We start from the raw sequence: 1033723 nt of genomic DNA on the forward strand, positions 1-1033723 counted from the left end.
TTAATAATTCTTTATTTAAAAAAATAGCAGAAGAGTGGAAGATATAGAAACAGAAGTCTGAAATTATTTTGCGTGGAATCTAACACCTGGTATGCCTCTTTCCATTTTTTGGAATGCCGTGAAGGCAGTTCTGCGAGGCAAAATCATCTCTATCGCTGCGATCTATTAAAAAACGAACACCCACTGACATGTTGTGAATATAAAAGCACAGTCTCATAGAGCTGGAAGGGACCTCCAGAGTCATCTAGTCCAACCCCCTGCACAATGCAGGAAATTTGCCAATACCTCCCCCTAAAATCACAGAGCCCCGTGGCGCAGAGTGGTAAAGCTGAAGTACTGCAATCAAACTCTCTGCTCATAACCTGAGTTCAATCCCGGCGGAAGCTGGGTTCAGGTAGCCAGCTCAAGGTTGACTCAGCCTTCCATCCTTTCGAGGTCAGTCAAATGAGTACTCAGCTTACTGGGGGGAAAGTGTAGATAACTGGGGAAGGCCATGGCAAACCACCCCGTCAAAAGTCTGCCGTGAAAACGTTGATATGTGATGTCATCCCAGAGTCAGAAATGACTGGTGCTTGCACAGGGGGACTACCTTTAACTTGGCTTTTTAAAATCACAGAATCAGCGTTGCTGTCTGATGGCCGTCTAGCCTCGGTTTAAAAATCTCCAAAGAACTCCCTACGGATGTCTATTTCGATGAATTAATGACATGAGCTCGGATTCACGAGTAAAAATTTTGATCGTCTTTAAGGCGGCCGCTGCACTCCCGCTTTTATTAAAATGGATGTCAGTGGTTCAATTTTACTTACCGTCACGAAATGGAAAAAAGGTTAAAATGTATATTAGCTAACATGGTGAAAAAGCAACCGGAGTAGGATTTTGGCAAGCATCTCAATCAAGCTATGAATTTTAAGGTATCTATGGATTCCATGCCAACAGGGCATGTTTGGGGAGAAATAATGTTGAGTTCTGACGCAAGACATGCAGAGGGGGAAATGAAATCATTTGGAGTGCATGATTCCCTTCACAGCGCTGCCACCTAGTGGCTCTTGAGGCTAAGTCGTGGATGATTCCATTTCCCGAGCAGAAGGCGGTGTGTTTTGCTTCACTGAGTTAGAACATTGCCAAGGGAGTCGAAAGTTTTTAATGGTTTTGCATTCAACAGATCCTCTGTGGCTGAGGGAAGGAAGGGTGTTCAGATGACAACATGTTTACTTGGCAGATCGGCTAATTATGTTTTCAAATGAAACAGATTAACAGAGAGGTGGCACACTTTTGCCGCATAATGCTCGCATTCGCTAGACTGCGCGGCCTCAGATGTAAGTCAGGAAGGAAAGCTAGTCCGGCGTTGAATTCCTTCCTCTTGTCCCAAGTCTCTGAAGCATCGGGGTTCTTGGCGCTGCGGTTGCCCGACAACATGGACTAGAGTTGCCAACTCCATGTCGTTGTTGCTGTTGTTGTTCATAGAATCATAGAGTTGGAAGGGACCTCCAGGGTCATCTAGTCCAACCCCCTGCACAATGCAGGAAACTCACAAATACATCCCTCTAAATTCACAGGATCCTCACTGCTGTCACATGGTCATCTGGCCTCTGTTTCAAAACCTCCAAGGAAGGAAAGCCCACCACCTCCTGAGGAAGCCTGTTCCACTGAGGAACCGCTCTAACGGTCAGAAAGTTCTTCCTAATGTTGAGCCGGAAACTCTTTTGATTTAATTTCAACCCGTTGGTTCTGGTCCTGCCTTCTGGGGCCACAGAAAAACAATTCCACCCCATCCTCTATATGACAGCCCTTCAGGTACTTGAAGATGGTGATCCTATCACCTCTCAGCTGCCTCCTCTACAGGCTAAACATCCCCAGCTCCTTCAACCTTTCCTCATAGGACTTGGTCTCCAGACCCCTCACCATCCTCGTCGCCCTCCTCTGGACCCGTTCCAGCTTGTCTATATCCTTCTTAAAATGTGGTGCCCAAAACTGAACACAAGACTCCAGGCTCTTAGTAATCAAAGCCATCCTGTTGTCGTTATTATTTATTGCATTTGATGAATCACCCTATCCCGGCTAGTACCAAGCTCTGGGCAACGTACAATATTTTAAAAAATACATACATATATATATATATATATATATATATATATATATATATATACACACACACACACACACACACACACATATATATATATATATATATGTATATATATATATATATATATATATAATCAGTTACATTAAAAAGATTACAAACCCTGATGGCGTCTTTAAAGTGCTCTTATTCGGTCCTTACATCACACCAGGGGTGGGGGGATCCCCCCAAGAGGGGGTGGGGAGAAAAAGGTGCTGGCACAGCAACCGTCCTCATGCAAAGGGCTTGGTGGAACATCTCTGCCTTACAGGCCCCAGGAAACTGTAAAAGACCCTGCAGGGCTCCATTGTCTTCTGGCAGAGCATTCCACCAAGTTGGAGCCAGGACTGAGAAAGTCCCGGCCCTTGTTGAGGGCAGCCAGACCTCTTTCAGGCCAGGGATCACCAGCAGATTTTGACCAGTGGAGCGCAACGCCCTTCCAGGGACATAGCGGAGGAAGCGGTCCCATAGATACGTCGGTCCCAGACCGCTCAAGGCCTTAAAGGTCATAACCAAAACCTTGAATCTTGAATGCTGGGAAATACTTGGAGATTTGGCAGTGCTGGATTAAACCCTGTGGAGACCCCTAGGCAGTCAAAATCTTGGGGGTGGGGGGCTTGCAAATTATCTCAGAGTCAGAGTGCCCACCCCACCCCCTGTGGCCCCCACTGCAGCCTGCAGGCACCTTCTCAAAAGCCCCTTTGACAAAACTGCGGGGGAGAGGCAAAGAGAGGCAAACTTGGTGACAACGCCAGCAGCAGCCGCACCAGGCAAGTCGGGCAAAGAGCAGCTCAGTTGCTGGCTGCGTGTGCAGGGTGGGAGGGCTGCAAGCAGGGGAAAATGGGGCGGGAGCTAGTCCGGGTCCCTTATAGATGTAGGGGCCCATAGCCCAGTGCCTACTTGGCCTAATTGTTAATCCGGCCCTGAGATTTGGGTGTGGAAGGCGGGGAAGAGACCTCAGTGGGTAGGGAAGGGAGGGGAAAGTCCTGTCCCTTTAAGAGAGGTTTGGAGTATGGAAACAGCTGAAACCTTTCATGGCAGCTCTAGATGGAGAAGTACCTGGAGATTTGGGGGTGGAGCCTGGGGAGGACGGGTTTGAGGAGGGACTTCAGAAGGGTACAGTGCTATAGACTCCACCCTCCAAAGCAGCCATTTTCTCCAGGGAAACTGGTCACTCTTGCCTGGATGGACATCTATTGCAATAGTGGAAACAGGGGTGGAATTCTAGCAGGAGCTCCTCTGCATATTAGGCTACATCCCCCTGATGTAGCCAATCCTCCAAGAACTTACAGGGCTCTTTTTTGTAAATTCTTGGAGGATTGACTACATCAGGGGTGTGTGGCCTAATATGCAAAGGAGCTCCTGCTAGAATTCCACCCCGAGCAGGAGATTTCCAGGCTTGACCTGGAGACAGGCAACCCTATGATGAAGGTAAATAATATCTCATTGAGTCTCTGTTAAGAGGACAGAATGGGTTTTTTTTTTCTCCAGGTTGTTGGCAACTCTGTCTGTGGGTAGAATGCCATACACTCCACCTGCCAAAACAGCCCGTTTTCAGGGGCACCAATTTGTATCGTCTGTGGCCTAGTTGTAATTCTTATAACACGAATGCAGCAATGGATGGGTGTTTGTCAAGTTAAAAGGACAGGTGAAGGGGTATGTTTTATCGTTTAAAAAATCTGGGTGGATTTAATTCCACGTGGGATATTCTCGGTGTGTTTTTTTGTTTGTTTGTTTTTTTAAAAAAATCTATGTGGTTTTAATTCCATGAGGGATATTTTGGGTGGGTTTTTTTTAAACTGTGGTTTTAATTCCATATGGAATTTTTAAAAAAAAATTCTGTGGGGATTTTGATCTGTGGATTTTTTTAAAATCGTATTAGACTCATATTTTGTGTCCTTGGAACTGGGTGCCTAAGAGGGGAAAAAGGAAAGAGAAAAGTTTTTATTTGATCCTTAATTGACCCCCACCTGGTATTTCCCCACTGTCTCCCCACAGACAGACCCCTCCCACAAGACTTCTTCTCAGTCAAGGGAATAAATGGAAAGACAAGGAAATGACTTTTGATGGATGCAATTAGGTTGCCAACCCCAGAGATCCCCCCCAGTATCACAAAGATTTCCAGAAGACAGAGATCAGTTCCCCTGGAGAAAATGGCTGCTTGTGAGGGTGAGCTTTATGGCATTATACCTTTCTGAGGTCCCTCCCCAAACCACACTCTCCTCAAGCTCCGCCCCCCCCAATCTCCTGGGATTTCCCAACCCAGAGTTGTCAACCCTAAATAAATTTATATAGTAGTTTTCTGCCAATATGGCATAAAGAGGATGATGGGTAAATTTTACTGAGGATAAATGGGTGAGAAGACAGCAAGGGTAGGGGGGCACTCACCCAAAGTCTCTTTCTAGAGCACGCTGTATTTTTTCTTCATAATGGGCCTTATCCCTAGTCTTAAATATTGCTCCATGTACAGCACAGAGAGTAGTATGTTGTTGAAGTTAATGAAGTATCATTGTATGTGTGTCTAAATTTTTAGTAAAATCCAGAGGTCCTTCCTTGCATACAAAGGAAAAATGAAAGAAGGGAGTGGAAACTACACCTAATCTGTGTTTTCTCATTTTGCTCTAAGCAGTACAGGAAGGGGGTCTAGACAAACTTACCAAGATATGACACTGCAGAAATGTAATGTGCTGGGGTCGGCGCAGTAAGAGACCAGAGTCGGAGAGTGATTTCAGCAAGCTTTACTTCAGGAACACACACACAACTAGGCTTCCCAACCCTCCCGCTCTGGCGGGAGTCCCCTGGGTTTGCAGCCTCATCTCCCGGTCTTCAAGAAGTGGGAAGCGGGGGGGTGGGGGTGGAGGGGGGGGAGAACATACCTATAGGCTTCATTATAGAGCTCCTGAGCCGTTTGTAAAATGTCTGCCCCTTTAAGGCTGGGCAGGGAGCAGGAAGGGCTTGGGAGAACAGCCCCGCCCTTTCCTTTGCTTTCGCTTTCACAGCAAGAGTTCTCCGGAAAAAGTCTGGTAAGTGTGTGTGTGTGAGAGAGAGAGAGGGGGGGAGGGGCAGGGGATTCCCTGGTTTGGAGGCCCTCCCCCCTTTTAGAAAGCGTGGGGGGGGAGGGAAATGTCTACTGGGCATTCTATTATTCCCTATGGAGAACGATTCCCATAGGGAATAATAGGGAATTCATCTGTTGGTATTGGGGGCTCTGGGGTGGCTATTTTTTGAGGTAGAGGCACCAAATTTTTAGTATAACATCTAGTGCCTCTCCCCAAAATACGCCCCAAGTTTCAAAACGATTGGACCAGAGGGTCCAATTCTATGAGCCCCAAAAGATGGTGCCCCTATACTTCATTATTTCCTATGGAAGAAAGGAATTTTAAAAGGTGTGCTGTCCCTTTAAATGTGATGGCCAGAACTCCCTTGGAGTTCAATTATGCTTGTCACATCCTTGTTCTTGGCTCCACCCCCAATGTCTCCTGGCTCCACCCCCAAAGTCTCCTGGCTCTGCCCCCAAAGTCCCCAGATTTTTCTTTAATTGGACTTGGCAACCCTACACACAACACACACTGAGCACTGTTCAAACTTCCCACTCCTTTATACAATTCTTGCCCCCTTCTGATTGGTCCTTAACTATCTACATGGATTGGCTATTTACAGGGCCCTAAGGGCCTATCAGGGTACACTATGAGCCTGGATGTTGATTGGCTACTTATGTTTCAATCCTTCCCCTGATTGGGCACGCTTAGGCCTTCTCTGGAACCCTGATGTGGAGTTCAAGCTCTGGCTTGTTTGGCTTCCCTCCAAAAGTAACAGTTCTCCCATTTGAGCCTAGGACACAACAAGAAATAAAGTAGACATTTTTATTTCGTGATTCATGAGACTGCATTGTGAGATAGGATCGGGGTGGATGGGATTCTGGAGGGGCAAATGTCCAGGGTACTAGCTGATGTGCTTTTGTAGTGGGGAAAGTCATGTGACTTGTTCTCATATGACTTTGAGAGTCGACCCCCGTGGGATGCAACAGCAGAGGGAATCTTTGGCGACCCCTGGTGGCTTCCAGTCACCCTGCAGGTTGTGCCTGGGTTAAATACTCGTATCAAGCCTAGAGACATTTCATTTGTGCCTTGCCTGCTGCAGTGATCAAGGCCATGGATAAAATAATTTCTTGGGATCTAACAGACCAGGCACAAAAGAAAAATGGAGTGGAAAGGGGGCGGGGGGGGGAGGGAAAATAGATTTAGGTCTGCAATCATACACACTAAACCAGGGGTCTCAAACATGCGCATCTCAGGCCGCATCTGGCCCGCGGACCTTAGTTTGAGGACCCCTGGTTTAGTGCGTATGATTGCAGCCTTAGATAACAACCTTTAGATAATAATCTGTTAGAACAGCCACTAAGGGAGCTCTGATCAGGGAAAGAAGCATCCCTCCTGCCACACCACTGGTCCCTTGCAAATTCCCCAAGCTGCTTCATTTCCACTTCCTTCTCTTGCAGGACCTGCGTGAGTAACCGCTGAGCATTCTACGAAAGTGTTGTAGAGATGCAAACAAAGGCTAATGCAGGAGGCATGCTGGAACTTGCCTGGCTGTCACAAGGAGGGGGTAGATAAAAGTCCAGCGAAGAAACTGGAAACTCCTCTGCATTTTATTTAACCTCTTCTCGCCGGGCTAATTAAGGTGAAAGCAACTGGCTCTGCCTACTGCGCTTTACTGTGCCAGAGCAGGATGTTACTGTAATGGCTTTGAGAGGGCTGCCAGACCCCCTGCAGTGGAGGCGGGGTTCCTCACTGACACCAATCAGCCGTCGGGCAGGGAGAACTTACCCTGAAAAAGAGGGACATACAGTGACACATCTACAGCCCTGCACACGCGACCCAGAAGTGACATCATCACATCCGGGACATTGGGGCAATGCTCTGGTCTTTGGCAAAAACTCTATGATAGAAGCCAAATTTACCATAAAGTCATTGCCCAAATATCAGAGTGTCACCCCAATATTCTGGACATGATGATGTCACTTCCGGGTCACATAGGAAGTGATGTAGACGTGTTGCTGTACAGTGAACGGGCCTTCCTGCTGCTTCTGGTAAATTCTCCCTCCCCCCGCCCATAGCCAAGAGGGACCTGGCAACCTTAGGCTCCAGTTCAGAAATACCTAGAGATTTTGGGGATGCAGCCTGAAAATGGTGGAAGTTTGGAGAGGGGAGGGACTTCACTGAGGTATAATGCCATAGAATCCGCCCTCCAAAGTGGCCATTTTTTTGCAGGTAAACTGATTTCTTTTGTCTGGAGGTCAGTTGTAATCTCAAGAGATCTCCAGCCTGGAGGTTGGCAGGCCTCTCTGAAGCTGATAAATTTTCAGTTTCCATCTTCTAGGGCAGTGGTCCCCAACCTTTTTGGCACCAGGGATCGGTTTTGTGAAAGACAATTTTTCCATGGACCGGGGCGGAGGGCGCGGTGGTTTTGGGATGATACAATTGTGCACTTTATTTCTATTCGTTTGATGTAGTGGTTAAGCATGTGGACTCTTATCTGGGAGAACCGGGTTTGATTCCCCACTCCGCCACTTGCAGCTGCTGGAATGGCCTTGGGTCAGCCATAGCTCTTGCAGAGCTGTCCTTGAAAGGGCAGCTGCTGTGAGAGCCCGCTCAGCCCCATCTACATCACAGGGTGTCTGTTGTGGGGGAGGAAGATAAAGGAAATTGTGAGCTGCTCTGAGATTCAGAGTGGAGGGAGGGATATAAATCCAATGTCTTCTTCTTCCTACATTGCATATATGTAAGAATGCATATTCACAGCCGGGTTGCTAACAGGCCACAGACCCATATCGGTCCACGGCCCAGAGGTTGGGGACCTCTGTTCTAGGGGTAGCAAGTGTAGGGGGCAGGGAGGCATTTAAGGAAAAGGGTGACTGCAGAAAAAGAAGCATTGCGCTCTCTCTCTCTCTCTCTCTCTCTCTCTCTTAATTAGCTATGATTAAGTCTCCAACACCACATGAATGAGGAAGAAGGAAACTAGAAATGTTACCAGTTCTATCCTCAGTAATCGGCTATGCTTGCATGAACAGTGTCAACAATTTTAGATAATCCTTCAGGGATTATCTGCGGAGGGACGTGCGTGTATGTTTCACTTTTATAGTGTATACCTGGCTAATGTATTGAACTGTAAACCAGAAAGCTTGGCTCATGTTTCAAGGCTGCCCAAACTCACTTGACGTCTTCAGGCAATCTATCCCACAACTACCACCACCACCACCACCACCCCGGAAAAGAAACCTCCCATAGTAAAGCCAGCCTAATTGACAGTGCTGTTGCAAAGATTACTGACACCCATAGACGCCAACCACGAGATCCTTCTTGACAGCTTGCAGGTGTATCTTGTTACGTCAATAATACCTACGCAGGGGTCTGCTTCAGTTTTGGACCCTGATTCAAGGAGAGAGGGGGGGGGCAATCCTTCCACCTCCACCCCCATACTTTTCTCCAGGGCTTTTTTTGTAGCAAGAACTCCTTTGCATATTAGGCTACGCCCCTCTGATGTAGCCAATCCTCCAAGAGCTTACAAAGCTCCTCTTACAGGGCCTACTGTAAGCTCCAGGAGGATTGGCTACATCAGAGGGGTGTAGCCTAATATGCAAAGGAGTTTCAGCTACAAAAAAAGCCCAGCTGCTCTCCCAAACTCAACTGATCTTGCAGGGCTGTCGTTTGCCCCCTGGGGCAAAGTTTCCAACTCCAGGCTGAGAAATTCATGGGGCGTTTTCGCACTCACCTTCAAGTGGCGCGACCACCCTCTTCACGCCGGAGGATCTGCAGGGATTTCGCATAAGAAGCGCCGGAGCAGCCAAAAGAGCCGGAAAGTTCCATCGCGAAACCCGCTCAAACGGAAACCGCCAAGAAGCTGGAAAACGTTTGAGCGGCTTTTGAGACGGAAGTCGCCGGCTCTTTTGGCTGCTCCGGCGCTTCTTATGCGAAATCCCTGCAGATCCTCCGGCGTGAAGAGGGTGGTCGCGCCACTTGAAGGTGAGTGCGAAAACGCCCATGGAGATTGACAGGGTGGAGCCTGGGGAGGGCAGGGTTTGGGGAGGGGAGGGACCCCAGTAGGGTATCATGCCTTAGAGCCCACCCTCCAAGTAGGGTTGCCAAGTGCAATTCAAGAAATATCTGGGGACTTTGGGGGTGGAGCCAGGAGACTTTGGGGGTGGAGCCAGGAGACACTGGGGGTGGGGCCAAGATCAAGGCTGTGACGAGCATAATTGAACTCCAAACGGAGTTCTGGCCCTCACATTTAAAGGGAAGGCACACCTTTTCAATGCCTTCCTTCCATAGGAAGTAATGAAGGATAGGGGCACCTTTTGGGGGGCTCACAGAATTAGACTCCCTGGTCCAATCTTTTTGAAACTCGGGGGGAATTTGGGGGAGAGAAACTAGATGCTATACTGAAAATTTGGTGCCTCTACCCCAAAAAACAGCCCTCCCAGAGTCCCAGATATCTGCAGATCAATTCTTCATTATTTTCTATGGAAATAAATCTCCATAGAGAATAATAGAGTCCCCAGCAGACATTTCCCTCCCCCCCCCACTTTCTGACGACCCTGAAGCGGGGGGAGGGCCTCCAAAACGGGGGATCCCCTGCCCCTACCTGGGGATTGGCAACCCTACCTCCAAAGCAGCCATTTTCTCCAACAAACCCACAAATGCCTTTTTGTGTGTGTAGAAAAAGCCCAGCAGGAACTCCTTTGCATATTAGGCCACACCCCCTAATGTCACCATTGTTTTGCAGAGGGCTTTTGGTAGAAAAAGCCCAGCAGGAACTCCTTTGCATATTAGGCCACACACCCCGACACTAACCTGCCCCAGACTGTGTTCTTGTGCATTTCTGCTCAAACCCCACCCCCACCCCTGCAAACCAACATGGCTACCCTCTGAAACTATCACACGGAAATGTAGTTATTCTGAAATACGAAGATTGTGGTTGATTAAACAAGCTTTATTAACAGAAAGAAAAGGAAGAGGTCTGAAATCATTTCACGTCTAGGAAGCTCTTGAACGTTTCCGATTGAGATCCAGGATCCTGAGAGAGCAGACGCAACCTACAGTCCCACACCTATCTATGATCCGTGGCTATACTTTAATGTTTGAACTGTGTCCATCAACTGTGCAAGGTAGATGGTGTCCATCCGCTGTGGCACAGGGCTGACTGTTCATCGCCTGTATAGGGTTGAGCGTATCCTTTGACAGTATAGTTTTGACTGTATTCACAGACTGTATAAGGTTGACTGTCTCCATCAACTGTATAAAGCTGAATGCATCCATTGACTGTATGGAATGGAAAGGTCCCCTGTGCAAGCACCAGTCGTTTCCGACTCTGGGGTGACGTCGCTTTCACAACGTTTTCACGGCAGACTTTGTTACGGGGTGGTTTGCCATTGCCTTCCCCAGTCATCTACACTTTCCCCCCAGCAAGCTGGGTATATTGACTGTATAGGACTAGTTATATTCATAAACTTTAATTTTTGGACATATTGCTGACTGTACCCAATCCATTGGTCTGTGTCCAGCCACACAGTTAAGGAAACTTCAGTGCCTTTAAGAAGGTTTGGTGATTTCTTCTGATTCCATTCTCTTTTGGTAGTCCACTAATTCCCCTGAATCCTCACAGATAGCATAGTTTTTCCAACAGTTGGAAGGGCAAATGGGTGGAAATCATGTTCCTCCTATTAAGAAAACCTAAGAGTGCTTTAGTTTTTTGTAACGTGATTGGATCCAGGCCAATGACTGTATCCAAACACGATGTTCAAGGCTTTTCAAACCTCCAGAGTTTTCATTAGCATTAAGCAACATAACTCAACCATGACATGACGTTATATTTTAAAAGAGCAATTAAACCAGACTTTCAAAGGACACACACGCCTCTCTTTAAAGTTGTCACTTTGCCATTTAACCTTCTGCAGTCAAGCAAAAACCAAATATTGCAGAGCATTAGTATCAGAATATGGGTTACCTTTGATCTAGGGGTCCCAATCCTCCCGCCCTGGCGGGGGAACCCCGGGATTGCACCCTCCTCCCCCGGTGTCCCAAAAAACGGAAGCGGGAGGGGGGGAGGGGGGAAACGGCGCAAAGGCCGCAAGTCCGGGGCCTTCATAGCAGCAAGTTGAAGAGAAGAGGCAGCAGCAGCGCACAGCGGCGTCGGCGGCGTCGGCCTGCTCTGTTCCCCCCTCCCCTCTGAGGTCAATCAGAGAAGGGGAGGGGGCAGGCCAGGCCAGGACTCAGGCTGCAAGAGCGAGCGGGCAGCAGCGCACAGGCCCCGAGCTGAGCTACAGGCTGCCTGTCTCTCCCTCCGTCCCACCAGGCCGCCGCCGCCATTGCCGCCGCCGCTGAGGCCCGAGCTACAGGCTGCCTGTCTCTCCCTCCGTCCCTCCAGTATGATTACTCCCTTCCCAGCACGCTGCATGATTTTTTGCTTCCCGTCCCTTTTCAGTCATCTGGCCGCTGCACCCGAGCTGAGCTACAGGCTGCCTGTCTCTCCCTCCGTCCCTCCAGTATGAACTACTCCCTCCCCAGCACGCTGCACGATTTTTTGCTTCCCGTCCCTTTTCAGTCATCTGTTTTGACCACCAGAAAGTTGGTTTCTTTGATTTCTTGACAAAGAAGCTCCCATCGTAACAAGCCGTCGTCTTGTTTTTCATTAGAATGAGCTTTGTACAAAACAACGCAGGTAAGAGAAACGCATGATGCTGGCTGAAGGAGCTGGAATGCTGTATCGGGGATTTACACCGGTGGCAAACTTGCTGTTATGGACTTTAACCCAAGAGGGGAAGGAACTCTGTTAATTTCAGGCAGCTCTTAACGGTTCCCGAATTGGACTGTGCTTTTAATTTGGCGTGGACTTAGTTGACAGGGTTTTTAGACAGCTCTTTATAACAGAGATGATACTCCCCGCCCATTACTGTCAGTGCCTTTGATTTTAATCTGAGACGTTAGCTATAATTTATGAGGTGAGTTGAGCCTCTTGGCCAGGTTTTTAAGAAAAGTTACCGATTAAGCTGGAAAGTTGGAGAGGGAACAGTTTCAGAATCCATAAAACTAGACTTATTTAACTGGTGTCACAATATAAGAGCTGGAAGGGACCTTAAGGCTCATATAGTCCAACCCCCTGCACAAAACTAGACATTCACAACAACCTCCCCGCAACTCACCCAGTGACCCCTGCTGTATTCCCAGAAGGCAGAAAAACTCCAGGATTCCTGGGCCAATCTCACCTGGAGGGAAATTCCTTCCTCACTTGAAAGTGGTGACCAACATTACCCTGGGCACGTAAGAAAGGGCGACAAGGGCCAAGCACTGGCTTGTCCCTAGGGTTGCCAATCCCCAGGTGGGGGCAGGGGATCCCCCAGTTTGGAGACCCTCCCCCCACTTCAGGGTCGTCAGAAAGCGGGGGGTGGGGAGGGAAATGTCTGCTGGGAACTCTGTTATTCCCTAGGGAGATTTAGTCCCACAGAAAATCATGGAGAATTGATCTGTGGGTATTTGGGGCTCTGGGGGGCTGTTTTTTGGGGGGTAGAGGCACCAAATTTTCAGTATAGCATCTAGTGCCTCTCCCCAAAATACCCCCCAAGTTTCAAAAAGATTGGACCAGGGGGTCCAATTCTATGAGCTCCAAAAGAAGGTGCCCCTATCCTTCATTATTTCCTATGGAAGGAAGGAATTGAAAAGGTGTGCTGTCCCTTTAAATGTGATGGCCAGAACTCCCTTTGGAGTTCAATTATACTTGTCACAGCCTTGATCTTGGCTCCACCCCAAAGTCTCCTGGCTCCACCCCCAAAGTCTCCTGGCTCCACCCCCAAAGTCCCCAGATATTTCTTGAATTGGACTTGGCAACCCTACTTTGATCAGAGAGGGTGACATATTTTATTTGTCCCCATGGAGTCAATTTATTTCAAAATATTGGCCCAAGTGAGCAGAAGGAGAATTTGAGTGATGTTTAAGCAGCCCTCGGAGAGGTGTCACTAATCGAAATCTCTTTGGCTCCCTGAAGTTCCTGAGATGATCTTCCCAAAGTTCCTGAGATGGCTCCCTCGAAGTTCCTGAGATGATCTTCCCAAATAGAAACCTCAATATCCTTTCCCAGTTTCATCGCTGAGTCAAATCCTGCAACAATTGAAAGGTGCGTGGAACCACTAGGAAAAAGGTAGATAAGTCAATAGCAGCTTGCAGAGCTTCTCTTGACATTCCTCAAATGTTTTCTATGAGCAAGAACTCCCAGATTTGCTTCCTATTTTGCTCCGGGCAAAATCCAGTGACTATTGTGGTAAGTAAGCCGTCAGGATCAATTGGTTTCCAGAAGTAAAGGTCCTTCTTGGTTAAAGAAGGTGCAGGGGTCAAAAGTAACAATCCAGATGGAATGTAAAAGAGCAACTTCCAGAGAGGTTCCTCGATCTGTTTTTTAAGGAAAACACGATTCAAGACCAATTTTTTCCTCCTTCTTCCATCTCTGACAAGAAAATGGAGGTGACCGTCTTTTGCCAAGGCGCAGGCTGAGATAACCAAGTAAATAAGTGTTTCCTCAGTCACAAGGCCCATTTTGCAGAGAAGAGATATCCCGTTTCAGCTGTCATCAGCCCCATCCTTAGCAGAGGCATTCGGGTTGGAATCGGCCCCCATTCCATCATCTGCCCCTTGGCCATTCTCTTTTTCCAGAGGTGGATCTCCAGGCTTTTGATCCGTCTCCACCACAGTCACGTTCTTGCTGGTGGTGCACCCCATCCTAGGCCTGTGTTCGCAGTGGCCGGGCCTTCTTTTGAAGACCTGTGTCACTCAGAGACGCCAGGGCCAGAAGCCTATGTGTGGTTCCCTTTCTTCTTCAGAGCTAAATAGCTCTTCCCAAGGCGCTATGGAGTTAACCAATGCTTGCGTTTCTGTGACAACCTGGAAGCTGCTAGTTAAATGGTCCTTCATAAAGGCCCCAGAGCTTCCTCTCCCACAAAGCTAAGAAAGGATTCCTTTCGAACAGCACGCGTTCCAACCCACTGGTTCGCAATGGTCATGCCCAAAAGGCTTCTGTTTAGTTTTAACTCTCTCTCTTTTTTTTTTTTAAAGAAAAGCCCTGAAGCTTAACTAACAACAAACAGGGGTGGCACTGTAAAGAAACCCTGGTTGCCACGACAACATGGCTGCCCGGCCTTGTAAATATTTGCTGCCTTTTCTCTTGATACAATCTCTGAAGTGGCACGAATATTTTCAGCCGCGGAAGAGCGACTGTAATAGCCAGGTGCTGCGTGCACCTTGCCGTCCCCTAAGAATGAAGTCGCCCTGGAGTGGATACAGCTACAGTTACTCACCAGAAAGCATTCGGCCCAAAGGATACATAATCTGCAATTGTAAACCAGCAGGTCGGAGCATGTGCTTTTTAAAAAAAGACATAACTTGTAGGGTTGCCAGCCTCCAGGTGGGATAGGCTTCCCAAACTCCTGCTGGTGATGAGGTTTCCCCCAGTTTTGGGGCCCCCAAGCTGCCGGCACAGAGTGAGCCACCAGGGGGATCCCTGGCCCAAAGAACTCCCATCATACGCAGCGCGATGATATCACTCTGAAGTGGCGTTGTTGCGCCGGGCACGTTGCACTGGACCAGTGTTGGCCAAACTGTGGCTGTTTCACACATATTGTATGGCTCTCAAAGCCCCCACCACCCCACTGTCCTGCTTGGGGAAGACATTTTTCTCTTTACATCACTTCTCCAAGCCAAACCAGCTGTCAGCTTGGAGAATGCATTTAAAGTTAAAAGTTGCTTTCTTTCCACCCCTCCCTCCTTCCCTCCCTCGCCTCTGCCTTCCTTCCTTCCTTCCTTCCTGCAGCTCTCAAACATCTAATGTCCATGGTCTTGTGGCTCTCAAAAATCTGACATTTATTCTATGTGGCTCTTATATTAAGCAAGTTTGGCCACCCCTGAGCTGGACCCCCTAGCAATTCGGGAGAAACTCTATGAATTCACGTGGGGATGCTCACACAGTAAAACCCAGTTGGAAAGTGGATTGAAAGAGCATTATCTAGTGTGTGCGATTGCAGCCAAATTTGTGTTATTCCAGCCTGCCTTTCTCACTTGGACTCTAAGCGGAATACTTTGAGTCAGGGCTCTCTTTTTTTTAGAAAAAGCCCAGCAGGAGCTCATTTGCATGTTAGGCCACACCCCCTGGCCTGGGAGCACGTGGCTGCCATATGGTGGGCCAAGGCCAGTTGGAGTACTGGCCAGTCCAGGAGGAGCTCTCCCTCTGTGGGCTCCTGCAGGGGAGAAAAAGCTCTGCTCTCAGTGAATCAATACAATCAACAAAGATGGGATATTCAATAAACAGTACAATAGGATTTGGGTTGTAGAACCAAACAGAAGTTTAAAAACACAAGCAAAGCGTAAGTGCTAACAGGACACACTGAATGATGCAAACTTATACAATAGGATTCGGGTTGTCAAGCCACGGGCACAGAGCACACCACCAGGGGGATTCCTGCCCCTAAAGAGCGCCATTGTCACACGACATGCCCTGTGCGATGACATCTCTTGGAAGTGATGTCATCATGCCGAGGGTGCTCTAGGATTTCTAGTAAAAACTCTATGGTACCACAGCATGTTGCACCCCCGGTATGCTGCTCTAGGATTTGCAGTAAAAACTCTATGGTACCACAGCATATCGCACTGGGGATGCTCTAGGATTCACGATAATATTCTATGGTACCATAGAGTTTTACCACGAATCCTAGAGCATCCTTGATGCGATGTGCCTGGCACAATGATGTCATTTCCAGGTGACATCATCGCACCGTGCACACTTTGCATGTGCGAGAGGAGTCCCCCCACTGCAGCGGCGGAGGGATTTAGCAACCCTAAATAGGATCCAACCCACAGCATATTTTATCTGCAGTAGTACAGACCACAGACCCCAATACTTTATCCAGCTAACTTCTTGATGGCTTTTGTACAGCACTACCCTATTGCCTGCCTAGAAAAGCCCTCTTGAATCAGTTAGTTTTGCATAGTTTGGGGGAAGCCAGGAGAGTGGGAGCCAATCCTGACCTCCATAGGAAGGCCCTTCCACAAGCTGGGGGCCACAACAAAGAAGGCAACTGTACAGTCGTTGATTTTGCCCATTTGCAGGTTGGCACCTGCAAAGCCAACCAAAGGCCGTTCAGAGTCTTTGCTATTTCAACATTTCCCATCAAACCCTTCTCCCCCCTCCCCGCCTCCGTCCGCCACTCTTAACTGTATATTATTGATGTTGATACCTGGAAAGCAGACTTTTGAGTACTGATGTGTTGCAAACAGATCACATAGCAACAGCCGGCTCTAGCAGGCTGTAACCAACCCCGGTTGCCATAGCAACGCAACTCCTTCTCTTCCCCCCACCCCTTCCCATCCTGCGTTTCCAGTTCTCAAAGGAAACACATAAAATCAGCAGACAAACGGGAATGGATATTTGCTGTACAGTGCCCAGTTTAAAAAAGAAGAATTTGCTTCTCCACTCTGGCTTGGAAGCAGCTAATCAGAAAATAAATACCTTGGATCCTCGTGCCAGGCCTTGTGGAGGGCGGGGAGTTACTTGGCAACCGTGCTTTGCAAACCACAGAAGAAAATAAATGGAAAGAAAAAGGAGATTTGAAGGGGTGGCTTCATTTGTAACCAAAGCAAGGGTATTCAGAAGGGACAAAATGGCGCTCCCAAGCAATCCTGAATGTACTTGAGGAACTGGAGTATGCGATCACAATGCACTGAAATTAAAAACAAACATAAAACCATAAGCCAGGGGGTGGCCAAACTTGTTCAGCATAAGAGCCACATAGAATAAACCTCAGCTGCGAGACACGAACATCAGATATTTGAGAGCCGCAAGACAGGGAGGGAGGGAGGGAGGAAGGCAAGCAAATAGATGGGGAGGTGGAGGTGGAAAGGAAGCAACTTCAAATGCGTTCGGCAAGCTACCTGCAGTTCCCATCTACGCAAACATAAGAGGAACGGACTTGAGGCATCAGCCTGTTAGAACGTTGTGTGGACTTTAAGTGGACCGCTTGGAAATTAAGTGAGAGCCCTGGGTATATCGTGTAAGGCTGTGTCCTTAAGGAAAGGAAATGTATGATGGGACAACGGATGTTATTTGTACTGTGTAAAATAGAATATATCCACACATTAGAATGTGAAAGTAAAGGTTTTTTTTTCAGTGAATTGTTTGGTTGTTATTTTCTCCAGGGGAGCTGATCTCTGCCGACTGGAGATCAGTTGTAAAAGCAGAAGATCTCGAGGCCCCACCTGGAGACTGGCAACACTAAGGCCAGGGAGCACAAGGACCTAATTCTGATACAAAGCCCTAGAATCCACCGTCCAAAGCGTCCATTTTCTCAAGGGGAGCTGATCTCTGTAGTCTGCTGATGAGCTGTTACCCAGGCTACCGGTGGGATTCCCACCCCCAAAAGAGCCTGTCGCTGCGTGCCGCGATGACATCACCTGGAAGTGACATATTGCATTGGGCTTGTTGCGTGGGAATTTGGTTGAAAAACAATGGTTACGCAAAGGGACGCTCTAGCAATTTGGGGAAAACTCTATGGTACCATAGAGGGGGGCCCCCCAAAAATTGCTAGAGTGTCCCCATGTGAAACCACAGAGTTTCAACCAAATTCCTAGAGCGCCCTGCATGATGAGCCCAGTGCGATACGTCACTTCCAGGTGATGTCATTGCACCATGTGCCCTACATGCGCAAGAAAAGAAGTCCCCTGCCAGCAGCTGTGGGGGACTTGACAACCCTACACATGCCTGATGTAGCCAATCCTCTTGGAGCTTACAGGGCTCTTCATACAGGGCCTACTGTAAGCTTTAGGAGAATTGGCTACATCAGGGGTGTGTGGCCTAATATGCAAAGGAGTTCCTGCTACAAAAAAAAAGCCCTGAACCTCTCAGCATTGAAAGGTATGTTCTTCATAGGATGTGGAGGATAGACTAGAGATGCTATCTACCTGGTGGGGGCACTCCCAGCCCTTTTCCTTGCTGCTTCTCCAAGTGGCAGTGAGGTTTGTTTTTTTAATGGCCATTGGGCCTATGTCAAGACAACATTTCCAGGAAAATTTAAAAGTAAAGTCAAGCCTCTTTAGGAATTGCCAGAAACTCTATGGTAAAACCATCACGTTTTCAGCCATTCCTAGAAAGGCGTGATATCACTTCTGGGTTTTCCCTGGAAGTGATGTCACTCTCTTGCTGATGGTTACCTTCTCCTGCCCCCACCCCCTTTGGTCTCCTGCTAGTTGACCGAACCTGGCAAGCCCATAACCTCAGCTTTCTCTGAAGCGGTCCAAGTCTGATGAAACTTTGACCTCAGCTGTCTGTAGCTCGTCTTTATTTTCAAACATCACAGCTTCTCACCTATCTGAGCGTCGCTCCATGTAAAAATATCTTGTCACCTCCCCAGGTTCCTCTCCTGCTGTTGTGTATTTCTCTAGTTCCATACACCAAGGGGGAGGGAAAAGAGAGACGGCAACAGTCTGTTCCGATCTTTCTAACAACACAAGCTGTGTTGGCGTAGCTGAGCAGAGGGGAGGAGGGGAAAACAAATCTGTCAAACGAGTCAATATTTTATGTCTCCGCTTTATCAGATCATCTGAGCCTAATTAAATGTGACACGTTTCGCTTTGCAAAATGCAGGGATAGAGACTGAATGTCACGTTCCTTGCTGAATATATATACTTTTTCCATGGGCTAAACTAATAGTCAGAACAGCTATGAAGCCCGTTAAGATACTACATTGTGTTACCAGCTGGGAGAGAAAAGATGGAGGCCCACTTTTAGAGGGACAGTGCGGTGTAGTGTTTAGCGTGCTGAAAGAACAGTGAAGCCCAGGTTTGGGTTCAACTCCCTCCTGAGCCATGGACCCAGCTGAATGCATGGAGGGCTCTGTTTTGTCGAGTTGCCAACCTCCAAGAGAGAGTTTTTCTCCACTTCCGATGACAGAGTGCTGGACACTCTGTAAAAAAATTGTACTGAAACTTTCTGTGGATGGTCCAACATCCCTCCTCGATAGGGTTGCCAATCCCCAGGTGGGGGCAGGGGATCCCCCAGTTTGGAGGCCCTCCCTCCGCTTTAGGGTCATCAGAAAGCGGGGGGAGGGGAGCGAAATGTCTGCTGGGAACTCTATTATTCCCTATGGAGATTTATTCCCATAGAAAATCAAGGAGAATTGATCTGCGGGTATCTAGGGCTATGGGGGGGGCTGTCTTTTGGGGTAGAGGCACCAAACTTTCAGTATAGCATCTAGTTCCTCTCCCCAAAATACCTCCCAAGTTTCAAAAAGATTGGACCAGGGGGTCCAATTCTATGAGCCCCAAAAGAAGGTGCCCCTATCCTTCATTATTTCCTATGGAAGGAAGGAATTGAAAAGGTGTGCCGTCCCTTTAAATGTGATGGCCAGAACTCCCTTTGGAGTTCAGTTATGCTTGTTACAGCCTTGATCTTGGCTCCACCCCAAAGTCTCCTGGCTCCACCCCAAAAGTCCCCAGATATTTCTTAAATTGGACTTGGCAACCCTACTCCTCGATGAAGACGTGGCTCCATTGAAATGTGAAGATTGCTGTCTACTATCCACGTAGAGGGTCTCTGCAGGACATCTACACAGGACTTGGAATTATTAGTGCGCTAGCACTTCGTCTTTGTTAAATTACTTGTTAACGCTTGAGCGCACAGTGAAGACATACAAGGAATTGTTGTGGTCTTTTAGAGACCTGTTGTTGTGCATTGATGAATTTTTCATATGAGTTTTCGTTTAAATTTGATCATTACGTGTATTCGTTATTTCTCATGGGTTTTCATCGTCTATTTTCTGTGATTCTTTATTTGGCTTAACCTCCAGATGCGGTTAAGCCAATTTCCAGATGATAAAGACCAATTCCCCTGGAGGAAATGACTGCTTTGGAGCTTGGGCTTCATGGCAGGGGTGGGGAACCTCTGTCCCAAGGGCCGTATATGGCCCTCGAGGTCACTTGGTGTGGCCCTCGGGGATTGCTGGACCGAACCGAGCCATGTGGCAGCCTCCCTGGGGCCTGGCTGCCCAGCGAAGATTGTGGGGCCCAGCTGCGCTGCGCAGCAGCCTCCCCAGGGCCAGGCAGGGATCACAGGGCCCAGATGTACTGTGCGACAGCCTCCCTGGGACCTGGCTGGCTGGCCAGAATTGCTGCAGGGCCTGGAAAAGTTACTGTCACAGTTCAGTTCGCACCTGATTACCCCAGATGGTGTGGCCTAATATGCTAATATTAGAGGATGTGGTCTAATATACTACTGAGTTCCTGCTGGCCTTTTTTGTATGCATTTGCCTAGGGTGGCGGGCCTGGTGTGTGTGTGTGTGTGTGTGTGTGTGTGTGTGTGCCAGATTAGGCTCTCCCCACATGACTTCAAATAGAAAAAACAATTATTTGCATTAATATTGCTGGCCTGAATCATTCTCCCTCGGCGGAACACTGTTTTTTAAGTTGATAATTGTTTTATGGCCCGCGAATGATGTTATAAATATCCATATAGCCCTTGGCAGAAAAAAGGTTCCCCACTCCTGCTTTACGATATAATGCCCCAGTGAAGTCCCTCACTAAACCCTGCTCTCCCCAAGCTCCACCCCCAAATATCCAGGAATATCCCAAACTGAAGTCGTCCACCCTAACTCCTCCTGCACACTACTCAGAGCCCCTTGGATGATGAGCAGGATGTAAAATGGCACCTGGGGTTTTTGGTCACCGTGTGACACAGAGAGTGTTAGACTGGATGGGCCATTGGCCGGATCCAACATGGCTTCTCTTATGTTCTTATGTGACGCAGAGTGTTGGACTGGAGGGGCCATTGGCCTGATCCAACATGGCTTCTCTTATGTGACACAGAGTGTTGGACTGGTGGGCCATTGGCCTGATCCAACATGGCTTCTCTTATGTTCTTATGTGACACAGAGTGTTGGACTGGATGGGCCATTGGCCTGGTCCAACATGGCTTCTCTTATGTTCTTCTGTGACACAGAGTGTTGGACTGGATGGGCCACTGGCCTGATCCAACATGGCTTCTCTTACGTTCTTATGTGACACAGAGTGTTGGACTGGATGGGCCACTCGTCTGATCCAGCATGGGTTCTTTTATGTTCTTAATGTAATATTTTCTTCTCTCTGTTTAAAAACACTATCCACCATGCAAGTGTGTTTATCCGGGGATGTATCAGTCAAGATGTTCATGAATAAAGGTTCCAGTTATTTGTATGATACTCTTTTTTCATGGAGTATTTTTTTTCTTCTATTTTATATAACTCTCATAAACTGAGACACAAACAGGAAAAAAAAACTGTGAGATACAAACAGGGGGAAAAAACCTAAGACCAACTATAGAAAACAATAACAAAAGCAACAATTCACAATTTGTTACAAAACCAAGGTTCACAATGACCAACCTCCTAAAGTTTGTTGCATCGGGAGAATTACATTCTTAGCACATTCTTGCATATTTCATCACATTCAAATAAAGGAACCACTGTTGGTAACCCCCCCCTCCCCAAAAAATTGATTATGCATAATTTCATGCATCAAAAATTGTTCCCAGAGTTTCGGAACCATTTTTTTTTTTTTTTTTAGCAAAGATCCCACGAAGAATTTCCAATTTCTGGCAATGACCAACCAAAGTACTAAGAGCCCTGGAGGATTGGCTGCATCAGGGAGGTCTGGCCTAATATGCAAAAAAAAAAGCCCTGGCTTCACCAACCTCACAGGTTGTCTGTTGAGGGGAAAGAAAGGCAGAGGGGTTTTTCGTAGCGGGAACTCCTCTGTATATTAGGCCACACACCCCTGATGTAGCCAATCCTCCAAGAGCTTACAGGGCTCTTCTTACAGGTCCTATTGTGAGCTCTTGGAGGACTGGCTACGTCAGGGGTGTGTGGCCTAATATGCAAAGGAGTTCCTGCTACAAAAAAAAAAGCCCTGGAGGAAAGGAAGGAGATTGCAAGCCACTCTGAGACTCCGAATGAAGGGCAGGGGTATAAATCCTATCTCCTCCACCACCTCGTCTCCTCCTCCTCCCTTTAGCACAGACTGGCCATACTAATCAGGAGAATTGCTCTTAACATCAATTACTCTTAACAATTAACAATTACAACGAACAATTAAGAAAGATACCGTTACACATTAGTCCGCTACACTGAAATATCTATCGCTCCACTGGTTCTTGCTCCCACAATTAAATCCAAACATATTGTGACCTATCACCTTAGCTTGTTATTGCTGTTTAGTCTTTGCACACGTCCAACCATCTTCATTAAGCTCTATGCTAATGTGTTGTTCCAGGGGTGGAATTCTAGCAGGAGCTCCTTTGCATATTAGGCCACACCTCCTGATGTAACCAATCCTCCAAGAGCGTCCAAAAAGAGCCTTCTAAGCTCTTGGAGGCCTGGCTACATCAGGGGTGTGTGGCCTAATATGCAAAGGAGTGCCTGCTAGAATTCCACCACTGTGTTGTTCACCTACATAGAGGCATTCTGCCTATAATTTTTGGAACATTAGCTTCCGTTTCAGTGTATGCGAAGAAGTATGTGTGTGCACGAAAGCTCACACCTTAAATATACTTTCGTTGGTCTTGAGAGCCAGTCTGGTGTAGTGGTTAAGTGTGCAGACTCTTATCTGGGAGAACCAGGTTTGATTCCCCACTCCTCCACTTGCACCTGCTGGAACGCCCTTGGGTCAGCCAAAGTTCTCGTAGGAGTTGTCCTTGAAAGGGCAGCCGCTGTGAGAGCCTTTCAGAGTTCAATTATGCTTGCCACACCCTTCTTCCTGGCTCCACCCCCAAAGTCCCCAGATATTTCTTGGTTGGACTTAGCAACCCTTGGAGAAGTTGAGTTTAAAAATAAAAAAGAGGCAGAAAAATAGCAACTCTAACCTCCTGCTTTCCTTGACCCTTTTGCATTCAGCCAGGGTTGTCTTTCTGACTTCCGCCCTCCCTCTTGCACGTATGCCGTCCTCGTCTGATGCCGTATCATCCCTGCTGCACTTTTTCAAAGGCAGAATATTAAAACCCTCAGACAACTCCTGTGACTTGTGTTATTAAATTCTCTCCGCTATCTCTCGGAGGTCAGATGGCTTTTTTCTCCCCTTTCCAGCCCGTTTTATTTCAAGTAAGTCTCATTCCTTTTTTATTCATGTTCCCGATAATCCCTTTTCTCATTATATATTTTTGGGCTTTCTTAATTAGTTTTTTTGCACTTTGCAAGCTCAGAATCTTCTTAATCCTCCTCCCGCCTCCCTGCACTTTACATAGGGTTGCCAACCTCCAGGTGGAGCCTGAAGATCTCCCAGAATTAAGAACGTAAGAGAAGCCATGTTGGATTAGGCTAATGGCCCTTCCAGTCCAACACTCTGTGTCACATAAAAACATAAGAGAAGCCATGTTGGATCAGGCCAATGGCCCATCCAGTCCAACACTCTGTGTCACATAAGAACATAAGAGAAGCCATGTTGGATTAGGCTAATGGCCCATCCAGTCCAACACTCTGTGTCACAGAAGAACATAAGAGAAGCCATGTTGGATCAGGCCAATGGCCCCTCCAGTCCAACACTCTGTGTCACATAAGAACATAAGAGAAGCCATGTTGGATCAGGCCAATGGCCCATCCAGTCCAACACTCTGTGTCACAGAAGAACATAAGAGAAGCCATGTTGGATCAGGCCAATGGCCCACCAGTCCAACACTCTGTGTCAAATAAGAACATAAGAGAAGCCATGTTGGATCAGGCCAATGGCCCATCCAGTCCAACAATCTGTGTCACATGGGGCAAAAAAACCCAGGTGTCATCAGGAGGTCCACCAGTGGGACCAGGACACTAGAAGTCCTCACCTGTTGCTCCTCCCAAGCACCAAGAATACAGAGCATCACTTTCCCCAGACAGAGAGTTCCAAAAATACACTGTGGCTAATAGCCACTGATGGACCTCTGCTCCATATGTTCATCCAATCCCCTCTTGAAGCTGGCTATGCCTGTAGCTGCCACCACCTCCTGTGGCAGTGAATTCTGTGTGTTAATCACCCTTTGGGTGAAGAAGTACTTCCTTTTATTCGTTCTAACCTGACTGCTCAGCAATTTCATTGAGTGCCCATGAGTTCTTGTATTGTGAGAAAGGGAGAAAATACAAAATAGATGAGTTCCCCTGGAGAAAATGCCTGTTTTGGAGGGGGGATTGTATGGCATTGGATCCTGTTGAGGCCCCTCCCACTTCCTGCCCCAGATTCCACCCCCAAATGTCCAGGAATTCCCCAATTTGGAACCAGCAATGCTAACTTGACATTTTATAATGTTCCTGTTATAATTAGAGCCAGTTTGGTGTAGTGGTTAAGTGTGCGGACTCTTATCTGGGAGAACCAGGTTTCATTCCCCATTTCTCCACTTACAGCTGCTGGAATGGCCTTGGGTCAGCCATAGCTCTCATAGGAGTTGTCCTTGAAAGGGCAGCTGCTGTGAGAGCCCTCTCAGCACCACCCACCTCACAGGGTGTCTGTTGTGGGTGTTAGGCTCTGTAACTCTATCATATTAAAATTATAGAATACTAACCAAATGGACTCTTCACACTAACCCAAAGCCTTTTGTTGTACTGTAGCTAGCATGCATATCAAAGGGGGGGACGTTTGAAGTGTTAACTTTGTTTAGGTTGTAAAAGGAGCAAAGGAATGCGACCGTTAGTAGATACCGCGGTCGACCAGAGGCAAAGAGATAAGCGGAAGCTCTCATGTGAAAGTTTGCATCTTCACTCCCTGTTGTTTTGAGAATAGTGGCTTTGTTTAGATATTGCTTTGAAGTAGATTCCTTAAGACTAAGAGACACCCAGTCCCAGGTATCAGTCTCAACTTTTGTATCCAACTATGAGTTTCCAATAAAGTATACATTGTTTCAATGAATACTGCCTTGAGTCTCCATCGCCTGACAGTGGGGGGAGAAGATATAGGAGATTGTAAGCCGCTCTGAGTCACTGATTCAGAGAGAAGAGCGGGGTATAAATCTGCCTATAGGCCACACCCCCTGATGTAGCCGATCCTCCTGGAGCTTACAGTAGGCCCTGTATTAAGAGCTCTGTCAGCTCTTGGAGGATTGGCTACATCAGAGGTGAAGATTCCAGCGCTTTCTCGCGATTTGATTGAAAGTTTTCTTACAGCTGCTAAAACGACTATAGCATCTCGATGGAAATCCAACACCTTACTATCACTTGAACTCTGGTTCACAAAAATCTGGGACATTTTAATAATGAAGAAAATCACGGCACAATTTTCCTTTTCCGATATTTACCCCAAAGTCATATCTTTTGAAGAAAAATGGCTTCCTTTCCTGGAATATGCTGAATTTAAAACATCTTACCTATTAACACAACTTATCTTCAATTTTTCTCCCTATAATTCTTTCTAACTTATGCTACCCACTCTTTCTTTTTTTATTTAAGTATTCCCTTTCATTTGGCTTGGGATGGAGCAAGGTATTATTCTTAGTTTAAGAGTCAAAATGTCTAGCCCAATTATCAGTTAATTTATCCTTAATGAGATATTTATTTATATGTGTATTTATTTATTTATCTATTGATTGATTGACTTAAATGCTAAAGAAGATGTTCTACGAAGTTATATATACCATAGTACTCTATGCACAGTAGAATTTTGTTATGTGTGGAATTAATCTATTTGATACTCCTTCCTCCAACGAAGTTCTGTATAGCTTAGAATTTTTAAAATAAACATCATATGTTCAAAAAAGGGGTGTGTGGCCTAATATGCAAAGGAGTTCCTTCTCCAAAAAAAGTCCTGTCCCTCTGTGCAGTTAATATACCTTTTCTCTTAATAGCTGCCGCAGTTTTTTTTTACTCATCCGCTTTGGAATGTCCCTTTGCTTTCTGTTTCTTTTGCATGAGTTTCATAGACACTTTCATAACCAGTTAACACTTTAAAATATATATATATATTAGTCCAAGCCATGGACTAATAGAAAATGTTGCAGGAGGTGATGCAAGGGCTCCCTCTGGTGGCCAATGGTGAAATGATTCATTACATAGAAGAAAAAATCACAATATCTTCCGGTTCATGCTAAATATTTTAAAAATCTACAGGTTGAAACACACTTGCTTGAAAGCAGGACTCATCTCAAAAGGCTGAGCCTTGCTCCACATAAATATATAGAGGATTTTGTTGTGGTTTATATATCACACAACGCAAATGCTTCTTAAAATTTTCAGCCTTGACAGAAATTGTTACAAATCGGGGTGAGACAGCATCATCCATAGCTCCTTAACTATTCCTGACCTACCATCTCCCCTCCCTAATTTCTAAGCCACCCCACTAACCCAGGCTATTTGAATAAATTAATATGCATTTTGCTAATCAGTCATTCCTTGAGCTATGATTTTTAGTAGAATTTTACTTTAAATGTGTTGGGTTAATTACTTTTTTAAAATCAATATGCCTTGGAAGCACAGATGCTTTATATAGTATTCCCAGTCCTCCATGTTTCCTGGCTAAGGGGGAAATGCATTTGTCTCTTTAAATCACTTTTTCAAGCCAAGCCATTCTGCAGCTTGGAGAATGCATTTAAAGTTAAAGTTCCTTCTTTCCAGCTCCCTCTCCTTCCTTCTTTCCTTCCTTCCATCTTATGGCTGTCAAACATCTGACATTTATTCTCTGTGGCTCCTACATTTAAAAAGTTTGGCCATCCCTGATCTGATCCATGAGAGGGTGGGGCCAATGGCCAAATATACCCAAGATAATTCTCTTAACCCTTTCCCTCCCAGAACCTTTTGCATGCACAGCCACAATACTCAACAAAACCAGGCTCAAATCAGCATCACAAGAAAAGTCTGATTAGTCTCTCATAAGTCAAGCCTCAAGGCATGCGAGCGCGGCTGAGTGTAAAGACAAAACATGCTTCTCCAGCTGTTTATGACATTCATTGGACATGAGTAAATTGGTGTGCCGGAGGCTAAAATTAATCACTGCTGAATCAACCCCTCTCCTTTGATGAGCTGTCTGCGGAGGTGCCTAATGAGAGAGTGATATTGATGCTTAACAGAGCAAGAGGGAAGGAAGGAAGGAAGGAAGGAAGGAAGGAAGGAAGGAAGGAAGGAAGGAAGGAAGGAAGGAAGGAAGGAAGGGAGGGAGGGAGGGAGGGAGGGAGGGAGGGAGGGAGGAAGGAAGGGAGGGAGGGAGGGAGGGAGAGAGGAAGGAAGGAAGGAAGGAGGGAGGGAGGGAGGGAGGGAAGGAAGGAAAGAAAGAAGGAAGGAAGAGAGGGAGGGAAAGAAGGAAGGAGGGAGGGAAGGAAAGTAGGAAGGGAGTTCGATCCTGGCAGAAGCTGGGTTCAGGTAGCTGGCTCAAGGTTGACTCAGCCTTCCATACTTCCAAGGTCGGTAAAATGAGTACCCGGCTTACTGGGGGGGAAGTGTCGAGGACTGGGGAAGGCAATGACAAATCACCCTGTAAAAAGTCTGCCATGAAAATGTCGTGACGTGACGTCACCCCAGAGTTGGAAACGACTGGTGCTTGCACACCTGTACCTTTACCACGTCTGTTCCGCCCATGCCCAAAGTCTTTCAACAACCAGTCAATGCAACTTCTCCAAGTAAGAGGGCTGGGAGGCAACTTCAAAAGGTGAGTGTTCTCACAAGAGTCCAGCACTCAAATATAAAATATGTCCTTTGCAACTTGGCAATATTAAGTATGCGACGAGGTCATACTTGAACCCTCATTTCACTTTGGCTTCGACGAGCTTCAAACAAGCGTTTTCCAGAACAGTTCAAACAAAACGCAAATGCTTCAGTATGCTTACATCCATTGGCATAGAAGATGAGGATACTGGATTTATATCCTGCCCTCCACTCCGAAGAGTCTCAGAGCGGCTCACATTCTCTTTGACCTTCCCCACCCGCCCACAAACAGACACCCTGTGAGGTAGATGAAGATATTGGATTTATATCCTGCCCTCCACTCCGAAGAGTCTCAGAGCAGCTCACAATCTCCTTTACCTTCATCCCCCACAACAGACACCCTGTGAGGTAGATGAAGATATTGGATTTATATCCCGCCCTCCATTCCGAAGAGTCTCAGAGGGGCTCACAATCTCCTTTACCTTCCTCCCCCACAACAGACACCCTGTGAGGTAGATGAAGATATTGGATTTATATCCCGCCCTCCACTCCAAAGAGTCTCAAAGCGGCTCACAATCTCCTTTACCTTCCTCCCCCACAACAGACCACCCTATGAGGTAGATGAAGATATTGGATTTATATCCCGCCCTCCACTCCGAAGAGTCTCAGAGCGGCTCACAATCTCCTTTACCTTCCTCCCCCACAACAGACACCCTGTGAGGTGGGTGGGGCTGGAGAGGGCTCTCACAGCAGCTGCCCTTTCAAGTACAACCTCTGCCAGAGCTAGGGCTGACCCAAGGCCATGCTAGCAGGTGCAAGTAGAGGAGTGGGGAATCAAACCCGGTTCTCCCAGATAAGAGTCTGCACACTTAACCACTACCCCGAACTGGCTCTCCATAGTAAAATTTACTAAGTGGCGGTGGACATATTTCATATTTGAGTGCTGGACTCTTGTGAGAACACTCAGCTTTTGAAGTTGCCTCTTGATCAGGCCTCATATTCAGCAGGAGCTCACAGGAGCAAAGCTCCTGAAACTTTCTGAGGGTTCCCCCTCCTCCTCCTCACCTACCTACCTTGTCCACTGAATAGTAGGTGCAGCTGCATAACAATCCCTGGATTAGGAGAACGGGCAGCTAGCCAGCCACCAGGGGCTTTGCCAGGCCCCCAGCAGTCCTCATTAATTCCTAGAGAAGCCCGCCCCACCCTTTCTCCAATTCTTATGTGATTCTGGGCAGCGGGTGGCTTGCTGGCCTTTTGACTGGTGGGGGAGGCCCAGGAGAGCCCCAGTCGAGTGAGGCCTGCTTGGGCTGGCTGGATCTTTAGCCAGCCCAAGCAGGCCTCACTCGCCTGAGGCTCTCCTACCTTACATCAGGTTGCTTTTGTCTGGGAAGAGATGCTAATGAGTTATGTTAGTGAACTCTGCCACCTATTTTTCTACAAAACCACCCCTGCTCCCGACTCCCTTCCTTGGAGAAGTCACATTGACCACTTGTTGAAAGACTTTGGGCACAGGTGGAACAGACTTTGTTTATAATTATATGCGTGTCTTTTCTTAAAAGCAACTTTCTACTTTTCATAGATATTTCCATCGAGTGAAATTCTTGCGAGGCTGGTTTTCGCAGAGGCTGCTCAGCTTTGGTGTGCACCTGGAGGCTGCCAAGCCATCCTGATTGTCCTCACCAACACTTCATTCGGCAGGTTGCCATGGACAAGCAGTTACACAGAGGGCAGCTCCACCCGTACTCCTTGATGGACCAATGGCTTGTCTGACTTGGTATAAGGCAGTTACGTAGATGTTCATCTAGAGCACTGTTTCCCAAAGTGGGTGATATTGCCCCCCTGGGGGGGGGGTGCTGGAATGATCCAGGGGGGCGGTAGTAGCTTTGGGTGCAATTGGGGAGCGTTGAATAAAAATAAGGGGGTGGTGGGAGCATAAAGGGAGGAGAGGAGAGGAGGAGAGGAGAGGAGAGGAGAGGAGAGGAGAGGAGAGGAGAGGAGAGGAGAGGAGAGGAGAGGAGAGGAGAGGGAGAGGAGAGGAGAGGAGAGGAGAGAGAGAGAAGAGAAGAGAAGAGAAGAGAAGAGAAGAGAAGAGAAGAGAAGAGAAGAGAAGAGAAGAGAGAAGAGAAGAGAAGAGAAGAGAAGAGAAGAGAAGAGAAGAGAAGAGAAGAGAAGAGAAGAGAAGAGAAGAGAAGAGGTGTCAAAACTTCAAGTTTCTGGAAGGGGTCCAGAATGTCTAATCAGTGTCTTCTGTAGGACCAGCACGTGGGAGTAGGCAGGGTAGGTGACTTCCTAGGGTGCCACCCTGCCAAGGGGTAATGTTGGGCACCCCCTTACTTCTCCTTCTCATGTGACATGATAGCACCAGCCAGCAGGCAAGCCAAGAGCCCCTGATGGCGCTGCTGCGCCACTGCTTTTCTTTGCAGGGCAAACATTGCTGGCGCTTGTCGGAGGCTTCCAAAGAGCGCCCCATTTTACAGCTACCTGCTGCTTTGGGGTTGAAAGAGGCTCGGTGGTGGCACCTTCCCATTGCGCTAGTTGGCGCTGAAGATTTCCAGGGGGGTGCTGAGTATTTTTTTTTTTTTAATGAAAAGGGGGCCAAATAAGTTTGGGAACCTCTGATCTAGAGGCTCGATCTGCATCTGACCCTCTAGTCTGGAGAAAATGGCTGCTTGGAAGGATGGACTCTGCAGCATCGTACCAAGCTGAGGCCCCTCCCCTCCCCAAACCCCGCCCTCTCCGAAATCCACCCCCAAAGTCTCCAGGTATTTCCCAACCCAGAGCTGGCAACTAGGGCTGCCAAGTTCAATTCAAGAAATATCTGGGGACTTTGGAGGTGGAGCCAGGAGACTTTGGAGGTGGAGCCAGGAGACTTTGGGGGTGGAACCAGGAGACTTTGGGGGTGGAGCCAGGAACAAGGGTGTGACAAGCATAATTGAACTCCAAGAGAGTTCTGGACATCGTATTTAAAGGGACGGCACACCTTTTAAATGCCTTCACTCCACTGGAAATAATGAATAGGGGCACCTTCTTTTGGGGCTCATAGAATTGGACCTGGTTCAATCCTTTTGAAACTTGGAGGGTGTTTTGTGGAGAGGTATCAGATGCTATGCTGAAAATTTGGTGCCTCTCCCTCAAAAAACAGCCCCCCCTCCCGATTCCAAGATGCCCGTGGATCAATTCTGTATGGAGGTCTCCATAGGGAATAATGGAGCGCCCAGCAGACATTTCCCCCCCCCCCCCCCCGCACTTTCTGATGACCCTGAAGTGGGGGGAGGGCCTCCAAACCAGGGGATCTCCTGCCCCCACCTGGGAATTGGTGACGCTACTGGCAACCCTAGTTGTGTTGGTGATAAAATGGAGGAAAGGAGTGAGATGTCAGTTTGTATTCTCCTAGAGAAAGAAGGAGTATAAATGAAGTTTATTTTCCTGGCTGATTTGTTTTGTTTTGCTGATGCTATGAGTCACATTGTGGGGGGGGGGGTCCGTGGGAGGCACAGCAAACAGGCAGAACAAAATAAATGAATTAATGGCTTAATTTAAATATCGGGATCCTGGATTTTCACTTGTAGAGTTGATGAGAAATTCCTGGTGATTTAGAGCAGGTGTGGCCAAACTGTGGCTTAGGAGCCACATGTGGCTCTTTCTCACATATTCATAGAATCACAGAATCATAGAGTTGGAAGGGACCTCCAGGGTCATCTAGTCCAACCCCCTGCACAATGCAGGAAACCCGCAAATACCTCCCCCTCAATTCACAGGATCTTCATTGCTGTCAGATGGCCATCTAGCCTCTGTTGAAAAACCTCCAACGAAGGAGAGCCCACCACCTCCTGGTGTATTTTAATTAAATTTTTGAAAATAAAAGGTAATTCTATCAATTAAAGAATCTTCATTAAAAAAATCTTAAAACAAGAAGAAAGAAAAAACCATGCTATAATTATAATCCATCTTCATTATAATCCATCTTCATTATAATCCTTTAGTCCTTATCAAAAAAATATATTCACATAGTCTTGCTTTTTAACTGTAGTCCATTTGCTATTCCTCTGAAGTTCAACTATTGTCAAAAATCACCAAGTATCCTTTAACCTTCCATTGTTTTTCAACATATTCTTGAATTTTTCCCCATTCATTTTTAAACGTCTCTAGATCATATTCTTTTAAGATTCTTGTAAGCTTGTCCATTTCACTCCAATGCATAACTTTTAAAGTCCAATCCCACTTTTCTGGTATTTTATCTTGCTTCCACATCTGCCCATATAATGTCCGTGCAGCTGAAAGCATGTACCAAAGTATCGTTCTATCTTGTTTCGGAAATTTTTCCATTTGTAATCCCAACAAAAAGATGTCTGGTGCCTTCTTGATGTTATAACCCAATTTTTTTGAAATCTCTTGCTAAATCATTTGCCAAAATTGTTTTGCCTTTTCACAAGTCCACCACATATGGTAGAAAGATCCTTCATGTTTTTTACATTTCCAACATCTATCCGACACCTGATTGTTCATTTTTGCCAATTTCTTAGGTGTCATATACCACCTATATAACATTTTGAAACAGTTTTCTTTAATATTATAACATGTCGATATCTTCATAGTGTTCTTTCATAAGTGCTCCCATGACTCCATCTGTATTTCCTTATTTATATTTATCGCCTATTTTATCATTTGAGATTTAACTACTTCATCTTCCGTAGAACATTTCAATAATAATTTATAAGTTCTTGAAATCAGTTTTTCGTTATCACCAAACAGCATTCTCTCCAGTTCTGTTTGTTCTTATCTTATTCCATCATTTTTAATGTCCTGTTCAAGCAAAGTCTTAATTTGTTGCAATTGAAACCAATTATATTTGTATTGTAGTTCTTAATTCCACCTTTCCTCCATGTATTTTTAAAAGTTGTTTATATGATAACCCCTTCTCTTCTTTAATATCTGAATATAACTTTATTACTTCTGTTGGCACAATCCAGAGCGGTTTCCTCTCATCCCCGTATCTTTTATATTTTGACCAAGTATTTAAGAAATTGCTTCTTATATAGTGATGCGAGAAAAAACCATGCATCTTACTTTTCCCTTAATGCATGCAAGCATGCCAACCAAAAACATTTCCATGACGTTCTAGTACTAGTAGTTTTCTATTTAGTAACGTCATCCATTCCTTGATCCACACCAGACATACTGCATCGTGGTACAACTTTAAATCAGGTAGTTGGAAACCTCCCCTTTCTTTTGCATCAGTCAAAATTTTCATTTTAATTCTTGGTTTTTTCCCGGCCCATACAAATTCTGAAATTTTCCTTTGCCATTTGTTAAATTGCTTATTATCCTTCACTATTGGGATTGTTTGAAACAGGAACATAATTCTTGGTAAAACATTCATTTTAATTGCGGAAATTCTGCCCAGTATAGACAAATTCAACTTGTTCCATTTTATTAGATCTCCATCGATCTTATGCCAAAGCTTCTCATAATTATTTTTGTACAAGTCAATATTTTTTGTTGTGATTTGCACACCTAAATATTTTACTTTGGAGGTAGCTTCACATTCTGTTAAGCTTTGTAATTCTTTGTTTGCTCTTTGACATATTTTTGCACAAAATTTTCGATTTCTCTTTGTTTATATAAAAGCCTGCCAGTTCTCCATATTCTTGTATCTTCCGAAGCAACAATGGTGTTACATGAGTGGGATTTTCATTTATAAACATTACATCATCTGCAAATGCTCTGTATTTATAAGAAAAACCTCTCAGTTTCAGTCCCTCTCTCTCTTTATCTTCTTGAAGTGTAAGTCCTTGAAGATGTTGAACATATCACCTCTCAGCCGCTGCCTCTCCAGGCTAAACATCCTCAGCTCCTTCAACCTTTCTTCATAGGACTTGGTCTTCAGACCCCTCACCATCTTCATTGCCCTCCTCTGGACCTGTTTCAGCTTGTCTATATCCTTCTTAAAATGTGGTGCCCAAAACTGAACACTACTCCAGGTGAGGTCTTACCAGAGCAATGTAAAGCAATACCATCACATCACATGATATGGACACTAGACTTCTGTATACATATTGTGTGGCTCCCAAAGCCTCCACCGCCCCATCAGCTAGCTTGGAGAAGGCATTTCTCTCTTCAAATCACTTCTCCAAGCCAAACCAGCTGGTGGCTTGGAGAATGCATTTAAAGTTGCTTTCTTTCCACTTCTCCCTCCCCCCTTTATTTTCCTTCCTTCCTTCCCTCCCTTCCTTCCCTCCCTTCCTTCCTTCCCTCCTTCCTTCCCTCCCTCCTTCCCTTCCTCCCGCCTTCCTTCCTCCCTCCCTCCTTCCTCCCTCCCTTCCTTTTCCTTACCTCCTTCCCTCTCTTCCTCCCTCCCTCCTTCCTCCCTCCCCTCCTTCCTTCCCTCTTTACTCCCTCTCTTCCTTCCTTCCTTCCCTCCTTCCTTCCCTCCCTTCCCTCCTCCCTTCCTCCCTCCTTCCTTCCCTCCCTTCCTTCCTCCTTCCATCACTCCCTTCCCTCCCTCCTTCCTTCCTCCCTCCCTCTCTTCCTTCCTTCCCTCCCTCCTTCCCCCCTTCCCTTCCCTTCCCTCCCTCCCTCCCCTCCTTCCCTTCCTTCCTTCTTTCCTTTCTTCCCTCCCTCCCTCCTTCCTTCCCTCCCTCCCTCCCTCCCTCCCTCCTTCCTTCCTTCCTTCCTTCCTTCCTTCCTTCCTTCCTTCCTTCCTCCCTGTCTTGCAGTTTTCAGACTTCTAACGTTCACTCGATGTGGCTCTTACGTTAAGCAAGTGTGTTCACCCCTGATCAGGGCTGCCAAGCCCCCAGACTGGACGGGGATTTTCCTGCCCTGGAGGTTCCTAACCTCCCCTGATGTTGCCAGCATGATGATGTCACCCACAAGTTATGTCATCGCACCACTGACGTCGTGCACTGGCCACTCTAGGCATTTCCGGGAAAACTATGGTTTTCCCAGACGCTCAAGCAATTTGGGCATGAAAACTCTATGGTACAATAGGCCACAGGGGACTTGTCAACTCTACCCCTGATTTAAGGGGTAAAACTGAGATAGCAGGGCTTGGGGAAGGGGAGGGTCCTCGGTTGGGTATAAAGACACAAGAGTCCATCCTCCAAAGCAGCCATTTTCTCTAGAGGAAACTAGTCCTTTAGTCTGAAAATCAGTTGTAATTCCAGGAGATCTCCAGGCCCCACCTGGAGGCTGGCAACCCTCCTTTCCAGGTGCTTTCATCAGTCCATTCTCAATTGTATGGCTGCTGCAAATTTGTGTTTGCAACTCCCAGGCCTCTGGAATTACTGCACGGATGACGCAAAGCCCATCCTGCCGCTTCCTCAGGGTAAGAGACGCACAGACAGCGGAGCCCTTGCGAAGGGTCAAACGCAAACGGGCGTCGTGATGAGAAAAATCGCCACCGTCACACAGGCGACACGTTGCGTAGATACCAGATATGCAGCAGGCACGAGGGATGACAAATGAGGCTCTGAGACAAAATCTACTGTGTGGACACAAGAGGGCGTCAAGAATTCACACTACTGAAAACATTTGTTCTGCGGACTTCGTTTCACTTTGAAAATACAGATAGGCCATAGGCCACTCAAGTGGAGGAGGAGGAGGAGGAGGAGGAGGAGGAGGAGGAGGAGAAGAAGAAGGAAGAAGAAGAAGAAGAAGAAGAAGAAGAAGAAGAAGAAGAAGAAGAAGAAGAAGAAGAAGAAGAAGAAGAAGAAGAAGAAGAAGAAGAAGAAGAAGAAGAAGAAGAAGAAACCCAGACATGCTATTATGTAAAAAGGTAAAGGTAAAGGTAGTCCCCTGTGCAAGCACCAGTCGTTTCCGACTCTGGGGTGACATTGTTTTCACGTTTTCATGGAAGACTTTTTACGGGGTGGTTTGCCATGGCCTTCCCCAGTCATCTACACTTTCCCCCCAGCAAGCTGGGTACTCATTTGACCGACCTCGGAAGGACAGAAGGCTGAGTCAACCTGGAGCCGGCTACCTGAACCAGCTTCCGCTGGGATCGAACTCAAGTCGTGAGCAGAGGGCTCCGACTGCAGTACTGCAGCTTTACCACTCTGCGCCACGTAACTGCATAATTGGAAGCAGTGCAGTGAAAGCAAGATAATCCAGGTGGGTAGCCACGTTGGTCAGAAGCAACAGAACAAAGTTTTAAACAGGCGGCACCTTGTGAGACCGACAAAATTTAATTCTGGATATCAAGAAATGCATTTTCTCCTGGGATTAGAGTTGCCGGATCTGTGTTGGAAAATACCCAGAGGGGGTGGATCTGGGAGAAGGTGGGGCTTGGGAAGGGGAGGGGCTTCAGCAGGGTATGATGCCTTAGAGTCCGCCCTTTAGAGCCGCCATTTTCTCCAGGGGAGCCGATCTCTGCCAGGGTTTCAGTGAGCCAATCGACTAGTGACGGTATCCACTCCCTAGAAGCACACAGGTTTCCACTCACCTATAGTGAGCCTCCCAGTTCTCTCCAATCAATCAATCAATTTTATTTGTATCCCGCCCTCCCCGCCGAAGCAGGCTCAGGGCGGCTAACAACATAATCAATACAATAGTTTTACAGGTATTTGAACATAACTAATTAACACATTAATTAAAATTCTACTAAAACTCTAAAATCAATAAAATCATTAAAATTAACATATTGGTGCTATTATATAGATTCCACTAGCAGTTCCCCTTTAGTCGGTGAAGGCCAATCGAAAAAGGGTGGTCTTGCAGGCCTTGCGGAACTGTTCGAATTCCCGCAGGGTCCGCAGATCCTCCGGAAGCTGGTTCCATAGGCGTGGAGCCATAACCGAGAAAGCCCGATCACGGGTACTCTGAAGTTTTACCTTTCTCGGCCCAGGGATAGTCAGCAAGTTCTTCCCAGCAGACCTCAGCGCTCTCTGGGGTTCGTATGGGGAAAGACGGGTCTACGCAACAAGGAAAAATGGATCGTTAATTCTGCCCCTGTATGGGACTGGTGTATCAAGAGTCGTGTATGTTTTTGGTGTTGATTTAGTGAGAAAAAGGATGAAAATCCACATTTGGATAAACTATGCTAGTAAGCATCCAGTGAAACATCCAGCCTTCCGTGCTGAAGTTGGAGCTGTTATCTTGCAAGGCCCAGATTAGCCTACCCTAGAGGCCTTGCGGCACCACGGCTTTTTAAGAAAAAGCCCAGCAGGAACTAGGGTTGCCAAGTCCAATTCAAGAAATATCTGGGGACTTTGGGGGTGGAGCCAGGAGCAAGGGTGTGACAAACTTGATTGAACTCCAAAAGGGAGTTCTGGCCACCACATTTAAAGCAACCGCATAACTTTTAAATGCCTTCCTTTATAGGAAATCATAAGAACATAAGAGAAGCCATGTTGATCAGGTCAATGGCCCATCCAGTCCAACACTGTGCCACACAGTGGCCAATATATATATATATATACACACACACACACACATACACACTGTGGCTAATAGCCACTGATGGACCTCTGCTCCAAATTTTTATCTAACCCCCTCTAGAAGCTGGCTATGTTTGTAGCCGCCACCACCTCCTGTGGCAGTGAATTCCATATCTTAATCACCCTTTGGGTGAAGAAGTACCTCCTTTTATCCATTCTAACCTGATTGCTCAGCAATTTCATCGAATGCCCATGAGTTCTTGTATTGTGAGAAAGGGAGAAAAGGACTTCTTTCTCTACTTTCTCCATCCCATGCATAATCTTGTAAACCTCTATCATGTCACCCCGCAGTCGACGTTTCTCCAAGCTAAAGAGCTCCAAGCGTTTTAACCTTTCTTCATAGGGAAAGTGTTCCAACCCTTTAATCATTCTAGTTGCCCTTTTCTGCACTTTTTCCAATGCTATAATATCCTTTTTGAGGTGCAGTGACCAGAATTGCACACAGTATTCCAAATGAGACCGCACCATCAATTTATACAGGGGCATTATGATACTGGCTGATTTGTTTTCAATTCCCTTCCTAATAATTCCCAGCATGGCGTTGGCCTTTTTTATCGCAATCGCACATTGTCTTGACATTTTCAGTGAGTTATCTACCACGACCCCAAGATCTCTCCCTTGGTCAGTCTCTACCAGTTCACACCCCATCACCTTGTATTTGTAGCTGGGATTCTTGGCCCCAATGTGCATTACTTTGCACTTGGCCACAATGAATCTCATCTGCCACGTTGACGCCCACTCACCCAGCCTCAACAGATCCCTTTGGAGTGCCTCACAAACCTCTCTGGTTCTCACCACCCCGAACAATTTAGTGTCATCTGCAAACTTGGCCACTTCACTGCTTACTCTCAACTCCAAATCATTTATGAACAAGTTAAAGAGCATGGCACCCAGTACTGAGCCCTGCGGCACCCCACTGCTTACCGTCCTCCACTGCGAAGACTGCCCATTTATACTCACTCTCTGCTTCCTATTAATTAGCCAGTTTTTGATCCACAAGAGGACCTGTCTTTTTACTCCATGACTCTCGAGCTTACTAAGAAGCCTTTGATGAGGAACTTTATCAAAAACTTTCTGGAAGTCAAGGTAAACAATATCCATTGGGTCTCCTTTGTCCACATGTTTGTTCACCCCCTCAAAGAAATGTAACAGATTAGTGAGGCAAGATCTTCCCTTACAGAACCCATGCTAAGTCTTCTTCAATAACTCGTGTTCATCAATGTGCCTACTCATTCTGTCCTTGATAATGGTTTCTACCAACTTTCCCGGTATTGGTCAGACTGGCTGGCCTGTAATTTCCTGGATCTCCTCTGGAACCCTTTTTAAAGATGGGGGTGACATTTGCTACTTTCCAGTCCTCAGGAACGGAGGCAGATTTCAATGAAAGATTACATATTTTTGTCAGAAGATCCACAAGTTCACCTTTGAGTTCTTTCAGAACTCTTGGATGTATGCCATCCGGACCTGGTGACTTATTAGTTTTTAATTCGTCTATCAGTTGTAGGACCTCCTCTCTTGTCACCTCAATCTGACTCAGGTCTTTCAAAACCCCCTCCAATATAAGTGGTTCTGGAGCAGGCAAACACTTCTCATCTTCCACAGTGAAGACGGAGGCAAAAAATGCATTCAGCTTCTCAGCCATTTCCCTATCCTCCTTCAGTAATCCTTTGACCCTTTGGTCATCCAAGGGCCCCACTGCCTCCCTGGCTGGTTTCCTGCTTCTAATATATTTGTAGAAATTTTTATTGTTGGTCCTTATGTTTTTTGCAATATGCTCCTCATAGCCCCTTTTTGCCTGCCTGATCACAGTCTTGCATTTGATTTGCCACTGCCTGTGTTCCCTTTTATTAATCTCACTTGGACTAGCTTTCCACCTCTTAAAGGAATCCTTCTTACCTTGTACAGCTTCCATTACTTTGTTTGTTAACCATGCAGGCCTTCTCTTATACCTGTTTGTGCCTTTCCTAACTTGTGGTATATATTTTACCTGAGCTTCTAGGATTGTAGTTTTAAATAGCCTCCAAGCTTCCCCAAGGGTTTTGACTGTATTTACCTTTCCTTTCAGTTTCCTCTGCACATGCCTCCTCATCTCAGAGAATTTACCCCTTTTAAAGTTAAACGTGGTTGTGCTGGTCTTTTGGAGAAGGATAGGGGCACCTTCTTTGGGGGCTCATAGAATTGGACCCCCTGGTTCAATCCTTTTGAAACTTGGAGAGACATTAGATGCTATACTGAAAATCTGGTGCCTCTACCTCAAAAAACAGCTCTCCCAGAGCCCCAGATACCCGCGGATCAATTCTCCATTATTCTCTATAGGAATAAATCTCCATAGGGAATAATGGGGTTCCCAGCAGACATTTCCCTTCCCTTCTCCCGCTTTCTGATGACCCTGAAGCGGGAGGAGGGCCTCCAAACCAGGGGATCTCCTGCCCCCGCCTGGAGGTTGGCAAGCCTAGCAAGAACTCATTTGCATATTAGGCCCCACCCCAACACCAAACCAACTGGAACTGCGTCCCTGTGCATTCCTGCTCAAAAAACTACCCAGAGTGGCACCAACTTAAAACCATGTGTGGATGCCCATTTGATCTGCTTCATGTTATGTTATTTTTACTGTTTAAATTGTTCTGTTTATCTGATGTTTTAAACCGGGGGTGGCCAAACTTGCTTAACGGAAGAGCCATATAGAATAGTTGACAGATGGTTGAGAGCCACAAGGCATGAACATCAGATGTTTCTGAGAACCACAAGACAGGAAGGAAGGCGGGCAAATAGATGGGGAGGGAGAGGTGGAAAAAAGCAACTTTAAATGCATTCTCTAAGCCACCAGCTGGCTTGGCTTGGAGAAGCGACTTAAAGGGACAAATGCCTTCTCCAAGCCAGCCAACAGGGCAGTGAGGGCTTCGAGAGTCACACAATATGCGTGAAAGAGCCACATGTGGCTTCTGAGCCACAGTCTGGCCACTCCTGTTTTAAACTCTACTAAAATCTGACCTGAGCCCATTTGCAGGGAGGGCAGAATATGAATAGAAATAATAATTAAATAAAGTTATTTTTTATTGGAGTTCCATATAAAAAGTTGGGACACTCCGAGATTCGTAGAGTTTCTCTACGATCCATAGAGAAGTCATAGAGTTTCTCCAAATTTGGCTTATAAAAACGATCTTTTTGACTCTCCTGTTGCTTCGACAGCAGCAGAAGGAAATGATTGATTTCTCACTTTATACTACTCTTTCCCTAAGGAATTTGGGGTAGTACACCTGGTTATCCCACCCCCTTAATTTCACAAGAACCCTGTGAGGTCGGACAGGCTACGAGAGTGTGGTTAATCCAAAGTCATCCGTTGAGTTTCATGACTAAGGAGGGATTTGAACTCAGGTCTCCTGAGCCTTAAACTTGCGCTCTAACCCAATGGTGTCAAACTCATGAGGGCCGAATCTGTCAGAAATGAGACCTTGTTGGGCCAGGCCATATGGGCCGGGCTGGGTTATATCAGACTGGGTCATGTGTTTACCTATTAAAGTTTAGGTAACAGAGACATAAACGTTATAAAGGAAACAGACAAACATAATCAAATATTTATATTTTTAAAAACCTAAAACATGCTTACAACGTTGGCACTCATTTGTCTTAAAGGTGATTTCTTCGTATCTCTCCCATGGGATCCAGGGAACTGGGCAAAGGAAGCTCTGGCTCTTTCCTTCCTTCCCCAGAGGACTGGAGGGGAGCCTCAGCCAATAGAAGGAAAAGAGGCTTGGCTCAGTAGCTCTGCTGTGCGATTGAGAGAACCTGGCAAAGCAAGCTATCCCTCCTCCCCTTCCTCCCCAAGGGAGGAGGCTCAGCCAATTGAGAAAATAGAAGTTTTGCTCTGTCCTTACTGTGCTATTGAGCAAGTCTTGCAAGGAAAGCTGTGATGCAGAAGGAAGCAAGAGAGAGGGAGAAGGAAGCTGATGACAGCCAGTTGCCATAGGAGCCCTCTGGGGCCTAATTCGGCCCCTGGGTCGCATATCTGACACTCCTGCTCTAACCACTATACTGCACTGGTTCTCAAAGGCAGCAGAGAGGGGAATTCAGTCCCCCATTTTTAACTAGTTTGGTTGTTCACCCTAGAGGGCCTACTTGGGACTCTGTGCCTGCAACACACAAAAGAAATGTTACCTCGTGCCCCTACGATCCAACAAGAGGGTAATACGGTTTGCTGTGAGCCAGGTTGCTAACCCATAATATCCAAGTCTTTTCGAGTTACACCAGAAATGATCTAATTTCAGTTTAGACAATTGCATTAAAGCCATATACTCTGTTCCTTGGTACATATGCTTCAGGAAGCCCCCCCCCAAAAAAAAGGGGGGGGGGAATTCTAAATCAGCCTCTGTGCTAAATTACTTCCTGTCTGGTATGAGCCGTTGTTTTGTTCTTCATAGAACTGTCGTTGCATTAACCTCATCTTTCCAAACACAAAACAAGCAAACGACCAAAAAAGAAAAACCCCGAAGGCAAACAGACCAGCCAGTGTGACAATTTTCTTGGGCTTTTAATGTTTTTGGCAAAAGCAAACATTAAAACGCGACTGTGTGAAAAGGAGGGTATGATCTGAATTTCTCACAGTCACTATGTTCATTGAGGAAAGCAATGAAAGGAAGGAACCAAAAAGATTCGCTGGAGAGGGGAAATTCCATTTTCCCATAAGACTGCCACCTACAGGTTCAGAAATTCATTGAGATTTGGGGGTGGAATCCGGGCTGTGAAAAAGAAAAAGACCCTCCTCGTCATGGCTTTTTTGTAGCAGGAACTCCTTTGCATATTAGGCCACACACCCCAATGTAGCCAGTCCTCCTGGAGCTTACAGTAAAAGAAGAAGTACATTTATACCCCGCCCTTCTTTCTGAATCAGAAATTCAGAGCAGCTTACAATCTCCTTTATCTTCTCCTCCCACAACACACACCCTGTGAAGTGAGTGGGGCTGAGAGGGCTCTCACAACAGCTGCTCTTTCAAGGACAACCTCTGCCAGAGCTATGGCTAACCCTAGACCATTCCAGCAGGTGCAAGTGGAGGAGTGGAGAATCAAACCCAGTTCTCCCAGGTAAGAGACCACGAACTTAACCACTTCACCAAACTGGCTCTCAGTAGGCCCTATATCAAGAACCTTGTAAGCTCTTGGAGGACTAGTTACATCAGGAGGGTGTGGCCTAATATGCAAAGGAGTTCCTGCTACAAAAAAAAACAAACTCTGATGGAGAGGGACTTTTTCTGCAACAGAGAAACTATTCACATTGTGCTCCACTAGTATAGCGTGACTGCCATCGAAAGCGTACAGTTAACTGTGAATGCTCAGAGAAACAGGAAACGTATAGGCACACCTGGCATCTCCCATCTCCTGCCCTCTCCTTCTATGACTGGCTGGGCTTCGAAGGAACTGAGATGCCCTGTTCTAATATTTGCATTGGATTCGAGCCCTGGTCCACAGATGCTTGCGCACACACATGGAGCACGCGCCCATGCCACGATTCTCCATGCTCACATGCCAAAGAGACGGCTGCCAGTGAGTGGGTTGAGGGGCTCAGAAGGTTTGAGTAAGCTAAGGGGGTGCCCACTAAAAGCGGGAGAGGAATGAAATGTTGGCTTGGGAAACACTAATATTTTTGGAATTTCTTCTGCTACTGTGGTGCCTAGTGATTTACAAAAAAGAGGGAAAGTGAAGAAGACTGCAGATTTATACCCCACCCTTCTCTCTGAATCAAAGACTCAGAGTGGCTTACAATCTCCTATATCTTCTCCCCCCACAACAGACACCCTGTGAGGTAGGTGGGGCTGAGAGAGCTCTCACAGCAGCTGCTCTTTCAAGGACAACTCCTGCGATAGCTATGGCTAACTCAAGGCCATTCCAGCAGCTGCAAGTGGAGGAGTGGGGGATCAAACCCAGTTCTCTCAGATAAGAGTCTGCATACCTAACCACTACACCAAACTGGTGAGAATATTTTATCACATGTGGTGGACTTGTGATAAAGCCAAAAAAATTATATATACAAATAGAAGAAGACTGCAGATTTATACCCCGCCCTTCTCTCTGAATTAGAGTCTCAGAGCAGCTTACAATCTCCTTTATCTCCTTCCCCCACAACAGACACCCTGTGAGGTGGGTGGGACGGAGAGAGTTCTTCCAGAAGCTGCCCTTTCAAGGACAACTCTTACGAGAGCTATGGCTGACCCAAGGCCATTCCAGCAAGTTCAAGTGGAGGAGTGAGGAATCAAACCCGGGTCTCCCAGATAAGAGTCCGTGCACTTCACCACTACACCAAACTGGTAAACTCAAACTGGTAAATACCGAACTGTTAAATACATTTACAGATACTGAATTTTTTTAAAAAATTAATATACAAGTGAAATAGGTAATTTTTTTGTTGGGACCGATGGACAGACATCTTGAAAATAGTCACAGAACTTTGTTTTTATATATTATAGTTACAGAAGCAAGGTTATTCTATGCACAGAATTGGAAACTACTAAAATACTTAAAATAGAAGAATGATGGTTGGCTGAAGATATTGGATTACCAGAAATGGCTAAACTTAGTTCTTTAATTTAAAAAAAAAAAGACATCATTTACTTTTATTGGTAGTTGGGAGCCTCTAATTGACTTTTTGTATTCTAAAGGGGGAAAATGACTTGGTGACATGTAGATTTGAAGATTATGGGTATGAAATTAAATTTACACAGTATAGAGGGAAAAGACTGGGGGAAAGATTATGGTTAAGAGGAGTAAATTCGGTTGGGGTAATAAGTAATTGTATTCTCCTTTGCTCCTGAGATGTTTCTTGGATTTGATGTTTCTTTGTTCTATTTCCTTTTCTTCTACTTTTGTTTTTATGGTTTATATTTTTCTTCTCAATTTTTATTGTATCTAAATAAAAATTAAACAGAATATCTAAATAAAATAAAAAATAAAACCTAATAAATAAAATCGTTAAGAAAAGTGAGGGCTTTTTTTGTATTTTTCATGTGTGTCTGCGCACACATGAAAGTCAGGTTGACCTCTTGTGACTGACCCCTACTGGGGGCCTGGAAGATATTTAGGGAGGTAGTTGAATAAGCCTGCTCCCACCTCCCAACTGGATATTTCAAGGAAAGTCTCCCATCCAAATACTAACCACAGTTGACTCTGCTCAGCTTCCAAGATCTGACAAAATCGGGATTGCCTGAATGAAAAGTGAGGTTTGGATAAATGCTGTGATCATCTAAAGTGGGGGAAGCTTTGTCATAACTTTCTTGGTCCCCGTCCCCCCATGTTCCCTCTAAGCTGTGGTTAAGAGAAGTAAGTTAGGTTGGGTAATAAGTGACTGTATTCTGCTTTGTTGCCGAGATGTTTCTTGGATTTCGTTAAATGGCTAAGATATGTTTCACGCTCTATTTTCTTTTCTCTATTTTATTGTTTATATATTTTTCTTCTCTATTTTTCTTGTTTTAATATCTATCTATCTATCTATCTATCTATCTATCTATCCATCCATCCATCCATCCAGGGGTCGTTTTGTAGAAAAATAGGTGGGGGAGCTCATTAGCATAACTCATTAGCATATGCCACCCCCTCATGAGCTAAAAGCCCGGGGGCAAGTGAGGCCTGCTTGAGCTGGCTAGAGATCCAGCCAGCCCAAGAAGGCCTCACTCACTTGGGGCTCTCCTTGGCCCCAGTCAAAAGGCCAGCAAGCCACCCGCCGCCCAAAATCACACAAGAAGTGTGCTGAATTCAAGGCCTCCATCCATCCATCCATCCATCCATCCATCCATCCATCCATCCATCCATCCATCCATCCATCCATCCATCCATCCATCTATCTATCTATCTATCTATCTATCTATCTATCTATCTATCTATCTATCTATCTATCTATCTATCTATCTATCTATCTATCTATCTATCTATCGCAGTGCGTGGCAGAGATCCACTCCCCTGGAGAAAATGGCTGCTTTGAAGGGTGGACTCTATGGCTTTCTGTCATGCTGAGACCCCTCCTCTCTCCAAACCCCGACCACGCCCGGAACCACCCCCAAAATCTCCAGGTATTTTCCAACACAGACCTGGCAACGCTAAGGGGAACCCATCTCTGTTGTCTACAGAAGAGTCGTCATTCCGCAACTGGCTTTTTATTTCAAGAACAAAGAACAAACTTTGGGGGATTCCGCCCCCCCCCCCTTAGTAAGGCTTCGCTTGTCCTTTGGGGAAAATTCCCGATTAAACTTGACGTTTCGGCCCCAGTTATCATATGGTCTCCATTTGAACATACGGCCCGCAGACTTCTCACTATCCCATGATAATCAGCGCTGTGGTGGGGGCTGTGGGGAGGGGGGAGAAAGGAAAGTTACATTTTCATCCTTAAAGCGTTTTTTTTTTTTGTTTTCAGCCTCCCTTCCCCCTTCCAATCTCCTTGTTCCTGTGTGGCCTGGCTTCCCAGCCAGATGCAACTTCCTCTCAGCCTCCAAAAAACCCCAGCCTTCCATAAACCTGAAAACAATTATCAATCTGAAAGGGAGAAAATAATAATAATAAAAAATAACGTGCAGGTTCGCGCGTGTGCAGCCTGCCTGATGGCAAGTGACATTAGACATTATGTTAAACATTAGACAATATGTTAAAAAATGGTAATGTCCTTTTAGTAGCTTGAAAATGGAATAGAAGTTCCAATATTATTACTGTAATGCAACTAAAATTTACATTGTCTTTGGGGTTGCCAGCCTCCAGGTGGGGCCCGGGGACCTCCCACTTTTACAACTGATCTCCAGCTGGCCAAGATCAGCTCCCCTGGAGAAAATGCAATCTGTATTTACATTTAATATCTACTGCATACTGCCAGTAAAATGCATGATATATGTACACTGTAATCCCTCTCTCTCTCTCTCTCTCTCTCTATATATATATATACACACACACACACATTTATTTCGCAAAAGTTTTAATTGTACCTTTTTCCCACTTATGTATTTTTTGAACATTTCATTTATTTCTTATAAAAATTAAAGGATAGCCTTATCGTTGTGGGTGGGCCCCCTTCGTCTCCTGGCAACCAATATTTTTAGACCCGGTCCGCCACGGAGCGTGCGATTTCTAGCTGGGGGGTGCCTTCGCTGCAAGCAGCCCTACTGCCAAACACTGCTTTCCTCCACCCTTACCCGCTGCAGTTCCCTATGACGTTACTGTGAGGCCGCTTCCTGAGCTGGCAGCAACATATGGACTCATCTGTGCAAACAATCGCACGGAAAAACAGCTGCGGAATAAACCGGGACTCGCAGAGGGAAAATATGCATCGCTAATAAATTCTACTGCTCCTTAAAGGCTTCTCAGTGGCATAAATTGCAGTCCTGTTTTTCACCTGTGCATAAACAATGCTGGGAATCAATGTATCTCTGCCAGGAAATGGAGGAACGGAGGCTGCGGGCAACAAGGGGCGGGTTGGTAGAGTTGCCAACCTCCAGGTGGTGCTCGGCGGTCTCCCTCTATTACAATTGATCTCCAGATGATCAAGATCGATTCCTCTGGGGGGAATGGCTGCTTTGAAAGGGGGACTCAGTGGCACTCTTATCATGCCAGGCCCTCCTCTTTCCAAACTCTGCCCCCCGCTTAGGCTCCACCCCCCCCAATATCCAGGTATTTGCCAATCCAGAGCTGGCAGCCCTATCTTCAGATGACAGACATCTGTTTACCTCAGAGGTGGGGAACCTTTTTTTCTGCCAAGGGACGTATGGATATTTATAACATCATTTGCGGGCCATAAAAATTATCATCTTTAAAAACAGTGCTCCGCCGAGGGAGAACGATTCAGGCCAGCAAAATTAATGCAAATAATTGTTTTTCTATTTGAAGTCATGCGGGGAGAGCTTAATCCGGCACACACACAAACACACACGGCCCGCCGTCCTAGGCAAATGCATAGGTCCAGGGCTTTTTTGTAGAAAAAGCCCAGCACGGACTCAGTAGCATATTAGACCACATCCCCTAATATTAGCATATTAGGTCACGCACTCATTAGCATATTAGGCCACACCATCTGAGATATTCCAGTGCAAACTGAACTGTGACAGTAAGTTTTCCAGACCCTGCAGCAATTCTGGCCAGCCAGCCAGGCCCCAGGGAGGCTGCCGCACAGTACTTCTGGGCCCTATGATCCCTGCCTGGCCCTGGGGAGGCTGCTGCACAGCGCGGCTGGGCCCCACAATCCTCGCTGGTCAGCCAGGCCCCAGAGAGGCTGCCACATGGCTCGGTTCAGTTCAGCAATCCCCAAGGGCCAAACCAAGTGACCAGTTTGGTGTAGTGGTTAAGTGTGCGGACTCTTATCTGGGAGAACCGGGTTTGATTCCCCGCTTCTCCACCTGCACCTGCTGGAATGGCCTTGGGTCAGCCATAGCTCTGGCAGAGGTTGTCCTTGAAAGCTGCTGTGAGAGCCCTCTCCAGCCCCACCCACCTCACAGGGTGTCTGTTGTGGGGGAGGAAGGTAAAGGAGATTGTGAGCCGCTCTGAGACTCTTCGGAGTGGGGGGCGGGATATAAATCCAATATCTTCTTCTTCTTCTTCTCGAGGGCCGTAAACGTTCCCCACCCCTGGTTTACCTGGAGAAAATGGCTGCTTTGGAAGGTGGACTCTATGACATTGGACCATGCTAGGCCCCTCCTCTTTCCAAACCCCGCCATCCTTTGGCTCCACCCCCAGCTCTCCAGGTATTTTCCAACCCAGAGCTAGCAAACCTGTGAGTGGGATAAGGTGACATTGGACCATCCCAAATAGAGGGTGGTGCATGTCGGCAACAAGGTGTGGAGATATCTGGAATAATTTTGGTTTTTAAACTAGGTCTCATGTTTACAGACCATACGCTCCAAACAGGGTTGCCAGTCTCCAGGTGAGGCCTAGAGATCTCCCAGGATTACAACTGATCTTTAACTGTTCCCTATACTGGTATAGTATGAAATCACCATCATTCATTCAGTTTGCTATAGCAGAAAATCTAGATCGGGGGTGTCGAACTCATGAGGGATGAACATAAATGAGACCTCGGGCCGGGTCGGACCATGTTAGGCCGGGCCATGCGTGTACCTGTTTAAGATTAGGTAGCAGAGATATAAACTTTATAAAGGACACAGACAAACACAAAAGTTTTAAAAAATACTTAAAACATTAGCACTCCTTGGTCTTAAAGGTGCTTTCTTTGTATTTCTTCCATGGGATCCAGGCAACTGAGCAAAGGAAGCTCTCGCTCTTTCCTTCCTTCCCCAGGGGACCGAGAGGGGGAGGAGCCTCAGCCAATAGAAGGAAGAGAGGCTTGGCTCAGTAGCTCTGCTGTGCGACTGAGAGAGCTTGGCAAAACAAGCTCTCCCTCCCCCCCCTTCCTCAACAAGGGACGATCCTCAGCCAATGGAGAAAATAGAGGTTTTGCTCTGTAGCTCCTGTGCAAAGCAAGCTGTTATGCAGAAAGAAGCCAGAAAGAGGGAGAAGGAAGCAATGGCAGCCAGTTGTTTGGGGGCCTGATAGGAGCCCTCCGGGGGGGCCTGGGCCACATGTTTGGCACCCCTGACGTGATGATGCTGTCTGTCATGGGTGCTGGGGACCCTGCAGAGGAAGACGAGTCTGCCAAGGAAACTGTACCCCTGCCACCTGCACCAGTACCCCTGCCTCCTGCTGAAGAAGATCCCAGCCCCCCTGCCTCGCCCTCTCGGGTGGCTCGTGTGCGTGACCGCCTCCGTCAGGACCTCAGGGATCGGAGGAGGGCGGCACGCTCACAAGCAAGACGCTCCCTGAGTCCTGAGTTTTGAGAGGATTCTGGCCCTCCTAAGAGCAAGGATGCTTGAGTTGTAACAGGATCCTGGCTGCCTCCCAGAGCCAGCAATTAGCCCAAATGGGCAACAGCCAGCAGAGGGCTATATAGCTGTGGGCTTTGGGAGGAGGCTTTGTGGAAGCAACTAGTCATCTCCCTGACGTTCTAGCATCCACTCCGGCTTGACTTTGGTTCCTGAATCCCTGACTTTGGCTTTTGACTTCTGGACTCCCTGACCTCGGCTTCTGGACCTCGGACCTGCGATACTTGCACAGCGATTTGGATTTGGCACCTCGGACACTCCTGCTTGCTGGCTACAGACCTCGGACTGCCTCTGGACTTTGCCTGACCCGGCCCCAGCCGTGACAGATTGCTTCCACCAGACAAACACCCACTCCACAGGATGGAGGCTGAAGCAAGTGAAACCACCGAACTACTGGCTGCGCTCCAAGCCCAGGTACAGCAGCTAACACAGGCAGTAGTGCACTTGCAGCAACAACCTGTGGCCAGTGCTCCAGCCAAGTGCCCAGTTCCCCCACCTGACAGATTTGGGGGTGCCGTGGAAGAATTTCCTGCTTTCCTGGCACAGTGTCAGCTGTACTTTGAACTAAGAGCACGGGACTTCCCCAATGACAAGACGAAGGTGTGTTTTATCATTAGTCTGTTAAAGGGGCAGGCGGCCAAGTGGGCCACACCCCTACTGGTTGGGTCCTCTCCCCTACTGACTGATTACCAGGGGTTTGAGGCCCACCTGTCTGCTGCCTTCTCCAACCCAGTCCAAGCAGCCACAGCCAACCGGAAAATCAGGGCCCTGAAACAAGGCCAGTCCTCGGTGGCTCGGTATGCCACCGAATTCAAGCTCCTGGCCCAAGACTTGGCGTGGAATGAGGCTGCTCAGATGGACCAGTTTACCGAGGGGTTGGCAGAGGAAGTCCTGGACGAACTGGCCAGGGTGGAGCGGCCCCCCACGCTCCAGGAACTTATCACCCTCTGCCTCCGCATCGATGGCCGCCTGGAAAGTCGCCGCCAAGCCAAGACCCGAGGGCGCCAGCTCCCTGCGCCATGCCACTTGGCTCCTCTCCCATCCCCAGCTAGTACCAGAGACGAGGGTGAGCCTATGCAGCTTGGAGCTGCTCGACCCCGCCTGACTCCAGAAGAAAAGGCCAGACGCCGCACGCAGAACCTGTGCCTCTACTGCGGCACGGCAGGCCACTATGCCTCTGGCTGCCCTGCTAAACATCGGATACCCGGACCTACATTGCCACCGCCGCCAAAAGGCCAGCCCCAGGCGTAAGTGGACCCTCCAGCCTGGGGCGACTAGCTGGGTCCTCCGAACAACAGGCTGATACCCCGGGCCCGTTCCTGCTACCAGTCAAACTCCGTCTGCCCGATGGACGCTGGCTGTTTGTGTATGCCATGCTGGACTCGGGAGCAGCCCACTGTTTCGTAGATGCCGCCTTTGTAAAGCAGCACCAGATTCCAGTGCAGCCAAAAGAGACTCCAACGCTGGTGGAGGCTATTGACGGGCGCCTCCTCCGTTCTGGCCCCGTCACCCAGGAGACCTGTCCCATCACCTTCCACGTCCAGCAGCACCAAGAACAGCTACAGTTTGATGTCGCCCGCATGCCTCGCTTCCCGCTGATTCTAGGCCTTTCCTGGCTGAAGCTGCACAACCCCATCGTGGACTGGGCCCAGCAGGAACTACGCTTCCGAGACCCATGCCCCCATCTGACTCCTCCCACCACTCTAGCAGCCGGCATCCCGAGTGGTGGTCCTCAGCTCCCTCAGAAGTATGCGGATTTCGCCGATGTCTTTGAGGAGACAGGAGCGGATCAGCTTCCCCCTCACCGACCCTATGACTGTGCCATTGATTTGGTACCTGGGGCACCACTCCCGGTGGGGCGTCTGTACCCAATGTCGGAGCCTGAGTTGGCAGCTTTGCGAGACTACCTGGACAAGAACCTGAAACGCGGATTCATCCGACCCTCAACTTCTCCCCTGTCTGCTCCAGTCCTCTTCGTGAAGAAGAAAAGTGGGGAGCTCCGGCTGTGCAATGACTACCGGGCCCTGAACAAGATCACCATCCGCGACCGGTACCCTCTGCCACTGATCCCTGAACTCTTGGATCGTTTAAAGGGGGCCCAAATCTACACCAAGCTGGACCTCCGCGGAGCGTACAATTTGGTGCGCATACGGCCCGGAGACGAATGGAAGACCGCGTTTGGGACCCGATACGGGCAGTACGAGCACCTGGTGATGCCCTTCGGATTGACCAACGCCCCCGCTGTCTTCCAGAGGTTCATGAATGATGTATTCCGGGACCTGCTTGACCGCTTTGCGATCATATACCTGGATGACATCCTAATCTACTCCAGCAATCCTGCCCAGCACGCCGAGCACGTCCGCCAGGTCCTGCAGCGCCTACGAGCCCATGGCCTCTACGCCAAGCTGGAGAAGTGCGACTTTGACCTGCGCTCCGTCGAGTTCCTTGGTCACATTGTGTCACCACAGGGAATCCTCATGGACCCGAAAAAAGTGGAAGCGGTCCTGACCTGGCAGACCCCTCAGAATCGCAAAGACCTGCAGCGGTTCCTTGGTTTCGCCAACTATTATCGGCAATTCATCCCGGCCTATGCATCTCTGACCACGCCCCTGACTCAACTACTCCGCCCCAAAGAACCTTTCCACTGGTCCCCAGAGGCCGATAACGCCTTCTCCACCCTGAAGACCCGTTTTGCCACCGGGCCACTCCTGAGATACCCTGACCCCCAGCTTCCCTTTACGGTGGAAGCTGATGCCTCCAACGTGGCCCTGGGAGCAGTGCTGTCCCAGCGCGAGAAGCCGTCTCAGCCACTCCAGCCCTGCGCCTATTACTCGCGCCAGCTCACCTCTGCGGAGAAGAACTACACCATCTGGGAGAGAGAGTTGCTCGCAATCAAGGCGGCTTTTGAGGTTTGGAGGCATTACCTCGAAGGGGCTCGCCACCCTGTTCAAGTGCTCACCGACCACCGGAACTTAGAGCACCTCCAGACCACCCGCCGTCTCAACCAGCGCCAGATCCGGTGGTCCCTATTCTTCTCTCGCTTTGACTTCCAGATCTCCTACATCCCCCATACCCAGAACCGGAAAGCAGATGCACTCTCCCGGAAACCGGAATACGCCCCTGCTTCAACTGAGGCCGCGCCCGCTGCTCCCATCCTGCCGCCCTCAGTGTTTGCAGCCACCTCCACTACACCCACACTCGTGGAGGACATTCGTGCTAGCCAGGCCAACGATCCCTGGGTCCAGCAACACCTCCAGGCCCTCCAAGATGACTCGGCAGGCGAGTTCACGACTCGAGGCGGTCTCTTGCTACACCGCGAACGCCTCTATGTGCCGCCCGGGCCCTTACGGGCAGAAGTGCTACGCCTGACCCACGACTCGTTGCCCGCTGGGCACTTCGGACAGCATAAGACCACCCACTTGCTGACGCGAGAATTCTGGTGGCCACGAGTTCGCTCCGATGTTGCCCGTTATGTCAGCTCCTGTGACGTCTGTCGGCGGGCCAAAGACGTCCCGGCCAAACCCTCGGGGTTGTTACAGCCCTTGCCCGCACCCTCAGGACCCTGGGATACCATCTCGATGGACTTCATCACAGAACTCCCACGATCCGAAGGTCAGACTTGCATCTTGGTGGTCGTCGACCTATTTACCAAGATGGCCCACTTCATTCCGTGCCCGAAACTTCCCACAGCTCAGGAGACAGCTCAGCTCTACCTGCAACACATCTTTCGTCTGCACGGACTCCCAGCCCACCTGATCTCAGACCGGGGGCCCCAGTTCTCCTCTCGGTTCTGGCAAGCCCTCCATTCCAGCCTGGGTACTCGAGTGCACCTGTCCTCAGCCTACCACCCGCAGACAGATGGTCAGACAGAGTGCACCAATGCCACGCTAGAGCAATATCTCCGCTGCTACACCTGCTACCAGCAGGACGACTGGACCACTCTGTTGCCTCTAGCGGAGTTTGCATACAACAACGCGGTCCACTCGTCTACCCAAATGACCCCATTTGCTGCAACCTACGGCTACCACCCTCGGTTCTTCCCGGCGATCCTGCCACCCACGAATGTCCCCGCCGTCGAGGCCTACCTGCGAGAACTCCGCGCCAGCCAAGACTTGCTCCGAGAGCAGCTACAGCGGGCCAAGGAAGCCTATAAACTGGCTGCGGACCGGAAGAGGCAGGAAGGCCCCCCAGTCCAGCCGGGGGATCAGGTGTGGCTCTCGACTCGCTACCTGCGCCGGCCTGGTCGGTCTCACAAGCTGGATGCGCGGTTCATCGGACCCTACCCAGTCATGGACCAAATAAACCCCGTCGCTTTCAGGCTCCAGTTGCCACCTCACCTCCGCATTCACCCTGTGTTCCATCGCTCCCTCCTTGTTCCAGCTGCACCCCCTGACCCAGCTCCGCCTCCTTGCCCACCGCCGCCACCACCGGTGTTGGTGGATGACGAGGAAGAATACGAGGTGCGCCAGATCCTGGACTCCCGGTACCATCGCGGAGGCCTCCAGTACCTTGTGGACTGGGAGGGATATGGCCCAGAAGACCGGTCTTGGGAGCCCGTGGACAATCTTCATGCCCCGGACTTGGTGCAACAGTTCCACAACGACCACCCCGACCTCCCAGGTCCCTCGACGGAGGGGGGCCCTGGGGGGGGGGATAGTGTCATGGGTGCTGGGGACCCTGCAGAGGAAGACGAGTCTGCCAAGGAAACTGTACCCCTGCCACCTGCACCAGTACCCCTGCCTCCTGCTGAAGAAGATCCCAGCCCCCCTGCCTCGCCCTCTCGGGTGGCTCGTGTGCGTGACCGCCTCCGTCAGGACCTCAGGGATCGGAGGAGGGCGGCACGCTCACAAGCAAGACGCTCCCTGAGTCCTGAGTTTTGAGAGGATTCTGGCCCTCCTAAGAGCAAGGATGCTTGAGTTGTAACAGGATCCTGGCTGCCTCCCAGAGCCAGCAATTAGCCCAAATGGGCAACAGCCAGCAGAGGGCTATATAGCTGTGGGCTTTGGGAGGAGGCTTTGTGGAAGCAACTAGTCATCTCCCTGACGTTCTAGCATCCACTCCGGCTTGACTTTGGTTCCTGAATCCCTGACTTTGGCTTTTGACTTCTGGACTCCCTGACCTCGGCTTCTGGACCTCGGACCTGCGATACTTGCACAGCGATTTGGATTTGGCACCTCGGACACTCCTGCTTGCTGGCTACAGACCTCGGACTGCCTCTGGACTTTGCCTGACCCGGCCCCAGCCGTGACACTGTCTAGGCTTCCCAACCCTCCCACCCTGGCGGGGGACCCCAGGATTTCCAGCCACTTCCCCCGCTCCCAAAAAAAAACAGAAGCGGGGGGAGGGGGGAAACGGCGCCAAGGAGCGGGCGACGCCGCTGCGTGGCTGCCGCCTCTTCTCCGTAGCTGCTCCTCCGAGATGGGCTCAGCCTGCGCCCATCTTGGAGGAGCAGCTACGGAGAAGCGTGGCGAGCCCCGAATCTGGGTCCTTCTAGGACCCTGAGCACCAACGCTGGAGGAGCGAGAGCAGGCCGGACTTGCGCCCTGCCCCTCCACTTCCTGCAGGGGCGAAGGCGGCCTGCGTGGGCAAGGGGGGCGCGCTTCGCTTCTCCACCCGGCCCCTCTGCTGGGCCTATGGCTGCGCGGGCAGCAAGGGGCATGCTGGGCCAGCCTCGGAGGAGAAGGAGGCGGTGGCGGCGCTGAGCTGAGCCGTGGCGAGAGGAAGAGGAGGCGGCATGGCTGCGGCGGAGGCGCGCTGGCCTTCCGAGCCAAGGACTGGGTAAGGCCGGGGGCGATGCGGAAGGCGGGAGGGGAGCTGCGCTGGTAGCCGGAGGGAGAGGCCCTCCTCGCCTTCCCTGCTGGCTGGTAGGGTTGCCAATCCCCAGGTGGGGGCAGGGGATCCCCCGGTTTGGAGGCCCTCCCCCCCTTCAGGGTTGTCACAGCCTTGATCTTGGCTCCACCCCTAATGTCTCCTGGCCCCACCCCCAAAGTCTCCTGGCTCCACCCCCAAAGTCCCCAGATATTTCTTGAATTGGACTTGGCAACCCTAATGCTGTCCCAGCCTAGTGCATTCCACTGTTTCATATATTGTCCTACCATTTTCCACACCTGGTTTGTGGTGATTTAAAAAAAAAAGACATAAAATACAATTGCAATGCAAGACTGTCTGATGTGGCCAGCCAAAGCAGCAAAGTTTTTAGAAGGGTGCAACTCTATTTAGGACTTCACTTTACTGTTTGCATTTGCCTCCTACTTCCAGTTTTCCTAATTGCTTCCTGTAGGTTCTGGTTGGTTTGATTATTTCCGGTTCTCTCCCAAATAACTAATTATCTGTTCTTATTTGGGGGAAAGTAAGTAAATACTGCATTTCGCTTCCTAGCCTAAATCACTAATCACTATTTCTTTCCTGGATTATAATTTCATAATCTTATCGGCTGCAATAAAAGCAGCAACGAATCCCCACCTCGGCATCCGATAATTAACAAATTATTCATGAATGCCCTAGCCACGAGCGAACAGGAAGTAATTAATTAGGAACAAAAGGAAAATTGCAAGGAGAAGCAGATTTTTTTTTGCTGAACTGGACTTATTTCTGTATAGTGTAGGTCAACGGTCAGATCTTACCCCAGGGATGGACATTGCTGAATTTTATGGGGTATAAAGTGCTAAATTAAGAGCCGTGCACAATTCCAATTTCAATTCCATGTGAAGTTGACTACAGAAAATGGGTGATTGAGCACAGAGAATAGGTCTGAGGATGAAAGCGTTTTCAATTTTGAAAAGTATTGAATCATTTAAATAAAATATTCGATGGCATATAGGTTACACACTCATCCCCATATAATGAGTTTGCCAGCCTTCAGGAAGCACCCAGAGATCTCCCACTATTACAATTGACCTCCGGACACCAAGCCGTCCCCCTGGAGAAAATGGCTGCTATGCAGGGCGGACATAAAGGGTCGCCGAGTTCCCACTGGCCGCCAGCAGGGAACTTTTTTCATGCACAGTGCGATGATGTCACCCAAAAGTGCCGGGAGCATTGCGCAGCGACGCTCTAGCGATTTGGAGGGAACTCTATGGTTTCTTGTGGGAAGGCTCCAGTGAATGGGGGGGGGCTCTATGGCACCAGAGTTTCCCCCAAATTGCTAGTGTCCCCGCATGATGATGTCACTTCCAGGTGATGACATCATGCTGTGCACACCATGCATGATGGAACTCTGGGGGCAGGGGAATCCCAGTAGCCCACTCTGTGCCGGTGGGTTGGAGGCCAGGGGAAATTCCACCCCCAGCGGGAGTTTGGGAAGCATAACTTTATGGCTGTACCCTGCTGAGGCTAGGGTTGCCAATCCCCACGTGGGGGCAGGGGATTCCCCGGTTTGGAGACCTTCTTCCTGCTTCAGGGTTGTCAGAAAGCGGGGGGAGGGGAGGGAAATGTCTGCTGGGAACGCTATTATTCCCTATGGCGATTTATTCCCATAGAAAATCATGGAGAATTGATCTGCAGGTATCTGGGGCTCTGGGGGAGCTGTTTTTGGGGTAGAGGCACCAAATTTCCAGTATAGCATCTAGTGCCTCTCCCCAAAATACCCACCAGGTTTCAAAAAGGTTGGACCAGGAGATCCAATTCTATGAGCTCCAAAAGAAGGTGCCCCTATCCTTCATTATTTCCTATTGAAGGAAGGAATTGAAAAGGTGTGCGGTCCCTTTAAATGTGGTGGCCAGAACTCCCTTTGTAGTTCAATTACACTTGTCACAGTCTTGATCTTGGCTCCACCCCTAATGTCTCCTGGCTCCACCCCCAAAGTCCCCAGATATTTCTTGAATTGGACTTGGCAACCCTAGCTGAGGCCCCTTCCCTCCGCAAACTCTGCCCTCCCCAGGCTCCACCCCCCCAAATCTCCAGGCATCTGCCAACCCAGAGCTAGTAACCTTACCATAAATATTAATGGCCGGCTCTAAATCAGGATTGCCACTAACATTTTATTTTTCATTTCCCTGACCACCATTCAAATATAACCACAAGTTTAAAAATGAACAGGTTGTGTTGCATTAATGCAAGGCTTCATGAAATGTTCCATGCTACAACTGTGCAAGACTCAAGTGCAGAAATATTTGTCAAAGTAAGAGATTTGCAACCTTTATGCATGGGAGAAGTCAGGAAAGAGGGTGAGAGAGCTGGTCCTCCGTAAACTCCAGCGGGAACAAAATTTACTTTCCATGATGCAGCGTAGAAAGTGCTAGTTGTCTGTGAACATATGAAGCTGCCTTATACTGAATCAGACCCTTGGTCCATCAAAGTCAGTATTGTCTTCTCAGACTGGCAGCGGCTCTCCAGGGTCTCAAGCTGAGGTTTTTCACACCAATTTGCCTGGACCCTTTTTTTTGGAGATGCCAGGGATTGAACCTGGGACCTTCTGCTTCCCAAGCAGATGCTCTACCACTGAGCCACCATCCCTCCCCTGTGATGTCCAACAGCGGCAAAACTCATTTGCAACTCTGTGCTGGGTTTAGCGGGAGACCAAACGTCCATTCCATACACCAGCATGACCCCAAAACATGCTTATTATCTTTATATGTAAGTTAAATGCAGTGCTAGCAGGTAGGGATGAAAAGAGATGTTTAAAGTTTGCATATTTTGCTGAACGTTTAAACTAGCCTTGTTTTGCAAATGCCACAGGCAGAGGTTGGAAATCATGCAGGGACAGAGCTCAACAAACGCATTAAGCTGGTTGCTGAGGGTGGAGCTGAGAAAAAGGCGGAGCTGGGAAAGGGCATCATTAAGGTTTACTTGTATTCTGCTACTTCTCTGTTTCAATTGCCACAAGAACAGATCATACTCTTGCACCAGCATATCACAAATCCACTGCTTGAATATATTTTAAGAGCCAGTTTGGTGTAGTGGTTAAGTGTGTGGACTCTTATCTGGGAGAACCGGGTTTGATTCCCCGCTCCTCCACTTGCAGCTGCTGGAATGGCCTTGGGTCAGCCATAGCTCTGGCAGAGGTTGTCCTTGAAAGGGCAGCTGCTGTGAGAGCTCTCTCATCCCCACCTACCTCACAGGGTGTCTGTTGTGGGGGAAGGAGATAAAGGAGATTGTGAGCCGCTCTGAGGCTCTGATTCAGAGAGAAGGGCGGGGTATACATCTGCAATTCTTCTTCTTCTTCTAAATCACAATTTCCCTGACTTCAGACCAATTTCTCTGACTTTCCCTGACCAATTTCCATTTCCCTGACTTTCCCAAAAGTGGCAAACCTGTAAATATTTTACTTCAAATTAAGTGAAATTAGTTTTTTTTCCCCCCAGGTGTATAAAATTTATAGGGATGCCAACTCTGGGTTGGGAAATACCTGAGGAGATCAGGGTTTGGGGACGAGAGGGACCACAGCAGGGTATGATGTCATAGAACCCACCCTCCAAAGAACCCATTTTCTCCAGGGGGACTGATCTCTGTTGTCTGGAGACCAGTTATAAGCCTGGGAGATCTCCAGGTCCTACATGGAGGCTATATTAGACAAAAAATGGGAATCGCAGTTAATGAGACAAGCAACGAAAGAAACAACTACTGTGATATGTTGGCTAACAATGTTTAATAAAACCATTTCAAAACCTTCATATTATCTTGCCAGTTTGGTGTAGTGGTTCAGTGTGCAGACTCTTATCTGGGAGAACCGGGTTTGATTCCCCACTCCTCCACTTGCAGCTGCTGGAATGGCCTTGGGTCAGCCATAGCTTTCACAGGAGTTGTCCTTGAACAGGCAGCTGCTGGGAGAGCCCTCTCCAGCCCCACCCACCTCACAGGGTGTCTGTTGTGGGGGAGGAAGGTAAAGGAGATTGTGAGTCGCTCTGAGACTCTGTCCTTGGAAGGGCAGCTGCTGGGAGAGCCCTCTCCAGCCCCACCCACCTCATAGGGTGTCTGTTGTGGGGGAGGAAGGTAAAGGAGATTGTGAGCTGCTCTGGGACTCTTTGGAGTGGAGGGCGGGATATAAATCCAATATCTTCTTCTTTTTATACATCATATTGTAACAAAGGTCCAATTCTCACATTCCCATGATACAAAAAAAGTCCTATGAGCAACCGGATGTAGGCTCATTTTGTCAATGGACTTTCTCAGGATTAATCCTTCCTATGTTTCTTCCAGGGTTACCAGCTTCTAGTAGCTGGAGGCTGGCAACCTTAAACATTTTACAGCTACATTACCGCTGTCATCTTAAACCTGCTAAGGAAAAAAATCCCATTTAATTCAAAGGAACTTCAGATTATGAGATTTGGGAGCCTCTCTCCAAGAGAGATTTAAACTTAAATTTTGCAAATCATGCCTGCTCTTCAAGAGTTCTGCAGGGGTGGCCAAACTTGCTTAACATAAGAGCCCCACAGAATAAACATCAGATGTCTGAGAGCCGCAAGACATGATCGTCAGATATCTGACACTGAGGAAGGAAGGGAGGAAGGCAGGCAGGAAGGCAGGCAAATAGATGAGGGAGGGAGGAAGGCAGGCAAATAGATGGGGAGGGAGGGGTAGAAAGGAAGCAACTTTAATGTTAAATGCATTCTCCAAGCCTCTGACTGGTTTGGCTTGGAGAAGTACTTTTAAGAAACAAACGCCTTCTCCAAGCTGGCTGACAGAGCAGTGGGGGCTTCGAGAGCCACACAATATGCGTGAAAGAGCCACATGTGGCTCCCAAGCCACAGTTTGGCCACCCCTGTTCTTCTGTGAGAGGCAAGAGCAAGAATCTCAGCATGCGAGGAATCTCCCCAAACTACAATTCCCATGCTTCCTCAGGGGAAGATGACAGTACAATCCTGCAGAGTTACACTCCCTTTCAAACCCATTGACGTCAATGCATATAGAAGGGTGTAACTTCTAATTTGGATGGCCCTGGGCTTTGAAAGGTGTAACACCGTTTAACATTGCGCTGTCTATCTCTGATATTCTGGTTAGCTGCCCTTCTCTTAAAAGCTTCCTTCATGCGATTAGGCGTGTGCACGAGTCTTCTCCCTTTAAAAACGACCTTTAAATGGAGGGCACTTGAATAGGTCAGAGGCTCTCTGCAGTTGCTCTTTTTTACAGAGCAGGAAAAGACTTTGGATTTTCAGATTACGCCAAACTGTGTGAGGGAATATAGATTAACGAAAAGGCGTACCTTTGGGTTTGGTTTTTAAAAAGAGAATTTAATTTGCAGGTTGCCATGTTTGCAGACGTTCCCCCTCCCAAACGAGGTACAGACAGAAGCAAAATATTTCCCTCCAGGCGAGGAAGGGAGAGAAAAAACCTAGACGGGGATCTCCTTCCTTGCCTCCCACTTAAGTGTCACAGCAGGAAGTGCATGCTTGCGCCAGGGAGAGCATCCAGCTTGGCTAATAAGGCAGCGGGAAGTGTGGTCGATGTCAGCGTGAGAAAAAAGGAGGGACGCTGCTTGGGGGTGTGTGCGCGTATCTGGAAGGCGGAGGGGGGTCCAGACTGCAAAGTGCCTTCAAGGGGACACCCACCGTCAAGCAGAGCCTGTCTTTAAGCTGTACCCAAACGAAGCACGGGAGCTTTCCAAGCAGAGCTGGATGTGCCTTCAGCCACATGGACAGAATCTCTCCTAAATAAGCATGTCCATGACACAAAAAAGGAAATGTGTGTGTGTAGGGGGGGGGGGGGTGCGTGGATTATTTTCTGCCCGTGTCTCCTTGCCAACAACTCTCCCCTTTTGAAGTTCCCAGCCAACGCTCGAATAGCACGTCCCGTGGCTTTATAAAACTGCCGAATAAAGACAAATCATTAAAGAAAGATCTTATTGTAGAACCCAGGCACGGTGTTCTTTTTAAAAAGAGATATTATTCGGCCGTTGTGGCTTAACACAGCGTTGGACGAAGAGCTAGGAAAGATGCAGGTTCAAATTCCCACTCTGCCGTGAAGCCTGTCGGGTGACCGGGGGGGGGGGGCAGTCACATGCTTTCAGTCCAGCCTACCTCACAGGGTCGGTGTGAGGAAAAGACGGAGGAGTGGAAAAGAACGTAAACCGTTTTGGGTCCGTTGGGGAGAAAGGCAGGGTATAAATGAAGTAATAAATAAATGAATTCCACTTAACCTTCTGCTTTCTTGCAGCTTCCTTACCAGTTCTTTTCTTCCCACCTTTAGGGCTCTTTCACAGATATTGTGTGGCTCCCAGAGGTTGAGGCTTACTCTTGAGTAAGTGTGCATAGCATCAGGACCTCAGTCAGCCTTTGAGCGCTGACCCATAGGTAGGCAACTATTCCCACCACGGGGAAAGAGGGGGAAAACAGGCAGGCTTGCAAGCTGTTCTCCACCACAGAGGGCACCCAGACACCTAGAGCGGGGAAAGAGATTGCAAGATCCAAGGGGAAAAAGCAAGCACGTAAGGTGTCTGTGCCACTGAGTCCAATAAAGAGTTTTAATAAAAATGTGTATGTAGTATTTGTTCATATATTGCGGCTCTCAAAGATCTGATGTTTATTCTTTGTGGCTCTTACACTAAAGCAAGTTTGGCCACCGCTGAAGGAGATCAATTAGACATGTTCAAGGTCAAGTTTATTTATATCCCGCCCTTCCCACCGAAGTGGCTCAGGGCGGCTCACAACACATAAAAATCTAACATAATTTGAATTTAAAACATCTTACACAGTTAAAACAGTAGAATAATAAAACATATAAAACCTATAATGGTGGTCTATCAGAACTACGCTCAGCTTCCAATGCCAGTTAATTATAAGCCAGCCGGAAGAGGCCTGTCTTACAGGCCCTGCAGAACTGACCAAGGTCCCGCAGGGCCCTCACCTCTTCTGGCAGTTGGTTCCACCAGAAAGGAGCCGTTATGGAAGAAGGCCCTGTCCCTGGTGGATTGCAGGCGGGCCTCCTTTGGCCCATGGATAACAAGCAGATTTTGAGATCCCGATCTCAGTACTCTCTGGGGAACATGTGGGGAGAGACAGTCCCTAAGGTAGGCAGGTCCTAGGCCATATGGATGGAGGAGGGGTACAGCTATTAGCCTGGACAGCTCAATGGAATTTCCACTTTCAGAAGCAGTGTATCTGAATGTTCTGCTGGTGTAGGGAGGGATAGCGGGTGCAGTTCTGAGACTCAGGTTTGAATCTCTGCTGTGCCACAGAAGCTTGCTGGGTGGTCTTCTTAAGCCAGTCATAGGGTCTAAGCTACCTCAAAGCATCGTCCGTGATGGATGAAAAGGCAAGCGATATCAAGAGCTGCTCTGGTTCCTCACTGGAGTGCAAAGCGAGCTGCACACATCAACATATAAGTAAATTAAATACAAATAAATAACATTTCATTTTTTAAAACATCAATCATTAAGGAACAAAAACAGCAGGGGGTGTTCTTGATTCAATTGGGATTTGTGTCTTGATGGCCACCGAGGGAACAAAGATGTAAGCAAGAGAGGCAGTTTGGTGTAGTGGTTAAATGTGTGGACTCTTATCTGGGAGAATCGGGTTTGATTCCCCACTCCTCCACTTGCAGCTGCTGGAATGGCCTTGGGTCAGCCATAGCTATCGCAGAGGTTGTCCTTGAAAGGGCAGCTGCTATGAGAGTCCTCTCAGCCCCACCCACCTCACAGGGTGTCCGTTGTGGAGGAGGGAGATAAAGGAGATTGTGAGCCGCTCTGAGACTCTTGAGCGGAGGGCGGAATATAAATCCATATAAGTCTTCTTCTTCTACTACTACTGCTGTTATGAACCATGATACATTAAGAACAGAACTTCAGTGTTCGAATGCATTCTACCCCAAGACATCTGGGCTGGCTGAACCATTAGTCTGAGCCGGAACTGCGATTCCAATACTATTAGATATGTTGAATCAGAAACAGGGCTGCCATGTGTGAAGTCAGTCTAGCTTCAGGCATCCGAATCGGCCTTTGTGGGAACGGTGGACCTTCAGTCTAATGTCTTCTTTTATAAATTATGGATGGAGCCTCCCTATTCAAAGGTAGTCTACCCCGCCAGCATCTACCCACCTATCTTTTTATACTACCTGGGTTTTTTTTAACTCCACCCTTCCTTCAAGGAGCTCGTGGTTTATCGCCTCAATTTTCTCCATACAACAGGACTGTAGGGTAGGCTGAAAGTGCAGCAGGCAGGAGATAACAAGAGAATCCCATGGCTAGGGAGGGATTTGAACCCATGGCAATCTTTTTTTTTAAATCCCCACCTTCCTTAAAGGGGCTTACAGGGTGGTGAATTGGGGATGCTGGCCTCCAGAGAGGGGATTCCCCAGAACTACAGCTGATCTTTAGGCTACAGCAGGAGTGGCCAAACTCTGGCTTGGGAGCCATATGTGGCTCTTTCACATATATTGTGCGGCTCTTGAAGCCCCCACCACCCCATTGGCTGGCTTGGAGAAGGCATTTCTCTCTTTAAATCACTTCTCCAAGCCATGCCAGCCAACAGCTTGGAGAATGCATTCAACGTTAAAGTTGCTTTCTTTCCACCTCTCTCTTCTTTCCTGCCTGCCCTCAAACATCTGACGTTCACATCTTGTGGCTCTCAAACATCTGATGTTTATTATATGCGGCTCTTACGTTAAGTAAGCTTGGCCACCTCTGGGCTACAAGGATCAGTTCCCCTGGGGAAAATGGATGCTTTGGAAGGGTGGACTCTTGTGTACAGCGTTGCACCCCACTGAGGTAGCTGTCTTCCACAGGCTCCACCCCTTCCCCCCAAATCTCCAGGAGTTTCCAAACTAGGATTTGGCAACCCTCATCCCCCCCCACAAAAAAATCAGGCAACCCTAGGTGCATGACCTTCGACCTTCACAACAATCCTGTGAAGCAGGCTAGGTCGAGAGAAAGCAAGTGGCAGCAGCCCATCCACCCGTTCTGAGTTTCATGGCCGGTCTCCTGTTTTTTTTTTTTTTCACGTACACAATTTATAAGGTACGTCACACCGCCCTCCCCCTCCTTCATGGCGCAGCCGGGATTCGAACCCGCCGCTCAGCCTCCCTACCCGCCGCGCCGCTCCCCTCGCGCAAGCCTCCTTTTTCCTTCCCCGTCCCCGCCGGCCGCCCTGGCCACCTGCGCAGCCAACCCACGAGCGCCTGACAAATATGCAAATCGACCGTTACCGATACCCACCCCCACCCTCCTTTTCAGCCACGCACGCGCTAAGTTCCCAACCGCCAACCTCAAATGTGTCCCTCCCTCGGGTTGGTTGGGGAAACTCGGGATGGGGGGGGGGATGGGAGGACACGAGGTTGCCAGCCGGGGAGGCCGTTGCCCGCGCGTGCTCGGTCGCTCGCGCCCGTTTATGTGTGCGCGCGCTTCTGTGAAGGTAAAAGGAAAACTTGCCCCTTAGGCTTGCCAAGTCCAATTGAAGAAACGTCTGGGGACTCCTGGGGGTGGAGCCAGGAGACTTTGGGGGTGGAGCCAGGAGCAAGGGCGTGACAAGCGTAATTGAACTCCCAAGGGAGTTCCGGCCAGCACTCTTAAAGGGACCGCACACCTTTTAAATGCCTTCCCGACATTGGAACTAATGAAGGATAGGGGCACCTTCTTGGGTGGCTCATAGAATTGGACCGCCTGGTCCAATCGTTTTGAAACGTGGGGGTTATTTTGGGGAGAGGCACCGGATCCTAAGCTAAGAATTTGGTGCCTCTACCTCATAAAACAGCCCCCCCCCCCGTCCAGCCCCAGATACCCGCGCATCAATTCATTATTTTCTATGAGAATAAGCCTCCTTAGGGAACAACAGAGTGCCCAGGAGACATTTCCCTCCCCTCCCTCCTGCTTTCTGATGACCCTGAAGGGGGAGAGGGCCTCCAACCGGGGGGGGGGGGAGGGAGATCCCCTGCCCCCACCTGGAGATTGGCAACCAAATGAAACAAATGAAAATGCTATTACAAAATATAATTCATACAACAACGAAAAGAGTACACATTCCTCTGTGTAGCCTAGTGTGTACCCCCACCTGGGCACTGGCAATCCTATTCCCCCCGTGATAAGAACCAAGAGAGGAAAGGTCCGGAAAAAAAGGGGTGGGGAGGAAATAGAGGCGGGTGGGCGGGGATCTCCTCGCGCCCCGCCCCTTCTCACGCCACGCCCCTTCTCCTCGCGCCCCGCCCCCTGCTCCCCTCCCCCGCTTCCCCTCAGCCGCCGCCTCCACCTCCTCCTCAGCCGCCGCCGCCTCAGGCAGGGCCTTGGCCAGCCGCCGTCCCCTCCCCTCCCCGGTGGGGTGAAGCGCTTCCTCCTCACTTCCTCCCCCTCAGGCTAGGAAAGGCGCGGAGGGAAGCGAAAGGAAGGACAAGTGGGCGGGAAAAGAAACCTGGGCGGTGTCTGCGAGGAGAAGAGGCCGGGGAGGGAAGCGAAGAAGGCGGGAGAAGGAGAAGAAGGAAATCCCCTCCGGGGAGCCGAGAGAGAGAGCGGGGGGGAGTGGCCGCCGCCCTCCTCCTCCGCCTGCCGCGGGTCGAGCTGTCAAGCCCGGCGTCGCCTCAGACGCCGCCGCCTCCTCCTCCTCAGCCACACACGCCCTCCCTCCCTCGCCGCCGGCCCCTACGCGTGCTCCGGCGAGGCTGCGTCGCTCCTGGTCTGGTGAGTACGTGAGTGAGGAGCTGCTGCTGCCGGCCCGGCCTGGCCCACCCGCCCATCTTGGGGAAGGAGAAGGGGGGGGGGGGGTCGGCTCCCTTCGCACGAGGAGGAGGGAAAGGAGGGCGTCGCTGGGCCTGCTCGGCCACACCTCTCTCGCCTTCCTCGACAGCGTCCTCCCTGCCCTTTATGGGGCTCCTCTTCGTGTTAAGGACCGGGGGAGGGGAGGGGGTTATTTATTTTAAAGGGGACGGCTTCCAGGCGCTTCTGACAGGCCGGGATGGGGCTTGTGTGTGTGCCCATGCGTGCGTGCGTGCGATAGGCGGCTGTACAGGGAAATGTAGGCTGGTCTTGCGCCCAAATGCTTCTCTCCCCCCCCCCAACCTCTTTTAAACGTAGGGTGTTTCCACGCACTCCCCACACCCCCATCACTCTTTGCTTGAAGTGTCAAAAGTGGAAGGTGAAGGAAATCCCATGATGAATTGATGGGGGGAGGGGGTGGGACAGGGGTGATAGTGCAAAGGGTTAGGGGGGGGGCTGTGGGATAGATAGTGGAATGGGTTTGGGGGGGCTTGGTGGTAGAGCGACTGCTTTCCCCCACCTTGTTTGAACAGGTTAAGAGGGGTATTTCCAGCCCCCCACCCATCCACCCCCCCTCCCCCCGCGCACACACCACTTTTTTGCTTGAGGTGTCAAAAGTGGAAGGTGAAGGAAATCCTGTGATGAATTGATGTGGGGGGGGGCGGATAGGGGTGATAGTGCAAAGGGTTGGGGGTGGCTTGGTGGTAGAGTGACTGCTTTGGGGGGCTTGGTGGTAGAGGGACTGCTTTCCCCACCCTCTTTTTTGAACAAGTTAAGAGGGGTATTTCCACATGCCCCCTCCCCCCCCCTGCACATGGCATCACTCTTTGCTTGAGGTGTCAAAGTGGAAGGTGAAGGAAATCCCATGATGAATTGATGGGGGGGGGTGGAGACAGGGGTGATAGTGCAATGGGTTTGGGGGGCTATGGGATAGATAGTGGAATGGGTTGGGAGGGGGCTTGGTGGTAGAGTGACTGCTTTCCCCACCTTCTTGTTTGAACAGGTTAAGAGGGGTATTTCCAGCCCCCCCCCCCACGCACACACCATAACTTTTTTGCTTGAGTAGAAGGTGAAGGAAATCCCGTGATGAATTTATGTGGGGGGGACAGGGGCTATGGGATAGATAGTGGAATGGGTTTGGGGGCAGGCTTGGTGGTAGAGTAACTTCTTAGCCCACCTTTTTTGAACAGGTTAAGAGGGGTATTCCCTTGCCCCACCCCCTGCACACGCCATCACTTTTTGCTTGAGGTGTCAAAAGTGGGAGGTGAAGGAAATCCCTTAATGAATTGATGGGCGGGGGGACAGGGGTGATAGTGCAATGGGTTGGAGGGACTTGGTGGTAGAGTGACTGCTTTGTATGCAGAAGGTCCCAGGTTCAATCTCTGGTGTGTATAGCTCTTTTTTTAAATAAATAAATAAATCAGGTAATGGATAATATGCAGGCCTTAAATTCAGCAGGAACTCACAGGAGCACAGCTCCTGAACCTTTCTGACAGTTCCCCTCCTCTTCCCCACCTTGTCCATTGAACAGTAGGTGCAGCTGCATAAGAATCCCTGGAGGAGCTCCACCACCTATTTTTCTATAAAACGACCCCTGATAATATGAAAGATCTCCACCAGTCAAAGTAGACAGGGCTGACCTTGATGGAGCAGTGGTCTGGCTTAGTATAACACAGTTTTGTGGTGTTGAGAGGGAAGAGGCTGAAGCTCGTGTTAGAGGCTCCTCATGCCACCTATAACTGAGACCCTGGAGTGCCATGGCTGTGACCTTGATAGACTGTGACCTTGATAGACTAATGGGTAGGCTAAGTAGAAGGGAGTTTCATGTGGTTCAAAGGGGAGGAGGGACCAGGGCTCACTGTTAGAGCGTTTGTTGCTAGAAGGCCCCAAGTTCTGTCCCCAGCATATCCATATGAATCCTTTCTGGGTCTCCTCTTTGGGCTTGTGAAGGGGGAGGGGTTATTTATTTAGGGGGTGGGCTTCCAGGCGCTTCTGACTGGCCAGCATGAGTGGGGTGTGTGTGTGTGTGTCCATGCATACATGCATGCAATGGGCAGCTGTGTAGGGAAATGTGGACTGATCTTGCCCAAATGCTTCCCCCCCCCCCTCTTTTAAATGTAGGGTGTTTTCCACACACCCCCCCCCCACGCAATCACTCTTTGCTTGAGGTGTCAAAAGTGGGAGGTGAAGGAAATTTTGGGGTGAACTGATGTGTGGGGAAGGGGTGGGGAAGGGGTGATAGTGCAGTGGGTTTGAGGGGGGGCTTGGTGGTAGAGTAACTGTTTTGCTTGCAGAAGGTCCCAGGTTCAATCTCTGGAATATATAACTCTTATTTAAAAAACCAGGTAATAGATAATATGAAAGATTTCCATCTAAAGCCATGGAGGGTTGCTGCCAGTCAAAGTAGATAGGGCTGACCTTGATATAAACACAGTTTCATATTGTTGAGAGGGAAGAGGCTGAAGCTCATGGTAGAGGCTCCTCCTGCCCCCTATAAGTGAGAACCTGGAGTGCCATGGCCGTGACTTTGATAGACCAATGGGTAGACTTAGTAGAAGGCAGATTCATGTGGTTCAAAGAGGAGGAGGAGCTAGGGCTCACTGTTAGAGCACTTGATGTTAGAAGGCTCCAGGTTCTGTCCCCAGCATGCCCAGCAGAAAGGAACAAGTAGTAAGTAATGTAAAAGATTTCTGAAATCCTGGAAGGTTGACGAAAGTCAGAGTGGATGGTACTGACCCTAATAAGCCAGTGGCCTGACTCAATATATGTAGAAGTGATATCTGCTAGCATCTTACAGGGGGTCATGACACCTTAAGGCTTAACTAATTTATTGCAGAATTATATGTGCAGGAAGTGGCACCAGGCCTGCTGAGAGGCGGCGGTCTAGTGGGACAGAATTCCAGGGGTTCTTACCAGGAAGGACCACAGAGCCTGGCAAGTCATTTATTTCCATATGACTTTTGGATTTGGTCCAGGGAGACAATAATAATTTTTGTCTAGGGGCTCATGTTGGCATCTCTGACCAGCAGGCACTTTTGGCTAGTGCAGGTGGTTAGATTATGTTATATTTTTCTCCTTCCTTTCCTCCATCAGGGAATCCAAGGTAGCGTATGTAGGCTTCCAGGAGGCATCCCACCCAGACATTGACTAGATAGATAGATAGATAGATAATTTTATTTGTATCCCGCCGTTTCATCATGTGCCTGCCAGACATACCCTGGTGACATTTGGTGTGCTTTTTTGTGGTATGGATGTGTCTGTAGGAAGTGTCTTGGGGTGAGCCTGGCACAGGAGCTGTTCTATATAGCTGGTGGTATGAGGCAGCTCCCTCACCAACCTCTTTTTTGTTTTGCCAGGTTTTGGAGACAAAGTGAGCTGCTTTTCTAGTATTGGGAGAGATGCATTAATTGGCAGACCTCGTGTTCAGGGTAACCACTTCTTGGTCACATCTTCAGTCCTCAAAGTAATACGCGTGCATGTTTTCTCTCACACAGACTGTCGTACATGAACGCTCAAGTTCCCCTTAGCACTTTGTACTGTATTGGTTCTGTCTAGTTAGTGGCAATCTGGTAACCCCTTATTCACACAAAAAAAAATCATCTGAGTATCCATATGAAGCCTTTTGGGAATTGCTGTTATAGTGGACTGGTGTGTGAAATGAAAAATCCTATATGCAGAAAATAGAAATTAAATGTTGAACCTTTGTCCTGAGTTGCCAGGTGGCAAGTTGGTTGGTATAACTCAGTGAGGTGGGGAAGGGTAGCAGGCAGCTTTGTACTTGCCTCTGGAAACTTAGAAGTAATTGCATACTAGGTAGCAGGTATGTGAGGTCAGTAGACTCATTGCTTGTTTAAATTCTTGGAAATGGTGGTGCTGGAGTTCTTTAGTACTAGCAGGCAGTGGCAGAAAATGCATCGAAGATGAAAAGTTTGCAATAGCTTTAGTGTTCTGAATTTTTTTTTACTGTTACTTTACATTCTCATGATCTTTATAATCTCCGCAACTTTGTTATTTTTACATATGGAAAATGAAGAGTTACCAAAAAGAATAAAGTGTTGCTTGAGCTCAGAAGTGGACCAGAGATTATTGGTGCAGAATGAAGTACAATGAACAGATGTAAAAGCAAGGATTTATGTGGCAGAGAGTAGTTACAGATGGATGTAAAATATCTGCAGAACGAGAATGTGTCCTGCTCTGGACGATTGCAATGCTGCTGTTGTAATGGATAGTTTATGCGATAGTAAGAAAAGGATTAAAACCGAGGAGGGATTCATATTTACTGTTGATACAGGAACATTGGAGAGGGCTTCTTGTTTGGCAAGAAGACTAATGAAATAGGATATTTTTCTGTAGACGGAAGATAAAAGTTGGTGGTACAGTCTCTTGCAAACAGAAAGTTATATACCAAGAACGGTTAATTGGAAGGATTAGGTACTGCAGATTTGGTTCAGGCTTGGTGTTGGCAAATAGAAGTAGCTGGCTAGCTTTGGGACAGTCTGAAAGTTGGTCATTCTTAGAGCAGGGCGGATTGCCGAGTCCTACGCAGGTGAAATGTATACCATCTTACAAAATTAATTGGTAACAAAATGTCAGAATCGAACTATCAAGTCTGTATGTGTATACAGCATCCCCATAATATTTGGCTTTGTTGTCGGGAATCAGTGGACCTGGGAAATCAGTGTTTTAATCCATGACTATGGGAGCCATTTTAAGCAAGTCTATTCAGAAGTAAATTTTTTTGTATTCAATGGCTCTTACTCCCAGGAAAGCGTCCTTTGGATAGCAGCCTTTGACACTTTATAGATGGCCATAACCATTGGGTGTTCTACTGCAAAGGGTTAGCCTGAGGCCAAAATAGTGCTTTAAGCCATCTTGGCAAAAGAGTGGAATACGAAAGTAATTAATAATATGATCTATGTAAAAGATTATTTACTAGCATTTTACTGTTGATTCACTTTTATATTCTGCAGATCAAAGTCTTGGCATTTAATTTATGCATATACCACAATTCTCAACTGTAATTCTTGATCTACTCATGTGGCAGAGGGAGGTAGTAGAGTAGAATGTATCACTGCAGGCGAGGGATTCCATTTTTTCAAAATTCCTCTAGATTAATAATTTCCTGTTAGAGGACAACCAGTTCTGCATGCAATAATCTGTGGTTCAACTTTCTCCCTTATGCACTAAGTGTTAATTTGCAGGAGTTTTTACGTAAGGGGTCATTAAACATGTGACTCCTTCCCCGCAGTTGGAAATGGTATAGCCCACTCCATCATTTTACTGTGCAACATGTATAGACTGGGCCTGAGTCTTCCTTTCAAACTAGGGGTTGTTTTGCAAAGTCATAGTGCGTGCTGCAGTAAATGAACTTCAAAGCATTTTTCTTTCCATGTTTGAAACATGAATGTTTCATAGGCAACACTTCATATTTCTGAAAGCCTAAAAAAAAAAATACACATCTGTTGTGTTTAGACCTTGGATCTGACTAAGATACCATCTCACTCTGTTGGGAATAGGATCACTTTGCTTCCTCTTCTAAAAAGATTCCTCTTCCCTGAAGTGACAGGATTCGTATGTATTTGTGGAAGTAAGTCTGTGTCCCAACAGGGCTTACTCTTGTAAAATGCATTGGATTGCAGCCTTAAATCATGAGGATTCTAAGTAACTTTAAGCTTGTTAACCTGCAGAATGATTAACAAGGACTGGATTTAAGATGTTAGTGTATAGGACTTTATGTTTAGAGCAGGGGTGCCTGCCAAACTCATTTGTTATGAGGGCCAAATCTGACATAAATGAGACCTTGACAGGCCAAGCCATGTGTGTATTAGTTAGCAGATATAAACTTTATAAAGGACACAAAGATTTTTTTAAAAAACCTTAAAGCATCCTTAAAATGTTAGCACTCATTCTTAAAGGTGCTTTCTTTGTATTTCTCCCATGGGGCCCAGGGAACTGGGCAAAGGAAGCTGTGGCTCTTTCCTTCCTTCCCCAGGAAACCAGGAGGGGGAGGAGCCTCCACCAATATAAGGAAGAGAGGCTTGCCTCAGTAGCTGTGCTGAGCCTGGCAAAGCGAGCTCTCCCTTCCCCCCTTCCTCCCCAAGGGAGGAGCCTCAGCCAATGGAGAAAATGGAGGCTTTGCTCTGTAGCTCCTGTGCTATTGAGCCAGCCCGGCTGGCAAAGCAAGCTATGATGCAGAAGGAAGCAAGAGAGAGGGAGAAGGAAGCAGATGACAGCCAGTTGCTTGGGGGCCTGATAGGAGCCCTCTAGGGGCTTGATTCAGCCCCTGGGCCACATGTTTGACACCCCTGGTTTAGAGTGTTCAGTTTGTTTGTTTTCTAAGAGACTTCCCTGACCATTTCTCAGGTTTTCCTTAACTGTCTTTTTTGAAGCAGTGCAAGTATATATTACTGGGGATCAGTTTAAATGTACTTGGAGAGCATTGGTTAACTCTATAGATAAAAAATACTTCACACTATTGACAACTTTTAAAATATTCTTTCTTAGAGTATTGGTTGTGGAGAGTGCTGTCAAGTTACAGCTGACTTATGGCAACCCAGTAAGGTTTCCAAACCAAAAGATATTCAGTGATGTTTTGTCATTGCCTGCCTCTGTGTTGCGACCCTGGATTTCCTTGGTAGCTTCCCATCTGTATATTGATCCTGGCCAATGCTGTTTTAGCATTTGAGATCTGACAAGATTGAGCTAGCCTAGGTCATCCAGAATATGGTAGTGAATGTGGCACAGAGTTGTTTTGTCTTTTTGCCAAAGAAGGTTTCACTGTGATACAAGCACCTGTTCACTAGCCTTTGCGCTGAAATGGCTTTTAGAATATTAGCATGCCATTTAGTTTCATGCGGCAAATATTGTATACTGGTGTTCTGAAACAGCAGAACTGGATTATAAAATGCATTATAATTTTTTTAATGCAGTGTGAAAAAATGACTGCACTCCATATTTAGCCAAGAATAATTTGAATATATCAATACATTTTCAGTATATTACAAGAATTTTAATGTTTATTAAAGGTGTCTGTCCTAAAATCTGTGTAGAATGGGTATAAAATTGTAATGGGATGGTCAGACTGCCTACTCAGCAAAATCTTAATATTCACACCCGTAACTTTCCTTCGTCAAATGCCATGGTTTGGTGAAATGAAGCAATAGGAAGATTAATGGGTTACTTCTGAAAATAATCTTCACCATCCAATCCCTATGTGCCTTTCTTTCACATTTAGCTAAAATCCTTTCATCTGTGTCTTCTGGCCCCCATTTTCCACCTGCCTTTTTTCTCATCTGAGCACTCCTGACTTCTACATTTGAACCTTCTTCCTATATGCTACTGCTTGACTTCCAAAATCTTTGGCATTCCAAGAGAAGACCTGCCTACCCAGTCATACTAGCCTAAACATTCCTTCTATCAGAGTCCCACTTTTCACTTCTCCATTCACCAAGGCTTACCCCTTCTCTATCACATGCCTGGCAACTTTTGTCAGTTGATTCTGGCAAATTGCATATTCCATATTTGGTATTCTCAGATCGAACATAGAGGCTGATGTGGAAGCAATCATTAGCAGTAACTTGGGTGGAGAAATGGAAGTGCTGGGGGAGCCACATTGGAGATCCCAGTGGTTATGGCACATAGACTTGCTTGGTCTCAGTTCTATCTCATTTGGCCAACAAAGTTGTCAGTAATAACAAGCACCTGTTCACTAGCTTTTGCACTGTAATGACTCTGAATTCACTGTTGCCATTAGGGGCTAGAAGACTGCAGCAATTTATGTTTTCAGCTGCTCTCCAGCATCTCTGGCAGAGAGGGGTGTCTTTCAGCACCTGCTACCTATGAGCCTTTTATGCAAAGCATGTGCTCTTTCAATGAGCCACAGTCTGTCTCTGTTTGTTTCAGCATTCATTAGTATTTCAGAGCTTTTAGCTCTGTAAAAAGTAGCAGAGTGATGGTCAGAAGTACATCATTGGGTTGGATCTAGTAAGCTTATCCATTGTTGAAGGGTTCTCTTTTGACCATCATAAAGGGCATGATGATAATTGTGCAATTTGCAAGGACAAAAGCTGTAGATGATCTGAGAGGAGAGGAATTAGATGAAACAGTGAAAAAGTTGTTTGATTAAAACTAAAGAACAGGCACTGTCAGTGTGACAACAGGTAATGTAGGCTGTTGAAATTTTGGCTCTTACAAAATGTTCAGATTTTTGTGTCTTGTTTGCATTATGACATGTTGAGAATTTCTAAGGAATGTGTATACTTGATACTAGTCAATAAGGGCTGTAGCCATCAGATCTGTAGCACCCCCACCCAGTCTTCCCTTTCAGTGAATGCCTAAAGTAGACAGATTCAATAGGGGGCACCACCCCCATTCCCCCTCCCCTCCAGCTGACTACAGCCCTGGTACATAGTATTATAGTAAAAGCTTTAAGGCCTGCTGGTCATATTAAAAATGTTGAAGCTTGGGCATTAGTTCTCTGGAAAGCTGGAGATACATATAAGTAATAGTCACATCCTATGAATTGCTCTGCTGGCTCATACATATATGAAATGATTCAAAAATTTGCTACCCCAGTGAAGTGTTGTAAAACCTCTGTTGGTATGCTGGTACTGAAAGTAGATTCTAGATTTTTGTGCCAGAGCATCAGCATCTTTAATGCTGATGTGTGTTAATGCAGCTATTCCAGAGACTGCTATCCCCAAGTGGCAAGTGGATAGAAGAATGATGGGGAAGAGAAGGCAGGTCCAGCATGCTCTGTTATCTCTTCTCCTTTATTCCCGTGGAAGCAGAAACTTCATAACCACCTTCTGAAATACAGTGTAAGATTAGTGCTAACATGATTCAAGAACAAGAGGGACACAATAGGAAATTCTTCTGATTGGTTTAGAATGCATTTTGTGGAATCTTTGCATAACTTTTAAATACAGTTATCATGGCAGGGGTATAGCATGGTGAAGTTTCACTAAACATCTGCATAATACTAGAAGAAAAGTTTCTTTGCTGGAAACAGGAAGGGCGTGGAATAGGTTAAACTGAATGTAAGAAAGTTGCTTCCTATTTAAAATGAATGTTTCCATGTTGTTGTTTCCTTTGTCATGTGGGAAAAGTCAAACTGGAAAACAAGTAGCAGTCTTAGATAAGAACAAAATTTGTAGCAGAGTATGAGCTTTTGTGAGTCTCTGCTCACTTCTTCAGTGACTGTGCTCTTCCACACATTTTGTAAGTGTTTAAGATGTTACTGGTCTCTTGCTCTTTTCTACTGCTAAAGATAGACTGATGTACCGTAACTACCCATCTTGATCTGTCTTCTAGAAAACAAGTGAAGGTCTTTGCTCTTTCTGACATGTCTAGAATACTTTTAAAGGAAACAAACATGTTTTATTTGTGAATTTGCAAGCTAGTCATCATAACTTGACAGTAGACCCCATACTTTGCAAGCAGAAATCCCAGGTTTAATTCCTGGCAGTTGGTAGGTAGGGCTAGAATACATGGCCACCTAGAAGGGATGTGTCGGAATGTGGTCAGATAAACAAAGCTGGAGTCAAGTGGCACCTTTAAGACCAACCAATTTTTATTTAGAACGTAAGCTTTCGTGTGCTCTTAAGCACACTTCATCAATCCAGCACAGTGAGCAAAGCCATACATGGCTGAGCAGAGCCATACATAGCTGGTAGGGAGTGGCCCAGAATGCAACATGGTACAGATTTAAGAACCAATGACAGTGAAGTAGAATGATCTGGTTGGCAGTGGTTTAGAATGTAAAATGGTACAATGACAGAATAGTAAAATTAACAAATTGAGCAAACCTTTGATCTGAGTAAACCTTTGATTGAGCAAACCTTTGATGCTCATGCTACTCAGATCAAAGGTTTGCTCAATTTGTTAATTTTACTATTCTGTCATTGAACCATTTTACATTCTAAACCACTGCCTACCAGATCATTCTACTTCACTGTCATTGGTTCTTAAATCTGTACCATGTTGCATTCTGGGCCACTGCCTACCAGCTATGTATGGCTCTGCTCAGCTATGCTCACCGTGCTGGATTCCTCATGCTCACCGTGCTGGATTCCTCATCTGATGAAGTGTGCTTAAGAGTACACAAAAGCTTACGTTCTAAATAAAAATTGGTTGGTCTTAAAGGTGCAACTTGACTCCTGCTTTGTTCAGCTGCTTCAGACCAACACGACTGCCCACTTGGTCAGGTAAAGTACTGGCTAGTTGAACCAGTGGCTTAGTACTGGGCAGTTTCAAATAGCATCAAATCACTGCTAAATATTTGCTAAGAACCCTGTTGCTTTTCTTAAAATGTGACCTAAAGTAGGCATCGATTGAGTCCTTGCATTTGGAAGTTTTGACTATTACTAAAAGTGAAAGCTCTCCTGAACATTTTCAGGTGCAGCTTGAGAGAAGGAATGGAAAAAGTTGGTTCTTCAAGTTATAATGCAACTTTTGCTGCTTAATTCTGGGGATGATAGGAAAAACACTTTTTTAAATATTTAAGGTATTTTTATCCTGCCTTTCTACCCAGTTAGGGTTGTCAAGGCAGTAAACAGTTAAAGACATCAACTTTAAAAACAATATTTATATAGACTTTACATACAGCTGTTAAAATGTAGACTAGAACCAGGGCCCAAGGGGAATGCCAAATGAAACAAAAAAAAATATCTTTACCAGCTTGCAGAAATCTGATGGGGGACAGATGAATCTCCTAACAGCAAACAAGGTAGCAGTTGTGCAAGTCGAGTGCTGTGGATGACCTTATGTTTTCCTAGTTTCTAAAAAGTTAATGTGTGTACTTTTAAGAAAAGCCTTGCTGGGTCAAATTAGTAGTCAGTTTGTTTCCAGTTGTAGCTCCCCTCCTTTGACCTCATAATGGCCTTGTGGAGTAAGTTAGATTGAGGGAAAGATTGCCGTGGTCACCCTGTGAGCATGAAGACATAGATTTGAACCTGCTCTGCCCCATGCTAATGAATTACTCTGGCAAGCTTTCACAGTGTTGGTGAATCCATAGATCAGTTGTTTGTACTTCAGGCAAAATGAAATCATTTAATCTATAGTAAACCTTTACTACTTACTTGTATATTGATTGCGTGATATATAAATCTATCTTGTACTGAATCACATCTAGTCAGTAATGTCTATTTTAATTGTTTATAAATAAATAAAATTAGGAGAGACTGCAGCTCATACCAGCATTGATCCTAGTGTTGAAGGATACTTCAAAATGCCTTTCCCCTCCCAAGTTAGTTTAAGGAGCAATCCTAAACCCGTCTCTTCAGAAGAAAAAATATCCTTCCATGTATTGAAGGTTATGTTGGGATCCAGTGAGGTAGCTTTGTATAGCTCATATGTCACATGGATCTGTTGAAAAATTAGAAAGCTTTCACCACCAAATAGCTGCATTTGTGCATGCTCAGATATTTGATTTTCTCTCTTGCCTTTAATAACTTGCCTGTTTTCTTTTTTTTTCCTCCCAGTTTTTGTGCTGTGGTGATGATATAGCTACAAAGAAGTGTTTTTGATTGACAGCAATGTGATAGACTTCAAGCCACTTAAGGGAACCACTTTTTTCTCCAAATGGTGAGTTTTAGGTAAGCGATCTGAATTTAGGATATCTCTAGCAAGTGTCTACTGTTTCTCAATAAATTATTGAGGAAAAATTATGACATTGCTGGTAGGGCTAACAAGTTGTTGATCAACATGACTAAGGAGGATCATATTTATCAGTATACCTGGGGAGTCTCATAAGTAAACTGAAACCACTTTGTCTGTGGGTGGTTTCATTGTGCAGCTTTCATCATCTGTGCAGGAACCAACCAGTTTACTCTTAGTATGATTTTGCTTTTTGTAATAACAGTGTCCATCGTACTCTATAGCATCTTTTTTTGCAGAAAAAGGAAAGAGGTTGCATCTCTTATTACCTGAATAACATATATACAGCAAATGTATGCTGAATCACAGCATCAAGGACATTATCCCCTAGTCATGCTGGCATTGAAGGTCTCTAGTGTTAAAATGGTCATTCCTGACTCCAGATACTTTTAACTGGAGGTGCTGGGGTTCAAACCTGGAATCTCTGTATACAAAGCGGATGCTCTACCACTGAGCTATGGTTCATCCCCGATATAATAATAATAATAATAATAAATTTTTATTTATACCCCGCCCTCCCCGCGGAGGCAGGCTCAGGGCGGCTTACAAGACATGGTACAAGCCATGATATAACAATAAAATCAGAATAATAACAATTAAAATATAATTCATAAATTAATTAATTTAAATTAAATAAGTACCGTAATCTAAAAACCAGTATAACTTAATGGTGCTACAATTTCAGTACATATATAAAGATGGAAGAGGGCGGGGGTTTTTATATAGCATCAGAACGTTGATCACTTTCAATGGAACATTAAGTTGTCTTACACTTGCATAATCGGGGCTTAAGCCCACGAATTCTGCTTGTGGACCTCACAAGTGAAATGTCAGGTCTCACATAATTAACAGAACGAGTCACTGTCATGGCCTAGGAGCACATAGAGCGCCTTCCCTCAACCTTCTATGTGTAACTCATACATTTCATGAGGCAGAATATGTTGCATATCCACAAGAAACATAGTTTGCTGCCACTACCCCAGCTGTTCATTAAGTCACTAGGGAACGCCTTAAAATCCTCTTATAGAAAGAACTGCAGTATTATCTTTGGATCAAGTTGTGATAAGCACAGACCTGAGTAGGCATGGCTTGAAAAACACATAGCATAGAGTGATGCAGTAAAATGAACTTACTATAAAAGAGGTGTGGAAATTTACTTGGCATTTAAAAGTAGAGTTAAAAAGACAATGCTCCAAGTTGGCTGAAAGTGTATAAGGAGCAAGCTAGCCCTCCTGGGATATTTATACACCATCTATTAGTTGTGATTGGTTGCTGTCATTTTATAGAATTGTTACAATTTTAACTGTATGGAATATTTTACGGGGCAGGCTTTAAATCGAATTAAATCAAAAAATTGAAAAAGATTTCTTAAGTCAAATTTTTTTTTTTCTATTCTGCTCAAGGCCGAAGAAACTTATAAGCTTACAAATGACCTTGTCTCCATTTCAAAATGGAGTCTCCCTTACGATGCCTGGACTGGACAGACTCATGCAACCATGGACAGCACCTAGTTAGGTTTGGGGGAAAACACTGACTGTGCTGTACAGTGCTTGGACATAGATAGTGAGTTGCTTTTGAATTGGGCAGCCCCTTGTGCGGCTTCAAAATATTATCCTGTCATGAGTGATCGAAAGAACTCGTTATCCTATGATGGAAATCTGCAGTCATTAGAATAAGCAAATAACATTTTCAAAGAGCATGCAAGTGAAGAGGATTTTGAACATAGTGTTCTTAATTTTTCAGCATTAAAGTGGACTAAAGAAAGGTAAAAGTACGCTTTATGTTCCACGTCGTTGGCTGACAGGAAGAAGGAAATGACTCTGAAGTGTTTAGAAGACACTCAAAACTGAGTTATCATTGCTTATCTGCCAAGAGAGCAGAAGGGGGATTTAGAGCTTCTACGACTGAGTGATAGACATTAATCCATAAATGAAATTACTTGCACACCCAGCAAAAGGTTGCTGGTGAATAGGATTTTGGCCATAGACATATGGAGCTGGTCAGGTTAAGTTGATCACATTTTAAAAATTCAGCCACAGATGTATCCTGAGATTTCCATATAGTTTCTGAAAGTGATCCAAGCAGAAATGCAGAGTAGAAATTTAACTGTTTCTGCTTGTGTGTGGCCTTCCTACACAAGGCTAGACTGATTCATTAGAAAGCAAATGTCATAAACAACTTGGAACTTAAAGGAAGAATGTTTGGAATCATGACATGAGAAACTGAGCAGCAGCTGCTGCTTTTGCAACATACTGAATTTGAAAAAAGCTTCAAAATAAAGGTGTGATGCAGGTGTAACAGTTTTTCAGTCTCTTAACCCTGATTTAGAGACCAGGAGGCTCCAAGAATGATCTCATCTGTGGGATTCATTTTTATCACATCAGTCACGATGTAGAATTTCATTGTACTGTATGTAAGACTAATAATCTTTAGTTTATAAACACCAATCTGCAAATCAGTTAACAAGTCCTTTATAAGCTTTCAAGGGGGAGGAGTGGATCCCAAGGTGTATTCCCAGTGTCTTAACTACGATTCAAAAATCAGAAAATATTATATTTTTACTGTACCATGGTGTTAAAATGTGGATTTTGCTGGAGGCAATGCATGTCTTGATCATTTTAATTTTAAAGGATTTTTCAGGTGACTGTTGAGACATGTGATAGTACCATATAGGTACTCAGAATGTAACTCAGCTGTAATCGTTCTGCTAGTACCAAGTATAAATATTTCAGATCTGAATGACTGTCTGCTGCTAGCACATTTCTCCTAATACAAATTGTAACTACGTATGGTTTGTATATCCAACTTTTCAGTTGTGATATATAGAAATCCTGGGCAAACTTAATGTATTTGAACATAGACTTAAAGGCAAAATTGTATAGTGAGCAATTTTCTTGGGAATTACTTGTTGCCTTTGTTCAATACTGTGACTTCTCTTTTAGGTCCCCAGTGCTAATAAACTAACTACCAGGGATCAAGTGCTTCTCAGGGTTATGTAAAACCTTTGCGAAGGCTATGTTCTGCATATTAATAGGTAAGGATGGTTCTTGCTAATCTTTGTTCAAGATTAAGTTCCAGCTTTCTGACTAAGTATTTTATGCAGCTATTGTCCACTTTTACTATAGATCCACTAAGCAATTTAATGTTGCTTGGCTTTGGATAGACTGATTTGACCAAGTTTTCTACGATGTGATTGATTTATGAGTAACCCATGTAGGATTTCCCAAGAGCTAAGTAATCTGACAGGGTGCAATATACAGTTATCACAGAAGAGACCATGCTTTTAGCTTTGCTAGATAGCATTGTTTCTCTGACCCCTTCATCACTGATTGCCTCATCAGAGAACTTTCTCAAATGGCCTATGCATTTTTATAGTTTGATATTATGGCATTTGTTCTACTAGCAATCCTTATCCTTTCACAAATAAAATGAGAACAGCAGGATAAAACAAACTTAAAGGTAGATCCAAGTGGCTCTTTTTGACCCAGGTTTATAACAATAGAGAGATTAACAGACATTCTCATATTTTGACACATTACTGTTTTATTGCTTTCTCATGCTCATGCTACCCAGATCAAAGGTTTCCTCAATTTGTTAATTTTACTATTCTGTCATTGGATCTTAAATTTGGGGAGGGATCTTAAATTTGGGGAGGAACGGTGGCTCCGTGGTAGAGCATCTGCTTGGTAAGCAGAAGGTCCCAGGTTCAATCCCTGGCATCTCCAAAAAAGGGTCCAGGCAAATAGGTGTGAAAAACCTCAGCTTGAGACTCTGGAGAGCCGCTGCCAGTCTGAGTAGACAATTTTGACTTTGATGGACCAAGGGTCTGATTCAGTATAAGGCAGCTTCATATGTCCAAATTTGTACCATTTTGCATTCTAAACCACTGCCTACCAGCTCTGCTCACTATACCTGATTCCTCGTCTGATGAAGTGTGCTTAGAGCGCACGAAAGCTTACATTCTGAATAAAACTTTGTGGGTCTTAAAGGTGCAACTTGACTCCTACTTTGTTAACTTCAAGGTAGTAAATGTAAATTTAATTTTGGAGGGTGGAACAGTATCCATGCTCAGTCAGTTCCTTTGTTGAATCTTAGGATGCTTTCACACATGCTAAAAAATGCAGTTTCAATCTCCTTCAGTGACCATTTTCAAGTGGATTTTGCCATTTCACACAGCAAAATCCAGTTGCAAAGTGGATTGAAAGTGCATTATTTAGAGTGTGTGAAAGCAAACTTATAGTACATAAATAAGTGAACTGCCAAAGCTTCCTAGGAATAGCCTTTCTCAGTTCTGAGTTAACATACCATTCAGGATTCAAAGAGCCCAGTGCACATGCTCAAATATTCAGTTGCACCCATTACTTTCCAAGATACCAGAAGCCACCAAGCATGGTTCAGATAGACAGGACATATGAGGGCTGCAGTGGGCATGGATGGCTTCTGAATTCCACTGGGCTTGTGGAAGCTCTATACTGGACCTTGCTGAATTTGCCCATTCATTTGATATGTTCCGTTGTCTTCAGTGGAAGCTAATTTCATGTAATGCTGTTCTGCCTTACTTGAAATCAAGTTGCAGATCTGAATGTGTATTCCATAGGTTGGAATCTTAAGGAACCTAAAAAGATGTGGGTGAGAATTCTTCTAGGTGTTGATGACATTGACTTTTGTTCCAGTAATTTGGATTCTGTGTATCAGTCTCTAGCAGTGATTGCCATCCTATTATTTAATGAGAGCTACTGCTGGCTAATGAAAAATATTCCAAATGACTCTCCTCCTCAATCCCCCCCCATCATGTTATACATTTTGAAACAGAACACCAACTATGAAGAGCACAAGAACTGAAGGTTCTGTGCTAACCAGCACAGAAATAAATCCTGTGAAATAAAGGGGTTTTTTTAAAGAAAGTCTTATAGCAGATCTTTCTGTGGTCTTGCATTGGTCTTCTACACTGCAGGATGCATGAGCTATTCTGCATTAGCTGGCAAACTACTAGTAGTTCACAAACCATCTCTTAGAGATCCTTGATCTTTAAGATCCTCTGTGGCATCGTAACCTAAATCTTTAGTATTTATTGTATGGCAGCTTTACTGTAAATAGTGGATTGATCCTGATAATGAATCAATGGTAATAGTGCTTTATATTAGTAAAAACTCCTTTGTTGATTGACACTTTTGCTATTGGGAGATGTAGTGGTTTGGGGGTTTTCACAAAGCTATAATGATGTGCATTGTATCCTAGGCAGTGGGCTCTCTAGATATTACAGGAATTATGGTCTCATAAACTTGATGTTTCCAAATTGACCTGAATTTGCTGATCTGACATGAATTGATGTATTTATTTTTAGGATAGTATATGCTAATCAAACACTATAGGGTTCTGAAGTTTCCATTCATAGTAGAGCCAGTTTTTGTCATCACTTTAGTCCTAGCAGAAGTGTTATTGCAGAAATATCAGATAATACATACAATGCATTTTGAAGAGGAGTATTTTGTAGGAACTAGTTTAATTTTGGCATTATATGGAACATTAGCAGATTTGCATGATTTGATAAACTTTCAAGATTGCATTCTAAACTGTTGTTTGAATTCAGTAACATAGAAAGGTTGAAACGACATTAAAATCTAAACAAAATCCTACTGACAGCAAAACCATAACTAACCTTATTTTGAAATTTTGCTTCCTGGTGCACTGTTAATACATTTGTATTTCCAAAACATTGGGGTATTTTCTCTGATAAATGACATGGAGAAGTTTAATAAAATAATGGTGGCTAAAACTCTTACATCAGGAATCTTTTGAGCTGGGACAGTTAAGAGATGTAAAATTTCCAAAAATCTTAAAAGTTATAGAAAGCCCTTTTACTGTTTTTCTCCCAAAAAGAATTGAAATATATGCTATACTATTAGAGGAAAATTGAAATGTATGCTATACTTTTTTTCTTGACAGATTTAAACTTACTTTGTTGTTTTAAATAAGAAAATGCATATAAGTGATATATAAATGAAATTAGAAAACAAAAGAACATATTATTTGGACAGTGTCATATAGTCATGTAAGACTACCAGGATATTTGGATTGAAAGTTGAACTTTATAACATGGAAAATGCTAAACTCAGCTTGAGCATTATTGGATGTATTATAACATATTAATTGCTGTCAGTATTATTTATATTGAATAATCCCAGTTTTTAGATTGGAATTTTTTTCAGGTTCTTGAGAAAAAAAATTTGCAGTCCTATGGTAGTGTGGACTGCAAACACAACACAATAACATGCAATAGTAGAAGGATGCCAAAACTTACAAATTAATAATTTATTTATTGGTGTCAGAATGGTAACTTGCATTATTTACTTTTTATCTAAACCCTAATTTAGACTCTTATTATGAGTCACTTACTGCTGTAATTTCATAAATAATTTTTAGAGTTGTCCTGTCAAAAATATTATTGTGGAAGTCCTTCAGGCTGATTTGGTAGCAAATTAAGACTTTACTTAGTATGGCACCTATGAGCTGGTTTATGGAGAAGTGGCATATAAATTTTCTAAATTAATCTGATGATGTGGCACTATAGATTTCACAGAACACACTGTCAACTCCTCAGTTTCCCCAAGAAAGCAGGTTGAAGAAAAAATAATTGAAAGCAAATTCAGTAATATCAAGTACCTTCAAAACAATCTGGTTTAAGAATAATACTTGAATGTAAGACAAATATGCACCAGTCTATTCAGATAAACTAAATCCATGACCTTTTGTCAGACACACAGAGTTTGGACCATGCTTTTCTGAATAAAATAACAGACCGGGAACAGCAATACATGACTTTTAAAAGCAAACATTATAATGACAGAATAGGTCATATTCTAGTATTGTACAAATTACCAGAATTTATGGTAGTTAAACAGCATAAACTCTTGCTAGAAGTCATGAAGACTCTAGTGATAGTCATGAAGACCTTGTGCCTGAAATAATATCATTCAATTATTTAAAAAAAATATCATTCAATTATTTTAAAAAAAAATCATTTCCAAATACAGATATATGCAAATTTTGTGAATTAAATTCGCAAAAGAAGTAAATACATATCTAAAAAACCAGATTAAAACAATTAAACTACTATCCTCAGTTTCCCATATAGTGTCTAATACAATTACTATAGTAACAACCAGCAGAATCTGTATACAGCGGCTTGAAAATATGCGTCTTTTTGAAAGATTATAGAGAAGAGGCTTTAAAAAGGACGTTGCCAAAAGGCAGTTGTGACAAGAGAAGATTCAGTTTCTGGTGGAGGCCAGAGGACTGGGGGAAACTAAAGGGATAACTAACAAAACTTTAGTCAGATCTTAGAAGGCTCTGGATGTAAAGAACTTAAAAGGTAATAACCATCACAATGAACCGAACTCAGAAGCAAATTAGAAAACAGCATAGCTAGTTCCAGCAGCACTGTAATTTGCTCATACATGATTGTACCTGCTGAAGATTCCAAGTTGTCTTCAATGTTAGCCCCTTGTAGAGTATGTTAGAGTAACCCAGCCTAAAGGCTATATGTAGTATTTTATGTATGGTATTGCTTGGAGTCCTTACGGATGTCTGGATATAGCTAATAGAAATCCTTAATGTCAGAACTGTTCTTTGAAGTAGAAATAAAATGTATGTGAGGGGCTTGACCCAGCATCTTCCATGGTAGCAACCAATCAATATGTCTACTTAAACTGGAAATGTATAAATCAGTAAGATGGAAAGTTGACTGAAATAACAGTGAAATCATTTCACCCTGCAACTAATCTGTAATCCGCCTTGACTCTCACTGAGTCGCAAAAAGAAAGGCGGAGTTTCAATGAAGTAAGTATATCTTAGTGTCACAGGGTAGGTGGTGACCCTGCCCTAAAAACAAGAGAGAGATCTGGGTGGTAAAAACAAACCCTGTACATTAAACTTTCTAAAGTGTTTGTGTTTTCCCCTTTTGTCTAGGTTACTTTAAGTGCTCCAAGACATTGCTTCAGAAGTGCTAATGGATGTCGTCATGGCTTAGATAAGGTGTTGACCGCTGCAGATTGTCTCTTGTTGTGTGCTGCCAAGAGACTGACTCCGTTTGGAGTAATCAAAGTAGTACAGATATACCAAGATGACAGATCCTATGATGGACTTCTTTGATGATGCCAACCTCTTTAGTGATACCTTAGAAGGTTTGTCAGATGATGCCTTTGTACAAACTGGGCCGGTTTCACTTGTAGATGAGTTGAACTTGGGTGCAGAATTTGAGCCTCTACACATTGACTCGTTAAACCATGTGCAGGAAACACAGACTGAACAAAAGATGAATGAATTTGAACGGCTTAATCAGTACGATTCACTGAAGCTTCAAGTCAGTCAGTCCTTCAGCAGTCCAGCTGAAAATGTTTTATCACCACACTCGCAATTTAATTGCTCACCCATTCATCCCCAAAGCCAAACAAATGGGATGTTTCCAGATGTGGAGGACGGAAGCCCTATGTGGGGGCATCAGACTTCTAGCGGTGTTTCTAATCAGAATGGATCCCCCTTCCACCAGGGACATTCGCAGTCTATGCAGCAAAGTAAAAGTTTTGTAGCACACCACGATTTTGCCTTATTTCAGGCCAGCGAGCAGCACCATCCGTGTGCCTCACTGCAGTCACAGCAAAACAGAAACAGCGTCGATACAGGAGAGGACACTCGGAGTCAGTCAGACAACTTCATGGAAGTTAATACATGTATTCCACACAGGACCAGTGTTCCCCACCCACCTCAAGCTGCTAATCTATCAACTTCTCAACAGTCTATTTCCATTCAGTCGTTTTCTCAGTCTGCAAATGACTCGCCACACTATTGTGGTAGTCGAGAAGGAAGCTTTGGTGGACATTCTCCAAGTATAACTCCCTGCTCTGTTAATACTGCACAGTTTTCTCCTCCTTATTCCTACTCTAGTAACCATATCTCTCCTACCGGTCTTCTGCAGTCTTCTACGGCTCTCTCTGCTAGTCAACAGACTCATCCTTTATCTGACTTTGCCGGAAATGATGCCTTTGCACCTCAGACAGGGACCAAGCACGAAAGTACAGATAACGTCCTTAACTCCAGTCCATCTTTGAATTCAAATAATTTCCATGTGTTGCATTCAGCACATCCTCAGGGCAACTTCAGTAGTTCAAAACTTTCTGCCGTGAACATTAATTTTTCTGTCCCTGCTGGCTCTGGTCCTCAGATGAGCCATTTCAGCGATACTATAGAAGGCAATGGTTTTTCATCTTTGGATGAGAATTTGCTTCATCAAGTTGAGTCTCAAGCAGAATCCTTTACAGAGCTTGATCCAGAAGCTCTCCTTCAGGAAGATCTTCTTCCCCAGTTTGACGAGTCAGCATTTGTTCAGGATAGCTCAAGTAATGATCTAGAGCATGACCTAGAGCACAGTGTTACTCCGCAAGTGACACCGTTGCACATTGCTCGGACACAGTTGCAAAACTGCAACCATCCCTGGAATTCTTCTGTTTCTAATCAACATCCACAGGAGCGAAAGCGTTCAAACGTTCAAGGGCAGGTATGTAATGCCTTCCTGAGAGGTTTTTTGCTCTGTTTGTCTTTTTTGTTGTTTGCTTTTATCCAAAGTAATTGGTAGCCTTATTTACATTTGACAGGGCAGTCATATTCTATTTGGTAGAAGAATCCCCATCACGAGAACAGTATCTGTTGTCTTCATTTAACTATAGGATTTTGTTTTTAAAGTTAAATATCTTAGCTATCTGAGATGGGAATGAAAGTGTAAATAGTATTATAAAGCCTCCGTTGTACTTTGGTTCCATCATGAGAAGACAAGACTCACTGGGAGAGAGTAATTCTAGGGAAAGTGGAATGAGATGGATTGACTCTATCAAGTAAGCCGCAGCCCTCAGTTTGCAAGACCTGAGCAAGGCTGTCAGTGATTAGAACACTTCGGTTGTTGATGCATTGGGTTGTCATATGTCAGAAGTGACTTGACAGCGCTTAACACACATTAGCTCGTTGTCGGCTTCACATTTAAGGTATCTTCCATTCAGAAAAAAATGCAACCAACTGTATTTAGCAAAATTTAGACACATGCATTCAGTTTGTTTTTGTGTGATGATAGACTTAGGTTTTCATTTTGTGCTTTCAGATGTTTAATTCAGTTGTGTGGTTGGGGGTGGGACTCAAAAGTTGAGAGGTAAGCTTTAAGACATTGGGTAGGGGATATATCTCCAGAAGATCATTATGCTCCGGGAAGAAGAACTTCCTGGTGATCCCGGGCCCAAAACCGATCTGGTTGTTCTCTACCCTGGCACTGGCCTGGCCTTGTGCGACTCTCTGCCTAATGATATCTATGCCCAGTGGGATCTAGTGCAGTTCCGTAGGGCCTGTAAGACAGAGATGTTCCACCAGACCTATGGTTGAGGAGAGCAGCAGTTTTTCACTGAGCCTGGCCTCCCCATTCTCTCCTCTCCTCTCCTAGGATAATGACATAAATTGGTCCCTTAAACACCATCTGAAATAATCATAGAGAAGAAGATATTGGATTTATATCCCGCCCTCCACTCCAAAGAGTCTCAGCAGCTCACATTCTCCTTTACCTTCCTCCCCCACAGCAGACACCCTGTGAGGTGGATGGGGCTGGAGAGGGCTCTCACAGCAGCTGCCCTTTCAAGGACAACCTCTGCCAGAGCTATGGCTGACCCAAGGCCATTCCAGCAGGTGCAAGTGGAGGAGTGGGGAATCAAACCCGGTTCTCCCAGATAAGAGTCTGCACACTTAACCACTACACCAAACTGGCTCTAGAGCTTATCTATTGTTTTAGAGCTTGTCTATTGTTTTTAATTACTTTAATCTGATTGTACTGTATTTATTGAATATGTTGTTCAATGCCATGAGCCCTATACATAGGGGAGGGTGGTCTATAAATACAAAATAATAAAAGTTATTACCAACTGTAAGTTGTTAAACAGTTCCTTGTTATATTCTCTTAATCTCACAGTCTTTATTTACTGTGTTAGAATAATTTGCCTCCCCCCTGTTATAGTTACTGGAAGTCAGTAATATAACTTTTTTTTTTTGCAATTTCTTTGTGGAGTGAGGGTTTTTTGCTGAATAGCTTCTGATTAATTATAAACCTTTTTTGGTGTAGATTAAGTGTTTAATATATCAATGAGCAAGAAGCATTTTTGATTTTTAAATGATTGCTTAATTATGCTTATCGTAAACATTCTAAAATTGTCTTTTGATTTGGTGTGACCAGATAATAGGGGGTTTTTTTGTTCAATATATTTGTTGGGTAAAAACTGACAGCTTTTTAGTGGGGCTGTTTTACTGGGCTTAATTTAAGGCATTATCTATCACATACAAAGGCCTTCATGGTCTTGGAAACTCATATCTGTGAGGTTCATTCTCCCTGTCCTCCATGACAGCTTTGCTCATCAGAGCAGGGTCTTCTACAGGTAGCAACCTGCAAATGTGCAAAATCAACAACAGGCTGAACATGTGCCTTCTCTGTTGTGGGCCTGCCCCCCCCTCCCCAGTGTAATAGCCTCCCTGAGGATGTCAGGAAGGCTTCCAGTTTTCTGACTTTCTGTGAAATATGCAAATTAATTATTTAAGAGGACTTTTCTATGCAGGACATATACTGAATGTTTCACAAAGTTACTTTGAAAAAAGTATTAGGGACTGTGGTCTGTACTGCTTGTTGAAACTAGGATACTACCATGGAATTTGCATCTAATGTGTCATTGTTAACACTTACGCTTTGCTTCTGTTCTGTTTTTAGACTTCTGGTTGGTGCTACAACCCTAATCCTATTGTATTGCTTATTGAATGTCCCATCCATCAACTGTTGTATTGACTCACTCTGTGTAATCAGTCTTGAGTCCAAGTGAGAAAGGCTGTCTTGAAATAACGTAAATAAAATATAAGAACGTATATGGGAGAAAACATAACATTAAGTTTCGGCTTCATTGGGATCTTCATTCACAGTATTTATTTAGTACACCTTCATCCTGCCCTGCATCTTCCTATACAGAAATATTTTTTCCCATACACCAGTACATTGTTCTCCTCTTTTCCATTTTATTCTCATACCAACCCTGTGAATTACGCTAGGCTGAAAGAGAATGATTGGCTTGGGATTGGCTTGACAGCCAGTTTGGTGTATTGGTTAAGTGCGTGGACTCTTATCTGGGAGAACCGGGTTTGATTCCCCACTCCTCCGCTTGCAGCTGCTGGAATGGCCTTGGGTCAGCCATAGCTCTTGCAGAGGTTATCCTTGAAAGGGCAGCTGCTGTGAGAGCCCTCTCCAGCCCCACCCACCTCACAGGGTGTCTGTTGTGGGGAGGAAGATAAAGGAGATTGTAAGCCTCTCTGATTCAGAGAGAAGGGCAGGGTAAAAATCTGCAATTCTTCTTCTTCCTCATCCAGAAAGCTACATAGTCAAGTGAGGGTTTGAACCTGGGTCTCCCAGATCCTAATTAGATACAAAGCTTGATAGAACCTGGGCACCAACTCACCATGTTGCCAAGAAATGTCATTTTGGTGCCTAGTATTAGAAGATATGGTCACAAAAGTACAGAATTCTGAAAACTAAAACCTGAGCCTGGCTCCTAAATTTTGGGGCTGACTGCTACAGACAAAGAATATTTTTTAGGGCCTGAACTGACACCCTAACACAGAATTTTTTGCTATTATATTCAGATGTTTTTATCATACTTTGTAATCTGCTTGCTGATGGACTGAATAATATATATATAGATATATAATCCGCTTTAAGTCCCAGTGAGAAAAGTGGCCTGTAAACACAGTTACTGCTAATAATAAGAATAGTCATCACATGCTAGACATTTCAGTGTATATAAGCAGAGTACAAAAATGGTCCTTTGATTCCCATGAGCCTTAAATGTTAGATGACTGAACATCTGGAAAGCAAGGAAATCATGAAACGTAATACTAAATACTCATGCTGGCCATCCCCACCTTCAATTTAAACTCTATGAAATTTGTCATGGTGGCCTTGGCTTCAGAGTTTTTATTCTCCCACTTTTTTGCACATATCTGGTAATTGATAGCAAGAAGAAGGCCAGGGGGAAACAGAGTTGTGGTTTGGTGGGGGGGGACTTCTGTTCGATCACCTGGAGGCAATTCTTATTTGACACGGAGGACTTGGTCAGTGGCTACAATACAAGAGCATGGGTACAACTGTGTGCTGTCCATAGTTCCATTGGCTTGGATCCTTGTTTCCATTTGTACCCCTCTTCATCAGTTGCAGAGGTGGTCCTCCATTGCACAGTGCTTTCCTCTGGCACATGGTACTTTAGTGGTCTGTGAGCAGAAGCTCTGAGAGCTGAAAGGTGAAGAGGATGATACCCACAGCAGGAAAAGGTGCATAGAGAACGATGCCCACAGCAGGAAAGGGTGCAGCTTGAGTGCTAGCAAGCCTTAGGATCAAAGCATTTTTAGAGCCTTGTTCCTTTTACAGAATGCAGCTGCTGGGGGTGTCATTTGGAGGGGGAGGCTGATGCATTACTCCCCCCTCCTCTTTCCTTTTACCTGGGAGCTTGTGCTCCCCCATCCCCCATTGCTTTTATCTCTATAGCAAAAAAACCCGTAAGTGTTCCATGGTGAAGCATAATGTCTTTGGTGGGAAAATGGGGCATGGGAAGGGCTAAATTGCATTTTTCCCTCCTTCCCCACTAGTTTCTCGTTTGTTCAGTTACAGTCCTAATAGTTTCATTGTTTTTATTTTTTAGGTCTGTTAAAAGGAGCACAGGGTTATATACAGCATAACGTTCTATGCTGAGCTTGCTCTTCATAGAGGAGTCTGTTAGGAATTAAACTAGGTAGTTCAGGAAAGAGAGAATGCCTTTTTTATCAATAATTCAATCACTGGTGAAGGTTGAGCAGGCTTTACTACATACGTAGACTGTCACTGTAGGACATGCAGAGAAAAAGGTGACATCGCCATTGCTTGAAATATTATTGTCTTAAAGGTTCTGGAGATTGGCTTCCAGTATCTCATAGAAACCTGATGAAACTTTAAACTCAATCTGTTTCCAGATATGCAACATCCACAAATGCTATAAAATGATACCCACACAATGTAAATGAGGGCTTGCTATGGACAATTGAGAAGCTCTGCTCTAGTTAATGGTTATCTGTTGGAATTCCGGCATCACTAACAGTGTTGTAAAAGTTACAGGTGCAACTCTTCTAAAGCCTGCAGTTTTTTTTATCTATACCTAAAATGTCAAAGCCTCATTTTCTTGTCTATTTATTTACTGGGGGATGTATATTTAGAAGGAGATCTACTTTGTTCTTTTTTCAGTAATTTTTTTTTTTTTATGGTACAGTGTCCTGTCTGTTTTATTATATGCTGTTTTCAGTTTTGGTCTCTGCAGAATAAAGTTTGCGTCCCCAGTAATTGAATGGAATAGATATCAATTTTCTTTTTCCGTGTTTTCCCTCAGACTCTTCTGCTACAAGGGACACCAGGCATTTTATTTATATACACACACACACACATATGGGAGGGGCTGTGGCTCAATGGCAGAATATCTGCTTGGCATGGTGCTGCCAGTCTAAGTAGACAAAACTGACCTTAATGGACCAGCGATCTAATTTAGTATAAGGCAGTTTCATGTGTCCAGGCATATCAGCTCGCTATTTGCATCACAGAAATGACTGAGGAACAAACTGCTAGAAGGTGGGGGCATAAAACGTTAATAGAGATTAATATTTTAATTTAATTTTAATTTCATATGCTGGTTCTCTGGCCATAGGTAGGGTAGTTCATGGTGGTTGTTTGCCTCTTTCCACAGTCCTCTGCGAGCAAAAAGCCTCTGTGTCCTGGATTTGCATGGAATGGCAGCCAGCAGTGAAATACGATCTGAGCTGTTACTTGGCGGACTCTTGCTGCAAAGGCTGCCTAGCACTCTGCCAGGAAACTAACTAACAGAAAGCAGAGTTGTTAACAGTAGCTTTCATGCTATTGGCCTCCTGTGTGCATACTTAAGGCAGAGGACAAACAGGAAGTGGATTCCAGGAAGTGGGGAGGGGAGGCGAAATAGGTTAGCAAGAATTCATGGATCACTGCAGTGCGTAAGGAGCATATGGTGGGATCAAAGCCAGACTAAACAGTCTAAATTCCCTCGAGCTGCAAGTTACTAAACACTGTATTTATATCTTAAATTTAAGATTTAGAATATTTTAGCTGCAGAATTTCTTTTTCTAAAACAAATATATATATATATATATATAAAGAAATTCTTAAGACCAAGAAATATTTATCTGTGTTTTATTTAACAAAGTGATGTCAGTTCTTTAGACATCCTTGCCTATTTTTGTTCATAATAAATGTGACTGGAATGCCCCCAGAATATGTAGCTTTTTATTATGTGAAGTTCATCATGTGTATGTGGTTTTATGTTTTCCTTAGTTTATTACTACAAATTTCATGCAGCAGAGTCAATTAAAAATAAACTTGTTGAAAGTTCTCTTAATTATATATTTAATAATACTGCTTTCTTAACAAGCTGTGAGTTCTTATTTTTGGTGTCGAGTAGATTAGAAGCTTTTGTCATTTATTCCTATGTATATAAAAAGTCAGGAGTCCTGTGGTGCATAGTGGTAAGCTGCAGTACTGCAGTCCAAGCTCTGTTCATGACCTGAGTTCGATCCGGGCGGAAACTGGGTTCAGGTAGCTGGCTCAAGGTTGACTCAGCCTTCCATCCTTCCGAGGTTGGTAAAATGAGTACTCAGCTTGCTGGGGGGAATGTATAGATGATTGAGGAAGCAAACCACCCCGTAAAAAGTCTGCCAAGAAAACGTCCTGATATGATGTCACTCCATGGGGTCGGTAACAACTTGGTGCTTGCACAGGGGACTACCTTTACCTTTTATATAAAAAGTTGATTCAGAATGGTTGTAAAATGATAGGTGGTTGTGTGTGTTCTTTAAATGGACTGCATTGTCCTGTTAAGGGCATAAAATAATTAATCCAATGAAATGATCAAAGTCATATTTTGGTCTCTCTAGGCCTCCAGTAGAAAAGCAATGTGACTGCAATCATTCTGCTGGGTTAAAATTCACTGTACAAATTAGTGTCACTTGCAGATGTTCATTCTTTTGCATTAGGTTTTGTGGTGTCACCCCATTTCTATAGTGTTAAATGAATTTAGCATAATAGCCTGTTTTTTCCATGTACTACTTTCATGATTTCATAGTGAATGTATTTGGTTTTGGTATTGTGAAGTGTACTGATGGAAGTACGCTGCTTTTTATTTTTTGTAAGAAAAGTTATTACAGACGGATGTAATCTTTAAATGGATGAATGATAAAGATAATGTACAGTGAAGAAATCTACTACTTTTGGGGGGAGTGGTGGCCCTAACATTAGCCACTCATGTCTGTGGGAGGGCTTTGATGCCCATTGGAATTCTAAATGATCAGAGATTTCCCTGGTCACTTTATTGTAGAGAGTGCTTATAATCTTAAGAACATAAGAGAAGCCATGTTAGATGAGGCCAATGGCCCATCCAGTCCAAAATTCTGTGTCACACAGCGGCCAAATATACACACACACACACACGCACACACTGTGGCTAATAGCCACTGATGGACCTCTGCTCCATATTTTTATCTAACCCGCTCTTGAAGGTGGCCATGCTTGTGGCCGCCACCACCTCCTGTGGCAGTGAATTCCACATGTTAATCACCCTTTGGGTGAAGAAGTACTTCCTTTTATCCGTTTTAACCTGTCTGCTCAGCAATTTCATCGAATGCCCACGAGTTCTTGTATTGTGAGAAAGGGAGAAAAGTACTTCTTTCTCTACTTTCTCCATCCCATGCATTATCTTGTAAACCTCTATCATGTCACCCCTCAGTCGACATTTCTCCAAGCTAAAGAGCCCTAAGCGTTTCAACCTTTCTTCATAGGGAAGGTGTTCCAGCCCTTTAATCATTCTAGTTGCCCTTTTCTGAACTTTCTCCAATGCTATAATATCCTTTTTGAGGTGCGGCGACCAGAACTGCACACAGTACTCCAAATGAGACCGCACACTTCCCAACACTAAAATGCATAGCAAGAATCCTTGCTTATGTGGAGATTCATGTTGAGTGCCATGTGGATAATGAAGCACAGTGGAGCTTTGTATCAGAACTAATTTTCGTCAAGTATTGTGCTATTCTAGGCTAAAGTATCACTTACCAGCCGAAATTTGCCTATTGTTTTGTTGCTTCAGTCGCATATGAATATACAAGAAAAATACAAGTCTCTGTTAAAATAATCGACACAATTCAGTATACTGGCTTACGTCAGAAATAACAACAGCTCAACATGTATGTATATATTACAATATTGCTTTCATTTTACAGGTTTATGATTGTGAGTAGTCTTAGAAGTTCACTGCTTTGTTCACTGCTTCACTGCATCAATAAAGTGCGTTCATCATGAGACAGAATGGAATAATCAATCATGACTTTTTCAAACTGTTTTCCAACAGTTAACCATATCCATAAACAAAAATTTAAACGATAAATTTGCACAGTTATTAAGCCAAGCCATCTTAATGTTTGGTTATAACATATGTAAACAAAAATAAATTAGTTTATTTGCAAGCAATGACTCCTCCATTTAGAAATGGGATTTCAAGGAAGAAGAGGCCAAACTAGTAAAGACTTCACTTATTGCAATTTTTAATGGACTAGTGGATGAGGGATTGGAATCAAGAGCAGAGGCTGTCCTTAATAGGCAGGTGGGGTCTGGTGGGAGAAGATGTGGTAAATGTTTACCAGATAGAGGTCATTTAAAGCTTTACGGTTTATGTGGGTAGCCCTTTTACAAAGTGCATTACAATATTTCATCCTTGTGATTACAGATATGCAATGGTTGCCAAATCTGTTGTCTTCAGATGTCAGCATAGTCTTTTAATTTGCTAAAAGTGATTAAATATACCCATGGCCTCAGTTCCCACATGGAAATAAAGAAGAACCGTTGGATCCAAGAATGCCTTAAACTCAGTGCCTAATTCCTCATTGAAAGCTAAACACAACAGTGTGTGATAAGGTGAATGGATATCTTCCTCTTTCTAGAGAGGAGGCAACTTCCCAGCCAACCTCTGTTGCTTTTTATTTACTCTCAAACGGCAACTTCTGCTTATGTTGTTTGTGTAAAACAAAGATAGTGCAGGATGTCATCAGTATGTTGATCACTTATATCAGATAATCTTTATAGTTTTATAAGAAAAGCCCTGATTGGATCATTACAAGGGTCCATGATATCCAGCGTGCCTTTCTCAGCCAGCCTGATGTCTTTGGGAAATCCACAAGCAAGGGTATGAATACAACAGTTCTTCTGCATACTTCCAATCATAATAAATAAAAAACTGCTTTACATTACAAATAGTGTTAGCTATCATTATCTACCCCTTAAAATAATCTGTAGCTAGGCATCTAATTGCCATGGGTGCATATGGATGTGAAATAATAGAAGGGTAACACCTATGAGCCCTAATTCCTGCTTATTACCATTTGTGGATCAGCATATACCATGGTCTACATGAAAGACCACTGATGGATGTAGAAGGAACTGCAGGGGGATTCACTGACTTCCGAATGAAGATCATTCACCAGGGCTACTACCGTAAAATAGTCTTGTAGTTTTTTAAACACTGGAAAGTTTTAATTCTATCATAAGCTATGATCACCATCTTCAAGTACTTGAAAGGCTATCATATAGACGATGGTGTGGAATTGTTTTCTGTGGCCCCAGAGGGCAGGACCAGAACCAGTGGGTTGAAATTAAATCAAAAGAGTTTCCGGCTCAACATTAGGAAGAACTTCCTGACCATTAGAGCAATTCCTCAGTGGAACAGGCTTCCTTGGGAGGTGGTGGGCTCTCCTTCCTTGGAGGTTTTTAAACAGAAGCTAAATGGCCATCTGACAGCAATGAAGATCCTATGAATTTAGGGGGAGGGATTTGTGAGTTTCCTGCATTGTGCAGGGGTTGGACTAGATGACCCTGGAGGTCCCGTCCAACTCTATGATTCTAAGCTTTTATTCACTATAGCAAGCCCTTGCTTTTGCTCAAATAAAAGCTTGTTAGTCTTTAAGGTTTTGCAAGACTCCTTTAAATTTATTTTTCTGGAACAGATTAAGTTGGTCACCCTTCAGGGCTACTAATAAGCTTTTATTTGAGCAAAAGCAAGGACTTGCTATAGTAAATAAAAGCTTATGATAGAATTAGAAACTTTCTTATGAAAACTCCCAAAACTTAGAATCAATGTATATCCATTCTGAAAGACAGAAATCAATTAAATACAATACAAATGATTCTACTAAGCATGTGGTTGAAATACTGCTGATGGAGTTTGTCCCATTCTAGGGTCCAAGTGAATTTTAGTAGCTTGACATCAGCATAGTGCCCATCAGGGCTTTTTTTTGTAGCAGGAACTCCTTTGCATATTAGGCCACACACCCCTGATGTAGGGATCAACTGTTCTTGAGCCTGCATGTATTGTGGTACAGTTCTGTTGGGTGATCTTCTGCCAGTACAATGGTGGAGAGAAACAGGACTTTCTTTACCACCATGGTACAGTTTTTCAGATGGCTCTAAACTAGATGAGCTCAGATTTGTAACAAATTCTGTAGCGGATGCAGTGCTCTCCCGTATTATCTTGGCACTGTCAGTTCCCCATGAATCAAGGCAAGCACACGTATTATGACCTATTATGACATGAGGATGGTAAGAACTGTTTTCTTTATGCCCCAAATCATCCTTTCTTTCCAGAGGCCAGATAGGCTACCAAAAGAGTAGTCATTGAAATTAATGATTATATCTCACATACTCTGCACAACAGTTACATTATTGGTTTCTAGGGAAGGGCTCAGCAAATCCCAGATCTTCTTGACATCTAGAAATTTCATTGTGTCAGGTTTTTTTTAAAGAAGTGATTTTACTGTGGTGTTTCTCATCAGTTTTCAGTGGAAGTACAAAGGGTTGGATTCAATTCATTTTTCCATTGGTGAAAAGGGGAGAAAGGGGCCATGGAAAGGGCTATGATACCTACACAGGATCATGAGACTTCTAGATACAGTACCCATATGGAATAGGAGCTGTAACAAAGAGAGGAATTGGCCAAGATTGAGCAAAGAAGCTAGCTGGATCCAACCCAAAGTTTTTAATTTTGCATCGGTGTTTTATTTATAGGACATAAAAATAAATGTGCATCAAGTTCTTGTTTTTGTATGCTTATATGTCGTTCATTTTGTAACCAGCTGCCTTCTGTACTGGCTCCAGTATTTAATTAAATGGAAGTTTTGAAAGCAATAATGGAATTCTGAAAAGTTGAAGTTTTGGTTTTGACAATCGGGGTACTCCTATATTTACAATGCTTCTGTCTTAACAATAATGTTTTGAGAAAGGTTTTAGGGTAGCAATTATTAGAAAGTATGGTTATTAACATGAAACCCAGAAGGGTGAAAAATGAGTTCTGGGTTGGCTCCTGGGGCCAAACAAATCAAGTCCTCTGCAAGGGGTGCACCAATTAAGCTAGCAGCCAACCCTTACAAGTGATATGGGCCTTCACTAGTTAAAGTGTGTTCACGATACATTGCTTATTGACCATTATGGTTGGAAGGCACATAATAAAACAGTCTTGAATAAACCAAATAGGTAAGGGTCTGTATGAGAGAACTCCTAAGAACCTGTACACTGTATTCTATTTTTTTTAATCTTATCACGCTCTTCTTCCAGGGTGCACCATTATGTACACAGAGAGAAATTGCCTTACCCTGGATAGCCCAGGATAACCTGATCTCAGAAGTTAAGCAGGGAAGGCCCTGGTTCATATTTAGATAGACCACCAAGGAGTACCTGGGTTGCTGCACAGAGGCAGGCAATGGCAAACCACCTCTGAACTCTCTTGGCTTGAAAACCCTCCTGGGTCATGATAAGTCAGCTGTGACTTTGTGTCAAAGAGAGAGAGAGAGAGAGAGAAATTAGAGGGGATGCAGATATAATAATTAGGTGTAAATGTAATATTCTCCTGAGCAAGAGAAGTAGCTGAGGGTTTGCTAGCTTGGAGATGTCCTCTTTTAAAGAGCTTTCTATAAGATGAATTGTGTTCTTTCACTTTTTAAAGATCAAGAAATAAATGGCTGCTTGGTTAGTAGAGCTCTCAACAAATGCTTTTAAATGTTCAAAATAAGGCATTTCAGTACTTGTGGTTATTAATATTTCTACAGTGATCTGTCTTGGCAAGATTATCATTAGCTTGCAGAAACGTCTCTTTAGCTTGGAGAATCGTCGACTGAGGGGTGACATGATAGAGGTTTACAAGATTATGCATGGGATAGAGAAGGTAGAGAAAGAAGTACTTTTCTCTCTTTCATACAATATGAGAACGCATGGACATAAAATGAAATTGCTGAGCAGTCGGGTTAGAACTGATAAAAGTACTTTTTCACCCAAAGGGTGATAAGCACATAGAATTCACTGCCACAGGAGGTGGTGGCAACTGCAAGCATAGATGGCTTCAAGAGGGGATTGGATACACATATGGAGTAGAGGTCCATCAGTGGCTATTAGCCACAGCATATTGTTGGAACTCTCTGTCTGGGGCAGTGATGCTCTGTATTCTTGGTGCTTGGGGGGGGCACAGTGGGAGGGCTTCTAGTAGTCCTGGCCTCACTGGTGGACCTCCTGATGGCACTTGGTTTTTTTGGCCACCGTGTGACACAGTATTGGACTGGATGGGCCATTGGCCTGATCCAACATGGCTTCTCTTATGTTCTTATCATTAAGATCTGTAGTATCAATTGTTTCATACATTGGGTTTTTAGCTGTGACTGAAACTTTAAAGCATTCCTTGGTTTTCCTTAGTTCATTATTTTTTTAACTAGTCTATGAATAATTAAACTCCCTTTTTTGGTAGGGGTGGAGGGTGAGAAACGAATCTTATACTGCCTTAATTTCAAGTACTAAAATGTGACCACATTTTAAATCAAGAATCCTTACTATTCACCATTCATTTTGTTTGCAAAATAGTTTTACATCTACCGGCTCTTGCTGTCTTACCTTTTGAAGTGTGGGCGCTCCTATGTAATGAAAGTAACATCAAAGGCCACAGGTGATGTGGGAAGAGTATGCAACACAGCTTCTTCCCACGTAAGCATTGATTCTTCCCCAGTGGCTCCCTTGTCATTAGAATAATGACAGATGGGGGGTTTTCTGGTGTGAACTTGTTGAGCTGAGGAGTGAAAGATAGGGAAGGGGAACAAAAACAATGGTTTGGAATAAGTACGTGTGTGGGGGGGGGGGGAGATTGTATGTTAAATTCAAGTGCAGAGTAGCAGCTGTGTTAAAACTTTGTTCTGTTCATCTGAGGTATGCCAAGTGCGTGATTGATGAAGTGAGAGAAAGTATCCTGGAGTTTGGAACTGCACAGTATTTGAGCTTTCAGATTTAAAGGATTTTGTTTTGTGTAGGTGGCATTAACACGAAGCTGCAATAGAACGGATTGAAGTTAGCAATAACTAGGTTTGCTTATTTCTACGTGTGTACAGAGTGGACGCATAGAAGCATAACTACCGCAGGAGATGGAAGAGTAAGAGTTAACCGCTGTACCACATGTAGGGAAGAGCAGCCCATTGGGGGTTAAATTGCAGAGTCTAATGGAATAATAACTGGTAGCACCATCTGCTGGCCTACTTCCGCAGAAGGAGTCAGTATTTTTAACGACATCTCTAATATTCATGCTGATGCATTTTGATGCTTTGTGCATTCATTTCTGTCTGTGTTTTGTTGGAATCTGGCTATCTGCTTACAGCTATTGTTGAAATTCTGCTCTTCCGAGGAGGTTGCCGGTTCCCTCCTGCTGTAGAAGAACAGGGGGACGCATGCTTGTCAAAGAAGGAATATGTTGATAAATCACAATGTTTATTTGTGGAAGGTTGTGTATATCTTGGCTTTCGGCTTGCTAAATAGGCCACTTAGCAATCTTCTTTCAATGCTTTTCTCTTGAGCACTACCTGGGGTGGTGAAAAAATCAGAGGGCAAGCCTTTGTCTGATGCCAAAAATGTCTTCAGTGAAGAGACCAAGAGGAAGGGTAAGTGAAAGCTTGAATGAGTGGGAGGAGGAGGGGTTCTTTGGGCTAAAAGGCTAATGGGATTGAATAACCTTCCTTATTACTGGCTGCTGCTGCGGGAGTCGTACTGCATCGCCATCTTGAGCTTGTTGCTGTTTTCTCGAGTCTTGGTGATTTGTTGTAGCCTGCAGGCCTTGAGGTGGCATTTTACTTAGCTACCATAAAACCTTGCTTTTACCCGGTGCTGCAGAACTAGCTGTTAAGCTTTGATGAAGCATATATAGAAAATGTATCCAGTGAAGCAAACTGGATTTGGCCTGAAAATGTGTTTGGAAATTCCTCGTGATTTTCCACCATGCCGTAGTCAGAGGCACACTTATGGGTGAGAACATAACAGAATTATCTGCTTTTGTGTCTGTGTGTGTGTCTACTTGGATAGGAAATTCTTTCCATTCCTTATGGGGGGGTTTTGTAATGTCCTCCATGAAATTTCAGACTGGCTGCTGTAACTGGTTGTGCTTGAATGAGGAATACAAACTGCATATGTTTAAGATAACAGCCGAACAAAGACTTCATTTTAACTGTTCCGTGTGATCAGTTACACTTATGAAATTTTTAACAAATAGTGTTTTGTAATGAATTAAGACTATAAAAAGTATTAATACGTATAGTTTTCCTGTAGAAGCCAATTTTATTTAAATAGTCTGACGTAAAACAGTGCTTATATACAGATTATTGTTATGACGCTACCTTTTATGTTATATAAGTCTGTATAATTTAGTATTTGGTGTTGCTTTGTGTGCATTGTGCATATTCAGTGCATAGGTTCTGTACCTCTCAGTTTTCTTAGTTGTTCAAGATTGTAACCCTGCAAAAAAATTTAAAGCTCAAGAGGCCTTTTATGTGGGATTTGTTGGTTTGCTTTGAACTAAAAATAAATATTCTGTGAAAGAAAACATTTTATTACGTTAAAGTTACAAGTAAAGAAAAAGTCAAACTGATAAGTAGCTACATTCCTTCCATTTATGCTTTTATGTGTGCTATACTACTGAAGGAAGAATAGTAAATATACAGTTGAAATGAAATAGAATGGAGAATGCAGGGGTGTAAATAAGGGAGGGAAGTAAAACTGGAGTAAGTTGATAAATACAGTAGGGCAGGCCTGATATTATGATCGGCTGGTGCCTACAGCTTGCAAATTCTGCAACCTTCCTTGCACAACTGCTAATCTAGTGAGTTATATATATGCATTTCTCTTCCCAACCTCTTTTTAACCAGACTGAACAATTTTAGTATATGGGAAACAAACAACAAACTTGTATTATTTCTGTATCCATCTCTACTAATAGAAAATTAGCAACATTTTGGGCTAATATTTAGAGTTTTCTGTTTCTCTTTTCCCCTTTTTGTTGTATAAGAGAATCCGTCTTAACGTAAAACATTTTTTTCTGTAGCTGAAAAGTACAGTATTTTAGTAGTAATGTCAACATAGTAGAGAAGAGAAGTTATGCTTGTTGGTTTTGGTTTAATATACTTTCAGAAATAATTGGTGTCTTATACTGGCTTCTCCATGAGTTAGTGATAATTCTGGAATTTACAATTTTTTGAAATTACCTGTAGATATTATTGCTGTATATCACTGTATCTCCATGAAATAAGAAAACATTTTAGGCAGTGCATTTTTTTTTCTTGCAGCCTCCTTCCAGCAAGAAAACAGATGGTTCTGGGACACATGCTAAGTTGCCGAATACCCAGGTGAAGGCAATGTCTGAGAAGAAACAGAAAAAAAAAGTGGAATCTGAAAGTAAGCAGGAGAAAGCTAACCGCATAATATCAGAGGCAATAGCAAAAGCGAAAGAGAGAGGGGAGAGAAACATTCCACGAGTAATGAGCCCAGAAAACTTCCCAAGTGTTTCAGCAGAAGGAAGAGAAGAAAAGAAAGGGAGAAAAATCAGATCAAAACCAAAAGATAAAGAAAGCAAAAAACCCAAAACTGGCTCTTCATCTAAAACTAAAGAGAGAGCAAAAATTAGGTAAGTAGGCAAACATTTTTCTTTCTTTCTTTTTGGAAGTCTAGCACCCTAACTGTACTTGTAACAATGTTTATGTGAGACCAAGTTGTACTGATTTTAAAGGGACTTAAATCCAAGCAAACATGAATAAGACTGAAGCCCTGGAAGACTGGGAATGACATCCCAGTGAGGAATTACTCACAAGGACTCAAAGGGTAATAATTTAGTAGCCAATTAAATAATCAAAATATTGCAAATAGCATATTTTCTATGTAAATACTCAGTTTTGCTGGTTCATTGTATGTCATTGCATCATTGCAAAAAGTCCCAAGGATGCTTACATTTTCAAAAAGTGTTGGAGCTGCTAAAATAGTGAGGATTCTTACCTCTGATATTTTTTTTTTAAACTGATCCAGTTGAGGGAAAGTGAATAATTTATTTTGTGTACTATAGAAAGAAAATTGAACAGAACTGTTTTTAACGAAGATTTTTCATGCAGAGTTCCAAGTTAAGTCACATCAAAATCTGGAAGCTCTTAAAATAGCAGCTTCCGTAATGACGGGGCAGCCTGGATTCTTTAAGAGCCCCTGTAGTTAATGACAGGGATTGGAAAAATATCACAAGACCAAGAATTATATTTTTATGAATGCTTCACCTTCAGTATAAATATACATTCTTTTCTCTTGCAATTTTGAAATACTTTCAGGCTTGTATCATCTTGGTTTCTACTCCTGTGGAGTATTTGTTGATCACCTGAGTTCTTTCTTACTAGAGGTACTTTTTTCTTGCTTTATTTGAACTATCCCTGTAGTTGGAGCCAGTTTAGAGTAGTGATTAAGTGTGCGGACTCTTATCTGTGAGAACTGGGTTTGATTCCTCCACTCCTTCGCTTGCACCTGCTGGAATGGCCTTGGGTCAGCCATGGCTCTGGCAGAGGTTGTCTTTGAAAGGGCAGCTGCTGTGAAAGCCCTCTCAGCCCCACCTGCCTCACAGGGTGTCTGTTGTGGGGGAAGAAGATAAAGGAGATTGGTAGCTGCTCTGAGACTCTGATTCAGAGATAAGGGTGGGATATAAATCTACGGTCATCTTCTTTTTCTTCTGAGTTGTACACCCCTAAATTTAGATATAATATCCCAGATTCTGTCAAAACAAATGGATGCAGTGCACTGGGGCTTTTTTTGGTGTGTCTAATTTGGAGGATGTCTATCCTGCATACAATCATAAACATTTTCTTTTAATATTTCTACAACTGCATCATTTTTCAAGTGTCTTTTGATTTTATAGCTCCTGCTTATAATCTCTCGAAACACTTTCTGTTTCTCATTAAAGTGTTTTTTTCTCTTGGCTTAGCTTTCCAGCTAACTAATGGTATTTTGCATTGTTGTTTATAGCAAAATAATTTATTTTTGACCTGATACAGTACTTCACATCGATAATGACATGATGTGCTTTGCTTGTCTTTTCCTGGGTTTTTGTTTGGTTGTTTGTTTTTGCTTTTGGTAGTGGCCTATAAGGTTCCATTCCATCAGTTCATGGTCCATTTGATCAATACGTGAAAGAGCAAGTTTGGTGGCGTTTTAACAGCATAGACTGTAATCTTGGAGAACAGGGTTTGATTCTTCACTTCTCAGCAGGTAGTTGCCGGTGTGACCTTTGATCATTCGCAAGTTCTCTCAGAGCTGTTTGCTCAAGAACAGTTCAAAGAGCTCTCTTAGCCCTGCCTACCTCACAGGGTATCTGTTGTCGGGAAGGGAAGGGAAGGGAAGGGAAAGGAGATTGTAAGCCACTCTGAGTGAAGGGCAGGGTATAAATCCAGTCTCTTCATCATCGTCTTCTACTTAGAATGTAAATAGGCACTGCATAAGACTTCGTAGTCTCTTAAAACGAGGTGCAGCAATATGTCCCTGATGGGTTTCATCCTGTAACCAGACTTCTAGTTTTGCCTTCTTATATATTCATTATGATGCCTGGGATATTGGACTGCAGAAGCAGATAGAAGATTTCTTCACCACCTCTGTCCTTGATGAAAGCTGCAGCCCTTTTCTTTGAGTACAGACTATAACATAAACTACATCTTTTAAAACAACATCTTTAATCTACTTGATTTTAATGTGTGAGATTTATCATTTGTCAGTGTAAAACACTGAGCATGGTTTTACACTGTTCATTTTAAAAGAACTATGCACGTCACACAGTTCTTCACATTTTAAGTAAATTTTGAGTAAGATTTTGTAACATATTGATCATATGTTGTAATTGTGTATGCAACAATCTACTGACCATATGCAATTGTGTATGTAACCATGTTGTGTCTTCATCAGTTATATAGCATTGGCTCAAGTGAAAGAATATTAGCATGCGGTGCTGGGTACATAGCATTATGCTGCCTCTGTCTCAGTCTGCTTTGTCTTTATTACGTTAAAACATGTGTCTGAGATGTTAATACAGAATTTATCAGTAAAACCAGTGGAGGAAACACTAAATAGCAATAAAAAGGTACACAAAATTCTGAACAACCAAATCAAAAGCATCAGCAGCAAGCTAAACAGCACACCAAACCACGGCACAGTGCTACCAGATAATAAAATTGAAGGGATGACAAAACCATACAAAAATCAGTTAAAAGCCTGTTGAATTTTTTTTTTAAGTCTTAAAGGGAGAATGTATTGAGTTACGCAATCCCTACAGCCAAACTGCATGCACATATTGGCCCCACTAAGAGGCTGAAACTGGGAGGTGTCCCAGCAGTGCTGAAACTTTGAAGGTTTAGTTTCTAAATCCATTGAAGATCTCCTATATTTAAACTGGATAAACTTGTCCTGTATAAACTATGTGAAAGGGGGGGGGGGGATCACAAACTTGTTAACGCATTATAACCATGACAATACTCCCAAATGCTGATTTGTTTGGTTTTTTAAATTAGTGATTCCAGAATAGATAAGCACCCAATTCCTGTAATACTCCATGTGCCTTTTCTTAGTTTTGCATTGTCTTGACTTGCTGTGTCCTGTTTCCCTTTTATGACTCAACTGCTCCCTGAAACTTTTTATGCACAGCTGTCTTGCATGTCCTGCATTGCCAAAATATATCTCTTGGAGTCGACATTTACTCAAGTCCAATAAATCCTTCCTTTCTGCTTAGTAGTGGATTCTGCAGTCTCTCCTTAAACTAAAATCATGGGGTGAGAGTGGACAGAAGACTGTCTCCTCACTTTTCTGCTGCATATGATCTGTATACCTTTATTTGGATAGCCCAGGCTAGCCTGATCTCGTGAGATCTCAGAAGCTAAGCAGGATCAGCCTTAGCTATTTTTTGAAAGGGCGACCTCCAAGGAATACCAGGATTGTGATGCAGAGGCAGGCAAAGGCAAAAAATAACCCCTCTGAAATGTCTCATGCCTTAAAAACAAGTCTAGCTTTCCACCTAGTGGTGCATAGCACTGAAAGAGCTAGAACTGCTGGCCGCTGGACAATCTTAGGATCCCTTGGTTATACTACACACAATGCCATATGATAATAATAATCTGTTGCAATGTACAACAGTTTCTACTTCACCATCATCTAGGATGCAACCACATGCAGTTATGAAGAAAAACAGGGTCTGGGAAACAAAGCTTTGTTGCACCAAACTACAGGTAGAAGTAAAAAAATACATGAGGCCATGTGTAGCCACCAAGATGGTTTTTGAGAATTGGCTGTTGGATACAGGAGTTGCTTCCTTGTGGCTGCCCATTAGGATTATGACTGATGGGAATTTGATCTAGGGACAACTTAGTTCATAATCTTAGCCCCCCTGAGTGTTGAAAAATGACTTTCTTACTGTCTGCGATCCTATACATGTTCTGGGTTGTTCAGGAAAAGGTTTGCAAAGGTGAGCTGAAAAATCACTGTAAACCTATGGAGGTAGTCACACAAAGTTCAGTAGATCTTTCATGTCACTTTGTTTCAAGCATCCACGTATGTGCTTGTGTGAATCTAGATGACCTTCAGATACATTTCAGAATTATGACTCATAAAGTTGGCAGGATAAATCATGTGCAATGTGGCAGTGTGGCTGCAGCAGCAACAGTGTGTTGATTAAGGAACAATTTTCTTTTATAATGAAAAGGAGCGAAAGTGTAGAGCAGTGGTTCCCAACCTTTTTGGCACCAGGAACTGGTTTTGTGAAAGACAATTTTTCCGTGGACTGGTGGGGGAAGGGGGCGGCACTGGTGTTTTTGCCACCACAGGCTGCACCCCCACTTGTACCTCATCCCTGCTTCCCCATGGGAGTCTTTAAATGGGGTTGTGTGGGGTTGCTTCTGCTGCCTCCCCGCTAAGTAGGCAAAGGGGTAAGCGAAGGTCACTGCTGTGCTGCCTCTTCTGCCTGCCTAGGACCCCAGTGGATGAAAGAGGTGGTGTGGCCTCCCCTTGCATGGGAGGCAGCTTCTGAGCAAGGCCACACTGCCTCCTTTATCTGCCCCAGGTCCCAGGTGGGGGACAGGGGTGGCGGGGCTACATTGCCTCACTAAGAGGCAGCCTCAGACCGAGGCTGCACTGTCTCTTTCATCTGCCCGGGTCCTGGGTGGATGAAAGGGGCCGTGCAGCACCTCTGCCTTGCTCCACGGCCCGCTTGCTAACAGGCCATGGACCGGGACCGGTCCATGGACCGGGGGTTGGAGACTCCTGGTGTAGAGGATATGGGGATATCTGACATTGGTTGAAGCCAGATGGTCTGCTGATTTTTTCTTGTTGTTGACTGATATATTTTATGCTGCATTAATTTATAATTCTGTCTTAATTTCAATTCCATTGAATTCTGGTTTATACATTTCTATATTTTGGAAAGGGTTTATTTCTGAAAAACTGGACTAACTTCAGTAGTCCTTGTCCTATTTGCTGTAATTCTAAAGTGCTGTTGCTAACCATGTTCATATGATGTGGATCTTTGAATTCACCCTGAAGTGAATACAGGAAGGGTGAAGATCTTTGCATGCCCTTTTCAGTGAAGTTTCTTTCAGTTCCTTGCTGCATATGGAACATGAGTCCCTTTATCAGAGCGGGACATTATATCCAATTGCATGGGATTTCACTACCCATTTGGGACATCAATTTATACTGAAATTAATGTGGTTGACTTGGGTACCCTTCAAACACTTAGAAATTAGATTTGGTTACAAATCCACCTTAATTTGCTTGTTCTGAGTGGAAGCTTTTATGTTATGATACATGTGTCTTTAAAGATTTCAGCATGCTTTTTATTGTGGATCTAATTAGGCTTCCTATTGCTTCTGCCCAGAGCTGGCATCTTATTTGCTGTGGGTTTCCATTATTAATATGTAGAATAAAGCTGTTGCAACAACAAGCCTCAAGGTTAGGCTTCTGTTAAAATAATGTTGTAATGAGTTTCCTGGCTTATCATTTAGCTTTAAAAATGACTTGACATTCAAATTCAGTTGTTCTTATTATAGCCACCTGCATGTGCACTAAGTTAGATTCATTTAATGTAGGTCATTAATGGAAAGCAGAATCTCCATGGGTGGCTCTAGAGATATGAATAAGATCAGTTTTCATTAAAATCTTGAAGTTTTCAAAAGATTCTGAGATTCTTTCCATTGCGTTTTTATAAAGGCCTAAACTGTAGGTAGAAAGTTCTTTCTTTGTCCTTTGAAAATATAAGTAGATTGCCCTTCTCAGATGGAGGTAGTAAAAGGACTTGTGTAAAAAAATTGTAGGCACAGTTGAGGGAGGAAAACGGTTGGTTAATTCTAAGCTGGCACTTAATTGCTCTGCAGTAATCAAGTGTCATGTACTTCCATTTAACTAAAGGAATACAGGAGGCCCAGGTTAACCATGTTGATGGATTTTTGTCTTACTGTGAAGGGTTACATGGAACAACAGCAGAAAAATGGCATATCTGATTTGCAATTGCCACTTTTGCTGACAGTATCACACTTCTGAAGATTCAGCCTCCCCCCCCCCCCCCCGATATGTTTGAAATTGTCACCCAGGTTCATCCATTTTGAAATGCTTGACTTACGCATAGTGGATTAGTGCACGGTGCATTAGTCATATTTTTCAACTTGGCAGTACTTTATGGAGATGGCCTCAGATGAACTTGAATATTTTTGGCTGCAAAAAAGCCAATTCATTGGCAAGATTCAGTGATCAGTCTAAAGAGGAATTCTCTATAGATCTGTTAAGTTGAAAGTCTAAAGTAAGGGATCAAACTCATTTCTTTTGAGGGCTGGATCTGACGTAAATGAGACCTTGTTGGGCCGGGCCATGTCAGGTTGGACCAAACCTTGTTGAGCTGGGCCATGTGTGGACCTAGTTAAAATTAGGTAGCATAGATATAAATTTTTATAAAGAACACAAACACATTTTTTAATATTATATATATATATATATATATATATATAATGCTTAAAACGTTAGCCCTCATTGGCCTTAAAGATACCTTCTTTGTATTTCTCCCATGGGATCCTGGAAAATGGGCAAAGGAAGCTCTGGCTCTTTCCTTCCTTCCCCTGGGGACTGGGGGAGGAGCCTCAGCCAATAGAAGGAAGAGAGGCTTGGCTCAGTAGCTCTGCTGTGCAATTGAGGAAGCCTGGCAAAGCAAGCTGTTATGCAAAAGGAAGCAAGATATAAGGAGAAGGAAGCAGATGACAGCCAGTTGCTTGGGGGCCTGACTCAGCCCCCGAAGTGCATGTTTGACACCCCTGGTCTATAGTATGTGAAACTGTAGATGAGAATAGGCAAACTTAATCAGCAGCAAAGGCTATGTTCAAAACAGCATCAATCGAAAGGATAGTAGCTGTTTCGCTTGTTACTCATACTGTAATAGGCGGGGGGGGGGGGGAATGCCTTCATTGTGGCAGCTGCCCTTCATGTGGATATGCCCTTCAGGCCTGCACAGAGGAATTTTTTAGGTGAAGCGCAGTGTGCGCGGTACTGGCTCCACCCTTTCACCTGGGGGTCATCTGCCATGGCCCAGTCGCATCAACCATCACCAGTGGTCTGACCTAGCCTCAGATCGCAAAGCATGGAGACACACCATCCACCAGGCTGTCTCTTCCTTTGAGAACGCACGCATAGCTGGTCTTGAGGACAAAAGGAGATTGAGGAAGAATCGCACTGCTACAGCACCAACCCTAAATCAGACTTTTCCCTGCAGCCGCTGTGGCCGGACCTGCCTGTCCCGCATTGGTCTTGTCAGCCACCAGCGAGCCTGCAGCAGACGTGGACTATTGCACGCTTCTTAAATCTTCGTTCGCGAAGCCAAGCCGAGAGAGAGAGAGAGAGAGGCAGCTGCAATAGCATCTTCAGTTTGAGATTGTAGGGCAGGCGGGGTTTGTTAACAGGGGGGAAATAGAGGGAGAATGCTGATGGAGTCCTCATACATGGTGATGATGTGTGCTATGGGTGTTTGTTATAGCTGTTTCCCATAGAAGTGATTATGTTAGCAAGCCCTAGTTTTGTCAATTTCATTAGAAATATTGCCTTTCAGTGATTTTATTAAGATCTTGCTACCAAAAACACACAGGCTTTGACAGCAAATCCTGATACATTGAACATGTGAAATTGAATACTTGGAAGCTGCCTTATACTGAATCAGACCCTTGGTCCATCAAAGTCAGTATTTTTTACTCAGACCAGCAGCAGCTATCCAAGGTCCCAGATTGAGTTCTTTCACATCACCTCCTAGCTGATCCTTTTAACTGGAGATGCCAGGGATTGAACCTGTGACATTCTGCATGCCTAACAAATTCCCTGCTTGTGAGCTATAGCTCCTCTATATTCTTCACATGGGCAGGAGGAACTGAAGCCCTACCCACACAGCAAATGCAGTTGAAGTATTTGTTGTGACCGGTGGGATAACACCAACTGTGATTATTGACCACCATACCTGAGGGAATGAGGGATGTTTTTGATGTTACCCTACATGGAGGCCATTAGAAATTGTTTCCATTTTGTGGTGCTCTATCCAGGAACTTGTATGGCTTGTAAGTGTCTGTGTGTGTGTGATGGCCTAACTGTACGTTCCTCAAAACATCAGAAGTTTATTTTCCTAGCATCATTTTATGTGCATAGCTCTTTACAGATTACAAGACTTGATACCTGCCTCAAGGAACGTAGTCTAATCATTGAGATAAGGAGTTGGTTTGGTTCCAACAAAGTATTTCTGCAGATGCATGAATTTCTGCTCACTGTGACTTTCTTGATCCTGCTCCCCACTGCAGCTCAAAATGGAGTGGCCTTAGGGGCTCCATTGGGAAGGAAGATGGAGGAGAGTCACGCAGAAGTCTTTCCATCAGAGAAAATGCTTTGTTGGATCCAAGCAAAGGTGCACCAATTTTAAATTGAGACTGATTTATATTAGCAATTTAAATTGATTTTAAAATATTTTCCATTATTTAGATACTGTTAAAATAAAAGTACATGCTAATTTATTGTTATAACAAAAAATAGTTTAACCTGAACAGGATCTTTATATAATCTCACAGAGTAATACATTTCTTAATTCCCCCCCCTGAAAATCATACCACTGTTAAATCATCTGAAGCTTATTTTTAAACATCTTAATGCTTATAAACCTAGCTAAGATCTCATTTACAGCCTGAAGACATGATAGATTTTTAGTGCACAGGTATAGGCTGAAACTATTTTTTTTCTGCTTTTGGCTGGCCTTTCTCTCTTATCTCGTAGAGCCAGTTTGGTGTAGTGGTTAAGTGTGCGGACTCTTATCTGGGAGAACCAGGTTTGATTCCCCACTCCTCCACTTGCACCTGCTGGAATGGCCTTGGGTCAGCCATAGCTCTGGCAGAGGTTGTCCTTGAAAGGGCAGCTGCTGTGAGAGCCCTCTCCAGCCCCACCCACCTCACAGGGTGTCTGTTGTGAGGGGAGAAGACATAGGAGATTGTAAGCCGCTCTGAGTCTCTGATTCAGGGAGAAGGGCGGGATATAAATCTGCAATTCTTCTTCTTCTTCTTCTTCTATCATATACCTTCTCTGTCTTATCCACATGTTACAAAAGTAAATACTTTCTATCAGAAGCAAAGGCTGGCACTAATGGGCAGATCAGTGTGCTTGATAAGACAGGGAAGTGCCAATTGAGATTTATAATTAGAGTACTGAGCCTGTTGCAGTTACCTACTAAGTATAAAGAGGACTAAAAGTTTAGCCACTTGGATAAGTGGTAATTTCACAGTCTCTGGTCCCTGGTATCAGCCCATAATATTGAAAGTTGAGCAGTATAAAAACTGATGAAGGTGCTGTCTTTGCACTGAAAAGCAAATTTTCAAACAGTCATAAGGGGAGGTCATAAATTCATTTTTTTTCTGAATTGTATCCCATGAATCTGCCCTGTTGATGACAAAGCCTTCACTAGATTTTTAGGCTTCTCTTTATACCTGGTGGCTTTTAAAAAGGGAAACCTTGTTTTAGTGGCAATGTTGTTGGGGTTTTTTTAAGAGTTTTTAAAATTTGTTTTAAATCATTTTTATCCATCCAGCAGCAAAGGGACAGATTAGTGGCAGAAAAAATTGCATGTACTTGCTTGGTTTGAGAGGGTGAGGGTAACTGAAGAATTCTGTGAAAGTCTTCATAGGGGGGAAAAAGTGGATTTTGAATGATGCCAACTTGATTGCACACTGATAAGCTTACAGACATGCTGCCTTATATGTAGTGCTGTTAACTACTACATCATCCTTGCTCTCTGATTTGAGGAGTCCTAATGTCTCTTTCAGCCCATTATGAGGTTCATGTCAAAATCTTTCATGGGAAGACTTACATACGATTCTATTTTTTGTACATATTTTTTTCTGCAGTGAAGTTTGAAGGTTATATAATCGTTAAATGTCATAAACTGCAATGAAATCCTTTAATTGTGGTGACAGTACTTGCACTGCAGTTACTTACCTGCACTGCATCACTCATGTAAACAGCTTTGTCTAATTTCTATGTGAGCTGCTATAAATTAGCAACCTCTGGGCAGTAATGTTTACTGTTTCGTGCTGTGTCATAATTGAAGTGAATGAATAAAGGGCAGTGGTTGGAGGGGTATCTGTGAAGCTGCAGAAAATTCTGTTCTAAAGCAATTCTCTCACTGCTGCATAGCATATAATTATCAAATCTATATTATGTAAAGTGTGCATCTAAGGACATCTCTTTATCTGAATTTGGGTTTGATTGTAATCACAATTGTGATTATTCTGAGAATGCGTTTGAAAAGCAGCACTTGTCAGATTTTAAATAAGGAAAATTATATATATTTGCAGCCCTCTGATTAAAACCAGATGGAATGATATTAATATTGCCCCTTTTTTTCTATAACCCTTTGACTATAAACTCAGAAATAATTAGCACTGTCATATTAGGAATATAATTTTCCCTACAATTCTGTAGTCATTATCAGTCATTACTGATGAAATGCTTTCTATAATTCTCGATGTTTTGAAATCCAGACTGTCAGGCTGAAATGTTATGGGTGTATTTATTCTATTGGATCATGTACAAAAATGCTTTAAAATTATGCAGTTTATATTTAACTTAATCTTTATACCAGTTACAGTGTAGCATTTGATTTCATGAGTATACATATAAACATGGATATTCTTCTAGTCTCACTTGTTATCTTGCTAAATTAAGCCATGTTTGGGGGAAGAAAACCTTGGTTCTTTCCTCTCTGTTCAGTACCTTAGGGATGATGAAAAAAATATTAAAAATGTTTTATCTTGAGGGTATGATTCTGATTAAGTTTCAAGACTTACATTTTTATGCACATGATTCATGTTTTCTTTTGTTTCTGAACAGCAAGCTTATTATTACTCTGGGTAAAAAGCAGAAGAGAAAAAATGACTCTTCAGATGAAATGTCTGATGCTAAGCAGGCTTCTCAGCAACCATTCAAAGATGAAGCCTCTCAGGTATTCAAAAACAAACATGTGCCTTCACAAATTTTTCCAGGTGTGTTAACTTAGTTCCCTAACCTATGTCCCCCCCCCCATTATAGAAGAGAAGGTCAAACCGTCAGATTAAAAGAAAGAAGTATGCAGAAGAAGGTGAGGGAAAACAGTCTGAGGAAGAAGCAAAAGTTTCTGTGAAAATAAAAAAGAATTCTGCCCCTCTGCCTGCTGAACAACCTTTACAGTTATTCATTGTAAGTGAAACTAATTTGTGGTGCTTACTTCTTTCAAGCTCTGTTTTCAAGGCATTCGTTTACATGGTTGACCTTGTCTAGACAACCGAAATGCACAATTTGATTCCTTCCCCCCCCCCTTAAGTTCATTGCATTTTTACTGGCACGTGCCACACCACTACACACAGCCAGTCTTGAATTTGGAAGATCCAGTCTACTCACCTCACCATTTTATAAATGTGTGTGTGAGGGAGGGGGGGGACAACAAAACAAATGTGATATGGTAATGGCTTTAATCCACAAGAGATGGTCTTAAACATGGGAGCCATGTATTGTCACGTATCCTGTACAGTCTAGGATAGCTTGTTTATTGGAGAAAAGATTGCTTGCGTGGGTGGGAATTCCAATGCGTGCGTGCATACAGATCTTCCACTGGTCTGTTTAAGGATCTCAAGCAGCATATTACCAACTGATGGTTAGAATTCTGCATGCAAACAAGAAATCTCTATTGTTGATACGTGGCATATTTATTTTTGTCTGACTTGCTAAGGATGACAGATCAGTGCAACAGAATGGAAGTATGTTTGTAAGGCTTCCTTCTTTAAACAAAGTTAGAATCCTTAATAGTCAAGTGAGGTTGTATTGAACTGTTCTATGAACAGCGGTCTTTCTGCTCATTGGCAGGAACTGATGGGGACAGCAGAGAGTGTATGTTTTGTGCTGATTTTGATACTATACATTACATATATCAGGTAATTTCTCAACTGATGTAAGGCAGTCAGAGCTTTTACAGAATTTTACTTTCCTCCCCTTCCCCACCTTGGATCTATTTAGGAAAACCCAAGTGAAGAAGATGCAGCAATTGTAGATAAAATTTTATCTTCCAGAATCATAAAGAAAGAAGTGAGTAAATACGGAGATGTGAGTCTTTTGGTTCATAATTTTCTAAAAATATATAAGTGAATCTTATAAAACAGAATGTTGTTCTCCTCGTTCAGATTCCTGGAGGAGTGACCATGGAAGCAGAGGAATTTTTTGTTAAATACAAAAACTAGTAAGTATTGCCACTTAAATTTTGGAGTTATCGCCAAAAATGGTCTTCTAGGTTTTGATACACTGTCAGCTTAGGATGAAGTCTCAAGGGCAGTTTGGAAGAGTTATGGAGTTGTTCTTGGAGGTCTTTGTTTGCCGTCTCACCAGCTGCTGTTCCAGCATAGCTCCCTTGCGGAGATTGCCAGATAAACAGGTTGCCCCTGACCCTGCATTGTTGTGGTCCTGGAGCTCCTTGTTTTTGCAGGGATGCCTCAGGCCAGCAGTTACTGGATGGAAACGTGTAATTGTATTCCTGATTGTGGATCAGGGCATTAATCTCTGTGTGCTTTTGCTTGCGTGTATTTCACTTCAGGTGAGGGCACACAGTTCATTGTGAGCTTCTTAGCCTTGTGGCTTCATTCCTCAGTTCAAGAGAAGGAAAATAAATACACTAAATGAAATCTCTGGGACATAGAATATCAGGAACTGACTACCAGTTCTCTTTGAGTGAAGAATGTACTTGGTATTAAATAAGTAAAATCTTGTGATGATAAACCTGTGCTTGCAAGAATGTAACCAGTGATCTTTTGTAAATTTAGCTCCTACCTCCATTGCGAATGGGCCACAGAACAACAGCTTTTAAAGGATAAAAGAATCCAGCAGAAAATCAAACGTTTCAAACTGCGGCAAGCTCAGAGGGCCCATTTTTTTGCAGATGTGAGTGTTTTAAAAAAGAAAAACCTTGCAAAGCTAATTAAAAGCTCAGTTTCCAGAAGTCTAAGTGTGTGCTTGACATTCAGTCGTTCATTGCATTCTCTTTATGTTTTCTTTGTCTTCTGTTGTTTGGCAATTATATGTGAATTTTCATATTTAAAAATAGAGAAATGATGTTACTCTTGGGTAATTTTATCAAGCCATGCTGATGAGTCTTCTGTTCTCTTCAGTTTTATTTATGACTCAGTAGTATCACAGTTGGTGTACATCCAGAACTAATGAGTCCTGTTTTAGAAGAAAAGCTGTCTATAAATGCTATAAATAAATGTAATACAGTATTATAGAAGTGATTTGCCACAGGGCATTTAGTAATTTTATAATTATATTGTGCTTAATTTCAGATGGAGGAAGAACTTTTCAATCCAGATTATATTGAAGTAGACCGGGTGTTAGAAGTCTCCTTTTGTGAAGATAAGGACACTGGAGAGGTACGGACCTGAATAGAATCAACTGAATAAAAGCTAAGGCACACTTTCCAAAAATTCTTCCCGATCATTTATATTTAGAGTAGCACATACTCATGTGAAGGGCACATATATATGAGCATACAGATTCCATCTTCTGTTCTTATTATATATCAGTTTGAATTTTGGGGAAAGAGTGGTGAAGGGAAAAGCTAGAGGGAGGAAAGCAGCTGGCCTTTCTGGGAGGAAGGAGTTGGAGCATCCCAGAGAGTCTCAGATCACATGGCTAGCGGCAGAGAGTAGGCCATCTTTCCTTTCATTTTTGCAATCCCTAGGCATAAGGCAAAAGGAGCAGCTGCAGGTAAACCTAAGGCAAAGAGGGGAAGAAAGGAAATACATGAAATTTCTGTGCAGAGAAAGTAAGAACTAGGAGGCTGAAGCTAAGGATGGTGCTAGAAAAGGCAATAGCTGTCAAGTGTTAGATGGTACGTGAATAGTTTCAAATTGAAACACAAGGAGAGTTGCTCTGATTAATCTTGACAGCCATAAATACAGTGTAAACTTGTTTCATCCACGCTACAGGTTGTCAGAACTGCTGTTTCTCTTCCATGTATTATCATGGCTGCTTAACTTTTTGCAAATAGTACCCACTGACTCAGCTTTAAATGTTTCTGGACTCTCTCTGCCTTGCAGTTTTACTCCAGTTGTCATTTTCATATGTTCTTATGTCTTTTAAGAAAGATTTCCAAATCAAAGGAGCAAATCATTCTTGATCTGTCTCCTGTTTGGAGGATTGGTGTTTTAGTTCTTTTAGCCTATCCATGAAGATGTTGGGTATCCTTGCCCTAAAATGTTATGGTTTGTGTGTGTTTTTTTTAACTGCATAATTCAGGGATAAATGAAGGTATGCTGGAATTCTGCATACTAAATGGAAAGTTGGTAGCCTGACTAGTTTTTCCCACTACAGCCTGTTACTTACTACTTAGTAAAATGGTGCTCATTGCCATATGAAGATAGCACATGGGAGCTGAAAGAAGATGTAGATCAAGGAAAAATAGAAGAGTTTGAACAACTGCAAGCTTTAAGACCGGATTCAAGGCGATTGGTAAGAATGCATGTACGTAATCTCTCTCAAATGAATCTACATGTGCGTGACTCCCCTTGTGCTTTTGCATGGAAAAATGAGCCAAATGAGCTTCCCCTTCAGCTTTTCCATTTAATCATGTTGCTTTAGGCAAATAATGACTTCTTGACCTCTGTTTCCCATTTGTAAAATGGGAATATTAAGGGTTTTATAAAAGTGTTAAAGATTACACCACATAAATAATTAAACAGATGGTCCAATAGCCAAATTAAGGACTGTTATGAAAATTGTATGTGGAAAGGCTCAAATGCCTTGTAACTGCAGCTCTATTTAATGTTTCTTCTAATTACTGAACAGTGGCAGCTATAGAAAAGTCTGCCAAGAAAACGTTGTGATGTGACTTCACCCCATGGGTCGGTAATGACTTGGTGCTTGCACAGGGGACTACCTTTACCTTTTTATAGACAAGAAGGAGCAAATCAAGTAGAGTGAAAAAAAATCACTCTGTAATGTTAAAATAACAATGTGTTCCTAACCAGTTAATATAATATAAACTTTATTCAAGAGTTATCATATAAGAGTGATTGAAATGTGGAATCCGCTGCCACAAGGTGTATGGTAGGACACAGGAGTAAACAGCTTTAAAAGAGGATTAGAAATCTTCACAGAGGATAAATCTATCAGTGTCTACTAGCCATGATGGCTGATGGGAATGTCCGCATTCAGAGGCACCGAGCCTCTGAATCCCAGAACTGCGAACTTGCAAGCATACACAAATGTCCCCACAAAAGAGCCAAAAGAAAAGCTTCTGTTTCTTCCCCCAAGTGGGAACGCAGCGATGCTTCATTTATGTTTTGCTTTGTTTTTAAGGATCGACCTCCTCCTAATTCATGGAAGAAAATAGAACAGTCCAGGGAATATAAAAATGGCAACCAACTCAGGGAATACCAATTGGAAGGACTCAACTGGCTCCTTTTCAACTGGTATAATAGGTATGTGCTCTTAACATATTAAAATGCTTCAAGTGTCATTTAAATGCTTCCGTTTAAATATCAAACAGTCATTCTAGGCAAGATGCTTAAAACTGTAAATTTTTTAATGTATGTGAAGGTCTGGTTATTATCCCTTTTGGAGAGACTTTCCCCCATTTAATATGTAATGTATGCCAGCACTAGTAAAGAGAGAAGAATTGCCAATAAATAATGTTCCAGTGAAGACAAGCTTTTGCTGATTACTGGGCTGTGTAACAGTAAGGAAGTAATGGGTGTGAAAAGGGCAGATGGTTGGCCAGATTTTGATCCGTGACTGACTGCGTGGTGCGTAGAATCCAAGGACCCAGTCTGTTACTGTCCCCTTCAAAACAGTGCAAAAGGAAATCTTGTTTTGTTCTTTCTTACTGGCATCATTTGGCTGTAAATGACAAAACGTGGGTTGTTGCTATAGAAACAAGTATTAGTGGATCTGTGGGCTTGTGTGTTTGGTTCTCATTGCATATGGACAATTAATAGAAAAATTTAGGGTATGGGGCAATGCAACGTTTGTTGCATTGAAGACCCAGATTGTGATTTTAAGCTTGAGGATTTCCCCAGCTTGTTTCTATTAGGTCTGATGTCACTCCTTTTGGAGTTTGTTTGACAGAAAGGTCTTCCTGCAAAGAAAACAGATTTCCCAAATCCTATGTGTGCTTAACAACCGAAAATCATTCTGAATGGGATTGTGTTGTGTATCTCCTCTGCAGCTTTGTTAAGTATTTTTTTATTCTTTCCCCCTCCAGACAAAACTGCATCTTAGCTGATGAAATGGGCCTTGGCAAAACCATCCAATCAATCACTTTCCTCTATGAAATCCTCCTGACCGGCATAAGAGGGCCTTTCCTGATCATAGCTCCACTTTCCACCATCGCCAACTGGGAAAGAGAGTTCCGCACGTGGACTGATCTTAACGTTGTGGTGTATCATGGAAGTATGATCAGTAGGCAGATGATACAACAGTATGAGATGTACTTCAGGGACTCTCAGGTAACTTTTAAAAACTGGCTTCTAAGTAGTAGACCATTATAAATGCAGCATGCTATTACTTATATCAGGGGTGTGAAACGTGGTCTGGGGGCCAAATCAGGCCCCCAGAGGGCTCTATCAGGCCCCCACACAGCTGACTGTCATCTGCTTCCTTCTCCCTCTCTCTTGCTTCCTTCTGCATAATAGCTTGCTTTGCAAGGCTTGCTCAATCGCACAGGGGTATAGAGCAAAGCCTCTATTTTCTCCATTGGCTGAGGGAGGAAGGGGGGCAGGCAGAGCTTGTTTTTCCAGGCTCTCTCAACTGCACAGAAGAGCTACTGAGCCAAGCCTCTCTATTGGCTGAGGCTCCTTCCTCCCCCCCCCCCCTCCAGTCCCTTGGGCAAGGAAGGAAAGAGCCAGAACTTCCTTTGCCTAGTTCCCTGGATCCCATGGGAGAAATACAAAGAAAGCACCCCTAAGACCAATTAGTGCTAACATTTTAATCTTAAATAGGTACATGCATGGCCCGGCCCGACCTGGTCCAGTCCAACAAGGTCTTATTTATGTCAGATCCGACCCTCATAACAATGAGTTCGACACCCCTGATTATATGTTATTTATGTTATTTGAGAATCAGGCTACATAATTCAATACACTGAAAACCATCCAGACTGTGAAGGCATCAAATGGGGCCTGCTACTGCATATTGAACCGCAACAGAATGCTTAGAATAGAAATTTAGCAGCCTAGCACTTTGCCATCGTGGTTGTTTGCACATGGGTATAGGTAATTGTGCCAGTGCATTCTTTCCTTGCATTTTTAGGGGGTGGGGTGGCTGTCTTTCAGGTTCACTCTGTGATGTTGTGTTCAAAGGCCACATATAGTTGTTGTGAAGCATTCTGAGGAACATCCTGATTATCCCTACAGATGGACTTTAAAGGCAGGATGGGGGGGGGGGCGGGGAGGTGTTTAGTCACTGAATGTCTTTTCCATGATGGCTAAAAAGATAGAGCATGTTCAGAGGCTGTATTTTTTCTGAATACCAGTTGCTGGACAAAGAGAGGAGGCGCTGGCCTCTGTGCCCTCTTTGTAGACCTTCCATGATGTCTGATTGGTCAGAATGGGAGCAAGATGCAAGACTTAAGCTACCAGTCTCCTCCAGCACTGCTGTACTTACCTTCTTCTGTTTTAAGATATTCCGTTGCCGCAAATGCAGTGGAAAATGAGAAGGTTCAAGATAACGTTTGTTCATGTTTCAGGGTCGCGTCATTAGAGGTACATACAAGTTCCAAGCCATTATCACTACCTTTGAGATGATTCTTGGTGGCTGTCCAGAACTCAACGCTATCGAATGGCGCTGTGTTATTATTGACGAAGCACACAGACTGAAGAATAAAAACTGCAAACTGCTGGAAGGACTGAAACTTATGAATCTTGTGAGTGTTTGCTTTTCGGTTTCCTGAAGTAACAGTCACGAGTCGTGGTTAAGATGGAGGTGCAATGGAAGTTAACATTTAAACTCAGTGCTGTAAAGAATTATTATCTCTGAATACCACAGACTGGATTCTTAGTTTGAGTGCCTTTCGTTGCTTACTTTAGGTGTGCAATTCCTTCTCTTCCTTCCCTCTCAAATCTGCATGGCCTCTAGTGGCCAAAGTAGTTTAATTCACTCACTACAAAGAACTGTATGAAAATCTATCCTTAGATTGTGTGGACCAAAAATCAAGGATAAGATAAGAGGGTGACCTGTTTGCTGGAGTTTCTTAGTATAGTTTTACTACCCAGCCTCTGAATTGTTGTCAGTCTTTGTGTGTTTTTCACAATATATCCCAGCTTCTCCTGTACCATAAAACCCCTTAACCTGTCATTTATTCTTCTGCTTGAATTCTTATCACTTGCACTGTTGTACTTTGCTCTTGAAATCCTTAGGTTAAGGTTCAAGCAGTACCCAACTAAACTACATTTCAAAACTGATGATATGATTCTTAAAGACAACCAAAATAACACACATATTTATTTGTACAAAACACCAGTTGCTTAGGGATGATTGTCAGGTATACTATTACTGTAGTAGTACTACTGTATTTTAGAATGTCATGCTAAATGTGCATCTTCCATAGGAGCACAAGGTGCTGTTGACAGGCACGCCACTGCAGAATACAGTAGAAGAACTTTTCAGCCTCCTTCACTTCCTTGAACCTTTACGTTTTCCGGCAGAATCTACATTCATGCAGGAATTTGGGGATCTTAAAACAGAGGAGCAGGTACATCTCAAAGTACTGCATTGGAAATGAAAATCAGTATCTAAAACTTAATATTAATAGTGACTTGTGGAAATAAATGCTAGGTTTCAATAATTAGTATATGTTGTATGTAAAAATTCTCGAATATTATTATGTATCTTAAATGTTTATGCTAAATGTTTTATATTTACTTTGATGTTGATCATCCTCGTTATGAATAAGCTACAGATTAGTATAATATCTGTATCTTCCTCTTTCCCTCCCTTCCTTGTATTCCTGTTTTAATTCAAAATTTAAAAAAAATTACAGGGAGGAAATAAAAATTAAAGAATTTTATCGGCTGACTGTTACGTAATGGTAATCAACCCAACAGACAGCGGTAAATAGGTTGCTTCTCTCCTCCTCCATTTTCATTTCAGAAAATGCTAAAATAGCCTGTCTTGTTGATTCTTTATTTAACTGACTGTAGTAGTAATGCTGCAATTTACATTGTTTCCACATTAACAATGACAATGTAAAATTGTGGTATTTGTCGTTGTGTTATCTGCAGGGTCAAATTTGTCAGGTACGTAATGGAAGGCCCGTTTGTTGGCCATGATCCAGAAACCTTTTTTTTAAAAAAAGGTGCTAAAGGATTTTGCCTTAGTTTCAAGAGTGGTTTGGCATGCAGCTTGTGGAGCTACTGCTCAAATGTGGTGCCTTCTAGGATGCACGGCAGTAGCATATGGAACTTAGGCACTTCCTTGTCACCTGTGATAAGGTGTGTTTACCTCAAAGACTGAACCATGGAAATTCTTGCAGATCATGCTCTCTGGTTCAGATATTTCCTGGATTGTGCCAGAAATAAGATGCCCCTTCTCAAGAGTGAGAGAGAGGCCTGGATGTATCCATCAAAATACTGTTTTCACTCTTGTATTTTCTGACAAAGGCAGTTAAACAGCTTATATGACTTATGCTACCTTGTAAATGACTCAGAACTTCTGACAGGTGCATATATAAATGTGTACGTGTCTGCAGATAATTTGTATTTTCTTTAGGTGCAAAAGCTGCAAGCTATCTTGAAGCCGATGATGCTGAGAAGGCTAAAAGAAGATGTAGAAAAGAAGTTGGCTCCCAAGGAAGAAACCATTATTGAAGTAGAGCTAACAAATATCCAGAAAAAGTATTATCGAGCTATTTTAGAGAAGAACTTCGCATTTTTGTCAAAAGGTGCAGGCCAAGCCAATGTACCCAACTTAGTTAACACTATGATGGAACTCAGGAAGTGCTGCAATCACCCATATCTTATCAAAGGTAAAATGTCAAAAGTTCCATCATTTCATTGCTGGAGGGTTTGTTTGTGTATCATAAAACACTACCGACCTCAGTAAAGCTGTAATTGATATGAATTTCAGAAGAGTATTCATAAATCAGAGAATTGGATTGCTATTGTACCTTCTTTTTAGGGTGAGTGAAGTCCTTGCACATTCTTTATGAGGCTACATGAATGCTAAATTCAGTCTGAACAATCACCTCGCTTACTGCTCTTCTTATTGTGAAGCTGAAGTCCTAGTGATTAATGGGTTGGATTCCAAGAGCCATGAGGAGAAGGGAAATGGCGATTAGCCCTGCTCCAGCAAGGCTTGCATAAGGACATGTGAAGTTCACACAGTGTAGTTCTGGAACTTCTGCTTTACAAGAACTTGGACAAGTGGAAGAACATTTTTAGGTTTACTTTCATGGTTTCTCACACGGCGTTGTAGTGCAAAATGTGAAACTATCCCTTCAGCAAGCAGAAAAAAAGAACCCTTGGTCCAGACCCTTTAGGAGTAAATATTAACATGAAAAATGTTGGTGTCAAGGGTGGTGATTTTAAATGGAGATAATCTGGCCTTAGTTATGCTCCTATACAATTTACAGAGTAGCCATTAAAATGATGTTCAACTTGAGTCAAAGTGACAGAAAGAAAGGCTTACTAATATTAATAATGTGTACACCTTATCTGGCAGGTGCCGAAGAAAAAATCCTTGGAGAATTTAGAGAGACGTACAACCCAACTGCTCCTGATTTCCACCTACAAGCAATGATCCAGTCTGCTGGGAAATTGGTTCTCATAGACAAACTTCTTCCAAAAATGAAAGCAGGAGGCCATAAAGTGCTTATCTTCTCTCAGATGGTCCGCTGTCTTGATATTCTTGAAGACTACCTTATACATAAAAGGTAGGATACTGTTTGTTTTGTAAGTAAGCAGTTTAATTGTATATTGTATTTTAATTACTGATTATAAAGCCCTTTGGGGTAGTTTAGGCTGATTGTGTGTGGCTTAAAGTTACTTGTTGAGTTTTAGATTAGATTGGGTGTCTCTGGTTGCAGTCTGATGTACTGACTTGTACAGTGGCTCTGTATGACTCTTGATTTTTCCATCCCTTGGTTATTGAATGTTAGTGACTTATTCGAATGTCTATGCTCCTTGCTTGATGAGTGGTGACTTGCACACATGAGTACAATGCCACAAATAAAGCATTCATGTTACAATCAGATAATGTAATGAAGCAGAATGGTAAATGCTTTTCAGTAGGGTCTTGTAGCTGTGAGTAACCAGGTAGTTAGAAGTGAAGTGACTTGTGACGTAGGCCTGAATGGCCAGTTGTTCCCTTGCACCACAACTGAAAGCCCAGCCCTGCAGACTGAAGTAGCAGCGTGGAGGAGCATAAACTGAAATTTTAAGCGATACTGTCAAATCAATTTTAATTGGAACTTTAGTCATTCTGCTGTAGAGAGCTAATAGTAGTTTATGAAATTGATTGCAAGACATACATGGTTGCCTTGTAGTGTGGTGTAGTGGTTAGAGTGTCATATTAGGATCTGGGTGAGCCAGGTTTGAATCCCCACTCTTCTCTGGAAGCTTCCAGGGTGATGTCAGGCCAGTCATGCACTCTCAACCGAAGCCACTTCTCAGGACTGTTGTGAGGATAAAATGGAGATGAGGAGAATGATGTAAGCCAGTTTGGATTTCCCATTGGGGAGAAAGGTGGGGTGTAAATCAATTTCTCTTGCTTACATTAATTGAGTTCATGCAGGGGGAAAGCACGCAGATGAAAAAGATGAATGCCTTCAGAGTCTGAAATGTGTGGTTCCTATATTTTGACAAAAGATATTAAACTGTATGTTACATATTTTGTTAAGGAATTGGATTAGTAACTGAGGGTTGCTGTTAAATGTTTACTATTACAGCTGATTTTTTTACATAATCTTGACTACTTTTAATGCAGTCACCTTAATATTCCAATATGGTCCCCCCATCTATGCATATGTAAAGTCACTGACCAGGGCCACACTGACAGTAAACAAAGAGTTCTGCATTTGGTGGATCTCCCAAGTTTACAAAAGACAAAACAAAACATTAAAAGTTAAAAATACATTGGGAGGTTTAACCCTCCTCCCCCCCCCCCCCCACAAATAGAATACCATAAGCATTGTCTGTGCACATGGCAGGCAACTCCTCTACCACCTCTGGTGGTGGCAGCAGAGATGGGGAGCCACAGTGTCAATGTTGAGAAGGGTGGGAGCCGTGATGGGTCTCGAGGCAGACACCAGGAACTGTGGAGGGGGGAGTAGGAGTGGCAGTAGGCTCAGTGGCAGAAGCTGGGCACTGCAGCGTCGACAGGAAGGGTAGCTGTGTCAGGCTCAGCAGCAGCGGCAACGGGAAACTGTGCAGTATCCATCATGGGTGGGGAGCCAGGCCTCCACTGGCAGGAGGGGGAACCGCAGCAAAGCTGGGATAGGGTGGGGTAGGGTTAAATGCTGCTGAGACAGCAAAGCTTGGGTTGGACGAGGGAATCCCCCCCCCCTTTGGTTTCTGAGGGTGCCCACTTGTGTTTCTGTAATAGGCGGAAAGGCATATTACTTGTGATGCACTTAATGCACTTAATGCAGCATGCATGCAGATGGAATTTCCTCCTTAAGAGTCATGGAAGTGTGAAGTTGCTTGACATTGCCCTTTGGTTAGAATTGTCAGAGCTAATATATTACAATACGTTACAAAATGCATAACTCTGGGAGCATGGCTGCCTGCCAAATGCCTGTGGCCTTTCAGATTATCTTCTGCGCAGCTTTATGACTGATTAGTGGTGAAGAAAACCTAGGGCACTTTAAGCTGGTGACTAAACACCGAATCAATGTAGTGGCCTGCTTTACCCCACGCAGGGAGATTCTGCTACTGGTTTTTTTGAATAGGGGGGAAACAAGCTAGGCATTCTAATAAGCCTTAACTTGAAGAAAATCTCTTTTGTGTTCACTGGTTTTATTGGCATATACATAGTTTGCACGATGAACTATGCAGTTATTTAATGTTGTATACAGCTAACGCTAAAACCTTGAAGGGAAATGTATTTCATCCTAGAAAGCACTCAGATTGATAGGCCAAATGGTTGCTTCATCTGCCAAGAAAGAGTCACTTGTCTGCTAGGTCTGCCATTCTCTGAGTGGCTTGGGGATATCCAGCAGCGTTATGTTTTTGTATGTAGGCTGCCAGTGGAGGAGTGAATTGAGTCTCAGGTACTCTTCCGACTTCTTCCTCGAGTGGAACCATGCAAGTGTGCTGAGCTTTTGTACTTGCTGGTGTGAGGAGTGATCTCCCAGTTCCAGCCCTGTCGGCTGCACAGCGTTACGCTCTCAGATGCTCTCTTCTCTCTTGTAAATCCTTCTGTTTACCTCATAATCTCTTGGCTGCATCACTGCACCTTTCTCCAAGCTGCTACCAGTCCTCGCAGCTGTGATGAGAACAGAGAGCCATCTTTAGTTCCTTTTGCAGCTGCCACAGGTGTTGCTATGGCTGATTCCAACCAATGAGAAGAGGTCGAAACCTCTGTCTGTTCATCTGACAGAATGGGAGAGGAATAGTCAAGGGGCAGCATTCCCTCCTGTGCTAAACTTTCTCACAGGCTTCTCTAATAAGAAAGATGTTAGGAATCTTACATCTAAGGGCAGGCTGTCCTGCTGAAAGCTTCGGTTCTAACAAAGGAGTAGGGAGTGCCTTTCCAAAGGTCACGTTTTCATATTTTTTTTTAAAATTCAGGTAAAAAGGCTTTATCCATTTAATTAACCAGTACTCAAATCCTGCAGCTTTCTGTGGCATGATGATGCTTTATGGATTCTTCCCTCTCCTTCCGAGTTATTCAGGAGCTCCCAATATTGTGGGTGGGGTGGGTGTCAGTGGGGAGAAAAGTGGTGTAGAAATACTTGAATAAATAATGCTGATACCCTAATGAAATAATAAATACCATCTTCTCACATGGATCTCCCACATTGTATGTATGGACCATCCTGAAAGGTGCTTGTTCATTGACGTAGGCACACATAGATCACTTGCCAGTCAGCAGGAGTTAAAGTAATATTGCCATTCTTGCAGCTGGGCCCTTATCTAAGATCTTAATCCAGATGTCTTTAGATACTAGTTTTCATCTCTGTCTGCTATCTTTTGTTCAGAAGATACAATCTCTCTCTTTACATCCATATTCAAAGCTCTTCCTTCTTACACCTGCCACATATTTTTTAAGTATTCATCTCGGCATTTGGTCTTAAAGGTGTTTTCTTTGTAACTCTCCCATGGGATCCAGGAAACTGGGCAAAGGAAGCTCTGGCTCTTTGCTTCCTTCCCCAGAGGACCAGGAGGGGAGGAGTATCAGCCAACAGAAGGAAGAGAGGCTTGGCTCTATAGCTCCTGTGCAACTGAGCAAGCCTTGCAAAGCAAGCTGTTATGCAGAAGGAAGCGAGAGAAGGAGAAGGAAGCAGATGACAGGCAGTTGCTCGAGGGACTGATAGGAGCCCTCCAAGGGCCTGATTCGGCCCCCGGGTCACATGTTTGACACCCCTTGTCTAGAGTCTCTGTGGCAGCAATTCAGCCCACCCTGGATGCCACTCTTGAACATCCTTGCCTGGATTCACTCCTCTGGTTTCACAGAATGAGATAATGATGATTGACTGTAACTGCTAAGGTTCTTGTTGGTGGATGGAGTAGCTCTGGCCCCACCCATGACACTGCTGCTGAGAGTGTTGATGTAGGATTAATGGCAGCAGCTCTATTTTTAGTACTCCCATAGTTCTATTTTGGTCTGCGAGCTCGGCATGTTTCAGACGGTTGTGTTACTTAACAAGTGATAGTTTTCCTGCATGTTGCAGCAGGCCTTTTCACCAAGCGATCTTTTTTTCCATCACTGCTATCACAGCATATCCTATAATGGGGAGATCCCTCCTGCCTCTGGCAGGGATAAACACTTGGCTCATTTGCACAGCGACGCCTGCGGAATAAGCGGGAAGAATATCTCAGCCAGGATTTCCTGGTAATTTCCTCTGATGAGAATAGAGCTTCATGTATTGCATTCTGTTTCTGTGAATGCAATCTGAATGCAGCCAGTTGTCACCATTCCCTTTATGAGAAGCCAAATGCCGTGTTCAGATACTTAAAAATGTGACAGTTCCCAAGCCCGCTAATCCCTTTGGAACAAGAATTAGTATTTCTTTGGCTCCTTGAACGCTACTTCTGATGGATGGGTAGGTGTGTGAGTGTGTGGGCTTGTCAGAGGTCCAAGGCAGTTGGCCTGAGATGTTTTATTAGAGTACAGGGAAGGAGATCCACATGCTTATTAAGAGAGTGTGGTTATTGGAGCATTAAATGGCTGTTGGAGAACACAGAACTGAATGCTTATTTGTTGTAATTTCAGGCTTATGTTTATTTTTTTTAATTATTATTTTAATTTTTTTTTTTTTTTTTTGCATTTCAAAGGTACCTGTATGAGCGAATTGATGGAAGAGTAAGGGGGAACTTGCGTCAGGCTGCAATTGATCGTTTTAGCAAACCAGACTCTGATCGGTTTGTGTTCCTTCTTTGTACGAGAGCTGGTGGACTGGGCATTAATCTGACAGCAGCTGATACTTGCATAATTTTTGATTCTGATTGGAATCCTCAGAACGATTTGCAGGTAATGCTTGTGTGACTAGCCCTACAGATTTAGGGTAAGAATGTCAAAACATACACCTAAAATATACACAGAGTTGGATCCGGACTAAACGGGCAGTTTCTACTGATTCCCTCTTCCTGTTGCAGAAACCCCTCCTGTTGTTTCTCAGAGTTCCCTAACGTTTCGTGGAGATCACTGGGAAAGGGAGGCAGGATATTTCTGTTCCGCTTGTATGAAATTTAGTTTGGATTTGTCCCTTAGGGCACAAAGGATTTGTTTGTTTTGTTTTAATCTTGATTTTAATTTTCCTTGTAAATCATCTCACCAAGAAAACTTGCTACGTTTCTGTTTTCTGTCTTCGGTTTAGTTATAGCTCTTTATGTTATTCTGTGGGAAGTTTCAGAATGAGCCACCAGTAATGATAGAATTCTTTCTGATGATGACATCTGATGGATTATATATATACCTTTCCTTTTCAGGCCCAAGCCCGTTGCCACAGGATTGGTCAAAACAAAGCTGTGAAAGTCTACAGGTTGATAACTCGGAACTCTTATGAGAGAGAGATGTTTGACAGAGCAAGTCTGAAGCTGGGCCTGGACAAGGCTGTCTTGCAAAGCATGAGTGGAAGAGAAAATAGTGTTGGTGGTGTATGTACTCTTACCCCTAAACCCACTTTGTTCCTTTCAGAGGGTGGGAATTGGTACAATTTCTTCAGCACTTTTTTCTGCCCGTGTGGTTATTATGTAGAAAAGGGATGTAAAGAACTGACTCCACGAGGATCTTAAAGCTTTGTAAAACCTCCTTCATTTCACATAACACTTGTAATTTTTTTTAAAACAATAATTGGTTTGAACTGGAAAGTTGGCACTGCTCAAGAGAGAATGTTGGCTCTTTAGCATATTGAGTTCTTGGAAGTGGATATATGATGTTTTAAAAATATTCAACAAAATGTATCTTGGACTTCCTTGAGACTTTCTGTGTGAGTCGTCTAAGTTTCTTTGTATGCAAGTCTGAAGGAAACAGCAAACATAAAAATGAATATGCACAGTGAGGAATTCCATAATGAAATAATGATGTAGAAATTTTATATAAGATTTAAATTCTTCGAATTGCTAAAACAGAGTACAGTGATTCATTGCCGTGAATTTGTTTTTACCTAAATGCATAATTAATAACTAAAATATGGATTACTGGACATGTATTTCTCCGTTGAATCAAAATCTCTTACAACATCAAAATCTTATCTGCACAGATACAGCAGCTCTCAAAGAAGGAAATCGAGGACTTGCTTCGAAGAGGTGCTTATGGTGCCATTATGGACGAGGAAGACGAGGGCTCTAAATTCTGTGAGGAGGATATTGATCAAATCCTGCAGCGTCGCACAAAAACAATCACAATTGAATCTGAAGGGAGGGGCTCAACTTTTGCTAAAGTAGGTATAAATTTTGGTATGTGATGGTTGCATGGTGGTGTTTTTATTCATAGAGCACTGAGAGAAATCTGAACATTCAGAATCCCCTGTAAGTGAATGCCCCACCTCTTGTGACAGATGTCCCCATCAGGATTGCAATGTGAACATGGGAGGAAATTTATTTACATGGTATTCCAGGTTCAACCCCCCCCCCCCCCCCCCAAGATATGTAATTAATAAGATTGCCTTGAAAGGGGTTGGTTGGAAAGGTGGTGGCCTTTCTCTCTCCTAATAAGGGGTGGGATAGCTCTTTAAATTAGGCTTGTGTTTCGATGATATACTCTGTTGTATTTGCTACAGGCTAGTTTTGTTGCATCTGGAAATAGGACAGATATTTCATTAGATGATCCCAATTTTTGGCAGAAGTGGGCCAAAAAAGCAGAAATAGACCTGGATGCCATCAGTGGCAGAGTAAGTATTAATGTTTTCTGTAGTAACAGGCCTGAACATGTGCATATTTCTAATTGTCCTAGTCAGGTTTTTAATAGCCCATGAGAATTGTAATTGTAGCAGATTTGACCATAAGATTAGCACTCTTGAAGTACTAATTTTTTTGGATGTTGCAACCCTAAGTCTTCCATCCAAAGTGGCACATACGTCTCCTTTGAGGAGAGTTCTTTCTTTTGTGCTTTGAGGAAGATCTAACAAATATCAGTCCCCTGTAGGAACTGGAAGTATTTAGAATACTTGCCTTTGTTTTCTACAGCAAAGGTTATCAAACTTTGTTGCAAGGTGAGGTGTTTCTCCTAAATTGATGCCTCCCGGGGTTGTCTCCTTGCTACTTTGTTTCACCAGTTCCTCCCAGTGGAAGCAAAAAGCGGCAGGAATCTTCTAGCCTAGCAACTGGACTGCATTATCAGTGATGAGGAATGCCATGTCAGTCTACCCCTGCCTCCCTCCCCACCTGCTTGCAGTTGAAGACGGGCTGCACACAAGGGAGTTTCCACTTCATCTATCTAGTGTGTGTTCCTCCATAACAAAGTTATAATTTCACTTAAAGAACCATGACGTTAGAAGTAATGCCGTATTTAATTGTCTAACACCTGAACCAAGATGTCCTTAGGAGGATTTTTTGATAACTAATTTTGCAAGCTAAAGGTCATGTACTTGTCTCAAATATATATATATATACTCTCTTTACACCTTCACAGAACAGCCTGGTCATTGACACTCCCAGAATTAGGAAACAAACAAGGCCATTTAGTGCCACAAAAGATGAGCTTGCTGAGTTATCTGACATTGAGAGCGAAGGGGATGATAAACCAAAACTACGAAGACCCTGTGACCGCTCCAATGGATATGGAAGAACAGAATGCTTCAGGGTGGAGAAAAACCTGCTAGTCTACGGGTAATCATGCTTTTGTTACTTTGGAAAATGTGCCTTTCCCTGTGTGACTAGTGATCTTACAGTTGATTGCGTCTCTGACTCCAAAGCAGGGGTGACCAAACATGCTTAATGGAAGAGCCACATAGAATAAGTGCCAGATGTTTTGAGAGCCATAAGACATGAGTGTCAGATGTTGGAGCCCCGCAAGACATGAACGTCAGATGTTTGAAAACTGCAAGGAAGGAAGGAAAGGTGGAAAGGGAGCTGGAAAGAAAGCAAATATAGATGGGAGGAAGAGGTGGAAAGAAAGTAACTTTAACTATAAATGCATTCTCCAAGCTGCCAGCTGGCTTGGCTTTAAGAAGTGATTTAGAGAGATAAATGCCTTCTCCAAGCCAGCCGACAGGGTGGTGGGAGCTTTGAGAGCCACACACTATGCGTGAAAGAGCCACATGTGGCTCCTGAGCCGCAGTTTGGCCACCCCTGCTCCAGAGCAATGATGTGATAATGATGCTGCAGCACTGTTACACGACCATATTTTGTTGCTGGATTAAAGGAACCAAAACAGCCAAGCTTCAGAAGGTCTTAGCAGGAGGCTACACATCTATTTAGGAGGTTTTTAATGGAGAACATGAAATATTAGGGAAAAAAATACAAAATCCGAATGTCACTGAAAAAAAATTACTGTTGTAAGCTAGCGCAAAACATGCTGTGTGGTTAAATAGAAGTTGCATTATATATTAGAATTGCAAAGCCAGAAGAAGCTTTTTGGAGATGCTTAGATTGCTTGCCACAGTTGAAGAGGTATTTGAGAAAGATAATAGTAAGTTAAGCTTGGCACTAGACATGCAGATTTGCTCAGAAAGAGTGGGTTTCCCAATTATGTCATGGGGCAGCTGAAGAGAAGGAAGAAAGAATCTGAAACACTTGCAGGCTATGCTTTTCATCACCCAGATATTGGCAATGCATTACTGAAACACTTCAGTGTGTTGTAAGTTTTGAGAACCAGCCCCCCCACACACACAGAAGACTCTGCAGAACCCTCCCACTTCTCCCTAGCCACCAAGCCATCCCATGCAGAAGGCAGACAAGTGGGCCAGCTATCCAGGAGCCATCTGGCAGAACTGGTTCTCAGCAGCTCAGTGCAGACAGTGGGAGAAGAGGCACGCCCAAGGATGATGTCATCTGACAGCACCAGCTGTCAGAAGCCCAGCAATGGCCAGAGGCATCAAGCTGGCTGGAGCAACAGGAGTGAGACACGTGCACGTCTGAAGTCACCGCAGTATGGTGACCGGGGCAGAGGAGTTTGCGTTCTGGAAATGCCAGTTAACTGAGCTTTTTGGATAATTGCGTGCTGGATTATGAAGGTTCTGTTGTATAATGCTTTAACTACAGTTTGACCCTTCCTGTAAAGGAGTCAGCAACCAAAAGTGCTTTTAGAATTCGGCACAACATTTATGTTTTAAATGCTGACTGGTGTTAAATTTTAACTAGGTGGGGTCGCTGGAGAGAGATTTTGTCACATGGACGTTTCAAAAGGCAGCTAAATGAACAAGACGTGGAGATAATTTGCCGAGCACTCTTAGCTTATTGCCTTGTTCACTACAGAGGAGATGAAAAGATAAAAGGTTTTATATGGGACCTCATCACGCCAACTGAGGATGGACAAACTCGAGAACTGCAGAATCACCTTGGTAAGGATCCAGCAGCGTTGCCCCTAAGCAGGAGAGCCAGTTTGGCGTAGTGGTTAAGTGCGTGGACTCTTATTTGGGAGAACCGGGTTTGATTCCCCGCTTCTCCACTTGCAACTGCTGGAATGGCCTTGGGTCAGCCATAGCTCTCGTAGGAATTGTCCTTGAAAGGGCAGCTGCTATAAGAGCTCTCTCAGCCCCACCTACCTCACAGGGTGTCTGTTGTGGGGGGAGAAGATATAGGAAAAAGATGACATTGGATTTATATCCTGCCCTCCACTCCAAATCTCAGAGTCTCAGAGCGGCTCACAATCTCCTTTATCTTTATATTTAGATGGTAAACCACTCTGAGTCTCTGATTCAGAGAGAAGGGCGGGATAAATATACAATTCTTCTTCTTACACCCTTCTATGCCCACCTTGACTTCAGTGGACTTCTAAGGTGTAACTTTGCTTACAAAGGCCCTGCAAGTCTTTTAGCCATTAGCCAGAACTGATATAACATAATAAAATTAAATGTTTCTGCCATTATATTGCTGGCTTGGTATTTCTTTTGTATTACCTACACTTATTTGAAGTGTGGTGCTGAATTTTAAAGGCAAATAGATTATTCTCTGTGAAGTTTTTGTTTTTTTATGTATTACATATGTGAAACAAGACTTTATCATAAGCACATAAGAAGAGCCCTGCTGGATCAGACCAGTGGTCCATCTAGTCCAGCATCCTGTCTTACACAGTAACCAATCAGTTCCTCTGGAGGGCAAAGAAACGGGGCATCGAGGCTGAGGCCTTCCCCTGATGTTGCCTCCTGGCACTGGGGTTCAGAGGTTTAGTGCCTTTTAAAGCTGTTTATTTCTGTGGTCAGCACTACGTCTTCTGGCAGCAAATTGCGCATTTTAATCTCTCAAGATCTGTGAGTTTAGAAGGTATTAATATTCTGCTTTTCTCCCCCAAGGAGAACAGTTTAAGGTAAAAATACTATATAAAGTATATTTTTGGCTAGTTTGGATTCTATAGGTGGTTTATCCATGAACATCCATTGTGAGCCATGGGCTTGTGCTTTTGGCTTTGACTTATACCGGCAAACCAGAAGGAGACAAAAGCACAGTCAAGGTGGAGTGCAGCTGGCAAGATGGTTTTCCCTTCCTATATTTTATGCTGTCGCTGTACTGTGTTCTTTCCATTGAATAGGTTTGTCAGCCCCTGTCCCCAGGGGTCGAAAAGGAAAGAAAGTTAAGACTCAGGCAAGCACTTTCGATATACATAAAGCAGAATGGCTTCGAAAGTATAATCCAGAGCATCTGTTGCAAGATGAAGGGTATAAAAAGCACATAAAGCATCACTGCAACAAGTGAGTAACACTATAAATACGTTAGTTTGTCTTTAAGCTTATGAAACTAGCTTGCATGTCGTGTTTCAGGACTGAATATGCTTCCTTTTGAAGTGCAAATAAGTGTCCTTATTAAAAGCTAATAAGCTTTATTGTGGACTCATGTAGAGTTACTGAAATGGGATCTTAGTATGCTGATTGCAGCCGTATTGTATGTCACTCTTTACGCTACTAAAGCAGGTATGCTGTCTGCAGGTGCGCTGGGAGCCAAATTTGGATTTAAGAGATGTGGGGGGGGGGGTGTGCACGGTCAGAATAAGACACCCAGGTGGTAGAAACATTCTAGCTTTTCATGAGACAAATTTAAAGGTATGGATTGATATGACCCTAGATTCCCTCCACACCAGAGAATTTTTCCACCACAGAACAGCACCATCAGCTGGCTGGGAGTTAGATTGAAGAGGAGCAAATAGCCTGATTTATTTCTTTTCATAGTGAAACCTAAAGTGGGCTGTGGGTTAGGTATGAAGTTCACAGACTCTGTCGTGTTCTTTTCAAAGAGCTTCTACATGGCCCAACTTGTTTGTTTAAAATTAAGTATTGTTTGTTTAAAATTAAGGATGCTAGTTACAGAATTTAACCTACCACCGGAAACTGCCTGGATTTGCTGGAAATTACCCTTGCAAACGGTGCGGTTCTGTGCATTGCTGCCGGGAGTTCTACACAGAGGCAATTTTTAACAGCACTGAGTTAACATTTAAGTCAAGCATGCTTAGGTTCCATTAAAGTCAGCGGAGCCACAGTGTACATAAAACTTGGTATAGGATAACATGAACAGCGAATACTACATCCGAACTGGTCTTGGAGGCAGATAACTCTTGGGGCAGAAAAATGCTGGATTTGAGGTGTGGGTGGCTGTTCTGTCTTTTAAAAATAGCCTGAATTAGAAACAGCAGAATTCAATTTGTGTGTTTGTGTGTTCCTATTTAGGGTCTTGCTTCGAGTAAGGATGCTGTATTATTTGAAACAGGAGGTCATTGGTAATGAGTGCCAAAAGGTTTTTGAAGGAGTTGAAGCCAGGTAAGCTGTGCTTGAAGTCAATTGATTTTTAAGCAGTGCTGATTATTAAATGGAGCTACTCTACAGAATATTTGAGTGAGCTGAGTTTCAGTAGCATTTGCTATTTAAATGTTTCAGAGCATTTACACTGGAGAACAGTACTCTATAACTTTAAAACCCTTAGCACTTACCAGTGTTCCCTCTAAGCTGTGGAGTCTTTAGAGCAGAAATTCTACTTTGTGAGCTACTGGCATTAAAAGTAGTGAGGAAGCAATTTGGCTGCTGCATAAATTAGTTTCCTCAGGGGCCATCCTTCCTGAGCTAAGACAAAAATGTGTGAGCCGATGGCTAAAACACTATGAGCTAGCTCACACTAACTCAGCTTAGAGGGAACACTGGCGCTTACCTAGTTTATTGAATGTTATTTGGTCATCCTTACCACAGCCTTCTATTGTAGGCTAGCGTTAACCCCATGTTAGAAACAGATGGCTCAGACAGATTGACAGTGAGTTGCCCGGCACAAGCTGATGCTTTGTGACAGAAGACTTGAATAGGGGTGCTCCTGAATCCTGAAGCCAGTTTGGTGTAGTGGTTAAGTCTGCAGACTCTTATCTGGGAGAACCAGGTTTGATTCCTCACTCCTCCACTTGCAGCTGCTGGAATGGCCTTGGGTCAGCCATAGCTTACGCAAGAGTTGTCCTTGAAAGGGCAGCTTTTGGGGGAGCTCTCTCAATGCCACCCACTTCACAGGGTGTCTGTTGTGGGGGAAGAAGATAAAGGAGATTATAAGCTGCTCTGAGACTCTTGATTCAGAGAGAAGCGCAGGGTATAAATCTACAATCGTCTTCTTCTCTTAGCCTTTATTATACTCCATGAATATGTATTGATGTTTGCTTATTGATGTATTGATGTTTATTTAAGCAGACCAAATCAGTGCATGCAGTAATAAACAAAAGTAACGTTTGGTGTATTTTTTCCCCCCCGGGTGTAAACATTTCAGTGAAATTGATGTCTGGATCCCCGAGCCAGACCATTCTGAAGTGCCAGCAGAGTGGTGGGATACCGAGGCAGATAAATCTCTCCTAATAGGAGTTTTTAAGCACGGCAAGTGATGTGTTTTTTCTTGCTTTCGCTGTTCGGTTTGTTCTGATTTTGAAGTTATGTTCATAGTATGTCGTGTTTCTTTTGCAGGTTATGAAAAGTACAATACAATTAGAGCAGATGCTGCCCTTTGCTTCCTGGAACGAGTGGGGAAACCCGATGACAAGGCAGTTGCTGCTGAGCAAAGGGCGAATGATTATATTGACGGGTATGACTTTCTACAAAAGCATTTTAAATATAACTAACATCTCTCCTAGTTCAGACAGCTTACGACTCAAGCGCTATACAAAAATAAAACATTCAAGCACAGGCATCCGACTAATATCCCTAATTACCCCCAAATCAGCAGCAAAGAAAATAAAACAGCCTTCATCAACTGCCTGTTAAAACAGAGAGGCGCTTTATGATGCCTCTGAAAGTAGGCCAATGTAGGAGCCGTTCTGGCCTCCTCGGAGAGGCCGATTCAGACGGCTAGTGCTGCAGCCAGAGAAAAACCACGTTTGAACCATCACAAATCTAATAGAATAAAGGGAGAGAACAGTCAGAAGAGAGCTCAGAGAAGATCTGCCACTGTGCACATGTTCAGACTGGAAGAGACTGTTTTATGGGAAATCTCTTACTTAACGTGCTTAAAAAAATGTTTGCGCATGTAAGCGAAAGAGTATGATCCAGCTAAAATAAAATCCTTTTAAGGTGCCACTGGCTGTGACAGACTCCCCTCCAAGGAGAGAGTTAAGAATGTTCTTCCATTTAAAATGCACAAGACTTTAAAGTACTTAATTCTGCCTGGTTTTGCACCTAAAGGGTTGCATGAAGTTCTTCTAATAATTGTAGAAAATGCCGCAGTCTACCTTTCTTCAAGTATCAGTAACTTGCATGATGCACAGAAGGAGGGCTAGGTAGTTATATGGAAATGACTGGTGTTTGCACAGGGGACTACCTTTACCTTTAGTTATAATTGAGGGGCACACAGCTTTCTAATTTTCTGATATTTTCCCTTGTGCTGTCTGCATGCATATGTCCATATGCCCATGTGACATGTCCCCTTGTGGAGCAGGGCAGGGGGCAAGACTGAGTTGCATTATGCCCTAAGTGAGTCCCTGCATATTGTACACATTCTTCAAAGTCCAGACCATTTGTAATGTAGTGCTTCCCTTGAAAGATGTGGAGGGGCTAGGTTGCGTTCTAGTTGAGCAACATCATCAAATATAGGGAAACTATAAAGAAGTTGCAGCTACTCTGTGAATTAGAAGGAAGCTTAACATCTAAGTGCTCTGTGAAGCTCTTTGCAAACAAAAGAATCACTGTAAGAGCTAAAGGTCTGTTGCTGTAGTAGAACAGCAAGTAGGGGGAAATGAATGCTTTGGAACCAGAATTTACTGCTCTTGAGTGGTCTTGCTTGGAGCTGAAATTCTGCCACCCTCCTCCAGTTTGCAACTCTCTATCTTGTTGGAACTCTCTGTCTGGGGCAGTGATGCTCTGTATTCTTGGTGCTTGGGGGGCACAGTGGGAGGGCTTCTAGTGTCCTGCCGCACCTGATGGTGTCTGGTTTTTTGGGCTTCTGTGTGACACAGAGTATTGGACCTGATGGGCCATTGGCCTGATCCAGCATGGGTTCTCTTATGTTCAGTTATCAAGATCCAGAAAGAGTCTGGCTACAGTTAGAACAGACTTTTACAAAGAGAGAATCCAGGTGGTTAGTACCAAAATATCCAGGCTTTGCAGTTATCCTTTCCACTCTCAAATGAAGAAGAATTGCAGATTTATACCCCACCCTTCTCCCTGAATCAGAGACTCAGAGCAGCTTACAATCTCCTATGTCTTCTCCCCCCACAACAGACACCCTGTGAGGTGGGTGGGGCTGAGAGGGCTCTCACAGCAGCTGCCCATTCAAGGACAAGACCTGTGATAGCTATGGGTAACCCAAAGCCATTCCAGCAGGTGCAAGTGGAGGAGTGGGGAATCAAACCCGGTTCTCCCAGATAAAAGTTCGCACACTTAACCACTACACCAAACTGAAGTGATTTATGTCAAGTAACAAATTGCATGGTAAGATACATACTTGACAGGTTTGTAATGCTTCTGTATTCCTGCAGAGATGTAGAAGATCCAGAATATAAACCAGCACCAGCCATGTTTAAAGACGACATAGAGGTAATACTTCTGTATTTTATTTTTATTACAAATTTGGTGAGCCTACCATACTTCATGCTTGATTGTAAACTTGTAGAAAATCAATTGTGGGATTAGTTTACTAGGATCCCTTTTAAAATTTAAATGTACAGTGTTTACTTTTCTGTGGGAAAAGTTGTGAGCTTCTTAAATTTAAAAGTTGTCCACAATCTGTATTTATCTGCAGGACAGGTGATTGTAGTCTGAATCATGCTTCTGTTCATTCTTGATCTCTTTTAAATTTGTGATTTAGGATGATGTGTCATCACCGGGGGACCTAATAATAGCAGATGGAGGTAAAAAAAATTATAAACTGGTACTGTGTACACTTACTATTCTGGAATAGAACAAGCCTACGTTTTGTATGGTACAGAACCCAACAAATCAGTATGAAATATTTTTTTATTCTTTCATGTTTTCCCAATTACAGATGGTCAGATGATTGAAGGGGATAAGCTTTACTGGCCAACACAGTCTGCCTTAACAACACGTTTGCGTCGCTTAATAACAGCCTATCAGCGTACCAGTAAGAACAGGCAAATCCAACAAATCCAACCTGTGTTTCCAGTTCAGGCCTGTGTGATTCAGACTCCGTATGAAGAAGCTTCTCTGAATCCAAAAATGGCTGCCAAAATTGAAAGACAGCAAAGGTTTGCTCAAAATATAAGTATTAGGTTTGCATGTTCAAATAGATCACAAAAAGCATTTGCATTTGTTTCCTCTACTATTATGATTTCTAGCAGTATAGGTTTTGGAGTGTGGTGTTTTTCGGGGGGTGGGGGGGGAGGGCTGTTGGTTGGTTGGCTTGTTTGTGTTAATTCACTTAGAGCTTTTATCCCCACTTTTCTCCAAAACCAGATTTAAGGCAGGTTACAATAATAATGACTAGAGCCCCATGACGCAAAGTGGTAAAGCTGCAGTACTGCAGTCCTAAGCTCTGCTCACAACCTGAGTTTGATCCTGGCGGAAGCTGGGTCCAGTTAGCTGACTTGAGGTTGACTCAACCTTCCATCCTTCCAAGGTCAATAAAACAAGTCCCCAGCTTGTTGGGGGGAAAGTGTAGATGACTGAGGAAGGCAATGGCAAACCACCCCATTAAAAAAAGTCTGCCGTGAAAACATGAAAGCAACATCACCCCGGGGTCGGAAACGACTGGTGCTTGCACAGGGGACTACCTTTCCCTTTTTTTTACAATAATAATGAGCAATACTCAGTTTAAAACTATACCAACTAGCAAGCAGATCTAGCTTTCGGCTTAACTACTTAATGGTGCTTTGTTTCCATTTAAAATTTAGATGGACAAGAAGGGAAGAAGCTGACTTCTACAGAGTGGTTTCCACCTTTGGTGTTGTATTTGATCCTGATAGGGGTCAGTTCGATTGGACCAAATTTAGAGCCATGGCTCGGCTGCATAAGAAAACGGATGAGAGCTTAGAGAAGTACTTGTACGCTTTCATGGCCATGTGCAGAAGAGTCTGTCGCCTGCCTTCAAAAGATGGTGGGTTACTTTTGTGACACTTGGGGTTTTTTTCTTTGTGAAAATGAAAACAGATTTAGAAGAAACACAGCTGAAAATGTATATGATCATGCTGTCACACGGGTCTTTACATCAGCAGAAGTTCCATTACCATCACAGGAAACCCCCTCCCCCCCCCAGCATTACTGTAAATTGGAGGGGCTGCTGTATTAGGCCAATAATAGTCATAGAGACAGAGGGAAGTCCTTCAGGCAACATTTTTTTTAAAAAAAACCCTGCTTATTATATTGTTAAATATTTTTTTTCCCCTTCCAAATAGCAAAACAGTTCTTAGGGAACCTTATTTTAAAATGAGAACATAGGGGGAATGTTAAAAAGGGGGGAGGAGGTACTGAGGTTTGTGTGTTTCTTGTGCAGAATCCATGGATCCAAATATTTTCATCCAGCCAATTACTGAGGAACGTGCATCTCGAACCTTGTATCGAATTGAACTTCTCAGGAAGGTACGGGAGCAAGCTGTCCGTCATCCACAAGTATTTGAGCGGTTAAAACTTTGCCAGCCAAATCCAGACCTTCCAGTCTGGTGGGAGTGTGGGACTCATGACTGGGATTTACTGGTTGGAGCTGCAAAGCATGGGGTTAGCAGAACAGACTACCACATCCTTCGTGATCCTGAGCTTTCCTTTATGTCAGCCCAAAGGAACTACAGTCAAAACAAGGCAGCACTTTCAAGAACTCCTACCCCAATTTTGCATCCGTATCAGATGGCATTGTCCGCATCACCCCTCAACCCTCAGGCAAGGCTGCTAGATGTTAAAGGAAGCACACTTGAGGATTTAAAAGTTAAGAACGAAAACCACAAAGAAGAACCTCATTCTTCAGGAGAAGAATCCATGTCTACCGACGATGTGCAGGGAGGAATAAAGACTGAGCCTTTGAGTCCAAAGAATGGCACACCATCACATTCCGCAGACCACAGATCTGTTGTAAAATCAGACAGCGACAGGCGCATGGTTGCAGCAAGGACAGAGCCCCTAACTCCAAACACTGCTTCCAAAAAACAGAGAGCTAACAAGAGAGGGTCAGACTCCAGCTCCGATTCAGATTCTGATTCGGACAGATCATCCTGTTCTTCCAGATCATCTTCCTCTTCATCATCTTCCTCTTCTTGTTCACGCTCCAGATCTAGCTCTTCATCCTCTTCATCTTGTTCTTCAGCGTCATCGTCGTCTTCGTCCTCTTCGTCGTCGTCCTCTTCGTCTTCCTCCTCTTCATCTGAAGAGAGTGACAGTGATGAAGAGGAGGCACAAAAGAGAGGTAAACACATGAAAACTTGCAGCTGTTGTTAAATTAAGTGTTGAATGGGTTAATTAGGAATATAAAACAAATAGCATTGTCTTTAAACGTGAGGGTAGTTGAAAGTCAAAATAAGACACTTTTAGGCTTGACGAATCCTAGGCGTCACATCACAATGGTAGCTAGAAATTTCATTGAGGCACATAGGTTTGTTGGAGTGGGTGGGGTAGCAATAGTAAGAAAACATCACCCTGAGGATTGAAATGTGAGCCTGGCTCCTAAATTTTGGGGCTTCCTTTTAGAGCCAAAGAAAATTTGTCAGGTTTGCCTTACCCTCAGCACTGGGCGAAAAGGAAATCGAGTGTGAAAATGGCTCACAAACTGAGGCTTGATAAATATTGAGCCTGCCCTGAAACCTATGGAAATTAGTTATGGCGTGCTGAACTGTAAAAGCTGCTGCAGACCTTTTCACTCATCATAAGTAAGGAAAAAGCGTGGCTTGACATTATGAAAACAAGCTTCGGAAGACTTTACACTCATCTTGGGTCCCCCTCCCTCCACCCGCACACTCATTGGATAACTGAAAACTTCTTGGCTGCCAGCAAAGCATTTTATACCCAAATCTGAGGAAATGACAAACTGGTTTGCTTTCGTACTTAGAAAACAGGGTTTCAGACAGCACAAGCCATAGTTAGTATGTCAATATTGGGCACAGAAAAAAACCTAGTTGTTGGCATCAGGAAACCTTCAAATAGTTGAGCCAAAGGGAAGGGAGTGGCACTTCCAGGATCTGATTCTATCTCAACACAGTCAGTGTTAGATCACATTTACAGATTTATCCCTTGTTTGTACTGTAACAAAAGTATTAGGATCAAGATGATTATATTGATTTGTCTAACTCACTGGCATTCATCTTTTGATATGTTGTATTACCTGTTTTTATAGTGTAATTTCTTGGAAATAGTTCAAGTTCGGGGTGGGATAAGAAGATTGGGTTGGTATAAGAATGTTATTAGAATGGGGTTTTTTTCTGTGTGAAGAAACTGTACGCACGGTGCCGTAAATTATTTTGACGTGTGAATATCACCCATGTAACTTCTAGATCAGGGGTGTCAAATGTCCAGCCTGCAGGCCAGAAATGTCCTGCCCAGGGCTTTAATCAGGCCCCGGGGCTCTTTTCTCCCCCTTTCTCTCCTGTTCTCACCCTTCGAAGCTCTGAGGCTGCTGAAGTTCCCAGCTTTTCCTTCCTTGTCTTTGCAGGCCAAAGCAGGAAGCAATTCTGGGCTTGCAGAGCTGCAAAGAAAATGTGGAATGGACTTTCCATGAAGGTCTCTTATCTGGGCACAGAGACCTTCATGGAAAGTCCATTCTGTGTTGTCCTTGCAGCTTTGTCTGTGCTGCAATGTATTTTAATGGAGTGGAGTTCAGTTTCACTTTTCACCATTTCACCACTTTACACCATTTATGGCCAGTTAGAAGTTGTTCCTTGCTGGAGTTGTTGATGCTATGAGTCAGCGTGTGTCTGCTGAATGGACCTTAGAAGTGGTGCCTAGTGAGTACTCTAACCTGGGAACCCACAGCCAAAGGGGAATATTACACTGGAGAACCATTGTCAATCTGAGTAGACCTTGGGAACAGAGGGAGAAGCTTACAATGCCCAGTCTTTCATGTTTTCCTAAGCTCAGAGCATTTTATATTTATGGTTTATATGTTTAGCTTCTGCTGTGATCCTTGTGCTTTTTCTTGATGTTTTATTTTTAAAATTGCATTGCCAAATCCCACTATTCTTCCACGTTTCCATTTTAAACAAAACATCACAAGAGTTTAAGCATGTTTGTATTTTAAGTAAAAAACAAATATTTAATTGTGTTTCTCTGTATCTTTTATAAAGTTTATATCTCCACTAGCTGGCATTACGTTTTATGATATGCGTGGCCTGGTCCCACAAAGTCCTATTTATGTCAGATCTGGCCCTCATAACAAATGAGTTTGACATCCCTGTTCTAGATTCTAGACAGCTGCAGTTCCATTTGTTGTATATCAGTGGTGTGAACAAAAACATCAGTCACTAACACAGTTTTGGCACTGACAAATATGAGACATGGAAATCCTCCAAACACTGGGCCCGTAATACCATTGCAGAAACATAATCTGTAATGCTGCAGGTTATAAATTCTAGTTATTCAGGCCCTATCTTCTAGCATTAGCCCAGGGAAAAGTTAGAAGCCTGACTTGGCAATCCAGACAAAGCAGTTGTAATGATAATATGCTTTGTAATGTAGAGGGATAACCGTCATTAATGGAATTATCTTTCCTCTGTTCACTTGAGTTTCAGGTTGTGAAGTTTTCTTGTGCCCTTTACTATACGTTCACTAATTTTATCTTCCCCTGGCTAAGACACAGCAGTTATTCATGCCACGGCAGTCTCAGGCTTGACTATTTTAGTGGAGCGACAGCTGTTTTGGAGATAAATCAAGATGGGTAGCTATGTAAGTCTGTCTGTAGCCGTAGAAAAGAGCAAAAGGCTAATAGCACCTTAAAGACCAACAAAATTAGTGGCAGGGTATGAATTTTTCATGAGTCACTGCTCACTTCTTCAGTCACTGCTCATACCTGCCACAAATTTTGTTAGTCTTCAGGGTGCTACTGGACTTCCATCTCTTTTGTTGTGTAAGCATTTGAGTTTTTTTGGAAGGGAAACAGAATGGGTCCATGAGAGCAGATAGTGCTTGAGAGCTCCTGTGCATCATACTGATTTTTCCCTTACCTCCATTGTCAGCTATGAATTATTTGTTGATACTGTGTTTGTGTACAGTGCAGTTCCTGTTAGAAAATGTGCTCCAAATAAAGATCTAGAACAGGGGTGTCAGACATGTGGCCCAGGGGCCGAATCAGGCCCCCGGAGGGCTCCTATCAGACCCCCCTGGGCAACTGGCTGTCATCTGCTTCCTTCTCCCTCTCTCTTGCTTCCTTTGTAAGGCTTGTTCAATTGCACAGGAGCTACAGAGCAAAACCTCTATTTTCTCTGTTGTCAGAGGCCCCTCCCTTGGGGAGGAGGGGGGCGGCAGAGCTTGCTTTGCCGGACTCTCTCAATGGCACAGCAGAGCTACTGAGCCAAGCCTCTCTTCCTTCTACTGGCTGAGGTTCCTCCCCCTCCTGGTCCCCTGGAGAAGGAAGGAAAGTGCCAGAGCTTCCCTTTCCTAGTTCTCTGGATTGGACAGGAGAGATACAAAGAAAGCACCTTTAAGTCCGACAAATGCTAATGTTTAAAGCATATTTTAAGGTGTTTTTTTTTAAAAAAAAAAATACTTAATTGTGTTTGTGTTGCTGCTATCTAATCTTAAAATAGGTACACACGGCCCAACCCAACATGGCCCGGCCTAACATGGTCTCATTTATGTCGAATCCGGCCGTCATAACAAATGAGTTTGACACCCCTGGTCTAGAATGTCTGGCACTCTTATTTTACTGTGCTTTTAGCTGCAGTTTTGTTCATGGGTCAGGTCTTTCCTGTTGAATAGATTAAACAGGACAATAGCCTCTCTCTGTCTAGGATGAAAAACACACAGAAAGCTTCGGTGTTTTCATTCTGCTTCATATTATGCATTTGTTTAAAATGAATTTGTTTACATTTTGAAGCTAATTTGCGTACATTACATAATTTCACTGGAGAAACATAATGCATAACATTGTAGGTTTTGAAGTTCTAACTGCCTGCACCTTTCTTCCTTCAGCAGAAGGAACTCCTCACCTGAAAGCATATGATGAAGAGAGTGTAGCTTCCTTGAGCACCGTGCAGGATGAAACCCAGGACAGTTTTCAAATGAATAACGGAACACCAAATTCAAATTGTCTTTTACAAGGTGGCTATATGTTGGCTGCTTCCTACTGGCCAAAGGTAAGATGTCGTACATAGTATGCACACACACAAATCAATGAATCTCTCTCCTGGTCAGGGCTCTTTTTTAGCATAATAGGCCACCACCACCACCACCACCCCCGATGCAGCCAGTCCTCCTGGAGCTCACAGTAAGCCCTGTACTAAGAGCCCTTTAAGCTTTTGGAGGATTGGTTACATTGGGGGGGTGGCCTAATATGCAGAGGAGCGCCTGCTAGAAAAAGAGCCCTTCTCCTGGTGATTTTAAATTTTGAATGATGAGTAAGGATGGTTGTTCCATAACGTACTACCATAGCTGAAAGACGGGGTAGTTGTTTTAAGTTGAAGATGCTGAAGAGCCAGTTTGGTGTAGTGGTTAAGTGTTAAGTGTTCGGACTCTTATCTGAGAGAACCGGGTTTGATTCCCCACTCCTCCACTTGCACCTGCTGGAATGGCCTTGGGTCAGCCATAGCTCTGGCAGAGGTTGTCCTTGAAAGGGCAGCTGCTGTGAGAGCCCTCTCCAGCCCCACCCACCTCACAGGGTGTCTGTTGTGGGGGAGGAAGGTAAAGGAGATTGTGAGCCGCTCAGACTCTTCGGAGTAGAGGGCGGGATATAAATCCAATATCATCTTCTTCTTCTTCTTGAAGCCCCTGATCCTGAGAAGAGCTTCAGAAAGCTTCTTGGCATCATTCAGTCTCAAAGAAGCCTACTGTGCTGCTCTTTCTGAATTTTCTCCCATGTCTTCTGCCACTGACAATGGCAAAGTATGTTGCTTCTCATGGGGCAAAGTATGTCGCTTCTCTCCTCTTTTCTATTCATATTAATAACTCTCAGCATATACAAGAAAAGGTTTTTTTAAAAAAAATCCCTTCACCTTGACTTTCAGCTGATGAAATCCTGACCTTTGTCTAGAATCAGAGGTGATGTCATAATCAGCCATGTAGTTTTGCTGTCAACTGAAAGACGCCATTTGACTCTGCTCTGACAGCCATTTGACTCTGCTCTGACAGCTATGACAGCTATGACTTATTGCCGGGCCCCCCAGGTGTTTGAGCTGGTGGGCATCTTTGGAATTCTGACACAGGTGGTGGGCGCCACTACAAAATGGCTAATGCAGACAGTAGAGCCAACCACAAAATGTCAAGGATTGAGGTTACACGTAACTCTAATAGTAACTCTTCAGCATTTCAGGCAGCAGCACTGTTAAACAGGATGCCTTTTTAAATTAATATATTGTTTAATGTATTGATTTTTTTTACAAACTTACAACTTGCAGTGACTTGCGGTCATACAGTGAAAATCCTCATGCTGTGGTAGCAGCTGCTGCTAAAGCAGCGTTTTTAAATATCTACCCAGCCAATCAGATTGCTGGTCACCAGTCAGAAGATCTCATGGGCAAAGGTCCCACCCCCTTCCTAAAATACTGGAGAGGCATCATGAGAGGTTTTGGTGAACACCACGGTGTCCAGAGTCACTATGTTAGGAACCCTGGGCTTATTGGGATTATTTTTCTTGTTTATCAATTATTACAACTTTTTCAAGTGTTGAATCAGGAAAGTGCGGGATTTTTGAAGAGTGCTCTGTTCCTTCTAGGATCGTGTTATGATTAATCGCCTGGACAGTATTTGTCAAACAGTCTTGAAAGGTAAATGGCCGTCAGCAAGACGAAGTTATGACACCAACACCGTGGCTTCTTTTTACACCACCAAACTTCTAGACAGCCCAGGTGCCGCTGCAGACTACATTGAGCCCAGTGTACCAACTCCCCCAAGTGCAGATGTTAAAGAAGAAAATGGTCAATCACCACAGATGTCAAAGGTGAAGAAGCATGTACGGGAAAAGGAGTTTACAGTGAAAATCAATGACGTATGTTTATTTTTATTGCCCTAGGACCTGATTGCGATTGCGGTGTGCGGCATGCTTTACCTACAAGTAGCTGCCTGCTCTCAATCTTACTTCCTTCGCACACACATTGGGGTGGGGGGGAGATTTCATTTTCTTTTAAATACACAACTTCAGGATCCACCAACAAAGTAGTTTGTGTTCTTTTGAAGCCTTGCTGATCAAAGTGCTTTCTCAAGTGGTCTGTCTTATGCTCTTTTTTAGTATTATAGTTACTTCCAAGAGTGTTTAGCTTTTCTAATCCTAGACTTAGCTCCAGCTGTCTGAAAGCTAGTTTTTTTAAATGTTCTGAGTGAACAATCAGAGTAATAATCATTCCCTCCTTATTTCTTAGGTTTTTTACACCTAAAATAGATTACAACATATATTAATGCAAACATTCTTTCTGGCATTTGGTGTGTGCATATTTAGCTTTTCCAAAATAAATATATGAACGGGTATAAATACTTGTGTGTACATATGCTCACAAGTTTTCAAATGTCGTCGTTACTTAAACCAGCTCCGTGCGAATGACTTAACATCCCTGCGCGTGGAAATTGTTTTCAGTACTTTCAGGGAGGAAGAGCATATGAAAATCCTAAATTAATGAAACTTTGTTTCTCCTTCCCAAAGAAATCTGCTAACCCTCACGTTTGTTTAACAGGAAGGTGGCTTGAAATTAATTTTTCAGAAGCAGGGACTTTCTCAGAAAAGGCCATTTGAAAGTGAAGAAGGCACACTAGGACAGCAGCAATACCTTGCCCGGCTACATGAACTACAGAATGCTTCAGAGATGAGCCTGGTTAATTTTCCAAAGTCTTTGCCAGAATCGGGTAAGCATCGTGGGTTTTAATAGTGGCCGATCAGTGCTACGCACACACATGAAGTACCATGACGGATTTCTCACTAGGCTTGTTCTGGGTGGAAAGCCCTTTTGCTCCTGGTGCTTCTCTCGGTTTTCGCACAAGCTGCCACGGAGCTGCGAGTTGGAGTGTTGCTTTCCTGCTGCAATCAAGATCCTCTTCCAAGCAGTTTCTGCATGCTGCAGGAGAGTGGCGCACCAACTCCTAGCTCCGCAGTGGCTTGTGCGAAAACGAAGAGACGCACCGGGGGCAAAAGGGCTCTCCACCCGGGACAAGCTCTAGTGCGAAATCAGTCCGTGTGTTTGGAACTGATATTCAGCTTATGCTTTTTTTGTTACCTATGGCCTGACTCTCATTGAGGTAATAAAAGATGTGTTTGGTTTGCTAGACTACACATACTGCTGAATGTTCCTTCATATCCCCCCCCCCCCCCCAAAAAAAACCCCACTTAAACTGGCATTGTGCAAGGACGATCTCAAATTGTGGTCTTCAGCCCATGGATTGGGAACATCGGGTGGGGTCACAGAGGCATCCTTTCTTTGTGGTGGAGAGTTTTTAAAGGGCCACCATATTCCCTCTTTCTTAAAGGACCTGCAATGCCTATGCCTAGAGAGCAAGGACACTACACTTTTCTTCCCTTTCTTGGCAACACGTGCTGAGAGGAGCAGCAAAGATGGCAGAGAGAGGTCATTCAGCCATGAAGGGGATTCCTCCATGGATCTGAACTTGGGCTTGTTCCTTATTATGGCTTACACCTCCTGATGCTTAGCTTGTATTTTTTTTGTCTTTGGCTCTCTTGGTTTGCTTGCCCATGCTCCTGACCTTTACATCGATGAGTCCATAGCTCTGGCACCTCCTCAAGACTTGCAGTTCGTTGGGTCCTGTGCTGTTGTTTAGGAGCTAAAGGGGCAGGGTCCAGAAAGATTGGCACTTACTGGTCTGGGACCGTTGCCTCTGACATCTAACTTTATATAGACATAATTCTTCCTTGTGGAAAAGCCTTCAGCAATGGGACACTCCCCCCCCCCCCCACATCCAACAGGCATAGATTTACCATTTCACTTGGGCTGATGAGTTCTCCTGATGTGATCCAGCTGGGTGTAAAAGATGTGTCCCTATTGTGTACTTGTCATTTAGTTGTTAAATCTCTTCATGGATTGAACAGGAAGACATCCGAACTATACGGACATGACACGATGCCTAGTTGGTATGGCTAGGTTGAAGGGGCTTCTTGTCAGTTCATATATGAACATAGAGGCTCAAAGAGTTTGGCTGACGGTGTACCAGAAAATAACTGAAATGGGTAATTTAATACTAACTAGCAAGTCTCTCTAGAGGGAATTTTAAGGTGTGAATTTGTGGTAGTGGTGATTTGAGAAGGACTGAAGTTTTTGTTTTGGCTTTCCTGGCCACACCATGAGATGGCGGGCCTGCGGTCTGGAGCAGTGTTAGTCTCCTGGGTCCCATGTGTTGATCCTGGGAAGGAGAAGATGTAGAATATGTCTGAACTCACGGTGTGCGTTAGAAGAAGAAGAAGAAGAAGATATTGGATTTATATCCCGCCCTCCACTCCGAAGAGTCTCAGAGCGGCTCACAATCTCCTTTCCCTTCCTCCCCCACAACAGACACCCTGTGAGGTGGGTGGGGCTGGAGAGGGCTCTCCCAGCAGCTGCCCTTTCAAGGACAACCTCTGCCAGAGCTCTGGCTGACCCAAGGCCATGCTAGCAGGTGCAAGTGGAGGAGTGGGGAATCAAACCCGGTTCTCCCAGATAAGAGTCTGCACACTTAACCACTACACCAAACTGGCTCTCCAGTATTAAGTATGCCGTAAAATATTGTGTGTTGTGCTAGAAGCTCTTGCTGGACATTTGATTTTCCTTTGTGTTCTGGTTGCTTTTTTGCTACTCATATTTATGATGAGCAATACACTCAGCCTTCAGTACAGTTCAGTACAATTGCACTGTCCATTTCATTAGGAACGTCTAGCCAATCGACAACAAGTGCAAATGGGGCAATAGCTGATGACCAGCCTGCAGTGAAAAAGAGGCGAGGGAGGAGAAAGAACGTGGAAGGAGTTGATATCCTGTTAATCAACAGAAATAAAACACCTAACCATGTAAGTCGATTCCATTAAATATTTCAGGCAAACACTTTAAATTTTAAGGCAGTAAGTTGCATCAGACTGGAGTTTGTTTGCTCTGGTAGTTTCATAGCTCAGTACTTCTGCTATTGTCGTCGTATGTGATCCTGCTGTCACAATCACTGCTGTCACAATCACTGGGGCGCTCCGCATTTTTGTAGGACTAAAAGCTGCCCTTGCAACAGTGTTGACAGGCACAAGTGTGATTACAATGATTGCGGTTTCTTAAACATTGCCTCCTTCTTGAGAGATCTCCCAGAACATTTTATGTTTTTTGCAGGTTTGCCATGGCATCAGTGCCCCTCAGGTTGCTCCAGGCATAAACCCAGCTCTTCCATATGTACAGTCCCAAGGCTTGTGTGATGTAGAAAGCCCGGTTCCAGTTATTAACCTGAAAGATGGAACAAGGCTTGCGGGTGATGATGCCCCCAAAAGAAAAGATTTAGAGAAATGGCTAAAAGAACATCCCGGTTATGTTGAAGATTTAGGAGCTTTTATTCCTGTGAGTATTTTTAAGTTTAATAATGCATTCATACTTCCTCTGCTGTGGCATTTCAGTACAGTTTGACTAGTAACTTTCAAGTTATATATATATATATATATATATATATATATATATATATATATATATAACTAAAAGGAGGCATTATTTTAAGAACATTTGCACAGTGGCAGGGCTGTGGGACCAGGATAAATTTAGGGCCAGAGAATTTCTTGCTTTGGCTTAAAGGAAGGAAAATAAGCAGGCTTTTAACAGTGCATTAAAAGTCTCTCTTTTGGGACTAAACCTTGACATTATTCAGAGCATGGGACCCACAGTCGTCCTATATCAGGAAGAATATCCCAAGAAAGGGATTACTTCAGCGTATGGTTTGTGCCTGCAATGTTTGCTCGTCTTTATTTTTCAGTATTCTTCCACCCAAATCAATGCCTTCCTGTGGTTTTTATCGAACTATTCCAAATTGTTTACAGCTTTCATATTATCTTGATTGAATGCACAGCCCACCCATGTCATGAAGGAAAGATTAAGAAAGATTCATTACTCAGACCAGACCGCCTTTGTTATTGTTCTCAGGGGAAAACTGTTACTTTTCTCTTATTGGTGTGTCCTCTTTATATTAGCCTTAGAAATAGGTTTTCAACACAATACCTAGATAATTTTTCATCTTTGTCTCATCAGAAGCAAGTTTTACTCCTCCTATCAGACATATTTCCTAACCTTACCCTTGCTGTTGAAAGGTTTTTCCGTTTGTTTAGTTTCAAGTTCAGATGATACTTAACAGAAAGGTTTTTGAATGCTGAAGACTTTTAGCCAAGGAACTTTAATCAGATTAAAGGAAAGGAAAAAGTCAGTAATTTAATTTCTAAATTCTTCTACAACAGAAAATTCAGCTTCATGAGGGGAGACCCAAGCAAAAAAGGCACCGTTGCCGAAATCCAAATAAACTGGATATTAATAGCCTTACTGGAGAAGAACGTGTTCAGCTTATCAATAGGAGGAATGCTAGGAAGGTAATTGTTTCCCCTTGTCTTCCCGGGTGACCATATGGGTTAATGGTGCGCCTACCTATATTGCTTTGTCACCATAGTTGACTATGATTTTAAAAGATTTCTGTCTCACACCTTAAAACCAGCTTTGCATGCTGAAATGACTGTAAGCTGAGCATTGGGTCATGAATCCTAAATGTTTGTTTCCCTCCACTGCCTTTTAGGTAGGAGGTGCTTTTGCTCCTCCACTGAAAGACTTGTGCAGATTCCTGAAAGAGAACCCTGAATATGGAGTAGCTCCTGAATGGGCAGATGTTGTGAAACAATCTGTGAGTACTTTTGTGGGTCTCAGACCAGACATGGAGGGGGGTGGGTGGTGGGGGGGTGTTTCATAACAGAGAAGCTCCATTTTCTAAAGAAGGAAGTCTGATGTTAAAATAAGATGGCTGCTTGCTAATTCAGGCATTTCTGTGATCTAAAAACCTGTGGGCCTACACACCAAGTTTGCTTGTGTGACAAAGATAATGCCTAAAGTAAGTCCATGCTTGTCTTTCGAGAATCAAATAACCTGTTTCTTGATGATCCAGAAACTGTAGAAGAGAACGTTTGCTAACAGCCTTTTTTTAAGTACAGCAGAAAACATTCATGGGCAGTATCAGCGTAATCCTTACAATAGGCTGTGCCCAGACTGTATCTTCATGTGGTTTGAGGGTAGGTGTGGAGGCCTGAAAGAATCAGTGCTCTCCTTTGGATGTCTTAATCTGTTTGTCTTGGGGTAAAGATTTCTTACAGGGGCTTCATGGTTCTTATTCTTAAAATTGGGTTTCCCACAGTAGGTTGGATGATACGAAGGTGATATGTCACGGCTTTTGCGTCAGCAGAAGGCTCCTTGCACCAGTGTCAAGGGAGCTTTGGATATGGTTTGAGGCCATAAAAGAGTCAAAATTGAACCTTATTTCAGTGTCCATTCATGTCACTACATTGTGCGACTCTTTAGCTTGGAGAAATGTCAACTGCGGGGTGACATGATAGAGGTTTACAAGATTATGCACAGAAGGTAGAGAAAGAAGTCCTTTTCTCCCTTTCTCACAATATGAGAACTCGTGGGCATTCAATGAAATTGCTGAGCAGTCGGGTTAGAACTGATAAAAGGAAGTACTTCTTCACCCAAAGGGTGATTAACACATGGAATTCACTGCCACAGGAGGTGGTAGCGGCTACAAGCATAGACAGCTTCAAGAGGTGATTGGATAAACATATGGAGCAGAGGTCCCTCAGTGGCTATTAGCCACAGCATATTGCTAGAACTCTCTATCTGGGGCAGTGATGCTCTGTATTCTTGGTGCTTGGGGGGGGGCACAGTGGGAGGACTGCTAGCTCTGCTGGTGGACCTCCTGATGGCACTTGTTTTTGGTGGGTTTTTTGCCACTGTGTGACACAGAGTGTTAGACTGGATGGGCCATTGGCCTGATCCAATATGGCCTCTCATGTTTTTATGTCGCTTAATGCTTGCTTATAAACATTTAGCTACATTTGAAAAGGTAAGGCTGCTAACACAAGTTTTAATTTGCCTTTTCAGGGATTTCTTCCTGAAAGCATGTTTGACCGCATTTTAACGGGCCCTGTTGTACGCGAAGAAGTAAGTAGGAGAGGAAGGAGGCCTAAAAGTGAGATTGCCAAGGCAACTGCAGCCGCCGCAGCCACCTCTGCAACAGCAGCCAACGTCCCGGTCAGCCCTTTGCTAGCCAATGGGCTAATTCCAAGAGTGGATCTGTCTACCCTTCAGGCCTTACAGCAAAACCTGCAAAACTTTCAGTCCCTGCAAGTTACAGCAGGTTTAATGGGAATGCCTGCTGGCCTGAACACTGCCGGGGAAGCTAAAAACATGGCTGCCATGTTTCCCATGGTGCTTTCAGGAATGGCCGGCTTACCAAATTTGCTAGGAATGGGCGGGCTCCTGGCAAAATCTCCAGAATCTGCTCCTGAGGAGAAAAAGGGAAACGACTCCAGAGAGTCTGAAGGAAGGAAAGAGAGGACAGAGAGTCGAAACGCACATAACGGTGGAGAAAACTCTTTGTCAGGTTCTCCTTCCACATCTTCGACTGCTGCGGCAGCTGCCAGCCCCTTAGCTCTTAACCCTTTATTGTTGTCCAATATACTTTATCCAGGGATGCTTCTCACTCCAGGCCTTAATCTCCATATCCCAGCTTTGTCCCAGTCTAATATTTTTGATGTACAGAACAATGAAAACAATGGCACAGGTGTAGCTAAGTCTACAGAAAAGGAGGAAAACTCTAGCGTTCAAGGTCACGAAGGAAAAAGGGGAACAGAGCCTAGCTCTCGCAATGAAAACAGCACAGATGAGGGTTCAGAGAAAGCCGAAGCTTCCTCTGGATCAGACAGTACATCCTCCTCGTCTGAGGATTCAGACTCTAGTGATGAAGACTGACCCCCAGACTCTGCACTTAAATTATAAACTGATTTTGAATTTATTCTTTAATTATTTCATTGTAAATAACCCGGTGTTGAGTGAGTGCATCAATAATTTACTGACCGAACATTTCAGTATTTGTTTAGAAGTGCAAACTGCTTTCAAAGACATTTTGCATGTAATTTCTTGAAGTTCCTAAGTTTCTGAACTTGTATGTACTATCAAATACACATTTGTGTAAAAAAAAAAAATACAGCAAAAGGCATTATAATTTTGTTTTTTTTTGGGGGGGGGGTTAATTTTAAAAAAATGCTCACTATGAGCTGTATATTTAATATATTTGCAGTGAACACAATATGCGCATTATTGATTTAATTTGAATATAATTTTACAGCCTCCTTGACGCTTATAATTTACAGATCAAAACTCAGCAATAATTTGGGCAGCTAATGAATGTCATAAAAGCTGTAGAACCTACATCACCATCCATTGCTTTAATCAAATGAGAATGCTCTAGTGTTGTGATGCACTGCTGATGTTTCCAATTCAGGTACAACTGTGTTCTTTTAAAAAAAAAAAAGTTTCCCAGTCAGCCAATTAAATTGGCTACTTGTTACCTCAGCTGAGTTAGTTTAGGAAGTTTACATGGGTTTCTCTTCTTGTTGTTGCATATATTGTTTTGCCTTTTTTAAAAGCACCCTGTGTATGTTAATTTGGTGTACGTCTCTCCCCACCCCCATTACCAGTGCACGTTTATGTAATTATAGTACAGAGGAACGTTAACACACACACAATACCCCGTTCCTTTTTCACTTCAACACCATGAATACCTGTTTAATTTAAAATGTTGCTCCTTCTACAGCAGTCATGTTGCAGAAGAGCTATAGCCCCAAGTTTGGAAAAAAAAAATCATAAAGTGCCACTTCCAACACTGCATACTTCATTTATAAGGATTATTATATCCTAGCAGGAATGACTTGTCGGTTTCGTTTGTTGGGCTTTGTGTTTGTCATGTAATCTCCTGTAGTTACCAGTTAATAATGGTAAGGGGGAATGTAGGCACATTAAACTCTTCTATATTTCTCTACAGGTTTTAGATCTGACTGCATTGTGGGGGGGAAATGTTACCCAAAATCAAGATTTCGGGTATCATCAGTTCATTATAATTATGCTGAGTTGCCCGATAACTAAAAAAAGCACTTTCAACAATGATTATAGATGTGTTTCATGAAACCATGGTAACAGGGCTTTAAAAGCATCTGTTGGAAAACAACCCCTTACTGTATAAAAAAAAATCAATCTGATATTTGATTTGATATGATTCCTTGATCTGCTGAAGCTGCTATTACTGTGACATGGTAGAATCACAGATCCACACCCACATGGTAGAACAGAATAGGTGTGAGCTTGTGCTATCTTGCTTGTGGTCCATGAATAGACAAGTGTCGAGGGAATGGATAAAACTACTGGTTGATAGTGGATGACAGACCTTTTCAAAAGGGAATAATTAAAGGAAAAAAATGTATTTTGATATGTTTTTGTTGCTTGCTTGTACAGTAAACAAGACTGTGTTGTTTTTTTACCAAGATCTTTACCAATTAAAATAAGTTTGTACATGCAAAATAATAAACCCCTTAACTAGAAGCAGTATTACATGTAATTACACAATTATACAAGTACTATTTCAATTGTGCTGGTTACTGTATTCCTCCCCCCCCCCCACAAAAAATAGTATTAATTTTGTTGGTCCTTCATGCAGTGTCTTAGCAATAGTCAAAAACATGCCACAAGAAAGGGGTAGCAATTCTTCATCATGAAAGGATGTACTGCATATTTAATATTTGCCCTTTGTAATATAGCACTTTTGTTTAACTTGTATGTATCCATGATATAGCCAAAGTTTTCCAAACACAGTTGTTGACTTAGTCAATGGAGTATTTCAACAATACCATCACTTTGCACCACTCTCTTACATGCCTCCCCCAAAAGAAAATCCTAAACATAATTTTTAATAAATTTATGAAATAAAGTATTTTCCTAATTATGGTCAAGTGAATTTGCTTACCATTCTAGTGGTCTTCTTTCTCTGTAATAAGGCAATTTACAGTTTCAAATAATGTACAGCTGATACAGATTTGACTCTGAAGTAAAAGCCTGTTTCTTTTAATCAGTATCAGTTGGAAGATAAGAAATACGTAGCTATGTCAGCTGAACATTATGAAAATATGACTGCATTAAGTCCAGAGTTTTAAGGACAGCCCATTGGAATTACATTAAAGCTGAAAGTTTCAGTGCAAAGGATATCCAAGACGGTGAAGAAGTGTTCGTTGGTAGTGACTAAAAGAACGTTAGCTGTTTATTGCCTTGTATTTCTATCCCTTCGTTTCAGGCCTCATGATCCAAGTCTAAGTCCTGGGGTTTTTTTGGGTTCTTTTTGTTTTTGGAAATTTGCAATATTTGTCGGTTGTGTTCTGTGTAGTCTGAATTTGCTTTCTGTAGTTGAACAAGCGTCTTAAAGTCATTTGTAATTTATTGAATTACTTTCTATGATGTTCTATAGAGCAAATGGAAGTTTAATTATTTTTTATTAAACATATTCTTTGACAACCCATGATGTTGGCCTCAGTACATTTTAAAAACCCCGTTAGGTGGCACACAAAACATAGTTAAATGTAAGAACAAAGTAAGTGCGATTACAGAGTCATTTTAAAAGTTTTAACTACCTGATGTTAGTTCACTGTTAGGTAGAATACACGATAATAACCTTCTGCAAATAGAAATGAGAGAAGGTAAACACTGAAATTCTGCGGGCTGTAATGACTTGCTATAAAAGTTTAGCAATATATTTATTTAAAACATTCATTAGCTGCCTTTCTTCCTTATGGAGCTCAATACGTAGATAACCAGAATTTGAAATCGTGAGTTAGGACTGCTAGTAAATTAACCAAAATAAAATTATCTTCAGCTGCCTCCTAAAGATTGAACCAAGTGTAGGGCTGTAAAGGTCAAAACCAGCACCTTGAATTGGGTTTGGGAGCAGATTGGAAGCCAGTGTAATTGCTGTAGTGTTGGGGTCATAGGCTCTAGATAGCTGGCCTTTACCAGCAGTCTAGCTGTAGTATTCTTTACTCTGTATCGTCTATGCTGTGCAAGTGAGTGGCCGTTCATTAACACAGGATGCCACGCTCAGCAGCAGTCTGGAGCTGTCTTCCATTGGCCATTGCCCATTTTTAAGATTGCGGCTGTTATATTTTGCTCAGAATTAGAGGGAACATTGGCCTCTGTACTAGCTTCAGCTTCTGAACGCTCTTCGAGGGGTAGGCCAAAGTAAAGTGCATTGCAGCAGTCCAGTCTAGATGTAACTAAGGCATGGATCACTGCTGCGACTGACCAAGGAATTGACACACAAGCTGAAGCTGGGCAAAACCACTCTGAGCCACCACAACTGCCTGGTTTTCTAAGATGACAGTTGTGTTGACAAGTACCACTCCCAAGCTGTGAACATGGCTTTCCAAGGGTGTATAACCTTTGGGAATGACCTCTCCAAGACAGGAGAGATCTGAAGTCCCTGTTCTGCCTGTCTGCCAACCCAGAGAATCTCTGTCTCGTTAGGATTGCTCTTCAGAGATGTTCTACGCAGAGCTAAACTTTTTTACTATACAAGCTGACACGAAGAGTTGGTTTGTACAGTCATCCAGGAAGGTCTTAAAACAGCCTATCAACTACGGTTTATTTTGAATGCTACAAATGAATGCACTAAATCATACCCTCATATGGGCAGCCGTAGAGGAACACCTATGTGAGGAGCAGAGGTGTTCCCTCAAACCCCTCTTGTCGTTTTCTTTACCCTAATAGTTTTCAAGTTGGGTTGCGAGGTGTCCAGTTTGGAACAGGACAGTCCAGTGTTGTTCCTTTCTGCTCAGTAAGTAAACTGAGAAAATACTAGACCTATAAACGAATGAGTTGTCTCTTTTATTATGCCACTTTTATCCTGAATAAAATATAATTTGCTAAGCAAAGTTTTTAAGTCCAGCGGCACATTTTAAGTCAAAATAAGTTTTATTGGCGTCAAAGAGAGCCAGTTTGGTGTAGTGGTGAAGTGTGCGGACTCTTATCTGGGAAAACCGGGTTTGACTCCCCACTCCTCGCAGCTGCTGGAATGGCTTTGGGTCAGTCATAGCTCTGGCAGAAGTTGTCCTTGAAAGGGCAGCTGCTGTAAGAGCTCTCTCAGCCCCACCCACCTCACAGGGTGTCTGTTGTGGGGGGAGAAGATATAGGAGATCGTAAGCCGCTCTGAGTCTCTGATTCAGAGAGAAGGGCGGGATATAAATCTGCAATCATCATCATCAAAGGTGCCAGTGGACTTCAGACCTAGTATGGCTGCCCCCCTGTGTATATATAATTTGCTAGCCTTTGTATCCCTGCACAGCTATACTCTGCAGATTTTGAATTCGTGGTTTCGGTGGGCTTAGACTGAAAGTAACTGCATAAAGACCTCAAAAGGTTTTGCTTTTCAATAGCTGTAAAAGAGCACTGTAAACACAAACTAGTATTGGCTTTTGTCTGTTGAATTTCTATCTGCTGCTCAACACTTAAATTACGATTGTGATATTAGAGACGTTAGGGGGTTTTTTTAGAACAAATATAGAAATGTATAACTACCAAGTTAAAATAGATTTGTTAAGCTTTAAGGCGCGGCAGGATTCTCTGGCCTGGTTCTCACAAATACAATAAACCCGGATCTGGACCGCACTGTCAGTTTCAAAATGGACCAGCTGTCATATTCAAAAAGAAACAACAAATAGAGCCAGTGTGGTGTAGTATTTGGAGTATAGGGCTAGGATCTGGGAGGACCCAGCTTCCAATCCCCATTCTACCATGAAAGCTTTGCTGGATGAATTTGGGCTAGTCACACACTTCCAGCCTAACCTACCTCATAGGGTTGTTCTGAGGATAAAATGGAGTAGAGAGTGATGTAGCTTGCTTTGGATCCCTGTTGAGGAGAAAAGTGGCGAGTATTTTTGTTGAAACCATGCAACAACCCCGTTTTCAAAGCGTACTGTACGGCTGATACAATGTACAGTTGAATTTTGTATATTCCCATTTCCTGAATATTCGATGCAAATGAATGGCATGGAATTGAAACAGCATGGTGTACCTGATTCTGTGGAACTATAGCATGGTAGCTAAGCCTGATTTGCAAATCAGGAAAAGCACTGGTCAAAGTTTGCCTCTGCGAGGAACTCCTGGTTTTATGCAAATATGCTTTTCATTTTTGTCCCCCCCATTGCTTTCTAAATTGCATATTGGAAAGGTCCTAAGATTAACCTTGTGTTATTAATTCTGTGGAGATGTTAAGACTTCTGTATTTTAATTGTACTTCATTTATTAACTGCCTTTCCTGATGAGATCTGAAGGCGGAATAAACCAATGTCCTAAAGACTAGTATAGCACATTCAATAAAGTGCCGTAAGAGGAGGGTAAGAGAGATTCTGCAGATTAACACCAAGGATGCAGGACTGTCAGCATTTCATTGTCTTTGATAGGTAAACTTGTGGTTTTGCGGATTTTTTAATAGTACATTGCAGGGTGGCCAAACTGCGGCTCAGGGTTAGGAGCCACATGTGGCAACTTTCACACACATTGTGTGCTCTTGAAGCCCCCACCACCCCATCAATTGGCTTAGAGAAAGAATTTATCTCTTTAAAGTATTCTGTCAAGCCAGCTGGCAGATTGAAGAATGCATTTAAATTTACAGTTGCTTTCTTTCCATCCCTCCCTCATCTACCTTCCTTCCCTCTGTCTTGCGGCTCTCAAACATCTGGTGTTTGTTTTGTGTGGCTCTGTTGCTTTAAGCAAGTTTGGCCACCCCTGGTATATTGTTTTATTTTTGTGATCCCCTCCCCGCCCCCCAGGTTGGAGCTGGGAAAGGCTTAGTTAAAATATTCTAAAAAGCAGAAGTGGTCCAATGGTTTAAAAAACCCCTCTACAACAGGGGTGGCCAACGGTAGCTCTCCAGATGTTTTTGCCAACAACTCCCATCAGACCCAGCCATTGGCTATGCTGGCTGGGGCTGATGGGAGTTGTCGGCAAAAAAACATCTGGAGAGCTACCGTTGGCCACCCCCGCTCTACAATGGGTTTTTCTTTTAAAAAGTACAAGCTGCCAAATCCTCCTGCTGTGCTCCCCCCCCCCCCGGCCAGTTTGGGTATATATGTGTCAAGTTTCCGTGTATTATCTGTGTCTCTGATGTAGTGTCGAGAATGTGTCAGTAGAATCGAAACTTAACCCTTAAACTTGAATTTTCAATACAAGTGTTTCTTCCAAGCACCTCAACGTATTGCAATGTGAATTAGACCTGGCATTTCTAACATGCCAAAAAGCATCTTCCATGAATTATTGTTGTTATTAAATCTTTAAGGATCTGTGCAACTTTACTCCATCCCGTGGAAACAGAAGTTACGACCCGCATCCTCTGAACCAGCCGTGTTGCCCATAAACAGTCAAAACTGCCCCCTTCCCGGCTTACACTCCGCTTCGAAGGCCTTATGGGTACTGTAGTTTTCAAGCTTCCCTTTGCCTCCTATCACCTCAACGCCTGCGCAGGAGCCAGACACGCCGATTGGTTCGGAAGCGACGCGTCCCGGCCAATCAGCACTGCCGGGCGAAGGGCGAGAGGTTTAGATTCGAACGCCGCGGCTGAGGGGAAAGGGGGCGAGCGACGCATAGCTACAACAACAAGAGGGAGGGGAGAGCCAGAGGCGGACCTGCGGCGCAGGCGCAGTCCGCGCGAGCCCCGTCTCGAGCCGCCGGCTGGCGCGCGACCCCCCCCTCCCCCCACCTCTCTGAGGCGATGCTGACAGGAGACGAAGACGAGGCGGCGGGCGGGACTGCCGGAGGGGGCGCTCCTTCCCTCAGCCCGGCCGCGACGGCCGAGGCCGCCCTCCTCATCCCCCCCGCCGGGCGAGAAGAAGCCGAGGATGACGCCGAGGAAGATGAGGAGAAGAAGGAAGAGGAGGAGGAGGAAGAAGAAGAAGCCGAGGCGGAGCGGGACACCCGGCAGCGCTACGAGGAGCTGTGCGGGAGCCTCAACATGGACGAGCGCGCCCGAGCCGAGGCCTGGCTCAACTACCAGAGCATGAAGCGCAACTACACCCTGGAGGTGAGGGATAGGGCGGGGCGAGTGTCAATCATGAGGAGGGGGAAGGGGCGGGGCGAATCGGAAGCTAGTCGCGCGAGCCCTTGAGGGGCGGGACTAGGCAGAAGAGGGGCGGGGCGAATCGGAAGGAGGTGGGAGTTCGGGGGAGGGGCGAGGCAGGAGGGCGTGGGGGCGGGGCTTGGAAAGAAGGGGCGGAGCCTGGTGAGGCGCTCAACTCTGGTCTGGGACAGGTAGATGGCCAGACTTGCTTAACGTGAGAGCCGCATAGTGAACGTCAGAGGTTTGAGAGCTGCGAGACAGGGAGGAAGGAAGGAAGAAAAACAGATAGGGAAAGGAGAGGGGGAGTGAGAAAAATAGGGAAAGGAGAGGCAGAAAGAAAGCAACTTTAACTTTAAATGCATTTTCCAAGCCGCTGGATGGCTTGGCTTAGAGAAGTGATTTAGAGTGAGAAATGGCCTCCTCCAGGTTGACTGGCAGCGTGGTGGGGGTTTCAAGGGCCACACAATATTTGTGAAAGAGCCACAGTTTGGCCACCCCAAACTGGGCTAGGCCAAAGAGGGGGGTGAGTGCTTGGGGGCAGAAGAGGGGGATGAGTGCTTGGGGGCAGGGCTTGGAAAGAAGGGGTGGGGCCTGATGAGGGGCACTCACCTTTGGGAAATGACAGGAGATTTGGGAGTGGAGCTTGGAGAGGGCAGGATTTGGGAAGGGGGGGAACCTCGCGGAGGTGCAATGGCAAAGAGGCAACCCTTCTTCCAGATAGCCATTTTCTCCCGGGGAGCTGACATGCCTCGTCTGGAGATCAGCTGTAATTCTGAGAGATATCCAGGCGCCAACTGGAGTTTTGGCAACAAATGGGAAAAATACACGGATGGGTGGTTGTTGTGAAGAGAACCGTGCATAAAAATTACACTACACAATTTTAATATATTTTCATTAAGCTGATTGTTCCAGTTTATGAACTCCAAAGTGCAAAAAGCACACGTTTTTACACACAAGTAAAGCACACCAATAACCACAACAAACTCAGTGTTGCCGTTGTGGTGTACTCAGTACTGTTGCCGTTGTGGTGTAGTGTTGAAAATCTTTTGCTGACAATTCCAATGAAAAAAATTATGAATAATTTGAGGATGACACGTGTGTTTTTTTGCACTCTGGAGTTCATAAATTGGAATAATCAGCTTAATGAAAATATGTTAAGATTGTGTAATTTTTATGCAGGGTTCTCTCCAGGACACCTACCTGGAGGTTGGCAGCTTTAGGCACAAGACAGGATTATACCTGGAAGTGTAAAGGTGGAAAGGGGATAGCAGTGTTGACACCCAAGAAGTGGTAATGAGGTGGATTTGTCTGACCTCCAACAAATTAGCTCAGCTTTTTCAGCTTGCTTGCCTTGCCTTTGTGGGATAAATAACTATGGTGTTGGACTAAGATCTGGGATCAACTGTTCCCTCTGCCACAGTTTTCTAGATGATTTTGGCCTGGTCGGTTTTGTTTACTCTGATTTCCACCGCGGGGTTTTGTGGGGAAGAGAGAACTCTGTGTGTGTGCCACTTTGAGGAAGAGTGGGACAAGAAATGAGCTAGAAAGATTGATGTGTGTGTGTGTGTGCAGGTTCCCATTGCTGGGTGGGAACATGCAGGCAATGATTATCTGTTTAGTTAGCCTGTCGTCTGAATTGTCATTTGAAGAGTGAAGAGAACCTTGCTCTGAACTCACATCCTTGGGGAACTGCACAGACGCATAAGTGTGAAAAGCAAGTCTAGTAGCACCTTAAGGACCAAGAAGTTTTGGTAATGAAGGGAACTTCAACTGTCGAAAACATATACTCTGGAAATCTTGTTATACTTTAAGGTGCTGCTGGACTAGAATCTTGCTTTTCTACACCAGACCGACATAGCTACCCACCTGAAGCTGTAAATGTGATCCTCTAGTCATGCACCCAATTGCATGAATGTTTGGCGGGACAATAAAGGTGATCTGTGATGAAGAACAGCTGGACATAAGGGATTAATTAATTAGATTTCCCAGAAGAGTCATGGCCTTTGTGTATAGGCAAACACCTAAACCATTTTCCTTTTTCGTGTTTAAAAGGTGGCTTTGTATTTTTTTTTTTTTTACCTATTTTCCTGTGAACCATTTTCTGGTCTCAGTTGGCATTTTAGTAGTTCTGTACCATTAAACACAATTTGTCATCTTGCTCCTGCATAGCTTTTGCTGGCCAGGTCCTTTCCAACACATTACAGGCTGTGATCTAGTGAAGTGTTCAGACGGTTCCATGCATCTAAGGGGGTTTCTGGCTTGTATTTCTCAAATGACAAATAGCATTTGAAAGCAAAGCAGCTTTTAAAAACAATTTTCAACAGGGCATGAGTGCCTGATGTTCTCAGGGGACGGATCAAGTATGTTGCTACACATGCCAGATATGGCTCTTTGGATTGCAGAGCTCTTAACCACTCATCTCGGCTGTGCTGCAAGAAACTTGTGTGGGCGTGTGTTTTAATGAATTATTGAATACTGTTTTTTAATATGACAGGGAGACAGTCTGCATTGGCTAGCGTGCTCCTTATATGTGGCTTGCAGAAAATCTGTCCCGACTGTTAGCAGAGGAACTGTTGAAGGAAACTACGTATCCTTAATCAGAATATTGCGCTGCTCAGGGCAAAGGTAATTTGTCATTTTCTAAATAAATAAAAGTTTTAGATTACTGCATATGCTGCAGAAACCTTTCTGATACAGATGAAAGTTGGTTATTATTATATCTGTATCTTGCCTTTTCATTGTGGAAGTGAAGGGGATGTATGTTATGTTCTCTGGAGGTCTTTTCATTCGGGTGCTAAAGGTCATGCTTGACTTCAAGGTTGTTGTTGCATCATACCCTGGGACCGTTTAGATCTCAGTTTTGATGTTTATTACACAAATTCAGTCATCTTCTAACTATTAGATCCATTATTATTACTTTTGCTTACTCTCTGTTGTAACCGTGGGAATTACTGGAATTGAACTGTAAGGTAAAAACTAATGAGATTCAAGTTAAAGATTTCATTCTTGGAACTTGTTGGTATTAACCCATTAGAATTACCACTTGTTTTTATTTGCTGTCAATATATGTTTAAAACCTATTTATGCACAGTATGTCAACCAACAGTACACATGTTTGGGGTTTTTATGATTATGTTAATGGGAGAATAATTTCTAATTAAATTATCATGATTAAAATGAATAAGCTATCAAGTCCAGTTTCTGTACAAACTGAAACATGCTTAAGGTTAAAAAAAAAAAACCAGAAAAACTTGGATGGCTAATAAGTGAAATAAATTAACTTACCGAAACATTGTTAGAATTTATTTTAATTTGCTGTCAGATTTATCTAAAATGGTGGTCACGTTACAAACTGCTTTATCTTCATGGCACGGCGTTGATAGGATTGGCCAACATAGAAGCGCTTAGATCCTGTACCAGCAAGACCAGAATATATATACACAATACCATGAGAGAAACACAGCACATATGTTGGGGGAGGGATAACAAGAAATAAATGCATTGGCAGAGCTCCTTAAACTGCCTTCCCCGCCCGCCCCCCCATAGTTGACTAATACAATTTTGAAAATATGTATCTCTCTTATTATAACCACACTACCTTACCCCCCCAAAAAAATCACAATCCATTTTCAGGAAGGTTGTGTTTCTAAAATGTGTTCAATTTGTCATTTCCATAAGCCTGATCTTCTAAATATCTTCAGTTTGATAGAGTTTTTTAACAAGATGAAGAAATGGGAAGATATGGCAAATCTACCCTCTCAGTTCAGAGAACGTACTGCAAGATTAGAAAGGAACTTTACAGTTTCTGCTGTAATTTTTAAGAAGTATGAACCCATTTTTCAGGATATCTTCAAGCACCCTCAAGAAGACCCACCACGCCAGCAGAGAGGAAGAAAGCAAAGGTGTGGGTTGGTTATTTAACTTAACCATCAAGTGGTAACTGTAATCTAAACACGGTTATTTGGAATTAAACACCCTGCTGATTTCTTTGTAACTCATGGGTGAAATGTTTTCAGCATTTTGAATGCTCGTATATTTGAGCCTTAGGAGGGCTTCCACCACTGTCCCCGGTTACATTCGGTTGTTCCAAGTGTTCTGCCCAAGCTTGACCCTGAAAGCAAGGTATAACCTCCACACCAAAGCCCTGCCCCTTTGCTACAGACCTGTCAAAACAACATGTGCATCTCAGACTGCAGTCACACTGGAGGATTGGTGTAGTCTGGTTGCACCTCAAATTTCCCTGGAACAATTTGTTCTGGAGAGGTTGGGCTTGACATGCCACCCTTACCCCTGACTTGCCCCACGGTTGATGGATTCAGACACCCACTGCATGGTAATAATGGGGGGGAGGGGTTGGGCAGCTTCAGCCTTTGTCCGTATGTGCACAACTGTTCAATCGCTGGAGCAACAATGCGGTGAAGTGCACATTGCTTCATGGAAGGAAAAAATGGCCACCAGAAACTGGAATCCTGTCTTCCTGAATGGGTGGAGTGCATGTTGGAAGATCCAGACACCTGGAAATACAGGGTGAAACCACAAACACCTGTAAAGACTAGAGTTTCCTTGATCCTTGGAAACTCTAGCTCCAAGATGGGTGAGTCCGAGTGCCCCCGACTAGGGGTGGGAGGTAGATGTTGCTGTCTGAACCTGCAATTTAACTCCGCAGGGCAGCAGCAGCTACATCAGATTTAACCTCCCGTGTGACCACAACCTCAGTTCCCATCTCATCTGAAGGCCTCTGTGTATCAAGCTAGAAGGAAAGAATATCCATTGTGTAGCTTCCATAGAACAAACCTGGGTGTGTTGCATTTTGCTTCCCATGAATCAGTGGTGGGGATATATTTGGGGAGCATCTTATTGTGTAGTTGGAAAACATAATAACTTTGTTTCTTTTTTATGGTTTTATTTCTAAAAAGGAGACAACCTTGCACAGTCCCTGAGGTTTTTCAGTTTTGCTGGGTGCTGTTTGTTTATGCAAAAGGTGAGAATCAATATTAGATTTGTCTAAAGTTTTGTTTCTTAACTATGAAATCTTCTGAGGTAGAGTAGGAGTTCACCTTAGTAATATTTTCTGTCATCTTTTGGGTAGCATAGTATTCATTAGCAATATAGAGTTTGTCATTTCAGATCCATGATATCAATCCCCAAAGCTTGAATTTTAGGATATGTACAAAAGATACGTTTAAAGATCTGCTCTATTAGCATATTACCTGAAATATTTCTCACTATCTGTTTTATGTGTTAAATGTGTTCTGTACGGTGTGTTAAATATTATTGATTTTGAATATTAACAAAATAGTATTCTTTTAAATCTGCTGAGATTATTCTAGAAGGAACATTGTTCTGTATCTGTTTTCAGTCAGAATATGTATATGTTTTCAGTCAGAATATGTATCGCACTGCTACAGGACCAACCCTAAATCAGACTTTTCCCTGCAGCCGCTGTGGCCGGACCTGCCTGTCCCACATTGGTCTTGTCAGCCACCAGCGAGCCTGCAGCAAACGTGGACTATTGCACCCTTCTTAAATCTTCGTTCGCGAAGCCAAGCCGAGAGAGAGAGAGAGAGATGTTCTGACCAAACTCCTTTCCCTATTTTCCCCTAAATGTTGGAACTAAATAATCCAGTACTAATGTGCCCTTTCATGACTATCTTACACATAAGTAATTCCCACTGTACTTTCGCCTAAATGTGCCATATTTCCTTAGAAGGCATTAAACACTGTGCTTTACTTGAAAATATTGCACGTGAAATGTTTGTCCATTATTCAGTCTGTTATTTCATAACAAGTTTTAAAATTTCCATCTCTAACTAGATCTTCCAAAGTTCTCACTGTGCCCGTCTTCCAGAGTTCTTGGACCACTGCCCAATCTATTGTTAAAGTTTTTGAAGATAAATTTGGAGTTGCCATAGTTTATTGCCTCATCCACATGCTGTTTTTAATGACCTTTTTTATTGTAGCTTGAGGAAACTAGATGATGGAGTTGTATACTTGTGCAATGGTAGTGAATTATACAATATAAGAACTTCTGGGTTAGATGAGAGTTACTAGGCAATAGGTTTAGATTAATGAAGGGTTGGGTTTAGAGGCTGAAGAATATGGGTTAGAATTTTAGAGTTTGGTATACGGACATGGGGTTGAACAAACAATTCTATGTTATTGCTTCAAGGGAATTTTATCCATATCTTGCCAAAATCATTAATAGGATTTTTGTTTATTTAATACTTATTTGTTAGCCTTCCATTTCCTCAGCATTTAAGAAATTGCTTAAATGTAGCTAATGTGTTCAACGGTAAGAAAATTTTGCTGTTCTAGAATGATACACCGCAGGAAGTATGTAGGGATTTCGAAAGGGAAGAGTTGTCTTAGTCGGCTTGTAAAATCTGAAACTCAGAATTTGACAAATGCAGGTCTCATTTACTTTTGACAGTTAATGGAAGTAGCTAAGTTGTTAACTGTGTTTTTGAAGGTTTCTGCTGGCTTTATCATGGCAACCACATTTCAGGGACAAGCTGGGACTTGTCTGTATGATTGTCTGTTTCCCAGCTTCAAGATCTGTGTTGACCACTTCCTTTCTCTATGCAGAAAGACCTTGCAGCTTTTTTGTGTTTGTTCCTCTTGGTGCCAATGAATTAGCTTGCTGTCTAATGTGCGTGGTAAGACTAGTGCTAACATACTTGAAAGCAGGATGGCTTAGTTATTTTTTTAAATTCTATTTCTCAGAATGTAAATAATCACTGTGAACTGTAGCTTGTCACTGGTTGGAGTGATCCTTCCGGTCAGTAAATGCTTACGATAATATTTCCCCTACTGTTTAATTTTTTTTCTGAAGGCAAGTAGCAAGTTAGTTAGGAAAAAGACTGTTCAGACTATTCTTGGAAATAACTGCAGTTGATAATTACCTTTTGCCTCGACAATATTGTTTTTATCTAAATAAAAATGACTCTCTTATTATTATATATGTTTTAAGTTTATACTGCTGCACTACTACTCCGTGTCAGAAGTTGCAGTTCTGAAGTCAGCATATATTAGGTGCTAGAAGACATTAGCAGTGTGATTCTGAGAATGCTTTCCTGAGAGTAAGACCTGTTGCATAGACCTGAGCAGGACTTGAGTAGACCTGCTTAGGTTTACTCTCCAAATGACCGATGACATTATTATATACCTAAAATTGGTATAATTTGACTGATTGATTTTCATAAATGTATGCATATTCCATAATTCACATAGGTATTTGTATGGTGGGGCTTAGTTATTCTTATGATCTGATTTGTTTTGTATTGATTGCCAGATATATGAAATGCATTGTGATTAGAGTGTTGGTGTAGGGCTGGGAAGGCCTGACTGTAATTCCTCTCTCCCATGGGTGGCCTTGGGCTGGTCACTGTCTTTCAGTCTAGCGTATCTTGTAGGGTCCTTGCGATGAAGAAAGTGTCACATTGAGCTCTTCTGAAGAACGCCTGGTTAAAAATATAGTTACGTAATCGTATGGTTTATGTGCGTTGCATTTGTTTATAACAAACCTAGAATGTTAAGCGCATTGCTTCTCAAGATTCTATAGTCGAATTCAAATGTAATGGGAGCTTCAATTGCAATTTCCGCAGGCAATTTTCCCATGATCAGTGACGACTTAGTCAATTCCTACCATCTTTTATTGTGTGTCCTGGATCTAGTCTACGGAAATGCTCTGCAGTGTCCAAACCGTAAGGAGCTTCTGAATCTTAGCTTTAAAGGTAAATGAAGTGGAATATATATGTGAGGGTGCTCTGATTGGCTCTTTTTAGTTAATTAACTTGCCTGCAAGCATAAGAAATATATATCCTGTATTATTATGAACTGGGCAAATAAGAAGCCCAAGTACGTGTGTGTTTTAATAAACATTTACTAAAAGCTTTCATATTAATGTCAGGAGGGCAACAAAAATATGGAAAATATATTTACTTTTTGTGTCCCCCCCCCCCTTCCAGGATTACCTGAAGACATTCATAGCAAAGATTATAAGCTGTTGTCTGAGCCACCCTGCATCATTGAAAAGCTCTGCTCCCTTCATGACGGTTTAGTATTGGACGCCAAGGGCATTAAAGAGCATTTCTGGAAGCCTTATGTGAGGAAACTCTTTGAGAAAAAGGTACATAACTAGTTCAGAAATAGTAAGGCCTTAATGTCTTAATATTCCTTATTTTGCATATAGTATAACGTTTGTTTGTTTGTTTGTAGATTCTGAAGGGAAAAGAAGAAACTCTGACTGGGTTTTTAGATCCTGGGAATTTTGGAGAGAGTTTGTGAGTACACTAGACCTTTGTTATTTGTAACTGCAGAATTTGGTGTACATCAGAGCTCCTTCAGTTTAGCTCCTCATTCTACTGCAAAGCCTTTCATTTGTCTAGGCTGGGTTTTGACTTCTAATTATGGCTCCAACAAGACCCCATCCCTTATAGCGCCTAGCCTTAGCATTCTTGCCTGGGCCCACATCCTAGTCCCCCTGTAAACTGCATACCAGTTTGAAACTAGTTCCAAAGCAGATTCTTTAAACAGAGACATGGGTGTATTTCACCAGGGACTTAAATGCTAGGGCAACTGTGACGGAACCGGCCTAATTCTGACTTCAGACCCGGTCTTGTCAACTCCCCTTTTGAGTTGCCAACTCCTGAAGGGAGTTTATCTTCTTCCCGCCACTAGGGCACACTGCCACCACCTGCTGAATTTAGAGGTTCCTGACTGAGAGGAACAGGACTCCCAATCCCCCTTCCTGCCAGATCTGAGGTCTGGCCTCAAGGTCCTCTGCCAACCCAGCACCTGGTTATGACAAAAACCAAAGTCCTTCTTTGGGAGACCCCTGGAGGATTGGCACCCTTGCCAACTGTATGCCTTCCCCCTTCCTTGGACTCCCCTCTTGCAGTAGCATGGTCTAAGGTGGTTGGGGAAACTATGTGGTACAGAGGAACTACCTTTTAAAAAGAAAACATTTATTTACAACATACACCTATATACAGGCATTTTTTTTAAAAAGGTGAAGACATAAATTAAGGTAGGGGAAAACGCTCCTTCTTTCCCTGTTATACCATACTTGCCCTGACCATACTATCCTGCACAGGCAGACTCACCAACCCAACTGACTGAACTCAAAGTCCAACTCAAACTGCCGGCTTCCCGCCAAAAATCTCTAATATAAAACCCAGTTCCCGCCCAGAAACTGGTTTTCCCTCCTTCAACCTTCTGGGAGACCAGCCTGAAAGACTTCCTGTTTCTCTAGGGGGCCTCCTCAGAATTGCTACTTCCAGACCGGAGGGGAGGGGGAAGGAGGAATAGAATAGACCCCAAAGCCTGCCTAGAGTTTGAGAGACTCCTCTAACCACTAGGAAAGGAGGAAGCACGTGGAGCGATCTTCCTCCGATCCGGCGCTTCCCCCGCGCCTGCCTGCCTGGCTCCATCTTCTTCAGGCAAGCGCTGGGATCGCTCCACGTGGCCCCACCGCAAACCCAGCGCTTCGCAAGCGCCGGCTGCGGAGGGGGCAGCGTGCTTCCTCCTTGCCTGTGTGCCTGGCTTCAGCTGTGATGTTTAAGCAAGCGCTGGGATCGGAGGGGGGAGGGAGCGATCCCAGCGCTTGCTTTAAACATCACAGCTGAAGCCAGGCACACAGGCAAGGAGGAAGCACGCTGCCCCCTCCGCAGCCGGCGCTTGCGAAGCGCTGGGTTTGCGGTGGGGCCACGTGGAGCGATCCCAGCGCTTGCCTGAAGAAAATGGAGCCAGGCAGGTGCGGGGGAAGCGCCGGATCAGAGGCAGCGGATCGCCCCCCAGGAGGAAGGTGCGTCCTATCCTCCGGAGCGACTTATGGTGCGAAAAATACGGTAAATAACGTGTAGCCATTTTCAAAGTCTCTTCTATGTACAGCATGGAACAAAATTGCTGCCGTGAATTAGGGTTTCTTTTTCCACTTTTTTCACAAACAGCTTGGCAGTGGAGTGATACTGGCCACATCACACTTCTCTTGTCTAACTTCTAAGCAATATGCAATTTAGGGTCTGCCCTTGTTCTACCAGACAGTTACTTAAATTACTTTTTAATTTCCTGGATTACATGTTTTCAGCTTCCTACCACAGAATATGTCAACATAAGGCATTTTAAGAGGGACATCGTGGTCATCACCTTCAAGGAGCTATCTAGATTGTTCTGTTATATTCACCGTTCAGTCAGTGCATTTTTAATGCATTCCTGAAGCCCAGAGATTAAATGGCATATAGCTAAGACAGCAGGAGAGGAGATTTCACCAGCCTTGTTAATAATAGCCAGGCAGAAGGCTTAAAACACACGGTCAGCTGTGCAATCTTCTGATGGAGGCTTTTTCTGTCACTGCCTTATATGTGCATTTCAATGCCCCACTTTATGTTGGGTCTGACATTGAGGTTTGGTTAAAAAAAAACCCCAAAACCACGTGTTTATAAATTTTGCTGAAGACTGCGTTGACTTCCCCATCCCTCATGGCAAAAGAACCAGTTCAGTATTATCGTTTTGAAATGATTCCAAGCCTGTGTGACTTCCTCAACGCATGGAAAGCCAGGGAACTACGGGAGACCTTTTTATTCCCTTTGGGGCTATAACTTCATGACTGGCTGTAACCTAGAGGTATTTGCTGCTGTTGCATTGGCTTATATCTGATTGTTCAGCCAGGGGTGGCCAAACTGTGGCTTGTGAGCTGCCTGCGACTCTTTCACACATTTTGTGTGGCTCCTGGAGGCTGCGGAGGAATTTAGCGCAGGCTTACTCTCGAGTACATTTGCTTAGCATTGGGACCTCTGTCAGCCTCTTAGCACTGATTCATAGGTAGCCCACTGCTTGTACTGTGTATGAAACTGGGAAAGGGGGGAAATAGGCAAGCTCTTCTCTTCCACCAGAAGTCGCCTGGAGACCTAGAGTGGGGAAAGAGAGCGCAAGACCCAAGGGAGCCACTGGAAGGAGGGATGAAAGTAACAGGGCAGTGCAGGATTTCCTCTCAGTTTCATACCTCTTCTAGGAGCTGTATTTACTAACCTTGATGTCAAGGCAATAAGAGAGTTATGTAATGATTCAAATGGTGGCCAGTGATTTATATGGCATGTGTATGTTTCCTTCTCCCACTGGTGCAAAAAAATAATTCCTTAACCTTTCCCTATACTGGTTCTATGGAGACTGTTATTCCCAGCTTTTGTTTTTTTAAAAAGTCTCTTCCTGGCATGGTTGTGTTGTAAAGTATATACATATGCATTTTATCTTTCCGTGCAAACAGAGTATTAAGAGTTTTAATAAATACGTTTGCAATATTTGTTTGTGTCTTGCGGCTCTCAAACATCTGATGCTTATTCTGTGTGGCTCTTATGTTAAGCAAGTTTGGCTACCCCTGGTTCAGCCGCTTTCTCTTTCCACTTTCCTGTAGCAAAGCTATCAACAAGGCCTATGAGGAGTATGTATTGTCGGTGGGAAATCTAGATGAGCGGATATTTCTTGGGGATGATGCAGATGAGGAAATAGGAACTCTGCGAAGGTATTTGAACACATCTTCAGGAATGGAAACAGCAGAAAGAGCGCAGATGAAATGCAGTCTGCAGGAGCATTTTGAACGTGTGAGTACAGCATGGTCTGTTGCATGCTGGAGGCTTATTGATGCATATATTTGGAGTGGACATGATGTAATAGTCACCTGCAAATGGTTAGAAGGTACATGACAGTGTTCCCTCTCTAGCTGCACCTTCAAAGTAGCCTGGTGGATTACAATTGGCAGCAGCATAGCATCTACTCATGTTGTTATGTGATAATGCTTAGGTTTCTAAATTTTATATAGATGGGGGTGGGAGATGCACAACATACAGTATGTCAAAATGAAACATGAAACATTTACAGTTTTGAATCACAATAAACATTGAATGTTTGCATCATCGAATAGAACATATCCAAAAGCAGGGGTTGTTTTGTAGAAAAATAGGTGGTAGAGCTCATCCAGGAATTGTTATGCAGCTGCACATACTATTCAATGGACAAGGAGGTGGAATTCTCAGAAAGGTTCAGGAGCTGTGCTCCTGTGAGCTCCCACTGAATCTGAGGCCTGGCCAAAAGTGTATGTAAAAAGTAAAGTTATCCAAATTTCATTTTTATGTGAGTCCCCTCACCTTGTTGCCCAGAGGATATCAGGTATGTTCTATTATTATTCAGGAAGCTATGGTCACTTGGAATACTAAAGACAATGGTTGTAATAGCCTTTCTGAGTTGCCTTACCATATGCAGAAAACTGCATTACATTGTGTGGCCCCATCTGGAAGCTGTACTTATTCAAAGTTGTAAGGATTTCATGTGGACACTCTGTTTAGATGAGAAAATTTAAACAAATATTTGAAGTTTGAGTAATGATGCGTCCTGTCTTCAGTAACAGTTCCTGTTCCACTTAAAAACTGTACACGCAGAATTCATGACAGAGTAAAATCCCCCATTACTGAGGCAGCATGATTTTTCCACTGAACAGGAATAGTTTTTCTTATCACCAATGCTGCATCGGATGAGCAGGTATCTTAATTCTCTGTGTTTATGCTAAGATTGCAGTGGCCTTTGGCTATCATCCATAAATAAACTCAATGCATAGTATATATGTCTGCAGTAACTTTAGTTCCTGAACCGCTTTTCACATCCATTGTTGTTTTTTGGTGATTTAGACCAAATCAGTTGGAATAGCTACCCCTCTTACTGGCCGAAAGTATGTAAAGGAGAGCGACCCTTGTGTGAGTTCCATTTCCATTGCTACGTACAGCTTAACCCGGCTTCATACGATGCTGACGGGGCTGAAAAATGCACCCAGTGAAAATCTGGAGCAAATTCTCAGGTCAGCAAAATTATTTTATGTTCCGTTTTAAAAAATTTGGGACTATTGGTGATAATATGGATTAGGAAAAAATAATATTATAGTGCCTTGTGCTTTCATTGTGCAGCTTGCATATTATTATTACTTATTTTTAAAAAAAACTTATAACTGTTCAGCCTGCATATTGTTATTATTTATTTTAAAAACTTCTATCCTAACCTTATGACTTCACAAGGGCCACCAAGGCAGCTAACAATTTAAAGTTATTGTTTATTTTTCACATATTTAAAGTATATGTCAAAAAACACCACCTTTTTAAACCGTTAAAATCAACCCCTCCCAAACACTCGTTGTCAAAACAAAACCAGTTAAAATATGTATGAAGACATAAAAGCAACAATCAAGACATTAGGAAGGGGTGATCACTGAGAGGATGCCAAACGGGACCAAAAAAAGTCTGTACTCACTGGTGGAAGACAGAAGAGACAGACAAATTTCCCTGGGAAGAGAGTTCCAGAGCTTTGGTACCATGACGAAGAAGGCTCTCTCTTGGGTGGCCACCCACCTAACCTCAGAAAGTGGGGATACCCAAAGCAAGGCCTCTGAAGATTAGTGGTAGGGCGAGGTTCATAAGGGGGTTCATATTATCATTGATTTCAGTTGTAAATGGATATGCTTCTCTGGAGAACTTTCTGGTCCACAAAAGGGGATCCCTGGTTCCAGTTCACCACCACTCACTGCCACCCCCTTTCAGATGCTCTCTGCTTCTCCTCTTGGGATTTCAGCTGCTCCTGAGTACAACAACAACAAGAAGAGAAAAACACAAGCCAGCAAGAGAAAGGTAACAAAAAAGGTTGGAACCAAGAAATAGAAAGTAAAATATAACTATGCACATGATACAAATGTACAAATACTGTTAATAGTTTAATAATGCATCCACAAGGGCTAAAATTACATTTAACAGCAACTGTCCCGTAGTTCAGCATAAGCACCTAATCCCACTATAAAGACAAATGAGCATTTATAGAAATTCAGGTTTAAGTATTTTCTCCGTATGCAAGAACCAATGCCAAATGCATTTGGGCACCTGGCCTTCAGTGGTATGTGTCAATCTGAGCACTCTATTAATTCACCAAAAATATACATAAAACTAATCATACACAGAGTGGACCTCACACTAAGATGTTTACCCTTGAAGTAAGTGGTATCAGATTTTCCTGTGATGCAAGATCTATCTATCATCTATCTATCATCTAATCTATCTCCCACCCTCTCCATCAACGGCAGGCTCAGGGCGGCTCACAGATTAAGGGCCACACAATCTGATTACTGTGACCAAACAAGATAAAATGTGGGCAACTCATCAAGATGTAAAATGTTTCCTTTGCCCCTGGATCTTAGGTCCAATCAGAGATGCTCAAAACTCCCAACAGAGTGCTCAGGTACATTTTTGTTTTTGTACATTTGCATGTTATACTTTACTCTATTTTTCTCTGTTCCAACATTTTTGGTTACCATTCCAGCTGCTCCTGCTTGGCCACTGATACGTTTTGCACATTTTGGGTTGCTAAGGCTGCCCAAGCTCCAGCAGTTTGCCTGCAGCATCTGTAAAAATGTTGCAGGGGGCAGGGGGAGGTGTTGCCAAATTAGCTGTTTAACAAGTTGAGATTTTTCTGCAACTTTGTGGTTTCCCCTGCATTTGCACCCTCTTATTATCACAGCTGTGTCTGGCCCAGTTGTGCAGATTTGGATACCTCCTTGATTGACAGCCCATTGCTGTTACATATAGCATTTACTTTTTTGAAGGCCATTCTCTCACTTGGCCATGAAAAGTAGCAGAGAGCCAGTTGGTGTAGTGATTAAGTGCATGGACTCTAATCTGGAGAAATGGCTTTGATTCCCCCCCCCCCACTCCTCCACATGCAGCCAGCTGGGAGACCTTGGGTCAGTCATAGTTCTCTCGGATCTGTTATCTCAAGAGCAGTTCCCTCTGCGCTCTCTCAGCCCCACCTACCTCACAGGGTGTCTGTTGTGGGGAGACGAAGAGAAGGATATTGTAGGCCTCTCTTAGACTCTGAGTGAAGAGTGGGATATAAATCCAGTCTCCTCCTCCTCCTTTTCCATTGATAGCTGGCATTAACGCACTACTGCAAGCATGGCAGATCCTGTGACAGTAAAACATAACAATAATGAAAACTTGCAAATATAAGTTCAGAGTTCTGTTGCCAGTAAATATTTCATCTCTTTCTGTTTCATTTGCAAACCGAGACTTTATGCATTTGTTCCTTGACAGGGCATGTTCTAGAGATCCTTCCTTGTCGATCACCAACAGAGTGAAAGACATGTATGAAACTTATTGCCAGAGGACCCAAGCGCAGGGAGAATCTGGCATCTTTTCCAAAGGTAAAATAACACTCTGTTCATAAATAAAAGTACTCCCTTTTGTATTTACTGAACATCACTGTTCAGAATCCTGCAGGGATTTAAAATGTACTATCAAAGGATATGAAAAGGGCTAGGGGAAGAACCTCATGTACTGTCCTGAGGTTCTTGGAGAAAGGGCAGCTTTAAACGTGCTTTCAAGCTGTGATGCTGGAGAAGACTCTTGAGAGTCCCTTGGCCTGCAAGAAGATCAAATCAGTCAGTCCTAAGGGAAATCAACCCAGACTGTTCCCTGGAAGGTCAGATGCTGAAGCTCAAATACTTTGACCCCCAAATGAGAAGGGAGCACTCACTGGAGAAGATTCTGATGCTGGGAAAGGCAGAAGGCAAAAGACGAAGGGGACGGCAAAAGATGTGATGGCTGGACAGCGTTATTGATGTAACTAACACAAATTTGAGCAGACTTCGGAGGATGGTGGAAGACAGGAGGGCCTGGTGTGACTTTGTCCATGGGGTCGCAAAGGGTCGGACTCGATTGTGCGACTGAACAACAACAAACGTGCTTGATGGATAACCACGTCTTTGGCCTTCAGAACGAAAACTGTCCTTATCTGGTTCCTTTAAAGTAATTTTAACCCATCATATATAGACACGGTTTCTCTCTGGCGGTATTGGATGAAGGCCGAATCTCACCTGTGTGTTTGAAAGCCATATTTGTTTACAACAATTTTTTGGATTAAAGATCAATATTTAGAATTAGAAAATAAGTGGATTTCCTCCTCCTCGCCCCCCCCCCCACTTGGATTTCTTCTTTTGGTACATACCACTAATGTTTGTGGGGGGTTTTTAATGGTTGCAGATATTGTTGGAAAACACTTTCGTCTTGCTGAGGTCCTCTACTATAAGGTGTTGGAATCTGTCATTGAACAAGAGAAGAGAAGGCTAGGAGAGGTTGACTTATCAGTAAGTAACCTTCATGGAGTGGTATGTGTGAATCGTGATCAGCGTCTTTATTTCAGAGTAAATTGACTACCTGAGTAAAACGGAACACAGGACAATGCAGAACACATACAACACAAATTTTAGTCATTAAGGTGGTTCCCAAGATGCTGCAAGCAAGGGGACAGACTGCATAGGAAGCATACTGGAGTCTATAGCAACCCTGGCAGCACCAAGCAGCCAGGCAGCAGCTCCTGATATCAGGGAGAGGGCCTTCTCGGTCACTGCCCCCTATTGGGGGAACAAACTACCGGAGGAGGTTAGAGCCTTGCGGGACCTTGTCCAGTTCCGCAAGGCTTGCAAGACAGTATTATTCCGGCTAGCCTTTGACTGAATTCCTGCCATTGTAATACAAAGGATACAAGAGCACTGAACACCATCGGAAATTAATAATCCTAGCACCAAACTGTTTTTAACTGCTATATTATTGAATATTGTATTATTTTAAATGCATAATTAATGTTTATTGTGATTTTATTTTTGTGAGTCGCCCCGATTCTGCTTCGGTGGGGAGGGCGGGATATAAATCTAATAAATCAAATCAAATTTGATAATGTTCCTCCGAGTGCAACCAATCCCTGCCTGCTAGTGGAGGAAAGAGGGAAAAAAGAGGGTGGACTCAAACCCTCAGCCCCCACAACCCGGACCATTTACCTAAGCACTCAAGAAGCAGGTGCAAGTTATTGGATGAAATGTTTTTCTGATTTATTGGATAAAATGTTTTTTTCTGATTTTCCACATTGCCTGGCTCAAACAAATTACAGTGATGGTCTGATTCAGATAGTAAGAAGAGAAAGAAATTTTACTTACAAAAACAGAAGCACATCTTACGTGACATATACATGTAGGTACATTTAACATTGCTAACAAAGTAACTTCCAAAAAGTTAACTTGCGACATCTCCAAACCCAGGTGAGAGAGAAACATACCATAAGTGAGAGAAGCATTGATATATTAAGCATTCCATTGCAGCTTTGACATCAACACTATAGCTATATGGGAGTTGCGCAAACAAGATTGCATAGGCAGGCATGGTTCAGTGGCAAGGCAACGGGACAGCGTGTCCAGGTCTCTAGGCTCGAGCCCCACATGGGGAGAGACCCAGAGGCAAGCAGATGTTACAGAGCTGACATTTTACTCCCCACAAAAGGGGGAACAGGATAGTCCAGCTGATGGGCCTGCTCCAAACAGCCATCATTTAGGATGGGACACCCCTTCATAATCTCTCCATGCCGCCTCCTTGTGCCCCCATCAAAACAGAGCCCACGCACACCTGCACTGCCTAGCTGCATGGTTTATCGGATTCCAGCAGTGCATTCCAAAGACTACTTCCCCCTTTTTGCTAGAGAAGAAGATACTGATGTTATATCCCGCCCTATACTCTGAGTCTCAGAGCGGTCACAATCTCCTTTACCTCTCCCCTGCCCCCCACAACAGACACCCTGTGAGGTAGGTGGGGCTGAGAGAGCTCTCCCAGAAGCTGCCCTTTCAAGGACAACTCCTACAAGAGCTATAACTGACCCAAGGCTATTCCAGCATGTGCAAGTGGAGGAGTGGGGAATCAAACTCGGTTCTTCCAGATAAGAGTCTGCACACTTAACCACTACACCAAACTGGCTCTCCATGTCTCCCCTCTAACCGCCTCTGACCTGTTTGCAACTGGGAAGGGGGTAAAAACTTTAGAGGGGTTGCACCGTGTCAGTTGGATAGAGGATCTGTAGCGTGGGAGTTCCTAGCAAACTTCATGTCATCAGTCTTTGAAGTACCACTGGACTGTATTGTATTTTGCAGCTAACCAAAACAAGAGTTTGGGAGGAACCATATTCCTGCTGAACTAACCTGATCGCTTTCTGTGCTGATGCGGTTTTTTATTGTAGGCAATACTAGAACATGACGTGTTTCACAGATCTCTGCTGGCCTGCTGCCTTGAAATTATTGTTTACTCTTACAAATCAGCGGACAGTTTCCCATTAATCACCGATATATTTGATGTCCCCGCCTTTCACTTTTATAAGGTAAATTCTTTTGACCATCTTTGGGGTTGACGTCCAGAGCAAAAAAGAATATTTACAGTTCCGCTACTAATGAATTTTTGGCCTGACCTGGATAGCGCAGGTTAGCCTGATCTTGGAAGTGAAGCAGGATTGGCTTCGGCCAGTATTTGGATGGGAGACCTCCGAGTAATTCCAGGGTCATGACCCAGAGCAGGGGTAGCCAAACTTGCTTAATGTAAGAGCCACATCAAATAACGTCAGATGTTTGAGAGCCGTGAGGGAGGGAGGTGGAAAGAAAGCAACTTTAACCTAAAGTGTGTTCTCCAAGCGGGCTGACAGCATGGTGGGGGCTTCACGAGTCACAAGATCAATGTTCCCTCTAAACTGCAAAGTCTTGTGAGCAAAAATTCTACTTTGTGAGTTACTGGCATTAATGTTGTGAGCTGCTGCATAAATTAGTGTGCGCTGGGGCCATTTTTCCTGAGCTAACTCAGCTTAGAGGGAGCACTGCACACAATACGTGTGAAAGAGCCACACGTGACTGCCAAGCCAGAGTTTAGCCACCCTTGATCCAGAAGTTGGCAATGGCAAACCACCTCTTGACGTCTCTTGCCTTGGAAACCCTGCGGGGCTGCCGTATGTCAGCTGTGACTTGACAGCACTTTACACAACCACTACTAAATTTAACATCTTTCACGTAAAAAGGTATTGAATTTGTAATAAAAAAAGAAATAAATTGAATTGAGCGTGTTCAGTGTTTAAGTCTGTAAAATTTATTGCAGGTAATAGAAATTCTAATCAGAGCCGAAGATGGCCTTTGCAGAGAAGTGGTGAAGCACCTGAATCATATCGAAGAGCAAATTTTAGAGAGCCTGGCATGGAAAGTGGAATCCCCACTCTGGGACAAGATCAAGGAGAACGAAAATAAAGTGCCTACCTGCGAAGAGGTAACACATTTGAGCAGGGGTGGAATTCTAGCAGGAGCTCCTTTGCATATTAGGCCACACACCCCTGATGTACCCAGTCCTGCAAGAGCTTACAAAAAGGAGCCTTGTAAGCTCTTGGAGGATTGGCTGCTGTAGGGCTGATGTGTGGCCGAATATACAAAGGAGCTCCTGCTAGAATTCCACCCCTGTATATGAGAAGTTATGATGATGATATTGGATTTATATCCCTGCCCTCCACTCCGAATCGCAGAGTCTCAAAATGGCTCACAATCTCCTTTATCTTCCTCCCCACTACAGAAACCCTGTGGGGTGGGTGGGGCTGAGAGAGCTCTCCCAGCAGCTGCCCTTTCAAAGACATCTCTGAGAGAGCTATGGCTGACCCAAAGCCATTCCAGCAGGTGCAAGTGGAGGAGTGGGGATTCAAACCTGGTTCTCCCAGATAAGAGTCCACACACTTAACCACTACACCAAACTGGCACTACACCAAAAGTTACCTTTTCAAGTACGTGTTTATGACAGACTTAGTCTGTGCAGCTGTCCCTTGGAGCTCCACAGACGCAGTTTGGAAATAAGGACATTTCCAAAAATAATCTAAGAAGAAAGTGGGAGACCCTGAGTTGGGTGAGAAGGCAACATAGAAATGTTTGCAATAAATAAATAAAAATAATCATTCTAAACCAGTTGCTTTAGTAGCAGTCAGCACCTGGTGCCCTTGAGGCGAAATGTGGCTTATGGTTACCCTCTTGCCCAGCACTTGCTTATCCTTGTTTCCTATGGTCATTTAGTCAGTGGCTTCATGAGAAAAAGTACTCTTTACCACCTGCCCTTTTGTGCCATACTATTGCTGCTACTTAAGCTGTCTGATACTCAAGGTTCTAGCTAGTGTGTGTGCTTTGCTTGCTGGGAAAGAGTTGATGACAAATTGCCTGGTAGAAATCACAGCAGTCACCTTGTGGAGTTAAATTCATGTGAATACATACCATCAGGGCTACATAGACAGCTTCAAGAGGAGACTGGATAAGCATATGGAGCAGAGGTCCATCAGTAGCTGTTAGCCACAAGCGTATTGTTGGAACTCTGTCTGGGGCAATGATGCTCTGTATTCTTGGTGCTTGGGGAGGGGGCAACAATGGGAGGGCTTCTAGTGTCCTGGACCTCCTGATGGCACCTGGGGGGGTTTTGGCCACTGTGTGACACAGTGTTAGACTGGATGGGCCATTACCCTGATCCAACATGGCTTCTCTTATGTTCTCTTATGTTCTGGTCAGAGGGGATAGGAAAACAGCCATTGTGTTTTCATATTATCCAGAAGCCAATAGCTTTAATGCTGTACACCTCATCTCCTCCTCCTCCTATTGGATTTATTTATATGTTTATTATTTTCATTGCTAGTACACCCTTTTCATTGGGGCTCTAGTCAGATTACAAGAATGATTTAAAAAAAATTCCCTCAGTGAATCAGCAAATGGGTAACAAAATATGGTAACATCTTAGTCTAACAGCAAAGATGCCTAGTGAAACAAAAAAAAAATCCAGTTGGACTGGAATTGTACTGCTGGGGGACCCCAAGCAAAGCATGCAAACATAAATGTGTAAGGCAGCAGGACAATCAGTGTATGAAGGACTTTATTCCTGATAAAAGTTATCTCCTGATCTGAACGATCAAACCACAGTTTTGTTCCTTCTGCAAGAAATCCCTCTTTTTTAAAAAAATCCTTGTTTTTCCACCTTTCGCAGAATGATTGGTGAGGGACAGTGGCTCAGTGGTAGAGCATCTGCTTGGTAAGCAGAAGGTCCCAGGTTCAATCCCCGGCATCTCCATCTAAAAAGGGTCCAGGCAAATAGATGTGAAAAACCTCAGCTTGAGACCCTGGAGAGCCGCTGCCAGTCTGAGTAGACAATACTGACTTTGATGGACTGAGGGTCTGATTCAGTATAAGGCAGCTTCATATGTTCATAGTAGTGTGCCTGATCATTTCAGGCAGACCGTTCCAAAGTGTAGGAGCACATGAATGAGTAAGGCAGTTGCAGATTTTACCTGTTTGCAAGGTGGCACTTTCTGAAGGCTTTGCTTGCAGCAGGCACTTACTTTTGGGAAGCTGCTGATGGAGCAGAGAGACAGTGGCATGGCAAAGAGACTGAGCGGTGGGGAGAAAAGGACGCCCAAGGGAGGTTGGGAAAAGACCTTGCCGGACATTCAATTTTCATGGTTGGCAGCAGACGTTCTCGGGGGGCTACCGCAAGCTGAAAAAGGGGGGAGATATCTCTGAACAGGAAGAAGGGGGAGCGGGCAGGCCTGCAGTACGTTTCCCTGACAGCTGCACTGAATCGCAGGCAGCAAATCTTAAATAACTGGGCCTGGCAAATATTAAAGCCACTGGAATCTTTTCATGTTTTTTAGGTAATGCCGCCTCACTACTTTGAGAGGCCAGATGGGACCAGCGTGTCAGGTTCTCCTTTAACTCCTAGGAGAATAAGTGAAGTTCGGGCTGAAAGCGGAGCCTTAGGAAAGGGTAAGTATTATCAACATTTGCGGTTGAACTTGCATGTCGCTTTATGCTGTAACAATTTATCCCAAGGTGACTGCTCCTCATATTAAACAGAGAACATTTCTTACTCGTGCGCTCATGTGTAGCTGGCACTAAGCGTGTTGGGGGAAAGAGCTGGGGGCAGATTGTCTGATAGAAATCACAGCAGTCGCCTTGTGGAGTTACAGCCATGTGAATACATACCGTTACATGAAACCAACCCTGCCACTAGGCAACCTTTCCGTAGGGCCTGTAAAACGGAGCTCTTCTGCCAGGCCTTTGGTTGAGGCAGCCGGCGTCCTACTCCACCAGCTGGCCCTTTGTGGCAATCCATCTCTGCTGTAACATAAATGTGTTTTATTTACTATCTTCAGTTCATATAACATGTGCCCAACTGAGCCGCCGTTTATAATTTGTATAATCTGTCAAACTATATTGTCCACATCGCTCTGGTTTTAACTGTTGCTTTTATACTGTCTTTAGAATGCTGTTATCTGCCCTGAGCCCATCCTTGGGAAAGGGCAGACTATAAAATGCCATAAATAAATAAACTAGGCAATTGCCTAGGGCAGGGGTGGCCAACGGTAGCTCTCCAGATGTTTTCTGCCTACAACTCCCATCAGCCCCAGCCATTGGCCATGCTGGCTGGGGCTGATGGGAGTTGTAGGCAAAAAAAAAAATCTGGAGAGCTATCGTTGGCCACCCCTGGCCTAGAGCACTGGCCTTCTAGGGTACCAAATTGGGTGCCTCCCATGTGACCTGGTGACGTTTGGGTGGCAGAAGTTAGCCATGCCTAGGGTGCCAGACAGCCGCCCCTGTTTCTGGGCAGCTTCACCAGAGCGTTTTGTTTGGAATTCCTGAGCGGAATTGACTGAAGATTCTATTCCTGGGTTATAAGCCATTTTTTTTCCTCCCTGTTTTTTTCCCCTCTCCCTTCTTGCCATTCCTCCAGGACTTGTATCTTCTCCAACCACACTCTATGAAAGATACAGCTCTCCTGCAGGTAACCCTACCAGGAGAAGATTGTTCGTCGATAACGATACCCCCACAGACAGCACTCGAACCCCGGTGAGGGTCTCCCAGCAGCCTGTGATCAGTACCGTGCCTGTGCAGAATGTCTCCCCAGATACGATTCCTGTCACCCCAGTGCCCGGGCAGACTCTGGTAACTGTGGCAACAGCAACTGTAACAGCAAATAACGGGCAGACGGTTACGATACCAGTGCAAGGTAAGGAGACTGTTAATTCTGTCTGTATATCTAGTACTGTTCTTACAGCTATTGCCTTCAGCAGAAAATAGTGTTAATGCTGTCTTTGCAGCAGAAGGGGAACATCCTTTGCCATCATTCTTGGAGCCATCATTCAGCTGAGAATTGTGGAGATACAGTCCCAGACGAACACAAATAAAGTCAAGGCATGTAGGGTAGCCGGTTGTAGGCGCAACTGGTTCCTGAGAGCCAGTTTGGTGTGGTGGTTAAGTGTGTGGACTCTTATCTGGGAGAACCGGATTTGATTCCCCACTCCTCCACATGCAACTTCTGAAGTGACCTCAGGTCAGTCATAACTCTCTGAGCTGTGCTGCTCAAGAGCAATTCTAGGAGAGCTCTCGCAGCCCCACCTGCCTCACAGGCTGTCTGTTGTGGTGAGGAGAAGGGAAAGGAGATTGTAAGCCACTCTGAGATTCCAAGTGAAAGGCGGAGTATAAATCCAACCTCCTCTTTCTCCTCCCTGTGAGCTCCAGCTTAAGAAGCCCCCTTTGGCTATGTTCTCTTTTGTGTTCCTTGAAGAATGGGTTGCAATGCCAAGGATAAGTGGGTCAAAGCAAGACTGTCACTAAACTTTGGCTTTCCAGTCTGCAAGCTACTTCTTGGCTCCAGAGGCAAATATTGTGACTATACATAGGGATATCAGAATGTTGGACTAAGATCTGGGTTCAAGTCCTCACTCCACAACGAGTGGTCTCTAGGTGATCTTGACATCAGTCCCTCTGTCTCGCTCTCTTATCCTAACTTGTTCCACAAGTAGAGAAAATGTTGTGAGCGAATTTGGCTTTACATTGAAGAGAAAAGCAAGCAGTCAGTAGCTGAATACATTTTTTAAAATAACTTTGTTTTGAAAGTTTGCTTTTATTTCACCAGTAGGGAAAACACCAGTAGGTGTTATTTCACCAGTATTCGGCCTGTGAAGAGGCCAAATGGTCAAGGAAGTGCTGGGGGTTCCAATAACTGGTGCAAACTGAGGATGCTTTCATCGCGGAGTGTACCCCAAGATCCCTTGCATTTCTACCCCAGCCTCTTGATGGGAGGAGGCCTTCTAGTGTCCTGCTTCCACTAGAGCAGGGATGGCCAAACTTGCTTAACGTAAGAGCCACATAGATGTCAGATGTCTGAGGGCCACAAAACATGAACATCAAATGTTTGAGGGAGTGAAGGGAAGGAAGGAAAATAGATGAGAGAGGGAGAGGTGGAAAGAAAGCAACTTTAAATGCATTCTCCAAGCCACCAGCTGGCTTGGCTTAGAAAAGTGATTTAAAGAAAGGCCTTCTTCAAGTTGGCCAATGAAGCATTGAGGGCTTCAAGAGCCACACAATATGTGTGAAAGAGCCGCATGTGGCTCCCGAGCCACGGTTTGGCCACTCCTGCATTAGAGGAAGCTAATATATTACTGACAAATAGGCACATATCCATAAGCTAGCATTGAAAATAAGCAGCTGAGTTGTCAGTTTACATGACTCTTTACAAAGTCATAACAAGAATGCAGGTGGGGAAGGTGGCAAGATTGTATGCCAGTTTGATTCCATGCTTCATTGTAGAAAACTGTATTAAGAATACCCTAAGGATTAAGGATGCAAATTGGCCACATGTTGTTTATTTTTTAAATCAGCTACGTCAGGAGAACTCTTCTCCTGTTGGGTGAAGCACCTTGTCCAGAGGAGCTTATGAAAGCAAGGGAGAGAGAGAGAGAGAGAGATGGAAAGGAGCTCGTGAATGCATTGATCCAAATGCATTTGCGCTTCAGGAGTTTGCTTCCCCCTATTAATTTCTCCTTTCTGCTTGCTTCTGTAGGCATCGCCAATGAAAACGGAGGAATCACTTTCATCCCAGTCCAGGTCAACGTTAGTGGGCAGGCTCAGCCGTTGTCCAGCTCCATCCAGCCTCTCAGTGCCCAGAGCCTCGCCGGAACTCTGAGCACTCAGCAGATGGCTGGGGCAGCTCTACAGTTACAAGGCCAGGTGGCCGTCCAACAGATCACTCTTCCTGGAGACCAGCGGACAAAGCAGGTGCCGGGCAGCAGCTGTCCAAAATCCCGGAAGGCTGGCTCGCTCTCGCTCTTCTTTAGAAAGGTACGTATGACGCACGGAAAGTCCCTGTGTCGCGACACAGTTGATGTGGCTTGAATATGGTCACAGAGAAAAAGGCTAATGTGCATTCCCGCCCCGCCCCGGAATATCTTGTCTTGCACAGTGGCAGTTCAAAATCCATACCGTTTTCTATCTGAGTGAACTTTAGCCTGAGGTGAATCTTCTGAGCTTTAATGCCCAGAGTTCAAGGTTACTAAGCACGTTTCTGGATCTGACAAGATGACTTTCATGGAGTGATCTCTTTATTTAATCCTCTCCTCTCCAAACTGAGAGCCAGTTTGGTGTAGTGGTTAAGTGTGCAGACTCTTATCTGGAAGAACCAGGTTTGATTCCCAACTCCTCCACTTGCAGCTGCTAGAATGGCCTTGGGTCAGCCATAGCTCTCATAGGAGTTGTCCTTGAAAGGGCAGCTACTGTGAGAGCCCTGTCAGGCCCACCCACCTCACAGGGTGTCTGTTGTGGGGAAAGAAGATAAAGGTGATTGTAAGCTGCTCTGTGACTCTGATCCAGAGAGAAGGGTGGGGTATAAATCTGCAGTCTTCTTCTTCTTCCTTCCATTTTTGATGCTGGATTAGGAGGATACTGTTATAATGTATGTTCAAGTGTGTACTTCAACAACCAAGTGTCTCCCAGAATTCACAAAGTGCGCACTAGCCTACCACCCTGCTTTTCTCCTAGCTAGCCAGGTTTCATTTTCTACCATTCTCCCAGACATTGCTACAGCTTACTGATACAGGTCACTGTTCTTTCCTTCTTCCCCGTGTTCCCCTTCATCCCCTCAGAGGTACTTTTTTTGAGATATTCTGGAGAATTTAGCTTGGTCTTTCACGTCAGAACAGAAGATCTTTGCTCTTGAAAAATGTGTGGATATGTTAATGCAGGGGTGTCAAACATGCAGTTTGGGGGCCAAATCAGGCTCCCGGAGGGCTCCTATCAGGCCCCCGAGCAACTGGCTGTCATCTGCTTCCTTCTCCCTGTATCTTGCTTCCTTTTGCATAACAGCTTGCTTTGCAAGGCTTGCTTAATTGCACAGCAGAGCTACTGAACCAAGACTCTCCTCCTTCTATTGGCTGAGGCTTCTCCCCCCCCCCCCCCCCACAGTCCCCTGGGGAAGGAAGGAAAGAGCCAGAGCTTCCTTTGTCCAGTTCCCTGGATCCCATGGGAGAAATACAAAGAAAGCATCTTTAAGACCAAGGAGTGCTAATGTTTTAAGTTTGTAAAAAATATTTGTGTTTGTCTGTGTCTTTATAAAATTTATGTATCTGCTACCTAATCTTAAATAGGTACACACATGGCCCAACCCAACATGGCCCAGCCCAACAAGGTCTCATTTATGTCAGATCCAGCCCTCATAACAAATGGATTCGACACCCCTGTGTTAATGCAAGTTAAATCTTGGCTGTCTGAGAGCTAGAATGCTGAATCCAGGGCTAAAAGGAACAGAAATCATAGAAAAGGAGAGAACTGTTGTTAAGTAATACAGTCCATACACAGTAGATTACCAGCCATGTCATACTAATTTACTGTATGGTCTATAATGAATGAGATATTTTCATTGTTTCTTTGGAGAAGGAGATGATTAAAAATGCATAGGGATAGACTAGCTCTTGTGGTTTCCCTTCCCTCCATTAGGTATTCCACTTGGCGAGCGTCCGTCTGCGGGATCTGTGTCTCAAGCTGGATATTTCAGATGATCTGAGGAAGAAGATCTGGACGTGTTTCGAGTTCTCCCTGGTACAGTGCTCCGAACTGATGATGGACCGGCACTTAGACCAGCTGTTAATGTGTGCCATTTATGTAATAGCAAAGGTAAAGCATAACAAAAAAATGCACAGATTTTACCTAAATCGGGGATGGCCAAACTTGCTTAACGTAAGAGCCACATAGAATAAACATCAGATGTTTGAGAGCTGCAAGATTTGAACATCAGATGTTGGAAGGAAGGAAGGAAGGAAGGAAGGAAAAAATAGATGGGGAGGGGCAAGGGAGAGGTGGAAAGAAAGCAATTTTAACTTTAAATGCATTCTTCAAACTGTCATTTGGCTTGGCTTGGAGAATAGATTTAAAGAGAGAAATGCCTTCTCCAAGCCAGCCAATGGGGCATTAGGGGCTTCAGGAGCCACACAATATGCACAAAAGAGCCACATGTGGCTCCTGAGCCACAGTTTGGCCGCCCCTGACCTAAATAATATAAAAGATGGAAGATCCTGTGATTTAAGAATGAAAGCGATACTTATTATAAACTTAAGCAGATTCTCTTCTGGTATTTCTAGGTCACGAAAGAAGACACATCATTTCAGAACATCATGCGCTGTTATCGGACCCAGCCGCAAGCGAAGAGCCACGTAAGCCAATTTTGTGCCTGAATTACTAGCCTTTCAGACCATATGCAGTTGTCAATTGCACATTTATCTAAATTTTTTTAAAATCCTTTTCTTCTTAGCAGCTCACAGCAATTAAACACAGATAAAAAGAACCTGTAAACTTATAATGTACAGTAGTAATGATTAAGAAGCCTAAAACAAAATTGCTGCCGCCCCACCCCCCTTCAAAAAAAAAAAAAAGCACCGAATCTAGCAAACGCTTGGTGAAAAAGTAAAGGTTTTTGCACTGAATAAAAACTTCATGGAGGGAGCCTGGCATAGCTTGCAAGGCACTGCAGAAAAGTTTCCGCTTTTAACTGCTGCCGTATTTGTCCTGGCACAAGGACATGGTGGAGAACAGGGTGTGCTAAAATCAGTGTTGTCTTTTTGAAGGTGTATCGAAGTGTTTTGATTAAGGGCCGGCGGCGAAGGCGTTCAGGCAGCAGTGAAAGGCAACAGAACTCTCCGACTGGAAGGAGTAAGGACAGAAGTAAGTGACTGTAACTGAACTATAAATTGGAATGGATTGCTGCCGACGGTAAAAGAAGTACAAGAGAACACGTTGATCTGTTATTACTTCGATGGAATGTACAATGTGTTTTAATAAATAGGATGCTTCCTTCCACCCATTTTCCTTTTCCCTGACCAGCCTACAAGGAAGTAGCCAACATTTTTGGCTACTGATGCTCATGTAGCATGGTGGTAGTTTAATCAGCTTCACCAAATGGCGAGATCATGGATTCATGGAAGATGCTTTCCTTGATCTCACTGTAGCCCAAGAAGGGTACCAGTAAGAGTACCAGGAAACTTGGGCAGAAGGCTTCAAGTGTCTGCCTTTAACCACCAAAAAGGCAAGCAAGAAGACCTATTCTGTATGAAGCGATATGTCATTTTAGTCCGCAGTGATTGTAGAGGCATTATTTTTTTGGCGCTAGTAAGCTGCCTTTGAGATCCATTAATGAAGAAGAAAACTGCAGATTTATACCCTGCCCTTCTCTCTGAATCAGAGTCTCAGAGCAGTCACAGTCTCCTTTACCTTTCCCCCACCCCCCGCCACAACTGACACCGTGTGAGGTGGGTGGGGCTGCAAAAGCTCTCATGGAAGCTGCCCTTTCAAGGACAGCTCTGCGAGCTACGGCTAACCCAGGGCCATTCCAGCAGCTGCAAGTGGAGGAGTGGAGAATCAAACCCAGTTCTCCCAGTTAAGAGTTGTGCACTTAATCACTACACCAAACTGGCTCTCCAGCTAAGATAAATAAGATAGGTATGTTCACGGGTATTAAGTTGATCAAGCAGACAAGCTCTAAAGTGGAGAGCATCACTACTTGTATATGCAATCAGTAGGGACCAATTGAGTTTTGAGGCTAATGGGAGCCAATCTGAGCTCCAGTGGGCAGGAGGGCCTTGCCACCTGCTGCCCCTGACCTGTGGAACTCCCATTCCCCAAGGGGTGAGGTTGGCTCCTTCCTTGCAGGCTGCCTGGGAAAAGGTGAAGAAATGTTTGTTCCCAAAGGCCTTTGGATAAAATGTAGATGTCTTTATTTTACCCGAATTGAATTGATTTGTTTTACGTTCATTTCAAAGGTTATTCGATTGCATTTCATAGCTTTCAAATTGTTGCCTAGCTTGAGTTCCTCTGAGAGGCAGAAAGGCAGCATGGAAGTGGACTACCTAAATAAGCTGCAATGGTGTAGTGGTTTTAGTGGCAGACTAGCATCTGGAAGCTGCAGTACTGCAGTCGGAGCCCTCTGTTCACAACCTGAGTTCAATCCCAGCGGAAGCTGGTTCAGGTAGCCGGCTCCAGGTTGACTCAGCCTCCCATCCTTCTGAGGTCGGTAAAATGAGTACCCAGCTTGCGGGGGAGGGGGAAGTGTAGATGACTGGGGAAGGCAATGGCAAACCACCCCGTAATAATAATAATAATAATAGATTTTATTTGTATCCCGCCCTCCCTGCCTAGGCGGCTCAGGGCGGCTAACAACATTTTATACATTTACATTAATAGATAAAAACTTTAAATTTAACAATTAAAAGATTAAACATATAAAAACCAGTTAATAGATTTAAAATACATGATTTAAGTTAAATTAAAAAGTAAAAAGTCTGCCGTGAAAATGTTGTGAAAGCAACATCACCCCAGAGTCGAAAATGACTGGTGCTTGCACAGGGGACTACCTTTACTTTTTTTTTCACATCTGGAAGACCCAGGTTCCAATCCCCACTCTGCCATGGGAACTTACTGGGTGACCCTGGGCCAGTCACATGCTCTCAGCCTGAACTATCTCACAGGGGGGTTGTTGTTCTCCTCCATGTTATCATCATAATGTGAGCCCCTTTAGTGTTCCCACTGGGAAGAAGGGTTTGGTGTATAAAGGTATCCCCTGTGCAAGCACCAGTCATTTCCGACTCTGGGGTGACGTTGCTTTCACAATGTTGTCACTGCAGACATTTTACAGGGTGGTTTGCCATTGCCTTCCCCAGTCATCTACGCTTTCCCCCCCAGCAAGCTGGGTACTCATTTTACCGACCTCGGAAGGATGGAAGGCTGAGTCAACTTTGAGCCGGCTACCTGAACCCAGCTTTGACCGGGATCGAACTCTGCACCATGGGGCTACTGTGATGTATAAGTAAAGTAAATAAATAAGTAAGCATTCCTGATTGCTTCACACTTCCTACAAGTGTCCTCTAAAGTAGGCATTTAAAAAAAACAAAAAACTTTAGCCATTTAACATTATAGTCCAACCAATACAAGAGTATACTAACCATATTGAATTCCAACAAATGCCATCTGAAAGAGCTGCCGCATTCAAGGCTACACAGCCTGTCGGTAAAGAAGACATTGAACTGCGGTAGTATGAATAAAGGGCGGGTGAGGATATGCTTAGAAGAATTTTCAAGAAATACAGTTGGTAACCTGGGTGGCTTTAAAAATTTCCATTTGTGCCTTTTTTGTAGCAAGCAGAGATTCCAGCCCGGTGATGCGATCTAGCAGCACGCTACCTGTTCCTCAGCCCAGTAGTGCTCCCCCGACTCCAACCCGTCTGACCGGGGCCAACAGTGATGTTGAAGAAGAAGAGCGAGGGGACCTGATTCAGTTTTATAATAATGTCTACACAGACCGAATTAAAGACTTTGCTCTGAAGTATTCTTCAGCCAACGGAGTAAGTTGACCATACCTTATTCTCAGCAGTGAATAAACACAGGTAGTGTTCTTATCCTGTCTACTTGACAATACTGCAAGAGGGGTTGTTTTTAGAACTATAATCTTGACAGTAAAGATTGCATTTTGTTCCTGAATGCTGAAAGGGATTTCCCTGCTTACTTATCAGCACCACATTTAGCTCCTTGTGTTAAAAATGGCCTGTATCTATCCTAAGAAACTGTGTTCTTGTGTATGCGTAAATGCCATCGAGTCACAGACGACTTATGGCAACCTGCCCTGGGTTTCTCTGATGACAGTGGCAGGTTTCATTTTAAGGCCTTCCCTTTACAGGGTGAAGCTCCCCCCTTGTCTCCGTACCCGTTTGTGAAAAGCAGCTCTCCACGCAAAATCCAGCTGTCTCAGAACCACTCGATCTACATCTCCCCTCACAAAAACGAGTCTGTGCTTTCTCCACGCGAGAAAATCTTCTACTACTTCAGCAGCAGCCCGTCCAAGGTGAGAGCCGAGGGTTGTCGTCTGCTTGTTGCTCAAGGGTCCCCAACTTTTTTGAGCTGCCAGGCATTTTTGGAACCGGGGCACAGAGTGGTGGGCACAGTCATAAAATGGCTGCCACAGTGGGTGGGGCCACACGCACAGAGGAAGCCCGAGCGCAGGGGAGAAGAGAGGCGATGTAAAAATGCGCTGGAGAGAGAGAGAATAAAACATCATGGTGGCAGCAGCCTCAAACTTATTGCCAATAAGTTATTTTGATCTGCTCAGCCAATCAGAAAAGATGGCAGCAAGCGATTGAAAGAAGGCTTAAGGCTGGGGTATCAAACATGTGGCCCGGGGGCCAAATCAGGCCTCCAGAGGGCTCCTATCAGGCCCCTGAGGAACTGGCTGACAACTGCTTCCTTCTTCCTTTCTATTGCTTCTTTCTGCATCACAGCTAGCTTTGCTAGACTCGCTCAGTTGCACAGGAGCTACAGAGCAAAATCTCTATTTTCTCCATTGGCTGAGGCTCTTCTCTTGGGGAAGAGAGGGGGAGGGCTTGCTTGCTTTGCCAGGCTCTTTTAGTTGCACGAGCTTCTCTTCTGTGTACTGGCTGAGGCTCCTTCCCCTCCTGGTCCCCTAGGGAGGGAGGGAAAGAGCCAGAGCTTCCTTTGCCCGGTTGCCTTAATTGCACAGGAAAGGTACAAATAAAGCACCTTTAAGACCACTGAGTGCTCATGTTTTAAGTTTTTTTTAAACCTTTAATTGTGTTTGTGTGCTTTATAAAGTCTCTGCTACCTGGCATTACATATATGACCAGAGCTTTTTTTTTTTTGTAGCAGGAACTCCTTTGCATATTAGGCCACACACCCTGATGTAGCCAGTCCTCCTGGAGCTTGCAGTAGGCCCTGTACTAAGAGCCCTGTAAGCTCTCGGAGGATTGACTACATCAGGGAGGTGTGGCCTAATAGGCAAAGGAGTTCCTGCTACAAAAAAAAGCCCTGTTTATGACACTTAGGGCTTGGCCTGACAAGGTCTCCTGTACGTCAGGTCCGGGCCCTCATAGCAAATGAATTTGACACCCCTGGCTTAAGGTAACAGTGCAGCTATTCTGTGGAAGCTTTTTGCAGTGTTTCCGGAGGGGGCAAACACAGCTAGGCGTGGAATGGCCAAAGGCAGCCAAACTGAAGTCCCCTCCCTGCTTCCTGCTCTGTTTCAGAGGCTTCAAGAAATCAACAGCATGATTAGAACCGGGGAGACGGCAACAAAGAAGAGAGGCATCGTCCTGGAGGAGGGGTCCGAATCGCCAGCCAAGCGCATGTGCCCCGAGAATCACACCGCCCTTCTGCGGCGACTGCAAGATGTGGCCAATGACAGAGGGGCTCATTGACTTTCATTACCCCGAGATGGCTTTGCCTTCTGACACTCAGCCAGTAGGGTCAGAGCTTGTCAACCTTCCCTGCTTTTGAGGCACTTTCCAAGGAATAATGAAGCATTTTTAACACTTTTTTTGAGAGGTGGGGGGGAGGAATTGCTTTGGTCACTCGAGGAACTGCAGTGTGTAAAGAGACTTCTACTTCCCTTTGAATCAGATGGGACTGCAGCGCTGATCCCGGTTAGGTGGGGAGCAGAAATTTTGCCTCCATGCTGACGCTGGAACAACAGAACGCCATGCCTCTCACCTTGACGTACGTATGGAGAACGTTTTTAACTGTGACTTGGGTTTTAAGCAACAGAATTTTTTTTTTTTAACTTATTGGCAAAAGCGGTAAATGTATAGGAGCCGGTGTTTTAATGGCCAGCTTTTTTTTTTACACATCAGAAAAGCATTAATTGCGTGTTTTTAAAGCTGTGTGGTAAACCTAGTGCTTGTATCGCTTGGAACATGTAGCCTTGCAAAAAAGATTATCACTTTCCTGCCCCCAGATCTCTTGTTTTCAGTCTAACGATGGAATCGCCTTTGTGGCCTTAACTCTTTGGCCCCAGGTGATGGCTGCTGTAGCCATTCCACCCCCTCCCCCCAAAAAACCTTGGGACTCCTGAGCAGTGTTCTCTCTAAGTAGAAAAAGACTGCAGATTTATACCCCACCCTTCTCTCTGAATCAGACTCAGAGCGGTTTACAATCTCCTATATCAGGGGTGGCCAACGGTAGCTCTCCAGATGTTTTTGCCTACAACTCCTATCAGCCCCAGCCATTGGCCGTGCTGGCTGGGGCTGTTGGGAATGTAGGCAAAAAACATCTGGAGAGCTACTGTTGGCCACCCCTGTCCTATATCTTCTCCCCCAACAACAGACACCCTGTGAGGTGGGTGGGGCTGAGAGGGCTCTCACAGCAGCTGCCCTTTCAAGGACAACTCCTGCGATAGCTATGGCTAACCCAAAGCCATTCCAGCAGCTGCAAGTGGAGGAGTGAGGAATCAAACTCGGTTCTCCCAGATAAGAGTCCGCACACTTAACCACCACACCAAACTGGCTCTCGTAAGCTAGCTCATAGATTTTTAGCCTTCAGCTCACACATTTTTGTCCTAGCTCAGGAAGGATAGCCCCAGAGCGCAATAATTCATGCAGTAGCTCACAGCTTTAATGCCAGTAGCTTACAAAGTAGAATTTTTGCTCACAAGATTCTGCAGCTTAGAGGGAACATTCCTCATGAGAGCTTTGGCCCTCTCAAAGGGCAGTAGTAAGGACCATACCAGATCCAGTTAACAACACCGGAAGTCCTCTGGGAGGGAGGGTGGAATAAAGCTTATTCTCATTCCCTGGTGCCCGTTAGTGACTAACATGGGGTGTTTTACACAGATACAGTGCAGTATGCTGTTTTTAGCTGTGCAATCTCAAGTGTACTCTTGGGCAGAAAGCTCTGAAGGAGGTTAGAGTCTGCTGTCTACTTACAACAGCACTTTTTAAAAATATATATTTTTAAATAGCCAAATCCGAAGACAGTGCATGTTTTCCTGTGTTGAATGGCCAAACTGTATTTATTTTGAGTATGCAGTAGCTACACTTAGAATTTTCATAGACTGATGTTGGGGTTGTCAGATTGCTTTTTTACCCCCTTGCTCGAGTTACCCTTTTGTATAATATGGTCACCTTGTGGTTAAATGAATCTAAATGCTTAGCTGGTTATTCATAGATCAGTGCTTTTAAGTGTGGTTGGGGGAGGAGAGGGGTGATATAAATTTACCCAGATTCACAGAAGTTTTGATAGCTAGTGTTTAGTTCCTTCTATTCTTCCAGAAGAAATAAGTCAAATTAAAGGCATTTGAGGAAAGTTGCACATTGGATAGGGTTAACAGCTTTTAGTAGTGTTGCTGAAGAGAGAGAAACCATATTTGTTGACACTATTGGTAGTCAGCAGAGTGGACGGAATTCTAGCAGGAGCTCCTTTGCATAGTAGGCCACACACCCCTGATGTAGCCAATCCTGCAAGAGCTTTCAAGGCTCTTTTGTAAGCTCTTGGAGGATTGGCTACATCAGGGGTGTGTGGCTTAATATGCAAAGGAGCTCCTGCTAGAATTCCATCCCTGAGTGCTAGGGACACAAACAGTGGATTGGATCCCATTATGTGGAAGCAGAAACATAAGCTTACTTAAGTACAGAAGCACCTTTAAGGCCAAGAGAGTTTAACCTTGGGTATAAGCTTTCATGTGCATGCAAACTTTGTTGGTCTTAAAGGTGCCACTGGAGTCATAGTTTGTTCTGTTGCTTCAGGCCAACACGACTTCCCCCCTGAATCTGACAAGCACAGTTATACTTCTGCAGTGCCTAGCACTTTCCTTCCTAGGTATGCTATAGTGCCCAGAACTTGGTTTTGCAAGGTCTTGTGCAATCAGAAACACGTGGACGGATAGAAGGGATTTGACAAGGTGAAAGTGGCCACCCTGGTCTTTTTGTTGTTTTCCTCTTGCACAAGTGGAAATTTTGTGCTGGATCCAACCTACTGGGCTTGAAAAGGAGTGCTAGTTAGAGTATTTGGTTAAAAAAAATCATCTAAGTCAGCACTACTGAAACTGCAAAGGCTGGGGAAAGCCATTAGAACTCCACAAATCTTTTTTAATATCACACGACGAACCCTTCTTATGTCCATCTGGCTAAATATAAGCAGAAGCCTCTCTGCTCCTGAGGAATGGGGGGTGGGTGACGACTGGAATCTGCTACCCTTCCCTCTTACAGTCATCTCAGACCAATAGCCAGCAGCAGGTTGAAGTTGAATAAAGCACTGGGAGAAAAAAGGTGTGTGCGTGGAAAAGAGCCTGAAAATGTGAACTTGTAGTAGGCAACTGAAAGCTAAAGGCATATGTGGGAAAGGATTGTAAGTCCAATAAATTCCAAACTACATATCCTGTCTTTAATACGGAAAAGTGCTGTCAAGTTCCAACTTACAGTGACCCCACAGGGTTTTCAAGGCAAGAGACGTTCAGAAGTGCTTTGCTTTTCCTTTCTACTCTTAGAAGCTCACTGATTCACAGATATTGAGAAGCAGAAAAACACTTTTTTTTAAAAAAATGCAAGGGCTGAAAGGACTGAGGCAAATCTTGCAATTGTTATAGAGCAGGGGTGGCCAATGGTAGCTCTCCAGATGTTTTTTTTTTTGCCTACAACTCCCATCAGCCCCAGCCATTGGCCCTGCTGGCTGGGGCTGATGGGAGTTGTAGGCAAAAAAACATCTAGAGAGCTACTGTTGGCCACCCCTGCTATAGAGTAATCTTAAGATCCTCATCACTGAGCAAAATAGCCAGAGTTTCCGGAGTACCAGGAGAGGGGGGGGGGAGAGAACAGTTGGTTGAATAAAGGTTTAACAAGTTGTTTGCCATTGCCTGTCTTTGTGTCATGACCCTGGACTTCTTTGGTGGTCTATTCCAGAGATCTGAGGAGATTGGGCTAGCCTGGGCGATCTAGGATAATAACATAAAATTCTCATATCATCAATTGTAAGATGAAAGACCAGTACCATACAAAGATTTTTTTCTCTCAAAACAAAAAGTCAATCCCTATGTTAAAAATACGTGCAAATCATACAGAGGGGTTTTCTGCACAGTCTTTTGCCCTATGGTACACAATTATCCGGAGTTTAAATTTCAGAAATGTGAATAATTGTGACTCTTGCCAGACCTTTCCCATTTCTCGTTCTTTTAAAAGTTCATTTCCAATAAATCAATTGAATAAAAATATTTTTAGAGCACATACATTTTTAAAACACATATTGACCCAGCTAAAAAGTTTTTACCGCTCATGGCTTCATGAAGGTGACCTATTCACCAACAAAAGTAAAATTTCCCAACAAACCTGTTCTCCCATTACCTTGAATAATTGTAGTGCGTCAGAATATTAATAAAATTTTAAAAGTTGGACATCATCGTAGTGGTTTGGAAAGACACTTAGGTAAAAGATCTTTGGCGTCTTTAAGGCCAACAAGATTTAATTCTGGATATAAGCTTTCGTGTGCATGCACACTTCTTCTGATACACATCCGAAGAGTTATAAAAATGCCACTGGACTCTAGCTTTGTTCCAGAGTTTTGCTATCCAAGCCTGCATGCATTTTTCAGGGCATGTCCCATCCTATTGACCACATTTGACTTACACTGTGTAATCCACCTTAAGTTTCAGTGAAAAAGACAGGACTGTAAAAACTTAAGTTAAACAAAAAAACCCCCCACAAACTCACCATTAAAAGCTTATCCGTTTGGTCGATGGTTAAAAAAAATCTCCCTGATTATTAAAATCTTCGAATCATAGAATAGAATCAGAGTTGGAAGGGACCTCCAGGGTCATCTAGTCCAACCCCCCTGCACAATGCAATACCTCCCCCTAAATTCACAGCATCTTATAAGAAATGATGTCCCAAAAGGCCATTGAAAAGTCCATACCTTTATTAAATAAGCAGGGTGAAGTCAAATAAATGGTAATTATAACATGTACGGAGACCCGTGGCACAGAGTGGTGAAGCTGCAGTACTGCAGTTGGAGCCCTCTGCTCACAACCTGAGTTAGATCCCAGCAGAAGCTGGTTCAGGTAGCCGGCTCCAGGTTGACTCAGCCTTCCATCCTTTTGAGGTCGGTAAAATGAGTACCCAACTTGCTGGGGGGGGGGAGTGTAGATGACTGGGGAAGGCAATGGCAAACCACCCTGTAACAAGCCTGCCATGAAAACATGAAAGCAACGTCACCCCAGAGTCGAAAACGACTGGTGCTTGCACAGAGGATTACCTTTACCTTTAATGATAACATCCCAGTATGAAATAGAATAAAAACACGATCTTAGTTCTTACAGAGAACTGGTCCACCTGTTAGTTGGGAGCCATTTTGTATGTTTGACCACTGATGGAAACATTTTGTCAGAACATTCGGTCTTCTCTTACAATTGACAACAGAGTTTTGTGTGATGTGTTGTGACTATTATATCTGCCTGATATCCCTTCATGAATATTTTATCTTAGAATGTATTGGATTTACAGTATCTTTTCCGTACACAGGTGAACTTTTGTTTCTCTAGCTTTTTGCTCCTTCCCCGCTGTCCTCTGCTGGGGTTATTAACCACTGAGGAAGCTTCTTGCCTTCTCTGGTGCAAAACATCCCTTCCAGACAAAGAGTGAGATTGATTTAGACTGTGAGCCAGCATCTTCTGAACTGAAGCTTGATAGAATTCAGTTTCCAAGACTTCACCTTGTAGGCCACGTACCAACAATAAAAGCTGTTTTGTTAGAACTTGCTTTCAGTGTCTAGCTCATCGAGGTCTTGAATTTTTTCAAAGGATGGAAGCCTTTGCAGGCCATAATAATGTGGCTTTGTGCAGGAATAGCAGTCCCTTTTCGAAGTGGGTGTGGCATGCGCAGGGGAGAGAGGATTTGAGGATTGTCAGGTTGCTAAACCTTTGAGAACTGTTGATCCAGCTCTCATCATGTGTAGAGAGATACATGGTTCTGCTAGTGAACTGTTCTCTCTCCTCAGAATATATGGCAACTCAAGGAAACACAAGTTAAAACTTACGTTGGCATACGTCCGGCCCTCTCAAGGTTCCTTGGTTCTCTAGCAAGGAAACCAGTGGTAGCACTGTACTCCCAACCATCCTTCCCCTGCTTAGGAAAAAAAAAAGGTACTAACTAGTAACAGAGACAGTAGAAACAAGAAGCCCTGAACGACCTAGCAGCTTAACTCATTAGTTCTGTGGCCCTAACAGAATGGGTGTCCCAAAGTAGTACCATTTGTCAGGAACGAGCCAGCTATTAAACAATGACCATGTGATTGGTTAACAGCAATCTGCGCTAGTGGTATCGACCACTCACATGCACACTGAAGGTCTGCATACATTTCTTGCACAGAATGAAAGTTATGCAGAGGGACTTAATATACTCTCCATTCACCATAGCAGTAGCACTGTGAAAGCGGTTGAGTTATCGGGTCAAGTGGAAGGTGCTTGCGCTTGTAAGGGGGGGGGAAAAAACCTGTTCAGAAGCAATAAAATGATGGCTTATTAGCATGTTAGCCTGGTTATGTACTGAAGCAACTAGACTTGCTCAATAACACCTTGCTATTAAAAAAGAAAAAAAAATCACTCCAGAGAACTTCCTTTAAAAGAATGCAGGAGGCAACTTTTCTTAAATCACAGGTCTGTCTTGTCTTGACTGCAGTTACCAACTTTCCTTTTAACTGATGTTATGGCTCCAACACTGGGACTTCTGAGAATTAAGCTTTAAGAACTATTTTTGCCCAGCTGCTGAGAAATATCTCTGGAAAAACTTCAATCATATCACAGCTGTAAGAATATATTCTGGGACAGGCAAGCTGCACAATTCCAGGTGGATCCCACCCAAGATTAACTCGACTAATTTTGTGACAGCAGGGACATGGTCTTAATGAATGAGTAACATAGGAAAGGCTGCAGCCCAAACAAGCAATGTTCAAAGCACCCTTGTACATGAAACAAGCAACTGCACGTCTAGCTTATAAGAACTGCAATCGTAATGTTATAATGAATGCCTTGTGTCTGCCAACTGTGTCATTTGGGGATTTCAGAAAAACAGGTAAAGCGGATCTGACGAGGCTGAAGGGTCTCCCCCTACTGCTGATGTTGTACCAGTGCCAAAATGAGAAATGCCATTTCATTTACAAGTATATCAAGGAGACAGGTGGTCGTCCAGAACAAAAGCTTTGGCCTGCAGCAGTACAGGATCAGGTAGAAGTAGACTAGACATCTTTATGTTTATGATTTGGGTTTGATCCATCTAACTTTCCCACTTCATGTGACCCAATTCTCCAATGTCCATACAGCTCCCATGCATCCCAGAACAGCCTCAGTGGTCAAAGGACCTGCCTTTTTTCAGCAGCAGGAGAGCTGTCCGGATACAGCCCTGTATTTCTGCTCCTGAAGCATCTAAAACAGGGGCTCCGCTCTCCAACACTGTGCGTGTGGACACCTTTCCTGGAGTCCCAAGTGTTCTTAGAAAGCTGGTGGGGCTTTGCCCAGCAGGGCTTCTGATTGGCTGTGCACAGGACTTTTTTTTTTCAAGCAGGAATGCAGTTCCGGCTGGCTTGGCACCAGGGGTGTGGATTAATGCAAATTATTCCTGCTGGGCATTTTCTACAAAAAAAAAGCCCGGCCTGTGCACATTTTTGAAGAGCTGCTTTAGCAACAGTGGCCACTGTGTTGCTGTGTGTATACAAGAAAACATTTAAGCGATAAGTTCATTGAGACCCAGTTTGGTGTAGTGGTTAAGCATGCGGACTCTTATCTGGGAGAACCGGGTTTGCTTCCCCACTTGCACCTGCTGGAATGGCCTTGGGTTAGCCATAGCTATCGCAGGAGTTGTCCTTGAAAGGGCAGCTGCTATGAGAGCCCTCTCAGACCCACCCACCTCACAGGGTGTCCATTGTGGGGGGAGAAGACATAGGAGATTGTAAGCCGCTCTGAGTCTGATTCAGAGAGAAGGGTGGGGTATAAATCTGCAGTCTTCATTTTGAAAGGCATCCTGATGAAGAGCTTTTACCTGACGGGTAGAAGAGCTACTACTGGAGTCATGCATAACCTCACTCCCTAACATTCCCTTGTTACTAGCAGCGTTGCAGCAGCCATTTTGTGGTGGCGCACATCGCCCTGTGTCAAAATCCCAAAAGTGTAAGCTTAAAAAGGTGAGACCCCTTGATTGAGACGGATGATGCAGCAGTGAGAGCCCAGCTTGCCAGACCTGGATGATAGTTTCTTCAAGCAGTATTATGGGATCTTTTTCTAACTACCCAGAACAGCCTACCTATGGCTAACATGGACTTTTAAGATCTGATGTTAGGAGTCTTGACACCTAGATTTATATGAATATATGAAGCTGCCTTATACTGAATCAGATCCTCGGTCCATCAAAGTCAGTATTGTCTACTCAGACTGGCAGCGGCTCTCCAGGGTCTCAAGCTGAGGTTTTCCACGCCTATTTGGCTGGACCCTTTTTAGTTGGAGATAGTGGGGATTGAGCCTGGGACCTTCTGCCTCCCCAGAGCTATGGCTTGACCCAAGGCTATTTCAGCAGCTGCAAGCGGAGGAGTGGGAGAATCAAACCCGGTTCTCCCAGATAAGAGTCCACACACACTTAACCACTACACCAAACTGGCTCTCATATTTCACTTCATGCAACATACGTTTCCGAACAACAATAACGACAGCAGACGCTTTACCTTGACTGGTCTTTTATTATTTTTTAAGAGATGCCACTATTCAACACACATTAGTCATGTCAGCCTGTACTGTTATCACTAAGGGAAACTACCCAGATCCTCTAAGATTTTATTTAAGCCAAGAATCGCAACACTACTAGAATACAGTTGTATGAACCCTGGTAACCATCCCCCCACCCTGCTGCAATTTGCTGTCCAGCTTGACTAATGAGTGATTGAAGGGCTGCCTCCTAAGCATAGGTCTAAATACATCTCAAGACCAGCATTTTAAGATGTGTGCAACCATCACAAGGAACCGTAGGAAGGAGGGGGAAAAAACGCGACGTTGCATCCTCTTGACAGTCTCTGAAAGTTTGGCCAAGTGTGCGTCTTTGCAGCAAGAAATATCAGATTCGGCTCGCTCCTTCCCTCCCGACGTGATGTTTGCAGGCAACTCTACTGTAGACCTGAAGATGGGAAGGGTAAAGCTACAGCAGAAGGCAGCCTCTAGTGACAATACTGAAAATCAGTTTCCAAAAGTCATGGTACATGCCAATCTCAGCCTTCTTGCCCTTTTATGGGCAGCAAGGAATCCAAACCGCCCCCCCCCAACTATTTACAAATTCCATATCCTAACATTATTTACAATAGAAACCAAATGCATTTAAAAGTTTTTAAATATAGTATTTTACTCTGCTATATTAGTTTACATAAACACAAGATTACCTCTGGAAACAAAGTTATCTCCTCTGCCTGATCTTTTAAGTTAAAAACCCACCTATGTCCTGGAAGGAAAATAATAATTAAAAGAAAGCTTAAGAGTAACCCACTTAAGAACCTCAGCATACAAGAACCTGAGGCATTAGCCACCCCAAGGTGGACTTTGCTACCAAAAGCCCAGCCAAGTTATGAGCTACTTCCCCACCCCCCAACTTGCAGGCTGTAGTTAAAACACGTTTTTTAAAAAAAACATGAAGAGTCCAAGCCAATCCACTTGAGCGGGTTTACTCGAGTCACCTCTAGCGTTTTTACTCTTTACTAATCCAAAGTCAAGAAGGAGAAAGAAAAAAAGTCCACCGCTTTGCCGTCTGGCTGTCTCTGTTACATTCCCTTTCCCTGCAGAAAGTGTTGAGTGCTTTTTCTTCCCCCGTCTGCCGGAGTTTTAAGTAGGCAGGGTCTTCTCCTCTTTGCTGAAAGGCTGGACCGAGCCAGGCTTGACCCACGAAAGGCCAGACACTTGTGTACTTTTGCCCAGTGGATCCTCTGATTTCTAGGAAGGGGAAAGAAGAGAGTTAATCAGCCATTTAGGGATGTCCCACTTTGATGGAAGATGGCCTCCTAAAGCCGCTTGCAATTACGATTTTCAATCGAAACTGGTTCAGATAAATTGGGTGTGTATGGTGTGTGTGTGATGCCGTCGAGGCACAGCCAACTTACAGAAACCCCATAGGATTTTCAAGGCAAAGGACCTTGCCGTTGCCTGCCTCTGCATAATAACCCTGGATTTCTTCAGTGGTCTCCCAACCAATCGCTAACCAGGGCTGATCCCTTGCTTAGTTTTTGAGATCTGATGAGAGCAGGCTAGCCTGGCCATCCAGATGGGAGGCAAGACGTTGTGCGGGATTAACACAGGATCTGGTATATACTACATTAATCCTGCAAAAGCTCTCCCAGCTAATAAGCGATCCTGCGCACCACAGATCCAAACACCTGGTGGACGGACAGCTGTTCAGTTCCTTACCACTCAGTTGCGACTCCTTCAGGGGCCGTGTCCCAACTGTCAGCAGTAGAGAAACAGACGAGACAGCAAAACAGACACCCCTCCACAGACACACACGCACAACTTTGATAGAAATGTCTCCCCTGTATCAGCCATCCCACCTGGTTAGCACTACGTGTCTAAATCTGGCGTCTTGAGTTCTCTGCCCACCTCCTGACTTCCATCAGGACGGTGGAGGAGGGACGGTGGCTCACGGGAGGGACGGTGACTCAGTGGTAGAGCATCTGCTTCGGAAGCAGAAGGTCCCAGGTTCAATCCCTGGCATCTCCAAAAAAGGGTCCAGGCAAATAGGTGTGAAAAACCTCCGCTTGAGACCCTCGAGAGCTGCTACCAGTTTGAGAAGACAATACTGACTTTGATGGACCAAGAGAGGTCTGATTCAGTATAAGGCAGCTTCATCTGTTCATATATATGTTCATCTTGTGTGCCCAAAAAATGCAGACAATTGTTTCGAGCTGGCAATTAAACACAGCAACAGAAAAGCGACTTGTAAAGTGTTATTTCATTCTAACAGTTACAAATTTGTTTTTGTAGTTTGAATAGGCACAAAGACTACTGACAATTAAAGTAGGGTTACCGGATGTCTCCTTTTTTAGACACCATCTTTTTTGTTTGTTTCTGCCCTCTTTTGGTCTCTTAAAAAAAAAAAGAAGAAGAACTGATGAAGTATCCTCTTTTTGGGCTGCGAAGCTGAGCATGTTTTGCCCTTTGGTCCCCCAGGGAAAAGCAAGCTTAAACAGTCGAGGTATTTAAAATGAAATTTGTCATAGTGTTCAGTTGTTCGAAGTAGTCAGTTGAGAAATATGCCCGCTTTTTATGCTTTTTAAAATATGGTAAGCTTAATCAAAGGATTCTGTGCTTTTTCTGTGTGATCCAGTGAAGCTACTTTTAAAGTACATGAACAAATCTTGTTTTTCGGTTCGTCCGAGGCCCAACCCCCTGAAACAGAACGTCTTCACAGTGTGAGGCCAGGCAAACTCCACAAACGAGCAAGTCCATTCCTTTCAGGGCCTTTGTCAAAACATGCACCTTTCTGTTCTCTGGGACACTTAGATCAAGTGATATTGAGGCAGAGTCCTCCCGAGACCTTAGAACTGTAGGAGAGTTACAACCGTATTAGGCAACAGATCGCCTGAAGATGTAACGCCACACAACAAAATAAATCTGGAAGGAGCTCAGACAGGCTGCCTGTGAACAGGAGAATTGGTTTTATACCCCGCCCATCACTACCCTGCAGCCTCCTTTGGTAGGGAGGGCGAGATAATAAATAAATAAAGTCTAATAAATAATAAAGAAGATGATGATTTTGGATTGATATCCTGCCCTATACTCTGAATCTCAGAGCAGCTCACAATCTCCTCCACCTTCCCCCACCCCACAACAAACACCCTGTGAGGTAGGTGGGCCTGAGAGTGCTTTTATAGCAGCTGCCCTTTCAAGGACAGCTTCTATGAAAGCTATCGCTGACCCAAGGCCATTCCAGAAGGTGCAAGCGGAGGAGTGGGGAATCCAACCCGGTTCTCCCAGATAAGAGAGCTCTGGCTGACCCAAGGCCATTCCAGCAGCTACAAGTGGAGGAGTGGGGAATCCAACCTGGTTCTCCCAGATAAGAGAGCTCTGGCTGACCCAAGGCCATTCCAGCAGCTGCAAGTGGAGGAGTGGGGGATCCAACCCAGTTCTCCCAGATAAGAGAGCTCTGGTTGACCCAAGGCCATTCCAGCAGCTGCAAGTGGAGGAGTGGGGGATCCAACCCGGTTCTCCCAGATAAGAGAGCTCTGGCTGACCCAAGGCCATTCCAGCAGGTGCAAGTGGAGGAATGGGGAATCCAACCCGGTTCTCCCAGATACGAGTCCGCGCACTTAACCACTACACCAAACTGGCTCTCTGAAGTCTAATAAATAAAGTCTAATAAATGAATACCCGAGGATCGTCTGAATTCTTACCTGACAGCGGTCTGCTCATAATATGTTCATCCACCAGTCTGAATGAGTGAATGGGAAGGCCCCAGCCTTTGAGGATGGAGGCAGCACAGATGAGGATTTGGGGGAGAGAGAACACCCTCCCAGTCCTGGTGGGAATCCCAGAACTCTAAAGATATGCATGTAACCCTATGCAATGATAAACAAGAATGCATTAATCCTCTCCATACTGGTGGATGAGCCTATTAAAGAAGAGGCACAGAGTTTAAAGCTGCAGTACTGCAGTCCTAAACTCTGCTCATGACCTGAGTTCAATCCCTGGAGGAAGCTGGGTTTTCAGGTAACTGGCTCGAGGTCGACTCAGCCTTCCAAGGTCGGTCAAATGAGTACCCAGCTTGCTGGGGGGAAAGTATAGGGGACTGGGGGGGAAGGCAATGGCAAACCACCTCATTGAAAAAGTCTGCTGTGAAAACGTTGTGAAAGCAACGTCACCCCAGAGTCGGAAACGACTGGTGCTTGCGCAGGGGACTATTGAACGGAAGAGAGAAGAGCTAGAAGCGAGGGGGGGGGGAATCTTGCTTAATATAAGAGCCACATAAAATAAACGTTGGGTGTTCAAGAGCCGCAAGACATGGACGTCGGATGTTTGAGAAAAGGGAGGAAGGAAAAAAGATGGGGGGGAGAGAGGTGGACAGAAAGCAACTTTAATTGTATTCTCCAAGCTGCCAGCTGGCTTGGCGAAGTGATTTGAAGTGAGAAACGCCTTCTCCAAGCCAACCACAGAGGTGATGGGGGCTTTGAGAGCCACGCAGTATGTGTGAAAGAGCCGCACGTGGCTTCTGAGCTAGAGTTTTAACCCTTTCCTTCAGCACTGATCCAGAAATGAATTGATTAGAAGCCAAGTTAACATGGGCAAAGGAAGGCGGACCAAATCCCTTCTTTTACAAACCATGGCCTGTGAGAGTTTACAAGATTGCAGATAAACTCTGTAAGTGCAGCTACTCTTTACGGTCTACAAAAATTTTAGCAGTAAATAAAGAGGGACTCGTAACATTCAGGATCCTGGTTGGTCCTCATTTTTGAAAATCTTTGGCAGCTTCCACCCCTGGCCAGTATTTTACATCTCATGTTAAGAAGTTCTCCTGTATACGCTACATAAACCTTGTTGCAGGTTGCTGGGAGTCTTGCTGTGCATTAACATTGCAGTTTCTCAAACAAAGACGCTATTTCACTCTTGTTTTTTATGGCTCATGTTCCAACAGTGATCAAGCCAGGGACCTATTCCATACCTTCTGGCTCAGCATCTTCTCTCTAGCTTCGTCGTGTATAGCTGGATTCCACGGTGAAAAACTGCGAAGGTGCAAGCAGAACAGAAGCCTGTTATATTTCACCACTGCAGCAAGGTAGCGACGCACGAGGCATCGGTTACTGATCATGAAAAGTAACTGTCGCACAAGAGGATTCCGATGCCCTTTTTTGAACAGAACTAGGAATGAATACGAAACATATATGCTTGAGTTAAGTAGCTCCTTTACAGACCCAAAAAAGATTTTTCATGCTATGAGCGTTCAAGAGTCAAAGTTCCCTTTATCGAATATCCCTTTCGCTCTCGAAAACCTGCGCCCTCAAAATCTTGTTCGTCTCTAAGGTGCTACTGGATTCGAATCTAGCTCTTCTATACAGCTACTGTCTGAAACCTGATACATCTTTGGGAATTATCTGAACCTTCTGAATGGCTTTTTGGCACCCCCTCCCCCCCAAAAAATGGAATGGCTAGCAGTTAAGATAACACAGGACAAGAGCAAGCTTGGGTTTAAAACGCTTTAAATTGCATTTGGAAACTCAGCTACCTTCAACACTTCAATCCTGTGAGCAAAATTAAGTAGAAACTAAGGCAACCCAAGGAGCCCCGTGGTGCAGAGTGGTAAAGCTGCAGCACTGCAGTCCATAAGAACATAAGAGAAGCCATGTTAGATCAGGCCAATGGCCCATCCAGTCCAACATTCTGTGTCACACAGCGGCCAAATATATATACACACACACACACTGTGGCTAATAGCCACTGATGGACCTCTGCTCCATATTTTTATCTAACCCCCTCTTGAAGGTGGCCATGCTTGTGGCCGCCACCACCTCCTGTGGCAGTGAATTCCACATGTTAATCACCCTTTGGGTGAAGAAGTACTTCCTTTTATCCGTTTTAACCTGTCTGCTCAGCAATTTCATCGAATGCCCACGAGTCCAAGCTCTCTGCTCACAACCCAAGTTCAATCCCGGCGGAAGCTGGTTCAGGTAACCGGCTCAAGGTTGAATCAGCCTTCCGTCTTTCCGAGGTTGGTAAAAGGAGTACCCAGCTTAATGTGGGGAAAGTGAAGATGACTGGGGAAGGCAATGGCAAACCACCCTGTAAAAAGTCTGCCATGAAAACGTCGTGATGTGATGTCACCCCAGAGTCGGAAACGACTGGTGCTTGCACAGGAAACTGCCTTTACCTTTTTAAGACAACCCATGCCCAGCATCCATGGCAGAATTTTGACTACTCTTGAGGTTGTCGTGATATGGCAGCAAGGCTGGAAGTCTGGAACACCCTCCGCGCCCGTGTAGCAGCACGTGGCTTGTTAAAATGGCGCGAAAGCTCCTTACCTAATTGCATAGGGATCCTCTATTTTCGGCGGATCAAATAAGTGAGTGCTGCACAACTTGACAGTGTCCACCACCTTGCTTTTGAAAAGCTGGATGTCCTTTTCGTATCTAGGACGGCAACAGAGCAAAACAAAAGCACACCTTTTAGGACTCTTTCCCATTGGAGGAGAATATTCTGTAGCTGCAAAAAGACCCATTGAGATGTTGCAGTTTTCTGGACACCCCACCCCCCCCGCCCCAACTGTGAATATATAAAAATGATGGTATGCTACAAGAGTTTAGGCAGAACAACCCCCCCTCCAACACACGTCTAAAGGGCTCACTGGCAGAACCTCTGCTTGACGCACAGAAGGTCCCAGGTTCAACACCCCCTCCCTCCAGCATCTCCATAAGGACCAGGAAATGGAAAGACTTCCAGGGCTTTTTTTTTTTAGCAGGAATTCCTTTGCATATTAGGCCACACCCCTGATGTAGCCAATCTTCCAGGAGCTTACAGGGCTCTTCTAACAGGGCCTACTGTCAGCTCCAGGAGGATTGGCTACATCAGGGGTGTGGCCTAATATGCAAAGGAGTTCCTGCTACAAAAGAAGCCCTGAAGACTTCTACCTGGGGAGCTGCTGCCAGTCCGAGTAGACAATACTGACATGTGATGAACCAAGGGTCTGATTCAGTATAAGGCAGATTCATGCGTCTTTTATGCCATAATGGAGGTGGGGAAGGGAGAGACCACGCTGCCATCTGTAGCTTCTCTGGTGTGCACAGCGAGAGAGATGTTGTGCTCTGGTTTATCAGATGTCTCCCCTGCCCACGCCCAGCACGGGCTCAGCAAAGGGCTATTAGATCTCCCTGCTCTCAACTGGACAACATCTGGAAGCACCAGGTACTGTTTTCAATAATGGTGTTACTTATAACCCTTGGGATTCTTGAAAAGCAACTGCAGGGACCTGTAGCCACAGGAGCCGACAAACTGCAATGGACTTACACCGATTCTGTAGGGTTCTTCAAGACAAAAGAAGAACAGGAGTGGTCTGCCTCCATGTAGTGACCCTGGACTTCCTTGGTGGTCTCCCAATCTTAGGTTTGCCAATCCCCAGTTAGGGGCAGGGGATCCCCTGGTTTGGAGGCCCTCCCTCCGCTTCAGGGTTATCAGAAAGCGAGGAGTCGGGGAGGGAGGGAAATGTCGGCTGGGCACTCCATGATACCCTACGGAGATTGATTTCCATAGGGTATAATGGAGAATTGATCAGTGGGTATCTGGGGCTCCAAAGGGGCTTTTTTTTTTAGCCAGAAGCACCAAAATTTCAGCATAGCGTCCGGTGCCTCTCCTCAAAACGCTTCCCAAGTTTCAAAAAGATTAGACCAGGGGATCCAATTCTATGTGCCCCTAAATGTGTCCCTATTCTCCGTTGTTCCTATGGAAAGGAAAGCATTTGAAAAGAGCACGGTCCCTTGCAATGTGATGGCCAGAACTCCTTTTGGAGTTTGATCGTGCTTCTCGCGCCCTTGCTCCTGGCTCCACCCCCAACCTAAGTCTTCAGATATTTCTTGAGTCGGACTTGGCCGCCCTAACTCCCGTCCAAATACTAAAGCAGGGCTCACCCCCTCCCCCCGGTTAGCTTCAATGATCATGTATGAAGCTGCCTTATACTGAATCAGACCCTCGGTCCATCAAAGTCAGTATTGTCTACTCAGACTGGCAGCAGCTCTTTCTCCAGAGTCTCAAGCTGAGGATGTCACGCCTATTTGCCTGGACCCTTCTGAGTTGGAGATGCCGGGGATTGAACCTGGGACCTTCTGCTTACCAAGCAGATGCTCTACCATTGAGCCACCGTCCCTCCCCTTGAACAGCTGAGGATGCCACGCCTATTTGCCTGGACCCTTCTGAGTTGGAGATGCCGGGGATTGAACCTGGGACCTTCTGCTTACCAAGCAGATGCTCAACCATTGAGCCACCGTCCCTCCCCTTGAACAGCTGAGGATGTCACGCCTATTTGCCTGGACCCTTCTGAGTTGGAGATGCCGGGGATTGAACCTGGGACCTTCTGCTTACCAAGCAGATGCTCTACCATTGAGCCACCATCCCTCCCCTTGAACAGCTGAGGATGTCACGCCTATTTGCCTGGACCCTTCTGAGTTGGAGATGCCAGGGATTGAACCTGGGACCTTCTGCTTACCAAGCAGATGCTCTACCATTGAGCCACCGTCCCTCCCCTTGAACAGCTGAGGATGTCACACCTATTTGCCTGGACCCTTCTGAGTTGGAGATGCCGGGGATTGAACCTGGGACCTTCTGCTTACCAAGCAGATGCTCTACCACTGAGCCACCATCCGGGGCTAGCCTGGGCCATGCAAGTGAACCTCACCAAACCCCAAGCCAGAAACTTACAGCACAGCAGCCTCAGGGTTTAGAGGGCTGGTCGTGTCAATCTTATAAAAAACTCTGCGGGCATACATCAGGATTTGCCACACGTGGTTATGGTTCCGCCTTGAGGGGGGGGGGGGGAAGCACAAGAAAACCATCGTTAGCAGGGCCATCCTGACAAAGCATCTGGCTTCCAGGTCGGAGCTTCCGGTACGTCCCACTGACCTCCACTTGGCAAAGGCTCTTTTCACATCCAGTTCACCTGAGACGGGATCAACTAGCGGGTGGAAGATGGGCAGGTCAAAGACCAAGCGCTGAAGAAGGTGGAAAGAGAGAAATTTTAGAATCAAGCTCGCACGGGGGCCACACAGCCAATAAATAATAGTGTCGCTTCTTGGTCCCCTGAGAGATGTCGGCATAGGCAACAAAAAACATTCATCTTTATGGTATATTTCATAGAATCATAGAGTTGGAAGGGACCTCCAGGGTCATCTAGTCCTACCCCCTGCACAATGCAGGAAACTCACAAGCACCTCCCCCTCAATTCACAGGATCTGCATTGCTGTCAGAGGGCCATCTAGCCTCTGTTGAAAAACCTCCAAGGAAGGAGAGCCCACCACCTCCCGAGGAAGCCTGTTCCACTGATATAACCGTTTGATTATATAACCATTTGATTTTCAACCCACCTCCCTTCTAAGGGGCTCAGGCAGCTGTATGTGGTTTGCTGTCTCTGTTCCGATTTTTAATCAGAACAACCCTCTGAGGTAGGCTAGGCTGAGAGAACACTGAAAAAATCCCCAAGTGAGCTTCAGTGGTTACCAGCCATGGGGATGGAACGGAACCTCCACATTCAGAAGCAGTAAACCAGGGCCAGTGGGCAACATCAGAGGAAGGCCTTGGCCTCTGCCCTGTTGCTGCCCCTCAAGAGAAGACGACTGCAGATTTATACCCCACCTTACTCTCTGAATCAGAGACTCAGAGCGGCTTACAATCTCCTATATCTTCTCCCCCAACAGAGAAGAGGTGGGTGGGGCTGAGGGGGCTCTCACAGCAGCTGCCCTTTCAAGAACAACTCCTGTGATAGCTATGGCTGACCCAAGGCCATTCCAGCTGCTGCAAGTGGAGGGGTGAGGAATCAAACCTGGTTCTCCCAGATAAGAGTCCGCACACTTAACCACTACACCAAACTGGCTCTCAGACCAACTGGTTGGCCACAGGATGCTGGACTAGTTCGACCCCTGGTCTGATCCGGCAGGGCTCTTCTGATGTTCTTATGAAGGCCTTCATCCAAATAATTTACAAGTATATTAAACTAAACAGGTCCTCCCAGGACAGAACCTTGAGGCGCTCCCTGTGGCCCAGCATCCCATGTCACACAGGGGCCAACAACAGGGCAAAGAGGCCAAGGCCTTCTCCTCATCATAAGAACATAAGAAGAGCCTTAATATCAGACCATCTATTCCAGCACCCTGTCTCACAGCCGCCAACCAGTTCCTCTAGATGGACAAAAACAGGGCATAGAGACCAAGGATGCAGAAGCTTAGCGCCTCCGAACGTGGAGGTTTCCCACAGTCGCCAAGGGCTACGCCCCCGATAGCCTTCTCCTCCAATAATATCTAATCTCCTTTTAATGTTGTTCAACCCCGTGGCCATCACTGTATCTAGGGGTGGAATTCTAGCAGGGGCTCCTTTGCATATTAGGCCACGCCTCCTCAATGTAGCCAATCCTCCAAGAGCTTACAAAAAAGAGCCTTGTAAGCTCTCGTAGGATTGGCTACATCAGGGGTGCGTGGCCTAATATGCAAAGGCGCTCCCGCTAGAATTCCACCCCTGACTGCGTCCATCGCTGCACGCCATTGCCTGCCTCCGTGTAGCGATGCTGGACTTGCTCGGCGGTCTCCCATCCAAGTACTGCCCAGGGCTGACCGAGATCTGATGATCTTGGGCTATTCAGGGTTGCCCCCTTGGCCCACCCTCCACTTACCGGGCAGTCACCATCTGGATAGTTGTCAGGGATGTAGACTGTAAACTTAAAGACACCGTCCTGATACAGGCCGTGCCGTATGAATATGACTCCAAACCACACTGGGGGCGGAGGAGAGAGAAAGGAAATTAGGAGCTGGGGCAACTGAAAAGAAAGCGATTGACAGCAGGGAAGGATTGCCTCCCTCCCCCCCCCCCCCCCACAGAAGTTACACTACAACTTACTTAACGCTGACTGGTAAGAAGGCTGTATGTAGACCCCTGGTAGCTTCTGCTTCACAACCAGAGTGCTACGCAAAAACAAAAACAGGTTCGTTAGGACGCCTTCGTCGGAACTGCACAGAGAGCTTTCCAGCCTTCTCAAAGGCCGCATTTATAGCAGCTTTCCATCTAATTAGCAACTAAGGATGTCTCTCTCTTCACACCAGGAGACTCGTATCCTCGCTCTGACCCGTGCCAGCTGAAAAACTTTCAAAGTAAGCCCCCCCCCCACCAGTGCTTTTATTTCAAGGGACTGCATTAAGGTTGCCAAACCCTAAGTGGGGGCAGGGGGTCCCCCGGTTTGGAGGCCCTCCCCCCACTTCAGGGTCGTCAGAAAGCGGGGGGAGGGGAGGGAAATGTCTTCTGGGAACTCTATTATTCGCTATGGAGATTTATTCCCATAGAAAATCATGGAAAATTGATCTGCGGGTATCTGGGACTCTGGGGGGGCTTTTGGGGGGTAGAGGCACCAAATTTTCAGTATAGCATCTAGTGCCTCTCCCCAAAATACCCCCCAAGTTTCAAAAAGATTGGACCAGGGGGTCCAATTCTATGAGCCCCAAAAGAAGGTGCCCCTATCCTTCATTATTTCCTATGGAAGGAAGGCATCGAAAAGGTGTGCCGTCCCTTTAAATGTGATGGCCAGAACTCCCTTTGGAGTTCAATTGTGCTTGTCACAGCCTTGATCTTGGCCCCACCCCCAAAGTCCCCAGATATTTCTTGAATTGGACTTGGCAACCCTAGACTGCATATGGCTTGTGTGCATTAACACACATGTATTAACCAGGAATAGACAGAGAGCGTCTTCGCTCTGTAACATTCCTGCGTATTTTTATCTAGACACTGCCGGCAGAATTGCAAACTTCTCTTTGCAAGTGGAGCTGGCCTTAGGCTGTCTGGCACCCCAGGCAAGGCTAACTTCTGGTGCCAATTCGGTGCCCCCAGAGAACCAGCGCCCTAGGCAATTGCCTAGTTTGCCCGGCGGCAGGGCAGGCTCTGTCTGCAGGCCATGAAGCACCGGCCTAGGCGTTGCAACGTCTAAGAAAGCCAAGACAAGGTCAGTCGAATGTCAGCAGCTGCCTTGCTTGCAACGGTAATGAAAAGGCACTCTGATAACAAACAGCTCCCTTTTGGATTCGAGGGAACAGAAAATATCAAGCAGGCAGGTGGAAGAAGCCAGCTGCGAGGTGAAGAGGACACAGCGATGGAAAGAACATCAACAATGAGAGAAAACGATCTGGGTATTGGGGAGAAAACTACAGCAGTGCATTCCCAACACTCTTATGAGCAGGGGCGGCCAAGCTACGGCTCAGGAGCCACATGTGGCTCTTTCACACACATCATGTGGCTTTCGAAGCCCCCATCACCTCATTGGTCGGCTTGGAGAAGGCATTTTTCTCTTTAAATCACTTCTCTGTACCCAGCCAGCTGGCAGCTTGGAGAATGCAATTAACGTTGCTTTCTTTCCATCTCCCCCTCCCCTCTCAAACATCTAGCATTCATGTCTTATGGCTCTCAAACATCTAACATTTATTCTGCATGGCTCTTACGTTAAGCAACTTTGGCCACCCCTGCTTGTGAGAAAAAGAGAAGGACTATGGCTCAGCAGCAGAGAGCATCCTGCAAGACTCTGTTCATGGTGAAGAGGACCATGGATATTTAGGAAAGACCTTTTCTGCACCAAGATAGGTAGCCGCAGGGGTGGAATTCTAGCAAGAGTTCCTTTGCATATTAGGCCACACACCCTTGATGTAGCCAATCCTCCGAGAGCTTACAAAAAAGAGCCTTGTAAGCTCTTGGAGGATTGGCTACAACAGGGGGTGTGGCCTAATATGCAAAGGAGCTCCTGCTAGAATTCCACCCCTGGGGAGCAGTATTAGTCCGTCTGTTGGAGCAGAAAAGGGCAAGAATCTAGGAGTGCCTGAAAGGCCATTAGCCACAGTGTGTGTGTACATATATATAATTTTTTTTTGCCACTGTGTGACACAGAGTGTTGGACTGGATGGGCCATTGGCCTGATCCAACATGGCTTCTCTTATGTTCTTATGTTAAGACTATTAACAAAATTAGTGGTAGGGTAGCAGCTTTCAAATCACCGCTCACTTCCTCAGATACCTGAAGCACGCAACGACTCATGAAAACTCATCCCCTGCCACAAATTATGTTAGTCTTTCACAGGTGCTCCTGGACCTTTGCTCTTTTCTGGACCCTTGGCTCTACTTAGTACAAAGCAGCCTCTGTATGTGACCTCATTTCCTGTCTGGGTCAAAAGGGGGGGGGTCTGCACAGAGCAGCTATTTTGGCAAGCCAAGCTTTCGATCTGAAGAGGAGCCGGCCTTCAGCCATTTGGAAGAAGCTGTGAAGCAAGAACTGAGGCAGGGAAACAAAGTGAGTGCTTTGTTCATTCACACTCTCGCTTGCCTCGCTGATAACGTATCGTCTTCCAGCTTTTATTTTTTTGGCCTTGGAGCACACATTATGCAACACAGCTCCAATTGCGGCCCTGAGAAGGGACGTCAAGGCTTTGTTTCGGCTAAAGCGCACCCGAGAACAAGCAACAGAGTTTTGCTTCCCTCTTGATTCTGATTCTTAACACCGTGGCTTTCGTGAACGGAATTCTATCCAACCGTTCTGTTCCGGCAGCAGAGCGCCAGCGGCCAGAGAGGTTCTGTCATGATCCTGGCCCAGCGAGGCCCGCAGGCCTAGAGAAGCCTGCCTAGGAGTTACAAAAGAGCCTACATTTCCCAGGATCCTTTCTGTCCCTCTGACTGGGTGGCCAGGTTTTGGAGGGAAACTGGCCCAGAGAGGGGTGGGGCCTGGGAGGAGAACATAAAAAGGCCAAGGCCAGGCAGGGGGTGTTCTTTTCCTAGGAGGCAGAGCTGAGGAAGAGCTGCTGCAAGGAAGAGATCCTTGCCCTTAAAGAAAGGGTGAGTAAGCCCAGGTCTGACTGAGACAGTTTAGGGACAGTAAGTCCAGACGCGTTAGAGCACTGGTTTCTTTTCCCTTCACCCCCTTCTACTGTTTAATGCACCTTGTTTGTTATATTGCACCGACCTTTTAAATAAACCTTTTTTTTTTCTGTTGTTCACTCTGCCTGGTCCTCACGCCTATTATTTGGCCTAAGCTAAAGAAGGACTTGAGAGGGAACTCTGGGCCTTCTCAAGGGGAACCCTTAACCCAGAGTGGTAGGAGCAATTGGTAATACCCCCTTGAGTCGTGACAGGCTCAAGGACACTTTCATAAAGAAGCTTTCGATTGGCTGACGTGGAAAAGCCTGTTTTTGACAGAACAGAGCCCAGTCAATGGGACGGCCATGAGTACCCTCACCAACTGTGCCACTAGCGGACTGAGCATTGGTGAAAAATTTGCTCTCTGCGTGGGTTGAGCCCCGCCTCTTCATTTGCATAGCCCCGCCCCTTATCCTAAGTTTGACCTTTACAGAGAGACAGGACTCAAGAACTGTGGCTGGGGAGCTGCATGTGGCTCTTTCACACATATTGTGTGACTCTCGAAGTCCCCACCACCTCGTTGGTTGGCTTGGAGAAGGCATTTCTCTCTTTACATCGCTTCTGCAAGAGAAGGCAGCTGGTGGCTTGGAGAATGCATTTAAAGTTAAAGTTGTTTTCTGTCCACCTTTCCTTCTGTCTGCTTGCCTGCCTTCCTGTCTTGCAGCTCTCAACTATCGATGCGGCTCTTACACTGAAGCAAGTTCAACCACCCCGTTCTAGACCCACAGAGATCAACCCCGAGAAAACTGCCCCAGCTCGAGTAGTACAAAGGCCGCTAGCAGACCCCAATGATAGTCAGAACACAGCACATTTTCCTTCAAGAAATGCTATAGATCAGGGGTGTCAAACATGCAGTCCAGGGGCTGAATCAGGCTCCCGGAGGGCTCCTATCAGGCCCCAGAACAACTGGCTGTCATCTGCTTCCTTCTACCTCTCTCTTGCTTCCTTCTGCATCTCAGCTTGCTTTGCCAGGCTTGCTCAGTTGCACAGGAGCTACGGAGCAAAACCTTTATTTTCTCCATTGGTTGAGACTCCTCCCCCTCCTGGTCCCCTGGGGAGGGAAAGAAAGAGCCAGAGCTTCTTTTGCTCAGTTCCCTGGATCCCATGGGAGAAATACAAAAGCACCTTTAAGACCAATGAGCGCTAATGTTTTAAACGTGTTTTAAGGGTTTTTTTAAAAAAAAATCTTTAGTCGTGTTTCTCTGTGTCCTTTAAAACTTTGGTCTCTGCTACCTAATCTTAAATAGATATACACACGGCCCAGCCTGACACAACTCAGCCAGGTCTCCTTTGTGTCAGATCCGGCCCTCATAACAAATGAGCTCGACACCCCTGCTATAGATTGTATACGAAACAACGCAGACGAGGCAGCACACTGTGGTGGTTTTTTGTACCCCCCCCACCCCACACCTACAATTCTGCCAGGAGCGAGTACTCCAAGTAGAAAGGCCCGTAAGAGGCGTGCGTTCCGTTTGTCGACTGAGCAGAAAGGGCCGGAGAGGCGGGTTTGGTCATGGGGACAGCGTTCTTGGGGATAGCCGGCAGCTGTTTCTTGGGAGCGTTGCGAGGAGGGCTGTTCTTCGGCTCCCCGGCCAGGGCCTTCTCTTCGGTGTCGGGCCTCTGTAGGGAAACACAGAATGGGAAAGAGACAGTTTTTGCTTTAATTTAATTTGCGATTTATACTCCGCCCTGTCCTGCAAAGCGGGCTCAGGGTGGCTTACAACATTAAAACATTGCAGTAACAATAAATAAAACATATCCAATTAAACACAACGAATGTAAGATATCTCATAAACATCAACATTATCTCATAAACAGGCTAGATTACTGTCAACTCTCTCTACTTGGGGGTGCCCTTGAGCCTCCAGCTGGTGCAGAATGCTGCTGCATGTTGTTGATATCGTTGCCTATATGGGCACTGGCTAACTATTGAATACCGGATCCAGTTCAAGGTGTTGGTACTTACCTTTAAAGCCCTAAACAGCCGGGGGCCAGCACACCTTCAGGACCACCTCTCCCTGTATGAGCCCCGTAGATCTTTAGGATCAGCAACCCAACAACTTGTGGTAATACCCAGCCCCAGAGACATCCATCTGGCCTCAACAAAGGCCAGGGCCTTTTCAGCCCTGGCCCCTGCCTGGTGGAATGAGCTCCCCCTGGAGATCTGGGCCCTGCGGGATGTGCTCCAATTCTGCAGGGCCTGTAAAAAAGAGCTCTTTCGCCAGGCTTTCAGCTGAGGTAGTGGACGTCACATGTTACCGGCCTCCCCCCTTTATTCCATCCCAGTGCTATAAGATCTGCTGGACCTGGACAATAGGCCATGTCTGTGAGGCAGAGCCTGCCGTTTTAGTCTCCATTGTCACTCTGTAGTTTTAGTTTAGATGGTGCCTTCGCACCATCCTCAACATCCACTGGAGTGACTTTGTGACCAACACTGAAGTCCTCAAGTGGGCGGAGGTTACAAGCATCGAAGCACTGCTGTTGAAGATGGAAAACCACCGCCTTCCCAAGATTGCTCTGTATGGCGAACTTTCCACCGGCCATCGAAATAGAGGGGCACCAAAGAAGAGGTACAAGGACTCCTTGAAGAAATCCCTTGGCGCCTGTCGCATCAACCATCACCAGTGGTCTGACCTAGCCTCAGATCGCAAAGCATGGAGGCACACCATCCACCAGGCTGTCTCTTCCTTTGAGAACGCACGCATAGCTGGTCTTGAGGACAAAAGGAGATTGAGGAAGAATCGCACTGCTACAGCACCAACCCCAAATCAGACTTTTCCCTGCAGCCACTGTGGCCGGATCTGCCTGTCCCGCATTGGTCTTGTCAGCCACCAGCGAGCCTGCAGCAGACGTGGACTACTGCACCCTTCTTAAATCTTCGTTCGCGAAGTCAAGCCGAGAGAGAGATTTTAAATTGGTCTTTTATTGTTTTTACTGTTGATAGTTTTTATGATGTAACCCGCCCTGAGCCTGTCCTATGGGAAGGGTGGGCTAAAAATCGAATAAATACATACATAAATACATGCGGATTAAAATAAGACGACCATAACTCCAACAACAGTACAGCCTGAGGCCATAGTTCAGCAGCTGGTGCAACTTCAGCTAATTAACACCACTTAGCACAGCTTCAGGTCATTGACACCACTTAAGGTTGTGACTCAGACCCTTTACCCAACTCAAGCACATGGACAGTAAAGTGCTGGGGGAAGGTTTCAGAGGACGCCCAGTAGATTAAAAAGCCTGGCGACCCGCGAGGAAGACGCCAGTAGCGGCCCGCGAGGAAGACGCCAGTTAAAGATACTAGAAAAATTCTGTGCAGCAGCGCACCTAGAAATAGCTTCCAAATGGAAATCTTTGAAACTTTTATCTGACACATCAAGGTGCGGGAACTGTGTATGCTTGACAAAATTACAGACTCGATCAAACAGCAGGATTCTGAGCTATATGAATCCACCTTTTCTGAGTGTTTGGCTCCCGTACCTAGAATACCTTGCTTCTAATAAGCAATACTCTTCGCAGTTAGAAGCGATAAAGGCCATCTATTAAGGTATTCTAGCAACATTAAGAAAGTCACACCTAACGCTACCAGTCAATTGATTATTTAATGTGAATGATTTTCTTTACTTTTAGACATTATTTAAACTTTATTTGCAATCCAGCGTATTGAGACTTTTTGTAAGTCCGATACTCATATGATAGTTTCTTCAATGTAACTTTATTATTCTTAATAAAGACCGTTACATTTGAAAGGGAAAAAAAGGAAAAGACTCCTTTTTCTATGAAGCTGTGTATCTATGCTTGAAGCTACCGCCACTTCTTGCAGCAGGGAATTCCAAGTGTTAATTACTCTTTAGGGGAAGAAGTCCTTCCTGTTATCTGTTCTAAGCTTACCGCTCATTAAGTCTTGAAACACTTTATGAGCACCAACAGAGCTTTCTCTCATGTGTTCGGATTGCCCTTTCGACTGGATAGCAGAATACCAGTTTTGGATCCAAGTCGTCCACACTAACAAGCGTTATTCAACTCTCTCGGTTTGCATGGCTTAAAGTCGGGGGCACAGGAATCGACTCACCCGATACATTTTGCTTCGTCAAAAGCGTCCTGCCTTGGCTAACTGTTCATACTCTTACCTTGCGTGCAGAACTCGTGGACATGTTCCAGAAGGTATTCATAACGTGTCTTCTAAGGAGACGACGGTAAAAAAATATCTACGCCTCCCAATCAAACGGCTTTCCGGAGCGGCTTCTTGTTCTAGAGACACAAGGTGGGGTCGATCGATATGGTGCCCTTTCGTCATGTGGTGGTTTCACCCTGGACAAAAGGAGAAGATACTGGATTTATATCCTGCCCTTCACTCTGTGACCCGATTCCCCACTAGCCTCATGTCGCTCTCACTCTCCTCTTCTCCGTGGGGCTTCCGTTGGATTTCACACTATCTGCCCCGGGGCTGCAACTCGCTTCACCTCTTTTGCACAGCAAACAAGATCTCTAAAAACCAGTTTCTGTTTGCTGTGCGAAAAAGGGGAAGCGGGTTGCAGCCCCGGGGCAGATAGTGTGAAATCCGATGGAAGCCCCGCAGAGAAGAGGAGCGTGAGAGAGGCGTAAGGCTAGTGGGAAATCAGTCTGAATCTCAGAGCGGCTTACAATCTCCTTTGCATGTCCTCTCTACAAACATGTGTTCCTAATCTCAAGTTTGGCAGGACGCTGAGAATACAGGGATGGGAGGAAACTGGCCGTTCCCCACATAGCTCCCGTGGTTGGCGGACTTAAACTCATCCATTTCCCGTCTCTATGGCCCCACCCTTGGCAGTAGAGGTTACATTTTATACAGGCAGCGGAAATAAAATACTTTCATCTTTTCAAAACCATTTCTGTCCTGGCACGTGAATTCTTTCCCCTCTATTTCTGACCACTTCAAGGTTACCCAGAACCACACAACAGGAAAAAAATCTGCGATTTAAAGGGACTGGTATATGACATACAAGGATTATTTTAGAAGATTGCAGATTTATACCCCACCCTTCTCTCTAAATGAGAGACTCAGAGCGGCTTACAATCTCCTATATGTTCTTCCCCTACAACAGACACCCTGTGAGGTGGGTGGGGCTGAGAGGTCTCTCATAGCAGCTGCCCTTTCAAGGACAACTCCTACGAGAGCTATGGCTGACCCAAGGCCATTCCAGCAGCTGCAAGTGTTCTCCCAGATACGAGTCCACGCACTTAACCACTACACCAAACTGGCTCTTTAAAATGTATGTTCTGGCCAAACCTTGCGTTTGAGTATTCCAAATATAAAAACCACTGCACAGCCTTAAGTTATTAAACGTTAACATGCAGATTCTTAGTGGGACTTTTATAAGGGACTTGTAAGGTTGTCTTAAATGACTAAAATGTTCTGGTCAATGACCGTAATAGTAATAAACTGAACTGAAAGTGAAGAAGAAGAAGATATTGGATTTCTATCCCGCCCTCCACTCCGAAGAGTCTCAGAGCGGCTCACAATCTCCTTTCCCTTCCTCCCCCACAACAGACACCCTGTGAGGTAGATGAAGATATTGGATTTATATCCCGCCCTCCACTCCGAAGAGTCTCAGAGCGGCTCACAATCTCCTTTCCCTTCCTCCCCCACAACAGACACCCTGTGAGGTGGGTGGGGCTGGAGAGGGCTCTCACAGCAGCTGCCCTTTCAAGGACAACCTCTGCCAGAGCTATGGCTGACCCAAGGCCATGCTAGCAGGTGCAAGTGGAGGAGTGGGGAATCAAACCCGGTTCTCCCAGATAAGAGTCTGCACACTTAACCACTACACCAAACTGGCTCTCCCACTGAACCACTGCACAGCAGGCAAGTGAGCCATAGATGTCACCTCTTCTTGCATCAATTGCATTAGGAAAGCAGGATTTCAAGTAACGGGGCACAGTGCACACACACCCCACAATTTCCACAGACAACCTCCACACAAACCTCCAGCACCTTTCATTCACAAGCATCCTTAGCTGATAAACCTATCAGCTTGATAGTCTTGATAGTCTGCTACTTACTAGTCTGTTTAGCAACACATGTGAGAGATGCTGGTAGTTGCTAAAATCACAGCTGGATGTCCTCAACACCCAGTTCAAGGCACATTTCTTTCTGTTTCACTGAGCAAACCAAAAGTTCAAGGCAGAGACGGATTCTCTCCTGGATGGCATTTAGCAACCTACGGTATAGGCAACTTTGGAACACCCTTCCCGAAGCCATCAGGGCCCTGCGGGATTTCTTGCAGCTCCGCAGGGCCTGCAAGACTGAACTGTTTCGGATGGCACATAACATCTAATGGGAGAGGGCTGCCAACACATCTGGATCCATGGCGCTTTTATTACTAACTGCCTAGGATCTGTGCGCGTGAGAAAGAAAATATTACATGATCTGCCTGAAGTAGCACCATCGTCGTTTATCTGATTGTTTTATTGTTTTAATATTGTTTCTGTTTACTGTTTGTTTTATGCTGTTAGCCGCCTTGATTCTGTACAGAATGGGTGGGATATAAATATAATGTAAAAAAAAAAAAAACCTCCCTATCCGAAGGCCAAACCCCATTTTGTAAGTCCATACAGGAGGCAACGTGACTTTTAACTCCCATTCACACCTTCTGTGCTAGAATTCCACCCCTGGAAGCAGCAGGAGCTCCTTTGCATATTAGGCCACACACCCCCTGATGTAGCCAATCCTCCAAGAGCTTACAAAAAAGAGCCTTGTAAGTTCTTGGAGGATTGGCTACATCGGGGTGTGTGGCCTAATACGCAAAGGAGATTCTGCTAGAATTCCACCCCTGGCTGCATCTGATATGTCCGCCATAAATTGGTGCTACTTTCAGATGATAGCTATGTTGTCTGCAGTACAACACCTAGATTCAAGTCCAGAAGCACCTTAGAGCAAGGGTGTCAAACATGCGGCCCGGGGACTGAATCAGGCCCCCAGAAGACTCCTATCAGGCCCCTGAGCTGTCATCTGTTTCCTTCTCCCTCTCTCTTGCTTCCTTCTGCATCTCAACTTGCTTTGCAAGGCTTGCTCAATTGCACAGGAGCTACAGAGTAAAACCTCTTATTTTCTGCATTGGTTGAGGCTCCACTGTCTCCTGGTCCCCTGGGGAGGAAGGGAAAGAGCCAGAGCCGCCCTGAGACACTTCGGTGAGAAGGGCGGGATATAAGTCCACTAAATAAATAAATAAGAGCTTCCTTTGCCCAGTTCCCTGGATCCCACGGGAGAAATACAAAGAAAGCACCTTTAAGACCAACAAGTGCTAATGTTTTAAGCATGTTTTAAGTTTTTTTTTAAAAAAAATGTTAGTCCTGTTTGTCTGTGTCCTTTAAAAAGTTTTGTTTCCGACTCACAGCATGACGTTTCCACAGCAGACTTTTTACGGGGTGGTTTGCCATTGCCTTCCCCAGTCATCTACACTTCCCCCCCAGCAAGCTGGGTACTCATTTTACTGACCTCGGAAGGATGGAAGGCTGAGTCAACCTCGAGCCGGCTACGTGAACCCAGCGTCCACCAGGATCGAACTCAGGTCGTGAGCAGAGAGCTCAGACTGCAGTACTGCAGCTTTACCACTCTGCGCCACAGGGCTCTGCTACCTAATCATAAATGACCTGGCCTGACAAGGTCTCATTTATGTCAGATCCGGCCCTCATAACAAATGAGTTTGACACCCCTGCCTTAGAGATTATCAAGATTTTTGCAGTAGTAGGGTATTGGGGAAGTGGTTGTATTTGTGTGTGTGTGCGTGTGCGTATGCATGTCTGTGAGTGCACCTGGAAGTCATGGAGACCTCTGGTGACTGAGCCCTACTAAGAGCATGGAGGATATTCAGAGATGTGGCTTGAATAAATCCTGCCCCGCCTCCCAACTGCTGGTATTCCAAGGAGGTCTCCCATCCAAGTCCTCGCCCAAGTCGACCCTGCTTAGCTTCTGACAGCTGATGAGATCAGAGTGCTGGTTTTGACTTGCAAATGTCATTGGTCTCTTAAGATACTACCTGCCTTAAGCCAGCTGTAACTGGATAGAGTTGGCTTTTATACCCTGCTTTCCTCTACCGTACAGAGTCTCAGAGTGGCTTACAATCTCCTTCCCCTTCCTCTTTCCACAACCGGAGAAGGGGGGGGAAGAGAGAAGGGGGACTGGAACGTCAAAAGCCCAGATGCGTCACAGGTCCTCCTGATCTTCCAGTGGCTGGTGCTGCTATTGCAGCCATGAAAACTCTTTTGCTTGAATGAGGGCACGTAACAGCAAGCGTTACCTTATCGTGGTCCTCTCTGCTATCTGAAAAGCTTAACGGGCACTACAGGAAGTCTTGGTGCATACCAGGTGTCCACAGGCACCACAATAGGGAACCGTATCCTAAACCTATTCCTGGTCCGCACACGTTATCAAAAGCAACATAAACACCTTCACCGGGACTTTTTTTGTAGCGGGAACTTCTTTGCCTATTAGGCCGCACCCCCCCCCGATGTAACGAATCCTCCTGGGGCTTACAGTAGGCCCTGTAAGAAGAGCCCTGGAAGCTCTCGGAGGATTGGCTACATCAGGGGCATGTCGCCTAATAGGCAAAGAAGTTCCTGCTACAAAAAAAGCCCTGAGTCCTTCACATATCTTGCCAAGAAAGAAACACAGCCTCTGTAAATGACTTTGCAGCACATGTGACCCTGCTGCCCCAACCTTTTTGGCACCAGGAACCGGTTTTGTGAAAGACAATTTTTCTAGGGACCGAGGGGGGGGGGGGCGTGGAGAGGCATGATTTTGGGATGATACAATTGTGCACTTTATTTCTATTAGTTTGGTGTGGCGGTTAAGTGCATGGACTCTTATCTGGGAGAATTGGGTTTGATTCCCCACTCCTCCACTTGCACCTGCTGGCATGGCCTTGGGTCAGCCATAGCTCTGGCAGAGGTTGTCCTTGAAAGGGCAGCTGCTGTGAGAGCCCTCTCCAGCCCCACCCACCTCACAAGGTGTCTGTTGTGGGGGAGGAAGGTAAAGGAGATTGTGAGCCGCTCTAAGACTCTTCAGAGTGGAGGGCGGGATATAAATCCAATATCTTCATCTACCTCACAGGGTGTCTGTTGTGGGGGGAAGAAGATAAAGGAGATTGTGAGCCGCTCTGAGACTCAGATTTGGAGCGGAGGGCAGGATATAAATCCAATGTCATATTATTACTACTACTACATTGTAATATATAAATGAAATAATGAAAACTCATGGCCTAGTTGCTGACAGACACTGGATGCAATACGTATGCCCTTGATTAGGACATAAAGCTGTAGAATAAGAGGCCTCAAGAATATCGGATCAAAGGAGGTACTTCTTCACCCAAAGGGTGATTAACATGTGGAATTCACTGCCACAGGAGGTGGTGGCAGCTATAAGCATAGCCAGCTTCAAGAGGGGATTGGATAAAAATATGGAGCAGAGGTCCCTCAGTGGCTATTAGCCACAGTGTGGCCACTGTGTGATAGAGAGTGTTGGACTGGATGGGCCATTGGCCTGATCCAACATGGCTTCTCTTATGTATGGGGCAGTGATGCTCTGTATTCTTGGTGCTTGGGGGGCACAGTGGGAGGGCTTCTAGTGTTCTGGCCCCATTGATGCCACTATGTGACACAGAGTGTTGGACTGGATGAGCCTTTGGCCTGATCCGACATGGCTTCTCTTATGTTCTTCTGTGACACAGAGTGTTGGACTGGATGGGCCATTGGCCTGATCCAACATGGCTTCTCTTATGTTCTTATCTTTAAGCCTTTGCCACTTCATTAAATTTCCTTGTGGTCCAGCATTGTTCTGTTGTTTTATTCTATTCTGTATTATGAACCTCTGAAGACGACCAGTCTAGGTCAAAACGCGTCAGGTCAAGATGAATGGGTTCCCATTGTGGATTTTTGATTGTACATAGGATAGAGGCTTACGATGGGCCCTTAAATGGTTTTAGCTTTCTACAATAAATACATGTATGTTTGGTTTAGGATTTATTTTAGTTTGTTTTTAATGTTTGGCCCTTTAATTGCATATTAACCTTTCAGGTTTCTTACTCCAGTTGCTAACAGGCCACAGACCGGTACCGGTCCATAGCCTGGGGGTTGGGGACCCCTGATCTAGAATCATATCACAGGAGTTTATAACCTACGTATACATTCAACTGCTTTCTCACCAAACTAGAATGAATGCAGGGGGGACCCTCTGGGGGAAGCTAAATAGTCCCCATTCCTGACCTGCTCCTGGGTGTGAATCTGCATGCGTCAGGCTTCATTATTCAGCTGTCTCTTCCACAATGGAGAGTTCCATTGTGTTCGGGGATGCTGACACGCTCTAGCACATCCCAGAAACAGCCCCTCTGTGGTTCACAGAGCCGTCTCATTTTACAGCATGAGCGTTAACCCATTCTCTCACAGGCCTGACCGTTTTGAGGGAACTTAATGACCCAGTAGGGATTTGAACTCGGGTCTCCTGCCCATCAGAACCCTGTGACTTGTTAAGCTTGAGAAGATGGACATGGCTGTTCAAGGGCTTCTTAAATAAAAAGCTTTATTTAAAAACTTCAAAAATTTACAAAATATTTGACAGTAAGGTATATAAATAGGACCAACATAAGAAACCTAAAAAACAGATACTGCGTATAAATTCAAGGCATAAATATATAGTTAAGGATAACATAGATAAAGCATCATAAAATTACAATCATAGTTCAGACTTTTTATCTCTCTTGTTTCTAAAAATATACCATCTTGCTATACAAAGGGTTAATTGGGAGTATGTCATTTTCCGCCATAAATGTTAAGGAGGGAGACCAAACTTCGACAAATTTGGATTCATAAGACTTCGGCTCCATCTCCAGCAAATTATAAGTTATCTTATTTAAAATGAAATGATCCTAGCAGCCATTGTGAGATATTGGGAGGGTGAACATACAACCACTTAGCTGCAATAGCAGTTCGGGCTGAGGAAAATAGAGTTGAAATTAGTGCTTTTGTAGGATTATTTGCCTTTAAACAAGATCATTAAACAGTACAATTGATGGCTGTGGCGCAAATATATAGATGAATGACCAAAACAAAAAAGCAGCATTTTATTTTACTTCATTTCTACCTTGCCTTCCAGAGCCAGTTTGGTGTAGTGGGTAAAAGTGGTGGACTTTGATCTGGAGAACTGGGTTTGATTCCCCACTCCTTCTCCACATGCAGCCAGCTGGGTGACCTTGGGTCAGTCACAGCTCTCAGAGCTGTTCTCTCAAGAGCAGTTCTCTCAGAGCTCTCTCAGCCCCACCTACCTCACAGGGTTTCTGTTGTGGGGAGAAGGGCAAAGAGATTGTAAGCCATTCTGAGACTCCTTTGGGTAGTGAAGGGCAGGGTATAAAGCCAACTTCTTCCTCTTCATTCAGAACCTGAAGTGGCTAATGTCGTTTTCCTCTCCGCCATTTTCTCCTCGCACAAACCCTGAGAGGCTGAGAACATTCAAATGGCCCAGATTCACCCACAAAGCTTCCGAGGCAGAGTGGGGATTCGAACTTGGGTCTCCTAGTCCAACACTGTAACCATTGCACTACGCTGAGTCTCATAAAGGCACAGTGTGGTTTAGAAAGAACACAAGGATCCCATAAGCACAGTCATGCAAAAGCTGAATCCGCACACAGACGCAGGAAGTGGTTCTGCTGTACAGTAGCCATTCGTGTCTGTGTACGCAGAGCAATAATAACCACCCACTGACAGAAGACACCCCCAGCATCAAAGCTTAGTTATTCAAACCCTTTGGCCGACCCCCCTCTCCCGCTAGTTATATATACTCTTTGCAAGCGTCACATACACTGTACCATCTTCAGGAGACATGAGCTCACCTCCCGAGCACGCAACGTAAAAATAGGCCAGTCGAAGAACGTCAACTGGTTAGACTCGTCTGCCAGTTCTGCAACAAAACAACGCTGACACACCTTCTTAACTGCTTCCTACGGCGACACTTCTCAAATGCCAACCGCTGGATGTTTCCATGCCTCCGTCTTCAGATCTTTTCATAAAAAAAACTACCTGGGCAGATTAAACTTCTTATTCTTTGCAGAGACTAAAACAGGCCAGAGGAAACAGGAATTTCAGATAGCGAAGACAAATTCCAAAGGGAATTGAAGACAAGGTGAACAGTTCAAAAACAGATAAAAAGATTCATTTAAAAAAAACACACACACACACAAGTGCAGAAACTAAAGCAACAGCATTAAAGCCAGTTCAAAGTACGGCTCGGCCACAAACATACCTGGCCATTTGGGGAGACAAGCTATCCTGCTATTTTCTGCTGAGAGAAAAACATCTTATTCTAATTGGTCTCTCACTGTTTGAGCAATTCCAGCTTAGCAGCAGCCCCAAAGAACACATCTGTGCCATCTTTAAAGGCACTTTCTATGCTAGGAATGAAAACATGTTTGTGCCACCTTTGAAGGCTCTCTATGATGTATGTAGCAAGAAGAATCTAGCTGTCAAAATCTGCACCAGTTCTCATGATGGAAGTCTAAAGTCTAAGATTCCGGCAGGCTGAGTCACCAAAGCAGTGGGTGACTGGAAGAAATGCTATGCATCCCTGCTCGTTGAGAAACCACACGCCTGAAAAAGATGTCCACCGAGACCTGCATGATACACCAAAGCACAGCACGTATTACTTCTGTTAGAAATAATAATAACACCATTGTTGAGCAGACTGTGAACATGAAATACGTCTGCACACTTCAACACAGATCCTTTCAACTGAGATCGTCTGTGCCAAATGAAAGCTTTTTTCAGTGAAACTTATGCAACAATCACCCTTAAAAAAAATTAAAAACCCTATTCTCCAAGGAGCTCTGGACACACAGTTCTCCTTCTCCTGTCCCACAATGACCCTGTAAGAAGATTGCAGATTTAAACCCCGCCCTTCTCTCTGAGAGACTCAGAGCAGCTTACAATCTCATAGAAACATAGATTTGGAAGGGACCTCCAGGGTCATCTAGTCCAACCCCCTGCACAATGCAGGAAACTCACAAATACCTCCCCCTATATTCACAGGATCTTCATTACTGTCAGATGGCCATCTAGCCTCTGTTTAAAAACCTCCCGAGGAAGCCTGTTCCACTGAGGAACCGCTCTAACAGAAGATATCTCCTATATCTTCTCCCCCCACAACAGACACTATGTGAGGTGGGTGGGGCTGAGAAGACTCTCACAGCAGCTGCCCTTTCAAGGGCAACTCCTACAATAGCTATGGCTAACCCAAGGCCATTCCAGCAGCTGCAAGTGGAGGAGTGGGGAATCAAACCTGGTTCTCCCAGATAAGAACATATGAAGCTGCCTTATACTGAATCAGACCCTTGGTCCATCAAAGTCAGTATTGTCTTCTCAGACTGGCAGTGGCTCTCCAGGGTCTCAAGCTGAGGTTTTTCACACCTATTTGCCTGGACCCTTTTTTTGGGAGATGCCAGGGATTGAACCTGGGACCTTCTGCTTCCCAAGCAGATGCTCTACCACTGAGCCACCATCCCCATCACCTGCACATTTAACCACTACACCAAACTGGTTCTCTGTAAGGTGGGTTCAGCTGAGAATAACAGGGCCAAGGTCATTCAGTGAACTTCCGGGTGAGGCAAGGGGGTTTGAACCCAACCTTTCCAGTCCTAATGCCAGTAGTAGGACAACTACACAGCAGTGACTCTCAGTTCCATGGTCAGTCGATGGATGATATTGTTTACACCCAGCAGCCAAAGGAAGCAGATTTGGGGAGGGGCAGTGGCTCAGTGGTAGAGGATCTGCTTGGTAAGCAGAAGGTCCCAGGTTCAATCCCTGGCATCTCCAACTAAAAAGGGTCCAGGCAAACAGGCATGAAAAACCTCAGCTTGAGACCCTGGAGAGCCGCTGCCAGTCTGAGAAGACAATACTGACTTTGATGGACCAAGGGTCTGATTCAGCATAAGGCAGCTTCATACGTTCATATTTCTCGAGTAGCTTCACCCCACCCAATGGTATTTAAAGGAAATAGTTTACCATCTACCTTTTCTTCTGGAAATTCTATACCTCCCACTATCAATAAATGGGCCCTTCCCCAAGCTTTCTTGCTCCTCCCCAGATCCTTAGATCAATTCCCGCCCCCCTTTCTCTCTTCCCCTAGCAAAAAGCTTCCAACTCACCACATGAAAACCCCAGCCTCTATTCCACAAAATGGCTTTCCAGTTAGGATGTTGGCTCTTCACCAGCTTTTCCATACTTACCTGCAAGATGCCCAACACCTGTGCTCTATCTACAGCTAAAAGAAGCACCTCTTCCAACAGATTCCAATCCCTATTTTTAGGTTGGCTTTCTTCCAAAGGGAATCAGAACAGTACACATGGGTCTCTGTTTTGTCCTCAAATGAACCCTGGGAGGTACCTTTGGCAGAACACAAGCCCAGTGTCATCCCAGAGAGATTCATGGCAAAGCAATTATTTGAACTCAGATCACCCTGTTCCTAGTTCAACACTTCCACCATTAGACCATGCTGAATCCCCTAGGGGAAAAGCACAGGTGCAATACATCTGTCCTTCAAATCAGGTGTGTGTGTTAATCTCTCTCACATATACCCACTTCTCTCATTAGCCTTCCTGTGTACAAAGCTCTTTTTGCTTGGTTTTAAGCAGCTTTCTGCCAAGTTGCTTTCTCAGGTAAGAATATACTGCAACAGGAAAAGACAAAATTTTCTCTTCCTTCTCTCAATCACACCTCTCCTTTAAAAAGCACATGACCTAATTCAAGCCAATCTGTTTCTTTAAAGACAAAAGACAACGTGGCTTTTGGCCCCTGTACCTTTGAACTAGAAACTTGGCAGGCAGGCATTTAGCAGGTAAAGCATTTTTCCCAGTGGAGAGGAAGCCACACCTGCTGGACTCCAGCTTGTCAGGCAGCACGGCCAACGTTTGCATATGTGTGTTGCTGGAAATCAACAGGTGCAGCTATTTGTTACCATTTTATCTCTCCCTAGGGATAAAATAAACTCTCCCTGTCGAACCTCTGCCTTCCAGGCTGCTAGTGGAAAGACACACATAGGAGCACTGGAAGCACCTCAAACCTCAGGCCTGTTCCTTGGGACCGACAGCAATTCGGCAGGGACAGTTGCCTGCCACGCCCCACCTCCCCCAAGGAAACCAAGCTCCACCTGCCGAACTTCTGCCTGTGCAGCTTGCTGCCTTAAAAGAAGCAAATCCGCAATGCAGCACCCTCGGGCCACCCAACCTCTCTCCCTCCCTTCCTCTCCCCGACGCAAACCTTCAGCCTCCACCGCGGAAGAGCCTCCAGCGCAGGCCGGGCTGTCAGCTCCAACAATCGCGTTCCGGGGATATATAGGGAGGGGAGAACAATTGGCCCCGGCCGGCCACCGTAGATGAAGTTTGCAGCCCCTACTGCGCATATGCACTTTTGACGCCACACTATTTGCCACCGCCTATTGGCGCAGGGCGTCGGTAGCCAGGTGATGGACCCCTTTTCCCCGCCTCCTCCTCTTCGGTCGCCCCATCTGGACTCGTCTCCCTCGCTCGACTGGGGCGCCCTTCGGAGGAGGCTGAGTGCTTTCCCATTGGCCAACGCGCCGGCCAATCGCGCCCCGGGCCCCGCCCATCGCCGGCCTTTTGTTACTCCGCGCCAGCCTATCGACGCCGCTCGTCCTTTGTGAATGTTGCTAAGCGACGCCTCGGGGCCCAGCGCCGCCTCAGGATTGGGCGCCCTCAGCCGCCTGCTTGGATTGGGCGGGGATGGTAGAATCGGGCAGAGAAAGAGGCTGGAGGCTGATTGACGGGAACGAAGACCAATGGATGGAGGGGGGCTGTAGTAGAAGACCGGGAACCTCGCCTATAGAAAAGCTAGGGGGGAGGGAATAGTGAAGAGGGCGGGGCGTTTGGAGGGGGGTGTCCATGTGACCATTTAGGAGAGCCTGGCCGTGTCTTTGCTTTGATTTTATCGTGTTTATTTAAAGTATTATTTTACTGTACAAGACAGACCTGTGTGTAGTTCACAACTTTGGCGGGACAAATTGATGGGGCCGGGGGGGGGGGGTGAAGAAGGGCTGTGGGGTCTCTCTAGGCCAGGGGGACAAACTTGCTTCATGGAAGAGCCACATAAAACAATGGCCAGATGTCTGAGAGCCACAAGACGGGAAGGAAGGAAGGAAGGCAAATAGATGGGGGAGGGAGAGGTGCGGGGAAAGCAACTTAGAATCTTCCAGTTGGAAGGGACCTCCAAGGTCATCTAGTCCAACCCCCTATTCCAGGGGTGGCCAATGGTAGCTCGCCAGATGTTTTTTGCCTACAACTCCCATCAGCCCCAGCCAGCATGGCCAATGGCTGGGGCTGATGGGAGTTGTAGCCAAAAAACATCTGGAGAGCCACCATTGGCCACCCCTGCCCTATACAGAAGAGTTTCAGGAAGTGCTACCCCAAGAAGAGATAGAATCACCGTTATATATTGTAAGCCCCTAATTTCTTTTAAAGTGTCGTTCATTCTTTGACTCATCTACCATACTCCCCCCTCATGGATTAATGGATGTCTGCTAAGCAAGACAAAAGGTGTAGTGCGGGGGTGTCAAACATAAGGCCCTATAAGCCACCACCACCCCCCCACTGGCAACTTGCTGTCATCTGCTTCCTTCTCCCTATCTCTTGCTTCCTTCTGCATAAGAGCTTGCTTTTCAAGGCTTGCTCAATCGCGCAGGAACTACAGAGCAAAATCTCTGTTTTCTCCATTGACTGAGGCTCCTCCCTTGAGGAAGGGGGGGAGGCAGAGCTTGCTTTGCCAGGCTCTCTCAATTGCACAGCAGAGCTACTGAGCCAAGTCTCTCTTCCTTCTATTTGCTGAGGCTCCCCCCCATCCCCTAGGGAAGGAAGGAAGGAGCCACAGCTTCCTTTGTGCGGTTCCCTGGATCCAATGAGAGAAATTCAAAGAAGGCATGTTTAAGACCAATGAGTGCTAATGTTTTAAGCATGTTTTAATTTATATATATATAAAATTGTGTTTGTCTATGTCCTTTATAAAGTTTGTATCTCTGCTACCTAATCTTAAATAGGCACACACATGGCCTGGCAAACCTGACATGGCCCGGCCCAACAAGGTCTCATTTACGTCTGATCTGACATAGCTTGACACACTGTGTGACATAGACAGGTGGTTCTTTTTGAGCCTGTCTGTTATCAGCCAATGAGAATCAAATAGTGCTGGGTATGGAACACTGGCACCAGCCAGAAGATTGGCGTATGGGGCAAGGGACATCTTGAAGGAGGTGGATGCTCACACACACACACAAACAGAATCATTTATTTGTTTGTTAGAATATAAGCCATGCTGGATCAGGCTCATGGCCCCATCCAGTCCAACACTTTGTGTCACACAGTGGCCCAAACCCAGGTGCCATCAGGAAGACTGCCAGTGAGGCCAGAATTCCAGAAGCCCTCTCATTGTTGCCCAACTCAAGCACCAAGAAGACAGAGCATCACTGCCCCAGGCTCTTTTCTGTAAGCTCTTGGAGGATTGGCCATTCCAGCAGCTGCAAGGGGAGGAGTGGGAAATCAAACCCGGTTCTCCCGGATAACATATATGAACATATATGAACATATGAAGCTGCCTTATACTGAATCAGACCCTTGGTCCATCAAAGTCAGTATTGTCTTCTCAGACTGGCAGTGGCTCTCCAGGGTCTCAAGCTGAGGTTTTTCACACCTATTTGCCTGGACCCTTTTTTGGAGATGCCAGGGATTGAACCTGGGACCTTCTGCTTACCAAGCAGATGCTCTAAGATAAGAGTCTGCACACTTAACCACCACACCAAAATAAATTGTATCATCCCAAAACCATTGCCACCTCGGTCCATGGAAAAATTGTCTTCTACAAAACCAATCCCTGATGCCACACTGGCTCTCACAATCTAGCAACTCCAGGCCTAGCAACAATACGATCAAGGGCAAGGAGAAGGGAAACATGGCAGCGTAGGGTAGCCATACTCCAGGGGCTAGTAGTCCTGGAGAGAACCGTGTAACAAAGCTACACTAACACACAAATGCAAATATTCCAAATTGCTAGCTATTTCTGTAGTTATTATAACCTCAGGGTTGTAAGCATACAAATCACCAAACTTGCAAATAAGTGCATGTAAAAGCTTCCCCACGTTACAAAAATCCTCAGACTGAATACAATAGCAAGGTCCAAATACGCGTTCAGAAATTCTAATTGCGAACCACAATTACAGACTCAGTCCAAAGTAATTAAAGAGCACACAGCCACGACTGTAATTGCCAGGTACTCTGAGGTACTCCCACGGTGATTTATGCGCTTGCAACACTGAGGTTATAATAATTGCAGAAATAGCTAGCAATCTGGAATATTTGTATTTGTGTATTAGTGTAGCTTTGCTACACCGTTCTCTCCAGGACTACTACCCAGCCGCGTACATTCCCGTTTGGTTGCCATACTCCAGGGACGGTCAACAACAAAAAAACGCTGCACATGAGCATTACAAACAAAATTATGGTGTATCTATAAGTGAATGTATAACTTCCACATATTTATAATTCAAAATCTTTCCCGTCACTTCCACTTCTTCTAAAGTCCACAGTTCGTTAAAAAAAAAATTGATATCCAATCCGGATGCTTGAAATTCCACAAAAGAAAAGGAAGGTACCCAAACCTGCTGTGCACTCGTATTTCCCAGACGCAGGTAGTACCGCGAAGCCGCTTCTGTTCCTTCAGGCAGTGATCCTCTTGTTCAGCTGGTGCGGCAAGAGGATCACTGCCTGAAGGGATAGAAGTGGCTTCACGGTACTACCTGTGTCTGGAAAATATGAGTGCACAGCAGGTTTGGGTACCTTCCTTTTCTTTTGTGGAATTTCAAGCATCCGGATTGGATATCAATTTTTGTTTATGAACTGTGGACTTTAAAAGAATTGGAAGTGACGGAAAAGATTTTGAATTATAAATATGTGGAGGTTATATATTTACTTATAGATACACCATAATTGTTTGCAATGCTTATGTGCAGCGTTTTTGTTGTGGACAGTTATCTATACGCTGTGGTTTCCTTTTTGTATCAATTGAGAGGCAGTTTGGTGTAGTGGTTAAGTATGTGGACTCTTATCTGGCAGCACCGGGTTTGATTCCCCACTCCTCCACTTGCACCTGCTGCAATGGCCTTGGGTCAGCCATAGCTCTGGCAGAGGTTGTCCTTGAAAGGGCAGCTGCTGTGAGAGCCCTCTCCAGCCCCACTCACCTCACAGGGTGTCTGTTGTGTCTGTTGGAGAGCCGGTTTGGTGTAGTGGTTAAGTGTGCGGACTCTTATCTGGGAGAACCGGGTTTGATTCCCCACTCCTCCACTTGCACCTGCTAGCATGGCCTTGGGTCAGTCGTAGCTCTGGCGGAGGTTGTCCTTGAAAGGGCAGCTGCTGGGAGAGCCCTCTCCAGCCCCACCCACCTCACAGGGTGACTGTTGTGGGGGAGGAAGGTAAAGGAGATTGTGAGCCGCTCTGAGACTCTTCGGAGTGAAGGGCGGGATATAAATCCAATATCTTCATCATCTTCATCTTGTGGGGGAGGAAGGTAAAGGAGATTGTGAGCCGCTCTGAGACTCTGAGATTTGGAGTGGAGGGCGGGATATAAATCCAATATCTTCTTCTACTCCAGGGGCTGACAGACAAGCATCTTCTTGGCTTCAGGCCTTGCTGGACCTCTTCACTGCAGTGGGAAAAAGGAGGTAGGGAGCAGTGTTCCCCCAGCCTCCACATCTCACATATTTTTGTCCAGCGGTGGAATTCTATCAGGAGCTCCTTTGCATATTAGGCCACACCTCCTGATGTAACCAATACTCCAAGAGCTTACAAAAAAGAGCCTTGTAAGCTCTTGGAGGATTGGCTACATCAGGGGTGTGTGGACTAATATGCAAAGGAGCTCCTGCTAGAATTCCACCCCTGTTTTTGTCTTATTTCAGGAAGCATGACCCCAGAGCACACTAATTTCTTTAGTAGCTCACAACTTTAATTCCAGTAGCTCACAAAGTAGCATTTTTGTTTACAAGACTCTGCAGCTTAGAGGGAACACTGGTAGGGAGTGACATCACATGTTAAAGCATGACACGACTTCCAATTTGTTCCTAGAAACGATGTCACAATGCTCTAGGAATTCCCATGTTTTTATGGTCCATATTAGAGGAGCGGATCCTGAGATAGTTGTGACATCACTTCCTGGTGTTCACCAGAAGTGACATCATTACATTGATGCAGCATCACTCTCTGCCCCCCACAGGCTCCCTCTGGATTAGAGCGAAACAAAAATCTTCCTATGCGTGTCCAGCATTGTAAAGAAATGCCAAAAGTATTTTGGATTTTTAGATTCTGCCTAGCACCACTAGGTGGCGCTCTGCAACTGCTCTATCGACACGTTAAAAAATTAAAACATTTCAGCGGCAGCCATTGTGAGAAGCGACGCTGTGGTCATGGCAAACAACGAGTTTCAAAAATGATTTCGCGTAATGCCCATTTTCTTTCACTTCGGTCATCGGAGATGCCCGTATTGCTCATTTCTTCTACATTTAAGCCAAACCGTATTTCCAATGTATTTTGTTATCTGTGCCGTTAATGGCGTGCATCGTTCCTTGGGCAGCTGGCAGGTTTGAAACTTAACAGAATTGCTAGAAGCTGTAGATTGGCCTTCCAGTTCAGTTGAAGAAGCAGCCATTTGTTGCAGGGGAACTGGTCTCTATGGTCTGGAGATCAGTTTTAATTCCGGGCAGGACTTTTTATGAACAGGAACGCAGTTCTGGCTGGCTTAGAATCATAAAATCATAGAGTTGGAAGGGACCTCCGGGGTCATCTAGTCCAACCCCCTGCACAATCAAGGAAACTCACAAATACCTCCTCCTAAATTCACAGGATCCGCATAGCTGTCAGATGGCCATCTAGCCTCTGTTCAAAAACCTCCAAAGAAGGAGAGCCCACCACCTCCAGAGGAAGCCTGTTCCACTGAGGAACCGCTCTGTCTGGAAGTTCTTCCTAGTTGAGCCGGAAACTCTTCTGATTTAATTTCAACCCATTGGTTCTGGTCCTACCTTCTGAGGCCACAGAAAACAATCCCACACCATCCTCTGTATGGCAGCCCTTCAAGTCCTTGAAGATGGTGATCATACCACCTCTCAGTCACCTCCTCTCCAGGCTAAACATGCCCAGCTCCTTCAACCTTTCTTCATAGGTCTTGGTCTCCAGACCCCTCAGCATCTTCGTCACTTTCCTCTGGACCCATTCCAGCTTGCCTATATCCTTCTTAAAATGTGGTGCCCAAAATTGAACACAATACTCCAGGTGAGGTCTAACCAGAGCAGAGTAAAGCGATACCATCACTTCATGTGATCTGGACACTATACTTCTATTGATACAGCCCAATACTGCATTTGTCTTTTTAGCCACTGCATCCCACTGTTAACTCATGTTTGTCTTGGTGTCGGGGGTGTGGCCTAACATGCAAATGAGTTCCTGCTGGGCTTTTTCTTTATTTTTATTTTTTTAAGTCCTGATTCTGGGAGAACTGCAAACCAGACCTGGAGTTTGTTACCTCCCCCCTGTCAATCCCCAGCATAGCAGTTTTTTTGTGGGGGTGGGAGACGGTCAGAGGGAACCCTTGCAGAAAATGAAGCTGGATACAACCTCCAATTTTACAATCAGAACTCTGGAAAAGAAGCAGAGAGCTACAATCCCATCTGTGCTCCCCAGCACTGTTTTGGTAGCCTCCCTTTACACGCTTACTTTATATACCTGCAATATCCACCTCTCATTGCATTATTCAATACTTGAAGGAACTATCCATCTGCTATCCATACTTGGAATTTAAATTACGAGACCTAGAACTTGAAGACAGAATGCATTGGAAGGGGGGGGGGGAGTGTTATTCCCTGTTGAATTATTTACTTAACGTAATTTAAACGCACACACACAATGGTTTGCTTAGACTAGACCTGAATATCATAGGCTCATCGTCTCAATCCGTCGAACTCCCCGCTCTGCATTAGCACGCGATCAGCTACAACCTTGGCAAACACAAACTTGGTAAACAGCCTTTGATCAAGCACGTTCCATAATATAATTACCAAGTTTATTTATAGGTGTAATTGGATGATGGGTTGTAGCCAGACTGGAAACCAATTTGAAGCTGTGTTCCCAGTGAAAATTAATTTGTCGACTGAAAATAATAATAAATAGAAAACACCCACGCTTGCATAATTTGAGAGACAATCCGACACAACACAGCTTTCCCGGTCTTCTTTTCTTTTCTTCTCGTTTTTGTTAACTTACATATGGAACCCGAGTTTTACACAAAAGTCACCTGCCTCCTTTCATCTCTTGATTATCTTCCCAGTGAAGTGACATCTTAAGCAAGGTTGTAAGTAGCTGATAATTTGAAAAAGTTGCATTTTTTTAAAAAAATTCACATTCTGATGATCAAAGCACTAAAAGAACACTGTGGAGGCAGAATAAAATGTAAGAGAATGGGTGGGGGAAGGGAGGAGAATCCTAAAATCCTGTTTATTGGCAACACCCAAGAAATAGATGTTGAAGAAGAAGAAGATGATGATATTGGATTTATATCCCACCCTATACTCTGAATCTCTGTTTTAGAGCAGTCACAATCTCCTTTACCTCCCCGCCTCCACCAGACACCCTGTGAGGTAGGTGGGGCTGAGAGAGCTTTTTACAGCAGCTGCCCTTTCAAGGACAGCTCTGCAAGAGCAATGTCTGACCCAAGGCCATTCCAGCAGGTGCAAGTGGAGGAGTGGGGAATCAAACCCGGTTCTCCCAGATAAAAGAGCTATGGCTAACCCAAGGCCATTCCAGCAAACCCAAGGCCATTCCAGCAGCTGCAAGTGGAGGAGTGGGGAATCAAACCCAGTTCTCCCAGATAAGAGTCCACACACTTAACCACTACACCAAACTGGGTCTCAAGATCTGTTGGGAGAAAAGATCTAGTTCAGAATTGCACATCTTGTCAAACTTTGTTCAATGAGACTTACTCTCAAGTAAGGGCAGAAGAAATTGGTGCTTTGGAGCCTTATCCTATGTTACATATACATGTAGCCAATCCTCCAAGAGCTTACAGGGCTCTTCTTACATGACCTACTGTAAGTTCTTGGAGGATTGGCTACATCAGGGGGATGTAGCCTAATATGCAAAGGAGTTCCTGCTACAAAAAAAAAAGCCCTGCATATACGCATGAACAAAGCAGGAGTCCAGTAGCACCTTTAAGACCAACACCGTTTTATTCAGAATATAAGCTTTGTTGGGCTTAAAGGTGTTACTGGACTCCAACTTTGTTCTATTGCTTCAGACCAACACGGTCGCCCATATGGATCTATATCAGGGGTGGCCAAACTGATTTAATGTAAGAGCCGTACAGAATAAACATCAGATGTTTGAGAGCTGCAAGACATGAATGTCAAAGGAAGGAAAGAAGGAAGGAACTTTAGATGTATTTTCAAAGCCACCGGCTGGCTTGTCTTGGATAAGTGATTTAAAGAGATAAATGCCTCCTCCAAGCTGACCAGCAGGGTGGTGGGGGCTTTCAAGATTATGCGTGGGACAGAGAAGGTAGAGAAAGATGTACTTTTCTCCCTTTCTCACAATACGAGAACTCGTGGACACAATGAGATTGCTCAGTAGTCGGGTTAGAACGGAGAAAAGGAAGTACTTCTTCACCCAAAGGTTGGTTAACACACGGAATTCACTGCCACAGGAGGTGGTGGCAGCTACAAGCATAGATGGCTTCAAGAGGGGATTGGATAAGCATATGGAGCAGAGGCCCATCAGTGGTGATTAGCCACAGCTTATAGTTGGAACTCTCTGTCTGGGGCAAATGATGCTCTGTATTCTTGGTGCTTTTTTGGGGGGGGGGGCACAGTGGGAAGGCTTCAAACAGGCGTTCACTAATGATGGTATCAATGTTTACTGCTAAATTAATAATGCTTACCGCCACTGTTAGTCTAGGAATGTTTTAATCACTGATTGATTCTAATGTGTTCTTAATGTTTTATTATTGTATTGTTCATTTTAAATGTTGTAAGCCGCCCTGAGCCTGCTCTGGCGGGGGAGGGCGGGATATAAATAAAATTTTACATTACATTCTAGCTCCACTGGTGGACCTCCTGATGGCACTTGGTTTTTTTGGCCACTGTGTGACACAGTGTTGGACAGGATGGGCCATTGGCCTGATCCGACGTGGCCTCTCTTATGTTCTTAAAAAGGTAAAGGTAGTCCCCTGTGCAAGCACCAGTCATTTCCGACTCTGGGGTGACGTTGCTTTCACAACGTTTTCACGGCAGACGGGGTGGTTTGCCATTGCCTTCTTCAGTCATCTACACTTTCCCTCCAGCAAGCTGGGTACTCCTTTTACCGACCTCGGAAGGATGGAAGGCTGAGTCAACCTGGAGCCAGCTACCTGAAGCAGCTTCCACTGGGATCAGGTCGTGAGCAGAGGTCTCCAACTGCAGTACTGCAGCATGACCACTCTGTGCCACGGGGCTCTTATGTTCTTAACCACACAATATGTGCGAAAGAGCCACATGTGGCTCCTGAGCTGAAGTTTGGCCACCCCTGATCTATATACGCATGAAGCTGCCTAATACTGAGTCAAGTTATCGGTCCGTCAAGGTATTGCCTACACAGACTGGCAGCTGCTCTCCAGAATCTCAGACAGATGTCTTTCACATCACCTACCGCCTGGGATTGATGCTAGGGATTGAAGCTTGGACCTTCTGCATGCAAAGACGTTCTGCCTCGAGCCACAGCCCTGAAAGCAGGTTTGCCACCTTCGCTGGGGTTCACTTCGAGATAAGTGAGAACATTAGATATGATCGTGCCCTGATGTCTTTGGGATTGGATGTCTGGATACAGCCTGTTGCTTTCTGACACATCAGTCCAAAATGACTGCTCAGTCGGTTAAGACTCGTAGGCATAATTGGAGGAAGAACTGGCTATGATATCTTTAATTGGCCCCGGTAAGAACAAAAAGAGAGCTCGGTGGTTATAACCGAAAGGCCAAATGGCTGTTTTGCAAAAACGGAAGGGTCTGAGTTGAACTTTTTTTTTTCCCAGGCCCTTTTAATATTCATTTCTCCCCTTGGCAGACATGCTGTGGCTAATCAGAATGGGCAAAAAGGTTATATTGCCTAAGGCACACAGCGTTATGCAGAAGCGCTGCATAACGATTTGATGAACAAGCACCAGGATTTCCTTCGAGGATACAACACAATGGGCACAAGTGCCATGCGCTAGCAAAGCGCCCGTTCGTTTCCACCGTGCCTGGGTAAGGAGCGAGGGGGGGGGGAGTAACTACCCCATAAATTATGTCCAACAGTTTCATCACATCTCATCACCAAAAGGTGATTAACATGTGGAATTCACTGCCACAGGATGTGGTGGCGGCTACAAGCATAGCCAGCTTCAAGAGGGGGTTAAATAAAAATATGGAGCAGAGGTCCATCAGTGGCGATTAGCCACAGTGTGTGTACATCTATCTATCTGGAATCAGCTCCCGGAGGAGGTGAGGGCCCTGCGGAACCTGGAGCAGTTCCGCAGGGCCTGTAAAACAACCCTCTTCCGGTTGGCATATAATTAATTGTGATCAGAATGCCGAATACTAAATCTCAAACATCAGATTACTGAATATTGGAAATTGAAGGACTGATTTAAGGAAAATGTAGCATAGTGTATACCGATGTGAGTTTTATGTATTTTTAGGTTTTTATGTTTTTATTGTATAATTTTAATCATATTTAAACCGATTTCTGTTAGCTTTTACTGTTGTAAGCCGCCCTGAGCCCACCTCGGTGGGGTAGGGCGGGATATAAATCGAATAAAATAAAAAATAAAAATAAAAAAATCTATCTATCTATCTATCTATCTATCTATCTATCTATCTATCTATCTATCTATCTATCTATCTATCTATCTATCTATCTATCTATCTATCATCTATCTGTCTGTCTGTCTGTCTGTCTATCTATTGGCCACTGTGTGACACAGAGTGTTGGACTGGATGGGCCACTGGCCTGATCCAACATGGCTTCTCTTATGTTCTTATGTTCATCTGGATGCTCATCTAGTAGTCCAGCATCCGTGGTGAGGGAGCTTTCCTGAAAAATGCAGAATGACATTCTGTCCCCCGTTTTCAGCCGATTCATTTTTGAATGAGTTCTAATTTGAGATCCAGTTTGGTGTAGTGGTTAAGTGTGTGGATTCTTACCCAGGAGAATCGGGTTTGATTCCCCACTCCTCCACTTGCACCTGCTAGCATGGCCTTGGGTCAGCCATAGCTCTCGTAGGAGTTGTCCTTGAAAGAGCAGCTGCTGTGAGAGCTCTCTCAGCCCCACCCACCTCACAGGGTGTCTGCTGTGGGGGGTGGGGGAGGTCAAGGAGATTGTGACCGCTCTGAGACTCTGATTCAGAGAGAAGGGTGGGGTATAATTCTGCAGTAGTCATCATCATCATCTTCTTCTTCTCCTCCTCCTCCTCTTCCTCCTCATCCGCCTAATTCTGGATTCCTGAAACAATTTTTAACGGTAGTCAAAACTTGTGTGTGGTGAATTGCACCTAGCATGACTTGAGATTCTCCAGTTTCTTCCATTTAAAATAGCTGCATTCCTTCTTTTCCTCAAGGGGCTTTTGATTAAGATCCCTTAGGCCTCCGAAAGGATCAGAAAAACAGATCTGTTGAAATTACTTACGGACAGCCAAACAACTTGGAGATTTAGATTGCACCTAGACTAAACCAAAGTCTAGGTGGTTTCACTAGAATGCTTTCTCCTCCTGCTGGTGCGACATGCCCGGCACGATGACGTCGCTTCCAGATGATATCATCACACAGGGCGTGTCATGTGATGGGACTCTTTAGGGGCGGAGATCCCCCTGGTTGACTGCCCATTAGAACTGTGGCAGAAAAAGCATATTTCTATTTACAACTGTGTTGTTATGGAGGATGTGCTGTCTTCACCAACCACTGTGGGTTCTGTTCGACTATCATTTTAATAGCAAGGTCACCGCAAACTGGGCCATGGAAAAATCACCTCAGACTCTGTGTGTGTCCAACAAGGCCTCCTACAATGTGGAAGCCTCCAGAACCACTAGAATTTATTGGGCTCTGAAACGTTTGGGGGTCTCTGGAGTTCAGCAACATTAATAATTTCAAAGTCCACCAAGAAGCGAGGTGGGGAGAACCAACCTTCAGATCTCGGTAGAAGTGTTTGAAGGACCTTGAAATCGAATCCGTGTTTTGCACTTTAAAAAGGAAAGGATTTGTTTGAAGGGAAGTGTTGCAAGCATTTAGGGACCTTTAACTCCACATGCTATTAACCCAGAAAGATGGTGTCTCTTCCCACTCCTCCATTTAACATTCTGTAAGGCCTGTTCCCATACATAAACTGTCCTCCTTTTCTCCATTTCCTTTGACAGATCACAGTGATATAAGATTACAGGAAGTCTTGAAGGTCGCATGTACAGAATAATATACACTTTGATTCCCTCCCCCCCCCCCTCACATACACAAAATGGGGGTTCTGGTTTGACTCCTCTCCATCCTCCGTTAACTTTTGAATGGATTCTTTTTCATAATTCTGGATTCTCGAATCTCAGTTTTAAGTGGCAGTTAAAAATTGCATGTGGCTCGCGCCGACGCAATTGAGTTTGACAGCGCAGCCGTCAAAACTAAAAATAAATGACTTCACATCCAAATAATAAGTTATAACAATGTTAGCCTGCATAGGAATAGCAGGAGCAGATTCAAATACAATATTAATTTTAGGGATATGAGTGACTCGGGAGAGAGAGAGAGGCAAAGCAACAAACCCACTTCATATAGCCAGAGTCTCATCTTATCCCCCAGGCAACGGGCTGCCTTTCACCTCAGTGGCGCGCAATTATCCAGCATAATGACTGCAGTGCAAATAAGCGGGGAGATTTTATTAAACCAAATGAGCAAATCATCTGTGTCTTATTGCGGTTTGATTGACAGTGACAACTGTCGAGCAGACGCGGACGCGAAGATGATAAAGAAGCTCGCAGGAAAAGCTCTTGATAATGTTGCTCTTGATAAAGTTGCCTCAGCAAACCTTGCTGAGTAAATAAAAGGGAAGGAAATCGGATGCATATTAATTCACGTCATTTGCCACTCGCTGGATGGGAGGGTAGGAGGATCGCGTTGGCCGGGAAGGGGTGGGTGGGAAGAAGCTCGCGGAAGGCGCGGCACCGTTGGCATTTCATCTGAATTCCAAAATTGCATTCGCCAGCCACATAGACTTTACAATAATATATTAATATTAAAAGTAAAGGTCATTCCACATAACAGTTAAGCCGCCTGAGCCTCAACCTTTCCATCAGTAACAGGCTGGTGGGGGAAGGTGGAGGAGAAAACCAGACAGAAAGATCTGAATAAAGAATAGTGGAAGGAGCGTTATTGGGAAGAAACATGCAACAAAGTTTGGAGTGCCTAATACAAACAGCCGCTGGGGTGGGTAGGTGCTTCCATTTCCCAAATATGAGATGCCAGGTTGACAGAGGTAGGGTTGCCAGCCACTAGCTGGGGCCTGGAGATCTCCTGCTTTTACAACTGATCTCCAGCTGGCAGAGATCAACTCCCAGGAGAAAATGGCTGCTTTGAAGGGTGGACTATAGGGCATTGGACCCTGCTGAGGCCCCTCCCCTCCCCAAACCCTGTGCTCTCCCTGACCCACCCCCAAAGTCTCCAGGTATTTTCCAACACAGCCTTGCCAACCCTATTCCCATATGAGGATGAAAAGTGAGACCCGTAGCTGGGGTGGTGAAGAACCAGATTGTCTGTTCCTTGGCTCTATCATCAACCAAAGAAAGAGTGCAACCAAGAAATCAGATAGAGATGGAGACTGGGAGGGGAAGCCTTGAAGGAGCTAGAAAAGATTCTTAAATGTAAGAATGATGACCATGATCAAGATAATTAATACTCTAATAATTCTCCCACACTATGCATAGATGTTTAAGTTGCACAATGAAGAAAGCTGACAGCAGGGGTGGAATTCTACCAGGAGCTCCTTTGCATATTAGGCCACACTCCCCTGATGTAACCAATCCTCCAAGAGCTTACAAAAAAGAGCACTCCGCCCCTAGCTGACAGGAAGAAAGTTGATTCATTCAAAAATGTGAAGTTGAAGGAGAGCTTTACAGTTATCTTGGAGGGAACGAGCATCAGCAATACATGAGTCCCAATGAAATCAACGAGATGAGTTGAGTCTTGAGATGGCTTACAGATAAATATATCAGATGATAAAAAGTTCATCAAAACTAGCAGCCAACGATGAACACAGCAATAAAACCTTGGTCAGATCATCAGTGCCTGTAACAGTAAATAAAATCATCAATAAATCAAACCCATAGCATAAAAGCAATAAAAAGCAAAGAAAAACCCCACAAAAAACAATAAGTCAAAGAGGAGGGAATGGGGAATAGCCACACGAGAGTCCCAATGAAATCAATGGAACAAGTTAAGTCACCCTTGCTTACCAATTTAACTATCTCGTTTGAGCATAACCAGCATCCTCAAGGCAATGGAAAGGTATTTCTCCAAATCCCAGCAAACAATGGGCCATTGATTTCTCCACCACCCCCTTACTTATCAAGGCCTTTAAAGTTACACGTTGTTTCTCATTCTTTTCTCTTACAATTTCACAATCATTTACCTCTTTGGGAATAATGCTAAGCTGACTTTATACATATATTATATATATATACATATATGCTTTAAGCTTCAAAGTCAGGAGCTGTCCTCCCTCCCGCGTGGCTGATTCTAGCCCTTTAGAAAAATCAGCTTACTTATGAGACATTAGCAGTATTATTGCCTCCTTTAATATTCGTGACGGTCTCCAGGAAATGTATCACAACTTGGCATTTATTAGTGCTAGGCACAAGTTAGGGGCATGTTATTTGATTTAAATAACAGCTTGGAGCTACCGTTTGAGTCTAGAAATATATTAGTCAGAAACAATCTCATTTAATAACACCGAAACTAATAAAAGGGAGGGGGGGGTAAAGTATTCCAACTTCTTCAAAATTGAATTTATGAATATTGCTTAGCAGGATTAATGATCAAAAAAGCCCAACCTGTTTGTCATGTTATTACTGTGTTTTCCATTTAAATGCAAAAATGGGGAGTTGAGGAGTCCATCGGATTCCGGATCGTGGCAGAGGAACCATTTACGCGCATCAGCTTGGAGACCAGCGATAAACTTTAATTACGAGGTCAGGTAATCAAATTATAATCAAGTGGACCCTCGTACAATCTATGTCTGGAATTAATCAGATACAAGTCTACAGCCCTGTACCTCTAAAACGGACAGGAAGGCATTTCATTTTCATTTAAAAGTCATCTTAATGACTTTGCCCCTCTGTTTCTTCCAAGTAGCTTAATTTGATTTGGACATCATCATCATTATTATTATTATTATTATTATTATTATTATTATTATTATTATTATTATTATTATTATTATTATTATTATTATTATTATTATTATTATTATTATTTCCTCTGTAATAATGTCTGACTCCTGTGATGATTTTTTAAAAATTGATTGTAATATTTTTAAAGGCACATTCAGACTTCAAAAGCCACAATGCACTTTTATTTTTTGAGGGGAAGAGGTCATTGCTGAATGAGTTTGTGAGTCCTCTAAAACAGGGGTGTTAAACATGGAATCTAGGGGCCGAATCTGGCCCCCGGAGGACTCCTATCAGGCCCCTGAGCAACTGGCTATCATCTGCTTCCTTCTCCCTCTCTCTTGCTTCCTTCTGCATCACGGCTTGCTTTGCAAGGCTTGCTCAATTGCGCAGGAGCCACAGAGCAAAACCTCTTATTTTCTGCATTGGCTGAGGCGCCTCCCTTGGGGAGGAATAGCTTGCTTTGCCAGGCTCTCTCAATTGCACAGCAGAGCTACTGAGCCAAGCCTCTCTTCCTTCTATTGGGTGAGGCTCCCCCCCCCCTCTGCCCCAGTCCTCTGAGGAAGGAAGGAGAGAACCAGAGCTTCCTTTGCCCATTTCCCTGGATCCCGTGGGAGAAATACAAAGAAAGTGCCTTTAGGACCAATGAGTGCTAATGTTTTAAGCATGTTTTTAATATATATATATATATAAACATGCTTAAAACATTAGCACTCATTGGTCCTAAAGGCGCTTTCTTTGTATTTCTTTGTATGTATATATAAATTTTTATGTTATCAAATTTATATGTTTTTTAAAATATATATATTTATTTTTATTTTATCAAATGTATATCCTGCCCTCCCCTAACGGGCTCAGGTTTGTCTCTGTGTCCTTTATAAAGTTTATATCTCTGCTACCCACACATGGCTTGGCCCAACCCGACATGGCCCAGCCCAACAAAGTTTCATTTAGGTCAGATTCGGCCCTCATAACAAATGAGTTTGATCCCCCTGCTTTAAAATGATTTTGAAGGACACTGGCCTGCCATTTGGAAAACTTGTTCTTATCTTCTGTGGTGGACTCCCGCAGTGGATCCCTGATTTGAAACTTTGTTGTGAGCTGCTGCTTCAAGATATGGCAAAAGAGGGAGCGAAATGTTTAAAATCCATGCACTTTTAATACATTATTTTTTTTATTGAATTAAGGTGGGGCCTGTATATCCCGTAAAGCTGCTTGCAGCTGATTCTAGTAAAAAGTCCGGGGATTCTGTAATCCTAAGGATTTTTATGACAGTTAAATCTCAGGAAACAAAATAAGACTAAAGGGAGGGAGCTCCAGAGACGAGGTGCTCCAAGTCTTTTGGGTAGCCATCAAACTTGCTTCTGGAAGTAGCTCACACGGGGCAAAAGGCCTAACCAGACATGGCATTTTCCACATATACCCGTAACAATTGTCCAGGGCTCTTTTGGTAGTAAAAGCACAACAGGAACTCATTTGCATATTAGGCCACACCCTGTGATGTCACCATTGTTTGTCATAAGGCTTTTTTGGTAGAAAAAGCCCAGCAGGATCTCATATTAGGCCACACACCCTGATGCCAAGCCAGCCAGAACTGCATCCCTGCTTAGAAAAAGCCCTGGCTGTGTTTTGTTCGATGCTCCCAAAGGACAGAATTCTCATTCCGAGATCAGCAGAAGCTGTTTTAACAATTGTGAGAGTCACATTCTAGCTCTTTGGAGCATGATGGAAAAGAGGACTTCTCCACATGAAATCTGCTGGATGACCTTGGGCCAGTCACAATTCTCTCAGGACTCTCTCAGCTCCTCCAGCCTCACAAGGTGCACGTTATGGAAAGAGGAAAGGAATTGTATTTATTTACTTTAGACTTTTATCCCGCCCTTTCCGCAAGCAGACTCGGGGCGGCTAACGATCAATTCAGACATCTACAATTACAATTTAAAAACAATATAATACAATTTAGAAAACTTTATATGGTGCTGTTCCGTTTCAGTATAGGCGGGGTCTTTCTTTCCTCTGACAGGGATCCTATAACGATCGTAGCTCCTCAGCAGCGCAGGGTGGCAGCCCTCTCCTGGTTTTAGGGTTGCCAATCCCCAGGTGGGGGCAGGGGATCCCCCGGTTTGGAGGCTCTCCCCCCCGCTTCAGGGTCGTCAGAAAGCGGGGGGAGGGGAGGGAAATGTCTGCTGGGAACTCTCTTATTCCCTATAGAGATTTATTCCCATAGAAAATCATGGAGAATTGATCCGCGGTTATCTGGGGCTCTGGGGGAGCTGTGTTTTGAGGTAGAGGCACCAAATTTTCAGTACAGCATCTAGTGCCTCTCCCCAAAATATCCTCCAAGTTTCAAAACGATTGGACCAGGGGGTCCAATTCTATGAGCCCCAAAAGAAGGTGCCCCTATACTTCGTTATTTCCTATGGAAGGAAGGCATTGGAAAGGTGTGCCCGTCCCTTTAAATGTGATGGCCAGAACTCCCTTGGAGTTCAATTATGCTTGTCATAGCCTTGATCTTGGCTCCACCCCAATGTCTCCTGGCTCCACTCCCAAAGTCTCCTGGCTCCACCCCCAAAGTCCCCAGATATTTCTTAAATTGGACTTGGCAACCGTACCTGGTTTAGGTGTTGAAGGCCTGTCAAAATAATTCAGTTTTGCAGGCCCTGCGGAAATTGGGAAAGATCCTGCAGGACCCTTATGGCCTCCGGGAGGGCATTTCACATTTCTGGCGCTGCCACTGAGAAGACCCTAGCCCATGTGTGGAACAAAGTCTGGCCTCCCTTGGGATAGATAGAAGGTTTTGTGTCCCTGAACACAGTGCTCTCTGGGGAACATGCAGAGAAAGGAAGGAGATTGTAAACAGCTTCAAGATGCCTCAAGGTAGAGAAAAGCAGGGTATAAAAACCAGCTCATCTTCCTTTCAAGGCGAACATAATTCCACATGTTGTAACACTGATCTTTGATTACTTTTCTCCCAACAAGCATATATTGATGAAAGGGTGGTGGTTTAGCTACAGCAAATGGAACATCTGGGAGAATTCTTTGGCCTTTCCAAAAATTTGGAGTATGTCCCCTTGCATTTTGAACTCTGAAATTTTTCACCATCTATATCCCTTTGTTCAACATCAGTAAAAGGTGGGGGGGGGAATAGTTGTTCAAATGGGGATATTTCAACCTGACCCCAGTTTTATATAGGACAGTCCCTCTCCAAAAGGAAGGAAGATCATGATCAGTGTGCCCTCTAAGCTGAGTTAGCCTGAGCTAGTTCACACATTTTTAGCTTCCAGCTCACACATTTTTGTTTTAGCTCCAGAAGGATGACCCCAGAGCACACTAATTTATGCAGTAGCTCACAACTTTTATGCCAGTGGCTCACAAAGTAGAATTTTTGTTCATAAGCCAGTTTGGTGTAGTGGTTTAGTGTGCGGACTCTTATCTAGGAGAACCGGGTTTGATTCCCCACTCCTCCACTTGCACCTGCTGGCATGGCCTTGGGTCAGCCATAGCTCTGGCAGAGGTTGTCCTTGAAAGGGCAGCTGCTGTGAGAGCCCTCTCCAGCCCCACCCACCTCACAGGGTGTCTGTTGTGGGGGAGGAAGGGAAAGGAGATTGTGAGCCGCTCTGAGACTCTTCGGAGTGAAGGGCGGGATATAAATCCAATGTCTTCTTCTTCTCTGCAGCTTAAAGGGAACATCATGAATCATGATGAAGGGTGTTTTTAATAATAATAATAATAATAATAATACATTTAATTTATATCCCGCCCTCCCTGCTGAAGCAGGCTCAGGGCGGCTCACAACATGATATAAAATACATAATATAAAATACATAAAACAGCATAATATAAGATACAAATTACATAATAAAACAATTCAGTCTTACTCATACAGATTTTTCACAACGATGATACGACAGAATCTACATTAAGAAAAGGCCAGTTTAAAGAGGGTCGTCTTGCAGGCCCTGTGGAACTGAGGAAGACTCCGCAGGGCCCGCACCTCTTCTGGTAATTGATTCCACCAGTGGGGAGCCATGACTGAGAAGGCCCTTTCCCTTGTAGTTTTCAGTTTGGCCTCCTTCGGCCCGAGGATTATCAGTAGGTTTTGTGAACCTGATCTCAGCACCCTTTTGACTCTCAAAAGGTTATCCCTGAAAATCACATTGGTCTTTTAAGGTGCTATGTAGGGTTGCCAAGTCCAATTCAAGAAATATCTGGGGACTTTGGGGGTGGAGCCAGGAGACTTTGGGGGTGGAGCCAGGAGACATTAGGGGTGGAGCCAAGATCAAGGCTGTGACAAGCATAATTGAGCTCCAAAGGGAGTTCTGGCCATCACATTTAAAGGGACAACACACCTTTTCAATTCCTTCCTTCCAGAGGAAATAATGAAGGGTAAGGGCACCTTCTTTTGGGACTCATAGAATTGGACCCCCTGGTCCAATCTTTTAAACTTGGGGGGGGGGGGTATTTTGGGGAGAGGCACTAGATGCTGTACTGAAAATTTGGTGCCTCTACCCCAAAAAACAGCCCCCCAGAGCCCCAGATACCCGCAGATCAATTCTCCATGATTTTCTATGGGAATAAATCTCCATAGGGAATAACAGAGTTCCCAGCAGACATTTCCCTCCCCTCCCCCCGCTTTCTGACGACCCTGAAGTGGGGGAGGGTCTCCAAACCGGGGGATCCCCTGCCCCCACCTGGGGATTGGCAACCCTAGCGCTATGGGATTCCAGTCTAATTATACGGAAGTGCAATAGTATACATGGTTATCCAAGACTGGAGAGTCTATTTAATTATTTTATTTATATCCCGCCTTTCTGCAATGCCCAGGGCAGCTTACAAAACATAAACACACACAACATAGCCGAAAAAACCTAAAACAGCATAAGTCAAGTGCTCGTTCGTTTATCTCGGCTGTAGATGGAGCCATTACACAATCTTTGTAGAAGTCGAGTCCTGCCTTGCGACAGTGATATTTAAGCGAGACATTCTGCATTAAGGGGGGGGGGGGAATCTAAATTTATACGTGAACAACTTATTTTAGTTTAAAAAAATCTTTCTTTTTAAAAAAAACATGTTTATTTAGTTAGGTTGACTCCTCCGCCAAAAGTCCAGAAGCGGAAGGGGAAAAAAATAGGGGAGGGGGAGTTTCCAGCAATCAACTTTTATTCTGTCCAGCAATTATCTCCTTATCTGACTTCCCCTTCTCTGCTCCGGGGCATCTCCAGGGGTGACAGTCTCTGCCGGATAGTAGCAGGTTCGTTTAGAACATTAAACTCACACCTGTCTGCATCTTTTACCCTTTTGTAATTCTGCCTTTTGTAAATATATTCCTGCATCACTGGAAATGAAAATACCAGCTTCTTATTAAATCAATTGTGGCACAGTGGTTAAAGTGCCCGGCCAGGCTCCACTCTGCCATAAAGTTGTCACCAGCCCAACCTACCTCACAGGTTTGTTGTAAAGACAGGGGAGAGGGGGAGAGAGAGAGAGAGAGAGAGATCTGGTTCACATAGACACATACGGTACTAGTTAAGACATACTAGTAGTGTTGCCAAGTCCAATTCAAGAAGTATCTGGGCACTTTGGGGGGGGTGGAGCCAGGAGCAAGGGTATGACAAGCATAATTGAACTCCAAGGGAGTTCTGGCCATCGCATTTAAAGGGACCGCACTGTCCGCACACCTTTTTAAATGTCTTCCTTTCATAGGAAATAATGAAGGATAGGGGCACTTCCTTTGGGGGCTCATAGAACTGGATCCCTTGGTCCAATCTTTTTGAAACTTGGGGGGGGGGGGTATTTTGGAGAGAGACACTGGATGCCACACTGAAAATGTGGTGCCTCTACCTCAAAATACAACTCCCCCCAGAGCCGCAGATACCCTCAGATCAATTCTCCATTATTTCCCATGGGAATAAGTCTCCATAGGGAATAACCGAGTTCCCAGCAGACATTTCCCTCCCCTACCCCTGCTTTCTGATGACCCTGAAGGGGGGGGGCTCCAAACCAGGGGATCCCCTGCCACCACATGGGGATTGGCAACCCTACATACTAGTGAAGGGCTTGGGAAATCTTTTGTCATTCTATCATCTGTGCAGGGCCGAACCTAGATTGTTTGGCACCCCAGGCGAGGACTAACTACTTGTGCCCCACTCCCCACTCTGACACACACACACATGGGCCCATAAAACAGAACGGAGAGATCAGGCCTCAGAAGCTAAGCAGGGTTGCTAATTGGATGCTAATTGGATGAGAAACCACCGAATTCGTTCTCTGCAGGTTATAAACTTTAAACCCCTTCTCTGGGGTCATGCTGCAGTGGTGCCCCGATTTCTCCATTCTATCCTATAAATCCAATATCTTCGATTTCTCCATTCTACCCTATGGGCCCCACAGGATAGAATGGAGTCCTATGGGCCCGGGGTGCAAAAGCAAGAAGCACGCCACCCCGCCTGGGAGCCTTTTCATACCTCTTTTTTGTTGCAACAATAAATACAAAAAAACCCTTCCAAAATCAAAATGGCTTTTAAAACACACACAAATACACGTACGGGTGGATTCCTTCTTGACAGTTATCATTCCAGAACAAGATCACGATACGCATTAGTTTGAAGAAAAGAAGCCGGAATGTTCTCCTATTCTGAAAATATAACTGCCAGATCTCTTTCCTCCTGGTAGCTGAGTTGGACTTCTCTGTGTTCTTTCTTGTAAATGGTATGGGCTTTACTACATAACGCCTGTAGTAAAGGTCTAATAACACAGAATATCTATATACGTATCTTTGATGTGAAATAGTGTATTGTAGCTCAATCTCATCAGGTCTCAGAAGCTAAGCAGGGTTGCTAATTGGATGCTAATTGGATGAGAAACCACCGAATTCGTTCTCTGCAGAGGAAGGCAATGGCAAGCCACCTCTGCTTCTCACTTGCCTTGAAAACCCAGTGTGGTTGCCAGAACTTGGGTAGAACTTGATTGCACTTTACACATAGAGACTTCTATAAATCTATAGCTGACTCTTTACATCTAGGTAAAATATTCACCAAGACTAGGACAAAAGTACAGGTGTGTCAGTTTTGGTTTTTGTTTTAAAAAAAGGAGATTGTCTCACATTTACATGCAAGTTACGGTTATGTCCAGTAATTCTTTTTTATTGATGTATTACTTCTTTTAGGGAGATTGTCCCCTTCTTTTCTAATAAGTACAGTAGGTAAACCACACAAACTCTTTGGCCAGAGCACTGTTATGCTTTTGGAGGAGTGAACGCATTTTGTGATCTGGTTGTGTGCGTGCATGTGCCGTCGAGTCGCAGCTGACTTACGGTGACCCCATAGAGTTTGAAGGCCAGAGACTAATAATAATTAATTATCGTATGGCCTTGTGCGTAGTATAGCCGGGAGAGCCTAAGATTGTCCGGCAACCAGAGGTTCTAGCTCATTTAGCATTATGCACCACTAGGGGGAGAGCTAGACTTGTTTTGTTAGGCAAGAGACTAATAGAAGGAAGTTGCCGTTGCCTTCCTTGGCATAGGGACTCTGGACTTCCGTGTTGGCTTCCCATCCAAGTACTACCCAGGGCTGACCCTGCTTAGCTTCTGAGATCTGATGAGATCAGGCTGGCCTGGGCTGTCTAAGTCAGGGGTTAGTAAGGTTAAAAAAGGTAAAGGTGGTCCCCTGTGCAAGCACCAGTCGCTTTCAACTTTGGGGCGACGTTGCTTTCACAACGTTTTCACAGCAGACTTTTTACGGGGGGGGGGGGGGTTGCCATTGCCTTCCCCAGTCGTCTACACTTTCTCCCCAGCAAGCTGGGTCCTCATTTTACTGACCTCGGAAGGATGGAAGGCTGAGTCAACCTGGAGCTGGCTACCTGAAAACCCAGCCTCCGTCGGGGATTGAACTCAGGTCGTGAGCAGAACTTAGGACTGCAGTACTGCAGCTTTAACACTCTGCACCACGGGGCTCTTAAAGGTAAAGAAAGGAAAGGAAAGGAAAAGAAAAGAAAAGAAAAGAAAAGAAAAGAAAAGAAAAGAAAAGAAAAGAAAAGGTCCCCTGTGCAAGCACCAGTCGTGTCCGACTCTGGGGTGACGTTGCTTTCACAACGTTTTCATGACAGACTTTTTACGGGATGGTTTGCCATGGCCTTCCCCAGTCATCTACACTTTCCCCCCAGCAAGCTGGGTATTCATTTGACCGACCTTGGAAGGATGGAAGGCTGAGTCAACCTGGAGCTGGCTACCTGAACCAGCTTCCGCTGGCATCGAACTCAGGTCGTGAGCAGAGGGCTCCGACTGCAGTACTGCAGCTTTAGCACTCTGCGCCACGGGTTACTAAGGTTTAGTAAGGTTGGCCCCTTTCTATTACCTGCGGCTCTTGCGGCTAATACTGTATCGTCAGAACCGCGGTCCTGCTTTGCGAAAATTCATGGGCAGCTACGTGAAGCAAAACTTACATTGAATGGACTGAACACCCACGCCCTGGAATGCAACTCCGTGCCTTTCTCTAAATGCCGGCCAGAGCTCTGCAAGCCACCAGGCTCTGGCTCGGCCTTCATGTGGGTGTGAATACTGATACACACGCCTCAGTCACAGCAGACACGGAGCCACGTTGACTGAATCTCGACCCCGAGGCCCATATGTTTCGAACATGGTCTGCTGAGCTGGAAGGAGGGGCAGGAGATGAGCAGCTGTTTTCTTTGCAGGGGTTTAAAAAGAACCACTGCATAAGAAACCACTGCTGTAAAAGCGCTTGCAATCAAATAGATAGCAATAGTATTCTATGTTGAGCGTGTTATATTGTTTCCCACACTGCACATCATTTAAGTAAGGAAGTGGAAAACAAACAGCTGGACATAAGGAATTAACGTAGCCCTCAGGGGTTGAATTCTAGCAGGAGCTCCTTTGCATATTAGGCCACACACCCCTGCTGTAGCCAATCTTCCTGGAGCTTGTAAAAAAAGAGCCTCTTGGAGGATTGGCTACATCAGGGGTATGTGGCTTAATATGCAAAGGAGCTCCTGCTAGGATTCCACCCCTGGCCAAAATCGTATACTATCTGAAGAATCTACAATAGCATAGCTGAAAAATTACAATGCAACAATTACGTTGCTGCAGCAGCACTGGAACTCATCTCACCGAAACAAAGGTAGATGCTTCGGGCCGCAACGATGCAAAACAGTTGTGAGAATGTTAGGTAATATAAAAGGTGAGTTTCCAGTGCAGTGACAGTCACAAACTGTCAGTGTAAAAACACCCGTAGTCTTCTTCACTGAAAGCCAGCGGGATGGGCTAGTTAGAGTGCTAGACTAGGATCTGGGAGTCTCAGGTTCGAATCTCCACTTGGCCATGGAAGCTGGCTGGGTGACGTCAGGCCAGTCACACACTCTCAGCCTAACCTCCCTCATAGGGTAGTTGTGAGACTCAAATAGAGGACAGCAGAGTCATGTAAGCTGCTTTGGGACCCCACTGGGGAGAAAGTTGGCATACAATTGAATTAAATTAAAATTTAAAAATAATAATAATAATAATGTCTAAGGACGTTTGTAAAATATTCTTCTTTTTAGGGTCTTCAGCTTTGCCTCCCCTTTCTGTTCGTCCCTCTTAGAGGCCTTCAGATGATCTATTCATGAGTGACAAGCCGCTGAGAGATACTTTTTGGCTGAGACCTGTTAGGATAAGAATGTATAAACAGAAAAGCCTCTTATTGGCAGAAAGTCGGCCAGACTCTTCTCGGAAAGCTGCTGATTAATTATGAAAATGCTTATTAAGCCAGATTCCTGGTTTCCTTCCTTCTTTTTTTTTTTTAAAAAAAATACCTTGTTTTGCTAATACCTAGATTTTAAAGAATAGAGCTGCAACGCATCCAATGTAAATGGTTCGTTCCGGGGCTTGTAGCATTAGACTTTGTCAGGCATTACAGGAGCTAAGCCAGAAATGAATTTGACCCGATGAATTCAAAACACTAATCTGGGGTGGCAAGAGAGAAAATGGTCACCAAATTAAAAGCATAGATGACTTTTTGTGTTTTCTACTTTGATTCGAGTCCGGTAAGACCTTGGAGACCAACAAGATGTTCGGGGTCTAAGGCCCTGACCTGAGTAGCCCAGGCAAGCCCAGTCTCAGATCTCAGAAGCTAAGAAGGGCAAACTCTGGCAAGTACTTGGGTGGGAGACTACCTTGGAATACCAGGACGGGGAGGCAGAAGCAGGCTGTATGAAGCCACTTCTCTGAATGGCCTCCATGCCTCAGTAAGGGTTGCCAGTAGTCGCCATGACTTCCAGGCACGCACGCACACACACACACACACAAAATACAAAACAAAAATCCCCAAAGATTTTCAGGATATAAGGTTTTGAGAGTCAAAGCTTCCTTCGTCAGATACTGATGAAGGGAACGTTGACCCTCAAATGCTGATACCTGGAAAATCTTGTTCATCTCTAAAGTCCTACTGCACTGGAATCTGGGATGTCTACTGCAGACCAACATGGCTTCCCTCTCAGGGCTCTTCTTCTAGCAGGAGCTTCTCTGCATATTAGGCCATGCCCCCCTGATGTAGCCAATCCTCCAAGAGCTTAGAGGGCTCTTAGCACAGAGCCTACAGTAAGCTCCAGGAGGATTGGCTACATCAGGGGGGCGTGGCCTAATATGCAGAAGAGCTGCTGCTAGAAAAAGAGCCCTGTGAAACTGTTTTCTATTTTGTAACTGGGACAGTGATATGCTGTATTTTTGGTGCTTACGGGGCCATAGTGGAAGAGGGCTCACTTTGTAGCAGGAGCTCCTTTGCATATTAGGCCACCACCCCTGATGTAGCCAATCCTCCAAGAGCTTACAGGGCTCTTCTTACAGAGCCTACTGTAAGCTCCAGGAGGATTGGCTACATCAGAGGTGTGTGGTCTAATATGCAAAGGACCTCCCACCGGTGGACCTCCTGATGGCACCTGAGTTTTAACCACTGTGTAACAAAGCATGTTGAACCAGATGAGCCATTGGCCCGATCCAACATGGCTTCTGTTTTGCTCTCTTAACTCGGTGGTTTAGACCGGATCAAACTATCAGTCCATTAGCTTCAGTTGGTGTTATCTGCTCTGGCTACTCTGCTGAAATCCTTCTCCTTGCAAAACTCTGTCCTCCCTGGGCCCCTCCCCTCAAATGTAGCGGTTTGTGCGCAGACTGTTACCTGGGAAACCGAGTTTGATTCCCCACTCCTCCACTTGCAGCTGCTGGAATGGCCTTGGGTCAGCCATAGTTCTCACAGAGTTGTCCTTGAAAGGGCAGGTGTTGTGAGAGTTCTCTCAGTCCCACCTACCTCACAGGGTGTCTGTTGTAGGGGAGGAAGGTAAAGGAGATTGTGAGCCACTCTGAGACTGTGAGATTCAGGGTGGGATACAAATCTAATATCTTCTTCTTCAATCCCCCAACCCATGTTGCTAACCCTAAAACTGCCACATTTGCACCTGAATTCTCTTGAAGCATTTCCAGACTCCCGCCAAGGTGTACAATTTAGTGTGTCATGGGAACTGGATAGTTTATTGGCACCGGCATTCAGGAGTCTGGAGAAGCATGCGGTTGGGGACGAGGGTGGGAAAAGAACGTCAGGCAACGCTCTGGCCCCAAGGAATGTCGACAGCTTTCTGTATTCCCGTTTCCAATCCATTCCAACATTCTTTCTCTGAGTAGACAATAGAAATTGGGATCGGAAATGATATGGAATAAATCTTGCTATTCGGGCTGTAGGGTGTATGCTGCATTCTCCTCCTCCCCACATCCTTTCTTTGAATGTTTCCATGTCGAATCAGAAGCAAGCACAGCCACGTGCAAACTCTTTATGTCCCTCAGTTTAATGATCGCGGAGTGAGGGGCAGGCAAAAAAAAAAAATGGCTCCACTCACACAAAAACTTGATTGTGTTCCAGAAGGAACCAAAGAAAATAACCCTTTACATTGTTGTGCTATGCTTTTTTTCAGTCAGCCCCCTAGCTGTCTGTAATGTACTAGGCCCGGACACGTGTAACCAGGACCGGATCTACATGTTTTTTGAGGAGGGGCAAAATTAAAAAATGACGCCCCCTTAAGGGCCATTCTAACTTATGGTCCCATAGAATACAATGGACTCCATACCCAATTTGGCAGCCCCCCCCCTCCGTTGGCACCCAGGACAAGCACCCCCATCTGCCCCCCCCCCCCCAGATCTGGCCCTGCGTGTAACAGTCAACATACTTTATTTGCTAGTACATCACAAGACAACATGGTGGAGCTGGGTTCTGTTGGGGTTTTACAGATAGTTTAGCAGAGTTGCGTGGAGAGAACCACAATAAATAAGCCAGCGACCACGAGCGATGGGGAAGGAATTCCTTCAGATGCAAATCCACGAACAATAGACCTGAGCACCTCTCTTTAACTTTCTTAGCTAACTGCCTTGGCTTATTGCGCACGGCTATGAAGCTTACTGTGGCCCATAACCTTTGTTGGGGTTTAGAGATAGTTTAGCAGAGTTGCGTGGAGAGAACCACAATAATCAAGCCAGGCACACGTTTTAGCTTAAGAACAAAGTAGTTTACTTTTACTATGAGGAAAGGGTTACTGGGATTACTAGGAAACAAAGAAGGACTCAATATCCTTTCTAGCTTCTAAGCTACATCTCGACTCTATGGAGTCCAAACTCTAACTGCATGGAGATCTGAGGGCTTTACACAAAGGGCAATAAAAACTGACCAAATGGTTTCCCCCAGACCACCTCCCAAATATATGGATTAGCCTATTAGGGCTCTTCTTCAATGGTCACTTTACATTTTGACACCTAGCCTAAGCGGGAAGTATGTGCACACATTCTCATTGGCCCTATCTCTCACTGGCTAAGCATCAGCATGCATATACATTCATTTAATTAACTCATGACAACAGGAAGTGAAATTGCAATAGAAAACCCAACAGGTTCCCAATTATATATATTACCCCAGGGCTTTTTTTTTTTTAAGCAGGAATGCACAGGAACGCAGTTCCGGCTGGCTTGGCATCAGGGGGTGTGGCCTAATATGCAAATGAATTTCAGCTGGGCTTTTTCTGATAAGCCCTATGCTAAACAATGGTGGTTTCAGGGGTGTGTGGCCTAATATGAAAATGAGTTCCTGCTTGGCTTTTGCTACAAAAAAGGCCCTGCATTACCTGGAACAACCCGCTTCTCAGTCAGGTCCAATCCTGACCCTTTAAACTTCCCGCCACAGATCTTCAAAGGCAGTTAGCATCTGTCCCTTACAGTCAGGTGACCCGTGGTTTCCTGTGGCTTACTTCAGCACTCGAAGCCACGCTGTGTTGCAAATTCAGGGACTGAATTGCAAGACACAACACTATCGAAGGAAAGAACCGGGCAGAAACCCTACCTGGCCTTGAAAGGTAGTCCCCTGTTTAAGCACAAGGTCATTACCAACCCCTGGAGTGACGCCACATCATGGCGTTTTCTTGGCAGACTTTTTACGGGGTGGTTTGCCATTGCCTTCCCCAGTCCTTTACACTTTACATCCAGCAAGCTGGGGACTCGTTTTACTGACCTCGGAAGGATGGATGGCGGAGTCGACCTTGAGCCGGCAACCTGCACCCAGCTTCCGCCAGGATCGAACTCAGGTCGTGAGCAGAGCTTGGACTGCAGCTTACCACTCTGCGCCACCCCATAAAAAGTCTGCCAAGAAAACATCATGCTGTGATGTCACCTCATGGGTCGGTAACGACTCGGTGCTTGCACAGGGGACTACCTTTACCTGGCCTTACTTGCTTAAAAAGAAGAAGAAGATATTGGATTTATATCCTGCCTTCTGCTTCGAATCTCAGAGTCTCAGAGCGGCTCACAATCTCCTTCACCTTCCTCCCCCACAACAGACACCCTGTGAGGTAGATGAAGATACTGGATTTATATCCCGCCCCCCACTCCGAAGAGTCTCAGAGCGGCTCACAATCTCCTTCACCTTCCTCCCCCACAACAGACACCCTGTGAGGTGGGTGGGGCTGGAGAGGGCTCTCACAGCAGCTGCCCTTTCAAGGACAACCTCTGCCAGAGCTATGGCTGACCCAAGGCCATTCCAGCAGGTGCAAGTGGAGAATCAAACCCAGTTTTCCCAGATAAGAGTCTGCACACTTAACCACTACACCAAACTGGCTCTCTCAGTTGTAGGTGCCAGAAAAAGGTGTTGGTGGATGCCATGGCACCGACAGGCACCACATCTGGGACCCCTAGTATAACAGTTGAAGCAGAGATGTCAAGAAAGCTCCAGTGAGTATAGGAAAAGTGCATTCACAGGATGTGTTGGATCTGGTTGGATCCTGGCCTGTCATGCTCCTGAAGGGTCTACATTAACTCTGCTTCCTTCTTCCTATCATCACTTAGGATCTCATCCTATACACTACAGGGGTGGCCAAACTGTGGCTCAGGAGCCACATGTGGCTCTTTCAGATATATTGTGTGGCTCTCAAAACTCCCACCACACTGTTGGCTGGCTTGGAAAAGGCATTTGTCTCTTTAAGACAACCCAGCCGGTGATTTGCCTGCCTTCCTTCCTTCCTTCCTTCCTTCCTTCCTTCCTTCCTTCCTTCCTTCCTTCCTTCCTTCCTTCCTTCCTTCCTTCCTTCCTTCCTTCCTTCCTTCCTTCCTTCCTTCCTTCCTCTTGCGACTCTCAAACACCTGACATTCATGTCTTCCGGCTTGCAAACACCCAACATTTATTCTATGTAGCTCTTACATTACATTAAGCAGGTTGGGCATCACCTGCACTAAAGTAAACTCTTTTGCTTGAACGAGGGCAGGTAAAGGCAAGCCCTGCCTTACAATGGTCCTGTCTGCTCTCTGAAAAGCTAAATGAAAAGTGCATGTCCAGGAGCCCACAGGCACCACGATGGGGAACCCTGTTCTAAACCTATTCCTGGTCCCCACACATTATCAAAAGCAACATAAGCACCTTCACCAGGGCTTTTTTTTGTAGCGGGAACTCCTTTACATATTAGGCTGCACCCCCCTGATGTAGCCAATCCCCCTGGAGCTTACAGTAGGCCCTGTAAGAAGAGCCCTGTAAGTTCTCGGAGGATTGGCTGCCTCAGGGGTATGTGGCCTAATATGCAAAGGAGCTCCTGTTTAAAAAAAAAGCCCTGACGGCAGTTACAACTGAACAGCACTTACAGTACGTACTCTTACAGCATTTGAACTTCAGGATCTGCAAAATCCCAGAGCGCTCTAAACTCCCAGGGCAATTACCTGAAATCTCATTGCTTCCTCACATATTTTCCAGATTGACCAGTGGCTATGGGATAAACATCTTGTAAAGACAGTAGGGGGCAGCTCTCCCCCATAGTTCAACTTGTATCTCTTCTGAGCTGGAAGACAAAGATAAATCAGGAACCAGGTCACCTGGCAAGGTGTGCCGTCCTCTGGATCTGGTTCCTGACGCTGTGTGAGCAGATGGGCTAACCAGGGTCAAAGTTAAGCAATTAGGCACGCTGTTCATTTCGACAGGAGAGGTCTAAATGCAGGTTACACTCTCACATGGAAACCAAGGGAACTTCAGTTGGATCATGTTCCCGGTGCCCTTTCTTTAAAAGTGCTGGTGATTTCTTTGTTGCCTAAGCAGTGCTCTGCCAATAAATGCCCAGCAGTAGTTTCGTACGTCAGGAGCTCAGGGTGGGCCAAGGGACTTAATTGTTGTAAGTCAAGGGTTGGTTTTTTTAAAATCAGGAACACACAGGATTGCAGTTCCAGTTGGTTTGGCATCAGGGGGTGTGGCCTACTATGCAAATGAGTTCCTACTGGACTTTTTCTACAAAAAAGCCCTGTGTGAAACAATGGTCACATCAGGGGGAGTGGTCTAATATGCATATGAATTTGTGCTGGACTTTTTCTACAAAAACCCTTGTGTGAAACAATGGTTACATCGGGGGAGTGGCCTAATATGCGTATGAGTTTGTGTTGGATTTTTTCTACAAAAGCCCTTGTGTGAAACAATGGTTACATTGGGGGAGTGGCCTAATATGCATATGAGTTTGTGTTGGACTTTTTCTACAAAAGCCCTTGTGTGAAACAATGGTTACATCAGGGGGAGTGGCCTAATATGCATATGAGTTCATGCTGGACTTTTTCTACAAAAGCCCTTGTGTGAAACAATGGTTACATCAGGGGGAGTGGCCTAATATGCATATGAGTTCGTGCTGGACTTTTTATACAAAAACCCTTGTGTGAAACAATGGTCACACCAGGGGTGTGGCCTAATATGCAAACGAGTTCCTGGTGGGTTTTTTTTTTGGGGGGGGGGTTCTGACATTCTTGGTGTCTTTTGCATTTTCTGAGAACGGATACTTGTACAGAAAACACACCGTAAGTTGAATCCAGGTCACAGAGCTACACAGCCACTCTGTGTGTCAAACATCTTTCCCAAGATCGAGTGGGCAGGTAGTCGAGAGCTTTCCCTCCTGTCCCAAAACAGACATCAAGATAATAGCGACAGTGTGTTGTAGTGGTTACAGTGCAGGGCTAGGATCTGCAAGATCCAGCTTCAAATCCCCACTCTTCCATGGAAGTTTTCTGGGCAGCCTAACCTACCTCACGACATTATGGTGAGAGAAAAATGAAGGATAGAACAATGCAAGCTATTTGGGGTCCCTGTTAGGGAGAAAGTTGGGGTACAAATGAAGTAAGCAAATAATAATAGAATCATGGAGTTGGGAGGGACCTCCAAGATCATCTCGTCCACAATGCAGGAAATTCACAAATACCTCCCCCTTGCCCTGCTTCATGCCCAGAAGGATCCCTGGCCAAACTGAAATTCACTGCCACAGGAGGTGGTGGCAGCTACAAGCATAGACAGAGGGGATTGAATAAACCTATGGAGCAGAGGTTCATCAGTGGCTATTAGCCACAGCTTATCGTTGGAACTCTCTGTCTGGGGCAGTGATGCTCTATATTCTTGGTGCTTGGGGGGGGGGCACAGTGGGAGGGCTTCTACTGTCCTGTTCCCACTGGTGGACCTCCTGATGGCACCTGTTTTTTTTGGCCACTGTGTGACAGAGTGTTGAACTGGACGGGCCATTGGCCTGATCCAGCGTGGCTTCTCTTATGTTCTTCTGTGACACAGAGTGTTGGACTGGATGGACCATTGGCTTGATCCAACATGGCTTCTCTTATGTTCTTCTGTGACACAGAATGTTGGACTGGATGGGCCATTGGCCTGATCCAACATGGCTTCTCTTATGTTCTTCTGTGACACAGAGTGTTGAACTGGACGGGCCATTGGCCTGATTCAACATGGCTTCTCTTATGTTGTTATGTGATACAGAGTGTTGAACTGGACGGGCCATTGGCCTGATCCAACATGGCTTCTCTTATGTTCTTCTGTGACACAAAGTGTTGGACTGGATGGACCATTGGCTTGATTCAACATGGCTTCTCTTATGTTCTTATGTGATACAGAGTGTTGAACTGGACAGGCCATTGGCCTGATCCAACATGGTTTCTCTTATGTTCTTATGTTCATATGGCCTGGGGGAAAACCGTTTCCTGACCCCCAAGTGGCAATCAGCATTTCCCTGGGTGTGTTAGAAAGGGCTCGAGAACTAAGCAACCCTTCCTGCCTTCCTTCCCATGATTTGCCGAAGTTTACAGATGGCGGTCAGATGGCGGTCTGGCCTCTGTTTAAAAACCTCCGAGGATGGACAGCCCACCACCTCCCAAGGAAACCTGTCCCGCGGAGGAACCACTTTTGCAGAAATTGACTGGGTCTTCCAATTTTGAAGTCCTGCATCACAGTTTTTCCGCAGAAGATGAGTTTGCCTGTGGATCTTTGCTGCTAAGAAACGAGGGGTCCTTCCCACCATCCCAGTCTGAGCAAATTGTGGCTCTGAACTGGCCCCTGTGCAAGACAAGAAGCTGTGTGTGACCAGCAGGGACCCAGATTGGGAAAAAAATCAGGATTGCACTGCTGTTTGTTTGTCTATTTTTGGCAAACGAGATTAATTGGAGACACATTTTTGGAGAAGGAGAATGACTTCCCGAAAGCACAGCATCTTCTGGAGGTTGTTAAACGTTGATTATATAGACAGCGACAGTAATAAATGCAAAATCTATTTAGGCCCGTCTCCATATCCCATTTAGGGGAAATGTCTCCAGGATCTCTTCTCCCAGGCGTGATGTTGGGTTCCCAGGGCGTTTTCGGAAGACGAGAATAACATTTGGGTCTGGTGGAGAATGAAATGGTCTCACACCTGCCTTCCGAGGCAGAGATACAGCTACGGCAGTGACAACGTTCAAGGCACGTTCAGTGAAAATGGGAAGTCTGCCGTTGAGTCCGAAATCACATTTGCAGGAAGGTTAAAATCAGGGATGCTGCTGAATTTCTCAGCTCTATCGTTTTGACTCTAAAATCCTCGTTTTGTTTTTGCCTCTCCCTCACACAAATGAAATCTACAGGGCTTTTTAAAAAACAACAACATGAACTCCTTTGCATATTAGGCCACGCCCCCTGATGTAGCCAATCCTCCTGGAACTTCCAGCAGGCCCTGTACAAAGAGCCCTGTAAGTTCTTGGAGAATCGGCTACATCAGGGGGCGTGGCCTAATATGCAAAGGAGCTCTTGCTACAACCCCCCCCCCCCCCAGGGAAATACACAATAACTGGCATTAGATTTTATGACACTCATGGCCTGGACCGACAAAGTCTCCTTTATGTCAGATACGGTCCTCATAACAAATGAGTTTGACACCCCTGCTCTACACTGTGCATGTGAGTGGTCACTCATTAACACAGGAAGCCTCGCTCAGCAGCAATCTGGAGCCACGCAAGGTCTTGCACTGTCAATTGCCCATTTGAAGATGACAGCAGTTATATTCTGCTCAGCGTCTGAACTGCTCTGGAACAGAGGTCCATCAGTGGCTACTAGCCACAGCGTATTGTTGGAATTCTCTGTCTGGGGCAGTGATGCTCTGTATTCTTGGTGCTTGGGGGGGGGGCACAGTGGGAGGGCATCTAGTAGTTCTGGCCCCACTGGTGGACCTCCTGATGGCACTTGGGTTTTTTGGCCACTGTGTGACACAGAGTGTTGGACTGGATGGGCCATTGTCCTGATCCAACATGGCTTCTCTTATGTTCCCAGTTGGGGGCAGGATTAGAGGAAACAGTGGCATTAGTTCGTCTGAAAGAAAATGACCAGCGTAAGATCACCCAAAGAACTTTATTTTGAGTGGAAATCTGAACCCGGGTCTCTCCAGCGTTGTTCTAGAACTTCGACCCAGCACTCTTCGTTCTTCAGTCAGCATCGGTCTAATCAGAAACTTGGTGCGAGCACATTGGGAATCGTTGTTCTGCTTTCACACATGTACACCAACTGGAGAGGAAGTGCCGAAAAACCCTTCTTGCGGCACATAGAAATTTGGCCCGAGCTCCGTCTGCCATCTGGAGCTCAGATAAAGTACGCAGAGTTGAAAAACAAAGAAACTGCATTTCTCATCAGCTGAAGGCCTGTGCTGTAAAAAACTTCCAAAAGAGGAAAGGAGAGGACGTTATCTAGAAAAAGTGGACAAGCTACTTTTTGTATGATTAAAAAAATAATAATAGAGCAAGGGTGTCAAACTCATTTGTTATGAGGGCTGGATGTGACATAAATGAGACCTTGTTGGGCCGGGCCATGTCAAGTCGGACCATCTGTGTTCCTATTTAAGATTAGGTAGCAGAGAGATACAATTTTATTTAAGAACGCGGACAAACAAATATATATGTATATTTTAAAAAACTTAACAAATGCTTAAAACATTAGCACTCATTGGTCTTAAAGAAGCTGTCAGGCCCCTGGCGCTCCCCGGGGGTCCCTGACGTGGCCGTCGCCCCGACTGAGGCCTATCCCTTGGCCCCCCCCCCCTCCGGCCTGGTGCCCCCAGAGGTCTCAGAATTGGGGGAGAGCTGGGTTACTGCACCCCTTTGCTCTCTCTCCCTGGCTGTGCTTGGGCTCCAGTCTCTCTCTCAGTGGGCAGCCCCTCCTCAGCAGCAGCCTGCTTCCTCCTTGACCTCTCTGCTGGCCTGTCTTTTATCCTCCCTGGGCTCCCCGCCCCTTCCTAAGTCCCACCCCCCAGAGGGCCCCACCCCCGCTTATAAGCCCGGATGCCGGGGAGAGTGCACTTGACTACTGCTCTGTTCTATTGCTTCAGACCAACACGGCTGCCTACTGGGATTTAACGAAAGTTATTTACTCTGGTTGGGAAATTTCTGCAGATTTGGGGGCGGAGTCTGTGGCAGGTAGGCTTAGGGGAAGAAAGGGGCCTTTGCAGAGTATGACGCCCAACAGCCTGCTCTCCAAAACAGCTGTTTTCTCCAAGGAATGTTTGCAATTTTGCAAGAATCACGGGCCCCACCCGGAGGTTGGCATGGCAACCCTACTTCTCGCCACCCACCTTTGCTGCTATGGTCACAGTTAATTCCGCACGTGGTCATTTACTCCACGATATCCGTTCATTAACCTCAGTGGCTCTTACCTTTATGATTATATGTCTGTAATCATGCGTAGATGTACAACAGCTGAAACAATACGAGATCGATAGCAAAATCCCACTAAACAAACCAGCAGCCCTATAAAATCAACCAAACAGCCAAGCTACAGTGGAACTTGAAAAATACAAAGCAGGAAGTACTGACAATCAAAACAGGAACGGAAGTGACCCAATTAACTAAAAGCACATGGGAACAGCACATGGACAGTCTTTGACTGTCACTAAAAAAAAACCCCTAGTGAGGTGCCAATGTAGGAGGAGAAGATGATGATATTGGATTTATATCCCACCCTATACTCTGAATCTCAGAGTCTCCGAGCAGTCCCAGTCTCCTCTACCTCCTCCCCCACACACAACAGACACCCTGTGAGGTCAGTGGGGCTGAGAGAACTTTTTACAGCAGCTGCCCTTTCAAGGAAACTCCCGTGAGAGCTATGGCTGACCCAAGACCATTCCAGTAGCTGCAAGTGGAGGAGTGGGGAATCAAACCTGGTTCTCCCAGATAAGAATCTGCACACTTAACCACTACACCAAACTGGCTCTCAGTTAAAGTGATTGTCTGGCTCTGAGGGAGGGAGGGAGGGATATTCTAAAGAAGGGAGCAGTTGCCAAGAAGACCTTGTCTTTTGTACTGACCCACCTACATTTGAAAGGGAGGGATTAAGGAGGGTGGAAGCTGATGAGTGCTCTGCCCAGGTAGGTTTATCAAGTCTACCCCTTTGCCATTTCTGGGACACCCATAGAAACTCGCTGGGGGACCTTGGAGCAATCAGCCTAACCTACCTCACAGGGTTGCTGTGAGAATCAAATGGAGGAAAGAAGAAGGGTGTCATCTGCTTTGGCTTCCCGCTGGAGAAAAAGGCAGGGTATAAATGAAGTACCTCTATAAACCAGACAACAAACTCTGAGCTGCTGCTTGTGATTCAAATGGCGTGCAAGCATGGATTCCTACCTGTTAACCTTCTCCGGTATTATGATCACACACAACAGGAGCCAGTTGGCTGTAGATTTTTCCAATACAGGCAGGTCCACCATGTTGCGTGAATAGGAGCAGTATGTAGGGTTGCCAAGTCCAATTCAGGAAATATCTGGAGACTTTGGGGGTGGAGCCAGGAGACTTCGAGGTTGGAGCCAGGAGCAAGGGTGTGACAAGCATAATTGAACTCCAAGGGGAGTTCTGGCCATCACATTGAAAGGGGTCGCATACCTTTTCAATGCCTTCCCTCCACTGGAAATAGTGAAGGATAGGGACACCTTCTTTTGGGGCTCATAGAATTGAACCTCCTGGTCTAATCCTTTTGAAACTTGGAGGGTGTTTTGAGGAGAAGTACTAGATGCTTTGTGCCAAATCAGGTGCCTCTACCTCAGAAAACAGGCCCCCCCCCAAGCCCCAGATTCCCGCAGATCGATTCTTCATTATTCCCTATGGGAATTGGTCTCCATAGGGAATAATGGAATACCCAGCAGACATTTCCCTCCGCCCTCCCCCCTTTCTGATGACCCTGAAGTGGGGGGAGGGCCTCTAAACCAGTGGATCCTCTTCCCCCACCTGGGGATTGGCAGCGCTAGCAATATGCCATTTTAACTTGCACATAAAAGCTCTAACCGACCACTGCATTCTCCATGCGTACCAAGGCTGAGCAGTATAGTGAACACACACATTTGCCCCTGTTTACCCAATGTGGGGATTGTGCCTTATCAGAAAGACCTCTGTGCAGCTGGTAAGTTTCCAGCATGCACAATTGCAATACCCAAACAAGACTGCTGTTTGAAAGGGACCCCAAGCTGGATGACCCAGGCTGGCCTGATCTCATCAGATCTTAGATAAGACCTGTATCGACAGAAGTATAGTGTCCTGATCAAGTGAAGTAAGGGTATTGCTTTACTCTGCTCTGGTAAGACCTCACTTGGAGTCTTGTGTTCAGTTTTGAGCACCACATTTTAAGAAGGATATAGACAAGCTGGAACAGGTCCAGAGAAGGGTGATGAAGGCGGTGAGGGATCCGGAGACAAAGTCCTATGAAGAAAGGGTGAAGGAGCTGGGCATGTTTAGCCTGGAGAGGAGGTGGCTGAGAGGTGATATGATCACCATCTTCAAGGACTTGAAGGGCTGTCATATAGATGGCGCAGAATTGTTTTCTGTGGCCCCGGAAGGCAGGGCCAGAGCCAAGGGGTTGAAATTAAATCAAAAGAGTTTCCGGCTCAACATTAGGAAGAACTCCTGACCGTTAGAGTGATTCCTCAGTGGAACAGGTGTCCTCCTTGGGAGGTGGTGGGTTCTCCTTTCTCGGAGGTTTTAGAACAGAGGCTAGATGGCCATCTGACAGCAATGCTGGTTATTAACCACAGTGTGTGTGTATATATAATTTTTTTTGCCACTGTGTGACACAGAGTGTTGGACTGGATGGGCCGTTGGCCTGATCCAACATGGCTTCTCTTATGTGACACAGAATGTTGGACTGGATGGGCCATTGGCCTGATCCAACATGGCTGCTCTTATGTTCTTATGTGACACAGAGTGTTGGACTGGATGGGCCGTTGGCCTGATCCAACATGGCTTCTTGACACAGAGTGTTGGACTGGATGGGCCGTTGGCCTGATCCAACATGGCTGCTCTTATGTGACACAGAATGTTGGACTGGATGGGCCGTTGGCCTGATCCAACATGGCTTCTCTTATGTTCTTATGTTCTGGTCCTGTGATTTTAGGGAGAAGTATTTGTGAATTTCCTGCATTGTGCAGCGGGTTGGACTAGATGACCCTGGGGGGCCTTTCCAACTCTATGATTTTCTGTGATTCTAAGCAGGGCTGGCCTTGGCTCGTACTTGGATGGGAGACCACCAAGGCCGTCCAGGGTCACGTCTGTTCGACTCTTGCCTTGCAAACCCTACAGGGTCACCAGAAGTCAGCTGTGACTTGGCGGTAGTTTCTGCCATCTTTGGAAAGATCTGTGCCCTGGAACGAAACAGCCACTTTGCTCCGTCAGAGAAAGATCCGCATATATTTACAGTGCCTTGTCAGGATTAAATACATGCAGTCTTGATTACAAAATATCAAGAGTTGCAGGGCTTTGCTTTAATCTGTGCTTAGTGTAAGCTAATAAATGCATCTCGTAAAACTTTGGTTTAATTAGAGCGCGACACTGTGGGTATTGGATAGAACAAATACCAGCTGATTTTGGAACGCGATCGTGGCCAAACCCAACCGAAAAAAGCTTCCAACGGCAGCTGCTTTCGGTACACTCAGATGCTCCAAAAAAGATCCTTACCACAGTGCGACATTTGCAAAAGTTTTAACTGGTGTCTAGCGACCGCATACAATAGTTTTACTTATTTGCCCGTCCCCGAATCTTTTATTGGGATAGAGTCGCAGGCTGTGATCCTGTTGTGCACATACTCAGGAGTAAGTCCATACGGATTGGTGAAAATTACCTCAAAGCTGGCATACGTAAGGTAAGGCCTCAGATGCAGCAGGAGATCACAGGAGCACAGCTCCTGAACCTTTCCGATGCCGCCCCCCCTCCTCTCCACCTTAGGGTTGCCAAGTCCAATTAAAGAAAAATCTGGGGACTTTGGAGGCGGAGCCAGGAGACTTTGGGGGTGGAGCCAGGAGACATTGGGGGGTGGAGCCAGGAACAAGGATGTGACAAGCATAATTGAACTCCAAGGGAGTTCTGGCCATCACATTTAAAGGGACAGCACACCTTTTTAAATGCCTTTCTTCCATAGGAAATAATTAAGGATAGGGGCACCATCTTTTGGGGCTCATAGAATTGGACCCTCTGGTCCAATATTTTTGATACTTGGTGGGTATTTTGGGGAGAGGCACTAGCTGCTATACTAAAAATCTGGTGCCTCTACCTCAAAAAATAGCCCCCCCAGGGCCCCAATACCCATGGATCAATTCCCTATGGAAATTGTTCTCCATAGGGAATAATAGAGTGCCTAGTAGACATTTCCCTCCCCCCCTGCTTTCTAAAGGGGGGGCCTCCATACCAGGGAATCCCCCCTCCCTGCCCCCTCCCCCTCTCTCACACACACACAAATACTTACCGTACTTGGTCTTCTTCCAGCAGAATTTGCTCGCTGTGAAAATGAAAGCAAGCTGCACAGGAAAAGAAAGGGATGGGCCGTTCCTGTTTCCTGTGCAGCCTTAAAGGGACACATTTTAAAAACGGATCCCAAGCTGTAAAACAACATGATGCCTACAGGTATGTTCTCTCCCCCCCCCCCCCGATTTTTTAAGAGCGGGGGAGGAGGCTGAAAATTCGGGGGTCCCCCACCAGGGCAGGAGGGTTGGGAAGCCTACTCCACCTACCTTGTCCATTGAATAGTAGGTGCAGCTGCATAACAATCCCTGGATTTGGAGAGCAGCCAGCCAGACAGCCACCAGGAGCTTTGCCAATCCCCCAGCAGCCCTCACTAACCCCTGGAGAAGCCCACACCACCCTTTCTCCAGTTCTTATGTGATTTTGGGTGGAGGGTGGCTTGCTGACCTTTTGACTGGGGAGGAGGAGGTTGAATCTCTAGCCAGCCTAAGCAGGCCTCGCTTGCTCTGGGCTCTCCTTTCTTGGGTTGCTTTTGGCTGGTGGAGGGGGGGGGGACGGCATCTGCTAATATGTTGAGCTCCACCACCTATTTTTCTACAAAATGACCCGTGTAAGAAGATCTTGTTGCAAACTAGCCATTTATCACTGCATCGTTGTGAGATATCTGGTGGTATTCCCAACCCCCTTTGAATCTCCGTAGGAAAACCAACCTGCTTGCAATCCATCACAAACTGTGTGTCCTCCACATCATGGTACCCGATGACCTATAGTTATTATCAGGCCTCAGATTCACCGGGAGCTCACAGGAGCACAGCTCCTGAACCTTTCTGAGAGTTCCATCTCCTCCTTCTGAGTTCCCCCTCCTTGTCCATTGAGTAGTAGGTGCAGCTGCATAACAATCCCTGGATGAGCTCCACCACCTATTTTTCTACAAAATGACCCCTGGTTATTATATAGAAACGTGCTTTCTTGGCCATCTATTGATTCGATGAGAGCGTTTCAAATCCTGTGTTGGTTCTGGCACGACACTTTCTTCAATAAGACTGCCTTTGAACCAGGTTTTTTTTCTTCCATAAAAAAATCCCCCTCTTTCTCTCGATACATAAGGAAATGATTCTACATTCTATCTTGGTGCCAGTTTGACTGAGTATATTAAGGGCGGGGAGGAAACCCAGTCTTTTAACAAACCCATCAAAATTCTGGGCAGATTGTTATTCAAACATGTGTAAGGGATGTTTTGGGTTTGGATCCTCTGATGTTGTGCGGCTAAGGATATTGTCGTTCTGCGAGGAGATGTGTGCATATCCGTGCCTTTCAGCCCTTCCTTCGGATGCAAGAGTCTTCCAGGGTGTCTCGGTGCTCTCGTACCCTTCAAGGTTACCGCAAAACAGGGCAAAGCTGAAATTCATTTTGCCCACATCTAACCAGCAACATCTGCACGGAAATTATCTAGAAAGCAGCAGTGACATTGTGAGTCGTTGGGGAAAGGGAATGCGGGGGGGGAGTTGCCCGCTAAAAGTGAGCACGAATATGCGGAAACAGAAATGCCAAATAAGCCTTGTACTTGTGGCGAGTTGGCATCTGTGTTTTAACCAACCATTTCCAACCGCAGGAGTTAGAGATCTCTGCTACGAATGGAGTTCACCATAGATGCCATTTTGCCTCAACGCCCGCTGGAAACATACTAATTTTTATCAGCTGAAATCCATGTTGACACTCCGGGATGGCCCAGGAGAGCCGGATCTTGTCAGATCTCAGAAGCGAAGTAGACTCAGTCGTGGTTAATTTGGATGGGAGACCACCAAAGAAATCCAGGGATGCTATGCAGAGTTGGGCAATGGCAGGCCAGCTTTGAAGGTCTCTTGCCTTGAAAACCCTACAGCAGGGGTGGTCAAACTCACATGTTATGGGGGCCGAATCTGACATAAATGAAAGCTTGTCGGGCCGGGCCATGTGTCATAAAATGTAATGCCAAGTAGTGGGTATGTAAACTTTATAAAGGATACAAAGGTAAAAGGTAAAGGTAGTCCCCTGTGCAAGCACCAGTTGTTTCCCACTCTGTGGTGACGTCACATTTTCACAGCAGACTTTTTATGAGGTAGTTTGCCATTGCCTTCCCCAGTCATCTACACTTCCCCCTCAGCAAGCTGGGTTCTCATTTTACCGACCTTGGAAGGATGGAAAGCTAAGTCAACCTTGAACTGACCACCTGAACCCAGCTTCCGTCGGGATCGAACTCAGGTCGTGAGCAGAGAGCTTGGACTGCAGTACTGCAGCTTTACCGCTCTGCAAACACGATTAAAGATTTTTCCTTAAAAAAACTCAAAACATGGTTAAAAGATTACCAATCTCACAATATTTTGTTTATTTAATAGTTTCTGATAACGGACACCATTTCTGATAGCTTCTCTGGATTATTACATTAAAATTTGGAGACAATGTCTGTGCTGTAGCAGTCTTGAATATGCTGTTCAGGTGTTGTTCAGGTGTGTATCTGTTAAGCTGCAAACCTATTTTTGATGTATTGACATTCATTTCAGAAATCTCGTGGTCAATGCTTTGAGCCTAAGACCCAAGGGAAAACATGAAATGGCTGGGCACTGCGAGCTTTTGTACTTCAGTTGCTTCACATGCTGGTCAGCCAGCAGAGAAAATAGAGGCTTTGCTCTGTAGCTCCTGAGCAAGCCTGGCAAAGGAAGCCGTGATGCAGAAGGAAGCAGGAGAGAAAGAAGGAAAATGACAGTGAGTTGCTCGTGGGCCTAATAGGTGCCCTCTGGGGTCCTGTCTGGCTGCAGTACAGCAGCATTACCACTCTGAGCCACGGGGATAATCTGCTGCTGCATACACCCAGACAACACAATCACTAAACCAGGGGTGTCAAACACATTTCTGATGAGGGCCGGATCTGACATAAATGAGACCATGTTGGGCTTAGGCTGGGCCATGTCAGGCCGGGCCATTTGTATACCTATTTAAGATTAGGTAGCAGAGATATAAACTTTTTAAAGAACGTGGACACATAGCTAAATATTTTTTTTAAAAAAAGCTTAAAATAAAAAATGCTTAAAACATTAGCACTTATTGGCCTTAAAGGTGCTTTTTTTGTATTCCTCCCATGGGATTCCAGGAACTGGGCAAAGGAATTTCTGGCTCTTTCCCTCCCTCCCCAGGGGACTAGGAGGGGGAGAAGCCTCAACCAATGAAGAAAATCGAGGTTTTGCTCTGTAGTTCCTGTGCGATTGAGTGAGCCTTGCAAAGCAAGCTGAGATGCAGAAGTAAGCAAGAGAGAGGGAGAAGGAAGCAGATGACAGCCAGTTGCTTGGGGGCCTGATAGAAGCTGTCCGGGGGCCTGATTTGGCCCCCGGGCTGCATGTTTGACACCCCTGCATTAGGCCCAAGATCAACTACCCCATCTCAGACTTATTCAGTTGCTCATTTTCTAACATTGCATATGCCGCTAAATGCCAACAATGCCCTTCAGTTCTCCGCATAGGACAAACAGGTCAAACCCTACACCGAAGGATTAAATGGACACAAATCTGATATCAAGAATCATCTGGCTGAGAAACTTGTAGGAGAACATTCCAACCTCCCAAGACACTTAATGGGGGAAACTCAAAAAAGCTGTTTTATGTGAAGGAATTTCAGAAACAGACTGGAACGAGAGGTTGCTGAATCACAAGTTATTGTAACACTCAGGACAGCAGAAGTCTCACTATGGGCCTGTTCAGACGCACAGTTTTAATCAGTTGTCGCTGCTGTTTCCTACCGGATTAAAAGTGGCTGATCAGACAGCAACATCTCCCCCCTTGTCACCCCCTCAATCCTTCTCCAAACCGGATTATTTTGTTACCTGCTCCTTTGGGGTGTTTTTTGAGTTGTCCGGTTTCACCTCATAGTTTTCTCCATCTGGGTAGTTCTCGACGAACTTCCAGATGTCTGGAGGCTGTCCCAGAGCAAAAGGAGCCTCAGTCATCCAGTTTACTAAGTAGTTTTACTACTTAGCAATATGTGCACAACCACGTTTTCTGACCTATGTGCATGAGCATATGCGCATGTGCGTTATGCGCTTACGTGCATAATAGTGGCGGGAAAAAAGAACTGCATGGTGCCATCGTGTGGACAGCAGAAGACAGTTTTACCGTGGAGTGATTCGAATCGCAGTAGGGCAGTCTGATCGATAATATCTGGAACAAAGGTATTCAGAACAGAACTGGGTCAGTTTAACACGGACTCAACACGCGGTGTGAACAGGGCCTATATATGCTAAGTCACTCAATTCTCATTTATACCCAGAATCAAACTTTTGTTAGTCTTAAAGGTGCTACTGGACTCAAACTTAACTCTCACATCTGTTACCGCCTTTATTATTATCTGCATGCCAATTTGCTGCTATTTACACGTCTCGCCTAATGCGCTGTTCCATTTTTGCCTGTATTTGTTGCTCAGTTACTTCTTTAATCAGCTCTTTCTGGCAACTAAACCTAATCGTAATGTTTAAGGAAATCTGTTTCAATACATTTGAAGGTGTGTACCTGTACACACGCTAAGTCTCTCAGTTCTCACCTATACCTAGAATTGAACTTTATCTGTCCTGAAGGTCTCACTGAACTCAAACTTCTCACATCCGTTTGCTAACTTTTGTACTTGTATGCTAATAATACTGCCATTCACAGATCTTACCAACCACCTTAATCCAGTCTCAGCTATAATCACCCGGGATTTATGCGTCTTGACTCTAACAGGCCCTTCCTGACAACCAAAGCCCACCCCCTCCTTTTTCCTATAATTGTCATATGGTAGTGTGTGTAGTTAGGCTCTCTGCCCACCACCCTGTGCCCCTGGGGGCCCTAGACAGACACGGGTGCACCCCCCCAGCTGGGCTGCCCCCTCCCTCCGCAGTGCTGCAACGTGGCACCGCGCTCCATTGCTCCCCCACACGTGCTCAGAGAAGCGGCACTTGGCTGAGCCCTACCCGCTTCAATGCAGCCTGGGCATCTGAGCATTCTCTTAAGAGAGCGCTGGAGGAGACTTCTCCCCTTCCGTTCTGGAACCGGGAGGGAGGGAGAATGAAGCCTCCTCCAGCGCTCTCTTAAGAGAATGCTCAGATGCCCGGACTGCGTTGAAGCGGGTAGGGTTGAGCCAAATGGCACTCCTGTGAGAGCGCCTGGTAGGGGAGGGCGGGGGGGGGGGCAGAACATGGCACTGCAGTGCGGGAGGGAGGGGGCGGTGGAGAAAATTAGGCATTTGTCTTGGGCACCGGGAGGGGGGGGAGCCCAATTCGGCGCCCCCCTCTTGGCGCCCTAGGCAAATGCCAAATTTGCCTAGTGGGCGAGCCAGCCCTGTGTATAGTATAGCCAGGAGATCCTAAGATTGTCTGGCAGCCAGAAGTGCTAGCTGTTTTAGAGTTATGAACCACTAGATGGTGAGCTAGACTTTTTAAGGCAAGAGACATTTCAGAGGTGGTTTGCCATTGCTTGCCTCTGCGTCACACCCCTGGTATTCCTTGGAGGTCACCCTTCCAAATACTAACCAAGGCCAACCCTCCTTAGCTTCCAAGACCTGGTGAGCTCAGGCTAGCCCAGGCTATCCAGGTCAGGGCTCTGTTCCTATATGTAATGGTTGAGGAGATTCTGTTTCACTGTATCTGAGGAAGTGTGCTTGTACGTGAAAGCTTATACCTTCAATAGAACTCTGTTAGTCTTAAAGTTGCCTGGGAGAACCGGGTTTGATCCCCCACTCCTCCATTTGCAGCTGCTGCAATGGTCTTGGGTTAGTTACAGCTCTCGCAAGAGTTGTCTCTGAAAGGGCAGCTTCTGGGAGAGCTCTCTCAGCCCCACCCACCTCACTGAAGCGAGAAGCTTTCCATCCTGCAAGGAGCAGGATTTGCATCCTTCCTGACTTCCTCTTCCAGAGACAGAAAGAGTGAGGGGGCTCTCCCTGGACAACCTCCCCGTCTCCCTCTTTGCGATCCAATCCACTCCTGGGCAACAACAGGCTCGATTTGGCCACAGGTGCCAACTTTGGCCCCACCTCAGTCCAAACTTTGTTCTGCTACTTCCATAGCTCTTTTTCTAGTAGGAGCTCCTCTGCATATTAGGCCACACACCCCTGATGTAGCCAATCCTCTTGGAGCTTACAGTAGACCCTGCACTAAGAGCTCTCTAAGATCTTGGAGGATTGGCTACATCAAGGGGCGTGGCCTAATATGCAAAGGAGCTCCTGCTAGAAAAAAGAACGCGTCTGCCCACTTGAATCACCCAGAAAATGCGTAGTCCTTCCTTTACAATTATTTCTCTTGCCTGCTTTACAATTTTTTTAAAAAAAGAAATAAATAAAAAGATTTCATAGCCAGGTGAATGGATTTTCCACACCTGGCGTATTGGTCTTGTATGAGGTTTTTTGCAACCGCTCACTTCTCCGTGAGATTGAAAAGGGATAAGAGGAGTCATTTCATTTACGGCTGATATTTTATTTACCTCCCTCATATTTATTTAAACATTTGCCCTGAATTCACAGCAGCTTGCAAAGAAAGCAACCTGTTCAAACACACAACTCAAAACCAGATGTATTCCCAACAAACATTTCTGGACCCCAGAGGAAAAAAAACACACATGGAAAACAATCAATTACAAGCTCAAGAGAGAGCCAGTTTGGTACAGTGGTTAAATGCACAGACTCTTATCTGGGAGAACCAGGTTTGATTCCCCACTCCTCCACTTGCAGCTGCTGGAATGGCCTTGGGTCAGTCAGAAATCTTTTTTCTTCTTCCTCCACAACAGACACCCTGTGAGGTAGGTGGGGCTGAGAGAGCTCTCCCAGAAGCTGTCCTAGAATCCTAGAGTTGGAAGGGACCTCCAGGGTCATTTAGTCCAACCCCCTGCACAATGCAAGAAACCCACAAATACCTACCCCAAGTACTTTTCAAGTACTTCTCTCCCTTTCTAACAATACAAGAACTCGTGGGCACTTCATGAAATTGCTGAGCAGTCAGGTTAGAACAGATAAAAAGAAGTACCGTACTTCTTCACCCAAAGGGTGAAGGTGGTGGCGGCGGCTGCCAGCATAGCCAGCTTCAAGGGGGGATTGTATAAACATCCGGAGCAGAGGTCCATCAGTGGCTATTAACCACAGCATATTGTTGGAACTCTCTGTCTGGGGCAGTGATGCTCTGTATTCTTGGCGCTTGGTGCCTGTTGTTGTTATACTGCCAGGGCCCTCGCATCTCTTCAGTGACAGATAAAAGGTTTTGCTGAGAAGGGAAACAGACAGACCCTTACCGGAGTGGTGGCAGCCAGTTGAAGGCCCTTCTTGGTCCCTTGCTCTGTGACACCCTGGAAGAAACCACCACCACTATCAGAACATAAGAGAAGCCATGTTGGATCAGGCCAATGGTCCATCCAGTCCAACACTCTGTGTCACATAAAAGCATAAGAGAAGCCATGTTGGATCAGGCCAATGGCCCATCCAGTCCAACACTCTGTGTCACACAGTGGCCAAAAATTTTTTATACACACACTGTGGCTAATAGCCACTGATGGACCTCTGCTCCATATTTTTATCTAACCCCCTCTTGAAGGTGGCCGTGCTTGTGGCCACCACCACCTCCCGTGGCAGTGAATTCCACATGTTAATCACCCTTTGGGTGAAGAAGTACTTCCTTTTATCCGTTTTAACCTGTCTGCTCAGCAATTTCACCAAATGCCCACGAGTTCTTGTATTGTGAGAAAGGGAGAAAAGTACCTCTTTCTCTACTTTCTCCATCCCATGCATTATCTTGTAAACCTCTATCATGTCACCCCGCAATCGATGTTTCTCCAAGCTAAAGAGTCCCAAGCGTTTCAGCCTTTCTTCATAGGGAAAGTGCTCCAGCCCTTTAATCATTCTAGTTGCCCTTCTCTGGACTTTCTCCAATGCTATAATATCCTTTTTGAGGTGCGGCGACCAGAACTGCACACAGTACTCCAAATGAGACCGCACCATCGATTTATACAGGGGCATTATGATACTGGCTGATCTGTTTTCAATTCCCTTCCTAATAATTCCCAGCATGGCGTTGGCCTTTTTCATGGCAAACGCACACTGTCTTGATATTTTCAGTGAGTTATCTACCACGACCCCAAGATCTTTCTCTTGGTCAGTCTCTGCCAGTTCACACCCCATCAACTTGTATTTGTAGCTGGGATTCTTGGCCAACAGATTCATGGAATCCAATGGGAGATTTATCTCATTCAGCCCTGATGAATAAGAATAAAGAGTTTGCCAAAACGCCATCAGTTACTCCTCTTCACATCGGAACATGCAAAAACCAAGCGTTGCCAAGCTTCACAATCACGGTAGAATTTTATGCTCTCGAAGGGCTTTATTAAGCTGATACAAGAGAAGTGGCAAGAAACCATGGTAAATTGGAAAATACAGTACTGCCAAAAACTCAAAAGAAAAATAATTTGAAGAAACCACATTGGGGAACCGTAATAGCCGTGGGGCTTTCTTTTTGTTTTGTTCTCTTAATTTACATGACAGTGGCTCAGAACTGTTACCACAAACAGCAAGCACTATGGATTAAGACAACAAAATAATGTTCTTTTCACCCCGATGAAGTAAAGCAGGCTTCTGTGAATGGGATGCCCCACGCTAGGCAGATGTCTATAAGCACTCAATAGGTTACGGCGCGGTGTGTATCCTCTGGCTGCACACAGGATTCACAAATAGCGCCTACAATCCTCTACTATGTCAGCAGTGCCCGTCTGAACATACGTTTCCGTCTACAGTTCCAAGACAAGCGGAAAGAAGTCTTTGCAACTGTGATGCAATGATGATATGATGGGAGAATTAGCAGAGAAGAACCATGGAGATGACCAGAGGTCTAAGAGGATGACTGGAGATCTAGCTACAAGATTCCAGCTTTGCCAGATTCCAGTTACAACTTCGGTGTTAGCTGTTACCAGGGGTGGAATTCTAGCAAGAACTCCTTTGCATATTAGGCCACGCACCCCTGATGCAGCCAATCCTCAAAGATATATATATTTGTAAGCTCCTGGAAGACTGGCTACATCAGGGGTGTGTGGCCTATTATGCAAAGGAGCTCCTGCTAGAATTCCACCGCAGGTTGCTACCTTTAAATACCTGGATGGGGTGGAGCCAGGGTATAGAAAGGACCATCTGTTTCCATATGAGCGAGTTCACTGAGGTTAGCTTCCAAGCAGAGTAGTCTTAACAATTCTGGGGCCCTACGTGAAAACTTCACGATGGGTCCTCAGAATCACTGCTGCCTCATCGCTGCCCCCTCGCCCCCGCTTGGGGTAAGCAAAGGGTGGCTCTAGCCCCATTCAGGGCAGGATATGGAAAGGACCATCTGGTCCCATATGAGCTAGTTCACTGAGATTATCTTCCAACCAGAGTGGTCTTAGTGATTCCGGAGCCCTGGGTGAAAGTTCAAGACGGGTCTTGAGATACAATGCGCCTTCATCATTGGGCCCAGCAAGGGATGGCTCTTGCTTCATTCGAGGTGGCTGAGAGCCATTAAAGGTAAAGGTAGTCCCCTGTGCAAGCACCAGTCGTTTTTGACTCTGAGGTGATGTTGCTTTCACAACGTTTTCACGGCAGACTTTTTTTTTTTTTACGGGGTGGTTTGCCATTGCCTTCCCCAGTCATCTACGCTTTCCCCCTAGCAAGCTGGGGATTCATTTTACCGACCTCAGAAGGATGGAAGGTGGAGTCAACCTGGAGCCCGCTACCAGGTTCCGCTGGGATCGAACGGTTCCAACTTCCGCTGGGATCGAACTCAGGTCGTGAGCAGAGGGCTCCGACTGCAGTACTGCAGCTTTACCACTCTGTGCCACGGGGCTCTTATGAGAGCCATTACTGACATTAGAAGTCAGCTACCTGAGCCCTGCAAAGGCCATGTACAAGTGGTGTCAGGAGCGTGCTTTCCATCTTTTCCCCTTTCCTTTGGAAGGGGGGGGGGTGTAGGGCTGTGGCTATGTCCTGGGGCAGTTGCCCCTGTTGACCGCAGGCTAAGACCAACCCCTGCACAAAGCACTTGGTTTTATGTGGCTAAGGCAAAGTATACGGTGGGAAAATCTTCAGTTAGACATCCCATCTGTTTTAGTAAGAACCACAGAGTGTATTAATATGGCGGAGGGAGGAGGCCTTGAAAAACATCTGAGCTTTTACAATGGCTGGTTTAAGTACCCAAGATGGCTGAGAACAGTTAATATGAGGCAACGCAAAGTCAACTGGCGTGCGCTACAATAATCTTGCTCTTGACAAATTTATGACAGCGACTTCTGCATTTTCGCCTTCAGATGCTAAAGATTAAAATGCCGGTTGCAGATGTTTACGTGAGGTGAAGGACACAGACTAATTTTACCACGCAATATGGCCGAAAAGGATTGTTTAAGAACGTACAGAAAACAATCCTCCTGTTCTTCACAGTTATTCTACAGAGCCCAATAAATAGTTACAAAACAACGTTCAGCGTTCGTTTCTTGACACAGGACGATATTTTGTTTCGGGTTGCAAAGTATTAGATGAATAATACAAACCTCCTGGTGAAATACCGCAAACTTCATTTCTGAAAAGCCACTTTGTTAATCTTGGTGTCGAATCTAGCTGTTTTAAATTACCGTGATGTATAATAACAAGACCTTAATGACAATACAGTTGCGAGGAGCCAAAGAACATCGGGAAGCCGGGCCAAAAACGATGAGCTCTTGAGAAGCAGCGCAAGTGAGAACACAAACATGTGCCTGTTTACTAGGAATGGAAGGGCTTTGGAATGTCGCTGTCTGCGGTTTCTAGAATGTTCCACAGGAAGAAAACTGTTGCGGGAAGTTGCCGAGCTTGCTCTTTGGAGATGGTGGTCTGTAGGACTCGGGGAAGTGGCGGGCCCAGGAATGCAATGGCAGGAGTCAGAGATTACTGTGGTCAAAAATATATTCTACTGGCCTCACAATGTACATCAACAAATTAATATTGTATGGCTCCCATTTCAAAAGCTCTGCTGAAGGCGGAGAGACGTATCTGAAGCCATTAAGAGCACAGATGGTTCAAACTATATGCAGATATTCATACTTGAGGGTAGTTTTTTTCCCCTTTTTTGCATTTTGTCTGGGTGTATTTTTTTCCCTTGCTGTTGAACTGTAATGAATTGTCTCATAATCTATTCCATCTTCTTGCCATTAGCAGGCTCTGAATGTTCACAAATAGGAGCAAAGAACTCATTTTCCAGAGCTTTAATCACACAAAGAGGGAATGCCTAATTCTCTAAATGAAATGGGCTGTGATCACTGAAGCAGAGATTTAATATATCACGGCAAATTAGGTAGATTTTAATAAATTACTTATCTTTCTGAATACTTTACATATGCTTACAAAAGAAATATAGCCTGTTTTGCAAACAGGGGAGGGGGGGGAATCCCCACTTACCTATCAGATCCGTTTTAAAGAAAGAGAGAGAAAATAAGTCTGCATTAAAATAAATAAAATGTAACTAAATATATGATTAGCATCTAACACCATGTCTTTCTCTCTCTCTCTCTCTTTTGGTGGTGCTGTTTCACAGCTCCATTAAAACAAATATATCAATTAAATCCTTCATTGCCATTAGCTGGAAGCTGGAAAATTGAGTTTGTGGTCTGTTTTCATCTGCTGATCATCAGGGGGCAGATATTCATTGTACGAGCTTAAATTGTTGACTTTTATGAGCTTTTTACAATTCTTGCTTATATTGTGTTGTGTTTTTAAATAACGTTGTATTTATATATCGTAAGCCACCTTGAGTTCTGCATGGGAGAAGGGCAGCTAATGGGTGTTTTACATCTATCGATCGATAAGTCCGATGGAAGTTTAAAATGTGATTCAAATATGGGAGAAGGCGGAAGCGCGTCACCAGCCTAAAGGTAAGGTAGTCTGACCGATGGATTCTTTTATAGTTTCACCTTCCATGACACCACTTAGTTACAACACGTATTTCCCCCCACCCTTCTCACCAGAAGAACACAACACAAAACAAAACCTCTAAAATTTTAGGCGACACCCTGCCCCCAAAACTTGATCATCACAAACAACTGATTATAACGTCAGCAGAAAGGCAAAAAGTTGTGTTTCTATTCCCCCCCCCCCCCTTCATAAAAGCTTGCAGTAATTTAATAAGGCTTGGGACCAGCCTGGTTCTTTATATTTAATTGATAGAAACGGCATGCATCAAAGAAAACGCATACTGAGATTTAATGTGCATAAAATGGATATTAGCATTTTAAAGAGGCAGATTAACACATTAATCCAAGTAATTTTCATATATTGCTTCTAATAAAAGCTTCACAGTATAAAAATTCTTAATGAGGCTAATCGCGGGCATTCCATTTAGCGGGGTGATTAGGGATAACATAAAAGTATTTTTAATCAGTTTTCTAAGGCTTAAGGTTTTTTTTTTATTAAAAATTAAAAATTTGACTTGCATTTTTATTACTGTTTTATGTAAGGCGGAAAAAAAAAAGTCGAAAATGCAAATAAAAGCACACCATTCAATCATGTAGGTATTAATTATTTACAAGCTGGTGTCCACTGTGGGGGGGCTCGTGCCCTTGGGGGAGAATATATATATATTTACATACACACACACACACACACATATCACACTCACTCCTAAGCCAAAACAGACTGAAAAAGTATACAAACTTTACAACTGAAAATTATGCAAATTATGCACTTTACATATAAATTATACATTAAATATCCTGTAGCATCTTCCCACGAGCTCTCCAGTGTGGATTACCCTGGGTGAAGCAGCAACGTATAAGATCAGGCACTTGTGTTTCAGACTTCCACCAATTTCAAAGTTCCTCGTGGATTGAGCGCAGAGCTTGGAGGGCTTCCACTGTTATTTTGAGCTTCCCGATTACTGTCCCGTCATCTCGCAGATCAAAAACTGGAGGAGCGGGGGAAAAAGGGTTGCAAAGTAACAACAATGGCAAATTTACAGATCCTCGGTCCTCTGCCCCTTTCTTTCCCTGCTGAATATTCTCATCTTCCATAGGTGAAATGAATAGGGCTTTGCACAAAATGGTGGGGGGAAGTGTTGCCCAGCTGCGGCTGGCCTACGCCAGTCTCATAGGGTTTTCAAGGCAAGAGACAAACAGAGATGGTTTATCATTGCCTGTGTAGCAACCCTGGACATCCGTGGTGGCTTCCCTTCAAAATATTAACCACGACTGGCTCTGCTTCTGAGAGCTGATGAGATTGGGCTAGGCTGGGCTATCCAGGTCAAGGTATAAAATACTCCCCCTTATATATTACACACACACACATTTCCCTCCACTTTTCAACCAAAAACCAGCTCCTGAACTGGCTCACATGAACAGGAATCTAACAGAAATGACAAAGGTTTAATATAAAATGATCCTCAGGGAGGGCTGGGTTATCGAGGTTAAGGTATAAAATACTCCCCCCCCCCCACACACACACAGGGCTTTTTTTGAGCAGAAACACACAGGAACGCAGTTCTGGCTGGCTTGGTTCCAGGGGGTGTGGCCTAATACCCAAATTAACTCATGCTGGGCTTTTTCTACAAAAAAGTCCTATGTGAAACAGTGGTGACATCAGAGGGTGTGGCCTAATATGCAAATGAGTTCCTGTTGGGCTTTTTCCTACCAAAAAAGCCCTGCGTGTGTGTGTATCCCTCCACTTTTCAACCAAAAACCAGCTCCTAAACTGGCTCACATGAACAGGAATCTTAACAGAAATGAGAAAAGTTTAACATAAAATGATCCTCAGGGAGGGGATTCCAGATTGAAGAAGATAGAAGATATTGGATTTATATCCCGCCCTCCACTCCGAAGAGTCTCAGAGCGGCTCACAATCTCCTTTACCTTCCTCCCCCACAACAGACACCCTGTGAGGTAGATGAAGATATTGGATTTATATCCCGCCCTCCACTCCGAAGAGTCTCAGAGCGGCTCACAATCTCCTTTACCTTCCTCCCCCACAACAGACACCCTGTGAGGTAGATGAAGATATTGGATTTATATCCCGCCCTCCACTCCGAAGAGTCTCAGAGCGGCTCACAATCTCCTTTACCTTCCTCCCCCACAACAGACACCCTGTGAGGTAGATGAAGATATTGGATTTATATCCCGCCCTCCACTCCGAAGAGTCTCAGAGCGGCTCACAATCTCCTTTCCCTTCCTCCCCCACAACAGACACCCTGTGAGGTAGATGAAGATATTGGATTTATATCCCGCCCTCCACTCCGAAGAGTCTCAGAGCGGCTCACAATCTCCTTTATCTTCCTCCCCCACAACAGACACCCTGTGAGGTGGGTGGGGCTGGAGAGGGCTCTCCCAGCAGCTGCCCTTTCAAGGACAACCTCTGCCAGAGCTATGACTGACCAAGGCCATTCAGGCAGCTGCAAGTGGAGGAGTGGGGAATCAAACCCGGTTCTCCCAGATAAGAGTCCGCACACTTAACCACTACACCAAACTGGCTCTATGCTGGTATATCCAATTGTTTCTGGCGAGGCGGGAGATAAATGTTAATTGATAAAAAGAGGCTCCGTATCCAAATGGAGAAGGACTGCTAATGCATATGGGTTTGTGTTGTTCAGATGTATGCACTTTACTTAAAGGGCCATGGAAATTAGGATGCCCGCCCCCACTTTTAGCTTTCCAGAGCCTTCACCAGGGATAGAGGAGGGGATGCTTGATTGAGCTGATCCTCGGCTGCTTCCTGCTACTCCTCTGATGGACCCAATATAAGAACCTAAGAGAAGCCATGTTGGATCGGGCCAGTGGCCCGTCCAGTCCAACATTCTGTACTACGCAATAGCCAAAACCCAGGTACCAGCCGGAGGTCCACCACTGGGGCCAGTATGGCCACTGAAAGCTGGGGGAGGGCTCTCCGTGGGATCCAAGCACATTGGAAGAGCGCCCATCTACTTCTCCTGTTCTCTAACAACGCAGTGATGATATCTGGGAGCTGAAGGGTCAGGGCTCTCAGCTGAGGTGGATTTAGACACGGTGAAGCCTGCCTGGCTCCTTCCTGCCCTCCTCCTCATAGTATCGTCACTGGGACCAGAGGGACCATTCCTGTCTTTCATTTTAAGTGTACGTGAGTTTGGTAGTTCGCTGTCCTGGTCTCCACAGCTATGGACAGATCATGTGTGTGTATTTATACAAGCCAAAACGAGGCATCGTTGTGCAGAGCCCATGTACAATTTTGTGATCGTTCCTTGCGAATGCCGCTCTCCATGTTTCTGATAAGCTGTGCGCTATTGATGAAAAATGGATAAACCCCTTCCAGGCCAATTGGGATATGGGGCAGAATGAGTCTCCAAACCGTTAGCTCTATGCCACAGATTCTGTGACACAGAATGGAAAATCCAGGGCTTCTTTTTGTAGCAGGAACTTGTCTGCATATTAGGCCACACGCCCTTGATGGAGCCCATCCTCCTGCAGCTTACAGTAGGTCCTGTAATAAGAGCCCTGTAAGCTCTCGGAGGACTGGCTACATCAGGGTGTGCGTGGCCTAATATGCAGACAAGTTCCTGCTACAAAAAAAGAAGCCCTGGGAAAATCCATGTCCAGCAAGCCTCTCGTTGGTTAGAAAAGTCATTTTCAGTGCAGTTCTACCGTGGGAGAAGTGAGCCAATGCTTTGAAACCATGTGTTCCTGTCTCAAACAGAAAAAGCTAGAATTTCCCCACATTTTTTTTTAAAAAAACCAATGTATAGTCCAGGGACTCCCAATCCCTTCTGAATGCATACTTGGGGAGAACATGGCAGGGGGAGGAGGAAGCTAAGAATTTTTGTTCAAGACAGAAAACATTTGATCTTTTCTCCCCTGGTAATGGGAGAATCAGTTCTTCTCATGACCCTCCGAGGCTGACTACCGTACTGTCGTCCTAGGTATTGGCAGGAATGTGAAATAAATCACAGGCAACTGGACTGCCTCCAATACATCTGAATGTTATTTTCTTATATAGCGGAGATATACGTCGGACGGGAGGTTAAGCCAAGCCTGGGAATTGAGAAGCAGTAATCCAGGGAGTATGGACAATATTGTGCTTACTATAACCCAAAATAACTTTGTGCTGAGACTGGGACCGATTCCCCACTAGCCCTGTCCCGGTCTCACGCTCCTCTTCTCCGTGGGGCTTCCTTCCGATTTCGCAGAAGCTGCCCCGGGGCTGCGACTCGCTCCGCCTCTTTCATGCGGCAGGCAGAAATTGGTTTTTAGAGGATCTCGCTTGCTGCGCGAAAGAGGCAGAGCGAGTTGCAGCCCCGGGGCAGCTTCTGCGAAATCGGAAGGAAGCCCCGCGAAGAAGAGGAGCGTGAGACCGGGAAAACGCTAGCGGGCAATTGACCTGAGCATTATGCTGCGCAACTTTACGTTCTCTCATAGCAATATGACTCACTGCTCACTTAATTTTATGCCATTTTTTTCCCGCCTTTGAATCATTCCCAGGTTGAACGATTTCCAGCTCTTCACTCGGACCTGCATGCCTGTAGGACCGCATCTCCTGCTCCACAGCGACAGTTCCACTCATGGGAACAAAGCCTACCACAAGGCCTATCCTGCACAAGGATAAAATAAAGAGTTGCCCGCACGTGTGCATTCTCCATTAGGACCCCCACTTTGTGGGAAAGGTGCAGGAAATCTCCAACACTCCTGCCATTCTGTGAACTGTGTAAAACAGAATTGTTCAGGAGATAATTTTTTAAAAGGGAGTAAGGCTAGAAAGGATGGCACTTTTATAAAAGGAACATTTGTAGCCTATTCCACTGTTTATTGTGTACAGTCATTTGCTCTTATTGCTTTACTTTCTACTTCTGTAATTCCTTTTTCTTTTCTTTTTTTTTGCATTATTTATAAACCATCGGGGGGGGGGAAGTTTCACATGAAGAATGTCAATACGTTGGGCATCTGCTTTCTTTCATATTTCTGTGTTTCTGGTCCTATTTTCTGCTTATTGACGTTCTCATCCTAGCATTGACGAACGCCGTGTAACCCGCCTTCGGTTGAGAAGGGGTGACTATAAATAACAGCAATAAATACCATGTCTGATCATTTTTGTGCTGCTTCCAATCTTTGTGATCCTGTCCCTATCGCATAGCTCAGGGGTGTCAAGCTCATTTGTTATGAAGGCCGGATCTGACATAAATGAGACCTTGTCGGGCAGGGGCACGTGTGTTGTAAAATGTAATGCCAGGTAGTGGAGATATAAATTCAATAAAGGGCATAGATGAACAAAATTAAAGATTTTTTTAACATGTTTAAAAGATTAGGTGTCAAAAAGGTCAGTTCAGGTGTTTTTCAGGTGTGTATCTGTAAGTTGCAAACTTACTTTTGATTGACATTCATTAGAGAAATCTCATGGTCAATGCTTTGAGCCTAAGACCCAGGAGGAAGCATGAAATGGCTGGGCGTTGCAAGCTTTTGTATATAAGTTGCTTTGTGTGCTGGTCACCCAGTGGAGAAAATAGAGGCTTTGCTCTGTAGCTCCTGTGCGATTGAGCAAGCCTGGAAAGCAAGCTGTGATGCAGAAAGGAGCGAGAGAGAGAGAGAGAGAGAGAGGGAAGCAGATGACAGTGAGTTGCTTGCGGGCCTGATAGAAGCCCTCTGGGGGCTTGATTCGGCCCTCGGGCTGCTTGTTTGACACCCCTGGCATAGTTGATTGGAGGTCTCATGTTATTAGATGGCATTGTTTTACATTGTGTAATTTACCTTGATTTTCAGAGAGAAAAGTGGGCTATAAATAAAGCAAATGAATGGATCAGGAAATAAATTTAAACCTATAATGCAATGGGGCCATGTTGTGCATTGTGTAGTGTTAGATATTACTGATGGGAGGAGAAGCGTGGAAGAGACGTGAGGCTACTGCTTCTGAGGCAGCGAAGTGTTTTCTGCAGCATCTGTTCCTGGCCAAAGACGTTATCATATGGCCAACGAATATTCAACATGTGCTCGAAAGAATGGTTGCAAGAAATTAGTATGCACTATGAATGCACTTAAGGGAAGGAAATGTAAGAGAGCAGTCATTATTTGCTCAAAGATGGTCTCAGTTTCATAGAGTACTGGAATAAAATCAGGGTGTTTTTTTTTTTTTTGAGCAGGAACGCAGTTCTTGATTGCTTGGCACCAAGGGGTGTGGCCGAATATGCAAATGAGTTTCTGCTGGGCTTTTTCTACAGGGAAAAGCCCTAAATAAAATTAAACCCAAAGAGCAGACTAAGCTTGTGATTCCCAACAGTTTATGAAGAAGTGGGTAGGAGAAAACAGCGGTCGTGTGAAAGTTAGAATGGGATATAATATTGTGTATTAATTGTATAAACTGACTGTGCTTAGTTTTGGTTCTTATATTTTGGATACACAGAGTAAAGTTGTTATTCAGGGACTATTTGTTTTTTGAAACTTAAGTGTTATTTAATACATTTCTTTTTGTGTTGTAAAAAGACCCACAGGTGGCACAAGGGACAGTTTAGTGCGCTGTACTCGATTTCTACCTCTCTGGGTTAGCCTTGGTTCATGATATATCACCAACACACTGTATCTCAAGTAAAAGGTATTCTGAAGAAGATGCCTTCTTCAGAGTTTGTTTCATATCAATACCACCCCACAGACTGACCTGCCTATATGCATCCCCACAGTTCGCGAGAGTTCGGGCAATCATACATGGTGACAATTTTCGAGCTAAAAATAGCCTGAAGCTCACCATCGACGTCGTGTTCGATTAAGTCCTTTCCTTTCCGAAACAGCTCACTTAGGCTGACATAGGTGAAACCAATATCTTCGCACTCAAGATCCTGTTCATCTTCTGGAGGGTCACTTACCACTGTGAATCGTATGCTAAGGACAGGGGGAAAAAAAGAAAACCACGTATTAATTTTTATGCTTCAGTCCATGTCCGATGAGAAGCCGATAAACGATTTCCCGCTCCAATAAAAAGACTTACAGAAAATTAAGGTGATTCCTCAAGCGTACCAATAAGCAGGGCTTTTTTTGAGCAGGAATGTACAGGAACACAGTTCCGGCTGACTTGGTGCCAGGCGGTGTAACCTAATAGGTAAACGAGTCGCTGCTGGGCTCTTTCCACACACACACAAAACTGCCAATAAGTCACAGACGCAGATATGAAATTTAGATAACTTGAAACTCAGCTTCAAAACCTTGTCCCAATTTCCTGGCTTGGATCTTTAACAGCATGTATTGAATACGAGAAAAGCTCAAAACTTGTTCCTTTCGCGCTTCAGCTTTGTGAGAGCGGTCCTGGTAGCACGAAATTGAGGGGCAATGTCCCCAAAACTTTAAGTAGCGGATGTTTGTGGTGGTTATTGTCTCGAAGCTTCTGTTTCTGCAACTGGAAACAGCTTGCCTGGAAAGCCAGGGACATTGTTCGAGTACTGGCTCCTGAGAACGTAAACAAGGGCTTCTGCTTGTACAGGGGAAGGGGGGGGCAGACCTGTGGACAGAACACCACCTCAAGATCCAAACCTTTCTTTGTAGGACTGCACAGATGTTCACGAGCTTGTGCGAGTGTGCGAACCCTCTGTGCTCACACACTCACGCAAGGTGCGGAGCAGTCATATATACTGGCCCTGTACCGTCAATGTTTTCAAATTCTGGTTAAATGTCTGCGGGTGGGATCCAGGGCCATGCTTTCTGCTGTACACTCGATTACAGAGAAGGATCCATGGAATTAAATGGAAGAACCTACGGAGGTCAGGATGGCTGCTTACGCGGATGCTGCATTTCTGTTGCATTACGACTAATGCCCCCTTTAAGATGTGGAGTCTTGTGAGCCAAAATTCTACTTTGTGAGCTATTGGCATTAAAATTGTGAGCTACTGCGTAAATTATTGTGCTCTGGGGCTGTTTTTCTTGAGCTAAGACAAAAATGTGTGAGCTGGAAGCTAAAAAAAACCTGTGAGCTGTCTCACACTTAACTCAGTTTAGAGGGAAGACTAATTATGATTCAGAAATTTATTATTATTATTATTAGAAAGAAAAGAAACAGGGCATGTGGTTTGTTAGGAGAGAGCACCAGGGTCCATACCCTGACTAGGATGGCCTTCGCCGGCCCTGGAAGCTAAAGCAGGGTAGCTCTTCAGAGGCAGGAAATGGTAAACCTCCCTTGTTCGTCTCTTGGCTTGAAAACTCTACAGGGTTGCTGTAACTTGGCTGCGATTTGACACACATAGACACACCAGGGTCTGCACTTACTGACTCAGCTACTGAGAAATGAAACTGAGGTTCAAGGCAAGATGTGGATTCAGAGCGTGAGAAAAAGCACAGTGATAGGAATAGGGGAGTCACTCGTGTCCCCTGGCTTTTCCCATTTGACTTGGGGATTCTGTCCATTTCTCTTGCTTTTTTTTTTTGCTCCCGTAAGCAAAACAAAACAAAGACTGGCCCAGGATGGTGGGCGGGGTACTGCACCGTAGCTATTATGCCTATGGAAGAACTCTCACACATACTTGTGTACATCTGGCTGGATATACAAACATCAAGGAGGGTCAAGACCCTGCAATGCTCTACATGTCTATGCTGTACTCACTTCTGTACATCTGCACATCTTCTTCTGTGGCCCCATATGCCATGGGTTCTCCCCCCCACTTAAAAAAAAGGGGCCATTGAGTTGCAACCAACTCATGCTGACCTCATCCGAGGTGAGGTCCAGGCAAGACACAAACAGAGGTGGTTTGCCATCACCTTCCATGTAACTGAACAAAGCAGGAGTCAAGTTGCACCTTTAAGACCAACCAAGTTTTATTTAGAACGTAAGCTTTCGTGTGCTTTCTTCCATGTAGCAATCCCAGTCTTGTCTGGCAGTCTCTCATCCGAATACCGATTGTGGTCAATGTTCCCTGTAAGCTGCAAAGTCCCGTGAGCGGAAATTCTACTTTGTGAGCTACTACATAAATCATTGTGCTCTTGGGTCATCCTTCCTGAGCTAAGACAAAAATGTGTGAGCTGGAGGCTAAAAATCTGTGAGCTAGCTCCCACCAACTCAGCTTAGCGGGAACACTGATTGTGGTCAACCCTGAGTTCTGAAAAACTCAGACTAGCTGGGTTATTTGGATTGCTACAGAAAATACAGGAGTCTTTTAGTTGCACACATTCCTTGTGCCGGATTAGGCATGAAATGGCTTAGTCCCAATGTGGCGAGGCACTGCGAGTTCTGCCAATAAAGCTATTTGCTTAAGAACAGGGAACTGGAAGGCGCCACACCTTGGAATGCCTGCCTATGTCAGAACACAGAATACAAGGAAACTATTTTTGAGGGGGGTGGTACATTTAAAAAGTACATCATCCTCTAAGAAGCAAATAACCCACTTCCCACTATTCTGTTACATTCGTTTCCTTGAAAAGACAGAATGGCAGAAAACACGTGGGGCTGGTTACTCCCCCTGCCATTGTAACTGATGCCACAATTGGAGGGTCTAGCCAGACCGCAAAATGTTAGCTTTGCAGCTTGTCAGATACATTGTGCATGTCCAAAAAAAAAAAAAAAAAGGCAATGAAAACATCGCCATCAATGAGAATTCATTCAGCTATTTATATAGTAGATGGTGCTGTAGAAAATAATTTCGCTTCCAAGCTGGTCCAAAAGATCAAAACGCTAATGGCTTGAAGCATTTTCCTATATGAGACACAGCTAAAGCTGAAATCCTGTTTTTGTTTAAGAAAATGGAAAATGTTGCTAGGGGTGAGGGTGGGGGGCGTGGTTAAGTGAGAAAATATATCTCACTAATTTTAACACGGGCACGTTTGCTTGCTGGGAGCGTGTTTTATTCGCTACTCTAGGAAAAGCTGCGCTCCGTTCCCTTTTCTTTCCTCCTTCGAAGCCTGAAGTTCAAAGCATTTCTCCCTAGTCTCACACAGATGATTCAAGGGCACCACTTTTTAAGTCGGTGAGTGCACAAAAACTAACAACTGACTAATTTGCAGGCAGGTCCGGTCCTGTCACTAGGAAAACTAGGCAATTGCCTAAGGCCCCGGTCTTCCTGGGCTGCCAAACCGGGAGCCTCTATGTGACTCAGTGACGTCATGAATGCAGGGGGAGGGGCACCAGAAGTTAGCCTTGCCTAGGGTGCCGGTCTAGGGCCAGCCCTGTTTGCAGAGCATATTTGTTTAGCTTTGGGGGTCATGTGTGCCACAGTTTTTGACAAAAGACCTCGGAACTCTGGATTCAAACATCCCTTCATTCATGGAGTTTACTAAGTAATTCTCTCTCAGCCTAATCTACCTCACGGGGTTGCTGTGAGGGAAAATGGAAGAGAGGAGAACCATGTACACTTAGAAGAAGAGTGAATTTTTTTTTTTAAAAAAAAATACAGGTAGATTGATCGTTTCTGTTGCCTTCTGTTAATGATCTAAGACACTGCTTCATTATATTATGCACGTTATTTATTTATCAGATATATATATCCCGCCCTCCCCTGACGGGCTTCGGGTGGCTAACAACAGTCAAAAACATTAACAATTAACAAACATAGACTATTTAAAAATAAAATATATAATAAAACATTTCCATACATATCAATCATCAATCCATTCATTAAAATTCCAAGACGGCAAGTTTCTAATTGCCATTATATTAGTTCAGTGAGATTGTGGGTGCTGTAAGGTAATAGCCGCCTCCCCGTAACCGCTGAAGGCGAGTTTGAATAATTTGGTCTTACAGGCCCTGCGGAACTGTGGCAGGTCCCGCAGGGCCCTGATGTTTTCAGGGAGGGCATTCCGCAAAGTGGGGGCTTTGAGTGTCTGAAGCTCTTCTCATATAATATCTACTAACTCTTCCAAGCAACAGCCCTGTAAGGCAAATCAGTGTTATAACGTCTTCATTGGTGCGAAAGCGGGAGCTGAGGCTTTGGGAGTACATGAGAGACTTTGAACTGTAAGCAATGTCTGTCTGTCTTTTCCAAACTCGAGTTACTTGTCTTTACATTTATCATCGTATTTACAATATCGCCATGGTTAGGCCACATGTAGGCAATTTGCTTTGATATTTATATCATTGGCCCTTTGGTTTCCTAAACTTTAAAGTTCAGTTCCTGTTTCATCCAAAAAAGAAAAAAAAAAGTCCTAATATTATTACTCAAGGCTTTGTGATAAGAAACATGTGCTGACGGAGTGACGTGACCCAATTCGACGCATTCCGTGTCTGTGCGGTCAAGGACCAGACCGAGCCTTTCCTGTCCTTCTAAGTTTGACCAGGGCAGATGGGCCGAAAGTGAGGAGGTTTTCTTGATGAAACCAAAAAAACAGAATTGTGTGTCACAGGAGATGGTGCTCCAACCACCCCCAAACCCCAGGCTTCCACGGGGTAGGCACCGTGTGTGGAGGCCGTTAACATGTGTTTGCCGGCTCCCCCGGTGCATCGGTCTGACCATGTGGTGACTCTCCACGTCGGCACCCCACGGGAGACACTGCTGGCGTACAGACTGCGTGCACAATCCGAACCACATGGGGAGCAGACTGCAGATACTATGGCGCTCTAGCAATGATGCTGCCAATTTTCTATTTTCAGCCAGGGCTCAGAGGTACCTCTTGCGTGTGGTTATGAAGCATTGGTAGTATCAGGAAGTAAAGAGACTTTGTGGATTACAGCTAGATTCTAGTTCAGTAGAACCTGAGAGACCACAAGTCTTTTGGGGGGTCTAAATTGGAGGAGGAGAGATTCACCCCCCCTAGTGGTGGTGGGGAGAAAAAGGTGCCAGCACGGCAACCGTCGCTGTCCTTATGCAAAGGCTTGGTGGAACATCTCTGCCTTACAGGCCCTGCGAAACAAAAAGAATCCGCAGGGCCATCTTCTGATGGTAAAAGAAGTGAGGCTTGGAACATACCTAGCAACGCTACGCTGTGAGAAATTCAGCAATGCAATAAACTGGCCTCAGAGGTTCTCCTTCCTTGGCGGTTTTTCAAGGACACGATATGGAAAAAGCCGGGATGCTTTGGGCAACCGTAATTAAAGATGCTTTCATGCAAGGGGCTTAACTCTCTTGGCTCCTTTATGGCTGCTAATCCAGTCCAAATGAAGTATGCTGATTCGACTGCAATTTAAGTATAGGGAGGGACCGTGGCTCAGTGGTACAGCTTCTGCTCGGTACGCGGAAGGTTTCAGGTTCAATCTCAGGCATCTCCAGCTGAATGAGTCAAGTAGGAAGTGGTGCGAAAGACATCCAACTGCGATCTTGGAATGTTTGAGAATATTATACTGACTCTGATGGACCAATGTTCCGATTCAATAGAAGGCAGCTTCCGACTTTGATTAGACACTATTCTTTCCCCATGTACTACTAGTGTACTGATTTACAAGGAACTTCAGATCATATCAAACACAACGGACCATGTTTAGTCAGTGGATTGTCCTAGAAAACAATTATCTGTGTCCCAGCATGTAGGACTATTGGGGCGGGGGGGGGGGATCTGTAACTTTATTCGGGATTTCTGCAAGCTTGGCAATGTTATCCATCTGTCTAATGCATGCAGTAAATCTGGAAGTCCTTTGCTTGTTTGCTGAAATGAGAAAAGAGGGGGAGAAATATCCTTCTGAACTTCAAAGTGGCTTAGATGCGATAGTTCCCAGGTCTTAAGGGATCGCTTTGTGGTACTTCCTGTCAGATTCCATTTAAAACAAAACCCCTTTTGCATTCCGGGCCAAGTCGTGAAGCTCGATTTTAAAGTAAAACGGAGGAAGCAAAGAATACTGTCCTCAATTCCACGCTACTCATCTGTAAATATAGGAATTAAAACCGAGTGGGTGAGAGGCTGATTGGAATCGGCTCTTTACACTATGCACTGAAACTGCAGCTGTTCTTCTAAATGCAAACACGGGGCAGTAGGGGAGCTCTAAAACAAGACATTTGGTTTATGGAAAGTGGTTATTCATCAAAAAGTGGGATTAAGAATGTGGTTGTTGTTGCTATTTCCCCCCTCTCTTCCCAAATCACAAGATTCAGATGCCATCAGATGATGAAGAAGATGACTGCAGATATATACTCCGCCCTTCTTAGAGCGGCTTACAATCTCCTTTATCTTCTTTCCCCACAACAGACACCCAATGAGGTAGATGGGGCTGAGAGAGCTCTTACAGCAGCTGCCCTGTACCTTTGTGACAAGCATGGGGCGTGGCAGTTAAATCTTGGAGGGATTTGCATACATTCTTTGGACTTTGCATCACAAGACTACAGTGACTACCATCCTGATAACCAGGACCAGGCCGACGCGGTTGATAATTGACATTCCACACACTTATGTTTCCTGTCTCTCAATCTGTGAATGATGTTTATACCACCAACGCCACCTTATTTCATTTTTATTTAATGGTTTTAACTGTTTAAGTTTTAACTGTTTTATTGTTCGATTTTAACAGTTTTATTGTGTTGTAATCCGCCCTGAGCCCATCCTGGGAAAGAGTGGACTATAAATTCGCAAAAATAAATAAATAAATAAATGAATAAATAAATAAATAAATAAATAAATAAATAAATAAATAAATAAAAGTAGACACTGCTGGATCAGACCAGTGAGACAATCTGTTCAGCATTTTGTTTCACAGAGGGGCAAACAGCTGCCCTGGAGGGTCAACAGACTGGAGACAAAGGCCAAGGCCCTCCCCCGATGCTATCAACTAGAAGTGGTTTTCAGAGGTTTATTGCCTCTGAACATAGGTGCCCTTTGCTCACCATGGCTAGTAGCCATTGATAGACTCCTCCTCCATGAATCTGTCTAACCCCGTGGTGGCCAAACCTGCTTGACGTAAGAGCCACATAGAATAAATGTCAGATGTTTGAGAGCCTCAGGACACAAACATCATATGTTCGAGGGAAGGAAGGAAGGAAGGAAGGAAGGAAGGAAGGAAGGAAGGAAGGAAGGAAGGAAGGAAGGAAGGAAGGAAGGAAGGAAGGAAGGAAGGAAGGAAGGAAGGAAGGAAGGAAGGAAGGAAGGAAGGAAGATGGGAGAGGTGGAAAGAAAACAACTTTAACTTTAAATGCATTCTCCAAGACACTGGCTAGCTCCGTGAAGTGATTTAAAGAAACAAACGCCTTCTCCAAGCTGGCCAATGGGCTGAGGCTTCGAGAGCCACACAATATATGTGAAAGAACCATATGTGGCTCCTGAGCCACAGTTTAGCTACCTCCAGTCTAACCCCCTCCCAAGTCATTTATGCTTATGGCCATGACTGCATCCAGACCAAAAAGTGGTTGGCTGATACCTATTATTAATCCAGCTTTTGTGAAATAATATCCAAAATTTTCAATGTATACTTTCAATTTATTCTTATAAAGTCCTATCCATCCATCCATCCATCCATCCATCCATCCATCCATCCATCCATCCATCCATCCATCCAGTGAGGCAGTGAGGAAGGTGATCATATCACAGGGCAAAGAAGCATCTGATTAAGCCCATGACAATTGGCCTGGAACGTACAAGGAATCATTCCCCATCCCACCCAGAGGTCTTCACCGTGAATCCCAAAGCTTCTCAAGTCCACCCCTTCCAGTTCAGGTGCAATGCCAAATTAACCCCCGTGGCCAAGAAGAGACTGCCGAAGCATTCTGACCTTCCAGGACTTGGCTCGGATCCTTGAAGCACGGCCTTGAGGAAATCTCGCCTGGCTTTGTTATGGGCCTCATCCACGCGGATCACTGCAAAGCCAAGCAGAAAGAGCGGTGCGTGCCGTTAGCCAATAAAACGAACCCGTTCATCACTCCCTTGTCGCAGTTTCGCAAAGTAACATTTCTTTTGCATGAAAGCAGTTGAAAGTAAACACAAGCCCCTTGAAGGATTTCTCCAATCAAGAAATGTCTCTGTGATATGGAGGGAAAAAATGCAATTTGTGAACGGCCCAAGATCGTCAGCAGATTAATTTGTATATCTTTTATGCTATAAAACACGCTCAGATAGGCTGCATGGGCCAATTATACATATAAGCAGGGTTGACCGTGGCCAGTACTCGGATGGGAGACCACCAAGGGAGACAGTGGTTGCGATGCAGAGGAAGGCCATGGCAACCCCCCTCTGCTCATCCCTTGCTTTGAAAACCACGAGCTAGAACTTTGTAGGATCACCACAAGTTGATCATGAGTTGAGAGCACACACACATATGCAGAAGTGTGTACGCGTGGTTGTATATTCCTCAGGGTGGGATAGAGGAGGTGCTTCCCACGGACAGCCAACAATGAAAGCCGACGTTGAAGTCGGAACCGTCGTGCGATCCAATTGTTGTACAGCTGGCAGGTTTACACATGGCCTGTCAGAAGAGATACAGGCCGCATCTGAGAATGCCACACAGCTGTCATTTTCTGTTAATGGCCCTGGCAGTCATGACTGTAAAAGCCGGCGGCTTTTATTGCTTTGCAATAGAGGGGATTTACGGTGGTTTCTTTCACCCGGTGAGAGCCAGTGATAGCGATAATGTATGGCAGAGCACTTGTCCTCTTTGACAGGCTCGGTAATTTAATCCTCCTCTCTTGCCACAACAGGCGGTAAGAGAGACTTCTGGGCTTGGCGGGTGTGGGGGAAGCGGCAGCCAGACGGTTGTTTATCTGCATTCCCACCCTATCCCCCCAAATCAGATTTCACCGTGGATGCCCTTCTGAAATACGGGGAGGATGTCATGGACACACTGGGCTGCCAACCTCCAGGTGGGGCCTGGAGATCTCTTACAATTTCAATTGGTCTACAGACTAGAAACGCAGTCCCCCTGGAGAAAATGGCAGCTTTGGAGGAAGGATTCTAGGGCGTTATACTTTGCTGAGTTCCTTCCCCTCCCTAAGCGCCCCCCGCCCCCCTAATCTCCAGGTATTTCCTAACTTGGCACTGGCAATTCTTTCCACCAGGGGTGGAATTCTGGCAGGAGCTCCTTTGCATATTAGGCCACACACCCTTGGTTTAGCCAATCCTCCAAGATCTTACAAAAAAGACCCTTGTAAGCTCTTGGAGGACTGGCTACATCAGGGGTGTGTGGCCTAATATGCAAAGTGGTTCCTGCTAGAATTCCACCCCTGCTTAGCACCCCACAAATAAGGTTTTGAATTTAATCAGATCACAGTTTCAGTGAAACTGGACAGAACTAAGTTGAGTAATTATAATAGGGCTATTTTTTTTTAATTCCACAGGAAGTTTTATGTCAATGTAATCTAAAACCATTTGAAGAAGAGAATCTTCTAAGGACTTGGACTGATGTCAGAAATTACCAATGACTAATGGAAGAATCATTCTTCTGGTGGGCCAATGGATTTAAGTTAAATCAGAAGAGTTTTCGACTAAATATTATGAAGAACTTCCTGACAGCGCAGTTCCTCAGTGGAGCAGGCTTCCTGGGAACGTGGTGGTTTCTCATCCTTTGGAGTTTTTTTAAACAGAGGCTAGACGGCCATTATGATTCTATGAACGTAGGCAAATCATGAGAATGAGGACAGGAAGGGTTGAAACAGTGCTTAGTTCTCGTGGCCCTTTCTTACGTGCCCTGGGAAATGCTGTTCACCACTTTAGGGTCAGGCAGCAATTTTTCTCCAGGCCAATTTGGCCTGGGATCCTGAAGGTGTCCCCCCCCCTTTCCCATTTTCTAGGCACGGAGCAGGTGTCACGGGGGGTATGTGGGGGGGAGGCATTTGTGAGTTCTCTGCATTGTGCAAGAGGTTGGATTAGATGACCTTAGAGGTCCTTCCCAACTCTACGATTCTACGTGGGACTGATCTCAGCCCTTCCTCTCACTCCCATCTCTAAGTGGCGGACAAATCTCCTGAAAGGTTAAAAATGCATTTGGCTCAAATAGCAAATACATAAATAATATAATTGCTTTTGGTTTGCAAAAAAAGAAAAGAAGAGGAAGAGGAAGAAGAAGAAGAGAACTTTACAACTGATGATATGCCTGGCCTCACATTCACCATATGCATTGTATCACTAACAAGCCTATTTGAGTGCTTAGGACTAGAACTGGTTACTTGATGAGACCGGCGCTAGTACTTGGCAAAGCTAAACAATTGCTGGGTCCCTGATCATCCTGAAACACAATGAAACATGACCCAGATGCAGCATGGTCCCAATCCATTCACTCTACTCATCTGCTGTGCTCAGGAGACCAACCCAGAAGCTGGACCCATGCGGAGATAAGCAACGCAGAGAGAAGTGATGGGTCCAGTCCATTGAATTGCCTGGATTCAGGGCCACCCCCCCTTCCGTGCGTCCATCCCGAGGCCACAAATGGAGGATAAATCCAGATCGCCCAGATCCAGGTTCAACCTGTTATAACATGTTATGACACTGGAGGATCATATTCTTCAGTTGGGAAGCCTGAAAACTCTTCCAAAGCTAGTCTTCATTTCACCAGGCTCCTGGTATCTAGGCCCTTGAATAGTTTTGCTATTGGATTTTCCATGTGTGTGTGTGTGTTTTTTACAGCCGCGTGGAATAGAATGCAGTGCCCCCATCCTCCGCCAAAAGTGTGGCTTTCTCAGACGGAACAGAACTGCTAAAAATCTGACCAAAGGACTTGTTCTGAATCATGTGACCCTGCAGGTCCCTTCCAACGGTTTTCTGCGGCGTGTGCGTGAAGAGACTCCTTCCCTTTATCATCCTGCTCTGAAACTAAAAGTGTACCCAGCCGTTTCTCCTCTTCTTTTCTCACTTCACTTACCTGAGGTAACTACGATTTGTCCAAATGATCAACCACTCGCTCCTCAGAGGCAAAGGTTTCTGATCTATATAAAAGTCTCATCAAAAATACTTCAGGAGATTTCATTAATCTTTTTTCCCCCTTTTCTATTGTCAATTCCCAGGCAGGTTTATATACAGCCAAGATAACATTCTTTCAGCCTGCTATCATTAATCTTATTTCTAGGCCCCTTTTCCTGCCTTCTCAGCATTTTCCTGGCAATATTCTCACTGCCCCTATGAAATATAAATGCTTTTTCCTTGTTATCAGTGCCTATCAACTGAACTTAATCATTGTTATTTCAATTATGGTGGCCTTGTCCAGGGGGGAAAAAAAATCATTTTGTCAAGGTGAAATTAAGAGTCGACCCTCACAGTGTAACTATCTGTTCTAAGTTACAGAAAGTATAGGGTTGCTTTGCTGGCATCTCTCCTGTTTGCTCCCTAAAATCAAAATTATGGCTTCATTCAAACAGATGTTGGCATGCCTGCCTACCTCCCCCGGCCCTATGTCTGACAAACTTATTAATTTCTTTTTAACTCGGTAGCAGAGGTCTTCAATGCTTCCTGATCTGGGACCCACGTTTAGCCCCAGTGACGGCGTGGAAACAACTGGGGCTGTTTGCATGTGCCAGGGACGCACATGACATCACAGTCATGTGATGAGAAGAGGAGGAGCCAGTGGGGTTGGATCGAGGCTAAATTTTCCGATAATGGAAGGGGAAGTGCCATTTCCACTAACTCCGCCTTTCTGCTGCGCACCTCTGATTTGTCATTCACGCTGAACTTGGGGCAAAAATTCCAGGGACCTGTCACAAGGGTTCAGCGGGGGTGGGCAAAAGTAGGCTGTAGTTTTGCAACTGAAGTAAGCACTGCCATCTAAAGGGGAGGCTCATAAAGCTATTGGGGAGGGATGGTGGCTCAGTGCTAGAGCATCTGCTTGGTAAGCAGAAGGTCCCAGGTTCAATCCCCGGCATCTCCAACTAAAAAGGGTCCAAACAAGTAGGTGTGGAAAACCTCCGCTTGAGACCCTGGAGAGCCGCTGCCAGTCTGAGTAGACAATACTGACTTTGATGGACCGAGGGTCTGATTCAGTAGGAGGCAGCTTCATATGTTCATATGAACCCATATTGTAAAGTGACCTAGTGGCACCATTACCTAAAGGGGTTTATGATTACATGAGGCTTAGCTGGGGTTTTATGGATGGTGCAGCTAAGTTTAAAAAAATAATCAAAAGGAGATCTGGCTCCATTATGATATAATAAGTTTTAATTCATTAAGTGTAACGCTATCTTGTCTTTTTCCATTGATTGAAACACACACACATATGCTTTCGAGGGGATTGAAAATGCTAAATTACTACAAGAAATGTTGCTTATTAACCTAGAACGCCAAAAGATCACTTTGTCTCAGCTCAGATGTAAAGCAATTTTTTTTAAAAGCCCACTGTGGTGCTAAGATATAAATATAATAAGAAAACTCAATAAAAAGGGTATTATTTACTGAGAAATAATGATTTCTCAAATTACATCTGGATTTATCATGAGTTTTTTCCCCATACAAAATCCAGGGGACCACTAGTTTCCCTCTAAGCTCAAAGTACACTTCCTTCCCCCATCACGTAAATCTCAGTTTTATTAAAGAAAATATTCAATTAACCCCAAATATTTCTACATAGCCAAATCTAATTAGGCATGAATAAGAAATGGAATAAAGCTATAGTAAACACACACTTCATTACTATTAGATTATTGGCTCTCTCGCTGACATTATCAAACAGCAAATTCATTAGGACTTCTTTCCCCCCTGAAATGCTATTGCCTTACAAGCAAAGCTGGAACTCAGGGGGAAAAAATTAGATGGCCAGTAATTTAAAGTAAAACTCTAGGAAGAACAAAGCAGCCATGTTGAAGATGAGATTTCAGTTATAACTTCGTGGCAATTATGGCATAAATATTTCTTGAGAGAGATGACAATGTATCCCTAGTTATAACAGCGATTAAGTGAGAACTCTAAACGGAGCCTTTGTTCCCAGCCAGAGTTTAACATGATAACAAGATGGCACACTAGGCTGTTAATACAATAATTGTATTTGTAAATTCAAGATTTCTAATCAATTAAGAGATATTAGATTTCAGAGAACCACATTCAGTGTCTTCTGCCCTTTGCTATGTCTCTGGAAGAAAGTAAGCCAGCAAATATGGAAACTTTCATACCCAAACTATAAGGAAATTGCGTCATTACAGAGGGGAAAAAGTCAGTAACCTAGAGATAATCAACACAACTTGAATGAATGTGAGTTTTACTAAAGTCTCAATTCTTAGTCTTAGCTTCACGCAAACCACATTATTTGTAGTTCCAAACCACAGATTGTTTCTCTTTTTTTATTTTAAATGAATATATATTTGTTTACTATTATTCTGGGACATAGGGCTTGTTTTATAGGCTATGACTGGGGAATACTTTTGTTGGCAGTCCAATGACTATTCAAAAGGCTCTCTGCTCCCCTTTCTAGTCAGGGGTGTCAAACATGCAGCCTGGGGGCCAGATCAGGCCCCCAGAGGGGTCCTATCAGGCTTGTGAGCAAATCAAATGTATGTTTGCAGCTTACGGATACAATCCTGAACAGCATACTCAAGATTGTTACAACACAGATATTGTCTCCAGTTTTTGATGCTATAATTCAGAACAAGAGGTGTCAGTTATCAGAGACTGCTAAATAAACAGAATATTGCAAGAGTGCTAATGTTTTAAGCATGTTTTAATTTTAAGTTTTAAAAATAGTCTTTAATTGTGTTTGTGTCTGCTACCTGGCATTACATTTCATGACACGCATGGCCCGGCCCAGCAAGGTCTTATTTATATCAGATCCGGCCCTCATAACAAATGAGTCTGACACCCCTGCTCTGTATACTTTTTAAGGCTCCCTTCCTTGAAGAGCCCCGTGTTAAAGCTGCAGTACTGCAGTCCTAAGCTCTGCTCACGACCTGTGTTCGATCCCCGGTGGAAGCTGGGTTTTCAGGTAGCCGGTTTGAGGTTGACTCAACCCTCCAACCTTCCGAGGTTGGTAAAATGAGTGCCCAGCTTGCTGGGGGGAAAGTGTAGATGACTGAGGAAGGCAATGGCAAACCACCCGTAAAAAGTCTGCCGTGAAAACGTTGTGAAAGCAACGTCACCCCAGAGTCGGAAACGACTGGTGCTTGCACAGGGGACTGTTCCTTTCCTTTTCCCTTCCATGAGGTTTAAGGGAACCGCTGAAAGAGAAATTCAACAATACACAGATGTTCACACATACACTGACTTCTCTGGATTTAGGCCTGTGGGTGAAGAAGAAGAAGCTATTGGATTTATATCCCGCCCTCCTCTCCGAAGAGTCTCAGAGCGGCTCACAATCTCCTTTACCTTCCTCCCCCACAACAGACACCCTGTGAGGTGGGTGGGGCTGGAGAGGGCTCTCATAGCAGCTGCCCTTTTGAGGACAACCTCTGCCAGAGCTATGGCTTACCCAAGGCCATAACAGCAGGTGCAAGTGGAGGAGTGGGGAATCAAACCCGGTTCTCCCAGATAAGAGTCCGCACACTTAACTACTACACCAAACTGGCTCTCCTAGTTCATGTGGTTTGAGTTGGTACGTCACATTTGACTTGAATATACATGGAACTGCCTTACACTGAACCACATCACTGATCCATCAAAGTCAGTCTTGTATATTCAGACTAGCAGGAGCTCTCCAACGTCTTCAGGTGGAGGTCTTTTGCATCACCTTCTGCATTATCCTTATAACTGAAGGACTGAAATGGAGACCTTCTGCATGCCCCGGCCCTACCTCCTTGCATTGCTCGTTCCTGCTCCGCTTCTGTTCTGTAGGCACAATTTTTTCCGCCCATTTCCACACGTGGTAGCTAACAGGAGCTGTTCTGCAGGATACATAGCAAGTCACGACCAAGGTAACTTGGTCTCAAAGATCTACAGCAGAGGTCAGATATACAACTCAGGGCGCCCAGAAGAGGCAAGACTTCTATACCTGGGACCAGATGCAGTATGGGTATTTCCACATTTGGGGGGGGGGTATTTCTGTTCTTTTGGTGTAGTGGTTAGGTGTGCGGACTCTTATCTGGGAGAACCGGGTTTGATTCCCCGCTCCTCCACTTGCACCTGCTGGAATGGCCTTGGGTCAGCCATAGCTCTGGCAGAGGTTGTCCTTGAAAGGGCAGCTGCTGTGAGAGCCCTCTCCAGCCCCACCCACCTCACAGGGTGACTGTTGTGGGGGAGGAAGGTAAAGGAGATTGTGAGCCGCTCTGAGACTCTTCGGAGTGGAGGGCGGGATATAAAACCAATATCTTCATCTACCTCATAGGGTGTCTGTTGTGGGGGAGGAAAGGAAAGGAGATTGTGAGCCGCTCTGAGACTCTTCGGAGTGGAGGGCGGGATATAAATCCAATATCTTCTTCTTCTTCTTTTATGTGCATGCACATCTCCAATGGGTTGAAATTAAAGCAAAAGAGTTTCTGGCTCAACATTAGGAAGAACTTCCTGACCGTTTAGAGCGGTTCCTCAGTGGAACAGGCTTCCTCGGGAGGTGGTGGGCTCTCCTTCCTTGGAGGTTTTTAAACAGAGACTAGATGGCCATCTTACACAGCAATGAAGATCCTGTGAATTTAAGGTAAAGGTAGTCCCCTGTGCAAGCACCGGTCGTTTCTGACTCTGGGATGACGTTGCGTCACGATGTTTTCACGGCAGACTTTTTTACGGGGTGGTTTGCCATGGCCTTCCCCAGTCATCTACACTCCCCTCCCCCCGCAAGCTGGGTACTCATTTGACCGACCTCCGAAGGATGAAAGGCTGAGTCAACCTTGAGCCGGCTACCTGAACCCAGCTTCCGCTGGGATCGAACTCAGGTTGTGAGCAGAGAGCTCAGACTGCAGTACTGCAGCTTTACCACTCTGCGCCACGAGGCTCCCGCCTGTGAATTTAGGGGGAGATATTTGTGGGTTTCCTGCATTGTGCAGGGGGTTGGATTAGATGACCCTGGAGGTCCCTTTCAACTCTATGATTCTATCCACACACACACACACACACCTGGAAGTCATGGTGACCTCTGGTGACTGACCCCTGCTGGAGGCATGGTGGATATTCAGAGAGGTGGCTGAATAAAGCCTGTTCCCATCTCCCGACTGCTGGTATTGCAAGAATGCCTCCCTGCTTAGCTTCCGAGATCGGGCTTGCCTGGGCGAGATTCTCTCGTTTTAAATTGCCTGCATATGTTTCGTTTGCCGTGGAGTGATAAAACAAAACGGGACTCACATACTATGAAAAAGAATCATACAACCTAAGTCCAAATAATATTTTAACTGCTAGAACTGAGTAATAAAATGAGGGACTGATTTTATTTTGGGGGAATAAAAGGTTTAGTGAAGCTGAGAAGACACATTCATCTTTCAAGTATGAACTAAGGCAATGATTTTATAATGTGTCTACTATAAAGGCAGGAAAACGAATACCGTCATAATACATTCCCTCCCACTTGCAGCGTTATGACTCTGAAAACCTGCAGAACGGATAAAATGCATTCAAATAAACATTAATGTTACTGGCATCAACAGCTGGATGAGTTCTTGATGGGCAAAATATTATTATTATTTTTTTGCTTGAAGTGGTATCCTGTGTTCCAAAGACACAGAATACCACAGTGAAACATGCACGTTTAATGACACAGTATCTTATGAAGGATGTTTGAATGTTGGCGCTTGTGCAATCCCGGGGGGACAAGGAATCCACAGATGTTTTCTCCGCGCGACTGTCGCCATCAAAATTTATTGTGTCTGGCACGGAGAACAGCATCATCTGTTTCCATGCGATGCTCTACAAGTTGCATGTAAAAAAAAAAAAACCTATTTGGAATCACCGTCCGCCAAGCTCTGATCCCTTCTCAAGCACCTCAGAATGGAAAAATGGCTGAGAAACCAACCCTTCTTGGATTATTCCCTCCCCCACCCCAACTGCATTCGTTAGTTCTCGGGCTGAGAAAATCCTCTTGGACGTAGCAGAACCTCCGCTGCCTACCAATGGAACATTTCCATTTTATGTATTCTTGTTTTCTAATGGCAGACTAGAATGAGGTTTTATATGTATAGACCGATGTTGATAAGTCGATTGGGTGGACTACAAGTTGGATATACATGTTCTCTTGCGATTCAACTAGATTTGCAGAAACAGCCTTGGGCAGAGAATTTTGTTACCTTTTATGGCTATCCAGACCCAATGGCCTAGCCACACTGTTTTATGTGACCACGTGGCTAGTTCGTTTGCCAGACTGCTTGTATTTCAGCTCACAATACCTGATTCCCCTCGTCTGATGAAGCGTGCTTTAGAGAGCGCGCGAAAGCGAACGTTCTGAATAAAAATTGGTAGGTCTTAAAGGTGGCACTTGATTCCTGCTTTGTACCAATGGATCTGTTATGCTTATTCTTTCAGACTTCTTATTCTGCAACTAAATGCTATATGGGCGACTTGGGGGGTGCTACCCGACGAACCGATAGGTGGGGCTGAGAGAACGTGACTGGCCTGGGGTCACCTAGCAGGTTTTGTGGGTAGGAGACAGGCAACTGGGTTCGATTCCCTGTCTCCTACCTGCTGGGTGACCCTGGGCCAGTCCTGCTGGGTGACCCTGGGGCAGTCACGTTGTCTTGGCCCCGCCTACCTTGTTGCGGGGAGAGGAGGGGGAAGGTGATTGTAACTTGCTTAGATATGCCTATCGATAGTGAAAAGTGGGAAACAAATGCCGCCCCTTCTTCTTCATGGTTGTTGTTAGCCGCCTCGAGTCCGTTCGCGGAGAAGGTGGGATATAAGTTTAATGTAAACAAATAAATAACCCTTTGATGGTTAAGCATATCTGGAAGAGTTCTTTGAACAGGAATGGCGGGTACAACAATTAATAAACAAATACTGAAAATCAGACAACAAACGCAGATTCTCAAAGTCGATTTCTTTAAAATCGCTCCCTTGCCAATCTATTTTCCTTCCGTGTTGGGAACACTCTCAGTCACAATTTTCACGACTGCTGAAAGTGGTTCCTGTGAACGTAGCAAGAGGTTCACATGCCTACTGATGTACGTCTCATGTTTATCCTTATAAATTTCTTATTAGGCAATATAGGTTGCAATTCTAGGAGTAAGCCTTATTGAATAAAACGGGACTTACGCCTGAGTAGACCAGCTTAGATTGCTCTCTCAATGCTTTTAAAAAACACACACAGATTTTGATGCAGGGATTCAAAACTCGGGCCGGGGGGGTGGGTGGGGGGCTTAAAAACCACATTTGACCGTTTTCGCCATTTAATTTTCAAACCTAATCCTGGAACAATGGAGGACTAGATATGAAACCAGAATCTTCATTACTGTCACGTGCCCCCGCGGCTTACATGGTAATAGCCGAGGGAAGAAGAACACACAAAAGAACACATAAAGCCTTTGACAACATATAACACAGAGCGGTGGCTGCATACTGCCTTCCCTTGCTCTAACCAACTGTGTAAGGCAGCTGGAGGGAAAAGGAAAAAGATGACAGCCAGTTGCTCGGGGTCCTGATAGGAACCCTCTAGGGGCCTGATTCGGCCCTTGGGCTGCACGTTTGACACCCCTAGTGTCAGGTGTCTCAGGGTCTTCAAATGGGGCATCCGATTCTCTATGACACCTTGAAGGCATACAACACTGCTGGCCTGATCTCAACTGTACCTCCATCGCCACTGCAGGTGGCTAGGAGTCTAGCGGGAATCAAGTGACGCAACAGCAAAGCATCTGCTTGGCATGCAGAAGGTCCCAAATTCCAATCCCTGACATCTCCAGTTAAAAGGATCAGGCAGAAGGGTACTTCTTCATCCGAACGGTGATTGACACATGGAATTCGCTGCCACAGGAGGTGATGGCAGCTACAAGCACAGACAGCTTCAAGATTGGATCGGATCATCATATGGAGCAGAGGTCCATCAGTGGCTATTAGCCACATGGTATTGACTGAACTCTGTCTGGGGCAGTGATGCTCTGTATTCTTGGTGCTTGGCGGGGGGTCAACAGTGAGAGGGCTTCTAGTGTCCTGGCCCCATTGATGGACCTCCTGATGGCGTCTGGTTTTTTGGCCACTGTGTGACACAGAGTGTTGGACTGGATGGGCCATTGGTCTGATCCAACATGGCTTCTCTTATGTTCTTATGTGACACAGAGCGTTGGACTGGATGGGCCATTGGCCTGATCCAACAGGGCTTCTCTTATGTTCTTATGTGACACAGAGTGTTGGACTGGATGGGCCATTGGCCTGATCCAACATGGCTTCTCTTATGTTCTTATGTGACACAGAGTGTTGGACTGGATGGGCCATTGGCCTGATCCAACAGGGCTTCTCTGAGTGTTGGACTGGATGGGCCATTGGCCTGATCCAACAGGGCTTCTCTTATGTTCTTATTATATTCTTAAGGTGATGTGAAAGACCTCTGCCTGAGATGCTGGAGAACTGCTATCAGTCAGAGTAGGCAAACTTTGACCTTGGTAGACCAATGGTTTGATTTAATATGAGGCAACTTCACGTGGGTGTCACCGCCTACCTTGACACTGAATGACAGAAAGGATCCAAAAGGGTCCCAATATAGCCAGATAGGACTGCTTAATTCTCGCCTGGCTCCTCCATCCAAATATTTCTCTTAGGTACAGACCCAACTTGCTTATCAACAGGCTTGTCTGCCCACCTATCCTCCAGCTACTCGTTCCCAAAGCACTGGCACCAACTCCCCACTTACTTTGCTCTTTATTCTCGCTATTTTTGGAATACAAGCTTGCAAAATGCTTATCGGGTATTTCTAGCTTTGAGAAGATGACACCTACATGGCAACGGGGGGAACATCACAAAAGGGGCAATTGATGGCCGCATACCGTTGCTGTAATTGAAGGAGATCCACTGCCCGCTTCTGGGTTTTGGAAGCGACACCGGTGTTTCATCGGCTGGGAAACTGGAGAACTTGCACTCCACAAAGAGCCGCTGTATCGTGCTATCTGCTGTGATCGGGGATTCTGTGAGACGGAGGGATATGATTTCAATCCGGATTTTTTCAGCAGTCTATTGAAACAAACCAAAAAAAAAAAATGAGGAACAAAACCCCCCAAACACAATCACAGAATGTACTTCTTGTAATGCCAAAGGGTCACAAACAAGCATGCAAATCAATGAGGAGAGTCTGATGATAAAATGTGATTGATAGGTTTGGGTTGAGTGAGGATATCCTGGGGTTTGTAGTTACCGTGGACACCGCAATATGTTATTGGAGAGCCAGTTTGGTGTAGTGGTTAAGTGTGCGGACTCTTATCTGGGAGAACCGGGTTTGATTCCCCACTCCTCCACTTGCAGCTGCTGGAATGGCCTTGGGTCAGCCATAGCTCTGGCAGAGGTTGTCCTTGAAAGGGCAGCTGCTGTGAGAGCCCTCTCCAGCCCTACCCACCTCACAGGGTGACTGTTGTGGGGGAGGAAGGTAAAGGAGATTGTGAGCCGCTCTGAGACTCTTCAGAGTGGAGGGCGGGATATAAATCCAATATCTTCATCTACCTCACAGGGTGCCTGTTGTGGGGGAGGAAGGTAAAGGAGATTGTGAGCCGCTCTGAGACTCTTTGGAGTGGAGGGCGGGATATAAATCCAATATCTTCATCTACCTCACAGGGTGTCTGTTGTGGGGGAGGAAGGTAAAGGAGATTGTGAGCCGCTCTGAGACTCTTTGGAGTGGAGGGCGGGATATAAATCCAATATCTTATTATTATTATTATTATTGGTTTACATTTTGCGCTGGGATGGTGATGGTGGTGGTGGGGAACATTCCCAGTCCCGCTGAGATCATTTCAACTAGAAATACCTACAGTTCTACTGTAGTCAGGCAGGCAGGCCATGAATTCAGCAGGACCTTTCTGAGGGTTCCCCGTCTTCCACCCCACCAACCTTGTCCATTGAATAGTAGGTGCAGCTGCATAACAATCCCTGGATTAAGAGAGTGGGCAGCCAGCCAGCCACCAGGAGCTTTGTCACGCCCCCAACTGCCCTCATTAACCTCTGGAGAAGCCCGTGCCACCCTTTCTCCATTATTATGTGATTTTGGGTTGCAGGTGGCTTGCTGGCCTTTTGACTGTGGGTGTGGGGGGGACGGCCAAGGAGACTCCCAGGTGACCGAGGCCTGCTTGGGCTGGCTGGATCTCAAGCCAGTCCAAGCAGGCCTCGCTCGCCCGGGGCTCTCCTTTTTTGCATCGTGTTGCTTTTGGCTGGGGGAGGGGGTGGCATATGCTAATGAGTTATGCTAATGAGCTCCACCATCTATTTTTCTACAAAACGACCCCTGCAGGCAGGTGTGAATTCGGGAGGACTGTGGCTCAGTGGTGGAACATCTGCTCGGCAAGCAGAAGGGACCAGGTTCGATCCCCGGAATCCTCAGTTCAGGTGCTGGGTGATGTGAAAGACCTCTGTCTAAAACCCCGGAGAGTTGCTGCCAGTCTGAGCAGACAATACTGACCTTGATGGACCCAGGTATGATTCAGTATAAAGCACCTGCGTGTGTCCAATATTGCTCTTTTACAAGGCAGTTTTGTTAATTATCAAGAGCCCCGTGGTGCAGAATGGTAAAGCTGCAGTACCGCAGTCTGAACTCTCTGCTCACAACCTGAGTTGTGAACCTTGTTCAGGTAACCGGCTCCAGGTTGACTCAGCCATCCATCCTTCCTTCCAAGGTCGATCAAATGAGTACCCAGCTAGCTGGGGGGAAAGTCTAGATGACTGGGGAAGGCAATGGCAAACCACTCCGTAAAAAGTCTGCCGTGGAAATGTTGTGAAAGCAACATCACCCCAGAGTCGGAAACGACTGGTGCTTGAACAGGGGACTACCTTTACCTTTTTCCTGTTAATTATGTATCACACTGTCCATTTGTTCTTAAAGAAGGGAATTTTACACACTTAGACACACACAGATATAAACACACACATATTTTGCTACCTAACATCATCACTTCTGACTCCAACAAATGACACCTCCCTCACAAAAAAATTAAGAAATCTATTTTGGTTCAATCTTGAGTCCTTTGAGAGTTGTACAACTGTTTTTAAACAGATCTCATCTCCTGTCTTCAGTTCAAATACACGTACTGCTGATTTCTGAAGGGGACAAAACTAGGATATAAACCACTAGTTTTATGTCAGGAATGCACTGCGATGTAGCTTTCATCTCCGATAGTCACCTTGTGGACTGCAAGAAGGGGAGAATGTGTCTCTAATGACAGCATGTACCTGCAACCAGGGGGGGGGGGGGGTGTAGAAAAAGCACAGCAGGAACTCATTTGAATATTAGACCACACCCCCTGACATCACCATTGTTTTACACAGGGCTTTTTTGTAGAAAAAGCTCCGCAGAAACTAATTTGAAAAAGAAGAATTGCAGATTTATACCCCGCCCTTCTCTCTGAATCAGAGACTCAGAGCAGCTTACAATCTCCTATATCTTCTCCCACCACAACAGACACCCTGTGAGGTGGGTGGGGCTGAGAGGGCTCTCACAGCAGCTGCCCTTTCAAGGACAACCTCTGCCAGAGTTGTGGCTGACCCAAGGCCATTCCAGCAGGTGCAAGTGGAGGAGTGGGGAATCAAACCCGGTTCTCCCAGATAAGAGTTCGCACACTTCACCACTACACCAAACTGGCTCTCTTTGCATATTAGGCCACACCCCCCGATGCCAAGCCAGCCGGAACTGCGTTTCTGTGCATCCCTGCTCAAAAAAAAGCCCTGCTTGCAACCAAGAATGGCTTCTTGGAGAGTCCACCATACATCCCAAAGCTCAAATACCAGGATAATTCCAGTCAGGGATCATTTTGTAGAAAGATAGGTGGTGGAGCTCATCCAGGGATTGTTATGCAGCTGCGCCTCCTATTCAATGGACAAGGTAGGTAGGTAGTGAGGAGGGGGAACCCTCAGAAAGGTTCAGGAGCTGAGCTCCCGTGAGCTCCTGCTGAATTCAAGGCCTGCTTCCAGCGCTATGTAAAGTGTGAAGTGGTTTTGAGAACTTCGTCTTTCCACAAGGCAGTAAACACCCAGTTAACTATACGTACATATAGGGCTGGCCCTGGACAGTCTGGCACCCTAGGCAAGGCTAACTTCTGACGCCCCCCCCCCCCCACTGATAAATCACGTAGTCGCATGGAGGGAACCCAGTCTGGTACCCCCAGAAGGCCAGTGGCCTAGGCAATTGCCTAGTTCGCATAGTGGCAGGGCCGGCCCTGTGTACATACATTTACAAGACTGCCTGTAAGACTACAGGGAAAAGTCACTCTGAGGTGACGTTTCCCAAGTCAAAAAATGGACATATGAGCGGAGTCATACTTATGCATATGTGTGTTTTAAAGTCTGAAATGTGCTATACTGTGCTTGGAAGGGTTTTCATGTCAAATATTAACAGGGTAGAGCACAAACACTCCCCTGAATAAGTCAGTGGTTTCAAAGGACGCGTAACCACTGTGATTTCAAAATTAGACTACACAGAAGAACACTCTTCAAAGAGCAAACCAAGCACCTTGTAGATCTCAACTGTCAAGTTCTTCTTAACTTTTCTCTTTATGGTTTCCCCCTCTACATTAAAGACTATTTCAACCGCATGGAATTTGAAAGCATCTGGTTGTAAATTCAAATCAGCAACCTTGCTGTAATAATTATGGAATTAAAACAACAAAAAAGGGAAGACTTGGCGTTGCCGTACTAAAAAGGGAGATCGGCTTGGCTGTTTAAACTAAATCAACACAATACCCAAGCGACACGACAATTGTTGATATGTTTTCAAAGTATATTCTATAATTAATCAATTGAAAAGCTTGAATATCTCATTGTACACACACACACACGTGTGTGTGTGCTCACATATATCCTTCATAAGAACAATATTCATTCCTGTCAACCCCCCTTCAATATTTGATGAAGTAATTTTACCCCCCCTTCCTTTCAAAAGACATTTTCTTTTATTATGTATCCTAAGACACTTTAACTAAAAACCCAAATCTGAATATTTCAATAAGGTTGTTTTATTATTCAGTAGATTCATGGAAATTTTACTAGGACGACAGAGAAAATTCCACACCATTCTGTCTCCGCTAATACAGGTACACGGCTTCAGCTGGCGATATTACTAGGATTAGCATAGCATGATGAAATATTTAAAGGAATTTTTTTTCTAAAAACCTAATAAATCAAATGACTGCCAAATGTCATTAAAGTGATGGTCTTTGACTTGAATATGCTTTTCATATTCAAATTTGAAAAAGAAAGAGATGAAAGCCTTGAAAGGTTACTCAGTTTCAACTAATAACCTCAAGCGCTCTACATTCACATGCATAAAAAATGAAATGGCCTCTATTGTCTAATTTTACCTCAGAAACAACTTCTTTCTCCTTCCATTGTACAGACATATTAGAAGTATTTTTAAGTGATATTTGGAGTCATTTCCCTCCAAATATTCGATTGTGCTGTCAAGAACCAGGTCGAGCCTAAGACGACGGCTTACAAATGAGGTCCAAATGTAAGGCATAGACATAGAGAGGCCTTCCTGATGTTTGACAGAACAAATGGACATATGAGTGCAGCCATATTTGCTTTACGTTAAAGCAAAGAAGGGGCTTGTGGGATAGCTGTGGGCAAGGCAAACGAACAAACAGATTTCGTGGGGTGTAAGGGCTAGAGCCAGAAAAGGATGTGTAAGAGAAGTTTGGCTGGGATCCAAAGAAACTGTGGTTGGTGCGTGCCAGGATAGTTCCCCCTATGGAGTGCTGAAGGATACTTTTTGTACAGAAGCACAAAACCGATGTCTGTGGTCAGAAGCACACTCAGAAGGCTTTATGTGTGCGCATTATTTCAGCCCTTTGGAGCAGCCTGCTCCCACAAAATGTACATTTAACAATAAACACGTTTATGTGGACAAAAGCCCAGCTTGTTTCCCGTGTTTTCTTTGGTGCAGCTAATCTTCTGAGGTGGGGAGTCTGCATCACCGAAGGACACTGCACAGCGTGACTGTGGGATGGTGTGGAATTGTTTTCTGTGGCCCCAGAAGGTAGGACCAGAACCAATGGGTTGAAATTAAATCAAAAGAGTTTCCGGCTCAACATTAGGAAGAACTTCCGAACCATTAGGGCAGTTCCTCAGTGGAACAGGCTTTCTCGGGAGGTGGTGGGCGCTCCCCTTCCTTGGAGGTTTTTAAATAGAGGCTAGATGGCCATCTGACAGCAATGCAGATCCTGTGAATTTAGGAGGAGGTATTAGTGAGTTTCCTACATTGTGCAGGGGGTTGGACTAGATGACCCTGGAGGTCCCTTCCAACTCTATGATTCTATTCTATGATCCTACAGTTCCTCTGATGGAGTGTTGTGGACATGCATGAGAGGATGAGATAGCAGAAAAGGCATCTTCCTCAGCCAAAGTGTGGAAGAATGAAGAAGAGTGACTCAGTTCTTTTCAGCATTCCATTCACGTAGGGGGCAGCTAGCAGAATGTAGTTTTCAGGATTCTAATTGGCTGGGCTGAGCTGTGGTCATTCAGCACATCAGCTCCAAGTTGGCCCATAAGTATGTATGTGCAGTTAAGTCACAACCTACTTACAGCAACTCCAGAGAGAGGCTTTCAAGGCAAGTGAGAAGCAGAGATGTTTGCCATTACCTTCCTCTGCAGAGTCTTCCTTGATGGTCTCCCATCCAAGAACTGACCCCAGCAAGGAATTACAAAAATTCCTTCACAAGCAGATCTCTTTCTTATGACTAGGCAACTCAAGGGCTCCAGCTTGTTGCTTCTTCCTGTTACAGGTTAAACTGTCCCACCTTTCTCTTGCCTCATCTATCCCTGTTCTGTTCAGCCTAAGTTCTCAGATATCTCCCATTCACATTCATAAAAGCAAGACCCTTCCTGACATGTAATAACTAAGGCAAGCTGTATTTACAAACAACCAGAAGACACCATTTAATAATAAAGGACTAAATAATCACTGGATGCGGATTGGTACAGTATAGCCTGATCTCAACAGATCTTGCAAGCTAAGCAGGGTTCTGAAAGAACTCGAAGTTGAACTTGTGGATCTCCTGACAAAAATATGTAATCTTTCATTGAAATCTGCCTCCGTTCCTGAGGGCGGGAAGGTAGCAAATGTCACCCCCATCTTTAAAAAGGGTTCCAGAGGAGATCCGGGAAATTACAGGCCAGTCAGTCTGACTTTAATACCGGGAAAGTTGGTAGAAAGCATTATCAAGGACAGAATGAGTAGGCACATTTATGAACACAAGTTATTGAGGAATACTCAGCATGGCTTCTGTAAGGGAAGATCTTGACTCACTAACTTGTTACAGTTCTTTGAGGGGGTGAACGAACATGGGGACAAAGGGGACCCAATAGATGTTGTTTACCTTGACTTCCAGAAAACTTTTGATAAAGTTCCTCAAAGGCTCCTTAGTAAGCTCGAGAATCATGGAGTAAAAGGACAGGTTCTCTTGTGGATCAAAAACTGACTAAATAATAGGAAGCAGAGAGTGAGTAAAAATAGGCAGTCTTCACAGTGGAGGATGGTAAGCAGTGGGGTGCCGCAGGGCTCCGTACTGGGTTCCATGCTCTTTAACTTCTTCATTAATGATCTGGAGTTGGGAGTAAGCAGTGAAGTGGCCAAGTTTGCAGATGACACGAAATTGTTCAGGGTGGTGAGAACCAGAGAGGACTGTGAGGCACTCCAAAGGGATCTGTAGAGGCTGGGTGAGTGGGTGTCAACACAGAAGATGAGGTTCAATGTGGCCAAGTGCACATTGGGGCCAAGAATCCCAGCTACAAATACAAGTTGATGGGGTGTGAACTGGCAGAGACTGACCAAGAGAGTGATCTTGGGGTCGTGGTTGATAACTCATGGAAAATGTCAAGACAGTGTGCAATTGCAATAAAAAAGGGCAATGCCATGTTGGGGATTATTAGGAAGGGAACTGAAAATAAATAAGCCAGTATCATAATGCCCCCGTATAAATCGATGGTGCGGTCTCATTTGGAATACTGTGTACAATTCTGGTCACCACACCGCAAAAAGGACATTATAGCATTGGAAAAAATGCAGAAAAAGGCAACTAGAATGATTAAAGGTTTGGAACACTTTCCCTACGAAGAAAGGTTAAAACGCTTGGGGCTCTTTAGCTTGGAGAAACGTCGACTGCAAGGTGACATGATAGAGGTTTACAAGATTATGCATGGGATGGAGAATGTAAAGAAAGAAGTCCTTTTCTCCCTTTTTCACAATACAAGAACTTGTGGGCATTCAATGAAATTGCTGAGCAGTCAGGTTAAACCAGATAAAAGGAAGTACTTCTTCACCCAAAGGGTGATTAACATGTGGAATTCACTGCCACAGGAGGTGGCGGCGGCTACAAGCATAGCCAACTTCAAGAGGGGATTGGATAAAAATATGGAGCAGAGGTCCATCAGTGGCTATTAGCCACAGTATGTATGTATATGTGTATGTAGATATATATATGTGTGTGTGTGTTTATATGTCTCTGTGTATACACACACATATATTGGCCACTGTGTGACACAGAGTGTTGGACTGGATGCGCCATTGGCCTGATCCAACATGGCTTCTCTTATGTTCTTATGTTCCGGGTTGGTACTTCGCTGGGAAACCAACAAAAGGACAACTCTTCAGAGGAAGGCAATGGAAAACCACCTCTTCTTCTCACCTGCCTTGAAAGCTCCATACTGGGGTCGCTGTAAGTCAGTTGCTATTTGATGACATATGTAAACATATATAAGCAATGTCTCTAATTTTTTTTTGCAAGGTTTGCATGATTTAAGACAGCATCCCATCCTTTATGGCTTTCGAGGGACCTTATTTATGAACCCTCTCAAACACGCTAATGAGTTATTCAACTATCAAACCAGTTGCCAATCCTTCATTTTGGGGCAAGGTGTTCAAGAGCCTTTGAGCAGACTTCGGAGGATGGTGGAAGACAGGAGGGCCTGGTGTGACTTTGTCCATGGGGTCGCAAAGAGTCAGACTCGACTGTGCGACTGAACAACAGAGTTCTAGAGTCAGTATGGTGTAGCGGCTAAGAGCGGCGTACTGGAGAGAGGCTGGAGAAACTGACGACCTTTTCTTATCAAGCCCAATGGCAGACTGATTGTGGATGCAATCTCATGGAACGGCATTGGCAATGTTTGGAATTCTTACATTTGCAAAAGCAACGTGATCAATATACACAACCAATACTTTAAACTTGTAACACGGTGGTACCTGACTCCTGCCAGGCTTGCACGTATTCATCATTTAAAGAAACCACGTTGTTGGAAGTTGTGTTGCACTCATGGTAACTTCATGCATTATTGGCGGTCGTGTGTTTACATTAAAGCCTTTTGGTGTCAAGTTGGGGGTCATATTTTTGTGATCACAGGTCATAGATTGCAGCATTGTCCAAAGGTGTTATTATTTAATATAGAGTTAGGGCGTGGTATACCATGGTATACTACATTGAGGCTGGTAGAATTTTTGCTAGCAGCAGCTAGAATGGCGGCAGCATCTCTTGGTGGAAGGCAAAACATCTGCCCGCAATTGATGTGGTTTGATAAACTGGTGAATATCTATATTATGGAGAAGATAGTTTCTCAGAGTAACAGTTGTATAAACCCTGGGGAAGAACCAAACAGGTTTTGTGGAAATATGGTGGCTGTACCTAAACTATATGCTCTCTGAAAGGAAACTGATGGATACCTCCTTGCTGGTAAATGTATTTACTCTCTAATATTCCTAAAGATGCCATTAACTTTTATACATTTTTGTGTATCTTCACTGGGATATGGCTTTGTAGTTATTGTTGCTGCAGGTATAGGTGTTTATTACTATACCTGCTTGGTTTATAAAGTAAAAAGGCTTTTAAAATTAAAAATAAAACTTTCAACAAACACAGCCACAAAAGAGCGGCAGACTAATCTGGAGAACTCAGTTTGATTCCTGACTCCTCCACATGCAGCAGCTGGGTGACCTTGGGTTAGTCACAATTCTCCAAGAGCAGTTCTTGAAAGAGCTCTCTCAGGCCTACCTACCTCATGGGGTGTCTGCTGTGGGGAAAGGAAGGGATGGAGATTGTAAGCTGTTCTAAGACGCCGAGTGAAGGGTGGGGTATAAATCCTACTTTCTTCTTAGATGTTCTTGGACAATGCAGATCTATTTTGCTCTGTTTTTTTTACTCAGTTGTAGGAATGAAACTGCCTTGGCCACCCAAATGGATGACCTTTGCTAGGAAACAGACAGAAGAAATACAAACCTGGACCTTTCCATGGTTTTCAACTTATGATCCTTCTGATTTTTTTTGGGGGGGGGAGGGGGGTGGAGGGGCAGAAGGATGGAATTGGAAGACACTGAGTTCTAGTATTTGGATGGTCATTTCAATAAAGTAAGACAATTCTATGCATTTCTACAATGTGGAATTTACGTATGTCTCAGGGTTCCACAGGGCTCTGCTTTATCTCTCATACTTGAAGCTGCTGGGAGAGAACATCTGGAGATCTGAGATGAAACTAGTTAGGTTGATGACAGCCAATTTTATTTCTTGTTTTCAAGTGATGCAGACAAGTCAAGGGATATCCCAGACAGGTACCTTCCAGCAATAGTGGTATAGATGAAAACTAATAAACTGAATCCAGGTAACACAAGGGAACCATTTGTGGGTGGTTTGGCTGACTACGGAGGCTGCATTCAAGGTGTTCTGGATGGGATTGCACACCACTTTAAGACACTGGGAAGGATTCAGATAATGAGACTGGATTCAAGGGCACTCTCTGCAAAACAGATCCACTTTGTGTCTCCTTTCCAGAGCCAAGCAAAGATGCCTTTTGTTTTCTTGAGTGCTCAGTTGTCATTTTCAGGCATTTCAACAGTACTGATTTCAATCTGCTTTTTGCTTTGCTTTGCGCTGTGTTATATTTCATTCTTGACCGTAGCTTTGTTCTCAGGCCTACTTCTGGATGTGTTTTATTGATCGTACTGTTCTATATTTCTCTTAGTAAAGTACCTTATATAAAAGCTTTTTTTTTAAAAAAAAAAGGCAACCAAGAATAAAATCGATTAAATACCTAAATAAGAAAAAATAAATAAACTTTACAGAGTAGCCATACTCAGAACAGATCAGGGCTAAGTCAACAAACTGAGGACTTCTTAACATCTTGTGTAAAGAATTACATTTTTTTTTTGTAATTTCGGAGGGGGGAGAGATAGCTGTGCTAGTCTACTGTAGATGAAGTAACAAACGGCCTCGTGATAGACAAATGGATTCACTGCGGTAGAAGCTTTCAGGAGACGGAACCCACTTCTGCATTTGACGGCGAGATCCAGTTCACAAAAAGTTTATGCCGCAACACAGTTAAGGTGTTGCGAGTCTATCTTTCTAACAGTTGAACGAGTGGATTACACACACACACACACGAAGACACACATTGAAAACCTAAACAGGAGCACATTCCTCAGTGCTATTCCAAGAACATTATCTTGGAATTATTTTAGTATTTGATTTTTAACAGATGTATTTTTGTGTGCTATCTTCTCTCCACACACACATAGAGCTTGTGCAATGACAGAAAAAAGCAAAAAAAAAAAAAAAAGGCAAAAGCTCTTGTTATCTTTCCAAGAACTCTGTTGGGCTCTCTTTGGAGAGACAGCATCTCACTGTCTTCCAAGAAGGAGATATCGAGCAGGATCCTCTGGGTCTATTCTCGTCAGCAGAGATGCTTGACATAACTACTAAAGCGAAAGGCTATTCTACTTGAGTCAGTGGAGGGAGCCACTGCCAGAAAAAAACAGAAGTGCAGCATCCAACCCATAATAGGTATCCACTTAACTACTAAATGAATTTCCCTGAAGATTTGCAAGATACACGAGGAATTTTTTTTTAAAAAACTAAGTCATTCTTTCATCATATTGTCTTTAAATCTTTTAAAAATATCTTTAAATGATTAAATTTTCAAGACCTCCAATTAGTACATTTTAACTACGTATCTTTCTAGTTTGTTTCTGAATACGATGCTCTACAGTAGAAATAGGGCCACCTGGAAATACTGGCTTGCACTCTTCAAAGGATGCTGTACATCTCAATTAATTAAGACCCTAAGATCTTAATTTACAGAAAGCGATTATGACAGTTTTCACTAAACTGCTATTAGCGCAAGGGGGGGAAAATGCGCAAAGATGATCTATAACGAAGACAAAAAAAAGATGTAAACACACCTAGAGGAAAATGAGACCCACCATGAAATAAATTGGTTTTGCTAAGATTTGCCTTGTGGGCACATTTGAAGAGAACTTGAGAGCCGACAAGAGTTTTTTTAAATATTGTGATAATTGAAAGCTATGTTATTACTCAAAGTGATCAAGTGCAGTGGTGGCGGGATGAGAACAATTGTTAATTTTTTTTTTTTTAGACTTCGCCAAAGCAAATGCAAATTTCCCGTTCTGATGTCTATTTCGAGGCCCTGTAACAAGGCTTTTAATCAATGTATTATACATCAAATTGATAATGTTAAACTTCTGATTATTCAAATGTTATGAAATATTCATAAAGAACTGTCCAAAGTTTTACATTTTCCTGATTTTTCTCCTCTCTCTTTCTCTTCACTTCCATTAATTATCATGCCTGGAAGCTTTTTAAGCAAAAAAGAGAAGAAGAAGAAGAAGAAAAAAAACACCAGCCGTCAACTTGACTCAACCTGACAAGCTAGCAAAGGCCAATTACGTCGGTGCTCTCTGGCACTTTGATGTAGTGGGAACGAAAAGAGATAGGGGCAAATTGTGTAGCACATTATGTTAATGACATGATTTAATCCAGCCGCTAAACTTTATGTAGCCTGTTAAAAAAGATGCTAACACTAATTACGCCACTTTGGAAAGGGAAAAGAAGGGGACAAGCCTTTCCTACCGACAAGGCAAAGCTCATAAATGTTGTAAATGCAATGAAACAAAATAAAGCAATCTATGATTAATTATACATAACAGACATGAAGGGGAAAAAAGAGGAGAAAAGAAAAAAAAGAACAGCATGTCGCAAGACTAAAAACCAGGGGTAAAGAGAAAAGAAAAAACCCCCACAAAATCTATTTAAGATTCCTTTTAACTAAGAAGCAACCCTGGATGCTCCAACATCCAACCTCCTCCCCCAAACAAACAAAAAAGAAGCAACGCAAATCTTGAGTAGCTAAAACAATTTTGGAGTGTGGTGGCCAGGTCTGCAGGATAATTAGCGAGAGAAACCTTCAGATGAAATTGGAAGCTGGGTTTATGGTGTTCTGGATAGCTGTGTGTATATTTATCATGCTGATAAAAGAAAGCAGCTGGACTCTGAACAAAGACTCGACTTTGGTCTTTTTTCTCCTGAAAGCCGGTGCGGTTGCGGTCTTACATAGAGATATTCTGATTTCAGCTGCGCCAGCATCAATTCCTACTTAAGCAAATGGGGTGGCTATAAGAACCGACTTCCTGGTATTGCAAGCGGGTGGTTGATTGGCTGGGCTGGCGGCAGCAGCTGAAGGGGAGGGGCCATAACTCAGCAAGCAAAAAACGCATGTAAGCTCCAGAGTCTCGGGTTAAAAGGGAAGAACAAAGCAAGCCTCAGATCACGGGGTTGCGATCGGACGCTGTGAAACCCTGCTTTTGGTTGGTGCAGACAGTAGCGATTGGCCCAGTGGTTTGACTAAGTAAAAAGCAGCTGTTAACTTATCCTTTTAAATATATTAGTCATTGGAACACTTACATCCAGAATATTGCAGGAATTACTGCATGGGGGCTCTTGAGGTGGAAGAAACTTCCTCTTTTAAAATAGGCTCTTTTTTAAGGGCACCCTGCTGTGCCCAAAAGGTGCAATCCTTCCATGAATATGACAGACCCAAACTTTGGATGCAACGAAGCGGTCTGGATCAGGGGTGTTGAACTCATTCGTCATGAGGGCTGGATGTGACATAAATGAAACCTTGTTGAACCATGCCACATTTGTCATAAAATGTAACGCCAGGTAGTGAAGATATAAACTTTATAAAGGACACAAACACAAAGCTTTAAAAAAAAAACCCTTAAAATACGATTAAAAGATTAGCACTCTTGCAACATCTTGTTTATTTAACCGTCTTTGATAACTGACACTTCTTGCTCTGAACTATTGCATCAAAATCCGGAGACAAAGTCTGTGCTGTAAGAATCCTGAGTATGCTGTTCAGACATGCTTGTGGCCTGACAGAAGCCCTCTGGGGGCCTCATCCGGCCCCCGGGCGGCATGTTTGACACCCCTGGTCTGGATCTACTTGAATGGGAGCTGCTTCTAAACCGAAACTGAGTTAATGATAGGTCAGTAAGTGCTGTAAAGTAACAACTGACTTACGGTGACCCCAGTAAGGAGCTTTCAAGACCAGTGGTGGTATGGCACTGGCTCTTTCTGCAGTCTTCCTTGATGGTCTCGTATCCAAGCACTGACTAGGTGTAGCTTCTGAGGTCTGACAAATTGGGCTATAATATGCTCCCTTCCCTGAGCCAAAAGTAGTTAAGCCAAAGAGTCATTAACATGTGGAATTCACTGCTGCAGGAAGTGGTGGTGGCTACAGACACCTTCAAGAGGGGGTTGGATGAACATGTGGAGCAGAGGTCTATCAGTGGCTATTAGCCACAAAATATAAAGGGAACACTATGACTAGGGAAGTGATCCTCTGTATTCTTGGTGCTGTGGGGGGGGGGCGGTGGTCATCGTGGAAGGATTTGTGGAATCTGGCCCTGCTGCTGGACCTCCTAATGGCACCTGGGTTTCTGACCACTGTGTGATACAGTGTGTTGGAATGGATGGGCCATTGGCCTGATAAACATGGTTTCTGGTTTTAATGATTTCAAACAGATTTAAAGCACATTTTAAAAATCCGGGCGTTAAAACTAATGAGGCTTGGATACAGTTAACTCTGGTCCATCGATATAAAGCAATCCCCTTGAAGTCAAGGGGTATTGTTATGTAATAGCTCCAGTTCATCCCTTGATCGAGGAACTTCAGGGAATTCCAGGCCCTCCCTGCCAGTCTGCACATGGCTGGCTTGGCCATGCCATTCAAGTGAATGGCTACAGCTGCTACTGCTACTGAAACCTTGATTAGGCATTTCTTCATTGGAATCCAAATAACAGGAAGAAGGAGGCGATACAATTATATTATAAAAGGAAATGCCATTTATAAACGTCTAAATTTTGCGTAAAATCAAGGACAGACTAACAAAAAAAGATCCTCTCAATATTTTGTTTCTTCCCTAAGCAGATACACCCATCCTACTCAATTTCATTATTGCCCAACAGTTGAAAATGGACAAAAAAAAAAATAATATTCATTGAGACATGCGTAAACGTAAAGTATGAATGGCTAACAAAACTACTAAAGCAAAAAAAAAACAGTTACAAAAATACTTCGTATATTTTGAAATGTAGATTTTTCTTATATTACACATTGAATCTTTTTAAAAAAATTTTATGTAATGTTTTTCATTATTCACCGAACAGCCTAATTACTGCCTGTGATCCGTCCTGAGGCCAGCTTGTGGGGAGAGTGGAATAGAAATCTGAATAAATAAATAAATAATAAATATTCAGTTCTATCCATATTTTACACGTCAATTATTCTTAGTTTACGCGCTACTAATGTTGTTATTCGAGTTATTGCTTTCATTATTGCATGGTGCGTGTAAACTAAGAAGAACTGATGAATAACATATGGATGAACCTGAATAGCTGATGTATAATATATGCGAAAAATCTGCGTTTAAAAATATACAAAACATTTTTTGTAACTTTTTTGCTTTAGCTGTTTTTGTTAGCCATAATTGCGGTGCATTTCGGGTTTTGTTGGTGTAGGCTGCGTCGTGTTATTTATATATTTAGCATTCAAGTGAACGGGGCAGCCATTGCTCACACGGAACCCGGCAAACAATTGCGCCAGAGCTCTGGATCGTGCCCTTCGAGTGGTTGTTTTCTCCTCCACCTCTCTGCTCGGTTGCTACGCTTCCTAGCAAGCCTGAGCAGGGGAGAAAGACAGAAATAAAAGACTCTCCTACACCCACTTTTTCAAGGCCGCGGATATTTCAAGGCGTTTTAAATCATTCCGGTCATAATGGAGTGCAACAATACTTGAGATTTGTGGGCCCAGCTGCATTTTCGCAGGGCTCATTGGCAGTGAGTAATTTTCCTATTTGGCTCACATTGTTACAGCTTTAAAAGAATCTGATGGCACTAAAAATGCAGTTAATCATAATACAGTTCCACCTATTAAAATAATCTCTTTCTTTCTTTCTCTCTCTCTCTCTGGCTCGGGCTGGTGGCAGCGTTTCAAAAGCCTCGCGAGGAATGACGAATAGACATGCGGCCAGCCGAGCACGAAACGCTTCATGTAAACTGGCCGCATCCTGCCACCTTGCACGTGCATTGCTTTCTTCTCCAGAGCCTGAATACAAATATGTCTGATACGGATTGCTGTTATCTGCGCCCTTTGTAATGTCCAGAGGCTAGGTTTTGAACTGGTAAACAACAACTCACAAAACAGCACTCAAATAATATGCTGGCTTCCTGTTTTCAAAGTACAATTTTCAGGGGTGGGATTCTTAGCAAAAAAAAGAGCCTTGTAAGCTACATCAGGGGTGTGTGGTCTAGGAAAGGAGCTCCTGCTAGGATTCCAGAGTAGTTTACTTTCTTTATAGTCACAGTTGCTAGCCTTTGGGCGGTACCTAGAGATCTCCACTATTCTCCAAGATCAGTTCCCCTGGAGAAAATGGCTGCTTTGGAAGATAGGTTCTATGGCATCATACTCTGTTGAGATCCCTCCTCTCCTCAAACCCCATCCTCCATATTCTCCACCCCAAAACCTCCAGCTATTTTCCATAAGAACATAAGAGAAGCCATGCTGGATCAGACCAATGGCCCATCCAGTCCAACACTCCGTGTCACATAAGAACATAAGAGAAGCCATGTTGGATCAGGCCAATGGCCCATCCAGTCCAACACTCTGTCACAGAAGAACATAAGAGAAGCCATGTTGGATCAGGCCAATGGCCCATCCAGTCCAACACTCTGCGTTTCACAGTGGCCAGAAAAACCCCAAGTGCCATCAGGAGATCCACCAGTGGGGCCAGGACACTAGAAGCCCTCCCACAAGCACCAAGAATACAGAGCATTACTGCCCCAGAGAGAGAGTTCCAACAATAAGCTGTGGCTAATAGCTTTCAACTCAGAGCTGGCATCCCTTTTTTAGCCTCCCCACCCCCCCGGCCCCGTTTCTTGCCAAATTTTTTTTTTAAAGTTTATTTAAAAAGATAAAGTAGATTCACAAAGAATAATACATTGCCATAGTCCGGATACAGACTAAAACAGGAAGAAAAACAAGATTCATCTCCATGAAATGCCATCTATCAGGTAAGTCCAGAGACTTGAAATCCCATTTCTGAAAACCTTAACCAGCTATAAAGTGGAACATCTATAGGAAGGACTCCTTTATTAGAAAGGAGAGTAAAAACTGGTGACCACAGCTCCAAACGATTTACATGAGTCATGATACCAGGAACTCCAAAGAAGGACGGATTGTCTTTTCCAGTGCCCGAGTAGAATATTATTCTATTCATTGCCAAAATTATTTTTTAAGCCACACACCCCCCACAGCAGATTTATACCCCGCCCTTCTCTCTGAATCAGAGTCTCAGAGTGGCTTACAATCTCCTTTACCTTCCCTCCCCCACAACAGACACCCTGTGAGGTGGGTGGGGCTGAGAGAGCTCTCACAGAAGCTGCCCTTTCAAGGACAACTCTGCGAGAGCTACGGCTGACCCAAGGCCATCCCAGCAGCTGCAAGTGGAGGAGTGGGGAATCAAACCCGGTTCTCCCAGATAAGAGAGCTCTGGCTGATCCAAGGCCATCCTAGCAGCTGCAAGTGGAGGAGTGGGGAATCAAACCCGGTTCTCCCAGATAAGAGAGCTATGGCTGACCCAAGGCCATCCCAGCAGCTGCAAGTGGAGGAGTGGGGAATCAAACCCGGCTCTCCCAGATACGAGTCTGCACACTTAACCACTACACCAAAATGGTTCTCCTTCTTTCTCATATTCTCCGTTTCAACTTGCCCTTCCAGGAGCGTAAGGCAGGATACATGGTGCCTCCCTCATCCCCTTTTATCCTCAAAACTATCCTGTGAGGTAGGTTAGTCTGACAGAAAAAGATTGGCCTCAAAATCAGCTTTGTGGTCTAGTCGGGGTTTGATCCCTGATCTTGCTTGGCTTCTAGGCTGGCATTCTAGTAACTGTGTTGGGTTGGTTCTCTTCTTGCTTAATGGGTGTGTGTGCAGGGAAGGAATGGATCATGTTTGAGAATTCCTTAGTGGAAGAGCTTAATTCCCCATCTCAAAAAAAAATACTCACCTGCTTGAAACTCAGGGATTCCAGACTCGGAACGACACACTCATCACTGTCTGTTACAGACTCAACTGCATCCGTTCCGTGTGTCTCGTCTTGATCTGAATTAGCAGAACAGGGAAAAAAGAATCGAACAGAATCACTTTTTTTTTGTGCGCACTTTTAACGTCATGTTACATTTGTCACTGCATTGTCTTCTAATTTTGTAATCCGGATTTATTACGGTGTTTATGATGTTTCATGCTGTTCCTACTAAAGCCCTGCTCAAATTTTGGCATCTGCTTTGAGTCTCTCAAAGGGCAAACTACAAATAAAGGTAATAAGCAATGCAATTAAAAATATGCGCACCAAACAGTGAGCAATAAGCTCGTTTGAAACAGTAAAGGAAAAAATATATATATATGATGATTTGGAATGCTGTGAAAGAGCTAACAGCACAACAGAGTCAAGTTCACCAAGTAGTGCAAAGGTTAATGAAGACGCTTCAAAGGAGCAATATGACCTTTATTTTCCTTTCAAACTGAGATGTCGGCCAAGCAATGATTTTTAAACGGCCTGCAGAATCACCTGAGTCCTCTTTAGGCCTTGTTTCGGCACTTGAGGAGGCATAGTGTTAAACTATTTCCTTCATGGTTATACATTAATTTGGGAGGGAAGGCAACACAGTATAGAACAATCTCATTAGATCTTGGAAACTAAGCAGGATCGATAGTTAGACGGGAGACTACCAAGGAAGACTCTGCGAAGGTAGGCAATGGCAGACCACCACTGCTTCTCACTTGCCTTGAAAGCCCCCTACTGGAGTCAGCTCTTGGATGGAGGACCACCAAGGAAGACTCTGAAGAGGAAGGCAAATGGCAAATCAACACTGCTTCTCACTTCCCTTGAAAGCCCCTTGCTGGGGTCAGTTCTTGAATGGGAGACCACCAAGGAAGACTCTCCAGAGGAAGGCAGTGGCAAAGCACCTCTGCTTCTCACTTCCCTTGAAAGCCCCTTGCTGGGGTCAGTTCTTGAATGGGAGACCACCAAGGAAGACTTTGAAGAGGAAGGCAAATGGCAAATTGACACTGCTTCTCACTTCCCTTGAAAGCCCCTTGCTGGAGTCCTTTCTTGGATGGGAGACCACCAAGGAAGACTCTGAAGAGGAAGGCAATGGCAAAGCACCTCTGCTTTTCACTTGCCTTGAAAACCCCTTGCTGGAGTCACTGCTTGCCGACTGCAACTTAACGGCATGTATGTAAGGATGTGAGGGTGACTTGGATGGGAGAGCACCAAAGAAGATTCTGCAGAGGAAGACAACGGCAGACTACCTCTGCTTCTTCTCACTTGCCTTGAAAAGCCCCTTTGCTGGGGTCACAACAGGCTAGTTGCAACTTGATGGCTCACACGTGAATTTAAACAAACAACAACAACTATGAGGATCTTGCACAGGTTCCTAAAGCGCACTGAACTGCGTGTTGACCATGGTTTTTGGCAGAAAAAAAGCCCAGCAGGAACTCATTTGCATGTTAGGCCACACTCCCTTCATCACCATTGTTTCGCACAGGGGTTTTTTTCTGTAGCAAAAGCCCAGCAGGAACTCATTTGCATGTTAGGCCACACTCCCTTCATCATCATTGTTTCGCACAGGGGTTTTTTTCTGTAGCAAAAGCCCAGCAGGAACTCATTTGCGTGTTAGGCCACACCCCTGACATCACCATTGTTTCGCGCAGGGTTTTTTGTAGAACCCCCCTAGCAGAAATTAATTTGCATATTGGGCCACACCCCCTGACACCAAGCCAGCTGGAACTGCGTTCCTGCTCAAAAAAAGCCCTGCACTGACTTTACTGAGACTCAAAGGGCATCTGGACTGCTTGGATTCAGTGCATCTCCTCCATGATAATTCGACGAGCCAACAGAGATGGACGCACCCCGCATAACCCATGTGGCGGCTTCCTGTAGAGAAGTGCCTGTAGGGAAGTGCCCCAATAACAAGCGAGCAATAATTGGTTTTTCTATGGATTTCATGGCAGATTGAACAGCAAGCAGCAATGGTGAAATCAGCTTATTTTGAACAGTTGTGAAATGTGATTGTCTTTTGCGCATTCTACACATTGTAAGCCGCTTTGGATCTGTATTGTCTGGAGAAAAGTGAATCAAAAGTGTCTGAAATAAATGAAATAAGATCAATTTATTTCATGTGTCCACTGCCCAGAGCACTGAAACAGTGGACAATACGGCAATGCGTTGTGCAATAACTGCACTGAGAATGCATCCTTGAGTACTGGTCAATCTATTCTCTTTTGAATCAAGGGGGGGGGGGAATGCTGATCTCACGGGAACGTATATGCGCATGTTATATAGCTTGATTAACAACCGATTCTTTGGGCTGAGCCGCACCGGATGCCACTGTGTTTGTTCCAAAAAGAAAATTAACTCTGGCTGATCCTCCACACACAAGTCATCACTTGATGTTGTAGGGCGTCAAACAATGGACATACACAAGGGAAAGAAGGTACACTTTACTTGGGGGGGGGGGGACAGGGGGCCACAAGGGCCTTGGCTGCAAATACGTTATCATACATAGTGTGTGTGTCTCTGTCTCTCTCTCTAAAAAATAATTACTCATAAGATCATATACAGGATAAAATTGGGTGGTGGGGGGGAATGGGACAACACACACACACAGATCACAAGCTCACATTAGGTTTGGAGAAGCGATGCGTGATCCCCTGTCCAGAACGGGCCAGGCTAGCCTCTTCAGATCTAGGAAGCTAAGCAGAGTCGGCCCGGGTTAATACTTGGATGGGAGATCACCAAGGAAGCCCAGGGCTGGTATGTAGAAGAGTTAGTTCTATACCCTGCCCTTCAATACCCGAAGGAGTCTCAGAGTGGCTTACGATCTCCTTCCCTTCCTCTCCCCACAAGAGACACCCTGTGAGGTAGGTGGGCCTGAGAGAGTTCTGGGAGAACTGTGGCTAGCCCAAGGTCACCCAGCTGGTTGCATGTGGAGGAGCCGGGAATCAAACCCGGTTCTCCAGATGTTTTTATGGTAAGTTATGTGTTGTGAGCTGCCCTGAGCCTGCTTTGGTGGAGAGGGGGGGGGGATATAAATCCAATAAAATAAAATAAATTAGAGTCTGCCACTCTTTACACCACAGCTGGCTCACACAGAGGCAGGCAATGGCAAATCACCTCTGAACATCTCTTGCCTTGACCTGGAAGGTTCAAGCTAGCCAGAACTCAGAAACTAAGTGAGATTGGCCCTGGTTTGTATTTGGATGGGAGACTACCAAGGAAATCCTGGGTCTGCTATGCAGAGGCACGCAATGGCAAACCAGCTCTGAATATTTATCCGGAAGGTAGGACCAGAACTAACGGGATGAAATTAAATCAAGAGTTTCCGGCTCGACATAAGGAAGAATGTCCTGACTGTCAGGGCGATTCCTCAGTGGAACAGGCTTCCTCGGGAGGTGGTGGGCTCTCCTTCCCTGGAGGTTTTTCAACAGAGGCTAGATGGCCATCTGACAGCAATGAAGATCCTGTGAATTTAGGGGGAGTTGTTTGTGAGTTTCCTGCATTGCGCAGGGGGTTGGATTAGATGACCCTGGAAGTCCCTTCCAACTCTATGATTCTAATATTTCTTGTCTTGAAAATCCTATCACCAAAGTCGGTTGAGACTTGGCAGGACTCTCCACCCCCCCCCCCCCCCCGCTTGGCTTGTCGGCTAGCCTAGATTGTCTTTCAAAGGTTTCTAGCTGAATTGTCTTCATGCCAGTGCTGTGACAGTGCTACAACAGAACAATGTGAATGCTGCCCTATAAGGGCATCGAATTTGAAGATAGTCCCCGACCGGCAACAAAACTTAATGAGACACAGTTGATGGCAATTTTTGGCTCTGTCACTGAGATCCAGCAACCACTATTTAAACTGCAACGCCCTCATTCTTTCCGTTGCAGCTGCTGTGGGTGTTGTCCTCATAATGGATATACTGTCAGCATATCTCTATCCCTCTCCATCCATTTCGATGGAGCTTGAATTCATCAGTTGGCGCCAACTGAAACTGAAAATTCATCAGTTGGCGGCAACCCCATTCAGTTCAAGGGAGCTTGAATGGGGGATTCTTCTGCCCGTCCATCCATTTTGATGGAGCCTGAATGTGCCACAAATCGAAAATTCGTCAGTTCACTCCCACTTCATTCAGTTCAAGGGAGCTTGAATGGGGGAGGGTTCTTCTGCCCTTCCATCCATTTCAATGGAGCTTGAATGCGCCACAAATCGAAAATTCGTCAGTTCGTGCCAACCCCGTTCAGTTCAAGGGATCTTGAATGGGCGATTCTTCTGCCCTGCCATCCATTTCGATGGAGCTTGAATGTGCCACAAACTGAAAATTTGTCAGTTTGCGCCAACCCCATTCAGTTCAAGGGAGCTTGAATGGGGGATTCTTCTGCCCATCCATCCATTTTGATGGAGCCTGAACGCACCACAAATCGAAAATTCGTCAATTCGCACCAACCACATCCCGTTCAAGGGAGCATGAGGGGGGGTGGGATTCTTCTGCCCTTGGTGTAAGTTTCCTCAGCTCACTTCCTGGATACTGAATGTATAATAAAGTGAAGCAATGTGACCTGGGAGTTTATATTCTTTGTACTGAGCTGCCTCGAACCCTCTTTCATCCTGTGCATTGATAAGTCATGCTAGCCTCATATTGTCTGAGACTTTTTTCCCCTCTCTCTCTCTGTTTGACATTACGGGTGGCTGTTATCTGCAGACAAAAGCAGCAGACGCTTTTAAAATATTCTTCTGAAGGAAGAATCTCAAGTCTTCTGAAGAAGGAATATAAAGACATTTTAAAACAGAAGCCAGTTTCCTTTAATATTTTATGAAACCAGGTTTGAGATGGAGCCCCCCCCCTCCTTTGTCAATTATTATGAAGTTGCATGTTAGACCAAAAAGGAATGCTCATCGGCCCCGCTCGGGGAGACCGAAATAAAGGCCTTCTGCTGAAACCATCTCTGCTGTCAACAACATATGCTTAAAAAGAGCTGAGAGAGAGGGAGATGCAGTTTGGTAAGCATAAGAACATCAGAGAAGCCATGTTGAATCAGGCCAATGGCCCATCCAGTCCAACATTCTGTGTCACACAGTGGCCAAAAAAACCCAGGGTGCCATCAGAAGGTCCATCAGTGGGGCTAGGACACTGGCCCTCCCACTGTGCCCCTCCCCAAGCACCAAGAATACATTTGCCCCAGATAGTGAGTCCCAACAATACGCTGTGGCTAATAGCCACAAAAATTTACCTTCTGGTTCCAATTCCTCAGTAATTTCTGTTTCTTCTCCAGAAGTCGCTGAGCTCTGGTCGCCAAACTGACCTTCGGAAAGCTGAGAAAGATCCTCACTTTCCTCTTGTATGTCTGCCGCCGCTTTGCCTGCTCTGCTGTCGACTTGCGTTTCAGAGGCACTCTTGAATAAGATGAGAAGGGCAGAAATGCTCACAGATGTGTACACTGATAGGCTTCCATGGCCTAAATTTCACTCTATGTATCAACAGCAGTATAAACTAAAATAATATTTAAGACCGGTAATTCTTATTTATTTATATATTTATTTACATTAGACTTTTATCCCGCCCTCTCCGCAAGCGGACTCAGGGCGGCTTACAACAGTCGTTTACACGATTTAAAACAATGTCAATAAAATCTATAAAACATTAATACAATTAAAATTTAAAAACTATTCCACGGTGACCAACCGTCTGAAAAGCAGAATTGCTTTTATATATTTATTTACATTAGACTTTTATCCCGCCCTCTCCGCAAGCGGACTCAGGGCGGCTTACAACAGTCGTTTACACGATTTAAAACAATGTCAATAAAATCTATAAAACATTAATGCAATTAAAATTTAAAAACTATTCCACGGTCCTGTACTATTACTATGTTGGCAGTTCTGCTTTTCAGACGGTTGGTCACCGGGAACTCTAGCTGATGTCAGGTGGCAGCTCTCTCTAAGTTTAAGCATCGAAGGCCTGTCGAAACAATTCGGTCTTACAGGCCCTGTGGAATGTAGGAAGGTCCCGCAGGGCCCTTATGGCCTCCGGGAGAGCATTCCATCACTCTGGTGCTGCCACCGAGAAGGCCCTGGCTCGTGTCAAACGCGACCTGGCCTCCTTTGGTCCAGGGGTGGACAGCAGATTTTTTTGTCCCTGAACGCAGTGCTCTCTGGGGGATATATGGGGAAAGGCGGTCCCGCAGATAAACAGGTTCCTGACCATAAAGGGCTTTAAAGGTCAATACCAACACCTTGAAACGGATTCGGAACTCAATAGGTAGCCAGTGCAGCTCTTTCAGCACTGGCTGAATGTGCTCCCATCGAGGGAGCCTCATTAACAGCCGTGCCGCAGCGTTCTGCACTAACTGTAGTTTCCGAGTCAGCGTCAAGGGTGCAGTTCTGACGTAGCTCAACAGCTAAGATGCAGAGGTCTTTTATCAAAGGAGTTTGAAACCGACGTGAGCTTCCCTTTGTGGGCTTTGCGGTGCAGGTTCTACCTTGTGCATTTAAGTGCATGTAGGTTTCACACCTTGGCATTTTGCATTAGGAATGTAACTTCCCACTTGGATTGCAGCCCATAGCAGAAGCGCTCTGCATGCTGAATCCATGAACTCTAATCGATCTTGGCACCGCACTCCCGGTTCTTTAATATATAACATGACAGGTCTTGTAAACCTGTATAAAGCCATCCACGAAAGCATTCAATTTGCAATGTCTAGCACTTTTGCCATGATTTTCTTAGCTACTTAGGAACCGAACAAGCTGGACTTGCCTACCACAAGGCTGAGTGCAGCAGCTGGAAGCTAGTGAGTCTCCACAACAAGAAACAATGTGCTTGTTCTCTTTAGAAGACTAGGCAGAGTTAGCAGAAGACAACTCTACCAGTGGCTATTACCTACGATGGCTATTTGAAATCTCCTGGTTCAATATCGGTGCCTCTCTGAACTTTCTTTTCTGGGGGGCAACCTTCATGCCCTGCTTGCAGGGTGTGAGAAACAGGATGCTGGAGTAGCTGAACCTTTGGCTTGATCCAATAGAGCTCCTTTTTTCTGTTTTCCTAATGTATTCTCTCACTCCGCCAGCAACTTTGGGGAAGTAAGGACTTACCCAATGGTCACTCCTTGCCAACTGTGATAGGTCGGGTGGGTCTGCTAAGGCTGCTTGCTAAAAAAGTTGGGATCCTACAGACTCTCTAGATTAGGAGTCTCCAACCCCTGGGCCGCAGACCGGTACCGAGCCGTGGCCTTTTAGCAACTGGGCCGCACAGCCTCACCACGGAAGGAAATGGGAAGGAGGCAAGGGTGGTGCTGCTTTTTCAGTGGGTCAGTCACTGCTGCTGCCGTGGTTTTCCCCACCAATCAGCTGATAGGCCGGGGGGGTCAGCCATTAAAGAGCCCGGGAGGCACTTCACCGCCCCTTTCCGAGCCTTAAAATTGTGAAAACGGAGGGAGGAGGAGGAGGCACTGCGGTGGGGGGGGGGGGGCAAATTCAGTGCCCCCACCCTGCCAGCCCTGGGGCCAAAAAGGTTGGGGGCCACTGATCTAGAGCAGGGGTCCCCAACCCCCGGGCCTTAGACCGGTACCGGTCAGTGGCCTGTTAGCAACCGGGCCATGAGTTGTATAATTATTTCATTATATATTACAATGCAATAAGAAGACGACAACATTGGATTTATATCCTGCCCTCCACTCCAAAGAGTCTCAGAGCGGCTCACAATCTCCTTTACCTTCCTCCCCCACAACAGACACCCTGTGAGGTAGATGAAAATATTGGATTTATATCCCGCCCTCCACTCCAAAGAGTCTCAGAGCGGCTCACAATCTCCTTTACCTTCCTCCCCCACAACAGACACCCTGTGAGGTGGGTGGGGCTGGAGAGGGCTCTCACATCAGCTGCCCTTTCAAGGACAACCTCTGCCAGAGCTATGGCTGACCCAAGGCCATTCCAGCAGCTGCAAATGGAGGAGTGGGGAATCAAACCCAGTTCTCCCAGATAAGAGTCTGCACACTTAACCACCACACCAAAATAAAGTGCACAGTTGTATCATCCCAAAACAGCTGCCCCACCCCCGCCAGTCCGTGGAAAAATTGTCTTCAACAAAACCGGTCCCTGGTGCTAAAAAGGTTGGGGACCAGTGCTCTAAATGAAGGCCCAATTTAAATGTGACGCTAGTGGGACAAAAGAACATATTGGTGTGACTTTGCACTTTGCATGCACTCAGAACAGGTTTCCTTGAGAGGTGTTGGGCTCTACTCCTTTGGAGAGGCTAGATGGTCATCAGACAGCAATGCTGATTCTATAAATTTAGGCAGATTGTAAGGGCAGGAGTTGGACTTTAGGGTCCCTTTCATATGCCCTGGGTCATGCTCATTGCCATCTTGGAGTCAGGAAGGAATTTTCCTCCAGGCCAGATTGGCCCAGAAGTTTTTTGCCTCCCTCTGGGAATAGAGCAGGGGTCACTGGGCTGAGTGAGAGGGAGGTAGTTGTGAATTTCCTGCATTGTGCAGGGGGTTTGGATTAGATTACCCTGGGATCCCTTCCAGCTCCTGTGTTTCTATGTTTTATGTAAACCGAGTCACTACGGATCCAGTCTTGTTACACATGCAAAGTCAGCAGGCGAGTACCATGCGCAACCAAGCTACAGCTCTCTTTGGGGCTAAAAATGTACAGGGAGTGGTTGAGGGCCCAGTTTAATGAGATGTTCACAATAGGCAAAGTCACAATGCTTTGAGTACCTTCAATGAAGTTATCAGATTATTGCTGTGTTTAAATAGTTCAGTAACTGTTAATTACATTTTTACCCTACTCTCGCTCAAAGGAGCTGAGGGTGCCGTATGCCAGTTTTCCCGATTTAACCCCACGGCAACCCTATGAAATAGGTTAAGTTGAAAGACAGTGAGTGGTCCAAGGTCTCTAGCGCGCATCATGGCTAGGCAGAGATTTGAACTCATGATTTCCTAGTCCGGTGTTCTAATCAACATGCCATGCTGACGTAGCGAATCGTTCGGAAAGCCATCTAACATACGCTCCCTCTGGAGACATAAAATAATTGTTTCTGACGGTATCATCAGCTATTCATAAGACACACAAATTAAAATCAGCATTTCAGTGCCAAAGTTTAATAAGCTGATCAGATGCGCAATCGCACTATCAACCCCCATGGCTAAAGAGAATACAAAATCTAAACTGGCTCACGACTCGGTGAAATTTAAGTTGCTTCGTACCTGCGGAATGTCTGAAACAACGAGCTTTTCATCTTCGGTCTTCTGCCTGACCTCTTTGTTTTCCTTCTCAGGAATGGAGCTCTAAAGTTATTAGGATTAAACACAGAAGCAGTCGCTCACTTGTGGGTCACTCAACAACTGTCGTTTTGTCACAGTCGAAAACAGTGTTGTGTTAGCTTGGAGAAACGTCGACTGCGGGGTGACATGATAGAGGTTTACAAGATAATGCATGGGATGGAGAAAGTAGAGAAAGAGGTACTTTTCTCCCTTTCTCACAATACAAGAACTCGTGGGCATTCGATGAAATTGCTGAGCAGACAGGTTAAAATGGATAAAAGGAAGTACTTCTTCACCCAAAGGGTGATTAACATGTGGAATTCACTGCCACAGGAGGTGGTGGCGGCCACAAGCATAGCCACCTTCAAGAGGGGTTTAGATAAAAATATGGAGCAGAGGTCCATCAGTGGCTATTAGCCACAGTGTGACACAGAGTGTTGGACTGGATGGGTCATTGGCCAGATCCAACATGGCTTCTCTTATGTTCTTATGTGACACAGAGTGTTGGACTGGATGGCCATTGGCCTGATCCAACATGGCTTCTCTTATGTTCTTCTGTGACACAGAGTGTTGGACTGGATGGGCCATTGGCCTGATCCAACATGGCTTCTCTTATGTTCTTATGTGACACAGAGTGTTGGACTGGATGGGCCATTGGCCTGATCCAACATGGCTTCTCTTATGTTGTTATGTCAGGGGTGCCTGCCATAATGTTCTTGAAATGTATTTCTGATGTCTGTTGTAGAGGGATGCTGTTTGTAGGGGAACATTTCTACTTTTGCAGCTAACTTAGAATCTGTGTAACCCGTGTAACCCACACTTGCTTAGTTATCACGTTACTAAGGCAACCGGCGTCTAACTCGAACAGATTCCTTCCTAACTGTCATGACCTTAGACTGGACTGAGAATACACTCCCTGTTATGATACTAGGTGGCAATAAGTTCGAATGTCTGGAAGGTGGGAGGGAGAAGCGTCAGAATTTACCCACACAAATGCTCTATATCTACCATTCTGTAACAGCCCCTCGTTCCTGGCAAGGTTGTTCACACATACATTGGCACTTGCCTTTTCAGTACTAATAAACTTTATCTATGGTTTCATCAGAGAAGTTTGTTTGACTGATACCTGGCTGATCCTGACACGTTGCACTTTGTTGTAACTGTTGTTCATCGGGTTGTCACTGTGCGGGCCCACATGTCACTGTGCAGGCCAGCCGCCAGAAGATTTTCTAGCTAGCCTAGTGACAGAGCAGGAGGAGCCCCTCCCAACTGGAGACGTTGGAGGTCGTTTTCCTGCTCAACAGTCACGTGCTCCAGGGAGGGGCCCTGCACTCTCCTTCAATCTGATCAACAGCACTTTAATAAGATGCCATCAGGGTTTAATTTTAGTCTAAATGGTTTTATGGGTCTATATGGATGTATTTTTTTACTTTGTTGTACATCACCTAGAGCCTAGCAACAGCCGGGATGAGGCAATTCATTAAGTTGAAATAACAACAATAATTCAGTTCTCCTGAGCTGCCACTATGAGCCAGAGATTTTGTTAAAAAAAATTACAACAGAGGAATAGCACACAGCAGGATAGGAGGGAGGGATGTGTGCCTGCACGATGACAACTGTAAGACTTGTATCAACTGTATCATTAGGCCACAGGGGAAGCTCAGTTCAATGTGCACAAGATGCCTCTATCTGAATTGGCCTTCCCCAGCCCCTTCTTTGCCATCTACCTCATCACTGTATTAGCTTTTGTCCATTGATACACAGGCTGTATGACTTCCCTCAGATAATTTTATTATTTGACTTGACTTTTAAACTTACTGTTGTAAGCAAGTTTAAACTTTTAAACTTACTATTGTGACAATTGTTTTTAATAATTAATTTTTATTTAATTTATGGTTTTTAACAGTGTCGTTACCCACCCTGAGGACGGGTTACAAGTCCAATAAATAAATAAATTAAATATAATAAAACGGTGAAAAAAGGGTCTTTGAACTCACCGAATCCAGCAGGGTGTCCATGTCTACGAAAGACACTTTCTTATCCACCAGAGCTGTCCGCTGTCTTGGCTTTGGTTGGGGCCTCTAAGAAACCAATGACAGGCTTCCATCAAAACTACTGATGTTGCCAATCATCGTTACCTGGTTTGTAAGCTCACAATGCTGACTCACAATATTTATATATGACGCTTACTCCCCATTACTCATCTAGATCTCCTCCACTTCAGAAAATGAATCAAGGCTTAGAATATGCATCTCCAAATGTTTCTGGGCCCAGTTCATCTGGAACGTATTTTTTTCAGGCAATCTGTGACAATAGCAAGGATACTGGGGAGTGTGTGTTACCTATGGGACATGTATATCGTTTCAGATGCTTCCAACTCAAGAGGGTAAAGCAGGAAAGAATTTGAAGCTAATGGATCCCAGGCTTCAGAATACCACCCCAGTGTTCACAGCTGCTGGAAGGATTCCCTGATCTCCCCTTTGAGCCGTTCACAACTGGGTTAGCAACTTTTGTAAAGGGGAAGTATGGGGGAGCTCACGAGGTATGGGAGTTGGGAGAGCTCTAGGCCCCTTTGTGCTCCTGAAGACATCATCAAGCCAGGGTCGGATCTAGTGGGGGGGGCAGAGAGGGGTGCTTGCCTCGGGTGCTGACAAAGGGGGGGGCCCCGACAAATTGGGTATGGAGTCCATTGTTTTCTATGGGACCATAAAATAGAATGGCCCATAAGGGGGCGTCATTTTTTAATTTTGCCCCCACCCTCAAAAAACATGTAGATCCGATCCTGCATCAAGCTCAAACCAGTACTTTATTTAGAGAATTACAGTCCGCTTCCCGCCCCCTTCCCCAATGGAGGTCCAAAGAGGCTTTACATAATACTCCCTTCCTTCCTGTATTCTGTCTTCACAACTACATCTCTGTAAGGCAGGCTAGACTGTGTGACTAGCCGAAAGTCAGCCAGCATGGTAGAGTGGGGATTTGAACCTGGGTTTCCCAGAGCCTGTTCCAATGCTCTAGCCACTATGCACCATTTGAAATGAGCCTCACCAAACTTGTTTGAGATAAGACAGTTCCAAAATTGGGGGCGTGAGGGAACTTGCCCATTAATAGCTAAAATACAGGTTGTATCTACTGCCTTTTCCACTTAATCTTGGGTTTCTTTCACCGTAGCCCTGTTCCCATGTGGCTCTTGTCCACGTGGGACCTGTAATCCCAAGCGGGCAAGTGGAGCGCCCTCCTTCCACTTTCAGACATGTAAAAGCTGGTAGAGTACAACACTATTTGTTGCTGTACATTTGCCTTTTTACGAAAGAGCATAGGGAGGATGGGACTGTAATAACTGAAAAGCACGTAAGGAGGGAGCAGGACTCTATTTGATTTAGAGAAACTCAGGGCTTTTTTTGTAGCAGGAACTCCTTTTGCATATTAGGCCACACCCCTGATGTAGCCAACCCTCCTGGAGCTTACAGTAGGCCCTGTACTAAGAGCCCTGTAAGCTCTTGGAAGACTGGCTACATCGGGGGGGGGGGGGAGGTGTGTGTGTGTGGCCTAATATGCAAAGGAGTTCCTGCTACAAAAAAAGCCCTGCAGAAACATATAGCAGAGAAACGTCGACTTGGAGCTTGGAGAAACGTCGACTGCGGGGTGACATGATAGAGGTTTACAAGATAATGCATGGAATGGAGAAAGTAGAGAAAGAAGTACTTTTCTCCCTTTCTCACAATACAAGAACTCGCGGGCATTCGATGAAATTGCTGAGCAGACAGGTTAAAACGGATAAAAGGAAGTACTTCTTCACCCAAAGGGTGATTAACATGTGGAATTCACTGCCACAGGAGGTGGTGGCGGCCACAAGTATAGCCACCTTCAAGAGGGGTTTAGATAAAAATATGGAGCACAGGTCCATCAGTGGCTATTAGCCACAGTGTATGTGTGTATATAACATTTTTTGCCACTGTGTGACACAGAGTGTTGGACTTGATGGGCCGTTGGCCTGATCCAACATGGCTTCTCTTATGTTCTTATGTTCTTAAGATGTTTAGACAACATACCACTGCTGGCGAGGAGAAAGAAGGGGTCAGGATTGGAGGTTCTCCTTGGCCCTTCACTGGTTTCTCATTCAGGATGTAATCGGTCAAATCCGCCGCCACAACAGAACCGGCAGGTGGGAGGTAAGCATATTTCCACTTCAGTTCCACGCTGACGGTGCCGGCGGAATGGCCTTCATAATCTGTTAGCTCGAAGGTACCTGAAAGGAAAGCAACAAGCCAATATAGCGATCCGTCTCTTTTATCAGAGGGCAGAAGATCATACCAAGGCCACCGAGGGCCTGAGAGAACCAGCTGTGACAATGGCGTTTTGGGGAGCATTTCGTGATGCAGTGGGATGGGGGGGGCAATACTCCCTCTAAGCTGTGGAGTCTCGTGAGCAAAAATTCTACTTTGTGAGCTACTGGCACTAAAGCTGTGTGAGCTCCTGCATAAATTAGTTTGCCCTGGGGCCATTTTTCCTGAGCTAGGACAAAAATGTGTGAGCCAGAGGCTAAAAAAACTGTGAGCTAGCTCACGCTTAGAGGGAATACTGCTGGGTGGGCAAGTCCTATTTCCACTGATGGAGATACTTCTTCACACAGTGATTGATTAAAACGTGGAATTTGCTGCCATAGGATGTCGTGATGCTCACAGTCATAGATGGCCTTAAAAGGGATTTAGGCAGAGGATAGGTCTATTAGTGGCTATTAGCCATGCTGACGAATGGGAACCTCCACGTTCAGAGTTAGTAAACCTCTGAATCTCAGCGACAGGAGGAGACGTCAGGGGAACACCTCATTGTTTCTCCAGAGGAGTTGGTTGGCCACTGTGTGAGACAGACTGGTGAACCAGATGAGCCACTGGTCTGATCCAGCAGGGATCTTCTTCTTCTTCTTTCAATCTGCCAAAATAAGTACTGGATCCAACCCACTGAGTGGAAGCCTGTGACTCTTCCGCCTAGCTGGATTCATCCACTCTCTTCCACCAAGTCTCTGTCCGAGGCTTGAGGGCTGAGGTAAGACTTCCTCTGATCGAGAGTCTGTCTTTGTCCAAGAAAGACTCGACAGGAAGAAATGATTGCATTTAGTTTAGCAGAAGCGATTCATAGGATTCGACGAACTGGTGGAGTTTGTTTTTCACTGCTGGTTTCCTCCAGAGTCAGATTAACAATTAGGCCAAGTAGGCACTGGCCTATGGGCCCCCACGACTTCCGGGGCCCCAGGCTGGCTCCCCCTCCCCCGTTTCGCCCCTGCTTGCGGCCCTCCCAGCCTGCACGAGGCAGCCAGCAACTGAGCAGCTCTTTGCCCGACTTGCCTGGTGTGGCTGCTGCTGGCGTGGTCGCCAAGTTTGCATCTCTCTGCCTCTCTCCCACAGCTTAGCCGCCCTGAGCCTGCCTTTGGCAGGGGAGGGCGGGATACAAAAATAAATTTATTATTATTATTATTATTATTAAAAGGGGCTTTTAAGAAGGTGTCTGCAAACTGCAGCGGAGGCTTTGGTGGTGGGGCGGGCACTCAGACTCTGAGATAATTTGTGAGGGGGCCCTCTCCCCAAGATTTCAACTGCCTAGGGGCCTCCACAGGGTTTAATCCGGCACTGGTTTCCTCTGCCCCCCTTTGTAAGCATGCTGCTTGCCACATTGAACTGCTTATGGAATGATGTAGCACCACCCCTTTAAATAAACCAATATAATGCGAATGAATTGCGCTCAGTAGATCCAGCAGCCTCATCTGCAGCTCAGGAAAAGGCTGAGTCCTTACCTGAAATGTATCTGTCGTGAGCCAATGAGATTAAGGGGACACTTGCTTTTCCGATATAAACCCCCTCTTCCGCCTCATTGTCGTCGAAGACGTATAGGCTCAAGGATTCGGATTTCAGGTAGCGGTTGAGGTCAGCGTTCATGGGCACTGGGAAACACGCGTGGTCGGCGAACTGTGGGCAGTTGCTGCTGGGAATGATGGCGGTGTCGTGGTCTGCGAAATCAAAGACCTTATAGACGACGTAAGGGCTCGGTTGGAGTTGGCTCTTCGGGCACGGCAGATTGCTGCAACATTTTACTGTGATGTGGAGTTCGTTTAAGTTTCCATCTGCTGAAGTGTTGACTTGGGAAGGACTGAGAACTGGCTGGTTTAAAAGAGAGAGAAAATGCTATTTAAAGCTCGTTAGTAGACTTAGGAGATTTTTTTTTTGCCGTTAAAAGGGCATGCACTGAGAGATGTGTACTGGCTGCATGTTTGTGTCCAAGCAAAATTCAAGGTGGTGGTTCAATGGATCAGAGCCAGTTTGGTGTCGTGGTTAAGTGTGTGGACTCTTATCTGAGAGGACTGGGTTTGATTCCCCACTCCTCCACTTGCACCTGCTGGAATGGCCTTGAGTAAGCCATAGCTCTTGTAGGAGTTGTTCTTGAAAGGGCAGCTTCTGTCAGAGCTCTCTCAGCCCCACCTACCTCACAGGGTATCTGATGTGGGGGAGGAAAATAAGAGATTGTGAGCTGCTCAGAGTGGAGGGCGGGGTATAAATCCAATATCTTCTTCTTCTAAATGGCCTGGGGTCAGAGTACTGCTTCTTCTCATATTAAGATCTGCTTCACAAGCGCTGTTCCCTATGCCCCAGCCTTCAGAGGTGAGGTGGGAGGCAACCAGAGACAGGGCTTTGTCAGGAGTGGCACCTCCCTTGTGAAATGCCCTCCTTCTTGAGGCTTGCTTGTAACCTACGCTGCTTTTTCAGGAGTCGTCAAAACATTTCCATTTACCTAGGCTTATAATCATGGGGTCGTTCAAGTGGGTTTTTATCCTGAAACTTATTTTAAGCTGATTAAATGTTAATATTTGTAAGCAGCGGCTGAGTCTTTAACGCTGGTTTTTAATTAAAACCGTTTAAAGATTTTTTTTTATATTATTTTTTCTTTTGTAAGCTGCCTCAGCTGCCTGTTCTCCTGAAGAGGCAGCACAAAAATCCGGTAAATAAATAACACTGCAAGAAACACACACACATCGAACAGACCTACCTAAGCCAATATATCCTAATGGCACTGCACACCGGAAAGAAACACACATTAATTTGCAGGGCTTTTTTTGAGCAGGAATGCAGTTCCGGCTGGCTTGGTGTCAGGGTGTATGGCCTAAAATGTAAATGAGTCCCTGCTGGGCTTTTTCTACAAAAAAAGCCCAGATGACATTTATTCCAACACGAGCTTTTATTGTTAGTGTTAGAAGAAGAAGACTGCAGATTTATACCCCACCCTTCTCTCTGAATCAGAGACTCAGAGCAGCTTACAATCTCCTATGTCTTCCTCCCCCCCACAACAGACACCCTGTGAGGTAGGTGGGGCTGGAGAGGGCTCTCCCAGCAGCTGCCCTTTCAAGGACAACCTCTGCCAGAGCTATGGCTGACTCAAGGCCATTCCAGCAAGTGCAAGTGGAGGAGTGGGGAATCAAACCCGGCTCTCCCAGATAAGAGTCCGTGCACTTAACCACACCAACTTGGAACAAAGTTTGAGTCTAGTGCCACCTTTAAGACCCACAAAGTTTTATTCAGGGTGCAAACTTCGTGTGCATGCACGCTTTAAGGTATCGCCGGATCTCTCTTTTGCTTCACTACAATAAGCTACCCCTCTGATACGCAACGAAGGAGGCCCCCAGTCAGAATTCTGCGGCTTTCCTACTGGTCCAGAACGTCCTTCCGTTCCGTTATTCCAGTCTGGCTGATGCCTCGCCATCAGGACGTAAGTGATCCACGAGGAGAAAGGTTTATTCTCTCTGTTTCCTTTAGCCTGTCAACGCATGTAGAAGGCCTACGTTTGTGGTTGAAGAAAGCCAGGATGACAACATTATATTCAGTCCCAACCACAGGGCCATCCAGACTGGCTTTCCCTGTGCAGCGGGATAAAGCAAGTGCTGGAAAGCCCACCACGGCACGTTAAAAATGGGATACACGTAAACAGGTCAGTGAGCTTGCAGAGAAGCAAAGAATTTCGAGCAAATCAAGACGTTCCACGTCAATACGGTCTTACTGCACAAATGCAAACCTACAAGGGAATGCTCTACGGCTCCAGCTTTGCAGAGAAGTGACACAAAGCAAAACAACCATCAAGAAGAAAATCATTCAGTGCATTCACTTGCCTGATCTTTTAGGTTTGTTGTTATGTATCCCAGAGCTTTTGCCCGCTCTTTATATAGCCTGATGGCTTGGTCCATGGGGACTCTTAACCTGACCCAGTATTCCACAGAGCCGTAGTTCTGGATGTCTCCTCCAACTCCTGCAAAACAAACAAAGTTAGAAGATCAAGAGCTCCAGCCCTCAGGCATGCAGGGAAGGAGGAGAAGGCTGGATTTGTACCCCGCCCTTCACTACCTGAGCAGTTTCAGAGTGCCTTACAATCTCCTTTCCCTTTCCCTCCACACAGCAGGCACCCTGTGAGGTTGGTGGGGCTGAGAGAGCCCTGGCATAAACTGCTCTGGAGAGGAACAGCTTTGTGAGAACTTGTGACCGACTCAAGGTCACATCATCAGGTGCAATGTGGAGGAGTGGGGAATCAAACCTGGTTCTCCCAGATAAGAGTCCAAGCACTTAACCACTACACCAAACAGGGACAATACCAAATTCTGCAACAGATTTGATTCTGTTCAAAAGTGGGTGTCTTTTTAATGATTCCCCTGCACTTGAGACAAAACTGTGGTCACCCTTTCCACTGACCAGTTAAGTGTGCGGACTCCTATCTGGGAGAACCGGGTTTGATTCCCCACTTCTCCACTTGCAGCTGCTGGAATGGCCTTGGGTCAGCCATAGCTCTTGTAGGAGTTGTCCTTGAAAGGGCAGCTGCTGTGAGAGCTCTCTCAGCCCCACCTACCTCACAGGGTGTCTGTTGGTGAGGGGGGGCGGGAAGTAAAGGAGATTGTGACCGCTCTGAGATTCAGAGCACAGGGCGGGATTTAAATCCAATATCTTCTACCACTGTGGACAAAATCTGATAGGATATCATGGATCTATGGTGGCTTCTCCTAAGCCCTGACTTGGATAGACCAGTCTAGCCTGATCTTCATCAGATCTTGGAAGTTAAGCAGAGTTGGCCTTAGTACTTGGATGGGAGACCACCAAGGAAGTCTACGGCTGACATGCAGGTAATGGTGAACCACCTCTGAACATCTCTTGCCTTGAAGACCCCACGGGGTCGCCAAATGGCGGCTCTAAGGATGGTGTCTTCCACCAACATCAAGGTTCCATGCCGGAGGGAACCACCACCATAGTGGACCAGATCCGCAGGTCGCCTAATCCATTGCTGATGCCACTGAAATCTACTTTTGTGTCAATGGCAAATGGCATAAAATGGCAGACAGTGTAAAGGTGGCGTCAAACCAACCAGTGGGAATGGAAGATCTGCCTGATGAAAATGGTCTTCCTGACATCACACAAAAACAGAAGGGAATGAGAAAGTGTCCTGTACATCCCTAACCTGAAATCGCGGCATAGGTTTATGATAACAGCAATAATAATAATAATTGTGGCTCCAGATGCCTCGTTTTGGAAAATGCTTCCTTTATCAAACGGGAACGCCCTCCTTTTCCAGTTCTGCTTTGTGGTACTCTTCATCTTGTGCATCAAACGATCTGGAGGATCATTAGTACGATTCACACAGGATTAAGCAATATAAAACACTCCATTAAAAACCAGAGGATTTCTGTCCTTCACTGTGAAGTCTGGCAGCAATACCCGGCTTTGAAAACCCAGATGAAGTGTTAGGTAATCTCTGCAGAGCGAGATCTGACAGCAAAAACATGTTCTTAAATGAGAAGTTTAATAATCAAAATGAAAGAGGTGGGCAGGACACCAAAGCTCAAAAAAAGAAAGAAAGAAAGAAAAAAGCCCGTAACTGCGGCACAAAAAGAATAAAAATGAATTAAAAAAAAATAATTTGGATTGAGCTCTTAATGGATGCCCTCAGTGCGCTTTAACGTCTTTATTTAAAACGGGACACTGTTACACTCTGCCGCGTGCTACATGTAAAAACTCTTTTGGGTCATCCTTTGTACCACTGTCCCAAACCTCAAAGCCAGCCGTCCTCTCCTCTCTTGCTTAACCATGGTTAAGTAATTAATGTAAGAACATAAGAGAAGCCATGTTGGATCAAACCAATGGCCTATCCAGTCTAACACTCTGTCACACAGGACCCTCCTACTGTTGTGCCTCCCCCCTCCTCCCCCCCCCCGAAAGAACACAGGGCATCATTTGCTCCAGACAGAGAGTTCCATCTGGGAACATTTATTTCCTTACAAGCTGTCAGCAGAGTAACTGAGTACTGTTTTGTGCTCAAATGATTTGAAGAGCACCGAAATCGAGACTAAAAGCTGAAGATAGTTTAGTTTCAGTTAAAGAAATGGACTCCTTGTTGAAAATTTCAGCTAATTCTGATTCAAAAGAGATTTCTTTTATGTTTCTGGGGGTGAAAATGCTTCCTTTTGGGGGGTATTTTTTTGTATTTATTGTGCGCTTGTGCATGTCTCTGCACCTGGGAGTCATGTAGTCCTCTGGTGACTGACCTCTACTGGGGGCCTGGAGGACATCCAGGGAAGTGGCCAAATAAGCCTGCCCCTGCCTCCCAACTGGGTATTTCAAGGACAGTCTCCCATCCAAGTACTAACTCAGAGGTGTTGTACTCATTTGTCACGAGGGCCGGATCAGACATAAATGAGACCTTGTTGGGCTGGGCCATGCCATGTCGGGTCGGGCCATGTGTATGCCTATTTAAGATTAGGTAACTGAGATATAAACTTTATAAAGGACACAAACAAATACAATTAAAGATTTGTTTTTTTTAAAAAAAACTTATAATAAAACATTAGCACTTGTTGGTCTTAAAGGTGCTTTCTTTTGTATTTCTCCCATGGGATCCAAGGAACTGAGCAAAGGAAGCTCTGGCTCTTTCCTTCCTTCCCTCTTCAGGGGACCAGGAAGGGGAGGAGCCTCAGCCAGTAGAAGAAAGAGAGGCTTGGCTCAGTAGCTCTGCTGTGATTGAGAGAGCCTGGCAAAGCAAGCTCTCCCTTCCCCCTTCCTCCCCAAGGGAGGAGCCTCAGCCAATTGAGAAAACAGAGGTTTTTCTCGGTAGCTCCTGTGTGATTGAGCAAGCCTGGTAAACCAAGCTGTGCTGTAGAAGGAAGCAAGAGGGGGGGAAAGCAGATGACAGCCAATTACTCGGGGGCCTGATAGGAACCCTCTGGGGGGGGCCTAATTCAGCCTTCGGGCCACATGTTTGACACCCGTGTACTAACTGTAGTCAACCCAGCTTAGCTTCCAAGATCTGATGAGATCGGGTTTGCCTGGACTATCCAGGTCAGGGCAGGGTGAAAAAAATGTTTCTACGCTGCTCTCCCAGAGCTGGAGTGGCCAGCACAGCACACAATATTTGATGCAATGGATATGCTCCGCTATGCCACATGATAAAAATCCTTCCCAAACAAACCTTTTTATCTCCAGATACGGTTCCATCAAATGTATCCCATTCTGCCTCTTAAAAAGAGCCACATGCTAGTTTTGAAAAGCCACGCCCTGCAGACTTTCCTAAAGGATTGGGAGCCACCACATTTTCTCCAGCAGTGTGTTCCGCAACTGTGCAGCTATTGCTGAAGATACCCATCCTCTCACTGACGCCAACTGTACTTGTCGACGAGAGGGGACCGTTTTAAAGTCGCCTTTTTCACTGGAATTAATTAACGTACAATATTTAGGTTTCCGTTCTTGTTTGCCACGAGCCGCTTTGCGAGCCTGACAGCTGAAAGACAGCCTTTCAAACATCCACGATAAGTACACGCATGTCGCAAGGGGCGTCTCTGACGCTTACCGACTAAAATGGCCGAACCGTAGATTCTGCCGTTCTTCTCCAATATTTCGTGGAATCTCAGCTGGCACGCAGCGACCGTTTCAAAGTCCACGCCATAGGCGTGGTGAACCTCAAGCGTGGCGGTATTTTTCTGCACGTATTGCAAAAAGAAGTCATCCACCTGCACAAGATACTGGGAAGTGAAATTGTAGGTTGGGTTTAGGCCCCGGGCAACTGGTGTTGTCTGGAGTTCAAAATCGTAGAACGCATAGGTGCAGAAAGTTGCAGGTTCCTGATCGCGGAAAGCCTTGACGGCTTCTGCAGAAAATATCACTTTGCCGATGTGGATTTCTAGCAAGTTCTCTCCCCGCTCCAAGTGGGTGGTTTCATCAAATTCATCGACTGGATCATCTGGCATGATTTCTGGCCTGAATTTGTACTGCCTGGTCCCATAAGCGATATCCTTCAGCTGGGCTACGAGGCAAAAAAGCATATATATTTCTCTTTTATTATTTTTGTTTCTTCCCTTACCCGCCCCCCCCCCTCCAAGGACCAAGGATTGACTCTAACAACTCCCCTCCGCAGGTTGGATTCAATGCTGACAAAATTTGTCTGCACTACAGCAGGGGTGGCCAAACTTGCTTAATGTAAGAGCCAAGTAGAATAAATATCAGATGTTTGAGAGCCGCGAGACATGAACATCAGATGTCCGAGAGCCGCAACACAGGAAGGAAGGAAGGAAGGAAGGAAGGAAGGAAGGAAGGAAGGAAGGAAGGAAGGAAGGAAGGGAGGGAGGGAGGGAGGGAGGGAGGGAGGGAGGAAGGGAGGAAGTGAGGGAGGGAGGGAGGGAGGGGTGGGTAGGTGGAAAGAAAGCAACTTTAACTTGAAATCCATTCTCCAAGCCTCTGGCCAGTGAGGTGGTGGGGGTTTAGGATTTGGGACTGTGCTCCTTTTAAATGCTTTCCTTCCATAGGAAACAATGGCGGATAGGGGCACCTTCTTTTGGGGCTCATTGAATTGGACCCCCTGGTCCAATCTTTTGTGAAACTTGGGGGTTTTCTTGAGGAGGCACCAGATACTATGATGAAAATTTGGTACCTCTAAAAAAGTGCCCCCCACGAGTCCCAGATACCCACAGATCAATCTTTCATTATACCCTATGGGAACCAGTCATCATAGCATATAATGGAATGCCCAGTGGACATCCAACCCCCCTCCCACTTTCTGATAATCCTGAAGTGGGGGGGGGGGTGGCCTCCAAACCGGGGGATCCTTTGCCTCTAACTGGGGATTGGCAACCCTACAAACTTAAATAACTAGAACCACAACTAAAATTATGTAAACATATAAACGTAGCATCTTTGTGAAGTTACACTCATGGGGACAGGATCTCGAGAACTGCGAGAGGCGAAGAAGTCACCAGAGACAACACATAAGATAAGATAAGATAAGATAAAGTTTTATTTATATCCCGCCCTCCCCCGCCGAAGCGGGCTCAGGGCGGCTAACATCAGCATAAAAATACAATGGGTTAATATGCAAAGAGCTGTTGCATGGCCTTTGGCAGTGGCCTCCTCGAGCTCTTGTAGAAATGAAACAACATTATTGGATTTACTTTAGCAGTGCTGTATTGATAAAGTGCAGAACAACTTGTCTCGGAGCAGAAAGCACTTACGGATTTCCCGGCCATTAAGATCTGCATTCTGATCAACATACCTTCCAACTTACGGATGCGTGTTGCCCTAACGTCAAGGAGACGGACGTACTGTTCCAGTTTTAACTCGTAATCTTGCTGTAACGCCTCCATCTTCTGTGTTACTGCTTCCACCTCCACCTGAGGACGGAAAGAAAAGTTAAAGGAATATGAATAGGCAGCTACCCACTGCACAATTGTGATTTCTATAAAAGCCTCGGATCCCCATGACTTTTGGGTATCTGTGACTGGATTTCTCAACGTATACTTTAAACTGCAAAAGCGGCTCTGCTGGGTTTGCGTGCGTGGGGAAGGACAGGTGGACTTCCCCACTGAGCATCTCCCCAAAAGAACCAAGTCAACCATCTCTCCCCCCCACTGCACCGGGCCCCCTATTCAAAATGCCATCTCTCTTCAGAAGGCTGCTTCAAGTCTAAACTACGCATCCAGCTGTGGACAGCCGACCGAACACATTGTGTGAATTTTTGAGAGATGCTTGACAAATGGAACGGGTTGAGATGGAGGCCCTTTTTGGATGCTATCTTCCCTTGCAGCAGTACCTGGGGAGGTTGGAGGGGGGAGATGGGCAGTAGGGCTTCAACACTCCCTTCCGTTTCCTTCACTGCGGCGGAAAGTGAGCAGATAAACTTGCAGGGAGGGAATCCTGCATTCAACATTTCACTGGTCTTGCAAGATAAAACTAGGGTTGCCAATCCCCAGGCGGGGGCAGGGGAAAAGGTTATGGAAACCTCCGCGAAAAGCAGCCTCCAAAATGATACAAAATTGTTTACTACAAACGTAACTTACAAAAACACACTTAATACTAAATAGTGAATGATTACAGAAGTAAATACAGTTAGAAAAGGAACATTCCATCCTTCACCCAAAGTCATTCGACAACAAATCGGTGTCCAATTCCTATATCAGATGGGTGCAGGTAGAAATTCCAATGATGACGTTTCCCACAGAGACCAGCATTTCAGATGATTTCTTCTGTACAGCAAGGCCCAGAGAAATAATCTGTACAGAAGAAATCATCTGGAGCGCTGGTCTCTGTGGAAAACTTGATCATTGGAATTTCTACCTGTACCCATCTGATATAGGAATTGGACACTGATTTGTTGTCGAATGACTTTGGGTGAAGGTTTGAATGTTCCTTTTGTAATGGTATTTATTTCTGTAATCATTCCCTATTTAGTATTAAGAAGTGTGTTTTTGTAAGTAAAAGAGCCCCGTGGTGCAAAGTGTTAAAGCTGCAGTACTGCAGTCCCAAGCTCTGCTCACGACCTGACTTTGATCCCCAGCGGTAGTTGGGTTTTCAGGTAGCCGGCTTGAGGTTGACTCAGCCTTCCAGCCTTCCGAGGTCGGTAAAATCAGTACCCAGCTTGCTGGGGGGGAAGTGTAGATGACTGGGGAAGGCAATGGCAAACTACCCCATAAAAAGTCTGCCGTGAAAACGTTGTGAAAGCAACATCGCCCCAGAGTTGGAAACGACTGGTGCTTGCACAGGGGACCTTTCCTCTTCTTTTGTAAGTAACATTTGTAGTAAACAATTTTGTATAATTTTGGAGGCTGGTTTTCATAAGAAGAAGAAAAAGAAGAAGATATTGGATTTATATCCTGCCCTTCACTCCGAAGAGTCTCAGAGCGGCTCACAATCTCCTTTCCCTTCCTCCCCCACAACAGACACCCTGTGAGGTGGGTGGGGCCAGAGAGAGCTCTCACAGCAGCTGCCCTTTCAAGGACAACCTCTGCCAGAGCTATGGCTGACCCAAGGCTATTCCAGCAGGTGCAAGTGGAGGAGTGGAGAATCAAACCCGGTTCTCCCAGATAAGAGTCCGCACACTTAACCACTACACCAAACTGGCTCCCCTGCTCCATTATCCGCGTTGCTCTTTGTTGGTTGCACAATCCCTAGGTGGAGGCAGGGGATTCTCCAGTTTGGAGGCCCTCCCCCCACTTCAGGGTCATCAGAAAGCAGGGAGAGGGGGAGGGAAATGTCTGCTGGGCACTCCATTATTCCCCGTGGAGACCGATTCCCATAGGGTATAATGGAGAATTAATCCAGTTATCTTGGGCTTAGGAGGCTGTTTTCTAAGGTAGAGGCACTAAATTTTCAGCGTAGCATCCAGTGCCTCTCTTCAAAACGCCCTCCAAGTTTCAAAAAGATTGGACCAGGCGGTCCAATTCTATGAGCCCCAAAAGAAGGTGCTCCTATCCTTCATTCTTTCCAAATGGAGAGAAGGCATTTAAAAGGTGTGCGGTCCCTTTAAATGTGATGGCCAGAACTCCCTTTGGAGTTCAATTGTGCTTGTTGCAACCTTGCTCCTGGCTCCACCCCCCAAAGTCTCCTGGCTCCACCCTCAAAGCTCCCAGATATTCCTTGAATTGGACTTGGCAACCCTCTAGATAAAACTCTCTAGCAAGTAAAGTTTAAGACTCGGTATCAAGGAGGTTTTGAACACAGGATTTCAGTATCCCAACATCATTTTTTTTTCCTCCCACAACAATAGAGGAACCAGTCTTTTAAGAGTTTAGAAAAGTCTGAGGTCCAGGACTTTTTTTTGTAGCAGGAACTCCTTTGCATGTTGGGCCACGCCCCCCTGATGTAGCCAATCCTCCAAGAGCTTACAGGGCTCTTCTTACAAGGCCTACTCTAAGCTCTTGGAGGACTGACTACGCCAAGGGTGTGTGGCCTAACATGCAAAGAAGTTCCTGCTGCAAAATAAGCCTTGCTCATTCTAGATCTCTTCTTGGGTATAATCTGAATTAGACCCCCGGAAGCAGAAGCTTCCCGTTGAGTTGTTTGCACCGCTCTGTTGAGCTATTAATTCATTTTTTAAAATATATATATATATTTTTTTTAATCCCCCCCTCCTTTCGTTTGGCTCCAATGAATGAAATACTCAATTAAACTAATTTTGGGAGTGCAGGCTGTACTGATTCAACACACCCAATCTCTGCAAACCGCAAACCAACTTTGTCCAAATTGGGCAGATCTCTTTGGGTCGGGTTGGTCCAGCAGATGAGAGTGGCTTCTTGACTGAAAGTGAGGATAAAGAACTTGACTGCAAAAGTCAAGTTTGGCAGACTTTAACTCATTAGGATTTGGCTAGGTGCCCTTCTCAAGTCCGGGATTCATTAATCTCAATAACCAGATTAGATTTCATTTTTTTTTTTTAAAAAAGGCACGAGAGATACCAGCAGTCAATTGTACAGAGAGGGAGAATTACATACTTGATAGTCTTTGTTAATTTTATGCTGTACAATTAACATATTGCGGGTCTTTTCGAGCTCTTGAACGGTTTCTGCGTGAGTTGCTTGGAGCTCCCGCATGGAACGTTCTAAGTCTTTGTGAATGTCTTCATCCACCTGCTCTAGAAACGTGAGGTTGCTACTCGCTTGCTGTCGCCGAGCCTGAGTGCAAAAGTTGACAGCTTCATCATTAGATTTCTTTAAAAAAAATTTTTTTTCGGGGGGGGGGGGGGGGTTGTTTCATTTTAATTGAAACAGATGGACCTCTTGCTTTCCAGCATTACAATTAACTCGAAAACCAGTCGTCTCAATTTTTCGGTGCTTTCGAGAAGAAAATGAAGGCGGCTTAGAACTACCTCGGTAACCTTTCGTGATGGCACAAGTCTACGCCTGTTGACTCGGAAGTGTCCCACTCGTTCAACGGGGCTTAAGGATCCTTCTTAAACAGGATGCAGAGGCAAGCACACCTGAGATGCGTCACCAGCGTGAAACCCAGCACAGAACTGCAGCAAATCCTCTCTCCCTGATTATGGGCAGGGCTAGCTTGCCCATTAGGCAAACTAGACAGTCGCCTAGGGTGCTGGGAGGCGCCAAATTGGGCTCCCCCCCTCCCCAGTGCCCATGGAAAATGCCAAGCTCTCACCAGGGGTGAGGAATCCCCTGATTTGGGGGGGCCCAACCCGCTGGCACAGAGCAGGCTGCCGAGGGGATCCCCACGCCCAAACAGCCTCATCGACACGCCTCACACAATGACATCACCTGGAAATGATGACATCATGCTGCAGATCCTCTAGGATTCATGGTAAAACTCTATGGTACCATAGAGTTTTTACCATGAATCCTAGAGCTTTGCGAGCAAGAGAGAAAAGTGTCCCCAGCCAGAGCGGCAGAGGGACTTGGCAACCTTATCCATGACTCCTCTATTGCCCAGGAAATCCTGAGTGCCCTTTGCATTTTTGCAATAAGGCCCTCATATAATGCTGCTAGAATAATTCTAGAATATTCCACTCACCCACCTACACACACACACACACAATTTTATTTATGTTGAAGGAAGAATGGGGGAAAGAATTCTCTTTGCCGTAAAAACGACTCATGTGTTTGAGAAAGTAAACATGTAGGTGGTAGCGGGGGGATCGAACCTTTCAGTTTAGTTCCTCTCTGCAATATTGTTGCTAACAACAGAATTACAAACTGAGCCTAAGTGAAAATATACTCCCCCCCCCTGTAATTTGTGTTTTTATACATCAGCTAAAATAAGGGGCTCGGGCACAGGGAGGATGAAAACAGGAACCACATTACACGTTTCGTACGCATAGCGTTTTAGTTGGGTCTCTGCTTTTTTAGCCATCGGGGTTATTTTTATGTCCTTCCAAATCTGTAAACAAAAAGTTGGGTTTTATCAGACCTCTAACAGGACAACGTGATAACAGAAAAAAGCAATTACTTTTATTCAAACAATAAAGGGGAGCGGGGAGACGAGCTTTAAAGCATTGCTCAAAGGGTCGGATAATTCACTTTTGATGTTATAATGAAATATGTACATATCTAACAAGAAAAAAAAAAGTTTTAGCCCCATCGTATTTTTTCTGTCTCGCTCGCTCTCCTATGCTCTGAAAGGAAATAGGTCCAATACTGCAGAAGCAAGGCGCATTAGTTGGTGCAGGGAACGCCCCTTCTGAAAACCTGCGCCTGAAGAACAATGCTCACAAGGGATATTGGAAGGTTTTAAAAAAACGGTGCAAGACAAGCGTGAGAACAGGAGTATAGTTTCGGCACAGTTACCTTTAGAAGCAAGAGAGCCTCGCTGAGTTCTGCCACATCAACGTCGCTCTCCTAAAACGGAGACAGAGTCAATAGGAAAGGTGTTGTTCGTCGCGAATGAATAATGGAGCGATACACTGAGGATACACGGTGTGCATTCTCACTAAACATGACATTTTGCTGGATATCATGAATAAGTAAAATCTGTCATACTCCTGCATTCTTTGGCTTTTAAGAAAAGAGTTTTTTTGCTTTGTGCATAAAATATAGAAAACTTCTCTCTCTCTAGTGGTCATTCTCTAAACAGTCAAAAAGAGTTCACCTTGGCAAAAAACTTCATGCGGTTTTTCAGTTCGTCCAGCTGCTGCTTCTGCTCCAGATAGTGTAACTGCAGATCTCTGTTCTCCTGCGCCAGCTTTTCATTTTGGTCTCCAAAAGAAAATACACATTTTGTTTAAACTCAGCAGAACTCTGAAAGGGTCACAATTGTTTCCCAGTCTACCTTCCTTGTAATGAACACATTTAAAAAAAAAAAAAAACAACTATTCTCCCCCTTGGTGTAGTGGTTAAGTGTGCAGACTCTCATCTGGGAGAACTGGGTTTGATTCCCCACTCCTCCACTTGCAGCTGCTGGAATGGCCTTGGGTTAGCCATAGCTATCGCAGGAGTTGTCCTTGAAAGGGCAGGTGCTGTGAGAGCCCTCTCAGTCCCACCCACCTCACAGGGTGTCTGTTGTGGGGGGAGAAGATATAGGAGATTGTAAGCCTCTCTGAGTCTTTGATTCAGAGAGAAGGGTGGTGTATAAATCTACAGTCTTCTTTCCTGTACTTCTGTTTACGAAACTAAAAACTCCCCCCCCCCACACAGAATTTCAAAACAGCATATAAGCAAAACAGGACCGTATAAAATTAAAAGGATCGAAACCATAAAAATATAATCAACAAATACAAAATAAAACAACAGCGAAGCAGCTAAATAGCAGGGAAGATAAGGATATGAATCAGGAAATCAACAGGGAAATTGATCCCAAACAAAATGAAAAGGCCAAGTGAACCAAAGAAAGGTCTTAATTTTTTTTTTTTTGGCATAACCCCCGTAGAGAGGGAGTCAGAATAACATAGCATTGCCCAGGGGTGGAATTCTAGCAGGAGCTCCGTTGCACATTAGGCCACACCCCCCTGATGTAGCCAGTCCTCCAAGAGCTTACAAAAAAGAGCCTCGTAAGCTCTTGGAGGATTGGCTACATCAGGGGGTGTGTGGGCAAATATGCAAAGGAGCTCCTGCTAGAATTCCATCCCAGGCATTGCCAACCTCCAGACTGGGCCTGTAGATCAGGGACTACAACTGCACTCTGGACTATAGAGATCAATCCTCCTGGAAAAAATGACAACTTTGGAGGGTGAAATGTATAGCACTATACGCCACAGAAGTTCCTCCTAGGGTTGCCAACATCCCGGTCAGGGGTGAAATTCTAGCAGGAGCTCGTTTGCATATCAGGCCACACCCCCTGATGTAGCCAATCCTCCAAGAGCTTACAAAAAAGAGCCTTATAAGCTCTTGGAGGATTGGCTTCATCAGGGGTGCATGGCCTAATATGCAAAGTAGCTCCTGCTAGAATTCCACCCCTGGTCCGGGTAATAACTGAAGATCTTACAACTAATGTTCATGCGACAGAGATCAGTTCAACTGGAGAAAATGCCCACTCTGGAAAGCAGATGCAATTGTATTATACCTTCCTGAAGTCCCTCCTAACCCCCAAAGCCCACACTCTTTAGGCTCCGCCCCAAGAGATATGACCTGAAGAGCCACAAATGGAAGCTCTGGCCAGAAAGGTGGTGGTGTGAGGAAACTGAACTTTAGGGGCAGCTTGAAGTTGGACATTCAAGAATAGACCACATTTTAAAACGTGCTTTGTCCAAATGGCATACATAATATGCTTATTTTGTAGGTGAGTAATTCAGAAGAAACAGCAAAACAGCCCCTTCTGTTTCATCTAAATTGATTCCACTGATCAGTACTACTTATCATAATATTATACATTAATGCAGGGCTTTTTTTTTTAGCAGGAACGCAGTTCCGGCTGACTTGGCATCGGGGGTGAGCGGCCTTATAAGCAAATGAGTTCCTGCTGGGCTTTTTCTTAAAAAATGATGTCAGGGGTGTGTGGCCTGATATGCAAATGAGTTCCTGCTCGGCTTTTTTCCCCAACAACAAAAAAGACCTGCGCGAACCAATGGTGACGTTAGGGGGTGTGGCCTGATATGCAAATGAGTTCCTGCTGGGCTTTTTCTACAAAAAGGAGACCTGTGTGAACCAATGGTGATGTCGAGGGGTGTGGCCTGATATGCAAATGAGTTCCTGCTGGGCTTTTTTCTTAAAAAAAGAGAGACCTGAGTGAACCAATGGAGATGTCAGGGGGTATGGCCTGATATGCAAATGAGTTTCTGTTGGTCTTTTTATAACAAAAAAGACCTGCGTGAACCAATGGTGATGTCAGGGGCTGTGGCCTGATATGCAAATGAGGTCCTGCTGGGCTTTTTCTTCCAAAAAAGCCCTGTGTTAATGGATAGCGAGAGGCTGTTATAAGCAGACAGACTGACTGTCAACCCAATGCGCAAGCATTATCTGAAGCCATTTCCATTAGAACTGATACGTTAGGATTTTTCCTGTTCACCAGCAGGGCATGCAATTTCTCATTCCTCTCCTTAGCCAGCCACCTCCCCCGCTCCCCCTTTTCTGGAATACTTGGACAAGGAAGCAAAGCGGAAGTTTTGGACACAAACATTTCAGAGGATGCCAACAGCCTTACAGGGGTGGAATTCTAGCAGGAGCTCATTTGCATATTAGGCCACGCCCCACTGGTGTAGCCAATCCTCCAAGAGCTTACAAAAAAGAGTCTTGTAAACTCTTGGAGGATTGGCTACACCAGTGGGGCGTGGCCTAATATGCAAATGAGCTCCTGCTAGAATTCCACCCCTGCTAGTGAATGTGTTTCTGAGTCACACCACACCATGGGGGGGTGGGGCTGCTCTAGGAACACGCCTGAGGGATTTTTGGGCTCCCTCTCTCCCTCTTTTTGCGGACAGCTGACTGAATTAGTCCTTCCTGTTCTGGTAGCAAACCTTAGTCCGCTGCCGTGCTAGAACTGGGAAACTTACACTTTCCTGGCCAACAGTGGTTTGGTCCTGGCTTGTGGAGGAAAACACAAATTGTGGCTTGCCTTTATGTGTGTGAACACGGCTTGATGTTCTAACGAGACAACATTTGGGTGAGATATATGTAATTTTTTGTTTTGTTTTGTTTTGAGTCCTGTAGCACCTTCGAGACCAACGAGGTTTTTGGTGTATAAGCTTTTGAGAGTCATAGCTTTGTATCTGATGAAGGGACCATCGACTCTTGGAAGCTTATCCCTGGCAAAATCTTGTTGGTCTCGAAGGTGCTCCGGGACTCATATTTTGCTGTTCTACTACAGGGTAGCAGGGCTGCCCTCTGAATTTTTCGGGAGGGGGGGAGATCTTTCCCCCAAAACTGGTTTTCATGGTGATAATGTGATTCAACCACGGCTGGTAAAGCAATGCCTCATTCCGCAATCTCTTAATGCCCCGAATGTATGGAAACGAAACCAAAATATACGTAGGTAAGTGAGATGAACACATATTCTCCCCCCCCCCCCTTATTCTGTCCTGCTTCCCATCTCCCTCACTTCCCTCGCCTCCCTTATGCCAGTTTTTAGACGGTTAAGTGCCTTCAGTGATGATCTAGAACGAGGGTGTCAAACACGCAGCCCGGAGGCCGAATCAGTCCCCCGGAGGGCTCCTATCAGCCCCCTGACCAACTGGCTCTTGTCTGCTTCCTTCTGCATCTCAACTTGCTTTGCAAGGCTTGCTCAATCGCGCAGGAGCTACAGAGCAAAACCTCAATTTTCTCCATTGGTTGAGGCCCTTTCCCGTCCTGGTCCCTGGGGAGGGAGGGAGGGAGGGAAAGAGTCAGAGTTTCCTTTGCCCAGTTCCCTGGATCCCATGGGAGAAATACAAAGAAAGCACCTTTAAGACCAACAAGTGCTAATGTTTTAAGCACGTTTTAAGTTTTTTTAAAAAAATCTTTAGTCATGTTTGTCTATGTCCTTTAAAAAGTTTATATCTCTGCTACCTAATCTTTAATAGGTACACACATGGCCCAGCCCGACTGGCCCAGCATGGTCTCATTTATGTCGGAACCGGCCCTCATAATAAATGAGTTTGATACCCCTGATTTAGAACGCCCAGGCTAGCCTGATCTCATGAGATCATGGAAGCTAAGCTGCTCCTAGGTAGTTACTTGGATTGGGTAGTACTTGGAGACTACCAATGATGTCCAGGGTTGCCACACAGAGGCAAGCAATGGCAAACCACCTCTGACTGTCTTTTGCCTTGAAAACCCTACTCAAGGGTGTCAAACTCATTTGTTATGAGGGCCGAATCTGACATTAATGACACCTTGTCGGGCCGAGCCATGTCAGGTTGGGCTGGGCCATGTGTGTACCTATTTATGATTAGGCTGCAGGGATATAAACTTCATAAAGGACACAGACAAACACAAATATTTTATTTTTTAAAAACCTTAAAGCATCCTTAAAATGTTAGCACTCAGTCTTAAAGGCGCTTTCTTTGTATTTCTCCCACAGGGTCCAGGGAACTGGGCAAAGGAAGCTCTGGCTCTTTCCTTCCTTCCCCAGGGGACCAGGACGGGGAGGAACTTCATCCAACAGAAGGAAGAGAGGCTTGGTTCAGTAGCTCTGCTGTGCCTGGCAAAGCAAGCTCTCCCTCCCCCTTGCTCCCTAAGGGAGGAGCCTCAGCCAATAGAGGAAATACAGGTTTTGCTCTGTAGCTCCTGTGTGATTGAGCAAGCCTGGCAAAGCAAGCTGTGATGCAGAAGGAAGCAAGAGAGAGGGAGAAAGAAGCAGATGACAGCCAGTTGCTTGGGGGTCTGATAGGAGTCCGGCCTGATTTGGCCCCCGGGCCGCATCTTTAGCACCCCTGCCCTATAGCTGCAACTTGATGGCATTTTAAGCCAGTTTGGTGTAGTGGTTAAGTGTGCGGACTCTTATCTGGGAGAACCGGGTTTGATTTCCCACTCCTTCACTTGCACCTGCTAGCATGGCCTTGGGTCAGCCATAGCTCTGGCAGATGTTGTCCTTGAAAGGGCAGCTGCTGTGAGAGCCCTCTCCAGCCCCATCCACCTCACAGGGTGTCTGTTGTGGGGGAGGAAGGTAAAGGAGATTGTGAACCGCTCTGAGACTCTTCAGAGTGGAGGGCGGGATATAAATCCAATATCTTCATCTACCTCACAGGGTGTCTGTTGTGGGGGAGGAAGGGAAAGGAGATTGTGAGCCGCTCTGTGACTCTTCAGAGTGGAGGGTGGGATATAAATCCAATATCTTCATCTACCTCACAGGGTGTCTGTTGTGGGGGAGGAAGTGAAAGGAGATTGTGAGCCGCTCTGAGACTCTTCAGAGTGGAGGGCGGGATATAAATTCAATATCTTCATCTACCTCACAGGGTGTCTGTTGTGGGGGAGGAAGGGAAAGGAGATTGTGAGCCGCTCTGAGACTCTTCGGAGTGGAGGGCGGGATATAAATCCAATATCTTCATCTACCTCACAGTGTGTCTGTTGTGGGGGAGGAAGGGAAAGGAGATTGTGAGCCGCTCTGAGACTCTTCGGAGTGGAGGGCGGGATATAAATCCAATATCAAAATCATTTTCCTCCACCAAGCTCCTTGGAGGCAGGAACTCAGTTTCTTGTAGCCTGAAACCAAGGGGGGGGGGGGGGGGTGGCGGAGAAGAGAAGCATAATGTCTGTGCATGGGATTTTCCTAATTGACTAACAGCCCTATCCATGCATTTTGCTTGACTTAAGTGGGATTCTGCGTTATGTTTGCCTGCTCATATAAAAGAACGGGGCCTTAAGAAAACAAAGATTAAGATAATCTTCTGGTAAAACAAACAGCTGTCAAAACCTGTTTGTGGTAACACAATCCTCTGTAATCAGTGCACACAGGGCGCTGACCTATACATTCACGCTAAAAAGGAAGGGGCCAAGATTGGAATAAAGGATCTCTTAAAGGCTGCAGTTAATTCAAACCTTCACTTGCGCAGGGCGGATTCTAATCCCAAAGGATTGCAAAACCAGATGCTAATTCTGTATACTGGGGCGGGGGGGGGGGGAGCAAGCAATCCAAACTGTTCTGTGTCACTGAAATGTGGAGTTTTCACGAGGCATTCTGCCAACGGGAAAACTGAACAGGGAGTAACGGAGATGAGAGAAACAAGTATGACTCGTGATCCGCTACTGCGGGACAAACTGGACCAACTCCGGGACCTGCTCTCGATCCCGCTTTGGTCACAGCATCTTAACCACGGTTTATAAACCGTCCCCAGGGTAGCTTGGTGTGTGATCTGCCGCAATGCAATTTTGGGATTCCCAACTTAGTTTGGGGCCGATTCCCCACTAGCCTTATGCCGGTCTCACTCTCCTCTTCTCCGCGGGGCTTCCGTTGGATTTCACACGATCTCCCCCGGGGCTGCAACTCGCTCTGCCTCTTTCACGCAGCAAACAAGATCCTCTAAAAACCAGTTTCTGTTTGCCGTGTGAAAAAGACGAAGGGAGTTGCAGCCCCGGGGGCAGACATTGTGAAATCCGACGGAAGCCCCGCGGAGGAGAGCGAGAGCGGCATAATGCTAGTGGGGAATTGGTTTCAGTTTGTTAGTGTTTGCAGGGAAAGCAAGTTAACGTTGTCGGGGCCAGTCATCCTCCCTCAGTCTCACCAGCCCTACAGGGTCGTCGTGAGGATCGAAAGAGGGAGAGGAAACGGAGGATGCTACCATAAGCCACTTGGAAGAAGAGTGGGATAAAAATGCACATCGGGAAAGTGCCACCACACTGCTCCTGACATAGGGAGACCCCCACTGGGTTTTCAAGGCAACAGACTTATTACTGCATAGCGACCCAGGACTTCCTTGGTGGTCTCCCATCTAAGTACTAACCAGGGCGGACTCTGCTTAGCTTCAGAGATCTGATGAGGTTGGGGTAGCCTGGGCCATCCAGAGTGTTAGATATCGATGTAAACAGGGCTGTTTTTTTGTAGCAGGAACTCCTTTGCATGTTAGGCCACACACGCCTGATGTAGCCAATCCTCCTGGAGGTTACAATAGGCCCTATACAAAGAGCTCTTGGAGGATTGGCTACATCAGAAGGGTGTGGCCTAATATGCAAAGGAGTTCCTGCTAAAAAAAAAAACCCAGCACTGATCTTCAAACTTATTGGTTTGTAGGCCTAACAACTCCCTTTCATTTAGTTGGACCTTCTGACTCCCTTCTGCTAAACTTTCCTTTGGTACTAAATATAATAGATCTGTTGGAGGAGGGCAGAATGTAGATATTCAGTAATATTAAAGAAGGATTCCCACAATTTATCGGTGTAGCTTGGGCAATAGGAGGAGAGTATTGAAGGCTAGTAGATTTTAAATTAAGATTAGAGGAGACAAGAGTAGTTAAGCCCGCATAGGGGCGACCTCCATTACTGGCTCTGGACGCTAGGAGGGAATAGGATTCAAATCCTTCAAGAAATAAAGGAGTTATGGCCCAAGTCTCCTGTAAAAGAACATTATCAAAGGATTTGAGATAATCTATGAAGTCATGATCATTAGCCTTATTCCTCTACCCCGCTATGTTCCAGAAGACAAATTTTATTGTCTTGGGCAGAGAGCTCTCTGGAAGTCAATCCATCTCAACAAGGTGATCTATAGAATTATTCTCATCAAGACTCACACACCCATTGCTAATAGTTCCAGCATACCCAGAGGATTCCTTTAGGCCTAAAACCTTAAAACTAGAATCCTCACCCTCCCTTAATGCGGGCAAAGGGGCTCAGATTGATGAACAACTGCTTGGACCAGAATTTCAGTGCGCTCAGCATTAACTGATGGAACTTCTGCCCTCGTGATGGAGTTAATGGAGGGACTGGACTCATCCAGGCAGCTTCATATGTTCAACTGCGGGAAACTGCCCCCTCAGGCGAAGGCATCCTTGCTCATTCGCACAACCTCAGGCAAAACCCCTCTTGCACGCTTCTCTCCACGGCACTACCTCTCTCCGCTTTTATTTTGTCCAGCAGCTCGTTCTTGTCAGCTAAATCCGACTTCAGGGCGGCCTCGAGCTGAGCGATCTGCAGTTTCAGCTGATGCTCCTTCAGCTTCCAGTGCTGGTCGTGAGTCGCGCCGAAGGCGCTGAAGAATTAAAACACAGATAGAGAGCTCAAAAAGGCATGCTGCTTTTTCTTTTTTTTTTTAAATGAACACACGGGATGCAAAGAAATCGACTTCATCAGAAAACAATAAAGACGGGAGGGGGAAGAGGAGGAGAGGAGAAGAGCTTTTATAGTGGCAGGGATCGCTATCATCATGTCTTAGGAATTAAGTAAACATGTGCTGGTCGGCTGCTGTTGAAACCCAGGCGCCTCTCTGAGGCTGCGGTCGTGGAACATGAAAGGCTTTGCGAGATGAGCGGAGGGGCTGGCCTCAATTTGGAGCTGCGCGGCCCAGAAAAAGTTGGCAGCCCCGGAACATTTTGCGGGGGCTCGGCAAAAGGAATTCAGATGTCTGCTCTGGCAGCGTCGGCCGCTCCGGGGGCTCGCTGACAAAACCCATTTAGCAGAGATGCCCCCTCGTTTGTGTGAGGAGCTGTGACGACCCACCTGATCCGTTTTTTAAACAACCGGGGATGGAATGGAACTGCGTGGCGGGGGTGGGTGGAGGAAGGGAGACGGAGGCTGCTTGGCCACAAGAAACCCTGGCTGCAAGAGGGATGATGGCTCCCTGCATCATTAAAAAAAAAAGGAGCTACTCTGATATGGATTAGCAGCCTTTGTACTCTTTAAACCTGCTTTTATAAGCCCCGAACCCGAATAGAGCGTTGTTAACAAGAACAAACATGGCAGCTGAATTCTCGGAGACGGCTCGTAAAACCTGAGTCAGTGGAGACAGCCCCGCCACACGTCCTGGTTGCTATTACCTGTTGCTTTTGTTTAGGGCACAGGAGTCTTGCTCTTGTAAAAAAAAAAACAGGGCTAGGGAGATACCTGATATCCTGAGAGTTTTTTGCATGAATGGTTTGGAAATGGCACACAGCTCCCAGAGAGGCGGGCAGACAGAGGCTTGGGTTCGTTTATATCTTCTGCCCTGCTTTTCACCATCAAAGACCTGCTCTGAGCGGCTCAGGAAAAAAAAAAATCATTTCAAAACGATGATAAATTCCGAATTGCACACTGAGCGGCTCAGATGTCTCGCAGAGCAAGGGCAGCTCAGAAAGTAGGAGGGGAAACCGCAGCCGGGTCTCTCTTGGCCTTGGTGTTCCCTTGACGGGCAGTATCTACTGACTGAGTAGAGCAGCTGGCTTTGAAGGATTCTTGCAAAGAAATCCACCAGAGTTGCTAGCTCACAGAACCTCTTGTCAAACTGGCCCTTCCCAAAATGCATCTATGCCAGTCATTTGTGGGATAAAAGGGGGAAAACACAACAACACACCCACACGCTAACTTTTGTAATATTTCCCTTCTGGGTCTTCTGCAGCCTATTCCAACTCACACGATGCTGCCTTATTGGAACATCAGACTTATTCTGAATCGGCCCGGCAGGGTCAGTCTTGCCAACTTAGACCGGCAGTCACTCTCCAGCGTCTCAGACATTAGAGTCTTTCCCATTACCTACTGCCGGGTCCGTATTTATTTGTTTAATAGGCTTATAGTTCGGCCTTTCCCATAACGGGTTCAGGATGGATCGCGACATAAATTGGACCATAAAAACCTACAATTCAAATTTAAAACACCGCAATAAAACCAAAACTGTAGAACAATAAAACGAAAACAAGGTGCATCACCGGCGGAAAGGGCGCTTTTCACAAATACTACAGTTTTTTGCCCAAAAAGAAGCGATGGTGTTAATAATTAGATTCAGCACCGCAGGAAGATATTGGATTTATATCCCGCCCTCCACTCCGAAGAGTCTCAGAGTGGCTCACAGTCTCCTTTACCTTCCTCCCCCACAACAGACACCCTGTGAGGTAGATGAAGATGTTGGATTTATATCCCGCCCTCCACTCCAAAGAGTCTCAGAGCGGCTCACAGTCTCCTTTACCTTCCTCCTCCACAACAGACACCCTGTGAGGTAGATGAAGATACTGGATTTATATCCCGCCCTCCACTCCGAAGAGTCTCAGAGCGGCTCACAGTCTCCTTTACCTTCCTCCCCCACAACAGACACCCTGTGAGGTAGATGAAGATATTGGATTTATATCCCACCCTCCACTCTGAAGAGTCTCAAAGCGGCTCACAATCTCCTATACCTTCCTCCCCCACAACAGACACCCTGTGAGGTAGATGAAGATATTGGATTTACATCCCGCCCTCCACTCCAAAGAGTCTCAGAGCGGCTCACAATCTCCTTTACCTTCCTCCCCCACAACAAACACCCTGTGAGGTAGATGAAGATATTGGATTTATATCCCGTCCTCCACTCCTATGAGTCTCAGAGCGGCTCACAATCTCCTTTACCTTCCTCCCCCACAACAGACACCCTGTGAGGTAGATGAAGATGTTGGATTTATATCCCGCCCTCCACTCCGAAGAGTCTCAGAGCGGCTCACAATCTCCTTTACCTTCCTCCCCCACAACAGACACCCTGTGAGGTAGATGAAGATATTGGATTTACATCCCGCCCTCCACTCCAAAGAGTCTCAGAGCGGCTCACAATCTCCTTTACCTTCCTCCCCCACAACAAACACCCTGTGAGGTAGATGAAGATATTGGATTTATATCCCGTCCTCCACTCCTATGAGTCTCAGAGCGGCTCACAATCTCTTTTACCTTCCTCCCCCACAACAGACACCCTGTGAGGTAGATGAAGATGTTGGATTTATATCCCGCCCTCCACTCCGAAGAGTCTCAGAGCGGCTCACAATCTCCTTTACCTTCCTCCCCCACAACAGACACCCTGTGAGGTAGATGAAGATATTGGATTTATATCCCACCCTCCACTCCGAAGAGTCTCAGAGCAGCTCACAATCTCCTTTCCCTTCCTTCCCCACAACAGACACCCTGTGAGGTAGATGGATTTATATCCTGCCCTCCACTCCGAAGAGTCTCAGAGCGGCTCACAGTCTCCTTTACCTTCCTCCCCCACAACAGACACCCTGTGAGGTAGATGAAGATACTGGATTTATATCCCGCCCTCCACTCCGAAGAGTCTCAGAGCGGCTCACAGTCTCCTTTACCTTCCTCCCCCACAACAGACACCCTGTGAGGTAGATGAAGATATTGGATTTATATCCTGCCCTCCACTCCGAAGAGTCTCAGAGCAGCTCACAATCTCCTTTACCTTCCTCCCCCACAACAGACACCCTGTGAGGTAGATGAAGATATTGGATTTATATCCTGCCCTCCACTCCGAAGAGTCTCAGAGCGGCTCACAGTCTCCTTTACCTTCCTCCCCCACAACAGACACCCTGTGAGGTAGATGAAGATATTGGATTTATATCCCGCCCTCCTCTCCGAAGAGTCTCAGAGCGGCTCACAGTCTCCTTTACCTTCCTCCCCCACAACAGACACCCTGTGAGGTAGATGAAGATATTGGATTTATATCCTGCCCTCCACTCTGAAGAGTCTCAGAGCGGCTCACAATCTCCTTTCCCTTCCTCCCCCACAACAGACACCCTGTGAGGTGGGTGGGGCTGGAGAGGGCTCTCACAGCAGCTGCCCTTTCAAGGACAACCTCTGCCAGAGCTATGGCTGACCCAAGGCCATGCTAGCAGGTGCAAGTGGAGGAGCGGGGAATCAAACCTGGCTCTCCCAGATAAGAGTCCGCACACTTAACCACTACACCAAACTGGCTCTCCAAACTGGAAAGGAAAGGTCCCCTGTGCAAGTACCAGTCATTTTCAACACTGGGGTGACGTTGCTTTCATAAAGTTTTCACAGCAGACTTTTTATGGGGTGGTTTGCCATTGCCTTCCCAAGTCATCTACACTTTCCCCGCAACAAGCTGGGTACTCGTTTTACCCACCTTGGAAGGATGGAAGGCTGAGTCAACCTCAGCTGGCAACCTAAAAACCTAGCTACCGCCGGGGATCGAACTCAGGTCGTGAGCAGCGCTTAGGACTGCAGTACTGCAGCACCGCAACAAGGCTGTAAAGCATGATGTCACAACAAGGGAGTCCGACTGATGGAATAATTGGTGGAATAGGACGCCTGTTACCTCAACCAAAAGCCCAGCGGAACAGCTCCGTCTTACATGCCCTATGAAATGGCAGTAGCTCAGGTAGAGCCCGGATTTCCATAGGAAGTGGATTCCACTGAAAAACTGGAAGATGCTGAGGATTGAAACTGGGACTTTCTGCATACAAAGCAGGGGCTCATCCACTGAGCCACGGCCCTCCCCTGAGCCTTCGCCACAGCTGGCCAGACAAGGGGCTATGTACAATTTCAATGACACCAGCTAGTCACCTGGTCTCTGCTGATGCAACGACTACCGGTCCTGTTACAAGTTTAGCATTTTGTCTGGTCTCTGGAATTCTGATACCGTCCGGCCTGGAAGCCCACAAAATTGCATCTGTGCTCATCCAGCTTTGAGAGATCCGCTCTCTTTCCCCCAAAATCCTCAAATGAAGATGCCCCCATTGCCCATTATTTCCAATGAAGGGAAGACATTTAAAAGGAGCGCACCCCCTTTAAATGTGATGGCCAGAACATCCTTCGGAGTTCAATCGTGCTTGTCATGACCTTGCTCCTGGCTCCATCTACAAAGTCCCGATCTACAAAACAGTATCGATGCTGACCCCTTGCCAGACAAAGCTTTTGTGGGGGTGGATGAAGAGATCTTTTTCACAAAGATGGATGGGCTGCGTATCTAATGGTAAGGACAGATGAAGCTGATTTATCCTTAGCCTGCTGACTGGTCCAGTGATTCTGGTGTTATCTCCCCTGAGGGGTTTGCTGAGGTTTCGGGCAGAGAAAGGTCTTTCCCAGCACCATCTACCTGGCACCCTTTAAGTGGAAAATGTCAGGGACTGAACCTGGGGACCTTCTGTGTACAAAAGGAAATGCTCTACCACTGAGTCACGGCGCCTCCCAAGTGGAAAGCAAAAAACGCTGCAGCTAGTTCCAGCCCAACGTGGTGAAGTCATATACAGTTTCAGCCATCAGCAAAGATCAAACGTCCTCAAGTCTACGGCCTCCTGCACATTTCCAACTGTAACCTTGGAATCTGGCTTCGGTTAGCTCGGAGCAATTTAGGCTCTCAATTTCTCCAAATCCACATAATGCTAACTTTAAAGACATATAAAATTGTTCCAAATTTAGTCTGAAGCTATCGTCTCCTTTACATTTAGGGCTACATTCCGATGGTATCCACGCGGAATGTCTTTGGAGTTTACTTTATCCAGCCACATTCTGAAACTGGCTGGGCATCTATAAATGGCGAATCAAAAAAAAAAAAGGCCAATCCACAGTACACCATGTCCTTAGTATGGACGGTATACAGAACCAGGCTTTTAAAGTATATATTCAACAGGAAACTGCATTCTTGTACTACCTCCAAAAATTAGAAGCTTCATACACACTGAATCTTGCAAGGCCAGTTTCAGAAATACCATTGACTCCACTTTGTCTGAGCAAGGGTCAGTTCCATTCAAAAAACGACTATCTTTGTCCAGCTCTGGGTCACATGCTCAGCAGTAAAGTGCTGAAAGAGTGTCATGGTAGGAGCTCCTATCCCCCAATTATGTAAATAGCCCATCAGTGTGGATTGAGCCCTCTGCACGGGCTCACAACTACGCAGAAACGTAGTTCATATGATTCTTCCCCCACCAAACCTCAGGAGGAAATAACGGCCTCCACGCAGCTGAAAGATCACACAAATTATATGCCCCACAATACTCAGGGCTTTTTTTCGAGCAGGAATGCACAGGAACGTAGTTCCAGCTGGATTTGCATTGGGAGTGTGGTCTAATATGCAAATAAGCTCCTGCTGTTATTTTCTACAAAAAAAAGCCCTGTGTGAAATAATGGTGATGACAGGGGGTGTGGCCTAATATGCAGAGGAGCTCCTGCTGGGCTTTTTCTACAAAAAAACCCTGTGTGAAATAATGGTGATGTCAGGGTGTGTGCCCTAATATGCAGAAGAGCTCCTGCTGGGCTTTTTCTACAAAAAGCCCTGTGTGAAACAATGGTGATGACAGAGGTGTGGTCTAATATGCAGAAGAGCTCCTGCTGGGCTTTTTCTACAAAAAGCCCTGTGTGAAACAATGGTGATGACAGAGGTGTGGTCTAATATGCAGATGAACTCCTGCTGGGCTTTTTCTACAAAAAGCCCTGTGTGAAACAATGGTGATGACAGGGTGTATGGCCTAATAGGCAAATGAGTTCCTGCTGGGCTTTTTCTAAAAAAAAAAAAAGGCCTTGAAAATACTCACTGCATCACTGAGGAAAGTGGTAGCCAAAACGCACTTGGTGTATTATCATATTCTTTGACCAACTGAATATGTGTTACTCAGTGATTGATCTTTATGAATTAGTTTAATTATTCATCTGGCATATTCGTAAAGGAATTTATGTCCAGTAGAACAATTTTTGATGGTTTGTGTGGTCTACTGGTTATTATTTCACCATTAATAATAGTCGAAACAAACGATGGCATTTAAACACACAATTGATGGATAATTAAAAGCCATTTTTAGTCTTGTTTTTCATCTGCATTTTTATTTTATTTTATATTCTTTTCTTTTTTTTTTGGCCAGTGATAACAATAGCAGATTATTCTGTAAAATGCAACAGATTAATGGGAATGGCCCAATGAGAGCAATTTTTGCTTAAAGTCTCTGAGAGTTAATACCCTCTTTTTTGGGGGAGGGCACGGTTACTTTGTCCTGTTACCATAAGCACAGAAGGAAAGCCAATATGCTTCCTTGAGGCTGAGTAGATGAAAATAAATCAATTAATGTTTAAAAGTAGCTTCTGTTAAATTTAACTACGGCACTGGTAGCAGGCAGTCTGATTGAATTTAATCATTTATTTGATTTTAAAAGGTAGAGGATTAAGCAGTTATAAATGTGTGGACCAGCTGGCAATCCGAGATGATAAGAAATCGCACAAAGACATTTCTACATCTTGGAAATGGGGTCTACTCTGTGTTGGCTGCTTGTAGCCATCTTCTACATCTAAGAAAGCATACCGTACAAGATGGTACAGTAGCCTGTAAGGTTCAAAATCAGTCTCTGACCGTGAACTCTTGGCCTAAGTTGCTCCAGCCTATGTCTATTGACCTGGCATTGTGGGGTCATGGGATCACTTCTATAAACTCAACTGCCTTTGTATTCTGTATTTATTACCATCAGCGTAACAGAAAAGATCATAATCTCCTTTGAGCGAGCGCAAAATCCACACCTCCCACAACTGTTCTCTCTCCCTGCCAGCCCTGTGATCAGGTGCTTCCTCATTAAGCTTCCGCAAATTGATGATAATTGCTTCAATTTTCTGTTCAGCACCAGAAAATGAATCCAATGCCCCTATCTCGTTTCACGTTGAGTGGCTTTAGCCTCCTAATTTTTTATTTATGTGATATTAAGCACTGCTGACAGAATTTACACAGGCTATTACCTCAGAGCATCTTTACAGAAATATCAAGTGTAGCCACGGCACAGGTCTTTGGCGGTTTCGCCTCTGAAAACATCAAAATGACATCCCCCGGGGCCCCCACCCTCAAACTGGAGCTCAGGTTTTTAATATCTTATTTATTTATTTAAGGAAATTTACAGTCTGCCCCTTCGCAAGGATGGGCTCAGGGCGGTTAACAACATTCTAAAAACAATGTAAAATGGCAATTAAAATCAGACAGATCACAACAGATTATAAATTCTAAAACGGTAGCTCAGTTCGGCACATATTATAGGAACAAGGATAATAAATAAAATAAATTTACGTCATAGCACAGGTGGATCGCCACATAGGGCCAGCCAAGGGAGTAGGACACCCACTGCCTCAACCATAGGTCTGGCGGAATAGCTCCGTCTTACGGGCCCTACAAAAGGATAACGATTCGGCGAGGGCCCGAATCTCAAGAGGGAACTGATTCCACCAGGCTGGGGCCAAGGCTGAAAAGGCCCTGGCCCTGGTTGAGGCAAGACAGATGTCCTTCGGGCCAGGGACAGTCAATAGATGTTGTGTGCTAGATTGTAGTGATCTCCAGGGCACATAGGGGGTGAGGCGGTCCTGTAGAGACACTGGGATCAAAGCCAGAGAAGCAAGAAAAGTGATGTGTGACCACACCCCATCCCTTCTGAAATCTACAGCTTGAAATGGACCGTATTGTACCATGCTATCTAAGCTTCCTGTGGTCAGCCAGCGTAAAAGGATGGTTGCAAAGCAAATAAACATAAAGGGAGGACTGAACTCAGAATGCTAAGCTCTGGGAATTATTGTTATGGGGCTACAGAAGAATGCCAAGCATTGCTGGCCCTTCTTTTCTTTTGCTAGAAAGTCCTATAATTGAAGAGGCTGAGGCCTACAGAACTCTCTGAACTAGTTTTGTGATTGTAGGAGACCTCAGACCAGGGGTGTCGAACTCATTTTTATGAGGGCCGGATGTGGCCTAAATTGAGACCTTGTCGGGCTGGGCTGTGTCGGGATATAAACTTTTAAGAGATATAAACTTTTAAAAGGAGCCAGACAAACATGACTAAAGATTTTTTTTTTAAATTTAAAATAAAACTTGCTTAAAATATTAGCACTTGTTGGTCTTAAAGATGCTTTCTTTGTACTTCTCCCATGGGATCCAGGGAACAGGGCAAAGGAAGTTCCAGCTTTTTAACTCACTCCTCAGGGGACCAGGAGGGGGAGGAGCCTCAACCAATGGAGAAAGTCGAGGTTTTGCTCTGTAGCTCCTGTGCGATTGAGCGAGCCTTGCAAAACAAGCTGAGATGCAGAAGGAAGCAGATGACAGCCAGTTGCCTGGGGGTCTGATTCGACCCCTGGGCCTCATGTTTGCCGCCCTTGTTTTAGACCATTTCCACCCCGCTTCATGTAGAAGAAGAAGATATTGGATTTATATCCCGCCCTCCACTCCAAAGAGTCTCAGAGCAGCTCACAGCCTCCTTTACCTTCCCTCCCCCACAAAAGACACCCTGTGAGGGAGATAAAGATATTGGATTTATATCCCGCCCTCCGCTCCGAAGAGTCTCAGAGCGGCTCACAATCTCCTTTCCCTTCCCCCCCCCCAACAGACACCCTGTGAGGTGGGTGGGGCTGGAGAGGGCTCTCACAGCAGCTGCCCTTTCAAGGACAACCTCTGCCAGAGCTGTGGCTGACCCAAGGCCATGCTAGCAGGTGCAAGTGGAGGAGCAGGGAATCAAACCCGGTTCTCCCAGATAAGAGTCCGCACACTTAACCACTATGCCAAACTGGCATGTGGTCAGCATGTGGAATGACACACCGCTTTTGAAATGGAGAGAGCTTACAAAGGAGAGAGCTTACAATGAGCAGTGCACGATATAGTGGAGAGTCAGCGATTTGAGGAGAACGGGAATCCAACTTCCACTGGGTCACCTTGAGGTGCCTGAGCAAGGGACTCCAATATCAAGATCTATTCTGTGCACAAATGTGGGGGGGAAAGATACGTTTTAGGTACCTGAGCCCCATCTGGGAGGGACTTTTTAATCCATTGAGCAAAGCAGACCACCCCACCCCCCCATGTCATGTGCCTGGACAAGTCATCTAGTCCCTGGGCGGGCATAGTACTAAGGCTGTCAACCTCCGAGTGGGACCTGCATTACAACGGATCTCCCTGAACTACAACTGAGACCAGATCCCTGGGAGAAAATGGCTGCTTTGGAGGGTGGCATTATATCCCGCAGAAATCTCTTCCCTCCCCAAACACCGTCCTCCCAAGCTCCACGCATTCATCTCCAGGAATCTCCCAACCATAACCTTAGCGTACACTGCTCATTTTAGTTAACATCTTAATCAAGAAAGACAGCATCAGGAGAATACGGTTGCCAAGGATTAGTTACCTTTGATATAACTTGTCGTAGTTTTCCTTTAGAAGGTCCCTCTCTTTTTCCAAATCGTTAATTCTTTCTTGCAGCTGGAACAAAGAAGATTACAAGTAGTACAGGTGAATTTCTTTTTTAAATAGTAACAATTACCAGGGGTGGCATTCTAGCAGGAGCTCCTTTGCATATTAGGCCACACACCTCTGATGTAGCCAATCCTCCAAGAGCTTACAAAAAAGAGCCTTGTAAGCTCTTGGAATGATTGGTTACATCAGGGGGTGTGTGGCTTAACATGCAAAGGAGCTCCTGCCAGAATTCCACCCCCGACAATTATTAGCACAAAGACGTTTTCTGGCTAGAGATGTCCTGTGTCGGGATTGGTTGTTTGTTTTTTTTATTTCTCTCTGACATCACAGCAGGCAAATGGCTTCACTGCTCTCATGTCACCAAACCGCCCCCCCCAAGGCAATGTAAGTTGACCTGTCAATTAAGAACTGCAACCCAAATAATTTTTATAGGATAATTATTAATTTATTAAGGAAGCCCCGCCCCTCCGTTTGCAAGACCCGAGCAAGGCTGTAAGCAAAAGGCTGGGTGTCGAACTCATTTGTTATGAGGGCTGGATCTGACATAAGTGAGACCTCGTTGGGCCGGGCCAGGTCAGACCGCCGGGACGTGAGTGTACTTAGTTAAGATTAGGCAGCAGGTATATAAACTTCATAAAGGACACAGACAAACACAATTAAAGATGGGGGGGGGACTTAAAATAAAACATGCTTAAAACATTAGCACTCATTGGTCTGAAAGGTGCTTGCTTTGTATTTCTCTCATGGGATCCAGGGAACTGAGCAAAAGAAGCTCTAGCTCTTTCCCTTCCTCCCCAGGGAAGCAGGAGAGGGAGAAGCCTCAGCCAAAAGAAGAAAGAGAGGCTTGGCTCAGTACCTCTGTTATGCGATTGAGAGAGCCTGGCAAAGCAAGCTCTCCCTCCCCCCCGCCTTCCTCTCCGAGGGAGGAGCCTCAGCCAATGGTGAAAACAGAGGTTTTGTTCTGTAGCTCCTGAGCGATTGAGCAAGCCTCAAAGCAAGCTGTGATGCAGAAGGAAGCAAGAGAGAGGGAGAAGGAAGCAGACGACAGCCAGTTGCTCAGGGGCCTGATAGGAACCTTCCAGGGGCCGGATTCAGCACCTGGGCCGTGTGTTTGACAACCTTGCAATAGGGTGTTATGGAGGTCATTAATTCATAAGAGTTGTCTTAAGCAGGATGTGACTTGATGGCACTTCACACACACAAACACACACACTTTTATTTGGCGCCTTTCTCCCCAATGGGGAGCCAAGCAGCTCACATCCATTTTCTTCTCCCCCGTTTCTGTTTTACAAAAAGCATTCTCCTTGGGCGTTCGACAGTCACAACTTCAGTACGAGGCTGCAGGGCCAATAGGAAGGGCAGCCGTTGGGCTGGGCTTCAAGTTCCAGGGGGTGTTAATTGTAGACACATTAGCTTTTTTGGCATTTCGTAAGTTTCCCAGCTTTGCTGTTATGCACGCCTTATCGCATCCCTTTTTTACTTTCGTTATGGCTAAGGGCCCTCAAAAACTGGAAGCGCCCCCCCTCCCCGCCCCCCGAACTCAGAGGGTCTATGTGTCGATTCCAGTTTGTCTTGCAACAAAACAAAAGCTTTCCACCAGCTGCGCGGGGAGGAAGAGGGCTTTCTACCAATTATGCAATGATGTAATGCACATGGGGATTAAAAAAAAATAATAATCCAAACTTCAAGTACAGGCTAATGGGGTCTGAACTTGCTAAGAATGGGGGAAAGATCTAGATAGATAGATAGATAGATAGATAGATAGATAGATAGATAGATAGATAGATAGATAGATAGATAGATAGATAGATAGATAGATAGATGATGGACGGACGGATGGATGGATGAGGAAGAAGAAGAAGATAGATAGATAGATAGATAGATAGATAGATAGATAGATAGATAGATAGATAGATAGATAGATAGATGATAGATAGACAGACAGACAGATAGATAGATAGATAGATTTATTGTCATTGTTCTCAAAAAAGGAAAATGAGAGCAACGAAATGAGGTGCTCTTCCACAAACATACCAACACATCAACACTAAAGGAAAGACATATACATAAACCATTTAAATACATCTAAAACAAATAACCATTCATAACCCTACATTTAGCTTACATCTAAAACAAATAACCATTCATAGCCCTGCATTTAGCCTAACCACGGCACTTGGATAGAAGCTGCCCTTGAATCTATTTGTCTTAGCCTTCAACACTCTATATCGTCTGCCCGATGGTAAGATCTCAAATAGCAAGTGGCCCGGATGTGAAGGGTCCTTTAAGATCATTTGTATCTTCCTTTTACATCCCATATTATACAGATCCACCAATGATCCCTTAGCGGATAAGGGAAAGTGGCAGCCCACTGTGCTGTAATTTTAAAAAAGGTGAACTCCGCGTATAAAACAGCCCATGAGCAGTGTTGCCTCTAAGCTGCAGAGTCTTGTGAGCAAAAAATCTACTTTGTGAGCTACTGGCATTAAAGTTGTGAGCTCCTGCATCAATTTCTGTGCTCTGGGGCCATTTTTCCTAAGCTAAGACAAAAATGGGTGAGCTGGAAGCTAAAAATCTGTGCGCTAGCTCAGGCTAACTCGGCTTAGAGGGAACCCTGCCTGTGAATGATGTCAATAAAAGGTGAGCTCTGTGAATAAAACAGTCAATAATGGAATGTCCCTATGCAGATCTACGGTGTGGCCTCTTCTGGAATACTGTGCACTGTTCCGGCCATTGTTGTTTAAACAATTTATTGGTAGCATATGGTTACAAAACTTAACTATTTCTTAATTTTTTTTTCGCATTAACCCATATGACATTTCCATCCCCCCTCCCTCCAATGTTGACTTCCCCGAGGTTATAAATTCAAACCAATACTAAAGGCACTTCTAACTGCTCAAAGTTCTATATATATATTCTTACAACTAAAAAATTGTCCAATGTTTCTTTACTTTCCAAGTTTTCTCCATATATCCTTTAAATTTTCTCCACTCCCTTTTGAATATCTCTAAAGCATAGTCTCTTAGTGTTCTAGTTAGTTTGTCCATTTCACACCACGATAAAACTTTCATGGTCCAGTCCCATTTCTCTGGTACTGTTCTGGCCATTGTATCAGAAGAAGAAGCCTGCTTCGGGGGGGAGGGCGGGATATAAATACGAGGAAGGAAGGAAGGAAGGAAGGAAGGAAGGAAGGAAGGAAGGAAGGAAGGAAGGAAGGAAGGAAGGAAGGAAGGAAGGAAGGGAGGGAGGGAGGGAGGGAGGGAGGGAGGGAGGGAGAGAGAGAGAAAGAAAGAAAGAAAGAAAGAAAGAAAGAAAGAAAGAAAGAAAGAAAGAAAGAAAGAAAGAAAGAAAGAAAGAAAGAAAGAAAGAAAGAAGAAAGAAAAAGAAGAAATTGGATTTAGATCCCGCCCTCCATTCCAAATCTCAGAGCGGCTCACAATCTCCTTTTGTCTTCCTCCCCCACAACAGACACCCTGTGAGGTGGGTGGGGCTGAGAGGACTCTCACAGCAGCTGCCCTTTCAAGGACAACCTCTGCCAGAGCTATGGCTGACCCAAGGCCATTCCAGCAAGTGCAAGCGGAGGAGTGGGGAATCAAACCCGGTTCTCTCAGATAAGAGTCCGCACGCTTAACCACTACACCAAACTGGCTCTTTCAACCACCCTTTCGAGGACAACCTCTGCCAGAGCTCTGGCTGACCCAAGGCCATTCCAGCAGGTGCAAGTGGAGGAGTGGGGAATCAAACCTGGTTCTCCCAGATAAGAGTCCATGCACTTAACCACTACACCAAACTGGCTTTTTCAACCGCCCTTTCGAGGACAACCTCTGCCAGAGCTATGGCTGACCCAAGGCCATTCCAGCAGGTGCAAGTGGAGGAGCGGGGAATCAAACCTGGTTCTCCCAGATAAGAGTCCATGCACTTAACCACTACACCAAAATGGCTTTTTCAACCACCCTTTCGAGGACAACCTCTGCCAGAGCTATGGCTGACCCAAGGCCATTCCAGCAGGTGCAAGTGGAGGAGTGGGGAATCAAACCTGGTTCTCCCAGATAAGAGTCCATGCACTTAACCACTACACCAAACTGGCTTTTTCAACCACCCTTTCGAGGACAACCTCTGCCAGAGCTATGGCTGACCCAAGGCCATTCCAGCAGGTGCAAGTGGAGGAATGGGGAATCAAACCTGGTTCGCTCAGATAAGAGTCCGCACGCTTAACCACTACACCAAACTGGCTCTTTCAACCACCCTTTCGAGGAAAACCTCTGCCAGAGCTATGGCTGACCCAAGGCCATTCCAGCAGCTGCAAGTGGAGGAGTGGGAAATCAAACCCGGTTCTCTCAGATAAGAGTCCGCACGCTTAACCACTACACCAAACTGGCTCTTTCAACCACCCTTTCGAGGACAACCTCTGCCAGAGCTCTGGCTGACCCAAGGCCATTCCAGCAGGTGCAAGCGGAGGAGTGGGGAATCGAACCTGGTTCTCTTAGATAAGAGTCCGCACTTAACCACTACAGGACATTGCAGAGCTGGAAAAAGTACAGAGGAGGGCAACCAGGACGATTATGGGATTGGAGCGTCTTTCCTATAAGGAAAAGCTGAAGAATCTAGGACTTTTTTTGTTTAGAAAAGAGACAAATAAGAGGAGGGACATGATAGAGTTATAAGATTATGGGTGGGTGAAGAAGAATTGACAAATAGGACTTTTCTTCTTCTCCCAAAATACTAGAACTCAACAGCGCCCAATGATGCAGATGGGCAGCAGCTTCAGGATGGAGAAAAGCAAACACGTCTTTACGGACAGCAATTAATATGCGGGATTTGCTGCCGGAGGATGCGGTGAGGGTCACAGGAAGAAGCAGCTTTCAGGGGGGATTAGAATGACTCCTGGAGGATACGTTTATCAATAGCTAGCGGACATAGGGACTTGGGGAATTCCCTGCTCAGAGGCTATAAGCCTCTGAATCCCAGAGTCAGGAGGCAACTTCAGGGAAAGGCCATGTTTTTGGCCCTCAAGAGGAACAGGTTGGCCACTGTATGAGGCAGGATGATGGACTAATAGACCATTGGTCAGATACAGTAGGGCTCTTCTTCAGTTCTTATGACATTAGATGCTACCTCATGTTGGGTTGGAGGTGGGACTGTGATGTCTGAAACAAGCTGTGGCCCCGGAAGGCAGGACCAAAACCAAGGTGGTGAAATTAAATCGAAAGAGTTTCCGGCTCGACATTAGGAAGAACTTCCTGACCGTTAGAGCGGTTCCTCAGTGGAACAGGCTTCCTCCTTGGGAGGTGGTGGGCTCCCCTTCCTTGGAGGTTTTTTAAACAGAGGCTAGATGGCCATCTGACAGCAATGAAGACCCTGTGAATTTTGGGGGAGGTATTTGTGGTTTTCCTGCATTGTGCAGGAAAGATGACCCTGGAGGTGCCTTCCAACTCTATGACTCTACGATTCTAAGCTGAAGGACTTCAAATAATACTGTTTACAGTAAGCTAGAATTTTTTCACATGACTTTTTCGAGATGAACTCTATACTGTACAAACATAGCAATGGATATTGCAGCCACCTGGGAACAGAAGATACAAAAAGTACATTCTTATGTTCCTATGCATTCATTATTGTAAAAAAAAGGAGGGGGGGGAATAAATTAGGAAATGATATTTAACTTTTCTATTCTAGGTGATAAAGTGAATTTAGTTTTTTCTGTACTACATTAAGAAACTCCACATTCAGGGGCATTTGAATCCCAGAGCCAGGAGGCAACATTAAGGGGAAGCCACAGCCTCTATGCCCTGTTGTTGGCCCTCCAGAGAAACTGCCTGTCTACTGCGTAAGACAGGATGTTGGACTAGATGGACCCCTGGTCTCATGGACAACCCTGTGTGAGACAGGATGCTGGACTAGCTGGACCACTGCAGTGCTCTTCTTATGTTCTTAGGAAGGCCTTGGCCTCTGTGCCCTGCTTGCTGCTCCTCTGGAGGAACTGCATGGCCACAGTGTGAGAAAGGACTAGATGGACCACTGGTCTGATCCAGCAGGGCTCTTCTAGTGAAGGCCTCAGCCTCAATGCCCTGTTGTTGGCTCTCCAGAGGAACTGGCTGTCAGCTGTGTAAGAAAGGATGCTGGACTAGAGGGACCACTGGTCTCATGGACCATCCGGTGTGAGACAGGATGCTGGACTAGATGGGCCACTGATTTGATCCTGAATTGATGTTCTTGCTTTAGCCTTTGCCGTAGGTTGGAGGGCCCAGTGGAGGCTGAAATCCTTCCTTTGCAGGAAGCACAGTATCTCCAGATGACCATCCAACCCTCAGTGGTTGTCCAAAGCAGCAGCCACAGGGAGCTAATCTTCCTTCTCCAGGCCCTAAAACTGCAGCAGGTAAAGGAGAAGGACAATCCGGCCTCTGCCACTGGTCAGAGATCAAAGGCCTACTGAGAGGGGGCAGGGTTGGTATTTTCTAGCACTGCATTGAATCTGTCATTCATAAAACACCTTCAAGATTATCTGACCGAAAGATGGGATGGAGGCGGAACGTGCCATCAAGTCACAGTCAGCTCACGGTTACCACACAGGGTTTTCAAGGCAAAAGAGGAACTTCAGCTGAGCTTTCTTGATAGTCTCCCATCCAAGTGCTAACCAGGGCCGACACTGCTTAGCTTCTGAGATCCGATGGAAGCAGGCTTCCTGGACCGCCCAGGTCAGGGTGAAGCGATTGGGTACAAAATGTTAAAATTCAACTAAATAAAGTGTTCTTAAACTACGTTATCTAATCGCGATGGAAGGAAACATGTAGCAGGAAGGAGCCTCAGCAATGTCACGGGCTAAGAGCCATGAGCATGTGCTGACCGCTCCTCTGCCAGATTTCTGTTGACGAGTCAAACGAGTCCAGTATGTTTATGCAAGCTGGCGCTCTTGGGAGTCCCTGGGACCTTCATGAATCGGTCCCTTCCTACCTCGCGACACTGTGGAAAAGAAAGGAAGGAAGGGATATTAGATTTAAATCCTGCCCTCCACTCCAAATCTCAGAGCGCCTCACAATCTCCTTTATCTTCCTTCCCCACAACAGTCACCCTGTGAGGTGGGTGGGGCTGGAGAGGGCTCTCACAGCAGTTGCCCTTTCAGGGACAGCCTCTGCCACAGCTGTGGCTGACCTAAGGCCATTCCAGCAGCTGCAAGTGGAGGAGTGGGGAATCAAACCCGGTTCTCCCAGATAAGAGTCCGCACACTTAACCACTACACCAAACTGAAAAGAGGGAGGGAGGGAGGGAGGGAGGGAGGGAGGGAGGGAGGGAGGAGGAAGGAAGGAAGGAAGGAAGGAAGGAAGGAAGGAAGGAAGGAAGGAAGGAAGGAAGGAAGGAAGGAAGGAAGGAAGGAAGGAAGGAAGGAAGGAAGGAAGGAAGGAAGGAAGGAAGGAAGGAAGGAGGGAAGGAAGGAGGGAGGGAGGGAGGGAGGGAGGGAGGGAAGGAAGGAAGGAAGGAAGGAAGGAAGGAAGGAAGGAAGGAAGGAAGGAAGGAAGGAAGGAAGGAAGGAAGGAAGGAAGGAAGTTAGTTAGTTCTCACCTCTTCTGACCGTCGCTTTGAAAAAGTCACGGCCTGCAGTTCTTTCTCGAGGTGGAGACATCTTGCACGTTCTTCTTTAAGCTGCAGATTGAGTTCATCTCCATTTGCCATTAAAGCATCATGGCTTGCTTTGAGGTTCCGTTGATTCTGTGGCAGGTGGGGGGTGAAATAGAGAACACAATTCACATTGGGGTGGGGTGAGATGGGTAAGGCTAGGCTGCAACCCCGTTCTTGGCAGTCAGACACGTTTTGGGAGTCTAAGAGGGCTCTCCAAACAACGTTTAAAGTGTAATCTGAGTTCAGTCGACAGGAGACGCTCTCGTCACGGGTTTGACACGATGCTGTCAAGCATCGCAAGTCAGAAGGTGGAGAAGAGACCAAGACAGACATCTGTTTAGCAATTAAAGCATTTTGCTGTGGTTCTTGTGGTTTGGATGCGCTGACCAAAAACACTACAGTAGCAAGCAAAAATGAACCCTGACCACAAATATGCCAACGCAGCTTGTGTCATTTTGCTGCTAACCCACCAGCCGATGCTTCCTTTATGTTCCTCGTTCTTCCAACAGATTTAATTAACTAAAAAAAAAATCCGGTATGTTTTTTTACTGGGACGCTCTGCTTTGTGGTAGTTGACACAGCTTAGCTGTGGTAAACTTTCTTTTTAAATGCACGCTTGCATTTAACACGCTTGTATTTTGTCGTCATTCCGTTGCACAGTCGAGTCCGACTCTTTGTGACCCCACGGACCAAGTCATGCCTCCTGTCTTCCACCATCCTCTGAAGTCTACTCAATTTTGTATTAGTCACATCAGTAACGCTGTCCAGCCATCTCATCTTTTGCTGTCCCCTTCTTCTTTTGTCTTCTGTCTTTCCCAGCATCAGGGTCTTCTCCAGGGAGTGCTCCCTTCTCATTTGGTGGCCAAAGTATTTGAGCTTCAGCTTCAGCATCTGACCTTTCAGGGAACAGTCAGGGTAGATTTCCCTTAGGACTGACTGATAGGATCTACTTGCAGTCTAAGAGACTCTCAAGAGTCTTCTCCAGTGAGTGCTCCCTTCTCACTTGGTGGCCAAAGTATTTGAGCTTCAGCTTCAGCATCTGACCTTTCAGGGAACAGTCAGGGTAGATTTCCCTTAGGATTGACTGATAGGATCTTCTTGCAGTCCAAGAGACTCTCAAGAGTCTTCTCCAGCACCACAATTCAAAAGCATCTATTCTTCTGCGCTTGGCCTTCCTTATGGTCCAGCTCTCACAGCCATACATTAGTACTGGGAATACCATTGCCTTGACTATATGGACTTTTGTTGGCAGGGTGATAGCTTTGCTTTTTATCACACTGCCTAGGCTTGCCATAGCTGTCCTCCCTAGGAGCAAGCATACTATAATTCAAAAAACTATAGCACCTGCCTGAATTCACACAGATAGTGTTTTGTTTTTAAAAAACAATCTCACTCTTAAGTCACAGACGGACAAAAGATGCACATCAAAGTTGCAGAGTTGCACGTCCATCTCTCGGTCAAGAGCAGGGCTCCTTTCCTAGCAGGAGCTCCTCCGCATATCAGGCCACGGCCCCCTGATGTAGCCAATCCTCCTGGCGCTTACAGCAGGCCCTGTACTAAAAGCTCTCTAAGCTCTTGGTGGATTGGCTACATCAGGAGGCGTAGCCTAATATGCAGAGGAGCCCCTGCTAGAAAAAGAGCCCTGGTCAAGAGCATCGAAACCCACAATTGTAATCAGGGCTTTTGTTTTCCGGGGGAACGCGGCGGAATGGAGTCCACTCTGCGGAAACAAACATTCTTTTAAAAATGTTTAAGAGTTTAAAATGAGGAGCACCCGTTTGTTTCTCCTTCATTTCCCTCTTGAGAGTTCTGGCACCTCTTTTTTCCAGAGGGGGGAAGGAAGCACTGATTGTAATCATTAGAACAATGTGCAAGCATGGTGTTGATAAGTTCTGCAGAGGAAACTGGGCTGGGGAATGTTGCAGGCAGCCAAGCCAAGATGGAACTGAGCCTCTGCGATGGTTTTGGACAAATGCCCCAATGCAGAGCCTCCGTGTACATTTGGATTACATGCATATGGGGGCTGCGTCATTAATTCCAGGAGAAGAGCTTGATTTGAGTCCTGCAGTGCCTTGAGAACATAAGACCATAAGAGAAGCCATGTTGGATCAGGCCAATGGCCCCTCCAGTCCAACACTCTGTGTCACACAGTGGCCCAAAAAAAATTTATATATATACACACACACACACACATATACACACTGTGGCTAATAGACAGATTGCTTCATATTTTTATCTAACCCCCTCTTGAAGCTGTCTATGCTTATAGCCGCCACCACCTCCTGTAGGCAGTGAATTCCACATGTTACACCCTTTGGGTGAAGAAGTACTTCCTTTTATCTGTTTTAACCTGACTGTTCAGCAATTTCATCGAATGCCCACGAGTTCTTGTATTGTGAGAAAGGGAGAAAAGGACTTCTTTCTCTACCTTCTCCATCCCATGCATAATCTTGTAAACCTCTATCATGTCACCCCGCAGTCGACGTTTCTCCAAGCTAAAGAGCCCCAAGCGTTTCAACCTTTCTTCATAGGGAAGGTGTTCCAACCCTTTAATCATTCTAGTTGCCCTTTTCTGGACTTTTTCCAATGCTATATCCTTTTTGAGGTGCGGTGACCAGAATTGCACACAGTATTCCAAATGAGACCGCACCATCAATTTATACAGGGGCATTATGATATTGGCTGATTTGTTTTCAATTCCCTTCCTAATAATTCCCACCATGGCGTTGGCCTTTTTTATTGCAATCACACACTGTCTTGACATTTTCCGTGAGTTATCTACCACGACCTCAAGATCTCTCTCTTGGTCAGTCTCTGCCAGCTCACACCCCATCAACTTGTATTTGTAGCTGGGATTCTTGGCCCCAATGTGCATTACTTTGCACTTGGCCACATTGAACCTCATCTGCCACGTTGACGCCCACTCACCCAGCCTCAACAGTTCCCTTTGGAGTTCCTCACAATCCTCTCCGGTTCTTACCACCCTGAACAATTTAGTGTCATCTGCAAACTTGGCCACTTCACTGCTCATTCCCAACTCCAAATCATTTATGAACAAGTTAAAGAGCATGGGACCCAGTACCGAGCCCTGCGGCACCCCACTGCTTACCATCCTCCACTGCGAAGACTGCCCATTTATACTCACTCTCTGCTTCCTATTAATTAGCCAGTTTCTGATCCACAAGAGGACTTGTCCTTTTACTCCATGACTCTCGAGCTTTCTAAGGAGCCTTTGATGAGGAACTTTATCGGCCTTAGTAGCCGTCACGATTTTTGAGGTAGGAGTTTTCGAAAATCAAAGGTCTTGTCGTTGGATACTGGATGAAAGGAGCTTCGAGTCTCGAAAGCTCATACCCGGAAGTTTTGTTGGTCTCTAAAGTGAGTCTCGTGGCGCAGAGTGGTAAAGCTGCAGTGCTGCAGTTCGAGCTCTCTGCTCACGACCTGAGTTCAGTCCTGGCAAAAGCTGGTTCAGGTAGCCGGCTCGAGGTTGACTCAGCCTTCCATCCTTCTGAGGTTGGTAAAAGGAGTACCCAGCTTGCTTGGAGGAAAGTGTAGATGACTGGGGAAGGCAATGGCAAACCACCCTGTAAAAAGCTGGGTTCAGGTAGCCGGCTCCAGGTTGACTTAGCCTTCCATCTTTTTGAGGTTGGTAAAAGGAGTACCCAGCTTGCTGGATGTAAAGTGTAGATGACTGGGGAAGGCAATGGCAAACCACCCCATAAAAAGTCTGCCGTGAAAACGTCGTGATGCGACGTCCCCCCAGAGTCGGAAACGACTGGTGCTTGCACAGGAGACTACCTTTACCTTTTTTTTAAAGTGCTACTTGAATTTGAATCTCGTTGTTCCGCTGCAAACCGACATGACTCATAGAATCACAGAGTTGGAAGGGACCTCCAGGGTCATCTCAAACCTTCTGTACAATGCAGAAGATTCACAAATACTCCCCCCCCCCCATGACCATAACCAGACGATGGCAACAAAACAAAACATCCTCCAGGATCCCTGGCCAAACTGGCCTGGGGAGAAATTGCTGCCTGACCCCAAAGTGGCGGACAGCGTTCCCTGGGTGTGTGTAAGAAGGGGCCACAAGAATTAAGCTCTGATGCAGCCCCTCCTGCCCTCCTCCTCGCGGTCCGCCTAAGTTCACAGAATCAGCACTGCTGTCAGAGGGCCATCTGGCCTCTGTTTAAAAACTCAATGGGATTCACTCCCTAATACATACGTCTAGGATCGAGTCTCTTTCCATACCTCCTGAAACTGAAGCAATTTTTCTTCCACTGCAGCCAATGCGCTGCTCTTCTCCATCAACTGTTTGTTGAGTCTGATCATTTCGACGTTCTCCCGAATGTTTAACCTTCAAAGCAACATATTTGAGAGAGAGAGAAAGTCAGGGTGAGCTTTAAGGCGCAACAACACTTGCCTGGTTAGTTGTGCTTTGAAAAGCTGAAAACCCTAGAAAATTGGTTCGCCGTGGCTTCTTTATGCCGAAACACAGTCAGGGAACAGATAGTACATAATAGCCAACAATTTATTTCCCCTCCCAAAAATAACATTGTTGAGTGTTAAATAATTCCAGGTTTTACTGCAACGGAAGACTTGACATCCCTCTTTATTTGAACGTATCACTTTATTCCATCAGACTCTGGGGATAGTGCTACGAAGGGAACTTACAGTCAACTGGTAATTGGCTTTCGCAGTCTAGCCACTTCCTTCCAAACCTGCCTTATAATGTATCTCTTACTTACTGGAGTTTCCTCCGGGAATTTAAAACTTTTTCAAATACTCCCAAGGGAAGCGACTTAGCATTTTATAAAAATAACGCCCCATGTGTCATTCCAATAACAGCTTCAAGAGGGGACTGGATCAACATATAGAGCAGAGGTCCATCAGTGGCTATCAGCCACAAGCGTATTGTTGGAACTCTCTGTCTGGGGCAAGTGATGCTCTGTATTCTTGGTGCTTGGGAGGGGCAACAGTGGGAGGACTTCTAGTATCCTGGCCCCACTGATGGACCTCCTGATGGCACCTGGGTTTTTTGGCCGCTGTGTGATACAGAGTGTTGGATTGGATGGGCCACTGCCCTGATCCAACATGGCTTCTCTTAATAAGTAAAACATCTTATGCACAGAAGAATTTGAGGTGATCTCAGCAACCCAGGTTATCCAAATTGACCAGCGATGGCTTCTACGCAGCATGATACCAGGAAGACTGCCATGCCGTGATAACGTTGGGTTGATTTTATGGTGTAGTTTGAAAGAGCTCACACAGCTGGGGCTCCAAGAGATGATGTGGCAGCAACTAAGTGCATAAAACCGGGTGCAGCAGATCTCGCTTTTCTCAGGATAAGCGGGCTGGGCAACTCCTGCCAGCTCATTCACCCAAAGGGTACTTCTTCACCCAAAGGGTGATTAACACATGGAATTCACTGTCACAGGAGGTGGTGGAGGCTACAAGCATAGCTGGCTTCAAGAGGGGATTGGATAAGCACATAGAGCAGAGGTCCATCAGTGGTTATTAGCCACAGCTTATTGTTGGAACTCTCTGTCTGGGGCAGTGATGCTCTGTATTCTTGGTGCCTGGGAGGGCACAGTGGGAGGGCTTCTAGTGTCCTGGCCCCACTGGTGGACCTCCTGATAGCACTTGTTTTTGGCCATTGTGTGACGTAGTGTTGGACTGGATGGGCCATTGGCCTGATCCAACATGGCTTCTCTTATGTTCTTATGTGACACAGAGTGTTGGACTGGATAGGCCATTGGCCTGATCCAACATGGCTTCTCTTATGTTCTTATGTGACACGGAGTGTTGGACTGGATGGGCCATTGGCCTGATCCAACATGGCTTCTCTTACGTTCTTATTTTGGGTACTACACCAACACGGCTTGAAAATGCCTTGCACCAATGAAGGAGAAGGAGTAGAGGAGAAGGTAATGATGATGATGATATTAGATTTATACCCTGCCCTTCACTTTGAATCTCAGAGTCTCAGAACAGCTTACAGTCTCCATTCCCTTCCCCTCCCTACACCTTGTGAGGTAGGTGGGGCTGAGAGAGCTCTGACAGAAATTGCTCTTGAGAGGAACAGCTCTGTAAGAACTTGTGACTGACTCAAGGTCACATCAGCAGGTGCATATGGAGGAGTGGGGAATGGAACCTGGTTCTTCCAGATATGTGTCTGCACACTTAACTCCTACACCAAACTGGTTCTCAACACCATAGATTTTTGTGTGTGTGTGTGTGAAAAAATGAATGTAAGAAATCCAGTGATTTTGGCCATCCTGTACTTTGCAGATTCACGTTTTGAAATCTCACAGATGTGTTCCCCTAACAGTGGTGCTTTCCTCTGGCACAAACACCCTTCTGCTGATGCAAGGGGAGGAGGCTCGGCTGGTGGAGAAAAAGAGGGGGCCCCACATGCTGGACAAAAGCGTCCCCGGGAGTGGAAGAGGCCCTCAAGATGATGAACACAACTGTCACCGCCTCAATTTCATCCAACATTTAAGGCAGGCTTGGCTAAGAACGAAAAAGTCTGCCTCAAAGTCATTCATGAGTGAGCATGACTGAGAATTTGAATCCAGATCCCCCAGGGCCTAAGCCAGGGGCCCCCAACCTTTTTGACTCTGTGGCCCTCTTTGAAATTCTGACACAGTGCAGTGGATGCAACCACAAAATGGCTGCCACAAACTGCCAAGGAGTGAATTTATTTGCAGTGTTAAAGCTGCAGTACTGCAGTCCTAAGCTCTGCTCACAACCTGAGTTTGATCCCCGGCAGAAGCTGGGTTTTCAGGTAGCTGGCTCGAGGTTGACTCAGCCTTCCATCCTTCCGAGGTCGGTCAAATGAGTACCCAGCTTGCGGGGGGGAAAGCGTAGATGACTGGGGAAGGCAATGGCAAACCACCCGTAAAAAGTCTGCCGTGAAAACGTTGTGAAAGCAACGTCACCCCAGAGTCGGAAACGACTGGTGCTTGCACAGGGGACTTTTCCTTTCCTAATAGTAACTCTTCCGCATTTCAGAAGGAAGCTGTTTATCAGAATGCCTTTTAAAATAAATATATTGTTAAAAAACATTTTCTTACATACACGCAGCTCACCGTCAGTCGTTCAGTAAACATTCTAGTGCTGCAGTGGCAGCAATTGCTGGAGCAATTTTTTTAAAAAATCTTCACAGCCAATCAGAAATCCTGCAGGCTGAAAGCCCTGCCTGGCCCCACCCACTTTCTAAAGAGACTTGTTGGCCACCCGGATAGGTGCTGGCAGTTGCCATGGTCCGTAGGGACCTCTGTCCTACTGTGACACGAACTCTGTCCCCATAGGCAACTTCCATGCAGCCCAAAGCCATCTTAACGTCTCTGTTCAGTTTCCATCATACCGTTGACCTGTCGCTTGCTGCTCCTTCAGTTGCAGGAGAGATTCTTCAAACTCCTCTTCCTTCTTCCTCATTTCGTTTCCAAGCGCTTCTACCACATGCTCCAACTCCTCATTGCGGACCCTTTGTGATTCAACCATGTTCTCTCTGCAAGTCAACGACGCGACGTTCAAAGCACTTGGAGGGGGTCTAGATACAGCAGAAGGCTAATCCCTCCCCCCCCTCAAAAACAGAAGGCTTATCCCTCCCACCTCAAAAATGAAAAAAAAAGAACAAAAGTTGGTTTTGAGTCATTAAAAAGACAGAAGTGACTTATTCTTCCAAAGATCATACCTCAATCCTACCGACCCAAAGCATTCCCCAGCTTCTTTTATTAAGCTGATTACAATATACATGGCGCCTCTGTGTCCTTTACGAGAATTCTTTATGACACCCATCCCACCTTCTGAAATAGATAGACTCAGAGATCTTGTGCCTGATGAAGGGCACTTTGGCCCCTGAAAGCTGATACCCTGAAAATCTTGTTGGCCTCGAAGAACATATGAATATAAGAGAACATAAGAGAAGCCCTGTTGGATCAGGCCAATGGCCCATCCGCGAATTTGAGCAGACTTTGGAGGATGGTGGAAGACAGGAGGGCCTGGTGTGACTTTGTCCATGGGGTTGCAAAGAGTTGGACTCGACTGTGTGACCGAACAACAACAACAAAAAAGGGCCATCAAGTCCAACACTCTGTGTCACACAGTGGTCAAAAAACCCAAGTGTCATCAGGAGGTCCACCAGTGGGGCCAGGACACTAGAAGTCCTTCCACTGTGCACCCCCCCAGGCACCAAGAATACAGAGCATCACTGCCCCAGACAGAGAGTTCCAACGATAAGCTGTGGCTAATAGCCACTGATGCACCTCTGCTCCATATGCTTATCCAATCCCCTCTTGAAGCTGTCTACACTAAGGTGCTACTGGGACCAGGTCTCAGCCCTAGACAAGGTTAACTTCTGGCACCTCCCCTGCACTGATAATGTCAATGAGTCACATGGGGGCGCCCAATTTGGTGCCCCCAGAAGGCTTGCCCCCCTAAACAATTGCCTAGTTTGCCTAGCAGCAGGGCCAGCCCTGGGGACTCTGATCTAACAATCCTACTGAAGCCACTCTAAAGAATCGGAAGGAGCGGGCAAAGAAGCTGAGGGTCCCACAGACTACTGTATATGCAGCCTAAAGAAAGACCCAGCGCAGAGTATATTAGAGTGTTCAATTGGGAATGCAAAGCATGTTTGTTTCCCTTCATGGCACCTTTGGATGGGTCTCCATGATGCTTTCCAAATTAACAGTGGGGAGATTCTAACTCGGTAACATAACCTGTGGAAGATCTTTTGAAACGGGATCCCCACAGAGGTTTCTCAGATAATTATATTAATATTAAGATCGCAGAAATTATATGACTTCTCAGTATGTACCGTGTAATATGCTCTGTGGCACACTGTGATTTACACTTTTTCATGTCCACCGCAGACTCCTTTCTATCTGACATGGTTATTTTTTGGGGGGGAAATCGTGTTGATGAAATTTGTGCTTGGATGGTAGAAACATGCGCTATTTCATGTGAATGACAATACTAAAAAGACATTTCTGCTGTGCGTGTGTTTAGTACAGTGTGGAATTATTTTGTAGCTCGAAGGTTATCCAAATTGTTGAGTGGATGATAGGTTGATGGTAAAGAATGAAGATGAAAAATGCTGTGCTATGCTTCTGTCATAGGTTTGGACCTCCTGATGGCACCTGGTTGGGTTTTTTTTTTAAGCTACCATGTGACAGAGTATTGGACTGGATGGGCCATTGGCCTGATCCAACATGGCTTCTCTTATGTTCTTCTGTGACACAGAGTATTGGACTGGATGGACCATTGGCCTGATCCAACATGGCTTCTCTTATGTTCTTCTGTGACACAGAGTATTGGACTGGATGGACCATTGGCCTGATCCAACATGGCTTCTCTTATGTTCTTCTGTGGCACAGAGTGTTGGACTGGATGGGCCACTGGCCCGATCCAACATGGCTTCTCTTATGTTCTTCTGTGACACAGAGTGTTGGACAGGATGGGCCATTGGCCTGATCCAACATGGCTTCTCTTATGTTCTTCTGTGACACAGAGTGTTGGACTGGATCATGGGCCACTGGCCCGATCCAACATGGCTTCTCTTATATTCTTCTGTGACACAGAGTGTTGGACTGGATGGACCATTGGCCTGATCCAACATGGCTTCTCTTATGTTCTTCTGTGACACAGAATGTTGGACTGGATGGACCATTGGCATGATCCAACATGGCTTCTCTTGTAGTCTTATGAAATCTGGCCAATGTATGTGACAACCCGATTCTTCCCCAATCATTCCTGGCATTTGTACTCAGCATCTAGTTAAAGGCTTCTTCCTGAAGCAGTCACATATTCGTTCCACTGAGTTTATGGGCAAAGGCGTGTCTTTCATGTTGTCTTTAGTGCACAGTTCTTCCACTATAAAAGTTTTTGCGACTTGTCCGCATTTGGTACCTATTAAGTGAATAAGAGGATGGATGGCCTCTGGAGTATGGGTGTCTGTATGCTCGCTGTGGAAGGGGGCTGATGCAGATGCCTGAAACTGAGGCCAAAACCACTGAGTTTGTCTCTTGATAACGCTTGCTAGAGTTGGGCGTAAGCGGTTCGTTACTACCGTTCTTGTGCACTGATTACATATTGTGATAACTCCACTATCTGAGGCATGCCGTCATGGTTCCCTTGAGGGCAGAAGCATGAGAAAACTTTGTCCTGGGATGACCTCGCATCTAATAAGCAACCATTTATCGTTTGAGACTGAAAACAGCCCTCTTAGAAAGCCGGCATGTTCTTCTGCAGGTCCCCGGCCTTTGGGGATTCTGACGCAAAGTGGTAGGTGGAACCTGTCAAGAAACGAACTTTCCATCCACCATATGTAAGTGTTTGTATAGGTTAGTGTCATCTTGTCTAAGTAATATTAGGATTTGTACCTGTAAGTGTGCTGTACTGGCAGGAATTACCTAATTAGATATCAGGTCACTTAGTCTCACCTGTGTTGTATCCATCTGACAGTAGATCATCTAGATCACGGGTGTCAAACATGCAACCTGGGGGCTGAATCAGGCCCCTGGGGGGCACCTATCAGGCCCCCAAGCAACTGGCTGTCATCTGCTTCCTTCTCCCTATCTCTTGCTTCCTTTTGCATAACAGCTTGCTTTGCAAGGCTTGCTCAATCACACAGGAGCTACAGAACAAAATCTCTATTTTCTCCATTGGCTGAGGCTCCTCCCTTGGGGAGGAAGGGGGGGGGAGGCAGAGCTTGTTTTTCCAGGCTCTCTCAATTGCACAGTAGAGCTACTGAGCCAAGTCTCTCTTCCTTCTATTGGCTGAAGGGGAAGGAAGGAAAGAGCGAGAGCTTCCTTTGCCCTGTTCCCTGGATCCTATGGGAGAAATACAAAGAAAGCACCTTTAAGACCAACGAGTGCTAATGTTTTAAGGATGTTTTAAGATTTTTTTTAAAAAAATATTTAATTGTGTTTGTCTGTGTCCTTTATAAAGTTTATAACTCTGCTACGTAATCTGGCCCCACAAGGGCCTGGCCTCACAAGTCTCATTTATGTCAGATCCGGCCCTCATAACCACAAGAGGTTCATTGTACTGATGCACTCCGTGCAATCCGTCTTAAATCTCGGGGAGAAAGGTGGACTCTAATATGTAGTCAAATAAATAAATCGTCTGGATCCAACCCACAGACTGGGATTATTAGGTCCGAGCCGGACTAAGTACAAAATTCGATATTCACTTCTAAGGAAGAATAAGACTCATCTGTTTATCCTAGTACATGGAATGTAAAAACAAATATGCACACAGAGAATCACTGTGCACAGTTAACTGGAAGAGAAAAGCCAATTTAACAGGGCTTGCACAGTTCATTTGCAACTGTGCCTAGATTCTGACAGCACCACATGAACAAAACATTCTAGCAACGGAAGGGGTGGGTGGGGGAGAAATACAGAAGAGACATACAGATTTCTTATCTCTGCTCTTGCTTCGTCTAGTAGGCTTTGTCCGTATCTGGGGGGTAAGGCTTGCGGAGATTTCAGAGATCTGATGTCAACATCCTGCAATCTCATACCTAAAAGGGGAGGAGAAACACAGAAGGATATTACTGATGTTATGTTGATTTACATGTGAGTGAAGAGAAGTAAGCAAAATAGTCTGGTTATGGCAATCGTATATACCGAGCATCAGCAAACTCTCTGAGATGCTGGCATGTGGGCAACCTGGGCATGGAGTAGAATAGGGTCTCTTACCAAAGTTAAGATCTTGTATTCTTGCAGACAAATTCTGGAAGAAAGGATTAGAACAACCCTCTGCCTCTTTCTGATGGTAATGACCGAGGACAGTACTTGCATATTGATTGCACAGAGCTAGGGAATCCTGAAGAGCCCCGTGGAGCAGAGTGGTAAAGCTGCAGTACTGCAGTCAGCGCTCTCTGCTCACGACCTGAGTTCGATCCTGGTGGAAGCTGGGTTTTCAGGTAGCCGGCTGAAGGCTGACTCAGCCTTCCATCCTTCCGAGGTCGGTAAAATGAGTACCCAGCTTGCTGGGGGGGGGGGGGGCGGAAAGTGTAGATGACTGGAGAAGGCAATGGCAAACCACCCTGTAAAAAAAGTCTGCCGTGAAAATATCGTGCTGCAACATCACCCTAGAGTCAGAAACGACTGGTGCTTGCACAGGGGACTACCTTTACCTTTTTAGGGAATCCTGACACACAACACAAGACCAGCGAGAAGACACGAGATCTCAGTAGGCTGAGCCCAGAGGTACAGGCATTTCAACCTCAATCCCCTTCTCAATACTTTCAGCAGCAAACAAGCTTTTCCTTTCAGCAAGGAAAAACACATCTGGAGGTTAAAGCAGCCTTCCGGAGACTTAACTTCCCTCACTTCAATCCAAACGATCCATCTCTCATCCCAGATGAGAAGAGCCCGCTGGAAAAGTGGGAGGGTTGCACACAGAAGATTCCAGAATGGTAAGAAAGACATTCCTGGCACCTGAAACTTTGGGATTATTTCATCCTGGACAAATTAACCTACGATATTGAGCCCATTAAACCAAATTTAGATACATCTGCATTTTTGAAGAAATTGTCCCCATTCATTAATAAGATTCAGTAGAAGAAGATATTGGATTTATATCCCGCCCTCCACTCCGAAGAGTCTCAGAGCGGTTCACCATCTCCTTTACCTTCCTCTCCCACAACAGACACCCTGTGAGGTAGATGAAGATATTGGATTTATATCCTGTCCTCCACTCCAAAGAGTCTCAGAGCAGCTCACAATCTCCTTTACCTTCCTCCTCCACAACAGACACCCTGTGAGGTGGGTGGGGCTGGAGAGGGCTCTCACAGCAGCTGCCCTTTCAAAGACAACCTCTGCCAGAGCTATGGCTGACCCAAGGCCTTTCCAGCAGGTGCAAGTGGAGGAGTGGGGAATCAAACCCGGCTCTCCCAGATAAGAGTCCGCACACTTAACCACTACACCAAACTGTACACATCAAACAGTCAAAACAACAACCAATATGCCTTCTGCCTTTCTTGTTTGGCTCTACATGGGTAATATTTAAACATTTATTTATATTTACTTATCTTCAGTTGCCAACAATTTTTTGAAGTTCTACTTTCTCCATATTTTCCTCTTTCTTTCCTCACTATCTTACTAGTTTTACTACTATTACTACAGATACTTGTGCTGGTTTCTAAACAATGCTGAACTTTATACCAAAATATCCTTAGTTTGATAATCTACACTTTTTTTAGTATATCATTACTGGAAAGTTAGACGTTACAGATTGTATTATATTGTTGTTTTTTAATACTGTACTGACTGTATATTTTTTTTAGAAATAAATGTGTTTTGGAAAATTAAAAAATAAAAAGGATATATTATTTTAAAAACATAAGACAAGCCATGTTGGATCAGACCAATGGCCCATCCAGTCCAACACTCTGTGTCACACAGTGGCCAAAAAATTTATATACACACACACATGCACACTGGCTAATAGCCACTGATGGACCTCTGCTCCATATCTTTATCTAAACCCCTCTTGAAGGTGGCTATGCTTGTGGCCGCCACCACCTCCTGTGGCAGTGAATTCCACATGTTAATCACCCTTTGGGTGAAGAAGTACTTCCTTTTATCCGTTTTAACCTGTCTGCTCAGCAATTTCATCGAATGCCCACGAGTTCTTGTATTGTGAGAAAGGGAGAAAAGTACTTCTTTCTCTACCTTCTCCATCCCATGCATAATGTAAACCTCTATCATGTCACCCTGCAGTTGTCATTTCTCCAAGCTAAAGAGCCTCAAATGTTTTAACCTTTCTTCATAGGGAAAGTGTTCCAACCCTTTAATCATTCTAGTTGCCCTTTTCTGGACTTTTTCCAATGTTATGATATCCTTTTTGAGGTGCAGTGACCAGAATTGCACACAGTATTCCAAATGAGACCGCACCATCGATTTATACAGGGGCGTATATGGGTTTCACTGGCAGGAGCAAAGACAGGGAAAATCCAGGGCACTAAAAGAACAATGTCCTTCAAGCCTTGTTCATCATCTTCTGGGTGTTAAGATTTCTCTTGATGTTTCAAGCTTTGCTCTGAAGCACGAGACATTGTTTGTTTGTATTCACTGTAAAGGCAAACCGAGTCTTAGGAAGACGAACTCTGAACAGGATGCTTGACTAGGGATCAGCGCTAAATGGGAAAATGCGGTTCATTTTGGTTCATGACATCCCTGGTTCGTGAGCCACGAACTGTCATGAACTTTTAGATGCCAAATGAACTGCTTGGGTTCATGAAGTTCATGGTGTGTTGGAACCCCCCCCCCCCCAAATTGTGCTAGAGACACCAAAGTCACCGGAGATCTCTGGCTGACTCTCCTCTACCTGCCCTGCAAGTTTGGTAAGGACTGGATTTACAGGGTCTGAGTTATGGCCCCCCCCCCCAAAGAAAATGTTCTCTGGAAAGCGCAGGTTCGGGAGTGTACGGAACGGATCTCGTACAAGCTAGAGCCATCAAACTTCCATGGGATTTCCCCCAGATGCTCCTCTACATGCCCACCACGTTATGTGCAAGTTGGACTTGGGGGAGGGGGTCTATTATGCTTTTGGGGAAATATCAGGCGCAGGTTCAAAAGTGTATAGAATGGACTCCCTGCAAGCGACACACACCAAGTGTACAGGGAACATCGCCCTGCCCCTGAAGTTTGGTCAACAATTTGACTTGAGCAGAGACAGTCTGTCTGGAAATGGATCCATTCTCAAACCATCATGAATTGCTTGAAAGTTCACGGAAAATTCATGCCAGTTAACTTGCCATGAAAAAGTGGCCTAAATTTGTCACAAAGTTTAGTTCGCGCCCGTTCCCATGCTAGACTTTCAACATCTAGCGGTATGCCTTAACATAGCACGGTGAATGAAATTCTCTAGGACCGGGGTCTCCAAAGTAGAACTCAGGAGCGTTAAGTAGGTTGGGTCAGGTGAGCTCCTCCTCAGTAGGGCTTCTGACTGCCCACTGGAAGCCTGATTGGCTAGGCAGATTAAAATGACAATCCAGCGACAGCTGCCACTACAAGTGTCAGCTTTATTCTCTGACTGCTCTTTCCCAATGTTGTTTTCAAATTTACTCCTCTCACACCCAGCACTTGGGCTTTCTTTGAATTTGGGTGGTTGGCTCTGCCTCCCAAGGAGGCCATTTTGGGGCTCACCTCAAACACCGGCCACATCGTGGTTGTACCACCACTCTGTGTGAGAACTCCAAAGGTGCCCACAGTCTTAAAGGTTGGGGACCCCCACTCTAAAACAAACTCCTAACTCTCAACATTGTACTAATTTTACTGTTTTGCACTCCGAGAACTGCACTTCTGAGGGGCTGCTACTTGCAGTATGCAAGTTGTATTTTTTTTTTAAATACCGCTTTTCAGCCCAAATTGGGAGCCAATGAGAATTAAAAACACATACAAATGCTGAATCGCAATGTAACACAAATGCTTCTCCAGGAGGCTAGGGACAGTGCAGGTAGGATCTCAAGCGGATCTGAATCTGGGCACAAATCAATCTGCCCTGATGGTCCTGGGCTATGAAACATGCCTTTAAATGTGAGGGGTTCTTCTCTGGCCGCTTTGTGTATAGAGTGTCATTTTTTCTTCTCCCTTTGTTTTTTTGGAGGGAAACAGGCATTTAGTTGTGAATTTCAAGCACGTGCAGGGGGTTGGACTAGAAGACCAGGAGGTCCCTCCCAACTCTATGATTTGGGCTGTTTGCTGTACCACCATTTGACATTTTTGTTTTGTGAATTTTATTGCATTGCGCTGGTTTTGAATGCTAACGGGGAAAATGCGTTTCTGTGCAGAGTGCTGTCAAGTTGCAATTAATGGCAACCCTGCAGGTTTTTCGAGACCAGAGAGGTTCAGAGGTGGCTTGCCGTTGCCTCCCTCTGTGTGATGGCCCTGGATCTCCTTGGTGGTCTCCTAGTACTGACAAGGGCCAACCCTGGTTAGCTTCCGAGATCTGATGATATATGGAGCAGAGGTCCATCAGTGGCTATTAGCCACAGTGTATTGTTGGAACTCTCTGTCTGGGCCTAGTGATGCTCTGTATTCTTGGTGCTTGTGGGGGGGGGCACAGTGTGAGGGCTTCTAGTATCCTGGCCTTCCTGATGGCACCTGGGTTTCTTTGGCCACTGTGTGACAGAGTGTTGGATTGGATGGGTCATTGGCCTGACCCAACATGGCTTCTCTTATGTTCTTATGATATCAGACTAGTCTGAGGGCATCTGGATTTCAGTGGCGGAGGGCTTTCAGATTTTAGTGGCAGAGATTTTGACCAAGCTTCGATTGACTCATTCATATATGGCGGAAAGAGACGTCAAGTGGCAGTCGACTTATGACACCCTTATAGGATTTTCAAGGAGGTTTAGAGATGGGTTGGCCATTGTCTGCCTCTGTGCAGTGACTCTGGACTTCCTTGGTGGTTGCCCATCCTGGCACTCATCAGGACTGACCCTGTTTAGTCTCTGAGATCTAATGAGACGGGGCTAGCCTGGGTCATCCAGGTTTAGGGCAATTAAAAAAATAAAATAAAATCAGCAATACCTCTTGCCTTCCTTTCCCAAGTGTGGCGGAATTTAAATGAGGAACCTTGAAGAGTCATGTATATATTAGAAATGCTGGTTCTCTCCCATGATCTGCTGCAGCCCAGATGAGTAACAACAGGGCTTTTTGCAGCAGGAACTCCTTTGCATATTAGGCCACACCTCCCATATGTAGCCAATTCTCCTGGAGCTTACAGTAGGCCCTGTAAGAAGAGGCCTGTAAGCTCTTGGAGGATTGGCTACATCATGGGCGTGTGACCTAATACGCAACGGAGTTTAAGCTACAAGAAAAGCCCTGGAGCTCCCCCATTATTTTATGAATGAAAGCTGCAACCCATCGGTTGTCTTATTAGAGTATCTTATTCCCCATCCTGTACCATGATTCCCCCAATAGCCCTAAGCAGGGTGTTTTTTGTAGCAGCTACTCCTTTGCATATTAAGCCACACACCCCTGATGTAGCCAATCCTCCTGGAGCTTACAGTAGGCCCTGTACTAAGAGCCCTGTAAGCTCTTGCAGGATTGGCTACATCAGGGGTGTGTGGCCTAATATGCAAAGGAGTTGCTGCTCCAAAAAAAAGCACCCTGGTCTTAACCATGTACCTTTCTTGGCATTCTCCTGGACTCTGGCGCCCTCGTTGGCCTTCCGGAGGCCGGTGTTGATGCGGGCCTGGATGTAACCGTAGGGTGCCTGCCGGTGACCCTGCAGCTGGAGCTGCTGCTTGGTGGAAATCAGCCTGTTGCGGAGGCCATCATTTTGCCTCTCCAGGTCCCGCACTTTCTCCTGCAGCTCTTCGATCATTTCCTCCATCTCCACGTCCTGGCCCAGCCGCTTGGGGCCGCCCCTGATCTGCTCAGCTCTTTTTCTGTCGTTCACCAGCCGGATTAGCTTGGTGGCCATTCTGGGGAGAGGAGAGAGAGAGAGAGAAAGAGAGAAAATACATACATTTAGGGGGCGAGGTGAAAAAATACAATTAAAAAAAATAGTTCGACATTAAAAGGATTCCGTTGAAAGGAACCTAATTGCTGTGAAGGTTCGAGCGCCGAACCTGAATAATAAATTTCAGGTTTTGATATAACTATTACTGCCTGCGAAGGACCCTTTGAAGATAATTGAAACCACTGGGTAGCAATCTGCTTTATAGCACTGACAAATAACAGTTTCCTAAGGCTTATCATTTAAAGTTTAGCAAAGAGGGGAGGGACGGCATATTTACTCCATATGCCGCTCAAAATCTGGAATGCGTGACCTTCCCGAGGAACCCGGCCTGCTGTTTTAAGTATAGTTACAGATTGGGGATGTGGTGGGGCCACATATTAAAAAAAAAAAAACTCGCAGTCCCATCTGAGGATTAAGCTACCCGGGCGCATGCTTGCAATATGTAACACGTTCCATTGATGTCGGGCTCCCAGATTTAGCGCGAGAGCGGGAAGTGCATTTCGGTTCTGAAAACGAGTAGGTGGGCAGGCACCGAGGCTGCCTCTTAATAGCGGGTGTCGCCTTGCAATGGCTTGCGCTCTGCAAATAATACCGAGGCGCTTAAGAGAGGGTTTAACAGTTAGCTGTGGGATATAATTGGATGCAGAAGGCATGGTTTTCATCTAGTTTTAAAAGGGTACAGGCTTTCTTTCCCCCCATCCTCACCCCTTTTGGCATCTTGAGGGCTGTACCTTTGATTTCCCTGAGTTTTGATAAACACGGGGAAGTCAGAACAAAAGAGACAGAAGGGCACGGGGAGGTGATGTAACATACAAGAACAGAAAACACTTCCAGCAGCAACGAATTGGGACACAACTTGGGAGCGGGAGGGGTGAGTTGGGAAGGGTCTTGGCATGCAAAGAAAGAAAAGGTGGCTTTGATGGAGGAGAGAAGTTCAAGACTTTACAAAATTGGTCGCACATCTTCAGGAGCTATGTCTAGTTTATAGGGCATCTTTTTCCGGTTTCGTTTCCTCCAGAGGTCCAGACAGAAAACATAGACACACTTCATCCATTAAAAAGGGTTTCCTTTTAAATAGTTTTCTCAGAAGCTTTTTATTTAAAATGTAAAAGAACAGAAGTGCACGTTCAGGGAGGAGGGAGGCATTAATAGCTTTGAAATGGCACAGAACAAGGTACTTGCCTTCAAACTGAGTTCCACGCAGGCAATTGGAAATACAGAAGTCTACCCACAAAGAAATGTCTCGTAGAGAACATAAGAGCTCTGGTGGGTAAGACCAGTGGTCCATCTAATCCAGTGTGTTGTCTTGCACAGTGGCCAGCTGGTCCAGCATGCTGTCTCACACAGTGGCAAACCAGCAGAGCACGGAGGCCGAGGCCTTGCCCTGATGTTACCTCCTGGCACTGGAATTCAAAAGTTTACCAATCTTTTCAGTTCTGCGGGCACCTCTGGCATTCTGATACAAGGTGGTGGGCGCAACCACAAAATGGACAATATGGGAGGTGGGCCACAAAACAGCCACCATGTGCGGCAGAGTGACATACACATACGGAGGAAGTCCAACTGCAGGGGACAAGAGGAGTAAATTTTTTAAAAAATACAGTGGGAAAGAGGAGCCGGAGAGAGAATAAAACCCACTTTGTAGTGGCAACTGTTTTTGAAATGTTTTAATCGGCACAGCCTCTCTGATCTTCAATGGACAACCAGAAGCCCTAGTGGTTAGAAGCCCAGCTGGCCCCACCCACCTTCTAAAAACACCTGGTGGGTGGCAGAGGAGGAGGAGGAAGAGGAGGAGGAGGAGAAGATGATGAAATTGGATTTATACCCCAGCCTTTACTTGGGGTCTCAGATTGGCTTACAAGCTCCTTTCCCTTCCCCTCTTCACAACAGACACCCAGTGAAGTAGGTGGGGCTAGGAAAGCTCTGAGAGAACAGCTCTTGAGCAGAACATCTCTGAGAGAACTGTGGCTGACCCAAGATCAACCATCCGGCTGCACCTGGAGGAATGGGGAAATCAAACCAGGTTCTCCCAGATTAGAGTCCACACTCTTAACCACAACACCAAATGTGGCATTCGCAATCACCATGGAACCCCTGGGCACCACAGTGGGGGCCCTTGTTGTGGCACATGAGGTGGGTTAAAAACCCTCGAAACAGAGGGGATGGTACAGTGTTCTAATCCACAGGGGTGCTGGTTCATAAGAAGTTACAGAAATGCAAGCTTCCCTTGAGGCATAAGGAGGCTGAGACCTAAGCCTTCCCAGTTTGGTGTAGTGGTTAAGTGTGTGGACTCTTATCTGGGAGAACCAGGTTTGATTCCCCACCCCTCCACTTGCACTCCTGGAATGGCTTTGGGTCAGCCATAACTCCCTTACAGCTGTTCTCTCAAGAGCAATTCTTCTAGAGCTGTCTCAGCCCCACCCACCTCACAGGGTGTCTGTTGTGGGGGAGGAAGATAAAGGAGATTGTGAGCCGCTCTGAGACTCCGAGATTTGGAGTGGAGGGTGGAATATAAACCCAGTGTCTTCTTATTATTATTTATTTGTTAGGTTTGTGTCTTGACCTTCCTGCAACCGGGCTCAGGGTGCGTTCCACTGTAAGTTAATAACAAGTAAAATCACAACATATAAAATCACAGATCAAAACATCTTTAAGAATTCAGCACGGTCTTCATTTCAACCTGTGCCCCCCCCCCCCCCCCGATTTTAATTAGTGTTAGAAGTGACGCTTCAGAAAAGGGAGAGGGGACCTTTTGATTTTATCCTCTTGTTTACGGGCATGTTGCTTCAGCAAGAGATTCTCATCGTGCAAGCGAAGGTAGCGGTCTTCCAGCTCCTCTCGGCTGATGCGAGACACGGCCTGCCGAGCTTTGGCATTTTGGACCACGAAGGCCTCTGCCAGAAAGAGGAAAAAAATACCAAGAGAGAAGTCACTCAGGATACTATATCGAAAGCAACCTGCCTGGGTTATAGTGACAAAATTACTAAATTTTGTTACAAAATCCAATTTTTTATGGTGAAAGTATAGTTGACATTACTCACACATTACATGTTGAATGCATTGTTGCATATAGGATACATTCTCAATATTTAACAATTTTACAAATAAAGTACACAAAATAAGCAGAGTTCCAATGTACAGGAGGCCGACTAAATATCCTGCTTCGAAGTTTTCTTCCAGCAAAGGTGCACTCTATTTTCTTTTATTTCTCAAATCTACAAGATTTATGACACTTCAATTGGAAGGCACTTCGCATTCTTCCTCCTTCAATATTACAAAATTTCCTTAAGTACAGCATTTATAAACAGGCACCAAGTCTCAGTATTTTTTACAACCGGCAACAGCTCTCAGCCATGATTAGACGATTAGATACGAAGCTGGCCCCATGGTACACCTTGGGGTTGCGCCGGCTGAAGCAAGGGCTCAGACGACTAGAGAGGCAGTGGAGGCATACTCGGGACGAAGCAACGAGAACATCCTATAGAACGTTTATGAAGTCTTATGAGATGGCAGTCAAGGCTGCAAAGAAAGAATACTTTGCAACCAGGATTGCATCTGCAAACTCGCGCCCAGCACAATTATTTAGAATAATCGGGGATCTTATAACGTTGCCTCAAGGCAAACCAAACGTTAGAGAATTGGAAATAGGCTGTGAGGCATTTGCGAGATATTTTGCAGATAAAATCTCGTTGCTCCGCCAAGACCTGCCTACCACCTTGGATACAGTGAGTGAAATTGAGGTTCCGTGCCTGTCTTCAGGTTTAGTGCTGGACCACTTCGACCCGCTCAGCCTGGAGGAAGTCGACAGAATCCTCTCTGCTGCTCGCCCGACAACATGTGATCTGGACCCTTGCCCCTCCTGGCTGATTAAATCTTGCCAGGGGGAGCTTAGATGCCCTTTACGGGACATCATAAACAGGTCCCTCTTAGAGGGGCAATTTCCAACACCCCTAAAAGAGGCCTTGGTCCGCCCTCTCTTGAAAAAAGCTACAGCAGACCCGGCCGAATTGGCGAACTATCGACCGGTGTCTAATTTACCGTTTCTAGGTAAAATTATTGAGAGGGCTGTGGCGTTGCAGCTTCAGAGGTTTCTGGATGACGCTTCTGTCCTGGACCCATGTCAGTCGGGCTTCCGGCCGGGCCATGGGACGGAGACGGTGCTGGTCGCCTTGGTGGATGACCTCCAACGGCAACTGGACCGAGGCGGCGTTGCGGTGCTGATGTTGTTAGATCTGTCGGCTGCATTCGATACAGTCGACCATCGGCTACTGACGCGCCGCCTCGCCGACATTGGGGTTGAGGGGTCGGCCTTGCAATGGCTTTCCTCCTTTCTCCTAGGTCGGGGACAGAGGGTGGCTATTGGGGGGGAACGGTCCCGGAGGCGCACACTGGATTGCGGGGTGCCTCAGGGAGCAGTTCTCTCCCCGATGTTGTTCAACATCTATATGCGCCCCCTCGCCCAGATTGCCCGGCGGTTTGGGCTGGGTTGCCATCAATATGCAGATGACACCCAGCTCTATCTACTAATGGACGGCTGGCCCGACTCCGCACCAGGGAATCTCGACCGGGCTTTACAGGCTGTTGCGACATGGCTCAGGCTGAGTGGGCTGAAACTGAACCCAGCGAAGACAGAGGTCCTTTGCGTGGGTCGCGGCGCTCTGGGAAGGGAAATAGCTCTCCCGGCCTTCGATGGTGCGCTATTGAAAGCAGCGCGCCAGGTAAAGAGCCTGGGTGTTTTACTGGAGCCTTCACTATCAATGGAGGCCCAGATAGCAGCCACTGCCAAGTCAGCATTCTTCCATCTGAAGCGGGCAAGGCAGTTGGCCCCTTTCCTCGAGCGCCGGGACCTCGCAACAGTGATCCACGCAACGGTCACCTCAAGATTAGACTACTGTAATGCCCTCTACTTGGGGCTACCTCTGTGCCGGACTCGGAGACTGCAGCTAGTGCAGAACGCGGCAGCCAGGCTGTTGCTGGGGCTCCCAAAACGGGAGCATATACAGCCGGGGCTGCGTGAACTGCACTGGCTGCCGATTGTATACCGAGTCCAGTACAAAGTGTTGGTCGTTACCTTTAAAGCCTTATATGGCCGAGGACCTGCCTACCTGAGGGACCGTCTTTCCCCATACGAACCCCAGAGAGCACTGAGGTCAGTTGGGAAAAATCTAATGACCATCCCCGGGCCGAAGGAGATAAAATATCAGAGCACCAGAGCACGGGCATTCTCGATTGCGGCTCCTACTCTGTGGAACCGACTCCCCGAGGAGGTGCGGGCCCTGCGGAACCTTGAGCAGTTCCGCAGGGCCTGCAAGACCGTCCTTTTCAAATTTGCACACCCGGACTGTTAGGAAGATCAGAAATTAAGGAGCCGCCAACGCGGTTGAAGAACTATACCGCAGAATAACTGTATTTATTGAACTGGTTTTTAATGTTATTAAGTTTATTGTTGATGTTTTATATTGTTAAACTTAAAGGTTTTATTATTATTATTGTATGTTTTTATAAAATGTTGTTAGCCGCCCTGAGCCTGCTGAGGTGGGGAGGGCGGGATAGAAATAAAATTTATTATTATTATTATTATTATTGCCGGTTGTAAAAAAATACTGAGACTTGGTGTCTGTTTATAAATGCTGTACTTAAGGAAATTTTGTAATATTGAAGAAAGAAGAGTGTGAAGTGCCGGAAGGCACTTAAGGGTCATTAATCTTGTAGGCGTTGCCTCCATTGAGAAATAAAAGAAAGTAGAGTGCACCTTTGCTGGAAGAAAACTTCGAAGCAGGATGTTTAGTCGGCTTCCTGTACATTGGAACTCCACTTATTTTGTGTACTTTTATTTGTAAAATCGTTAAATATTGAGAATGTATCCTCAATATTTGACGATTTTACAAATAAAGTACGCAATGCATTCAACATGTAATGTGTGAGTAATGTGAACTATACTTTCATCATAAAAGATTGGATTTTGTAACAAAGTTTAGTAATTTTGTCGCTATAACCTAGGCAGGTTCCTTTTGATATAGAAAGAGGAAGAAAGCAACAAGTCACCCACTGTTCTAGAGATGCCAGACTCCAAGTGGGACCTGGGACCCCCTGGGATTGCAGCTCATCTCCAAACTAGTTGACGCAGTCCTAACCAAAACCATCCTCAGCTGCCTCCAGAAGTCTGAAGACTCTTAGCTTCTTTGTTCGACTCGCTTCAGCACTGATAATTCTTATGTGGTTATGATTTTATGGTATTGTTTTTACTTGGTGACCCGCTCTGGGGACATAGCCTATACACTTTCCAAACCAACAAACTTTTAGACTCCCATTCAGGAGTTTTCATATCTTTCAACGTACATGGATTGTGTAATACTTTATCCAGAGCGGGGGTGGCTAAACTTGCTTAATGTAAGAGCCACATCGAATGTCAGATGTTTGAGAACCACAAGGCGTGAACAACGACTACACACATGCATTTATTAAAACTCTTTAACACTTCCTTTGCACAGAAAGATAAAATACATATATATGCACTATACAACACAACTGTGCTAGAAGAAGACTTAAAAAAAAAAAGCTGGGAATAACAGTCTCCATAAGACCAGCATAGGGAAAAATTAAGGGAATTATTTTTTTGGCACCGATGGGAGAAGGAAACATACATGTACCATATAAATCACTGATCACTGCTTGCATTATGATGCATCTCTCTTTACCTGGACACCAACGTTAGCAGATACAGCTCCTAAAAGAGCTATGAAACTAAGGGGGAACCCTGTGCAGCCCTCTTTAATTCAATTCCTCCTTCCAGTGGCTCCCTTTGCTCTTGCACTTTCTTTCCCTGCTCTAGGTCTCCAGGAGACCTCTGTGGTAGAATTGAAGAGCTTGAAAGCTTGCCTATTTCCTTCTCCTTTCTCCCTTCACACACTGTAGAAATACTTGCCTACCTATAGGTCAGCGCTCAGAGGCTGACTGAGGTCCTGATGCTACACACGCTTACTTGAGAGTAAGCCTGCCTTGAGTTCCTCCTCAACCTCTAGGAGCTGCACAGTATGTGTGAAAGAGCCACATGTGGCTCACAAGCAGCAGTTTGGCAACCCCTGATCCAGAGGTTCTGTATAACACAGAGTTTAGAGGGCTACAAAATGAAGTTAACAACCACCACCACCACACCCAACACACAGGAAGTCAACACCTGGAATGCCTCTCTGCCCTGGCCCAATTAATTTCTCACTATCTGTATTTACTTATTAGAATATTTAACTACCCTTCCTCCCTTTTCTTTTTGAAAGACACTGTGGCGTCGTGGCTTAGAATTCCAGACCGGGCTGAGAAGACATAAGAACATAAGAGAAGCCATGTTAGATCAGGCCAATGGCCCATCCAGTCCAACACTCTGTGTCACACAGTGGCAAAATTTTTTATACACACACACACACACTGTGGCTAATAGCCACTGATGGACCTCTGATCCATATTTTTATCTAAACCCCTCTTGAAGGTGGCTATGCCCGGGGACCCGGGGTTAAGTTGCCACCTTGCCCCGGAACTTGCCGTACCATGGTTGTTGCGAGGATAGAAAGGAAGGAAGAACACCGTACGCCCCCTTGAGCTCTTGGGTGACTGAAAATGTCCAAAGCATAACTAATAACAACAAACCTTGGAGGATTCCATTTGTAGGGTGACGGAGACCTACATCCCTCACTGGCTGGTCCTCCGCGGTTTCATCGGCTGCGGCAGACATGGCGGAGCTGTTGGGTGACAAAATGCGGATAAGCCCTCCCTCTGTTTATCTCTTAAGCTGCAAAACCAGAGGACACTGGGAAGGGCATGGGACTGAATTATGGTCACCTGGACCTTAAAGGCCAAGCCTAGCCCAGTCTCATCAGAACTTGGAAGCTAAGCAGGGTTTGCCTTGGTTAGTAGTTCAGTTCAGACCTTTATCGGGATAAAAGCAATGATTCACAATCAAAAGCAGGTACAAAGGCCTGAAGTATAGTACGAACAATACATAAAGCAATCAATTAAAATGGCAGCCAGTAATACTATTGAGGCACCCAGCAATTAAAATAAAGTAGTATGCCGAGATTTAATTTTATAGACTTCTACTAAGAAATTCACAACACATGTAGTAATGTGGGGATTAACATCTTCTAAAAAGTAGGTTAGAGTTTTCCTTTTAGTAAATACATTGTGTTGAAGATATTCAGCTAAAAACTGTCTACGTTGTGAGGCCAGGAAAGGACATTCTAAAATAATATGGGATACAGAATTGAGGACTCCTAATTCGCGTGGACATAATCTATTTTGGAGAGGTATCTGTCTAAACCTACCAAAGAGAACTGTTGATGGGAAGGCATTCAAATGTATCAGAGTAAAAGTTCGACAATGGAATGGGGAATCTAAAGTAAAAAAATAACGGGGTATCTTCCCATGTCTTTGGAGTGTATACCTTGATTGGCTGCAGAGCAAAAAGGGGGATGCGAGGGGAACACTTTTTGGTATTCGTGATCCATAAGCCTTAGTTGGATTGTTCTTAAAATATATAGTTCGTCACATAAGAAAAGAGTGTCCACCTCAATACCAAGTTTTTTTAGTTAGTACCAATACCAACTGGACCAGTTCTATGAAGATCTACAACACCTTTTAGAATTAACACCAAAAAAAGATGTCCTCATCATAGAAGACTGGAATGCCAAAGTGGGAAGTCAAAAGGTAACCAGAACAACTGACAAGTTTGGCCTTGGAGAACAAAATGAAGCTGGGCAAAGGCTAATAGAGTTTTGTCAAGAGAACAAGCTGGTCATAGTGAACACCCTCTTCCAACAACCTAAAACACGTGGACATCACCTGATGGGCAACACAGAAATCAGATTGATTATATACTCTGCAGTCAAAGATGGAGAAGCTCCTTACAGTCAGCAAAAACAAGACCTGGAGCTGACTGCGGCTTAGGTCATGAGCTACTCATCGCAAAATTAAGGCTTAAACTGAAGAAAACTGGGGAAGCCATTAGGCCATTCAGGTTTGACCTTGATCACATCCCTTATGAATATACAGTGGAGGTGAAGAATAGGTTTAAGGAACTAGAGTTGATAGAGTGCCTGAAGAACTATGGACAGAGTTTCGTAACATTGTACAGAAGGCAGCAATCAGCACCACCCCAAAGAAAAAGAAATGCAAGAAAGTAAAGCGGCTGTCTGATGAGGCTTTACAAATAGCTGAGGAAAGAAGGAAAGCGAAAGGCAAAAGTGAAAAGGAAAGATTCACCCAACTGAATGCGGATTTCCAGAGAACAGTAAGGAGAGATAAGGAGGCCTTCCTGAATGCAGAGCAATAGAGGAAAATAATAGAATGGGAAGGACAAGAGATCTCTTCAAGAAAATTGGAGAAATCAAGGGAACGTTTCGTGCAAAGTTGGCCATGATAAAGGACAAAAATGGTAGGGACCTAACAGAAGCAGAAGAGATCAGGAAGAGGCAGCAAGAACACACAGAAGAATTATACAAGAAGGATCTCAATGTCCTGGACAACCATCGATGACCTTGAGCCAGACATCCTGGACTGTGAAGTCAAATGGGCTTTAGAAAGCATTACTAACAACAAAGCAAGCGGAGATGATGGTATTCCAGTTGAGCTATTCAAAGTCCTAAAAGATGATGCTGTTAAAGTGATGCACACATTATGTCAACAAATTTGGAAAACACAACAGTGGCCACAGGATTGGAAAAGATCAGTTTATATTTCAATCCCAAAGAAGGGTAATGCCAAGGAATGTTCAAACTATCACACCATTGCACTCATTTCACATGCCAGCAAGGTCATGTTAAATATCCTACAAGCTAGGCTTCAGCAGTTTGTAGATCGGGAACTACCAGAAGTTCAAGCTGGGTTTCGGAGAGGTAGAGGAACTAGAGATCAAATTGCCAACATTTGCTGGATTATGGAGAAAGCACAGGAGTGTCAGAAAAATGTCTATTTCTGTTTCATTGACTACGCTAAAGCCTTTGATTGTGTGAATCACAACAAACTGTGGCAAGTCCTTAAAGAGATGGGAGTACCAGACCACCTCACATGTCTCCTGAGAAACCTGTATAAGGGTCAAGAAGCAACTGTCAGAACGGGATATAGAAAAAACTGATTGGTTGAGAACAGGAAAGAGAGTTCAACAAGGATGTATATTGTCACCCTGCTTATTTAATTTATATGCAGAGTACATCACGTGGAATGCTGGCCTGGACGAAGCGCAAGTCGGAATTAAGATTGCCGGGAAAAACATCAACAACCTCAGATATGCAGATGACACCACTCTAATGCCAGAAAGTGAGGAGGACCTAAAGAACCTTTTGTTGAGGGTGAAAGAGGAGAGCACAAAAGTAGGCTTAAAACTCAACATCAAAAAAACTAAGATCATGGCATCTGGCCCCATCACACCTTGGCAAATAGGAGAAGACATGGAAGTAGTGACAGACTTCACATTTCTGGGATCCAAGATCACTGCAGATGGTGACTGTAGCCATGAAATTAAAAGACGTTTGCTCCTTAAGAAGACAGCTATGGCGAACCTGGGCAGTATAATAAAAAGTAGAGACATCACCCTGCCAACAAAAGTCCGTGTAGTCAAAGCGATGGTATTCCCAGTAGTAATGTATGGCTGTGAGAGCTGGACAAGGAAGGCCCAGCGAAGAATAGATGCTTTTGAGATGTGGGGCTGGAGAAGAATCTTGAGAGTCCCTTGGACTGCAAGAAGATCCAGTCAGTCAGTCCTAAGGGAAATCAACCCAGACTGTTCCCTGGAAGGTCAGATGCTGAAGCTCAAATACTTTGGCCACCAAATGAGAAAGGAGCACTCATTGGAGAAGAACCTGATGCTAGGAAAGACAGAAGGCAAAAGAAAAAGGGGACGGCAAAAGATGAGATGGCTGGACAGTGTTACTGATGTAACAAACACGAATTTGAGCAGACTTCGGAGGATGGTGGAAGACAGGAAGGCCTGGTGTGACTTTGTCCATGGGGTCGCAAAGACTCTGACTCAACTGTGCGACTGAACAACAACAAAAACCAATACCAAGTTTTTGTAGTTGGTTAGTACTTGGATGGGAGACTAACAAGGAAGCCCAAGAGGCAGACAACGGGAACCACCCCCAATGTCTCTTGCCTTGAAAACTCTACAGGGCACCATAAGGAAACTGGGACTTGCCAGTACTTTACGCACATACACGCGACAGCCCATTGGTTGCAATACTCATTCTACTCCTTTCCACTGCTTACAGACTACAGCTTGGGGTGCATCATAAACCTTACATGGGTAAAGTCCCTTTGCATATACGTCATCGTATCACACGCAAAATATTACCGTCGGCTGTTTCAACGCTAACTTGTAAAGCTCCCATTTGAAATACGCATGTTTGTATGGAAGGAGTGGAGGCAACTGATATCACCAACTGCGGAACTGGAGCTTGTTTCTAGACCGTTATATTGCTTTTAGATTGTATATTGCTTTATTATATGCAGGGCTTCTTCTTCTTCTTCTTCTTCTTCTTCTTCTTCTTTTTTAAAGCAGGAACGCACAGGAACGCAGTCCCAGCTGGATTGGCATCAGGGGGTGTGGCCTAATATGCTAATGAGTCTCTGCTGGGCTTCTTCTACAAAAAGAGCACTGTTCAAAACTATGGTGATGTCAGGGGTGTGGCCTAATATGATAATGAGTTCCTGCTGGGCTTTTTCCTACAAAAAGAGCACTGGTCAAAACTATGTCAGGGGCGTGGCCTAATATGCTAATGAGTTCCCGCTGGGCTTTTTCAACAAAAAGAGCACTGCTCAAAACTATGGTGATGTCAGGGGCATGGCGTAATATGCTAATGAGTTCCTGCCGGGCTCTTTCTACAAAAAGAGCACTGCTCAAAACTATGGTGATGTCAGGGGTGTGGCCTAATATGCTAATGAGTTCCTGCTGGGCTTCTTCTTTAAAAAAGAGCACTGGTCAAAACTATGATGTCAGGGGCGTGGCCTAATATGCTAATGAGTTACTGCTGGGCTTTTTCTACAAAAAGAGCACTGTTCAAAATGATGGTGATGTCAGGGGCATGGCCTAATATGCTAATGAGTTCTTGCCGGGCTCTTTCTACAAAAAGAGCACTGTTCAAAACGATGGTGATGTCAGGGGTGTGGCCTAATATGCTAATAAGTTCCTGCTGGACTTTTTCTACCAACAAAAGCCCTGATTTTATGCATCTGATTTTAAAAGCTTATATTATTGACTGCTGTTACCCGCCCAGAGACCATTTGGGAAAGGGCAGGCTATAAACTGAAAATAATAAATGAATAATACTGAATGCATTTAGTCAATGCAAAGGTTTTAGTAAGCAAAATATGCTGGAATCAGCAACCATTTGCTTCAGACTGTCCGAATCTTCTTTTTAAAGGTACTGCACACTGTGATCTATGTCCAGTTCCGTTTTCAGTGATTTATAAGTCTGAGGACCTTACATGAGAAAATTAAATTTTGAAAAATAAAATAAGAGCCCTTATGGCTAATTTTTAAAGCTTTTTTTTTCTTGCTGTCAAGTCAAAGATTCCTCATGGCAACCCCTTAGGCAAGAGACATTCAAAGGTGTCTTGCCATTGCCTGTCTCTGCATAGTAACCCTAGTACTATGGATGCCAGTCTCCAAGTGGGGCTTTGGGATCCCCTGAAATTACAGTTCATCTACCTGACGACCGAGATCCCTTCCCCTGGGGGTTGCTCTAGGACAGAGGTGGCCAAACTTGCTTAGCTTAAGAGCCACATGGAATAAATGTCAGATGCTTGAGAGCCACAAGACATGAATGCCGTATGTCTGAGAGCTGTAAGACAGGAAGGCAGGCAGACAAATATATAGGGGGGGAGGGAAGGTGAGGCAGAAAGAAAGGAACCTCAGCTTTGAATGCATTCTTCAAGCTGCCAGCTGGCTTGGTGAACTGATCTGAAGAGAGAAACCTTTTCTCTTAGCTGACCAATGGAGTGGTGGTGGCTTCAAGAGCCGCCCAACGTGTGTGAAAGAGCCACATGTGGCTTCCAAGTCACAGTTCGGCCACCCCTGCTCTAGGACATTATACCCCAGTGAGAAGAAGATCACAGATTTCTACCCTGCCCTTCTCTCTGAATCAAGAGTCGCAGAGCGGCTTACAATCTTCCTTTTATCTTCTTCCCCCACAACAGACACCCCGTGAGCTAGGTGGGGCTGAGAGAGCTCTGACAGAAACTGCCCTTTCAAGGACAACCTCTGCCAGAGGCCATTCCAGCAGCTGCAAGTGGAGGAGTGGGGGATCGAAACCGGTTCTCTCAAGATAACGAGTCCGCACGCTTAACCGCTACACCAAACTGGCTCTCTAACACCAAACCAGCTCTCTGTCCCAAGTCCCAGTCCTCCCCAGACTTCAACCCCAAACTTCCAGGAGTTTCCCCAGCCTGGATCTGGCAACCCTAACCCTTCATCCTCTGCCAGCGGCAGGGGTGACCTGGCAATCTTACCTAACACTCCTTGGAGATTTCCCATCCAAGTACTAACCAGGGCTGGCCCGTCTTCGCTTCCAGGATCTGATGAGATCAGGCTAGCCTGGGCCATCCAAGTCATCACGCTTATATCAACGTTACCTAAATCTATCAACGTTATCCTCCTCCCTCGTTTGAATCACAGAGCTGGAAGGCGTCATCGAGGCCATCTAGTCCAACCCCCTGCTCAGTGCAGAATCAGCCTAGAGCAGGGGTGGCCAATGGCAGTTCTCCGGATGTTGGTTTTTTTTGCCTACAACTCCCATCAGCCCCAGCCATTGGCCATGCTGGCTGGGGCTGATGGGAGTTGTAGGCAAAAAAACAGCAACCAACATCTGGAGAACTACCATTGGCCACCCCTGGCCTAGAGAGCATCTCTGCCAGTGCTGCTTCAAGACTGACGGCAAGGGGGAGTTCACGCCACCTCCCTTGACAGCTGACTCCACTGCTGAACAGCTCTTGGTTTTCATAATATTCATCCGGTACCTTCCCGCCCTTAATTTAAACCCATCATTGTGAGCTCCTCTCCTCTGCTGAAAACAGGAACAGCTCCCTGCCTTCCTCTAAGTGACGGCCCTTCAGATAAAGACTTATGGTTTGGTATTGTCTGGTATGCATACTTTGTGCATAGGTCACTTTAAGAATGCTGGACCAATGAAATAAATAGCAATGCATGCTATTTTCCTGGGAGAAAGAATCAGGAAAGCTTTTGTGGCGCTGTGACCAGAGTGACAAACTTGGAATAGTGGAGATAAGTCCATATCACCCATGTACAAAGTCACCTTATACGGAGTGCCCTGACTTTCAAGTCAAGTTTAGTTTAATACTGTCAGAGAGCCATCCAAAAAGAAAGAGAATAGGTAACAAGTGGCATTAAAAAACAAACAAACCAAGGAATACAACTGAACTTGGGCACAATCCAAAATATTATACATAAAAATTTTTAGTTTCCATTTCCAGTTATAAAACATAAATTAAAATATTTCGCAGACATTTAAAAGTTTTTATCCATTAGTTGTTTACGGAGTCTTATGGCTTGTACAGCAAACGTTGCGTTTTGAGTGCCCTGACTTGATGGACCAGGATAGCCCAATCTTGTCGGATTCCAAAAGCTAGGATGGTCTTTATGGTCCAAAAGTGTTAGCCTAGGATCTGAGAGACCCAGGTTCAAGCTAGGGTTGCCAACTCCTTCTTGGGAAATGCATGGAGATTTGAAGGCGGTGCCTGGAGGGGGCAGAGTTTGGATAGAGAACTCAGAGGGGATGCGATGGCACTCTAGGAATTCTATTTCTCCAAAACTCTATAAAATACCATAGAGTTCAATTTGGATCTCACATCCTAGGCTGGCACTCTAGGACTTCTATTTTTCCTAAACTCTATAATATACCATAGAGCCCAATTTGGGTTGCTCACATCATAGGTTGGCACTCTAGAACTTCCATTTTTCCTAAACTCTATAATATACCATAGAGTCCAATTTGGGTTGCTCACATCATAGGTTGGCACTCTAGAACTTCTATTTTTCTTAAACTCTACAATATATCATAGAGTTCAATTGAGGTCTCTCACATCCTAGGCTGGCATGCTAGCATTTCAATTTTTCCTAAACTCTTTAATAGATCATAGAGTCTTTCAGATCCTGGGCTGACACTCTAACCACTCTAATCCCTCACAGGATTGCTGTGTCACATGGAAGAGGAAAAACCAATGCACAATCCCCTGAACTTCTTGCAAGAAGGGCAGGTTAACAAAAATAAATACAATTATATAGATCACCACCCCGCCCCGAATTTCACTCACAGCCTCGGCGACCTCCTCTCCGCATCTCACGTTAGCAACCGTCTCCGTTGCTATTCTCAAGCAGCCACTTCCGCTAAGCGGCAGGAAACAGAAGGGAACGGGCTACGAATGGCCGCAGCGCCTCATGGGAATGGTAGTTCTCGAGAGAAGTTTCCAAGCAGCGGCCTATGCGGCTTCGAACTACAAACAGCCGCTTCCGCAATTTCCTTTCCTCCCGCCTCGCGGCTGGGGTGCCGCGGTGCATCTCGGGTGTTGTAGTCTTTAACGCCTAGAACCGTTTCTATGCTTTAGGGGGGGATTTAGGAGAAGAAACTACCGGGAGGCGGGATTCTTTGACAGGAAGGAAGGCGCCGAGGAAGGCGGGTCCTCGTGCATGCAGCAGGAGCAAAATGAAGAGGAGAGGCGCTGGGGAAAGAGAGAAAGAGGCGAAGGTAAATGGCAAAAAAAGAATAAAATAAAATAAAAGCAACAACGGTGCTCCCAGTGATGCATTCCCCAGATGCGAAATGGGTCGACTTTTCTGCAATGACTCTCTTGCTATAAGGCTTCCCCCTGCATTGCTAAGTCGTGCAATCTTATGCATGCTCTCCTTTGCAGTAAATGTACAGGGCTCAGGCGGGTTTGCACCTGCAACTCGTGGGCCAGGGGGTCCAATTCTATGAGCCCCAAAAGAAGGTGCCCCTGCTCTCCATTATTAACTATGGAAGGAAGGCTTTTAAAAAGAACACGGTCCCTCATGCATGCTCTGCTTTGCAGCAGGTGTAATCTGAAGTCAGTGCTGCAGGGCTCAGGCGGGTTTGCATCCAGGCAAGCGTGCACACGACTTGCAGCTGCAGCGTCTTCCCCTCTCTGCTCCGTTCCTTTGTCGTGGTTCGTCTCAGGCTGGCTTGTGAAACTGCAAGTGTTCCTGCTGGGAGCGACGGCCTGCGGTTATGCTTCAGTAGTGTTTTGATTCCTTAAGGGACCTTGTTGTTAACTTGTTGGAGAAAAGAAACAAAGTGGGGAAAAACAAAAGCAAAAAGAAAAAAAATCAAACAAATAAACATTCATTTTACTGGCTGCATAGACCATCTTCCTAGTCTGTGCAGCTAGACCAGGGGTGTCAAACTCATGAGGGCTGGATCTGATATAAATGAGACTTTGTCGGGCCAGGCCATGTTGGGCTGGGCCATATGTGTATCTATTTAAGATTCAATAGTAGGGATATAATGGTGTACCTAAGAGAAGCCATGTTGGATTAGGCCAATGGCCCATCCAGTCCAACACTCTGTGTCACACAGTGGCCCAAAAACCCAGGTGCCATCAGAAAGTCCATCAGTGGAACCAAGACACTAGAAGCCCTCTCACTGTTGGCCCTTCCAAGCACCAAGAATACAGAGAATCACTTGCCCCAGACAGAGAGTTCCAACAATACGCTGTGGCTAATGGACCTCTGCTCTTTATGTTTATCCAATCCCCTAAACTGACTGCTAGCAAAAAGGTGAAGCTTCAGAGCTTCTGACACGGAGCTTTGCCAAACAAGGGGGAAGCAGATTCCACTGAATTCCAGATCTGCGAGAATCAGAGATTACAGGATATGTCCGGTTTATACAGAAGCTATCGCCTAGATGAGGGGTGGCCAAAGTTGCTTAATGTAAGAACCACATAGAATAAACATCAGATGTTTGAGAGTTGCAAGACATGAACATCAGATGTTTGAGAGCCGTGAGGGAGGAAGGAAGGCAGTCAGTCAGGCAAATAGATGGGGAGAGGGAGGGGGAGAAAGAGGTGGACAGAAAGCAACTTTAAATGCATTCTCTGAGCCACCAGCCGGCTTGGCTTGGAGTTGTGGTTTAAAGAGACAAATGCCTTCTCCAAGCCGGTTGATGGGGCAGTGGGGGCTTCAAGAGCCACAGAATATGTGTAAAAGAGCCGCATTTGGCTCCCAAGCCACAGTTGGGCCACCCTTGGCCTTGATCAGCACATGACCTTACCAAATCTTCTATTTTGTGCCCTCAAAAGCAGTGGTCCCCAACCTTTTTGGCCCTGGAGATCGGCCCCAAGGCCGGCCTGCCAGCTATGGCCCCAGGGCTGGCAGCGGGGCACCCAATTTGGCCTCCCCCCCACAGCGTTTTCTCCTCCCTCCTTTGCCCACCTGCGCAGCCTTACCACCTCCTCCCATTTTTCTCCCCCATTTCCTCCTTCGCTGCCTTTCCCCTCCACTTTCCTCCTTCCTCCACCGTCTACGCAGCCTCACCGCCTCCCCCTTCCATTTTCCTTCTCCCTCCGCCATCCGCGCCACCTCGCTGCCTCCCCTTCCTCCTTCACTGCCCCCGTCCGTGCAGCCTCCCCCACCTCGTTTTCCTCCTTCACTGCCGCTGTTGGCACATCCTCGCTGCCTCCTCACCCCGTTTTAAAATGGTGAAAATGGGGGGGAAGAGGGGGCAGCGAGGCTGCATGCCCCATCTCAAACAGGCGACGGCCTCGTAGCGGTCCCCGGCCCGGGGGTTGGGGACCCCTGCTCAAATGTCACGATGCAAGACACCTCTGAGCATCCCAAGGAATAACTGTTGCAAATTTTGTTCCATTTGTTCTTGGATTTATTCTGGGCATAAAGCTACTGATTCATGAGTTACCCTTCAGGGCTGAAAACTGTAAGTTAACTAGAACAGTGCCGGGGCGGGGGGAGGGATTCAGGTTCACACACAGGGCTTTTTTTGTATAAAAAGACCAGCAGGGACTCCTTTCAATATTAGGCCACACCCCTGACACCAAGCCCACCGGAACTGCATTCCTGTGCGTTCCTGCTAAAAAAAAAAAAAAAAAAAAAATCCTGGGTTTACACGAAAGCCTAAAACTCTCAGGCCTACTGGCAAAGTGTGCTTTCCTGATCTTTCTTGAGAAAGGGCAGTGTGGTGTAATGGTCACAGTGCTAAGGGTTTTTTTGTTTTTAATCCAGCCAGAAATTCAAGAGGCAGCCGAGTCCCTCATTATTGTATTTCCAAACCATGGGAAGCATCACCGGCTGAATTTTCATGATGGATTATGTACTAGTTGGACCAATAGTCTAATTCAGCACAAGGTCATTTCATATGTTCTTCATCTGTCTATCTGATATAATGCAAACCACCCTTGAAACGTCAAGTTTTCTAAAACAGTCCCACTTATAAGTAACTCAATAGCTGAACTGTACTAAATGATTGTGAAAACAACCTTCTAGGACTCAGTTCAGCTGAAAATACGTTAATTCAAAACAGTTGATATATTGACTTTTCTGCATAGTATTCAGTACTGGCTCTTTAGAAGTTGATTTCTGTTTCCCTGTTATTGAAAGCCATTACATTGATAGCGGCTGAATCTTCCTCTGCAGGAATGACTGTGTGATTTTACTGGTAGCCTCGGGATATCTTAATTTCTTTCTTTGCTTTGAAAATGTAACAGTGGTTTTCCTCCTGTCTCCGTAACTTCAGACAGTATTTTATTTTATTTTTGCTTCCTGATGTTTAGAGATTTGCATGCGTATCTCTGAGTCAAGAAAGTTCTTCTTAGCTGTGTGACAGTACCAGTTTTGTAGGTGTATGACTATACCAGGAGACCCGTGGCGCAGAGTGGTAAGCGGCAGTACTGCAGTCCAAGCTCTGCTCACGACCTGAGTTTGATCCTGGCGGAAGCTGGGTTCAGGTAGCTGGCTCAAGGTTGACTCCACCTTCCATCCTTCTGAGGTTGGTGAAATGATTAGGGTTTGTTGAATCTTTCGGGCTCAAGTGCCGTGTTCTACTGGAGAAAGTTTTTCTTCCAGACGTTTCGTTCTCAGCTGCGGAGAACATCCTCAGTGGCGTTGCAGCCGGAGCAGGCGTTCTGACCTTCTTGGCTGCTGTGCATTGAGTGGTAAAATGAGTACCCAGTTTGCTGTGGGGGGGGGGGGAGCGTAGATGACTGGGGAAGGCAATGGCAAACCACCCCAAAAAAAGACTGCCAAGAAAACGTCATGATGTGACATCACCCCATGGGTTGGTAAGGCCTCGGTATTTACACAGAGGACTACCTTTACCTGTTTAACCTATGACCATAGCATTTGAGAACAAGTTTCCCCAATTATTAACTAATCCAAAAAGATTTTGTTAATGACAAGTTGAACGTTACTAAATACTACTGAAGTGTATTAAAAAACAAACAACCCTTACTATAAGTAGGCATTTAACTTAAATCATCAACAGATTTTATAAATGGGCTGCATTCGGATGTTTACAGAAATGTAAACACTGAAGCTGTGGAAAAACCTTAGGACATTTCCTTCCTCCCCTCCCTCCTTCCTTCCTTCCCTCCCTCCCTCTCTTTCTCTCATTCTTACTTTCTGCCTCATTTTCGTTCTTTCATTCTCTCTTTTGTTCTTTCTTTTTTCAATCTCTGTGCGTCTGCACCTGGAAGCCATGGTAACCTCTGGTGACTGATCCCTACTGAGGGCCTGGAGGATATTCAGAGAGGTGGCTGAATAAAGCCTGCCTCTGTCCTCTTGACTGCTGGTATTCCAAGGAGGTCTCCCATCCAAGAACTTGCCAGAGTTGACCCTACTTAGGTTCCAGGATCAGATGAGATTGGGCTTTCCTGGGCTATCCAGGTCAGGGCTAAAAAAAGGTAAAGTCCCCTGTGCAAGCACCGGTCGTTTCCCACTCTGGGATGACATCGCATCATGACATTTTCACGACAGACTTTTTACGGGGTGCTTTGCCATGGCCTTCCCCAGTCACCTACACTTCCCCCCCAACAAGCTGGGGACTCATTTTACCAACCTCAGAAGGATGGAATGCTGAGTCAAGCCTTGAGCCGGCTACCTGAACCCAGCTTCTGCCGGGATCAAACTCTGGTCGTGAGCAGAGAGCTCAGACTACAGTACTGCAGCTTTTCCACTCTGCGGCACAGGGCTCTTAGGTCAGGGCTACCTCGGGGCATTTTCTGCCTGGGAAATAATCAGCTTTTTCGTGTGTGAAATATTGGAAACATTTTATATCAACTCTGCACTTATCTTTGGCGTTAAAGCCCATTAAATGTATCTTTCATAACGAAGCATACAAAAACGGTTCCATTTGGCACGGCGGAGGAACTTAGAACTATGTGCCGCCGATCGCTATTTGATCTTTGATCGGCAGTCGTTTCAGCTAAAGACCATAACTTCCCCGTATTTCGCAAGTGGTTTTTTTCGTTTGTTTTGTTTGGCAAGCGTTTTTGATTCCCGGTGTTTGACATAAGCCGTAGCTGCTGCAGCCGTATTGAATGCTAATTCTGGATATTGCCTTGGAATGTCTTTGTTTTTGTGTTACTTCACAAAACAGAATAGCCAAAAATCTTGCTCCGAAAGATACAGGAGGCTTACGGTGACCCTCAAGGCAAGAGACATTCAGATATGGTTTGTTATCGCCTGCCTCTGCATAGCAACCCTGCACTTTCGTAGCGATTGCCCAGACAAGTACTAACTAGACAAGGGGTGGCCAAACTGTGTCTCTGGAGCCACGTGTGGTTCTTTCACACATATTGTGCGGCTCTTGAAGCTCCCATAGCCCCATTGGCCGGCTTGGAGAAGGCATTTCTCTCTTTAAATCATTACTCTCCCACAACAGACACCCTGTGAGGTGGATAGGGCTGAGAGAGCTCTCCCCAGAAGCTGCCCTTTCAAGGACAGCTCTGTGAGAGCTCTGGCTGACCCAAGGCCATTCCAGCAGGTGCAAGTGGAGGAGTGGGGAATCAAACCTGGTTCTTCCAGTTAAGAGTCCACACATTTCAACACCACGCCAAACAAATAGAAATAAAGGGCACAATTTTATCATCCCCAAACCATCGCCCCCCTTCCCCCCGGTCCATGGAAAAATTGTCTTCCACAAAACCAGTGCCTGGTGCCAAAAAGCTTGGGGATCACTGCTATATAACACCAAGAGAAGTAACTTGCAGAGATGATCTCCTAGGGATGCCAGCCTCCAGGTGGGGCCTGGGGATCTCCTGGAATTACAGCTCATCTCTAGTCTATACAGATCAGTTCCCTTGGGGAAAATGGAGAGTGGATTCTGTGGCTTTGTATTCCACTCAGGTCCCTGCCCTTCCCAGATTCCATTTCCAAGTCTCCAGGAGTTTCCCACCCTGGAACTAGTCCCCTGCCGGAGACCAGGAAGGAGAATTACGTAACTGAAATACATCCGATATATGATTTTGCTGCAGTGAATATACTTGATAAATTTTCCATGTTGAGGCAGCGTAAAGAAGAAGATGATGATATTGGATTTATATCCCGCCCTCCACTCCGAAGAGTCTCAGAGTGCCTCACAATCTCCTTTACCTTCCTCTCCCAGATAAGAGTCCGCACACTTAACCACTACACCAAACCACTACACCAAACTTTATATGCATTATATAAAGATTCGCAAAATACAGTAATCTTATAATGTAAATAACTCCAATCGTACTCATAATGCCAAGTTAATAAAGTTATTTTTGTCCCTTCAAGCGTGTAGAAAAACATCTCTTTTCAGACTTCTGGAAACTTCAGAGACAATCCGTCTGCTTAAGGGCGGGATTCTAGCAGGAGCTCCTTTGCCTATTAGGCCACACTCCCTGATGTAGCCAATCCTCCAAGAGCTTACAAGGCTCTTTTTTGTAAGCTCTTGGAGGATTGGCTACATCGGGGGGGGGGGGGGAGTGACCTAATAGGCAAAGGAGCACCTGCTAGAATTCCACCCCTATGCCGGCTCCTACAGGTTGATTTGATGTGCTTAGTGGTACTGTTGATTCCGTTGGCAAAAGTTCCTTTGTTTTCTTTGCTAAAGGATATTTACTATCGTTCCAAGTCGTTGTTTATAACTTCGTATGTCTTCAAAGTACAAAATTTGAATACATAAAGTGGGGATCGCAAGAGCCTCTGACGGGAACGCCAGCCTATGTTCCCCAGGGCTTATTTTTTGTAGCAGGAACTCCTTTGCATATTAGACCGCATCCCCCCCAAATGTAGCCAATCTTCCCGGAGCTTTCAGTTGACCCTGCAAGAAGAGCCCTGCGAGCTCTTGGAGGATTGGCTACATCAGGGGGGTGTGGCATAATATGCAAAAGAGTTCCCACTACAAAAAACCCCCTGCCTTTTTCTCCCTACAGCAAACAACCTCTGAGGTAGGTGCAGCCAGGGCTTTTTTTGTAGCAGGAACTCCTTTGCATAGTAGGCCACACACCGCCTGATGTAGCCAATCCTCCAAGAGCTTACAGGGCTCTTAGTACAGGGTCCAGGGATAGAATTCTAGCAGGAGCAACTTTGCATATTAGGCCACACCTCCCTGATGGAGCCAATCCTCCAAGAGCTTACAGGGCTCTTAGTACACGACCTACTGTAAGCTCCAGGCCACTGTGTGGCACAGAGTGTTCAAATGGATGGGCCATTGGCCTGATCCAACATGGCTTCTCTTATGTTCTTGCGTCTGGGGCAAATGATGCTCTGTATTCTTGGTGCTTGGGGGGAGGGGCACAGTGGGAGGGCTTCTAGTGTCCTGGCCCCACTGGTGGACCTCCTGATGGCTCCTGGTTTTTTGGCCACTGTGTGACACAGTGTTGGACTGGATGGGCCATTGGTCTGATCCAACATGGCTTCTCTTATGTTCTTGCGTCTGGGGCAAATGATGCTCTGTATTCTTGGTGCCTTGGGGGGAGGGGCACAGTGGGAGGGCTTCTAGTGTCCTGACCCCACTGGTGGACCTCCTGATGGCTCCTGGTTTTTTGGCCACTGTGTGACACAGAGTGTTGGACTGGATGGGCCATTGGTCTGATCCAACATGGCTTCTCTTATGTTCTTATGTCTGGGGCAGTGATGCTCTATATTCTTGGTGCCTTGGGGGGGCACAGTGGGAGGGCTTCTAGTGTCCTGACCCCACTGGTGGACCTCCTGATGGCTCCTGGTTTTTTGGCCACTGTGTGACACAGAGTGTTGGACTGGATGGGCCATTGGTCTGATCCGACATGGCTTCTCTGATGTTCTTATGTGACACAGAGTGTTGGACTGGATGGGCCATTGGTCTGATCCAACATGGCTTCTCTTATGTTCTTATGTCTGGGGCAGTGATGCTCTGTATTCTTGGTGCTTTGGGGGGGGGGCACAGTGGGAGGGCTTCTAGTGTCCTGACCCCACCGGTGGACCTCCTGATGGCACCTGGTTTTTTTGGCCACTGTGTGACACAGTGTTGGACTGGATGGGCCACTGGCCTGATCCAACATGGCTTCTTTTATGTTCTTATGTTCTTATTGGCTACATCAGGGATGTGTTGGCTAATATTCAAAGGAGCTCCTGCTACAAAAAAAGCCCTGACCGTTTCTGACAAATCCTTTCTCAAAAGAGGGATCTCCCACACATCTTAAAAAACCAGTGAGGACCTGGGAACCCTGTGACCTACTCGCTGGAAAGCGGTTGCATGAGATCGGGCCAAAATTGAGATGATTGCCCCCTCCCTGCGCTGTTAGAGAAACAGTTGATTGAGACAGAGGATGCCTTTGGTGTAATACATCACCTGTATGCTGGGAAGTCAGCACGTAAGCAGCACACAGATTCAGGGGATGAAGCGTTAAGATGGAGAGAGTGGCAAATCGTCTGTGCTTTAAAATTCATCACACCGAGGGCCGGTTCAAATTGCCCCAGCTGTTAACTCAGGGCCCATTACAGTAATGGCCTCTGCAAATGAAGGAGAACCCGGCGCACACCCGCGCACTTTATTACCGGAGGGGTAATTTTCTCTTCATCCGTAATAGCAGCAATGCCTCGTATTGATCAAGCCATCAAGATACTAATCCTCTGTAAAATTACTTGTTATAACTGAAAACGTGTTAATCCAAATCAGGCTGTGTCCTGACTCTCGGCTTGCTATTGAATACAGACCATTAGAAGGTTTATTTTTCATGATTTAAGGCCCCGAACGCGGGTCTTCCTTTGAGCGAACGGATGCTTAATCTTCGCTCGTCGCCCAAAGGATGCCTTTTGGTTTTAAACAGAACATCAGCCACTTAATTAAGGTGTGAGAGTCTGTCGTGCTAGACTGAATAATGTGGGTACTTTCGCTCGCTCAGATTTATTAAGAGGCGGATATAAAACTGAATGTAAAACGGCAAGTGTGCGGGCTGTAAATAAGGACAGGGGCCATCGGGCACATATTAAACACCAGCAGATAACAAGGGGTTATCAGCAAGTTCTGAAGATGTAAGGAGCTTGTTTTATATTATTTTTTTTAAATTACAAGGTTCTTTTGCTTGCGGTTTGTCGATTCGCATCTTGCAAAGAGAGTGGATCCGGAAGCGACGTGTAAAGATCCATCTTATCTCGTCTCGCCAATGTCGCCTGGAAGACACTCAATGCCCATCTTCGTTGTAATTTAATTTCCTGTCTTTAAAACAAACAAACAAAAAACAGCAGCTTTGGAACGGCGTTGCCAGGGAGAGCTTGGGTAATTTGGAAATTTATCGGAGACTTGCCAAAGAGAAGGACAATAACCCACACGGTCTGGGACTCAGTGTTCCCTCTAAGCTGAGTTAGTGTGAGCTAGCTCACAGTTTTTTTAGTCTCTGGCTCACACATTTTTGTCTTAGCTTAGGAAAAATGGCTCCAGTGCAAACTAATTTATGCAGTAGCTTGCAACTTTAATCCCAGTAGCTCACAAAGCAGATTTTTTTTCTCGCAAGACTCCAGATCTTAGAGGGACTATCCTACAGTTTGAGAGCCAGTTTGGTGCAGTGGTTAAGTGCGCAGACTCTTATCTGGGAGAACCTGATTTGATTCCCCACTCCTCCACTTGCACCTGTTGGAATGGCCTTGGGTCAGCCATAGCTTTCGTAGGAGTTGTCCTTGAAAGGGCAGCTGCTGTAAGAGCCCTCTCAGCCCCACCTACCTCACAGGGTGTCTGTTGTGGGGGGAGAGGGAAGGTAAAGGAGATTGTGACCGCTCTGAGATTCAGGGTATAGGGTGGGATATAAATCCAATATCTTCTTACATACCTGTAGGATCACCTCTCCCTCCAACGTGCGTTACAGCCACGGCTTTTTTGTAGCAGGAACTCCTTTGCATATTAGGCCAAACACCCCTGATGTAGCCAGTCTTCCAAGAGCTTAGAGTAGGCCCTGTAAGCTCTTGGAGGATAGGCTACCTAAGAGGGGTGTGGCCTAATATGCAAAGGAGTCCCTGCTTCAAAAAAAGCCCTGGTTACATCTTATTGCAGGAGTCCCCACCTTGGTACCCCTGGATGGCATGGTGTCTACCAACCGTTTTTCTGGTGCCTGCCCGGTGTATTTAGAAAGTGGGAGGGGCCTGGTGGGACTTTTGCCCACTAAGGCTTCTTATGGATCACTGGGGATTTGATTAGTTCTGTGGAGTTTTAAATATGTTATTTTGGCAGCTGCTGCCTCCACAGCACAAAGGTCTTCACCGTGTGACTGAAGATAAGCTATGGCGTCCGTTTTGTGGCTGACTTCACTTCCCGTGGCATTTATCCCAAGCACCAAGAATATATAGAGCCTCACTTGCCCCAAACAGAGAGTTCCAACAATACGCTGTGGCTAATAGCCACTGATGGACCCCCGCTCCATATGTTTATCCAATCAGTGAGAAAGCCCTATGAGTATCAGTGGGATGTATGCAGGGATAACTCGCATATACTGTATAATTTATTTTAGATTAGACTCCAGTAGCACCTCGGAGAACAATAAGATTTTCAGGGTATAAGCTTTTGAGAGTCAAGGCTGCCTTTCTGAGGAACCATAAGATTTGTAAATAATAACGGGGGCAGTTGCTGCCAAAGCAACATTTAAAAAAAAAATAATAATCTACAGATCCAATCAAATCTCCAGATTAGATACCTTGCTAGACAACAGCCCCACCCGCTTTCTAAAATTTTTTTGCATGTGTCGGAAAAGACGTCGACTTTGGGGACCCCTGCTTTAAACCATCCACAAAGCAGGAGTCAAGTTGCACCTTTAAGACCAACCAAGTTTTATCAGAGTGTAAGCTTTTGTGTGCTAGGAACACACTTCATCAGACAATAGGATGGAATGGCAAGCAGTCCTTAATATAAAGCGGCCAGCGAATTAGTATGCAAAATCGTGGAAATGTCTTTTTAGCGGATTAAAAGAATCAAAAGTTAGGGTCCGGTGATTGCTAGTTTGGGTTGCCTGGGCTAAAACAACAAAAACAAGGCAATATATGTCAGGATAGCGGATTGATGTCTATGTCATTAGGTATTATTTCATGACCCTGAGGCAACCGGTGCTATGTCAATAGGTATCCTGCGACCTGTCCGCTTTCTCTATATTAAGGACTGCTTGCCGTTCCATCCTATTGTCTGATGAAGTGTGCTTCTAGGACGCGAAAGCTGACGTTCTGAATAAAACTTGGTTGGTCTAAAAGGTGATCCTTGAACATATGAACATATGAAGCTGCCTTATACTGAATCAGACCCTTGGTCCATTAAAGTCAGTATTGTCTACTCAGACTGGCAGCGGCTCTCCAGGGTCTCAAGCTAAGGTTTTTCGCACCTATTTGCCTGGACCCATTTAGTTGGAGATGCCAGGGATTGAACCTGGGACCTTCTGCTTACCAAGCAGATGCTCTACCACTGAGCCACCATCTCTCCCCCACCATCCCTCCCCTTGACTCCTCATCCCTCATCCTTGACTCCTGCTTTGTTCTACTGCTTCGGACCAGCACGGCTGGTCCACCTGGATCTATTAAACCATCAGTGCTTGCAGAACTGCTTCCGTTAAAGAAAATAATAGCAGCGCTCTGCTTTGAGAGAAATTGTGATCTGTGATGTTTTGCACATTGCGACGCAGTAACATCACAGTGGCTTCCTTAAATAATGGCGCTGCCTCTCTTCCTTGTTTGGGATTTTCTCTGTTTCATTTTCCGCCTTTTATCTCCTGCTCATCCCCCCCTCCCCCTTTTTGCTTTTATTTAAGGTGATAAAGTTACTTTAGTGCAACTACTGTGGTCACCTTTGCCCTCAGCTAATCAAATAGTTTAGCTGGAGGGAAGCATTTATCTCCCCCTTCCATTATTATTATTTTCATAGCTGTAAAGCATATTTATTTATTTATTTTTCTGCCGCCCCCCCCCCCCCAAAAAAAACGGGCTGCAATGGCGAAACGAGGTATTGATCTGCTGTATTTGGCAATTTCTTTCCACCTCGCCATCGATATTGTGTCAGCCTCTGACTGTAACTGTGGTTGACCTCACAAATAGCTCTTTATGTTCCCTTTGGATTCAAATGATATACTACGCTGAAGAGTAAATCAATGAATGATTATAAAGTTTTGAGTATTATTTCATGACCCTGAGGCAACCGGTGCTTCATGCGCCGAATGCTTGAAAATGATGCCTCGTGTGGAAAAGTAGATGTTGCCGTTTTTAATCCAGCGCCACTCGGGGAGAGATTGGCCTCTTCTTTTCAAATTGATGCCCCTTTGTCTGTGATTGTGCTATTCCTGGAGATTGCTGAAGATTGTAGGGGGATAACTTAGTGAGTGGGCGTATGCCTCAGCATTGTATGTACATATGAAGTTTGCTTTATTCAGAATTATATCAGTGGTCCCTGTATTTTAGAATTATCCATATAGGGGTGTCGAACATGCAGTTTGGGGGCTGAATCAGGCCCCCGGAAGGCTCCTATCAGGCCCTCGAGCAACTGGCTGTCATCTGCTTCCTTCTCTCTCTCTCTTGCTTTCCTCTGCATAGCAGCATGCTTTGCCAGGCTTGCTCAATCTCACAGGAGTGACAGAGTGAAACCTCTGTTTTCTCCATTGGCTGAGGCCCCTCCCTTGGGGAGGAAGGCAGAGCTTGTTTTTCCAGACTCTCTCAATCATGCAGCACAGCTTCTGAGCCAAGCGTCTCTTCCTTCTATTGGCTGAGGCTCAGTCCCCTAGGGAAGGAAGGAAAGAGCCAGGGCTTCCTTTGCCCAGTTCCCTGGATCCCATGGGAGAAATACAAAGAAAGCATCCTTAAGACCAATGAGTACTAGCGTCTTAAGCATGTTTTAAATTTTTTAAAAATATATATTTGTATTTGTGTGTTTTTTTAAATAAAATTTATTTCTCTGCTACCTAATCTTAAATAGGTACACACATGGCCCGGCCTGATATGGCTCGGCCCAACTCGACATGCCCTGGCCCAACAGGGTCTCATTTATGTCAGATCCGGCCCTCATAACAAATGAGTTCGACACTCCTAGTCTATGATTTGCATCAGCTCTTCAAGGTCCAGGCTGACTCAATCTCTTCAGCTTTCCGAAGCTTAAACAGGGCCAGCCCAGGTTAGTATTTGGATGGGAGACCACCAAGTTGTCCAAGGTTGCTACACAGAGGCAGGGAGTGGCAAACCACCTCTGCGCCTTGGCTTGAAAAATCCCCTGAGGGTTTGTCACAAGCAGTGTTCCTTCTAGGCTGAGTTAGTGTGAGCAAGCTCACAGGTTTTTTTAGCATCCAGATCACACATTTTTGTCTTAGCTCAGGAAAAATGGCCCCAAAACAAACCACTTTATGTAGTAGCTCACAACTTTAATGTCAGTAGCTCACAAGACTCCACAGTTTAGAGTGAGTACTGGTCACAAGATCCATCCACCCATCCATCCATCCACCCACCCATCCATCCATCCATCCATCCATCCATCCATCCATCCATCCATCCATCCATCCATCCATCCATCCATCCATCCATCCATCCAGGCTACATGGAGAAAAAGCCCTCCTCAAACTAGGTTTTCCCCACAGTGAAGATCCAAACCCAGAGTTCCGCCTCCATTTTGGAGCAGGTAGTGCTTCAGAAGATTCCAGAAAGCACCATCTTTCATCTTGCAGGAATTACCCAATTCGAAACAGCTGCCTCTGTCATAAATGGAGCCTCTTGACATCCTGTGATTGTCGCCATCCCTGTGGCAGTCATTTTGGGTTGATGCCCATGTCCATTTTTTAAAAAAAATTCCAAAAGTGACTTTAGGCTTAACGCAGCTGGGGATTCCCCACCACAAATAGTGTGGGACTTGGGTACCTGAAGGACCACTTTCTCTCCTGTGAACCTGAAAACATGCTTCTTGATGAGGACTGCTGTGGAGTATGGTGGGAGTTCTTATGGTCAGGGTCTTCTTGACTGTGGTCCTAAGGTTATAGAGTTTTCTTCCCCATGAGATTTGTCTTTTCCCCAGCCCTGTTAGGTTTTTTTGGAAGGTTGGTTATAACAGTTGTCTTTCAGAGGGCTTATGCTTTAAGGCAGGGGTGGGGAACTTCCGTCCCGAGGGCCGTATGCGGCCCTCGAGGTCACTTGGTGTGGCCCTCAGGGATTGCTGGGCCAAACAGAGCCATGTGGCAGCCCCTCTGGGGCCTGGCTGACCAGTGAGGATCGTGGGGCCCAGCCGCACTGTGCAGCAGCCTCCCCAGGGCCAGGCAGGGGTCACAGGGCCCAGATGTACTGTGCGGCAGCCTCCCTGGGGCCTGGCTGGCTGGCCAGCCAGAATTGCTGCAGGGCCTGGAAAAGTTACTGTCACTGTTCCGTTTGCCCTTGATTATCCCAGATGGTGTGGCCTAATATGCTAATGAGTGTGTGACCTAATATGCTAATATTAGGGAATGTGGTCTAATACGTTACTGAGTTCCTGCTGGGCTTTTTCTACAAAAAAAGCCCTAGACCTATGCATTTGTCTAGGACAGTGGGCTGGGTGTGTGCGTGCGTGCACGTGTGTGCGCCGGATTAGGCTCTCCCTACATGACTTCAAATAGAAGAAACAATTATTTGCATTAATTTTGCCAGCCTGAATCGTTCTCCCTTGGCAGAGCGCTGTTTTTTAAGTTGATAATTTTTTATGGCTCGCGAATGATGTTATAAATATCCATATGGCCCTTGGCAGAAAAAAGGTTCCCCACCCTAAGGTGAATTCAGTCAAGGCATCGTACTGCTGAGTTGCCAGTTTGGTTTTTTTTGTTGAAGCTTTGCTTTTGGCCCCAGCTTTGAGGAGAAGTGCTTGGCTTCCTCAGGGCTACCCCATACTCTTTCCCCTACTGGAAAGCTGGTGGGGCTGCCACTGCTACTGGATAGTTGATTTGGAGGCCAAAGGCTCCTGCTGAGGTGACCCCCCCACCGCCGTCTCACAGTTGATGCATGAGTCTGGTATACAGGATCCTGAATCCTCTCCAGTCCAATCAACGAGAGGTAGAGAAGACTCAAGTGAAAAACTCCTCTATTTGAATGAAGGCAGCCATTTGCTCGCCCTGCCTCCACAGCGGCCCTGCCTAATTCCTGCAAAGACATGGCAGGCACTGGGGAAGTGCCATCTTCAGACCACAGACCTAAATAATCTTTAGAGGAGCCTCTGGGGCAGCGTGAAATTTGGCATGGAAGAATGAATGAATTACTGAAACTCATTGACAGAACTTTTCTTACACTTCACGTAAATGTGTCATCTCATACAATGCTAATTGCTAATCCTTGTTCTGTGAGGAGATAGTTTTGACCTATAATTGCAGGGCTTTTTTTGAGCAGGAACACACAGGAGTTTAGTTCTGGCTGGCTTGGTGTCAGGGTGTGTGCAACTGAGCTCTTGCTGGTCTTTTTCTACCAAAAAAGCCCTGTGGGAAATAATGGCGATGTCAGGGGGTGTGGCCTAATAGCGGATGAGTTCCTGCTGGTCTTTTTCCTACAAAAAAAATCCCTGTGTGAAACAATGGTGACATCAGGGGGTGTGGCTTAATATGCAAATGAGTCCCTGCAGGGCGTTTTCTACCAGAAAGCCCTGCTATAATGGATCTTATTTTTTAAAGCACTATCTTTAGATTTGTTTTTTTCCTCAGAAAATATTTCATATAAGAAAATCTGCTTTAAATTTAAAAATATGATTTAAAAATACTTTTAACATTCAGCACACACACGCACGCACAGAGTCCCCAGAACTTTTAAAATAAATTGTAATAAGCAAATGGGTGTATGTTATCATGTAATATATTGGATTTATATCCCGCCCTCCACTCCGAATCGCAGAGTCTCAGAGCGGCTCACAATCTCCTTTATCTTCCTCCCCCACAACAGACACCCTGTGAGGTGGGTGGGGCTGAGAGGGTTCTCACAGCAGCTGCCCTTTCAAGGACAACCTCTGCCAGAGCTACGGCTGACTCAAGGCCATTCCAGCAGCTGCAAGTGGAGGAGTGGGGAATCAGACTTGGTTCTCCCAGATAAGAGTCCGCAAACTTGACCACTACACCAAACTGGCTCTCAATATATATTTTAAAGAAAATATATTTTAAAGAATATATATATATATTTTCTTTAAAAAATAACAAAATCCAATATTTAGTAAGTAAATCAGGTTCCATAGAGTTACTTCTACTAGCCCTTTGATAGTATGTTGATCTAAATAATAGTGCAATAAGCTAAACTACTTACTGATTGCTGCTGCTTCTGGCTTTTTCCAGGTTCTTGAAATCACCATCCTTGCTGCTGTAAATAGATTTAGTACTAATTCCAAATCTGAATTGTCTAAACAAAAAAAAAAAATACAGAATAATTTATTTTTGTTCGAAAGATATTTCCCTACCCAGCATTTCGTTAACATAATTTACCACAGTCTTCCAAAATGTTTGAATCTTAGGACAAGACCAGAAAATATGGAACACATCTTGCAGGGGGAAAAAAGAAATATTCCCACCCCCGCCCCCCCGGATTGCACCATTTAGATTATTTCCCTGATTTGTCTTTTATGCTTAATGTTTATTGTGTAAATTGTTGGTTTATTCCTGCTATAATAAGCTTCTTCATTGGTAACCAAACTGTGGGATGAAAGTACTTTAAGATGCATAAAATAAAAGGTCAACATTTTGTCTCTCTGCTAATATTTAGTGCCAGGCTTACATTTGAGTTTATATGAAGCATAGAAGACATTGATGTTTATTTAATAAACAAGATCGTTTTTCCCCCCTTTCCCCAAGTATTTTATATGTTAATACAGGCAAAGCTAAACGAGACCACATCATTTAAATGTTAAAAAAAAAATCAAAACAAAGATGCAGATCTTTGCAAGCTGGTTTAAAATAATGTCGGCACGTTATGCAAAATAGCGCCGTTTGGAATCTGGTCCTTTGCTGGAAATCGTCGCTCTTCCAAAGCAGTTCCTTAAAATAAGTAATTATTATGGCCGTCCGATATCTAATGGGAATGATTAGGCTTTCTACATCGTAATGCAAAACATTGTAATAGATGCGGTCGTCTTCTAATCTTAACAATGCACGATTCCTGTGTCAGGGCTTTAAATATTTTTATTAGCTTATATACATAAAAGTGGCAATGCTTTTCCTAAATGGCAAAGCCATTCTTTTAAAGGGGGGGGACACCCAGAAAGGCAGCGGATGTATAATTTCGACTGCGCAAGAAGTTTGTTTGAGACATTTTTTATTCTTATTATTGAAAGGGGGGCTTTTTCAGGAATGGCATAACGTCCATCGATCTCCTTCACCCCAATATAGGGATGTCAGCCTCCAGGTGAGACCTGGGGATCCCTTGGAATTACAGGCCATCTCCAGAGTACAGAGATCAGCTCACCTGAAGTAAATGGATCCTTTGGAGGGTGGACTCTATGGCATTGTACTTCACTGAGGCCTTTTCCTCCCCAGACTCCATCCCCACATCTCCAGGAGTTTCCCAGCCAGGATCCAGCAACCTTACTGTCCCCCATCCCTCACTGGTAGCCAGGGGGAGTTGACAACCCTACCCCAATATGCCTACCCCTTTTATAGTTGGTTGGCTGTCTTTTAAAAGACTTGACTGGCCTTCCTTCCTTCCCTTTTCTCCTCCCTCCCTTCCTTGAAACAGTGAACGCAATCACATAGCCAGTCACTGTAAGAAGAGACAGATTCGTAAAAAATAGGTGTGAAAGCAGAAGACTTTAGGGCAGGGGTCCTCAAACTTTTTAAATAGGGGGCCAGTTCACTGTCCCTCAGACTGTTGGAGGGCCGGACTGCCGTTACTGTACAAGGCCACGGGCCGTCAGTTCTTCGTCTTCTGCATCTCTCTCCCTTCCCCACACCACAACACACCCCGGCTTGGGAACTCACCTCACCTCGGTATCACCTCACACTCTGTCTCCGCCGCCTCAGCCCAGTGCCGGAAGTGTGCGTTGCTAACGCGAATTTAGGTCGAACGTCACTTCCGGTCTGATTTTGCCATAACCCGGCGGGCCGCATAAACGTCCTAAGCGGGCCGCATCTGGCCTGCGGGCCGCAGTTTGAGGACCCCTGCTTTAGGGTCGTGGTAGAAGAGCCACCAGGGGAGAGCACAGGATCTGAAATATACTGAGGAAGGGTATCCAGGGATGGGGAATGAGATATGAATAATTTCTGGCCTCAAGAATTATCAGCAAATGGAGGTGTTCTTTAACCGCATGCTTCCCCCTCCCCCTCGCATTTTTGTTTTTGCTTAACCCCGAATACAATTTCAAAAGAAAGGGTATGTTTTAAAAGGCATCTTCCCATATTGTTGGAGACTTTTTGAAAAATGTGTGTCCATCCAGGGGTGGAATTCTAGCAGGAGCTCCTTTGCATATTAGGCCACATCCCTCTGATGTAGCCAATCCTCCAAGAGCTAACAAGGCTCTTTTTTGTAAGCTCCTGCGAGGATTGGCTACATCAGGGGGTGTGTGGCCTAATATGCAAAGGATCTCCAGCTAGAATTCCACCCGTGTGTACATCTATAATAGTACAGCTTTTTAAGTTATTGCTGCCACCATGAATGTTGACCATGAAGATTCTGCAGACAAGATTTTCCCAGCTAATGGAGTGTTTGAAATTGGAAACTTGGGGGTGGTATACATGGTGATCCTTTGCGAATTAGCTTTAATGAGCTCGGGAACAACTCATATGAGACATAACACCAGAAACCACTTTTGGGACCCCTGACCTAGTATGAGCTTAGCTTTCATATTTAAACCTCATTCCCAACTGTAATCAAGTTTTAAGTCATTGTTTTTAATGTGTTAGTGCACATTCCTTTCCCCTTGCTCATCTCTGTCTTTCCCGGTCTTTCCTCCTTTGCGCATTCTAGACCAGGGATTGCCAAACTTGATAAACACAAGAGCCGCATAGAAGAAACATCAGATATTTGAGAGCTGCAAGATGTGAACATCAGATATTTGAGGGGAGGGAGGGAGGAAGAAAGGAAGGAAAATAGATTGGGAGAGGTGGAAAGAAAGCAACTTTAACTTTAAATGCATTCTCTAAGCCAGCAGTCCCCAACCTTTTTGACACCAGGGACTGGTTTAGTGGAAGACAATTTTTCCATGGATTGTGTGTGTGTGTGTGATGGTTTCAGGATGATACAATTGTGCACTTTATTTAGAGAGCCAGTTTGGTGTAGTGGTTAAGTGCGTGGACTCTTATGCGGGAGAACCGGGTTTGATTCCCCACTCCTCCACTTGCAGCTGCTGGAATGGCCTTGGGTCAGCCATAGCTCTGGCAGAGTTGTCCTTGAAAGGGCAGCTGCTGTGAGAGCCCTCTCAGCCCCACCCACCTCACAGGGTGTTTGTTGTGGGGGATGAAGGTAAAGGAGATTGTGAGCCGCTCTGAGACTGTGCGTGGAGGGCAGAATATAAATCCAATGTTGTCGTCGTCTTCTGCTTTTGCTGCTGTTGCTGCTTGGTGTAGTGGTTAAGTGCACGGACTCTTATCTGGAAGAACTGGGTTTGACTCTGATTCAGAGAGATGGGTGGGGTATAAATCTACAGTCATATTATTATTATTATTATTATTACATTGCAATATATAATGAAATAATTATACAACTCACGACCCGGTTGCTAACAGGCCACAGACCGGTACTGGTCCATGGCCCAGAGGTTGGGGACCCCTGCTCTAAGCTACTGGCTGACTTGGCTTGGAGAAGTGATTTAAAGAGACAACTACCTTCTCAAAGCCAGCTGGTGGGTGGGTGGGGGCTTTGGGAGCCACACAATAGCCACACATGGTTCCCAGTCTGCAGTTTGGCCACCCTTGTTCTAGACTAACTGCTTTGAAGGCAGGGATCTATCTCTCCGTGTCGTTTTGTCCTGCCATTTCTTCTGAGCATCAGGCAGTGAGAACGTGAGTGGCCCAAGGTTTTTCGGTGAGTTTCACAGCAGAGAATGGCTTGAACCTGGGTCTCACAGCTCCTAGACCGATTTCCCCACTAGGCTTGTTCTGGCATCAGAGCTCTTTCTCCCCCAGTGCTTCTGTCCAATTTTGCAAAAGCAGCCGTGGGGCTGAAACTCATCCCGCCTCTTTCCTGCGGCAAGCAGAAACCAGTGTTCAGAGGATCTTGTTTGCTGCGGAAAAGAGGCAAGGCAGGTCACAATATCCGGGGCAGCTTGTGTGAAATCGGACAGAAGTGTCAGTGGGAAAAGAGCTTTGATGCTGGAACTAGCCTAGCGGGGAATCGGTCTGACACTAACTGCTGCATCATACTGGTTCGCCTACCTGTTATTGATGGAATTGTGTAAATTATAATAAGTACAAATGTTTTGGTTCCACTGTTGCATCAACACGATTGTATGATTTGAGGCTTCATGCCAAGTGTCCCCTGACTTGTTGTGAGGGGAGGGCATAGTGATGGGCAGAAAGAGGGAGATAAATCATCTCTTTCTGCTTAAAAAGTTTCCTGCCTGATCGCCTGGAGAAAATGTTTAAATCCTCATAGGCGGCCAGACAAGTGGCTTTTTGCATGGCTGTGTTGCAGTGTAAACAAGAAGAATTGCAGATTTATACTCCGCCCTTCTCTCTGAATCAGAGACTCAGAGCAGCTTACAATCTCCTTTATCTTCTCCCCCCCCACAACAGACACCCTGTGAGGTGGGTGGGGCTGAGAGGGCTCTCACAGCAGCTTCCCTTTCAAGCACAACCTCTGCTTTAGCTATAAAGAGCACCATTCAATCCCAGTCTAGCTCTATATTTATATAAGTTTGAGGCCTACCTTCTAATTTTTTCCTTAGAAGCTCTGCTAACTATGGCAGGGGTGGCCAACGGTAGTGCTCCAGATGTTTTTTGCCTACAATTCCCATTAGCCCCAGCCAGCATGGCCAATGGCTGGGGCTGATGGGAGTTGTAGGCAAAAAAAATCTGGAGAGGTACCGTTGGCCACCTCTGAACTATGGGATTCTGAGGCCATAGCGGACTTCCTCATCTATAAATTAATCCATTTGGCCTAGGGGTACCAACCCTCACGCCCTGGCGGGGGACCCCAGGATTTTCACCCTCTTCCCCCGCTCCCCAAAAAAACGGAAGCAGGGGGAGAGGGGGGAAACTGCGCCAAGGAGGCGCCTTGCGCGGCGGCCGGGATGATCCACGAGCTGCTGCTGGCCCTGCGGGGCTACACGGGCAGCCTCTTCGGCGGCTCTGGCCTGCAGGTGGCTGGGCTGGGCGTGGCAAGAGGTGGGCTGGGCGTGGCTGTGTGGGCTGGGCCTGACGGCTCCCCCCCCCACTCAGGTGTGCCCGGAGCTGCCCTTCCTGCACCCCAGCGAGAGCGGCCTGCTAGCCCGCGTGTGCCGCCTGGGCGCCTGCTACATCCGCTTCAGCGACTTCATCGAGCACTGCGCCGAGAACCTCCAGCCCCAGCAGCAGTCCCTGCTCCTGCCCCCCACCGCCCCCCACCTCCTCCAGCAGCAGCAGGTGAGCCCCCCTGCAGAACCTCCCCGCCCAAGCACCAGCCTCCACCTCCCTCTCTGCACCTGCAGCAACATCCCCACCACCACAACTGCAGCAGGTGAGCTTTTGGCCTTGCTCCCCCGCTTCGGCGGCTCCCGCGGGGAGGAAGGGGCGTCTGGGCTGGGCTGGGCTCCGAGCCCTCTTCAGCCACGGAGAAGGAGGTGCCGAGAGCGGTTTGGGCGCGTCCCCGCCAGCCTCGCTGCTGCTGACCAACTGCTGTTGCTGCTTCCGGATGGCTGGCGTTCCTGCGGGCTGGCGGGCGGCTCAGTCCTCCTTTCTTCCATCCGGCAGGCGAAGGGGGCGAGGGAGAGAAGAGGCGAGAGAGAAGGAGTGGGGCGGCTCGGCAGCGCCACCTTATCCGGGCCAGAGGCAGAGCCAGCCGCGGGCAGCCAGCCTCGTCACGCGTGTGTGCGTCGGGGGATGAAATAAACAATAAACAGGGCCTGGTGAGTGGCAGTGGGGCGCTGTGAGGCGGCAGGCTGGCTGGCAGGGCTGGCCGCTTTTGGCCTTGCTCCCTCCCCCTCCGGTGGCTCCTGCGGGGAGGAGGGGGCGTCTGGGCCGTCTCTTTAAATTCAGTTATGCTTGCCACACCCTTGCTCCTGGCTCCGCCCCAATGTCTCCTGGCTCCACCCCCAAAGTCCCCAGATATTTCTTGTATTGGACTTGGCAGCCCTAATTTGGCCCACCTCGAACATCATATTGTGACTGGGGATCCTTTTCTTATAGGACGTCCAGCAGAAATACTTGAGCAATAAAATTTTAACATTGATGGAGTTGGTGGTATCCGCCGTCATTAATACATCAAATATATTTGATCAAATAGCACCTACCATTGTTCTATCTGATTGTTTTACGTGGTTTATTTATGATGTACCTGTATTTTTATCTTTTGTCTATTAATATTGGTCTTATGACCTCTTAATGTGAACCGCCCATAGCCTGCTTCGGTGGGGAGGGTGGGATGCAAATCGAATAAATAAATAAATATGCAAATTTGGAGTGAAAGCGCTGCAACGAGTATTTGTGCAGGCAAGAGATCATCTGTGAACCAAATCCTGATTCAAAACCCTATGCGTCCTTAAGAGAATGGTTTTGCATTATGTCTGAACCAAGCCACGGACACGGTTAGCCTCTTGCAGGGAACCGGGAACAGCAGCGGAAAAATAGCTGCATTCTTCTGTTATTATTTAACAGCCAGTGTTCTCTGTGGCAAAAATGCAACCTTCGAAATCAGAGTCCCCGAAACGTCGGTTTGTGCCGGTGTCCCCGAAACTTCGGTTTGTGATGATGTCCCCTAAAGATCAATTTTTGCCTGCGATACTTACCTGTTTTATTTTAAACGAAAAGGAAATTAAAAGCAAGTTTTCAGCCCCTTTCTGTATTTTTTCCCTCTCCCTTAAGTCTTGCTTTTTTAAAACAGCTGCCAAAGTGCTCTGTTTAACTGTAGACTTTGCATGCATTTGTAATTTGAAGTAGGCGAGAGAGGGAGAGAGAGAGACAGAAACAAAACACCCAGCCTCACTTGAGACGGACAGCTTGAATGGCATCTTGTCAGTTGGGCTATTCATGAATTGGCAATGGGTCTCATTTAGGACTTTTGGATATGTGTCTGCCTGGACAGAACGCGAGCGTTTTTGCATGTTCTTCAGAAGACAACCACTCCTTGCTCCCTTACGATACTCAGCGGTGCGTGACAGTTGCCCTTCATTGCTGTCTTCTCCGAGCGTAACCTTTGACCCGCCGCTTAGTCGCCGCGCAACGCCTGGAGCAGCCCGAGATGTTCGGGAATTGACGGGCATCGGCCTGCAACGTGCTTGTCATTATCTGACTGTCAAAAGGAGCCTGCCATTGGGGCTCCATCAAGGTTTCAAACCTATGTGCAGCAAGCCATACGGCTGAACGTCCAGGGCTGTCAACGGGGTGATCAAATGTGCATAAAAGAAAAAAAGGGGGGGAGAAGAAAGCGGGGGGGGGGGAAATAGGCATGTTGAATACATCTTTGGCTCCATCGTCAGAATATTAGTCTCGTTCTTTTCTTTTGCTTAAATATATTCGGAGGACTTTCTCGGGGGCAAGAGGTTGAATCTGTTGTGGGGCGGTGTTTTATTTTGTTTTTAACTTGGCGTTTGTGCAGGGTGGGGAGCGGTCAACGGTGGTCTCTTGAGGGTCAGAAATTTCAGATAGCACACAATTGAGATTTGAGCGGGTCTGCCCGGTTAACTCTGGCCTGGCCTTGCGTATCCCGTTGGCTTTCCAGCTGGTGGTTTAAGTAGTTAGATATTAGACTAGCAGTGCCTGAGGTTATCTGTCAAAATGGAACGATCGTTCTGGAAGGTTCTGTAATGCGGTATGACCGGGAGAGAAAGGGAGGTCAGCTAGTGCAATTAGCAATCTGCGAAAACTTAAAAAAAACAACACAATAGACTTGTTTGTTTCAACTGTGGTGCCTTTCTCTCTTCTTCCTCCCAGTTTCAGAAGCTGAACGGATTGCAACGGAATAGTCTAAATGAGCCCAGGCAGTCTTTGAAATGGAATTCAAGAGTCCAGTCCTGTGCAGCAGTATGGGGGAAAGTTCCAAATGCGGGAATTGCTGCAGCGTAATAAATGCTTAGCACGAACTTGCACATAAGCTCACAAAAGTTAACTGTTCTGTTCCCTCACTCGAGCCTACCTGCTGACTCCTGGGGAGAGGTGTCAAAATCCTGAAAGCATCTTAGCGTTCCTCCCCCACAACTTTCTTTTTGCTTTTAAATTTAATTCTTGATTGGTTTTATAAAAAGAAAAAACACAACATACAAATACAAACATAAACATCCTACCGTCACCCATACCACCACCTTTCCACCCACTCGTACAAGGAGTTTGAGGGCATTAACTATATACAATTTCTATTCTCTCATAACAATTCCCATACTTTTGGCCCATACATATATTGGTTCCCAAGTCTTTTTACACTTCTGCACGTTTCCATCTCTTAACCTTGTAGTAAAAGTATCCATTTCGGCTGCTTCCAATAATTTAGATAAAAATTCTTGTTTATCAGGAATTTTGGGGACTTCCCAATACTTTGCGTATACCATTCTAGCAACAGTAATCATATGAATTAATAATAACTTTCTTTTTGATTTTACAAATCCTCTCTCTGCCTAGCCATGGGATAGGTTTGTAGTCTATTGCAGCGTTTCATGTTTGTATTACTTTCCGTTTCCTGTGTCATCTTACCTACTTCCTGTTACCCACTTTGTTACCCGCCTCATTACATATGGTAAACCCATCTTTTACTGTATTCTATTGTATTCTTTTTTGTATTGGCAAACTGGAATGATATATATAATGCTATAAAAAGGTAAAGGTAGTCCCCTGTGCAAGCACCAGTCGTTTCCGACTCTGGGGTGACGTCGCATCACGACGTTTTCACGGCAGACTTTTTATGGGGTGGTTTGCCATTGCCTCCCCAGTCCTCTACACTCCCCGCCCCCAGCAAGCCGGGGACTCCTATGACTCACTTCGGAAGGATGGAAGGCTGAGTCAACCTTGAGTTGGCTACCTGAACCCAGCTTCTGCCAGGATCGAACTCAGGTCGTGAGCAGAGAGCTCAGACTGCAGTACTGCAGCTTTACCACTCTGCATCACGGGGCTCTTCTCATATAATACTATGCTACATGTTATTGAGTGGACAGAAACACCTCTGAGAAAAACATGTTATCAGTGTGACCCATGTGTGAGGAGAAATAGAGCAATTAACAGACTCTGCATTTACTGCCCTTCTCACCATCATTCCAATTCCAACATGTTTATTGCCTTTTGCCGTTTTCCCATGTAATTTATACCATCCCGACCGAACTGTTATTCTTTCAATTTGTTAATTTCACTATATTGCCATTGGAGTCTAACTTCGTACCATTTTGCATGCTTAACCATACCCATTATCTACATGTAGCACTGCTAACTTTACCCAATTTCATTGTCTGATGAAGTGTGCTTGTAGCACATGAAAGCTTACATTCTCAATAACACATTGCTGGCCTTAAAGGTGCTACTAGACTCCAACTTTGTTTAGTTTAGTTTATTTATGATTTATATCCTGCCCTTCCCACCAGGTGGCTCAGGGCGGCTCACAACACATAAAATCTAACATTAAAATATTAAATTAAGCATTTTACACAGTTAAAATTAAGCATTTTACACAGTTAAAAATATTAAAACATAGCAAAAATCTAATAGAACTACACTCAATTTCCTATGCCGGTTAGTTATAAGCCAGCCGGAAGAGGGTTGTCTTACAGGCCCTGCGGAACTGAGCGAGGTCCCGCAGGGCCCTAACCTCTTCCAGCAGCTGGTTCCACCAGGAAGGGGCCATTACAGAGAAAGCCCTATCCCTAGTAGATTTCAGGCGGGTTTCCTTTGGCCCGGGGACAACGAGAAGATTTTGGGTTCCCGATCTCAGTATTCTCTGGGGAACATGTGGGGAGAGACATGTTCTGTTCCTGTGTTACGGTATGCCATTCCTTAAACTGTGCCCCCCCCCCCTTTTCAGTTGCATTGTTGTAAAGTGCTATAATCCTAGTCCTACTACTCCGTTCATTGGGGTTCTCTCTTGTCTATCTTATATTCTGTTATCTTCCTCGAGCCCTGACTTTCCCTATCTTGTCACATCTTGGAAGTGAAGCAGAGTTGGCCCTGGTTCATACTTGGATGGGGAACCACCAAGGAGTTCCAGGGTTGGCAGGCAACAGCAACCCATCTCTGTTCATCTCTTGCCTGGAGAAGGAGAAGGAGAGGAGGAGGAGGAGGACACTGGATTTATACCCCACCCTTCACTACCCAAAGGAGTCTCAGAGCGGCTTACAATCTCCTTTCCCCCCCCCTTCCCATGGTACACACCCAGTGAGGTAGGTGGGGCTGAGAGCGCTCTGACAGAAACTGCTCTTTGGAGAACAGCTTCTGACAGAGTTATGACTGACCCAAGGTCACTCCAGCAGGTGCATGTGGAGGAGTGGGGAATCAAACCCGGTTCTCCCAGATCAGAGTTTGTGCACTTCACCAAACTGGCTCCCAAAACACTATAGCAGGGGTGGCCAATGGTAGCTCTCCAGATGTTTTTTGCCTACAACTCCCATCAGCCCCAGTCAACATGGCCAATGGCTGGGGCTGATGGGAGTTGTAGGCAAAAAACATCTGGAGAGCTACCATTGGCCACCCCTGCACTATAGGGTTGCCATAAATATGCCATGACTTGATGACCAAAAAGAAAAAAAATTACCTTGAGTCACAGTACTAAAGGTAGGCTATAAATGAATTAAGCAAAATACATTTTTTTCTTGCTGCAGGCTTCTGTACCAGTGGCTAGCAAGAAGCTGGTGTGTAGAGAGAGAAACCCTGCTGAGATTGAGAAGATCCCCTTTTTGCCCCCAAATCTGCCCACTGAAATCACTTTTTTTTGTTTTGCTTTGCAGCTTGGTACAAACTTGGTCTGTTATTTATACTAAACTGAATACAGCCAACCGGGGCTTTTTTTGAGCAGGAATGCGCAGGAACGCAGTTCTGGCTGGCTTGGTGCCAGGGGGTGTGGCCTGATATGCAAATGAGTCCTTACTGGGCTTTTTCTACACAAAAAGCCTTGTATGAAACAATGGTGATGTCAGGGGATGGGGCCTAATATACAAGTGAGTTCCTGCTGGGCTTTTTCTACAAAAAAAAAAGCCCTGGAGCAAAATATGTGTGTACTTAGGTCATGTCAAAGATTCTTTCTCCCCTCACCCCAATAAGAATTAAGCACTCTGCATTGGGTAGGTAGAATGGATAAAAGGGAGGAAAGGAGAGAGACGTTGGTTGCTTTGGTCCTCAGTGGAGAGAAGAAGGAAGTACTTCTTCACCCAAAGGGTGATTAACATGTGGAATTCACTGCCACAGGAGGTGGTGGCGGCCACAAGCATAGCCACCTTCAAGAGGGGTTTAGATAAAAATATGGAGCAGAGGTCCATCAGTGGCTATTAGCCACAGTGTGTGTGTGTGTATATATATATATAATTTTTTTTGCCACTGTGTGACACAGAGTGTTGGACTGGATGGGCCATTGGCCTGATCTAACATGGCTTCTCTTATGTTCTTATGTGACACAGAGTGTTGGACTGGATGGGCCATTGGCCTGATCCAACATGGCTTCTCTTATGTTCTTCTGTGACAGAGTGTTGGACTGGATGGGCCATTGGCCTGATCCAACATGGCTTCTCTTATGTTCTTCTGTGACACAGAGTGTTGGACTGGATGGGCCATTGGCCTGATCTAACATGGCTTCTCTTATGTTCTTACGTTCTTAAGCAGGGTATGAACACATCCAGCTCCCTTATACGGAATCAGACTTTTGGTCCATCAAGGTCCACATTGTCTACTCAGCCTGGCAGGAGCTTTCAGAAATCACAAGCAGAGATGGTTCGTATCACCTGCGATTGCAGGGGTGGCCAACGGTAGCTCTCCAGATGTTTTTTGCCTACAACTCCCGTCAGCCTCAGCCAGCATGGCCAATGGCTGGGGCCGATGGGAGTGGTAGGTAAAAAAACATCTGGAGAGCTACCGTTGGCCACCCCTGTGCTGTTTGATCACTCTGGCCTGGACAGCCCAGGCTGGCTTGATCTTGTTAGCTCTTGGAAGCAGGGTCAGCCCTGGTTAGTAGTTGGATGGGAGATCACCAAGGAAGTTCAAGGTTGCTATGCAGAGGCAGGCGATGGTGAACCAGCTCTGTTCGTCTCTTTCCTTGAAAACCATAGGTCAGCTGCAACCTGACAACCATTTTTCACCCCCACTATCTGACTCTTTTACTGGAGATCAGTGGTGGAATTCTAGGAGGAGCTCCTTTGCATATTAGGCCACACACCCCAGATGTAGCCAGTCCTCCAAGAGCATGCAAAAAAAGAGCCTTGTAAGCTCTTGGAGCACTGACTACATCAGGGGTGTGTGGCCTAATATGCAAAGGAGCTCCTGCTAGAATTCCACCCCTGCTGGAGATGCTAGTGGTTGAACTTGGGACTTTCTGGGTGCAAGAGAGATGCTCTAACACTAAGCCATGGCCCCACTCCTAAATATTTCAATCAATAAAGTGGGAAGCGATCCTCAACCAACACTATCAAAAAAGGCTATTTAAAAAGTTCTCTCTCTTTATCTCGCTCTGTTTTTACAGTGGAGTTGACCGAGGCCGTAGACATCATCTGATTTACAGCCGTTGATCACTAGTGAAGCTGAACTGTTACTCCTTGCTAGGTTATTGCCTGTCTCTAACAAAGATGCCATAAAGATCGGTTGCCCTTTCGGTCAGGCGTTTCCCATTTCCTTCCCTCTTCAGAAAATAATCAAGGATGCCCACTCTTAATAGAAGGTCAAGAAACATCTAAGGCAGTGGTCGCGCCTCTAGCGCCGAACCAAAGGTTGATCTCTTCGGGGAATCCGTCCGTTGTCTCCATCCGGTTGTTGTGGTACAATTGTTAAAAAGGTTGAGACCTTTGTCATTTGGCTGGTTTTTTTGGAGGGCAGAAATCTTTGCTTCTCCTTTGGCTTCTGAGCAGTCGCATAAAACATCTGCGGTGGGTAAAGCAAACATTCAGGCACCTTAGGGCTGCTTGGTTCTTATCAACTGTGTTCCTTTCCTCCCTCCCCTTTCCTTTTTATGAGCCTCAAAGATGTCAGCGTGTACTAAAATGAGATGATCGGTTCTCCTCTTGGATAAAAAGAACACGACTTGCCTGCCGTGAATCTCGATAGAGTTGCTTGCAGGTGATTACTTATTGTCATTTTTTTTAAAAAGTATCACCGTGTAAAAGGATATATATGTTCTTCTGGCTATATACATACCTTTGGGCTGCCTTAGGCAGCCAGAATGGTTTATGTTTACTGTAAGAATATCTGACGTTTTTTGGCTTCAGCTAAAATACACCCAGGTGGGACGGGGAGGAAGAAAGAAAGGAATTAGCTGAGGCCAGAGGTGTCAAACATGTGGCCCGGGGGCCAAATCAGGGCCCCGAGCAACTGACTCTTATCTGCTTCCTTCTCTGCCTCTCTTGCTTCCTTCTGCATCTCAGCTTGCTTTGCCAGGCTTGCTCAATCGCACAGGAGCTACAGAGCAAAACCTCGGATTTTCTCCATTGGTTGAGGCTCCACTGTCTCCTGGTCCCCTGGGGAGGGAGGGAAAGAGGCAGAGCTTCCTTTGCCCAGTTTCCTGTATCCCACGGGAGAAATACAAAGAAAGCACCTTTAAGACCAACAGGTTTCTAATGTTTTAAGCATGTTTTATTTTAAGGGTTTTTTTTAAAATAAAAAAAAAAATCTTTAGTTGGGTTTGTGTCCTTTGAAAAGTTTATATCTCTGCTACCTTATCTTAAATAGGAACACACATGGCCCGGCCCAGCCTGGCCCGACAAGGTCTCATTTAGGTCAGATCCGGCCCTCATAACAAATGAGATTGACACCCTTGGCTTAGGCAGTCTCAGAAAGGGACTCTTTTTACTGGGGACGAGGATGGTAGGAAAAAAGCAGATAGGGATGGGAACTGTTGCTATCTAAAGGCATGCATTATCTTCTCAGAGATTTAGCCTCTGACCATCAGGTGTTCAAGGTTCAAATTCCCCATTTAACCTAGGTTTCCCTTGTCTCGCTCCTGGACCGGAGACACACTTTGACGTGATTGAGGAACAGAATGGATGCTCTGATCTTGTAAGCGTGTGGGGGTTAACTTACCATCAATTTGCTTTTGACATATGGCGACCCCGTGAATTAATAACCTCCAAAATACCCTGTCATTAACAGCTTGGCTCAGGTCTTGCAAACTGAGGGCTGTGGCTTCTAACCCACGGAGTAAGAAATCTAACCCAAAAACTGGAGTAAGAAACCGAAAAGGTTAATATGCAACTAAAAGGCCAAACATTAAAAGCACACTGTATAATAAATCAAAAGCAAACATACATGTATTCAGGGGTGGAATTCTAGCAGGAGTTCCTTTGCATATAAGGCCACACACTCCTGATGTAGCCAATCCTCCAAGAGCTTACCAAAAAGAGCCTTGTAAGCTCTTGGAGGATTGGCTACATCAGGGGGTGCGTGGCCTAATATGCAAAGGAGCTCCTGCTAGAATTCTACCCCTGCATGTATTTATTATAGAATGCGCAAACCATTTAGGGGCTCGTGATTAGGCACTATCCTTTATACAGTCATAAAACCACAATGGGAACCCACTTAGCTTAACTTGACCTGACGCGTTTCAACCTAGACTGGTCTTCTTCAGAGGTCAGAAGACTAAATACACATACAGGCTCATAATACAGAATACAATGAAGCAATAGGACAACAAGGAAATTTCTGTAATAAAAAAGAAAACAAATGTGAATTTGTATATCGTAATTTACTATTTTTTGCTTTCTTTTTTAAATCAATCCATCTCATGCTGACTCTTCCTTTTTCCCCCCTGCTGCCTTTGGTGAGCCCCCTGAGCCAGTTTGGTGTAGTGGTTAAGTGTGCGGACTCTTATCTGGAAGAACCGGGTTTGATTCCCCACTCCTCCGCTTGCACCTGCTGGAATGGCCTTGGGTCAGCCATAGCTCTGGCAGAGGTTGTCCTTGAAAGGGCAGCTGCTGTGAGAGCCCTCTCCAGCCCCACCCACCTCACAGGGTGTCTGTTGTGGGGGAGGAAGGTAGAGGAGATTGTGAGCTGCTCTGAGACTCTTCGGAGTGGAGGGCGGGATATAAATCCAATATCTTCATCTACCTCACAGGGTGTCTGTTGTGGGGGAGGAAGGGAAAGGAGATTGTGAGCCGCTCTGAGACTCTTCGGAGTGGAGGGCGGGATATAAATCCAATATCTTCTTCTTCTTCTTGCCTTTGGTTTTTCCTAGCCTTATTGTCTTTCCCAGTGCCAGGGATTATATTTAAATTTGCCTTTAAAAACCACAGGAGAGGAGGGGTTAAGGAGGGAAATAACATTAGAGACAAGGTTGTCATAGGAGGAGATAACCTCCGTGGGATTCATGGAAGACATAAGGGAGCGGCGTAAATTCTCAAGTGCTTACTCGTTGAGTCTTTCCCAGTGGCTCCTTGGGATGTGACCAGTACGATAGCTTCAGTTTGGTCATTTTGGTTTCTAGGGAGAGTCTAGGTTTGATTTGACCTGGAAGTCTCTGATTTGTCTTTTTTTGGTGTTTCACAGTGTCCACAGAACTCTCCTCCAACACCACATTTCATATGGATCGACGTTTCTTGCGTCGGGTTTCTTCACTGCCCAACTTACTCACCCCTCTTTAGTACATAATGATAAAGCTAATTGCCTGTGCAAGCACTAGTCGTTTCCGACTCTGGGGCGACGTTGCTTTCACAACATTTTCATGGCAAATTTGTTTTACGGGGTGGTTTGTCATTGCTTTCCCCTGTCGTTTACACTTTACCCTCAGCAAGCTAGGTCTTCATTTGACCGACCTTGGAAGGATGGAAGGCTGAGTCAATCATGAGCTAGCTACCTGAACCCAGCTTCCGCTGGGATCGAACTCAGGTCGTGAGCAGAGCTTGGACTGGAGAACTACAGCTTACCTGTGCATTTGAACTCCTTCCCCCTTCCCATATGGAGATGCTGGCAGATGATCAGGGTTCTTCGCATCTGTAGAGTGCTGTTAGAATAATCTTCATGGATGTTATCAACATTCTTGGAACACCGTTGTATGAGAGGCTGACTGTATTGCCCCCTGTTTGAGGCTGAGATAGCATAGCAAGCTGAAGACCATGTTGTGTACTCGGTGGGAGGAGATAAGATATGGACAGGTATGTCTTTGGCATCATGCCAATTCCCAAGGAGCTGGGGAAGAGTTATCATGATTTTTACTTGTCAGTGATCTCTTCTTTCCCAAAACAATGGTTTTAATATAACACCAAGGGGTGTATTCTTCAAGATCCACAAGTATAGGAGAAATTTTCCACCTCCACTGTAGTCCACCAAGCTTCCTGGATTGTACTCTGGGTGGGGTGGGGGGGGGGGGTGGGATCAGTGGACCCTCATTGTGGGCAAAGTGGGGGCCTGCAGTTGGAGAGGGACTTGGCATAAGTTGCCTCCCCTTTCTCCAATGATGTCCTTCCCTTGTTGGAAAGAAAAAGGTGGTGCGATACCAGCCATAATTGCGATCCCATTCATTCTCAGAATAATTTGAGTGACTTAATAAAACCCTGTCGGCTGCCTTTCTAGGGAAGTGTGAATCTCTGTTCTGAGGGGTTGCAAACACAGAAGAAGACAGAAACAGGATACAGGATGACCTTGACAGGCTGGAAAACTGGGCTAAAATCAATAAAATGATTTTTAACAGAGATAAATGTAAAGTTCTGCATTCCGGTAGGAAAAAATCCAATGCATGGTTATAGGATGGGGGAGACTTTTCTTAGCAGTATGTGCAAAAAGGATCTAGGGGTCTTAGTAGATCATACGCTGAACATGAGTCAACAGTGTGATGCGGTGGCTAAAAAGGCAAATGCAATTTTGGGCTGTATCAACAGAAGTATAGTGTCCAGATCACGTGACGTGATGGTATCGCTTTACTCTGCCCTGGTAAGGCCTCACCTGGAGTATTGTGTTCAGTTTTGGGCATCGCATTTTAAGCAGGATATAGACAAGCTGGAACGGGTCTAGAGGAGGGCGACGAAGATGGTGAGAGGTCTGGAGTACAAGACCTGTAAAGCAGTGACCCCCAACCTTTTTGGCCCCAAGGACTGGCCCCCAGGCTGGCAGGGTGGGGGCACCCAATTTGGCCCCCCCACGGCCTCCTCTTTCCTGTTTTCCTCCCCCTTATTTCCTCCTCTCACACAGCCTCACCGCCCCCCGTTTTCATGATTTTAAGACCGGAGAAGGGGCCGTGAAGTGCCTCCCAGGCCTACCCTTGCCCAGCAGCCGATCAGGTGATTGGATGGGGAAACGCGGCAGCAGCAGCCGCCAGCTCTTTTGCCGCTGCTGCTGCGTTTTCTCTGCTAATCACCTGATTGGCTGGGGGGGGGTCGGCCTGGGAGGCACTTCACAGCCTTTTCCGTGGCCTTAAAATGGTGAGAACGGGGGGGTGGGGCGGCAAGGCTGCACTGCCCTTTGGAAACAGGCCGTAGCCCAGTACCGGTCCCCAGCCCAGGGGTTGGGGACCTCTGCTATAAAGGAAGGTTGAAGGAGCTGGGGATGTTTAGCTTGGAGAGGAGGCGGCTGAGAGGTGATATGATCACCATCAAGTACTTGAAGGGCTGTCCTATAGAGGATGGTGCGAAATTGTTTTCTGCGGCCCCAGAAGGTCGAACCAGAACCAATGGGTTGAAATTAAATCAAAAGAGTTTCCAGTTCAACATTAGGAAGAACTTCCTGACTGTTAGAGTGGTTCCTCAGTGGAACATGCTTCTTTGGGAGGTGGTAGGCTTGGCATGGAGGCACACCATCCACCAGGCTGTCTCTTCCTTTGAGAACGCACGCATAGCTGGTCTTGAGGACAAAAGGAGATTGAGGAAGAATCGCACTGCTACAGCACCAACCCCAAATCAGACTTTTCCCTGCAGCCACTGTGGCCGGACCTGCCTGTCCCGCATTGGTCTTGTCAGCCACCAGCGAGCCTGCAGCAAACGTGGACTATTGCACCCTTCTTAAATCTTCGTTCGCGAAGCCAAGCCGAGAGAGAGAGAGAGAGAGAGAGAGAGGCTTGGAGGTTTTTAAGCAGAGGCTAGATGACCATCTGACAGCAATGAAGATACTGTGAATTTAGGGGGAGGTATTTGTGAGTTTCCTGTATTGTGCAGGGGGCTGGACTATATGGCCCTGGAGGTCCTTTCCAACTCTATGATTCTACGAATAGGGTGAGATGCTTAGGCTGCAGTTCTGGGAGTAAGCGCCATTGAATACTGTGGTGCTTCTAAGTCAAAGTGGCCAAGGTTCTCTTGAGTCCAGTGGCCCCTTTTGTACATGCACATGAAAGCTTATACCCAGAATTAAATTTTATTGGTCTTAAAGGTGCCACTGGACTCAAAATTTGTTCTGTAGACAAACACAGTTACCTACCTGAATCTATCATGGATTGGCTTGCTATTCTGCTTTTTTACTTAGACTGTTTTGGGCCCAGTTTATGCCTCTGGTATTTCAGGGCTCATCTTTAAACCTCAATTTGTTGTATTTTGTACTTCTTCTATTCTTCTGATTTGGTATTAGGACGTCTACTTCTTTGCCCTTCCACAGAAAATATGTTTAATTGTTTATATACCTCTTGGATTTCATTCCGTGATCATAAGTTGCCTTGATTTTCTTAGAAATGAAACAGTGGGGTGGAAGGTAACCGAGACCAGCAGGTTGTTTGGTTTCTGGAAGTGATATTTCCAAAGCTAGAGCACTGTTCTGGGCATTGAGTCAGACAAATCCCATTTGTGGGGTCCATGTCAGTTTAGCTGTACTTGCAATGTAATCCCGCACAAAGGTAGAGCCAATGCGGCTTAGCAGAACAGGATCATTCCAGTTTTTTAGGCCAGTGATAAAGATTTATAGCTGTGTTAAGTTGTGAAGAGAGATATGTATCCAAGCATTCCCGGTCTTGTTGAGCATGAGAACGAGAGTTTCAAGGATGGAGAGTGGGCACCAACACAAAATGGCTGCCAAAATGTCTGATTATAGAACGTTGGGAAGGCTGCAAGCCAAGGATCTTTCAACGATGGAGGTAGCTGTTTCTGATTGGATGCTCCATACAGAAAGAAGGGTGATAACCTCCTGATTTTTTTTTAATTACTCCTACTCCAGTGACATAATGGAAGACCAAGATTATCTTTACTTTGGGAAAAATGGTTTGAACATAAGAGAAGCCATGTTGGATCAGGCCAGTGGCCCATCCAGTCCAACACTCTGTGTCACACAGTGGCCAAAGTAACCAGCTGCTATCAGGAGGTCCATCAGTGGGACTAGGACACTAGAAGCCCTCCCACTGTGCTCCCCCAAGCACCAAGAATACAGAGCATCACTACCCCAAGAGAGAGTTCCAACAATACCCTGTGGCTAATAGCCACTGATGGACCTCTGCTCGATATGTTTGGGGGAAGGGCAAGTGGGTGGTCAGAAAAATATATTGGGTTGGCACCATGTTGGGAATCTCCGCATTAACCAATTGAGAAACAAGACCTCATTAAGGAACTTGGCAGGCATCCCATCTTTGTTGCTGACCCAGTCATCACACACTATTGTCTTTTTAGAGCCAGTTTGGTATAGTGGTTAAGTGCGTAATCTCTTATCTGGGAGAACGAGGTTTGATTCCCCACTCCTTCACATGTACCTGCTGATGTGACCTTGAGTCAGTCACAAGTTCTCGCAGAGGTGTTCTTCTCAAGAGCAGTTTCTGTCAGAGCTCTTTCAGTCCCACCTGGTTCACAGGGTGTCTGTCGTGGAGAGGGGAAGGGAAAGGAGATAGTAAGCCACTCTGAGATTCAGAGTATAGGATGGGGTATAAATCCAATACCTTCCTCCTCCTCTGGTTTTTCTTTCTTTTTCTTTTTGCTGATTCAGACAGGCATAATAACTTTTCATGTAGTTGAAGTTCACTTATGTGTTAGTCATGACATGGACTGCCATTGTGATAACACCAGCTGGATAAACTTGGGTCCTCAGTGTGCGCTTTGCATGATACAATGGTTGAGTATTTTATTGGCTACACCCACCACATGAAACAGATTTCTATACTGGTTATGGGAAAGGTGCATATTTTAATCAACTGAAATGCAAGCTGCATAATAGCTGATATTGAAATACACTCCTTTTTGAAAGTCTAAATTTCATTAATTGACAAAAATATGTAATCTTTCATTGAAATCTGCCTCCTTTCCTGAGGACTGGAAGGTAGCAAATGTCACCCCCATCTTTAAAAAGGGTTCCAGAGGAAATCTGAGAAATTACAGGCCAGTCAGTCTGACTTCAATTCCGAGTAAGTTGGTAGAAACCATTATCAAGGACAGAATGAGTAGGCACATTGATGGACACAAGTTATTGACTCAGCATGGGTTCTGTAAAGAAAGATCTTGCCTCACTAACCTGTTACAGTTCTTTGAGGGGGTGAACAAACATGTGGACAAAGGGGACCCAATAGATGTTGTTTACCTTGACTTCCAGAAAGCTTTTGATAAAGTTCCTCATCAAAGGCTTCTTAGTAAGCTCGAGAGTCATGGAGTAAAAGGACAGGTCCTTTTGTGGATCAAAAACTGACTAATTAATAGGAAACAGAGTGTGAGTATAAATGGGCAGTCTTCGCAGTGGAGGACGGTAAGCAGTAGGGTGCCACAAGGCTCAGTACTGGGTCCCATGCTCTTTAACTTGTTCATTAATGATTTGGAGTTGGGAGGAAGCAGTGAAGTGGCCAAGTTTGCAGATGACACTAAATTGTTCAGGGTGGTGAGAACCAGAGAGGATTGTGAGGCACTCCAAAGGGATCTGTTGAGGCTGAGTGAGTGGGCATCAACGTGGCAGATGAGGTTCAATGTGGCCAAGTGCAAAGTATTGCACATTGGGGCCAAGAATCCCAGCTACAAATACAAGTTGATGGATTGTGAACTGGCAAAGACTGACCAAGAGAGAGATCTTGGGGTCGTGGTAGATAACTCACTGAAAATGTCAAGACAGTGTGCGATTGCAATAAAAAAGGCCAGCGCCATGCTGGGAATTATTAGGAAGGGAATTGAAAACAAATCAGCCAGTATCATAATGCCCCTGTATAAATTGATGGTGTGGTCTCATTTGGAATACTGTGTACAATTCTGGTCACTGCACCTCAAAAAGGATATTATAGCATTGGAAAAAGTGCAGGAAAGGGCAACTAGAATGATTAAAAGTTTGGAACACTTTCCCTATGAAGAAAGGTTAAGACGCTTGGGGCTCTTTAGCTTGGAGAAACGTCGACTGTGGGGTGGAATGATAGAGGTTTACAAGATTATGCATGGGATGGAGAAAGTAGAGAAAGAAGTCCTTTTCTCCCTTTTTCTCAATACAAGAACTCGTGGGCATTCAATGAAATTGCTGAGCAGTCGGATTAAAACGGATAAAAGGAGGTACTTCTTCACCCAAAGGGTGATTAACATGTGAAATTCACTGCCACAGGAGGTGGTGGCAGCTACAAGCATAGCCTACTTCAAGAGGGGATTGGATAAAAATATGGAGCAGAGGTCCATCAGTGGCTATTAGCCACAGTATGTGTGTGGGTGTCTGTGTGTGTGTGTATATATATATATATATGTATATATATATATATATATATATTATGTGACACAGAGTGTTGGATTGGATGGGCCATTGGCCTGATCCAACATGGCTTCTCTTATGGTCTTATGTTCTTATTCCAGTTCTTTTTTTAAAAAAAAAAAAATCCGTATCTTCAAAAGTGGCTGGTTTTCCAGGGAAGAGTGTTCAAATAAAGTTATAATAACCAGGAGCGCTGAGAACTTTGAAATATACAAGATGGACACTGGAATTCAACATGACTCAGCTATTTGCTTATATACAAGTCAAGAGCCTTCTTGGATTTGCAGGATATATTGGATTGGAATTTGAATCACATGGCATGTTAAAGTGCTTTGTGCCTCTGCTATAGCCACTCCCATGGGCTTTCCTTTTTGAGACGCTTTAGATGTTGCAAGGTCATGAGCATGCAAAGGCAAAACAACCCTTTGCTATTCTAATGCATCACGAAAGTCACATAGTTTCCGAGACAATGATGGAAGGTCATGATCATTCCATTTATTAGTGACACAAGCTGGGGTTAGTTAATTGCAAAATGGTTTGTTGCTGACAGTGTCTTTTTTGTAGCAGGAACTCATTTGCATATTAGGCCACACCCCTCTGATGTAGCCAATCTTCCAAGAGCTTACAGGGTCTAGTGTAAGCTCCAGGATGATTGACTATACTGGGGTGTGTGGCCTAATATGCAAAGGAGTTCCTGCTATAAAAAAAGCCCTGATGTTAATTAGAAATGGAAGAGGTACCTCTTGAATGTGCGTAACCACAGTTCTGCCTTTTTAAAATTCCATCAAACAGAACTGGTAATGGATTTTTCTGTTCTTGCCATTGAAACTGTTTTAAAGGAGTCTTTAAAGCAGTTTTTTTTTTAAAACGAGTATGTCCTCATTTCACAGATACATTCCAATGCAGGGAGTAGGATGGAACCCTTGGAAAGTTTTTACACTTACCTACCTCTCCAGTGAAGCAAATTAACCCTTCGCTGTTGTTATCGCTCTTTTAACAATCAAAAATGAAAGGGGGAGGGCATCAGTGGTAGAGCATCTACTTGGCATGTAGAAGGTCCCAGGTTCAATCCCTGGCATCTCCAGTTGAAAGTATGAGGTAGGCCAGGGGTCTAACTCAGCAAAAGGCAGGTTCATTTAAGCAAGGCCTTTTTTGTAGCAGGAACTCCTTTGCATATTAGGCTGCACCCCCCCCCCCCAATGTAGCCAATGCTTCAAGAGCTTACAGGGCTCTTCTTACAGGGCCTACTCTAAGTTCTTGGAGGATTGGCTACATCAGGGGGGTGCAGCCTAATATGCAAAGGAATTCCTGCTACAAAAAAAATCTGTACATTTAGGTAGTGGGGCAGGGCTCAGTGGTAAAGCATCTGTTTGGCTTGCAGAAAGTCCCAAATTCAATCCCTGGTCTCTCCAATATATGGGATCAGGTAGTATGTGGTAGGGAAGACCTCTTCTTGAGATCCTGGACAGCCACTGGCAGTCTGGTTAGGCAATACTGATCTTTAGACAATACTGATCTGGACTGGGAGCCAGTTTGGTGCAGTGGTTAAGTGTGCGGACTCTTATCTGGGAGAGCTGGGTTTGATTCCCCACTCGTCCACTTGCAGCTGCTGGGAATGGGCTTGGGTCAGCCATAGCTCTTGTAGGAGTTGTCCTTGAAAGGGCAGCTTCTGTGAGAGCTCTCAGCCCCACCTATCTCACAGGGTGTTTGTTGTGGGGGAGGAAGATAAAGGAGATTGTGAGCCGCTCTGAGTGGAGGGCTTAATATAAATCCAATGTCATTGTCTTCTTTATGTATCAATGATCTGATTCAGTGGAAGGCAGCTTCACATATTCAAAACTAGTTTGGGATTCCCAGTTAGACTCCTATTATTATTATTTTTAAAAAACGGACTTTTTGTTGGTCGCGTAATATTATGTTTTTGGTCTCTAATTTTGTGCTAACGTGGGATTTCAAAATGCAGACAAACCTGGATTGTGTCTCTTCTCCAACCAGTGTTCTTTAAAAATCCCAGGCCACAATCCTGTGTCCACAATTGCCTGTGCATACCCCCCCCCCCGACTCTGTGAGATTTAGAGATTATCCCCTGTGCAAGCACCAAGTCGTTACCGACCCATGGGGTGATGTCACATGACATTTTCTTGGCAGACTCTTTACAGGGTGGTTTGCCATTGCCTTCCCCAGTCATCTACACTTTCCCCCCAGCAAGCTGGGTACTCATTTTATTGACCTCAGAAGGATGAAAGGCTGAGTCAACCTCGAGCCGGCTACCTGAACCCAGCTTCCTCCGGGATCGAACTCAGGTCGTGAGCAGAGCTTGGACTGCACTACTGCAGTTTACCATGGGGCTCTCTGTGGGACTTGCTTCTAAGTAAACTTGCATGAGTTTAATCTGTAAGGCATTATTTTACAAGATGAAATGATATTGGACTTATAAAAACCGAATTTCATTTCGGTTTGTGTTTTGAGCAAGGCGTTCTTGCTCCGTTTCTTCTGCTTGGGTCAGCGTCTGGAAATGTTAACAAAAAACCTCTAGAATCATGCATTGACAACCGGCGTGACTTCCTGACACGGAGTCTGCAGAGAGTGTGTGTGTGCTGCGTTTCCAAAGTGGGCAAGATCCTGGACTTAGGATGTATTCCTAGTTGTAAACAGAAGGCAGTCTTGTCCGTGTGACTCTGCTCGTTAGTTGACACGATGGATCGCAATGGTTTCATTCCTAATTGCAACGTAATAGATGGAATTTGTAAACGCAGCATATTATCTAGCTTCCCTCCCTTTTTGGCCTTCCCAAATGAACGGAATGAAATATAGGTTCTGAACTGAATAGGATTTCGTTGGGAGAGCTAATGCGTATTGGTGGTGAAAAATCACAGATAGCTGCTTCTTAAGTATATAAGCCGAGCGGCAGCAAGAGGAGATGAATTGTTACAGTTTCTGCCTTTCTTTTTTCCTGATTACTCAATATGTCTCTTGCAGTGTTCTCATTTGCAAGTGTTATTGAGTAATAGACGAAATTTATTTCAACTCCCGTTCCTCCCCCCCCCCCCCGCCCTGCTATATTTGCTTGCTTCACAAGCTACCCAAAAACATTAATGTTAAAATTATCATCCATTTCATATGTGTGAGTTTATAATCAAGTGAATAGTAACATTTTTATAATGTGCTGTTTTAAATTTCCATGGAAAGGGGATAAATGGAGAACCGGTGCTCTGTGCATAATGAATTCACTGCCGGAAACAGCTGGAGTATGGAAACGGTTCCAGTCCAAGGAAGCACGCTGTTCCCATAGTGGAATGGCTGTATACAAATAAATGAGACTTATCCAAAAATCACATAGTCAAACAGGTTCCCCCCCCCCCCCACCGCCTCCCCTTGTTTCCCTCTGGAGCTGGGAAACAAAGAGGTCGGAGGTCTGTTTTATAAACTTATTAAAATAAGTTCAAGGACAGAATCACAAGTGGCTGCGTTGAGATATGCATACATGGCAGATATACTAAAAGGTTTACTTACGTTACAAAATTGAATCCCCGTCTTTCTGCCCTCATAAAGGCCACCGATAAAAATGCCAAAATAATGTTTAGAAGAAGAAGAGCTGGTTTTTATGCCCCACTTTTCTGTGCCCTAAGGATTCTCAAAGCATTTTGCAATTGCCTTTCCCTTTCTCTCCCCACAACAGGTACCTTGTGAGATAGGTGGGGCTGAGAGAGTTCTCAGAGAACTGTGACTGACCCAAGGTCACCTAGCAGGCTTCATGTGGAGGAGTGGGGAATCAAATCTGGCTTGATTTGATGTGCTGGCTTTACTTTTTGTCTCCTGTGGTAAAACAAACAAACAAAACGCCCTTTCCACAGGAAAAGCTAAGCTCAAGAATGTTCCGTGTGCCATCTTGTCCATACCAAGGTCCGGTCAAACTTTTTTCACCAGAGATTTATCTCTGAGGGTAATCAATAGTGGGTTTTGATCTCTGTTGTTTCATGGCATACCCATTCCCCTTCTCCACAAGAAGAAGAAGAAGTAATAATAATAATAATAATAATTTTTAATTTATATCCTGCCCTCCCCACCGAAGCAGGCTCAGGGCGGCTGAGTAAACAAGGCGAGATCCACATATTGATGAATATTCCACTATCGCAGTCATTTACTTCCTGGATTTTCCAGAACAGTTGCACGATATACAACAGTGTGTAGATCCAATCCAAGTATCTGTGGGAGAAGGTGTTTCAACGACAGATTAACCAAACCTGAAGGAGAGCTCATTAACCTGAAGGCACTCTCTGTTTTACCTCAGGTAGAATTCCAGATTAATAGTGAAGGTGGTGGGAGACCAAGACCACCGAGGAAGGCAGGGGTTGCTAAGCAGTGGAAGGCAATGGTCCATTACCTGCTCATCCCTTGCCTCGAAAACCCTTTGAGGGGTCATGATGAATCAGTTACAACTTGATGACACTTAATGATTATTATTTATTCTGTTGTGGCTTGAACCACAACACTCACGTCTCACCAAATATCCCTCTTATTTGCTGTCCTGTCTTACATGTCCTTTGGCCTTTCAGGGCTCACAAGGGATCCTTCCATCCAGTTGTATCAGCAGAAATGCTGGTAGGATCTAACCCACCATCATGCAGAATGTTTTTTCAAGGTTGTTCTCACACCATTATTTTGAGAAAGCGGGTCATTTGCACATCAGTGAAATGAGAATTTTCATGAATCCATCCTTGTGGCCAAGTAAGGGTTTTAAAACAGATTTTGGAGATGAAGCTGTCATTGGTCCATCCAGGTGAGTATGACTTGCTGTGACTGGCAGCAGCCCATCAGGGTCCTCTGTAATACCTGTTGCCTGAGACTGAGAACATAAGAAAGCCTAAGAGAAATCATGTTAGATCAGGTCAGTGGCCCATCCAGTCCTACTCTCTGTCACACAGTGGCCAAAACCCAGGTGCCTTCGGGAGGTCCACCAGCAGGGCCATAAGAACATTAGAGAAGCCATGTTGAATCAGGCCAAAGGCCCATCCAGTTGAACACTTTGTGTCACAAAGTGACCAAAACTCAGGTGCCATCAGGAGGTCCACCAGTGGGACCAGGACACTAGAAGCTCTCCCACTGTTGCCCCTCCCCAAGCACCAAGTATACGGAGCATCACTGCCCCAGACAGAGTGTTCCATCTATACCTTGTGGCTCCATAATTGATTGGAGACGCTAGGGCTTGGACTTGGAACCTTCTGTGTACAAACATTTACTCAGATGAACCAAACTCAGATACCTACTATAGACTGGTTTGCGGTGAGTGTATTTTCCAACAGAGCTGTCTGTGCCTTCCTAAAATTTCTCTGCTTGGAAGCTAACTCAAAAGGGGAAAGAATTGGTTGGATCCAGCCAGCTGACCAAATTTTGCCCCGTCTTCCTCCCATCCCATGTCACTTTTGTCCATGTAGATCCAATGATCAGTATTTTCGAGGAGATCAGACGGGAACCTTCCTTCATTTTTCACCAGCGGAAAATCTGGTACAATCCAACAGTAGAGGCAGAAGAATGTCATTTTTGTTTCACAAAATAGTCTGGTATTGCTTCTTTTAACCCCCTCCGCCATTGTTTTAAAACATTTTTTTTTTAAGCGTACAATATGAATGTGTGTAGAGTGAAGTAAGCAAACAGGATGTGGCTTTAAAAAAAAACACGCAATAATTTTTGGTGTTTTAAACATCTCTTATGGTTAGTCTGTGGGTCTGTCCTCTGGATTTCTGCTTACCATAGGAAAATTACATCAAATGCAAGATAACAACATACTGTCAAGGCTAGGATTGTTTTATACGGACAGCATTAGACAGGAACAGAAAGACCCGGTGCACTAATAGGCAAACCCACATGAGCTACCTAGCCCATTGACAGATTTCCCCTTTGTTCTCTTCTTTGCTCCACTTTCTGCCAGTGATTTGTGACATATTTTGCGAGAGATCAAATAAGCCGTTGACACCTGATTGCAGCGTAGTGCTTGTTTACAGTTGCAATTTTTTTGTTTTGTTTGAAGGACCGGTAGACGAGATGGAAGGTTTTAACTTGAAGTAATTAAATTTCCATCCGGTCTGTGACAGGCATTTCCCTACACATGTGCCGCCGTCTGAACAACTTTTACCACCTTGGGACTGTGAGATACCAAAGGAAGGGGCAAGGTGGCAATTGATATATCCCTCCCTCCGCTAGCGTTATCTGCTGTTTGAGTCTGTCAGGCTGTGTTGATGGGCCGTGGCTCCGTGGTGGAGCATATGTTTTACATACAGGAGGGTCCATGTGTCAGGCGACGCGAAAACATGGACCTGGAACCTGAGGGCAGCCGGTCTAGAGCTTTGCAGGTCACCAGAGCTGCGGGCCTTTCACCAGGGGCCTCTGGCACCGTCTGTTCTGCACCACAGCGCCCTCCTGAAGATGGCCAACAGAGGAAGGACACCCCACTTGAAGGGATCCAGTGAAAATTACAGACCCAAATCTACTTAGCTTGTGTCCTGCAAATACATCCTGGACTGAATTCCATGAGGTGTACTTCGGACAGCGATTTTGTATCCTAGTTGTCAGAAGTAGGCTGGGGAGAAGGAGAGGGGTTCAACTTCCATTTATTTACATATTTATTTCCTACCTTTCCCAATCCATTGTTACCCCTGTAATCTGTCTCCCTCCCCCCCATAAAGAGAGAGAATTTGAGACAAGAAAAAAAAAAGACAATGGTATTAAACTTTAGCTGTGTTGTGGTCATAGAAGAAGAAGAAGAAGATATTGGATTTATATCCTGCCCTCCACTCCAAAGAGTCTCACAGCGGCTCACAATCTCCTTTACCTTCCTCCCCCACAACAGACACCCTGTGAGGTAGATGAAGATATTGGATTTATATTTATTTATTTATCTTCCACTCCGAAGAGTCTCAGAGCAGCTCACAATCTCCGTTCCCTTCCTCCCCCACAACAGACACCCTGTGAGGTAGATGAAGATATTGGATTTATATCCCGCCCTCCACTCTGAAGAGTCTCACAGCGGCTCACAATCTCCGTTCCCTTCCTCCCCCACAGCAGACACCCTGTGAGGTGGGTGGGGCTGGAGAGGGCTCTCACAGCAGCTACCCTTTCAAGGACAACCTCTGCCAGAGCTATGGCTGACCCAAGGCCATTCCAGCAGCTGCAAGTGGAGGAGTGGGGAATCAAACCTAGTTCTCCCAGATAAGAGTCCGCACACTTAACCACTACACCATACTGGCTCATAGACTGATCCAGGGCTTTTTTTGTAGCAGGAACTCCTTTGCATATTAGGCCACACACCCCTGATGTAGCCAATCCTCCTGGAGCTTACAGTAGGCCCTGTACTAAGAGCCCTGTAAGCTCTTGGAAGATTGCCTACATCAGGGGTGTGTGATATAACGTACAAAGGAGTTCCTGCTACAAAAAAAAGCCCTGGACTTATCCCAGATTTTGTTGTGCGTTGTAGTGATCCATTATCTTCCATTTTGTTTTGTAGTGATCCAAAATCTTCCATTTTGTTTTTTTTTGTTTTTCCTTTCCTGTCCAGACAAGAAAACCGAGGAGGGGAATAATTACAGTAGCTCGATATCCAAAAACACGTGAATGCAGACAGCGGCCTGTATGTAAGCATTCACTCTCCCAGAGAAATAACTGCGCTATTAAGTTTTACACTTAGGATAGATTATGGCCCCGTATTTCCATTGACATCTCTCGCTTCCCTTAGCGAGGAGATGAAGTATCGCATCCAAAGACATCCAGGGAAGATCATTTAAAGCAGTTAAATGGGAAGCAAATGCAATAAGCATCCTTCTTTCCCTGGCCCGTCCTTATTGCCAGCCTTGTGTTACAACACAGGTTAGGAGAAGTAATTATTTTCAGCTCACTGACCACCCGCAAGATTAATAGCTTCTCAGAAGGTGGTAATGATGGGTTTGACCCAGCTGGCTCTTGCATTATTCCTTGTTTATCCTCCCCTCATCTCTAGCACCTTTGGGCGAACAACAAAACATAATTTATGTTTAGGGTTGGTACATAAGAGATGAAGGGTCAGTGTTCAATGAGGGTGCAAGCGGTGGAGGTGTTAAGAAATTTTATGTCGCTTGATGGCGGTAAACAAAGACCCACCGCGAAAGATGTATCGGCCGAAGGACTCAGGAAACGATGTTACTCAGGGTGTCTTTTGTTGGTGACGCGGATTGTCTGGCGTAAGAAAGGAGGCTGAGAGCAACTGAAAACCCTTCCCTTACATCAAAAAAGGGAAGGCTAAACAGTCCAGTCATGTTAATCCGTAATGCTATAGATCAGGGGCGTCAAACTCATTTGTTATGAGGGCCGGATCTGACATAAATGAAACCTTGTCAGGCCGGGCCGTGTGTGTTCCTGTTTAGATCACAGAGATATAAAGTTTATAAAGGACACAGACAAACACAATTAAAGATTAAAAAAACGCTTAAAATAAAACATGCTTAAAACATTAGCACCTTGTGGTCTTAAAGGTGCTTTCTTTGTAACTCTCCCATGGGATCCAGGGAACTGGGCAAAGGAAGCTCTGGATCTTTCTTTCCTTTCCCAGAGGGCCAGGAGATAGAAAAGCCTCAGCCGATAGAAGGAAGAGAGGCTTGGCTCAGTAGCTCTGCTGTGCAATTGAGCAAGCCAGCCAAAGCAAGCTCTGCCTCTCCCCTTCCTCCCCAAGGGAGGAGCCTCAGCCAATGGAGAAAATAGAGATTTTGCTCTCTCGCTATTCTGCAAGCCTGGCAAAGCAGGCTGTGATGCAAGAGAAAGGGAGAAGGAAGCCGGTGACAGCCAATTGCTCGGGGGCCTGATAGGAGCCTGATTTGGCCCCCAGGCCGCATGTTTGACACCCCTGCTCTAGATGGTGGTGGAAAGTACTGTTAAATCGCATTTGACTGGAGAGCCAGTTTGGTGTAGTGGTTAAGTGTGCAGACTCTTATCCGGGAGACTGGGTTTGATTCCCCACTCCTCCACTTGCAGCTGCTGGAAGGGCCTTGGGTCATCTGAAATAGTTGTCCTTGAAAGGGCAGCTTCTGTGAGAGCTCTCTCAGTCCCACCTACCTCACAGAGTGTCTGTTGTGGGGGAGGAAGGTAAAGGATGTTGTGAGGCACTCTTGTTTTAACTACTGAGATCAGATGAGATCAGGCTAGACTGGATCAACAAGGTCAGGGCTCGGCGGCTGCAGCTGGTGCAGAACGCGGCGGCTAGGCTACTGTTGGGGCTCCCAAGGTGGGAGCACATACAGCCGGGGCTACGCGGACTGCACTGGCTGCCAGTGGTATACCGAGTTCGTTACAAAGTGCTGGTTATCACCTTTAAAGACCTATATGGCCGAGGGACCTGCCTACCTGAGGGACCGTCTCTCCCCATATGAGCCCCAGAGAGCGCTGAGGTCAGCTGGAAAAAACCAGCTGAATATCCCTGGGCCAAGGGAGGCCAGATTGAAGGCCACCCGGGATCGGGCCTTCTCTATTGCAGCTCCACTGCTGTGGAATCAACTCCCGGAGGAGGTGCGGGCCCTGCGATGCTTAGATCAATTCCGCAGGGCCTGTAAGACCCACCTCTTCAAAATAGCCTTCAACTAATGACAAGCTAAGAAAATGCCGCTGGAAATGCTTTTAGCTACTGAATCCTATTGAAGATTTAATGTTTATAGCACCATAATGTTAATTTTAATATAACCTGTAATCTATTTTAATCATGATTTTATAAGTATAACTGTCGATGTATAATGTATTTTTATGTTGTGAGCCGCCCTGAGCCTGCCTTGGTGGGGAGGGCGGGATATAAATAAAAGGTATTATTATTATTATTATTATTTATATTTATGTTTATTTATAGTTTTTATTTATAACCCACCTCTTCCTCAAGGGCTCAGGGTGGGTGACAACAAGCAATGAATATACAAGTTAAAATTAATACATATGCTACAATAATATAACATTCTAAAACAGCCTTTAATTCTATAGATGGCGGAATCCAATTTTATCTCCACTTCTATCATATCCCTAAGTTGGCATAGACAAATGACCAGGGCTTTTTTTGGCAGAAAAAGCCCAGCAGGAACTCATTTGCATATTAGGCCACACCCTCTGATGTCACCATTGTTTCACGCGGGACTTTTTTTTTGCAGAAAAGGCCCAGTAGGAACATATTTGCATATTAGGCCACACCCCCTGACACCCAGCGAGCCGGAACTGTATTCCTTTGCATTCCTGCTCAAAGAAAGCCCTAGAGATGACAATTCAGCAAGTCATTTTAGTTTTAGTTCCACTCCTTCTTAAACCTGTAGTTGTGTTAGTGGTACACCTCCCCTCATTTCCGGATTGAGTGACAAGGAGAAGCTAAACCTCGGAAGATCTTTCTCATGACATCACCAGGTTCCAGGCACACAGTGAGCGTTCCTAAAAAATACACACGCAGACAACTGTAATACCTCTGAGCACTCCCTGAACTTCCTTGACAAAGCCACAGCACAATGGGTAGGCAACATTTTTTGGCACAAGTAAGCCCATGGGGCCTGTCTGAGAAAAAAGTTGACGTGGCAGCATTCAAAAGCCATGGTACAAGGGCAGAAGTTGAGAATAGTACTTGGCCAGACATGCTGGGAGCGAGCCAGGCCCCGGGTGTGGTGTCATGGCTTCATCGCAGTCTCAACTACACAGAATTAGGAGACAATGTTCGTTCTCCTTTACTACCATCCCAGCATCCGGAAGTGGGCTGGGAAGTTGAATCGGCCCACCATGGCTCTACAACACCCATACCTCTTCCCGTCCTAATACGGGATGGAGACTATGACATAATAGGCCTTACTGAAACTCGGTGGGATGACACTCACGACTGGAATATTAGATTCAGGGGTACAACTTATTTAAAAGGGACAAGCAGATGAGAAAGGGCGGAGGCATAGCAGTATATATGAAGGAGGTATATGCTTGTGAGGAAATATGTGAATCTGAGCATGGCAGCTCAGTTGAGAGTCTCTGGGTAAAAATAAAAGGAGTGAGAAACAACAGTGATAATATGGTGGGGGTCTGCTATAGACCACCAAGCCAGGCAGAGGACTTGGGTGAGATACTCCTACAACAGATTGCAAAGTTCTCCAAGAGAAGGGATACAGTGGTCATGGGAGATTTCAATTACCCGGACATCGGTTGGAAGTCCAACTCTGCTAAAAATGAAAAAGTCAAATAGATTCCTGACTTGTCTTGCTGACAACTTCCTTTTCCAGAAAGTGAGGAAGGAAACAAGGGGATCTGCTATCTTGGATTTGATTCTCACCAACAAGGGAGAATTGATTGAAGAAGTGGAAATAGTGGGCACCCTGGGCGGTAGTGACCACGTGATTTTGGAATTTACAGTTTTAGGGAAGGGAAAAGCTATACGTAGTCAGACTTATAGGTTGGACTTCAGAAAGGCAATCTTCGATAAACTCAGAACTTTGCTGGGTAAAATCCCATGGTCAGAAATACTTAGGAAGAAGGGGGTTCAGGAGGGGTGGGAGTTTCTTAAAAGCGACATACTGAGCGCAATCGCAGACGATTCCTATGAGAAGAAAAAATGGAAAAAGCCTAAAGAAGCCGAGTTGGCTCTCTTCCTTGGAGGTTTTTAAACAGAGGCTAGATGGTCATCTGACAGCGATGAAGATCCTGTGAATTTGGGGTAGGTATTTGTGGGTTTCTTGCATTGTGCAGGGGGTTGGACTAGATGACCCTGGAGGTCCCTTGCAACTCTATGATTCTAGCATTGCAAACCACTACTATGGGAGTCACTCAGTTCAGACCAGAGATTCTTCTTTGTTCCTGTCAACCAGTCCTCCACAGGGGCCATGGCTCAATGGTAGAGCATCTGCTTGGAATACAGAAGGTCCCAGGTTCAATCCCCAGCAATCTCCAGTTAAAAGGACCGGGCAGACCTCAGCCTGAGACTTTGGAGAGCTGCTGCCAGTGTGAATGCACAATACTGACCTTGATGGACCAGTGGTCTGATTCAGTATAAGGCAGCTTCAGGGGTGGCCAAAGTTGCTTAATGTAAGAGCTACATAGAGTAAACGTAAGATGTTTGAGAGCTGCAAGATATGGGTGCTAATAGAGTAATAAAGGGAACAGAGGACTGCGATATGGAGAAAACCGCCTTTGTTATGAAATCTTATAGCACTTAATAATGTCGTTTTTTAATTTGTTTATATGTTTTTATTCTTTTATAATTGTAATTTGAATTGTTTTTACCATGACCGTTAGCCACCCAGAGTCCACTCGCAGAGTGGGCGGTGTATAAATCTAAAGGAGGGATGGTGGCTCAGTGATAGAGCATCTGCTTGGGAAGCAGAAGGTCCCAGGTTCAATCCCTGGCATCTCCAAAAAAGGGTCCAGGCAAATAGGTGTGAAAAACCTCAGCTGGAGACCCTGGAGAGCTGCTGCCAGTCTGAGAAGACAATACTGACTTTGATGGACCGAGGGTCTGATTCAGTATAAGGCAGCTTCATATGTTTATAGGGGATAGACGGTGGCTCAGTGGTACAGCATCTTGCTTGGGAAGCAGAAGGTCCCAGGTTCAGTCTCCGGCATCTCCAAAAAAGGGTTCAGGCAAATAGGTGTGAAAAACCTCAGCTTGAGACCCTGGAGAGCCGCTGCCAGTCTGAGTAGACAATACTGACTTTGATGGACCGAGGGTCTGATTCAGTATAAGGCAGCTTCATATGTTTATAGGGGATAGATGGTGGCTCAGTGGTAGAGCATCTGCTTGGGAAGCAGAAGGTCCCAGGTTCAATCCCTAGCATCTCCAAAAAAGGGTTCAGGCAAATAGGTGTGCAAAACCTCAGCTTGAGACCCTGGAGAGCTGCTGCCAGTCTGAGTAGACAATACTGACTTTGATGGACCAAGGGTCTGATTCAGTATAAGGCAGCTTCATATGTTCAAAGTAAGCAAATAAATAAATATGTGTGAAAGAGCCACACGTGGCTCCCGAGCCACAGTTTGGCCACCCCTGATGTGTATGTTCAGAGTAGTATCCTGCCCGGAACGTTCTCTGTTAAGTTAAATGGCCAGCTTGCCCCACCACCAATGTTCCCTCTAAACTGCAGAGTCTTGTGAGCAAAAATTCTCCTTTGTGAGCTACTGGCATTAACGTGGTGAGCTACTGCATAATTATTGTGTTGGAGTCATCCTTCCTGAGCTAAGACAAAAATCTGTGAGCTGGAGGCTAAAAATCTGTGAGCTAGCTCACGCTAACTCAGCTTAGAGGGAACACTGCCCGCCACCAGCACAGGAAGCAGCACAGGGGTCTGTTGTCTCTGTTGCCTGAGCAGAGAACTGGCCTTCTGGGCTGAGCAAAACAGTCCAGTGTGGTGCTTGATGCATGTGCTCGGGGGTTCCCTGGTGATAGAAAGCGCTGTCAAGTTGCAAACATCCTTTGGTGACTCCATAGGGCAGGGGTGGGGAACCTCCACCCCGAGGGCCATATAAGGCCCTCGAGGTCACTTGATGTGGCCCTCGGTGATTGCTGGACCAAACCAAGCCATGTGGCGGCCTCCCTGGGGCCTGGCTGGCCAGAGAGAATCGTGGGGCCCAGCCGTGCTGTGCAGCAGCCTCCCCAGGGCCAGGCAGGGATCACAGGGCCCAGATGTACTGTGCGGCAGCCTCCCTGGGGCCTGGCTGGCCAGAACTGCTGCAGGGCCTGGTAAAGTTACTGTCACAGTTCAGTTTGCCCTTGATTATCTCAGATGGTGTGGCCTATTATGCTAATGAGTGTGTGACCTAATATGCTAATATTAGGGGATGTGGTCTAATATTACTACTGAGTTCTTGCTGGGCTTTTTCAACAAAAAAGCCCTGGATCTATGCATTTGCCTAGGGCAGCGGGCCGTGTGTGTGTGTGTGTACCAGATTACGCATGATTTCAAATAGAAAAAACAATTATTTACATTAATTTTGCTGGCCTAAATCATTCTTCCTCAGCGGAGCATTGTTTTTTAAGGTGATAATTTTTTATGGCCCACGAATGATGTTATAAATATCCACGCGGCCCTTGGCAGAAAAAAGGTTCCCCATCCCTGCCATAGGGTTTTCAAGGTAAGAGACTTTCAGGGGTGGTTTGCCATGGCCTGTCTCTGTGTAGCAGCCCTGGGCTTCCTCGGTGGTCATCTTCTCTCCCCACAACAGACACCCTGTGAGGTCGGTGGGGCTGAGAGAGCTCTCACAGCAGCTGCCCTTTCGAGGACAACTCTGTGATACCTATGGCTAACCCAAGGCCATTGCAGCAGCTGTAAGTGGAGGAGTGGGGAATCAAACCCGGTTTTCCCAGACAAGAGAGCTATGGCTGACCTAAGGCCATTCCAGCACTGCAAGTGGAGGAGTGGGGAATCAGACCCCGTTCTCCCAGATAAGAGAGCTATGGCTGACCCAAGGCCATTCCAGCAGCTGCAAGTGGAGGGGCGGGGAATCAAACCCGGTTCTCCCAGATAAGAGTCCGCACCCTTAACCACTACACCAAACTGGGCGATTTCCATTTGCTACCTGGATTCTGGCAATCCTACTATCGACAGCTAGGGTCTTTTCAGTCTGGACCCCTACCTGCTGGAATGAGCTTCCGCTGGAGATCCGGGCACTGCGGGACTTATCCAGGTTCCGCAGGGCCTGTAAGACAGAGCTCTTCCGCCAGGGTTTTGATTGATCCAGCGGGTGTCCCCTGAAGTCATCGCTTCCCCCAGCACCTTACTATCTAGGTGAGCCAACCTATATGTGGTGTTATGTTTTGTAGCCAATGACGTGGATCTGGGTTTTTGATCTAGATGGACAATTCTGTAATTACGATATTGTTTTGTTTTGGATGTGGTTTATTTCATGTTGCTGTAAAGTTTTTAATGTTGTAAGCTGGGGGGGGGAGGGATGGTGGCTCAGTGGTGGAGCATCTGTTTGGTAAGCAGAAGGTCCCAGGTTCAATCCCTGGCATCGCCACTAAAAAAGGGTCCAGGCAAGCAGGCGTGAAAACCTCAGCTTGAGGCCCTGGAGAGCCGCTGCCAGTCTGAGTAGACAATACTGACTTTGATGGACCCAGGGTCTGAGTCTGTAGAAGGCAGCTTCATATGTAAGCAGAAGGTCCTAGGTTCAATCCCTGGCATCTCCAACTAAAAAAGGTCCAGGCAAGTAGGGATGAAAAACCTCAGCTTGAGACCCTGGAGAGCTGCTGCCAGTCTGAGTAGACAATGCTGACTTTGATGGACTGAGGGTCTGAGGCAGTATAAGGCAGTATAAGGCAGCTTCGTATGTTCATATGTAAGCAGAAGGTCCCAGGTTCAATCCCTGGCATCTCCACTAAAAAAGGGTCGAGGCAAGCAGGCGTGAAAACCTCAGCTTGAGGCCCTGGAGAGCCGCTGCCAGTCTGAGTAGACAATGCTGACTTTGATGGACCGAGCATCTGATTCAGGATAAGCCAGCTTCATACGTTCATAAGCTGCCCTGAACACGCTTGTGGGATAGGGCGAGGTATAAATTGAAAAATTAAATTATATTAATTTAAATTAGATGAAACTTAAAGGGAGAGCCTTGTGATGTCCATCCATGCTGTGTGGTGAGCCTTAGCGCTATGAAGCAGATGGAGACTTTCAGTCCCCACACCGGGGATGGAGGTCTGACCTGTGGAGTCTCATCATCCACATGGCTTCTCTTATGCTCTTATGAGGGGATTAGAAAAACGTATGGAGCAGAGGTCCATCAGTGGCTGTCAGGCACAAGATATAGAGGGAACGCTTTGTCTGGGGCAGGGGTGCTGTCTTCTTGGTGCGAGGGCAACATAGAGGTTCGCTTCAGTCACCATGGCTAGTAACCCCGATAGAACTCTCCTCTATGAATCTGTCTAATCTCCTTTTAACGCTTTCCATGCCTGTGGCCATCACTGTATCATCTAGCAGCGGATTCCACACTTTAATTACTCTCTGTAATCTTCTGGTGTCCTTTCTGTGGATGTTTTCTGCAAACTTCTCATGCTGTTTGCATGGTCTTCTCTGTATATAGTATGTCTATATCTTCTCCAGGGCTTGAGAGCTGGTTTGGTGTAGCGGTTAAGTGCACGGACCCTTATCTGTCAGAACCAGGTTGGATTCCCCACCCCTCCACTTGTAACTGCTGGAATGGCCTTGGGTCAGCCCCAGCTCTTGTAGGAGTTGTCCTTGAAAGGGCAGCAGCTGTAAGAGCTCTCTTAGCCCCACCTACCTCACAGGGTGTCTGTTGCAGGGGAGGGGAAGGTAAAGGCGATTGTGACCACTCTAAGACTCTGAGATTCAGAGTACTGGGCGGGATATAAATCCAATATCATCATCATTGTCTTCTTCCTGCAAGATTTTGCAGGCATGGGGTGCCTGTTTGCAGGGGTGGGGGGGAGGTAAAGGAGATTGTGACCGCTCTGAGACTCAGAGTATAGGGTGGGATATAAATCCAATTTCTCCTCCTCTTCCTCTTTCTCCTCCATGAATTCTCATGAGTTCCTTTAGGACTTGGCTTTTCCATTTATCAAAGGCTGAGTCTTGATATAGTGGGGAGATCTGGATGTTCCTGATACACTAGAGGTAGAATAGTGTCTTCTAGTGGGCACAAAAAGACAGGGAATAGCGTTGAGCAGCCTGTGTGAAAAATAAGGCCAGTAACACAGGCCTGTGCTATTGTTTGGTCAAGTCTGCATATGACAAAGGCTCCTATAAAGGGGCTTGCGCTAATGTAATTAAGGTTACCATTAAAGTTTGCTCACCAGCCGTTGCTCCGCCATAATATGTGATGAGTTTCTCTCTACTTAGAATAGGAAATCAATGTGCAATCAGTGGCGACCACTGTAGACATAATTTAAGATGAAGTATTATTCAATGTAATTGTTTAGGTTACATAGCATTGGTAGCTGCCCTCACCACCACTGCAATCCCAGCACTTTTAGAGTGTTTTTTCCACCTTTACACTATGGATGCATGTTGTTAAGTAGCATTTTTTTAAAAATTGGAAAGCCATTTTTCCACAATGAAAAGGTGTCAAAGTTTATAGGGAAAAGGGGTACCCTGGAACTTTCCTACAAGAGTACCCTGATGAATTCCATGTGGCTGCCCATAGAGTCCTATGGTAGCTTAAAGGCTAAACCCCTTTACTGGGTCATGAACTGTTGTAGGAGAGTTACACCTGGTGAAGTGATCCTTGTTTGTGAAAATTCACAGGTGGCTATTTCACACATGTTGTGTGGCTCTTGAAGCCACCCACCACCTCATCAGTTGGTTTGGAGAAGGCATTGGTCTCTCTAAATCACTTCTCCGAGCCAAGCCAGCCAGTGGCTTGGAGAACACATTTAAAGTTAAAATTGCTTTTTTCCCACCTCTCCCTCCCCAAATCTATTATCTATTTTCCTCCCTCCCTTCCTTCCTCTCTCCCTCCCTCCCCTTCTTCCTCCCCTCCTCCCTCCCCTCCTCCCTCCCTCCCTCCCTCCCTCCCTCCCTTCCTTCCTTCCTTCCTTCCTTCCTTCCTTCCTTCCTTCCTTCCTTCCTTCCTTCCTTCCTTCCTTCCTTCCTTCCTTCCTTCCTTCCTTCCTCCCTCCCTCCCTCCCTCCCTCCCTCCCTTCCTCCCTCCCTTCCTTCCTTCCTCCCTTCCTCCCTTCCTCCCTTCCTTCCTTCCTTCCTTCCTTCCTTCCTTCCTTCCTTCCTTCCTTCCTTCCTTCCTTCCTTCCTTCCTTCTTTCCTTCCTTCCTTCTTTCCTTCCTTCCTTCCTTCCTTCCTTCCTTCCTTCCTTCCTTCCTTCCTTCCTTCCTTCCTTCCTTCCTTCCTTCCTTCCTTCCTTCCTTCCTTCCTTCCTTCCTTCCTTCCTTCCTTCCTTCCTTCCTTCCTTCCTTCCTTCCTTCCTTCCTTCCTTCCTTCCTTCCTTCCTTCCTTCCTTCCTCCCTCCCTCCCTCCCTCCCTCCCTCCCTCCCTCCCTCCTCTCAAATACTTGATGTGCATGCCTTGCAGCTCTCAAACACCTGACGTTTATTCTATGCAACTCTTGCCTTAAGCAAGCTTAGCCACCCCTGGTCTAGATCTACGATGCCATGGGATTGTTGTTGATTTTGGGACTACCTGTGTGGTTTGACAGGTGTCTGTATTCCTTTTATGCTGTGAGTCCATTTAGATATCTTAAGACATGAAGCCGCCCCTTGCTGAATCACAACATTGGTCCATCAAGGTCAATATTGTCTACTCAGACTGGCAGCAGCTCTCCAGGGTCTCAGGCTGAGGCCTTTCATGAATCACCAGCTACCTGAACTTTGGCTTGAGTCTGTGTCTGTGCTTGTCCCTTATCTTAGATATGGTTTCATATGATGTACAGATAGAAAAATCCTAGTCCTTTTATCTGGAGATGCCAGGTAGCGAACCTGGGACCTTCTACATGCCAAGCAGAGGCTCTACAGCTGAGCGTGGCCATTTCCGAGCAGAACCATGTCATACTACATCGTAAGCCAGGAGTTCCCAATACCAAATCCTGGGCTCTTTTGGAGCACCTCCTGCTCCAGTGGAGGAAAACTCAGACTGACTCTTTGTTTTCAGGAAGAAGGAAGTGATCATCAGGAAATACATCTGTGGCATGATGGCATCAGTGGGCACCACACTAGGAATCATTGAAGTAAGCTATTGTTAGTTAGAATTGCCCTCCGAACGTGGGCAGTTTAATGGCCAAACACTTGTATTGAGGCATGAACAATGGTTAGTTAGGGTCCACCGATTGAGGACATGAAACCATGGTTTGGAGTTAGTTTATTAATCACAGTTAGTCTTAACTATGGTTCCATGTGACGTACAGCTATAAACATCCTGGTTTAATTCTGATGTAATGTAGGCCATGATACCTGTTGGGCCTCAGTGGGAGAAAGCCAGGGTGGAATTCTAACAGGAGCATCTTTGCACATTAGGCCACACACTCCTGATGTAGCCAATCCTCCAAGAGCTTACAAAAAAGCCCTTGGAGGATTGGCTACATCAGGGGTGGGTGACCTAATATGCAAAGGAGCCCCTGCTAGAATTCCCCCTCTGGAAGAAGCCATTATTTGTTGAAGCAAGCCGGGGCTGAAATAGTTGTCATCAAGTCAGATACCTTCCTGGTTTCACACACTCACAATTAAAATAGGCCAAGATTGCTTGCTATGAATGTTCCAACCCTATGCCCCTCCCCCCACATTCTTCCAAATGTTGCTCTCCCTAAATGTGGGTCATGAGAACACACACGAAGATGTCTACTACTCAACCAAGCTTCTGGTCCGTCAAGGTCATTATTGTCTACTCAGACTGGCAGCCGCACCCCAGGGTCTCGAAATCAGTGGCCCATCCAGTCCAACACTCTGTCACGCAGTAGCCAAAAAATCCAAGTGCCATCAGGAGGTCCACCAGTGGGGCCAGAACACTAGTAGCCCTCCCACTGTGGCCCCCAAGCACCAAGAATACATGGCATCACTGCCCCAGACAGAGAGTTCCAACAATACGCTGTGGCTAATAGCCACTGATGGACCTCTGCTCCATATATTGATCCAATCCCCTCTTGAAGTTGTCTATGCTTGTAGCCGCCACCATCTCCCTTGGCAGTGAAATTCCATGTGCTAATCCCCCTTTGGGTGAAGAAAGACTTCCTTTTATCCGTGCTACCCCAACTGCTCAGCAATTTCACTGAGTGCCCACAAGTTCTCGTATTGTGAGAAAGGGAGAAAAGGTCTTCTTTCTCTGCTTTCTCCATCCCGTGCATAATGTTGTCAGCCTCCATCATGTGGCCCCCTCGGTCGACGTTTCTCCAAGCTAAAGAGCCCCAAGCGTTTTAACCTTTCTTCATAGGGAAAGCATTTCCAACCCTTCCATCATTCCAGTTCTTTAAAAGCGTCGAGACCTCTTTAAAGAGATGGCGTCTCCTCCTGCACTGCCTGCAAGGTGTGTTTTTTTTTTAAAAATAGTTTTGCATGGGCCACCATTACACGTTTCAGGCAACAAGGCAGGCCCTGGTGAATGACGTTTAATAAATTATTGAACTTCGAAGAACTTTTGAGGAGCCGAGGCTCTGTGCGACCGAGCTGGAGACGGGGAAGAAAAAAGCGCTCGATTCTCCAGTGTATCTAACAGACGGAAATAGCTACTGCTTGATCAGACAATATGAGCCCCGAGTGAAGGACGGTATTAGCATTAAATATTTACATGAGCTGGGAGCGTCCTGACAGGAGGACAAGAGACAGTGTGCTTATTGTCAGATTGAATAGACCCAAACGTAACGCAGTTGGTTGCCTCCGTGAGGTTTCCTTTCTTGAATAACCGGGGAACCGCATTTGTTAGAATAAGGAAATGCCTCTTAAAAGGAACCTTTGGCGTCGGGGACCTTTGAAGATCGAGGATGAGTTAATAATCACGTTGGAAAGCGCCGCGGAAACTGGAGGAGGACTCATTGGCGATGCAACCCGAAAGCGTGAATTCCAAAGGAACCCTGAGCTTCTCCGAGATCTCCAAGAGGAAATTAATAGCAGCACGCTTAAAAGCAAATAGAAATGTTCACGGCACAGAACTTCAAACTGGGACGACGGCAGATGTGACGACGATGCGAAGAGCTAACGTTGGGAAGAGAGAACAAAGCTGTTCTTTTTTTTTTTTTTCCCCCGGTAGGCCATTGAAAGCACAGTTGAGCTGTGATTTTCTGGCCAGCATAGGATTGTTACGTTGCGTGGGTTTCTAGATGGCATTTAGTGGGTTCCTAGAAGGCAGCGAACTATAAGATGAAAACCCTGTAAGTGAATCAGATCACACATGAAACTTCCTTATGCTGGCCCATCAAGGCTTCCTTATGCTGGCCCATCAAGGTCGGTATTGTCTACTCAGACTGACAGTGGCTGTCCAGGGTCATAAGAACATAAGAGAAGCCATGTTGGATCAGGCCAATGGCCCATCCAGTCCAACACTCTGTGTCACACAGTGGCCAAAAAACCCAAGTGCCATCAGGAGGTCCACCAGTGGGGCCAGGACACTAGTAGCCCTCCCACTGTGGCCCCCAAGCACCAAGAATACAGAGCATCACTTGCCCCAGACAGAGAGTTCCAACAATACGCTATGGCTAATAGCCACTGATGGACCTCTGCTCCATATGCTCAGGCTGAGGTCCTTCATATCACCGATTGCCTGGTCCTTTTAACTGGAGATGCCAGGGATTGAACCTGGAACCTTCTGCACATCAAGCAGATGCTCTACCATTGGGGCCCTCCCCACTGATCAAGTTTTGGTTTGTATCCCATCCTTTCTCCAAGCAGCTCAGTGAAAGACACAAGCCCCTTCCCCCAATTTATCTTATTTAATAGAATAATTATATTTAATAGTTGAGAGAAGACGTCTGGGCCAGCATCTTTCAGTAAGAAGAATTGCAGATTTATACCCCACCCTTCTCCCTGAATCAGAGACTCAGCGGTTTACAATCTCCTATATCTTCTCCCCACCCCCCCCACAACAGACACCCTGTAAGGTGGGTGGGGCTGAGAGGGCTTTTACAGCAGCTGCCCTTTCAAGGACAACCTCTGCAGAGCTATGGCTAACCCAAGGCCATTCCATCAGGTGCAAGTGGAGGAGTGGGGAATCAAACCCGGTTCTCCCAGATAAGAGTCCACACACTTAACCACTACACCAAACTGGCTCTCTGTAATCGGTAAAACAAGGTGAAGATTAGAACCTAGGTCTCCTCACTGCTTGTCCATCACACCCACCATTTCCCTATACTGACCACCCCTTATTTATTTATTTATAGGTCACGCTGGTACTGAAGGTGGGTTATACAGTGCGGGCGAAGGGACATCCAATAAGTAATTTGATAGGAGTGTTTAAGGATAGGAGGATTGGAGGACTGATAGGAGGATTAAGACAGAGAGATTAAAACCAGGCTTTTAAAAAAGAAACATACAACTTGGAGTAAAGTTGAAACAAAGCATAACTATCTGAAATGATGCAAAAATTATATCATAGGATGATACATATAGCAGTGGCACATACCATACACAGCACTATAGTCTACATAAGCTTTCTCTTAAAGCACTCTTCCTGAATGGTTCCATTCTAATACAGCCCTGTTTTGTCATAACTGATGGCAAAATATTTCTTAAATTATCTTGGAACCCACTTTAATTACATTGTTCGTGTCCAAGAGTTGTCCTCCGTTTAAATCTAACCTGGTCTGTGGATACTTTCACCTTCCTGGTGAATTTCCTACCCCTTGAGAAGTATCACAAAGCGCGAATTCCCATGAGCATCACCACCACAACACAGCCCAGAGAGTAAGAAGGTCACCATGGGGGATATTGAGGCTCTCAAATCAGCTTCAATTCCAGTTTGGTGTAGAGCCAGTTTGCTGTACTGGGTGAAGTGCGCGGACTCTTATCTGGGAGAACTGGGTTTGATTCCCCACTCCTTCACTTGAAGCTGCTGGAATGGCCTTGGGTCAGCCATAGCTCTCGTAGGAATTGTCCTTGAAAGGGCAGCTGCTGTAAGAGCTCTCTTAGCCCCACCTACCCCACAGGGTGTCTGTTGCAGGGGAGGGGAAGATAAAGGCGATTGTGACCACTCTGAGATTCAGAGTATTGGGCGGGATATAAATCCAATCTCATCATCGTCTTCTTCCTGCAAGATTTTGCATGGTGCAGGTTCGTAGCCTAAATTGCTGTGCCAGAGCGTGGGTATTTGTTTTGTTTTCCTACACCGGTGAACGAGCCTTCACAAGAGACTCGCGCTTTGCGTTGTGCCTTCCGCTGTCTCACTCCAACCCGTTCCCTTAAATTTGCATATCCTAATCAAGTCGCTGGTCAATATTGCTTGAAATGCTCTTTTTGATCCAGGGCAGTTATTTATATGGAAATCAACATATTGGAAGTGCCGCGTAATAGCCTGTTTTTATAGCAAATCTGGAGGGAAAATAAATAAATCAAGGCAGCGGTTTGTTCTATAAATGTACCGAGGGGTTATGATTTACAGGAAGAAATCCCAGAGAATGAAGAGGTAAATGGGTCTTTAGCATTGCTGCTATTTCCGCAGCACGAAAGTTCGTCTTGCTGTGTTCGAGTTTAATGATCTGTCTTGTTGTGTAATTAAAAGCGAGTTACTAATACCGAAACTGCTTTTCTTTCCAAAATGTATTTTGCGGTTAACATCAGAAAAGAAAAACGGTCGCTATTTCCTATGTGCTGTGCTGTTTTGGAACCTGCTGACTTTTTGGTTTATTTTTTGCTTTGTTTTTAATGAGTATTTAGTTTGCCAAAAAAAAATTAATAATAATGTTTTTGGTGCAACTGGAGCCAAATTGACAGTTCAGTATGGAATCGGGATGGCACAGAATGGGGCCTGTCATTGGGTTGCAGATATTTTGAGATTTATCCAACTTAGGGGTGCCCAGTGTAGGCCCCATGCCTGCCAACACCTTTGTTGATGCCTGCCAAGTATATAGAGAAAGGGGGTGTGGTCGAGTGGGGGCTCTTGCTTGTGATTAGCTGCTGGAAATCTGATTGGTTGCGCAGATTCAAAGGAGTCTTCGCATATTAGGCCATGCCCCCATGACGCAGCCAATCCTCCAAGAGCTTACAGAAGGCCCCGTAAGAAAAGCCCTGTAAGCTCTTAGAGGATTGGCTACATCAAGGGGGTCTGGCCTAGTTATTCAAAGGAGTTCCTGCTAAAAAAAAAAAAAGTCCTGACATTATTTCAAAAGCAGCTGCAACTATTGGTTTTATTCTCTTTATTTTCTTTCCCCAGGCATTCCCCCCCCCCCCCAAAAAAATACTCATCTTATCCCTGGGATGTGGGCTTTCCCTGTGGATGAGCACATTTGTTTGTGTCTGTCTTCCATGATAATATTATTTATTCAATTTATTAATCATCCTATCCCAGCCTGTGCCGGGCTCTGGGTTATGTCCGATGATGTCCGGTGTATATTTGTGGTTTGATCCAGGCCCAGGTTCTGTAGACTGCCCTTCTAATTTCGTATCTAAGAAATAAGGTATCTTTTAAGGGGGTTTGGTACCACATATATGAGTGCCAACCTCTCTGGTGACATCATCCTCTAGAAACAACAACAGACAAAGAAAAACCAGAGATGCCAGGGACTGAACCTGGAACCTTGTGCGTGCAAAGCAAATGCACTACCGCTGAGCCATGGCCTCTCCCCCTTTCTATCACCTCAAAGCAGAGGGGATTGGGGAACCCCAACTGCTTTTTAGTACAAATCTGTTCCCTTCTTCCGGGCTTTGATCTTCTGATTCTTATTATGACAATGGCAAAGTCAAGGTTAATTCATGCTGGTTAAATCCTTCAGTCGCCTCCCTGCATCATGGGGGCAGCGGGGTGGGGGGAGCACAGGTCACATGGATACCTGGGAGGGATGGTGGCTCAGTGGTAGAGCATCTGCTTGGTAAGCAGGAGGTCCCAGGTTCAATCCCTGGCATCTCCAACTAAAAAGGGTCCAGGCAAATAGGTGTGGAAAACCTCAGCTTGAGACCTTGGAGAACTGCTGCCAGTCTGAGTAGACAAGACTGACTTTGATGGACCAAGGGTCTGATTCAATATAAGGCAGTTTCATATGTTCATATGCCTCTGTAATGTCGGAGATGCTACTGGCTTCACAATTTGTTATTGTTGTTGTTCAGTTGCACAGTCGAGTCCGACTCTCTGTGACTCCATGGACAAAGTCACGCCAGGCCCTCCTGTCTTCCACCATCCTCTGAAGTCCGCTCAAATTCGTGCTTGTTACATCAGTAACGCTGTCCAGCCATCTCATCTTTTGCCGTCCCCTTCTTCTTTTGCCTTCTGTCTTTCCCAGCATCAGGATCTTTTCCAGGGAGTGCTCCCTTCTCATTTGGTGGCCAAAGTATTTGAACTTCAGCTTCAGCATCTGACCTTCCAGGGAACAGTCTGGGTTGATTTCCCTTAGGAGTGACTGACTGGATCTTGCAGTCCAGGGGACTCTCAAGATTCTTCTCCAAGATTCTCAAGATTCTTCACAATTAACTGCAGTCAAAGCCGTTCAGCTTCTGTGGCGACTGAAATCTGTGCTTCTGTCGCTAGGTGGCGCTGGAACGTCGCAGTACGATGGGCAGATCTTCGTGATCTTCCTCTTGGCTGCTCCGGCCACTTGGGTTTCTAGGTGTCAGGGAAATTGTTTTATTGTTAAAGGGCATAGTGTAATATATTCATCTCCATCCAAGGCGGCCATTTAATGCCCTGAAACATGCCCCTCTCACAGCTCTGGCCTGTTAACTGTGCTTATTGGGTGTAATAATTAGCAGAGATTCTGACTAACAGGGGCACTTATCAACGCCTCCCATTTTTCCCTTGGTGTTTTTGTACGTGACGGATTGCACATTCTGTGAATAAAGTTAAGCGGGTCAAAACCCCAGCCCTGTACGACACCGCTATTTTCCGCCCAATTGTTTTCGAGAGGGTGTACATTAACCTCTTCCTGGGTCCTGGCGATGCACAATGCCAGCAAGTTTTGAGCTTTTGTATAATAGGGGTTGGCGAGGGTTTGTAAACACAACTGTTAATTTTTCAACTTCAGGCTGGGAAGAGACAAGAAATGAATAGCTACGGGGGGGGTGGGGGTGGGAAGGGATGAATGGATTGCACAGGCTCTTTAACACTGAAGAGGATGGTCATAGTTCACTGCAGGGATTTTTTCTCTCTCTCTGTCGTAACTGACCTTTAGGTTATTCAGAAACGAAAGTTCTTTATCTGTAGCGTTTCTGCTTTTAGCAGCAGACGGGAAAAAAAAAAGGAATCCCCTTGGTGCTTTGGACCAAGAACTAGTAGGCTTCCGAGTTAACCACCTCCAGCCCCAGTTCACCTTTGCCATCCTAATCGGTTAAACATTGTCTCCCTCTAGCTGATGTTGGATGCTTTGGGCTTCTTAAAGCTGCCCTCTGAAATAAAATTTACCAGATCAAGGAGGGGGGGGGGCGCGACCCAGTAGCTATTGCTGCGTCACTGTGACCCTGCCCTCCGAGTTCAGCAGTCTTTACATTAAGACTAATCTCACCTTTACGCACTGCAAATAATTGCAATAATGGCCAAAAAAAGGTCTGTACATTGCAGCTGTTGGCGTGAAATCTATCCATTCATTTGGTCTTCCCCTGGACGGTGAGGTGGGCGGGGCTGAGAGGGCTCTCACAGCAGCCGCCCTTTCAAGGACAACTCCTGCGAGAGCTATGGCTGACCCAAGGCCATTCCAGCAGCTGCGAGTGAAGGAGTGGGGAATCAAACCCGGTTCTCCCAGATAAGAGTCTGCACACTCAACCACTACACCAAAACAAGTGCCAACCCTCTCCCTTTTTGCCTCTGCTTCCTAAGGCAATTGTATACTGCTTTTGTGCTCCCCCCCCTCAAACCCCCCCCCCCCACAAATCCCGTTCACAATGGACAAGTCTATATGTGTACATGTTGTTCACACATACACTGCCCACGCTCAAGAGCTAGGCAGTCGTATATCTGGATTATAGCAGGGTACAATCTATATCTGCTCATAGCTGTGTAGAACCATGACGCAGCAAATGAATCTTTTATATATCTTCATGGCTCCTCCGACCCCAGCTCCTGGCAAAGCACTTTCCAGATCTAGTGTGCTTCTCGTCCATGTCACAGAAGACGCAAATACCTCCTGAGTAAAGGGTAATAGACTGTCAACCAGAATTATCCCCAGTTGTGTGCCAAGAAACAATTACCGTCAGCACGCCTGCAAGAACAGTGACCTCCATGCCATTACGGAAAATCTCTCTGGACTTCTGCTGATCAAGGACTCCCCCCCCACCACCAAAAAACAATCTTTACAGATTTCACGGCAGGCACTGAGTTTTGCATGCGAATCCATGCAACCGACGGAAGCTTGCGTTAAGAAGAAGTAGCGGTGAAGTGGCTAAGTTTGCAGATGACACTAAATTGTTTGGGGTGGTGAGAACCAGAGAGGATTGTGAGGCACTCCAAAGGGACCTGTCGAGGCTGGGCGAGTGGGCGTCGACGTGGCAGATGAGGTTCAACTTGGCCAAGTGCAAAGGAATGCACAGTGGGGCCAAAAATCCTAGCTATAAATACAAGTTGATGGGGTGTGAACTGGTGGAGACTGACCAAGAGAGAGATCTTGGGGTCATGATAGATAACTCACTGAAAATGTCGAGACAGTGTGCGATTGCAATAAAAAAGGCCAACGCCATGCTGGGAATTATTAGGAAGGAAATTGAAAACAAATCAGCCAGTATCATAATGCCCCTGTATAAATCGATGGTGTGGTCTCATTTGGAGTACTGTGTACAATTCTGGTCACCGTACCTCAAAAAGCATATTATAGCATTGAAAAAGTGCAGAAAAGGGCAACTAGAATGATTAAAGGGCTTTCCCTATGAAGAAAGGTTAAAACGCTTGGGGCTCTTTAGCTTGGAGAAACGTCGACTGCAGGGTGACATGATAGAGATTTACAAGATGATGTGTGGGATAGAAAAGGTAGAGATAGAAGTACTTTTCTCCCTTTCTCACGATATGAGCACTCATGGGCATTCAATGAAATTGCTGAGCAGTTGGGTTGGAACGAATAAAAGGAAGTACTTCTTCACCGAAAGGGTGATTATGACATGGAATTCACTGCAACAGGAGGTGGCGGCTACAGGCATAGCCAACTTCAGTAGGGGATTGGATAAGCATATGGAGCAGAGGTACATCAGTGGCTATTAGCCACAGGGTATAGATGGAACTCTCTGGGGCAGTGATGTTCTGTATTCTTGGTGCTTGCGGGGGGTGGGGGGCACAGTGGAAGGGCTTCTAGTGCCCTAGCTCCACTGATGGACCTCCTGATGGCACTTGTTTTTTTTGGCCGCTGTGTGACACGGAGTGTTGGACTGGATGGGCCATTGGCCTGATCCAACATGGTTTCTCTTATGTTCTTATGTGACACAGAGTGTTGGACTGGATGGGCCACTGGCCTGATCCAACATGGCTTCTCTTACGTTCTTATGTGACACAGAGTGTTGGACTGGATGGGCCATTGGCCTGATCCAACATGGTTTCTCTTATGTTCTTATGTGACACAGAGTGTTGGACTGGATGGGCCACTGGCCTGATCCAACATGGCTTCTCTTATGTTCTTATGTGACACAGAGTGTTGGACTGGATGGGCCATTGGCCTGATCCAACATGGCTTCTCTTATGTTCTTAACAGGGCACTTCCAGGTTCTGCAGAATTCAGAGGCGCTCAGACTTCACCTGTGAATTTAAAGGAAAGGGACGAGGGACAAACCATGCGCTGCCTTTGTTCTGACTTCACAGAACCCAAAAGAGAGAAGCAAATAGAGCATAAATACGGAGAGCGACAGAACAAATACGGGAGGGCTCCTGGTCCAGTGACAGGGTACCTGCTTTGCACACAGAAGGCCCCAGGTTCAATCCCCAGCATCAGAAGTTGAAAGGACCAACCAGGTGGCGAGGGGAAAGACCCCAAATCTAAGACCCTAGAGGCCTGCTGGGGGTCAAAGTAGACCTCAGCGGACCAAGAGGCTGACTCGTCATAAGGCCGCTTCATGTGAATCGAGTTTGGCTGGGGGAGACAAACAGGGCCAAGATGTCTGAGTGAGTCTGGCAGCTGCGCAAGGATCTGAACTCGAGTCTCTCCCATCTAAAGCCTACATTCCAACCCGCTGGGCCCAGTGTTTCAAAGGGTAGACATGTTGGTCTGCAGCGGAAGAACTAGATTTAAGACCCATAGCAGAAACTAACAATACTTTCAAGAGTCAGAGATCCCTCCGTCACAAATGTTGCTTCTTAGGATATGCGATACAAATGCCCATTGCTGTTTTCAAAACCGCCATTGGCTAATTTTCCTTCCTTCCTTCCTTCCTTCCTTCCTTCCTTCCTATCCTTCCTTCCTTCCTTCCTTCCTTCCTTCCTTCCTTCCTTCCTCTTCCTTCCTTCCTTCCTCCCTTTCCTCCCTTCTTTCCCTCCTTCCCTCCTTCCCTCCTTCCCTCCCTCCTTCCTTCCCTCCCTCCTTCCCTCCTTCCTTCCCTCCTTCCTTCCCTCCTTCCTTCCCTTCCCTCCTTCCTTCCCTCCTTCCTTCCTTCCCTCCTTCCTTCCCTCCTTCCTTCCTTCCCTCCTTCCTTCCCTCCTTCCTTCCCTCCTTCCTTCCTTCCTTCCCTCCTTCCTTCCCTCCTTCCTTCCCTCCTTCCCTCCTTCCTTCCCTCCTTCCTTCCCTCCTTCCTTCCTTCCCTCCTTCCTTCCCTCCTTCCTTCCCTCCTTCCTTCCTTCCCTCCTTCCTTCCCTCCTTCCTTCCCTCCTTCCTTCCTTCCCTCCTTCCTTCCCTCCTTCCTTCCTTCCCTCCTTCCTTCCCTCCTTCCTTCCCTCCTTCCTTCCCTCCTTCCTTCCTTCCTTCCTTCCTTCCTTCTCTCCTTCCCTCCTTCCTTCCTTCCCTCCTTCGTTCCCTCCTTCCCTCCTTCCTTCCTTCCCTCCTTCCCTCCTTCCTTCCCTCCTTCCCTCCTTCCTTCCCTCCTTCCTTCCCTCCTTCCTTCCCTCCTTCCTTCCCTCCTTCCTTCCTTCCCTCCTTCCTTCCTTCCCTCCTTCCTTCCTTCCCTCCTTCCCTCCTCTTCAGGTAGCATTTATACTCTCTGGGCTTAAAGGGAGGTCTCATCCTCATTGTTCCAGATGAGCGTGTGTGTCACTTCTTTTTTCGGCTTTGGTCATTGCCTGTTTGTCTTGTTGCAACTGAATGCTGCCCCACTGGCTGCGTGAAGGCTGCTTCTCATGCTTGCTTGCTTGTGGGGATGGGAACAATGCATTCCAATCACAGATTCTGTTCACTGGAAACTTTGACGACTCTTCAAAGCTTCCTGAGATTCCCTCAGGCACTGCTCGTGTACTTTCAATTTATAAGGAATATAAACTTTAAAAGTGAAGATTAAAGTTGATCCCCCCCCCCCCCCCCCCGTAGTGGTTAAGTGTGCGGACTCTTATCTGGGAGAACCGGGTTTGATTCCCCACTCCTCCACTTGCAGCTGCTGGAATGGCCTTGGGTCAGCCATGGCTCTCGCAGAGTTGTCCTTGAAAGGGCAGCTCTCTCAGCTCTCTCTATAAGAGCTCTCTCAGCCCCACCCGCCTCACAGGGTGTCTGTTTTGTGGGGGGGAGGTAAAAGGAGATTGTGAGCTCTCTGAGGTGGGAGTATAGGGTGGGATATAAATCCAGTGTAATCATCAATTCTGCAGATAGTTTCTGACTCTTGTAGAATTGCAACGTGCCATTTGGGTCAGGTCACTGGGAAATTTGTGATGAATATGTTAGTGGTTCCGAGCTGTTAGGGTGGAACCCGGTATAAGTCCTAGTCCAAGAAGCATGTGAATGCCACTTTAGAGGGGCAATGGCTAAGTGGTGGAGCATCTGCTCATTGTGCAGGAGATTCCAGGTTCAATACCCAGCAACACCAGTTAAGAGGACCAGGCTGTAGGTCATGGGAAAGACCTTTGCCTCTGGAGAACTGCTGCCAGTCTGAGTAGACAGTACTGACCTTGATGGACCAGAGATCTGATCCAGTAGAAGACAGCTTCATGTGTTTGTGTGTATTCATTTGTTTCACATTTCCCAACAGCCTTCCAAGAACCCAGGGTGGTGTATTCAAGAGTTCCTAGGAATTCTTCCATCTAGGCATTCTTGACATCCACACCTAATTCTTCTGAGCAGATTTACTGCATTATATGCACCCAATCATCCCTGAAATCTACTCTAAAAAATGGATGAACTTTCAAGGTACTTTTTCCCCCTGTTCACTTTCTGATGGCACCTGGGTTTTGGCTACCATGTAACACAGAGTGTTGGACTGGATGGGCCATTGGCCTGATCCAATATGGCATCTTTTATGTTCTTCTGTGACACAGAGTGTTGGAATGGATGGGCCGTTGGCCTGATCCAATATGGCATCTCTTATGTTCTTCTGTGACACAGAGTGTTGGAATGGATGGGCCATTGGCCTGATCCAACATGGCTTCTCTTATGTTTTTCTGTGACACAGAGTGTTGGACTGGATGGGCCGTTGGCCTGATCCAATATGGCATCTCTTATGTTCTTCTGTGACACAGAGTGTTGGAATGGATGGGCCATTGGCCTGATCCAACATGGCTTCTCTTATGTTTTTCTGTGACACAGAGTGTTGGACTGGATGGGCCGTTGGCCTGATCCAATATGGCATCTCTTATGTTCTTCTGTGACACAGAGTGTTGGACTGGGATGGGCCATTGGCCTGATCCAACATGGCTTCTCTTATGTTCTTCTGTGACACAGAGTGTTGGACTGGATGGGCCACTGGCCTGATCCAACATGGCTTCTCTTATGTTTTTCTGTGACACAGAGTGTTGAAATGGATGGGCCATTGGCCTGATCCGATATGGCTTCTGTTATGTTCTTCTGTGACACAGAGTGTAGGAATGGATAGGCCATTGGTCTGATCCAACATGGCATCTCTTATGTTCTTAATGAACAGATGCAGGGGTGGAGTTCTAGCAGGCGCTCCTTCACATATTAGGCCACACACCCCTGATGTAGCCAGTCCTCCAAGAGCTTAGCAAAAAGAGCCTTCTAAGCTCTTGGAGGATTGGCTACATTAGAGGGGTGTGGCCTAATATGCAAAGGAGCTCCTGCTAGAATTCCACCCCTGAAAGCTTCTCCGTGTAACAAAAATAAATAATACTCCTTTTTTGTTCCTACTTATCCAGTATTTACTAATAACAGACATAGTGCTCACTGCGATAACCAAACATAATATAAACAAGCATATTTGTACAACACAAAACCCCTCCGGAACCGAAAGCACACGCTGCTCCTACTGTATGATGGATCAATGTCCTATAGAAAAAATATGGAGCTGTGATACAGGTCCCACAATATCCAAGACCAGTCCAATATTGTTTCGAGCACAGAGGCTCTTCTTCTTGGGACCGTCTTCTTTGCTGTTGATTCAGTAGTGGTGCTTCTTTTAAGTTTTGTCTCACTTTCATGGCTTTGTTTTCATTTCTCCTTGGAACGCCTGCAAATTGTCTTCCTATCCTTCTGAAATGGCATTCGGGTACGAAGACAATTTGTAGGCGTTCCTAGGAGAAATGAAAACAAAGCCACAAAAGTGAGACAAAACTTAAAAGAAGCACCACTTCCCTACTGAATCAACAGCAAAGAAGACGGTCCCAAGAAGAAGAGCCTCTGCGCTCGAAACAATATTGGACTGGTCTTGGATGTTGTGGGACTTGTATCACAGCTCCATATTTTTTCTATAGGACATTGACCCATCATACAGTAGGAGCAGCGTGTGCTTTCGGTTCCGGATGGATTTTGTGTTGTACAAATACGCTTTTTTATATTACTTTTGGTTATCATTGTGAGCACTATGTTGGTTATTAGTAAATACTGGATAAGTAGGAACAAAAAGGAGTATTATTTATTTTTCTTACACGGAGAGGCTTTAAGGTGTTTTCTTTCACAGTAACCTCCGTGGTCCTGGCTTTGATTACCGAGAATTCCACCCGTGAACACATGTCTGGTGTAGTGGTTAAGTGTGCGGACTCTTATCTGGGAGAACCGGGTTTGATTCCCCACTCCTCCACTTGCACCTGCTGGCATGGCCTTGGGTCAGCCATAGCTCTGACAGAGGTAGTCCTTGAAAGGGTGGTTGAAAGAGCCAGTTTGGTGTGGAGAGCCGGTTTGGTGTAGTGGTTAAGTGTGTGGACTCTTATCTGGGAGAACCGGGTTTGATTCCCCACTCCTCCACTTGCACCTGCTGGCATGGCTTGGGTCTGCCATAGCTCTGGCAGAGGTTGTCCTTGAAAGGCCAGCTGCTGTGAGAGCCCTCTCCAGCCCCACCCACCTCACAGGGTGTCTGTTGTGGGGGAGGAAGGTAAAGGAGATTGTGAGCTGCTCTGAGACTCTTTGGAGTGAAGGGTGGGATATAAATCCAATATCTTCATCTACCTCACACGGTGTCTGTTGTGGGGGAGGAAGGGAAAGGAGATTGTGAGCCGCTCTGAGACTCTTCGGAGTGGAGGGTGGGATATAAATCCAATATCTTCATCTTCTTCTTCATGTATGTATATTCATCTGTATGCAAGACAGACCCAACTTGTGTTCACTTTGCAAATGAAAGTAGAGCCGTCAGTGGTTAAATGTGGGGTACATTCAGCTATTCATGTGTTGAATGTAACGTGAGAATTACTCAACACACAACACAGGAAAATAAAGTATATATTGTACACAGCTTGTATGTGTGTTCACTACAACTTGAGAACACACCTTTTTTCTTCATCGGTTACCATGATCAAAACAAAATGAAAAGCCCTAGTCATTTGTCTGAAGCTATTGTGTTGCAACAAAGATGTTAATTACATAAGGGTCCTGCTGAATCAGATCAATAGCCCATCTAGTCCAGCATCCTGTCTCAGTGGCCAGCCAGTTCTGGACGGCCGACAACAGGGCACAGAGCCTGAAGCCTTCCCCTGATGTTGCCTCCTGGCTCTGGGATTAAATGGTTCAGTGCCTCTGAATGTGGAGGTTCCTCTCAGCCACTGTGCGTAGTACCCATGGATAAACATATCCTCCATTAATCTATCTAATCCGCTTTTGAAAGCTGTTTATTCCTGTGACCATCACTACATCCTCTGGCTGCAAATTTCACATTTCAATCATTCTTTGCGTCAACTATTGTTTTGTCCATCCTGAACCTACTACCTATCAGTTTCATTGGACGCCGAGTTCTAGTATTTTGGTTGTCTTTGTCACTCTTCTCACTCCATGCATAATTTTATAAACCTCTATCATGTCCTTCCTTCAGTTGTCTCTCTTTTAAACTGAGAAACCCTAGACTCATCAACCTTTCCCAATAGGGGAGGTGTTTCAGCCCCAGAACCATCTTAATTGTCTTCTTTTGTTCTTTTTCTAGTCATAAGAACGTAAGGGAAGCCATGTTGGATCAGGCCAATGGCCCATCCAGTCCAACACTCTGTGTCACAGAAGAACATAAGAGAAGCCATGTTGGATCAGGCCAATGGCTCATCCAGTCCAACACTCTGTGTCACAGAAGAACATAAGAGAAGCCATGTTGGATCAGGCCAATGGCCCATCCAGTCCAACACTCTGTGTCACATAAGAACCTAAGAGAAGCCATGTTGGATCAGGCCAATGGCCCATCCAGTCCAACACTCTGTGTCACATAAGAACCTAAGATAAGCCATGTTGGATCAGGCCAATGGCCCATCCAGTCCAACACTCTGTGTCACATAAGAACCTAAGATAAGCCATGTTGGATCAGGCCAATGGCCCATCCAGTCCAACACTCTGTGTCACATAAGAACCTAAGATAAGCCATGTTGGATCAGGCCAATGGCCCATCCAGTCCAACACTCTGTGTCACATAAGAACATAAGAGAAGCCATGTTGGATCAGGCCAATGGCTCGTCCAGTCCAACACTCTGTGTCACACAGTGGCCAAAGAAACCAGGTGCCATCAGGAGGTCCACTAGTGGGGCTGGGACACTAGTGGAGCCCTCCCACGGTTGCCCACCAAGCACCAAGAATAAAGAGCATCACGTGCCCCACTTCCTTATGCCAGGACTACCTCAAGGCATAAGAACATAAAAAAAGCCATGTTGGATCATGCCAATGGCCCATCCAGTCCAACACTCTGGGTCACACAGTGGCCAAAAAAACCCAGGTGACATCAGGAGGTCCAGCAGTGGGGCCAGAACACTAGAAGCCCTCCCACTGTCCCCCCCCCCCCACCAAGAATACAGAGCATTACTCTGCAATCACTCTGTCCTGCGGTGTTGCTTTTGAGAGACGGTGAACAGAACTGCGTACAGTATTCCAAACAAGGCCCCATCATAGATCTATACAGAGGCATTACAGTATTGGCCATTTTATCCTCAGTCCCTTTCCTAGTAATCACTAACATAGAACTTGCCTTTTTCACCGTTGCAGCACACTGGGTTGTCGCTTCCATTGAGCTATCTTAAAGCAAGTTACAGTTAACGGAGAAGACTGCTTTCTTTGGAATGTGTCTCTCTCTTTGGCCCATGAAGCGCATGCCTTTTCAGATCTGACTGTTGCATAACGGATCAATGCCTTATTGTGTTTTCCACCTCCTGGAGCATTTTAATTTCTTCTCACTTTTGACGGAGGGGACAGACGGCAAGAACCGGAGAGAAAAACAGTAATTCCTCCCCCCCACCCCGCCCCGCCTTAAGGAAGAGTAAGCGGATGTTAACCATTAAAATAAGCATTCTTTCTGAGTTTGCAGAGTTTACGGAAAGTCTGTACAAATCCGGTTTGGTTTTGTTTTTTTAAGGATAAGGGATTATACAAAAAGCATAGACTATTTTTGGAGAATACACTGAAAGGATATACGCTCAACAAAATGGATTTGGGGGTAATGGTTAGATCCGGGGTGGCCAAACTGTGGCTCTTTCATACATATTGTGTGGCTCTTGAAGCCCCCAACACCCTGTCGTCTGGCTCAGAGAAGGCATTTCTCTATTTAAAATCTCTCCTCCAAGCAAAGTCAGCCGACAGCTTGGAGAATGCATTTAAAGATACAGTTGATTTCTTTCCACCTCTCCCTCCCTCCCCTGATCTATTTGCCTTCCTTCCTTGCAGTTCTCAAACATCTGACATTCACATCTTGCGGCTCTCAAACGTTTGACATTTATTCTACGTGGCTCTTACTTTAAGCAACTTTGGCCGCCCCTGATTTATATGAAACAGAAATAAGAGCCCCTTTCACACATGCTAAATAATGCAGTTTCAATCCACTGCAGCAACCGTTTGAGAGCCAGTTCGGTGTAGTGGTTAAGTGTGCAAGCTCTTATCTGGGAGAACCAGGTTTGATTCCCCACTCCTCCACTTGCAGCTGCTGGAATGGCCTTGGGCCAGCCCTAGCTCTCTCAAGAGTTGTCCTTGAAAGGGCAGCTTCAGTGAGAGCTCTCTCAGCTCCACCTACATCACAGGGTGTCTGTTGTGGGATGGGGGGGGAGAGGTGAAGGAGATTATGAGCCGCTCTGAGATTTGGAGTGGAAGGCAGGATATAAATCCAATATCTTCAATCTTCTTCTTCAAGTGGATTTTGCCATTTCACACAGTAAAACCCAGTTGCAAAGTGGATTGAAAGTGTGCTATTTAGGGTGTGTGAAAGCATCCCCAATGTGGCGTAGAGGTTTTCTTTCCCCTTAAGGCTTAGAGTGTCGAACCAGAATCTGGAAAACCTGGATTTGAATCCCCACTCTCCAAGGGATTTCAGGTGATGTACTGAATTACAGTCTAAGGAAAGCATAGTTGGCACGGCCAGGAGTTTTACGGTGTGGTATCTAGAAGGGTGTGTTGTTACGTTCTCGTCGCTTTGAACTGACAGACTGTTGGTCTCACATAAAAACCAATATGGAAATCCTCTAGGGACTAAATTACTTGAGGGGTTCAGGCCTGTTCGTCAACCGTTTCAGATGTGCGTGTGTAGAGGCTGCTGCGGAGTGGAGATCGTTGAAGAAGCCAACTAGTAGGTGGGCTCAGAAATGAGCCTGAAATGTCAGCCTGCCAACCTGAGGTAAATGAACACTGAAATCGGAGCCTTAAGGTCAGAGCCTGATACCTGACAGCGTTACGTCAGATGAATATTATAGTGGTCACGTCATTGTGCTGTTAAAACAGACATTTCTTCGTTTTTGTATTTACTATTAAAACATTTTTTATGCTGCTTGTCCAGGAACTTGCCCCAGGTGGCTCTCAATTAAAAGACAACAACGACAACAGATCACTGACAGCTAAAACACCTGTGTTAAAAATCAGTCCCTTAATTAAAAGCTTTGGTGAACAGGAATGTTTTGGCCTGTCACCCAAAAAAGAAAGCAGTGCCAGTTGTCAGGTGAGCCTCAAGGGGAAGAACATTTGAGAAGTGAGGGGACACCACTGAAAAAGCCCTGGCTCTGGTTGTCACCCACTTCACCTCTAAATGTGGGGGATACAGAGAGCAGGGCTAGAGAGGCAGATCTTAGCTGGTGGGCTGGGAGATACGGGACGAGGCAGTCCTTCAGGTATTATTTATTAGATTGGATTAGATTTATAACCACCCTTCCCAGTCAGGCTCAGGACAGGTTTCATTAAAACCCAACGTAGATCAGAAACAACAAAGCGTTAAAACATTAAAAAAGCTAACAATCCAAGAACATTCTAAAATATGGCATCAAAACAAGAGATATTGCTGTCTCATGGGGGGCCAGTACCCTGAGATACCATGAGATATTGCCACCCTGTACCCAATCCATTTAGGACTTTAAAGGTAAGAACCCATACTTTGAATTATTTCTGAAAACAAAGAAGAAGACTGTAGATTTATACCCTGCACTTCTCTTTGAATCAGTGTCTCAGAGCGTTTTACAATCTCCTTTATCTTCTTCACCCACAACAGACACCCTGTGAGGTGGGTGGGGCTGAGAGAACTCTCCCAGAAGCCACCCTTTCAAGGACAGCTCTGCGGGAGCTATGGCTGCCCAAGGCCATTCCAGCAGCTGCAAGTGGAAGACTGGGGAATCAAAACCAGTTCTCCCAGATAAGAGTCCACACACTAAACCACTACACCAAATTGGCAGCACAACAGAGAAAGGGAGGGCTTGTTCCACCTTAAGCATGAAGTCACATGCTGAGCTCACACTATCCCCTCAGCCTTCCCAGCCACTATGGAACAGCCAGGGCTTCTTTTTTGGAGAAAAAGCCCAGCAGGAACTTATTTGCATATTAGGCCTCACTTCCTGACATCACATTGTTTTCTACAAAACCCAATAGGAACCTACTTGCATATTAGGCCACGCCGCCTGACATCACATTGTTTTACAAATGGTTTTGTACAAAAAAAGCCCAATAGTAATTCATTTACATATTAGGCCACACCCTCTGACATCACCATTGTTCCACATAGGGCTTTTTTGTAGAAAATACCCAGCAGGACCTTATTTGCATATACCCAGCAGGACCTTATTTGCATAGATTGAGAGTGAGCAGTGAAGTGGCCAAGTTTGTGGATGACACAAAATTGTTCAGGGTGGTGAGAACCAGAGAGGATTGTGAGGAACTCCAAAGGGATCTGTTGAGGCTGGGTGAGTGGGCGTCAACGTGGCAGATGCGGTTCAATGTGGCCAAGTGCAAAGTAATGCACATTGGGGCCAAGAATCCCAGCTACAAATACAAGTTGATGGGGTGTGAACTGGCAGAGACTGACCATGAGAAAGATCTTGGGGTCGTGGTAGATAATTCACTGAAAATATCAAGACAGTGTGCATTTGCAATAAAAAAGGCCAATGCCATGCTGGGAATTATTAGGAAGGGAATTGAAAACAAATCAGCCAGTATCATAATGCCCCTGTATAAATCGATGGTGCGGTCTCATTTGGAGTACTGTGTGCAGTTCTGGTCGCCGCACCTCAAAAAGGATATTATAGCATTGGAGAAAGTCCAGAAAAGGGCAACTAGAATGATTAAAGGGCTGGAACACTTTCCCTATGAAGAAAGGTTGAAACGCTTAGGGCTCTTTAGCTTGGAGAAACGTCGACTGCGGGGTGACATGATAGAGGTTTACAAGATAATGCATGGGATGGAGAAAGTAGAGAAAGAAATACTTTTCTCTCTTTCTCACAATACAAGAACTCGTGGGCATTCCATGAAATTGCTGAGCAGACAGGTTAAAACGGATAAAAGGAAGTCCTTCTTCACCCAAAGGGTGATTAACATGTGGAATTCACTGCCACAGGAGGTGGTGGCGGCCACAAGCATAGCCACCTTCAAGAGGGGTTTAGATAAAAATATGGAGCAGAGGTCCATCAGTGGCTATTAGCCACAGTGTGTGTGTGTGTGTTTGTGTGTGTGTGTGTGTGTGTGTGTGTATATATATATATATATATATATATATATATTTGGCCGCTATGTGACATAGAATGTTGGACTGGATGGGCCATTGGCCTGATCTAACATGGCTTCTCTTATGTTCTTACGTTCTTACCATCTGACATCACATTGCTTAAGAACATAAGAGAAGCCATGTTGGATCAGGCCAATGGCCCATCCAGTCCAACACTCTGTATCACACAGTGGCCAATACACACACACACACACACACACACACAGTGGCTAATAGCCACTGATGGACCTCTGCTCCATATTTTTATCCAATCCCCTCTTGAAGCTTGCTATGCTTGTAGCCGCCACCACCTCCTGCGGCAGTGAATTCCACGTTAGTCACTCTTTGGGTGAAGAAGCACTTCCTTTTATCCGTTTTAAACTGACCGTTAAGCAATTTCCAACAAAAAGCCCAACAGGAACTCATTTGCATATTATCCCACACCCTCTGACATCACCATGGTTCTACATAGGGGCTTTTTTTTTTTGGTAGATAAAGCCCAGCAGGACCTCATTTGCAAATTAGGCAACACATCTCGACACCAAGCCAGCTGGAGCTGGATTTCCCTGCGTCCCTGCTAAAAAAAAAAAGCCCTGGGAACAACCATGTGAGGTGGCCAATCGTGATTTGGGAGCCCCACCCTGTTGCCTGCCCAATCCTTGGGATAATGTGGAGTTCCTCTGTGCACTGTGTGCCCCCCGCTGTCACTAAAAGCCCACAGAGGCTGGAACCTCCTTGACAGGGATAAATAATAAATGACTCCTACCTCCTTTTGTTACAGCGTAAAGCTGTCAGTATTGAGAGCGAGACCGGAGACACCTCTCCGTCTAAGTTCACAGCGGACAGCGGGAACCGGGAGCACCGCTGGAAGATCCCGCATTGGCTTCTGCAGTGGAAAATGTCAAGAGGCAGCCATTTTGTAGCTGCCTGTGAAGATGTTCAAACGCTATGTAATGGACCTGACAGCTACAGTCTGTGAAATTTAATGCTCCGACTGCTTATTGATCTTCTCTTTAGCCGAATGCATGAGCCCAGGCGCCTGCACTTAGCACCTGGTCTTTGTACATTAGCACCGTCTTTAGAGTAGCTCTATGAAGGAGGACTTTTGCACAGGCTGCACTCTGCAGCGATTAGGAAGCTTTTAAAATGCAGAAATATATATAGTTGTATCCGAGGGAAGGTCATCGCGTTGGTTGTCGGTGCAGTCCGTAGACATGTCTCCGGTCTGTTTCCCCACCGCCACCTTTTTAAAGAGGATTTCAGTTTGGTCTTCAGAATTGTTTCATGGGTATTCTCCGGGGGTCTTTTTTTAAAAAAAGAAAAAACAAATTGGGGATTTAGTGCAGCCAGCCAGATCTCATCAAATCTTGGAAGCTCAGCAGGGTTGCCTCTGGTTAGCGCTTGGATGGGAGACCACTGAGGGCTGCTGTGCAGAGAATATAAGAACATAAGAAGCCATGTTGGATCAGGCCAATGGCCCATCCAGTCCAACACTCTGTGTCACATAAGAACATAAGAGAAGCCATGTTGGATCAGGCCAATGGCCCATCCAGTCCAACATTCTGTGTCACAGAAGAACCTAAGAGAAGCCATGTTGGATCAGGCCAATGGCCCATCCAGTCCAACATTCTGTGTCACATAGGAGAACCCATGTTGGATCAGGCCAATGGCCCATCCAGTCCAACACTCTGTGTCACACAGTGGCCAAAAAACCCAAGTGCCATCAAGAGGTTCACCAGTGGGGCTAGAAGCCCTCCCACTGTACCCCCCCCCAACAAGAATACAGATCATCACTGTCCCAGACTGAGAATTCCATCAATAAGCTTGTGGCTAATAGCCACTGATGGACCTTTGCTCCATATGTTTATCCAATCCCCTCTTGAAGCTGTAAGAACATAAGAGAAGCCATGTTGGATCAGGCCAATGGCCCATCCGGTCCAACACCCTGTATCACACAGTGACCAATACACACACACACACACACACACACAGTGGCTAATAGCCACTGATGGACCTCTGTTCCAAATTTTTATCCAATCCCCTCTTGAAGCTGGCTATGCTTGTAGCCGCCACCACCTCCCGTGGCAGTGAATTCCACATGTTAATCACCCTTTGGGTGAAGAAGTACCTCCTTTTATCCGTTCTAACCCGACTGCTCAGCAATTTCATTGAACGCCCATGAGTTCTCGTATTGTGAGAAAGGGAGAAAAGGACTTCTTTCTCTACCTTCTCCATCCCATGCGTAATCTTGTCAACCTCTATCCTGTCACCCCGCAGTCGACGTTTCTCCAAGCTAAAGAGCCCCAAGCGTTTTAATCTTTCTTCATAGGGAACGAGTTCCAACCCTTTGATCATTTTAGTTGCCCTTTTTACAAGGCTATAATATCTTTTTGGGGGTGTGGTGACCAGAATTGTACACAGTACTCCAATGGCAATGTCAGACTGACTCTGAATTTTTTTCTTTCCTTGAAAGCCCTCTGGGGTCACCATAATTCGGCTGTGACCTGATGGTATTTTCCACCACCACCACCACCACCACCACCACCACCACCACCAGGAAACACTTGGTTGATGAAACAGACCTTTGGTGCAAATCCAAAGCAAGTGTTTCAGGGGTGTAGAACTCATTTGTTACAAGGGCCGGATCTGACAAATGAGGCCTTGTTGGGCTGAGCCATGTGTGTCATAAAACGCAATGCCAGGAAGCAGAGATGCAAACTTTATAAAGGACACCTTTTTTTAGAAGTGCTTTCTTTGTATCTCTCTCGTGAGATCCAGGGAACCGGGCAAAGGAAGTGCTGCCTCTTTTCCTCTCTCCCCAGGGGACGAGGAGGGGGAAGAGCCTCAGAGGCTTGGCTCACTAGCTCTGCTGTGTGATTGAGAGAGCCTGGCAAAGCAAGCTCTCCCTTCCCCCCGCTTCCTCCCCAATGGAGGAGCCTCAGCCAACGGAGAAAATAGAGGCTTTGCTCTGTAGCTCCTGTGCAATTGAGAAGCCTGGCAAAACAAGCTGTGATGCAGAAGGGAGCAGTAGAGAGGGAGAAGGAAGCAGACTTGTTCAAGGGCTTGATGGGAGCCCTCCGGGGGCCTGCTTTGGTTCCAGGGCTTCATGTTTGGCACCCCTGGTTTACAGGACATCTTAGAGGGAAGCTGGTTCAGTCCGCAGCATTTTGTACAGCAGGTTGATTGACACTATCGTCTGCCTAGAACTGAGGCTGCTGACAACTAGGTAGTGTTGTTAGGCCTTCCTGACCTATTCTCAAGTCTCACTTGTCCTGCCTTTGAGCCTGATGCATATAACATTTTATAGACCCCTAAAAAATTTCAGGCTCGATTGTTTGATGGGCTTCTGGATTGTGTGTGAGACATTAATCATGCACACTAATATTCATCTGTGGACATCCAGCTGGCCCAGAGAAGTGAGACAAGCATACTTGGTGGATTGGATAGGATGGGATGGAAATCTCAGTCTCAGTCCCTGCTGTGCTTAGCCTTCACTTTTAGAGAAGAGTGCCAAACCCAACCAACAGTGCATGCATATGTTGTCATTTTCCAGATGCTTGCATGCACACCTTTTAGGATACAAACTCTACAGCAGGGGTGTCAAATATGCGGTCCAGGGGCAGAATCAGGCCCCCAGAGGTCTCCTATCAGGCCCCCGAACAACTGGCTATCATCTGCTTCCTTCTCCTTCTCTCTTGCTTCCTTCTGCTTAACAGTTTGCTTTGCAAGGCTTGCTCAATCGCACAGGAACTACAGAGCAAAGTCTCTATTTTCTCCATCAGCTGAGGCTCCTCCCTTGGGGAGGAAGGGGAGGGGGAGAGTTTGCTTTTCCAGGCTCACTCAATCGCACAGCAGAGCTACTGAGCCAAGCCTCTCTTCCTTCTATTGGCTGAGACTCCTCCCCCTCCTGGTCCCCTAGGGAAGGAAAGAAAGAGCCAGAGCTTCCTTTGCCCAGTTCCCTGGATCCCATGGGAGAGATACAAAGAAAGCACCTTTAAGACCAACGAGTGCTAATGTTTTAAGCATTTTTTTTTTTAAAAAAATCTTTAATTGTGTTTGTCAGGCTATGGAGATCCGGTCCCCTGGAGGAAAAGGTTCCTTTGGAGGGTAGGCTGTATGGCATTGTACCCCATGGCAGCCCCCCCACATTCCCAGGAGTTTCCCCACCTGGAGCTGTTAACTCTACCCCCCATCCTCCACCAGTGGCCAGAGGGGACTCAACAACTTTAGTATGGCATGCCACCTGCTCTTCCTTCTTCTTCAGCCTCCCATCTGTGAATTGGGGATTGTTATTCCTACTTTGTTGGCTGTCACTCTGGATACAGCTGGTTGACCTAAGGTGTGTGAATCCATTTGTGCTCTAACACCCCAAACCATAGCTTCCTCGGGTGCGTCGGTAAATAGTGGAGCTCTTGTGTGTGATAATTCCCTATTTGGTTCATTGGCGAATTCCCCATTTAGTTTGCCGACACCGAAAAGAGTATGAAAACCTTCGTTGTGAGGGACCTATACATATGTACTTTGGGGCCCCGTACCTGTGAATGATCATTGGCTCATAATCTCAGTGGCTCACATAAATGGCTTTTCAATAACAGCATGGTACTTTTGTCTTTCAGTTGGTTTGGTTTCTCGTAGTTTCTTGGTCTCCTTTCCCCCCCTTGTTAGGCAGGGGATAGTTCTTGTTTTTATTTCAGTGGAAGGCACATTTGAATAACATTGGTTGGACTTCAAGCAGACTCCTGTTTTTAATCCACTCCACCCCCTGAACTCTTGAGTGCCAGCAGAGACACTGCTTGGAATAGTCTTAAATTAGTGTAAGGGATCATCACATGTTTGTGTTGCCAAAAAGTCAACTTTCTTTGAGCATTAATCTTTCAGCCTTGGCTTGATCTCTTTAATAATTTCAATATGTCAACCTTCCCTTGACAGAACACTATCGGCACATAGTATTCCCCCCCCCCCCCCAGGCAGCTCTGTTGCTCAAGCATTATATATATATATATATATTTCCAAAGGAAGAACATTCTCATCCATGTGCCAGACATACCAGTTGGCTTTTAAGCGTCTGAAGACTTTCTAGATGATATATAACAATGAGCTGAAGTTGTTCCGTCCCTCCTTTTCTTTGGATTGAATGTAAGACTGGGGAAAAAGAACAAAGATGCTCTGGACACCAAGTACTTTATTTCTTTCAGTAACGTAATTACTTGTGACGGAAGGTTCGCAAATCATACCGGGAGATCCTTGACTGCCAAGTTCGAATTGCTGCAGAGTATAGTGGAACTGGTTCTCAGCTAGAATTGGCCCGCATGGAACGTGATGCTCCAACAGTTAAACATCTTTGCTGTCATCCAGCGTATTTTTGGGGCACCGATCTTGATGTTGACTTCTAAAACTTTGAAGCCGCTGAGCATCAGGTTTTGGTCTCCCAAATTGCTTGTTTGTTGAGATCAGCAATCATCAGAGAACCTCGTTCAAGGGAAGAAGAAGATGAAGATATTGGATTTATATCCCGCCCTCCACTCCGAAGAGTCTCAGAGCGGCTCACAATCTCCTTTCTCTTCCTCCCCCACAACAGACACCCTGTGAGGTAGATGAAGATATTGGATTTATATCCCGCCCTCCACTCCGAAGAGTCTCAGAGCGGCTCACAATCTCCTTTCTCTTCCTCCCCCACAACAGACACCCTGTGAGGTAGATGAAGATATTGGATTTATATCCCGCCCTCCACTCCGAAGAGTCTCAGAGCGGCTCACAATCTCCTTTCTCTTCCTCCCCCACAACAGACACCCTGTGAGGTAGATGAAGATATTGGATTTATATCCCGCCCTCCACTCCGAAGAGTCTCAGAGCGGCTCACAATCTCCTTTCCCTTCCTCCCCCACAACAGACACCCTGTGAGGTAGATGAAGATACTGGATTTATATCCCGCCCTCCACTCCGAAGAGTCTCAGAGCGGCTCACAATCTCCTTTCCCTTCCTCCCCCACAACAGACACCCTGTGAGGTAGATGAAGATATTGGATTTATATCCCGCCCTCCACTCCGAAGAGTCTCAGAGCGGCTCACAATCTCCTTTCCCTTCTTCCCCCACAACAGACACCCTGTGAGGTAGATGAAGATATTGGATTTATATCCTGCCCTCCACTCCGAAGAATCTCAGAGTGGCTCACAATCTCCTTTACCTTCCTCCCCCACAACAGACACCCTGTGAGGTAGATGAAGATATTGGATTTATATCCCGCCCTCCACTCTGAAGAGTCTCAGAGTGGCTCACAATCTCCGTTATCTTCCTCCCCCCACAACAGACACCCTGTGAGGTAGATGAAGATACTGGATTTATATCCCACCCTCCACTCCGAAGAGTCTCAGAGCGGCTCACAATCTCCTTTCCCTTCCTCCCCCACAACAGACACCCTGTGAGGTAGATGAAGATATTGGATTTATATCCCGCCCTCCACTCCGAAGAGTCTCAGAGCGGCTCACAATCTCCTTTCCCTTCTTCCCCCACAACAGACACCCTGTGAGGTAGATGAAGATATTGGATTTATATCCCGCCCTCCACTCTGAAGAGTCTCAGAGCGGCTCACAATCTCCGTTATCTTCCTCCCCCCACAACAGACACCCTGTGAGGTAGATGAAGATACTGGATTTATATCCCACCCTCCACTCCGAAGAGTCTCAGAGCGGCTCACAATCTCCTTTCCCTTCCTCCCCCACAACAGACCCCCTGTGAGGTAGATGAAGATATTGGATTTATATCCCTCCCTCCACTCCGAAGAGCCTCAGAGCGGCTCACAATCTCCTTTCCCTTCCTTCCCCACAACAGACACCCTATGAGGTAGATGAAGATATTGGATTTATATCCTGCCCTCCACTCCGAAGAGTCTCAGAGCGGCTCACAGTCTCCTTTACCTTCCTCCCCCACAACAGACCCCCTGTGAGGTAGATGAAGATATTGGATTTATATCCCACCCTCCACTCCGAAGAGTCTCAGAGCGGCTCACAATCTCCTTTACCTTCCTCCCCCACAACAGACACCCTGTGAGGTGGGTGGGGCTGGAGAGGGCTCTCACAGCAGCTGCCCTTTCAAGGACAACCTCTGCCAGAGCTATGGCTGATCCAAGGCCATGCTAGTAGGTGCAAGTGGAGGAGTGGGGAATCAAACCCGGTTCTCCCAGAGTCCGTGCACTTCGCCACTACACCAAACTGACTCTCCAAAGGATGACTCCTTTCAGAATTATTTCTGTTGCTAGCAGAGAGGACGGGGGCTCTTCTGCAGAGGCACCCAGTTTCTGGAATGTCTTCTCTAGAGCAGCCATTCCCACCTTTTTGACATGGTGATCCGCAAGTCGAAAGGTACCTTGTAAGGTGGCCTACGAATCCGAAGGTACTTGGCATGGCATCAAACAAAAACGGAGCATGCGCAGATTGAGAAAATGGTAAAAGCTTGGGACTCACATTCACAGCCTTTCCAGCACACAGTTTGGGAACACAGTGCTCTAGATCAGGGGTGTCGAACTCATTTGTTATGAGGGCCGGATCTGACAAAAATGAGACCTTGTTGGGCTGGGCCATGTCGAGCCAGGCTATGTGTATATCTATTTAAGATTAAGTAGCAGAGATATAAACTTTATAAAGGACACAGACAAACACAATTATATATTTTAAAAACCCTTAAAATAAAACATGCTTCAAATATTAGCATTCATTAGTCTTAAAGGTGCTTTCTTTGTATCTCTCCCATGGGATCCAGGGAGCTGGGCAAAGGAAGCTCTGGCACTTTTCTTCCTTCCCCAGGGGACCAGGAGAGGGAGGAGCCTCAGCCAATAGAAGGAAGAGAGGCTTGGCTCAGTAGTTCGGCTGTGCGATTGAGAGAGCCTGGAAAAGCAAGCTGCAAAGCAGAAGGAAGCGAGAGAGAGGGAGAAGAAAGCAAATGACAGCCAGCTGCTTGGGGGGGGGGGGCTGATAGGAGCCCTCTGAGGGCTTGATTCAGCCCCTGGGCCACATGTTTGACATCTCTGCTAATTTCAGTTAGATTTGTGTCCAGGAGCACATGAGAGACCCGGATTTTGGGAGTATAAGCTTTTGACAGTCAAATCTCCCTTTGTCAGATCTAGATATATTTAACTGCTGTAGATACCTGTACTTGATCCACGGGTTATGTGCATGCGTGAGACAGAGAGAATATTGGAATGGGTCAAACACAAGACTGGAAGCAACTTGTATTGCTTTGTTTCAAGAAGCTACACCTAAAAACAAATTAGCAGCCAGGATGTATTTTGTGGGCCATTGGAAAGAATATCACTCAGCGGGTATATTTAGTTTGCAAGCTCGGCTGATTCTCAATATGCAAAAAATTGTAATTCCATTATTAGCACGATTGACTTTCCATCAGACAAGCCAGCACAAGTACGTTTTCAGTAGTTACCGAACAGAGAGGGTAAACTTGTGAGAACGCAGAGTACACAAGCGGCTGTGGCATCAAACAGAAGCTGACAAAATTACATATGAAGTTCATTATGGTAATTGGTAGTCCCGTCAAGAAGCTATCAAGGGCAGAATGCAAGCTTGTTAACTTTGGGGAACTCTCTGGTGTAAAGATAAATAATAAAAAGGGTGTGCAGCGTCTGCTTTGAAAATATTTGCTTAACATTCACAGGATTCCTGAGAGGTTTCACCTTCTAATCAACCGTGGAGGCAACGATACGGTAACAATATACCTGCAAAATATGGATTTTGCGGGCCAGAGAAAGTGGCAGACAAGAGCAACCAAGTATCTAGGTTTCTAGCATAACTTTATTGAATGTCTGAAAGACTTATAGTTATCTAATTCATTTGCACACCACCTCTCTCCCTGGTGGGGACCCCACCTTATTTCTCAAACCAGACTTTCAAATATGAATGGTGTTTGTGGAAATAGGAAAGGAACTTTATGGGTTGGAATAGGTCTCCTTCACTCTTAGTTCAGTGCAGTGGTTAAGTGCACAGACTCTTACCTGGGAGAACCGGGTTTGATTCCCCACTCCTCCACCTGCAGCTGCTGGAATGGCCTTGGGTCACCCATAGGTCTCGCAGCGTTGTCCTCGAAAGGGCAGCTTCTGGGATAGCCCTCTCAGCCCCACCCGCCTCACAGGGTCTCTGTTGTCGGGGAGGAAGGTAGAGGAGATTTTAAGCCACTCGGAGTGGAGGGCAGGGTATAAATCCAATATATTATTCTTCATCATCTTCTTAGTCCTGGAGATGATGGCTTCAAGTGACAATTCAGTATTCACGGTGAGGTGCGGTAGGAAAGTATCCAGTCTCTTGGTCCTTGTGGCAGTTTTTTGGCACGACTGAATAGGCAAAAAAATCTCAGAAGGTTATAATCCTTTTGATAGAAGGAATTCTTCAAAAATAATCCCTCTGATATAGGGTCTTTCACAGCTGTAGTTCCAACTGAGGAAAGAAATGCTTATTCCTAGCTGTTGAATATCCAGCCATTTTCCTTCCAGTTGGGTGTAGTGGTTAAGTGCACGGACTCTTATCTGGGAGAACCGGGTTTGATTCCCTACTCCTCCACTTGCAGCTGCTGGAATGGCCTTGGGTCAGCCATAGCTATTGCAGGAGTTGTTCTTGAAAGGGCAGCTGCTGTGAGAGCCCTCTCAGCCCCACCCACCTCACAGGGTGTCTGTTTGGGGGGGAGAAGATATAGGAGATTGCTCTGAGTCTCTGATTCAGATAGAAGGGTGGGGATATAAACCTGCAGTCTTCCTCCTCCTCTTCTTCTTGTTCTTCTTCCAAAACTGGATCTTTTTTTTAATATTCTCCTGCCACTCAAGTCCTTGTCCTCTTTGACCGTGGAGCAGCATAGGGGATTTCACAAGAGCGCCCCAGGGTCTGGGGGGGGGGGGCGGTTGGCCAGCAATCCTGTTGACCCCTACAGGGCCGTAGTCAGCAATAATGGGAAGTTTTGTCTTATTAGTTCTTCAGAGGAGTACAATCCTCGGCCCATGGATGGACTTATTATGCCTGAGTTGTGGCCGTATGATCCTTCCTGTTTGGTCTGGTGCTGGTACAAGCACAGCGGCCGTTGCGTGCAGGGTTCCTTTTCAGCGTCTCTTGTGAATTTAGTGTAACATCCAATTTGGGTTTGTGTGTGTGTTTGTTTTTTTTGGAAAAATAGGTAAGCTCTTTCGTTTGACACGCCCTTGCCATGTGGCAAATTGTCACGTGCGATCGTCAGCTTGCTTTGACGTTGCCTGAAACAGTTGTGCAAATGGTGATACCCAGGACTTTTTATTATGGAAAGAGAGGTGCCAGAACTCTCAAGAGGGAAATGAAGGAAAAACACACAGGTGGCCCTCATGAAATTTTAAACGTTTTTTCTTTGAAAATTTTGTTTCCACAAAGAGGTTCCGGAAGTCCGTTCTGCTGCATTCCCCCCGGGTGGGGGGGGGGGAACCCCTGGTGATATCTAATCATTTAGCTCTTCCAACTGAAGAAGAAGATATTGGATTTAGAAGATACTGGATTTATATCCCACCCTCCACTCCGAAGAGTCTCAGAGCGGCTCACAATCTCCTTTACCTTCCTCCGCCACAACAGACACCCTGTGAGGTAGATGAAGATATTGGATTTACATCCCGCCCTCCACTCCGAAGAGTCTCAGAGCGGCTCACAATCTCCTTTACCTTCCTCCCCCACAACAGACACCTTGTGAGATGGGTGGGGCTGGAGAGGGCTCTCCCAGCAGCTGCCCTTTCAAGGACAACCTCTGCCAGAGCTATGGCTGACCCAAGGCCATTCCAGCTGGTGCAAGTGGAGGAGTGGGGAATCAAACCCGGTTCTCCCAGATAAGAGTCCACGCACTTAACCACTACACCAAACTGGCTCTCCAGTTCTTCCTGTTGTAGAATAATGGGTGGCAGTTTCTACAGGTTCCCCTTCCTGCTTCTGACCCCACTTACGGTGTTCCACAACTTCCACTGACCTCCCCCCACCATCAAAATTTGGATGGGGCTCAGTGTCCATGGCACAGAATAGTAAGCTGCAGTACTGCAGTCCAAGCTCTGCTCACGACTTCAGTTCGATCTCAGTGGAAGCTGGGTTCAGGTCGCCATCTCAGGGTTGACTCAGCCTTCCATCTTTCCGAGGTTGGTAAAATGAGTATCCAATTTGCTGGGGGGAAAGTGTAGATAATTGGGGAAGGCAATGGCAAACCACCCTGTAAAAAGTCTCCCATGAAAACGTTGCAGTGCGACATCACCCCAGAGTCAGAAACGACTGGTGCTTGCACAGGGGACTGCCTTTACCTTCAGCAAGCCCTGTGCAGCAGAGTGCTAAGCTGCAGTACTGGAGTCCAAGCTCTGCTCACAACCTGAGTTTGATCCTGGCGGAAGCTGGGTTCAAGTAGCTGGCTCGAGGTTGACTCAGCCTTCCATCCTTCCGAGGTCGGTCAAATGAGTCCCCAGCTTGCTGGGGGGAAAGTGTAGAGGACTGGGGAAGGCAATGGCAAACCACCCTGGAAAAAGTCTGCCATGAAAACATCTTGATGTGACGTCACCCCATGGGTCTGTAATGACCTGGTGCTTGCACAGAAGACTATCTTTACTTTTTTTTTTTAACAGTGTCTGTAGGAACGGGAAACAGGCAAGTCTTACTCCACAAAGTCAGCAGATGGTTGGATGCTTACCATTACTAATGCTATGTTTGCATCTCACTGTCGGCTTGTGGTAGCAAGAAGGGAATGGGGTATTACTGTTCAAGGACAAGGAAGTCCTGTCGTCTTTTGGTTTTTCTGTTATGCTCGTGTTTACACAGGTGAAGCGCGCTCATCCATTTCAAACGCCGGCAGGCAAACAAGAATCGAGTGTGTCCCGTGCTTATGTTGTGTAGCCTTGGCAGTTACAGGGAGACGAAAACAAAGCCATTTGGATGCTTCAGACTTTCTAGCCCATGAGTGAAATGCACACGTATCACACCCGTGCGAAGATTTCTCAGCCCCAAAGTGTTTTCTCTTTGACGTCGTCTAAAAATGGCCATTTGCCTTGAACTACTTTATGAAGGTTTTTTTGGAAGGAGATGCGATCTTCCTTCCCCAATCGCTGCCCAGTACTTGTGCTGACGGATACTGAAAGCAAGAGGGGAGCCAATGAGGCAACCTCTTCATTGACTTGCCTGGGACAAACAGTTTTTGGAGCCAGTATTCCCAGAACCATCTCTTGCAGCATCCATTCCAGTTTGGTGTGGTGGTTAAGTGTGTGGACTCTTATCTGGGAGAACCGGGTTTGATTCCCCACTCCTCCACTTGCAGCTGTTGGAACGGCCTTGGGTTAGCCATAGCTCTCGCAGAGCTGTCCTTGTAAGGGCAGCTTTTGGGAGAGCTCTCTCAGCCCTATCCACCTCACAGGGTGTCTGTTGTGGGAGAGAAAGGTAAAGGAGATTGTGAGCTGCTCTGAGATTCTGAAGTTTGAAGTGGAGGGCAGGATATAAATCCAGTGTCGTCGTCTTCTTATTACATTGCAATATATAATGAAATAATTATACAACTCACGGCCCGGGGGTTGGGGACCCCTGCTTTAAAGGAACTTTGATGTTCAGAGGCAATGCACCTCTGAATACCGATTGGTGGGGAGTGGAGCAACAATAAGGGGAGCTTTCCAGGGGGCATCTGGTTAGCCACTGTGGGAAACAGGATAGTGTACACAGTGGCCCACCCCTTTCTTCATCTTGTTCTACCACCACATTTGGAACTAGATGGTGCACTTGATGAACCATTAGTCCATCCCTCTGTTGATTTCTTTCTGTTACCACACCGGGCTTTGAAAATTCATTAGACACTGGATAGTACACTCAATGGACCATTGGTCCACTGCTCTTTTCATCTCCTTTCACCACCGCACAAGGCTTTTGAAAACTAATTTGGAACAAGACGGACCATTGGTCTACCCCTCTGTTCATTTCCTTGCATTACCACACCGGGCTTTTGAAAACCTATATGACACTGGATAGTACACTCAAATCAAATCAAAATCAAATCAAATTTTATTCTTATATCCCGCCCTCCCCCGCCAAAAGGTGGGCTCAGGGTGGCTCACAGACATGGCGCGCCATGATTTAGTTAAAACAGATAAACAATACTTTAAATATGGCACAGTTACATAAATTAATTAAAATAAATAAAAATAGGTGCTATAAATTCTATCAATCCCAGTTACATCGTATCATACATCAGTTTCAATTATACAAAAGATGGCTAAAGTTGCAATAATTTAATCAGTTCGGTCTGGTCCTAATTCCAATGCGAGCTGAAAAAGAGAGGTTTTGCAAGCCTCTCTGTGCACTCAATGGACCACTGATCCACTGCTGTTTTCATCTTCTTTCACCACCACACAAATTTGGAACAAGATGGACCCTTGCTGGGGGGTAATTGCTGTGTTCCACTTATTCTGTCCCATCACCACTCAAGGCTTTTGAAAACCCACGAGAAACCGAGCGGTGCACTCAATGGACCACTGGTCCGCCCCTCTTCTTTGCCCACCCCTCAAGTTTTGTGAAGCCCCATGGCGTATGTGTGCTGATGCCCATGCTACTTCTGCCTGTTGTTTTCTAGTTTGCCAGCTATCTCCATTTTGTACTGCCTTCACCATACCTGTTGAGACGCAACACACACACACAGCCCAGCCAGTTGGCAAAGCTGGCTCTTTTGATTTTCCTTGCCTCTTCTCCCCCCACCCCCTTTCCTTCTCTTTTTCTCCCCTTGTTTTGTTTTGGAAGAATTTGCGAGTAGCTTGATGTATTTGACACGTGTGTGACAGCTCCTGGTATATGAGAAGGCCTGTGGTGTTCCCCCCCCTCCCAGCTGTGTGTATTTGTCTGTAGATCAAGCAGAAGAGGAGCTGCTTAGTCAGATCTGACAATCAAATGTGAGTCGGTTTTTACCTTCGCTCAAGAGTGCATTTTAATGCTGCGTGCTTTTGCCAAGACCTTAACATTTGACAAAGGAATTGTCAGTATTTCTTTCCCTCCCCCCCCCCCCTCGCTTCTCCTCCGTTTGCTACTCTGCGTGTTTGAAATCTTTTCTTTACCGGTTCAGCGTCTTTTCATCGTACAACGTGAAAATAAAAGTTTAGGGGGGGAAAAAAAAGAAGTATCTGTTCCGAAGCTTAGCGAAATCAGCTCAGCTGTTTAAAGTGTGCTTTAACGCTGCAAATAATGTTAATATATCTTTGTGTGCGTGTGTGCGCTGTATCTGGCGTAGGTATACGGGAGCTTAAAAAGTCTTGTGACTTGGAAATGCAGACTGCAAATGTATTATTTGCTAACTCAAAAAAAAAAAACAAACCTGCCGCCTTGTTTTTGTCGCTAACCCCATGTTATTGTCTGTTTATAATGTTTCCCATAGAGGACTGTCAACTCTGAAGAGATCAGACCCCATGCCTCTTTTGTATATTTTAATGCCTTTTATGTCTGTCTGTGGAAGAGCTACGCAGCTAAGAAAGAGTGCAGATAGATAAGTCAGCCTTACAGGGAACGGGTGGCGAAAGGCTTGAGTTTGCGGTCCTACACCCTTCTGAGCTCACTTGACTTCAAAGGGGTAACTCTGTTAAAGGATTCCGCTGACTGACAGATGTAGAAAACATATTTAAAATACCAACACAAACCACTTTTGAAAATAGAACAAAGTTCGAGTCCAGTGGCACCTTGAAGACTAACGAAGTTTAATTTTTGGTATAAGCCGGGGTGGAATTCTAGCGGGAGCTCCTTTGCATATTAGGCCACACCCCCTGATGTAGCCAATCCTCCAAGAGCTTAGAAGGTTCTTTTTTTGTAAGCTCTTGGAGGATTGGCTACATCAGGGGTGTGTGGCCTGATATGCAAAGGAGCGCCTGCTAGAATTCCACCCCTGGTATAAGCTTTCGTGTTCATGCGCAGGAATTGAACTTTGTTGTTTTTAAAGGTGCCGTTGGATTCAAACTTTGTTCTGTTGCTTCAGATCAACATGACTACCTGGTTTTGAAAATGCAAAAGAAAAAAGGAGGGAGGGATTTGTTCTTCCTGCACCCTGGGCTTTGAACCCCCAGTTTTCCGCCCCACCTAACTTTCAGCAGGAAAAGACAATAAATAATGCTAGGAAAAGCTGAAGGCAGCAGGAAAGAGAAGACCCAATGTGAGATGGATTGACTCCATCAAGGAAGCCTCAACTCTTAGTTTGCAAGACCGGAGCAAGGCTGTTGATGAGAGGACATCTTGGAGGACGTTAAATTCATAGGGTTGCCATAAGTTGGAAGTGGCTTGATATCCCTTAACACACAACACAACATGAGAACATAAGAGAAGCCATGTTGGATCAGGCCAATGGCCCATCCAGTCCAACACTCTGTGTCACAGAAGAACATAAGAGAAGCCATGTTGGACCAGGCCAATGGCCCATCCAGTCCAACACTCTGTGTCACCGAAGAACATAAGAGAAGCCATGTTGGATCAGGCCAATGGCCCATCCAGTCCAACGAGAGCCAGTTTGGTGTAGTGGTTAAGTGTGCGGACTCTTATCTGGGAGAATCGGGTTTGATTTCCCACTGCTCCACTTGCACCTGTCGGAATGGCCTTGGGTCAGCCACAGCTCTCAGAGGAGTTGTCCTTGAAAAGGCAGCTGCTGTAAGAGAACTCTCAGCCCCACCTACCTCACAGGGTGTCTGTTGTGGGGGAGGAATATAAAGGAGATTGTGAGCCACTCTGAGATTTGGAGTGGAGGGAAGGGTATAAATCCAATATCATCATCATCACCACCACCAGCACTCTGTGTCACAAAGTGGCCAAACCCCCCCAGGTGCCATCAGGAGGTCCATCAGTGGGGCCAGGACACTAGAAACCATCCCACTGTTGCCCCTCCCAAACACCAAGAATACAGAGCATCACTGCCCCAGATAGTTCCAACGATAAGCTGTGGCTAATAGCCACTGATGGGCCTCTGCTCCAGATGTTAAACAAGTCCAGCTGTGTTAAAAATTATAGAATACCAGGCCAATGCTTGTTTGATTGCATTCATATTGTATTCCTAAATATCTTCTGAAAACAAATTTTAAAAATAGCGAGAACGCCTTTCTATGATCAGCACACTGACTTAGTAGCTATGCCACCTCTCTAGAGACACCAGCCAATCGTCTTCTGACTGCCCTTGCAGAACTGCAGTTCCCAGGATTTTGGGGGGGAATTCCTGACAGATCAACACTAGTATAATAGAAGAAGAAGATATTAGATTTATATCCCACCCTCCACTCCAAAGAGTCTCAGAGCGGCTCACAATCTCCTTTACCTTCCTCCCCCACAACAGACACCCTGTGAGGTGGGTGGGGCCGAGAGGGCTCCCTCAGCAGCTGCCCTTTCAAGGACAACCTCTGCCAGAGCTACGACTGACCCAAGGCCATTCCAGCAGCTGCAAGTGGAGGAGGGGGGATTCAAACCCGGTTTTCCCAGATACGAGTCCTCACACTTAACCACCACACCAAACTGGCACTTAACCACTACACCAAACAATAGACATGTCCTTGTAGTGTCACGATTCCTTAAAATGCCTTGTCCTATATGAAGGATGGACAGATTTACATATTAGGTTTTTCCCCCCCTCCTTTTCTTGCAAACTTTGTGGAAGCCAGTTCTGTGTTGTTGACTTTCCATGTAAATAAGTGCTTGACATACTATATTATCTCCTCTGATGGATTATTCTTTACTAAGTGGCCGGGCTTTTTTTGTAGCAGGAACTCCTTTGCCTATTAGGCCACTTCCCCCTGATGTAGCCAATCCTCCAAGAGCTTACAGGGCTCTTCTTACAGGGCCTAATGTTAGCTTTTGGAGTATTGGCTACATCAGGGGGGTGTAGCCTAATATGCTAAAGAGTTCCTGCTACAAAAAAAGCCCCGCTAAGTGGAATGAAATCAGTGGATTCAAACAATAGATTAAAAAAAAAAGTTTTCCCTGCACTCTTTTTCTAGGAAAGGAAGGGTTCTAGCAGCAGCCTCTAAAGCATCTTACTGTAAGGGAAGATGGATATGTGTATCCAAGGCAATAATATATATCAAATGGGCACTGAAATTGCAAATCATAGAGATGCATATGGTGTGTTCTAATAACCCAGTTAAAAACCTTGTTCAGTCCTAGGGCATTTCTGACTGGGAACCAAGAAACGCCAAATCACAGTGGCAATGCAAGTGTGTTGGCATTTGGTACCCCCACCCTCATGGTGTGTGATAAATGGAAGTCCTTCTTCACCCAAAGGGTGAATAACACGTGGAATTCACTGCCACAGGAAGTGGCGGCGGCTACAAGATAAGACAGCTTCAAGAGGGTATTGGATAAGCATATGGAGCAGAGGTCCATCAGTGGCTATTAGCCGCAGCGTATTGTTGGAACTCTTTCTGGGGCAGTGATGCTGTGTATTCTTGGTGCTTGGGGAGGGGCACAGTGGGAGGGCTTCTAGTCCCACTGATGGACCTCCTGATGGCACCTGGGGTTTTTTGGCCAGTGTGTGACACAGAGTGTTGGACTGGATGGGCCATTGGCCTGATCCAACATGGCTTCTCTTATGTTCTTATGTCCCTCGTTGACTTGGTTTCCTTTTAAAATCCAGCCTGACCCCACCCTCGCCACCATCTTCCTTGGTCTTCCTTGGTGGTTCTGTTATTATTGTTTTCTTTGGTTTTCCCTAGCTCCTATGTAACAATTTCCATTTCTTGTCTGTTGATTTTCATTAGCAATCTTAATTCTGCCTCAGAAGGCAAAGTCTGGTTGGGAGGTAAATGGCAAAGATAAGTTTCCTACGAGTGTGTAATTCTTGATTCGTGGGAGGCAAAGGCCAAGTAGATTGGAGAAAAGGAGAGGCCATTTTTAAAAAATAATCCCCCCCCCCCCCCCGTTCTGGTGTTGGTTGCTGGTGAAGTCTATGTTAAATGTGCACGTAGGCCGAAGTTGGGGTTTTCAAGGCCAGTGACTCAACCTGAGAAATAATGTTTCTCTAAGTACAGTGAAGACTTAAAAATCCATTAGTCTTGTAACATGACGCAGAAAATGAAGATAAGCAAAGGAACGTGAAACAAAATCAGAGATGTAGGCCTGGAAGAATTGCGTTGGATCTTGTGCCATATTCTGAACATGTTGTCATACTTTCCCTTCGCTCTCTTTTCATGACGGGAGATGATATTTTTAAAGGTGGTCTCGAAGAGCCACGCACACACTGAGCTGTTTTTCTTTCAATATGATAGCTTACTGTTTTTGTGCATTCAAGGGGGTGACTTGGAACTGAGGGAAACTGAAACCATAGAGCCTTTGACTAAATCACTTCGAGAGGGCAGCTGGGTTGGTCTGGAGTGGAAGAACTAGATCTTTCTGTCTGTCTGGGGCAGTGATGCTCTGTATTCTTGGTGCTTGGGGGGGGGCAACAATGGGAGGGTTTCTAGTGTCCTGGCCCCACTGATGGCACCTGGTTTTCTTTGGCCACTGTGTGACACAGAGTGTTGGACTGGATGGGCCATTGACCTGATCCAACATGGCTTCTCTTATGTTCTTCTGTGACACAGAGTGTTGGACTGGATGGGCCATTGGCCTGATCCAACATGGCTTCTCTTATGTTCTTCTGTGACACAGAGTGTTAGACTGGATGGGCCATATGCCTGATCCAACATGGCTTCTCTTATGTTCTTATGAGTCCAGTAGCACTGTAGAGAACAAGATTTTTGGGGGGCTATAACTTTTGAGCGTCAAAATTCTCTTCATAATTTCTGATAAAGGGACCTTTGACTGTTGAAATCTTATCCTCACAACATCTTGTTCGTTTCTAAGGTGCTACTGGAACTCAAATCTAGCTTGACTATATCAGGGGCTTTTAAATCTATTTTACTCCCATGATAAATGAGTGAGTGGACAATACCTGTGTTTTCTGTTCCATGCACATGTGAATGGGACTCTATAGTGCGGTAATATTCGCATATAGTTCTATCCCTGGCATGAGGCCTACGCCTCAGAAAGGCTTGCAGTTTGGTGTAGTGGTTAAGTGTGCGGACTCTTATCTGTGAGCACCGAGTTTGATTCCTCACTCCTCCACTTGCACCTGCTAGCATGGCCTTAGGTCAGCCATAGCTGTGGCAGAGGTTGTCCTTGAAAGGGCAGCTGCTGTGAGAGTCCTCTCAGCCCCACCCACCTCACAGGGTGTCTGTTGTGGGGGAGGAAGAGAAAGGAGATTGTGAGCTGCTCTGAGACTCTTTGGAGTGGAGAGCGGGATATAAATCCAATATCTTCTTCTTCTTCAATTGCCCTACCAGTGACTGTTTCAAGGTGGGAACCACCTGCCAGCCATAGGTCCCACCAGGCAAGGAGCTTGCCCACTTTCCTAAAATATGGGGCAGATGGCACATTGGACAACGGAAGAGTCACAGTTTGAATGTCAAAAGAGACACTGCTACAGTGAAGCATGATGCAGGTCCAGTAGCAACTGAAAGATCAACAAAGTTTTCAGGATATAAACTTTTGAAAGTCAGTATTCCCTGTGTCACTGTTGTGGTGGTCAAAGATGAGTTTCAGACGGCTCACAATATTGCTATGCTTATATATACGTTATATAAATAAATATTGTTGTTTATTTTATGTCTTCAGAAGCGGAAACTCCTCGAAGAACTTGGAGAGGGTCATCTTCCATATTTGACGCCGAAAGACGACGGCTTCTGTGAACTGGTAATCCTTAAACAGATCAACATTGTCTGCTTTAGAAAACGTGTTCAGTAACCTTGATTTAAAAAAAACAAAAAAACAAATCCTCATCGCTAACATCTTTAATTCCTTGGAGACCGCCTAAAATGAGCCAAAGGCCTGGTGGAACAGCTCCATTTTACAGGCCCGGCGGAACTGAAACATGCCCCACAGGGCCATGATCTCACAACAGAGTGTGTTCCGCCAGGCTGTTGTATGTATGTGTACGCAGTATGTATGTATACGTAGGGAGTATCCATGAGCCATTTTTTTGCCTATCTTTGTGCCCACGAAGTGGTTACTTACCATCTGGAAAAATAAAAAAGCATTAAAAATCTCCTTTTGCAGCCATCTATTGGCTACAAAGATACAATTTAGGCATTGTCCAATATTTAATTAAAGTCCAATATTAAATTAAATTAATTAATTATAGCTTTCTAAAGTGTCCTGAGTGTTCTCCGGAAAACATGTAGGGACATTGCCCGCCTAACTTCCCAGGGAAGTGGCCCTGGTTTGGATTTCTACCTGTCTTGCCTTGGATGATGCAAATTCCCAGAGGGAGACTTCGTACATTGACCTCATAATCTGGGTAAGTTGGTATGGGAGACGGCATTCTGGACCTAAGGTATTTTGGATCCAGGCTATATTGACCAGCCGTCAGGAGTGGTACATTCCATAGAATCACAGAGCTGAAAGGGGCCATACAAACCACCTAGTCCAACCTGCTGCTCAATGCAGGATCAGCCTAGAGTATCCCTGACAAGTGTTTGTCCAGCCACTGCTTAAAGACTTCCAGGGAGGGGGAGCTCACCCACCACCCTTGGTAGCTGATTCCACAACTCTTCCCGTAATCCTCAACCCCAATATCCAACCGGTACCTTCCTGCCCTCAATGTAAACCCATGATTGTGAGTCCTCTCCCCTGCTACCAACAGGAACAGCTCCCTGCCCTCCTTTAAGTGACAGCCCTTCAAATAGCTCAAGAGAGCAATCATGTCCCCCCTCATCCTCTTCTTCTCCAGACTGAACCTTCCCAAATCCTTCAGCCTTTCCTCATAGGGCTTGGTCTACAGACCCCTGATCATCCCCTTCGCACTCCTCTGCACCCGCTCCATTCTGTCCACCCTTTTTGAACTGAGGCCTCCAGAACTACACACAGTACTCCAGGTGTGGCCTAACCGATGCAGTGTATGACGGGACTACGGCATCTTGCGATTTGGGTCCAGGAACACATGATAAACATTCACCATGATCTGCCATGTCTACAGACTAGTTTCAGAGGGTGGCTCTATTGGTCTGCAGTGGAACAGCTAGACTGAAGTCCACTAGTACTGTAGAGACCAACAAGGTTTTTTGTTGGATGTCAACTAGGCGTTGCTAGCTCTCTGCTATCCCTGTGAGGTCTGCTCTTTCAGTCTCCTTGGGATACAACAGTGAGTTTAGGGTTTTCTTTTACGTTTTTTATCCCTCCCTTCCAAAAAGGACCTAAGGGTGGAGTATACGGGTTTCCCCTTCTTTAGATCACCCTAGCAACAACCCCGAAAGGTAGGGGTGAGCTTTGAAGAGACTGGTTCAAAGTCACCCAGATGGTATGAATTCATCTGTTGTGGGGAGGAAGGTATTTTAGATCGGCGTAGTCTGGATGATAGCTTTTCTTGTTCCATTCTTGCCAGGAATGACCATGGTTCCCCCCCACCACCACCACACACATTGATCCTCACAAAAAAACCCCCATAAGGTAAGTTAGGCTGAGAGAGACCAGCTGGTTTAGAGCCGCCCAGTAAGTTGAACAGCAAAGCAGGTATTTGGATCTGGCTCGCTCGTCTCCTGGTCTGACATTCTAACTGTGATTCCCCACTACATGTCCCACCCTCAGCTCTATGATATTTTGCATATTTAATTTAAAAAACAGAAGAATCAAAGCACAATCCAAACCGATTTAGCTGAGGAGTATTATTGAAGAAACGGAAGAAAACGCTATGTCGCTCTTGGACAGCGCTCGGGTCAAATACGAAACACATGGAAAGAATTGGTTGAGTTCAGTCAGACTAAGTTGGAACATATTGAGCGAGATGAAAGACATAAAAAGGAATCTCTTACTTAGCTTGAACAGCTACAGCGGGAGTTCCTACATTATAGCCATGTCAACTTTCTTGTATTGACATGTGGCCGAAAGATGCATACTAAGTAGCATCCTTTTTTTTAATTCTTTTTTTTCCCCCTTCCCCTGGTGCAGGAAGGAAAGAGCTTTCCCCTCCCTCCCTCCATTTCTTTGTTAAAACAGATTTGAACTCTTCCGTCTCTTTGAGTTAACGTGAATAAAACTTACAGCTGCCAACCTCTGTGAAACAGCTGTAACTACTGCACCTTTCTAAACCCATTGTTCTCAGTGGAATTAGAAGACTATGCCCTTCTAAGGCCATTGAAATTAATGGGTGTAGAAGGGTGTAACTTTGCTTAGGAAGAATGGTGCTGTAAGACTCATGCATCTTGTGGGCTTCAAAGCCATTGCATTCTGTGTGCCCTGGGCTCTTCAGATTGGGCTTCGTGAGGACACAGGAAGACTTCTGTAGGGTGTGAACCAAGGCTCATCTAGTCCAGCATTCTCTCTTAAGCAATGGTCAACCAGAAGTCCCCAAGAACTCCATAGGTAGACCCGCTCCTCTCGTTACCCAGCATCTGGAACGAACATAAGGACAGCCACATTGGAAACAACCTCTGTTCCATCTAGTGCACTTCGGGCTTCATGGAAGAATGGTACACAGATAATAAATAGTCCAGTATCCTGTTTCATTCAGAGGACAACTGAAGGACCAAGTGCAGGGCACAGGGTCCCAAGCCTATCTCAATTATTCGCTCCTCTCCACGCTGATACTTAGCAACATCCTGCTCTTATACATAGAGATTCCCTTTTAACCCTCACAGCAAATAGCTGTCAATAGCCATAACCTGTGTCCTTCAGGACTACAGAAAGGGTGGTAACTGTGAGAACATGGAGATGGTCTTTCTAAGTCTTTCTTCACACCGAGTTGTACCTACTCAAAAATATCCTTACCGTATCTCCTGCTTAGTGCCATAGCATTGAGCCCAGAGGTACTCCAAGCTCTTATAGTAAGCAAAATGTGAGGGAAAGGCTGGCTGGTTGTGGGAATAAAGGGCACATAAGAAGAGCCCCGCTGGATCAGATCAGTGATCCATCTAGTTAAGCATCCTTTCTCACACAGTGGCCAGTGAGTTCCTCTGGAGGGCCAACAACAGGACATGGAGGCCAAGGCCTTCGTAATAACATTAGAAGAGCCCTGCTGGATCAGGCCAGTGAGGGTCCATCTAGTCCAGCATCCTGTCTCACACAGTGGCCAACCAGTTCCTCTGAATGCCCCTGTATAAATCGATGGTGCGGTCTCATTTGGAGTACTGTGTGCAGTTCTGGTTGCCGCACCTCAAAAAGGATATTATAGCATTGGAGAAAGTCCAGAAAAGGGCAACTAGAATGATTGAAGGGCTGGAGCACTTTCCCTATGAAGAAAGCTTGAAACGCTTGGGGCTCTTTAGCTTGGAGAAACGTCGACTGCGGGGTGACATGATAGAGGTTTACAAGATAATGCATGGGATGGAGAAAGTAGAGAAAGAAGTACTTTTCTCCCTTTCTCACAATACAAGAACTCGTGGGCATTCGATGAAATTGCTGAGCAGACAGGTTAAAATGGATAAAAGGAAGTACTTCTTCACCCAAAGGGTGATTAACATGTGGAATTCACTGCCACAGGAGGTGGTGGCGGCCACAAGTATAGCCTCCTTCAAGAGGGGTTTAGATAAAACTATGGAGCACAGGTCCATCAGTGGCTATTAGCCACAGTGTGTGTGTGTATATATAAATTTTTTTGCCACTGTGTGACACAGAGTGTTGGACTGGATGGGCCGTTGGCCTGATCCAACATGGCTTCTCTTATGTTCTTATGAATGGCCAACAACAGGATAGAGAGGCCGAGGCCTTCCCCTGATGTTCCCTCCTGGCTCTGGGATTCTGAGGTTTAGTGTGAATGTTGAAGTTCCGCTCAGTCACCATGGCTAGTAGATAGACATCCTCCATGAATCCCCTTTTAAAGTTGTTTATTCCGGTTGCTTATATCCTCTGGCAGCAACGTCCACATTTTATTCACTCTCTGTATAAAGCAGTATTTTCTTTTGTCTGTCCTGAGTGTACTGCCCATCAGCTTCATCAGATGCCCTCGAATTCTAGTATTTTGGGAGATGGGGGAAGTTTTCTCTTTGCCAGCTCTCACCACCTCATGTATGATTTTATAAACCTCTTATTGTGTTCCCCGCTCGTTGTCATCTCTTTTCTCAACTGAAAAGTCTCAGACACTTAGAACATAAGAACATAAGAGAAGCCATGTTAGATCAGGCCAATGGCCCATCCAGTCCAACATTCTGTGTCACACAGCGGCCAAATATATATATATATATATATATATATATATATACACACACACACTGTGGCTAATAGCCACTGATGGACCTCTGCTCCATATTTTTATCTAACCCCTTCTTGAAGGTGGCTATGCTTGTGGACGCCACCACCTCCTGTGGCAGTGAATTCCACATGTTAATCACCCTTTGGGTGAAGAAGTACTTCCTTTTATCCGTTTTAACCTGTCTGCTCAGCAATTTCATCGAATGCCCACGAGTTCTTGTATTGTGAGAAAGGGAGAAAAGTACTTCTTTCTCTTCTTTCTCCATCCCATGCATTATCTTGTAAACCTCTATCATGTCACCCCGCAGTCGACGTTTCTCCAAGCTAAAGAGCCATAAGCGTTTCAACCTTTCTTCATAGGGAAAGTGCTCCAGCCCTTTAATCATTTTAGTTGCCCTTTTCTGGACTGTCTCCAATGCTATAATATCCTTTTTGAGGTGCGGCGACCAGAACTGCACACAGTACTCCAAATGAGACCGCACCATCGATTTATACAGGGGCATTATGATACTGGCTGATTTGTTTTCAGTTCCCTTCCTAATAATTCCCAGCATGGCGTTGGCCTTCAACCTGTCCTCATAGGGTGGGTGCTCCCAACCCCCTAACCCTCTTGGTCATCTTGTGTTATCTATAAGCAGGGCTTTTTTTGTAGCAGAAACTCCTTTGCATATTAGGCCACACACCCCTGATGTAGCCAATCCTGTAAGAGCTTACAGGACTCTTAGTACAGGGCCTACTGTAAGCTCCAGGAGGATTGGCTACATCAGGGGGTGTGGCCTAATATGCAAAGACGTTCCTGCTACCAAAAAAAAAAAAAACACTGTCTGTAAGGATATATAATCTATAGAGATAATCTTTAAGCCAGGGGTATCAAACATGCTCCTATCAGGCCCCTGAGCAACTGGCTGTTATAGCCTTCCTTCTCCCTCTCTTTTGCTTCCTTCTGCATCTCAGCTTGCTTTGCCAGGCTTGCTCAATTGCACAGGAGCTACAAAGCAGAACCTTGATTTTCTCCATTGGTTGAGGCTCCTCCCCCACCTGGTCCCCTGCGGAGTGAGGGAAAGAGCCAGAGCTTCCTTTGCCCAGTTCCCTGGATCCCATGGGAGAAATACAAAGAAAGCACCTTTAAGACCATCAAATACATTTTATGACACACAAGGCCTGGCCTGACAAGGTCTCATCTATGTCAGATCCGGCCCTCATAACAAATGAGTTTGACACCCCTGCCTTAAGCTAACAGTCGAGAGGCATGCGTTTTATAACAGGTAACTGATCTGTTTGCTCTCTCCTATTTTGTATGGTTTGGGGAGTTTGGCAGAAAGGTCAGCTTAAAGAAACGTGAAGAAGGTAATGTCAAAGGAGGGCGTGTCTGTCTGAGACCAGCCTTGTTAGGTTTGAATTCACTAGCACCTTAGGGACCAAGAGTTTCAAAGTATAAGCTGTTGACACTCCGAGCTCCCTTTTTCAGACAGCTGGTGATGTAAAACCACAACAGGAACCTAATGCACCAACGAGCATTGCTATACACAGGGGTGGAATTCCAGCAGGAGCTCCTTTGCATATTAGGCCACGCACCCCTGATGTAGCCAATCCTCCAAGAGCTTACAAAAAAGAGCCCTGTAAGCTCTTGGAGGATTGGCTACATCAGGGGTGTGTGGCCTAATATGCAGAGGAGCTCCTGCTAGAATTCCACCCCGATATACCCCGTGGATCACACAACAGGGGTGGAATTCTAGCAGGAGCTTCTTTGCATATTTGGCCACGCACCCCTGATGTAGCCAATCCTCCAAGAGCTTACAAAAAAGAGCCCTGTAAGCTCTTGGAGGATTGGCTACATCAGGGGTGTGTGGCCTAATATGCAGAGGAGCTCCTGCTAGAATTCCACCCCGATATACCCCGTGGATCACACAACAGGGGTGGAATTCTAGCAGGAGCTTCTTTGCATATTTGGCCACGCACCCCTGATGTAGCCAATGCTCCAAGAGCTTACAAAAAAGAACCCCATAAGCCCTTGGAGGATTGGCTACATCAGGGGTGTGTGGCCTAATATGCAGAGGAGCTCCTGCTAGAATTCCACTCCTGGTTATACATGAAGCTGCCTTATACTAAATCTTGGTCTATTGAAGTCAGTCTTGTCTACTCAGATTGGCAATGGCTCTCTGCGGTCTCAGGCAGATGTCCTTCACATCATCTACCGCCCGGTGCTTTTAGCTGGCGATGCCAGGGATTGAACCGGGGAACTTCTGCAGCACGCCAAGTGGATGCTCTACCCCTGAACCACGCCCTTGAGTCAGATGTTATCATCTTGTAACGCGGTCGTCAGATTGCTTCTCCGGAGATCGCCGCACTTGGTTCATGGCTCGCTGTCATCGTTTGAGCGACGAGGTCCTCTCAGCTCTGCAAAACGGAGGGCGTGATTTGTAGGTTGCTGAAAGTATGTTGCAGAGCCTTCAAGTCGACAAGAGAACGCTGAATTCTGTTCATGGGGGTGGGGTGGGGGTGGGGGGTGGATAATGGACATGTTTTAAAATGAAGCATGAAATGTTTTGTGCGCTCTGAGGAAGTGTCCGGTTGTGGGGTTCCTTTTATCTGCTGGAAGAATGAGGTGACCTTTCATATCGGCTGTCAGAGAGGCAGCAAGAAATACACAAGTTTCTTGGTCTTTAAATCAGTAAAAGTGTCCAGTACGAGTCCCACAGTCTCTCCCTACCACCTTCCCCCTTTCTTTCTCTTCTGATCTCTTAATGCTTTCCTTGTGTCGGACATAGAAGGATGACTGGCTGGAGAATTAAAGACAACGGAACGGTATTCTCAGATGATGTGTTGGAAATGTGTTTCCATTTCCTGATTTTCCTTCTGAGATACCAAAGTGTGATTTTTTTTTTTTGTTTGAAGGGGCGTAAAAATATTTAGGGTTCTTTTTTAAGAGGAGAAACCCCACAGACACCATTTAAGATATATTGATAAAACACTTTCAAAGCATGTAATCTTTAGTTCACAAGCCAAAAGGTAACATGCCTCTCATTAGACTGGCATTAAAATGTGGAACGCATTAGCTCCCAGTTTTAACAGGGCGGTGAAATATTACTGCCTTTGAACAAGCCTGACATGTTTCTTCTTGGTTGTCGAATGGTAGGGTCTCTCTCTCTCTTTTTTTGCCAGTTTTCTTTCTTTCTTTTTTATGGCATCTTCTTTTGTTTGTCCCGTTATTTGGGATGGATTCCTGCAACTCTCTGCCACAAGGTGGCTTTTACTACCCGCTCTTGGTGAAGATCCACATGGACTAGGGGTTATGGGGCAGGCCTGATACATGTTTGGATTGCAGGCCATTAGTAGCTCAGCCCCCTCTGCCCTCTTCCCAGAGCTGCTCACACCCCCTTTTTAAGGCCAAACATCTCAGTCAGATCTCTAGATGGGCAATTTCACGGCCCAAAGCAACCACATGGAGGGAGCTGTCTGGAGCGGTACGTAGCACTTGAGAACGAGTGGGTTAACTCTTCCCCCCGGATACTTGCCTTGGCAGGAAATATTTCCATGCGACAGCTTTAAGACCCCATATGAAAAAACGCATAGTGTAGATAATTTACCCTCCCCCCCCCATACACACTGCAGTAGACATAAGAACATAGAAGCCATGTTGGATCAGGCTAATGGCCCATCCAGTGCCCCCCCCTCAAAAAAAAAAAACAGGAGCCATCAGGAGGTCCATCAGTCAGGCCAGGACAGTAGAAGCCCACCCACTGTGCCCCCCAAGCACCAAGAATACAGAGCATCACTGCCTCAGACAGAGTTCCAACAATATGCTGTGGCTAATAGCCACTGATGGACCTCTGCTCCATATGTTTATCCAATCCCCTCTTGAAGCTATCTATGATTGTAGCCGCCGCCACCTCCTGTGGCAGTAAATTCCATGTGTTAATCACCCTTTGGGTGAAGAAGGACTTCCTTTTATCAGTTATAACCTGACTGCTCAGCAATTTTATTGAATGTCCAAGAATTCTCGTATTGTGAGCAAGGGAGAAAAGTACTTCTTCCTCTGCCTTCGCTAGCCTGTGCATAATCTTGTAAACCTCTATCCTGTCACCCCTCAGTCGACGTTTCTCCAAGCTGAAAGAGCCCCAAGCATTCTAACCTTTCTTCATAGGGAAAGTGTTCCAACCCCTGATCATTCTAGTTGCCATTTTCTGGACTTTTTCCAATGCTATAGTATCTTTTTTGAGGTGCGGTGACCAGAATTGTTCACAGTATTCCAAATGACCCTGTTTCTGATAGTGAACCGGTTTGTGGGGAGGGAGGGCTAAACTTCACATTAGATTTAACCCTTCCCAGGGCTGTGGCTTTAACCTGTATGCCTCTGGCAATGATTTTTGTGCAGTTCAATTATATATCTAAGGAAGGATGTAATCACAATTTAACACCCCCGCCCCCTGAGCATTATATGTAATTGGGCTCCTGTGTTTACTCAGCAGAGTTTTATCTATTTTTCTGCAAGCAATAGGGAACCTTTCCTACCCAAAGGCTAGTTCTGAGATTTTACTTCACGAAGCCCGTCCTGTGCCTGCCAACAGCATTTGATGACAGGCTGCTCTTAAGCAGTCAGAATGTTCGTGTGCATTCCGTGGAATGTTTGGGGAGGGATGGTGGCTCAGCGGTAGAGCCTCCGCTTGGTAAGCAGAAGGTCCCAGGTTCAATCCCCGGCATCTCCAACTAAAAAGGGTCCAGGCAAATAGGTGTGAAAAACCTTAGCTTGAGACCCTGGAGAGCCGCTGCTGGTCTGAGTAGACAGTACTGACTTTGATGGACAGAGGGTCTGATTCAGTAAAAGGCAGCTTCATATGTTCATGGTGTTTAAATAGATGAACCAGTGATGGCGGGGGGGGGTGGTGGTTGGGGAATGGGGATGCCAGCCTCCAGTTGGGGTCTGAGGATCCCCAGAGTTATAGTGCCTCTCCAGACTATAGAGATGAGTTCTTCTGGAGAAGATGGGCATTTTTTTGGGGGGGGGGGGTGACCTGTATGACATTGTACCCCACTGAGCTCATGTCCTTCCCAGACTCCATGCCCCCTCATATTCTGGGAGTTTTTCAACCTGTAGCTAGCTACTGTATGCCCCCGTCCCCCAGTGGTAGCCAGGGAGACCTGACAACCCAAAAAGAGAAGGTAGAAGTTCTTAAGTAACAGGTGGACAACCATTTCAGCCTAACAGAGTAGAAAAGAGCAGAAGTCCAAAGCACCTTAAATAATCTGTGACAAGGGAGAAGCTTTCGTGAGTCGCTGCTTGTTTATTAAGTGAGCAGTGATTCACAAAAACTCCTCCCTTCAACAAATTTGGTTAGTCTTTAAGATGCTAACGAATACTTACTCTTTTCCACTGCTACAGCCAACTAACACGGCTACCCGTCTTGATCTTGTATAATAGAGATCATTCTGTCATAGTGGTTTCTCTGTCACACTATGATACAGGATAAAGGTAGTCCCCTATGCAAGCAGCAGTCATTTCCAACTCTGGAGTGATGTCACATTACGATGTTTTCACGGCAGACTTTTTATGGGGTGGTTCGCCATTGCCTTCCCCAGTCATCTACACTTTGCCCCCAGCAAACTGGTATTCATTTTACCGACCCCGGAAGGATGGAAGGCAGAGTCAACCTTGAGTTGGCTACCTGAACCTAGATTCTGCCAGGATCAACTCAGGTCGTGAGCAGAGCTTGAACTGCAGTACTGCAGCTTACCACTCTGCACCATGGGGCTCCTGTGATACAGGATACCTTGGTGGAACTCACTTGGTTGTCTTAGACCAGTCACGCTCTTATTCTCTCAGACCTTCCAGGGTTGTTGTGAAGATTAAAGAGAAACGGGAAATCCACATATGTCATTCAGTGGTCTTTAGGGGAAGGGTGCACTAGACAGATAGCTATTGTGTATAAATTTCAAGGCAAAATTAGCTCTGGCTGCTGATTTTGGTGGGGGGTTGTGGGGAGGGGGTGAATGGCATGTGGTATTTATTCTATTATATGAATATTAATATCCAACTATATATCTAGTATTTAAAAAATGTTTTTGTTTTTTTTAGTGGAGGAAAGACTATTCCAAACTTATCCTCAGAAGTGCCGAGAAGATACCTAAAGATATCCATGAGGGGGTTCAGGAAGCATTTTTGACTTTGCGAAAATTCGACTGTTTCTTCCGGGACCTCGTAAGGATCAAAGGGAAAGATTTTTTTACCCCAGTGTCTCGAATTTTAATTGGAAATCCAGGATGTACTTACAAATATTTGAACACGAGGTTATTTACTGTCCCCTGGCCCATGGAAAGTTATGAAATAAATTATTCCCATCCAGAAATATCCCAAGCTTGTAAAGCATTAATCAAACTTAATGACTACATGCACAGAGAAACGACCTGGGCTTTGCAAGAGCAAAAGTTGACTGAGACAAAAGAAACTGAAGATTGCGCTGTCACCGATAGGCCTCCGGATAACGCTCCTTCGATTACTGCGACAGGATCGGCTTTACGAGATCAAAGCTGTCCTCATGTCCCGAAGAATGACTATAGCGATTTGAAAGAGAGATCATCCTACAACTTGACGTTGTTAAATTATATGGATCCCCAACAAATGCCATTCTTGAAACAAGAGCCTTATTTTGGAATGGGGAAAATGGCCGTGAGCTGGCACCATGATGAAAATCTGGTTGAAAGGTCAACGGTAGCTGTCTACAGTTATAGCTGCAGAGGTGGGTAAACGTGGAAAGGGGGGACAGTGAATGATAAAATCGCTCTCCAAGTTCTCTCTACCCCCTCCCTTTAAGTTGTCTCGCATCTTGCTGTGTGCTCACACAAGTGGGGCAATCTTTCTTCCGGCTTACATTTGCAACATGTCAACATCTTTGCGTTGTTGTATGCAAAATGGTGTTTTTCGTGTGTGAACAGGTATTTTTGTTTCTATTTTCCTGAGTATGAGGGGGCCATGGAGAGAAGTGGGGGGACTCTGTAAGCCAAGCTATGTTAGCTGCAGCTGGTCTCTTATCAGGAGAACTTTGAGTGGACTGAACAGTTACTATAATTAACCTGCTGATCAGGAGCCAAGAAAACAAAATCTGTCAAATCTCTCTTTTCCCAGGTTCCCACAGGTACCCATTTCCAGAACTCTATACTGTTTTATTGTGGTTTGACATCTTTCTCTTTATTGGGCCGATTTGTCAAATATGCTCTTGTTCCAGTGCCGTCCTGGCTTTAACACTATTCTCCTTTTGCAAATGATACGCTACCCCAGCTTGGTAGAAAATCTACCAGGGTGTTTCCAGAAGCATTACGTGAATTCTTGTCTATTCTTGTTCATTTGTCATGTCCTTTGACTAACACTGAACTTTGGAACTGTTGTATTTAGGCAGAGTCCCTTTTTCACCAAAACAAAGGACTCCACTATAGAGGTGCAAAAAGAGAATGTGCCAATTTTTTAATTTTTTTCCACATTAATGTGGGAAGAAGAAAATAATCTCTTCACCCCCTTCCTCCGTTCTCCTTCAAAATTCTCCTCCATAGTCACAACTTCTTATACCTTCCTGTAAACAAAGGCCAACTTACCGATTGGCTACACCGGTCTTCGCCTTTGACATCCTGATTACATTCATTGGTCAAATAAATCCCATATCCCAACTTAGAAGCGAGAGATGAATTGATATCATCCTAATCAGGACCCCCACACAGCATTTCTCCGTACCCCATATCTGTGGTTTTCTCACCTTCCCTGTTTGTCTTCAGTGTAGGCCCGCCTCATTAAGAGCAGAGCTTCTGCGCTGACCTTCTCCGAGAGATAGGCTCCCGGAAGCTCCCGGAGGTAGAAAAGATAGGTTACTCTCCACCAAAGGATGTTTACAGAACAAATGATGATAACAGGCTTTTTGCTAAAGAAGATTCTTTCATATCTAGTATGCTTAGCAAAGACTTCTAATGGAAGCCATTGTCCTTTGTTCCTGAGACCACTTCAGGCCTAGAATAGAGAGAAAAGGCACTATGTACTTTAAGTCAAAATAGTGCAAATGAGTTCTATGATCAGGATTAGTGCAATTCTGTAGTACTTTATTCACGGTCATCCGACCAGCTTAATACAAACAAAAACAAAATCATAAAAACAAACCCATCACCTCTTACACAAAATTCCTGACGCCAACTATTGCACATATTGTTAAAACTCATAACCAAGATTTACACTCTCAATTTCCCTCCTTTCCAACTGAGCAACATAACAGAAACGGGCAATCTTAGATGAAACATCAGAATGAGCGTCAGACAGGAGGAAGGCAATCTGCTCATCCTCCGGCCTGCTTGGCACTCTGTCCATGCTCAAGTGGAAATCTGAATCTACGCCCTACAGAACCCAGTCCCGTAAGGTAGGGGTCTGTCTGTCTGTCTGGTACATTTTTATTCTGGCGCTCTCCAAGGAGCTGAGCATGGCATACTCAGTTCTCCTTTCTCTCACTTTCTCCTTAGAGCAACTTTGTGAGGCAGATTATTTTGAGAGAAAGTATCGGATCCCCTCAGCCAGCAAACCTCATGGCAAAGGCAAGTTCTGAACACAGGCCTATCAGATTCCAGTCCCAACATTCTAACCGCTACACTATTTTATCATGTACAGTCTGGTAGAATTTACATTCTTTTTATCAGGTTTTTTTTTTTTGTCATACTGCTGTTTTCTAATAAATATGCAGTACTTTTAATCCAGTTTTCCTCTAACAAAATGGCTTCCAGAGAGATTTAAAAAAAAAAATCCGTACCGCTAAAAATGTACTGACAAGGTCCCTGACCTGGATAGCCCAGGCAAGCCAGATCTCATCAGATCTTGGAAGCTAAGCAGGGTTTGACTCGGGCAAGTACTTGGATGGGAGAGCTCCAGGGAATACCAGGATGAGGACACAGGGGCAGGCAATAGAAGCCGCCTCTCTGAATGTTCAAGCATAGGGGGTCATCTGAAGTCAACCATGATTTCCAGGAGTACCCCTCCACACACAATTTTTTTTAAAAAAAAATCAACAGCAAGGTAAAAGAACCAGTCTTTATCAACGTTTAAATGCTCTCAAATGTGTCTTCAGCAATTCCTCTTTCTGAAGGTATTAATGATAGGTAACTTCCTGATAGCAGTGACTGACCAAACTCAATGAAACCCAAGACTGGATAGTCAGATCCTGGAAGCTGAACACAGTCAGTCTTGCTTAGTACTTGGATTGTTATACGAACATAAGAGAAGCCATGTTGGATCAGGCCAATGGCCCATCCAGTCCAACACTCTGTGTCACACAGTGGCCAAAAAACCCAAGTACCAACAGGAAGTCCACCAGTGGGGCTAGGACACTAGAAGCCCTCCCACTGTTGCCCCCCCCCCCCCAAAGCACCAAGAATACAGAGCATCACTGCCCCAGACAGAGTTCCAACAATATGCTGTGGCTAATAGCAACTGATGGACCTCTGCTCCATATGCTTATCCAGTCCCCTCTTGAAGCTGTCTATGCTTGTAGCTGCCACCACCTCCTGTGGCAGTGAATTTCATGTGTTAATCACCCTTTGGGTGAAGAAGTACTTCCTTTTATCTGTTCTAACCCGACTGCTGAGCAATTTCATTGAATGCCCACGAGTTCTTGTATTATGAGAAAGGGAAAAAAGTACTTCTTTCTCTACCTTCTCTATCCCATCCATAATCTTGTAAACCTCTATCATGTCACCCCACAATCAACATTTCTCCAAGCTTAAGAACTCCCAAGAGTTTTAACCTTTCTTCATAGGGAAAGTTTAATCGATAAGAGACCAATAAAGAAGTCCAGGGTCATTACAAAGAGGTAGGCAATGGCAAAGCAGCTCTTATTTAATTTAATTTTAATTTTTCGATTTATACCCCACCCTATTCCGCAAGCGGGACCAGGGTGGCTTACAACAGTAGAACATTGCAGCAACATTAAATGAAGAACATCATATTTAAGCAATATCATAAATACAGAGAAGTCAAATTAATCGAAAGACCATAATCTACATAATTGGCACAACTTGAGCACCTAGATAGTAGGGTGATAGGGGAGGCAAAGACTTCAGAGGACACCTGCTGGATCAAGTAAAAGCCTGGCGGAAGAGCTCTGTCTTGCAGGGCCTACAAAACTTAGATAAGTCCTGCAGGACCTGGATCCCAGCAGGAGCTCATTCCACCAGGTAGGGGCCCAGACTGAAAAAGCCCTGACCCTTGTTGAAGCCAGTTGGGCATCCTTAGGACCAGGGATCAGAAGAAGATGTTGTGTAACTGATCTCAGAGCCCGGGGGGGGGGGGTGGGGCTCGTAAGGGGAGAGGTGATCCTGAAGATATGCAGGCCTCACACCATAAAGGGCCTTAAAGGCATGAACCAACACCTTGAAGCAGATCTGGTACTTGAGGGGTAGCCAGTGCAGTTTGCACAGCACCGGATGCATCCACGCCCATATAGGCCTCGATGGTAATAACTGGACTGCTACATTCTTCACTCTCTGGAGTTTCCGGAGCAGGGTCAAGGGAAGCCCCACGAAGAGAGAGTTACAATAGTCCAGGGGTGGCCAACGGTAGCTCTCCAGATGTTTTTTGCCTACAACTCCCATCGGCCCCAGCCATTGGTCATGCTGACTGGAACTGATGGGAGTTGTAGGCAAAAAACATCTGGAGAGCTACCGTTGTCCACCCCTGCAATAGTCTAATCTGGAGGTGACTGTTGCATGAATCGCTGTGGCTAAATCATGGGGGGTAAGGTAGGGGACCAACTTTTGGACCTGCCTCAGATGGAAAAAGGTGGCCCTTGCAGTGGCAGTAACCTTGGACCTCCATAGATAGTCTTTTGCCCTGAAAACTCAGCAGGGTCACCATAAATCAACTGCAACTTAATGGCGTTTTCCACCACCAAGCTTGGACAAAGAGAGAACCCTGTGGAGTTGATTGGAGCTGCCCCAAGTGTTCATGAAGGAAGAGGTGGTACTTCCAAATAGAGTGGTTCCATCTCACAAAGATCTTTAAATATACTCAAGAAAAGCTCTGCGATATTTACAGCAATGGAGTGTAGTGTGACTGTCAATTTTTTGGGTAAGTGTTATGAGCCTGAAGTAGCCTCACAGCTTATTTACGCTTGTATCATGTTCCTTCCAACAATAGCTTGGGACTGTGGAAGCTACCTGGCTCTCGACTTGGATCCAAATGCTGTTATGTAGGCCAATGAGACGCAACTTCTGATGTTGGTAGGAGCCGCACATTCTTGGGTATTGCATAATCATTTAACTCTTGGATTTTCCTGTCTGAACATAAGAGAAGCCATGTTGGATCAGGCCAATGGCCCATCCAGTCCAACACTCTGTGTCACAGAAGAACACAAGAGAAGCCATGTTGGATCAGACCAATGGCCCATCCAGTCCAACACTCTGTTTCACATAAGAGAAGCCATGTTGGATCAGGCCAATGGCCCATCCAGTCCAACACTCTCTGTCACAGAAGAACATAAGAGAAGCTCTGTTGGATCAGGCCAATGGCCCATCCAGTCCAACACTCTGTATCACACAGTGGCCACACACACACATACACACATATATACACACTGTGGCTAATAACCACTGATGGACCTCTGCTCCATATTTTTAATCTAACCCCCTCTTGAAGTTGGCTATGCTTGTAGCCGCCACCACCTCCTGTGGCAGTGAATTCCACATGTTAATCACCCTTTGGGTGAAGAAGTACCTCCTTTTATCCGTTCTAACCCGACTGCTCAGCAATTTCATTGAATGCCCACAAGTTCTTGTATTGTGAGAAAGGGAGAAAAGTACTTCTTTCTCTACCTTTTCCATCCCATGCATAATCTTGTAAACCTCTATCATGTCACCCTGCAGTCGACGTTTCTCCAAGCTAAAGAGCCTCAAGCGTTTTAGCCTTTCTTCATAGGGAAAGTGTTCCAAACTTTTAATCATTCTAGTTGCCCTTTTCTGCACTTTTTCCAATGCTATAATATCCTTTTTGAGGTGCGGTGACCAGAATTGCACACAGTATTCCAAATGAGACCGCAGCATCGATTTATACAGGGGCATTATGATACTGGCTGATTTGTTTTCAATTCCCTTCCTAATAATTCCCAGCATGGCGTTGGCCTTTTTTATTGCAATCGCACACTGTCTTGACATTTTCAGTGAGTTATCTACCACGACTCCAAGATCTCTCTCTTGATCAGTCTCTGCCACACACTTAACCACTACGTCGAACAGGCCGTGTGAGTAATTTTTTGTTCTGATTTTTTTTTTTGCAAGCAGCCAATGTGGCATGTGCCTCATCCCGAGATTAGTTCCGAGATACTGGGAGGCGAAAATCCAATACAGTGAGGGGCACGGTTGGAGACATGCCCTTGGAGTACACGTGGGAGAGAAAGTAGCCCGAGCAGCTGAAGTTACACTTGTGGAAAGACCACTTCAGAAGTGAACGGCTTCTATATTGTCCTAATGATTTCAGAAGCTTGAACTTTAATGCCTGTGTAAATTGCCGTCCTCTGCAAGGCGCGTAACTGGAGACTCTCTACTTCGCCGAAGGATTTCCCTTCTCCAAAAAGGTGCCTTTTTGCTAAACAAGGACTTGGTTTTTCACGGTACTGAGGGCCTCCGGATGAATGCTGGTGTCTCTTTGGTTTCTCCGGACTTCAGTGGGGAGTTGGAGAAGCTCAGCGTCTTCCTGGCGGGGGAGCGCACCTGGCAGAATGTATTCTTGGCGCAGTGTTATGCGATAGTATTAACCTTTACAAAAGTTTCTTTGTTTGCCAATTTACTTGGCACGGCTTGATCAATAGCTGCCTTGTCTGTCTCCACTCTGCAGAACGTGGCGGTAACCCTGTTCATTTTACAAATCCAGGGGAATTTCCCTCCCCCTCCCGAAACTGTTGCTTCTTGCTAATAGGTTGATTAAGCTGGAACTATTAGTGCCGTTGAATAGAATGTCATCGCAGGCCTTGTCTCTGTGGGCTCAGAATCCTTCCCTCACAGCTCTCACCGCAAATGGTGATGTGGTCAAAAGGACATTCCTTCATAGGCGGCTTTAAGATTTGGCGATGGAGTGTTCTAGCCACAGAGATGTTTCTAGAAGAATTAAAATGCCTTTGGCTTCCATCACACCCACTTGAAGCTGTCTGATAACTGAATCTGACCCTCGGTCAATCAAAATCTTGGTGCTTGTGGGGGCAAGAGCGGGAGGACTTCTAGTGTCCTGGCCTCACTAGTGGACCTCCTGATGGAACCTGGTTTGTTTGTTTTTTTGACAGAGTGTTGGGCTGGATGGACCATTGGCCTGATCCAACATGGCTTCTCTTATGCTCTTATGTTCTTCAAGTCAGCATTGTGTACTCAGTCTGGCGGCAGATCTTGAGCTGCGGTCTTTCACACCTACTGATCTTTCTTGGAGGTACTGAAGACTGAACCTGGGACCTTCTGCAGTAAATCAGAGGCTCTTCCACTGAGCTGAGTGAAATGCACCCTCGATGATTCCAGTTCAGATGTTCCAAAAATAGTTGATGATGATGATACTGGATTTATATCCCACCCTATACTCTAAATTTCAGAGTCTCAGAGCAGCTTACAATCTCCTTTACCTTCCTCCCCCACAACAGACACCCTGTGAGGTGGGCGGGGCTGCGGGAGTTCTCCCAGAAGCTGCCCACTCAAGGACAACTCTACAAGAGCAATGGCTGACCCAAGGCCATTCCAGCAGCTGCCAGTGGAGAAGCGGGGATCAAACTTGGTTCTCCCAGATAAGAGTCCACGCACTTAACCGCTACACCAAACTGGCTCTCTGGAAGCTGTTGTGTGGTTGGCCCCAGGAGTGCTGTAACTGAAGGTGCAAATCATTGAGATCTGACAGAGAGACTGATTGGTTGCTTGGGGTTCTGACAGTTGCTAAAGAGAGGGCTAATGTTGCGCAAGGAATGCTGGTTCTTTGCAAGAGAAGCTGCCGGCTTCTGATTGGCAGAAGCGATGGCAGAGCAGGGACCGTGGAGTGTGGTCTTCGGGCAACTATTGAACCTGTGAGAAGGCATCTTACATGCCTTGACAGCCCCTTGCTGAGGTCACCATAAGTCGATTGTGACCTGGCAGCACATACATATGTGCATTGTGAATCCATCAGAATCCACCCTACCTCCCTATTTGATGTGACAGATATCCAGGATGGCCAAGATGGGCTTCCTGCATTCCTTGAACGTTGCTACAAGACATAGACCAGGGGTGGCCAAACTGTGGCTCGGGAGCCACACATGGCTCTTTCACACATATTGTGTGGCCCTCAAAGCCCCCACTGCTCTTTAAATCACATATCCCTCTTTAAATTACATATCCAAGCCAAGCCAGCTGGCAGCTTGGAGAAAGCATTTAAAAGTTGCAATTGCTTTCCTTTCTCTTCTCTCTCCCTCCTCCCTCCCCCACCTATCTTCCTTCCTTCCTTCCTTCCTTCCTTCCTTCCTTCCTTCCTTCCTTCCTTCCTTCCTTCCTTCCTTCCTTCCTTCCTTCCTTCCTTCCTTCCTTCCTTCCTTCCTTCCTCCCACCCACATTTGACATTCACATCTTGTGACTGTCAAACATCTGACGTTTATTCTGTGGCTCTTGCATTAAGCAAGTTTGGCCACCCTTGACCATAGACAGACATCAGCTGCAACATTACAGGGTTCTGCAAGGTCTCTGTGGGCATTGTCTTGAGGGTCATGTTGAGCTTTAAGGCCGTTGCAGCCTGCTGCTGAAAACATGTAGCGCCAGTTCCCTAAACAGCTGCAGCAACCACCAACTTCCTGGTTTGCATTTTGCCATGCAGTTAAACTGGTTGGTAGATCCAGGTGGGCAGCCGTGTTGCCTTGAAGCAATAGAACAAACTTGGAGTCCAGTAGCACCTTTAAGACCAACGAAGTTTTATTCAGAATGTAAGCTTTCGTGTGCATGCACACTTCGTGCATACACACGAAAGCTTACATTCTGAATAAAATTGTGTTGGTCTTAACGGTGCTACTGGACTCCAATTAAACTTGTTGACATTGATTTGTGCAATTCCTTATGACCTGACTCTTAAAGGCCTGGAGGCAGCCTCCTATTTCATCAGACTTTCATGACTGTTGGAATTTGCTAGTCTGCTTAAGCTTATGGCTTCCGTGGCTGTAAATCTTCGAGAACTGGAACCGTGGAATCTGAACTTGATATTCCCCCCATTCACCATTTGGACTGCCTGTGCAAAATGGTTGCGTCCCACCAGGGGTCTTCTCTGGAGTAAGCCAACCCTTCAGCAGCACTGATGCTCCCACAGCGTGAACGGAACTTCTTACTGTCTGAATACGTCTTTCCTGAGGTCCGGGTTGCCTTTTCCTATTAATGGGACACAAATGTTGCCGATATTCACTGAGAAGGATTGAAATTTAGAATATGCAGGGAAATTTGACTGCATTCATGCCAATTTAGATTGGGAACGGGCCAGGGGGAGGGCCAAATTTGCTTTATGTAAGAGCCACACAGGATAAATGTCAGATGTTTGAGAGCTGCAAGACATGGAGGGAGGGAGGGAGGGAGGAAAATTGATAGGAGGATGGAGGGGAGAGGTGGAAAGAAAGCCACTTTAACTTTAAATGCCTTCTTCAAGCTGCCGGTTTGGAGACACAAATGCCTTCTCCAAGTCAGCTGGTGGAGAGGTGAGGGCTTTGAAAGCCAAACAGTACATGTAAGAGCCACACTAGGGGGTTCTGTGCTCATGATAAATGTTAGCTTAGCAAATCTAGGACAATTGTGTTTGACGGCTTGACAGGTGATTCCAGCTGGGGCTGCCAACATCCATCCATGCGTGCGCGCGCACACACACACACACACACACGAAGCTCCTTTAATACTGAATCAGACCATTGTTCCATCAAGGTCAGTATTGTCTGCTCAGACTGGCAGCTGCTCTCCGGGGTCTTAGGCTGAGACCTTTCAATTGGCTTACTACCTGGTCCTCTCAACTGGAGATACCGGGAATTGAACCTGGGAACTTCTGCATGCAATGCAGAAGCTCTTCCACTGAGCCTTGGCCCTTCCTCCATCCTCCTGCCATCACTTAGGTCAGTTAACGTTACTTTTCTTTTTGCTCCTCTGGACTTCTGTAAACCCACCATGGAAAGCCACAGACGTCAGATAGGGTTTTCTGAACTCCCACTAACTTCACAGAGCTTCAGGCAGTTTTGTTGGGCATGCACAGTTGCCTGTGCTCCGTTGAGATGTCTGAGGAAGAGAGGAGAGAAGAAGCAATTGTAAGGTGGACGTAGAGGTGGCAGAGGTGGAGGTGTCAAAATCGACTACCTGAAGCCACCATCTCTCCGTGCCTCATCATAAATAATATAATGGTTCTCTCTAATTTCCACTATCTTGAAGGAGCATTGTATTAATCTCATATGCACTCAGTGGCCCAGGCTAGCCTGAACTTGCCGAATCTTAGAAACTAAGCAGAGTTGGCCCTGGTTAGTACTTGGATGGGAGACCACTAACAAACATCCAGGATTGCTATTTAGAGGCAAGCAACAGCAAACCTCTTTGAGAGCCAGTTTGCTGTAGTGGTTAAGCGGCCGACTCTTATCTGGGAGAATTGGGTTTGGTGTAGTGGTTAAGCGTTCAGACTCTTATCTGGGAGAACTGGGTTTGATTCCCCACTCCTCCACTTACAGTTGCTGGAATGGCCTTGGGTCAGGCATAGCTAACGCAGGAGTTGTCCTTGCAAGGGCAGCTGCTGCGAGAGCCCTCTCGGCGCCACCCACCTCACAGGGTGTCTGTTGTGGGGGGAGAAGAAATAGGAGATTGTAAGCCGCTCTGAGTCTCTGATTCAGAGGGAAGGGCGGGGTATAAATCTGCAGCTTTCTTCTCCTCCTCCTCTTTCTTCTTCTCTTGCCTTGAAAACCTAGGGTGGGGGCCATAAGTCAGCTTTGATTTGACAGCACTTTCCACCAACATACACATTTGTGCTTACTTTTAGCACAAGCTGGATACTACTTGTATTTCATGGCCTTTTGACCTTACTGCGTACTTTTTAAATATCCTCCCCGCCCATTGTCTGACAAGGGTCACGCTTCAAGCATCCAACGGAATGGATTCTCACTCCTCAAAAGCTTATGCCACAATCAACGGGTTGGTCTTCAAGGGTTACTCTTTTGACTTTCCTCTCTCTACTCTGAATTAATTTGTTCCAAGCTCCCTAAAAATGTCTTTGGGGTAGAGTTGAAGACAGACATTGTAATCGATATAAGGCTTTATCCCCTAAATTGGGCCGAGATGGATAAAGATTAACAGGTAGGCAGAAATTCTATAGCACTCCACATTTTTGTTGTTGTTCTTCTTCTCCAAAAATGTGGATAGGCTGTTTCGGTGTGGATAAAGCGTTTTCCTCTCCGTGGATTCTTTCGATTGGTATTGTTCTTGGCCCGTTGTCCCTTCAGGCTTACTTGACCGTGTAAATCTTAGAGTAATAAACAACTGGATCTGTTAGTTGACGAGTTAATGTTTAACAGTCTAACAAACCAGTGATTGACTGCAATAGCGATCTGTTTTGAAGGCTGTAATACTTTGGGGGGGGGGCTTTTTTTTCAGCGCAACATATATTCTTTTCGAAATTGTTATTAAATAAACATGCAGACAAAAAAAAATCCAGCAAAAAAAACAAACCCTCACCCCAGATTGGCTGAATTTTCATTGTGGTTATAATGGGGGGGTGTGTGTGTGTGAGAAAATTATGGCAGTGTCACTTTGAATGACTTTTAGAAACCAATTGCAGATTGATAATTGACCAGTAATCCCTTCTGTTTGCTGCTTAAATAGATGCAAGGTCAGTTAACGGTAAGTGCATCCAACCTGTTTGGAATTGACTTTCTCTTTCAGTAGCAGCGGGGGGCAAAGATGCCACCCTTAGAAAGCATGAGAAATTATCCTTCCAGGCAGGAGCCTGACCAATCAAAATAAGGGCCCTTGCCAAGGGTGCAAAACTCCAAGGACTCTATCTTCTGCTAAGCGAATGTCTTGTTAGAAAACAAAACCTACCTATAATTTTGAAGTGAGAGCCCTCTCAGCCCCACCCACCTCACAGGGTGCCTGTTATGGGTGGAGAAGATAAAGGAGATTGTAAGCCGCTCTGAGTTTCTGATACAGAGAGAAGGATGGGTATAAATCTGCAATTCTTCTTTTTCTTTTCCTTCTCCTCACAAAGTTCAAGCAGAGTTCAGAAACAAAATGTCCATGCCATGCAATTCATAATACAGTCAATTGTGCTAATATAGCCTCAGTGTTGTTTCAGTCTTTCCTCCAAACCCCCAGTGTGGCAGATTGTTGCAAAGGAATCCAAACATCCAAAGAGAGAATGCGGGACTGTTCTTCTAGGACTTCTCACGGTTTCGATCCTTCTTCAGCCGTTTCTCTCACAAATGCTGTTTCCTTGAGCCCTGTAGACCAGGGGTGGCCAACGGTAGCTCTCTAGATGTTTTTTGCGTACAACTCCCATCAGCCCCAGCCAGCATGGCTAATGGCTGGGGCTGATGGGAGTTGTAGGTAAAAAACATCTGGAGAGCTACCGTTGGCCGCCCCTGCTGTAGACAGTTCTGTGAACGGATCAACACAAGTGACTTCCTCTTTCAATTTCCAGGTTTTTTTGTATATACTTTGTCTATACATCAGAACCTGTATTATTGTAACATATAATTTTGAAGTGGCATGCAGAGGCAGTTCAGTAGTCCTTTGCGTGGCTGATAATCTTTGTATTCTTTAGCATGCAGTTGGGATTTGTCTGATATCTACTGAATGACCAAAATCTAGACCCAATTTTAGATACCATGAGATCTTATATACAAGATAGAGTAAGAGTCCCCCTTCCCCGAATTCATCACAGCTTCAGAAATTCAACCATATAAATCAGTGTGTTTCAGACTGTTTACATATTAATCTGTTAATTAATCTGTTCAACTACTTATGTATTTATTGAGACGTTCACAATTTTTACGCTTGGCGTGTTGTCCATTCTGGGATAGCACAGTGACTCTACTTAAAGAAATAGACTGTTTCTGATTTAATTGTGACTTTTACTACTTTTTGTTTTTCTAGTTATAGCTCCTGTTATAGCTTCTATAGAGCAGGGATGGCCAAACTTGCTTAATGTAATAGCCACATAGAATAAACATCAGATACTTGAGAGCTGCAAGACAGGAAGGGTGGTAAGAAAGGTGGCAAGAAAGTAAATCGATAGGGAGAGGTGGAGGTGGAAAGAAAGTAACTTTAAATGCCTTCCCCAAGCCAGCTGACAGGGCGGTGGGGGCTTCGAGAGCCAAATAATTTGTATGAAAGAGCCACATGTGGCTACCAAGCCGCAGTTTGGCAACCCCCGGTATATAGTGACTCCCTTTCATAATTAGGTATTGTATTTTTCATTCTGTATTATGTTCCACTCTGTATCAATGTTGTTGTTTATTAACTGCATCTTTACATTGGTTTTCTGCAATATCAATACACTTCGTTAAAACTAAAAAGAAAATGACAGAGTAAGAGTCCAGTGGCGCCTCAAAGATTAACAAAATTTGCGACAGTCATTGCTCATTTCTGCTCTTGACAGACAGACATAACCTCTACTGGCATAATAGAAAAGAAAAACAAGGGCCAAAGGAATTTCAAAATGGGACATACAAACCACAGTAATTTGCAAGCCCAACCAGCATGGGAATACAGATTACAAGCAAAGCTTAGCTAAGAAAAGTGGGGCGAGGTGCTCATTTCTGAATACTTTTTGTTTTGCTCTCCAGTAGCAGGCTCAATTCAAGATACTCTCTTTAATCTTTAAAAAACAAACAGACAAAACTAAACAACTTGGGGATGAAGGTATCTGGAGCCTCACCTTCTCCAACAGGAAACTGGCCAGTTTTAATTACTGGGATTGGAGGTTGTTTTCTGATCCCCCCAAGATGGCCCCATCGCACCTTTGGGGAAAAAAATCCACAAGGGGGAAGGGGAAATGGAGATGTGATGGAGGTTTCTGAAAACCCAGAAAAAAACTCAAGTTTGCAGAAAAATGAACAAAAAGACCGGGTTAAAATTGCAGGACACCATGGGGGGGCAGAGGGTAGGTACTCACAAAGATGAGGAAAGCAATGAAAGGAAGGGTGATGTGGGAAGTTGGAAGCAGGTATAGGGAAGTTTGCGTGGAGCTAGCAGGAAGATTGGGAGACCAACTGATTGAAAAAGGGAGCGATAAAAGTTGGGAGCATATAAGAATACTGGGAAATTAATACATGGTCTCTGGCAGTCTGCCTTTTGGATTTTTATCATTTCTGAAGTAGAGATGGGAGGGCCCGTGGAAAAAATGGAAAAATTGGAGGGGGGTTTCCGAGGCTGTTCCCCCCCCCCCCCACAGAAAAAGAGGGGAAAATGGATTATGGAATTTTTCTTTTCAGTAATAAATAACAAGTTTATGACAAGATCTTCATGTAGCTAATCCTCCCAGTATTATTTCTAAAAACTATGTAACGTAAATACTTCTAAGTAAGACTATGTAAAGTATCAAACCATTGCAACTCCTGTACACTGAAGATAAATGCTGGAATACAATTCAAATACTGAGAAAATAAGGAGGATGCAATTCTCAAACGCAAGTGAAAGATGAATTTCTGTCTCTCCGGGCATTGCAGTTTTCACAAAAGAAGGAAAAAGGTTCCAGTTTCCTTTTTGTTTGTGGCTTCATCTTGTTGATATAGCTCGTGGATCTGTTTCCGTCCGCTCACCTGGTTATATGGAGAACTAGAAGGATTACAGGAGATAAGATAATGTTCTTAGTTTTGCTATGCTGATGGTTTATTTGGTTTTTATTGTTTTATTTTTTGGGTTTTATTGTTGCCGTTGTTGTTTGCCTGTTGTCATAAACAGCCAAAAAGAGGTTCACGATTTATACATTTCAGAGCCTAGTAGATTCATTTGTAACAAAAAGTAAATTAAAAAAAGTAAATTTTGTATGTTATTATTGTTTGAATGAACTGTACTTTAATATATCAAACATCATACTTCTGTGCTGAGCCAATTTTATGGTCCCCAAACAACAAAGAGTAGAAGAAGAAGAAGATAGAAGATATTGGATTTATATCTCGCCCTCCACTCCGAATCTCAGAGTCTCAGAGCGGCTCACAATCTCCTTTATCTCCCTCCCCCACAACAGACACCCTGTGAGGTGGGTGGGGCTGAGAGGACTCTCACAGCAGCTGTCCTTTCAAGGACAACCTCTGCCAGAGCTATGGCTGACCCAAGGCCATTCCAGCAGGTGCAAGTGGAGGAGTGGGGAATCAAACCCGGTTCTCCCAGATAAGAGTCCGCACACTTAACCACTACACCAAACTGAGTACTAATACTGCACCCCCACACACATTTTTTTCTGAAAATTTCCATTTTTTTTCTGGGGGGTGGGGGTGGAATGTTTCCTCCACCACCATGGCTTCAGAATTTCCAGAAATTTTACATCTCTATTTGTATGTTGGGAAGTTCTTATGAAAAATACCCTGGTGTCAACAAGATCTTTACAGGTTCTTGCGGGGGGGGGGGGGGGACTGTTTCCAGTTTGGGGAGATGCTAGACACAGGAAATGTTGTTTCAACGAGAGCGGGCATGGTCTCAGCCGCTCCTTGCAGCGCACCAATTTTTATGTTTAATCTCCACCCTGTGGACAGGTTCTGCTGGCAGATTCAACCGCAGATGTTGAGAAGACCCCCTCGCCTCCCCTTATGCTGTGTCTCATTTTTTTAATCTCTTTTGAATAACTGACATTGAAAAGCAAGTGGCAGCTTGTTCCCTATTGTTTCCAAAATATCACAGTGGGAGTAATCAGTTTCAATCGCTGCAGGTAATTATAAAGTGCATTAGTTATGAACTTCGGGATGGGCAGTCTGGGAGCTGCATGTGAACTGTGTGTGCTTAAGCAATAAAATAAAATAAATTACCACACTTCAGAGAGAGAGAGAGAGAGAGAGAGTTGTTTTAGCAAGCACATTCCAAAAGTGCTTGATTTAGGAGGAAACCCCAGGTAGCTTTGATTGAAACAGCTGTCTGTCATTGTAGTTCCATAGTTTATTGGGGCCGTGTTATGAACAGTATAGCTGCTGGTGTGAATGGAGTATGCTGGCTAACAGGCAGAATTAACCCGCAAAGGTTACGTCTGCCTTATAACGTCCAGGGCATGTCGCTTTGGAAGGGATAGAATCACACTGCGTTTGCTGTTTTCAGAGAGCGCTCTGTATTTTACGATTAAATTACGCTTTTCTTCATAAAGGAGATATAAAAATATTATAGCCGTCGAAAGCTGTTAGTATCGATTGGGGTGGGATGTGTTTTTTCCCCGAGCTTCCCCCCCCCTCCTCACTCTTTGCTTTTATTATTTGTGTTTTGCTTTATAGAATACATAGGATCCAAGAAGGTCCTTTCCCCATGCCAAACACAAATATTGTTTGCTGCAGGCATGACGAAACAACTCTAGAATGCGGTCCAATTCGATACTCCTCCCCTCTCAAAAAAACCCAGCCCCCCCCCCCCCCAAACCTCCATTCTTCTTTGATTTTTCTTAAAATTGTCTAGAAAAGCACTTCACTTTCTCCGGTCTATATCAACACTATGTCAGCTTTGCTTGATGAATTACTTGAATATTCAGAAGCCAGGAGGTCATTGCTGGTCCATCTGTGTGCATGAAATAATGAAAGTTATAAATCTGTTTCTCTCCTGCCGCTCTTAAATGTTTTGGTTGGAAATTAATAAGGATGAAGTTTTCAGAAAAAATATTGCGTTGACACCTGTTTTTCCAGTGGCACACAAGCAAGCTCATTTGTCCAATTATGATACTTTTGGAGATGATGGGGGCGTATGGCTGGTGCTTCTTGATAGCCTCTTGTGCTTCCAGAGGGCCCGTTTGAGCATTAGAAGGCCCTTTTCCAGCAAAACAAAACAGCTGCAAACTCTCTCGTAACAGTTCCAGATCTTCCCATACTTTCCATGCATGGTGACGATGAAGAAGGCAAGTTGAAGTGGGTATCGGTGAATTGGAGCTGGCTCAAATACTTCTCAAACCAGGAAGTCTTCAGCCACCTCTCTGCACAGAAATCTTAAAATAAGTCCTGATCTCATTACAAGCAGCATAACGGAAAAGTCACATTACCTACCTGAAGCTTAAGGTGAAGCAATAGCTACAGCTCCTAACATCAATGGAAGGTCTCAGAGTCTATGCCCTGTTGTTAGACTTCCAGAGGAACCGATTGACCAGTGCGTGAAACAGGATGATGGACTAGGTGGACCGCTGGTCTGATCCAGCAGGGCTCTTACGTCCTTATGAAGGCCTTCATCTCTGTGTCCTGTTGTTGGACATCCAGAGGAACTAGCTGGCCACTGTGAGACAGGATGCTAGACTAGATGGAGCACTGGTCTGATCCAGCAGAGTTGTTCTTATGTTCTTATGAAGGGCTTGGTCCCTGTGTCGTGTTGTTGGACATCCAGAGAAACTGGATGGCCAGTGCATGAAACAAGATGCTGGATTACATGGACCACTGGTCTAATCCAGCAGGACTCTTCTAGGTGCTTAACTTTGAAACTTCCTTTTCCAATATAAAATCTGTTTCGTCTTGAAGAGGAACGTAACGCAGATCACAGCTGAAAACACAACATGAGCCCCCAGATATTATCTTTTCAAATACAGCATTGTAAAATAATGATACAAGACAAGGGAATCCCCCACGCACATCCGGCATTCACATGTCTCATGAATGAAAGTTAGCTCTACAAGCTGAAGTGAAGAAAAGGGATTACTCAGTGGAAAGCTTCTGCAAATAAGGATGTTTCCAACTGAATTGTTTGCTTTTCTTTCTTTCTTTTTCTCCCAGATTCTGCCTCTGATGTTCTTGAAGAAGATACTGCAAATGGTAGAGACCCATCCGTCTGGCACGTTGGCTTGAAAATAGCATGGGACATCAAGACGCCAGGGTTGGCAGTACCTCTCCACCCAGGAGACTGCTACTTCATGCTAGGTAATATTTAAGGGGAAAGAGGTCTGTTATGTCCATTTTTGCCAAAGCCAGTACATTCAGAAAAGCAAATGTACAACAATTCAATTTTATTTAAACCAGAATTTTTCCTACTGAATATTAGGTCAGCTATAACAGATAAGGGTCGGAAACGTGTATATACATCTAGAATTTTGTACACTCAGGCTTGGAAGAAGGAGACATCCACGAAACCAGAACTACGGTAATTGTGAAGTTCCTTGAGATAGCAGAGATGGACTTATTGAAAAAAGATAGTAAAAGAAATTTGAAAAAAAAAATATGGTCGCCTCTCTACTCATGGCTTGAAAGCCCTACTAATCATCTTTTGTAGGTAGTATAAGATGAATGCTGTAGAGATTTAGAGTTTGTCGTTTTAGAATTGAAATAATGATAGGATTCATGAGCTGACAAATGGAGAAATATGTAAAGTTTTATTAATAATGTGTGTGTGAATCCCTGCCCAATCTAACCCAAGGCCATTCCAGCAGCTGCAAGTGGAGGTGATCAAACCCGGGTCTCCCAGAGAAGAGTCCGCGGACTTAACCACTACACCAAACTGGCTCTCTACACCAAACTTGCTAGGAGTATGGATTCCTAGATTTGTGTGCAGTTGTGTACTAGCAGAGATAAGTAGCTAATTGAGATGCATGTGTTGTGATACAGCGTATTTAACCTCAGTCATTAAAATCCGGGTGGGTTTTTTTAAAAAAAAAAAAAACTAAACATCATAATAACGTGCTCATTTTCTATTCCCTAAGTAGTTATTAATATTATATACTACAGCTCATGCTCTGCTGGGAAGCCTTTTTAAGAAGCAGGTCAGAAAAATATTATTTTACTTCCATGCCATAACAACATCCTGATCATGTTTAGATAGAAACAGAAAAACACATTAAAAACTCCCCCCCCCCCCCGCCCAACTGGGATACATAAATCACTCATTCTGGCCAGTACTTTATAGGGGCCTACTGTTTCAGAGCTCCATAGTATGGGATGTTGCATATTATTTTGTGGCAGTATAAATCATTTCCCCTTCACCCCTGCTATTTTCTATTTTTCTCCCTCCTCCCTCCCCCCCCCCCCTCTATTTGGCAAAGTGCGTTCGGGTGAACATATGAACATATGAAGCTGCCTTATACTGAATCAGACCCTCGGTCCATCAAAGTCAGTATTGTCTTCTCAGACTGGCAGCGGCTCTCCAGGGTCTCAAGCTGAGGTTTTTTCACACCTATTTGCCTGGACCCTTTTTTGGAGATGCCGGGGATTGAACCTGGGACCTTCTGCTTCCCAAGCAGATGCTCTACCACTGAGCCACCGTCCCTCCCCAACTTAAGGTGTTCCAACTTAAGCTGTGTTTTTGTTTGGAAAGGTTTTGATTGAATCATAGCTACCTATGTATGTTCAGTGGTGTTCAGGGCTTTTTTTGTGACGGGAACTCCTTTGCATATTAGGTCACACACTCCTGATGTAATCAGTCCTCTTGGAGCTTACAGTAGGTCCTGCACTAAGAGCCTTGTAAGCTCCAGGAGGATTGTCTACATCAGGGAGGGGTGGCCTAATATGCAAAGGAGATCCTGCCACAAGAAAAGCCCTGCTGGTGTTTTTTCATTCTGCTCGATGAAGTCACACGCCTGGTTTGGTAAAGGCGCTAATGATATATGATTGGTCCCCCATATCTGTTCTGTTAAGAACCAGTTTGGTGTAGTGGTTAAGTGCGCGGACTCCTATCTGGGAGAACCAGGATTGATTCCCCCACTCCTCCACTTGCAGCTGCTGGAATGGCCTGGGGTCAGCTATAGTTATCACACAGCTTGTCCTTGAAAGGGCAGCTTCTAAGAGAGCCTCTCAGCCCCACCCACCTCACAGGGTGTCTATTGTGGGGGAGAAAGATAAAGGAGATTGTGAGCCACTCTCTGAGTGGAGGGCGGAATGTAAATCCAATGTCCTAGTCGTCTTCTTTTTCTTCTTCCCCCAGCGGAAGTTATAAATAAATACAAGCATTTATACAGCTATAAATACAAGTTGATGGGGTGTAAACTGGCAGAGACTGACCAAGAGAGAGATCTTGGGGTCGTGGTAGATAACTCACTGAAAATGTCAAGACAGTGTGCGATTGCAATAAAAAAGGCCAACACTATGCTGAGATTTATTAGGAAGGGAATTGAAAACAAATCAGCCAGTATCATAATGCCCTTGTATAAACCCGGAGTGAATGGCAAGTGTGGAAAGGGCACTATTTCCCTGGTGTGAGAGGTGGTTTATGTGCCTCTGGACCCAGTTTGGTGTAGTGGTTAAGTGTGCAAACTCTTATCTGGGAGAACCGGATTTGATTCCCCACTCCTCCACTTGCACTCCTGGAATGGCCTTGGGTAAGCTATAACTCTCGCAGAGTTGTCCTTGAAAGGGTAGCTGCTGTGAGAGCTCTTTCAGCCCCACCCACCTCACAGAGTGTCTGTTGTGGGGGAAGAAGATAAAGGAGATTGTGACTGTTCTGAGACTCTTAATTCAGAGAGAAGGACAGGATATAAATCTACAGTCTTTTTATATTGGGGATAGAGAAAAAAAGTCTCATGGATGCTCTCTGGTTTGGCCATGTCTCCTCTGGGTCGAGGAGCCAATCCACCTGTCTGAATTACCATGGATCCTGTTCCATCATGACCAGCCCCAAGCCGGAGAGCCAGTTTGGTGTAGTGGTTAAGTGTGCGAACTCTTATCTGGGAGAACCGGGTTTGATTCCCCAATCCTCCACTTGCACCTGCTGGAATGGCCTTGGGTCAGCCATAGCTCTGGCAGAGGTAGTCCTTGAAAGGGCAGCTACTGTGAGAGCCCTCTCCAGCCCCACCCACCTCACGGGGTGTCTGTTGTGGGGGAGGAAGGTAAAGGAGATTGTAAGCCACTCTGAGACTCTTTGGAGTGGAGGGCGGGATATAAATCCAATATCTTCTTCTTCTTGTATGTAGCTTCCTACCTGTCCAGGGAGGCTCATTTTATACTGTTCCGAGAGAATGTATTTCATGTCTTGGGTCAACTTGTGAGATTTTATCAATCCTGGATTCATGTTGGGTGAATTTGGAAGGCCCACAGCCTTGTGATCAGGACTGGGGGACTTTTGACAGTGGAATGCAACTTTTATAACAGACTCCCCATGTGAATGGAATCTGTAGACAGATTTCTTCATTGTCCATCGATGAAACCAGAAGGTGCCCATTTTAGAACCAGAGCCTTGGAAGGTAGGCGTTTCATACTCAAAGAATCCTGTGTCACAAATGTTCTAAGTGATTTATTGTGGCCGATTGAATGGGGGGCATTAAAAGAAGAGATTGATTTATACCGTGCCCTTCACTACCTGAAAGAGTCTCAAGGTGGCTTACAGTCTCCTTTCCCTTCCCCTCCCTACAACAGACACCCCGTGAAGGAGGTGGAGCTGAGAGAGCTCTGACAAAAACTGCTCTTGAGAGGAACAGCTCTCTGTGAGAACTTGTGGCTAACTCAAGGTCACAGCAGGTGCATGTGAAGGAGTGGGGAATCAAACCCAGTTCTCCCAGATAAAAATCTGGGCACTTAACCACTACACCAAACGGACTCTACACAACTGAACAGAAAACAAAAAAAACTTCCTTGAAAGAACCAAGGAGAATTAATAGGTTTGTGCATTTCATTTTTCTTCCCTTTTTATCCCCCCTGGAAGAATTCATGAGGTCTTTTGAGTTTGGGTAGATAGTAAGACCGACCCCCCTTTTTAGTGGTAGGAAAATAAGCAGGAAGGGGCGTTATTGTTGAATCAGTAAAGGTAACATTGGAGAGCCAGTTTAGTGTAGTGGTTAAATGTGCAGACTCTTATCTGGGAGAACCGGGTTTGATTCCCCACTCCTCCACTTGCACCTGCTGACATGGTCTTGGGTCAGCCATAGCACTTGCAGAGTTGTCCTTGAAAGGGCACCTTCTGGGGAGAGCTCTCTCAGCCCCACCTACCTCACAGGATGTCTGTTGTGGGGGAGGAAGGGAAAGAAGATTGTGAGCCGCTCTGAGACTCTTCGGAGTGGAGGGTGGGATATAAATCCAATATCATCTTCTTCTTAATCTCTGATCTCCTTATGTTCAGGAAACTGTTATATAACACCTAGAGCTGTAACAATGTGTATCAAGAGGGGATGAGCGCCTTCTTCCATATTATCAAAACTATGGTGTTGGTGTGAAGTGTTGTCAAGTTATAGCCAACTTATAGCAGCTCCTCAAGATTTTCGAGGCAAGAGACGTTCAGAGGTAGTTTACCATTTCCTGCCTCTGCAGAGCAACCCCCGGTATTCCTTGGTAGTCTTCCATCCAAACACTAACCAAGGCCCACCTTGCTTAGGTTCTGAGATGTAACGGGACCGGGCAAGCCTGAGCTATTCCAGTGGGGGCCTCAGAAATATATTCATTTTAGGGACTCGCTGGAAATTGGTCTTGTCTTATTTCCTTTCACCTACAGAACCTTTTCTTGATAAATGAAACCCGACCATCCGGGGGAGGGCCTTGCTGAAAAGAGAAACACTTTTGCTCAATTTATTGTGTGTGTGTGTTTATATATATCTCTCTCTCCCTGCCCGAAGAGGAAGAATGGGTTGAACTCTGTGGCCTCCCGTCTTCCATCAAAGAACGTCTGCTAGGGGGAAAAAAAAAAAAAACATATCAGAGGCGGGCAATAAATCCGCAGCACGTGGAGCTGACTGGGACAACCCCATCTGCTGTGCCTTACAGCAAGTTGTCATGCTCATAGCGTTCAATCGAAATCTTTCCCCCTGATCTTTCGGGGCTTGATGCGACCAGATCTGCGAGCAGATTTTACAATTGTCACTAATTTTCCTACCATGACTTCAAAACACATTGAACATACACACTGTGGGGCTCTGTTCAAAGGCGGGGGGGAGGAAGACTTGGGCTGCTGCAGCTGTTTCCTATAGATCAAATGTCTCTTGGAGGTTAAATGCAGCTTAAGGATTAATTTAGTGGCGTCTATTGGTGTGTGTGGGGGGGGGGGGAAAGAGAACTGAGCAAATTATACTTCCAAGGATGGTTCCCTCCCCCCGCCCCCCAAATTATTTTCATTAACCAGAAGTTTGGAGCACACGTTTATGGGACTGGGTTTCAGTTGAGGAAGCAATGGGTTATGTGGGAGAAGCCTTCCATATGTATAGAGAGAGTCTTTCATAGTCCCTTCTAGTTAATCCTTCCCTGAAACTTGAACCCACATTGGAGCCGCATACTTCCTACCTCTTTATTTGGGAGGACTCGGTGCTCCAGAAAGTTATTTGTTGTCGTCGAGCTTTGATCACGGAGTTTGGTAAAGCCGCTACATCTTGTTCAGTTGTCTGCTAATTAATCATGTGTGTGTTGTCCTTAAGCCAGTGCGTTTTTGTTGTCGTCGTTGTCATTGTCACAGAATTATTCCTTATTAGGGACAATTCACACTTTCTGACAGCTGGCATTTTCCCTTCCCGAGTGTATGCTAAGCGTAGCAAGCGCTAAGCTAGATCGAGAGGGCCCCATCTAATCTCCCTTCTTGTGGCTGGCGGTGGTTAGCCAGGGTCTTCTGCAGAATCCACGAGCAGGAATGAAGTCAGTAGCTCTCGTGTGTTCTTTTGTCCTCAGTAGCTGGTATTCAGAGGTATATTGCTTCTAAATAAGGAGTCATCTTTTTAGGAGTCATCTCATAGGATCATAAAGTGCGCAAAGGACCACTTTTGGTTACAGCGTAGGCAAACGGTTGGGAGCTGTACTGGCCGTGGCTCCTTGGTGTGCATATGCTGCATGTTTGGAGATGTCTGTTTTGCCCTATTTTATGCATTTGGGACAGGGACTTCTGATGAGGAGACAGCAGAGCGATTGGATTATGTTAAACTGTGTCGCTAGGCAGGGGTGGAATTCCAGCAGGAGTTCCTTTGCATATTAGGCCACACACCCCTGATGTAGCCTATCCCCTAAGAACTTAGAAGGCTCTTTTTCGTTAGCTCTTGGAGGATCGTCTACATCAGGGGTGTGTGGCCCAAAACGGAAAGGAGCTCCTGCTGGAATTCCACCCCTGTTGCTAGGTATTTAGAGCAATCAAGCTGTTTGCCATCTTTGCTCCTTATCATTGATGTTATTGACATCAGAGAAAGGTCACTGGTAAAGGAATAAACACACAGCCACGAATGGTTATAGTGACCAACAATTACTAAGACTGTATTACAATAAAATAATATGATAATAGGCGAGAATGCACGAATACATAGAGACATAAAGAGAACTCTCAGAGTGCATTCATGGAAGATAGTAGAGCACCAAAGTGTAGGGAGTCAACTTTTTAGCTCCTGCTTCGAAAAATCTTCAAGCAATGGAAAGCTCTACTCCATTTTCCTTCAAATCAAATAATCCACAAACCGCACAGCTTCACAGTTAATCAGCATCAACAACCTCTTCCATATAACGCTAAAGTAATCTCACAATATTTCATCCGAGGACATATAGGCTCAACAATCTTCAGACCGGCACCAACTCAGAAATGGCTCAAGGCTTATCACGGCTGGAGAAAGTGGGTGGAGGATTGCATCTGATCCTGGAACTGAAGGCACTTATGGGCAGCGCTCTAGGAATCTCCCCCAATCTCTGTGGTAAAGACCATAGAGATTGGCAGGGGTTTCCTGCAGCGTCACCTTCTATTTCTGTGTTCTCATGCAATCCTCCCTGCGCACCTTCTCTGTTGTGATGATCAGCATTGGTGGAGAGATGAGTGAATGAATGAATTTATTTATAGCGGTCATACACCAGCAAACAATTCCTAAAACTCCAATTCATAACCAACAAAAGGTGATATAATTATACAATGATAATATACCATACCATCTAAAATATACACAAAGATACAGATACAAAATTTAAAACTCAGAAGAGCTAAAATTAGTGTTAAAAAACTGAAAACCCTGTCTAGACCTCGATTAGCAGACAAACGTCCACTAGAGGTGGGCAGATGGTGATCATAGTGGTGAGCCTTTGTTAGAAGTTGACGGCATCCAGATCCCTTCAGAAAGCCACCAGCTTGAGGAGGCCATCCACAGTCTATGACGAAATTAGTCAAGAGCAAATGTATCTAATGGTGAAGTTTCTGTCCTCCACGAGGGTCATGAAAACAGCAGCTCTAGCCTGTACAGACAAGGTAGTAAGTCTCTATATACACAGAGGAGTCCCCAGGGGTGCGGAAAAAGCATGTATTTGTAAATTAATTAGAAGGGTGGGGGGAAATCCTCCAGGAACAGATGGTTGAGGACCAATACTCCCTCTAATCCGTGGAGTTTTGTGAGCAAAAATTCTACTTTGTGAGCTACCTGGCATTAAAGTTAGTCGAGAGCTAACTGGCATTAAAGTTGTGAGCTACTGCATAAATTAGTTTGCTCTGACGCCACTTTTCCTGAGCGAAGACAAAAATGTGTGAGCTGGAGGCTAACAAACTGTGAGCTAGCTCACACTAACTCAACTTAGAGGGAACACTGGTGAGGTGAGGACTAAGCATGTTCCAGGAGGCCTGGAACGTTCTTAGTTGAGGGGAAATTAGGGAGAGTGAAGGGTAATTAGCTTTCTAAGGTTCCGTTCCATGAGGTTACAAAACCCTGGAGGGAAAATTTTGAGAGGTGGATTGGGATATGCAAATGATTCACTTTCTGTCTTGGAATTCCTTTTGAGTCTCTTATAATGATCGCAAAGTGTATGCTGGGGCCCCCATATGATTAATTAGCAGACAACCAAACAAGATGGGATAGGTCTTCTGGATAATATGATCCAAGTTTTTGTTGTTGTTCAGTCGCACAGTCGAATCCGACTCTTTGCGACCCCATGGACCAAGTCACGCCAGGCCCTCCTGTCTTCCACCATCCTCCAAACTCTGCTCAAATTTTGTTAGTTACATCAATAACACTGTCCAGCCATCTCATCTTTTGCCGTCCCCTTCTTCTTTTGCCTTCTGTCTTTCTCGGCATCAGGGTCTTCTCCAGTGAGTGCTCCCTTCTCATTTGGCGGCCAAAGTATTGGAGCTTCAGCATCTGACTTTCCAGGGAGAGACCATGGAAGTTATTATTTATTTATTTAGTATTTTCAATTTATAGCCCGCCCATTCCCAAGTTTCGGGGAAATTGATCCAAGTTTAGAAAAGGAATAACAACTTCCATGGCCTCAACGTCTTAACAAAACTCAGAAGCCTGGGTTTATTAAATGGCTGAGACTAAAAGCCACCGTTTTGTCTTTTGCAGGGCTATGAGCTGACTTGACCTAGCCCCCGATATGCCTCCTTTCTGTAGAGGGTTCAAGAGTATCATCGGTGTTCCCCCGCCCCCAGTTTGTGTGCCCTACCTACCTTATAATAATAATAATAATAATAAAATTTTATTTATACCCCGCCCTCCCCGCCAAGGCAGGCTCAGGGCGGCTTACAGGCATGGCAAAGCCATTGAACAATAAAACAGTTATACAATTCAATAAAATTACAATTTACTATTAAATTTTTACATAATCTAAAACAATCTAAAAACAGTCTAAAATATCTCTACTCGGTGTTATCTCAGTTATTAATATTTGTGATGGCGTGATGCTTATTTCAAGCTCCATCTTGAAGGGCTAGCCAGAAGAGGGCGGTTTTGCAGGCCCTACGGAATTGGCCAAGATCCCGTAGGGCCCGCACCTCTTCCGGCAGCTGGTTCCACCATTGGGGTGCTTTTATAGAGAAGGCCTGTTCTCTCGTTATTTTTAGTTTGGCCTCCTTTGACCCAGGTACTTCTAGGAGATTTTGTGAGCTAGATCGCAGTGCTCTCTGGGGAACATATGGAGAGAGGCGGTCCCTAAGGTAGACAGGTCCTCGGCCATATAGGGCTTTAAAGGTAATAGCCAGCACCTTGTAACGGACTCGGTAAACTTCCATCCTCCTCCCTTATTCTTTCTACCTTGTCACAAATCACTTACTGTTGAGATACAAAGAATAAGCAGGGACATAAAAGGTACAACAGGACGAGGCGGGGAAGGTGCTCAACAAAAGGGGAATTATCTCACTAAATCCCAATAAGTTTTATCGCTGAAATGTTAGAAACGTGTTGATATGTGAAAAAGAGATCCTGATGAATCACGGATATTAGAACGATATCTGTCTGTGATCAAGAGAGTATCTGAAGAGTGTTTAAAAATCCTTTGTGGTCTTCGACGAAAGAGTTTCATAACGTTGATTTAACCCTAACGAAAACTTTCTCCAGAACTGGTATAAGTGAGGTAATATTATGTCGTGCTTGATGTTAAGTATCTAAAGAAAAATTAACGAGGCGGAATACTAAGATTAAAGAAAGAATAATGCAGAGTAAAGGGGGGGCGGGGAGAATAAAGGAAAAACACCAAATGCTTTCATGATATTGGGCGAGTGATTTAATTCTCTGCCCTGCTTTGTTTTGAACATCCCAGGAGAGACAGCCAGGAAGTATTGCTAGACTGCTCATGTGCAGACTTTAACTGAAGTGGGTTTGTATCCAGCGGTGACATAGTAAACAGCTAGAAGAAACCTTTGTTATACATCACAGAGTGTGGAGGATACAACGGTGGGAGGAGCCAAGAGACAATGTCTCGATTCAGAGCTCTGTATAGGCATTCTTGATAGACAGATATTGCTTCTCCATTAGGTGGCTTTTCTCTTCCTTTCATTGAGGATTCAGCTCCAGATATGTAAGATCAGATCAGAATAGCGGCCTGGATCCATTCAGCCTTGCTCTCACGGGGCAAAGTCGTCCACCGTCAGAGCAGTCTTTTTCCAATTAGGGAAAGGATCTTTTAGAAATGGAAGGCTGCCTTTAGAATCCAACCTCACCATCTTTTACGTGGGGGCCACAGCAGACTGTATACATATTTTTTTCCCTTACTTTTTCGTAATCTGTCCCCAGATGACCTGAATATGACCCACCAGCACTGTGTTCTCGCAGGCCTGTGTCCGAGATTCAGTTCTACCCATAGAGTAGCAGAGGTGAGTACGAAGGGGGTCTTCGTTTTAAGTTATTCGTTCCTTTGACAATAGCCCAATAATGAGTACTGTTGTTTTCCACTGGTACCTTCACAACCACCCCTCCCTTAGCATCTGCAATGAAAAGTCTTGAAGGAAGCATTACATTATTTAGCAAGTTTGGTGTAGTGGTTAAGTGTGCGGACTCTTCTCTGGGAGAACCCAGATTGATTCCCCACTCCTTCACTTGCACCTGCTAGCATGGCCTTGGGTCAGCCATAGCTCTGGCAGAGGTTGTCCTTGAAAGGGCAGCTGCTGGGAGAGCCCTCTCAGCCCCACCCACCTCACAGGGTGTCTGTTGTGGGGGAGGAAGGTAAAGGAGCTTGTGAGCCGCTCTGAGACTCTTCGGAGTGGAGGGCGGGATATAAATCCAACATCTTCTTCTTCTTTACAGCTTTTTAAAAAATCCGTTGCCTTCTTTCAGATCTGCCACTAGCCCCCATTCTTCTTGGAGGAAGTCAACATCCTCCCCTAGGTGGAGTAAAAAGAGTTCATGTTAGGTTTTCTTTTCCCAGCACACTGCTCAGGGGAGGTTGTTCCGTAAGTGTGGGGCTACCACTGAACAGGCCCTCCTTGGTTGGTGGAACAGTAGAGGGGGGCCTCTCCCTGCCATCTTTATTTCCCAAGCAGGAATGTATGGGAGAAGATGGCCTTTTAGATACTACAGTCCCAAGCCACGTAGAGCTATAAAGGACAATGCTAACACCTTGAACTGGGCTCGAGTTGGGACTAGTCAGTAGCTAGTGTAACTGCTGTAGTATCAGGGTCGTATGCTTCCAGTAGCAAGCTGTGACCAGCAGTCTAGCCCAAACATTCTGCACTAGCTTCAGCTTCCAAACACTCTTCAAGTGTTGTCCCAAGTAGAGTACGTTGCAGTAGTCCAGTTGAGAGGTTACTAAGCGTGGATCACTGGCTAGCTCGGTCTGAACTGAGAATGGAATGAGTGCAGCTGCCACGCCAGCCATAGCTGGGCAAAAGTACTCCGAGCCAATGAGCCACCTGGTTCATGTGCTCAAAAGTGCTATACAAATGCTGTGTTAACGTCCCCCAAAGTGTGCTAAGTAAAAGGCTCTTTGTTTGTAGTCCGGTACCCTCTCAGCTCGCTCCTCTACTGCTGTGTTGTTCCGTTATTAAAATGCACATTTACTTCCAGAGTCATACGCTTCAAGGAAAAACAAAAAGCTTCCTCTATAGAAGCCTCTCTTTTGTTTTTATAAACCTTTGTGACCTCACATTATATAGTATGGAAATTCTCGATACAAAGAATTAGAACATTAAGGGGTCCTTTCTCAAGGGTGTTCTCAGGGATTTAACAGCACTTATAAATATTAAATTGAAAAATAATTCTGATGGAAACACAGACTTGCGCCCCGAAAGGGAGGGGGAGGGGAAAGGGCCATTTTATTTTATTTTTGTTCTTTCAGTAGTGAAGGAAGTTTGGTTGAAAAGGAGGAGGTCTATACATGTGTGTTCTCTTCAACAGGAATATATTTTGAAACAGATGGAATTCTTTGAGCCAATTCTTATTTGCCTGCATATTGATGAAGAACCCTCAGGCACAGCAGTGTACAGAGTGTTCTAGAAAGCACTCTGGGAGTGAGGCAGTGGTGTAGCTCAACCATGATGTTAGCAATTCCTACAATGACCTTCTACCGTTTTAATCCATTATTACACCAGTGTATTGATGATAGAAATGAGAAGGTCAGAGGATTTGTCTGTTGTGCTGTTTTTTCTTTGAAGTCTGTGCCTCTTTGTATCATAACCATTAGTGCGGTCTGATGGTGTGGGTAGGCTTGAGCGTGAACTGGGAAAACGGTGGTTTGTGTTGGTTCATGGATTGTTTGATTGTCCGAACCAATGGTTTGTGGTTCATTTGATTTCCCAAACCCAATGCATGGTTTGTTTGGTTTGGGAGGTGTAGAACAGTGGAGAGCCAGTTTGGTGTAGTGGTTAAGTGTGCGGACTCTTATCTGGGAGAACCGGGTTTGATTCCCCACTCCTCCACTTGCACCTCCTAGCATGGCCTTGGGTCGGCCATAGCTCTGGCAGAGGTTGAAAGGGCAGCTGCTATGAGAGCCCTCTCCAGCCCCACCCACCTCACAGGGGGTCTGTTGTGGGGGAGGAAGGGAAAGGAGATTGTGAGCTGCTCTGAGACTCTTCGGAGTGGAGGGCGGGATATAAATCCAATATCTTCATCTACCTCACAGGGGGTCTGTTGTGGGGGAGGAAGGGAAAGGAGATTGTGAGCCGCTCTGAGACTCTTCGGAGTGGAGGGCGGGATATAAATCCAATATCTTCTTCTTCTCTCATGAGTTAGAGATGCCAAACACAAGAGGAGTCTTCAGCAGACTCTCTTCCACCTGCCCTCCGAGTTTGGTGAAGATTGGATTTGGAATGTCTGAGTTATAGTCCCCCAAAGCAGGTGCCCCCAGGAAAGCTCAGTTTCAGCACTCATGACCACTAGCTCTTCTCTCTTCTTTTGTAAAGTGAGAGCAGAATGGGAGCTCTGTGATTGGCACCCGGAACTGCCAGTCAAGCTATGGACAACTACTATGGGTGTTTCTAGGGCTCTCAGAAGTCCACCCCTAGCGTTGCCTAGGAATTGGTTGAATTGGTGGCGGGCTGTTGGAAAAAATGAAATGCAAAAATGAACCCAATGAACCACCAAGGGAAAAAGGCGGTTCATTTTCCAGTTCGGGCATGGCAGCAGCATGACCAAACAAACGTTTGAAATGAGCCACAAACTGGCCCAGTTCGTGCTCAAACTGTGGTTCGTTATCAGTTCGTGCCCATCCCTAGTGGGGGGTCATAAGAGGGGCAGTGCGGTGCAGTCGTTTGAGGGTCAGACCACAATCTGAACATATGAAGCTGCCTTATACTGAATCAGACCCTCGGTCCATCAAAGTCAGTATTATCTACTCAGACTGGCAGCGGCTCTCCAGGGTCTCAAGCGGAGGTTTTTCACGCCTATTTGCCTGGAACCTTTTTTTTAGTTGGAGATACCGGGGACTGAACCTGGGACCTTCTGCTTACTAAGCAGATGCTCTACCACTAAGTCATCATCCATCATCTGGGGGTTCAACTCCTCACTAGCCATGGTGTTCACTAGATGACCTTGAGCCACTTACTCTCTCTCAGCCTAGTCTACCTCACAGTGTTGATGTGAAGATAAAATGGCAAGGGTGGGTGCCATGTATGCCCCTCTGAGCTTCCTGAAGTGCAGGTGAGATCTATAAGAATCTGTGCTCCCTCGATCTTAAGTCTACATATTAGCTTATCTACTTACGATGCCCACATGATGTTTTGTCAGGATTAGTTCACTGTTGTGTTCTATGTTGGCTGAGCTTCTTTTATATATATATATATATATATATATATATATATAGCTTTTTTTTTTTAGCAGGAACGCACAGGAATACAGGTCCGCCTGGCTTGGTGCCAGGGGGTGTGGCCTAATATGCAGATGAATTCCTGCTGGGCTTTTTCTACACAAAAAGCCCTCTGTGAAACTATGGCGACATCAGGGGGTATGTCCTAATATGCAAATGAGTTCCTACTGGGCTTTTTCTATCAAAAAGCCATACATACACACTCACACACACACACACTCCCCAGTCATTGCTTTGTTGTTGAAACAATGCTATGAATCAGGCCATGAGAATGGATTAGTTTCTGACCCTTGTACCCTAAACTCCACTTGAAAGTTTAAAGAAAAAAGAGAAGGTATTTTAATCTAAAGAGAAGCATTGCAAACGAGTTGGCATAGCTTTACAAAGGCCCGTTATGCGCTAAAAGTCTGTAAGCTAGCTCACACTAACTCAGCTTAGAGGGAATGCTGCTCGCTACTGTGCACATCACATACAGCTTTTCTGCACATCTTCTTATATAGCACATTTTCCTTCGCCCCTTTCCTCTGAGTGGTTCAAAGCCGTGTACCTGGTCTTCCTTTTTTAACCTTCGTGACAACCCTGTAAGGCGGGTTAGACTGACAGAGACGGGCCTGAGGTCACCCTGTAGCTCCACGGGAGAGGGAGGATTGGAACCTGTATCTTCCAGCTCTCAGGTGGGCAGCCATGTTGGTCTGAAGCAGTAGAATAAACCTTTGTTGGTCTTAAAGGTGCTACTGGGCTCAAAAGATTGCAGCTCTCAGTCGGTGTTCTAAGCACTAAACCATATTGGTTCTCCATGTTTTTTGTTTGGTATCCCTAAGCACAAAATAATAGAGGTCTCTCCCTTTTTTCTCCATAACTAACTTCTACTGAACGTTGGTATCTTTGAAAACGTAATGAAAATACATTTGCTAACAGCAGGGGTAGAATTCTAGCAGGAGCTTCTTTACATATCAGGCCACATACCCCGGATGTAGCCAATCCTCCAAGAGCTTACAAGGCTCTTTTTCGTAAGCTCTTGGAGGATTGGCTACATTAGAGGGTGTGGCCTGATATGCCAAGGAACTCCTGCTAGAATTCCACCCCTGGCTAACAGTATCCCAGCCTGTCTGCAATTTGATTATCTGTTCGCACTTTCTGTAACAAGGCATCATATTTCATGTTTATGTTATTTTAAAAAGTAAATGTTCTGTCTCTGTCCACTGATATCCTTCTGATATGTTCCAGTGCTCTAAAGGGACCCTGAGCTACATTTTGAGCCAATGCAACACAGCACTCCAAAACCTACAAACCGACACTGATTTGAAGGGCACGTCTTTGCAATCTCTGGATGTCGCAGTTGTAAAACGAGTGGAGGAAATTCATAATGAGGTGAGTGTGTGGGGGGTGTTATGTTGACAGGAAAACTTCGGGGATTGCATGGAGCAGTTTTTCTGTACCTGTCATTGTTAGCTGAAGGGCCACGGATCCGCAGCGGAGCATATGGAGGCTTACAGAAGGTTCTATGCAAGTGTGTTTGTGTGTGTGGAAAGTGATATCAAGTTACAGTCTGCTTAGGCTGGCCCGTAGGTTTTTCCAGGCAAGAGAAGCTAACATAAAAACATAAGAGAAACAAAGATTTCAGGTTTTCACGGCTGGTAACATCATTAGGGTTTGTAGAGTCTTTCGGGATCAAGTGCCGTGTTGTACTGGAGAAAGTTTTCCTTCCAGACGTTTCGTTCTCAGCTGCGGAGAACATCCTCAGTGGCATTGCAGCCGGAGCAGGCGCTCAGACCTTCTTGGCTGCTGTGCATTGAGTGGGGCCAGGGCTTTCATCACACCCCCTCCAGCCTAGAAATAGCAGCTCTCCAGCAGCCCTGGCCCCACTCAATGCACAGCAGCCAAGGAGGTCTGAGCGCCTGCTCCGGCTGCAACACCACTGAGGATGTTCTCCGCAGCTGAGAACGAAACGTCTGGAAGGAAAACTTTCTCCAGTAGAACACGGCAGTTGATCCCGAAAGACTCTACAAACCCTAATAAGAGAAACAGTTTTCAATCAGGCCAATGGCCCATCTAGTCCAACACTCTGTATCACTCTGTGGCCAAAACCCAGGTGTCATGTTGAAGTCCACCAGTGGGACTGGAACTCCAGAAGCCCTCCCACTGTGCCCCCCCCCCGCCAAGCACCAAGAATACAGAGCATCCCTGCCCCAGACATAGAGTTCCATCTATACCTTTTGGCTAATAGCCACTGATGGACCTCTGCTCCCTGTGTTTATCCAGTCCCCTCTTGAAGCTGTCTATGCTTATAGTTGCCACCACTTCCTGCAGCAGTGAATTCCATAGAGTAATTACTCTTTGGGTGAAGAAGTACGTCCTTTTTTCTGTTTTAACCTACTCTCAGCAATTTCATTGAGTGCTGCTGAGTTCTTGTATTGTGAGAAAGGGAGAAAAGTACTTCTTTCTCTACCTTCTCTAACCCGTGCATAATCTTGTAAACCTCTATCATGTCATGCTTCTGTTGTCTTCATCCCCTTAATCGGTTCAGTTGCCCTTTTCTTTTGCACCTTTTCCAGCGCTGTAGCATCTTTTTTTGAAGTGCAGTGACCAGAACTGTACACACCAGGAGCTTCTTTGCATATTAGGCCACACACCTCTGATGTAGCCAATCCTCCAAGAGCTTACAAGGCTCTTTTTTTGTAAGCTTTTGGAGGATTGGCTACATCAGGGTGTGTGTGGCCTAATATGCAAAGGAGCTCCTGCTAGAATTCTACCCCTGGTACGCATTGTTGCAAACGAGGCTGGCCATAGATTTATACAGGGGCATTATGATTGCACCTTTTCCTTTATTATGATACTGGCTGATTTTCCCAGCATAGCACATTCAGAGGTGTTTTGCTATTGCCTCCCTCTGCGCAGCGACCCTGATATTCCTTGGTGGTCTCCAATCCAAGCTGATTGGACAAGATCAGGCAAGCCTGGGCCACTCAGGTGAGGGCATCATTGAAAGTATATAGGTGGGTAACACAGGTAATCCCCATTTATTCTCGGGACCTGCTGATTCCAGCACAACTGGTGGGACAGCTCTTGTGTCCCTAGTGAGCCAGAACACATTGTTTGGGGGCACCCACATGACTCAATAGGACTTCTGGCTGCTGGGAGTGCTTTGCAGGACTTGTCAGACACCTGGAGGGTTTCAAGACACACAGAATCGTAGAGTTGGAAGGGTCCTCCAGGGTCATCTAGTCCAACCCCTGTACAGTGCAGGAAATTCACAAGTACCTCACCCCCCACACACACCAGTGACCCCTGCTCCATACCGCCCCCCCCCCAAAAAAAACCCGTCCAGGATCCCTGGCCAAATTAACCAGGAGAAAATTTGCTGCCTGACCCCAAAGTGGTAATCAGCATGTCCCTAAGCATGTAAGAAAGGGCCACGAGGACTAAGCGCCGATGAAACCTTTCCTGCCCTCCACCTCATGATCTGCTGGAGTTCACAGAATCGTCAGCGGAGATCGGGACCAAGGAGGTGTAAAAAAACTGGAGAAAAACAACAAACTCACTCCGTGTGAAAAATGATCCTCTATGTAATCCACAAAATAGAAATTTTTTTTGTCTCAAATACCAATTCAGTGGTGTGGAAAGAAGACCATCCAACGCACGACACAACCACTGTCCAAAAACCGTATAACGTTCAAACTGTAGCCCAATGATAAAAGAACCGGTCCAATTTTGTTTTGGATATGAACTATCCTTCTTGGAACACAACCAAATGCTGACGGATTGAAATTGGTGCTGGCGTTCCAGAAAAATGAATTAAAATGAAATAAAATCTTGGGAAGCCAGGAAATGAATTATGGCACTTCAACTCTACTGAACCTGGGAATTTAGGGGGAGGTGTGTGTGAGTTTCCTGCATTGTGCAGGGGGTTGGACTAGATGACCCTAGAGGTCCCTTCCAACTCTATGGTTCTATGAACCTATGAATATGAAAGATGGCCCCTAGAAGAAGGATAGTTCATATCCAAAACGAAATTGGACCCGTTCTTTTATCGTTGGACTACAGTTTGAATGTTATATGGTTTTTGGACAGTAGTTGTGTCGTGCGTCGGATGGTCTTCTTTCTGTACCGTTGAATTGCTATTTTGTGGATTACATAGAGAATTATTATTCACACGGAGTAAGAACATAAGATAAGCCATGTTGGATCAGGCCAATGGCCCATCCAGTCCAACACTCTGTGTCACACAGTGGCCAATATATATATATATATATATATATATATATATATATATATATATATATATATATATAGATACACACATACACACACACACACACACAGTGGCTAATAGCCACTGATGGACCTCTGCTCCATATTTTTATCAAATTCCCTCTTGAAGCTATAAGAACATAAGAGAAGCCATGTTGGATCAGGCCAATGGCCCATCCATTCCAACACTCTGTGTCACACAGTGGCCAATATATATGTATATACACACACAGAGACACACACACACTGTGGCAAATAGCCACTGATGGACCTCTGCTCCATATTTTTATCCAATCCCCTCTTGAAGCTGGCTATACTTGTAACTGCCACCACCTCCTGTGGCAGTGCATTCCACGTGTTAATCACATGTGAGTTTGTTGTTTTTCTCCTGAGTTCACAGAATCAGCATGAGAATCATACAGATCATACCTGCAAACCAGCGCCACTTTTGTATTCTGAGGCCTAACTGCTTTGTGTTTGGATAATTGCTGCTACTTTTTCTGCACTCCCTCATCCCCCTCCCCCCCCCGGCCCCACTTGGTGTGTGTATGTTTCCTCCATAGGTTTCAATTTGTACTGTAGCACTGTGAGACTGGATTTCATCTGCATGCAAAAAGGGAGTCGCCCATGTGCTGGCCTCTCGGTTCCCTCCCCTGGCCCTTTGCAAACGTTAGGGTTGGGATTAATTCCATACGACAGCAGCCTTCCATCCCCCCCCCTCTTCCCCCATAGCTAAGCCCTCTTTCTGCCACACATGTGGGCAACTTATCTATGGTTTACATTGCTGTGGAGACACATTTCTTTACCAAGCCCGGCTGTAAACGGGAAGCGTAGACATCTGCGGTGCTAATGCAGGTCTTTGATTCTCCTTTTTGAAAAAAGAAAAGAGAAAAGAGAAAAGACGGCGTGCTTTTTGTACACTAATTATAGGGTAACTTTGGGTAGGTTCATGGCCTAATACAACTGGTATGTTCCTAATCTGTGAAGCATGTGTTTGAAGACAACCTCAATTTTATATCCTAAACCCTGGGATTCAACGCGGTGATTCCAGAAGACTTTTCTTTTTTTCAAAGTGCAGGAAATTCTGGTGATTAAAAACAAGGAGAAGAGCGATAGCGAGTGCAGATATTGGCAAACGTCTTTGTGTTGTCTCTCTTTCTCAGTAAATGAGTTAAGTCTTCCGCATATGATGGACCAAAACAATGTCCCTATTAAGAGGCTGCAGATTAAAAATAAATGCAAGTGCTTTCAAGTATTGCCGAAACAAATAACCATCACAAGAGAGGTTTCCCTGTCTCCAGCTCTGCTTTCGTACGGCTAAGCAGGGAATTGATCCTGATTATCCCAAAGCCTAGCCCTAGGGTACCCAGGGCTCTTTTTCTAGCAGGAGCTCTTCTGCATATTAGGCCACACACCCCCTGATGCAGCCAATCCTCTAAGAGCTCACAGGGCTCTTAGCACAGGGCCTACTGTAAGCTTCAGGAGGATTGGCTGCATCAGGGGGCGTGGCCTAATATGTAGAGGAGCTCCTGCTAGAAAAAGAGCCCTGAGGGTGTCAAACCTTTTGAAGCCTGCAAGCCCCTTTGGAATTCTGGCATAAAGCGGTGGGCGCAAGAACAAAATGTCTGCCACAGGAGGTGGAGCCAAGCGTAAAATGTCAGGGAGTGAGGTGAGATATGACTCCAGTATTACCTCTTCAGCATTTCAGGCTGAATGTCTTTTAGTCTGCACAGCTGGTCTCTACCTAGCCCCACGCATTTTGTAAAAAGCACTTGGCTGGTGCCACGAAAGGTTTTGGGTACTACAGTCACCACAGTGGGGACCCCTGGCCTAGCCTGGCTCTTGAACAACTATGCCCAGGATAAGAAAAAGATAAGCGGATATTGGATTTCTATCCCGCCCTTCACTCTGACTCTCAGAGCGACTCACAGTCTCCTTTACCTTCCTTATCCACGACAAACCCCCTGCGAGGGAAGTGGGGCAGAGTGAACTCTCCCAGAAGCTGCCCTTTCAAGGACAGCTCTGCCAGAACTGTGGCTGACCCAAGGCCATTCCAGCAGCTGCTAGCGTAGGAGTGGGGAATCAAACCCGGTTCTCCCAGATAAGAGAGCTCTGGCTGACCCAAGGCCATTCCAGCAGCTGCAAGTGGAGGAGTGGGGAATCCAAGCCGGTTCTCCCAGATAAGAGTCCGCACATTTAACCACTACACCAGACTGGTTCACAAAGCATGACTTATTTATTTTATGATATCCCACGTTTCATGCCCAGTCACGGCCACCAAGGCAGCTAATGATTAAAAGAGATTATAAAGCCAATTGGAAGGATAGCTAGACTACATATATAAATGCACAGGGCACTGGAAGGTAGGGCAGGTAGGAGAGGTCACCAAGTGGAACATTGGATGCAGGGGTGGAATTCTAGCAGGAGTTCCTTTGCATGTTAGGTCACACACCCCTGATGTAGCCAATCTTCCAAGAGCTTACAAAAAAGAGCTTTGTGAGCCCTTGGAGGATTGGCTACATTAGGGGGTGTGTGGCCTAATATGCAAAGGAGCTCCTGCTAGAATTCCACCCCTGATATACCCTGTGGATCACACAACAGGGGTGGAATTCTAGCAGGAGCTTCTTTGCATATTAGGCCACGCACCCCTGATGTAGCCAGTGCTCTAAGAGCTTACAAAAAAGAGCCCCATAAGCCCTTGGAGGATTGGCTACATCAGGGGTGTGTGGCCTAATATGCAAAGGAGCTCCTGCTAGGATTCCACCCCTGATCGGATGAAATAATAAGTCCTCACCTGCTTGGCAGAAGACTTTGAGAGATGGGGACAGAGGAACAGGACTGGGAAGGGTGTTCCATAATTTTAATGACATGACCAAATTGGCCCTCTCTTGGGTTGCTGCCTGTCTGGCCTCAGAAGGTGGTGGCGGCACATGAAGCAGAACGTCAGACGATGACTTTAAAAGTTGGGTCATGTGGGAGTAGGCTGGTGTTTTATTTATTTATTTATTTACTGGATTTATCCCCAAAGAGAGTTTTTTGAGTTCATCATTACATATGAAACTTTTCTTGAAGAGCTTCCTGGGTTTATCAGGCTTGGAAGTGTCCTGGCCCCACTAGTTGGACCTTTTGATGGCACCTGAGTTTTTTTTGGCCACTGTATGAGTGTTGGACTTGATGGCCCATTGGCCTGATCCAGCATGGCTTCTCTTATGTTCTTATGAAGAGCTGGACAGACCCATAAGTTCAGGCTATTGGGCACTGCCTGTTGTCAGGAAATCCCTGCAAACACTCCCGTAGTGTAGCAACGAGGAACGCATTCTTGGAACCTTAAAACAGTGGATACTCTCTCAGTTGCAGAAGGTGACTTGATTTTTATTTATAACAAGAGCACTTTATCACCGCTTTTCTGAGTGTGTACCTCTGTCCTCTTGGCAATAACCTCACTCTGTGCCTTTTCCTTGATAGGCTAAAAGATTGGTCAGACGAGCTGCAAATTGGATCTGGCCATAGCGATTCTACTGTTTGTCACCCTTTGACTCGAGGACAGTAATATACTCTAATTGATGCTTGACAGGACTTTACGAAGCACATTAATGGGTAGATTGAAAGCATCATTTAAAAAAAAAAACCCTTCAAAGATTTAACAGACATGGCCCCTATTCCGTTTGTTAATCTTAAACTGTTCTTGAAATGCTCGGCTGATGTCTATCAGCAAACAGTCCAATAAGCTTATTTCGGTAACTACCTGGGCAGCTGTATTGAGGGACGGCCATTTTTTTTTTTTAAAGTTGTGCCACGCACAGTTGTTACAGAAGGAATTAAGTTGCCTCTTCTAAGCAATCGGGCGATTGTTTGGTCCTTAGTAATTTGTCTTGAAATATGTGATCTGGCAGTGCTGAATGAATGCTGAGCTGTTGATCTGGCTGAGCCATTGCTGGGCCTTGAAAGAGATTTATTCAGCTGCTGGATGTGTCTCGAATGGGGCTTCAAAATAGTTGGAGGGGAACCACTCATGGGTAAACTCCATTATCAGTGAAAAGTCTTTGCCAGGCAGAGAGCTAAGTGCACGAGGGGGGAAAAAAACACTCTTCTGTGGCAAAGAAACAAGGATGACTGGCAGTGCTTTGGTGTTCGTAACAGCAAGGTGAGCAAAATGGCAGCCTGACTAATACGTCACAGGAAAAGATGGTTGCTGTAAGGTCCTTGAGGCCTTAATCATTGTTGAGTAACATACTGTTGTGATTAGAGTGAGGGTCTTCAACCACATTGGGCCTGGGTGCATTTTTGGAATTTTGAGAAAGGGCATTAGTTAAAAAAATAGCTGCCATGGAAGACAAGGGATAGTCACAAAATGGCTGCCATGGGAGGCAGCTTTAGAATGTTGAGAAGTTCAAAGGCACGTATCTGGCTATGATGGGGGATGCTATGTCTCAACCTGCGTTCCCAGCAAATCTAAGATTTTCTCTAGCTCCTTCTACTCCAGTGAGGTGGAGGAAGCCACAGCTGGCTCTTTACTTTGAGGAACAGTCACTTTGGGGGGAGAAATATGTTCTACAAAACACATCAGTGGGCTTTGTGATGGCCAAGGCACCACATTGTGGACCACTGGGTGAGAGTTCCAGACTAGGCTATGGGACTCTAAGGGTCAGACCCCCAGTGAGTCATGAAGCTTAGTGGAATGACCTTGAGCTAGTTATAGTGGAATGACCTTGAGCAGGAGAGCCAGTTTGGTGTAGTGGTTAAGTGTGCGGACTCTGATCTGGGAGAACCAGGTTTGATTCCCCACTCCTCCACTTGCAGCTGCTGGAATGGCCTTGGGTCAGCCATAGCTCTGGCAGAGGTTGTCCTTGAAAGGGCAGCTGCTGTGAGAGCCCTCTCCAGCCCCACCCACCTCACAGGGTGTCTGTTGTGGGGGAGGAAGATAAAGGAGATTGTGAGCCGCTCTGAGACTCTTCAGAGTGGAGAGCGGGATATAAATCCAATATCATCTTCTTCATCATCTTCTTATACCCTATCAGACTTGCTGGGCTGCTGTAAGGATCAGATGAAGGAGAGGAGAGCCATGCGTCCTGTCTTGAACTCCTTGGAAGGCAGAGTGGGATAAAAATATAAGAAAGAGGCTGCTCAACAGCATGCTTATTTGTGGAATCAACCTCTTATACGTCTTCCTTTTCTACTACACAATAATAATAATAATAATAATTTTTAATTTATATCCTGCCCTCCCCGCCGAAGCAGGCTCACAACATGGACCAAATGCCTTAAAAAAAAATGGGTGGGGAATTGGATCAAAATGGGCGGGGAATTGATCCGCAGGAGACTGCAAGGGAAATTGGAGGGAGCCACAGTTCAAAATGCACCTGTGCAGCGACTGGTGGGGAATTTTTCATTTGAACCAGGGAGAGCAGGACCTAGGGGGCAGAGTAACTGCTAGCGAGGAATCGGTCTTTGTGTGTGCATGCATGTGTATGTGTGTGCTCCCGTACCAGGAAGTCGTGGTGACCTCTGGCACCTCCTACTGGATTATGGAAGGCATTGCAAGAAGTGGCTTGATAGCCTGCCCTTGCCTCCCGACCCTGGCATTCCAGGGAGGTCTCCCATCCAAATACTTGCCGGTTTCGACCCTGCTTAGCTTCCGAGATCTGATGAGATCGGGCTAGCCTGGGAAATCCAGGTCAGGGTGACCACACTCCTTTAAGGTCACTGTAACTTTCCCAGAAGCTTTAACAGTTCCGGACATCATCCAGTAGAGCTATTTGAAGTGCAATACTGTTACTTAAACTGAACTTAAATCCATTGAAGTATGTGTTCTTCATATTCCTTAATTATGTAATTCTGTTTGTGTTTATGCTCTGATTGGAAGAGGAAGACGAATAGAATTTGATGGAATGTCTCTAGTTGCTGTTAACTTCTGCTGGAAACAAGAACCGTTCCAGGAACTCCTGCTTTTTTGTAGCAGGAACTCCTTTGCATATTAGGCCGCACACCACCTGATGTAGCCAATCCTCCAAGAGCTTACAGGGCTCTTCGTACGGGGCCTACTGTAAGCTCTTGAAGGATTGGCTACATCAGGGGTGTGTGGCCTAATAGGCAAAGGAGTTCCTGCTACAAAACAAGCTCTGAACCTTTCGTCTTATTGGCTAGATCCAAGTGGGCAGCTGTGTTGGTTTGAGGCAGTTGAACAAAGCAGGAGTCAATCAGCACCTTTAAGACCAACCAAGTTTTATTCTGAACGTCAGCTTTCGTTCTGTTTAAGAGAGCCAGTTCGGTGTAGTGGTTAAGTGTGCGGACTCTTATCTGGGAGAACCGGGTTTGATTTCCCCACTCCTCCACTTGCGCCTGCTGGAATGGCCTTGGGTCAGCCATAGCTCTTGTAGGAGTTGTCCTTGAAAGGACAGCTGCTGTGAGAGCCCTCTCAGCCCCACCCACCTCACAGGGTGTCTGTTGTGGGGGGAGAAGATATAGGAGATTGTAAGACTCTCTGATTCAGAGAGAAGGGCAGGGTATAAATCCGCAATTCTTCTTCTTTGTGCGCTCTCTAAGCTTACGTTCTGAATAAAACTTGGTTGGTCTTAAACGTGCCACTTGACTCCTTTCATCTTCTTGTCATCTTCCAGCGAGCAGTGACTAAAAAGGAAAAGCCAATCAGGGCTCAATGCTAGTGACCGGGAAGGAAAATCAGGGCCTTCTTTTGATCCATGTTATATCTGTCTCTGGCTGTTCCACAGGTGGGGGCTGATACGATTGGACTCTCCATGCAAAAATCCCTTTCCATAAAAATCCAGCCGTGAAGGAGATATGCTGTGCTTTAGCGTTTTTCTTGACAGGCCAGCTTTCTTATGTCCAGGGTCTCTTCGAGTGAGTACCCCATCACCTGGGGCTTCAGCAGCAGTCCCAAGACACAAGTCAAATAAATCAGCTCTTGGCTGGTGTGCACCGTTTCCCTGGATATTTGTGGAAACTGTCGACATCGGAGACGAACGGGCCTGGATATGAATGGAAGCCCAGCCGGGCCTTGCTAACAATGGCTGACCTCTGATTGTCGAAAGCTGAACTTCCAGTTGTGCTGTTTCCCTGTGATCCGGCTGCCTCTGTATCCTCATGCCCATTAATCATTTCCCTTTAGCAAAGACAGATTGAATTGTCTGCGGCTACCTCAGCTTTACGCACGCCCCAAAGGTGTCGGTGCGGGCAGGCTGTTAGGTCACCGCTGAGATGAGTGTCGCTGTACACAGCCCGAGAAAGGTTGGGGCATGTGTTCGGCGCAACATGGCGAAATGGCAGCACAGCCAGCGGGCCGTCTGGCATTGAAGAGAGGAAATATAGATCACCTACCCAGGTGGCATTTAATAACCTGAGTGCCTTTAAATAATTGACTGAGGATCCCTGCCTCCCCAAATGTCAGACGGCGTCACTGGCCTCCCCCCTTCCCCCATGCCTTATTGACTGTAACTCTAAAAGTGCACCTCTCATAATAGCTTAAAGGGCGAACGGAGCCGAGATAATACGACTACGAGGTAAATCAGCACGGTAAACAGAGGAAGATCAAGACAAAAAACTGTGTGGCGAGTTTTTTTTACAGTGTGCACTGGGGTGGCGCAATTTGGCTAACCGCTACGATCCAGCCTAGCTTTGCTATACCGCATTGTTCGGTTGCAGTGGCAACATTGACACAAGCAAATGTTGCTGCTGCTTTTGTTTTAAAAGGGCCTTTCTTTGAATTCTGGGGAGCAGTGTGTGAATGTTCTAGATCAGGGGTTCCCCAGCCTCGTTGACTCTCCGGGCACCTTTGGAATTCTGACACAGCAATGACGGGCACAGCCGCAAAATGGCCGCTTTAGAAGGCAGAGCCAGCTACAACATGGCTGCCGCAGCTTATCTTCAGTCACAGAATGAGGACCCTTGTGCCGTGCTGACAGCTGCTGCCAAAATGGTGTTTTAAACATCTGTACATATCAATCAGAAGTCTTGCTGGGCAAAAAGTCACACCTCGTCCCATCCACTTTCTGTAAACACTTGGCGGGCAGATAGGGTAGCTTCATAGAGGAGAGGAAATCCTTAAGGTATGTTGGCCCCGGGTCATACAGGACTTAAAAGTGTCACCTACTTTGAAAGCCAGTGTAGATGGCTGGTGTGGTATGCTCAAAAGCTATCCCCTCCACACTGGTTAGATGGTTCCTTTTGATCAATAGTTGGATATCATACAAATGTTCCTAAAACATGAATAGGATAGGATAGAAGTCTATCTAATAAAGGGTGGGGATACTAGGAGAGGATATTGTTATTTAGATCTCTTAGCTTTAATTTGGCCTTTGTCTTATGAGCTATTCAAAGTCACTGGAGAAGACCCTGATGCTGGGAAAGACAGAAGGCAAAAGAAGAAGGGGGCAGCAAAAGATGAGATGGCTGGACAGTGTTACTGATGTAACTAACATGAATTTGAGCGGACTTCAGAGGACGGTGGAAGACAGGAGTGTCCACGGGGTTGCAAAGAGTCGGACATGACTGTGTGACTGAGCAACAACAACAACAATATATGTTCTGTCAACAAAGGTTCAAATGGATTAGAGATAAGATAGATCTAGGTAGGACAGCAAACCATGTGAATGAGCATTGAGAAATCCTTGAGATCATATATCACTAAAATTTGGACATTGAGATGAATCAATGTCTGGTTGAAGACTTCCTAATTCAGGAAGTGTTCAACCTGAGCTCCTTGTGAACAGAAGAAGCATGCAGGTGAGCCCAACTATAAACCAGACTCCTTCATTCCATGAACAAACTACATTTTGTTTGCAACCATAGAGGTCTGACCCTCAAACAAACACAAGTAATTTAAAGTCCAGAGGGTTGGATCCTTCTGCTATGGCTTCCTCCAACTGAGAAAGGCGTTCTTTAGCAAAGAGAAGCTTTTCTTCACTAGAAGAAGCCTTTCTCCATTTAAAAAGAAAAAAAAAGGTGTTCTTCATTGGAGGAAGATTACGTGGCTACCCACCTGAATTTAAGAACATAAGAGAGAAGCCATGTTGGATCAGGTGAATGGCCCGTCCAGTCCAACACTCTGTGTCACATAAGAACATAAGAGAAGCCATGTTGGATCAGGCCAATGGCCCATCCAGTCCAACACGCTGTGTCACACAGTGGCCAAAAACCAGGTGCCATCAAGAGGTCCACCAGTGAAGCCAGAATCCAGAAGCCCTCCCATTGTCGTCCCCCCCCCCCAGCACCAAGATTACAGAGCATCACTTCCTCAGACATACTGTTCCATCTATACTTTATGGCTAATTTAGCAGAAAAGAGTATAAGATCTAACCCATATTTAAGAGCTGAAGTTATAATGTTTGTATATTGCACTCCAACACTTTTTTGTGTTTGATTTTTTTGTGGGAGAAGATGAAAAAAAAAATCCAAAAGTAGACATCCTTATATGTGGCTAATACCACACATTTAATAAACTCAGTTTGAACTTTGTTAGGGGAGAACATATGTTATTAAGCCGATATGCTAAGAAAAGTTAAAACTGTTCATGTAACCTTTTAAAACGCAGAAGGTTTACCTCTGTTAACTGGGATCTGTTAATCCTGCCAATATGTTTTACCAACAGGGGTTGTCTTTAATTTCTTTTTTCCCCCCTGCATCTATAGCCCTTTTTGTTCAAACAGCTTCTATTGAAAGCAGTTACACACATCAAACGGGTGTTTAGCGACTGTCAACTAAAATCACTTTCAGACTTTTGTGTCTGCTCTGTTTAGCCTAGGGGGAGGAGGAAGCCAAGAGGGGAGGGGAAGGGAAGTCAGACTATTCTCAGGTGAGAACTTAATTAGGGTGGGATTTCTATTTTTATTTTGGTCAGTCTTGTTGCACCGTCTACAGGTGTCTCTTTGTTTCCTGCATCGCAGTTAAAGGGAATAAGAGCAACATTCTTTTGCAGCCACAGGTGATAATTGAAATGGGATTCGTGCTTGCGTGTAAAATTCAAGCCGTTGCCGAAATATGTATCCAGTTCCAGTTGACCAAAACTGTAGATTACTTGAAAGAAGAAGAGAAGGAAGTTGGGCGCCATGGGATGGGAATCAAAGAGGTGTTTGCGAGAGAGAGAGAGAGAGCGACGCTTGAAGATCAACCAGCAAGCTATGAAGTTGCACGGTTGTTCTCCTTCAGAGGCGAAGGACATCTTGGGTTCTCCCAGAGGAGAGCACATCAAGGGGTCCAACAACGTCAAGGCGGACTGACACAGTACGGAGCACATCCAACCGGGGAAGTGGTCCCTGAACAGGAAGCTGTTCCTTCAAGCAGTGGAACACTTCAGCCCGCCTGTGGTAGACCTGTTTGCATCTCCTCAGAACCACCAGTTACTACAGTTTTTCACCAGATACTTCCATCATCGGGCAAAAGCCACGGATGCGCTCATGTCCTGAAACAAGGTCTTAGATGGCTAGAGAGGCAATGGCGGCGTACCCGTGACGAAGCGGCTAGAACATCTTATAGGGAGTTTATGAGGTCCTATGAAATGGCAGTCAAGACCACAAAGAAAATATACTTTGCGGCTAAGATTGCGTCTGCAAATTCACGCCCGGCACAATTATTTAGGATAATTCAGAACTTTACCACATTGCTACAAGGCAAACCAAATGTTAAGGAATTGGAGATAGGCTGTGAGGCTTTTGCGAAATTTTTTGCAGACAAGGTCCAGTCGCTCCGCCACGACTGCCCTGCCATATTAGATACAGCAAGTGAACTCGAGGCCCCGTGCGTGTCTTCTGGTTTGATCCTGGACCACTTCGACCCGCTCAGCTTGGGGGAAGTCGACAGAATCCTTGTCACTGCACGCCCAACTACTTGTGATCTGGACCCATGCCCCTCCTGGCTAATTAAGGCCTGCCGGGAGGAGCTAAGATGTCCTATACGGGACATCATAAATAGATCTCTTTCGGAGGGCTCTTTTCCAACGCCCCGAAGGAGGCAGTGGTCTGCCCTCTCTTGAAAAAGGTTACATCTGATCCAGCCGAATTGGCTCACTATCGGCCGGTCTCAAATTTGCCCTTTTTGGGCAAAATCATTGAGAGGGCTTTGGCGTTGCAGTTACAGGGCTTCTTGGATGATGCTTCCATTTTAGATCCATACCAGTCCGGCTTCCGCTCGGGCCATGGGATGGAGACAGTGTTGGTCGCCCTCATGGATGACCTCCGGCGACATCTGGATTGAGGCGGCTCGGCAGTACTGCTGTTGTTAGACCTATCGGCTGCGTTCGATATGGTCGACCATCGGCTGCTGACCCGCCGCCTCGCTGACACAGGAATTCGAGGGCTAGCCTTACAGTGGCTGTCCTCCTTCCTTGAGGGTCGGGGACAAAGACTGGCGATTGGAGGAGAGCTGTCCCAGAGGCGCTTACTTAATTGTGGGGTGCCTCAGGGGGCAGTTCTCTCCCCGATGTTGTTTAACATTTTCATGCGCCCCCTTGCCCAGATTGCCCAAAGGTATGGACTGGGTTGTCACCAGTACGCTGATGACACCCAGCTCTGTCTGTTGATGGGCAGCCGGACTGGCGACGTCCCTGTAAATCTGGACTGGGCGCTGCAAGCCGTGGCAGGGTGGGTCAAGTTGAGTGGGCTGAAGTTGAAGACAGAGGTCCTTTGCATGGGTCGCGGCGGGCTAGGAGAGGCGATCTCCCTACCAGCCTTTGACGGTGCGTCGCTGATACCAGTGTGCAGGGTCAGGAGCTTGGGAGTGCTACTGGAGCCTTCCTTGACAATGGAGGCACAGATAGCAGCCACTGCTAAAGCCGCCTTTTTCCACCTTAGGAGGGCGAAGCAGTTGGCTCCCTTCCTGGAACGCGGCGACCTAGCCACAGTGATCCATGCAACAGTCACCTCAAGGTTGGACTACTGTAATGCTCTCTACATGGGGCTGCCCCTGTACCGAACTCGGAAACTGCAGCTAGTGCAGAATGCGGCGGCCAGGCTGTTAGTGGGACTACCTCGGTGGGAACACATGCAGCCTAGGTTGCGGGAGCTGCACTGGCTGCCAATTGTGTTCCGAGTTCATTACAAGGTGCTGGTTATTACCTTTAAAGCCCTATATGGCCGAGGACCTGCCTACCATAGGGACCGCCTCTCTCCATACATCCCCCAGAGAGCACTGAGATCTAGTTCTCAAAATCTTCTAAAAATCTTTGGACCAAGGGAGGCCAAACTGAAAACAACGCGGGAGCAGGCCTTCTCAATAATGGCTCCCCATTGGTGGAATCAACTACCAGAGGAGGTGCGAGCCCTGCGGCACTGTAATCGGTTCCGCAGGGCCTGTAAAACTGTCCTTTTTCAAATGGCCTATAAGATGGAATCCTGAAGTGACATCTAGCCATCTTGACATATACATATATACTGTGTTGTACTGTAGCACCTTTAATTTGTAGTGGTTTTAATTAATTTAACTTTAAATGTATTTTAATTGTATTTTACTGTAGAATGTATTTATTATAATCATGGTACATTCCATGTCTTGTGAGCCGCCCTGAGCCTGCCTTGGCGGGGAGGGCGGGATATAAATAAAAGTTTATTATTATTATTATTAGTATTAAATGGCTGCCAGGTCTACTCTACACCTTTCCCCCAATTCCTCTTATTTCAAGGATTCTCAGGATGATCAGGCAGCAGAAGGCAGAGGTCCTTCTAGTAGCACCTTTGTGGCTGCCTAAAATACAGTTTGCAACTAGCAGATCCTGGTACATACCTTCCCAATATGGTAAAGAGTCCAGTTCTCTTTGCTATGTCGCATGGCAGTGGAAGATCCATCCGTTCCACCTCAAGAATAGATCACTGTAATGCTCTCTACATGGGGCTACCCCTGACACTAACCCGGAGACTACAACTAGTGCAGAACGCTGCGGCACGGCTGTTAATGGGGCTACCACGACGGGAGCACATTCGGCCAGTGCTGAGAGAGCTGCACTGGTTGCCTGTTGTGTTCCGAGTTCACTTCAAGGTGTTGGTACTAACCTTTAAAGCCCTTTATGGTCAGGGACCTGCCTATCTACGGGACCGCCTTTCCCCATATATCCCCCAGAGAGCACTGCGATCAGGGACAAAAAATCTGCTGTCTGCCCCTGGCCCAAAAGAAGCCAGGCTATGCGCAACAAGATCCAGGGCTTTCTCGGTGGCAGCACCAGAACTTTGGAACACCCTCCCAGAAGCTATAAGGGCCCTGTGGGATTTGTCGGCGTTCCGCAGGGCCTGTAAGACCGAACTGTTTAGACAGGCTTTTCTGGTTGACTGAAAATGGGCTGCCACCGGACATCCTACAGAAGCTGGCGATCATAGTCAGAACCCAATACCGCCAGACTGGATTGAGACAGCGCAAATAGTTTTAAATTGATAAGTGAATTATGGTTTTATATGTTTTATGGAATTGATTGTTTTTATGATATTGTAAGCCGCCCTGAGTCCGCTTGCGGAGAGGGCGGGATATAAATGTAAAGTAATAAATAAATAAATAAATGAAGTTGCATGGTTGTTCTCGGACAACCGTCATGACATCACAAACGGATCCATTTTAGAAAGGTTTTGCGACTTGGCTCTTCCCTTCCAGGTCTCTCTTTGCCCAAACTATCCAAGCTGACTTTTGGGGGTTATCACAATGAATAGGGTGTGAGTGCACAACAGGTGGTCTCGGCTGTCACAAGAATAAGAGGCAGACAGCTGGGCCAAGCTGTTGCTGGCTGGATCCAAGGTTAATGTCACCATTTTAAAAGAGCCAGGAGGACGTGATCCTGATTGGGCCCGCGCATGGTGGCAACGAGGGGGTCTTGTTTTCCTCCAACGCCTTTTAAATGGAGGGGTGTCGAACTCATTTCTTATGAGGGCCAGATCTGACATAAACTTGACCTTGTCAGGCTGGGCCATGTGTGTCATAAAATGTAATGCCAGGGAAGTTATAAACTTCATAAAGGACAAAGACAAACACTCGTTCTCAGCCTAATCCACCTCACTGGCTTGTTGAGCCTCAGCCAACAGAAGGCAGAGAGGCTCGGCTCAGTAGCTCTTATGTGCAATTGAGAGATCCTGGCAAAGCTAGCTCTCCTTCGCCTACTTCCTCCCCAAGGGAGGAGCTTTGCTCTGTAGCTCCTGTGCGATTGAGCAAGCCTAGCAAAGCAAGCTGTGATGCAGAAGGGAGCAAGAGAGGGAGAAGGAAGCTGATGATAGTGAGTTGCCTGATGGGAGCGCTCCAGGTGCCTGATTTGGCCCCTGGGCCTCATGTTTGACACCCTTGTTTTAAAGTGCAAAAACAGTCGTGGAGATGGGGAGGCTATGTGGATCATGAAAAAAATATATATATTTTGCCTGTTGCCGCTATTCTGCAGGCCAAGTCATTTCCTTTGTGGCGATTTTGAAGTGGTTAAATTTGCCTCTGAAATAGTGGTGTTGGCTGTGCGTTGGCCTTTGGCTGCCATAATGTCGTTTGGCGTGTCCCCTGCTCTTGGCATATAGACTCTCCATCTTCTGCTATTTTATCCGGGTGTGTTGGAGGGGGAAATCAGGTTGTAATAAATTCTTCCATTGCCTTTTGTATTTTTGTAGGTTGAATTTGAGTGGCTGCGGCAGTTCTGGTTCCAGGGTAAACGTTACAGGAAGTGTACTGAGTGGTGGCACAAGCCAATGGACTCTCTGGAAGAATTTTGGAGAAAAATGGAGCTCATGGTAAGTACCGGTAACTGGGCGGACATCTGTGGCACTGCTTTCCTGAAGTTCTGGGGATGTCAGTTACACAGCGTCGGAGAATTTGACGTATAACACCGGCAGTTCCTGCTTAACGAGCTGAGCATTGTGTTGGAGACTACCAAAGGTGGAATTCTAGCAGGAGCTCCTTTGCATATTAGGCCACACACCAGTGATGTAACCAATCCTCCAAGAATGTACAAAGCTCTTTTTTGTAAGCTCTTGGAGGACTGGCTACATCAGAGGTGTGTGGCCTAATATGCAAAGGAGCTCCTGCTGGAATTCCACCCCTGGAGGCTACAGTGGTTCTTGTGGAAGTTCATACCATAGGAATATTTCCTCCTTCATTGAAAACAGATTGGGACCTCATTTAATGAAGGTTAGTCGGAAAAAGTAACGACCACAGCTATTTAAGATGTCTAAAATACAGTTTGCAACTAGCAGATCCTGCTACATACCTTCCCAATATGGTAAAGAGTCCATTAGCACCTTTAAGACTAGCCAATTTTATTAAGGTTTCGAGAAACACAGCTCTCCATCAGATCTGTACTATTATGCAGCAACATGGCTAACTCCTTTTGCTCCATATCTTCCCAGAAAACCTTAATTTCTTCCCATAGTGTGAAATCAGATATGACACTAGGAGATTCATGAATGGGTCTTCCTCTGGTTTTAAAAAGGAAATTAGGAACCAGGCAAGGTTCTGCATTCTGATCTGGGAGAACCGTGTTTGATTCCCCACTTCTCCATTTGCAGCTGCTGGATTGATCTTGGGTCAGCCATAGCTCTGGCAGAGCTGTCCTTGAAAGGGCATCTTCTGTGAGACCTCTCTCAGCCCCATCTACCTCACAGGATGATTGTTGTGGGGGAGGAAGGTAAAGGAGATTGTGAGCTGCTCGAGACTCTGAGATTCAGTGTGGAGGGCAGGATAGAAATCCAATATCATCATTGTCGTCATCGTCATTTTACAAAAATCTGAGATGTTCCATTCATGGATAAGAACATAAGAACATAAGAGAAGCCATGTTGGATCAGGCCAACGGCCCATCCAGTCCAACACTCTGTGTCACACAGTGGCCAAAAATTTTATATACACACATACACTGTGGCTAATAGCCATTGATGGACCTCTGCTCCATATTTTTATCTAAACCCCTCTTGAAGGTGGCTATACTTGTGGCCGCCACCACCTCCTGTGGCAGTGAATTCCACATGTTAATCACCCTTTGGGTGAAGAAGTACTTCCTTTTATCCGTTTTAACCTGTCTGCTTAGCAATTTCATCTCCAAGAATCATGTCTGGTTTGCCTTTGGTACCAATTCTGAGGTATGTTAACAAAAATCAAAACCAAGTTTCTTCCCTGAGCATCAGTCCTATTTCTTCCTCGTTTTCTTTTCTTGTAGTTTTTTCTCCCTGCTTTCTTATGTGCAGCTTCCCCTTGCTCAGTCTTCACTTAATGCCAGTATCCAGACAGCCCTAGCTGTCGATACCCTGCTTCTCTTCTTGATGAGGATCCAAAATGGCTTCCTCTTCTTCATATTTTTCCCTCACAATAATCCTGTGAAGTAGGTTGGACTGAGAGCACATGACTGGCGTGAGGTCACCCAGCAAGCTTTCGTGGCAGACTGAAGATTCAAACCTAGTTCAACCAGACCGTAGTCGAGGGGTGGCCGAACCTGCTTGATGTAAGAGGCACATAGAATAAACATTAGATGTTGGAGGTGGGGGGGAGGAAGGAAGGAAAATAGGTGGAGGAGGGAGGGAGAGGTGGAAAGAAAACAACTTTAAATGCATTCTCCAAGCTGTCGGCTGGATTGGCTTGGCAAATCATCATCATCATCATCATTTTATTTATATCCCGCCCTCCCCACCGAAGCAGGCTCAGGGCGGCTGCTTAAAAAGTGATTAAAAAGAAATAATAATAATAATAATAATAATAATAATAAGTTTTATTTATACCCCGCCCTCCCCGCCGAGGCAGGCTCAGGGCGGCTTACAGAGCATGATACAGTATCATGGTATGACAATAACAGATAAAATCAATCAACAATATAAATACAAAATATAAATTAATTTTAAAAATAAGCTAAAACAATACAGTGGTGCTACAGTCTCTATTTATCCAGGCAGCGTAATATTCATTCTGGTTACATCTTAAAGGCTTCTTGGAAGACGGTCGTTTTGCAGGCCCTACGGAACTGGTTGAGATCCCGTAGGGCCCGCACCTCCTCTTCTCCAAGCCGGACAACGAGGTGGTAGTGGCTTCGAGAGCCGCGCATTATGGTGGAAGGAGCCACATGTGGCTCTCAAGCCATAGTTTGGTCACCCCTGTCCTAGTTCAAACACTGAATCGCCTAAGCCATGCCGGCTTTCATATAGGAATAGAATATAGGAAGGAAACACTTTAAAAAAAAAAAACACAGGTGTTTTCATTATGCAGTTGCATTTGTCAATACTTTCCAAAATCTGAGCAGCGACTCAGCAGATCTTGAAAGGCACTCCTGAGCTCAGACCTGCATTCTGTGTACCTGACTCTGCATTCTGGGTCTCGGTGTTGGAATATGCGCTCTCCCCCTTTTACTGCTGGTATTGCCCATTCATTGGACGCCTTTCACTGTTTAAAGAGTAGCAGAGAATAATGTTTCTCTTTTCAGTGGGACTTCGGATAATATTTATCAGTAAACTTTGAATGTCTTCTTTTGGAGGGGTGGGGGGACAGAAGCTGCTTCTAATTGAAAATCTTCAAGAACAGCTATAAACGTTGATAGTTTCTAACACATCACAATAGCCACATCACATTATCCATAGCAGCAGAAAAGTGCAAGAATCCAGTAGCACTTTAAAGGCTAACGAAATCCGTGGCAGGATGTGAGCGTTTGTGAGCCACAGCACATGACAGGTATCCGAAGAAGCCAGCAGTGACTCACGATAACTCATCCCCTGCCACAAATTTCGTTAGTCTTTAAGGTTCTACTGGACTCTTGCTCTTTTCTACTACATTAATCACAATTAATTTCAGCTATGGAGAGAGACAGAGGAGAATGTTAATTGGTAATGTCTGCCGTTTGGGTTGGTTCTCTAAATAAATTTGTGCCCTTATTATAGCTGGGCTTCAACATCCTTTTTTTTCCAGGTTTGGCTGTTTTTGCTTCATACCTGCTCTGCGTCCCAAACTTTAAATAAAAAAAAAGTAAAAGACTCTCTGGCAGCAGGGGGCACTGTTGAGCTGTAGTTTTTTCCCCCTCTGCTAGATTTCTGCCACTCCACTCCAGGAAAAATGTAATGCTTCTACATGATTGTATAAGTATCGAAAAACGTACCCCTGTTTCTTCAAGTTAACCATAATCTCTAAGATTCCATAATACAGGAAATCAATTGTGGGTTAACAAATTCAACAGCAATTTAACATTAAAAAGTGCAGTGTGTAGGGGTAGATCTGGTTTCTTTAGAATTTTCAGCTTTAAAAATTCACTTTATGCTTAGTGCTTTTAATTAATATAACATGAAGAAACATTTTTGTTTAAAAAGTAGATTTTAAAAAGCATGAATTTGATTCTTTTCACCCTCCTCCATTCTAGATTCTTCCCCTCATAGAAAAAGAGTGAATTCCCCCATAAAAAAGAGAGCATGGGTATCTTAATTTGAGTTTAAAGAGCTGAATAACCTCTTTTATATGTTTGACATCTATGTATGCGTGGCTATTTGTCTCCGTTTTTCCATATTTTTCTCCATTTATGGACCTGTAAATTAATCGTTAAGAGTGATTTCATTGTGTTGAATGTTACAACACAAAATCGTATTTCACAAAAGTTTTCCTCAGTATATACATACCACTCAGATGTCTTAATTTTTTTTTCATAGTACAGTAAATGTGATAGATCTCTGTCTTTTTTTTTTTATCCTAATGTTTATTCTTGGCATTTCTTTCCCTAAGGATGATTCTCCCTCCCAACTCATTCTTGTGATGTAAATGTTAAACCTTTCATTTGAATGACATTCTGATAAAAAAACCCCATTCCTCCCCCTTATTACTTCATGAATTTGTGAATAGTTAAAGGTAAAGCAGTTTAAACCAAGGGCTATCCTTCATTTTCTCTCTCCTTCTCCCCCCACCTCTTAAAAATATGAAAGCTATTCAAATATTTGTGGGTGTTTTTTTTTTTTTAATTTTAGTCACCCAAGATTAGCGTGTTATCATGCTCAGCATCAAGATAAGTTCTCGGCGAATTCAAAGGCAGAGTTACCATTTGAAAAGGCTTGTACAAGCTTTGCTTTCTGGGTAGGCCGCTCTCTGAAAAGCTGAAGTCTCATGTGATGCCAAGTGAGTCTTGCTGAAGCTGTTTCGAGATTCAGCACAGAGACAATTTGTCTCCCAGGGTCTAGTATCATGCAAAACCTCGCCAAACTGACATTTATTTTACCTATAAAAATGCTTAGTGTTGCCTCGAGATTGGGGGGGGGGGCGTTGAAGGAGAAAGATTTTTTTTTTAAGAAGAAACCAAGGAGAAACCGAATGATTTATTTTCCCTTTATTGTGAATTTAAAAAGGTATTTTTTTTTGTTTGCAAACTATTTTTTTTTTAAAAAATGTTGTGAATGACTTGCTTTTAAGGGTTTTTTTTAATGTAAATAACGTTATACGGTACGGTCGTCATCATCATTATGTCACAGTCTGATATTTGATTGGTAGATGGTGTTCTGCAATTCGAGATCTAGCTATTGTTGTTAGTGAAGGCTCCACGTATTTAGAGCGCGGTTGGCATTGGTAATCGCTTCGACAAGCAAAGAATTCTTATTAAAATGTATCAGCTTCTACAAAGACCTGAAGTCTCAACAAATTTTCATTATGTTAGGTAGGCTAAACCCCAGTTAATCCCATCGGTTTGTGGAAGGATTCGCTGGCAAGGCTGATGTTTAAACCTTATGACGCAAACGTGAAAAATGGTTGTACCAAACAACAAACTTTTGAGGACACATTATAAATATTTACTTGTCTTGATGAAAATTCCCTCATCGGAGTGAATAAGACAGTTTTGACTTTGAGACACTCTCGATGAGTACAGCAGGTCTACAGCCATTTTTGAGAGCCAGTTTGGTGTAGTGGTTAAGTGCACACACTCTTGTCTGGGAGAACCAGGTTTGATTCCCCACTCCTCCACTTGCAGCTGCTGGAATGGCCTTGGGTCAGCCGTAGCTCTCGTAAGAGTTGAAAGTGCAGCTGCTGTAAGAGCTCTCTCAGCCCCACCTACCTCACAGGGTGTGGGGGGGAGGGGAAGGTAAAGGAGATTTTGATCACTCTGAGACTCTGAGTATGGGGCAGGATACAAATTCAATATCTTCTTCATCTTCGATATCTTCAAGACGATTGCTTTTTGCTGGAACCATGCACATGCTAAAGGCCCTTTAATTGATTACTCAGCAGTCTTCCTCCACCCCATTGAGTGGATCGTGGCCATCTTCCACACTCCTGTCAGGTAGCCTTTTAAGTGCAAACTGATACAGCAGGATTGCCTCACATGGTGTGTGGGGAAAAATATTCCATGTTTGCGTTATCCCTACCAACCCCCAAGAGACTTTTCTGTTCTCTCCCATCTGCTCTCCAGAGAACCTGGCAAGAGTCAGGAAAAGCCTCATAAATTCCATTGCTACCATCTTTTAGGGAAGACTTAGGACCCACCCAAATGGTGGTATTCATGCATGTGCCCTTGAAGGGGTGTGCGTATATGTATGAATGGATGTTATAAACATTTGAAAACCTTTGGGGGGTTTTTGATTACCCATCAATTAAAAAAATGGAGAGAAAGTAAGAGGACAAGATGAAAGTTATGGCATGGACCTAACTTCGATGGTGTTGTTCAACTCTTAATAAATAAAGTCCAAAGAGAATAAATAAAGTCCAAAGAGAGGCATAACATTTCCCAGGATGACCTACTGGGGTGTGATTCTAGTGGGAGCTTTTAAACTGTGTTGCTGTTTTTCACACACTCACGCCAACAGTGAAGTTTAAATGGCACATGAGGAATCAGTGGCTAGAAATGGACCATATCTCAGTGTTTCTAAATAAAAAGGTTTATTTTTTTATTTTATTAAGAAATAAGTGCTCGTAGTAACGAGTGACACCCTTCCCTGTCCTTTAATTTTAAGGGCTGCAGTCTGTCTATAAGTTTCTTTTCCTTTTCGCTTCCTAAGTTCCTGACTTCTTCCAAGTGCTAGCTTTATCTCCTAGATGCTCTTTCTGTGTTTTAAGATATGTCAGCACTTCAGTACTGTTATTTGGCTTTGATTCCAGCGAGGCGAGAGCTGGACTTTATTAAAACTTACAAGCTTAGCAATAGCGTAGTGCTCGGAAGTATCTATCTTTAGCTGTTGAAAAAGAGGCTAAATATGTACGCTATAGTATTTATGCTAAAATTTCATTGCAATGATTTTTTAAAAAATAACCGTAGCAGCCGGATAATAATGCATATTCATAAGAGAGAGGAGGGTTTCCCTGGAACTTTTTTTTTTTTTAACAAATAGTTTTTAACGAGAGGCATTCCTGTCAGATAGGTTAAATTAAGAGCTTTCACAAATACATAATCAAATGCCCAGTTAATGCATGTAGGGCTTTGGTAGAATAAAGTAATATATTGTTACGACATTCATACGGCAGTCAAACAGCAGTGGGGGAATCAGATTTATGTTCCTAAATTTTACCTCTTTATATTTCTTTTGTGCATGTTGGAATTTTCAGTGTCCGTTTTGTGGAGAACGGATACTAAACAGCCTTGTCTATTTAATCTTAGACAGGGGACAGAGGCTGCATCCACACACTGGTGGGTACTGTGCTATATGGTAAATGATAGCAATAGTTTGCATCTGGATTTTCCTGTGCGGACAAGCCAATCCAGTTGTAACCGATTCCTAGAGAAGCCATGGTAACGCCGTATCCACTGTTACGTGGATACCGCCAGAGAAGCTCGGCTCAGCAACACCTCGACAAATTTACTTGGGACTTAGTGGAGTCAATTTGTATGCAATTTGCAAGTGCAGCAAAGACGCTGAATTCTAAATGTTCTCTAAGATGGCCAAGTTTCTACAAGGTTGTGGCTTCTTTCTTCAGCAGATTATGTTTATCTACTTAGTCTTCACTCTTGAATGGCAAAGCGTTAACTTTAAGAATGTTCTACGGGTAATATATATATATTAATGGACTTTAATTGAGAAGTTAAAGTGTAACAATGTTTTCGTCTTTCCCTGGAAGCCCAAATCAAAACACATTACATGCAAATGAGCTCAATCGATTTCCATTGGGGGGTTTACTTCCCAAATGCATGCGTTAGGAAGTGACGCTGCCGATCTCCATAAACGGGGGAGAAAATTTGCCACTCCACGGTTTCTGAATTATGATCATTTTTTAATAAGCTAGTTCCCTTCCACAGCTCCCTCATATAGATATATTTACAATTCCAAGAGAATTCAGAGCTAAGCTTCCAAAACAAAATGTGTGCTCAAAGCACAAAGGGCCGTGTTTATGATTCTCTTTGAAGTAGGGTTTTTTTTTTTTTTTTTTTTTTTGCAATAGGATAAGGAAAATTTTAGAAACTGTCTGATAGTGTTCAGGGTAAATACTTAAACCCCTTTAGAGAATTTCACACACAGATACTGTGCGGTAGAAAAAAGGATACTTATGTTTCTTAAAGCTTCTACAGCCTAAAGCTTTGTACTTAAAGACAGAGGTGTTGAATAGAATTCTACCGAGGATACATCCAGTGACAATATCTGCAGGAACATCAGAGGAAACCAGTGGATAGCACTTTCTTTCTTTAACCCTTCTGTGAACAAGTGGAGATTCGTGTCGGCAAAGAACAGATTCTCTCTCAAGATGGAATGGATCAGGAGAGTATATTTATCTTCTACTGCCCCTACCACCGGAGTTAAATATTGTGTAACTCTCACTGACATGATGAAAATAGAGGACTAGTGGTAATTCAGTATGGGGTATGTGTACTCTCTTTGCAGTAAAGGAATGAGAAAATGCAGCTGGCTTACCTATGTAGAACAGTATAATAAGATAACGTTTGAGGAATGGGTGCCAGATTTGGCCAGTTTCTTGCAGGAAATCAAGGACGTGTTTGAATTATTCAAGTCAGGGTTGGATCCAGGCCAAATTGGCAGTTTCCATCACTGCAGACCCACCCACCCCCATGTCATTCCTTGGAGTGCCCTGTCTCTCAGAACCATGATTTTACGGCTATCAGTGGACTGCAATGGGGGGAGGGGCAATGCACGCCTGTATGGTAGGTGGGGCTGAGAGAACTGCGGGAGAACTATGACCCAAGGTCACCCAGCAGGTGCATGTGGAGGACTGAGGAATCAAACCCGGTTCTCCAGATTTAAGAGTCCATCACTTTTAACCACTTTAGTAATGTGTGGCTGTGAGAGCTGGACCATAAGGAAGGCCATGCGCAGAAGAGGTCCTGGAGGAAAAATTTAGGCTGCTAGACAGGAGACTTAAGGCCAGGACCTCCAAGGTAGCCTTCTCAGAAGTGTTACCTGTTCCACGTGCAGGGCTGGGGAGACAGGCACAAATTAGAAGTCTCAATGTGTGGATGAGACGATGGTGTAGGGTGGAAGAGTTTAAGTTTGTTAGGCACTGGGATGCTTTCCGGAACAAGCGGGAGCTGTACACAAGAGACGGTCTCCACTTGTCCCCAGATGGAAACAAACAGGCTGCTGGCGCTTAAAATCAAAAAGGTGGCAGAGCAGTTTTTAAACTAAATCTTGGGGGGGGAAGCCGACAGGAGATGAAATGTCTCTGGTTCAGGAGGACTCCTCTCAAAGAGATGAAGGGTTAGCTGTTACTTTTCTACCGGGTAATGGATCAGAGTTGTCCACTGAGATGGTGACAAACAGTATGGAGTGTCTGCCAAAGTCTCGAGGCAGCAGGAGGAAGGATGCGGGCCTAACTTGCCTGGGAAATTATAGATGTTTGTATACAAATGCTAGAAGTGTTCAAAGTAAAATTGGTGAGTTGGAATGTTTTGTGTTGGGGGAAAACATAGACATTGTGGGAATTTCAGAAACTTGGTGGAATAAGGAGAATCAGTGGGACACGGTGATTCCTGGATATAAGTTACATTGGAAGGATAGGGAGGGAAGGGTTGGAGGTGGGGTGGTTCTGTATGTCAGAGAAGGTATACGGTCCAGTAAGACTGAGGTCAGAGGATTAGATTCCCTTCTGGAAATGCTTTGGGTCGAAATAGAGGGCCCAAAAGGAAATTTAACTATGGGAGTTTGTTATCGCCCACTAAATCAAAAGATAGAGGACGATTATAATATGATGGAAGGATTAAAGTTGGTGGCTAAACATAAAAACTGTGTTGTAATAGGTGATTTTAACTACCCGCAGATTGACTGGGTCAATATATCTTCAGGTCGAGAGAAAGAGATTGAGTTTCTAGATGCTCTCAATGACTGTGCTATGGAGCCGATGGTCACAGAACCTACCAGGGGTGGGGCGATCCTGGATTTGGTCCTAAGTAATGCCCAAGACTTGGTGAGAGATGTAAAAGTGATCACACCGCTTGGGAGCAGTGACCATAATGGTATTGATTTCACCATTTCTATAAATAGGGAGTTGCCCCAAAAGACCAGCACAACCATGTTTAACTTTAGAAGGGGTAAATTCTCTGAAATGAGGAGGCATCTGAAAGGAAAGGAAAATACAGTCCAAACCCTTGGGGAAGCTTGGAGGCTATTTAAAACTACAATCCTAGAAGCTCAGATAAAATATATACCACAAGTTAGGAAAGGCACAAACAGGTATAAGAGAAGGCCTGCATGGTTCACAAACAAATGGAAGCTGTAAAAGGTAAGAAGGACTTCTTTTAGTGGTGGAAAGCTAGTCCAAGTGAGATTAATAAAAGGGAACACAGGCTGTGGCAAATCAAATGCAAGACTGTGATCAGGCAGGCAAAAAGGGACTATGAGGAGCATATTGCAAAAAACATAAAGACCAACAATAAAAATGTCTTCAAATATATTAGAAGCAGGGAACCAGCCAGGGAGGAAGTGGGGCCCTTGGATGACCATGGGGTAAAAGGATTACTGAAGGAGGATAGGGAAATGGCTGAGAAGCTGAATGCATTTTTTGCCTCCATCTTCACTGTGGAGGATGAGAAGTGTTTGCCTGCTCTAGAACCACTAATTTTGGAAGGGGTGTTGAAAGACCTGAGTCAGATTGAGGTGACAAGAGAGGAGGTCCTACAACTGATTGATGAATTAAAAAATAATGTCACCAGGTCTGGATGGCATACATCCAAGAGTTCTGAAAGCACTCAAAGTTGAACTTGTGGATCTCCTGACAAAAATACGTAAACTTTCATTGAAATTTGCCTCTGTTTCTGAGGACAGGAAGGTAGCAAATGTCACCCCCATCTTTAAAAAGGGTTCCAGAGGAGATCCAGGAAATTACAGGCCAGTCAGTCTGACTTCAATACCGGGAAAGTTGGTAGAAACCATTATCAAAGAGAGAATGAGTAGGCACATTGATGAACATGAGTTATTGAGGAAGACTCAGCATGGCTTCTGTAAGGGAAGATCTTGCCTCACTAACCTGTTACATTTCTTTGAGGGGGTGAACAAACATGTGGACAAAGGGGACCCAATAGATGTTGTTTACCTTGACTTCCAGAAAGCTTTTGATAAAGTTCCTCATCAAAGGCTAGTTAGTAAGCTTGAGAGTCATGGAGTATAAGGACAGGTCCTCTTGTGGATCAAAAACTGGCTAATTAATAGGAAGCAAAGAGTGAGTATAAATGGGCAGTCTTCGCAATGGAGGACGGTAAGCAGTGGGGTGCCGCAGGGCTCAGTACTGCGTCCCATGCTCTTTATTGTTCATAAATGATTTGGAGTTGGGAGTAAGCAGTGAAGTGGCCAAGTTTGCAGATGACACTAAATTGTTCGGAGTGGTGAGAACCAGAGAGGATTGTGAGGCACTCCAAAGGGATCTGTTGAGGCTTTGTGAGTGGGCATCAACGTGGCAGATGAGGTTCAGTGTGGCCATGTGCAAAGTAATGCACATTGGGGCCAAGAATCCCAGCTACAAATACAAGTTGATGGGTTGTGAACTGGCAGAGACTGACCAAGAGAGAGATCTTGGGGTCGTGGTAGATAACTCACTGAAAATGTCAAGACAGTGTGCGATTGCAATAAAAAAAGGCCAACGCCATGCTGGGAATTATTAGGAAGGGAATTGAAAACAAATCAGCCAGTATCATAATGTCCCTGTATAAATTGATGGTGTGGTTTCATTTGGAATACTGTGTACAATTCTGGTCACCGCACCTCAAAAAGGATATTATAGCATTGGAAAAAGTGCAGAAAAGGGCAACTAGAATGATTAAAGGTTTGGAACACTTTCCCTATGAAGAAAGTTTAAAACGCTTGGGGCTCTTTAGCCTGGAGAAATGTTGACTGCAGGGTGACATAAGAGGTTTACAAGATTATCCATGGAATGGAGAAAGGTGAGAAAGAAGTCCTTTTCTCCCTTTCTCACAATACAAGAACTCGTGGGCATTCAATGAAATTGCTGAGCAGTCAGGTTAAAAAAGATAAAAGGATGTACTTCTTCACCCAAAGGGTGATTAACATGTGGAATTCACTGCCACAGGAGGTGGTGGCGGCTACAAGCATAGCCAGCTTCAAGAGGGGATTGGATAAAAATATGGAGCAGAGGTCCATCAGTGTCTATTAGCCACAGTATGTATGTATATGTGTATGTAGATATATATATATGTGTGTGCGTGTGTTTGTGTATGTTTATATGTCTCTGTGTATACACACACATATATTGGCCACTGTGTGACACAGAGTGTTAGACTGGATGGGCCATTGGCCTGATCCAACATGGCTTCTCTTATGTTGTTATGTAAGAATAGATGCTTTTGAGCTGTGGTGCTGGAGAAGAATCTTGAGAGTCCCTTGGACTGCAAGAAGATCAAATCAGTCAGTCCTAAGGGAAATCAACCCAGACTGTTCCCTGGAAAGTCAGATGCTGAAGCTCCAATACTTTGGCCACCAAATGAGAAGGGAGCCCTCACTGGAAAAGATCCTGATGCTGGGAAAGGCAGAAGGCAAAAGAAGGGGACGGTAAAAGATGAGATGGCTGGACAAGTTACATGAGATGGCTAACAAGCACGAATTTGAGCAGACTTTGGAGGATGGTGGAAGACAGGAGGGCCTGGCGTGACTTTGTCCATGGGGTCACAAAGAGTCGGACTAGACTGTGCAACTGAACAAGAAACTTTTAACCACTGCACCAAACTGGCTCCTAGTGGCTTTAGGAATGAATATAAGCACGATTAGATGGCTGGGTGGATTGAAGAGAAGATTTTCTACTGCTTTTCACTAGAAAGGGTCTCTGTTGAAGGGCATGAAGACCACCAGAAGGCTGCCACTGTTTGTCAGGCAAGCACCTTAGTTGAGAAGTCCAATCTTCTGCCCCTGACTGCAGTGTTTCCTAAGGTTTTTTTAATATATTTATGTTATTTATTCACTTTATTTGTATCCCATCTTTCTCCCCAGTGGAGTACCCCAAGTGGCTTACATCCTCCTCCTCTCCTCTGTTTTTTTTCTTCACAACATCACTGTCGGGTAGATTAGATTGAAAGAGTATGACTAGCCCTAGGTCGCCCAGCAACCTTCCTTGGCAAATGGGATTTGAACAGTAGGCCTTTGTTAAAATGAGAGACTAGTGCTGAGAAGTCACACAGTTCTTTGGTACACACTCGACTCCATCCTTTATGGGGCCGGACCACTTATCTAGTGCTGATCAGATGGTCAGGCCATCAGTACAGGCACACATCATCAGCAGTATTGGTAGTGGAAGAATCACTGAGGTGCCTCTTGATACCAGTCTGATTTATTGGGAAAGTGAGAAACTTCTGAGGTTGAGGGGAGGGACGGTGGCTCAGTGGTAGAGCCTCTGCTTGGGAAGCAGAAGGTCCCAGGTTCAATCCCTGGCATCTCCAAAAAAGGGTCCAGGCAAATAGGCATGAAAAACCTCAGCTTGAGACTCTGGAGAGCCGCTGCCAGTCTGAGAAGACAATACTGACTTTGATGGACCCAGGGTCTGATTCAGTATAAGGCAGCTTCATATATATTAGGGGAGGTACGGTGGCTCAGTGGTAGAGCCTCTGCTTGGGAAGCAGAAGGTCCCAGGTTCAATCCCTGGCATCTCCAAAAAAGCATCCAGGCAAATAGGCGTGAAAAACCTCAGCTTGAGACCCTGGAGAGCTGCTGCCAGTCTGAGAAGACAATACTGACTTTGATGGACCAAGGGTCTGATTCAGTATAAGGCAGCTTCAGATGTTCAACAGGTCTCCCAGATCCTATTCCAACACTTCAACCCATTACTTTCTGATATTAAATTGAAGAAATACTTTATGATGGAAATGAAGTTTCTGGTGTGTGTGTGTGGGGTGGGGGGAACAAAACATAAATTGCAGACCTATTCTCTTCAATTGTGGGATAGTCCAATTAATATCATTACTGGGTCCCCCCGTCTTTCTCTTTGATTCATTAGGCAGGCCGTATATTTAAGCTGCGTCACCTGGGATTTGTGGCCAGGATTTGTTAAAGAGAATACCAGTTCACCTCACCCCTGTGGATGAGGGGATCAGTTCTGCATTAGTCTCTCCACTGGAAGATATGTAAAGTAATGGATACATCCATTGTGGTGGTTTATATTTCCCCATATGCTCTAGCACTAGATATAAGCAGGGATGGAATTCTAGCAGGAGTTCCTTTGCATATTAGGCCGCACACCCCTGATGTAGCCAATCCTCCAAGAGCTCACAAAAAAAGAGCCTTGTAAGCTCTTGGAGGATGGGCTACATCAGGGGTGTGTGGCCTAATATGCAAAGAAGCTCCTGCTGGAATTCCACCCCTGGATATAAGGATTGCATTGACCTACGGGGCCCAGACTAGGCCAGTCTCCTCCGATCTCAGAAGCTAAGCAGGGTCGACCCTGGTTAGTATTTGGATGGGAGACCGCCAAGGAATGCCAGAGTCAAGACACCGAGGCTGGCAATGCCAAAGCAACTCTGAGTGGCTCTTGCCTTGAAAACCCTACAGGGTCGCCATCAGTCAGCTGCAAAAAAAAAAAGAAAAGAAAAATAAAATAAAATAAAAAAGTCTTCAGGTACAGATTTTATCTAACGACATTCCCTTCTAGTTACCTTTAATTCCTTGTCTCATGTTTTCCTATTAAACGCCTCAAAAGTTTGACTTGGGGTGGGGTGGGGGTGTCTTCCCCTTGCTTGACGTGGGTCATGATCCGAAGATCTGCATGCGGAGCAGAGCATTTCTGAACCCATATATTATTTCCCCCCCTCAAGCCGTTCCTTGGTGAGCTTTAAGAAAAGAAAGTGTGCATTGTGGTTAAGGTGGCTGGAGCGAGAACGTAAACAGAAACCTCCGCCCGCATGTTGATGACCCCAATCGCTCAAGTTAGGAACTTCCAAAGATTTAGTCCTATTGCATTTTTAAAATTAATCCCATCGGGAGACCGTCGATGATACGCCGCTTTCAATTCCGGTGATTTAAAACGAACAGAGCACCCCTAGCGATGTGAATTTTTTTGCATCCAATTGGTACCCGCCATTCGCTCTCAGTTATTTATCCTTAAAAAAAAAAATTCTTTGATCCTACAACTTGCTTGTAAACGAATACCACCTTCGGCAGATGCACGGGAAAACAAGCTAACAGCTTCAGTGAGACTAATAAGTGATAAAAGATGAGCTTTATTTTATATACTGTAGGAAATGAGAGGGGAGCTGCACTTAGAAGGTAAGCTGCTTCTGAATCCGTGTACACAAAAGGGCTGATTCTGGAACCAGTGGGCTAGAATACTGGAGGGTTTTGCCTAAAACCGGTGTGCCGAAGGGCATACATTTGCGTCACGTTTGCTTCCGAGTTGAATATATTTTTTGCCTGCTGGATGTGGAACCAGTTCTGTCGGCACGGCAGAACCAAAGGCAGCTTCCCTTCTTTGCATCGAAGAAAGACGCTGTACAGGAAACGGTTAAAGAGAAGAGATCCACCCCTCGCATCTCAGTTTAGCTCCTTTGAGCAATTATTGGGGAGATTTCGCTCTGCGATATTAACTTTGGAGTCTGTGTGTCTGGCAACAGCTTGGGCAGTTGAGTTTAAATCAAGCCGGCAATATCGGCATCCTTGATGTCGGCTGAAATCAAGATGCTTCCTTGCTCTTTGCTGCATTTTTTAATGATCGCTAGGCCTTTCATTAGACCTTTGCGTACCCGCACACCTACCCCTATCTCCAAAAATAAAAGAGAGGCCAAAACAAAGTAGGAATGCTAGCCATTTTGTAGCACATATATAAAGGTCTAAAAAGCCAAGACCCAATCCTTATCTTTGCTTCAGCCGGTGGAAGGGTGCTGCTCTCTGTCTCGTAAAGATTTCTGGCACAGCGAGAAAACCTGGTCAGTTTCACATTCTTTCCTGGGACCTGTCTGAAGTGTTGACAAGCAGCCTGCCTGAATATTAATACACTCTCCATCATCAAAAGCTGTTGCATACCCAAAGGATGAGAAATATTTTAATCAGCTTTCAGCTTGTCTAGCAAGAGTCAGTTTATTCCTTTGGGATTATACATTCATGCACTCTTTTTTTTTTTTTTTTTGTCTCGCTCTCTCGCTCTTTCCCTCTCAGTTACTTTGAAAATCGGAGTAAAGGAAGCAAATTTTTACTCTTTTCTTGGAGGGCGTTTGGTTTTGATCTGGAAGAGGGGGGGGGGGGAGATTTTTAAACGAAAAAATCATGGAAAAAATAGTTTGTTTGTTCTCTTTAGTGTTGAGGGGACACCACCCCTTTTACCCTCCATTCGTAAGAGATCCAGACCCAGAGAAAAAGGATGAGGCACAGTCAGTCGCTAGAGGAAGCAGCAGCATCAATCTAAATCCCTCTCGCTCTACTGTCTGTGCATGTCATAATAACTTGATCAGATGGTTAATCGCCAACTCTCTGAACATAAGGGCTGCCTCGCACTTCATATTTTTAGGTGCACTTTTCAGATTTCAGCAGGGCTTGTTTTGTAGCAGGAACTCCTTTGCCTATTAGGTCACAAATCCCTGATGGAGCCGGTCCTCCTGGAGCTTACAGCAGGCCCTGTACGAAGAGCCCTGTAAGCTCTCGGAGGATTGGCTCCAACAGGGGGCATGACCTAATATGCAAAGGAGTTCCTGCTACAAAAAAAGCCCTGGATTTCAGCGTATGCCATGCACACGAAAAAAAAAAGATTGTGATCATGGCATACAGGTGTTTAAAGACATGTATATCTGTTTCTCTCCAAGGACTTCGGTACTACTTCCCTGGTTCTTCCCCCAGTTTGCCCTCACAACAGCTTTTTGAGGGAGGACAGGTTTTTATTTTGTTTTGTTTTGTTTATTTTAACGTCTATTCCGCCTTCCCCACAAGTGGGCTCGGGGCAGATCGCAAGAGCAACATAAACGCAACAATTCAGTAATTTAAACAGTTAAAGACAGTAGAAAATGAAAACAGGTGGCACTAGCAGTTAAAGTACATTAGTCTTAGATGTGTACAGTAGGCTTGGAAGTGTAAAAAATTGGAAGACCATTTGCTATCCAGTCCAAATGGTCTTCCAATTTATTACACTATGTTGCCATTTGATCCTTTGTATCAGTTTACACTCTTAACCCACCAGCTGCATGTATTTCAGCCCACTGTACCCTGTCACCTCGTCTGAAAAAGTATGCATGCATACGAATGCGTACATTCTGAATAAAACTATGAGGGAGAGGATGTTTCATGCCAGTATCTCATTCTTATTTGGTCTTGGCTTTGTCTGTGTAATGAGCCCCACGGCGCAGAGTGGTTAGCTGCAGCATTGCAGTCCCAAGTTCCACTCACAACCTGCCAGGATGGAACTCAGCCTTCCATCCTTCCGAGGTCAGTAAAATGAGTACCCGGCTTGCTTGGGATAAAGCGTAGATGACTGGGGAAGGCAATGGCAAGTCACCCGGTACTCCAGGTTCAAGCCCCAACATTTCCATTTAAAAGGATTCATTGTCAGGTGATGTAGAACAGGGGTCCCCAACCCCTGGGCCGTGGACTGGTACCGGCCCATGGCCTGTTAGCAACCGGGCCGTGAGTTGTATAAATTATTTCATTATCTATTACAATGTAGTAATAATAATAAGAAGCAGCAGATGATATTGGATTTTTATCCTGCCCTCCACTTCAAATCTCAGAGTGGCTCACAATCTCCTTTATCTTCCTCTCCCACAACAGACACCCTGTGAGGTGGGTGGGGTTGAGAGAACTCTCCCAGAAGCTGCCCTTTCAAGGGCAGCTCTGCAAAGAGCTATGACTGACCCAAGGCCACTCCAGCAGCTGCGAGTGGAGGAGTGGGGACTCCAACCCGGTTCTCCCAGATAAGAGTCCGCACACTTAACCACCACACCAAAATAAAGTGCACAATTGTATCATCCCAATATCATCCCCCCCCCTCCGCTGTTCCATGGAAAAATTGTCTTGTAGACAGGACCACGGCTAGATCACTATGAGGTAGGTGGGTCTGAGAGAGCTCTTACAGCAGCTGCCCTTTCAAGGACAGCTCTACAAGAGCTGTGCCTGCCCCAGGGCCATTCCAGCAGCTGCAAGTGGAGGAGTGGGGAATCAAACCTGGTTCTCCCAGATAAGAGTCTGCACACTTAACCACTACACCAAACTGGTAGAGGAGAGAAGAGAAGGAGATTGTAATCTGCTCTGATACTCTTGAGTTAAGGGCAGGGTAAAGAAAACCAGCAGCAAGCTCCTCCTCCTTGTAGTGGTTGTAGAAGTATTAGTAATAGCAGCAGCTGTCTTCAGGCGTTAGAGCAGCGACGTCCGTAATAGAAACTTGAATTTCATACAGGCTTCTCCGGGGAGGTGGGGTGTGAATCGCACATCTCCCTGCAGGGCTACTTTAGCTCCTGTTTGTCTCCAGACTAGTGCTGTAGTAACCATAAGAGCTCAGCTTGCCAATGATTTGGCCTTCACAGTGATCTAGCCGTGGTCCTGACTGTCTACTCTGAACTCTTGCAATGCCTTGCCAGGGAGCTAACCAAGGTCCTGGCCAACTGCTCTGAACTTCAGCCACACCTTGCCAACAACATCTTTCCCTGGAAAGAGTGTCCCCAAACAGGCGCCATCACAATTGTGGGTGAAGGTAACAGACCAGGCTATCTCAGGCACCCTTACTTGCCTTCATGTCATCACATGGTCTGGAATACCATCACATCTGCATTGTAACATCCAGGGGTGGAGTTCTAGCAGGAGCTCCTTTGCATATTAGGCCACACACCCCTGATGTAGCCAGTCCTCCAAGAACTTACCAAAAAAGGGCCTTGTAAGCTCTTGGAGGGTTGGCCACATCAGGGGTGTGTGGCCTAATATGCAAAGGAGCTCCTGCTAGAATTCCACCCCTGGTGACATCACTTCCTGGTTGGAGCAATCCAGGAAGAAGCGAAGCACTGTTGGAGAGAGTGTGAGAAATGTGTAAGCAGTTGTGAGCAAGGGTTGGACAGGGCTTTTCTGTAGATTGCTAGAGAAGCTTTTAGCGCCCTTAGCCACTACCGTCAGTTAGAGGCTTCTTATCACGCGAAGCCTCCTTTTTTCAAGAGTTCCTGTGTGAACTGGGACATGGCCTTGACATTAAAAAATCAAAACGAGTGAAAGGCCAAATATGCCATAGAATCATAGAGTTGGAAGGGACCTCCAGGGTCATCCAGTCCAACCCCCTACACAATGCAGGAAACCACAAATACCTACCCCAAATTCACAGGATCTTCATCACTGTCAGATGGCCATCTAGCCTCTGTTTAAAAACCTCCATGGAAGGAGAGCCCACCACCTCCCGAGGAAGCCTCTTCCACTGAGGAACAGCTTTAACGGTCAGGAAGTTCTTCCTAATGTTGAGCCGGAAACTCTTTTGATTTAATTTCAATCCATTGGTTCAGGTCCTACCTTCTGAGGCCACAGAAAACAATTCCACCCCATCCTCTGTATGGCAGCCCTTCAAGTACTTGATCATATCACCTCTCAGCCTCCTCCTCTCCAAGCTAAACATCCCCAGCTTCTTCAGCCTTTCCTCATAGGACTTGGTCTCCAGACCCCTCAGCCATATCTAGTACATTTTATTCCCTTGGACCAGGGGTGGCCAAACTGCAGCTCAGGAGCCACATGTGGCTCTTTCACACATATTGTGTGGCTCTTGAAACCCCAACACCCCATCAACTGGCTTAGAGAAATCAGTTCTCCAAGCCAAGCCAGCTGGTGGCTTGGAGAATACATTTAAAGTTAAAATTGCTTTCTTTCCACTTTTCCCCAAAATCTATTATCTATTTCCCTCCTTCCCTCCCTTCCTTCCTTCCTTCCTTCCTTCCTTCCTTCCTTCCTTCCTTCCTTCCTTCCTTCCTTCCTTCCTTCCTTCCTTCCTTCCTTCCTTCCTTCCTTCCTTCCTTCCTTCCTTCCTTCCTTCCTTCCTTCCTTCCTTCCTTCCTTCCTTCCTCTGATGTGCATGTTTTGCAGCTCTCAAACATCTGACATTTATTCTATGTGGCTCTTGCATTAAGCAAGCTTGGCCACCCATGCCTTGGACCATACCTTCATACCTGAACATGGGCAGCAACTCCTGCTTAAACACTGTAGTCTTAATTATTATTAGGAAATGAAGGAATCTTTTTACGTGTGCAGACAGATCAATGGCTCCAAATGCATGTCTAGAAGTAGCTGGGTAATGTCTGTGTTTGTCTGTTGTCCATGTTAGAGGTATTAAATATTTCCAAATAAGGCTGATGGGTAGAGTAGGTAGATAACTAGAAGAAAATCTGCATTGTCAATATTGTGCTGTACGCCAGCGAAAGTTTCAGTTCTTCCACAGTGGGGCAAGTTGTTTAAGCCTTTCTCATTCCCCCCATGATTTCTGCTGTTTTTGAACATATCATGCTTTAATTATATGAGGTGTTATAATTTCCTGATGACCGGTTATATCAGGGGTGGCCAAGGGTAGCTCTCCAGATGTTTTTTGCCTGCAGCTCCCATCAGCCCCAGCCATTGGCCATGCTGGCTGGGGCTGATGGGAGTTGTAGGCAAAAAACGTTGGCCACCCCTGGGTTATATTATTTATGATGCCAGGAGTGTTGATCCTTGGGCAGTTCACATCCTGTTTGGCACAACACAGTGGCTATAGTTATGGGCTCCCCCCCTCCCTCAACGATGTCCAGCTTTTTTCTTTCTTAGCTGTCCTTTTGAAAAAAAAAAGATTTGTCGTTTTTATCTTTCATTCTTTCCTGTCTCATTTGCAAATTGCAATCCCTTTATCTTTTATTTTATCTTATTTTATTTTGTCCAAAAAGGCACTGAAGGATCTTAGCTCTATTTGGCTATGCCAGACACCGATAAATATGACTTCTTGATCATAAAATAATACGTCCCTTGATGGATAGTGGTGGATGGTTAGTAGGCAGGGTTGAGCTAAAGTCGACTGTTGTTTTGATGGAAACGTTTCAGCAACGCAAAAAAGTTTCGCTCTCGAAACGGGTGGGCAGTGTGTTATAAATATTCACCTGTCGCTTTGCACATCTTTGGAGTTGCTCTCTCTTTCTCAGTTGATTGTATTTACCTTCAGTGGCATCATCATGGAACCAAATTCTTGATGTACCGTTGCCATCTTGTTCTTTGTGTGATTCTTGATTGGTTTGGGTTCGCCTATGCAACTAATCTGGGAAGTATTCCCACCCACCCCCCCGCCTTTCACTACTTGATCATGTTTATCCTCGCCGGCATTATCAGGAAGCCAAATACTAGGTGTGATTCCTTACACAATTGTTATGTCTGTTTTTATGATATTTTTTTAACTCTGTTGTTTTATTGTAAGCCGCCCTGAGCCCACTTGTGGGCTAGGGCAGGATATAAATCTAAAAATTAAATTAAATTATTTTTTTTTTCCAATCCAGGATTTGTGTTTACAAGCACTTTTTTTTTAGATTAGGAAAAAATTTATTTGAGAAATATTTGTCTGCTGAAAGAGGATTGGGTTCTAACAGTGACAGAGGATTTTTTTTCAAATCAGTGCTCAACAGAAGCAAACAATCTTGATGCTTTCTTGTCCACCCCAGAACTTCTGGAGTGAAATTTGATAGCACAGCGAAGTCTAAAGAAATTCCAAATCCTGTATTTGCAGTAAGTTCTCAGTCTGATACAATAAACATTAGGGGATTGAATTCACCTAATATATTCTTAATCTCGACTAGGAAGAAGAAATGAAACGTGAAACTGTTTCCCACTGGGGATGCAATAAATCTTACAAAATGCATACACTCTCTGTTTCAGTGTACATCAAAGTGTAGTGACTCAGGAGAGGCCGAAGATGTTTTTAATTTTAGTTTGATGGGCAAAACTTTCACTGTAATATTTATTTGGAGTGGCTTCACTCACGTTGCCTCTTTCCTTTGTTCTGTTTATACATGTCCTTCCTTTCTTCCTGGTCCCCCCCCCAAAAAAAAAGTGATAGAGGGGAGTGGGAAATATTGCTTTCACAAAGCCAAATAATAATCCAGGGGTTTGTTCATTAAAGCCCACTTGTAAGCCCACGTGGCAGACACAAACTTTCTTTTCATTGCGTTTGCTTGCGTTCCCAGTAGCTTCCCCTTAATAGTTTTTGTTTGCAAAGGTATAGTTGTGAGGGGTTCAACTTTCTGTAGCAAGGTCAAGGGGGTGGAGGACCACAGAATATCTGTCTGTCTATCTGTATCTATCTCCTTCCTTCCTTCTTTTCTCCTTTTCCCTCCCTCCCTTGGTGTAGTGGTTAAGTGTGTGGACTCTTATCTGGGAGAACCGGGTTTGATTCCCCACTCCTCCACTTGTACCTGCTGGAATGGCCTTGGGTCAGCCATAGCTCTGGCAGAGGTTGTCCTTGAAAGGGCAGCTGCTGTGAGAGCCCTCTCCAGCCCCACCCACCTCACAGGGTGTCTGTTGTTGGAGAGGAAAATAAGGGAGATTGTGAACCGCTCTGAGACTCTGAGATTCGGATTGGAGGGCAGGATATAAATCCAGTATCTCCTTCCTTCCTTCTCCCTCTTTCTCTTCTTCTCCACCTCTTTTCTACTTCTTTTTATGTCCCATGAGAAAAGCATTAATGTGTCATCTGTTGTGTCAAGCTCCTTTTCTGGTGTTTTCCAAATAGATTTGGCCATTCCCAGTTCACGACAAAACATTAGCACGACGCACCTGTAGATCCGTCTGTTTACAGGAATGCACTCTTAAGCGGTTCCCATTCATTTTGGTATGTAGTGTGAATTGGGACCCTAATCAAACAAAGGTTAGAACTAAAAGGAGCCTGTGGTGTCATGGTTAAAGTGTCGGACTAGGATCTGGGGAATCCAAGTTCGAATCCCTGCTTTGCCATGGCAGTTTGCTGGGTGACCTTGGGCCAGTCACCAATTCTTAGCTTAACCTCCCTCACAGGATTGTTGTGAGGCTATCATGGAGGAGAGGAGAAAGATCTAAGCTGTTTTGGGTCCCCATGGGGGAGAAAGGCAGGATATAAATAAATCTAAGCCTGGGGGGCGGGGAGCAACATAGCTTGAGAAATTGGAGAGCTACAGTCAGTGGACAATCATAATCTAGAAGAAGGAGACAACTGCAGATTTATACCCTGCCCTTCTCTCTGAATCAGAGACTCAGCGGCTTACAATCTCCTATATCTTCTCACCCCACAACAGACACCCTGTGAGGTAGGTAGGGCTGAGAGTCCTCTCACAGCAGCTGCCCTTTCAAGGACAACACCTGCAAGAGCTATGGCTGACTCAAGGCCATTCCAGCAGCTGCAAGTGGAGGAGCAGGGAATCAAACCCGGTTCTCCCAGATAAGAGTCTGCGCACTTAACCACTACGGCAAACTGGACTGACTCAACAAATCAGTTTTATGGTTCGGGAATGATTGATTGCCATGGTTTGGGAATGATTAGTCTAGTTTCCTTGGTCCCGGACAATCAGAAAGTTTAGATGGTGTTGCTTACGGTTGTTCTTCAGCAAGAACCGCTCAAGAGCTGGTTGTAAGTGGCCTTGAGTTCCGATAACATAAAAAGGCAACTAATATATGTTTAAATAAAATTAAATAGCAGCAGCAGCAACAACAAAGAGTGATTGAGGTTATCTGCAGAAGAGTTTGTCTCATGTTTGACTAGGCCATTGTTTTGAAATGGAGGGACATAGCATTTGCAAGACTTTGTGCTCTCCTTGATCGGTCAAAGCATCGTTTCTGCGCAACTCGAATTTTCCACTCAGTGTTTCCTCTTTAGGGTTCGCTTCTTTGTTTCCTCAGACTCCGGGGCTTTGCTTGAACAATAAAACCACAGAAGCTGAAAAGAGGTGCCCAGCTGGTGGGACCTTGTAGCACGGCATAGCATATTTTGCATGAAATCTCTGGGTATAAATCGGACAATCTTCTGCCTTCCCCCGCCCCCCCGGTCTGTTTTTAATCAGCACTTAAAATATTCACGTAAACCGGGCGCCATCTTTAGAGGTCAGGTGGAGCTGAAACTTGAACAGCTGTCCGACAAACATCCGGGATTGTTTTTAATTGTCTTCCCTTTCTCTGGCAGCAGTAACTCTTGTTTATATTGTCAAGGGCCTTTCCCCAGAGTGTAAGTGTACCATATTCCGAGGTCGCATGCTTAACCCCATGGCATGGCTACAATGCAAATGGTTCCTTTTGTTTTCATTAATGTGCACCCAAAGCGGTATACAGGCAAGATGCTAGGCAAGAGCCTTCACAAAACTTAAATAACTTATTGTAACAAAAACCACAAAGGGAAGCATCGGTATTGTCTCCGTCCCAGAGATGGTTAGCGGTACCCTTGTGCAACCAGCTACACGCCAGTTGATTGATTTGCCATCATTGTGTACCATGTTGATCTTTTGACCTGGAATACCTTCTACCATCCATAGGTTCGTTTTCTCCCCCCCCCCTTCCAGAAATGACTCTCTTTACTCGAATGCTTTCAAAACAGTAGGAATGCCTTAGGTTGGCTTGTTTTCTGTACAAAGATCAGCATTTTGTGTTTAGTATGTTAATATTCAATCTGCAACTCAGTGCAATTGCTTTGATGTCCCGTCCCCTCCGGAAACAAGAACACAGGAAACAGAGAGGTTGCCAAAATACTATCCCTGTTCCCCCAAGTATTATAAGGGCTGTGAGATTGTAAACATTTCGATTTGGTAGAGATTCTAAAAATTCAAATAGGTCCATCAGCATGGTGTAGTGCAGGGATGGCCAAATTTGCTTAACGTAAGAGCCACACAATAAATGTCAGATGTTTGAGAACTGGAAGATATGAGTGTCAGATGTTTCAGAGAAGGAAGGGAGAGAGGAAGGAAGGATGGATAGGTAGATAGGTGGATGGATGGAGGGAGGGAGGGAGGGAGGGAGGGGTGGAAAGAAAGCAACTCTAACTTTAAATGCATTCTCCAAGTCGCCAGCTGACTTGGCTTGTAGAAGTGATTTAAAGGGAAAAATGCCTTCTCCAAGCGGGCCACTTTGAGACTCCTTAGGGTAGAGAAGAGTGGAGTATAAAAACCAACTCCTCTTCTTCTGCCATTGGTAGTGAGCCTTTCTTTGAACGCCCTGGTTGGGGCTATTCCCTCTAAGCTTCAGAGTCTTGTGAGCAAAAAATTTCTACTTTGTGAGCTACCGGCATTAAAGTCGTGAGCTCCTGCATAAATTAGTGTGCTCTGGGTTATCCCTCCTGAGCTAAGCCAAAAATGTGTGAGCTGGAGGCTAAAAATCTGTGAGCTCGCTCACACTAGCTCAGAGGGAATACTGGCCGTGACAGAAGTTGTTTGATTGGTAAATATTTAACGGTTCATTAAAATACCTGTACCTCCCTTTTCCAAGTGGAGGCCACATTTGAACTGGGCACTTCTTGAATTGTAGTTAAAGCGTCTGCCCTGCAGTGCTAGACAAACGCTACATCTCTGTCATCTAATTTGTGAGCAAACCATTATCTTGAGAAGATGAGCCAATAATATATGCTTATCACAGCAGAACACTGTGCTGGGAACTTTGAGATATACTTCACTGGGGATTCATGCCAAAAGCAGTAGTCTGTTTCTTGTTTTTCCTCCAAATTGCATTCATCAGGTTAAAAACAACGAATCTCTCTCTCTCTCTCTCACACACACACACACAATTCCTGTTTGCTTCCTTAATTACGCTTGAAGAGAAATTCAGGTACCTGTCTCTGAAGTTCGAATGTAACAATATAATCTCAATAAATTTAATGTAATTCAGTGTGAAGGCCTCCTCCCTTCTGGAAGCTGCAGTTAGGACTGCATTACACAGACCTGCACAATATCCGGTCTAAACGATGCCCCAAAGAGTTTTCTCTATTCACGTTAAATGCTTGTTCCCTTGTAAAGGTTACAGTGTGCGTTTGGGGTGCTGAGTCATTATTTTGCCACCTCGGGAGAATTCGCCGTTGGCTTGATGCGATCTCTTTATCCCACGGCATTCTTGGGAACGAAACTTCCCCAGGCTATCAAGTTCTCATTTCAAAACTGTTTGAAATAATTGGGCTGCCTAGCTTTTGTGTGTTTGTGTGTGTGCGTGTGTATGTCATTCTCCTTCAAAATATTGGCTTCTATAACTTCCTTTATTTAGAAAGTCAGTAATGACTAATGGGGTATGAAACTTCTAGAGCGGTCGGGGTGAGGCATTCATCTTAGCGGGAAAGGTTGTCTTTTGGTTTTTAAAAATCATTTACTTTACACGCAGTGCGTTTTATTGCCTGCAGCAGTTACCACATGGGGCAACTGTTCACACCACACTTTGCTCCCCGCAGGGCTTTTTTTTGTAGCAGAAACTCCTTTGCATATTAGACCACACCCCCTGATGTTGCCAATCCTGGAGCTTAGAGTAGGCCTTGTATTAAGAGCCCTGTAAGCTCTTGGAGGATTGGCTACCTCAAGGGTGTGTGGCCTAATATGCAAAGGCGTTCCTGCTATAGAAAAGCCCTGCTCCCCCAACCAGAAACATGTTAAGTATAATTCAGATATTTCCAGGGGTCATTTAGTAGAAAAAGAGATGTCAGAGCTCATTAGCACAACTTTGCATATGCCAAACACCCCTGAAATCACCTGAAGGTGTACTAAATTATATCAGCAACTACCTTAAAATGCTTCTTGAATGATCATTGTCATAATAAAACCTTCCTCCCATTTTACTTTTTAAATTACTTTCTCCTACGTGGCCGCAGTGGCATGAGGAAGATTTCCATCTGTCGGCTTTATATGTTTTGGTTATTTGCCCTTTTTTTGTGGGGGAAAATGTTAGAAAGTTTGTCAGATCTTAAGAGTTCAGCAAAATTCTCACAGGGGGTTTGAAGAATGGAGCCCAGAAGCAAGTTTTGTGGGAGGGGGAGGGGTAAGAAAGAAAGAGCCCAATAAAATGTAGAGGTTCCGGAGATCTGCTCCTGTGAGCTCCTGCCCAAAATGAGGCCTGGATACTACATATACAAGAGAATGAAGGGAGAATGAGGTGGTCAGATGACAGAAAGGGCTGCATTATGTCGCACTGCGAGTAGAGCGTCCTATTTTGGAATACTCTCAAAACCGAAGAATCAGTACAGCAAAAATAAAGCAATTAGAAACTTCACCCCCTGCTGCATTACAGGAACAACGTGTATGTATATGCAGAACTGCAGTGGAAGATCTCCGCCACTGTATAATGGTTGGCCCTTTTTGTTCAGACCTAAGAAGCAGATTTCTATCTGGAATTTTAAGCCAAGTACATAACTTACCTGACAATGAAAAGTTGGTTTTCCTACTGTCAGATATTTTCATTTTCATTTCATTTCACATTTTATTTGTATCCCGCCCTCCCCGCCGAAGCGGCTCAGGGCAGCTAACAACAAAAACTTAATGCATACATTGTACAGTATATAGCAATTTAACTACAATTGATTAAAATCTATTAAAATTCTAAAAACAAAAAACATTAATATATTGGTGCTTTAATCGCTGGCAAGTTTACTTAGCAGTTTAGCAGTTTCAGTCGGTGAAGGCCATTCGGAACAAGGTGGTCTTGCAGGCCCTGCGGAACTGTTCAAAGTCCTTTGGTCTCGTGTAGGGTAGCGCTCTTTGCACCTGCAGCTAGAAAAGTTAGATCCAAGGTGGCTCCCAGTAATGCATCACAGTGAGCTCTGTAGTTCAGCATAGTTAATATTATTTAACTATTTTATGGCCAACCTGGGCAGTGTAATAAAAAGTAGAGACATCACCCTGCCAACAAAAGTCCGTATAGTCAAAGCGATGGTATTCCCAGTAGTAATGTATGGCTGTGAGAGCTGGACCATAAGGAAGACCGAGCGCAGAAGAATAGATGCTTTTGAGATGTTGTGCTGGAGAAGACTCTTGAGAGTCCTCTGGACTGCAAGAAGATCAAATCAGTCAGTCCTAAGGGAAATCAACCCTGACTGTTCCCTGGAAGGTCAGATGCTGAAGCTGAAGCTCAAATACTTTGGCCACCAAATGAGAAGGGAGCACTCGCTGGAGAAGACCCTGATGCTGGGAAAGGCAGAAGGCAAAAGAAGAAGGGGACGGCAAAAGATGAGATGGCTGGACAGCGTTACTGGTGTAACAAACACAAATTTGAGCAGACTTTGGAGGATGGTGGAAGACAGGAGGGCCTGGCTTGACTTGGTCCATGGGGTCACAAAGAGTTTGACCTGACTGTGCGACTGAACAACAAAAACTATTTTAAACGTTGTATGCGTGAAATTTTAGAAGCGCCATACAGTTTTAACCTGAAGACTTGGTTTTGAAGCTTGGTATTTTGAATGTCAATTCTATATTGTGTTTTTCATAATGTGCTTTTATATTGTAACGGCCAATGGACAATATTGTATTTGTACCGTTATATTGTAACGGACAATATTGTACCGTTATATCGTAACAGTACAATAGACCCTTCTTCATTCCCCTGCTGCATTAGTTTTCTGTTTGCTGGGAAGTGTTTTTTTCCTTCCCCAAAACTGAAATCCACATCCACCTGCAGTCTTCAGCGGCACAGTCTACCTCCTCATCCTTCCTTATATAGTCGTTGGAATCACTTCAGTCTTGATCCATCAACAATTGCTTCTAGTTTGTTCCAGGCACAATTCAAGGTGCTGGTCTTGACATTCAAAGTTTACTCTCTTATGAACATACCTGACCTCTGTGGTAATCTGTAGAGGCCCTGGTTCAAGCACTCCTGCATCCTGAGACAAGGCAGGTGGCAACCCAAAACAGGGTCTTCTCTGTCATGGCACCAGTGTTCTGTAGCTGTCTGCCTAGGGAGATTTTTCTGTCCCCATATTCCACCAATGGGTGAAGACTTTTGTCTTGTTTTGTTTGGCATTCCTGCAATTATTCTTTTCTTCCTTAATTATTTTTTTTATTCCTTAATTGCTTTTTAAAGATGTCTCATATACATTTTAATTGTTTTAATGATGTGTAGTAGAGGTTCCGTTTTAATGGTTATAAAATGTGATTTTGCCATGAATTGTTAGCTGCTTTGGTGGCCCTTGTAAGGACAGAAAGACGAGATATAAAATTTGTAAAAAAAAACAAATATAAGAACATAAGAGAAACCATGTTGGATCAGGTCAATGGCCCATCCAGTCTAACACTCTGTGGCCAAAATTTATATATTTATACACACACACACACACACACACACTGTGGCTAATAGTCACTGGTGGACCTCTGCTCCATATTTTGATCCAATCCCCTCTTGAAGTTGGCTATGCTTGTAGCCGCCACCACCTCCTGTGGCAGTGAATTCCACATGTTAATCACCCTTTGGGTGAAGAAGTACTTCCTTTTATCCGTTTTAACCTGACTGCTCAGCAATTTTATCGAATGCCCACGAGTTCTTGTATTGTGAGAAAGGGAGAAAAGTACTTCTTTCTCTACTTTCTGCATCCCATGCATAATCTTGTAAACCTTTTGTTTTGTAAACAAAACCCAAATATGTAAACTCAACTTATGTTGTATGCTGGAGGGAGTGGTGAGACATCATGTCTCTCCTGACTGAGCTACTTGCTTTGTCTTTGTTGCCTAGGGGGTGATTGAAATCTCAGAAACGGTATGATTATAAAGGGTTAACTGCAGTCTTCCCAAGGGTCATCTTCCCCATCTTCAAAGCAGTGACATGAACTGTTAAAGAGGTTTTGTTTAATAGGAGATCCTAATCACACATTTCCTGAGACATCTGTTTTGCTGGCATCTATTTGCTTTCTTGCTGGAGTTAGGCTTGCCTCCTTGGCTCAGCAGAGCATGTGCTTGGTGTGTAAAAGGTCCCAGGTTCAATCCCCAGCATCTCCAGTAAAAAAAACAGTTAACAGGTTGTGTGAAAAACCTCTGTCTGAGATCCTGGAAAGCTGCTGGTCTAAGTAGTCTAAGTAGACCGGGGGTGGCCAAACTGCAGGTCAGGAGCCACATATGGCTCTTTTACACCTATTGTGTGACTCTCAAAGTCTCCACCACCCCATCAGCCAGCTTGGAGAAAGCATTTCTCTCTTTAAATTACTTCTCCAAGCCAGCTGGCGGCTTGGAGAATGCATTTTAAGTTGAAGTTGCTTTCTTTTTACCTCCGCCTCCCCCATCTATTTGCCTGCCTTCCTCGTCCTGTGGCTCTCAAATATCTGACGTTGATGTCTTGTGACTCTCAAACATCTGATGTTTATTCTATGTGGCTTTTACGTTAGGCAAGTTTGGCTACCCCTGAAGTAGACAATATTGACTTCAACGGACCAGTGTTCTGATTCAGTATAACACAGCTTCATTTGTGCATAAGTTGTAGAACGCAGGCTTTGTACACCAAAGTTCCCAGGTTCAATCCCTGATATTTCTCAGGTAGCAGGTGTTGAGGAAAGACCGTTTTTCATCATGAGACTCTGGAGAGCTATAGCCAGTCAGAATGTAGGATCGATGGCCCAACTTGATATAAGACATCTTCATATCTGCATTGGGAGCGAAAGCAGAAGTATAAATGGCTTTGATAAATATTCCAAATACCATTTACTTAATGCGAGGTCTCGTGGAATTAAGAACGTGTTTCCACATTAAGCGGAATATTAAGGCCTTGATATTTATTTCTCGGTTCCTCCTCCAAATATATCGCCTGAATCAGCCAACTTTTCCACTGGAGAGAAAGGAATATTTATGGACTTTCCCATTAACCTGGACAACTATATTGGCTGTAACTCAGTGGCCTAGGAAACCCCTTCCAGAGTATGGGACTTCCCACCATATAATTCCTCATGCAACGAGAGTAATGTGGACATGTATTTTTTTTTTTTTAAGCCTGGGGAGGGGGGGAATCGCCTCTGTAAACATTTTCTTTTTCTTTTTTTAATGGTCCACGTATTTATTTATTTTAACTCAGTAAACATTTTCTAACGGAAAGTGCTAGAAATAACATTTCTCCTAGAATTTGTCAAACGCTGCCAGAAGAAGGTTTTGAGCAGTGGATTCAGTTATGTGTTTATTTAAAAAAAAAAAAGTCATTTTTAAGCGGCTTGAAAAGATACAGGATTATTTGTGAGCTATCTAAAAAAGATGTTTGAAGTATTTTTTTAAAATATCTGGCAATTATTAGTTCTAGAAGCCAATATATTTTTCCAGTTGCTTAGTAACGTCCATTGTCTGCATGAGGGTGGGGTCAGAAATTACCCCAAAGGGATATAAACAAATATGGACACTTTCTCCCACTCTGCCATGTCCTACTCTATCCTTTAATACTTTATCCTTTAATAAATTGGATGATTGTTCGGCAGTTTTACAGTCCTCTAGAGCAGGGGTCCCCAACCCCCGGGCAGTGGACCGTTACTGGCCCGTGGCCTGTTAGCAACTGGGCTGTGGAGCGAGGCAGAGACCTTTGCCTTCTCCTCATTTGAAGACCCCCATGTGGGGCAGGAATGGGGTGTGGGCATGGGGGCAGCCTGGGGCAGCAAAAACCCCCACCCCCCACCTCCACTGGTCCATGGAAAAATTGTCTTTCACAAAACCAGTCCCTAGTACTAAATGTGGGGCCACTGCTCTAAAGCCCACATTTGTTTGTTTGTTTGTTTGACCACTGTGTAACACAGAGTGTTGGACTGGATTGGCCATTGTCCTGATCCAACATGGCTTCTCTTATGTTGTTATGTGACGCAGAGTGTTGGACTGGATGGGCCACTGGCCTGATCCAACAGGGCTTCTGTTATGTTCTTATGTGACGCAGAGTGTTGGACTGGATGGGCCACTGGCCTGATCCAACAGGGCTTCTCTTATGTTGTTATGTGACGCAGAGTGTTGGACTGGATGGGCCACTGGCCTGATCCAACAGGGCTTCTCTTATGTTGTTATGTGACGCAGAGTGTTGGACTGGATGGGCCACTGGCCTGATCCAACAGGGCTTCTCTTATGTTCTTATGTGACGCAGAGTGTTGGACTGGATGGGCCACTGGCCTGATCCAACAGGGCTTCTCTTATGTTCTTATGTGACGCAGAGTGTTGGACTGGATGGGCCACTGGCCTGATCCAACAGGGCTTCTCTTATGTTCTTATGTGACGCAGAGTGTTGGACTGGATGGGCCACTGGCCTGATCCAACAGGGCTTCTCTTATGTTGTTATGTGACGCAGAGTGTTGGACTGGATGGGCCATTGGCCTGATCCAACAGGGCTTCTCTTATGTTGTTATGTGACAGAGTGTTGGACTGGATGGGCCATTGGCCTGATCCAACAGAGCTTCTCTTATGTTTTTCTGTGGCCCAGAGTGTTGGACTGGATTGGCCATTGGCCTGATCCAACTCGGCTTCTCTTATGTTCTTATTTTCTTATGAACATATAAGCAAGATTTGTGGTGTGTCACCAAATCTTTATTTAATGTAACAAAAGGCGGCATCATTTTTTTTACTTCAGTTTTTTTTTTAAAGTTGAAAGAATTAGGATTTGATGAGTCCCTCACAGCAATTATGTTTGGGGCAGTGTTCCCTCCAAGCTGAGTTAGTGTGAGCTACCTCTGGCTGACTCATTTTTGTCTTAGGTCAGGAAGGATGGCCCCAGAGCAAACTAATTTATGCAGTAACTCACAGCTTTAATGCCAGTAGCTCACAAAGTAGAATTTTTGCTCACAAGACTCCACAGCTTAGAAGGAGTATTGGATTGGGGTCAATGATCCCAAATGGTGTCCCTAGGTAGCTGCAACCTCATATTACAATCATCTGTCCTCAATACAATTTCATATGTGTGTATATTATCAACAGATCTTTCTATCTGTTTTCAAACATTAACTTAATTGAGGTCTATTTGACACATACACACACACACCATGCCAGATCAGTGGGGGTTTGTTGGCTGGTTGGTTGGTTTTCAAAAAATCTGTGGGAATTATTCTAGAAAAGAGAAACAGACTGATCAACTGTGAGAATTATTCTAGAGAAGAGAAACAGACTGATCAACTGTGAGAATTATTCTAGAGAAGAGAAACAGACTGATCAACTGCGAGAATTATTCTAGAGAAGAGAAACAGACTGATCAACTGTGAGAATTATCCTAGAGAAGAGAAACAGACTGATCAACTTTCTATGATAAAATCTGATGATTCATCCCCAATTTATAAACACAAGCATGTGTTTGGAATATTCCATTCAATTTTTCCCCTCTCCTGCTTCTGTTTCTTGCTTGCTTTATAGGTTTTTTTAAAGGTAGCTGAGGTTTTTAACTGTCGTAGTGATTTCTATGACTCCAAGGGAGAAAGCACTTAATAATAATCTCTTACCTCTCCGCTCCCCTGAGTCTGCTCTCATTGTATGGGCTGCTTAGAGCAACCTGCAAGAGTAGACTGTACTGACCCTTAAACAAGTCTATTAAGCTCACCGCTGCCAGAAACTTGGAAAATTTGGGAGGAGGGGAGAGGCAGGGACACGCAACTATTTTGTAAACCTTCCAAAGGTCAGAAAAAGGCTTTTGGTAACTATGCAGAGGCTAGAAATCAAATCCCATTTCCTATCATAAGAAACCAGTTGTTCTTTAGCAGCGGTGGTTAATGTACTATATGTGAAAGATTTAAGACTCACTGGAAAAGCTTTGCTCCTGTTTTATTGGGCTGCTATTGAAAAGCCAACAGCATAACTTCAACTAGGTGCTTTGAGATTTCTTAATGGGCTGTCAAGGGCAAGACACCAGGTCTGTGCTATGCTACCTCTTTTCCTGTACACTAAAAACAACAGGGGCCAAAATGATCATATACAGAAGTATGAATTACTCGATGCGTTCTCTGTTCCATATGGTCAGCCATGTCTTTGGCAATTAATCATGTTACGGAATCACTTGAGTGCTCTCCGAAGCGCTGGAAGCTGACCGTTTTTAGTTCTTACCTGCGCTAGGGCGTGAGGATGGGGGGTAGAGGGATTGGAGGCGTAAAATAGCAGGGTGAGCAGCTCCTGGCGCCAATGTCTGAGCAGCTGGCTTCTATAAACAATTTATTTCCCCCCTTCCCTTCGGTTCTCTTGAGCCCCCTCCCCTCTTCTTTTTTGCTTTCTTTCACAACCCTGCAGGAGTTGTTGGGTGAAACTGTGATATGGAGAACAGGGCTCGAGGATAATAAGTCCGAATGGCTGGGCGATGACTTACTACTGCCATGCCTCTGCCAATGAGCTGCCTTAATACGCTGTCTAAAGCGGGAGGGTGTGTGCGCGAAAACTTATTATCGCTACTGGCACCCTTAACGTCCACCGAGGAAATCTTACTAGTCAACAACCATTCACATTTTATTTCTCTTTTGGAAGAAACAACAGCACTTTTTAGCACCTCTCTTTCAACCAGAACATGGTCAGTCTGTGTGTGTGTGTGTGTATGTTCATGTGCATAGCTTTTTTTAAAAAAAATTATTTAGGGCAATTATCTGTCTTGTGGAGATATTTATAAATTGCATGTTATTTCTATAAATGGTGTAAAGCAGGGGTGGCCAATGGTAGCTCTCCAGATGTTTTTTGCCTACAACTCCCATCAGCCCCAGCCAGCATGGCCAATGGCTGGGGCTGATGGGAGTTGTAGGCAAAAAAACATCTGGAGAGCTACCATTGGCCACCCCTGGTGTAAAGTGATGGATAATTAATCGAATTACTGGATCATCTGACTGCTCTCTGAAGCCTTGGAGGTCTGTGTTTTAGCTATACCCCCACTTTGGGCGATGGTGGGAGGTAGAGGGGTGTCGTCGGCATGATGCTGCCGAGTTTAAAAATCCCTGCTGGTTCAACTTGGAAAGCCTGGTTTCGATTGCACGAAATTTCGTTTGTGTAACACATGGTGATGTATGGCTGTGAGAGCTGGACCGTAAGGAAGGAAGGCCGAGCGCGGAAGAATAGATGCTTTTGAGTTATGGTGCTGGAGAAGACTCTTGAAAGTCCCTTGGACTGCAAAGATATCAAATCAGTTAGTCCTAAGGGAAACCAACCCTGACTGTTCCCTGGAAGGTCAGATGCTGAAGCTGAAGCTCAAATACTTCAGCCACCAAATGAGAAATGCGCACTCCCTGGAGAAGAACCTGATGCTAGGAAAAACAGAAGGCAAAAGAAGAAGGGGACGGCAAAAGATGAGATGGCTGGACAGCGTTACTGATGTAACAAGCACGAATTTGAGCGGACTTCAGAGGATGGTGGAAGACAGGAGGGCCTGGCGTGACTTTGTCCATGGGGTCACAGAGAGTCGGACTCGACTGTGCAACTGAACAACAACAATAACAAATTGTGAAGCCAGTAGCATCTCCGACATTACAGAGGCATATGAACATATGAAGCTGCCTTATACTGAATCAGACCTTTGGTCCATCAAAGTCAGTCTTGTCTTCTCAGACTGGCAGCGGCTCTCCAGGGTCTCAAGCTGAGGTTTTTCACATCTGTTTGCCTGGACCCTTTTTTGGAGATGCCAGGGATTGAACCTGGGACTTTCTGCTTCCCAAGCAGATGCTCTACCACTGAGCCACCGTCCCTCCCCAATATCAAATCAGTTAGTCCTAAGGGAAATCAACCCTGACTGTTCCCTGGAAGGTCAGATGCTGAAGCTGAAGCTGAAATACTTTGGCCACCAAATGAGGAGGGAGCACTCACTGGAGAAGATCCTGATCCTGGGAAAGACAGAAGGCAAAAGATGGGGATGGCAAAAGATGAGATGGCTGGACAGCGTTACTGATAGAACTAATATGAATTTGAGTGGACTTCGGAGGATGGTGGAAGACAGGCGGGCCTGGCATGACTTGGTCCATGGGGCCGCAAAGAGTCGGACTTGACTGTGCAGCTGATCAACAACAAACTGGAAGCTGTGCGACATTGTTTTTGTGACGTTTTCTGCTTCCCTGCGTCAAATGCTTCACCTAAACATAAGTGTTGTTCAACCTTATTTTTGGTGTCAGTTTGGTGTAGTGGTTAAGTGTGCGGACTCTTATCTGGGAGAACCAGGTTTGATTCCCCACTCCTCCACTTGCAGCTGCTGGAATGGCCTTGGGTCAGCCATAGCTCTGGCAGAGGTTGTCCTTGAAAGGGCAGCTGCTGGGAGAGCCCTCTCCAGCCCCACCCACCTCACAGGGTGTCTGTTGTAGGGGAGGAAGGTAAAGGAGATTGTGAGCCTCTCTGAGACTCTTCGGAGTGGAGGGCGGGATGTAAATCCAATATCTTCTTCTTCTTTTGCATCAACACATTGGCACTATGTGCAGATGCGTAATTGACTGACGTCTCATGTACAAACTGAGCGTGCGTTACATAAAGAAATGAAACAAACTATTGATACATTCACAAAAATGGAGAGATCCATTGTTATTCGTAAATGAATGAAAAACAACAGGCCGTCTAATCAGCAGGGGTAGGACTAGGTGGGCCTTGATGCTTGAAAGTACCAGAAGGCCTTCCCCCCTCCCCCCCCCCCCCATACTTCTGTTTGCAATTGATTATCAGCCATTAACCAGCTTTCCTTGAAGTGGGAAGAGCTTAGCAAGGGCTCAGAGGTTTATCTTGCTAATCTCTTTGGAAAGACTAACAAGTACATTAGATCGCTTGGTGAAAACCTCATTTGTTGACAAAATAAAGTAGGGCCCTGGAATGGAATGGTCCCATATACCAGTTTAGCTCAAATCGTGAGGATTATTTGTTTTCTGCAACACCAACAGTTGGTAACACCAAAGGAACCGCGGGAGGGTCCTGGAAGGTACAGAAGTGGCCCGGACAGGCGCTGGGAGCTTTGTCAGGGTGCTAAGTTATTGATGATCATAGCTCACCCAAGAAAACAGACTGTGAATGCCTGATATCAACCTGTGATTTGTTATCTCTCTGTTTGGGCCTGTCTAGGATGTGTTTTTGCCAGGACAAGGGAGCGCAGGAAAGATAGCTTCCTTAAACATTAGCACCCTCAAAAAATTCTCTGCTGAAAGACTGATGAGATAAGGCAGACCTGCATGCTCTGTTTATTTATTCTGCTTACCTCATGTCCAAAACGCATCTAGGAGAGGAAGAGAAGACCCTAACGTTTACAGAGCTGGAGGCTTCACTCAGCAATGGGTAAAACAAGGGACAATTATCTGTCATTAAAGATCATTAAAGGAACAAAGCACCGAGAGTTGACCTCTCTTTGATAGAATATACAGCCCCGTTCAAAAGAAGATTTCCCCATTTATTTATTTTTTTTTAGGATTGGAGGTGGGGCCAAGCAAACTTCTTTTTTCATTATTATCAGTGTTGATATGAGGAAATGGCTTTCTCGGTTGATAACATCTTCTTGAACCCTTGACCTCCAACTCTCAAGGTGCATCCTTTCGCCCTCTAACCCTTATTTAATGAAGGCTCTTAAAGTATGGTGGATGTGGGGTAAATACATCATGGTTATGTGTTTAGGCTGCAGCCCTGTCCACTGTTTCAGCGGGTGTCTCTTTGGTGGCCGTGGGAGGCCACTATCCATTGACTGTACAGCACAGAAATGTCCTACTGTCATTCTGTCCAAGAACATCAATTCATGGTTACCATCTGAATGTGATTTCATTTATCACCCCACCCCCGTAGAGTGTTGGGTTGATTCACAGAATCCCTAGCATCACTAGCTGGCACATGCTTTGAACGCATTCAGAGAAGTGACATGAAAGCTCTCGTCCTGATCCAGCTTGTAGCCATGCGCATGAGGTTCCCGCTAATCCCCGTAGAGTCCTGGTACCAGTACGGAAATCCATCAAGTTCAACAAGGACTGAATGAACTTTGCTGTTCTATCTTGGCTAGAGAATTACCGTGGGTCTATGCCGGGTCATGGCAGACAAAGACATAGAGCAAGGAAAGTAGAGATCCATTCTAGAGTTGGCCAAGATGGATGACACTAGAGTTAGCCAAAAAGAAGATGGTCAGGTGTCGTCTGGAGAGCTCCTAAGAAGATAGCTTCACCCAACTGACCCCTGTGTACTGTGGTGTGAGGCCTGAAAGCTGTTCCAGATGCTGCCATTTTAGTTGAACAATGGATCTCGTATAGAGGCCCTGGCAGATAGCATAGTCTAGAAGCCTTAAGTGCTGTTGCTTGTGCTTTTGTGGATTTGCTAGTATCTTAAGCGAGGAAGAACAAAAATATGAACAATTAATGAGATTGGGGTAGAGACTGGCTTCTTGGGCAGTCTGGGGGGACGGGTAAGTCAAAGAGTATATCACCTGATAATGATCTGGGAGGCCAGTGTTCAAGTCCCTATTTTGTTACAAGACTTAGTGAATGACTTAAAGCCAGTCACTCATTCTCAGCCCAATCTACCGTTCAGGAAGCTCTTCTGTGAACAAATGAGCATCCTTGGAAGAATGGTTGGATGGTAGTGTAGAAGAAAGATTTATAAAGCCTGTGTATTCAACCCATTCTTTCCAATCATGCAAAGATAACTCTAGGTTCTCATGCTTTAGACATGCGTTCCATTGACAGGGGTAGAACTTGCTGCTGCCATTCTGATCCCCTGCCTATATTCATCATGATTCAAAGATAGCCCTACTTTGTCTCAGAAGCAGTATATGGAAAGTCAAAAAATATTTACTTGTAATCATAAGAACATAAGAGAAGCCATGTTGGATCAGGCCAATGACCCATCCAGTCCAACACTCTGTCACACAGTGGGCAAAAGAAAGAAAGAAAGAGAGAAAAACAGGTGCCATCAGGAGGTCCACCAGTGAAGCCAGGACACTAGAAGCCCTTCCACTGTTGCACCCCTGCAATCACCAAGAATCCAGAGCATCACTGCCCCAGACAGAGAGTTCCATCTATACCCTGTGGCTAATAGCCATTGATAGACCTCTGCTCCATATGTTTATCCAAAACCCTCTTGAAGCTGTCTATGCATGTAACCGCCACCACTTCCTGTGGCAATGAATTCCATGTGTAAATCACTCTTTGGTTGAAGAAGTATTTCCTTTTTTCTGTTCTAATCCAGCTTTTTTTTGGGGGGGGGGCAGGGGGACAACAAACTTGTGTTTGGACATAGTTGGTATCAATAAGTTTCCAAAGTAAGGATAACAACAAAATAATTCAGTTGGCAAAAATGCCCAGTCCATTGTGTTATTTAGGGCAAAGGAGCCTGAAGGTTTACTGTATTTTATACCCACTTTTGTTGAATGCCAAGTATATTGCGGCCATTTTTGACCATCATTTACTGTATTGATTTGGAAGCAGTGGTGATGTAATAAAAAGGGGGGCATTGATTTACTGTCTGCATTTGCTTATGGGCTTTTTAATTAATTTTATGCTTTGTTTCCTCTTTTGAGGATGATAATATTTATGGTGTTTTCTCTCCCCCACCCCAAGACAAGCTTACTGCTTGACGAAATCAGAAAAGAACAGATGGAAGAAGAAAGCAAGACAAAAATCGACTGTATCTTGCCCCTTCTTGTCCAACGACACGAACTGCGCAAGGAATGGCTGGGAAGGTAAGCCAACAGGAGCCATAATGGGCCCATTCCTTTCTTCAAGAAAAGGCATATAAATACCCGATTACACATATGTATACCCGAGTATTCCGCATGGCCATAAACCAGTCAGAAAAGCACGCTACTTGCAAGTGGCGTTTTAACCTCCTTTCATTGGTGCATTATTTTCGTTTTGAGGAGTAATTGTAAATACCTGTTTTTGTCCGTCTCACCATGTCGCTGGCTAACATCCTTTGTCCTTAATAACGTACTTGTTACGATATTGAGACATGCCTACATAAGCTTGTATCCTGACCAAAATCTTTTCTGTTTGTTTGTATTTATATGTGCACGTGCTCACCTGGAAGTCATGGTGACCTCTGGTGACGGACCCCTTTCTGGGGGCCTGGAGGATATTCAGGGAGGTGACTGAATAAAGCCTGCCTTTGCCTCCCAACTCCTGGTATTCTAAGGAGGTCTCCCATGCAAGTACTTGCCAGACCCTACTTAGCTTTCATTATCTGATGAGATCAAGCTTGCCTGGGCTATCCAAAATCCTGATGAGGATCTTGATTGATGGAAAGATTTCCATTGGTGAAGTGTGACTTCTCTGCCTTTACCCAGTGCTGGGGGCAGGAGGGCCAACAGAAGGGGGGGGGGATGTTAGGGTTTAGAGATACCTTTAGCAGAGTTGTGTGGAGAGAACCACACATAAACAAGCCAGGCAGACGTTTTAGCTTAAGAATAAAGTAGTTTTACTATGAGGAAAAGGTAGACTGGGATTACTAGAAAACAAAAGAAGGATTCATTATCCTATCTAGTCTCTAGACTACATCTCGACTCTCTCTTGAGTCCAAACTCTAACTGCATGGAGATCTGAGGGCTTTACACAAAGGGCAATAAAAACTGACCAAATGGTTTCCCCCAGACCACCTCCCAAATATATGGATTAGCCTATTAGGGCTTTCCTTCAGTGGTCACTATATACATTGACACCCAGCCTGAGTGGGAAGTACGTGCACACATTCTCATTGGCTCTACCTCTCACTGGCTAAACATCAGCATGCATATGCATTCATTTAATTAACTCATGACAACAGGAAGTGAAATTGCAATAGAAACCCAACAGGAAAACACCCTATCCCCTTCCAGTAGGGAATTCCCTTCCAAGTTGCCAGCAACCACTTCTCCTTGTGACTCCACCATCAGGTCCTGACTTCTCACAGTAGTTTGCTGGTACAGCCCTAGACTTTCCCAGTTCTGTCATACACTGCTGGGAGTTTGGAATTCTCCCACATTTGTGCTAAGGCTGAGCAATTAGGGTTTTTTTTCTTTTTACTGAAGACTGAAGAAGAAGACTGCAGATTTATACCCCACCCTTCTCTCTGAATCAGAGACTCGTAGCGGCTTACAATCTCCTATATCATCTCCCCCCACAACAGAATCCTGTGAGGTGGGTGGGGCTGAGAGGGCTCTCACAGCAGCTGCCCTTTCAAGGACAACTCCTATGAGAGCTGTGGCTGACCCAAGGTCATTCCAGCAGCTGCAAGTGGAGGAGTGGGGAATCAAACCCTGTTCTCCCAGATAAGAGTCCACATACTTAACCACTACACCAAACTGGCTTAATGTAAAGACACCTGTAACTGGCATGCATGTAGCCAACCAGCATGACTGTTGGATCAAAACTTAACTGGCTATTAGTTATTTTCAAGATAATTAAGATGGATCATATTGCATAATGCTAGCATCATAAGACACACCCGCCAAGCCTGTTTGTGTGTGTTGGCTTTGGTCCTGTTTCTGATTGAGGTGGTCAGGGCTTTTTTTGTAGCAGGAACTCCTTTGCATATTAGGCCACACACCCCTGATGTAGCCAGTCCTCCTGGAGCTTACAGTAGGTCCTGTACTAAGAGCCCTCTAAGCTCTTGGTGGATTGGCTACATCAGGGGGTGTGGTCTAATATGCAAAGGAGTTCCTGCTGCAAAATAAAAGTCCTGGAGGTTATAAACCTTTGTGGTAAACCTTGCAGATCCGGCTGATGTGCAATAGGGAAATAAACTAGGGTTACCAGCCCTGGTTTGGGAAAGACCTGGAGTTTTCAGGGGTTGAGTCTGGAGAGGGCAGGGTTTGGAAAGGGGAAGGATCTCAGCATGGAAAGATGGATGGTATACTCTGCAAAGCAGCAGTTTTCTCCAGGGGAACCAACCTCAGTTGTAAAAGATCTCCAGGTCCCACCTGGAGGGTTGGCTACCCTAAAAATAAATAGATGAAGAAGAAGAAGATATTGGATTTATATCCCGCCCTCCAATCCGAAGAGTCTCAGAGCGGCTCACAATCTCCTTTCCCTTCCTCCCCCACAACAGACACCCTGTGAGGTAGATGAAGATATTGGATTTATATCCCGCCCTCCACTCCGAAGAGTCTCAGAGCGGCTCACAATCTCCTTTCCCTTCCTCCCCCACAACAGACACCCTGTGAGGTAGATGAAGATATTGGATTTATATCCCGCCCTCCACTCCGAAGAGTCTCAGAGCGGCTCACAATCTCCTTTCCCTTCCTCCCCCACAACAGACACCCTGTGAGGTAGATGAAGATATTGGATTTATATCCCGCCCTCCACTCCAAAGAGTCTCAGAGTGGCTCACAATCTCCTTTACCTTCCTCCCCCACAACAGACACCCTGTGAGGTAGATGAAGATATTGGATTTATATCCCGCCCTCCACTCCAAAGAGTCTCAGAGCGGCTCACAATCTCCTTTACCTTCCTCCCCCACCACAAACACCCTGTGAGGTAGATGAAGATATTGGATTTATATCCCACCCTCCACTCCGAAGAGTCTCAGAGCGGCTCACAATCTCCTTTACCTTCCTCCCCCACAACAGACACCCTGTGAGGTGGGTGGGGCTGGAGAGGGCTCTCACAGCAGCTGCCCTTTCAAGGACAACCTCTGCCAGAGCTATGGCTGACCCAAGGCCATTCCAGCAGGTGCAAGTGGAGGAGTGGGGAATCAAACCCAGTTCTCCCAGATAAGAGTCCGCACACTTAACCACTACACCAAACTGGCTCTGAATTGTTTGTATGTAGAAAACTATCCCGGTATCCTAGACTAGCCTTCTCTCTGGCACACTGGTTTTTCAAAGTGCAGGAAATGTTATTCGTTTTCTACAAAAGAATATTCCACCACGTTCAGTCTCCTCAGCTGCTGTTGGAAATGGTGCAGTCCTGGCAGAGGCCTTCATCTCATCGTGATTGCCGGTCAGTCGCTAGAAGCGTCGGTTCGGTAGGTTGGGGGCTTTGGGTACACTGTTATTTGGATTCCTCTCAGGGAGCCTGTTTCGTTTCAGTGTGCTCCATTCACCATTCTGAGGTGTTATATATATATTTTAAAGTCCTTTCCATTCCAAACCTCGCACCCTTCATTTGGGCTCAGTTCAGAAGTCTGACAGAGGAATAAACGCAACGAATATAAAGTATCCAGTTTAACAAGAAAACATAACAGACATAATTCACTGAGTGGATCAATTTGAGCAGAACAAATAATCACCACGCAGCAGCAGGAGAGAGACTGGGGGTGGGGGGAGGGAATGGAAGCTTCTCTTTTACAGAGAATCTGGTTACACAATTTCTGACTTCGCCTTCTCACAACTAACCATTTAATCAGAAGCTGGAGCCAGCAGACATAATTTAGCTTCGAAGGAAAAAAAAAAGAAAAGAAACGTTAAGTACTTTGCGGGCATCGAGGCGGGGCATGAGCGTGGAGGTTAGTGGGAGACAAAGACCAGGCCTCATTAAAACTAAACACCTGAAAGAAAGTTTCAAGACTATGGTGTTCTTGAAAGCTCTGAAAAGACGGTGCCCCCTCCCCAGTACGAAAGAACTAAATCGGGTTCTTCCCCCCCCCCTCAACCCCCCAGAGTTCATTTGATGTTTCTCATCAAGCTGACTTATCTTAAAGAGCCCCATCTAAAGTTCTCCACATAAACAGCCTGTTACCACCAGCTGCATTTTTTACCTCTTCAAAGGTAGGGCGAGATGTCTGGAACGAGGCCCTGGCAATAGTAGCCGCTGAAGCGCTCACACGGTGGTGAAAGTTATAAAACATCCTCCCCATGGCCCTGGTGGAGCTGCCTGTGTTTTAGAGATCAGCCTATTGTGTACTTTGGCATTACATGAGAAAAATGTGCTTCGACAGGAAATAATTAGCGCTTGTCAAAGGGCAGGCAATAGGTTATAGTATTTTTACTTTCAGCAAGCTATCAGGGGATCAGCTAGATTAGATAATAGATTTCCCCCCTCTCTCCCCTCTCTCTCTGGAAGTTAAATACAGATGACTCTAATTACCTTACACTGCACATTAGAGAAGACATATTATGAACAATGCAACTTTGAGAAATTCAGGTCAAGTAGATGGGGGAGAGAGCGCGTGAAAGCAGCCAAGAAGGGGGGGGGGGGGGCGGAATAGGTCCTTTTTGTAAATGTTGGGGCATGTGCGTGTAGCAGCCATCCTGTGGTTTTGCTCCAGTGCAGATCCGACAGGTTGGAATGTGTCCTTTGATTCTGCCAGATCATTTTGTTTCCGGATCATCCTGACGTCACAGGATCTTGAACAGCTGTGATGACCTCACAGTTGGTCTTTCATGGCACGTGGACCATGGAGGGACAACTATTATTCGTGTCACCATTTGGTGAAGGGGAGTAATGAAAACCATACAACGTGGTGGTGAGGGCTGAATTTGCCTCCCTGGGGATCCATGCTTTTGTTCCAAATGTTAGGAAGATCTTGGCCGCCATGATGGACAGCGCTTGCAGAAATCTGAGAAGCCAGACAGGTGGTTCTGTAACATTCTCAGGGGTCCAGGAATATGATTTCAGAGGCTTTTGCTTTGACTTTTAGCCCCACCCAGTAAAATGGTGCACATTTATGCTCCATTCTGCATAATAACACTTAGCATTTGGGGAACGCTTGTCGTATTCAGTACACTGTAATCCTTATATCAGTTCTACAAGACCGACCACGATTACTGTCTCAGTAAGATAGTGTCAAAGGGTAGCTGGTTGTTCTGCAGTAGGATTGCTGGATTTGAGTCCAGTAGCACTTCGAGACCAACAAGATTTTGGGGGAATAAGCTTTTGAGAGCCAAAGCTTCCTTTGTCAGAGATCTTGTTGGTCTCGAAGGCACTACTGGTCTCAGATCTAGTTGTCTCCATAAGGACCATCCATATGTCTCTGTATGTCAACTATGGTCATTCGGGTGTCATAATGCTCCTGTATAAATCGATGGTGAGGCCTCATTTGGAGTACTGTGTACAATTCTGGTCACCGCACCTCAAAAAGATATTATAGCATTGGAAAAAGTGCAGAAAAGGGCAACTAGAATGATAAAAGTGTTGGGACATTTCCCCTATGAAGAAAGGTTAAAACGCTTGGGGCTCTTTAGCTTGGAGAAACGTCGACTGCGGGGTGACATGATAGAGGTTTACAAGGTTTTGCATGGGATAGAGAAAGCAGAGAAGGAAGTCCTTTTCTCCCTTTCTCAATGAGAAGTGGTCGTTCAATGAAATTGCTGAGCAGTCGGGTTAGAACGGATAAAAGGAAGTACTTCTTCACCCAAAGGGTGATTTACACCTGAAATTCACTGCCACAGGAGGTGGCGGCTGCAAGCATAGACAGCTTCAAGAGGGGATTGGATAAGCATATGGAGCAGAAGTCCATCAGTGGCTATTAGCCACAGCGTATTGTTGGAACTCTCTGTCTGGGGCAGTGGTGCTCTGTATTCTTGGTGTTTGGGAGGGGCACAGTGGGAAGGCTTCTAGTGTTCTGGCTCCACTGGTGGACCTCCTGATGGCACTTAGTTTTTTTGGCCACTGTGTGACACAGAGTGTTGGACTGGATGGGCCATTGGCCTGATCCAACATGACTTCTCTTATGTTGTTATGTCATCCAATGGCTATCCCATCATTTAGAGTGGCTGAGGACTTTCCCATTGTGACTCCTGTTCTGTGGAACAGGCTCTCTGGAGAGGAGGTCTTCTCCATGGAGATCTTCAGGAAACGCTGCAAGGCCTACTTGTTTGGCAGGGCTTTGGAGGGGGTGTGAACAGCAGGCATCTTTTTAAGGGAGGAATGGCGGAGAGATTTACAGCTTGCTATTTCATTTTGGCTTTAACTGAAAATGTTTTAGACTGTTATTGTAGGTCACCTTGAACCCTGATGAAAAGCAGGATAGATAGATAACTTGCTATTATTTATTATTATTATTATTATTTAGAACTTATTTAGAGCATGCTTATTTAGAACTTAGAGCAGGGGTGTCAAACATGCAGCCCAGGGGCCAAATCAGGCCCCCGGAGGGCTCCTATCAGGCCCTCCAATAACTGGCTGTTGGGGAAGAAGAGAGGAAGGCAGAACTTGTTTTTCCAGTCTCTCAATCATGCAGCAGACCTACTGGGCCAAGGAAAGAAGGAAAGAGCCAGAGTGATGTTGCTTTTAAGAAGTGTGTAGGGCAGTAGGCAAAAGAGGTCTGGCACATGCATCTTCTCTTCTCTTTTCCTAACATCTGTGTTTGTGCAAGTCTGACAAAGCCTGTGAAATTGTTGAAGTTTTTGAAGTGTGATGTAGCACTCTTTTCAGGCTATGAGCTCACTTAAATTAACTCACAAATTTGTGTCAGATTGCCTCTGTTCCTCAACATGAGAAATTCAAGTAGTAGATAATGAAGATCACAATATTGAATTAATTATGCACTTAGCTTCTGGACACACAATATACTGAGTCTAATCTCTGAAACTTTAAACCAGCTTTCATTATGGAGGCCTTTTAGACCAGAGGTCCCCACTGTGTTACTCAATGGCACCTTTCTTGGTGCCCACAAGTGTTTTCAAAAGTGGATGGGACCAGGTGAAGCCTAGTCTGTCAAGGCTTCTGATTTGCCAATGAAGATTCTGATTGGCTATGCAGATTAAAAATAATATTGTTTCAGTGGCAGCTGCCACCACAGTGTTTGTTTTCATCTGTTGCACTGCTCTTTTCTAGTGTAATTTTTAATTGCCCCTCTTCTCTCCTGCGTTTGGGCTTCCTCTGTTTTTGGCTGCTCTTCCTGCTGATGCCATTTTGTGGTTGGGTCCTCCTCCCATGGCAGCCATTTTGTGATTGAACCTGCCACTCTGTGTCAGAATTCTTAAGGTACCCACAAGCTGAAAAAGATCGGGGACCCCTGTTCTAGATCATCAAGGGGTCTCTCTTTGACATTCCAGTCCCTCATGAAAGTAACATTGCTATGGTTGCACTCGCAGCTGGGATTCTATGGTGCTTCTGTCCTATATCTTGCTTGCCTTCTGGATCAAAGCTAAAAATGGGGCCATAGCTCAGAGGTAAATCATGTGCTTTTCAGGCGAAAGGTCCCAGGCGTAATCCCCACTGTCTCCTTCGAAGAATCTTGGGTGCTATGGCTATGATGAACTTCTGCTCAAGACCTTACAGAGATGCTTCCAGTCAATTATAGTTTGGATTAGGCTAGAGATACTGAAGGTCTCATCTCAGTTAAGGAGATTTCATAATTCAAATATAGGTTTTCGTTCGGGATGATTTTGGATTTTTCATCCAATCTGTTTCAACTCCCAAATCCCTGTGTTGATTTTGTTTTTATGGTGAGCAAATCAGACCTGTAGTTGTTGATGCTTTGCACCATTTTCTCTTCCCTTGCATTGGATCATGTTTTGTAAAATGAACATGTTTTTCAACATTTGTGCAGCAGTAAATCAGTGTCATACATTTGCCATGCACTGTACAAACTGTGTGCATTTTTTAAAAAATTACATATAAAAAGCACACAACATGCATACGTGGTGTGAATTAACCAAAGAGGTAAACGTTTTTCTCCAACAAAAATAGCAAACAAATATAAGGAGGAAGGAAACGGAATGTTCGCTCAGACCTATGTTTAATTGCCTGCATGAATTAAATCTTTGCAACATGATGTTATTTTATGAGTTTATCATTTGAAATAATACTTAAACATTAATTATTGGTAACCACCATTGTTTTTGCAATGTTTTATGATGGTTCCAGTTCTGGACTGTAGCCAGGATTCGAAAAGCCTGTGATTGAGGACTAGTTTATCCAGGATCTCCTGAGTTGGTAGCAGTGTTCCCTCTAAGCTGAGTTAGTGTGAGCTAGCTCACAGTTGTTTAGCCTCTGGCTCACGTATTTTTGCCTTAGCTCAGGAAGGATGGCCCCAGAGCAAACGAATTTATGCAGTAGCCAAATCGCTCCCTTGGACTGCAAGAAGATTGGAGAGTCCCTTGGACTGCAAGAAGATCAAATCAGTCAGTCCTAAGGGAAATCAACCCAGACTGTTCCCTGGAAGGTCAGATGCTGAAGCTGAAGCTCAAACGCTTTGGCCGCCAAATGAGAAGGGAGCACTCCCTGGAGAAGCCCCTGATGCTGGGAAAGACAGAAGGCAAAAAAAGAAGGGGACAGCAAAAGAGGAGATGGCTGGACAGCATTAATGATGTAACAAACATGAATTTGAGCAGACTTTGGAGGATGGTGGAAGACAGGAGGACCTGGCGTGACTTTGTCCATGGGGTCACAAAGAGCCGAACTTGACTGTGCGACTGAACAACAACAACAACAAATCGCTCGCTCATAACTTTAATACCAGTAGCTCATGAAGTAGAATTTTTTGCTCACAAGACTCCACAGCTTAAAGGGAGCATTGGTTGGTAGCACAAAGGTATTCTGGGGAAAGGAACTCAGAAGTACTTTAGCGGCATGCTGGTATGGATCCAGAGACAATGCATCCACCCCAGTGTCTGTTGGCTGTTTAAATCTTCCAGTTGTGGCATCTATTATTTCCAGAGTGTCCCCGAGCGCAGACGCGCATCCCTTCTGTGATGAAGAGTGGGGTAGATATAAATAGGCAGGGAGGAGATGAATCTGTTTCAAGTGTTAACAGAAACAGCCCAAAGGTTTTCTATGAGCTTGGCGTTTGTTTATTCTGCGAGATAGGGTCTGACGGACAGATTGTTATAGCTGTTAAAGAGCTGCTTGAGCCCTTTGAACTGACCCCTTCTTGACCTCTGCTTGTCAAAGGTCATCTTTCTGTTAATAAAGTAAGGGAAGCATTTTTTCTTCTTCTTCTTCCAAGCCTACTGTAGAGTCAGAAAGCAAAAGAACACGGCTGTTTCTTTCAAGCCCGGCCATGCAAGGGGAGGGAGGGGGTGGAGAAAACGTTGTTGTCTTTTAGGGTCACCGTCTGATAATGAAAATTATTACCAAATTGTATGGAAGTTTAACCGCAATAAGCGAGAATGGGGAAGCGGGGCCTAGTCTATTGGGTTTGATAAATGAAGTGTGAAGCTGCCCATCTGGCTTGAGACAGCTCTTTTCCCCCCTCTCCCCCTTTGACCAAAGAGAAACATTTAAAAATAACCAATGGTACATATAGAACCAGTGACCCAGAAGGAGAGCTGGAATAGATTAAGATTTAATGGTGACCGTGGAAGCGGTGATCATGTGTTGAGGGAGACAAAGAGGAAAAAAACGGGTAAAGTGCCGTTTAATATCTTGGTGCTTTTTTAAAAAAAATATGAAAGTCTTAATGGCTTTTCTTTATTCTTTTTTGGTCAACAAAAATAACACCTCTGTTCGCTTTTGATTACGGAGGCCAAGACCCATTTGGTGTCCATCTGGAAAGATGGGAAGGGAGAGGATAGAGAATTATTCTGCAATTAAACTCTCTTCAAACCCGTATTGTGGGCTGCAGATTAGAGATTTCATGAAGCACAGATGAGAGGAGGGGATGCACAGTAGAAAGGAGAGTAGGACTTCAAAATAAAAAGTGTCGTTCTTTATACCGGACCGTGTAACTTCATTTTAGTGGAGGGGATTTCCTGTTTGGAGAATGGACGAAGGTGACACTTGGGTATCCCGTGGAAAAGAAAAACCATTTGATGCCGTGGGTGACTCATTATTTATTGGACAAACCTCTTCATGTTTTTTCACCTCTTGGTGGAACAATGGTTGTTACTGGAAACCCGGAAGATTCTTGTTTTTGTTAGTGTGTGAGGTTCACCTACTCTGGGTTGGGAAATTCCTATAGATTTGGGGCGGAGCTTAGGGAGGGCGGAGTTTGGTAGGGGGAGGGATCTCAATGGGATGTAATGCTGTTGAAGGTATCCTCAGAGCTTTCATTTTCTCCAGTGGAAAGAAAATGGAGGCTCTAAGGGCCCACAGCTAGGGTTGCCAACCCTGGATCGGGGTCTTCCTGGGAGATTTGAGGGTGGAGTCTGAAGAGGATGGGATTTGGGGAGGGACATCTGCAAGGTATAATGCCACAGAGTCCACCGTCCAATGCAGCTCTTTTCTCCAGAAGAACTGATCTTTATAGTCTAGAGCAGGGGTGGCTCTTTCACACATATTGGGTGGCTCTCGAGGCCCCCATCACCACGTTGGTTGGCTTGGAGAAGGCATTTCTCTCTTTAAATCACTGCTCCAAGCCAAGCAAGCTGGCAGCTTGGAAAATGCATTTAAAGTTAATTTGGTTTAATTTAATTGGAGAGCCAGTTTGGTGTAGTGGTTAAGTGTGTGGACTCTTATCTGGGAGAACCGGGTTTGATTCCCCACTCCTCCACTTGCACCTGCTGGAATGGCCTTGGGTCAGCCATAGTTATCTCAGCAGTTGTCCTTGAAAGGGCAGCTGGTGTGAGAGCCCTCTCAGCCCCACCCACCTCACAGGGTGTCTGTTGTGGGGGAGGAAGGTAAAGGAGATTGTGAGCCGCTCTGAGTCTCTTCGGAGTGGAGGGCGGGATATAAATCCAATATCTTCATCTACCTCACAGGGTGTCTGTTGTGGGGGAGGAAGGTAAAGGAGATTGTGAGCCGCTCTGAGACTCTTCAGAGTGGAGGGCGGGATATAAATCCAATATCTTCATCTACCTCACAGGGTGTCTGTTGTGGGGGAGGAAGGTAAAGGAGATTGTGAGCCGCTCTGAGACTCTTCGGAGTGGAGGGCGGGATATAAATACAATATCTTCATCTACCTCACAGGGTGTCTGTTGTGGGGGAGGAAGGGAAAGGAGATTGTGAGCCGCTCTGAGTCTCTTCAGAGTGGAGGGCGGGATATAAATCCAATATCTTCATTTACCTCACAGGGTGTCAGTTGTGGGGGAGGAAGGTAAAGGAGAATGGGAGCCGCTCTGAGGCTCTTCGGAGCGGAGGGCGGGATATAAATCCAATATCTTCTTTTTCTTCTTCTTCTTCTTCTTCTTCTTCTTCTTCTTCTTCTTCTTCTTCTTCTTCTTCTTCTTCTTCTTCTTCTTCTTCTTCTTCTTCTTCTTCTTCTTCTTCTTCTTCTTCTTCTTCTTCTTCTTCTTCTTCTTCTTCTTCTTCTTCTTTAATTTGCCATTTATACCCCGCCCTATCCCGCAAAGTGGGCTCAGGGCGGCTTACATTAAAAACCATTACAATAACAATAAATGAGGCATTTATTGCTGTCTTTCCACCTCTCCCCATCTATTTGCGACTCTCAAACATCTGACGTTCATGTCTTGTGGCTCTCAAGCATCGGACATTTATTCTGCATGGCTCTTGCATTAAGCAAGTTTGGCCACCCCTGGTTTAGAGATAGCTTGTAATTCTGGGAGCTCTCCATGACCCAAATGGAGGCTGGCAGTCTTAGTGTGTATATATGCATACCATTTTATTTATCCCTGTTGTTGAACTGTGTATTCCTTGGAAATGTCTGTTACCATTGAGAGGCTTTGATGCATACCCTACTCTCATCCTACCATTCCTCTGATCAAAGGTTGGAGTCTTCCTCCACCTTCAGTGGCTCTTCTGTTGGTGGAGGAAGAGATGCTAAAGTTTGCAGAAAGGCCAGTCACACCCTCTCAGCTTAACCTACTTTCCAGGGTTGTTGCAAAGATAAAATGCAGAAGAGTAGAACAGTGTCAGGCAATGTGGGTCCCAATATGGGAGTAAAATGAGGGATAAATAAAATGAATAACAGTAATTAATAAGTAATGTCAGGCTGGATCCCATGCCAACCACAGCATTTTTGCTTGGATTAAGAGGACACACGAGGATGTTCCACCAGTGGAAGTCTCCTTCCATCAGGGAAGAAGAAGAAGGAGAAGAAGAAGATGACCATACATTTATACCCTGCCCTTCTCTCTGAATCAGAGTCTCAGAGCGGCTTACAATCTTCTTCCCCCATAACAGACACCCTGTGAGGTGGGTGAGGCTGAGAGAGCTCTCACAGAAGCTGCCTTCTCAAGGACAACTCTGCAAGAGCTATGGCTAACTCAAGGCCATTCCATCAGCTGCAAGTGGAGGAGTGGACAATCAAACCTGGTTCTCCCAGATAAGAGTCCGCACACTTAGCCGCTACATCAAACCTGCTCTCTCTTGGAAATCACCACTTTTAGCAAAAATGGATCTGTGTTGTTCAGCTCATCAAGTAATTCTAAATGCTTGCTTAGACTCCAGTTGCATTTCAATCAGAGTGCCAGAGCTAGGATAACAAGGAATTTTAGGCATTGTCAGGTTTTGAATAATTGGGCTGGTACTGTAAACATGAGAAACTCTTAATAAAAATCTATGGCCCAAAGCAAATGATTATTCCTTTGGTTCATTCGGTCATAGCTGGAAAGCGTTAATTGATTCCAGCTATTGATTCTGAAAAGGAATTAATCTGAGTTCCTTTGCTTGGTTGAAATAACACAATGGAGGTGGAGGGGGGGGAGAAACACAACATACGCACTGTGTTTTATAAGAACTTTAATACGACCAACAAACAGTTTATAGATCTGGTTACCCTAGCAGAATTCTAAAGCGCTCCATGAATTGGGTTATTGATTAAATTAAATTGTCTTGATGTTTGATTTAGGAAAATTTTCCCTCCCTCCCTGCAATAATGTTCTGACTTACAATCTATACTGAGCATGCCCAGTCTCTTACTGCAAACATTTCCTTCCTCCTGTCATGGTTGCCAATGTAGAATCTCTCTATTCACAGCTTGATCAAATCAGTGGGACAGAAGGGTTCTGGGACCATCTGTGGCATACCCACACAGAACCTTCAAACGATGCACGTGTATATATGTGCCTGTGTTTTCCTACATACACACTTGAACCTGTTTGGCACTTGGAGACCTTCTCTGTTCAAATCTCCACTCTGCCATGACCTCGGGCCATCTCTGACCATCACAGTCTGTTAGGATTTCGTTAGCAGAATTATGCAGAGTAAACTACAAAATAGCCAGGCACATGCATTTAGCTTTAACAAAGTCATCTTTACTTGTCTAGTGAGGAAAGGGGCAACTTGAAGTTCTACAAAACAAGAAAAGGATTTAACATCCTATCTGTCTTCTCTAACTCCGTGTTGACTCTCTAAAATCTAAACAGCAACTTCACAGTGATCTAGGGACAAACAAAGGATTGTAAAAACTGTAACCCAATGCTTTCTCCCCAGGCCATCCCCAATCTATTGATTACCCAATTAGGGCTTCCCCTTACAGGTTAATATGCTTATTGACACCTCGCTTCTGGCAGGAGTTAAGTGCAGACTAGATGACAGGTTCTACCACTGACTAGGTAAGTACCAGCATGCATAAAGAAACAATTAATTAACTCATGACTCCAGGAACTGAAGTTGCCAAAACCCAACACAGTCTCACAGAGTTGTTCTGGGGGAAAAAAGGAGGAAGGAGAAGGAAGGTTATGTAACAGAAGAGCGGGCTAAAAATGTGCCTGCTAGCTAGATCAGTGTGAACGTGGCAGAATTGCATCTTCAAATGCAGGTCTTCCCCAATTTTGTATAAAGTAGAGATGTTCAAAGTCATGCGGGGCAGATGTGCTGAATTCTCCTCCATCCCTGCTGTTGTTCTTCTTCACTCCATCTCCCAGAGTCCTTTTCCACTAGGTAGAAAGTGAAAAAAAAAATGGTGGACCAGGAGATGATTTAGTGGTCCTTTTAGCACTCAGATTTCACAATGTTCAGTGCAGCTTCTTCTGGTTCCATCTGCTGGCTTTCCTTCCTTACAGGAGATCAAGAGTAATGTAATAGTTGCTTAAACTTGTGCTCTACTGATCAGCCATACTAGGGGTATGTACATATCCCCTACATATCAGCACTATTATCTTCTTTGTCACCATTGGGTTGGAGCAGTTCACTCGTCTCTTGCTTAAATCAACACACCTAGGAAGAGCACTTCGTAATATGAATTCCACCAGGCTTTGAAACTGAAAATCTCTTCCTTATCTAGATCAGATTTGTGGTATATAAACACTAGGGAAGCATTGACATATTGTTGGATGTTGCACTACTGTTTCGCTGTAGCAATTGTTTGGGACAAAACTCTTTGTTTGCACAGGAAAATCCCATCGCAAAGGATTGAAATACCGCAATGATAAACCAATCAATATCTGTGGATATTTAGGTGCAGCCTAGCTAGATCTGGCTGAACTCTTCTTCCCTTACTGCTGGAAGTAAAAATCGCTAGGCTTCAAAAGCCATGTGGGATAGCGCAAGCCAGTACATCAGAGGGCTGACAATGTTATAATATGTGGAGACAGAGTATTAGGTCCATCATCCGACAGCTGAACCACAAAGTGGCATTAGCATCAGCTGTCATCGTGCCTATTAGAAGCAGTGGTGTCTGCTGGTGGAGGAGAGACAAGATGCAAAGATAGAGACTCGGCCATTCCTCAGTTTCTGTCCCTTTTGGCTATTGAATCAGTGTCGTATCGAGGAATGAGGAATGACTTCCTTTGGATTGAGGAAATATCCCATGCGTATTGAGGATTCACATTTCCCCAATATAAAGTCTTTGTTTTCTTCTGTTCTTCAGCAGAATACGAGAGCCAGAATGAGAGCCAGTTTGGTGTAGTGGTTAAGTGCTCGGACTCTTATCGGGGAGAATTGGGTTTGATTCCCCACTCCTCCACTTGCAGCTGCTGGAACGGCCTTGAGTCAGCCATAGCTCTCATAGGAGTTGTCCTTGAAAGAGCAGCTGCTGTAAGAGTTCTCTCAGCCCCATCTACTTTACAGGGTGTCTGTTGTGTGTATGTGTGGGGTGGGGAGGTAAAGGAGATTGTGACCACTCTGAGATTCAGGGTGAAGGGCGGGATATAAACTCAATATCTTCTTCTTCGGAATATCTGTTTGTCCTCACAGTCTGATGTCTTCCTAAAACCTGCTCACATTTTCCTCTCACAGTGAAATGTGGTATTGATTTGATTTATACCCTGACTTATCCCACGAGTGGGCTCAGGGTGGCTTACAACAAGACCCATCAAATAAAAATAGTAAAAACAATAGATAGCACATTAAAACAGTTACAAAAACCCATGCCTCGCGTCAGGCAAAGGTGGGTACCCCATGAAGCTCCAGTGTCCAATTCATATTCAGCAGGGCATTGGAGAAGGGGCCTTGAGAGCCAGTTTGGTGTAGGGGTTAAGTGTGCGGACTCTTATCTGGGAGAACCGGGTTTGATTCCCCACTCCTCCACTTGCACCTGCTGGAATGGCCTTGGGTCAGTTGTAGCTCTGGCAGAGGTTGTCCTTGAAAGGGCAGCTGCTGTGAGAGCCCTCTCCAGCCCCACCCACCTCACAGGGTGTCTGTTGTGGGGGAGGAAGGGAAAGGAGATTGTGAGCCGCTCTGAGACTCTTCGGAGTGGAGGGCGGGATATAAATCCAATATCTTCTTCTTCCTTGAACAGGGGAGGCCAGGAGAATTGAAAGCCTGGCAGAACAGAGACTAACAGAGGTTGTTTTTCATTGCCTGCCTCTGTGTAGCAACCCTGACCTTGGTGGTCTCCCATCCAAGTACTAACCATGGCCAACACTGCTTCGTTTCCAAGATCTGGCAAGATTGGGCTATCCTGAACCATCCAGGCAGCGTAACTCTCTGGCTACCGTTTCCATTAGGGATTTCTTTGTAGAAATCAGTGAGGTTTCCTTGTGGCTCCAGTAAGTTTTTATTGTCTTCTCCACTTGGGAATCATCTGTCAATCCATTAGCTGTTTGGTTTAATCAGAACTAGGTTGAAACTGCATTTCCAACAGGAATGACTATTTCTTGCCAATCCAACCTCTTCATATTGAAAAAGGATACTAAGGCATTCAGGTCTGGGATACCTTCAACTCTTAAATAATCATGCTCACCCCATTATCTGCCTTTCTCCAGAGACCTGTATGAACAGGGCCGCGTCTAGACTCTCTGGTACCCTACACAAGGCTAACTTCTCCCTCCCCACCCCCCCCACCCCGCACAGATAACATCATCAAGTCACATGGGGGCACCCATTTTAGAGCCCCCAGGAGGTCACCATCCTAGGTGGCAAGGCCTTGCTCTGTGTATCAATGGGGTCTCTGCTCAGATTTATGGAACCTGTTGATGGCCTTCCGGTTCTTATGGGACAAGTCAGTTTGGTGTAGTGGTTAAGTGTGCGGTCTCTTTTTTGGGAGAACCAAGTTTGATTCCCCACTCCTCCACTTGCACTTGCTGGAATGACCTTGGGTCATCCATAGCTCTGGCGGAGGTTGTCCTTGAAAGGGCAGCTGTTGTGAGAGTCCTCTTAGCCCCACCCGCCTCACAGGGTGTCTGTTGTTGGGGAGGAAGGTAAAGGAGATTGTGAGCCACTCTGAGACTCTGAAATTTGGAGCGGAGGGTGGGATTTAAATCCAATATCTTCTTCTTTTCAGCATATGAAGACCAGCTGTCTGAGTTCTATACTTTACTTAAGAAGACCTAGGGGCAAGTGGATAGTTTATGTGCTGGTAGAGAGTGATGCACCAAATATGGTGTCATAGAAAGCACCATGTTGATTTAGTGACTATCAGGCGTCTCCTTTTATTGGGCCAATTTCTGTGAACAAGAGAATGCGCAAGCCCTTGAGTTGTGCAGCTCTTCATGAAGGTAGTTGAAAAGCTTGGATGGAGAAACTGATCCCATAAAAGATCTCGACTAACTGACTTTTCATCTCTCATAAATTGAAGGATTACGTAAGCCATTTGTGGGACTTTTACAGTGTAGTCCGGTGCAGAGTTACACCCTTCAAAACCCATTAACTTTGATGGACTTAGAAGGGTCTGCTTAAGATGGTATTCTATGAAACCAAGAAGTAGATTGTGTTATCTTGAATACATATTGGTTCTGTGTGTGTCCCATATGCCCACTGTTGTGGCGATAAAATCAAGATATATGTTAATACGGCACTCCCCAAGTGCAAGCCCAATAAAATCAATAAAAGAGACACCACTATTAAAAAAAACAACAACACAATACTGTGAGTAACCAACCCTAAATGATTTCATTGGTTTCAAAGTTCAGTGCTTGACTTTTTCCCACTGAAATCAATGGGTCATCAAATATTCGGCTGGAATTTAGACTTTCTGGAGTCAGGTATTGGGGTTTAATCTCCAAATATAGCTGGGGTGGGGAGCAATAGTACTCATATCATTTCCCATAGATTTAAAGGAGAACTCCCCCCCCCAATGAAAGGAGTAACCTAATTGTGCAGATTAGGTTGAAAGCATACCTTAGCATGAATTAATGCCCCGTGGCGCAGAGTGTTAAAGCTGCAGTACTGCAGTCCTGAGCTTTGCTCACGACCTGAGTTTGATCCCCGGGGGAAGCTGGGTTTTCAGGTAGCTGGCTCGAGGTTGACTCAGTCTTCCATCCTTCCGAGGTCAGTAGAATGAGTCCCCAGCTTGCTGGGGGGAAAGTGTAGATGACTGGGGAAGGCAATGGCAAACCACCCCGTAAAAAATCTGCCATGAAAACATTGTGAAAGCAACGTCACCCCAGAGTCGGAAACAACTGGTGCTTGCACAGGGGACCTTTCCTTTTCCTTTCCTGCTGTCTTGATGGTACTTAGACAGATGATCTCAGTGACTTCTGGAAAATTATTTATAGCAACAGATGAGGGGTCTGGGGGTGGGGGGGAGGTGGAGACGGACAGTGACACTGGAGAGACACTGGAAAAACTCACTGGAATTTCTGGAGAGCCGTGCCGGCAGAGACCTTTGGAAGGAATGCCATACCTTTCAAGGCCTGATTGTAGCAGACGTCCTAATATCAGTTCAAATCTAGATGATTATTTTTTTTGTCAGGAGTGTTATTAGAATGATCTAGACTGGTGATGAAGGCTGAAGCAGAACAAGCCAAAGGGGTATTTGAAATATTAAGGTTAGATTTAAAAAAAACCAAACCCTCAAGGACAATTGAGAAATACAAGAACTGGAAGAAAGACCTTAATGAAGTCATCACTGCGATGGTGCAAACAGCAGACGCACTCCAAGGGCTGAAGCTTCTTGTAATGCTGTTGGAAGAGGAGATGCAGGCGGAGAAAATATCCTGAGTGCCCCCGATCTGCTGCTTCTCCCACATCATATACCAAGCAAGATAGTCTGTGCCTCCAAATGAGTCCTGCCTCTTCCTTTGCGTATATGTAATTTATGCAAATACATGCTTGGTCTAAAATAAGATCGCTGACTCCTCAGGGAGCCTCGATGGTTTGTTTGAAAATGAAACTTTTGAAAAGGATGTGACCAGGGCTCCTTTTGTAGAAAAATAGGTGGCAGAGCTCATTAGCATAACTTATTAGCATATGCTCTCCCCCCCCCCAGCAAAAAGCAAACTGATGCAAGAAAGGAGAGCCCTGGGCAAGTGAGGCCTGCTTGGGCTGGCTAGAGATCCAGCCCGCCCAAGCAGGCCTCGCTCACCTGGGGCTCTCCTTCGCCGCCGCCCCCCCCCCCAGTCAAAAGGCCAGCAAGCCACCCGCTGCCCAAAATCACATAAGAAGTGGAGAAAGGGTAGCGTGGGCTTCTCCAGGGGTTAATGAGGGCTGCTGGGGGTGTGGCAAAGCCCCTGATGGCTGGCTGGCTGCCCGCTCTCCTAATCCAGGGATTGTTATGCAGCTGCACCTACTATTCAATGGACAAGGTAGGTGGGGAGGAAGAGGAGGAACCCTCAGAAAGGTTCAGGAGCTGTGTTCCTGTGAACTGCTGAATCTGAGGCCTATGCATATATGTAATTTATGCAAATACATGCTGGTCTAAATAGATTGCTGACTTCTCAGGGAGCCTCGATGGTTCGTTTGAAAGTGGAACTTTTGAAAAGGATGTGACGAAATCGTCGTATTTAAGTTTGTTTCTGTCGCTGCTTTAGCCCGGGCTGGTGTTAAACAAAAGAGCAGAGATGTCTTTAGCTGACATGGATAGCCCAGGACAGCTCGATCTCATCGTATCTCAGAAGTTAAGCGGGGTTGGCCTTGGTTAGTATTTGGAAGGGCAACCTCCAAGGAATACCAGGGGCGTGACACAGAGGCAGGCAACGGCAAACCACATCTGAAACATCTCTTGCCTTATAAAAAACCAAGTCTGGCTCGCCACCTCGTGGTGCATAACGCTAAAAGAGCAAGAACTTCTGGCTTCCAGACAATCTTAGGATCTCCCAGCTATACTACACGCTGCCATACGATAATTATTATTAGAGATGTTTGTGGCCATGTGTTTTGATCTGTCTTTCCCTCTCTCCTGCATGTTGCAAACAGGGCTGCCCCAGGGCGCTTGGTGCCGCCGGTGGACTGAGTGCCCGCTGCCCCCCTCAGCAGGGGCACCCCCAGGCTGTCCCCCTTCTCTTTTTTTGGGAGTGGAGTCTGAGGAGGATAGGATTTCGGGAGGGGAGGGATTTCAGTGGGGTGTAATTCCATCAAGTCCACCTCCCAAAGCATCCATTTTCTCCTTGTGAATTCGTCTGGAGATCAGTTGTAATTCCAGGAGTTCTCCCGCCACCACCTGGAGGTTGGCAAGCCTATGTGCTTCTCTCTGTGCATTCTTATCCCTCTGTTTCTACCCAAGGGCTTACAGTAGCGTACATGATTGTTCCTCCCTGCGAGATAACTGAACCTGAGAGCGATTGACTAGCCCATCAAACTTCATGGTAGAGTGGAGATTTGAACCCAGGTCACCTTGTCCTGCTCTGAGACTTAGCCACCACATGTCACTGGCTTCACTGCTCTTTGCTCATGAGGAAGTTACGTCCATTCAGTATGGGTGTTCCTTGAGCTTGCAACCGAGTCAGAGTTCTACGAAGTTTCGCAATGTGGGCTCTGGTCATCTCCCAGTTCGTCAGCCCATTGGGCCCTCAGTCAAGATTGCCATTCATTAGGCAAATGAATATTCATAGAAGCTGTGTGGTTTTATTTACCTCAGGAACTTGTAGTCTCTACTTACACCAACCCTGGCTTGTGTAGAATATACAAATAAAGCCAGCAGGGCTGTAGAAACTTTGGAGAACATTTAAAAAAAAACAAACAAAGCTGGTGAGTTATGTGAGCTTGCTTGCTTGGTGTTAAAGGGAAATAAGTGTACTTTCAAAGCCCCCAAATTTGTCTTTAGCTGCTGTGATTCAGGTGGGTAGCCATGTTAGTCTTTTAATCAGAATGATTTTTGACCATCTTGGTCAGGGTTGATTTGAAGAAATGCCCCAGAGAGGAAAAGGTTAGCAATTTGTCCGCCCCATAATGGATTAATCGCTAGCTGTACAGTGTGTTTATCTTAAGGAGACAATTTACCACACATGAAGAGTAGTAATTTTATTTTATACTAGGGGTGTCCCCGGTGTATCTTAGTCATTTCCTTTGCCATGTATTTTCCCAGTTATAGATAAAGTCTAAATTCAGCTGTCAGCTCAAGGAAGTGGCTGAAGATGGAGACCGTTTATTACCTGCTTATCTTGCCTGTAGGTGACACTGTTCTATCATTTATCAAATTGTTTTTCAATATCTTGTCCAGGGACAAATATAAATATATAGTGTGTGGGAGCGGTAGGGGGTACAGACTTGGGGGGGGGGCAAAACAAATACCTTCCACTTCTGACCATTAGTTAGAGAACAGACAATTAGTCAAAATTGTCTCTTCAGGTGGCCATTTTGTTAAATAGGTTCTGATTCTGGAATCTGTGGTATCTCAGTATATCGGTTTGGCGTGATCCTTTGATGAACAGTGTGCAAAATTCTCATTCTGCAACATCCCTTCGGGCAGCTGAAGTAAAAGGGGGAGGGGTTATTTACCCAGTTGCAGAGCTTAACTTCCTGCTAGGTTGGGTGGGTAGTATGAAGAGACTACATGGGAACCTCCATGTTTGAAAGCAGTATACCTCTGAATACCACTTACTCAAAACTACAAGTGTGGAAAATTGCAATTTCTGTGTTGTACTTCCCTCAGAAGAGCCCCGTGGCACAGAGTGGTAAGCTGCAGTACTGCAGTCCAAGCTTTGCTCACAACCTGAGTTCGATCCTGGCAGAAGCTGGGTTCAGGTAGCCAGCTCAAGGTTGACTCAACCTTCCATCCTTCCAAGGTGGATAAAATGAGGACCCAGCTTGCTGGGGGGAAAGTGTAGATGACTGGGGAAGGAAATGGCAAATCACCCTGTGAAAAAGGTCTGCCATGAAAATGTTATGATATGATGTCACCCCAGAGTCAGAAATGGCTGGTGCTTGCACAGGGGACTACCTTTACCTTTTACCTTTACCTTTTTACTGCCCTCAGACTTTTATATTTTTATGTTAGTTAAAGTTTGGTTGTGTGAAAAAGTACTTCCTTTGGTCTGTCCTGAATCTACTTCTCATCACCTTACTTAGGTCCTTCCAAGTTCTGCTCTTGGTCCTTTCACATATTTCTTGACTGATCTGCCACTGAGTGGAACTTCTTTCATCTCTCTCTGTTCCAGCTGATTATACTGGCTGCCTATACCTCACACATCCCTTCTTAGTCCTTTATCTTGAGACTTCTGGGTCCTGCTTTTTGTTCACATATACTTCGTATCTAGGTCTACTAGATGCTCTGTTCAGCATCTGGAACCCCTGGAGCAAATGCTGATGGAGGACCTTTAGTCCTTCTCCCTCCATTAATTAATCTTTTTTATTGCCTATTTAGTCCATTTTGGGTGTGCATTTTTCATGTATGGTTTCTCCCATTTGTTGAGTGGGCAGATCTCTGTAATTCCTACACTTTGCATCCAACCCCTGCCCTAGATTTTGAAGCTATCGCTCGTTGGTGGTACCCAAGTCAGCCGATGTAGACATGGGGATCTCCTCCTAAGGGGATACCAAAGAGACCCCCAAACTTGTTGACCCTGTTGGCCCTACAGGAATTTGAAAACAGGCAATGGGCATCACCATATGGCAGTCATAGGGGTAGAGATGCATCACAAAATGTTGCAAGCCAAGCCTCATCCGGTGCTCCCAGCAGACACAAGAGTCATGCTTCTTGGACCTGCAGTACTGCAGTTCAAGCTCTCTGCTCATGACCTGAGTTTGATCCCGGCGGAAGCTGGGTTCAGGTAACTGACTCAGCCTTCCATCCTTCCGAGGTTGGTAAAATGAGTCCCCAGCTTGCTGGGGGGAAAGTGTAGATGACTGGGGAAGGCAATGGCAAGCCACCCCGTAAAAAGTCTGCCATGAAAACGTCGTGATGTGACATCACCCCAGAGTTGGAAACAACTAGTGCTTGCACAGGGGACTACCTTTACCTTTTTAGTGGGCATCACCATATGGCAGCCATAGGGGTAGAGATCCATCACAAAATGTTGCGAGCCAAGCCTCATCCTGTGTTCTTTGCAGACACAAGGGTCATGTTTCTTGGACCTTTCCTTAACCACTTCCTCCTCCATTGGGGTGGAGGAAAGCCAGACTTGGGTCTTTACTTTTGGGATAAATGCTTTTGGACCCTGGAGGTCCCTTCCAGCTCTATGATTCAGTGAATAGGGAACCAGAAAACACAGGGGTGGCACCAAGGTGATCACTGATATATCACATTGTTCATTTTGGGTTCTAGGCAGGGGCCATTTTGTAGAAAAATAGGTGGCAGAGCTCATTAGCATAGCTCATTAGTATATCCCCCCCCCCAGCCAAAAGCAACCCGATGCAAGAAAGGAGAGCCCCGGGCAAGCGAGTCCTGCTTGGACTGGCTAGAGAGTCAGCCAGTTCAATCAGGCCTTGCTTGCCTGGGCCGCCCCCCCCCCACCAAAGTCCAAAGGCCAGCAAGCCACCCGCCGCCCAAAATCACAGAAGTGGAGAAAGGGTGGTGCGGGCTTCTCCAGGAGTTAATGAGGGCTGCTGGGGATGTGGCAAAGCCCCTGGTGGTTGGCTGGCTGCCAGCTCTCCTAATCCAGGGATTGTTTTGCAGCTGCACCTACTATTCAATGGACAAGGTAGGTGGAGAGGAAGAGGGGGAACCCTCAGAAAGATTCAGGAGCTGCACTCCTGTGAGCTCCTGCTGAATCTCAGGCCTGGTTCTAGGCCACAATAAAGCAGACATCTTTCCGATGCATGTCGTTCCAGATAGTCAGCCGCATCGGTGTTGAAATATAACTGTTCTGAGCAGAAAGCAATATGCATTTCTATAACCCAGGTATGTATTGCTGAGTATACCTGCCTCCTTTGGGCGCCTGTCCGTTTCCCCATCAGGAACGTGTACATTGGGAGGGAATTGTAATTAACCCCTGGAAAGCAGAGGCTTCTGTTCAAGCCGCATGCCCCGCAATGATATCGTGTGCTCCCCCTTCATTTCTAGTTTCACTATCAATTATGCCATGTGTTTCACCCAATTGGTGCTACCCTCCCAGTGTTAATTATAACCTACAAGACTGTTACAGTTAATTTATGGCAGGCATATTGTGTCTTGGAGGCTCTGGAGCGGGCTCATAAATTATCTTGAAGGTAAAATGCAACTTGGGGAACCAGTTATGAAAATTCCATCCATCTCGCTTAGGAGGTGCAGCTGCTACTGTCAGCTGCCTCGTTGTTGCATTGTGAAGGAATTATGGCGGGCAAGGTTTAAGAGGCAAGGCCCGGGCTGTCACCGAGGAGAATGCCTGTCCTGGCCCTGTCAGACAAGTACCTTCTGCCAATCCCTTGTGGTTTTGCTTTTCAAGCCGTAAAAGGCAGGCCGGTGCAGGTGGATGGTCCCTAAGCTGTCTCTATTCATTACTTTACAGCAACTTGTTTTAGGTAGGCAGGTATGGAGACCTTTTTCCCTCCCCCCTCTTCACCGTTGTCATGATGGTTAGAGGTATCATCTACCGGCTGTGTGAGAGAGTAGGAGGGAGAGAGGAAGAAGGAGACGAACTTGGTGCTGTCTGATTATGGTGGTTATGCACAGAGGACTGTGGGGAGGGGGGGTGCAGGGAGCTGGGGGGTTTGAAGGTACAAATGATTAGTCCCATAAAGATAACCACAGGTGCACACTTGCCCGCCGGAACAGCTCGCTGGTCTGTAAAATCATTGTTGGTTTAATTGTAGGGAAGGACCAGCAGCGGGGTTTTTTTGGGGAGGGGGCACATCTGTTCGTTTCTGTTTTCACAGACGCATGGTTTGATGGGGTGAGACTTAGTCATGAAGTAATTTGTAGCAAAGTTTCGCATGAGAGAAGCAAGTGCGAGAATCTCACGTGGATTAGCCGGACAAAGTTAAAACACTTTCCTTCCCCTGATTCAGTTTGTCGATCGGCATTAACAGTAGGCCATTCCGCACTTCCTTAAGGGATAACGAGTTCACAAGCACTACGATGGCATTGGTGTTTCAACTTCTGCAGTAGATCTTGTCTTATCTAAAGCAGTTAGGTTTGAAGTGGTCGGGCCCCGGTTGTGTCTCGTGAGAGATTTAAATCTTACGTGAGGAATCCCCCATTTCCTTCATTACGACTTTCCTATTGAAGCAGATACATAACTAGAAATCCATCACTATAAATAAATATATATGATCCGCTGCAATCTATTCAAAAATAATACTCCTTCACAATATTGGGCATGTTTAAAACATTATGAAATAATTGTGGATCTTTTTTTTTTAATTAGTGCAAATAATACCAAAGGAGGATTGTAATGTAATTCCTTCCTTTATGAGTCACACTGCCACATCTGAAAGGCTGCTTACTTTAAACTGTCTCTATTTGTCCATCTTTTTTTTTAATCTGCATCTAAGAGAAGAAGGCATCAAACAGTTGACATTTAAAAACTTACATTTCATTAAGTAATTTTGGTTGAGATTTCTTTTTCCAAGTACAAACTTTTTAAAAGTAGACTAATAAAGAAGGTAACCTCTCCTAATTTTAGCAAAAGACGATTTAACATCTGCCACTCCCGCAGTATCTACCTGGCAGGGTATGTCGTAATGAGACATCTGTGGGACAGATTCTGAATATTTTCCAGTGAGTCATGAAAAATATTCATCCAACAAAAGGTATGTATGAATGAATGATTTATTGCAGTCAGAGGTCAGCACAAAAGCAAATGAACGAACAAAAAACGAAGCAAAGACAAATTGCTTAAACCGGTTTCTTCGTTTGGACTGGTATAAGATCAGTGCAATAAAATATGAAAGACTTCTGCAGTTTTTTAATCTTACCAGTTTCATCCTAGAACGAGTCGAACCAGAGAAAAGACCATCCAGAGAAAATTCATTTTATTCCCTTTGTATGTCCTGTCGCATTTCTCTGATTTGCTTTTCGCCCATCAGCAGTGTTTTAATGACAGTTGTGGGACCAGTGAGAAATTGTGATGTTACCTCCACTCTGGTTAAACCTCTCCACTAGATGGCATCTAGCTTTTCAGCTAATTCCTTGAGAGCATGTATTTGGTATTAAAAAGCTGGACAAAACAAACACTTTTTCTTTTCTTTTTCAGGCTCAGTTAGTAGATTTCTGTTCATTGCCAGTCATTAAATGATGAAGACTTTAAAAGCAACACATTATAAATAAGACGAGTTGATTTTTATATCCTACTTTTCTCTGCCTTAAGGAGTCTCACCGTGACTTATAATTGCCTTTCCCTTCCTCTGCCTGTAACAGGCACCTTGTGAGGTAATGATAATAATAATAATAATACTTTTTATTTATATCCCGCCCTCCCTGCCGAGGCAGGCTCAGGGCGGCTCACAACACGTAAACACAATGTACAGTAAAACCATATACGATAGTTACAATTACAATTATAAAATCATCCTTAAAATGATAAAACAACTTGTATTAAAATTAACATTATGGTGCTATGTCTAAGGTCTTCTGCAGAATTCAGTGACTAAAACATAAAAACATATCCAGCGAGACTTTCTTGGCTCGGTATTAAGTGAAGGCTATTTTAAAGAGGTAGGTCTTGCAGGCCCTGCGGAATTGGTCTAGGCATCGCAGGGCCCGCACCTCCTCCGGGAGTTGGTTCCACAGTAGGGGAGCTGCTATGGAGAAGGCCCGATCCCGGGTGGTCTTCAATCTGGCCTCCCTTGGCCCAGGGATATTCAGCTGGTTCTTTCCAGCTGACCTCAACGCCCGCTGGGGTTCATATGGGGAGAGACGGTCCCTCAAGTAGACAGGTCCTCGGCCATATAGGGCTTTAAAGGTAATCAGCACTTTGTAGCGAACTCGGTACACCACCGAGTAGGTGGGGCTGAGAGAGTTCTGAGGGAACTGGGACTGGCCCAAGGTCCAGGACTAGATTTACATATTTTTGAGGGTGGGGGGCAAAATTAAAAAATGATGCCCCCTTTTGGGCCATTCTATATTATGGTCCCATAGAATACAATGGACTCCATACCCAATCTGGTGCCCCCCTTCCGTCAGCACCCAGGGCAAGCACCCCCCTCTGCCTCTCCCAGATCCGGCCCTGCCAAGATCACCCAGCTGGCTTCATGTGGAAGAGTGGGGAATCAAACCTAATTCTTCAGATCAGAGTCCATGGCTCTTAACTACCACACAACACTGGCTCTCCTCAGTAACATTTTTGTCATTTCAATAACTGTCAAGTTAGGGTGTGGCCGTGGTTAGTTCATCTGTATTCACACTGCTGCAATGTCATCCGCTTGTCTGAGGGGGGAAAGTATACGAGAACAGTGAATGTTCACTAATTTGTCTTTGTATGTGGTGAATGTATTGTTGCCAATGGTCTTGGTCTTTGCCTGTTGGTTTACAGTACTTATAGTATTTATTTATTTGTATCCCACTTTTCTGCCCTTACAGAGCCAGTTTGGTGTAGTAGTTAAGTGCACGGACTCTAATCTGGGATAATCAGGTTTGATTCCCCACTCCTCCACATCCAGCCAGCCAGCTGGGTGACCTTGGGTCAGTCACAAGTTCTCTCAGAGCCGTTCCCTCAAGAGCAATTCTCTCAGAGCTCTCTCAGCACCACCTGCCTCACAGGGGAGAGGAAGGGAAAGGAGATTGTATGCTGCTCTGAGACTCCGAGTGAAGGGCAGGGCATAAATCCAGTCTCCTTCTCCTTCTCCTTCTCCTTCTCCTTCTCCTTCTCCTTCTCCTCCTCCTCCTCCTCCTCCTCCTCCTCCTCCTCCTCCTCCTTCTTCTTCTTCTTCTTCTTCTTCTTCTTCTTCTTCTTCTTCTTCTTCTTCTTCTTCTTCTTCTTCTTCTTCTTCTTCTTCTTCTTCTTCTTCTTCTTCTTCTCCTTCTCCTTCTCCTTCTCCTTCTCCTTCTCCTTCTCCTTCTCCTTCTCCTTCTCCTTCTCCTTCTCCTTCTCCTTCTTCTCCTTCTTCTCCCACAAGGCATCCAGCAATTTAAAACATACATGGAAAGGAAAGGTCCCCTGTGCAAGCACCAGTCGTTTCCGACTCTGGGGTGATGTTGCTTTCACAACGTTTTCACGGCAGGCTTTTTATGGGGTGGGTTGCCATTGCCTTCTCCAGTCATCTACATTCCCCCCCGCCCCGCAAGCTGGGTACTCATTTTACCGACCTCGGAAGGATGGAAGGCTGAGTCAATCTTGAGCCGGCTACCTGAAAACCCAGCTTCCGCTCAGGTTGTGAGCAGAGCTTAGGACTGCAGTACTGCAGCTTTAATACTCTGCGCCACGGGGCTCCTATAAAACATACATGACAAAAGCACATTTTAAAACAACTAAGATTAACCCTCCCAAACACAATCATTCAAAGCAATTAAAAACACAGTTCAAATGCATACAAAACATAAAAACAGCAATAAAAACACTGGTTAGGAAGAAGGGAACATTGAGGGAATGCCAAACAAAATTTTAAGAAGTCTTCACCCACTGGTGGAAAGCAGCAACAAAAGGGGACAGATGAGTCTCCCAGGGGAGGGAGTTGGTACTATGACCAAGGTCTTTTCCCGGGTTGCCATCAGTGTTCCCTCTAAGCTGAGTTAGTGTGAGGTAGCTCTCAGATTTTCTGCCTCCAGCTCACACATTTTTGTCTTAGCTCAGGAAGATTGACCCCAGAGCACAGTAATTGATGCAGTAGCTCACAGCTTTAATACCAGTAGCTCACAAAGTAGAATTTTTGCTCACAAGACTCTGCAGCTTAGAGGAAACCTTGGTTGCCACCTGTCTAATTTCAGAAGGTGGGGACACCCAGAACGTGGCCTCCGTGGGTCATTGAAGCGATTCAGCAGAGAGCCAGTTTGATGTTGAGGTTAAGAGTGGTGGACTCTAATTTGGAGAACTGGTTTTGATTGCCCACGTCTCCGCATGCAGCCATCTCAAGTCACAATTCTCTCAGAACTCTTCTCTCAAGAGCAGGTCTCGAAAGAGGTCTCTCAGCTCCTACCTGTCTCACAGGGCAGTCTGTTGTGGGGAGAAGAAGAGAAAGGAGGTTGTAAGTATAAATCTAACTCTTCTTCCTCTTCTTTTTTCCCCATCTAAAGTGTCTTTATTGGGAAAAAAATCAGAAAACCCATCAAAACGAGATGCAAAATACAGTAGACATAAGATTATCAAAAACACAGTTTGTCTCCTCCTCCTCTTCCTCTTCTGCCTTATGGATATCATGTACAATGTGTGCAATGTGTGTATACTGGTGAGACCCAGCATGGAGTAGTGGTTAGAATGTTAGAGTAGGATCTGGGAGATCCAGGTTCAAATCCCCACACTGTCTGAGTGACCTTGGGCCCACCTCACAGGGTTGTAGGGATAAAATGGAGGAGAGGAGAACAATATAAGCCACTTTGTGTCCCCTTTGTTGAGGAAAGTGGGATATAAATGATGTACATAAATAAATATAATGTTGGTTTATAGATGTTTGGTGGTGGGTGAGAAAAACAGAAGGATTGTGGGTACATGGGCTCTGGTGGAACAGGGTCCGTCCTGCCCCCCCCCCCCCCGATTGAAACAGTAGGAATGCAAAATTTGAAATCATTCCTTTAAAATGATTGCTGCTTATACCCTTGGCGGTACTAAATCTTCGCTGACATTGGAGGCTGTTAGCCCATGTGAATGGTGAAAAATTTCCAGTGAATTTTCTGTGTAAGAGTATTTCTCCCCCCACCCCCACCCCCCCAAAAAAGAAGTCAACTGGAAGGAAAATAACAGACTAAAGAGGGAACTGCTCCAAAGACTCTGTTGTATTCTGTTGCATGCGCTCTCCGGGAAGAAAACTGAGTTTTCAAGGTAGGGTCAGTATCGGGTCAAAAATACATTTGGGAAATTGCCTTTATAGAGAGAATTTCTGACTCTGCAAGAACTTCCATTGATTTCACAAAGATCTTTTTTAAAAAAATAGCATCTGTATGGATTTTCAGATTGCAAAATTGGACACTTGTGCATCTTTTTTTTTCTTGGCTCTAAAGGCACTTGAAAATTGCGTAAGAACAAAAATCTCTCCTTTGAACAAACGATGGAGATAAACTTCACACGTTTGGCTTACAGTTTTAAAATTTGAAGTGGGCGGGGGGAGAGTCACACTCAGTTCGGTTTATTTTGATCCAGGTTAATCCGGTCAGATCAGTTAATTATAACCCAGGTTAAAGATATATTGATACAATATCGTCTTGACTTGACTTCCATCCACATGCAAGCATTTGGATCTCCCAAAACAGAGACTTCTTGAAGGTTCAGATATCATCAACAATTGGAATTCTCCACAAAGATGCTTTTTCAGACCTTGTCTGTCTGCAGAAGAACAGGTAGATTGCAGTCTACTAGCAGTTTTAGAGATCAACAAGATTTTTGCGGTATAAATGTTTGGCTAATTCCCTGCTAGTCTTGCTACGGTCTCGCGCTCCTTTTTCCCCATGGCGCTTCTGCCAGATTTTGCACACGCTGCTTTGGCGCTGCGACTTACCCCACCTCGTTCCCAAGTGAGAGCCAGGTTGGAGTTGTCCTTGAAAGGGCAGCTTCTGTGAGAGCTCTCTCAGCCCCACCTACCTCACCGGGTGTGGACACCTTGAAAGGTGCCCCTTTCAAGGACGACTCCTACGAGAGCTGTGGCTAACCCAAGGCCATAGAAAACTGGGTTTAATTCCCCATTCCTCCACATGCACCTACTGATGTGACCTTGAGTCAGTCACAAGTTCTCGCAGAGCTGTTCCTCTCAATAAGCAGTTCTGGGAGAGCTCTCAGCTCCACCTTCCTCACAAGGGGGGTGGGAAGGGAAAGGCAATTGTAAGCTGCTCTGAGGGCAGGGACTTTTATCTGGGAGAACCAGATTTGATTCCCCACTCTTCCACTTGCCGCTGCTGGAATGGCCTTGGGTCAGCCATAGCTCTGCAAGAGGTTGTCCTTGAAAGGGCAGCTGCTGTGAGAGATCTCTCAGCCCCACCTACCTCACAGGGTGTCTGTTGTGTGTGGGGGGGAGGTAAAGGAGATTGTGACCGCTCTGAGATTCAGAGTTTAGGGTGGGATATAAATCCAATACCTTCTTTTTCTCTCCACGGCTCCAAAATCCAGTTTTCAGAGAATCCTACAGCCACGGAGAGAACTTGGGAAAGAGGCAGGACAAGTCGCAGCTCTGAGGCAACGTGTGCAAAATCAGGCAGAAGCACCTCAGGAAAAGGGAGCGTGAGACTGCAGCAAGGCTAGTGGGGAGTCGACCTGTGAGATCCAAAGCTGGGGTATAAGAACTCAGAGCTCTCCATTCTGATTAATACCTGATGAAGGGAGCTGTAATCCTCTAATACACATGCTCAGAATAAACAGCCCGTCGTCTTTATTCATTACCTGCTGAGCCCCCATATGAGCCCCAGAGAGCACTGAGGTCAGTGGGGAAAAGCAGACTGAATATCCCTGGGCCAAAAGAAGTTAAACTTCAAAGCACCCACACTCGGGCCTTTTCCGTTGCGGCCCCACAACTCTGGAACCAACTCCCAGAGGAGGTGCGGGCCCTGCGGAACTTAGACCAGTTCCGCAGGGCCTGCAAGACCGCCCTCTTCAAACAGGCGTTCACCAATAACTGAATTAATGTTTACCGCCAGATTAATAACGTTTACCGCCAGTGTTGATTTAGGAATGTTTTAATTAATTATTGATTATTGACTGATTTTAATGTGAATTTTAATGTGAATTTAATGTTTTTATTACTGTATTGTTTACTTGAAGTGTTGTTAGCCGCCCTGAGCCTGCTTCGGCGGGGGAGGGCGGGATATAAATAAAATTTTACATTACATTACATTACCTTGTTCATGAATAAACATTTATCGATGCATTAGGTTGAACCATACCTGTGAATAGGGTCTGAAATAGGAGAAGTGGGGGAAACGGAGAGGTACCAACATTCATTCCAGTGCCGTCCAAACGCAAGATCCACCCTACCCCACCCCCCCAAAAATTGGCCCAATTCTGAATCCTTCAGTTTGTTAAGGATGTAGATTTATTTGCCTGAATCCTTTTTTGACTCCTTACAGGAGATGTGGAGAAGTTTATTTCCATTTTGTGCAGGTAGGAAAGGGGTGGGACGTTGTTTTATAGGAAACTTCATAGACGCTCACAGATGGCTCTACTCAGGTGTGATTTTAATTATGAAGTGAAGTACTGCCCAGCACGGTAGGCGGCCACCTTAATAAATGTCCTGAAGTGTTTTGTCTCAACCTGTCAAAATGTTTCTTCATGGAGTGCTTTAAAAATCCTACCCCCCCACTTTTACCAATATTCATCCACTTCCCTGCCTTCCAGAATGAGAGGGTTTGTGAGATGATGCAGGAGAATTTAAGGTTAACATACGTAAATGTGGATAAGTGTTGTTTTCTGAACAAAAATAATGTGGTCTGTCGTCTGTCTGTCTCTATCTATCTATCTATCTATCTATCTATCTATCTATCTATCTATCTATCTATCTATCTATCTATCTATCTATCTATCTATCTATCATCTATCTATCATCTATCTATCTATCTATCTATCTATCTATCTATCTATCTATCTATCTATCGCATTCATACAAATTTAACATTTGCAACCCTGAATTGTAATAGAAGTCAAAAGTGGGTCAAATACAAATTTGTATGTGTTTTAGTAAAAACCCTCCAAAATTTATATCCCTTTAAAAATATTTTCTTTGAAGTGGTCAATGTGCATTTTGTTCTACGTGTTCATTTTTGATTGTCCAAATAGAAAAGAAAACTTCTCTGATATAATATAATTGACTCACACATGCCCGCACGCATGGGTACGTATTCTGGAATTCTCAACAAAATCCAAGCATGCTGATTGTTTTTGTTGTTGTTGTTGCTTTTTAAAGAAAGGTGGCTCATAATATTTAAATCACAGCAGGAGATCATATTCACTCAGTACTAAGAAGTTTGTTTCAGATCTTCAGTAACGCATCTGTTTTGTTAACAAAATTGACTCTCAAGGTACTCTTAATAGCTCTGGTCACCAGGGTTGTGTAGTACCAGGCTTTTTTTGTAGCAGGAACTCCTTTGCATATTAGGCCACACCCCCTGATGTAGCCAATCCTCCAAGAGTTTACAAGGCTCTTCTTACAGGGCCTACCGTAAGCTCCTGGATGATTGGCTACGTCAGAGGGGTGTGGCCTAATATGCAAAGGAGTTCCTGCTACAAAAAAAAAGCCCTGTGTAGTACTATGTTGGACTCCACTCTAGGAGATCCAGGTTCAGATTCCTATTCTGCCTTGAAATGTGCTGGGTGACTTGGATCTGGTTGCACACAGCTGGCATTATCTACTATGCAGGGATGTTGCAAGGATATAAAGAAAAGGAGTACCATCTGTGCCGTCCTATGCTTCTCAGAGAGCTACTTGGAGAGTTTGGTGTAGTGGTCAAGGCTTTTATTCAGCAGGAACACACAGGAAGGCAGTTCCTACTGGCTTGGTGTCAGGGGGTGTGGCCTAATATGCAAATGAGTTCCTGGTGGTGGTTCAGCGCATGGACTGTTATCTGGGAGAAGAAGACGACTGCAGATTTATACCCCGCCCATCTCTCTGAATCAGAGACTCAGAGCGACTTACAATCTCCTATATCTTCTCCCCCCACAACAGACACCCTGTGAGGTGGGTGGGGCTGAAAGGGCTCTCACAGCTGCTGTACTCTTCTTCGTCTAAAATATTCTAGATAGGTTGTGTTTTCCAGTGGATAGCAGTGCCTGGCTTCAGCACCGTGCAGATGGTGGGAGTTTAAACCACAAAGCTAGATCAGTATTAATTTACAGGACCGAGCGTGTTTGTCCAGTTGCTTCTGAGTGAGACACGATTGATAAAGCCTTATAATTTTTTTTAATGTAATATATTACAATAATGTTATACTGTCTCTCTCTTAGTGGGGAATTATGAGGGCCTCATGTTAGGACCTTGGTGTCCTGACATAGTTAATTATCCATAGATAATGGTTTTTTCAGCAGTCGCCGTTGAGAGCACGCCAGCCGCGCTATAGAGGGCTTATTAAGTATGGGGAGACTCAGGTGCTGAGCACCTATGCATTTCCCCCCAGCCGAAGCCAAACAGCTGTGTTTTCGTTGCTGTGTTATACATCACATGGAGCGTCTCGTTTATTATGGCCAAAGCTAATGATGCAAGTGGAAACTTTGATGTCGTCCCCTCCCTCCCCGCATTAGAATGTGGCGGTGCCTCTGCCGTAGATACGTTCACTCGGGGTCCGTAAGTCATTTATCTTTCGTAACTCCAAATGCATCTTTGTTGTCGTAGTTGTTTTCAATCCAAAATGCTCTGGCGCTGGCGTTCGTCATTTCAGTCAGGCCCTTTAAATCATTATTACTTTAAAACGAGGGTGTTGAACTCGTTTGTTTTGAAGGCCGGATCTGACATAAAAGAGACCTTGTTGGGCGGGGGCCGAGCCATGTCCGGCCGGGCCATGTGTGTACTTATTTAAAATTAGATAGCAGAGATATAAATTTTATAAAGAACACAGACAAACAAGCAATAGCTTTGCTGTGCAATTGAGAAAGCCTGGCAAAGCAAGCTCTGCTTCCCCCGCTTCCTCCCCAAGGGAGGAGCCTCAGCCAATGGAGAAAATAGAGGTTTTGCTCTGTAGCCCCGATGCAGTTGAGCAAGCTTGGCAAAGCAAGCTGTGATGCAGAAAGAAGCAAGAGAGGAGAAGGAAACAGATGCCAGGCAGTTGTTCAGGGGCCTGTTAAGAGTCCTCCGAGGGTCTGATTCGGCCCCCGAACTGCATGTTTGACACCCCTGCTTTAAAACAAAAATATTTAAATACATGTGTGGTTTTTTTTTGCCACGATAAGAACATAAGAAGAGCCAGACAGTGGCCGGCCACAGGGCACAGAGGCTGATGCCTTCCCCTGATGTTGCCTCCTGGTTCTGGGTTTGAGAGGCTTAGTGCCCCTGAATGTGGAGGATCCCCTTATTCACCATGATGTCGCTATGCTTTTGGATGCTGTAGCACCTTTCCGGAACTCTGCGGTAAAACTGTGGAGTTTTTGCGGAAATGCTAGAGTCCAACGGTGCGGTGACATCACTTCCAGTTATGCAACTGGAAACGGCATTGGGGGGTGTCACTAGTTTCCCACAATCCCTAGTGGTGCTTCGGTGGGGCTTTGCCTGCTGAAAAGACGGCAGATGGCACCTCGGTGACATGTACTGTTAACAACAAACAGAAAATGACAGGTTTGACATAGGGCTGCCCTTTTCAATGGTGGCGCTTTGTTCTGCCCAACTGTCCCTGGCAGCAGAGTTTTTGGTCTTGATAACATATAGCTCAACCCTGTTGTTGTTGGGGGGGGGGGTTGGTGGTGGCCTCTTGCTCTTAACATCCAGTTCCACCCAGAGCGCCTAATTTTAGACTTTATCCAAGTTTCCCACTGTTTGACGCTACAGCTGCTGGATTTGTTAGCAAGCTGTAACTGATCTCGATCTGTATTTTCTTTTAAATCTCCAATATAATCAAAACAAGAAGCATGCGGCCTAGGACAGCAAATGCTTTTCGATCCTTTGTTGTCAGATCCACACAAATTTTCTCTCCAGCAGGATTAGATGAAACAGAAAACCGATATAGCTCGCCACTGGAATTGCCGGCTTGTAATTTAGAAATATCCATTTTATCCCATGTAATTTCTTTGCTAAGATTCCTGAGTCTGAATCTGATACCAGGTAGGAGCCAATTCAAACAGTAACCATTTATAGTCATTCAGACCCGCTTAGATTTCACCATAATGCAAAGCAAAGAGATATCTTGGCTCGCTTTCAGGTGTGTGACTGGGGCAGTTCAAATTTAGCATCAAATGTTGCCATATGCTCCTTTCACAATTGCAGACGTCTCTAGAATGCAAGCCGTCATGTTAGGCACGCCAGCATCGCCATCCCTTGGAAGTCCGGCCCGTCATTAAGAGCTCCGCCGTGAGCGCTTCATTTCATCAAGTAAAGAAGTGGCCTTCAAGATGCACGTTGCAACTGGTTATGGAGATGATTTATCCTTAAGTCCTTGAGAATGGCCACAGCGTCGTGGCAGAGAGAGAGAGGCTGCTAAGGTGAAAAAATTTCAGCCTCGGATAATGAGACTTAATAGACGTGTCCCTTTGGGCATGTTTGACAAGAACTGTGAAGGCAAGAGCCACGAGGGATTAATGAGAATGGAAACCTTCTTTCATCCGATCATATGCCCCCAAGAGAAAGCCAAAATACATTTCAGGTTGGAATGCGGTTGAGTTGAGACCGATTTAGATGTTCGCTGGCAGAGGGGACGGGATCCTCCATTTTGCTTGGGACCCTCTCCAGTGGACGGCCCCATCCTCTCTAGTCTCCAACTCTAGGAGACCATCAGGGAGAGGGGAATAAGCAGACAGGCTCCCCTTTGTTGTCCCTCTGTCCAGGTCCTCTCTCCAGCTTTGAACACCAACTGACGAGCAACCCAAGAACAGGCTGGAAGCAGAAGAAGACTGCAGATTTATACCCCACCCTTCTCTCTGAATCAGAGACTCAGAGCTGCTTACAATCTCTTATATCTTCTCCCCCCACAACAGACACCTCGTGAAGTGGGTGGGGCTAAGAGGGTTCTAAAAGCCAGTTTGGTGCAGTGGTTAAGTGTGTGGACTCTTATCTGGGAGAACTGGGTTTGATTCCCCACTCCTCCACTTGCAGCTGCTGGAATGGCCTTGGGTCAGCCATAGCTCTGGCAGAGGTTGTCTTTGAAAGGGCAGCTGCTGTGAGAGCCCTCTCAGCCCCACCCACCTCACAGGGTGTCTGTTGTGGGGGGAGAAGACATGTGAGATTGTAAGCTGCTCTGAGTCTCTGATTCAGAGAGAAGGGCGGGGTATAAATCTGCAATTCTTCTTCTTCTCACAGCAGCTGTCCTTTCAAGGGCAACTCCTGCGATAGCTATGGCTGACCGCCAAGGCCATTCCAGCAGCTGTTAGTGGAGGAGTGGGGAATCAAACCTGGTTCTCCCAGATAAGAGTCTGCACACTTAACCACTACACCAAACTGGTATCCATCCACCATGCCTAGGTCCAACTGACAACTCCTACCCTTCCTGCTCCTGATTGCTACTGGGCCATTGGTGAGAGAGAAGGAAGAAACTACTCCATTGTGCTTGGAAGCAGCTTCAGGTTAAGACTAGCCCCTCTCCTTCCAATTTCTGCTGTCAGACTGCCCATTAGAGAGAAAAAGAAGAGATTGAATTTATACCCCGCCCTTCCCTTGGAGTCTCAGAGCGATTTACAATCTCCTTTCCCTTCCCCTCTCCACAACAGATGCCCTGTGAGGTAAGTGGGGCCAAGAGAGAGCTTTCCAAGACCTGCTCTTGCGCAGAACAGCTCTGAGAGAGTTATGATGAACCCAAGGTCACTCCAGCACTGGAGGAGGAGTGGGGAATCCAACCTGGTTCTCCCAGATGAGAGAGGGCAGGAGACAGCCGGACATGACTTCGTCACGCTTGGATGCTGTTCAAGCTGAGGGTTCCCTCTTCAAAGACCATTTGCCTTCAGTTTTAATTGCTGTTCTTATTGCTTTTATTTGATTCCTGCATGTCCCTTTGGGAGCTGATGGTTGAAATGGCAGTAAAATATCATCAATAATCAGGGGTGGAATTCTAGCAGGAGCTCCTTTGCATATTAGGCCACACACCCCTGATGTAGACAATCCTCCAAGAGCTTACAAAGCTCTTTTTTGTAAGCTCTTGGAGGATTGGCTACATTGGGTGTGTGGCTTAATATGCAAAGGAGCTTCTGTTAGAAATTCCACCCCTGTCTGTAATTAAACAATGTAATGCTTTCTTCATTGCAGATGCTAGGGGAGGGGTGGTTGTGAAGATACCTAGTGGATAACAATGGTAATCATTATTGGGATATTGTCAAAGGAACAAATAACTTAAAATGAAAACCCCCTTTGTACTCTTAGCCAGGGGTAGAATTCTAGCAGGAGCTCCTTTGCATATTAGAGCTTACAAGGCTCTTTTTTGTAAGCTCTTGGAGGATTGGCTACATCAGGGGTGTGTGGCCTAGAAGAAGAAGATATTGGATTTACTGGTATATCCCGCCCTCCACTCCGAAGAGTCTCAGAGTGGCTCACAATCTCCTTTATCTTCCTCCCTCACAACAGACACCCTGTGAGGTGGGTGGGGCTGGAGAGGGCTCTCACAGCAGCTGCCCTTTCAAGGACAACCTCTGCCAGAGCTATGGCTGACCCAAGGCCATGCCAGCAGGTGCAAGTGGAGGAGTGGGGAATCAAACCCGGTTCTCCCAGATAAGAGTCCGCACACTTAACCACTACACCAAACTGGCTCTCCTAATAGACAAAGGCCTAATATACAAAGGAGCTCCTGGTAGAATTCCACCCTTGTCAATAATGAATAGTGCCCTGCAAGGTGAATACTGCAAGTTGCTTGCTTCTTTAAACAGTCTTCCAAGACCCCAGGTTCGCTGTTCTTGCCATTGTTGTCTGCTTCCAGTCCATGAATATATATAATTTTTGGTCTCCATTAGGGTCCCCAACATGGTGCCGCTGAGTGTCATGGTGCCCACTGGCGTCTTTTCTGCCGCTCACCAAGTGTTTTATAAAGTAAGTTGGGCCAAGTAGGGCTGCCTAGTGGGACTTCAAGTTAGCTATCAGAGAGCCAGTTTGGTGTAGTGGTTAAGTGTGCGGACTCTTATCTGGGAGAACCGGGTTTGATTCCCCACTCCTCCACTTGCAGCTGCTGGAATGGCTTTGGGTCAGCCATAGCTCTCGCAGAGTTGTCCTTGAAAGGGCAGCTTCTGTGAGAGCTCTCTCAGCCCCACCCACCTTACAGGGTGTCTGTTGTGAGGGAAGAAGATAAAGGAGATTGTAAGCTGCTCTGACTCTGATTCAGAGGGGGCGGTAGGGTATAAATCTACGGTCTTCTTCATTTTACTGGCTATGCCGATTTTTATAAAGTTGCTTTGGCAACAGTTGCCGCCACAGAAAAGTGAGGGACGGTGGCTCAGTGGTAGAGCATCTCCTTGGTAAGCAGAAGGTCCCCGGTTCAATCTCCGGCAACTCCAGCTAAAAAGGGTCCAGGCAAGTAGGCATGAAAAACCTGAGCTTGAGACCCTGGAGAGCCGCTGCCAGTCTGAGTAGACAATACTGACTTGGGTATAAGGCAGCTTCATATGTTCATATGATCTTCACTGTACGCCTGAAGTTAAGCTGTGTGTCTTCTGGGAAATATTTTTAAACAACACGTCCATTTTAAATGACATTCCGTTAAACAGCTTAGGCCTGTAATGCTGAAGAGCTCCTCTCAGGGTTATGTTGGATCTCATTTCCTGACGGAGGCCTCCGCCTCTCGTGGCAGCCATTTTATGGTTGGCTCCACTTCTCACAACTGCCATTTAGTGGTTGTCCCCACAACCATGTGACAGAGTTCAAAATGTGCCTGAAAAGGTTCGGGGACCCCTGGTCTACATGGTCCAATTTTACGGCATACCTACATGACATGGTTCTCCAGGGGTTTTTTTGTAGCAGGAACTCCTTTGCATATTAGGCCACTCTCCCCTGATGTAGCCAGTCCTCCTGTAATTTACAGTACGCCCTGGACTAAGAGCCCCGTAAGCTCTTGGAGGATTGGTTACATCAGGGGGCATGGCCTAATATGCAAAGGAGTTCCTGCTACAAAAAAACCCCTGGTTCTCTCTCCCTAATGAAACATGCTTTCTTCAAGCCACACATCTCAGAACATTAAAAATGGAGTGAATGATACAATAGAATCTAAGCTGCCGTACTTCTTAGGTAGATCAAGATGTGTAGCCATAGTCTGTCTGTAGCAGTAGAAAACAGCAAGAGTCCAGAAGTACCTTAAAAACTAACAAAAATTTTGGCGGGGTATGAGCTTTTGTGAGTCACTGTTCACATCTTCAGACGGGGCTCTTGTTCTTTTCTAATCTTTCTAAGAAGTAGTCTATTGAAACCTATGAAGCTAGCTCTCAGAAGCTCTTCCCGCGCTACCCTGGGACAGATAACCTTAAGACGACCTTTACACATCTGGGGCCATGTCCTAGCAAGAGTTGTCTTACATCCATCGACTTCAGCCGGGCTGGCGGTTCTGACAGACGTGTAAACAGATGCAAGCGTTGTTGCTAACGACAGGTGATTATAAGTGGCGTGGGTGCCAAAGTAATTAAACCGCTCTTTGACAGGAACATTTGGCGATGTGGTATTTCGGCATTAGAAAAATTGTTACAACACATTTTCCCCCTGCTAAGCTGTACGGCCTGAAGAGCATTAATTATGATTCTTGGGGCATGGCACTTGTCTAGATTTCTCTGTTTCTGAGATAGCAAGATATTGAGCCAAGCGGCGAACGAAGAGAGTTGGAATGTGCGTCGTGGCGCAACCGAGAGCTTGTGGCTACAAAATATTATCGCTTCTATTACTTGATGTAATGCCAGGGTCCCGCTTTTTATTTTCATTTCCTTTTTCCAATTCAGAAGTTACTACTGTTTTTATTTAATTTTTTTTTCCCTTGGCAACTCGAATTCTTTATTCAGTGGTCTAGCCCAGGGGTCCCAAAGCCCCAGACCGTGGACCAGTACCGGTCTGTGGCCTATTAGCAACCAGGCTGTGAGTTGTATAATTATTTTATTTTATTTTATTTTATTTTATTTATTTATTTATTTATTTATTTATTTATTTATTTATTTATTTATTTATTTATTTATTTATTTATTTATTTATTTATTTATTCTATGATTTGTATCCCGCCCTTCCCAGACCGTGGACCAGTACCGGTCTGTGGCCTATTAGCAACCAGGCTGTGAGTTGTATAATTATTTTATTTTATTTTATTTTATTTTATTTATTTATTTATTTATTTATTTATTTATTTATTTATTTATTTATTTATTTATTTATTTATTTATTTATTTATTCTATGATTTGTATCCCGCCCTTCCCATAAAAATGGCTCAGGGCGGCTCACAACAGACGATAAAACAGAATTTAAGTTGACATTTAACATTTAAAAAAGTCAGAGCATTTAAAACCTAAAAACCTTAAAACCTTAACATCAAATGCAATATAATTAACAGGAGTTTAATAAGCTACATTTATTTCCCAGTCAGGTGTAGGCTAGCCGGAAGAGGGTTGTCTTGCAGGCCCTGCGGAACTGAGTAAGGTCCCGCAGGGCCCTCACCTCCTCCGGCAGCTGGTTCCACCATGTAGGGGCCATTATGGAAAAGGCCCTGTCTCTGGTTGTCTTAAGACAGACTTCTTTAGGCCCAGGGATGGTGAGAAGGTTATGAGTTCCCGACCTCAGTACTCTCTGGGGAACATGTGGGGAGAGACAGTCCTTCAGGTAGGCAGGTCCCATATTATTTCATTATATATAACAATGTAATAATGATAATAATAATAATAATAAGACAATGACATTGGATTTATATCCTGCCCTCCACTCCAAATTTCAGAGTCTCAAAATGGCTCACAATCTCCTTTACCTTCCTCTCCCACAACATAGGTGGATGGGGCTGAGAGAGCTCTCCCCAGAAGCTGCCCTTTCAAGGACAACTCTGTGAGAGCTGTGGCTCACCCAAGGCCACTCCAGCAGCTGCAAGTGGAGGAGTGGGAAATGAAACCCAGATAAGAGTCTGCACGCTTAACCACCATGCCAAAGTAATAGTAATAAAGTGCACGATTGTATCATCCCAAAACCATCCACCCCACCCCCAGTCCCTGGAAAAATTGTTTTCCACAAAACTGGTCCCTGGTGCCAAAAGGGTTGGGGACCGCTGGTCTAGGAGTCTCCACTCACCTGTAAAGTCCTACGGTTGGCCTGGGATCAGTTGCTATCTCTCAGCACAACTTAAGAGCCGGTTTGGTGTAGTGGTTAAGCGTGTGGACTCTTATCTGGGAGAACCGGGTTTGATTCCCCACTCCTCCACTTGCACCTGCTGGCATGGCCTTGGGTCAGCCATAGCTCTGGCAGAGGTTGTCCTTGAAAGGGCAGCTGCTGTGAGAGCCTCTCCAGCCCCACCCACCTCACAGGGTGTCTGTTGTGGGGGAGGAAGGGAAAGGAGATTGTAGGCCGCTCTGAGACTCTGTCCTTGAAAGGGCAGCTGCTGTGAGAGCCCTCTCCAGCCCCACCCACCTCACAGGGTGTCTGTTGTGGGGGAGGAAGGGAAAGGAGATTGTAGGCCGCTCTGAGACTCTGTCCTTGAAAGGGCAGCTGCTGTGAGAGCCCTCTCCAGCCCCACCCACCTCACAGGGTGTCTGTTGTGGGGGAGGAAGGGAAAGGAGATTGTAGGCCGCTCTGAGACTCTGTCCTTGAAAGGGCAGCTGCTGTGAGAGCCCTCTCCAGCCCCACCCACCTCACAGGGTGTCTGTTGTGGGGGAGGAAGGGAAAGGAGATTGTAGGCCGCTCTGAGACTCTGTCCTTGAAAGGGCAGCTGCTGTGAGAGCCTCTCCAGCCCCACCCACCTCACAGGGTGTCTGTTGTGGGGGAGGAAGGTAAAGGAGATTGTAGGCCGCTCTGAGACTCTGTCCTTGAAAGGGCAGCTGCTGTGAGAGCCCTCTCCAGCCCCACCCACCTCACAGGGTGTCTGTTGTGGGGGAGGAAGGTAAAGGAGATTGTGAGCCGCTCTGAGGCTCTTCAGAGTGGAGGGTGGGATATAAATCCAATATCTTCATCTACCTCACAGGGTGTCTGTTGTGGGGGAGGAAGGGAAAGGAGATTGTGAGCCGCTCTCAGACTCTTCGGAGTGGAGGGCGGGATATAAATCCAATATCTTCATCTACCTCACAGGGTGTCTGTTGTGGGGGAGGAAGGGAAAGGAGATTGTGAGCCGCTCTCAGACTCTTCGGAGTGGAGGGCGGGATATAAATCCAATATCTTCATCTACCTCACAGGGTGTCTGTTGTGGGGGAGGAAGGGAAAGGAGATTGTGAGCCGCTCTCAGACTCTTCGGAGTGGAGGGCGGGATATAAATCCAATATCTTCATCTACCTCACAGGGTGTCTGTTGTGGGGGAGGAAGGGAAAGGAGATTGTGAGCCGCTCTGAGACTTTTCGGAGTGGAGGGCGGGATATAAATCCAATATCATCATCTTAAGTCACACAGGGTTTTTTTGAAAAATAAAACTGAGCATGCCATGTATTCTCAGCTGAGTGCCATGGGATAGAGGTGGCTGTTCAGATATATTGCTTAATAAATGTGCTGTTTGATCCAATGATTCCCTTTTTTGGACTATAAGCGGTCTTCCTCTAATGTGAGTAGCCTTCCTGTCATGGTGATTAGAAGGGTTACTTAATGAAAGGGAGTCATCCCGTTCAAAGTTGAACTTGTGGATCTTCTAACAAAAATCTGTAATCTTTCATTGAAATCTGCCTCCGTTCCTGAGGACTGGAAGGTAGCAAATGTCACCCCCATCTTTAAAAAGGGTTCCAGAGGAGATCCGGGAAATTACAGGCCAGTCAGTCTGACTTCAATACCGGGAAAGTTGGTAGAAACCATTATCAAGGACAGAATGAGTAGGCACATTGATGAACACGGGTTATTGAGGAAGACTCAGCATGGGTTCTGCAAGGGAAGATCTTGCCTCACTAACCTGTTACATTTCTTTGAGGGGGTGAACAAACATGTGGACAAAGGAGACCCGATAGATGTTGTTTACCTTGACTTCCAGAAAGCTTTTGATAAAGTTCCTCATCAAAGGCTCCTTAGAAAGCTTGAGAGTCATGGAGTAAAAGGACAGGTCCTCTTGTGGATCAAAAACTGGCTGAGTAATAGGAAGCAGAGAGTGAGTATAAATGGGCAGTCTTCGCAGTGGAGGACGGTAAGCAGTGGGGTGCCGCAGGGCTCGGTACTGGGTCCCATCCTCTTTAACTTGTTCATAAATGATTTAGAGTTGGGAGTGAGCAGTGAAGTGGCCAAATTTGCGGATGACACTAAATTGTTCAGGGTGGTGAGAACCAGAGAGGATTGTGAGGAACTCCAAAGGGATCTGTTGAGGCTGGGTGAGTGGGCGTCAATGTGGCAGATGCGGTTCAATGTGGCCAAGTGCAAAGTAATGCACATTGGGGCCAAGAATCCTAGCTACAAATACAAGTTGATGGGGTGTGAACTGGCAGAGACAGACCAAGAGAGAGATCTTGGGGTCATGGTAGATAATTCACTGAAAATGTCAAGACAGTGTGCGTTTGCAATAAAAAAGGCCAACGCCATGCTGGGAATTATTAGGAAGGGAATTGAAAACAAATCAGCCAGTATCATAATGCCTCTGTATAAATCGATGGTGCGGTCTCATTTGGAGTACTGTGTGCAGTTCTGGTCGCCGCACCTCAAAAAGGATATTATAGCATTGGAGAAAGTTCAGAAAAGGGCAACTAAAATGATTAAAGGGCTGGAACACCTTCCCTATGAAGAAAGGTTGAAACGCTTAGGGCTCTTTAGCTTGGAGAAACGTCGACTGAGGGGTGACATGATAGAAGTTTACAAGATAATGCATGGGATGGAGAAAGTAGAGAAAGAAGTACTTTTCTCCCTTTCTCACAATACAAGAACTCGTGGGCATTCGATGAAATTGCTGAGCAGACAGGTTAAAACGGATAAAAGGAAGTACTTTTTCACCCAAAGGGTGATTAACATGTGGAATTCACTGCCACAGGAGGTGGTGGCGGCCACAAGCATGGCCACCTTCAAGAAGGGGTTAGATAAAAATATGGAGCAGAGGTCCATCAGTGGCTATTAGCCACAGTGTGTGTGTGTGTGTGTGTATATATATATATTTGGCCGCTGTGTGACACAGAGTGTTGGACTGGATGGGCCATTGGCCTGATCTAACATGGCTTCTCTTATGTTCTTATGTTCTTAATAAACAAATGCATATGGCGAAAGCCATTCTAAATCATTCTCATCTACCCATGAGCAGGCGTGAGGGTATCTTTTTCTATCCCTGAATCTAAGGAACTATGTTGGTCAGCAACTGGGTGAGATGGCAACAGGGATTTTTATGCACATCTGAGTATTCCAGAATGTTCTTTTCAGTCTGTTTTTATGGCTTTGGACCTCAGAGTCCACATTGTTCCCAGCTGAAGATCAACTGGAAGCCCATTTATGTCCGCCATGTTTGTACAAACTGAGGCCATGAAGAAATGTTCTGCGTCCTTGCTCCACCACTGGTAGCCTTCACAGAATTCAAGGGCGAGTCTAGCTTCAGAACAAAGAGCCCCGTGGCGCAGAGTGTTAAAGCTGCAGTCCTGCAGTCCTAAGCTCTGCTCACGGCCTGAGTTCGACCCCTGGCGGAAGCTGGGTTTTCAGGTAGCCAGCTCGAGGTTGACTCAGCCTTCCATCCTTCCGAGGTCAGTAAAATAAGTACCAGCTTGCTGCGGGGGAAGTGTAGATGACTGTGGAAGGCAATGGCAAACCACCCCATAAAAAATCTGCCGTGAAAACATTGTGAAAGCGACGTCACCCCAGAGTCAGAAACGACTGATGCTTGCACAGGGGACCTTTCCTTTCCAGTTTCAGAAGGATTGTAACATGACTTTGTTTGCGCTAATGACTGTGTATAGCTTGGGATTTGACTGAAGTAACTTTAAAATATTTTAATTAAATTGTTATTAAACTTCCATATTAAAATCTTACCTGCACTGAACCGTTATTAAAAAGACAGCAGAAGCCTAAATAAGCATACAGTTTTAAAGCTCTGTGATTCATAATAGTTAGGCAGACTTTCAGTATTTTTGCAAGCAGCCTGTTTTATTCCTGATGCGATCGGATGCTCTTCCAAAGTATAGATAAGGGACTTTTTTTTTTAATTTTAATTTTCCATTCACAGCATTCTAAATATTGTGGTTGCTGGTAAGCATGTTGGCACATCGGGGGGGGGGGGGGGGAGAAGCTAAACTTCACTGATCTTGGAAAAAGCTTCCATTGTCATCTCCCTCTGGAGCCAAGGTGAATCTTTTGAGCTATATTGTGGTTCTTCTTTCCGCGTAACGTGTCATGTAGCATTTCTCAGTAATGACTGATACTGAATACGAGTTGACAGGACCTCTGACTGGGTAGAATGGGTTCAATTACCAGAGATGTGGGGGTACCTGAGCCTTTTTTTAAAAAAAAAAGTGAATGAGATTTTTGACCTCTCGACTCCCAAGTTGCGTAGCGGCAAAGACAAACGGCTGATTAACTGCTCCTCCAACCCCTCTCTCTCTCTTTGGTAATGTAGTAAGGCTTTCTCTCTTCTGAAGCAAAGGGCGCTCGCGCACAAACACACACAAAGTAATCCTAACGTGACATATTTCTTTGAGGAAATACGATCAGAAAGTGACGGCCACCAGTGCCCTGGACATTTTCTTCTCTTCCCCACACAAAGCCTGGCCTGTCATTCTATCTTGGAAAATATCTGAGACACAGTGTCCAGAAATCAATACAAGATAAAGTGATTGGTCTCTTAACCTCGCCTTTCTTTTTTCTGTGTCACGGTTACGTTGCTCCTTTTCACCTGCAGCCAACCTGACGCCAGAGTAAATGAGAGTTTCTGCCATCAGAAGTATCTTCTCTCTTTCTCCCCCCTCCTGCAGTCTCTTTTAGCTACTTGGTGTTGAGAGTAGTTTTACAGTTTCACGTCCACCGCCTCCAGCTCCCAGAGCGAGTTCTAGCCAAAGTGTCTAATTCAGCTGTTGTGTTCTGCCCGTTTGAGAGCCTTTACAAAGTCAGTTAACTGACACCCATTCTACGCCAGTTGTGGTGTGTCTCCATTGCCGGTGATCAAAACGAACAACATTGGCTAATGCTGACGTGCGATCTTTGATGTTCAACTAGTGCTCTAATATCAGAACTCTCTCTCTTCCCCCTTTCCCTCCTCATTGTAATTACTTCCTGTTTCCTATTATGAATCGGAGGAGAATTGCAACAGATATTACAATCTCCCATTTGATTTATGAGTGCCGCTTGATCGAAATATTCATCTCCTGCCTCCTTCAGGAACACATTTCTGCCATGCGATTAGAGCGGCGCAAGGAGATTTTTCACGCGCCAGATCTACAGTAATGGTGTGATGAATTCCCTTTGTGTAGGGAAGGAGAGAGTTATTTCTTTTCTTTTAATCTCAGCCTTACTTAGTCATCAAGAACAACATGGCTCTTGTCGGCTTAGGCAGATTTAGGCCAAATATTTGGGAATTCAAGTTTAATAGGGGTTTAAATACTCTGTCAAAAGCGTGCCTGCCGCCGAGAGCAAAATTTGACAAAGAGCTGAATTGACGCACCAGAACTTATTTCTTTTTTTCCCCCTTGGACACAGCAGACTTTCTAAAGTCTCAAGGGTTTATTTCTGGCTTCAGAATTTGAGGGGAACACTCAGGAATGGCACCCGTGAGGGAGTTAAAATGAAAAGCATGGAAGCACACGTACCAAGACTTTTCTCTGTCCTCGTTTTGAACTTTCTTGTGTATTCTGTGAAAAATTTACTATTATAACATACAAGACTGCCCTTTAGGACAACCCTGTACCTCCAGTTAGTTCAGAAACCTTCCTTCCTTCCTTCCTTCCTTCCTTCCTTCCTTCCTTCCTTCCTTCCTTCCTTCCTTCCTTCCTTCCTTCCTTCCTTCCTTCCTTCCTTCCTTCCTTCCTTCCCTCCCTCCTTCCCTCCTTCCCTCCTTCCCTCTTTCCTTCCCTCCTTCCCTCTTTCCTTCCCTCCTTCCTTCCTTCCTTCCTTCCTTCCTTCCTTCCTTTCTTCCTTCCTTCCCTCCTTCCCTCCCTGCCTCCCTCCTTCCTTCCTTCCTTCCTTCCTTCCTTCCCTCCTTCCCTCCTTCCCTCCTTCCCTCCCTGCCTCCCTCCTTCCCTCCCTCCCTCCTTCCTTCCTTCCTTCCTTCCTTCCTTCCTTCCTTCCTTCCTTCCTTCCTTCCTTCCTTCCTTCCTTCCTTCCTTCCCTCCTTCCCTCCCTGCCTCCCTGCCTCCCTCCTTCCCTCCTTCCTTCCCTCCCTCCCTCCCTCCCTTCCTTCCTTCCTTCCTTCCTTCCTTCCTTCCTTCCTTCCTTCCTTCCTTCCTTCCTTCCTTCCTTCCTTCCTTCCTTCCTTCCTTCCTTCCTTCCTTCCTTCCTTCCTTCCTTCCTTCCTTCCTTCCTCTTGCAGCTCTCCAACATCTGATGTTTATTCTGTGTCGCTTTTACATTAAGCAAGTTTGGCCAACCCTAGTCTAAGGCATTGAATATTCCGATGGCATCTCCCCCCCCCCCCTCCCCAGCTTGGGAACTCACATCCTCATCCAAAATTTCTAAGACAAATGCATTGGAGGGTGGGGGGGGTTGTAGGGCAAATGCTGGGTAAGAAACTTTAAACACCCTCCATATTTCCAAGTAAAAAAAATAACAAAAAAACCCATTATTGTCCATGAAGACACCCATTCAAGTCTCTGCAATGAAGGGTTTATCTAAAACAGAGTGGGGAACCCAAAGTAAATAAAACAATTCACAGCGGGAGAGACAGTCCTATAATTTGAGTAATAGAACTGTTTAGACGAGTCGAGGGCTTGGGTAGAAACACAAAAGAGCGTGCATGTAAAGAAAAGGATTGTGGCTTCACCTGTGATTTCCCAGATTTTAGCTAGCAAGTAAATTACAATCTTTATGATGAGCAGAGATAATGCTGAAAAAGGGAACGATTTTCATTTTCAGACACCGCAATTACCTAATGCCCTATTTTTAGAGCCCTGAATCAGCCTCAGGGCTGGATCATGCAAACTGTTGCTCACCAATGAGCTTTGATTGACATAATTTACGGTCAATTTATCAGAGACACATTCTCTGGCCTCTCCTCGGGTTTCTTTTAAGACAAAATAGGCCAGATCCAAAGAGCTCCTGTGGAGGGGGTCTAAGTGACTGCAGAGATCCTTGTGGTAGATAGATACCAAGGTGTTTGGGGAAAGCTTCCTCTGTTTCAAAAGTGACTGGTTTGTGGTACAAGATAGGGAAGAAGGATTGCTGTTAACTCTTTCGAGCAAACAGGAACTCAGAAGAGTTCAGAGTTCGCTCGCTGGTGGAATTAATCGCTACAGAATGGGCAAGTGGCCAAGTGTTTCCTGAGTGTGGATTTTCCCATTCACTTCTCCCAGTGCACAAAAACCACCTGCAGCTGCCTTCTAAACCAGACCATCGGTCCATCACGGTCAGTATTGTCTACTCAGACTGGCAGCAGCTCCCCAACATCTCAGGCAAGGGTCTTTCACATCTGATCTTTTTTTAGCTGGAGATGCTGAAGATTGAACCTGGGACCTTCTGCATGCCAAGCAGATTCTCTACTGCTAAGCCGTGGCCCCTCTCACATGGAACTCTCACATCTAGTTGCCTTCTGAATCTGGTCACTGGTCCATCACGATTTTTTCTATGAAAGAAGCCCAGTGTGAACTCATTTGCATACTAGGCCACACACCCTGGCATCATCATTGTTTCACAAATGCACTTGGATGGGAGACCATCAAGGAAGACTATGCAGAAGAAGGCAATGGCAAACCACCTCTGCTTCTCACTTGCCTTGAAGGCCCTGGCTGGGGTCCGTACTTGGATAGGAGACCACCAAGGAAAGCTCTGCAGAGGAAGGCAATGGCAAACTACTTCTGCTTCACACTTGCCTTGAAGGCCCCTTGCTGGGATTGGTACCTGGATGCGAGACCACCATGAAAAGCTCTGCAGAGGAAGTCAATGGCAGACCACCTCTGCTTCTCACTTGGCATGAAGGCCCTTGCTGAGGCCAGTTCTTGGATGGGAGACCACCAAGGAAAGCTCTGCAGAGGAAGGCAATGGCAAACCACCTCTGCTTCTCACTTGGCATGAAGACCCCTGCTTGGGGTCAGTACTTGGAAGGAGGACCACCAAGGAAAGCTCTGCAGAGGAAGGCAATGGCAAACTACTTCTGCTTCACACTTGCCTTGAAGGCCCCTTGCTGGGATTGGTACCTGGATGCGAGACCACCATGAAAAGCTCTGCAGAGGAAGTCAATGGCAGACCACCTCTGCTTCTCACTTGGCATGAAGGCCCCTTGCTGAGGCCAGTTCTTGGATGGGAGACCACCAAGGAAAGCTCTGCAGAGGAAGGCAATGGCAAAGCACCTCTGCTTCTCACTTTGCTTGAAGGCCGCCGACTGGAATTGCCATCAGTTGCTATGACTTGACAGCGCTGTATACACACAGAGCTCTGAAAACATGTGCACCTTATACTGAGTCAGGTCATTGTTCCATGTTGCTCAGTATTGTCTACTCAGACTGGCAGTGGATCTCCAGGCTCTCAGGTCAAGGTGTTTCACAGCACCTACTACCTGGCTCTTTTTCCCTGGAGATGACAGAGGTCAAATCTTGGGACCTTCTGCATGCAAAGCAGAGGCTCTTCCACTGAGCCTCAGCCCCTCTGCAAGCAGTACCCCACACAGGACCCTCCTCCACCAAAGTCATTAGGGAAACTTGTCTCTGCATATGACTTTCCCATACATATCGCAGGTTCTGCACGTGCACAAAGAAGAACTGGTTTTTATGCCCTGCTTTTCTCTACCTTAAGGGCCCTGTTCAGACGCACAGTATAATCAGATGTCGCTGCTGTTTCCTTCCAGATATAAAGTGGCTGATCAGACAACAACATCTGCCTCCCGATACTAACTCGTGGTAGCCCCCCCCCATCCTTCTCAGAACCGGATTATTTTGTTGCCTGCTCCTTTGTGGTGTTTTTTGAGTTCTCCGGTTTCACCTCGTCGTTTTCTCTGTCTGGATAGTTCTGCGATATTAACCAACTTCCGGATGTCTGAAGGCTGTCCCAGAGCAAAAGGAGCCTCAGACATCCGGTTTACGGTCGCCATTTTTTTTTACTACTTAGCGATATGCGCATAATGCATGCATGTGCATAATAGTGGAAGGAAAAAAATAACTGCATGGTGCTGTCATGTGGACGGCAGAAGACGGTTTCACCGCGGAGAGATTCGAATTGCAGTATGGCAGTCTGATCGATAATATCCAGAACAAAGATATTCAGAACAGAACCAGGTCCAGTTTAACACGGACTCAACACGCTGTGTGAACAGGGCCAAGGAGTTTCAAAATGGCTTACAACCACCTTCCCTTCCTCTCCACTCAACAGGCACCTTGTGAGGTAAGTGGGGCTGTGAGAGTTACCATAAAATCACAGCGTTGGAAGGGTCATACAGGCCATCTAGTCCAACCCCCTGCCTCAATGCAGGATCAGTTTAGAGCACCTCAGACAAGTGTTTGTCCAGCCGCTACTTAAAGACTGCTGTTGAGGGGGATCTCACCATTTCCCTAGGTAGCTGATTCCACCGTTGAACAACTCTTACTGTAAAAAAGTTGTTCCTCATATCCAGACGGCACCTTCTCACCCTTAATTTAAACCCATTCTTGTGAGTCCTCTTTTCTGCCGCTGACAGGAACAGCTCCCTGCTTTCCTCTAATTGACAGCCCTTCAAATACTTCAAGAGCCCTTCAAATACTCCCCCACCTCTTCTCCAGATTGAACCTTCCCAAGTCCCTCAGCCTTTTCTCATAGGCAGGGGTAGAATTCTAGCAGGAGCTCCTTTGCATATTAGCCCCACCCCCCTCATGTAGCCAATCCTCCAAGAGCTTACAGGGCTCTTTTTTGTAAGCTCTTGGAGGATTGGCTACATCAGGGGGGTGGGGCCTAATATGCAAAGGAGCTCCTGCTAGAATTCCACCCCTGCTCATAGGGCTTGGTCTACAGGCCCCGTTTCATCCTTGTCACGCTCCTCTGCACCTACTCTACTCTATCCACATCATTCTTGAAGTGAGGCCTCCAGAAATGCACACAATACTCCCGGTGCGGCTTGACCAATGCAGTGTACAGTGGACCTATGACATCATGTGAAGTAGTGGGGAATCAAACCGGGCTCTCCAGGTTTAGAGTCCCCTGCTCCTAACCAGTGCATCACATTGGCTTTCACAAGAAACTGTCAGTTTTTTCCCAATGATACCATCAGCCATTACAACATCCCACAGCACCCAATTTTATGGAACTGTGGGAAGAGATGTCTCCTCTTTCAGACCTGCAACTGGCCAGTCTCACTGGATTGTGAAAAGGTTGCTACAAAGAAAATGCAGTTTCTCAAACCCCAGTAATTAGTATGTAGCATACAGGATTGCGCTTGGAGCAACATTCGAATCCAGCAGCACCTTTAAGACCAACAAAGTTTAATTCTGGGTATAATTCTGGCGCGCACGCACACTCCATCAGATTGCACTTAGTTATGCAAAGCAGATGTGCCGCACATTACGTGCTTGTGCAAATACCCATTAAATGCTTGAGTAAATATGGGGAGCACTGCTTGGAATCTGGAGCAAGACAAAAGAGACACGCGTGTCTTCTCGTAGAAATCCGTCAGCCAGTTTTCTTTCTCTCCTTCTTTTTCTCCTTACAATTCCTCACTTCCTCGCTAAGCACATAAAAGGGGAGCATCGCTCCACAGAGGGTGCCACATCTGATGTCCAGCCCAGGAGGAAACATTTCCTTGCCAATTCAATGAGGAACAATATCCCGCCAAAGTCCACAGGGGAAATAGTTCATTTTTCCTGTGTGCCGGCTCCAACAATAACACGTCCCAACTAAATACAGAGCTAAACTTCCTGTATTCGATCTCTCCATCCCAAAGTCCAAGGAACCCTGGAGTTCTAAGAGGAGAAAACGGCAAAATGATTGACGTTTTAAAATCTCTTCCCTGTCCCCTTTCCGTGCACCCAAAATACATAATTCACCAAACTGATGAACTGTTTAAAGGTATCTTTACTTTTTTGTTTTAAAAGACGCAGACGACACTCCTGGAAAAGCAAGCTTGAGGCCACAGCTTGCATTACCAGCACTAAGTTATAATAGAGTACTAGTATAAATTACATTGCACGTCCTTCTATAAATGCTCTGAAGTGCTTTGCATTTATTATTCAGGCATTCCCTAGTAGCAACCTTAGACTGTCAGCAGGACCGTACCCTGCCATGCTGACAATTTGTGGCTGCCGTATTTCCAGAAATGCAGTGCCATTAGGTAATTTTAGATTCTGGACTTAAGAGTCTAAAAGTCTTTCCCTTGACCGATTGCTCACTAGCAGTTAAGAACATAAGAGAAGCCATGTTGTATCAGGCCAATGGCCCATCCAGTCCAACACTCTGTGTCACATAGTGGCCAAAAAAACCCAAGTGCCATTCGGAGGCCCATCAGTGGGGCCAGGACACAAGAAGTCCTCACACTGTTGCCCCTCCCAAGCACCAAAAATACAGAGGATCGCTTGCGCCAGTCAGAGAGTTCCAACAATACACTGTGGCTAACAGCCACTGATGAACCTCTGCTCCAGATGTTTATCCAATCCCCTCTTAAAAGCTGGCTATGCGTGTAGCCACCACCACCTCCTGTGGCAGTGAATTCCACCCTTTGGGTGAAGAAGTACTTTCTTTTATCCGTTCTAACCCAACTGCTCAGCAATTTCATCGAGTGCCCTTGAGTTGTTGTATTGTGAGAAAGGGAGATAAATACTTCTTTCTCTGTCTTCTCTATCCTGTGGATAATCTTGTAAACCTCTATCATGTTAGGGGAGGGACGGTGGCTCAGGGGTAGAGCATCTGCTTGGGAAGCAGAAGGTCCCAGGTTCAATCCCCAGCATCTCCAAAAAAGGGTCCAGGCAAATAGGTGTGAAAAACCTCAGCTTGAGACCCTGGAGTGCCGCTGCCAGTCTGAGTAGACAATACTGACTTTGATGGACCAAGTGTCTGATTCAGTATAAGGCAGCTTCATATGTCACCTGAATCAACATTTCTCCAAGCTAAAGAGCCCCAAGCATTTTAACCTTTCTTCATAGAGAAAGTGTTCCAACCCTTTAATCGTTCTAGTTGCCCTTTTCTGTACGTTTTCCAATGCTATAATATCTTTTTTGAGGTGCGGTGACCAGAATTGCACATAGTACTCCAAATGAGACCACACCATCGATTTATACAGGGGCCACAGCCAGATCTAGAGGGGGGCAGAAGGGGTGGATTGCTCCAGGCACCACCTGGGAGGGCGCCAAATTGGGTGCTCCCCGGGGGGCAGGGAGATACAAGCAGCTCCACAGCCTGCCGTCCTCAGCCTTGGTAGGTTGGCCGCCGGAGAGAGGCAGGCAGTGAGCGGCAGAGGAGGAGCTCTGAGGGGATCGCGCCCAGCCTGCAGGACAGGGTGGAGGAAAGCTGTGAGGGGGGCCGAGAGCTGCCTCCCATTCTGCCAGATGGTGTGGACCCCGGCGGACTTCTCTTCCCCACAGCGATGCCTTCTCTGCCGCTGACCTTGCTGCTGCCCGCCGCCTATTCCACCCCTTCGTCTCTCCCGCCGGCGGCCTCCGCCTGGGCCGGCAACTGGTGGGTGGGGACGAGGTTTCTTCGAAGTCTTCGGGCGAGTGGGAGTTTGCAAAAGGGGAAACTTTGCAGAAAGGGAAACCCTCGCCCCCCCTTGGGCGACGCTGGGCTGGTCGCCGCTGCATCTCCCAGGCTTGTTCCTTGCTGCCTCCGAGGCCTTCATTCCCCCCCACCACCACCACCACCCCAAGTCCCTGGGATTTCCCTTCCACCGCCAGCTTCCTGGGCTTGGTTCTAAAAAAATATTTGCATCTAGTTATTGGCTTTGCTGCTCCCGGGTCATTTAACATGCTGGAATTAAATAATTGTTCTATGGAGGTGCATCAAGTAAACTTCTCTTACGGTCTCTAAGCTGCTGTTCCCTCTAAGCTGCAGAGTCTTGTGAGCAAAAATTCTACTTTGTGAGCTACTGGCATTAAAGTGGTGAGCTACTTCAAATAAATTAGTGTGCTCTGGGGGCATTTTTCCTGAGCAAAGACAAAAATGTGTGAGCTTGGAGGCTAAAAAACTGTGAGCTAGCTCACGCTAACTCAGCTTAGAGGGAACACTGCTTACAGGAGGGGGGAAAGTGGTGGGGAAAGACTTACCAGTCCAGCTATCTACAGAGTGACTCCAGTCTAGCTAAGCTCTTTCTCATTTTGCAATGCAATCCTAAAGAGCTGCACACTTCTAAACCCATTGCACTGTTGGTTTCGTTTTCTAAACCTCTTCATCCCAGACACCAACAGAGATTTGTTGCTGTTCTCTGTGTGTAAAGGGCAGCGCTGGTTATTTGGGATTCTACAGTTCTGTGGTCCTAAAGGTAAAGGTAGTCCCCTGTGCAAGCACCAGTCGTTTTCGACTCTGGGGTGATGTTTTCACAATACTTTCATGGCAGACTTTTTACAGGGTGTTTTGCCATTGCCTTCCCCAGTCATCTACACTTTCTCCCCAGCAAGCTGGGTACTCATTTTACCGACCTCAGAAAGATGAAAGACTGAGTCAACCTTGAACCAGCTACCTGAGCCAGGTTCTGCTGGGATCGAACTCAGGTCGTGAGCTGAGGGCTTCGACTGCAGTACTGCAGCTTTACCACTCTGCGCCACGGGGCTCTTACCCAGGGCTTAATTTAAATTCCAGGAATTATTTTTTTAAGATCATAAGTCTCAGAAATGTGAGAAGCGGTGCCTGAAAAAAAGGGTTCCTGGGCATGTGAAAACTGGCTTTCTCTGTCGCTGAAGAATGTGTTCTGGCACATTTAACTGTTAAGCAACTGTATTCCCAACGTTAGCTGGCTGTGGGTTTGCCCCGTGTTTCTGCTTGTTTTTTAGAATTTGAACTTCCCTGGATCAGATTCCACACTTCTAATATTTCTGTATTGTTAAAACAACCCCGCCCCCCAACTGAAGTTTTGAGGTGTTTTCTCCCCAGTTCCACAGGTTTGCATTCTTGTACTTCTGTAGCAACCATTGTAATGACTTTTCTGTTGTGCAGTCTGTTTTGAGAAATTCTAATTAATGTTGCCTTGTCTGTAATGATTCTACATGAGTCTGAAGAATACAGAATTCCAGCATGGAAATAATTCTGTATATGAAATTGAGTGTGCAAATTATATGTAGACTTAGTAGATGCTGTGATTCCTTATTATGTGTATTTTGCTGCCCGTAGGCACAAGGAGGTCTCTTGCATGCATGCATTCTGTAATGTGTAAAGTGACTCTAATGTTATCTTGATGTGCAACTCAATCCCATCATTTACAATAGCTTCCTTGTTTAATTCTCTTCTTTTGGAGAGCCAGTTTGGTGTAGTGGTTAAGTGTGCGGACTCTTATCTGGGAGAACCGGGTTTGATTCCCCACTCCTCCACTTGCAGTTGCTGGAATGGCCTTGGGTCAGCCATAGCTCTGGCAGAGGTTGTCCTTGAAAGGGCAGCTGCTGTGAGAGCCCTCTCCAGCCCCACCCACCTCACAGGGTGTCTGTTGTGGGGGAGGAAGGGAAAGGAGATTGTGAGCCGCTCTGAGACTCTTCGGAGTGGAGGGCGGGATATAAATCCAATATCATCTTCTTCATCTTCATATTCAAGATCACTAAAATCAGATGGTTTTAATATATTTTACCTGTTCTTTTGTATACACCCACGTACAAAAATCAAAATGGGTTCAAATAGCACAGTGCGATATATTTTAATTTTTGTAAATTTCTCTTTGTGAGAGGGCGTGTTTCAAAGCAGGGGCGTCAAACTTATTTGTTATGGGGGCTGGATCTCACATAAATGAGACCTTGTCAGGCTGGACTATCTGTGTCATAAACTTTAATGCAGTGGAGATATAAACTTTATAAAGGACATAAACACAAAGGTTTTTTTTTAACTTAAATAAAACATGTTTAAGAGATTAGCACTCTTGCAATATTGTGTCTATTCAACAGTCTCTGATAATTGACACCTCTCGCTCTGAATTTTTGCATCAAAATCTGGAGACAATATCTGTGCTGTTGGAATCTTGAATGTGCTGTTCAGGTGTTGATGAGGTACATGATGTTCAGGTGTTGACCAGGTATGCATGTATAAGCTGCAAACTAACTTTTGTTTTATTGACATTCATAACAGAAATCTCATGGTCAATGCTTTTAGCCTAAGACGCAGGGGAAAACATGAAATGGCTTGGCATTGCGAGCTTTTGTACATAAGTTGTTTCATGTGCTGGTCAAGAACATGTGAAGGCACCATGACACAGATTGAGGGCTATTTGTCTACAAATCTACAGTCTTCCTCAGAGAAATAACTACAACTCCCATGAGGCACTGCAGGAATACAAAGACAGCAAGTATAGTGGTCAGTATCAGCCTACTTATATGGGAAGCCTTACAGAATAGAGAAAATAGAGGCTTTGCTCTATAGCTCCTGTGTGACTGAGCAAGCCTGGCAAGGCAAGCTGAGATGCAGAAGAGGGAGAAGAAGATATTGGATTTATATCCCACCCTATACTCTGAATCTTAGGGTGAGGACGGGCGTTTAAAGCTGCCCAAGGGACGGAAGGCAGGCAGACCAAAAAAGCGCATCCACACGCACACATCTGCCTGCCATCCCCGTCCCGCCCCGGTCCCGTCCCAGGCTGGCCGGGAGCCGGCTCGAAAAGGTACCACTTTCAAAGTAGTACCTTTTCGCTGCAGCGCCTCTGAGGCACTTCTTGGCCGCCTGGAAGGCCGAGAGGCGCCTGGAGAGCGCCTGGGGAGCCGCGAGCGCTTCCCTTCCTGCAGCTTCCCTTCCTGCAGCGCCGTCCGGAAGCTCCAAGGCACTCTTCTTCAGGCTGGCTTTGTTCAGGGTGGCTGCAAGCCGCCCCAAACTGGCCATTTGTTACCAGCTTACGAGTCTCAGAGTGGTCACATCTCTTTTACCTCCCCCCCCCCCACAACAGACACCCTGTGAGGTAGGTGGGGCTGAGAGAGCTCTCACAGAAGATGCCCTTTCAAGGACAACTCCTACAAGAGCTTTGGCTGACCCAAGGCCATTCCAACAGCTGCAAATAGAGGAATGGGAAATCAAACCCAGTTCTCCCGGATAAGAGTCTGCACACTTAACAACTACACCAAACTGGTTCTAGGAGAAGAAAGCAGTTGACAGTGGTGTGGTAATGTAGCTCATTCTTTGTGATAAAACAATTCCATTCTGTGCTTTTCAAATTCAGATGGAACACCATACCTCTCCTCCCCCTCTTAATTCTCTTTCCTGGATGTGAGACCAGGATCTATTGCAGTGATAATAGTTCAGGAGCCACTTACGGTTCTTCTGAGTACTTATACCCCAAAGCGTCATTTGTCCTCTATTTTAGGGAAGTGGGCAGGGCCCTTGCCTGATGGAGGGCTGTGATTGGCAGTTGCTTCCCACCTTGAAGAAGCTGCTGCTGAAGGAATGGAAAAACATACAAGCAGCCCTGAAATGCAGACTTCATGGTAGGGATCGGAAGTAAACGTGACTCCTTTGGTTAATGGTAATTGTGATTGTGGCTCTCCGGGAGCTGCACAGTGAGTACCTCTGAGAACCACAGATAGATCCAGGTGGGCGGCCGTGTTGCTCTGAAGCAGTAGAATAAAGCAAGAATCCAGTTGCGCCTTTAAGACCAACAAACTTTTATTCAGAGCCGCAGTTAGCATGGGGGAGGGGGGAAGAGTAGGTAGGTATCCAAAGGAGCAAAGCCCAGTTTCCCAAAGGATTGGGCTCAACCACGACCTGGAATCTCTCTTAGATTTTTTGTATTCAGATTGGCTTTTTTGGTAATTGAATATCAGGAGCATGAATAATTTGCGGTGGTTCTTAATCTTTAATGTACTGCTGCACCCCAAGCACCATAACGCATAAGGTCTTATTCAGTCAAAATAAGCACACTGATTCCTACTGATTTCAGTGGGTGCTTATCTTTCCTGCTGAAATCGAAGAAAAAGGGCTTCACTTTTGGCAGGACTCTGTTATGCCACGGTCTCTTACCAAGCCATTTGTTTACACTGTTCTCCAGTTCTGTAATTGTAGTCCTAATGCATTGTTTATTGGAAATTAGAGATGCCAGCCTCCAGGTGGGACCTGGGGATTCCCCAGAATTCCAGCTCATCTCCAGACTACAGAGATCAGTTTCCCTGGAGAAAATGGATACTTTGGAGGATAGACTCTATGACCTTGTACCCTGATGAGACCCCTCCCCTCCCCACGCTCCACCCCCAAATCTCCAGGACTTTCTCAATGTTTAACTGACAACCCTACCCTCCACCTCCCCCCCCCCCACCAGAAGCCAGGGAAGAGCTGGCAACCTTTGCTTCTTAGCCAGGGAAGGGCACGGAAGGCGGCTGGGATGCAGTTTGCAGGAAGTGTACATGCACATGAAAGCTCATAGCTTGAATGAATTTTGTTGGTCTTAAGGGTGTCGCTGAACTTTGTTCTAACTATAGCCAGGTGGGAGGAGGGGAATTTTTGGGAATTGTGTGACATGCACTTCGTTGTGAAACAGTACCACCTGATTATATACCTATATTAAAAACACTGATCATACATATATATATATAAATGGTGCCCTCTTATATTTGTTATATGTATATATTAGGCTTCCCAATCCCCAGGTCCCAGAGGGGGATCCCCCAGTTTTACAGGCTTCCCCCCTCCCCCAGCCAGCTGGCCGGCGGGGGAAGCCCCGCCCCCAGAGCCATCATGCACCTCCATGAACGATTCCCATAGGGAATGATGGGGAATTGATCTGCGGGTATCGGGGGCTCTGGGGGGGGCTGTTTTTTGAGATAGAGGCACCAAATTTTCAGTATAGCATCTAGTGCCTCTCCCCAAAATACCTCCCAAGTTTCAAAAAGATTGGACCAGGGGGTCCAATTCTATGAGCCCCAAAAGAAGGTGTTCCTATCCTTCATTATTTCCTATGGAAGGAAGGCTTTTAAAAATTTGTGCAGTCCCTTTAAATGTGATGGCCAGAACTCCCTTGAAGTTCAATTATGCTTGTCACACCCTTGCTCTCGGCTCCGCCCCCAATGTCTCCTGGCTCCACCCCCAAAGACTCCTGGCCCCACCCCCAAAGTCCCCAGGTATTTCTTAAATTGGACTTGGCAACCCTAGTATGTATATATGTATATATGTGTATGTGTGTATGTGTATATATATATATGTGTGTGTATATATTATAAATTGGACTTGGCAACCCTAGTATGTATATATGTATATATGTGTATGTGTGTATGTGTATATATATATAACAAATATGAGGGGGCAACATTTTTTACTTTTGCCCCCCCTCAAAAAATATGTAGATCTGGCCTTGACAGGGGCATCATGATACTGGCTGATTTGTTTTCAATTCCAGTTGCTTCACCCCTAAGCTTCTACTTTCCCTGGCTCAAGCGATCAGTTCCCCACTGGTTGCTGTGTGGGCGCATTTTGATCCACGGCTCCCTCCAATTTCCCTTAGGGCTTCCTGCTCTTGATTTTGTAGAGATCCAGAAGCCACAAGGGAAATTGGAGGGAGCCGCGGGTCAAAATGTGCCCACACAGCAACCGTTGGGGAATTGATCACTTGAGCTGGGGAAAGCAGAAACCCAGGGGTGGAGCAACTGCTAGTGAGGGATCGGTCCTAAATTGCTAATGACACATGTCTGAGAATTACAGTTCCTAGAGTGTGGTGGGGTAAAAGGTAGAGGGTGGTGGTGAACTGTATGGAACTCATCTCAGCTTTGACCTTTGCCCCAAAGTTCAGCTCAGGAAGAACCTGAACTGGATGGTGCTGGTAATGCAAACTCAGGCCTTGAGCTTTTCCAGGGGCATCATCTGAGTCTTTAAACACAAAAGGAAGGGCTTTTTAAAAACAGGAATGCACAGGAACGCATTTCCAGCTGGCTTGACATCAGGAATGTGGCCTAATATGCAAACGAGTTCCTGCTGGGCTTTTTCTACAAAATAAAGCCCTGACAAAAAAGTAAAAAATACTTTTAAGCCTGGCTCCTCCCAGCTACAGTCTTGTGAAATTGAAAGAGGAGCGGCTTAGATTTGTGGAGGATTAGGTCTATCAGTGGCTACCAGCCGTGATAACTGAGGGGAACCTCCCTGCTCAGAGGCAGTCAGCCTCTGCATCCCAGAGCCAGGAGGCTGCATCAGGGGAAGGCCTCAGCCTCTGAACCCCTGTTGTTGGCCTTCCAGAGGAACTGGTTGGCCACCATGTGGGACAGAATGCTGGACTAGATGGACTACTGACCTGATCCAGGAGGGCTCCTAAGCAGAAATGAAGCATCCCTCCATTGTGCCAACTCTGGCACCTGCATAGAGTTGCCAAGTCCAATTTAAGAAATATCTGGGGACTTTGGGGGTGGAGCCAGGAGACATTGGGGGCGGAGCCGAGAGCAAGGGTATGAGAAGCATAATTGAACTTCAAGGGAGCTCTGGCCATCACATTTAAAGGGACTGCACAAATTTTTAAATGCCTTCCTTCCATAGGAAATAATGGATAGGGCCACCTTCTTTTGGGGCTCATAGAATTGGACCCCCTGGTCCAATCTTTTTGAAACTTGGGAGGTATTTTGGGGAGAGGCACTAGATGCTATACTGAAAATTTGGTGTATCTATCTCAAAAAACAGCCCCCCCCAGAGCCCCCGATACCCGCAGATCAATTTCCCATCATTCCCTATGGGAATCGTTCATAGAGGTGCATGATGGCTCTGGGGGCGGGGCTTCCCCCGCCGGCCAGCTGGCTGGGGGAGGGGGGAAGCCTGTAAAACCGGGGGATCCCCCTCTGGGACCTGGGGATTGGGAAGCCTACACCTGCAGCTTTTTGTCAGTGATGAGAAAGTCAAGATAGAAGAAATAAAAATGAAGGGGCATGACCCTCAGTGTTTTTATACAGCTTTAAGGAGAGATGTCTAAATACCCTTTGAGACTAGTTTTCGATTTTGTGTGATATCGATGTAAGGCTTTTAACGTTTCACCCACTATTTTCGAAGACGTTCCTGATTGGTTTATTTCCTTTCTGTCATTGATCTGTTTTTATATGTTTAGAGATGGTATTGGGCAATTTCATTTTGATGCATTTAAAACATTTCTTAGCCAGCTTCCTCCCTTGCAGAACTCAAGGCGGCTTACAATATAAATGAAACATTTTTTTTCTAAAAAGAAAACTAAAAACGACAATTCTACAACCCATACAAAGTGCCTATGCTTCGTGCCACTGATTTGCTACAATAACCCCTTTAGAAAACTTTAACTGTAGTGGTGGTGGGGAATTGACATGACCGGACGACATGGAATGAAGCCCTCGCTCGTTCAATTTGCACGAAGTCAGACAAATAGGGGATTTTTGAGTTGACGCAGCGGGACCTGTGAAATTTGTAAGCAAGGTGTTGGAATGCTAACCCTTGACAGAAACAGACCCTTTGAAAACAATAGTTTTGCTGTTTGTTCAGTTGTGCGCGTTCTCCTTTGGAATCACTCTTCCCGGCGATGATTAAAACCTGCATCTCTTGAAGCTCCTTTTTGCAAACCAGCCAGGGAAACATATGATACCATTTGCCATTGCCGAATGCAGCCTGCTGTTCTTCTGTAATTATAATGGCCTGAGCAGTGTGGGGTTGCATAGCCTTCCTTAGCAATCATTAATCTAGCGAGTCTTCGTAACAGCGGCCCATCTTGGAGAACAGCAGTCCTCGGCGCAAGAGGCCTCCGGGGCTAGCAAGGGATTGCCTGGTTTCCGTGCGTTCTGCCACTCTCAGGTCCTAGCGCATTCTGGGGAAAAACTTATTTCAACCTTCTTCTTCCTTTCCCCCTCCTCTCGTATCCTCTCGATAGCTTCCCGCCCTCTCCAGCATGTCCCTTTCTTTCTCCTTCTAGCAGAAAGTTTCTTTCCGTGTGCCTGTTTAGTGCACCATATTGTGAGTGAAGGTACATTCTTTTTTCTTCCTTTTTTTTTTTTTCCTGCGTGATTCTGGCACGGCCGGGCAGTCAGCTGGGATGTAATTAAGACTCCGAGAACAGGCTGTCTTCGCCACAGGAAGGGCATGTTAGATGTTGCAGGGATTTGGGGCTGTCAGTTTGGCCAAAGCTGAAGATCGAGAGCCAGGGACAGACAGCGCCTTCTTCCCCTTTCATTTATAATCCCTTTATGTACAGTGTATGCACTTGGCAAAGTTTACAGCTAACCTATTGGCTCCTGCTTGTGGGCCAATGAGGCCAGATTAGCATATGTTACATGTATATTTTAGTAATATTTTAAAAGCAAGCGCAAATTTCCAAAGTGAATTATGCATGTACGACAGAAGCAGGGGCTGTGTTGTGGTGGGTGTCAAATCCCACATCTTTTTGTCAGGACTATGGGTTTTACATTAAAAAGGCAGAGAGACTAAACGAAGTAAAACAGTTTTAATTTTTAACAGTTTTGGGCTGGCCCAAGGAAGCCCTCTCTGACAGTTTTAACTGACATTTGAATAATTGGATTAATTTAGGAAGGGGCACGTCGACAGCTTGACGGTTCTGCTTTCACTTTCATACATACTTAGATATAAATTTAGAGATGGGATTGGACAATTTCATTATTTAGTGTTACTGTGGCACACATCGCGAAACAAGATGCCGTGGTTTGGAAACTTTGAACGGAATTGGAGATGGGCGAAGGAAATGTCTTTTTATATATATCAAAACACAGTTTAGGGATATTGTATTTCTGAATGTTGGTGATTGGCAGAGTTATCCTATGCGGAGTTACTCCAGCCTAAACCCATTGACTTCAGTGAGCTTAGGGTGGGAGGAACTCTGCGCAGGATTATATGGGTTCCATATTCTAGTTCTGCCATTGGCCTGTTATGCCGTCCTTGAACATGGGCTTTCCTTTTTCAGTTGTCTGCTGACCTACATCGATTATAGAACCCATGGAGTTGTATGAATGAGGAATTTGGCAAAACACCATGGATTATAAACACTCTTAGAAAGAGTGTTTTAATTTCTAAATGAGTGTATTGACAAAGGAACTACATGCTCCTGTCTGCATATTTTAAGATTGTGCACCGTGTCTCCAACTAAAAAGCCCTATATGGTCGAGGACCATATAGCCCTATATGGTCGAGGACCTGCCTACCTTAGGGACCGCCTCTCCCCATATATCCCCAGGAGAGCGTTGAGATCGAGCTCCCAAAACCTCCTACAAATCCCTGGGCCAAGAGAGGCCAGACTGAAGATAACACGGGAGCAAGCCTTTTCATTAATGGCCCCTCATTGGTGGAACCAACTTCCAGAGGGGGTGCGAGCCCTGCGGGACCTGAACCAGTTCCGCAGGGCTTGCAAAACCTCAGCTCGCATTTGAATTAGGACCAGACCGAACTGATTAAATTATTGCAACTTTAGCCATCTTATGTATAACTGAAATTGATGGCGCGCCATGTCTATGAGCCGCCCTGAGCCCGCCTTTTGGCGGGGGAGGGCGGGATATAAGAATAAAATTTGATTTGATTTGATTTGATTTGATAAAACAAATTAAACAGAAAGGAACCAGTAGAGCAAACTATAATACATCTATTATGGCATGAGATTTCATTGTCTTCATTAGATCCCTCCTTCAAACACACCTTATTCTCACTTAGGGAACTTTGCTGTGGATTTTTTTTTCTTTTTGTATCAGATTGTGTGAAATGTGGAGACTTGAACTGGGGTGTAGATCGAGGTGAGAATTGCATTTTGGAGATTTGCGTTGTGTTCAAATGCACACCCAACTGTCTTGTGCTCAAAGACTGCCTTCCTTGTTTCATTAGATCATGTAGGTATCTGTGTACATCCCTCCATTAAAATCACTGGCAGGAAAAGTCAATATGCATTAATCCGTAAGAATGAATTGATTTGAATCAGTTTCTTTTGGGTTGCGGGTCTTCCTGGGTTATGTCTGTTCCTTCACGACTTCACAGATATAAGCCTCAAAATTATAGTAGTACAACATTTGAATAGTTCTTTCACCATCAATTCTTACAACACCCCCGTAAGGTGTAAATCAGTTTTATTCCACAAGTTGGTGGGGCTTGAAATTGAGAGTGTGTGTCTTGTTTAAGGACGGATAATGAGATCACATTTTGTTTTCGTGACCACTAACTCATCAGAATAAGGGCTTCGCTGCTGTCCTTCTCTAGTGAATATCACCAGGGCATACCCAAAGATTTCAGCCTTTGCAAAACAGCAAGCACCCATAAGCTGTTTGCTATGCATCTCTTGAAGAGCTTTCAAAACTTTGTTGAAATGGACTGTGCTTTTCTTTGCAGACAGAATGTTCGGTTTTTCTTGTATCCAGACGAACACTCCATTGGGGATTCTCAAAGCCTTTTAAAATTATAGACTTTTTTTCTTCCTAGGGCAGTCAACACAAGTCCCAAGAGTAATGTAGCCATCTGTCCTTTATATTAAAAGATTCTTTTATATCACATACCTGATGTTCTCTTTATTTTTCAGGGATAAGTGTTGCTAATTAAAATACAGCATTTGTCCTTTATCCTGGACTAAAGCTTTCTCTGAGCCTCAAAAACAAATAAACTTTAGATACTTTATACTTTATTCTATGTTATAAATATGGAGGGTTTTGTGCCATCTTAGGGGAAATTTCTTATTTATTAAAGGGATTTGGCAGCCCTGGGGAATCTTTGTGGATTGTGCTCGTCTCTAAATAGTGACTTTGCATTGTCATTACATATGGTCAGATTTCAAAGAAACAGTTCCATTGTGCCTTGCAATATGGTCTACCTGGCATTACAGCGTTCCCCTCCCCAATCTATTCTCCTCCCTCTAAAGGAGGTTTTATTTATCATCATTAGTAAAAATAAAAGTGCTCTGCGGTGATTCTTTGTGCAAATTGTGTATAAAATCAGGTCTGCATTGGATATTAGGTTATACTTATTTTATCGAATTACTTGACAGTATCTTTCAAAAATGACACTGGAGAGGATCTTTATCTTATTTTGGTTCTTATATGGTTTCCCAAGCTTCCTAAGTTGCAAATAAATCTCCAAGGTTCAAATGTTGTAGTCCGGCAGCTGTGGTATATACCCAAAATATATATTTCTTTCCCTGTTCTCTTCCCTCATAAGGTGATGCACAAGTTCACATATACCACCCCTCCCTCCAAATTATAGTTTGTGTTTACACTGTAAACTTGTTTATTTTATTTATTTATTTAGTCAATTTTTATTCTGCCCTTTCCCAAGAATGGGCTCAGGGCGAATAACATCATTTTAAAATAACAATTTAAATTATGCAGTTAAAACAAATAAGATAGCAGTATATCAAGCAATACATAACTTGGATACATTTCACAGGACTTAATTTCACAAGACTTGCATTCCGTTGGAATAGCCTCAACTTGATTTAGTTTATTCCTTGTAAGAAAGAAACGTTCTTTCCCCCCTTCATGCACATATTTTGTACCCCATAAACTGCTTCATTTTTTAAAAAAATGTTACACTCTCCGGAATCATAAAATTACAGTTTTATTTTTGAGTCTGTGACTAGAGAGTCGTGGGTTAAACATGCTCTAAGTAAATAAATTATTGGGGCGGTGGGGGGGGGGGGGCAGTTTCCCAGCTTTAGTCCGGCTTTTAGTCATGCTGTTTTATTTCCTCTTGTCTTTCCGCTAATGTGTGAATTGAATTTTATATTATTGGGTTATATGATTTTTAATTGCATCAGTATTTGTTAGCCTGCTGGTATTCTGCTAGGGTTGCTATGGCAGGGCCCAGGAGGTACCACGGACATGAGTAGTAGCAGGGAGCGAGGCAGGTGGGGGCCTCACTGGTAGAGAGGTGGATCACTGCCCATTGGCAGGGTGTGGCCAGGGACACCAACCACTGAAAGAAGATGGCTGATTCATGGGGCAGCATGAATCTCCTCCCTCCTCTCCTGAGGGAGGAGAGAGGATACTGCTGGGGCTGAGAGGGACCGGAAAAGTAGCCAGAACAACTAGCATGGAGGGTTAGGACCAATTACAGGGCCAAGCACTTAAGAACATAAGAAAAGTCATGTTGGATCAGGCCAATGGCCCATCTAGTCCAACACTCTGTGTCACAGAAAAACATAAGAGAAGCCCTGTTGGATCAGGCCAATGGCCCATCCAGTCCAACACTCTGTGTCACTAGGGTGACCATAATGTCTGAAGGCCAGCCAGGGACACTGGGGGTGGGGGGGGGGGGGTGCGTGCGCGCTCCGCGCGCGCGCGCCGCCGGAAACAGGAAGTGACGTCACTTCCGGTGACGTCACTTCCGGTGATGTCATGCCACCACCGGAAACAGGAAGTGGCATCACTTCCTGTGACATCATTTCCCCCGCGTCACCTGCCGGAAACAGGAAGTGACTTCACAGCACTTCCTGTGACGTCCCCAAAAATCCCCCAAATATCACCGCCGGAAACAATTTTGTTCTCAAATCCTGTATATACTTCATCAGTATATGGGATAAGGCACTTTCTCAACTGTGCTGCATAATGCAGCCTATTTATTTTGTCCTGTTGGCTCTGTTGGCTCTATCTGCGCCACCTTCATCACTTTCGGGGTGTGGATCCCCCAGTGGGGTGGTCTCCCGACTCCCTCCGCTGACTGTTTCTGATAGCCCTGCGCCCCCTCTTTCATTTGATATGTGTCCCGTGCGGGTGCCACCCTCCCGCCGGGAGATGCCGCAAAATGAGCCCCCTTGAGGCTTATGGCGGCAGGGCTCGGGGGAAGCGAGCTAGACTGCTGTTCTTTTGAGGGGTTATAGAGTGTTTCGAGCCCGTCCCTGTGGCATCGGTCCCATCGTTGTGGGACCCAGGGGGCCGGCGCAGCGGCACACCGAAGCAGCCTGTCACTAATAACACAGGTCGAGATGCAGGACAGGAACCTGGAAGTGACCGACAGGCTGCTTCAGCGTGCCGCTGCACCGGCCCCCTGGGCCCCACAATGATGGGACCGATGCCACAGGGACGGGCTCGAAACACTCTATAACCCCTCAAAAGAACAGCAGTCTAGCTCGCTTCCCCCGAGCCCTGCCGCCATAAGCCTCAAGGGGGCTCATTTTGCGGCATCTCCCGGCGGGAGGGTGGCACCCGCACGGGACACATATCAAATGAAAGAGGGGGCGCAGGGCTATCAGAAACAGCCGGCGGAGGGAGTCGGGAGACCACTCCAATGGGGGATCCACACCCCGAAAGTGATGAAGGTGGCGCAGATAGAGCCAACAGAGCCAACAGGACAAAATAAATAGGCTGATTTATGCAGCACAGTTGAGAAAGTGCCTTATCCCATATACTGATGAAGTAAATACAGGATCTGAGAACAAAATTGCACTAGAAGACACAAACACAAAGCTCCCTTACACTGAATCAGTGCTTGGGTCCACCAAAGTCAGTATTGTCACATAAGAGAAGCCCTGTTGGATCAGGCCAGTGGCCCATCCAGTCCAACACTCTGCGTCACATAAGAACATAAGAGAAGCCCTGTTGGATCAGGCCAGTGGCCCATCCAGTCCAACACTCTATGTCACATAAGAACATAAGAGAAGCCCTGTTGGATGAGGCCAGTGGCCCATCCAGTCCAACTCTCTGCGTCACATAAGAACATAAGAGAAGCCCTGTTGGATCAGGCCAGTGGCCCATCCAGTCCAACACTCTATGTCACATAAGAACATAAGAGAAGCCCTGTTGGATGAGGCCAGTGGCCCATCCAGTCCAACACTCTGCGTCACATAAGAACATAAGAGAAGCCCTGTTGGATCAGGCCAGTGGCCCATCCAGTCCAACACTCTATGTCACACTTAAGAACATAAGAGAAGCCCTGTTGGATCAGGCCAGTGGCCCATCCAGTCCAACACTCTGTGTCACATAAGAACATAAGAGAAGCCCTGTTGGATCAGGCCAATGGCCTCTCCAGTCCACCACTCTTTGGTCACATAAGAACATAAGAGAAGCCCTGTTGGATCAGGCCAGTGGCCCATCCAGTCCAACACTCTATGTCACATAAGAACATAAGAGAAGCCCTGTTGGATCAGGCCAGTGGCCCATCCAGTCCAACTCTCTGCGTCACATAAGAACATAAGAGAAGCCCTGTTGGATCAGGCCAGTGGCCCATCCAGTCCAACACTCTATGTCACATAAGAACATAAGAGAAGCCCTGTTGGATGAGGCCAGTGGCCCATCCAGTCCAACACTCTGCGTCACATAAGAACATAAGAGAAGCCCTGTTGGATCAGGCCAGTGGCCCATCCAGTCCAACACTCTATGTCACACTTAAGAACATAAGAGAAGCCCTGTTGGATCAGGCCAGTGGCCCATCCAGTCCAACACTCTGTGTCACATAAGAACATAAGAGAAGCCCTGTTGGATCAGGCCAATGGCCTCTCCAGTCCACCACTCTTTGGTCACATAAGAACATAAGAGAAGCCCTGTTGGATCAGGCCAGTGGCCCCTCCAGTCCAACACTCTGTGTCACATAAGAACATAAGAGAAGCCCTGTTGGATCAGGCCAATGGCCCCTCCAGTCCAGCACTCTGTGTCACATAAGAACATAAGAGAAGCCCTGTTGGATCAGGCCAAGGGCCCCTCCAGTCCAACACTCTGTGTCACAGAAGAACATAAGAGAAGCCCTGTTGGATCAGGCCAATGGCCTCTCCAGTCCACCACTCTCTGGTCACATAAGAACATAAGAGAAGCCCTGTTGGATCAGGCCAATGGCCTCTCCAGTCCACCACTCTCTGGTCACATAAGAACATAAGAGAAGCCCTGTTGGATCAGGCCAGTGGCCCATCCAGTCCAAAACTCTGCCACACAGAAGCAAAAAAAATCTAGGCACCACTGCCATCAGGAGATCTATCAATGGGGCCAGAACACTAGAAGGGGAGGAAGAAGAAGAGAGGAAATGAGAAGAGAGAAAATTAGAGCCAGGATACTAGAAATGGGAGAGAGGAAATGAAATAATTACACTTACCTACTTGATGTGTTGCTCGATGGAAGGTCCCAGCAGCCGCCGGGTGAGCGGGGCAGCGCGGGCCGCGCGGCCAGCGCAGCCAGGCGACGCTGAGGATCGTTCGGCCTGGGCCGGCAGGCCCAGCCGCTGAGCAGGTGAGTGGGCCGGGGGCGGGAGGGGGCGGAGCGGCCAGCGCAGCTACGCGCGGCCGGGGATCGCTCGGCGAACTGGGCCTGCAGGCCCAGCCGCCGAGCAGGTGAGTGGGCCGGGGGCGGGAGGGGGCGGAGCGGCCAGCGCAGCTACGCGCGGCCGGGGATCGCTCGGCGAACTGGGCCTGCAGGCCCAGCCGCCGAGCAGGTGAGTGGGCCGGGGGCGGGAGGGGGCGGAGCGGCCAGCGCAGCTACGCGCGGCCGGGGATCGCTCGGCGAACTGGGCCTGCAGGCCCAGCCGCCGAGCAGGTGAGTGGGCCGGGGGCGGGAGGGGGCGGAGCGGCCAGCGCAGCTACGCGCGGCCGGGGATCGCTCGGCGAACTGGGCCTGCAGGCCCAGCCGCCGAGCAGGTGAGTGGCCCGGGGGCGGGAGGGGGCGGAGCGGCCAGCGCAGCTACGCGCGGCCGGGGATCGCTCGGCGAACTGGGCCTGCAGGCCCAGCCGCCGAGCAGGTGAGTGGGCCGGGGGCGGGAGGGGGCGGAGCGGCCAGCGCAGCTACGCGCGGCCGGGGATCCCTCGGCGAACTGGGCCTGCAGGCCCAGCCGCCGAGCAGGTGAGTGGGCCGGGGGCGGGAGGGGGCGGAGCGGCCAGCGCAGCTACGCGCGGCCGGGGATCCCTCGGCGAACTGGGCCTGCAGGCCCAGCCGCCGAGCAGGTGAGTGGGCCGGGGGCGGGAGGGGGCGGAGCGGCCAGCGCAGCTACGCGCGGCCGGGGATCCCTCGGCGAACTGGGCCTGCAGGCCCAGCCGCCGAGCAGGTGAGTGGGCCGGGGGCGGGAGGGGGCGGAGCGGCCAGCGCAGCTACGCGCGGCCGGGGATCCCTCGGCGAACTGGGCCTGCAGGCCCAGCCGCCGAGCAGGTGAGTGGCCCGGGGGCGGGAGGGGGCGGAGCGGCCAGCGCAGCTACGCGCGGCCGGGGATCGCTCGGCGAACTGGGCCTGCAGGCCCAGCCGCCGAGCAGGTGAGTGGGCCGGGGGCGGGAGGGGGCGGAGCGGCCAGCGCAGCTACGCGCGGCCGGGGATCCCTCGGCGAACTGGGCCTGCAGGCCCAGCCGCCGAGCAGGTGAGTGGGCCGGGGGCGGGAGGGGGCGGAGCGGCCAGCGCAGCTACGCGCGGCCGGGGATCGCTCGGCGAACTGGGCCTGCAGGCCCAGCCGCCGAGCAGGTGAGTGGGCCGGGGGCGGGAGGGGGCGGAGCGGCCAGCGCAGCTACGCGCGGCCGGGGATCCCTCGGCGAACTGGGCCTGCAGGCCCAGCCGCCGAGCAGGTGAGTGGGCCGGGGGGCGGGAGGGGGCGGAGCGGCCAGCGCAGCTACGCGCGGCCGGGGATCCCTCGGCGAACTGGGCCTGCAGGCCCAGCCGCCGAGCAGGTGAGTGGGCCGGGGGCGGGAGGGGGCGGAGCGGCCAGCGCAGCGGGGGTGGGCAGCCACGTCCCACGGACCAATGGTGAGGGCCCCTAGCTGCCTGCCACGCCCCCAGACCACTTCAAGACTGCTTCCCAGTGGCTGGGCAGGCTGGCAGCTAACTTGGAGCCCTCACCATTGTATCCATTTTAGCTAAACCGGGACTTTTAATGGTCCCGGGATAGCTAAGCCGGGAGGCGGGATTTTGGCCGCGGGGGAGGGACAATCCCGGGAGCCCGGGACGATCTGGCCACCCTATGTGTCACAGAAGAACATAAGAGAAGCCATGTTGGATCAGGCCAATGGCCCATCCAGTCCAACACTCTGTGTCACTGAAGAACATAAGAGAAGCCATGTTGGATCAGGCCAATGGCCCATCCAGTCCAACACTCTGTGTCACAGAAGAACATAAGAGAAGCCATGTTGGATCAGGCCAGTGGCCCATCCAGACCAACAATCTGTGTCACATAAGAGAAGCCCTGTTGGATCAGGCCAATGGTCCATCCAGTCCAACACTCTGTGTCACAGAAGAACATAAGAGAAGCCATGTTGGATCAGGCCAGTGGCCCATCCAGTCCAACACTCTGTGTCACAGAAGAACATAAGAGAAGCCATGTTGGATCAGGCCAATGGCCCATCCAGACCAACACTCTGTGTCACATAAGAATATAAGAGAAGCCATGCTGGATCAGGCCTGTGGCCCATCCAGTGCAACATTCTGTGTCACAGAAGAACATAAGAGAAGCCATGTTGGATCAGGCCAATGGCCCATCCAGTCCAACACTCTGTGTCACAGAAGAACATAAGAGAAGCCATGTTGGATCAGGCCAATGGCCCATCCAGACCAACACTCTGGGTCACATAAGAATATAAGAGAAGCCATGCTGGATCAGGCCTGTGGCCCATCCAGTGCAACACTCTGTGTCACAGAAGAACATAAGAGAAGCCATGTTGGATCAGGCCAATGGCCCATCCAGACCAACACTCTGTGTCACATAAGAATATAAGAGAAGCCATGTTGGATCAGGCCAATGGCCCATCCAGTCCAACACTCTTTGTCACACAGTGGCCAAAAAACCCAGGTGCCATCAGGAGGTCCCTCAGTGAGGCCAGGACACTAGAAGCCCTCCCACTATTGTCCCTCCCAAGCACCAAGAATACAGAGCATCACTTGCCCCAGACAGAGAGTTCCAACAATACGCAGTGGCTAATAGCCACTGATAGACCTCAGCTCCATATGTTGATCCAATCCCCTCTTTGCTCATAGTGCAGAGGAGTTGGCAGATGACCCAGGACTCGGAGTGAGTGAGCTCAGGGAGCTGCAGTCCCAGAGTGAAGAAACTCTAAGTGTGTGGGCAAAGGACAGATGTGTGGAATGGGCATATCACCAGCGGCTGTGTCTGTACTAAACTGAGGGAAGAATAAATGGATTATAAAGCTGGTAGGGTCATCATGTCCTGGGTATTTGATTGATAAGTGGAATACAACTTCCTTCCTGTTTGTTGAGGACTTCTGCCCTCTCCGGCCCGTGACTTTCTGCCCTTGCACTGCCACATGCTCCAGTTGCCAACTTCAGGTTAGAACATTCCTGGAGATTTTCCCATGAAGCGTGGAGAGGGCAGAGCTTTCTTCAGTTCGGGAATTCAGGTTCCATAAAATCTGCCACCCAAAACTGTCATTTCCTCTGTAGTCTGGAGAACAGTTGCAATTCCAGCAGAACCCCAAGTCCCACCTGGCGGTTGACACCTCTGGATTGAACTTGTGAGTTTGGGTGGATTGCAAACCCTCACCTGCTGGCTCGGTCACCATGTCGAGGGTTGCCATCCTCCAAGCGGGTCTGAAGCTCTGTGTCAGCAAAAGCCTTCATTCCACCTCCTGTTCCTTAAAAACAGCAACACACAATTATGCTGTATTTTGTATCTGGGAATGCTGGGAATTATTAGGAAGGGAATTGAAAACAAATCAGCCAGTATCATAATGCCCCTGTATAAATCGATGGTGCGGTCTCATTTGGAGTACTGTGTGCAGTTCTGGTCGCCGCACCTCAAAAAGGATATTATAGCATTGGAGAAAGTCCAGAGAAGGGCAACTAGAATGATTAAAGGGCTGGAACACCTTCCCTATGAAGAAAGGTTGAAACGCTTGGGACTCTTTAGCTTGGAGAAACGTTGACTGAGGAGTGACATGATAGAGGTTTACAAGATAATGCATGGGATGGAGAAAGTAGAGAAAGAAGTACTTTTCTCCCTTTCTCACAATACAAGAACTCGTGGGCATTCGATGAAATTGCTGAGCAGACAGGTTAAAACCGATAAAAGGAAGTACTTCTTCACCCAAAGGGTGATTAACATGTGGAATTCACTGCCACAGGAGGTGGTGGCGGCCACAAGCATGGCCACCTTCAAGAGGGGGTTAGATAAAAATATGGAGCAGAGGTCCATCAGTGGCTATTAGCCACAGTGTGTATGTGTGTGTATATATATATATATATTTGGCCGCTGTGTGACACAGAATGTTGGACTGGATGGGCCATTGGCCTGATCTAACATGGCTTCACTTATGTTCTTATGTATCATTTCAGAGGCCTACTTGTTGCTGCTGCTTTGGATTGTTTACAGTGTGGGCAGACAAATTGTCCTTAATTACAGGGGAATGCATGTAAATAGTTGCAATCCATGCCATTTACAACCCTTCTCTGGAAACAGAGCTCCGCACCAAGTGAAAACTGCAGCGTAGACTGGAGAAAGAAGGACCAAAAGCCCTGGGAAGATTCATAGCTGAAGGCTATTTCTCTCTTCTGTAATCAAAGGTAGTACAAATATGGGAGACGCTGAGCTGGCATATGCCATTGAGGGAAGACACAGCTTCCTTGAGTGGCACAAGTTCAAATTGTGCATAATGTCAGCCAGGATAAGCATCTTGTGGAATTCGATGAGAGAAAAAATAATTGCCATCCTGTGGGTATGAGAATGATGGCAACCCTGTAGGGCATGGGGTGTCAAACATGCGGCCCAGGGGCCGAATCAGGCTCCCAGAGGGCTCCTATCAGGCCCTTGAGCCACTGGCTGTCATCTGCTTTCTTCTCCCTCCCTCGTTTCCTTCTGCATCACGGCTTGCCTTGCAAGGCTTGCTCAGTCGCACAGGAGCTACAGAGCAAAGCCGCTATTTTCTCCATTGGCTGAGCCTCCTCCCTTAGGGGAGGAAGGCAAAGCTTGTTTTTCCAGGCTCTCGCAATCACACAGCAGAGCTACTGAGGCAAGGAAGGAAGGAAAGAACCAGAGCTTTCTTTGGCCAGTTCCCTGGATCCCATGGAAGAAATACAAAGAGAGAACCTTTAAGACCAACGAGTGCTATTGTTTTAAGCATGTTTAAAGTTTTTTTTAAAAAAATTAAATGTGTTTGTCTGGGTCCTTTATAAAATTTACATCTCTGCTACCTAATCTTAAATAGGTATACACATGGCCTGGCCTGGCCTGACATGGCCCGGCCCAACAAGGTCTCATTTATATCAGATCTGGCCCTTGAAACAAATGAGTTCGACGCCCTTGTGTTTTTGTAAGCCAAGAGACATTCAGAGGTAGTTTGCCATCGCAACCCTGGTATTCCTCAGAGGCGGAGTATTAGAGAGCCATCGGCATGATTAATATACATTCGCTAGCCAAATAAAGAAACTGATATGCGCACTTATTTTTATTCCTTCTTCAGAGATCTGGTTGGCCTGGTCAGGGTCACAGTCTCGGATACCAACCTGGTGTAGCTTCTCTGTCCGTTTAAACCGAGGAATCTCTTCCTAACATCGCTTGTGTGTGTGTGTGTGAATGTAAGCCTGCGCCTTGGAAGCAAATGGAGATCCAACCTGAGTATGTGTGAATCCTGCAATACGGTGGAGAGTGTTGACCAAGAGAACTTGGTCTTTTGCTCCCAAAATACTAGAACTCGAGAGCATCCGGTGAAGATGACGGGCAGCAGGTTCAGGACAGACAGAAGGCAATGCTGCTTTATAAAGAGAGGGATTAAAATGTGGAATTCACTGCTAGAGGATGTAGTGATGGCCATGGGAATAGACAGCTTTCAAAGGGGCTTGGATAGATTAATGGAAGATAAGTCTATGAATGGCTACTGACCGTGGTAACTGAGGGGAACCTACACATTCAGAAACACTAATCCTTTGAGTCCCAGAGCCAGGAGGCAACATCAGGGGAAGGTTGCAGCCTCTATTCCCTGTTGTTGAACATCTAGAGCAGAGGTGTCAAGCATGCAGCCCAGGGGCCGAATCAAGCCCCCGGAGGGCTCCTATCAGGCTTGTGAGCAACTGGCTGTCATCTGCTTCCTCCTTCTCTCTTGCTTCCTTCTGCATCACAGCTTGCTTTGCCAGGCTTGCTCAATCGCACAGGAGCTTAAGAGCAAAACCTCTATTTTCTCCATTGGCTGAGGCCCCTCCCTTGGCTGAGGCCCCTCCCTCAAAGTATAAATAATGCAATGTAAAATAAGTACCAATGCTTAGTTTCTACAAATATCCAAATTGGGGAGTTTACAATGTCAGTAAAGTATCAAGAATTTAAAAGTTTATGAATGCACATCGAAGTCCGACTTCAAACGCCTAGAACAACCTAGCCTGCTCCGCAGGTCGGTTAAAGTGCCAGTGCGTCAAAGATCCTGTGCCGAACAAACTCTTAAATCTTCTCTGGAGTCTTTCATCACTTCATACATCGCATGAAATTTCAAGCTTCAATCCTTCACAGAGAGTTAATAAAACAGTGGGGTTGAAAATAGCCTCAACAACAACGCTCGCAATTGTTGCTTTTTCCCCAGCCGCCTTCTTCCAAGAGGCACAGCCCACATATCACAGCATAAAGAATCATCGAACACAGCACTAGACATGGATTATTCTTCCTTCTATTGGCTGAGGCTCCTCTCCCCTTGTCCCCTGGGGAAGGAAGGAAAGAGCCAGAGCTTCCTTTGCCCAGTTCCCTGGATCCCATGGGAGAAATACAAAGAAAGCACCTTTAAGACTGAGTGCTAACGTTTTAAGCGTTTTTTAAAAAAATCTTTAATTGGGTTTGTCTGTGTCCTTTATAAAGTTGATCTCTCTGCTACCTAATTTAAAATAGGAACACACATGGGCCAGCCTGACATGGCCCAGCCCGACAAGGTCTCATTTATGTCAGATTCGGCCCTCATAACAAATGAGTTCGGTATCCCTGATCTAGAGTAACTGATTGGCCACTGTGTGAGACAGGATGCTGGGCCGGATGGACCACTGGTCCGATCCATCAGGGCTCTTCTTGTGCTCTTATGTTCTTAATTCATTCCGCCCTATTTTAATTCCCCCCCTCCCCGCAAAAGGGGGCGTTTTATTTTTAACCATTGAAAATAGTTCTTCTATATGACCATAATTTCGAGTTCCATTAAAAAAAAAACCCAACCCAAAAGGATGCAGAGATAAAACATAGCCATCAGTCATATCGCTGTGCAAGTTCATTTCTAAAGTCAACTGCTCCCTGTCGCTTTGGAGTATTATAGGTTTGTCGCTGACATTTTGCATTCAGGATGCAGGCATTGAATGGTGATCGGTGGATTATTTGAAATGTCACTTGGCAGCTTCGCGCAGGTGCGAGTTAAAGAGTTTTAATACAGCATTGTCGGTTAGTGTAGGTGTTCTTCTGATCCAGCCGGATGAAATAATCCTCCCCAAATTTCACCCGCATAGGGCTGTCTTTCCCTTCTTGCACGCCGGGGTTGCCGGGGCAGAGTTTGCAAAGGAGGACGTGTGAGCGGGTCTGATACAAACTCATCCCCGAATCTGCTTTTTTGAGGAGTAGCTGCTCGTGTTGTGCCTTTTAACCCTGGTGGTATACGTGAATGTTCCCTTCTTGTCTGTGTCGACAGTTTATTTATCAAGCGTATTTGCAGCTAGGGATGTCCGCCTCCAGATGGGATATGGCAGGGGTGGCCAGTGGTAGCTCTCCAGATGTTTTCTTGCCTACAACTCCCATCAGCCCCAGCCATTGGCCATGCTGGCTAGGGCTGATGGGAATTGTAGGCAAAAAACATCTGGAGAGCTACCGTTGGCCACCCCTGGGATATGGGACTCCCCCAGAATTATATCTAATCTCCAGACTACAGAGATCAGTTCCCCTGGAGGAAATGGATGCTCTGGAGGGTGGACTCTAGGGCATTGCACCCCACCAAGGTCCCTCCCCTGCCCAGACTCCATCCCGAAATCTCCAGGAGTTTCCCAACCTGAATCTGGTAACCCTACATATTAGGCCACACACCCCTGATGTAGCCAATCCTCCAAGAGCTTATAAAAATATGCAGAGGAGCTCTGCTAGAATTCCACCCCCTGTGTGGGGGTATACTACAAACAGAACTGCTGGTTATTACCTTTAAAGCCCTATATGGCCGAGAACCTGCCTACCTTAGGGACCGTCTCTCCCCATATGAACCCCAGAGAGCACTGAGGTCAGCAGGGAAGAACCTACTGACTATCCCCGGGCCGAAAGAGGTAAAACTACAGAGTACCCGTACTCGGGCCTTCTCTGTTGCGGCGCCACAGCTATGGAACCAGCTTCCAGAAGATATGCGGGCCCTGCGGGATTTTGAACAGTTCCGCAGGGCCTGCAAGACAACCCTCTTTCGGATGGCCTTCACCGACTAAACAGAGAAACTGCTAAGTAAATTCACCATCCATTGTGATAGCACCAGCATACTAATGTTATTAATTTATTAATGTTTGAATTTTAGAATTTTAATCAATTGTTAAATACTTTTGTTTTAAATATCACTGTATAACTTAATGTATTGATTCATGTTGTTAGCCGCCCTGAGCCTGCTTCGGCGGGGAGGGCGGGATATAAATAAAATGATGAATGAATGAATGAATGAGAATTGCCTAGCCACAGGTGGGAGATGGGGCGGTAGGGTTACCAGATTCAGGTTGGGAAACTCCGGGAGATTTCGGGATGGAGTCTGGGGAGGGGAGGGACCTCGGTGGGGTGCAATGCCCTAGAGTCCACCCTCCAGAGCGTCCATTTGGAGGATTGGCTACATCAGGGGGTGTGTGGCCTAATTTCGCAAAGGAGCTCTGCTAGAATTCCACCCCTGCCCCCACAGAAGGTCCAAGGCATCTAAAATTAAAGAGAAAATAACATCCAAATCACACATGATCGGTCAAGATATCAAGCGACAAATATTTATTGTATCTCATTTTGAACATGGCCCCAAAGTGCGGATCGAAAAAATCCACGCAATGGGGCCAGGGGGGTGGGATGTTTCTACAAACATATGGGAAGTGCCAGTTTTGCTGAGAAGTCAGAAAGAGGTGGGGATGGAAGGTTCTTTAAAAAATAAGAAATGTGATGAGTGTTCCTGTATAATGGTTGGCACGTGAATAACGGTGGGTCCACGTGTTTAGTGTAGTGGTTAAGCGTGCAGACTCTTATCTGGGAGAACCAACTCCTCCACTTGCAGCTGCCGGAATGGCCTTGGGTCAGCCATAGCTCTCACGCAGGGTGTCCTTGAAAGGGCAGCTTCTGTGAGAGCTCTCTCAGCCCCACCCACCTCACAGGGTGTCTGTTGTGGGGGATAAAGATAAAGGAGATTGTGAACCACTCTGAAACTCTGATTCAGAGAGAAGGACGGGGTATAAATCTACGGTTTTCTTCTTCTTCAACATTTTCCTCCAGAGAAGTCCCTGACACGTGGGGATTTGCTTCTGACATATTTAGCTCTAATTGTATGTTGATCATACCATGTATCACTGATTTTGATTTGCTTTGGGAAAGGGTGCAATGGAAAAATACAATTTTCCCCATTCAGGACAAAACCAGAACATTTCTACAAATCTTTAATTACACTGGGTGGTAGAAAATCTACAAGGATACAGTAGCCCAGTGCTTTCTTAGCCGCCACCTCAGTAGCCAAAAGGGAATTGTGTATGAGCTCCACAGCCAGGACAAGGGGGGGAAAGAGAGTTTTAAGATTGTCACGCTTACAGTGTGGGAAACTATCCACTGCACGCCAGCAGGTTTCTTGCTGTTGAGAATTCTCTGCACGTGTGACCTCAGATTTATTGCTAGAGGAAATCTGCTAGCAGTACAGTCCGGACTTAATGGAAGCTCAGTTGTTTACCCTGAGGCCGTTCTGTTGCCTTCAGGATCCCCAATTCTAGAGTGGATAATGAGTTATCTCCATTCTTTTCTTCTGGATCCTGTGGGTGAAGAAGTCCAATCCGGCTACTACTACAGCAGAGGCATGGCTGTGTAGCCCTGTTTTTGGAACAGCCCAAGCTTAAACAAGAAATCCTTGTGCTGAGCCAAGGTTCCTAGTCAGATAACTGCTTGTGACTCCATTACCCAACTGTGGAAGGTATGAATTAGCAAATGGGGCAGGGGGCGGGGAGAGAGAGAGAGGGAGAGAGAGCATGTGTGTAAAGAGTGTTCAGTGCTAGCCAATGCAGTGTATAATAAGTAGGATACAGATAGTTCAAGTTAACAATAATACATTAAACAACCTTACACAGATTCGGAACGTCAGCGTTCTTGTCTCAGTACTGTGTACTTAGAAAGGTTCTCGCTTTTGTAGAAGTTTACTAAACAAAAGAAATAATCCTTTTGCAGGGGTCGTTTTGTAGGGAAAAAGGTGGCGGCGCTCATCCAGAGATTGTTATGCAGCTGCACCTACTATTCGATAGACAAGGTGGGTAGAAGGAGGCGGAACTGTCAGAAAGGCTCAGGAGCTGCTCTCCTGTGAGCTCTCTCTGAATCCAAGGCCCGACACTTTGGCTGGTAACACGGCCACAATTATGCAACAACCTCTCCAGGGAGGTTGTTGAGGAGGCAGTTGAAGACAGTTTTGTTTAGAAGTCAAAGAGAAGGCTTTTATACCCCACTTTTCTTTACCTTAAGGAATCTCAAAGCAGCTTGCAATAGCCTTTCGCTGCCTCTCCCCACAGCGGGCACCTGGTGAGGTAGGTGGGGCTGAGAGAGTCTCAAGCAATGTCCCCTCTAAGCTGAGTTAGCGTGAGCTGGCTCACAGATTTTTAGCCTACAGCTCACACATTTTCGTCGTAGCTCAGGAAGGATGACCCCCAGAGCACAGTAATTTATGCAGCAGCTCACAACTTTAATGCCAGGAGCTCACAAAGTAGAATTTTTGCTCACGAGACTCTGCAGCTTAGAAAACTACAACTGGCCCCAGGTCACCCAGAAGGTGTCATGTGGAAGGAAGAGTAAGGAATCAGACTTGATTCCCCAGATTAGAGTCTGCTGCTCTTAACTGCTAGACCAGGAGTGGCTAAACTGCGACTCAGGAACCACATATGGCTCTTTCACATGTATTCTGCGGCTCTCAAAACGCCCACTGCCCCATCGGCTGGCTTGTCAAAGGCATTTCTCTCTTTAAATCACTTCTCCAAGCCGAGCCAGCCAGCGGCCTGGTGAATGCAGTTGAAGTTGCTTTCTTTCCACCTCCACCTCCCTTCTCCCTCTCGCATATATTTGCTTTCATTCCACCTTTAATTTCCAATGTTTCCTCCCTCCTTCCCTCCCTTGTGGCTATCAAACATCTGACATTTATTCTATGTGGCTCTTACATTAAGCAAGTTTGGCCACCCCAGTGCTAGGACTGGGTTTGATTAATTTATTACAATCCTAAATTGTGACTCTCTCCCTCTCTCTCGCTCTCTGCTATTTACTAATTTTATGCAATCTATTTTATGTGTTTCATCTATGTTGTAAGCCTCCTTGAGCTCTATAAGGAAGAAAGATGACTAATGAACATTTTAGATAAATAAATCATCTCTCCAGGGCTTCTGGAAGGGAAAGATGCTACCTAGAATCCAGTTGAAGCCAGTACTGGGGAATCCATAAATCTATAAACAGTGGATTCTGCATGGTATATGCGTGTTCTACAAATGACAGGAAGTAGGAAAGGTAGGTGGTGGTAGGTATGGTTGCCAGTCTTCAGATGGGACCTGGAAATCTCCTGCTATTACAGATGATCACCAGATGACCAAGCTCAGTTCTCCAGGAGAAAATGGTTGCTTTGGGGGTGGTCTCTGGTATTATACCCTGCTCAGGTCTTTCCCCTCCCCAAACCTCTCCTTCCCCAAACCTCTCCTTCCCCAAACTCCACCCCAAAATCTCCAGGTATTTCTCAACCCAGACCTGGCAGAAGAATGGGGTAAGTTTCCCTAGCTGAGACTGGTAGGTCGTGAATCTTCTCCTCCTCTTCCAGAGGAGAGCCAGTTTGGTGTAGCGGTGAAGTGTGTGGACTCTTATCTGGGAGAACCAGGTTTGATTCCCCACTCCTCCACTTGCACCTGCTAGAATGGCCTTGGGTCAGCCATAGCTCTGGCAGAGGTTGTCCTTGAAAGGGCAGCTGCTGTGAGAGCCCGCTCCAGCCCCACCCACTTAACAGGGCATCTGTTGTGGGGGAGGAAGGTAAAGGAGATTGTGAGCCACTCTGAAACTCTTCGGAGTGGAGGGCGGGATATAAATCCAATATCTTCTTCCCACATCTTTTCCAGCTCTTCTTGCTTTTTTCTTTCACCCCTCATGGTGAGCTTTTCTTTCTCCTCCTCCTATCTCGTAGCTATTGCTGCAGAAAATAGTTTCAACCAAATACCTATGCACAGCACCCTAGGCAGGCCCGCTGCCCTCCTCCATGGCACTGACCCCTCTGTGACGGTGCCCCATGGCACCATGCCCCACCGCCCGCACAGCAAAGGAGGCGAGATGGAGGTGGGGAAGGTGACAGGAGACCAAGAAAGCCGGCGCCAGAGCAAGCAAGGTGGCAGGAGAGTGAGGAAGATCTCTGTAAGTCACATGGGGGGGCGCCCAATTCATCATGCCCTCCAGGGCTGGCACCCTAGGCAAATGCCTAATTTGCCTAGTGGAAGGGCCGACCCTGCCTATGCCTATTAAAAACAGAACCAATGTATTTTAATTATATGTTACTCTTAAATCTGCAGCTATTTACAGGACTTTTATGGGAGGCTCCCTAACGTTGGTTCTTCTCTTCCCTGCCTATCACCATCACTGCAATCTCTCTGAAATCATCTTTAGCACATCTCGAAGAAGGGGTTAAAGACTGAGGGACTCAAGAGAGGAAGAATGGGGCGGGTGGCAGAAGGAGGCAGTGTGAAAGTAATTTTCTGAAGAAAAAGAGCTTCCCCAAGTGGCTCTCTGGAGAGAAAGCATATAAGTTTTCTAAGAAATGAGAAATAAATATGGCAGAGATGGACAGAGAGGAGACGGAAGCTTGTAAACGGAAGGGGAAGGAGGAAGTGTGGAAGGGGACAGGAAGAGAGGCAATGGACTGGGTCTAAGAGACTTTGCAGGGCACACACAATGCTGCCTTATACTGGATCAGACCACTGGACCATCATGGACCTTACACTGAACATGAGTCAGCAGTGTGATGCAGTGGCTAAAAAGACCAATGCAATTTTGGGCTGTCCAGATCACATGCAGTGATGGTATCGCTTTACTCTGCTCTGGTTAAACCTCACCTAGTGTATTGTGTTCAGTTTGGAGCACCACGATTTAAGAAGGATACAGAGGAACTGGAACATATCTGGAGAAGGGCAACAAAGATGGTGAGGGGTCTGGAGACCAAGTCCTATGAGGAAAGGTTGGAGGAGCTGGGTGGGTACATTTAGCCTGGAGAGGAGACAACTGAGAGGTGATATGAACACCATATGCAAGGGTTTGAGGGGCTGTTATATAGAGGATGGTGCAGAATTGTTTTCTGTTGCCCTAAAAGGTCGACCAGAACCAATGGGTTCAAATTAAATCAAAAGAGTTTCCAGCTCAACATTAGGAAGAACTTCCTGATGGAGCAGTTCCTCAGTGGAACAGGCTTCCTTGGGAGGTGGTGGGCTCTCCTTCTTTGGAGGCTTTTAAGAAGAAGAAGAAGAAATTGGATTTATATCCCACCCTATACTGTAAGTCTCAGAGCGGTCACAATCTTCTCTACCTTCCCCCCTCCACAACAGACACCATGTGAGGTAGGTGAGGCTGAGAGAGCTTTTACATCAGCTGTCCTTTTAAGGACAACTCCTGCAATAGCTGTGGCTAACCCAAGGCCATTGCAGCAGATGCAAGTGGAGGAGTGGGGAATCAAACCCGGTTCTTCCAAATAAGAGTCCACGCATTTAACCACTACACCAAACTGGCTAGATGGCCATCTGACAGCAAGGCTGATTCTATGATGGAATGGCTTTCCTGAAAATGTTAGAAAAGCACCTGCTCCATTGGCTTAATAATAACCCTCTTTTTTTTTTCTTGACTTTTGCTTTCTTATTGGTTTGTGATTTCTGCAAATCAATTTTAGACAATGTTGTAAATCAGGTGTCCTTTCTGAGGGTGAAAAGTGAGCTAAAAAAAATGTTTGAAATTAAACTGCAAATGTTCTCTATGAGTAATTCCCAACAAGTGGTAAATGACATGACATGATTTTAGCAGATTTGTCTAAAAATTACCTGTTACAGACTTCATCTGTCATAGTTATTTTTCAATATGAGATTTTTTGAGCAGGCCTTTAATTTCAAAAATAGCAGCTCCTTATTTAAAAGCAACATATTGAAATAGGAACCATCTTTTTCTTCTTCTTTTTTAATCCAAAACATTCGCCTCACTCCACCTCGCGGCTTCAGGTTTCCGTAGGGCTTGCGCTAATATGAAAAATAAGAATATTGGCCACCGAGGGGCTGAGATCTGCACATAGATATTTTATGAAGGAAATAAATATTTTAAGATGCAAACACTGGGGCGAGTTGGCACTTCAAAACAGGGTCAGAGGATTTGTTCCTCTTTCAGAAGCGCCAGTGTTTTCATGTCTATTGCTGCAAACAGAGTGAGTCTTTCATGATGAAGTAACGACTCTCTTGCTTTTGCCAATTTTTTTTCTCCCGGTGGGGGGAGACCCGCTCTCACAGAGCTCCTTTTTGTTTCAAAAGATCATAAGATTTCTGGTTCTATAAATAGCAGGGCAGGAGACTTATCTGTACTGAAGATGGAGAGTTATCAGAGAGTTATCTTATCTGGAACCCCAGAGGAGAGACCACCAAAATTGGATCTCCCCATCCATTTACTGTGTGCTCTTTATAATAAAATAATTTCCTCATTGTGGACAAAGCCACACTTTTAGTTAGGCAGTGACAGCTGATACAGTAGAGATATTCCTCCCCCATTTTGCTAGAACAGGAATGTCAGATGTGCGGCCCGGGGGCCGGATGAGGCCCCTGGAGGGTTTCTATCAGGTCTGTGAGCAAGGCTGCTTCCTTCTCCCTCTCTCTTGCTTCTTTCTGCGTCACAGCTTGCTTTACCGGGATTTCTAAATTGCACAGAAGCTATAGAGCAAAACTACTACTTTCCCCATTGGCTGAGGCTCTTCTCTTGGGGAGGAAGGGATGGAGAGCTTGCTTTGACACTGACCACAATATTGCAAGAGTGCTAATACTTTAAGCATGATTTATTTTAAGTTTTTTTTTTTAAAAAAAATCTTTAATTGTATTTATCTGTGTCTTTTATCAAGTTTATATCTCCGCTACCTGGCATTACATTTTATGACACACATGACCCGACCTGACATTTATGTAATGAGAGCCAGTTTGGTGTAGCGGTTAAGTGCGCAGACTCTTATCTGGGAGAACCAGGTTTGATTCACCACTCCTCCACTTGCAGCTGCTGGAATGGCCTTGGGTCAGCTATAGCTCTTGTAGGAGTTGTCCTTGAAAGGGCAGCTGGTGTGAGAGCTCTCTCAGCCGCACCTACCTCAGGGCGTCTGTTGTGAGGTGGGGAGGTAAAGGAGATTATAAGTGCTCTTAGATTCAGAGTATAGGGCAGGATATAAATCCAGTATCTTCTTCAGATCTGACCCTCATAACAAATGAGTCTGACACCCCTGTAGAACTAGGGGGAACCCAATGAATGTTGTTAGCCGTCCTGAGCCCGTAAGGAGAGGGCGGGATACAAATTTGATTAAATAAATAAATAAAGTTTAATTTAGTTCAATTTAATTTTTAGATTTATATCCCGCCCTATCCCACATGCAGGCTCAGGGAGGCTTACAACAATAAAAGAGTTAAAATAATATCATAAAAACAGACATTACAAAACAGGAACAGCACTGTAAACAATCTTACAGAAATAGGCAGTAAACAGAAGTTGACGTGCAGTAGTTTCAAGACAGACCAAAGGAAATACTTCTTTACTCAATTATGTTGTAGAATTAACTGCCAGTGAAAGAAGCAATGGCCAAGAACATAAGAGGTTGGACAATTCATAGAGGACAGGTCCATCAGTGGCTCCTAGCTGTGGGAAGTATAGGAAATCTTCATACACATAGGCAGCAAACATCTGGATGCTGGTGATAGAAGGCAATGTTGAGGAAGCTCTTGACTTGCCTGTCTTGTTCGTAGTCCTCAAGTAAACCGATCGGCCACTGGGTGAAACAGTGTGCTTGGCTAGATGGACCACAAGTGCAATCCTGCAGGGCTCTTCTTATATCCTTATGCCTTAAAAAGGGTTTTTTTCTTGTTTCAGAGTGGTCTTTCTCTCCACCATTTTGTTTCGTCTTTGCTCTTAGATTGAGATAGGTAGCCATGTTAGTATGTCGTAGCAGTAGAAAAAAAAGAAGATATTGGATTTTATATCCCGCCCTCCACTCCGAATTTCAGAGTCTCAGAGCAGCTCACAATCTCCTTTATCTTCCTCCCTCACAACAGACACCCTGTGAGGTGGGTGGGACTGAGAGGGCTCTCACAGCAGCTGCCCTTTCAAGGACAACTCCTGAGAGAGCTATGGCTGACCCAAGGCCATTCCAGCAGCTGCAAATGAAGGAGTGGGGAATCACACCCGGTTCTCCCAGATAAGAGTCCACACGCTTAACCACTGCACCAAACTGGCTTAACCACTACACCAAACTAGAAAAGAGCAAGAGCCCAATAGCAGCTTGAAGACTAACAACATTTGTGGTGAGATATTTGCTTTCATAACTGACTCATGGAAGCTCATGTCCCACCACAAATTCTATCATTTCTCTTGGTCTCCCTTGCTTGTTTTGCCCATACTGCAGTCTAGTTCCAGCCACTGTGACAGCCCATGCAATAATACCACAACATTGTCTCTGATGTGCGAATATCCCCTTCAGCTGGGGGTGTGTGTGAACCCAACGGAGCACTTATAGGAACCAGATCTTCGTAGAAGACTGCAAACAGTTGGGGTGGGTGTGAAGAGTTCTCTAATGGTAGCAAAGGGGTGACCTCCTATAACCTGAGCCTGGAATGTTCCCTTAGCATTTGGTAGAGAAACATGAAAAGAAATGGAAAAGGAAGGCCTTAGCTGCTGTACGGATTGTGACATTACTCAAACTGTAATCATCTTGATTGTATTGCATTAGCATTCTAATTTCCAATTTGGGGTTTTGCTACATAATCTCCTGTAGAGTACATCTAATCTCCCTGCGACCCAAAGTCTTTATATAAACTCGACGGATTTACCTCCATGTGTCTCTGCTAAAACTAACCATGTCTTCTGGCTGGGCTGCCGAGATGTTAAATTACTGAGTAAATCAATACGGCATTGTTGTGTTACTGTATCTTTTTCAAAGACCAGCTCAAATTCTGTCTGCTGTCCCTTTGATCCATTCCATTTAGTTCTAAGTACACTTGTTATTACTGTAACTGTTGTTTGCATGTTATTTTAGCTTTTTTTTTTTGTTAAAAAAATACTGAAGTAGCTATTTAGCAATTTAAATGAAAATGTAATTAAGGTTACATCTGTTTTACATGCATGTAATACCATGCAGATGTGACCGTCTATTAAAGCCATATTTTCTTTTGGGCAACCTCTACCAAGCCCACCCCTTCTAAAATGTTAGCAATCAAAGAACAGATATCCCTTCTTTTGAAATAAAAAGGGGGGGAAACACGCCCCCCCCCATATACCCAGAATTTGCTTAAATGTTAAAGCAACAGAATTAATTCTTGGAAGCGAGAAGCAGTGATAAAAATAAATGATATGCTAATTATTCCGTTGATAAGTACAGCTTCAAATAGAAGAGACAATGTTGGAGTAATTAAGAGGCATGAATACTTTTCCTTTTCTCTTCCGGGGGAATTGGGGACTGGGAAGAAGCCCTATCATTTTCTATTTGCATAGATGAATTCATTGAAATGGTGCGTGGTTTCAGAAGAGGCAAAGGAATAAGAGAGAGAGAAAAAAATTTGAAAGTCAATGGGTTGGTTTACTGTCTTGGAAGTCGCAGCTCGGGAGCCAAATCCCACCACGGTCCCAGAGCTGACTGGGTTAGCGCGAGGAAGTCATTCTTTCCCTTAGTTCTCCTCCTGGAAAACAGAATGCAAACCTCTTAGGGTTGACGTCAGCTCCTTGAAGGGCTGAAGGAAATAAGAAAAGTTCATGTTCGAGAAATCGTTAGCGCAGTATTCCTTGCGCCGACTCTGCCAGTTCATTCCACAAAATGCGCAGGGATCGCTGGCCTTTGAAACTATGGTACGTATAAGGCTTGCTGTTTCCTGAGGCAAGCCGATGATCCAGCCAGCCCAGCTGTTGGCTCCTAGTGGCAGTGTCTCTCTAAGGTCTGGCTGAGAGCCTTCTCGGCACACCTACCTGAGAAACTGGAGAAGCCCAAGATTGATCCTGGGATGCAAAGCATGTGTTCTGCCACGACAGGCTGGGGACCTCAAATGACCCATGGCTTTTGCAGCAGCCTCTGACTTTCACATTAGGCCAAGTTAAGCAACTGTATCTCTACAGCCGTGCTTATCAGGCATTTTATCTCCTACCTTACTTGAAGAGTCTTGTTTCTACATCCCTCACTGCAGCTGATCGGCAGACTGTGATGTTAACAACATATGAGTTACCAAATGAAACCCTGGAATTACTTGAGGTTTATCTTGTTTGCTAGGAATAAGGCCCGTCGTGGAGGAAAAATACAGCCGGCTCTAAAAGGAGGCTCTTGGTGAGTGCCTCCCCACCCTTGCTGTCTTCCCACCCACCCAAGTAAAGGCATTCACTCCCCCCCCCCCACCTCAAGGGGAGCTGATTTCTGCCATCTGGAGAGCAGTTGTAATCTCCAGGAATTTCCTTTTTTTCCCCTTCAGGAATTTCCTAACTTGGAGTTGGCAGCCCTATCTCTTTCCCTTTATCTGCCCCTCTGACTTCAGCTTTCCAGCACCTTCCCCTCCCTGCAGCCTCTACATAGGAAAAGCACAGTCTTTCTCCACCGGGTGGGGGGGAACCAAAGCAGCGTACATCATTCTCCTCTCTCCCCCTGTGAACAACAACTCTGTGAGGCAGGTTAGGCTGGAAATCTGTGACTAATCTGAAATCGCCCCATCATGTTCCGCAGAGCCGGGGTCTGGCAGACCCCGCTCCGAACCCTAACTCCTATGCCCTCCTCAAACTCTGCCACAGAATCTCCAGGGATTTCCCACCAATCTGGAAACTGCAGCCATAGTCAGGACTGACTCCAATGAGTTCTGCCTCAGAGACCTTTAATGATACCTTTCAGACCAGCAGTCTTTCTCTTACAACATTGTCGGTCTTAAGCACAGGACTTCAATCTCTCTCTGTCTTGCTTTCCTTCTGAATCTCTCTCTGTATCTGGTCTGTTGCCACAGGATACCATTTTTTTCCCCTTTCCAGAGGAGGAGAGGGAGAAGTCCTCAGCCAATCAAGGGAAACCTTTCTCTGGCTGTTTCCCTTCTCCTCCTTCCATCAGCCAGTAAAGGTTTCTTTCTCTCCTCTGTGAATCAGTGCAACAGCATCTCAGCCAATGGAGAGTAGGGAGAGCTAGTAACTGCCAGAACTAAGGTTGGTTGCCTTTTTCTGAGAGAATCAGCTTTTCTGGCTAGCAACAGCCACTCAGGTGGGAGAGAGGAGTGGACTGAACCAATGTACTCTTGATTGATAGTTTGACAGGCCACAGGTTGATGCACCACAGTCCCAACCAATCAGGTTGCTCAGTTTTGCCAAGGCTAAAGGGCTTTTATTATATTATAGAATATTTCTTACTACAGTTTTAGACATGACTTCCATTCCATGATGTTGCAGTTCTGTGTCTCATGCCTAACTTCCATTCCTATGCTTTCCTGCTAGGGGATTCTAAGATTAAACAGGACAAAAATCAAAGCATTCTTCTTCTTCTGCTGCTGCTGCTGATTTATTCAACATTCAGAGCTTGAAGTAGAGGGCCAGGCTGGCTGTGAGGCAGTTTACTCCCACGATATTACCATGTGCACATGAGCAGATGAGTTTGCTGTATACTGAATCTCAGACCATCGGCCCATCCAGATCAGTATTGTCTAGCCAGACCAGCAGCAGCTCTCCAGGGTCTCAGGGAAGGTCTTTCGCATTAGCTATGACCTGATAATTAACTGGAGACACCAGGGATTGAACCTGGGACCTTCTGTATGCCAAGTAGACACTCTACCACTGGACCACAGCCATTAGGTTGGTTGTGCAGATTTTTTTTTTTAAAAAAAACGTTGTTTTGGCAGCAGCTGCCACCACAGCTCAAAGATATTCCCTGTGTGAGTGATCGTAAGCTGTGGCAGCCATTTTGCGGCTAGCTTTGCCTCCCAAGGCAGCCATTTTGTGGCAGCCATTGAGTGACTGTACCCACCACACCGTGTTAGAATTCCAAAGGTGCCTGCAAGGTCAAAAAGACTGGGGACCACTGCCATAGACTCTTGTCTTCCAAGATGCCATTTCCTCCAAGGGAACTGAACTCTGTAATCTGGAGGTCAGTTGTAATTCCAGGAGATCTGCAGGTTGGCAACTCCAGAGAGAGTGTCGTTTTGCACATTTTTTTTTGTGGGGGGGGTGTCATATGACTTCAGAGAGAGAGAGAGAGAGAATGTGTGTGATAATGACTAGTACAACCTATGTACTTCATTATTTATTTATTTATTTATTTGTAATTTATATCCCGCCCTTCCCACCAGGTGGCTCAGGGCGGCTTACAACATATAAAAACTAACATAGAATATAGAATTAAGCATAAAAGGTTAACATTTCATAATTTACATAGTTAAAATCTAGACATTTGTCACGGTTATATACGTAAACATTAAAACCATACAGCGATCTTACAGCTACACTCAGTTCAAGTTCAGTGCCGGTTAGTTGTGGGCCAGCCGGAAGAGGACTGTCTTACAGGCCCTGCGGAATTGAGCAAGGTCCCGCAGGGCCCTTACCTCTTCCGGCAGCTGGTTCCACCAGGAAGGGGCCATTACGGAGAAGGCCCTGTCCCTTGTAGTTTTCAAACGGGCTTCCTTTGGCCCGGGGACAACAAGGAGATTTTGAGTTCCCGATCTCAGTACTCTCTGGGGAACGTGTGGGAAGAGACGGTCCCTCAGGTAGGCAGGTCCTAGGCCATATAGGGCTTCAAAATATAGACCTGGACTAGATCCCCAAGGGTCATCTAGGCCAACCCCCTGTACAATGCAAGAAGTTCACAGCTATGTTATCAGTCCCCCCCCCCCCCTCATTCCAACCCAGCGCTACAAGATCTGCTGGACCTGGACAACAGGTCACAGCTGTGAGGCAGAACCTGCCATCTTAGTCTGTCTAATTTTAGATTTTATATATTTTAAACTGGTCTTTTATTGTTTTTACTGTTGACTGTTTTTATGACGTAACCCGCCCTGAGCCTGTTCTACGGGAAGGGCGGACTAAAAATTGAAATAAATAAATCTCCATCCCCGTGCTCCCAGTGACCCCCCCCCACTCTCTTGTCCTAGTGCAGGGGTGGCCAAACTTGCTTAACGTAAGAGCCACATAGAATAAATGTCAGATGTTTGAGAGTCTCAAGGCATGAACAAACATGAACACATACGTCTTTATTAAAGCTTTCTTAATACTTCCTTTGCACGGAAAGATAAAATACGTATGTATGCACTTTACAATGCAACCGTGCTAGAAGAAGACTTTAAAAAAAAAGCTGGGAATAACAGTTCCCACAAGATCAGCATAGGGAAAGAATTTTTTTTTTTTTGCATCAGCGGGAGAAGGAAACACACATGTACAATATAAATCACTGACCATTGTTTGCATCATTATGCATCTCTCTTTGCTTTGACACCAAGGTTAGTAAATACAATCCTACAAGAGCTATGAAACTAAAGGGGAACCCTGCACCATCCTCTTTAATTCCGTCCCTCCTTTCAGTGGTTGCCCCGGCTCTTGCACTCTCTTTCTCCGCCCTTTCTCTGGGCGACCTCTGTGGTAGAGGTAGAGTTGCCTATCTATGGGTCAGCACTCAGAGGCTAACTGAGGCGCTAAGCATGCTTACTTCAGAGTTCCTCCTTGACCTCTTGGAGCCGCACAATATTCATGAAAGAGGTGCATGTGCATCACACTTTTCACTTAGCCTACCTCAAGGGAGACAGAACATGGCTGCTTTGGAGGGTGGACTCTGGCACTTTCCTCCACTGAGCTCTGTCCCTCCTCGAGCTATTCCCTCCTCAGGCTCAACACCAAAATCTCCAGGAATTTTCCAACCTGGAGCTAGTAGCGCTAATGTGTGTGTGCACGCGTGCGCAATAAAACCGTTCGGCGAGCCTGCAATTAAAAGATAGCGTTTGGAAGAGAAACACGGTTTCAGCGACGTGATTGATTAACAATTGCGGAAAAAGGGCTTCTGTCCCTCCCCCCCCCCCCAACATATAACATCTTCGCCTGTGCGTTTTGACAGCCCGGGTTGTTGAGGAGGTAAATGAGTATCTCTCGCTTGTTGCCAGAGTCGGGGAGAGGGCATGCGAAACTTGGAAGGCGGCAACCAGTCGTGTTGACCTGATAGAACGCGTCTGATTTATTGCGCTCACAGCGGGTGAGGTGGATCCTAAGCAGCTCTCTTTTCTGCTTGCCGTTCCTGTTCCCTTGTCTGTTAAGTATGCAAGTACAAACAGCTTTTTTTTTTTTTTCACGTGGCTCTTTACCTAGAAACAAGCCCCGGGCATCATCCGCATACTTTTAACATATGAAAATTGAGCTGCTTTGAACTTGTATGTTTTTGATAACTGTTTGGTATGCTTCCTGGAGGTTCACCTGTAGGCCTTTTTTCCTTTCCAAGTCCTAATCCCTTTGATTAAGAGCCAGGACAGATAGCTCTCAATGAATAACTCCGGTCTCGTAATTCTCCCTTCTTTCAGAGTTGAAAGGCAAAGCCCCTTCAAATAGGTAAATCCACCAGTTTAGTTTGGAGCGATCCGAACGCTGCACGACGGAAACTTTGTTTTATTCCAGAGCGAGGTTCAGATGGGCCCCCGAATGTTGGCATACCGTTTCTTGCCGCAGGATGATGGGGAGGGGGGGCGGGGAGGAGAGAGAGGCACTTTTTCATTTCCTTCTTTTCATTTTTTTTTTTTTTTGCAAGTAGGATTAGAAGAAAGGAAATTCTGAGAAGCAGGAGTCCCAATGATAGCGATATCAGCCCAGAAACATTATTATTTTTTCTCACTGTGAGCATCGGCATCGCTGCGACTAGACTCTCTACCCGCTGGCTGCATTGTTTAGTACAATTTGCTGTGAGAGTCCCCATGTTGTGACTTCCCCCCCCCTCCCCCAACCAATGGCAGTCACTACTGATGTGCTTTGTGCAGGGGGAAATTCTCAGCAGGAAAAGGGAAAGGTCCCCTGTGCAAGCACCAGTCGTTTCCGACTCTGGGGGTGACGTTGCTTTCACTACGGGCGTTTTCGCACTTACCTTTTACTGGCGCGAACACCCTCCTCACGCCGGCGGATCTGCAGGGATTTCCCACCAGAAGCGCCGGCGCAGCCAAAAGAGCCGGCAACTTCCGTCGCGGAGCCAGCTCAAACGGAAACCGCCAAGAAGCAGGAAAACGTTTGAGCTGGCTACGCGACGGAAGCTGCCGGCTCTTTTGGCTGCGCCGGCGCTTCTGGCGGGAAATCCCTGCAGATCCGCCGGCGTGAGGAGGGTGTTCGCGCCAGTAAAAGGTAAGTGCGAAAACGCCCAACGTTTTCACGGCAGGCTTTTTATGGGGTGGTTTGCCATTGCCTTCCCCAGTCCTCCCCCAGCAAGCTGGGTACTCATTTTACCGACCTCGGAAGGATGGAAGGCCGAGTCAACCTCGAGCCGGCTACCTGAAAACCCAGCTTCCGCCGGGGACCGAACTCAGGTGGTGAGCGGAGCTTAGGACTGCAGTCTGCAGCTTTAACGCTCTGCGCCACGGGGCTCTTAATTCTCAACAAGATGACTCAATTTACAAGGGTGTCAAACTCATTTGTTACGTGGACCGGATCTGACATAAATGAGACCTTGTCAGACCAGGCCGTTGTGTGTCATGAAATGTAACGCCACAAAATGTCGCAGAGATATAAACTTTATAAAGCACACAGACAAACACAATTAAAGATTTTTTAAAAACTTAAAATAAAACATGCTTAAAACATTAGCTCTCACTGGTCTTTGTAAGGGAAGAATGGAACTGGGCAAAGGAACCTCTGGCTCCTTCCTTCCTTCCCCAAGGGACCAGTAGCTCTGCTGTGTGATTGAGAGAGCCTGGCAAAGCAGGCTATCCCTCCCTTCCTCCCTAAGGGAGGAACCTCAGCCAATGGAGAAAAGAGAGACTTTGCTCTGTAGCTCTTGTGTGATTGAGCAAGCCTTGCAAGGCAAGCTGTGGTGCAGAAGGAAGCAAGAGAGAGGAAGAAGGAAGCAGATGACAGCCAGTTGCCCGGGGGCCTGATAGGAGTCCTCGGGGCCTGATCCGTTCCCAATGCCACTTGTTTGACACTCCTCATGTACAGGGTTGAGAAGGCCCTGGAGATGGGAGGACGGGGTTTGGGGAGGGGAGAGACTTCAGTGATGTATAATGCCACAGAACAGGGGTCGCCATTCTTTTTGAGCCTGCAGGCACCTTTAGAATTCTGACACAGGGTGGTGGGTGCAACCACAAAATGTCTGTCCAAGGAGGTGGAGCCAGCCGCAACAAGGAAGCCCTAATACAGAGGAAAAAAGGGGTAATAATAAAAAAAAAAAACCAAGAAAGAGAACAAGGTAGGGTTTCCCTCACTGGTCTGGTGGGGGGATTTGTGAGATGGGTGGGGACGTTGCATGGAGGACGCTCTGGTTTTTGGGCAAACTCTATGGTTAAATTGGGCTTAAACCATAGAGTTTGCCCAAAAACCAGAGCGTCCCCTGTGCAACATCCCTGACATGATAATGTTGTGTGGCAATGTCCCTGTTTAGAGAGGAGGGGTTTTCTCCACCGGCCAGCTGGTCCACAGCAGGGACAAGCTCCCAAAACGGGGGATCCCCTGATGGGACCTGGGGGCTGACAACCCTAGAACAAATCCCAACACAATGGTGGCAGCATGACAGCAAAACAACATTATTTTAATAAGTCCAGCCAATCAGGTCTCCAGTGGCCAATTAGAAGCCCTGTTGGGCAAGAGCCTCACTCACTTTCTAAAAACACTCAGTGGGTGTCAAAGAAAGGTGTCGGTGGGCACCATGTTGGAGACCCTGGCCGTAGAATAGGCTTCCCAAATCCCCCGCTTTGCCTGGTGACCCCCGATTTGAAGCCTTCTTCTCCCACTAGCCAAAACTCTGGAAAGCAGGGGGGGGGGGAATGGCGGCCCTTCCCACCCAGCCCCGATCTCAGCAACTTTTCCTTGCCCTGCCCTTCCCACCCAGCCCCGATCGCAGCAGCCTTTCTTCAGTTTTCCCAGGCTGCTTCCGGTCCCAATCAGCTGGCTGGCGGGGGAGGGGGGGAGAGAGGGAGCCCCGCCTGCAAAGGACCATGTGCCTTTGCACCTCCAGAGGCTTGACTTGAAAGGCTTCCATTTAGGATGGTGTGTCTCTGTGTGTTTCTGTGAAGAAGCTGGCAGCAAATGGTGAGTTGAGAGGCTGATCCGCTGCTTCAGACTGGCCAGAAAGAGAGGGGGGGGGGGAGAGAGGGAAACGTCTTCATTATTTCCTATGTGATCGATTCTCATAGGGTATAATGGGGAATTGTTCTGGAGGTTTGGGGGCTCTGGGGGAGCTGTTTTTTGAGGTAGAGGCACCAAATTTTCAATATAGTATCTAGTGCCTCTTCCCAAAGTACCCCCCAAGTTTCAAAATGATTGGACCAGGGGGTCCAATTCTATGAGCCCCCAAAGAAGGTGCCCCTATCCTTCATTATTTCCTATGGAAGGAAGACATTTAAAAAGGTGTGCTGTCCCTTTAAATGTGATGGCCAGAACTCTCTTGGAGTTCAATTATGCTTGTCACACCCTTGTTCCTGGCTCCGCCCCCAGTGTCTCCTGGCTCCACCCCCAAAGTCTCCTGGCTCCACCCCCAAAGTCCCCAGATATTTCTTGAATTGGACTTGGCAACCCTACCGTAGAATCTACCCTACAGATCAGCCGTTTTCGCCAGGGGTGCCTGAAACATACCCTTAACACATCCTTAAAGTAGAAACATTCAAAAACCTTTTTATAAACATACCAGCCTCAGTGTATCAACAATACAATTACGAGGCTTAAAAGCGCAGAGTCCCGTAAAGAACAAGTCAGTTTCGCCACGTGACTCCAGAAAAGTTCTCGGCCCTTGAGGGGCTGTAGAAAACCCCAAATAAATTTCTTAACGCGGAGTCCATCCGCAAAAATCAGCTCCAAAGGAAAGTTTGCCTTCATGTGATCTCCAGCTTGAAATATCATATTTCGCTGAATGCAGCTTTTCCGTAAGCCGAATAAATATTACTTATAGACTATTTCTTGCACACGCCCATCTCGCACAGCGTGATTTTCAAATGAAGCTGTCAAATGAAGTCTTGTGATGGTATTGTTGATACAGTGCTGCTTGTATATTCATAAAAAGGTTTTTGAATGTTTCTGCTTTAAGGATGTGTTAAGTGCAGGGATGGTCAAACTGTGGCTCTGGAGCCACATGTGACTCCCACATATTGTGTGGCTCTAGAAGCCTCCATCAGCTGGCTTGGAGCAGGCATTTGTCTCCTGAAATCATTTCTCCAAGCCAAGCCAGCCGGCAGCTTGGACAATGCATTTCAAGTTAAAGGTGCTTGCTTTCCATCTCTCCCCCCCCAATCTATTTGGCTTCCTTCCTTTCTGTCTTGTGGCTCTCAAACATCTGACGTTTATGTCTTGCAGCTCTCAAACATCTGACATTTGTTCTGTGTGGCTCTTGCATTAAGCAAGTTTGGCCACCCCTGGTTAAGCAGATGTTTCAGGCGCAGTTGTTTTGTAGTCTCATTTTTCACTGTGCCGCAACTGTTCTCCTTGTTTTCTCCAGGGGAGCTGATCTCTGTTGTCTGGAGATCAGTTATAATTCCAGATGTTCTCCATGTCCCACATGGAGGTTGGCAGTCCTGTGTGTCCCTAACACTGGCTTAAGTTCCAGCTCAGTGGTAAAGCAGAGACTTTGTCTGCGGGTAGTCCCAGGTGAGGTCTGGACATCTCCAGCTAATGGATTTCTGGTAGCCTAGCTTGGAAGGAAGGAGCCCCGTGGCGCAGAGTGGTAAAGCTTTAGTACCGCAGTCCGAGCTCTCTGCTCACGACCTGAGTTCAATCCTGGCAGAAGCTGGGTTCAGGTAGCCGTCTCAGGGTTGACTCAGCCTTCCATCCTTCCGTGGTCAGTAAAATGAATACCCGGCTTGCTGGGGGGAAAGTGTAGATGACTGGGGAAGGCAATGGCAAACCACCCCGTAAAAAGTCTGCTGTGTGACAGTATCCGTCGCTTTAAGGCTTCTTGATACTGGGAATATGATTATGTAACTCCTGCTATACAGGTGTAAGTAGAAGCATGTGAGAAACATGTGCAACCCACTAGCCAAATGAGCAATGGGATTGGCTGGTGGGGGTACAACAGCAGTAGCCACACTGCTACCTAATGTGGGAGACCTTGGAGAGGATTGGAGGAGAGTGGCATGTTATACTGTTGGATTGTTGGATGGATTGATGGACTGTTAACTGACTCTTCTTTTGGACTGTGATTATTGTACCTCTGAACTGGCTGGACTGACGGTGAGTGAACTGACTATTGGACTGTACTTGACTTTACTTATTGCCTGAACCCTAATACAACTGTTGAACTGGCTGTCTGTGAGTCTGTATTCATTAGAACTTTAGCTGAAGCTGGGCTGACCAGAGTGCCCGACGGGACGTTTTCCAGCACACTCTGTCACTGTGAAAATGTCGTGATGCGACGTCACCCCAGAGTTGGAAATGACTGGTGCTTGCACAGGGGATTACCTTTACCTTTAGCTTGGAAGGAACCTGTACCTGAGAACCTGAAGTTCCTTTGCTAGTCAAAGTACGCAGTGGTGAGTTCAACGGACCAGTGGTCTCCCTTGGTCTAAGGCAGCTTCAAACATATTTCATTTATGGAAGGACTCTAACCCAGTGAAAGAGCACACGCTTCCCAGCTTTGATCCCTAATCTCTTCAGTTAAAGAGGTCTCTGTTAAACCAGTAGGCAGAACCAAGGGTTTGCAAGCTGGGCGCCGGTTTGGTGTAGTGGTTAAGTGTGCGGACTCTTATCTGGGAGAACCGGGTTTGATTCCCCACTCCTCCACTTGCACCTGCTGGAATGGCCTTGGGTCAGCCATAGCTCTGGCAGAGGTTGTCCTTGAAAGGGCAGCTGCTGTGAGAGCCCTCTCCAGCCCCACCCACCTCACAGGGTGTCTGTTGTGGGGGAGGAAGGGAAAGGAGATTGTGAGCCGCTCTGAGACTCTTCGGAGTGGAGGGCGGGATATAAATCCAATATCATCATCATCTTCTTCTTCTTCTTCTTCTTCTTCTTAGAATTAGAGGAGAGGTTCCATCGGGGCCAATCCTAATGGTCTGTGGGTTTGTTTCATTTGTTTATTTACTTTTGTTCAACTTATAGCCTGCCCTTCCTATTAAAAAAAACAGGCTCAGGATGGGTTACATCATGAAATCAGACAAAGTTAACAACAACAACAACAACAACAACAACAAATGAAATTATATAAAAAAGCTAAGATCGCTGAATTTAAAAGTATCAAATCCAGCCTCAAAAGGCATCAGGTCCCACAGCACTAGAATGGGAGGGGGAGGCCAATAACAGGTGACATCTGGCAGAAGAGCTCTGTTTTATAGGCTCTGTGGAATTGAAGTAGGTCCCGCAGGGCTTGGATCTCCAGGCAGGGGGAGCCCTGGCCCTAGTCGAGACAAGTTGGATTTCTCTGGGGCTGGGTACCAACAAAAGGTGTTGAGTCACCGATCATAAAGACCTGCAGGACTCATATGGGGATAGGTGGTCCCAAAGATACACCGGCCTCTGGCTGTTTACCCCACAGATTGCTAAAATGGGTTCCAACATAACGTTTCCCTGTGTAGAATGGACATGAAAATCCTCACTGGAATAGAAGATCCATTTGACTAGAGATGGGAAAGGGGCAGGAATATAGGGGGTGTTTTTTGAACATCCTGTGGATTGTCTACTCTGTGGTTTATCCATTCTTTCAAGTTCTTTTTTCCCCCAGGAGGAAAAAGCATAGCGCTGAAATTTTAATTTCCGATATTATGAAATGTCACCCGTGTCTCTCTTAACGATCAACCACTTTCCTTCTCTGCGGAGACTTCCCCTCGGCCGCCTTCTGCTAGGTCGAAACTTAGGGTATACTTTGGAGGTCACCTAGGTGTTGACCTCTTTGAGCTTGCAAGTCTGACCTCGCTCTGGGCATTACGACTGCATTAATTGATTATTTTAATGTCAGCCGCATAAATCTTCAGATAACTGTTAATAAAGGACAGTTTGAAGTGTTTTTTTTCCCCTCTCCTCTGCCACTTGACTGGGCCATAATGGCCACATGGGATGAATTTAAACATGGAGAAACCAAAAGGAGAAGCCTCCTTGTTAATCCCTCATTAACAAGGGTCTCCATTAAGTTATTATTATTATTGCCCTGAAACATATCCCTGCCTCTGAACCCCAAGCGGCTAAGAATGTTTAATGAAAGTATAATAAATTTCAAGAAATGGCAGGTAGCAGAGCGAAAGGTATCAAAGGTATAAAAGCAGATTGAATGCAACCAATTCAAGAAATTTGAAAATTCCTACCCTACATTTCCTTAAAGAAAAAAATGAGGGGAGTTTTGAATCAGACCCACTATTTGACATGTTTTCATTCTCCAGGAAACTGGAATGCACATTCGACTCTAAAACATTCGCCTATACTTTTCAATTAAAAAGTTCTTTTACAATGTTGTATATCCTTTTACACGAATAAAGACAGCATGCTAGAGCCCGATCTCACCAGATCTTGGAAGCTAAGCGGGGTTGGTTCTCGAATGGGAGACCACCAAGGAGGGCTCTGCAGAGGAAGGCAATGGCAAGCCACTTCTTACTTGCCTTGAAAGCCCCTTGCTGGGGTCAGAACTTGGATGTGAGACCACCAAGGAAGACTTTCCAGAGGAAGGCAATCGCCAACCACCTCGGCTTCTCACTTGCCTTGAAAGCCCCTTGCTGGAGTCAGTTCTTGGATGGGAGACCATCAAGGAGGGCTCTGCAGAGGAAGGCAATGGCAAGCCACCTCTGCTTCTCACTTGCCTTGAAAGCCCCTTGTTGGGGTCAGTTCTTGGATGGGAGACCACCAAGGAGGGTTCTGCAGAGGAATGCAAAATGGCCAACCCCCTCTGCTTCCCACTTGCCTTGAAAGCCCCTTGCTGGAGTCAGTACTTGGATGGGAGACCATCAAGGAGGGCTCTGCAGAGGAAGGCGATGGCAAGCCACCTCTGCTTCTTACTTGCCTTGAAAGCATCTTGCTGAGATGAACTTAATGAAGCTAAATGTTAGTCATAGAATCATAGAGTTGGAAGGGGCCATGCCAGCCATCGAGTCCAACCACCTGCTCAATGCAGGATCAGCCTAGAGGGTCCCTGACAAATGCTTGTTCAGCCACTTCTGAAAGACTGCCTGTGAGGGGAAGCTCACCACCTTCCTAGGTGGCTGTTTCCACTGTTGAACAACTCTTACTGTCAAAAAGTCAGAAAGTACTTCCTGATATTTATCTGGATTCAATATTTGGACCAGCTATTTAAGCCTGTGCTCATATCTTTCACCTCAACGACTACCGAGAACCAGGTGAATGGCATTAGGTTGGATCCTTTCCACTAGATTCTTTTCTGTGATAGGAAGAAGGCTTTCTCATTTGGTCAAAGATTCCTAATTTAGCAGAAGGGAACCACTGGATCCAACCCACAATGTGTGATCCACTGTGAATATAAATGTTGCAAACCTACTTCTGATTTATTGACATTCATTACAGAAATCTCATGGCCCATGCTTTGAGCCTAAGACTCAAGGGAAAACATGAAATGACTGGACATTGTGGGCTTTTGTACTTGAATTGCTTCATGTGCTGGTCAGCCAATGGAGAAAATAGAGGCTTTGCTCTGTAGCTCCTGTGCGATTGAGCAAGCCTGGCAAAGTGACCCGTGATGCAGAAGGAAGCAACAGAGAGAGAAGGAAACAGATGACAGTGAGTTGCTCATGGGCCTGATAGGAGCCCTCCAGAGGCCTGATCTGGCCATTTTCCCACCCTGCATTGTCCTTCCATCTCTACTAAACAGTAGAAGTCAGGTTTCCAGGTCCCCCATACAGGGGACACAGTTGCCAATTCCAGGTTGGGAAACGCCTGGAGATTCAAAAGTGGAACCTGGGGGAGACAGGGACCTCACTGGGTACAGTGCTGTAGAGTCCGGCCTCCGAAAGCATCTGTTATCTCCAGAGGGAACTAATTTGACTCTGGAGATGATCTGTAATTCCAGGAGATCCCCAGGTCCCACCTGGAAGCTGGCATCCCTAAAAGTGCCACCTTCTTGAACGAATTGTGCATACATTCATGAACACCAAGTGAAGGGCAGGGTATAAATCCAATCTCTTCTTCCTCCATGGAAGAAGAGAGGGATAAAAAATGGGGGGGGGGGTTGATGGGATTGACAGATAGATGCTGCTGTAAGCCCAGATTGTTGAACCTGACCATACTTCCTGTAATCGAAAAGGATTGGCTTTTGCAGATCCATGAAGATTTGTTCTCCATCTTCTTCTTTCTGACTAATTCCCAGCAATTATGGACAATCGGATTCATTTTCTGCTACCCAAATTAGGTATCTCAGGGGAAGACTTGCAACGAGGTTTGTTTTTTTTTAATAGTTCCGCTAGCGTTAAAAGAGCCACAGTCCCCACGTTTAGACATGTGTTCCAAAGGCATCTTTCTTCCTAATCGAATTAAGTTGGCTCTGTGCATCTGCTTCTAATCTAGGAGGCTGGAGCACAATATTGTCGTAGATCTCGCAACCCTTCTGGAAGGGGCAATCGCTGGCTTAGGAGGTAATTGGTTTGGCTAAAGGTTCCATAATTGCAGCTTGGTCATTAGGGATTGTGTTTTTTTCTTTTAAAGCTGGAGTCGACTAAACTGGGATTTGAACTTTTGCGAGGAGGGGAGGAGTCAGGGGTCAGCTCAGAATGTGACCAGGAGATAAGCCCTGAGTCCTCGTGGGTTGTGGGAAGGGTCACAGCACAAATAATGCCCAATGAGCGTTGGCTTATGTTTCATTTGGTTGGTCCCGGCAAAAGGTATTATGTGGCCTTTGTTGTGGATTCTGGATTGCCCAAGTTTTGTGAATCTTCTGTCCCAAGGGAATATTTGTATTGAAGCTTGAAGCTACATGTCTGTCGATCTGTCTGTCTGTCTCTCTCTCTGTCTGTCTCTCTCTCTCATATCTGTCTGTCTGTCAATCTCACTAACTCCCATCACATTTTTATCTTGCTCTTCTTCAAAGGAGGAAGAAGAGCAGAGATTGGATTTATACCCTGCCCTTCACTTTGAATCTCAGCACAGTTTACAACCTCTTTCCCTTCCGTTCCCCACAGCAGACACCCTGTGAGGCAGGTTGGGCTGAGAGAGCTCTTCGAGAACTGCTCTTGAGAGAGCAGCTCTTTCAAAAACTGTGACTGACCCAAGGTCACCCAGCTGACTGCATGAGGAGTGGGAGATTAAACCTGATTCTCCCAGATTAGAGTCCAAGCTCCTAACCACTTCAACAAACTGGCTCTCAGGAGCTCAGAGTGACATACATTGTTCTCCCCTCCTCCACTCCATCCTCACAACAACACTGTAAGGTAGAATCACAGAATCATAGAATTGGAAGGGACCCCCAGGGTCATCTAGTAAAACCCCCTGCATAATGCAGGAAATTCACAAATACCTCCCCCTAAATTCACAGGATCTTCATTGCTGTCAGACGGCCATCTAGCCTCTATTTAAAAACCTCCACGGAAGGAGAGCCCACCACCTCCCGAGGAAGCCTCTTCCACTGAGGAACCGCTCTAACGGTCAGGAAGTTCTTCCTAGTGTTGAGCCGGAAACTCTTTTGATGTAATTTCAACCTGTAACACACTAGATGACATGATTACATTTATTTAATTCCTTTCTACTCTGCCTTTCTCCCTAGCAGGGACCCGAAGTAGCTTACATTAGTTCCTTTCTCCTCTATTTCATCCGCACGACAACCCTGTGGCGAAGCTGAGAGTGTGTGACTGGTCCAAGGTAACCCAGCCAGCTACCATTGTCATGAGCCGGGATTTGAACCCACGCCTCCCAAATTCGAATCTGACACTAACCGCTACACTGCCTGATTCAGCCCCTGGGTTGCATGTTTGACACCCCTAGGGTTAGCGCTTTTTTATTAACAGATTTTCAGTTTACAATAAAGAGCACTGTAATCTATCACCTCAAATAATGCAACCTTAGTGAGGATATAATTAACAAATTTAAAAAAAACCCCAAGAAAAAGCAAAAGTAATTCTTAAAATGGAGAACCAAGGAGCGGTCATACAATTATACTGAAGAGCATCCATTGAAAATACATGCTGTTGACCGATTCTACTGTAGGAATGTACAAGGAACTGTCCCAATATTGTATTAAGAAATCCAGTTAATCAAACTCAACTATTTAGAGCTCACAGTTTTTTTGTATTCAGACCAGAGGAGAGAAAGTAAGCTCAGAACATATTAGAAATAGAGCATATCATGATAAAAACGTTGGGCGTTTTCGCACTCACCTTCAGCCGGCGTGACCCCCCTCTTCACCGCGCAGGATCTGCGCGGATTTCGCACTAAATGCCGCGGAGCAGCCGGAAGAGCCAGAAGCTCCCGGCGCAAAAGCCGCTCAAACGTAAACCGCCAAAAAGCAGTTTCCATTTGCGCGGCTTTTGCGACGGGAGTTTCCGGCTCTTCTGGCTGCTCCGCGGCATTTAGTGCGAAATCCGCGCAGATCCTGCGCGGTGAAGAGGGGGGTCGCGCCGGCTGAAGGTGAGTGCGAAAACGCCCGTTGTGGGGTTTTTTTGGTGGTGGGGGGGGGAGAATATTATGTTGGGTGAGATATTCCACAATTTGGAACGGGCTAGTGCTTTTGATCCAACACTTCTTGTTCACAGGAAACACATACCACTGAGGTACTCTATAGTCACATGTGTTCATGTGTTTTAATTATACTTTACTGTATGTCAATGGAAAGTCAACCATTTGTCATAGATTAATCTGCATTTATCACTCTTTGATCCTGTGCATGGATATATCAGGGAGGGGGGAATAGGGTTGGCTGAAGAATTGTAGCTATAAAACAATATTGCGTTGCACATGTTTATCCGCTCAGCTACTAGGTGCGTCTCTCTGAGAGGTGTGTCTGCTCTAATACACCGCTCATTAAAATTGTGTTACATAATTTTTATGCATTATTTTGGTCTTTGAGCCTGGTAAGAATAATTGTACATAATGACATAAGGAAGATAATCACAAGTAATCACATAATTAAAGCATGCATGTGTGGATTCTCACTCCCACCCACCCCCAATCTGTAAAAAGGATTTATGGAAATGTAAATATAGCAAAACAGAAAAGGATTGCATGTCTAGGTTGGAAAAACAAGCCACACTGTCATCCCATTCTATCATAACCAGCAGAAGAGGTGGTAAGGGTGTACAATTTCAGATTTCCAAAGGCATCTTTTTCCTGGTGCTCTGTTTTCAGGGTGCAAAACAATTTTGTTGGGGTTTGTTAGTGAAGTGGTACAACCCCAAAATAGATCTACCATCTCATCTTCTTCCAGGGAGCTTAGAGTGGCGTATATTGCTCTCCTTCCCTCCATTTTAACCTCATAGAAATCTAAAATCCCAGAGTTGGAAGGGGTTATAGAGGCCATCTAGTCCAATCCCCTGCTCAATGCAGGATCAACCTAGAGCAGCAGGGGTGTCAAACCTGCAGCCTGAGGGTCAAATCAGGCCCCGGAGGGCTCCTAACAGGCCCCCCCAAGCACTGGCTGTCATCTGCTTCCTTCCCCCTCTCTCTTGCTTCCTTCTGCATCACAGCTTGCTCAATTGCACAGGAGCTACAGAGCAAAACCTCTGTTTTCTCTATTGACTGAGTCTCCTCCCTTGGGGAGGAAGGGGGGGGCAGAGTTTGCTTTGCCAGGCTCCCTCAATTGCACAGCAGAGCTACTGAGCCAAGCCTCTCTTCCTCCTATTGGCTGAGGATCCTCCTCCTCGTGGTCCCCTGGCGAAGGAAGGAAAGAGTCAGAGCTTCCTTTGCACAGTTCCCTGAATCCCATGGGAGAGATGCAAAGAAAGCACCTTGAAGACCAACAAGTGCTAATGTTTTAAGCATATTTTAATTTTAATTATGTTTGTCTGTGCCCTTTATAAAGTTTATATCTCTGCTACCGAATCTAAAATAGGAACACACATGGCCCGACAAGGTCTCATTTATGTCAGATCCGGCCCTCATAACAAAAGAGTTTGACACCCCTGGCCTAGAGCGTCCCTGACAAGTGTTTGTCCAGCCACTGCTTAAAGACTGCCAGTGAGGGGGAGCTCACCACTTTCTCAGGTAGCTGATTAGCTACCCCTCACAACAATCCTGTTGGATAGGTTAGACTGAAAGTGATTGAGTGGCACAAGCTCACCCAGCAACCAGGCAGGAGGGCACATATGGTCACCATCTTCAAGGACTTGAAGGTGTGTCATATAGAGGATGGTGTGGAATTGTTTTCTGTGGCCCCAGAAGGTAGGACCAGAACCAATGGGTTGACATTAAATCAAAAGAGTTTCCGGCTCAACATTAGGAAGAACTTCCTGACCGTTAGAACAATTCCTCAGTGGAACAGGCTTCCTCAGGAAGTGGTGGGCTCTCCTTCCTTGGAGGTTTTTAAACAGAGGCTAGAGGGCCACCTGACAGCGATGAAGATCCTGTGAATTTAGGGTAGGTATTTGTGGGTTTCCTGCACTGTGCAGGGGGTTGGACTAGGGGTGCAGGGGGTTGGTGGACTCCCAAATATTACACCACAGTAGATAGATCCAGGTGGGCATTCTGAATAAAGGTGCTACTTGACTCCTGCCTTGTTCTATTACACTTAGGCTTTGAATTCGGCAGGAGCTCACAGGAGCACAGCTCCTGAAGTTTTCTGAGGGATCCCCCTCCTCCTTCCCCATTGAATAGTAGGTGCAACTGCATAACAATCCCTGGATGAGCTCCACCGACTATTTTTTCTACCAACCGACCCCTGATTACACCACAGTGTCTATCAATAGCTTTGTGACAACAGATCTACCGGAGGCTGCCGGACTTTTATCTGGGAGAACCAGCTTTGATTCCCCACTCCTGCACTTGCAGCTGCTGGAATGGCCTTGGGTCAGCCATAGCTTTCGCAGCAGTTGTCCTTGAAAGGGCAGCTTCTGGGAGAGCTCTCTCAGCCCCACCCACCTCATAGGGTGTCTGTTGTGGTGGTGGTGGGGAGGTAGAGGAGATTGTAAGCCACTCTTCAGAGTGGAGGGCAGGGAATAAATCCATGTATCATCATCATCTTCATGTGGTCAAGCGGTACATGAACTTAACAGGCATATCTACACCACAAGCGCCGTTCAGATCAGTTTATCTGTCCTGGCTTCTCACAAAGAACCTTGGGGAATCTTGTCTGGTGAGAGCAGAGAGGATTTCATTAGGGATTCCAGTTCAGCTTCACAGACTACAGTTCCCAGTTTCCCCAAGAAGTTAATCTCGGTTTTCTCTGTTGTAAGCACCTCAGAAATAGGAAAGGTTGAACCAGTAGGGATATTTCAGTGAGATATATTCATAGCTTTTGTCTTCCTCCTCTTCTTCCTCCTCTTCTCATTCTGTTTTAATGTCCCCGTTGCCCTTTGCAAAAGCCTTTACAATTCCCATTCTTACCAAACTGCCGTTAGTAAAGTAGAAAAGGAATGTTTGGGCATACAAGGAACTCTGGTATGCAAGATTTGAAGATAGGCCAGCTGGTCTACATCTTCAGGTGGTTTCTGGAGAGCCAGGAAGAAATTAGTCTCACAACGCAGTTGAAAGAACACCTGGGCTTTTACCTGAGGCGCCGATTTACTTGCGAACAAATTTATCTTTGTTTCCTTCTCAAACACACCTAGGAATTAAGTAACAACCTGTTTCTTTAATAAAGGGGGGGGGGGAGGGAATAACCCCAACAATTTGAAATCAGTGTGACTCAAGGCTGTAAATCACTCTGTCTTTCTCTAGAACTTATTTTATGAAAAGCTATGCTGAAAGGATACAGCAAAATTCCAGCTTACCCGCCTTATACCATCTGTGAAATAAATAGTGTAGATAACAGGCCTTTGATTAAGAGGGGAAGGGTGTTGGCTGACAAAAATGTAGTGTGGTGTGTTGGTTAGAGGAGGCCTTGACAAATTGTCTTTGGCTCTAGGAGACACCACAGAAATTTAAGAGCCAGACTTGTTCATCAGTTTTTCGAATGCCATATATTAATTACCGTATTTCCTAATTATTGCTGCCGTAAAACCTAATTGTAACCCCTTTACAGTTTCTTGTAATTTTATTAAAGCTACGATAGAAGCGTTATGCATTAATAAATATAGGAATAGCCTATATTGGCTTCAACAAAAAAGTTAACCACTAACCCTAGCCTACCTTCTTGACTACCTCAGTTAATGCTATTATTACTTTTCAAGCTTCATTTAATTGAAAATTAGAGTCAGTACAGAAAACAACGGGATGAGAAATGAATTCATCCGCGGCCATTGAATGGTGTAAAGTTAACATATAAAGAAGTAATGAAAAGAATACAATTCACATGTATTTTTATGCCTTACAGAAATATATATAACATGGCAAATAAGTTTTGTTCTTCTCTTTGAGAGACATACAGTAAAATCATTGCAAAAATTACTATGAGCTAGAGTAAAATTTCTAGGTGCCATGGTGAACTGGTGCCCAGCAGTTTGGTGTAGTGGTTTGGTGTAGTGGCTAAGTGTGCGGACTCTTATCTGGGAGAACCGGGTTTGATTCCCCACTCCTCCACTTGCACCTGCTGGCATTGCCTTGGGTCAGCCATAGCTCTGGCAGAGATTGTCCTTGAAAGGGCAGCTGCTGTGAGAGCCCTCTCCAGCCCCACCCACCTCACAGGGTGTCTGTTGTGGGGAAGGGAGATAAAGGAGATTGTGAGCTCTGAGTCTCTGGCAGAGGTTGTCTTTGAAAGGGCAGCTGCTGTGAGAGTCCTCTCAGCCCCACCCACCTCACAGGGTGCCTGTTGTGGGGGAGGGAGATAAAGGAGATTGTGAGCCGCTCTGAGAGTCTTGAGTGGAGGGTGGGATATAAATCCAATATCTTCTTCTAGCATTTGTCAAGTCCTGTGTTACGTGTTTATTTGACAAAGCTTTCAGATCACTGACTTCCAAAATACATGAAGCTGCCTTACACTGAATCAGAACCCTCAAGCTCAGTATTGTCTGTTTTACTGGCAATGGCTCACCTGAGTCTCACCTAGTGTCTGAGGGTTGTTAACTGGAGATGTCAGGGACTGAACCTGGGCTAGGGTTCCCAGGTCCCCAGCGTTGTCTGGTGGGGAACTTTCATGCGCACGTGTGACACAATGATGTCACCTGGAAGTGACATCATTGCACCGGCAGCATTGCTCGCGGCTGCTCTAGGCATTTCTGGGAAAACGCTATGGTTTTCCTGGACGCTCTAGCCATTTGGGAGATGAAAACTCTATGGTACCTACTGTACCTAATCATTGAGTTTATCTAAGGCTGTTTCAGTTGTTGCTCCTTCAGTGTGGTAGAGAGTTCCATAAGTGAATTACACGTTGTATGAAGAAGAAGAAAAAGAAGATATTGGATTTATATCCCGCCCTCCACTCCGAAGAGTCTCAGAGCAGCTCACAATCTCCTTTACCTTCCTCCCCCACAACAGACACCCTGTGAGGTGGGTGGGGCTGAAGAGGGCTCTCACAGCAGCTGCCCTTTCAAGGACAACCTCTGCCAGAGCTATGGCTGACCCAAGGCCATGCTAGCAGGTGCAAATGGAGGAGTGGGGAATCAAACCCAGTTCTCCCAAATAAGAGTCCGCACACTTAACCACTACACCAAACTGGCTCTCCTGAAGAAGTTGTGTGTGTGTGTTTTCTTTTGTCTATTTGGAAACTACTTGCTCTTAACTTCCTAGGTGCCCTAGCATTTCTGGAAGAGGAGAAAAAAATATCTCTGTTCACTTTCTCTACAAAGTGTAATTTTAAAAATAAATATCTGTCATATTTCTTCCCCTCCCTTAATTGCCTTTTATTTTTCTAAACTGAAAATTCTCCAAAATACATGCAGTATACTTGGCGGTGTTTGAGGAGTGCCTGGAAATTTAAGCAAGTGAATAAGGACTTTATTACCACTCTATCTGATCAACCAGAAACAGGGCATTTTTGGTGTAGGAATGCAGTTCCGGCTGGCTTGGTGCCAGGGGGTGTGGCCTAATAGACAAATTTTGTAGAAAAAGCCCTACTGGGCCTTTTCTACAAAAAAGTACCATGTGAAACAATGGCAATGTCTGGAGGTATGGCCTAATATGTAAATGAGTCCCTGTTGGGCTTTTTCTACAGAAAAATCCTGTGCAAAGCAATGGTGATGCCAGGGGGTGTGGCCTAATATGCAGATGAGTTCCTGCTGGGATTTTTCTACAAAAAAAGAACCCTGGCCAGAATATTCTGCAAGCTCATAGTAGGAATTTTCCCAGTTAGCTATTGTTTCTTTTTTTTATTGGCCTGAAGATATCCCCCCACTTCTTTGCATTCTGAATTAGCATCAGCCAACTGGGTGAAGGTTCCCTCTGATAGGGTGAAAGTTCTCTCTGCTTAATCTTTCAGGGAAGCCCTGGTAGATTTACCTACTCAAGTAGCATTAGACTACCATCGACACCAGTCAGATATACATGATATAGGGTTCCATTCTGGGGCATTCTTCAATTTGCATGTTGCCTGCTTGCTGAGGACATATATTTTATCCCTCAATCAGGTCATATCGGCACATGAAAGATACATCCTATAAATTCTTTACTACAGCTTGTGATTCAGGAAATATTTTATGGAAGACATATTTTAGGTTGTCCGTCCTTTGATTTCCCTCAGAAACTAATAAATAATCAACAAAAATATGATTAAAGACACAGCTTGTGAACTCTCATCCAGAAAGGAAAGCTCGTTGGTAGAGAAATCTGTCTGATCCGGGTCCGTTTATTCTCAGAAACAGAATTCTAACTTAGGTTTTCAAAAACCCGATGAAGGCTTTGGCTAAGTTTTGACATGTGATTCTCACACTCAGAATATCTGTTGAAATAAGGAAGGGGGAGGAGGGGAAAGCTTGGGTCTCGAAATTACAGAAGGATGAAACGGAGCTTAAAGAAGCCAGAGAGGGAAATTACTTATCTGTAATTGGAATTTCCTAAAACAAAACAAAACAAAAATCCCTCTCAAATCAACCAGTTTTCAATCAAATGTCCATCAGCATTAACCCTTTCTAGAGCCAATTGTAGGCACCAAGCTTTAAATAATAATTTGGTATGGTTTGGGGAGGGGGGGGGGAAATCATAAATTTCTTATAAAATTCTGTAAGGTTAGCTGTGCCTTTCAAGACAGGTGTAAAAAGGAAAGTAATTTATAAAATTATGCATGGTGTAGCGAAGATGGATAGAGCGACCTTTATTCTTCCTTCCCCATTGTATTAGCACTCAGGGGCACCCAATGAATAAATATATCTGCATGGATCCTCTGAATCCTTTCTGCTAAATTAGGAGTTTTGCTCTAGAGAAAGAAACATCCCTTTCACTTTCAAGACTTTTTGCTAATGGGAGCCACAGCATCCAGCCCTGCATAAAGAGTGAGTGTGTGTGTGTTACTGTATCTTCTGTCTTTTAGATGTCAGCTGAAAACTTTTTTCTTTTTTCTGGGGTCAATTCTGCAGGTAATTTTCTCCCACCCAAACATGAACCGTTTTATCTCTGCCACCCTAGCCTGGGTAGAAGCTATATTCATTTATTCTTTGAAGGTCTTATACCCCATTTATTGACTTGAGTTGCTGTTTTGAATGACTTTATTTATTAAATAAAATCAGTCTATAGCTCACCTTTCTTCTGTCCAGGGCAATCCAAGGTGGCTGAGAGGGAAAAAAGACACCATAAAGTGTGTCACATAATCATATCATAGCAGCCCAAATTCAACTCTCTTAATATAAAATTGAGACGCTGAAATAGACATCTTTGGTGTGTGTGTGTGTGGGGGGATTTCCAAGCAGATGAAATTGCAGTAAAAGTTCTTTACTATATTCAACATACTTCCAACATTTGTGGAAACTAGGGAGAAGCATACACTAAACCACTTGACTTGACACTTGGCAACAGGTTTTTTTTTAAAAAAAAACTTCCTTATGGCAGCCATTTTGTGATCGGTCCCACCCCTGTGGCAGCCATTTTGTCTTGACATTCAGTGTCATTTCTCTGAATTCCAGAAATTCCCGTGGAACCAACAAGGTTGGGGGGAATGCATGATCTAGAAGTTGCATTTCCATCTAACACAAGGGCGGTTGTCATCTCAAATGGGGTTCTTTATGTTGGAAACACACTTTGTCAATAAGATAGAGAGAGACGTGATTGGTTTTATAAATATCTTTAGTGACCCATGTCTACCTCTATTAGCTATCATCCTATGGACAGAGAACCTGGAGGCCCATACATGCATTAAAGATAGCACATGGAGAGCATTAATAAACAAAGCAATGGAACGATCACCGGTTTGGGTTGGCTACAGTAGTGAAGAACAGACTCACACTGCTTTGCTAGAGAAAGATGGATAAAAAACGTTCTTTGACTGGTTGAGGGGGGGTTTTTTAGTAGAAAAAGGAGGGGGGAAACCAGCTCAGAAAGGTTGCATTTATATGTGGCTCTCCAGCCCTGTATCTTGACCTTCTAATTACTTTATTTGAAACAGCACTGAGGGTATCATAAAACTGGAGGTTGTCTCCCCGTTAGCTTTATTCATAAATTAAAGCTGTTAGCTTGGCGAGGTGAAAGTCGAGGCAGGGTGTTCATTACCGCACAAGTGACGGCTTGTCAATAGCACTGCTTTTTAGTTTGTTCTAGTCAGCACTTGTGTTCGTTTTGTTAGGCCGCTGGGAAATAAATACAACAAGATTATACATTTGGAAATACCACAAGAGTTCATGGGGAAAAGAAGAGGAGGGGAGAAAGCGGAGGGGGGGGGAGAAAGAGAAGGGGGAGGAAGAAAAGAAAATGATAAATTATACACTCGGTTGAAAGTGACATACTATCTCGTGCTATTAACAAGCAGAGATAATTGCAGGGAAGTGTAATTCCAAGTTTTGCAACTTACAGTACGCCGTGTCCGACATCAATCTTAATAGCGAACAAAGCAATTTGTATTAAAACTTAATTCGCTTGGTAACTTTCAGCTGTATACAAGGGAGCTAACAGATGTAGCTTTTTTTTTTTGCTCAGGAAGTTCAAAGGCATTTGGAACATGGAGAGACATGCTAATGTAGCAAGCCTTGGAGAAATATTGCATTACTCCTTGTAATGAAAACAAATGCATGCCATTATATCCTAGTTTGTGCTTATTTAATAAAATATATCGTTTGCACGTCGAGGCGTTTAGCGTTCCTGAATGGGGAATGCCATGACGGCTTCTTTTGATTCACCGATCAGACGAGGGAAGGCTATAATGCCGACTGTGTAAAAATGAGATTTCTGCTTATTGCTTCTATATTACACGTTTAACATAATGGGATCGGCCGCTGATGGAACAGAAATGCAAAAGCGGGTTGCTTTGATTGGAGTTCCTCGCATTTAAAATTGCATTCAGAAATAATATGATGAGATTGGACAGGAGAGGAAGTAGCAAGCGCAGCCTCCTTTGTGTGTGGCAAACAGTTGCTACCGACTGGAGTAGGTGAAATTAGAGATGTCCAAAACATGAAGGTAGAAATACATTTTCTAGACCTCGTCTCCCCCAAAACATCATTTTAAATTGAGCCGTTCCTATTTTTGTTGCTATTCGGCTTGCAGAGACGAATCCTTGGCTTGAACAATGTATGTCAGAGGGAAGAGTGAGACGCTGAGTGGAACATGAGAGGTGTTAAGCAGGGAGAAGACCAGGAAAGCCCCACGTAACGCATCCAGATTAAAACCTATCTCCAAAGCAATGAACTCATGGTCAGCATATATCATTCTCCACTCCTGTATTTATCTTCACAACAACCCTGCAAGGTAGTGTAGGCTGAGAGTGTGTGGCTTACTCAGGGTCACCCAAGTGAACTTTACAGTCCTCTGTCTTTTCTTTACCCATATGATCCAGGTGCTTCCCCATAATAGCACTTGCTTACATAGAGACATTATTCACAAACTTTTATCCTGGATGAGGGGAAGAAGAAGAAGAAGAAGAGGTAGTAGTTAATGGTGATGATGATGAGGATGATATTGGTTTTACACCCTGCCCTACACTCCAAATCTCAGTCTCAGAGTGGCTTACAATCTTCTTTATCTTCCTGCCACACACACACACACGCAACAGACACCCTGAGATAGCTGTGGCTGACCCAAGGCCACCCTCCATTGAGAGATTTAATTTCTAGATGTGCTTGATGTGTAGAGCTGATTCTTGAAACAAGCAACTCAACCAAACCCCTGAGGTGTGAATGGAGCTTCTGGTAGCGTTGGCATGAGAGAAGATAGCTGGCATGGTTTATGCCCAACCTCAGCTCCTGAACCTGCAGACTTGCCATCCCTGAGAGCCTAACTTGAGAGGGAGCCCACATAAGCAGTATCATGACATCATCAGCAATGCAATGATGACACTTCTTGTGTGACCTGGAGGTAACATCATCACATTGCCGGTGTCTATGTAACATTCATACAAAACTCTGTGGCTTCACCACAGAGTTTTAGGCAAATGCCAGAGCATCACCTGATGCAACGATGCCGCTTCCTGGTCACACCACAAGTGAGGTCATGGTGGTGTTGGTAGCGCCGATCACCCCCATTTCTCCTTGTGGTTCCCACACTCACCCAGTTTTTCCCCATCCTATCCTTCCTGGCTATTAGGGTTGAAATTGCTCCCACTGGCCAAGGACAAACCCTCTCTCTCCTTCTCTCTGTTCTTCAGCATATTACCACCAACACAGGTAAATACTACATTTTTCTCCAGCACTCTACCTTTTTGCAGAAGAAGTAAAAGAATTCTTTTCTTAAATCACAAATTGTGCTAATATTATAAGAAGGCATTTCAGGCAAAGCTGGCAAGAAAATCGTGACAGTTTTCTGGAGAACAAGTGCCAGCAAATAGGGAAAGTCCATGGTACCACATAAGAACATAAGAGAAGCCATGTTGGATCAGGCCAACGGCCCATCCAGTCCAACACTCTGTGTCACACAGTGGCCAAAAAAATTATATATACACACACTGTGGCTAATAGCCACTGATGGACCTCTGCTCCATATTTTTATCTAAACCCCTCTTGAAGGTGGCCATGCTTGTGGCCGCCACCACCCCCTGTGGCAGTGAATTCCACATGTTAATCACCCTTTGGGTGAAGAAGTCCTTCCTTTTATCCGTTTTAACCTGTCTGCTCAGCAATTTCATCGAAGGCCCACGAGTTCTTGCACTGTGAGAAAGGGAGAAAAGTACTTCTTGCTCTACTTTCTCCATCTCATGCATTATCTTGTAAACCTCTATCATGTCACCCCAGAGCCCTTGGGATATGTGTGATCAACCTCGATATACACCCCCCCCCGCCCCCGCACACACGTCGAGACAGCTTCTGGGAGAACACCCAAACCAAAAACAATTGGGACTTGGCGTAATGCTTCCATTGTAGAGAATTCGAACCAGTTTCAACAAAGCCGAATCAAGCGTATTCAAAGTGACGTGAAGAGATAGAGATGGGATGCCGCTTTGGTTCTCAGAGATAGGCAAACCCCTGCTACAATTATTTATTAGAAACAAATTACTTGACTGCAGCATAATGGCTGCTTTTGAAGGCATAAACGACAACAGGAATGCCAGGCTTTCTAAAAGAACCACCCGGAGAGATGATAAAATCATATCCCAGAAAAGACACAGGTGGATTGGATGGGATGAATAAAAAGTTTGGCTTATTTAAATGAAGTTCCAGCCTCCTCAGACTTGCCAAAAGCATGTCTCCCCCCCCCCCCCCAAATTCCATGAAGTAGAAAAGAGCAGGAAAGTACATCCTTTGGATTGTGTGTGTGTGTGTTTGTGCATTTCTTTTCTTCCGGAGCGGTTTTTGCAATGCAACAGGCGAATCAATACAAATCTTTGCAGTAATCACATATTGATTTTCCTAGGATATAACTCCATTTAAAACATTTTTATCCCCGAGAGTAGAAGCACTGGAAGCTATCAGTGAAGGAGGTAGGCTCCCTTGACCCCTCGCGCAGTTCACAATTGATTAAGAGAAGCTAAGTTTGGAAATTAAAAAAAAAAAAAAAAGGCAAGAGGAGGAAAAAATAGAGTCACTGAAAGGTTAATAAAGGATAGGCAGAGACATGATTATATTATATTAGAAGGGGATGGCAAATGTTTTAGGCCGTTGTAAGCTTCATCGGTGCTTTCCCATTGCTACGAGAAGGGTGAATTGAATTATCTTCCACCTCACAATTAAGGACTTCTTGAAATCAGGAAGCTGCGTTATAGTGAATCTGACCTTGGTCCATGCAGGTTGGCCTCATCTACTCAGACTAGCTGCAGCTCTCCAGGGATCTCAGGCTGAGGTCTTCTCATCACCCACTGCCTGGTCCTTTTAACTGGAAATGTCGGGGATTGAACCGGGGACTGCCTTGAATGCAAAGCAGACGCTCTTCCACTGAGCCAACAGGCTCCCCTACTTCAGAATTCACCCGGAGACAGGGCTTTTTTTGAACAGGAACGCAATTCCGGCTGGCTTGGTGTCAGGGGTGTGGCCTAATATGCAGATGAATTCCTGCTGGGCTTTTTTGTAGAAACAATGGTGGTGTCAGTGGGTGTGGCCTAATATGCAAATTAGTTCCTGCTGTGCTTTTTCTACCAAAAAAAGCCAGGGACATATACATTGAGAATGCCCTCCCCCCAAAAAACATCCCCCTACAGTTCCTCCCTTTTCAACTGTTTGGGGGGAGGGGGTAGCAGAGAAAGGGGCAGAGCTTGGATTCAAGCTCACGTACAACCCTGGGCAACTGTGAAGGCCTTGGGTTGAGCCCTTGGCTCAGTTGAGATTAACGTAAGGACTTCCCACACAAGGATGTTGCAAGCATGAAGATTAAAAACCTTTTGTGCGGTGTCATAACTTGATGCAATATTTGGTAGCTGTGGACCGATCCAAATAACGTTGGGTGGGGGGAGCCTGTGAGTGGTGTCATATTTGTTCTGACAACATAGCACCCATGCCAGCTGGGGGAATCAGGATCCATGTGGGCCCATTTTTGAGGGGCACAAGTCTCTCAGATCAATCCCCATTTTTTTTGTAATAAACAATTCTATTAGTAACATATGGTAGCAAAACTATCTCTACAACTTATAAAAACTTAAAGTAAAAGAAAAAAACTTTCTACCCCATATCTTACTTTTCCCCCTCCCCTCCCCCCATTACTTGACCCCCGCCAGTGTTATTTACTTAAAGGAAACAAATATTAAAGGTACACTTAACTATTAAAGAAGAAAAAAACCAACAACCATCAGTTATATTCTTATTTTAAAAACCTTAATCATTATCAAAGATTATCCAATGTCCTTTTATTTTCCACTCTTTTTCTACGTATCTTCTGAATTTCTTCCACTCCAATTTAAAAAAGTTCCAAATCATAGTCTCTTAATTTTCTTGTTAATTTCTCCAGAGATCAATCCCCATTTGAAAGTAAATCCCACCTCTTGGGCGTGAGGCAGCCCTAGTGATGGATTGAGCATGTCAGTGGAGCATTACTACTACTACTTCTGCTCTGCCTCCTCCTCCTCTACCCAACATGGCTACCCACCTGAAAGCATCCCAACGTTGTGGAGTAGAGAGATTTAAATGAACTGAAGGAAACTCTTAGAGCGTGTGTCAGTAGTACATCTGCTGCACAAGGCTTAAAAATAATCAAGGCTCTTGTTCATGATTGCACCTGGAAAAGTTACAGCAAATTTCAAGATGGGAATGTGCAGACCATATACTTGCAGGCATGTCCATTGTGCAGACTCACTCAATTCAAGTGGAAGTGTCCCACCCCCACCCCCCACGAATCCTGGTTATTTAGGTCATTAAATTGACTGTATTAGCATGAGGACATTTGGAGTTCAACCTCTCAGTGTGTCTACTCAGCCACAGGATTTATTTGAAAGTGACTGCAAGATTAGCTTTATCCATGGGCAGTAGCTGAAGGAGAACTAAGATATCTAAATAGTAAGTCAACTCAAAAATTTCACTTTTTTTTTTTACTATTGGCAGTGTTTTTTTTTAAATTGGAGGGAGCAACAGATGAATGCAGTCTGGGGGTGATAGATAGAAGAAAACTATCTTGTTTGTTTATGTGTCTTAATGAATTATTCCATCCTGCCTAGAGATGGGCTCTGGGCGATGTACAACAATAGATAAGCATTCAAAGAGTTAAAACTGATAAAAGCAGTTGAATAAAAACAATTGTAAACCCCGACGACAACTTAATAAAATTCTACTAAGCCAGATTTCTGGAGAATGCATTCGGGGGGACTCCATAGGGGTGGAGGGAACAGCATAATTGTGCAGATCCAAATTACTGTAAAGGTAAAAGGTAAAGGTAGTCTCCTGTGCCAGCACAGAATTGTTACCGACCCATAGGGTGACATCACGTAATGTTTTCTTAGAAGACTTTTTACGGTGTGGTTTGCTGTTGCCTTCCCCAGCCACCTACACTTTATCCCCAGCAAGCTGGGTACTCATTTTACCGACCTCGAAGGATGGAAGGCTGAGTCAACCTTGAGCCAGTTACCTGAACCCAGCTTCCACCGGGATCAAACTCAGGTCATGAGCAGAGCTTGGACTGCAGTACTGCAGCTTACCACTCTCCACCACGGGGCTCCACCAAATTAGTGTAGATGTATCCAAACAGCTTGTTGGACGATTGGCTCGCTGCTTGTGACCAGGAAGCAGGATGTGAACCAAACTAGCATAACTGATTGCTTCTAGGTCTTTGGGTATCTCTGCTTACGTTGGCTAGGAAGCCAAACAGATTTTGAGATTTTGAGGAAGCCAAACAATCACAAACAAACGCACCCTTCGAAAAGGCAAATTGTGTTTTGGACAACCTATTCTTGTGATTCAGAGTGGAAACAAAACCATAAGTACCTCTTTTGTTGTTGTTGTTCAGAACGTTACAAGGCAATGATGTGAAGTGATAGAGTAGAAGATGTGAAACAAGCATTAGGAAAATTGATAACTGCAGATAAGCTGCCCTATGGCTGCTGTCGTAGAGACACTGTTCTGAGAGTAAACTCCATTGAATAACATGGGACTCACTTCTAAGTGGACCTGTTCAGGCTTGCTCTCCAAGAGATATTGTGGAAGTCTCCTTACTGATGGTTTTCGTGACTGGGTTGTACTGAATTGGGTCCAAATGGGGAATACCTGAATGGCATCTTCCTTTAGAGCAGTGGGACAACGTAGTACTAAATCATTCACTGGATCTTTTTCTTTTTTAATTGTCCAATTCTGTATGGCTCACAATTCTGTAATAAGAAAGGACACAGACACACACATATCTTCCACCTAATCAATCTTCCTCTTAATTTTTTTTTTTCTCACACTAATGTATTATTGACTTCGGCACACTGAACTTGCACTTGTAGACTAACCCGCTACTATTTCAGCATCTTGTCTCGAGCCTTTAAATGTTGCTGAACAAGAAAAATATGTCAATAGACAATGAAAGTCTTCATTTATGCTTTCAAATTGAGCAAACCGCTCTGAGCTGTGCCATAAATTACCCCTAGGAATGCAGAAGCGGCCAAAAGAGAGAACGCTTTTTAGTGACATCGGGACGTGACTGGCGTCGTAATTAGTAACATTTAACAATATATTAAGTTTATCTCTTTTCTGTCCCCATGACCCCACCTTCCAGCCTCCGCCCCTTTCCCACTCTGAGCAAGACTCACCTACTTTTCTCGTAAATCATGCCTCGTTTTTTTGTCAACATGCTGTTTCTGTTATATAAGGAAAATTACCGAGTGAACTCCTCGTCCAAAAATCTGAGGATAGTGCTTTACAGGGTGGGAGGTTCCTTTGAAGAGTTCCACCCAGACTGCTTCCTGAACTTTGGGAAAAGAGGAAGGGAGGTGGAGAGAGAAATTCTGTACCGTATGTGCTGAGGCCTGCTCCTAGAAGCATTGTTTACTGGCCACATGGGCCGCACCTAGGGATTCAGAGATGCTGTTCAGACACACAGTATAATCAGATGTTACTGCTGTTTCCTTCCGGATTTAAAGTGGCTGATCAGACAGCAACATCTTCCCCCATCCTTCTTGGAAACGGATTATTTTGTTATCTGCTCCTTTGCAGTGTTTTTTGAGTTCTCCGGTTTCACCTCGTAGTTTTCTCCATCTGGATAGTTCTGCTGCAATTTTAACCAACTTCCAGATGTCTGAAGGCTCTCCCAGAGCAAAAGGAGCCTCAGACATCCAGTTTACGGTTGCCATTTTGTTTTTACTACTTAGCGATATGCACATAACTGCATAACCACATAATGTTTAACCTATGCGCATGTGTGCATAGTGCGCAGAGTGTGCGCATGTGCATAGTGCACGCATTTGCATAATAGTGGAGAGAAAAAGAACTGCATGGTGCCGTCATGTGGATGGCAGAAGACAGTTTCACCGTGGAGCGATTCGAATTGCAGTATGGCAGTCTGATCGATAATATCCAGAACAAAGATATTTAGAACAGAGCCAGGTCAGTTTAACACGGACTCAACACGCTGTGTGAACAGGGCCCGCTATAGTGCGATGTCTTCCCATGCGCCATCTTGTTGCCCACCAGTGGCTTGGGTACCAGCAAGAGGAAATGAAGGGGAAGAATACACACCTGCATCATGCTGGTAAGCTTACATCACTTCCTTTCGAAATGCTAGAGTCTCTGCCATGTCACTTCCAGTTTGGACGGACATGCTAGCATTTTGCAGAAACTCTGTGGTTAAACCCACATTTCCTTCTGGGAGTTTCCACTTGTGGCCTAGTAGCCCTACGGCTCGCCCCAAAATGATCCAAACCAGGTACTGAATGCCAAGTTAGCACTCGTCTTAAAGCAGCTGTTGCCCACCAGTGGCTTGGGTACCAGCAAGAGGAAATGAAGGGGAAGAATACACACCTGCATCAAGCTGATAAGCTTACATCACTTCCTTTCAAAATGCTAGTGTCTGCCATGTCACTTCCTGTTTGGGCAGGCATGCTAGCATTTTGCAGAAACTCTGTGGTTAAACACACATTTCCTTCTGGGAGTTTCCACCTGGAGCCTAGAAACCCTGCGGCCCGCCCCAAAATGATCCAAACCAGGTACTAAAGGCCAAGTTAGCACTCGTCTAAAGCAGCTGTCAGCGACTGACAGATGAGGCCGATCTGATTGCTCTATCAGAACATTCATCTCCAATCTTGATTAGTAAACCTATTGAATTATGATTAATTCAGCAGAGTGCAGCTGACAGATAAGGTACTTTATCTGACAAAATTGTGGCAGTCGCTCTGCCCTGGAGCACAAAAACCCCACCGTCGCTCACAGAGTAAACAGTATCAAATGCAACGTACAGAAGAGGAGAGCCCAGTGCCCTGGGCCTTTTGATTGAGTCGAGACTGCAAGAGCCTTGGCCTCTTATAAGGAGGGGGGGATCTGGGATCTGAGATGGGGAGGGCAGACAGGAAGTGTAGAATATCGGCATGGAAGGTCGATGAAGCTGTCTTACACTGTGAAACTGCCTTATACCAAGCCAAACCATTGGCCCCTCTGGCTCAGCGTTGTGTACGCTCTACAGTCTTTTCCAACCGCTGTTTTCTGAGACCTTTTAGCTGACCGTGCCAGGGATTTGAACACAGGACCTTCTGTGTGCAACCCATGTGTGCGTGTACAGTTCTTGCCTATAAGACCTTAATGGACGTAAAGAATCCATTAAATCAAATCGTTAAATCAGACCATTAAATCAAGGCCATGGCATGTGAAAAGGTATAAGCAAGTGGAGAATTGGTTCTCTGAGGAACGGCCCACACATTTCCTCCTTTGCCGTCAGGCACCGGGAAATATACTTGAAGGACCGCTGCCCACCCGTAATGCCCAGCCTGCTAGTTAAGACCCTCCTGCTCTGTGCCCCTACCCTCAGAGATGAGGTGGGTAGCAACCAGGCACAGGACTGGTTTAGTGGTGGCACCTCGCCTGTAGACTGCCCTTCCCTTTGAAGCCTACCAGGTGCCTATACTGTTTGCTTTCAGGGGTCAAGCTAAAACATTTCTGTTTACCCAGGTTTACCTAGTATTGCCAGGTTTACCTAGTGTTGCCAGCCTCCAGATGGGGCCTGGGGATCTCCCACTTTTACAACTGATCTCCATCTGGCAGAGATCAGCTTCCCCTGGAGAGAAAATGGCTGCCTTGAAGGGTGAACTCTACGGCATTGGACCATGCTGAGGCCCCTCCCCTCTCTAAGCCCCGCCCTCTCCCAGATCCACCCCAAAGTATCCAGGTATTTTCCAACACAGACCTGGCAACCTTATCTGTTCATGATTGTAAACATATAAAGCAGCTTATAATGTTTCTCAGGCTAAAAACAGATTATATAATTGTGGGTTTTTTGTTTCTGTTTAAATCAGCCTCTTAGTTTAAACCAGGGGTGGCCAAACTTGCTCAAATTAAGAACCACATAGAGTAAGGGTTAGATATTTGAGCGAAAGAAGGCAAATAGATTGGGGGGGATGGAGAGGTGGAAAGCAAGCAACTTGAAATGCATTCTCCAAGCCTCCAGCTGGCTTGGCTCGGAGAAGTGATTTAAAGGAAGAAATGCCTTCTCCAAGCCGCCTGATGGGGAGGTGGGAGCTTTGAGAGCCACACAATATGGGTGAAAGAGCCACATTTGGCTCCCAAGCCGCAGTTTGGCCACCCCTGTTTTAAATTTAGAGGCTGATTTAAAACAAAAACAAAAACCCACAATTATATAATCTGTTTTTAGCCTGAGAAATGTTATAAGCTGCTATGTATATTTACAATAGATAGGGTTGCCTGGTCTGTGTTGGAAAATACCTGGATACTTTGGGGTGGATCTGGGAGAGGGTGGGGTTTAGAGAGGGGAGGGGCCTCAGCATGATCCAATATGGTCCACCCTTCAAAGCTGCAATTTTCTCTCCAGGGGAAGCTGATCTCTGCCAGCTGTAAAGGTGGGAGATCCCCAGGCCCCACCTGGAGGCTGGCAACTGTAGGAATAGACCATGTGACCATCAATAGCCGAATCAGAACCAGGAGTTTCAGTATGCCGAGTGCTGGTTCTCGTGGTTTTCAATGACATTTTTCGTATTGAAATTCGGTTTACTGTACAAACCTTTATGTTGTAACCCGCCCTGAGCTTGTTTGTGGGGAGGGCAGGGTAGAAATAAAATTAATACATAATAAATTAATGTTTTCTGGAATGGCTTTCTTGTTGATTGCTGGGTTTTAATCATACGGATGATCCTTTACGTTTCTGTTACATGAGTAAAACTGCCTCAGGCAGCTTTCCTGGAGAGGTTTCTGTGGCTGCCCTTGGAAAGGGGGCATAGACATTTCCCAAATAAATAAAGATCTGTGTGCACTGAGAGCATACCCCCTCCCTGGCTTCAGCTAGGCATGCCAACCTTCAGGTGGGGCCTGGAGATCTCAAAACATTACAGCCGATTGCAGAGAGATCAGTTCCCCTGGAGTAAATGGTTGCTTTGGAGGCTGGACTCTATGATATTGTGCCTCGCCGAGATCCCTCCCCCTTCCCAAACCCCACCCTCCCCAGGCTCCACCCCCAAATTATCAGGAATTCCCCAACCCTAATCAGCTCACCGATCAATCTCATTCAGTGCTCTGATGGGTAGCTGATCTTTTCCTGATTCTGCTAACCAGGGCATTTTTTTTGTAGAAAAAGTCCAGCAGGAACTCATTTGCATATTAGCCCACACCTAGGGCTGCCAAGATCCTCCCCTGACATCGCCATCATGATGACATCACTCACAGTGATGTCATCGTGCCGGTGATGTCACATGCTGGCTACTCTAGGAGCTTCTGGGAAAAACTCTGGTTTTCCCAGATGCTCTAGCAATTTGGGTGGGAAAACTCGATGGTACCTATTTTACCATAGAGTTTTCCCTCTCAAGTTGCTGGACCGTCTGGGAAAACCATAGAGCAGGGGTGGCCAACGGTAGCATGGCCAATGGCTGGGACTGATGGAAGCTGTAGGCAAAAAACATCTGGAGAGCTACCGTTGGCCACCCCTGCCATAGAGCTCCTAGAGTGGCTCCATACTTGCAAGTGACGTCATCACACCATGCATTCTCTGCATGAACAAAAACAGTCCCCCACCAGAGGCTATGGGGGACTTGGCAACCCTAGCCACACTCCCTGGTGTCACTGTTGCTTCACACAGGATATTTTTGTAGAAAAAGCCCAGCAGGAACTCATTTGCATATTAGGCAAGGATGGAATTCTAGTCTTGTAAGCTCTTGGAGGATTGGCCTAATTGAGAGCCTAATAATTGGCCTAATTGAGAGCCTCAGGGGTGTGTGGCCTAATATGCAAAGGAGCTCCTGATAGAATTCCACCCCTGATATTAGGCCACACTCCATGACACCAAGCCAGCCGGGACTGCGTTCCCACTCAAAAAAATCCCTGCTGCTAGCTGAGATCTAGTTTGAGATGCCTGGCAACAGAACAGGAATCTTCCAAATGCAAAGCATGTGCTTGTACTACTACTGAGTGGCTGCTTCTGCCAGCCTGCTTCCCGCCCCCCCCCGCCCCCCGAATTCACCAAGGAATTAATAAAACATATTTTAAAATTCTAGAAAGGGAAGCTGCTCCCATTTAGCTGGTGCCGTTCCACGGAGCATGTTGGTCTTAAATAGCAGGTATGCTGTGTTAGCGTGAAACAGTCCTGCTATTTTACATAAGGCACTTATTGCCTTAGTCCCTGCAAGTCAATTTATGACGTGTTCTGTGTTTTATGGCCTTCCCGCCCCCACCTTTTAGCTCTCCCGGCTGAACTTCTGAGTGCTGAAAGGTTAAAAGGTGTGTCGCAAAGGCCTCTGACATAAAAGCACATCAAGGCTTAAAAAAAATAAAATAAAATGAGGGCCTCTGAGAAATGAGTGAATAAAACTCAAGGTGTTTATTTCCTAACTGCTAAATGCAATTTTTATACTGCACCCTTCTGTTCCGAAAATTCGCTCACATGTCTGAGGAGGTTCTGTAGTCAACTTTACCTGCCTCTGAGTGTTCATAAATGCTCAACAGCACATGGAAAGTTGGGATTGGGTGTGCAGCTAGTCAGATTTTCCATTTTAAATCCAGATCTGAATTAGTTTACTACACCCTTCCCCGCCCCAAAGGGTCAGAAAACGCTACTTTCCTTTCCCACACAAGGTGAATTTACAACATCAAAATGGTATACCCGCTTGCATTCCACAGATGAAAATAGGAGCATACTGTTCCAAAGCCATGTTTTCTTCCCAATTGAGTTCACCAAATGAGTTTTCTTCCAACGAAAGCAGCCATTCTCCATTTAAGTCCCTATGTTTTGCAACAGGTGTACAGCTAACCCAAGGTTTCTTTTGTTCATTTTGTTACACATCTTCCCAAATAATGACCGATTTCGCATTCAGCTTACCCCGCTGTCACGTTCCTCTTCTCTGCGCAGCATCCTTCGGATTTCCCACTATCTGCTTCAGAGCTGCAGCAAACATCGTGGTTTTCGCATGGCAAACGGAAACCGCTAAAACCAGTTTCCGTTTGCCACGCGAAAACCACGCTGTTTACTGCAGCTCCGGAGCAGATAGTGGGAAATCCGAAGGACGCTGCGCGGAGAAGAGGAACGTGACAGCAGGGTAAGGAAAAGGAAAGGAAAGGTCCCCTGTGCAAGCACCAGTCGTTTCCGACTCTGGGGTGATGCTGCTTTCACAACATTTTCATGGCAGACTTTTTACGGGGTGGTTTGCCATTGCCTCCTCACTCCCGGGCATGAAGGCTAGAAAGTGCAGCCCAGAATGCTAAGATGGCACAGAGGGCGCCCGCCTTTCTCCTCTCTCCGAGCGTGCCAAGATTTCGGCTTCTGCAGGGTCTCCTGGGAGGAGGGGGCGGGGGGACAGCAGGGTAAGCTGAGTGCTAAATCAGTCAATGTGTACGTGTTCTTTGATTGTCTGAGTGGAGGAACGCCATTTTGTGCATGAGGGTTTAACTGTCAGGATCCCAAGAGGGGTAGGCCATCCAGCTGACGTAGGCTTGGTCCACCACAGCCTGTAACTCTTGACGTCATTTCATCATGTTGGATACTTGTTCTAGCCTATCGCCGTTGATACACCAAGACCTTTCTTCCCCTACTTTTGCCAAATGATAGAATTTTAGTTTTATCATAATTAATCTCTAGTCGGGTCTCTTCACAGTAGGAGCTGAATCCTTTGAGTGCTCTTTTCAGACCCACTGGGGTTCTGGATAAAAGAACCGTATCGTCGGCAAATAGCAAAGCTGGTATTTTCCTGTTTGCTAAAATAGGGGGGGGTGAGTGTCGACAGAATTTATGCTGCTAATCAGATTATTAATATATAAATTAAACAACACTGGTGCTAGAAAACATCCTTGTTTACTCCTCTAGCTGTGGCGGCCACATTAGAAAGTTGTCCAGCTCTGTCACGTCTAATTTCATCATGTATGCATAATGCACTTGGACTGCTAGTCTGCTGTAGTGGTTAAAAGTGGTGGACGCTAATCTGGAGAACCGGGTTTGATTCCCCACTTCTCCATAGAAAGCTACCTGAGTGATCTTGGGCCAGTTACAGTTCTCTCAGAACTCTCTCAGCCCCACCTACCTCACAAGATGCCCGTTGTGAGGAGAGGAAGGGAAGGCAATTCTAAGCTGCTTTGAGACTCCTTAGGATAGAGAAAGGCGGGATATAAACAACAAGAAGATGATATTGGATTTATATCCCGCCCTCCACTCCGAAGAGTCTCAGACCGGCTCACATTCTCCTTTACCTCCCCCCCCCCCACAACAGACACCCTGTGAGGTAAGTGGGGCTGAGAAAGCTCTGGCAGAAGCTGCCCTTTCAAGAACTATGACTGACCCAAAGCCATTCCAGTAGCTGCAAGTGGAGGAGTGGGAAATCATACCCGGTTCTCCCAGATAAGAGCCTGCGCATATAAACACTACACCACACTGGCTCTTCTCTTCTCTCTTTTTTCTATATTTTCCACATTTTTTGTCAATTTGTGTCTTCACTCCTGATTTGGGGTATTCTCTGCATTTCGTAACAGCCTGTACCAAGTGGAGAATCGGTTCTCTGAGAAACTGCCCACAAAATTCCTCCTTTGCCATTAGGCACTGGGGAATATTTCCCGTAAATGTTGACATTGCGCAGAAAAAGGCTTCCTCTCTCATATGCCTGCACCCCTAGTAGTCTAGGGGTCGATTCTCCCATGAGCCAGAAGTGCAGCCAAGTCTGGGGTTGCGAAGAAATCTCACCCTTATTAGTCACGACGTATTGCTTAGCCGATATGCTGAATCTGGAAAGTCTTGTTTACTTTATCATCCGATCTCTTTGGGAATTAAAGCATTTGACTTGGCTATTCTTTTTTATTATTATTTAAGAAAAGCAACGCTACACCCAGGCCTCTTCCCCTTAAAAATACGGGGGGGAAAGTCCGCTTGCCTCTTGATTTCTAGTCCTGATTTATTGCAGACCCAGAAGGGTGGGGCAGAGATGAAATAGACGCATTATGCAGAAAAGTGAACGAACCGGAACACCCAATGTGCTAATTCGCTGATTTCTTTCTAAAACAGTGGGCTCCCATGCTAGTGGCAATCATTTCAAACCTTACAACAAGTTTATTATTTGTAGTTGACATAATTTTTGTGGGGGGGCGGGGCTGAGTTTTGTGGAACGCAAAGATGTCCCATTGCTATGAAAATCCATGGCAATGTCAATCTTCTGATATTCCTTTCAATAAGAAAAAAAAGAGCACTTGAGAGGCCGGTTTGTTTTAACACCGTCTAAAAGCTTCTTTTTTTTTTTTTTTAAGCGATTCACTATTCTGCATAGAGATACAGTTAATTCACTGTTCCTTCCAGAGTTTCCAAAAGGAAAATATTAGGTCTGAAAACACCAGTCCGTTAATCACTGTCATTAATTAATTTGTGATCTACAGTGTGGATGTTATCTCTAATTTAATCAAGGCTGTGGCACGTGAAAGGGTGTAAACAAATCCATCTGGAGAAGCGCGTATGCTCAGGTGTGCTCATAGACCTCTTAAGCATCTTGAGATCTCATTTATACTACCTGGGTGAACATACGAGCAGCCAGTTTGGTGTAGCGGTTAAGTGTGCAGATCCTTATCTGGGAGGACGGGGTTTGATTCCCCACTCCTCCACTTGCACCTGCTGGAATGGCCTTGGGGCAGCCATAGCTCTGAAAGAGGTTGTCCTTGAAAAGGCAGTTGCTGTGAGAGCCCTCTCAGCCACACCCACCTCACAGGGTGCCTGTTGTGGGAAAGGAAGGTAAAGGAGATTGTGAGCTGCTCTGAGATTCTTCGGAGTGGAGGGGGGGATATAAATCCAATATCTTCTTCTTTTTCTTCTCAAACTTACAATGCAACTTTAAGAATATTCCCCTGGGGATCCAACAGTTTGGTGTAGTGGTTAAGTGTGAAGACTCCTATCTGGGAGGACCGGGTTTGATTCCACACTCCTCCACTTGTACCTGCTAGCATGGCCTTGGGTCAGCCATAGCTCTGGCAGAGGTTGTCCTTGAAAGGGCAGCTGCTGTGAGAGCCCTCTCCAGCCCCACCTACCTCACAGGGTGTCTGTTGTGGGGGAGGAAGGTAAAGGAGATTGTGAGCCACTCTGAGACTCTTCGGAGTGGAGGGCGGGATATAAATCCAATATCATCATCTTCTTCTTATACTTACAATTCAACTTTAAGAATATTCCCCTGGGGATTCAACAGTTTGGTGTAGTGGTTAAGTGTGCAGACTCTTATCTGGGAGAGCCAAGTTTGATTCCCCACTCCTCAACTTGCAGCTGCTGGAATGGCCTTGAGTCAGCCATAGCTTTCACAGAGTTGTCCTTGAAATGGTAGCTTTTGCGAGAGCCCTCTCAGCATTACCTACCTCACAGGGTCTTTGTTGTGGGGGAGGAAGGTGAAGGAGATTGTGAGCCGCCCGGAGACTCTGAGATTCAGAGTGGAGAGTGGGATACAAATCCAATGTCTTCTTCTTCCGTTGAAGAAACCTAGGTAGGATTCTGCGTTGACCTAGTTTGCTCACTTTGTCACACCATTTGGTCTTTCTAGGTCCTGACTGATAGCCCTGGTTGAGCAGAAAAGTGGCATGCAAATGTTGTCAATAAAACAAAAGCAAGGAGGTCACCGTTGTCTTCTCCTGGCTGGCAGAAGCTCTCCAGGCAAGGAAACGTCTTTCCCAGGATCTGTCACCTGAGACCCTATCCTGGGAAATACCGGCAGGGCTTTTTTTATAGCAGGAACTCTTTTGCATATTAGGCTGCACACCCCTTGTTATAGCCAATCTTCCAAGAGATTACAGGGCTCTTCTTACAGGGCCTACTGTAAGCTCTTGGAGGATTGGCTACACCAGGGGTGTGTGGCCTATTATGCAAAGGAGCTCCTGCAACAAATAAAAGCCGTGGATACCAGGGATTGAATTTGTGACCAGGCACGCCGGATATTTATTTACGTAAAGCATTTCTAGGCCACCTTTCAACCCAACTCAGGGTCCCCAAGGCATTACAGCATGGCAAACATGAAAACATTTCAAACAATAAAAATATGGTTTAAAACCAGGGCCGGATATGGGGGGGGGCAGAGGGGGGTGCTTGCCCCGAGTGCCGATGGAGGGGGGGCGCCAAATTAGGTATGGAGTCCATTGTATTCAATGGCACTATAAGATAGAATGGCCCATAAGGGGGCGTCATTTTTTAATTTTGCCCCCCCCCCAAAAAAAACCCATGTAGATCCGGTCCCGTTTAAAACGTGTGTATATGTGGGCACACGCAAACACACATGTCCAGGCAAATAGGTGTGAAAAACCTCAACTTGAGACCCTGGAGAACCGTGAATGGGGCTGTGGCTCAGTGGCAGAGCATCTGCTTGGGAAGCAGAAGGTCCCAGGTTCAATCCCCGGCATCTCCAAAAAAGGGTCCAGGCAAATAGGTGTGGAAAACCTCAGCTGGAGACCCTGGAGAGCCGCTGCCAGTCTGAGAAGACAATACTGACTTTGATGGACCAAGAGAGGTCTGATTCAGTATAAGGCAGCTTCATATGTTCATATATGTACTGCTCTGCCCTGGAGCAACAGCTATGAAGTGATGGATCTGCACAAAGGAGATTCCCCCAAACTGTATCTGGACTCTGAAAAAATCACGGATCCGCTGAGGACAAACCGTTGGAAAGCATTGATTTGGAGACACCATTTTGTAAAGTATCACCAGGCCTCGGATTCAGCAAGAGCTCACAGGAGCACAGCTCCTGAACCTTTCTGAGAGTTCCACCTCCTCCATCCCACCTCCTCCATCCCACCTAGGTGCAGCTCCATCACCTATTTTTCTGGATGAGCTCCACCACCTATTTTTCTACAAAACGACCCCTGACTATCACCTTCGCTGATATAGTTCAGGTGGACAGCCATGTTGGTCTGAAGCAGTAGAGCAAAGCAAGAGTCAAGTCACACCTTTAAGACCAGCAAAGTTTTATGCAGAATGGAAGCTTTCGCGCGCTAGAAGAATTATGTTTATAAGTGTGTTACATGTTTAAATCAAACCCCTGAGAATTCTATGCCCTCATTTTAACCCAGAGCTAACATTACAACAGACTCTCATTTATTGCAATTCACACCCAGTGTCACGTTCTCAGGGTGCAGGCAGGCAGGAGTCCGAAGCCAGTCCAAGGTCAAGGTCCAGGAAGTCAAGCAGGAGCCAAGTCACCAATGCAGAATCACAAACCGGAATCAGAAGTCAATGTCCAAAAGCCAAAAGTTCAGGGTGCCAAGGAAATCAAGCAGGTCAGGATCAGGAAGCAGTGTGGATGCAAGCCAGAGAATAGACTTGTTGCCTCCACGAGGTTACCAGGTCCTGGGTGGGAGCTATATGGAAGTCTCAATCAGCCTGCTCCCTGGGTGGCAGTGACTCTGCTAGAACTCAGGGCTGAGAGATCTGAAGCCTCGGTGTGCCTCATGTCTTTGCTCTGAAAGTTCTTTCTGGAGCCTGTTTCGAACTCTTGAGATGGGAGGAGGAGAGCTTGGAGGAGATTGATCGTCAACAACTGACAGTGGTGCCTGGAGAGTGATTGATGGGCCAGCTGCTGTTTGTTCAGCTGAGGAACTGGCTGTTAACCCTTCCAGCTCCTCCTCCTCAGGGCTCATGACACCCAGGATACTTAATGGGTTTAGTATATGGACAGGAATCTGCTATTCCAACTTAATTGTTGTTTCAGCCCAGTTCACATAAACTAGCAAACACCAGACGCCAACTTGTGACTCTTTTAATCTGCTAAAAAAACATTTCCATAACTCTGCATACGAACTCACTGCCGACTTTCTCTCTATTTAGGACTGCTTGCCATTCCATACTTTTGTCAGATGAAGTGTGCTTCTAGCACACGGAAGCTTACATTCTGAATAAAACTTTGTAGGTCTTAAAGGTGACTCTTGCTTTGAGAGAGCCAGTTTGGTGTAGTGGTTAAGTGCGCGGACTTATCCAGGAGAACTGGGTTTGATTCCCCACTCCCCCACTTGCAGCTGCTGGAATGGCCTTGGGTCAGCCATCGCTCTCGCAGGAGTTGTCCTTGAAAGGGCAGCTGTTGTGAGAACCCTCTCAGCCCCACCCACCTCACAGGGTGTCTGTTGTGGGGGGAGAAGACAGAGGAGATTGTAAGCCGCTCTGAGTCTCTGATTCAGAGAGAAGGGCGGGGTATAAATCTGCAATTCTTCTTCTATAGTTCAGACTGCCTTTAACAAGGAATGCAGTAGCCTAAGTGTGATGAAAAGTGCCATCCAGTTATGGCTGCCTTCTGGTGATCCCACAGGGCTCTCAAGGCGAGAGATGAACTGAGGTGGTTTTCATTGCCTGCCTCTGCATGTAGCAACCCTGGACTGCCTTGGTGGTCTCCCATCCGCATACTGTCCGGGGCCATCCCTGCTTAGCTTGCGAGGTCTGACAAGGTCAAGCTAGCCTGTGCTATCCACTTCAGGCCAGTAGCCTAAGTGCAGGAAAGCTGATGGAATTTCATTATGGAATATTATTTTGACAGGGCCTCATTTTGGGCAGGAGCTCACAGGAGTGGAGCTCCGGAGCCTCTACATTTTATTGCACTCTTTCTTTCTTAAAAAGGTAGTCCCCTGTGCAAGCACCAGTTGTTTTCGACTCTGGGGTGATGTTGCTTTCACATTTTCACGGGAGACTTTTTACGGGGTGGTTTGCCATGGCCTTCCCCAGTCATCTACACTTTCCCCCCAGCAAGCTGGGGACTCATTTTACCGATCTCAGAAGGATGAAGGCTGAGTCGACCTGGAGCCGGCTACCTGAACCAACTTCCGCCGGGATCAAACTCAGGTCATGAGCAGAGTGCTCCGACTGCAGTACTGCAGCTTTACCGCTCTGCGCCACAGGGCTTTGTTTCTTACCCACCCACCCCCATACTTGCTTCTGGGCTCCATTGTTTAACCCCCCTGTGAGAATTTCACTGAACTCTAAGATTTGACCAACTTTCTAATATTTTCCCCCACAAAAATTGGCAAAATAACCAAAACATATAAAGCAGACAGATGGAAATCTTCCTCGTGCTGCTGTGGCCACATAGGAGAAAGTAATTTTAAAAAGTATGATGGGAGTAAGGTTTGATGATGACAATTATAATTCAAGAAGCATTTTAAGGTAGATGCTGAGCTGATATAATTGAGTTCACCTTCCGGTGATGTCAGGGGTTTCTGGCATATGCAAATGAGTCGCGGAAATGAGTTGTGCTAATGAGCTCTGGCACCTCTTTTTCTACAAAATGATCCCTGATTTTTGACTCATCCGTTTTAAACTGTACAATACGATTTCAGTTTGTTGTGCACCGCCCTGAGCCCTGTTGGGCAATGGGCAGTATAAAAGCCGAATATAATAAATAATAAATGGCCACACTAATAAAAACTAATACCCGGGCTTTTTTTGTAGCAGAAACTCCTTTGCATATTAGGTCACACACCCCTGATATAGCCAATCCTCTCAAGAGTTTGCAGTAGACCATGTAAGAAGAGCCCTGTAAGCTCTTGGAGGATTGGCTACATCAGAGGGGTGTGGCCTAATATGCAAAAGAGTTCCTGCTACCAAAAAACCCCCTGATAAATACATAATTACAGCTCCAAGGCACAGAGTGATAAAGCTGCAGTACCACAGTCCAGACTCTCTGCTCACGACCTGAGTTCGATCCCGGTGGAAGTTGGGTTCAGGTAGCCAGCTCAGGATTGACTCAGCCTTCCATCCTTCCGAGGTTGGTAAGATGAGTACCTAGCTTGCTGGGGGGAAGGTGTAGATGACTGGGGAAAGCAATGGCAAACCACCCCATAAAAAGTCTGCCGTGAAAACGTCATGATGCGACGTCACCTCAGAGTCGAAAACCACTGGTGCTTGCGCAGGGGACTACCTTGACCTTTTTAATACATAATTAGCCTTTTGTGATAAGAAGAGGTAGCTCTGAATCACATACAGCGGGGATGTATCTTATCTCAGCCACGTTCCAGGTTGGTAATAAGAAGAGGATTAATCGCTGGGTTATTTGAACCGTTGCGCGGTTTTCCATCAGGACAAATAAAGTGTTCACAGAGGGCACGTTGTTCTCTCTGGGTCTGCCGGACAGAGAAGTTACATCAGAAGGTCTAAGTTCTCCAGTGCAGAAACAATAATTGGAGATGCAACTCCTGGAGCAGAAATCACCTCCTGCCTTCCCCACCTTCTGCCCATAGACCAGGGAGACGAAAACATTCTGTAGCGCTAATGAATATGATACATGATGGATGATCAAAGTGCAACTTCAAAGCCGGGCGTTTCAGTAGCTACCGCACTAACAGCTCAATATGTCAGTCTGTTGTAGAAGAAAGGGGACAAGGTAACTGGATACAAAGGCCATTTTCCCAGACTCATTCATAATATTAGAGTTTCCAGGTCGCTCACAATACCGGGCTCATGTATGAATTTGTGATTTCTTTAAATGAATGCATTAAAATAGTGGTCTTGGGGGGGGGTCTATTCAGACTGGGTTTCTTGTCCCCCTTCTTGACTCCTCTTTAGCTGGAGCAAACTCTGTTCAAGCTCATTTTTAGCACTGTTTCTTTGAACAAGCGTAACATTTCATCCAGACTTTCTAATAAATAAGATGTGTTTTCAGGGTCAGCTTCAAGATCTGCTTATTTGATGATCCTCAAAGGCTAGCGAATAAATCACTGTCCCGAATCCAGTAGCAGCTTAAAGACCAACAAGATCCCCAGGGTATAAAAAACTTAAGATGTCGCTGGACTTGATTCTAGGTTTTTCTCTAGTTGAGAGCCTGGAGAGCCATTTCTAGTCCAAGAAGCTGATACCGAGCTTAAAAAAAGAAAAAAAAAAAGGTAAAGGTAGTTCCCTGTGCGAGCACTGAGTCATTACTGACCCACGCGGCGACATCACATCACGACATTATCTTGGCAGACTTTTTACAGGGTGGTTTGCCATTGCCTTCCCCAGTCATCTACACTTTACTCCTAGTAATCTGGATACTCATTTTACTGACCTCGGGAGAATGGAAGGCTGAACCAACCTTGAGCCAGTTACCTGAAGCCAGCGTCCACCAGGATCGAACTCAGGTCGTGAGCAGAGCTTGGACTGCAGTATTGCAGTTTACCACTCTGCGTCACAGGGCTCAGTAATACTGGGCTAAGCTGACCAATAACTGGATTTGGTTGAAGGCAGCTTCGTGTGTGTAGAAGACATTGGATTTATATCCCGCCTTCCACTCCAAAGAGTCTCAGAGCGGCTCACAAACTCCTTTACCTTCCTCCCCCACAACAGACACCCTGTGAGGTAGATGAAGATATTGGATTTATATCCCGCCCTCCACTCCAAAGAGTCTCAGAGTGGCTCACAATCTCCTTTCCCTTCCTCCCCCACAACAAACACCCTGTGAGGTAGATGAAGATATTGGATTTATATCCCGCCCTCCACTCCAAAGCGTCTCAGAGTGGCTCACAATCTCCTTTCCCTTCCTCCCCCACAACAGACACCCTGTGAGGTAAATGAAGATATTGGATTTATATCTTGCCCTCCACTCCAAAGAGTCTCAGAGCGGCTCACAATCTCCTTTCCCTTCCTCCCCCACAACTGACACCCTGTGAGGTGGGTGGGGCTGGAGAGGGCTCTCACAGCAGCTGCCCTTTCAAGGACAACCTCTGCCAGAGCTATGGCTGACCCAAGGCCATGCTAGCAGGTGCAAGTGGAGGAGTGGGGAATCAAACCCGGTTCTCCCAGATAAGAGTCCGCACACTTAACCACTACACCAAACCGGCTCTCACCAAACTGTGCACATGTTATGTTCAGTCTAGAATTCACGAGGTACAGAATGCGGTAAAGATATTCCAGGACAATGAATAATGGAATGGGCCAAAACTGCTCATCTCAAGCTGAGCACGTGGGGACATTTGGCAACCCCACCCCCCTCCTCAATGAAAAAGGAATTGCTTAGATGGAAATCCTTTCAAGAAAAAAGGGAAAACATACGGTAGATACTGTGTTGTGAGCCTGCTTCATTAATAACTCTGCCATGTCACTCCAGTTCTGGTAGGTCTGCTAGATTAAACATGAGCTCCTCATTATTCAAGGTGGTTGGGTATTTTTGGCTGCTTTGCCCATCCTAATATTTATTCCTCACGTGCCCAAGCTACCAAAATTGACATCTTTTTTTTTTTTTTTTAAATTTGGCAGCAGTGTTTTGTTTTTTAAAAAAACAAAAAAAATTGCCACCGGTGTAAAGAATTACCGGCTGGCATCACTTCCAATCTTTCTTTTAATTATTCTTGACACTGTGGAGAAACATCTAATATAAATCTGTAATGCCTGCTGATGACATACTACACGGTTGAAAGACCATGTAATCTCGCCACAATTAATTAAAGTGCATAGAGTTGTTACGTTTGTGTGTGTGCGTGTGTGTGTTTATCTAGCACCCAGATGCCGCTGTCTGGCTGAAATAATACTTCTGTCAACTGTAAAAAATTAAGATCCAGACCCTAAGAAAGATATTCCGATAGAGAAACAGATGCTCGGCTATTTTTCTTAGTTTGGGTATCATTTAGTTGGAAGCAGCCATTGTTCAACAGCTGTAGCTCTGCATACTTAATTACAGGAGTAATTTAGCAGATCCGTCAGGAATGGGCCCCTCCTCCTCGCTTTCCCCAAACAAGTACCAGTCACTTTGGTAGATGCTCTCTTTTTAAAATATGGAACAATGCTAATCAGCTTCAATGAGGCTGCAAATCCCATCTAAGGGAGGGCTCGAAATCTGAGAACTCGTATGTTCTGGCCAGTTGATGTTTCTGATCAGGTCTAGGTGCGTGTGTTTGTTTGCAAAGCGGGTTCCATCTGATGCGCTGAGTGCTTAGCTGTGCTGTCAAGGCTGATATTAACACCTGGGGCTGATTTGGTGGCAAAGGCAACATTCGTTCTCGAACAGCGAGGCAATTAAACTCCAGACTGGTAACTGAGGAATATCATTGCAACATCTACTTGGCGAGGATGATAATACAGCTGATCGTGTGGCTGGAACGATGTCTTGATTAACTGCTTTGCGGTTTTAATTCAGATTTGTTGCATGCATGAACGGCCACCTGGCTGCAGTCAAGAACGTAAGAATTGTCTTGCTGGATCAGGCCAAACGACTCTTTGCTCCAGTTCCCCATCACCAGCGGTGACCAACCAGTTGCTACTGAAAAGAAGAAGAAAAAGACTGCAGATTTATACCCTTCTTCTCTCTGAATTAGAGCGGCTTACAACCTCCTTTATCTTCTTCCCCCACAACAGACACCCTGTGAGGTAGGTGGGGCCGAGAGAGCTCTCCCAGAAGCTGCCCTTTCAAGGACAACTCTTGCGAGAGCTATGGCTGACCCAAGGCCATTCCAGCAGCTGCAAGTGGAGGAGTGGAGAATCAAACCCGGTTCTCCCAGAAGAAAGAGCTCTGGCTGACCCAAGGCCATTCCAGCAGCTGCAAGTGGAGGAGTGGAGAATCAAACCCGGTTCTCCCAGAAGAGAGAGCTCTGGCTGACCCAAGGCCATTCCAGCAGCTGCAAGTGGAGGAGTGGAGAATCAAACCCGGTTCTCCCAGAAGAGAGAGCTCTGGCTGACCCAAGGCCATTCCAGCAGCTGCAAGTGGAGGAGTGGAGAATCAAACCCGGTTCTCCCAAATAAGAGTCCGCACACTTAACCGCTACACCAAAATGGCTCTTAGGTAAGCAAGATGGAGAAAGCCATGTCCTACATTCCTTCCATCTGACTCCAGATATGTAGCCATTGTGAATTCCTTTCTGAAATCCCTTTGTGAAATATGTAGCCATTGTGAGTCCTTTGTGAATTCATCTAACCCTTTTTAAAGGCATCTGTGCTAGTATCCTGTTTTACCTATTGTGACAGTAAATTAAAATTGGATTAGATGTCATTTCCACCCCCTTCCCATTGTTTCTATTTAGTATTTATCAATATTGGAGTGGTCAGGGGTGGAGTTCTAGCAGGAGCTCCTTTGCATATTAGGCCACACACCCCTGATGTAGCCAATCTTCCGAGAGCTTACAAGGATCTCTTTTGTAAACTCTTGGAGGATTGGCTACATCAGGGGTGTGTGGCCTAATATGCAAAGGAGCTCCTGGTAAAATTCCATCCCTGGGTGTGGTGGGGGTGGAAAATGTTTTAAGGGGAAGGTGATCGTAAGCTGCTTTCAGACTCCTTAGGACAGAGAAAAGTGATATGTAAAAACCAACTCCTCCTATTATTTAAACTTCAGGAAGGAAATTCTGGAGACTTCAGGAAAAGCCTCTCTGATCTGAACTGACCTGGAAAAGAAGTGAAAACTTAGGAGAGGAAGGAGTCCAGCAGAGTAGACAGAACTGTTAGCTGAAGTATGGAGGAGGAGGTCTATAGTGGCCTGAAGAGTAGGAGAAAAATTTCAAGGTATTGCTGTCTCTGTAGAGATCCGTAACTTCCTGAACTAAGGAGCCCATCCTATATTTTAACATCCGATAGGGCAGGGGTGCAATTCTAGCAGGAGCTCCTTTGCATATTAGGCCACACACCCCTGATGTAGCCAATCCTCCAAAAGCTTAGAAGGCTCTTTCTTGTAAGCTCTTGGAGGACTGGCTGCACCAGGGGTGTGTGGCCTAATATGCAAAGGAGCTCCTGCTAGAATTCCACCCCTGTGATAGGGCATGTACAGAGGGAGGGACAGAGGAACTGAATTTTACCCATTTCGTCTGAATCCCTTGCTCCATTTGATGCTGTGCTAAAAGTATGCTTGTGGACATTTTCTTTCAATAAATGCATTATTAACCTTTAGACCTCCACCATCTTGGACATTTTAAAAGAAGCGTTTGGGGGAACGCTGTCTGTTGGCAAGTGGCTATTCCTCCAGGGGCACACAAGGCAGCAAACTCTCTCTGTGGTGACCAGGAGCTGGGCAGCAGGAGACAGAGGCATGGCCTCAGAACTTGGAAACAGAGCTGGATTAACAATTAAGCCAAGTAGGCACTGGGCCCCCATGCCTTTATGGGCCCTGGGCCAGCTTCCCCCCACAGTTTCCCCCCTACTTGCAGCCCTCCCAGCCTGCACACACAGCCAGCAACGGAGCCGCTATTTGCCCAACTTGCCTGGTGTGGCTATTGCTGGCATCGTTGCCAGGTTTGCCTCTCTCTACCTCTCTGCCACAGCTTAGTAAAAGGGGCTTTTAAGAAGGTGCCTGCAGGCTGTAGCAGGGGCCATGGGCAGCGGGTTAGGGGCTGAGACTCTGAGGTAATTTGTGAGGGGGCTCCCAAGATTTTGACTGCCTAGGGTCCCCCACAGGGTTTAATCCGGCACTGCTTGGAAGGGAAGCTGGGAGTCCTGACCCTCCCAGTGGGTAATTCCTGCAAAAGTCAGGGGGTGGCAGCAGGTTGTCAGAGAGAGAAGAACCTCTCCAGGTGTTGGGGGAACCTTGGAGGGCAGAGTGCAACAGGGCCTGCAGGCCCGTTCTGCCACAATGTAAAGAGAGAAGGAAGTGAGAACTTCCTGCTCCACAAGGTTGGTGGACGGTTGGAAACACCACCGTCTCTGATTTCGTCCAGCGGATGCTCAGGGAATCGTAATGATCACGACTACAGCCCTTCGATTCTCGTTGTATCTGACCGGCCGTTTAAGCAGATATTTGCACCTGGTTATAATGCAAGCTTGGAATCATTAAATTTGACTCATGACACCTCCAAGGCAAGGGTGAGCTAACGATTACCATGGGCTTTGCTATACTTTACTGCTAACTTGCACAGTACATGCAACGTTTCATTTCATTTCATTCAGTGCGAAGCATGTTTTTATTATTATTATTATTATTTTCTTAAAAGGAGGCAAGCTGTCTTATTTATTAGGGCCTGGCTCGGAAACAAAGGGACTGTGCTCTTGTTTTTTAAGAGGTGTTTTGCGTTTCATGATTGCAGAGAGAACATGTAGACTTTTTAATAGGCATTTATAGATGCCGGATCTGTGTCTCCACTCCACATAACCAAAAGGGCTTTGTAACAGAAGTCATGCCGTGGACTTAGAAAAAGCATAAGTGGGGAAGGGAACACTCAAGGCCCGGGCAGGTCTTTGCCTGACTGCAAGCAGGCCCATTGCCATGATATGGTCTATTTAGAACTGGATAAATATCTGGAGCAGAGGTCCATCAGTGGCTATTAGCCACAGCTTATTGTTGGATCTCTCTTTCTGGGGCAATGATGCTCCAATTGGTGCTTGGGGGTGGGGCACAGTGGGAGGGCTTCTAGCCCCACTGGTGGACCTCCTGATGGCACTTGGGGGTTTTTTGGCCACTGTGTGACACAGAGTGTTGGACTGGATGGGCCATTGGCCTGATCCAACATGGCTTCTCTTATGTTATATAGAGTAGAGGTCCATCAGTGGCTGTTAGCCACAGCGTATTGTTGGAACTCTCTGTCTGGGGCGAGTGATGCTCTGTATTCTTGGTGCTTGGGGGTGGGGCACAGTGGGAGGGCTTCCAGCCCCACTGGTGGACCTCCTGATGGCACCTGGGGTTTTTTTGGCCACTGTGTGACACAGAGTGTTGGACTGGATGGGCCATTGGCCTGATCCAACATGGCTTCTCTTATGTTATATAGAGTAGAGGTCCATCAGTGGCTGTTAGCCACAGCGTATTGTTGGAACTCTCTGTCTGGGGCGGTGATGCTCTGTATTCTTGGTGCTTGGGGGTGGGGCACAGTGGGAGGGCTTCTAGCCCCACTGGTGGACCTCCTGATGGCACTTGGGGGTTTTTTGGCCACTGTGTGACACAGAGTGTTGGACTGGATGGGCCATTGGCCTGATCCAACATGGCTTCTCTTATGTTATATAGAGTAGAGGTCCATCAGTGGCTGTTAGCCACAGCGTATTGTTGGAACTCTCTGTCTGGGGCGAGTGATGCTCTGTATTCTTGGTGCTTGGGGGTGGGGCACAGTGGGAGGGCTTCCAGCCCCACTGGTGGACCTCCTGATGGCACCTGGGGTTTTTTTGGCCACTGTGTGACACAGAGTGTTGGACTGGATGGGCCATTGGCCTGATCCAACATGGCTTCTCTTATGTTATATAGAGTAGAGGTCCATCAGTGGCTGTTAGCCACAGCGTATTGTTGGAACTCTCTGTCTGGGGCGAGTGATGCTCTGTATTCTTGGTGCTTGGGGGTGGGGCACAGTGGGAGGGCTTCCAGCCCCACTGGTGGACCTCCTGATGGCACCTGGGGTTTTTTTGGTCACTGTGTGACACAGAGTGTTGGACTGGATGGGCCATTGGCCTGATCCAACATGGCTTCTCTTATGTTATATAGAGTAGAGGTCCATCAGTGGCTGTTAGCCACAGCGTATTGTTGGAACTCTCTGTCTGGGGCGGTGATGCTCTGTATTCTTGGTGCTTGGGGGTGGGGCACAGTGGGAGGGCTTCTAGCCCCACTGGTGGACCTCCTGATGGCACTTGGGGGTTTTTTGGCCACTGTGTGACACAGAGTGTTGGACTGGATGGGCCATTGGCCTGATCCAACATGGCTTCTCTTATGTTATATAGAGTAGAGGTCCATCAGTGGCTGTTAGCCACAGCGTATTGTTGGAACTCTCTGTCTGGGGCGAGTGATGCTCTGTATTCTTGGTGCTTGGGGGGGCACAGTGGGAGGGTTTCTAGCCCCACTGGTGGACCTCCTGATGGCACCTGGGGTTTTTTTGGCCACTGTGTGACACAGAGTGTTGGACTGGATGGGCCATTGGCCTGATCCAACATGGCTTCTCTTATGTTATATAGAGTAGAGGTCCATCAGTGGCTGTTAGCCACAGCGTATTGTTGGAACTCTCTGTCTGGGGCGAGTGATGCTCTGTATTCTTGGTGCTTGGGGGGGCACAGTGGGAGGGTTTCTAGCCCCACTGGTGGACCTCCTGATGGCACCTGGGGTTTTTTTGGCCACTGTGTGACACAGAGTGTTGGACTGGATGGGCCATTGGCCTGATCCAACATGGCTTCTCTTATGTTATATAGAGTAGAGGTCCATCAGTGGCTGTTAGCCACAGCGTATTGTTGGAACTCTCTGTCTGGGGCGGTGATGCTCTGTATTCTTGGTGCTTGGGGGTGGGGCACAGTGGGAGGGCTTCTAGCCCCACTGGTGGACCTCCTGATGGCACTTGGGGGTTTTTTGGCCACTGTGTGACACAGAGTGTTGGACTGGATGGGCCATTGGCCTGATCCAACATGGCTTCTCTTATGTTATATAGAGTAGAGGTCCATCAGTGGCTGTTAGCCACAGCATATTGTTGGAACTCTCTGTCTGGGGTAAGTGATGCCCTGTATTCTTGGTGCTTGGGGAGGGCACAGTGGGAGGGCTTCTTGTGTCCTGGCCCCACTGGTGGACCTCCTGATGGCACATGGGTTTTTTTTTTTTGGCCACTGTGGCACAGAGTGTTGGACTGATCCAACGTGGCTTCTCTTATGTTCTTATTATGATGTTTCAGAAATAAAGTAGGCTTCCCCCCCACCATGATTCATAAGCCTGTATAGGGTTGGTAACTCTGGATTGAGAAATTCCTGAAGATTTTTGGGTGCACAGTCTGTGGAGAGAGCTCAGCAGGGTATAATGCCATAGCAACCACCCTCCATAGCAGCCATTTTCTCCAGGGGAGCTGATTTCTGTCACTCCTGAAGTAACCAGCAGTAATTCTGAGAGCTCTCCAGGCCCTACCTAGTATATACTGGTTAGGATTGTGGAGAGAGAGCAGTGTGTTAAAAGTTTATCTCATGCTTAGAAAATTTTGTTCAGAACCTGGAAATATTCGCCTGGGTTAGGTTTCAGGGAGATTCAGGTTTCAGGGAGATTCATTGTGAGGTTCAGGGGCGGAGATGTCGTGGGGGGGGGGACACATCATGGGCTTTGCAACATCACTTCTGGGGACAACCTAGGGTAGCTCTTGGAATAGGGTTGCCAATCCCCAGGTGGGGGCAGGGGATCCCCTGGTTTGGAGACCCTCCCCCTGCTTCAGGGTCATCAGAAAGCAGGGGGAGGGGAGGGAAATGTTTGCTGGGAACTCTCTTATTCCCTATGGAGATTTATTCCCATAGAAAATCGTGGAGAATTGATCTGCGGGTATCTGGGGCTCTGGGAGGGCTGTTTTTTGGGGTAGAGGCACCAAATTTTTAGTATAGCATCTAGTGCCTCTCCCCAAAATACCCACCAAGTTCAAAAAGATTGGACCAGGGGATCCAATTCTATGAGCCCCAAAAGAAGGTGCCCCTATCCTTCATTATTTCCTATGGAAAGAAGGAATTGAAAAGGTGTGCCGTCCCTTTAAATGTGATGGCCAGAACTCCCTTTGGAGTTCAATAATGCTTGTCACAGCCTTGATCTTGGCTCCACCCCTAATGTCTCCTGGCTCCACCCCCAAAGTCTCCTGGCTCCACCCCCAAAGTCCCCAGATATTTCTTGAATTGGGCTTGGCAACCCTATCTTGGAATCACTGAAAATCCTGTGGATTTACCATGGAGTTTCTGGCAATTCATAGAGGTACTCTATATCACTTCCTCCAAAGTGATGGAGCATCACACATGATGCTGAAGTTTGTTATTTTAAAAAAAAATTCTTGCCACCACTTTAGCAGCAGTTGACGAGGAAAGCTACTGGTAGGAGCAGAGCTTTTTTTATAGCAGAAACTCCTTTGCATATTAGGTCACACACCGCTGATGTAGCCAATCCTCTAAGAGTTTACAGTAGGCCTTGTAAGAAGAGCCCTGTGAGCTCTTGGAGGATTGGCTACAGCAGGGGGGGGGCGTAGCCTAATATGCAAAGGAGTTCCTGCTACAAAAAAAGCCCTGGGCAGGAGGCTTCTTGCCATTGTGGGAGGACTGGTAGCCGTCATTGCAGAATTTTTGCTCACAAAACTCAGCAGCTTAGAGGGAACGTTGTTCCAGCCAGTTTGGTGTAGTGGTTAAGTGTGCGGACTCTTATCTGGGAGAACCGAGTTTGATTCCCCACTCCTCCACTTGCAGCTGCTGGAATGGCCTTGGGTCAGCCATAGCTCTCGCAGAGTTGTCCTTGAAAAGGCAACTGCTGTAAGAGCTCTCCCAGTTCTACCCACCTCACAGGTGTCTGTTGGGGGGGAGAAGGTAAAGAAGATTGTGACCGTTCTGAGACGCTGAGATTCAGAGTGTAGAGTGGGATATAAATCCAATATCATTTCTTCGTCATCATCTGTCTTCTTAGGTAGGCCAGAATGATTGTTATTCCCATCCCTGTGTGGTAGAAGGGGAATTGAGACTGAGAGAGCTTTTGTTTGTGGTTGAGATGAAATTTGAACTAGCCTCCTTCCAGACCGTAGCTGCTACGTTGTACCAGCTCCCAGAAATAAATACTACTTTTATGTACGATAGGGAGGAGGAGAAGGAGGCTTTTAAAAAAATAGCATTATTTAATTTCTGCTGACAATAGCAATATATGTGAGAACAAAAGGAATTCTCAAGCTTTTTGACGGCACAGTCATGGAGCAATTGCTAATACAAATCCTATAGCCCCTAAATCCTCCTTTTATTATGCTTCCCAATATCCTTTCCTCCCCCCTTTGCCCGTGAAATCTTTTTCTGCAGTTTGGTTGTTTGTTGTAATTACCAAGTTCATTTTTGTCCCTAATAGATGTGATTAAGTATATTTAGCACTATGTAATAGGTTTTCTGCCTGGTTGCATCCCGGCTAATGTGGAATCCCTTTGAGTACCTACTGACAGCTGCTCAGACTCCCAGGTTGGAGCAGTCACTAGAGACTTCTCCTGTGATTTGCTGACATTAGAGGAATTAACTCGGTTAGACTAACCAGAAAATCCAGGATGAAATCTGATTATGCGAGAGATCTTAAATTAACTTTGAGAAACTCAAAGAGTTGTGGTCTTCTTCAAGAGAAAACAGCAAAATATAGGAAACGGACAGAAACGGCTCAGTGGTAGAGCATCTGCTTGGCATGCAGAAGGTCCTGGGTTCAATCCCCAGCATTTCCAGCTAAAAGGATCAAGTGGGAGGTGAAGTGAAAGACTTCTACCTGAGACGCTAGAGAGCCACTGCCAGTCTGAGTAGATAGTTTTGACCTTGATGAGCCGATAGTTCGATTTAGGATAAGGCAACTTCATTTGTTCTCTTTGACAATGACATCTGAGGTGGAAAGAGTTTGAATGTGGGTCAGAAGGAGCTGTTTTAAGGACGTTGTAAGGGAAGGTCGGTTTCTGGAAAATATGAAAGCCAGTTTGGTGTAGTGGTTTAGTTCAAGTGGTGTAACCTGGGAGAACCGGGTTTGATTCTCCACTCCTCTACATGCACCTGCTGGAGTGACCTTGGTTCAGTCACATTTTTTGAAAGAGCTCTCTCAGCCCTACCTACCTCACAGGATGTCTGTTGCGGAAAGGAGAAGGGAAAGGAGACTGTAAACCCCTCTGAGACTCTTGAGTGAAGGATGGGGTATAAATCCAGTCTCCTCCTCCTCCTCTTCTTCTTGTTCTTCGTTTGCTTTAATAGCATGCTTTGTATTGCTTTGCTGTATTGTATGTAAGTCACCTGTGGTGACCGTTTTGTAGCAGCATTCATCTTGCCGAGTCAGGACTCCAAATGTGTCCATGGGTTTAAAAAGGCCGGGGACCCCTTCCATACCGAATAGACAGTAAGTCAAGTCAGATTAGTGGTCTTAGTTCAAAGCATCATCATATGACTGTTCTATGGACAAGTTTCCACTCCAGAGGAAACTTGTCTATGGAACAGCTGTAGGTGGTACCTGGAGGTCTCCTGTTGTTGCACAGACATCAACCCCCTTAGAGAAAACGGCGACTTTGGAGGGTGGGCTCTATGCTATTGTACCCTGATGAGATCCCTCCCTTCCTCGCACCCACCTTCCCCAGGCTCCACCCCCAAAATCTCCAGGTATTTCTCCACTCCAGGTTGGCAGCTCTCGTTGCTCACTCACCCAGATCAGGCCACATAATCTAACAGGTTCCACCAAACTCAGTTATTTAATTCTCGGTCTGAATGACTCGACTCAGCTGGGATGAATCCTGCCTGCTAGTCCAGGGTGGGTCCCATCACCAGATCACTAGCAATGTTATATTCCAGCAAATGCTTTTGCACACTTCTTTGGATACCAAGATGGATAGGGTTGCTAAGCCAGATGATTAGGGGGGCAGCATCCCAGGAGAAAAATTAGAAGAAAAATAAGGCCTTGATTACTTACAGGAACTTGACTGTAGACTTCCTGATGATTCGTAGAGTTACTTGGAAGTGACAAGGGTAGGCTACTCTTATTATTTCCAGGTAGCTCTAGGAATCACCAGGAACTCTATGGTCAGAACTTCTGATAACTTACAGGAACTTGACTGTAGACTTCCTGATGATTCGTAGAGTTACTTGGAAGTGACAAGGGTAGGCTACTCTTATTATTTCCAGATAGCTCTAGGAATCACCAGGAACTCTATGGTCAGAACTTCTGATAACTTACAGGAACTTGACTGTAGAGTTCCTGGTGATTCCTAGAGTTACCTGGGAGTAACAAGGTAAGCTACTCTTATTATTTCCAGGTAGCTCTAGGAATCACCAGGAACTCTATGGTCAGAACTTCCTCAACTTCCTTCATAAGCAGGCAAATGGGAACCCTAACAATTGTTGTTGTTCCCCCCTCCCCAAAATTTTGTAATCTGCCTTGAGTCTCAATGAGAAAGGAAAGGAAAGGTCCCCTGTGCAAGCATCAGTTGTTTCCGACTCTGGGGTGACGTTCCTTTCACAACTTGGAGCTTGGAGAAACAGCTTGGAGAAACGTCGACTGCGGGGTGACATGATAGAGGTTTACAAGATAATGCATGGGATGGAGAAAGTAGAGAAAGAAGTACTTTTCTCCCTTTCTCACAACACAAGAACTCGTGGGCATTCGATGAAATTGCTGAGCAGTCAGGTTAAAACAGATAAAATGAAGTACTTCACCTAAAGGGTGATTAACATGTGGAATTCACTGCCACAGGAGGTGGTGGTGGCTACAAGCATAGACAGCTTCAAGAAGGGGTTAGATAAAAATATGGAGCAGAGGTCCATCAGTGGCTATTAGCCACAGTGTGTGTGTGTGTGTGTGTGTGTGTGTGTATATATTGGCCACTGTGTGACACAGAGTGTTGGACTGGATGGGCTATTGGGCTGATCCAACATGGCTTCTCTTATGTTCTTAACGTTTTCACGGCAGACTTTTTACAGGGTGGTTTGCCATTGCCTTCCCCAGTCACCTACACTTTCCCCCCAGCAAGCTGGGTACTCGTTTTACTGACCTCAGAAGGATGGAAGGCCGAGTCAACCTCAAGCCGGCTACCTGAACCAGCTTTCGCTGGGATCGAACTCGGGTCATGAGCAGGACTGCAGCTTTAACACTCTGCACCACGAGGCTCTTCTCAATGAGAAAAGCGTGCTGTAAATGAAGTTAATAAATGAATCCATATTGCATGAAAAGTAACGACTGACTCGTCATGTCTAAAGATGTGGGTTCTAGTCTACAAAAATTTGTGCTAGAATAAAAGGTGTTAGTGTTTAAGGCACTGCCAGAGCTCCAAGATCTGTTTCTCCCCCCCCACCCCCCGGTTAAGTAAGTTAAACTAAATAAGATGGAGTGGCTTCAGCTCACCTAGTGAACTTTATAGCCAAGTTGGGATCTGAACCCCCATCCAAATCTCAGCACCATATTGCCTCTCGCCTAAGGACTCCAGCTAAAAGAGTTATTGGAGGAGCGTAAGCTCATTCCACATTCAACGAGCTTCTTTTCCTTTCTGTTGTGATACTCTCTGAAATACCTGGTGTGAGTCTGCCCAATGTTAAAGTGCTAGAGTGTGTGTTAAAAAAAAAATAGCACAGGGTCTCCCCAGTTCAGAAACCTTTGAAAATCAGCTGGGCTAAGAGCCTTTCAGCAGAGAATGGTATCATCCCGCATTACACTGTTGGGTGCAAAATCTTCGTCTCTAGAAGGCCGGGCATGTAAAACGAAGCCTGAAAGAAGTTGATCGAGATATATATTCAACTTTGCAAAGGGAGCTCTTATCTCCACTAGCCAGCAACGTGTGGGCTTCTTTTTCTTTCTTTTTCTTTTTTTACAAAGTGCAAAGGATCATTACTCTTTGCCAACACCGCTTTGCAATTAGTGTTGAAGCGTGAGATAAGGTGGGGGATATATAAGGAATTAAGCACAGATAATGTAAATGCTAACAAAGAAACTTAATCCCCTTGACTTTGTTTTTCGGCTTGTTTACTTCTGATTGGAATCTTGACATTTAAATAGTAATGGGGGAGGGTTGGAAATCGGGTTGCATTTCGACAAGGATTTCTCCCGGTGGGTAACAGTGGTTGTTGGGTTTTTTTTAAAATAATAATCGGAAATTAGCAAATGTGTTCTCTTTACAATCTGTATGCAAGCTTGTAAAGATGCTGTGAGCAACTGAAATTGGTCATCAGAAATATCCCCTTTGTCTGTGTGGACGTTTTGGTTGATGACTCATATTTCGGAAGAAGGTCAAATTGATAGACAACACCTAACTGTCTAGATAATGACTTGATCAAACTAATTCTCATAGACAGGGCTGTAGACTGAATTGCTCCTCTCTTGGATAGGAATGGATTTTGACCTTTCTGCCCCAGGTATTATTGCTGATCATTATCGTTGAAATGGTTAGTACCGAGCTTTCTATCCCATTATTTTAGTTTCGATTTATTTATTTGTTTGTGGGCAGGATGGATTTTAAGCAAATACCTTTTGCTAAACGCTTTCTGCTGCAAAAGGAGGAGATATTTTGTTTGCCTTGCATAACAGTTTTTTCTCCCCAAAAAAATACATTCCTGGAAGTGTGTCTTAATATGGATTGCTGCAGGGTTTGTTTGTTTGTTTGTTTTAAAAAATAAAATTTGGCTGTGATTTTTAAGAAAGAATTATGCATTTTTTGGAGCCATCTCTCTCTTGGGAGGGGTCGGGGAGTAATTGGCACAGTGCTTGCCATTTAAAAAAGGCCCCATAAGGATTTTGAAGCTGCATAAAAGATTATTCTATTTTGTATATAGCATATTGCATCCCTTTTAGATCTATGTCTTTTCCTTATGGAATCAGCCCAAGTCAGGGAGATAAACTAATATTTTGTATAAGCTGAGCCAGACAATACACATGATAAAGATGTTTCATCTTCTTATGCATGCAGAAAAATATGAAAAATCGTCGTTTACACACATTTCCTTCCCTTCCAGGGTAAAATTGGGCCCCCTCAATTGCCCTGGGCCAACACGGGTAGTGTCGAGGAAGCCAGATTTACCTAGCAGCCGAGTGAAAAATGATCAAAATATTAGCCTGATCTAGGCCGCATTAAGGAGGCCTCGCCGTTCCCCGACGATTTTATGCAATCTCAATATGAAAACAGAGCAATTTTCGGCTCATATCAGGTTATGATCGGCAATTACCGTTGCATAATTCACCTCATCGTCTCTTTTCAGGCCCTTTATTTTTCCTCTTGGTGACATTCCTGAGAAAGCGGCTGATGAAAATGTCATATATCATCCTGGCTTTAAAACTCGTAAGGGGGTAATCTGTTATGCCTTGCTGAGCCTATATTCATCACCGGTTGTTGTTTTTTTTTTCACTCTGAAGGGTCACGACACTCATAATTTCCTTTTTGATATTGTCCTTACTTGATATGACAAGGGACTGTAAAAGCTCTATTGTACAGCCATGCTAAGAGTTTTTCCAGAGGGGTTGATTGTGAGCCGTAACACCCCATTACTGGTTGGGGGGGGGATTCGGAGTAGTTGGCCGTTTCGAAGATAATTAGATTTGATGTCAACATTTCTTTATCACCTGCATCCTTTTGTGTATCTGCGTGTCAAGTTGTTATTTCCGGATTTATTAGCGCCCTCAGAGCTACTATCTATCTGTCAGCTTGTGCGATGTTTGTGTTGACAGTTGTAAAGTTAATTACTACTGCTAATGAGCATCGGGCTTTTGGTGGACATGGCATTTTGGGCATTTAAAACGATAATTAGATTCTTGCTTCTCTCTCCTCCCCACCCTTCTCCCACGTGCAGCTACAGCTAGGAAAAGTAAATCTCCCCCCCCCCCCCCAAAAGCAAGTTAACTTAAAATGAGGCAGGGAAAAAAAAATAAATTAAACAGAAGCAAAAGTTCCATTTCCATCTCGTTGGGTATTATCGTATCTGATATTTGAAAGCTCAGTTCTGATTATTATTAACTTGGCTGTCCTCCAGTTTTTCAGTTTCCCTCCATCTTTCTAACCCGGAGTGTAAAGACAGATGTGTCCTTCCCCCACAATCAAGACAGATGTGCTTCCCCACATGTACACCCCCCCCATAACAATTCACTGCAGGCACAGACTACTTTTTAAATTATTTTTAAGGTGCCATTCAGTAGGAGAGCCTGAGGGTTGGACTTTAGCGTAGCAGTCTGAGGGTCGGGCTCACAGAAGAACAGATACAAGCATGTTACAGCACGCCTTAAACACAGTGGGACTGACTTCCTTATACACAGAAGTGGGCTATACCATGCGTGTTTTTTCTATGAAGATGGCAGGGCAAGACAATTCAGGCTTGTCCAATGAGTGCCATCTGTTGTCCAATGAGTTGTCACTGTTGAGCAGATACTTGAAATTCGACAGAGCTACTATGCCACTAACCACAACAGCATGTCTTCTACGCGAAGTGCTGTCAAGTTGCAGCTGACTTACAGCAACCCCAACAAGTGACTCTCAAGGCAGGTGAGAAGCAGAGTTGGTTTGCCGTTGCCTTCTTCCACAGAGTCTTCCTTGGTGGTCTCCCATCCAAGAGCTGACTCCATCAAGGGGCTTCCAAGGCAAGTGAGAAGCAGAGGTGGTTGGCCATTTTGCCTTCCTTTGCAGAGTCTTCCTTGGTGGTCTCCCATCCAAGAACTGACTCCAGCAAGGGGCTTTCAAGGCAAGTGAGAAGCAGAGGTGGTTGGCCATTGCCTTCCTCTACAGAGCCTTCCTTGCTGGTCTCCCATCCAAGCACAGGCCCCAGCAAGGAGCTTTGAAAGCAGGTGAGAATCAGAGGTGGTTTGCCATTGCTTTCCTCCACAGAGTCTTCCTTGGTGGTCTCCCATCCAATTACCATCCCTGCTTAGCTTCTGAGATTTGAGGAGACAAGGCTACATAATGCCATTCCATACCCAAGCATGCCTTACTTCTAGCAAAATTCCCATTACCAAGATGGGTTTGTAGCAGGATATTTTTGCATTAAGCAAGCCTTTGGGGTGTGGCGTATCCCCAGGACCCAGGGAAAGAATTCACCTCTCTTCCATGGGATTGGCCAGATTCAGGTCCAGTAGCACCTTAGAGACCCCATGATTTTGCAGGTAAAATCTTAGAGACCACCAGGATTTTGGATAGCCCAGGCAAGTCCAATCTCATTAGATCTTGGAAGTTAAACAGGACCAGCTCAGGCAAGAACTTGGATGTAAGACCTCCTTGGAATACCAGAACTGGGAGGCAGGGGCAGGCTTTATTCAGCCACCTCTATGAATATCCTCCAGACTCCCAGTTTGAGTCAGTCACCAGAGGTCGCCATGATTTCTAGGTGCATATGCATGCGCCGAGATCCAGTTTGGTGTAGTGGTTAAGTGTGTGGACTCTTATCTGGGAGAACCGGGTTTGATTCCCCACTCCTCCACTTATAGCTGCTGGAATGGCCTTGGGCGTTAGCCATAGCTATCACAGGAGCTATCCTTGAAAGGGCAGCTGCTGTGAGAGCCCTCTCAGCCCCACCTACCTCGCAGGGTGTCTGTTGTGGGTGGAGAAGATATAGGAGACTGTAAGCCCATCTGAGTTTCTGATTCAGAGAGAAAAGCAGGGTATAAATCTGCAGTCGTCGTTGTCTTCTTCTTCTTCAAATACAAAGAAGAAAAAGACTCTTGAAAGCTTATACACCCCAAATCTTGTTCGACTCTAAAGTGCTACCAAAGTTGAATTGAACTGTTCCAGTGCAGACCAACATGGATGGCTACCCTCTGAAATGACTTCCTTGGGATTGCTATTAAAACTGGTCCGCCCGGTGCCACATTTTGTCCTCACCTTGTTTCTCCAAGCTCAGTGCTGTACAAAGAAGAAGAAGATGATGATGATATTGGATTTATATCCTGCCCTCCACTCCGAATCTCAGTCTCAGAGCGGCTCACAATCTCCTTTATCTTCCTCCCCCACAACAGACGCCGTGTGAGGTGGGTGGAGCTGAGAGGGCTCTCACAGCAGCTGCCCTTTCAAAGATAATTCCTGCGAAAGCTATGGCTGACCCAAGGCCATTCCAGCAGGTGCAAGTGGAGGAGTGGGGAATCAAACTGGTTCTCCCAGATGAGAGAGCTATGGCTGACCCATGGCCATTCCAGCAGTTGCAAGTGGAGGAGTGGGGAATCAAACCCGGTTCTCCCAGATAAGAGTCTGCACACTTCACCACTTCACCAAACGTACCCCTACAGAATCCCACGGGATCAAAATGGGAGGAAATGAATCAAACCACCCCCCCCCAAAAAAAAAAAACATCTCCAGAGCATGACTAGGCAATAGGCTGATTCTGGCCTTGGTGAACCGAGACTCTGAAATCAGACTTGGGTATGCCTTTCCTCAGCTGGTTCCATGTTGCAGTCTTTTACCTAGAGAATCTGGCTATCTTCTATCTGCAAAGCTTAGCACACTCTCTTCCATCCAAGGAAGTCTATTTTTTTTCCATTGGTGGGGGATGAAGAAGCAAAGGAAGAGATTGAATTTATACCCCACCCTTCACTACCCGAAGGAGCCTCAGAGTGGCTTACAATCACCTTTTCCTCTCCCCCCCGCCCCCCAAACAGACACTCTGTGACTGTGCGGTAGGTGGAGCTGAGCGAGCTCTGACAGAAACTGCTCTTGAGAGGAACAGCTCTGTGAGAAGTTGTGACTGACTCAAGGTGCCACCAGCAGGCGCAAGTGGAGAAGTGGGGAATCAAACCTGGTTCTCCCAGATAAGAAGAGTCCATGCGCTTAACCACTACACCAAACTGGCTCTTTCTACATTAGAGGGATAGATCCAAGTGGATAGCCATGTTGGTCTGAAGCAACAGGATAAGGTTAGAGGCCAGTGGCACTTTTAAGAGGAACAACGTTTTATTCAAGGTATGAACTTCCGTGTGCACGCACATTTCGAAGTGTATGCGCACCCGAAAGCTCATACCTCGAATAAAACTTTGTTGGCCTTAAAGATTCCACTGATTCTAAGGTGCCTCTATTAGAGGGAGTCTTTCTCCTTCCAAAGAAGAGGTAGCAGAAGATCCAACCCTGCTTTTTTGGGGGGCTGATTCTCATTGTGGTAACAAACCTGTGTCTGCTTTTTGCCACTAGGCCGCAGGAAAGGAGGGTGGGTCCGTGGGGTGTCTGAGCCTGACGAGACAGTCTTTATCGGCTTATATAAGATAGAGGGTCGGCCAGGTTACATATTAAAAGAATACATAAACCATACAGAATAAAATTAGGGTTACAAAATAAAAACAAAGTAGCAACATAGTAAAACCTGATACATAGTACTACTTATCAGGATGAGTAACCATAGCTCTATTAGGAGAGCTAGTTTGGTGTAGTGGTTAAGTGTGCAGACTCTTATCTGAGAGAACTGGGTTTGATTCCCCACTCCTCCACTTGCACCTGCTGGAATGGCCTTGGGTCAGCCACAGCTCTGGCAGAGGTAGTCCTTGAAAGGGCAGCTGCTGTGAGAGCCCTCTCCAGCCCCACCCACCTCAGAGGGTGTCTGTTGTGGGGGAGGAAGGGAAAGGAGATTGTGAGCCGCTCTGAGACTCTTCGGAGTGGAGGGCGGGATATAAATCCAATATCTTATTATTATTATTTAAAAAAAACTTTGCTACTAATTCGGTTATTTCCGGATCAGAATGATCAAGCAAAGAAAGCACCTTAGAATCATCAGAGGTCTCTAAAATTTGGGCCAATATGGGGTATAAAAGATCCCGGCGGGACGCCAAATAGAGAAGACATTAGAGAAGAACGTGGGCGACAGTCTCAACACAATCCATTTTACAGAGACGGCACCTACTTGAAGAGGGAGTCCCTTGGAATCTGCCAAATAAAATGGCTCACAGAAGGGCATTGAATCTGGCCAAGGAAAAGGCTCTGCGCAGATTTGGAGCTAGAAGTTGGTAGAGGTACAGAGCTGGAATATTTGCATTTGGACCAAACCCTGTGTTTAGGTGGGTCTGACCTGTGGATTTAAGTAATACATATTTCCCTCCATATGTTCAGTTGTGAAGGTAAAATTCTACAAAAATTAACAGATATCCCCCGTCATCTTGTTGTTGTTGTTATTTTCCTTGTGATACATCTAAGGGACACCTCGTTGCCAAAATTCTACAAAATTTAATGGGTTCCCCCCCCCCCCCACTTTTCTTTGTTATTTTCCCTACGACACATCTAAGGGCCACTTCTTTGCCATGTTGATCCTGTTTACTTTTTTTTTGGGGGGGGGGTTGTTTTGCCATTTATTTGTCTCCTGTTTTTTCTAAGCACTTGTCTGTTCCAGGCATAAATCATCCACAAATAGAAAGAGAGAGAGAGAGATTCTGGCTCAGGGAAGATATTCGTCCCTGGCATCGAAACACACTGAGCCAACTATTTTCATCTTGGGTTTGATTTATTGAGTTTTGATGGGCTGCAGCCAAAGCTCTGCAGTCCGCTAAAACTGACTCCCACCTACATTTATTCTTATTGCATTTACCAGTTCCAAACAGAGCTCTTCTGTTCCCCGGGGAATCCCTTCCCAGCTTAGGAGGGGCCTTGGAAACCTCAGAGTTATTAGCTTATATTAGATAAAGGAAGAATGCACACAGAAGCATGTGGCAATACTTTTTCCTCCCGTTTAGCGGCAGTGACAGAATGTCATCGTGAAATGACTTCTAGAGTCGTTTCCTCTCCTCCCCCTCACCGCCCCCCTCCTCTGGCCTGGGTTCTGCACCGTTCTCCCTCGAGGGCCCTTCTATTGTACCCCTTATATTAATTCTGCTAACTTTCAGCCTTCATTGTTGACAATAGGCCCTTTGGCTTTCTTCGACGATTACATTAAATTTCCTATCAACCCACGTCAGCCTCTGAGGTCAGGGATTCCATAAGCAGCTTTGGACTTCTTGACTTCGCGGGCAGGTGTTTTTCTAAATTGCTTCGAGGTTGGTTGGGAATGGGGTTCTGCCAGGACTTTAAAACAACCTCCAGACCTTGTTACAAAGGCAAACAAGCAGCGTTTGCCAACAGCCTAACAAATATAGTAGCCCTGTGAAGATGTCCCAGAGAGCCAGTTTGGTGTAGCAGTTAAGTCCCAGGCACTGAAACACATGGCTGAGGACCTGCCGACCTGAGGGACCATCTGTCCCCACACGTTCCCCAGAGGGGACTAAGATCAGGATCTCAACATCTTTTAGTGATCCCCAGGCCGAGACTGGCGACTACCAGGGATTAGGCGGGGTAGGGAACGTTGGCTCTCCAGATGTTCTTTTTGCCTACAATTCCCATCAGCCCCAGCCAGCATGGCCAATGGCTGGGGCTGATGGGAGTTGTAGGCAAAAAACATCTGGAGAGCCAACGTTCCCTACCTCTGAGGCTGCCTTGGCAGGGAGGGCAGGGTATAAATTTAATAAACTAAGTGCATGGACTCTTATCTGGGAGAACCGGGTTTGATTCCCCACTCCTTTGCTTTCAGCTGCTGGAATGGCCTTGGGTCAGCCATAGCTCTCGCAGGAGTTGTCCTTGAAAGGGCAGTTTTTGTCAGAGCTCTCTCAGCCCCACCTACCTCACAGGGTGTCTGTTGTGGTGACAGAGGAAGGTAAAAGAGACTGTAAGCCGCTCTGAGACTCTGATTCAGACTGAAGGGCGGGGTATAAATCTACAATCTTCTTCTTGTGTGGACACTCCCCACCGGGAGAGGGGCAGCTAGTATGAGCAAGTGGGCCCCACCTTGCCTCCACACAAGCACCAGGTGGTCTACTTGAGGTGAATGTATGGAGGAAGTGTCCTCTCTCCATGATCAGCAACGTTCCAAATCCAGGCTTGAGTCCAGTAGTACCTTTGAGACCAACAAGGTTTGGGGGGGAGGAGGGTGACGTAAGTATTTGAGAGTCAAAGCTCCCCCCCCCCCTCGTCAGATGCAAATCAGAAGGCTTATACCCCAAAATCCTTCTTTTGGGGTACAAATCAGAAGGCTTATACCCCCAAATCCTTCTTGGTCCCTAAGGTGGTAAAAACCTAACAAACAATACCGTGATTAAACAGCAATGCCACTGATTTACAAATATATATGCATGAATATTTATCTAGTATTTGTGAAACTCACACCAAATTTCATTCAGCAATTCTTGCAATACTCCATAAACGCCATAATTCATAGTTATAGAAGAAGAAGACTGAAGATTTATACCTCGCCTTTCTATCTGAATCAGAGGCTCAGAGCAGCTTACGATCTCCAATATCTTCTCTCCCCCCCCCCCCACAACAGACACCCTATGAAGTGGGTGGGGCTGAAAGGGCTCTGCCAGCAGCTGCCCTTTCAAGGAAAACTCCTGCAAAAGCTATGGCTGACCCAAGGCCATTCCAGCAGGTGCAAGTGGAGGAGTGGGAAATCAAACCCGGTTCTCCCAGATAAGAGTCCGCACACTTAACCACTACGCCAAACTGGCTCTTCAGTTTGTCACAAAACAGGTGTCACAAACGTCAGCATTCAATGTCCAAAGAAGTTTTTTATATAGTCCAAACTCCACACTTGAAAGACAGGAAGTGTAGAAAAATCATTGTCTCAGTCAAATGCTTGAAGGAAAATACTTGTCACACTTAAATGTCCATTCTTCCACTGGGTGGAGAAACTTCATTTGCCTCCTCCAACGGAGATGCCAGCCTCGGTAGTCCTCCATTTCCAAAGTAATCTTCGTCAAGGAGGGGTCTAGAAGAAACAAACGACTCCAATATCTCTTATAACTTCACTCATGGAAGTTATAAACTAAGCCAGAAACAGCGCTTATTTCAACTTCTTGAAAAGAGCAGGATAAACGAGGAGAGATTCGATCTCTGGTTAGGGTGGTAACTCCACTGCGGAAATCCTATACGAAAGGCTACAGTGTCGTGGCCCCAGGCGTCGGCAGGAAAAGGTTAAATTCAATGTATACCATTGCTTTCTTGTAGCTCTCTATATTTATATATGGGAGTGGGGGGTGTATCTGTATATCTGTATCAAGACTGTAAATCATCGCTGCCTTTAAACACGGCAGCAAAACTTCCCAGTACTGTTTCTTCCCAGCACTCATTCTGCGGAGATGAACAGGTGGTGGCTGGAAGTCTCCCGGAATTACAGAACAGTCTTCGGGTTACAGAGGTTAGGTCCCCTGAAGAAAATGATTGCTTTGAAGGGTAGACTCTTATGGCATTGTGGCCCTCTAAAGCCCTTCCCCTCCCCAAACCCCACCCTTTGCTGGTTCCACCTCCAAAACCTCCAAGAATTTCCCAACCCAGAAATGAAAACTCGAATCTAGCTGTTCTACTGCAAACTAACATCACTGTCCTCTTCATGGAAGGCTCACAAAGCAGTGTCGCTGATCACAAGAAGGGGGTGGGTGCATGGGCACTTCCTCGGCTCTCTCTCTCCAATGACGCAGCCTTGCTTGGTATGCTGTCCACAGTTTGAGTAGATCCATGCCCTGTTTGGCATCCATCTTCATCTCTGTAGTTCCCAGTGCATTGTGATTGGAATGACTTTTAAAAAAAGTGCTCTGCTCTTCTTCAGCCCTTCAGCCCAATGCAGGCATTCCACTGGATCAGGGGTGTCAAACATGCAGCCACCGGAGGGCTCTTATCAGGCCCCCGAGCAACTGGCTGTCATCTGCTTCCTTCTCCCTCTCTCTTGCTTCCTTCTGCATCACAGCTTGCTTTGCCAGGCTTGCTCAATCGCACAGGAGCTACAGAGCAAAGCCTCTGTTTTCTCCATTGTGTGAGGCTCCTCTCTTGGGGAGGAAGGGGAGAGGAATAGCTTAAGAACATAAGAGAAGCCATGTTGGATCAGGCCAATGGCCCATCCAGTCCAACACTCTGTGTCACACAGTGGCCAATATATATGTGTGTGTGTGTAGAGAGAGAGAGAGAGAAAGAGAGAGAGAGAGAGAGACAAATATATACACACACACACACACACACACTGTGGCTAATAGCCACTGATGGACCTCTGCTCCATATTTTTATCCAATCCCCTCTTAAAGATGTCTATGCTTGTAGCTGCCGCCACCTCCTGTGGCAGTGAATTCCATGTTAATCACCATTTGGGTAAAGAAGTACTTCCTTTTATCCGTTTTAACCTGACTGCTCAGCAATTTCATTGAACGCCCACGAGTTCTTATATTGTGAGAAAGGGAGAAAAGTACTTTTTTTGCTTTCTCCATCCCATGCATAATCTTGTAAACCTCTATCCTGTCACCCCGCAGTCGACGTTTCTCCAAGCTTGCTTTGCCAGGCTCTCTCAGTTGCACAGCAGAGCTACTGAGCCAAGCCTCTTTTCCTTCTATTGGCTGAGGCGCCTCCCCTTCCTCATCCCCTGGGGAAGGAAGGTACACACGTGGCCCAATCCGACATGACCCAGCCCAACATGGCCTGGCCCAACAAGGTTTCATTTATGTCAGATTTGGCCCTTGTAACAAATGAGTTTGACATCCCTGCACTAGATCCCTGTGGTGGAAAGTGTCATGAAGTTCGAACCGATTCACAGCAACTCTTCATGGGGTTTTCAAGGCAAGAGATGAGCAGAGGTGGTTTTGCCCTTGCCTGCCTCTGCGTAGTAACCCTGGAGTCCTTTGGTTGTCTCCCATGCAGACACTAACGAGGGCCAACCCGGTTTTGTTTCCGAGATCTAACGAGATTGGGCTAGCTTGTTTACGCCATCCCGACAACCGGTCGACAAGCTAGCGGCCGTCTTTTGTGCCACTTGTAAGTTGCCTAACGATGGAGTTTGAAAACAGAACAATAAGACTCTAGTGCGAGAAAGCCGCAGCAGCTCCTACTTGAGTGACAGGCGCTAATAAAAACAGACGTTGACTGCTTCTGTCCCTAGTTCGGCTTGGACCGTTTGTCCTTCTTGATCATCCTTGCGAATGACGTGACGCAGAAGTCCAGCGCATTGGCTGTTCCCTGACGAAAGAAAGAAAAGAAAGCACACATCGCACTATTTGACGATAAAACAAGGCAAATGGGATTTCCACAGAGGAGGTACCACCCTAACCGGAGCGCGGATCTCTGCTAGTTTATCCTGTTCTTTTCAAGACATCGAAATGAGCACCGTTTCTGGCTTAGTTTAAATGATGTAGTCAGGCCTTGCTCGTAAGGAGTGTAAGGCCAGTGAAGGGGGGTGGGGGGTGGGGAATAGCAAGTCAGTGCTGTGCTACCGACTTGCATCCATCCAGTGAGGGAATCATTTGTGACACTCTGGGGACAGTTTTGTCACCCTGACAGTAATGCTGTTATGCACCAAGTTGACACACCGGATGAATCCATAAAGACAGATAAGTAACTGTGAAAGTGGCTGGGGATCAACCAGAGTGCTACCACTCACCTGCGAGTGACAAATAGATAGTTGTGAAGGATTGAAAAATCCAACCCAACACAGAGATATGTCAGTCTGGAGCTAAAATACAGTACAGATACACGGAAGGCTAGAGTGCCAGGGCCCCAGGCATCCACGGGAAAAGGTTAACTTCAATGTGTACCATTGCTTTCTTGTAGCTATATATATTTATTTATGGGAGTGTGGGTGTATCTGTATATCTATATCGAGACTGTAAATTATCCCCGCCTTTTAACACGGCAGCGGAACTTCCCAGTACTGCGTTTTCCCCTCCCCAAGGTCAATTAGCTTCTTGATCCCGAATTTTCAGCAAGAAAAAATTGATTAGAGTGGAAAGGTAACATAATGAGCCAACACGGAGAGGGCAGTGTGGTGTAATGGCTAGAGCGAGACTTAGGAAATTCCCCACTTGGTCACAATGTACATTGGTTGGTCTTGGGCCAGTCATATTATCTCCCCTTTACCTACTTCAGAAGAGTATAAAATGGAGGTAAGGGAGACCAATGTTCCCACTAAGCTGGGTTAGTGTGAGCTAGTTCAGTTTTTTAGCCTGTGGCTCACACATTTTTGTCTTAGCTCAGGAAGGATGGCCCCAGAGCAAACTAATTTATGCAGTAGCTTACAACTTTCATGCCAGTAGCTCACAAACTAGCAACAAGAACTCATTTGCCTACTAGGAACTCATTTGCATACTAGGCCACACCCCCTGACATCACCATCAGCAGGAACTCATTTGGATCCTAGGCCACACCCCCTGACATCACCATTGTTTTGCACAGGGCTTTTTTGTTGAAAAAGCCCAGCAGGACCTCATTTGCATATTAAGGCACATCCAGACATCGCCATTGTTTCTCAGAGGGGTTTTTTGGTAGAAAAAGCCCAGCAGGAACTCATTTACATGTTAGGTCCCACCCCCTGACAGCAAGTCAGCCAGAACTGCGTTCCTGCTCAAAAAACAGCCCATGAGGTTGGTTAGTGAGGCAGTGTGACTGGCCACCCAGCATGCTTTGTGGCTGCATCAATCTGGGTTTCTTAGATCCTAGCAACGTACCACAAAGAAGAGTGCTGTTGGATGTGACATAGACCAATTTCCATTTGCACTAGACTTTTAATCCTGGTTTAGCCCTTTCCTCAAACTGACATTCTACACTAAAATCATAGAATCATGGAGTCAGAGTTGGTTTTTCTGATTCTATGATTCTAGTGTAGAATGTCAGTTTGGGGACAGAGTTAAACTAGGATTAAAGGTCTAGTGTGAAATTGGTCGTCCATCAGAACCCATTAAGAACTTTAAGAAATTGAGCCTTCACAAAAGTGTCTAATCCCCTTTAACGCCATATCAGCCAGTGGCCATCTCTTCTTTCTGAGAGCATAAGTTTCATATATTTAGTTGCACGTTGTGTCAAGAAGGTGGGGCTTTTTGTCCCCTGACAGTCCATTTTGTTGTATAACCCCAAAGTTCATGTACGATGAGAATATGAAGAAAAACAATTGTCTCTCCAGGCCTCCCAGACATTTCATGATTTTATAAAACTTCAGTTGTTGTCTACCTTCATTGGGTTTCCCCTCACACGTACTAAAAAACTTGGAAATATTATTTTTAAAAATTTTGAAGCATTTCCTGTAGACCAATAGAGGTCCCCATCTGCAAATCTAATGAAAAATAGCTGATTATTGCTAACTGAAAAGGAAAGGGAAAATGAAGCAGTGTTAAAACTCTTCAGGTGCCAGATAACTAAAAAAACTCAGAAATAGTTTTGTGTTTTCCAACTCATTTAGTTCACATAAGATTTGACGGTTTATTAGGGATTTGGCAATTCAGAAAGATTATCCATTTGGTGATTTTAAAATCCATTTTAAAACTCAGAGAAGTGGCCAATTCAGGGGATCGATTCCCTTATTTTCAGTGTTCGCATTCTTAGCTGGTTATAGAACTTGAACAGTGTTCCTTCTAGGCTGAGTTAGCGTGAGCAGGCTCACAGATTTTTAGCCTCCAGCTCACACAGTTTTGTCTTCGCTCAGGAAGGATGACCCCAGAGCACACTCATTGATGCAGGAGCTCACAACTTTAGTGCCAGGAGCTCACAAAGTAGAATCTTTGCTCGCAAGACTCTGCAGCTTAGAGGGAACATTGATCTTGAGATGGTAGAGAACAAACGGATGAAATGCTTAAGACATATATATGTGCCATTAAGTCACCACTGATTTATGCTGGCCTCCGCAAGAGGCGTTCCAGCAAGTGAGAAGCAGAGGTGATTTGCCATTTTCTACCTCTGGAGAGCCTGCCTTGATGGCCTCTCATACAAGTACCAACCTTGCTTGACTTCCGAGATCTGATAAGATTGGGCTATAACATGCCACCATCTTTCTACCAGTTTAAGACATAACTAATCCTCAAAACAGCACGTTCCTTTTAAGTTGGCAACCAAACAAATTTGGCACCGGGAAAATGGGTCTAGGGAAGAGTATTCCATAGATGGGAAGACCTTGCTTTCATCCCAGAATTGGGGTGTTCGGTGTAGGGTTGCCACACTCCCCCACTGGGTTTGGGGAATTCCTGCTCCTATGCCCTATCTCACAACCACCAATAAACTGGCTGCTGATTAGCTGACTTACCGGTAGCGGGTGTGGTCTACAAACAGTATCTCAGTGTCATGTCTGGCAACACAGTGATGTCATTTCTGGCACGAACCAGAAGTGACATCATCACATTGTTTTCCCCCCAAATACCAGAGTGTCCCTACATCACCGGTGTTATAATGACATCACTTCTGGCATGTGCTGGAGGTGACATCACTGCATTACCAGTGACAACACTGAGATGGTGGGCCAACTTCCCTTGCTGCCATTTAATTCACCCCTGTGTTGGTTGTGCTTGATATTTAATTCACCCCTGTGTTGATTGTGTTTGATATCCCACGTCTGAGTGGGATGCAGAACTTGCTTTTGCTGACAGAAAATTTGGACCGTGCAACAATGCAAATGAGGGCACTGTGTCACTGGAAGTACTCACAGAGGTCACTCTTCCAATTAGGAAAAAAAACAAGGATCAGAATTATATGTCTTTCCATTAATTATACCAGGCCAACCATACCTGACCATTTCTCTGGGTTGCCAAGGGCAGGGGTAGAATTCTAGCAGGAGCCTCCTTTGCATATTAGGCCACACACCCCTGATGCAGCCAATCCTCCAAGAGCTTTCAAAAAAGAGCCTTGTAAGCTCTTGGAGGATTGGCTACATCAGGGGTGTGTGGCCTAATATGTAAAGGAGCTTCTGCTAGAATTCTCCCCCCGGCCAAGGGGATGTTATGACCCTTTCCTTTGCAGTTCAAATACTTGTTCCGCGTTCTTCCCAGAAGGCGTGATACTTTTTTTTAGTTTCCCCCAAACTTTCACTCTGCGTTGTTCGCTAATTCATTTCAAGCACACTGCATTTTATTGGCTTATCTCCTAATTCTGTTGATTAAAACACAAGCAAAACCCAACCAACTCGAACAGGTTGAATGCCACATCTGTGCCGAAGATAGCAGCACACTTATTTATGGCTCCAAGAAATGGAGCCCAAATTGCGTTCGCGATTGCCGTCGAGTGGATAAGCACCCATTATGAATTATCCTTAATTATAGCGATTTCCTAAACTAATAAACCTGCTAAATCTTTATTGCAAAGGTTAGTTTACGCGGCGCATATAAAACCCCGCATGTGCTACGCATCAGCCACCAGCTGTCTGACGGTGTGTCGCTATTGCTTTGAGTGTTCCCATAAATTTTATGTTGGTTATATTAAGAGTCAGTCCATATCACTACCCACAGATGCCAGCAGACGTGAAAATGGCTCTCTTGCGAGCGCCCGTGTCCCTGGAAGCTAGTTGTGGCTAATGTTCCATGTAGTATTTGTACGTGAAAGCAGCAGATTGAGGAGCTATTTACAGATGAATATTTCAATCCAAGTTAGCTCAGACTGGCCTGCTTAGCCCGCTTCCCCCACCACCACCACACACAGTTTATTTGTATGCTAAATAATTCGCCCAATCTTCTTGTTGACTTTCTGTAGTACTTTCAGCAGAATGCAAACAAGGCAGCCAACTCCAGGTGTGCAAAGGGCTAAGCGGCACCCTCCCCCCTTTAAATGTGGGTCAGGGCCCCCCAGATCCTGCCGACTTTTCATTTCCATTATTGCATCGTGAGCTGCTGCAGCATTTCTTTCGCCTACCCCATTCGTTATCATTCTTCGCTCGGTTTGCATCGCGGTAATGGGTTCGGTTAGGGCGGTAACGGTGCAATCTGAGCAGAGTCCCATCCTTCTCAGCCCATTGACTTCAGTGGACTTTGAACATGAACATATGAAGCTGCCTTATACTGAATCAGACCCTCGGTCCATCAAAGTCAGTATTGTCTACTCAGACTGGCAGCGGCTCTCCAGGGTCTCAAGCTGAGGTTTTTCACACCTATTTGCCTGGACCCTTTTTTTTTAGTTGGAGATGCCGGGGATTGAACCTGGGACCTTCTGCTTACCAAGCAGATGCTCTATCACTGAGCCACCGTCCCTCCCCTAAGGGCGTAATTCTGTTTAGGATTGCACTGGGGGTACCCCAAATACTGGTTGCTGACATCCAGGTGCAGGGCCAGGATTTCATTTTTTTGGTGAGGGCCACACCAGGATCTGTCGCTTGGGGGAGCCAGGAAGGCCACCCAGTTTGATGGCCCTGGGCTCTCAGCGCTGTAAGCTGCCTTGAGTTCCACAAGCTGACTCCCCTTTGCCTGGGCAGTCACAGCAGCTCTGCTCCCCCCAACCTCTTTCTTATATGTCCCTCAGACAGAGACCTCTTGAGTCTCCCCCTCCCCTTTGCTCTGCACACTGTGTTAGGAAAGCGGAGAGAAAAAAGCAAAAAGGCCAGCAGCAATGCTACTGCTTGCTCAGAGTGGCGGTGAGCAAAGGGGACAGATTAGGGGCCCTCCAATGGAGGGGCCATAGAGTTGGAAGGGGGGGGGGTTGAAAGGATGGGCCTTCCTCCCCCTGCCCCACTGTAGCTACAGGCCTGTCCAGGTGGGGCCTGGACTTCTATTGTAGTTTATTTTAGTTAGTTCACTCATACCTCACCTTTCTCCCAAGACAGTTGACATCATTCTGTTCTTTATTTTACCTTCACAACAGCCCTGGGAGGTAGGTCAGGCTGAGAGTAGGTGACTGGTCCAAGGTTTCCATGGGAGAGAAGGGATTTGAACCTGGGTCTCCCAGATCCTAGCCTGACACTTGAACCACTGCACCGCCCTTGGATCCAGTTCTCCTGGAATTGCAGCTGAACTCCAGGCTGTGGGAAATGGCAGCTTCAGAAAGCAAACTGTATGGCTTCACAGAAAGCCAGTTTGGTGTAGTGAATAAGAGTGGTGGACTTGAATCTAGAGAACTGGGCTTGATTCCCCAATCCCCTTTCACATGCAGCCAGCTGGATGACCTTGGGTCAGTCACAATTTCCTCAGAGTTCTTTCAGGCCCACCTACCTCATAGGACATCTGTTGTGGGGAGAGGAAGGGAAGGAGATTGTAATTTACTCTGAGATTCCTTCAGGGAGTGGAGACTGGGGTATAAAAACCAACTCCTCTTCCTCCTCTTCTTCTTCTTCGACTTCGTCCTCTTCTTCTTCCTTGTTAAACTCCTTCAAATTCTGCCCTTTTCAAGCACCAATCTCAGGTAGTCAGGCACTGATCAAGTTGGAGTTGTCAACTGTAATTTTGGGCCAACTGTAAATTTGGGAGCATCACATGAGCAGATCTACAGCGGTAATATAATACTTTAATAATAGTTCTCCGTACTTTAATACAGTTCTCTCAGAGCTGTTCTCTCAAGAGCAGTTCTCGGAGAACTCTCTCAGCCCCACCTACCTCAAAGGGTGTCTGTTGCGAGGACAGGCAGGGATGGCGATGGTAGGCTGCTCTGAGACTCCTTCAGGTATGAAAAAAAGGTAAAGGTAGTCCCCTGTGCAAGCACCAGTCGTTTTTGACTCTGGGGTGACGTCGCATTATAACGTTTTCATGGCAGACTTTTTTACGGGGTGGTTTGCCATTGCCTTCCCCAGTCATCTACACTTTCCCCCCAGCAAGCTGGGTACTCATTTTACCAACCTCAGAAGGATGGAAGGCTGAATCAACCTGGAGCCGGCTACTTGAACTTCAAGCCGCTAATTAAGATACCAAAATGGGCGTTTGAGAGAGAACTTGGCTGGAACTTTCAGTTGGCTTACGAGGAAGCTGCAGGAGCAGCGAAATGCAATCAAAGCCGGAGTTTGCGTGAAGGCAAGAATTTTTCCTTCAGAAGTCAACAAGCAACGGAGGGACTCCTGTGGAACTTTATTGTTGAGTCTTAGTACTCTGTTTGGAAAATTAAGAGACTGTGTGGGGTCCTCCCTGTAATACTGTATTCGAGACTCTTGTTTGTCTTTAATTTCTACTGTATGAATGTATGCCTACTTTTGTAGGCTGTTCATTATATGATATAATATAATTTACTTAATTTTGTATATACTAGTCAAGAGTGTGTGTTTTTGCACAATATTGTTGATATTTTTGTTGGCTACTTGAACCCAGCTTCCACTGGGATCAAACTCAGGTTGTGAGCAGAGCTTTGGGCTGCAGTACTGCAGCTTTACCACTCTGCGCCACGGGGCTCTGTGGTAGTGAAAAGTGAGGTATAAAAACCTCTTCCCTCTTTTCTAAGCAATGGACTAACGGAGGTAATTTGCGGTCGCCTTCCTCTGCATAGAGATCCGAGACTTCCTTCGTGGTCTCCCATCCAAATACTAACCAGGGCTGACCTTGCTTACCTTCTGAGATCTGATGAGCTTGGACTAGCGTGGGCTATCTCGATGTTTAGTAAGAAGAGACATAAATATTTTAAATTATGCTTTGAGGCCTTTGCAGTCGGCAACTGAGATGTAAAACTAATCCCCACTTCCCGCATCTTCATGGACTTACATGTTTATGTTTGTCGCAATGTTAGGAACGTGATTTATAAAGACGCCCCCCCCCCTTCCAACTGAACACCCACTTTTGATTTCTTTAACCAGGAAGCCGGGCTGATCTGTGTGTTCGCCATCAGTTCTGTATGCAGATTTAAAAGACCAGGCCGATGAGTTTCCAGTTGCAACGCCACGAGTTAATCCGTGGAGCTAACTTCTTTTTTAACCGCATCGATTTTCATCATTATTATTGCTCACCCTAAGAATTGCCCTATTGATGGGTCCTCGCTTCCTGTCTGTACAAAAGCCGCAGACAACACGGTTATCAATGTACATCTCTTGTTTTCCATCTCTGCTGTCAGCCTATTGCACCCCAAATATTATTCAGATGCTGTTCGGATCCCCGACACACATTGATTTTGGATTGCATTCAGTACGTACTTCCCTGGTTTGTTCCTCATTTACTGATTCTGCTGACGGTGTCCTTTCAAAACAGTAGCTGCAGAGTAGGCATTCTCAAAAGTTGTTGGGTCGGTCCCGCTGACCACAAGAGCGACTAGCCGTTGCATTCCCATTTGTAACGAGGGACAGGTTTCGCAGAAGAGACTGCCTGTTGTGTCTCTGCATGTTTAATTTACTTTTAATTTAATTTAAATTTTTAGATTGATACCCCGCCCTATCTCGCAAGCGGGCTCAGGGGTGGTTCGCAACAATAAAACAACAGTGTTAAAACAATACCATAAAAACAAACATTGCAGAACAGGAGCAGCACAGTCAACAGTCTTACAGACCTAGGCAGTGAACAGCATGCAGCTGATGACTAGTAGCATAACATAACACCGTAATGATGAAATGCTGGGGGAAATGATGACTTTCAAAGGACGGCCACTGGATTAATTAAAAGCCTGGCAGAAGAGCTCCATCTTACAAGAACTGCGAAACCTTGATAAGTCCTGCAGGGCCCGGATCTCCAGCAGGAGCTCATTCCACCAGGTAGGGGCCCAGACTGAAAAGGCCCTGGCCCTCATTGAGGCCAGCCAGGCATGCTTAGGACCAGGGACTATGGGAAGATGTTGAGCAACAGACCTCAAAGCAGGGGGGATCATATGGGGAGAGGCGGTCCCAAAGAGATATTCTAGGATTATTAGCTGCAAAGGAGCCTCGGAAAGAGGGAGATTCTTGTTCTCTATGAGTAAGACTCTCTGTTTTTTTCCTAGTGTAAAAGGAAAGCCAATCCAATTTTAATTCAGAGGGAAAAGAAGGGATTCCAGTCTGTCAAAAGTTTGGGAAGCACTTGTTTAATTGGACAGGAGTCTGGCAATTGGCTTGCTTAGAAGTATTTTTTTTTTTCCTCCTGATCAAGAAGGCGAACATCCTACCCCGACTAATTCGCTGGACTCGTCATTTCTTTGAACTGTCTTAGGCAGGCCTAACAGCTACATGCTAGCAACAAGAGTAAACACTCCGGACAGAGGAAAAGAGAAGAAGAGGAGTCACTGTGAATAAAGAGAGATTACAAGACAGCCCATCTGCTAGAGCCCTGAATGGAATACCTGTCACCTCTTGTTACAAGCGAGAAGAACTCTGGCTTTATGACAATCATACAGGCCAGTTTATTACAAGAGCGGGAAGGAAGGGAACTCAGACCTTTTCCTCCGGTCTGACATGATGTCAAAAATATCCGTTTCAAGGAATTGCACAGACAGGAGAGTGAGCCTGGGCTGCACATAAAGGCTAACAAGAAATATTAAAAAAGGACTTGAGGAAGAAGAGCTTGGAAGCTTCAGCAACTTTGGGGGGGGAACTAACTGGGCTTCCCTGCTGAATAGCCGCGAAAAGGCAAGCAAACAACTGTCGGGTGTATTTATCGAAGCGCTGTCAAGCAGCAGATTCTTTTTTGTCTAAAAGGGGGGATGAGAACAGAGTGGAATGATAAAGTGGGGACACCTTGATTGCTTTCAATTAACGCTTTATTTATACCAGAGATGACCCAGGCTAGCCTGGGCCAGTTTACTGCAGAGATTAGGTGACTTAGTAGGACTGATAATGTTGGCCGACACACTGCACCGGCATTATGAGCACCATGACTACCAAAGATTTCTTAAGATCTATAATGTATTGATTTTATTGTATATTACTGTTTTAATGCTTTATAGTTTGTTGTTTTTATTGGTTGTTAGTCGCCCTGAGCCCATAACAGGGAGGGCGGGATATAAATCTAATAAGATAGATAGGCAGACAGAGAGAGAGAGAGAGAGAGAAATGATAGATAGATAGATAGATAGATAGATAGATAGATAGATAGATAGATAGATAGATAGATAGATAGATAGATAGATAGAGTGAGTGAGTGAGTGAGTGAGTGAGTGAGTGAGTGAGTGAGTGAGAGTGAGAGAGAGAGTGAGAGAGAGTGTGTGAGAGAGTGGGAGTGAGTGTGAGTGTGACTGTGAGAGTGAGTGTGAGAGTGTGTGAGAGTGAGTGTGAGAGAGTGTGAGAGTGGGAGTGAGTGTGAGAGTGAGTGTGAGAGTGAGAGTGTGAGTTTGGTGTAGTGGTAAGGAATGCGGACTTTAATTTGGGGAACTGAATTTGATTCCCCACTCCTACACACACCTACTGAGTGACCTTGAGTCAGTCACAGTTCTCACAGAGCTGTTCTCTCAAGAGCAGCTCTCTGAGAGCTCTCTCAGCCCCATCTACCTCACAGGGCATCTGTTGTGGGGAGAGGAAGGAAAAGGAGATTGTAAACCACTCTGAGACTCCGAGTGAAGGGCAGGATATAAATCCAATCTCTTATTCTTCTGCCTAAACTCATCCGTTCTCAGAAGCTAACCAAGGTGGGAGACCTCCAAGGATGTCCAGGGCTGAAATGGATGCATGTAAACCTTACAAAGGATAGAGCACAGCTAATGCAAAGCAGGCATAGCGCATCCCCCCTCATTCTTAAGACATCCGGCATGCAGGAATAGAAAAATCCAGGTTTAATGTGCATAATCACATGTGCCCATCTGCCCCTAAGTCCTGCCTGTATCTACCCTGTCTTAGGTTGGGCTGGGACCGGATTAAATAGTTACCGGGAACTTCCTGGTACTTAGTAAATAGTTACCGGGAACTTCCTTGCCAATCTCTCGTGTGATCCCACCTATAGCAGCGGAGTAGATTCGTCCTGACCCGAATGGCCTAGGCTAGCCTGCTCTCTTAACATGCTGGAACTAAGCAAAGCAAGGTCAGTCCTGGTTAGGACTTGCATGGGAGACCACCAGGGAAGTCCAGGGCTGCTGTGCAGAGGCAGGCGAAGGTAAACCGTTGTATGCCTCTTGCCTTGAAAAACCCTACGCAGGGGTGTCGAACTCCTTTGTTATGAGGGCCGGATCTGACGTAAAGGAGACCTTGTTGGGCCAGCCCAGGCCATGTCAGAGATTGAGGGAGCCTGACAAAGCAACCTCTGCCTCCCCCCCTTCCTCCCCATGGGAGGGGCCTCAGCCAATGGAGGAAATAGAGGTTTTGCTCTGGGGCTCCTGTGCAATTGAGCAAGCCTTGCGAAGCAAGCTGTGATGCAGAAGGAAGGATGATGATGATGATGATGATAGAAGGAAGCAGGCGACAGCCAGTCGCTCGGGGGCTTGATAGGAGCCATATCGGGCCGGGCCGTGTGTGTACCTATTTAAGATTAAGCTGCAGAGACGTAAATTTTTATAAAGAACACAGACGAACACAAATACATTTTTTTTAAAAAAAACTAAAAACCTGCTTAAAACCTTAGCACTCCTTGGCCTTAAAGGTGCTTTCTTTGTATATCTCTCATGGGATCCAGGGAACTGGGCAAAGGAAACTCTGGCTCTTTCCATCCTTCCCCCAGGGACCAGGAAGGGGAGGAACCTTAGCCAACAGAGGGAAGAGAGGCTTGGCTTAGTAGCTCTGCTGTGCGATTGAGAGAGCCTGACAAAGCAAGCTCTGCCTCCCCCCTTCCTCCACATGGGAGGGGCCTCAGCCAATGGAGGAAATAGAGGTTTTGCTCGGTAGCTTCTGTGCAATTGAACAAGCCTTGCAAAGCAAGCTGTGATGCAGAAGGAAAGATGATGATGATGATGATGATGATGATGATGATGATGATGATGATGATAGAAGGAAGCAGGCAACAGCCGGTTACTCGGGGGCTTGATAGGAGCCCTCTGGGACCCGATTTGGCCCTCGAACTGCATCTTTGACACCCCTGCCCTACAGGGTCATTATAAAACAATTGCAATTTGATGGCACTTTCCACTACCACTATTTATAGAAGAACTCATCCAATCTCTTTGGCAAAACTTTTTATGTCCGGCTAGATTTGAGTCCAATGTCAGCTTTTGAAGAAGACAATAGAAGATATTGGATTTATATCCCGCCCTCCACTCTGAATTTCAGAGCGGTCATAATCTCCTTTACCTTCCCACTCCCCCACAACAGACACTCTGTGAGGTGGGTGGGGCTGAGAGAGCTCTCCCAAAAGCTGCCCTTTTGAGGACAACTCCTACAAGAACTTTGGCTGACCCAAGTCCATTCCAGCAGCTGCAAGTGGAGGAGTGGGGAATCAAACCTAGTTCTCCCAGATAGTCCACGCACTTAACCACTACTCCGAACTGGCTCTCTTGAGAGCAACAAAAGGACTTGATTCCACATTAGCCTTTGTCCTGGTCTCATTCTCAGTTTTTGAGTTTGCATGGGGCAGGAAGGAAGCAGTTGGAGCTACTTTGGGCCTAACCAAAGACTTGTGTGTGCTCAATAGCACTCTCTTTCTTTAAGCATCAGCTTCGACATGTTGCTAGTTCATTGCATAGCAAAGGTGAAAGGAAGGAAATCCCTTGGGCATCTGAGTAGCAAAGCTGAACCGACCAATGGTCCATCTAATCCAGCATCCCATTTCCTCCAGTGACTGGCTATAAGTTGTGCAGCGTTTTGGCACCTTGCTGGTTCATGATTGCTATTATGAGGTTAAACTTCCAGCTTTGCCTACTCTCTTTCAGAAAATGAGCAAATCGGGTGTAGTCATGTAATGGGCTGTTTTGGACATTGATTTTGGATGGTCCGTGAGACAAATGCTGACATCACAGATTGATGTCTCTTTAAAACAGTGTCTGGCGCGTCACCGTTGGGAGAATCAAAACATATCGACGTACCATTTGCTCCAGAGGACTCACTGGAGGCTTCCTTGCAGTAATCGGATCCATCAATTCAGAGGTTCTTTAATTATGCCAAATCTGCATCTTTCCACCCAAGAGGGCTGGTTCAACTAATTTGATCCAGCACTCGGGTAACCAAGAAACCCATCAAAGGAAGAAAGTATATCACGAAGTGTGGTCATGTCATTTCTTTTTTTACGCAACGGTCTGTCTTCCCAAGTCACACATTTTGTGAACGTTATTATAGAACCGTCCCCTCACTTGGCGCAGAGATGCCATCGATTCGCCAAAGAACTCGAGGGGCCAATGAAGCAACCGGGTTGCTTAACAAAATAAAGTTGATGTTTTTTGTTTGTGTTTAACCCCTCACCCCGGCACCATCAATAGATTGAAGACGTCGTTTGTATCTGCAAGTGTTTCTTTAATTAAGACCTTTTAAAAATCTTTGCTATCGATTCGTTCCATTATCTTATTGATTAACTGCACTGGATCGTGTACTTGGTCTTTAGTGGAGAAACAGACTCAGCCGGTTGTCATTCCCCACAGACGTGAACAGCGTTGAGGGCTCGGTTGCCATGTCTGCCAAAGCAGCCCAGGGTTTAATGAAGTTCTGGCTGCCATCTCCTGTCTTACATGGGACAAACCAGTTGCCTGCTGCTGGTGGTGTGACCGAGCATCAAAGTTCCCTTCCAGCTTATTCATCGAGCAGCTGCTTAGGGGAAGAAGTGTTTGGAAGCTATGCTTCCATTTGTTTGTTTAAATGTTGCTCTTGAGAGCCAGTTTGGTGTAGTGGTTAAGTGCACGGACTCTTATCTGGGAGAACCGGGTTTGATTCCCCACTCCTTCACTTGCAGCTGCTGGAATCGCCTTGGGTCAGCCATAGCTCTCGTAGGAATTGTCCTTGAAAGGGCAACTGCTGTAAGAGCTCTCTCAGCCCCACCTACCTCACAGGGTGCCTGTTGTGGGGGAGGAAGGTAAAGGAGATTGTGACCACTCTGAGATTCAGAGTATAGGGCGGGATATAAATCCAATACCTTAACACAGGGCAACTGCAGATACCATTCCGTACTATTGAGAGCCAGTTTGGTGTAGTGGTTAAGTGTGTGAACTCTTATCTGGGAGAACCGGGTTTGATTTCCCGCTCCTCCACTTACAGCTGCTGGAATGGCTTTGGGTCAGTCATAGCTCTCACAGAGCTGTCCTTGAACGGGCAGCTTCTGGGAGAGCTCTCTTAGCCCCACCTACCTCACAGGGTGTCTGTTGGGGGAGGAGAAGGTATAGGAGATTGGGTTTAGAGCCACTCTGAGTCTCTGATTCAGAGAGAAGGGCAGGGTAAAAATCTGCAGTCTTCTTTCCACATTGAGAATTGTACAGAGCATGACTCCTTTTTAGAACCCACCTAATGTACACTGCACTCCTGTACAAATTTGGTGGTGGAAAATGCCATCAAGCCAACATGGCGGGCACGGTTCTCCCCATGCAGATCATGATGCCACCAGCTGTTCTAGTGGGTGGCAGGCAGTGCCATCACGTTGCAGCCAACTTACGATGAAGAAGAAGAACAAGAGGAGGAGGAACATATTGGATTTGTATCTCGCCCTTCACTCTGATTCTCAGAGTGGCTTACAATCTCCTTTACCTTCCTCCCCCACAACAGACAACCTGTGAGCTAGGTGGGGCAGAGAGAGCTCTGCAATAGCTATGGCTGACCCAAGGCCATTCCAGCAGATAATAATAATAATAATAATAATATTTTATTTTTATATCCCGCCCTCCCCGCCAGGCGGGCTCAGGGCGGCTAACAGGCACGGGAATCCCATGATTCTTATTGGACAGTATAACAGACATGGGAGTCCCATGATTCATAAAAACATAATAATTTGACATTAATTACAAATAGTTATTTAAAATACATAAAAACAAATAAAATATAGTAAGATATATTAAGGTAGGTGCTAGAATGATGTAATCCAGATGTATTTAGGATGGCTAAATATCTGTTCATTCGTTGATCCGGTTCTATATCAATTCAATTACCACATGTTGTCTCAAATGCCAACTGAAAGAGAAATGTTTTGCAAGCCCTGCGGAATTGGTTCAGGTCCCGCAGGGCTCGCACCATCTCTGGTAGATCGTTCCACCAACGAGGGGCTATCACCGAGAAGGCCTGCTCCCTAGTGGCCTTCAACCTAACTTCTCTTGGCCCAGGGATTGTTAGTAAGTTCTGGGAACCAGATCTCAGTGCTCTCCGGGGTACATACGGGGAGAGGCGGTCCTTTAGGTAGGCAGGTCCTCGGCCATATAGGACTTTAAAGGTGATAACCAGCACCTTATATCGGACACGGTAGACAACCGGCAGCCAGTGCAAATTACGCAGCCCAGGCCGTGCAGGCTCCCACCGTGGTAGTCCCTCCAACAGCCTGGCCGCCGCGTTCTGGACTACCTGAAGCCTCCGTGTCCGGTACAAGGGCAGCCCCATGTAGAGGGCATTGCAGTAGTCTAACCTCGAAGTGACCGTTGCGTGGATCACAGTTGCTAGGTCGGCGCGCTCCAGATGGGAGTGGAGGAGTGGGGAATCAAACCCGGTTCTCCCAGAGAAGATTCCATGCACTTAACCACTACACCAAACTGGTTTTCAAGGCAAAAGACAAACAAAGGTTTGCCATTGCGTGCCTCCATGTAGTAACTCTGGACTTTCTTGACAGTCTCCCATCCAAAAACTCTCCAGGGCTGACCCTGCTTAGCTTCTGGGATCTGAAGAGACTGGGCCTTCCAAGACTAGTGCACAACATAGACTCTTGTCAACTCAATCTCATGCTTGTTTGCCAGGAAGTAAGCCTCATTGAGTGACTTCCCACATAAACGTTTGTGGAACTGCACCTTGACTTTGAACCACAAGGAAAGAAAGGCAGGGTATACATGTTTTAATAAATTAATAAATTAATTTATGTAAAGCGTTTATTGACCCACTTCCGTCCTGAACACCTCAGTAACCAAAACAGTTTCTTTCAACAGTTCTAAACATCTCGTTAAGGTTGGTATCTTTGTTGATTTTCTTTCAGTAGGATACTTGATTTTAAATTTATCTAAAGTAGGATTAACTTTAATTGTTGAAATTTTTGTGTGGTGGGGTACATGCTTTGTCTCTGCGGGTCAGTACAAACATGAAGTCAGTTCTGCGCTTGAAGAGCGTTGTTGTGTTTCATCTTTTCTTCAAGGACCTCATTCTTGAAATGAGGAATCTTCTGTTGGGGGAACATGGCCTTTCTTCACTGGAAAGGTCTTCTTATTCTAAGAGGAGATCACTCACTTAGTGCAAAGGGCTCACAGACTTAGTGCAAAGACCTTGTTTGTGCTTTTCACTAGTAATTAGTAACCATGGCAAATTTTTGTCCCAGTAGAGTACCCTTATGCCTTAGAATTCCCCAAATGTCAAAGAACCTTCACTTTGATGTCCGCTTTTTTTGTGTTTCAAACAATTTTATTAGTAACATATGGTAATAAATTTCAATTTCTTACATCATTAATAATTACTTTTTTATCTATCCCATATATTACTTTCTACCCACCCCTCCCCCCGTTACTTGACCCTCGCCGGTGTTATATACTTAAAATCTTAATATTAAAGGTACCCTTAATTAATAAGAACCAAAATTAATATCCTCCTCCCTCTTGTACTTAGTCGTTATCAAAAATTGTCCAATGTACTTTTATTTTCCACTCTTTTTCTATGTATCTTCTGAACTTTTACCACTCCATCTTAAATACTTCTAAATCATAGTCTCTTAAGGTTCTTGTTAACTTGTCCATTTCATTCCATGTCATAACTTTTACAATCCAATCCCAATTCTCTGGTATTTTTTCTTGCTTCCACAACTGTGCATACAATGTCCTAGCAGATGAGAGCAAGTACCAGATTAAAGTTCTATCTTCTTTTGGAATTTTTTCCATTTGTAATCCCAACAGAAAAGTCTCTACAACTTTGTTAAATTCGTATCCCAAGATCTTAGAAATCTCTTGTTGAATCATCTGCCAATACTTTTTCGCTCTTTCACAAGTCCACCACATATGGTAGAAAGAACCTTCATGTTTTTTACATTTCCAACATCTATCTGGAATCTTATTATTCATCTTTGCCAACTTTTTAGGAGTCATATACCATCTGTACATCATTTTAAAACAATTCTCTTTAATACTCTGACATGTTGAGAGTTTCATAGAGTTCTTCCACAAATATTCCCATGTGTCCATCTGTATTTCTTTATTTACATTAATTGCCCACTTAATCATTTGAGATTTCACTACTTCATCTTCCGTAGACCATTTTAAAAGTAACTTATAGATTTTCGAAATTAATTTTTCATTATCTCCAAGCAGAACTTTTTCCATTTCTGTTTGTTCTCATCTTATTCTTTCAGTTTTAACATTGCTTTCCACCAAACCTTTTTATTTGTTGCATTTGAAACCAATCATATTTATTATTCAACTCTTCAGCAGTTTTCAATTCTATTTTACTGCTTTGTATTTTTAGTAATTGATTATATGACATCCCTTTTTCCTCTCCTGTCTCAGCTGTTATTCTTATTACTTCTGCTGGCACTATCCATAGTGGTTTTCTCTCATCGCCATATTTCTTGTACTTCATCCTAATATTTAGTAGATTATTTCTTATATAATGGTGAGGGGGAAAAAATCCAACTTTTTCTTTCCATAGTACATATAAGCGTGCCAGCCGAATTTATTTCCATGACATTCCAGCGTTAAAAGTTTTTTATTCAACAGCATCACCCAATCTTTTATCTACACTAGACAAACTGCTTCATGATATAATCTTAAATCTGGTAGTTGAAATACTCCTCTTTCTTTAGCATCTGTTAAAACTTTAATTTTAATCCTTGGTTTTTTCCCGGCCCATACAAATTCTGAAATCTTTCTTGGCCATTTATTAAATTGTTTACTGTCCTTCACAATCGGAATAATTTGAAACAAATACATTATTCTCGGCAAAATGTTCATCTTAATTGCAGCTATTCTACCAAGCAATGACAAATTAAGCTTGTTCTATTTTATCATATCTTCGTCCATTTTACGCCATAACTTTTCATAGTTGTTTTTAAACAGATCAATATTCTTCATTGTTATTTCCACACCCAAATATTTTACTTTAGGGGTAACTTCACATCCCGTTAATCTCTGCAATTCCTTTTGTTTACTTACTTGCATATTTTTACACATTTTTGACTTTTCTTTATTAACATAAAGTCCCGCCAATTCTCCAAAATCTTGTATTTTGGCTAACAACAAAGGTGTTATTTGCGTAGGATTTTCATTTATAAACATTATATCATCTGCAAATGCTCTATATTTATAGGAAAATCCTTTAATTCTCGTTCCTTCAATTTCTTCATCATCTTGTATTTGCATCAATAAGATTTCAAGAGTCATTATAAACAACAATGGTGAAAGCGGACAACCTTGCCTTGTACTTTTGCTGATTATCATTTCTTCTGTAAGATCTGCATTTATATATAACCTTGCACGTTGTTCAGTATAATTTCCCACAACTTTATTTTCTCCATTACTGCAAACATAAAGTCCCAATTCAACTTATCAAAAGCTTTCTTTGCGTCCGCAAAGAATAATGCAACTTCCTTCTCTGGATGTCTTCCATAGTATTCTACAATATTTACAACAGTTCTAATATTGTCTCTTATTTGCCTTTTAGGGAGAAAACCCGCTTGGTCTTCCTTTATAAAGTTTATTAGATATTGTTTAAGCCGTTCTGCTAAGATTCTTGTGTATATCTTATAATCATTGTTTAATAATGAGATTGGTATATAATTCTTTACATTAGTGACATCTCTATCTTCCTTTGGAATCAATGAAATTACTGCTTCCTTCCATGTATTTGGTATTTTCCCATTTATTCTTATCACATTCATTAATTTTTGAAGAATTCCGGGGTTGGAAAATGGCGAGCTGAGTTGCTTTCCCTAACGGGGGCAGGCTGGCACTTCTGTTCAGGGTAGTAAAAGGCAAATTAATGCCTTCTGCATACATTTCTCAGCTAGAGAATTGTCCAAGATATGCACAGATACTTTGAGGAGACTTACCTTGGCTGAAAGGGAGTCCCAAGGGGGGGCTCCTTTGAGGCTTTGAGGGATCTCCGAAGAAAAGTTGCATATTCATCGTCTGCAGAAGTTTCCAGAGTCATTAATTTGACATAAGCTCGACAGGATCCAAACCTTCTTTTACAATTTTAAACATCTAATCTACAAAGGACTGGTGTTGATTTGGAGAAACTACAGAAAAAGGTACTGATTGCTATCTCTTCACTCTGGGACTAATTAAAGTTAAACAAAACAAAAGTAAAAGGTGGGAGTTGGAAATACTGAAAGCATGAAAGGAGAAGAAGATAAGGGGCTAAATTTGACATTTGTAAACTTAAAAGACAGTGTTAAAAGAAGAAAGGAATTTATTGTTTAGTCTATCTGTGGTTGAGGAGGCAGCCCCATCGTCATAGATCTGCAGCGTTCACAATCAACACAGGAAATACGTCAGATATTGTGAGATTTCTCTACCAGTGAAACGAGATTGAAGGCAAGAAAAGCAGGAAGTCTTGGAGGAAGAAGAAGGAAGTCAACGAGGTAAACAGTTTACTCTAGGATTATAATACCAGAGAGAAACATCGGTGGCGATTGTTGTTGGGAGGACTAAGTTTTAACATCGTTTTTAAAGTGACTGGGACATTAAAAATTGGTGGAGTTAACAGATTTGGCAATTAAAAAATTACTACTGTTGGATAGTAGATAACAAGATTTGAACTGGTAAAAGGGAAAAAAGATTTTTGATTTTTTTTTAAGTGAAGCAAAAGTTGTGACCACCATTTTGGGAGAAATAAAAACTTTAAACATTAATATCTGAGCCTGGGAGGCTCGGAGGACAGCAAAATTGGGTGCATTGGAAAGGGCAAGCTTCACTTTATCAAACCTGATGGTTCAAATTTAATTTGGTGAGATCAGAATTTTTGATCTTTTTTTACATGTCAGACCCGAAACAAACTCGTGCTAGGTCTGCTTCAATAGAGAAAATGCAAGCCCAATTACATGCAATGGAAGCTAGGATAATGAAGGGGGTGAAAGAAATGATAACTGCCTCTAAAAAAGAAATAAGAAAGGATATTGAGGACTCAAAGAAAGAAGTAAAAAAAGAAATAGAGAATCTCAGAAATGACACTGTGGTAATAACAAAGAAAGTACAAGAAGTGGAAGGGAGAGTGAAAACACATGACTCCACCTTGTTAAAATTACAAGAAAAAGTGACAATTCATGACTTCAAACTGATGGAAACTCAGATCCGTCTGAGAGGTGTACCTGAAGATGAAGAATCAGGCCTGAAAGAATACATAATAAAAATAATTGGAGAATTTTTGAAGGAAGATCCTGAAGGGAATAGAAATATGTATGATTATATGTATAGAGTAAATTCACTCAATGCAAAAAAGAACAATCTGTCAAGAGATGTGGTCATAAGATTTATGACAAAAGAAATGGTGGGAAAGATCATGAATAAAACTTTGAAAAGTCATTGACAGTAGGAGGCAGTAGAGTAAGAATTATGAAAGAACTGCCAAGACAAGTGCTAACTGACAGAAAGGCATATAAAAAATTGACAGAAAATCTATGTGACAATGGAATGAGGTACAGATGGATAATACCTGAAGGTTTGAGCTTTGAACTTCAAGGGGAAAGGATTATAATCACAAATACACAGGAACTGCATAGATTTTATGAAGAAAATAAAGCATTTGCACCATGATGGATTATAAATTGATACCTTGAAATGTAAATGGACTAAATTCACCACAAAAAGAAAGGTGACGTTTCATTGGATAAAAAAACAAAATTGTAATATAATATGTTTACAGGAAGTGCATATTAGACAAGAGGATTATACATTTCTATGGAATTTCTATGGAACTAGAATTTTTTACATTGGCTGAACAGAAGAAGAGAGGAGTAGTCTTTTATATTAAACAAGAATTAGACCCAAAATTGGTATTTAAAGATAAAGATGGAAGATATATAGCAGTAGAAATTACTTTGAATGCCAAAAAAACGTTGTTGTTGGGACTTTATGCTCCAAATGGTGCTAAAGACATTTTCTTTAAAAAATATTACACAACATCTTGATGAAGTGACCTATGAGCAAATTTTATTGATAAGGGACTTTAACGGAACAATTCAGAATATGATAGATAGATCTGGGAAGAAGAAAAATGATAAAGAAGGTTAATTGCCAAAGTCTTTTTTTGAAATGGTTAAAAAGGAGAGTTTGGAAGATATATGGAGGAAGTTTAATCCTGACGTACGGGACTATACCTTCTTTTCAGCTAGACATAGCTCTTTCTTTAGAATTGACATGTTGTGGGGTACTAAAGTTTTGGGACTTATAACAAAAAAAATAGAGATATTACCTAAAATAGGAGCTGATCCTAACCCAATAATGTGGATTACAAAACTGTCAAAAAAGTCAAGAAGATGGAAATTAAATGAAGATTTACTACAAAATAAAGAAATAGTGACATCTCTAGAAAATAAAACCAAAACGTACTTCCAAGTAAATGACAAAGAGGATATGGAATTTCAGACAGTATGGGATGCCTACAAGGTAGTAATGGGAGGATTACTAATAACATTGAATAATAAAGATAAGAGAGCAAAAGCTAAACAGATGTTGGACATTCAAAATGAAATTAAGAAAAAAGAAGGTGAATTAAGGAAAAGGCCAGGAAAAAAGAAAATTATAAGGGAGATTACAATATTGCAAGCACAAATGAGACATCTGTTAAATAAAGAATTGGAATGGAATTTGAAAAAATTAAAACAGAAATCTTTCGAGGGAGCGAATAAACCTGGAAAATATTTGGCCTGGCAATTGAAGAAAAAGAGAGAAAGTAAAATTATTAATAAAATTGTGGCTGATGGAAGAGAGATGGTAGATCAAGAAGGAATAAAGAGAGAATTTTTAAAATATTATGCTAAACTATTTAAAGGTGTTAAAGTAAAGAAGGAAAAGATGGAAGCATATTTGCAGAAGATTAAAATAGCACCCTTAAATGATTACATGGAAAAAATTTTGAATGATCCAATAGAAAAAATAGAAATTGAAGTAGCGATTAATGCAATGAAAATTGGAAAGGCACCTGGACCAGATGGATTTACGGCAAAAAATTTTTAAAACGTTTAAAGAAGAATTAATACCGAAACTTTGATGTCTGCTTTGATGTCTTTCTTTTAGTTCTTCTACTAGAGAGAGATTCACACATCCCCTCTTCTCAAGATCTTTGTACTTGCCAATTGAATGCAGTTGAAAAAGTTAAACATGCTATTGTATTATTCATTTTATAAGGACATTCATTCCTTATAAAATAATACACTCCAATTTCACTCCAATTCTATTCCATTTTCTAAACAGATCTGACAGATATTATATGTCCCTTTTGCTTTTTGGATCACTCTATGGAAGCCACCTTCAAGATGGCAAATTTTGTTCTTCAATGAGGAGACACCTGGTTAAATCTTTCTATTAACTGTGCACATAAGATGGGTTTAAGTTTATAACAAGGTTATGATTTTACTGCAGGGATTACCAACTTTTTAAAACAAAGTTTGAGCCCAGTGGCACCTTTAAAACCAAAGTTTGTTGGTCTTAAAGGTGCAAGTTGACTCAAAACGCTTCAGACCAACATTGCTACTCACCTGGATCAACTTTTTTTTTTTACAGTCTGTGGACACCTTTGGAATTTTGACACAAGGCAGTGGATACAACCACAAAATGCCCAGTGTGAGAGGTGGGCCACAAAATGGCCACCATGAGATGCAATGAGATGCAGAACCAACTACACACTCACACACAAACACACACACACAGAGGAAGACCAAGCGCAGGTGACGAAAAGTAAATTTTAAAAGATACAGTGGGAAAAATGAGTTAGAGAGAGTGATCAGGGTTATTAAAAAAATTGTCAAGATCACAGGTGTTAAGATTCCATTTTCTCCAAGTGTGATTCTTCTAAATCCATGGGAATCTGGTTCTGCCTCAAAACAAGATAGAGAGTTTATAACGAATTTACTTACAGCAGCTAAAGCGGTCATTACTTGTAAATGGAAAGATGTACAGTCTCCTAATATTCAGGCTTGGTATCTCAAAGTTTGGGATTATTTTACTATTGATAAGATCACTGATGAGAAGAAGATTCTGGATTTATATCCCGCCCTCCACTTCGAAGAGTCTCAGAGCGGCTCACAATCTCCTTTACCTTCCTCCCCCACAACAGACACCCTGTGAGGTGGGTGGGGCTGGAGTGGGCTCTCACAGCAGCTGCCCTTTCAAGGACAACATCTGCCAGAGCTATGGCTGACCCAAGGCCATGCTAGCAGGTGCAAGTGGAAGAGTGGGGAATCAAACCCGGTTCTCTCAGCTAAGAGTCCGCACACTTAACCACTGCACCAAACTGGCTATAACACCTCAATATCAGTCTGTAACGGAAAAGCGGTCGCCTTTTTTTAAGAATTAATTTTGTTAATTATTTAACTTAGATTTAATTTTTTGTGTTATTATCTATGTGTGGAATTTAAGTTGTATCATATTTTGAAGCTTTATGATTTTATGTAAGCTGTTCTGATTTTCAATAAAGAAAATTTTGAGATAAAAAAGAGAGAGAGAATAAAACCAAGACTATAGTGGCAACTGTTGCTGAAATGTTACTTCAGTCTTCACAGCCAATCAGATCTCCAAGAAGCCTTATTGGGCAGGAGCCTACCCAGTCCCACCCACTTTCTAAAAACACTTGGCGGGCACCAGGAAAGGTGTAGGTGAGTGCCATAGTGCCCCTGGGCATCACAGTGGAAAGTACTGTTTAATTGTGTGTGCGTGCTTCCTTCCTTCTAAAGTTCTGCATTTAGGTAGAAAAAATCCCATGCGTAGTTATAGAATGGGAGAGACTTGTCTTAGCAGTAGTATGTGCGAAAAGGATCTAGGGGTCTTAGTGGATCATATGCTGAACATGAGTCAACAGTGTGATGCGGTGGCTAAAAAGGCAAATGCAATCTTGGGCTGCATCAATAGAAGTATAGTGTCCAGATCACATGATGTGATGGTATCGCTTTACTCTGCTCTGGTTAGACCACACCTGGAGTATTGTGTGGTGGGCTCTCCTTCCTTGGAGGTTTTTAAACAGAGGCTAGATGGCCATCTGACAGCAATGAGGATCCTGTGGATTTGGGGTAGGTATTTGTGGGTTTCCTGCATTGTGCAGGGGGTTGGACTAGATGACCCTGGAGGTCCCTTCCAACTCTATGATTCTATGATTCTCTGTGTTGCTGCCTGTTGGTTATGTCACTGCTGATCCGCAATCATAACAAAATTAAGTCAGCTAATACTTAGGGAAATGTTGCCAGCTGGCCTGTTCTGAGGGAAGCCTTGTCCCAAACTTTTCTTTGCTTAGTTAGATTTTGTGTCTCTGTCGCCGTGCGCCCTCACTCATAATCTGAAACTGTCAACTGTACTTTGGCAGGGAAACTGATGTTACCAGTTTCTGTTAAAGGAGTTGAGTCCTCTGAAACTTTCAAAAGGACAAATGGCTCTTAAAACTCTTCCCGATCTCCTCGGCGACCGCGTGGGATACAGATTCAGCTTCCTTCCTTCCTTCCTTCCTTCCTTCCTTCCTTCCTTCCTTCCTTCCTTCCTTCCTTCCTTCCTTCATGGCAATTTAGATTTTTTCTCACTTCCTCGTAACTCTCCAGATGCCAGGATGAGGTCATAAAGAGAGAAACACCTGTTGGGAACTCAAAAGTTGTCAAAAGCCTTGAGCTGCAGAATATCACACTCTGAGGTTTTTTTATTTTTTTAAATTTTTTTTGTTATTTGCAAGATAAGATTAGGCGTCTGGTTTTTTTTTTAACAAGCTTTTGTGTATACATTAAGAAGGGCTTTGATCACTCGCTGATACCTGTGTTGCTTCAAGAAGCCCGACACAGCTTTCTTAATGCAGCGGTTTCTGACCCACCCTCACCAGTGTATGTACCGGAGGGCAGGGAGAGGCTGTTTTGCTTCAGATTTTTTTGTTTTTAATTGCCTTCAGGCCCTATGCAGAAGGGCCTCTGCCTCTCTGCCTTTCATTCAATCGCAATCAGAGGTGGTTATAAAATTACAGTTGTGGTTATCAAATGGGGGGGCCCCTCAAGGCCAAGCCCGTTGCACCCCATGGGGCCCAGATGGCCCAACCTCCCCAACCCTTGGCTCCTCCCACTCACTTGGGACCCCTCACCCTGAATGATAAGTTCTTGGGTGGGAGGGGAAAGGCCCCTAGATTGCACAGGCTGCAAGGGCAGCTAGAGTCCTTTCGGGGTGGGGAGGGAAGGAGGAGGGCGGCAGTGGCCAGGACAGAGAATCATAGAATCATAGAGTTGGAAGGGACTTCCAGGGTCATCTAACCCAACCCCCTGCACAATGCAGGAAACTCACAAATACCTACCCCAATTTCACTGGATCTTCATTGCTGTCAGATGGTCATCTAGCCTCTGTTTAACAACCTCCAAGGAAGGAGAGCCCACCACCTCCCGAGGAAGCCTGTTCCACTGAGGAATCGCTCTAACGGTCAGGAAGTTCTTCCTATTGTTGAGCCGGAAACTCTTTTGATTTAATTTCAACCGATTGATTCTGGTCCTACCTTCTGGGGCCACAGAAAACAATTCCACACCATCTTCTCTATGACAGCCCTTCAAGTATGTCTCCCCCAGCCGGCGTGTACAAGCTGTGCGCATTCCCTGCTGCTCCCGGTTGGGGAAGAGCACAGGAAAGCAGGGAAATGGGGAGGGAGATAACAAATCAAATTGAAGGTAACAATTAAATAATAAAAATCAGCCTTCGGAATTGGAAGTTGGAATTGGAATTCAGAAATAACTCTACATGGATTGGCAGCTTTTGCACACCTATGCAGAGGAGTTGGGGGTTTTTAAAAAAAAGAAGAAAGAAAGAGAGAGAGAGCCAGTTTGGTGTAGTGGTTAAGGGTGAGGACTCTTATCTGGGAGATCCAGGTTTGATTCCCCACTCCTCCACTTGCAGCTGCTGGAATGGCCTTGGGTCAGCCATAGCTCTCGTAGGAGTTGTCCTTGAAAGGGCAACTGCTGTGAGAGCTCTCTCAGCCCCACCCACCTCACAGGGTGTCTGTTGTGGGTAAAGAAGATAGTGAGCCGCTCTGAGACTTTTGAGTGGAGGGCAGGATATAAATCCAATATCTTCTTGTCCTTCAGCATGGGCTCGTGTCTAAGCACCACAGTTGAACATGGCACGAAAAAATGTCAAACACCTTTGACACAAAACTACCAGCATTTCTGATACTTACAGGCCTGAGGCTCTGTAAGGATTTGAGCAGGGAAGGTTCTTTCCCAGCCTGATCTTTTTCAAGGATTTGAACCCAGGGCCCTTTGACATGGGCAAAGTACATGCTCTTCCAACTGAAAAGTAGCTTTTGCCCAGCCAGCTGCCATCCAAATGCACAACAAGCTTGCTAATTTATTTATTTTTTGTTTACATTGCTAACCCGCCATTCTGTTGGCAACTTACCACATTATTCACATGCAAAAAAAATTACATGCATTCCTTGGTGCTCATGGGGCCACCAATTGCATTCTGATTTTTCTGCTAATTACAGTACAGCAAATAACAATTGGCTCAAAGAACATTCATAATGTGGCACATTGTCCTTCTTTCCTAGAACAAACAAAAACTTTTCTTAATTGTTAGAGTAAAAAAAGGAGGGGGGGGAATGAGAAAATAAATTCTGGCACTGTCAATCTTACCCGCGTTAACCTTCCCCAGATGCTACCAGCATTTTATTACAATTATTAAAGAGAAAAAGACAATTGCCCGCCCCAACTCCGTTTTATATTGTTCTGATTATTGAGATTCAGCCGCAGATCAACTGAGCAATTAAAATCTCTAAATAACATTCGTTGAATTGTCAGACAAAGGATGGGTTTCCCTGTGGGCAAGGTTTATTTTGAAAGCGGATCTTTCTATCTGAAATGTCTCCTACCAGCAACTGATTTCGCTAATTGGAATAAACAGAAATAATTTTTGCCAGCTTAACAATCCACCACATCCTAATGCGATAGGGATAAAAGACAAGAAAGCAGCTTTCCTTTTAGGCAAAGGGAAACCGTTTCAGAAGAGTGGCCTTGGAAATAGTACAAAACAACATCCTTTCTTGGCATGTTAAGACGATGTCTAAAAGTCATGATGGCTGTGTTACAAGGGGCTGCGGTTTTCTTGGCCTAGTGCGGGCAGTTAAGTAGAGACCTCGATGGCTGCAGTGCATTCTGGGATGGGGGCTCCAAGCCCAGGAAGGAAAACCATAAGAATCCCGCTGGATCAGACCTAAGGTTCATCTAGTCCAGCATCCTGTCTCACACAGTGGCTAATTAGCTTTTCTGGTGGACCAACAACAGGCTATAGAGGCTGACACCTTCCCCTAATGTTGCCTCCTGACCCCGGATCCAGAGGTTTAGTGCCCCTGAATGTGGAGGTTCCCCTCAGTCACCATAGCTAGTAGCCAATGATAGACTTCTCCTCCATGAATCTGTCTAATCTCCTTTTAAAGCTTGTTATTCCTATAGCCATCACGACCTCCTCTGGCAGCAAATTCCACATTTTAATCACTCTCTGTATAAAGAAGTGTTTCCTTTTGTCCGTCCTGAATCTACTGCCCATCAGCTTTGTTGAATGCCCACATACTTTTGGAGATGGAGAAAAAAATTATTTAATTCTTTCCACCGGCTGCATAATGTCATAAACCTTTGCTTCAAAAGAGCAGCCCTGCGTAAGAGATAGAATGAGACTCAGCCTTTTAAGACTCCTGTCCATCAAAAAGGCTAATTTTGGTGCCTGAGATGCTAACTTCTAGGATACTACCTCCTTGTCATTTGAGTCTTCATCTTCTTTGAGTTGTAAGGAGGAGTTGGTGTCCTGGTCCATGACAGATCCAGTATGTTGTAGGTGTCAGAGTTTCAAACTAGGCCTGTAGAAACGTGGATCTAAAGCCCAACCCAGACATGAAACTCATTGGTGACATTGGGCTAGCTCCTCTGTTTTTCCACCTAAGGTCCCACACAGTTTTGTGAGAATAAAATGAGAAGAGCCACGTACACCATCCTGGGTTTCTTGGAATAAGGACAGGATGACAGTTAGGTAGACATTAGGGTGGGATGACTGAATATCTCTGCTGGTACCACCCCCAAGGGTGCCACTGTACCCCCAAGAGCCAGTTTGGTGTAGTTGTTAAGTGTGCGGATTCTTATCTGGAAGAACCTGGTTTGATTCCCCACTCCTCCACTTGCAGCTACTGGAATGGCCATGGTTCAGCCATTGCTCTCGCAGAGCTGTCCCAGAAAGGGCAGCTTCTGTGATAGCTCTCTCAGCCCCACCTACCTCACAGGGCTTCTTCTCCTTCTCCTCCTCCTCCTCAGAAGTGATCCAGCTTGCCCAGTCCTCAGTACACGGTTGTGTGGTGGTCCATGGAGTACCCTATATACTCAGTCCTGTTTCCTATGGGTTTCCTGTTTGAACCATAATCTTTCTCTTATCAACAGTGATCCATACTGTAAACCTTCCTAGGACTACCATGTTAGCCATAAACATAAGAGATGCCTTGCTGAATCAGACCAATGGCCCATCCAACCCAACACTCTGTGTCACACAATGGCCAAAACTCAGGTGTCACGGGAAGTCCACCAGCGGAGCCAGAACTCCAGAAGCCCTCCCGCTGCTGCCCTCTAAGCATCAAGAATGCAAAGCACCATTGGCCCAGACATAGCTTATCATCTATATACATTGTGGCTAATAGCCACTGATGGACCTCTGCTCCATATGTTTATCCAATCCCCTCTTGAAGCTATCTGTGCTTGTAGCTGCCAGCACTTCCTGCAGCAGTGAATTCCATGTGGGTGAAGAAGTACTTCCTTAAGTACCATAGTGGCCCAATCCTTTTGTAGGTAAAGGAATGTATGGTCTACTGCATCTTCAAAGTGGAATGGAAATATCATTGTTTTCTTAGCTTTAGAGACAGCATCTCCCTCTTTTCTCAGCTTTTCTCAGCATCTCCCTCTTTTCTTAGCTTTAGAGACAGCATCTCCCTCTTTTCTTTTTTTCTTTTCTTTTGCTTACAAAGAAATAAACTCACAGTTAATTAATGAAATAACGGGCAGGTTGCCAGGGCAAAAAAATACATGGTAATGAACGAGTGGTGAGCAAAGCATGAAACGGCTCCCAAAAACCCAAGGAAACGGCCGAAGAAGTTTAGAGAACAATGCGGCTTTCAAAATCGATGTCAAATTCTTCAGATGACCAAATCTGTCCTTATCTGTAATAGAGTCTTTTACAAGCTTTGCCCACCCTGTAATTTTCTGTTCAATTTAGATAGCAGATTTAATTAACTGTTGGTGAAACAACTGTTCTTTAATAAACCTGTAATAAAAATTGAATTTAATACGACGCGGAGCTTACCATGACAAACTGTTATGCACTTCAGAATGCCAATTTCTTTAAGAATGCCAGAATTGTATTATTATGATTCCCCCCAAAAAAATTATCTGGGTGAAAATACTGAGGAGGATCAAAGAGAGGATGCAGAGCTTACCCTTCATAGGCAGAAGGTCCCAGGTTCTATCCCTGGCATCTCCCATGGAATGAAACATTTTATTTAATTCTGTAACTGGTTGGCCAATGCATGAGGCAGGATGCTGGACTGTGTGGACCACTGGTCTGATCCAGCAGGGCTCTTCTTATGTATTATCCCACCCTTCCTTCATGGAGCTCAGGGCAGTGTTGTTTCTCATTACATGCTTTCCCAAATCTCGAAAGGTCAAGGTAGTCCCCTGTGCACGCAGCAGTTGTTTCCAACTCTGGAGTGATGTCACATCATGATGTTTTCATGGCAGACTTTTTACGAGGTGGTTTGCCATTGCCTTCCCCAGTCGTCTGCACTTTCCCTCGCCCCCCCCCCCCCCAGTAAGCTGGGTACTCATTTGACCGACCTCAGAAGGATGGAAGGCTGCGTCAACCTTGAGCCAGCTACTTTCTCACCGGTTCCAATTGTATTTACCACAGCTACCTGAACCCAGCTTTTCACCAAGATCGAACTCAGGTTGTGAGCAGAGAGCTTGGACTGCAGCTTTACCACTCTGTGCCACGGGGCTCCTTTCCCAAACCTCTACTCATTCACAATCTTCAGTGAGAGAACTCTGGCCAGTCAGCAACAACAACAACCTTTATTGGCATAACAGCATAAGCACGCACAATCAGCAAGGGAAAAAACTCTGGCCTGTCAACGTTTTCTCAGCTTTATTTATTTTTATTTGTTAATTTCTATCCCACCCTATCCCGTGAGCAGGCTCGGGGCGGAGTACAACAAATTTAATCGGGTAACAGTAAAAGAATAGATAAAGAACAACACATTTAGCAATTTAAACAATTAAAATTATTCCAGTTCCGGTGAAAGACAGACTAACCGAACCATAATCTCATCTCATGCTCAGGCTAGCCCAGTCTCATCAGATTTCAGAAGCTAATCAGGGTTGGCCCCGGTTAGTACTCGAATGGAGCACCACCGAGGAAATGTATGCTGTGCAAAGGCAGGCAACGGCAAGTCACCCGTGTTTGTCTCTTGCCTTGAAAGCTGGCAGGGTTGTGGTACATTAGATGTGAATTAATAGCACTTTCTACCACTGTCGCCATCATATCTCACAGAGTTATTGGGATGATAAACCAGAGGAAGGGCAAACCATTAACGAAGGGGTAAGGGAAGGAAAAAAATGTACTAATAAATACAAGTAGTATCAGTGCATGTACTATCAAATCATTTCCAACTTACGGCAACACTATGGACTAATGACCTTCAAAATGTCCTATTGTAGAAGAAGAAGATATTGGATTTATATCCCGCCCTACACTCCAAAGAGTCTCAGAGCGGCTCACAATCTCCTTTCCCTTCCTCCCCCACAACAGACACCCTGTGAGGTGGGTGGGGCTGGAGAGGGCTCTCAAAGCAGCTGCCCTTTCAAGGACAACCTCTGCCAGAGCTATGGCTGACCCAAGGCCATGCTATCAGGTGCAAGTGGAGGAGTGGGGAATCAAACCTGGCTCTCCTAGATAAGAGTCCGCATACTTAACCACTACACCAAGCTGGCTCTCCACCACCAGCCTTGTTGACAGCCTTGCTCAGGTCTTGTGAACTGAAGGCTGTGGCGTCCTCTTTGAATCAATCCCATCTTCTTGTGCGGTCTTCCTCTTTCATTAACTTCAGCTTTACCCGGCATTGGTGTCTTTTCCACTTAGTCTTGTCTTCACATGATGGGGCCAAAGTACAACAGCCTCAGAGTAGTCATTTTAGCTTTTAGTACATGGGGCTGCCCAGGGGTCGTTTTGTAGAAAAATAGGCGGTGGAGCTCATCCAGGGATTGTTATGCAGCTGCACCTACTATTCAGTGGACAAGGTGGGAAGAAGGAGGTGGAACTCTCAGAAAGGTTCAGGAGCTGTGCTCCTGTGAGCTCCCGCTGAAACCAAGGACTGGGGCTGCCGATAAAAATGGTATCCCCATCTCTTGTTTACCCTCCTTGCCTCCGTAACATCTGCTCAGTGCTTAACATGACACTATTAGGCTTCAAAATTTCTCCATCATTGCCAATGGCAGCCAATGACATGGAGATAGAGCAGAGAAATGCATCATATGTAAAGCCCACCATGACCTGTGTCACTAGCAGGGGACCAGGGAGGGCCTCTACTGGCTGCCGCCACCTTGATAAGGGTCTGTCTGGGAGGGCCCAGAGCACGCATCCAACCCCTGTCTTCCTTCTTAACAGACTCCTTCTATCCCTGACCAAAGAGACATGAGGACCCAGGCAGTATAACAACAATAAGTTTATTGTAAGTGCTCAACACAACTAGTGGTTTTAATTATTAGTGCAACAAAGTGAAAAACAGTGGTGCAAAGAGATAAAAGCCCTGACACGACTAGCTACACATTCCCTTTTTCTGCTTTCAGTTTACTCACCCTTCTCTAGATGAGGGAACACTCCTGCTGCAGCCTTCTCTCCAGTCCAGCCATTCCAGAAAGAACTCTCCTGACTGCAGCTTCTCCAGAGAGAACAGTCTCCTCTCTCTAGCTGGCCTTGTATTTCCATCCTTCCAGGTCCCACCCCTCTGGGCAGGTTTTCCCTCCAAAACTCCTACCCACCCAAAGAGAGGGACAGAAGGGATCATGGGAAATATAGGCCCTGTAGCTACTCTGATACTGGCTTCCCTGGAGCCTGTAGGCTTCACTAGGCTGAGAATCATGACAACCTGGAACCCACATATTTGAAGGAACATCTCCTTTCATAGGTCTCTGTGCACCAACTGTGATATTCAGTCAGCCAACTGTTGACTGTCTCACCACACAGAGTGGCCCGTCTGGCATCGATTCCATCATGGTTCTGGCTCTGTAGAATGGGCTCCCTGAAGAGGTGAGTGAAGGGCCTCCTTGCATATCTTCAGAGATACTGTTTGCCAGGGCTTTTGCCAGACACCTTTGCCAGGGCTTTTGCCAGACACCTTTAAGGAGGAGAGAGGGAAAGATTAAGGATTTGCTACTTTATTTTTAACTGGAAATGTTTTAAACTATTATCATAAGCTACCTTAAACCACAAGTAAAGGCAGGATACGGACGTTTAAATAAATACATAAAAATGCTTCTGAATTCCTGCATCACTGCTAATGGCAGCTGGTGATGTGGAGGTGGAGTGAACAGAAACACAAGATGCAATAGGACAATGCATTGTCCATTCATAGACTTATGAGGAGAGAAGAATTTACCAGGTTCCAGTTTGGGAAAACAACCTTACACATCCAAAATGTCTAATTCCTACCATCCTATTCCCAAAAGCTCATATGTTGCTTAAAAATAACCTAGCAGATGAGAGTTAGGATCTCACCTGCACACGCAAACTCATTTTATGGCACTTACACAACCTCTGAACCAACCTCTCTTTCATCTGCTCTGGGATCTTTAATTGAGAATGTTTTGCACGTTTGAGGGCATGATTCCTGTATCTGTCGATGTAGTCATTGCCGCAGTTCTGGAGGTCCTCTAACCCGGCACGTATTTGAAAAGTTTACTTTCCGATCCATGTTTTCCATGTCGTACACTCGATCCGAACAGTGTTCCTTCGTTTGAACAGGTTGCGCTTGTCCACTTGGCGATGCGGAGGCACCTGTAAGAGGAACGCATTGAAACGATGGTCCATAACGTAGCGTATCTTCTCAGAATTTAATGGGTATTCTTTCCCTCTCCCTCCTCTCCCCTCATGCTGCCTTTTGTCTCCCTAATGCGATCTGAAGCATTTCCAACCCTACGAGGCCCTGTCCTTCTGTCTTCCAGAGTTAACTTCAACGGGAGCAATAAAAAAAAAAAAAACCTGGGTGCTTTTTAGAGCGTTAAATCTGTCGGGTTGAAATTTGTCATGATGTCTTTTCAGGAGTGCCAGGTGTATGTCACGGAGCGGGAAAGTTACTCTGCAGGTAACTCAAATCTCTGCGAGCAAACAGACTACACGAAGAAGCCATTTCTATCCCACTGAGTCCTGTAATGTTGAGTGCGCGTTGTTGAGATTTTAACCGAGCCCGATGAAGTCGGAGGACGAGATTGACTGCCTCAGAGTGGCAACGGGTTGACCTGAATCGTTGTTTCGTATGCCTCAGAGACTTTGGTTGTAGCTCGAGAGTTTTGTTTTTTTTCCCTGCCTCTGCCCCCTTCTCCCGGGGTCACCGTTTGCTATGAAGGGGTGCATTGGATTGAAGTAGGCAGCTGGAAATCAGTTGGGTGGAAGAGTTCAGGAAGGGAAAGCCGACTGCCTCCTGGGCCTGCCGCAGAAGCAACGGGTCAGAGGTAATCTATCGGCAGAGGTCCTGAACGTCCGTTTGTTGTGTACCCAGTGCTTTTAGACAGAAGTATTGTCAATGGTATTGATCAGATGATCTGATAATCCAGCGAGGCTCCCTGAAGTGTTAAATGCCCCCCCCCCCTTCCACATGGTTCTAAGTGTGGAAGGAAGAGTGCAGCGACCGCCGAAGCAACTCTCGGTGGAATCCCCAAAGTACAGCTGCCTGCAATCAAACTGTGTCATGCGTGCCAATTCCAATCCATCATTCCTGCTGACCACTTTTTTTTTTCATTTCTTGCCCCGCTGCTGCATTTATCGTAGCTGCTTGAAGATCGTACGGTTTTGAGGAGATTTTTTCAAGAGAGACAGAGAAAGAGAGAGTTTTGTAAGAAAAATCTTTATTTGCCTTCCCCCCCCCCCGCCCCCAAAGAAATATTCAGGGAAGTTAATGAACTCAGCAAAATCTTGAGCCCCTGTGTGAACTTCCATGGTGGTCTCCCCTTCAAGTACAACTCTGTTTAGCCTGTGAAATCTGACAAAATATGGCTAGAGAGGGACATGTATATGTAGTTATAGTATAGTACAGGGGTGGCCAAACTGTGGCTCTTTCACACGTATTGTGCAGCTCTTGAAACCAGCACCGACCCGTCAGCTGCCTTGGAGAAGACATTTCTCTCTTGAAATCACTTCTCCAAGCCAAGCCAGCCGTCAACTTGGAGAATGCATTTAAAGATAAAGTTATTCTTAGCATAAGTCAAAAATTCTAGCCCAATTATCAGTTAAGTTATATTTAATAAGGTATTTATATATTTATTTCTCTATTGATTGATGGATTGGCGAACTGGATGTTACCTTAAATGCTAAATAAGATGTTCTACAATGTTATACCATAGTACTTAAAAAAAAAAGTTAAAGTTGCTTTTTCCCCACCACCCTGCTCCCATATATTTTCCTTTCCTTCTTTCCTTCCTTCCTTCTTGCCTTCCTTCCTTCCTGGAGCTTACAGTAGGCCCTGTACTCAGAGCCTTCTAAACTCTTGGAGGATTGGCTACATCAAGGGGGGGCGTGGCCTAATATGCAGAGGAGCTCCTGCTAGAAAAAAAAAGCCCTGTTTATGAATCTGTGAGCTGATTCACATATGCGGATTCTGAACCTGATAACTTATCACAGGGGTCCCCAACCCCCAGACCGTGGACCGGTACTAGTCCGTGGCCCGTTAGCAACCGGGCCGTGAGTTGTATAATTATTTCATTATATATTACAATGTCGTAAAAAATAAGACGACGGCATTGGAGTTATATCCCACCCTCCACTCCCAATCTCAGAGTGGCTCACAATCTCCGTTATCTTCCTCCCCCACAACAGACACCCTGTGAGGTGGGTGGGGCCGAGAGAGCTCTCCCCAGAAGCTGCCCTTTCAAGGACAACTCTGCAAGAGCTATGGCTGATGCAAGGCCATTCCAGCAGGTGCAAGTGGAGGAGTGAGAAATCAAACCCATTTCTCCCAGATAAGAGTCTGCACACTTAACTACCACACCGATATAAAGTATACAATTGTGTCATCCCAAAATAATGCCCCCCCCCAACCCGGTCTATGGAAAAATTGTCTTTCACAAAACCAGTCCCTGATGCCAAAAAGGTTGGGGACCGCCGACTTAGCATATACTGAATGAGTCAACCTTTCCTGCCGAAGTGTATTGTGTTTGAGTTAGTATCGAGTCAGGTGGAAGTCCTCTCTGTGGGATGAGGCATACATCCAAGACACTACTTGAGGGTGTTAGGTGATGTCGGTTCAGGAGTATCAGCTCTTTGTTTGAACTGGCACTAAATCTGAGCACAGGAGAGGAGCGCTTGGTTTGGATCTTGTGGGCTAAACCAAATGTGAATGAAGATAAATCCTGCCAGGCTCCATTATCTTGACCTTCTTTAAAATGGGGCTTTCTGCTTCTTTCAACCTCCGCTCTTCATTTTAACTGACTTAAGGCAGTGTTTGCTCTTCATACGCCAACACTTCAGCAAGTTTTTGAGGGAAACAGCACAGCAATATTGTCAGCATAAATCTTCACCCTCATTTCTTATCTGTATTGTAAACTCATACGTTGTCACAGCAGTGAAAGTTTTATGCTGCAGAGCTAGGGATTAAAATTGGAAGAACAGTCTAAAATCAGGGGTGTCAAACATGCGGCCCGGGGGGCCGAACCAGGCCCCCCCAAAGCAACTAGATGTCATATGCTTCCTTCTCCCTCTCTTTTGCTACCTTCTGTATCTCAGCTTGCTTTGCAAGGCTTGCTCAATCACACAGGGGCTATAGAGCAAAACCTCGATTTTCTCCATTGGTTGAGGCTCCTCTGCCTCCAGGTCCCCTGGGGAGGGAGGGAAAGAGCCAGAGCTCCCTTTGCCCAGTTCCCTGGATCCCCTGGGAGAAATACAAGGAAAGCACCTTTAAGACCAACAAGTGCTAAAGTTTTAAGCATGTTTTAAGTTTTTTAAAAATCTTTCATCGTGTTTGTCTGCATCCTTTAAAAGGTTTACTATTTTTCGGACCATAAGGCGCTCCGGACCATAGGACGCACCTTCCTCCTGGGGGGCGATCCACTGCCTCCGCCTCCGATCCCGGCGCTTCCCCCGCGCCTGCCTGCCTGGCTCCAGCTTCTTCCAGCAAGCACTGGGATCGCTCCACGCTGCCCCCACCGCAAACCCAGTGCTTTGCGAGCGCCGGCTGCGGAGAGGGCAGCGTGCTTCCTCCGTGCCTGTCTGCCTGGCTTCAGCTCTGACGCTTACAGCAAGCGCCAGGATCGCTCCCTCCGCCCTCCGATCCCGGCGCTTGCTTTAAGCATCAGAGCTGGAGCCAGGCAGACAGGCATGGAGAAAGCACGCCACCCCCCTCCACAGCCGGTGCTCGCAAAGTGCTGGGTTTGCGGACTGGGCGGGTGCTTCCTCCGTTCCTGTCTGCCTGGCTCCAGCTCTGATGCTTAAAGCAAGCGCTGGGATCGGAGGGCGGAGGGAGCGATCCTGGCGCTTGCTGTAAGCATCAGAGCTGGAGCCAGGCAGACAGGCACGGAGGAAGCACGCTGCCCTCTCCGCAGCTGGTGCTCGCGAAGCGCTGGGTTTGCGGTGGGGGCAGCGTGGAGCGATCCCAGCGCTTGCTGGAAAAAGCTGGAGGCAGGCAGGCAGGTGCGGGGGAAGCGCCGGGATCAGAGGTGGAGGCAACGGATTGACCCCCCCCCCGGAGGAAGGTACCTTCGCTCCGTAAGACGCACACACTTCCCCCCCACACTTTTTTTTGGGGGGGGTGCGTCTTATGGCCCGAAAAATACGGTGTATCTCTGCTACCTAATCTTAAATAGATATGCACCTGGCCCAGCCCGACACGACCCAGCCTGGCCCAACAAGGTCTCATTTATGTCAGATCCGGCCCTCATAACAAATTAGCCTGACACCCCTGGTCTAAACAATAATGTTTACTGCCAGACTTAATAGTGTTAGATTTAGAAATGTTTTAATTAATTATCGATTGGTTTTAATGTGATCTTAATGTCTTATTATTGTATTGTTCACTTTTAAACGTTGTTAGCCGCCCTGAGCCTGCTTCGGCGGCGGAGGGCGGGATACAAATAAAATTTTACCTTACCTTACCTTACCTTAAAATGGTATCTGTTGTATTTCTCCAATAAAGTTCCAGAAGAGGTATCCCCAATCTGTTAAGCATGTGGTTACTTTTGGAATGCTGAGAACCCTGAGTGGACATCACCGCCCAATGGCTCTCATAGGGGATACAGCCGACCTGCAAATGGCCACCCTGGGGTCTGGCTCCAATCCCAAAACATTGGGAGATTCCAAGATGTGTTGTCCTATAATGAAAATATCCGGTTTCGTATGGGCGCTGCCTACAGACATAACAGTGATGCTCCTGGACTCTTCTGAAGCACTTTACTAGAATGTCGAACCCATTTGTTACGAGGGCCGGATCTGATATAAATGAGACCTTGTCGGGCCGGGCCACGTGTCATAAAATGTAATGCCAGGTAGCGGAGATAGAAACTTTATAAAGGACACAAACACAATCAAAGATATTTTTTAAAAAAACAACCACCTACAATAAAACATGCATAAAGTATTAGCACTCTTGCAATATTGTAGTCAGCATCAAAGCAAGCTTCTCCTCCCCCCTTCCTCCCCAAGGGCGGAGCCTCAGCCAATGGAGAAAACAGAGGCTTTGCTCTGCAGTTCCTGTGTGATTGAGAAATCCTGCAAAGCAAGCTGTGACGCAGAAGGAAACAGGAGAGAGGGAGAAGGAGGCAGGCTTGCTCGATAGGAGTCCTCTGGGTACATCTAGGTTGGCCAGATGTTGGCTTTTTCAGAGAGCTGTCCTCTTCTTGCAGGCCCATCTTCTGAAACCCCCAAGAAGTTCTGCTTCTGTCCAGTACAATGAATCGATGTGGTTGTATGGGTTTGATTCCTGTGAAAACACGGGATATCCGTAGCAACTTGTAATGGGAAGAAGAGCTTCTCAAGGTATCCGGGATGTTTGGGGTGAATTAAAAAGATGGAGCCATAGTTAGTGTCGGAATAGCAGTGGGAGCACTATGGCCAGTTCTAGACTGGCATCATGCATACTAGATAATGCACTTTCAACCCACTTTCCAACTGGATTTTGCCAGTTCGGGCGGTAAAATCCAGTCGGAAAGTGCACTGAAAGTGGATTGAAAGGGCATTATTTAGTGTGTGCAATCGCAGCCGTAGTTATAATTAAATAATAGCAGTTGTGTGTATAAATTATAATGTTGATGTTTTTAATTTGTTGTTTATTGCCCAGAGCCTCCTGTATTCAGGTGAGTCACAAACCTAAAATATAAATAAATAAAAAAACAGTAAGACTGATTAGCTATAGATGGCACTAAAATCCTAATAACCAGGGCTTTTCTTTTCTTTTCTTTTTTTTGTAGCAGGAACTTTTTTTTTTGTAGCAGGCATATTAGGCCACACTACCCTGATGTAGCCAGTCCTCCTGGAGCTTACAGTAGGCCTTGTTAGAAGAGCCCTGTAAGCTCTTGGAGGATTGGCTACATTAGTGTGTGTGGCCTAATATGCAAAGGAGTTCCTGCTACAAAAAAAAAAAGCCCTACTAATGGCGTATAATAGATAAATTGGCATATGCAAATGTTATCCTCTCTTAGGCGGGACAAGTCCTCTTTTTGGGCCTCCATAGCTGAATCCCTAATGGATCCCTTCCCTTGTCTTGAGATGTGACTACTACCTCCCTCCCTCCCCATTGTCATAGGCTGGCTGGATGTTTGGACACCAGCGTTATGTGAGATCTTCACATTCTGATGTGTGTCGAGTCCACATCCAACATGGTGGCATAATTTTTCAAGACCTTCAAGTCACCGAATCTCACAGCAGCGTGACCACACAGTTTTGAAATCACTGGTTCCCTAAGCCTAACCTTAACCCCCTTCCCACCCCTACGGAGAAGACCTTTAGTTCTGTATGTGTCAAAAATTGGTAGTACTTAGTGGGTTAACCGCCTGGACGTGCACAATTAAGAGCCAGATTATCAGAGATGAAAAAATGCTTTGTGGAGCTGCCAGTGAAAAGAAGCATAATGGTTTCTCCAAGAGGTATGGTTCGGCTACCATAATCCAAACGATAAACTCTGTTACACTAATAACAGGAGTTTGGGAGGGGGGGAGAAAAAAACTAATTGCGGTGAAGACAGGACAAATCTTTTTTAATCCCCGTTGTCATCTCAACTAGATCCAAACCTATTTGTATTAACCTTTGCTGACAGAGTCACATGACGGACATAATTTCTTGTAATTTACCAGCGGTAGATCTAACCTTTCTTCATCAAATATTCATAAAGGCCCGATTCCCAATGATTTTCTGTCTCTTTAAATATTTACAGCTTGTTGTCCCCTCCCCCCCCCTTTTTTTTTTTGCTGTAATTTGAACACAATTGAAGTCAGATGAAATTAAAGTTACATTTCTTTCGGGGCTGAAGGAACCTGGCGGCATACAGGGAGAGGAGGAGGAGGATAAAAGGCCCAATCGCTTCTGACATGTATGAAGCGGGTCACCAGCAATGTTCCCTCTAAGCTGTGGAGTCTTGTGAGCAAAAATTCTACTTTGTGAGCTACTGGCATTAAAGTCATGAGCTACTGCATAAATTAACTTGCTCTGTGGCCATTAGAGAGCCAGTTTGGTGTAGTGGTTAAATGTGCGGACTCTTATCTGGGAGAACCAGGTTTGATTCCTCACTCCTCCACTTGCACCTGCTGGCATGGCTTTGGGTCAGCCGTAGCTCTGGCAGAGGTTGTCCTTGAAAGGGCAGCTGCTGTGAGAGCTCTCTCAGCCCCACCCACCTCACAGGGTGTTGTGGGGGAGGAAGAAAAAGGAGATTGTGAGCCGCTCTGAGACTCTTGAGTGGAGGGCGGAATATAAATCCAATGTCGTCGTCTTCTTCTTCTTCTTTTCCTGAGCTAGGACACAAATGTGTGAGCTAGAGTGGATGCTAGAACATCAGGGAGATGACTAGTTGCTTCCACAAAGCCTCCTCCCAAAGCCTACAGCTATATAGCCCTCTGCTGGCTGTTGCCCATTTGGGCTAATTGCTGGCTCAGAGAGGCAGCCAGGATCCTGTTGCAACTCAAGCATCCTTGCTCTTAGAAGGGCCAGAATCCTCTCAAAACTCAGGGCTCAGGGAGCGTCTTGCTTGTGAGCGTGCCGCCCTCCTCCGATCCCTGAGGTCCTGACGGAGGCGGTCATGCACACGCGCCACCCGAGAGGGTGAGGCAGGGGGGCTGGGATCTTCTCCAGCCGGAGGCAGGGGCACTGGTGCAGGTGGCAGGGGCACAGTTTCTTCTGCAGGCTCCACTTCCTCTGCAGGGTCCCCAGCACCCATGACACTAGGTCTTGGAACCTCAGCTGGGTTAGCCCTGCTTAGAATTTGGGCGGGAGACCATCGAGGAAGTTCAAGGTCACTACACAGAGGCAGGCAATGGCACGCCACCTCTGATTGCCTTTTGCCTTGAAAACTAGATAGGGTCACTGCAGGTCGCCTGCAACTTGATGGTACTTTCCATCACTTCTGGAATGGTTGCTGGTAGGAGTATCTGCACGGGCAGAACTGCATCCACCATGAGCTGGGGTTGCCAGCCTCCAGGTAGTGGTTGTGCATTTCAGTAGTGTTATGGAGTATCCAGGAGATGTGAAATGGTATAATGTAGCTCCATCTCATCAGATCTCAGAAGCGACGCAGGCTCGGTACTTGTATGGGAGACCACTAAGGAAGACCGCAGAGAAAGGCGGTGGAAAACCACCTCTTCTTAGTCACTGGCATTGAAAATAGCATTGTCAGGTCCCAAGGGATTCCCTCAGTTTTGGGGGCTTCTCTCTGCTGTGGATTGGCCGGCCGGCAGGAGAAAACCCTCCCCTAAACAGGGACATTGCCATGCACTTTTCCTGACATGATGACATCACTCGGAAGTGAGGTTATCTTATTGGGGAAGTTGCGCAGGGACACTCTAGTATTTGGGCAAACTCTATGATTTTGAGGATGGAAAAACCATAGAGTTTTGCCCAAATACCAGAGCATCCCTGTCACTTCTAGGTGACATCATTGCATTGGGGACATCTTGTGATCTCCCCATCCACCCCTGGAATGCCCCCCAAATTGCCCCACCAAATGGACAAGGGGACCCTTCTTGAAAACCCTATGGGGTTGCCATACGTCAGCTGCAACTTGAAGGTATTTTTCACCATCATAGAATATTCAGGGTTTTTTTTTAACTTCATTTATACCCCACCATTCTCCCCCCAAAATGGGGGCCAAAGTAGCTAATTTATCATCACTGTGTACTCTTGGTTAACCCAAGAGTGTGTGACTGGTCCAAAGTCACCTAGTAAATTTCCATGACAAGGTGGGGATTCGAATCCTGGGTTTCCCAGATGCTAATCCAGAACTTTTACCGCCACATCACACTGCATCATTGATTGCCATGTTCTGTGCATTGACAAAATCTACACCTTGTTGGCTGGCGCACTATTGTAATCAGCGCGTAGATTCCCTCATCTAGGCACACCGATCTATTTATTCTCTCAGTACTCCTTAAAACGATTCTGTATCATGGATCGCCACCGTAAAACCATATCCCGTTTGGCAGGGCCGGAGCTGAGAGTCAGTGGTTGCCCAAGTTTGGCTTGCTTTTCCTGCAGGAGAATGAGCGGAGCAACACAAAATGTGTTAGCGTTAACATTGGACAAAGATGACCGACCGTTTGATCATACGACACAGCGACAGGACCTAAATTATGCCTAGTAACGTCTTGGTTCTCAGCTTCGTCTCTTAGCTATTATGGTACACCAGCTCTGCCGAGGTCCAGAGACGTCCTCTGAATTCCCTGGCATTTTCTTCCGTTCAACGGCTCGCTTGCAAGTTCCAACTTAGCAGTCTGCCGACAAACTTGACTTTCCATCAGTCCAGGCGCAAGGGCACAAGGTTATTGCGGCTAATCAAGTTGTTTGTGAGCTGTTACGGGGTAACCAGCGAGGCCCAGTGGTTTCCCAGGTGACCTTGGGGCCGTAATGCACTGTTCAGACTCTTTTCCCCGTTAATAGTGTTTTCAACAGGCAGATGATGTCCTTTGATTTAGTATGACCTTCTCGGTTTATACAATTCCAAGACGTCATAAGAAGCGACTGCTTAACTGGGGAAAGGTGAGCTCACTGCAGAGCGAGGCTTTCTTTTGTCCTGTCGAGCATCTTTTGTGAGACAGGAGCGTGAGAAGAAAAGAGCTGCCGTTCCTTTAATTTTATGTCAGGTTGAAGACTTAACTAGTGACTATGGGCCACATTATTTATTTTATTTTCATTTGATTCGATTTTTAGCTCATCCTTCCTGTAGGACAGGCTCAGGGCGGGTTGCATCATAAAAACAATCAGCAAGAAAAACAATAAAAGACCCATTTGAAATAAAATCTAAAACTGCACAGTGACAGTAGAGACTAAAATGGCAGATTCTGCCTCACAGGCATGGCCTATTGTCCATGTCCTGCAGATCTTATAACGCTGGAATGGAAGGAGGGGGGAGGCTGGTAACAAGTGACGTCCACTGCCTCAGCTGAAAGCCTGGAGAGCCAGTTTGGTGTAGTGGTTAAGTGCACGGACTCTTGTCTGGGAGACCCGGGTTTGATTCCCCACTCCTCCACTTGCACCTGCTGGGATGGCTTTGGGTCAGCCATAGTTCTTGCAGAGCTGTCCTTGAAAGGGACAGCTTCTGTGAGAGCTCTCTCAGCTCCACCCACTTCACAGGGTGTTTGTTGTGGGGGAAGAAGGTAAAGAAGATTGAAAGCCACTCTGAGATTCATTGTGAAGTGTGCGGTATAAATCCAATATCATCTTCTTCCTCTTCTTCTTCTGGGAGAACCAGGTTTGATTCCCCACTCCTCCACATGCACCTGCTAGCATGGCCTTGGGTCAGCCATAGCTCTGGCAGAGGTTGTCCTTGAAAGGGCAGCTGCTGGGAGAGCCCTCTCAGCCCCACCAACCTCACAGGGTGTCTGTTGTGGGGGAGGAAGGGAAAGGAGATTGTGAGCTGCTCTGAGCCTCTTCAGAGTGGAGGGCGGGATATAAATCCAATATCTTCATCTACCTCACAGGGTGTCTGTTGTGGGGGAGGAAGGTGAAGGAGATTGTGAGCCGCTCTGAGACTCTTCTGAGTGGAGGGCGGGATATAAATCCAATATCTTCATCTACCTCACAGGGTGTCTGTTGTGGGGGAGGAAGGGAAAGGAGATTGTGAGCCGCTCTGAGACTCTTCGGAGTGGAGGGCAGGATATAAATCCAATATCTTCATCTACCTCACAGGGTGTCTGTTGTGGGGAAAGAAGGGAAAGGAGATTATGAGCCGCTCTGAGACTCTTCGGAGTGGAGGGCGGGATATAAATCCAGTATCATCTTCTGCTGCTGCTTCTGGTGAAAGAGCTCTGTTTTACAGGCCCTGGGGAATTGGAGCAGATCCCGCAGGGCTCGGATCTCCAGGGGGGCTCATTCCACCAGGCAGGGGCCAGGACTGAAAAGGCCCTGGCCCTCATTGAGGCCAGATGGACATCTCTGGGGCCAGGTATTACCAAAAGCTGTTGGGTCGCTGATCGTAAAGACCTATGGAGCTCATACAGGGAGAGGAGGTCCTGAAGGTATGCTGGCCGCTCGCCATTTAGGGCTTTAAAGGTAAGTACCGACATCTTGAACCAGATCTGGTACTCAATAGTTAGCCAGTGCAGTTCACACAGCACAGGATGGATCTGTGACTCCCAAGAGAGAGAAATAATCTCCATCCTACCTCCTTCGTAAGTTCCAGTTCAAATACGTACTGAAGTCTGTTGGAAGGGGATTTCTTAGATTCACTTATATCCAACTTTTCCTTCATATGGTACCCAAATGGTCTCCCACCCAGGCACTTACAGGACCCAACTGCTTAGATTCATCAGGGGAGTAGCATAGTTTGGGGCCTTTAGATTGACCATGCTGTGCTCCTTGCCAGTGACGTATTTTTAAAGAATAATTCGGCTCATGATATCTGTTTTCTCTTGAGCATGGTTTGCGGTCACAGTGATTATTTGTTCGTGAATTGAAATGAGCAACGTTCCATATACAATTCTGTCTGGAAGGGGAAGGCAGCATGAAAGAACCTGATCTCATGAGATCCCAGAAGCTAAGCAGGCTCATGAGAGACCACTGAGCAGTGGATGAGGGACAACTGAAAAAGGCTCTGCAGAGAAAGGTAATGGCAAACCACCTCTGCTTCTCATTTGCCTTGCATCCCATATGTAAGGATGCAAACATAACTTTGGATGGGAGACCACCAAGGAAGACTCTGCAGAGGAAGGCAATGGCAAACCACCTCACATCTTGAAAACACCTTGCAGGGGTCACCATAACTTAATAGCACCTACATAAGAACATAAGAGAAGCCATGTTGGATCAGGCCAATGGCCCATCCAGTCCAACACTCTATGTCACGCAGTGGCCAAAAAAACCCCAGGTGTCATCAGGAGACCCATCAGTGGAGCCAGGACACTAGAGTCACAGAATCATAGAGTTGGAAGGGACCTCCAGGGTCATCTGGTCCAACCCACTGTACAATGCAGGAAACTCACAAATACCTCCCCCTAAATTCACAGGATCTTCATTGTTGTCACATGGCCTTCTAGCTTCTGCTTAAAAACCTCCAAGGAAGGAGAGCCCACCACCACCCGAGGAAGCCTGTTCCACTGAGGAACCACTCTAACAGTCAGGAAGTTCTTCCTAATGTTGAGCCGGAAACTCTTTTGATTTAATTTCAACCCATTGGTTCTGGTCCTACCTTCTGGAGCCACAGAAAACAATTCCACACCATCCTCTATATGACAGCCCTTCAAGTACTTGAAGATGGTGATCATATCACCTCTCAGCCACCTCCTCTCCAGGCTAAACATGCCCAACTCCTTCAACCTTTCTTCATAGGACTTGGTCTCCAGACCCCTCACCATCTTCAGCACCCTCCTCTGGACCCGTTCCAGCTTGTCTATATCCTTCTTAAAATGTGGTGCCCAAAACTGAACATAATACTCCAGGTGAGGTCTTACCAGAGCAGAGTAAAGCGATACCATCACTTCACATGATCTGGACACTATACCTCTGTTGATACAGCCCAAAATTGCATTTGCCTTTTTAGCCACCATTAGAAGTCCTCCCACTGTTACCTCCCCCAAGCACCAAGAAAACAGGATCACTGCCCTGGACAGAGTTCCATCCATGTGGCCAGGGGTGGAATTCTAGCAGGAGCTCCTTTGCATATTAGGCCACACACTCCTGATGTAGCCAATCCTCCAAGAGCTTACAAGGCTCTTTTTTTTGTAAGCTCCTGGAGGATTGGCTACATCAGGGGGGTGTGGCCTAATATGCAAAGGAGCTCCTGCTACAATTCCACCCCTGCCTGTGGCTAATAGCCGCTGATGGACCTCTGCTCTAGATGTTTATCCAATCCCCTCTTGAAACCATCTTATGTACGTAGCTATCACCACCTCCTGTGGCAGTGAATTCTATGTGTTAAGTGTATAAGTGTGTCTGAGCAGTTGCTAGCATTTATAATTGCATAAGCTACTAGAAAGTAATTGCTTTTTCAGTGTTGCTGGGGTTGATGGGCAATAGCTGTGTCCGTATTGTGAGGAACATGTACGCATGAAGGATGTTCATGGCATTCATCTGTTTGCACGAACGAACCAATGCATCAAAGATTTCAGGTTTTCACGGCTGGTAACATCATTAGGGTTTGTAGAGTCTTTCGGGATCAAGTGCCGTGTTCTACTGGAGAAAGTTTTCCTTCCAGACGTTTCGTTCTCGGCTGCGGAGAACATCCTCAGTGGCGTTGCAGCCGGAGCAGGCGCTCAGACCTTCTTGGCTGCTGTGCATTGAGTGGGGCCAGGGCTGCTGGAGAGCTGCTATTTCTAGGCTGGAGGGGGTGTGGTGAAAGGGCAATTGGTTTGTGGATGTGCCCATTGTTTGGTGGGGCTTCCTGGAAGGGTAGTGATAAGGAAACTGGCTGTTGAATGTGACCATTGTTCCGTGTTAATTGCTGGGAGGGCTGGAAGGGGTTTGAAGATAAGGAAGATGGTTGTTGACTGTGCTGATTGTTCTGTGGAATTTGCTGGTTGTTTTGCTGCACATACATTCACTGTAATACGTGAACAGAGCTACTGCCCTTTTCTTGGCCACTCGTTTCAGCTTGAGAGGCCACTAAATGGACATTTCCCATCAAACAGGAAGCCGTCCTGTGGAAGTTTGATAGAAGCATTTTCCAGGCAAGATCTGCTGGGCGAATCCAGGGAGGGAGTTCAGCAGAGGTGTGATGCCATAAAGCCCATTCTCTGAAGCTGCCATTTCCTTCAGGGCAGGGGTGGCCAAACTGTGGCTCTTTCACACACATTGTGTGGCTCTCAAAAACCCCACCCCCACCCCATTGGCCAGCTTGGAGAAGGCATTTCTCTCTTTAAATCACTTCTCCAAATAGGGTTGCCAAGTCCAATTCAAGAAATATCTGGGGACTTTGGGGGTGGAGCCAGGAGACATTAGGAGTGGAGCCAAGATCAAGGCTGCGACAAGCATAATTGAACTCCAAAGGGAGTTCTGGCCGTCACATTAAAAGGGACGGCACACCTTTTCAATGCATTCCTTCCATAGGAAATAATGAAGGATAGGGGCACCTTCTTTTGGGGCTCATAGAATTGGACCCCATGGTCCAATCTTTTTGAAACTTGGGGGGTATTTTGGGGAGAGGCACTAGATGCTATACTGAAATTTTGGTGCCTCTACCCCAAAAAACAGCCTCCCCAGAGCCCCAGATACCCGCGGATCAATTCTCCATGATTTTCTATGGGAATAAATTTCCATAGGGAATAACAGAGTTCCCAGCAGACATTTCCCTCCCCTCCCCCCCCACTTTCTGACGACCCTGAAGCGGGGGGAGGGCCTCCAAACCGGGGGATCCCCTGCCCCCACCTGGGGATTGGCAACCCTATCTCCAAACCAAGCCAACGGGCGGCTTGGAGAAGGCATTTAAAGTTCAAGTTGCGTGCTTTCCACCTCCCCCTCACCTCCCCCTCACCTCCCCCATCTATTTCCCTCCCTCCCTCCCTCCCTCCCTCCCTCCCTCCCTCCTTCCTTCCTTCCTTCCTTCCTTCCTTCCTTCCTTCCTTCCTTCCTTCCCTCCCTCCCTCCCTCCCTCCCTCCCTCCCTCCCTCCCTCCCTCCTTTCTTGAGGCTCTCAACATCTGACGTTCAATTCTTGTGGCTCTCAAACATCTGTTTATTCTACATGACTCTTACATTAAGCAAGTTTGGCCACTCCTGCTCCAGGGGAACTCATCTCTGTGGTCCGGAGATCAGTTGGAATTCCAAGAGAACCCTAGGCCCCACTTGGAAAATGCCAACTTCTGGAAAATGCAACCTCTGAACACACTCTGCAAAATTCCAGGTGTGCGATCGCTCATACGTAGATTAAAAACAAGGATATGCAAATAGGGTATTGATCCCCCTCCCCTTTCGCACAAGCCTCTAAGCTCACGGCACAGGCCCGCTTTAATTAGAAAAAATACCGACGTATCTGTGATTATCTCTAAACCTCTGCTAAAGCAGTGGCAAAGTCCAGGAGAAGTGAAATAAAATCCTTTGTTTTGCTGAACAGGCAGCTTGTATTGGAGCTTGTGCTAGATAACATTAAGGATTTATAAATTATTGCCCGTTTAAAAAAAAATCTTTCTGCTAGTAGTAATATTTCTCAAGGTAAATGTTTGGAGCAATTAATCTATGCTATGTATTTCTTAGGTCAGCCCCGATAAATGTTGGATCCATGTTTCGTTAAGACTGAACGTATTAAAATGCCCTATAAGCTCTGTGTGTGAGAGAGAGAGAGGGGGGGGGGATGTTGCCAACCTCCGAGGTCTTCCAGAATTACAGCTGAACTCCAAATAACTCCAATCTATTCCTTTGGAGAAGATGAGCATATGGAGAAGATGTGGAACATATGGAGCAGAGGTCCATCAGTGGCTACTAGCCACAGCTTATTGTTGGAATAAGTGATGGGGCAGTTGGGGCAGTGATGCTCTGTATTCTTGGTGCTTGGGGGGGGCGGGGGGGGCACAGTGGAAGGGCTTCTAGCCCCACTGGTGGACCTCTTGATGGCACTTGGGTTTTTTGGCCACTGTGTGACACGGAGTGTTGAACTGGATGGGCCATTGGCCTGATCCAACATGGCTTCTCTTATGTTCTTATGATGGACTCTATGGCATTATGCCCTCATCTTTACGCCCTCCTGAGGTCCCACCTCTTCCCAAACTCTGCCCTCTGCATTCTTCACTCCCAAATCTCCAGGAATTTCTTTACCCAGAGTTGGCAACCTTAAATTATAATCACACATTTCTTCTATATGGGCGGCAGGGGTTGCATCCTACCTGTCCTGCAGAGAGTTCCGGGCTAGATACATGCTGCTTTCTCTCCAATTTTTATCATCAGAACAGCCCGATGAAGTATGATAGGCTGAGAAGGAATGAGTGATAAACCTAAAGAGTTTCATCCCAGACGGGGGGGGATTAAACCCAGGTTTCCTACCTGGTTTCCTTGAGAGGCACGGTGGCTCAGTGGTAGAGCGTCTGCTTGGTAAGCAGAAGGTCGCAGGTTCAATCCCCGGCATCTCCAACTAAAAAGGGTCCAGGCAAATAGGTGTGGAAATACCTCAGCTTGAGACCCTGGAGAGCCACTGCCAGTCTGAGTAGACAATACTGACTTTGATGGACCGAGGATCTGATTCAGTAGAAGGCAGCTTCATAGGTTCAATAAAGCGGAGTTAGAAGGATGTAACTCTTTTTAGGATGGTCCTCTCAATCCCTTCCTTTAACCAGTGCCACGCATATACTCCCGCCTCAAATTCATGAGGCCTAACAAGGGACCCATCTGAATCGCTTCTTTGAAAGCCCGAAATCCTGCCTACTTTATTATCATTAGGTTATGCCCTGTTCCTACGACTCCATCCAACGAGGAATTTCAGAACTGGCGGAACAGCGTATCGAAAAGCAATCTTGTCATTTCAGTTCAGGCAAGGGCAATTTTAAGAACAACACCGAAGTTTACTCCGAAGGTCATTTCAATCTTCCATAGATCTCAGGATATTACATTACCTTCGTTCTATTCTGCCCCCCCCCCAACCCCTTTTCTTTCCTGAAGTCCCAGCATAAGAGTGAATGACATAAATTGGACAATTGAAGCAGCTGTAGATAGATATCAGACGGACCGGGGAGCGAAGGAAGGCTTCGCCATTATTTGTTCTCCGCCACCCTAAAGTGAAAAAGAACAAAGCATCAAAGGCCTTTGTAGCAAAATGGCTCAGAGCCAGCGATGTATATAGTATCTAATAAAACAAAATGCTTTGGTCCCCTCCCCCCCCACAGGTCTGGAGCCGTAGTTAACAGAAATGGGGCTGGGATTCCATCCCACAGATCTTCACATTGTACTACACGAACACAGAGGTCTGTTAATGCCAGCCATGCAATCCTAAGAAATGTTATGCCCTTCTAAATGCACTGAAGTCCAATTAACTTAGAAGGTTGTAACTCTGCTTAGGATTGCAGCTGCGCCCTGCTCACAGGGTTGCCTGTTGCGGGGGAGGAAGGTTAAGGAGATTGTAAGCCTCTCTGAGATTCAGAGTGGAAGGCGAGGTACAAATCCGATATCATCACCATCTTCTTCTTTTATAGCTTCTGGGCTCCATTGTTCAAACCCCCTGTGAGAACTTTGCTGAACTCTAAGACAAGCTTTCTAATATTTTTCCCCACAAAAAGTGGGAAAATAACCAAAACATATAAAGTAGACAGAGGGAAATCTTCCTCATGCCACTGTGACACCACAGGAGGTGGTGGCGGCTACAAGCATAGCCAGCTTCAAGAGGGGGTTAGATAAAAATATGGAGCAGAGGTCCATCAGTGGTTATTAGCCACAGTGTGTATATATGTGTGTGTATATATATAATTTTTTTGGCCACTGTGTGACACAGAGTGTTGGACTAGATGGCCATTGGCCTGATCCAACATGGCTTCTCTTATGTTCTTCTGTGGCACAGAGTGTTGGACTGGATGGGCCATTGGCCTGATCCAACAGGGCTTCTCTTATGTTCTTCTGTGACACAGAGTGTTGGACTGGATGGGCCATTGGCCTGATCCAACATGGCTTCTCTTATGTTCTTCTGTGGCACAGAGTGTTGGACTGGAGGGGCCATTGGCCTGATCCAACAGGGCTTCTCTTATGTTCTTATGTGACACAGAGTGTTGGACTGGATGGGCCATTGGTCTGATCCAACATGGCTTCTCTTATGTTCTTCTGTGGCACAGAGTGTTGGACTGGATGGGCCATTGGCCTGATCCAACAGAGCTTCTCTTATGTTCTTATGTGACACAGAATGTTGGACTGGATGGGCCATTGTCCTGATCCAACATGGCTTCTCTTATGTTCTTAACATAGAAAAAGTAATTTTAAAAGTATGATGGGAGCTGAGTTAGCGTGAGCTAGTTAACAGGTTTTTTTACCCTCCAGCCCACATATTTTTGTCTTAGCTCAGGAAGGATGACCCCAAAACACACTAATTTATGCAGTAGCTGAGAACTTTAATGCCAGTAGCTCACAAAGTAGATTTTTTGCTCACAAGACTCTACAGCTTAGAGGGAACATTGGATGGGAGTAAGGTTTTATTATGACTTCACTTCAGTGGAGAAGGGATCAGCCACGCACCCTTTCCAGGCGTGGTCCCTTCGAAATGCCGGCGGCATGCCTCAGCGCTGAATTATCTCAGCTCTGTTTTCCTCACCAAGGAGGTGGGGAGGGGGAGCTTTACAAAGCCAGAAATATACCAGCAGTGGGGAAAGGGAGGGAGAAGGAGGCGCTTGCGCAGTGAGAGTCAGCATTTCCAAAGGTGAGTTGCTCCCATCCCGTTTTCTCCCGTTTTTATTTTCTTTTCCTTTCTCTTTCTTTCTTCTTTTTGTCCCTCCTTTCTTTCACTCCTTCCTTCCCCTTTCCTTCCTTCATATTTCCTTTCTCTTTTTCTCCCCCTCCCTCCCTTTCATTCTTTCTTTATTTCTGTCAGTCAGTCTTTTCCCATCCTCTCTCTCTCTCTTTCTGTCAGTCCTTCCTTCCTTCCTTCCTTCCTTCCTTCCTTCCTTCCTTCCTTCCTTCCTTCCTTCCTTCCTTCCTTCCTTCCCATTGCTAATCTGAGTAGACCTGGGGGGGGGGGGGATGCCCTGCCATTTCATGTTTTCCCAGCACTGCCATTTCAGGTCCATCCCTTCCTTCCTTCTCTCTGTCTCTCTTTCTGTGAGACTTTTCCCCTGTCTCTCTCCTTCCTTCCTTCCTTCCTTCCTTCCTTCCTTCCTTCCTTCCTTCCTTCCTTCCTTCCTTCCTTCCTTCCTTCCTTCCTTCCTTCCTTCCTTCCTTCCTTGCCATTGCTTATCTGAGTAGACGGGGGGGGGGGGGAGAGAGAAGCTTGAAATACCCTGCTATTTCATGTTTTCCCAGGCTGCCATTTCATGTTTTCCCAGGATGAGAGCATTTTATATTTGTAGTTTTCTGCTGTGTAATCCTTGTTCTTCTTGATTTTTTATTTTTAAAATTGCATTGCAAAATTCCACCATCTCCTACTTTTCTTAAAAAAAATATTGCAAGAGTTTTAGGTTTGTTTGTACATCATTTCCTGTCTCCTGGCTCCACCTCCAAATTTTAGTGGGCCACGAAGAAGTATAAAAATAACCGGGCACCGGGGGGGGCGGGTTGGGAAACCCTGATCTATGCCATCTCTCCAGATACTCAAAGCAGGCCATAGGATAAAACAACAGCATGCAAGTATAAAAACAGCATAAAATTATCAAAAACATGCCATTAAAAACAATTTGGGAAGCAAGCAGCCCAAAAATAATATTCATAAAACAATCCTGCATCTCGGGACAGACCCTAAAACAAGAGGGAGGAAAAAATCATTTAGTAAAAGTATGGCACCTGAAGGAAACAAATGCAGCTGCCTCGAGAGGCAAGGTATTACACAGGCAAGGTCCCACCGCCAAAAAGGTCCTGTCACTAGTCACCATTCACCTTGCCTTTTCAGATCACGGCACAGAGGCTTGTGAGGAAGATCTTAACTGGCCATCCATGAGAATGCTGTCTTTCAAGGACCTCGCCCCAAGCTATTTAGGGCTTCAAAGGTCAGGGTACTGTAACACACAATAAAGTGAGGCATTATTGTAAAGTGAGGCATTATTATAAATGTGGTTCCTGAAACAGAGGAACCAAAGGCAAGCTGCATGCATTCAGACATCCTATGAAACAATACTGAGGATGAACTGTAATTAATGAACCAACTCCAGAGACTGATCTGAAGGATTCTAACTAGACATCGTCTCTGGAGTGGCCTGCATTCAGTCACATGAATCATTATTGATTTAATTAAAACCATGGTTTTGTACAACATCTGAACCAATCCTAACTGTAGTTAAGAAACCATCTTCAAATCTTGGTGTCAAATCCTGAGGTAACTGCTGCTGGTAGAGTGGGCTACATTCAGACAAACGAACCATGGTTAGTTTGATGAAACCATCGTTTCACACAATGCCTTGAAATGAGCATCAAGTCTAATAACTGCTGGTACTTTGGTTGACTGTGTGACTGGTCATCCAACAAGCATAGCCAGCTTCAAGAGGAGATTGGATAAACATGGAGCAGAGGTCCATCAGTGGCTATTAGCCACAGCATATTGATGGAACTCTGTCTGGGGCAGTGATGCTCTGTATTCTTGGTGCTTGGGCAACAGTGGGAGGGCTTCTAGTGTCCTGGCCCCACTGATAAACCTCCTGATGGTGCCTGGATTTTTTGCCACTGTGTGACACAGTGTTGGACTGGATGGGCCATTGGCCTGATCCAACATGGCTTCTCTTACGTTCTTATGGGCCTTCCCCAGCTTTCGACCTGAAATCCTTTGGCTGTAGTCAGAAATCAAGTCAACTTCTTTACAGTATGTGTTCAGTTGCTAAGCCACGGCCTTTCCCTTGTGGCTACCAGATGGACTTTCATAACTATTCATCTGCTTTTGATTTCTCTCTCGGACTGTTTTTATGACCGAGCAACAAGAGCCTCAGATCTTACGTCTGATCATGGGTAATCGGGGACGTTAATTTACAGCATTTGCCTTCATAAACTGTGTGTTTTCAGGATTTAAAATTCCCCTGACCTCCTGTTTTCCAGCGTTTCACTGGTGCAATGTGATTTTTAGTTTCAACTAATATAAACTGCAGAGTTTTTTTTAAAAAAAAGAAGGTTTGGGATTAGCATCTTGAGTCATCCACCTTTTCTGTTGCCAATGCTGGAACTTCTCCTATGGCGCTTTTTAAAAAGCGTTCAAATGCTTTGCCCATAAAATAGGGATTGTGAGGTATGTTCATTACATCATTTTTGTAGGCTGGGTCATGACCCGAAGAGCAGCAGGATAAAAATCCGCCTCTGTTCCAGGAGACCTGAACTGCCATATGGGTATGTGTGAACGCACCATGAGAGCCAGTTTGGTGTAGTGGTTAAGTGCACGGACTCTGGGAGAGCTGGGTTTGATTCCCCACTCCTCCATATGCAACTGCTGGTGAGACCTTGGGTCAGTCATAACTCTCGCAGAGCTGTTCCTCCTAAAAGAAGTTTCTGTCAGAGCTCTCTCAGCCCCACCCACCTCACAACTGCACAGACTCTTATCTGGGTTTGATTCCCCACTCCTCCACATGCAACTGCTGGAGTGACCTTGGGTCAGTCATAACTCTTGCAGAGCTGTTCCTCTCAAGAACAGTTTCTGTCAGAGCTCTCTCAGCCCCACCTACCTCACAGGCAGTGCTCTCTCTAAGCTGAGTTAGTGTGAGCTAGCCCCCAGATTTTTTTGCCTCTGGCTCACGCATTTTTGTCTTAGCTCAGGAGAAATGTCACCGGAGCAAACTAAGTTATGCATTCATTCACAACTTTTGTGCCAGTAGTTCACAAAGTAGAATTTTTGCTCACGAGACTCCACAGCTTAGAAGGAACATTGCCCACAGGGTGTCTGTTGTGGGGAGGGGAAGGGAAAGGAGATTGTAAGCCACTCTGAGACTCCTTCAGGTAGTGAGGGGCAGGGTATAAATCCAATCTCTTCTCTTCTTCTTCATGTGCTTGTGCTCAGTTTCGGTCCTTCCACTTGTGCTACAACCGTAGAAACTCCCACCTCCACTAATATCCTCACTGAGAGTCCGAGGAATTTTAATTAATTAATTAATGTTCTACTGGTTTTTAAGGTTAAGTTAATGCTTAATTTAATGTTCTTAATGTAATGGTTTTAATTAATGCACCATTGGTTACTATGTTGTTTATTAATGTTTTATTTATTAATGTACCATTGGTCACTGTGTTGTTAGCCGCCCTGAGCCTGCTTCGGCGGGGGAGGGTGGGGTACAAATAAAATTTATTATTATTATTATTATAAAGATCTGCTGTGCAGTTGAGAATTTCAGTGGCCTGTAGAACGTGGTCTCATTTCCTTCCACCTTGACGTTGGGAAAGGGATGGTCCCCTGAGTGAGAGGAATAATGAACACAGAGGAAGCTGCCTTATATGGAATTAAGCAGTCCAACCAAGTCAGTGTTGTCTACTCCAGGTCCGCCATATTCCCCCCGGCCACCGGCGGGCTGCTAGAGGATGGGGTTGGTAGTTCTAGTTTGGGAAACTTGTGGAGATGTAGAGGTGGTGGCAAGGGAGGACAGAGACCTCTGGGGTACAGTGCCAGAGTCCGTCTCCAAAGCATCCATGTTCTCCAGGGGAACTGATCTCTGTAGTCCAGAGATGAGCTGTGATTCCAAGCAATCCTCCCTCTCTAAGCTGCGGAGTCTTGTGAGCCAAAATTCTACTTTATGAGCTACTGGCATTAAAGTGGTGAGCTGCTGCATCAATCTGCTTGCTCGGGGGCCATTTTTTCCTGGGCTAAGACAAAAATGTATGAGCCGGAGGCTAAAAAATACTGTGAGCTAGCTCACACTAACTGCTTAGAGGGAATACTGATTCCAGGGGATCCCCGAGTCCCCCCCAGAGGCTGGCATCCGTAGCTACAGGAGCAGTCCAGGGTCTCGGGGTGAGATCTTTCACGTCATCTACTGCCCAGTCCTTTTTAACTGGAGGTTTTAGGGACTGAACGTGGGACCTTCTGCATAGAAGGCAGAGGTTCTTCCACTGTGCCGCTGCACCCCCTCAGTATTCTATGCCAGTAATCCTTGGCAAATTGATCTTGGTTGGGTGAGCAGAGAGGGAAACTAATCCAGGAATGTGTTCTCCATGACACCAGTGGAGACGAAATTGATTTCTTTCTATGACTGTCTTCGAATCTGATCTGAAAGAAGCCATTTCAAGTGACAGACGAACCAATTCCAGAAGAAGAAGAACATATGAAGCTACCTTATACTGAATCAGACCCTCGGCCCATCAATGTCAGACTGGCAGCAGCTCTCCAGGGTCTCAAGCCTGGGCCCTTTTTAGTTGGAGATGCCGGGGATTGAACCTGGGACCTTCCGCTTACCATGCAGATGCTCTACCTCTGAACCACCATCCCTCCTGGACGGTGAAGAAGAAGAACAACAAGAAGTAGTGCTGGCTTTTTAAAAAATTGCAACGCTCCTACTCAAAACAAGGGCTGGTCCTAGAGTGTCTGGAACCCTAGGCAAGGCTCACTTACGGTGCCCCCTGCACTGGTAACATCGCCGAGTCACATGGTGGGGGACACAATCTGGTGAACCCCAGAAGGCTAGCGCCCTAGGCAGTTGCCTCGTTTGCTAGTGGCAGGGCCAGCCCTGCTGAAAACTCCAGTGGATCAGGCCCAATTGAAGCGTGGCAATTCTGAAAGTGCAGGGGGAGGGGGCGTATCCATGCATCATCCCCCTCTACACAGTTTTTATGTCTTCTTTTCTTTTCCATTGTAGCCTGTGAATCAGGGGAAGGTCTCCAGACCAACGTAAATTCAGTCTTCCTAAAAGAGTTTTGGGCCAGTTCATGGGTCCCTTGTTGCTAGTGTGTCAGGTCTGTTAGCTGTGGCCAAAGGAAAACAGAAATCCTAACATTACCCAGACTTAGCTTGGTGACTCAAAGGAAGACCAAGCTTTGGCGATTATGAAAACGTGGATCCTGGATCTTATGCTTATCTCCAGCCCTAAATCTAAGGCTGTGTTTGTGGAAATAACGTCCAGGCTTGGTAATGTAAGAATGAAAGATATTTCTTTTGGAAACTTATGCATGGGACAAATAACTTAGGGCAAAACTCCATGTTGCATTTATACATTGTCTCATTGGCGATTCAAGTAGGGTTGCCATCCTCCAGGTGTCACCTGGAGATCTCAAATTGCAGCTGACCTCCAGGTTACAGAGATCAGTTCCCCTGGAGGAAATGACTGATGTAGAGGATGGACTCCATGATATTCTACCTTGCTAAGGTCCTTTCCTTCCCAAAACCCACCCTCCCTAAACGCTACCACCAAAGCTCCAGGAATTTCTCAATCCGGAGTTGGCAACTGTAGACTCAGGTTTAGGGTTGCCAGCTTCCAGGTGGGGCCTGAGAATCTCCCAGAATTATTATAATAATAATAATTGATTCCCCACTCCTCCACATGCAACTGCTGGAGTGACCTTGGGTCAGTCATAACTCTCGCAGAGCTGTTCCTCTCAAGAACAGTTTCTGTCAGAGCTCTCTCAGCCCCACCTACCTCACAGGCAGTGTTCCCTCTAAGCTGAGTTAGTGTGAGCTAGCACCTGGGTTGATCTTTACAGAGAAGAAGAAGAAGATTTATACCCCACTCTTCTCTCTGAATCAGAGACTCAGAGCAGTTTACAATCTCCTTTGTCTTCTTCCCTCGCAACAGACACCCTGTGAGGTGGGTGGGGCTGAGAGAGCTCTCCCAGAAGTTACCCGTTCGAGGGCAACTCTGCAAGAGCTATGGCTGACCCAAGGCCATTCCAGCAGCTGCAAGTGGGGGATCAAACCCAGTTCTCCCAGATAAGAGTCCGTGCACTTAACCACCACACCAAACTGGCTCAGAGATCAGTTCCCCTGTAGAAAATGGCTCCTTTGGCAAATGGAGCGTTTGGCATTATACCCTGCGGTGGTCCCTCCCCAACAAATCTTGTGGAATGTCCCAATCTGGAGTTGGCAGCCTTATTCCTCTGCTAGAATAGTTGGCAGCTGGCAGAGTCTGGGAATGTAGGGACCGGTTGACAGCTGTGCCAGGATGCCGTTCCAAGACACCTCATGCGCTTGGTTTTTCACTGAGAAGAGTGACCCATCTTCCTGTGCAAACTCCTTGCCGGATACGGGGACTTTGTTGCAGAATCCTCAGCTCTGTCGTCTCAGAGCTTTCTGCACCCCATTAACCCTTTTTAGCGGTGATCCGGCAACCTGCACGCCCGCACGGAAAGGTGTGTGCGCATGCATATGCATGGCGCGCTGCTCAGACATTCAAGAATGTATTTTCGCAATTGATGCACTTGTCACACTCAGCGGACGGAAACGGTCGAAAGGGCGTCGGTGGCCTACAATGCAAAGTTGGTCGTTTGGATGGAACGAAGCTTCGTGTTTCCGCAAACGTCGGGGCGTTTAGCGAGGTTAGCCGATGGGAATGCTCCCCCCCCTCCCTTCTGTCCCTTCCCAGGATAAGCTCAGAAAAAGGGACAAGCAGCTATGAAAGTCAAGACTCGCATTCATTTGCAATCAGATGCGCAACTCAAAAAGTTTTCGCTTCTAGCAACTTTATAGAGATGTCGGACTCAAAACTATAGGCAGATTTTCCCAGTCCCCTTAAGCTGTTTCTCCTAATCACCACTGTATTTGAGATTTCTTAATACAGTGCTGGGGGAAGAGGAACATTTCAGGGATGTCGAATTCATTTGTTATGAGGGCCGGATCTGACACAAATGAGACCTTGTTGAGCCGGACCATGTCGGGTTGGGCCGAGCCATGTTAGGCCAGGCCACGTGTGTACCTATTTAAGATTAGGTAGCAGAGATATAAATTTTATAAAGAACACAGACAAACAAAAATATATATATTTTTAAAAACTTAAAACGTTAGCACTCATTGGTCTTAAAGGTGCTTTCTTTGTATCTCTCCCATGGGATCCATGGAACTGGCAAAGGAAGCTCTGGCTCTTTCCTTCCTTCCCCAGGGGACTGGGGGGGGGAGCCTCAGCCAATAGAAGGAAGAGAGGCTTGGCTCAGTAGCTCTGCTGTGCAATTGAGAGAGCCTGGCATAGCAAGCTATTCCTCCCCCCTTCCTCCCCAAGGGAGGAGGCTCAGCCAGTGGAGAAAATAGAGATTTTGCTCTGCAGCTCCTGTGCAATTGAGCGAGCCTTGCAAAGCAAGCTGTGATGCAGAAGGAAGCAAGAGAGGGAAAAGGAAGCAGATGACAGCCAGTTGCTTGGGGGCCTGATAGGAGCCATCCAAGGGCCTGATTCGGCCCCTGAACTGAATGTTTGACATCCTTGCTTACATGCTCTAAGGTCACTGTTGTTGCCACAAAACTTCTTATATCACAGGACAGAACCCTCACTGCTGGAAACAGATTTGGGGTACTAAATTTAGAAGAGGAAGAAGTGCAGATTTATACCCCGCCCTTCTCCATGAATCAGAGACACAGAGCGACTTACAATCTCCTATGTCTTCTCCTCCCACAACAGGCACCCTGTGAGGTGGGTGGGGCTGAGAGGGCTCTCACAGCAGCTGCCCTTTCAAGGACAACTCCTGCGAGAGCTATGGCTGACCCAAGGCCATTCCAGCAGGTGCAAGTGGAGAAGTGGGGAATCAAACTCAGTTCTCCCAGATAAGAGTCCGCACACTTAACCACTAGACCAAACTGGCTCTCTTTGGAGGGGGTCTGGCACACCTTGGCAACCAAAAATATTTGAAACTGGGAGGAAAACAGGGTGACGCATTCAAAAGTCCACAGAGAAGAAATCAGACAAGATTGACCAGACATCCCACGTCCAATTCCCACTTGTCTGGCCGAGTCTGCTTAAGAGCATACGAAAGCTTACATTCTGAATAAAACTTCGTTGGTCTTAAAGGTGCACTTGTCTACGGCTTTGTTCTATTACTAAGAAGAGCATTCTTTGTTTAAAACTATTCATGCCGCTTGATTACTTTTTTGTGGGTTTTGTTTTTAGATGCATATAAGGGGGTTGAACGTATGAATCTGCCCTACGTTGAATCTTACCTTTGGAGTAGACTGAGGTTAGTGTTGTCTACTCTGAATGGCAGTAGTTGTTCAAAGTTTTGTGCAAAGAAAGGTCTTTCCTTTCACTAAAGGGGCTAGAGCAGGGGTGTCAGACATGCGGCCCAGGGGCCAAATCAGACCCCGCCCCCCCCCCCCCCCCCGGAGGGCTCCTATTAGGCCCCTGAGCAACTGGCTGTCTTCTGCTTCCTTTTCCCTCTCTTTTGCTTCCTTCTGCATCTCGGCTTGCTTTGCAAGGCTTGCTCAATTGCACAGGAGCTATAGAGCAAACCCTCTATTTTCTCCATTGGTTGAGGCTCCTCCCCCTCCTGATCCCCTAGGGAGGGAGGGAGAGAGCCAGAGCTTCCTTTGCCCAGTTCCCTGGATCCCATGGGAGAAATACAAAGAAAGCACTTTTAAGATCAACAAGTGCTAATGTTTTAAGCATGTTTTAATTTTTAAAAAAATCTTTAGTTGTGTTTGTGTCCTTTAAAAGGTTTCTCTCTCTGCTACCTAATCTTAAATAGATATACACGTGACCCAGGCCGACAGCCCAGCTCGACAAGGTCTTATTTATGTCAGATTCGGCTCTCATAACAAATGATTTTGACACCCCTGGGCTAGAAATCAGACCTTGGACTTCCACATATGCTAAGCAGGTGATCTACCACCAGGATTGCCAACTCCACATTGGGAAATACCTGGAGATTTGGGAGGCGGAGCCTAGGGAGGGAGAGGTGGGGGGATAGACCCTTAAGGGGTACAATGCCATAGAGCAGGGGTGGCCAACGGTAGCTCTCCAGATGTTTTTTGCCTACAACTCCCATCAGCCCCAGCCAGCATGGCCAATGGCTGGGGCTGATGGGAGTTGTAGGCAAAAAACATCTGGAGAGCTACCGTTGGCCACCCCTGTCATAGAGTCTACCCTCCACCCTTCAGCAATACTCTCTGGTAGTGTGCTATTTTTACCATAGAGTTTTTGCCCAAATACCAGATCGGCATACCCAATGTCACAGCATGATGATGTCACTTCCCTTATACTCTGGAAATGACATCACCGTGTTGCCAGTGACGTTGCCTGGGCCTTCCCCCCTGCTCCTGGTAGGGAGGATAAAATTAGGGAGAGGCCTTATTCTGAGCTTTAGCAGGGAGGGATAAGAAGAGTAGTAGTAGAAAAAGAAGAGTAGGTTTTTATGCCCCGCTTTACTCTACTTTAAGGAGTCTCAAAGCGGCTTACAATTGCCTTTCCATTCTTCTCCCCCCAACAGGCGCCTTGTGAGGTATGTGGGGCTGAGAGAGTTCTGAGAGAACTGTGATTGGCCCAAGGTCACCCAGCAGGCTTCAGGTGGTGGAGGAGTGGGGCTTTCCAGATTAGAGTCCACCTCTCTAAACCACTACACCATGCTGGATAAAAATAATCTCAAGGACCCCCACAGCAGCACTGACCTAGATAGTCCACGCGAGCCCAATCTCGTCAGTTCTCAGCAGCTAAGCAGGGTCGACTCTGGCAAGTACTTGGATGGGAGACCTCCTTGGAATACCAGCAGTCGGGAGGCAGAGGCAGGCTTTATTCAGCCTCCTCCCTGACTATCCTCCAGGCCCCCAGTAGGGGTCAGTCACCAGAGATCACCATGACTTCCAGGTGCACACACGCACACACACATGTTGAAAATACTGAAAAAAGAGGCCCCGCAACCAAAAAACAAACCTAAAAGGCGCACTTGTACATCTCTATCTGGTGAAGGGAGCTTGGACTTGTTCCCTAAAAAACGTACTGGTCTCTAAATTACCACGGGACTCTAATCTAGGTCTTCTACTCCATGCCAACATGGTTACCTTCTGAAACTATCATACATTCTTTAGTTTTGTGCAGTATGCAGACATTAAATAAAGGAATGATCGTCCCCCCCCCTTCATTCCATCCCAGTGCTATAAAACCTGCTGGACTTGGACAATAGGCCATGTCTGTGAGGCAGAACCTGCCATTTTAGTCTCTCTTGTCACTCTGTAGTTTTAGATTTTATATATTTTAAATTGGTCTTGTATTGTTTTTACTGTTGATTGTTTTTACGATGTAACCCACCCTGAGCCTGTCCTACGGGAAGGGCAGGCTAAACATCAAATCAAATCAAATAAATTATCGCCGGGAACAAAAGGCATAAATTAATTCTGCAGTCGCCAGACTCCTCCCCTTCGTCTCAAAAGCAGAGTTGCAGCTCCCTCCGACATGTTCTGTTTTCATTGTTGTCGCCAAAGAACACTGAGTCCATTCTCCCAAGCAGTGAGGAACGTTACTTTATCCGCCTTTGAAATGGGATCGCCTTTGTTGCGTGCTTTTCTGAAGTTGTTCTACAGCTTTTGTGCGATGGAGCTGCGGAATCCAACACGGCCATCCCCTCTAGCTTAAAACTGGGCCACCTCAGACACGTTACACATAATCATCCCGGCCGTTTGACCTCTGCATTGTGGCACGATGGTCAGGTAGGAGGGAGGGGAGTTTCAGGTAACCCTATCATGTGACTGGGATCAGAGGTCAGAAACTCCTAACTGTTCGGTTATCAAGGTAGCTCATTCATCACCGTGGTTATGCAACTGACATACTGACAAATAGACCCCCAGGTATAAAATTGTTCTCTGTTCTTCTACGGGAGGGCCCGAAACCTTAATGAGCTGCCGTAAATTTTCACTTTAACAGCTTGGGGGATGGAAGAGCAAAGAGAAGGATCAGACTTCAGGATATCACAATTTTTTGTAATTGTCCGTTCCGTAGTGGAACCTGCTTTGTTAGCTAGCAAATGCTGTTGCTTCTGTTTAAAAATTGCAGCTTTTTTTGTAACAGGAACTTCTTTGCATATTAAGCCACACCCCTCTTCTGTAGCCAGTCCTCCTGGAGCTTACAGTAGGTCCTGCACTAAGAGCCCTGTAAGAGGATTGGCTACATCAGGGGTGTGTGGCCTAATATGCAAAGGAGTTCCTGCTACAAAAAAAGCCCTGAGCTTAATGAGGTATCGTATCAGGTGTTTTCCTCTCCCTGGATCTGAGAGCCAGTTTGATATAGTGGTTGAAGAGCAAGGACACTAATCTGAGAGAGCCAGGTTTGATTTCCCACTCCTCCACACGCAGCAGCTGGGGGACCTAATTATCTCAGAACTGTTCTGTCAAGAACAGTTTTCAAAAGAGCTCTCTTAGCCCCAGGGCTTTTTTTTGTAGCAGGAACTCCTTTGCATATTAGGCCACATACCCCCTGATGTAGCCAATCCTCCAAGAGCTTACAGGACTCTTCTTACAGGGCCTGTTGTAAGCTCCAGAAGGATTGGCTACATCAGGAGTGGGTGGCCTAATAGGCAAAGGAGTTCCTGCTACAAAAAAAGCCCTGCTTAGTCCCACCTATCTCGGAAGGCTGTCTGTTGGGGAGAGGTAAAGAAGGAGATTGTAAGCTGCTCAGAGACTCTGCGTGAAGGACGGGGTATAAATCCAGTCTCCTCCTCCTCCTCCTCCTCCTCCTCCTCTGTCTTGGGCTAATCAATGAGGGAGCAAGCCTTCTCAACAATGGCTCCCCAATGGTGGAATCAACTTCCAGAAGAGGTGCGAGCCCTGCGGGACCTAAATCAGTTCCGCAGGGCCTGCAAAACTGCCCTCTTCGAGCTCACATTAAGCTGAAACCCGGAAAATGACATCTAGCCTTCTTATATACAACTGAATTGTAGCACTGAAACTTAGAATTCATAACGGTTTAACTGTTGATTTAATTTTAACTTAACTTATGAATGTAATTTATTTGTTTTAACTGTCTAATTGTTTGTAATAATATTGTATTTTACTGTAATCATGGTATATACCGTGTCGTGTTAGCCGCCCTGAGCCTGCCTTTGGCGGGGGAGGGTGGGATATAAAAATAAATTTATTATTATTATTATTATTAATTACTGTGCCATACAGTGTTTCTCCTAAGCTGAGTTAGTGTGAGCTAGCTCATGGTTTTTTAGCTTCCAGCTCACGTATTTTTGTCTTTACCTCAGGAAAAATAGCTCCAGGGCAAACTAACAGAGTAAACAATGGCAACACAGTACAAACAGAAGTCTAAAAAACAACTGCGTCAGAAATACGTAACACTGATAACAAATTTACAAAAATCTATATTATATTGTGCCAAAGCATCCAAAATTCATTCCAAAGATATAAATCACATAGCGAGCATAAAGTCCCAAACAAAAACACAGTTCCCAAGGATGACTCCGGAAAATTCCAAAAAGTCTATAAGGAGTACAACTACTCAGAAGTAAATTCCAAATGGAGTCCTTCCACTGATGTCGGCTTCCGAAGGAGAAAGTCTTGCCTTCACGCAATCACCGGCTTAAATCACATTCAGCTGCATTTGCAGCTTCTTCACAAGCCAACTGACAAGGTCCTCAGACCGGCTTCTCTCAAACGCCCATGTTATATATTTCAATTGATGGTGATTGCGTGAAGGCAAGACTTCAAAGCTTAGAGAGGGAGTATTGCTGCCACCCTAAGTGAAGTGTTACCCTTCTAAGGCCATTGAAGTCAATACGTTTGAGAAGATACGACTTTTTAGAGTTGCACTGTTTCAGCTTATACAAGATCTAACTCCCCAACTGCAGTTCTCTTGGAAGTATAAAGAAGAGACCTTCTAATCCAAAGATGCTGGTTATTACCTTTAAAGCCCTATATGGCCAAGGACCTGTTTACTTTAGGGACCATTTCTCCCCACATGTTCCCCAGAGGGTACTTAGATTGGGAACACAAAACTTGTTATTGCTCCCTGGGCCGAGGGAAGAAAGACTGAAAACAATGCGAGAAAGAGCCTTCTCAGTTGCTGCCCCTCATTGGTGGAACCAATTGCCTGAGGAGGTTCGAGCCTTCCGGGACCTTGGCTAGTTCCGCAAGGCTTGTAAGACGACACAGTTGCTTAACTGAAATGCTGACCACCACCAAGATGCTGGATCCAATGGATGCTAAGATCGTTGAGTGCCATCTTAAATCTGTATCAAAATCAGCACCAGATTATTTTAAACTGTTTAATGCTTTTAATGTAAATGTTTTTATTGTAAGTTATGTGTTGTGAGCCACCCTGAGCCTGCTTTGGCGGAGAGGGCGGGATATAAATCCAATAAATAAAAAAATAAAATAAGTAAAAAGATCCATAATGAATTAATAACATTCCTGCTTATGGATGCAAATTGTTAAACTTTGATAAAGCAACCTTACATGTGTCGCAGATATTTGCTGTGGAATGGGGAATTTGAATAGCTGTCAAAATAACCACACAAATTAAAGCCACACAAAATCCCTCTCACCTAAATAGCTACCTAGAAAAATGGTTTCCCTTTTTTTATCATGTGTTGATGCAAATAAGCCATTTGGCACCTGGTCTGAAAGATTGAGAGCCGTACACATAATGCTAAGTGGTCTTTTAATCATAAAAGTTGCGTTGTTCAGCCAACTCTTGCGCCTTCGATTGACGTGTTGAAATTCTTAATCTTACAATGCCGCATTGTAACAATCCTGTATTGTTATAAAGAATTCTCATTATGAGGATTACAGCAGAGGAGGGGAGGTGCGTGCAGACCACACTCAGCTCCGTAAATCAGGGTCGAGATTAAAAAAAAGGAAAAAAAAGAAGCCATACATGGATAGAAAACAGTCAAACTTCATCACTGACTTGCCGGATTCTCAAACTGTACGTTGGGTTGATAACTCTTGTAACTGTGGAAGGCTTTACTGTTCCGTATAAAACTTTTGGTGAGGAAGAAATTCCAGCCTTTGAGAAAGACCTCACTTCCGGTGGAAATTATCTTCAGGCAAGGGACCTCAGGAACAAGAGACCTCAACGTTTTTCTAAGAATTCCATTGTCTTCCAGAGTTTTTGCCTTATGAACGATTCTCTGAGCACTCTGTTTGAAGGACTTTTGTTTCTAGAGTAATTTGTCCAGGGGTGGAATTCTAGCAGCAGCTCCTTTGCATATTAGGCCACACACCCCTAATGTAGCCAATCCTCCAAGAGCTTACAAAAAAGAGCCTTGTAAGCTCTTGAGGGATTGGCTACATAAGGGGTGTGTGGCCTAATATGCAAAGGAGCTCCTGCTAGAATTCCACCCATGAATTTGTCTAATGAGGTGTGGATTGAGAAACTTACCAGGACTTTGTTACTGTTGGAGACATATGATTTGAGAACTTTGTTACTGTTGGAGATATATGTATAGAGCATTTCAAGTAGAAGAAAAAGAAGATGATATTGGATTTATATCCCGCCCTCCACTCTGAAGAGTCTCAGAGCGGCTCACAATCTCCTTTACCTTCCTCCCCCACAACAGACACCCTGTGAGGTGGGTGGGGCTGGAGAGGGCTCTCACAGCAGCTGCCCTTTCAAGGACAACCTCTGCCAGAGCTATGGCTGACCCAAGGCCATGCTAGCAGGTGCAAGTGGAGGAGTGGGGAATCAAACCCGGTTCTCTCAGATAAGAGTCCACACACTTAACCACTACACCAAACTGGCTTAGTTTTGTATTAACCATTGCATATAATATATAAATCTTGCTGGGATATAAGACATTTACTTGACTGAGGAGTGTATTTTCCTGTATTTTGAATAGCTGTGTATTGTTGTTTTAACACAGGATCCCATTTTTGCTATTGATTGGTACATGGATAGAAAACAGGCAAACATCATTACCAGCTCTTAGGTAATTTACACTGGGGTCCCCCAACATAAGAGCCCTGTGGCGCAGAGTGGTAAAGCTGCAGTACTACAGTCTGAGCTCTCTGCTCACAACCTGAGTTCGATCCCAGCAGAAGCTGGATTCAAGTAGCCAGCTCAAGGTTGACTCAGCCTTCCATCCTTTCAGGATCGGTAAAATGAGTACCCAGCTTGCTGGGGGGGGTGGGGAGTGTAGATGACTGGGGAAGTCAATAGCAAACCACCCCGTAGAAAGTCTGCCATGAAAACGTCATGATGTGACGTCACCCCTGAGTCAAAAACGACTGGTGCTTGCACAGGGGACTACCTTTACCCTTTTTTACCTCCAACATGGTGCCTACCGACACCTTTCTTGGTACCCACCAAGTGTTTTTAGAAAGAGGGTAGAGCCAACCTTGGGTTCTTGCCCCAGCAGTTGTGATTGGCTGCACAAAATAAAAGAACATGATTTTAAGTTGCAGCTGCCACCACAGCACTAGTTCTGTTTTCTTTCACTCCTCTTCCTCTAGTGTATTTTTAAAATTATCCCTCTTCTTCCCTGCATTTGGGTTTCCTTTGTGCGTGTGGCTCCGCCTCCTCCAGAAGCCATTTTGTCATTGGCTCCTTCTCCCGCAGCAGACATTTTGTAGTTGTGCCCACCCACCACTCTTTGTCAGAATTCCAAAGGCATCTGGGAGGAGAGACAGGTTCCAGAGCTGGAAGAAAGCCTTTCAGGCGAGGTTTGCTGGGAACTCAGACCACGGGAAGTTTTGGCTGGCCTTAATGTACTGTTTCCAAACCACCTGTAAGAATAAGGACTATCTAGCCTGCTGGGATTATGGTCCCCTCTTCAAAGTATGGACTTCCACATCTGCCTCCAGGAAATTTGCAACAACTTCCAGGATTCCTCCAGAGCTCCAACGAGATTCCTTTTGTGCATATTTTTTTTTTTAACATCCTTTGTTTCACGCAAAGCAATGAGCATTTGCAAGAATTAACGCTTGCGATGTGTTCTCACCCCAGACTTCTCATCACCCTAGTAAGGAATAGGGTTTCAGGTCTCCAGTTGGGTTCTGGAGATCTCCTGCTTTTACAGCTGATCTCTAGACTACAGAGATCAGTTCCCCTGGAGAAAAATGACCGCTTCGAAGGATGAACTCTGTGGCATTGATTCTGGCCTGCAGCAGAATGGATTATGCCATTGTAGAATGCAAGTGGAGAGTTTTGCTTCCCCTTGTTAAAACTCCCAGCTGTTTTTTAAAATTAACACACTGGGAGGAGAAGGATTCTATCCTACGTTATTTGCATGCTGTGCTAGTTTCCTTCTGACAGGGAACTATTAATACAGGAAACCTTCAAATATATATATAGATAATCCGTCACTGGGAGCCAGAAGAAGAAGATATTGGATTTATATCCCGCCCTAAACACAGAGCGGTCACAATCTCCTTTGACTTCCCCTCCCCCACAACAGACACCCTGTGAGGTGGGTGGGGCTGAGTGAGCTCTCACAGCAGCTGCCCTTTCAAGGACAACTCCTACAAGAGCTATGGCTGACCCAAGGCCATTCCAGCAGGTGCAAGTGGAGGAGGAAGAAGAAGATACTGGATTTATAGCCCGCCCTCCACTCGGAAGAGTCTCAGAGCGGCTCACAATCTCCTTTACCTTCCTCCCCCACAACAGACACCCTGTGAGGTGGGTGGGGCTGGAGAGGGCTCTCACAGCAGCTGCCCTTTCAAGGACAACCTCTGCCAGAGCTATGGCTGACCCAAGGCCATGCTAGCAGGTGCAAGCGGAGACACGATGTGAGACACGAGTGGAGTGCAAGTGGAGGAGTGGGGAATCAAACCCGGTTCTCCCAGAGAAGAGTCCGCACACTTAACCACTACACCAAACTTGGCTCTCCTGGTTGTGAAGTGGTGAAGTGGATCCTGCCACCTTAGGACTCTGTCCCCTAGGGCACTGGCAACCGGTGGAGGTTGGAGGAGGTGAGAACATGCCATGACCTCACTTCCAGCACAGACCCGGAAATGCTGTCAATGTGTCATTTTTCACCACTGTAGGCTTCCGCTCAAACGCTATGGTTTTACCGTAGATTTTTTTTTTTATGGGATCCTAGAGCATCACACTGATGTCACTTACGGGTTTGCGCCGGAGGAGATGCAATGCCGGTTCTCTCCCCCCCCCTCCGAATTCCTCCCACTGCTCTAATGAACAGCAGTGAACCCCCAAGCTCCGGTACAGGAGGTGTCTTATTATAGCAGGAGGTGCCTTGGCCCCTGCGCTGCCGTCACCTCATTGTACGGCATATCTAGACCAGCGCTTAGACTTTGAGCTCTTTGTTAAAGTACAGCAAGCTACTTCTTCTCTATCAGCCGCAGATCTTTGCCTGGGAGGGGAAAGGGGGTGGGAGAGGGCTGTTTTAAAATAAATGGTTAGCGCATTAGTATAAAACCTATTGATTAAAAACACCACGCATAATGTTAGTCTTTTAGTCTCATGAGTGATGCAATCCTGAAATAAATTTATCCCTTTGACTCTTGCATTAACCTTTTATTGACTGCTTGCATACCCATAATTAACACACACTTTAGCTAAAGTGGTTAATTTTAGCATCATGACCAGTGTCTCCTTAATGTAGTTGACACCCCAATCGTTGAGATGTAAGTAAAACCCCAGGGGGGAAACACCCAGACGGCTCATGGTGTGCGGAAGATTCCAGACGGGGAGCTGTGTGTGTGTGAGGCAGGCCTTGCGAAGTCGCCAAAGTTTGAAAGTAGCTGGCTTGAAAGAACTTGCCAAGCTCAGAGTGTTCAGTCGAGTCCTTCTTTCTTGGTCTTCCTAATGTGATGTGTCCTGATCTGGTTAGCCCAGGCCAGCCCGACCTTGTGGGGAGGGACGGTGGCTCAGTGGTAGAGCATCTGCTTGGGAAGCAGAAGGTCCCAGGTTCAATCCCTGGCATCTCCAAAAAAGGGTCCAGGCAAATAGGTGTGAAAAACCTCAGCTTGATAGCCTGGAGAGCCGCTGCCAGTCTGAGAAGACAATACTGACTTTGATGGACCAAGGGTCTGATTCAGTAGAAGGCAGCTTCATATGTTCATATATGTTCATTGTGAAATCTCAGAAGCTAAGCTAGTTAGCGAGCTGGTTAGTATTTAGATGGGAGACCACCGAAGGAAGTCCAGGGTTGCCGCTCAGAAGCAGGCAATGGCAAACCTCCTCTTGCCTTGGAAACCCCTCGGGGTCAACATAAGTCAGCTGTGACTTGATGGGAAAAGAGAGCCTAGAAGAGAGAATGTAATTGACATGCATTGATCCATGGTTGAGATATATGTACAGTGTGGCTCCAGGAGTTAAGTTTGTGAGAGAAAAGGCTGACGAAGGACCGGATCTGTGAAACCGCAAGGAACCCCAGGGATTTGGTCCCTTACTCTCTCGTTGACAAGTTTTTTACTGGAAGTTGGAGGACTCCACCCAAGTCGCTGAATACAAGTTTTCGTAACAAGAAGGCTTTTGCCTCTAAGGGACTACAAACAGCAGACTTTTGGAGGGAGTGGGAAGTACTTCGTTTCCAGTTTTCAATTCTGAGTGATTGTCAGTAGCCTGTGATGTTTTATATTAACGCATGATTTTTGATGAATAGAGTTTGTATACACACTGGAGGTGTGAAATTATTGTTATCCGGTGAGTTATATTGAGATTTTTCACTGACATCGGAACTTGCTGATTTTCTTCCTTGGAGGAAATGGCTGCTTTGAAAAGTGAACTCTATGGCCTTGTACCGTGCTGAGGCCCCTCCCTTCCCCAACCCCACCCTCTCCCAGATCCACCCCCCAAAAGTCTCCAGGTGTTTTCCAACACAGACCTGGCTAGCAACTCTACTCAAAACTGGTAGCCTCATTGGCTTACGCTCAGAAACTGATTGCTCTGGATAAAACTGTCTTTGGCTGCTTAACTTGACTGGACATTTTAAAAGATGGGAATGCAGTTGGCAAAACAGTACTTTGGCTCTTCAGTGCTGTGTACAGTTCTGGAGGCCTCGCCTCAAAGAAGGATGTGGGCAGAATGGATCAGGTGCAGAGGAGAGCGATTAAGATAATTGGGGCCTGGAGTCCAAGCCCTACGAGGAAAGGCTGAGGGTTTTTATACCCCGCTTTCCTCTACCGTAAGGAGGCGCAAGGCAGTTTACAGTCGGCTTCCCTTCCTCTCCCCACAACAGGCACCTTGTGAGGTAGGTGGGGCTGAGAGAGCTCGGAGAGAACTGTGACTGACCCAAGGTCACTCCTCCCATGTGGAGGAGTGGGAAATCAAACCCAGTTCTCCAGATTAGAGTCCACTGCTCTTAACCACTACATCATGCACAATACCCTTCCGCTGAAGTTCACCGGCGGAAGGGGCATAACCGGGGATGGGTAGACCAAGGAACAAGCCACGTTCAGGTGTAATTTCTCTCAGCTTCCTCCGCTCATTAAGCGTGTTCCATTTTATAATTTGACGGGATGGGGAAAACCATCTCTGACACGAGGCCTACATGACCGGTTAAAGCACCTCAGAGAGCCCCTTTGCCAAACTGTATTTGCTCAACAACTGTTACGAAGCGGCCCGCCAAACAAATCCGCTTTTCTTCTGTGCGGTGCAACTTATCAATGCAAACAGTTTAATATTTATGCTAAGAGGATTGTCAAAAGTAGCTTCTGTGCCTTTAATTCTTGTTTTAAATAAATAATGAGAACATTTGAACACATTACTCTTCTCGCAGGGCCTGAGGTCGGTTAATCTTATTATTTATGAAGAGATGTGCTACATAATAGTGCTTAGCGCATGTTAACAGATGCTATTATCACAGGCTGATGTGGGGAGCCGAAGATATATAGGAATGTTACGTGTTAATACTGTCCTGGTGGGGTAATGGAGGATGGATGGAGTGCGTGAGGAGGTTGGAGCCGCAATTAGCCGCATACCAACATGGGTGTAAAGTTGAAGTATGTTTTCTCCTGGGCCGCCTCCTACCATCAATAATTCCCTAGAGGAGGATGACCCCTTTCGTTTGGATTTCATTTCGCTCTTCCCTCTTAGGGGTCAGCGTAGGCTGGCGAACTGCAGGCATTCATCATTTCAGCAGCCGCTGAAAACATTAATCGATTAATTGTTGAGAGTCCGTTATCTCCTCTGCCGCAAATTAAAATCGGGAGTTTTGCTCATGTTTTATTTGACACGCGCCTCCCCACTTGTGCCAAAAAAATTTTTTTTTTTCCTCCCCAGTGGCAAGATGACAAACGTTCTGTTTGCATCTTTGCACACAGCGTTGCTTTTTAGGCAAAGACGATTTCCTGAACAGATTCTTTATCTGGTCTGTTTGCATTGAATGTTTATAATAGTTTCACGTTTTCGTTATGTTTATGGATTTTTCTTTCGCCCATCTGCTTGGGAAAATGCCGTGGTTATTTCTGAGCCTATCGCCTCTCTGCGATTTGCTTAATACCATTGTTGTAGCAGAGTTATACCCTTTTAAGCCTATTGTCATAAATTGAAATGTTCCTCGACGCAGAGAGTGATTAAAATGTGGAATTTGCTTCCGGAAGATGAAGTGATGGCCGCAGGAATAGACAGCTTTCAAGGGGGTTAAATAGATTCATGAAGGATAAGTCTGTCACTGGCTACTAGCCATGCTGGTTGAGGGGAACCTCCACTTTCAGAGGCACTGATCCTCTGAATCCCAGAGACAGGAGGCAACAGCAAGGGAAAGCCTCAGCCTCTATGCCCTGTTGTTGGCCATCCGCACGAACTGGTGGCTATTATGAGACAGGGTGCTGGACTAGATGGACCATTGGACTGATCCAGCAGGGCTCTTCTTAAATTCTTATGATATAGAATGGTGTAACAGTGCTTAGGACTGTGCTATTAGTCTTAACCGGGGGTCCCCAGCCTTTTTGAGCCTGTGGACACCTTTGGAATTCTGACAGAGCATGGTGAGTGCAGCCACAAAATGGCTGCCTAAGAAGGTGGAGCCAGCTACAAAATGGCTGCTGCAGCTTACCTTCAGTCACACCGTGAAGATACTTGTGCTGTGGTGGCAACAACAGGGTATAGAGGCTGAGGCCTTCCTCTGATGTTGCCTCCAGGCAGTGGGATTCAGAGGGTGACTGCCTCTGAACACAGAGGTTCCCTTTAGTCACCAGTGGCCAATCAGAAGCACTGCTGGGCAAAAGATCCACTTGGCTCCACCACTTTGTGTGCTCCAGGCAGGGTGCCATGGCAGTCACAAGCACTACATTGGGGGGCCCTAGTCTAGTTGGAGCGGGAAAGCTCTGTTTTTGCAGGCTCAGAGGGTGGGGGGGGGGAATCCCACCGCCAACTGACCTTTTCAGGCCTACTTCCAGTTTCAGACCTACTTCTAGTCAGAGGTGACACTCTGGTTTTGGGGCAAAACTCTATGGTTTGAAGCCCAATTTACCATAGAGATTTGCTCAGAGTCCAGAATTTTACCACCACCACCCCCCCCAAACCAGGAGTAGGCCTGAAAATGCCCAGCATCACTTCCAGTCTCCAGGGGGAGACCCCCAATGGCCAGATACGTCGACCTGGCAACCCTAGCTCTTTGGATCAGAAGATCTGTGAACCTCGATGCTGACCCAGTTGTCCACTTAAAGCATCGCAGAAATTATATCTTTTTCTGCAAGACCGCCCCCCCCCCCGGTACTATAAAAGAATAGTTCATTTCTATGTTTGATGTGGGTTTTTTTGCTGAAAGTGTAATAATCACACTCAGCCCTCTTCAGCTTTTCATAGCTTTATGAACATTAGCTAATTAACCAGCAGCTGGTAAATTAAAGAAAGAAGCCCCTGAATTGTTACACATTTCTTAATGTGGTATGAATAAGTGGCAGTCTTTATTACGAAGTAATCTTGCGAGATATGTTGGTTTACTACTCATAAAATTTTCTTTCCTGTGCAGGACGGCAGTTTTTAGTTGCTTATTATAATTAGACTTCACTGCTATTGATGAAGAAGCCATTTAATAAGAAACACTGTAATTCAAAGAGTTTCTCTGGGGATTTACCGAATGCTAACCTCTTAATTTAATTTTGTTGAAGTTTTGCCCACCTAATTCATCAGCAGAATATTGTTATTAACCTTCATTTGCATCTGTCTTTTCACAGGGTGCTGGCTTCGAGTTTCTTTCTTCAAAACTGATAGATTTATAAATCTCTCAGATTTACTAACCACGTCCCTCAATATTGTTTAATCTATCCGGGTGACCTTAATGCAGCAAATGTGGTTTAATCTCTCTCAATAATCTAGTAATATCACGAAAACCCACAAACTACAGCAGGAAGCATGCACTTCAAATAAGACTTGAGATAATGAAAAAATAATTCACCATAAAAGGTGTGCTAACTAAATTTTCTTTGTGATTGGCTTTCTCCAAGGTCCCTCTAGAGATAGGAATAGCCTCCATCAAAAGAGAGAAGCTAACGACTCCGTTTTGTGGTGGGCATTCATTTTGTCTACTGGCTTATTCTCGTGTGCGGCGGCTTCTGTCTGTCAGTGGGTCAATACATCCAGTCTTGAAAAATTAGCTCTTTGAAATGCTTCCAGTAATTAATTTTTAAATCTTCCTGATTTCAGGTGTCATTCACAACTGGCAGAGTGCTTGCCAGAGGATGAAAAGCCAGAATGCCGTCCGTACTGGGAAGAAGATGATCCCAACATGCCACTTCCATTTGATCTTGAAGATATCGTATGTGAGCTAGAGAGTCTCCAGAAGATGGAAAGCTAGCAGAACTGTTCTCACTGTAACTTTCTGAAGCTCCAATGCTAGTCTCCAGGAGAAGGTGGAAAGCTAGCTTGGACTGATCTCATCTTCAACTGGCTGAAGATTCATTTGTTCCGAAGGAATAATTTATGGAAAGAGAGCTAGATCTTTTTTTAAAAAAAGAAATGAAATGAATACATTAATGGGTTCACTTTAAGCAATGTTCAAGTTGTACAGTGGAGAAATAACGAAAAAGAGGTTCAGAAACATGAGATCTTGAAAGGAAGATCGTCTGGAATTTCTTTGAAGTAGGATAGCCCCATGCTGTGTGCTGGGATATGCAAATAAAGAACTGCTTATATCATTTCAATTGTTTCAATGTAAATGTTTTCCTTCCTTCTGATGTCAAACAAAGCAACGGAGTCTTACGGGAAAAGGCTATTCAATATTCAGCACAACCCTTTAGGCTGAGTGTTTCTGCCATATATTTTCAAGTTACCAAATGGAATTCGGGGTATGGGTGGAAGCGATGTGAGACACAGGCTCCTGACTAAAGTAGTTCCGGGGCTAATGAGTGTCTGAAAGGCAAACCCCTTGGAAACCTTCCGTATACTACCGTTGAGTTCTTTAGTGGACAATGGAACAGATTAATAATATTCCTTTCATGAATCCCAAATTCTCTTGTTGCGTCTGCCCAAGAAATTAAATGTACCAGGCTATAGAGTGAGGGTTTCCTTTTTGTGGTGCTTCAGCTACAGAACTGACTTCCCAGGGAGGCCAAACTTGAAAGTATTTTAGAATGATCTTTTTTTGTTGTTTGTTTAAATACAAGCAAGCGATTGATTTCCTTTCAGATGATTTTTATTTCATTTGGTGTGTCTCGCTTGTATTCCAATGATACTATTGTTGAATCAATGCATTTCGGTGATCACTCCTTGAAATAATTGAAAGTCTGAAGGACTTTAGATGGGATGCGTTCCTTTAAAAAGTAAATGGGCATCCTTCTCTGTCGATTTAATTGAGGATGGCTTTCCAGTTGTGTCATAAAGCAGCAGGAAAGGACCGCTTAGAACACATGACGTTGTCAGGACCTAGGGTTGCCAAGTCCAATTCAAGAAATATCTGGGGACTTTGGGGGTGGAGCCAGGAGCAAGGGTGTGACAAGCATAATTGAACTCCAAGGGGAGTTCTGGCCATCACATTTCAAGGGACTGAACACTTTTTAAATGCCTTCCTTCCATAGGAAATAATGAAGGATAGGGGCACCTTCTTTTTGGGGCACATAGAATTGGACCCCCTGGTCCAAACTTTTTGAAACTTGGGGGGTATTTTGGGGAGAGGCACCAGATGCTACGCTGCAAACTTGGAGCCTCTACCTCAAAAAACAGCCCCCCCCCAGAACCCCAGATACCTGCAGATCCATTCTCCATTATTTCCTATGGGAATACATCTCAGCAGTTATTTCCCTCCCCTCCCCCCGCTTTCTGATGACCCTGAAGCAGGGGGAGGGCCTCCAAACCGGGGGATCCCCTGCCCCCACCTGGGGATTGGCAACCCTATCAGGACCTCAAGCAGGTTACAAGAATAAACCCAATAATAATCCTCTATTAAAATCATTAAAGTACCCCATCGAGGTCAATATTGTCTACTCAGAGTGGCAATGATTCCTAGGGTCACAGAGAGGTCTTTCACATCCATTACTATCTGGTTATTTTATCTGGAGATGCCAAGGATTGAACCTGGGACCTTCCGCACGCCAGGCACATGCTGTACCACCAAGCCATCGTCCCTCCCCTTCCATAGTCAGCATGAAAAAAGGTGAATGCTCATTCTTTAGGATGAATGCATCCACTCTTCCACTAGTCACATCCACCCTGAACCTTTGAACTGGATATACCATAAATTGAACCTTGGACTTTTAGCATTCAAAGCAGATGGAATACCATGGCCTTCCGCTTCAAACCCAGTCAACCGGTGTGTGGAACTTTGAGTCATTTGGGGGCAGGCCATCTTGACTTCAAGGACATAGAAAAGATGATAGACAGATATAAATCCAATAAAATTAAAAAAAATAAAGGCACATATAGACTATCTAACAATGAGCTTAGGTCATGGGCATGCCGCTTAGGCAACTGGTTGAGATCTGTATTGCTTCTTGGATCAAGTGCAGTGCCCTCTGGTCTGGTAATAATAAGAAGAGTAGGTTTTAATACCCCATTTTTCTCTACCTTCAGGGTCTCAAAGCAAGGAGCTGCATCTAAGTATTCCGATTATGGTATTTTGTGACACAACTTTTGTTAGCAATGGAATCTTTACTCAATGACCTTGGTTGCTGGTTGACTTGAGGGAGGAGGATCCAGTCCATTGTGGATTTGCTGGCTGCAAATTCGGCCCCCTGGCCCCCCAGCAGCAATAACATGTTGCATGTGATGTACTGGCACCTGTGTTGGCACCTGGTTTTTTTCAGCCACTGTGTGACACAGAGTGTTGAACTGGATGGGCCTTTGGCCTGATCCAACATGGCTTCTCTAATACTCCTGTGTTCTTACGTACTTCGTAGGGAGCACCAGGATAGGGTGCAAAGAAGAACTTCACAGGAATCGGTGAAGACTGGATAGTTCTAAGGACCCAAGGGAAACAGTCCGGAGAAATGCAGCCAGGAGATGCAAATGTGAAAAAGAGAAATGGAGGAACAGGAAGATGGAGGTGTTTGTGAGTAGAGCAGTCAAGAAAGACTCAAGCAGCCAAGTCCACTGTTTTTATTTGTGTATTTATTTTAGAGGGGTTTTTTTTTTATGTGACCCATCTTCCTCCTGATGTTGTAAGGACCTCGAGCAGGTTACAAGAATAAACCCAATAATAATCCTCTATTAAAATCATTAAAGCAGCCCATTAAAATAGGTACGATTCAGCCCACACAAATAACCTTCAAGCTGCCTCGTGGCTTCTTTCCAATAGAACTGTTCTGCATTTTTAGGGGAAATCTCCCAAAATAGGGGCCTTGTGCCTTTTGTCCTTGGGAGCTGCTATCAAAAGCGTTTGATGTAGGGATGCCAGCCTCCATGTAGGCCCCAAGGATCCCCTGGAATTACAGCTCATCTCCAGACTACAGAGATCAGTTCCCCTGGAGAAAACGGATGCTTTGGAGGGGTGGAGTCTATGACATTACACCCTGCTGAGGTCATTGACTTCTCCAGGCTCCATCCCCAAATCTCCAGGCACTTCCCAACCTGGATCTGGCAACCCTACCCCCCCATCCCAACCCCCGTGGCCTGAGGGGATCTGGCAACCCTAGGGCCCCCCATCCCCACCCCGTGGCCTGAGGGGATCTGGCAACCCTACCCCCCATCCCCACCCCCGTGGCCTAAGGGGATCTGGCAACCCTAGGGCCCCCCATCCCCGTAGCCTGAGGGGATCTGGCAACCCTAGGGCCCCCCCATCCCCATTCCCGTGGCCTGAGGGGATCTGGCAACCCTAGTTTGAGGTCATCTTTGGTTTCTTCCTAGTGGAATCCCATATTCTCCCATGCTGTTTTCTCTTCCCACAGCACTCATGAGTAATTTTGTAGGTGGTCTTGCAATGCATCCCACTATGTCTTAAAGGGGATTGGATAAACAATTTAGAGGGGATTGGATAAATCATTTAGAGGGGATTGGATAAACATATGTGAGGCAGGATTATTATCATCTTGGTGACCCCTTGTGATCCAGGACATGTCAGTGTGTTGTTTTGTGTTGTCTTTTGCCTGCTCTCAAGGAGTTGAGCAACATTATGGGTTGTTTGGTTTACTGAGGGTAACTTAAGTGTAATAAATCCCACCACAATATGGAGCAGAGGTCCATCAGTGGCTATTAGCAACATGGTATTGTTGGAACTCTCTGTCTGGGGCAGTGATGCTCTGTATTCTTGGTGCTTGGGGGGGGGGGGCAACAGAGGGAGGGCTTCTAGTGTCCTGACCCCACAGATGGACCTCCTGATGGCACTTGGGGGCTTTTTGGGCACTGTGTGACACAGAATGACTGTGTGACTGGGTGGGCCATTGGCCTGATCCAACATGGCTTCTCTTAAGTTCTTATGTGACACAGAGTGTTGGACTGAATGGGCCATTGGCCTGATCCAACATGGCTTCTCTTACGTTCTTATGTGATACAGAGTGTTGGACTGGATGGGCCATTGGCCTGATGCAACATGGCTTCTCTTATGTGACACAGAATGTTGGACTGGATGGGCCATTGGCCTGATCCAACATGGTTTCTCTTATGTTCTTATGTCTTACCGCCGTGGCTGCTTTATAGAAGTCTTTGTAATGTAGCCAATGAATGTCCTCTGCCCAGTGTTAATGTGTTGGCTCTGATTCCTCTTGATGCATAAGGAACGGGGTCAGGTGGAGGAGAGATGCTTCCATTGAGTTACTTTCATTAGATTGCAGCGGTTCCTTGCAAAACCAAGTTCACGACTTTGCCTGCATTTACTTTTCATCATCGCTGAAAGAATTGCAGCGAAATTGGTCCCCCTGCACGTGTGTGTCAGGCTAAATGGATTACGGAAGATACTGATCTGTTTGCCTGTCGGCACTTGCCTTTAGACAATATTCATCAATTTTACAAAAAGCTCTCGACTAAACATGGAGCCAATACAAATGCAAGTGCTTAAGGCAAGGGCCTTTCTCTGCCTGTTTCAGTCCTTTTTTTTTATAGCAACAACAAAATCAGATCTAAAGTTGATTTTACATTAACGGAAGGAAATTGTTGGCAGAAAATGAAATCCTTTTATCATCTCACAAGTTGGAAGATAGGAACTTAAAGGCCATTCTTAAAAGGCCATTCTTAAAAGTTTGCAAGGAAAAGCTTCTGCTTTGGGGGCCATGCATTTTTCCTTGTTCATTATTCGCATCTACATTCATGAAGCCAACTTCTCCCGTAGCTCAGAGCCTTTGAAGCAAGCCCATTAGTATAAGTCAAAGATAGCTAAGATAGCTGACCCTGAGAGATGCATAGTAATAATAATAATAATAAATTTTATTTATATCCCGCCCTCCCCGCCTAGGCAGGCTCAGGGCGGCTAACAACAGTTCAATAAAATTATACAATATATAATATACAATATAAGGTGATTTAAAACAACATTTAGATTATACATTAATTTAAAACAACGATCTAAAACCAGTTCCAACTGTCTAGGTCGTTCCATAGTTTAAGCGTTGGTGATCTTCCTGATAGAATTTTTCAAATCCATAAACTGATGAGAATTAAGAAGGATGTTAATTTTGTTTTCTAGGTTAACACACCATGTCAGGGTAGATTTCAAAAAAATACCTGTAGACCAACATCTTTGTTCCTGTGGTACCAATCAGAGAGAAGATGTTGCTCATTGTATCCTATCCTGTCCATTCTGTGGGCCCATTCGAAATAAACTGCTGAATCAATTTCTCACGAAGTTTAAATCTGAAGAGGAATGTATTACATTTTTTATTGGCTGATGCCATTCCAGATGTTACCCTTAAGGTGGCCACTTTCATCTTTTTAGCAACAAAAATAAGGAAGAAGATAACCACAGCCAACCATACAAGAATTTTGGTGAAGTTATAGTCTCATTCTGAAACCTTCTGTTATTTATGTTTTAAATCTTGTTCATAGTTCTGTGTTTTACTATTTTTTAATGTTTTCATTTTTATGGCTAGAAGTACACTGTATACTTTGAGGGCTTTTCTGGATTGTTATGGCCTATGGCTGCAACAATAAAAATACTTTGAACATTGGTATAAGTCGCCAGTGTACCAAGGAAGGAAGGAAGGAAGGAAGGGAAAGAAAATAGATGGGGCGGGAGGGATTGGGAAGTAGAAAGAAAGCAACTAACATTAAATGCATTCTCCAAGCAGCCAGTTGGCTTGACTTGGAAAAGTGATTCAAAGAGAGAAATGCCTTTTCCAGGTCAGCAGACGGAGCAATGAGGGTTTCGAGAGCCACACAACATGTGTGAAAGAGCCACAGTTTGGCCACCACAGCTCCAAAGTATCCATTATCTCCAGGGGAACTGATATCTGTGGTCTGGAGATGACCCGTAATTCCGGGGGATCCCCAGGTCCCACCCAAAGGCTAGCATTCCTATCCGCCAGCTCTCTCCGAAATCCTACTTAACTGTCCCTCTGCAGCTCTTCTTGCTTCAGGAATCCTGTACAGCTTGGCATTTGGCCTTTCTGCAGAACCGAGTGGGTGAGGGGCTCTCCTCGCCATCCGCGATATTGATCTGATTAGATGTTTTGATTAGAGCCCTATTTTATTTTTTAGAGGGAAAAAATCTGAGGATATAGGATTTCCATTACCTCTTATTTCACTAAATTGGGTCATGCCTCCGAGATGAAAATGCGCACAATCAGGCTTCGCTTGCAAGTAAACCCCCCCGCCCCCGTTTTCGTTAAAAAAAACCCCAAACCGCAACACGGTGGAGTTCTTCATGCATGTTTCTTTGATCAATGGGATATTTTCTCATGGGTAAAAAAACCCCAACAAAGTAAACCCTCCAATAAGCTTAAATACATCTGAAGCTCCAAGTAAGCCGGCGCTTTAATGGCTGCAGTGATTGGCGTAATATATTGGACCATTGATTTCTTCCTGGATGCAATAGCCCCGCTCTGGAACTAAGTGCATCTGATGGTTTGGGCCCCATTAACTACCCAGCATGCACTGGGAAACTTCATTTTCATTTGGCAACTTTAATGTCTGGCCAATGTTTTCCTCAAAGTAGCAAAGCCTGCTGCTTCTCAGACTCGAGTACCATTTCTTCGCACTTGACGGATATGAAAACTGACAATTTAACTTTCCAAAATGCTCCCAACTTTTATCATAAAATTGCTATACTTAACTCATTGTTTTGAAATGCTCGTTTCCCTTCCTCCTGAAACCTCTGCCTTTGCTTTCTAACCTACTGAGGCAGTTTGGTGTAGTGGTGAAGTGCGTGGACTCTTATCTGGGAGAATGGGGTTTGATTCCCTACTCCTCCGCTTGCATCTGCTGGAATGGCCTTGGGTCAGCCATAGCTCTTGTAGGAGATGTCCTTGAAAGGGCGGCGTCAGGGAGAGTTCTCTCAGTTCCACCTACCTCACAGGGTGTCTGTTGTGGGGGAGGAGGGTAAAGGAGATTGTAAGCCACTCTGAGACTCTGACCTATTTCCCACTCACCTTACGCCGCTCTCATGCTCTTCTCAGCGGCGCTTCTGTCTGATTTCACACTATCTGTCCCGGGGCTGCAACTAGCTTCGGCTTTTTCGCATGGCAAACAGAAACCTCTAAAAACCAGTTTGCTTTCGTTTTGACTTCTAACTGTACAGGCCAAGAACTAAATATTCTTTTGAAATAGTTTCGCTTAGACCGATTTCCCACTAGCGTTATGCCGTTCTCACGCTCCTCTTCTCCACAGGGTTTCCATAGGATTTCACAAGATCTGCCCCAGGGCTGCAGCTAGCTCCACCTTTTTTGAGGGCAAACGGAAACCAGTCTTGTTTGCTATGTGAAAGAAGCGGAGCGAGTTGCAATCCTGGGGCAGATAGTGTGAACTTCCATCAAAGCCCTGCGGAGAAGAGGAGAGTGAGAGCGGCATAAGGCTAGTGGGAAATCAGTCTTATTCTTGGGCCTCCCTGACTCAGCATACATGTTAGGCATAGAAGTGAGAGTCGTTGTAGTAACCCTTCTCTCAACCCCCAAACCAAAGATGGCGATCTTGATCTACCATGGGGGCAACCGGTGATGCTTCTGGGGGGTCTCTCCATGCACATTTGGTGACTTCTTGTTGTGATGTAATGTTGTTGTGAGCCTCTTGGTTTTATCTGTTTTCACTGCTGTTGATCCCCCTTAAGAGCATAAGAGCATAAGAGAAGCCATGTTGGATCAGGCCAATGGCCCATCCAGTCCAACACTCCGTGTCACAGAAGAACATAAGAGAAGCCATGTTGGATCAAGCCAATGGCCCATCCAGTACAACACTCTGAGTCACAGAAGAACATAAGAGAAGCCATGTTGGATCAGGCCAATGGCCCATCCAGTCCAACACTCTGTGTCACAGAAGAACATAAGAGAAGCCATGTTGGATCAGGCCAATGGCCCATCCAGTCCAACACTCTGTGTCACACAGTGGCCAAAAAAACCAAGTGCCAGCAGGAGGTCCTTCAGTGGGGTCAGAAATATTAGAAGCCCCCTCACTGTGCTTCCCCAGGCACCAAGAATACAGAGCATCACTGCCCCAGACAGAGAGTCTCAATGATAAGCTGTGGCTAATAGCCACTATTGGACCTCTGCTCCATATTTTTATCTAACCCCCTCTTGAAGCTGACTATGCTTGTAGCCGCCACCACCTCCTGTGGCAGTGAATTCCACATGTTAATCACCCTTTGGGTGAAGAAGTACTTCCTTTTATCCGTTTTAACCTGACTGCACAGCGATTTCATCGAATGCCCACGAGTTCTTGTATTGTGAGAAAGGGAGAAAAGAAGAAAAGTACTAACCAGAGAAAAGTACTAACCAGAGCTGACCCTGCTTCGCTTCCCAGATATGATAAGAGCAGCTGGCAAACATCCAGGTGAGGGTTGTTTTGTATTACATTTTTCTTATAGCAATATTTCTGTATCTGTAAATGTATTTAGTTTGCGATGCCCAAGGGTGGAATTCTAGCAGGAGCTCCTTTGCATATTACGCCACGCACCCCTGATGAAGCCAATCCTCATAGAGCTTATAGTAGGCCCTGTCCTAAGATCTGGGAAATTACAGGCCAGTCAGTCTGACTTCAGTACCGGGAAAGTTGACAGAAACCATTATCAGGGACTAAGTAGGCACACTGATGAACACAAGTTATTGAGGAAGACTCAGCATGGGTTCTGTAAGGGAAGATCTTGCCTCACTAACCTGTTACAGTTCTTTGAAGGGGTGAACAAACATGTGGATGGAGGGGACCCAACTGATGTTGTTTACCTTGACTTCCAGAAAACTTTTGATAAAGTTCCTCATCAAAGGCTCCTTAGTAAGTTCGAGAGTCATGGAGTAATAGGACAGGTCCTCTTGTGGATCAAAAACTGGCTAATTAATAGGAAGCAGAGAGTGAGTATAAATGGGCAGTCTTCGCAGTGGAGGACAGTAAGCCACAGGGCTCAGTACTGGGTCCCATGCTCTTTAACTTGTTCATTAAGAAGAAGAAGAAGATATTGGATTTATATCCCGCCCTGCACTCCAAAGAGTCTCAGAGCAGCTCACAATCTCCTTTACCTTCCTCCCCCACAACAGACACCCTGTGAGTTGGGTGGGGCTGGAGAGGGCTCTCACAGCAGCTGCCCTTTCAAGGACAACCTATGCCAGAGCTATGGCTGACCCAAAGCCATTCTAGCAGGTGCAAGTGGAGGAGTGGGGAATCAAACCCGGTTCTTCCATATAAGACTCCGCACACTTAACCACTACACCAAACTGGCTCTCCAAACTGGATGATTTGGAGTTGGGAAGAAGCAGTGAAGTGGCCATATTTGTAGATGACACTAAATTGTTCAGGGTGGTGAGAACCAGAGAGGATTGTGAGGCACTCCAAAGGGATCTGTTGAGGCTGAGTGAGTGGGCGTCAACGTGGCAGATGAGGTTCAGTGTGGCCAAGTGCAAAGTAATGCACATTGGGGCCAAGAATCCCAGCTACAAATACAAGTTGATGGGGTGTGAACTGGCAGAGACTGATCAAGAGAGAGATCTTGGGGTCATGGTAGATAACTCACTGAAAATGTCAAGACAGTGTGCAATTGCAATAAAAAAAGGCAAATGCCATGCTGGGAATTATTAGGAAGGGAATTGAAAACAAATCAGCCAGTATCATAATGCCCCTGTATAAATCGATGGTGCGGTCTCATTTGGAATACTGTGTACAATTCTGGTCACCACACCTCAAGAGAGATATTGGGAAAAGTCCAGAAAAGGGCAACTAGAATGATTAAAGGGTTGGAACACTTTCCCTATGAAGAAAGGTTAAAATGCTTGGGGCTCTTTAGACTGGAGAAATGTCGACTGCGGGATGACATGATAGAGGTTTACAAGATTATGCATGGGATGAAGAAGGTAGAGAAAGAAGTACTTTTCTCCCTTTCTCACAATACAAGAACTCGTGGGCATTCAATGAAATTGCTGAGCAGTCAGGTTAGAACGGATAAAAGGAAGTACATCTTCACCCAAAGGGTGATTAACATGTGGAATTCACTGCAACAGGAAGTGGTGGCGGCTACAAGCATAGCCAGCTTCAAGGGGGGATTGGATAAAAATATGGAGCAGAGGTCCATCAGTGGCTATTAGCCACAGTATGTGTGTGCATATAAATATAAAATTATATCTTTAATTATATAATTATATATACAGTATATTATTGGAACTGTCTGGGGCAGTAATGCTGTGTTCTTGGTGCTGAGGGGGGGGGCAAAGTTGAAGGACTTCTAGACCCATTTGTGAACCTCCTGATGGCACTTGAGTTTTTGTGTGTATTTTTGGCCACCGTGTGACACAGAGTGTTGGACTGGATGGGCCATTGGCCTGTTCCAACATGGCTTCTCTTATGTCCTTAAGAGCTCTGTGAGCTCTTGGAGGATTGGCTACATCAGGGAGACGTGGCCTAATATGCAAAGGAGTTCCTGCAACCAAAAATGCCCTTGGTTAGGATTCATAGCAGAGGCAGCTGAGCCCACTGCAAAACTGTTGTTGGTTGTTTCTCAGAAACATCTGTTTAGCCACCCTGTAGAAAATGGAATGCTGAACTAGATAGGTCATGGTGGCCTTGGGCCAGCCCTGGACAGGTTACCATCCCAGATAAATTGAGACGTGTGGGTCACCGTGCCCAAAAACATTGGGGACCACTGATCTATGTGATCTTTGTCCCAGCCCACTACAAGTTGCTTTTCCAAAGATCCTTTCATGTGTTCAAATGATTGTGAAATGCAAGCGCTCCGTCTCTGCCTGGAGCTTACAGCACGTCGTAAATTAGGGCTCCCTTATTATCCTTTTCACCATTGCATGATAATTAGCGCTGCAAATTTGGAGCACTTGGGTTTGTAAAGCCTTCGTCTTTTTCTGTTTACAAGGATCTTACTAATGTCTAGCAAATTTAATGAGTTCTAATAAGAAGAGGAAATGAAATCCTATGTAGGAAACTCATAGGTCTTAAAGGCATTTTTTATGAGGGTTTCAAGACCTAGGAAAGTACGGGGCTCTGCTTACAGAGCTTTTTTGCCAGGTTCAACCTAACTACAAAAAAAAAAGAGGGGGGGGGGAGAGAAAACAGCCTTTTTTTGTTTCTTTTTATTGCTTTAACCTCTAGGACTCCACTTGGGGCTACCAGATAAAGCAGTCGCTCAAGAACATTAAACCTTTTGAGTTTGGATGTGATAAAGGTAGAACAGGACTTTGGTTGTTAGCCTTGACTTTTAAAATAATAATTTAACCTGTGAAAGAGGTTGGAGCTTGACCTACTTATTTGAAAGAGATCTCTCATTTCCCTCCCTTCCGTCTCTCCGTCCCTCTCCACCCGATGACTTTTAGAAGTTCTGTTGATTTCTTCCAGAGAACTTTCCTCCAATAAAGGTCAGTGCAATCAGTGGGACAACCACGTAGCTACTCTGAACAGGATCGCTTGAGTTGATGTTCTTTCAGTTTGGCGTAGTGGTTAAGTGTGCGGACTCTTATCTGGGAGAACCGGGTTTGATTCCCCACTCCTCCACTTGCAGCTGCTGGAATGGCCTTGGGTCAACCATAGCTCTCCTAGGAGTTGTTCCTGAAAGGGCAGCTGCTGTGAGAGCCCTCTCAGCCCCACCCACCTCGCAGAGTGTCTGTTATGGGGGGAGAAGATATAGGAGATTGTAAGCCACTCCGAGTCTCTGATACAGAGGGAAGGGTGGGGCATAAATCTGCAGTCTTCTTCTTCCACGCTGAAGTCATACAGCCCTGATCCGGCTAGCCTAGGCCAGCCCAATAGTGTCAGCCCTCAGAAGCTAAGCAGGGTCTGCCATCAGGGGTGACCTGAAACCCCATGGCGCCCTAGGCAGACTCGCTGCCTGGCGCCCCCAAAAGCACTCCCTGCACCTCCCCCCATGGCTCCGTGCTCCCCTCACATCTCCCCCCTCCCCACCGTGCCTCCTCATCCTCCCCCTTCCCTGCCACCGCCTCTTCCCTCCCCTTCCCCACTCCGCATCGATTTCAATGCCGGAACCAGCTCTAGCACCGTGTTCCAGCTATCTAAAGCCCCCATCTCCCCACCCAATCACTTGATCAGCAGGCAAAACCATGCCGCGGGGCCAGGCCATGCTCACAGTCTGTCAGGACAAGCATCCTGAAAGGGTGGCTCCACTGCCGCTGACTCCTCTCCCATCCAGGAAGTGGGGAGGGGAGGAGTCAGCGGCAGCGGAGGAGGATGCGTGGTGGGGAGGGGAGGAGGTGCGGGGGTGCGGAGCCGCGAGGGGGAGTCAAAGGGAAGGGGACATAGGGGCGGGCGGTGGTGGCAGGTGGTGGTAGCGGCCGGCAGGTGGAGGAGGCAGGCAAACTAGGTGCTTGCCTGGATCACCGGGAGGGGGTGGAGAGCCCAATTTGGCGCCCCACCCTCCCAGCGCCCTAGGCAAACGCCTAGTTTGCCTAGTGGGTGAGCTGGCCCTGTCTGCCATGATAGTACTTGGATGGGAGACCACCAAGGAAGTCCAAGGTCATGATGTGGAGGCAGGCAATGGCAAACCACCTCTGAATGCTTCTTGTCTTGAAAACCCTATGAGGTCGCCATAAATCTGCTGTGACTTGGTAGCATTTTTCACCACCAAAGTCATGGAAAGCATCTAGGGTTGCCAGGTTTGTGTTGGAAAATCCCTGGAAACTTTGGGAGTAGATCCAGGAGAGGTGAGGTTTGGGGAGGGGTGGGGTGGGGCCTCAGCTTGGTCCAATGCCAAAGAGTCCACCCTTCAAAGCAGCCCTTTTCCCCAGGGGAGCTGATCTCTGCCAGCTGGAGATCTCTCCAGGCCCAACCTGGCAGCTGGCAACTCTAACTATTAGCCACCTGTCATATGTAAGAAGAGCTTGTAACCAGAGGTGGAATTCTAGCAGGAGCTCCTTTGCATATTAGGCCACACACCCCTGATGTAGCCAATCCTCCAAGAGCTTATAAAAAGCCTTGTGAGCTCTTGGAGGATTGGCTACATCAGGGGTTGTGGCCTAATAGGCAAAGGAGCTCTTGCTAGAATCCCACCCCTTGTGCTAGCACCCTTTCGAGCTGCGGAAGAATCTCCATGCAAGTCTGGCAGCACCTTGGAAAGGTGCACGAGTACCAGCTGCCCATGCACAGAGGCCGAAAGCTGTAGCACGGTGGCTGCTTGTTCCTGAATCACTGTCCGGAATCAGATCTTTAAAGGGGGTAATTTATAAAGAGTGGAATCTCAGTGCTCAGAACAGACACGACACGCCATCATTTACCAGTTGCCTAATCCTGACCCCTGTCACCTCGCTAGTGAGTCGCTAGAGGTTGGTCCGGGGTTGAGAACGGTTCTCTCATGTCTCGGCAGCCAAAGTTCAAAGTTACTTCTCGGTCTCTGGCTAATGGGGTCAGAGTGGTTTCTTCTGTAATAGATGGCTCATCCCGTGGGTGAAAAGACTATTGAGAGACATCCCACAGTGAGAGGGGCTGGCTGTTAAAACAACATTGGATGCGGCAGGAGGGAATGATAATTACATCGTTGAGTTACGATGATTCATGACAGTAAGAGCGGCCTTCTGCGAGTTATGAGCACTTGGGTGACCTTTCCAAGAACGTAGGGCAAGAACTGGCTCATCTTTTCTAAAGGAGGTGTGTTCAGACTCCTCCAGGTGGGAGACCTGCAAGAGATGGGGGTGGGGGTGTTATTTTCACCTGCCAAATTTAAGCAATAATTCCCTGGAGGGGGGGTCCTTGTAATTGATTTATTTATTTGTTCATTCATTTCAATTTATAGCCTGCCCTTTCCCAAATGGGCTCTGGGCAGGTAACAAGAGTTCATCAGCGATGAACGTCAGCAAGGAATTCATTCTCAGCACACAGTTTATTTATTTTTATCCCTATCTTTCTTCATATCCTGCCTTTCTCCCTGATCCCAAAGTGACTGTTCACGTTGTTCCTCCCTCTTCCCCATAGCCCTTACAACAACCTTACAGCCCTTACAACAAGAGCCAGTTTGGTGTAGTGGAGAGCCAGTTTGGTGTAGTCGTCACTTGAGTAGATGTTCTTCCAGTTTGGTGTAGTGTGAGGACTCTTATCTGGGAGAACCGGGTTTGATTCCCCACTCCTCCACTTGCACCTGCTGGAATGGCCTTGGGTCAGCCATAGCTCTCGCAGAGCTTGTCCTTGAAAGGGCAGCTTCTGGGAGAGCTCTTTCAGCCCCACCAACCTCACAGGGTGTCTGTTGTGGAGGGAGAAGATATAGGAGATTGTAAGCCGCTTTGAGTCTCTGATTCAGAGGGAAGGGTGGGGTATAAATCTGCAGCCTTCTTCTTCTAGTGAGAGTAAAATCATAGAATCACAGAACTGGAAGGAACCTCCAGGGTCATCTAGTCCCACCCCCTGCACAATGCAGGAAACTCACAAATACCTCCTCCTAAATTCACAGGATCTTCATTGCTGTCAAATGGCCATCCAGTCTCTGTTTCACAACCTCCAAGGAAGGAGAGCCCACCACCTCCTAAGGAAGTATTTTCCACTGAGGAACCGCTCTAATGGTCAGGAAGTTCTTCCTAATGTTGAGCCGGAAACTCTTTTGATTTAATTTCAACCTATTGGTTGAAACATGTTAGTAGGGTTGCCAAGTCCAATTTAAGAAATATCTGGGGACTTTGGGGGTGGAGCCAGGAGACTTTAGGGGTGGAGCCAGGAGACATTAGGGGCAGAGCCAGGAACAAGGGTGTGACAAGCATAACTGAACTCCAAAGGGAGTTCTGGCCATCACATTTAAAGGTACGGCACACCTTTTCAATTCCTTCTTTCCATAGGAAATAATGAAGGATAGGGGCACCTTCTTTTGGGGCTCATAGAATTGGACCCCCTGGTCCAATCGTTTTGAAACTTGGGGGATATTTCGGGGAGTGGGACTAGATGCTGTACTGAAAATTTGGTGCCTCTACCTCAAAAAACAGTCCCCCTCCCCCAGAGCCCCAGATATCCGCAGATCAATTCTCCATGATTTTCTATGGGAATAAATCTCCCTAGGGAATAACAGAGTTCTCAGCAGACATTTCCCTCCCCTCCCCCCACTTTCTCACGACCCTGAAGCGGGGGGAGGGCCTCCAAACCGGGGGATCCCCTGCCCCCACCTGGTGATTGGCAACCCTACATGTTAGCATAATATGGAGCCATGTGGGTGCCCATGGTGGCCTGTACCGCTGACCTGAAGCGACAAGATGTCGCCAGTTCTGAAGTGGCTGTGGGTGAGAACAAAATGGTACTGTTCAGTAGCAAAGCCAGCTGCAGCATTATCAGAAATCGTATTTCGTATGGCTCGAAATCCATCTTGGTGTGGGATGTTGGTATACAGAATCCATGGTGGCTAAAATTGTATTCTGTGGAAGGCTGTCTAGAGGTCAGTTATCCTGGAGGAAATGACCCCTTCCACAGGCAGTATCATAGAGTCTAGGGGAAACAGAAGTCCTAGAGCAGGGGTGTCAAACATGTGGCCCGAGGGCTGGATCAGACCCCCCCCCCCAGAGGGCTCCTATCAAGCCCGCGAGCATCTGAATGTCATCTGCTTCCCTTTCTCTTGCTTCCTTCTGCATCACAGCATGCTTTGCCAGGCTTGCTCAATTGCACAGAAGCTACAGAGCAAAGCCAGCACATGAAGGGGCTTATGTACAAAAGCTCGCAGTGCCCAGCCGTTTCATGTTTTCCCCTGGGTCTTAGCCTCAAATTGTTGACCATGAGCTTTCCGTAATGAATGTCAATAAATCAAAAGTAGGTTTTCAACTTATAGACACACACCTGAACAACGCCTACTCAAGATTGCTACAGCACAGAGAGTGTCTCCCGATTTTGATGCAATAATTCAGAGCAAAGAGGTGTCAGTTATTAGAAACTGTTAAATAAGCAAAATATTGCAAGAGTTTTAATCTTTTAAGAATGTTTTATTTTATTTTAAATCTTTAATTGTGTTTGTGCCCTTTATAAAGCTTATTTTATTTATTTACTTTGGATTTATATACCGCCCACTCTACAAGTGGACTCTGGGCGGCTAACAGTCATAATTAAACATTGAAATTATAATCATAAAAGATAATATATATAGAGAGAGAGAATTTAAAAACTAACCATATGGTGCTATAAAAATTTTTAGTTACCGCAGGTGATTTATAAATATCTCAGCTCTCAATTCTTCTGTTAGTCTGTTTGCGATCTTACAGATGGTATTGCTTAGTGACATAGAGGTGGCAGTCTCAGCCCCCCATTAGTTGTAGGCCTGTCGAAAAAGCTCAGTTTTACAGTCCCTGTGGAATGGAGAGAGATCCCCCAGGGCCCTTATGGCCTCTGGGAGAGCATTCCATAAAATCGGTGCTGCCACTGAGAAGGCCCTAGCTCGTGTAGAGCTTAGCCTGGCCTCCCATGGTCCAGGGATGGATAGTAGATTTTGGGCTCCTGCTCTCTGGGGTGTGTATACGGGGAAAGGCAGTCCCTTAGATAGACAGGTCCTCGGCCATATAGGGCTTTAAAGGTCAACGCTAACACTTTGGAGCGGATTCAGTATACAACAGGCAGCCAGTGCAGCTCTTTTAGCACCGGTTGAATGTGCTCCCATCGAGGGAGCCCCATTATATTTTCACTATTTTATGACACACATGGCCTGGCCCGACAAGGTCTCATTTATGTCAGATCCGGCCCTCATAACAAATGAGTGACACCCCTGTCCTAGAGTGATGATGTCACATCCCTGCTGAACTCCCTTCACCCACTCTGCCCTCTCCAGGCCGTATCCCCAAGTCTCCGGGAATTCCCCAAGCCAGGGTTGGTAAACCCCGTCCTCTTGGTTTCCACGTTTTCTCCCTCGCGCAGATGTTTCCACGCCCTCCTCCTTCTTGGCTGTTTCTGCCCTTATTTTCGTTTTGCAGCCGAAACAGATTCCAGGCACTAAATTTTCTTCTCGCCATCCCCTTTGGCAACAGCTCATTTGGAATGTGAGTGCTTAGTGTTTACAAAGACAGATATATCAAGCTCTCCAGATAGACTTCAATGAAGAGTTATGTTGTGCCAGAAGGTGATGACTATATTGTTTTACCGATCACGACTCTCTGTTCAGGAAAATCCTAAAAATTATCTTTTTCCCCTCTTCACTTAAGTTCCTCATCACTGAGCATTTGCTTTTTTAAAAAAATAATAATTTTAAAATAGCGAAATATGTCGGCATGTACTTGATAACTCAGAAATGTACTGCAAGCCAAGCCGTGATGTTGCAAGAGGAACTGTCACAATGTGTATGCATCTTTCTCTGGGTATTCTTTTGACATCTCGTGGCTTTATTCTACTTGGGCCATTGATAGGATTAGAGTAAGCGTGGAGAAGATCCCCCAAACCAAGTGGCTGTTTGCAGAGTCAGGCAGGAGTGTTTTGGACCAAGTTTATAAAACAATTCAGGGCTTATTCACTTTGCCTAGAGGAGGCGAGTCGAACTCATTTTTTATGAGGGACGGATCTGACATAAATGAGGACTTGTCGGGCCAGGCTGAGCCATGTCGGGCTGAGCCTTGTGTGTACCTATTTAAGATTAGGTAGCGGAGATATAAACTTTATAAAGGACACAAACACAGCTAAAGATTTTTTTTTAAAAAAAAAAAATTAAAACAGTCTTAAAACGTCAACACTCATTGGTCTTAAAGATGCTTTTGTTGTTTTTCTCCCATGGGATCCAGGAAACTGAGCAAAGGAAGCTCTGCCTCTTTTCTTCCTTCCCCGGGGAACTGGGGGGTGGGGAGAAGCCTCAGCCAATAGAAAGAAGAGAGTCTTGGCTCAGTAGCTCTGCTGTGCGATTGAGTAAGCCTTGAAAAGCAAACTGTTATGCAGAAGGAAGCAAGAGAGAGGGAGAAAGAAGCAAATGACAGCCAGTTGCTCGGGGGCCTGATAGGAGCCCTCCGGGGGCCTGATTCGGCCCCCAAACTGCATGTTTGACACCCCTGCACCTACAGCATCACAGCCTGTTTGAGTCTCTCCCCCCCTGCCCAAACTCTGCCTTCTCTTGCATCAGTCCCCAAATCTCCAGGAATTCCCCAACCCAGAACTGGCAACCCTGCTTGCGTGCTGGAACTGCCTTGACATATAACGTATTGTTGAGTGAAAGTACTCCCCCCTCCCCTTCTTCCTCTTCCCTCCGGAAAGGCAAAGATTTCATTTCAGAATCAATCACAGCCTGCCCTCTCCAACAGATCTGCCTTTCCAGTCATGTCCACTCGCTAAACATCATTAAAGTTAGTATTCCCCCGCTCTCCACTGCAGTAATTAGAAGGAATGCTGCAAATAGAGGCAACCTTATCTATTTATCTAAGCAGAATCTTTATGGTAATTTCAAGGCACAATCCAATAGCTTTTTAAGGCAAGCATGATATCTATAATTACTGGAACTGCTAGGTAATTGCTGTGCAGTGCTTATTTACCGCCATGCTCTATGAGATACTTCAAGGGCTTTCTTTAAAAAAAAAAAAAATGGAACAGCCTATAAAGGAAAATAAATTTCTGTATTAAAGAGTAATGAAAATATATTTCCCCTCATATGCTTCAGTGTTTTCATTACTTAGCGGGCCCCTGTGTTGTTATTTTTTAACAGAGACATCCAACGTCCTCTTTCGCTGGAAAATAAACATGGAACGCTGGCCCGAATCTCAGAACCTTTCTTTTTAAAGCTCTCATTTTCGTAAAGGCAGACTCTCGGTAGCCGTGTTTTGAAAGCCTCGGGTTTTGGCCCCCTCTCCCCCTCTCTCTTCGTGCCAGTGCTCGACTCCGCCGCGAATCTCTGAAGACAAATCCATCCAGAGCGAGTGGAGCAAAATTCAAGTTTCCGTGTTGTATGTCAGGGTTGAGGACTTCTTGTCAGCCAGCCCCTGTCAGGTTTTATCTTCAAATATGACAGGCAATTTGTTCGGGGAGCTCTCTTGAATGACAAGATAGAGCGGGCTTGTAGAACATGGCACCTGCGTGGTAGGCCTCGGTTTGGCCGACATCAAAGGCGATTGTTTTCTCCTGCTATTAGCCTGTTGATGCCGAACAAAGCCATGTGCAAGATATTCAGGGGGACCCTTTAAGAAGAAGTTGATATTGGATTTATATCCCGCCCTATGCTCTGAAACTCGGAGTCTCACAGCGGTCACAATCTCCTTTACCTCCCCCCCCCCACCAAGAGACACCCTGTGAGGTAGGTGAGGCTAAGAGAGCTCTTACAGCAGCTGCTCTTTCAAGGACAACTCCTATGGCTGACCCAAGGCCATTCGAGCAGGTGCAAGTGGAGGAGTGGGGAATCAAACCTGGTTCTCTCAGATAAGAGTCTGCACACTTAACCACTACACTAAACTGGCTCACAAAACTTAACTGCACCAAACTGGCTCTCTCCTGCTCTTTAAACAGAGGAGTGGGCTCATTTTTCTGAGCAGAAGACACCGCTTCACCTCACAGGAGGTGGTGGCAGCTACAAGCATAGACAGCTTCAAGAGGGGATTGGATAAAAATATGGAGCAGAGGTCCATCAGTGGCTAGTAGCCATAGTGTGTGTGTGTGTATTGGCCACTGTGTGATACAGAGTATTGGACTGGATGGGCCATTGGCCTGATCCAACATGGCTTTTCTTATGTTCTTTAAAGTACCAGAATGAGTTGTGGGGCAGAGAAACTGGGCTTTCTGCGTTCTTGGTCATCGATGGAGAACAGCGGTCAGTTGTCACAATCCATTATCTGCTGTTGATGAGGAAGACGTAGCACAGTGGTAGAGCGAGTTGATTGACCAATCAACATCTTCTGACTATCCCTGGCCCAAGAGATGTCTGGCTTGCCTGGACTAGGGCCGGGGCCTTTTCAGCCCTGGCCCCGACCTGGTGGAATCAGCTCCCCATGGAGATTTGGGCCCTACCGGATTTACTACCATTACGTAGGGCCTGTAAAATGGAGTTGTTCCTCCAGGCCTTTAGTTGAGGCAGGGGGATGTCCTTACTTTATTGACCATCTAACCGGCCTCCCTACATTGATTTACAATCCATTGCGGCCCCACTGCTGTGGAATCAACTCCCGGAGGAGGTACGGGCCCTGCGATGTTTAGACCAATTCCGCAGGGCCTGTAAGACCTACCTCTTCAAAATAGCCTTCACCCATACCGAGCTAAGATAGTGCCGCTGTATATGTTTTTCCCACTGAACTTATGAAAGACCTATTATAGCACCTTAATGTTAATTTTAATGTAATTTGTAAATTGATTTATGATGATTTTATTGCTATGTATGATTTTATTGTATTGCATTTATACGTTGTGAGCCGCCCTGAGCCTGCCTGTGCGGGGAGGGCGGGATATAAATAAAAAGTATTATTATTATTATTACAATCCTGATTGCTAGAGATCGGACTGGCATTCTCGAAATCTTTGAAATCTAGGACACCTATGACATCTATGTCTTAATTTGTAAAATGTGCGTAACCATTTTTATCTAATTCTTTTAGATGAAACAATCTAATTGTTTTAGATAAAAACCATTACACGCTGTTTTATCTAATTGCTTTAACTGGTTTTAGTTGTTTAATTGTTGGGTTTTTAACTGTTTTACTGTGTTGTAATTCATCCTGAGCCAGCTATAGGAAAGGGTGGACTATAAATTCACAAAATAATAATTAAAAAAAGACCTTAGGATCAATTCCTCTGTGTCTATGTGTGTTAAGTGCCGTCAAATTACTTCCAACCTATCGCGGCCCTATGAATTAATATCCTCCCAAACGTCCTGTTGTGAATAGACTTGCTCAGGTCTTGCAAACGGAGGGTTGTGGTTTCCTTGATCGAATCAACTCAACTCATGTTGAGACTTTCTCTTTGCCTGCTACTTTCAACTTTTCGTATCATTATTGTCTTTTCCAATGGCTTGTATTCTCATAATGTCACCAAAGTATGATAGCCTCAGTTTAGTCATTTTAACTTCTAGGGAGGGTTCAGTCTTCATCTGATCTAGAACCCACCTCTTTGTCTCGTTGGCGGTCCACAGTATCCATAAAGCACATCAGCATAGTCAGATTCAAGAGGGATTGGAGCAGAGGTCCATCAGTGGCTATTAGCCACAGCGTATTGTTGGAACTCTCTGTCTGGGGCAAGTGATGCTCTGTATTCTTGGTGCTTGAGGGGGAGGCACAGTGGGAAGGCTTCTAGAGTCCTGGCCCCACTGATGGACCTCCTGATGGCACCTGGGTATTTTGGCCACTGTGTGACAATGATGGACCTCTGCTCCAGATGTTTATCCAATCCCCTCTTGAAGCTGTCTATGCTGGCAGCCATCACCACCTCCTGTGGCAGTGAATTCCATGTGTTAATCAACCTTTGGGTGAAGAAGGACTTCCTTTTATCAGTTCTAACCCGACTGCTCAGCAATTTCAGTGAGTGTCCACGAGTTCTTGTATTGTGAGAAAGGGAGAAAAGGACTTCTTTCTCTACCTTCTCTATCCCGTGCATGATCTTGTAAACCTCTATCATGTCACCCCTCAGTCGATGTTTCTCCAAGCTAATGAGCCCCAAGCGTTTTAACTTTTCGTCATAGGGAAAGTGTTCCAACCCTTTAATCGTTCTACTTGCCTTTTTCTAATACTGTAATATCTTCTTTGAGGTGACCAGAACTGTACGCAGTACTCCAAATGAAGCCACACCATTGATTTATACAGGGTCATTGTGCTGATCCTGTAGAATTTTGAAGGCCAGAGATGGTGGTTTGTCAGTGCTTGCCTCTTTCCAGGGGTCTTCTAACACAAAGGGAAATTCAGAGCTGGAATTCACCATCTCTGGTCTCTGAAATGGTGCATTCGGCCCTCGTGGCCGAGTTTTTGTCTCCTGCATGTGTGAACCAGATCTCTGCGCCCCGAGCCTGCCAAGTGCGTTCTCAACCATCTGCGATATGTTAACTCCATTATGGAATCTAACTCAGAGGGCTTTTAAAGACAAGGAGAAAGATTTTTATTGTAGCTAATCGTGATGGATGACCAGGGATGGTCATGTGGAGGGACATAAATCTTCCAGCAGCCTCCCGTGCTAAAACGCACGCCAGGCCCGATGGCTCCAGAGTCTCACATACTTAAGGAGGGCGGAGAGGAGGTTTTTAGACCTCATTTACATTAGGAGGCCAGAGAAGCATTCGATGAAGTCACTTTGCCTGCCAATCCGGGATAATGTGCTCTGGCATGAAGTACCCCTCCGCAATCAGGCATGTGACCCTTGCCTGTGGATTGAGCAGGACTTGGAGGAAAGGGGAGAGAGGAATCCCTCTGAGTGGGACATGCGCATCTCGGCTTTGGATTTTCTGTTTCAAGACAGGCCGCTGAAACTCCACTCCCCGCCACATTTCACAGGTCGAAAAATACGGTTGCCGGGTCCGACTCTGGAAATATCTGGGGACTTTGGGGGTGGAGCCAGGAGACTCTGGGGGTGGAGCCAGGAGACTTAGGGGTGGAGCCAGGAGCAAGAGTGTGACAAGCACGATTGAACTCCGAAAGGAGTTCTGGCCATCACATTTAAAGGGACTAAACAAAGCAGAAGTCAAGTAGCACCTTTAAGACCAACCCAGTTTTATTCAGAATGTAAGCTTTTGTGTGGTCTTCTAAGGGCACTTCATCAGACAATAGTATGGAATGGCAAACATTCCTAAATATAGAGAAAGTAGGCTGTGGGTTAGTATGTTTTTTTTTAGCAGATTAAAAGAATCATGAGTTGGGGTCTGGTGTTTGTTAGTTAGCATTAACTGGGCTGAAACAATAACTATCCAGTTAATTTCCAGTTAACTTTGCGTCAGATGCATTATGGGAGTTACGGGTCTCCCTGATACACATGGGCACTGTTTGGTGTATTGGTTAAGTGTGCAAACTCTTATCTGGGAGAACTGGGTTTGATTTCCCATTCCTCCACTTGCAGATGCTGGAATAGCCGTGGGTCAGCCATAGCTCTCATAAAGGTTGTCCTTGAAAGGGCAGCTTCTTGGAGAGCTCTCCCAGCCCCACCTACCTCACAGGAGGTCTGTTGTGGGGGAAGAAGATAAAGGAGGTTGTAAGCCGCTTTGAGACTCAGATTCAGAGAGTAGGGTGAGGTATAAATCTACGGTCTTCTTCTTTGCATCATGATTAGGAGGCTTGGGTAGAAATAGTTTCAGCTGCTCCACACCTTTTTCACTTATAGAAATGGCTCTGAGGAACTGCTATTTACCCCAGTGGTAAAACTTACACACAGCTATAATCAGAGGTGGAATTCTAGCAGGAGCTCCTTTGCATATTAGGCCACACACCCCTGATGCAGCCAATCCTCCAAGAGCTTACAAAAAAGAGCCTTGTAAGCTCTTGGAGGATTGGCTACATCAGGGGTGTGTGGCCTAATATGCAAAGGAGCTCCTGCTAGAATTTCACCCCTGGCTATAATTACTCATAAGTTCCCCATTGGAGCAAATGGCAGCTCCCAAGAGCCTGGAGGATTATGCACGGTACACATTAGCACTCATAAAAATTGGCTGCAGTCCCTGTTGTGCGTACATGATTGGCAAACCCAGGTATTCTTTTTTCTGTCTAGTGTGTAAAACCACTTTTCCAAAGAAGTCTATGGCAAAAGTCTGGGCTGCTCTGAAGACAACGTTTATATGGTGCTCTGAGTCTATGAATGACTTTATCCGGAATAATAATGCTTAGTCATGTGTTATGGCTATTGGCAGGGCATCCTTAGAGTTACCTATAAAATAACTGGCTACAGGATTTTAATGGACCCTGAGGTTGTTCTGCTAGGTTTTATGGACAATCCTGATAATTGGAAAGACAGAAGATTTATTCTCAGCCGATTGACTGCGACCAAAATAACAGACCTGAACTTTTAGAGAGCAATATCACCGCCAAACAATTTCTACAAAAATGAGGTGCCACCATTAAGTAGGAGGGAAATCTCTGGACTGATCATATTTCCCTCTCTCCTTAGCCCCTCCCCTCCTTTTCAAGTTGTGTTTATTCGTCTCTTTGGGTTTTTTTTTAAATGACTGCACCCAGCGCTATTTACGTGGTCACCAGAATTGATAATAATCGTTTTGTTTGAGATTTTGGAGAGCTCTCCCAGAAGCTGCCCTTTCAAGGACAGCTCTGCGAGAGCTATGGCTAACCCAATGCCATTCCAGCAGCTGCAAGTGGAGGAGTGGGGATCAAACCCTGTTCTTCCCAGAGAAGGGTCCACACACTTAACCATTACACCAAACTAAAAAAAAATAAAGTGCACAATTGTGTCATCCAAAAACCATAATCTCCTCCCACCCCAAGTCTGTGGAAAAATTGTCTTCCGCAAAACCAGCCCCTGGTGCCAAAAAGGTTGGGGACCTCTGGGGTTACAGTAAACACATATGACTTCCTGTTGACTAACAAAAAACAAGCTTAATTCTATAATTACTGAAGTGTTGCAAATTTGCTAATCCCAACATGCTCCCATGAATTTCTGGCTGATGATACTTCTTGCAAAGATTACAGAGCAACTCTATTGTGATGCAGTTTGAGCAATTTTACTGCAGGCGCTGGCTGTGTGGTCGATGGTTTCATCCTTTGTCTCGCAAAGTCAACATTTGCTGTTATCACTGGTCTTCTAGTACTTGCTTTTTATACTTCCGTCCTTTGTCTTGCAAAGTCAACATTTGCAGTTATCATCACTGGTCCTCTAACTCTTGGCTTTTATAACTTAATTTCAAGCGCTTGCACTTGTGCAGCCAGAATGATTCTTTCCGTCTGTTTCTTTCTTCAAGTGCCCATTTTGTAGCCACTGCTGGGTGTTTTCATTATCACACTGGCCGCGCCGGGTGCTTTGGTTTTCAGATGTCGAAGTGAGTTTTGATTTCAATCTTTTTGTAATCTTTTCAGGTTTTTGTAATCTTAAATAACTTCAGCTAGAAGCTTCTCTTTGCTATTTCTGGTGGAACTCAAGGTGATGGTGATGATATTGGATTTATGCCCTGCCCTCCACTCTGAATCGCAGAGTCTCAGAGTAGCTCACAATCTCCTTTACCTTCCTCCCCCACAACAGACACCCTGTGAGGTGCGTGGGGCTGAGAGAGCTCTCCCAGAAGCTGCCCTTTCAAGGACAACTCCTGTGATAACTATGGCTGAACCAAGGCCATTCCAGCAGCTGCAAGTGGAGGAGTAGGGAAATCAAACCCGGTTCTCCCAGATAAGAGTCCGTGCACTTAACCACTACACCAAACTGGCTTACAATATAAAGAAAACATGAAGAACGCTATAAAAGCAGGCCTTATTTTGGGCAGGGGCTCACAGGAGTGGAGCTCCGGAACCTCTAAATTGAATTGTGTTCTTTCTTACCCCCCCTCCCCCCCCAAAAGAATACATAATAATAATAATAATAATAATAATAATAATAATAATAATAATAATAATAATAATAATAATAATAATAATTTTATTTATATCCCGCACTCCCCACCTCGGCAGGCTCAGGGCGGCTAACAACATTTTATAAAAACATACAGTAGTTAAAAGCCTTTAAATTTAACAATATAAAACAGTAAACACTTACTTAACAACATTAAAACCAATCCAATGAGTACGGTTATTCAGCGGTATAGGTCTTCAAACCACATTGGCAGATCCTTAATTGCCGATCTTCTTAGCAGTCCAAGTGTGCAAGCTTAAAAAGGGCGGTCTTGCAGGCCCTGCGGAACTGATCAAGGTTCCGCAGGGCCCGCACCTCCTCGGGGAGTCGGTTCCATAGGGTGGGGGCCGCGATTGAGAATGCCCGTGCCCTAGTATTCTGGTATTTAATCTCCTTCGGCCCAGGGATGGTCATTAGATTTTCCCCAACTGACCTCAGTGCTCTCTGGGGTTCATATGGGGAAAGACGGTCCCTACTTGCTTCTGGGCTCCATTGTTCAAACCCCCTGTGAGAATCTTGCTGAACTCTAAGATCTGACAAACTTTCTAATATTTCCCCGCACAAACAGAATGGGGAAATAACCAAAACATAGAAAGCAGACAGATGGAAATCTTCCTCATGCCACTGTGGCCACATAGGAAAAAGTCATTTGAAAAGAAAGATGGAAGTAAGGTTTAATGATGACAATTATCATTCAAAAAGCAGTTTAAGGTAGATGCTGAGCTGATCTAATTGAGTACACCTTGATCAGTTCCGCAGGGCCTGCAAGACCACCCTTTTTAAATTAGCTTATGAATAACTGAAAATCCGCCATCAGCATCAACTAGAAGAGTGTCAAGGATAGCGTCATAAAATGTTTTAGTTAATTGTTTTAATTCAGGCTTTTAAGGTTAGTTTAATGTTAATTTAATGTTTCTAGTGTAACTGTTTTATTGTTGGTGCACCATTGGTCACCGTATTGTTAGCCGCCCTGAGCCTGCTTCGGCGGGGGAGGGCGGGGTACAAATAAAATTTATTATTATTATTATTATTACACCTGCCAGTGATGTCAGGGGGTGGGTGGCATATGCAAATGAGTGATGCAAATGAGTTGTGCTAATGAGCTCTGGCATCTCTTTTTCTACAAAACGATCCCTTAATAAAAGTAACAATTATAAAAACCCTGAAAAGTAACGTTAAAAACTCCAATTTGGACGGTTGATAATGATGATGATGATGATGATAATAATAGTTAAATCCATCCAAATGCAGTTCTAAATAAAACTAAATAATAAGAATAAGAATCTCACCAATCCAGTTGCTGTCAGATCCTGGATTTACAGTTTTTAAGGAGTTACGTCATTTAGAAAATTCAGAGAACGGTCCTAGCCAAGTCGTCTTGGAAGTCAGACCCACGTTATTCAATGAGGTTCACTCCCACAGAGGTGGCCATAGGATTTCAGGCTGAAAGCCCTTATATTAACCAAGTTGGAGATTAATTTTATTTGATGCCCTAGGTAAGAAATCAATAGGAGCCAAATTGAGTAGCATACCCGGAGGATGGAAAGGCATGGAATTCTCATAAGCAGTAATTTTCTTTTAAAATCTAATATATAATTTTAATAATTTTAATAATATATAATTTTGTTTTTCATTTGTAGAAATGAGGGCGCGTTTATATGGCCTTCCTTTTGACAGGGAATTTTAACTACAGGGTAAGACATCCCTGTAATTATTCCACGGTTATTTGGCTGTCAAGTGATGTTGCTTCCCTCTCATTCTTCCGGGAGCAGTCGCCCTTAAATAAAAGTGCAACCCTAGGTCAGGGATTTAATTCTTTTCAATAGAAAAATTGTTTCTCTGCCTTTGTCTTGCGGAAGCACGTTGCAAAGAACAAGGATCTTTGCGGGGGGGGGGGGGATAGTATTCATTGTCCTATACCTAAAAAAAAAATAGATTTTAACTTCTGTTGTAGTGGGGCTTCCTGACCTCTAGGGGGCATGCTAACTGTGGAAGCTTACCTGGACTGTAGCCACTCACCCACTCTGTGAAACATGCCAAAGCCAGGTGCTTCCCTCTCATTCTTCCCTGAACATATTAGAAAAGACTACGTGGCTCTGGGTCAGAAGGTGAAGGAGCTGGGCGTACAGGTTGTGTTCTCGTCAGTGCTTCCTGTTGAAGGCCGTGGCTTAGGACAAGAAAGAAGAATACTTCAAATAAACGACTGGTTACGTTGATGGTGTTGTCAGGAAAGATTCGGATTTCTGGACCATGGTTTACGCTTTCGAGATGGTGATCTTCTATTGGGAGATGGTTTGCACCTTATGGCAGTAGGGAAAAGGGTGTTTGGTAACAGCCTTGCTAACCTAATAAGGAGGGCTTTAAACTAAATTGTATGGGGGAACGAGACAATAATTCAAAGCCTCATATGATGCCAGAAACTGGGGATAAGAACATTAAAGACTTGCAGAGAGTTGCACATATGCTAGGTAATGTTAACTTGCAGGCTTGTACAGAAACCAAACCCTCGGGATGCATAAAACATGGATTCCAATGTCTCTACACTAATGCACAGAGTATGGGAAACAAACAGGAGGAACTGGAAGTCCTAATAAAGGAAGGAGACTATGACATAAAAGGCTTTACTGAAACGTGGTGGGATGACACTCACAACTGGAATATTAGGATTCAGGGGTACAACTTACTTAGAAGGGATAGGCAAATGAGAAAGGGCGAAGGCGTAGCAGTATATGTGAAGGAGGTATATACTTGTGAGGAAATATGTGAATCGGAGCATGGCAGCTCAGTTGAGAGTCTCTGGTTAAAAATAAAAGGAGTAAGAAACAACTGTGATATTATTGTGGGGGTCTGCTATAGACCACCAAAGGATTTGGATGAAATACTTCTACAGCAGATTGCAAAGTTCTCCAAGAGAAGGGATACAGTGATCATGTGAGATTTCAATTACCTGAACATCTGTTGGAAGTCCGACTCTGCTAAAAATGAAAAGGCAAACAGATTCCTGACTTGTCTTGCAGACAACTTCCTTTTCCAGAAAGTGAAGAAGGAAACAAGGGGATCTGCTATCTTGGATTTAATTCTCACCAACAAGGAAGAATTGATTGAAGAAGTGGAAATAGCGGGCACCCTGGGCAGTAGTGACCATGTGATTTTGGAATTTACAGTCTTAGGGAAGGGAAAAGCTATACGTAGTCAGACTTATAGGTTGGACTTTAGAAAGGCAAACTTTGATAAACTTAGAACTATGCTGGGTAAAATCCCATGGTCAGAAATACTTAGGAAGAAGGGGGTTCGGGAGGGGTGGGAGTTTCTTAAAAGCAAAATATTGAAAGCGCAATCACAGACGATTCCTAGGAGAAGAAAAAATGGGAAAAGCCTAAAAAAGCCAAAGTGGCTCCATAAACAGCTCTTAAGACTTAAGAAATAAAAAAGACTCCTTTAGGAATTGGAAGGAGGGTCTTATAACCAAGGATGAATATAAACAGATCACCAGTGCTTGTAGACAAGCTAAAGCTCAGTATGAGCTTAGGCTGGCCAAAGATGCTAAAAACAAAAAAAAAGGCTTCTTTTCTTATGTTCAGAGTAAGAAAAAGAGCAAGGACATGGTAGGCCCATTGCGAGGGCAAGAAAGTGAAATTGTAACAGGTAATGAAGAGAGGGCGGAACTGCTCAATTCCTACTTTTCCTCAGTCTTCTCTTCTGAGGGGAACGGTGCGCAACATGGCAAAAACAGAACATATAAGGAGCATATGAAGTTCCAATCTAGGATCAGCGTAGGGGTAGTACATAAACATCTAGTTTCTTTAAATGAAACTAAGTTTCAGGGCCAGATGAATTGCATTCAAGGGTTTTAAAAGAGCTTGTGGATGTAATTTCTGAGCCTCTGGCTATTATTTTTGAAAATTCTTGGAGAACAGGAGAGGTACCGGAAGATTGGAGGCGGGTTATGCATGGTTACGGGGGAGACTTGTCTTAGCAGTAGTATGTGCGAAAAGGATCTAGGGATCTTAACGGATCATGCGCTGAACATGAGTCAACAGTGTGATGCGGTGGCTAAAAAGGCAAATGCAATTTTGGGCTGTATCAACAGAAGTATAGTGTCCAGATCACGTGATGTGATGGTATCACTTTACTCTGCTCTGGTAAGACCTCATCTGGAGTATTGTGTTCAGTTTTGGGCACCACATTTTAAGAAGGATATAGACAAGCTGGAACGGGTCCAGAGGAGGGTGACGAAGATGGTCTGGAGACCAAGTCCTATGAGGAAAAGTTGAAGGAGCTGGGGATGTTTAGCCTGGAGAGGAGGCAGCTGAGAGGTGATATGATCACCATCTTCAAGTACTTGAAGGGCTGTCCTATAGAAGGTGGTGTGGAATTGTTTTCTGTGGCCCCGGAAGGTAGGACCAGAACCAATGTTTTGAAATTAAATCAAGAGTTTCCAGCTCAACATTAGGAGGAACTTCCTGACCATTAGAGCGATTCCTCAGTGGAATAGGCTTTCTAAGGAGGTGGTGGGCTCTCCTTCCTTGGAGGTTTTTAAACAGAGGCTAGATGGCCATCTGACAGCAATGAAGATCCTAAGAATTTAGGGGGAGGTGTTTGTGAGTTTCCTGCATTGTTCAGGGGGTTGGACTAGATGACCCTAGAGGTCCCTTCAACTCTATGATTCTATGACCCAATCTTGACCCAAGAGATTGCATTGACCCCTGAGGTCAGCGATCACCCTCAGAGGTCACTGGAAGACCCTGGCGCTATTGAGGCAGAGTCAGAATTATGCGCTCATAACACCTTTGAAGGTCTAAGCCGGTGTGGGCAAACTTGCTTAACGTAAGAGCAGCATAGAATAAAACATCAGATGTCTGAGAGCCTCAAGACAGGAATGTCAGATGTTTGAGGGAATGAAGGCTAAAAGATGGGGAGAAGGAAGAGGTGGAAAAAAGCAACTTTAACTTTAAATGCATTCTCCAAGCTGCCAGCTGGCTTGGCTTGGAGAAGTGGTTTAAAGAGAGAATTGCCTTCTTCAACTTGGCCAATGGGGTGGTGGGGTCTTCAAGAGCCACACGGTATGTGTGAAAGAGCCACATGTGGCTGCCAAGCTGCAGTTTGGCCACCCCGGGTCTAAGCTGAGACAAGGCAGAGAGAAGGTGAGGCTGGAGAGAAGAAGAATTGCACATTTATACCCCACCCTTCTTTCTGAATCAGAGACTCAGAGCGGCTTACAATCTCCTATATCTTCTTCCCCCACAACAGACACACTGTGAGGTGGGTGAGGCTGAGAGGGCTCTCCCAGCAGCTGCCCTTTCAAGGACAACCTCTGCCAGAGCTATGGCTGACCCAAGGCCATGCTAGCAGGTGCGAGTGGAGCAGTGGGGAATCAAACCCAATTCTCCCAGATAAGAGATCTATGGCTGACCCAAGGCCATTCCAGCGGCTGTGAATGGGGGAGTGGGGAATCAACTCCCAGATAAGAGTCCGCGTACTTAACCACTACACCAGACTGGCTAAGCTTCATCCTTCCCAGCCAGGGGAACTATAACAGGCTGGTCTACAGAGGCAGTGGAGATCCTGGACAGGAGGATGGCGTGACCTCAGTGCCCCAACCTGAATGGCCCGGACAAGCTCAATCTCATCAGATCTCAGAAGCAGTGGCGGACTGGCTAAAAAAATTGGTTGCCAGGAGACAAAGGGGGTCCACCCACAACGATAAGGCTATCCTTTAATTTTTGTAAGAAATAAATGAAATTTTCAAAAAAACACGTAAGTGGGGAAAAGGTACAATTAAAACTTTTGCAAAATAAATGTGTGTATATATATGTGTGTGTCCCTCTAGGACATTATATGCGCAGCTGTGGAAACAAGAAAAAATACAGGAGAAATGGGACTGGATTATGAAAGTTTTATCGTGGAGTGAGATGGACAAACTAACTAGAACTCTAAGAGACTATGATTTAGATATATTCAAAAAGGAGTGGAAGAAATTTAAGGGATATATGGAGAAAGAGTGGAAGGTGAAAAGATACTAGACAATTTTTTAGTATTAATGAGAAAAAAATATATTGAACTTTGATCGGTTAGTAGTACCTTTAGTATTGAACTTTAGTCTATAACTTCGGGGAAGTCAACATTGGAGGGAGGGGGGATTGAAATATCATATGGGTTAGTACTGAAAATTTATAATTTAGTTTTGTAACCATATGTTATTAATAAATTGTTAAAACAATATATATATATGTGTGTGTCCCTACTTGGATGGGAGGCTTCCAGGGTTGTTCCATGGAAGCAGACAAAGATATTTCTTGCCTTGAAAACTGTCATGTATGTGGACTCAAATGAAGACTAATGGGTGTTCCTGCCTGGCTCATTGGAGCCATACGGACTGAGCTTGGGGACTTGGGAACAATGGGCAGCAAGATGCAAATCTCTGCTGACCTACACCAATCGCACGCCCCCGCCGGTTTGAATGATCCAATAACGTGCTTGCGCGGGAACCTGCGGTTGTATATAAGTTTGGCCCCGTAGGCCAGTTCTCAGTCTTTACTGCACAGCCACCTACACTGTTGTGCTCAATAAAGAGCTGTTATTCACTACCACCTCTCCTCTTCAATGCCTAAGAACCCACTATATTATAAAAACCCGATGAGGTCACCATAAGTTGTCTGCAGCTGGACTGCCCTTACCGCCACCATCACCTTTCAGTACATGTGGAGTTCCCAATGGGGCAAAGAACTCCTCCATGGTCCTTCAGGTCTAGGCTTCCCAACTCCCCCGCCCTGCCGGGGGGACCTCTGGATTAGCAGCCTAATCCCCCGCTCCCTAAAAATCTGATAGCGGGGGTGGGGGGGGTGGAACGGCGTTGTGTCTCTTTCCGTGCCTGGCTTCAGGCTTCTCCCTTCCTCCGGCTCACAAAGACCCACCCACTGCCGGCCTGCTATTCGCTCCAGTCCGGCCTCCCTTCGCGAGGTGCATGCTGGGACTTGTAGTCCTTGCATCCTCTCACGTCTGCTGAGCATTATTCTCTATGTGGAGATTGATTCTCATAGGGTATAATGGGGAATTGATCTGGAAGTTTCGGGGGCTCTGGGGGAGCTGTTTTTTGAGGTAGAGGCACCAAATTTTCAGTATAGTATCTAGTGACTCTCCTCAAAGTATCTCCCAAGTTTCAAAACGATTGGACCAGGGGGTCCCATTCTATAAGCCCCAAAAGAAGGTGCCCCTATCCATTATTTCCTATGGAAGGAAGACATTTAAAAAGGTGTGCGGTTCCTTTAAATGTGATGGCCAGAACTCCCTTGGAGTTCAATTATGCTTGTCACACCCTTGTTCCTGGCTCCGCCCCGATGTCTCCTGGCTCCACCCCCAAAGTCCCCAGATATTTCTTGAATTGGACTTGGCAACCCTATTCAGGTCAGGGAAATGGCTTGAGCCAGTTTGGAAATGGAGAGCCAGTTTGGTGTAATGGTTAAGTGCACAGACTCTTATCTGGGAGAATCGAGTTTGATTCCCCACTTCTCCCCACATGCACCTGCTGATGTGACCTTGGGTCAGCCACAAGTTCTCTCAGAGCTGTTCTGCTCAAGAGCAGTTTCTGTCAGAGCTCTCTCAGCCCCTCCTCCTTCACAGGGCGTCTGTGGTGGGGAGGGGAAGGGAAAGGAGCTTGTGAACCACTCTGAGATTCCTTCGGGTAGTAAAGGGCAGGGTATAAATCCAATCTCTCCTTCTTCTCTTAACCCCCCCCCCCTTTCCCTGTGTGCTGTGGTCGTGATCCAAATCAAGCTCCTGCATGCATTGTGGGAACTTACATCACAGGTCAGCCCGATTTACCTCACAGGCTAAAAAATGAAGGAACAAAGAAGGGTGTAGGTCACCATTAGCACCTGGGTGGGAGAAACCTTGGTTGCTGTTGTAACTCCAGTTCATGGGGTTGCCCTTGTATGGGCACACATCCCTCCCTCCTGCCCCATGTGAGGGATAACTGAGAACATCTATTATTCTCGTCCTAGTGACCGGAAACCTCTTGACAGCCTAATAAGGCATTCATGACATCAGGGGCAGGCTAAACAGAACTGAGGGAAGTGGGGGAGCCCGTCCATATATATGTGGAAAATCTGGGCCCAAAGTCACCCTATTGGTTGCACGCTACGCCCCCCCCCCACGTGATGGCTAGCTACGTAAAAATTGTTCCGAGGTAGGCCTGCACATGTGCAGAACCCATGTGGGACTGGGCAAGGGCAACATCCATGAACCGGATACAAATATGATAAGTAGGTTGATATAAAGAGCTTGGGGAAGATTGGCTACATCTGGGGTGTGTGGCCTAATATGCAAAGGAGTTCCTGCTACAAAAAAAAGCCCTGCATGAAGACAGATATCCAACTCTTCCTGGATCACTTCTTTCCCATACTACCAGGGTTCCATGATGCAAAAATATGAGCCCCGAAGGTTGCTACGATCTGCCAACCGACACCTTCTGGTTATCTCTGGCCCAAAGGACATCCGTCTTACCAGGGCCAGGATCTTTTCGTCCCTGGCCCAACCTGGTGGAATCAGCTCCCTGTGGAGATACAGGCCCTACCGGATATGTTGCTTTTCCATAGGACCTGTAAGACGGAGCTGTTCCGCCAGGTGTTTGGGTGAGGCAAGCGGACGTCCTTCTCCTTATTGCCTATACCATCAGCTATCCTCCCCCACAGTGAGCTGCCATCTGAATTAGGGTTGCCAAGTCCGATTCAAGAAATATCTGGGGACTTTGGGGGTGGAGCCAGGAGACATTAGGGGTGGAGCCAAGATCAAGGCTGTGACAAGAATCATTGAACTCCAAAGGGAGTTCTGGCCATCACATTTAAAGGGACGGCACACCTTTTCTATTCCTTCCTTCCATAGGAAATAATGAAGGGTAGGGGCACCTTCTTTTGGGGCTCATAGAATTGGACCCCCTGGTCCAATCTTTTTGAAACTTTGTGAGTATTTTGAGGAGAGGCACTAGATGCTATACGGAAAATTTGGTGCCTCTACACCAAAAAAACAGGCCCCCCAGAGCTCCAGATACCCGTGGATCAATTCTCCATGATTTTCTATGGGAATAAATCTCCATAGGGAATATTAGAGTTCCCAGTAGACATTTCCCTCCCCTCCCCCCGCTTTCTGACGACCCTGAAGCGGGGGGGAGGGCCTCCAAACCGGGGGATCCCCTGCCCCCACCTGGGGATTGGCAGCCCTAATCTGAATTATCATATCTGGGCCACTGCTTATACTCTTACCTGCACTACGAGCCTGTCCGTTTTTGTTATATAGTACTGCATCGTGTTTTAATTGTGTTTTATTGATTGTATTGTATTTGAATGGTTTTACCAGGCTGTAATCCGCCCTGAGCCCGCTTGGGAAAGGACGGAATACAAATTTACCAAAATAAATAAATAAATAACAATTTAAAAAGGACTCGGGTCATGAAGACTCCTTGGGCAGAGGAAAGTGCACTCCCCAGTACCAAAATGGGGCACTCCCCCCCCCCCCACAGTGCTCTATTAATATTTAGTTGTCTCACTCAATTAAAGTTTCATGACATAATCCAATTCAGGCAGGGGTGGAAACTTTGCAATATAGGAAAAGCTGCAGGTGGAATTGGCACTTTATTTTTCGTTCATCTCTGGATTGTCGTCATTTTGCTTCCAATTGGGAAGGGCCGCAGCAAGCTCTAAAGTGCCCTCTGGCAATTGTGGTTGAAGCCAGAGCAGTACTTCTCCCTCCTTTCCTCCCCTGGGCGCTCCGGGAAATTGGCATACTTTTGTATATTAAAAAACCGAGCACCTTCTCCCTTGGAGGAAAACGGCTCTTGGCGGCAGCGTGGCTTATTAGACATTGCTTCTGCTAAAGAGATGGTGGTTTTTTTTGTGTGTGTGTGTGGCCAGTTTTGGTTTTGATAATCAAAACGTCGGGGGCTTGGTTCTGGAAAGCGGCAAAGACACCTACATTGATCTACCGTAGGGTTGCCAAGTCCAATTTGGGGGTGCAGCCAGGAGACATTGGGGGTGGAGCCAGGAGCAAGGTTGTGATAAGCACTATTGAACTCCAGTGGTTCTGGCTATCACATTTCAAGGGACTGCACACCTTTTAAATGCCTTCCCTCCATTGGAAATAATGAAGGATAGGGACAGCTTTTTGGGGGCTCATAAAATTGGACCCCCTGATCCAATCCTTTTGATACTTGGAGAGTACTTTGGGGAGAGGCACTGAATGCTATGCTCCGAATATAATGCATCCACCTCAAAAAATAGCACCCCCCCCCAGAGCCCTGGATACCCATGGATCAATTTTCCATTATACCCTATGGGAATCATTCTCTATAGGGAATAATGGAGTGCCCAGCAGACATTTCCCTCCCCCCCACCCCGCTTTCTTATGACCCTGAAGTGGGGGGAGGGCCTCCAAATCGGGGGATCCCCTACCCCTACCTGGGGATTGGCAACCCTAATCTACTGGCATGTTCAGACATGACCAGAAGTTGGTTTTGATTCTTAGCATTTGGATTGATTATTTGTTTTAAATTGGGGGAGCGGGGGAGGGGAGGGGGGCTTGACACAGTTCCGCAGGGCCTATAAGACAGAGATTTTCTGCCAGACCTTTAGTGGAGGCAGAGAGCTTTTACTTTATCTGGCCTTTCCTTCTGTGACCTCAGGTCCAGGTGACCACTTGGGCCAAACTGAGGGGCTAACAGTTGAGGCATTGTTTAGTTTTAATGCTGATACTTTAATTATTTTCATTGCACTTTATTTATTAATGGTTTTATGTGATTTTATGATGGAACCCGCCCTGAGCCTGCTTGCAGGGAGGGTGAGATACAAATGAAATGATGCAAATGGTGGTCAGTGATTTATATGGTACATGTGTGTTTCCTTCTCCCACTGTTGCAAAACCTCCCACAATTCCTTAACCTTTCCCTATACTGGTCTTATGGAGACTGTTATTCCCAGCCTTTGTTTTTAAAGAAGTCTCCTTCTAGTACAGTTATGTTTTAAAGTGCATAAATATATATTTTATCTTTTCATGCAAAGTATTAAGAGTTTTAATAGATATGTGCATGTAATATTCATTCATGTCTTGCAGCTCTCAAACATCTGACATTTATTCAATGTCGTTCTTATGTTAAGGAAGTTTGGCCACCCTTGTGAGAAAAATGACTGCTTTGGAGGATGGACTCTAGGGCATTATACCTGGCTAAGGTCGTTCTCCTCCACAGACTCCACCCTGCCCAAGCACCACCCCCAAATCCCTAGGTATTTCCCAATCCAGAGCTGGCAACCCTACCCCCAGATGTTATATGAAGAAGAAGATATTGGATTTATATCCCGCCCTCCCCTCCGAAGAGTCTCAGAGCAGCTCACAATCTCCTTTACCTTCCTCCCCCACAACAGACACCCTGTGAGGTAGATGAAGATATTGGATTTATATCCCGCCCTCCACTCTGAAGAGTCTCAGAGCGGCTCACAATCTCCTTTCCCTTCCACCCCCACAACAGACACCCTGTGAGGTAGATGAAGATATTGGATTTATATCTCGCCCTCCACTCTGAAGAGTCCCAGAGCAGCTCACAATCTCCTTTCCCTTCCTCCCCCACAACAGACACCCTGTGAGGTAGGTGGGGCTGGAGAGGGCTCTCACAGCAGCTGCCCTTTCAAGGACAGAGTCTCAGAACAGCCTACAATCTCCTTTACCTTCCTCCCCCACAGCAGACACCCTGTGAGGTGGGTGGGGCTCTCACAGCAGCTGCCCTTTCAAGGACAACCTCTGCCAGAGCTATGGCTGACCCATGGCCATGCTAGTAGGTGCAAGTGGAGGAGTGGGGAATCAAACTGGTTCTCCCAGATAAGAGTCCACACACTTAACCACTACACCAAACTGGCTCATCGAGTGTCAGAAAATCAACTGAATATCAAACTGCAATAGATTTTTTTGGAAAAAGTAGTAGCACTAGGTGTTTTTGCCGTGAGATTCCATGGATCAGCTGCAGGTAACGCATTCGCAGTCAGGAAAGTATCTTTTCACAAGCCAGCCAATCTGAGAGCCAGTTTGGCGTAGTGGTTAAGTGTATGGACTCTTATCTGGGAGAACCGGGTTTGATTCCCCACTCCTGCACTTGCAGCTGCTGGAATGGGCTTGGGTCAGCCATCGCTCTGGCAGGAGTTGTCCTTGAAAAGCAGCTGCTGTGAGAGCCCTCTCAGCCCCCACCCACCTCGCGGAGTGTCTGTTGTGGTGGGAGAAGATATCGAAGATTGTAAACCACTCTGAGTCTCTGATTCAGAGAGAAGGGCAGGGTATAAATCCAATGTCGTCTTCTTCTTTCCCTTACTGGGCAGAAGCACAGCTGCATAGAAAAGTGTCCTGGCTCGACACACCTGAGGAAAAAAAAAAAAAAGGCGTAAACTGTAATTTACAAGAAACGAGTGCAGCAAGATTAGATTTGATCTGCACCGTGTCCAAGTGAACGAGGGATATTTGTATTAGGATAAGTGGGAATCGCAAATTGCTTTTGTTGTTTCTTTCAGGTATCAGCAATGTGTTTGCCAAAGCCTGCGGGGGGAAGCGAGAACAATGATAATTACTGTCACTTGTGCATGTTGTGGGTCTGTTGGTAATAAGCGACAAGGCATTTCTTATTGCTTTCTCCCTTATATTTAGTTAAAGAGCATCTCTTGTCTTCCCTCTAGACTGCGCTTCTCTGTTTTCCCCGTAGCTCTCGATGAAATCAAGGAATAGCTGTCAAAACGTTGGCTCGGCGGCAGCTTTACAAATTAATCCCATCGCTTGATACCTGTAACAAAGGTTGCAATCTGTAATTGGCACTTCAAGCTGTAATTAACTTATTAAGATGGCGCTGGCGGTTGAGTGTGCAAACGGGCAGCGGGCGTGCAATATCGTTAGGCGCGCCCTGCCTAAAACGCACCTTGGAGTTTTCTGTCGTTCGTTGTTCCACCCTGCCAACTGCCAAATTTGATTGGCTAAATAGCTGAAGGTAGGGGGAAAGGGGTGGTTTGGAAAGGGCTGGTCGTGGAGTGGGGGGCGGTCGGAGAGACAAGTCGAGTAATATCCCTTCTTTTGGATTGATGTGTTTATTACATTTTGTGACAGTGGGTCCCAAGGCAGATGTTCAATAAAGAAACAAGCTGGTACAGAGCACAGCAAAGAGAGGGAGAGGGTGATGGGGAGGCAGGAAATTGGGAAAGTTATCATAAGCACGGAGTTGTTATTGAACATTGGCCTTCTAGCGTTTGTAGCTGTTGTGTTATAGGCTCTTCTGCAGACAGTAATCTAACAGGGAATTATTGAAAGCGGACTGCCAATATCTTTAAATTGCACTGTGCTCTCTGGAGCTGCTACTCAAACAGGCTGGGCTAACGCCACGGAGGGGGGGAAAAATCCAGGCGTTTTCCCTGCCTGGATAAAAAGACAGCTGAAAGAGGCTAAGAGGGAAATGCCAGCTGTGCTTTTTGAGTGACTGTCTAGAAGAGGGGGACTTTTGGGACACGCCGCTTCTCTTGGCAGTTTGGGACAAGCTGCACCTGCTGAATGTATTAATGTAAATTGACATTAATGTAAATCTCCATATTCCACCCACCCCCCCTCAACTCAAGATTATTGTTTTACACAGCAACAAAAGGGAAAGACAGTCAAGGCCTTCGGTAGAGGAGAGAGGCAACATGTAAAAGGGAAGAGGGGATAACACACATGGAACGAGGGAAGAATGTCTTCCGTTTCGAGCATGATCGCTAAGCCATTTTCCAAACGCATACTCACTGTCAGGGCTTTTTTTTTTTAGCAGGAACTCCTTTGCATATTAGGCCACACACCCCTGATGTAGCCAATCCTCCTGGAGCTTACAGTAGGCCCTTTACTAAGAGCCTTGTAAGCTCATGGAGGATTGGCTACATCAGGGTGTGTGTGGCCTAATATGCAAAGGAGTTCCTGCTACAAAAAAAGCCCTGCTCACTGTTTAAGTCCATTTTAGGCCTGTTGAAATGCACACCCAAAGAAACCTGGAAACTGGTATTTGCTAAGTGATATATTGAGGACTACCGGTAAATTTGGGACTGAAACAGAGGGTTTCTATTTCCCGGTAAATTGACTCACGTTGGTTATGATTGCCATAATCTATGGAGGCTAGCGATCTCCCTGATGGGCAGAGATCTGCAGATGGTAGAGGTTTTCAGATGGGGGAGATCAGTACTTCAATAGGGATGCCAAACCGTAGGTGGTGGTTGGAGATCTCCTGCTATTACTGCTGGTCTCCCAAGTGAGTTCAGGTGAGTTCACCAAGAGAGAATGGCCACTTTGGAAGATGGATTATAGAGCATTATACTTCATTGCAGTCCCTCCCTACACCGAACCCCACCCTCCTCAGGGCCCACCTCCATAATCTCCAGTAGGGGCGCCAGCTCTGCTCACAACCTGAGTTTGATCCCTGGCAGAAGCTGGTTTTCAGGTAGCCGGCTCGAGGTTGACTCAGCCTTCCATCCTTCCGAGGTCGGTAAAATGAGTACCCAGCTTGCTGGGGGGGAAGTGTAGATGACTGGGGAAGGCAATGGCAAACCACCCCGTCTGCCATTTTCATGTCACCCCAGAGTCGGAAATGACTGGTGCTTGCAGAGGGGACCTTTCCTTTCCTTGGTGTAGTGGTTAAGTGCACGGACTCTTATCTGGGAGAACTGGGTTTGATTCCCCACTCCTCCATTTGCACCTGCTGGAATGGCCTTGGGTCAGTCATAGCTTTCATAGGAGCTGTCCTTGAAGGATAGCTACTTTGAGAGCCCTCTCAGCCCCACTCACCTCACAGGGTGTCTGTTGTGGGGAAGGAAGATAAAGGAGATTGTGAGCCACTCTGAGACTCTGAGATTCAGAGTATAGGGCGGGATATAAATCCAGTATCATAATCATCATCATCACCATCATCATCACCATCACCACCACTATCATCATCATCATCACCTTCTTCTCCTCCTCCTCCTCCTCTTCCTCCTTCTCCTCTTTCCCCTCCTTCCCAAACCTCATGAAAGGGCATTGCAAGAAGCTAAGAAGAGTCAGCCCTGAACATATGAACATGAGAACATACGAAGCTGCCTTATACTGAATCAGACCCTCTGTCCATCAAAGTCAGTATTGTCTACTCAGACTGGCAGCGGCTCTCCAGGGCTTCAAGCTGAAGTTTCTCACGGCTATTTGCCTGGATCCTTTTTAATTGGAGATGCCGGGGATTGAACCTGGGACTCTCTGCTTACCAAGCAGATGCTCTACCACTGAGCCACCATCCCTCCTGGTTAGTACTTGGATGGGAGACCACCAAGAAAGTCCAAGGTTGCCACACAGAGAGAAGAAGAAGAAGATAGAAGATATTGGATTTATATCCTGCCCTCCACTCCGAAGAGTCTCAGAGCGGCTCACAATCTCCTTTACCTTCCTCCCCCACAACAGACACCCTGTGAGGCGGGTGGGGCTGAGAGGGCTCTCACAGCAGCTGCCCTTTCAAGGACAACATCTGCCAGAGCTATGGCTGACCCAAGGCCATGCTAGCAGGTGCAAGTGGAGGAGTGGGGAATCAAACCTGGTTCTCCCAGATAAGAGTTTGGCTGACCCAAGGCCATTCCAGCAGCTGCAAGTGGAGGAGTGGGGAATCAAACCCGGTTCTCCCAGATAAGAGAGCTATGGCTGATCCAAGGCCATTGCAGCAGCTGCAAGTGGAGGAGCGGGGAATCAAACCCGGTTCTCCCAGATAAGAGTCCAAACACTTAACCACTACACCAAACTGGCTCTTTCAACCACCCTTTCAAGGACAACCTCTGCAAGAGCTATGGCTGACCCAAGGCCATTCCAGCAGCTGCAAGTGGAGGAGTGGGGAATCAAACCCGGTTCTCCCAGGTAAGAGTCCGCACACTTAACCACTACACCAAACTGGCTCTCCTCAAACAAGCCACCTTTTTTAAATCTCCTGCCCTGCAATCCCCATGACAGGTCCCCATCATGAGTCAGCTTCCACTTGATGGCACATCACACACACACACACAAGAACTTGGATGAGTTCTTCAGATCGGAAGAAGTGAGCTGTGATTGCAGGCCCAGGGCTTAAAAACTGAGAGGTCTCGCCGAGAGGAATACAACACCAACTTTGTGGAATGAAACAGGCCACATCTCTTTATGGGTTGCAAAACAAGGAGCACTGGCGGGGCATGAGGGGTGGATCCAAGGATCGAGCGACCTGACTGCTGCTCGATAAGATGCCCCAGAGCCCACCTGCTGGGGAAAAACCAGAAAGTGACAGCTGTTCTGCTTGGGGGCTTATCTCATGGATAGGGCTGGCAACTTTCAGGTGGGGTCCGTAGATCTGCTGGATTTACATCTGATTTCCAGATCACAGGGACCATTTCTCCTGGAGAAAATGGCTGCTTTGGAGGGTGGACTCTACGGCATTATACTCCACTGAGTCCCCCCCTCATCCTGCCTTCCTCAGGTTCCACCTTCAAATTTCCACGAATTAAGAACATGAGAACATAAGAGAAGCCATGTTGGATCAGGCCAATGGCCCATCCAGTCCAACAATCTATGTCACACAATGGCCAAAACCCAGGTGCCATCAAGAGGTCCACCAGTGGGGCCAGGACACTAGAAGTCCTCACACTGTTGCCCCGCCAAGCACCAAAAATACAGAGCATCACTTGCCCCAGACAGAGTTCCAACAATACGCTGTGGCTAATAGCCACTGATGGACCTCTGCCCCATATGTTTATCCAATTCCCTCTTGAAGCTGTCTATGCCTGTAGCCGCTGCCACCTTCTGTGGCAGTGAATTCCACGTGTTAATCACCCTTTGGGTGAAGAAGTACTTCCTTTTATCTGTTCTAACCCGACTGCTCAGCAATTTCATCAAATGCCCACGAGTTCTTGTATTGCGAGAAAGGGAGAAAAGTCCTTCTTTCTCTACCTTCTCTACCCCATGCATAATCTTGTAAACCTCTATCATGTCACCCCTCAGTCGGCATTTCTCCAAGCTAAAGAGCCCCAAGCGTTTTAGCCTTTCTTCATAGGGAAATTTCCCAACTCAGAGCTGATCTCCTTAATAGATCGCCATTGGGACAATTTCTTCCTACCTGTATAAAGGGCACTGAGAAATGCTAAACTATTGCAAATCTTTTTTTTCCTTTTTTTTTTTTTAAAAAAAAAAAGCACAGAACACAGTTATTTGAGTGTCTTGGTAGGTAAGAGTCTACCTTATAATTAATTTCAGCTTTCTTTAAAGTTGTCTTGAAACATTTATAAACCAGAACTCCAAATTGTCAAATGACGAGTGGCATATTTCACATTTCCATCTAGCCGTAATTGTGCAAGAGTGAGCTGGGGAGATGAAAGGATGAAAATCTACCAAGTTCAATGAAAAATGATTAGCTGCTGATCTTTCAGAAGCAGTCCCGTTGGTGTTAATGGCATTTTTTTCTGTGGAAAGATTGCTTTTGTCCATATTAGTAGAAGAAGAAGGTTTGCATTTATACCCTGCCCTTCACTTGGGAGTCTCACACTAATTTCCCACTATCCTTATGCCGCTCTCACTCTCTTCTCTGTGGAGCTTCAGTCGGATTTCACACGATCTGTCCCGGGGCTGCAACTCGCTCCACCATTTTTATGCAGCAAACAAGATCCTCTAAAAACCGGTTTCTGCTTGCTGCGCGAAAAAGGCGAAGCTAGTTGCAGCCTCGGGGCAGATAGTGTGAAATCCGATGGAAGCCCCACTGAGAAGATGAGCGTGAGAGAGGCGTAAGGCTAGTGGGAAATCAGTCTCAGAGCGGCTTACAACCTCCTTCCCTCCCTCTCCCCACAGCAGACACCCTCTGAGGTAGGTGGGGGCTGAGAGAGCTCTTTTGAGAACTGCTTTCGAGAGAACAGCTCTGAGAGAATTGTGACTGGTCCAAGGTCACTCCAGCAGTTGCACGTGGAAGAGTGGGAAATCAAACCCGGTTCTCCAGATTAGAGTCCGCCATCTTAAACCACTACATCAAACTGGCTCTCTGGCGAAAACAAGGCGTGCCCAGTTCAGCAAAATGCATAAGCCATCGTTTACTTTAACAGGGGTCAGGTTGTGAAACCAGGATTTGGCTTTCAAAAGATCATTGAAACCCCAGTGTGCTTCAACAAATGCTAGTTTCATCACCCAACTGTTATCCCAGCTTCCACAACAATGAGGGTAGCACCAGGACATAAACCAGGATTAAGCCATGATGCCTACATCATCATCATCATCTTCTTCTTCTTCTTCTTCTTTTTATCATGCAAAATTTGTTTTGGCTGGCAACTCCTGGTAGACTAGAGAGACAGAGATGTCTCAAATGTGGATATACTTGAGCATGTATAGAGTGATTCCATTTCACTCCTTTTACAACTGCTGTGACTAGCCTTCATTGATAATGATAAGGCAACAAGCCTTGGCCAATGCAAGGCCGGACAGTGGTTCTCTATTAGCGCACTATTGACTTACTAATGAGACAGCCAGTTTGGTGTAGTGCAGCAGTGTCAAACATGCATTCTGTGGGCTGGATCAGGCCCCTGGAGGACTCCTGTCAAGCCCGCAACCAAGTCTGCTTCCTTCTCCCTCTCTCTTGCTTTGTTCTGCATCGCGGCTTGCTTTGCCAGGCTTGCTCAATCGCACAGGAGTTACAGAGCAGAGCAAAACTCGCAATGCCCAGCCATTTCTTGTTTTCCTCTGGGTCCTAGGCTAAAAGCATTGAGCATGATATTTCGGTAATGAATGCAAATACATCAAAAGCTGGTTTGCAACTTACAGATACAAACTTGAACAACACCTGAACAGCATACTCAAGATTGCTACAGCACAAATATTGTCTCCAGATTTTATTTATTATTAATCCAATTTCTATCCTGCCCTCCCCACCGATCTGAGCTCAGGGTGGGTCACAACATAGATTATTCCTTTCCTTTTCTTTATTGGCTTCTTTGACCAATGGTCTTAAGCTCAAGATAAAACAAGACAGTAAATCCAAAACAAATTACAAATAATTTAAAATCAAAATAGATTAACAGCAAGGAAGAAAAAGTAGATATTGGATTTATATCCCACCCTCTACTCCAAATCTCAGAGTCTCAGAGTGGCTCCTAATCTCCCCACCCTGTGAGGTGGGTGGGGCTGACAGGGCTCTCACAGCAACTTCCCTTTCAAGGACAACCTCTGCCAGAGCTATGGCTGACCGAAGGCCATTCCAGCAGGTGCAAGAAGAGGAGTGGAAATCAAATCCAGTTCTCCCAGATAAGAGTCTGCACACTTAACCACTACACCAAAACAATAATCATGATCACAAGATACAATTAAATAACCTGAAAGAATACCTAATATGAATATAAAATTCTGGAACATCATTATTGTACTTTTGATGCAATAAGGTGTCAAGAGGTGTCAATTATCTGAGACTGTTAAATAAACAAAATATTGCAAGAGTGCTAATCTTTTCAGCATGTTTTCTTTTAAGTTTTAAAGAAATCTTTGATTGTGCTTGGCTGTGTCCTTTGTAAAGTTCCTAACTCCTCTACCTGGTATTACATTTTATGACACACATGGCCCAGTCCGACAAGTTCTCTTTTATGTCAGATCTGGCCCTTATAACAAATGAGTTTGATACCCTTGGTGTAGTGGTTAAGTCAAGGTAAAGGCAGCCCCTGTGCAAGCACCAGTCATTTCTGACTCTGGGGTGACGTTGCATCACATTTTCACAGCAGACTTTTTACAGGGTGCTTTGCCATTGCCTTCCCCAGTCATCTACGCTTTCCCCCCAGCAAGCTGGGGACTCCTTTTACTGACCTCGGAAGGATGGAAGGCTGAGTCAACCTCGAGCCAGCTACTTGAACCCAGCTTCCGCTGGGATCGAACTCAGGTCGTCAACAGAGCTTAGGACTGCAGTACTGCAACTTTAACACTCTGCACCACGAGGCTCCTTCTTAAGTACTTGCACTCTAATCTGGGAGTTAAGTTATCTAGGAGCTAGGGTTAAGTACCTGCACTCTTATCTGGGAGAACCAGATTTGATTCCTTGCTCCTCTTCCTCATCCAGCCAATTGGGTGACCTTGGGTCAGCTACAGTTCTCGCAGAGTTGTTCTCTCAAGAGCTGTTCTCTCCGAGTTCTCTCAGCCCCACCTACCACGCAAAGTGTCTGTTGTGGGGAGAGGAAAGGAAGGAGATTGTAAGCCTCTTTGAGTCCACAAATGAAGGGCGGGGTATAGATACAATCTCTTCCCCCTCCTCCTGCTAACAAATAAGCCCCATCCGTTGAGCAATATTTGCAAACACATTAAACTAAATTCCTCTTCCTTGGCCTTCCAGTAGTCTGAGACTCTAATAATTATTTGATTTCTGCCACATTTATTCTACCCTTCTGTTGTCATTTGGCTCCCGACTAAATATCAGAGCCCTCTTTGTCTTACCTATATAAACAGCGGGATCTTTTGACCTTCCTGCCTTGGAAGGAAGCCCAGAGATTTCATAATATTATTTCTTTCCAGTGCAGTCGAGTTGGAAATATTGTTTGGAGCGATCAACTTTGCCTCAGCGGGTCAGAGCTGATGTTCTTTTTATACAGCTCTTTAATATAAGCAATATTCTCTCTGGCCCTTGACTCATAAGGCAGTCGTTTTCTTTCAAAGTGTAAATTAAAATGATGTCACAAGGGGTCATTAATGGACTTTGGAGTGTCAATTCGTAGGGCAACAAATCCCACCTGTTTAATATTAAAAACGAAGTCAATAAGAGCAGTGCCCTTAATATACAAGTGCCTATATATATATATATATATATATATATATATATATATATATATATACACATCACATATATATAAATGAAGCGAAGAAGAAGAAGACTGCAGATTTATACCCCACCCTTCTCTCTGAATCAGAGACTCAGAAGGGCTTACAATCTCCCATATCTTCTCCCCCCATAACAGACACCCTGTGAGGTGGGTGAGGCTGAGAGGGCTTTCACAGCAGCTGCCCTTTCAAGGACAACTTCTGCCAGAGCTATGGCTGACCCAAGGCCATTCCAGCAGGCGCAAGTGGAGGAGTGGGGAATCAAACCCGGTTCTCCCAGAGAAGAGTCCAAACACTTCACCACTGCACCAAACTGGCTCTCACTGTGAGACACTGTGAGGGGTGATACTAAGATGATGATACTGATTGAATTAATTTTCATATAAGGATTTATACGTGCTCAGTTGTATAGGATACTTTGTTGTGAATCCTCTTACCCCGCGAAACTAAAACGTGTCTGTTGTGTGCTAATATCACCTTATTTAAATTTGGTTAAATTTGTTCACATTTGGTATTTATTATATTCGTTAATGCATCACAGTGCTTTTTTGCTCCCACCTGGGGATTGGCAACCCTACAAGGACACCCGAAACTGGAGTGAATTAGTAGGTTCGTGAGGGAGAAGGTGTAGATAAACACTGTAGTGTTAAAAAGGAAAGAAAGAAAAAGATACAGCATGTAAATACGCATTTACAACACTGGCAGTGAAAAGTGGAGAACCAACATTGTAGCCTGAAAATAGATAGATAGATAGATAGATAGATAGATAGATAGATAGATAGATAGATAGATAGATAGATAGATAGATAGATAGATAGATAGATAGATAGATAGATAGATATACAGACAGACAGACAGGCAGGCAGGCAGGGAGGCAGGTAGGTAGGTGGATAGGTGGATAGGTGGATGGATGGATGATGGGTGGGTGGGTGGATGATGGGTGGGTGGGTGGATAGATAGATAGATAGATAGATAGATAGATAGATAGATAGATAGATAGATAGATAGATAGATAGATAGATAGATAGATAGACAGACAGACAGACAGACAGGCAGGCAGGCAGGGAGGCAGGTAGGTAGGTAGGTGGATAGGTGGATGGATGGATGATGGGTGGGTGGGTGGATGATGGGTGGGTGGATAGATAGATAGATAGATAGATAGATAGATAGATAGATAGATAGACAGACAGACAGACAGACAGGCAGGCAGGCAGACAGGCAGGCAGGCAGGCAGGCAGGCAGGCAGGTAGGTGGATAGGTGGATGGATGGATGATGGGTGGGTGGGTGGATGATGGGTGGGTGGATGGATAGATAGATAGATAGATAGATAGATAGATAGATAGATAGATAGATAGATAGATAGATAGACAGACAGACAGACAGACAGACAGACAGACAGGCAAGCAGGCAGGCAAGCAGGTAGGTAGGAAGGTGGATAGGTGGATAGGTGGATGGATGGATGGATGGATGGGGATTGGCAACCCTACAAGGACACCCGAAACTGGAGTGAATTAGTAGGTTCGTGAGGGAGAAGGTGTAGATAAACACTGTAGTGTTAAAAAGGAAAGAAAGAAAAAGATACAGCATGTAAATACGCATTTACAACACTGGCAGTGAAAAGTGGAGAACCAACATTGTAGCCTGAAAATAGATAGATAGATAGATAGATAGATAGATAGATAGATAGATAGATAGATAGATAGATAGATAGATAGATAGATAGATAGATAGATAGATAGATAGATAGATAGATAGACAGACAGACAGACAGACAGGCAGGCAGGCAGGGAGGCAGGTAGGTAGGTAGGTGGATAGGTGGATGGATGGATGATGGGTGGGTGGGTGGATGATGGGTGGGTGGATAGATAGATAGATAGATAGATAGATAGATAGATAGATAGATAGATAGATAGATAGATAGATAGATAGACAGACAGACAGACAGACAGACAGACAGACAGACAGACAGACAGACAGGCAAGCAGGCAGGCAAGCAGGTAGGTAGGAAGGTGGATAGGTGGATAGGTGGATGGATGGATGGATGGATGGATGGATGGATGGATGGATGGATGGATGGATGGATGGATGATGGGTGGGTGGGTGGATGATGGGTGGGTGGATAGATAGATAGATAGATTGATTGATTTAAGGAACGTTCATCTCCCAAGGCTCTCCTCTCTCATTTTTTTTGTTTTAATATGAAGCCAAAATGAGAGATGAACAATAGATGATTGTTTTTTTAATACTGCTCAGATGTCTTCTGCGAAGCACCTGTTTAACCAAGTCGACATGAGCAGTGCCGGACGGGGGCTAAAAATACTGGTTGCCAGGAGATATAGGGGGCTCACCCACAACTCTAAGGGTATCTATCATTTAATTTGTATAAGAAATAATTAAAATTTTCAAAAAAAATACGTTAAGTGGAAAAAGGTACAATTAAAACTTTTGCGAAATAAATGCACTATACTGCCAGTAATATGTACAATATATGTGCACTGTAATTACTAAATAAATATTTAATGATTACAATGCACATATATTGTACATATTACTGGCAGTATGTCGTAGATACTAAATGTAAATACAGATTGCATTTTCTCCAGGGGAGCTGATCTCTGACAACTGGGGATCAGTTGGAAAAGAGGGAGATCCCCAGGCCGCACCTGGAGGCTGGCAACCCTAAATACAATGTAAATTTTAGCTGCATTACAGTTAAAAAAAAAAAGAGCCCCGTGGCGCAGAGTGTTAAAGCTGCAGTACTGCAGTCCTAAGCTCTGCTCACGACTTGAGTTCGATCCCCGGCGGAAGCTGGGTTTTCAGGTAGCTGGCTTGAGGTTGACTCAGCCTTCCATCTTTCCGAGGTCGGTCAAATGAGTCCCCAGCTTGCTGGGGGGGAAGTGTAGATGACTGGGGAAGGCAATGGCAAACCACCCTGTGAAAAGTCTGCTGTGAAAACGTGAAAGCAATGTCACCCCAGAGTCGGAAACAACCGGTGCTTGCACAGGGGACTTTTCCTTTCCTACAGTAATAAAAGTGGGACTTCTGTTATATTTTCAAGCTACTAAAAGTGTCTTTGGCATTTTTAACATATTGTCTAATGTTGAAGAGGGGCCCATTTCATCAGGGACCTACAGGGCCCACGTGCCATTGGGCAAGCTGACACCCTGGCCAGTCCGCCACAGGACATGAGCTTGCAACTTCTGTGCCACGTCTTGGACTCCAAGCCTGACAATCTAATTTGGAAGCCTCGCCGAATAACTTAATCAATGCTACGAAATTAGCCGAGCCAAGCTTTGGGCACTGCGCTCCGTCTTTATGGTTTTCATTTTTAATAAACTTTGAAGTGCCTTTCCAACTCTTGGGGTGGGGGAGGGGAGCCTTTATGGAAATCGCTTTCTCAGTCGGTGTTATCGGAGATTAAGACGTGATCCCCTCCTCGAATTCCCCTTCCGCTGTTTCCCGACGAAGGTGTCAGAAGGGCCCGTGATCTCTTGATTGACACCCACCAAATCGCTTCCTATATTGGCCTCGGAATAATTGAGATGTCAAATCACGTCAAGCCCTGGCTCGCTGATTCCGTAAGGTTTCTTGAAGAAAGGTTTTGAATATTTGTGGGTGGGAGAGAATCCGGAGGAAGGAAATATTAATTCGTGGCACGGCCCAACAGGCTTGCTCAAGAAGATATGTCCCCCTGACCTATGCCAGAGTTATGGTGGCCCCACAGGGTTTAAAAGGCAAAGAGGCATTCAAAGGGGATGTGCCCTTGCCTGGCTCTGGGTAGCTACCCTGGACTTCCTTGGGGGTCTCCCATCCAAGTACTAAGCAGGGCTGACCCTGCTTAGCTTCTGAGATCTGATGAAATTGGGCTAGCCTGGGCCCTCCAGTCCGGGGCTGCTATTAGCCTAGATGGCTTTAAAAGAAGGATCCATAGAGGTCCCACAATGGACCCAGCCCTGTACACAGAAAATTTGGGGTGGAGGGGCCCAGGAGCTAAGAAATTTGGTGGGGGGGGGGCGCGGGGCTTGGCTGCTTCTTCCCTCCAGCATCCAGCCCACCCGGCCCCAGCTCTCGCTCCCATTCTCTATCTGGCTGGTGCTGTCTCACTCTCCCTCATCGCTGTCGCTCTCCTGCTTTCTCTCTTGCTGCCGCTCTCTCACTGTTCCTCTCTCTCTCGCTGTCATTCTCTCTCTCTCTCGCTGCTGCTCTCCCCCTTGCTGTCACTCCTCATGCTGTCTCCCTCTCTCTCTCTGCCACTCTCCCATTTTCTGCCCCCTCTCTCTACTGCTCTTCCATTCTCTCTCTCGCTGCCCCCCCTCTCTCTGCCACTCTCCTGTTCTCTCTCTCTCTCTCTGCTGCTCTCCCCCTTGCTGCCCCCTCTCTCTTTCTGCTGCTCTCCCATTCTCTCTCTCACTGCTACTCTCCCACTCAACCTCACTGGCACTCTCCCCCTCACTGCCACTCTCTCTCTTTTTTGCTGCCATTCTCTCATTTTCTCGCTGTCTCTCTCGCTTTTGCTGTCTCTCTCTCTCTCTCACTGCTCTCTCATGTGCTCTCTCTCCCTTTTCTGCTGGTCCTGGAGGCCTTCCAACGGAGGAGCCCTACATAGGGAAGGGTTTTTTTAATAGAGCAGCCTGGCCTCCCAGCCCCCCTGTAACCATGGGCCTGAATGGACCTAGCTTGTTTAACAAAGACTGCTAAAGATAGATTTATGTGGGTAGCCATGTTGGTCTGCAGAACAAAGTTGGCGTTCAGTAGTACCTTTAAGACCGACAAAATTTTATTCATGGTATAAGCTTTCATGTGCATGCATGCTTTCTCATATCTGTGAAAATGTGCATGCACATGAAAGCTTATACCTTGAATAAAACTTTGTTGGTGTTAAAAATGCCAAAGGACTCAAAAGATTATTAAAGGTGATCTCCACATTCAGGTGCAGTGAACCTCGGAAGGCAGAATCTGTGGATGACCTCTATGCCCTTTTTGTTGTTCCTCCAAGGCAACTGGATGCTGGACTACTTGTCCAGAAAAGGGCAACTAGAATGATTAAAGGGTTGGAACACTTTCCCTATGAAGAAAGGTTGAAACGGTTGGGGCTCTTTAGCTTGGAGAAACGTCAACTGCGGGGTGACATGATAGAGGTTTACAAGATAATGCATGGGATGGAAAATGTAGAGAAAGAAGTACTTTTCTCCCTTTCTCACAATACAAGAACTCGTGGGCATTAAATGAAATTGCTGAGCAGTCAGGTTAAAATGGATAAAAGGAAGAACTTCTTCACCCAAAGGGTGATTAACATGTGGAATTCACTGCCACTTATGTTCTTCTGTGACACAGAGTGTTGGACTGGATGGTCCATTGGCCTGATCCAACATGGCTTCTCTTATGTTCTTCTGTGACACAGATTGTTGGACTGGATGGGCCACTGGCCTGATCCAACATGGCTTCTCTTATGTTCTTCTGTGACAAAGAGTGTTGGACTGGATGGGCCATTGGCCTGATCCAACATGGCTTCTCTTATGTTCTTCTGTGACACAGATTGTTGGACTGGATGGGCCACTGGCCTGATCCAACATGGCTTCTCTTATAGATCCCTGAGGGAAGGGCACTTTCCAACACCGCTTAAAGAGGCGGTGGTCCACCCCCTCTTGAAAAAAACAACATTAGACCCAGCCAAATTGGCACACTACCGACCGGTCTCGAACTTGCCCTTTTTGGGCAAACTTATCAAGAGGGCAGTGGCGATGCAGCTACAGAGTTTCCTGCAGAATGCTTCCGTCCTTGATCCCCTTCAGTCCAGCTTTCGCCCGGGCCATGGGACGGAGACGGTGTTGGTTGCCCTGGTAGATGACCTTCAACGGAATCTGGACCGGGGTGGCTCGGCGGTGCTGATGTTGTTGGACCTGTCGGCAGCGTTCGACATGGTCGACCATCGGCTACTGACCTGTCGCCTCGCCGACGCAGGGATTCAGGGGTTGGCCTTACAATGGCTTTCCTCTTTCCTTGAGGGTCGGGGACAAAGGGTCGCGATTGGGGGTGAGCTGTCCCGGAGACACACGCTTGATTGCAGAGTGCCTCAGGGAGCGGTTCTCTCCCTGATGTTATTTAACATATATATGCGTCCCCTTGCCCAGATTGCCCAAAGGTATGGGTTGGGTTGTCACCAGTACGCTGATGACACCCAGCTCTATCTGCTTATGGACGGACGGACAGCCTGCATCCCAGAAAACTTGGACCAGGCGTTACAAGCCATGGCCAGGTGGCTCAGGCTGAGTGGGCTGGGGCTAAATCCGGCGAAGACAGAGGTCCTTTGCTTGGGTCATTGTGGTCCGGGAGGGGAAATCCCCCTGCCAGTTTTTGACGGTGCGCCACTGATAGCGGCGCACAAGGTCAGGAGTTTGGGGGTACTATTGGAGCCTTCCTTAACGATGGAGGCTCAGATAGCAGCTACTGCTAAATCCGCATTTTTTCATCTTAGGCGGGCAAGGCAGCTGGCTCCTTTCCTGGAGTGCGACAACCTAGCAATGGTGATCCATGCAACAGTCACCTCAAGGTTGGACTACTGTAATGTTCTCTACATGGGGCTGCCCTTGTGCTGAACCCGGAAGTTGCAGTTAGTGCAGAATGCCGCGGCCCGGTTGTTATTGGGGCTCCCAAGATGGGAGCACATTTGACCAGGGCTCCGGACTCTGCACTGGCTGCCAATAATATACCGAGTTTGGTACAAGGTGCTGGTTATTACCTTTAAAGCCCTATATGGCCTAGGACCTGCCTACCTTAGGGACCGTCTCTCCCCACATGTTCCCCAGAGAGTACTGAGATCGGGATCTCAAAATCTGCTTGTTATCCCCAGGCCAAAGGAGGCCCGCCTGCAATCCACCAGGGACAGGGCCTTCTCCATAACGGCTCCTTTCTGGTGGAACCAACTGCCGGAAGAGGCGAGGGCCCTGCGGGACCTTGGCCAATTCCGCAGGGCCTGTAAGACAGCCCTCTTCCGGCTGGCTTGTAATTAAGTGGCATTAGAAGTGTAGTTCTGATAGACCGCCGTTATATGTTTTATATGTTTTATTATTCTACTGTTTTAACTGTGTAAGATGTTTTAAATTCAAATTATGTTAGATTTTTATGTGTTGTGAGCCGCCCTGAGCCACTTCGGTGGCTATAAATAAACTTGAACTAGGCAAACTAGGCAGTTGCCTAGGGCACTGGGAGGGGGGCACTGAATTGGGTTCCCCCCCTCTTGGTGCCCAAGACAAACGCCTAAATTTGTCTCTCCCCCCCCCTCCGCTGCCCTGCCACTGCCACTACAGCCGCCAGCTCCCTCCCTTCTCTTCCGCCACACTGCACTGTGCCACACTGCGCCTACAGCCTCCCTGCGCGATCAGAGGAGTGCGCCATGATGAGGATCGGCCCTACCGGCTTTGAGGCGGATGTCATCTGAGTATTCTTTGCAGAGAGAGCTGGAGGAGGCTTCGCTCACCCCCCCCCCCCCTCACTTCCAGTTCTGGAAAGGAGGGGGGGGGATAAGTCTCCACCAGCGCTAGGGGGAGGAAATGTCTGCTGGGCACTCCATTATACTCTATGTAGATTGATTCCCCTAGGGTATAATAGAGAATTGATCTGTGGGTATCTGGGGCTGTAGGGGGCCTGTTTTTTGAGGTATAGGCACCAAATTTTCAGCATAGCATTCAGTACCTTTCCTCAAAACATTGCCCAAGTTTCAAAAAGGTTGGACCAGGGAGAAGGAGCCCCTATCCTTCATAATTTCCATATGGAGGGAAGGCATTTAAAAGGTGTGCGCGGTCCCTTTAAATGGGATGGAGTTCAATCATGTTTGTTATACCCTTGCTCTTGGCTCCACCCCAAAGTCTCCTGGCTCCACCCCAAAGTTTCCTGGCTCTACCCCCTAAGTCCCCAGATATTTATTGAATTGTACCTGGCAACCATATGGACTACATGGACACTGTTCCGATTTGGGAGGGGCCTTTTTAGGTTCAGATTATTTGCCCAGTGGCGTCACCATCCTTATCTAGTGGAACTTTTGTCCTATGGCACATACATCTGGCAAATTTTGCAACATTGCTATTGAAGTATCAGGAGACAATGACATTCCAAAAAGCGAATCTAGGAAGTATCTAAATTCCCCATATTCTTTTGAACAAACTCACTGGTTCTTTGGCCACTGGGCTTCTAGCACTCCTGAAATGTTTTGTGGAATTTCTTTAACGTTTCTTCCACAGGTTGGGTTGACCTTTGGCAAGCATCTTTGAGTTTCCATCCTGTCAGCTTTTAGCATCTCTCTACATTTTGTTCCTGGTCTTTTCACACCAGGCTTTTAGCGAGCATCCTGTACTCAAAGTTCAGATGGAACAGTTTCTCACTTCCACAAGGGGTGATGTTCTTCGGGCCTCTTCGCTTTCTTTGCTTTGCTTTCAAAAGCAGGCATGGCTGAAATCATTGCAAGGAAACAGAGCAATTTTACTCAGGCTGTAAACAAGGCGAAAGCTCAACGGAATGCATCAAAACTTGGGTTGCCAGGTCCCCTTGTTGCCACAGCAGGGGAAGTCGGCGGAAATTCCAAGGATGGGCAGGGATATGAACGTATGAAGCTGCCTTATACTGAATCAGACCCTTGGTCCATCAAAGTCAGTATTGTCTACTCAGACTGGCAGTGGCTCTCCAGGGTCTCAAGCTGAGGTTTTTCACACCTATTTGCCTGGACCCTTTTTTGGAGAGGCCAGGGATTGAACCTGGGACCTTCTGCTTCCTAAGCAGATGCTCTACCACTGAGCCACCGTCCCTCCCCATGTTGCATGATGTAGTGTGCCATGCTGAAATTGGTCAGAAGTGACACCATCACATCAGCAATACTGGGGTGGCAACACTCTGGTTTTTGGGTGAAGGAATGAAAGGTCCCCTGTGCAAGCACCAGTCGTTTCTGACTCTGGGGTGACGTTGCTTTCACAATGTTTTCACAGCAGACTTTTTACAGGGTGGTTTGCCATTGCCTTCCCCAGTCATCTTCCCGCAGCAAACTGGGTACTCATTTTACCGACCTCGGAAGGATGGAAGGCTCAGCCAACTTCAACCTCGAGCCGGCTACCTGAAAACCCAGCTTCCACCAGGTTGTGAGAAGACCTTAGGACAAGCTTTAACACTCTGCGCTACGGGGCAAAAGTGATATCACATCAGCAATACCGGGGTGGCAACGCTCTGGTTTTTGGGTGAAACTCTATGGTAAATTTGCCCTCAAACCATAGAGTTTTGTCCCCAAACCAGAGTGTCCCATGTCTCTGATGTGATTATGTCATTTCTGGGTTTAGGGGCAGGGTTTCCCCCACAAGCCTCTTATTACAGGGCCTACTGTAAGCTCCAGGAGGATTGGCTACATCAGAGGTGTGTGGCCTAATATGCAAAGGAGTTCCTGCTACAAAAAAAAAATCCCTGTTCCACTGTTCCAGTACCTGCTCTACAGTGAGTGAACTGTGGTGGTTGACTCAAACCTGCAAGTTGTTGTTTGATTCTCTTGCCCTGCCTTTGAGCTTGTAAACTGAAATCTAGGCATTTTATTGTCAAATTGACAAAGATGTAATTGAGAGATTGTAATTGTCACCTGCCATTATCCGCATCTGAATTCACAGCTTCATCTTGAAGTAAGCTTCCTCAATGTGAATTAGGGTTGCCAAGTCCAATTGAAGCAATACCTGGGAACTTTGGGGGTGGAGCCAGAAGACTTTGGGGGTGGAGCCAGGAGATGTTAGGGGTGGAGCCAAGATCAAGGCTGTGACAAGCGCCGCAGCCGCAGGTTCCCGCGCCGCAGCCGCCACCTGAGGAGGAAGCTGTCCCTTCCTCCTCCTCCCGCTCGCCCTCCCCGCCCCTCGGCCCTGCCTGAGGCTGGAAGCCTGGGTGAAGCAGGGCGGTGGCGCGGGCATGGAGAGCGGGGCCGGGGGCTCGGGGCCTCCTCCTCGGCCTCCGGCGCTGCCAACTGCCTCCAGCGCTGCCAACTGCCTCCGGCGCTGCCAACTGCCTCCAGCGCTGCCGAGGTGCTGCCTCTGGCGCTGCCGCGCTGGTGCTGGCGGGGCTGTGCTGCCAATGCTGCCAGCCAGCGAGGCCCTCGGCCGACAGCTCCTCCGCCACCGCCGCCTCCTCCTGCTGCTGGGCGCCGGCGGGCCCGCCGCCTGCGGCCTCACTGGGCGGGAAGGGGGCGGCAGCGGTGCGGGACGGGGCGGCTCGCCATTTCCCCCCTCTCCCCCCGCTTCCATTTTTTGGGGGAGCGGGGGAAGAGGGGGGAAATCCTGGGGTCCCCCGCCAGGGCAGGAGGGTTGGGACCCCTAATGTGAATTGAAGCGATGGGTGAAGACTTCTTAAAATTTCTTTTGGCATTCCCTCAATGACCCCTCCTTCTGGTTTTTCAGGATATTCAGCAGGAGGAGGGGCACCTATGGTTCACCTATGGTACCCAAACTTTTAGGCCACTCCTAGGTACCTCAATGTTTGCCTCAGTGTGGCAAGTGGACTCTCCTGAAGGGCTTTTAGGTCAAGAAAATAATGGATGCGGAATACTTAGGTCTACCCCTTATACTGTGGTACCAATCAGAATTGTTCCCTGATGGCCTAGCCAATCCTAGCAAAAAGTGGGAGGCTTGGGGGCAGGATCATGAGGGCAGCTCCACAAGCTGGATAATGTCACTTCCAAGGGAAACCTAGAAGTGATGTCAGTAGCTCTAGGAATAGCCGGACACTCTATGGTAAAACTCTAGAGCTAATGTGATCATTTCTGGGCTTTCCTGGAAATGACATCATCATGTTTGTGATGCCAGTGAATCTTTACAAAAAAATTTCCCTCACCACTGCTTGGAACAATGCTGGGTAGTGAAAGCTCCAATGCCCGGACTGGGAGATTGGCGGCCCTAATTGCCCTCTGCATGACTGATATTAAAGGACACATTTGAAGGTTACACAGGAAGCTGCCTTATACTAAATTAGCAGTAGTCCACCAAAGTCAATATTGCCTACTCAGACTGGCAGCAGAGCTCCAGAGTCTAAGGTAGAGGTCTTTTACATCAACTACCACCAAATCTTTTAGCTGGGGATGCCGGGGATTGAACCTGGGACCTTCTGCATGCTTAGCAGATGCTCTACCAATGAGCCACAGCCATTCCCCGAAAAGACACAAAGACATACTAACTTTTGTAATGTTTCCCTTCCGGGTCATCTGGTACATAAGAACATAAGAGAAGCCATGTTGGATCAGGCCATTAGCCCATCCAGTCCAACACTCTGTGTCACACAGTGGCCAAAAAAACCAAGTGCCAGCAGGAGGTCCTTCAGTGGGGTCAGAAATACTAGAAGCCTCCTCACTGTGCCTCCCCAAGCACCAAGAATACAGAGCATCACTGCCCGAGACAGAGAGTCTCAATGATAATCTGTGGCTAATATCCACTGATGGACCTCTGCTCCATATTTTTATCTAACCCCCTCTTGAAGCTGGCTATGCTTGTAGCCGCCACCACCTCCTGTGGTAATGAATTCCACATGTTAATCACCCTTTGGGTGAAGAAGTACTTCCTTTTATCCGTTCTAACCCGACTCCTCAGCAATTTCATTGAATGCCCACGAGTTCTTGTATTGTGAGAAAGGGAGAAAAGTACTTCTTTCTCTACCTTCTCCTTCCCATGCATAATCTTGTAAACCTCTATCATGTCACCCCGCAGTCGACGTTTCTCCAAGCTAAAGAGCCCCAAGTGTTTTAACCTTTCTTCATAGGGAAAGTGTTCCAAACCTTGAATCATTCTAGTTGCCCTTTTCTGGACTTTTTCCAGTGCTATAATATCCTTTTTGAGGTGCGGTGACCAGAATTGTACACAGTATTCCAAATGAGACCGCACTATCGATTTATACAGGGGCATTATGATACTGGCTGATTTGTTTTCAATTCCCTTCCTAATTATTCCCAGCATGGCGTTGGCCTTTTTTTAATTGCAATCGCACACTGTCTTGACATTTTCAGTGAGTTATCTACCACGACCCCAAGATCTCTCTCTTGATCAGTCTCTGCCAGTTCACACCCCATCTACTTGTATTTGTAGCTGGGATTCTTGGCCCCAATGTGCATTACTTTGCACTTGGGCACATTGAACCTCATCTGCCACGTTGACGCCCACTCACCCAGCTTCAACAGATCCCTTTGTAGTTCCTCACAATCCTCTCTGGTTCTTACCACCCTGAACAATTTAGTGTCATCTGCAAACTTGGCCACTTCACTGCCTACTCTCAACTCCAAATCATTTATGAACAAGTTAAAGAGCATGGGACCCAGTACTAAGCCCTGCGGCACTCCACTGCTTACCGTCCTCCACTGCGAAGACTGCCCATTTATAGTCACTCTCTGCTTCCTATTAATTAGTCAGTTTTTGATCCATAGGAGGACTTGTCCTTTTATTCCATGACTCTCGAGCTTACTAAGGAGCCTTTGATGAGGAACTTTATCAAAATCTTTCTGGAAGTCAAGGTAAACAATATCTATTGGGTCTCCTTTGTCCACATGTTTGTTCACCCCCTCAAAGATGTAACAGGTTAGTGAGGCAAGATCTTCCCTTGCAGAACCCATGCTGAGACTTCCTCAATAACTCGTGTTCATCAATGTGCCTACTCATTCTGTCCTTGATAATGGTTTCTACCAACTTTTCCGGTATTGCAGTCAGACTGACTGGCCTGTAGTTACCCGGATCTCCTCTGGAACCCTTTTTAAAGATGGGGGTGACATTTGCTACCTTCCAGTCCTCAGGAACGGAGGCAGATTTCAATTAAAGATTACATATTTTTGTCAGAAGATCCACAAGTTCAACTTTGAGTTCTTTCAGAACTCTTGGATGTATGCATCTGAACTTGGTGACTTATTAGTTTTTAATTCGTCTATCAGTTGTAGGACCTCCTCTCTTGTCACCTCAATCTGACTCAGGTCTTTCAACACCCCTTCCAATATAAGTGGTTCTGGAGCAGGCAAACACTTCTCATCTTCCACAGTGAAGACAAAGGCAAAAAATGCATTCAGCTTCTCAGCCATTTCCGTATCCTCCTTCAGTAATTCTTTGACCCCTTGGTCATCCAAGGGCCTCACTTCCTCCCTGGCTGGTTTCCTGCTTCTAATAATATTTGAAGAAATTTTTATTGTTGGTCTTTATGTTTTTTGCAATATGCTCCTCATAGTCCCTTTTTGCCTGCCTGATCACAGTCTTGCATTTGATTTGCCACTGCCTGTGTTCCCTTTTATTAATTTCACTTGGACTAGCTTTCTACCGCTTAAGGGAGTCCTTCTTACCTTTTACAGCCTCCATTACTTTGTATGTGAACCATGCAGGCCTTCTCTTATACCTGTTTGTGCCTTTCCTAACTTGTGGTATATATTTTATCTGAGCTTCTAGGATTGTAGTTTTAAATAGCCTCCAAGCTTCCCCAAGGGTTTTGACTGTATTTACCTTTCCTTTCAGTTTCCTCTGCACATGCCTCCTCATCTCAGAGAATTTACCCCTTTTAAAGTTAAACATGGTTGTGCCGGTCTTTTGGAGCAACTCTCTATTTATACAAACGGTGAAATCAATAACGTTATGGTCACTGCTCCCAAGCGGTGCGATCACTTTTACATCTCTCACCAAGCCTTGGGCGTTACTTAGGACCAAATCCAGGATCGCCCCACCCCTGGTAGGTTCAGAGAACATCTGCTCCATAGCACAGTCATTGAGAGCATCAAGAAACTCAATCTCTTTCTCTCGACCAGAACACATATTAACCCAATCAATCTGTGGGTAGTTAAAATCACCTATGACAACACAGTTTTTACATCTAGCCACCATCTGTAAGCCTTCCATCATATTATAGTCATCCTCTATCTTTTGATTTGGTGGGCGATAACAAACTCCCATAGTTAAATTGCCTTTTGGGCCCTCTATTTCATTTCTAGAAGGGAGTCTAATTCTCTGACCTCAGTCTTACTGGACTGTATGCCCTCTCTGACATACAGAGCCACCCCACCTCCAACCCTTCCCTCCCTATCCTTCCGGTATAATTTATATCCAGGAATCACCGTGTCCCACTGATTCTCCTCATTCCACCAAGTTTCTGAAATTCCCACAATGTCTATGTTTTCTCCCAACACTAAACATTCCAACTCACCAATTTTACTTTGAAGACTTCTAGCATTTGTGTACAAACATCTATAATTTCCCAGGCAAGCTAGGCCCGCCACCTTCCTCCTGCCGCCTCAAGACTCTGGCAGGCAGTCCATTCTGTTTGTCACCATCTCAGTGGACAACTCTGATCCATTACCCGGTAGAAAAGTATCAGCTAACCCTTCATCTCTTTGAAATGAGTCCTCCCGAACCAGAGACATTTCATCTCCTGTCGGCTTTCTTGTAAATCTCTGGCATGTCATCCCTCAGTCAACGTTTCTCCAAGCAAAAGAGCCCCAAGCGTTTTAACTTTTCCTCATAGGGAAAGTGTTCCAACCCTTGAATCATTCTAATTGTCCTTTTCTCGACTTTTTCCAATGCTATATTATCTTTTTTTGAGGTGCGGTGACCAGAATTGTACACAGTACTCCAAATGAGGCCGCGTCATCAATTTATACAGGGGCATTAAGATACCCGGGATCGAACCTAGGACCTTCTGCATGCAAAGCAGAAGCTCTTCCCCTGAGCCCCCCCCCCCGCCCCCGAGCCTTTATTAACATAACATGCTGGCAGATCCCGATAGGGAACTCCCAGTGTCTTATTTGTTTTATCCCTCACTGGTATCATATAAGTGGAAAAATGCAATGTATTCAAGAAACCTTTGAGAACAGCTTGGAGATCAGTTACAACTTTGGGCCAGCCCTGCCAGGCTTCTATGATTGTCATGCAAAGCACTGCTGAATTACTATTCCCTTCGATTAACTTTCAGTGAGCATGTCCGAAGGCTGCTCCATTAATGGCTTTCTGTCAATACTGTAAAAATGCTAACCTGCCTTTACATCTAATCAATGTTAAAATGGCTCTTTACATAAATGGTCTATCCCTTTTCTTCATTAAAAAAGCAATCAAACCGGATTGAACCGAACAAGCGGTTGTAAAAGGGAGAGAGGGAGAGAGAGAGAGAGGGAGAAATGAAATACAATAATTAATTTTGAGACGGTGCATTTTGAGGTAGTTGTCCTTGAGTATTTTCTTCATCACCATTTTTTAAAGAGCATTGACAACCAATGTTTCACTTTACCACCATCCATCTTCATACAGTAATAAATTAAGTGGGGGATATTGATAGTTTGGACTGAGCTTTTAAAATTTACATACTAATGACAGTTGCACCCTTGTGACTTTTTTTTTTTTTTTTAATTCTGTTGCTGTTTACTGTTAGCCACGGGAAGAGCATCTCAGCCACCTGGGAGCCATATTTTCTACTTTGTAGGGGAAAGCAATGCTGATAGTCCCTGTGAATGCTTGCAGCATCAAGGGTTGCCAAGTCCAATTCAAGAAATATCTGGGGACTTCAGGGGTGGAGCCAGGAGACTTTGGGGGTGGAGCTGGGAGACATTGGGGGTGGAGCCAGAAGCAAGGGTATGACAAGCATAATTGAACTCCAAAGGGAGTCCTGGCCATCGCATTGAAAGGGACCGGACACCTTTTAAATGCCTTCCTTCGATAGGAAATAAGGATAGGGGCATCTTTTTTGGGGCTCGTAGATTTGGACTCCCTGGTCCAATCTTTTTGAAAATTAAGAGGTATTTTGGGGAGAAGCACTAGATGCTATACTGAAAATTTGGTGCCTCTACCCCAAAAAACAGCCCCCCCCAGAGCCCCAGTTACCCGTGGATCAATTCTCCATGATTTTCTATGGGAATAAATCTCCATAGGGAATAATAGAGTTCCCAGCAGACATTTCCCTCGACTCCCCCCGCTTTCTGACGACCCTGAAGCGGGGGGGGGGGCTCCAAACCGGGGGATCCCCTGCCCCCACCTAGCGGCATCTGATGCATTTCTGTATATTTGGAGTGAGACAAATGTTATGATTCTGTGACCTAGCTGAAGATAGTTGTGAATAGTCACACACTCGCTGTCCGTGATATCTTCATGGGTGCACATTCAGCCAGCAAGCTGCACTGGCTGCCAATAGAATTCCAGATCCACTACAAGCTGGGATCGTTTTGCAGAAAAATAGGTGGCAGAGCTCATTAGCATAACTCATTAGCATATGTCGCCCCCAGGCCAAAAGTAACCCATGAAAGAAAAGAGAGCAAGTGAGGCCTGCTTGGGCTGGCTAGAGATCCAGCCAGCCTAAGCAGGCCTCATTTGCCTGGGGCTCTCCTGGGCCACTTCCTCACCCAGTCAAAAGGCTAGCAAGTCACCCACTGCCCAAAATCACATAAGAAGTGGAGAAAGGGTGGCACAGGCTTCTCCAGAGGCTGATGAGGGCTGCTGGGGGTGTGGCATATCTCCTGGTGGCTGGCTGGCTGCCATCTCTCCTAATTCGGGGATCGTTATGCAGCTGCACCTACTATTCAATGGACAAGGTAGGTGGGGAGGAATAGGGGGAACCCTCAGAACTGTTCAGGAGCTGTGTTCCTGTGAGCTCCTGCTGAATTTGAGGCCTGACTACAAGAAATTGGTTTTAACCTTTAAGGCCCTGAGTAGCCAGGGACCAACATACATGTGGGATCACCTTTCCCTTTATGTAACCCAAAGGACCTTGTGATCGGCCAAACAACACCTATTGGTGGACCCTAGTCCAAAAGACATCTGTCTATCCTCAACTAGGGCCAGAGTGTTTTTGACCCTGGCCCCGACCTGGTGGAATGAGCTCCCTGTTGGAATCAGATCCCTGCGTGATCTTTTACAGTTCCCCAAGTAGAGCCGGATTAACAAGTAGGCCAGGTAGGCACTGGTCCACAGGCCCCCACACCTTTAGGGGACCTGAGTCAGCTTCCCTCCCCCTTTCCCCCTTGCTTGCAGCCCTCTCAACCTGCATGCACAGCCAGCAACTGAGCCGCTCTTTGCCCGACTTGTCTGGTGAGGCTTGCGTTGTTGCCAGGTTTGCCTCTCTCTGCCTCTCCCCTCGCAGCTTGGTCAAAGGATAGGGCTGCCACCTTGGGCCGTCGTTGGCACGATGATGTCACCCAGAAGTGATGTCATTGCGCTGGTGACATCGCACGGCAGCCACTCTAGGCAATTGCGGGAAAACTCTATGGTTTTCCTGGATGCTCTAGCCATTTGGGAGAGAAAACTCTATGGTACAATAGGAATGCTGGGGACTTGGCAACCCTATCAAAGGAACTTTTGAGAAGATGCCTGCATGCTGCAGGTGGTGGGGTGGGTGCTCCGACTCTGAGATAATTTGCAAGGGGATCCCAAGATGGTGACTGCCTTGGGGCTTCCACAGGGTTTAATCTGGCACTGTCCACAGGGCCTATAAAACAGACCTTTTCCATCAGGCTTTTAGTTGAGGCAGTGGGCGCCACTATTACTGGCCCCTTCTGCTCAAACTGCCAGCTAAATTGTTATGCTCATCTGCTACCGGCAGGTGTTTACAAGTGCGAACCCATGGAATAGACCATGTCTGTCAGTAGTCGAATCAGAATAAGGCACTGTGAGTTTCAGTATGCCATCTGAGCACTGGTTATTGTGGTTTTAAATGATGCTTTTAGTTTTGAAATTTGGTTTATTGTACAAAGCCTTACATTGTAATCAGGGGTCGTTTCGTAGAAAAATAGGCGGCGGAGTTCATTAGCATAACTCATTAGCAAAAGCAACCCAATGCAAGAAAGGAGAGCCCTGGGCCAGTGAGGCCTCCTTGGGCTGGCTAGAGATCTATCCAGCCCAAGCAGGCCTCACTCACCTGCGGCTCTCCTTGGCCACCCCACCCCCCACAGCCAAAAGGCCAGCAAGCCACCCGCCACCCAAAATCACATAAGAAGTGGAGAAAGGGTGGCATGGGCTTCTCCAGGGATCAATGAGGGCTGCTAGAGATTTGGCAAAGCCCATGGTGGCTGGCTGCTCTCCTAATCCAGGGACTGTTATGCAGCTGCACCTACTATTCAATGGACAAGGTAGGTGGGGAGGAAGAGTGGGAACCCTTAGAAAGGTTCAGAAGCTGTGCTCCTGTGAGCTTCTGCTGAATCTGAGGCCTGGTTGTTGCTTACTTTTTGCCAATACTGCAATATGTCGCTTGTCTACAGATGACGGGAGGGGAAAAAAAAGATGTCTCTAAAGTATTTACATGGTGGATGAACACAGACAAAGTTATGCCCAGACAGGCGCACGGACACACCAAGAGCGTGGTAAAATTAGCCCTGCTTTTTACGAGCCAATCCTGGGATCATTTGTGGAGGATTAGGGAAATATTAGTGCCGATGAAAAGTAGGGACTTCTCCAGTTTCCTGTCCTCTGTGGCGAATGCTTCTTTAGATCAAACTGACCAGGAAGTTCCTTGTGGCACCGTCTGTGTGTAGAAAAGGGTAGGGAATCCGAGAGGGGTGGCGAATGACTCGTTTTCATCAAGGTATCCGTTTTCATGATAGTAGGGGGGAACCCGGAGCACGATTGTATTACATTCTCCACACAAGTCTGTCTTGTTCCTCGTTGTGGGGAGATTTTATATGTGTGTGTGTGTGGAAAGCATTTGCGAACCCAAAGGTTCTTCTTCCAAATGGTGCTGTGAGGCGAATTCCTCAACAGTGTAATAGAAAATGTTAGACAATATTCCGTGCTGGAGCTATTGACATTTCGGGTAGCCGTGACACTTTGATTTTTTTCCCCCCTCCCTCTCTCCACAAAACATATGGATCAAGCCTGAGTGTATTATTGGACAGGAAGGCCCGGTGAAAGCTTTGCCTTTATCTCTCTTTGTATTTTTTCTCCCCGCCGCACACCTCCTCTGTTTGTTCCTGCCTTTCTCTCTGACTATAATTGTGGTGTTCTGATGCGCCCAGGGAACCACTATCGCCTCACTAAATATTTCATGGCGCACGGTGCCGCATACCTGCCAACTGGCCTTACTTGTTAGATAGATTTACCAAAAAAAGAGAAACACTTTAAAAAAAAAAAGAGGGGGGTGACGCTTGAAACATTTCAAGCAAGGAGTAATTTTATAAGTAATTAGGCACTTCTCTTTTTGTTGTTGCTGGCTTGGCTTTTTTTGGCAATCCCCTCTCTCTCTCCCTTTCTCTCTCTCTCTTTGTGAGCGTGCTCTCTGTGATTCCGAGCGCTTGTTTCCTCACAGTTTCGCTTCCTATTTGTTCAAAAGGAAAAAGTTCAAAGGCGCTTCTGGCAGCGGGGGGGGGGGGGGAGAGAAAAAGCTTGCTTGAATGCAAACCCTCCAGTATCTGTCTTGTCCTGACCTTGAGAAAGTAGCAGTAAACTGTTCTCTTGCAAACACTGTGTATGTGTTTTGTTAGACCAGGTGAGGAGGGGGTTGCTCTGCTCACCTGAGGCTCGGACAGGCCTTCGATGGCTTTTCAGGGGCATGATGCATTTTTAAAAAGGGACATTCACCTCTTTGTTTGAGTCCAATCTAACTGCTCTCTCTCTCTCTCTCTCTCTCACACACACAACCAAACCTGTCAAAATCCCTAGCACACACTCCATAAAATATAAATAAGTACTTACTGTTTGCAGATGTTGCATGTTTTCATAATGTTTGCATTTGAAGTCCTGTATCTCTGCCTACTGTCAACGCCCGGCCTGGGTGCTTGAGTCCATTTATTTCCAAAGGAACTTCAAAATGCAATTTCTCAATGAAGACAGTTTCTGTCAAATCTGTCCAGGGTCTCAACACAACCCCCCCATCCCCCACGCACCTCTTCCACCTCCTCCCCTCCCGACCAAAAAAAAAAAGAATACAAGGCTAGCATTGATGCCTTTGACTGCACACACAAACATGCCAATTATAACGAAGAGCTGCCAACAGCAGTGTTCGGAGACGGTGGGTTATGTACGTACCGCTTAAGTGTTTATACAGGATTTTTTAAAAAAAAATCTGCAAAAAAAGAGTTAGAAGAGATAGAAGTAAAAAAAATCGTTATATCAACACAATAGGCTAGTATGGCATTAAAAACCATGGCTAGGGTTGCAGTCTCCAGGGGGGGCGGGGGTTGGAGATCTCCCAGAATTATGACTGCTCTCCAGGCAACAGAGATCACTTCCCCTGGAGAAAATGGGTTCTTTGAAGGGGGGACTCTATGGCCTCTTCCTCTGCTGAGGTCCCACCCCTTCCCACAGCCTGCCTCACCTGGCTCCACCCCCAAATTCCCAGAAACCTGCCAACCTGCAGTTGGCAACCCCGGCTATAAAGCACAAACCTAAAACCAACAACAACAACAACAAAGCACCATAGCATAGAATTAATTTATGGGTACTTTCAAACAATAATCTTGCCTTCTATTAGCAGACCATTCCACAGTACTGGGGCAACAAGTACTGTGTACCAGTACTGGCACGCAGTACTTGTGTGTGTGTGTGTGTATATGCACACACACATATATTGGCTACTGTGTGACACAGAGTGTTGGACTGGATGGGCCATTGGCCTGATCCAACATGGCTTCTCTTATGTTCTTATGTGACACAGAGTGTTGGACTGGATGGGCCACTGGCCTGATCCAACATGGCTTCTCTTATGTTCTTATGTGACACAGAGAGTTGGACTGGAGGGGCCATTGGCCTGATCCAACATGGCTTCTCTTATGTTCTTCTGTGACACAGAGTGTTGGACTGGATGGGCCATTGGCCTGATCCAGCATGGCTTTTCTTATGTTCTTATGTGACCCAGAGTGTTGGACTGGATGGGCCATTGGCCTGATCCAACATGGCTTCTCTTATGTTCTTTTGTGACGCAGAGTGTTGAACTGGATGGACCATTGGCCTGATCCAACATGGCTTCTGTTATGTTCTTCTGTGACACAGAGTGTTGGACTGGATGGGCCATTGGCCTGATCCAGCATGGCTTCTCTTATGTTCTTCTGTGACACAGAGTGTTGGATTGGATTGGCCATTGGCCTGATCCAACATGGCTTCTCTTATGTTCTTAACCACTGAGAAATCCTGGAGTAAGTCTCCATTTAGATTTGCCCATTCTGGCTTGGAAACTTCCTGCAGATTTGGTAGGGTTGCCCAGGACTTTGTGGTAGAAAAAGCCCAGCAAGAACTCATTTGCATAACAGCCCACACACCCCAGATGCCACCATTGTTTTGCACAGGGCTTTTTTTGTAGAAAAAGCCCAGCAGGAACTCATTTACATACTAGACCACACCCCCTAACACCAAGTCAGCTGGAACTGTATTCCTTTGCGTTTCTGCTAAAATCCCCCCGGGGTTGCCGATCCCCAGTTGGAAAAATACTAAAAAGACCCAAAGATTTTGTGCGAAAACAGTCCCAAACATGCAATTGTAAAGCATTGTCCAGATTTATTTTTTAAAATTAGGTTTTTATTTTCATTTTAAATTTATAACGATTTTCAGTGCATTATATAATATCAAATAGTACCTCGTGTGCTAATCCAACCTACCCCCCGCAATCAAAGAAACAAGCAACCGTCCCCTAAGTATACAATGAGACTGAAAACATTCCTAGGATCAAGATACCTTATATCTGCTACCTAAATCACATATGTTAAGTGCTTACAAACCTTATAATCATATCTCCTACTTCTGAATTCAAGTTATTATGACCAATTAAGTGATCTCAAGTAATGATGATGATGAAATTGGATTTATACCCCACCCTACACTCTGAATCCCAGAGTCTCAGAGGTGGTTTACAGTCTCCTTTACCTTTCCCCCCTCCACAACAGACACCCTGTGAGGTAGGTGGGGCTGAGAGAGCTCTCCCAGAAGCTGCCCTTTCAAGGACAGCTCAGCAAGAGCTATGGCTGACCCAAGACCATTTCAGCAGCTGCAAGTGGAGAAGCGAGGAATCAAACCTGGTTTTCCCAGATAAGAGTCCGTGCACCTGCTGGAATGGCCTTGGGTCAGCCATAGCTCTCATAGGAGTTGTCCTTGAAAGGGCAGCTGCTGCAAGAGCTCTCTCAGCCCCACCCACCTCACAGGGGGTCTGTTGTGGGGGACGGGGGGGGGGAAGGTAAAAGCGATTGTGACCTTTGTCAGTGTTCTAATTCTGTCCGTCTTCTAATTGTTGACATAGATGTGACTGTCATTAATTATTGTATTTATTTAATCAAATTTACATCCCGCCCTCCCCTGACAGGCTTAGGGCGGCTAACAACAGCAAATTAAACCACATAAACATTAAGAACAAAATACACAATAAAACCATTCATACAATTTACAATCCTAAAACCAAGATGTGCATTTCTAATTTCTCTGATGTTCTTGTTTCAGTTATAATAATTCAGCGGGATGATCAGAGCCATGCAGTAATAGCTACAGCCCTTCTACCATTAAAAGTGAATTTAAATAATTCAGTCTTACAGGCCCTGTGGAACTGTCCCGCAGGGCCCTGTTGTTTTCGGGGAGGGCGTTCCACAAAGCAGGGGCTGTTACTGAAAACGCTCTGGCGCTGGATGGTCGAGCCGCTTTCGGTCTGGGGATCTTAAGGAGGTTTTGAGACCTCGAATGTAGGGTTGCCAATCCTCAGGTGGGGCCAGGGGATCCCCTGGTTTGGAGACCCTCCCCCCGCTTCAGGGTCGTCAGAAAGCGGGGGGAGGGGAGGAAAATATCTTCTGGGGACTCTGTTATTCCCTATGAAGATTTATTCCCATAGAAAATAATGGAGAATTGATCCACGGGTATCTGGGGCTCTGAGGGGGGCTGTTTTTGGGGGTAGAGGTACCAAATTTTCAGTATAGCATCTGGTGCCCCTCCCCAAAATACCCGTCAAGTTTCAAAAATATTGGACCAGGGGGTCCAATTCTATGAGCCCCAAAAGAAGGCGCCCCAATCCTTCATTATTTCCTATGGAAGGAAGGAATTGAAAAAGTGTGCCGCCCCTTTAAATGTGATGGCCAGAACTCCCTTAGAGTTCATTTATGCTTGTCATTTACCCTTGCTCCTGGCTCCACCCCTAATATCTCCTGGCTCCACCCCCAAAGTCTCCTGGCTCCACCCCGAAAGTCCCCAGATATTTCTTGAATTGGACTTGGCAACCCTACCTCGAATGGAGTGCTCTCTGGGGCACATATGGGGAGAGGCAGTCCTGAAGGTAGGCAGGTCCCGGGCCATATAGGGCTTTACAGGTTATGACCAGCACCTTGAAGCGAATCCGGAACACCACAGGCAGCCAGTGCCTGTGCAATTAGCAATCAGGTGCACTGCAAGAACTGCATCCAATGATGTCATTTCTGTAAAAAGATAAGTCTTCGGCTCTTTTGCCAAGGACTTTGCGTAGGCCGCTAGCACAGGCTGTTTTAAAAGGGGATTCATAGAGAAGAGGTCTATCTGTGGCTACAAGCCTTGGTGATGGAAGGGAACCTCCACGTTCAGTGTCAAGAGGCATCATCAGAGGAAGGCCTTGGCCTCTGTGTCTTGTTGCTGGACCTCCAGAGGAACTGATTGGCCACAGTGTGAGACAGGATGCTGGATTGGATGGACCCAAGGCTTTTTTTGTAGCAGGAATTCCTTTGTATATTAGGCCACACCCCCGATGTAGCCAATCCTCCAAGAGCTTACAGAGCTCTTATTGCAGGGACTACTGTAAGATCTTGGAGGATTGGCTACATCAGGGGTGTGTGGCCTAATATGCAAAGGAGTTCCTGCTACCAACCCCCCCCCCCCAAACCCTGGATGGACAAGTGATCTGATCCAGTAGGAATCTTATGTTCTTATGACTTTTCCCACCTTTTGTCCCCCCCCCCCCAGCTTACTCCCACACACTCAAAAGCAAGGGTGTCAAACTCATTTGTTATGAGGGCCAGATCTGACATAAATGAGACCTTGTCGAGCCGGGCCATACATGTCATAAAATGTAATGCCAGGTAGTGAAGTAAACTTTGTAAAAGACACAAACACAATTAATCTTGCAATATTTTGTTTATCTAACCGTCTCTGATAACTAACAATTCTTGCTCTGAGGAGCCTCAGCCAATAGAAGAAAGGGAGGCTTGTCCCAGTAGCTCTGCTGTGCGATTGAGAGAGCCTGGCAAAGCAAGCTCTCCTCTTCCTCTCCAAGGGAGAAGCCTCAGCCAGTGGAGAAAATAGAGGCTTTGCTTCATAGCTCCTGTGTGATTGAGCAAGCTGTGATGCAGAAGGAAGCAAGAGATAGGGAGAAAGAAGCAGATGACAGCCAGTTGCTTGAGGTTCTGATAGGACCCCTCTGAGGGCCTGATTCGACCCTCGGGCCACATGTTGGACACCCCTGCTCTAAAGCCTGTTGTGGCATCCTTACGGGAAATGGATTCTACTTTTTAAAAATTAGGAAAATTAATGACCAGTTTCATTAACAGCTAGATGTGTAAGTTAAGAATGAAATCTCTGTGCCCAGAGGAATTATGTTTTGCCTACAGAGATGGTCCATCATACATAACTTTTATGTTTCCCATAAATATATACTGGTCTTGGTACGTGGTCTTTCTTAATTATGTCTTCCAAACTGCCAACGTCTCCCTTCCAAATTATGTCTTCGTCCTCCTAGATTTGGCCTCGCGGTTATTCTGATCCAGAAGCAAACTCTTACGCATCTGCCTTTTCCTTCTCTGATTTATGAGTGACTTTCCTGCTGCCTCCAGGAAATCCTAAATCTGAGTTATTAAGCTGCAAAGAAAGAGATTTAAGTTAAACCTTTAAAAAATAAAAGGAGAGCAATGGAGGATAAGCGAAGTCCTCATCCATTTCCTTGCCTTCTGGGGTTCATCAGAAGCCAAAGATTTCTGCAGGCCTCCTTCACAACACACACACACACACACTTTGGAGAGAGCAGGGTGCTGTGAACCCCGTCTTCTGATAGATCAGGTCGCTGGAATTAGATAATTTCGTTGGGGGCGGGGGGGGGCTTCATCTTCAAAGCTGCGGCCCTTAAAAAAAAAATCAAGATGAAAATACTTCAGCCGAGTGCTTTACCAGTTGATACAATTTAAAAAACGGGGCCGCTTGCCGAGGCTTGAGGGAAAGCTGACATGATGACTTTTATAATAGCAGAACGTTTAAGGTTATAGAAATAAAGAGAAGAGGATGAAATCTCTGGCGCTGATCTTAGCCCGCAGGCTTTCTCAGCTAACTTGGAGCTCCAGCAATTATTTCTGCTCTCTTCCTACTGCTCTTTCTCTCTCTCCCCCCCCCCTTCCTTTTCTCCCTCTCCCCCACCTTCTGTTTGAAATGAAGCAGAGCCTGGCATGGAAAGCTTATCTGAGGCGCATAGCTGACAGGGAATACCTCACACCTGCCTTCGCTTGCTGCATTTGCAGGCGCTTTCTGCCACTGAAGAATGTTGATTTTTGTTCTTATAATGTGTAAAGATTCATCTATTTCACCTTTTGAACTTGGCCGAGCCTCTCTGGCTTGAGGGGAGTTTCTTTGTTTCGGGAAGGGGGGGGGCTCTTTTTCCCCACCATTGACTTTTTTTTTTTTTTTAAGGAGAAGGAGAAGAACTATGGCCCATTATTGGCTGAAGGCCTGAAGCTGCCTTAGTGACACAGCCCAAGGTTCAAAGTGGATAAAATATAATCTTCTTGAGTCCAACCAAACCGGAGCTGCTGAAAGCATCAGCAGGCGAATCAGGGTTCGGAAAGATGGAGAAATTTCGTTTCTGGGTTGCAAATATCGGATGGCCCAATTGGACTCATTCTTCTGGCACTCTAACTGATTGGGGAGCATTCAGGATGTTTGGCCTTCCACTGAAGAAGATGATGATGATATTGGATTTATACCCCGCCCTACATGCCGAATTGCAGAGTCTCAGAGCAGTTTACAATGTCCTGTACCTTCCTCCCCCACAACAGACACCCTGTGAGCAATGCTCCCTCTAAACTGTGGGATCTTGTGAGCAAATATTCCGCTTCGTGAGCGATTGGCATTAAAGTTTGAGCTACTGCATATATTAGTTTGCTCTGGCACCATTTTTCCTGAGCTAAGGCAAAAAATGTGTGATCCGGAGGCTAAAAAACTGTGAGCTAGCTCACGCTAACTCAGCTTAGAGGAAACATTGCCTGTGAGGTAGGTGAGGCTGAGAGAGCTCTCCCAGAAGCTGCCCTTTTCAAGGACAACTCTATGAGAGCTATGGCTAACCCAAGGCCATTCCAGCAGCCACAAATGGAGGAGTGTGGAATCAAACCTGGTTCTCTCAGATAAGAGTCTGTGCACTTAAGAGAGCCAGTTTGGTGTAGTGGTTAAGTGTGAGGACTCTTATCTGGGAGAACCGGGTTTGATTCCCCACTCCTCCACTTGCACCTGCTAGCATGGCCTTGGGTCAGCCATAGCCCTGGCAGAGGTTGTCCTTGAAAGGGCAGCTGCTGGGAGAGCCCTCTCCAGCCCCACCCACCTCACAGGGTGTCTGTTGTGGGGGAGGGAGATAAAGGAGATTGTGAGCCGCTCTGAGACTCTTCGGAGTGGAGGGCGGGATATAAATCCAATATCTTCTTCTTCTTCTTAACCACTATGCCAAATTGGCCTCAGTTTGTGATTCAAAGGCAGACAATCTGCAACTGGTCTACAAACGGAAGGTTCGTGGGGATAGATCCAAGTAGGCAGCCGTGTTGGTCTGAAGTAGTAGAACAAAATAGGAATCAAGTGCACCTTTAAGATCAGCTTAGTTTTATTAAGAACGTAAGCTTTCGTGTGCTCCAAGCACACTTCATCAGTTTCATGGGTTTGGGAAGAACATTGGAAGAACATCTTTGTGTGAAGAAGGTCTCAGGTTCAATCCCCACATCTCCAATTCAAAGCATCAGGTTGTAGGTCATGTGAAAGACATCCAGGCCTAAGACCATGGAGAGCCAATCAGACTGCGTGATACTGAACGAGATAGGCCGATGATCTGACTCTGTTAGGGTTGCCACCTCCAGGTTGTGAAATACCTGGAAATTTTGGAGGGTGGATCCTGAAAAGGGTTGGGTTTGGGGAGAGGAAGAACTTCAATTGGGTAAAATGCAGAACAGTCCATCTTCCAAAGCAGCCATTTTCTCCAGGTGAACGTATCTCTGTCACATGGAGATCAGTTGTAATCCTGGGAGATTTCCCATCACCACCTTGAGATTGGCAACCCTAGACTCTGTAGAAGGCAGCTTTCTGCATTCATGTTAGGAGGACAGATTTGCTAGGAGCTGCAAACTGGCCAAACCCAACTTTGAAAAAGTCTAGGGCAGGGGCCGCCAACGGTAGCTCTCCAGATGTTTTTTGGCTACAACTCCCATCCGCCCCAACCATTGGCCATGCTGGCTGGGGCTGATGGGAGTTGTAAGCAAAACATCTGGAGAGCTACCGTTGGCCACCACCGGTCTAGGATGTCCAAATGACCCAGTTTCTGAATCCACATACATCGCTTGTCTCAACTGGAAATCTTGAGCCTGTATATGCCCTGATGGATCTTTCCATGTTCATGACACTGGTTTTCCTTAAACACGAGGATCTGTTCAGTGGCTGTAAAGTAGCAGTCCCCAATCTTTTTGGCACCAGGGATAGGTTTTGTGGAAGACAATTTTTCCATGGACCGGGGGGGGGGGGGGCGGGGGTGGATGATGGTTTTGGGATGATACAATTGTGCACTTTATTTCTAAAGTGTTTGGTGTGGTAGTTAAGTCTGCGGTCTCTTATCTGGGAGAAGGGGGTTTGATTCCCCAATCCTCCACTTGCAGCTGCTGGAATGGCCGTGGGTCAGCCATAGCTTCTCACAGAGTTGTCCTTGAAAGGGCAGCTTCTGGGAGAGCTCTCTCAGCCCCACCCACCTCACAGGGTGTCTGTTGTGAGGGGGGGAGTTAAAGGAGATTGTGAGCCATTCCGAGACTCTGAAATTAAAAGTGGAGGGCAGGATATAAATCCAATGTCTTCTTCTTCTTCTTATTATTACTACATTGTAATATATAATGAAATAATTATACAACTCATGGCCCGGTTGCTAACAGGCTATGGACCAGTACTGGTCCACGGCCCGGGGGTTGGGGACTCCTGCTGTAAAGGACGACATGTGAACCACCCTCTTAACTTAAAACAAATGGACAAGCCATTCCTGCCAATTACATGCCTGTTGAAATGCTTGTGCATAGAATATATTGTAGGATCAGGGCAATTATCTTTTATATATACTGGCAGAGTTCTTTTTTTCCCCAAATTACCAACTCTTTCAGATTATGGTGGGAAATAGAGGTGTGATATACACCGAAGATTTCAGAGCCTCTATTATTCAGCGATCAGCACCAATCAGCCAGCATAATGCGTTGCGTCCAACCATATAATATACTTCTGTGCACCAGTGGAAAGACTGCGCGATGAATATTTATTATATCTCATTACAGTGAAATGCTCGAGCCAAGAAAACTGATTGTCAATGATATTATTGTTGTGTTTTATTTGTTACCATTTTTTCTCTTTTAGCAGCAGTATAACAACTGACTCATCTTCCAGATGAGATTGGGTCCCGGATACTCAATGAAAAAAAAACCCGAAATCAATTCCAAATGCACGTGCTTAAAAAAAAAAAAAATTGCTGAAGACAACGCGAAGCGCATGATGTAGAAGTAATGGAGTTTGAGTTTGCATGTTTAGGATGTGCCTACAAGGCAGGGCTTTTTCTACTAGAAAAAGCTCAGCAGGAACTCATTAGCATATTAGGCCACACATCCCTGACATCACTGGAAGTGCAATTATCCTGCCACTAATGATTAGTGGTGATGGACAAAACAAACAGAATAAGGTGAGTGTAACTAACTTTGTGAACAGATGGGTGTTATGCATCAACAGCCCCCACCCCCATCGTAACACAGATGTTCACTAGCAATACACTTTCTTGGGATAGAACTCTTTCCTTCCTTCTGTCTGCTCCAGGTGAAGAGGCCGGGGAAGGAAGGAGCCTGTGGCTACCTTCCAGGGCTGTTTTTAACCCAGAGCACTGGCCAAGCCAGTTGGAACTGTGTTCCTGTGCGTTCCTGCTAAAAAAACAAACAAACCCTGCTTCTGACCTATGAGAAGTAAGGTAAGGTGGGGGCTGAGAATAAATGACCTCCAAAATGTCCTATCGCAAGAGGCACGATTGGATCTCGCAAACCGAAGCTCGTGACTTCCTTTATTGAGTCGATCCATCTCATGTTGCCTCTTCCTCTTTTCCTTCTGCCTCCAACTTTTCCCAGTGTGATTGTCTTTTCTGGTGCCTCTTGTGACCAAAAACAATAGGCTCCATTTAGTCATTTTCTAGGGGAAATTCCGCTTGATTTGATCTAGGACCCACTTACTTGTCTTTTTTGGCAGTCCGTCGGTATCGGTAAAACTCTCCTCCAACGTGACGTTTCAAAGGAAGCTGCTTTCTTCCTTCCAGAGTTCTTCATTTCCAAATCCTGGCACCCGTGCGTGGTTATGAGAGATGCCATGTGCAGGGGTGGCCAAGCTGGCTCAGGAGCCACATGTGGCTCTTTTACATATATTGTGTGGCTCTTGATGCCCCCACCACCCTGTCAGCTGGTTTGGATAAGGCATGTCTCTCTTTAAATCACTTCTCCAGGCCAAGCCAGCTGGCAGCTTGGAAAATGTATTTAAAGTTGCATTCTTTCCACCTCCCTGCTCCCTCTCCCCATCTATTTTCCTTCCTTCCAGTTTGGTGTAGTGGTTAAGTGTGCGGACTCTTCTATGGGAGAACCGGGTTTGTCCTTGAAGGGGCAGCTGCTGTGAGAGCCCTCTCAGCCCCACCCACCTCACAGGGTGTCTGTTGTGGGGGGGAGAAGATATAGGAGATTGTAAGCCGCTCTGAGTCTCTGATTCAGAGAGAAGGGCAGGGTATAAATCTGAAGTCTTCTTCTTCTCCTCCTTCTTCATTGCCTTGTGGTGGCAGCCCTGAAAGAATGCTCAGGGTCTTTCCCTTTTCCTTTACCATGTGGTGGTTGGCTACTATTATTATTTTTATTTACATTTTAGATTTATATCCAACCCTGTTCCTGAACCTCCGAGCTCGGAGCAGCTCACATTTTAAAGGATGTACAACTGAACCATAAGGCTCATCTTTAAACCAGTTAAAGCCCTGATGTTCTCCTGGTACTTAGAACTATTCCAAAGATTAAACATCCAGTAGGATTGCCAACTCCGATGAGGGGAATTCCTGGTGATTTGTGGATAGTTCCTAGTGAAGCTGGATTTTGGGGAGGCGAGGGAGCTCAGGGAGATGTGATACCAGAGTCTTCCCTCTGAAACTGATATTTTTCTCCATGGTAACTGTTCTCTGTAGTCTGAAGATCAGTTGGAAGAAGAAGAAGAAGAGTTGGTTTTTATAGTCCACCTTTCTCTACTGTAAGGAATCTCAAAACAGCTTACAGTCGCCTTCCCTTCCTCTCCCCGCAACAGTCACCTTGTGAGGTAGGGTGGGGACTGAGAAAGTTCTGAGAGAAACGTAGCTGGCCAAAAGTCACCCAGAAGGCTTTGGGTGTCCCAAAGCAGATGACAATCACCTTCCTTTCGTCTCCCCACAACGGGCACTATGTGAGGTAGGTGGCGCTGAGAGCGCTCTGAGAGAACCGTCCATGGTCACCCAGCTGGCTTCACGTGGAGGAATGGGGAATCAAATCCGGTTCTCTAGACTGGAGCCCACCGCTCTTAACCACATCCCACCAAGAGGCTGGCAACCTTATTGGCTATCACCACCAAATGCACCAAGCCCTGTGCTATTCGGGGCTTGTGGTATTGATCAGTGAACACCAAACACGGTAGAGCAAACAGGTGCTATCGAGCTTTGCCTCTCTTAATGGTGTCGCACGCACCAAGCTTGGGATGCATTCGTTTCCTAATGAATATGAAGAGATCGTCTAGATGCTGGGAGGTGTGGAAGGGGGGGGGGGCAGAGAGTCCAGGCCTTGGAAAAGCTCCAGACATCCACTTTCTCTTCCTTTCCCCAAGTACTTCATTCTGCAAAGGGGAAAGCCAGAAAATTAAAATCAATAAGTCCATTACATTTACAGTGTTCCTTGTTTAGGCGAGCTTTCCAGCCTTAATGCCTTCCTCTAACTTAAGCAAAGAATCATTGCTTCTCTTTATTAAAATGGACTCATTTGGAGAGACTAACACCTCCTTTGCATCTAGGGCATGAAAATTCAGCTACCCCAAAGTCCAATGGGAGCTAAAATCTGGGTCAGGCTGGGCTGGCGCCAAACAGTAGGCAATGTAGGCAGCTGCCTATAGTGGCATTCCACCACAGGGGGGCGCCAGCCAGGGTGGATTCCTGAAGGCTGGAAAGAGGAAGAAATGCCAGCCCAGAAGACACTCGGCAGCATGGGAAGTTGCAACTGTCCGGGCTGGTTAAAGCCCAGCAGCAGCACCAGGGGCCAAGAAAATGGTATATAGAACAGTGCATGCGAGATATAGAAGAGGCAAGAAACTGGTATATAGAACAGGGCATGAGAGATATAGAACAGGGCATGAGAGATATAGAAGAGGCAAGAAACTGATATATAGAACAGGCCATGAGAGATATAGAACAGGGCAAGAAACTGGTATATAGAACAGGGCATGAGAGATATAGAAGAGGCAAGAAACTGATATATAGAACAGGGCATGAGAGATATAGAACAGGGAGAGAAACCAGTTTGGTGTCGTGGTTAAGTGTGCGGACTCTTATCCGGGAGAACCGGGTTTGATTCCCCACTCCTCCACTTGCATCTGCTGGAGTGGCCTTGGGTCAGCCATAGCTCTCGCAGAGATTGTCCTTGAAAGGGTAGCTGCTGTGAGAGATCTCTCAGCCTCAGAATTTCTCCCCACAAAAAAAATGGGGAAAATAACCAGGACATATAAATCAGACAGATGGAAATCTTCATCATACCACTGTGGAAAGCCAGAGGAGAAAGTAATTTACAAAGCATGATGGGAGAAAGGTTTTATTAAGACAATTCTCATTCAAGAAGCCTTTTAAGGCAGATGCTGAGCTGATACGATTTACTACACCTTCCGGTGGTGTCAGGAGTGTGCGGCATGTGCGAATGAGTTGTGCTAATGAGGTCTGGCACTTCTTTTTCTATGAAATGACTGCTGTTTTTTTCCCTCCTGATTACATTATCAATAGAGGAGGGGCCATGGCTCAGTGGTAGAGCATCTGCTCGGCGCGCAGAAGGTCCCACGTTCAACCCCTGGCATCTCCAGATTAAAAAATTCTAGGCAGGAGAGGCGATGTGCAAGATCTCAAGCCTGAGACCCACTGAGAGAGCCACTGCCCTTGATGGACCAAGGCTCTGGTTCAGTAGAAGCCAACTTTCTATGTACATCCAGGGGTGGAATTCTAGCAGGAGCTCCTTTGCATATTAGGCCACACACCCCTGAAGTAGCCGATCCTTCAAGAGCTTACAAGGTTCTTCTTTGTAAGCTCTTGGAGGATTGGCTACAGCAGGGGTGCGTGGCCTAATATGCAAAGGAGCTCCCGCTAGAACTCCACCCCTGTGTACGTCTGTCTGTTTTTAGTGGAGAAGGCAGTAAGTGACCCCCCTACACTCTCTAACGCAGAGACAGCAGTTATTTTGGCAGTGAACACGGCATAGATTTCTGTGTAATTCCACTGGACTGCCTCTGAGCGTCTCTGCAGTTCGCCTCCTTCCAGAGGAAAAACAGCCCAGGCAGGAATAATGTAAAAGAAATGAGTCATTACAGTTTATTGGTGTCAGTCTGCCTCTCTCCCCACCCCCTCCTTTTGCTCATAACGTCTTTTACTATTATTTTTTCAAGGATATCTCCGAGTGAAAACAAGGGAGGACCAAGCGTCCCAGTTGTGTTTTCAAGGAAATAAATCTTGAAGGAATGATTGCGGAGCAGATGTTAAATAAATGATTCCGAGTTAAGAGCAGTGACAGAACAGTTGCATCAGGGGAGGCTCTTTCATAGCAAAAAAAAAAAAGGGGGGGGGAGGAAGAGAAATGCCTGCTGAGACTGCAGCTGAATTGAAAGGAAAGCAGATACATTTGGATTGGCGAGGAAATAATGGCGCTGTGCTTTAATGAAGAAATCTTCAAGCAATGCTTCGCCTTCAGTTATTCCAGTAATTCCAGGCAGAAAATAGGAAATGAAATGTGTGGTGAAGAGAGGAGAATGCTGGATTTGGGAGCCCGAGATATAAATCCATGTCGTCTTCCCCTTCTTCTTCCATAAGAACATAAGAGAAGCCATGTTGGATCAGGTCAGTGGCCCATCCAGTCCAACACTCTGTGTCACAGAAGAACATAAGAGAAGCCATGTTGGATCAGGCCAATGGCCCATCCAGTCCAACACTCTGTGGGCGTTTTCGCACTCACCTTCAGCCAGCGCGACCCCCCTCTTCACCGCGCAGGATCTGCGCGGATTTCGCACTAAATGGCACGGAGCAGCCGGAAGAGACGGAAACTCCCGTCGCAAAAGCCGCTCAAACGTAAACCGCCAAAAAGCAGTTTCCGTTTGCGCGGCTTTTGCGACGGGAGTTTCCGGCTCTTCCGGCTGCTCCGCGGCATTTAGTGCGAAATCCGCGCAGATCCTGCGCGGTGAAGAGGGGGGTCGCGCCGGCTGAAGGTGAGTGCGAAAACGCCCTGTGTCACAGAAGAACATAAGAGAAGCCATGTTGGATAAGGCCAATGGCCCATCCAGTCCATCATTCTGGGTCACATAAGAACATAAGAGGTTCTTCCTTTTATCCATTCTAACCAGACTGCTCAGCAATTTAATTGAATGCCCATGAGGTTCTGAATTGTGAGAAAGGGAGAAAAGTACTTCTTTCTTTACTTTCTCTATCCCATGCATAATCTTCTAAACTTCTATCATGTCACCCTGCAGTCGGTGTTTCTCCAAGCTAAAGAGCCCCAAGTGTTTTAACCTTTCTTCATAGGGAAAGTGTCCCAACCCTTTAATCATTCTAGTTGCCCTTTTCTGCACTTCTTCTTCTCCTCCTCCTTCTTTTTTTGTCAATCAGGTCCAATTCTATGAGCCCCCAAAGAAGGTGCCCCCATCCTTCATTATTCCAAATTGAGGGAAGGCATTTATAAAGCATGTGGCCCCTTTAAATATGATGGCCAGAACTCCCTTTGGAGTTCAATCGTGCTTGTCACACTCTTGCTCCTGGCTCCACCCCCAAAGTCTCCTGGCACCACCCCCAAAGCCCCCAGATGTTTCTTGAGTTGGACCTGGCAACCCTGTACCACAGCTGTTGTGCTAGTACCAGCAGTACCATGGGCATTCCTGATCCACCACTGTTTGCTGGTGCTGAGATTTTACTTGCCCTGGCCCTTTTGTTTCGTTTTTACCCTTCCAGTTCTCCAGGTCCCTTGAGAAGAAAGACTAAAAGTTTAAAACAGTTGAAATATACGGCATAGAAACCTCTCTGCATCCAGTAACCCAAATGGGCAAGTGCTTTCTCGATAGTTAAAAACAACCCAATATGGATTATGTCCTCTTCAAAGTTATATATAACCTGAATCTCCATGAACACAGTCCCTTCTACCCTTGTTGTGCAGAAATATCCTTCTGGGAGAGTCTCTTTGAAACACATACCAGATCTTTTTTTTTGGAGAATGTTAATAGACGTCTTCGCGTCACTCTCCAGATAAACATTTCCAGATCCATGCAAACGTTTATGACTTGGGTTCTTTAAAGCTATAATTAGGGGAGTGGATCAGCAAATATGTCATGATTGGACTGTTTCTCTCTAATTCAAGACAGAGGGCCGGCGTAGACTTGTCGGACAACGCTGGCCTAAGGCCTTCATGCTTCCTGACCCTTGAACTTCTTCTGCATAAGTATGCTCAGTTTCAATCATGTACTGTAACTATGGCGTCAGTGGTTACTTCCCAGCAGGGCTTTTCTTTTTTTTAAGCAGGAACACCTTTGCATATTAGGCCACGCCCCCCTGATGTAGCCAATCCTCCAAGAGCTTACAGGGCTCTTAGTACAGGGCCTACTATAAGCTCCAAGAGAATTGGCTACGTCAGGGGTGTGTGGCCTAATATGCAAAGGAGTTCCTGCTACAAAAAAAGCCCTGCTTCCCAGTAACCTTGCTGAACTGGAGAGTCAGTTTGGTGTAGTGGTTAAGTGTGCGGGTTCTTATCTTAGAGAACCGGGTTTGATTCCCCACTCCTCCACTTGCAGCTGCTGGAATGGCCTTGGGTCAGTCATAGCTCTCGCAGGGGTTGTCCTTGAAAGGGCAGCTGCTGTGGAAGTCCTCTCAGCCCCACCCACCTCACAGGGTGTCTGTTGTGGGGGAGGGAGATAAAGGAGATTGTGAGCCGCTCTGAGACTGAGATTCAGAGTGGAGGGCAGGATATAAATCCAATATCTTCTTCTTACAGGAAGTCCTGTACACACTCAAAAAGGATCTGGAGTGCACGATGAACAGGGACTGTGGCTGATTCCGCATTAGCCTTTGCTCCGGCGCTGTGTTTCCCCCAGGGCAGATGTTGGTTTCCGCATATCTTGACCCAGGGTGGCAGTTTGACCCACCTCTAAAGTGGTGTCACCCCGAAGTTAGGAGATTGGCAAAATGTGAGAAGTTTATTTTTGATGTGGTTCTGGGACTCGAAATTTATGTGCGGAATTCACGCCAATGCGCTGTCAAACTTCTCGCATCAGTAGAACACACCCACATAACTCCATGCCCATGATTCCGCCCAGTTATTTCGTCATACTTCCTTAATTTTACTCCCTTTGAAAATTATCCAATATTTTCCTGAAATAGAGTAATTTTTTTAAACAACTCACGTTTCGCGTTACAACGCGAAAAATATATAGCGATGTAACGTGATTTTCTTTTACTGAATACATCCCTTGCTTCCACCCACCCCCATTCTTTATGGTATTCCACGTGATTTTGATAATGTGTCGTTGCATTGTGATTACTTTCTTCCCTCCTCCGATAAAAATCACTCCTGACTATTATATATATATTTTTTTCAAATAAGATCGTTACAACCCAACTAAATAAATAGCGATGTTACACGGACCAATTTAAAGATGTGCGATTGCCACCTTTATCAATCCCACCCCCCCGTATGGCCTCAAACGGGAACAGGAATTTGATTATGTTTATAAGTTTATATTTTTGATAGGTTGGGGAAACTTTCTCCCTTAACCCCTCTGCATAAATCTCCCCCCCACCACCACCTTCATGCATCTGTTTGTAATTTGTTATAGCTTTTTATGGAAAACTGTGTGCTTAACTTGCAGCGTGTGTGGATAAAAATGGTGGATCACCAACTCAGATTTCCCGGGGCTTAGATAACCTGCCAATGGCAGGGCGAAAGGAAATCACGTGACTTTGCCAGTATTATGCTTCTGGCATTATGTTGTAACGTAAACAAAGATGATTGTGTTGTAACGTGAACACGCATGCGGGTTTAAAAAAAAAAGGGAAACATATGAGGGAGGGAGAAATTGCTATGATTGTGGGGGAAACTCTGGGAAGAAGAAGATACTGGATTTATATCCTGCCCTCCACTCCAAAGAGTCTCAGAGTGGCTCACAATCTCCTTTACCTTCCTCCCCCACAACGGTCACCCTGTGAAGTGGGTGGGGCTGGAGAGGGCTCTCACAGCAGCTGCCCTTTCAAGGATAACCTCTGCCAGAGCTATGGCTGACCCAAGGCCATTCCAGCAGATGCAAGTGGAGGAGTGGGGAATCAAACCCGGTTCTCCCAGATAAAAGTCCGCACACTTAACCACTACACCAAACTGGCTCTCTACACCAAACTGGGGGCAGCATTAATGTGGAATCAGAACACATGGAACAGATTGGGAATTGAATCCGGAAGAAATCCTCCAGTGCGGAATCGGGAAATCACACCCGCATGGAACAACCTCGGAGTGAAAAGGAGGCAAACGCCAAATGCTGAATCAGCCTGCGTCCTTCTTGGATCCTGTACAGTTGAAATGTAGGGGGAATTGTAGGGTTCCCAATAGTGCAAATACTGGGAGATTTTAGGAATGGTGTCTGGGTAAGGCAGAGTTCAGGGAGATGTCATGCCACTTCCAAGTGATGGGCTAGACCAGGGGTGGCCAAACTTGCTTAACATAACAGCCACATAGAATAAACATCAGATGTTTGAGAGCTGCAAGACATGTATATCAGATGTTTGAGAGCTGCAAGACAGGAAGGAAGGAAGGCGGGAAGGAGGGAGGGAAGGAAGGAAAATAGATGAGGAAGAGAAGAAGAAATTGGATTTATACCCTGCCCTTTACTACCAGAAGGAGTCTCAGAATACCTTACAATCTCCTTTTCCTTCCCCTCTCCACAACAGACCCCCTGCGAGGTAGGTGGAGCTGAGGGAGCTCTAACAGAAACTGTTCTTGAGAGGAAAGAAAGCAACTTTAACTTTAAATCTTGTGTGCAAGACCTCCTCTCCCCGTGCTCCACCACAACAGCTTCACTTGTTGGAGCAGGGTCTTCTGCAGGTGACTAGGGGGCATTCCTAGAGCGTCACAATGGAGGCCATTTTTTCTCCCGCTCCTTAGTTTTTCAAGGGTATAAGAATGGGGCTGTCTCTGGCTGGCCCAGACAATTGAGAATGGTAGTCTGGAGTTAGCAAGGACAGATCTTTTAGATTGACAGACCTATGAGCAATGCACACCCAGAAATGTTTATAGGGATTAAGGAATATCACCTGATGCCCTATGACTCAGGGGTGTCAAACATGCAGTTCAGGGGCCGAATCAGGCCCTCAGAGGGCTCCTATAAGGCCCCTGAGAAACTGGCTGTAAACTGCTTCCTTCTCCCCTCTCTCTTGCTTCCTTCTGCGTCACAGCTTGCTTTGCAAGGCTTGCTCAATCGCACAGGAACTACAGAGCAAAACCTCTATTTTCTCCTTTGGCTGGGGCTCCTCCCTTGGGGAGGAAGGGGGGAAGAATAGCTTGCTTTGCTAGGCTCTCCCAATTGCACAGCAGAGCAACTGAGTCAAGCCTCTCTTCCTTCTATTGGCTGAGGCTCCCCCCCCTGGTCCCCTGGGGAAGGAAGGAAAAAGCCAGAGCTTCCTTTGCCCAGTTCCCTGGATCCCATGGGAGAAATACAAAGAAAGCACCTTTAAGACCAATCAGTGCTAATGTTTAAAGTTTTTATTTATATATATCTATATATATCTATATATATATATATATTTGTGTTTCTCTGTGTTCTTTATAAAATTTATATATATATATATATATATATATATATATATATATATATATATATATATATATTTGTGTTTCTCTGTGTTCTTTATAAAATTTGTATCTCTGCTACCTAATCTTAAATAGGAACACACATCCCCCACCCCCGACATGGCTCGGCCCAACCCGACATTGACTAGCCCAACAAGGTCTCGTTTATGTCAGATCTGGCCCTCATGAGTTTGACACCCTTGCCCTATGTACTTGTCCTTTAGAACAAGTTTTCACGTACTTCCTTGGTTTGGGTGCAGCTGGAAGGTGGCACACAGACTCTTTCCAAAATCCTTCCAGGTCACCTGTTTGAGGCCTACTGTAGGCTTGAGTTTTAATACCGTGAGAACATCCTTCCCTGGATTAGAGGAAAGTTCATTCGGAGCACAACGTAAGCAAATATTACAAGGACAGGAATCTCCAATACACTGTTGCATTGTCCGCCAGTCTATCTGTGTTGAAATCTTTACATTTCCGTGGAAAAAAAAGTTTATATTCCTTATTGATTAATTGCTTGCCAAATTTCATTCCTTAGACAAGACATTTGATTTCAGAAAAGGCAATCTCATCGTATGTCTTACACATCTGCATTAGTTAAGAAAACCCACCTGACACATCCTAATACGATACTTTTCAGAGTCCTCCAGGGCTCGCAATATGCATTTGAAATACATGCCAAGCATGTGTTTTTTCTGAGGCTGTGCTCGGAGCCCTTGATACATGGCGAACGGAAGGGATTCGAGCGCCCCATTATGAGACTCCCATTCTCTTTAATATTTTCACTGTCATCGCTTGGGGAGTCAAGAGACAGAGAAAACATGAGCCGCGCTATTTGGAATTTTAAAGAGGTGCTCCAAGGTTACTCAGAGATGGGACTGGGGCTTGAATCGCTGCTGATGAGAATTCCAGAGACGACACAACTCTTTGCTCACAGTCTGAGTTCTCCAGAGCTCGAGAAGTTTGCTTGCACGTTTCAGAACTGCCAATTGTTAAGATTACAATTCTAATCAGGAAAGTTGTAAAAAAAAAATTTTTTTCCAATGGTGGGCAGAGTTCCATTTACAACTGCAACCTGTTATTATTTGTGTTTAATCGCGGAGTGTTTTTGTAGAGGACTTTACATTACAGGAATAGACCCGTAGCGCAGAGTGGTAAAGCTGCAGTACTGCAGTCCTAAGCTCTGCTCACGACCTGAGTTCGATCCCGGTGGAAGCTGGGTTCAGGTAGCTGGCTTGAGGTTGACTCAACCTTCCATCCTTCCAAGGTCGGTAAAACGAGTACCCAGCTTGCTGGGGGGAAAGTGTAGAGGACAGGGGAAGGCAATGGCAAACCACCCCGTAAAAAGTCTTTAAAACCAATGAAAGCAATGTCACCCCAGAGTTGGAAACGACTGGTGCTTGCACAGGGGATTACATTTACCCTTTTTTTACATTACAGGGGTGTTAAGCATGCAGCCCCCCGGAAGGTTTCTATCAGACCTGCGAGCAAGTCTGATTTCTTCTCCCTCTCTCTTGCTTCCTTCTGCCTCACAGCTTGCTTTGCCAGGCTTGCTCAATCGCGCAGGAGCTGCAGGGCAAAGCCTCTATTTTCTCCATTGGCTGAGGCTCCTCCCTTGGGGAAGAAGGGGTGGAGAGAGAGTTTGGCTTTGCCAGACTCTCTCAATCGCACAGCAGAGCTACTGAGCCAAGCCTCTTTTCCTTTTACTGGCTGAGGCTCTGTCCCCTCCTCATCCCGTGGGGAGGAAGGGAAAGAGCCAGAGCTTCCTTTGCCCAGTTCCCTCGATCACTCTGGAGAAATACAAAATATTTAACTGTGTTTGCCTGTGTCCTTTATGTGTTTGTATCTCTGCTACCTGGTATTACATTTTATGACACACACAGCCCGGCCAGACAAAGTCTCATTTATGTCGGGCTCATAACAAATGAGTTTGACACCTCTGCTTTATAACACGAAGGTTAAGTGGGAGATACAGAGAAAGACCCCAAAGTTAAATTGAAATGGATGGGCAGTTTGCATTTTGTCTGGCTCAGATGATCACAGTCGGGGATCTAATATGCCAGATGGGGAAACATCCCATCACCCACGGGATAAGGAGGGGGCAGAGCCTCAGCCAGTAAAAGGAAAAGAGGCTCGGCTCAATAGCTCTGCTGTGCGATTGAGAGAGTCTGAAAGCCTCCTTTCTTGAGAGGTGGGGGGTGGGAAGGCAACCCAGGCAACATCATGATTGCATGGATCCCATGGAGAGTTAGGAGGACAATGCCTGGAGGGGGGTTTTACACAAAATCTGTGGAATACCATCGAGCAGGGGAGTCAAACATCCATCCCATGGGATGGAACTGGCCCATCCAGGGCTCTTATTCGGCCCGTGTGCAACTGGTTATTACTTTTATAGCCAGATGATATCCCTGTATACCAGGGGTGGCCAAACTTGCTTAACATAAGAGCCTCGTCGAATAAAAGCCAGATGTTTGAGAGCCACAAGACATGAATGTTAGATGTTTGAGGGAGGGAGGGAGGGAGGGAGGGAGGAAGGAAGGAAGGGAGGGAGGGAGGAAGGAAGGAAGGAAGGAAGGAAGGAAGGAAGGAAGGAAGGAAGGAAGGAAGGAAGGAAGGAAGGAAGGAAGGAAAATAGATAGTGAGGAGGGAGAGGTGGAAAGAAAGCAAAGGAGAGCCAGTTTGGTGTAGTGGTTAAGTGAGCGAACTCTTATCTGGGAGAACCGGGTTTGATTCTCCACTCCTCCACTTGCACCTGCTAGCATGGCCTTGGGTCAGCCATAGCTCTGGCAGAGGTTGTCCTTGAAAGAGCAGCTGCTGTGAGAGCCCTCTCCAGCCCCACCCACCTCACAGGGTGTCTGTTGTGGGGGAGGAAGGGGAAGGAGATTGTGAGCCGCTCTGAGACTCTTCGGAGTGGAGGGCGGGATATAAATCCAATATCTTCTTCTTCTTCTTCAGCTTTAAATGCATTCTCCAAGTCACCAACTGGCTTGGCTTGCAGAAGTGATTTAAAGAGAGAAATGCCTTTCCCAAGCTGACCAATGGGGCAGTGGGGGTTTTGAGAGCTGCCCAATGAGTATGAAAGAGACACATGTGGCTCATGAGCCACAGTTTGGCCACCCCTGCTGTATACTGTCCCAGTAATGGGTAGTGGAAGTGGGAGGGTGGGCATCAGGGAGATATTTTAACGAAATGCTGTAAGAGTGTTAATGTTTTAAACATATTTGTATTTAGAGTAAACACAATATCATTACCCGGGTTTGCATGTGCCCTTTATGAAGTATCTCCCATGCCTGGGATGATGGCACACGTTGCCTGGCCCAACAAAGAGACATTTATATCAGATTTGTCCCTTGTAACAAATAGCTTGACCAGGGCTTTTTTTTTAAAGTAGCAGGAGCTTCTTGGCATATTAGGCCACACGCTCCGGATGTAGCCAATCCTCCGAGAGCTTACAGGGCTCTTCTTACAGGGCCTACTGTAAGCTCCGGGGGGGATTGGCTACATCAGGGGGGGCGTGGCCTAATATGCAATGGAGTTCCTGCTACAAAAAAAGCCCTGAGCTTGACACCACTGCCACGGAGCGTGTCCTCTGAAGCTGCCCTTTTCTCCAAAGGAACTTATCTCTGTACTCTGAAGGGGGGTTGCACCGTTTTCATCCTTTATTTATGCCAAGCGTTACCTTGCGAACGTGGTGTGGGGGGCTACCGGCCCGATGATCTAGAATACGTACCAGATTCCAGAAATACTTCGCTTTCCCAATATGCTTAGGTCTCATTGGTTTCGACTGTATTCGATATTGCACATGCAGAATGTAACTCATCTGCCTTTGCGACGAGGCGGAGTTTCCGAGAAGGTCGGTGTAGATGCCGATATATTTTCAGTTCACATGGTCCTGGAGCAAGTGTCTTTTTTGGGGTTTTGGCATTGTCATAGACATCGTACTGTGAGCCTGTAGGGTTTTTTGAGGCAGGAGATGGTCAAAGGTGGTTTCCCATCTTCTGCCTCTGCTAGAGTGGCCAGGTCCAACTCAAAAATTTGGGGGCCTTGTTTGGTGTAGTGATTACGTGTGCGGAGAGCCAGTTTGGTGTAGTGGTTAAGTGGGCGGACTCTTATCTGGGAGAACCGGGTTTGATTCCCCACTTGCCCCTGCTAGCATGGCCTTGGGTCCGCCGTAGCTCTGGCAGAGGTTGTCCTTGAAAGGGCAGCTGCTGTGAGAGCCCTCTCCAGCCCCATCCACCTCACAGGGTGTCTGTTGTGGGGGAGGAAGGGAAAGGAGATTGTGAGCCGCTCTGAGACTCTTCAGAGTGGAGAGCGGGATATAAATCCAATATCTTCATCTACCTTGCAGTATGTCTGTTGCGGGGGAGGAAGGTAAAGGAGATTGTGAGCCGCTCTGAGACTCTTCGGAGTGGAGGGCGGGATATAAATCCAATATCTTCATCTACCTCACAGGGTGTCTGTTGTGGGGGAGGAAGGTAAAGGAAATTGTGAGCCGCTCTGAGACTCTTCGGAGTAGAGGGCGGGATATAAATCCAATATCTTCTTCTTCTTCTTGGGGGTGGAGCCAGGAGCAAGGGTGTGACAAGCACAACTGAACTCCAAAGGGAGTTCTGGCAATCACATTTAAAAGGACTACACATGTTTTAACTGCCTTCCCTTCATTTGGAAATAATGAAGGATAAGAGAACCTTCTTTTGAGGTTCATAGAACTGGACCCTCTGGTTCAATCTTTTTGAAACTTGGGGGAGGGGGTGTTTTGAGGAGAGGCATCAGATGCTATGCTGAAAATTTGGTGCCTCTACCTCAAAAAAACAGGCTCTTCCAGAGCCCCAGATACCCACACGTCAATTCTCTATTATACCCTACAGGAAGGATGATGATGATGATGATGATAATATTGGATTTATATCCTGCCCTCCACTCAGAGTGGCTCACAATCTCCTTTATCTTCCTCCCCCATAACAGACCCCCTGTGAGGTGGGTGGGGCTGAGAGAGCTCTTACAGAAGCTGCCCTTTCAAGGACAACTCTGCAAGAGCTATGGCTGACCCAAGGCAAGTGGAGGAGTGGGGAATCAAACCCGATTCTCCCAGATATGAGTCTGCACACTTAACCACTACACCAAACTGGCTCTCCATAGGGTATAATGGAGTGCCCAGCAGGCATCTCCCTCCTCCACACTGCTTTCTGATAACCCTGAAGTGGGGGAAGGGCCTCCAAATCAGGGGGTCCCCTGCCCCCACCTGGGGATTCGATACACAACAGGCTACACAGTTCCTCTGTGCAACCCACCTGGGGATTGGCAACTCTAGCCTCTGCATATTGACTCTTAACTGCCTTGGTGGTCTCCGCCATCCGATTACTAACCAGGGGCAACTCTGCTTAGTTTCTGAGACCTGATGAGATCAGCCTAGCCTGAGCTAGCTAGGTCTGGGCTGCTACAGATTTGTTGTGTTCAATCGCACAGTCGAGTCCAACTCTTTGTGACCCCATGGACCAAATCACACCAGGCCCTCCTGTCTTCCACCATCCTCCGAAGTCTGCTCAAATTCATGCTGGTTAAATCAGTAACGCTGTCCAGCCATCGCATCGTTTCCCATCCCCTTCTTCTTTTGCGTTCTCTCTTTCCCAACATCAGGGTCTTCTTCAGTGAGTGCTTCCTTCTCACTTGGTGGTCAAAGTATTTGAGCTTCAGCATCTGACCTTCCAGGGAACAATCAGGGTTGATTTTCCTTAGGACTAACTGATTTGATCTTCTTGCAGTCCAAAGGACTCTCAAGAGTCTTCTCCAGCACCATAACTCGAAAGCATCTATTCTTCTGCGTTCAGCCTTCCTTATGGTCCAGCTCTCACAGCCATACATTACTACTGGGAATACCATCGCTTTGACTACACGGACTTTTGTTGGCAGGGTGATGTCTCTACTTTCTATTATACTGCCCAGGTTTGCCATAGCTGTCCTCCCAAGGAGCAAACGTCTTTTAATTTCATGGCTGCAGTCACCATCTGCAGTGATCTTGGATCCCAGAAATGTGAAGTCTGTCACTACTTCCATATCTTCCCCTTCTATTTGCCAAGGAGTGATGGGGCCGGATGCCATGATCTTAGTTTTTTTGATGTTGTGTTTCAAGTCTAGTTTTGTGCTCTCCTCTTTCACCCTCAACAAGAGGTTCTTTAGGTCCTCTTCACTTTCTGCCCCTAGAGTGGTGTCGTCTGCATTTCTACAGATTTTCAACAGGTTAAATAGTTGTTTTAATTGTCTAGGGAACTTTGGAAACTACGGTGAATGAAAGGGGGTCAGGCTAGGGATCCCACATCCCAAAAGCACAGTTTCTCATTGAGAAACTACACTTCCCATGATTCTTTGGGCAGGAAGCCATGATGGATGAATTGGTATAAATCAGGTGTCCATTGGGAGCTCTTAAAGGTTAGGTCGTTCACAAAGGAGGAACAGAGGTGACCAAAGGCCTTCAAAATATGCAGGTATGTTGTGTTTCAGATTCCATTTGAGGCAAGAAAGATCTAGTCTGGCAAGGCCTCTAACAAAAATCGACAGCGGTGAGGATTCGCTGACATTCCAAATGAGTCTAAATTCATCTGGGCCAATTTCCTTTTGGATTTTCAAGAGTCTGATGTGAAACAAGCCGTTGATGAACAAGGAGGGAGCGCAGATCCAAAAGCTCCAAGCCTTTGAAGTTGAGTCTTTTCCCCAGAAAGGCACCAGGGGAGAGAGGGAAAGCGATAAAATATTCAAAAACCTATTCCCTTCGAAACCCCAAAAATGAATATTTTACAGCTGACGTTATTTATGTTTGGGGCTCCCCCAAATAGCATTTAATTGTGCCTTCCCCTCCCCATTCCCTTCAACTTTAATTAAGTTTTCAGGCCCCTCCTGTTAAACTTTACTGACCATCCTGTAACAGTTTTCTTCGGGGTCAGTTTTCCATTGCTCTCTCTTTCATTAATAATAACTTCCCCAGAAATACACAGTCTGGAATTTACGTATTGTTTCTCGATGTTCTGAACCGCACCCTCTTCCCCCCCCCACCCCCGAATGATTTTCAAATTCGAAACATATATCAATATCTATTCCAATCAAACTAGTATCCCTATGGCTTGGATTGCCCACTGAGGAGGAAAAACAAATACAATTTGATGACTTTTCACTCTCTTTCAGTTTGAATAGGAGAAGAAGAAGCAAGTGACGTCATCAAGCCGGCGACGGCGCGCGCTGACCGCTCTAGGCATTTTTGGGGAAACTCTGTGGTTTTCCCGGACGCTCTAGCAATTTGGGAGGGCAACCTCTATGGTACCTATTGTACCATGCAAAGATAGGCAAGGGGGGGTCTGAGAACCCTATGGACAACTCTAATTTTGCCACTTATGATTGCCAGGTCAAGTTTGGGAAATTCCTGGAGATAGAGGGGTGGACCCTGAGTAGGGTATGGTTTGGGTATGAGAGGGACCTCAGTGGGGTATATAATGTCACAGAGCCCATTCCCTAAAAGCAGCCATTTTCTCCAGAGAAACTGATCTCTATCATCCAAAGATCAGTTGTAATCAGGGGATCTCCAGGCACAGCCTGGAGCCTGGCACCCCTCACTGCTCTTCATTGAGCTTGGTTCCTTGCATTGAAATGATTAGAGCAGTAATCCCCAATCTTTTTGGTGCCAGCGACCGGTTTTGTGGAAGTCAATTTTTCCATGGACCTTGCGGGGGGGGGGGGGGGAACCTTCGGGATGATACAATTGTGCACTTTATTTTGGTGTGCTGGTTAAGTGTGCGGACTTTTATTTGGGAGAACTGGGTTTGATTCCCCACTCATCCACTTGCAGCTGCTAGAGTGACTTTGAGTCAGCCATAGCATTCGCAGGAGTTGTCCTTGAAAGGGCAGCTGCTGCAAGAGCTCTCTCAGCCCCACCCACCTCACAGGATGTCAGTTGTGGGGGAAGAAGATAAAGGAGATTGTAAGCCGCTTTGAGATGTGGAGTGGAGGACAGGTTATAAATCCAATGTCTTTTTCTTATTATTATTACATTGTAATATATAATGAAATAGTTATACAACTCACAGCCCGGTTGCTAACAGGCCATGGACCGGTCCCAGTCCATGGCCCAGGGGTTAGGGACCCCTGGATTAGAGCATCCTCTTTAGGTGAAGAAGACATGCTATGTGTACAAAAAGACCCACCTTCTGTTCCTGGTATCTCCAGTCTCAGGTAACTGGGCCTCTGCCAGTCAAAAGACCGAGAGCCAGTTTGGTGTAGTGATTAAGTGCGTGGACTCTTATCTGGGAGAACTGGGTTTGATTCCCCACTCCTCCACTTGCAGCTGCTGGAATGGCCTTGGGTCAGTCATAGCTCTCACAGGGTTGTCATTGAAAAAGCAGCTTCTGGGAGAGTTCTCTCAGCCCCACCTACCTCACACAGGGTGTCTGTTGTGGGGGAGGGAGGGAAAGGAGATTGTAAGCTGCTCTGAGACTCTGATTCAGAGAGAAAGGTAGGGTATAAATCTACAGTCTTCTCTTAAAGGGCTGTCATATAGAGGGTGGCGTGGAGTTGTTTTCTGTTGCCTCAGAAAAACAGACCAGAACCAATGGGTTGAAATTAAATCAAGTGTTTTTGGCTAGACATTAGGAAGAACTTCCTGACCATTAGAGCGGTTCCTCAGTGGAACAGGCTTCCTCAGGAGGTGGTGGGCTCTCCTACTTTGGCGATTCAGAGACTCTGAGATTCCGAGCAGAGGGCAGGACACGAATCCAATGTTGTCGTCTTCTTCTAGGTGGACCAGTGGTCTGATTTGGCAAACAGGTAGTCTCCTTGTGATTAGCTGTTCAAGCGTTTGGAGTGAACAGCGGAAGACATTTCAGCCAAAGGATGCGTATCGATGGCATAGCCTTTGTGTAATCGAAGCAAATGAAAAGAAATTTGCAAACGACTGACAGAGTAAAAGATGGTAAATAAAAGTATTGTTGATTCAATTGATCTGAGACCAGTCAATGCCGTTCATCAACCATCAGACGAAACCAATACACGCTGATATCCTTGTGCTATGATTATGGTCTGTGTCAAAAATGACTAGGAAACAATTTCCCGAGCACTTCCTTAATTCATAAGAACAAAAGAAGAGCCGTGCTGGATCATAAGAAGATCCACACTTGAAGAGCCACATTCCAGCATTCTGTTTACACAGGTAGGGATGCCAGCCTCCAGGAAGGGCCTGGGGATTCCCTGGAATTACAGCTCAACTCCAGACTACAGAAATCAGTTTGGAGCAGGCCTCAGATTCAGCAGGAGCACAGCTCCTGAACCTTTCTGACGGTTCCCCCTCTTCCTCCCCACCTACCTGGTCCATTGAATAGTAGGTACAGCTGCATAACAATCCCTGGATTAGGAGAGGGGGCAGTCAGCCACCCAACAGGAGCTTTGCCACACACTCAGCAGTCCTCATTAACCCCTGGAGAAGCCCACGCCACCCTTTCTCCACTTCTTATGTGATTTTGGGTGGCAGGTAGCTTGCTGGCCTTTTGACCGGGGAGGAGGTGGCCCAGGAGAGCCCCAGGCGAGCAAGGCCTGCTTGGGCTGACTGGATCTCAAGCAGGCTTCACTCGCCCAGGGCTCTCCTTTCTTGCATCTCCTTTCTTGTTTTTGGCTGGGAGGGGGTGGCATATGCTAATGAGTTATGCTAATGAGCTCCGCCATCTATTTTTCTACAAAATGACCCCTGGTTTGGAGCATGCACTCTATGGCGCTGTACCCCACCGAGGTCCCACATAGGGATGCCAGCCTCCCGGTGGGATTTACAATAGAGAGAATCATGGAGAGAATTAAAACCCAAAGAGAAACCGTGACAAAATAACGAACACAATTGTTAATTCATTTACAAATATTTAATACGCCTAGGGTTGCCAAGTCCAATTCAAGAAATATCTGGGGACTTTGGGGGTGGAGCCAGGAGATGTTAGGGGTGGAGCCGAGATCAAGGCTCTGACAAGCATAATTGAACTCCAAAGGGAGTTCTGGCCATCACCTTTAAAGGGACGGCACATCTTTTCAATTCCATAGGAAATAATGAAGGATAGGGGCACCTTCTTTGGGGGCTCATAGAATTAGACCCCCTAATCCAATCGTTTTGAAACTTGGGGGGGGGGGTATTTTGGGGAGAGTCTCTAGATGCTATACTGAAAATTTGGCACCTCTACCCCAAAAAACAGCCCCCCAAAGCCCCAGATACTCGTGGATCAATTCTCCATGATTTTCTATGGGAATAAATCTCCATAGGGAATAACAGAGTTCCCAGCAGACATTTCCCTCCCCTCCCCCTGCTTTCTGACAACCCTGAAGCGGGGGGAGGGCCTCCAAAACGGGGGATCCCCTGCCGCCAGCTGGGGATTGGCAACCCTAAATACGCCTTAGGAATGATACTGCATGCTTGTTTGGTGTAGTGGTTAAGTGTGCGGACTCTTATCTGGGAGAACCGGGTTTGATTCCCCACTACTCCACTTGCACCTGCTGGCATGGCCTTGGGTCAGCCATAGCTCTGGCAGAGGTTGTCCTTGAAAGGGCAGCTGCTGTGAGAGCCCTCTCCAGCCCCACCCACCTCACAGGGTGTCTGTTGTGGGGGAGGAAGGTAAAGGAGATTGTGAGCCGCTCTGAGACTCTTCGGAGTGGAGGGCGGGATATAAATCCAATATCTTCTTCTTCATCTTCTATTAGCGTTAGTCGTTGCTAATAGTGTGAAATACGTCAATTTGCATATCCCTCTTTGATAAAGACAGTAGAAACGGTGCGACAAGCGTCCTGCCGGCTCCAGGCTCCATCAGGGACGTCGGGGAACCTTCGGATTCGCTCCTTTTGGGAAGAAAAATCTGCACAGGCACTTTGACCTACAAGCACTTTGTCGCACGAAGCACTTTAAGCAATTTGTTCTAACGAAGTGTGTGCTTGGAGGCGCCTTGGAAATGATTGACGTGTACTTACCGTGATTGTTGAACTGGATTATAATAAACAGTGCGTTGAAGTTTCGTACTTAAATATTTGGAAATGAATTAACAATTGCGTTCGTCATTTTGTCACGGTTTCTCTTTGGGTTTTCAGCCTCCAGGTGGGGCCCGGGGATCCCCTGGATTTACAGCTCGTCTCCAGACTACAGAGATCGACTCCCCTGGGGAAAATGGATGCTTTGGAGGGTGGACTCATTGCCATTGGCCCCTATTGCCAGCCTCCAGGTGAGGCCTAGGAATCCTCCAGAACTACAGCTCATCTCCAGAATGCAGAGATCAGTTCCCCTGGAGAAAATGGACTTTTTGGACACATTCGACTCTATGGCATGGTATCCCACTGAGGTTCCTAAGGATGCCAGCCTCCAGGTAGGAACTGGGGATCTCCTGGAATTACAGCTCATCTTCATACTACGGAGATCAGCTCCCTTGAAGAAAATGGATACTTTGAAGGGTGCTCTCTGAGGTCCCTGTCCTCCCCAGGCTCCATCCTCAAATCTTTACAAGTTTCCCAACTTGGCTCTGGCAATGCTAGCCCCACCCTCCTCTGTCATTGGCCAACTCTACACAGTGGCCAATCAGTTTTCCCAAGGAATCTCAGAAGTAGGATGACTGCAGCAAGAAAGGGTGTTTATGTGTGTGCATTGGGGAGGGACGGTGGCTCAGTGGTAGAGCATCTGCTTGGGAAGCAGAAGGTCCCAGGTTCAATCCCTGGCATCTCCAACTAAAAAGGGTCCAGGCAAATAGGTGTGAAAAACCTCAGCTTGAGACCCTGGAGAGCCGCTGCCAGTCTGAGAAGACGATACTGACTTTGATGGACCAAGGGTCTGATTTAGTATAAGGCAGCTTCATATGTTCATATGTATGTTCATTCTAGTGTGAGCACTGTGGCGCAGAGTGGTAAAGTTGCAGTACTGCAGCCCGAGCTCTCTGTTCACGACCTGAGTTCGATCCCGGTGGAAGCTGGATTCAGGTAGCCGGCTTGAGGTTGGCTCAGCCTTCCATCCTTCTGAGATTGGTAAAAAGAGTACCCAGCTTGCTGGGGGGAAAGGGTAGATGACTGGGGAAGGCAATGGCAAACCACTCCGTAAAAAAGTCTGCCGTGAAAACGTTGTGATGCGATGTCATCCCAGAGTTGGAAATTATTGGTGCTTGGACAGGAGACTACCTTTACCTTTATTCTAGTGTATATGAAAGAGAGAGGGAGAGAGAGAGAGAGAGAGAGAGAGAGAGAGAGAAGAAGAACATCTTAATTTTTACTGCCAAGATTTTTTTGTATGACATTAAACAGCATTTCATGAAAATTCATGTTCGAGACAAGTAATACTTGCGTATAACTTTTCCTATCAAGCCTGCAAGCGGACTTATTGGCCTTCCCTGCCAATTCTCCGTCTTATATGCAAGAAATTATAATCGCTCGCATTTCGACAGTGAACGACCCATTATCAAAATGGAAATGGCTTATGTGAACACGGAGTGAGACAAACTCTCCCGTTTTGCAACTAACTTGTTCTAAGAAGGGGTGTTGAGATGTTTTGGTTGACGTACCTCGTTTGGAAGAGAAGGGCATCATCTCCCAAGCGGAACGGCTTCCACCTTTGTTTTGAATAGATGTAATTCGAACAAACCCTGAATGTTCTTCTTGTGCGATTTATTTAAAAGTATATTTTTTCCCTGACAATGAAACCCACTGAGAGGAAGCATCGGATACAGAGAGTGCCTTCTCCTCAACAGGAATTATATATATTGATTGGTCCTGTGAAAGGTTGGTGGCAGGTCACCTCCTTGGCATTGATTGTAGATCGTTCTCTTCCAAACTGCCAATCATACCCATGTTAAGGCTGAAGCAGAGCCTGAGGATTTCCCTCCCTTCCCGTCTCATTTTTGCTTCTTCATCTATTTTTCATCAGTGAAGGAAAAGTTTCCCAGAAGAAGTCTGAAGGAAGATACTGGAGAAATGGGAAGGGTCTTATCCAGGGCTTTTTTTTTTGTAACAGGACCTCCTTTGCATATTAGGCTGCACCCCCTTGATGTAGCCAATCCTCCTGGAGCTTACAGGGCTCTTCTTACAGGGCCTACTGTAAGCTCCAGAAGGACTGGCTGCATCAGGGGTGTGTGGTCCAGACCTTGGATTCAGCGGGAACTCCCAGGAGCGCAGCTCCTGAACCTTTCTGAGAGTTCCACCTCCTTCTTCCTACCTTGTCCATTGAATAGTAGGTGCAGCTGCATAACAATTCCCGGATGAGCTCCACCATCTATTCTTCTACAAAACGACCCCTGGTGTGGCCTAATATGAAAAGGAGTTCCTGCTACAAAAAAAGTCCTGGTCTTATCTGTCCTTCCAACTTGGGCCATTAGGTGTGCACAAATCCAGTTTTCCACATCGAAAACAAAATGAAGAATGGCTCAGAATGGAGGACTGGATTATCTGATTTTTTAAAAAAATATATATATGTATAAGAATGATGGACAGTATGAAAAAAATAATAAGGCTAAACATGTGGATCTCAGTTTTGTAAGTTAGTGGTGATGATGACGATGATATCCTGCCAGTTGTCATCGGAGTCCATGGAGCTGGGCGTAGAAGTTTCAAGAAACACCTGGGCATTCTGGGCATTGAAGAAATAACACCAGGTCAGCTCTGGAAGACAATGTTGCTTGGAACAGCATGAATCCTGCAAAGATACCCCCACAAATCAACTTGGACGAAAGCCCTGGATGAGAAACTGATGAAAACTGGAATGTCTGATGCTATTTTTGAGATGGGCAAAACCAAAGCACCTGCAATTTCCGAGAGCTTGGCTGGATTTCGAATTGCAGAACCCCGTCTACCAGTCAAGTATGTGACTGTGGCAATCAACAACAACAATAATGGCAACAACAATAACAACGACAATAATGATGATGATGATGATGATAGTAATAAGCCATTTATTAATCACCTGAGTGACAAGAAACACATGCATAGAGAGCTTTCCAAGTTTCTTCCCCCTCTTTTTGAAATAAAAAGCACAGTGAAAGCTCCAAGTACATAATATTTAAGAATCCACTCACTGAATAAGAACATAAGAGAACATAAGAGAAGCCATGTTGGATCAGGCCAGTGGCCCATCCAGTCCAATACTCCGTGTCGCATAAGAACATAAGAGAAGCCATGTTGGATCAGGCCAGTGGCCCATCCAGTCCAACACTCTGGTCGTTTTTGCACTCACCTCCAGCCGGCGCGACCCCCCTCTTCACCGCGCAGGATCTGCGTGGATTTCGCACTAAATGCCGCGGAGCAGCCTTTTGCGCCGGAAACTCCCGTCGCAAAAGCCGCTCAAACGTAAATCGCCAAAAAGCAGTTTGGCGTTTGCGCGGCTTTTGCGACGGGAGTTTCCGGCACAAAAGGCTGCTCCGCGGCATTTAGTGCGAAATCCGCGCAGATCCTGCGCGGTGAAGAGGGGGGTCGCGCCGGCTGGAGGTGAGTGCGAAAATGACCTCTGTGTCACATAAGAACATAAGAGAAGCCATGTTGGATCAGGCCAGTGGCCCATCCAATCCAACACTCTGTGTCACAGAAGAACATAAGAGAAGCCATGTTGGATCAGGCCAGTGGCACATCCAGTCCAACACTCTGTGTCACACAGTGGCCAAAGAAATTATACACACACACACACATATATACACACTGTGGCTAATATCCACTGATGGACCTCTGCTCCATATTTTTATCTAACCCCCTCTTGAAGCTGGCTATGCTTGTAGCCGCCACCACCTCCTGTGGCAGTGAATTCCACATGTTAATCACCCTTTGGGTGAAGAAGGACTTCCCTTTATACATGGAGTTTTATGCTTCAGTGGGTATTAAATGTGCTCAAATCTGCTCTAAAAATACAGGAAAGGAGAAAAAAAAACCCTTGATGGGTTCTAGACAGTCGGGTCCATGCAGGTCCTTTGAGAGCTGCTTGAAAGAAGGTAGAAGAAGTAGACTGTAGATTTAGGCCAATTTCCCACTAGCCTTGTGCTGCTCTCACTCTTCTCTTCTCAGCGGGGCTTCTGTCAGATTTCACACTATTTGCCCTGAGGCTGCAACTCGCTCCGCCTCCTTCGCACAGCAAACAAGATCTGCTAAAAACCTGGTCACCTCCAAAAGTGGTGAAGTTAGTTGCAGTCCCAGGGCAGATAGTGTGAAATCTGACGGAACCCCCACTGAGGAGTGTGAGAGGCATAAGGCTAGTGGGAAATTGGTGTTATACCCCGCCCTTCTCTCTGAATCGGAGTCTCAGAGCGGCTTACAACCTCCTTTATCTTCTTCCCCCACAACAGACACCCTGTGAGGTAAGAGCATAAGAACATAAGAGAAGCCATGCTGGATCAGGCCAATGGCCCATCCAGTCCAACACTCTGTGTCACACAGTGGTCAATATATATATATATATATATATATATATATATATATATATATATATATATATATATATATATATATATACATACACACACACACACACACATATACACACACACACATATATATACACACTGTGGCTAATAGCCACTGATGGACCTCTGCTCCATATTTTTATCTAAACCCCTCTTGAAGCTGTCTATGCTTGTAGCACCACCACGTCCTGTGGTAGTGAATTCCATATGTTAATCACCCTTTGGGTGAAGAAGTACTTCCTTTTATCCTTTTTAACCCGACTGCTCAGCAATTTCATTGAATGCCCACGAGTTCTTGTATTGTGAGAAAGGGAGAAAAGGACTTCTTTCTCTACTTTCTCCATCCCATGCATTATCTTGTAAACCTCTATCATGGCACCCCACAGTCGACGTTTCTCCAAGCTAAAGAGCCCCAAGCGTTTTAACCTTTCTTCATAGGGAAAGTGTTCCAACCCTTTAATCATTCTAGTTGCCCTTTTCTGGACTTTTTCCAATGCTATAATATCCTTTTTGAGGTGCGGTGACCAGAATTGCACACATTATTCCAAATGAGACCGCACCATCGATTTATACAGGGGCATTATGATACTGGCTGATTTGTTTTCAGTTCCCTTCCTAATAATTCCCAGCATGGCGTTGGCCTTTTTTATTGCAATCACACACTGTCTTGACATTTTCCGTGAGTTCTCTACCACAACCCCAAGATCTCTCTCTTGATCAGTCTCTGCCAGTTCACACCCCATCAACTTGTATTTGTAGCTGGGATTCTTGGCCCCAATGTGCATTACTTTGCACTTGGCAACATTGAACCTCATCTGCCATGTTGATGCCCACTCACCCAGCCTCAACAGATCCCTTTGGAGTGCCTCACAATCCTCTCTGGTTCTCACCACCCTGAACAATTTAGTGTCATCTGCAAACCTGGCCACTTCACTGCTCACTCCCAACTCCAGATAGGTGGGGGTGAGAGAGCTCTCTCAGAAGCTGCCCTTTCAAGGACAATTCTGCAAGAGCAATGACTAACCCAAGGCCATTCCAGCAGCTGGAGGAGTGGGGAATCAAACTCGGTTCTCCCAGATAAGAGCCTGCACACTTAACCACTACACCGAACTGGTATGCTGCAGTCTTTGCAAAAAAAAGGAGGGGCTTGGGAATTGTCCTTCCCCTTCATGCGTCTTGGGTGCTGCTTGCCCTCTGGCATCTTATTTCAAATTGATTGCTCCCACTTGGCCACCTTCTGAGTGTTTGCGGAGTAGGGTTGCCAATCCCCTGCTGGGGGCAGGGGATCCCCTGCTTTGGAGGCCCTCCCCCCACTTCAGGATCATCAGAAAGCAGGGGGAGGGGAGGGACATGTCTACTGAGCACTCCATTATTCCCTATGGAGACTGATTCCCATAGGGTATAATGGAGAATTTATCTGCGGGTATCTGGGGCTCTAAGGGAGTTGTTTTTATGAGGTAGAGGCACCAAATTGTCTGCATAGCATCCAGTGCCTCTCCTCAAAACACCCTCCAAGTTTCAAAAGGATTGGACCAGGGGGTCCAATTCTATGAACTCCAATAGAAGGTGCCACTATCCTTCATTATTTCCAATGGAGGGACGCATTTATAAGGTGTGCGGCCCCGTTAAAATTAATTAATTAATTAATCCTGCCCTCTCTGCAAGCAGACTCAAGACAGCTAACAGTCAATTCGAAAATAATTTATGATTATAATTTAAAACAATAAAATTACAATTAAAATACATTTCATGGTGCTGCTCAAAACTTCAGTATAGGCAGGATCGTAACTTTATTTCTTCTGACCGTGATCCTATAGTGATCGTAATTCCTCACGAGTGATATTGCTCAGCAGTGTAAGGTGGCAGTCTTCTCCCAGTTAGGTATTAGTCTGCCAAAATAGTTCTGTTTTACAGACCCTGTGGAATTGGGACGGTTCCCGCAGGGTCCTTATGGCCTCTGGGAGGGTGTTCCACATTTCTGGTGCTGCCACTGAGAAGGCCCTGGCCCATGTAGAATACAGTCTGGCCTCCCTTGGTCCAGGGATAGGTAGGTTTTGTGTCCCTGAACGCAGTGCTCTCTGGGAAACATAAATGTGATGGCCAGAACTCCCTTTGGAGATGTCTTGAATTGGACCTGGCAATTCTATTGTGGAGATACAGAAGGCCCCAAATCTGGATTCATTTCTGGAGCATCTACCAAGCCATGAAACCAAGGTGTTAAAAAAAATCATATTTTATTGTTTTGAAAAAGCACGCCGGTAATGTTTGTGTGGTGCCGTGGTGAGCTGTCCACGAACGGCTTTTTGCCTGAAACCCCTCCTATCTCGGCCTCTCCAAACTGCCCAGTCAGTTTTGTTTGTTTGCATCCAAGGTGGGAAGTGGCTGATGGAAATCTTTAATGGCTTCCCTGAGGGGCTGCCTCCAAAGCCCCCTCCTCCACAAACCCTTCTCGTTGCTTATTTATGGCAGCTCCCAGTTATCAGAGCCTGGGCTGTCCAATTAGCTTAACGACGAGCGTCTCCTCGGCCGGTGTTACATTATGCTGTCTCAGAGCTATGTAATCCCTTCTTAATGATACGGTACATTGCGAACCCCGCTATATTAATTTCAAAGGGAAGTTGTCAGTGCCTGCTTCGAGGAGGAGGCAGTCTCACCGCGGGCTCCGAGGCACTAAGCAGCTACATTTCTCATGGAAAAGGCACCGAGAGAGGAAGCACCACTTTCCTTCGTTGCATTTCCCATCGACCCCCTTTGTCCGTGACAGAACTCTGACCGCCTTGACCACTCAAGAGATGTTTTCAGTGGAACCCTAAAAAGTCTGAACACGACAGGCCTGTATCGTAGATACCTGTCGAGGAGTCACGATTCCTAGAGTTCCCTGTTGAGTGTAAACAAAGGGTCAGTGAAGAAGAATTGCCGATTTATACCCCGCCCTTCTCTCTGAATCAGAGACCCAGAGTAGCTTACAATCTCTCATATCTTCTCCCCCCACAACAGACACCCTGTGAAGTGGGTGGGGCTGAGAGGACTCTCATAGCAGCTGCCCTTTCGAGGACAACCTCTGCCAGAGCTATGGCTGACCCAAGGCCATTCCAGCAGGTGCAAGTGGAGGAGTGAGGAATCAAACCCGGTGCTCCCAGATAAGAGTCCACGCACTTAACCACTACACCAGCTCCTATTTATGTTGTGTCTGGTCTTTTCCCCCCTGGTTGTGTTCTTTCTGGCAGATTTATGTAGGTTTTACACACCTGGAGTATTGTAGACAGTTCTGGAGGCCTCGCTTCAAGAAGGATGTGAATGGAATGGAATGTAATAATAATAATAATAATAATAATAATAAATTTATTTTTGTATCCCGCCCTCCCCCGCCAAGCCAGGCTCAGGGCGGCTCACAGGACATGGTGTAACCATGATTTCAATAAAATACAATCAGTACAATAAAACAGATTAAAATACAGTTGAATTACATTTATAAATTAAGTTAAAAATTAGATAGAGCAGTTAGCCATTATGAATTATTAATTAAGGTGCTACAATTCAGAAACATGTATAGGATGGCTAAAAATCAATTTAGCCGGGTTCCATCATAAAAGTGAGCTGAAAGAGGGCAGTTTTGCAAGCCCTGCGAAACTGATTCAGGTCCCGCAGGGCTCGCACCTCCTCTGGGAGTTGATTCCACCATCGGGGAGCCATTGTTGAGAAGGCTTGCTCCCTCGTTGTTTTCAATCTAGCCTCTCTTGGTCCAGGGATTTTTAAAAGATTTGGGGAACTGGATCTCAGTGCTCTCTGGGGAACTTATGGGGAGAGGCGGTCCCTAAGGTAGGCAGGCCCTCGGCCATATAGGATGATGACCAGGGGCCTGGAGGCTAAGCCCTGTGAGGAAAGGCTGAGGGACCTGGGAAGAGGAGGCTGAGGGGGGGGGGGACGGACATGATGGCTCTCTTGAAGTACCTGAAGGGCTGCTGCTTAGAGGAAGACAGAGAGCTGTTCCTGCCGGCAGCAGAGGAGAGGGCTCGCAATCATGGGTTTAAATTCAGGGCACAAAGGAACCAGCTGGATATTAGGAAAAACTTCTTTACATTAAGAGTTGTTCAACGGTGGAATCAGCTACCAAGGGAGAGGGTGAGCTCCCCCACACCGGCAGTCTTGAAGCAGCGTCTGGGCAAACACTTGTCAGGGATGCTCCAGCCTGATCCTGCACGGAGCAGGGGGTGGGACTAGATGGCCTGTCTGGCGCCTTCCAACTCTGTGATTCTACATTATGCAGCACTGTGTCCTGGCAAGAGTTGTACTTCTTTCATTTGTAGTCTTTACTATTTATTTCTTGGTCACATTTTTATTCCATCCATCCTCCACGGAGCTCAGGGAGATAAACATTATCCTCTCCTCTTCTGTATCAGCAGGGCTTTTTTTGAGCAGGAAACCACAGTTCCGGCTGGCTCGGCACCTGAGGGTGTGGCCTAATATGCAAATAGGTTCCTGCTGGGCTTTTCCCACACAAAAAAAGCCTGGTGTAAAGCAATGATGACATCAGGGGGCATGACCTAATATGAAAATGAGTTCCGCTGGGCTTTTTCTACAAAAAGCCCTGCGTTTAACAATGGTGACATCAGGGGGCATATGCAAAAGAGCTCCTGCTAGAATTCCACCCTTGCATATTTACTTTATTTATTTAGGATATTTAGTCAAATATTTCTATGCCCCGTCTTCAGAGTCCTGCTAGAGATGGCTTACAAATGCTTTTTTAAAATGTCTCAAATGCGTTAATGTTGAAATGTTTTAAAGTTTGGATTATTTGTTCATTTAAAACATATATTAGCCGCCTTTCTACCTTACAGCACTCTAGGTGGCTTAAAAGAGAGATTAAAATACATAAATAGAATATGGAAAATACAGGAAAAAATGTAAAATCACAATTGTGGGCTGCTGGCAAACTCATCGATTTTTTAATGTCTCGGGGATCCTTTTGGCCAGGGAGGGAATTCTAGTAGGAGATCCTTTGCATATTAGGCCACACACCCCTGATGTAGCCAATCCTTCAAGAGCTTACAAAAAAGAGCCTTGTAAGCTCTTGGAGGATTGGCTACATCAGGAGGTTGTGGCCTAATACGCAAAGGAGCTCCTGCTAGAATTCCACCCCTGGGCCACACACCCCTGATGTAGCCAATCCTTCAAGAGCTTACAAGAAAGAGCCTTGTAAGCTCTTGGAGGATTGGCTACATCAGGGGGAGTGGCCTAATACGCAAAGGAGCTCCGACTAGAATCCCAGCCCTGCTCTTGGCGTAGAATGGCAGCGTAGAAAGTTTTTTTTAAAATAAACCCCATCATGTAGGTCCATCAGAGAGTGACTGACTGACCCAAGGCCACCTAGTAATTTTCATGGGAAGCAGGAATTTGAAGCAAGGTTAAGGTTGCCAGTCCCCAGGTCCCGGCAGGATTCCCCCTGCTTTTGGCTTGTTGCCTGCCAGCTGGTCAGCGAGGCAAACACCATGCCCAAATAATGATGTCATCACATGACCTCTTGATGCAATGACATTATTTCCAGGTGACATCATTGTGCTGGAGACATCACACAACAATGCTGGTGGTTTTTTTTGGGGGGGGGGGCAAACTCTATGTTCTAAAAGCCAAAAAACCCCCATAGAGCAGGGGTGGCCAAACTTGCTTAACATAAGAGCCACACAGAATAAACGTCAGATGTTTGAGAGTCGGAAGGAAGGAAGGAAGGAAGGAAGGAAGGAAGGAAGGAAGGAAGGAAGGAAGGAAGGAAGGAAGGAAGGAAAGAAAGAAAGAAAGAAAGAAAGAAAGAAAGAAAGAAAGAAAGAAAGAAAGAAAGAAAGAAAGAAAGAAAGAAAGAAAGAAAGAAAGAAAGAAAGAAAGAAAACATAGATGGGGAGGAGGGAGAGGTGGAGAGAAAGCAACTTTAATTTTTGAATGCATTCTCCAAGCCACCAGCTGACTTGGCTTGGAGGCTTCAGGAGTAACGGACAGTGCGTGTTAGCAGAGCAGCGTGCTATTAGGCTGATAAAAATGGTAACGCAGATAAGAAGAGTCTTCACACTGGTTCTACTAAAACTATCAGTGTATTTACAAATATTTACAGATAAGTGCAGTATAATTACAATCCAGAGCTTCAAAGTGCTACGCCAGACAATCATCAATACAGAGAGAGAAAGTAACCTTGCTAGTTAGCACTTTTATAGCTCAGCCCACCAATCAGCAAACATGCGGCTCCCGAGCTGCAGTTGGGTGGCCACCCCTGTCGTAGAGTTTTGCCCCCCAAAACCAAGGTGTCGGCTTCAATGGTTTTGCCGTAATGATGTCATTTCCGGGTGATATCATTTGTCCCACCCACCCCTGGAATGCCCCTCAGATCCTCCCACTGTGATGAAGAGGGGACCCGGCAACCCTCACTGAGATCTCCTTGCTCTTTGTCCGGTGCTCTAACCACTATGCAGCACTGGCTACTTGTTAGTTATTCCACTTGTTTTTCAAAAGTTTCAAGGGGAGAGCCATGGAAATACCGGGTTGGAGTGGGTTTGGGGCACGGGGCTTGCGATTTGTTTCTACAGTCGAAGTTTGGCCTCTGGGTCTTCCATAAAGTGTTGTGAATAATATATCCTAGCTGTTGTTCATTTTTGTTGCACTGTTCTTACAACTCAATGATGGTTGGATTGCAATTTCTACGAGAAATCTGTGACCCGTCGCTTAATTTTTTTTTTTTTGTAAACTTGAAGCAGTGAAGAATCTGCCACACAAGGTGCAGTTGAGTCCTAAGCTATTCCTTGTTGAACGGTAAATAAAATAATACTTTTATTGGGACTTTGCCAGTGCTAATAACACGGTATTACCCAGAATTCTTGCTCAGAAGAAAAAGAGCTGTAAAAGTTTACTTCATAAATTCAGGGTTTAATTGAAAGACTCCTCTCTACACTTCCACTGACTTGTCTGGAGAGCTCACCCAGTATACAACTGTCAACTCAAAATGGGAGGGGAAAAAGAAATTGAGTACAGCACTATTCGCTTAACAGGAGAGGTGATTAACTCAAGCCTTCTTAAGCACCGATGAGCTGGCCAAATGCGAAGAACTGCATCGTTTCTGAGCTGGCCCTCCTCTTACACAGAAGTTTCATTCAGCCGTCATAACGAACTGCAGCGAAGCTCCAATTGGCTGCAGATACAGTTTGCTACTGTGCTGGCATTGCCTATTCATTCCTCCCGCCTCCCTCCTCTTCTAGCACAGGGGACTTGCTTGGACTTGATTTAAGCAGGGAGCATGGCTCAGTGGTAGAGCACCTGCTTGGCATGCAGAAGGACCCAGGTTCAATCCCTGCCATCTCCAGTTAAAGGAATAAGACAGTCAATGATTAGAAAGACCTCTGCCTTGGGACCTTGGAAGAGTAGCTGCCAGTCTGAGTAGACAATGCTGACCTTGGTGGATAGATAGTCTGTTCAAGCAAAAGAAGAAGATATTGGATTTATATCCCGCCCTTCACTCTGAATCTCAGAGCGGTCGCAATCTCCTTTGCCAGTCTGGTGTAGTGGTTAAGTGTGCGGACTCCCACCTGGGAGAACCAGGTTTGATTCCCCACTCCTCCACTTGAAGCTGCTGGAATGGCCTTGGGTCAGCCATAGCTCTCGTAGGAGTTGTCCTTGAAAGGGCAGCTTCTGGGAGAGCTCTTTCAGCCCCACGTACCGTACAAGGTGTCTGTTGAGGGGGGGAGGGAAGGTAAAGGAGATTGTGACCACTGAGATTCAGACTGGAGGGCAAGTTATAAATCCAATATCATCATCATCTTCTTCTTCTTCTTCCTTCAGCTGCTGGAATGGCCTTGGGTTAGTCATAGCTATCACAGGACTTGTCCTTGAAAGGGCAGCTGCTGTGAGAGCCTTCTCAGCCCCACCCACCTCACAGGTTGTCTGTTGTGGGGGGAGAAGACATAGGAGATTATAAGCTGCTCTGAGTCTCTGATTCAGGGAGAAAGGCGGGGTATAAATCTGCAATTCTTCTTCTTCTTCCTTCCCCACAACAAACACCCTGAGAGGTGGATGGGGCTGAGAAGGCTCTCACAGCAGCTGCACTTTCAGGGACAGCTCTGCAAGAGCTATGGCTGACCCAAGGCCATTCTAGCAGCTGCAAGTGGAGGAGTGGGGAATCAAACCTGGTTCTTCCAGATAAGAGTCCACGCACTTAACCACTACACCAAACTGGCAGCTTCAGGTGTGCGACTCGGAATGCAGTTGTCTTACAACGTGATTCTAATCTGAGTGATAGCCTTCAAAGCCCTTTGAATTCTGACGGTGGGAAATGCTGCCCAGTCACAGCTGACTTGTAGGGTCTTGAAGGGAAGAGATGTTCAGAGGTGGGTTGTCATTGCCTGCCTCTACATTCCTGGCATTCCTGGAGGGCAACCCATCCAAATACTAGCCGGGGGCGACCCTGCTTAGTTTCCAAAATCTGATGAGATCGGGCTAGCTTGGGGTTATCCGAGTCATTGATTTCTGTGGATTTAGGTGTCATTCTGCACCTCTCATGGAATTATGGACTCAAAAAGTTGGATGGGGTCTAAAGACCATCCAGTCCAACCTCCCTGCACTACACAGGATGTTCTGAAGCCGGGATGTTGAACTCATTTGTTATGAGGGCCGGATTTGACACAAATGAGACCTCGCTGGGCCGGGCCATGCCGGGTTGGGCCAAGCCATGTGTGTACCTATTTATGATTAGGTAGAGGAGATATAAAGTTTATAAAGAACACAGACAAACACAAATATATATTTTAAAAAACTTAAAACATGCTTAAAATGTTAGCACTCGTTGTTCTTAAAAATGCTTTCTTTGTATTTCTCCCATGGGATCCTGGGAACTGGGCAAAGGAAGCTCTGGCTCTTTCCTTCCTTCCCCAGGGGACTGGGGGTGGAGTCTCAGCCAATAGAAGGAAGAGAGGTTTGCCTCAGTAGCCCTGCTGTGCGATTGAGAGAGCCTAGCAAAGCAAGCTCTCTCTCCCCCACTTCCTCCCCAAGGGAGGAGCTTCAGACAGTGGAGAAAATAGAGGTTTTGCTCCGTAGCTCCTGTGCGATTGAGCAAGCCTTGCAAAGCAAGCTGTGATGCAGAAGGAAGCAAGAGAGAGGGAGAAGGAAGGAGATGACAGCCAGTTGCTCGGGGGTCTGATAGGAGTCCTCCGGGGGCCTGATTCGGCCCCTGAACTGCATGTTTGACATCCCTGATCTAAATCAGCCTCTGCTTAAACACCTCCAACAAGAGAAAACCCACAACATCTCTGGGCTATCAATGCCACAACTGAATAGCCCTTATCATTATAAAAAAAAGCTTTTTTCTAAGATCCTATTGAGATCTTCCCACCCATAATTAAAATCCGCTATGACAAGTCTGGGTTTTAATTATGAGAGGGAAGATCTCACTAGGATCTTAGGAAAAGCTTTCTTTAACGATAAGGGCAATTCAGTAAAGGCATCAGTCGTCCAGAGATGCTGTGGGGTTTCTCTCGCTGGAGGGGTTTAAGCTGAAGTTGCCGCTATTACACATCCAAGGAGCCCCCTGGCACAGAGTAGTACTGCAGTCCAATGCTCATGACCTGGGTTCGATCCCGGCGGAAGCTGGGTTCAGTAGCCAGATCAAGGTTGACTCAACCTTCCATCCTTCTGAGGTTGGTAAAATTTTCATATCAGGCCACACCCCCGACACCAAGCCAGCTGGAAGTATGTTCCTGCTCAAAAAGAAAAGAAAAGAAAAAAAGCCCTGACGTTTACACAATCTCTCACGAGCTAGCTCTGATCTCTGGTATATTCAGGGCTGTTTTTGACCAGGAACGCACAGGAACGCAGTTCCAGCTGGCTTGGTGTCAGGAGATGTGGCCTAATATGTGAATGAGTCCTTGCTGGGCTTTTTCTACCAAAAAAAAAAAGCCCTGGATATTTTTAATGCGCATATGTGCACATACACAAATGAAGTAACAAAACGGTTCCCCAAAGTTCAATAAATCTCTTTTCGTTTTTATGTTTCCCTTTTAAACAACTTGAAGAGCCCCGTGGCGCAGAGGGTTAAAGCTGCAGTACTGCAGTCCTAAGCTCTGCTCACGACCTGAGTTCAGTCCCCGGCAGAAGCTGGGTTTTCAGGTAGCCGGATCGAGGTTGACTCAGCCTTCCATTCTTCCGAGGTTGAAAAATGAATACCCAGCTTGCTGGGGGGGGGGGGGAAGCGTAGATGACTGGGGAAGGCAATGGCAAACCACCCCTTAAAAAGTCTGCCGTGAAAATGTTGTGAAAACAACGTCACTCCAAAGTCGGAAACGTCTGGTGCTTGCACAGGGGACCTTTCCTTAAACAACGTCGTCACCTTTTCTTTTAATACAGCTTGAATCTTTTTCAGCCAACCAATTCAGATGTCAATAAAGTACTAAGCAAGTATCATTACCCTCTTTATCCACGACACTCCTTGGAAGGATGAATTCAGCATTAACTCTCTACGAAAGAGAAGCGGAATTGAATTTTAATAAAAGTCCCCAGTGGCTTCGCTGTTGAGTAACTAGACAGAACGAACAAACACTGGAGGATGTTACAAACCTTTATGAAAAATAAGATACAGATCGCTTGTTTGGTTCGGTGGCTTTGACAGTGCTGTCCTAAGCAGAGTTACATCCTTTAATGTTGCATTAGAGTCTGTGGATTTAGAATGGCCTAAGTTTGTTTTGGATTGAGCTGTAAGTTTGGGTATATGCTTTTGTAGAAGAAAAAGAATATCACAAGATGAGTCACGTTAGGGAAGGCATTGCTGGTTCATCACTTTAATTCATTGTTAAAGAAAGGATTTGAGGGATCGGATCTGTGATCCCTGCTTTATGCTAAAAGTTGCTAAGCCAGCAAAAAAAGAAAAGAAATCATTAACAGGTGAACAATTCTCTTTACGTTTGCTTATGTTTTTGTTAGTCTGCATTTTGCTTTTGGTGTTGTAGATTCCGCGCGTGGGACTCGCGTAGGTTTTCAGTGCCACACAGATATGGTATTCAGATGTATAATGTATCGCACTGATTTATTGATGCAAAAGTCATGCTGGAAAAAAAAAAGCATAGATTTGATGGGAGGAATTTGGTGCGAGAAGCAGCGGCTTGAAAATAAGGGAAGGTGGGCTTGGCTTGCTCCAAGGAGAAGCAAAGCAGAAACAGATGAGAAATCAGAAACCATCCCTAAAAACATGGAGAAGCGAAGGAACTGGAAGCTTTCCTGTGTTCTTTTTAGCTATTATCAGGGCGGCTTTTTTTTTTGTAGCAGGGATTCCTTTGCATATTAGGCCACACCCCCTGATGTAGCCAATCATCCTGGAGCTTACAGGGCTCTTCTTACAGGGCCTACTGGAAGCTCTTGGAGGTTTGGCAGCATCCAGGGGTGTGTGGCCTAATATGCAATGGAGTTCCTGCTACAAAAAAAGCCCTGGGTGTGTTAGGCGGTTGCCTCCTACTTATGGCTACCAAAACTTATGGCTACTTACTTAATGTCCTCTGAAACATCCTGTTGACAGCCTCGCTCAGGTCTTGCAACTGAGGACCGTAGTTTCCTTTATAGCATCAATCTATCTCCTGTTGGATCTTCCTCTTTTCCTGCTACCTTCAACATTTCCCATTGGGGAGCCAGTTTGGTGTAGCGGTTAAGTGTGCGGTCTCTTATCTGGGAGAACCGGGTTTGATTCCCCACTCCTCCACTTGCAGCTGCTGGAATGACCTGGGGTCAGCCATAGCTCTGGCAGAGGTTGTCCTTGAAAGGGCAGCTGCTGTGAGAGCCCTCTCCAGCCCCACCCACCTCACAGGGTGTCTGTTGTGGGGGAGGAAGGGAAAGGAGACTGTGAGCCACTCTGAGACTCTTCGGAGCGGAGGATGGGATATAAATCCAATATCTTCATCTATCTCACAGGGTGTCTGTTGTGGGGGAGGAAGGTAAAGGAGATTGTGAGCCGCTCTGAGACTCTTCGGAGTGGAGGGCGGGATATAAATCCAATATCTTCATCTATCTCACAGGGTGTCTGTTGTGGGGGAGGAAGGTAAAGGAGACTGTGAGCCGCTCTGAGACTCTTCGGAGTGGAGGGCGGGATATAAATCCAATATCTTAATCTATCTCACAGGGTGTCTGTTGTGGGGGAGGAAGGTAAAGGAGATTGTGAGCCGCTCTGAGACTCTTCGGAGTGCAGGGCGGGATATAAATGCAATATCTTCATCTACCTCACAGGGTGTCTGTTGTGGGGGAGGGAGGGAAAGGAGATTGTGAGCCGCTCTGAGACTCTTCGGAGTGGAGGGCGGGATATAAATCCAATATCTTCATCTATCTCACAGGGTGTCTGTTGTGGGGGAGGAAGGTAAAGGAGATTGTGAGCCGCTCTGAGACTCTTCAGAGTGGAGGGCGGGATATAAATCCAATATCTTCATCTACCTCACAGGGTGTCTGTTGTGGGGGAGGAAGGGAAAGGAGATTGTGAGCCGCTCTGAGACTCTTCGAAGTGGAGGGCGGGATGTAAATCCAATATCTTCATCTACCTCACAGGATGTCTGTTGAGGGGGAGAAGGTAAAGGAGATTGTGAGCCGCTCTGAGACTCTTCGGAGTGGAGGGCGGGATATAAATCCAATATCTTCATCTTCTTTCTAGCACTCTTGTCTTTTCCCGTGACTCTTGTCTTATCCTAAAGTGATCAAAGTAGGATAGCCTTATAGAGTATTCCTAAGCAGGTCTACTCAGAATCCTGCTGAGGTCTATTCAGTGCGGCCTACTCCCGGGAAAGTGTTTTTAGGGCGATCCTTTTAGGTGGGCGGCCGTGTCGGTCTGAAGCAGCAGAACAAAGTGTGAGTCCGGTGGCGCCTTTAAGACCAAATAAAACTTTGTTGGTCTTAAAGGCGCCACTGGATTCAAACTTTGTTGGGCTGCTGCTGTTAGTTTAGTCATTTTACAGCGCAGTCCTCTTTCGGAATGGGCGCAAACCACATTTCTGTAGTTCTGTTTAGGGTGGTGGTCTATTACAGAAATGGAAATACGGATTAGAGGGGACTATTTTGGCAGCAGACACATATTCAGCAATAGGAGACCACAATGTGATAAATTTCTTTTGTCTACCAAACTCAATAGGAATGGATGTATTGCTGATCTTTCCCATTATAAAAAGGTCCCATAATTTATTGGCCCATTGTTCAATTGTAGGTATACAAAATGTTTTCTATAAATGCTTCATAGAAATGTTTTATATCTTTATATAAATGTTCTACATCTTTGGACCACTATAAGTTTTGAATACGTAGATAACAAACCAATAACAATTTTTGAATAATAAATTTTATTTTATTAAAAATTTTTATTTTATTTTATTAAAAAATGGTAGAGGCTAAATTCAGATTGTGTTCATCGAAGAGATGTTGACTAGTCCCTCACTAGACCACTAATCCTGGTTCAACCCTATCCCTAAACTGAATTTCTACACTAGAATAACAGAATCATAGAACCACCTCTATGATTCCGTGATTCTAGTGCAGAAATTCAGTTTGGAGATAGGGCTGAACCAGGATTCGTGTGGAATTGGTCAGGGTCTGTTGTACTTTGAACTAAAGCCTCCCATGGAACGTTTCATACCATGCAGGGCTTTTTTGTAGCAGGAACTCCTTTGCATATTAGGTCACACCCTTCTGATGTAGACAATCCTCCAAGAGCTGACAGGGTCCTTCTTACAGGGCCTACTGTAAGCTCTTGGAGGATTGGCTACATCAACCGGAGGCCCGGTTGAAGTCAACTAGGGACAGGGCCTTCTCGATCACGGCCCCTTGCTGGTGGAACCTGTTACCGGAAGAGGTCAGGGCCCTGCGGGACATTGGACAGTTCCGCAGGGCCTGTAAGACAGTCCTCTTCCGGTTGGCTTATAACTGGCCGGCATTGAAACATTGAAATATTGAAATATTCTGACGGAAGACTATAAGATAGCACACTGAGACTGATTGATGTATTGATATATTAGTTGTTTTAATTATGTAAATTATTATTGTATTTTAATTCTTGAATTTTATTGTTAGAATTTTTATGTTGTGAGCCGCCCTGAGCCCGCTTTGGTGGGGGTAGGGCGGGATATAAATCAAATGAAATGAAATCAGGGGGTGTATGATCTAATATGCAAAGGCGTTCCTGCTACAAAAAGAGCCCTGGCTATGATCTTCGTATTTCAAATGGGAGAGAGAAAGGAAGAGAGCCCTACGCTTAAGTCCACTGAGCAACATCACGACAGAGACAAAAATTGTAACCAGAGACGTGGTTCGCCATTCATTTCTTCTAGCCCCTACACAACTGTTGAATCTCGCGATTCAAAAGTTAAGGTAGACACTGCTCACCAAACAGGCAGAATTTGCACAGCATCCAGCTGTTTCTCGAGCATCGGAATGCCTGTGGGCATTGACTCCTGGCATGTTTTGGTAATGGGCAACCGCCAGCTCTATGGCCGACGTCATTCCTTTAGGAATGGAGACCGAGCTGGTACATTGGTGTTTATTTGCTCTACTGATACCTCGCAAGCCTCCTGCTGTGGCCCAGGAGCCAACACACCTGGACAATCTTGGTTCCCATCTATTTTCCCCCGTGGGGCTGGAGTGTCAGTGGCGCATAAGCATGATTTATGCGGGAAGGAATCTCTTTCTGCTGATATCGATCAACGTGCCGCAGCCTTTCTGAAAAGAGTATACGGTGCTCGTGCTTCGTGCCCAAGGACAACTGCACAGACTGATTATTAGTATGCGTTTAAATGGAATGCCAACAACAACAAAGAGGTCCTATGTAATGTTCCATTTTCAAACAGATGTCTAAAACCTCCACCAAAGGGAAGAAGAAGAAGAAGAAGAAGAAGAAGAAGAAGAAGAAGAAGAAGAAGAAGAAGAAGAAGAAGAAGAAGAAGAAGAAGAAGAAGAAGATGATGATATTGGATTTATATCCCGCCCTCCACTCGGAAGAGTCTCAGAGCGGCTCACAATCTCCTTTACCTTCCTCCCCCACAACAGACACCCTGTGAGGTGGGTGGGGCTGGAGAGGGCTCTCCCAGCAGCTGCCCTTTCAAGGACAACCTCTGCCAGAGCCATACAGTATGCTCAGTCCTTTGTAAGGACAAATAATAATATGCACAGTCTTTCTTGGGACCAATAGGCCTCCAAATGGTTTCAGCCAAGAACTGGCAAAGTAGAGTCTTCGTCACAAGTCAAACTGCTGTAGAAAAAAGCCAACAGTAGCAGACAGCTACGAAGGCGGCGCCTCTCTGCCTCCGTTTCTCTGAAGCTTCCCCAGGCTTAATGCAAAAGATTACAATGTTGACAATGGAAATCAATCCTTCAAGCACAGTGAAAGTTATGTTTATAACTTTATAAAGGACCGAGCATACTGTATGACTTCACCTTATGTACAATTCACTGCTTTAAGTGGTTGTTTATGTTTCCTTTATAAATTTCAATGAAAATTTGTTGATTATATTGGAGGCTGGTTTAATCACAGAACCCTTAGGGGCTCCCCTGCTAGACACCCACCTGGGGATTGGCAACCCTAATGCAAGCACAGAAAAACACGATTTAAAACCCCCCCCAACTCCTTAAACATTCTTAAAAGATTAGCACTCTTGCAATATTTTATTTAACAGTGTACAATAACTGACATCGTTTGCTCTAAAATACCTGGAACAGGTATGAAAACCTGTAAGTATGCTGGATGCCGGAGCCTATGTTGTCCGAGCTCAAAACTTAGACTGTGGGAAGGCACCCTCTACGAATTATATCAAATGGGTGTTATCAACTGTACTTAAGGTCGGCAAATCATATTGAGACTGAATTATGACTTCTGATGCATTTCTTCCTTCCTTTTCCTCCCCTACACCACAGGTTTGGATTAATCCATCCGCTATCTCAAAAGACTGCTGGTGGTGGGCTACAAAAGCTAACCAAATTGCTCTTAACGGGAGCCGTGTTGAATCTTTGCTACAAAATTAGCTTCGTGACACATACCAGCGTACAATCATAATATTAATACAGAGTTGGGGAAGTAGGGTTGCCAAGTCCAATTCAAGAAATATCTGGGGACTTTGGGGGTGGAGCTAGGAGACTTTGGGGGTGGAGCCAGGAGACATTGGGGGTGGAGCCAAGATCAAGGCTATGACAAGCATAATTGAACTCCAAGGGAGTTCTGGCCATCACATTTATAGGGACGGGCACACCTTTTCAATGCCTTCCTTCCATAGGAAATAATGAAGGATAGGGGCACCTTCTTTTGGGGCTCATAGAATTGGACCCCCTGGTCCAATCGTTTTGAAACTTGGGGGATATTTGGGGGAGAGGCACTAGATGCTGTATTGAAAATTTGGTGCTTCTACCTCAAAACACAGCCCCCCCCCAGAGCCCCAGATACCCGCAGATCAATTCTCCATTATTTTCTACGGGATTAAATCTCTATAGGGAATAAGAGAGTTCCCAGCAGACATTTCCCTCCCCTCCCCCTGCTTTCTGATGACCCTGAAGCGGGGGGGGGGGAGGGTCTCCAAACCGGGGGAATCCCCTGCCCCCACCTGGGGATTGGCAACCCTATGGGGAAGTGTCTCATCTGTTGTGAGCTTAAGTTCAAGAACTTTCTGAGCAAGATCCCTTGCAAGAAGTCCAACCACGCTCCTTGTGTTGCAACGACAGTTTTAATTTTTTTTTAAAAAAAAACCCCTTCTGTTTGTTTTTAGAATGTTTCGTTGTAAATCTATGCTGAGACACAAGTCACTGCCATTCTTAATTTTGACATGGCGTACGTTATCTCATGCTGCAGAGGACAACCTTCCCTGTCAAGGAAGTTCTCCCTAGCCTTTGTAAAAAAACAGAAGCTGGGATTTCATTCAATGTTGCAGGACTTACCAGAGGAAAGAGGAAGGCCTAGGCCACGTTGCTGACATCATACAGGAAGTGATGCCATCATGCCGCAATGTCACTGCAATGCTCTTAACGGGCTGTCGTGTAGAGGGTGGTGTGGAGTTGTCTTCTGTTGCCCCAGAAGGACAGTCCAGAACCAACGGCTTGAAATTAAATCAATAATTTTTGGCTAAACATTAGGAAGAACTTCCTGACAGAGTGGTTCCTCCGCGGAGCAGGCTTCCTCAGGAGGTGGTGGGCTCTTCTTTGGAGGTTTTTAAACAGAAGCTAGTAGGGTTGCCAAGTCCAATTCAAGAAATATCTGGGGACTTTGGGGGTGGAGCCAGGAGACTTTGGGGGTGGAGCCAGGAGACATGGGGCGGAGCCAAGAGCAAGGGTGTGACAAGCATAATTGAACTTCAAGGGAGTTCTGGCCATCACATTTAAAGGGACCGCACATCTTTTTAAATGCCTTCCTTCCATAGGAAATAATGAAGGATAGGGGCACCTTCTTTTGGGGCTCATAGAATTGGACCCCCTGGTCCAATCTTTTTGAAACTTTGGAGGTATTTTGGGGAGAGGCACTAGATGCTATACTGAAAATTTGGTGCCTTTATCTCAAAAACAGCCCCCCCAGAGCCTCCGATACCCGCAGATCAAGTCCCCATCATTCCCTGTGGGAATCGTTCATGGAGGTGCATGATAGCTGTGGGGGTGGGGCTTCCCCCGCCGGCCAGCTGACTGGGGGAGGGGGAAGCCTGTAAAACCGGGGGATCCCCCTCTGGGACCTGGGGATTGGGAAGCCTAGAAGCTAGGTGACCATCTGACGGCAATGCTGATTCTGTGAACTTAGGCAGATCATGGGAAGGAGGGCAGGAAGGGCTGCATCAGTGCTCTGCTCTTGTGGCCCTTCCTTACAAGCCCAAGGGAATGCTCATCATCACTTTGAAGTCAGGCAGCAATTTTTCTCCAGGCCAGTTTGGCTAGGGATCCTGGAGGGTTTGGGGGGGAGGGGTTGCCTTCTTCTGGGCATGGAGCAGGTATCACTGTGTGTGTGTGTGGGGGGGGGTACTTGTGAATTTCCTGCATCGTGCAGGGAGTTGGACAAGATGACCCTGGAGGTCCCTTCCAACTTTATGATTCTATGCACTGGTATTTGAGCAAAAACTATATGGCAGGGGTGGCAAACTTGCTTAATGTAAGAGCCACACAGAATAAAAGTCAGATATTTGAAAGCCACAACGCATGAACATCAGATGTTTGAGAGCCAGGAGGAAGGAAGGAAGGAAGGAAGGAAGGAAGGAAGGAAGGAAGGAAGGAAGGAAGGAAGGAAGGAAGGAAGGAAGGAAGGAAGGAAAACAATAGATGGGGAGGGAGGAAGAGCTGGAGAGAAAGCAACTTTAACTGTAAATGCATTCTCCAAGCCACCAGCCAATGGGATGGTGGGGGCTTCAAGAGCCACCCAATATGTGTGAAAGAGCCACATGTAATCTACGAGCTTTTTTGCCTGAATACCAGAACATCATCTGACGTTGCTGGTGTAATGACCTCACTTCTGGTCTGATGCCAGCGATGTAGCCTTTCCTTTTTCTCCTGATAATTCCCCCTCCAGTCAGCTGATCAGTGGCTGGGGTGGCAGGGCCTGGCTGCTGGTGGCCCCTGTCTCCACTGGAAGAGGTGTGGCAACCCTAGAATGGGCCCATTTACAGCTAACAAAGATAAGCTCCTACTTGGGATGTGCATTTACTTCCAAACAGATCTTTTTTTAAAAGAGCCCAAATTTGTTACGTTCATTAGAAACAAGTAATATCTGAATGCAAGTGGCTTCTTTATTTCTTTTTTTGTGTTTTATGCTTACCGGCTATGCGTTTTTACTTTTGAATGCTTATAAAACTACGATCCTCTGCCTGAAATTTGGCAGGAAGGGTCTCTTGGGGGCAAGGATACAGTTCCTGAAAATGACAGAAACATTTGAATGGACTGCAAAGTCCATACAGCTGGAAATGTGTTTTCTGTCCAGTTGCCCATAAACTTGGGAGCCTTCTTCTGTCCGTGTGAAATTTAGTGGAGATGATCCTTTCAGTGAAGGGGATCATTCCTGTAGATTTTGTTCACAGCGAATGGAAGGAAGGAATTTCAGCCAAAAACATTTCCTGTTGAAGCCAAGGAAAACAGAAACGAAGGGGATAACACACCTGACTGAGAAGACTGAAGCACTGTCATTTTTAAAAAGAAAACCTTTAGTTCACTCACAGTGTGACCCTGAGCTCAGCTAACGCTGTTTGAAGCCAAAGGATGAGGAAGGCAAAGGACAGCACTCTTAGACTTCAGATGAAGGAAACAGCTGTATGGCCAACACAACAATTTTTCATTTGGTGAAAAAAAAAAATCCTCTTGGGGTTCAGGCAATGGTGAGGAACCCTACCCCAGCAAACCTTTTAAAATAAATCAAATTATTCAATAAAAAGAAATATATCCAACAGAATGTTGAAGGCTATTATTGCAGCATATTGAAAAACTAAACATTGAACAGCCTTCAGATTTGGCCGGTTATCCATCCATCCATCCATCCATCCATCCATCCATCCATCCATCCGAGGCGGAATTCTAACAGGAGTTCCTTTGCATATTAGGCCACACACTCCTGATGTAGCCAATCTTCCTGGAGTTTACAGTAGGCTCTGTAAGAAGAGCTCTGTAAGCTCTTGGAGGTTTGGCTACATCAGGGGTGTGTGGCCTAATATGCAAAGGAGCTCTTGCTGGAATTCCATCCATCCATCCATCCAGGATGGCCAAGGCTAGCCTGTTCTTGTCAGATCTCAGAAGCTAAGCAGGGTTGGCCTTTGTTAGCATTCATGTGGGAGACCACCAAAGAATACCTGGGTCACTGTGCAGAGGCAGTTAATGGCAAACCACCTCTGAAAACCATATGGGGTTGCTCTATGTCAGCTGCAACTTGACACACACACATCTGTCTATCTGCCAATCAGTCACTCTCGTTTTTTATTGTGCGGTTCCTCCAGCAATAACAGAATGAGTTTATGGTTACCAGCTACAAGGCAGGGCCTCTAGTTCTACTGGAATTACAATGGATCACACAAAACTTTCCCTGGAGGCAATGGAAGCTTTGGAAGGCAGACATCCAGGGCTTTTTTTTTGTAGCAGTAACTCCTTTGCATATTAGGTCCCGCAACCCTGATGTAGCCAATCCTGCAAGAGCTTACAGGGCTTTTCGGATAGGGCCTACTGTAAATTCCAAGAGAGACTGGCTACATCAGGGGTGTGTGGCCTAATCTGCAAAGGAGTTCCTGCTAAAAAAAAAAAGCCCTGCTGAACTCCATTCCCTTCCCAAATTCTACCATCCCCCGTCACTGGCTAGAATTTCCAAAGCTGGAGCTGGTAACCAATGCTCCCAGTAAGCTGTGGAGTCTTGTGAGTAAAAATGCTACTTTGCAAGCTACTGGCATTAACGTGTAGGGTTGCCAAGTCCAATTCAAGAAATATCTGGGGACTTTGGGGGTGGAGCCAGGAGACTTTGGGGGTGGAGTCAGGAGACATTGGGGGCGGAGCCAGGATGTGATAAGCAGAATTGAACTCCAAGGGAGTTCTGGCCATCACATTTAAAGGGACAGCACACCTTTTAAAATGCCTTCCTTCCATAGAAAATAATGAAAGATAGGGGCACCTTCTTTTGGGGCTCATAGAATTGGACCCCCTGGTCCAATCCTTTTGAAATTTGGGGGGTATTTTGGGGAGAGGCACTAGATGCTATACTGAAAATTTGGCACGTCTACCTCAAAAAACAGCCCCCCCAGAGCCCCCGATACCCGCAGATCAATTCCCCATCATTCCCTATGGGAATTGTTCATGGAGGTGCATAATGGCTGTGGGGGAGGGGCTTCCCCCGCCGGCCAGCTGGCTGGGGGAGGGGGAAAGCCTGTAAAACCAGTGGATCCCCCGCTGGGACCTGGGGATTGGGAAGCCTATTAACGTGGTTAGCATGTGATTTGGCTACTGCATTGATTAGTTTGCTCTGGGGCCATCCTTCCTGAGCTAAGACAAAAATGTGTGAGCCGGCAGCTAAAAAACTGTGAGCTAGCACGCACTAAGCTCGGAGGGAACACTGCTGGTAACTGTAAATGACTGGCTTGGTTTCCCCCCTCTCCATTTCACTTCAACAATTCTGTTTCTCTTGAGTGGCAACTTTATTATTTTTTAAATTCAATTTTTACCCCACCCTCCCCTGTAAGCAGGGCTCTGGGCAGGTCACATATAAATAGGGCTGCCTAATTCCTGGGCCAGGCAGGGAGTTCTCCCGCCCTGGCGGTTCCCAACCTGCCGGCCCACATTGGGCCGGTGAGGGGGATCCACCCCCGATGTTGCCGGTGTGATGACGTCACTCAGAAGTGACGTCATCGCACCGGCGAAGTCACGAGCAGGCTGCTCTAGGAGCATCCGGGAAAACTCTATGGTTTCCCCAGACTCTCTAGCAATTTGAGAGGAAAACTCTATGGTGCCATAGTTTTCCCTCCCAAATTGCTAGAGCGTCCAGCACGTGACGTTGCCTGTGTTCCGAGTGGCATCATCATGGCATACACGCGGGGGACTTGGCAACCCTACATATATATATAACAAGTTATTATTTCTTAAAAAAATAATACAATGACATTCAATATAATACCACAATAACATACATTACGAGATAGCTTCAATGCGGTTAAAGTTCTCTCAAAGGGATTTCCATTGCATCTGTACCCAGATGTTTTGGATTTCAGCAAGCGGTAGGACTCTCACCAGTAACAGCATACATGTAACATCTACAAATAGTGTCAGTGGATGGAACAAGTGGGCGGAGCAGAGAGACCAGTATAATTAGGAATTTTAGGAATAATTTAATCCCAAGACCACCCAAAATGTTACACTTGGCATCTTTTAAACACATCGTTTTTTTAAAAAACAGACCTTTAGAACCTGATAGAGTTGCCAACCTCCAGGCACCAGCTGGAGCTCTCCTGGAATTATAACTGCTCTGCAGTTAACGGAGGCCGGTTCTCCAGAGAAAATGGTAGCTACGGGGGAGAAGCCTGTGGAATCCCATCGGTACTGAGCCCCCCCCCCAAACTCTGTCTTCCCCAGGCTCTGTCCTCAAATCTCGAGGAATCTCCCGACCCCCCGTTGGCAACCACAGCAGCTAGGCCTGTGCCTCTGATCCAGCTTTAAACCTCCCAGTTTCCTTCTAACACCATTACCTCATATAAAGACGAAAATCTAAATCACAAATAAGCTGGCGATTATGACCTTTCTTCCTGACAGACGCTGCGATATAAATGCTAGAAATTGAATTTCTCCTCCAAAGAAATCTGAATACCTTTGGAGCATTTTCCGTAAACCGTCTCCAGCTTCCATGGCACCACTTCAATGGACTGCAGAGAAGGTTTCCACCAATGGGCCGCCTTCTGCAGCAGATGGATACGGAGCGGCGAAGGCGCGCCAAGACAAATAGAATGTACTTTATTGATATTCAAAATTTATTTTATTAAACTTGTGCAAAAGGGAAGCTGCTTGCATTCGACCATGGCAGTCAGGCCATTAACTCGTTGCGTGCCGCGCTCGTTTCTCGGAACAAGGAGACGTTTCACACACACACCTCACTCCGATTAGATTTAGCTGCACGTAGGTAGGGTTGCCAAGTCCGACTCAAGAAATAGCTGGGGACTTTGGGGGTGGAGCCAGGAGCAAGGATGTGATGAGCATGATTGGACTCCAAAGGGAGTTCTGGTCATCACATGTCAAGGGACCGCACACCTTTTAAATGCCTCCTTTCCCTTTGGAATAATGAAAGCTAGGGATACCTTCTTTGGGGGCTCATAGAATTGGACCCCCGGGGTTCAATCTATTTGAAACTTGGGAGGCGTTTTGAGAAGAGGCACCAGATGCTATGCAGAAAATGTGGTGCCTCTACTTCAAAAAACAGGGGGGCCCCCCATCCCAGATACCCACAGATCAATTCTCCATTATACTCTACGGGAATCGGTCTCCATAGGGAATAATGGAGTGCCCAGCAGGCGTTTCCCTCCACCCCTACCCCGCTTTCTGATGACCCTGAAGCGGGGGGGGGGGAGGGCCTCCAAACCGGGGGATCCCCTGCCCCCACCTGGGGATTAGTACGCGCCAAATTTGTATTTTGAGTTGTGCTGTATTCATGGACATTTGTAAGAATTTTGGCTACGAATGCATGACTAGGATATAAGAAATATCTGAGGAGCAATTATTTGCAATATATAAGTAATGCAGTGCTTTATTTCAGTTGTTACTAATCAGTACACTGTGGGATTGGCAACCCTATCACAACCAGATAGACTTAGGAAGGAAAGGAAAGGTCCCCTGTGCGAGCACCAGTCGTTTCCGACTCTGGGGTGATGTTGCTTTCGCAAAGTTTTCACGGCAGGCTTTTTACGGGGTGGTTTGCCATCGCCTTCTCCAGTCATCTACACTTCCCCCCCAGCAAGCTGGGGACTCATTTGACCGACCTCGGAAGGATGGAAGGCTGAGTCAACCTTGAACTGGCTACCTGAAAACCCAGCTTCCGCCGGGGATCAAACTCAGGTTGTGAGCAGAGCTTAGGACTGCAGTACTGCAGCTTTAACACTCTGCGCCATGGGGCTCTTAGACTTAGGAAGGAAAAAGGGAAGGTCCCCTGTGCGAGCACCAGTCGTTTCCGATTCTGGGGTGACGTTGCTTTCACAACGTTTTCACGGCAGACTTTTTATGGGGTGGTTTGCCATTGCCTTCTCCAGTCATCTACACTTTCCCCCCAGGAAGCTGGGTACTCATTTTACCGACCTCGGAAGGATTGAAAGCTGAGTCAACCTCAAGCCAGCTACCTGAACCCAGCTTCTGCTGGGATTGAACTCAGGTCGTGAGCAGAGCTTAGGACTGCAGTACTTCAGCTTTACCACTCTGCACCACGGGGTTCTTTAGACTTAGGAAAGTCCTCCTGAAAAAGCCAACCCATTTTGACTTCAGCCCAGAGAGAAGATCCCCCCCGTTCCCAAGCCCCAACTCCTCAGGCTCCACCTCCAGAATCTACAGATATTTCCCAACCCAGAGGTGACAAACCTATGGCCACAGGTGCCCATCTATTGGCTAGCAAGCCTAGCCCTAAGTCACCTTCCTGATTGGCTTCATGAGAGCCAGTCTGGTGTAGTGGTTAAGTGCGCAGACTCTTATCTGGGAGAAGCGAGTTTGATTCCCCACTCCTCCACTTGCACCTGCTAGCATGGCCTTGGGTCAGCCAGTTTGGTGTAGTGGTTAAGGGTGTGGACTCTTATCTGGGAGAACCAGATGTGATTCCTCACTCCTCCACTTGCAGCTGCTGGAATGGCCTTGAGTCAGCCATAGCTCTGGCAGAGGTTGTCCTTGAAAGGGCAGCTGCTCTGAGAGCTCTCTCAGTCCCACCCACCTCACAGAGTGTTTGTTGTGGGGGAGGAAGGTAAAAGAGATTGTGAGCCACTCTGAGACTCTGAGTGGAGGGCAGGATATAAATCCAATGTCGTCGTTGTCGTCATTTTCTTCTTCTTCTTCTTCTTCTTCTTCTTCTTCTTCTTCTTCTTCTTCTTCTTCTTCTTCTTCTTCTTCTTCTTCTTCTTCTTCTTCTTCTCCTCCTCCTCCTCCTCCTCCTCCTCCTCCTCAATACATTTGTGGCTCACAACCGGATAGACTTAGGAAAGCCCTCCTGAAAAAGCCAACCCGTTTTGACTTCAGTCCAGAGAGAAGGTGGTCTGCTGACGTATCCTTCAGCTTCTGAGGGGGATTCTTTTTGGGAACGTACGAGGTTTGCCAAGGCACACAACATTTCGTAGCTTGGCCCGCGCTCTGCTGCGTGTCGAATTTATTGCGCTTGCCAGGCCTGAAAGACTTGGCCATTGATTGGCTCCTGTCCCATGGTATTTTTGAAAGGTGAACTGCAGCCCAGTAAATTTTCAGGTTCTTTAAAAAAGTTAATTCTACGGTGAATTACCGCCCTTAATCTTTGGCTTCAGCACATGACAAACTTTCCAACTTCGGAGCTTTTAGAAACTGGTAAAATGTTGTAACTCGTCAATAAAGATGATGTATATGTGTATAAGCGTTGCCCCAGTTCTGCCATTACAGTTAATGGCCTGTATATGTTTCCATTTCTCTTCTCTCTCTCTTTTTCTCCTCGTGGGTTGGTAATTCATGCATAAACATTTCCTCATGGCTGAAACTTGGTACGCGCCATCAACCGAGGAATATTTTCTTTAAAACAAAATCTGTTTTGACGTGAGGTTTACAGGTCGAGGGCATTGTAAATAATAAAAAAAGGAGGCAAAGGCTTCTTGTTTTAAAAATGAGTTGGGTTTTCTTATATACAGGGGTCGTTTTGTAGAAAAATAGGTGGCGGAGCTCATTAGCATAACTCATTAGCATATGCCGCCACCACCTCAGCCAAAAGCAATGCAAGAAAGGAGAGCCCCGGGGGAGCGAGGCCTGCTTGGGCTGGCTAGAGATCCAGCCAGTCCAAGCAGACCTTGCTTACCGGGGGCTCTTCTGGGCTGTCCCCCCCCCAGTCAAAAGGCCAGTAAGCCACCTGCCCCCCCCAAATTACATAAGACAGGTGGTATGGGCTTCTCCAGGGGTTAACGAAGGCTGCTGGGGGCGTGGCAAAGCCCCTGGTGGCTGGCTGCCCGCTGTCCTAATCCGGGGATTGTTATGCAGCTGCACCTACTACTCAATGGACAAGGTAGGTGAGAGGAAGAGGGGGAAAGGCTCAGGAGCTCTGCTCTTGTAAGCTCCTGCTGAATCTGAGGCCTGCTTATATACATTTTTTTTGGCAGGGGGGTCAGTGATCTACGGTGGGCATTCATACACAAAGAGGAAGAGGCTGTCCCCCTCACACCAGGGTTGCTTGCAGCCACAAGGCGTTGGCCACCAGCTTAGATGGTTTTCTGGGGAAACTAGACAAGCAGGACATGTCCTAGTGGCCGGGGTGGAATTCTAGCAGGAGCTCCTTTGCATATTAGGCCACACCCCCCTGATGTAGCCAATCCTCCCGGAGCTTACAAAAAAGAGCCTTGTAAGCTCTTGGAGGATTGGCTACATTAGGGGTGTGTGGTGTAAATGCAAAGGAGCTCCTGCTAGAATTCCACCCCTGCCTAGCGGTGGCTAAAAGGCACTAGGGTTGCCAATCCCCAGGTGGGGGCAGGGGATCCCCCAGTTTGGAGGCCCTCCCCCCTCTTCAGGGTCATCAGAAAGCGGGGGGAGGGGAGGGAAATGTCTGCTGGGAACTCTGATTATTCCCTATGGAGACTTATTCCCATAGAAAATAATGGAGAATTGTTCTGTGGATCTCTGGGGGGGGGCTGTTTTTTGAGGTAGATGCACCAAATTTTCAGTATAGCATCCACTGCCTCTCACCAAAATACCCTTCAAGTTTCAAAAAGATTGGACCAGGGGTTCCAATTCTATGAGCCCCAAAAGAAGGTGTACCTATCCATTATTTCCTATGGAAGGAGGGCATTTAAAAGGTGTGCGGTCCCTTTAAATGTGATGGCTAGCGCTCCCTTTGGAGTTCAATTATGCTTGTCACACCCTTGCTCCTGGCTCCATCCCCAAAGTCTCCCGGCTCCACCCCCAAAGTCCCCAGATATTTCCTGAATTCGACTTGGCAATCCTAAAGGAACCTCCATGTTCAGAAATAGTATATCTCTTTATACCAGTTGCAGAAGGTCAAGCAGTAAGAGAGGAATGCTAATGGATGTGGGCTTCGTGGAAGAATCTAGTTGGCTTCAGAAGAAAGTGGGATTATTAAATGGACCTCTGGGATGATCTGGCAGAATGTTTCTTAAATTATTTGCCATGAAAAGCAATACTCCCTCTCAGAGCTTTCTTTGAACAGAAACACAAAGGAACGCAGTTCCAGCTGACTTGGCACTGGGGGTGTGGCCTAATAAGCAAATGAGTTCCTGCTAGGCTTTTTCTGCCAAAAAAAGCCCTGTTCCCTCTAAGCTGTGGAGAAATCCTACTTTGTAAACTACTGGCATTAAAGTTGGGGGCTACTGCATAAATTAATATGCTCTGGGGCCATTTTTCCTGAATGAAGACAAAAATGTGTGAGCCAGAGACTAAAAAACTGAGCTAGCTCACACTAACTCAGCTTAGAGGGAACACTGTTAGACTCGTGGAATCTCCATTTTGACAGCCAGCCTAGCTCTGAATTCCAATTGCTCATCTGCTGTGGGCTTTTTTGTAGCAGGAACTCCTTTGCATATTAGGCTACACCCCCCTGATGTAGCCAATCCTCCAAGAGCTTGCAGGGCTCTTCTTACAGGGTCTACTGTAAGCTCTTGGAGGATTGGCTACATCAGGCAGTTTGGCGTAATATGCGAAGGAGTTCCTGCTACAAAAAAAGCCCTGGCTGTTCCTTTCTGATGCCATCTACCACCAGATCCAGAGGAGTTAGTCATGATAGTCTGCTGCTGCAAAATAGTAAAGAGTCCAGTAGCACCTTTAAGACTAACAAATTTTATTGTAGTCCAAGCTTTCGAGAAACACAGCTCTCTATATCAGATGCATGGAGGGTAATCTTCCTGCATTTGAGGAAGAGAGCTGTGTTTCTCAGAAGCTTATACTACAATAAAATCTGTTAGTCTTAAAGGTGCTACTGGACTCTTTACTCATCTACCACCAGTGAATAAAGCCTTCTTTTGCTTCATCTGGGGTTTCCTAAGCGATCCCTTTCCTGACCAATTGTTTTTTTTAATGTCTTGGTATGTAGTTAGCAAGCTCCACTTGCAGCTGCTGGAATGGCCTTGGGACAGCCATAGCTATTGCAGAGGCTGTCCTTGAAAGGGCAGCTGCTGGGAGAGCCCTCTCAGCCCCACTCACCTCGCAGGGTGTCTGTTGTAGAGGGAGAAGATATAGCAGATTGTAAGCCGCTCTGAGTCTCTGATTCAGAAAGAAGAGTGGGGTATAAATCTGCAGTCGTCTTCTTCCTTTAACTGTTTTAATGATGTGTGAGGTTTCGGAGGGTTGGTTTTAATGGTTTTGAAATGGGATTTTATGATGAACGTTTTAGCCACCTTTGTGACCCTTGTGAGGGCAGAAAAGTGGGCTACAAATTTGGTCAAATAAACAAAATAGGTATTCTACGGCTGATTACAGACTGGTCCTTTGGGCCAACTCAGAGACGCCTCTGAAGTCAGCCCCAAAAATCCCTGCAGACAGCAACATCTGCCGGGCATCCCCAGCCCACACTCACCCCCTCCTTCAGGCCGCTGCACCCTGCTTAAAAAGCTACCACTTTGGAAGTGGTAGCAAATTTTTGGGCCGGCTGCCAGGCGTCTCAACGTCATCTGGAAGGGGAAGAGCGTGCAGGAGGCGACTTGGCGGTCTGGAGCTGCCAAGCCACCACCAGCTGTTCTGGGTTTTTTTTTTAATGCAACCAATCAGAGCCCTCAAGAGAAAAAACAGGGAATCCAGCTTCTAGGGCACCTTCCTGTCTGGAGATGCCCAGCCACCTCACAGACCAGACGGGGCCACTTCGGTGGGGACCGTCTGGAGGCTCTGGGACAGCTCTTTTTGAGTTGTCCCAATTCAGAACGCCTCCCAGCCGCCTCAGAATGCCCGTCTGTTCTCAGCCTACCAGTCTAGTTCTTGGCCTAGTGCAAATGCAAAAGAAATTGAAACAAATAACAGGTGTTTGATTGCAATGTTCCTTCTTAGCATCCTCAGCGAATAATCTAAGGTCAGCCTGTTTAATGTAAATAATTATTACACACATATATATAATGGGTTAATATCATGTAATTTTGCTTTGAATATGATGCGATTATTTTATTGTTCTGTATTTTTAGCCGACACTACTGTGGAAGATTTTAATATTGAAATGGAGAATAAATAACCTGGGGTCTCTGTCTGGATTTTGTGGGCAACTGGAACATCGTGCATAGTTAAGTGCTTTGACTAATCATTAATCAACATTAATCATTTGCCTAATGATGGTTTACTTTTGGGGATTTTTGTACTATGCCGTTACTCCTTCTATTGAATTATATAACATCCAATTGCAAACAGTCGCTGAAGTGGACTTAAATTGCATTATTAGCATGCGTGAAAGTGCTCGTTAGAGGCAAAGCAACTAGATTTTCACATCTTACATCAGAAATGCCTGATATTGAACAATTAGCCGTCATCTCCATGAGTGGTAGTATTGTGGCATGTCCATAAACAAATAGAATGATGGAAACAACATGTGACATTCAGAAAAGCCAGGGAAACGCCCCGACTCAAAGATCCATCTAAAGACCAGAAAACCCATAAAAATACTCAGCTGGAGATGATTTTTTTTTTTTAAAACCCAGGGTCATAAATTGTTAAAGCTGAGGTTTACAACAGCAATGCCAACAAAATGCTAGCCATGCCACAATATAACCCCTTTGTAAAAAAAAAGAGAACATAATGTACTTAATGGACTAATGGCTGGTCTTCAAGCAGGAGCTATCTCATTGAAGAAGAACTTGGCTTTATGGAATGTCAACATACCCAAACAATAATACATGGAGGAAAGAATAGAGTCTAAAATAGGAATCCAGTTCTCATGGTTAAAAAGGCTAATATCTGGAAGTGATATTAAATAAATAGTACTTTAGAATTTTTCACATTACCCACAAACTGGAGCTTTACATAAGCTTTTTCAGAGGCGTTTTGTCTCGGAAGGTACCTTGGTGATTTATGCCCCTTCAAAAATCATGGATGGAACAAAAGGCATGTGTAGGTATTTATTATTTCAATGCAAACCTCTACTTTTCTACTTATTTTGTTCCACTTTTCTGGCAATGGGGACTGCTTGCATCATTGTTGCATCCAGGGGTGGAATTGTGGCAGGAGCTCATTTAAATATTAGGACCCCCCCCCGGTTATAGCCAGTCCTCCAAGAGCTTACAAAAAAGAGCCTTGTAAGCTCTTGGAGGATTGGCTTCATCAAGGATGTGTGGCCTAATATGCAAAGGAGCTCCTGCTAGAATTCCACCCCTGGTCGTATCTGTTTTCTTCTCCATTTTTTCTTCAATGACCCAAGGAGGTTTTTGTTGTTCAGTTGGGTTTGACTCTTCACAACCCCATGGACCACATCACACCAGGCCCTTCTATCTTCTACCGTCCTCCTAAGTTCACTCAAATTCATGTTTGCTGTATCGATAACACTGTCTAACATCTCATCCTTTGCTGTCCCCGTCTTCTTTTACCTCCAATCTTTCCCAGCACCAGGGGCTTATCCAGTGAGTGCTCTCTTCTCATTTGGTGGCCGAAGTATTTGAGCTTCAGTTTCAGTATTTATTTATTTATTTTTATTTAGTCAATTTGTATTCTGTCCTTTCCCAAGAATGGGCTCAGGGCGGATAACATTTTAAAATAACAATTTAAATTATACAGTTAAAACAAATAAAATAGCAGTATATCAAGCAATACACAAGTTATAAACCAAATTGTAGATGGCGGCATAGTTTGTAGGGTTGCCAATCTCCAGGTGGGGGCAGGGGATCCCCCGGTTTGGAGGCCCTCCCCCCACTTCAGCGTCATCAGAAAGTGGGGGGAGGGGAGGGAAATGTCTGCTGGGAACTCTATGAAGATTTATTCCCATAGAAAATCATGGAGAATTGATCCGCAGGTATCTGGGGCTCTGGGGGGGGCTGTTTTGGGGGGTAGAAACACCAAATTTTCAGTATAACATCTAGTGCCTCTCCCCAAAATACCTCCCAAGTTTCAAAAAGATTGGACCAGGGGGTCCAATTCTATGAGCCCCCAAAGAAGGTGCCCCTATCTTTCATTATTTCCTATGGAAGGAAGGCATTGAAAAGGTGTGTGGTCCCTTTAAATGTGATGGCCAGAACTCCCTTTGGAGTTCAATTATGCTTGTCACAGCCTTGATCTTGGCTCCACCCCCAAAGTCTCCTGGCTCCACCCCCAAAGTCTCCTGGCTCCACCCCCAAAGTCCCCAGATATTTCTTGAATTGGACTTGGCAGCCCTGATAGTTTGCAACATGCTAAGGTCTGTGACTATAGTTAATAAACAATGGTAACACAGCAGAGATGGTGTCTCAGCATAAGAAGCCAGTTGATGGAGTAGGATGCCCACTGCCTCAACCGAAGGTCTGGCAGAATAGCTCCATTTTGCAGGCCCTGCAAAAAGGTAGTAATTCAGTGAGGGGCCATATTTCTATGGGGAGCTGATTCTACCAGGCTGGGGCCAAGGCCGAAAAGGCCCTGTCCCTGGTCAAGGCAAGATCAGACATCCTTTGGGTCAGGTATGGTCAGTAGGTGTTGTGAGCTAGATCTTAGTGATCTTCGGGGCACATGTGGGGAGAGGCAATGCCGTAAATATGTTGGTCCCAGGCTGCGTAGAGCTTTAAATGTCAGAACTAAGGTCTTGAAATGGATCTAGTACTCAACTGGCCCCTCCCCTCCCCAAATCCCCTCTCTCTTCCAGATCCACCCCCAAAGTCTCCAGGTATTTTCCAGCACAGACCTGGCAACCCTAGGGGCAAAAGGTGGCTTTGGAAGCTGGACTCTATGGTATACCACAGAGTCTAGGAGAATCAGAATTCCTAGAGTGAGACCCCTAACGAGCTCCCTCCCCTCCCCAGACTCTACCCTTTCCAGGCATGGATTTCAAATCTCCAAGAATTTTTAAAGTCAAACTAGGCAACCCAAAGGGAAACCTTCATGTGTGAGTTGAAGCCCAGGGACTTGCTGCAAAGGTAAAAATCATAGTACATATTTTTGAAAGTGTGTTGAACTTGGAAAATCTAGAATCTTCTCTTTGTCTTGTTCTTTTTTAAAATTTCTTTGAATGTACAGCCCAGCCTGTACTAAGATCCCTGGGCCAGTGGCGCAATAAGGATGAATCTCCACAGCCAAACAATAATCTGTTAGCAAAATTGTGCTGTTATAGCTGGGTGAGATGGTAGCACATGTAAAATGTCGGGAGAGGGATGCCCATTTTCCTATCATCTAGCTAACATTTCTACATATTGTCCATTCCATGGGCAAACAGGAAGTACCACCTAGATGAAAAAGGATACTTCCTGTCTTTACTGCTTCCTCTAAAGAGGCACTTCCTGTTTTCTTGAGATCATCTTAAAAAAAAAAAAAAGCTGTAGTTTGAAGCAGCAGAATTTGTTTGATGAAAGGAGTGGCTAACGAACTTTAAAAATCCACCTAACAACAAAACAGAACGGTACTTTGAAGGAACTTACCGATAAGTTGCTTGCTACTATTAAACAAGCTCAGACAGATCAACACTGAAGAGAGAGCAAAGAAATAACTGAAGTTTGGTGGGGGTTTTTCCTCCCCCTATTCATCATGTTAGGGATTTACACAGGTAATTCCTGTTAATGCTAATGGGAATAAGCTACTTAAACCTCCTCTTTGCAGCAAAGAAGGAGAGAAAATCTCTGTACCCATCAAGTGGAGGAAGGATCATATCGGAATACGAGAATAAAACACTATTTTCCCAGATGCCTAAGAAGCTGTTAATATCCACAGACCTTTGAATATGCTAGTTAATCACCAGTTGGCTAATATTCAGCATTTAAGAAGAAAGGTAGGGGAGAGGGAAGAAAGGAATGAGGCATACCTGGATGTTGAACAGCTGGATAAGGTTGCTTTTTCATCAGCTGTGATTTTTTTTAATGTGCTTTCATTGGATGTGATTCACATTTTAGAGACTCTGATGAGCTACTGGAATTATACTTTGGTGTCTTTTTTCTTCTTTTTTTGGTGCTAAGGGATGAATGGAAAGAGCAACCAAAGGAAATGTGATTTCCTTAAATAGACGGTGTTGATATCCTGTTGGAGTTGAACTGTCTTCTATTGTAAACCCTTCCCGAACTTTTTGGCGACTTGGAAAGTCAAAAGAAGGAAACGTGGCCCTGACTGTTCACACAATCAGGGAGCGGGCTGGCATAACAGTAAAGGAATTGCATCTCTGCCCCAGCCCATAATCATAAGAATGTAAGAAGAACCCTGCTGGATCAGACCAAGCTACCCATCTAATCCAGCATCCTGTCTCACACAGTGGCTAACCAGTCCTCTGGAGAGCCAACAGCAGGGCAGAGAGGCCAAGGCCTTCATAAGAACATAAAAAGAGCCCTGCTGGATCAGACCAGTTGTTCAACATCCTGTCTCACACAGTTGTCAACCTGTTCCTTTGCAGGGTCAATAACAAGTAGGATTGGAATCCTCCAGGTAGAACCTGGAGATAGCATTGCCAATCCTCAGGTGGGGGCAGGGGAGCCCCCAGTTTGGAGGCCCTTCCCCTGCTTCGAGGTCATCAGAAAGTGTGTGTGGGGGGGAGCTGAGGGAAATGTCTGCTGGGCACTCCATTATTCCTTATGGAGACCGATTCCCATAGGGTATAATGGAGAATTGATCCGGGGGTATGTGGGGCTCTGGAAGAGTTGTTTTTTGAAGTAGGGGCACCAATATTTCAGCATAGCATCCAGTGCCTCTTCCCAAAATATCCTCCACGTTTCAAAAAGATTGGACCAGGGGTCCAATTCTATGAGCTTTAAAAGAAGGTGTCCCTATCCTCCATTATTTCCAGTGAAGGGTTGGCATTTAAAAGGTGTGCAGTCCCTTTAAATGTGATGGCCAGAACTCCCTTTGAAGTTCAGTTATGCTTGTCACAACCTTGGTCCTGGCTCCATCCCCAATGTCGTTGTTTTTGTTTGTTTTTGTTTTTGGCCACTGTGTGACACAGAGTGTTGGACTGGATGGGCCATTGGCCTGATCCAACATGGCTTCTCTTATGTTCTTATGAGACACAGAGTGTTGGACTGGATGGGCCATTGGCCTGATCCAACATGGCTTCTCTTATGTTCTTATGAGACACAGAGTGTTGGACGGGATGGGCCATTGGCCTGATCCAACATGGCTTCTCTTACGTTCTTATGTCCCCTGGCTCCACCCCCAAAGTCCCTAGATATTTCTTGAATTGGACTTGGCAACACTACCTGGAGACCTCTCCAAAGCAGTCATTTTCTCTATGGACAATTTTTCAGGTCAAGAAGATAATGTTGGTAGCACCCCTGCCCTATGCTGTGATCCTGATCGCATACAGCAGCTATATACTGAATCAAACTATTGGTCCATCAAAGTCAGCATGCCCTACTTTGGGTGGTGGTGCTCTCCAGAGTCTCAGGCAAAGGTCTTCCGCATTGCTTACCACTTGACCCTTTAATCTTGCGATGCTAAGAACTGAACTTGGGACCTTTTGCAATCAAAGCAGATGCTTGACCACTGAGCCATGTCCCTGTCCTATAGACTGGGCCCCAACATTGCCTTTGCATAGAAATAAGAAAACGCTTTGATGTTCCAAATGTGGATCTCCTAGCCTCTTGTCTAATGTTAGCGTAATGTTTTCAAGGCATTGTATCAGAGGCTATGGAAATATTTAGAGTCGTTGTTTGGCCGCTGTGTGTATAAAACATGACACATAAGTGATGTGGTCTCCAAAACATGTAGTTTGAGGTTGCTGGTGTGGCCGCATATCCTTTTCAGCTCTTTTGGCTACGGGTCCCATTGTGTAGTCGGTGATGAAATATGGGTTGACAGAATATATTGCTGGAAGGAAAAGAAGAAGTTCACAATATAGTACTCAAGTAAAGTAGTCGGGGAGAAAAGCTGGACAAAACCTCAGAGGCCTGAAGGTTATTTTCCAAAAAAAACACTTTTCAGACATTCTAGTTTGCATCGAGCTCTGTCATCTTTTAAAAGTCTCAAAGAGAGAGAAAGAGAGAGAGAAAGAGAGAGAGAGAGAGAGAAAGAAAAAAAGAGAAAGAGAAAAAGAGAAAGAGAAAGAGAGAGAGAGAGAGAGAGAGAGAGAGAGGTGGAATCCATATGATGAATATTGAGCAACTTTTTCCTGTCTGGATAGGAAAATCTAGGAGACACATGATCTCTATAGCACAATCCAGTATAGAGCCAGCCAGAAAGGAAAGAGTATTTTTTTAAACCCAGTTCTCCTCCTCATAGGGGTGCCAGGTCCCCCCGATGGGGGATGGGGGTAGGATTGTCAGACCCAGGTTCGGAAACTCCTGAAGATTTGGGGCATGGAGGGAGGGGAGGGCAGGGACCTCAGTGGGGTTCAGTGCTGTTGAGTTCAGCCTCCAAAACACCCTTTTTCTCCAACTGGTCTATGGCTACTTCTTTGTAGCAACCTTGGATTTCCAGGGTTGCTACGCAGAGGCAGTTTGGTGTAGTGGTTAAGTGCGCAGATTCTTATCTGGGAGAACCGGGTTTGATTCCCCACTCCTCCACTTGCAGCTGCTGGAATGGCCTTGAGTCAGTCATAGCTCTGGCGGAGGTTGTCCTTGAAAGGGCAGCTGCTGTGAGAGCTCTCTCAGCCCCACCTACCTCACAGGGTGTCTGTTGTGGGGGAGGAAGGTAAAGGAGAATGTGAGCTGCTCTGAGACTCTGATTCAGAGAGAAGGGCGGGGTATAAATCTACGTTCTTCTTCTTCTTCTGTGGCCTTCCTCCCAAATATTGTCCAGGGCTGACCCTGCTTAGCTTCTGAGATCTGAAGAGATCAGGCTGGCCGGGGCTGCCTGGGTCAGGTCTGATCCAAAGAGGGTAGCTTTTTGTTATCAGTGGCTATTAGCCACAGCATATTGTTGGAGCTCTCTGTCTGGGGCAAGTGATGCTCTGTATTTTTAGTGCTTGGGAAGGGCAACAGTGGGAGGACTTCTAGTGTCCTGGCCCCACTGATGGACCTTCTAATGTCACCTGGGTTTTTTGGCCACTGTGTGACACAGAGTGTTGGACAGGATGGGCCATTGGCCTGATCCAACATGGCTTCTCTTATGTTCTTAACAGTGGGAGGGCTTCTAGTGTCCTGGCCTCACTGATGGACCTCCTGATGGCACCTGTTTTTTTTTGCCACTGTGACACAGAGTGTTGGACTGGATGAGCCATTGGCCTGATCCAACATGGCTTCTCTTATGTTCTTATGCCATTGTCTTCCATCTGCCAAGTTTCCTCTTCACAGGATATAGACGTGTGCGTTTCTGTGAAGCAAATGTGAACGTGGACATTTTCCGATCTACAGTTGTTCTTCGGTATGTTACAAAGTTATATATATATGTATTTTATAGCTTGTTGGGTTTTTTTTTTTTAAACACAAAGTTAAGAGGTTGTTGGCAAGGTGCTCTTCTAACACAGTCAGAGGCAGGAAAGCAAATTTTGACAAACAACCTGAACTCCTGGAGTATCTTCTTGACGGTACATATATCTCGGCTTGTTGGATAGACTTGAGACATTTCAGGACTACAGATATATGAAAAGGAGGAGGAGGAGGAGGGGGAAGAGACTAGCTGAGTTGTCATCCCTTGAAGCTATCAGTCAAGACCCTCGTCATCCCGCAGCTGTCTCTTGCGGCGTTTTATTCACCTCCCCACGTTTTATTGTCGAGGAGCTCAGCAAAAAACCAAAAAACTCAAGCGCTCTTCCTCCTGTACGGCCTTAATCTCTTTCACATCTGTGTCGGACCTCAGAACAGCGAGAAGGGGGGTGAGAACGGATCAATCCACACAGCAAGGCAGTAGGAAAGCTATTTAGGACGGCGTTGAAATAACACCTGTCCGATCTTGACAGATTTCAGTACAATGAGCTCAGGGAGGGAAAAAATGAAAAGAAAGAAATCCAAAGAACATGAGGTAATCTGAGGTGCCCCCCCCCCTTTCAAACATAACCACTGATATTCCCACTCGGTATATTTTTTTGAAAACGGTACATATGTGGGTTCTTTTGGAAAGATGGAGAAGAAACAGCTGGAGAACATAAGGGGACTTTGTACTTAAGTCTCTTTATACGCCTGAGCTAATACTTATGGATCCCTCCCCGCTTTCCCATCTGATTTATCCTCAGGGTCATGGCAGGTTTTTTTAAACCCGGGCCTCTCAGAAGCAAATGCTATATAAACCTCATCTCAAATTCCTATCTCAATTTGAACACCTGACTTGAGAGAGGTAATTACTAAGATCCAGCGACAAGCAATTCTCTTCCCCCCCTCCCACCCCAATTTCTTTCCTGTCTTCCCCATAGCTGTCCCAGGAGGAGGGAAAGATGAGGCTATGGATCCCAGAATGCCAACTGGAGGGGCTTGACGTGGTGGCCGTGGATGAAACAGAAGGCAAGCTATACCAGGCAGAGAACGCTGGGGCAATCTTGCTTTTTTTTTTGTAGTAGGAACTCCTTTGCATATTTAGCCACACAACCCCTGATGTAGCCAATCCTCCTGGAGCTTACAGTAGGCCCTGTACTAAGAACCCTGTAAGCTCTTGGAGGATTGGCTACATCAGGGTGTGTGTGGCCTAATATGCAAAGGAGTTCCTGTTATAAAAAAACACACCCCAACCCCCCCCCCCTGCATTTTGTAGGGGAGGATATCTGGAAGGTGTGGAATTCCAATTGATCTGGGCTCCTTTCAGACTCATTGTGGACTGTAAAAAGCGGTGTGGGAGAGTTGTGGTCTACACTCTCCAGCATCAGGGATGGATTAACTATTAGGCCAAGTAGACATTGGCTTATGGGCCCCCATGCCTTTAGGGTAGGCTTCCCAAACCTCCCGCCCAGGCGGGGGACCCCAGGATTTCCACCCTCTTCCCCCGCTCCCCCAAAAAATGGAAGCGGGGGGAGAGGAGGGAAACGGCGCCGGGGAGCATGACAAGTCCCCCGGAAGCCGCCGCGCCGCACCGCTGCCGCCCCCTCCCCGCCCACCGCAGTTGCTCCTCCGAGATGGGCCCAGGCTGAGCCCATCTCGGAGGAGCAGCCAAGAGACGGCAGCAGCGCAGGGGAGGGCAAGGCAGGCCAGGAGCATGGCGAGCCGCGAATCCGGGCCCTTCTAGGACCCGGACTTGCGGCTTGCCACGCCCCCAGCCCGCCTCCACCCCCCCCACCGCTTCCACCCCAGAGGCGGCAGCGGCGCAGCGACCTCTGCTCCGCTCGCTGTGGCTGCTCTTCCAAGATGGGCTCAGCCTGAGCCCATCTCGGAGGAGCAGCACGGCGAGCGGAGAAGAGGCTGCGGGGCGGTCCGCCACGCTCCCCGGCGCCGTTTCCGCCCCTCCCCTAGCTCCACCCCAGTGTCTCCTGGCTCCACCCCCAAAGTCTCCTGGCTCCACCCCCAAAGTCCCCAGATATTTCTGGGGTTCGATGTGGCAACCCTACTTTAGGGGTCCCGGGCTGGCTTCCTCCCCAGTTTCCCCCTTGCTTCCCAATGCAGCCAATGTAGGACAGGCTACATTGGGGTGTGTAGCCTAATATACAAAGGAGTTTCTGCTACAAGAAAAGCCCTGGAAAGTCCCGTCTGTCAGATACCTGACAAAGAGAGCTCTGACATTTGAAAGTTCATACCCTGAAAAATCTTGGTGGTCACTCTGGTGCTGCTGGGCTTGACTCCGGCTGTACTACTTCACAGCTACCTCCTGCAGCTATCTAGTACAAGCTGGGATTGTGTCGTCTCATGTCAGGTCATTGGTCCATCTAGCTCAATACTGTCTCCTGTGACTTCTTCTCTGGAGTTCTGGATACAAAAGAGTTATTCTAAAACTGCTAATACTGAGAACCTTTCCCTGGAGCAGCCAAAGACCTGACCTGGGTCCTTCTCCACGCAAGGCATATGCTCTCCCTTTGAACCCATGATCCCTCTTGCATTAGTGTGAATGCCAATATGACCCAAGATAACTTGCGTATATCTGCATTCCATACTGAGTCCCTGGCCCAAAGGATGTTTGGCTGTCCTCAACCAATGTCAGGGCCTTTTTGGTCCTGGCACCGGCCTAGTGGAACTCTCTACCTAATGACATCCATGCCCTGCAAGACCTAACGTAGTTCCGCAGACACTGTAAGACAGAGATGTTCTGCCAGGCCTATGGATGTGGACAGCAACGGCTCACCACCAAGCCTGGCGTCTTGGCTCCTCGTTCTCCCTAGGGAAGGAGACAGAATGTTAATGCCATCCGCTCAGATTGATTATTGCTGTTTCTATTGTTTTAATTTTACAGTATATATACATATGTTGTATTTATTAGACTTGCATTTACAAGTTGTTGGTCACCACCTGGAGCCTCATACAACAACAGGGCTTTTTTGTGGCAGGAGCTCCTTTGCATATTAGGCCACACCTCCCTGATGTAGCCAATCCTCCAAGATCTCACAGAGCTCTTAGTACAGGGCTTAGTGTAAGCTCCAGGAGGATTGGCTACAACAGGGGCATCTGGCCTAATATGCAAAAGAGTTCCTGCTACAAAAAAAGCTCTGAACAATGCCATCACTGGTCTATGGAGCTGTAAGCTGGCTGCATCTGGAACACCAAAGGTGTAGGCCAGGGGTGGCCAACGGTAGCTCCCCAGATTTTTTTTTGCCTACAACTCCCATCAGCCCCAGCCAGTATGGCCAATGGCTGGGGCTGATGGGAGTTGTAGGCAACAAAACATCTGGAGAGCTACCGTTGGCCACCCCTGGTGAACATATGAACATATGAAGCTGCCTTATACTGAATCAGACCCTCGGCCCATCAAAGTCAGTATTGTCTACTCAGACTGGCAGCGGTTCTACTCAGTATTGTCTACTCAGACTGGCAGGGGTGTAGGCCTTTGCCATTTCTATTTCACTTAAGGATGTGTCATGTGAATACTTATACTCTGCTTCAGTTCTTTCTAGGCTTCCCAATCCCCAGGTCCCAGCGGGGGATCCCCCGGTTTTACAGGCTTCCCCCCTCCCCCAGCCAGCTGGCCGGCGGGGGAAGCCCCACCCCCACAGCCATTATGCACCTCCATGAACAATTCCCATAAGGAATGATGGGGAATTGATCCGCGGGTATCAGGGGCTCTGGGGGGGCTTTTTGGGTTTTTTGAGGTAGAGGTGCCAAATTTTCAGTATAGCATCCAGTGCCTCTTCCCAAAATACCCCCCAAGTTTCAAAAGTATTGGACCAGGGGGTCCAATTTTACAAGCCCCAAAAGAAGGTGCCCCTATCCTTCATTATTTTCTATGGAAGGAAGGCATTTTAAAAGGTGTGTTGTCCCTTTAAATGTGATGGCCAGAACTCCCTTGGAGTTCAATTCTGCTTGTCACACCCGTGCTCCTGGCTCCGCCCCCAATGTCTCCTGGCTCCACCCCCAAAGCCTCCTGGCCCCACTCCCAAAGTCCTCAGATATTTCTTGAATTGGACTTGGCAACCCTAGTTCTTTCTGGTGGTTTCAGACTTCTAAAATCCTAATGCTGGTTCTTGAGTGTCCCATTTTGTTGACTGTACTCAGGACTATTTTCATAGGAAAAAGCCCAGCAGGAACTCCTTTGCATATTAGCCGCACCCCCTGATGCCAAGCCAGCCGGAACTGCGTCCCTGTTCAAAAAAAAATGCCCTGACTGTACTGACTCACTATGCGTAGTATGCTTTGAGTCCATATAAGAATTGAGAGCTACAAATGATGTAAATAAATAAGTTGAAAGAAGAAGAACATCATAAATTTATACCCCGCCCTCCCCTCTGAATCAGAGTCTCAGAGTTGCTTACAATCTCCTTTAACTTCCTCCCTCACAACACAACAGACACCCATAAGAACATAAGAGAAGTCATGTTGGATCAGGCCAATGGCCCATCCAGTCCAACACTGTGTCACACAGTGGCCAAAAAAACAAACAAACCTCAAGTGCCATCAGGAGGTTCACAAGTGGGGCTAGAAGCCCTTCCACTTTGTCCCCCCCCCTCCTCCCCCAAGAACCAAGAATACAGAGCATCACTGTCCCAGACAGTTCCAACAATATGCTGTGGCTAATAGCCACCGATGGACCTCTGCTTCATATTTTTATTGAATCCCCTCTTGAAGCTGGCTATGCTTGTAGCCGCCACCACATTCTGTGGCAGTGAATTCCACATGTTAATCACCCTTTGGGTGAAGAAATACTTCCTTTTATCCTTTCTAACCCGACTGCTCAGCAATTTCATTGAATGCCCACAAGTTCTTTCTCCATCTCATGGATAATCATGTCACCCCGCTGTTGACGTTTCTCCAAGCTAAAGAGCTCCAAGCATTTTAACCTTTCTTCATAGGGGAAGTGTTCCAAACCTTTAATCATTCTAGTTGCCCTTTTCTGGACTTTCTCCAATGCTATAATATCCTTTTTTGAGGTGCAGTGACCAGAATTGTACACAGTATTCCACCATCGATTTATACAGGGGCATTATGATACTGGTTGATTTGTTTTCAGTTCCCTTCCTAATAATTCCCAGCATGGCGTTGGCCTTTTTTATTACAATCACACACTGTCTTGACATTTTCAGTGAATTATCTATCACGACCCCAAGATCTCTCTCTTGGTCAGTCTCTGCCAGTTCACACCCCATCAACTTGTATTTGTAGCTGGGTTACCTGTGAGGTAGGTGGGAGTGAGAGAGCTATCCCAGAAGCTGCCCTTTCAAGGACAGTTCTGTGAGAGCCTATGGCTGACCCAAGGCCATTCCTGCAGCTGCAAGTGGAGGAGTGGGAAATCAAGCCCAGTTCTCCCAGATAGGAGTCCATGCAGTTAACCACTACACCAAATACTAGCACCTGATCCTTTGACTGCATTCACCAGGGGTTGAACCTGTGGCCTTCTGCATGCAAAGTCTCCCCAGTCCCTCTTGCATGAACTCATTCTTACCCCAATTACGACTGTAGGAAAATTAATCCTCTCTACCTAATGGTCACTTTGGTCTTTATTATCCTAGTCTGAATCAATGTCTTTCTTAAAAAGCCAGACAGGAACACAAACTGTGGTTATGGGAGCCGTAGCTTTCCTCCCAATTGAGAGAGAAAGAAAATCAGAGAGAGAGAAAGAGAGAGAGAGAGAGAAAGAGAGCAATTTCCCAGTAGCCTTATGCCATCTCACTCTCCTCTTCTCCTTGCGGCTTCCATCGGATTTCACACTATCTGCCCCTAAATCTAAAGACCCTCCTTAAAAAAACCACCATGGGTTTGGAATCAGATTAGAGAAGCCCCAATTGTGGATCATTATATAAAGGCTGGGAAAAAAAATCCAATCACAGGTTCGGTATCAAATTAGAGAAGCCTCAATTGTGGTTCCTTAGAATTCTGGGCAAGAGCTCAAACACTGTGGGTATGGGAGCTATAGCTTTCCTTCAAATGGAGAGCGAAAGAAAAAAAATCTCTCTGTCTCTGTCTGTCTGTCTGTCTCTCTCTCACACACAGAAAGGCCCTCTTTTTCATTTTTCATATGTAATGCAAGAATGTTGATGTCATCCTCCCCAAAATGGCCTTGACACCTGTGGAAAGGGGGGGAAACGTATTTAATAAAACAGACCGTCAAAAGATCCAGCAGCAGGAAGCTTCATGCAGATCTGAGAAACTGGCCTGCAATGTGATGGATCTTCTGTTCCCCAAGCAACGTTTGATTTTAACACATTTCTCTTCGCTCCCTTCCGATGCTTGAAGACGTAGATTGCAGAGCTTTTCTGACGGTTTTGGCTCAAGCTGTGTGTCGATATCCATCCATCCCAGCGCTTAAATTCCCTTCAAGTTCCAGCCCCTATTACTTTCCACGAGGTTTAAATCATAACACCGCTCACCCTCAAAGATAGATCAGGACAATGATGCTGCAAAATATCTCGGAGGGGTCAGGCAGAAATATGCCAGGAGACAGAATCTATACGCAACTGTTGCATACTAGCACAAATCAGCCGCCTGACTTCCTCCTCTGTTCACAGTGCCTGTTCCCAAAACAGAATGGCCAGGGTTTGTTTGGTTTTTTTTGTAGCAGGATTTCCTTTGCATATTAGGCCACACGCCCCTGATGGAGCCAATCCTCCAAGAGTTTACAAGGCTCTTCTTTGTGAGATCTCGGAGCATTGGCTACATCAGGAGCGTGTGGCCTAATATGCAAAGGAGCTCCTGCTAGAATTCCACCCCTGCCTACAGGGCTGTTAGGTATTGAACATAAGCAACCAGACCTCATGGCGATCGCGACTAAAGGCGACCCTTGGGTCCCCGGATGGAGCTCGCCTGAGGCCCCGCCCATCAAGATCTGCGGCGGGAAGTTTGACCAAACAGGATTGGCCTGGTCGGATGAGGGGGCTGTACCGGGCAATGTATATAAGGGGGGCCCGGCCCGCGTGCTCTCTCTCTTGTGTGATGTACTACTAAATAAACTATGTTGCCTTCAAACCGTCTCGGTTCTCAGTACATTACAAGGGCTCTTCTTACGGGGCCTACTGTAAGCTCCAGGAGGATTGGCTACAAAAATGATACGTAACTACAGGAGACAGAATCTATACGTAACTGTTGCATGCCAGCACAAATCAGCCGTCTGATTTTCTCCCCTGTTCACAGTGCCTGTTCCCAAAACAGACTGGCCAGGTTTTGTTTTTTAAATTTTTTTTGTAGCAGGAATTACTTTGCATATTAGGCTACACACCCCTGACGCAGCCAATCTTCCAAGAACTTACAAGCAGGGGTGAAATTTGGAGCTCCTTTGCGTATTAGGCCACAAACTCCTGCTGTAGCCAATCCTCCAAGAGTTTACAAGGCTCTTCTTTGTGAGCTCTTGGAGCATTGGCTACATCAGGAGTGTGTGACCTAATATGCAAAGGAGTTCCTGCTAGGATTCCACCCCTGCTACAGGGCTCTTCTTACAGGGCCTACTGTAAGCTCCAGGAGAACTGGCTACATCAGGGATGTGTTGCCTATTATGCAAAGGAATTCTTGCTTCAAAAAAAAAGCCATGAGAATGCCCATAGCAGTGACCACTGTAAATAGGGAAAAGGTTTATTCATCAGTGCAGTAGATAATGTAACTTCATCAGCTTCTACTCATATCAAACAAGGACCTACTTTGTACATCAGGGGTGACCTTAACATAAGGGCCACATAGAATAAATGCCAGATGTTTATTCATAAGACATGAACATCAGAGGAAGGAAGGAAGGAAGGAAGGAAGGAAGGAAGGAAGGAAGGAAGGAAGGAAGGAAGGAAGGAAGGAAGGAAGGAAGGAAGGAAGGAAGGAAAATAGATAGCAGCAGGGCTTTTTCGGTAGAAAAAGCCCAGCAGCAACTCATTTGCATATTAGGCCACACCCCTTGATGTCACCATTGTTTAACATGGGGCTTTCTGTAGAAAAAGCCCAGCAGGGATTCATTAGCATATTAGGCCACACCCCCTGACACCAAGCCAGCCAGAACTGTGTTCCTGTGCATTCCTGTTAAAAAAAAAAAAAAACTCTGGATAGCAGAAGGGAGGGAGGGTTGGAAAGAAAGCAACCTTAAATGCATTTTCCATGCTCCCAGCTGGCTTGGCTTGGAGCAGTGATTTAAAGAGAGAAATGGCTTTCTCCAAGCTGGCTGACAGGGCAGTGGAGGCTTCGAGAGTCACACACGAGCTGCAGTTTGGCCACCCCATTATACACTTTGCGAGCCCCATGGCACAGAGTGGTAAAGCTGCAGTACTGCAGTCCAAGCTCTCTATTCATGACCTGTTTGATCCCGGTGGAAGCTGGGTTCAGGTAGGCAGCTCAAAGTTGACTCAGTCTTCCATCTTTCCGAGGTTGGTAAAATGAGTACCCAGCTTGCCAGGGGGAAAGTGTAGAGGACTGGGGAAGGCAATGGCAAAACTGCCCTTGTAAAAAAGTCTGCCGTGAAAATGTCGTGATGTGACACCCTAGAGTCAGAAACAACTGGTGCTTGCACAGGGGACTACCTTTACCTTTTTATTATGCATTATGACCAGGATCCAATGCAGAGACCAGCATTCTTGACTTCAATGGACTTATGTGAGTGTTCAGTGCTGACAAGCCGCTTCTGTCCTACGGTGACCCTATGAATTAGTTACCTTCAAAATATCCTGTCACAGACAGTCTTGCTCAGATCCTGCAGTCTGAGGTCCATGGCTGCCTTGATGGAGTTGATCCATTTTATGTTGGGTTTTCCTTTTTTCTTGCTGCCTTCAACTTTTCCTAGCATAGAATCATAGAGTTGGAAGGGACGTCCAGGGTCATCTAGTCCAACCCCCTGCACAATGCAGGAAACTCACAGATACCTCCCCCTAAATTCACAGGATCCTCATTGCTGTCAGATGGCCATCCGGCCTCTGATTAAAAACCTCCAAGGAAGGAGAGCCCACCACCTCCCAAGGAAGCCTGTTCCACTGAGGAACCGCTCTAACGGTCAGGAAGTTCTTCCTAATGTTGAACTGGAAACTCTTTTGATTTAATTTCAACCCATTGGTTCTGGTCCCACCTTCTGGGGCATGATTGTCCTTTCCAGTGACTCTTGTCTTCCTGTAATGTGACCAAAGTGAAATCACCTCAGTTAACTCATTTTCACTTATAGGGAGTGTCCCAACTATAACATAAGAAGATCAGAGAAGCCATGTTGGATCAGACCAATGGCCCATCCGGTCCAACACTCTGTGTCACATATTAGCTAAGCCAGGTGCCATTAGGAGGTCTACCAGTAAGGCCAGGACACTAGAAGCCCTCCCACTGTTAACACCCCAAGCACCAAGAATACAGAGCATCACTTGCCCCAGAGAGTTCCATCTATATCTAGTGGCTAATGGCCACTGATGGACCTCTGCTCCATATGCTTATCCAATCCCCTTTGGAAGCCATCTATGCTTGCAGCCGCCACCACCTTCTGTGGCAGAGAATTCCACGTGTTAATCACCCTTTGGGTGAAGAAGTACTTCCTTTTTTCCGTTCTAACCCGACTGCTTAGCAATTTCATTCCGTGTCCACGAGTTCTTGTATTGTGAGAAAGGGAGAAAAGTACGGTACTTCTTTCTCTGCCTTCTCTGTCCCATTTATTTGATCTAGAACTCACTTACTTGTCTTTTTGGTGGTCCGCATAAAACTCTCCACCAACACCACATGACAAATGACTCTTAACATTGATGAGTTATGGCCCAGCTGCTCTGGTTTCAAGCCCATGGAATGTGGTACCCTTCATGATACTGTCTTTGTTCTTAATGAGTATGACCATGTGGCTATACCATGTAATGTCCCTGATCAGGTGGGCCGTTTGGTCCCTCTGATGTCTCCATGGCAACCCTGAATCCTGGAGTTCTCTCCTGAATTGCTGCAGCTTAGGGCTGGACATTACGTGTTATGTGTTAGGAGACCTACACTAAGTCCCTGGCATCTACAGTTAATGAATTTTTGGTAGGACTTATTGGGACAGATCTAAAAGGAAAGGAAAAGAAAGGTCCTCTGTGCAAGCACCACTCATTTCCGACTCTGGTGTGACGTTGCTTTCACAACGTTTTCACGGCAGACTTTTTACCGGGTGGTTTGCCATTGCCTTCCCCAGTCATCTATGCTTTCCCCCCAGCAAGCTGGGGACTCATTTTACCGACCTCGGAAGGATGGAAGGCTGAGTCAACCTTGAGCCGGCTACCTGAAAACCCAACTTCTGCCGGGGATCGAACTCAGGTGGTGAGTGGAGCTTAGGACTGCAGTACTGCAGCTTTAACACTAAACAGCTGCCCATATTTACGACGACGACAACGACGATATTGGATTTATATCCCGCCCTTCACTCCGAAGAGTCTCAGAGCGGCTCACAATCTCCTTTCCCTTCCTCCCCCACAACAGACACCCTGTGAGGTGGGTGGGGCTGGAGAGGGCTCTCACAGCAGCTGCCCTTTCAAGGACAACCTCTACCAGAGCGATGGCTGACCCAAGGCCATTCCAGCAGCTGCAAGTGGAGGAGTGGGGAATCAAACCCGTTTCTCCCAGATAAGAGTCCGCACACTTAACCACTACACCAAACTGGCTCTTCATCCAGAGGTGACAGGACTGAGTGGCTTAAATCAGCGGTTGGAGGATCCATGGCTCAGTGGTTGGGCATATGTGGAAAAGCCCAAATTTAATCGCTAACTATTCAAGTTAAATCGTTTCAGATTAGGCAGATCATGAGAGGGAGGGCAGGAAGGGTTGCATCGGTGCTTAGTTCTTGTGGCCCCTTCTTTAGGGTTGCCAATCCCCAGGTGGGGGCAGGGGATCCCCCGGGTTGGAGGCCCTCTCCCCATTTCAGGGTCGTCAGAAAGCAGGGGGAGAGGAGGTAAATGCCTGCTGGGAACTCTATTATTCCCTAGGGGGATTTATTCCCATAGAAAATCATGGAGAATTGATCCAAGGGTAACTGGGTCTCCGGAGAGCCTGTTTTTTTTAATAGAGGCACCAAATTTTCAGTATAGCATCTAGTGCCTCTCCCCAAAATACCCCCCAGGTTTCATAAAGATTGGACCAAGGAGTCCAATTCTATGAGCCCCAAAAGAAGGTGCCCCTATCCTTCATTATTTCTTATGGAAAGAAGGCATTGAAAAGGTGTGCTGTCCCTTTAAATGTGATGGCCAGAACTCCCTTTGGAGTTTAATGATGCTTGTCACAGCCTTGATCTTGGCTCCACCCCTAATGTCTCCTGGCTCCACCCCCAAAGTCCCCAGATATTTCTTCAATTGGACTTGGGAACCCTACGCTTCTTACATTCCCAGGAAAATGATGTTCACCATTTTGGGGTCAGGAAGCAATTTTCTGGCCAGGATTTTTGCTATCTTCTGGGCACTGAGCAGGGATCTCTGGGTGTGTGTGTGTGGGGGAGGTATTTGTGAATTTCCTATATTGTGCAGGGGGTTGGACTAGATGACCCTGTAGGTCCCTTCCAACCCTATGATTCTACGAATGGTTTGCATTGCGATCGATCCAGACCTACTCTATGGAAAGTAAATGGCTTGCTAATGGATTGCTCTGCATTTGGGGGGGAGGAGTTAACTTCCAGAAGGCATTGCTGCAAGGAAAAAAAAAATCTGCTCTTTGCCCAGAATAAAAACACGAGAGGGGAAAAAAATGGCCGTGGGACACTGCAGCTACATTTCTCAAACCCTACCAGAATGTAATAATTCTAATTGGTGCTACACTACAGGATTTGGCTTGTCGCTTACCTTAAAAAGGCTCGACTTAAATATAAATCCATCACCCAGGTAGCCCAAATCCATCTTCAAAAACTTGGCTGCAGTGCCCATGATCTCACCGGCGTAAAATATCCAACACGAACTACTGTATTCCAAACATCTCAGCGCTCAAAGGAGATTAGATCCTGGATATAGAACAGCTGGCTCCAATTGAATGAGGGGAAATCTTGTAGAAGATTAGTCTTAAATGGAAGGAACAATCATTTGCAGGAACCGATGCTTGATCTTCATCCAGATAGAGGTCAATTGCCTTCAGGGGGTGTCCTGCAACAATCCAAAGGCCAAACCAGGCTTCCATAGAGGGCAGTCCTGAGCAGGGCTTTTTCTTTTCTTTTTCTGTGGCAGGAACTCCTTTGCATATTAAGCCACACATCCCTGATGTAGCCAAGCCTCCAGTTTGGTCTAGTGGTTAAGTGTGCGGACTCTTATCTGGGAGAACAGGGTTTGATTCCCCACTCCTCCACATGCACCTGCTGATGTGACTTGGGTCGGCCACATGTTCTCTCAAGGCTGTTGTGCTCAAGGGCGATTCTGAGAGAGCTCTCTCAGCTCCACCTGCCCTACAGGGTGTCTGTTGTGGGGAGGGGAAGGAGATTTGTAAGCCATTCGGAGACTCCTTTGGGTAGCAAAGGGTGGGGTATAAATCCAATCTCCTCCTCCTCCTCCTCCTCCTCTTCTTCTCCTTCTTCTTCTCCTCCAAGAGCTTACAGGGCTCTTCGTACAGGGCCTACTGCAATCTCCAGGAGGATTGGCTGCATCAGGGGTGTGTGGCCTAATAGGCAAAGGAGGTCCTGTTAGAATTCCTTACAGGGCTCTTCGTACAGGGCCTACTGCAATCTCCAGGAGGATTGGCTGCATCAGGGGTGTGTGGCCTAATATGCAAAGGAGGTCCTGCTAGAATTCCTTACAGGGCTCTTTGTACAGGGCCTACTGCAATCTCCAGGAGGATTGGCTGCATCATGGGTGTGTAGCCTAATAGGCAAAGGAGGTCCTGCTAGAATTCCTTACAGGGCTCTTCGTACAGGGCCTACTGGAAGCTCCAGGAGGATTGGCTACATCAGGGGGTGGGGCCTAATATGCAAAGGAGGTCCTGCTAGAATTCCTTACAGGGCTCTTCGTACAGGGCCTACTGGAAGCTCCAGGAGGATTGGCTACATCAGGGGGGGTGGGGCCTAATAGGCAAAGGAGGTCCTGCTAGAATTCCTTACAGGGCTCTTCGTACAGGGCCTACTGGAAGCTCCAGGAGGATTGGCTGCATCAGGGGGTGGGGGCTAATATGCAAAGGAGGTCCTGCTAGAATTCCTTACAGGGCTCTTCGTACAGGGCCTACTGGAAGCTCCAGGAGGATTGGCTACATCAGGGAGGTGGGGCCTAATAGGCAAAGGAGGTCCTGCTAGAATTCCTTACAGGGCTCTTCATACAGGGCCTACTGGAAGCTCCAGGAGGATTGGCTGCATCAGGGGGTGGGGCCTAATATGCAAAGGAGGTCCTGCTAGAATTCCTTACAGGGCTCTTCGTACAGGGCCTACTGGAAGCTCCAGGAGGACTGTCTACATCAGGGGGGTGGGGCCTAATAGGCAAAGGAGGTCCTGCTAGAATTCCTTACAGGGCCTACTGGAAGCTCCAGGAGGATTGGCTGCATCAGGGGGGTGTGGCCTAATAGGCAAAGGAGGTCCTGCTAGAATTCCTTACAGGGTTCTTCGTACAGGGCCTCCTGTAAGCTCCAGGAGGATTGGCTACATCAGGGAGGTGTGGCCTAATATGCAAAGGAGTTCCTGCTACAAAAAAAGGCCCTGACTATACCCCACTGAAACCCCTCCCCTCCCCAAACCCCATCCTCCTCAGGATCCAGCCTAGGGTTAATAACTCTGTGTTGGGAAACACCTGGAGATTTTGGGGGTGGAGCCTGAGGGAGGGAGGGGAGGGGAGGGGAAGAACCTCAGGAAGGTACAAAGCCATGAAATGCACTTTCCAAAGTGGCCAGTTGGAGATCAGTTGTAATTTCAGGAGATCTCCGGCCACTACTTAGAGGTTGGGAACCCTACTCCAGCCCCCAAAATCTCCAGGTATTTCCCAACCAGGCAAACCTAACATAACAAGAGAGTAATAGGTGGCCATTGGCAGGGCTTTTTTTTTTTTAGCAGGATCTCTTTGCCTATTAGGCCACGCCCCCCTGATGTAGCCAATCCTCCAAGAGCTTCCAGGGCTCTTAGTACAGGGCCTGCTGTAAGCTCCAGGAGAAGGAGAAGAAGACTTGCAGATTTATACCCCGCCCTTCTCTCTGAATCAGAGACTCGGAGTGGCTTACAATCTCCTTTATCTTCTCCCCCCACGACAGACACCCTGTGAGGTGGGTGAGGCTGAGAGGGCTCTCACATAGCGTTGCCAATCCCCGGGTGGGTGGGAATGAAGCCTAAAGGCATCCACGCAGAACCAACCTCAATTATGAAAATTTTATATAAATAACCTATTGCATAACAAACAATACTAATGAATACAGTAACGAAATGCCCCGAACACACAGTCCTCTCATTCAATGCACAGTATGTATCTTGATAACGGACGTCCGAGGAAAACCTTTTGAAGCCGTGAAGTGAAAGTCCAAGGTCACGGCGATTCTTTCTGCCATGAAGGTGTTGACGACGAGCGACACGTCGTGATTTCACATTAGTGGCACAGCGCAATTGTGTAATCCTTTCAGCCAGGAAAGTGTAAACACGGAAAGCAGTAAACCGCTATTTCGTATGGGCAGCACAGGGCAATAAAGCAACAGGGAAGCACACATCACGTTTCACCTGGGGCTTTAACAAGCTTCACAATTCCTGAAAAATTCATACACAGCCATAGCTGAACTTTTTTTCGCTCAATTTGCCGGAAAAAAGTTCAACTATGGCTGCGTATGAACAGCTATGGCTGTGTATGACCCCCCACAGAGCACCCAATTTGGCACCCCCCTCCAGGTGCCACCTGGGGCAAGGTACCCTATGTGCCCCCCTCCCTTAGATCCGGCTCTGCCCAGAGCTCCAGATACCCACGGATCAATTCTCCATTATACCCTATGAGAATCTATCTTCATAGGGAAGAATGGAGTGCCCAGCAGACTTTCCTCCACCCCCCCTCCCGCTTTCCAATGACCTTGAAGCGGGGGGAGGGCCTCCAAACTGGGGGATCCCCTGCCCCCACCTGGGGATTGAGGCCGTTCAATTTGCCGAAAAAAAGTTCAGCTACGGCTGTGTATGAATTTTTCAGGAATTGTGAGGCTTGTTAAAGCCCCAGGTGAAACAGGGTGATGTGTGCTTCCCTGTTGCTTTATTGCGCTGTGCTGCCCATACAAAATAGCGGTTTCCCGCTTTCCGTGTTTACACCTTCCTGGCTGAAAGGATTACGGAATTGCGCTGTGCCGCTAATGCGAAATCATGATGTGTCGCTTGTCGTCAATACCTTCCTGGCTGAATCGCCGTAACCTTGGACTTTCACTTCACGGCTTCATAAAGTTTTCCTCAGACATCCGTTATCAAGATACATACTGTGAATTGAATGAGAGGACTGTGTGTTTGGGGCACTTCGTCACTGTATTTTTTAGGTTCTGCGTAGATGCCTTTGGGCTTCATTCCTACTTGACTTTCCCATGTTACTCTTTGTGTTTCTCCAATACCCAGGTGGGGGCAGGGAATCCCCTGGTTTGGAGCTTCAGGGTCACCAGAAAGCGGGGGAGGGGAGGGAAATGTCTGCTGGGAACTCTATTATTTCCTATGGAGACTTATTCCCATAGGAAATAATGGAAAATTGATCCGTGGGTATCTGGGGCTCTGGGGGGGGCGCTGTTTTTTGAGGTAGAGAAATCAAATTTTCCGTATTGCATCCAGTGCCTCTCTCCAAAGTACCCCCCAGGTTTCAAAAAGATTGGACCAGGGGGGTCCAATTCTATGAGCCCCAAAAGAAGGTGCCCCAATCCTTCATTATTTCCTATGGTAGGAAGGCCTTTAAAAAAGGTGTGCGGTCCCTTTAAATGTGATGGCCAGAACTCCCTTTGGAGTTCAATTATGCTTGTCACACCCTTGCTCCTGGCTCCACCCCCAAAGTATTTTGGCTCCAACCCCAAAGTCCCCAGATATTTATTGAATTGGACTTGGCAACCCTACTCTCACAGCAGCTGCCCTTTCAAGGACAACCTCTGCGATAGCTATGACTGACCCAAGGCCATTCCAGCAGGTGCAAGTGGAGGAGTGGAGAATCAAACCCGGTTCTCCCAGAGAAGAGTTTGCACACTTAACCACTAGACCAAACTGGAGGATTGGCTACATCAGGGATGTGTGGCTTAATATGCAAAGGAGTTCCTGCCATAGAAAAAGGGGAAAAAAAGCCCTGCTCAAACTTTGGAGGCCTAACTTGTAGGTTCAGATGAAGAAGAGAAGATGTTTTTTATACCCCACTTTTTTCTGCCTTTAGGAGTCTCAAAGGGGCTTACAATCTTCTTTCCTTCTTCTCCACATGCTATGGGGCCTGTTAAACATGATATAGTTAGGGCCTCAGCGCATCTTGCTTTCAGACATACTGGATAATGCATAAGAACATAAGAAGATAAGAACATAAGAGAAGCCATGTTGGATCAGGCCAATGGCCCATCCAGTCCAAAACTCTTATCACACAGTGAGGTGGTGGCAGCTACAAGCATAGCCAGCTTCAAGAGGGGATTGGATAAAAATATGGAGCAGAGGTCCATCAATGGCTATTAGCCACAGTGTGTGTGTGTATTCTTGTGGCAGTGAATTCCACATGTTAATCACCCTTTGGGTGAAGAAGTACCTCCTTTTATCTGTTTTAACCTGACTGCTCAGCAATTTCATCGAATGCCCACGAGTTCTTGTATTGTGAGAAAGGGAGAAAAGTACTTCTTTCTCTATTTTCTCCATCCCATGCATTATCTTGTAAACCTCTATCATGTCACCCTGCTGTTGACGTTTCTCCGAGCTAAAGAGCCCTAAGCGTTTCAACCTTTCTTCATAGGGAAAGTGTTCCAAACCTTTCATCATTCTAGTTGCCCTTTTCTGCACTTTTTCCAATGCTATATATGGACTTTTCCCAATGCACTTTCAATCCACTTTCAATGTCCTTTGCAATGGGGTTTTCCTGTGCGCAACCGCAACATCGGCTTTCAATTCATTTCTAAAGTGCAATGAAAGTGTATCGAAAGTGCGCTATTGTGTGCGTGACAGTGCACTCTAGATCATCCGGCCCTGAAAGAGTTCCACAGCTGAGAAGCCAATACAGAAAAGACCCTGCCACTAGTAAACACAGCCTGACCTCTGGAGGCCATGATGGAACTTTGATCCTCGGCAATCACTTGTGCACAGACTCAAAGACAGAAAGATCCAACAGTGGTAGCAAACCTCAACCAGCACTTCTCTCCTCCTTGAGGGACCCCTGAAAAGCTTCCACCGAATCCCACAGTCTTAGAGCTGATCCAGTTTGAGATCAAACAATGATGAAATTGGACTAGCGGCACAGAAGGCTCAAAAACTGCAGTGTTTTGAAAAAGGCCTTGGAGTACATCCCCCGCCCTGGGCCGGTGACAAAAAAGAGGACAACATATATGGCTGCTTTGGATTAAAACAGGCAATACTTGAACTCTGAATCCCATCCCGGGAAAGCACAGTGATGCCTTGGTTTGATAGATGCATCTGAAAAGAGGATACAAAATCCCTCCCTGGATTCTCTAAAGTGCTTCTGCTCGAGCCAGATTGTGATCTAAGGGTGAGGAGAATACAACTAGGGCTGTTCCAGAGCTCTGTTAAAATGATTGAATGGTGTTGCTGTGTTTCACTGATGGCGCCGAGGGCCAAAGTTTAATAAATCTGCTGAAAATGAGATCTGCAGTCCCTCCTACGCAGTTTTAAGTCTCTCTCTGTTTACAGAAAGAGCCCCGCGGCGCAGAGTGTTAAAGCTGCAGTACTCCAGTCCTAAGCTCTGCTCACGACCTGAGTTCGATCCCCGGCGGAAGCTGGGTTTTCAGGTAGCTGGCACGAGGTTGACTCAGCCTTCCATCCTTCCGAGGTCAGTCAAATGAGTACCCAGCTTGCTGGGGGGGGGGGGGGAAGTGGAGATGACTGGGGAAGGCAATGGCAAATCGCCTTGTAAAAAAGTCTGCCGTGAAAACATTGTGAAAGCAACGCCACCCCAGAGTGGTGCTTGCACAGGGGACCTTTCCTATTTACGGAACACCAGTGACACACTTTTCGGAATAGCATGAACAAAGGGGAGCTCCCTTCTTCCCAGGGCTTTTTTTTGTAGCAGGAACTTCTTTGCATATTAGGCCCCCTGATGTAGCCAATCGTCTTGGAGCTTACAGTAGGTCCTGTACTAACAGCTCTGTAAGCTCTTAGAGAAGAAGAAGAACCTACAAGTTAAGCCTCCAAAATCCTAAACCCTTCTACTCTGAATCCCACTTAGGAAAGTGTTCTCAGGACCAGGGCGATTTTTTTTTTTGTAGTAGGAACTCCTTTGCCTATTAGGCCCTGATGTAGCCAATCATCCTGGAGCTTACAGTAGGCCCTGTACTAACAGCCCTCTAAGGTCCTGGAAGATTGGCTACATCAGGGATGTGTGGCCTAATATGCAAAGGAGTTCCTGCTACAAAAAAAAAGCCCTGCAGCCCCTGATCCTTTTAACTGGAGATGCCAGGAATAGAACCTGGGACCATCTGCATACCAAGCAGATACTCTTAACACTAAGCCATGCCCCCATTCCCTAATTGCTGGAAGCACTGCAGGGCTTTTTTTTGTAGCAGGAACTCCTTTGCATATTAGGCCACGCACCCCTGATGTAGCCAATCCTCTTGGAGCTTACGGTAGGCCCTGTAAGAAGAGCCCTGTAAGCTCATGGAAGATTGGCTACATCTGCTCAGCCCCGCTTTCTGGCGGCTTCTCATGTTTTCTCGTTGTGCTGTGGTTTTATTTAAAACATTTATCATTCACCTCTCTTTGATACAGAGCTTAAGGTGGTCCGCAACACAGATAAAATACGAACAATGACATACACACAAAAAAACATAGAACCCAACATTTAACATCACAGTTCAGGACGGCTAGTAGATTTAACCGACTACAGCCCTACACAAATCTGTCTTCATCTGCCTCCTAAGGATCCAAAGTAAGGGAGCCGGAGGCACCTTCCTGGGGTGGCAGTTCCGTAACTGCGGGTCCGCCACTAAAAAGGCCCTCTCTCATTGACCCACCAAATGGTCTTCTTTGTTGTAACGGTTGGCCAGGAGTGTCTCTCCCTGTCATCTTGAGATGGTTCCTTATTCCCCCACCTTAGGGTTGCCAATCCCCAGGTGGGGACAGGGGATCCCCTGATTTGGAGACCCTCCTCCCGCTTCAGGGTCGTCAGAAAGCAGGGGGAGGGGAGGGAAATGTCTGCTGGGAACTCTATTATTCCCTATGAAGATTTATTCCCATAGAAAATCATGGAGAATTGATCTGCGGGTATCTGGGGCTTTGGGGGGGCTGTCTTTTGGAGTAGAGAAACCAAATTTTCAGTATAGCATCTAGTGCCTCTCCCCAAAATACCCCCCAAGTTTCAAAAAGATTGGACCAGGGGGTCCAATTCTATAAGCCCCAAAAGAAAGTGCCCCTATCCTTCGTTATTTCCTACAGAAGGAAGGAATTGAAAAGGTGTGCCGTCCCTTTAAATGTGATGGCCCGAACTCCCTTTGGAGTTCAATTATGCTTGTCACAGCCTTGATCTTGGCTCCACCCCTAATGTCTCCTGGCTCCACCCCCCAAAGTCTCCTGGCTCCACCCCCAAAGTCCCCAGATATTTCTTGAATTGGACTTGGCAACCCTACCCCACATCCATGTTTACGAATATCTTTGACATCTGATTTCGGAAGAAAAAAAAGTCAACCAACCAACCAAATAAATAATGGAAGAGAAGACCTTCAGATATTGGAAGATGCTTGAGCGGAAAGAGCAAGGATAATGCACGCTGATAGGAGAATTACTGCTGTGGAGTGATGAACTAAGCTGGGAAGTATCGCTTGACATCTGGAAACTGGCTATCCTTTAGCCTTCTGAAAGTCTGGTGACCTTACAAGAGCAGGGGCCTAGTGCTCTCCCTCTCTCTCTCTCTCTCTCACACACACACACTAACTTTTTTTTTTTTTATGTAAGTGCCAATAGTCAAGGACTGATTTTGGCCCTGTGAAACGGCTCTAAGTGGAGAGACCAGATCTAATGTAATAACTTGAATATGTTAATGATACAAACGCTTTGACACCCTTCCAATTATCGGCCTTTTTAACTTGACCATCTTTCCCACGAAGATGACAGATAATAGGAGGAAGTCAGATATGTTAAAAATATACTTAGTTTTAACGGCAACGAGACACTTAACTTGTCAGCAAACCAATTATTAATCAGTTTAATGGACTTTCACAAATCCCCACATCCCATGGGCAATTGATCGGTTTACGTTTCATGCATACCGAGTAAGGTCCCCCCCCCCTCTTACTATGGGATTTTAGATACAAGAGATCTTTAAAAAAAAAAACAATGTGACCTTACCGATGTACAAATGTAGGAAGCAGTCTATGGTGGTTCTTTGCAAGAGTTCTTTTGCTGGTTCAGAACACTGAAAAGACATTCTCTACCCCAGGGGTGGCCAACGGTAGCTCTCCAGATGTTTTTGCCTACAACTCCCATCAGCCCCAGCCATTGGCCATGCTGGCTGGGGCTGATGGGAGTTGTAGGCAAAAACATCTGGAGGACTATCGTTGGCCACCCCTGCTGTACCCAATCAAGTATTACAGAAATCAGCAAGGCTACCAGGTCATCCCAAATGATGACTGAACTGTCACAAGAGGAAACTGTCACAAGACCTGTGAAGGGGCTACATAGCTTGCTGCCCCATTTTTAAAGAGGGTCAGGAGAAGGAAAGCTAAGAGTATTATCTACTCTAGATCTCAGGAGGTGGGAGGTCAAGGCAGCCATGAGTGTCGTCGGGCAACAAAATATCTTGAGTTGGCCCCAAGATCCTACCCACATCCTACCACTTCACTGAGCAAACTTTGAAGCCTTAAAAATATCAAAAGAGCCCTACTGTATCAGACCAGTGGTCCATCTAGTCCAGCATCCTGTCTCACACAGTAGCCAACCACTTCCTCTGGAAGGCCAACAACAGGGCATAGAGGCTGAGGCCTTTCTAAGAACATCAGAAGAACCTTGCGGGATTGGAGCCAGGCCTCAGATTCAGTGGGAGCTCACAGGAGTGCAGCTCCTGGACGTTTCTGAGAGTTCCTCCTCCTCCTCCTAAGAGTTCCACCTCCTTGTCCATTGAATAGTATGCAGCTGCATAACAATCCCTGGATGAGCTCCACCACCTATTTTTCTACAAAACGATCCCTGATTAGAGCAATGGTCCATCTAGTTCAGCATCCTGTCTCACACAGTGGCCAACTAGTTCCTCTGGAAGGCCGGAAACAGGGCATAGAGGCTGAGGCCTTTCCCTGATGTTGCCTCTTGGCTCTGGGATTCAGAGTACCTCTGAATGTGGAGGTTCTCCTCAGTCATCATGGCTAGGAGCCATTGATAGACTCGTTGTTCCTCCTGCCTAATGTGACACCCTCTCTTTAGCTGGAGGAAGAACCAGTAAAGTTGGAGATAAACTGAAGGAAAGGCTACTTCAACATAATTTAAGGACCACCTCCTCCCATATGAACCTACCTCTTCATTCTGATCTTCAAAGGCCCTACTTTGGTTTCCCACACCATTTGAGGCTAGATGTGGAGTAATTGGAGAAAGGGCTTTCTTGGTAGTGGCACTGAAACTTTGGAACTTTCGCCTCAGAAAGATTAATCTGTCTCCCTTGGTGTCGTCCTTCAATGGCAGAAGACTTTTTTTTGTTTGTTTGTTTCATTTGGCATTCCACTAAACAGCAGCTATTGGCTTTCTCCCTGGTTCTGGTGCTGTATGTTCATTTTTTAAATTGAACTATTTTATAATGCTTAAATAGTGTTTTAATGTTTTTACATTTACCACCTTGAGGACCCTAATCAGGGGGAGAAATGACATAAAATACTAGGAAGGAAGGAAGGAAGGAAGGAAGGAAGGAAGGAAGGAAGGAAGGAAGGAAGGAAGGAAGGAAGGAAGGAAGGAAGGAAGGAAGGAAGGAAGGAAGGAAGGAAGGAAGGAAGGAAGGAATGTAGGTGGTTGGATCCATCTTGATACCAGGGTTTGTACTGACCACCAGCAACATGCAGAGATAAAGATTCAAAGACACTGTAAAGACAAGATATAACCCTATGGTAGGATGTGTCTGTCCAATAATTTGTGATTATTCAATAGATAAAAAAGTTTGTTTATTGCTTCATTCATAGCCCACCTTTCTCACCGAAGCCTAAAGTAGATTGCAAAATATATTCTTTACAAAATTCAAGCATCAGTATATTGATGACTACTACTTAAAAATAATAATAAACATGCATAGATATTAGAAGGGCTGATATGACTGAGCCATCCACACATCTTTGAAGACAAGGATTGCTGCATAGGCATTTATTTCATGTACTTTGCAAAACACAAATCTGTGTTATTTGAAGGTTTGTTTATGATTGTCTGGGAACTTAATCCTCACCCCAAACACAGAGATTTTTAAAAACCTGTAATGTCATCTTAACGCTGCATTCAAGTTACAGGGGTAGCATTATCCGTGTTCACGAGAAATTCATTTCAAGTACTACAAATGAGTCCTTTAGTAATACCCAGGAGTCATAATGTCTGTGACATAACGAACCCTCCTAAATTACAGCCTACACTAATTAGATCAGCTATTGCTACATTCCGATCCCTGAAACAATTTGCTTAAAGTGGTAGTTACCTTTAATGAAAAGACACATAACCGAAAATGTCAGCAACCTTTTCGATTTGCGCATGACTTATCGTATGGACTCTGGTGTTCAGGGCTGCCAGCATGGCTGGCTCATCGCATCCAGTGGGGGTTGATCTCCTTATAAAAGAGCAGCCTTATGAGAAGTACTGAGTGTGTTATTCCCATGGGGGACCCGTTTGGTTCCACCTGCTCCCCCCTTTCTACTCTAGCCTAAGTGTTTCCTAAGGTTTAAGCTCAACTTACTCTTCCATGCAGTTCTTTTAAAAGGATCTTCACTTATGCAGTTAATAGCCCCTTCTTTCCCTCCCCCAACCCTCCAGCCTTTCTGGAGTCTTCCATTCTCTTTCTGTAGAACATTATGGATCTGATATTGATGTTGCTCGGTTGTGCTGGGGAATCAGTCACTGGCATTGCCAATTGCAATGGACAGCTGGTCGTAGAATTGGGATAAAATCATGGGCCAGTTGCAGACGATTGGCCCAGACATGTATTGATAGAAAGCAGGCTTTGTCTAATAATGAACTAAAGGGTCATGGGCGAGACACTAAATGGCATTTTGCACAGGGCTAAAATGTGACCCTTTCCTTATGTTGCATGTCCATTTGCATCCTCGTTTTTCAATGATTTCGTAAAAAGCCACAAAGAGTTTGCCCAATGGGGGAGAACTGGCTATTCAACTACCCTAATCTGGTGGCTGCTGGTATTGGTTGCATTGGCTCCTGCCTGGTGTAGGCTAATCATGCGTAGTTACATATTGCAACATTTAGTACAGAGAGCCAGTTTGTAGTGGTTACGTGTGTGGATTCTTAAATGGGAGAAGCGGGTTTGATTCCCCACGCCTCCACTTGCAGCTGCTGGAATCGCCTTGGGTCAGCCATAGCTCTCTTATCTGAGAGAACTGGGTTTGATCCCCCACTCCTCCACTTGCAACTGCTGGAAAGGCCTTGGGTCAGCCATAGCTCTCACAGAGTTGTCCTTGAAAGGGCAGCTTCTGGGAGAGCTCTCTCAGCCCCACCTACCCGACAGGGTGTCTGTTGTGAGGGAGGAAGGTAGAGGAGATTGTGAGCCACTCTGAGATTCAGAGCAAAAGGAGGGGTATGAATCCAATATAATCATAATCGTCATTGTCGTCATCCTCCTCCTCAGGGCTCTTTTTCTAGCAGGAGCTCCTCTGCATGTTAGGCCACGCCCTTCTGATGTAGCCAATCCTCTGAGCTTAGAGGGCTCTTAGTACAGGGCCTACTGTAACCTCTAGGAGGATTGGCTACATCAGGGGTGTGTGGCCTAATATGCAAAGGAGCTCCTGCTAGAAAAAAAGCCCTGATCATCATTATCATCATCATTCTTCTTCTTCTTCTCTGGGTAATTCTTTTATTGTTGTTGTTGGAACCTAGTTCATATGGTGCAGTGGTTAGAGTGTGGGATTAGGATCAGGGGAATGAAGAAGAAGAGAGTTGGACTGATATCCTCAGAGACACTTACAATCTCCTTCCCTTCCTCTCCCCACAACAGGCACCCTGTGAGGTAGGTGGAGCTGAAGGAGAACCAAGGTCATCCAGCTGACTGCATTCGTAGGAGTGGAGAATCAATCTTGGTTCTCCAGATGAGAGTCTGTCGCTCTTAACCACTACACCAAACTGTCTCTCACTTATCTGATTCAGATCAGGTTCAGATCTTCAACTTCCAGTCACTTCCTTTTAGCCTAACCTCCCCCACAGCATTGGTGTGAGGATAAAAATCTAGGAATGACAAAACCATGTTAACGCTACCCTGACCTCCTTGGTGGAAGGATGGGATTTCAAATGGATCAGAGACTGGGGCCTAGCTTGTTGTAACTGGTTTTTATTCTGATGGGAGATTTTTTTTAGAACAAAAAAGAGCTGTTTTTTTGTTTTTTTTTAAAATGTGTGGGATTGAGGTTATGCTGCTAAAAAAGCAGCCAAGAAATTCTAGAAATAAAACACACAAGCAAATAAGTAACTAAACCCAACGGGTCTCCTTTCCCTCTTTTTGGCCCCTTCATGTAAACCCAAAAAAAGTAAAGAGAGGGCTTATATGGCTCAGTCCCCTTTTCAGAACAAGAAGAAGTAAATAGCTGGAGCCTGCCGCAGTTTCTGATTAGATCTTCTTTGAAGTAATGATAGCTATAATTTAAAGCAACAGTTACCATATTTTCATCTCCCTCCCCCCTTCGTGCCGTGACGGCCTTGTATGCTGTTTAATGAAAATAACTATAGCTCTTCTTGAACATACGAGTGAGACCTTTAAAGGCTCTGCCTGTAATTGCCATCATATGTAGCTAATATTACAAACATAACTGGCTAATGACATGGTTACTGCACATAATTTCTTGACAGAAGAAAGGTAAATTGAGAGAGATGTGTTTGAGGGCTTCCCCCACCCTCCCCAATGCTATTTGCTTAAACAAACCTTTTGGAAAACAAAGTAGGAATCAAGTGGCACCTTTAAGACCAACAAAGTTTTATTCGGAACATAAGCTTTCGTGTGCTCTCTAAGCACACTTCTTCAGATGAGGAATCAGGTACAGCGAGCAGGGCTGCGTACAGCTGATAGGCAGTGGTTCAGAATGCAAAATTTAAGATCCAATGACAGATTAGTAAAACTAACAAATGGAGCAAACCTTTGGTCTGGGTAGTATGAGCACGAGGAAGCAATAACACAGCAATATGTCAAAATGTGAGAATGTCTTATTAATCACACTAATTATTATAAGCCTGGGCCAAAAAGATGGTATTTCTTTCCCAGAGGTTTTCCCCCATCCAACTAATTTACCTTTTAACATGTACCATACATATAGTTTCCTTTTGAAAAAGAATTGTTTCTCATGAAATGCTTCTCTCCTATATCATATGTGTTTCGCCAACAAAAGTGAATGGCGGAGAAGGTTGTATTATAGCCCGTGAACATTCCGGTCACGAAAGCTGTTTTCTTGAAGTCATTGTCCATGATTTGTGCATGTAAACACGTTAAGAATGTAAGAACTTGTGATGGGCGAATATTCGTCTGCTCGAATCACAATTTCAGCACTCATTTCAAGTCTATTCATAGACACTCAGAATATGTGGTTTTTTGGGAGGTTGTATTTGTGTGTGTGTGTGTGCGTGCTTGTGCATGCACGCACACACACCTGGAAGTCATGGCAACCTCTGGTGACTGCCCCCTCCTGGGGGGCTGGAGGATATACAGTTATACCCCACCCTTCTCTACCCGAAAGACCCTCAGAACATCTTACATTCTCCTTTCTCTTCCCCTCCCCACAGCAGACACCCTGTGAGGTAGGTGGGGCTGAGAGAGCTCTGACAGAAACTGCTCTTGAGAGGAATAGCTCTGCGAGAATTTGTGACTGACTCAAGGTCACATCAGCAGGTGCATGTGACGGAGTGGGGAATCAAACCCGGTTCTCCCAGATAAGAGTCTGCGCACTTAACCACTACACCGAACTGGCTATAATGCCATCAACTGAGTCAATATGCTCAAAATATTATAATCATTGATGAGATCAAAGGGGTACTTGCCTTGAGAAGAAATTGTGAGCAAGGCTAGTCTGATATTCAGAAGTCCTTTCTGCAGAATTCAAATAATCGTTTGTAAAAATTGTTATGGTCAGATCAGACAAGAGTCCCATCATGGACCTAAAAACCATCACTATTGTGTATACAAGTATACAAATTGTTAGCAAAAAAAGATGCACAGCTTCTCCATGTGTAATAATTGATTTAAGAAATCCGCCATAATGACTAGAGATTAGGAAAGCAACCCTAAATAGATCTACTCAGAACCCCACAGGTCTATTTAAGTTGGGCTTACTTAGGTTACCTAAGAAAAGGTTCTTAGGATTGCAATATGAAGAAGAAGAAGAACACAGATTCATACCCCACCCTTCTCTCTGAATCAGTGTTTCAGAGTGGATTACAATCTCCTTTATATTCTTCACCCACAACAGACACCCGATGAGGTAGGTGGGACTGAAAGAGCTCTCCCAGAAGCTGCCCTTTCAAGGACAACTCTTGCGGGTGCGATGGCTGACCCAAGGCCATTTCAGCAACTGCAACTGGAGGCAGGGCCTTTTTTGTAGCCTAGCTCTGAATTCCAACTGCTGTGGGCTTTTTTGTAGCAGGAACTCCTTTGCATGTTAGGCCACACACCCCTGATGTAGACAATCCTCCTGGAGCTTACAGGGCTCTTGGTACAGGGCCTACTGTAAGCTCTTGGAGGATTGGTTACATCAGGGGTGTGTGGCCTAATATGCAAAGGAGTTCCTGCTACAAAAAAAAGCCCTGAGTGGAGGAGTGGGGAATCAAACCTGGTTCTCCCAAAGAAGAGTCCACACATAAGAACATAAGAAAAGCCATGTTGGATCAAGCCAGGCCTTTTTTGGTAGAAAAAGCCCAGCAGGAACTCATTTGCATATCAGGCCACACTCCCTGACATCACCATTGTTCCACACAGGGCTTTATTGTAGAAAAAGCCTAGCAGTGACTCATTTGCATATTTGGTCACACCTTCTGACTCCAAGCCAGCTGGAACTGTGTTCCTATGAGTTCCTGCTCAAAAAAAGCCCTGGATCAGGCCAATGGCCCATCCATTGAGTCACACCATGGCCAAAAAACCCCAAGTGCCATCAGGAGGTCAACTAGTGGGGCTAGAAGCCCTCCCACTGTGCCCTCCCAAGCACCAAGAATACAGAGCATCACTGCCCCAGACAGAGAGTTCCAACAATATGCTGTGGCTAATAGCCACTGATGGACCTCTGCTCCATATTTTTATCCAATCCCTTCTTGAAGCTGGCTATGCTTGTAGCCTCCACTACCTCCTGTGACAATGAATTCCACACACACTTAACCACTACACCAAACTTCCTCTCCATCCAATCCCAAGCCTATATAGCAGGGGTGGCCAACAATAGCTCTCCAGATATTTTTTTGCCTATGACTCCCATCAGCCCCAGCCGTTGGCCATGCTGGCTGGGGCTGATGGGAGTTGTAGGCAAAAAAAACATCTGGAGAGCTACCATTGGCCATCCCTGCTATATAACATGGCAGTTCTGAAGCCCACCTGGCTTTCCTTTTCTGACCCCAAACGACTGTCCAGAAGACCTCTTAAGATCAAGGATTTGTTTTAAAAAAGGATATTTTTCAATCCGTCTGGATGTAAATAACAGCCTCTTCTTCCAGAAGGAGTGAGCCGAGCGAGCTACCTCCTCTTGAAATCGAGCCTTTAAATCTGTTTAATTAAACAGAAACATATAATAATTAAAAATCAAAGGCCTCGGGGGTAGCAGCTTGTGGGAAGACCTATTTCTTGCCGATCAATTACCATATCATTTAGACCATGGACGAGCAGAACGCGGCTCACCCATCTCATTTGTGTGAAGCTGCTCTGAACTACCCCAGATACCTTTGAATATGTCTTTGCTTTCATGGCAGAAGCAAGAGAAAACCCAAGACTACAAAAGGAGTTGGGGCTGGGAAGAGATTTTTACACCATTGCAGCGCTTTTTAGGAGTCCGCATATACTCAGGAAAAGGAGTCCCCAGCTTGCTGGGGGGGGGGGGGGGGAAGTGTGGATGACTGGGGAAGGCAATGGCAAACCACCTCATAAAAAGCCTGTCATGGAAACGCCGTGATGCGACGTCACCCCAGAGTCGGAAATGACTGGTGCTTGCACAGGGGACTAAAAGGTAGTCCCCTGTGCAAGCAGCAGTCGTTTTCGACTCTGGGGTGACGTTGCTTTCACAACTTTTTCACAGCAGACTTTTTACGGGGTGGTTTGCCATTGCCTTCCCCAGTCATCTACGCTTTCCCCCCAGCAAGCTGGGTACTCATTTTACCAACCTTGGAAGGTTGGAAGGCCGAGTCAACCTGCAGCCAGCTACCTGAACCAGCTTCCGCTGGGATCGAACTCAGGTCATGAGCAGAGGGCTCCGACTGCAGTACTGTAGCTTTACCACTCTGCGCCATGGGGCTCTACCTTTACCTTTTTATACTCGGTATTAATTCTTGTGACAGCTCTGTAAAAGAGGTTAGTTTTAATCCTCAGACTGCTGGTTAGGGACAAATGCTTGAATAGGCTTGCCTATCCCCAGGTCCCCAAGGTTATAGTGACAGAAATTACTAATACTCATTACTAAATGCAATCGGGGTGGAATTCTAGCAGGAGCTCCTTTGCATATTAGGCCACACACCCCTGATGTAGCCAGTCCTCCAAGAGCTTACAAGAAAGAGCTTTGTAAGCTCTTGGAGGATTGGCTACATCAGGGGTATGTGGCCTAATATGCAAAGAAGCTCCTCCTAGAATTCCACCCCGAATGCAATAGAATATTCATAAACAAAATCCACCAAACTAATGGTAGAGCACACAATACGCTTAAAGCAATGCTCCATACAACATCCAGATGCAACCGTACCAATATTGTCCCCAGGGCTTTTTTTGAGCAGGAATACACAGGAATGCAGTTCTGGCTGGCTTGGCATCAGGGTATGTGGCCTAATATGCAGATGAGTTCCTGCTGGGCTTTTTTTTTTTTTTAACAAAAGAGGCCCTAATTGTTTCTTATGTCAAAAGTACTTGCTCATGATGATCCTTCTTCCTGACAAAAAACAATACTTTCTCCTGAAGGCAGGGCTTTTTTTGTAGCAGGAACTCCTTTGCATATTAGGCCACACCCCCTGATGTAGTCAATCCTCCTAGAGCTTACAGTAGACCCTGTACTAAGAGCAGGGGTAGAATTCTAGAAGGAGCTCCTTTGCATATTAGGCTACACCCCCGATTTAGCCAATCCTCCAAGAGCTTAGAAGGCTACATCAGGGGCGTGTGGCCTAATATGCAAAGGAGCTCCTGCTAGAATTCCACCCCTGACTGTAAGCTTTTAGAGGATTGGCTACATCAGGGGTGTGTGGTCTAATATGCAAAGAAGTTCCTGCTACAAAGAAAAGCCCTGCCCGAAGGGAAACCATGCCCTCTTCTTCCAGACATGAGTTCACAATGTATGGAATCCCAAAGACAGGTTGTTGACTTCAAATCAACCTGTTTCAAGGCTTTCTTCAATGAGGGATATTCCAAACTCACAAGTATTTCAAACAACAATCATGAACCCCAGTGCAATAATAACAGCGATAGCGTAAGAAGCTTGGATGATCAGTTTATAGTTTTGTAAATTGCTATAGGGTTGTTTTATTGTATTGTCTTGTTTTTAAGCTGGATTGTTGTTTTAAAATGTTGTTAGCCGCCCTGAGCCCATAAGGGGAGGGTGGGATACAAATCTAAATCAATAAATAAAGCCCATCCTTCAAAGCAGCCCTTTTCCCCCAGGGGAACTGATCTTGGCCATTTGGAGATCAACTGCAATCACGGTAGATCTCTAAAGAACCCGCCTGGGTTTCGTAGATTAAGTCTTTGTTGATCTCGTGTGATTAATTTTGACAGATCTTTAAAGGCTTCTGGCCCCTGAACTCGTTTGGAAAATAATTTTAAAGTTAAAATGCCAAGTAAAAATAAACACGCAGCGTGCGCCTTAAAATGAAGCTCGTGGGGCTTGTTTTGCATCCATATGCGCAAGAAATCAGATACAAAATCTAGTACAGAATATGATCCCCTGGCCTATAGATCCAACCAGCCTCTCTATTCTTGGCCTGCTGAGCACCCATTTTCCCTGTGGGAGTTTTTCTTCTTCCCTTCATCTCTTTCTCTTTCATTCGTGCTAATTTTAAACCTGCCATCACTTCTGGATTGGATCCTGCCTTCTTTTCTCCTTCATCTCACCTGCTTCCTTTCCTTCCTGAAGCATCTATTCCTTATGGCTTTTGTCTTCCTGGTTCTCATGACCTCCAGCAGTGCCTTTCTAGCGGCTGAGCCAGTTTGGTGAGGTGGTGAAGTGCCCGGACTCTTATCTGGGAGAACTGGGTTTGATTCCCCACCCCCTCCACTTGCATCTGCTGGAATGGCCTTGAGTCAGTCATAGCTCTCGCAGAGCTGTCCTTGAAAGGGTGGTTGAAAGAGCCAGTTTGGTGTAGTGGTTAAGTGCGCGGACTCTTATCTGGGAGAACCGAGTTTGATTCCCCACCCCTCCACTTGCATCTGCTGGAATGGCCTTGAGTCAGTCATAGCTCTCGCAGAGCTGTCCTTGAAAGGGCAGCTGCTGTGAGAGCTCTCTCAGCCCCACCCACCTCACAGGGTGTCTGCTGTGGGGAGGGGGAGGTAAAGGAGATTGTGAGCTGCTCTGAGACTCTGAGATTCAGAATATAGGGTGGGATATAAATCCAATTTCTTCTTCTTTACAAAAGCTTCATGATTTGTCAATGATCTCTTGGTGACACCTTCACCAAGCACCTGAAATGTTCATAAGCCCTCCATGCCTTCCCTGTAGGTCAGCTTACGGCAAGGGGCTGTGCTGTACGATCTCGAGGCAGTTCACGAGGCCGCCTTCTCCTTAAATAAACGATGCAGTTGAAACAAATTCCCCCTATGGCACTTGGGCAGAGCGCGCTCAAGTAAATTGGCTGTGCCTATCGCCAGATGCACAGTTTTCCCTTCCAGGGACGGGTCTCCCCACTTTCCTGCTGATTTATCTTATCTGCAGATGGGATTTGAGCCCAACAGGGGGGTTTTTTTGCTCTTAGACAAAGAGAAAGAAAGAGAGCGAGAGAGAGACCAGGTCAGCTGCAAATGAAAGCCGAACGTGGAATCCTTATCCTGGCTGCTGGCGATATCTTCAGCTTCCATCAAAACCTGGATTGCTTTTCTCTTCCCCTCCCTTCTGAACTATCTCTAAAAAATTCAAGAAGTGAGACCTTTACTTCCAGGCATAGACCTTATCGGGTTGGATCTCTGCCTTCCTGCCCTCAAGGGCTGGATTAATGCAATGTGCTCCTTGGGATACCACCCGCAGCTGGGAACAGAAGCCGAAAGGAGCCACCTTCAGTGCTTAAGGGCCTTCACCTGTGCAAGCCGGCAAGACGCGCCCTCCCTTCTGAGAAGGAGCACAGATCAAGGCCTCTGGACGACTCGGAACAGCAAAATATACAGCCTGGGATCTGGCAGGTTCATGCCAATCGGTATCTGCAATGATCAATCCCCCCTTCCTTCCTACCCATTCCTTTGGCTTGGTACCCTCTTCCAATCCATCTGCTGGATACGAGAACTCAGAGTTGGGTGTGCTTTGTATGGTTGCCAACTGCCATCCTGGGGTTGCCAAGTCCCCACCGGTACGAAAGAGTTTTCCCCAAATCGCTAGAGTATCCCTGTGTGAAACCATAGAGTTTCCTGTGAATTCCTAGAGCATCCCCACGTGACCTGCCTGGTGCAATACGTCACTTCTAGCAGGAAATTCTGGCAGGAACTTGGCAGCCTTACTCCGTGCAGGGGCTGCAGGTCCTCCTGGTGGACCTCCAGGTGAGAAAGATCAGTTCCCCTGGGAAAAAAAGGGAGCTTTGGAGAGTAGACTCAATGGCATTATATCCCACTGTGGCCCCACCTCACCCTCCCCAAACTCCACCCCCAAATCTCCTGGAATTTCCTAAACTGAAGCTGGCAGCCCTAGAATGAACCACGCAGGTCACAGACTTGAGCTGTCCCTGAGCGGTGCTGCATTCCTGGACCCACTTTTCCCAACTAGGCTATCTAGTGGAAGAAGCCTTCTTGAGCAGCAATAGGCCAAAGCAGATCATGTGGAAACTTCCAGCCTCTTTATAAAAGCCTGCGTACTTACAGGAGATTCTGATCATAGAGTTCCTGACATAGATTTCCTAGAACTACCTAAAAGTTTATAATATGCCAATCTTACCATAGAGTTTCCGGAAATTGCTTGAGCTACCCTTGCCACTTCCTGATAGCTCTAGGAATTGTGAAGAACTCTACGGTCAGAACTTCCTCTAAGTGGCCAAGATCTTATTTTTCTTTTTAATTCCCCCACCCACCCAGGAAGATCACTCCGCCCCATGACCCTCCCACTGGAGAGAACGGATAGCGTTTCTTTCGTGCTAATTTTAAACCTGCCCGCACTTCTGGATTGGATCCTGCCTTCTTTTTTCCTTCATCTCACCTGATTCCTTTCCCTCCTGAAGCGTCCATTCCTTGTGGCTTTTGTCCGCCTGGTTCTCACGACCTCCAGCAGTGCCTTTCTAGTGGCTGAAAAGACCCCCTCCTCCTTTTACACCCAGCGGAAAAAGAGGTGGAAAACAATCACATATTTCAGAGACCACTGGGGCAACCTTGCCTTTCCCGATAAGATTGTTCCCCCGGGGAAGGCAACAATGCAAGCGATTGAGGCTGCTTCTTTCTCTGCTGCTAAGCAACTGATTGTCCCAGCATAGCCAGTTGTCCCTCTGCCCAGGGTCGCCAGCCTCCAGGTTGTTCCTGGAGATCTCCTGGAATTACAATAGATTTTGAGAAAACGGAGATCAGTTTCCCTGGAGGAAATGGCTGCTTTGGAAGGTGGACTCTACGCAGGGGTGTCGAACTCATTGGTTATGAGGGCCAGATCTGACATAAATGAGACTTTGTTGAGCCGGACCATGTCAGGTTGGGTCGAGCCATGTTGGGCCAGGCCACGTGTGTACCTATTTAAGATTAGGTAGCAGAGAGATAAATTTTATAAAGAACACAGACAAACACAAATATATTTTTTTAAAAACTTAAAACATTAACACTCATTGGTCTTAAAGGCACTTCTTGGTATTTGTCCCAAGGGGTTCAGGGAACTGGGCAAAGGAAGCTCTGGGTCTTTCCTTCCTTCCCCAGGGGACTGGGTGGGGGGAGGAGCCTCAGCCAATAGAAGGAAGAGAGGCTTGGCTCAGTAGCTCAGCTGCGTGATTGAGAGAGCCTGGCAAAGCAAGCTATTCCTCCCCCCTTCCTCCCCAAGGGAAGAGCCTCAGCCAATGGAGAAAATAGTGGTTTTACTCTGCAGCTCCTGTGCAATTGAGCAAGCCTGGCAAAGCAAGCTGTGATGCAGAAGGAAGCAAGAGAGAGGGAGAAGGGAGAAAATGGCAGTCCATTGTTCGGGGGCCTGATAGGAGCCCTCCGGGGGCCTAATTTGGCCCCTAAACTGCATGTTTGACACCCCTGCTCTACAGCATCATATATCTGGTGAGGTCTGTCCCCCTTCCTAAATGCTGCTCTCCCCAGCCTCCAAGCCCAAATATCCAGGAATTTCCCAACACAGAGTTGGCAACAATACCTCCATCAGATCATGGTCCACAGGGCTTTTTTTGTAACCAGAGCGCATTTGCATATTAGGCCACCCCCCCCCCCCCCCCGGATGTAGTCGATCCTCCAGGAGCTTACAGGGCTCTTAGTACAGGGCCTACTGTACGCTCCAGGAAGACTGGTGTTGTATATATGGTCTGAATTGTGCTATTATATGGAGTTCTTGCCTGGCTCATTGGAGCCTGTAGGACTGAGCTTGGAGGCTCGGGAACACTGGGCAGCAGGATCCAAATCCCTGCTGCCCTGCTCCAATCATGACCCCCATGCTGGTTTGAATGGTCCAATAGCATGCTAGCGCTGGAACTTTGTGGGTATATATCATTGGCCCTATTGGCCCAGTTCTTAGTCTTTGGAGGCAGCCTTATACTATGCTGTATCTAATAAAAGAAGAGCCCCATGGCGCAGAGTGTTAAAGCTGCAGTACTGCTCTGCTCACAACCTGGGTTCGATCCCCGGCGGAAGCTGGGTTTTCAGGTAGCTGGCTCAAGGTTGACTCAGCCTTCCATTCCTCTGAGGTCGATAAAATGAGTACCCAGCTTGCTGGGGGGAAAGTGTAGATGACTGGGGAAGGCTCTGGACCCAACATTTTTGCTCCCGATACCAGCCTCGTCCTTGAATCGGCAGTAACTGAATCTGACAGAGCTGAGAAACTGCAAGGAAAAGAAATCCTTCAGTGGCAGGCTTTCGCTTTCCAGACCTTCCAATCCATCTTCCTTAACATTAATGTATCAAGGAAAAGAGAACAAGAAGGCCTTTTTGGTTCACGGGCAGCTCTGAGATTCTGGACGACCATGCTAAATAATGTACAAAGATGTGAAAATGCCATTCTCTTTACTCAGTACTGAGATGCAAGCTAGAGTGAGCAAAACACCTTCGACAGCTCAATCTGTAGGGTGAAGTTCCACCAGTAAAGCCGGAGCCTGATAAGCAGCTGAGCCAATCATAGGCCAGATGCAGTGGGTGCTTGCCAGTCATTGGCTGGTATGTTTATCAAATCATTCTCTCTCATTTTTCGCACACAATACTGGGTACATATCAAAGTTTGAACTTTTTTAAAAAATAAAAAACCTTTTGTCTTTATTCCCAGAAGAATTTTTTTAAAAAATCACTTAAGATTGTTCAAAAAACAAAGAGACTGCGTTTTTTAAAAAATATGTACATAAACATTTCAAAATAAAATAATGTTGAGTGTATACATGCATAGCTAGATAGCTTGATCTCATCTGACCTCAGAACTTAGAAGAAGATATTGGATTTATATCTCGCCCTCCACTCCGAAGAGTCTCAGAGCGGCTCACAATCTCCTTTACCTTCCTCCCCCACAACAGACACCCTGTGAGGTGGGTGGGGTTGGAGAGGGCTCTCACAGCAGCTGCCCTTTCAAGGACAACCTCTACCAGAGCTATGGCTGACCCAAGGCCATCTCAGCAGGTGCAAGGGGAGGAGTGGGGGATCAAACCCGGTTCTCCCAGATAAGAGTCCGCACACTTAACCACTACACCAAACTGGCTCTCCAGCGGGGTACTTGGATCAGAGGCCACCAAGGAAGGCCCTGCTGTGGAAGGCAATGGCCAACCACTTCTGCTTCTCACTTGCCTTGGGAGCTTGTTGCTTTGGTCACTTCTTGGATGGGAAGTGAGGAAGCGAGAAAGGCTCTATAGAGGAAGGCAACGGCAAATCACCTCTGCTTCTAACTTCTCTTGAAAGTCCCTTGCTGTGGTCAGTTTTTGGGTGGGAGACCGCCAAGGAAGACTCTGCAGAGGAAGGCAATAGTCAACCATCTCTGCTTTTCACTTGCCTTGAAGGCCCCTGGCTAGACTCAGTTCTTCGATGGAAGACCACCAAGGAAGGTTCTGCAGAGGAAGGCAATAGCCAACCACCTCTGCTTCTCGCTTGCCTGGCCCAAGGTCTACCAGAAAACTTTAAGAGAGAGAACAAATTTAAACCTGGCCCTGCCTATCTGACTTCAGCATGCTAATCACTACAGCACACCAGGTCTCTTTTTCTTCCCCTTCCTTTTATTTCATAAGAACATAAGAAGAGTCCTGCTGGATCAGACCAATACCCAGGGGTGGAATTCTAGCAGGAGCTCCTTAGCATATGAGGCCACACACCCCTGATGTAACCAATCCTCCAAGAGCTTATAGGACTCTTTTTTGTAAGCTCTTGGAGGATTGGCTACATCAGGGGGTGTGGCCTAATATGCGAAGAAGCTCCTGATAGAATTCCACCCCTGCCTATCTAGTCCAGCATCCTGTCTCATGCAGTGACTGACCAGTTCCTCTGGATGGCCAGCAAGAGGGCACAGAGGCTGTGTCTTTCCCCTGATGTTGCCTCCTGACTCTGGGATTCAGAGGTTTAGCGCCTCTGAATGTGAAGGTTCCCCTCAGTCACCATGGCTGATAGCCTTGTTCTCCATGAACCTGTCTAATCCCCTTTTAAAGCTGTTGATTCCTGTGGCCATCACTTCATTCTCTGGCAGCAAATGCCACATTTTATCACTCTCTGTAAAGTAATATTTTCTTTTGTCCATCCGGAACCTACTGCCCATCAGCTTCCTTGGATGCCCTCAAGTTCAAGTATTTTGGGAGAGGGAGAAAAATTTCTCTTTGTCAACAGTCTCTTTGTTGTTCAGATCGCACAGTCGAGTCCATCTCTTTGCGACCCCATGGACAAAGTCATGCCAGGCCCTCCTGTCTTCCACCATCCCCCAAAGTCTGCTCAAATTTTTGTTTGTTACATCAGCAACGCTGTCCAGCCATCTCCTCTTTTGCCGCCCCCTTCTTCTTTTGCCTTCTGTCATTCCCAGCATCAGGATCTTCTCCAGGGAGTGCTCCCTTCTCATTTGGTAGCCAAAGTATTTGAGCTTCAGCTTCAGCTTCAGCATCTGACGTTCCAGGGAACAGTCAGGGTTGATTTCCCTTAGGACTGACTGATTTGATCTCCTTGCAGTCCAAGGAACTCACAAGATTCTTCTCCAGCACCACAGCTCAAAAGCATCTATTCTATTCTCTACCCCATGGATAATTTTATAAAGCCCTATTTCCTCTTTTCTTTTTCTCTCCTTCCCCCTTGGTCTTTTCTTCATAATTTTTAAAAATCCCCCCTTCTGTGAATCTTTAGCAAAAAAGAAGAGGTGGAGTATTGCATTTGGCTCCGCCTCCTGCATGAGCCATTTTGGTTTTGGCTCCGCCTTCGGAGGCTGCCATTTCAGAGCGGTGCTCTTCCTGTCTCAAAGTTCCAAAGATGCCTGTGTGGGCTCAAAAAAGACTGGGGGAAGCCTGCTCGAATCCATTGCTAGCTTGTTGATGGACAGTCCCTTTACAAATTGTGTAATTGCTTATTTGCAACAACAAAGATGGAGCTGATGGTGGTGATGATGATGATACTTGGGCAGTGGGGAAGGAAATGAAGAGAAATGAGCCAAGCTTCAAAGGGTACATTTCCATAATTGTCCTGTAACTTTGGAAAAATAACTGCAGGCCTAAGAAAAGCACAGCCTTGCTGATGGATGGGCTATAAAACCCCCAGAGAGCTTTCTGCTCCCACTGGCGATTCTAATTCAGCTTTCAAAGAAGTGCAGTGGCTGAAGCCATCGTGGTAACGAGAACTGACTCTCCTCTCATTCCGATGGCCAGTTTCCAGAGAACTTTGCGGTTTTCAGACCTCCAAAATGCTCTTCAGAACTGTCAAGAAGAAAAGAGAACCGAATCTGAATAGCTGTCTCATAACAGAAAAGACAAATCAGCTGTTAAATGACACAATGTGTCCTTTGATTTTCTCGAATGCAGACTTGGTGATCGATGAACAGGGTCATGAAAGAGACCCAAGCTGTCCACGTTTTGTAAGTGTTAACTGAAACTATAATAGGACAGACAGTCGCTGGGGGGCCTTGCTGGTTGAAGAATCTTTGACTTCAATCAGTGGACCCCAACATGGTGGCCCATGGGCGCCGTGACACCCACCTTTTTTGGTGCCCTCCAAGTGCTTTTAGAAAATGGGAAAGGCCAGACAGGGCTCTTTTCCAGCCTGGCTTCTGTTTGGCCATTGGAGATTTGATTGGCTTTGCAGAGTTTTAAGAATCACCTTGGCCACCACTGTGTGACCGCCCTGGCAGCCGTTTTGTGGCTGGCTCCACCTCCTTTGGCAGCCATATTGCGGCTATGCCCGCCATGCTGTGTCAGAATTCCAATAGTGCCTGCAAACTCAAAAAGGTTGGAGACCCTTTGCTTAAATACACTCTTTCTCGGAAAGAAGTTTCTTTTCGTCTGTTTACATTGAAGCCTGTCGATGATTCCTGGCGTTCCTGAGCTGTTTCTTTCTTTTATGCTATGAGTCTTTTCACATTACCTTTCTAAACCGGATGGTATTCGTTATTGGCCTCTCATCGAGTAAACCAGTACAGGGACGGTGGTTTCACCCAGCGATTTTCCTTCTGGCAATAAGCCACCTCTGAAGTGCTGTGTCATGTCAAACTGTGCTGCTTCCCCCTCCTCTTTTCACCATGCACTTGATCTTCCACAGGGTTTCTTTTGGGGGGGCATGCTATTGGGAGTGCTATGGCACTGAAACTGGCACATTGGGATGTCTGCCCTCTAAGCTTCGGGGTTGGGAGGGGGATCTCCCACCCTAGAGGTTCCCAACATGCCAGCTGACACTGGGCTGGCAGGGGGACCCTCCCCTGATGTTGCCGGCGTGATGACATCACCCACAAGTGATGTCATTGTGCCGGTGATGTCGTGCGCCGGCAGCTCCAGGCATTTCCAGGAAAACTCTATGGTTTTCCTGGACGCTCTAGCAATTTGGGAGGGAAAACTTTATGGTACAAAACCATAGAGTTTTCTCAGGGATGCCTAGGGCGGCCAGCGTGCAACATTGCTGACGCGATAATGTCACTTGCAGTCCCCCCGCCGGAGAACGCAGGTGACTTAGCAACCCTACTCCACGGTCCTGCATCGGCACCATTGCACTCCCAATGGAGCATTTTTTAAAAAGGAAGATCACATGTATGGCAATGAAGGGCCTGAACAGGGCTTTTTTTGTAGCAGGAATTCCTTTGCGTATTAGGCCACACCCCCTGATGTAGCCAATCCTGCAAGAGCTTACAGTAGGCCCTGTACAAAGAGCCCTGTAAGTTCCAGGAGGATTGGCTACATTAGGGGTGTGTGGCCTAATATACAAAGGCATTCCTCCTACAAAAAAAGTCCTGGGTATGAAAAAAACAACAGTGCAAGAAGCACTATGGGGCATTTTACACAGCAGCCCACAGTGATTCCAAAGTGGAATCAGAAGAAAGCAGTTTTTCTCAGGAACAGCACAGGCACTCTTCCCAAATGGGACAGAAGTGGGATTGTATAAAAAGGTAAATAAATTTTGCTAGCAGTCAGTTACTAAAATGGGCCTGTCTGGAATGACAGAAAAAATCCTTTAGTAGTCAGTCACTAGAACAGAGTAGATAGGCAGTCTGAAAAGGGCCTATTTTTGTATTGTATACAGCATTTTCATTTTAGCTGATATAAAAAGTGGAAGAACGTTTAACAGTAAGTAAGATGTCTACCAACTGGGGTTTTCAAATCACAACAACGCAGCCATAGAACTTGATAGTTGTAACTGCCTAGTAGATTTATTTTGTCCAGGGAATTTGATTTCCCTGTGACAATCCAAAGACATGAGCCTATGTTCACAAGCTATAGTAAATTAGGGTTGTCAGGTCACTCATGGTATCTGGCTGGTTATTGGGGGAGGGCTGACACGCACTGACCACATGACGCACTAGCCACCTGTCCGTGTGACTGGCCACATGACCCACAAGTGATGTCATTACTTCTGGGATGTTGAGGGTGACACTCTGGTATTTGGGCAGAACCTCTATGGTAGCAGCCAAATTCACCATAGAGTCCGTCCCGTCCCCCCGCCCGAATACCAGTGTCGTCCCAATGTCCTGGAAGTCGTTATGTTACTTCCAGGTTACGTGGACAGTGACATAAGGACATCGCTGCCCCTTGGCTGAGCCTCCCTCTTTTTGAGGGTAAATTCTGATCAGTGGCTGCGTGGTGAGGCTTGTCTGTGGGAGACTCTCGCCTGTACTGGGGTGTGTGTGTCTGGGAACCCTATAGTGAATGCATCCACATTCCATACGCACACTGCACTTCATTTTGCTTTATACATGCGTTGATTAATTCTCAAGTTACATTCAACGCCTATTACATTCAAGGCATGCAGGACATCTGTAGTAGAGCATCTGCTCGGCATGCAGAAGGCCCCAGGTTCACTCCCCAGCATCTCCAGTCAAAGGATAAGGCAGTAGGAGATGTGAAAGACCTCCGTCCGAGACCCTGGAAAGGCACTGTCAGTCTGAATAGGCAATACTGACCTCGATGAAGCGATGGTCTGATTCAATATAAGGCAGCTTCATACGTTCATATGGGGGGAGGGGGCTGTGGCTTAGTGGTAGACCATTTGGAACATGGGGTTTAAACCCCACATCTAACCAGGAACGGATTCCTAGTCTTGATAACAACAGGAATGTGTTCTTATAAACAGAAACACGGCCAGGGTTTCGTTGGTTTTTTTTTTAGCAGAAATGCACAGGAACGCAGTTCGGGCTGGCTTGTCACCAGGGGTGTGGCCTAATATGCAAATGAGTTCCTTCTGGGCTTTTTCTACAAAAAAAAGCTCTGAGCACACCCATACATGTAGGACATCTGTATGTTCACTGTAAAATAGCGCTACGGTCTTGTTTATTCATTCGTCTCAAGAGCCCTTGTTTGCTGTCTGGGGTGACATTATGTAACAGCTGGATCTGATTGGCTGTGTGAGCCTGTATGATTTTATTTACTAGTGTCAGGTGACATCGTTGCATCTACCATAGCCCCATGGTATCATCTCAGCCAGCATGGTGCCCTGGATTGGATGGGATCAATCACATGTCTCATGAAGGAAGGTCAAAGAATAAACTGTGAAGGGGGGAGGTGGCACAAAGAAGAAGAAGAAGAAGATATTGGATTTATATCCCGCCCTTCACTCCAAAGAGTCTCAGAGTGGCTCACAATCTCCTTTACCTTCCTCCCCCACAACAGACACCCTGTGAGGTGGGTGGGGCTGGAGAGGGCTCTCACAGCAGCTGCCCTTTCAAGGACAACCTCTGCCAGAGCTATGGCTGACCCAAGGCCATGCTAGCAGGTGCAAGTGGAGGAGTGGGGAATCAAACCTGGTTCTCCCAGATAAGAGTCCGCACACTTAACCACTACACCAAACCGGCTCTCCGGGGGCAACGTGAACATCACTGGAGTATATTGGGGGGGGGAGGGAGTTTTTTACCACGTCAAAAGAGACATGAGAGGATCTTCTTTTTCAGAGCCATTCACCCTAATCTGTATTGCACTCGTTCTCAATTCCGCATTGGCTAGGAAAATGTTTTATTTATTTATTTTATTCGATTTTTAGCCCGCCTTTCCTGTAGGACAGGCTCAGGGCGGCTTACATCATAAAAACAATCAACAATAAAAGACCCCTGTGAAATATATAAAATCTAAAACTGCAGAGTGACAATAGAGACTAAAACGGCAGGCTCTGCCTCACAGTCGTGGCCTATTGTCCAGGTCCGGCAGATCTTATAGCACTGGGATGGAATGAAGGGGGGAGGTCGGTAACAAGTGATGTCCCCTGCCTCAGCTGAAAGCCTGGCGAAAGAGCTCTGTTTTACAGGCCCTGTGGAATTGGAGCAGATCCCACAGGGCCCGGAACTCCAGGGGGAGCTCATTCCACCAGGCAGGGGCCAGGGCTGAAAAGGCCCTGGCCCTCGTCAAGGTCAGATGGATGTCTCTGGGGCCGGGTATTACCGAAAGCTGTTGGGGCACTGATCGTAAGGACCTATGGGGCTCATACAGAGAGAGGCGGTCCCGAAGATATACTGGCCGTTTAGGGCTTAAATGAAGTCTAGCTTAAATGAAGTTTGGCTTGGTGATCACAGAGTTGGAAGGTGCCATACAGGCCATCTAGTCCAACCCCCTGATGAATGCAGGATCAGCCTAGAGCATCCCTGACAACTGAGCTCACCACCTCCCTTGGTAGCTGATTCCACTGTTGAACAACTCTCCCTAGAAAACAGTTTTTCCTAATATCCAGTTGACACCTTCCCACCCTTAGTTTAAACCCGTAATTGCGAGTTCTCTCCTCTGCTGCCAACAGGAACAGCTCCCTGCCCTCCTCGAAGAGACAGCCCTTCAAATCCTTCAAGAGAGCCATCATGTCCCCTCTCGGCCTCCTCTTCTCCAGACTGAACATTCCCAAGTCCCTCAGCCTTTCCTCACAGGGCTTGGTCTCCAGGCCCCTGATCATCCTCGTCGCTCTCCTCTGCACCCGCTCCATTCTATCCGCATCCTTTTTGAAGTGAGGCCATCAGAACTGCACACAATCCTCCAGGTGAGGCCTGACCAATGCAGTGTTCAGCAGGACTATGGCATCTTGTGATTTGGATGTTATGCCTCTGTTGATGCACCCCAAGATTGCATTAGACTTTTTTGTTGCTGCATCACACTGGCTGCTCATATTTAACTTATGTTCAACCTGTACCCCAAAATCTTATTCACACACACTGCTACCCAGAAGTGCATCCCCCATCCAATATGCGTGTCACTCATTTTTGTTACCCAGATGTAGAACTTGACACTTTTCCTTGTTAAATTGCATCTTGTTAACTTCCACCAACTTTCCCAGCATGTTCAGATTTCGTTGACTTCTCTATCTTCTGGTGTATTCACTGCTCCTTCTTTACTGACTTCATTTCCTGGTACTCTGCGTTACTGTTGCATATGTAAGCATTTATTAAACACTTGTAAGAACTATGTGATTGAAGCATGAGGACATCAAGATTTCTTTGTACATGGGGTTTTACTGATGTATCTTGTGAGTTGTGAGTGTAGATGGTAAGAGCATACCTCAGGGGTGGCCAACGGTATCTTTCCAGATGTTTTTTTGCCTACAACTCCCATCAGCCTCAGCCATTGGCCATACTGACTGGGGCTGATAGAAGTTGTAGGCAAAAAACATCTGGAGAGCTATTGTTGGCCACCCCTGGAATACAACACTCTTTTGTAGTGTTGTATCCATTCACACATCATCATTACCAATGTAGATGGAGAAAGAGGACATGGGTGTGATTGAGGAATACATATGCACAGTGCTCTACAAATTTTGTTACCTCTCTCTCTCTCTCTGTAACTCTACAGAAAGACAAACAATAAAAATTCTGCTTTAGAAGCAAGAGCCTGCGATCTGAGGTCCAAAATCCGATGAATCTTTGGATAAGGCAAAATTTAGAATTATCCTGAGATTTTCAGCACCCCATTGGGAACTGGCAAATAGCAAAGTCATAGTAGACGCTGGTCATGATTTTCCAGTGGTGAAAGCACTTGGTGCATCCTCAGAGGTTCTCTTTTGTTATTCATTCATGCACAAACCATCCATGAGTTAGATGACAGATTGGATATTTCACTATCCCCCCCCCCACACACACACTGTTCTTTTAAAAAGCCAAGTCTATTTCGACGCACATTTCATCACAGAAAATAACTTTGTCTGCGGCTTAATGAATCTAATTTATTGCATTTTCCTCTGCTGTTATAGGAGATTAATTAACTATTTTAATTAATAATTATGTCTGTCTGTCTGTCCATCTATCATCTATCCGTCTATCTATCCGTCTATCTATCCGTCTATCTATCCGTCGGTCCATCATCTATCTATCTATCCGTCCATCCATCATCTATCTATCTATCTATCTATCTATCTATCTATCTATCTATCTATCTATCTATCTATCTATCTATCTATCTATCTATACTTTGCCATGCTTAGTTGGGCTGCTATTTAACCCTTGAGAGCTCTCAGCCTGCTAGTCATTTGGGGGCAAGTTCCAAAAGTCTGGGAAGGTGTAAAATGAATCATTTCTTTGCCATGATTATGCTTAAAGTTAGAAATAAAATATGTCAATCAATTGGGCTGGAAGTGTTCTTGCTGTCTAAGCTGGTTATGCAAAGTGCTCCGAGGTGCATCGCTACAATCAATTAGGTCAAGGGAAGTGATGGTAGTGGGAGCCATAAATGGGTGTCACTCGGATTCCTCATTATTTTTAGCACCGGTGGAAATACATGTCAGTAGGCCAGAGCTTGAGAAGATGGGAATACAATTACTTACGAGCGACGCATTTGACTCAAGCTTCCGCTGCATTAACATCTCGAAATTAAATTTTATTTCCAAGCAAAAACAGCAGAGGTGGCGAGTGTAAGAAAAAAAAAAAAAGCAAGGGGGGAGGGCGGAGAAGAGATGCCTGCCTTTCACATCAGGAACCGTGGCATGGAATGGGTGAGGGTATCCGTACCAAAACAGCCGATAATTGCCACACTTAATCTATGACTGCCTGCATAAATAAGCCAAGCGAGCTCTGAATCCCCAACAACTCTGAACGCCTCTGGAAAGGGAAACGAGACATGCATATGATAATGGCAATGCCAGATGCAACTCCGTTCCAAAGAGCAGCCCGGCCCAAATGAATGAGAGGAATGGGGGTGGGGGTGGGGGGAGAGACGAATGTTGTATTCATGATACTGACGAGAAATTTGGGGTCCCTTGATGACGTTGATTGACACTCCATGCAATTAATTTCTGGAATGCACTGGCAAAAGGTGGCCACTAGCATCAACGCTGGTTTTTTTTAAAGACCAGACCATGGCGTGGAGGAGAGGTCTATCAGGAACTCTTACCTGTGATGTGATGGCTGAAGAAACCTCCATGATCAGAAGCAGTGTACCTTTGAATACCAATTTATTTCCCTGGTTGTCACCTTCTCAAAGGCTGTTGGGAATAAAATCTACCTGGGCTAGGTAGACCTTTGGGCTGATCCTGCAGCATGGTTCTTACTTTTTTGGGTTTGATGGTCTTTTCATAGATCAGGAAGAGGAGTTCTTTTTGATCCCATTCCCCACAAATGGCTATACTGAGGACTGTGGATACACGATTGCAATCAAGTGGGATTGCCCTCTTCCCTTTTGCGCCCCGAAAAAGCTGGAAGGATACAACCCTGGGAGCATCTCTGCTTTTAACATGCGCTATATGAACCTGCCTTCTACTGAATCAAACCACTGGTCCATCAAGATCAGCATTGTCTACTTTAACTGGCAGCAGGACTCCAGAATCTTGGACATAAGTCTTTCACAAATCCTACTGCTTGGTCTTTTTTAACTGCAGTGGTCAGGAACTGAACCTGGGACCTTCCGCATACCAAGCAATGACTCTTCCACTGATCTGCATCCCCTACCCTGATTTTGAGGTATTCTGCTCAAAGTTGACTCAGCCTTCCATCCTTCTGAGGTCAGTAAAATGAGTACCCAGCTTGCTGGGGGTAAAGGGTAGATGACTGGGGAAGGCAATGGCAAACCACCCTGCAAAAAGTCTGCCAGAAAACATCAGGATGCGATATCACCCTACAGGGTTGGTAATGACTCGGTGCTTGCACAGGGGACTACCTTTCCCTTTTTACAAACAGGTGGATGACTCTCAGTGACTGCAATAACCCCACAGACTAACAAGCAAGGAGTCTGGGATTCTGAACTCTGAAAAAAGAAGGAGCCGCTTTCCCAAGCATCGGGCCTAATAGAAATGGAGAAACGGTAATAAAGGGGCTTTTCCTAGCGTGTGTTTGGTGCAGGCCTCCTCCCTCCCTCCCTGCCAAGAATGTCCTTTAGCGCTTTTTAACTATATTCTCTTGTGTGTGTCAGCAAAGAGTCTCCCGTCAGAGTATTTAACATTGCTGGGAGGCGAAGGCACGAAAGCGGAGTCAGTGTTGATTATTACTCATTAGCCACAAGGACATTCACTTAACATGTGAATGAGTGAATGACACCATATCCTAATGGAAATGGCCTCGGTGTACCTTAAAGCAAAATGTTGTTTAATACCCTCCATTTGCTGAATAGTTAAAGAGGCCTGTTGGACATAGTTAGCACAGCAGCCATTGGGAGCCCGTTCTGCTTTTAATAGATGGTCGGGAGGCGATGGGGGGTGCTCTCAGCAGAAGCCTCCAAAAGACTTCTGCTCCTATGAATTAAATATTTCTATTTGGTGGTTCAATAGAACGTGGCTTGGGGGGGAGGGGAGAATTTAAAAGGAAGGGCTAACATTGCTGTAGTTCAAAAGGAGGGAAATCCTCGTTAACATGTTCTTTTCGACAAAAATGCCGTTCTTTGCAAAAAGCGTCTGGTATCAAGCACCTTTGATATCTTTATTGGTTTTTCTTAGATTAAAAAGCAATCAGGCCGTAAGCCTTAATTTTCTTGTCGCTGTTTGTTCACGGGGCAGACGAGGCTTTTCAGAATCGCTTGATTAGTGGCGACTTCTTATATAAAACCCTCCATCAGGTTTGAGCGGCTGGTATCCTTTTTCCTTTGGACGACACGACAAATAAGTATTGTCTGTGGCTATAGGCTTTTACGGTGCTCTCTCTGCCTCACATTTCTACTTGCCTAATGCCATTTCTTGCATTATTTAACATGTCATGTTTAATATTTGCCATTTGTTCCAGATCTCTGCAATCGTAGTCGGATTCTGTGGTTTATCGGACATCTCTTTCCACTACTGAGCTTGCTGACTTACATGGTGTAAGCGAGAAAGTGTCAGTGAGAAAGGCAGCTGATAAATAATATACATAAATAACCAGGGCTTTTTTGTAGCAGGAACTTCTTTGCATATTAGACCCCCCCCTCCACCACCCGATGTAGCCAATCCTCCTGGAGCTTACAGTAGGCCCTGTGCTAAGAGCCCTCTAAGCTCTTGGAGGACTGGCTACATCAGGGGTGTCAGGCCTAATATGCAAAGGAGTTCCTGCTACAAAGAGAAAGGAAAGGTCCCCTGTGCAAGTACCAGTCGTTTCCGACTCTGGGGTGACGCTGCTTTCACAATGTTTTCACGGCAGACCTTTTTACGGGGTGGTTTGCCATTGCCTTCCCCAGTCATCTACATTTCCACCCCCAGCAAGCTGGGTACTCATTTTACCGACTTCGGAAGGATGGAAGGCTGAGTCAACCTCGAACCAGCTACCTGAACCAGCTTCTGCTGGAATCGAACTCAGGTCGTGAGCAGAGGGCTCTGCCTGCAGTACTGCAGCTTTACCACTATGCGCCACGGGGCTCTTTACAAAGAAAGCCCAATAAATAACATCTCTTCTGCTATTGCTAATTTGTAAAATCTTTTTCAAACCCTATTCTATCCATGATGCATCTTTTAAAAAACTCTGTGTGTGCACCAGGGCCAGATTAACAATTAGGTCAGGTAGGCACTGGCCTATGGGCCCCCACGCCTTTCCCCACATCCCCCCCCCCCCCGCTTGCATTCCTCCCAGCCTCCATGCGCAGCCAGCAACTGGGCTGTTCTTTGACCAACTTGCCTGGTGTGGCAACTGCTGCCATTGTCGCCAAGTTTGCCTCTCTCTGCCTCTCCCCTACAGTTTTGTCAAAGGGGCTTTTGGGAGTGGGGAGGCAGCCAGGGCCACAGGCAGCAGGGTGGGTGCTCCGACTCTGAGACAATTTGCAAGCCCCCCCCCCCGAGATTTTGACTGCCTAAGAGCCTCCACAGGGTTTAATCCGGCACTGGTATGTACATATGTAAAAGTCAACATGGACATTGAGTGGATATTGAACTGCAGTGTGCGCCAACATTTCCCAAAGCTGAACTACTCATCTCGCTCTGCAAAGGGGGTCACTGATCTTAAACAACCGCAAGAATATTCTGTGCTCCTGCAAAACCCCTCGGGTCACAGTTTCTCTCATTTAAGCCAGTGGGTCTGTTCTAGAGGAAGAATAGCCCCGGCAGCTTCCAGGGAGTGGCTGGAGATTTCTTGGGATTCTAACTGACCTCCAGGCGACAGAGATCAGTTCACCTTGAGAATATGGCCGCTTTAGAAGTTTGAAGAAGAAGAAGAAGAAGATATTGGATTTATATCCCACCCTCCACTCCGAAGAGTCTCAGAGTGGCTCACAATCAACTTTACCTCCCCCCCCCCACAACAGACACCCTGTGAGGTAGATGAAGATATTGGATTTATATCCCGCCCTCCACTCCGAAGAGTCTCAGAGCGGCTCACAATCTCCTTTACCTTCCTCCCCCACAACAGACACCCTGTGAGGTGGGTGGGGCTGAGAGGGCTCTCACAGCAGCTGCCCTTTCAAGGACAACCTCTGCCAGAGCTCTGGCTAACCCAAGGCCATTCCAGCAGGTGCAAGTGGAGGAGTGGGGAATCAAACCCGGTTCTCCCAGGTAAGAGTCCGCACACTTAACCACTACACCAAACTGGCTCTATGGCATTGTAACCCACTGAAGTCCCTCCCCTCATAAAACCCTGCCTTCCTCAGGCTTCACCCCCAAAATCTCCAAGTAGTTCCCGACCCAGAGCTGCCCATGCTGAGTAAGAAAGCTGGGCCTGGAAGCAACAACATAAACCACATTCCAGATCGTGTCCCACTTTTCTGAGCCATCCTGTTAGAACTAGGGTTGCCAGGTCTTACCTGGCTCTCAGCAGGGGATGTCCCTTGTGCACGCTTTGCATGTCATCACACCTGGCACGTCGCACAGGGGACGCTCTAGCATTTGGGTTAAAAACTCTATGGCACCATAGAGCTTTTTACTCAAATGCTAGAGCGTCCCCTGTGGGATGTGCCTGGCACAGTGACATCACTTCCAGGGGGGTGTCATCATGCCAGGCACATCAGGCACCGATGGAGCTCTTTGGGGGCAGGATCCTCCTGCTGGCCAGCTCCGTGCTGGTCGATCGGGGGCCTCCGAACCAGGAGAAACCCCGCCCCAGCATGAGGCTGGGAATCCTAGTTAGAACCGCCATCTGCACACTTGGGGGAATTAAGCAAATATCATCTGTTATCCCATCCAGTTGTAATGAGAAAATTCCCCCACATCTCCCTCAGGAATCGAATGTACCCAGCCATCCTGAACCTAGAAGGTCACTGAGGAAAACAACTCTCAGCTTTTTTATTGGCTGGCATATTCTCCAGCACTTTTTTTTTCTTCGGTGCGCAATTTCTTTTGTAAGGTTCCTATTCTTGCTTGGAAATATAGGGAAAAAAACACCATGTTTTAGGAAGGTTTAAAAAATGGAGCACTATCCCAACGAGGAGCAGAGCACACCACTGAAAATGGCTGACTGGTCTCTTGTCTTATTCAGGCCCTCATGATAGGTCCTTAGCTTCACAGTCGATAGGAAGTAGGGTTGCCAATCCCCCTTGAGCCATTTGTGAGTGTGTGCCGCAACTGAAAGAGCGTTGCTGGAGACTTCAAATCCCTATGAATTGTTTTTACAAAGTATAATATTCATTTTTGCAAAAATCGCAGGATATCCCTTGTTGATGAAGATCTGAAACAGGTGTATTAGAAGTCGACAACCTGTCCAGGGAGTTCCTATGTGTATTTAACTGCGTACCAGGATTATGCTTCTGCAACTACTGGAATAAGACGTTCTGATTCCTCCTCACGAACAAGACATTGACTCTTGAAATTGACTTTTTGGGACTGTTTTTTTTCAAAGGAACTCGTTCTCTTTACGACTGTGGTTATGGTTTATTGTTAAAATAGCAGTAATTCGTCACTATAACCTTTGGGTTGTGTTTTGTATGTATGAAGCCCCAGGGGGGGCAGGAGATCCCCTGGTTTGGAGGCCCTCCCCCCACTTTAGGGACATCAGAAAGCAGGGGGGGGGATATCTGCTGGGCACTCCATTGTTCCCTATGGAGACTGATTCCCATAGGTTATAATGGAGAATTGATCTGTGGGTCTCGTGGGGGGGGGGGATGTTTGAGGTAGAGGCAGCAAATTTTCACCATAGCATCTGGTGCCTCTCCTCAACCCCCCTCCCTCCAGTTTCAAAAAGATTGGGCCAGGGGGGTCCAATTCTATGAGCCCCAAAAGATGATGCCCCTGTCCTCCATTGTTTCCAATGGAAGGAAGGCATTTCAAAGGTGTGCAGTCCCTTTGAATGTGATGGCCAGAACTCCCTTTGGAGTTCAATCACGCTCATCACACCCTTGCTCCTGGCTCCACCCCCAAAGTCTCCTGGCTCCCCCCCCCCCAAAGTCCCCAGATATTTTTTGAATTGGACCTGGCAACCCTACTAGAAAGAGGGGTGGCAGGGAGCAGATACCTCCCAGAAGTCATTCCTAACAAGCCGGAAAAGAGCCTAATCTGACAATCTGCAGGCCGCCTCCTCCTCCCGCCATCCCCCTTTCCCCGTTATCCTGGCCTCGTAGAGGAAGGCAGATGATTACATCAATCAGTGTCAGGTCCGGGCTGTGTGATTTATGAATATGCATAATGGGCTCTCACCTTTGAGAAGGACTAGCTAGGAAGATAATTGATTAGACAGGGAAGGAGCAGCCAAGACAATGAGGGAGTGGAGGGGCAAGGCAGGCAGGCTGGGCTGAAAGCTTTTTGTTGGCTAGCTGGGACTTTTGGATGCTCTGAAGGAGAAAGATTTCCAGAGGATGAGTGTCACCGTGGGAGGAGGGGGACGTAGGACTGTATCATGAATATAATTCACACCATCATTGGAAGATACTGATGATGCCAGAAGCCAAGTGTCCAGGACTTGATCCCTTGAGTAGTCAGGGGTGGAATTCTAGCGGGAGCTCCATTGCATATTAGGCCATACACCCCTGATGTAGACAATCCTCCCAGGGCTTACAAGGCTCTTTTTTGTAAGCTCTTGGAGGACTGGCTGCATCAGGAGTTGGTGGCCTAATATGCAAAGGAGCTCCTGCTAGAATTCCACCCCTGTGTGTAGCCAAAGGGATGTCACCAGAAGAGGGAGCTATAGCTACATGGAGACAGTTAGCTGGTGTTGGTCTATTGCCCCCATAGAGGCAGCTGGCCAGGAGGAGAAATTGCACTTGGGTAAGTCTGGTGCCCAAGTTTTGCTTGATGACAGGAACAGGCTTAGACTTTTGATCCTGGATCAACACCCATTTCTCCTCCCCACGTTTGTACCTGGTACCTTTGGTGACTACCAAGGAGGTCCAGAAGCTCTGGAGAACTGGAGTGCTAGCATTGGAGTTTGTCCCATTTATGATCAGAGGAGGGATGGGGGATACAGAATTGAAGCTTGCAATGACGAAGCTCCTTTGTCCAGGTCCAAGACTTTGGTTCAACTTCAAGTGGGCAGCCCAGTCGTTCTTCTACTGAAGAATGAGATTGGGGTCCAGTAGCACCTGAAAGACCAAGAGTGACCCAACTCGCTTAATGTTAAGAGCCACTTAGAATAAACATTAGATGTTTGAGAGCCACAAGGAAGGAAGGAAGGAAGGAAGGAAGGAAGGAAGGAAGGAAGGAAGGAAGGAAGGAAGGAAGGAAGGAAGGGAGGAAGGAAGGGAGGGAGGAAGGGAGGAAGGGAGGAAGGAAGGAAGGAAGGGAGGGAGGGAGGAAGGAAGGAAGGAAGGAAGGGAGGAAGGGAGGGAGGAAGGGAGGGAGGGAAGGGAGGAAGGAAGGAAGGAAGGAAGGAAGGAAGGAGGGAAGGAGGGAAGGAGGGAAGGAAGGAGGGAAGGAAGGAGGGAAGGAAGGAAGGAAGGAGGGAAGGAAGGAGGGAAGGAAGGAAGGAAGGAAGGAAGGAAGGAAGGAAGGAGGGAAGGAAGGAGGGAAGGAAGGAAGGAAGGAAGGAAGGAAGGAAGGAAGGAAGGAAGGAAGGAAGGAAGGAAGGAAGGAAGGAAGGAAGGAAAATAGATGGGGAGGGTGGAGGGAGGGAGAGGTGAAAAGAAGACAATTTTAACCAGCCGGCTTGGCTTGGAGAAGTGATTGAGAGACAAATGCCTTCTCCAAGCTGGCTGACGGGGGGCAGTGGGAGCTTCGAGAGCCACACAATATGTGTGAAAGAGCCACATGTGGCTCCTGAGCTACAGTTTGGCCACCCTTGTGAAAGACCGACAAGATTTCTAGATTATAAGCTTTTAAGAGCTCAAGGCTTTTTGTGTCGGACATCTCGTTGATCTTCCAGGTGCTACTGGAGTCGAATTTTTGGTCTGGCCAGCTCCATCTTGTCTACTTTGACAGGCAGCAGCTTCCTGGTATCTTGGGCAGAAAAAAAGGGCTTTTCTGAACACCTGCTGCCCGGAATGCCAGAAGCGAAACCTGGGACCTTTCCTGTGCAAAGGCCGTGTTCGACCGCGGAGCCCAATGTAAAGTAGCAGATGCAAATATTTGCATCTCTCACACACTCTGCTGCAGCAATCAGGGAACGAGCTATGACACAGCGGCACTGGAAACAGTTCAGCCTCCTTATCTTAACAGGCTTGTGAGCCATTGCGGTGTGGCCTTGTTTGGAATACCGGGAACCGTTCTGCTGACTGTAACGCCAAACCAGTATTGCAGAGATAGGGAAAGCGAGCGAGGGGACAACCAAGACGATTAAGTTGATTAAGAGGTTGGAGATTTTCAGTTTAGAGAAAAGATAAACGGGGGGAGGGGCAATGATAGAGATTTATAACAATTGTGCATTTCTCCCTTCCAGTCGTTCTTTTCGTGTTTGGTTGCATCTCTAACTTTTATTCACCCTGGAAAACTCACCTCTGAGTACTCATTTTGCTTCCAAATCGTGGCTCTCATAGATGGCTTTAGTAAGCTTATATATAGATCCACGTTGGTAGCCGTGTTGGTCTGAAGTAGTAGAACAAAATAGGAGTCGATTGCCCCTTTAAGATCGGCTTGTTTTTACACTGCGACTCTCTATCTCCGCATTGTAAACTCACCTTTTGCATTACATAACGTTCTCATAACTGTTTCACATCGTTGCTTCCCGAGGCATTTACGTTTGTTTCAGTGAGATGGGTTTCGACGCCATCACAAAAGCGTTTTTCTTGAGACTAGTTTTGGTCTGGTCTTTTCTCTATGGGCGTTGCAAACTGGTATTGCAAAGGCTTTCTTGCGTTTTAAAAGACTCCTCCAAAAGCCACCACAAGGTGCAGTAATTTGCATGAAGAAGAAGAAGAAGATATTGGATTTATATCCCACCCTCCACTCCGAAGAGTCTCAGAGCGGCTCACAATCTCCTTTACCTTCTTCCCCCACAACAGACACCCTGTGAGGTAGATGAAGATATTGGATTTATATCCCACCCTCCACTCCGAAGAGTCTCAGAGCGGCTCACAATCTCCTTCCCCTTCCTCCCCCACAACAGACGCCCTGTGAGGTAAATGAAGATATTGGATTTATATCCCACCCTCCACTCCGAAGAGTCTCAGAGCGGCTCACCATCTCCTTTCCCTTCCTCCCCCACAACAGACACCCTGTGAGGTAGATGAAGATATTGGATTTATATGCCGCCCTCCACTCCGAAGCGTCTCAGAGCGGCTCACAATCTCCTTTACCTTCCTCCCCCACAACAGACACCCTGTGAGGTAGATGAAGATATTGGATTTATATCCCACCCTCCACTCCGAAGAGTCTCAGAGCGGCTCACAATCTCCTTTACCTTCCTCCCCCCCAACAGACACCCTGTGAGGTGGGTGGGGCTGGAGAGGGCTCTCACAGCAGCTGCCCTTTCAAGGACAACCTCTGCCAGACCCAAGGCCATGCCAGCAGGTGCAAGTGGAGGAGTGGGGAATCAAACCCGGTTCTCGCAGATAAGAGTCCGCACACTTAACCACTACACCAAACTGACAGCACTTGAAATTTTTACATATCATTGCTTGCCTCATCAAGCGATTTAAATTTGTATTGTTTTCGCAGTGTTGACACGATTTCCAAGCAATCGTACACATTTAACTAAGCACTGGTATTCCAGCTGCCTTCTGATCAGAGACCCCCCCCCCCCCCAAATTGAAACGCTTAAATGTAAAAGGAAAATAATTATAGCGGAACAGTGGCAGGCGGTTTGAAGACTCTAAAACTCTGGATCAAACTGAATGTAAAAACACCCTAAGTTTTATTCAGAACGCAAGCTTTCGTGTGCTCTTAAGCACACAAGGAAATATCAGTCTGTAGCTGTGCAAGTTTCTTTTAAGGTTGATGGAGTTCCATTCCATGCGTCTTAATGTGGCGCATTCCATGTAGACAGATCCAACTAGGCAGCCGTTTTGGCCTATAGTGTGCTTAAGAGCACACGAAAGCTTACGTTCTGAATATAGATATATATGTATGTATAGGAGAGCCAGTTTGGTGTAGTGGTTAAGTGTGTGGACTCTTATCTGGGAGAACCGGGTTTGATTCCCCACTCCTCCACTTGCACCTGCTGGAATGGCCTTGGGTCAGCCATAGCTCTGGCAGAGGTTGTCCTTGAAAGGGCAGCTGCTGTGAGAGCCCTCTCCAGCCCCACCCACCTCACAGGGTGTTTGTTGTGGGGGAGGAAGGTAAAGGAGATTGTGAGCTGCTCTGAGACTCTTCGGAGTGGAGGGCGGGATATAAATCCAATATCTTCATCTACCTCACAGGGTGTCTGTTGTGGGGGAGGAAGGTAAAGGAGATTGTAAGCCGCTCTGAGACTCTTCGGAGTGGAGGGCGGGATATAAATCCAATATCCTCATCTACCTCACAGGGTGTCTGTTGTGGGGGAGGAAGGTAAAGGAGATTGTGAGCCGCTCTGAGACTCTTCGGAGTGGAGGGCGGGATATAAATCCAATATCTTCTTCTTCTTCTTCTTCTTCTTCTTCTTCTTCTTCTTCTTCTTCTTCTTCTTCTTCTTCTTCTTCTTCTTCTTCTTCTTCTTCTTCTTCTTTGTTTTCTCTCCGAATTGTAATAATTGTTAAGGTGCTCTTTGTACTGTGTTTGGGACATAATTCAGTTGCCTTGACTGATAGGTTGCTGTGTTGCTTTTTAATATTTTGCTTGTGTGCATTCATTCAAGTATTTTGAATACATGCAAGGATTTCGCCCCGTGGTGCAGAGTGGTAAAGCTGCAGTACTGCAGTTGGAGCCCTCTGCTCATGACCTGAGTTCGATCCCAGCTGGGTTCAGGTAGCCGGCTCGAGGTTGACTCAGCCTTCCATCCTTCCGAGGTCGGTCAAATGAGTCCCCAGTTTGCTGGGGGGAAAGCGTAGATGACTGGGGAAGGCAATGGCAAACCACCCCGTAAAAAGTCTGCCGTGAAAACGTTGTGAAAGCAACATCACCCCAGAGTTGAAATCGACTAGTGCTTGCACAGGGGACTACCTTTACCTTTATTCATTCTTTTAAAAGGAGCCCCGTGGTGCAGAGTGGTAAAGCTGCAGTATAGCAGTCTGAGCTCTCCGCTCGCGACCTAAATTCAATCCTGGCGGAAGCTGAGCTCAGGTAGTAGGCTCAAGTTGACTTCCAGTCTTCCGCGGTTGGTAAAATGAGTCCCCAGCTTGCTGGAGGGAAAGTGTGGGTGACTGGGGAAGGCAATGGCAAACCACCCCGTAAAAAGTCTGCCGTGAAATTGTCATGAGGCAATGTCACCTTAGAGTCAGAAACAACTGGTGCTTGCACAGGGGACAACCTTTACCTTTTTTATTCATTATTTTATCCCAATAAAATATATTTTTTTTGTTTATAAAAAATAAATAAAATTATACATGGGGTGGAGAAAGTAGATTGAGAGAACGTTTTCCTCCTCCCATAATATTAGAACTTGGGGGCATCCAATAAAGTTGATGGACGATATAGAAATGGTGGAAAGTGCCATGAAACAGTTGACACCCCCCCCCTCGGGGCATTCTTTGTAGCAGGAACGCCTTTGCCTATTAGGCTACACACCCCTGATGTAGCCAATGCTCCTAGAGCTTACAGTAGGCCCCGTACGAAAAGCCCTGTCAGCTCTTGGAGGACTGGCTACATCAGGGGTGTGTGGCCTAATATGCAAAGGAGTTCCTGCTACAACCCCCCCCCCCCAAACCCTGGTGATCCCATAGGGTTTTCAAGGCAAGAGACAATCAGCGATGGTTTGCCGTTGCCTGCCTCTGTATGGCAGCCCTGGACTTCCTTGGCTGTCTTCCATCCAAGTACTAACCAAGGCTGGCCCTGCTTCGCTTCTTGTATCTGATGAGATTGGGTTGACCTGGGTTATCCAGGATAACCCAAGATAGACCAAGGGAAAGGTTTCTGCACTCTGAAGGGAATTAAATTGTGGGAATTGTTGTCTGTGGATGTGCCCAGGGCTTTTTTTTTTTTTGTAGCAGGAACTCCTTTCCATATTAGGCCACACACCCCCTGATGTAGCCAATCCTCTAAGAGCTTACAGGGCTCTTCTTACAGGGTCTTACTGTGAGCTCGTGGAGGATTGGCTACATTAGGCGTGGGTGGCTTAATATCCAAAGGAGTTCCTGCTACAAAGAACAACAGCAACCCTGGATGTGGTGATAGGTTTATGGAGGAGAGATTTATCAATGGCTCAGTAAAGCCACAGTGATGAAAAAGGGACTCGCCATCCAAGATTCCTTGGAGGTTTTTCAACAGAGGCTAGATGGTCACCGGACGGCAATAAAGATCCCGTGAATTTAAAAAGGTAAAGGTAGTCCCCTGTGCAAGTAGCAGTCGTTTTCGACTTTGGGGTGACGTTGCTTTCACAACGTTTTCACGGCAGACTTTTTACGGGGTGGTTTGCCATGGCCTTCCGCAGTCATCTACACTCCCCCCCCCCCCAG

General features: G+C 45.8%; 5 protein-coding genes and 2 non-coding genes across 13 annotated transcripts; 4 read left to right on the forward strand and 3 right to left on the reverse strand.

Moving 5' to 3' along the window:
* Positions 1-65499: 65499 nt before the first annotated feature.
* CHD9 (chromodomain helicase DNA binding protein 9) lies at positions 65500-156215 on the forward strand. Of its 3 annotated transcripts, XM_060254270.1 has the most exons (41): positions 65500-65581; positions 77137-77239; positions 80254-80345; positions 85280-86864; positions 102098-102435; positions 113208-113319; positions 113406-113552; positions 114366-114434; positions 114530-114585; positions 115163-115280; positions 115679-115765; positions 116709-116846; positions 117696-117817; positions 118600-118843; positions 120082-120258; positions 120943-121086; positions 122103-122358; positions 123054-123264; positions 127829-128024; positions 128483-128650; positions 129256-129435; positions 129775-129885; positions 130626-130822; positions 132296-132495; positions 133683-133842; positions 134812-134901; positions 135881-135984; positions 136072-136189; positions 138078-138135; positions 138407-138449; positions 138584-138803; positions 139449-139651; positions 140048-140947; positions 144661-144824; positions 146399-146671; positions 147351-147519; positions 149526-149665; positions 149970-150191; positions 151073-151201; positions 151402-151506; positions 152757-156215. In XM_060254270.1, exons 4-41 carry the CDS (start codon positions 85434-85436, stop codon positions 153624-153626), a joined length of 8670 nt encoding a protein of 2889 aa, XP_060110253.1. In that variant the 5' UTR covers positions 65500-65581; positions 77137-77239; positions 80254-80345; positions 85280-85433; the 3' UTR covers positions 153627-156215. The 3 variants fall into 3 exon arrangements, with proteins under 3 accessions (XP_060110253.1, XP_060110254.1, XP_060110255.1); XM_060254271.1 differs by lacking the exons at positions 65500-65581; positions 77137-77239; positions 80254-80345; positions 85280-86864 and adding an exon at positions 100033-100423; XM_060254272.1 differs by lacking the exons at positions 65500-65581; positions 77137-77239; positions 80254-80345; positions 85280-86864 and adding an exon at positions 100033-100423 and having other exon boundaries at positions 146399-146623.
* Positions 156216-160296: 4081 nt separating this feature from the next.
* Positions 160297-193757, forward strand: RBL2 (RB transcriptional corepressor like 2). The gene is made up of 22 exons (XM_060253905.1): positions 160297-160770; positions 163301-163431; positions 164508-164708; positions 165723-165787; positions 168411-168539; positions 168774-168934; positions 169024-169088; positions 172217-172403; positions 173484-173650; positions 175923-176032; positions 176871-176974; positions 178888-179025; positions 179787-179951; positions 182353-182464; positions 183432-183707; positions 185544-185821; positions 187472-187648; positions 188113-188184; positions 188596-188692; positions 191158-191363; positions 191696-191860; positions 193056-193757. The coding sequence occupies exons 1-22, from the start codon at positions 160462-160464 to the stop codon at positions 193224-193226; spliced, it is 3486 nt and encodes a 1161-aa protein (XP_060109888.1). The 5' UTR covers positions 160297-160461; the 3' UTR covers positions 193227-193757.
* Positions 193758-201493: 7736 nt separating this feature from the next.
* AKTIP (AKT interacting protein) lies at positions 201494-230833 on the reverse strand. 3 transcript variants are annotated; one of them, XM_060253947.1, is made up of 11 exons: positions 230710-230833; positions 227292-227512; positions 219564-219744; positions 216848-217053; positions 212390-212454; positions 212166-212266; positions 210407-210495; positions 210206-210304; positions 207820-207927; positions 206466-206526; positions 201494-202747 (listed from the first exon to the last, which is right to left on the reverse strand). In XM_060253947.1, the coding sequence occupies exons 3-11, from the start codon at positions 219603-219605 to the stop codon at positions 202640-202642; spliced, it is 879 nt and encodes a 292-aa protein (XP_060109930.1). In that variant the 5' UTR covers positions 219606-219744; positions 227292-227512; positions 230710-230833; the 3' UTR covers positions 201494-202639. The 3 variants fall into 3 exon arrangements, with proteins under 3 accessions (XP_060109930.1, XP_060109931.1, XP_060109932.1); XM_060253948.1 differs by having other exon boundaries at positions 227385-227512; positions 230710-230756; XM_060253949.1 differs by lacking the exon at positions 227292-227512.
* On the forward strand, positions 203461-203527 carry TRNAP-CGG (transfer RNA proline (anticodon CGG)). The gene has a single exon. It is a non-coding gene; the product is annotated as a tRNA-Pro (tRNA).
* Positions 230834-282584: 51751 nt separating the features above from the next.
* RPGRIP1L (RPGRIP1 like) lies at positions 282585-413529 on the reverse strand. Its single transcript, XM_060253574.1, has 26 exons — positions 413017-413529; positions 405343-405434; positions 400451-400595; positions 397365-397663; positions 391636-391744; positions 387584-387727; positions 384466-384571; positions 380161-380307; positions 372536-372609; positions 362570-362709; positions 354769-354875; positions 354468-354518; positions 352665-352844; positions 349451-349568; positions 347756-348208; positions 344039-344179; positions 341682-342041; positions 339943-340139; positions 337891-337974; positions 335837-335917; positions 331862-332024; positions 326589-326683; positions 309041-309224; positions 297025-297109; positions 289168-289301; positions 282585-283387 (listed from the first exon to the last, which is right to left on the reverse strand). Exons 2-26 carry the CDS (start codon positions 405425-405427, stop codon positions 283293-283295), a joined length of 3777 nt encoding a protein of 1258 aa, XP_060109557.1. The 5' UTR covers positions 405428-405434; positions 413017-413529; the 3' UTR covers positions 282585-283292.
* FTO (FTO alpha-ketoglutarate dependent dioxygenase) lies at positions 413340-841292 on the forward strand. 3 transcript variants are annotated; one of them, XM_060253575.1, is made up of 9 exons: positions 413340-413447; positions 509518-509595; positions 520157-520817; positions 537987-538130; positions 548075-548154; positions 552807-552950; positions 570404-570523; positions 609441-609562; positions 840796-841292. In XM_060253575.1, the coding sequence occupies exons 1-9, from the start codon at positions 413406-413408 to the stop codon at positions 840944-840946; spliced, it is 1542 nt and encodes a 513-aa protein (XP_060109558.1). In that variant the 5' UTR covers positions 413340-413405; the 3' UTR covers positions 840947-841292. The 3 variants fall into 3 exon arrangements, with proteins under 3 accessions (XP_060109558.1, XP_060109559.1, XP_060109560.1); XM_060253577.1 differs by lacking the exon at positions 413340-413447 and adding an exon at positions 503779-503798; XM_060253576.1 differs by lacking the exon at positions 537987-538130 and having other exon boundaries at positions 413347-413447.
* A 54811-nt stretch (positions 841293-896103) lies between these two features.
* Positions 896104-896178, reverse strand: TRNAP-AGG (transfer RNA proline (anticodon AGG)). Its single transcript has one exon. It is a non-coding gene; the product is annotated as a tRNA-Pro (tRNA).
* Between the last annotated feature and the right edge of the window lie 137545 nt (positions 896179-1033723).

This window comes from Heteronotia binoei, chromosome 14, assembly GCF_032191835.1.
Source record: "Heteronotia binoei isolate CCM8104 ecotype False Entrance Well chromosome 14, APGP_CSIRO_Hbin_v1, whole genome shotgun sequence".
NCBI lineage: Eukaryota > Metazoa > Chordata > Lepidosauria > Squamata > Gekkonidae > Heteronotia > Heteronotia binoei.

Coding starts and splice junctions, on each gene's coding strand:
- CHD9 (XM_060254270.1), top strand. CDS start 85,434: ATGACAGATCCTATGATGGACTTCTTTGATGATGCCAACCTCTTTAGT. Junction 128,651..129,255: donor GAGAAAATAGTGTTGGTGGT/GTATGTACTCTT, acceptor TTATCTGCACAG/ATACAGCAGCTCTCAAAGAA. Junction 133,843..134,811: donor ATAAAGCATCACTGCAACAA/GTGAGTAACACT, acceptor GTTCCTATTTAG/GGTCTTGCTTCGAGTAAGGA.
- RBL2 (XM_060253905.1), top strand. CDS start 160,462: ATGCTGACAGGAGACGAAGACGAGGCGGCGGGCGGGACTGCCGGAGGG. Junction 168,540..168,773: donor TCTGAATCTTAGCTTTAAAG/GTAAATGAAGTG, acceptor CCCCCCTTCCAG/GATTACCTGAAGACATTCAT. Junction 173,651..175,922: donor AATCTGGAGCAAATTCTCAG/GTCAGCAAAATT, acceptor GTTCCTTGACAG/GGCATGTTCTAGAGATCCTT.
- AKTIP (XM_060253949.1), bottom strand. CDS start 219,605: ATGAATACCTTCTGGAACATGTCCACGAGTTCTGCACGCAAG. Junction 212,267..212,389: donor TTCTTACCAGTCAGCGTTAA/GTAAGTTGTAGT, acceptor CTCCGCCCCCAG/TGTGGTTTGGAGTCATATTC. Junction 206,527..207,819: donor GAGGATCCCTATGCAATTAG/GTAAGGAGCTTT, acceptor GCACCTTCGCAG/TTTTTCACCGTGGAATCCAG.
- RPGRIP1L (XM_060253574.1), bottom strand. CDS start 405,427: ATGTCTGCCGCAGCCGATGAAACCGCGGAGGACCAGCCAGTGAGGGAT. Junction 354,519..354,768: donor GCATGAAGTTTTTTGCCAAG/GTGAACTCTTTT, acceptor TCTCCGTTTTAG/GAGAGCGACGTTGATGTGGC. Junction 309,225..326,588: donor AATCCCTGAGTTTCAAGCAG/GTGAGTATTTTT, acceptor TTGTTTCAATAG/ACTGCTGAAAAAATCCGGAT.
- FTO (XM_060253575.1), top strand. CDS start 413,406: ATGAAGAGGAGAGGCGCTGGGGAAAGAGAGAAAGAGGCGAAG. Junction 509,596..520,156: donor ACGACGGCTTCTGTGAACTG/GTAATCCTTAAA, acceptor TGTTTTTTTTAG/TGGAGGAAAGACTATTCCAA. Junction 570,524..609,440: donor GGAGAAAAATGGAGCTCATG/GTAAGTACCGGT, acceptor CCCCACCCCAAG/ACAAGCTTACTGCTTGACGA.